Raw genomic sequence first — 1,153,433 nt, forward strand, 5'->3', positions numbered from 1 at the left:
TCTTCTGAATATGTTTCAGATAAACTACATACATAATCTAGAATATAATACATTACTTCAGAATTGTTTAGTATGTACATTAGCTACTATATATATATATATGTGTGTGTGTGTGTGTGTGTGTGTGTGTGTATAAAGGGTCAGTTACAGAACTGGAGGTTTCTAAAACTTTATGTTCATTAAAGTTTTTTTGATACTATAACAATCATGAAATTGAGCCTAATTTAAGAATTAGACTTTTCCTTGAATTAACTAATTCAACAAGTTTCTCCAAGCCAACCTGAGGGGGAATGCATCCTTTTCCATTTTCTTGAAAGTATTTCTGTTCCATTGTTCTACAGAAAGCAAGAGAGTTGCTATAGTTTTTCACCTTTTCAGGGTTTATTATTGGTCAATTGGATGGTAAGGATTGTCAAGAAATGGCCAAAGACCAGGGCATCAAGTTCATTTGACTGCTTTGAGAAAGAGTTTGACAATACTAGTCTTCATCTTCTAAGACCTGATCCAGAGTATTCTTATCTCTTCCAATCTCAATCCCACCCTTCTTGCATTTAGACTTCCTATTGTTTTTGATAAGTCAAGATGAAGTTCAGAGGCGAAGGATAAGGAATCCATATTGAGAGTGAGTAATCCCCCTTACTGTAACGTCATCACAACACTGAAGATACAACTGTGTTGTCGATAGCATATTATTCACTAATTCCACATAGGTTTTCATTTCTGCTTTTTGGATTTCATCCAATCCATTGCTAAGAAAATGGCACTTGGCTTTTATGAATTATACTATTGGACCAAGTTCTGGTACCACTAGTTTTCCCATAAGAATAAAAGGTACTTTATCAGATGGAGATATATATTCAGCAATTACTCTATAAAGCACTTTGATAGAGAGCTAGCACATTTGCAAAAAAGTCTGAACAGCAAGAGAAGCAGCATTATCAGAGAGCAAAATTTATTCCCTTTCAGATGCTGATCAAGTATAGCATCTTCAGGCCAAGGTTTTATAGCTATGACCTAGCAGACTACTCTCTGGGCCAGGAGGGAAATGGGTGCAGTCCATGCAGACCACTCTTCATTGGTGCGCCTCCTTCATCACAGCTTCTGCTGCCACCTGTGCTTCTGGGTCTCAGTCCCACCTGCTCTGGGGGTTAGGATAACATATAGCATGGGAGGAATGGAGGATAGTGCTTCCTGGATACTCTCTCCCTCCCTCCACCTAAAGTGTGGCATTCTTGGCACATAGTAGGTACTAAAAATACTTGATTGGTAAGATAAACTTTACTAAAATAGAAGATATATATTGACACATAAGCTTGAAAATCTAATGTAAATCAAGAAACTGAAGTGCTACAAGACTTATGGTGTTAGTATTGAAAATGATGAAATGAAGATGTTTAAAGAAGATTAATCAATTCATATTTTCAAAGTACCTATTATGTGTCAAATTTTGTGCTAAGCACTTGGAATAAGACAAAAGGGAATCTACACTCTCAAAGACCTTAAAATCTAATTAATGTAAGAGAAACATGCAAACAAAATATCCAAAATAAGGAATGTAGACCAGTTGTTCTCAAAGTGCTCTCCAGAGAATCCTAGGGGGTTTCTGTAATCCTTTCAGAGTTTTTATTTCTAATATGGAAATATCTATAAATAAAACCTACACATATAAAAAACTTCTTGGAGAGATCCTTGATGATTTTTAATATTATAAAAATAAGGAGAACAAAAGTGTGAGAATCACCAATAAAGGTTGATAAATAGAAAATAAATAGAAGAGGGAAGACACTGGAATGAAGAAGTGTTGAGGAAGGATTCCTATAAAAGGTGGTATTTGAATTGGGATGAAGAGAAAGCAAGGGAGATCTGTAGTCAAACAGAGAAAGGAGAGCATTCCAATATTGGAGAATAGACAAAGAACATGCCCAGAACCTAAAGATGAAATGTCTTAGTTGAATAGACTGAATTGAAAGTATATGTTGGAGACTATGGTATAAGATTAGCAAGGTAGGAAGTTGTGAAAGGTTTTAAATAACAGAGGATTTAAAAAAAAATATTCCTGGAGACAATAGGAAGTCAATGGAATTTATCTTTATTTATTTATTTTGAAACGCACATTGCTTTATGAATCATGTTGGGAGAGAAAAGTCAGAGCAAAAGGGAATATTCATAGGCAGATAAAAAAACAGAAAAAAGAAGTGAGTACAACATGTGTTGATTTAAAGTCATTCTCCTTAGTTCTTTTTCTGCATGCAGGTAGCATTTTCTGTATAAAGTTGATTGAGATTGCTTTAAATCACTGAACCACAGAAGAATCAAGTCTTTCATAGTTGAACATTGCACATTCTTGCTGTTATGGTATGCAACATATTTCTAATTCTGCTTGTTTTGCTCAGCATCAATTCATGTAAATCTTTCCAGACCTTTCTAAAAATCAACTTGTTAATCATTTTTATAGAACAATAATGGTCCATTACCTTCGTATGCCACAACTTATTTAGCTATTCCCTAATTGATGAGAATCTACTCATTGTCCAATTCTTTGCTACCACCAAAAGAGCTTTACGTACATTTTTGCCCAGGTGGGTCCTTTTCGCTATTTTATGTTTTGCTTTGGATATAGACTCAATAGTGGAGCTGCTAGGAATGCACAATGTTATAACCCTTTGGGCATAGTTCCAGATTACTCTTCAAAATGTTGGATCATTTCACACCTTTATCAACAATGCATTAAGGTCCCAGTTTTCCTAAATTCCTTCAACATTTATCATTATCTTTTCTTGTCATCTTAGCCAATTTGAGAGATGTGAGGTGGTATCTCAGAGTTGTTTTAATATGTATTTCTCTAATCAATAGATTTAGAACATTTTTTCATATAACTATAGGTGACTTTAATTTCATCATCTGAAAATTGTCTATTCATATCCTTTCACAATTTATCAATTGAGGAATGACTTGTGGTCTTATAAATTTGACACAGTTCTTTATTTTAGAAATGAGATCTTTATCAGAAATACTGGCTATAAAGATTTTTCTCCAGCTTTGTACTTCTCTTTTAATCTTGTCTCTGTTAGTTTTGTTTGTACAAACACTTTTTAATCAAATCAGAAAGTTGTCCAGTTTGCCTTTCAGAATGTTCTCTAGCTCTTTGGTCATAAATTCTTCTCTTCTCCAAAGATCTGATGAGTAAATTATCCCTTGGTTTCCTAATCTGTTTTTGGTATCATCCTATATGTTCAAATCATGTACCTATTTGGACCTTATTTTGGTATGGCATGTAAAATGAAGGTCTATGCTGAGTTTTTAACAAATTATGTTCCATAGTTCCCAGCAATTTTTATCAAATAGTGAGTTTTTTTTCCCAGAAACTGGAGTTTGGTTGTTTATCAAATACTAGATTTCTATTTCTTAGTACCAGATGGTTTTGATGACTGCTGCTTTATAATATAATTTTAGATTTGGTACTGCTAAACTATCATCCTTTGTATTTTTTTTCATTAATTCCCTTGATATTCTTGACCTTTTCTTCTTCCAGAAGAATTTTGTTATTATTTTTTCTGGTTTTAAAAAATAATGCTTTGGCAGTTTGATTGGTATGGCACTGAATAAGTAGATCAATTTAGGCAGAATTATCATTTTTAGTATATTAGTTCTGCCTAGCCATGAACAATTGATATTTTTCCAATTGTTTAAATCTGACTTTATTTGTATGAGAAGCGTTTTGTAATTATGTTCATATAGTTCTTGGGTTTGTCTTAGCAGGGAGACCCCCAAGTATTTTATTTTGTCTACAGTTATTTTAAATGGAGTCTCTGTATCTCTTGCTGATGGGATTTGTTAGTAATATGTAGAAATGCTGATGATTTGTGTGGGCTTATTTTTTTATCTTGCAACTTTGCTAAAACTGTGAATTGTTTCCAGTAGGTTTTTGGATGATTTTTTAGAAATCTCTAAGTATATCATCATATCATCTGCAAAGAATGATAGTTTTATTTTCTTATTGCCTGTTCTAATTCCTTTCATTTCTTTTTTTTTTTTTCTCTTATTGCTAAAGCCATCATTTCTAGTACAATGCTAAATAGCAGTGGTGATAATGGGCATCCTTGTTTCATTCCTGATCTTATAGAGAATGAATCCAGCTTATCTCCATTACAAATAATGTTTGCTATAGGTTTTAGAGAGATATTAATTATTATTTTAAGGAAAGCTCCCTTTATGGCTATGATCTCTACTATTTTTAATAGGAATGGGTGCTGTATTTTATTAAAAGTTTTTTTCTGTATCTATGGAGATTATCATATGATTTCTGTTGGTTCTCTTATTGATGTGGTTGATTATAGTAATAGTTTTCTTGATATTGTACCAACCTTGCATTCTTGGTATAAATCCCACTTGGTCATAGTGTGTTATCCTATTCTTAAGTTGCTGTAATATCTTTGATAATATTTTATTTTAAAATTTTGTATCAATATTCCTTAGGGAGATTGGTCTGTAATTTTCTTTCTCTGTTTTGGCTCTTTCTGGTTCAGCTATCAGTACTATATTTTTGTCATAGAAAGAATTTGGCAGTACTCCTTTTTTCTGTTTTCCAAATAGTTTATGTAATATTGGAATTAATTATTCTTTGAATGTTTGGTAGAATTCACTTGTGAATCCATCTGGCCCTGGAGATTTTTTTTTTTTTAGGGATTTCATTAATGACTTGTTAAATTTCCTCTTCTAAAATGGGACTGTTTGAGTAATTTATTTCCTCTTCTGTTAACCTGGGCAATTTATATTTTTGTAAATATTCATCCATTTCAATTAGATTGTCAGACTTGCTATCATATAGTTAGGTAAAATATTTCCTAATTATTGCTTTAATTTTTTTTTCATTGGTTCTAGGTTTACTCTTTTCATTTTTGATGCTGGTAATTTGGTTTCTTTCTTTTTTCTGAGCAAATTAAGCAAAGTTTTATTTATTTTGTTGGTTTTTTCATAAAAATCAATTTTTAGTCTTATTAATTCAATAGTTTTCTCAGTTTCTATTTTGTTTATCTCCCCCTTGAATTTCAGAATCTCCAATTTGGTGTTTAATTGGGGATTTTTAATTTGTTCTTATTCTAGCTTTTTTAGTTGCATGCTTAATTCATTGATCTTCTCTTTCTCTTTTTTATTCATGTAGCTATTTAGAGAGATAAAATTTCCCCTAAGAACTGCTTTGGCTATATTCTATAGCTTTTTGATATGTTGTCTCATTTTTGTCATTCTCTTGAATGAAATTATGGATTGTTTCTGTGATTTGTTATTTGACACACTCATTCTTTAGAATCAGATTATTTAATTTCCCAGTTGGTTGTTAATCTATCTTTTCCTGATCCTTTATTGAATGTATTTTTTATTGCATTATGGTCTAAAAAGGAAGCATTTACTATTTCTGTGTTTCTGCATTTGATTATAAGGTTTTTAGTATCCTAATATATCGTCAATTTTTGTGCAAGTGCCATGTATTGCCAAAAGAAAAAAAATTCCATTCTGTCCCTATTCAATTTTCTCCAGAAGTCTATCATATCTAGAGTTTTTAGGATCCTATTAACTCCCTAATTACTTTCTTGTTTATTTTGTGGTTAGATTTGTCAGATTCTGAGAGAGAAAGGTGGAAGTCCCTTGTTAGAATAGTTTTGCTATTTTTTTTCTGTAACTAGCTTAAAATCCTCTCTAGTAATTTGCCTATTCTACCATGTGGTGCATACACATTTAGTATCATTAACACTTCCTTATTTATGTCACCCTTTTTCAAGATGTACTGTCTCTCTTTGTTTCTTTTAATAAGGTCTATTTTTACTTTGGCTTTATCTGAGAGCAGTATTGCTACCCCTGCTTTTTTTTTTTTTTTAACTTCAGCTGAAGCATAGTAAATTCTGTGCTAGCCTTTTACCATTACTCTGTATGTATCTCTCTGTTTCAGATGTGTTTCTTGTAAACACCATATTGTAGGATTCTGTTTTTTAGTACACTCTATTATTTGCTTCTGTTTTATGGGAGAGTGCATCCCATTAACATTCATTGTTATGATTACCAGCTCTGAATTTCCTTCCATCCTATTTTCTCCCCTGTATATACTTTTTTTCTCTTTCCAACATGTTTGCCATAGTGTTTTCTTTACCCATCTACCCACTATCTTATCTTCTATCATTCCTCCCCTTTCTTAGTAGTGTTTTTTTTTAACCTACTCCACGCACTATTTTGCCTTTTATCAACTCTTTCCCTCTACTCTTATCTTTTGTCTGTGTGTTTCTGCCCTCCCTTCTATCTGGTCCTTTCTTTTTCTTTTCCTTTCTCCTCCTAATTTTTTATAGGTTAGATAAATTTCTATACCTAACTTAAGATTACATCTTAGTGTTTTTAGATCTTTTTTTTTTCTATTTAGTTAATTCTACTGTTTACGTTGTTATTTTCTTCAGACAATTTTTTTCTTTCCTTTTTCAAGCTGTCAACTCTCTCATACATACCTCTGATTTCCTTTCTCATTTATTCTTCTACCTCTATTATTTGCCTTTTAAAGTCTTTTATGAGAACTTCCAAGAAGCCTCTTTGGGCTCGATACCAATTCATATCTCTTTTTGAGATTTCTTATGTGGACATTCTGTCCTCATCTGAGTCTATGTTTTGGTCTGTCCTGTCACCATAGTAGCTTTTTATGGTCAAGGTTTTTTCTCCTGTTTCTTGCTCATTTTTTTTTCCTTTTTTTTTTTTTTCCTTTTAAGGTCAAACTTTGCTCCTGGGATAAAGGGGGCACTGTCCCAACCTTCTTGTGCAGTTCTGAGTCTTGGCTTGGAGCACAGGGGCCCCTTGTGTTTGCAGGGGGTTCCTTTGTATTCTCTTTTCAGGAAACAGCCTGACTTCCCAAAGTTTGCCTTCTGAGCTGGGGCTAGGAATTGCCCCACTAGTTTGCTTCTCTACTGAGCCAAGACTGTAGGTCTTAATTGGTGATTTGATTAAGACTCTCTCACCCACTTTCCCACAATCTATCTGAGCTGGATTGAATACCCTTTTCATTCCAATGAGACTAATCTTTCTTGAAGTTTTTTCAGTCTATTTGGGTCTGGAGAGTGATTTCATTCAATCAGACTCTGTTCAGAGGCTTGCTTTCATGTGGTTTTACATGGAAACTGGGAGAACTTGAGCAGCTTCCTCACTACTCTGCCATCTTGGCTCCATCCCCAAAAATCCACTGGAATTTATTTAGTAGGGATGAGTGACATGTTTAGATCTTTGTTTTAGTAAAAACCCTTTAAGTGGCTGAATAAAGAATGAATTGCAGTGGGGAGAAAATTGAGGCCAGCAGACTCACTAGCAGAATATTGCAATAATCTGGAAGTTAATGGTAGCAGCATCAGAAGAGACAATGTTGAAAAGGTGAAATAAATAGGCCTTGACAATAGCTTGAGTATGGGGAATAACAAAGAAGAAGGCATCCACAATATGTCTTATATTGTTAATTTGAAGGACTGAGAAAATGGTGTTCTTTACAGTAATAGGGAAGATGTGTGGGGAGGAGAGGATTCAGAGGGAAAGATATTGAGTTCTGTTTTGGACATACTGAATTCAAAATGTTTGAAAAGCAGTTTGAAATGTGAGGTTGAAGAACAGCAGAGAGATTGGGGTAGGAAAGGCAAAAACCTAGAAAGAAGATAGGATAGAAGAGCATCATTTGAACAAAAAGAAATGTTAATTTTGATAAGAAGTAAGGCCATGTCATATGAGATGATTGAAAAAAGAGATTATTTAATCTTTCTAATGATTCTCTCTTTACATTGGGATCAGATCTATCTTAAGTTACATATGGAAGAATTTGTTCACAATAAAAAAAAAAAAACCTTCCAAAACCATGGGTTGTTTACAGAAGGATTGTTTCTTTTTTTTCTAAAGCACAGAATGAAATGTCCTTTCGGAAACTTGTGTTGTAAACACTATTATTATCCAGTAGAATTTTTTTTTGAAAAAGAACATGATCAAAGATCATGAACTGAATTATCACTAGCAAAAAATGTAAATTTTAAATCCAGGAACACAAATTATAGATCTGGAAAGCCTGAAAGCAAGCATCATTTTGGAGAAAAAACTGAGATAGATGAAATTTGAGCTTAACATTCTCTATTATTTATAATTTTGGTGTCACCATTAGTGATCCTGACTAGTGAATCCCATCTAGAACTATTATTTCCAAGTCATAACCCTTTCCCTCCAACCTCTCCTCTTAAGGCTTAATTAAACTTATTCTATTGCTGTCTAATCTGAGAAACCAAACACACGTCAGTATTATGACACACTAATTATGGCTGCCAATAGGCAGAAATGATGAAAACTTTGAGGAAGAATTTTTGATAGAGGAGAAAATAATATTTTTAAAAAAGGAGTAGCCTGATATATACTGTGTATTTGATGAGCATAGGTTTCAAAAGTTTCTAAAAATATATTGTTAGGAGGAAGTCATTTCAAGAGGGATTGAAATGAAGAATGAACATTTAAAGACTCAAAGAAAAATAATTCTAATGAAGAGGAAAAGAGGGATTTGTCTAAGGAGACTGGCATTAATACACAAGGGACTCATGATTAAGGTAGATTTTTTTTTTAATATCCAGAAGATGGAAGGTAGGACAGTGAGAAAAGCTACTTTCGTTATGTGGCAGGAAAGTTAGACCATTAAGGACATGTAAGTGTGAAATCCAGAAAGCCTGTAAAGGGTTAAAAGGGTCAATGGGAGGGTTTGTTCTCCAAAAGCCTCCATAGCTGTGAATCATAACACACTTGAAGGAATTGGAAATAAGCCTTTACTGTCAGAGATGTTGCTTATGAATTGGGAATAGAATAAATTGGAGGCAAAAGGGAAGAGGAGAGAGATTAGAGAATACAACTGCTTCTCAGTCTCCTAATATTGTTATCATCCTCTCACATGAAGGATCTAGGGATTAGATCCCTAGCAACCACTAAATTGCTCTTGTAACATTATAAGGACAAAACAGTTTAGTTCCACTGTTTGGAAGAAATGAGTTAGAAATATAAAAAATGAAAAAAAAATTGAATGCCAAAAAAGGAAAAAATTGTATCAAATATTAGGAGAAAAAGAAAAAATTTCTTAAAATTTTCATTTTTCGATGCCCTTTATTAAGGAGATTGATATTTAGACAAAAAAAAAATTGGAACAAAATGGATTAGAAGAGAACTGCAACCAGAACTGAAATAATGGGAGAATCCCTAGATACCGTGAGATGATACATATATAGTGATGCTAAGAATTTCTATCATGTAATGATGTAAGTTTTATTACAGTAACAATCTTTTTTCAAAAGCCTGTAAGATTACTACAAATACTATTGAAGAACTCTTTGCTTGAAACAGCCTCTTCTCAGGTTACCTGAATCAATTTAATCCTCTGGATATTATAATATTATCTTCCCATTCTAATTCCACCACATTTTATCAAATATAGTAAGAGTATAAAGAATTATGAGAAATGAGAAAAATAGCATTTGGGCTTTTTGGCCCAATAATCATTACAATAGCCAGTATTTATATTCTATTTTTCAGGTTTGCAAAGGTCATTACATATTATATTTTATCCTCACATCTGTGGAAGGTAGGAAACTTATTATCCCCACTTAACAGATGTCAAAACTGGGGCTGATTAAAGTCAAATAACTTACATAGCGTCAAATAGCTAATACATATCTGAGGCAGCATTTAAATTAGGAGAGAATTGCAATCCAAGATAGGTGATGAAATAATGGGAGAATTCCTAGACATCTTGAGGTGATACATGTATTGTATATATACCTCAATCCAGTCCTTTTATTGACTACTTTTAATTGCTTCTCAACTTGCCCATATTATTTTCAGTGGTGAGTCACGTTGTCAGCTCTGGTTTGGAAGTATTTTGTACAAGTTCATGAACTAGCCTACATAGTTATTAAGCAGTAGTTTGAAAGCATACTTTACTGAATAGCAACAATATAAAATAATAATTCTATAATACATAAACATCATATTATTATATTATATAATATATAATGTATATATCATATATCATATAATAATACCATAATGATGTAATTCAATATAATAATAATAAGCAACCAAAGCAGACCAATTTTGTTTTATACCCAACAAAAATAATTACAACGAAACAAAAATGGACAGTACAAACAAGCAAAATTCCTGTCAAAATCCTACCCCACCAAAAAGCAATACACCAGATCAACTAATGAAATTACAATTGTGAACAGCTAAATACTTGGGCACAGAAGTGTCCAGGAATCCCACCAATAGTGGTGTTTTCTCTCATTACAATATCCCTGGCATATATTAAAACACTGTTGCATTGGTCCTGAGTTTAGGTGGGCCAGAAGGAAAAGGGATTTTTTTTTGAACTAGTAATAATCCTATATCATTTGTTGATCCTTCAGTTTCCTCTTCAGTTCATCCTCTGGATATTATAACTTTTTTTGCTTTTGTTTTTAATAGTATTTTGTTTTTTTCCAATTATATATAAAGATAACTTTTAATATTCATTTTTATAAGATTCTGAATCCCAAATTTCCTCCCTCCCTCCATCTTTTTCCTTCCCCTATTCCTAAAATAGTAAGCAATTTAATATAGGTTACATATGTGCAATCACATAAAAGATACTTCCAAATTAATCATGTTATGAAAGCAGAAACATATCAAAAGGAACACACACACACACACACACACACACACACACACACACACAGGAAAGTGAAAATAATTTCCTACTAACTGTCTGGCAACCTTATTTGGCAATCCTGTTTTTCCTCTCCATCATGCATCCCTGAGATAACATGATAATATATTTTTAAATATAGAAATATTCTCAAATACCACTGAGGTACACCATCCTTTGTCTTAGATAATTAAACCAATCTTTATCCTGGCAATATTAACCTTAGGCTCTTGTAACAATTTCAAGTAATTTGACTTGGGTAAGTAAGTAAGCCTTAGTTTCTTCATTTGCAAAAGAGGAGTATGATAGTGTATGGCCTCTAAAATCCTTTTCAGTTCTAGATTTGTTCTTCTTTGATAATAGGTCTTTCTATTTTTATTTACTATTCTTAGTTCTGCCCTCAATCCTTCAAATAGTTCCAGATAGATCATGTTGTGCCTTAAGTTTTCTTTTCCTCAATTTAAACATTCTGTCCTCTTTCAACCAATGCTATGTATGCATGCACGTATGTATTTATATATATTTGTATTTATTTATATGTATTTATATATATATGTATATATACATATATATATATCAGGGGAAAGAGTGTTCATAATAGTTCTCAATATTGAAGAATCAGAGACTTTTATTTTTTGTTTTTTTTTGTAGGTGCTAGAATATTTCCCTCCATTTAGTAATGTTTTATTTATTCCAATTACATGTAAATATAATTTTTATGAGATTTTTATTTTCATTTTTTATCCCTCCCTCTCTCTAGATGCCAACCAATCTGATATAGGTTATAAATATACAATCAAATTAAACATGTTTCTATATTAGTTATATTGTAAAAGAAGAATCAGAACAAAAGGGAAATATGATGAGAAAGAGAACCATAGTTCATTTTCTGGATGTGGATAGCATTTTCCAGCATGTCTTTTTGAATTATCTTACATTATTATATTACTGTGAAGAATAAAGTCTACCAAAGTTGATTATCACAGAATGTTGCTGTTACTATGTACAGTCTTCTCCTGGTTCCATACACTTCACTCACCATTCATTCTTGTAGTTCTTTCCAGGAAACCAGAGATTTAAAAATTGTTAAAAACTTTATTCTTTCTCCATACAAAAATAAGGGCAAAATGAATACATGATTAGACATAAAGGATAATACTATAAGCAAATTAGGAGAACAAGGGATAGTTTGCCTATAAGATTTTTAGAAAAGAGAGGAAATTATGGCCAAAAAAGAACTAGAGAACATAATCAAATGAAAAAATGGATAATTTTGATTACATTAAATTTAAAAAGTTTTTGTACAAACAAAACCAGTGTAACCAAGATTAGAAGATAAGCAGAAAGCTGGGAAAATTTTATAGCTAGTGTTTCTGATAAAGTGAGTCAAATTTATAAGAATGCAACTTATTCCCCTATTGATAAATGGTCAATAAAAATGAACAATTTTAAAATGGAGAAATTACAATCATCTATAATCATATGAAAAATACTCTAAATTGCTATTGATTGGAGAAATGAAAATTAATGAGGTACCATCTCTCATCTATCAAATTGGCTAAGATGACAAGAAAAGATAGTGATAAATGTTGGGGATATGGGAAAAGTGGAGCACTAATGCATTGTTTATGGAGTTGTGAATTGATTTAAACATTCTGAAGAGCAATATGGAATTATGCCAAAGGGCTATAAAACTCTGCATACCCTTTGACCCAACAGTGTATTCCAAAGAAATCATAAAGAAAAGAAAAGAACCCACATGTGCAAAAATGTTTGTTGCAGCTCTTTTTGTGGTGGCAAAGAATTAGAAAATGAGTAGATGTCTATCAATTTGGGAATGGATGAATAACTTATGGTATAAATAATAATGGAATATTATTGTTTTATAAAAATGATAACAAGTTTATTTTAGAAAGATCTGGAAAGATTTATATGAACTGATGCTGAGTAAAACAAAAAGAAACAGGAAAACATTGTACACAACAACATCATTATGTGATGATCAACTGTGATAGATTGGTTCTTCTCAGTGGTTCAGTGATCCAAATCAATCCCAATAAACTTTGGATGGAAAATGCCACTTACATCCAGAGAGAGATTTATTGAGACTGAATATAGATCAATACATATTATTTTTTACGTTTTTTCCATAGGTTTTCCCCCTTTGTTCTGATTTTTCTCTCTCAACATGATATATGTAACAATATGTAAAAATGAATGCACAAATATAATCCAAAATGTGTTTACATGTAACTGGGGAAAATAAAAATTTTTTAAATGTATTAAAATTTTTATACTTGGTAATAATTTACCAAATATAAAGAAGGATTGAATAAGAATTTCATTCTTAATACCTCACAGCAATTGGCTTTGATTGAACTTAAATAAAAATTATTAAACACTTAATATATTTTAGTTGATGGGGACATCAAAATAAATGGCAAAGGTACAATTTGAACCAGATTACCTTTTTTCAGACTTGATCACCATTTTTATTCAGCCCAGCCTAAACAAGTAATGGCCACCCACAGGCCTGATACTACCACTGATTGGCATAGAAGCTTTGGCCTGCTCTATTTCTAATGTGGACTGATCTGCCCCTCCTTAAAAAGCCTGATGTCTCACCCTATTTGGGTTTAATATTTAGTTTTAGATCTTCTAAAGCTCCTAACTACCAAGCTCAAGCAATCTACCAGCCTTAGCCTCTCCAGGAGCAGGAATTAAAGGTTGTAAGTCCATGCCTCAGAGCTTATATTCAAAATGGGAATAAGACATTTATACTAAGTATAAAACAGGAGAGAACATGGCAACTACAAATAGGAGAGCCAGGAAAATGGAGCAAGAAGTTTTAGGAGGATTATAGGTCATAAACAAGCTTCATGAGGCTAATTTAGGATTCTTTTTAAATATGGTTTAGACTTTTGATGTTATACATGGATTTTGAAATAAAGGTTCAGAATTTCACTTTTGTTCAGGTAACATAGAAAATAACCCAAAATCACATTTTCATCTTAAGTGAAGGATTTTCATTGATGTGATGTAAAGTAGGCACATTTGTAATGCTAGAGAAATAGACAATGTGTCTTAAAAAGAGTAGTTCTAACATATGTCAAGTAAACTGAAACCAAGGTTGCCAACAGGCCTCTGCTGTTTAATGCTCAAGGTGATTTCCTGAAGGAAAATACAAAAAAGTCAAAGCAAATTAGTGCCATTTCTCAAGTCATCATAAGAATTAACCTTAAGAGATACTTTCAGCCAATAGATGTTTCTCCATTAATAAGATTTCAGCCTCGCTGAAGAACCTGACAAGAGTAAAAAGAACAAATTTCTGCAATAGTTTGATTGATGATCTAGAATCAAATAATGGTATCAGGATAGAATCAGGTCTATACCTTGTTAGACTGGGAAGAAGTTGAAAGCAAAAAGGCTTTCATTGCCTTCTTATGGAACTGTGACTGATCAGCAGAAAAAGTAGCTCACATGGAACTGAATATTAACATTATAAAAATCTTATATAAATCAAATCACAAAATCACTGATTTTCCATCCCCTCTTTGCTCTTTGCTTCCAAGCTAAGGAAATATTCTAGAAGAAGTCAGCTGCATCTTGAGAGGTAGCCTGAAGGTGCTATATTTATTCTAGGTAGTATAGTAGATAAAGCATTGGACCTAGAAGTAGGAAGTTGTTTTTCTTGGTCAGACCTGTCTAACTCTTCATGATCCCATTTGGGTTTTTATTGTCAAAAATACTGGAATGGTTTGCCTTTTCCTTCTCCAGCTCATTTTATAGATGAGGAAACTGAGGCAAACAGGATTAAGCAATTCACTCATGGTCTCACAGCTCATAAGAGCCTAAGGCTGGATTTCAATTAGTGTTTTATTGAGTTTAGGCCTGGAACTCTGTCTTTATGATGTGTTGATCTGATGCCATTTCATGAGGGCATCAGGAGACTTGGACTTAAATCCTCTCCTAGATATTTACTTATTACTTGTTAATATGTGACCATGGACAAGTCATTTTATACTTCTGAGCATCAGTTTCTTTGTAAAATTAATAATAATTCCCTGACTAGTGAGGATCAAATGTATTCAAGGTGCTTTGCAAAGCATCATACAAATGCAAAGAGCTAGTACTAGTACTACCAATAAGAGGGCATGCTAGCCACTGTTCTACCTAGCTGCCCATGCTCCCTTTGCTGTAGTTTCCCCATGTGTAAAATGGGAATAATAGTATCTACTTCCCAGGGTTAAAATTCTTTTGAAACTTTAAAGCTTTATACAAATGGTAGTTATCATCATCATCATCATTATTTTTCTTTGCTATGTAGTGGAATTCAGACCAATACATGTTTAATTCAACTTTTAGGTATGAAATATCTAAAACTTAGGTGACATTTCAATTTTCAGGATAATAAAATCCAGTAACCTTATACAGAGACTGTTAAAACAGGCAATAGTGACCAACAGGTTTCTTGTCACTACACTCAGGAAGGCAGAATTATCGATTTGTAGGAGAAAAAAAGATAGCAGCTGCTGCCAATAATTCTTACAAGGACATTAGCCACACCTGCAGGAACTTATGAAAACAGGAGCTTCCTCGCTGAAGAGGTGGTGATTGCTGATTCTTACATTTTGACTGGAAAAATAAAATTTAAAAGTGGGAAATGAAGAAAGATGGATGAAACTTCTCGGTGGCAAAGCAGTGTGATTTTGGTGAGTCTGGATATCTAGATATCCTTTATTATGAGTGGTCTTCTAATATGTTGTATATTCCTGAGGAAACTGTCATGCACTGGCCTGCATTATTCTTAAGAATCAATAGGTGGCAGAGGGATGGGTAGTAATAGTATATTGGGTCAAAAAAATTAGCATCAGCTGTTTCCTTGGAAGCATTTTCAAAGTGCTTGCTTTTTATCTTTTACTTGCCTCTGTCCGATGTCGAGGGGTCCTGACATTCAGAGATCTCAAAACCCTTGTCCTTTGATGGTCTAGACTGTAGAATTTTATTCTGCAAAAAAAGTTGCACAATACTAGGGAGCTTGATCACTGCAGAATTAAATCTATGGTCATTTTCCTTGTGTAAGGTCACTCCCTTTTATAAAGAGTATAAAGAGAAACAAGGAGATAACAAAAGCAAGGTAAGCATTCAAAGTGCCTTTAAAAAAAAATCTTTCCCTGTTGACATCCACTTATATGTCCATATTTTTGTATCTAGCATCAAGTAGGACCTTGAAACACTGGGACATGGGATGTACTTGTGATTTCACTGATACCAGAAAAACCCAGGTAAGGAAACTTTTTTCTACCAATGCAAGTCAGTAATTTCTTTGTCCCTTAGAGTCTTACAGAGATAGTAGAAGCACAATAGATTTTTGCTGATTTATTGACTGATAATGTCCGAATCTAATTTCCATTGAATGTAAAACATAGAAATAGATCTTGCCATATTTTTCTTTACTCATATTTTATAATGACTCTACTGAGTTATTTGCATGTAATTGTGTGTTATCTCCTTTATAACATTGCAAATTCCTTAAGAACAGAACCTTTTTTTTTCTCCCTCTTTTTGTATCACAAGTGCTGGGTTCAGAGTAGGTACTTGATAAATGCTTGTATCTTGTCTTATATGTCTATTTGAGGTTATTTTTATATAAATGATAACCTCCTTAACCATTAATTTTTGATTTACCCATCGTGTTATGGAATTATAAGGTTCTTAAGATGATACTAAGTTGTATAGGATTTCTTTTTAGTGTTTGGTTTATTATTTGAGATCAGGTATTTCTCATTGTCTGAAATTTGAAGGACAATTTCTATCTGAACCACAGGCCAGTGTAACAAATTGGCTTCTGAACAAAAGGTATATTTCATTATAATGAACAAAGTCTGAAACTTCCCTCACCTTAAGTGGATGTCAGTGGATAGGTGGTATGTTTTCAGAATTTCATTTTTTAAAAATACTTGGTTTTATTAATGAGAGATAAAAATAACTGGACAGATACCTTTTTTCTTTGTTCTTGTTAAATATATTCCAAGGCAAATTTCTTTATGTAGATAAATATAATTGTATAATATAAACAAAAATTAGAATATTTAACAGTGGATACAGCTGGATCTGGGACAGAAAATAGGCAGGAAATGATTTCTGCTTCTTACTCTTACTTCAAGTGTATATATTTATAGACAATTTGGGACAAAATGAATTTAAATACTGAATCATTTCCCCAAATGATTAAACTTCCCTTACCTTTTATTATGTAATTGTCCGTGTTTTTCAGGTAAAAACCAATATTAGCCTAAATTATCAAGAAAATAGTTTTAATTTCTTGTTTCACTTTTTGCTTGTTTTTTTTTGATCTGGGTAACCCTGGGAGGATTTCTTCTTTTTTATTTATTATTATTTTTAAAAAAATTATTAAAGCTTTTTATTTACAAAACATATACATTGGTAATTTTTTTTTTAGCATTGACCCTTGCAAAACTTTCTATTCCAAATTTTTTCCTCCTTCCTCCCACCCCCTCCCCTAGATGGCAGGTAGTCCAATACATTTTAAATATGTTAAAATATATGTTAAATCTAATATCTATATATACATATTTATATAGTTATCTTGCTGCACAAGAAAAATTGGGCAAAGAAGGAAAAAAAATCTGAGAAAAAAGACAAAATGCAAGCAAACATCAACAGAAAAAGTGAGGATGCTATGTTGTGGTCCATACTCAGTTTCCATAGTCCTCTCTCTGAGTATAAATAACTTTCTTCATCACTGAACAATTGGAACTGATTTGAATCATCTCAATGTTGAAGAGAGTCACATCTATCAGAACTGATCATCATATAGTTTTGTTGTTGCTGTGTATAATGATTGCTTTCTTGTTGTTTCTTACAAAACAATAATATTTCATAACATTCATATACCATAACTTATTTAGCCATTCTCCAGCTGATGGGCATCCACTCAGTTTCCAGTTTCTAGCTACTTCTAAGAGGGCTGCCACAAATATTTTTGCACATGTGGGTCCCTTTCCCCCCTTTAAGATCTCTTTGGGATATAAACCCTGGGAGGGGTTCTTTTCTTTCATTGTTTTTTTTTTTTTTTTTAAACATTAACCCATATTTCTCTCTCTCTCTCTCTCTCTTTTTTTTTTTTTTTACTTTTTTTAACAACAAAAAATAAAAAAAAAATTAGGGGATAGGTTTTGGAAAATATTGTTGAAACCAGTTCCAAGTATTGGTGAAATAATTTTATGTAATTTCAACACATTTCTTAACTGCTTCCTATATCTGAGATATTATGATAATTCTTGGAAATAAAAGGCAAAAAATAAACAATTTCTGCACGTCCTACTGGAGATATGACATGTATACAATATGTATGTATATTACATATACATATATTTTTTTTAAAAAAGCATGCTAAAATATGAGTGGTAAGGAATGAAAGAGGTAAAGATGAGATTAATGTTGAAAGGAGAAAAATAATAACTAGGGCATCAGTGGGTGTTTCACAGAAGAACCAACTCCTAAGCTAGTATTTGGAACGTTAGAGAAGCAGGAATGAGAAGTTACTAGTAGTAGTATCTGGGAGGGGAGTTTTGGGGAATGTCCTTTGCTAATGAACAGAGAAAAAAATTGGCATGGGAATTTCAGATAATTTAGTTTCACCGGAATGTAAAACATATAGGATCAGAGATTTACATCTGAGAGGAACCTTAGAGGGCAGTAAATTCAAGCTCCACACTTTAAATATTAGGACATTGAAGGTCAAATAGACTAAAGATAATTTATTATAACTTGCCTTTCATAAGTAGTGGGTGACAAAATTACGATATGAACCTGGATCTTGTGAGTCCAAATAAATTAAGCCTTCTTTCTACTGTACCAGACTGGATAACTTGAAAGAGTAAGGGGAAATCAGATAAAAAATTTGGATAGAAACAATTTGTTTAGGGTTTCAAATGTTAGACTAAGTAATTTGCATCTTATCCTAAAGATAATACAGACACCGAAAGTTTTTGATCAGAGGTTGGACATATACCATGAAAAAATTATTTTGTTGGCCACTGAAGAAGGCTAAAATTAGCAGAAAAAACATTTAAAAGCATTTAAAATGTTCAGGCAATTTTTTTAAATTTAAAAATGTATTGCAATCTATTATTTTGGTATTGCTTTCATTTCCAAATATATCCCTCAACCTTTGCATTTGGAATGCTATCTTTTGCAACAGAAAAGAAAAAATAAAACTTAGCAAAACTTGTTCCCACATCAAAAAAATTTGTATATATGCAGTTTTCTGCTCCAAAAGTCCTAAACCTCTTCAAGAAGGGTTGACATTAGAATCTTTTTATATTTAGGTGGCTATTTCAATTGTGGGGACAAGAGATGAGGTGGTCATAGAAATCTTTACCAAAAGAGTAGGCAGATATAAAAGATGTTAAAGAGTCTAGATTTACAGGACTTGGCATAAATCCTGTTGGTGGTCTCCCCGTCTGTCTGTCTCTTTATCTCTGTGTTTCTTTTTCTCTGCCTTTGTTTCTCTCTGTTCCTCTGTCTCTGTCTCCATATGTGCAGAGTGTGTCTGCACGTGCATGAGTGTGTGCATTCGATAATTAAATAATTGGATAGCAAGGATGAAAAAAGAATCAAAGGCAGCTATGAGATCATGAATTCTGTATATGTAGGAAAGTGGTAGTGCCTTAAAAAGAAATAGGAAAACTTTTAAGTAGAGATAGGGTTTGGGGAAAACATGAGGTTTTTTTTTTTAATAGATGTTGACTTTGAGATGATATGAGATATAAATGGAGATATCTAGTATATTTGGAAGTGTAGGATAAGAATTCAGGACAAATATTCTACATTGAACCCAAGTGAGTGGATAGGATCACTAGGAGAATGAGCTTAAAAACAGAAAAGATATCAGTACCAAGTCTTGGAAGCACAAATGCTTGTGGATGACACAAGAATAATTATCCAGTAAAGCAGTAAGAAAAGGAAAGATCAGCTCAGGCACCCAATAGAGAAGAGCCTCTCAGAGGCCAAGGTGGGAGAGAAGTTTTAAGAGGAAGCAGTGATCAAAGCAATATAGTAATCAAGTTTATTAATTTCACCCATGAGTATTTTTATGGTGATACTCATGGACCCCAGAGACCCCACTCATGGACTTCCAACTCAGAGCCCCTTTGTGAGTTAACCAGGGGTCCTAGGGTGCAAGGAAATATTTTTGTCAGCAGGCTATTTCCCTTGTTTGAGGCCTTATTACAAACATCACTCTTAAAAGCAGACAAGGATCCCCATCCTCATTCACTTTCCAGACCATCTGTCAGTCAGCTTGGCTGTCCTCCAAAATTCCCCCCTTAAAAGCTCTGTTGCCCCTCAGCTATTTTGCTAGACCTCAGCTGGACTTTCTCCTCTGAGTTAAGCCTGCTTTCTTTGGCATTAATAAAGATTTGTGACTACAAGAGAATTTCTTTGAATTCTTTCAAGCCACCTCTGAACCATTTGGATGATACATCAATACCCTGCTGGCTTTGCTCCTTCTACACCAATCAAAAGTAAATATCTAGGTATAAGAGTTTTTTCTTTATCTCCATCAAAACTCTTCTATGTCAGTACCTCTTATTTGAGTTAGTTGTTTAAAGCAATTTAATTAAATTAATTCATGAGTGAATGATTAATATTTTCTCTCCTTCTAGAAGTGTTGCATTTTTAAAAGTCCCTCTTATTGCCTCAAATGAAGCTATAAATGATAGAATTTCAAGGATTGTTAAAGTTGATTGGGAAAAGAATACAGGAAGTACAGAGAGGGAAGATATTTTATTTATTTTTGATATGGTTGTAGTCCAGCTTTTCTTCAAAGTCTGCTACATTAGGACATTTCTAATTCTTATAACTCTTTCCTTCTTTCACCTTTAAACCGAGTTTCTTCAAAAGACTTAAGTTGTCTCTTAAAACCTCCTGTGACTGGATATGGTATGAACAGCAGCTTTTTTATTTCTGTGAGTCATTTTAAAGTTAGTTTTTATAAGTTAGACACTGCCTGTTCTTTGAGCACCATTAAATGTTTGTCAGAGCCCATTATGAGCCCATATGGGCATATAAATATATGTGCACTTTGCTTAAACAGGTAGGTTTTTTACATAAGACATAAAAAGTCTGTGCTTCTGCAACTGTGACCCAACAGGAATTGGGCCTTTGTAGCAATATTTAGTGTGTTATTAAAAGAGTGGTATTATCAGAATAAATTTATTTACATAGGACATAGGAAATATTTTTTACCATGAAAATCCAACACTGAACATTTAGTTATTTACAGAGATGAAAACAATCATTTTTAGAAGTATTTGGGACTCAAAGTATTTTCTCCTTTGACATGTCCCACACTGTTCAGGCTAGCTTGAAAGATCAGCAAAGAAAGAACAAGCAATTCTGTCGCTTAGAAGAGAGGGAGAGACATGAGAAATGCTGAACAAGGATGGAGAGAGGTGGCACCAGGAGGTACTTGCTTTGTTGGTAGTATCTCTATGCATAGGGAAGAAGCCAGCTATTTTCTAGCTTCCTATTTTAAATCTTCTTGCTAATGTTGTGGCAAAAGTGTCACAGTAAACAAATTCAGGGTACAAATCAATTTTTAAAAATATATTTTAAGCAGCAGAATTGAGAAATTCATTGATGGACAACTTTTGTTTGTTGGCTTGACTACAAAAATTTTTCCACCAATCTAGGAAGCATAGAAAAATGGAGAGCAGTTCATCTAGGTTTTCTGTTAATTGTGAAGGTGAAGTACAGAAGCACATTAATCTGTTGTTAGTTTCAAGGAGAGGTAAGCAAGATAACTCCATTTTCTTCTATGGCTAGAATAACATGGAGATTTGGAAAGAGTTGAAACATAAACAGTAAAAACAGAGTTTTATATGACTTCATTTTATATAGAAGTAAAGGCTGATTTCAAGATGGAGTCACTTAAGTCTGAACAAGTTATTATGCAGCATCTTGTTTCCTTGCTTCTACACACTAATCAGGTGCTAAATTTCATTCTTTCTATTTGTTAAAAATGTATAAGTACTGTCACAACTCTAAATTTCAGTCCTTTCGGCTATACTTTCTTAATTGTAGCTCTAAAATACCAGTTTTTAGGTACTTAAAGGTAATCAATTATGAAATACTGAATTGGTAATCAATAAGTTTGTTCAATTTGTCATTTGTAATTTGAGGAAGTTTCTTTCTTCTTCTTCTTTTTTTTTTTTTTCAGAACATTTTTGGAGTACAAGGGCAGCTCTATATTGAAACTAACACAACATGAGTTGTGAATGTCGAGCTTAGGGCTGCCTAAATTTGTTACCTTCATAGCTGAGTTCTCTAGTCTTCACTACAAAGAGATCTTTCTCGTGTGTGTGTGTGTGTGTGTGTGTGTGTGTGTGTGTGTATACACACATATATATGTAGGTATATCATATTATAAGATTTCATGCTCAGTTAACTCCAGAGTGAATTTGGAGTGTCATTCAAGAAGATTCATTAATAAGGAGTTGAGTATTAATGGTAAGAATTAGTACTATTGGTTTGACCTAGCAGCCATTTGGAAGATAATTATTCCAAACATTGACATTTTTCTGAGATGTATTGGCCATGGCAAAATATTCCCTCTTCAAATCTATTTCTCGGTTACATTAATTATTGTGGCACATTGCTTTGTAGACTTAAGCTTTTAGTTAGCAACTTCTGAAACTTGGGAAGGAGAAGAGAAAGTATATGAGAGAATAGTGGTAACAGAAGTAAAAATGGAGTTGGGAAATTTTTAATAAGATCTTCTAGGAAGTACAATATCAATTTGCATCTTTGGATAGGAATTGAATTCTATTATAAATATCATATAAAAATCTTTTTGAGCTTGGAGTATAGGAAAAAAGAATAAGCATTAATTTAGACTATTCCAAAATGACCTAATATCTCTGGGATTGGGTGTGAACTTAATCAGATTCAGAAATAGGCAGTGTGATACAGTTTGAATCAATAATTATTTCTATAAGTATCCAAGAGCCCCATCTTAGATGGTACAAAATGGATCAAAATCTAAGAAAATTAGAGATAATGGGAATAAAGAAAATAATGGGAAGAGGACAATAAAATCTCTGAATCTTTTTCTTACAATGTGTAGTTTCATCAATTGTTAGTCATGATTATTTGGCAATATTTAAAGTTAATTACCTATTGGTTCAGTTCCAAATGCAGGCTAGATATTTTAAAATGGAGTTTTAAAAAATAATATATTTATATAGTACTTTCTAAAGCTTTTTTTTTTTTCACTTTTTCATTATCATTTAAAAATGAGAATGTATTTTATTTTCCTTCTTCCCACATCCTTCTTGTATCTAGGATGGAGGAGGGGAAAAAAAAAAGAGAAACAAAACTTTTAAAAAAATTATGCATACCCAAATAAAAACAAATCCAATTAAATATCAGAGGTCATATAAATTATGCAGAGTCACAAAACTGATAAGTGACAGTTTGGACTCGAATCTACATATTTCAACTTTCAGTCCATTGTTCTCTTTCACTAGTATCTCACCTTTTTATACTTGTTGTGAGTACTAATCTTATCAAGTGAATAATCACTGCAGGGATAATGAAAACTATTCTGCTAGGGCCTAAGAAAACTGGCTTTTGCTTCCATTTTCACTCTTTTATTTCTATTGGAAGCTTAAGAGATCTGTTATAGATGGATAATATCTTTCAGGCAGGGAGGACTACTGAAGAGCCAAAATACAAAGAGGATTTGGGATGGTGGACAAATCATGTCAGAATAACCTCTTTTCCTTTTTTGACAAAATTACAAAGCTAATGGGTCAGGAGCATGCTCTAGATACAGCTTGCCTAGATTTCAATTACTTGTTTGTTTTTTTTTGTTTTTTTTTTTTTTTTTTTGTTTTTTTTGGTATGGCACTCAAACTAATTTTTTTTTTTTTTTTAATACTACTGGGCTATAACATAGTGTTGTTAGATAGCTTTGGAACTACCTGATGTTCAGAACAAAAACCAAATCATTAATGTTTCGATGGATCTCTGTACCTGCTATTTAACACATACCAGGGACAAATAGAGGATTACCATATTTTGCAAATGACAAAACTGCAAAGGACAATAAATGCCTTTGTTGTCATTCAGGATCTAAAAAATTTGCCAGGCTGGAATATTTTTAGGCAGATTCTAATAAAATAAAATGTAATAGTAATATAAGTAAAGTTTTAGAGTTGTGTTTAGAAAATTCATTATCATAAGTTCAAGATAAGGAAGATATGATTAGACAATTTAGTTGAAAAAGATCTGAGTGTTTTAATGGTCTTAGCACAATTTTGGTCAACAATATAACATGGCAGCTAAAAAATCTAATGCTATATTGTATTACAGTTAGAGGCATGGCATCTAGTGAAGTGATAGTCATACCACTTTTAGAGAATTATGTTCAATGATAGATTCAACATTTTAAGAAGGACCTAGAAACGCTGAAGAATGTACATAGGAAGACAACTAGGATATTGAAAAAATATATAACATCATATGGAGCTGGAGGGGACCTTAGATGCTATTTAGTTCAAATTCCTTGCTTCAGACATGAAGAAACTGGTTCAAATTCACACTACTTGACCAGGGTATAACAGTGAGGATTTGGATTTAGGTCCTCTGGTTCTAAGTCTAAGATTATTCTGCTGTTTTATGCTTCAAGATCAGGCCAAATGAAGACTGATTGTAAATTTAGCCTTAGGAATAAGACACTTTGGAGGATTGAGGAAGATAAAGAATAGGTCATGATGACTATTTTTAAGTGTACATATATAAGTGGCTGTGATCTGGAAGGTGCCTGAAATTCATTCTGCTATGTCTCAGGAGGCAGAAGTAGGTGTGTTAATTGAAAGTTATAAAGATGCAATTTTAAATTTAATGAAAGGGAAATTTCAAAATATTTATCAAAGTTATCTGCAAAAGACAATAGGGTAATTCCAGAGAGAGTGGGATCTACTTCAACCTGGGGCTTTAAGCAAGGTGTTCTTGTTGAACTTTTTGAGATTGTGGATTCTCAGACAGGCTAGTGAAACTTATGGATGCTTTCTCAGAATTGTTTTTTTAAATGTATAAAATAAATAAGTTATATCAAATACCATTGTTAACATAGTCAAAATAAGTTCACAAACCCCAGGTTTGTGAACCTTGGATCGGTTGTGGATTTGGAATGAGTATAATCTTTCTTTCCTTCAAACAATTCTAGAAGCATATCAACACTTTTTTTTTTTTTTTTTTGTTACAGTGCCTTTCATTCAAACAAACAAACAAACAATGCTGACACCCAATATGGAGGCTGGCTCATTTCTGTTACTCCACTTAATTTCAACACACATTCTTCTTTTATTCCTTGGTGGAATATTTCTGCTAATTTCTATTGCCAATTCCCAGTGCCACCAGCTTGTTATGCCAATGTTTTCTTTAATCAGAAATATAACTCATTTAGTCTTCAAGGAACAGATCTACTGCTGGAAAATATTAATGACACAACTCCCCCTTTATGTTATATATAAAAAAAGTGAGGTCCAAAGAAGTGACTTGTTTAAAGTACCACACAGATTTTTTTTTTTTTTTTTGCTAAGGCAATTGGAGTTAAGTGACTTGCCCAGGGTCACACAGCCACTTAAGTGTCTGAGGATGGATTTGAACTCAGGTCCTACTGACATCAGGGCTGGGGCTCTATCCACTGCACCACCTGGCTGTCCTTTCATATAGAGACTTTAATGGTTATGCCAAAATTTCCTTATCATAGCATCATAGAGCTAGAACAGTTGAGACTTGGAATGTTATATAATTCAAACACTTTATTTTATAGATAAGGAAAATGAGCTCTAGGGAGATTGTGACTTGCCTTAGAGGCAATAGAGGCTGAAATTTGAATCTGGGTCCTTTGATTCTCAAGCCAGTGTCTTTTCCATTGTACCATGGCTACCAAGGCCCGAGCATCAGGCCTTCTGCCCCCTATGTCAATATGTCAAGCTGCCTCCACCAGAAGTTATCTTCTATTAAGCTTAAAGGAATACTTGTTGAGATTTGTCAAAGTGTTCTGGTGTCCCTCCAAATAAGTGTCCATCATTATATTTTAAAAGAGCCCCAAAAGAAAACTTTAATTTGTTGTTAATCATATGATCAAAATAGACTCTTAAATTTTTGTGCCTTTAGGAGTCAACCAGCACCTTCTATGTGTCAGATAATACATGGTTTTTTTTTTTTTTTGGTGATGGTGAAGTCAGGATCAATCGCTGTTCACTTGATGTACACACCTATCCTAAATGATAGAAAGCTTTAAGGACTTTTTTGCCTCCAGACTGAAAGTAGCTCCTGGGAACTCACAACTGACTTTTCAGACAGGATTGTGGATATCTTCATGCATGGGGCCTCATTATTTACAGTATTACCCAACTGAGATTTCATGTGAACTTCTATGCATATTCACTGGAGAATAAAAACCTGAATCTTGTCAACAGAAATACTTAGGGGAATAAGGATAGTTAGAAGAAGAATATACAAGAAAGTAATTTTTTTTGGGGGGGAGGAGAAAGAAACAAGAACTCTGTTCTCCAATATACATTCAGTTTCAAAGTTTTAAAGAGTTCATAAAGTTAAACATCTGTCTCATTCTTGGTCACATGTATAAATAAGATACATATCAAATAAAGTACAAATTCCCATCTTCTATGAGTTAAGATGTGGAAATAGCACAACTGGTAAATTTTGTATAGTGACTTATTTTAGTGCTTCAGTACTTAAATAATTTTGAAATTCACTTGAGTCATTAAATTATTATGTAATGAGAAATTTTCTTTGCTGGGGGAGATAGGGAATGGAAAGGAATACCTTAACAAGAATCGAATCATTATTATTTAGTGTAGAATTCTGTGTATTATGACTCATCTTTTTCTTTCCTTGTTTTTTTTTTTTTTTTTTTCTGGCAGTGTTGATACAACATAAAGGTAAAAATCACCTAGTTCATTTGTTCTATGGAAGGTAGCCAAATTTAGGTCCCTAAGTGAGAATTCTACATCATGAATCATTCAGGTTAACACTGCACAATCAGATTCCTCAAAGCATTTGTGCCATGTTATTTGGCCAAAAAATCCAATTTTGACCTCTGATTAATATATGTGTATATATTTATGCATGTGTAAATTGTCATACATATATTATATAAACTTTATTTTATGCATTACATATATAATATTATATATTACACAGTATGATTACATGTATAATTGCATATAATATATATTTTATGCAAATATGATACATAGTATACAAATATATAAACATGCATACATATATAAAATATATAAATATATATTCTATGGTAGGTAGATTATTGTTGTTTTGCTTTCCCCTTTAAATTATACCATAATTTCTTCTGAGAGCTTTATGGGTTTTCTGTGAATCAAGTACATCAGCTTAACTTTTCTTTTTATCTCTTCATAGGTTTGTATATAAGCAAAATTTACTAGTCAAGCAGATGACATCTTTTTGAAATGGGAGTTCAAAAATCACCTAGTTCCCCCCCCCCCCCTTTTTTTTTTTTTTTTTTTTTTTAGAAATAAGGGAACAAAGGCCCAACCAAGTTAAATTACAAGTTTAAGAGAAATTTGGGTACTGAGAATCAGCAACATGATTCAAAACAATATATTCTGAGTCTAGTACTATTTCTTCTATATAAGCAATTCCTTTTGGAATTCATAGTTTTCTTAATGCTGAGGTGCCAAACACTATAGTGCTCCTGAATGCACTAGAATTAGATTAAAGTTTAGTTGGGAAATATTTAATCACCAAAAAAAATAAAAATACAACAGAAAAGAGATAATGCTTACATATGCTTTTCTAAGTCAATACATGGCTCACAGGAGCTCATATAGTTTAGTAGCCTCTATTTCTGTTTGAATTTGACAACATTTTCTTTGTATTTTCTACTATCTATACTTCCTTTATCCCTAAGGCTTTACTCCGACAGTCAGTAAAGACTTTTTTGGGACAATCCAAAGAACTGAGCATAGTGTGTTTAAGAAATCGTATATTCTCTTCATCTTGCCTGAGCCCTAACCACTTGTTCAGTGATAACAGGAAATCTCTTGAGCTTTTTGTGCTCAAATATTTCTCATTCATGAGAACCTTTCCTGGCAACTCAACTTCAGCAATGTTTCTAATAAACTCAAATGCTCTTTGAATATGGGAACCTTGTAATTTTTTATCTTCCTATTCCCAGTTCCTGGCCCATAAGTGCTTCCTAAGTACTGGTTAAGTCTTTCCCAGAATGATTTTCTGCTCTTAGAGAATGTTATTGTGATTGCGTGTGTATATGTGTGTGTGTGTGTGTATACATGACTACACTAGTAGGGATTTTGACTATTGTGCCTATGACTAAATCATTATAAGATAATAATGTGGTTCTAGATATGTCAAGAGAGACACATGAACAGTTTGAGTACTAGACTTTGGAAGATTTGGGTTCATTTATGAGCTATTTAATGTAACTTCTCAGTGCTTCACCCACATCCCAAGGATTTATCTAGAAAACCATAGATAATGTGACATTTGCATAAGTAGAGGGAATTCAGATAAATTGAGGAAATTGCAGATTCTTTTCTGGTTTTGCATGTGCATGACTAGATACTTAGTTTTCTCAATATAGAAATAGGGGGAAAATTATACTTTCAATATGCATTGGTTTCAGGATATTCATAGAATTTAGAAATCTGAAAGTCTTGATGAGAGGGAAATTTTTAGGAAGGAAGAATACATAGACATCAGGAAAATGCCTCTTTCTCCTCTATTTAATTTTCCTTCTCTCCTTTCCCTTGTTTTTTGGTTTGTTTGTTTTGTTTATTTTCACTGCTGTTTAAATGACCAAATATCAGGAACTTAAAAAACCACAGAATCTCTGCATTGGAAGAGACTTGAAAGGGCATCTAGTCTACTCAGTACTTGAATTAGAATTATCTCTAACTTAATGAGTTATACATACAGACTACTTAATTATTCATTTTGCTCTACAGAAACTTTGAAAATTTGAACTGGAAAGGAGGAGTGGAACTTGCTGCCATCTTGTACATACCATTATCCCTGACTAGATTGTAAACTCTTTGAGGGCAGTGACTGTTTTTTCTAATTTGTATACTCCGGGCTTGGCATTTCAAAAATGTTCATTGACTGATTTGGTATTTTCATCTGCAAAATATTAGGTTCTCCTATTATAAGGGATGGCTGAGCTCTAACATCTGGCTAATACACCTAAGATCCTAGATTTAGGACTGGAACAGACTTTAGAGGTGTTTAAATCAAATCTTCCACTTCTGTTTTCCGAGAATATTTCTGACAGAACCCTTCTCTAATTTTCATAAACAAGTCAATGGAAAACTGACTCACTTAGCAAGTCATTTTACAGCAAACGCTGCTATAACATCTACCTCTTAAGTGACAGAGTGGTAACATCTCTCTAATGCTGAGTTTTTCATCTCAACGTTGCAGCATTTATCTGCCATGTGGATGCAGAAAGAATGCTGCATTATTGAATTTCTGCTAAGGGAAAGTGAGTAATAAATTAAATTAAACCCTGATTCCTCTAAAGCAAGGTTTGTAGCCCTTCTCTGTTTAATTTTTACAGTCATCAAGTCAAATCCTATAGACACCTCTGCTCTGCTTGATACCAGGCTCACCTTAAGGGAATGGATTAGAATCCTCAAGGGCAGCTACCCTCTTCCCCCTTTGAGTGTGATGTCATTCTCCTCTGCATACAAATCAACTGTTGGTAACTTTCCCTGCTTTGGCAAATGGCTCCTGTCTTCCATCTCTTTGCTTGATTTTCCTCAAATGACATTCTCTAGGTCAAGATACAGCTTGTCTTTACTGTATTTTTATTTATTTATCTGTTTATTTATTTTGTTGCTTTCATTATAACCTGACTGAAGAAACAGTTGCATTTTCATCACCGCTGAACTTTTCCTGAAATCTGCAGGACCGCATTCCAGAGCACCAACCGTGTCAGCCAGCAGGGGGCGTGCATCAGCTACCAGAGCCGTTGTCCTCTGTGAGCTAAAAGTTCATTCTGTTTATTTGAAAAATATCTCACACATTTCAAAAGGTAGTGTTGCCCTGCCACTTGCAGGGGCTTACGTCCTGAAACTGCTTTCCTTAAAGACTGATACAATCTGAGGAGACACTCAGGGATTTGGGATGCAACAGTCAAGGTGAAAGAAATGGAAGCAACTAGACGATTTCTCAATACATACGGTTATTTAGGAGGTCACCTAATCAATCTCGTGCTTGAACTATAAAGAACTTTTCATTCTAGGACCCTAACTTTTTTTTAAGGTCCTAGATCACTTATCAGCCTAGTGAAGCCTATGGACTCCCTTCTTAAGAGTATTTCTGATAGAATCCTTCTCAAAATATCCTTAATGAACAAAATAAAATACACAATATTTGAAAAGAATCCAATTACTTTATGCTACTAATTTTTTTCCATAAAATGCACAATATTAGAAAAGAATCCAATTATTTTAAGCTACTATTTTTTTTTTCCAAAGTGTTCCTGGATTCTTGTTCTACAGAAATTATAGAATTTACATTGGGGAAGAAGTTCAAAACCCACAAACTTAAGATAAAGAAGTTTTCCTGGGACAGTAAGGTACCACATACCAATGGGAATAAAAGAAGCTGGACATTTGTATTGCTAGAGAGAAAATTTATAATTAAACATTGTGACAAGATAGGGATTTTTCCCCTCTTCTATTCCATCTTTCAGGCATACTTCTTTGAGGAGAGAAGTCAGGAGAAAATTGATTTTCTAAGCATTTAGTAGTATTCAATGTAACTCCGTTTCTGAAGTATAGAATATTGTCCTATTCTTTTAGAGTGTCTTGGAATTTGTGGACAGATGATGCAGTTTAAGGAGGAAAACCATGTGCTCCTATTGCAAGGAAAAAACCCAACAACCTACCTCCTGCAAACCTAAAGAGTCACTCTATGATTGTCTGCCATGGCAAACAAGATGTAGAAATATACAGCATTAGGAGGATACATACCTTTAGTTTTATGGCCATTTATGGAATTGAAATAGTTGTCAGATAACCAAAAATATGACTAAATTCATATCAAATGCTGTTCAAAGATGACTGTTAATGGAGGATTGAGGGTTAGCATGTTTATGGTGAAAGTGAAAGAATTAAAAAGCCCAGGAATGCCAAAATATACATGTGTACCAAAGCAGGCTCAACTCTGCATTCCTTTGCATTTCCACTATCCGTGAAGATCTGTGTGATCTTGAGCCAGTCATTTTACCTAGCATAAGTTTCCTCATCTATAAAATGAGGTAGTAAATCTCAGTAGACTGAAGTCCTTTCTACTTCTACTATAATCCTACTAGTTGCTTTAAACACTGAGATGTTAATTGACTTGCTCATGATCACACAAATGTCTTACATACACACACACACACACACACACACACATGCATATCTGAGGTAAAAGTTGAACTTGGATCTTAGTGATTCTGGAGCTTACCTTCTTTTCATAACCCATTTTGCTTCTTGACATTAGGAAGATTTGAATTCAAATCCAAATTTTGCCACCTGTTCAGGATTCAATATATTAAGTTTCATATAGTATATCTTCCTCCATCAATTTCTGAGGACTCTTCTAGAAAGTCAGAGAAAGATTGTATTCTGGGTAAGTAGAGGAAATGTCCATACTGGCAATTCCCTATATTACTCAAATAGAATAGCTAGAAAACTAAAATGCTCTTTTTAATGCTCTTGGTGTAGGAATGATTTTGTTACTATTGTTTTGAGGACAAGTTCAATTATCATTGGTGTTTTTATTTTTAATTTATTTGTGAACTATTTTTGCTAATTTATATTGATATACTTTTAATTATCACTTTGATTTTTGAATACAACTCTCTACTGTCTTTTACTCAGTGAGCCAATCCTTATTATAAAAGGAAAAAAAAGGTATAGTGGGGGTGGGGAGGGAGCATAATTCAGCGAAACTAAGTAACATATCAACTTTGACCAACAGGGTATGCAAATCCCATGCCTATGGTTCTCTACTTTTTTTTTTTTTTTTTTTAGTTAAAGCTTTTTATTTTCAAAACATATGCATAGATAATTTTCAACATTCACCCTTGCAAAACCTTATGTTCCAATTTTTTTCCCTCCTTTCCCCTAGATGGCAAGTAATCTAATATATGTTCAACATGTGCAATTCTTCTATACGTATTTCCATAATTATCATGCTTCAAAAGAAAAATCAGATGAAAAAGGAAAAAAATTCTCATTTTCTTTCTCAAGAAAACAAAATGCAAATAAAAAACAACAAAAAAGTGAGAATACTATGTTATGATCCACACTCAATCTCCACAGTCTTCTCTTTGGGTTTGTTTAGATGTCTGTCTCCATCACAAGATACGGTTCTCTATTTTTACTAAGAGGGGAAAGAGGTATACTTTTTTTTTCATCTTTTCTCCCAAATCAAGCCTAGGCATGATAATTACCTGGAATTTTTTCTTTGTTCTAGCCATTTACATTGTCGTTGGGTATATTTATTACTTTCCTGACTCTGTTTCATTCTGCATCAATTTATATTCCTTCCCATGCTCCTCGGAATTAATTACATTCAGTTCTTTATGCCTATAATATTCTCTTATATTCACTTGTCATAATTTGTTTAGCTATTCCCTAATCAATGGTAATCTTCTTTATTCTAAGCTTTTTTCCTGGGAGAGGTTGAGGAAGTCTTAATGGAATCAAAGTGTTTTGTGATTACAAAATTTCCTGGACTTCTTGGTTATTTGGTTAAGGTGTTGCATTTCATATAAAATCAAGATGATCTGAATGAAAAATGAGGAAAAATTCACATAACTAGATTAATTTTTTAAAAAATAAAACGCTCTTTTTTGTTGTTTTTGTTAATCCAATCACCCTAAGCATTCAGGAAGTATACATTCATTTCACATTAAAGACAGAAATCCTAATATCCAGAAAACAATATTTAAGCATCTCTCCTGTATAAGAACTCCACAGATCTAAATGAAATAATCTATACCTGCCTGAAGCAGGAAGGAACCTCGTTCGATAAAGAATGACCTTGCCTTTTATTCAGTTTTCCCCCCAAATGAAAATATGTATGAAATAATATTTTCCCCACCCTTAATCCCTTCCCCCAATCCTCAAAAGGTATTTTTAGGAATTGAATTTTATCTATACCCAACCTTTAGTAGAGTATGAATAATTTGACAAGTAATAAGAAAAAGGTGTAATTCTTTAGCATCTGAGTCCCTGGCAACAGTCTGAGTCACTGAGGAGAAGAAAGAGAAGAATTTAGAGTTATATTGGCAGCTACAATCAAACATATGTACACATTAAAATGATTCCTGAACCTTCAGATTTTCTCCCCACCCCCTTTTGCTAATTCTCTCCCCTTCCCCCCATTCTCAGTGGAATCCTGTTCTAGGAAAAGAAACATCTTCCCATTGCAGTAAGCAGCTTTTGTCAGGCACAAAGTCCTTGTTTGAAAATTGATAACATAGATGTTTCTCAATTTAAACACTTTTACAAAATAATAGGCTCCTTCAATGTAAGATCCTATCAGAACTGAGATTTCTATATAAAACACACCCATATTTGGCTTTGTTTTCTCCTTCATTGTGGATCCTCTGGACAAGACAAAGCAGCCACACAGAAGAAAAAAAAAAAGCAACTTCCAGTTTGGAAGTTTCATGTCCTGTTTTTTTGTTTTGTTATGTTTTAATGTCCCAACCTCCCTTTGGCATGTATTTAGCATGTGATTGTGCTAAATTTGGAACAAAAGGATGTATGTTCAAATCCCAGATTTGCCACTTAATGTCCCAAGATATCCCAATTCATCGAAGGTATTATATAGAGAGCAAACCGGAAATATCTGGAGTTTTCTTTGCTTTTAATTCCAAGCTCTCTTTGCTGAGGAGGCCTAAGAACAGTACAGAGTGGGCTTTGCACCCTCCCTTTCTGGAAAGAACATGAACTATCTGTGCATTCAAGGACCACACTCGGGTCCTCCCACAGGAACCTTCAGGAAGTAATTTATATTGTGAGAACAACATTCTATGTGAGATAGAGACTTCTAACTCCAGAATAATTGAAATTAAACTGTTTCCTTAATGCCCTCTGCCTCTAGGCATGAACTGTCCCATCAGTTTGTCTGAGTTTACCTAAAATGGTCAGTGTTCCACGGAAAACAAGACAGATAAAAGTTTAAGATAATCTTCATCATTAAAAAGATTTAAAGCAACCTAGCTACATAAGATTGTAAGTGAATATAGTTTTATTCCAGTGAAATTTATACAGATAATTTCAGATACAGACCAAGGCAAACCAGTGAGTTAAGAGGAAAGTCAGGTTACTTCAGAAAGACATTTTCACTAAACAAATATTCTTCTATTGGATTGGATCTATTTTGCAGACATTTCTAATATGTAAATACTCTTCTATTGGGATGTTTCTATTTTTGTAAAAGGACATTTCCTGTATATAAATACTCTTCTGTTGGAATGGATCTATTTTGTAGCTGCCATAGCATTGAAAGGAGGTAGCTAATATGTTGGATGTCAAACTAAAACATAGTGGATAGACGGACTAAAACAATAATTCTTAATTTTTATTGTTTAATGGGCCTGTTGGCAGTTTAGTTTACCAATTCATTCTTAGATTACCATTTATAGATTCATAAAATACATAGGATTAGAAAGAAAATCAATTGTATTGAAACGCATCTATTAAATAAAATAAAGTTCAAAAGGGCTGAGTTAATAAGGACTAAAATGTTGTCCTGAATAAAGATAAATGTGGGCTTTGAAATAATAATTGAACCTGTGATTTCGATGAAAAGCCACCCTTACCAATGCAAGTCTGTACAATTTCTGCAATCTGAACTTTTAAGTTAAATCCTAACCAATTGCTTGAATTTTGTTTGTATATCTAATATTTATATTAAGTAATTTTAATTGGGGATAGAGACTTGACCTGTGATTTCATTTGAAGAGGCAACTTATATTTCAGCAAGTTACCTCTAAGAATGTTTCCTTCTCTGCAATTTACAGATTCACAAAGTTACAGGGTATTCTTGTAGGTAATTGTTTGCATGTTGTCTCTCCTGTTGGACTATGAGTTCCTTGAGAACAAGAACTATCTTTTGGCTTTTTTTTTTTTTTAATCCTACTCCTTAGTACAGGTGATTAGTAAATGTTAGTAGATGCTTAATAAATGCTTGTTTATTGACTAAGAGGGAGTGCTTGTACCTAGGTTGTCGGTTCTAAAGCTAGCTCTCTATCCATTATATCACAGTGGCTCTTGAATGCCATGCAGTTTTTTGAGGGGAAAAGTTCTCAAATGCAGGTGGAAGCCTAATTAGATAAAAATGAGCTAAATTTAATAACAACAACAACAAAAAAAAACCTAGGATTTTTTTTTAGCAGACTATAAGGTTAGTGCAAATCTATAGTGTGATATGGCAGCTTTAAAACTTAATTTGATCTTGAAAAGAGGCATAATATCCAGAACTAGGGAGATGATGGTCCCATTGTACTTTTTATTATCAGACTCTACCAATATTATATTAAATCCTGGATAATACATTTCAAGAAGGACATTGACAAAATTTTGAGACTTTAGAAGGGATGACTAGCCTGAACTTGAGATCATGACCTATGAATGAATGAATTTTTTAGAACATGATAGATGTATTCCAAATCATCCACATCCATCAAGGGAAGAAGAATGAGACTTGTTTTGTTTGGCTGCATGGAAAAGAAGTGGGAGCAATGGATAGAAATTATGGAACAACATAGTTAAACCCAACATAAGAAAATCTTTAATGATCAGTATTGTTGTAAGTGGAATGGTCTTCCTAGAAACACAATGGGCTTTTCTATATCTGGACATATTCAGGGGAAGGATAGGTGACTACTGATTGGATATGTTGTAGAAGACTGTTTCTTCAGGTATGGTTTGGGTTATGTGACCTCAGACACTCTTCCCATTCTGATATGCCATAATTCTAATCACTTAATGAGAACAAAGTTTGCAGCTGAACTGTTAAGTTGTATTAGAGGTTTTCCCCTGAGTGTGTGAATTTAAAAAAAAATCATTTTGAAAACTGTAGTTCAACGTAATTAACTTCCTCTATAAAGTTTTGTGTGTGTGTGTGTGTGTGTGTGTGTGTGTATGCATATATATATATATATACACACACACACACACACACACACACACATATATATATATATAATTTTATATATTTAAACACATTTTTGAGAAGGTGTTCAAGGCTTCATCAAAATACCAAAAAGGTTCAATGAAACACATTCAAAAGCCTTTACTCCAGGTAGTACAGTTAGTTGATTGTTGTCTTTTATTCTCTAAGAGGACCAAAATGACATCATTCTGTAGGGGGTCAAGGTACTGTGTGTTTAACTGGCTGGTCAAATCAGTAGGAGCTTGGAAGATTCTACCACAGGTCAGGCACAAATAGTCTATGTGAACATTTGTAGTGGAGATGTCTCTAAATTTGTGCATCTTATGTACTGCTGAAATCCTGCTTCCTTCAGAGAACACAACACTTTCTTTGATATGGGCAGAACGATGATAGGCAGTCTTTTGCCAGTGTCTCCCATGTCATGCTATCTTGAAAGAGACCTTGAAAATGTTCTTGTCTGGCTTCTTCATACTCCATGTGAGTGCTTGCTTTGTATGAGTTCTTGGTAAAATAATCTTTTAGGCAAACATACATTTGGCATTCAAATAACATAGTGTGGTAAGAAGGAAGGGTAGGCAGAAGTTCACTTACAGTACAAAGCTGGGATGGCTAATTCAAGTAGCCTGTTCTGACATCTAATTTCAATTCTCTCTTATAAAAAGGTTGTTAGTTTGCATGTTTACCTTGGAGTATTATGGGATATCTGGGTCTGGTCCTTATATTTAATTTGTATTTTTGTGTCTTGTGATCCAGGTCTGAATTTGGAGTTGTCACCAAGGTTCCTTTCAGCTGTATTTAAACATTGCCAGGAAGGAGACAGCTTATACTGCAACTCCCTGGGAAGATACCTGGAGCCAAGGGAAACTGAATAGATCTGAGTCCTGCCTCAGTGCACACAAAAAAAAGGAATTTAGAGAGAGTTGATGAGATTATGACACTAAATGGTATTACATAGACTTGTTTCCCTAGGCAACTCCACAGGGCGCTGATTAAGTTCTTAAAAGAACTAGTCCCTGAAAGACCTGTGTAACTCATTCCACAGTTACCATTAGAGAAAGCTCAGCAAGGGCTTTGCTGTTGCTTTGCTTTTAGTGGGGTATCAGAGAGAGAATCCATAAGCTCTTTGTGGAGAAGAGAACCCGGGGGACAACAATAAACGCCTTGAGGGAGGGAGCAGTTAATAAAACCAGGACATTAAGAGGACTTTAGTTGGAAGAGAACAATGTCAGGGATGCCAGCAGATGTGGTCTTGGGCTCAAGACACTGAAATTTATAGAGCAGATAGGACTTGAGGATATTGACCAACTCCCTATGAGAGCTGAATAAAGGAGAATACCAATTGGCATTTCATTAATACCACTGATAGATGAAGGGCTAACCCATAGTGAGTTGGGATAAAAAAGTATTTCCTTCCTGGAGCCCCTTAAGCTTCTTTATCCCTTACATGATAGGAATCATCCTAAAATGGATGAGAAATCGATACATTTGTCTTCCTTGTCCAGATAATTGAAGAGTGATTCCTATGAAAATTATGAGTGATTAATGATAGTTTAGATTTTTTCTTAATATTTAAAATTATGAAAAGTGCTTTCTAAATGTTTACCTTACTTAATCCAGATGAGAACTTGGTGAGGAAGAAGCTATGATTATCCTCATTTTTAGGGATGAGGAAATGGTTTCTGAACAAAGTTAAATTATTTGCCCAGGGTATAAAGTGCTTTCTAAATGTTTACCTTACTTAATCCAGATGAGAACTTGGTGAGGAAGAAGCTATGATTATCCTCATTTTTAGGGATGAGGAAATGGTTTCTGAACAAAGTTAAATTATTTGCCCAGGGTATAATACATGCATAAATTGTGGAATTTGGATCCAAGTTCCCCTGATTCCAAATCAATGGCAAGTAGGTGATACAATGAATAGAGTGCTGGGCTTAAAGTTAGTGAAACTTGAGTTTTAATTTGATTTTTGATTCAAATTTACTAGCTGTATTATTCTGGGCCAGTCACTTTTTGCCTAAGTTTCCCCATCTGTAAAATGGGGCTAATAATAGAACCTCTCTTTCTCCCAAGGTTTTTGTGATTGTATTAAAATTTTGTGACTGTGTGTATTAAAGTGGTTTTTGTAGACCCCCTATTCACATTGGTTGAAAACTAAAATTTCCAAGAATATGATGGTAAACACTGCTTTAGGGTCCATGGGCTATAACTCAGTCTTCCGATTCCTGATTAGAGGACAAGACCACAGAGGAAAAAATCACAGGGATTCTTAGGACAATCAAAGAGACTAAAAAGAAAAGTAATCAAAAAGAGGGAATCAAATTTTAAGTGAACTAGAATATAATACCTAGAGAGGAAATATAAGTCACTGTAGAATCTGGACCTCAGCAGAATTGGGAAGAATTCAATTTTCCTTTAGCACCTCCTTACTTCCTCCCCCAGGCCCTTTTATTTATTTATTTATTTTTGCTGTCCCTGATTGTCCAGGCCTGCGTTCTCATACTACTCCTTAATTGCCAAAGGTTCTCATTGCTGCTATCTTTCCTGTTCTCTTGGGCAGTGAAAAGTGCTGTATATTTCCTTTTAAATTCTTCTCACCTTTCCTCTAAGCAAAACAAAAAAGCTTGAACATACAAAACTACAGCTGACATGTATTTAATGAGCCCAAATGTTCTCAATCTTTTTTTTTTTTTTTTTTTTTTTACTCATGGCCTGGAGGATTCTTGCGCAAATTCATGCATTGTAAGCATAAGTTCCATACTATGGTCTTCCTCTTTGGCCCCAAAAGATGGCTCACTCTTGAAGAACCAATGTTTTCTATAATCACAATGATAAAGTTCTAAAGTACTACATTCTGACAATTCAATACAACAAGCATTTATGAAGAATTTACTATGTGTAAGAGTGGTGTTTTATACATAGCATATGGGTGCTTCCTAAATATTTGAAGTAGATCAGCTTATGATACTAGCTGACATTTATGTAGGGATTTTACATGTATAAACTTTTTCCATATATTATCTCATTTCATATTTCAGTTCTGACACATAAATTATCACCATATTGCAGTTGAGGAAATTCAAGGTTCATAGTGCTGAAGTGATCCCTTCTTCGGGGTAAGATAGCAAATAAGTTTCTTGGGAACTAAAAAAGAACCTTAGAGATAATTCAGTAATAACTCTGATTTTACATATGAAGAAGCAGCATTGAAGAGTTTGGATGACTTGCCTATTTTCACATAGGTGGTTAATAGTTGAACAAATCACATTTTGACTGCAAAATCTGTATCCTTTCTATTATACTGTTTTCCAGATGTAGAAGGTGTTCGAGCACTTTTGGTGTAAAGATTTGCTGAGCCTTTTTTAGGACTGCTTATTCACATTTGGGGGCCACCTGATTCACTCAACTTTCACCTTTGGCTCTAAGAAACTATTATATGTGCAGAATTTACACCCCAGCAAACCAGCAGATAAGTTAAGTCAGGTTGAGGGTCATGAATACATCTCAAACCTATTGGTGAGTTAAGGAGATGTCTACCCCAAACATGTGAAGACTTCCTCTAGTAGAATGAATAGGTGAAAATAATTTGTTCCAGTGGCCATGAAGGCATCTGATGAAGGTACACTTAGAACTCGGTCAGACATAGTAGATAGCAAGATAATCCATTGAATTCCCAGCCATGGTGTGAATGAATGAAGTAAAAGACTTTATGCAGCTCTGTCTCACTTAAATCAATACATGTGTTAAGTTATTACCTATGATGTCATTGATCCTCTTAGAAAACTAAGGACAAAAAACACCATGCCTTCCATCACGTTAAAAATGTTAAAAGCTAATAATAAATAGCACAAATTCATTATATTATTACTATAATAATAAGAATAATTGAAATAAACCATCAGAGTTTGAAAAAACTCTTTATATACATTTACACATTTGACTTTTGCAATATCCCTATGTGGGAAGTGCAATAGATATTGATCTCACTTTACCCATGAGAAAATTGGGGTTAAGAAAGCTTATGGTAATCTCTATATGCCTCTCATCATATAGCTAGCTTGTGAGAGGATATTTAAATCCAGACCTCCTTTGGATTGTTTATACCTTAACTACAATCCTCACAACATAGTTACTTATCATTTTCTTCTTCTTCCCTCCAACTCACCCCCTTCCAATCAGAAGGTACCAATTATGCTTCCAGTCACACCCTATTTCCCACACTTTTCCCACAGATGAAACATTTTTTGTAGGAGACACTATTTATTTAGTGAGGTAGTTGGAATTAAGTAACTTGCTCAGGATCACACAGCTAGAAGTGTTGTCAGAGGCTGGATTTAAACTCGGGTCATTCTGATTCCAGGACCAGTGCTTATCCATTGTACCATCTAGATGCCCCTTGAATGATCTTCTCTAAAACAGAACTTCTTGTATTTCAGTAGCTGATTCCTCACATTGCAAAAATGAGAAACAGGGGCATGCAATATAGTGGAAAGAGTTCTGAACCAAGAATCTATAGATGACTGAGTTTGAATACTGATTCTAATACCAGTTGTGTGGCCATGGACATTGATAAAATAGAGATAATTACACAGGTAGCATTGTCTCATAGAGTTTTTATAAGGATAAAATCAGATAATGTACATAAAGCATATTAACACTTGTAAAGTTATAAAGTATAAAGTAAATAAAAACAATAAAAAGTTGTAAGGGTATTCCAAAAGTCTTACGGCAATTTGAAAACCACAATAAGTCTTTTGGAATGCCTAGTATAATTTTTGGCTGTTATTAAAATAGTATTTTATTTTATTAGTTTAAATATATTTATTTGATCTGAATTTAAGAAATAAAAGAAACATTTCTATAACAGAAGAATAGAAAAAAAGATGATCACACATGAAACTACATATTTTATTTTAAAGTTGTTGACAAAGACTATAACTGTTAAATTTTTAGGTCAAATTTGTAGAATTTATATGTATATATATCTAAGTATAGATACACAGGTACATGTATGTACTGATATATCTGTGAAAGGTACATATGCATACATATTTATATGTACACATATAACACACATACACATACATACACACACACATACCTATGATTCCAAAGGAAGAAGCGATTTTCCATCCAGGGATTTATTCTAACCAATGCAGATTGGTAACTGCAGTGTTTAGGCTTATATGTTTATTTGGGAGTAGTGAGAAGTTAATTGACTTATCTAAGGTCATAGGACAAAGTAAGTATCAGAAACAGACCTTGACTCTGCAAAAATACCATACTACCTATCCTGAACTTTATATTCTATTTAATTAACCACATAGAGTCAACTAAAATAGAGAGGAAATTAAATATTTTTGGAATAAATAACAGTGACAGTTCTGGGAATCAGAAGGCCTGAGTTCAAAGGAGCAGGAATAGAATTCCCAAATGGCTATCAGATTAGTAGTGGTTTTCCTTTGTTTTCAAAGAGGACCAATAATATCATGTGGTGATATCTTACTTGTATGTGAATTGGATTTAAGTGAGGCAGAGTTGCACAAAGTCATCAGCCTCATTCTCTCTTCCAGAGACTTTGCAGCCACGGCAAGACAAAAATCAGAGTGATTAATGATGGCCTGGAATGCAGTGGATGACTTTGGTATCTTTAATGTCTGACTAAGGTTTAAGCATTGCACAGCACCTGCTTCAGCTACTTTCATGTTAGAACAAATTGTTCTTCTCTTCCACTGAAGGAAGTTTCCACATGCTTGAGTTAGACATACCCCTAACTCACCAGTATGTTTGGGGACCCATGGTTACCCTCATCCTGATTTAGTCTGTATGCTGTAGCCCAGGTGTGGCTATTACTTATGTTCCAGCTTCTGGGAGCCCCAGGTGAAAGTTGAATGTCAGGTTGACATCAAAAGTGGATGAGAATCTATAAAAAGGGCCCCGTTTAACAGAGATGCTAGTCCTTCCTGCAAACTCCACATCAGAATGGATGGGCAAGTTAATCAACATTTATCTCAGTTTCTTTGTCTTTAAAATGGTCTTGAGAGCAAAATTGGGAACAATGGATAGGAGTTTAAGGAAGGTAACTTTTGGTTTCATTGAAGAAAATGCACTGCAAAAAAGTATATATCCTTAAGTAGAATGGGCTGCCCAATGTGATGGAATGTAGATATTCCTTCTTTCTGAAGATCTCCAAATCATGGTTGACAACTGTTTGGGGAGAAATTATGGAGGAATTTTTTGGTCAGATATATCTTGATCTGTATAGCCACTGATGTCTCTTCCAACTTAATAATTCAATTAGCGTAGTAGGGAGTGGCAACCTAAGCAATCACTCTCCTCTGCTTTGAAGTGTCAAGATGTTACACATATGTTCTGATGCCTTACCCAATTGAGAACACATCTTTAGAATCATACTAAGAACAGAAAAGATACTTGACCAATTAAAATGTCTTTAAAAGTTATTAGATAAACCAGAGATACATTATATAGGAAACATGTTCAAATGGCTTCAGGAAATCTGTCCGTTATAGGTCATGAATGAAATATAGAATCTATAGTTTAACCAACAGGGGAGGGAGAAGAAGGGCAAAAACCCTGAGAAGAAATCACCTGTGAAAGGAGGAAAGAACTCTGGCATCAACTTCAGTCTTGCTCTCCTTCTGCTTTCCCACCTTGATCAGGAGAAGACTTGAAAACTTCTGAGCACTACAACCAGTTGGGCTTTTTCAGCAACTTCCCACATTTCTACTGGGATCAATAATCAGAAGTTCCTGCATTTGGAGTGAGGACTGCCTGCATGTAATGAGAAAGTATATATTCAGGGCTCCACAATGAGCCCAGCAGAGGAACTCTGTGGTGTCTTAGAGGGACATGTTGAAGACTCCAGCAAAATGACTTACAGGAAATATGAGTTATTCCCTTTCCTGCACATGATCTTTAAACTTGAGTTCACTTTCCCATAGACTTTATTTATACTGGTGGGTTAATGTGGTACAGATTTGGGGGAGATGTTTTGTGCCAAGTATATCACAAAATAAATTCCAAAGTAAACTTTAGTTCTAAAAACTAATGAAGTCTAACTGACTGATTGATATTAACCTATAATCATGGGAGAGAAGCATGCAGGTTGAGGCGTATGAGCTATTAAGAAAGACTTCCTTGGCCCCTCAGAGTAAAAAGAGGTGTAGTTGCTTTGATCGGGATACTTAACCTGCCTATAATATTAGGAAAAAGTCATATGTCACATTGTTAATATTTGTATCACATTAGAAATTAAGCACTTTTAAGATCTTAAGTATTATATAAAAGCAATAATAATAATCACTCTGTCACTCATTCCTTGTATACAAAATATAGTGCAGTGGAGAGAATTCTGGAATTACAGCAAAGACTATGGGTTCAAATACTGACTGTGTCAATTATTATTTATAAGATCTTGGGCAAAATACTCCTTTTTTGAATTCAGTTTTTTTGTAAAGTAATGTTAGATGAGATAACCTGAAGGTGTGAGTCTAGATTCTTATGAGAAAAAGTATGAGCTTGTTTTGTATATAATACTGCCTTACAGAATTAAGAGCCTTATTTTTGTCTTTTATTGTTGTTGTTGCCAATTGTCCTGGTCCTAGAAAAAGAAAAATCAGGCTATCTCTAAGTTCAGTGAAAGAGAAGAATCTTCTTTCTAGTCTTCCAGGCAGAACTCCAATGTAGCTAAGGGAAGGAAAGGAGGTGGGGCTTTTAAACTGTCTCACCAGAGACTGTAATTATTGTATCAATTATTACTGCATTATGTTCCTGGAAATGTTGAACTGGAAGGTAGACTTTACTACACATTCGCAGCTGGCAGATTTCTTTATTACTGAAACATTATTGTACAAAACACCAACTGTAATTGAGCATAGATCTATTTGTGTCTGGTCTGAGAATTGCACTTAACCACCCCTCCCCCTTTCCTTGTATAACTGCGTTTCAGGATATGCCCTGGTATTTGTCTATATATCCCCACTCTCCCACCTCCAGAGCACATTTCATTCAGTCTCCTCTTTAAGTAATTCAGGTCCTTGCAATTTAGAGTATCATAAATTTGCCAATCATAGCATAGAGCACAGAGGGCAATCCTTGGAGTAAGAGAGACATGGATTCAAGAGTAATCACTGACATGTTGTGAGTATGTGACCCAATAAGTTGCTTAATGCCTCATGAAACTCTGGAATTGTAAATTACAAATGAGTTGTTAGTCTGTATTAGTGGAGGGAGTTCCACACCAGGAGTTCCCAAATGATGAAATTTACTAGACTTTGCTCCTTGTTTCCAAAAAATGAAGATGAAAAATTCAATAGTCCCCTAACTCTTAACAGAGCAGCTCAAGAAAGCTTGCCTGAAAGATTCATCCAACTAAACCAAATGAACAATAAACTCTCCAAGTTTCCTGATGTCTGCCTTAAATTCCCTAAATAAGTCAGATTTATTCTGTTGCTTTTTTCCCCTCCCTCTTGTAACATTACATTGATTCACAACAAGAAATTTGTCAGTTCAGATCATAAGATTCTTTACTCTCTTGGGACAGCAAAAGCATCCTGATCAGTGGGAGAAGGCGAAAACTTAAGGAAGAAAGTAGACAGGCCCAGAAAGGAGATATGAGAGGCACAAAAACAAACTTCATTTATTTTACAAAACAACACACTGGCATCTTCTGGCAAGATGGGCATCCTCATGTACCGTAGTTTACCACTTTTCTTGCAAGGAAAGGGAGGTCTACTTCCCTGTCAGTCCTCTGACAGCAAGACTTAGGACCGCATTGATCGCTTCTGACTTCCAGTATTGGAAGTGTAAGTTGTTCCCTTAGCATACTTTGCTCTGCAACAATGAATAGTGCCAGTGTTCTAAATCTGGAGTCCAAGGATCTTCAAGGGGTCTGAGAATAGATTTTAGGGGATTTGGATTGGGGGAAAAATCATAATTTTCACTAACTATTGGCATTTCACATTTCCTTCAGTTATTTAAAAGTATTATTGTGAGAAGGGATCTACAAACTTCATCAGAGTGACCAAAGAGGGCTGAAATATACCCCCAAAGTCAAGAATCTCTATGAATGCAAACATTAGTCTTCCCTGTTCCCATTTCTTCCAAAGCACTAAAGACACCAGTGGCAGTTCTGAAGCTTTTTTTCTCAGTAAAACAAAGACAGAAGGTGTAGCCTTGTATGTCCAGTAGTGTCTGCCAAATCACAGAAAACACAAAAATACACAAGAGAAGAAAGCTAGTATTTCCCCTATGTCAGTAATTCCAAATACATTCATACACAGACTGTTATCTCTGCAGAGTAGAGGTGGGCTCATTTGGAAGAAAAAAAATCAGCAGCTTCCCAACTGCCTAGGGCCCTACATTAATACTAAGTAGGTAATTACCTCCCTTTTCAGGACTGGAAGTCCTGGCAGGTGTTCTAGCCAAGTGACAGCATCTTTACAGGTCTACTCATTCCAGAGATGTTGTTATCCTTCTATCTGCTGCTGATAGAAATTCCATATAGGTCATTTTACTGTTTTTCCAAGTCAGCAATGCAGTAAGAAACAGCTTTTAAAAATACTGGCTTCATGAATGAAACTTGAGTTATGACATCTCAAAATTAAAGGTAAAATAATGTTTTATTGGAAAGAAACTTTACAGAGATCACCTAGTCTAAATACCCTAATTTATTGGTGAAGAAATTAAGACCAAGAGAGATAAATGACTTTTACAGGATCACAGAACTAGTTGGTAGCAAACCCTTTACTCTTATCAAGTGTCCATTGCACTTTACTAGTCTTCTTTTTAAAATTAGAGCATTCTTTCAAAAAAAATTTTTTTTGAGTCCCAAATCCTTTTTCTCTGTTCAGCCCCTTTCCCACCCATTGAGAAGGCAAGCAATATATCTTGGTCTTTTTTATAACAGCTTTTTATTTTGCAAAATACATGTAAAGATAGTTTTCAACATTCACCCCTTTAAAACTTTGTGTTCCAAATTTTTCTCCCTTATTCTCTACCTCTTCCTTTCCCTATACAGCAGGTAATCCAATATAGGCTAAACATGTGCAATTCTTCTAAACATATTTCCACATTTATCATGCTGCACAAGAAAAGTCAAATCAAAAGGGAAAAATGAGAAAGCAAGCAAGCAATCAAGAACAACAACAAAATGGTGAAAATACTATTCTTTGATCCACATTTAGTCCCCATAGTCCTTTTTCTGGATGCAGATGACTCTCTCCATCACAAGTCTTTTGGAATTGGCCTGAATTACCTCATTGAAAAGAGCCAAGTCCATCACAGTTGATCATCACATAATCCTATTGTTGCTTATGTTTTCTTAGTTCTACTCACTTGACTTAGCATCAGTTCATATACTCTCCAGGCCTTTCTGAAATCATCCTGCTGGTTGTTTCTTATAGAATGATAATATTCCATAATATTCATCTACTATAACTTATTCAGCCATTCCCCAATTGATGCTCGTCCACTCAGTTTCCAATTCTTTGCCACTACAAAAGGGCTGCTATAAATGTTTTTGCAGTGGTGGGTTCTTTTCCCTTTCTTGTGATCTTTCTATGATACGGGCTCAATAGAGACACTGCTGAATCACAGGTATACACATACCCTTTGGTATAGTTTCAAATTGCTCTCCAGAATGACTGGATCAGTTCATAAACTCCACCAACAATGTATATGTCCCACTTTTCCCACATCCCCTCCAACATTTATTATTGTCTTTTCCTATCATCTTAGCCAATCTGAGAGGAGTGAAATGGTACCTTAGAGTTATCTTAATTTGCATTTCTCCAAACAATAGTGATTTGGAGCATTTTTTTCATGACAAGAAATGGCTTTAATTTCTTTATCTGAAAATTATCTGTTCATATTCTTTGACCATTTACCAATTGGAGAATGAAAGCAATATGGTATCAATTATACATTATTAAATCATGAAAAATATATTTCCACATTATCCATATTTCAAAAAAGGTAAAGGAAATAAGGAAAGTGAAAAAAATTAACACTTCAATTTGCACTCAGAATTCATCAGTTCTGTCTCTGGATATATGAAGCATTTTTCATCATGAATCCTTCAGAATTGTCTTGGATCATCATATTGACTAGAGTAACTAAATCTTTCACAAGTGATCAGTGTTATAATATTGCTGTTACTGTGTTCAGTGATCTCTTACTTCTGTTCTCTTTATTGTTGAGTCACTTTTCACTTGTGCTCAACGATTTTTGACCTTATTTGGGCTTTCCTTGGCAAAGATAGTGGAGTTTTTTGCCATTTGTTTTTCTAAACCATTCCCTTTGTAATTTCATCATAATCATATATCATATATCACAACTTGGTCAGTCATTCCCCAGCCTTCCCCTTGATTTTCAATTCTTTGCTTCCACAAAAAGAGCTGCTATAAATATATATATATATTTTTTTACATATGTATCCTTTTGCTCTTTCTTTCATCTCTTTGAGAGACAGACCTAGTTACATTACTATTCTTAACTTCCACAGATAGGAAAGGAAGAAAAACATTCGCAGCATTTTAAAGTAAGGAAATCCTAAGAACGATTTGTTGCTGTACATCTTACCTGAATATAAATATGTGGTATTAGGCAGAGGTTCTTAATCTAGGATTTCTGAACTCTTTTTAAAGGGATTCTTAGACTTCACCAGTGGAGACTATCACCAGATAGTCAAAACCTTTTTATTTTAGTCCTTTCTTCATTAATACTGTTTATTTGATTTAAAAAGGGGCTCTATTTATGATTGAGTTTAACTAGTTTGGCACAGACTACTTTGGCAAGGAGTAGGGTAAATATCCTATTAAATCAATGTAAAAATTTGAGAGAAAATATCTTTGCTAAGTAAAATTTGAAGCCTATGTTTGAACAAATTATCCAAATGGTAATCTTGTGCTTATTAAGGGAAGGTTAGTGATAGAAGTTTCTGGTAGTAAAACATCAAGTGAGTTATACAATTAGAGGATATTACAAAAATCATTATTTGGATATTTTAATGATTTTCATAGTTTATAACAAGGAACAAAAGAATAAGGGCATTCAATAGTTTTCATTGACATTTCTCCAAATGCTGTACTTTCATTGTGATTTTAGGTAGTACCTCCTCTAAACAAATAAACAAAAAAAAACAATTTACCCCCAATTTACACTTACAGGTTAGATTCTTTGAGGAATGATTATCCCTGGTTCAATGTATTCTGTGGGTTTACAGACCTGCAATTATAACATGAGCTCCCATTAGTATGTTTAGGTTCCCCAACAAACTTGAATTAAGTTCTCCCACAGATTCCCTCAATATCAATGGGAAGAGTAGTAGATGAAAATTCACAAGCAGATATGGAACATATATAGAACACATGTGTCTAAAACACATGTCAAGTTATGCAAGTCATGTCTCTGATGGTCAAAAGGTACACAGCCATTGATATTGTTTCACTGTTCCCCTTGACCTTAGTCTTGCATTTTTTGATAAAAATATTTTTTCATAGCTCAGCTATAGTCAGCACCAGTTCTAGATTTTAGCTCAGTTGATGGCTCAGACTAGGATACTGCTAAATGCTTTCAAAAAGAGATGTTACAGAGACAGGTAGGTAGTGCATGAAATAGAGTACTGTCCCTGGACTTAGGAGGACTTAAGTTCAAATTTGACCTCAGACATTAACTAGCTTGATTTGAGAGAGAGAGACAGAGGCAGAGACACAGATAGATACTTATGTATGATCTTAACTCCATGTATCAAACTCTCAATTTCTGTCACTTGCCTTGACTCCAAAGATGGATATTGTCATATGCTTCCCTTATAAGATGCTATTGTCAGTGGGAGTGAGGAAGAGGGAGAAACCCTATTCACTCTTGTTTTATACTCCCCAGAAGGGAAAGGGAAAAGGTGAAGAGCAAACTCTGAGGAACAAAGTTCTTCTTTAGTAGTTACCTCTATTTGCTATTATCCTCTAGCACAAATGATGGCAAAGTTGACTCCTCCAAATTTTAGACTTTTTCTCTCAAAGAAGATTTACAGCTAAATCCATTGTCTGTCAATCTTCAACTGGTTTCCTAATCCTTTCATAAGCAAACAGACAAGTTAATATGCAAAAGGATAATACTGTAGGAATAACTTTACGTCATATTTTTATAACTTTTTAATCATTTTGTCAAAGGAATTGAGTGGACTTGATTGTTTCCACCCCCACAACAATTAGGACCCTTTAAAAATTATATCAACATTTTAATTTTCTATTCAGGTTAACTGTAATGCTGAATGTAAATGTGATGAAAGAGAATGATATGGGAAACAGAATTCAATGGTCCATGTAGTATCACTGTGCACATGTATCACCAATGATGGCTTGATGATTATCTGTATGTCTGATCTGAGGCCTACCTAGTTGAATTCATAGAAGCTCACAAGTAGCTTCACCAAGAGGTGATGAACTCTTTAGGGACAACAGCCAGGAAGATAGCATAAAAAGGCAAGAAGAGGTTGTGTTCTTTATTAATGAAGGGGTTAGAAGATATCTCTCAGCAGAATAGAATTTCCTTGAGGACACTGTTTAATCTTTATATTCCCAGTGCCTTGCACATAAATACTTTATATACCTGTTGTACTAAAGACCCACATTAATGAAATCACTGAAGAGGTATAGGAGTATCATGCTGTTCACCAAGTATATCTTTGTGATCTCCCACTTGACTGATTTTAATCATTTTTTCTTATTGAAAAAGATAATCTTTAAACAAAATTGCTCTTACTTTTGGTGAGCATTCATAATTACAGCAACATATTGACTTTAACATCTTCAAAATCATAATAGCCTTTATATGAGATGCCCCTAAAGTCTCAATGCAGTTTTAGGCTTTGATAGCATAAAATTACACTAAGATATTTGGGATGTCCTGTACATAGAGTTAAGAGTTATAAAACACTTTACTTGTGTTAATTAATTTAATCTTTACATCAACCCTTTGATATGAGTGCTGTTATCTCCATTTTATTAGTATCAAAAGCTGAGAATGAAAGAAATTAAATGACCTGCCATTGATCACACCATTAGTGTCTAAGGAATGATTCACACTCAGGACTAAATTCTACAACTGAAGATATTACAGAATTCATTAAGATGATAGCATATGTATTTTTGAGTTTTTCAAGTTACAGTAATAGATTTACTTGTATTCATCCCTATCTTTCTATAGAATGACCATGGTAAAAAAAAAAAGGTGAAAAAGGTTTATGAAATAACTAGCCAAAAAATGAAGGATATTTGTTCTAACTGTGGTCCCATGAAAGCTAATTGTTTCAAAAAGGGACTAAGTCAATGATTTTGGTCTGTCTTGCAAACTCTCTGATCATGTGCTCCAGGTACTTAATCATATACATGATAAATTTATGTTTATATAAATCAAAACTTGTTGCTAAAAAGTCTTATATGAGAAATAGCTTCATATATCAGGATAATTTTAAATTATGACCCTTTGAAAGAAAATGAAAGGGTGATATGGTATTGATATATAATATTTTATGTTCATGATTTTATTTGAGTCTCACAAAAAACCCGCGAGACAGGGACTACAGGTATCCCCCTTTTACAATAAGAAAACAGTTTCAGAGATATCAAGGTAATAAATGTCAAAGGCAGTCAGTATTTGAATATAGGTGTCTTCTGATTTTAGGTATAATCATTTTTCTAATTACATTGACTACATTGCACTTCAACTATTTGGTTGATAAAGTTGATAAGTCAGAGATGAAACTAGATTGGATGATTCTAATTTTCTGTCTTTGAAAAACTCACATATAACAGTAAAAATGTTGACCTACAATTTTATCACAGGCCTTTGCTTTGAAACCAGCTTAAAGGTAATATTTATAATAGAAATGCATCACACAAGCTTTTCCAAGCTCTACCATATGGTTTATTCTCTGACATTTGTTCCCCTTGGGTATCTGTTTACACAGAGCTAGACAAATAGCTGGCTATTTTAGGTGAAATCATAATTTTTATCTCAATTATCTTGGTATGTCATTCTTCTCTTACATTTTTCATAGAAAATATGCAGCTAATAGGACCTGAAATCCTTGAAAATGAGATTCAAACTTGCAAAAGTTTGATATATTCACTTTTTCTGAACTTATATTTCTTAAAATTAGTTGTTGAATTCTGCTGGGAAGATCACTTTGACATAGTATTCTTTGGACTAGTCCCAACTCATCAACTAATAAAATGACATCCCTGAGAAACCTTGGTATTCTTTTATCCAAACTTTAATTGGGCCGGAACACATCCATTCTAATCTAAAAGTGGATAAATAAAAAAAAAATCCTGCCTTCAAGGATGTTGCATTCTCTTGAGTTGATTTAAAATATTAACAGATAAGTTAGCATATACACAATTTCAAAAAGAAGAAAATCCAGCAAGGAGAGGAATCTGGCTGAAGATAGGGGTTAGTAGGCATTGGATTGCATGAGAATGAGGTGGTACAATATTGGCATTAGTAGTCCAGAGATAGTGTCAGAATATGTCAGAATTTACCAGTGTCAATCATTTAATTAATAAGTAATTATTAAGCACCTAGTTTGTATTCAATGTTGTGCCATGAATTGGAAGCAAACAGATATTCTTGATTTTCAGATGCATGATAACAAATAAAATGAATCAGATTTTGAAAAGGTTTTTTTTTTTTTTTTTTTTTTAACAAAATACACCATTATAAAGTTATGAAGTAGCTGGACAAAACAGCTATAAAGCAGCAGTCACCAAAACCATTTGGTATTGGCTAAGAAATAGATTAGTGGATCAGTGGAAAAGGCTAGGCTCACAAGACAGAATAGTCAACTATAGCAATCTAGTGTTTGACAAACCCAAAGCCCCTAACTTCTGGGAAAAGAATTCAATATTTGATAAAAACTGCTGGGATAATTGGAAATTAGTATGGCAGAAATTAGGCATGGACCCACACTTAACACCATATACCAAGATAAGATCAAAATGGGTCTATGACCTAGGCATAAAGAACGAGACTATAAATAAATTAGAGGAACATAGAATAGTTTATCTCTCAGACTTGTGGAGGAGAAAGAAATTTGTGACCAAAGATGAACTAGAGACCATTACTGACCACAGAATAGAAAATTTCGATTACATCAAATTAAAAAGCCTTTGTACAAATAAAACTAATGCAAACAAGATTAGAAGGGAAGCAACAAACTGGGAAAACATTTTCACAGTTAAAGGTTCTGATAAAGGCCTCATTTCCAAAATATATAGAGAACTGACTCAAATTTATAAGAAATCAAGCCATTCTCCAATTGATAAATGGTCAAAGGATATGAACAGACAATTTTCAGAGGATGAGATTGAAACTATTACCACTCATATGAAAGAGTGTTCCAAATCATTATTGATCAGAGAAATGCAAATTAAGACAACTCTGAGATACCACTACACACCTGTCAGATTGGCTAAGATGACAGAAAAAATAATGATGAATGTTGGAGGGGATGCGGGAAAACTGGGACACTAATGCATTGTTGGTGGAGTTGTGAACGAATCCAACCATTCTGGAGAGCAATCTGGAATTATGCCCAAAAAATTATCAAAATGTGCATATCCTTTGATCCAGCAGTGTTTCTATTGGGCTTATATCCCAAAGAAATACTAAAGAAGGAAAGGGACCTGTATGTGCCAAAATGTTTGTAGCAGCCCTGTTTGTAGTGGCTAGAAACTGGAAAATGAATGGATGCCCATCAATTGGAGAATGGCTGGGTAAATTGTGGTATATGAATGTTATGGAATATTATTGTTCTGTAAGAAATGACCAGCAGGATGAATACAGAGAGGCTTGGAGAGACCTACATGAACTGATGCTAAGTGAAATGAGCAGAACCAGGAGATCATTATACACTTCGACAACGATATTGTATGAGGACATATTTTGATGGAAGTGGATTTCTTTGACAAAGAGACCTGAGTTTCAATTGATAAATGACGGACAAAAGCAGCTACACCCAAAGAAAGAACACTGGGAAACGAATGTGAACTATCTGCATTTTTGTTTCTCTTCCCGGATTATTTATACCTTCTGAATCCAATTCTCCCTACGCAACAAGAGAACTGTTCGGTTCTGCAAACATATATTGTATCTAGGATATACTGCAACATATCCAACATATAAAGGACTGCTTGCCATCTAGGGGAGGGGGTGGAGGGAGGGAGGGGAAAAAAAAATCGGAACAGAAATGAGTGTAAATATAATGTAATTATTAAATAAAAAAATTAAAAAAAAAATAAAATAAAAAATAAAGGCTAAAAAAAAAAAAAAACAAAAAAAAAACAAAAAAAAAAAAAAAAACAAAATACACCATTATAAAGTTATGAAGTAGCTGGACAAAACTCAAGGGTATCAGCTGTTCATACAAATTCACAATTATTTTAAATACTTTACTTATGGCTGTGTGTAACTATATTGTTTAAAACAGAATTTCATCAGATAAATTCTCCCCCACATAACCAACTTCCTTAGGGAATTTTAATGACTCTGTAGGTAAGTAGTCAAAATGTCTTCTTTCTAGTGAGTGACATGTTTTCTGAGCACTCAGATGTTATTTAGCACTAACAGTTTTTTTTTTCTTTGATTTATTTTTATATAGAAATTTTATGGAGCAAAAATATTCTTTAACCAGAGAAATTATTTGAATTAATAGATTTCTAGTTCTTAAAAAGGCAACTCTAAGAACTAAGATTTTGTTTTGTTTGCTAGGTAATGCTGTTAAGATTTAAGATTTTGCTTATCAATCTTGAGAGTAATATACTTACAGCAATATAGTAGTCATTTTCCCCCCATGGGGAATGAAAGGCTGCCCTAGGTGCCCTCTTTTTAAAATTTTATCAATAATATTTTTTCTTCCAAATACATGTAAAAAAAAAGTTTACAACATTTATTTTTGTAAGACTTTGTCATTGAAAGTTTCAATAGCTATGTGAGAAGTGAATAATTTTTATGGTGAAATATTTCATGGTTATCATCAGAAGTTTGATCAGTAAAATCAAAAAGTGCCTTTATTAAAACATAGAAATTGTTTTTGAGGAATTGGCTTTCTAGGCCTCTTTGTTTTCATTTTCTAATTTGTAAAAATTAAATTTTTTGGCAGTTCTTTGTGTTACACTGTCTTTCATTGCAACAACTTAATTTTATTGAACATTTGAATTGGAACTTAATTATTATACCTTCCTAGTTTTCAGATTTTTAATCTTCTAATCATGTGTAAGTCATAGGGTCTGCTGTAAGTTATAGGGTGTTGTTACCTCTGTTGACTTACTTTGCATTTCCATTATAGGTTACATGAAGCAAATTAATAGAGAGGTAGCACAGTGCAGGAGAGCCTTGAAGCACAGAAGACTTGAATGTAGGTCCATTTTCTAATATACTAGCTTGACCACAGATAAGTCACATAATCTCTCACTGTCCCAGGTAAATCTAAAGGTCAATGGACCCCTAAAGAATCCCTGAATTGATTTCATTTGATGTGTAAACATCCATAGAAAAAATATATTTATTTTTAAAGAATCTTTTGTTTCATTTCTAATTCTACATATCTTTTATGCATTTAAAAACATTATTCTGAGAAGAACTTAACTAAGTACCAGAGAAATCCAAAATACAAAAAAATTTTTTAAAAAAGATAAAGAATTGATCTAAAACTATACATGAATTGTGAATTTCCAATTTATATTAATGTGAGGAGTTTCCAAAACAAGGGTTATTTATCTGCCATTTCTCTACTTTTGTGATTTTATATAATATCATAGAATTAGTCCAAACCCTTATTTAAAAAAATTAGAAAATGGAGGCCCAGTATGTACAAATGACTGACCCCAAGTCAATAAGGTAGTATGACTCAGAGGTGGGATTAAAATCAGGCCCCTAACTCTAAAGTGAGCATTCTTTCTGCTGTAATGGGCTTAGTGAATGGGCTTGCTTCGTATCAAATGTTCCAAAAATCTTAATGTACTCTTAAACTTCAGTAGTTTAAATGACTATTAAATTTATTCACATTTATAACATTAAGTGAAATTATTTAAAACTATTAGATAACTTAAGCTTCTATAATTTTTGCTTTTATTTTTATTTTTATTTTTTTAGGGCAGTCTTGACAGTTTGTGACCTCATTTGGGGTTTTGGAGTTTTCTTAGAAAAAATCCTGAAAAATTTGCTATTTCCTTCTCCAAATCACTTTAAGATGAGGAAACTGAGGGGAAAATGGTAAGTGACTTGTGCGGAGTCCTACACTTAGTAAGTGTGTGAGACCAAATTTGAATTTAGGGAGTTGAATCTTCCCAACTTCAGTCCTGGTACATTATCCACTATCCCATCTAGCTGCCAGTTAATAGCTTAAAAGCAGACTGAATATTTTGGGACACCCTGTTTACCACAAGGTAGAAGTCAGTCTGGTTATATGGAAATTGACCATATTTTTTTTAAACAAAAATTGAGGATGGTATTGATAATCACAAAGTAAGTCTAAATAGGTGCATTGTCCTTCTGCTTTTGTGACTGTGCTGCTGCTCCTGGCAGCCACAGCCAAGGGGCAGCAGAGCTTCCCCTAGCATTCTGCTTAAGTGTCTGCTAAAGGTGGAGATCACATCAGTTCAAGTTCTGACCCCCTGTTGCTGCTTCTTAGGCCACGAGCAGCTGCTTTAGCCCATTAGCAGTTGCTTAAGCAGCAGGCCAGGGTAGGCTTTGCTACTGTAGGGTGTAGCTGCTACTGAGAACAAGATTGGGTAGGACTCAGTTGTGGCTACCTGGCTTATAAATCAATCTCAATTTAGGAAATTTGTTTCTTAACTTTCAAGGCTTAATGTACATAAAGCTAAATATAGATATAGATATTTTGACATAGTTTGTACAATATGAATTACTTATAAATTACTATGAATTGTATCAAAGTTAACTATTAACCAACACTCAGGTTTGTTTACATAATGAATAAGCTTGGGGTAATTTCTGTTTTCAAGAGAAATACACAAGTAATTCTATTAAACAGACTAATGATTTCTGTGAAATAGGTGGGATGGTGTTTATTTTAATACTGGAAGGAGAAATAATTTATCTTTCTATATACTAGCCTCATTTGATATTTTGCTGGATTTCTGTAATGATAAGCATCCTTAGATTTCCATACATTGACAAAAAGAAAAATATTAAGTTCTCACCCCTGAGAAATATAGTACTTCCCCCAGCTTTAGACTATATCAGGCGTTTAAATGTGTACCAGAGAGATATTATAAAAATCTAATACACTATTTTTGCTTCCGCTGGATAAGGAAGAGGGTTGGGTAAAGTGTTTTGTTATTGTGAGTGGGAAAGATGGATTAGTTTTCTCGGCCAGATTTTTTTTTTTTTTGGAGCAAATTGGGAGGGGGAACAATGCTAGTACCATGTGAGAACTTTTTTTTCCTTTGCTGTGAGGAGGAAACCATGGTTTTCCTAAGTTTTGGCCCAGATTCCAACCTTCAAATTAATATTTCCTATTCATTTTCACACTTCCTTTGGTGATTTTTAAATTTAGTAATCTGGAAAAGATGATGAAAAGGGTCCTTTAGAATATGTAATAGCCAGATATCTTGGGATGGAATTACAGCACCCCCCTTTCCCAGACCCTCAGCCCTATTAGCTGCTTCTCGGGGACTAATTGGAAAATGTATCTCTTAAATGCATCGTACTTTCCCTCCCCTCCTATTAATCATTAAATTATCCACCAGTTCCAGAAATGACTAACTGCTGCTATGTGACTAAGTAGAAACCGGGAGAGACCAGTGACAGCACTGGGGTTATGGGACAGAAAGGTTAGGTTATCAGTGGCCCTAGCAACACATCTTCCCTCCCTCCGCAGATGGGAAGCTGTGCACTCTCTCGCCCCCACCAAGTTGTCTGTATGGTGATCAGGATAATACTTGCCAAAGCTTGGTACCTGCATCACTTGTGATAACCACACAAGGAGCAAGGACTTTTTTATTTTTTTATTTTTTTATTTCTCAGTCCCTCTCCCCGAGTCTGTGCAGCAGCAGCCTCCGCGCGGTTCGCTTCCAGAGGAGGGTTAGGGCGAATGCAGTCAGTGCTGCATTCAGAAGCAGTGGCGGGGGAACAGTGATGTGTGAAGTTCCCAGCCCACAGCGCACCAAGAGCCTTCTGCTACTCAGTTGTTGATGTGGCGGAGTGGCGGTGTTTCCTCCCGAGCAGAAGCACCGATGGGCTCCCCATCTTGCCCTCCTGGAGCGAGGGAGGAGAAAGGAGCCGCCAGTGGGAGCCGGCAATAGGAGCCAAAGGCAGTTTGGGGCCAGCGGCTAAGTTGTGAAATTGAATTGGATGCTGCCTCCAAGCTCCATTGAATCGACAAGACCAGATACCCTTGCAGACTAACAGCATGCCTGATTGCACTTGAGGCGAATCACTGGGGAGCAAGCTTCTTGCCTAGTACTAGCCATTTGTCGCTAAGTAAAGACAAGGAGAAACAAGAGCAGGGTTGTGAGTGATTTCCCTGCAAAGGAGAGAGGCGAATACTCTCTTCTGGGGTATATCTTTTTTTTTTTTTTTTTTTTTTTTAATGGAAGAATCTCTCAGGTATGTACTCTTCTCCGGTCTCCTCTGCCTCCTTTGCTTGCATTTGTGTCTTTTTATTTGTACTTTGATATGCTTTCTTCTGTAAGGCTTGAATTTGCAGATGCTTCCCTTCCAAACGCTATTATTCAGTCGATTACTGTGGTTGGTGTGGATACTTTGTGAATCAAGCTTCATTTCAAAGGTTCCTCACTCATAGAGCTTAACATTGTTTCCTTTCCCCCCAACTTTCCGTTGAATAGCTGCATAGGAATCAGGAGTAGTTGTTATTGTTGTTTTCCCTGTCGTGGGGATAGAGGGTTTATGGGCAATACTGAGCCACCTTTTAACTGTGGGACACTTTAAAAAAAATAGAGGAAAGCAGAAAATCAAAGTTAATGGACTATTAAGACTGGATAAGCAAAGCAAATGTCTTTGGGTTGGGTCACGTCACCCCACTGTTTCCTAGTTCACAAAAGCATCAGTAACAAATGAAGCTTTTGCAGCTGGTTCTGCATTTCTAGGTTTTGATTAATTGTCTAAGATGAACACTCTGCAGCTTTGCTTTCAGAAAGCAATCTGCTTCAAGTGCATTTTTGAATGTATTTCACAACTAGATCCAAGATATGCAAGATATCATTCATAAAAAAATAACAATCCTAAAACAAAACAAAAACAACCAAGGTCCGCGTTCTATCTGTAGGAGTAATCATTAACTTCTGTGGCTGCATCACCTACACATTGCGAAAACATATAGCAAGAATACTAGTATTCTACCCTTAGTTTCTAAGGTAAGATGAAAAAGCTTAAAGTTATGTTTTCTTACTTTTTTTTAAAGAAAAAAATGGAAGTAGGCAACAAATTGCATGCCGAAGTGAGTTTTCTTTAAAAAAAATAGTGTTGAGATGCTAAGAATTTCAAATATCGATTTTGATTGAATAGTAAATTTGGTGTGGGGGTTCGAATCTAGGATTTTTAACCTGTCAAATTGGTTGCAGAAATCCTATGATTGACATAAAAATAATCCATTGATCAATCTCATAAAATCTTTCTAGAATTTAATTGTTGACATACAAATTTGAGGATGGGGTGGGAGAGAATGAAAACATGGAAAAGTTTGCTCAATTTTATCATTTTTTCAAGAATATATAGATCTATCAAGGAAAGAATGCTCATGTTGTTAACCAAGACCTAGGAGAACCAAGAGTTAATTACAAAGCTCAAGAAACTGAATTACTGAGTTCAATTACTCTTAGTCACAGTTTTCCATGAATGGAAAATCAGCTTAGATCTACCTTCCCCCAAAACTAAATAAAAATGATAGAACCTTTTGAAATCTTTATTGCTGCTTATGTAAAACAAATTATTTCCCCCCTTGGGGAAAAAGGAAAAAATGTTGATATTTACAAAACACCAGAGTTTCTGAGCACTAAAATGGATTGTATGACACAATTATGAAGTCAGAGCTTTTGAAAATCATTCTAATGACAAGAATTGAGTATTTAGCTCAGGAAAAACTTGACTCCTTGGGAAAGTACACATAAAAAGTTAGGTTGATCAGCAAAATGGGGAAAGGAGTGTTTATTCAGTGTATTTGGGGGTCAAGGAGAAAAGAAGAGTATGTGTTGCTACAGAATGTGTAGTATAAGAAATGAACTTTACCCCTATGAGACAAGGATTGTTTGTGTTTTGTATTTCTCTTTTTTCCATCCCTCTAATTAAACCAGTCCAAAAAGACTGAAAATTGATAGTGGTGTTTCTTTGTCTTTCTGTTCTTTCAAACCAAAAAAGCAATGGATTTCAAATGATGGAAAAACGTAATGTAGATAGAAGACTATCTGTCTGTCTTTCTCTGTAATTTTATTATATCTACCCCTATCCTTAAGTCCTGATGAGAATCATTGGTGACTTATCCCTGTGGTCAAATTCTGCCTTTTTAAAAGAAGAATGTAAATGATGAGCATAAGAATGATCTGTGCAAGCTGAATTGCTTACTATCTTAAGTAAAAGGACTTCTATTTATTCAGTGTCAAGAAATATAAAATATCCCCACCCCATTGAGAGGAGGGTTTATGGGAAGACATTGACAAGGATGAGTTTTATGAACTTCATGGTTGGAAGGAATGCTCACATATCTGTCAAAGTACAAATTGTTTCCAATTGTGTTGGTCTTAAAATATGAGGAAACTAATTATGTGGAGCATGTTGCTGCTAGTGTTATTTCCCCAAATAGAAGTAAATATTTAATATATAGTGACTTTGAAAACTCTCAGCTCACATACTAAGTACCTTGGCCAGGGCAGAGGGGACAGATGGAAGGCAAAACACATTAGCATCCTCCCAGATTAAAGGAAAGAATTATACTCTTTAATGGTAACTCACATATGTATAGTGTTTTAAGTTTTGCTAAATGCTTCCTCTAAAAGATTCTTTGAGGTTGGATAGGTAAGTCTATCTTTATTTTGCAGATAATGAAAGTGGGGCCTGAGAAGTGAGGCAATTCTTTGCCCATAACCAAATAGCTGAGGTAGGTATTAAACCCAGGACTTTTGCTTCCAGCCAGCAAAAGCCTTAAAACTTGAAATCTGTTCTTCAAATACCTCACAAAGTATTTTTACTCTAATCATAATTGTTTATAATAGTAATGATGATGATAATAGTTATCATTTATATAGTACCATGCACTGTGCAAAATGATTTGCAAGCAATATATTATTGGATCTTCACAACAATCCTGAGATACAGGTGCACCTTTATTTTTCTGTTGAGGAAACTGAGGCAAACCAGTGTAACTTGCTTAGTCACAGATAAATGTTTGAGTTTGGATTTGAACTGAAATTTTCCTGACTCTAAGTCCAGCACTCTAATCCTGAACCACCTGGCTTTCCCTACATATAGCATAGCCAGTTATAACTTCAGGTCCTCCCTCATACCTCTTCTTCTTTGTCTTTCCCAGGCCTCCCATTCTTATCCCCATCTGCTGTGTGGTATTACTGCTATCAATTTCCCCTACTTCCCTTCTCATCCTACCCCATTACTGGAGGTGTACTATTTCCAGCAATTTTGAAATTAGGAAGAAGATTGCAAATTTTTCCTGTTTTTAAATTGAAATTTTTCTTTTAGAAAAACAAAATATATGCAGCTCTGTAGAAGCAGAACGTACACTTGGCAAATCCAAACTCCCTGTCATTTTAAGGATATTCAGATGGATTATGTATAACTTCATTTGCTTATAAAATTAATGTTTGTTATATTACACTTTTAAAATGTAGTTCAGAATATAAAATATAACAACAAGCTCATTTAAATCTTGATGACAAGAAGTTTGGATAAACTTCTTGAATTTCAAGGTCAGGAGGACCTTGAACAAGGTCAAGAACCAGGACAATTTGATTTCCAGTTTTTCCTTAAAATCCAACAACTTGAATCAAATGTGTAATATGTATGGGAATACATAAATATTGCTGAATGCATGTCCACTCTATTTTTTACTTTAAAGATTAATTAAAATAAGGAGATATTCTTTACCTATTTTTACATCAAAAGTCAACAAAAAGCTCCTAATCAAAGGAAGCCTTTCCTTTGAAAAAAAAAAAAAATAGCAATGCCCCCTAGAGGCAGAAATGAAATTTGCTTCTATTAGTACTCTCTTGTCAGGGTCTGAGAATTATATCATATACTATAGATGATATTTTTAGATAAAATATCTGTTCATGGAAATAATTTCTGGAAGCTAAGGGCCAGGAGATGATACATAATCATTGTGCATCAAACATTTTATTATTTATACCAATCATTATAAATTCTATTTTTGGAAATGAATTTAAATATTATCATTAAATACTTTATCTCATAGTTTATTTCTTTTCCCCCCTCCCAGACTTTTGCATCTCTACCTTGACTTATGCCTTCTTTAACTTCCCTTTTCAGCATCCATTGGCTATCACCACATTTCAGAGACAAAAATACAATGTGCTAAGTTTCTACATATTCTTACTATCAAATAAGAAACTAAGAATTTACCTTGGTAATTTCTATTTAAGATTTTTACTTAAAATAGCCTTCTATTTTGTGACTGTGATTATTATTTCTCTTTTATGTTAAAGGAGAGTTACTTAAGTGGCTAAATATCTCATAAGACTTGGTCAAACAATACTCTACATTGTGAAGACAAAAAACTTCATTTTTTTCTGTCTCAAATAGATATATAGCCAAAACAAAGTGGGTCAAGCATGGAGCCTAACCTCTTAATTACTAGTTGAAAGATTTAACTAAAGTATGATATGACCTTTTTAGCTATTTTTTCCTACAAAAATTTGGATGTGTCAGATTATATAAAATTCATTCCAATTGAAATTTATCCTGATTAAAGTTTCTGCTAAAATATCTATTAAAAGAAAGACTCTGTTTGGTGATAGGATGCAAAGACTCAGTCAGTACCTACCTCAGTGGTTAGTTGTTTGTCACATCCAACTCTTGGTGATTCATTTTGGAATTTTCTTGATAGAGATATGAAAATGGTTTGCCATTTTCTTCTCATTCATTTTATAGATGAACAACTGAGGCAAAGAGGGTTAAATGACTTGTCCAGGATTAAGCAGTAATAAGTGTCGAGACCAGATTTGAACTCATAAAGATGAATCTTCCTGATTCCAAGCCCAGTTCTCTATCTGCCTCCTAATGCCTAGTCAAATAAAAGGGGATAAGAAACACATAAAAATAAGCTTTCTTGAGCAGGAATTTTAATATAATTTTTTGCATCTCTAGGAGAAAAAAAGACAGAGCCTCTCAAACTTCTGCCACAAGAGATAACTTTTTTGTTTTGTTTTTGTGACCTGCTGACTGAAAAAAAAATCCAAGGCCATTTGTACATTTCAAAAAATAATCAAGACAGTTCCAATTTTAACAGTCAGTAAATTTGGTTGAACAATTAATTTTTATCTGTCCCTGACACAATAATACAAAATGGTAAGGAGATTAATGAAAAATAACTTTAGGTTTCTGTCTCCTTTAGTAGCTCTTCTTTTTTCTCTTGCATCTTACATGTAGACAGTCCTCAAGATTTACTTTTGTAGCTTTTTTTCTAAACTGTCTCCCTTAGAGAAGTATATCTTCTTAAATGGCTTCAAGCATTTTCCCTACTCCAATATCTCTGCCTTTAACTCTTATCAGTTTTTTTGATGACATTTGTAAATAGATATCTTTCCAATAACTCTAACAACATATTTGAGACTGAACTTCTTGCGTTATTCCCCAAAACTGATTTACCTTCTAATGGCTCCATCATTCTCTGCTTCTCAAATTTAAAATTTGATTCAAGATTGACACCTCATTTATTCTTGCCCTAAATCCAACTGATCACTAAATTCTCTCAATTTTTCTTTTGAGATACCTTTTATTGATCTTTTAATTTATAATCGTTTCTACCAACTTTAAGGCCTTTAATCAATTTAATCAGTCTCCTTTCTAAACTATTGCAATAATTTTCAATTCAGTCTCTAGTTTCTCCTCTTTTCAATTCATCTTGTATATAATTGCTGGATTAATCTCTTCAAAGTACTGAACATTGTGTTACTCATCAGCTCAAAGACCTTCAATGACTTCCCCTTTGAATACTGATACAAGTCAAGCTGTTAGCCCATCAGGGAAGCCCTGAGTTGGCTTTCCTTTCTTCCTAAATACCTTGTGGATCTTCATATCACCCTCTTACATTCCTTCAGGTTTGACTTCAGGATTGATTTATCAATTATGTATGTTAAGAAATATAGTTAAACTTGTATTCTGTGTTTTGTGAATAGCAATGGATTTAATAAAACTATTAAAATGGGTTTCTCATATCATTCATTATTTCTTTTGTTAACCAGAGGGCATTTGCTGAATCAAATGAACATTAATTCATTAAATGTCTTCCACATGTCTACCATATTATTCTTAACATGGAAGACATACAAAACTGAAAACCATAGATCTTGTCTGCCTGAGTGCACCAAAGTCAATTATGGCCTAATGGAGGCTATAGCATGTACTAAGAAAACTAATGTAGAAATACACATAAGTGTATGTAAAAGAATTAACCAAAGTTATTGTTGACTATGGTGATGAAGAGAGAAAGTGATAGAATTTATGGAAAATTTTCCTGAGTCATCCTTTGAGGTGGGTTTTCAAGGGTAGGAAGGAATTCCATAAGCGGCAAACAAAGGATGTTCAATTATAAGGAGTGTTGTGAATTTATGATAAACACAGGATTAGTGGTAGAGCTTGTTTCAAACATAAAGTTCATGAAGGAAAATGCTATAAGGCAATATTAAAAAGTTAAAATAATGTCAGATTATGAATTCTAAGGTAAGTGAACTCTACTGGGTAACATTTAAAGTATTGAAAAGTTCTGAGCAGCTAAATGAAAGCTTATATGTATAAGGTTAGGATTGTAGCTCTGTGAAAGACTGATTGAGAAGGCAGAGAATGGAATTTATTGTCTTTTTGGAGGCAATTAGAATACTCTGGGAGGTAATAAGGGCAGTGGTAGTTGATTAAAACCTTGATGTTATCTCTTTGACTTTCACATCATCTTCAATCATTTGGGATGGTAATTTGCTGACAGAAATGGTGAAGATAGAAAGAAATTAAGGTTATGCAGGAAAGTAAAGGTCATTTGGGGATATGTTGCACTTGATGTGCTGGTGAGATATGAAGATAGAGATGTCAGTTGGAAGTTGCAGGTATAGATCTTAAATTCAGGAAAGACTTTACAATCAGAGATATAAATCTATGGATCATCCTTTTTTGAGTTGTTTTAAATTTTAGCTTTAATAGCTTTTCATTTTTTTAAAGACATGCAAAGATAGATTTTAACAGTCACCTTTACAAAACTTTGTGTTCCAAATTTTTCTCCCTCTCTTCCTCACTCTCCCCTCCCCTAGACAGTAAGCAATCCAGTATAGGTTAAATATGGGCAGTCTTCTAAACATATTTCCATATTTGTCATGCTGCAAAAGAAAAATCTAATCAAAAGGGGAGAAAATGAGAGAGAAAAAAAATCCAAGCAACCAAGCAACAATAAAAAGGTGAAAATACTATTCTTTGATCCACATTCATTTCCCATAGTTCTCTCTCTGCATGCAGATGGCTCTTTCCATAACAAAATGTTGGAATTGCCTTAAACTCACCTCATTATTGAAAAGAGCCAAGTTATAGATCGTCCTTAAAGAATTCATTTGGAGCTATAGTAATGAATAAGATTAGTAGGGAAGAGAAAAAAGAGAAAAAAGGGGGGAAATGAGAGATCTTTGGGAAATAGATATGAAGGGAAGAAAGAATTTATGAAACACCTACTATATGCCAGGCACTGTACTAAGCACTTCATAAATATTTTCCCATGTGATCCCCACAACAATGCTGGGAGTTAAATTTTTTTGTTATCTTCATCTTATAATTAAGGAAGCTGAGGCATGCTGTTAAGTTAAATGACTTACCCAGAGTCACAAAGCTAGTAAGGGTCAGGGATTGGATTTGAACCTAGGTCTCCTTGATTCTTGCATTGGTACTCAATTTACTGAGTTACCTAGGAAAGGACAGAGATGAGAGTAACCCATTTCATTGTGTTTTAGAAATCAAAAAATGGGTAATCAACATTATTGAATGCTAGAGAAATGAAAAATAAAAATTGAGTACACTGCCTTGGAAGGCAGAATTCAGACTTTCCTAGAGTTTATAACAAGGCTAATTTAGAGGTGATATAAAGACTTCCTAACAATAGGAACTGCCAAAACGAGTAAATCAAGAGTATTCTCTTGTTTTTGCTAACTACATTCAGCATCAGTTCATGTAAGTTTTTGCCAAATTTTCCTGAAGTCTGCCTGCTCATCAATTCTTATAGCACAATAGTATTCTATTACATTCATATACTACAGTTTATCAGCCATTCCTCCAACTGATGGACATTCCTTCAATTTTCAATTTTTTGCTCCCATAAAAAGAGCTGTTACTTTTGTAGCATGTACTTTTGTACATGTATGTCCTTTTCCCTTTTTTGGGATACAGATCTAGTAGTGGTATTGACTGGTCAGTGGGAAAGTTTAGAGAATGCACAGTTTTATAGCCCATTGGACATAGTTCTAAATTGTTTTCTGGAATGATTCAATCAGTTCTCAACTTCACCAACAATGCGGTAATGTCCCAATTTTCCCACATCTTCTCCAAAGTTTATCATTTTCCTTTCCTGTCATAATAGCCAATTTGATAGGTGTGAGGGGCTACACAGAGTTGTTTTAATTTGCATTTCTCTAACCAATAATGATTTAGAACATTTTTATATGACCATAAATGACTTTAATTTCATCTTAAAACTGCCCATTAATATCCTTTGATTATTATTAATTGGGAAAGGACTTATTTTCCAATAAATTCAACTCATTTCTCTCAATATATGAGAAATGAGACTTAAACAGAAACACTTGCTGGAAAAAAATGTTTCCCACCTTTCTGTTTTTCTTCTAATCTTGCTTGCACTATTTTTATTTTTGCAAAACCTTCTTTAATCTAATGTAATCCAAATTTTCTAATTTGCATTTCATAATGTTCACTCTTTCTTATTTGGTCATACATTCTTCTCTTCTCCATTGAACTGACAGGTAAACTATTCCTTGCTCTTCTAATTTGCTTCTGTTATCACCCTTTATGTCTAAATCATGTAACCATCTTGATCTTCTCTTTTTATCTATTTGAGATGTTTATCTATTCTTAGTTTTTGCCGTACTATTTTCCCTTTTTTTTTCTCCAGGAGGTTTTGTCAAATAGTGAGTTCTTATCCCAGAAGCTAAAGTTTTTGGGTTCATCAAATAGACCTTACTATAATAACTGATTACTGTGTCTTGTAAACCCAATCTATTCCATTGATCCACAACTCTATTTCTTAGCAGTACCAAATAGTTTTGATGATTGCTGCTTTGTACTATAATTTTGGGTCTTATAGGGGTAGGTCACCTTTATTTGTATTTTTTTCTTTCATTAATTTCCTTCATGTTCTTGATTTTTTGTTTTTGAGATGAATTTTATTATTTTTTCTAGTTCTATAAAATAATCTTTTGGAGCTTGATTATATGGCATTGAATAAATAAATTAATTTAGATAAAACTGTCATTTTTATTATTTATTATATTGGCTCAACCTATTCATGAGCAATTATATTTTTTCCAGTTGTTTAGCTCTGACTTTGTGTATGTAAAAAGTGTTTTTGAGTTTGTTTGGCAACTAGATTCCTAAATATTTTATAGTGTCTACAGTTATTTTTAAATGGAAATTTTCTATCTCTTCTTTGTTGATAATATAGCAAAGTGCTGATGATTCGTATGAGTTTTTTTAAAGCTGTTCATTATTTAAGTATTTTAGTTGATTATCGAGAATTTTCTAAGTATTCCATTGTATCATCTGGAAAGAGTTACAGTTTCATTTTCTCATTGTTCATTTTTAATTCCTTCAATCTCTTTTTCTCTTCTTATTGCTACAGTTAACATTTCTAGTATAATATTAAATAATGGGCATCCTTTGCCTTTTGGAGTATCATATTCCAAGCCCTCTGATTCTTTAATATAGAAACTGATAAATCCAGTGCAATCCTGACTATGGCTTCTTAATATTTGAATTGTTTCTTTCTAACTACTTGCATTATTTTCTCCCTGACCTCGTAGTTTTGTAATTTGGCTGTAATATTCCTGGGAGTTTTCATCTTGCAATCTGTCTCAGCAGGTGATTGGTGCATTCTTTCAATGATTAGTAAGATATCAGAGTAGTTTTCCTTGACATTTTCTTGAAATATGCTGTCTAGGCTCTTTTTTAAAATTTTTTTTTTTATCATACATTTCAGGTAGTCAAATAATTTTAAATTATTTCTCCTGATTCTGTTTTCCAAGTCAGTTGTTATCTTGGGCTGGAAAATTGGTTCATTCTTTTTTTCCCCATTTCCTCTCCCCCCCTCGCCCCCCCCCCCCCACACACTCCGCTCTTTTCTTGTGGATTCTGTCACTCCAGGATTCTTTTAGAGACTTACTTTAATGTTACTTCCAAAGGAAACTGGGGAAAGCTTGAGCAACTCTACAGTTTTTCTTGCCATCTTAGCTTTGCCCACCCTGTCCTTTGTTTTCAAATCACAGACGATTTCATAAATTGAATTTAAGTGAGGTAGAATTGTGCAAAGTCATCACCCTCTTTCTTCATGAGTCATGGAATTTCAGAGGCAGGACAAGTCAGGCAATAGCCCAGGATACAGTGAATAACCTTGGTGTCTTTGATGTCTGACCAAGCTCAAAGCATTCCACAATGTCTGCTTCAGCTGTCTTTATGTTCTTTACATGAAATTATTCTAATAATGTTCATTTTTGCCAGAAGAAGTACTTAATAAATGCTTAGTGTCTTTAAAAATTGATTCTTTAATTTGTGTACAGTGACTGTAGCTAAACAAGTATGAAAAAAGTAAGAAGAATTTCCCTTAAACTTCATAGAAATAAAATCTTAAGAAATGGAAGAGCATGATTTGGTACATAGAAAAGAGAACTAGGAGTTAGAATGCTTTGCTTATAGCCCTGACTTTGTCAACTAACTAGCCAGTTGGCTTATTTTAGCTTGTTTCCTCAACTATAAAGTGAGGGTTTTGTACTAGATTATCTCTAAGGTCCCTTCCATCCCTAAAGTGCTAAGATTGCAATTCATGGAAAAACATTTAAAACATATTCTAGAAAAAAGTTGGCTTTTGCTTCTTTTCAAGAAATTGAAATAAGGCTAGTAATTTTTGGTGGAAAGCTTGTGCTCTGGGACTGAAGGGGGCTTTTATGAACATTCACTGTGTTGGGCATCAGTATCTGAGGCATTCCTGGAAATTTCACTGGTCTTAGCTGTTTGAGAAATTAGTGTAGGGAAGAAGGAGAGAGAGAGAGAGAGAAAGAGAGAGAGAGAGAGAGAGAGAGAGAGAGAGAGAGAGAGAGAGAGAGAGAGAGAAAGGGAAAGAGAGGGAGAGAAGGAGAGAGGGAGAGAGGGAGGGAGGGGGAAATTTTAGGCCCTTTGCTATGAAATTGGCAATAAAAGGAATACTTAGCTGTAAGGAGAGATCAGATGGGATGTTAGTCTCACCATTGTAGTTATCTTTTACTGTTTCCTTGTAGGGTTTTTTTTTTTAGTCAGAAAATGGGATTTCATTGGAAAAAGGAATGGCCAATGAGGATATACTCTTCATGAAAAAAAGAAAAGGAAGATCAGCATTTTATAATTATAATGAAAAGCTAAGAGACTTAAGGCAAGACTTGAAAACATTTCCTCTTTCTTAAACTGGTTCTCTACAAATTATTCTGCGCTGCCTCTTTCCCTGTAGAAGTAAAAACACTTAGAAAATCTTAGTAACAAAACACTTTACATCAATTATTAAACCAGGCATCTAAGTGGCAAAATTTACAGAACTCTGGACCTGAAGTCAAGAAGTTTAAAATTCAAATACATCCTCAGACACTTACTCTTTGTGTAGGATCTTAAGCAAGTCACTTAATCATTGTCTATGTCAGTTTTCTCACCTCTATATTGGGCAACTAAGTGCTATGATGGAGAGAGAGCTGGATCTGAAATCAGGAATATTCATCTTTTTCAGTTCAAATCTGATCTCAGACATGTACTAGTTATGTGAACCTGGGAATTTAACTCTGCTAACCTCAGTTTCCTTATCTATAAAAATGAACTGAGAAGGAAATGACAAATTATTTTAATATCTTTGCTAAGAAAACCCCAAATAGGAAAAAAATGAACAAATAATGCCTTTTAGCTTTGTAATGAAGATCACATGAGATGATATTTGTAAAATGTTTAGCACAGTGTCCGGCACATAGTAGGAGTTAGTAAATGCTTTTCCCTCAACTTTCCCCTTGATCCTCAAAGAGGGTTGGGCTTATTTTAAAAACAACCCTCCTTCTCATTCTGCAGCTTCCTCCCCTCTATTGCAAAATTACATTTTATATTCAGTTATTCCTTCCACATTGTGATTTTCCCTATCATAGTTTCGACATGTTACAGATCATCATAAGAAATTTAATGGGAATTTTTGAGAGTTTTGTAGAAGCCTCACATTACACACAAAAGCCAGCAGATAACACAGAAAAGGTTTATAAATCCAGAAATACATAAAATATATGTAGTAGTTTATAATGTCAACATAGTTTATCTTTCAATACTGTAATAATTCTGATTCCTTCTCTGATATTAAAGGAAGGCTAACAAATTTTACACTTTCTAGATAGTGGGGGCTAACCCTGCAATGTGGAGGGAATAATTGTATTTTATATTTTGTTCCATGTCCACATAATGTTTCACTATTAGAATGTAAGCTGATGCTAGAGGCTGTTTCATTGCTGTCTTTTGAAACCCAAGTGCCTCATACAGTGGCTGGTACATAGCAGGTGTAGAAGAAATGGTTGCTCAGTTATTCTAAGATTTTAAAAATTGGTAAACCAAGTAAGTTATAAAGGGAAACCCTAAATTCATTGGATATTTTATTTCCCAATGGAATAGGTGGCTTTTTATAACTATCTATTATGCTGAGAGGAAGCCATATTCTTTCTGCCATATTCTGAATTCATTGAGTCACTAATTATTCCCATGTGAACTGAGAAGATCCTATCTTGTTTCAGGCTCAGTTCTTCTACCCACAGCCTGAATAAACAAACAGGAAACCCTGTTCCCTTGAAACACACAAAGATGAGGATTGCCCTGACTCCTAAAGCTGAATTTCTGGCCAAGCTCAGACTTCCTTGACCCTGAGTTTAGTTCAGAAGCATGTTCCTCCCCATGTTCCATATCTCCCCGCCTCTGCTTTTCCCTTCTATCATGCTCCATTCTCCCAGCATTAATCCCTTTTCATTACCTCAGTAAACATAGTCTGTGCTGAATTCTTCATTCTCTGGATGTCTTTGTGCCAGGAAGCACTTTGCCCTATGTTCTAACTTGGGTGGGGCTGCCACTCTCCCATCAGCAGGCAAGCATTTCTCCTGCTCTTGTGCAAGCAGGGTCCCCAATGATTTCTTTACTCTAAAACTGCTCACAGAACCACTGATACTATTAGCCAGAGTACTCCATCTCCTCCAAATCGTTCATTTAACAGAAGCTTATTATATAAATTGTTTTGAGCTAGGGACTTGACATATGCTTTCATTGGCATATGGAACTTGCAGATGAAGAAACTCCCTTTATCAGTGTAGTCTGACATCTTTTCTGCAGCTTCTTAGAGAGGTATCCAGAAGGTAAGGGGTTAAATGATATTCCCAGAGTCTCATACCCATCACTATGGGTCATGGAAGGGAATCAAACCCCCAAAATTCCTGGTTCCAAGGCCAGTTCTCTCTCCAATGCCATGCTGCATCTCAAAATAAGTTAAATGTGCAAAAAATATGTGTTGTCAATTATTCTGGGTAGTGAAGTGTGACAATTCCCAAATCAGGCATATTTTATTCTGGAATGGAAAGAACATTATGAACACCTAAGTGTTTGTATGCCATATGAAGCAGTTAGCTTCCTTCATCCACATTAGATTTTGTCCCAGCACCACAGTGTACCTTGATTGCAAACATCCTTCTTGTATGATGCTCCTGTCTCCATGATATGTCTACTATCAAAACCTCTACCATATTCTCTATTTTCCCAGTTACCCTCTTAGTCCAGGCCCTCATTACCTCCTAACTTGCAACTTTGCCTCAAGTCTCTCTCCACTGCAGTTCTTCTAACTCACTCCTGCCAAAGTGATTTTCTTGACTAGATCATTTATTTTCAATTAATACATTTTGCTTCTGATATTAAAACTAACCTCTGTTGAAATCTTAAAGCCATTCACAATTTTATATCTCCAGTTTCATTGGAAATATTTCTTCCTCTATTCTGCAATTAATCTAAACTGACTTTTCTCTGTTTCTCACACATAGGATATTCTGTCTCTCATCTATGTCTTCACCCTGGAAATGTCCTGCAGCTATAATGCATTCCTTTTTTTATCTCCATTTCATAGAATGCCTTTCTTCAAGATGCAACTCAAGTATTATCTTCTACAGATCCACCCTAAATACCATTGTTTTCCCCTCAAATACATTATATTTAGTATGTTGTTAATAGTTAACTATGTCTATTTATATTTATTCTAAATAGGCTTATAAATGTGCACATTTTTCTCTTCCCTTTGACTGTAAGTTCCTTGCAAATAGTTTTTCTCAGTCTTGTCATCTGCAATGTTTAGTGCAGTATATAATACATAGTAGGCATTTAATAAATATGACTGATGGAAAGTGAATAATTTGAACATGAAGAAGAAATGGTTATAACAGCAAAGTTCTTCAATTCAGCAATTGATAAACATTTTTTAATGAGTAAGGGAGGCAGCTAGGTAGATCAGTGGATAGAATGCTAGGTTCACTGTCATCAGGAAGACCTGAGTTCAAATGTGATCTCAGATACATACTAGCTGTGTGTCTCTAGGAGTCACTTAATATGTTTGTCACAACGTCCAACTCTCCATTGGAGACAGAAATGACAAAACATTCCAATATATTTGGCAAGAAAACGCCATATGGGGTCATAACAAGTTGTATGTAGCTGAACAAATGAACAACAACAACAATGACAACGACATTATGAACAAGGCAGCATTTTAGTTGTTAGGGAGGGAAAGACTGATAAAAATAATCCTTGTCTTCAAGGAATTCATATATATATAAAATATATATATGTTCACACACACACGTATATATATACATATATATGTATGTACACACACACACACACACATATATATGTAAACATAAGAAAATTCAAGATAATTTGGAGAGTTAATGCACAAACATTTAGGGTAAATCAGGAAAGTCTTCCTAAAGGAGGAACCATCAGAATTGAATCTGAAGGAAAAAATAATTTTAATAAATCAAGAATTTATTGATTAAGCATCTTTTGGGCTTTAGGAACTTTGCTAAGTGCTGGGGATATGAGGAGAAAATGAAAAATATTCTTCTTTTTTAAGATTTTACTTTTAAGGAGGAATAGAATGTATGTGAATAAATCAAATATCATTACAAAATAAATTTTGGGAGAGTGTCTGGGAAGGCCTTATGTAACATGTGACATTTGAGCTGAGCTTTTGACAGACACAATTGGTTTTCAGAGGCATAAGTGAGGAGGGAGAACATTGAAGGAACAGGTTACACAGATTATGCAAAGGCATGCAGGTGGGAGATTGTCCAATTTGTGGAACAGCTTTTCTGGTTCAACACATGTATTTTGACAGTTAGTTCAGGAGCTATTTTCACAAATAGAGGGTACCATGTTTAAACAATTCCATTGAAAGAGTTATGTTTTGAAGGTCTTAAGTATATGCAAGCTGGAAGCATTAAGGAAAGATAAGGACTATTTTAAGTGGCAAGGGAAAATCATTGGGATTTACATTTTTCTTACATAATCTAGAATGCAGACAGTGTCTCTTTTCCCCCAACAAACTATGTTTACATTTTCTTTTTTTGCTTTGTTAATGTGGGTGCTATGCCCATTCATTTCTGATTAAGAGCTAGATCTCCTGCCATCTGTGCTGATGCTTCTGTTTTAATTAGTCTAGCTAGAAAATATTTTCAGTCCAGGAGATCACTTCTGGGTTAATTATAAAGTCCCTAGCAACTTTTGAAGAAAAATGAAGTCAGTAACATCTCAAATTGGGTTCCCAAAATCACAGATATTCTCTGTCACCTGTGCTGCCATATCCCTTGGTCTTATAGTGAATATGGAGATAGGTGCTGAAGAAACCCAAAGTATAGGAGTCACTGGAGTTGGGAGAGGTTAGTCATTAAAAGCTTTCCAAGAGATGAGTGCCTCCCATGACAAAGGGCAGGATGCATGGAGCAGAGACAGTATTTTTAATCAGTAAAAAACTAGTGTAGAGATACAAAGGCAAGAATAAGGAAGACATAACTTTTTTACCTTGTTTTATGGCAAGTCAGTAGTTCCACTCAACAATCCTTCAGATGCATCTGAAATAAGTACATTATTATAACGTATTGTAGGGTTAAATCACCTTTTTAAACTTCTCAATGCTTACTTTACTCAACTAACAAAGTATATAGCGGAGTATGATCTTAGTCAACTGAGGTTCAAGACCCAGTTTGGTGAGACTCTGGATAAGCTTCTGAACATTTGAGCCTCAGTTTTCTCATCTTTAATTTGGGCCTATACTCTGATACTTCACTAGGACCTGTGATCTCATTAGTGTGGCTGCTCCCAACAGTATAAAGTCATTGTAAATTTATGGAAAAGTCCCTCGATTTAGAGTTGGGAAGACTTGGGAATAAACCTACCTCAGATACTGAACTTTTCAGTACTTATTCCTCATCTGTGACATGAGGGAGTTTGATTCAGTGATCTTTTAAAGGTCCCTTCAGATCTAAATCTGTGATTCTGCTGGATGTCTCTATTTATTATTTTGTGCAACTCTTAACCTAAGTTCTGGTAAAGGTCTTCCACAGGAGAGGGTTCACCCAACATTCTGGGCCCAGTTTTCAGTTCTGAAACTGGAGACATAGTAATATGAAAGGAAAGTCTTTTGTAAATCTTGAAATATTCTGTAAAATGTAGATTATTATTAACTTCTAGATTTCCTTTTCCTTTTCTATAAACAGTATAATAATATATGTGCCATCTACTTCCTCTTTTTACAGCTCTGGTGAGAACTATGCTTTGTAATCTTTAGATTTTTTTTTTAATTTAAAGATTATTTAAATCTGATTTACTATTGTCTCCAGGTCAGAGCAGTAAAGGGGCATTATATATTTTTGTTCATTTCTCTGGAAGATAGAGGAACCCACAAACTTAATTCAATTCAAGGGAATTAAAATCAGATTCTTATTAGATATCTTTCTTCCAAGGATTAGAAATATGGGCAATAACTCATATTTATGCAATACTTTAAGGATTCTTCATCCTCATTTTTGAGATGAAAAACAGGGTCAGAGAACAGTCAGCAAAAAGAAAAAGTTAAAAAATTATAGGGACTTAATCCAAACTCCCAAAGGACAGTTATAAAAAATGAAGCCTAAATTTATATTTAAGAATGGTTAAGGCATAGATTATATTAGATTACAAGTACTATTTAAATATGTAGAAAGTGCAATATGAAGACATTAAAATAAATGTGTGTTGATTCTTAGCCAACACATCAGTTTAGGGATTTAGACAGATTTAGAATATCACATTTAGAATATCATATCCCCAAAATTGTAATCACATATAAACTCCTGAATTCCAATGATTCCGCCTCCATTTGTCAATAAAGGCAAGGTTATAAGACCCCAATTACAAAGTTAGGAAGCTGTCAACAAAATCTGATTAATAACTACTATTTAATTGTTAAAGACCTAGGCAATCTTTCTTGCTTTATGCATGAAGTGATTGCCCTGTAGAAAATTCAGGTCTAAAAATAGAAAAAAATTAATCTACCCAAATGATTCCTTGAGGCATCAAGGCAGTGACCTTAAAAGAAAATTGCAGTTGGGTATGCCCTCATTTACTATTAAATCAGTAGGTTGGATGTTACTTTATCACACATGAATGGGTTTTACTTGGTTCTTTGAGGAATATAATTCATTTGATTCTTCAACGTGGTCAGAAACCTGGTCAACATTAATCTACGAGAGAAGTTCCTTAGTGGTTTGAGAGGGAGAGAAGGATTGAAATATTCATGCCTCAGTTTTCAAAATCTATGTTCCTTCCAAGTTGTATGTAAAGTAAGTTGGATTTCAAATGCATCACTGAAATTCCTATATAATAACAAAAAACAAACAGCCATGCAGAATTAAATTATTTGGGAGGTCACATTTATATGTTGTGTGAATGAGACAGTATGGTGGAAGTAGAATTTAAGAGAACTGAGATCTGGAAATTCATTTTAAGGCTGTCATTTTCTACTCTCTGACTTTGGACAAATTAATGAACATCTCAGGACATTCATTTCCTCATTTGTGAAAAGATGGAAGCTTACTCACAAAATCTAACATGGTACCTCATACATAGTAAATACTTAATGAATGCTTATTTATTGACTTGCTATAAGATATGCAAAGTCTCTTCCAGATCTAAAACTCTAAGTGTAAATTTTCCCATATTGTGGTCCATATATCAGAAAAAAAGATTGTTCTTATTTTATGTTGTGTTGGACTTTTAAGATAAGTACTTTTTTTCATCTAGTAAAGATATTATGAATTCTAATCATGCAACATCGGGGTAGTAGGTAAGAAAGTAGATAAAATACTAGGCTTGGAATCAGGAAGAATCATCTTCATGAGTTCAAATCTGGATCTTGACACTTATTATTTGTGTGACCCTGGGCAAATCTTTTAACTCAGTTGCTCATCTATAAAATGAACTAGAGAAGGAAATTACAAACTACTTCAGCAACTTTGCTTAGAAAACAATGGGGTCAAGAAGGCAAAAATGCCTGAAATGACTGAACAGACATGGAAGTAACAAGGATCAGGCATTGAAAGCTCAAAGATTTTGTAGAGATATTCTAGTCCAACCTCACATTTTGCAGATGTAGAAACTGAGAACTGGCAAGGTTAAATGATTTGCCCAGTTATTACCAGACAGGTGTTAAGTAGCAGAGTCAGAGTATGGCTCAGATTCTAAATGTAGAAATCTTCACTGTACCACATAACTTCTCAATGGTTTTAAGGAATCTAGACTATTCCTTAAATCATTTTTCTGTACCCCTTAGTCCATATGATCAGAGAAGAACTCATAAAGTGTCTCCTCTGGGAAAATAATAGAGAAAGCAAGTAAGGTCATCTCTGAACAAATTTGGAAGAAAAGTAAAAAACAAAAAATAGAAGTTGATTTCATTGTCTTCCCTACCTTCTTGTTAGGTGCTCTTTCGGTTGGAATATGTATTTTATTTTTTATTTTTTTATTATAGCTTTTTATTTATAAGTTATATGCATGGGTAATTTTACAGCACTGACAATTGCCAAACCTTTTGTTCCAATTTTTCCCCTCCTTCCCTCCACCACCTTCCCCAGATGACAGATTAACCAATACATGTTAAATATGTTAAAATATAAATTAAATACAATATAAGTATATATGTCCAAACAATTGGAATATATAGTTTATTTAACAATTTATTTTACATTTATATTTAATAGTATGAAGACATGTTATTAGGGAGTACTTGAACATAAATTAGAAAATACCTAGATGAAGGAAGCTATAAGCTTGATGCTATATGTATCCTTTCTCTCTTAGCCTGTCATATGTGAAAAACAACTGTTTTTTAACATGGAAATTTCATATAAACCATAGGCATGAAATTGGAGCTCAAGTGAAATTTTCAGCAACTTGGTTCCCTGAACTTTTCTTTCAGTAAATCAAAATTATTTAACTCTTGAAATTGAAATTGGAGAAGGAAAGGGAATCTTAAACTTTAACACCACTTTTTAATCATCTGGAAAATTACTTTGTATTTTTTCATTTCCTTTACATTGTAAAAACTGAGTTATTTAAATTTATTTTAAATTAAAATGAATAGTTATGTATTAACTATTGCATGCTAGATACATAGACATGGGTAAATTCATTTAAAATTTTACATTTTAAAAATTATGAAAAGTTTTAGGAATATAAAAGCATACTTTTCCAATAACACTAGTTTGTGAATCAGAAACATTTGGATACAATGAATGCCTAAGGAATTAAATCTAATATCCATAAAGAACTCTGTAATGGAGTAAAGACCAATAAAAGATCAGGATGCAATTAGTCACCTATTTCCTTCTGAAAATGATTTGTTTTCTGCCTAACTCCTGTCTGCATGAAAAGAGCTTTTGCTACTTAATACACTTAGAAAGCATCATAGCTCAGCTATACTGATAGTCCACTAACAATATCTCTTTATAATTCTTTCATAGTTTATATTGTATAAAGCATTCTCAAGAATATAATACATTATTGTGTTGGCAGAAAATGAAGGGCTCTGGAATCTAGTAATATTGCCAATGATTGCTATGTAATTTTGGCCGTGTCCTAATTCCTTAATAAATGTAGGTGAAACTCCTAAGCTTTAATGGATATTTAAAAGGATGGCAAAGAACCAGAATTAATGCACTCACCTAATTATCTCACTACTCCACCCAATTTTAGAATGAAAACATTGGATTTAGTATAATGTTTTTCTCATAATGGGTAATAATTTAAATCTAAATCTTGGACAGAAGTCAATGATAGATGATTCAAGAGATTAAATCTCAAATTGTGTATCTGTGTGTGTATACATGAATATTTTAAGTAAAATTAGGATTGTTTTCCAAATTACTTTAAATGGCATCACTGGTCATTTTTAAATGAAAATTCATAAAAAATTATTATTATCTTAGACTACCTAAGCTGAAACAAACCTGCTTTTGACATTAAAGGATTAAATTCAGTATTTGTTATTCTTCTTTAAACTTGTAAATCACATATCTCTGTAAATTACAGCTAGACCATGCTTAGAATGTGTTAACTCTGATTTTATTGAAAACATATAGATGAATGACAATTAACAAATGGATAGGTTGAGTTATATAGCACATGAATGCCTCATATATAAATGAATTCATTTTAGAAAAAAATAATAAATTTGAATGATCCCAATACTATTCTGAAGCTCCAAATAATTTAGTGAAGAAAGCAGTATAGCTGATGCTCACTTGTGTCCATCTATTGTCTAATGTCATATGCCTTCATCCCTCAAAATAATTACATAGGAAATTCCTCCCCAAAATAAGTATTTCACTACTTTCCCTTTGTATGCCAAGTTCTATATGTAATCACCTTTTTATGGTTAGTATATCCAACTGTTCTTTTGGCTACTGGATCCTTTGTATGTAGGTGAAAAGAATGTCAGATTTTTGATTCAGAGAAACTGGCTCTGATAATTACTACCTATATGACCGAGGCAAATCATTTAACCTCTCTGAATCTCAGTCTCCTCTTCTATAAGTGAGAAGATTATGGTAGATGACCTCTAAACTCCCTTCTAAGTCTGACTTTTATCACATAAAGAGCTTTAACATCATACAAGGAATTCCTTCTTTGGGGAGGAGTATTTTTGTAAGATCAGGGTTTATCTTCTCTTTCAGTTCCAATTGTGTACCTAAAAATGGAGACTTCTTAACCTCAAAGAACATGAAAAAGAATTCTTGGTTTCAGAATAAAAATTGTGATTCTTTCCAGGTTTTGACATTGATTATCTTTGTGACCTCTGGCAAGTCACAAACTCTGGGCAGTTTCTTCTGCTGAAAATGGGGAGAATAATAATTGTACTTTCCACCCTTTATGTAAAAAACCTCATTTTTAAACTTTGATGGGGTATGCAAAAAAGAGTTGTTGGGGGGTGGGAAAAGAATCCAGCCTTAGATAAATTCAGTTAGTATGGAGGCAGTTAGTAAACTGCCACAACAGGGCAATGACAACAAGCATTTATTAAGCATTTATTTTATGTGTAAGATACCATGTTTATATCCATAGTGTACTTAGATTTCAATAAATCATTTGACAGTTTTTGTGAACAAAAGGCAAAGACATGGGCTAGGTGAAAGCATGGTTCAATTAATGCATAAATGGTTGACTAACTGGACCCAAAGATGTAAGATTGGAGTGACATCAACCTGTAGGAACATCCATAGTAGGTAATGGTAGAGTTTTATAGTTCCTATTCCATTGGGTTCAACATTATTATGTAGCAGAAAGGAATAGTTAGTGGTTTTTCAATTGTTTGATGACACAGAATCAAAAAGAGATTTCAATGACATAAAGCTCATAAGTTGAAATATTTGGAGATAACAATAATAGATAACTTTCACAGAGCAGTTTAAGGCTTACACAATACTTTTTTCACAACTATTTTATGAGCTAAGCAGTGCAAGCAAAAAAATTTCTAGGCTGTAGATTAAAAAAATGGAAACTGAAAGAAGCTAAGCAACTTGCTAGGGCTTCCCCCTGGTAGTGTTGATGTGAGTGCAAGCTCTTGATTAAATATCTAGTGCCATTCCTACTGTGTTCACTTGACAAAGGAGTTAATTTTTCCCTCATCCCATAGCTCTTATATGATTGGACTAGGGCTCATATACATTCCTTGTAACTCCAGATATTATACTCTGCTGCCCTCTATGAGGCTATAAGTTTTGGGAGGGCAAGTATCTATTTTAAACCTTTTATCATCCTCAGGATCTAGTATACGATTTAGTACATGGGTATTTAACATATGTATCCTGGGTGAATTTTCTAGGATTTTAATTATGAAGACAGGGAAAGGATCACAGCTTGAAGAGATGGTTAAAAGCTAGAGAGCATTATTAAGAATGGAGGAGACTGTTATGTTTGCAAACAGCAAGGAAAAATGCCAAAAATAGAAATTAAATGTAAAAGGGAAAAGGGAGTTATCATGATGGCATTTTACTGGGGGGAAACAAAGAGGGATAGGATCAAGGGTTGGCTTGGCAAAGGAAAATGGGTATCTCAGCAACAGAGAATATAGGATGAAAGACTTGTTACTGATGTCAAGGGCTTGTAAAACACAAAGAAGAGTAGAAAATCAGATTATAATGAATTGTCTCCTTATACAGTAAAGTATAAAATTAACTCCTCAGTTTTTAGGGTTGGGAAAAGTTTGCAAAGAGAAGAGAATCCTAGTAACAGCTTCTATGCAGAGTGGGATAAAATTGCTTTGCAGTATTAAGGCGCTATGGACCAAATTGTTACTTTCTCTAGCTTCTTTAGGAGTGCAAAAGATGGAAGTAACAGGGTTTAGATTTGACAGGGTGTGACCCACCATAGAATGGGAAAAAAGTTTGTCAAAAATGAGGAAAGTGAAGAAATGATTTGCTAAAGAATTGAGAAGAAAGGAAAGCAAATTTACAAAAGAGATGATGGCCTAGGAATATATGGAGGGAAAAGATATTGGATGGTCATAAGGGAGATGAAGATGTATATAGGTAGGAGAGAGAGACAGACAGACAGACAGAAACAAACAAGGAGTTTCAGAGTTCTTAATCATGACAGTGAAATGATTATGAGTGATAACATGGTCAAAGTTTTGATACTCCCTATGTGTAGTTGTGATGAAGTGAAGAATTAGGTTATAGGAATTGAATAGGCTGAGGAACTGAGAGATTTGAAAATTTGAGAGAATATCATCATATAGGTTGAACTTCCCTAGCGTAAGGATAGAGGATATGGTAGAGAAGGGTATTATAAGCCAGGCCCTGAACTTCTTGAGAAAGGGGACATGCCAGTAAAAAAAAGATGATGAGTCTTAATAGAGTGAACTGCAAAGGCAAAGAATGATGGGAGAATATAGAAATCATAAGGAATATTCTGATTTTACACAAGCACCAGTATTATGCCTGAGACATGAGAAGATACAATCAGAAAGGATGGTGATATGGTTGTCCAAAAAAAAACCCTAACCAAAACAACCCTAAAACAAATTTTCATTAATTAAAATGTTCAGAGAGGAACTTTTTTTATCATAGCTTTTAATTGACAACATATGAATGGGTAATTTTCCAACATTGTCTCTTGCACTCACTTCTATTCCAACTTTTCCTTTCCCTCCCTTCACCCCTTCCCCTAGATGGCAGGCAGTCTTATACATGTTAAATATATTAAAGTATATCTTAGATACAATATATGTGTGCAGATCTGTACAGTTTTTTTGTTGCACAAGAAAAAAATGGATTCAGAAAGTAAAAATAACCTGGGAAGAAAAACAAAAATGCAAGTAGTCCACATTCATTTCCTAGTATTCAAGAGTAAGGAACTTTTATTCTTACTAAGTTCTCCTCTTGTTAGGATACATCAAAAGTATTATTTTTAGTTTTGGGCACCACATGCTAAGAAGCAGTTCAACAAACTATGAGGGCCCAGAAAATTGTAAACATAATGTCAAAGGGGACATAAAACTATGTCATATAAGGATCAGTTGAGGGACTTAGGTATATATGACCAAGAGAAAGGAAAGCAAAAGTGAAATATGATTATTATCAAGTTCTTGAAGGGCTATTGTGTGTTTGTGGTGGGGGGTTAGACTAGTTTTGTTTGATTCCAGAGAGAAAAAAATATAGTAGAAAGGTTGGAAATTCGGAGACAGATATAGGCTTGTGGTAAGAGATTATTTCCTAACAATTAAAGCAACCCCAAAACGGAATGGGCTACTTCTGGGAGTAGGAAGTTCATTGTTACTGCTGACCTTCAAGTGGAAGCTAAATGACCACTTTTCAGGGATGGTGTAGAGAGGATTCATGCACATAAGGAGCACTTTGAAATTTCTTACAGCAATGTTTTTTTTTTTTTTTCCTGAGTTTAATTTTTTGATGGAAGGTTCAGTCAACACACATGTTAGTAGGTAGTCAACCACAAAAAGATAAATAGGCAAACTACTAGTAACAAATTCTTACTATATGAAGAGGAATACCAAGAGAGTGTCAATCAGAACACACCAAAAGCTGGGTGGCAAATTTCAGACTAATATTTTTCTAGAATGGAAATTTTAAAAAAAAGAGCAAGGAGAGAATAGAGTGATAGCTGCCCAGAAATATTTCTCACATATAAATTTAAAATCCAGGTCCTCTGTCTCCAAATTTAGTGCTTTTTGTGTTTTAAAGGAAAATATCTTCCAAATATTTAGAAAACTGCAATGCTTTATATTTTTAATAGTTCTTAAATGTTTCAAAGCACATTCTCATAATCATCAGATTTTTATAAATATCAGTGTAATGTGATGAGGAGGCTTTTCTGATGAATCCCTTTGGTGGAGCTATTTATAGTTGATAATCGAAGAGAAAGAACATCCAACCACAGGATTAAACATCAGAGCAGTCAGGATTAGAGTTAGATTGCCACACTGCTTGAAGTAAGGCAGATGCCACAGACTGGAAGAAAGGTGGGGAACAGGAGATGAGAATCAGATTGTCCAAAGTCAGGAACACAGAAGAGCAAAGTCAAGTAAATAGGAGAAAATTCCTGGTTAAGGGGCAAAGAACAAAAGACATTAGCACTAGAAGGGAAATTCACCAAGAGACACTGTCTACCCAGGCTCATGTGGTATCTTTTTTTCACTTGAAGTTTCCAGCTAACCCCTCTACCTCTTCCCTCATCAGTCTTGACAGTAACTTTATGTATGCGAAGCAATGTAAATAATAATTTGTTAAATTCATTAAACCAAATCCTAATTATAAAGCAGGAGTAAATTATAATTTGAAAGTTCATTAACTCTTTTATTTTAATAGGATACTCACTAACAATGTTGGCAACATACAGCATTAAATGATTCTTCTGTATTCAAAATCGGCTAATGTTTCTTTTAAAAAAGAATCCTTTTGCCTCATGTAGCAACAATGTTGAATTCACTAAGCTGGTAGCTCCAAATATATAGGTGACTAAATGAAGTTACTCTGGTAATTTAAGTCTTGTGTTTGTCTTAAACCTCATTGCCTGCTGACTCAAAGATATCAGTTTGTTGCATAGTTTTAGGAAGACTAAGAGAATGAGTAAGATACAGTAAGATAAGAATGAGTAAGTTAGATGTTATATGGGATATGTTAAGTGACTACATGTCAATCGCTCTGCTAAACTGAAGATAAAAGGTAAAACATAGTTTCTGCCTTTGAGTAGTTTATGTTCTATTATACTTCTGTACTTCTTTTTGTTACCTGACTTTTTAAAGGGGAGGATACTAAGTTGATTGGGTTAATACTTTTTGGTAAGGCTCAAACTGCAGGATATACATTTTATATATATTTTGGAGGGACAGTCGAGCAGATGGAGGGCATAGAATTTGATATTCATATTTATTTATATATAACATATATACAATATAAAATAATACATTATATATAATTACCCATACTTTTATACATACATACATACATATTTATAAGACAGAAACTGGAACTATAATTTTATTGATATAAGAATCTGGTATAAGAATAAGAAAGTGCTTACTAGTACTTTCTTTATAACTTAGTGTTACAAAGCTGTCTGGAGCACTGAGAGGTTAAGGGACTTTAGGATCATAAAGCTATTTTGTGTCAGGGTGGGACTTAAATCCAGAACTCTGGTCTTTTGGCTCCAAAGTCAACTCTGCATTTACTCTAATAATAATAATAACTAGCATTGGCATAGTCCCTATTATGGACCAAGCATTTTACTAAGTGCTTTATAAACATATTTTATATGATCCTCACAATCACCCTCGGAGGCAAATGCTATTATTATCTCCATTTTACAAATGCAGAAACTGAGGCTGAAATGATTTAATTAAAATCATACTGCTAGTTTTTGAGGCCAGAGTTGAATTAAAGTATTTTTGATTCTGAGCTTAATGCTCTATGTATTGTCTCTTTAATAGAATTATAGGACTGGAAGGATTTTAGTCCATCATCAAGTTTAACCTTGTGATAATATGTAGAGACAAACTAAGGTATAGAGAATAGACAAATATAAACACATGTAGAAACAATATATGTGTATATGTATATGTATATTTATATATACAATATACATATGTGTATGGATATGGATATATGGACCAGATAGGTAACATATATATAGATATACAGAAAGGCTATAGATATCTTTCTGTATCTTATGCATAGATATTCATACATAGTTATATGTATATATATATATACACACATACATGCATATACGTGTATATGTACATATATGATAAAATGATCTTGTTTATATATAGTTATTTTCATGTTGTCTCCTCGATTAGACCACGTACTCCTTGAGGCAGCCATCTTTATCACATGGCATGGTACCTAGTACATAGTAGGTGTTCAAAGTGCTTATTGATTGACTAACCACATGATCTTATCAAGGTCACTACCTCTAATTCCAGATTTAGGATTCTTTCCAATGCACCACCAATAAGACTCTTTATAGTTGCTTATTTTTCACACCTTCCCTCTATCATGGCATTTTTGCCATTGAGCCAAGCCTCCCAAAGTACTCGTACAGTGAGTAAATGTAGATGTAGGAGCCTTGGGCTTTTTTCCTCTCTATCAATAGTCATTCTAGCTGTAATTAGCATCAATGCCAAGTTCCAAGGCTAAAAGGTTTCATTATATTTTTTGTTAATTTTATTTAACTGAAGAGAATCTATGGACAGAAGAAAGGTTAGTAGTGGGATATATTTATAATTATAATTATATATATGTATATACATATATATATATATATATCTCGAAAAGAACATCACCTTACTATTAGTTGATTCTATATCTTTTAATCAATTCCAGCTCTACCTAACTGTACTGCACATCTCTCTGTTTTTTCCAAAAAGATATAATGAAAGATTTTGTTAAATGTCTCAATGAAGTCAATTGTCCTTTCTTAAGACAAAAATAATTTATTTCCTGTGTATCTCAATCACCAGCAATAATGAGCTCAGTGTGCCAACATGATACATTTCCCTGATCTTTAATTTTCTTCATATTGTTGAAAAAGTAGTAAATTTAAAGCTAGTATGGGATAGTTTTGGCCTGTCCATATTGGTTCTTAGTGAATTTTCTGAGTCTTTTGTTAGCATTTAATGATAGAATCTAGAATTTTACCAGGGAACTATAATTGGGAAACACGGAAGATTCTATACTTTTTCCTATTTCTTAAAGTTGGGAAACCATTTGTCCTTCTCCAGATCTACAACACACTTCATTCTTTCTTTTTTTTATGGTTGAACCCTCAGACGTTTTCCCCCAATAGTATTTTATTTTTCTAAATATATGCAAAGATAGTTTTCAGCATTCATTTTTGTAAGACTTTATGTTTCAATTTTTTCTCCTTATCTCCTTCCTTTATTTCCCCCCTCCCCAAGACAGTAAGTAATCTGATATAGGTTAAACATGCAATCCTTTTAAATATATTTCCATCTTTTTTCATGTTATGCAAGAAAGATCAAACCAAAAGGGAAAAAAAACCATGCATCTCTTTCAAAGATTTTTTTCAATGATCTTTGATCATTGATTATTTTTTCAGTGATTCTTATTTCAGGACCATCATGGCCAGATCTTTCAGCACTCTGGGATGAAGCTTATTGGGGCCTTGTGACTTGAACTCATTCAAATTCACAAGGTTTTAGGGACCTACTTTGTGCCAGGAGCTATGCTAAATGTTGAAAATATAATGACAAATGAATATCTCTTCCCTCAAGGAGCTATTATCCACTGAAGATAACTGAATCCTCTTTTTATCATATCTTCACTTGTATAGGATTTCAGGCTTTTAAAAAAAATTTTACTATCTTGAAACCAAAAATCCTTTGCCTTGGCAGGGAAATGAAAGTAAAGTAGGTTTTTTAAAAATCATTTTGCATTCTTTCCACCCTCCATTATTACAATTTTTTTGGATCTTTTAAAATTCTACCTTTTACCAAAAATAGAGCTTTATATCTTTAATGTTGTCCTTAGCAATCAAACTAACTTCAGTTTTCTTGTCCTCAAATTGCTTGAAATGAGGGGGATCTGTGTCTGTTGATATGTTCAACAGAAAGGTGATTGACTAAAACTGCACGATTTTCTGTCCAGCTATCCAGACAGTGACAGTGGCTAGAAAGCTGAGTTTGAGGTTAGGAGATCTGAATTCAAAATCAGCCTCAGATGCACAATAGCTCTGTGTTTTAGAGCAAGTCACTTAGACTCTGCCTCAGTTTCATTATTTGTAAAGTGGGGATAATAATTTCATCTACTTCTCAGAGTTGTTATGAGGCTCCAATGAGATAATACTTGTAATGTACCTTGCAAATATTAAAGTGATTTACATGGGAGAGATATTATTGTTATTAGTTAAGGGACTTAGCTTTCAGTTTGTGCTTTCAGAAGTCTTAGTTCCAATTAAACTAGATTGGCACATTTCCAAGGATGTTCAATTTATAGACAGGCTCCCTACCTCACAGCCATAGATACAATAATTCAAATTTATATGATACTTTACTGTTTTCAGAACACTTAAATATATATTCTTAATGTCTTCAAATCAAAATGTGTGCTAAAATATATTATTTAAGAAAATGGGGGATTAATTTATCCAATCAAGCACATACTCCAATAATAACAGAGTTTGGGAGTTTCTTCTTCTATTTTCTAAACAGGTTTCAGGGATAACAATCATGAGCCTAGTTTAACTTTAGTCAGATTGGAGGAGTGAAAGGAGCAATAAATTTGGGATTGTAGGAGCTAAGTTTGAGTCTGGACTTCAGACTTTATTTTTGTAATGTTGAGCAGGCTATGTAGTTTCTCTGGGCCTTAGTTTCCTCATTTGTAGAATGAAGTATTTGGATGAGATTTTTTCTTAAGATATTGTTCTGATCTAGATTTATATTTCAACTTTATGTTGTGTGATTGTAGGCTAGTCACAAAGTCTATGAACCTTAGGATCTTCATCCACAAAAGGAAGTGTTTGGCTTAATGACTTTTGATTTTTGTTTCTTTATCAACATAATGAGATTACATAGTCCAAGGACTGACATATACTTAGTCCTAAATGGCCATGGCACCTAAAATATCTTTGCGTTTTCAAATCATTCAGGATTAAAATGTGAAAATGAAGGTTTGAATTTTCATGTTAGACTACATTGGACATCAGTTCGGTTCCTGCACTTTGTATGGATGGGTGCATTCACCTTCACATTCCATTTATGGATTGCTTTACACACACACACATACACACACACAATCTCATTTCAGCCTACTTTATAGGTTAGAATAAGTATTATTGTGCTAGTTATCTAAATTGCCCATTGTTTAACATTGAGGAAACTGAGGCTTGGAGATATTGTGTCTTGCCCAAGGTCATACACATAGTAAGTATCAGAGAAAGATTTTAATCTAGGCACATAATTATTTAAGTATTTTGTGATTTTTTTTATTGTTGCCTTTTAAAAATATCACTTTAATTTAATTAATCTCTCTGAAGGCAGCTTGGTGATGCTGTGGATAGAATGCCAAACCTGGATTTAGGAAGGACTAAATTCAAATCCAGCCTCAGATAGTTACTAATTGTGTGTCACTAAGATATTCACTTAATTCTATTTCACTTTCTTCATCTGTAAAATGAGCTTGAGAAGGAATTGATAAACTACTTCAGTATCTTTGCCAAGAAATCTCAAATGAGATCACAAAGAATTGGACACGATTGAACAATAACAACCACCTTCTCTCTGATGACCTTTTCCTATTGTTTGGTATTTCTTTATATTTCCTTGCTTTTAGATGGCACTCTTTCTATTACATAAAAAGCATCTGTCAGCTAGTCAGGGATGCCTATCAGTTGTTTATCTCTGTTTAATTCCTTAATTTTGACCAATGGCTAAAGGGTCAAGTCAGGGGAGTTCTACTTCATAACTTCTTTGCCTTTAAGTAATCAGCTAATAGGTCAAGGAAAAATGTGTAGGTAGAGTGGGATTAAGTGCGAATGGGAGAGTTTTTTGTCATGACTTCTGAGCATTCCCTCCCCACTCCTCAACCAAAGCAACATATGCTTTTCCAAAATCTTGTTCTGATAATTCCTGTCTTCCAAACCTTGACCTCACTGGGTGAGTGAACTGTATTTCCTCTTCTTAATCATTATCCCTCACGATTTTCATTACCTGTCTCCTTTCCTAAGCAAGCTATTCTGAATCTTCATCCTCTTCCTCTTGGATGCTGTATGTTCCTCTTCCAAACATTATCATTTTTTCCATGAAAATTTTGAATTTTTCCCAAGTGACAGAAAACTATTGAGGTCAGATTGAGCTCTGATAAATTATCCAAATTCTGAGGTCTGCAACTTTTCCTCAAATCCACTTGATTTAATACATAAGGAAAAAAAGAAATCTAAGACCAACTTGGTCATTTAAAAATAGGATTCTCAGTTAAAACTGGAATGGGTCATTTGATCTAGCTGTTTCATTTTACATCTGAGGAGAAAGGTTTAGAGAAGTTAATTTGCTTGCCTGAGTTTGTACTTCTAATAAGTATCTACTATAACTATGACATTTGAACTCAGTTTTTCTAGAGTTCAACTTTAGTAACTTCTCTACAACATTATACTGCCTTTTAATGATGTATTTAGTTAATGCAAAGCTTTTATTATTCATGTTATTTAAGAAAAGAGATCACCAGAGCCTGGAACAGCCAATGATTAAAAATAATAGAAAAAAGGTCTTACAATACTATATTATCTGTGTTCAATAGAACATAAGCTCCTTGAGACCAGGACCATAATATAAATTTGATATTTGCTATATTGAATTTAGTGAAATAACTTTCAGGGATCATGCTTTATCTTTGCATTTTCCTTTATACATAGCAAAAATACCTTTATACATGATGCAAGATGTTTAATAAGTATGTTGACCCAGAAGTAAAAATATTGGTAGGGAAAGAAAATCTGAGACAGTCAATATTAATACGTCCAGTTACAAAGAATAGCAAAGATAAAATGACAAGATTATATTAAATTATATGTAGCCATTTGCACATAACTTGGATCCTGTTATTTCTATTTATTAATATTCTGTTGGTATTTATTATCAGTGACATTTGGCACAGTACTCAGTATTTTTTCAGTGCCTATCATGTGCCAGACATTGTGTAAGGTAATGGGAATGCAAAGTCTAGAAATGTCCTCAATGAGCTTATATTACTAGGGAGTAAACAATAGGAATATAAATGTCTAAATACAAAATATGAGCAAATTCATATAGGAATAGAAAGAGCCGTCAAACTAGAGTTTAAGAAAAACCTTAATAGAACTTAAGCTTAATCTTGATTCTAGGGATCCTAAATATTGAGAGTAGGATGAATAAATTTTGCTTTTAATATTCATTTTAATGAAATTCCTTCCCTTTTAGACACTACATCAAGCCACGAAAAGAAGAGAAAGAATGATGTGGCTTTCCCATCGTAATTGCTTATCTTCTATGAATGGAGCTTTGGCCTTCTTCATCCAAGGACAAGAAAGCTGTAGCCTTTAACATCTCAGCTATCTTCAAGTGATTGATAAAATACAGTAATGCTTAGGCTGGAGTTTCAACATTTTATCTGGGCATATCATTCCGTTTTTTCAAACAGGAAAGGACATGTTGATTACCCTCCATGGTGTCTGACTTTTTTAAGAGCCTGATCTTACCCTATCTCCATAAGCTTTGTAAAGGAATGTTTACAAAGAAACTGGGAAACACTACAAAAAAGAAACAAAATTGCCCTAGCAAAAAAGAGCAAGACGGTCCTCTGTCTAGCCAGACCAAACCCCCTAAATTTTCTAGCACTTTGAAAAGCACTGTTAAAAAAATTGCCAAGTGTTCATCTGCTCGCAACTTGTCCATAGAAGAAGACGAAGTCAATAGGGATTATTCCCTTTCTCCCACATTCAGTTATCGTGTCGCGATTGCTAACGGACTGCAAAAGAGCATTCTTGCGACAAACACTAGTAATGAAGAGCTGGTTCAAGAGTTATCATCTATTGAGAGCTCCTACTCTGAATCATTAAGTGAGATCAAGGATAGCACTGAAATCAAGGAGCACTCCTCACACACAATGCCTGTACGACGCAATAGAAAGAGCTTGAGTAGCCTGGCTCCCTCCGAGGGAAGCTCCGACGGGGAGCGCACGTTGCATAACCTGAAACTAGGAGCTTTACGCAAACTGAGGAAATGGAAAAAGAGCCAAGAATTCGTTTCCTCTGACTCAGAGCTGAGCACGATGAAAAAAACCTGGGGACTCCGAAGCAAATCGTTAGATAGAACTTCCCGTCCCCAGAAAACAAACACCCTCGAACCTGGGTTCAGTTCATCAGGCTGCATTAGCCAAACCCACGATGTTATGGAAATGATATTCAAGGAACTTCAGGGAATAAGCCAGATTGAAACAGAACTTTCCGAGTTAAGAGGCCACGTCAATGCTCTCAAACACTCCATTGATGAGATCTCTAGCAGCGTGGAGGTTGTCCAAAGTGAAATAGAACAACTACGTACTGGCTTTGTCCAGTCTCGAAGGGAAACCAGAGACATCCATGATTATATTAAACAAATAAGTCATACTGGGAGCAAAGCAAGTTTGAGATTTTTAAATGTGCCTGAAGAAAGATTTGAATATGTTGAAAATGTCGTATACCGGATTCTCATAGATAAAATGGGTTTTTCAGATGCACCCAATACTATAAAAATTGAATTTGCTCAGAGAATAGGGCAGCAGAGAGATTGTCCAAATGCAAAGCCTCGCCCCATCCTTGTGTACTTCGAAACACCTCAACAGAGGGATTTCATTTTGAAAAAATCTTATAAACTTAAAGGGACAGGCATTGGAGTATCAACAGATATTCTAACTCATGACATCAGAGAAAGAAAAGACAGAGGAATGCCAACCTCCCAAACCTATGAGAGTATGGACATGAAGCTCTCTACTCTTGAGCCTAAAATCAAAAGGAGCAGTTGGCAGTCACCAGATGATAGTGATAAAGATCTGGATGCTGATCTTAATAAAAACAGCTATGCTGTGCTTTCCAAGTCAGACTTTCAAACCAAAGCAAGTGGCCCAAAGTCAAATTCAAAATCTCATAATGCTAAAAGTAGGAATAAAACTGCTGGCAGCAGCAAATTTTCAAATAAATCAGACTATGATGAACAAGCTGCCCAGTTTCCCAAATCTGATAACTTGGAGAAGGAATCCAAAGTCTATTATGCTGACATGGGTCCCCTCTGGCATTCCCAAAGTGACTTTCTCACACCCAAACTGAGCCGTTCTGATTCTGATTTTTCCAAACTTTGTCAATCTTATTCAGAGGATTTTTCAGAGACTCCATTTTTTACCAGAACAAATGGAAGTTCTCTTTTATCTTCTTCAGATAGAGAACTTTGGCAAAGAAGACAGGACGGCACATCCAACTGGTATAGCAGCTCCCAGGGCCAGAATTTTAACAGAAGTATTCAAAATGATCAAGGTCCCAATGAAATAGAAAACACTGAAACAGTGGACAGTGGTGTCAGTAATGGAGTAGTGTGTGTATCAGGAGACAGAAGCAATTATAGTGATTCCCAGCTCTCTTTACGTGATGATCTCTCACCATGGAAAGAATGGAATCAGTCTGAACAAGGGGCAGATTTGGGCCTTGATTCATCGACACAGGAAGGCTTTGATTATGATACCAACAGCTTGTCAGACCCTCAGCTGGATGGTGACAACAAAGATCTGGATGACCTAGGAAAGTGCCACAGTGACCTTCCAGATGACTCCGAGAGCTATGATTTTACCTTAGATGACAATTCTTCCCCATGCCCAGGATTGGATAATGAAATACAAGGTCAGTGGGTTGGCCCATATGATACTTATCAGGAAGCCAATTCTAATGAATCTTATCAAAATCAAAATCAACTGCCAATGCTATATCGGAGTCAGAGTGAGTTACCGAGTGATGCGTCAGAGGATGCTGCCCCCAAATCATGGCATAGCAGACTGAGCATAGACCTTTCTGATAAGACATTCAGCTTTCCAAAGTTTGGGTCCACCCTTCAGCGAGCTAAATCAGCTTTGGAGGTTGTGTGGAACAAAAGCACTCAGAGCCTAAGTGGATATGAGGACAGTGGGTCATCCTTAATGGGGCGATTTAGAACTTTATCTCAGTCTACTGCAAATGAGTCAAGTACCACCCTTGATTCGGATGTCTACACTGAACCATATTATTACAAAGCAGAGGATGAGGAAGATTATAGTGAACCTGGAGCTGAACATGAAACAGATTATGTAGAAGTGATGGAGCAAGTTCTTGCCAAACTAGAAAATAGAACTAGCATTCCTGAAATGGATGATAATGTCCAGGAGTATGAACATCCTTCATATGAAACACCTTATGAAACACCACAGGATGAGGGGTATGATGGGCAGGTGGATGATCTGATGAGTGAAGAGGGATTGGAACCTTTAAATGAAACAATAATTGAAATGGAAGTACGGGAAGATGAAAACCAGAATGTCCCAGAAAAGCCTCCAGAAACACCAAAACCCAAGAGGATTCGTCCCTCCTTTAAAGAAGCCGCTTTAAGGGCATACAGGAAACAGATGGCAGAGCTGGAGGAAAAGATTCTAGCTGGAGGTACTCAAATTTAAATGCTACATTATTAATCCAGTATTCTTATAATGCAAGTTTTGTCATAATTATATTCTATGTTTTCTTTGGGGAGGAATAATTTACCTTTGTTCTATAGATTGGCTTCATTTAGGTGGGATTACATTTCACTTATCCTATCTTCTCTAAAGGGGGGGGAGAGTGTGGGAGACTAAAGTCTAAAAAATTAAGCTTAAAAAGTCAAAACCATAACATAATTTAAATATAGCTTGCCAAATTAAAATCAGCTCGCAGCTTCCTTCTTTGTATTGTGGGAAAATGTTGTTTATGTCCCCAGGCATAAAGAAGGAATAAAATTTTAGATATCATTCCCTTGCTCCATAACCAGTCTCTGAAAGTATATTCCTCAACTGCATTGTACTCAAGCTAGAAAAAAGGGAGGGACTGATGGATGCCTAATCAATAGTCTACTTGAAGGCAAGTTAGACTTGGAGTTCAGGAGAAAACAAATCTCCCAAAGAGCAGAAAGTTCTCAGCACATTGCAAGAGTAGTACATAATAGTTAGGTGTCACATTGATGAAGGAAGGGAAAGGAAAGTAGTAAGCATTTATGTAGTATCTGCTGTGATCCAGATACTATGTTAAACATAAAGGAGTGTTCAGACTTCTGGAATAGTTCATGACCTTGGCTTCTGTAATGTCTTTAAGTATATGGCTTAAGGAAGCAATTTGATTTTTTTTTTTTCTGGGAACTGTCAAGTCATACTTACACAATAATATTTTTAATGATGTAACTTTCTGAATTTTGACTTTTCATATAAATTTAACCTCAATTCATCTTGATCTTTATAGTCTCCCACTATTTATCTCAATGATTTACCTTAGTGACAAGTTTCCCAGTATTTTTTTTTTTTTTGTGAGGTTACCCATGATGGCTTTTTTAAAATGAAGCAACGTTACTCTTTCTGCTATTAACTAAGGAGCATTTATTAATCATTGTTATCATCTCTAATAATCAAATGAAGATATTTAACTGTATGTATTTAAGAATAGATTCATCAGATAAAATTATATTGGCAAGTGATTAGAAGGTAAGTGACATAATTATCATATTATTATAGCTGTCAAAAAAATCTTTTTTTCTGGAGCCACAGGTTTTCATAATTTTCTGGTAGGTTCAGGCAGATCACTGAGCACTTTGATGTATTTGTTTCATGACTGATTCCATTCAGTCTCTAACATAGTTGAAAAGTGTCAGGTTGCTCTGGATGACACACACACACACACACACACACACACACACACACACACACAAACTAGTGTGGCTAGATTTGATAAATTTGACAATAGAAAAGAAGTAATTTAAGCTGTGTAAAGGCAATATGGTGCAGTGGCTAGCAAGCTGGGTCTTGACGCCAAGAAGATCCAGGTACAAGTCCCATCCCTGATACAAACTGGCTTTGTGATTATGGTTATTTAACCTTTCTCTGCATTATAGCTATCTGTAGAATTTGCAGAGAAGGTGCTGCAGGAAGTACTTTCTCCCCTTGCAATTCCCAGTAACAGTCCATTTATTATTATTCTTCCTATCCCTATTCTCTGCTAAGATCTGTGGTATTACATATCATCTCCTAAACTTATTATTTTATCCAATTGCCGACTCTTTTATCCAGAAAGATTGATTTCTAACTATACCCAAATTTGCTCTGAACTTTTAACCCTCCCTCTTCTAATTTTATCTAGAAGGAAATAGAGAAGTTATTTACTTTTTTTACTTTGCTCCTTAAAATTAATAAGTACACACACATAGGTACATAAATATATACCTATGTATATGTACATAGGTGTATATATATATATGTAGATAGATAGATAGATAGATAGATTTATAGATACATATAGACATATCCAGATAAACTTTACTGAGAAAAATTCAAAGTATCAGGAAGAAATAATCAAGGCAGAAATTACAATGGCTAGCTTACTGCATCTGTAATGACCCTAGTAGCATCTCTAAATACAAATGCCAGGGAAACTCAAAAATCCATATCAGGAAAATTGTGTTATTCTGTCATAGTAAGATTAACAATTGCTTTTTAAAGCAAAGATACTTATTTTATTTTTTTAAATGTATATGGAATTTTTAATAGATATTTCTTTATGAATCATGTTGGGAGAGAAAAATCAGAATAAGATGCAACAGGAGGAAAAAAAACAGGAAAAAAGTGAATATAGCATGTGTTGATTTATATTCAATTTTCATAGTTCTGGATGCAGATGGCACTTTTTATTCACATTTTATAGGAATTGTCTTGAATCAGTGAAACATTGAGAAGAACCAAGTCTTTTTTTAAATTTTATTTTATTTAATAATAACTTTGTATTGACAGAATCCATGCCAGGGCAATTTTTTACAACATTATCCCTTGCACTCGCTTAAGTTTCGTTTTTTCCCCTCCCTCCCTCCACCCCCCCCCCCAAGATGGCAAGCAGTCCTATATATGTTAAATATGTTGCAGTATATCCTAGATATAATACATATTTGCGGAACCAAACAGTTCTCCTGTTGCACAGGGAGAATTGGATTCAGAAGGTAAAAATAACTCAGGAAGAAAATCAAAAATGCAAATAGTTCACATTCGTTTCCCAGTGTTCCTTCTTTGGGTGTAGCTGTTTCTGTCCATCATTTATCCATTGAAACTCAGGTCTCTTTGTCATAGAAATCCACTTCCATCAGAATACATCCTCATACAATATCGTTGTCGAAGTGTATAATGATCTCCTGGAAGAACCAAGTCTTTCATAGTTGATCATAACACAATCTTGCTGTTACTATGTATTCCTGGTCCTGCTTGTTTTGCTCACCAGTAGTTCATGTAAATCTTTTCAGGACTTTCTAAAATCAGCTTGTTCATCATTTTTTAAATAGAATAATAGTATTACTTTACTTTCATATACCATAACTAATTCAGCCATTCCCTTATTGATTGGGCATCTATTCATCCAATTCTTTGCCACCACAAAAAGAGCTGCCATAAACTTTTTTTTTTGCACATGTGGGTCCTTTTCCCTCCTTTATGATTTCTTTGGGATACAGACCCAGTAGTGATAATACCAACTGTGCATTAGTGTCCCAGTTTTCCCATACCCTCTCCAACATTTTTCATTATTTTAGCCAACCTGAGAGGTGTGAGATGATACCTCAGAGTTGTTTTAATTTACATTTCTCTAATAAATAGTGATTTGAAACATTTTTTCTTTTGACTATAGATAGCTTTAATTTCAGCATCTGAAAATTGTCTATTCATATCTTTTGACCATTTGTCAATTGGAGAATGACTTGTAGTCTTATAAATTTGGCACAGTTCTTTATATATTTTAGAAATTAGGCCTTTATAAGAAACACTTGCTGTAAAATAAATTTCCTAGTTTTGTACTTCTCTTTTAATCTTGTTTGTGTTGGTTTTATTTATGCAAAACCTTTTCAGTTTAATGATTACCTTCTTTATAAGTAGCTCCCTTCCTTTATTGGCTTGTGTTCCTTATGCATTCCTTGTATTTGATTTTGGCATTCCCAACCTTCTTAAGTCTGCTTTAAGACAATATTTAAGACAATAACAGGTAACTGTGTTATTCTCCATTCCTTTTCCTTTTCTGTCTTATACATAATATCTCCAGAGGTAAGGGAATCAGTTAAAGATTGAATCCTAGATTAGATTTTAAATTCTTAGTCTATGGATTTGTGTATTCCTTTTGCCAAATGGATTATTATTGAGCCTCATTCTTAGAATCAGCTTTCCCATCTTACAGCATTGTGTATCAAAGTCTTAGATTAATTAGTGACAGTCTTTCTGTAGTTTCTCTCCCCACCTCCATTTCCCACAAGATATCATTTCTCCTGGGATTCCTGCCTGTTAGAAACTTATAATGACTTACCACTGACCCAAAGAAGTGTCATTCTTGCCTCTTGGCTACTTAAATGAGCAAAACCCTTCTTTATTTGATCTCCAAAGATTTCAACCCTTGGGAATAAGGCTTTCCGAATCTCTCACTTTTTTCCTTTACCTCCTTAAATATACTTATTTTAAAGTCATGGAAACAGGTATTCCACCATAATTTTCTTAGTCTGATTGTTTAGAGTGAACAAATTAGTTTCACTTTTTGGATATTAGTTTCTCCTTATGTAAAACTAGGGGATTTAATTACATGGCTTCTTAGGTCCCATTTACCGCTAAACTGGTTATTTAGATGACATAATGAATAGAGACCTGGAGAAAGGAAGATCTGAGTTCAATTGTCTCAAAGACCTGTTAACTGATCTTAGGCAAGTCATTAAACATTAAAGTATCTTCCTTGTGTTCTTCATCTGTAAAAATGGCATAATAATAGCACCACTCTCCCAGATTTTTGTAGCTCAAATAATATTTGTAGAGTGTTTCACAAACTTAAAATTCCTACATTAAGGTTTATTTTTATTAAAGTTATGGTCCTGTGATCCTAAAATCTCTACTAATTGCTATCATGACTTTGTGTGGTACAGGTTCCTTTTCCAGCAGTTGCTATGGATTCCTATGGGATCACTATTTCCTAAAGTCTTCCTAGAATCCATAAAGCTAGGTGTGTAGTTATCTCTCCTGAATGTAGCATACCATGATACTCCTACACTGTCATCTCTTCCAAGATCAAATTTCTTTTTTCTACTCTGGTGAATCCCTTGATTCTTACCTTACTTACAAAACCTTAAATAAGACATCTTTAGATTAGACACTTATCTCTGTTCAGTGATGTGCTCCAGGCAGCTCCATACCTTCAAAATGAATTGTGCTTCATGTCCTTCTTCTCAGATGAATAGTTTTTCAAAGCTCAAGCTAGCAGAAACATTTTTTATACTTAAAATAAGCAATATTTTCCAAATCCATTTCTACAACATTTTAGAAACTTTTGTTATGTTTTGGCTTTCTTCTTTGGGACTTATTATGGAAATATATGGTTTCTGAAATCTACTTTATGTTAGACCAGATGTTTATCTTATTTTCTTAATAGTGTCTGTATTTGTGCTTAATTTTCAATTATTGGTTGTTATATTACCTTGTACAATAATTGAATATATTTTTTCAGTTTTTACATTTTCTAGATGCTTAGTCCTTGATGCTAAGACAAATAGAGAAGCATCTTATCTTGGTGCCATGATTGAAAGTTAGTTGGCATTGTACAAAATATAAAGCAAGATGATAGAAAGGGATAGAGTCGTATTCTTGACTTTTAAAAGACATTCATTGTGGCAAAACGTGTTTCAAGAAGAAATTGTCTCTTTTCTCTCAAAAAAGTTATTTTTAAGTAAGAAAAAATTTCAGCAACCATTTATAAAAAACAATATCAAAATAGACAAAAATAAAATGATCATACCTAAACTTATTAATAACAAATTATTTATAATTAAAATTTTAAAGTGTACATTTCCTTAATGGAATGAGAAACTATATTTTGTTTGCTTCCATGTGCCTATCGGATCCTTTCTTCTGTAGCCCTCTAGAAAAAATATATGAAAAACATAAACATAATCAGCTGTAAAGAAACAATCTTTTCAGAATTTTAAGAAGGAAAAACCAATTCTTAGGCTAACTCCTTTGTACACTCTGGACATAAAGAATTGGACTACCTTTAATATTTTGAGTCTAAATCCTGCAGACTAATCACTTATTCTAAAGGAAATTATTACATATCTGTAAGATATTCTCATATTGATAAAAGGTATCAGATTGATAGCTCAAGAGACTGAAATAGCCTAATTTTCAAAAGAACATGCCCCATTTTAGCCAACAGCTGGGCAACTTTCTCCATCCTGTGTTGCCAATATGTCTTGGCTCTTTGTGAGAAAAACTGGCTAAGGAATGATAGTGAGTCAGTCTCCAGATCTGATCCCTGCTCTTCCTCTCCACTGAGAAAGCCCAACAAATTGCCAAGTGCCATGATGGGTTTTGTGGCATGGACATCTGCTCCCTAGGCATTGGCTTGAGGTCAACAGATTTTCTTATTCTGGCAACAGCTAGACAGTTATGATATATTTTATTCATTTCCAACCCAGGTCAAATTGAATCCTGAGAATCTTACTGTGAAACCATATGATTAAATGTTTCCTGATGGATTTTTGTGGAATTGTAGAATATTAGAAATGAGGTACTTCTTTGTTTTCAACTATTTTTGTTAAACTAAGGTAAAAGTGGATTTTAAAAGTGTGTGATAGGCTATTTGAGTGCTACATAGTGTTATCATTCTAAATAATTTATTTATCAAAGATTCAATAACTGAAAAAGATCCTAGAAATGTAACTTGTCTGTTTCTTTGTTCTCTAGTTGTTTGCCCCATATTGGGACCTGATTGACTCTTTAAGGGACATGAGATAAAGCCAGGGTTGCTCTTCTGTGCATGAAGGGAGCCTGATTTCACTCAAGGTTTAAGGTTGTAAATTAGATTACCCTTTCCCCTCATAACTTATAGCTACTCCATAGAATATTACAGTTAAGAAAGTACAATAGAGGTTACCTACTTCAACAATTTTCATGAAGCACATTCAACCTGTGGATACTTTTATCAGACCTAACTCTAGGCAAAATTCTGAGCTAATTGTTTATTTTGGAATTTCTTCCTACCAACATTCCTTTTCCTTTCCATTCTGTGTTGTTCTACCCTATCCTCTTTGTAGTCTCAAATGCCTAGGGACTTCATACTGCTCATGATCATCCAGTGTACCCAACAAAACTAAATCATCCTAGGGTTCCCCTATTTGTGAGGCACTGGGTGGTAGAATTAATATAGTACTAAGCCTGTAGTGAGGAAGATCTGAGTTCAAATATGGCCTCAGAAATTTCCTGTATAATTCCAGTCAAGTCACTTATATCCCTTATTTGCCTCAGTTTTTCCAACTGTAAAATGAGGATAATAATAGTATCTACCTCCCAGTTGTTATGAGTATTAAATGAGATAATATTTTTATAGTATTAAGCACACAGTAGGGGCTTAATCAACATTGTTTTCTTCTCTGTGAAAGAAGATAAATTAGTTGATGCTAAAGTATTGGTGACTGACAATGTCTTAATTTACTTTTCAGAGGAAATATTGCATTTATACAAAGATCTTTATTGTCTTATTCCCATGATGAGAATTTAATTAATTGTTGTAGGACAATGAAAGGGACAATCCTAGATCATTCTCTAAATCAGACCACCAACTTTGCCTAAAAGTCAGTCAGTGATTGGTTTGTATCGCAGGGTTCTTGGAAATATAATTGTTTTATGATGATTAATACAACATACTCTTTTCAAAATTATACAGAATTTTCTGAAATCATGACAATGGATTTTAAATTAATGTCATATAGCAAACAAGTTGCTCTTCCTTCCTCTTCATTGCTTTTGGCCACCAAATTTTCATTAGTTTTACACCAATGATATTTTGTTACTGTTTGGTATGAAATAGATTATTAAAAATTCAGAACACTGCCTGGCACTGTTTATTGCCACTAAACTAATGTCAAAAGGAATTGTAAATGATCAAAAAACTTCAAGTTTTCTAGACACATCAAGGTTTTGAAGTAAAAAATTGTTCTTAATTTTTCCAGATTTAAACCTTGGTCTAGCCAGGGACCTCTTAAATGCTGATAAATGGAGTAGTACAGTTGCTTGAAGGCTGATGAATTTGAAGTCTGACTTTCATATGCTTCAAGTTAGAGTTTAATTTTTTTTCACATGCATTTTCCTAGCAGAGGAATGTATCCCATCTTTTACTCTGTTTCTAGGCCCTGTTCTTATAGCCTCTGAAATGGTGATCTCTCTAAGTTAGAATTTCTATTGCTAATAATTTAGTCCCCCACTACCCCCATCCAATTAAGCTAGCCATTTTCTTTAAACTATTTTAAGTTTCTGTTAGAATGACTAGTTTACATTGCATTATAATTGCATTATCATCACTAGTTTTAAGTTGATCCATTTCCCAGATCTAGTAGTTTACATTCTCTTGTATAGGAAATAACACGAACATATAATAAAAATATATTTTTTATAAAGCAATTCCATTGTTGAATGAGAGTGCTAATTAATGAAGAAAATTTATTAAACTCATGTCATCTCTCAAAGCACTATTCTTATTACTGGGAATGCAAGGAAAAATCAACAACAAAAATAGTCCCTGTCCTCACATTCTATGGGGAGAAGAGAGGCTAACATTCCCAAATAAATATATGTACAACAATATATTCAGAGTATATAGAAAGTAATATTAGAGGGGAAAGCATAGACAGCTTTTTTTGTGCAGATAATACCCCAGCTGAGCTTTGGAGTAATCAAGGATTCTACGAATTATACCATAGAGATGTCTACTTGATGCAGTGAATTCTTGGGTCTATTGCTTAATAGTTCCAAGAGAACTACATTTAAGAAGCTTACATTTCCTCTTTTGAGTTTAGGATGGTAATATCTGGATTCTTACATAAGCTTTGTGGTAAATCACTTATGTGACTTTAGACAAATTATCTAAAGCTCATTTTATAGATGAGGAAATGAATGCCCAAAGAAGTTGATTATGATGATCTTGAAGATCAGCTTCACCCAGGTCTGTTTTGTCATGAAATAAATAGTTGGGTATGAAGAAATAAAGGAGTTTCCTTTTCACTATCCTTATCCTATATTTCATTAAAGCTGGATTATAGCCCTTGCTGTCCTCTAAGGTATAGGTTTTCTAATCTCTTCTTTAATCTATATGATTTTTTTTTTTGCATATTTCTGATATCCAAGAAGAAAATCCTTTCCTTCCAGATTCCTCCCTTCTTCGCCAAGGAGTAGTAGCTTGCTCAGGAGTTTCAAAAATACTCCAGATAATATTTGTTGTAAGATATTGGTTGCACAGTGGCTAGACATAATGTTTATATCATAGAAATGTGACAAACTGTCGACCTTCCTTGGCTGTCACTTTTTTCTTTCTTCTTCTTCTTTTTTTTAATACACATTGCTTTGTTCATAATGTTGGGAGAGAAAAATCAGAGCCAAAGGGAAAAACCATGGGAGAGATTTAAAAAAAGCATAGCATATATTGATTTATATTCAGTCTCCTAAGTTCTTTTTTTCTGGATGCAGATGGCATTTTCTGTACAAAGTCTATTGAGATTGCTTTAGATCAATGAACCACTGGAGAAGAACCAAGCCTTTCATAGTTGATCATCACATATTCCTGCTATAATTGTGTGTAATGTGTAACATATTCTGCTTGTTTCTTTCAGTCAGTTCATGTAAATCTTTCCAGGCCTTTCTAAAATCAGCTTGTTCATTATTTTTATAGAACAATAATATCACATTACCTTCATATACCACAACTTGTTGAGTCCTTTCCCAGCTGATGATCATCTATTCATTTTCCAGTTCTTTGCTACCACAAAAAGAACTGCTGCAAACATTTTTACACATGTGGGTCCTTTTCCCTCCTTTATGATTTTCTTGGGATACAGACCCACTAATTGCACTGCTGGGTTAAAGGGTCTGTACAGTTTTATACCCTTTGGACATAATTCCAGATTGCTTTCCAGAATGGTTGGATCATTTCACAACTCTACCAACTACGAATTAGTACCCAGTTTTCCCATATCTCTCCAACATATAATTATCTTTTCCTTTCACTTTAGCCAATTTGAAAGGTGTGAGGTGATACTTTTGCTTTATCTGAGATCTGAATTGCTATTCCTACTTTTTAAAATTCAGCTGAAACATAATAAATTGTATTTTAGCCTTTTACCATTATTTTATATGTGTCTCTCTGTGCCAAGTGTTTTTCTTGTAAATAACATATTGTAGGATTCTGGTTTTAATCCACTCTGCTATTTGCTTCAGTTTTATGGGAGAGTTCATCCCATTCACATTCACAGTTATAATTACCAGCTCTGTATTTTCCTCCATCCTATTTTTCTCTCCTGTATGTACTTTTGTTCTCTTTCCACCTTGTCGTGAGTAATTTTTTTTCTGTCCACCCTGCTCCACTGCATTATGTCTCATCACTCCTCCCCCTTCTCTTTGTAGCATTTTTTAATCCACTCCACCTACTACCTTATCTTCTATCACTCTTCCCTCCTTCTCTTACCTTTTTCCCTTGTATCTCTGCCCTCCCTTCTGTCCTGTCCCTTCCTCTTTCTCCTCCTACTTCTTTTTTTTAGGTTTAGATCAATTTCTATACCCAATTGAATGATTAAGTTATTCCCCTGGAATAAAGGGAGAGCTGTCCCAAGTTTCTTGTGAAGCTCTGAGCCTTGATTTTGAGTGCTGGGGCCCCTTATGTTTGCGGAATGTAGCTTTTGCCTGCTCTTTTCAGGAAAGAACCTGGCTTCTCAGAGCTCTTCTGAGCTGTGATTGGAAGCTGCCCTACTGATTTGTTCCTCTTCTGATCCAGGACTGAGTGTCTTAGTTGCTCTTTTGCTGTGATTAAGATGCTCTCATAGGCATTCCCAGTCTGTTTTAGCTGGGCTGAACACCCTCTTAACCCCAGTGAGACTGACCTTTGAAGTTTTTCCAATCTATCTAGAGCGGAATAGTAGTTTCATCCTGTCAAACTCTGTTCAGAGGCTTGGTTTCATGTGGTTTTCAAGAGAAACTGGGAGAGCTGGAGCAGTTTCCTGACTTTACTCCATCATCTTGGTTCCACTCCAGGTATCACTTCTACTATGATGTTCAAAAGTCTTTGAAACTTTTTTTGTGGGGAACTGTGGCTGTAGTATTATAGATAAGTGTTTAAACTAAAGCACTTTGAGGTAAATTTTCTTGTGCATGCAAAATGTACTTTACTACTAGTATGAAAATTGTTCAAGTTATGTTCAGGTAGACAAAATTGATAAAAGTTCAGCTACACTCAGAGTAAACAAAGTGCTATGTAAAAATTGCTTATGTTTGGATATTGTTTTCCAAGCATGATTTCTCCCATATAAGGTTAAGTTTTTCTTTAGCTCATAGAATCTAAATTCTGTCTCCCTGATTAAACTCAGAATCTGAAGTCTGTCTCCCTGGCCATCCCCTTTTTATATAGTCTTTAAGTAAAGAGGTATCTTCTCCAGTTCTATCCTTGGATTAATGCTGGATTATATTCCTGGAATTCTGTCAGGTACAGTTTTATGATCTATCTTTAATTTCTAGAGAGGTTTCATTTATTCTCTTCCCCCCCTAAATTTCCCAGTTATCAATCTGAATCTTTACATGAGGGGGAAAAAAAGCATTGTTCTATGTTTCTTAGACCACAAGCAGATACCTTGTGATTTGGTTAAATGATAAAGGAAAAGGAGGTTTGAAGAATGTCTTGAAATAGGAAAAAGGAGGTTGGTGAACACCAAACAGAAGTACAAAGCTTCCCCTTCTGCCCAAGTTAACTATTTTAATTTCAATCACATTGATTTTGTTCATGCAAAACCTTTTATATTTTCTACATGAAATTCTACATTTTATATTCTATCACATAATCTGTTATTTAAGAACTTCCCCCCCCATACATACATGTGCAAAGTTATCTTCTTTCATTCTCTTCTAATTTTATTACGATAAAATCTTTTCTATTTAGGTCATATCAATTTGAAATTTATTGTTTTATATGGCATAAGATGTTCATCTAACTGAATTTCTGCTAGACAGTCTACTAAATTTACTGGAAAATTTTGCTGAATAGGGAATTCTTACATTGGTAGTTGGTATTTTTGTATTAATTGAAGACACAACAAAGTTATTGACTCTGGATTGAACTTGTCTGGTCTGTTTCACTGACCATCTATTTGTTAATACTAAAACCCTTTATTTACTTTTAAAAAAAGACTTCCTTTGAGATTCTGGACCTTTTCTTTCTCCAGATGCATTTTGCCATTCTTGTTTCTTGGTCTATAAAATAATTCATAGTTCTTTGACTGGCAAGGTACTTTACCTTGTGTGTTAAAGTTGATATAATGCTGAACTTGTAGCTGGGAAAATCTGAATTAAAATCTTGCCTTACACATTTATTAGATGTATGATCTTGAGCAAATAACCTCTTCTTCAATTTTCTCATCTGTAAAATGAGGATAATAATAGCATCTACCTCCAAGGAATATTTTGAAAACAAAAATCAGATAACATTTGTAAAGTGTTTTAAAAACCAATAAAGTGCTATACAAATGTTAGCTATTATCATCATTATTAATAAGACCATGTGTAGGTGACATGTTGGATAGATTAGTGGACTTGGTGTTAAGAAGACATCCGTTCAAGATTTCTTTGAATCTCAATTTCTCATCTGTATAATGAGGATAATGGTACCACTTACCTTACAGGATAGTGAGAATGAAATGAGATTACATGAAAAACATTTTATAAATAATAATGCACTTCATTAAAAAATTGGCTAGGTATTTCCTTTAAAAGATGACATAATTTTATCAATTGTGAGTACAAGGTAGATTGATCCCATTTTAAATTAGAATTAGACCCTGATTTGTGAAAATAATGAATCCTTGTGTGGATTCGAATACATGTGACCTATAGGAGTTTCCTTATTCACATTTATCAGTAATTAATTTTTGGATAAAACATTTTTTACGAGCTTTTCCTATTGTGTTTGGGTACTAAATTTCCTTCCAGTTTTTACTACTAAAATATTTTTTCCTATAAATATTTTTCATATATACATGGGGCCTTTCCAACTTTCATCTCCATAAGGAGTCATGTATGCTCATAAGTGGAATTACTTTATGAAAGGTTGGGTATGTTTTAGTGACAATATCAGTACTATTTTTGAGACAGGTTGAATCAATCCAGATCTTCACCTGTAGTATTTGTATATGTCTAACTTCCCTCAACCCCTCCAATACTTAATATTTATCTTTTGTTATCTTTCCCAATCTAGTGCCACTGTCTTGCTACTTTTTCTTAAATTACAATAGGACTTAAAGTCAGCATCACACAAGTTTGCACTTAATTGCTCTGATTTCTTTAATGTGGATTAATTTTTGTCTTACAAAGAGTGCTATATACTCTTGAGTACAGTTATTGTGCTATTAACTACTTTTGTATTTCCCACAGCTTTTACCAGAGAGCTGGACAAACAATAAACACTCAAAAGTGCTTCCTTTTGGTGACTTACTGAATTGAAGCTATATACATATTACACAGCTTTTTATCACCTGAAATTTTAAAGATAACTTATGCCTTTCAAGTCTTCATCTTTTATCTTTGGCAAATGAGAATCATAGACTATTCAAGTTTGCATTTATTTTAGGAATGATTTAGTCCAACACCATCATTTTTAGAGACTAAAACCAAAATAGGATATTGAATCTGACAACTTATAACATGAAGAATAATTGAAGGAAATGATTGCATTTTGAATGATAAGAATTACAGCTGGGATGGATCCTAAAGATCATCATATGCTTAAATTTTCCAAATATCCCTAATGTTCCAAAATATATATTGAGACCCAGAGTGGTTCCATCACTTAACCAAATTCACTGAATACTTAGAAGAAGCAGAGTTTAAATTTAGAATCCTCAAATTCTGAATCTATCCTACCCTAACTGCTTCTAAAAGATGACTAGAAATAATGATAATAATTTTTAATTATTTGAGGGGTTTCATTAGAAATAGTGAGTGAAGTTCTGTTTTATGTCAGGGCAACTAGAATCAGAAGATAGAGGGAAGTAGATTTTGTTTAACTATAAGGAAGAATTTTCTAAGAATTGAGACTTAACAACAGAACTGGTGGCCTTTGGTTGTGCGTTCTTTGCCACCAGAAGTATTCAAGCAAAAGACTTTATGGCCTTCTTTAAGTAGCTAGATAACATAAAGTTTTAACACTGAATTTGAATTGAGGAATACTAACAACTTATCAGCTATATGATCCTGGGAAAACTACTTAACTTTTTTCAGCTTTAGTTTTCTTATATAGAAATTTGGTATAATAATAGTACCCACCTTATGTGATTGTTATGAGGGTCAAGTAACACAACATATTGAAATACTTTGCAAAGCTTAAAATACTAAATGCTAGCTATCGTTATTTCTGGTATGCTGTAGATGGGATTCCAGCAATGTGGGGGCAGTGCCAGATTTTGCACACACAATATAAAATACAATTTGGGGCCAAGAAATAAAAATAAAACTCCCTAAATTTCAAGTTTTACATAATTAACTACAAAATGTAAAAACATACTTAAGCCACTAGGGACTACATCAAGTTCACAATAAAATTCGTGGATTTTTCATTAGGGTAAAAAAGGATTATAGCTCTTTAGGAGTCTCAGGATAACAAATTATCCAACAGCAAGGCAATTTTTAAATTTAAAAATTTTTTTATTAAAAGCAGAATAAAAAAAAGAAAAATAGACAAGGAATACAAAACAAAATAATAGAGAACCTTATCATGTGCCCAGCAGAACTTCAAAGAGGATTCAAAATACATAACAAATTACTAGTTCAAGAAAAATGTATATATTAGTAGAAGAATTTATATTCATGAGTATCCATCTTTTCTTTACTTCTTTGTAAATTGTTTTTTTGTTCTCTGCTGAGTACTTTTTTACTTTATTCTTTTGTCCCCCTTTCATCCTCCCCTCTGCCTCTAAGCAGGTTATAGTTAAGAAAGAATATATTTATATATACCTATGTAGACACACACACACACACACACACACACACACACACACACCCTGTTCCTCCCCACCCATCTCACACACTCTCATATCTTTCCTATCCCTGTTATCTCTTTGCTTTAATTCTGCTCCTTAACTTGCCTTGCTATTATTTAACCTTCTCCCACTCCTGGATTCTTCCCTTTTCTTCCCTAAAGTTTTACTTTTCTATCTGCCCATCTTCCTCCTCACCCTTATTTCTTTATAGATTTTGGAGGGTGCTATACTCTTCATAGTATATATGTAGTGTTGCCTTTTGAACCCATTCCCTACATGATTAGATTTTTGGAACTATGAGTCTTCCTGCCCCCCCTAATACCTCTGTGTTGATTCTTCCTCCGCACCTCATTTGAATAACATGATTACGATTTTTACCTTAACTCTGTCCCAATCTTTCTTAAGATTAGCTATTAATATCAGTGAGCACTGTTTTCCTCTTCTCAGCAATACAGTGTTCCAAAACATTTCCAATAAACTTGGAAATAGAAAATTTCATCCACATCCAGAGAAAGAACTATGGAAACTTTATGGAACCTTTATTTATGGAAGCTTACTAGTTTCTCCTTTTTTGTTGTTGTTCATTTTTTTTTTCTTTTCATGATTTTTTCCTTTTGCTCTGATTTTTCTTTCATAACATCACTAATATGTATTTAAAATGATTTTTAACTTGTCATGGTGAAGGAGGGAGGTAAGAGAAAGGGGGTGAAAAAATAATTGAAACTCAAAATCTTACAAAAATGAATCTATCTATACATGTAGTTGGAAAAATAAAATACTATTGAAATGTTTTAAAAATGACAAAAAACATTTTAAATGTCATGCATTATAAAAAATGCAAAAAAAAGAGTGAGCTGTATTAATTCTTTTTGGAAAATATCGGAGTGTACAATTGTTTTGGTTTGGTTATACATGAAGAGATTTTATGTGGGCTATTTGAAATCTATGAAGCATTCTCATTTATAGGTGTTATCCATGCAAATAGGATCATTGCAAAAATTTGTTTTACATGATTTTTAATTATAATCTATACCATGTCCTTATCCATATGAAATACAAACTTTTATGATTTATTTTCACTATTCATTTAAACTATCCTTTTAAATTATCATATTTAATTTAAAATTATCCTATGTAATAATGGGGTCTCTTAAACTTAACAGCTTCAGATTCCAGAATATTTTGATTTAGTTGTAAGTGGAAGTTGGATTAGATTCTTAAGTTCGCTTTCAACTTTTAATATTCTTTGATTCTAAACTCTAATAGCCTAAACTCTATTCTTAGAGAAATTAGACAGATTTATAAGTCAAAATTGCCATAGGAAAATTACTATATATTTTGGTTTAGCAAGAATGCAACTGAAACAGCCTAAACTCTCATTTTTAGCGAAAGAAAGATCTCTGAGTCCAGAAAGTTTTGCGTTTTTTAAAAAATGAGTATGATCTTTTAAAACGAGTAGTAGCTTATCTTGTTTGACATTGCTGACAAAGTGACCACTTTCATGTAAAAGTAAATTAATCTGACAATAGAAGTTCAAGTTTCAAAAAGATATATTTAACTTTGTTCTTCAGTTTTTCTACCAAATAATGTTGAAAAAGAAGTTATACATTTGAAGAGAAGGTAAATATTCTATAAGGAATTACTTTTAGCTAGCTAAAGAAGAGCTGAAAAATGTAGTAAGAAGTAAAATATAGCCTGTAGCTATTAAGGATCAAACTCTGTAATTCTAATTGAAATCATAGCCTAATCATATATAGACTTCAAATATCAATAAGTAAGGACAAAAGTATCAGAGGATGTGGGAGGTTCTCATTCTTTATCATAAATAGTCATTCTTCTAACTTGATTAGTAGGATTCTTATAGGGAATAACAGTCACATAGAAATGTTCAGAATGGTTATAGAAAATGAATTTTACTTATGGCTGTAGAAAGAATTGATACTACATTAACTGTTTAATAATAATTGAAGATGATTAAATCCAGGTCAATATCTCTTAAATTGTAATTGAGAGTGGTATCTTAGAAATAAGAGTGATTATATGTACTTTTTTAGTTTTAAATGAATTCTGATTTGATGGGGAAAAGTCATAACTTGGTGGAAAACCATATTACCTCGTCTTTGACTTAGGTAACTATAACTGTAAGAAATTTATTTGTTTAGAATAGGAAAATGGTGTATAATACTGGCTTCATCAATGATAGCATTTTACTCAAAATTTAGGGATAATATTTAGGAAGAAATAGTAGCCTTGGAAATTTTAGACTTATGGGCTTGAAGATATAAAGAAATGGCAAACATTACATTTAATAAAAGACAATTGTTTAAGACTAATATTTTTTGTAGTTTAAAGGTAAAAATCATTTTAAGAACAATCTTTTTTTAAACATAAGAGCAAATAGAGACAGACTATTCTTTTCTCCAGGGAAAAGTAATTATATTATTTAAAAACTTGAGAGAATTATAATACAAAAGACATAAATTCGTGAATTCGTGTTTAGAAGTAAAATGATATGTTCCTATAATGGGATATGTATACTCTTTTTTATGTGAAAAAATATATGTTAAAAGTCCCAGGTGCTCATGATGGCAATCCTATGGTAAATCTTTTTTTTTTTTTTTTTGCAAATTAAAAAAAAATCCTACTGTATAATTGAATATACTAACTTTGGAATTCATTAAATGTTCTAGTCTCAGCTCTGTCACTAATTGAGTAAGTTTAGGCAAGCCACAATGAACTGACTAGTTCCTCATTTTACTCATGTGGACTAAATTATCTTGAATTCCTTCAAACTATAAAGTATTAGAATAATTGTGTCTCTTTAACATTTGTACTTTCATATGTACGGATTTAAAGCAATTGAATCATGTTTGAATTTTCATAAACATGTTTATACATGTATACATGTACATGTATGTATGTATATGTAAGCACACAATGTATGCATATGTAAATATGCATATATATCGGGGGTGTGCACTATGTATAGAAATACATATATAAATATCTGTAATGCTAATAATAAGAAAACAAAATGATTTTAGGAAGTTCACGTGGTATTCCTAATTAACATTTTTTTCTTCTGAAGAGTTTTAAGCCATATATAAAGCAATATGAATGAATATATTGTGTGGCATTTTAACATAAGAGAGCAAGGATGGTGGTAGTGAAGGTGCTAATAATCAAACCAAGGATGTGTTGTGACATTTCAATTTATAGTAGCAAATACTTCAAGGTCAGCTCAACAGTCATTTTTAGAAATTAGGGTCAATATCAGATCATATTTTTCCTGTGAGCATGAAAATGAGTGAACATTATTGAAGACCAAAAAATTGCTATCAAATTTTGTGCATAGTTAAACAAATTTGAGAGCAAGGCACTTGATGTAATAATGAAAATTTCTGTAATTATGAAGGAATTATCATTCCATTATGCATTGGACTGATGAAAAGGTCAGAGATTTAGTCCATTCATTTAAATGACTAACTATAAGAGATGTTAAAGAATTGTCTCAGTAAAGAAACATGCATCTTAGTAAAAGAAAATGAGCATATTCGGAGAAGATGAGAAGATCCCTAAAGCATATTATTTTTATATTACTTCTCTGTTCAAATACCTTTCCCTTCTTAACTGTTTATAGAATAGTCTATCTTCTTAGCTTAGCAGAGCATTGTGTATAAGAAAAGCAGTATTGTTTTAAGAGTGACCTTGAGTGATAAAGTCATTTTGACTATTATGAATTCCCAAATTAATTACAAAGGACATATGAAGAAAGGTATTATTTGCATCCAGAGAAAGAACTGATAAATAGAAGTATATGTAGACTCATTTTACATTCATGTACACACACACACACACACACGTGTCTAATGATAACCATGTCTTAGGGTAGGGGGAGATCTCTAATTACAAAGAACTTACAACTTATCTAGGTAGCCCATTCCACTTCACACCAGCCTAAGCAGACTTTTCTTACACTGAACCAGAATCTGCACAGAACCAGTCCTGCAAGCACTTTAATAAAACTCATATAAAACACCACTCCTACCCCTCTCCCCATTCTTTTCTGGTTTAACTGAAACAGGATCTAAGTGTCTTCTCATGTCCTTTTCTGGGGGTTATGTTGTTGTTTTTGAGTTTTTAAATTTCCTTTTTTGAAAAAAAAATTGTAGCTATGTTTTCCACTATTGTAGTCATTTTGTCTAAATGTATTTAATTCACTGCATCAGTTCATTTAAGTCTTTTGATGCCTCTTACTCATTGTAGTTATTCATTTTTAAGGAAAATAATATTTTTCCATCTTAATTTAACCACTTTTATAAAAGTTGTTACACACATGTGTATCAGAAGGTTCTCATTAAGCAACATATTAATATGGGTGCACAATAATGATCATGTCAACATTCCTGTGTTAAATTGTGATGAAACATAATATATAGGTGGCCAGTCTGTCCCATTTGCTATTGGCAACATCCTCTGGTGAATACAGTTTTAATCTTGTAGAATGTTGAAGACAATAAAATTAATATAACACATTTCAAAATGTCTTTTTCTCCCTAATGGAACATATAGCTAATCCAACAAGCATTTAAGCTCTACCTAGTGGGAATACAATCCTAGTGTTAAGGGTACTAATAAAAAATAAGAAGTTAGTTCCTTTTCAAGGAGCATGCATTTTCCTTGGAGTAATGGAAACATGTACAAATACAAAATATAAAGATACACACACACAGATGTATAAATATATATATATATAATTGAATAAGTAAAGAGAAAGCACTAACAACTATGAGGAGAGAAAAAAACTTCACGATGGAAGTAACACATGAGCAGAACCTAGAAAAAAAATAAACTCACGAGTCTTATATTGTTTGGTTCATGGTTGATGCTGAACTTGGTGATTGATTTGATTAAGAGGTAGAAGTGAGAAATAAGTGTGTTCTAAATACAGGGCATAGAAGATTAAAGATTGAATTTGAAGAGTGACAAGTAGATGAATATAGCTGTAGCATGAAGTTTGTGAAGAAGGAGGCAATGTAGACTGGAGTTAGATTAAAGGTGGTAATTATTTTGTATGTTCCAGAGGCAAGAAGGAACCACTGGAGTTTTCCAAGCAGAAAAATGATGTGGTCAGGTTTATACTTCAGGAAGATCATATGCTAAGCAAAGAAGTCTAAATCTCAGGGGAGATAGGAATAGGTTGTTAGATTATGGCTATAGAATCTATATGACAAGTATACGTAATATAATGTGAGATATCTTTTAAATGATTCCTTTTTAATAAGTATGGGGAAATGTACATTTGGAATCATATCAGAAACTACTTTTATATATAACTTAATCATCTATCTTATGTGCCTTGTTTTTATTTTAAATCAATTTTGACTATTTTGAAAAAAATATATAATTCAACTTCAAGGCTGATTTCCTATCTTTGTTGATATTCAAAAGAACAGATTCCAGATTCTGTTGGATTCTCCCAAAAGGATTCTTATAGGAATATGAATTAGCATGTGATTATTGGATTAGTTAATTAGGCTTTATTGAAACAAAAATAATCATTTGAATGTGTAACTATTTGGGATATTTGTTGGTGGGGTTTGTGAGAAAAGAATTTCATTGGAATATAGCACGTATAGTAACTGATTTCACAGCTGAAAGGTCCCTCACAGATAATTTAGTGCAATTTCCTTTTTTTAAAAAGAAGTCATTCAAGAAGTGAGAAGTCTCTGCTTAGTGCAGATACTTTTGTCCAGCTGAGGAAAAGACAGTGGTGTGTACCTAGGTTGAACAGTTTGACAAGTGTTTTTTGTTTTTTTTTGGGGGGGGTGGGTGGCCTACTAGATTTGTAGTGCTTTTTAAAAAAAAGGTCTAATACTAGAAAAGACTTAATTGAAGATCTGTTAATGGCTCAAACTAAAAGTCTTTGCTTAACGTCAGAACTTGGGTGTCTCTGGTTATTGCTAATTAATGTCTTATACATACCAATTGAGGATTCTGTTACCAGTAACCTTTAAGTGCATTGGTGTATTTAGACAAAAAGCATCTATTCCAAATAATCTTTGTCCAAAAATGTCTTAATTCAGGTAAAACAAGGTAGTACAAAAATTACTGTGAAAAAGTGATTATTAAGATTTTATTGCAATCAATCAATGCAAATAATTGGGATAACATTTTATCTATCAACTTTTTTAATGATTACACAATAAATTGTTTTTATTTTAAAAAATAAGTCATTGGAGAGTATGAGACATATATTGGTATTTCCATTTCATAGTTAAATAAACTGGGAAACAAAAAATTCAATATCTTATTCAAGGTTGCATATTATATAAGAATTGGGATTTCAACTCTTCCAAATTCTGGGTTTATTTTTTAATCCTTTAGATCAGACTTAGCTAATTATTGTAAATTCTCTAGTACTCCAATATTTCCTTATCCTCACACTCATAGGTTGTATTCCAGGGGAATAGTTATCCTACATTTAAGACAATCTATGGATACTCGCTCTTGAGTTATCATCAGTGGACTTACCTTCATGTTTCAGTTAGTTGACACCAAGAGCGTAAAACAAAAGCATTTACTAAAATGTTAATAGCATGAACTGTAGCAAAGAAACAGTCATTCCACAAACCTAGAGCATTCTTTCCCAGTTTTACACTCTTTTCAAAGTGTAAATCTTAACACCTTGTATTTTCTCTTTTTGGAGGAGTCATTGATAAGGGGTTATCCTGATCAAACCCTAAATAATTTGTTGTAAGGCAACATAATTTATTTAGTATAAATACCATAAGCAATATTATAGCTCGTTTTGGTATCAGTAGAAGGCAACATTTGCTGCTTTGAATAATAGGAATAAGGATGATGTGATTCTCTTATTTTACAATGACATGTTACAATTCTTGTTAGAATGATAGATGAAGAACTGAAAGGGATATCAGAATGGAATGGCAAAGAAAAACATTTATTCAACTCATAGTATTTGTCAATGGAGCTAGGTGGCACAGTAGTTACAGCACTAGATCTAGAGTCAGGAATTCTTCCTGAATACAGATCTGGTCTCAAACAATTACTAACTGTGTGACCCTGGGCAACTTACTTAATGCTGCTTGCCTTAGTTTCCTCATCTATAAAATACACTGGAGAAGGAAATGGTAAATCACTCTAAAAATTTCTTTGCCAAGAAAACTCCAAATGGGATTACAAAGAGTTGAACATGACTGAAAAACACTAAACAATAACAAAAATATTTGCCAAAGTCTATCCCAAGGTTTGGGGATATAAACAGAAAATTAAGACTTTTTTCCCCTTAAAGAGTACATATTATAAGGGAGGCAATTCTTATAGGAATAGTTTTTTTTTTTTTTTTTTCAGGCAGGATGGAAAGGTCAAATGGTCCTCAGGTTTCATCATTAAGAGTTATCCAAAGCAGTGAGGACATCTAGTAAGTCCAGAGAACCTTGGGGAAAGGAATGAATAGATGGTCCTTGACCAATAATTGTTGAACAAGAGGTACTCAACTGAAAGTAAGAGGTCATCTAGAGTAATTTTAAGATGAGCAATCTGAGACCAAAGAAGGTCATGTGCATACCAGTAATCAAAAGTAGAATTTGAATCCTGAGTCAGTGCTTTTTATTGTAGCAGACACCTTCCTTCTTTAATATCCTTTCCATTACATGGTTTAAGTGAGAGCTAAATATATCCCCAAACCAAAATATGACTATAGGGTATTCTCTGCTTTTAGATGAAATGAGTTCTGGAAATAACATTCTTTGCCTTGTGAAAGGCAAAGTCCTATCTCCATGGATAATACCTTTTAATGAAAACAATTGCTGTAAAATCTTTCTGTGCTAGAATAATATAACAAACATTTTCATGAGTTAATAGAGATAGAAGTGAAGAAAGATAGTCCTCTGATATAAGGGAATCTCTCCTGGGAGGATACGGAGTTTCTCTATTGATCCCAGCTTTCAACAATTGGGTTCACTCCCTCAGTCTAAGTGTGGCTGTCTTTAGGTTAATTTCTTGGTTAATGTCTAAGAAAATGTCTGTGAGTTAGACAGAAATATTGAGAAAAAACATTTCTTTATTGAGTTTGGGTGCTGAAAATAACATGTAAAACAATGGGAATCAGTGAAAGGCAAAGCTTTGTTGCACACAATAGGGAAGAAAGAAAAGGGAACCCAATATACAACTTGGTGGTGTACTGACATGAGCTCTGACATTATATAAGGGCAAAATTATGTTGTAAAACACAGAGAAACGGGTCCATTCGATAGGGAGTGGCTGTTCCAGTGCACAGATGTGCTCAAAAGTTCCTGAGAGTCTTTGATTTTGGATGGTCTACCTGGAGTTAGCTGATTTGGATGTTAGAGATAAGCGAAATATATTATTTGGAGAGAAAAAACAATCTAATGGTAGACAAAATACTATTTGGGGAACATAGCTATACCAACTTTCAAAAATATTATTGTCAGCATTTTTCCATGAATATGCTCTAAAAGCTTATAGTTCCTTAGAGAGATACCAACATGGTGATCTCAAGATTACCCTAATCTCTTAATAGGAAGTTTTATTTGATAGTCTCTCATAAACCATGAAGCAAAAATGCAGAGAGATATAGAGTGAAAATTGCCTGTACTATAAACTTTTTTATTTTAAGAGGAGACCTAGATTTCAGGCAGGAATGCTATCTAATCTAAATTGCTTGTTTTACAGAGGAGGTAACAGAGGTCCATAGAAGTTAATTGATTAGCCCAAGATCACACAGATAACACCTACATACTTGGAATTGACTGCAGGGTCCCAGAGAATCCTTAATGCCAGTGAAATGACCAGTAAGGCAGTCAGTGTTGTGTGATGCTCCCTGGACTTTTTATTTCATTGATCTTCCCTTACCTTCAAGAGAAATTAGAGAGAACCAAATACTGTGTTTTTTATCCTGCTGACTTCTTTAACTAACAATATCTTATATTTCTATAATAATATATGGCTTATAAAGTATTTGCATATATATCATCTCATTTAATTTAAACCTTACAACGACTCAGTAAGGCAGAGAGGAAAATCATAGGGATTATAGCTTTTAGAATTGAAAATTATCTTAGAGACAATGTATTCACTTTTCCCTCTTCTTCTTAAGATGAAATTGAGTTAAAGACTTGCCCAGGCTTGTATAGGAAGGAGACCTGGAGTACAAATGCATGTTTTCTTACCCTAAATCCAATGAGCATTCCACTTTACCACCCTGCCTACATTTTGTGAACTGAAAGATTGAGTCCAGTTTTGTATGTGCATATTTTCTTTTCTTTTCTTTTCTTTTTTTTTGAGAATGCATGAAGTGGGAATGAAGGGATTGGTAAGAGGCTGGCCATCTAAACATTCCCCATTTCCCTTGGAATTAAAAGATAAGCTAGGTACTCAACTTCCCCAGCTCACTTCTTTTCTTTTTCTACAACCTCTGTTCCTTTTCTCTTTCTTCCCAAATCCTTTTTATATCTCCATTTCTTTCTTCTCCTATCAAACTATCTAAAAATAAATATTATTGCTATTTCAAATAAAACCCTCCTTTATGGTAATACTCCTTTCTCTAGTTAATAATAACTAGTATTTTCGTAGTGCTTTAAGGTTTGTAACATGTTTTACAAAAATCATCTCATTTTATCTTCACAACTCTGGGAAGTATTGTCCCCATTTTATAGATGAGTAAATTTGAGGTAGGTAGAAATTAAGTAACTTGCTTGCATAAAATATTTGAGTAAGGATTTAAATTCAGGTTTTCTTGAATCTTTTAGCTCCAACACTGCAATTACAGCACAGTGCTAGTCCTAGGAGCCTGTGGAATACATTCTATCTCCTGGTAAAACCACAGATGTTTAGGGCACCTACTTTGAAAAGAGCATTATAATGGGTAATAAAGGGTTCCTGTCTCCATTTCAGAGCCCATGCAAGTGATCTGTCACTTTCACTATGCAGTAGAAAAATACCTTTTAATTGTGTTTCATGCAACTACATATACAAATAGCGGCATGATAAGAACAGAATTTATAATCATTCTTTTTAGAGTTTGAGGGATTGCAAGTTAACTTATTATAAGCCTCCTGAAATAGGAGTAAAGGAAAACCTGTTAGACTGTGGGGGGGAGCTTAGCTGATTAAAACTTTTACTCAAAATTTAGGGGTAGCTTGAATGGTAGTGGAGTTTGTATCACCATTAGTCTTTGGGATGTCTTGAATCATATTACTGAGAATAGGTAAATTGTTGACAGTTCTTTAACAGACAATATTGCTATAATTGTGTACAACATTATTCCGATTCAGTTCACTTCACTAATTCACTATGCATCTCTTCATGTAAGAATTTCCAAGTTTTTATGAAGTCATTTTACTTGTCATTTCTTATAGCACAATAATATTCCATTGCAATCATATACTGTAGTTTGTTCAGCCATTCCCCAATTGATGGGTATCTCCTCAATTTTAAAATTTTAGCCACCACAAAAAAAGCTGCTATAAATATTTGTGAACAAATAGGTCCTCTTTTTTCTCCCTTTTGAATTTCCTTGGACTATAGACCTAACAATGATATTACTAGATAAAAGGGTAGTCACAGTTTTATAATTCTGTGGGCGCAGTTCCAAATTCCTCTCTAGGTTGATTGGATCAGTTTATGAGTCCACCAATAATGCATTAGTGTCCCAATTTTCTGGTATCTCCTCCAATAGCTAACTTTTTTCTTTTTGTCATATTAGCTACTGATAGGTGTAAGGTAGTTCCTCAGAGTTATTTTAATTTGAATTTCTCTGATCAGTAGTGATTTAGAGCATTTTTTTCATATGATTATAGATAATTTTTCATATTTTTCTGAAATCTAAATATTTGTATCTTTTGATCATTTACCAATTGAGGAATGACTTATAATGTTATAAATTATTCAGTTCTCTATATATTTGAAAATAAGGATCTTATCATAAATACTTGTTGCAAAATTTCCCCTTCCCATCCCCCTAGTTTTCTGCTTTCCTTATAGTTTTGGTTGCATTAGTTTTGTTTGTGTAATAAAAAAAAGATTTATATAATCAAAAATTTTTACCTTATATTTTGTAATATGCTCTATATATTCTTTGGTCCTAAATCCATAAATCTGACAGATAAATTATTCCATGCTCTGTTTTGCCTATGGTATCACTCTTTATGTATAAATCATTTACCCATTTTGATCTTATCTTGGTATAGACTAAGAGACATTAGGCTAAATATAGTTTTAATTATACTGTTTTCTAGTTTTCTCAGCAGTTATTCTCAAATAATGAATTTTTGTTCCAAAAGCTTGGATCTCTGGGTTTGTCATATACTAGATTACTATGATTATTTACTATAATGTAATCTGTATCTAATATATTCTACTGATACAGCAGCATTTCTTAGTTGGTACCAGATTGTTGTGATAATCACCATTTTATTTTTTCAGAATTTCAGATGGCTAGAGCACTTTTTTGGGCATTTCTCGGTGATTTCTTTGGTATGCTTGACTTTTTGTTCTTCTAGATGACTTTTGTTTATATGCCTGAATGTTTCTTACAGCTTGTTCTTATAGAAAAACTCTGTAGTGGTCTCTAGTTCCTGGACCTTTGCTGACTCTTCCAACATTTTGAAATGCACATGCAGCCTAATATGTTTTACCTTCAATACTTATCTGCCTAACAGCAGAAAGAACAAAGAAGCAAAGGAACAGGATTGCCATGTCATAATATATATATATATATATATATATATATGTATGTATATATATACATGTATATATATACACACACACATACACATACACACACATATATATATTACTTTGGGAAGAGCGAAAGGAAGGGCTCCAAAGCTTTTTTCCCCATCCTGGAGGAATACAGTATCTCATCTCTCCATTTCCACCAGAGTATAGAATGGAATTTGTTCCTTTGCATTGTATTCAACTCAGTTCTAGTTCAGCAACAAAATAAAAGCCTTTTATTCGTCAGGAAAGTAGACAAGAAAACAGGAAACTGTTAAAGAATATTTGCACATGATCTTAATGGTAGACAGTCTCTGTATTATCAACTGACATCTCTGCCAATAAGACTGGAAAATGAGGTTTCATTCAGACTGTGGTGGGCTTTAAATATAAATTTAGAGAATTTGTACTTTATCTTATAGGTCAAGGGGCATTATTGAGGGCTTTTGATTGAAATAATAAGACTTGATTATTAGAAAGATTATCATGAAAACATTATGAAGGAAGTCCTAGGTAAGTATAGAGGGTCAATTCTTGTTACCCTGAATGATTAATTCTTATTATTAATTAATAATGAAACCGAATCAGTGATATTGAAGGAATGATAGTGGAGATTTTGGATCCTTTAGACTTTCTTAATAATCCATCAATTAAGTAGATTGGGAAAGGCACAAGGGAACACTAGAATCTGTATGAGTATATGCATGCACTTGAGGCTAGATGTTAGTGTAGTTAAGGAAGCTCTAACTGTTGTGGAGTTGTTTCCAGGATTGGATACAGTGTGTGAACATGTTATGATATCTATAATGAAAGCTAAATTATACATGATATAGGAGGAACTAGCATGTATTGAATTCTATTTACACATTTTTGGATAACTAGTAAAATATGAAGAGAAAAACTATTAAAGTAGATTTGTCTGTTAAAAAAGTAATACCCACTATAACTGCATGAAGTGCTTATTATTAAACATAATTGTGCAAAATATGCATAAAATTAATTTTGTAATTGTAATTCTTACTTGATCACAACTCTACTCATGTATCAATCTTCATAGCTTGTTGCTCATAAAGTATATATGTCTATCGTTAAAAAGGATAGAAGATTGAAGTCTTTGCTTTGAGATCTGAGGGGCAATTTGGAGTTTGACCTAGAAGAAAAAAATTGAACTCAAGGTGCACTGTCAAATAATGACATTATGCTAAGCAACTTTTTGAGTCATGAATTCAATAATTTAGAATCTTGATTTGAATATATTGGTAATCTTGTGCTATTTGCCATTTTTCACTTCTAGGGTAAATGATATATGAAGAAAACCAGATTATAGGAAAGGCATTTAAAAGATAAATCTTCTTTATGTCAAGATGAATCAAATGGGTTTGATAAAAAGAGATTCTCTCTGATTATAGAGCTGAATAAACATGAGAGATAACTTGGACAACCCTAGAAGCCAACTTTCCAAAGAACATTTTCTTTAAAACTGGTTCTGAAATGACTACATGACTTGAAATGCAAATAGATTCTTAGGGAGATGTTTACTTAGCCTGTCCTACCGTGTGATAAATGCAATTTGTAGAACTTTTGCTATGACTGTACCTTTACCTGTGCAACAGCAGAACTCCAAGACACATTGTTTGATTTCATTTTTAAAGTCACTGACTCTCATAGCCATTGGCAGAAGCACACAATTTAGTACAATAAATAGAGCCTGCCAGAAAAATAGTTGTTCCCTTAAGTGAAATTTTAAAGACAATTAGTAAAAAGATTAATTAGTTTTAAACCATCACTTAACTTAGAGAAACAAGATACAAAGCATCCCATCTGTTTCTATGCATTTGTATTGAGATTGACATCTGAAAATCCCCCCAAATAATTTTAATATTAAATATTGGAAGATCGCAGCTGTTTTGTGTTTTCTTTCTGAATCTAGATTAATTGTCTTCTTTGTCCCTCAGACAATACTTAGTGGTGCCACTGTTCTTCCAGTAAGTAGACAGCGTACTCAGACAATAATTTAGAACTTAAAGTTTCCAATGCTCTGCATATCATGAGAAAATTTAAAAGCAGTGAATGGATAGGCAAGGAAAATAATGGAATCATAGAACTAGAGCTATGAAGGACCTCAGAAATCAACCTTTACAACTTCCTTATTTTATAATTGTGGAATTTAAGGCTTCCAGATCTTTAATGATTTGTCTGAACTCACACATGGATAGGAGGCACGATTTTATCCCAGATCCTTTGTGTCTTCTGCTGCACCAGACTGCCTTCTGTTCCATTAATTGGGCATGACTCTTCATTTCTGTGGTTTGCGATTTGCTTCTGCCAACAAAACTGCTCTTCTGATTTCTTTGACTGGAATGTCCTGGTAAAAATGATGAACATATCTAGATTAAAGATGAAATCAAAGTTGACTCTTTGATTTCATTGGCATTAGGAACTTCAAGATTAAAAGATTCCTACCCATGTGGTTTGCTAAATTCTCTGCAGTTTGTATTCTTAGAAAATTTATTTAGAAAATTGAGGGATTACATATCTTGCCTACTGTCTCATAATCAGCAAATATCCTTTGTTATTTGTCCAAATAACAGGTTGACTTTCCCACAAATAAATCTCAGATTAAATAATTGCTTGTCTACATGCCTCATATAGTTCCCAATTTCTGGTCTGAATAACAACATTTTAACAATATGTTATCAAGTATAGACTACTATATTTTAAACCTTTTCGAGTAGAATTTATTAAAAATTCAATCCATAAGCCAAAATGGGATTTTAAAATCCTCAAATTCACCCTTCTCTAATTGCAGATGAAGAAATTCAGGTGCAGAGCAGTGAAGTCTTTTTTGTTTGTTTGTTTTTAATTTTCTTCTGGGGTCTCTTTCCATTATATTGCATACCTCTTTATTACTTTAAGCATCTTAGAGGAAGCATCACAGGAAACAAATCTGCGTTTTAAAGTCAGGGCACCTGAATTCAATAGGTAAAATGAGGGAGTTGGATTAGATGACCATCAAAATCCTTTGTACCCTGAATTAGTTCTGAATTGATTATGAAAGATTGATTCATTGTTGGTACTTAATGATGATTCTTAAACTCATTTACAAATGAAGGCTTGTGATATATCTCAGTCTCATGGAGATTGTAAAATGTTGCAGATGATGGGGAATGTTGGCAGTTTAACAATAGCTACAATTTTAGATGGAAATTGATGAGAGTATAATACGAAACAAACAAAATTGGAAAAGTTCCAAAAATAAGCTAATGTCAGCTTTTGCAAAGTCCCCTTTCCTTTCTTGGTTCTAAAACAAAGACTCAACAAACTCCCACAAATAATGCAGCAGGTTTTTAGATAGAAAGGGAATTAAGAAGAAACTGAAGTATGGTATCCTTACTAGTCAAGTATCTTAAAGGAAGTCTCATTTTCTTTATGTCATGTGTACGTGTGTGTGTGTGTGTGTGTGTGTGTGTGTAATCTGAACCAGAGAAGGTTGTAATTATTGTAAAACTCTAGAGAAGTGTTGTCACTGTGTGAGCCTAGTAACTATACCTCTGACCCTTAAGACTGTTGGTGACCTCATGCCTTTTCCTTTAAGGTCCCCAATAAATATTTACTGACTGTTTTTTGATTGACTTTATTTAGTTCACATTGTATCAGCTCGCTTAAATTTTCCCAGGCTTCTCTGTATTTATTATGTTCACAATTTCTTATATGATAATATTATTTCATTATATTCAGATATCACAATTGTTTTATCATTCCCCAATCAATGGACATCAACTTTGTTTCCAGTTCTTTAGTACCACAAATCACAGTACCATATATTTTGGTGTATATGGAGATTTTCTTCTTATCAGTGTCTTTGGTATAACTAGGAGTAGTATCTCTAGATCAGAGGCTAATCATCCTAGATTTAATTACTTAATTTTTTTATTCACTGTGTATTTGTATTTGATATATGCCCCTTCTTTACCATGGGATTATAAATTTATAGCAAGTTGTTGTTCAGTTGCATCTGACTTGTTGTGACCATTTTGGGGTTTTTGTTTGTTTGTGTTTTGGCAAAGATATTGGAGTGATTTGCCACTTCTTTCTCCAGCTCATTATACAGATGAGGAAACTGAGGCAAACAGAGAGAAGTGACTTGTCCGGAGTTACACAGCTAGTAATTGTGAGACCAGATTTGAATTCAGGTTTTTATGACTCCAGGCTCAGTATTCTATCTACTGCATCACCTAGTTGCCTTCATGAGAAGTAAAAATCGTTTAATTCTTTGCATGTGTATTCACAGTGCCTAGCACAGTGCCTGACTCAAGGAAAGAAATTAATAAATGCTTGTTGGTTTATTGAACTATTTGGAAGGTAGTTTAGAACCACTTGCTTAGCCTCAGAGATCTGATCCTCTTAGAATATAGATATATCTCCAGTAAATATAAATGTAATATTGTCTCTTCCTTATGGAGATATTTGATAGGTTATAAAAGTGGGAAAATGATATTTTGTGTAAAGTATAAAGAAAAAGCAGCTTAAAAAAACATTAATTATTCTTTAAAATAAAGGGGGGGAGAAAGGAGATCCTTAGATAAAAAGTGCTTGAGAAGAGAGACAGAATTCTAAGATGCTTCTAATTGAAGCATTCCAAAATACTATTTGTAGAGATTTATAGGGGCAGCTAGATAGCACATTGGATAGAGCACAGTGGATAGGTAAGGAAGACCTGAGTTCAAATCTGGTCTTAGACACTTAACACTTCCTGGCTGTGTGATCCTGGGCAAGTCACTTAACTCATTGCCTCAGGGAAAAGAGAGAGAAAGAGAGAGAGCGAGCAAAATAATTTTTAAATTCTCCCTCCTTCCCTCCTTCCTTCCCTCCTTCCTTTCCTCCCTTCCTCCCTTCCTTCCTTCTTTCCTTCTTTCCTTCCTTCCTTCTCTTTTGTCTTCTCATCTACTAAATGTTGCATGGTTAAATAGCAATAGTAACCAGTCAGTGTAAATGGGGTGGCAGTGGAAGATCTAGAGAAGTAAATAGTAGAAAGGTACTTCTACCATGCTTAGTTATTCCTAGTATTCTGAGGGTTAGTTGTAGTAACATTGTGGCTATACTCTTTCATCTCCCAGAAATCCCAGAGATCTCCCCAAAGAGGGTATAGGTTGAAATGAAGTAAACTAGCCCAGGGAAGGGGGTGAATTTTTCATTTTTTCTTTTTTTTTTTTAAATTAAAGCTGTTTCTTTTTTTTAATTATTATTATAGCTTTTTATTGACAGTACCTATTCATGGGTAATTTTTCAATATTGACCCTTGCAAACACTTATGTTCTAATTTTTCTCCGCCTTACCTCCCCAGCCCCCTCCCCTAGATAGCAGGCAGTTTCATACATGTTAAACATATTAAAGTATATCTTAAATACAATCTATGTGTAGATATGTATATAGTTCTCTTGTTGCACAAGAAAAATTAGATTTAGAAAGATAAAAATAACCTAGGAAGAAAAACAAAAATGCAAGCAAACAACAACAGAAAAAGTGTAAATGCTCTAATGTGGTCCACACTCATTTCCCAGTGTTCTTTCACTGGGTGTAGCTGGTTCTGTTCATCACTAATCAGTTGGAACTGAATTGGATCCTTTCATTACTGAAGGTAGCTACTTCCATCAAATTGATGCTCATATAGTATTGTTGTTGAAGTGTATAATAATTCTGCTCATTTCACTTAGCATCAGTTCATGTAAGTCTCTCCAAACCTATATTCATCCTGCTGGTCATTTCTTACAGAACAATAATATTCCATAACATTCATATACCATAATTTACTCAGCCATTCTCTAATTGATGGGCATCCATTTAATTTCCAGTTTCTAGCCACTATGAAAAGAGCTGCCACAATCATTTTTGCACATGTGGGTCCCTTTCCCTTTTTAAAGATCTCTTTGGGGTATAAGCCCAGTAGTAACACTGCTGGATCAAAGGGTAGGCACAGTTTGATAACTTTTTGAGTATAGTTCCAAATTACTCTCCAGAATGGCTGGAAAGCTTTTTTATTTTCAAAACATGCATGGATAATTTTTCTTTTCTTTTCTTTTTTTTATGTTTCATTATATTTTTATTTATTTTGTTAAATAATTCCCAGTTACATTTTAATCTGACAATGCAGGCTGATATCAGGCTGTGATTGACACTTCTGCCCTAAGTAACTCTCCAAAACGATTAAATTTCTACTCTAGATAGGTACAGAGATTTCCTATGCAGTTGAAATCACAGGTCTGGAACAAAAGGAAGAATAATATAAATTAGGAATAGAATGATAGAATAAAATATAGTTTCTACCTCAAGGGGAAATGAGAGCTGAACAAGACATTGTCAGCAGGTTCCCTCTGGCTGAAGAGTCCTGTATCTCATTGTGAGTCCCCTCACTGCCTGTGGCTCTCTATGTAGACCTAGTAGTTCTTTTTCCAGTGAGGTATTTTACATTTTCTTTTGTATTTTTTTCACTTTTTTGGTTTTGTTTGATTGATTCTTGAAGTTTCATTGAGTCATTCACTTCCATTTGCTCAATTCTAATTTTTAGTGTATTATTTCCTTCAGTCAGCTTTTTAACATTTCCTTTTGCATTTGGCCAATTGCTTTTTTAAACGAGATGATTTGTTTGTTGCGTTTTTTTCCATTTCACAGATTCTGTTTTTCAAGAAATTTTTCTTTTTCATATTTATTGTATAAGGAGTTATATGATTGTTCTATTTCATCAAATCTATTTTAAGGTGTTTTCTTCAGATTTTTTTTTACCCTTTTCCAAACCTTTGTGCAAAGAGCTCATTTCCTTTCCTCATTTTTCTTCTAACTCTCTTTTAAAATTCTTTTTGAATTATTTCAAGAGAGCCTTGTGAAATGAGGACCAATTCATATCACCCTTTTGGACTTTATCTAGAGATGATTTTCCTTTAGGATCCTCAGAGTTTGAGGTCTGTTCTTTTTCTCCATAAAAGCTATCTATGGTCAGAGTTCTTTTTGTTTTTTTGTTTTTTTTGCTCATTTTTAAAGGTTGAAATCTGCTCTTAAGACAAAGGGGCAACAGCCACATTAGTTTGCCCTTGCGCATGTGCTGCTGACTGATTTTTGATGTTGGGTAGGCATGGTCAGGCTGTTTTTCTGAGGTTCAAAGATTCACTATTTGTCTTTTTTATTTGCTTTGTGTGTATTACTGAAAATCTATTGAACCATTGTTTTTTAACCAGGACAGAATAGCCTTGCAGTAGATTCCCTGGCACATAGATGCTGCAATGCCCTGGCTCCCTGACTTAGTCTTCCTGTGCTCCAGTCTGTGCTTGTCAGCCTCTTCCCCTGTTCTGTTGACACAGACTTTTTCTAAAATTCTTCCAAAGTATTTTTTTCTGGAAATTCATTGTACTCCATATGTTTGTGGGTTCTGTTACTCCAAAACCGGTTTAGAGGCTTAATCTGGTGTTGATCTAAGGTACTAGAAGGAGCTCATATAGAAATGTGTGTACTCTTCACCATCTTGGGTCCACTTATGTTCTGTGGAAGAAAATGTCCATATATATGATCAGATATGAAATATCTATATTTATGTCTGTGTCTATATCTGTCTATCTATCTATCTATCTATCTAAAACAAACCTATCTCTAGGGGACATAGAGTCGGGGAGGATGATTTAGTAAAGTCTTATGTAGAACATGGCACTTTGATTTAAACTAGGGCCTTCAAAAGTCAAAAATGAAGTTCAAAATTTTACAGTAGTAGGAGTCATTTTACCTATATGGGCATAGAGAAAGAACACGTGAAGGACAAGCAAGACAATCAAATTACCTGTACTGTAGAACAGGTAAAAGAAAATAATGTTAGAATGAAAAAGAATAGAAAAGTAAATTGATGTCAGGTTGTGAAAGACTTTAAATGATTTAAAAAAAAAAGTTTGTATTTGACCTAGATTTATATGGAGTAAACGGAGTTTGAGTATAGAAGAATGATATATTTAGCCATGTGCTTTAGGAAGATCAATTGGTCATTCAGAGAGCTCCATGGAGAATAGACAGAAGAAAAGAGAATTTATTAAAATAGTCTAAGTCTGAATAATGAGTGCTTGGGCTAGTATTAACTGAATGTGTAGGAAAGGAGTTAGATACAAGGGATGTCATGGGCTTGGCAATGAATTGGATATTTGGGGTGAAAAGGAATGAGTAGTTGAGCTTTACTCCCAGGTTGGCAATCTTGGAGCCTGAAAAGATGGGAAGAAACAGGGAACTTTATCAGTTTGACAAGAAAAATAATGTGCTCTGTTTTGTGTGTGTTCATTTTTGAATTTCCTATTGGATAACAAGTTTGAAATTTTTAACAGACTGAGAATGATAACTCAGACAAAAAAATCTCCTGTGTTTCTGTCTGAGATAACTTGCAGCAGAAGCATTGTATTTTCTTCAAAACAAATTAAAATTTGCTAAAGAAAAACAGAAAACTTACAGGAGTTTAAGCTTAATTTTAAAAATCTCTCCCTAGTGAGTTTTTCATATTTATACTTCTCACTTTGACAATCTGACTGTCTGGCCTTTCTGAACTACCTAAGAGAGAGAAAAGAATTAGTGCTCTTGAATTGACCTGTGGGAAGTGCCAACTTTGAATTGCAGTAACATGCTGAAATAGGCCTCCCTTCAACTTATGTGAAGCAGAGGAAAGTAGGGGAATTGAGCTATTCTTCTTACAGATCAAAAATAGTAGCTATATGTTTTAAAAAGAGACCATCAGAGAAGAGGCAAGATCATCGTATTCTTGTGGGAAAGATGGAATGGTATTGGCTGGATGATAGCACAGTGAAATGGATTCAGAATTGGTTGAATGTCCTGATCCAAAGAATAGTTATTAATGTTTTGATTTTATCTTGGAAGGAGATTTCCAGTGGAGTGACCTAGGTGTCAATGATACTATTTTATATTTTTATCAAAAACTTGGAAAAAGATATACTTGAAATGCTTCTCAAATTTGAAAAATGACCTAAAACTAGTTGGGAGAGATAGCTAACATACCTGCATCCATATTCAAAAAGGTCTTGAAAGGCTTGAACATTAGCTCAAATCCTAGAAACTTTACACTTGGATCAACAAAATAAAGTTTTAAACCTTTAAAAAACAAAATTACAAGTAGAAGATGGAGTAGGAATAGTCAGATTATACTTAAACTGAAAAAATTATAAAGAATTTATTAAACCACAAGCTCAGTATAAAACTGTAGTGTGATTTGGCTAAGAAAACTAATACAAATTTAGACTGTGTTGAAAGAGGCAGAGTGTGCTGGCCTAGGCAAACAAAGATACTGTGATAATTTGTCTTGGTCAGGCCACTTTCAGAGTACATGTTCTATTCTAGGATCTACATTTTAAGCAGGGGATAAAAACATATATAAAAATATCCAGAGGATGCAATCAGAATACTGTGGGATCTCCAGGATATGCTATATGAGTTCTGTTTGAAGGGCTTTCCCATAGAAGAGCCATTATTTTGGTTCTGCTTGACCCTAAAGAATAAAAATAGGAACAAATGTATAAACAAAATGGAAAAGTTCCCCACAATTAGCTGTATTGCAGAATGGAATAAGATGCCTTGAGAGGTAGCAGCTGCCTCATAACTGAAGGTTTTCAAACAAATAACAAGGGACAATGTATTAAGAATGATGTAGAGATTCTTGTTCTATAATGGATTTGACTTGTTGACCCCTGAGATTCCTTCAGACTCTGAAATTCTAGGATTCTTTTAAAAGAAATGCAAATGTGAGACTTTCTTCTGTAGGGAAAGTATTTTGGGGAATGAGAATTATGTATACAATATTCAAAACCTTCTTTGGATGGTGGCTCTATTATTGTATTGGGGATTGAAACAACTGCAATGGATTAGAAAATAAAAGTTCCAGTCTGGGTTCTGGTCACTTACTATATCTGTGGCCTTCATCATGTCCTTTGACACCATGAATTTAGAACTGTAAGGGATCTTTGAGGCTATCTAATCCGACCTCCCAATTTCCTACTTAGGAAAACTGAGGTCCACATAAGGAAATTAACATTGGTCAGATGGAGTAAACAAGTGGGATTTTAAATGTGATTTGAACCCCAGTCCTCTGAGTTCATATTCCATACCCTATCTATTATGTGACTTAATCTCTGTGGTTCTCAATTTTTTCCTCTGTAAAGTGAGACTGGGAAGTTAGATGGTACAGTGGTTGTAGTCGTGGGCATGGAGTCAGGAAGACCTGAATCCAAATTTGTCCTCAAACACTGTGTGACCTTGGGCAAGTCATTTAACTGTTTTTCCTTACCTGGAAAATGAGCTGGAGAAGGAAATAGTTGTAAACCATTCAAGTAGCTTTGCCAAGAAAACCCCAAATCAGGTCATGCCGTCAGTCACAACTAAACACATGTACTATATGCTTCATAATAATTAATAAATGCTGGTTGGATTGGCTTGGCTTATTGTGAGGATGAAATAAACTAATGCGCATGAAAGGTATCATATTATGTTTATATAGAAAATATTGTCCTTACCTGTAAGCACAGCACCTGCCAATTTTCATGTTTAGTACTTCAGTAGATACAGATTTAATCCTTTGTGAAAGAGCATATAATACACTTCATACTGTGTGATCATTTAGGCACACCATCACTCCACTTTTTGCCATGCCAAGTACTTTGCAGATTCATTCATTTAAACACATTTTAGCACAGCTCCCTGCTGAACGCACTGTGTTGCGTGTCATGTCAGTTGCAAGGAGAGATGGGAGATTTGTTCATTTTAGACACAGGAAGGAGACGTTGGTCATAGTCTCCAAGGCATCGGAACTGAATAACTGAACAATGAAGTGATTCTTCATGCTTTTTATGGACTAAGTGGAAACTACTTCCCTAAAGTTGCTCAGGCCTCAAGAACCACTGTCAAGTTTGGCAGACTAATTTAATTGGTCACAACTCATCTATACAGCTGTGCTACTTGGCAGGGACTAGGTAATGGCACTTCTGATATCTGCCATGATTAAGGCAGTCTCTGGTAATTGGATGGATTAAATGTCTCAGTACTATGTCTAATTTCCCTATGCCATGTAGACGTGGCTTTAGACAAGACAATGTACGGTATTGTCTACTGACGTAGAGGTAATAGAATTGGAGAATGGCATTTGGGTTTAGAAACAGCTAATAATCAGGTCTGGATGGAATCTACTGTGTGAAAAGAAAAAAGATTTGAAATAATCATGAAAAGGTAAGTGGGAGTCAAGTTTACTAAACTAAGGAATCTAGATTTTATGTTATAGTCAGTAAATAAACCTTGAAGCTTTTTGAACAAGGCATTAACAGCCAGATTTGTGCCTTGGAAAAAGTAATTTGTTATGTGGAAGAGGGAGGAGAGGAAGACAGACTGGAAGCAAGAATATTACCTAAGAGGTTTTTTTGATAAGATGTGATGAGGACTTGACCTAAGATAGTGACTATATGAGTGGAGAGAAGGAAATGGATTCAAAAGATGCTATAAGTTACAATATTTGATAACTAACTGTATGGACCTAGGGATAGGAATAATCAAGGATGGCTCTGAAGTTCTAAGTCTTGCTAACTGGAAGAATAGTGTACTCTTATCATAAGTAATTTTTTATTTTATTTTTCCAAAAGATGACTTTTAGTTAATAATGTGGAAAAAGGATCAGGGAAAAAATTGTAGATGTCAAAAAATTTAGGTGTTATCTATATAGATGTAATACCTAAAATCATCAATAAAGAAGCATTTATCAAAAACCTATTTTATGTCAAGCACTGTGCTAGCACTGAGAATACAATGATAAAAATGAGATAGTTTTTCCTCAGAAATCTTTTATCATATATATTTGTGTGTGTATATATAAAGTAGATGCTAAATAAATACAGTGTGATTTCCTTGTGGATTCACAAGAAGGTCAGGGAAGGCTTCACACAGAAGCTGAGCTGAGTTTCTAAGTAAACCATGGAAACAAATGAGATCATCAAGAGTAGGAGTATAGTGAGAGAAGAATGCCTAGGGTACTGGTAAGGTGACAGGACATAGATGATTACTTAGTAAAAGAGAATAAGAAAGATAGATTGGAGCAGTAAGTGGAAAACCAATGTCAAGGGTAGAGCTAAATGAGAGTATTCAGGAGAAGGGAGTGCTCAACATGTCAAAAGTTGAAAAGAGGTCAAGAATATGAGAAATATTCATTGAATTTTATAGTTGGTTAATAATTTGAATACAGAAGTTTCAGTAGAGCAGTGAGCTCATTTATCTTATTTCAAGAAGTTGAGAGCAGATGCTGAAGAAGTAAAGGCAGTTAGTACAGATTATTTTTTCTAGGACTTTGAAAGGCAGGAGAGAATATGGATCATACAACTATAGGAAATAACAAGATTAAGCAGAGGATTTTGAAGTATAGATAAAAACTTATTTGCAAATAATAGACAAAGAGCCAGTAAATGAGATTGAAATAGAAGAAGTAGTAACAATAGAACAGAGGTTGGAATCCTACAGTTCTATAGTAGAAGAAGGTGACCTTGGCACGGAGGTAATAAAAAGGTATCTCTTTGTTAGAGATGAGAATAAAGTGGAGAGAATGGATAAAACTAAAGAGATTTTGAGATATGTGTAATAAGGAAATGAGAATTTCATGATACATGATCTTTTTCCAAGCAGAATAGGAAGCTAGGGCCTCTCCTGATTGAAGGTTGGGGAGTTGAATTTTTTTATTATAGCCTTTTATTTACAAAACATATGCATGAGTAATTTTTCAACATTGACCCTTGCAAAACCTTCTGTTCCAACTTTTCCCCTCCTTCCCCTCCCCACCTCTCCGATATGGCAGGTTGTTCAATACATGTTAAATATGTTAAAGTATATGTTAAATACTCTCTCTCTCTCTCTTTCTCTCTCTCTCTCTCTCCATATATATATATATATATGTGTGTGTGTGTGTGTGTATGTATGTATATACATATTTATACAATTATCTTGCTGCACAAGAAAAATCAGATTTAGAAAGAAGGTAAAAATAACATAAGAAGGAAAACAAAAATGCAAGCTGACAGTAACAGAGTGGAAATGCTATGTTGTGGCCCACACTCATTTCCCATAGTTCTCTCTATGGGTGTAGCTGATTCTCTTCATCACTGAACAATTGGAACAATTTAGAGCACCTCATTATTGAAGAGAACCACATCCATTAGAATTGATCCTCATATAGTGTTGTTGAAGTATATAATGATTTCTTGGTCCTGCTCATTTCACTCAGAATCAGTTCATTTAAGTCTCTCCAGGCCTTTCTGAAATCATCCTGCTGGTCATTTCTTACAGAACAATAATATTCCATAACATTCATATACCACAATTTACCCAGCCATTCTCCACCTGATGGGCATCCACTCAGTTTCCAGTTTCTAGCCACTACAAACAGGGCTGCCACAAACATTTTTTCACATACAGATCCCTTTCCCTCCTTTAAGGTCTCTTTGGGATATAAGCCCAATAGAAACACTGCTGGATCAAAGGATATGCACAGTTTGATAACTTTTTGAGCATAGTTCCAAATTGTTCTCCAGAATGGCTGGATGTGTTCACAATTCCACCAACAATGTATCAGTGTCCCAGTTTTGGGGAGTTGAATTTAATAAGGGCAGAGAATCAACCAAGAAAGATACATCTTTATTCATCTATTTAGCCATCTATCTATTCATTTAATTAATTAATTAATTGAGTCATTAAGCTATTCATTTATTCATTTGTTTATTTATTTATTCTTTTTGGAAAAAAAAGGTAGTGGATTTGAATAGGAAATCCAGTGAGAAAGAGAACAAAAATAGAGTTGTAATTAATACTAATCAAGTGCCTTTACTTGATTACTTTGAATAACATAATTGACAAACTTTTGATCAGAAACTGGGTTGTGAATACTCTGACAGAAATTTTTGAATTAGAGAATTCATTTACTTACTTTGTAAGTGTGTGGACCACAACATAGCATTTCCACTCTGTTATTGTCAGCTTGCATTTTTGTTTTCCTTCTTATGTTATTCTTACCTTCTTTCTAAAGCTGATTAGTAGAGGGTCACTTGAATTTAGCACATTTTTTTTTGAGAATCTGCTATGTATCAGATATTGTGTTGAGAATAACAAAGAATTTGTGGAAGAATAAATCATGTTTCCGTAGTTCTAAATTTTACTGCTAATAGGTGAGCTCTCAAATAATTATAATACAAAATAGAATGTGGAAGTATATTATGAAAAGTATACACATCATGTAAGTTCAGAGATGGGAGAAATCATTTTCATGACAAAAGGATTCAGAAAATTCTTTAGGATGAAGATAGAACCAGAGATGAATTTTGAAAGCTGGGTAGGAAATAAAGGGGTAGATTTTAGGAGAAGGACACTCCATAGGTGTAGGGCAGGAACAGTATGAAAAGAAGTACCAAGATAGGAGGCTGAAATTTTTGACAGAAAAAATCAAGTATAGAAGTCCAGTTTCATTGGTGGTATAGTCATATGAAGATCGAATAGAATAGGAGATGCAGATAGTGACAGATACTGCCCTGAGGGAAATGATAGGCAAAACTGGAGTGAGCATAATATGTTAGGAAATCAAAGGTGATATGGACTGTAAGACAACTCAAAAATATTTTGAAATTGAAGAAAATAATATTCGTCATGCCCTGAGTGTTACATTTCAATTTTGACAAAATTCTTGAAATCTACCATTTTCATTTATTTTCATTTTTTTGTCAAGTAGTTTGATATTTTTGCTGTTCCTCTCACTGCCAAACTCTATTTCCTTTGACTTGTGTTCCAGAGGCTAAAACTGATTAAACAAACATGGACATTCAGATGCAAATTTTACCAAAATATGTTTGTAAAATGCAGCATGAATATTAACTGCTAAATATCATAGAGTACCATAGTCATGGGGTGAATGAATAGATAGATGGGAATCCCTTCTAACAATATCTAGACTAGAGATCACCTACCTTCTGCTTAGAGAGCTCTACTGATAGGGAATTTATTTAAGCTTATAATATTGTAAAGCTGTGCAAATTTTCTCAGAGGATCAGAATCATGTAATAAGTCATCTTGTTTCACATGTAAAAGAGCCAGTCCCCAAACTGTATATTCTCTAATACATTTTTTTCTAGTACTAGTATGGGCAGATAGAAAGGGGAAAAAAAGAAATAAATCAACACAAACATTTGATTCATTACTTTATGAAGAACTAATTTTATTTCCTTTTTTCTTTCCTTGTTTGACAGGGCTATTATATTGGTTAGATAGACCAGGGGAATGCTGCAGACATACATTGCCTAGATTTTAGAAAGGCATTTGGCACAATTTATCTAGATGACAGAAGATTTGTGAATTGGTTGGATCATATATTGAACTGAAAGAATCACACAAGAAACTAGTTGGTATAAAGGATAGAGAGTTGGATTTGAAATTAAGAAGACCTGAATTAAAATCCAGATTAAGATACCTACTAGCTATATTAACTTAAGTGAATTATTTAACACTTCTCAGCTTTAATTTCCTCACTTGTAAATGAGCATAATGTAAAACATAACTCTCGGATTGTTGTCAACATCAAATGGGAAAGCACATTTAAAACATTTTACAAACATTAAATCCTATGTAAATTTTAACTTAAAATATTATTATTGAGATTGATATTGTTATGTTTAATATTCATCAATAATGGTTGAGACTCATAAGAATGGCAAATGGTTTATCCTACACTTCTGCTCTTATTCAAGATTTGTTTAACAATTTTATCAGTTATTTTGAGGAAGACATATATGATATAGTTTATCAAATTTCATATAATACAAAAGTGGGAAGGATAGCTAAACTATTGAATAACAAAGTTAGGATGTAAAAAATATGACAATACAGTTGAATCTAATAAGATGAAGCTTGATAGGAAAAAAAAGTGAAGTTTTATGTGAGGGTTCAAAAAACTAACTTTCACAAGTATAAAATGGGGAAGCATGATTAGTGAGCAGTTTATATTTTTGGGAAAACAGTATTAATGATATTATTATTATTGCAATATTACCAATTTGGTTTCAGTCTTGATTGAATCTATTAAGCCATTTTCTTTATCAATCATTTACTTTATTCCTTCCTCTATCCTTACCCTATGCCAGCATTTCCAAATACAGTTTTTTCCTGTTTTGGTTGTGTTCTTGTTGCGTAAAAGAGAATGGGAATAAGGTTTTGATTAAGACATTTTGTTTTTCATGTTAACCCTATCACTAAACTGAATGAGCTATTCTATAATTGATGCTTATTTTCTAAGAGATAAATGAGCAGTTGCACAACAATTAGGTCAGTCCTATGGGTGTCTATGTCCATTAACATAATCAGACAGACTATGGCTATTTTTGGTTTTGTAGACTTGCTATCCCTTACAAAGATATTTGGATACAAGTCATCACTAATAATATCCTGGATCTTCTTCATGCCCATTACATACTTCTATATTGTTTTTTAAGATCATTCATCCTCTAAAATTTTTCTTTGAGACTGAGAGAGGAATGTACTGAGGGAAAGGGAAAGGGAAAAGTGGAATGGCATAAATTATCTTCCATAAACAAGGCGAGAAAAAGCTTTTACAGTTGAAGGGATAAAGAGGATGAGGGGAAGTGAATGAATCTTATTCTCATCAAAATTAATTCAAAGATGAAATAGCATACACACTCAATAAACTGTGCAGGAAAGTAGGAGTGGAAAGGGATATGAGAAGGGGGAAGAGTGATCGAAGGAAAAGCATTTTGTGGAGTTGGTTAGAAGCAAAATGCTTTTGAGGAGGGACAGGGTGAAAAGAGAGAGAAAATAGAATAAACTAAGGGGGACATAGTTAAAAATAGTTATTTAAAAAGAATTTTGAATCAAGTTTCTCTGATGAAAGCCTCATTTCTCAAATAGATAAAAACCGAGTCAAATTAAAAAAAAAAGTCATTCCCCAAATGATAAATGATCAAAAGAAATGAAAATTTTCACATGAAATAATCAAATTATTTATAGTCATATGAAAAAAATACTCTAACTCACTGTTGTTTGGAGAAATGCAGATTAAAACAATTCTGAGATACTACCTAATACATATTAGATTGACTAAGGGGCCAGAAAAGGAAAAAAAAATCAAGAGAAAGTAATATTTTCAAAATACAGTCCATTCTTTTCTGTCTTCCTCCCCATTATTTAGTTCTGCATCTACATATACTTTGCATACAGTTCTCCCTCTCCCTCTCCCCCTCCTCTTTCCTCTCTCCCCTCTCTCCTCTTCCTTCTTCCCTCTCCCCCTCCTCTCTTCCTTCTTCTTCCTCTCCCTCTCCCCTCTCCCTCTTCCTCTTCTCCTCTCCTTTCCCCTCTCCCTCTCCCTGATAGGCCCTAGAACCAACATATGAATCCATCTCAATATCCTAACTCAATTTCTACAGCCCCAACAACAGGTTTGTTAAGGTGGCAGAGTTGGTAATTGCATAAAGTTTAAGCCTTTAGTACCAGAGGTTCAAATTCTCTTCTTAACAAACGTTCACACTAAACCTTCTCCTTCTCCTTCTCTCCCTCCTCTCTCCCCCTCCCTTTTCCCCTCTTCCACTCTCTCTTTTCTCTTCCCTCTCTCCTCTCCCTCTCCCTCTCCATATATATACATGGAAAATGAACACTTCAATGGGTTTACTAAAATATGTTATAAAATCTGAAAAATAAACATTTTTCATTAATTTGTTTTCTCTATATATGTATGAATGAATAAAATATGTATTAAGCACTTATTATTTACAAAGCACCATTCTAAGGGCTAGAATACAAGTAGAAAAGTAAGACAGTTCCTGTTTTCAAGGATCCCTTAGTCTAACGGAGACAATATATATGGAAGGTTTTACCTGCAAGTCAAGTGGAAAAGACCCCTACTATTTAGAGAATAATAACATAACGTGGTAATACTTCTTCTTTTTGCAAATATTTAAAAATTTTTTTAGTATTTTATTTTCCTGCAGTTTCATTTAAGAATTTTTTTTTTTTTAGAATTTGTTTTTAATGCATTGAATTCCAAATTTTCTCCCTCTCTACTGCTTTCAATGAGAAGGCAAACAGATATAGGTTATTAGTTTATACATATGTAGCCATGTAAAATATTTCCATGTTAATCATTTTGTAAAAGAAAACATAGGAAAAAATCCTTAAAAAAATAAAATTACAAAAAAGTATACCTCATTCTGTTTTCAGACATTTTCAGTTCTTTCTCTGGGAATGGATAGAAGTTTTCATTCTAAGTCCAGATCATTGTCTTGCTGAGAATAGTTGTCATTCACAGCTGATCATCTTATAATATTGTTTGCTTTATATGTGATGCATTTAACTTTAGATCATCTCATGTAAGTCTTTTCAGATTTTTTTCTGAGAGTATCCTGCTCATCATATCTTATGGCAAAATAGTATTCCATGATAATCACATAATACAATTTGTTCAAAACTTCCCCAACTGATGAACATCCCTCAATTTCTAATTCTTTGTCACCAGAAAAGAACTGCTATGAATATTTTGTACTTTTCCTATTTTTAAAATCTCTTTTGGTATACAGATCTAATTGTAGTAGGTCAAAGAGTCTATGTAGTTTTATAGCTCTTTGTGCACAATTCCAGATTTCTCTACAGAATGGTTGAATCAATACACAATTCCACTAATAGTATATTTAAGGTCTCATTTTCCTTTGCTGTTCTATTACTCAATCTAGTAGCTATGAATTAGTATCTCAAAATTTTTAATTTGCATTTTTCCGATTAATAGTGAATTAAGAGCTTTTTCTATATTATAGATAGCTTTGATTACTTCATCTGGAAACTGTTCATATCTTTTAGTCATTCATTAATTGGGGAAAGGCTATGATTTTTATAAATTTAGCTCAGTTCTCTACATTGTTGAGAAATGAAGTCTTTATCAGAACTTGATTCAAATGTGTTTTTTTCCCTCCACAGTTACTTTACACTCCTTACAAGTATTACCTTCCCATGTAGCGATGTAAACAATTTAACATTATTGGGTCCTTACAATTTCCCTTTTCTGTTTACCTTTAAATGCTTTTCTGTATCTTGTATTTCAAAGTCAAATTTGTTATTCAGCTCTGGTCCTTTCCTCAGGAATGCTTGAAATTTTCTACTCATTGAATGTCTATTTTCTCCCTAAATCGCACGTGATTTTTGGTTGTAATCCTAGCTCCTTTGCCTTCCAGAATATCATAATCTAAGCCCTCTGATCCCTTGATATAGAAACTGATAAATCTTCTGTATGCTCCATACTACTTGAATTGGTTTTTTCTGCCCTTTTGCAATATTTTTTCCTTGACCTGTAAACTCTGGAATTTGCTGGTAATATTCCTGGGAGTTTTCTTTTTGGGATCTCTTTCAGAATGTGATTGGTTTATTCTTGCAATTTTAATTTTATTTTTTGGTTTTAGTAGTTTGCATTCATAAATTGATTGCACAGTAGTTTGTATTGATAATTTCTTGAAAATGACATTCACAGTCTTTTTTGATCATGGCTTTTAGGTAGCTCAATAATTTTTAAACTATCTCTCCTTAATATATTTTCCAGATCAGTTTTCCAAATGAGATATTTCACATTGTCTTCTTATTTTGGTTTTGTTTTATTGTATCTTGAGTTTTCTTTTAAAAATATATTTTATTTTTCCAATTACACATACAAAGTTTTCAGCATTCATTTTTATAAAATTTTGACTTTTAATATTTTTTCTCCCTTCCCTTCTTTCTCCCCAAGACAGCAAGCAGTCTGATGTAGATTATATACATATAATTGTTTTAAACATAATTCTGTGTTAGTTATGTTGTAAAAGAAAAATCAGAACAAAAGGGAAAAACCACACAAAAAAAGCAAGTCAAAAAGATGTGAAAATAGTATGTTACATCCACATTCTGTCCCCATATATCCCAAAGCTACTGGAATTATCTTAGATCAATATATTTTTATGAAGAGCTAAAATCATGGTTAATCATCACATAATCTTGCTGTTACTATGTAGAATGTTCTCCTTGTTGTGCTCACTTCATTAAGCATCAGTTCATATAAATCTTTCCAGGCTTTTCTGAAATTAGCCTGCTTATTCTTTCTTATAGAACAAAAATATTCCATTCTTTTCATATACCATAATTTACTTAGCCATTCCCCAATTTTGGGGCATATGCTCATTTTCTAATTCTTTGCCACCTTAAGAAGGGTTGCTACAAATATTTTCATACATATGGGTGCCTTTCTCTTTTTTATGATCTCTTGGGGATACAGACCCAGTGGAGACACTGTTGGATCAAAGGATATGCACAGTTTGATAGTCCAAACAGGTTGGATCAATTCACAACTTCACCAACAATGCATTAGTGTCCCAGTTTTCCTACATCTCCTCAAACATTTATCTTTATCTTTTCCTTTTCTTGTAATCTTAAACAATCTGAGAGGTGTGTAGTGATACTTCAGAGGTTTCTTAATTTGCATTTTTCTGATCAATAGTGATTTAAAGCATTTTTTAATATGACTAGAAATGGTTTTAATTTTTTTATCTGAAAATTGTTTGTTCATTTCCTTTGACCATTGATCAATTGGAGAATGGCTTGAATCCTTATAAATTGGTATCAATTCTCTATATATTTTAGAAATGAAGCCTTTATCCGAATCCTTGGATGTACAATTTCCCCCTGTTTATTGTTTCCCTTCTAATATCTGGTTTTGTTTGTACAAAAACTTTTAAAACTTATTATAATCAAAATTATCCATTTTGCATTCCATAATGTATTCTAGTAGTTCTTTGGCCAAAAATTCCTTCCTTCTCCACAGATATGAGAGGTAGACTATCCTTTGATATCATTTGCTTATAATATCATTTTTATGTCTAAATAATGAACCCATTTTGACCTTATTTTGGTATATATACAATGTTAGGGGTGGGTCAATGCCTAGTTTTTGTCATGCTAATTTCCAATTTTCCTGGCAATTTTGTCAAATAGTGAGTTCTTACTTCAGAGTTGTTTTAATGTGAATTTCTCTAATCAATAGTGATTTAGAACATTTTTTCACATAACCATAAATGGCTTTAATCTTGATCTCTGAAAATTGTTCATAACTCTGACCATTTATCAACTGAGAAATTACTTGTGTTCTTATGAATTTGACTCACCTCCCTATATATTTGAGAAATGAGGCCTTTATCAGAAACACTGGCTGTACAAGTTTCCCAGATTTCTGCTTCCCGTCTAATCTTGCTTCCATTGGTTTTGTTTGTGCAAAACCTTTTTAATTTAGTGTAATCAAAATTATCCATTTTGCATTTCATAATGTTCTCTTGTTCTTGTTTGATTATAAGTTCTCCCTTTCTCCAAAGATCTGATAAATAAACTATTCCTTGCTCTTCTAATTTGCTTATAACAGTAAAAATTATAGTTGAGCTCTACATGACTATTACAGGTTTTCAAAACATTTTACATACATTATTTTTCATTTGAGTATTTTGACAATCTTATGAGATAAAATATGTAGGTATAATATTATTCCCATCTGACACATAAAGAGAAAGTCATGTGTTGATATCCCTCTGGGTCATATCACAAATAAGTCCTACATGTTGTCTGAGGTAGTCATCAGTTAGATGAATCTCCAAGGGTTAGTACTTCAAATTTCAAACCCAGGAAGGACTGTTATTCTTTTAATTTACTATCGGGCTTGCTATATTTATGTTATAATCAATTAGGAATGTGCGAATCACTTAAACTCAGATTCTGCAATTGTGAAGAAAAGATAATAAATGTCCTACTCACCTTATTGAGCAATCATAAAAATCAAGGAATAAAGTCAGAATAAGATTGTAGAACAGGAAGGAGACTTGGAGACCATGGAATCCAATCCACTCATTTAACCGACAAGGAAACAGTTGAGTGAATAAAATAGACAGGAAACACATTAGAAAACTGAAAATAGTATGCAAATTGATTGCTCAAAGCTAGGCAACTTTAAAGAAGGCTACACATATCTTTAAGATATTTAAATTAAGAAAATTAAGAAAAGTTTTATAATTGATCAGAAAGATCTGTCTACAGAAGTTAACAGTTTGAGTGCATTTTTGCATTGTCTTGAAGTCATACTGTTTATGCCATCCACAGATGCTGCTGCACAGCTAAATGTGGTTACTATCAGGGGAGAACAAATCTTTATTGAGTCCATGCTCTTTCATTCAATATGTAGGTGAAAGCTGTGAAACATTACAGTGTGATAGATTTCCCAAAAGAAGTTGCTGGCCAGTAACAAAAGTTTACATGGAAGAATTAGAGGCGATTTTTCTAACTACTGGATTTACTCTTATAATTCCTGCCCATCTTTCCCCCCGCCTTTTAGATATCCCATTACTTTTTTCATATTATTTGATTATGTTTTTGCAACATTGGTTGACAGAAATCTGGGATCTAATTTCTTAATTCCTTTTTCTCTTGTCATTTTTTCTTGTCTTTCTTTCCCTTACACATTTTCATATGTCTTTTCTCTCCCTTTCAAATTGATTATGATTGCAGGTATAAAGAGCGATGCAAATAGTTAGATTCACGAATAGACCAATACATCTTTGATTTCACATCTGTGAACAGGTTGTAATTAAATACAGTTCATGCTTCAAAGGGTCTTATTAATTCAGTCTAATTAAAATAGTCATTAAGTGCCTTTTTTGTTTTGTTTTGTTTTGTTTTGTTTTTGTGGGGCATTTGAGGTGAAGTGACTTGCCCAGAGTCTATGCCTTGTGTTTTCAAGGAATTATGCTAGGAGCTGAAGATACAGAGACAAAATGGAAAAAAAAAACTGTATATATGCCCTTAAGAAATTTATAATCTAGTTGGGAGATACAAAACATAAACATGTGAAAATTACAAAGAGGCCCTTAACAAGTAGGGGTCTTAGGAAAGGTTGAAAGGAAGCTAGAGATTCTGGACAGTTGGTTAGTCAAGAAACATTTATGAAATGCTTAGTATTTGCCAAGCACTGTCCTATTAGCTTGAAATAAAAAGAAAAACAAATACATGGTTCTTTCCTTCAAAATTTTTATTCATGTGTTTATTAATTACATGTTATTGCTAAGCATTATGGTAGGGGATATATTTCTATATATATGTAATCAACAACATTTGCCCTCAAGGCATTTATATTCTTTTTGGGGAGATAAAAATATACATATATACAAGTTAAATACCATATAATTGAGGGAGAGACACTAACCTTTTAGGAAAATCAGGAAAAGTTTCATGGTACTTGATAAATTTTGAAAGAAGATAGGGATTTAAGAGATGGAGGAGAGGAAGGAATTCAACTCTGATGGGGATCCAGTGAAAAAGCATGGACTTGGAAGAATACAGTGACTTGTGTAAAAAAAAAATTGGTATTTAGGCAAGTTTGGCTTGATTGTATAGTTCATATACAGTTTAATAAGATTTATAATGTATTTTGGGAGTGAGATGTGAAGTTTTCTAAGTACGAAATTGAAGAATTTATATTTTATCCTAGAGGTAATAGAGAACCAATGAAGTTTCTTGAGCAGGAGTATAGTGCAGTCAGATTTGTGCTTAGAAACATTATTTTCGAAACTTTGGGAAGAATGATTTGAAGGAGGAAAGACTAGATATTGAGAGTCCAATTAAGAGGCTTTTGCTGTACCTAGGCAAGAAATTATGAAGGCCTGAGCTAATATGATGACTGAGTAAGTGAAAAAAGGCTTCTGATATTCTAGGTTAGTATTTGTTGAGACATGTCAGAGGAAAATTATTAATAGGGAAAAAAAGTTTTGTTTTCACTTCAAAATTAGATGTAGGCATAAGCAATTGGCAAAAGTATATAGGCATATATAGAATGTGTGGAATTATAGCTGAATAATATTTAGATTATGAGAATAAACTACCATTTTCTTAGACTCTTTCCAAATTCATAGTCATAGTGGAATTTTCTTCTAATATTATCTGTGTCCCTTGCTATATGTGAAATTTGTAGTGTCTTCCTCCAAGCATTAAACTACAAACTACATCACAAGTGAAGATTGCCAGGATTCTATGGAAAAGCAGGTAGGCTAAAAATACAAAGGTATAAGTACAAGACTAAGAGGAATTAAAGTAAAGCTATAGTTTTAGGCATTTAAATTGTAATTCAGTTTGGTTGCCAAGTATTTAAACCTCTTAGGTACTAAACTTCTGATTTGAAGATCTCCTCCAACTCTATCTTTGAGCCTGAAGCATATTTTTGTTATCCTATTCTACTGTGTCTCATCTCTGAAGGTCCTGACTATTCTTTAACAGCTTGTCTGCTATGTTCATATTCTCATCTTTTTTTTTTTGTTGTTGTTGTTGTTGTAGCTACTTAAACCTAGATTTGGATCTCTATGTTTTGGATCCCAATATGGTAATTTGACCTAAATTATGGTTTATAGCTTTGCTTTGGTTTGGGATTTAAAATCCAATGAATAACCAGAAATTTTCCTGCCTGGGTAAGGGAGGAGATGATGAAAAGGGAAATTAAAATGAATCACACCTCCCATAATTACAGAACATGGTTCAGGATACTTCACAACTTCTAGGCTATCTCACAATGGTGGGAACTATTGAGATATTGCTTTTAGAGGAAATGGGAAGCTGCATTTACTATTCTGTTGATGATCGGACTGGGTGGAAAAGAACTCATTGGGATGAAGCTGCAAGATAATAGAAAGCATGGTCTAGGATTTTTACATCTTCTAAATTTCAGCAGCCTGGGATTCATACTTCAGACTCCCTGCAAGTTACAGTTTTGACCTTGTTTTTATTCCAACTCTTATTAACCTTACAATAAAAGCCAATGGAAAAAGGTATGTGACTTTTTCGTTAACTTTCCACTTCCCCCTATTCAACGAGATAGAAAAGTGACCATCTGATAGACTTGGAGAAAGGTAGCTTGTGACATTAAAGTAAATACAGCACTGATATAATTCTTTTCTATTGAGTGTTAGTCAAATCTATATTTGGCTTGTTATTAGAGTTCTGAAGCACTAATACTATTAAAGAATCATTATGCCTGTCTAGTTTTAATTCTAGAGGCCTAGATTAAACAATGGTAATATTATTTCAATGAGTCACAGAAATTTTAGAGAAAATCTTGTCTAAATAATACTTGAATAAGGATCCTCTCTATAAATAGTTATCTAGCTCTCACTAAAGAGCTTTAATAAAACTGAAGTTCTCATCTCTTAAGGAGGTCCATTCTTTTGTCTTTTCGTCCTAACTTGGTAATTCATGTATTCCTTGGTAATATGTATGGGTTATAAGAAAATTGGAAATGCTTATTTTCTGTTTTTTTACTTATAAAAATCTTGAGTGGTTTAAGGTAAAGGATAAACCCCTAGGATCATTTAACTGGAAATTCATTAAGAACTGAATCCATCTAACTCTACTGTTGATGTAGCCCATATCTGTCCATCTTGCCCAAGAGAGTAATATAATATTTTGTAATTTATCTTGCTTAAATTTAGGTAAATCCTGCTTTTAATACTTTTTTGATCTACCAGTCAAATAATAATAATCTCTCATTTCCAAAACAAAAATAAATTGGTCTGTAATGTCTTGTTCTTGATGGAGTCATGCTCCTTTGTAATCTTTTTCCTTTCTGTGATGTTCATTAACTATTTCTGGAGAGAGATGAATATTAATTGATATGGAGAACTCCTAAATGAAAAATCTGTCTTTACCAGACAGATTTCCACAATTTGGTCTTAAAGAATTGTCTAGAACACCAACAGGTTAAGTAAATTACTCAATGTCATAGGGTCAATATGTAGCTGGATAAAAACTGGTCTTAGAGCTAAAAATAAATGAGACATTCTAGAAATTTGCCAGTAATCAAAGTCTAGCCTATTAGTACATATTTTTCAGACTCTACTCACTTCACTTTTCTGGAAACTGTGACATTTGTCTATTTCAATTGTTGTCGCCCTGCTTTCCTTGACCACAGTTTTTCTAAGATTGCTGACAATATCTTAGGAATAAATCCACATTTTTTTTTTCAATAATTTCTCTGCCCCTAGTAACTTGACTCATTAAGTACAGTTAGGTATTTTTTCTTTTTCTTTTTTTTAAACTTATATTAGATTTCATTTTGGAGAATTCTCTTGTCTGAGAGGAATGAGACCTGTTAGCAGTGTACTTGCCTGTGAGGATCAGATGACTGTGCCTCATAGGCCAAAGCAAATAACTGTCTTAATATACAATGGAAGAATGCTTGCTGATAGAGCTTTTTAGGATACAGATTTGGGTTTTATAAATTTTTAGTCAATTAGTGTTGGAATCCTTACTAACTGCTAAGTAATTAGAGTTGATCTAATCTTACAAGAAGATGTTTTGGGCAGAACCTGAAACAAGGTACTAAGTAGAACTAATTAATACAAGGCTTGTGTTCACACCTTTACTCATTGGAGTTCAATGAGTTCACACCTCCCTTGAAGCTCGTTGGGCCAGAGAGCACTATGGGAGAAAATCCATAATCCCTCTCTCTCGTATCCCACAATTCCTCCCTCTTGGATAAAAGAAACAGACAGAAGCTCTCGGTCAGATTTCAGTAGAGTTACGCCAGAAGCCCTCTCTCCGAGGCAAGGCAGAATATTTTCCACTTGGCTGGCTGGTGGCAGAAGTGTTCTTCAGAGAGGAAGACGCTACAAGTCGAGATTTCAGCGGAATGACATGAAGAGTTGGAGCTGGCTGGAGGCTGAAGAAAACTGAGGCAGAGGCTGAAGGACCAGACCTTTGGATTTGGTGACATTCGGAGAGAGCTCTTGGAACCAAGCAGAGAGATAGGCCTCTAAGCTAACCGGGCAATATTGGAGAAAATAAAAGATCTGAACTTTCATCACCTGGCTGTATTTTGAGAAGAAAAAGTTCACAACATTTTGGCGCCCTGAACGTGGGACAAACAGACCCCTCAGTGGATTTCAGTGGAAAAGCTACGATCCTGATTCAAGTGGAAAAGCCTCTGATCCTGATCCAGTGGAAAAGACTTCAACCCAGAAATTAGGGTGAGTGCAACAAAGAAAAGAGTTAAAGTAGAATTTCAGCTAAGATGGGACAGATATTTAGAAAACAGCCTGTTTCTGTTCAAGGAAAATGTTTAGAGAGCATTGTCAAAGTTATGGAAAGCCAAGGTTTAATTACAAACTATAAAGGACATATGTCCTTGTTTCTCTCTTGATAAGGAATTAGATCTAAATGAATGGAAATTGGTTGGAGAGGATCTTTGTCAATTCTATGATAAAAATGGGCCTAACTCAATAATTAATAAGAGGTTATTTAAAAGGAAAGTACAGGAGGAAGTGCCAACTTTACTAGGTGAAAAGGAGGACAAATCAGATGAGAATGGAGTTAATTATTCCACATCTCATGACCCTCCCCCCGCAATTAACCCTTCATGGGTAGAACAAGGGGGAGGGAGAGAGACAGAAACACAGTCAGCTTCTCCTGTAAAGCAGAATTTGACAAGATTAGAAAAAGCATTAGTTAAAGCAAAAAATGAAGGAGAAGATATATCTGATTTTATAAACGCATATCCTGTGATTGAAGAGCTCAACTCCTCAGGTCAAAAAGAGAGAAAATATACTCCTTTTAATTTGGGAAAAATTAAAGATTTGAAAAAGGGTTGCACTCTTTATGGGGCTACATCATCTTATGTGAAGATGTTACTGGATAATTTGTCTAATGAAATCCTAACCCCGAATGACTGGAAATCCATAACGAAACAAAATTTATTGTGGCTTTCGGAGTTTCACGCAATAGGCAAAAAGGAGCTGTTGTACAAATCACTTTTGACCAACTAGCTGGTGAAGGTCAGTATGCAGAGAGTTCAGAACAGATTTATTATCCCATAACAGTGTATGAGCAAATTTCTAAGGCTGCAATAAAAGCTTGGAATTCTCTCCCTGGACAGAAAGATGGAAATAATGCTTTCACAAAAATAGAGCAAGGTCCCAATGAACCTTTTGCAGATTTTGTGGACGTCTGCAAACAGCTGTAATAAGAACCATTGGAGATAATGCTGCCACAGAAATAATGACTAGACATTTGGCTAAGGAAAATGCCAATGAGGTTTGCAAGAGAATTATATGGGGGCTAGACAAAAATGCTTCTTTAGAGGAAATCATAAGACGCTGTGCCACAGTGGGCACAAATGCTTATTATGCCCAGACTATGGTGATCTTGGAAAGACAAGGTCCTTCTTGGCAGAGGAATTCTAGAGAAACTCGTCGATGTTTTCAGTGCGGAAAAATTGGACATTTGAGAGCTCATTGTAGATATGGAGATAGAGTGAGAAGACAGGGTGAGAGAAAACCCAAAACCCCATGTCCAAAATGTAACCGAGGCTTTCATTGGGCCTCTAAATATATATTGACCCAGAGGAATGAGAGGCAGGGCCAGCTCTAAAGTATCAATCAAAGGACAGGTGGGGCATGATAGCAGCTGAGGTTACACCAGAGAGACTTTAGAAATTCAGGATTCTGATGTCATCAACCAACAGAAAAGCAATCAGGATTACAGTTGGGAAGAATACAGGCCTTTTAAGACAACAAGACAATATCCAATGCAAACAGCTCCAATGTAATTACCAGATGATGAGGAGAAATCCCAAAAGTGGTAAACAGAAGAGAATTAGATAGGTTAACTGCTTGGGGAAGAGGATCTGCTTATATTTCCACAGGTGGAAAAGGAATCAGATGGCTAACAATGAGACTGTCAAAAGAACTTTAAAATCTTCAGCTTTCAGTTCCTGAAAAACCAGCAAGAATCACTGGTTTCCCTGAGATGAAAAATTGTTGATGAGACTTTTTGCAGTACTTCAGAGCTTACAGGAATTATTAGATTCCTGGCGCATGAACTAATGAACAATGGATTCCTTATGGACTATTTCTAGGACTTATGGACATTTGTAAATTTTCAGGTCGATTTATGTTGTTACATTACTACTAGCCTGTGTTATATTACTGTGTGCTTATGTATTTTAAGCAATTGCAAGAATCATTGGATTTCTTGAGATGAAAGATTGTTGATGAGACTTTTGCAGTAGTTAAATTTTCATGTTGATTCATGTTATTTGTTACATTACCACTAGCCTGTGTTATATTGCTGTGTGCTTTTGTAAATTATGTATAATGCCTCCCATATTGATGGATTTATGTATACCATGTATATCTGTTACAAAGTTCTGGCCCATATTGATGGATTTATGTGTACCCCCTCAGGAACCCCCTATGTTTTAAAACAAAAGAAAGGGGGAGATGTTGGAATCCTTACTAACTGCTAAGTAATTAGAGTTGATCTAATCTTACAAGAAGATGTTTTGGGCAGAACCTGAAACAAGGTACTAAGTAGAACTAATTAATACAAGGCTTGTGTTCACACCTTTACTCATTGGAGTTCAATGAGTTCACACCTCCCTTGAAGCTCGTTGGGCCAGAGAGCACTATGGGAGAAAATCCATAATCCCTCTCTCTCGTATCCCACAATTCCTCCCTCTTGGATAAAAGAAACAGACAGAAGCTCTCGGTCAGATTTCAGTAGAGTTACGCCAGAAGCCCTCTCTCCGAGGCAAGGCAGAATATTTTCCACTTGGCTGGCTGGTGGCAGAAGTGTTCTTCAGAGAGGAAGACTCTACAAGTCGAGATTTCAGCGGAATGACATGAAGAGTTGGAGCTGGCTGGAGGCTGAAGAAAACTGAGGCAGAGGCTGAAGGACCAGACCTTTGGATTTGGTGACATTCGGAGAGAGCTCTTGGAACCAAGCAGAGAGATAGGCCTCTAAGCTAACCGGGCTATATTGGGATAATAAAAGATCTGAACTTTTATCACCTGGCTGTGTTTTGAGAAGAAAAAGCTCACCACAAATTAGCCTCTGTCTACCTGTTTTCTCGGCTGCAAAATGCAGTAATAATAGCATCTAATAGTTGGAGTTGTTGAGAAAATCAAATGAGATAATAGTGTTAAATTTCTTAGTTCAGTGCCTAACTCTAAGTAGGCAGTTAATAAATACTTATTTCCTTTCCTCCTCTTTTCCTCCTTTTCCCCTCCAACCCTCTCCTTCCTTCCCTTCTCTCCACCTCCTGATACACTACTTAAGAAAGATAAATAAAGTATTTTGCACAAGTTGGGGAATAGAGAAAGATGTAATCATTCAAAAGAAAAAAAGAGGGTTTCTGTGGAAATATTTGCCATATATCTGGAAGGATTTGGTGTCATAATAGGGAAAAGATTCCTTGTTTAAGGGTAAGAGAAAAGGGGAAGTGATCAACAACTTCAACAATTGTTAAAAAGTCCATTTAAGATAACAGCAAGGTTGTTTTAAACAAGGCTTCAGGTATCTTTCATCCATGGACAACAAATAGTGGTCACAATAGTGGATGAGAACATTTGCTTTACTATATCTTTGCATATTGTATTATATTTTATTTCTCTTTTAATAGTGGTTTGGGACTTTCCTCCATAAGGACCCCAATTGTTTGGAGGATTTTCACCCCATTTAACTATGAAACTTTCCCTAATCTCTCAGTTGTAAGTGCTCTAGTTTTCAAATCATTACATATTTATTCATTCTCTTAGTAGAATGAAAGGCTCTTGAAGGCAGACATCGTTTTTGGTTATCTATGTCCTTATCATCTAGCACAGTGCTTTGTAGGTAGTAATTGCTCAATGAATGATTATTAAATTGAACTGAATCATCAAAGAAATGGTGCTTAGTTTCATGTTTATTTTAGTCAGCTGCTTGCTTATGAGAATAGAATATGAATTGATTTATTCCTGAGGCAATTTTTGTTTCCCCTTTTAAAGATTGATGGTTCCCCCAACAATAAATTTCTCAAATAAATGTAAACTCAGGCTTTCCAAAGCTTTCATAATTGAGCTTAAATTATCAGTGTTTTAAATAAGATTTGAGAATGGTTGAATTTTCACTATTCAGATAGTCTTAAAAAAACATTGCTGTGGCAAAACAGGACAGTCCATTTCATTACACATGAGAATATCCAAAACTATAGGCTTTGGGGTAAAAGGTGAATATTTTGTATGCTTTTAGAATCATTGAAATCCTAACTGCTTTTGGCCATGGCTAGTTCTATCCTTCATTGACCATGGATGGTTAGGACTCTTTTGCTGTCCTTTGTGCTTCCCCAATGTCAATTCTTTGACCTATATTATTTGTTATTCCTATCTACACTTGTGTACCCTAATTCATATTTGAGAGCTCATAGAAATTTGGAGCTGGAGGGACTTCAAATGTCATGTATTCTACTCTTATCACCACCATTTTCTTGCCCAGCAAATGTAAGCATAGTAAGTATAACTAACATAAGTTAGTATGTAGCAAAGCCAATAGTTAATTTAACATAGGTTTGATGGCTTTAATGACATTTTTTTCTTCCATTGTATAATACTGTATCCCAATGAAGAAGTGAGGAAATTTTCTTCTCTAATTCATGACCCAGAAGGCTGAGTAGTATTTTTCTTACAGGAAAGGCATTGTGTGGACATTATTATATCTAGAGCTCTGTCCAAAAGATCAAATCTATTCTAGCAGAAGGGAGAATTGGACTTTGCTTTGCATTTTAACTGATTTGTACCTTGTTTTGCTAATGAAAAGGTACTGGACCTACTTTCTTTGATAGCTGTATACATTCATGTTTTTTTGCTGACATGAATGTTCTCAGTCAATAATTTTTCCAAAGCCTTCCTGATTCATCCAGTTTGATGACAGAATACTTTTTCAATCTTGGTTGAATATTCTTGGAAGCAGCATTAACTTCTAGATAATTGCTTTACCTTCAGGAAGATGAGATTGTTCGCACAGAGGCAATGTTGACAACAGAATCAATCTCTTATTTAAAGGAACTTTTAAAACTGCTCTTGTGAGCCACAACTTCCTCATTTACAAAAGGGAAATAATAATACTTATAGTAAAATTATTGTAAGGCTGAAATGAAATCACATAATACTTTGCATCTTTAAAGTAGAGTTAGTGTCATTGTAGTTCAAAATATTTCCTAATGTGAACCAGATTTAAATGTAATTGGAAATATTTACAAAAATTAATAAAAATACAGTGGAACATAGATAATGATTATATCTGATTTTCTAAGTCAATACATAACCTGTAGGAGTCTTTACATAGAGTTTAGAGGCTCCAGCTTATATTTTAGGTTCACAATATTATTTCATATAGTTCTTGGGTTTATCTTGGCATGAATACTCCTGGGAATTTTATATTGTTGATGTTTATTTTAAATGAAATATCTTTTACTACCTTTTCTTATAAAACTTTGTTGGTAATATATAAAAATGCTGCTTATTTACTTGGATTGTTTTATATCCTGCTACTTTGCTAAAATTATTAATTGCTTCAATTAAATTTTTAGTTGATTCTCTAGGATTCTCCAAAGTATGCCACTTTATCATCTGCAAAAACAGATAGTTTTATTCTGATTCCCTAATGTTGTCTTTCTTCTTTTATTGCTATTGTTAGCATTTCTAATACAATATTGAATACTATTGGTGATAATTAGCATCCTTATTTTACTCCTAATCTTTTTGGGAAGGTTTCTAACTTATTTCTGTTATAGATGCTTGCTGTAGAGCCTTCTTATTATCTAAAGGAAATATCCATTTATACCTATGCTTTAAAGTGTTATTTTTAAATAGGAATGAGTTTTGTTAAGTCAAACACTTTGCATCTATTAATACAATCATATGATTTTTCTTTTTTTGGTTATGAATATAATCAAGTCTGTTAATAGTTTTCTTTATATTGAACTATCCCTATCTAGGTAGTATAAATCCCACCTGGTTACATTATGGTACTTGTGTGATATATTGTTGCTGTCTCCTAGTTAATACTTTTATTTAGAATTTTTTTTTACAACAACACAAGTGTTTTACATTTTAAAAATATATTTTGATTATTCTTTTTTTGTTTTTATGGTTTTCCTGTGATTTCACCTTTCAGCTGTTTAGTCATGGCCAACTCCTTGCGACCTGATTTGAGGTTTTCTTGTAAAGATAGTGGAGCAATTTGCATTTTAATAATACCCCGTCTCATTTATTCATAAATCTACTGCCCATAAATCTGATAGGTAATATCTTCTAATTAACTCATAATGTTGTTTAGGAAGTAATTTCTGACTCTTCACAACCCCATTTGAGATTTCCTTGGCAGAGATTCTGAAGTGGTTTGCCATTTCCTTTTCCAAATCATTTTACAAATGAGGAAATTGAGTCAAACAGGATTAAGTGACTTGTCCAGGCTCACATAGCTAGTAAGTACCTGAAGCCAGTTTTGAACTCGGGAAGATGAGTCTTATTGACTTCAGGTCCAATGCTGTATACAATGTTGTTGTTTTAATTCTCCCTTTTCAAAGATGACTTTGACATCAGAGAGGTTATGCTATGTCATGCAAGTGAATTGAATTTGAGTGAGGGAGGGTTCTGCAAGATGATCAGCCTGACTTTTTTCTCCAGGACTATCTGTACCATGATATAGATCAGGACAATTGAAAAACATACTGAATTCAGTGGGAGACCTTGGTCTGTTTTTAAGCTAAGATCTTTAATAGGTCTCAGTTTGACTGAAGCAACTGCCCATTCAATGATTAAAGATAGGTAAGAAATAAATGAGGCAAAGAATGGACTTTTTTTTTACCTAGTCATAAAAAGGAATCTGTCTAAGAGGGGAAGACCCACAGAGTTTCTGGCCAAAACAGCAACAATTATTCATTCCAGCAAACCCAAAAAGTCAATTAATATCAATAATTGTCAGTGTTAATATTTGAGAATCAACTTGAATTGTATTATCTGTTTCACAATCTTTTTCTATCATGATTATTCATTCCAGCAAACCCAAAAAGTCAATTAATATCAATAATTGTCAGTGTTAGTATTTGAGAATCAATTTGAATTGTATTATGTTTCACAATCTTTTTCTATCATGAAAGGAAATTTACAGATAATTGGCTGGTTGACTGGTTCTGCCTTGCACTGATTTTCTCCCTCATTTATCTGTAGGTAAAATTTGAGACAAAGGCAACTTCAGGACAAAATGAACCTGCAATTAGACATACCAGGAAAGTGTCTCCATTATTGAAGTTGCTATGTTTCACACCCATTTTTCACTTAAATGGACTAAACAGGGCATGAAAAAAGGAAAATTGGGCAAAGTAGATTGAGAAGTTTGTTTTTTTAGAAAAACTTTCATGGTTTTTGATTTTTGGATAGTGTTCATGGTCTCTCTTTGCTCTTCTTTCTCCTTTTATTTCAAAGAATGATACTTGTCTGCTTTTATACTGAGCTGACACATAAAGGATGATCTCTTTTGTAGTAGAAAGAAGAAAATGGAATTTAAAGAACTTAGGAATACTTAACAAGAAATGGAACTTTATCCTTATTTCTCATGGGAAATGTGACTATTCAGTACCAATAGAGCTGTAAGAAAACATTTTACTAACCGCCATAGTAGTTATGCCTATTGAGTAATGAACTTATTAAACAATCCTTGATAGGCTTTCCTACAAATTGCATGGTATTAGCCAAAAGTGTAATAATTCCAAAATCACAGCATCTTAGAGTGGGAAATTATCTCAAAAATCATCTAGTTCATTATGTACTTGAATAGGCCTTAATAGAAATCTCAAAAGCTTCTCCAGCAGACCTTCTGTTCAAAACTTATTTGTGAAATAGAATGTGCTGTCACAGTAGGCTCAGAATCAAAGAATTTGAGATTTGGATTGGGCCTTCAGTGGCCATCTAGTTTAATCCATATACTAACGGAACCTTTGTTATTAAAAATGTTTAGCCAGGCTGTTCTACTTTTGTAAAATTTGTTTTGTTAGAAAGTCTTTCCTTATGTTTGCCTTTATACAAATTCTTGCACTAATTTTTCATGATTCTGATTCTTTCCTTTAGAGCTGATCAGAACAGTTCTATGCCCTCTTCCAGTTATTACCTCCAAATATTTCTGTATATCATTGGCAGAACCATCTCACTCCTAAAAGAAATTGGACCAGTAGTCCACATGGAAAATCAAATAAAGAATTCATTTTGTACACATTATGACAACAGTTGGTGAAATGGAGAAATCTATTTGATTAGTTCATTGTTTCAGATCTCTCATATATATATATATATATACATACACACATATATATATGTGTATATATATGTGTGTATGTATATATATATATATAAATTTTATTTTATAATAACTTTTTATTGACAGAACCCATGCCAGGGTAATTTTTTTACAACATTATCTCTTGCACTCGCTTCTATTCCGATTTTTCCCCTCCCTCCCTCCACCCCTTCCCCTAGATGGCAAGCAGTCCTATATATGTTAGATATGTTGCAGTATATCCTAGATACAATATATGTATGCAGAACTGAACAGTTCTGTTGTTGCCCGGGAGAATTGGATTCAGAAGGTAAAAATAACCCGGGAAAAAAACAAAAATGCAAATAGTTCACATTCATTTCCCAGTGTTCTTTCTTTGGATGTAGCTGCTTCTGTCCATCATTTATCGATTGAAACTGAGTTAGGTCTCTTTGTAAAAGAAATCCACTTCCACCAGAATACATTCTCATACAATATTGTTGTTGAGGTGTATAATGATCTCCTGGTTCTGCTCATTTCACTTAGCATCAGTTCATGTAAGTCTCTCCAAGCCTCTCTGTATTCATATGTTTTAGATCTCTTGGACAGGAAGTGGGGATGGGCAAAGATCCGAGCCTAAAATTCAATAAATGGAGACTGTACTGACTCATTTATGGAAGAAATGGCATAATGTTTCAGTAATCTCAAACTGCTCCCCCCGACAAAGTCCCCCTATTTTCTTCTTCAATTTTAAGGAATGATTCAAATCTATAAACATAAATTAAGGCTGAGGGAGACACAAAATTTAGATAACACTGGAATAGCTTAAAGTGAAATTTATCAAGGTAAAGAAATTCCCTAATTTGGTCATGTGGATTTTCAGTGTTGACTAACAGAAGGATCTCTAGTATAAGAGTTCTTAGAAGTTCTGCGATATTTTACTTTGATTTATTCATATAAGCTGCCTCTTAAATATTCACTGTCATGCCAGAAAGCCTTCACAGGGATTACCTCAAATTACTGATGAGTTATAAAGTGTGCAGATCAAAATTAGCTGTTCATTGCATTAATCTGTATTTCCTTTTAAATAGCTACTTAGTATTTATCTTTAAGTCAAAAACAGGAGAATAAATTATTTTTAAAATGTACATATTCTGGTACCAAACAACAGAAAGTTATGTAGTTCAATTCTCCCCTAAGAGATGAGTAAAACTGTTAGCAGTGTAACTAGAGAGAAACTCTTATTCCCACACTACTATTGGTACCCGTTTGACCTTGTTATATGACACTAACTGTTAGAAGTACTGTTCAGGAATACTAGACTGTTGAATCCTGTTTTTTTTTTTTTTTAATCACACTCTTTTTTCCTTCTCACTGTGTTTTTCAGCTATCTTGGCTTCCTTCAAAATATATTTTTACTAGATGCCATATCTCCTCCCACAACCTCTGAGGTTCTCTCTATATATGATCTTTGTACTTAGATATTTACATGTCCCATTAAAATGGCAAGGACAATGGTTTTCTTTCTTTGTATCCCTATTGCTTAACATAGTGCCTAGCAAGTAGCATGCCCTTAATACATGTTTATTGACTGAATGACAAATTCTCAATCCCCCAGGCAAATCTCTAAGACCAGGAGTTGAAAAAAAACAGGGGTGGTGGACAATGTGTAAAGGCAATTCTTCATAAGCATCTCCTAATACCAATAAAAATAAAGATCAGTGTTTTAAAAAAGTAATTGAATATCCTTAAAAAGTTAGATATGCTTTGTTAAAGAATATGTTGTTTTTGGAAGTAAATGAGCTTCCTATCCCAAGAAGTCTTCCAGAGGAGAAATTCAATGACTACCTTCAAGGATGTTGAGCTTCCATCTCAAAATTATGTGATTTCGGAGATCTCTGTCAATTCAGATTCTATTTATAAAGAGCATCAATGCTGTTCACACAAACCTGATGTAGCTGAGTTGTTCAGACAATAACAACAACAACAGGGTGTTGATATGGCAAAATAGCAAAGTAAAGGTGTACCACATAGACTCATTTAGTCAAATTTCTTATTTATTTGGCATATGATTATTGTTATTGTATTTAATTAGATCTTACAGAACCAATAAAACTGTAACTGCTTATGCTTAGTGGATTAAACCAAGAATTCAAGTATTGATGAAGAAGTAAAATTAGCAGCTAGAAACTATGTATTTAAAATACTGTTAGAGAGGATGATAGTGTTAAATTTTGCACACTAAAAGTGCAGTTTCATATTGAAAGTATTGAGTAGTCTAAGCCACTTAGAGAAAAAAGGAACCTGGCTCACAAGAATGCACTTTTTCCTTATTCTCATGTATCTTGAAGGCCATTTGAAGGCTAGAAGAGAAGAGATTGAGGGTTTCTATGTGTATATAAATATGTATACATATACGTATATGACACACATACTTGCTGTTTGCTTGAACACAATATTCTGTCTCCCAGATCTAATTCCGGTCCTTTTATTTGCCTATGACTCATGCCTGGAATTATCTATCTCTTTACCTTGGCCTCAGTTTCCCCAGCTTCCTTTAAAATTTAGCGTAAGTCACCTCTTCTGTAGGAGGCTTTCTTGCTGCTACTGCTTTCCTTTCTGAGAATCCCTTCCCATCTACTTCAACATTCCTGAATGTGGGCATTCAGTCTCTCTGGAATAAACTTGGTGATGGGAAGTGCATATATTTCCAAAATAGCATATCCTACTCTTGAAAGGTATTCTCTTAACTCTCCCAAAAAAGATCTATGTTTTCATTGATATGAGTAGGTGATTATATTGGTCTCTTCCTTCCCCTCCACCAACTTATGGCCTTAGAAACTTGCCTGGGGCATTGAGACTTTGTCGTTCAGTCAACAAACATGTTTAAAGGGCTTGCTACCTGCCACATAGAAAGAAGCACTGTCATTGCCATTCTAGTAGGAGATAACACGTAAATTGTTAATTACATAGATCATTTGTCCAGAGAACATGGAAAATTACCTCAAAAGTAAAAGTAATTGTATAGGAGAAGATAAGGTCTGTTATAGAAGATGGTATCTGAGGTGCATCTTTGATAGAACCCAGAGTATCTGAAAGATATGTGAGAAAAGAGATAGTTTTGATTATGGGGGCAACCTGAGGAAAGAAACAGGATCGAGAGAGAGAAAGAGAGACAGAGAGAAAGAAAGAGAGAAGAAGGAGGGAGGGAGAAGGAGAGGGAGAGGGAGAAGTTAATTCTGAGGTAAGGAGAGGCCACAGTAGTTGTATTAATAATGTCTAGAGGGAAAAAACAGAAACTAAACTGGAAAGTTAAGAAAGGCCAAGGTTTTGAGGGACTTCAAATGATGGACAATTTTCTATTTAATTTTGAAGGTAATAGGCAATGGAACTTATTGAGAAGGGGAGTGACAAAATCAGATTTGCTTCTATGGATTAGAGGTTAGCCTTGAACCCAAGTCTTCTTTGCTCTTAAGCCAGCTCTCTATCCCATTGGTCTACCCTGTCTTCCCTCTCTAATGGTCAGGTAACCAAAATCTTCATCCTTGCAATTTTACCTTATTTGGTTCTAAATTTTGTGAATTAATTGTCATGAAAAAAAGTAAATATTTTAAATAACTCATCTCTTAATATTTGAAGACAGTGATGACTTTATATCCAAATCTTTTTTCCTTTAGATTAATAGCCACATACCTATATAAAATTTGACCATATATTAGGGCATATAAACCTTATAATAAAAAATAGAAAGGCAGAAATATTAAATATATTCTTTTCAGATTATAATGCAATAAAAAGTACATTCAAAAAAGGCAGCAAAAGGATAGATTAAAAATTGATTGGAAACTAAATGATCTAATTCTAAGAAAAAGTGGGTCAAAGAACAAATCATAGAAACAATAAAAAATTTCATTGAAGAGAACGACAACAATGAGACAATAAACCAAAATTTATGGGATGCAGTCAAATTAGTACTTAGGAGAAAAATTATTTCTCTAAATTCTTATGTCAACAAAATAGAAAAAAAACAAATCAATGAATTGGGCAACTAAAAAAACTAGGAAAAAAACTAAAATCTCTAATTCAGTACCTTTTGGAAATATTGAAAGTCAAGGTGAGATTAATAAAATTGAAAATTGAATAAACAATATTGAGCCAACAAATTTAGGAGCTGGTTTTAGGAAGAAACTAGTAAGATAGGCTATTGGTTAATAAATTAGATTAATTGCCATAATTTCAACAACTTATTATTCCTTTTTGGTATGACTCTTATTTCCCTCATTACCCTGATTTCTGTCCTCTGATTGCACTCCAGTTTACCACTGTATTTAAAATGTGATATGCAGAACCAAACACACTACTCCAGATTTTGACCAGAGCAGGAAGTGGTAGGACAATAACTTCCTTGGTTCTGAACACTGTAGTTTGTTAATGAAGTTCAAGATCATTTTAGACAGGTGTATTACAGAGTGATGTTGGCCTTAGAGTTAGAAAGCCCCAGGTTAAGGTCTCACCTCTAAGACATTCTTGCTTTGCAACCCTTGGCAAGACATTTTATACTTCTAGCGTCCCAGGTAACTCTCTGAGACTAAAAATGAAAGAAAGGATGGTAATTTGCATTAGTTAAGGAAGTTTCCTTCCTGTTAATCACCTATACCTATTAAATTATAAGACTGATTTAGAAGATCACAGGACCCTGCTTCCAAGTCACACTGTTGACTCATTGAGTCTGCCTTCTACTAAAATCTTCAAGTCATTTTCACGTGAACTTCTATATAGAAAATATCTTTTTCATTCAGTCAATGGGCAGTAGAAATGGGGGATACCATAGTATTTGCTGTCTTTCTTTTTTAATAGTATTTTATTTTTCCAAATACATGAAAACATAGCTTTCAACATTCATCCCTTCAAAACCCTGCATTCCAAAATTTTCTCCCTCTTCTCCACCCTCTTTCTTCCCCAAGATAGCAAGTAATCTAATATAGGCCAACATGTGCAATTCTCCCAAACATATTTCCATATTTGCCATGCTGCACAAAAACATCTGATCAAAAGGGGGAAAAATGCAAGAAAGGGAGAAAAACCAACAAACAAATAAACAACAATAACAAAAAAGGTGAAAACACCATGCCTTGATCCACATTGAGTCTCCATAGGTCACTCTCTGGAAGTGGATGGCACTTTCAATCACAAGTCTATTGTAATTGCCTTGAATCACCTCATTGTAGAAAAAAGTCAAGTCCATCACAGTTGATCATCATATCATCTTGCTGTTACTGTATGCATTGTTTGCTTGCTTCTGCTCACTTCATTCATTATCAATTTATGTTAAGTCTTTCTGAAATCATTTTGCTCATTATTTCTTACAAAATAATAATATTCCATTACATTCATATATTATAACTTATTCAGCCATTCCCCAACTGAAGGGAATTCACTCAATTTCCAGTTCCTTGCCACTACAAAAAGGGCTGTTAAAAACATTTTTGCACATGTGGATACTTCTCTCTCTTTTAGGACCTCTTTGGGATGCAGACCCAGTAGAGATACTGCTGAATCAAAGCATATGCACACTTTGTTAGACCTTTGGGCATAGTTTCAAATTGCTCTCCAGAATGGTTGGATCAGTTCACATCTCCACCAACAATGCATCAGTGTCCCAGTTTTTCCACACCCCCTCCTACACTATCATTATCTTTTCCTCTTATCTTAGTCGATTTGAGAGGTGTGAAATGGTACCTTAGAAATGTCTTAATTTGCATCTCTAATAATAGTTATTTAGAGCATTATTTCATATGACTAGAAATGGCTTTAATTTCTTTGTTTGAAAATTGTCTTCATATTCTTTTAACCATTTATCCATTGAAGAATGGCTTGTATTCTCAAAAATCTGAGTCAGTTCTCCATATATTTGAAAAATAAGGTCTTTATCAGAAATATCAGCTGCAAAAATTGTTTCCCAGCTTTTTGCTTTCCTTCTAATCTTGACTGCCTTTTTAATTTAATGTAATTAAAATTATATTGCACTTCATAATATTCTTTGTTTTCCTTTCTCCACAGATCTGAGAGGTAGACTATCTGTTGCTCTCTAATTTGCTTATATTATCAGCCTTTATATCTAAATCATGAATCCATTTTGACCTCATCTTGGTATAGGGTGTTAGATATTTGGCAATGTTTATTTTTTTGTCATACTATTTTCCAGTTTTCCGAGCAATTTTTTTTGGTCAAATAATGAGTTTTTATCCCAATAGCTGGAGTCTTTAGGCTTATCACACTAGATCAGTATAATCATTGACTATTGTATCTTGTGAAATTAACCTATTTCATTGATCCCCTATTCTATTTCTTAGCCAGTACTAAATGGTTTTGATGACCACTTCTTTATAATAAGTCTGGTACAGCTAAGCCACTTTCTCTTGCATTATTTTCCCATTAATTCTCTTGAAATTCTTCACCTTTTCTTCTTCCACATGAATTTTGTTATTATTTTTCTAAATCTATAAGGTAATTTCTTGGCAGTTTGGAGTTTCATTTTGGGGATTTTTTTCAAGAGATGACTGGTGGATTCGTTCAGTGAGTATTTTATTCTCTAGTTCTAGGACATCACGGAAGTTTTCCTTGATAATTTCTTGAAAGCTGCTTTCCAAGGTTCTTTTATCCCCCGTTATGATTTCCAGGTAGACCAACAATTCTTAGGTTGTCTCTCCTAATCCATTTTCCAGTTCAGTTTCGCCCCTCCCCTAAGTTGCTTTACATTTTTTCTGTTTTTTTTTAATTTTTTGGTTTTGTTTGACTTGTTTGGTTTGTTTGGTTTGTTGATTTTTGAGTCATTCATTTCCATTTGTCCAATTCTAATTTTTAGTGAATTATTTTCTTCAGTTAGCTTTTTAACCTTCTTTTTCCATTTGGCTGATTGTACTTTTAAAGGAGTTGTTTGTTTAGTGTATTTTTAAAAAAATTTTGCCAATTCTATGTTTTATTCTCTTTAAATTTTTTCTTTATTATACATGTACATTAATTTTTATTACACATTTCTTTATGAATTATGTTGGAGAGAACAATCAGAACAAAAAGGAAGAACCACTAGAGAAAAAAAGAAAAAGAAAAAAACCTGAACATAGTATGTATTGATTTACATTCAGTATCCTGCCAATTCTATTTTTTAAGAAATTATTTTCTTTTTTCCACTTTGCCAAATTGATTTTAACAAGTTTTCTTCAGAGTATATTTTTTCATTTTTCCAAATTTGTTATTTAAGAAGTTGTTTTTTAAATGTATTTTTGCATTTTCCATTTCCATTTCTTTTTTTTTCATTTTTCTATTTCCATTTTTTCCTTTTTCCATTTCAATTATTTGAAAGAGTAAGAAGAAAAGAAAAACAGAAAAGGAGTACAAAACAAAATAGAACATTGTCATGAGCCTGGGAGAACATCAGGGAGGATTCAAAATATATAGCAACAAATAACCACATCAAGAAAGTATATGTGTGTGTGTGTGTGTGTGTGTGTGTGTGTGTGTGTGTGTGTGTACATACATATATATAATATATATTAGTAGAAAAATTTATATTCATGAATGTCCATTTTTGTTTACTTCCTTGTAAATTCTTTTGGTTCTCTGCTGCGTACCTTATTTACTTTATTTTTTTTCCCCTCGTTTATCCTCCCCACTACCCTAAAGCATGCTACAGTTAAGTAAAGATATATTTATGTATACATATGTAGATACATACATCTATACACCCACTCACCCACACCCACATACAACATATCTTTTCTATCCCTGCTGACTCTTTAATTAAATTCTACTCCATAGCTTGCCTTGCTATTAATTAACCTCCTTCCACCTAAGGATCTCTCCCTTTTCTTCCTTTGCCCTTTGTTTCCCTACCAGTCCTTTCTTTTCCCCTTATTTCTTTATAGATTTTGGAGGTTACTATATCCTTCATGATATATATGTAGTGTAGCCTATTGAACCCATTCCTGATGTGAGTAGGTTTTCAGAACTATGAGGTGTTCTCCCTCCTCCAATGCCTCTGTGTCTATTCTTCCTCTGCACCTCATTTATACAACATGATTATTATTTTTACCAATTTTTCTTTTGAGCTACCCTATTGTTGATGTGAACCTTAAACATATAATATATATTTCCCACATAAAAAAATAAAACAATTTGTCTATGTTTAAACAGTTTGTCCATGTGGAGTTCCTAAAAATTGATTTTTGATATTAACTTTTACATATTAAATTTTCTTTTAAGTTTGGGTTTGGTTTATAGAAAGTCCTGAAAATCTATAAGTTCACTGAATGTCCATTTTTTCTCATTCAAAATTATAGATTTTTTTTTGCTGGATATGATATTTTTGACTTCAGACTTAGTTCTTTTGATTGTTGATAGATATGATTCCAGGACCTCCAGTCTTTTATTGTAGCTGCTAAGTTTTGTACAATTCTAATTGTAGCTTCAATGTATTTGAAATTTTTTTTTATCTTGTTTCTTACAAAATTTTATCTTTGATCTGGGGGTTTCAAAATTTGGCAATAATATTCCTCTGTGTTTTCCATAAAAGGATCTCTTTGAGGTGGTGATTGGTGGATTTTTTCCTTTTCTACTTTCCCTTCATGTTCTATCACTCCAGGACAATTTTCTTGAATTATTTCCTGCATCGTTGTATCAAGTTTCTATTTTTGTTCACAACTTACTGATAGTCCAATTATTCCTGTTTTTTTTTCTTGATTTGTTCTCCAGAGCTGTCATTTTTCTTATAAGATGTTTCACATTCTAGTTTCTCATTCTTTATAACCTGTTTTGTTATTTCTTGGTCTTTCATAGCTCCACTGGTTTTCCCTTGCCCCATTCTAATTTTCAAAGAATTATTTTCATCTTTGAAGCTTTGTACCTCCTTTTCTAATTGCTTAACTTTTTTCACAATCTTCTTGTTTTTCTTGGATGATTTTTATTATTTTTTTTGAAAAATTTTTTTTGAGTTCTATAATTTCTCTCTGGGCAGGAAGCCATTTCATGTTGCTTTGGGGCAGAAGTTTGTTTGTTTGTTTTAACTAATTGTCCTTCTCTGAAGATGCATTCCCATTTTCTCTGTTCCCATAATATCTTTCAGTGCTATGGTCTTTTCTTCCTTGTCAGTTCGTTTTTTTAAAAATAAGAGGTGTTAGTGTAACCACCTTCAGGTCTCCACTCTGGCCAGCAATCCCAAACCAAAAGTTCCATTCTCCTGCAAATGTCTACAGCTAGCATTGCTCCTGCCCCATTGCTTCTGCATTCACTGGTGCTGGTTCTTTCTGGCCCAGGGCTGTGTCTCAGGAGCACAATTAGGCCTGGCATTCTCAATCAGCCTAGGTTCACTCAGTCTTTCTTGACTCAAACCCCTACTTGACAAGTAGTCCAGGAGTGGTTCCTGTTGAGGCCCCAGCCACATCCAGCTAGCCTATTCCTAATTGATGTTTCTATGGAATAGAATCCAGCCATTCTGAAGAGTGATTTGGAACTATGCTCAAAAAAATTATCAAACTGTACATACCCCTTGATCCAGCACTGTTTGCACTGGGCCTATATCCCAAAGAGATCTTAAAGGAGGGGAAGGGTCCCACGTATGCAAAACTTTTTGTGGCAGCCCTTTTTGTTGTGGCAAGAAACAGTAAACTGAGAGGGATGCCCATCAGTTGGATGGAGAGGACAGTGGGAATTGAGTGTGGATCAGAATATAACATTCTTACTCATTTTGTTGTTGTTTGCTTGCATTTTGTTTTCTTACATTTCTTTCATTTTGATCTGTTTTTTTCTCATGCAGCAAGATGATTGTATAAATATGTTTACATTTATTGGATTTAACATATATTTTAACATGTATAACATATATTGGATTGTTTGCCATCTAGGGGAGGGGGTGGGGGAAGGAAGGGGAAATTTGGAACACAAGACCATGCAAAGGGCAATGTTGAAAAATTATCCATGCAAAAATAAATAAAATAATAATTAATAAAAAAGAAAAAAGACTTTAAATGATTGCCATGTAAAAGATAGGTTAAGATTTGTGCCACAAGACTGTGGAGGTTTGAACAAGAACCACAGAGAAAAGCTGTGGAGAAACTGATTTAGTCAATTTGATTATAGAAAAGTACACTGGTCTGCCTGACAAGTGGGGAATTCTGGCTTAAGTTGTCAAGGAAGCTTGATAATCAGTTGAAAAGAGGAAAATTATTCTGGTACTAATGGGTGCTATGGCTTCTGCTAAGTTCCTTTCAATTCTAGAGCCATAGGTAATAGTGATTGTTGTGTAGCTAAAGGATATATGGGAAAATAGAATGAGGAAGGGTGAATGGATAAATATGTGCCAGATTTTAGGGAGTTTTGAACATCAGACAAATGAACTTGATCTTTGCATGATAGGCAATCAAGACCTACAAATGAGTTTTTAGTATAGGAATATCATGTTCAAATGAAGGAGATGATTGTTGAAGTAGTGGAATCTATTGAGGTGGTTCTCATGTAATGTGGGCTGAAATGATGACAGTGGCCATAGAGAGGAGATACATAAAATAAGACAGATTTTGTTGGCAACTGTTTTATAAATTAAAGCTTTTTATTTTCAAAACATATGCATGGATAGTTATTCAATATTAACCTTTGGAAAACTTTGTCTTGCAAATTCACCTCTCCTTACCTACATCCCGTGGATGGTAAATAATCCAATATATGTTAAATCCAATATATGTCTACATATTTATAGAATTTTCATGCACACAAGAAAAATCAGACCAAAAAAGAAAAAAAGTGAGAAAGAAAACAAAATACAAGCAAAGAACAACAAAAAGAGTAAAAATGTGATCCACACTCAGTTCCCACAATCCTCTCTCTGGGTATAGATGGCTTTCTTCATTGCAAGATCATTGAACTGCCCTCAATTATCTCATTATTGAAAGGAGTCATGTCCATCAGAATTGATCATCTTATAATCTTTTTGTTGGTATGTACACTGATTTCCATGTGTTGCTCACTTCAGCTATTATCAGTTCATATCTCTCCAAAATCATCCTGCTGATCATTTCTTATAGAACAATAATATTTCATGACATTCATATACTATAATTTATTCAGCCATTCTCCAATTGATGGGCATCCACTCAGTTTCCAGTTTTTTGCCATTACAAAAAAGGGCTGCCACAAAAATTTTTGCACATGTGGGTCCCTTTCCCTCCTTTAAGAGATCTTTAGAATATAAGCCCAGAAGAAACACTGCTGGATCAAGGGTGTGTGTGCACAATTTGATAACTCTTTGGGCATAGTTCCAAACTGCTCTCCAGAATGGTTGGATTCATGTACAATTCTACCAGCAATGTATTAGTGTCCCAGTTTTTTCACATCCCCTCCAACATTCATCCTTCCTGTCATCTTAGCCAATCTGAGAAGTGTGTAGTGGTATTTCAGAATTGTCTTAGTTTGCATTTCTCTGATCAATAGTGATTTAGATCATCTTTTCTTTCATATGATTAGAAATGTTTCCAGTTTCTTCATCTGAAAATTGTCTGTTCATATCCTTTGAACATTTATCAATTGGAGAATGAATTTAATTTTTAAAATTATGAATTAATTCTCTATATATTTTAGAAATGTGGCCTTTATCACAACCCTTGAGTATAAAATTTTTTTCCCAGTTTATTGCTTTGCTTCTAATCTTGTCTGTATTGGTTTTGTTTGTACAAAGACTTTTTTTTTTTAACTTAATATAATCAAAATGAACTATTTTGTGTTCAATAATGTACTCCAGTTCTTCTTTGGTCACAGATTCCTTCTTTCTACATAGATCTGAGAGGGAAACTATGCTTTGTTCTTCTGATTTGCTTATTATTTCACTCTTTGTGTCTAAATCATGAACCCATTTCAATCTTATCTTGATATTCAGTGTTAGGTGTGGATTAGTGCCTAAGTTGTCCAAGAGTAATTTCTAATTATAAAATTCCAATTATAAAATTTCCTGTAATAACTGTTTTGGCAGCATCCCACAAATTTTGGTATGTAGTCTCATTATTGTCATTATATCGGATGAAATTATTGATTGTATAATTTGTTGTTTTGCCCACTTATTCTTTAGTATTGGATTATTTAATTTCCAATTAATTTTTGGCTATTTTCCCCTGGCCTTTTATTTCATGTAACTTTTATTGTATCATGATCTAAAAATGCATGACTATTTTCTGCCTTTCTGTATTCAATTTTGAGGTTTTATGCCATAATATATTGTTAATTTTTGTATAGGTTCCATGTACTGGCAAGAAAAAAAGTATATTACTTTCTGTCTTCATTCAATTTTTTTCTAAGGATTATCATACCTAACTTGTCTAGAATTCTATTTCTTTCCTAAACATCTTCCTTATTTATTTGTGGTTTGATTTATCTATTTCTGAGAGAGCAAGGTTGAGATTTCCCACTAATATAGTTTTGGTGTCTAATTCTTCTTACAACTCTCTTAACTACTCTGGGAATTTGAATGCTATACCACTTGGACCATATATGTTTAGTATTGATATTATTTCATTATCTATGCTAATTTTTAGTAGGATGTGGTTTAATTCCTTATCTCTTTTTATTAGATCTATTTTTGCTTTTTGCTTGATCTAAGATCAGGAATGCTACTCCTGCCTTTTTTTTTTTTTTTTAATACTTCAGCTGAAGCATAATAGATTGTAGGATTCTGGTTTTTATTCCAGTGTGCTATCTGCTTCCATTTGATGGAAGAGTTCATCTCATTCACAGTTTAAATTACTAACTTTGTATTTTTGCCATCTTGTTTTCCCCTAGTTATAGTTTTCTTTTTCTTTTCCCTATTTCCCTCCTCTCCAGGATTTTGACCCCTCCCTCAAAAAGCCTTCCCCCTTTCCAGCCCCTCCCCCTTTCTTATATGTTTCCCCTTCTACTTCTGTTCTCTCTTTCATTAGCCTCCCAGTTTCCTTTCCACTTTCTCCTCCTACTTCCCTATAGGGTGAGACATGCAAGCTTCCCTGTGAAGCTAAATGTGTCTGATATTATTTCTTTGAGCCAGGTCTGATAAGAGTAAGATTCACACAATTCTCATCCTCTTGATTCTTTCCCTCAATTATAATAGATCTTTTTATTTTTGCCTCTTCATGAGATGTAATTTACCTCATTTTAATTCCATTTTCCTCTTCTTCCAGTGGAATCACCTTTCTTCTAATTTCTTTTTTTTTTTTTAAATTTTTATTTAATAATTACTTTATATTGACAGAATCCATGCCAGGGTAATTTTTTTACAACATTATCCCTTGCACTCATTTCTGTTCCGATTTTTCCCCTCCCTCCCTCCACTCCCTCCCCTTGCCATCTGGCAAACAGTCCTATATATGTTGGATATGTTGCAGTATATCCTAGATACAATATATGTTTGCAGAACTGAACAGTTCTCTTGTTGCACAGGGAGAATTGGATTCAGAAGGTATAAATAACCCGGGAAGAAAAACAAAAATGTAGATAGTTCACATTCGTTTCCCAGTGTTCTTTCTTTGGGTGTAGCTGCTTCTGTCCATCATTTATCAATTGAAACTCAGGTCTCTTTGTCAAAGAAATCCACTTCCATCAAAATATGTCCTCATACAATATCATTGTTGAAGTGTATAATGATCTCCTAGTTCTGCTCATTTCACTTAGCATCAGTTCATGTAAGTCTCACCAGTCCTCTCTGTATTCATCCTGCTGGTCATTTCTTACAGAACAATAATATTCCATAACATTCATATACCACAATTTACCCAGCCATTCTCCAATTGATGGGCATCCATTCATTTTCCAGTTTCTAGCCACTACAAATAGGGCTGCTACAAACATTTTGGTGCATACAGGTCCCTTTCCCTTCTTTAGTATTTCTTTGGGATATAAGCCCAATAGAAACACTGCTGGGTCAAAGGGTATGCACAATTTGATAACTTTTTGGGCATAATTCCAGATTGCTCTCCAGAATGGTTGGATTTGTTCACAGTTCCACCAACAATGCATCAGTGTCCCAGTTTTCCCGCATCCCCTCCAACATTCATCATTATTTTTTCCTGTTATCTTAGCCAATCTGACAGGTGTGTAGTGGTATCTCAGAGTTGTCTTAATTTGCATTTCTCTGATCAATAATGATTTGGAACACTCTTTCATATGAGTGGTAATAGTTTCAATTTCATCCTCTGAAAATTGTCTGTTCATATCCTTTGACCATTTATCAATTAGAGAATGGCTTGATTTCTTATAAATTTGAGTCAGTTCTCTATATATTTTGGAAATGAGGCCTTTATCAGAACCTTTAACTGTGAAGATGTTTTCCCAGTTTGTTGCTTCCCTTCTAATCTTGTTTGCATTAGTTTTGTTTGTACAAAGGCTTTTTAATTTGAAGTAATCAAAATTTTCTATTTTGTGATCAGTAATGGTCTCTAGTTCATCTTTGGTCACAAATTTCTTTCTCCTCCACAAGTCTGAGAGATAAACTATCCTGTGTTCCTCTAATTTATTTATAATCTCGTTCTTTATGCCTAAGTCATGGACCCATTTTGATCTAATCTTGGTATATGGTGTTAAGTGTGGGTCCATGCCTAATTTCTGCCATACTAATTTCCAATTATCACAGCAGTTTTTATCAAATAATGAATTCTTATCCCAGAAGTTAGGGTCTTTGGGTTTGTCAAACACTAGATTGCTATAGTTGACTATTCTGTCTTGTGAACCTAACCTTTTCCACTGATCCACTGATCTATTTCTTAGCCAATACCAAATGGTTTTGGTGACTGCTGCTTTATAATATAATTTTAGATCAGGTACAGCTAGGCAACCTTCATTTGATTTTTTTTTTCATTAATTCCCTTGAGATTCTCGACTTTTTATTGTTCCATATGAATTTTGTTGTTATTTTTTCTAGATCATTAAAATATTTTCTTGGAAGTCTGATTGGTATAGTGCTAAATAAATAGATTAGTTTAGGGAGTATTGTCATCTTTATTATGTTCGCTCGGCCGATCCAAGAGCACTTAATATTTTTCCAATTATTTAAGTCTGACTTTATTTGTGTGGAGACTTTTTTTATAATTTTGCTCATATAATTCCTGACTTTCCTTTGGTAGATAGATTCCCAAATATTTTATAGTATCGACAGTTATTCTGAATGGAATTTCTCTTTGTATCTCTTGCTGTTGGGTTATGTTGGTGATGTATAAAAATGCTGAGGATTTATGGGGATTTATTTTGTAGCCAGCTACTTTGCTAAAATTATGAATTATTTCTAATAGCTTTTTAGTAGAATCTCTGGGGTTCTCTAGGTATACCATCATATCATCTGCAAAGAGTGATAGTTTGGTTTCCTCATTGCCTATTCTAATTCCTTTAATATCTTTCTCGACTCTTATTGCCGAGGCTAGTGTTTCTAATATGATATTAAATAATAATGGTGATAGTGGGCAACCTTGCTTCACTCCAGATCTTACTGGGAAAGGTTCCAGTTTTTCCCCATTGCATATGATGCTTACTGATGGTTTTAAATATATGCTCCTGACTATTTTAAGGAAAAGTCCATTTATTCCTATGCTCTCAAGTGTTTTTATTAGGAATGGATGTTGGATTTTATCAAATGCTTTTTCTGCATCTATTGAGATGATCATATGGTTTTTGTTTGTTTGGTTATTGATATAGTCAATTATGCTAATAGTTTTCCTAATATTGAACCAGCCCTGCATTCCTGGTATAAATCCTACTTGGTCATAATGTATTATCCTGGGGATGATTTTCTGTAATCTTTTTGCTAATATTTTATTTAAGATTTTAGCATCAATATTCATTAGGGAGATTGGTCTATAATTTTCTTTCTCTGTTTTCGGCCTACCTGGTTTAGGTATCAGTACCATGTCTGTGTCATAAAAGGAGTTTGGTAGGACTCCTTCATTCCCAATTTTTTCAAATAGTTTATTTAGCATTGGAGTTAATTGTTCTTTAAATGTTTGGTAGAATTCACATGTAAATCCATCTGGTCCTGGGGATTTTTTCTTAGAGAGTTGATTGATAGTTTGTTCTATTTCTTTTTCTGAGATGGGACTGTTTAGGATATTTACTTTTCCTCTGTTAGTTTGGGCAAGCTATATTTTTGGAGGTATTTTTCTATTTCATTTAAGTTGTCAAATTTATTGGCATAAAGTTGGGCAAAGTAACTCCTAATTATTGCTCTAATTTCCTCTTCGTTAGTGGTGAGTTCTCCCTTTTCATTTTAAGACTAACAATTTGATTTTCCTCTTTCCTTTTTTTAATCAGATTTACTAAGGGTTTGTCTATTTTGTTGGTTTTTTCATAGAACCAACTCTTAGTTTTATTAATTAATTCAATAGTTTTTTTACTTTCAATTTTATTGATCTCTCCTTTTATTTTTAGAATTTCAAGTTTAGTGTTTGACTTGGGGTTTTTAATTTGTTCCTTTTCTAGCATTTTTAGTTGCAAGCCCAATTCATTGACCTTCTCTTTCTCTATTTTATACAAATAGGCCTCTAGAGATATGAAATTTCCCCTTATTACCGCTTTGGCTGCATCCCATACATTTTGGTATGATGTCTCATTATTATCATTTTCTTGAGTGAAGTTATTAATTATGTCTATGATTTGCTGTTTCACCCAATCATTCTTTAGTATGAGATTATTTAGTTTCCAATTATTTTTTGGTCTACTTCCCCCTGGCTTTTTGTTGAATGTAATTTTCATTGCATCGTGGTCTGAAAAAGATGCATTTACTATTTCTGCCTTACTGCATTTGAGTTTGAGGTTTTTATGTCCTAATATATGGTCAATTTTTGTATAGGTTCCATGAACTGCTGAAAAGAAAGTGTATTCCTTTCTGTCTCCATTACATTTTCTCCAGAGATCTATCATATCTAACTTTTCTAGTATTCTATTTACCTCTTTGACTTCTTTCTTATTTATTTTGTGGTTTGATTTATCTAATTCTGAGAGTGCAAGGTTAAGATCTCCCACTATTATAGTTTTACTGTCTATTTCTTCTTGCAGCTCTCTTAATTTCTCTTTTAAGAATTTAGATGCTACCCCACTTGGTGCATATATGTTTAATATAGATAGTGCTTCATTATCCATGCTACCCTTTAGCAAGATATAGTGCCTTTCCTTATCTCTTTTAATTAGATCAATTTTTGCTTTAGCTTGATCTGAGATCAGGATGGCTACCCCTGCTTTTTTGACTTCATCTGAAGCATAGTAGATTTTGCTCCAACCTTTTACCTTTAACCTGCATGTATCTCCCTGCTTCAGGTGTGTTTCCTGTAAACAACATATTGTAGGATTCTGGCTTTTAATCCATTCTGCTAACCGCTTCCTCTTTATGGGGAAGTTTACCCCATTCACATTTATGGTTAGAATGACCAATTCTGTATTACTTGCCATCTTGTTAACCCCGGTTTATGCTTTTCTCCCTTCTTTCCCCTTTCCCCCCTTCCCAGTATTAAGCTTGTGAGCACCACTTGCTTCTCACAGCCTTCCCTTTTTAGTATCCCTCCCCCGCCTTAGAGTTCCTCCCCCTATCTTGCCCCTTTCCCTCCCAGTTTCCGTATTCCCTTCCTCTTAGCTTATTCCTTCCCTTTTCACTTTTCCTTTCTCACTTTTCAATGAGGTGGGAGAAGTTTCACCATAGATTGAATATGTCTTAAGATTTTTCACTTAAAGCCAATTCTGAAGGCAGTAAGATACCCACTATATTCATCCCCCTCCATTCTTTCTCTCAGATATAATAGGTTTCCTATGCCTCTTCATGAGATGTACTACCCCCACTTTACCCTTTTTCTGGTACAATGTCCTTTCCACATCAGTTTCTAGAACAAGGTATACATGTATTCTTTATACATCTTTATAGCAGAAATATAGTTCCCAAGATTAATCTTTACCTTTTTAGATTTCTCTTGAGTTCTATATTTGTAGATCAAACTTTTTGTTAAGTTCTGGCTTTTTCATCAGAAATAGATGAAATTCGCTTACTTCGTTGAATGTCCATCTTCTTCCCTGAAAAAGGATGCTCATTCTCGCTGGGTAAGTTATTTTTGGTTGCATACCAAGTTCCTTAGCCTTTCGGAATATCATATTCCAGGCCCTTCGATCCCTTAATGTGGATGCTGCCAGATCCTGGGTGATCCTTATTGTGGCTCCTTGATACTTGAATTGGGTTTTTCTAGCCGCTTGCAATATTTTTTCCTTCGTCTGAGGGTTCTGGCATTTGGCCACTATATTCCTTGGTGTTTTGATTTTAGGATCCCTTTCAGTGGGTGATCGATGAATCCTTTCAATGTTTACTGTTCCTATGACTTCTGGGCAGTTCTCTTTGATAATTTCCTGGAAAATAGTGTCCAGGCTCTTTTTTTCATCATGTTTTTTCTGGGAGTCCAATGATTCTCAGATTGTCTCTCCTGGATCTGTTTTCCAGGTCTGTAGTCTTCCCCAGAAGGTATTTTACATTCTTTTCCATTGTTTGATTTTTTTGGATTTGCTTGACTGATTCTTCTTGTCTCCTCGAGTCATTCAATTCCACTTGTTCAAGTCTGATTTTCAGTGAAGTATTCTCTTCACTCACTTTTTAAAAATCTTTTTCTACTTGTCCCATTGAGTTCTTTTGTTCTGTGGAATTTTTTTCCATTTCGCCAATTTTATTTTTTAGAGAGCTGTTTTCTGTTTCCAGTTCACTAATCCTATTTTTCAAGGATTTTATTTCTTTATTCATTCTCTCTTTAAATGACTTCTCCAGGCTCTTTTGCCAAGCTTCCCATTTTACTTCTAGCTCCCTTGTGAGAGCCTTTTTAATTTCCTCCATGAGATTCATCTGTGCTGAGGAACAGATGATCTCCTCCTTTGGCGATTCACCTGGGGACTATCTGTTTTTAGTCTCCTCAGGATTTAGAGTCTGCTCTCTATCTGTGTAGAAGCTGTCAAGGGTTAAAGTCCTCTTCAGTTTCTTGCTCATTCTGTCTAATAATCAAAGACAGACTAGCAAAGAAAAACAGAAAAAACTGGAGTCTTTCTTTGGGGGAGGGGCTGGGTGTGTTACTTAGCTTCCTCTTCAGACTGTGGGGGGCAGCAGTTAGGCACTAGCCTGACTGTGCTGCGCCTGCGCTCTGAGATCCCAGAGCGTGCTGAGTCACTGTGGGGGGGGGGGGGGGGAGGGGATGGCCAGGTCCTGAGAGCCTCCAGCTGTTTGGGGCTGTATTCTTCAGCCCCGGTGTTTTTAGCTTCTCTGCTGGGCTGCTGACTTGCTGCCAGAGCAAAGTATCCAAACCTGTAGCGAAGCTCTCCCCGCAGAGACGGCTGCGATGACTCCCCACCCCCTCTCCAGTCTGCTCCCGTGCTCTCGTTGCCGCTGCCCGCCGCCTGCGCCCGATCTAAAACCGTCCCAGCCCCCCAGTAAAGACAGACCTTTCTTGGCGAATCTCAAGGATGGCTTCTCTTGGTAACTATTTGTGGGTTTTTTTTCAGTCAAGCATTAATTTAGAGGCTTGTAATGAAATGGATAGTTAGAGAAAGCGCGGAGCTTATGCAGCTGTGTGCCTCCTCTCCGCCATCTTAACCAGAAGTTCTTCTAATTTCTTTTAAATGTCATCATAATAAAATCAAATTATACCTGCATCCTCTAAGTATACCCATAACAGAGATACAGATCTCCAGTGTTAAACATATCATCTTCCCACAGAGGGACAAAAGCTTTTTAACTTCTAAAAGAAAGTTCTTTCTTTCTTTCGTTTTTACCTTTTTATGCTTTTATTGAGTTATGCATTTGAAGATCAAATTTTCTACTCAGCTCTGGTTATTTTCACCAGAAATAAATGAAATTCACCTGTTTCAGTGAACGTCCATTTTTTTCTCTGAAACATAATGCACAATTTTTGGGGGGTAGTTGATTCTTGGCTGCAATCCAAGTTCCTTTGCCTTTCAGACTATCAGATTCCATGCCTTTCGATTCTTTGAAGTGAAAGCTGCTAAGTCCTAGGTAATCCTGATTGTGGCTCCCTGATATTTGAATTGATTCTTCTTGCTGCCTGCAATATTTTCTTATTGATATGATAATTATGAAATTTAGCTACAATGTTTCTTATAGTTTTCTTTTTGGAGGTCTCTTTCAGGAGGTGATCATTGAATTCTTTCAATGGATATTTTACCCTCTGGTTCTAGGATCTCAGTGCAGTTTTCCTTGATGATTTTCTGAAAGATGACATCTAGGCTCTTCTTTTCATTACAGTTTTCAAAAAGTTCAATAATTCTTAGATTGTCTGTCCTAGATAGATTTTCCAGGTCAGTTGTTTTTCCAATGAGATATTTTTATATTTTCTTCTATTTTTTTTTCAATTTTAGGAGTTTTGTTTGATTGATTCTTGAAGTCTCTTGAGTCATTCAATTCCATTTGTTCTTCTAATTTTTAGTGAATTATTTTCTTCAGTTAGCTTTTTTATTCCTTTTACTTTTGGCCAATTGAACTTATAAATGTGGTGGTTTTTTCATTGCAATTTTTTTACATTTAACAAATTTTGTTTTTCAACAAATTGGTTTCTTTTTCATATCCACTTTGTAAGGAGTTATATGCTTTTTCATTTCATTAAATCTATTTTAAGGAGTTTTCTTCAGAAAAATTTGTTTTTCCTTTTCTAAACTTTCTTGCAAAGTTTTCATTTCCTTTCTCCATTTTTCTTCTAACTCTCTTTTAAGATCATTTTTGAATTCTCTGTAGAGAGCCTTGTGAAATTAAGATCATATCATCACTTGGGATTTCATCTGGAGATAATTTTCCTTTAGGATCCTCAGGGTTTGAGGTCTGTTCTTCTCTTTCTCCATAGTTATCTATGGTCAGAGTTCTTTTTGATTTTTTGCTCACTTTCTAAAAGATTGAGGTCTGTTCTTAGGGTAAAGAGGTGGCAGTCACTTTAGGTTGCCCTGGGACCAGTGCTGTTGACTGACTTGTGATGCTGGGTAGGCATAGCCAGGTCCCGTGTTTTTGTGGGGTTTAGAGACTCACTATTTTCTTTTGTATTTGCTTTGGATATTTCACAGCAAATCTTCTGATCCACTGGCTTGTAATCAGAACAGAGTAACCTAAAAGTCGCCCACTAGATTCTCTAGTGCATGCATACCTCAATGCCCTGGCTCCCTGTTTTGTGTCTGCATTTTATGTTGGTAGCCTCCCCCTTACCCAATTGAAAGAGATATTTTCTGAAGTTCTTTCTAAGTATCTTCTGCTGGAAGTTTTTTACACTCCAAATATTTGTGGGTTCTCTTATTTCAAAACAGTTCAGAGGCTTGATCTGGTGTTGATCTGAGGGACACCAAGAGGAGATCAGATAAAGACATGTTTACTTTCCATCATTTTGCCCCCTCATTGGCAACTCTTAAGAATTGATTTGAATATGAGAATTAAAGATGATTCGAGAGTCCAAAATAGTGAGTGATTCTTCCATTAATAGTTTTAGTGAATATGGAAAGGAATGATCGCATCTTTGAAGGGGGTGAACATGAAAACATGTACAGATAGAATCAAGAAAATGCGTTAATCTTTTCAAATGGGTAAATGCTATGAAAAGGAACAGACTTTATGTTTCACTTTATAAATGGTAAGGGCTCCTTCTCCCGTTGCTGGGGTCTTTCCAGTGCATCTATTTTGGTGAGAGGACTAGGACAGCAATTTTCATTCCCTTCTGGATTGTGCTTCTGACTTTACAGACTACACTATTTCACTAAATAAGTACTTTCTATCTCCACTGTTTTGAACTCTCTTTGGTATTTGGTCTTACTCTTTTAGAACATAATGACTTTGATGGTAGGGAATTTTTAAAAATTTTGTTTTGTTTTCTTGGTTATTTGCTTGATTAGTATCCTCAGAGTAAATGACCCATAATAAGTATTTACTACATTTCTGTTGCCTCTCTTCTAAAATTCAGTTCTAGTTTAGTATATATAGCTATGCAACTGGATAACCAGGTGGTACAGTAACTAGAATGCTAAATCTAGTGTCAGAGACAGCTTCACACTCTTTCAACCTCTGTGACCTGGGGTAGGTAATTTAACCTCTGTCTGCCTCAGTTACCTCAACTGTAATTTTCCAAGGCTTCAAAAGTCACTTATAAATTTATCTTTTAAATGTCTGAATTTATTGGCAAATAACTTTTAAGAATTGCTGAATCATTTCTATCTAAGTTATTACCCCTTTTCCATTTCATATGAAAAGATACATTTTAAAAACTTTACTACATAGGAAAAAAGGAGGATGTGACAAGCTTGGCACAGTCAATAATAGTTTTAGAAAAGTTAATGATATTTTAGATTCCTTAAGAATTGTCATGTAATGTGAGAGACCAAATAGCTTATAAGTAAAATTATATGAACATGGGAATTAAACTATTTTTTAAAAAAAATTCTGAGATGCCACAGGCTCTGAGATGATCTTTTTTTTTTTTATTATAACCCTAAATAAATGGAAAATTAAAGAGCCTTTGGAGTGATTACAGTGCTATGATAATCCCCTCATCAAGACAAGAGAATTCAAGTTTACTTTTTAAAGTGATAACAGAGCAGTATATATTCACAAGATATACTTATTCTTTTTGTTACCATTAAACCCTAATATGTACATATTATTACTTTTCTTTCAGTGCTTTTGAATAAATCATAGCATTATTTTTATTTCTATTTCTAATCATCCTAATTTAATCATACCTGTATCAAAAAAGTTTCACTTACTTCTATTTTAGCAAGAAATGCAGTGCTTGAAATAGGAATAGAACAGTAGGCTGAATTCTTTTCTCATAGCACTGTTCTTAAGGCCTTTATATTCCGGTGGGATAATAATTTTCATTTCAGGATATTTTCTATGATTGTGGATTGTTTTTAAATAAGCCATCAATTTAATTTTTCATTAAATCTTATACTCTGAATTGAGAGTTATGTTAGAAACTTCTAGTTCAACATTTCATTTAATTCAAGTATCCCTTCTACAAAAGATGCTGACAGATGGTTATCTAGCTTGTTTGAACACTCTGGATTACACCACATTCCTTTCCCAACCATGATCCACCCTCTGTTGAGTCATAGCTCTACTGAGCAGAAATAAGTCTTTCTTTTACATTCAATCACTTGTAAGAATCTTGTATATTTTTATAAGATGTCTTTAACTTACGCTCATTGTCTTTATTTCATTTTTCCTTTCAAGGAAACAAATTATAGCTTAAATTTGGGATACAGACCTAGTAGTAATATTGCTAGATCAAATGATATATTCACAGTTTAAAGATTTTGGGAGCATAATTCTAAATTGCCTTCCACAGTTTCACCAACATTGCATTAGTTATCTCTTTTCTCACAGCCCCACCAGCATTTATAATTTTCCTTTTTTGTCAACTTTGTCATAGATTACACAACTTAAGAGTTTTGTTCCTTTCATCTTTTTCTGCCCATTTAAAAAATTTCAGTAGCATTTTATTTTTCCAATTACATGTGAAGATAGTTTTCAACATTCATTTTGTAAGCTTTTGAATTCCAAATTTTCCCCTCCTTTCATATCCCCCAAAACACAAGCAATCTGATGTGCTTTATATACAGCTATAGTCATTTTAAACATATTTCTGTATTTGTAAAAGAAAAGTCACAACAAAAGTGAAGAACCATGAGAAAAAAAGCATCATACCAAAAAAAGTGAAAATAGCATGCTTTGATCCATATTCAGTCTCCATAAGTCTCTCTCTGGGTGTGGATGGCATTTTCAATACCAAGTGTACTGCAATTATCTTGGATCAGTGTGTTGCTGTGAAGAGATAAGTCTATCATAATTGATAATTACATAATCTTACTGTTACTGTGTATAATGTTCTTCTGGTTCTACTAACTTCACGTAGTATCAGTTCATGTAAATCTTTCCAGGCCTTTCTGAAATCTGTTTGTTCATCATTTCTTCAAAGCAATAATATTCCATTACATTCATATATCATAACTTATTCAGCCATTCCCTAATAGATGGCATCCACTCAATTTTCCATTCCTTGCTTTATAAAAAGAGCTACTTCAAACATTTTTGCACATGTGGATTTTTCTCCTCTTTTATGATCTATTTGGGATCCACACCAAGTAGTGACACTGCTAGATTAAAGGATATGCATAATTTTGTTTGGGGGCATAGTTTCTTATATATCAGTTTTTAGGCTTCCTGTTGCATATAGAACTAAGTGGTAAAATCAGATCAAGCATTATAATCATAACATTATATATCAGGCCCCAGGCACCAAGTAATGAAAAGTATTGTCTTTGATCTCAAGAAACTTATAAATGGATAGAAGTGTTTAAATGGATAGAAGTGTTCAAGCTATAAAAATATCTCATTTTTCATATCTACCACGATAATTTCTTCCCATGGTTCAAACTACTGAATAGTGAAATTAGAATGTTATAGCTGAAAGGAACTTTAGAAATCACTGAGTACATTTTTTGGTTAAGAAGGGAATAAGAGATATAAGACCCTGAAACTGCAAAGTTTGAGATCTTTGAAACATTTTTTTGCAAACATACCAATTCTTGTAATCATTGCTAGTTGTGCAAATAGTATATTTCTTCTTAACTATTCATATTATTAGGCCCTGAAGAGATTTAACGGAGAAATTAATGAAGCCTCAAGATGATTAGATGATACTAATATAAAGGGCCATAGTGGTAAGGTCTCAAGAGGGATGATGATTCGATCTTGAAAAGAGGGATTTTTGCTTTAAGACTTTCAGGAGTCTAAGCTGAAAATAATACTCTGAGGATGTACCCTTTTGTCCTAACAGAAGGCAAGAAGGAAGCTGGCCTAGACAATGCAGAAGACGAGCAGTGTCCTTTGGGCATTCAAATTTGCTGACTAAGACTCTCAAATAATCTCCTTACCCTTTAAGAAGATGCAGAGAAAATTGATGGTCATGTTCTATAGGTCATTTGATCAGATTCATCTTGAAGATGACTAAGAGTTAAGAGCTGGATGTCAACACCTGTGACCTAGGTAACAATAGGAATATGATTAGACAGGAGCGTAGAATAAGATTTTGGTATCCATGGAATTCTTGCCTTTGCTATTTGGGAGAAGCAATCCAATCAATCAAGGCAGCAGGGCCCTAAGGTGGAAATTTCTTCAGGGAGGAACAGCCTTTGTAAGGCTGTGAGGAAGATGGCTGAGTATGATAAATTTGGAGCTAATAGAAACAATTTCAGATTTTTGGCTTTGTCACTGTCTGTGTGACAAATTATTTAATTTCTCTGATACTTTATAAAATGAGGAGTCTGGATAAGATAACCTCCCATTTCCCTTCTATTTAAAGAGCTATGATTCTATGATAAATTAAATCCCCTTAGCCTATGTTTTTCCATACCCTAGTCTACCAATTAGGTTTCCTTTATAATATGCTAACACCTATAGGTAAAATTCCACATTTATTCCATTAAATTTTACCTTATTGGTTCCAGTTCCCCATTCTAGTCAGTTGGGATCATTTTGAATCTTGCTTCTTGTTAGCAAGTATTTTTGCTTTCTCTCCCTATTTTTGACATCTGAAAATTTGATCAATTAATAAACATATATGATGTGACTAATACATGCTAAGCTTTAGGGATACGAAGACAAAAGTAAAATAGTTTTCAAAGGGCTTGCATTCTAATGAGGGAGTTAATATGCACATCTCTAATTATATATAAAGTACATACAAACTAAATTCATTGTAATTTGGTACAGAAAGTTGAGAAGAAAGAATGAAAAAGAGTTTCCTATAGAAGTGGAAGCAAGGGATTGATCCTAAAAGATATAAATGTGAGGATGAAATGCAATTCAAGCACCTAAGACAGCATGTGAGACAGAAAAGCTCTAGAGTCAGGATTTTCTAGAGTCAGGAGATGGAGGGCAGTGGGTACAAAGACTAGTTTAGCTGAATTCTAGTGCAAGTAAAGAACGGATCTGGAAAGATAATTTGGGGCAAAATTGTGAAGGATTTTTGTTTTCAAAATGAGGATTTTATTGAGTATAGTGGTTGGTTATGGAGATGTGACATGGCAAGACCTCTATACTAGGAATATCACTTTATTAGCTGGATGGAGTATAGAAAAGAGAGAGGAGCGACATGGAGTAGATAAATCAAATGGAAATTACTGCAGTAATTCCCCGCTAGAGGTGTGATAAGGGACCCAACTATGATAGTCACTATATACCTAGTAAGAAGAGGTTGGATAAGATATATTTTGATAACACTTAAAGTGTTTCCTTTTGGGAAAAATGAAAGTTTCCAAATGATAGTTCCAAAAAATCCAAAGTTTTCAGAAGCTCAACTCAGTGATGTTAATTATGACTCATGTGAGTTTGTTGCTAAAAGATCATGCTTTCCAAAATTAATTATAAATATGTTGAAGTAATTGTACATATGTAAGAGATTGGGTTTACAGTTAGAAACTGGATGTACACATGTAGGCTGTGAGCATCTTCATCTAAAATGAAAAATGCATAGTTTAATTGGAGCACATTGTCTTTTATATAGCCTCTCCACAAAAACCCAGATCCTGAAATGTCTTCCTTTATTGTGAAACTCAACATCTTTGTTCATATAAGAATTTAATAGATCATTACTGAGTTATATTTGTGTTCTCCATGTTGATCTATTCATTTTAAGAATATACATCTTGTTCTTCAAATATCATTGGCTCTGAAGTCAGTGAACTGGAGATTCCATATCTGACTCTCTCTCTCTCTCTTTTTTTTTTTTAATCAGGATTTTCTGCATTCAAGGTAGGATGCAGCATAAAAGACCTAGGAAAATAATTATAATTTATGTTATTGTTTTGGAAAACTATATGCTTCTAATAGAGTTCGTTTTCCTTAGAGAGACTTTCATTTCTGTCTTTATATTACAATGTCTTACGTAATTATTTAAGACATCACAGTGCCTGGTCCATAGTAGTATTTCATAAAAGTTGATTGACCAAATAAGGTGTAGAAAAGGTGTTTACCTGCATTAATTGAAGACTCTCTTCACTGGAAATCTCTCAAATCAATGAAATCACAGGATTGGTCCAGATGTATATTCACATGTATTTGTACATAAACATATGCATGTACTTTTACACATAGAATGGAATAATACATATGTACCCCTATATACATATGCATATACACATATGTATGTATGTGCATATTCACACATATATATGTATACACACAGAGGAAAAGATACATTGAGAAACTATAATAGAAAAAATGAAATGAATGGGACTGAAAGATGGATGGTTAACAGGTAGGTAGACAACATATTCTAATGCAGGACTTAAACTTTTTCCATTTGTAACCTCTTTTTGCCTGAGAAATTTTTATGTGACCCTTGGTATAGAAGTATATGAAATAGGTATACAAATGAAACATTTATAGATATAAATTATAATGTTGTAATCCCCACATTCAGTTACATAATCTACAGTTTAAGAAATTTTGTTCTAATGGTCACTTCTCCTAAAGTGAATAGGCCTCCATAACACTGCTGGAATTCACTGTGGCAAACTTATGGAAGGTTATAGACAAGAGTAATACGAAATTAATAGGTAGGCATGTGTGTACAATTTTTGCCGTTGGATGATTCTTTCAAATTGATGGAATAATCAATTCACTTAATTACTGAATATGCTTTGAATATATTTATATAACTTTATTTTGTCTCTTCTAATAGAATTCAGTCTTCTTAGAGAGACATCATTTTTATCTTTATATCTGCAGCATTTAGTATTGTCTGATCCATAATAGATATTTAATAGATGCTTAGTGATTGATTGTTTTCCCAGTGATGTCTACAACTGAGCAATACAATTCAACAAGTATTTGTTAAAGTGCCTACTGGGCAGGTAATGGCTAATGTGCCAGGGTAGAAAATATTCATAATCTTGATCTATTAATTTCTTTTTTTTTAAATCATAATTTATTTTTAGTAAAGGTCTTTGTTATTGCTCAATACAGTTCAGTTAATTTCCAACTTAAAGACATAGCTAGACAGTTCTCCTGAAAGTAAACAGCTATTTGGTACTCTTTACACATTAAAATTAAGCCCAATTCATCTCTAGTGTCAAGAGAGAGAAGTACAAAGACATCAGAGTAAAACAATGTTATTTGATTTTTCACAAAAACAAAAACAAAAACAAAACAGAACCCCTACAGAATCCTCCAAAACAAACAAACAAAAATGTAGGCGAATGAGCAGAGTCATTCAAAGATTTTGTTCTCTGATCCCAAAGGGCTATCACAGTCTAGTTGTGATGAGGAACACTATTTTACATTTGCTTTGAGTTCAGTGTTGATTACTCATGTGTCACAGTGCATCTCTGTAGAGTCACATTGGAAAATTTGCTTTGCTCTTGATGATGCAAGAATCATTTGACAGCTAGATTCCATATATCAAGGACATTTTTTGAATTTTATACATATTGTTTTGGAGGTCATATGTGCCACCTGAGTTAATATTCTAAGAAATCTTGTGAAATGGTCCTTGTGAATGGTCTACCTTCAATAGGGAGTGACTTAAAAATTTAAGCCTAAAGATTAAGGACAAACCAGTGATAGTGAAGAGAAACTTTGAAAGAAGATCCCATCAGAATTGGATCAAAGATAAACAAAGTCTGACTTTACTAGGTACTTTGTAGGTGCTCTGGAGATCTTTGTGGTCACTGTACTATGCTTTCCCGAGTATTCAGAATGGTAGAATATTCTGGGTTTGACTATCAGATGCATTTGAAAAGAATGACTACTCATGACTATTCTTAGTGTAGGGTTCTTTTTTTTTTTTTTTTTTTTTTTAGGCAATTAGGGTTGAGTTATTTGCCCGGGGTCACACAACTAGAATGTGTTAAATGTCTGAGGTTGGATTTGAACTCAGGTCCTCCTGATTTTGGGGTTGCTGCTCTATCCACTGTACCATCTAGCTACCCCATAGTATAGGATTCTTAGGGAGATTTCATGACTTCTCCCTAAATTGATTGTCAATGAAAATTATGCTTTACCTTGCAAAGACATCTTCATCTTAGTTGCTTTTGGTCTTATGCTCAGTTTTTATGTTTTTTTTCAAATTGCAATCCTCACTTATTATCACACATTCTTATACTCGGTAAATTTCAATGGAAAGAAATATGTTTGTTTTTTTTTTTTTTAATTGGACTTGATTAGAATAAGATAACTGATTGAGTTCAGCGTTGAATTGAAACTCTGGATAGAAAGATGCTCTGTAATGTCAGAAAAGCTGTTAGGTTTCTAGGGCCATGACACCTAATTAAAAATGTGTGTCTCCAACTCCTCATAACCTTATTTGGGATTTTCTTGTCAAAGATGCTGAAATGATTTGCCATTTCCTTCTCCAACTCCTTTTATATATGAGAAACTAAGGTAGATAGGGTAAGGTGACACTCCCAGAGTCACACTTTTTTTCTTTCTTTCTTTCTTTTTTTTTTTTTACAATTCAATTCAATTTTATACTCACTATATATTTGAGAAATGAGCCTTTTGTTAGAAAAATGAATTATAACATTTTTATGTTACTTTAATCTCTGTTAATTTTTAGAGTAGTTTCCCTAATTAACTCTTTTAATTATATCTATTTCTGCCTTTTGCTTTGTCTGAAATCACGATCGCCACCTCTGCCTTTTTTACTTCAATTGAAGCATATTAAATTCTGTTCCATTCCTTTTATCTGTATGCATCTTTTTATTTCAAATGCTTCTCTTGTCAACAACATTTTGTTGGATTCTTGTTTCTAATTCATTCTGACATCTGCCTGTCTTTTATAAGTAAGCTCATCTCATTCACATTATGATTATTGTATATTTCCCTCCATTCCATTCTTTTTCTCTTTCTGTCTCTGTCTCTCTATTTTTCTGTCATTCTGTTTTTCTCTGTCTCTATCTTTGTCTCTTCTTCTCTTTCTCCTTCCCCCCAGTTTTCCATTTTTACTTCCAAACAATGACTTGTTTAATCTTCCCTTCCTCTTCCATGTTATCACCTCCCTATCCTTCCTCTTATCCCCCCTCTTATCCTGTTTTTTTTTTTTTTTTTTTTTTTTTTGAGTAATTACTCATTCTTCTCAAGTTTAACCAATTCTGGTAAGAGTGAGATTCAAGAATTTCCCATCACCTCACACCCATTTCCCCCTTCATTATAACAACTTTTCCTCGCACACCTCTTCTATGTGAGAAAAATTTCCCCATTTATCTCTTCTCCTCTTCCAAAATATTCCTCTTTCTTTCTTAGACCTTCATTTTTTTATTTATTAGAGATCATTCCAATATAATCAACTCAAACCCATGTCCTCTCTTTACATAAACTTCTTTTAACTGCCCTAATAATGATAAAATTCTTATGAGTTATATGTATCATCTTCTCATATAAGCAATTTAACTTTATTATCTCTCTTATGATCACTCTTTCATGTTTACTTTTTTATGCTTCCCTTGATTCTTCTGTTTGGAATATAAATTTTCCTTTCAGTTTCAGTCTTTTTATCAGGGATGTTTGAAAGCCTTCTATTTCATTAAATATTCATTTCATCTTGAAGGATTCCTTTTAGTTTTGCTAGATAGAAGATTTTTGGTTATATCCCTAACTCCTTTGCCTTTTGGAGTATCAAATTCCAAGCTCTCTCCTTCTTTAACATGGAAACCATGAAATCTTGTGTGATCCTAATTATTTGAATTATTTCCTTCAGGCTTCTTGGAGTATTTTCTCTTTGATCTAGCAATTCCAGAATGTGGTTGTTCCTGGGAGTTTTCATTTTGGGATCTTTTTCAGGGAATGATTAGTGGATTCTTTCGATTTTTATTTTTCTCTCTGGATCTAAGATAATAGGTTACTTTTCCTTGATAATTTCTTGAAATATGTCTAGGCTATTTCTGTGACCATGGCTTTCATGTAGTCCAATAATAATTAAACTATCTATCCTCAATATATTTTCTATGTCAATTATTTTTTCCAAAGATATATTTCAAGTTTTCTTCTATTTTTCATTCTTTTGATTTTCTTTTGTTGTTTTAGTATCCATCTGTCCAATCTTAATTTTAAAGGAATTATTTTCTCTTTTTTGAGATTTTGTATTTCCTTTTCCATTTGTCTAACTTTTGCCTTTTTAGGAGTTCTTCTCTATGGTGAATTCTCTACAATGCTTCTTTTAGCATTAGGCCAATTCTGGTTTTTAAGGTGTTATTTTCTTCAGGAATTTTTAGGCCTCTTTTATCCAGCTGCTAATTTTCTTTTTGTAATTTTCTTGAATCACTCTTACTTCCTCCTCCCCCAATATTTCCTCTGCAACTCTTATCTCTTTCTTTAACTCTTTAGGAAATATTATTGATCTTGTGTCCAATCAGCAGTTTTTCTTTGAAGCTTTGTTTGTAGCTCTTTTTACATTGCTGTCTTCTTCTGAATTTATGTCTTAGTATTCCCTGCCACCATGGAAGCCTTTTATGGTCAAATTCTTGTTTTGTTGTTTGATCATTTTCCAGCTTATTTCTTGATTTTGAATGCATATGAATAGTAAAGTTACTAATCAGTGCCTCCTATATCAAGTGCAAAGAGTTCTTTGCAAAAATTTTCTGATTAGTTATCTAAGTTTCTTACCATCTCTGACCTAAATGTTTCTGAAGCTGCTGTTTCTTCTGTTGCTATGTGTACAGACTCCAGATAGACCTCTGCCTCACTGTCTTAAACTTCTCTTGTCAACCTCTTAAGTTTTCTTAGGCCATAAAAGTATGTCATCCTAACCTTTTGTCGACTGACACTCCAAAAATTTATTTAAGGCATTATTTTAAAATTGTCAGGAGGGGAGTATTGAGAATCCAACTGGGTACCTGTCCCAAATCTGCTATATTGTTTCTACCTTATAAAGATTATTCTTTAGAAATAACATCTGAAGACTGATCTGTTAGCAGGATTATTTAAGATTATGCTGGTGTGTGGAAATGACATCAAAGATAAATGACTGGAGAATGAAACAATTACTTAAATAATTGCAGTAAAAACAATCCACTTGGACTTCATTGTCTAGAAATTTTAGAAATAATCTTATTTTTAAAGCTGCTATTTGCTTCTCAAGTATCCATTTCCATTTAATAGTAATTAGTATTCAAAATGAATGTAGGAGTCAAACCCATAGCCAGTAGTTGTGAAGTTCAGTGCTCTAAGTCTTTTGGGAGGTTTAGCTGCACAGAACTTAATCTTTTTCTATTCAGCCTGTGTTTTTGTGGTTTTTCTTATTGTTCTCACATTTGCCCATCAAGTATACTCCTCAAGTTTCAGTATTTTCATAACTGGGCAGTTTTTCCTTTTATGGCTGTAGTCATATTCATTTTCTTAATAATTTTTCAAAACTTCAAAAATACTTATATAGAACTAAATTAATATTTTATTAAAATATGTTGAAGGAATGATCTGTTCATACATTTCATCTGTGTTAAATGCTGAAATGATAAACATTAATTTGACAGAGAAAACAAATGTTTATATGTTTGCTGCTCAGTTCCAAATGTGTTGTGCAATTTGATATGTTAGGCATTTAATTTTCTATGTGTGAATTTCTTAAACAAGTGTTGTCATAGCCATATTAATAGGGTTTTATAAATTATCAGACTAAGTTGATTAAAGAATTAAAAATCAGACCTGAGTAAATAATACCAAATGAACAAAACATGGAATTTGGAATTTTACTGCCCAGGGGAATTAATTGAAAACATTTTTTTTAATGTATTCTGAAATTTCTTTATTGAAAGCTGATTTTTGAATATATTCATTTATTGGCTGTGACTTGTGGCACAAATGAGGTCACAATGAATTTTACAAAGAAAAATTGACATTGTTTATAGCACAAATGATTCAATTGCATTCAATAAATATTAGTACCTAAGATTTGCTTATTAAAAAAATGAAAAAAGTCCTTTCCCTTAGGGGAGAAATTTCTAGTCAATTAAGAGAAAGTACAGAAATAAGTAAGATCAAAGGAATAATTAATGTGATATAGGCAAAAGTGAGAATCACTCAAAAAATTAAGGAGAATTTAAGAAAGGAGAGGTCATTTTAGTGTAAAGTTTGGAGAGAGAGAAGGTTTCATAGAATAGGAAAAACTTGAGTTAGATCTTGAAGAAAAGAATCTCAGTTGTCATAGATGAGGAGAGAGCAAATCTGAATTACAAGTGACGCTTTTCACGGTCATGAGCAGGGACAAATGATATTCATTAAAACTGGAAGGCAACAGAGAATAAGATTATAGATAACTTTATATCTACAGAGTTTGTATTACATCCAACATACAATCAAGTATTTCTAAATTTTTTTGACTGTAAGAAGTCTATCTCGGTCATAAATCTCTCTTGGCATCTATATGAAAGTCATATTTGTGAAAGGAGAAACTAGAAACAAGAAACAGAAAGACCAGTTGAGGGCATATTAAAATAGTCTGTATGAGAGTGATAGTCAAGAGTGGAAGAAAATATGAGGGAAGGAGATGGTACAAATGTGAGAAGTTTTAGGCCACAATTGACCAAACAGGGTAAATTATTGATTGGACAGTTGGGTTATGAGGATGAACGAAGCAAAATCAAACTCTGAAATTTAAAATTTGAATGACTGTAGGAAGAAGGAATGGGGGTTAACATCACAAAAACAGAAACTTGAGAGAAAGGAAAATGATAATGAGGTTAGTTTTGAATGTGTTGAATTCGTAGTGACCACAGTACTTCTACAGGGAGATGTTAATCAAGTCATTGAGAATGCAAGACTGAAACTCAGGCCTGAAATTGAAACCTGATATATAGCTTTAGGGGTCATTAAATAATGACAATTATTGAAATCATGAAAGTAGATGAGGTTACAAAAAAGAGAATATATATATACACACAGAGACAGACAGAAGAGAGACAGTAAAATACAGAAAGAGAAGAGGCCCATGAGATATGTGTATAAATTTGGCTATCACTGACAAAAGAGAAGGTAAAGAGGTGGTAAGGTGGGTAGAGGCAAACCAGAAGATAAATGTCTTAGGTAAGGAAGATAAGGTTATCTGTGTCAGATTCACATGGTAAGGATGAAAGAGAACTGATTAAAAAGATATGAATCTTGGCAATTTGGAAATTAGAAAAATATGAGAACACTAAGCTGAGGAAAATTGATTGAGAAAGGCTAAATTTTTTTAGACTACAAAGAATCTTTACACCTTTATGTAATGAACACCTTCTTAGAGAAAATAATTTGTAGGTGCTTGAAATAGAAGGCTCCAGTTAAAATTGAAATAAATTTTGTATTTTTGAATTATACTTTTTTCATCAACCAAAATATGTGTTTTCTTCCTCCTTTGTATCTTCACTCATCAGTTGAGAAAAATAGAAAAAAAAAAAAAACCTTTGTAGCAGATATGCACAGTCAAATAAAATTCCCATGTTGTCCATGTCAAAAAGCAAATATGCCTCAATTTGAACTCTGAGCCTAACAACTTTCTGAAACATGGATACCATATTTTCATCATAGATCTTGTGAAATTTTGGTTACATTACTTCTTTCAAATTGCTTGTTTTTGCACTATTGTTGATATTGTATAGCTTATTCTATGTTTTCTACTCACTTCAGTCTGTGAATTGGCATAATTATCTTTCCAGGTTTCTCTGAAATGATTCTGATCTCTATATTTTATAGCAAAATATATTATATCACATTGATAAATTATAAATTTTCAGCCATTCACCAATTGATAAGCATACCTTCAGTTTCCAATTTTTTTTTTCCCACCACGAAAAAGCCATTTTTTGTATATCCTTATTATTTGCTTTGCTTAGGACTAATCCCTCCTTTAATCAAATTCCCTCTTATCTCCTCCCTCCCTTTTCCCCCTGTTTTTTTTTTCTTCTATTGAATAAGTATTCCATTGTAGCTTTGTACATATTCTTTCATGTATTCTACTATAACTTTGTATATATTTTTACTTCCTTTGACTAGCTAAGAATTGGTTCAAATGTTATGTGCTCCATCATCTTTTCTTCTTATTAATATAAATTCTTACACTCTCTAATTATGTAAGATAATATTCCCCACCCTACCTCAATTTTTCTCCTCTTAGTGTATTCCTCTTGATTTTCTTTTTGATTCTTCTTTTATGATCATAAAAAATATGCCAACTATTAGCATGAAATAACTTCCAGGCCCTCTATTTAATTAGATCTTCTCTAGGACACCTAATTATAGCTATCGTGTGATTCAGAAAGACATATATATTACCTTTCCATTTTAGAATGTAAACTGTTTTATCCGTGTTTAGTTTTTTGTGATTATTTGCTTAAATTTCTTTTGACTTCTGTTTGTACTTCAAAATTTCTCTTCAGCTTTGGTGTTTGCAAGACCTCTGTTTCAATAAAAAGTCCTTTTTTCGTCTTCTAGCATTATAATCCATTTTATTAGTCAAGTTTTGCTGGGTTGTAGGTCTATTTTTTGTTTTTTGAAAAGTCATATTCTAATCTGTATATATATTTTTTTAATAGTTGTGGCTGCTAACTATGTGAGATCCTTATTATGGTGCTTCCATATTTGAATTCTTCCTTTTTGGTCACTTTATTTTTCATGACCTGCATGTTGAAAATTTTGGTTAAAGTGTTTCAGGGAAACTTATGCAAGTTTCTTTCAGGTGTAGATTCTTTCTATTTTCACTTTGTCCTCTTTTATTTACAGTTGCTTTATTACAGTTGTTTATAGTTCTTTTGGTACTTCTTGAAATATAATGTTGAAGCTCATTTTTTATACCATGGCTTATAGGGTGATCCCATGATTATTAAATTATAACTGTTTAACAGATTATTTGTTTTTGCTGTAAGATACCTTACTTTTTTCCCCCATTTTTCAGCCTTTTGGATATTTTACTATAACTTGTCTTGTGGAGTCATCAGTTTCCATTTTTTTTCATTCTAATTTTGATTGGGTAAATTTAGGCCAAATTCATAATTCTAGTTCCAATTCTTTCTTCCATAGCTCTCATTTCCTTTCCATTTTTCCCCCTATGGCTTGCATGTCATTTATGTTTAAAAAATATTTTTAACTCTTAAAAATTTTTCCCTTCATCTTTTTTTTTCAGCAACTCTGGTTGAATTTCTGTCCAAATTATATTTTTCCTTGAATCTTTCTTTGTAGATATTTTGCATTCACTTTCTGGGTTTTTGTCTTGAGTGTCCTTGCTGCATCATAGTTTCTATGATGTGGTTCTGTTTCTTCTTCTTCTTCTTCTTCTTCTTCTTCTTCTTCTTCTTCTTCTTTCTTCTTTCTTCTTTCTTCTTTTTCTTTCTTCTTCTTTCTTCTTCTTCTTTCTTCTTTCTTCTTCTTTCTTCTTTCTTCTTTCTTCTTTCTTCTTTCTTCTTTCTTCTTTCTTCTTCTTTCTTCTTCTTCTCATGCCTTTGGACTTTTTTAGGTGTAAGTCTGCACACTTTTTAGAGGGAAATCTTTAAAGTGTTTGTCATTCTGTTGCTTTCTTGGGTTGTTAAATGTCATTATTCTATAATCTAAGAAACAAATTAGACTGGGCAGCTGAAAGTTTTCAGTGCCCTCAAATTTGTGTGATCTTGTCAAAATCTGATCACTTATTCTAATCTGAAATCTGCAAAATTCCTTACATTGTTTTTGTTATGAACAACATGCCTGTTGGCTTAACCTGTTTAGAATTCAAGTAGACTGCTACTGGTTGCAGTTACTATCAGCCAGCTGGAAAGTTCCACTCATTTAGAGCAACAGAACTATAGTTTTCTCTTTAGGCTAGTAGGCCTTCCTTGGTTATCCAATCAACTTCAGACAAGGCTGAGGGTTGAAACTGAGATTTTAGACCCTATGCTACACAGCTGCTGTTGTTTCTGAACTTTCCCTTTGCTGAACCTACACCATAGGGTCCATAACCATTTCTCTTTGCTGAATCCATAGCATGAGGTCCATAATCACTTTTCATTCTGGACCCTCACCCCTGGGTACAGGTCTTTAAATTGCTCATGAATGGTGACTCAGACATGAGTAGTAAACAACAAAGCTGCCATTTGGCATTTATTTCTATATCCTTCACAAATGTAGACCACTCTGAAATGGATTTAGAATATCTTCTTATTCTAGGGCAAGATCATGACTTTCTATGATTTTTTGAAAGACTCTGCAAGAATGTTTCTAGCTCATACCCTGTTCCTAGTGTCCAAAGACTTTGCTCAATCCCCTTATATTAATCTAGTCTTGAAAGAAGTCCCACTGTGATTTTTCTTAGATTTCTAACCATAGCTCAGTTTAGTGAGTTTTTAAAGATTTGTTTGGAGGTGTTGTGGGGGAACTGTGGCAATACTTCCTTTGATAATCTATGACATTGGCTCCAAAATAGTATTATTATTCGGATAGGAAAATATATTTTAATATATTAGTTATGTCTGAACTAGCTGTATATGGAGAGTTAGACCACTGACATGTGAGGATAAGGATGAGAATTATTAAAAAGTCAGGAGACAATAATAATGAGAAAAAGATAGGATGTAGAATTGAAACAGTTCAATCCTGAATTGTTTAAGTATGTAATAAGATGAGAAATGGACTGCAAAAATGACATTAACACCAATTATATTATTTTTATTCCAAAATTTAACTAATGTAAATCACTTGCCACAAAAGAACAAAAGAATCTTTTTACTTATTTGCCAAGAGGCAAGAGATAGCCAAAGACAACAATGGTTTAGAATATAATTTCATCTGTAAAATTTCTTGAATAATGATGATTATGAACAGTGTTATTTCATATAATAGAGAAAGGCATTAGAGGGTGTAAAGATAGTTAATGAAACCTTGGCAAGAGATCCAACTATATGAAATTATCCCAAGGATATTTATTGATGAAAATGAGAAGAAAACTAAGAAAATGGGAAAGATCTACCAAAGTTGTACCAAGAAAAAATTTTCACAATCACAGACAAGGGAACCAATAAAATTAGGCCCTAACATTGTAGGAGTAAGGCCTATAGAACATTGGGGGAAAAACATATATCATAATCACACAAGAGAGTTATCAGAGATAGGTTTCAATTTGCATCACTATAGTAAACTCCTAAATCAATGAGATCCCCAATACACTGAGATATGTGAGTGATTTTAGGGTAGAGTATATGACTGTTTTTAGACAGTGAGAAAGAAGCAAGTATAGAGAGATTGCAAAGAAGGGGGAGAATTCCCAGAGCAGAAAGGTGGAAAGAGGATCAAATAGCATAGATAGGAGGACCATTTCAGAATGGACATGCGCTTATTCATTCTTTGAAGTTCAACAAAAAGAGTGAGAATTTGAAGACATTGATTTTGAACTTTTCAGTCAAATAGGAGGTAAAGTCATATATATGTTATCAGAAAGTATGGACTTCGAGTTGTAGGCTTCAAGAGAGGCGGAAGATTTAGAATAGCTGTTGTCAGGGATAGGCAAAGGAGACACATGGGAAAGGGCTGCAGAGAAAAGGCTTAAGAGGAAAAAAAATAGGAAAAGGACAAAGAATAAAGGATTCAAGGGCAAAGGGGAATGTTTTGTCAACATAGCTAATTATAAAGTCAATGCTGTAAAGATAAAGTGAAGACACATTAGTTTTGAGAGTAGAACAATAGAAGGAGATTGAAGAATGGAGACTGAAGGTTGAGATGAAGGTAAATAATAGAATGAAGAGAAAAGGCAGGAAGAAGTGGTGGAAAGATTGGTAATTGTTATCAGAGAAGGAAACAGTAAATAATCTTAGGATTGGAGTATTTATTTATTTATTCATTTATTTTTTAATATGCATTAATGAATTATGTTGGGACAGAAAATCAGAATAAAAATGAAAAACCATGGGAGGAAAAAAAAAACAGAAAAAAGAAGTGAACATAGCATGTGTTTATTTACAGTCAATCTCCATAGTTCTTTTTCTGCATGCAGATGGCATTTTCTATCCAAAGGATATTGAGATTGCCTTGAGTTGCTGAACCATTGAGATGAACCAAATTGAACCATAGTTGATCATCACACATTCTTGCTCTCATTATGTACACTGTATTCCTGGTTCTGCTTGTTTCACTCAGCATCATTTTGTGTAAATCTTTTCAGTTCTTATTAAAATCAGCTTTTTCATTATTTTTTGGTAGAACAATATAGAACATTACCTTCATATACCACAGCTTATTTAGCCATTCCACAATTGATGGACAACTAGTCAGTTTCCAATTCTTTGCTACCACAAAAAAGGCTGCTACAAACATTTTTGCACATGTGGGTCCTTTTTCTTCCTTTATGATTTCCTTAGAATACAGGTCCATAGAAACACTGCTGGATCAAAGGGTATGCACAGTTTGATAGCCCTTTGGGCATAGTTCCAAATTATTCTTGGTTGGATCAGTTCACAATTCCACCAACAATTCACTAGTATTCCAGTTTTTCTCACATCCTCTCCAACATTTATCATTATCTTTTTCTGTCATCTTAGCCAATCTGAGAAGTGTGAGGTGGTACCTCAGAATTGTTTTAATGTATATGTCTCTAATCAAGAGAGATTTAGAGTTTTTTACATGGCCATAGATGGCTTTAATTTTGTCATCTGAAAATTGTCTATCCTTTGGCCATTTATCAATTGGGAATGACTTGTATCTTATAAATTTGACACCGTTATTTATATATTTTAGAAATGAGACCTTTATCAGAAATATTGGCTATAAAATTTTCCCTCAGCTTTGTACTTTTCTTTTAATCTTTTTTATATTGGTTTTCTTTGGGCAGATTCTTTTTAATTTAATGTAATTAAAGTTGTCCATTTTGCCTTTCTTAATGTTCTTTCATAATGCATAATTTATATGCACCTTTTTCATCATAAAGTCCTTCTTTCTAATATTTGATAAGTAAATTCTTCCTTATTCTCCTAATTTGTTTGTGGTATCACCCTTTATGCCTAAATCATGTATCCATTTTGACCTTATTTTGTTAGGGAGTGTGATATGTAGGTCTATGCCAAATTTTTGACATTATTTTCTGGTTTTCCCAACATTTTTTGTCAAATAATGAGTTCTTATTCAAGAAGTTGGAATTTGGAGGTTTATCAAATATTAGATTACTTTAGGCATTGATTATTGTATTATGTGTATCTAACTTATTCCAGTGATTCACTATTCTTTTTCTTAGCCAGTCCTAAATGGTTTTAATGATTGCTTCTTTATAATATAGTTTTAGGTCTGATCTTGCGAAACCATGATTCTTTGTAGTTTTTCATTAATTCCTTGGAATTCTTGACCTTTTATTCTTCCAGATGAATTTTATTATCATTTTTCTAGTTCTATAAAATATTTTTGGCAGTTTAATTGCTATGGGACTGAACAAGTAGATCAATTTAGGTATCATTGACATTTTTATTATATTACCTTGGCCCATCATGAACAGTTGACATTTTTCCTATTGTTTAGATCTGATGTTATTTGTGTGAGAAGTGTTTTGTAATTGTTTTTATATAGTTCCTGAGTCTATCTTGGCAAGTAAACAGCTAAATATTTTATTTTGCCTACATTTATTTTAAATGGAATTTCTCTTTGTATCCTTGGTTGCTGAGAGATTGGAATATTTTCACATATAATATCTTCTTCCTCTGCCCTCCTTTCCCTATCTTCCTCCTCATGTGTTGTTGCAATAGAATTGAAATGAATATTGTGTTAATTGAAAATTTGATGGAAAGGAGAACTGATGATTTATATGCATCTTCATTATGAATGTTGAAAGCAACAAGGATGTTGGTAGGAGCTAAATTGGAATACTGTGAACTAGATGCTTAAATACTTGAAGAAAGTGGTGGGATAAGAAGGGAAAAGGCAGAGCCAAGGTGTCAGAATACTATGGTAGGGATTTACCCGAGTTCTCTCCTCAAACCCTCCAGATATCTTAAATAATGACTGTAAACATAAATTCTAGAGAGGCAGACCCCACAAAAAGATGGAATGAAACAATTTTCCTGCCCAATTCAACTGAGAAGATTGGCAAGAAATGTCTTTGAACCAGAATGGGAGAGGAATGCAGTGCAACACAATCTGCAACAGCAGCCACCCTTCCCCAGCAAAACTGATTGGTGACTGCCCACAGATGGTAATGGTAAGGGGATCAGACAGTGACAATGAAGGAGATTCAGAGGGGACTCTTTGCTGGCAACAGGGGCAGGACTGTGTTGCCCTGCCTGTACTAGGATGTGAGTTGCAATCCTCAATTTTAGTCCCAGTGTGAGCAGGAGCAATACTAGCTCATCAAAGCTGGTCAAAGGTCTAGGTTTGAAATAGAGTGCTTGTGCCTCACAAACCAGTACATAGCACAGAAAAATAAAACACCTTTCTCTAGCTCATACTACCCAGAAGAACTAACATTTAACAGGTTTTCAGATTCAATTCTGAAAACAGTTGCACAAAAAACCCTGAAGTTTGGGACAGTACCTCCTCCACTTGGGAAGCATAGCCCCATTTTATCATAGACTTAAAAATCAAGAAATAGTCTGTAAAATGAGCAAACAATAAAAAGAAATTTTGGCCAGAGGAAATTACTATGGTGACAAAGAACATGAGAGCACACACTCAGAAGACAACAAAGTCATAATTCTTTTATCCAAAGCCTCCAAGAAAAATATTAATTGGTGTGAGACCATGAAAAAGGTCAAAAAAAGGATTTTAAAAATCAAGTAAACGAAGTAGAGGAAAAATTGGGAAGAGAAGTGAGAATGATCGAAGAAAATCATGGCAAAAGAGTCAACAGCTTTATTAATGAGGCACAAAAAATACTGACAAAAATAGCACCTTCAAAAACAGAATAGGTTAAATGGGTTTAAAAGGGTACAAAAATCCAATAAAGAGAATAGTATTTTGAAAAGCAAAATTGGCCAAATGGAAAAAAAAGATTATAAAAATTCATTGAAGAGGAGAACTCTTTAAAAACTAAAATTGGCGAAATGTAAGAGGTGGTACAAAAGCTCACTGAAAAAAATAATGCTTTATAGAATTGGGCAAGGAGAAGCTAGTGCATTTGATATATCAGGAAACATTGAGACAAAATCAAAAGAATGAAAAAAAAAATCGAAGAACAATTTCGGTGGAAAAACAACTGACCTAGAAAATAGATACAGCAAGAAAGTGGGAGTGTGACTTTATTGTTTTCACAGGATAGCACAAAGGATTTGAAAACTGGATATATGGAACGAACATGGAAAGATTTACAGTGGCAAATAAAGGATTTTAAAATGGCAGTGGGGAGCTGCATATAAATGACCTCTCCTCTTGGGCATTTGAGGGGCAAGGTGGGGGTGCTGCATTTAGGGTTGTATGAAGACAAGATGAGTTGCAGCTATCAGAAAGGTTTTCTGAAAATAGTGTCTACAAAGGCAAATCAAGTTTCAGTTAATGATGTGGCAATAATTTCCCTTTCCTATCTAGAATGAAAAGGCATAAACAGAAAGGAGTCCTTTGCCATCTCAATTTAAATTGCCCTTTTAGCCAGCTGTCTACTCCTCCCTCCTGATTAGTATCCAGAATCTTAGTGCCCTTTTCTGACTTCCTCTATATTTCTCTGAATTAGTCTCTGTTTTAATCCTCCCTCTTCTTGTCTTTAAGCACTGTTATTCTTCTCTAAAGCTTTGCTTACACACTAATAAAAATATGAAAGAAAAATATTTTATTTCTGTTTTTTAAATAAAGCAAATGAATGTTTCATTTTTTTCCCAAGACTATGTCACAGGATCATATATTTAGAATTAAAAAGGACACCAGAGACCATCATTTTATAATGAGCATGGATGTCCAAGGGTTTATATGACAAACACAAGTTTTGCTTTTATATACCAGCAACTTACAGATAACAACTATTCTGTGAGATGTTTTTTGTATTAAAATTAAATAGTAAAATTAATAATAAAATTAATAATGTTGAAAACAACTGTTTGATATGGTAAAGACCAAATAGTTGGTTGACATTTATTCTCCCACAGTTTTTTTTCAAGCCCTTATAAATTGTAATTTTCTAACTAGAGCAAATGAGTTTGACTAATTAGGATTTGATGCAAATTGAACCACATTCCTAAGATTTTCTCTTCCTTAAAGATGTAAATTGGTTTTTGGACCTAGTAAAAAGATGTTTTTAATTTCTGTCACCCTGGGAGTCATCTGGTTAAATACAAATGAACAAGTAATGGGAGTATATTTTACTTCTTCACACATATTGCTTACTCCATGCTAAAAGGAGGTTTGATCAATAAGAATGGATACTTTTTAAAAGCTCTGGGTTGTGCTATACTATATTAGGGCAAAGAATAATAAATATCTTGGAGAAATAGTCTAAACCTTGGGCTTTCTTGATTCCATACAGTTCAGTTTTCATTCAGTGTTTTTCTGATATAGTTCATTTTTCCAGTTGTGTTAAGTCTGAAAAACACAAAAAAGTCAGAAAATATCTCATTATCTTTGACACCTCAGTTACTTCCATGCTGTGTGAATCTCAACAAGTCATTTTGTTTCTGTTTGCCTCATTTTCCTCAGTTGCAAAATTGGAATAAAAACTGCACATTCTCTTTGATTCAGTAAGATCACTATTGGGTTAGTATCCCAATGAGATCATAGAAAATGGAAAAGGACCTATTTGTATTTACATTTATAGAAGCTATTTTTGTGATGTCAAAGAATTGAAAATTGAGGGAATGACCATCAATTGGGGCAATGGCTGAACAAATTGTGGTTTATGAAGATAATGCAATACTGCTGTGCTATAAAAAATTGATAGCAGGCAGATTTCAGGAAAACCTGGAAAATCTTATATGAATTGTTGCTTAGTGAAGTGTGCAGAACTTAGAGAACATTGTGGGTAGTAATAGCAACATTGTGCAATAATCAACTGTGATTGACTTAGCTCTTCTCAAGAATACAATGATCCAAGACAATTCCAAAAGATTCATGCTGGAGAATGCTATCCACAACCAGAGAAAGAACTATGGAGCCTGAATGCAGATCAAAGTGTGTTTTTTTCGCTTTTTGTTGTTGTTTTTTGTGGCTTTTCATTTTTTTTTTTGTTTTTTTCCTTTCATAGCAGGATTAATATAGAGATGTGTTTATGTGATTGCACATGTATAATCTATATCAGATTGCTTGTTATCTTGGGAAGGGTGAATAGAAGGGAGTGAATGAACAAAAAATGAAAATATAATTAAAATTAATGTTGGAAGCTATCTTTACAGGTAATTGGAAAAAAATCAAACTTTTTACAAATCATCCCCCAAAAGCAAAACACAAGAAAAAAGATCCCAGGGATTTTAAAGTTATAAGAACTATGGGGATTGAAACATGGAGGAGGGAAATGAATTATTGTGTACTTGCCTTAAGTTCTAGCCCCTAAATGAAGATACATTCAGGTAAAGATATCTAGTATCCCATTGGTAATGGGGGATCTGATTTCAGGAAATTTAGAAATATAATTTTGACAGTCATCTACATAGAAGCCACATGTGTATCTATAGAAAATAATGAGATCATCTAAAGAGAGTGAAGAGAGAAAAAGGGGGAGGACTTAGGGCAGAGACTTTGGGGATTTCTATACTAAATGTGACAGAGGAGGATGGTGATCTAGTAAAGAAAGGGAGGAGCATCCATATAAATTGGAGAATAAAGAGAAAGCAATAGTACACTCATTATGCCTGAGAGAACCAGGGGGTGGTGCTGCAAGAGAAATCCCAAAATTAAGAAAAATAAAATAGAAAGAAGCCAAAAGGCCATAGAATCTGGTGTGTTATATATAATTGAAAATTCTAGAGAGAGAAGTTTTAGGTGAATTGATAAGCAATTCTTGCTCATGAATTTTTTTTAATCATGTTAGATTTTTAAAATCAATTTTCCTTTTTTATTATAACTTTTTATTTACAAGATATATGCATGGGCAATTTTTCAGCATTGACTCTTGCAAAACCTTCTGTTCCAACTTTTCCCCTCCTTCTCCTCACTCTTTCTCCTAGATGGCAGGTAGACCAATACATGTTAAATATGTTAAAGTATATGTTAAATACAATATCCATACAGTTATTTTGCAGCATAAGAAAAATCAGACTTAGAAATAAGGTTAAAAATAATTTGAGAAGGAAATCAAAAATGTAAGCGGACAAAAACAAAGGGAGTGGAAATGCTATATTGTGGTTCATATTGATTTCCCATGGTTCTTTTGCTGGGTGTAGCTCATTCTCTTTATTATTGAACAAATGGAATTGTAAAATCAATTTTCCAAACACTATTCTTCAAGATCTGCATAAAATCTTCAGAAAACTAAAATTAAATCCCCACTCATTCACTATGTGTACATTGCATTATACCAGTGAATGTTTCTCCAAGAACACCTGTTAGTTATGCAATTGTTTTAAAACAATGCATCATTGGATCAGTCATAGATTTAGAGCTTCCAGGTCTAATCAAACTCTCTAATTTTATGAATAAGAAAACCAAGTTCCAAAGACAATAAGTGGCTTCCTTGAGGTCATCACAAAGCTAAAATCAATCCTAAAACCTGCAACTTCTAATCTAGCATTATTTCTGCTATCTTGATCTTTAACTTCTTAAAATTGCCACCAGCTTCATTTCACAAGTTGAAGAGAGATTTCTGAGTCCATAGCATTTGTGGGTGCTTTGGAATAACTGAAATTATTGGAGTGTAGACTTTTTATATAGATTTTGGAGCTAGCACTCTTCAGCTAGGCTCTAACATTTTAAATGTGGCCGATGATTAAGCCTCTAGGCACTATCCTTGACCCAGAGTTTTAAAAAAATGACAAAACTGAAACAATTTCTGAACTCTAAATGTTTCCTGTTGCTTTTAAGAAAATTGCCATCCTACTAGTTGCCTTGCTTTGCATCTGGGGTGTTATTCTCAGAGTTTCTCTCGCATCTATCTATCCAACTTGTCACCAAATTACCTTGATTCTACCTATGTCACATCTCTCATATATGCCCTATGCCCTCTACTCTTTTCTAAGATAGACACCACCCTAGTACAGACCCTTGATGCCCCATGCCCAGACTAACGTGGTTGTTCTCTTTGTCCCAAGTCTTTCCCTATTCCAGTCATTCTAGACTGTCCAATTGATCTTCCTGAGGGAAAGATCAATGTCTTTCTCCAAGATTACCAATTATCTCTGACTTACTTAGATTTTATCATCTTTCAGTCTTCATTCTGTTCTGCTCTAGCCAGCAAACTCTAGCTGTTCTCTATCACTTTCAAAAGCAACTGTTAAATCCTGTTTTGCATATAATCCTTGTATTAAACTGTTCCCTTTTACTTTTCTAATACGTTTATACCTTATTGTCCTAAATTCTGCAGTCCAGTGATACTGACTCTCTTGAACAGGACCTCCTCATTTCTAGATACTTCATTTTTATTTGTTCCTCCATGTACAGAATTCTCACCATCCTCGTATTGGTTTAGCTTCCTTCAAATCCATACAGCATTTGCTTTGTACAAGTAGCCTTTCCCAAATCCCCTTAATTGGGGTGTCTTCTTTCTGCTGATCATCTCTAATTTATCCTGTATACATTTTGTTCCTACAATGTTGTTTGCATTGTTATGAGACTGTTTGTTCCTTGAGGGCTGTTTTTTGACCTTTGTGTCTCATTGCTTTGCTTAATAGTCTAACACATAGTGGATACTTAATAAGTGCTTGTTGACTGGGTGATACTGTGTTTATTGGATGAAATAGTATGCATGTAGGTGTATGAGTGTAAATTTTAATATACATACACAAACCAAGTGAATTTAAGATAAATACTTGGTATTTAGATGAGGTTCAAGGAGACCCTCAAAGGTGGGAAAAGTAGAATTGATTTCTTGAAGGAAATGATGTTAGAGATAAATTTTGATGGAAGCTAAGGATTCTAAGAAGCTGGTATTGAAATAGTCTGTTCCTGGGATTTATCCTTTGCCCTTCTTTGTAACCCCAGGACTCAGCATAGCTCTTGGCACATTATAGGTGCTTAATAATTATTTTGTGATGGACTGACACATCACATGTGGGCAAAGCAGTTTGTACTGTGACATTAAAATGGGAGAAATCTTTTGAGAAGCTGACCTTTATAGGGAATGTAAGCTTTGGAGACATCAGTCAGGTGCCTGGGTTCTTCAATTCAAAGAATTTCTATCTATGTAAAATGTATAAAATTAGGGAAGGGAATAGAAATAACACTGCAAGATCATTGTGGTCTTATTTTCTTGCTTTTACTGATTCTTGTTAGACTTTGAGGAACATCCTGGACAAATTTTATTCGAATTCAGGACCAATGGTCTAAGTTAAATTGTAAGTTAAGGAAGAGAGCTGGGAGTGGAGAGCACTTTTACTATTGGATGTACTTGCAGTGTGGGAACTCACTGAGTTTTAGTGATTAGGGAAAAATTCCTCTAGACATGATCTGTGGAACCATCTTGATGATGGGGACAATAGACTCCTTTAGCACTTTTCTCTCCAGTGGGCTCAGGATTACCTTTTTAAAGTGTTCTCAGTAGGTGTAACAGGACCTTGATAACAAATTATAGGGGATATCTCCATTAGATAGGTAATCTTAAAATGGAAAAAATAATATTTCCCAGTCCATCTTTTATGCTTTATGTTTAATCAGACATTGCCCCAAGGTTATAAGGATGTCTTTCAATTTTAAATAGTGAGAAGAAATAGTGAAACTATCAAAACAAAATCACTGAATTTATTCAAGAACTGTGTAAATTCCATCTACCTACAATAATTCAAATTATTATCCCAATGAAAGTAACACCTTAGGATCTATATTTTCAACTCTTAAGATATCGGAAGAAAAATGTTTCAGAGACAAGAAGAGGTCATGGACTTGATTCTGATCTCTGACACATAGTAACTTGTGTAAGTTTTAATTCTCTGGGCTCAGTTTCTTCATCTGTAAAATAAGAAGACAGAGCTTGAGCTCAGGATGTCAGTTTTAAATCTAAGATTTTATAACAATATAGAAATATCTTTCTGCTCTTTAAACTGGTAGATCTAACATATGGTGATGGGTGAAATCTGAAATAACTGAGGAAACAAGTTTGAGCTTTTGGGCATATCACTGTATTGAACAATGTATGTCAATTTTATGAGAATTCAGGATCTAGCCTCCTCAGTTTGGCTCTGGACCTTGAATATACAAGGGAACAGACTTTTATGCACTACAGACAAGCAATGAACAGGTCATCAATCACTGGGTAATCTTATTTCTCATTTGAAGAATGATTAGAGGCTTTCTAAGTTGGGAGGGAGATGAGTGAGTTTTGAGAGTTGGGATGGAGGGGGTAAGCAGGTGTAATTCCCTGAAATTGGAACAAGAGGTGTCTTGTTCTTTTCAAATATTTATAGTCTATGAAAGGAAAATTGAAACAGTAACTGAGTAAGCAGTACAGGACCAGTTTTCAGATAAAACATAAGGGTTTCTAAAGATGCATAATTGTGAGAAAGCTCTTTGTATCACTTTTCAAACTGGATTGGGTTTGTGGTCAGCATAACCTAGGCCCTAGTTAAGGGTAGAGGTGACACATCTTCCTGGGGCTGGGGTCAAACCAAGGCAATAAATTTTTTCACAATTCCCATTGAATAATTTTTTTTTTTTCACAAAACAGAAATTGGACTGAGATCCATAATTCAATACAATAAGAACTGAGCTAGACCAGAATTGAGTCACAAAATAGTCATTGTGATTTACTCACAAATTCACAATAGACTGAGACTGATGGATCACTTCAGTTTGGAAGTTCTGAGCTAAATAAAGAGGTTAAAGCTAATAAGGTGTCATTTTTAAGACCATCACCAGTATAATAAGTTCCCATAATTGAGGGGAGAAGAAGGAAGTGAAATGCTTTATTTTCTTAAAAGGGGCAAACTGACTCAACTCATAAACAGTAGTGTAGAGGGCTGAAACTCTTGAGTTGTTGCACTAAGGTCGGTTCAAGCACTTGAGGCTAACTATTGAATGGACAATACTCTGTGGGCATGTGCTTGGGAAATGGTCCTTCCCCCTATTCCTGTGCTAGCTTGATAATTGGTATATACAGAGGGACTAGGGGGTGGAGAAAGATGAGCCAGGCTCACTTTGGCAGTGGATGAGGAAGAAGGAGGTTGTGGAGATCCTGCTTTCATCCCCTTCATTTCTACCCCTAAAGAATCTACAGGAATCTATAGCAGTGTTGGCTACTCTGCCCTGGATCAGCAGGAAAGTTATAAAACATACAACAGAAACACAAAATGTAAATAGTGAATTCCAAAGCCAGAATCTTATGGGACCTGGCCACACTCATCCAGCCCTGGGAGTGAATCAGTACTGACCCAGCACAGCTGCAGTTGCTTAGTAAACCTCTCCCACCCAAAAGGCAGATCTTGACTTTAAAAAAAATCATATAACTCTGATGATAGACAGTTTCTATGGTGAAAGAGAAGAACAGATTTCAAACCCTGAAGAGATTAGATTTACTCGACTTCCGGTTAAGATGGCGGAGAGGAGGCTCACAGTTGCATAAGCTCCGCGCTTTCTCTCACTATCCATTTCATTACAAGCCTCTGAATCAATGCTTGACTGAAAAAAACCCACAAATAGTTACCAAGAGAAGCCATCCTTGAGATCCGCCAAGAAAGGTCTGTCTTTACTGGAGGGCTGGGGCGGTTTTAGATCGGGCGCAGGCGGCGGGCAGCGGCAGTGAGAGCACGGGAGCAGAGCTGAGAGGGGGTGGGGAGTGATCGTAGCCGTCTCTGCGGGGAGAGCTTCGCTACAGGTTTGGAACCTGCAGCAAGTCAACAGCCCAGCAGAGAAGCTAAAAACACCGGGGCTGAAGAATACAACCCCAAACAGCTGGAGTCTCTCAGGACCTGGCCGCCCCCCCTTCCCCCCCCTCAGTGACTCAGCACGCTTTGGGATCTCAGAGCGCAGGCGCAGCACAGTCCTGCTAGTGCCTCACTGCTGCCCCCTGCAGTCTGTAGAGGAAGCTCGATAACACACCCAGCCCCCCCCCCCCCCAAAGAAAGACTCCAGTTTTTTCTGTTTTTCTTTGGTAGTTTGTCTCTGATTATTAGACAGAATGAGCAAGAAGCTGAAGAGGACTTTAACCCTTGACAGCTTCTATACAGATAGAGAGCAGACTCTAAATCCTGAGGAGACTAAAAACAGGCAGTCCCCAGGTGAATCCCCAAAGGAGGAGATCGTCTGTTCCTCAGCACAGATGAACCTCATAGAAGTGATTAAAAAGGCTCTCACAAGGGAGCTAGAAGAAAAATGGGAAAAGAGTCTGGAGAAAGTTAAAGAGAGAGTGGATAAAGAAGTAAAATCCTTGAAAAATAGGATTAGTGAACTGGAAACAGAAAACAGCTCTCTAAAAAACAAAATTGGCGAAATGGAAAAAAATTCCACAGAACAAAAGAACTCAATTGGACAATTAGAAAAAGATTTTAAAAAAGTGAGTGAAGAGAATACTTCACTGAAAATCAGAATTGAACAAGTGGAATTGAATGACTCGAGGAGACAAGAAGAATCAGTCAAGCAAATCCAAAAAAATCAAACAATGGAGAAAAATGTGAAACACCTTCTGGGGAAGACAACAGACCTGGAAAACAGGTCCAGGAGAGACAATCTGAGAATCATTGGACTCCCAGAAAAACATGATGAAAAAAAGAGCCTGGACACTGTCTTCCAGGAAATTATCAAAGAGAACTGCCCAGAAGTCATAGGAACAGAGGAAAAAATAAACATTGAAAGGATTCATCGATCACCCACTGAAAGGGATCCTAAAATCAAAACACCAAGGAATATAGTGGCCAAATGCCAGAACCCTCAGGTGAAAGAAAAAATATTGCAAGCGGCTAGAAAAACCCAATTCAAGTATCAAGGAGCCACAATAAGGATCACCCAGGATCTGGCAGCATCCACATTAAAAGATCGAAGGGCCTGGAATATGATATTCCGAAAGGCTAAGGAACTTGGTATGCAACCAAAAATAACTTACCCAGCGAGAATGAGCATCTTTTTCCAGGGAAGAAGATGGACATTCAACGAAGTAAGCGAATTTCATCTATTTCTGATGAAAAAACCAGAACTTAACAAAAAGTTTGATCTACAAATATAGAACTCAAGAGAAATCTAAAAAGGTAAAGATTAATCTTGGGAACTATATTTTGACTATATAGATGTATAAAGAATACATGTATACCTTGTTCTAGAAATTGATGTGGAAAGGACATTGTACCAGAAAAAGGGTAAAGTGGGGGTAGTACATCTCATGAAGAGGCATAGGAAACCTATTATATCTGAGAGAAAGAATGGAGGGGGATGAATATAGTGGGTATCTTACTGCCTTCAGAATTGGCTTTAAGTGAAAAATCTTAAGACATATTCAATCTATGGTGAAACTTCTCCCATCTCATTGAAAAGTGAGAAGGGAAAAGTGGAAAGGGAAGGAATAAGCTAAGCGGAAGGGAATACGGGAACTGGGAGGGAAAGGGGTAAGATAGGGGGAGGAACTCTAAGGCGGGGGGAGGGACACTAAAAAAGGAGGGCTGTGAGAAGCAAGGGGTGCTCACAAGCTTAATACTTGGAAGGGGGGGAAAGGGGAAAGAAGGGAGGAAAGCATAAACCGGGGTTAACAAGATGGCAAGTAATACAGAATTGGTCATTCTAACCATAAACGTGAACGGGGTAAACTCCCCCATAAAGAGGAAGCGGTTAGCAGAATGGATTAAAAGCCAGAATCCTACAATATGTTGTTTACAGGAAACACACCTGAAGCGGGGAGATACATGCAGGTTAAAGGTAAAAGGTTGGAGCAAAATCTACTATGCTTCAGGTGAAGTCAAAAAAGCAGGGGTAGCCATCCTGATCTCAGATCAAGCTAAAGCAAAAATTGACCTAATTAAAAGAGATAAGGAAGGACACTATATCTTGCTAAAGGGTAGCATGGATAATGAAGCACTATCTATATTAAACATATATGCACCAAGTGGGGTAGCATCTAAATTCTTAAAAGAGAAACTAAGAGAGCTGCAAGAAGAAATAGACAGTAAAACTATAATAGTGGGAGATCTTAACCTTGCACTCTCAGAATTAGATAAATCAAACCAGAAAATAAATAAGAAAGAAGTCAAAGAGGTAAACAGAATACTAGAAAAGCTAGATATGATAGATCTCTGGAGAAAATGTAATGGAGACAGAAAGGAATACACTTTCTTTTCAGCAGTTCATGGAACCTATACAAAAATTGACCATATATTAGGACATAAAAACCTCAAACTCAAATGTAGTAAGGCAGAAATAGTAAATGCATCCTTTTCAGACCACGATGCAATGAAAATTACATTCAACAAAAAAGCAGGGGGAAGTAGACCAAAAAATAATTGGAAACTAAATAATCTCATACTAAAGAATTATTGGGTAAAACAGCAAATCATAGACATAATTAATAATTTCACCCAAGAAAACGATAATAATGAGACATCATACCAAAATGTATGGGATGCAGCCAAAGCGGTAATAAGGGGAAATTTCATATCTCTAGAGGCCTATTTGTATAAAATAGAGAAAGAGAAGGTCAATGAATTGGGTTTGCAATTAAAAATGCTAGAAAAGGAACAAATTAAAAACCCCCAGTCAAACACTAAACTTGAAATTCTAAAAGTAAAAGGTGAGATCAATAAAATTGAAAGCAAAAAAACTATTGAATTGATTAATAAAACTAAGAGTTGGTTCTATGAAAAAACCAACAAAATAGACAAACCCTTAGTAAATCTGATTAAAAAAAGGAAAGAGGAAAATCAAATTGTTAGTCTTAAAAATGAAAAGGGAGAACTCACCACTAACGAAGAGGAAATTAGAGCAATAATTAGGAGTTACTTTGCCCAACTTTATGCCAATAAATTCGACAACTTAAATGAAATAGAAAAATACCTCCAAAAATACAGCTTGCCCAAACTAACAGAGGAAGAAGTAAATATTCTAAACAGTCCCATCTCAGAAAAAGAAATAGAACAAACTATCAATCAACTCCCTAAGAAAAAATCCCCAGGACCAGATGGATTTACATGTGAATTCTACCAAACATTTAAAGAACAATTAACTCCAATGTTATATAAACTATTTGAAAAAATAGGGATTGAAGGAGTCCTACCAAACTCCTTTTATGACACAGATATGGTACTGATACCTAAACCAGGTAGGCTGAAAACAGAGAAAGAAAATTATAGACCAATCTCCCTAATGAATATTGATGCTAAAATCTTAAATAAAATATTAGCAAAAAGATTACAGAAAATTGTCACCAGGATAATACACTATGACCAAGTAGGATTTATACCAGGAATGCAGGGCTGGTTCAATATTAGGAAAACTATTAGCATAATTGACTATATCAATAACCAAACAAACAAAAACCACATGATCATCTCAATAGATGCAGAAAAAGCATTTGATAAAATCCAACATCCATTCCTAATAAAAACACTTGAGAGCATAGGAATAAATGGACTTTTCCTTAAAATAGTCAGGAGCATATATTTAAAACCATCACTAAGCATCATATGCAATGGAGAAAAACTGGAACCTTTCCCAGTAAGATCTGGAGTGAAGCAAGGTTGCCCACTATCACCATTATTATTTAATATCGTATTAGAAACACTAGCCTCGGCAATAAGAGTCGAGAAAGATATAAAAGGAATTAGAGTAGGCAATGAGGAAACCAAACTATCACTCTTTGCAGATGATATGATGGTATACCTAGAGAACCCCAGAGATTCTACCAAAAAGCTATTGGAAATAATTCATAATTTTAGCAAAGTAGCTGGCTACAAAATAAATCCCCATAAATCCTCAGCATTTTTATACATCACCAACAAAACCCAACAGCAAGAGATACAAAGAGAAATTCCATTCAGAATAACTGTTGATACCATAAAATATTTGGGAATCTATCTACCAAAGGAAAGTCAGGAATTATATGAGCAAAATTATAAAAAAGTCTCCACACAAATAAAGTCAGACTTAAATAATTGGAAAAATATTAAGTGCTCTTGGATCGGCCGAGCGAACATAATAAAGATGACAATACTCCCTAAACTAATCTATTTATTTAGTGCTATACCAATCAGACTTCCAAGAAAATATTTTATTGATCTAGAAAAAATAACAACAAAATTCATATGGAACAATAAAAAGTCGAGAATCTCAAGGGAATTAATGGAAAAAAAATCAAATGAAGGTGGCCTAGCTGTACCTGATCTAAAATTATATTATAAAGCAGCAGTCACCAAAACCATTTGGTATTGGCTAAGAAATAGATTAGTGGATCAGTGGAAAAGGCTAGGCTCACAAGACAGAATAGTCAACTATAGCAATCTAGTGTTTGACAAACCCAAAGCCCCTAACTTCTGGAAAAGAATTCATTATTTGATAAAAACTGCTGGGATAATTGGAAATTAGTATGGCAGAAATTAGGCATGGACCCACACTTAACACCATATACCAAGATAAGATCAAAATGGGTCTATGACCTAGGCATAAAGAACGAGATTATAAATAAATTAGAGGAACATAGAATAGTTTATCTCTCAGACTTGTGGAGGAGAAAGAAATTTGTGACCAAAGATGAACTAGAGACCATTACTGATCACAGAATAGAAAATTTCGATTACATCAAATTAAAAAGCCTTTGTACAAATAAAACTAATGCAAACAAGATTAGAAGGGAAGCAACAAACTGGGAAAACATTTTCACAGTTAAAGGTTCTGATAAAGGCCTCATTTCCAAAATATATAGAGAACTGACTCAAATTTATAAGAAATCAAGCCATTCTCCAATTGATAAATGGTCAAAGGATATGAACAGACAATTTTCAGAGGATGAGATTGAAACTATTACCACTCATATGAAAGAGTGTTCCAAATCATTATTGATCAGAGAAATGCAAATTAAGACAACTCTGAGATACCACTACACACCTGTCAGATTGGCTAAGATGACAGGAAAAAATAATGATGAATGTTGGAGGGGATGCGGGAAAACTGGGACACTAATGCATTGTTGGTGGAGTTGTGAACGAATCCAACCATTCTGGAGAGCAATCTGGAATTATGCCCAAAAAATTATCAAAATGTGCATATCCTTTGATCCAGCAGTGTTTCTATTGGGCTTATATCCCAAAGAAATACTAAAGAAGGGAAAGGGACCTGTATGTGCCAAAATGTTTGTAGCAGCCCTGTTTGTAGTGGCTAGAAACTGGAAAATGAATGGATGCCCATCAATTGGAGAATGGCTGGGTAAATTGTGGTATATGAATGTTATGGAATATTATTGTTCTGTAAGAAATGACCAACAGGATGAATACAGAGAGGCTTGGAGAGACCTACATGAACTGATGCTAAGTGAAATGAGCAGAACCAGGAGATCATTATACACTTCGACAACGATATTGTATGAGGACATATTTTGATGGAAGTGGATTTCTTTGACAAAGAGACCTGAGTTTCAATTGATAAATGACGGACAAAAGCAGCTACACCCAAAGAAAGAACACTGGGAAACGAATGTGAACTATCTGCATTTTTGTTTTTCTTCCCGGATTATTTATACCTTCTGAATCCAATTCTCCCTACGCAACAAGAGAACTGTTCGGTTCTGCAAACATATATTGTATCTAGGATATACTGCAACATATCCAACATATAAAGGACTGCTTGCCATCTAGGGGAGGGGGTGGAGGGAGGGAGGGGAAAAAAAATCGGAACAGAAATGAGTGTAAATATAATGTAATTATTAAAAAAAAAATTAAAAAAAAAAAAGAGATTAAAGGCAGATTATTTCCAGATGAAGCCCCAAAGGTGATATAATCTGGTCCCATCAAACAAGGCTCTCCTAGAAGAAATTAAAATGGGTCTTAAAAGAGACCTAGAAGAAAAATGGGGAAAGGAAATGGAAAATTTGCAAGAGGGTTTGGAAAAGGCAGATAACTCATTGAAAGATAGATTTGATAAAATGGAAAAAAGAAAGCAACTCCCAGAAAAACACAATTTGTGAAGAGAAAAAGAAAATAACTCCTTAAAAAACAGAATTTGTGAAGTGGAAAAAAATTCCAAAGAACAAAACAACTCATTTAAAAATTCAATTGGACAAATATAAAAAGAAGTAAAAAAAAAAGTAAATGAAAATAATTTACTAACATTCATAATTGAACAAATGGAAATGTATGACTCAATGAGACAACAAGAATCAGTCAAACAAAACCAAAAAAAAAAAAAAAAAAAAAAAAAAGAAAAAAGAAAATCAAATAAAATAAATGTAAAATACCTAATTGGGAAAACAACCAACCTGGAAAGTAGATCTAGGAGAGACAATCTAAGGATTATTGGATTCCCTGAAATACATGATGAAAAAAAAGTCTAGACACTAATTTTCAAGAAATCATCAAAAGAACTGCCCAGATATCTCTGAATCAGAAGGTAAAATGACCATTGAATGAATTCAGTGAATGCTTACTGAAAGAGACCCCAAAATTAAAACACCAAGGAATATCATGGCTAAATTTCAGAACTATTAGACCAAGGAAAAAATATCACAGGCAGCCAGAAAGAAACAATTCAAATACCAAGGAGCCACAATAAGGATTACTAAGGACCTTGCAGTTTCCACTTTAAAGGATCAAAGGGCCTGGAATCTAATATTCTGAAAGGCAAAGGAACTTGGAATGCAACCAAGAATAAATTACCCTGCTAAACTGAGAATTTTCTTTCAGGGAAGAAGATGGACATTCAATGAAACTGGTGGATTCCATATATTTTTGATGAAAAGACCAGAGCTAAACAAAAAAATTTGGCCTCCAAATATGGAACTCAAGAGAAGCATAAAAAGGCAAAAAGAAAAAAAAAACTCTTGAGAACTATATTTCTGTTATGGGTATAAATTGAGAGTACATACATAATCTGATTTTACTATTATAATATTAAAAAAGAAACTAGAGGTGGAAAGGGGATTGTAACAGAAAAAAAATGGAAATTGGAGGTAAAATGAGGGAAATTACATCTCAAGAAGAGGCAAAGAAAACCTCATAATTGAAGGAAAGAAGAGAGGGTGACGAATATCTTATTGTCATCAGATTTGGCCCCCCAAAAGATATTTGATATATTTGATTTCATCGAGAAACATCTCTCATCTTATAGAAAAGTGGGAGGGAAAAGGGGAAAAAGGAAGAGGTAAGCTAAATAAAAGGGAAAAGAGAAATAGCTTATGCAAGAGGGAAGGTATTCTAACGGGAGAGGACTGCTTGAGGCAAGTAGTGCTCATAAATAAAATACTGGGGAAAAGGGAAAGGAGAAAAGGAAAGATAAAAATTTTATTTGGGCTTATAAGATGGCAGGAAATACAGAATTAGTAGTTTTAACTGTAAATGTGAGTGGGGTGAACTCTCCCATAAAATGTAAGCAGATAGACTGGATTAAAAGCCAGAATCCTACAGTATGTTGTTTACAAGAAACACATTTAAAGCAGAGTGGTACATACAGAGTAAAGGTAAAAGGCTAGAGCAGAATCTATTATGCTTCAAGTGAAGTAAAAAAAAAAAAGCAGGTGTAGTCATCCTGATCTCAGATCAAGCAAAAGCAAAAATTGATCTAATTAAAAGAGATAAGAAAGGAAACTATTTCTTTCTAAAGAATACAATAGATGATGGAACAATATCAATATTAAACATATATGCACCAAGTGGTAGTGTTAAGGGACAGGTCAATTCTCCAAGAACCTCCACAGCTATGGATCATAGCATCTGAAGGAGCTGCAGGGATGCCTTTGCTGACACAAGTGTTGTGAACTGGGAATGAGATAAATTTGAAACAGAGGGAAGAGAAGAGAGGTCAGACAATGCAATGGCCTCTCAGTCAGAGAGGTCAGAGAACACCAACTACCTCTCTGTCTCCTTGTCTCATCCTCTCACAAGAGGAGATTCATTCTGGGTTGGATCTCCACCATCCACTGTTAGGTGGCTCCCATGTATTTCAGCAGCTCTCCTGTGTTTTCCAACATGGTGTAGCGTCTAAATCCTAAGAGAGAAGTTAAGAGAGTTGCAAAAGGAAATAGAAAACAAAACTATAATAGTGGGAGATCTCAACCTTGCTCTCTCAGAACTAAATAAATCAAACCACAAAATAAATAAGAAAGAAGTTAAAGAGGTAAAGAGAATACTAAAAAGCTGCATATGATAGATATTTGGAGAAAATTGAATGGAAACAGAAAGGAGTACACTTTCTTCTCAGCAGTTCATGGAATGTATACAAAAATTGACCATATATTAGGACATAAAGACTTCAAAATCAAAAGCAGAAAGGCAGGAATAGTAAATGCATTTTTTTCAGATCATGATACAATAGAAATTACATTCAATAAGTGCCAGGGAAAATAGACCAAAAAGAAATTGGAAACTAAATAATTTCATCATAAAGAATAAATGGGTGAAACAACAAATCATAGACATAATGAATAATTTCAGCCAAGAGAATGACAATAATGAGACAACATACCAAAATTTGTGGGATGCAGCCACAGTGGTAATAAGGGGAAATTTTATATCTCTAGATGTTTACTTGCATAAAATAGGCAAAGAAAAGATCAACAAATTGGTCTTAGAACTAAAAAAGTTAAAAAAAGAACAAATTAAAACTCCCCAATCAAATATAAAACTTGAAATTCTAAAAATAAAAGGAGAGGTCAATAAAATTGAAAATAAAAAAACCTATTGAATTAATAAATAAAACTAAGGGTTGGTTTTATGAAAAAAAAAGACCAACAAAAAGCCCAACAAAATTAGATAATTGGATTAGAAAAAAGGAAAGAGGAAAATCAAATTGTTAGTCTCGAAAATGAAAAGGGACAACTATCCATTAATGAAGAGTAAACTAGAGCAATTATCAGGAGTTACTTTGCCCAACTTTATGCCAATAAATTTGACAACCTAAGTAAAATGGAGGAATACCTATAAAAATATAGATTGCCCAGATTAACAGAAGAAGAAACAAATTACTTAAATAGTCCTATTTTAGAAAAAGAAATAGAACAAGCTATTACTCAACTTTCTAAGGTTAGGCTCACAGAACAAAATAGTCAATGACTATAACAATCTAATATTTGACAAACCCAAAGGCCCCATCTTTGGGATAAGAATTCACTATTTGACAAAAACTTCTGGGAAAATTGGAAACTAGTATGGCAGAAAGTAGGCATGGACCCACACCTAACACTGCATAATAAGATAAGGTCAAAATGGGTTCATGATTTAGACATAAAGAATGATATTATAAACAAACTAGAAGAATATAGGATACTTTACGTCTCATATTTGTGGAGGAGAAAGGAATTTGTGACCAAAGAAGAACTAGAGATCATTGTTGATCATAAAATAGATAATTTTGATCATATTAAGTTAAAAAGTTTTGTGCAAACAAAACCAATGCAGACAAGATTAGAAGGGAAGCAATAAACTGGGAAAGCATTTTTACATGGAAAGGTTCTGATAAAGGCCTAATTTCTAAATTGTATAGAGAAATGACTCAGATTTATAATAGTTCAAGCCATTCTCCAAATGATAAATGCTCAAAGCATATGAACAGAAAATTTTCAGATGAAGAAATTGAAATTATTTGTAGCCACATGAAAAGGTACTCCAAATTACTATTGATCAGAGAAATTAAAGTTAAGATCACTCTGACTTACCACTATACACCTGTCAGATTGACTAAAATGATAGGAAAAGATAATGACGAATGTTGAAGAGGATGTGGGAAAACTGAGTCACTGATACATTGTTGGTGGGACTGTGATCGGATCCAGGCATTCTGGAGAGCTGTTTGGAACTCAAAATGTTATCAAACTGTGCATACCCTTTGATCCAGCAGTGTTTCTACTGGGATTATGTCCCAAAGAGATCTTAAAGGAGGGAAAGGGACCCACATGTGCAAAGATGTTTATGGCATCCCTCTTTGTAATGGCAAGAAACTGGAAACTTAGTGGATGCCCATCAATTGGAGAATGGCTGAATAAATTATGGTATATGAATGTTATGGAATACTATTGTTCTATAAGAAATGACTAGCAGGATGATTTCAGAGAGGCTTAGAGAGACTTACATGAACTGATGCTAAATGAAATGAGCAGAACCAGAAGATCATTATGCACAGCAACAAGAAGATTATACAACAATCAATTCTAATGGATGTGGCTCTCTTCAACATTGAGATAATTCAAACCAGTTCCACTTTTGCTGTGATGAAGAGAGCCATTTACACGCAGAGAAAGAACCATGGGGACAGAGTGTGGAACACAACATAGCATTTTCACTCTCTCTGTTATTATTTGCTTGCATTTTGCTTTCTTTATCAGTTTTTCTTTTTCTTCCTTCTCGATCTGATTTTTCTTGTGCAACAAGATAACTATATAAATATGTATACATATATTGGATCTAACATGTCTTAAAACATTTAACATGTATTGGACTACCTGCCAGCTAGAGGAGGTGGGGGAAGGAGGCAAAAATTTGAAACAAAAGGTTATACATAGGTCAATGTTAGAAAAATTACCCATTCATATGCTCTACAAATATAAAATAAAAAGCTTTAATAAAAATAATAAAATAAAATATTTAAATACCTCACATGAATAACTAGGGTGAACTTTTAAGTGATTTTGATTCTTTTTTTACTTGGAATTCTGTAATATTGTGTTGTGCACATACATGTGAGTGTATGCATATATGTATCTGTTGAGGACTTGAAATGCTGGGATTTTGATCTTTATATATTGTAGCTATGTGTATAAGTACTATACACATGCATCACCAAAATTCCAACCCGATGTTCCTGCTTTATATTCCTTCATCATACTTGATTGCATTTAACTCAAAGAAAATATTGTTTTATCTTCTTCATTTATATTTACACAAATTTACAAAAATATAAATATGTACCCAAGGATGGCAATAAGCAATATGATTGTTATTAATAAGTTATTTTGGAAGCATAGCAGAGTTCACTGGAGAATTTGCTTACTATATAAGTTGATGAGGAAATAGAGTCATTGTCGTGGTTTTTGCTTCTCTTTCTCTAGGTTGTTGTGTACCTTGTCTGCATTCCCCAAGTCCTTCTTTCTGTTCATGCCTTCCTCTTTTCCATTCTATTTTCTGAATTAAGTAACAGAAGTGCCATGGTGTTAATTTTAAATTTGCTTGATTTGTTTACAATGGAATAAAAAGAAAAAAAAAGATGCACACTGTTAGGCTGAACAAATAATAAGCTATGTTGAATTACAGCTTTTCAATTCATATCTCAGCAGGGAAATGATGTATACTGTAAAACCTTTTCCACAAGCACATTTCAAAACACTATTAGGAAAAAAAAACATTTTGATCCAGGAAATTCAGTGCTGGCTATTTTCTTTTTGGGTAATTTGCAAACTATGATCTCCTAATGCTGATCTCTACATTCATCAAATGCCAAAGAATTCCTATAGGGAAATTTTCATTCTGCAGTTCACTCTTAAAGTAGGTCAGCAAGAAGATTGTAAGAGTTGAAGTTTACTATTTGTGGCTATAATTGCCCTATAGGTCTCAGACAGGAAGCCAAGATCATCATTTCTTTGTTTCTTCTTTTTTTGTAGCCTCTAAGATTTCCAATTTTGCTTTGTGGGTTTCATGGATTTAAATGATCCTTTTGGGAGAAGCTTATGAACAGCTTGACAATCCCTTGGTTTCAAGAAAAAATGATTGTGGTGTTTTGGTGACCTTAACTTGGCAAAGAGTTTATTTGATCAAAATAGGAGCCCATTATATATCACCTATGGAATGCCTAGTTATTCAGCACTCCAGGAAAATCCCCATGATCCTCTGATCTCTGGCTACTTTTCTTCCTAGTACGGGACTATAAAACTTGTGATGAATGAATAGTATAACTTGTAAGCACTGGAGCAGAGAAATATTGCTATCTGCTTAAAATTATATATTGGCTTCATATTGCCTACTATTGAAGCAAAAATCCTGTACTTTGCTCTCCATTATTTGGCCATCCTGGATGAGAGGTTCTTTACATTTTTTTAATGTATCATGAACTTCCTTTGGCAATCTGGTAAAGCCTAGGGAATCTTTCTCAGAATAATGTCTTGGGTCCCATTCATAATTTAAAAAATTTAAAAGAGAGCTTAGTGAAAGTGAAGATATAATTTTCCCCATCCACTTTTAACAGTCTTTTTTTTAACCCTATATATATATAAGCATCCCTGCCTTAGTCCTAACCAAATTATCTCTAGCATCCCTGGATCAGGACAGTTTTTCTACTTTTCTGAAAAGAAGTCACATTTATTCAGCCTTATTTTGTGTTCTTCCTTTACAATACCATTCATACCCTACAGCCCCTCAAAACTATTTTCACCTCACCTTAAATCAATTCAATTCCATTTTTCTCCCCAAATGGATTATAAGAAATTTGAAGTCTGGGACAAATGTTTCACTCTTCTTTTGTATATCTAGGATACTATAGGTAGTGTTGATGGATGGATTGCTGGATTTGAATTAACAGGAATGGAATTCAAACTCATTTCTGCTACTTACTACTATAGTATCATGAAGGGGTCTATTATTATTTTGAAAAGTTATTTTGAGAAAGAAAGGAAGATATATAGAAGTCAGGGAATCAAATAGCAAGAACTATACAGGGATTGAGTTATGGAAATGGTTCTGCCTATCAAGGCTTTACTTTGTGTTTAAGTGATAGATGGAGTTTAGGAAATGTTGACCTCCAGACCATCAGAACCTAGTTTTATACTAAGCCCATGTTTTTTGATTAGAAAGATCTCTTTCAGAGAAGAAATGGAATTTAAAAAATGAAATATTAGTCTCTAAAAAGGTACTGAAGATTTTCCGATCTCACCTGCAAATCCTAGAGTCTGGCTTTTGAATCTTTTAAAAAAATTATATATACTGAATATGGCTATTTCTTATTTTGTGTTTTCTTCATGAGATGTGAGTAGGTAACAGAGGTCTTGTGTAAGCACACACATTTACATGAAAGTAAATGTAGCATATGAAGGAATTAATGTAGAAGGGAAGAAGAAAGGGTATTACATGAAATTAAAATGGAAAATCAAGGTCACAAGAAGTATGATTCTGCTGTTTTTAATGTGCCAAGTGTAGAAAATTTGGGCATGTTCACAGTCAGGAGGTGATATAGCATAACAGATAGAAGATCTTGGAGTCAAGAAGACCTGTGGTTCAAGTAGTCTCTGACACACATTAGCTATTCAAGTTAAAAAGATTCTCAGAGCTAGGGCTGGAAAAAAATCACAATAACCAATTTGTCCAACTCCTCCTTTTGCAGTTTAACAAACTGAGACCCAGAGAAGTTAACTGACCTGACCAAGGCCACATAACTGATAATTATAAGACACTGAACTTGAACCAAGGACCTCTGAATCTAGATTCTGTGATCTTTTGCAAGACATTTTCACTTAATATTTCAGTGCTTGAAAGCAACATCCTCAGATAAGAAGATACATTGCTGATTTGCATTAGTGGAAAAAGTATCTGTTATTCCACTAAAATAAAACTCTACTCATAAGTAGATGTGTATATATTCATACATATGTGTGTGTACTCAAACCAACAATGTGCAAAGTGGAGCACTCAAATCCTGTTCTCCAGTTTTTATACCCACAGCAACAACCAGCAATCTTTATCTTCTGGGACACATTGTCTTAAAATTTGGGTTTGGCTTAGAATCTCAGAATCTTTTTTCCTTTATTTTCCTTCCCCTACAAGTCTTTATGAAAACAAATGCTTTTGTCCAGACTAGAAGAAATTACTCTTGGGATGTATTTCATGGTCTCCAGCTCTATAAGATAGCAAAGAAATGGTGACCGGCCCTCTTCTGATATTTTCTTTTTTACAACAGTAAGGGAAAAATTCCATTTATTCATTCATTTATCTGTTTTCCTCTTGAAAGAGAGAATGGATTTGATTTAATCTCATGGTATCTAGGAGTGCTCTACTGAAAGAATAAGGAAAAGGAGATAGATTCTAGATTCTAATTCTAGTCCTGACACAAGTTGTATGAGTCACTTAATCTTTCTAATTCCCACTTTCTTAATTATATAGTGAAGAAAATAATTTTACTAATTATGTTACAAAGTTATTATAAGGAAAGTATATTATGAAGCTCTTACAAACTTAGATGGAAATGAGTTGTTACTATAACAGCTTTGAAGAGACTCCTTTAAAGTTCATTTTACTAAATTTTGTGGAAGGTACAAAGGAATTAGATATGATCACTTTCTTCAAGAAACTTTCTCTTTATCAGAACTTAAATCATCATCATCATCATCATTAATGGCTAGCATTCATATTGTATTTTTAAAATGGTTACAGCTCCATCAATAACATTTAATTATTATTACAATCTTGTAAAAGAGAATATATTATTATCCCCATATTACAGATAAAAAATTGAGTCTGAGAACATTTAAATGACTTGGCCAGGCTCACACAGCTAGCACGTGTGTGAAGCTGAATTTGAACCCAAGTGATCTTGATAGCACCCTTACCCACAACATCAGTACACAAAACTGAAAAACATGAGAGGCATTTTATGATTAAGAGCTCAATGGCTTTAAAAGAAAAATATTCTCAAGAAAACTGTATACTATTAACCTTATAAAAGGCTATAGTAATGGTAAAAAAATGTAAGTTAAACCAATCTTAATATTTCATCTTACACCTAGCAAAGACAGGCATACTGCTGCATTTGATGTAATTATGAAACTATGTAACATTTCTGGAAATCAGTTTGAAATTATATAGATACCATATCTTTGAGCATACCCCAAGGAGTCCATTGATAAAAAGAAAGGCTCCGCGTACATTAAATGATTCCACATTTATGGCAGCAATTATTTTTGGTAATAATAAAAGGAAACAAAGCAGATGTCCACTAACTAAGGAATGGCTAAATGAAGTTGTGATGTATAACAAAAAAATATTAAGAGTATATAGCATTTGAATTCCAGTCCACTAACTCAAAATCTAGCAATTTCTCTCCCCCTAGCCAGACATTTTAATGTCTTCTTTATCTGAAAAAGCAAATGAATTCAGCTTTATTGGCTAAAATCTTCTATAAGTATAGCACTGGATTGCTATTTGTAGTGTCAAACCCATTTGCAGATGGATTTCCAACACCTTTTAAGTATAAATATGTGGCAGTATTCAGCTACTTAGTCCTCAGTTGTTTATATGTAAAATGAGATCAGAAAGTTCCTAAGATTTTTTCCTACTATTTAGCCAATCTCTGATTTTATAATTATACATTGTGATAGTATTTATTAGCTTTTATTTCTTTAATAAAGTGTCATTTTTATTTAAAATATAAGCACAGAAAATTTTACAAAATGGTTTGATACAAACTTAAGGCTTTAAATTCAGAGTAACAGGAAGGTTATAAAGTATGATTGGTATTGCTTTATTAGCTTTTATTGCTTTAATAAAGTGTCACTCTTATTTAAAATATAAGCACAGAAAAGAAAAAATGTTTTCATACAAATTATAAATGCAGGCTTTAAGTTCAGAGTAACATGAAAGTTATTTAAGGCTGCAGAAATCAAGGGAAGCATCAAAGAGGAAGTAAGAATTTATTTAGATATGAAGAATGGATTGATTTTATGTAGTCTTAAGGGGAATACCTATTTCAAGCAACAACAAGCGTTTGAAGCAACTTGTCACATAGCACAGACATTGCTTTCTCTAGATTTTTATAAAAAAAAGAGAGAAAATGTCTCTCCTTTTCTACTGAATGGCTTTAACCTACTAAATTCAATGCTTTTGATAATGGGAATTAATTTTGTACTAGCTTTAGTGTTTAATTGAATAATCCCATTTTGTTTTGATTGAGTAAACAGTATGGTGTCCTGGAAGTAAAGCTGGATTGGGAATCAAAAGAAATGAGTTCTCATCTTCTCTGGAGTTGTAAGTTTATGAATTTGAGGAAGTTACTATACCTCTGAGAATCAGTTTTCTAATCTATTAAAGGATCTGTAGGTCTTAGGCTTAATGATTTATTAATCATCTGTGTCTATTTATATAAAATACTAGGTAATTGTTAAATACTGTGTGGGTTCAAAATAATAGAATGATATTTATTTTTTAAATAGTCTATAGATTCAGAGGCTTTTAATTCATTAGTCAAAATTACCATTTTTTTATATTATTTATGCTTCATTCATCTTTTTATAGCTTAGATCAAGGACCTCATATCACAGATAGATATATTTCCTATTATAATAAGTTATGACATTCATTTCTCAGAGTTATATTTAAATACATTAATGTCTTCATTGAAAGACATAATTAAATTTGCCTTTTGGAGATCACTATATGCAGAAAAATGTTGCTGAAATCTGTAATAAGAAACCTATATAATAAATAAGAACCAAGATAAAGTAATATCAGTGACACTATAGTTCTTGTGGTAAAGGATTGCTAAGTTCTGTCAATGTATATCTTCCAAACTTGGATCAAATTTGTTCAAACCTCAGTGGTTTCTGGCACTCAGATGGCCTTGAATACTTTCTCTTTTTAAAAATGGTATCATGCCACTAGCTAATAACCCTGCGGAAATTAAGAATGCAATGATAGAAGACATGGAGAAATGTTTAGTGCCCACACAATGATGGAGCTTATCTCCAGAACCAAACTGACCCTATTCCATGGGATACATTGGTTCTATGAAGAAAATTCTAGATCACAACCTGTGTAAAAGATACTCCCCTCATTTTTGAAAAGGAAAACTTGGAGTCTGGAGCCACAGAGATGATAGAATATACCTTACTCTGATCTGGGGTATACCAATTAGTCATTGTTTGTAGAATTGTCTGAATACCCATAACTTGCCATCATGTGAAGTATAACTGTCATATATGAATTTTCCCCGTTAGAAGTTAAGTTTTGAGTAGCAAAAAAACCCCACCATAAATTTAACAATCAAGGAAATACTATAGAAATTATAAACCTGGATTTCAGCAAGATATATGACTATCTAACTTCCATTTTCACTAGATATAGTGAGAATTAGGAAGAATTTTAGCTAGTTAGATACTTAAATTCAAAGTGACTGGAAACATAGGATTCTAGATATAAAGAAAGAAGGAAACTTAAAAGTTTAGTTCCCTTTCCACCATTTCATAGATAAGAAAACTGAGGTATAGAGAGATTATTTAACTTGTTCAAAGTCACATAGCTATAAGTGATGTCAATAGGAACAGAACTTCAAATTTAGCATTCTTTCCATTGAATAATAAATGAATTCATTCCAATCTGAGAAGATGTCAGTATTGGTGTGTGGTAGGGCTTTCCTATTGCCCTATTTTTTCAGTTATCTGAAAGAAGAACAAAACTATAAAAATCACCAAATGGCAGTAAGCTTGAATGAATAGTTAATATGTTGGGTAACTAAGTCAACATCTAGAAAAGAGCTTGACAGGACAGAATGAAGGATCAAATACAGCAAAATAAATTATATCCCCAAAATTGTAAAGATTAGCACTTACCTTAAAGGAAACAACTGCCAAAGCATAGGGGAGGAAATAGAAATGGATAGAAATAAGTTATAAAAATGATAAGCTTTATATCAGTTGATGGTATGAAATGAAAGTAAAAAGAATAATGTAATCATAAGCTGTATCACTCAAATATGGCATCCAAGGTGAAGAAGGCAATTGTCCTGCTACATTGGGTACAGATATGATTATATCTGAATTACAATGTGCAGTTCTATATGCCACAATTTTAGAAGGAATATTGGTAAAGAAAGAATAGGAGAGTGAGATAATTAAAAATAGTATGTGAAGACATTGATAGAACTTGGTGCTTACACCATAGAAGAGACAATAACAGAACTATTACCATAGTCTTAAAATATTGAAGGGATTTTCCGTACCAGTGTTTTGTAGATGGCAGAAATCAGACTAATAAGTAGAAGCTAAAAGTAGGCAGACATTAAATCAATTGAAGAATTATATAACAATTCATGTAATCCAAAAACAGAGAAAATAGGCTGATTCAGAATGCAGTGAATTTTCCATTGCTAGAAGGTATAGATCAAAGACAAGATGAATACTAGTGGATGTTACAAAAGAGATAATGTTTTTTGTAAAGGTTGAAGTCATCAACTACTAAGGACTTTCCAATTCTGAGGATCCAGGATTCTATGAAATATGCATAAAATAATTTTTCTAATTACATAATATTTATGCTACATTATGGTCCCCAAAATAAAATTCTGAGAATTCTCTACAATTGCAGGCAATGCTAACAGAATGCTTGTAAACCCTGGGTGACTGGAGTAATGGCAGTTTTTTCCAAGTCATAGAAAGGTTTGGAAGAGGGGTAGGTTTGGGGAGGAATAATGAAATCCATCATCCAGAACCTAACCATCTCTGTTCATCTTGGATTATTCACTCTTTCAAACCCCAAATGAGAAAGTACAGGCAGAGTTTTTATGCATAGTCACTGACACAAAGAATAGAACCTGCCTTTTGAAAGTTGAATGACAAATTCAGGAGATTATATGGAAGGCAGATAATGTAAAGGAAACTTTCCTAATGGTATCTGTGGAGTTACTACTGCTTTGGATGCTTGGGATCCCTAAAGCTCAGATCTTTGACAAACTGGGTAATGGTGGGTAAAGGGCAGTGGGGAGCTTATATAGCAGAGTAACGGGTGATGTTTCTAACATTAGGGAATAGAGGAAGGTATTGGTGTGTTAAAGAAAAGCCCAAAGTTTGTTATCAGAGTAATGGCAAGATGTTACGCTTCTTCTCACTCTTTTAATGATGGATCTTTGATCACATTCTAGGGATATCCTGGATAAGACTCAGAGCCCAAAATATTTTTTAGCCTGGCTTTCAAGGACTACACCTTATCCCCCAATTTGGCTTCAAGTTATGTTTCCCTTTTTACTTTACTTTACTTTACTTTGCTGCCATTCACATAATTTATAATTAAATATATAATTAAAGATAATTAAAAATAGTATGTGAAGACATTGATAGAACTTGGTGCTTAAACCATGGAAGAGACAATAACAACTATTACCATAGTCTTAAAATATTGAAGGGATTTTCAATCTCCTCCTTCATATAGACAACCCATAATATTTCTCTTACTTTAAAGGCTCAGATTTATAAGGCCACAGGCATTAAATAATTCCCCCCAAGTTCATACTTGCTAGACAAATTAGCCTATCTGTTCCTTGAGCTCTTCCTATCATGTTTCTGTGTATCCACACATGTCAGATTTATATGCCCTCCGCATTTCTGTTTGAAATGATTTTTCTTTAAGAACTAAGTCACATGTCACTTTCCCCTCAAGTCTTCTGTGATTTTTTTATTATTTTTATTAGGAAAACATATTTTTCAGGGCAGCTAGTTGGTGTAATGGATAGAGCACCAGCCCTGAAGTTAGGAGGACTTGAGTTCAAATCTGGCCTCAGACACTTAATATTTCCTGGATGTGTGACCCTGTTAAGTGTGACTGAGAAGTCACTTAAACCCAATTGCCTCAGCAAAAAAAAAAAAAAAAAGAAAAAAAAAGGAAAACATTTTTTCTTCAATCATATTCTACATTATAACATATTTATATATAGGTAATATTTTATCTATTATGTTTTAAGTTCTTTAAAAACAGGAATTATGTTTTATCTTTAAGTCCCTAAGACCTATCATGTCTTAGAAGTAAGAAACATTTAATAAATAGCAAAAGGAATTTTATTGTAATTGTGTCTAAGTGTCTTTCTTAGCCTTATTTTGAACTGTAATATTTTAAAATTTATTTTTTTTAAAGGAAACATCACAGGAAACTGCATCTTGGTATAGTCAACAAGTCAAAAGTTCAAATCCAGCCTCATACTTCCTAAGTTGTGTGGTCCTTAACGAATTTCTAAATCAATTTGTTACTAAGGGATTTTTAGTAGTCATTAAAAAACTAGAATTTACTAAGTTAGCTCATTAGAATCTTTGTTGGTGAATAGAGTTCCATCTTTGAGAATATAACAATATCATAAAGTCATGTAGTATTCATATGTTAGATAATAGAATTATCTTAACTTTTGAGTTATATAGAAAAACAAAATTATTTGACATGTATAGTAATCTGAGACTCAACTATGCCCACAGGAAGCTTCTTCTCTGAGATCATGTAGCCATAACCAGACACCATTATTCACCTGAATCACTGGCATAGAACTTGGGGGGAATTATTTAATGCCTGTGGCCTTATAAATCTGAGCCTTTAAAGTAAGAGAGATATTATGGGTTGTCTATATGAAAGGTGAGATCAATATAGATTTATATATCAAAGTGGTATAGGACTAGAAAGGTGACATAGGATTAAGTAGAGGACTTAGAATAAGAAAGATCTGAGATCAAAATCTGTCTCAGACACTTATTATCTGATCCTTGGCAAGTCACTTAACTTCTCTGTCCCTCAGTTTCCTCATATTAAAACTGAGATAATATGTATGTAAAGTGCTTTGCAAATCTTAAATGCTAGCTGTTATACAAGGCACAGCTGAATAATAATAGACAGTATTCAGAAGTTTGTAACTCAAACTTGAAAATGTATGCATAAATAATATGAATATCACTGCATGTTTTAAAAAGTTTATCTTTTAAGAAACATGACTTGATAAATTTTCTGCAAATTCAAAGGGATTATTGCTTTTTGTCTTTAAAAAGAGATTTTTGGTGGATTCTTTTACTGACACACATAGTTTGATATCTCTCAGAAGCAAACCATAAATGATGATCTTTTATCTCCTTTAAATAGAAATGGGTTCTCTTACCCCATTTCTAAATACTACCCTAACAAACACACCTAGAGCAATATAAATTCTCCTATTTTGAAATTATTTATTCATATCTGTTTAAATCTTTTAAAAGTTTAAATGTTTGATTCTATCTGATGTAAATAGTCATCAAAAATAATATTAAAATTTTTAATTCTTCTATTTCCTTGATGATAAAATGTTGGTTCTCCAGACACTTTGGATCATTCACTTTCCAGTAGCAATGTTCTTGATTCAGAGACTGCTTCATTTATTTGAGATGTGTGAGTAAAAATATTTCTAAGGCTCATATTTACCAAAAAAAATGAAATAAAATAGCAAGAGCATAATCTATGACTTAGGATAAGACATCTGAGAGTGGATAATTTTCCTTCTAATAGCAAAAAATGAGGACATGTCTGATAGAGTCCTTGATAAAAGGAAGTATCAAAATGAGAACTGAAAAGCCACCAATGATCATGAAAATATCTTTCATTTCAAACCTTTAATAACCATTGTAAATCAAAATGATTTTCTGCTACAAAATGACCAGGATTTGAGATTTTGCATCCTGTGACTTGTCATCGTATAGTTCAGAGAAAAAATAGTACATTGTTATCACTTTAGCTATATTCCCTATTTCTAAATTTATCTTCTCTTACTAAGTCTAAGATGTACCCTCCACCTTTTCTTTCTAAAGAAATGTGAATCATCTGGAGTCTGTTTTTTTATCCTTTCCTAAGGGGCATTATCTTTATTATGTGACCCATTTGTCCAGTGTCTTCAATGCAAAACTATTGACCATATCATTTACTTTCAAGGTAAAAACATTGTTTTCACAGAGAAGGCATTAACATGCTGAAAAAAAAAGCACAGAGAACATATGAAAAAGAAAACATTGGTATCTTAAGAAAGGCATGTCACCAAAATAGAAGTTATTAAGAATGAAGAAACTAAACCAAGTTTCTATCAAACATATCATTGCTATTTCGAGTCCATGCTGCTTCAGTCAAAAGCAGTAAACTGAACCACAAGATAAATGTGGATATGATAGATGGTCTATCTGCCCTCAATGAGTTCATTAGTAGGCCTAGAATAACTATAATTTGTGCCTTTTTGATTGGCCCTCATTGTTATAGGAAAATCACTCTACAGATTGACATTGGTTTTGTAAGTTAGAAAGTTGCCTGGAAGCACTGAGAAGTTAAATGACTCCTGGCCTGGAGTAAATGTGAGGGGCAAGTATATGTGAAGGGCAAGGTTTGAACCCAGATCATTTTGACTTGAAGGGACCTCATTAAGCCACTGTACTATGCTGATTCATATTATTATTGCTGTTATCATCATTGCCATTATTCTCACACCATCATCTTTTTTTTTTCTCTTTCTTTTTCTTTTCTAGAGTGGTGAAAAGTAGGGAAGAAGGTACTTAGAGTCACATTTTTTAGATTATCTAATATAGCTATTTCTAATCTTTATGAATATTGCCCCTTTTAGCTTTCACTGTTTTCTTCCTTTTCTGAATATTTATGGCACATATTAGCAATATCACTCATTTTTGGCACTGAATCATTGTAATTGTTGTCCTTTTGTTCTCAGAAAAGACCAAAATGACATTACTATATTAGAGTCAAGTTACAGTGTATCTGACTGTGGCTGATGAGACCAATAGGAGCTCAGAATGCTTTGAGTGATATTGCTTAGTGTGAGTTCTCCATAAAAGTGTTTTTGGCAAGTGTACATTTGGCATTCAAACAATGTAGCCAATCCAATGAAGTGGTGCTCTCTGCAGAAGAGTTGGAATATGAGGCAATTTAGTTTGAGAAATTTCACACATGAAATAATTTAATAGTGGTGAAAGCAATGTATGATTCAATACTAGTACCATTCATTTTGGCACTAAATCACACACTGCTTTCACTACTATCATGTTATTTAATGTATATAGTTCCCATTGTGTCAGTGAGATGACAGATTTATTTAGGGTAAGGATTCTTTGTTATATGTCTGCATAAAAAACACTAGGCACAATTGAACATAGTAGTGAAATGTTTAACAACTAGCTGATGAATTAATAAGAGAAAAAGATTAGCCAAGGGAGAGAGCAACTGAAGCATAAAGACAGAAGAATGAAAGAGCTAAACTTTTCTGAATTAATGCAGGTCCATTGCCAAACATGTCTTCTAGTTTCTTTTTTCTTTGTATTTTACATAAAGAAGCCTATTGGATAGGAAATATTGTATCATTTGATTTGCTTTGGTGGTTTCATTGTTATTAGAGAAATAATTGTATAAATGTGTGCTAGCTTAGGCCTCCTGAGTTACATTGGTAAATTGCTTAATGCCTACCAAGTCAGTGGTTGACTTAAGGATGAAAGATTTAAGGAAAAATATATCATTGAAAAATGAAACTGTTTCTTATAGAGACCATTTAAATAAGCACTCTCATTGAGGAAAAAGGAATGGTATGGTACCAGGTATGGTACAATAAAAAGGAGCCTATGATTTGAAGTCGAAAGGTCTAGATTGAATTCTGACTGCAACTTACTAACTATATGACCATTATCAAATCATCATATGATCTTAATTTAATTGGGTGACATTGATGCAAAAAATTCAGATAGTGAACATTTGATCATTCTAGACCATAGTAAAATGAAGAGCGTAAACTACATCTATCAATGAAGGCAGCACTTAGTGGATCAAGTGTAAGAATTGAAGACAGGATGATTGGGTTAAAATCCATTCTAGCTCTAAATCTATAATTCTGTGCTGGAGATGATCACAAATGTTTCTTTTTTTTAATTATAGCTTTTTTCTCCAAATATATGCAAATATAGTTTTCAACATTTACCTTTGCAAAATCTTGTGTTCCAAATATTTCTCCCTCTCTTCTCCTCATCCTCTCCCCTAGACAGCAGGTGATTGAATATATGTTAAACATTTTCAATTCTTCTTTTTTTTTCTTTTTTAAAATTTATTTTATTTATTTATTTTTATTTAAATTTTTTTATTATAACTTTTTATTGACAGAACATATGCCTGGGTAATTTTTTTAAATAACATTATCCCTTGCACTCACTTCTGTTTCAACTTTTCCCTTCCCTCCCTCCACCCCCTCCCCTAGATGGCAGTCTTTTACATGTTAAATATGTTATAGTATGTCCTAGATACAGTATATGTGTGCAGAACCGAACAGTTTTTTTGTTGCACAGGGAGAATTGAATTCAGGAGGTAAAAATAACCTGTGAAGAAAAACAAAAATGCCAACAGTTTACATTCATTTCCCAGTGTTCCTTCTCTAGATGTAGCTGCTTCTGTCCATCATTGATCAGTTGGAGCTGAGTTAGATCTTCTCTTTGTCGAAAATATCCACTTCCATCAGAATACATCCTCATACAGTATTGTTGTTAAAATACATAATGATGTTCTGGTTCTGCTCATTTGACTTATCATCAGTTCATGTAAGTCTCTCCAAGCCTCTCTGTATTCATCCTGCTGGTCATTTCTTACAGATATTCATTTCTTCTATACCTCTTTCCACATTTATCATGCTGCACAAGAAAAATCAGATCAAAAAGGGAAAAAATGAGAAAGAAAAGCAAATGAAAACAAAAAAAGTAGAGAATACTATGTGGTGATCCACATCCAGTCCCCACAGTCCTCTTTTTGGAGGCAGATTGCTCTCTTGAGTACAATTTTATTGAAATTGGCCTGAATCATATCATTGTTAAAAAGAGCCACATCCATTAGAGCTGATCATCACATAATATTGTTGTTGTTGTGTACAGTGTTCTCTTGGTTCTACTAACTTCAGTTAGTATCAGTTCATATAAGTCTCTCTAGGCTTTTCTGAAATCATCATGCTGATCGTTACTTATAGAAAAATAATATTCCATAACATTCATATGCCATAACTTATTCAGCCATTCTTCAACCGAAGGACATCCACTCAGTTTCCAATTCCTTGCCACTATAAAAAGGGCTGCTGCAAATATTTTTCCACAAATGGGTCCCTTTCCCTTTTTTATTATCTCTTTGGAATATAGACCCAGTAGAGACATGCTGGATCAAAGAGTATGCATGTTATGATAACGCTTTGGATATAGTTCCAAAATGCTCTCCAGAATGGTTGGATCAACTCACAACTACACCAGTGATATGTTAGTGTCCCAGATTTCCCATATCCCCTCCAGCATTCATCATTATCTTTTCTTGTCATCTTAGCCAATCTGAGAGGTGTATAATGGTACCTCAAAGTTGCCTTAATTTGCATTTGTCTGATCAATTGTTGATCACAGAAATTTCTTCTTGTCTGGCCTTCTGCGATTCTTGAAAGGGAGCTTAGATTCCACGGGGGAAAAGACGTGCTATAGTGTAAACATCATTTGACTGGGAGTCAGGGGACCTGGATTCCTAAGTTGGTTTTATAACAAACCTCTTGACAGTGAAGCCAAGAAGGCAGAGAGAAGATAGGCTTTTGTCTGATCTCTTCCTGGCTTCCCTCAGATCAACACCAGATCAAGCCTCTTATTGGGTTTTAGAGTGACAACCCACAAATATTTGGTGAGTAACAAGTTTCTAGCAGAAAATATTTTGGAAGAATTTTAGGAAAGTCTGTCTCAATTGGGCAGGGGGTGTTACAGCCCAGGGCAGATGCAATGTAGTATAGGAAGACCTAGGGCAGAACAGCATCCACTTGCAAGGAGAATCTACTGGCAGGAACTTAGCCAAATTACAACAGTATTTGTTACTCTATACTAGTTCAGAAGATAATGGACTAGCAGAGTAGCAGTGAGACTTCCAACAGTACCTCAAATAGTGAGCCCCTGAACCCCAGAACAACAAGTAGAACTTGGCCATGTCTACTCAGCAGAGCAAGGAAACTAGAAGCACTGGTCCCAGAGCATCATAAAGCTATTGTTGCTTGTAAAGGAAGCTTGGGATTTTTGCTGTGAGGGTAGACTCAACCTTTGAAAATGAGCAAAAAAGCAAAAAGAACTCTGACTATAGATAACTTTTATGGAGAGAGAGAAGAACAGACCCAAAATGCTGAGGACAATAAAGGTAAAATGGTTCCAGATGAAGCCTCAAAGATTGATATAAGGTGTTCTCCATCTCAAAAGGAAGAATTCCTTTTGGAAGGATTCAAAAAGTATCTTAAAAGAGAGAAGAAAAACAGAAAAAGAAAATGAGAGCTCTGGAAAAGGAAACATAGAAATTGGAGAAAATAACTTTTTAAAAATAGTTTTGGTGAAATGAAAAAAGGAAACAGCTCCTTGAAAAACAGAATTTTGAAATAGAAATTGAACAAAACAATTCAGTTAAAAGTTCAATTGACTAAATGCAAAAGAAGACAAAAAAGCTAACTGAAGAAAATAATTCACTAAAAATTAGAATTGGACAAATGGAAATGAATGACTCAATGAGAAATGAAGAATCAGTCAAACAAAACCAAAAAATGAAAAAAAAGGAGAAAATATGAACTACCTCATTGGAAAAACAACTGACATGGAAAACAGATCCAGGAGAGACAATCTAAAAATTACTGGACTTCCAGAAAACCATGATGAAAAAAAAAGCCTCGATATATCTTCCAGGAAATGATTCAGGAAAACTGCCCTGATATCCTAGAAGTAGAAAATAAAATAGCCATTTAAAGAATTCACCAATCACCTCCTAAAAGGCTTCAAAATGAAAACTCCAAGGAACATTGTAGCTAAATTACAGAATTATCAGATCAAGGAGAAAATACAAGCAGCCAGAATGAAAGAATTTGCATATCAAGTAGTCACAATCAAAATTACCCAGGACCTAGCAGCTTCCAGTTTAAAGGATTGAAGGGCCTGGAATATGATATTCTGGACGGCAAAGTCACTTGGACTGCAGCCAAAAATCAATTATCCAGCAAAACTAAGCTTTATCTTTCAGAGGAAAAGATGGACAGTCAATGGAATAAGGGATTTTCATTTATTTTTGATGAAAAGGCCAGAGCTGAACAGAAAAATTGATCTTCAAATACAAAACTCAACAAAAGCATAAAAAGGGAAGAAAAAAAAACGATGTTTTTAAAGGTTAAAATGTTTGCATCTATATATGGGAAGATGATATGTTTAACTTTTGAGAGTTATATTTTTGTTAGCAGTATAGATAGAGGGTGTAAGTATAATTTGACTTTACTGTGGTGATATAGAAAAGAAACTAGGGGTGGAAAAGGGACTGTACTGCAAGAAGGGGAAAGGTGAGGTTAAATGGGGTAAATTATATCATATGGGGACAAAAAAGTCCTAATAGAGTTGAGGGAAAGAAGGCAGGGGGGTGAACATTGTGTGAACTTTAATCTCATCAATTTTGGCTCAAAGAGAGAATATTTAGTTTGATAGAGAAATTTGAATCACCGTATAGGGAAGTAGGAGGGAAAAGGCAAAAGGAAAGGGGGAGGCTAATAGATGAGAAAATGAAAAAAAAGGGAAAGGGACAAGAAAGAGGGAGAGGCTATAAAAGGGGAGGACAGATTGAGAAGCAAACCTCTCCGAGCCTTAGTTTATTTTTCCTTAGTCATTCAGTTTTATATGATTCTTTGAGACCCTATGAATCTTAGAAACCCAATATTGTTCACAGGTTTTTCTTGGCAAAGATACTTGAGTGATTTACTATTTCCTTCTCCAGTGGATGAAGGTGAAATAAGATTAAGTGATTTTCTGACTCCGGGCTCAGTGCTCCATTTGCTTTGCTATATAGTTGCCTCTTGAGCTTCTATAAAATAGGGCAATGGAAAAAAGAGAGCTTTCTAAAATCCCTTCCAGGTCTGATATTCTAATGATTCTAAAAAAATAGAATCTACCGTCATATACAAGAGAAATAGTAGAAGATGGCAAAGTAAAGCCAAAAAACTGTTCCAGCTCTTCCAGTTTTCCCCCAAAACTATATAAAACTAAGCCTCTGAACAGAGTTTGATGGGATAAAATCCCTCTACAGCTCAAGATAGACTGGAAAAATGTCAAAAAAACGTCAGTCTCATTGGAGTAAAAGGGATATTCAACCCAGCTCAGTAAGGGACTGAGAAAGCCACTGTGAGGGTTTTAATCACAGCAGATTAGCAATTTAGATCTTGGTCCTGGCTCAGTAGCAGGGGGAACCAGCAGAGCAGTCCCCAGTCCCAACTCAGAAGTAAAATTCTGGAAAACCAGGCTGTTTCCTGAAAAGAGCACATAAAGGTACCCTGGGGAAACCCATGGATCCCTGTGCTCAAAGCCAAGGCTCAGAGCTGTACAGGAAGCTTAGGATAGTGTCCTTTTTATCTCAGGGGCAAAGCACAACTATAAAAGTAAAAGAAAGAGAGGAAATACCAAAAGAAAAGGAAAGAAAGTGAGTAAGAAACAGAAAATAACCTTGACTATAGAAAGCTACTATGGGGGCAGGGAAAATCAAAACACCAACTCCAATGAAGACAAAATGTCCAGATCTCAAAGAGTGATATGAATGGGTTACAAGCCAAAAGAAGCTTCTTGAAAGTGCTCATAAAAAGACTTTAAAAGGAAAACAAAAGAGGTAGAATAAAACGAGAAAAAATGAGAGGTATGCATAAGAGAGGTAACTTGGAAAAGGAAGGAAAAAAATTGTCTGAAGAAAATAACTTTTTACAAAGTAACCAAATGGAAAAAAGAGATACAAACGTTACCTGAAGAAATCACACATTAAAAACTAGAACAGGGCAAATTGGAGTGAATGATTCTATGAAACAAAAAGAAGCAAACAAACTAAAAAGAATGAAGAAATGGAACAAAATGTGAAATACCTCTTTGGAATAATAGCTGACCTGGAAAATAGATCAAAAAGAGACAATTTAAAAATTATTGGCCTACTTGAATTGGCCATGACTGAAAGAAGAGCCTGGATAGCATTCTTCAAAACCTCATTAATGAAAATTGCCCCAATATTCTAGAAGTAGAGGGGGAAATGCTCATTTATAGGATCTGTTGAACATCTTTGGAAAGAGATCCCACAAAGAAAAGCCCAAGAAACATTGTTTCAAAACTCCAGAACTATAATCTCAAGGAAAAAATATCGCAAGCTGCTAGACAAAAACAATTCAAATATCAAGGAGCAACAGTCAGGATTGCCTAGGATCTAGCAGCTTCTACAATAAAGAATACAAAGATCTTTTCTGGAATATCATATTCTGGAAGGAAAAAAAAACACATATTCTGGGATTACAACCATGAATTAACTATCCAGCAAAACTCGGCATCATCTTTCAGGAGAGAAGATGGATCTTCAATGAAATAAGGGACTTTTAATCATTTCTATTGAAAAAAACCCAAACTAAACAAAATTTAATCTTCAAACACAACACTCAAGACAAGCATATAAAGGTAAATTGGGGACAAATATAATATTATTTAAAGATTAAACTGTTTGCATCCTTAGATGGGAAAATGTTATCTATAAGTCTTGAGAACTGTATCTTTACTGTGACAGACAGAAGGAGTCATCACTTGGACTGATGATATGATTGTGAATGAACTCTGATGTGATGATATCAAAGAAAAAGACTTTAAGGAATGGAAAAAGGACTACGCTGGTAGAAAGAGAAAGGGGAGGTATGATGGGGCAATTAAGTCACATGAAGAGACCCAAAAGATCTATTATAATTGAGAGAAAGAAGGGAGAGGGATGAGCATTGTCTGAAGCTTGATTTCATCAGTTTTGGTTCAAAGAGGGAATAACTTAATCATTCAGTTGGGTATATAAATTTATCTAAGCCTATAAAGAAGTAGCAGGAGGAAGAGGAAAGAAAATGGAAGGGCTGGGTAGAAAGAAGGGCAGAAACACTAGGAAAAATATAAGAAAAGCATGGAAGAGTGATAGAAAATAAGATAGTGGGTGGGATGGGTTTAAAAAAAACACTACTAAGGAAAAGAGGGTAGAAAGAATGAATAAAAATATATATAGGAAAGCAAATAAGATGGAGGGAAATACAGAACTGATAATCATAACTGTGAATACGAATAGGATGAAGGGAATAACAGTGTATTAAAAAACAGAATCCTACCATATGCTATTTACAAGAAACATTTCACACAGAGGAACACATATAGAGTAAAGGCAAAAGGCTGGAAAATAATTTATTATGCCTCACCTAAATTAAAAAAAAGCAGGAGTAGAAATTCTGGTCTCAGATAAAGAAAAAGTAAAAGGAAGGAAAGTACATTGTGATAAAAGGTAACATAAAAAAAATAAAGTACTAAGGACACTAAATATATATGCACCAAGTAGTTGAGCGTATAAATTCCTAAATATATTAAGCCAGTTATGAAGAAATATAAACTGTATTACAAAACTATATTAATGGGAGGCTTCAACTTTTTTCTCTCAGAATCGGACAAATCTAACACAAAATAAACAAAAAAAGAAACTAGAGAGGTTAATACAAATCTAGAAAACTTAGATATGATAGATCTCTGGAGAAAATTGAATAGAGATAGAAAGGAATACACCTTTTTTTCTTGGTAGTACATGGCACCTACCAAAAATTGACCATGTATTAAAAACTTCATAATCAAATGCAGAAAAGCAGAAATAGTAAATGCTTTCTTTTCAGACCATGATGCAATTAAAAAAATAAAGGGCCAGGAAAAGACAGGCTAAAAACCATTTGGAAATTAAATAATACCAGAACCTATGGGACAGAGCCAAAGTAGTTATTAGGGGAAATTTTACTTTATTTTAAGGTGAAAATACTATGTTGTGATGAACACTCAGTCCCCACAGTCCTCTTTCTGGATGCAGATGGCTCTTTCTGTCATAAGTCCACTGGAACTGGCTTGAATCAACTCATTGGTGATCACAAATTCCTGTTGTCACTATGCATTATGTTCTGTTATCTCTACTCACTTCACTCAACATCAGTTCATGTATACCTCCTCAGGACTTTCTGAAATCCACCCCTGATCACTTCTTATAGAAAAAATAATACTCCATAACATTAAGATACCATAACTTATTCAGGCATTCTCCATCTTATGGACATCCACTCAGTTTCCAGTTCCTTGCCATTACAAAAAGGTTTGCTACAAACATTTTTGCACATGTGGGTCCTTTTCTCTTTGTTAGGTTCTCTTTAAGATATATGTCCAGTAGAGAAACTTCTGGATCAAAGGGTTTACTGATATTGAATCACCCTGCATACCTGATATAAATCCTACTTGGCCATAGGGTACTATCCTGCTGATAAGTTGCTGTAATCTTTTTGTAAATATTTTATTTAAAATTTCTGCATCAATATTCATTAGGGAGATTGGTCTGTGATTTTCTTGCTCTTTTTTTTTCTTCCAGGTGTACGTATCAGTACCATATTTATGTCATAGAAGGAATTTGGCAGGACACCTTCTTTACCTTTATCAAAGCAGTTTGATAGCTCTTTGGCTATAGTTCCATAATGCTCTCCAGAATGGTTGGATGAGTTCACAATTCTACTAACAATGTATTAATGTCCCAGTTTTTCCACATCCCCTCCAACATTCATTATTATCGTTTCCTGTCAATCATAGCCAATCTGGGAAGTATGTAGTGATATCTCAGAGTTGTCTTAATTTGCATTTCTTTGATCAGTAGTGAGTTAGAGCATTTTTTTCTTATGAATGGAAATGGTTTTAATTTCTTCATCTGAAAATTGTCTGTCCATATCCTTTGATCATTTATCAAATGGAAAATGAATTGTATTCTTATAAATTTGAGTCGTCTCTCTCTATATTTTTTTAAAAAATGAAACTTTTATCAGAAACCTTGGATATAAATTTCTTCCCCAGTTTTCTACTTCATTTCTTATCTTGTCTGCATTGGTTTTGTTTGTGCAAAAACTTTTTAACTTCATATAATAAAAATTATCTATTGTGCATTTCATAAGGTACTCTAGTTCTTCTTTGGCCACAGATTCCTTCCATTTCCACAGATCTGTGAGATAGACTAAACTTTGTTTTTCTAATTTGCTTATACTAATACTCTTTATGTTTAAATCATGAATTCATTTCAACTTTATCTTGATATAAAGTGTTAAGTGTGGGACAATGCCCAGTTTCTACCATACTACTTTCCCAATTTCTCAGCATTTTTTTTTTTTTTCATAGAGTGAATTCTTATCCCAGAAGGTAAGGCCTTTGGGTTTGTCAATCACTAAATTACTATTGCTTATTGTGAACCTAACCTATTTCACTGATCAACTACTCTGATTCTTAACAAGTAGCAAATGGTTTTGATGACTGCTGTTTTATAATGTAGTTTTAGGTCTGGTACAGATGAACCACCTTCACTTGCATTTTGTTTCATGAATTTCCTTGAAATTCTTGATCTTTTGTTTTTCTAGTAGAACTTTATTATTTTTGCTAGCTCTGTTAAATAATTTCTTGGCATTTGATTGTTATCGCACTGATTAAGTAGATTAAGTTAGGTAGAATTGTCATTTTTATTAAATTAGTATGACCTACCCATGAGCACTTGATATTCTTTGATAACATCTGACTTTATTTGTATGAAGTGATTTGTAATTGTGTTCTTATTGCCTTGACTTTGCCTTAGCAATTAGACTCCCAAATATTTTATATTATTTACATTTATTATCTATATTTTAAATAGATTTTCTCTGTGCATTTTTTGCAGCAGAAATTTGTTGGTAACATGTAGAAATGCTGATGATTTATGTGGATTTATTTTGTATCCTGCAACTTTGCTAAAGTTGTGAATTCTTACTTGCAGTTTTTTAGTTGATTTCCTAAGATTCTTTAAGTATACCATCATATCATCTGCAAAAAGTGATAATTTGATTTCTTCATTACCTACTCTAATTCCTTTAATTTCTTTTTCTTCTCATATTGCTAAAGCTAACATTTTAATACAATATTGAATAGTAATGGTGATAGAAACTACATAAAGTATTTGGAAAAATAGATAAAGAAGGTGTCCTACCAAATTCCTTCTATGACACAAATATGGTACTGATATGTACACCTGGAAGAAAAAAAAGAGCAAGAAAATCACAGACCAATCTCCCTAATGAATATTGATGCAGAAATTTTAAATAAAATATTTGCAAAGAGATTACAGCAACTTATCAGCAGGATAGTACCCTATGGCCAAGTAGGATTTATATCAGGTATGCAGGGTGATTTAATATCAGGAAACTATTATCATAATCAACCATAGCAATAACAAAATCAACAGAAATCATATGTTAATGACACAGAAAAAGCTTTTGACAAAATACAGCACCCATTCCTATTAAAAACACTAGAGAGCATAAAGATAAAAGGAACTTTCCTTAAAATAATAAGCAATATCTATATAAAATGAATAGAAGCATTATGGAGAAAGGCTTGACATATTCCCAATAAGACCAGGGATGAAACAAGGATATCCATTATCACCACTATTCAACATTGTGCTAAAATGTTGGCTTTAGCAATAAGAAAAGAAACAGAATGAAAGGAAAGAAATTCTAAGGGAATTAGGCAACGAGGAAATAAAACTATCACTTTGCAGATAATGTGAAAATATGCTTAAAGAATCCTAGAAAATCACCCCAAAAATTAAAAAAAACCTATACAAATCATCAGCATTTCTATATAGTACTGGCAAGGCCTATCAACAAGACATGAAAAGAGAAATTTGATTTAAAATTACTGTAGACACAATAAAATATTTTGGTGTTTATCTGCCAAGACCAACCCAGGAATTATATGAACACAATTAAAAAAACACTTCTCACACGAATAAAGTCAGATCTAAAAAACTGGAAAAATATCAATTGTTCATGAGTAGGCTGAGCTAATATAACAAAAATGACAATTTGGCCTAAATTGGTCTAATTGCTCAGTGCCATAGCAATTGAACTGCCAAAAAAATTATTTTATAGAACTAGAAAATATGACACAATTCATTTGGAAAAACAGTAGTTCAACAATATCAAGGGAATTAATGGAAAAAAATACAAAAATGGTGGCTTATCAATAGCATACCTAAAACTATATTATAAAGCAGCAGTCATTAAAACCATTTAGTACTAGCTAAGAAATAGACTAGTTGATCAGTGGAATAGATTAGATATACATGGCACAATAAGCAAGGCCTATTTGATAGACCCTCAAACTCCAGCTTCTGGAATAAGAACTCAGTATTTGACAAAAATTGCTGGGAAAACTGGAAATAATATATTAGAAACTTAGCATAGATCTATATCTCACACCCCATATCAAAATGAAATCAAAATGGGTACATGATTTCAGTATAAAGGGAGATATCATAAGCAAATTAGGAGAGCAAGGGATAATTTACCTATCAGATCTTTGGAAAAGGGAGGAATTTATGACCAAAAAAGAACTAGAGAACGTTATTAAAGGCAAAATGGACAACGTTGAATATATTAAATTAAAAAAATTTGCACAAATAAAACTAATAGAAACAAGATTAAAAGAGAAATCCAAAGCTGTGAAAAAATTCTACAACCAGTGTTTCTGATAAAAGTCTAATTTCTAAAATATATAAAGAACTATTTTAAATTTACAAGAATACAACTCACTCCCCAATGATAAAGGGTCAAAGGATATGAACAATTTTCAGATGAGGAAATCAAAGCCATCTATGGGTATGTGAAAAAAAATTCTCTAAATCACTATTGATTAGAGAAATGCAAATTAGAACAACTCTGAGTTACCACCTCACACCTCTCAGATTGGCCAAGATGATAGGAAAAAATAATGATAAATTGTTGAAGGAAATGTGAGAAGACTAGGACACTAATGCACTATTGGTGGATATGTGAAATGATTCAATTATTCTGGAAAGCGATTTGGAACTTTGCCCAAAGGGAATAAAATTATATATACCCATTAGCCCAGCAGTGTCACTACTGGGTCTCTATCCCAAGGAAATCATAGAGGAGGGAAAAGGACCCACATGTGGAAAAATGATTGTAGGTGCTCTTTTTGTCATAGTAAAGGATTAGAAAATGAGTAGATGACCATCAATTGGGGAATAGCTAAATAAGTTGTGGCATATGAAGGCAATGGAATAATATTGTTCTACAAAAAATGATGAACAAGCTGATCTTAGAAAGGCCTGAAAAGATTTATGCGAACTGTTGCTGAATAAAAATAGCAGACTCAGGACTACATTGTACACAACAAGAGCAAGAATGTGTGATCAACAACAAAAGACTTGATTCTTCTTAGTAGTTTAGTGATCCAAGGCAATCTCAATTTCCTATGGATAGAAAATGCTATCTGCATCCAGAAAAAGAACTGTGGAAATTAAATATAAATCAACACATGCTATGTTCATGTCTTTTTTTCTATTTTTTTCCCCTCTCCATTGATTTTTCACTTTTGTTCTGATTTTTGTCTACCAACATGATTCATAAAGCAATGTATATTAAAAACAAATCTTTAAAAATAAATGAATAAAAATGAGGAAAAAACAAAGGAAATAATACTGCTATGTTGAATTAATATAAATGTGTTATAGTCAAGACAAATAAATCTCTTAAAGAATAGAAATTTGCCAGGCCCCACAAAAAATACTAGGATGGTAAGATATGTTTGATGGAGACTTTTGAATCAGCATCACAGGTAGTCACTTGAGTCTTCTTGGAAAGAATAATTAATTTCCAAAATGCAAAAAAAAATTTGCATTGCCAAGAAAATAAACTTCAAGTGTAGAAAAAAGGAAAGAGGCGTCAAGAAAAATGGTGATCAACTCCTTTGACAATAGCTTTTCATCTGCTGTCAGAAAATCACTCAGGGGTCCTAAGGTCCCTCCTAATTTAATTACAGCAGATCCTCTGAGCAAGCTTGTTGGTCTGTTTTCTGTTTATTTAATTACCATTGATGCACTGGACAGTTTCTGTGACAGCATACGATTGAGTGTGTTTTGTGTGTGTGTGTGTGTGTGTGTGTGTGTGTGTGTGTGTGTGTGTGTAAGGGGCATGGAAAGCAACAAATTAGGAATATCTGGATTATTTGAGGTTCTACATTTAGTTCCATCATTTCTTTTATTTTTTAAAAGGTCTATTTGCAGCCCTCATTTATGTTTCAAAAATTTTAATTAATTTACTGGGATGTTTGTTTCCTCTACTCTAGTATTATTGTAACATCAAATTACATATTTCAGTTCATTTTATTTATTTTTGTAGATGCAAATGTTTCTCCTTCATTCTATATCTCCTAGGCAAATGGTTACTTACTGTCTTAGACACTTGCTTGTGCTCCTGAAGCTGTGCTTAGAATCATAAAAACTGTTGATAGTAATTTATGGGGAAAAGAGTGTAGTGAAAGAAAAATAGATCTGGAGAAAGGAAGCACTAATTCAAATCCCATCCCTGACACAGGCTAATTGTTTGATCATGGAAAAATCTTTTTTGCTTTTCTCAGACCCAGCTTCCTCATTTTTGAAATATTAATGCTTCAGAAGTTGTGAAACAAAGTCCTTTGTAAACCTTCAAATGCTTCTTACATATGAGTTATTAATGTTCCAGTTATCAACTGAAAAATAGTTAGGCCTCTCCCAATTCTAAAAAAGGTAGCAGAAAAGTCCATAAATTTCTACTTCATGTGAACAAATAATCCCAACTGAATAAATAGTTCTCCTATGCTTTTTTTTTTTTTTTGGAGAATTATCATGGGGCAATTAATTAGGAGTCAGTATACCCAAGTACACTGTCTTTTTTACTTTTGTCAAGTAAGTTATTATCAGCCCTATGATTCAGTTTGTCCTTACATAAAACTAGATGATGAAGATGATAGCTAGATTTATGTAGCACTTACTATGTCCTAGGAATTGTGCTACGTGCTTTGTAAAGATTATCTTATTTGATCTTCATAACATTCTTTGGAACTCTTATTATCACTATTTTACAGATGAGGAAACTGAGAAAAACAGATTTAAATGACTTTGCCAGTCAAACAGGTAATAAGCATATGAGAAGCATTTAAATTTAGGACTTTCTGACTCCAGGCCCAACACTTTATCCACTGTGCTACCTACTAAAAATATGTGATTCAGTGGTTTAACTCATTCTTCAGCCAAGCAATAATCAAGAGTTTATTTTATGTTAAGAACATGGCAAGGTCCAGGGGATACATAGACAACAAATAAACAAACTTTTTCTTTCAAGAGCTTACATCTTATCCAGGGAAACAACATGTAAACATAAATAAATAGAGTTGTAGCAGTGCTTCTGAGCTAAATTCTCAACTTCTACTAGCCTGACTGGATCACTCAAAGGATTGAGTGATTGTTCTTTTCAGGATTCTCAGAGTTAACTTGAGGGGCTGTAATTTTCATTGCTAGAGTTTATGAAGTTTTATCTGCCATGGTCTGTATTAGTTATCAATCAGCCAGGCTTAAATAGCTTTTAATTAGAGATGTTTATGAAACAAAATAAGAATAGTTGGTATAAATCTGATTCTCCCTCAAATCTAATATTTGTTCCCATAAGTATAGAGGAATCTAGGGGAAAAAGGATTCAAACTTAATGATCCTTTGTGATGAATAGTTAAGAATTTCCAAAAAGCATTAGTTTTTTTTTTTTCTCCCTTTGTGGAGTCCTAACAGTGTTCCTGTTTGGAGTGTGTTGTTTTCTGCAGGTCTTTGAGGAATGATGCCTTTGGGGCTGAAAAACTGCCTTTCCTTAGTATATTTAGTTTGTCTTTAGATCCCAATACATGTGCTGTTGCCAGCCACAGCTATTCAGGGACACTGCTACAAATGCAAATGAGAATTTAAAATCTTCTGACCTTTTGAAGTTCATAAGACTAACTTCTCATTGCGTAATTAACTTTCAAAGGCAGGTTTGGGGTTCTTCCATTACTAGATTGGTCTATTATTGAAAAGCTAAATGCTGAACTAGGTTGGTATTTTGTCCAAGTTTCAAAGAGCTTGAAGAACATGATTTTTAAAGCAATCACAAGATATAGCATCCACATTCATTCATTTTATGCCCATGTATACCTACAGTGGGGCGGGGGGGAGAGTATGTGGATGATTCAATGAAAAAGACTGAGAAAGAATACTTAATATGGGAAAATCATTAAAACCCAGAAAGAAGTGACTACCCAGGAGGATTCCCTAGGAGGGGGATAGTTAAGTGTCAAATACTTCAGAGAGGTCCAGATTGGTAATGTATGTCATGAGCATGGAGAAATGATCTTGAGTCCTAGCTGGCTGTATTTTTCACAGGGAAGATGAGGGGTGGTTTCAGATGACTCTTTATAATTCATAAAATTTATCAATAGAAAATCAGAAGGTAAAAAGAGAATAAGTACATTGAAAAACAATGAAAAGTGGTAGAATCTAATTTTCTAATTTCTTTTAAAATTGGATGCATTCCCATTATTTTAGCATGGTATGACAGTTTCTGTCTGAAATAAGGAAGGTGAGCTGTTAAGGTTTTTTTTTTTTGTTGTTGTTGTTTTTTTTTTGTCCCAGAATTAGGTAAAAAAAATAATTATCAGTAGACAAAGATCAAAAACAAAACAAAATGCAAAGAAAAATTCTTTAAAGAACCTGTGGAGAAACTTGTTGATTTGGGAACAGATTAAAGTTGAAATATATAATGAGGGAAGGTAAATGTATTTATTTATTTTCTTGTTTGTTTATTTTTTCTAAAGTTACATTCAAAACATTTTTTACATTTGTTTGTAAAACTTTTGAATTCCAGATTCTTTACTTCATCCCCACCTCTTGCCCCCATCAAGAAACCACATGTAAAGTTATGTAGACATTTTCATAAAAGTCATGTTGTAAAAACAAAAAAAACATAGATTACCCCCCAAACAAAAATATTAAAAAAAATAAAATAAAAAACACACAGAGAGAGACAGAGGCAGAGAGAAAGAATATTTAAATCTGTATTCAGACACAATTAGTTCCTTCTCTAAGTATGGATAGGATTTTTCATCAAAAATCCTTTAGAGTAGTTGTGGATGATTATACAGCTGAGAATGGATAGCAAAGGCATTTACAGCTGATCACACTATAACATTGCTATTACTTTGTATACAATACATTTCACTTTGCTTGAATTAATGAAGCACTTTCCAAGTTTTTTTCTGAGAGCATCCTGTTCATCATTTCTCATAGAACAATGACATTCATCATAATCACATACCACAATTTATTAAATCATTCCCCAATTGATAGGCATCCCTTCAATTACTTTTTGCCTTAAGAGAGCTGCTATAAACATTTTGTATATGTAGGTCCTTTTTCTGTTTTAAAAAATCTCTTTTGGGATTTATGGATAGCAGTCTATTGTTAGATAAAAAATATGCATGAATTTATATTCCATTGGACATAGATCATAGCTTTTTGATTTTTTTATCAATTGGGGCATAGCTCTTATTTTTTATAAATTTGACTCAGTTTCCTTTATATTTGAGAAATAAGACCTTATCAGAGAAACTTGCTTCACAATTATTTTTATAATTACTATTGCTAACTATTTCTCCCCATCTATTCTATTCTCTCTTTCCCTTCACTCTATCTGTCCTCAAAAGTGTTTTGCTACTGGTCACTCTCTCTCCCAATATGACTTTTCTTTTATTGCCCTCCCCAAATACCATTCTTCTCCTATTTTCCTTCAAAGTAAGATAGATTTCTACTTCCCTGTTGAGTATATATATTATTTCCTCTTTGAACCAGTTCTGATGAGAGTAAGGTTCACTTTCTCACATTCTTGTGCTCTTCCTCTCTCCACTATAAAAGCTTTTTTCTTGCCTCTTTTTTATGGCAGACAATTTACACCATTCCACTTTCCCCTTTACCTTTCTCCCAGTACCTTTCTCTCTCATACCTTAATTTCATCATTTAAAAAAAAAGATATCATCCCTTCATATTTGACTCATACGTGTATGCCCTCTATCTGTATATACTCCTAACTGCCATAATATTGAGAAAGTTCAAATGAGTTACAAGTATAATTCTCCCAAGTAATAATATAAACAGATAAACCTTATTAAGTTCCTTATGATATCACTTTCCTAATTATCTCCTTATGCTTCTCTAAAGTTCAGTATTTCAAAATTAGATTTTCCATTCACCTCTGGTCTTTTCATCACAAATGTTTGAAAATCTTCTATTTCATTGAATGACCATCTTTTCACCTGAAGGATTATACTCAGTTTTGCTGGGTAGGTAATTTTTAGTTGCAATCCCAAATCCATTGCTTTCCAGAATATCGCATTCCAAGCCCTCCAGTCCTTTACTATAGCAAATGTTAAATCTTGTGTTATCCTGACTACGGTTCCACTATATTTAAATTGTTTCTTTTTGCATGCTTGCAATATTTTCTTCTTGATCTGGGAGTTCTGAAATTTGGCTAAAGTATTCCTGAGAGTTTTTTATTTTGGGGTCCTTTTCAGTAGGTGGTTGGTGAATTCTTTACATTTCTATTTTATCCTCTGGTTTTAGAATATCAAAACAATTTTCCTTGATAATTGCTTGAAAGATGATGTCCAAGTTCTTTTTTGATCATGACTTCCAGATAGACCAATAATTTTTAAATTATCTCTCCTGGATCTATTTTCCAGGTAAGTTGTTTTACCAATGAGATATTTCACATTTTTTAATTTTTAAACATTTTTTTAGGTTTGCTTAATATTGCATCTTGATTTCTCATAAAGTCATTAGCCTCTACTTGTTCAATTCTAATTTTCAGGAATTATTTTCAAGAGTGAGATTTTGTATTTCCTTCCCTATTTGGCCAATTTTGATTTTTAGGGTCTTCTTTTGATTAGCTTTTTGTACCACTCTCAATTCTTTTCCTAATTTTTCCTTTTTCTTACTTGATATTCAAAATCCCTTTTGAGCTCTTCCATAGACTGGGACCAATTCTTATTTTTCTTGAGGCTTTGGATATAGGAGCTTTGATTTTGTCATCCTTTTCTGAGTGTGTGTTTTGATCTCCCTTGTCACCACAGTAACTTTCTTTTGTCAGAAACTTTGTTGTTGTTGTTGTTGTCTGTTCTTTTCCTTGCCTATTACTTGGTTTTTATCTCTTTCAAGTATGGCTCTGCTTCCAGGGTGGAGCGTGCCCTGTCCCAAGCTTCAGGGATTTTGTGCAGCTGTTTCAGAGATCCTCCTAGGGACCTGACCACAAGCCCTCTTTTCTGCCCTGGAGCTGTTAGGAGTGTCCTCAATCCACTGGAGCTATAAGATCTAGGGTGCTAAAGTGACAGACTCCAGCTTTGTGGGTGCTAGGTCCAGGGTTGTTTTGGAGCTGCCAGCACAGAGATTGTGTCTGTTGCCCCAAACCTTTTCTGCTGACTTTCCAAGTCCTCTTTAGTGTCTCTGGACTGAGAGGTCTGGAAGCCACCAGGGCTACCACTGATTCAGACATCCTAGAACCAGTCATGCTTTGTTGGCATGGGGCCCAGCCTGGCTGGGCTAGACTAGGACTGGGGCTCAGGCTTCACTAGTGCAGCCTGCACTGGGACTGCCTGCTGGGCTCTCACCCTGATGTCACCTACCTTTTGCTGAGCTTCGAAATTGTTATCCACTGGAAAATGTTCCACTCCTCCTTTGGGGGTATTCTGATGCTCATGCCATCTTGGCTCCACCTCTTGGGGGAGGTAAATTAAAAGTACAATACTATGATTCCACTGGTGATGGTACTATCTCTATTAATTTCCAGGTAATTCTTTTATATCTTATTAGATAATCTTTATGAACAGCTTAGTCTGAAAAGATCTGTGTCCTAATGGTCATCCTTGTAGTGATGAGCCCCATCTTTGCCATTTACTTTTTGTATATTTCTGTATGACAAGGATTAGTCATTTCATGGGTATCTTTGTATCTTCTGTCAGTGAGTAAAAATCTCTCTAAACTAAGAAAATTTTATCTCAAATGATAATTTTAATTTGATGGTTTTTTTTTTCAGGGGAAAATTATGTTTTCAACTAACTTTTTGTTGATTATTTCTTAAAAAGGTAGACTAGTCCTCAGTCACCATTGATGACAGTCATCAATTCTGAGGTCTTTTTGACTTAAATGACTTGCTAGGACTTATTAAAACTTGAATTCTGAGAGCCTAAGGTCACTTCCATATAATGATAGAACATTATAAAGAATAGGACTATAAGGGAGGGAGAATTAATAATATAGGGAAAAAACAGAATGTCATAATGTTTTGTGAAATGGAAAACCTGTTACCTAAGCAGAAGATAAACTTCTTGAGACTAAAATTCATTCAAAGGCGGATCAGATAGGCCTATTGTTTTGGTATTCTTTCATCTATAAAAGGAGTATTTTAAACCTAAAATATCTATAGAAGGTATTTTGAGATCTTGGTTAGCTGCTGCTTATTCTTCTTCCATTGTGGAAATTGTTTCAAATAGATTTGAGTATTTTCATTAGTCCATGTGATTTTTGGACATGTGAAGAAAATGAACCTAGACTGAGATGCAATTATATGGAAGAATCTTCATATTGCCTAATGGGATCACATGTTAAAATAATGTGTTGCCCTTACTCTGGCTTGCTGATATCTGCATTTATAGTGGATGTTTTGGGATAAAGAAAGACTTTCTAACTAGGGAGAGAAGAACGATTGCATTTTTTCCTTGGGAGAATCATACTGAAGACAACTACCTTAAAACTAGAAAATTACTAGATCATTCAAAACTTGAGGGTTTTTAAAATAAAAAATAAATCAAGTGTCCACTACCAGAGACCATAGAAGAACTAGAGATATAATTCTGTTGTGAGAAGTATAGCATCATCAATAGAGAATGTCTTGAAGCCAAGAAGACATGTTCAAATTTTCTTTTTGACACTGGCTAAGTGACCCTTATAAAGTCACTTAACATTTCTGTACCTTTACCACTTTAAGTTGCCTCTAATAGAAGGGATTTCCTCATGTAGGAGATTCTAACACCAAAGAAATCATAGATGTGGCCCTTATCCTCATACTTCTAATTGCTGAACAGTGTCAATATGTTCTCTGGACTTGATATCTAATGTCAGAAAGTAAAATTAGTTCCAGAACTATTCCATGAAAGATAAGAGAGCTAAAGCCAATAAGAAATGCCATGATAAATAGTGTTGGATTTGAAGTCATGATTCCTGTATGTGAATTGTGTCAGATCACATTTTGTAACTGGGTGAGCCTGGACAGCTTAATCTCTCAGAAACTCAATTTTTTCTCCTATAAAATGCAACTAACAATATTTGTACTACCCACTTCACATGATTACTGGGATAGAAATGCTCTGCACCTTACAGGGTTTTATAAATATGAATCATAATTATACTAACAATATAGTTATAGGAAACAGTCAGGCCAGCAAGAGGAGAACTTTATTATACAGCTATTACCAGCATCCAAGTTTAATAGTTCATTAAATTAATATTTAAGCAGTGTGAAAAGACCTGGAGAACCGAGATTTGAATTCTGATTTTACTGTTTTTATGATCTTGACTCTATATACACTTTGGATTTCAGTTTACCTTTCTGTAAAATGAAGTAGCTAGTTCTGAATTTGTCAAATGCAAAGATAGCTCCCTCTTATCTCTATGAGGGACAACTAGGTATTTCAGGGGGTCGAATATCAAGCCTGCAGGTAGGAAAACAAGTTCAAATCTGATTTCAGATACTAGCAGTGTTATTCAGAGCAAATCAGTTTCCTCATACAAAAATGAGCTGGAGAAGGAAACAACAAATCACTCGAGTATGTTTACCAAGGAAATTCAAAATGGTATCACAGAAAGTTGGACATACCTGAAATGATTGTACAACAACATTACCTGTATGATCAAATAGAAACTCTTCTGTTTTGAATTTCTTCCTATACCTGGTCTCTAACTTTCCAATATTCTTTTTTTCCCTCCTTCTACTTGCTTTTTCTTTTGCCTGATACCTCATATTCCATATTTTTGTCTATATTTTGAATGTTTCTCTGCTTGAAATGCTGTTCTTTCTTCTTACCTCCTGGAATTCCTGGTTTCTTTCAAGATTTAACTTAATCAGATTTTTCTTGAAGAGTTAGAAACTTGAAGAGTTAGTGTAGTTTATTGTTCTCTTTTATGTTATGGTACTTTCTTAATAAGGTTATTCTCTGTCTACTTTTCTAAACAGATTATTCTAAAAATCTTCATGCGTTTCAAGCTTTAATAGCTTTAGCTTAAAACTACGTGGAGATCTGGGGATTGTGAAACACTCTATACTCCTATTTGTGTACATGTGTATCCCAGTAGAAAGTAAATTTTTTGTGAGTAGGGGTATTTTCCTTTTTTAAAGAATCTTATAATAACCAACATTTAATAATTTCTTTTGATTAAAGCATCAATTGATCCTTTTTAGTTCTGCTCCCCAAAGTTGTAAGTATTGCTGGTATATTATCATGTTGGCTGTAAGCTTTTACCTTTGGCCAGATGTAGTTGTATACAGATTGATAATCAGATCTAGGTAAGTTTCATGAGTGGATAATTCAAAGAAATCATTTAGTCCAACAGTGTTACTTCAAAGATAACTAAAATGAGGCCTAGGGAGTTTAGATAACTTGCCTAAGATCATATAAATAATAAAATGAGGCACAAATGCCACTATCTCTATTTCTTAGGAATTTTCCCTTATTAGGTGTGGTGTTCTTCTTTTTTATAATATAATAATTCTCTCTGGGGGCAGGTTTCTTGGGGAGGTTTTCTGAAGGCAGCCTTAGTTTCAGTTCAGATCAATAATCACCTCAAATGCAGCCAGGGATTTAAGTACAGTCTTTTATTGTCTCTTCCAAAATAGCCGGGTTAGTTTTCTTAGAGGCCTATCTCTCTGCTTGGTACCACGAGCTCTTGCAGCTTCTCTGCCAGTTTCTAACTCCAGCTCAATTCCGATGCCTGGCTTCTCAATCTCCAACTGACGCTCCCCTCTCAAACTTTTCCACTCAACTCTCCTGACTGAGCTCAGCTGTTTTTATGCTCTTTTAGAGGTGACTCCTCCTCTGAGAGTGGGATTATGGGAGGTATGAATTTGGATATCTCATACTGAACCCTGAAATCTCCCAAACATGTGAACTAATGTGTGAGCTAATGTGTGAGCTCTCAAAGGTGTTAACTTAAGCATTGTTTCTATCAACTCTAATGAGTTAACACCTTGTTTCAAGTTCTGGCCCATAACAATTAGGGGCATGTCTTTTTTGTTTTCCCTGGTAGCTCCTTGATATGGAGGAAAGAAGGCACCACAGCACATAGGTTTGTCCATGTTCCCTAGTCAGACCAGGCATCTTGGAAGCTGTGGTTGTATTTGAAATCTTTCTGGTAGAGTAGGGTATCAGATTGCTGTTACAGGCAAGTCTGTGATGACGTATGTACTTAGATAACAATCTTGGCAGCTTTTCTGATACAGCAAGAATGATTCTACTGGAATTCTACACATCATTTTATGGGTATCTGTGACAGTTCAAGACATAGCAAATGACAGGTTATAGAGTTAATTTTGAAATGATCATTTGAGGCTTCTACTCATTAGGAAACATCATTATCTTAATATCCAAACAATGAATGCTTTGTTGTAGCCATATATTTAAATGAACATTTTAAATGAACAATCATTATTTCTTTTTTTTCCCCAAGGCTTACTTAAACAGAGCTGAGAATCGAATTCAAACATGATTTGAGATTTTTTTCCCTTGTCTGCTCTCGAGTATAGTATAATTGTCTCCTCTTTTTAAATGGTTCCCTAGAAAAAAGCTGATCAAAGTGTTGAATTAACCTCTGAATTTAGCAACTGGGTTTGTATCAACTCAGTTGAGTATTTAGTATATGTAGGTTCTTATAGCACTTTAACTTCAGAGACTACTAATGATTACACTATAACTCTGGGAAGTTAACTTAGCTATCAGTTAGTGCTTTTTGCAGGAGTGATAAATATTAAATGGGTTCACATTTATGGTTTAAAGAAGATCATTCTATAACTCACTTATCATATTGATTAACTTTAATTTCTGCAGAGTACAAAACAGTGCAGCACCTTAGCTCAAAACTGTCCCTCTATACTCCTTCCTTTTTATTACAAGAGTTGGAAAAAATGAGAATATGGAGACTTGAAACACTAAATTAACACTTACTTAAGGATGAATTTTCAATAGAAGCTTTTCAATCAATCATTTTCAGCTATATCTGTCTCTTTGTGAACCCCTTTTTAGTTTTCTTGGCAAATATATTAAAGTGATTTACCATTTTCTTCTCCAGTTTATTTTATCTTCCTTTATTACTATGTACTCCAGATGAGGAACTGAGGCAACTAGGGTTAAGTGATTTGCCCAAGATTATACAAATATGAAGTATCTGAGGCCAGATTTGAACATCTTCCTGATTCCTGATGCAGTATTCTATCCATTGTGCTTCTCAGTACCCAGGAAAAAAGTATGCCAATGAAATACAATTATCAAGATTTTCTAAAAATAGTTTTGACTATAGACATTCCTTACCCATAGCTAAATTTATCTTGAAATTATTATAATTGTTGTGCTTCTTATTTTATGCATATAAAAACATTGATTATGAATCATAATCATCACCAGACTGCCAAAATGGTCCATGAACACCAAAATTTTATTGTCTTAGATCAATATTCAGGTAGCTATAAGAATATAGATAAAATATGTCAAAGCTCTGACTCCATCAAGGTATTTTCAATCAATTTGATAGTGTCCAAAAATTTCTCTATTGGCATCAATTTAAGTTGCTATGATAACTTTATGAAATCCATCTCACAGAGTTTCAGTTTATTCACATATGAAGTTAAGAATCAAAAGATTTAAGATTAAAAATTTAGAGCTGGAGCGACAACCAACTTTGAATAACTTAGAAATCTGATCAATACAATGACCAACCACAGTTCCAGAGAACTCACAATTAAATATGTTACCTACCTTCTGATAGAGCAGTGATAGACTCAGAATACAGACTGAAATATTTTAGGGGGTAGGGAGAGGACATTGGCAGTGTGGAAATTCATTTTGCTTGACTGTACATATTTTATATATTTCAAAACATTATTCGGGTAAGGATTCACAATCATCACTAGACTGCCAAAAAGTCCATGACCCCACAAAGTTTAAGAATCCTTGTCATAGATTCATAGATCAATATTCTTCTTCTTTTTTTTTTTTTTTTTTACTTTTTCTTTGGGGCAAGGGAAGTAGGTAGGAAGAAAAGAATATGGATCTAAAAATAAAATTGAATTTTGAAAAAAAATCATGGAAAACAATTTTAAGTGCTGTTGATGGATACTAAAGAGAGTTATAACATACACTTGGGAAACAGGGTGAGACGGTGAATAGGGAACTGGCCTGGCAGTCAGGAATACTGAGGGTTCATATAAATAGTAGCTGTGTGACACTAGATGTATCACTTAAATACTAAATATTTCAGTGAGCTCCTTTAAGGCAGTAAGTTAGAATACAAATCTAGATCTGTGTTGATAAGGGAGTTTCCTTATTAACATCTCTTAATAGGTAAGAAGGAAAAATACTATACAACTGTTATTATGCAGGACCAGGAATAATGGCAAAAAAAATCATAGGGTTATGGAATTTTGTGTGGAAAGGGCCATTAGAAACTAAGTGTAGCTCCCTTGTTTTTCAAATAAGTTCAATATGCTATTTTTTTCTAATTAAAAAATTAGCTTGAGATACAGAATATTCATTGGCAAATTCATCTACTTCCTCCTTATTTACTTCTGTGCTTTACAGGACCTGTACCTATCATTAATCAGCAGGAGTAACATTTGTGCCGAGAAACTGTGCACACAATTTTTTCTTTTGGATAACCATTCATTGTCCTGAAAAAAGTCACTTTTCAGAACAGTTTACTCCTGGAGAGTAGTTAATTTACCCCTTATACTCTATCATCAGAGCCCATTGTTTCTATGTCTGAAGGTCAGAGAAACTCCAAAGGAATGGTAAGGAACAGAATTAAAGATTGCTAAATTAGATGTGCTACAGCAAGGAGTGACCCCAGCGAGTCTGGAGATTTCTTGCTTAGGTGCAAGAAAGGGCAGAGTCCTGCTAGGGGTAGAGGCTAGGTAACAGATAGAGAATTGGACTTTAAGATAGGAGAAGCTGAGTTGTAATTTTGCTTTAGATACTAGCTTCAGGACCTTGGACAAATTACTCAGTCTCTCTCAAACCTTGGTGTTCTCATCTATAAAACCCTAACTTACAGGGTTTCAGTCAAGATAACATGAAATCGCCTTGCTGTCTTTTTTTTTCTTTATTATAAATATCAATACACTATATAAATGCTAATTGTTATTATGAATAATGGTGGTAATTTCTGTCAAGGTAGTGGTGGCTTGCCCATAGAATGATAGATTTTTATCTGAAAAAGACAGTAGAGGCAATTGAATCCAGCCCTTTTATTTTGCATGTAAAGAAACTGAGGGACAGAGTGTAAATGACAATAAAAAGGCAGAAATATAGATGTGATAACTGAGGTATTTTAGGTAATAGAAAATTTTGAAATATAATGAAAAGTACTAGAGTGAGAGTCTAAGCAAAATTCCTAATTAGGAATTTCTTTGTGTTGGTGTGAAAGAACTATGCCTATAGCTCTAGACAAACTGTCAAGTACTTGAAATTTTTTTGTGGATTCTTTGTGGAAAAATCCACTTAACTAAGTAGATGAGGCATATTGTGGACCATAGTCTCCAAACTCAGTAGTTATATTATACTACTTGAACTAAGGATTCAGGAACAGAATAATAGTGGTTGTACTGGGATAATTAAATGGCATTTTGATGCATGCCAAGGCAGTGTGTATCCAGGGAATTTCAGTGATAAAGGCAATGCAGTACTTGACAGAACATGAGAGTCTGGCCTCCTATAGATCTGCAGACAAAGATCATCATATAAGAGGAGGGAGAGAGAGAGAATTGGGGTTATTGAAGCAATGGGGCAACACGCTCATGCTGATATAGGGCCACAATTTTACATCTATTTTGTTCTATTGGAATCTATCCCTGTTAGAAAGGCCAACTATTAGTGGAAATGACAAGACATTTCTCATGTCTGCTGTTATATTGCTATCGCCTCAGCATCAGGTCACGATGAGCACTTAATGAGTGGTCCTTAATGAGTGGTCCTTAATGAGTCTGTATTTTCAGGCACAGCAGATTCTATGTAGACTAATGACTGTCCTCTGCATCTGAAGCTACTTCTGTCCTTTGAAAAATGATGGCGGGGCTAGCAATGGTCACAATGTTCCTACAGCAATATAAGTCAACTTCCACTCTCCTTAGTGACATAAAAACCTAGGAAAGAGATATTTTCCAAAGAGTTAGAGTAAGAAGTTTTGCATCTAAGCTTTGTCTTTCCTTAGAGAGATAAGATCTTGGGCAATCTCTCTGAGTTTCTCATTTATGAAATGAGAAAGATTTGCATGACAATGTTTCTAGGGGATATATACTTCTAAAAATCACAGGATTTCAAAACTGAAAAGGATTTCAGCAGCATTTAATCAGACCCAAACCTGAAAAAGAATTTCCTCTAACAATATCTAACCTTTTTTAGAACCTTTACTGGAAGACCAATGGAGTGAGAGATTCCTTTCTTCTGAAGATAATCCATTCAATCCTGTATTGCTTTTATTGCTAGAAAGTCTTTCCTCATGCTCAGTCATTTCAATTGTGTCTAACTCTTCATCGCTACGTTTAATGTTTTCTTGGCAAAGATACTGAAATGATTTGCCATTTCCTTCTCTAGTTCCTTTTACAGATGAAGAAACTGAGGCAAACCTTGTTAAATGATTTGCCCAATGTCATAGACTTAGTAAGTGTATGAAATTGGATTTGAACTCAGGCCTTTCTAATTGCAGGCCTGATGTTCTATAGATCTCCCTCAGTCTTTTATGATGTCAAATCTAAATTTAAATATTTTTATCTTCTACTCAATGGCACTAATTTTTCAATTTATTCAAACTATCATTAATATAGTTATGACTTTAATATTTACTATCTCTTACAACATTTCTTGTTTATTACTATCATGGTATACCAAAGTAATGTAGTCATTCCTTTTTCATAATAAAACTAATATCTACTGACTTGTAGTTTCATATATTTCTTTCACACTGCGTTGTCCATTGTTAAGCTTTAAGATGTGACTTATAGTTTAGCCATTTCAGAATTTATTAAATGTGTCTAGGACCATTCTAATTATATATACTTCTTAATACCTTAGGCTTCAACTATATCCCCATGGAACCTTCATCTTTTCTGATTACTGAGTCACACTATTATTTTTTAAAATAATTTGTTCCCACAGGAGCTCCTTCATCCTTTTAAATCATATTAAAAATTCTTCTCTGAACCTCCTCTAGCTCCTAAGAACATTCTTTGACAACAAGTAAAATGCAATTTTTGATATAAATTATGTTAAACAACACAAAGTACTTGTAAGTGATTAATACAAAACAGTAATATTTTCCCGAGTTCATAATGGTGAAGACATCCCATCAATTTCAAAAGCCTTTGATTACATATGATTTAGGAGTATTCTTGATTTAGAGAGCAACCTAGAATTTATTCCTTAGGAACTTGTAGGTCTATTCAACATTCATTCATTAAATGTTTGTTATACAGTTTCCTCTGAAGTAAAAATTAAACTTGGATTAGGAATAATAATTTCCCTCATGAAGTTTAAAATTTGAGAGTGCATTAATACACACAGATAAAATATTTCATAACATGTAATGGATTCTCTGGAGAGTTATAAAACAAACTACTAAGTAAAGTTTGAATGTAGGTAATTATGCACAATTTGGAGCAGGGGAAGGTTCATGGCAGAGGTGTATTTAAAATGAAATTTAAATAATAGAAATTTACATGATAATGTTTTATATATTTAAAAGGAATAGCAAAGTATATGTAATGGTTTACAGTTTCATATGCTATCATCTTGTTAAAATTCTACTAGGTTATGAAAATGTCTTCTTATTCCATAAATTAAAAAAAAATAAAAATTTAATTTAAAAAAAGATGGGAGTTCCATTGGTAAAAGGAGGAAACAACATGAACAGAACTATGGGGAGAGGAAGAAAAGAGAAGACATCATTAGGACCAAAGCATGCATAAAATTAAATGAGCTGAAAGGTAGCATGGAATGAGGTTATAGAGGACCTTAAATCTCAGGAGAAAGTGTTTGAAATTTACTTGATAAAGAGTAGGAAGTTACTGAAGATTTTTGAACAGAGGAGTGACGTGACCAGAATATTAGAAGTAGTGAATTTTAGTATGAAGGGAACATAAAGAATGTTTTAGAGCAAAGAGAGAGAATGGAGGTAAATACAATTATTTTTTAAAAAGGTATTGAATATTCAAATAGATGATAATGAATGTAGTAGCAGTAGAAATAGAGGGGGAGATGGACGTAACAGATTTTACGTAAGTAGAATCCACAGGACTTTCTGTTTTGATAGAAGAATTAAGGGAGAGGAGAAGTGAAAGAATACATACAAGGTTACATACAAGAATACATAGGAAATGGAGAAAATATCAGAGAAATGACAGTCTTTGAAATGAAGAGAAAAAACAGGTAAAGAGTAAAAGGTGATTTTATTTTTGGTTTTGGGTGTGTTGAGTTTGAGGTGCAATTAGGAAAGCCAGATGGAGCTATGACTGTGAAATACTGCCTCTTGCCATTATCATACACAAACATGATTAATGAAATAGGAATAACCTACTGAAGTAAAAAAAGACTTGTGATGTTCTTTTCCCCCTCTTAGGAAAAGAGGTAAGCATTCTTAAAATACATAGGCAATATAGATATGAAATCATATCTGTTTTGTGTGGAAATAATTAGAGAATAAAATTGCTATTTATAATGAAAATATAATGAATGTGAAACATAAAAAACATGTCACATTAGAGATGAAAAAAACTTCAAAAATCCTCTAGGAGGAAAACATGTTTTAATGGAAAAAATATAACCCATCTCAAAAAATGCATATAATAAACTTTAAAAAGAAAAAGAAAAACATTGAAACTCAAGTCAAGATATGGGGGTTCTAATCTATAGTCTAGGACCTGGTACTTATTTATTTGCCATGTAACAATATAATCAAGTCAGGGCAGCTAGATGACACAATAGTTATAGAATGCTATTTCTGGAGCAAGGAAGACTCAACTTCCTTAGTTCAAGATTCCTTAGTTCTATTTCTCACTGTGTAATCCTGAGCAAATCATTTAGCCTTGCTTATCTCAGCTTCCCCCTTTTCTGTGAAATGAGCTGGAGAAGGAAATGACAAACCATTCCAATATTTTTGCCAAGAAAACCCCAATGGAGTTTCAAAGGGTCATACAAAAATGAAATGATTGAACAATGACAATGGGCAAGTTGTTTCACCTATGAACTTTTCTTATCTGTAAAAGAGGAATAATCATTCTTCTACTACATTCCTTTTAGGAAAGTTCTTTTCAGATAGTAAAGCCCCAAATATATATTAATTCTTATCATGATATGGTCCACTAGTCTTTTGTAGATGACTCTGAAGCTCAGGATTGTAGATATTAAATAGCATTGTCTTTTTATTATTTTGTGAGATAATAATTGATCAGTAAAAATGGTCCTCTATAGTAAACATTTAATGACTATTTTCCCATGCTATCTCCCAATATATCTGCAGGGTGATGGAAGAGTATAGACTATTCACACAGTAAATCATTTATCAGCTATTTTCTTGCATGAAGGAATAAAATATATATCCATTTCTAATCACAAAACTTTTTGGAGCATTCTATCATGCTCATAAAATTTGTGCACTGAATCTTAGTTCTGATGCTAATTATTTATGTCAAAAAAACTCAGAATGTGGTCAATATATGTCTGGGGCCCATCCAAGAAAATTTACTTATAGAGGTACCAGAAGGCCAGAAGAATAGGGGAGAGAAAAGAACCCAATGAGATAGACTGAAGTTTCAGTGTTATGTAACTATACACTACTTAATCCAAATAGGAACTACCAGAACATTGTACTAATCTAAACTTTGTTTCATAACAAACCATAATTTACAGAAACATAAGGTAATGAGAAAAATTTATTTATTTTTTATAATAAATTTATTGTCATAAAAATTCAAACATAAAGAAACTTTATATAAATCATCTACTTTAATATAATTTTCTCATTTTACTGATAAGGAAAGCAAGACTCACAAAGATTAAATGACTATCTCCAAAAATGATTATCTCCAAAATTAAATTACTGGCAAAAGACGAGGTAGGACTAGAACATGGATTCTTAGAAGAATGCTTTTTGCATTGAACTGTAGTATCCTAAATCTAGTTACAATTAATACCTAAATATATTGTCTTCTGAATCTTCATATACCTGTACTGTCTCCTGAAACTGATATTAATATAGTGACTTTGTTATGTTGTAAAATAATCAAAAACAGACCAAAGTATGGTTGTTATGGCATATGTTTAATGAGTAAAGATAGTGGATTGAGAGATTTACTTATTTATTTTACCACAAGGGTCAATCTAAAAACAGAAAGAATTAACTAGAATTATTCTTCTCTTCCCATCTTACCCTTTTTACTTGATAGCTGAGAAACATGCACATATCACAACTAAAACAAAGAAACCAAAAAACAGGTAAAGGTAAAAGTTCTAATTTTATTATTAGAATGAATAAATATAATCAATTTTAAAAGCAATAGTACAGATGCTGCTGGCTAAAATAGATGAGTAGTCTGTGGTTTTGATCATGGTAGAATCAAACATGATCTAAAAATACAGCTTCTAGGAGATACCCAAATATTGAAAATATAACTTGTGATGATGGTTAAGTTAACTATGGAGAATTGATAATATTGCTTTTTAGATTAAGAAACCCTCAGTGTTAATACTGGTCTAATATTGGTCAAGTCATTTCTCCCTCTGGACCTCAGTTTCTCAAAATCAAACACTTAGTGGTAGGGCTGAGACTGGAACTAACATCCCTTGGTAAAGGGCTGAGCTAGTTTACATTTGATAATTTTTTTCTGGACTTAAATCTTTAGTTCTTAATTTTAAAGTCTGGTATGAATTTTATGACACTTCTAGAGATCCCAAAAATGGATAAATGATTTTAATTCCCCAATGTGGCAAAAACTTTGCAAACATTTGGCATCCTTTCAGATTCTTAAACTATCTGTCATACTTATTATACTAGAAGCATGATACATTCATGTTCCCTGGGATATCGAATAGTAATTTTTACTTTTATTTATTATTTTTAAAGATTGTAACATTATAATAGTTTGTTCATTTATATATGGATATATTTAGATTTTTTTTCTTGGAAATTCTTTCATCTAACATTTATCCCTTCTTTTCCTGATTCTCTTTCAGATAGCAGTTCTGTGGATGAAAAGGTTTCAAATCATTTTTTTTCCCCTAAGGGAATTTTGTCTATTGTCCATGTTTGTTTGTGATATATTTGACCTGTTTTTGGTTCCTTTGTTTTAGTTGTGGTATCTGCATGTTTCTCAGCTTTCCATCATTTGGTTGTCCTTTGAGTGTCTCTCCAATATGTTGCATTTATTAAGATGTTAGCCTCTCACAGCTGTGCTTCCTTTATTTCATATCTGCCTATGTAGGGGTCTGCTACAGTCAAATACAAAATCTGTTTTTATGTCTGACTAATCATGCCCTTCCTGAACAGCAATCTTCACTATATAGTTGAAATTTTGTGACAGAACTAGTATTGGGGAAGACAAGCTGTTGCCTTGGATTCTCTCAATGCTTTTTAAAAATCTTAACAGCTATTTGTCCCCAAACTCCAAAACAAATAAACAAAAAGCCATTCGATCACAAAAAAACTACAGTAGTTTTGACTTGCAGCTGACCCTGCCTAGCATTTGTCATCCTAGGTGTTACATGTATAGTGCAGTTGACCTGTGTCCCCAATAGATAGATATTGTACTTGTAAGATGCTAAATATGCCTTTTCTTATTCTTCATTTAAGGCTCGAATAGTAAGTGGAAGTGGTCTGGATGCTTCCCAATTCAGTGCGCTCCAAGCATTTGGGTAAGTGTAATTTCACTGCCTTTCTTATCCTTTCTGTGTCTCTAATTGTTTATCTATCCCTTGTAGAATTATTAAGACAATGAGTTTTGTATGCAAAGTTGGAAGATTTTTGATTTTCTTGAGAAGCAAACTGAAATGCAGATAGTGAAGTAGTATGACAGAATGATTAGTAAAATTATCCTTTATCTTCTTCGATGCATGCTATATATAACAGAGCTTCATAAATTTTTTCCACTTGCTACCCCTTTTTGCCAGAGAAATTTTTATGAGACTCCCGGTATATAAGTATATAAAATATGTATACAAATCAAACATTTTGTGATTTTAAAAAATCACAATTTCACAACCCTCACATTCAGTTACAAGACTTCAGATGAGGTTCCAAATATAGTTTAAGAAGCTTATGTCTAAAGGAAAAGTATGATATATAGGATCTATAGAAGGGGAGCAAGCCATGGAATCATAAAGACTTGAGTTCAAATCTTGTTTTTGGTTTGTATTAGCTTTGTGACCATGGACAAAGGCACTGAACTCTGTACTCCTGGGAAATTCTCTCAAACTAGAAATTCTAGATCATTTGCCAGTTTTTGTCAGTGGAAGTCATGATCATAAGGAGTTTCCTACAGGAATGAAATCAGACATTTGATTTGACTCCCCACAAATATTGAGAGACTGATAGGGTTTTGTGTTGGATATATTTTCTTCCGTGTCTACCTCTGCTCCTAGTTCTATGATCACTTGTCATTAATGTTTCTGAACCTCAGACAACTTTGTAGTTCTTATCTATTAAGTTTTACAATGTCCAATATTTAAAAGGGCCTGACAAATGCTTTTTGATTCATTCAGTGTATAAGTCAAAACTTTTTAATCCTTTTTATATATACAAGACTTTATGCTAGCTATATTAGACATATAAATCCACTTTGGTGGATGGAGTTGTTCCATCTTTGCCTTCACAGATCCTTTACTAAATAATCATTGTCATTCAGGAAAACACAGAATGAGAAGGGGAGACTTGTTTTTTTTCAAAGTTCAATATTTGCATGCAAGATTCTAAATAGCATCGAGTATTTCAAGCCTCCTGCTATTTACAAAATATATTTTATGTTCAAGTGTTAAAGAACTAGGGATCTTGTTCAATTATTTATTGATGTGGAGGTCTTACTGAGACATCTTTTCTTGACCCATGGATAGTAATTAAAATGTTGAAAAAATAATGTCAAGCGTGACCAGATGGCTGTGGGGGAAGGTGGCCCTTTTGGAAGTGCTGCATTTGTACATCATGCTACTTCTGCTCTAAAGTGGAAAGAATTGGCAGTCTCTGGTTAGGATTGTGCTTCCAACTCCAAAAAAAAAAAAAATGATGATTTCAGAAAGTTCTTTGATCCAATGGACATTTCAACTAAACCCTGAGGTTATATACTAGTTCTAGACTTCAGAATATGAAATAAACTCTCTTAAGATCAAGTTGAAAAGATCTCTTTTCTTGTTTTATTCATCAGTGGATTAACAAAAAGTCAGGCACCATTTCCCAAAGTGATTCTAATAAAAACGGATGTGTCATACATATATTGCCCCGGGCCGGGTAATGTACTTGAAAGAGTAGTGAACCAGGAGTTTAGCTAAAATCTCAGTTGTGCTGCTAACTACTATAGAACTCAGAGAAGCATGGGTGTCAAATGACTTCTTCAGTTTCCTCTCTTGCGAAATATGTAAAATACAAACTTGCTCTATTTACTCTCATTACATGGGAGGGAGATAAGGAGGAAAGGAGTGAGCATTAATTGCCTGCTAAGAGCTTGACATATATAATCTAATTTGAACCTCAAACTAACCCTAATGGGTAGGAGCTATTATTATCTCCAATTTACAGTGGAGGAAACTGAGGCAGACTGAGATTACATAACTTCTTCATTGTCAAACACCTATTAAATATATGAGGCTTGTACTCCATACTTTTCTAGTTTTATGTCTCTTTGGTTATGTCAAGCATTATTTGCTTCTTTGGTGGTATGCTACAACCAATTTACAGCCACTGCACATCTCTCCATTGCTCTTTTGGTGACATACAACTATTATTTTTCAGATACTGGGATTTTTTGACTTATCTATATAATATTGCCAGAAAAAAATTAGTGTTAAAAATTAAAATTTGATTTCTCTCAGGCATCAAAATTTGTGAAACATGAAATTCAATGTTATCACCTAAATCTACTTTTCCTTAGCCACCTCTCTCTTTTGCTGCTGTTTCTTCTTTTTCACATGATTTAAAAGTTACCTTTCCCTTTTCATTCCTCATTTGGAAATTAACTTTCAAGATTGACAAAGAATCCATAAAGCAGACATTATTAAAGTCATATAATGGAGCTGTCTTGGTTCTTTAACTGAAGCATAGGATTTGGAAACAAAAGACCTATATTTGAATCTTCAATTTCCTCACCTTAAACTGAGCAGATTGGACTAAATGATATGTAATATTCTTTCTAGTTGTAGACCTTGTGACTGAATTAGGTTCCTCCTCAGGAAATTGATATTTTGGCTGTGCTTAGTGGATTTTGTTTTACTTAAATTTTGGTACCTCAGAAACAAAGATCCATAGTTTTGTTGCTAATATTTTTCTAATGACATTATATGGCAGAGAATCAAAGAATCCTAGTCTCTCAAGAAATAGAATTGTACATCATCCAAAGAACAATGGAAATAAATATGGTAGGCAGAAAAGGGCTGCAGCATATTTCCAATGAAGCATTGCTGGTGAAAAGCAATGAGTATATAAGTTCATCAAAGACATGTACAATTTAAAAGGGAGAAAAAGTCAGTTATGTTGCAAAAGCAAGAGACAACAGCTCACATAATCCATTGGTACCTATTTAATATCAAGAGACCTACAAGAAAGTACTTAGTATATTAAATGAACATTCTGTGGAAGAAAAGGGAAGACATGAACATGAGCAACCTATGATAAAGCATGGATTGGTTGTGATCTTTGTTGTTAGAGGTGAATGTCCTTATCTATGAAGTTCTGGATGTGTTGAATGCTTGTGGTTGCTCATAAATCAGAGTATAGGTCAAAATAGTAATAAACATTCTCTCTTTAGGTCATATCACCTTAGAAGGACTAAACACTTATGACTCCCAGAACTAACACTAAAAACAACTGCACAAAGACCCTGAATCTTAGGATAGTAGTCCCTCCACTTCAAGAACAGAGCCAAATTTTAATATAAAATTTAAAATAATGAAATAGTCTGGAAAAATAAGCAAAAACAAAACCAAGCCAGAAAAAGCCACCTTACCATAGCAAGTTGCTATAGTGACAGGGAAGTTTAAAAACAAATTCAGAAGAAGACAGGAAAAAAAAAAAAAACTTCTATATCCAAGAAAGCATGGATATATGAATTGGCCTCAACTGCCTTCCCCAAAAATTCTTAGAAATTTTCAAAAGAGATTTTAAAAATCAAATAAGAAAGGTAGAGGAAAAATTGGGGAAAGAAATTAGGGTGATGTCAAAAAATTATAAAAAAATCAACAGATTAGTAATAGAGACACAAAAAATGCTGAAGAAATGAATATCTTAAAATGTAATAGATCAAATGGCAAAAGAGGAAGACAGAAATCTACTAAAGAACACAGAAGAACTTCCTAAAAAGCATAATTAAACAAATGGAAAAAGAGGGAGACTTTCACTGAAGAAAATAGTTCATTAAAAATAGGAATTGAACAAGGAGGAACTAATAATTCCATAAGACATCAAAAAAACAAACTTTAAAAAGTGAAAGAAATAGAATAAATGTGAAATATTTTTTGAAAAAAACAACTGATCTAGAAAGTAGAGGACAAATAATGTAAGAGTCATTGCACTATCCGAAAACCTTGATTAAAAAAAAAAGAATCAACATCCTTTTTCAAGAGATTATTAATGAAAACTGCCCAGATATTTGAGAGGGTAAAAGTGCATATCCTTAAATTCAGCAATACCATTACTAATTCAGTACCTTAAGAAGATGTACATATATATATATATGGAGAAGATGACAATAATGATGGCAGTGACAAGGACAGCAATGGTGGTGACAGTGGTATTATACATAAATATATGTACAAACACTTTTTACTGGTGGCAAAGCATTAGAAATTGAGGGGACACCCATCAACTGGGGGAAATGGCTGAACAAGTTCTGGTATATAATTGTGATGGAATACTATTGTACTATTAAAAATGATGAGCAGGATGTTCTCAGAAAAACCTGGAAGACTTACACTGATACTGCGAAATGAGTAAAAGTAGAAGATGATGCTCAGAAAAAGCAGTATTATATGATGATCTACTGTGAATGATTCAGCTATTCGTAGCAATACAATTATTCAGGACAATTCCAAAAGACTTACTGTGTGTTAATAAAATACTATCCATCTACAGAGAATAACTGATGGAATCTTTTTAAAACAACTTTTTATTTTCAAAATACATTTAAAGATAATTGTCAACATTTACTCTTGCAAAACCTTGTGTTCCAAATTGTTCTGCCTCCCTTATCCCCACTCCCCTACCCTATACAGCAAGCAAACTAGTATAAGTTAAATATGTAAATTTCTTTTAAACATATTTCCATACTTATCATGATGCACAAAAAATCAAATCAAAAAGGAAAAAATGAGAATAAAAAAAGGAAACAACAACAAAAAATTAAAAATGCTTTATTGTGATCACATTCAGTCCCTACAGTCATCTTGTTGAATGCAGATAGCTCTATCACAAGTCTATTGGATTTGACCTGAATGAACTGATAAAGTCTTAATGTAGATTGAAAGTTAGCTTTTCTCTCTTTTTTGTTTTGTTTTGTTTTGTTTTTGTTGGGGTATTGGTTTTTTTTTCACAATATGACTAATAGAGAAATATGTTTTGCATGCCTGCACATATAAAACCCATATCAATTGCTAGCTTTCTCAAGTAGAGAGAAGAAGAGAGGGAAAGGAAGAACTTGGAAATGAAATATTTTAAAAAGAAATCTTAAATTGTTTTTCCATGTAATTGGAAAAAATAAAATATTAAACAAGCAAAAATATTGTTATGATTTCTATCTTCTTGAAATCTAACCTTCATCCTCTTCTGTGTTTTATGTATTTTCCCTCTTTGTGGAATATATATATATATTATTTTTTTGCCCAGAAAAGTCCTTTTGATTTATTATTATTATTTTATTAATAAGTACAATTTTATTTTCTTATTATTTTATCATCAAGCATTTTTTTTTCTCTTTTATTGACATCATTTTTTCATTTGAGATTAGCTGTATTGGAGATTAAGAATTTTCCCCAAATACTTTCCAGTATTTGTGGAAAGAATATAAAGTCTAATTGTTTATTTTCTATTCAGTTTCTTATTTTATGGGTAGATTTCCTTTACTCATGGAAAGACATAGACAATAACTATAAGGTAAACAGGTATTTATGGGTTGCAGAAATTATAGGCACATTTGAGTGTTTGCTTCTTTTTGTTAGTTATTTTTAATTTGTGTTTGATTCTTTGTGACTCCATTTTGTTTTTTGCAGGGGAAGTTACAGAAGTGGTTTGCCATTTCTTTGTGCAGCTCCTTTTATACATGAGAAACTGAGGCTAGATTTGAACTTTTGAAGATCAATTTTCCTGACTCCAATGAACCTGAGAGTCTACTAGAGTTATCTAGCTGCCTGTTTGCTTCTTTAATCTCTTAATTTTTCTATTTGATTGTTTTGTGTTCTATATGTTCTAGAACCATATTGTGTTCTAATATGCTTTGAAAATATTTACAAAGATGTTATCTGATTAATTTCTAATGAAATTAAGCATAAGGGAAAGTCTAAAATTAAATAGATCTCATTAATATAATCCAAAAAAATGTTTTTTATATATTCATAGGTAGAGTTGAAAGGAAACATATAAAGATAATATGTTGGTCAGGTTGGTGGCAGAATGGATAGAGTGAAGGTGTGGAGTCAGGAAAACCTGTGTTTGAATTGAACTTAAGATGTTTCCTAGCTGTGTGACCCTGGGAAAATCACTTCACTCTATTTATTTGAGTTTCTTCATTTGAAAAATGAACAGGAGAAGGAAATGGCAAACCGCTCCAGTATCTTTGCCAAGAAAATACTACCTGGAATGACAGAAAGCCAGAAATGAATGAAATGATTCAAGAAAATAAAGCAACCTCCTCCTTTTATATATGAGGGGAGGGAAATAAACAAGTTTGTATTAAATCCTTACTATTCCAGGTATTGTGCTAAGCATTTTACAAATATCTCATTAATCTTGTGTGCTTGTGTATGTATGCATATGTGTATGATTTTTTAGTAATCAGAAATCTTTTAGGTCATTCTTTAATCCTAAAGTAGTTTTTCAAATGCTGATTTCATAAAGCTGCAGCAAAGCATCTTCTAGGCAATTGTTCATGGTGACTTTTTTGCCAAAAAAATCTTTAAAAAGAATATTCATATGATATAATTCATACTTAATCTAGAAGACACAGCTTATTTTATACAAATTACTAGTGGAGTTCAACTGTATCTTGTTGAGCAGGATACATTGAATCCTAGAGAAAGGAAATTACTTTCCCAATATTACATGATGTCAGCCATATGTCTTGAACACAAGATTTCCTGCTTTCTGGATTAGCTCTTTTACTTGAACTTCAGCTTCATTAAATTTAATTTGTTTCTTTAGTCTATAACTATATTTGAGTGTTATTTTTCCTTTATAATAGATTCTAGGGACTGTCAATTCAAAGTCATTAAAGTTTGCTTTATTTTGATTAAATAAGAGGGAACTGAATTATCTGAAATTTCTACCTTGAAGTCACTATCATATTTCTTTCTTTCTTTCTGTCCTCATTAGTCTTCTTCATAAAATTAGATTATCTTTGAAAATTTGCTGATACTGGATTTGAATTTTCCAGCAAATATTTCCATAAATCAGTTAATAAGTATTTATATTGTATTTATAATAAACTGCACTTGGCTTAAAGTCCAGTAGGAAAGTAACATAATTGCTTTCATATTTAGTAGCATTACATGTTTCTGATTATGAAGAAGAAAGGGTTAAAGAAAATTATGCAAGTTCTCTCTTGCTGTGTGACAATACAACGATTATATGGCATAAAGCTAAGTGTGTATTTGATGGGGAAAGGAGTTATAATCTTTCTTCTTGAATGTAACATTTAAAATTTCCTGTCATCTTTATAAGCAATCTTCTTAAGCATATAAGGGGTCTGTAAAATAGCAAGAATAAAGTTAAAATGTAGCAAAGACATTATAGTTGATTATATCAAAAGCATCAAAAAGATACTAAAATTTATGTAAAACATAAAATAGAAGTACATTCTGACTAATATAACTAATTAGTCCTAGGAAAACATGAAGCACCATAACATAGATAGAATATTGAATTTGGAGTCAGAAAGACATAGATTTAGATCCACCTTGATACTACTTATGGTGGCATATGGGCACTCAATTAACTTCACTGTTTCTCATTTTCTGAATCTGTAAAACAAGGCTAGTCATATTTGTAGTACTTATTTTATGCATTTTGGGGGAGGCTCACCTGAGATATGTATTGGTCTTTAAAGACCACAAATTGTTACACAATTAACATTAAAATATGATATTAAATGAAATGGTGTTATTAGGGCCTGTAGGTCCATACTCATAATGTTTGAAGTAATAAGATCAACATGATTGAGTAACATTACAGTTGGTTTTCCTGACATTATAAATTTGGAAATTGAATTCACAAATTATGCATTAATGATATTAAGGTAAAGTAGCATCTGTCAGGGCTATACTTATTGTTATGTAAATGTGACCATGATCAAGTTGTCTCCTTATTGAGGTTTAAGTTGGCTTTAGCCTTGCTTCTAATTTATTTTGCTTCTCCAAATCAGCCAATCTCTGGCAGTAATAGTAGTGCCACCATGAATATAATTAGGTCTAAAACACAAGGCAAAGAGCCATGAATTATATAGTACTGTTTAACACTGGGAAGTCTGTTGAACAATGGAGATTTCTGCAATATTAATGAACCCTAACATCTGATTATGAATAATGATTTTAAGGTAACAAGACTTTAAGGTTTTCTTTTAAACTATTCATTGGGGAGAGATCTGGACATCCAGCTTTTGTGAATGAATAGGGAAAACTAATCTTTAAGAATTAATTCTTCTAGATATAAAATTAATTCTATAGTCAGGGAGTTTGACCCACCTTAGGGAAATGTAAAAGTCTTCATTTTGATTGAAATGTTACCATTTCCCTTTTGTGCATTCCCTTTTGTGAGTGGGATATACTCACTCTCTTTGATTATAGCATTTACTCACTGGTTCCCACCAGAATGCCTGACTGCAGCAATATTAACCACTAGACTATAAACTCACTGCTTTGAGACTTATGGCTAGTTTTATGGGGAAAATGTAACTCCTGTACCTATAAAGTATTTTCCATTTTCTTTAGATGACACTGAACAGAAATTCATTTATTTGGAGAAGTCATTTTCTTCCACAATTTAGCAGACTTTTAGAGACATTGGTTGCTACTACTTTTAGATGTTAGTCTTATATTTCCTTTTGCCATTTCTTGAAATATTTTATTTTTTGATCTGTGGCTTTTTGTAATGGTCTTATTTTGCTAATCACATACCCAAAGTTTTAATTGTGTTTATCATCATTTCCTAAGAATGATAGAAGCTAGCCTTCATGAAAGTCCTATTTCCATGGTGTAGTGTTCATCCTTACTTTTTCAAGGGCAATGCCATAAATATAGGCAGCTTCTACTTTTGGAAAGTTTTGGAAAGGCATTAAGCATAGATTCAACCACAGACTTTATCTGCTTTCCTAAAAGCAAATAGTTAATAGAACTATCCAAATAGAACTATTTGAAGTCATAAAGACATGGATTCAGATCCACCTCTGATATTGCTTATAGTGGCTTGTGGGCACTCAAATAACAAATAATAAAAATGTTTCTCATTTTCTGAATTTGTAAAACAGGGCTAGTCATATCTATAGTAATTTCATGCGTTTTGAGGGAGGCTCACCTGAGATATGTATTGGTCTTTGAAGACCAAGAATACACATAAAAGCAGATAGTTGGTAAAAGCTTAGGACCAAAAAACGTTTTGCTTTGTGATTAATTCTTTGGACATGTCAAACAGTCAAATTCACTGCAACACCAAAAACACTATACAGACTTGATTGACAGCTGCAGAAATGATGCTAGAGTAGTAGAAAAAGTAGTCTCAGAAGGAACAAAGAATCACATGATTTTTAGGTGATCTATAAACATTTAATTAATGTTTGGTTTTTTAAATGTGAAATCTTTGTCCCAAAAAGCATTGAATTATCAGGCTACTAAAATAACTGCATTATCAATTTTGTCATTTTCTTCCCTTTAACTGAAACAATAAGGTACAAGAAAGTTATTGCGAAATGGAAGGATGGCTGATAATTTCCTCTTGAAGAGGCAAATAAAGGACTAAGTTCTACTGAGTGGCTCAAAGGCAATAAGAAGCATCACTTCATGGAACATTTGGTTATCTCACCTTGAAGTGGGACTATTCACTCTCTATGTTAGTTCCTATATTTGGCAGCATAATAACTGATTATGTGGTAATCCAACAATTGTACTGGATAAAGTGAACAAAAAGAAAACCTACATACAAAAAAAATTTATTAAAGCATTTATGTTTCAGTCTGTCCCAATATTATGGGATACAAAAACATAAATTCAGATTAGAAAGGGTGAGGCATCTCCAAGAAGTTTTTCATCTTTTTTACACGAAGAGTTCTCTCTTTGATTTGTATTATAAGTGCTCGCTTCTTTTTAGGGATTTCAGGATGATGATTGGTAGAGAGCAAGTGCCTTCTATTTTTTCTGCTTCTAAATCAATGTTTTGGGATATTTGGGCAGAATAATTGGTTGAAAGGATTAAAGAAAATGAAGATAAAATGTTTTCCTATTTACTCAAGGTTACATAATTAGGAGTGTGTGAAAGAGTTAATCTCTGACATTCTGCTGCTATGAAGTCATTTAGTTCTTTTGGATGCTTACTTTTGAAGTAATCATTATGCAAATAGGATACATGTGGGAAGGGTTACCTAATCTAGGGCTGAATCTATAGAATATTGATCCTATGTATAGAATTTGAGATTTTTCACAATGAAGATAATCTTATTCTTAAGAAATCTATAGGATACAGGCTTAAATCTTCTTAGGAAGTTCTTTTGAACTGCTTAGCCAGTACTGGGAAAATAACTGTGTGATAATGGGCTTCCAGGTAAGAGTCAAAGACTTTATGGAGTGTTTATGGTATTTCCTCTTGCACCTAGGAAGAAAGAATAAACATTCAACATACTAATCAGGGAAGAAAGGTTTTAATTATTAATAACTATATATAAACATGTATATCTATATATGTACGTACTAACAAGCAAAGCCAATTAAGTTGCATTCAAGGATAATGTTTATTGTTTGAAATTCTAAAATCTATCATCTAGAAAAGTTATAGAAACCATGGTGCAGATACTATGAAATGGACCATGGAAACTGTAATTTATGAGGTCCTATAATAAATGGCCATACCCCTAATCATTATAAAACAACAACATATAAAATAATTGAAGTATATGTACCAACATTAGTTATGGAAAATGAAGAAGCAGAGAAATTCTACAAAAACTTAATAAGTCCCCCTCAACATATACCGGGGAAATATGGCTCAAAATCAACAAACAAAAGTCTTAGATATGTTAGATATGTTTTGACTTCTTAGCCACACATCTATGCATTGTCTAAAAATAGTGTCACAGAAATAAATAAGCACCAAAAAATATTACAAAGAATGAATGACTATATCGGAGTAGACAAAACAGGTTATTATGTGGCAATTCTTTCTAGATCAACTGTGTGCATTCAAAATACTTGATTTGTTAAAGGTAAAAAAATTATCAAATAGAAAGAAAAGATAAATACTATAAGATATGGCCTGAAATTAAAATTACTCCAGCCATATTTATTTGAACAAGATTTTTATAATAAGTAAGAAATGACAAAACAAACTAGTATGATCACTATTGCCTATAGCATGTCAACTGATGTAAAGCTGCTATAACAATGAAAAGAACAACAAGGCTTAAAAATAACTTCAACAAACACTTTCAAAAAAAGACGTCAGCCAAGAGCACTCTAGTTTAGAATAAAATTCCATTTGTAAAATCTTATGGAGGGGGCAATGGAAGATTATAAACAACATTCATTCATAAAACAGCAAAAATTCATAGAAGGAAAACAACTTTGCAAAAAATTTGCTAAGAGACTCATTTAAGTCAGAATTTTCATAGAGAATTTAAAGATAATATTAGATGGAGGACAACATATGAAAAAGGGAAAATATTTGTCAACATTTCCATAACTATTTTCTTCATCAGTGACAAAAAAGCCATCTGCACTTAGACTCTACCATCATAGTCCCTGTTGTGAAGAGCAAATGGCATTTAAAAATAAAAAGAGCAGCTGGACTATGAATAGTGAATGTGAATTCCAGAAGCAAAAGCATTTTTCTGAGAGAGTTTATGGATGATTCTCTAACAAGGAAAATTCTAAACAACTGGACAAAACCAGTCATTGCTACTGAGAAAAGACATCAGAGAACATCAGTATTTCTAGATTAATATGCCTACTTTCTTATCTTGACAAAATCTTCATGATAATCCAAAAATGTATTCAGAACTCCTCTAACAAAATTTTGACAAAAGAATAGGCAAACTTTCACAAATGACTTTCTATAGCAGACTTATCTTAAGAGCAATATAGCAGACTGGAAGATGTAGAAAATAGGAAATCCAAAATGTTTGAGTATTTTTTTTTAAAGAATTTGATTCAGCAGAGCAAAATGCAGCTTTATAATTTGCACTTTAGCATACAATGTCCCATACAAATGTTAAAATCATATGATGTTCTCAGAATGTGAAGTAGAGATATATTTATCCAATAATCTGATTCTATTGCTAGATATAAAATAAGGAAATTTTTGCTGCTTAAATATATTTATTACTCTCATGATGAATTTCTGGACTAGAATCTAAATTGAAGGGGATTTCTTGTAAATGGAGAGAACCACTAGATGCTCCTATTTTGTAGATGTGAGTTTGTAGTGATTTCAATGGTTTCAGAACCTGATATAGTCTCTTTAAATGAGATTCACAAACACTTGAATGTAAATGAGATTCACAAACACTTGAATGTGACCTAACAGTTCACAGATGAAAAGCATATGTATAAGGAAAAGCATAAGTATAAAGAATACTTATCATCTAGACTATAGTCCACAGCGGGTTGAGCAGTTCAAAAACATCTTAGGTACTGCTAAAATTCTTTACTTGGAGAAGTTATTCACTGTTTTGTGAATGAATGAAAATGTGTTTTCTAATCATATTATTTCTGGGAATTTACCTATAGATTATTAATCTTATTTGTAATACATAGAATCTTACAGGCTTCAAACTGGGAATTTCTCAAACCTGACTTAGTATACTGTTTTGTTTTTTGTTTTTAATATTTTCCACAATACTAGCTTAGACTTTCTAACTTAGAAACTTGTGGGACTGTTTACTACACTATTCCTGAATATGCCATTTGCATAAAAAGGATTAACACAATAACTGAAAGACAAAAATATTTTATCAAAAAGTTCCCAAAGCGTGAACAATAAATCTAACAATTTGGATCCATGATAGGACCTCAAAGAATATTGCATAATATTTTCTGAACCTATAATTCCTTCATGAAAGACTGACATTGATAAAGAAATTTAATATTTCTTAAATGCACACGTGTGATATGGTTTTAGTTTTTGCTTTCATATTAGATTTAAAATTAAAGTCATAATTTATCACAGAGGTATAATTTCTACATTGCTATTTGGAAAAAAGAGAGGAACTATCAAAATACAAGAAATATATTAAGGTGTTGTAAACTTTTTTCAAAAACAAGAGGGAACATAGAAGTTTTATTATCAGTGTTATCTTTTGACTGACAATAATTATTACCTTCCTTTAAAATGTCAAAATTTCTTTGGTTTTTAATAGTGCATAATTTTACCAATGTTAATTAAAAACCTCCTCTATCTTCTTATCATGGGCAATTATTATGTAGTAGAATATATTACACAAATTCTCTATAGGGAGTACTCCCAGCCACAGCAGAGGTCTTTCATTATTTTAATATCTTGGAGTACAAATATAGCACCACATGCTATCTTTCTCTTCTTATTATTCTTACTAAATAATCCATCAATTTATCCCCCTCAAATATGTTTTCAATTATACCTTTTTATACCATGGTTCATATGGAAGCTATTGATAAACCACTTTCAATGAATCTTTCTGTGGACCTTTGAATAACTTACAATTTTCGTTCTTTCAAGATTTTGGTACTTCATGATTCAAAATCATTATTAGGAGAGGAAAACATCAGTATTAAACAAATGAACTTTTGCTTCATCAAATAATTTGGAATCATTGAAAGTACTGAATATTTTTTCAGGCAATATCTAGCCTAATTTCTTACTGTGCTATTCAGGACTTAGTTCATTATACATTTACAACATCCATCCAAGGAACTTGAAGGAGCTCCTACTCAAAGTTTTTGTCTATGTATTCTGTATTTTTCATGCAATCTATTTTTCTAGCATTAGATCAGTCTCCATGGTACTTTCATTAATTTCACTGTTTGGTGGTGTTTTGTGACTTGATGCAATAGATTATAATGATATCAGCAAATACTGTGCTGAGAGTAATGTGCCATTGATAGGTAATCCTATAATTTGTTCAGGATACTTGTATAGCATGTTTGTATGTAGTATTGACAAGTACCTGAAGTGAGCATGTGTCTTTTTGTTTTATATCTCCCTTCATGTAAATATTTAGTGGATTATTGATAAAAATTATGTTCATTATCTATCATTGTGTAAATTATGATTTAAACACATGCATGAAGGACTCCTTGTAAGGAGGGTGCCTTCAACTATGCATTTTGTTCTTCCAAGTCAAATTCTTTTAGAAAAATCAAGAGATGGCAAACACACCAGAATTTTGTGTTTGTTTTTTTTTTTTTTGTTTTTTGTTTTTAATATCTTTCATTCCATTGTGTGACCATAAAAATGTAAACTGATGTCGAAAGTCAGGCAGTTCCCACTTCATAGTTATTTTTTTACTATGATAACCAATATGTTCTTTGAACATTCTCAGAGTTTTTTCCCTTAAAAATAAAGAAGAGAGTTAGTTTTTGGCTTCTCAGTAACCATTATTTTTGATGATCATGTCAATTTTTTGGAATTAGGGAATTCCTGACCATTTTATTTTGCATAGTGCATAATGATTTCCTTTTATCCTGTATTTCATTTTGCATTTTTGTGAGATGGTAGCACTCATTATCCTTGTTCTTACTATCTTTAGTGGTTTTCTAATATCCTTATATCTCAGGATAGGTATGTTTTCTCTTTCATTATGCTGTGAACTCCTTGAGAATAGAGATTGGTTTGTTTGTTTGTTTTTTCCCCACTTTACATCCCAAGTAAATACATCGCATTTACTGTACTTCTTGCTTTTACATGGTAATTGTGAGCATTGCAAGATAAGACAATTTTGCGGGGGTTTTGTTTTTTGTTTTAATTTTAGTAGCAATCAGGCTTGAATGATTTGTATAGGGTCACACATCTAGTGTCTGAGACAAGATTTAAACTTAGGTTTCCTGACTCCAGGATTGATGTTCTATCCACTGCATGAACTAGCTTCTATTCTTTTTTGGAAACTCAACTGAAATCATCTTTCCTGGCTCTTTGAGTTATATCTCTGAAGAAAACACACAAGCTGCCCATCTTTTAGTTGCAACTTCTTTATGTCTTTTGATGCAATAACTCTGGGCTTGGAATCAGGAATACGAATTCAAATCCAGTCTCAGATATTTCCTAGTTGTGTGACATATGGAACATCATCTAACTTCTGTTTTACTGGGGATAATGCCTAGGGGCTACCTCTCAGGGTTTTTCTGAGGACTAAAGGAGATATTTGTAAAGCAGTTAGTACAGGACTTGGCACTGAGTAGGAGCTTAATAAACATTCCTTTCCTCTTCCCTTTTGACTTTTATTGATAAGGCTAGTATATTTCTAGCATTCTTTTTAATGGGATTGTTGAGGTCTAGATTTGGGGTACCTAAATGAAATTAGGGGCAAGGTCTAGTGGCAGGTTTGGGAAACAGGGAGTCAAGCAAAGCTCCTCTGCAGCCCCCTTGGATTTGGCACAAGGATACGGCGGTAAATGGGGTCTAGTAGCAGCGCGAGTTCCCAATAAAATCATTTATTGGCCCGGAGAGCTAGATTGTTAAAAGATGTTTATTATTGGGTAAGCAAGGTTAAAGTATAGGCGAAGGTAGAGATAAGGAGGGCACTAGACAGAGGGTCCAGTGGACAGAGAGTCCTCACATGGCTACCATGTTTGGAATCTCTGCAAAGAGGGGTTCCCAGCGTGGCCTTTTTATAATAGAAGACTTAGCTCAAGGGGCTTTTAGGTGTAGCCCCAAAGTTAACTCAGATCTGGGTGGGGCTGGGACAGGTCCAGATCTTCTATTAGAATTCAAAGGCACCAGGATTTGTGAGTTAAAGGGCAATTTACATTATTAACTAGGAGAGGATGGGACTCTAGAAAGGAATCTTTCCCACATCAGGATCATTAATGTGGCCCTGGATCAGTGTTTCTAGATATCAACCACTAAATGTGCCAACAGTTGAATCCACATTGGCAGATGATCTAAACTCTTGATGATTTTTTGGTCCCTCTATCTTTTTTTTTTTTTTTTTCATTATTGAGCTGTCACCATTGTGAATGAAGAAGGAAACAGGATGGGCCTGGAATATTGTTTTATATTTTCGTTTCTTGGGTTCCTAGAACTAAGATACACATACACACATACATACATATATATATGCATATATATATATATATATGTATATAGTACATAGATATTACAATAAACATATACACACAAATATAGGCATACATATCCATATATGTGCACATAAAACCTTGTGGAACTTCTTTGAGTGATTATACTGAGTTCTAATTGTCCTTTACCAAAAGAGAGAATCTATCAGAGGACATCTATCTGAAGCTCTTCCAGCTGAATAAAACCTACCAGATACTGAATGCTACTGGATTAACATTTTTTTTTCCCCTGAGGCAATTGGGGTTAAGTGATTTGCCCAGGGTAACACAGCCAGGAAGTGTTTAGTGTCTGAGTGTTGAGTGTTTTGAACTCAGCTCCTCCTGACTTCAGGGCTGGTGCTCTATCCACTGTGCCACCTAGCTGCCCCTGGCATAACATTTGAGAAGATACTCACCTCTGTGCTCTGACAAAGCAAACATTTTTATAGAGAAATTATTATTAAAAAATGTCCTTATTTAGATCTTCCCTTGTACCTCATTGTGGTATAGAAAGGATTGCATTCTAAGTCATAGAATGATTGTAGTTGGTGAATGGTACACATGCAGACACGTGTATACACACAAATTCGATTACATATCCTAAAATATTGGAGCAGTATCAAATGACTAAATTATGGACATACCATGTAGTCAAGATGTCCATTCTGAAGCTCTTTCCCTACCCCTCAAATGAATATTTTTCTAAGTATAAAAACTATACTAAGTATAGAAAACTAAGAACTAAGTATAGAAAAATGACTGGAAAGCAGCAAACTTCTAATTCTTTTGCCTCTTTTTTCCCCCCCCAAATTAGGGACATTTTATAGAACAATTTTTAAAATGCTTTTAAAATGATGACATGAGAGATTGTTTTACCACCATTTGATCAGGAGGCATATAGTAAAATAAGATATCCACAATAAATTATTTGAATGCATACATTGTTAAAATAAAGTATAGGTAACCAAAAAATTAGGAAATCGAATCAGAATTTATCTTCTAGGTGTAAAAATGGATTTCCATGATGGCAAAATCTCTCAGTCCCAGGCTGGCCTCATCTGTCATTGAAAGACACAGAAACAGAATATGAAAAATGATCTTTACCTAGGGATGATTTTTCATGATTTATACATAATTACACACACACATACTCTCACATGCACACACATTTAGGATTTTTTTTTTAGTTTGTTATATCTGTAATAAATTCTTCAGTTTGTTAAGTGATTGAATCTATATGTTCCGGATAAGAACTTCTGAAATAATTCGAGCTCAAAATGCATGATTCTCAAACTTCTTCTTCTTGATAAGATTTGTTTCTTGAGAGAATATGATTAATTTTTGTCTTTGTATTCCTAGCACCAATCCCATGCACATAGTAAGTGCCAGTTAAATGTTGAATGCTTGATTTCAGTTGCACAATACAATGGAAAAGGTTTTAGTTGACTTATTTTGCATATGCCATAGCAAATCAGACTAGTAACTTTCAAGCACAGTAACTGGGAGAAGGTGGAGAAAGAATGTTGGTAAGAATACAGTAGTACTAAATTATTTGTATTGGGGGCTAGGGAGAGCCTTACTTTGAAGTTTAACAATATAACAGTCTTTACAGTATGTAGTTATGTTTTGGGGTAATCCATTTCATAAACTATTTTATATTGAAGTTCTACTCCATTAGATTTGAAGGCTGCTGCAAATGGTTATAGGACACTGACAGTTTTAAGAGATAGCAACAATCGAAGAAAAGAGTAGTTATTGCTTCTCCATGCTCTAACTGAATTAATACAGTACATTTATGGTCTAATTTTATTCCCAGCAAAATGATTCCCTACTGTAATTCATAGATTTTTGCATTCTAATCGGCTCTTTAAGTATGTACATTAACAATTGCATATTTCTGTAATGGATCTTGAAATCCTAGATTCGGATCTAGTAAAAGATATTTGAGAATATCTCTGGTCTACTCTCTTTTTACAAAAGAGGGAACTGAAACTCAGAAAAATTGAATTCCTTGCTGAATAGCTAGGATTTGAATTGGACTTTTCTTACATTAAATCCATTTTTCTTTCCATAGAACCATTCATATCACTTTCCATTACTATAAGACTAATGTATTGAAGATTGTACAACTACTATTATTTCTATTTAACAAATGGAGAAATTGATAGTAGGAAAGTGAAAGACTTGCCCACACTCATGGTGAAATAGCCCAGGCAATAAAATTCAAGACAGCCGCAATGAGGAAGATTTAGAATTTATTTGGTACCGAGCTTGGGACTGAGTTCTAATCGAATTCCGTGCCTTACAGAACTAAAACCAGCCTTACAAACATTTTTTGTTCGGCTTGTTGCATTGTAATCTGTGATTAGCATTTTACAACGGGGGAGTGGGAGCAGATATTCTATCATAGATAGATCAATCTCAAGCACCACCCGAGTAGATCAGTATGGAGCACCGCCCACCTGGAACAGATAACCTTAAAGTCATTGTTGAGCCGGTCTTTTGAAATACAAAAGAAATCCCCAATCTAACTAAGCAAACTTTCTTCTGCTGGCCGGAGGCGGGAAGGAGGGATTTGTCCATTTCACTCGGACCCCTAAGATTTGAACCTACATCTCTTGGATACAAATTCAATATTTTTTCACATTTTCCCACATGCTATAATATTTATGATGTGGTATCATCTTTTAATCAAATATACTTCTCTATCTTGTCATAAGGAAATAATGTTATTTTGATTTTTAAAAATACATCTTGCTTCCCTTATCCACAATTTAACAAAGTGAAATATCACCACCTCATGCAATCCAGTTAGATGTATGTATGTGTGTGTGTGTGTTTTAACCAAAACATTACATTAGGTTCCAGAGTAAGTTAGTCAAATTTTCTGTATTAAGAAAATTCCATCATTTGTTTCATTTTAAGCTTAAATTATGTGAACAATTGACTATTTAGTGGAAAGAATTTTGTATACCAGTATTCTATAATATATAATATTATATGACATAATAGTTTTTCAGGTCCCAAAATGAGACCACTGTTAGCAATCTATGGAGAAGAAACAGCCCCATTTTTTATCTTCCATTGATGCCTCTAAATCTCCCAGGATTCTAAGTATTTTTCAATCAGTGTTCATGTCTCTGCAGTCTACATATTGGGCTCCTCTTACAAGGGAAAAATTCAGTTGTTGAATAAGCTTAAGTGGTTCAAAGCACTTTAGCATATCAGGATATCTGATTGGTTGTTCAAGTAGGTTGCAGTACCATTAATTAGCATTGTGACATCATCGTGCAACTAATTTTAATTCTCTGGGATTCAGTTTTCTTATCTTTAAAATGGAAATGCTATTTGTTGTTTAGTCACATCCAACTCTCTGTGACCCTAGTTTTTTTTTTTTTTTTTTTTTAGGCAAAGATATCAAAGTGGTTTGCCATTTCTGGCTCTAATTCTTTTACGGATAAGGAAACTGAGACAAATAAGATTAGGTGAATTGTCTCAGGGCCAAACAGCTATTAAATGTCTGAGGCCAGATTTGAACTCAGTTCTTGCTGACTCCAGACCTAGTTCTCTATCTACTGTGACACATAGCTATCCTGGAGAAGGGCATGCTTCAGTACTAAAAGTCTGAGTCTAGTTTCAGCTGTGCTGCTAAATAACTGTATGACTTTAGATCTCATCTTCAGATGAGAGTTGGACTTGATTGTTCCCTAATCTCTAGGGTCTTTTCCAATTTTATATGCAGTATTTGAGTCCATAATCATTTATCCTGGAAAACATGTTTATGCCTTCTTTGTGCTTGGTGACTATACGAATGGTGTAGGATGGTTTAAATAGAGTCATAGGGATAGGAAAATCTGGATTAATTTGAACCTAGGTTAATGCTGGCTATTTATCCATAGCTAACTCATTTAACCTTTTATTGCTCTGGGTGGTTCTCTTAAGATTCTCAGTTACCAGGGAAATATGGATCTGCATATTTGGTTGTTTTTTGTTTGTTTGTTTGTTTGTTTGTTTGTTTGTTTGTTTGTTTTGGTTTGTTTTAAGATTCTACCCTGGGATTCTTCTATATAAAGAAATTACAAGTCTATTCATTCACCTCTGCTAGTCCTCCCCTAATCACCCTCCACCAATTCTGCCCCAGGTTAGCTGCTATTTTCATGCATTTCGTATATTTATATGTATGTACCTGAATTTTCCATATAACAAGAAAATGGAAATTTTATTGAATTGAATTGAGATGCATATTAAATTAGTATTGAAGCTCAGAAAATCACTAGATGCAGTTAAAATAAAATCAATGCAAAGGTATTTACCAACTGAGAGCTAGTGAATTTTAGCAACTTCAATAAAGCAGTAACCAAAATTAATTTTAGAAGTGATGGAGTATAATAAATTCCCTACATAAATATATTAATAATATTCTATAGAATTATACCTAAAAAGGCTGTTTGTTATCTTAAAAAAAAAAAAAAAACTTTTAAAATGTTTTGCTCAGGATGATCATTGATGATACTGAACTTCCTTTTCTGAAGCCATCAGGACACACATACTATGTATTCCCTTCATATACAACATTTAGTCCAATTTATTTTAGCTTTGGGCTTGTTTTCTTTCTTGGGGAACAGGCACTAATAAGAAAAGAGCAAATGGCAGTTTCTTATGCTGACATTGTCAGTGTTTCTCTATTATGATGTATTAGTCCATTTACCATAGTCTATTGTTTAAAGCATTTTCTGAAAGTAAACTGAACTAATAAAACATATCCTAGAAATTGCTTGACAGTTGAAAAATTATTTCTCCAGAAACAGAATAACTATGCTCTAAATCATGAGTTTATACTCATCAATCACATGTATTAATGCTCAAAACATTTTTTCTATTATACAGTCTTATATTTCAGAATTATTAAAAACAAATCTCTCCCTTAATTTTATGCTACATGGGTACCATTTTTCTAAAGGCAAATTGCTCGTGTTATCATTTCATTATGTGTGGACTCAGTATAGATCGGCCACATAACTTGGGATATTAGGTCAAAGAAGCCCTGTGGATGATGTTAATTTTTCGTATTTGTAGAACAATTCCCATTATTAACAAAAAAAGTAATGCTGTGTGACACAGTGGATAGCATACCTAATAGAGTTCATATTTTGCCTCTGACACTTGTGTAAGTATAAGAAACTTATTAAACCTCTTTAAGGAAAATGGCAAAGACTTCAATTTAACAATAGATAGGGTAAGAAGACTGGTAGAGCTAGTTCCTGCAATAATTTGACTTTAATAACTAATGTTTACCACATTAGTTATTCAAAACTTCTTCTCATATAGGTAGTATAACTTCAGGCCCATAGAGGTTCATACCTTTTGCCAAGACATAAATTTCTTCTGACTTTATCTCATCCTGATTTAGTAATACCACAAGCTGATTTTTATGAATGGCAGTTTGTTAGTTCTATCATTGGGTCATAAAATGTTACTAACTTAGAGATCACTAATAAAAATTGCCTTTGATATCCAAATTTTTACTTTTAAAGATGTTTAATGAATCTACATAATTACACATATTCAGTGTATGTATATGTATTCAGTCAGTCATCCAGGTTTTCATGTCAAAGATACTGGAGTGGTTTGCCAGTATATTTGAACCCCAAAAAATGAGTCTTCCTGACTCCACGCCTGGTATTCTATCTAATGTACCATCCAGCTGACCGTGTTATAAATAACATAATATTAAAAGCTAGTGTACTCATGTCAGTCTGTGAACACAATTTACTGATAGTCATTGTTCATTTTCTAGTAGATCTTGCAGACCAATTTCTTGGTTTGCATTTCCTACTCTCTTGACTATCTTTGGGAGGTATGTCATTTTGAATATTGTACCTGACTGCGCAAGTTTAATCAAGGTCTTGCCATTGACCTATGTGTTAAGTCCTCTATTGTTGGAATCCTTACTAACTGCTAAGTAATTAGAGTTGATCTAATCTTACAAGAAGATGTTTTGGGCAGAACCTGAAACAAGGTACTAAGTAGAACTACCCATAATCCCTCTCTCTGGAAGGAGCATAAATAGGCCAATGGGCCAGTCGGAGAGTGCTCTAGAGAGGAAGACGCTACAAGTCGAGATTTCACTGGAATGACATGAAGACTGAAGCTGGCTGGAGGCTGAAGAAAGCAGAGGCAGAGGCTGAAGGACCAGATCTTTAGATTTAAAGACATTTGGAGAGAGCTCTTGGAACCAAGCAGAGAGATAGGCCTCTAAGCTAACCGGGCTATATTGGAAATAATAAAAGATCTGAACTTTTATCACCTGGCTGCGTTTTGAGAAGAAAAAGCTCACCACATTTTGGCGCCCAAACAGGGACTGATTCAGATCCATCTGAACTAGATCACGACATTTTGGCGCCCAACGTGGGGCAAACAGACCCCCCCCTCCCCCCCCCCCCTCAGTGGATTTCAGTGGAAAAGCTCCGATCCTCATTCAAGTGGAAAAGCCTCTGATCCTGATCCAGTGGAAAAGACTCTTCAACCCAGAAATTAGGGTGAGTGCAACAAAGAAATCTTGTTAGAAGAGTTAAAGTAGAATTTCATCTAAGATGGGACAGATGTTTAGAAAACAGCCTGTTTCTGTTCAAGGAAAATGTTTAGAGAGCATTGTCAAAGTTATGGAAAGCCAAGGTTTAATTATAAGTTTACAGCAAATCACTGAACTTTTACAAACTGTAAAGGACATATGTCCTTGTTTCTCTCTTGATAAGGAATTAGATCTAAATGAATGGAAATTGGTTGGAGAGCATCTTTGTCAATTCTATGACAAAAATGGGCCTAACTCAATAATTAATACATATAATGTAATACAATTGGCTATAAGAAGTTATTTAAGTGATAGAATGATGAAAAGGAAAGTACAGGAGGAAGAAATGCCAACTTTACTAGGTGAAAAGGAGGACGAATCAGATGAGAATGGAGTTAATTACAATTCTGAGTATGATACTTCACAGCAGGAGGAATTAGGTGATTCCACATCTCATGACCCTCCCTCCGCAATTAACCCTTCATGGGTGGAACAAGGGGGAGGGAGAGAGACAGAAACACAGTCAGCTTCTCCTGTAAAGCAGAATTTGACAAGATTAGAAAAAGCATTAATTAAAGCAAAAAATGAAGGAGAAGATATATCTGATTTTATAAATGCATATCCTGTGATTGAAAAGATTGACTCTTCAGGTCAAAAAGAGAGAAAATACACTCCTTTTAATTTGGAAAAAATTAAAGATTTGAAAAAGGGTTGCACTCTTTATGGGGCTACATCATCTTATGTGAAGATGTTACTGGATAATTTGTCTTATGAAATCCTAACCCCGAATGACTGGAAATCCATAGTGAAAACTTGTCTAGAACCGGGACAAAATTTATTGTGGCTTTCGGAGTTTCATGAATTATGTAGGGTTCAAGCCCAACGCTATAGGCAAACAGGAGCTATTGTACAAGTTGCTTTTGACCAACTAGCTGGAGAAGGTCAGTATGCAGAGAGTTCAGAACAGATTTATTATCCCATAACAGTGTATGAGCAAATTTCTAAGGCTGCAATAAAAGCTTGGAATTCTCTCACTGGACAGAAAGATGGAAATAATGCTTTCACAAAAATAGAGCAAGGTCCCAACGAACCTTTTGCAGATTTTGTGGGACGTTTACAAATAGCTGTAATAAGAACCATTGGAGATAATGCAGCAACAGAAATAATGACCAGACATCTGGCTAAAGAAAATGCCAATGAGATTTGCAAGAGAATTATATGGGGGCTAGACAAAAATGCTCCTTTAGAAGAAATCATAAGATGCTGTGCCACAGTGGGCACAAATGCTTATTATGCCCAGACTATGATGAACATGGAAAGACAAGGTCCTTCTTGGCAGAGGAATTCTAGAGAAACTCGTCTATGTTTTCAGTGCGGAAAAGTTGGACATTTGAGAGCTCATTGTAGATATGGAGATAGAGTGAGAAGATGTTTAAAACAAAAGAAAGGGGGAGATGTTGGAATCCTTACTAACTGCTAAGTAATTAGAGTTGATCTAATCTTACAAGAAGATGTTTTGGGCAGAACCTGAAACAAGGTACTAAGTAGAACTACCCATAATCCCTCTCTCTGGAAGGAGCATAAATAGGCCAATGGGCCAGTCGGAGAGTGCTCTAGAGAGGAAGACGCTACAAGTCGAGATTTCACTGGAATGACATGAAGACTGAAGCTGGCTGGAGGCTGAAGAAAGCAGAGGCAGAGGCTGAAGGACCAGATCTTTAGATTTAAAGACATTTGGAGAGAGCTCTTGGAACCAAGCAGAGAGATAGGCCTCTAAGCTAACTGGGCTATATTGGAAATAATAAAAGATCTGAACTTTTATCACCTGGCTGCATTTTGAGAAGAAAAAGCTCACCAGTAAAAAAGCTAAAAAAAGTAAAAAGCTGTGGAGGCAGTATTAAATATTATGAAGCTAGGTGCTTATGAAGAAGGAAAATGCATTCCCATTCCCTCCCACATACATTGCCTGTGTTTTTTTTTTTTTTCCTTTTCATCCTCTCTCAGAGGGCAGAGTATCCCTATTTTTTCCATCTAGCTAATCTTTCTATCATTTTCATCGACTCTTCTCCTTGTATTTATTAGTCTTCCCTCAGATATCTTTAATCCTTCTCTCTTCATCAGTAGCATCCCACATAGGAACAAACAGGCTTCTGTCTTCCTATAAGCATGTTTGGATTATCCTAATTCTCCAAAAACAATTCTTTCCAGTGTCTTTCTAGCCTATCTAGGCAACATCCTAAATCTCTCCTCTTCATAATCATATTTCCTAGGGAAAATTCTCTGTATCAGCTTCTTTCCTATCCTTACTATTTATTCTTCATTTGCATTTTGGCTTCTCTTCTTACTCTACTAACATCTTTCTCAAAAAGGTCACCAATAATATCCTGATAGTAAATTCAGTGTTCTGTTAAGCAGCTAGGTGGTATAGAGCCCAGCTTCTTTAACCCCATGTAAGGTCTTGTAACTGAATGTGGGGGTCACGATATTAAGATTTTTCAGTAACTACCTGATTTGTATACCTATTTTATATACCTGTGTTAACATAAAATTTCTTGAGTGAAAAGGGTCACAAGTGGAAAAAGTTTTAAAAGCCCTGGTACAAAGAATAGAGTGTTGAGGCTGGGGGCAAAAAGACCTGAGTTCAAAACCAGTCTCAGATAGCAGTGTGAACCTGCACCCCTTTTTTTCTCCACTACGCCTTCCTTTGGCCTCTTTATTTATTTCCATTTTCAAGTACAGTTTCTATATGGTTGAACCCCAAATCTCTTTTTAGCCTGGTCTCCGTCCCAAGCTCTAGGTACCCAATTTCCAAAGGGTATCAGATCCAGTCTTGGACTTTTATTAGATATGTAATCCCTGACAATTCTCAATCTCTGTTTCAATTTCTTCATGTGTAAAACATGAGTAATAATGGCACCTACCTCCCAGGATTTTGTTGTTAGGATCAAATGAGATAATATTTATATAATACTTACTATAGTGTCTTAAACATAGAAGATATTATATAAAGATTAGCTATTATTATAATTTGTTATAACTTATAATGTCCAAAACTAAATTTATATTTTCCCTAAAATGTCTTACGTGGGTTTTCAATATTTCTTTTATGGGTATCACTTTAACTTCTCATGGTAGTACCCAATTGCTACTAATGTCGACATTTCAGAGATTCTTTTGAACTTCTTTTGTATGGTTTTTGTTCTTATTTGTGTGTATGTATTATTGACCTCCATTATAATGTAAGCTTCTTGAGGGCAGATACTGTTTCTTGTTTTTTTTTTTTTTAATTCCCTGGCTCACAGTAGGAGATTAATAATTGTTGAATAAATGAATGTGGTTTTTAAAACTTTTAACTGTGTTTGCGGCTCTTCAAGCATCAAACACATCTTCTTTTAACATTACCCTTAGGATGCAGAATTTCAAAATGGAGATTAAGCACCGTGCTTTCTGTGGGGACCAGTATAGACCAATCCATGGATACATATGAGTTCTGTCCATGATTTCTTAAATGCTTATTATGCCCAGACTATGATGAACATGGAAAGACAAGGTCCTTCTTGGCAGAGGAATTCTAGAGAAACTCGTCTATGTTTTCAGTGCGGAAAAGTTGGACATTTGAGAGCTCATTGTAGATATGGAGATAGAGTGAGAAGATGTTTAAAACAAAAGAAAGGGGAGATGTTGGAATCCTTACTAACTGCTAAGTAATTAGAGTTGATCTAATCTTACAAGAAGATGTTTTGGGCAGAACCTGAAACAAGGTACTAAGTAGAACTACCCATAATCCCTCTCTCTGGAAGGAGCATAAATAGGCCAATGGGCCAGTCGGAGAGTGCTCTAGAGAGGAAGACGCTACAAGTCGAGATTTCACTGGAATGACATGAAGACTGAAGCTGGCTGGAGGCTGAAGAAAGCAGAGGCAGAGGCTGAAGGACCAGATCTTTAGATTAAAGACATTTGGAGAGAGCTCTTGGAACCAAGCAGAGAGATAGGCCTCTAAGCTAACTGGGCTATATTGGAAATAATAAAAGATCTGAACTTTTATCACCTGGCTGCATTTTGAGAAGAAAAAGCTCACCAGTAAAAAAGCTAAAAAAAGTAAAAAGCTGTGGAGGCAGTATTAAATATTATGAAGCTAGGTGCTTATGAAGAAGGAAAATGCATTCCCATTCCCTCCCACATACATTGCCTGTGTTTTTTTTTTTTTTCCTTTTCATCCTCTCTCAGAGGGCAGAGTATCCCTATTTTTTCCATCTAGCTAATCTTTCTATCATTTTCATCGACTCTTCTCCTTGTATTTATTAGTCTTCCCTCAGATATCTTTAATCCTTCTCTCTTCATCAGTAGCATCCCACATAGGAACAAACAGGCTTCTGTCTTCCTATAAGCATGTTTGGATTATCCTAATTCTCCAAAAACAATTCTTTCCAGTGTCTTTCTAGCCTATCTAGGCAACATCCTAAATCTCTCCTCTTCATAATCATATTTCCTAGGGAAAATTCTCTGTATCAGCTTCTTTCCTATCCTTACTATTTATTCTTCATTTGCATTTTGGCTTCTCTTCTTACTCTACTAACATCTTTCTCAAAAAGGTCACCAATAATATCCTGATAGTAAATTCAGTGTTCTGTTAAGCAGCTAGGTGGTATAGAGCCCAGCTTCTTTAACCCCATGTAAGGTCTTGTAACTGAATGTGGGGGTCACGATATTAAGATTTTTCAGTAACTACCTGATTTGTATACCTATTTTATATACCTGTGTTAACATAAAATTTCTTGAGTGAAAAGGGTCACAAGTGGAAAAAGTTTTAAAAGCCCTGGTACAAAGAATAGAGTGTTGAGGCTGGGGGCAAAAAGACCTGAGTTCAAAACCAGTCTCAGATAGCAGTGTGAACCTGCACCCCTTTTTTTCTCCACTACGCCTTCCTTTGGCCTCTTTATTTATTTCCATTTTCAAGTACAGTTTCTATATGGTTGAACCCCAAATCTCTTTTTAGCCTGGTCTCCGTCCCAAGCTCTAGGTACAATTTCCAATTTCCAAAGGGTATCAGATCCAGTCTTGGACTTTTATTAGATATGTAATCCCTGACAATTCTCAATCTCTGTTTCAATTTCTTCATGTGTAAAACATGAGTAATAATGGCACCTACCTCCCAGGATTTTGTTGTTAGGATCAAATGAGATAATATTTATATAATACTTACTATAGTGTCTTAAACATAGAAGATATTATATAAAGATTAGCTATTATTATAATTTGTTATAACTTATAATGTCCAAAACTAAATTTATATTTTCCCTAAAATGTCTTACGTGGGTTTTCAATATTTCTTTTATGGGTATCACTTTAACTTCTCATGGTAGTACCCAATTGCTACTAATGTCGACATTTCAGAGATTCTTTTGAACTTCTTTTGTATGGTTTTTGTTCTTATTTGTGTGTATGTATTATTGACCTCCATTATAATGTAAGCTTCTTGAGGGCAGATACTGTTTCTTGTTTTTTTTTTTTTTTAATTCCCTGGCTCACAGTAGGAGATTAATAATTGTTGAATAAATGAATGTGGTTTTTAAAACTTTTAACTGTGTTTGCGGCTCTTCAAGCATCAAACACATCTTCTTTTAACATTACCCTTAGGATGCAGAATTTCAAAATGGAGATTAAGCACCGTGCTTTCTGTGGGGACCAGTATAGACCAATCCATGGATACATATGAGTTCTGTCCATGATTTCTTAATTGCTTATATTTTTGTCATCTATGATTGTAAAGTATGGGCTAGCTTTCTGGAAGAACTTGGGATCAGCCCAAATCCTTGGTCTTTATAAATGAAGGAAGCAGGAGAGCTATCACATGGCTGGTCAAAGATAAAATCTAGAATCTGGAGTCTGGAGCCTGAAGTCTTCTCTGTGTCTCTGGCTGAGAGCTGTGGCTGAGAGAGTCTTCTGTGTCTGAGACTCCCTTAAATACCTCAGTACAGTTACATCACTACAGCACACTGAGCACACACCATTTGTTAGGAGAATCATTACTTCACCATATAGAGAACTATTATGTCACACTGAGAAAGTGCTTAACTATAAGCACCATGCTATCCTTGATTCAAGTACACCTTTTCAGAGTTCCAGCCCTCTAGATATGATTATATGTATTTTCTTTTGTAACCATTTAATTTCCCCCATCAAATAGTTATCTACTTGACACTAAGGAATTTACCATCTACAATCCTTAAAAAATACAAGATAGAACACTGTGATCTCAAGGTAATAGGAATTTAATGAATGCTATTGATTAATTCATAAGCAGCTAGTTGAACCAGTGGATCGAATACTGAGCCTAGAGTCAGGAAACTCATCTGCCTGAGATTAATTTTGATCTTAGATACTTACAAGTTGTCCAACCATGGGCAAGTCATTTAACCTTCTGTGCTTCAGTTCCTCATCTGCAAAATGAGCTGTAGAAGAAAATGGCAAACTATTCCATTATCTTTGCCAAGAATATCCTCAGTGAGGGCACAAAATTTCAAACACAGCTGGAAAATGACTCAACAACATTGATTCATATAATATGGGACTAATAGGCAGAAGATATCAAAAAGTCCATTTCTTAAAATCCATATTTCTTATAATAACATATTTAGATTAAAGAAAAAACAATCCTTAACATCTGATTCATGATTAGTGATTCATGAAATCCAGAAATCTTTTTGTTCCTTATTCTCAGGGCTTTGGGCCAAAGAGAATGTCATTTGCCCAAGATGTTAAAAAAAGTAGCATAGCATAGGTAAAAATCCATTGTTCTGATGCAAAATGCAGGGCTTTTTTTTTTTTTTTTCAATATACCTTGCTGCCTCTCCATGTTTTGAGACAAGTGATCTATCCAGATATTCCCCTCAAAGCATTGCACAAAGATGGATATTCTGATCTGTCTTCTAAAAGACTGGCTATACAGTAGTGTTAATAATAGGAAACCTTTTAGTAGTTTTTGATACTATTTTTAAAAATTCACCATGATATAGGAGTAAATGCCAACCATGCCAAGATGACCCAAACTGACTATATTTCAAAGAGAGCAAACCCAAAATTTGTTTACTGTGTGGGGAAATGTAATAAATAATTAACCTTCTGCTGATCACTGACTTAATGAACTGCAAATGGGCAGTAATGTTTCTATGAAAGCAGATGTTAATTTGTTTTTGTTAAGAAAATATGAAACAGAATTTCCATGTCATATTTGTTAGGAAAAGTTTTTTAGCTTATTAGCAGAAGTAAAGTAATATAATACATAATTCACTTTAGAAAAAGAAAAAGTTATATTTTCCCTGTTTCCAGAGATTGCTTTTGCTTGGGTGACAGGCAAGCAACAGTAGCTCACTTACTCTTTCATTATGTTAATTTCAACCCTCTGGCAACAGTTAATATGTATATATTTTAGAAGGAGCCATAATGTTCTGTCCAGTAAAATGGCAGTAGGAAAATGTCTGCATGAAATTATAGTCAAATCTAATGCCAAAGAACAGACTATTTGTTGTCTTAGAAATGATTATAACTGGAAAAATCTTCTATCACCCCACAATTACCTCCAATGGTAGCATTTACATTACTCCAAAGCCTTAGCTGTTGCAACTCAGAAATGACAGAGGTTTTCTTTTGGCTATTTCAGACTAGTGGTTTGTCTTTTACTTGTGACAGGTTTATTTTCCATATCACTGTTACTCATTTTTGAAACTCAGTATAGACTTTAATGAGCACCTACTATATACAAGAAAGCATTGTGCTCAATTTTGAGGGAGATACAGAGATGAATAATTCAATACCTCTAGACTTTAGAAACTCTGCAATCTATTAACTCTGATAACTTGACATTGAGTAAAAGTGGCTCTAGATTCTCAAAGGTTACACTATTTGCACCCAAGCTCTGGAAATTCCTACCAACGGTTATAGCTCTATTATCTCCTTATCTCCTTAAAGTTTCTGCCTGGCATCTTCCTGGCAATGATTCTTGGAGGTATATTGTATAAATATACCAGAATCCTTCTTTACAAATGAGTTAATTAGGGTACAAAAGTGAGCTAATTTCAGACCATGTAGTTAAGCGATGAAATATAGTCAAGTTGGAAAGGCATTGAGGCCTGTGAAAATTGATCCAGGCAGAGATTTCATATCAGTCACTCTAAAAATCCTAAGCACTGCCATAGTGGGTTGAATCTCATTTAATAAATATATATGTTTACTCAAAACAAAAGCTATTAAATGAGCACATGGTTTTTCAGGGAAATTTCTAACACTAATTACATGTAAATGTAAATTACATGTAAATCAAATTATTTATATCAGTTCAGAATATAAATTTTGTCAATAGCTCCCTAAATATAAATATACAGACATTCTTTGCCAAGAGGACAAGATTCTATTACAAATTTGCTCTCTTTCTATTGCTCTATTGGATTCCAAATCCCAAACATGATATCTGAAGGGGACAGAAAGTGAAGAGAATGATTACAATATGGAGAACTGAATGGAATGGAGGAATAAAAGAAAATTAATATGACTTGGTCCAGCCAATAATCTGAGAGATAGTGAGATGAAGAGAAGATCTGGTCATATAGAAGAAAGAGTGACATACTGTAAATAATCTAGCATGGAGTCAGATCCAAAAGCAGAGCAGAAATCCTATTTCTGTTTTCCTTTTAGCCTCCTCATGAGCTACTAAGTTAGTAGGATCACGTGCTTTAAACAAACAAACAAAAATACCTTCCAGTTGTTAAGATATTTATGGCCTGCTGCTCAGTTGCCCTTGAGGCTTAGAGACAAAATTGAATCTTTTGCTAAGTTCTGTGATATATGTAATAATTGTTAACTCTGGAGATGTAGTTGAGGACAGGTAGAGTCACCCCTTTCCAAAGAACAGGTAAACTTAGAATTGAGAAGATGTGATCTTGTTAATCAAAGTTTCCTCAACTTAATCATATGACTTTCACTAATGCCTATTCAGGCTGGATCTGGGGGAAAGGGGAGGAATATTGATGTCCTACATACACACACACACACACACACACACACACACACACACACACACACACATTATAAAAACAGCAAATAATTATTTGTCAATCAAGGAAAACATTGTCATATATATTTAAGCAGATAAATTCATAATAGTAAAGTAATAGATTGTATGTTTGGTCTGAGTCTGGGGACCAGACCAGAGTTATGTATTATATCAACTACTATAGTTCAACTTAGATGATGTCAACTCATAAAGACTGGTATGGTGTGGGAAAAATTGCAAATATTTTGTAATGCTTGAAGAAGGAAAGATAAGATAAAAATACAGATAATTAAGTAGATTATGATGAATAACATAAATATATAAAAAGCTGCTTTGATGGAATGAAGATTCATAGGACTGAGACATGATGCTTATAAGGTTGAGAATACCAGATGAGGCTTCATAAAGAGAAGGGAGGTATTATTTAAGCTGTATCTTAAAGGATGAAAAAGATATCCATAAAACAAGATGGTGGGAAGGAAGAAGAAATAGAATGAAGAGAGGAAAATTGAAAAGAGGGAGTACTCAGACATTGCAGGAGTAAAAGGGATACATTGGAAGAATAATGGGAAATAAGGGTGGAAAATAATATGCTAAATTGAGGAGTTCAGATCAGGTATGAGATCTAAGGGAAGTTTTCTATCCTCTTTCCTTAGGAAATGAGTATTCTCTTTTACTGAGAGATAGATAGATATAATCCCTATCATTTTTTCTTACAACTTAATCCTACATCTGAAGGATGAATGACCAACTAATACCCATATTTTATGAGATAAGGAAAAAATTCCTATTTTCCTTTCTTGCTGTTCAAAAATGAATTCTTTCCTGAACAAACAAAATACGCTGCAGAAAGACAGACAGACAGAGAAAGAGAGAAAGAGAGAGAGAGAGAGAGAGAGAGAGAGAGAGAGAGTGTGTGTGTGTGTGTGTGTGTGTGTGTGTGTGTGTGTGTGTGTGTAGAGGATGGAAAAGGGGTAAGGATTGAGATAAAAAACAAACTGCGGCCAGAGGTGTCTGTAGTGATAAGGTAGAGAATAATACCAGTATAAGAAGGGAATAAAATGTTCAAATGTTCTGCCAGAAAAAAAAAAAAGGAAATGAGTATTCTCTGGAGGCAAAATGGAAAATAGTGTTTGATGATATAAATGTTGAACCTGTATTTTCATATCTTCTTTTGAATTTTGTTTTTTGAAAAGTCATATGATTGTAATTAAAGAAACATTGTAATAATAGTTTGAAAAAATCTTGATAGGGAATGAATATCCTAAGTGGTCAACTACCTAAGCAGCAGATATCAGAAAATTTTAAAGAATTTATAAGTTAGGATGTCTGTTACCATGTTATAAACAGGGACAAAGTGACAGGAATAATTGAGACACTTATGTACATCAGGCAAATAGGAACAAGATAATTAGAAAAATATTATAGTTAAACAGAATATTTATCATGGTAAATCAATATTGGCTAAAGCAGTCCACAAGAATACATAAAAAGAAAGGATTTAATACAAAATGTAAACCTGAAGTCATTTTGAGTATATAGTATTTTTATAAAAGCATTTTGCTTCTTTAATCAATCAAGTGAGCTCCAATTTTATATATACTTGGATGTCCTACCAAATACATGTCCAAAACTATACTTTTATTTCCCTCCAAAATTTTACTCTTTCCCCCAATGTTTATATGTTATTTCTCATGTTTCTCCTATGCATAGCTTTTACTTCACTGAAACTGGACTAATCATTTTTTCCATGATCTTCTTTCTTCCCATGGAATAGAACCTGGTTATTATTGTTATTTTTCTTCATTCTCAAAGAGGACCAATTAAATCATTTTATTCCTCACTTCATCCATTAGAGTATAAACTATTTCAAAGTAGTGAAATTCTTACTCCTGCCACCTGATACTATATTTGGTACAAAGAGTATTTGCACTTCATACATACTTATGTACAGATAGATAGATAGATACATATATATACATATATATATACACACACACACACACACACATCTATATGTGTATATGTATATATAGACACATAAATACAAAAATACATATATACATAGATATATTGTATACATATGTGTATGTATGTGGGTATCTGTGTGTATGTGTATGTGTGAGTGAGAGAGAGAGAGAATGAATCAATCTGTTTGATCCTATTTTCTTTGTATCTCTCATTGGCTTGTTTAGTCACTTTAGTCATGTCCAGATATTATTGGCTCCATTTGGAGTTTTCTTGACAAAGATACTGGAGGGATAGTCATTTCTCCAGCTCATTTTATAAATAAAGAAACTGAAATCAACTGAGTTAAGTGACTTAACCACATTCCCATACCTAGTAAGTGTTTCTCATATTGGCTATTTTATGTTAACTTCCTTTGCAACCTCCCCTAGTCATACATATCTCTTGTTTAGAGTGTTATAGAAATTTATTAATTAGTCTTGTTGACTTTAGCCTATTCTTTCATCATCTTTACATTACTTTTTAAATCACCTTCTTCATTTATTGCTCTTATCATGACATTCCTGTACCAAAAATAAAAACAAAAACAAAAAACTGTATTTATTCCCTAATGTGTAAAGGGCTAAAACTCTTAAAAAGTGCTTGAATCAGTCAATGGAGCACTTAAGGCTAATTACCTATTGGACAATAACTATTTGCATATATTTGGGAAAATAGCCCTTCTCACTATTCCATGCTGGCTCCATCTTTTGGTGTATATAGATAATTGTAGGAGGGATTAGAAGGTAGAGTGAGACAAGGCAGACACACTTTGCAGCAGGTCCAGGAGAAAGGAGATTGGTGGAGAGCTTGTGGCAATTTTATCTATCTCCTTCACTTTTCCCCCTAAAGACCAAGGACTTTTGCTTATCCTGATTCTGGCTGATCCTGAGGTCTCCAGGGAGCTAGCCTGGAACTTACACTAATGCTTATTGAATAAACTTTGCATTATTGCTTCAGATATTTGGGAGTTTGTCTTCAGCTTAACTTTCAAGGCTGCTTATAGTACTAATCCATTACTTTGTTAAAATTCTGTCTATACTGGATATCTCAATCTTCTCTTTTCATCCATCTTTCTCCTATCTCTCTAACTTTGTCCTTAAATTGAATGAGACTCTTCTCTCAGGTGGCAATATTGAAAGTAGAAACTTTCATTAGGCCTAACTTATATGACATCTATTCAAGCTAATATGCATATATATGTGTGTACACATGCACACACACACATTTTTATATATAGGATCAGAAAGTTTTTTTTTTCTCATTTTTAACTTATTTCTTGAAAACAGGACAAATTTCCTATTGCTAGGTTTTTTGGCAGATTTAAAAGAAAAACTCTTACCTATTTCCCATATGAATTTTGTTATGACTTTATCAAACTTTCTAAAATGCCTTAGTGTTTTGATAAATGTTGCATTGAATCCATAAATTAGTTTGGGGGTATTAATATGTTTTACTATTTTTCTTAATTTGAACCAGAGATTTGCTTCAATTTGATTTCTGACAAATTCATTTTGAAATTGTTTTCTTGTGGGTCTCAATAAGTTAATATCCAAATGTACAGCATATTTTTTCATTACTATAAATGGTATTTTCCTTGATCTTAATGGTGGCTTAAAGAAATGCAGGTGATTATTTTCATGGATTTCATATCTTGCTACTTTCCTAAAGATATTATTACTTCTTTTTTTTTTTTTTCTAAATATATGACCATTCTACCTGCTAATAAAGATGTTTTAACTAAATCACTGTTTGTGTTTATTTGTTTTTCTTTTTTTTCATGTTTTATTTCAAATGCTGAAATTTATAAAACATGAAATAGGAATGAAAGGAGTGGATAAGCTTGTGCAGCCAGATGATATTGTCTTAGAGAGATGGCTTTGGAGTAAGAAAGATGAGTTCAACTTTCATCTCAGATGTTTACCAGCTATGGCAGTCTAGAAAGCCAGTCTGTTTGCCTCAGTTTCCTTTTCTGACAGTGGGGGTAATAATAGTATCTATACCACAGGGTTGTTATGAAGATTAAATGAGATGGTATTTGTAAAGTGTTTAGCTTATAGTATGTGCTATATAAATTCTTACCTTTTCCCTTCCTGTTTACATGTACTTTTATATGAATGCTTTCAGTGTTTCTCTTTTATATGTAATGTGCATGGTTTTGAATATAATATTATTATTAGATAATTTAATGTCTGTTCTCCCATTTGAATATTCTGGATCCATTAGTTTTTCTTGCAATCTGTTTGTTTGATTAAACCATGCTCAATAAATTCTGATGGATATCTATTCCCTCTAGGATCAACTACAAACTTCTTTGTTTTCCATTTAAAGTCCTTCAGGCCCTGTTTTCAACTTATCTTTCTAGATTTGTTAATCATTACCATTTTTCAAGCATTTCACAGCCCAGTCAAAATTACCTCTTCATTGTGCATACACAGCATTCTATTATTTGTCTTTGTCCTATGCACTAGGGGTCCCCTGTATTTAAAACATGCCATGTCTTATTTTTGCCTTTAGAATCATTAGTATTTTTTCCCCCAAAGCATAGCTTCCCCTCAATGAGACCTTCCTTCCAAAAAAAAAAAATACCCTGTATTTATTTTGTAAATACATATCCCATATATACTTTTATAAAAAAGTATACAATGTTGCCTGTCACAGAGTGTAAGTTTCATGGGCTTATTCACTTAAGATTGTGTCCCTAGCACCTAGCACAGTTTCTGTAACATAATAAGTACTTAACAAATATATGTTAATTGATTTTTGCCAATTTAAGTCTTTTTGTTTCATAATAGTGTCAAGTTCTGTCAACACTGGAATCTTTTGTAAATTGAAAATTCTCATCATTCTAACACCTACATAGGAAGGAACTGATGACCTGTGGACATGTTTGTAACCACAGTTGCTGTTATGGGCCAGAACTCTGAACTTGAAATAAGGTACTAAGTGAAATTGATGAGACAATGGTTATCTGGTTTAGTATGATATTTAATTAGTTCTCTAAGTTCATTATGATTGAGTTAATCTTATAACAAATAATGGCTTATAATATATATAATAAGTGGTTTATAATCAGTGTAGAGCATATAAACTAGGATTCAGAAAGCCCTCACATTCAGAGATTCAGAGAGGGCAGAGAAGACAGGTAGGAGCTGAAGCTCTCAGAACCAAGGACAATCATTTGCTCTTCAGTCAGGCCACTAGTGGCAGGCTCTTCTACTTTTCTCCACTGAATCCAAGACTCTGGAAGGCCTCTAAGAAAGCTAATCAGGCCCCAGGAAAGGAGATAAGACTTTGAAATAGATCATAAAGGATTTGGACTTTTAACACCTGGCTGTTCTCATGCTGATTACTAAACTGAAACTAAAGTTGCTCCCAAGACTTCCTGAGACCACCAGAAAACCAACCAGAGAATATTATATTTTGGCATCCAAATGTGGGGCTGACACAATCCTGAGTTCAGTGAAAAAGTCTCTGTGGCCCATAAATTAGGGTGAGTACAAAAATAGACAAAAACTTTGTAAAGGGATAAACTAGTGCTTCAGCTGAAATGGGACAGATGTTTAGAAAACAGCCTTTTTCAATTCAAGGAAAATGTGTCAAAAGCTTGATTAAATTTATAAAAAAAACAAGGTTTGATTGTAACTTGTATGCAGATCATTGAATTCTTTGAAATATTAAAATACACATCTCCTTGGTTCTCTAAGGAAAAAGAATTTGATCCAGGGGAGTGAAAATTAGTAGGAGAGCAACTATGTGAATACTACAATGATAATGGACCTGACAATTTCTAAAGAAACATTTTATACATATAACTAAATACAACTGGCTTTAAGAAATTATATAAGTTATAAAATAAGGAAAAAGGAAGAAAGAGCAGGAGAGGAAGAATACAGACAAACTAGGTGAAAAGGATGAAGAATCAGATAAGAATGGAGTTAAGTACAATTCTGATGAAATTAAGGAGTGTGGTGCTTCACAGCAGGAGCCATTAGGGCATTCCCTATCTCCTGACCTCCCCTCTCCCCCCAATTAACCCTTCATGGATGGAAGGAGAAGGAGGAGGAGGAGAGGAAGTGACATAATCAGCACTACCTATGAAGTAGGCCTATGACAAGATTACAAAAGGCACTGGTTAAGGCTAAAAAAAAAGGACAGGATAGATCTGATTTTAAAATAAATGCATATCCTGTTATTGAAGAGCTTGACTTTTCAGGTCAACAAAGGAGAAGATATACTCCTTTTGATCTGGAAAACATTAAGGATTTGAAAAAGGGTTGCATTCTTTATGAGGCTACAATGTCTTATGTTAAGATGGTATTACAGAATTTGGCTTATGAAATTTTAACTCCTAGTGATTGAAAATTCATAGCAAAGGCATGTTTAGAACCTGAACAAAACCTGTTGTGGCTTTTGGAGTATAGTGAACTATGTAGGATACAAGCCCAACACAATAAGCAAACTGGAATTAACAAACAAATCACCTTTGACCAACTAGAAGGTAAAGGTCAATATGTAGACACTTTAGCACAGATTAATTACCCTTTGATAGCATATAAGCAAATTGCTGCTGTTGCTATAAAAGCATGGGGCACCCTCCCAGGAAAAGATGGAGGAGAAGGCTTCACAAAAATAGAGCAAAGTCCCAGTAAAGCTTTTGCTGACTTTGTGGGATGTCTGAAGACAGCTGTCACAAGAACCATTGGAGAAAATTCAGCTACAAGAATTATGATAAGACAACTGGCTAAGGAAAATGCTAATGAGATTTGTAGAAGAATTATTCTGGGACTACACAAAGATGCTCCTTTAGTGGAGGTCATAAGTTGCTGTGCTACAGTGGGCACAAATGCTTATTATACTCAGACTATGATGAACACAGGGTGGCAAGAGACTTCCAAAGAAACTTGTCAGTGCTTTCAATGTAGAAAAATAAGGCATCTGAAAGCCAATGTAGGTATAGAGATAGAGTGAGAAGACAAGGTGCATTCATAATGCAACCGAAGCTTCCACTGGGCCTCAGACTGTAGATTGACTCAGGGAAATGAGAGGCAGAGCCCAGATCCAGCGTCCCAAACAAAAAAACAGGTAGGGCATGATGACAGCTGAGATTACACCCAGAGAGACTTTAGAAGTTTAGGACTCTGATATGATCAATTAGCAGAGAAGCAATCTGACAGAAGAAAGGAATTACATGACCAATCAGCCAAAAAGCAATCAGATAGCTGAAAGGGATTACAAGTGGGGAAAAAACAGGCTTTTTAACCCAACAGAAAGGCAGTGTCCAGTGTGAGCAGCTTCAATGTAATCATCAGGTGATGTGGAGAGATCTAGAAAGTGCTGAATGGAAGGGACCAGATAAGTTAACTGCTTGGAGGAGAGGGTTTGCTTGTATCTCTACAAATGGAGAAGGAATCAGATGGGTCATAATGAATCATATTCATCTTTTCTATCAGAGAGACAGAAAAAGAGAAAAACATCAAAACAGGATAAGACCTAAGAAACATCTGACACTGAAAGAGCATGGCTAATAATGATACTGTTACAGAATTTCAAAACCCACAGGAATCATTGGATTCCCTGAGACACGATAAGACTGTAGCAGAACTTCAAAACCAGCAAGAATCATTGGCTTCCCGGACACAGGAAGAGACTATTGCAGGACTTCAAAACTTGCAGGAATTATTGGATTTCTAGCACATGAAGTAATGGACAATAGATTCCTTTTGGAGTATTTCTAGGACTTATGGACATGTATAATTCCTTATTTTGATTCATGCTATTTGTCACATCATAGTAATAATAGCCTGTGTTAGTATGTGCTTATGTAATTTATGTAATTATGTGTAATACCTCCCATATTGATATTATGTGTACCTGTTTCAAGTGAGATCCTTCAGAAACCTGCTAATCTGGTTTGATTTTCCATTTTCCTTTGGTGTTTTCATCTCCCTTCCTCAGACATCAGGGATGGCACAATCACCTCCTTTTTGGGGGTTCTCACCTCCTGGAGAAGTCAGGGAGGTCATGATTACCTTATGTTCTAAAACAAAAGTAAGCAGGGAAGTTGCCTCTTCAGTCCTTACAGAGTCAGGTTCAATAGCAATATAATTGCTAAACTGCCAGTTTCTATACCATATATCAGCTATGTTTTAATCCAGGGATTCTAAGCCAGGGTCTGTAAGACAGCTATTTTGATAACTATATTGCAGTGCAATTGTTTCCTGTATAATTCTGTGCATTAAAAATATTATTCTGAAAAGGGTTTCATAGCCTTCACCTGACTGTCAAAGGTGACCACTACACAGAACTGATAAGAACTATAATTCTTTTGGACTCTAATTTTGTAGGCTACTAAAAGAGTAGACTGCTTCCCTAATATTGTCCAGGAGACCACACTTGTTTACCCATAAAATCAAATACAATAATTTAGTCTATTCCTGATGTTTCTTCAGACTCTTACAGTAACATAGTATAGTGTATTTTTTTTCAAAGAAGTTCTCCATACTGAGCATTCATAACTCTTTACTTTCCCATTTTAATTACTATACATTGTATCCTTGATGATTCAACCAAATTAGTTTTTTTTTTTTTTAAGCTATGCCTTAAATAAATACTCCAACTTTCCTTTCTCCATGTCTTTCCTTAGGCTATCCCTCATAGCTTTCTCTCTCTTTGACTCCTTTATGGTCTAAATTTTATGTTATAGCAAGCCATAAGGATCACTTCTACTTTAATTATTTGGCAGCTGCATGGTAAATTTCAGACCATTCTTTCATTTTGAATCCATTTTGGAATTGAATATGTTTTCTTTTTTTTTTTTTTAAATAATGAATTCTACATTTAAAGTTACCCCGTATAACAACTATTCTCTTTTATTAGTTTCATACATTTACATGTAGTGTGAACATTGTTGAACTTACCACTCTTCTATTATTTTAGATGTATCTTTACTTATGTCTTCCTGTACACTAGAAGAGGAATAATAACTATCATTTTTATTTCTTACTGACATTGTCAGATTCTTCCCTTTCCACTATCACCTATTCATTATAAACATTTCCATTTAGATAATGATTCCTTATCTCAGAATTATCTTCAACTTTTGCTTTTGCTTCTACTTCACCCTTCACATTCAGTAAATAAATATGACTTGTTTAAAGACAAAATATGTATATCTCTCAACTAAGTTTTCTTTTTAAATTTTTGGAATTCTTTTTGCTGTTTTTTTAAATATTAGCTTGATTTCTGAATACGTCATTTTCTCATTCTACTCAGTGAGACATTCCTTGTTTTTGTTTGTTTGTTTTTTTTTAGTGATTTTTTTTCTTTTCAATTAGCTAAATTTGATTTTGTCTCTCTCCCCCTATTATTAGAGGGGGGAAAACAAAAAAAAATACAACAAAACACTTTTAACTAGGTATACATATTCTCTTTGCAGAATAGAGCAAAACAAATCCCTAGGTTGGATATGTCTGAAAAATATATGTTATCAGTCTGCCTTCTGAGTCTATCACCTTTTTGTTGAGGGCTAGATAGCATGCTTAATTTTTTGTTCTTTGTAATCATGGTTGAGCACTGAATTGATTGGTGTTGGTTATTTTTACAGTTTTATTATAATATAAATTGTTCTCTGTGTTCTCACTACAGTCAAACAAATCTTCCCAGGTTTCACTGAATCATCGCTTTCATAATTTCTTATAATAGAATAGTACTGCATCAGATTTGTATATCATAATTTATTGTCATTCCCCAATTGATGAGTATTTTTTTCAGTTTCCAGTCTTTTGCTATTACAAAAACAGCTATTATCAATATTTTTGTACATATAGATCCTATTCCATGTTTCTTTGATTACTTTGAAATATAGGCCAGAAGTTCTATTGCTGGATTAAAGGTATTAAAATATGATATTTTGGTCATATTCTAAGAGGAAAAACCATCCCCCGTTAAGAAAGAGAAAAGAAAGAAATGAGAGACGAGTAGGAGAGAGTAGAAAAAGGAGAAAGGAAACTAGACAAACTTAGTATGACTAACCAAAATATTAGTGGAATCTGATAATATGTTTGTGCAGTATTTCACAACTCTATCATCCCACCTCTGAAGGGAGGGAAGAAAGACAAATTTTGTCATATCTTCTCTAGTGCCAAACATTAAGGTTTTGTTGTTATTGTTTCCATTTATTCAAGCGATTATATATCACTTTACAAGTTCTGCATATTCCTTTGTGTATTAATCCATGTCATCCTATGTTTTTTTTAATTTCTATTTAAATGTATTTTATATTTATTTATTTTATTTATATTTTCCAGTTTGTCTTTTTTCATTTCCCAATTATTATTTCCTATTATTCACCACTACAAAAATGGTGTTATGAATAATTTATCTTTTGATCTTGTTGGAGGTACATTCCTAGCAGTAGGATCACTGAATCAATGTGTTTAAACAATTTAATCACTTTAAAAAAAAGAATAATTAGAAATCTACTTTCCAAATGGTTCCACATTGGTTCCACTGAGAGTCCATTAGTATGCCTCCCTTTTGATAGCCATTTAATGTTGACTATTGCTATTTTTTGTTATCTTTACTCATTTGCTCAGTGTGAGGTGAAACCTTAGCATTGTTTTAGTTTACATTATATTGGGTAAGCTCAAGGGGTCTGAGAGCAGGACCCCTTGGCCTTCTTTCTAACCAATCTTTTGAAACCATCATCAGGCATTTTGAAAATGCAGTCTGGCAATAGTTTCTGCAAAAGATCCACTAAAGAAGATTCTTCCCACTCAAGTCCTTAGAACCATTAAATGTCACTGTCAAAAATGACATGGCTATATCAGTAGAAATGATATGTAAAAAGTTATGGAACCTTTATACCTGACTTGCAACTCAAAGCTTTTATACATGTTCTCCTTCCCTCCTATTAACATGTAAACTCTTTGCATCTGGCAACTGTCTCTCCTTTCTCTTTGTAAATCTGTCACTCACTTGTACACAATCACTTAATCATTGCTTTTTTCATTTATTCATTTTTCTGATTATTGAAATTTCTTTACTTTTGTGCAAAATAATCTTTTATTAATTTTTTAAAAATTTATTTGTCTTATTTTGAGAAATCTTCATATCTTTTAGCTTCTTATCTAATATGGAGTGGTTTTAGGTTATAATAGAAAATATAACAAAAGTCTTACTGGAGTTCAATCGAAATTTTAAAAACATTAAAGCAATTATAGCTCAAAACTACTCTAAGATTTTTTTAAACTCTATCTAAATTATCTACATATTTTGGTTATCCAACCCTTTGCAAAAATATTTGATAAATTTTTCCCCTAATCAATAACTCTTTATATTCTTTGTTACATCAACTTTGTTCATACAAAAGCTTTTCAACTTCAAGTAATTACAATTACCAGTGTTATTGTTTGTAATTGCATATACAGGATATTTGATTAATAACTCTTTGCTTAACTATAACTGTAAAGATACCTGATTGGTGTCCTTTATCACTTTTTTTATGTTATGATTTTTTTATTTCTGTGGCTTACACATTTTAAGCTCATTGTGGTATACATGGTATATATGATGTAAGAGATTGGTTTAAAGTTAATTCCTGCCAAGCTACTTTTCAATTTTCCAATAGTTTTTGTCAAAATAGAAATTATTCCTCTAATAATTTATGGTCTGTGGTTTATTGAACACTGAGTGTCAGCAAATGTTTAAATATCTCTCATGCAATAAACTAAATTTTGTTGGGTATATTATTCTGCTTTTATGGATATACTTTTTAATTATGTAATATTCCTATTTTCATGTCCTTGTCTTTCTTGAAGAATTATAATGATTCATATTCCTGAAATACTATGTCTTTCAGTTTTCATTTTTTTCTTAATATAATGCTGAAATTTATAACATTTTGAAGGGATCTGAAGCTATGGTCCTCATTTCATATCCTGCAGAATTATTCCATTTTCATTTGTTTTTTGTTAATTTAGTGACATTTCTCTAATAATTTCTTAGAATATACCATTCAAATTCTTGTGATTTTTCACATTGTAAGAATATCATTAACTCAGGATTAACTATGGGGGCATTTAGGTGGCCAGAGTCCTGGATTTAGAATTTAGGAACACAAGTTCAAATGTGACTGCAAATAATTCACTAGGTGTGTGACCTTGTGAAATTCATTAAATCTCGGTTTGCCTAATCCATTGAAAAAAGAAATAGAAAACTATTCCAGTATCTTTTCCCAAGAACAATCCACATGGGGTCATGAAGCATTGAATATGACTGAAAAATGATCAAACAACAGCAATAACAATAAAAGGTGAACACATCTTGACCTCTCATTCAAATTTATCACTGGAATCTTTATGTTTTCAAATTCTTTAAACAGTTGGTTTTTTTCCCCCTGAGCTTGTCTTTCAAGTTTATTAGAATTGTCAATAAATTTGTCTTATATTGTAGTAGTAAAATATTTCTTAGAAGTCAATTTTACTTTTGTTTCCTCCAATTATTTTTTGTATATCTTTGTGTCCTAAGTTTAGTTTCTCTTTATTAAACTTTTTTATAATCTCTACTTTTACTTGGTGCCATGATTTTTCTTATTAATATTGTTTCTCACTCAATTTCAAAATATGACCTTTATTCAATTATAAATGTTTTTTTGTGATGTTTTTTGTGATTATTTCTTTTCAATTTGTGTTTTTCTTGCTTTCAGTTTCAGTTCTTCTGTGGTATTTTAAAGAATTTTTTATTGACATTTTTAAATATATTATCTTCATTTCCAAATATTTCTCTCCATGATTCTACAAGCTAGTCTTTATAACAGAAAAAAAAGAAAAGAAAAGAAAAGCAAGCAAGCAAGGGCAGCCCCACAAGATTAAACAATGTATCATATTGTTTGTAACCTTCTAAGTACATAATCCCTCAACTCTGCAAAGTAGGAAAAGAGAAATTTTCATGTCTCTCTCTGTGTCTCTATTTCTCTCTGTGTGTCTCTGTCTCTGTCTCCATCTGTGTTTTGCCTCTATCTTTCTCTGTGTGTCTCTATCTCTCATTTCTTTTTGTCTTTCTGTGTTTCTCTGTGTCTTCCTCTTTCTCTTCCTCCCTCCCTACTTCTCTCCTTCCTCCCTTTCTCCCTCTCCTCCTTCTCTCTCCTCTTCTCTCTGTCTCTTTCTCTCTCTCTCTCTCTTTCTCTCTCTCTCTCTCTCTCTCTTTCTTTCTCTTCCTCCCTCCCTTCCTCTCCCCATCTTCCTAGATTTGCTCACTTAATAGCATTCAGTTTTCTATTTTTGTTCTTTCCATTTATACTGCTCTTATTGTGTATATTATTTTCCTGTTTCTGTTGTACTTCACTCCTCATGAATTTATACAAGTCTTTTTATTCTTCTCGGAATTCTCCACATACATCATGTCTTTTGGTCTAGAAATATTCTATCACATTCATATACTACAGTTTACTTTTTGTTCAGTTGCTCAGTCCATAACATGCATGAGATTTTCTTCATAATGCTACTAAAGTTTCTTGTCATTTCCTTCTCTAGTGGATTAAAGTGAACTGACAATAAGTGACTTGCTCAGGATGACATGCCTACTATCTGAGGTTAAATTTGAACTCATGTCTTTCTGACTCCATGTCCAGTCCACTATCCACTGACCCATCTAAATGACTCCTACAGTTTGTTTTACCATTCCCTAATTAATGGGAACCTACTTTGTTTCCCTTCCACAGCAATTTTTTTTAAAAAAATATTTCTTTACTTTTTATTTAACTTGGTTTTTAATTTTTTCTTCATTTTTTGTGTTTATGTTTTTCCTTTGTCTTTGTTTGCTTGTTTTGTAGTATATGAATAATCTGACTCTCTTTAGAAATTGCACCTTGTCATTTTGACAGGATAAGCCCTGTCAGAAAATTTAGATATCAGGTACATCATTGACATTAGAAAAAATAGTACAGTATCCCTGTTTATAAAATTTTTAGCACTTAAAAGATAACCCTTCTCTTCCCTCTCTATCTCAAGTTCTCTAAAATAGATTTTCTTTTATTATATCTCTGTCAGATTCACTTCTTTTATTGTCATTGGAAGTAACTAAACCTAATTCTTTTAAATCCTTCTTTTTATTTTATTTTAAATTTTTATTTTAATTAAATTCTTATTTTGTCTTTGCTCCATCTACTTTACTAAATCCTGTTGATTCTATTTTCTTAGTTCAGTTTGGCTTAATAATTCAATTTCACTTGTGTTTATTAGGGACCTACTCTCTGGCTGATCAGTGCTAACTCTTTTTGACCTTCTTGATTATTTCCATATCCTTTGCTTGGCACAAAGCTCTTCTCATTTTTGTGTTACTAAACAACCTCTAGTTCTGTCTATTGCCTCTTCTTTTTCTTCATTATAATGTCTAGCAAAGAACTAATAGAATAATCTTTCATCAAAGGCATCTTTGTCATGTTCAGAATGTGTGTTGGCTTCCTATCAGTTCATATGCAGATTTACCTTCCTTAATTTATAAACCCATTAAACAACAGCACCATCATCAACCTCATTTTTTATTATTTCCTTCTAATTACACTTAGTTCATACCAAATTGAGTTCCTACCAGAAGTTCTGCCTAAACCAAAGCAAAACAAAGATTTGACTTCTTAAAGGATTAATCCATTTAAATCTGCTTATGTTAACTAGAGTATACTAATTTTTATATCTAATAAAAAATATTTGTTGGGCAGTCATAGTGTATTTGGCTTTATACAGATCAGAAACACTTCTCCTATCCCAAAACAAGTGCAAAATATTGAGTAAAACTTCCATAAGCATCTGGCACTGAATAACTCAAAAAAGGCATCTTTCAGTATATTCATTTCCCTTTTAAGTCTTTTACATTTTATTAAAGTCTAACTCTCTTCATCATATTTAGTCACTAAAATGTTTGTTTCTCCAATTTATGCAGGAGCTTCATAATTCCCCAGGTTTTTTTGTGTGATTTTAAAAATGCTATTTGAATTATCTTGAGCTCAATCCTTCCATGATAAACTAGCTTTAATTGAACACCATTCCTGAAGGAGATTAACATATTAAGTGGTTTTATTTGATAAGGAAAGGGATAGTGGTTAATGGAGAAGAAATCAAGAATCTTGATTCTAAAGGGATTTTTAATGATTCTTGATCCTAAAGAATTGAATTCATAGATTATTGGAATAACAACAACTTCTGGGAACAGGTAGAAAAATATGTACAGGTGTGAGCCAGAGTGTGGCAAAGGCAAGAGTAATAAAACCACAAAGAATAAGGCACTAATAGGATATGGGCCTGTCTAGACTCACCAATAATACACTAAAGATAGTTTTAAGGCTTGTAAACAGAAGTAATAAAAGGATGAGAACCTTATGATGACAGTAAAATAGAGACAACATAGAGTAAGTTGAAGGAGTTAATTCTCCATGTAGTTGTTCCATTGTAATCTGGGAAATGATAAAAAAGCAAAACTACAGGCAAAGGGCTCTCCCTTCCCTTTCCTCTCCCTCCCCCCTCACCCCCAATGCCGTTTTCCCCTCTCCCTGCCTATCCCTCTCTTTCTTCTTTCCTCTGTCCCTCCCTCTCTATTTCTTTCACATTCCCTTCCTCCCTTTCACCTTCCTTTGGAAATTACTTCACTATAAACATGTCATGAATGTCAGAAGTCTGGAAGATTATGGGCTCCCATTAAGTCTGTAACTTCCAGACCATAGTCACAGGCAAAGTGGGGAAAATACAACATCCTACTAAAACAAAAATAATAACCAAGGTGTTATCTCTGGGCAGTAACTCTTATCCTAAATAAAAGTAATTGAAGGAACTGTGTCTCACAGGATCCTGAAGTCCCTATAGAGTAAAATGTGCCTTTCTTAGTGTGATTACTGAAGATGAATAATGATGATGAATAGACTTAAAAATAAAGAGGAAGGGAATGAATTTCCAGGAAAGATACAGAATAAGGTACTTTATATAAAAGTAGTAAATCTTAGAATGTAAACTTGTTGTAAATAGAGATTATTTCATTCTTTGTCTCTATGTCAAAGAGTGCCTTTACATTAATATATTCTTGTGGATTGGTTTTTTTGGGTGGGCTATCTCTGTGCTGTCTGTCCCACAGTCATCTGTGTATTCAAGCATCTGTACTTTGTACTCTGGTCCTAATATTCTGGTATTTTCTAAAATGATATTTTAAAATGTGATATTTATATTTTATTTTATAATGCTTTTCTAGGATGTCAGTATTTTTTTCTTGAAATTAAGAGAAATATATATTAGAGCTTATAAATAAATGGACTTTGAGGACTGGTGAGATACATTTATAATATATTATAAATTTAGAAGACTATGACCTAATGAATGTATATAGCTTTATGGGAGACTATCACTAATTTTCATTCTTGAAAAGTAGTGTGTCTTTATTGCTAGCATTTGGAGGCAATGGTATATGAAAAGAACATAGAGTTTAGTCTCTGGATCTGGGTTTGAATCCTCATTCTGCTACCTGTTTACCTAGACCAAAAAAACTTTCTTTCTCTGGATTTCATTTTCTGTATCTGTTACATGGCTTATTCTTATGGACAGCCCTTGGGCCATCAGGCACTAAAAGTACAATCCTTTTAGTGGAAGTCTGATTGGATCCTCATGATAACAGAAAGTTTTCCTCAAAAGGCTACCAAATTTGCGGCTTGTGTTATTGAGAAGGGCGGGATATTTCTGTTATAGAGCTTCTAGAACAGTCAACTGCCATGTAAGGTGTCTGGCCAATAACAAGCAGTTATTACACAATAGCAATTTATTGCAGGTCTGGATATTGCAGGTGATATACAAGGTGTTTGTTGTTTGTCCTTCATTCTCGAAGAGGACCATGACATCAGGGAGGGGATGCCATGACATTTGAGTGAATTGAATTTAAGGAGTGAGGACTGTGCAAGGTCACTTGTCTCAATTTCCCCTTTAGAGCCATTTGGATCCAGTGGCTAGATACCGATCAAGACCACTGGAGATGGCCCTGCATGAAAACTGTTATTATGGTTTGCAAATTGGATACCAATAATTCAACTACTTGTTTACTACTTCCTATGTTGGTGATTTTTTTTCACATTTATTAATTTTATTTTTAATTTATGGAATAAAACAAACATTTCCATGAAATAGTATAATAAAAATATAATTGTTCATGAAACTGCAAATCTATTATGTACAACTTGCTATTACTTTTAAATAATAAAATTATCACATAAATTCCTTATGATTACAAACTTCTATATCAGTTCTTTGTGTTTGTATATGAATATTTTTTCCAATTTGTTGTCTTTTAACTTTGCTTTAATTTTTTACTTCTATTTCATGCATGCTTTCTTTAAGGTTCTTGTTACTTTTCTGAAGTTTGGCAAATTCTCATCTAGGAATAATTTTTTTAAATAACTTTTTATTGACAGAACCCATGCCAAGGTAATTTTTTCCAGCATTATCCCTTGCACTCACTTCTGTTCCAATGTTTCCTCTCCCTCCTTCCACCCTCTCTCCCAGATGGCAAGCAGTCCTTTACATGTTAAATAGATTACAGTATATCCTAGATACAATATATGTGTGCAGAACCTAACAGTTCTCTTGTTGCACAGGGAGAATTGGATTCAGAAGGTATAAATAACCCGGAAGAAAAACAAAAATGCAAGCAGTTTATATTCATTTCCCAGTGTTCTTTTTTTGGGTGTAGCTGCTTCTGCCCATCCTTGATCAATTGAAACTGAATTAGCTCTCTTTATCAAAGATACCCACTTCCATCAGAATACATCCTCAAACAGTATCATTGTTGAGGTATATAATGATCTCCTGGTTTTGCTCATTTCACTTAGCATCAGTTCATGTAAGTCTCTCCAGTCCTCTCTGTATTCATCCTACTGGTCATTTCTTACAGAACAATAATATTCTATAGCGTTCATATACCACAATTTACTCAACCATTCTCCAATTGATGGGCATCCATTCATTTTCCAGCTTCTAGCCACTACAAACAGGGTTGCCACAAACATTTTGGCACATACAGGTCCCTTTCCTTTCTTTAGTATCTCTTTGGGGTATAAGCCCAGTAGAAACACTACTGGATCAAAGGATATGCACAGTTTAATAACTTTTTAAGCATAATTCCAAATTGCTCTCCAGAATGGCTGGATGTGTTCACAATTTCACCAACAATGTATCAGTGTCCCTGTTTTCCCACATCCCCTGCAACATTCCGCATTATCTTTCCCTGTCATTCTAGCCAATCTGACAGGTGTGTAGTGGTATTTCAGAGTTGTCTTAATTTGCATTTCTCTGATAAATAATGATTTGGAGCATATTTTCATATGTCTATAAATAGTTTTAATTTCTTCATTTGAGAATTGTCTGTTCATATCCTTTGACCATTTACCAATTGGAGAATGGCTTAATTTCTTATAAATTAGAGTCAGTTCTCTATATATTTTGGAAATGAGGCCTTTATCAGAACCTTTGACTGTAAAAATGTTTTCCCAGTTTATTGTTTCCCTTCTAATCTTGTCTGCATTAGTTTTGTTTGTACAAAAACTTTTCAATTTGATATAATCAAAATTTTCTATTTTGTGGTCAATAGTGATCTCTAGTTCTTCTTTGGTCATAAATTTCTCCCTCTTCCACAGGTCTGAGAGGTAGACTATCCTATGCTCTTCCAATTTATTTATAATCTCATTCTTTATGCCTAGGTCATGAACCCATTTTGACCTTATCTTGGTGTACGGTGTTAAGTGTGGGTCAATGCCTAGTTTCTGCCATGCTAATTTCCAATTTTCCCAGCAATTTTTGTCAAATAATGCATTCTTATCCCAAAAACTGGGGTCTTTGGGTTTGTCAAACACTAGTTTATTGAAGTTATTGACTGTTTTGTCCTTTGAACATAACCTATTCCATTGATCAACTAGTCTATTTCTTAGCCAATACCAGATGGTTTTAGTAACTGCTGCTTTATAATATAATTTTAGATCTGGTACAGCTAGGCCACCTTCATTTGATTTTTTTTTCATTAATTCCCTTGAAATTCTTGACCTTTTGTTTTTCCATATGAACTTTGTTGTTATTTTTTCTAGGTCATCAAAATAATTTTTTGGGAGTCTGATTGGTATAGCGCTAACTAAATAGATTAGTTTAGGTAGTATTGTCATCTTTATTATATTTGCTTGCCCAATCCAAGAGCATTTAATATTTTTCCAGTTGATTAAATCAGACTTAATTTGTGTGGAAAGTGTTTTGTAGTTTTGCTCATAAAGTTTCTGATTTTCCCTTGGCAGATAGATTCCTAAATATTTTATACAATCAGTAGTTACTTTAAATGGAATTTCTCTTTGTAACTCTAACTGTTGGGTTTTGTTAGTGATATATAAGAATGCTGATGACTTATCTGGGTTTATTTTGTATCCTGCAACTTTGCTAAAGGTGTGGATTGTTTCTAATAACTTTTTAGTAGAATCTCTGGGGTTCTCTAAGTATACCATCATATCATCAGCAAAGAGTGATAATTTGGTTTTCTCGTTATCTATTCTTATTCCTTTAATCTCTTTCTCAACTCTTATTGCCAAAGCTAGCATTTCTAATACAATCTTAAATAGTAACGGTGATAGTGGGCAACCTTGTTTCACTCCTGATCTTATTGGGAATGGTTGCAGTTTGTCTCCGTTACATATGATGCTTACTGCTGGTTTTAAATAGATGGTACTGATTATTTTAAGGAAAAGTCCATTTATTCCTATACTCTCAAGAGTTTTTAATAGGAATGGATGTTGGATTTTATCAAATGCTTTTTCTGCGTCTATTGAGATGATCATATGGTTTTTGTTAATTTGATTATTAATATGGCCAATTATACTGATAGTTTTCCTAATATTGAACCAGCCCTGCATTCCTGGTATAAATCCTACTTGATCATGGTATATTATCCTGGGGATGATTTTCTGTAGTCTTTTTGCTAATATCTTATTTAAGATTTTAGCATCAATATTCATTAGGGAGATTTTCTTTCTCTGTTTTCAACCTACCTGGTTTAGGTATCAGTACCATGTCTGTGTCATAAAAGGAATTTGGTAGGACTCCTTCATTCCTTATTTTTTCAAATAGTTTATAAAGCATTGGGGCTAATTGTTCTTTGGTAGAATTCACATGTAAATCCATCTGGTCCCGGGTTTTTTTTTTTTTTTTTTTTTTTGGAGTTGATTAATAGCTTGTTCTATTTCTTTTTCTGAAATGGGACTATTTAAGCAATTTACTTCCTCCTCTGATAATCTGCGAAGCCTATATTTTTGGAGGTAGTCATCCATTTCACTTAGGTTATCAAATTTATTGGCATAAAGTTGAGCAAAGTAACCCCTTGTTATTTCTTTTTTTATTTATTTATCTTATAATAACTTTATATTGACAGAATCCATGCCAGGGTAATTTTTTTACAACATTATCCCTTGCACTCACTTCTGTTCCGATTTTTCCCCTCCTTCCCTCCACCCCCTCCCCTAGATGGCAAGCAGTCCTATATATGTTAAATATGTTGCAGTATATCCTAGATACAATATATGTTTGCAGAATTGAACAGTTCTCTTGTTGCACAGGGAGAATTGGATTCAGAAGGTAAGAACAACTCGGAAAGAAAAACAAAAATGTAAATAGTTCACATTCATTTCCCAGTGTTCTTTCTTTGGGTGTAGCTGCTTCTGTCCATCATTTATCAATTGAAATTGAGTCTTTGTCAAAGAAGTCCACTTCCATCAGAATACATCCTCATACAATATCATTGTCGAAGTGTAAAGTGATCTCCTGGTTCTGCTCATTTCACTCAGCATCAGTTCATGTAAGTCTCTCCAAGCCTCTCTGTATTCATCCTGCTGGTCATTTCTTACAGAACAATAATATTCCATAACATTCATATACCACAATTTACCCAGCCATTCTCCAATTGATGGGCATCCATTCATTTTGCAGTTTCTAGCCACTACAAACAGGGCTGCCACAAATATTTTGGCACATATAGGTCCCTTTCCCTTCTTTTCTATTTCTTTGGGATATAAGCCCAATAGAAACACTGCTGGATCACACACACACACGCACAATTTGGTAACTTTTTGGGGATAATTCCAGATTGCTCTCCAGAATGGTTGGATTTGTTCACAGTTCCACCAACAATGCATCAGTGTCCCAGTTTTCCCACATCCCCTCCAACATTCATCATTATTTTTTCCTGTCATCTTAGCCAATCTGACAGGTGTGTAGTGGTATCTCAGAGTTGTCTTAATTTGCATTTCTCTGATCAATAATGATTTGGAACACTCTTTCATATGAGTGGTAATAGTTTCAATTTCATCCTCTGAAAATTGTCTGTTCATATCCTTTGACCATTTATCAATTGGAGAATGGCTTGATTTCTTATAAATTTGAGTCAGTTCTCTATATATTTTGGAAATGAGGCCTTTATCAGAACCTTTAACTGTGAAGATGTTTTCCCAGTTTGTTGCTTCCCTTCTAATCTTGTTTGCATTAGTTTTGTTTGTACAAAGGCTTTTTAATTTGATATAATCAAAATTTTCTATTTTGTGATCGGCAATAGTCTCTAGTTCATCTTTGGTCACAAATTTCTTTCTCCTCCACAAGTCTGAGAGATAAACTATCCTATGTTCCTCCAATTTATTTATAATCTTGTTCTTTATGCCTAAGTCATGGTCCCATTTCGATCTTATCTTGGTATATGGTGTTAAGTGTGCGTCCATGCCTAATTTCTGCCATAATAATTTCCAGTTATCCCAGCAGTTTTTATCAAATAATGAATTCTTATCCCAGAAGTTAGGATCTTTGGGTTTGTCAAACACTAGATAGCTATAGTTGACTATTCTGTCTTGTGAACCTAACCTTTTCCACTGATCAACTAATCTATTTCTTAGCCAATACCAAATGGTTTTGGTGACTGTTGCTTTATAACATAATTTTAGATCAGGTACAGCTAGGCCACCTTCATTTGATTTTTTTTCATTAATTCCCTTGAGAGTCTCGAACGTTTTATTGTTCCATATGAATTTTGTTGTTATTTTTTCTAGATCATTAAAATATTTTCTTGGAAGTCTGATTGGTATAGCACTAAATAAATAGATTAGTTTAGGGAGTATTGTCATCTTTATTATATTCGCTCAGCCTATCCAAGAGCACTTAATATTTTTCCAATTATTTAAGTCTGACTTTATTTGTGTGGAAACTTTTTTGTAATTTTATTCATATAATTCCTGACTTTCCTTTGGTAGATAGATTCCCAAATATTTTATGCTATCAACAGTTATTCTGAATGGAATTTCTCTTTGTATCTCTTGCTCTTGGATTTTGTTGGTGATGTATAAAAATGCTGAGGATTTATGGGGATTTATTTTGTATCCAGCTACTTTGCTAAAATTGTGAATTATTTCTAATAGCTTTTTAGTAGAATCTCTGGGGTTCTCTAGATATACCATCATATCATCTGCAAAGAGTGATAGTTTGGTTTCCTCATTGCCTACTCTAATTTCTTTAAACTCTTTCTCGACTCTTATTGCAGAGGCTAATGTTTCTAATATGATATTGAATAATAATGGTGATAGTGGGCAACCTTGTTTCACTCCAGATTTTACTGGGAAGGATTCCAGTTTTTCCCCATTGCATATGATGCTTACTGATGGTTTTAAATATATGCTCCTGACTATTTTAAGGAAAAGTCCATTTATTCCTATGCTCTCAAGTGTTTTTATTGGGAATGGATGTTGAATTTTATCAAATGCTTTTTCTGCATCTATTGAGATGATCATATGGTTTTTGTTTGTTTGGTTATTGATATAGTCAATTATGCTAATAGTTTTCCTAATATTGAACCAGCCCTGCATTCCTGGTATAAATCTTACTTTGTCATAGTGTGTTATCCTGGGGATAATTTTCTGTAATCTTTTTGCTAATATTTTATTTAAGATTTTAGCATCAATATTCATTAGGGAGATTGGTCTATAATTTTTTTTTCTCTGTTTTCAACCTACCTGGTTTAGGTATTAGTACCATGTCTGTGTCATAAAAGGAGTTTGGTAGGACTCCTTCAATCCCTATTTTTTCAAATAGTTTATTTAGCATTGGAGTTAATTGTTCTTTAAATGTTTGGTAGAATTCACATGTAAATCCATCTGGTCCTGGGGATTTTTTCTTAGGGAGTTGGTTGATAGTTTGTTCTATTTCTTTTTCTGAGATGGGACTGTTTAGGATATTTACTTCTTCCTCTGTTAGTTTGGGCAAGCTATATTTTTGGAGGTATTCTTCTATTTCATTTAAGTTGTCAAATTTATTGGCATAAAGTTGGGCAAAGTAACTCCTAATTATTGCTCTAATTTCCTCTTCATTAGTGGCGAGTTCTCTCTTTTCATTTTTAAGACTAACAATTTGATTTTCCTCTTTTAAATCAGATTTACTAAGGGTTTGTCTATTTTATTGGTTTTTTCATAGAACCAACTCTTAGTTTTATTAATTTATTCAATAGTTTTTTTACTTTCAATTTTATTGATCTCTCCTTTTATTTTTAGAATTTCAAGTTTAGTATTTGACTGGGGGTTTTTAATTTGTTCCTTTTCTAGCATTTTTAGTTGCAAGCCCAATTCATTGAGCTTCTCTTTCTCTATTTTATGCAAATAGGCCTCTAGAGATATGAAATTTCCCCTTATTACCGCTTTGGCTGTATCCCATACATTTTGGTATGATGTCTCATTATTATCGTTTTCTTGGATGAAATTATTAATTATGTCTATGATTTGCTGTTTCACCCAATCATTCTTTAGTATGAGATTATTTAGTTTCCAATTATTTTTTGGTCTACTTTCCCCTGGCTTTTTGTTGAATGTAATTTTCATTGCATCGTGGTCTGAAAAGGATGCATTTACTATTTCTGCCTTACTGCATTTGAATTTGAGGTTTTTAATGTCCTAATATATGGTCAATTTTTGTATAGGTTCCATGAACTGCTGAAAAGAAAGTGTATTCCTTTCTGTCTCCATTACATTTTCTCCAGAGATCTATCATATCTAACTTTTCTAGTATTCTATTTATCTCTTTGACTTCTTTCTTATTTATTTTGTGGTTTGATTTATCTAATTCTGAGAGTACAAGGTTGAGATCTCCCACTATTATAGTTTTGCTGTCTATTTCTTCTTGCAGCTCTCTTAATTTTTCTTTTAAGAAATTAGATGCTACACCACTTGGCGCATATATGTTTAATAGTGACATTGCTTCATTATCCATGCTACCCTTTAGCAAGATATAGTGCCCTTCCTTATCTCTTTTAATTAGATCAATTTTTGCTTTAGCTTGATCTGAGATCAGGATGGCTACCCCCTGCTTTTTTGACTTCACCTGAAGCATAGTAGATTTTGCTCCAATCTTTTACCTTTAACCTGCATGTATCTCCTCGCTTCAGGTGTGTTTCCTGTAAACAACATATTGTAGGATTCTGGCTTTTAATCTATTCTGTTAACTGCTTCCTCTTTATGGGGGAGTTTACCCCGTTCACATTTATAGTTAAAATGACCAATTCTGTATTACTTGCCATCTTGTTAACCCCTGTTTATGCTTTTCTCCCTTCTTTCCCTTACTCCCCTTCCCACTATTAAGCTTGTGAGCACCACTTGCTTCTCACACCCCTCCCTTTTTAGTATCTCTCCCCTCCCCACCTTAGATTTCCTCCCCCTGTCTTACCCCTTTCCCTCCCTGTTTCTGCTTTCCCTTCCACTTAGCTTATTCCTTCCCTTTTCACTTTTCCCTTCTCACTTCTCAATGAGGTGGGAGAAGTTTCACCATAAATTAAATATGTCTAAAATTTTTCTCTTAAAGCCAATTCTGAAGGCAGTAAGATACCCACTATATTCATCCCCCTCCATTCTTTCTCTCAGATATAATAGGTTTCCTTTGCCTCTTCATGAGATGTAGTACTCCCACTTTACCCTTTTTCTGGTACAATGTCCTTTCCACATCTATTTTCTAGAACAAGGTATACATGTATTCTTTATACCTCTTCATATCAGAAATATAGTTCCCAAGATTAATCTTTACCTTTTTAGATTTCTCTTGAGTTCTATATTTATAGATCAAACTTTTTGTTAAGTTCTGGCTTTTTCATCAAAAATAGGTGAAATTTGCTTACTTCGTTGAATGTCCATCTTCTTCCCTGGAAAAAGATGCTCATTCTAGCTGGGTAAGTTATTTTTGTTTGCATTCCAAGTTCTTTAGCCTTTCGGAATATCATATTCCAGGCCCTTCGATCCTTTAATGTGGATGCTGCCAGATCCTGGGTGATCCTTATTGTGGCTCCTTGATACTTGAATTGGGTTTTTCTAGCCGCTTGCAATATTTTTTCCTTCGTCTGAGGGTTCTGGCATTTGGCCACTATATTCCTTGGTGTTTTGATTTTAGGATCCCTTTCAGTGGGTGATCGATGAATTCTTTCAATGTCTATTTTATCCTCTGTTCCTATGACTTCTAGGCAGTTCTCTTTGATAATTTCCTGGAAAATAGTGTCCAGGCTCTTTTTTTCATCATGCTTTTCTGGGAGTCCAATGATTCTCAGATTGTCTCTCCTGGATCTGTTTTCCAGGTCTGTTGTCTTCCCCAGAAGTTATTTCACATTCTTTTCCATTGTTTGATTCTTTTTGGATTTGCTTGACTGATTCTTCTTGTCTCCTCGAATCATTCAATTCCAATTGTTCGATTCTGATTTTTAATGAAGTGTTTTCTTCACTCACTCTTTTAAAATCTTTTTCTAATTGTCTCATTGAGTTCTTTTGTTCTGTGGAATTTTTTTCCATTTCACCAATTTTGTTTTTTAGAGAGCTGTTTTCTGTTTCCAGTTCACCAATCCTATTTTTCAAGGATTTTATTTCTTTATCCAGTCTCTCTTTAACTGAGTGGGATGACTTCTCGAGACTCTCTTGCCAAGACTCCCTCTCCTTTTCCCATTTTTCTTCTAGCTCTCTTGTGAGAGCCTTTTTAATTACTTCTATGAGGTTCATCTGTGCTGAGGAACAGATGATCTCCTCCTTTGGGGATTCACCTGGGGAGTGTCTGTTTTTAGTCTCCTCAGGATTTGGAGTCTGCTCTCTATCTGTATAGAAGCTGTCAAGGGTTAAAGTCCTCTTCAGTTTTTTGCTCATTATGTCAAAGAATCAAAGACAAATTAGCAAAAAGAGAAAAAGAAATCACCCCTAATTTGGAGTCTGCTTTTTGGGGGGAGGGGCTGGGTGGTGTTACCAAGCTTCCTCTACAACTGTGGGGGGGGCAGCAGCGAGGCACTAGCCCTACTGTGCTGCGCCTGCGCTCTGAGATCCCAGAGCGTGCTGAGTCACTATGGGGGGGGGAGGGGCAGGACCTGAGAGGCTCCAGCTGTTTGGGGTTGTATTCTTTGCCCCCCGTGTTTTTAGCTTCTCTCCTGAGCAGCTGATTTGCTGCCAGAGCAAAGTATCTAATCCTGTAGCAAAGCTCTCCCCGAAGAGACTGCTGCGATCACACCCCACCCCCTCTCCAGTCTGCTGGGCTGTGAGCCGCCTTCCGTGCTCTCAGCTGCCTGCCCACATCCTGCACCCAATCCAAAACTGTCCCAGCCCTCGCGCAAAAACAGACCTTTCTTGGCGAATCTCAAGGATGGCTTCTCTTGGTAACTATTTGTGGGTTTTTTTTCAGTCAAACATCAATTCAGAGGCTTGTAATGAAATAGATAGTGAGAGAAAAATGTGGAACTACACAGCTGTGTGCCAGAAGTCCCCTTTATTATTTCTTTAATTTCCTCTTCATTGGTGGAAAGTTCTCCCTTTTCATTTTTAAGACTACTTATTTGATTTCCTCTCTCCTTTTTCTAATCAGATTTACCAAATGTTTATCAATTTTATTGGTTTTTTCATAAAACCAACTCTTAGTTTTATTTATTAGTTCAAAATTTTTTTTTTACTTTCTATATTATTAATTTCTTCTTTTAATTTTAGAATTTCAAGTTTAGTTATTGATTGAGGGTTTTTAATTTGGTCTTTTTCTAGCTTTTTTTTTTTAATTGCAGGCCCGATTCATTGATCTTCTCTTTCTCTATTTTATTCAAGTAAGCCTCTAAGGATATAAAATTTCCCCATATTACCACTTTGGCTGCATCCCATAAATTTTGGTATGATATCTCACTGTTGTCATTATCTTGAGTGAAATTATTAATTGTGTCTATAATTTGCTGTTACACTCAATCATTCTTTAAGATGAGATTATTTAGTTTCCAATTACTTTTTGGTCTATTTACACCTAACTTTTTGTTGAATGTAGTTTTTATTGCATTGTGATCTGAAAAGAAAGCATTTACTATTTCTGCCTTCCTGCATTTAATTTTGAGGTCTTAATGTCCTAATTTTTGGTCAATTTTTGTGTAGGTTCCATGAACTGCTGAGAAGAATGCATACTCCTTTCTGTCACCATTCAGTTTTCTCCAGAAATCTATCATACCTAATTTTTCTAATATTTTGTTTACCTCTTTAATTTCTTTCTTATTTGTTTTGTGATTTGATTTATTTAAATCTGAGAGTGCAAGATTGAGATCTCCCACTATTATAGTTTTGCTGTCTATTTCTTCTTGCAACTCTCTTAACTTCTCCTTTAGGAAATTAGATGCTATACCACTTGGTGCGTAATTTTTTTTTTAAATAACAAAAAAGATTCCAATGTAATTATTTCTTTTATAGTACTATGTATCATATTTTCTGCACTTAAAAATATTATTTTAGAAGTAGTTCAGAGCTTTCACCAAATTGCCAACAGAGTCCAAGACACACAAAAAAGGTTAAAAACCTCTGTTTTCTTTCTTTTATTAGGTCTTCTGAAAGTTTCTTCCTAATTTCTTGAGGTATGATAATATTCTATCACATGGTTTAACTGGATCAAATGGCATGTACGATTCAGTTACTTTTATTATATAATTCCAGACTATTTTATAGAATGTTTGTACCTATTCACAAAACCACCAAGAATGAATCCTTATTTCTGCTTTCCTATGGCCCCTTGCTATATTATAGATATGAATGACATATATGTATGTATATCTATGTACTACATAAGCATGTATATGTATGTGTGGTCATCTTTGGCAATCTAATGGGTTTGAAATGGGATTTTAATTTGCATTTCTGTAATTAATAGTGAGAGAGCATTCCTATATATTTTTATTCATGATTAGATTGGTGGATTCTTTATTTTCACATTGTCCCTTTGTTCTATGTAGGAAATATCTTTTTTTTTTTTTCATTTTTAATAGCTTTTTATTTACAAGTTATATGTATGGGTAATTTTAGAGCATTGACAATTGCCAATTTTTCCCCTCCTTTCCCCCATCCCTCCCCTAGATGGCAGGATGACCAGTAGATGTTAAATATATTAAAGTATAAATTAAATACACAATAAGTATACATGACCAAACCGTTATTTTGCTGTACAAAAAGAATCGGACTCTGAAATATTGTACAATTAGTCTTTGAAGGAAATCCAAAATGCAGGCAGGCGAAAATATAGGGATTGGAAATTCAATGTAATGGTTCTTAGTCATCTCTCAGAGTTCTTTCGCTGGGTGTAGCTAGTTCAGTTCATTACTGCTCCATTGGAACTGATTTGGTTCATCTCATTGCTGAAGATGTGATTGTTTCTTGAAATATTATTTCTTTTTTAAAAATATTTTATTTTATTTTATAATAACTTTATATTGATAGAATCCATGCCAGGGTAATTTTTTTTTTACAACATTATCCCTTGTACTCGCTTCTGTTCTGATTTTTCCCCTCCCTCCCTCCACCCCCTCCCCTAGATGGCAAGCAGTCCTATATATGTTAAATATGTTGCAGTATATCCTAGATACAATATATGTGTGCAGAACCGACAGTTCTCTTGTTACACAGGGAGAATTGGATTCAGAAGGTAAAAAACAACTCGGAAAGAAAATGCAAATAGTTCACATTCGTTTCCCAGTGTTCTTTCTTTGGGTGTAGCTGCTTCTGTCCATCATTTATCAATTGAAATTGAGTCTTTGTCAAAGAAATCCATTTCCATCAGAATACATCCTCATACAATATTGTTGTCAAAGTGTAAAGTGATCTCCTGGTTCTGCTCATTTCACTTAGCATCAGTTCATGTAAGTCTCTCCAAGCCTCTCTGTATTCATCCTGCTGGTCATTTCATACAGAACAATAATATTCCATAACATTCATATACCACAATTTACCCAGCCATTCTCCAATTGATGGGCATCCATTCAATTTCCAGTTTCTAGCCACTACAAACAGGGCTGCCACAAATATTTTGGCACATATAGGTCCCTTTCCCTTCTTTACTATTTCTTTGGGATATAAGCCCAATAGAAACACTGCTGGATCACACACACACACGCACAATTTGGTAACTTTTTGGGCATAATTCCAGATTGCTCTCCAGAATGGTTGGATTTGTTCACAATTCCACCAACAATAAATCAGTGTCCCAGTTTTCCCGCATCCCCTCCAACATTCATCATTATTTTTTCCTGTCATCTTAGCCAATCTGACAGGTGTGTAGTGGTATCTCAGAGTTGTCTTAATTTGCATTTCTCTGATCAATAATGATTTGGAACACTCTTTCATATGAGTGGTAATAGTTTCAATTTCATCATCTGAAAATTTTCTGTTCATATCCTTTGACCATTTATCAATTGGAGAATGGCTTGATTTCTTATAAATTTGAGTCAGTTCTCTATATATTTTGGAAATAAGGCCTTTATCAGAACCTTTAACTGTGAAGATGTTGAAATATTATTTCTTGAAAGTATCTAGGTTCTTTTTGTTGCTCATATATTTCAGATAATCCTATGATTCTTAAATTAACTCTCCTTAATCTGTTTTGCCAGTCAGTTGTTTGTTTGTTTGTTTATTAATATAAGATGTCATATTTTTTCTATTTTCTCATTTTTTAAATTTTGTTTTAAGAACTGGTATATCTTAAGAGTCATTGATTTCTATTTTATTCATTCTGATTTTTAAGGAGTTTGCTACTAAGGCAAAATTTTGTAACACTTTTGTTAAGCTGTTGATTGTTGTTTTCATTTATTTTCTTTATCCAACTTAGTATCTTGATCATCCCTAACAATACAAAAGTCTTGTATTTTTGTAATTTTTTATTACTTTTTTTTTTTGCTTATATTAACTCAGGAGTTGAACTCTAATTCTCCCTCACACTTAAGATGACAAATCTAGTGAAGGATCTTTTCTTTGGCACAGAAGACTGTTTTGAATCCAGATTCTCCATTTCTTTTGACCTGACTTTGACCCATGATTTTTCCTTTATCAGAGACACTGAAGTTATTTTCTCCTGTGAATGTATTTAGTTTTAAATCCTTTTCTTTGGTTAAGGAGAGAAAAAGATGAGACTTTTTTTTTCAATCCAAGATAACCCTGGTGGAATATACCTAGTTGAGGTTCTTTCCTTGATGGGGAAGAAAAGAAAGGAGGAACTTTTTATTTATCTTAAACTGCTACTTTTATTCCACAATCAACTAAGGCCCACTATTCTCCTGCCATTTTTATTTTAGTTTTTATCTTAGAACCAAAGTATTTTCAGTAAGTCAGTAACATTCCCATGAGGCTTTTAATGCTAAAATCTTATTACCTTTCTGACTTTGAATATGTCATTTAACCTCTTTTAGACTCAGTTTCCTCTTCTGTAAAAATGAAGGAGTTAGACAAGTTCAATATCAGATGGAGTCTGTTAGCCAGTTCATTATGGCACTGCCCTAAGTTCTATACAGTAAATTTTGGACACAAAAAACTTCTAGCTTTAGGACTATAAAAGACTTAATTTGAAAAATGTGGTGCCAGTGGCAAGGAGATCCAAAAGGGAAGTTAAAATTCTTTTTGGATGAAAAATGACCAGGGCCTAGAATGAATTGTGCCTAGAGGCGTTTGGAAGAAAATATAGATTTTGAAGAAGTTGTGATGTTCCAAATGAAAAATGTATCCTGTGATGGTCACCAATATTGGGTCATAACTCCCCAAGATGGGGAATTTAGGAGTGAGGAGAATATGAAAGAAATCTAACAGTTCATTATTTACCCAATTATATTTGAGTGATTAAAGAAATATCTATTTTCTTATATTACATAAAGAATGCTATATAAAAATGGCCCTAAAAATAAAATACAAAAAGAATAGCTAGGTTTTCCTGTCATTTTTGTTTGTGCGAGAAATGCATTGTGGTGGATGGCAGTTGGTCAACTTTGAAGCCTGGAAGATTTGGATTTAGTCATTGACCCAGTGCTCTAGACAATTTCCTAAAATTGTATATTGTAAAGAAGGCTTCAATCTTTATTGATAGGAATTTTCTTATATGTTAGTTCTCCAAACCAATGAAATTAGTCAGTCTCTATTCCTTCTTGCTATACCTTATTTTTTATTGGTGTCAATATCCAGAAATCAACCTCTTTACAGATAGACATGGAATTTGCAATTGACCAGATGACTTGTGTAAATTCAAAGAACTCTCTAAAATCATTCAAAATCAACTGCAGTATTAACCCTGCTTTGAAAGATTGCTAAAATTACTTCTAATATGAACTTAGTAGACTTAAAAAAATCTTTGCCTAAAAGTAAGCAATATCTATTGCTTCATACCTTAATTTTCTTTGCAAAGTTTAAAAGCCTGTGCAATCTCACAAGTATCTTTTACTGGATTTATGTTGAGTGTTACTTTTTGTACAGCTCAACTGAACAAACCACACATTTATATTACTATTTTCCCTTTTTCAAAATTTGTTGACACTGCAGTTGATCACAAATGGTTTAAAATTAGGAGAATTACTAGGGGCTCATACTTATAACAAAGGACATACTTATCTTGAACTGGTAGATTTCTGAATTTTGTAGATAGAATGTATTTTACAGGTGGTAATTGAACCCAGGAGAGGGAATAATAGAATGCATTCCCCTTTGGTGTTCACTTTCTGATTATGTGAGTGACTTAGATATTACTACTGGCACAATATTGGAAATGCATTAAATTTGGTTAGACTGTGAGACCTGTGAACTACAGAAAATAGAGGAATAATATTTTAGATCAATAGATTATGTTCTTTAGTTCTGGAAATAGACTTGTCCCAGGGCAGATTATGATTTTTTGTTAAGATTGTTCCAGATCTGAGATTTCAATTTAATAAACATTTGTTAAGTATTGACTAAGTGAAGGCCACTATATTAAGTACAAATAAGGAGTTGGGAAAGACAAATCCTGCTCTCAGAGAATTTACAATCTAATGGGAGAAAGTTGGCAAACAAAAGAAATTGGAAAGGTAGGCAGAAACTGGGGGAAGGGCAAGAGAAATTATTGAGTGTGATGCAATTTCTGTGAAGTGGAAAGCAAGAAGAGCTGCTGCTGGAAAATGGAGAGTTTCTGATAAGTTTCTAAACCTTGTATAAATGAGTATGTTGGTCTATTATCCAGCCCCACAGTTAATAGGAGGAGGTAACTGAGAGAGTCTGGAAGGTGCTGAGTATTAAAAACTTAGTCACTCACCATGGGATTGAGATTTCACATCATAAGCTTATCTAGGGAGAGGCTGATGTAACCTGTAGTAGAAATCAGAGCTGCTCATACAAAATGAAGAGTTACTTCATTTCCTTCTATTGATCTAATGAATGAATGCCCTATCTACAAACTCCATCCATCTCTGCAAATCAGCAGCTCAGTTAGTGTTAGAGAGTTGCCTGTGACCCTGAGAGCTTCTTTGAATTGATTAGTCATCTGTCCAATAGTTTTCGCAAGTAGAACCCAAACTCTTATCTTTTTAACTCAGCTATCACATCTCTGATAGATCTGAGTGAGAATCAGAAATAATATTTCAGATCCTGAGCTGGAATTAGGAAACTCCTGTGAAAATGATAAAAAGAAAACTCCATGGAATTCATGTCATGTGTTTACTCAGTCTTGTGACTATAATGGCACTTTAATTAGTTCTCCTTAACAGGGGGAAAAAAACACAAAAAAAATCCCACCATGCTGTGTTTTAAAAGTGTTGGTAGTATAAGAGTCAGACAGTGTACTGACAGAGTTGATTACACATTGAGCTAAACTTGGAAGGATTTGTCTCTGTTTAAATACCTATAATTAGCTGTGTGTGTGTCTTCGTTAAGCTTTGTTGCAATTCTACTAACTGTACCTGAAAATGCAAGTCATTCTCACTAGGCAAAAATAACATTGTCCTGCTTAACTCTTGATTTATTCTAGGATGCAAAGTGCTCACACAGTAAAAACAGAAAGAGAAGTAATGTTCTAAACTGCTTAATAATGAATGACCTGCAGTCTTCCCATAGCTTCTTTTGAATATCCTCCATCAAGCCCCAAGCTCAGGGAAAAGAAAGGAGATCTGCTAGCACCTTGGATTCACTAGGCCCAAACTTTACAATATATTGTCCTCCTATTTAAAAAAATTATTTAAAGTTTCAATTGATCAAAGATGGACAGAAGCAGCTACACCCAAAGAAAGGACACTGGGAAATGAATATAAACTGCTTGCATTTTTGTTTTTCTTCCCGGGTTATTTATACCTTCTGAATCCAATTCTTCCTGTGCAACAAGAGAACTGTTTGGTTCTGCACACATATATTGTATCTAGGATATACTGTAATCTATTTAGCATGTATAGGACTGCTTGCCATCTAGGGGAGGGGGTGGAAGGAGGGAAGGGAAAAATCTGAACAGAAGAGAGTGCAAGGGATAATGTTGTAAAAAATTACCCTGGCATGGGTTCTGTCAATAAAAATTTATTTTAAAAAAAAAATTATTTACAATTTTTATTTAAAAAATATCATTTGGTGGTTTGCTTTCCCTGCATTGTTTGTGCTTTGGGATTTAAAATCTACTCTTAGGTATTATGCAAATTTAAGAATAAGAGAATTAACTTGACATAATGGATAGAGTGAGAGAGACTTGGAATCAGGTCCTGTTTCTGATTAATAGTAGCTTTGTGAGCATACATAAGATATAAAATATCTCACTACTCAGGTACCTGTCCAACACTATTAAGTTATGGACAAGTGGTTGCTAGGCATTGGAGGAAGAAGTTTTCATGGGAAGGAGAATCCTACTTCAGTGAGATTATACTCTCTTCTTCCTTCCCTCTTCAAAAGAAAAAAGCTTGGGAATAAAGATAGTGATATTAGATCTCACAGTCACAAAACAAATTTTGACATTGGCTATATCTAAAAGTATATTGTGTATATGTATATAAAATTTATATGACATTCATCTAAGTTTTATAAATATCATATTATATAAATGCTATATGCACATATAAAAGTATATATTATATTTACATAACATTGCATACATTCTGTTCTCTGAGTCCTTCAGTTCTCTATGTTTGCTGATCTTTAATCCTCTGGAGTCATGGCTGCTCATTCTGCTGAACAGACTTGCTAAGTCTTTCAAAGTTCTTTGTTATTATTGTTATCATTGAATGATTTATTCACCTAGTTCTATTCACTTTACTTTACTTCATGTAAGTCATTCCAGGTTTCTTGAAAACATTTCTTTCATATTTCTTACAATAAAAAATAGTCTTCTATCATATAATTTGTTCAGCAGCTTCTGAATTGATGGCTATGCCTTCAAAATCCTGTTTTTTACCACCTTAAAATAAAAGCTATAAATATTTTTGTACATCCTTACAGTTTGTTTTGCTTAGAACTGAATCTCCTCTCCCTCTAATCTTCTTTTTCCTTTCTTCCTCTTACCTTTTATTTCCCTATTAAGTGAAATATGTTTTTGGACTCACCTTGCTCTGTATCTGCTGCTCTCTTTAGTTTTAACTCAATCAAACAAGATAGTTCCCAGGTTAAGCTCTTTACCTTTAATCTCTTTACCAAGCTTCTACTAACACCATTTCAGGCTCCTCTTCTCTGGAAAAAGGAGTGCTGGCCAGTGAAATCTCAAACTTCTTCAGAAGCCTTCAGCCCTTGGGGGCTGAAGCCAGACTTTAGAGGCTCACTTCAGTTTATCTCTACTGCTTTGACAGTTTTCATCCCCATAAAACAAACTGCCTCCATGCTAGTTAACTTCCTTATGTTCCATCCTTTTCCCCCACCTCTGTTTAATGTCTCTTGTCTGTGTGTGTGTGTGTGTGTGTGTGTGTGTGTGTGGTTTTTTTTTTTTTCCTACTTTTAGATTGTAACCTTGTTGTGGGCAGATACTTTCTTTTTATTAATGGTATCTCCAGGGCTTAGCACAGTGCTGGCATGTCATAGGTACTTAATACATGTTTCTTAGATTGGATTGCACCCAATTCTGTGAATATATTTTCCCTGTATTTTACTAATCAGAGGAGATGAGGTTCAAGTGTCAGCTTCTTCCTTCTTCTTACCCTATTATACTTCTCCCAATCTTCCTTTCTTTTCTACTCTTTTCATACTTCTCTTAAGATCATCCAGCCCTAACAGAACCATTCCCAGACCTTGTTTAATTAGACTTTATGAACTTTCATGGTAGAAGAGTACAGAGGGAATGTGTATGATCCCCTCACATTTGAATATAAGCAGTTGATCTAGTTTAGTCCCTTCTGATTGTTTATTTGTATTTATCTTTTTATGTTTCTCTAAACTCCTATATTTGAACTTTAAAGATTTTATACAGTTCTGCTCTTTTTATCACGATGGTTTGAAATTCCCACTTCATTATAGACTTATATTTTCCCTACAGCATTATATTTAGTTTTTTTGCAAACATCATTTTTGCTTATAAGCCTACTTTCTTTGTCATCTGGAATATTGTAGAGCAACTGTCCCCTCTGTAGTTGTGGCTTCTAAATCATGTAATCTTGAATCAATTGTCTCTATATTTGAATTCTTTCTTTCTGGAAGCTTGCAGTATTTTTTCATTGACCTGGAAGTTCTGCATTTTGGCTGTATTGTTAAAAGGAGTTTTCATTTAAGGATTTCTTTCAAGAAATAACCAGTTGATTTTGTCTATTTTGCTCCTGGTTCTAAGAGATAGGAACTCTTAAAATAAAATGTGTAGGCTCTTGTTTTTGGTGGTGACTTTCAGATAATCTAATGATTTTTAGCTTTCTTTCTCCTTGATCTGTTTCCCAAGTCAACTACTTTTCCTATTAGATACTTGAGATTTTCTTCTAATTTTGGCTTTATTTAAATATTTCTTGCTTTCTCATAGAGTTGTTAGCTTTCATTTGGTCTATGCTAGTTTTATTTGGGTATAGTTTGACATCTTTTATGTCAAATTATTAATTCTCAATGTACAATCATTCTGGACAGCAATCTGGAACTATGTCCAAAGGGCTATAAAACTGTACATACCCTTTGACTGAGCAGTGCCATTACTGGGTCAGTATCCCAAGGAAATCATAAAGGAAGGAAAAAGACCAACATGTACAAAAATGTTTGTAGCAGCTCTTTTTGTGATAACAAAGATTTGGAAAATGAATTGATGCCCATCAGTTGGGGAATGGCTGAACAAGTCATGGTATATGAACATAATGGAATAGTATTGTTCTATAAAAAATGATGAACAAGCTAATTTTAGAAAGGTCTGGAAAGAGTTACATGAACTGATGTTGAGTGAAACAAGCAGAACCAGGACTACATTATACACAATAACAGCAAGAATGTACAATGGTCAAGTATTAAAGACTTGGTTCTTCTTAATGGTTCAGTGATCTAAAGCAATTCCAATAGACTTTGGATAGCAAATGCCTTCTGCATCCAGAAAAAGAACTAAGGAGATTGAATATAAATCAAGACATGCTATGTTCACTTCTTTTTTCTGTTAATTTATTTCTCTTGTGGTTTTTCCCTTTTGTTCCAATTTTTCTCTCCCAACATGATCCATAAAGCAAAATAAATAAATAAATAAATAAATAAATAAATAAATGAATGAATGAATGAATGAATGAATGAATGAATAAATAAATGAAAATTAAATTAAATTTAAAAAAGAAAAATTTCTCCATGTAATTTTTCCATATCTCATTTTTTCTAGTGATCTTATTTCATTAATGTATTAAAAAAAACTTTCTTAAACTTTTTGTCTCACTTCTTCCCAGAATTCAAATTGAACTTATGCACATATTATCATGTTTGTTTCTCTTCTCATTCTTTCAGCCCACTTCCTGACTTCAGACGTGATATTAGTGATTCTTAAATTTGATAATTAGATATCTGAACACTTCTAGAGTGAAAGTCTGGGCTATGGTCTTGCTGATGCTTTCTGAGGGTACTGAGTGTTGTATTCTTCCGTATTCTGGGACAGCTCAGACTTCAGCCCTGCAAACATTCAATGATTCAGAAGTGTTATAAGCCTGATTGTTTCCTTCCTGGTCTGAGTTCTGCAAATTATTGACCTCAGTTTTGGTGTCAGCAACAATAAACTTCTACTGGGCTCAGCCACTATCAGCTAGCTGGAAATTTTGCTAGTTCAGAGGGAAAGAACTGAGTTCTGCTCATGAATTAATTTGACCTGTTTTATACTAACAAAAATCTAGGATGCATTTCTTGAATAATCCCAGTTGTTGATCTAACTGAGATAATTCAAGGTGTTGATCTTGGGAAAAAAAGGGATATGTATATATGTATGTATTTATTCACATGTGTGTGTGTATATATACATATATATATACACACACATATATAAATTTTATAAACATGAAATAAAATTATATAAGTATATGAATGTGTTTTATATATGTATATATAAAACTTGTAGATACATAGATAAAACTATGTGTGTATATAGCATTTATTTTGCACATAATTTTCCACCCAGTAAAATGTTACCTCTTTTTGAGAAGGAATTATTTTGATCTTTGTATATCTGGTGTCTGGCTTATGGTAGTCAATTAATAAATTTGTTTTGCTGAATTGAGATGAAACAATGGTGGCTAACTGAAAAATAAGAATGATTGCTATTGAAATAGAAACCTCCCTCTTCTATATCTATCCTTCCTGCTTCTTCATTTATGGGGAAGAACTTTCATACAGATATACTATATCTCAAGCTTCTATAACTATGATTTATAGATCCTTCATTTTGGCTCACTATCTAAGATATTTGGGCACTAGGGGCAGCTTGACGGCACAGTGGGTAAAGTACTGGCCTTTTGAGTCAGGAGGACCTGAGTTCAAATATGGCTTCAGACCAGTAACACTTCCCAGCTGGGAAAGTCACAACCCCAATTGTCACCTGTGAACAAACAAAAGATGTCTGGGCAGCAAACAGTAAGCAGCAAGAGAGAAATCAAGAGGAAGAGTAAGGGAAGTCAATCCATGGCCCACCAACTGCAATGAAATGAGCATAATTTCCACACTGATTTAACCTAAGCATTTAACCTAAGCATGCATTACATGTGATGCACCAGGATTGAAGTGTGAACAAGAGCTGGAACCTAGAACTGAACAAAAGCAATATAATCCTGGCTTTCCAACCTGTTGTTTGGGATCACTGAATTCAGAACTGTGTTTTGTTTATTCATTTAATTTTTTTATTCATTTTTTTTTAAATGAAGGAGAGTGTTTTTCAAATAAAAATTGAGAAGTGCACCCAATTTAGCAATAGGGCTTAGTGCTTGATTCACACAATTAAATTTCTTGCATCTATTTCCAAATCATCATTTTGTTGTTCATTAGGGGTTATTGTTCATTTGGTTACTTAGTGAATAGAGCACCAGACATGGAGTTAGAAAGACCTGAGTTCAAATCCAGCCTTAAGCAATTTTTAGCTATGTGGCTCTAAGCAAGTTGTTTAATCTTTGTTTGTCTTATTCTCCTGGAGAAATATATATAAAACCACTCCAGTATCTTTGCTTTCAAAGCAAAACAAAACACAGACAATGTAGTCCATGGAGTCAAGAAGAATCAGGTACAACTGAGTTAATTGAGCAATAAAAACAATTGTTTGTTATTTTTAAGCAATCTTAAATATTTCACTAATATTTAAGTCACTTTTTCTGATGAATGCTTAAAATTAAATTAATCTTCTTCACAACACTGATCTCTTGGGAAACCCATGTTTATTTTTGTTCTGAGGCATGCCAAGTTATCCATATATGCTAAAAGATTTACTTAAATCTTTTTTACCCGCTGAGGCAATTGGGGTTAAGTGACTTGCCTGGAGTCACACAGCTAGGAAGTGTTAAATGTCTGAGACCATATTTGAATTCCGATCCTCCTGACTTCAGGGCTGGTGCTCTATCCACTGTCATCTAACCTCCCCTAGTTTTAATCTTTAAAGCACTTCCTTTTCATAGGTAAACCTCTAAACAATAAAAACTTTGTATTTTCCAGAGTTTTAAAAATGAAGTATTATCAAAAGCATTTAGAAAGTTTAAATAGTTACATGGGCAATTCTTGTTTTATTCTTACTCACAGATTACCAACTTTAGCCTATGAAAGGAATTAAGAGTTACTCAGTGTTCACTGCACTAAAATCTTCAATCTAATATTCTGTTAAAGCTGAAATGCCTAATACATTGGTGAACACCATCAAGAAAGATATTGAAAACAACACAGAAAATCTTTCCTTGGCTTAGTGTCCTGATCCATAGTTTATTCATATCTGGAATATTATGATTTTCTGCTTGTTGAACTTCTAAGAAAATCCTAATGTAAATTAAACATATCAAAACAAGGGCAGATAAAATAATCAAAGAGATAGAAGTGCTTCTATTTGAGGACTTTATAAAAAGGATATGTATAAGCAAAAAGAGAATATGATTGAATCTTATACCATGAATGGTATAAAGTCAATGTTGATTTATTGAACAACTCCTATATGTAACATATAACATATAATTCTCAAAGTTTGAAAAAGATAGATTTATGATAAATGAAAGGAAATATCACTTCATATACCAGGTTATGAGAACTTTAGAAAATTTGTATCCTCAAGTTATAGAGTTCAAAAATATTCAATTCAATTCCATATTTGCATATTTCATTTTTAGTCATGTCTGACTCCTCATGACCTTTGTGGGATTTTCTTGGCAAAGATTCTAGAATGGTTTTTCATTTCCTTCTGTAGATCATTTTACAGAGGAGATAAGTGAGGCAAACAGAGTGAAGTGACTTGTCTAGGGTCATACAAATAGTAAGTGTCTGAAGTGGATTTGAATTCAGGTTTTCCTGACTCCAGGCTCAATGTTTTATCTGCTGAGTTAAATAGCTGCCCCAAAATACTGAAGGAGATTAAGTGTCTACCTTATGCAAATCACTGCAAAGGGAATGATGAAGAAAATAAGAATGAAACATCCCTGCTTTCAAATAGTTGCATTCTATATTTATGGTGATGGATTGTGCTTTTTCAAAATGATATTTAGCATTTATATAGTGCAAAACACTTTACCAAATTTCATTTGATCCTTAGAATACTAGAGTGAGTTAGATGCAATTATTTTACCCACTTTACAGATGAGAAAACTGTTGAAAATAAATTAAATGACTTTCCGGAGATCTCACAGATATTATAAGTCTTAGAGGCATATTTAAGCTCAAATCTTCTGGAATCCAAATTCATTATTACCCAGTACTTCTCATTTGAGGAAAGATAGATAATTAAATGGGAGGAGAAAGGAAGGCTTAATGGATATGGTGACATCTGAACTGTCTTGAGAATCTAAGTAACCTGAAAAATGGAGGGGAGGAGAAAATGCATTCTGGCAAGCAATGGCTGGGAATCAGGTAAACATGTCATCCTTAAGCAGCTTGATATTGGTGGTTTGAAAAGGAAGAAGGGAAACTAAAGGTACAGGGACATTAAACGTGCTGTCAGTTTCTACAGCGTTATATAATTAAAATAAATTTAAGCATTCAGCTTTCAGAAATATGTTTTGCCTGCAGTTGAATATTGGATTCGGTTTGTCCAAATAATATCTAAGTAAAACATTTTTAAAAGTTAACCTTCCATTAGCTTGTGAATGAGTTAGTGATTTGAGACTACTTCAAATGGAAACTGAATTCCATGTCCAGAGGGAAATAATATGGAAATGAGCTTTAATGCCAAACAAAAATAATATAAGCATTTGCAGCTTACTGTAATTCTGTACCTGGCCAAGGTCTCTCTCTCTCTCTTTTCCCTTTTTCTTTTTAGATTCACTCTGTTATTTCACAGTTTTATGGAACTAACAGTGGAGAATGGATATAGATTGGCAACTCATTTGCAGTTTAAAGTCTTAGAGAATTTCCTGGTATTTGAGATATGTTGAAGAAGAAAAAAAAATGTTCCCAATTGTCTTTAGGATTAAACTATTAGGGTTACCTTTTTATTATATTGCATATAATTTGTGGGGGAGTTTCAGACCAGGAAAGTATCTTAATATATATCTAAGAAATTTGAGTAATATCTGTGATTAAGATTATAAAGTCTCTAATTTAACCTATGTCAGGAATTCTTAATTTGTGATGCTTGGACATTAAAAAAAATCAGTAACTATATGCCATTATAGTTCACTTCCCTTATAATCCTATGTATGCTATGCATTAAAAATATTATGAGCCATATATAGCCTTTGCTACCAAATTTTTAATGGGGTTCACGATGCAAAAAAGAATCCTTTCTCATCTAAGTTTTTATTTTTCATTTAACTTCCAATTTTAAAATGTTAACAATCAAACTAAAATTGTTTATCTCATGGAAGTAGACTCAAAGGCTTTTTTTTTTGTAGTATTAACAAAATAAGACATAGTATATAATCTCAAGGAACTTCTGATGTTAGAATTTAAGAGATACATTTTTAAAGAGATGACTTTAGTATTTTTTTTAATATAAAGCTTTTGTTTCTTATTTACCATTGTTCTCCTAGGGCAAATGCAAAGTATCTTATACCCCTAATTTCTTAATGTCTAGAAAGTTTTGATGACTTGCCCATGGTCATCACAGAAATAATGTCAAGAGGGAGACTTTGAACTCCAATTTCCTGACTTGAGTTATCAATGGTTTATTCACTAAGCAAAGTTATTTCTCAGGCTGTATCTTATGAGGAAAAGACCAAAAAATTGTTTGCCATTATACTTGATAGGGAAAGAATTCATGTGTATTAATTAATTAGAAGGTAGATTTTTTTTCTTTAATCAAAAGTATAGTAAATTCATTTGGAAGTTGTATTATTTTATTTAAAATGTATGAGTCTTCCTTTGCATTTGCCTATAGACTCTTTGAAGCTGTTTTTTTTTTTTTTTTCTTTCAGTTTTACTATCGTCTTCATTGCCTGGAACAACAGCTTGCCTTTTGTCTTTAATGTTTGTTAATTTGAGTTGAAACTAATACTCTTGAGAAAAGTTTTAAAGAAGTCTTTTTTTTTCTTTCCCTTAATCACATTTGGAATAAAATCAGTACCTGAACAGGATTAGTCAATTTTATTTTCTTTGTCAGAAAAGCATAGCCACTGAAATGCCAATTGGAATTCTTTCCCGCCCCTTTATTGAAGGAGTAAATTTTTAATGTCTTTTTTTTAACCTTTAGCTATTATAACAGCCTCATAGAAAACATAAAAATCTACAAAATGTCTGAATCCAGGTTGAAATGTTAACAATACTTGACAGGTATTTGAAGAAAAACTTAAAATATTGACATATTAATTAATTTTGGCAGGGTAAATACTCAGAAAAGCAGAAAGATGATTTTTAATGACTTTCTTCACTGAGATTGTTATGTGTCCAAAATTTCATAGCCCATTTTAGTTGGAGTTTTACGAGGAATTATAAAGTCATCAGAAATCATTGGAAAGAATAATACTATGCTATTTTAATTCTGGCTATCCTTACTTTATTTACTAATTACTATCCTAAAACAGGCCTTTGTTAGCTAAATTATTACAATAATATTCACATAGGTCTTCCTTTCCTCTACTCTATTTCCTTCTTCAATCATCCTGACATATGTATAAATGTAGTTGAACCATTCAGTGGCTCCCTATTGTTTAGCAGTATGATTTAAACTCATTTCTCTTAAAAATCCTTTCACAATCTAATTCTTCCCCTCTATGCATCTGTGCTAGAGCTCAAATTGAACGATTTTCATTCCCTTAAACATATACTGTTATCTTATGTCATTATGCCTTTTCTTAGGCTGTTGTCTACTCCAGGAGTAATCATCTCTCTACTTCCTTTCCTTTTCTGCTAAAATCCCTTTCTGTCTTATAATGTCCATTTCAACTGATATTTATATGGCTTGAAAGTTTCAATCCCGAAGTTTACAACTCTTCTTCCCAAAACTCAATAAAATATATAGTATAAATATTTTTAAGTCATGTTATTGATAATGTTTGTTATCTCCATTTTATAGATAAGAACACTGTAACTTAGGTTCTGATTTTCCTGTGACTTGTTAGTGTCAATCAGAACTGATCAATTAAACTCAGTCCAAGACGCAAAGATAAGAAGGAAGTGAGCGTAAGATACATTAGGAAGTTTGTACAAAGACATAAAGTTAGGAGATAAAATGTCATGTATGGGAATAACAAGTAAATCATTATCACTGAACCATAGAGTATGAAAAGGGAAATGATGTTGAAGTCAAATTGTGAAAAACTTTAAATGTCAAAAAACTTATTTTATTTTATTTTAAATTCAATTAGGAATTATTGGAGCTTATTGAACAGCCTAATGATATGATCATACTTGGGCTTTAAGAAAATAATTTGAGCAATATACAGAGTATGGAAGAAGGGAAAGAACTAAGGTTTGGAGACCAATTAGGAGACTATTGCAGTAGCACCCAGGCAATAGTTAATGAAAACAGTGAACTAGGATGTCTACCTTATTAACAGTGACAAGCAGAGGTTGGCATGAGGGATGATAATACAGGCAGATTTTAATATGCCTTGATAATTAATTGATTATATAGGATAAGAGAGATTGATAAGTTGAAGATGACTAAGTTTATAAAACAATGTGTCTGGAAGAATAATGATGCCCTAGATAGAAATAGGGCAGTTATGAGGGGAAGTGTCAGTTTAAGATTAGGAGTGGCCATGTTGACATTGAAATGCTTATAAATCAAGTGCACTCTACTAAGTACTGACAAAATAAATAAACAAACAAAAACAAGACTATTTCTGCTCTCATGGGGCTCTAATAGAGAGAACACTTATAGGAAGGTTGAGTTATAAGGTGAAGGAAAGGCCCAAAGTTCTTAAATTTCCAGCAGTTTGGTGGATAGATCTTCAAGATGTATCTGCATGGTAGATGGCAATGAGTGCAAGCACTTGTAGGAAGTTCTCTTGGTCCTTTAGGAAGAGTAAAAAGGCAAATAGCTGCCATCTTTCCAGAAAGATGATGATTGTTCATTATTGGGGTATGAGTGACCAAGTCTGTCCCATTGAGGGTAGTTAGGTGTTAGAGCAGAGGGGATGGGGGTGAGGGAAGGATGCTGTTGGGAAGGTTAAGAAGATGAAATGATTCTAGTGGAATTTAAGAAGAAATTCTGTGCCCTCCAGTGCAAAACAACTAATTTTGATAATGAGGGACTGGAGTTCAGGAGAGAGATCAGGGTTAGATATATAGATGGGGGAATTATCTGCAGAATCAGGTTGAATGAGATACCTAGTATGAAATTCAAGTTCTGAAACTTTCACACAAATGCTATGTACGCCTCACTTGGTCATCACAGACAGTGCATAGGCACTGAGAATCAAAATGTCTGTGGAAGAACTAGATGCATTTTCAGATATATTCTAGCATTCAAATTTTATGATTCACTGATTACACCAAGCAAGGCTAAGGCCTCAACTTTGTTCTAGCATAAGTCAGGAAGTTTCCTAACATGTAGTTTTCATAATTTTATTTTGATGAACAGTTTAGTATCAAAACAATACCCCCAATTTCCTCCTGCTCCCAGTGTAGAGAGTTTTTTTTTGGGGGGGAGGGGAGGGTGGAGTAAACATTCATTTAACATATGAGCATCTATTATATATAAAGTTCCATTGGAAAAATAAAGGTGAATAAGTTATGGTACCTTCTGTCCATGAATTTACAATCTAATAAAGAGATAACCCTTGTGTATAGATAAATGTCTACAGTTAATGTAAGAACTAGCATTGACATAGTACCTATTACATCAGGTAGTAGGCGAAGCACTTTACAAATATCTTATTTGAGGGTCACAATAACTCTTTGAACTAAAGACCATTATTATTCGTATTTTACAGTTGAGTTACTTCAATAGAAGTAGGCAGAGATTCAATGACTTGCTGAGGGTCACAAAGCTAATAAGTTATCTAGGGCCAAATTTGAACTCAATCCATCTAGACAATAGGCTTAGTGCTCTTATCTCCTATATCACCTACATAGCATAAATTAGTATTGTATTAGTATTATAGGTAGTGAATCTTCAGATATAGATGAGCTCTCTTCCAGCTGAGATGATTAGGAAACCAGATTCCCATGCCTGCAGTATCATTTCAGATGAATTTGCATGTATATATAAGATATCAAAGAACAAAGATGATTCAAGAGAAAAAGACAGAATAAATGGCTTAGGCAAATGCAGTCTAACAGCCTGGTAAATATCAATTAAACTATGGCATCTGGATTGTTGAATTAGGAGTTTAGAAAGGGATAGGATCCACATGGTGGAATACCTTGAATTCCAAGTAAAGGAATTCAAATTTTATTCTGTAAGTAATAGGAAGCTACTGAAAACTTCTCATTAAGAGTGTAATAAGAATAACTTGGTGTTTTAGGTAGTTATAGATTTAGACTCAGAACCTCTTTGGTAAAAAGTATATTCCTTTGTCAGTGTGGTAAGAGTTGGATTAGAATAGAAAGAGACTGGTTGCTGCTTCTTAAATAAGTTATTCAAGTAGAATAAAATAATGGTTTATTGATTACTGTGTGTGTGATCCTACCAACCTACCCTAAAGATGATAGTCACATACCTACAATTAAAGACCCAGGTGGTTTAGGGCATCTCTTCTGTAAGCATTACTAGTATGGTCAGACTTGCTAGACAGCTTGCTAAACACCATAACAATGATAGATTATAAGAAATGGCAGGCCTTATATTTTTTCTTGGAAACAACCAAAAAGGAAAACCTTTCATAGTCATCTTTGTGAATGATTTATTCATGAGGCAGCAAGAACCAAAATAATTTCCCAAGTATTTGTTTAAATCATTTTGAAAGGACACAAAATCCTTAGTATATAAAAACTTCAAGGCAATTCAGAAATCATATACTTCTTGGCAATAGTTTAGTATTAGCTTCAGTATAAATAGTAAGACTCTTCAACATCCTTATAACATTTTCCCTTATATATCAAATACTTACCCTCTCCCTTTTCACTTGTTGAATTCCTAATCATATAGTAAAGCCCATCTCAAATTTAACTTCTCCTAGAAGTCCTTTTTGTGGCAATAATTTTTTCCCCCTCAGGCACCACTTTCAACTTTATTTAATTCAATTTATTTCAACTCAGCAAACTTTTATTTAGGGCCAGCTATATGACCAAAACAGATTTTTACCCTAGAGATGAAAAAACCAAAATGTGTGTGTGTATATATGTGTGTGTGTGTGTGTGTGTGTGTGTGTGTGTGTATTCCATATATCTAGGAGGCTTATGTTCTACTCCTTCTCTGAATAATCTAATGCACTTATCATATAATATATATTATGGTTATATTTCTAGGATTTTAGAATAGGGCTAGAATATACCTCAAGGTCCATGTTGATCATTGTCTTTATTTTATAGATGAAGAAACTGAAGCACATAGTGATTAAATAACTTGTCCAAAGTCACATTGGTAATAAATATAAGTAGGATTTGAACCCAGATCCCTTGAAGCTGGAATTTTTCCTTTCTTTATCTTTTGCTGCAAATTGTGCATCAGATGGGATTCTGGTAGAGAGCGGTCAGTTAAAATCAACCTCAGACACTTACTAGCTATGTTATGCTGCATATGCATTATGCAATTTCAGATGCGGACTAGCATTTTACTGGTGGGTGATAAGGAACAGCATCATGTAAAAGATGACTCTTGAGATGAGCTTTAAAAGAAGCTAGGAATTCTTTAAGATGAAAGGGAGAGAAGAGAAAGCTTTCCAGACATGCAAGGGCATGAAATATGATGGGATATTGTCTATAAGGAACAACAAATAAATCGGTGTGCCTGGATTTTAAAATGAAGAAAAGATTAAACCACAATAAGCCTTGAAAGTTGAGCTAAAGCCAGAGTCTAAAGGTCTTTGAATGTCAAACAGAAAAGTTAATATTGGATCCTAGAAAGAAGAGGGAAGCACCAAACTCTTTGATTAGATTTATGACCTGGACTTTATGAATATCACTTTGACTGCTCTCTGGATGATAGATTATTATGGGGAAAGATTTGAGGCAGAGAGTCTCCCATTAGGGGACTTTTGTAACAGTCCAGGAGAAAGTTGATAAGGACCTGAACAAAGGTGGTAGTCATGCATGGAGGGAAGCTATTTCTTTTTCTCTTTTAAGGTTGCCCTACATCTATTCAGTAAATAGTGTTTTCCTATTTATTTTCATGTTGTTTTAACTACTTTTATAATGAAAACTCTTTGAGGGCAAAGAATATTGCATTTTCCAATTCCTAATACTTAGGAATACAAATACAAAACTTAAGAGAAGTATAAAAAAACCCAGGAAAAGCAAATTATAACAGACTTAATAAAGTTAAACTATTTACCTTTCTACTTGTAAAGATGATACTTTTAACTATATAATTTTCTCATTAATAGGACAGTGAGAAGACTACATACATATACATATACATATATACACATATACATATACATATGTATATGTAGAGAGAGAGAGAGAGAGAGAGAGAGCGCACATGTATGAGTTTACTATGAAGAGATGATATCTAAAATAATAAAATTAAGTAGGAAGAGAAGAATGTACTGGGTGAAAGAGAAAGGGAGAGGTCAAATTGGATTAATTATCTCATATAAAGAGGTAAGAAAAGGCTTTTACACCAGAGAAGAAGAGAGGGGAATGAGTGAACCTTATTCTCATCAGAATTGACTCCAAGAGAAAACAACATATACACTCAATTGTGTATAGAAATCTTTCTTGTCTTATAAGAAAGTAAGATGGGAAGGGGATATGAGAAGTAGGGGATGATAGAAGTGAAGGTTGATTTGAGGAGGAAGGTCAGAAGAAAATACTTTTGAGGAGGGATAGCATAAAAAGAAAGAGAATAAAATAAATGGAGAATACAATGAAAGGAAATATAATTAACAATAGTAGCTGAAAAAAATTAAGCAAGTTTCTCTGGTAACTGAGTCAAATATATAAAAAAGGTGTATCCCAGATAATAAATGATCAAAAGATATGAACAGGTTTCAGATGAGATAATCAAAATTATTTGTAGCCAAAAGGGAAAAAAAAAACGTTCTCACTATTGATTAGAGAAATACAAATTAAAACAATTCTGAGGTACTACCTCATACTTACTAGATCAACTAATAGGACAGAAAGGGGTATGGGGTATGGGGAAATGAGATATTAATGTATTATTGGTAGACTTGTGAACTGATCCTACTATTCTGTAGAGCAATTTGGAACTATGTCTAAAGGACTACAAAATTATGCATACCCTTTGACCTAGCAATTCCACTACTAAGTCTGTAGTCCCAAAGAGGTACAAAACAAAAAGAAAACGGACATAGATATACAAAAATATTTATAGCATCTCTTTTTTTTGGTGACAAAGAATTGGAAACTGAGGAGATGCTCTTCAATTAGGGAATGGAGAAACACATTGTAGTATGTAATTATGATGGAATACTATTGATGAAACAGAATGAAATAGAAAACTACCGATGAAGAAGAAATGATGATCAGGATGCTCTAAAAAATAAAAACTGGAAAGATTTCCATGAACTGATGTAAAGTGAAATATACTGTGTACAAAGTAACAACAATATCATAACAATAATATAACAAAGTAATAATAATAATATAACAATATTAGTATGAATGATTTAGCTATTTCCAATAATACCATTTTCCAAGAAAACTCTGAAGGACTTATGATAAAAAATGCTATCCAACTCCAGAGAAAGAAGTGAAAACAGATTGAAGCATACTTTTTAAACTTTATTTTTCTTGAAGGTTTTTTTTGGTCTGTTTTCTTTCACAACATGATTGAGAAGAAAAAATATTTAGCATGACTACACATATATAACCAATATCAAATTGCTTGTCTTTTCAGAGAGGGAAAGGAATGGAGAACTTGGAACTCATTAAAATGGATGTTAGACTTATTTTTTATATATGATTGGGGGAAATAAAATTTAAAAAAATAAAATGAGTGCTTAAAGCTTTCTTGACAGTAATTGGGAAAAAAATAAAGTAGTATTTTTTAAAAATTTAAAAATTTTTTATTATGCTATGGAGAGGTCTAAGGAGTAACCCTGGTGATGGATGGCTGAAATGGAGTAGAAATGGGGGTGAAATTAAAAAAAGAGAGTTAGGGCCTATGAAGACATAATTTCAAAATGGTCATTAATATAGATGTTAAAGTGAATAAACATTTATTAAGCAGATGTTCTTTGTATCTTCACATGTCAACTTGGAGAAAAACAAGGTAGCTTGATGTAGTAAATACAACACTGGGCTTGGAAATAATGAAAAGCAATAAATTATTGGCTCAACTAAGACATTGTGTGTACATAATATTTTTATGAAAGAAGGGCATTTTTTCTTTTTTAATAATAAATTTACTATACGGTTGCAGAAGTGAGATTGCTGGATTAAAAGGAATGATCAATTTTGAAACTTATTCATGCATATTTCTAGTTCTCTTTCCAAGAAACTTGTATCCTCACATAGTGGCCATCAACTGTAATAGAATGTTTTCTTGCTAAAGGCCAATTTCATTTAGTTTTATCCCATTTAGAGTTTATATTTTTGCTTGTGTTGTGTACAAGTTTTTCTATGAATAATATTTTAATGGTTTCTAACAACGTGCATTTTTTCCTCTGAAAATTACTTGTTTCTTAAAAACCCTTTCTTTTAATTATCTTTATAGACAGTTTCTTTTAGCTCTGAAATCCATGATCCTAAGAATATGAGTTATTTATAAATTTATTGTAAAAAATTTCTCCAATCCTTTTTCCCCTTTTCTTTCTGAATCAATGGATTTTGGCATGCAAAATTCCCCCATATACTCCAACAAATATATTCTATTTCCAGTAATTTCTTCTACTTGTTCAATAGATATATTTTCTCCTTTTATGATTGAACTGAATATAGTATTACTTTTTTCCATAATAAATGGCTTTATTGAATATTTATAGCACCAGACCAATGAGTTTATTTTTAGTGTCTGGCATAAAAATGAATGTAAGATTTTTTTTTTTTTTAGGCAAACTGCTATCCACTTTTTTCTACTGGATAATGATTCCCTTTTCAATATTTTTAACTATGAATTTTTAAAACATTAATCTCTTGGATGTATTAGAAGTTATCACTTTAGCAAATCTTATAAATTCTTTATCATACAGCACAAATAATGAATGTTGTGTTTCTAGGCACATTTGAGCATTATTTTCAATACTTAAACTAAGGATCATTTTACTTTAAGGTAATCAGAGGTCAAAGTTTGGTTTGATTTTTAAAATTTGACCAAGATTACTGGTCAGACTAGATTTTTTGAAAAAAATTATTGTTAACAATCTTTTCTTTTAAAATTTGGAGTTCCAGATTGTCTTCCTTGCTTTCTCCCACTCCTTCTTTACCCACTGAGATAAACAAAATGATACCAATTATATATCAAAAGCATGAAAAACATATTTCCATCTTAACCATATCATAAATAAGCAAAAACAGAAACAAAACAAGAAAATTATAATTCAATTTACACTTGGAGTTTTTCCACTTTTTTGGGGGGAAGTGAATAGCATCTTTCCATTATGAGTCCTTTAGAATTGTCTTGGATCATTATATTGATCAAAGTTCCTAAATCTTTCACAATTGATCTGTGCACAATAATCTTTCAGAGCTTATAGTCAAGATAATGGACTAAGCATAAATCACTATAACTCCCATATTCACCTCTTAAAAAAAAAAACATAAAACAGAAGGAGGAGCCAAGATTGCAGAGAAGAGACACATCTTTATCTGAGCTCTTCCAGATGTCCCTCAGATCAACACCAAATCAAGCCTCAGAAATGGTTTTTAAGTGACAGAACCCACAAATATTTGGAGTGTAATACATTTCCAGCAGAAGATACTTTGGAAGAATTTTAGAAAAGGTCTGTTTCAATGGGGCATAGAGGAAGGGCTGAGCACAGGCACAGTGCAGACCCTGGGTCATATGGCATCTTGTACATCAGGGAATATAATGAGAGAAATGCAGTATTGGCTACTCTGTCCTGTTTGCAAGCCAGTGGACCAGCAGATTAGCACTAAGGCAGGCAACACAGATACAAAAGGCAAATAGTCCCTGAACCCCAGAATAATGTGTGATCTGGCCTTCCCCCCATCACTAGAAGTTAGCACCAACCCAAAGAAGCCAGTGTCATCTGTAGAGGAAGCTTGGACAATCTCCCCTTTGCTGTAAAGCAGACTCAACCTTTTTTTAAAAAAAATGAGCAAAAATAACAAAAAGAACTCTGACCAGAGAGAGTTTTTTATGGAGAAAGAGAAGAACAGATTTCAAACCCTGAGGACACTAAAAGCAAATCATGTCCAAATGAATCCCCAAAGGGTGATATGAATTGGTCCCCATCCCACAAGTCTCTTTTGGAAGAATTCAAAAAGTTCTTAAAAGAGAGTTAGAAGAAAAATGGGGAAAGGATATGAGAACTTTACAAGAGATTTGGAAAAAGGAAACACAAAAATTATCTGAAGAAAACTCTTAAAAATTGACTTAGTGAAATGGAAAAAGCAAATAACTCCTTAAAAAATTTATATAACAAAACAGAAAAAGATAACAACTCCTTGAAAAGCAGAATTAATGAAATGAAAAAAAAAATTGAACAAAATAACTCACATAAAAATCCAATTGGTCAAAAGAAAAGGAGCTCAAAAAGGTAACTGAAGAAAATAATTTACTAAAAATTAGAACTGAATAAATGGAAATGAATGACTCAATGAGACATCAAGAAACAGTCAAACCAAACCAAAAAATACAAAAAAATAGAAAATGTAAAATATCTTATTGGAAAAACAATTGACCTGGAAAATAGCTCTAAAAGCAACAAGCTAAGGATCATTGAACTTCCTGAAAACTATGATGAAAAAAAGAGCCTAAACATCATCTTTCAGGCAATCATCAAGGAAAACTGCCCTGATGTCCCAGAACTAGATGGTAAGATAGAAATTGATAGAATTCACCAATCACCTCTTGAAAGAGACCCCAAAATGAAAATTCCAAGAAATTTTTAAGCTAAATTTCAGAATGATTGGATCAAAATAAAAATATCGAAAGCAGCCAGGGGAAAAAAAATCATATATCGAAAAGCCACAATCAGGATTACCCAGGACCTATAGCTCCCACATTAAAGTATTAAAGGGCCTGGAATCTGATATTCTGAAAAGCAAAGGAATTTGGATTGCAGCCAAAAATCAACTATCCAGTTAAATTGAGAATTATTCAGGGAAGAAGATGGACATTCAATGATACAGGTGAAGAACAAAGGATAATTTATCTCTCAAATCTTTGGAAAAGAAAGGAATTTGTAACCAAAGAAGAACTGGAGTACCTTATTGAATGGAAAATGGATAATTTTCATTATATTCAGTTAAAAAGGTTTTTACAAACACAACCAAATACAGACAAAATTAGAAGGGAAGCAATAAACGGGGGAAAAATTACATTTAAGGATTCAGATAAATTCCTCATTTCTAAAATATGTAGAAAATTGACTCAAATTTATAAGAATTCAAGCCATTCTCCATTTGATAAATGGTTAAAAGATATAAACAGGCAATTTTCAGATGAAGAAATTAAAACCATTTCTAATCATATGAAAAAGTGTTCTAAATCACTATTGATTAGAGAAATGTAAATTAAGACAATTAAGGTACCACTACACACCTCTCAGATTGTCTAAAATGACAGAAAATAATAATGACAAATGTTGGAGGCAATGTGGGAAAACTGGGACACTAATACACTGTTGGTGGAGTTGTGAACTGATTCAACCATTCTGGAGAGCAATTTGGAATTATGCCTAAAGGGCTATCAAACTGCATACCCTTTGATCCTGCAGTGTTTTTATTGGGCATATATGCTAAAGAGATCATAAAGGAAAGAAAGGGACCCATGTGTGCAAAAATGTTTTTGGCAGCCCTTTTAGTAGTGGCAAAAAACTGGAAACTGAATGGATGCCCATTAGTTGAAGAATGCCTGAACAAGTTATGGTATATGAATTTTATGGAATATTATTGTTTTATAAGAAATGATCAGCAAGTTGATTTCAGAGAGGCCTGAAGAGACTTACATGAATTAATGCTTAGTGAAATGAGCAGAACTAGGAGATCATTATATATGGCAAGAGCAAGATTGTGATCAATTCCGATAGACATGACCCTTGTCAACAAGGAAGTGCTTCAGACCATTTCCAATGGTCTTTTAAAAAAAATTAATAGCTTTTTATTTACAAGTTATATGTATGGGTAATTTTACAGCATTGACAATTGCTGAACCTTTTGTTCTAATTTTTCCCCTCCTTCTCTCCACCCCCTCCCCAGATGGCAGGATGACTAGTAGATGTTAAATATATTAAAGTATAAATTAGATACACAATAAGTATACATGACCAAACCGTTATTTTGCTGTACAAAAAGAATCGGACTCTGAAATATTGTACAATTAGCTTGTGAAGGAAATCCAAAATGCAGGCAGGCGAACATATAGGGATTGGGAATTCAACGTAATGCTTCTTAGTCATCTCTCAAAATTCTTTCACTGGGCATACCTGGTTCAGTTCATTACTGCTCCATTCACTTCCAATGGTCTTGTGATGAAACTAGCCATCTGTACCCAAAAAGTGGACAGTGGGAACTGTATTTGGACCATAACATAGTATTTTCACACCTTTTGTTGTTATTTGATTGCATTTTGTTTTCTTTCTTATTTTTTTTTCCTTTTTGATCTGATTTTTCTGGAGCAGCTTGATATTTGTAAAAATATGTATAGAGAAATTGCACATGTTCAACATATATTGGATCACTTGCCAACTGGGGGAAGGGGATGTGAAGGGAAGGGAAAATTTAGAACAGAGGATATCGTAGAAGTGAATATAAAAATTATCCACACATACATTTTGAAAATAAAAAGCTTTAATTAAAAAAAATAAAATAAAATAGTATTCCGCAAACAAATTCTGAAACAACAGAACCATCAAAAAGGATGAAACAGTCATTTATACCAAAAAAACTTGGAAGATGTGCAAAAAAGATCTGTCTCTCTGTGAAAGAGAAACACAATTTAGGATTGGAAGCATTCCAGCAAGCCAGAAGCAAGCTCCACCTCAGCAAACTAGCAAAAGATCCTGAGCCCCAGTGTGGGGAAAGAGGAAAACACTCACCACATACTTCAGCATAGCCCAGGACCTATAGCTCCCACATTAAAGTATTAAAGGGGCTGGAATCTGATATTCTGAAAAGCAAAGGAACTTGGATTGCAGCCAAAAATCAACTATCCAGTTAAATTGAGAATTATTCAGGGAAGAAGATGGACATTCAATGATACAGGTGAAGAACAAAGGATAATTTATCTCTCAAATCTTTGGAAAAGAAAGGAATTTGTAACCAAAGAAGAACTGGAGTACCTTATTGAATGGAAAATGGATAATTTTCATTATATTCAGTTAAAAAGGTTTTTACAAACAAAACCAATGCAGACAAAATTAGAAGGGAAGCAATAAATGGGGGGAAAATTACATTTAAGGATTCAGATAAATTCTTCATTTCTAAAATATGTAGAAAATTGACTCAAATTTATAAGAATTCAAGTCATTCTCCATTTGATAAATGGTTAAAAGATATAAACAGGCAATTTTCAGATGAAGAAATTAAAACCATTTCTAATCATATGAAAAAGTGTTCTAAATCACTATTGATTAGAGAAATGTAAATTAAGACAATTAAGGTACCACTACACACCTCTCTCAGATTGTCTAAAATGACAGAAAATAATAATGACAAATGTTGGAGGCAATGTGGGAAAACTGGGACACTAATACACTGTTGGTGGAGTTGTGAACTGATTCAACCATTCTGGAGAGCAATTTGGAATTATGCCTAAAGGGCTATCAAACTGCATACTCTTTGATCCTGCAGTGTTTTTATTGGGCATATATGCTAAAGAGATCATAAAGGAAAGAAAGGGACCCATGTGTGCAAAAATGTTTTTGGCAGCCCTTTTAGTAGTGGCAAAAAACTGGAAACTGAATGGATGCCCATCAGTTGAAGAATGCCTGAACAAGTTATGGTATATGAATTTTATGGAATATTATTGTTTTATAAGAAATGATCAGCAAGTTGATTTCAGAGAGGCCTGAAGAGACTTACATGAATTAATGCTTAGTGAAATGAGCAGAACTAGGAGATCATTATATATGGCAAGAGCAAGATTGTGATCAATTCCGATAGATATGACCCTTGTCAACAAGGAAGTGCTTCAGACCATTTCCAATGGTCTTTTAAAAAAAATTAATAGCTTTTTATTTACAAGTTATATGTATGGGTAATTTTACAGCATTGACAATTGCTGAACCTTTTGTTCTAATTTTTCCCCTCCTTCTCCCCACCCCCTCCCCAGATGGCAGGATGACTAGTAGATGTTAAATATATTAAAGTATAAATTAGATACACAATAAGTATAAGCAAAATATGCATTGAAAGATGATCACCTCAAAAAAAAGATTTTAAATAAAAATCTGAAGAAACATGATAGCCAAATTTCAAAACTATCAGGTCAAGAGAAAAAGAAATCACAAGAAGCCAAAAAGAAATAATTCAAAAATTAGGGAGGACAATCAGCATTACACAGTGCACAGCTACAACATTAAAAGATTGGAGGTCATGGAACATGGTATACTGGAAGGCAAAAGAATTAGAACTGCAAGCAAGAATCACTCACCAAAATTAATTATATATCAAGGCAAAAATTGATCATTTGACAAAATAGAAATATTTCAAGTTTTCAAAAGAAGATCTTGTCCAAATAATTTGATCTCCAATATCAAGATCCAAGAGAAACCCAAAAAAATTAAAAAAGAGAAAAAAAAAACATAAGGTATTAAACCCTACATGGAAAGATATTAGTACTTCTTAAAAATTGCACTACTTATAGTATAGCTGGAAGGAATTTACATAGAGATAGTATATGTTATATGCTTTCTAGAGCCCACATGCTGGGCTGCCAAAATATATCATCAAGACTAGCTCTCTGGAGGATCTCAGGACCAGCCTGAGTCCTTGGGCTTAGTGGAGGAGTGAGGAAGCAAGACTCACGTGGATGGTCAATCATGGAGTCCGTTTATTCCAAATTCTCTCACCCTTATATACTCTAATACTCATATATAATCAAAGTAGCGCTGCACATGCACTAGCTATATACTGCATATGTGGGACCACATAAACAACTTTGTATTGTATGTAGATGTCTGTGCCTCTTGGTATCATTCTGTTTCACTACAACACAGTTTCACAGCCCCTTGACTTCTCGGGAAGGCCAAGAGCATTGTTAGCACTTTCCCTTTGGGCTGAAAGGTCCTTACCCAGAGTTTCCCCACTATATGCAGTCCTCTACATCTCTCCCTTTCTTTTGTTTTAATTGAAGCAGGTATTTATCAGTTGTTAAATTCATCAACATTGGAGGTATCATACAGGCAAATAGTAATATCACACAAGCAAGTAGTAATATAACAAACAATATGAATAAAAAAGATGCTATAAAAAACTTCAACGAGTCCCAGAAGGAAGGTGTAGAAAATAACTATCAATTCACAACCACAAAACACTTCCTTCAGCGACAAGAGATAGTACAAGGCCAATCTATTGTCTATCACTTCATGTCTCAGGGATTCCAATGATTCCTGTAGGTTTAGAAGTCCTGCATTAGTCTCATTTACAATTATTTTTGATGTTCGTGAGTCAGTCGCCATATACGTAGGGCTAATTCCCATGATTTTTCAGTGGCAGATGCAGTTAGAGATGGAACCACTAGATGTTTCTTGGATTTTCTCCTTCATTTTGAGGGTCTTCTCTTTTTTCATCTCTCTCTGATGGACAAGGCGAATACAGCTCATTGGCACCCATCTGATTCTTTCTCCATCTGTAGAGACACAAGCAAACCCTCTGCCCCAAATGGTTAGTCTATCTGGTCCCTTCCATTTACCGCTTTCTGGATCTCTCCACATGACCTGGTGATTATCTAAAGATACTGGAGCAGCTTGTACTGAACACTGCCCTTCTGGTGGGCTATGAAACCTGTCTGCCAGAGCCAGTGCTTCTTCATCAAAAACCAAAATATTAATAGTATAGAGTTAAATTTAGAAATTCTCTAGGGTTACCAGTGGTTCCCCCTTTCTTTTGTTTTTGGAGGAGCATCTTGATGTCTCTGTTCCTTCTCTTTACTATTGCCTTGAGGATTAAAGGGTATGCCAGTGGTGTATAAAATCTTATACTGTGCACAAAAGTGTGCAAAATGTTTAAAAGTATATGCAAGTCCATTGTCTGTTTTTATTGCTTATGGCACATCCATAATTGCAAATGCTTGTATAAGGAATTCAGTGAACACTCGGGCTGTCATTGCAAAAGTGAATCCTGAAAAAGTGTCTCCCACAACATGGATAAAAGACAGATGACCAAAAGATTTTAATGGGTCACATCCATTTGCCAAATTTCATTGGGTCTCAAACCACAAGGGTTCTTCCCTGGAGGGGGTATAGGTGCAGGGAAAGGAAAGCAAGTTGTAGACTTTTACTATGTTCCTAGCTTCCTCTTTTGTTATCCCAAATTGCAGGCGTAAAGCTTGAGCAGCCTGATGATATTTAGAATGAGATTCTTGGGCTGCCTAAAATAAAGGAGTATTGGCTAACATAAAAGTTAAAGTGATCTTTGAATTTCCATAAAAAAATAGTTCCTAGAAGTGCTGTATGAGAGTAGATATGTAAGATAAATTACTTAACTGGATGTTTACTTACTTGTTCCTGACGTTCCTTAAAAAGCCAATATATATTAGAGGTACAGATTTTATTTGGGTTGTGGCAATTCTTTGTACCACATCTATTGAATAAACTGAATCAGATATTATATTTACATTTCCTGAGTAATAAGTAAGAGTTAGCATAATTACATATAACTCATTCTGTTGAGTGGACTGAAAGGAAATTCTGACCACTCTTTTTATAGCTAAATCTGCAGAATATGCAGCACAAATATTATGTTTGGATGCATCTGTAAAGATGGTTGGTCCTTTAAGAGGAACCTTAAAAACCTTTTCCTCAAAAATCCATAGCCAATTATATAATTAGCCAGGTTATCTTGAAGGTGGACCTGTGTGTAAAATTTGGAGCTATCGCCAATTAAATTTGTCACTCTGGGCTGTGTGTAAAATTTGGGACTGTGGCCAATAAAATTTGCCACTCTGAGCTGGTTTCATAGCACATATTAATTTGTGCATTGGTATAAAAGGTGTATATCTTGTCAGGTCTTATCACAGATAAATGTATTACTTGCTTATTAGCTTTTAATACGATTATAGCCACAAGCACTGGATAAGGCTTGAGGCTTTGATCTGGTTGTGCTTGAAAGGTCACCCTCTCAATCACACTGTGTCCTTGATGAAGGACTGATGTGGGTGCCTCTTTTGTAGTGAAAACTAATATTTCCAAGGACTTTTGAGTGACTCTTTCAACCACATTGGGTAAAGTCAGTTCAACCTCTCTCAGAGCCTCTTGTAAGCTGGCAGGGTGAGTCTAAAGCAGTGTCTCCCTTTAAAATGTCATACAATGGTTGTAATTAATAAATAGTTAAGCTTAACCCTGGACATATTCATTGAATATCTCATATTTATTTCTCAAAGTCATTTAAGGTGTTCAACTTCTCTATTCTTACAGAAAGTTTTTGTATCCTAAGTACCTTAAGCTATACTTCATATCCTAAATATTGAAAAGGAGCATTCTTTTGAATTTTTTCTGGGGCTATATATATAATTGTTAGTTCCTTAGTGTTTCTATGGTCTTTTGTTAGACATGCTTCTAACATTTGCTCCTCAGGTGCACATCCCAACATGGTAGGGCTATTTTTCATTCCCTGTGGCAAGACTGTCCATTCAAATCTTTTTAAAGGCTCAGCTAAATTAACATTGGGCAAACCTTTTCATATCCTCCTTATCCAGAAGGATAGAGTAGAAACAATCCTTAATGTCTATAATCCAAAGAGGACATTCCCTAGGCAATTGAGTAGGAGATGGAAGTCCAGGCTGAAGAGCTCCCATTGCTTCCGTTTACTTACTTTTCTTAAATCAGCCAACATTCTCCATTTTCCAGATTTCTTTTTTTTTTTATAGCAAACGCAGGGGAATGCCAAGGACTTAGAGAAGGTTGTAAGTGTCCTTGGCCAAGCTGCTCCTGTACCATATCTAATAAGGCCTGAATTTTTTCACTGGTTAAGGGCCACTTTTCCATCCACACTGATGTATCAATTTTCCATTGGATGAGCATAGGTGTGAGGGCTGGCCCTTACACCAGCAACCCTCCCTAAAAAACCAAAGTGCTCAAAAGTAATCCTAATTGCAGTAAAAGTCTCTTTTCTTTTGCCTTGCCTCAAGACAGAGGAGGACAAAACTGTGCTGGAAGGGCTGATGGTGTCACCACCCCTCCTGCCCCTTCTCTTCAGCACTCATGAAGGTGGAGTTGAGGGAGGAGAATCAGGAGGTGGAAGATACCCTAAGGGCACATGCCTGGGTTGAAGGGGAAGTGAAGGTGGGCTGAAAAATGGAGAAGCACCATGCCCCTCAAACCTCCCAGGACAGTCCTTATCTCTCCTCCAGCCCAACTTTCCATGCCCCTCAAACCTCCTAGAACAGTAATAAACAATATAAATAAACAAAATACTAAAAAAAGACTTCCTTACCTCCTTCCCATGTGCTATATCCTTACCGCCTAAGGCACCAACCCTCTGCTTGTTTTTCTCCTGATACTTCCTTATTTGACAACCCATGCTAAAAGTTTTGTTTTTCTTTTTCTTATATGTGGGATTTCTTAAAGCCAATTTTATCCCATTGTATTCAATTAGTTGTTCTCCCACTACCTTTCACATCTCTGGCTCCAAAGCGTCTTCCTTAGAGAGCCAAGGAGACTAGCATCTGAGAACTCAGTGATATGCTTCTGAGTTACCAACAAGCCTTGCTTCTCTGCTAATCTCACTAAGCATGCTTCATTCTTCCCTTGGGAGAGATACTATTTTGTTACTATTTGCCTCATTTCGTCTAAAAAAGAGAAAGTGACTAGTTTAGCCCTTACTGAATCTTCCTGCTTGCCTATTTTTATACATACCCTATTCCCAAGTCACAGGGACTCCTCTACCGAACTCAGCCGATCACACAGTCGAGCTGCTATGTGTAGGGCCTGACCTAGGGCCCCACAATTAGGTGCCAAATGTGTGCTTTCTAGAGCCCCCAAGTTGGGGTGTCAAAACATGCTTTCTAGAGCCCTCATGCAGGGGTGCCAAAATATAATGTCTAGACTAGTTCTCTGGAGGATCTCCGGACCAGCCCGAGTCCTTGGTCTTAGTGGAGGCATGAGGAGGCAAAACTCATGTGGATGGTCAAACATGGAGTCCCTTTATTTCAACTTCTCTCACCCTTATATATCCTAAATAGCTTTACAGGAGTCCTCAAACTATAGCCTGCGGGCCAGATGCAGCAGCTGAGGATGATTATCCCCCTCACCCAGGGCTATGAAGTTTCTTTATTTAAAGGCTCACAAAACAAAGTTTTTATTTTTATTATAGTCCAGCCCTCCAACAGTCTGAGGAACAGTGAACTGGCCCCCTCTTTAAAAAGTTTGAGGACCCCTGCCAACACTGGGCATGTACTAACTATATATTGCACATGTGGGACATAAACAACTTGCTATTATATGTAGATGTCTCTGTCATTTGGTATCATTCTGCTTCAACTACAACACAGGTTGTCACAGCCCCCTGACTTCTTAGGAAGGCTGAGAGCCTTTAGAGAATACGGGGAGCCGAACCAGACATTATCAGCAGGTTCCCTCTGGCCTGAAGGGTCTTATATCTTACCCAGAGTTCCCCCACTGTCTGTGGCCCTCTACAGGTATATAGCTATAAGATGAATTTGAGGAATGAAATAAAAATAATTAAGGGATGAGAAACAGAAGTACACTAGGAGAAAGGGAGAAGTAGAATGGGGTAAATTATTTCACAAGAAGAGAAAAAAATTCTTATGAAGAGGTGCAAAGACCCTATAACAGTGGAGGGAAACATAAAGAGAATGAAGGATGAACATCACTTGAACATTACTCTTATAAATATTGGCTCAAACAGGAATGGCATTGTAATGCCAGAGGAACTGAGGCAAGATAGAGATTAGGGAGTTTTTTCATATTTTATTAGAGGGAGAGATTAGATGGGGAGCAAAACAGGATCCATGTTGACCCCAGCTGGCTGGATTAGACTTTTATCTCAATGTATCCAGCAGCAAGTGAGGGATTCCAGGGTTTCTTACAGGGCTTCAGCAATTAGGGAAACAAAGGCAAGATAGGGATAGAGCACTGGTGAGCAGGAACTTTAGTTCAGTTCTAACAGGTTGGAGGTAAGGAAAGATTGTAAATTCTGACAAGTTGGGAGGACTAGGAGCCAGGATGTCTGAAACAGAAGATATGCCCACATAGCTTGAGATAAGCCATCTGCATTTTATGACTCTTTGGCATGCTAGTGGTCAGGGCTCCCAGGCCTAATTATCTCATTCTTAATGGCCAGGAAGGGGGTGTTGCCACCAGGGAGACTGAGGCAGAACAATTCAGGAAAATTGAAGCAGAACAATTTAGGGCAATTAAGGCAGAAAAATTTAGGGAAACTGAGGCATAACAATATACATAGCAAGTTGAAAATATAAATCTATCTTACCCAACAGGGAAGTAGAAGGGGGATGAGATTAAGTAAAGACCAGAGGGAGTGACAGAAGAGAGAACAGAATAGGTGAGACAGTAGACAAACAAAATACTGTTGAGGAGAGATAGAGTGAAAGGAAAGAGAGGAGAAATGGAAGGAAAAATACAATAGAGGAAACTGACAATTAGGAATCATAGTTGTAAAAGTGAATGGAATGAACTCTTCCACAAAATGGAAGCATATAGTAGGGAAGAGCAAAAACCAGAATCCTATAATATGTTGTTGACAAGAAATATACTTGAAACAAAGAGAGACACACAGAGTAAAGATAAGGGACTAGAGTAAAATCTATTATGATTCAGTTGAAGTTAAAAAAATTAAAAAAAAAAACAGGGCTAGCAATCCTGATCTCAGCCAAACTAAAAGTAAAAATAGACCTAATTAAAATAAATAAGGAAGGAAACTTCATCTTGCTGAAAAGTTACCATAGATATTGACGTAATAACAATATTAAATATATGCAAACCAATGGTATAGTATCCAAATTCTTAATGGAGAAATTAAGTGAGATATAGGTATGTGATCAAATAAGAGATAATATTACAAAATGTAAAAAATCATTTTGATTATATTAAATTTAAAAAGGTTTTGTATAAACAAAACCAAAGCAACCCTGATTTGAAGGAAACCAGAGAAACAATCTTTACAGCAAGTATTTCTGATAAAAACTTTGTTTCACAAATATCTAGAGGATGGAGCTAAATTCATAAGGATATAAGCCATTCCCCAATTGATAAATAGACAAAGAATATGAACCAGAAGTTTTCAGAAGAGGAAACTAAAGCTATCTATAGCATATGAAGAAGTGCTCTGGCTCCCTTTTGGTTAGAAAAATGCAAATTAAAGTAACTCTGAGATACTACCTCACTCCTATCAGATTAGCTAATATGACAAAAAAGAGAAAATGATAAACATTGGAGAAGATATAGAAAAACTGGGACATTAATGCAATCTTGGGAGAGTTGTATATTGATCCAACTATTTTGGATAGCAATTTGGAATTTTGACCAAAGGACAACTGAATTGTGCATGCTCTTTGATCTAGGGATACCTTTATTGGTCTGTATCCCAAAGGGATCAGAAAAAGGGAAAAAGAACCTATATGTGCAAAAATATTCATAGCCACTTTTTATGACAACAAAATATTGAAATTGAGGTGATACCCAACAATAAGTTATAGTATGTGAATGTTGTAGAATACTATTGGGCAATAAAAAATGATGAACAGGAAGATTTCAGAAAAACCCGGAAGGATTTATATAAACCGATGCCAACGTAAATGAGCAGTAACAAAAAATACATTGTACATAGTATCAGTAACATTATGTGACGATCAATGATAAATGACTCAGTTCTTCTCGACAACACAATGATACAAAAAAATACAAAGGATTCACAAAATAAAATGTTATTCACATCCATATAAAGAATTGATGGACTCTGAATATAAATCAAAGCATAGTTGTTTCAGTTACCTTATTGTGTGTATATATGTATATATTTTGCTTTTGATCTGTTTCTTTTTTTCACATCTGTGACTAATATGGAAATGTGTTTTAGATAAAAGCACATGTAAAAGTTGTATTAAATTGTCTGCCATTTTAGGAAGAGGAGAGTGGAATGAGGGAGAAGAATCTGGAATTCATAATCTTATAAAATGAATGTAAAAATTATTTTGACACATAATGGGGGGGAGAATAAATACTGTTAAAAAGGGGGAAAAAAGCTCCCAATTAATCTTACTTCACTTTGCATGAGTTTTGCTCATGTATATAGCTTTTACTATGTTTTTTTTTCTGAAACCAATGAATTTATCATTTCTTATAGCACAATAGTATTTCATTACAAAATCATACCAAAATGTACAGCCATTCCCCAAGTGATGATCATCCCCTCATATTCCAATCCATTGCCATCACAAAAAGAGATGGTATAAATATTTTATACATATAAGTCCTTTTAATTTTTCTTTTATCTCTTTAGGGTACAGCCCTAATAGTTGTGTTACTTGGTTGAAGGAAAAGCACAGTTTTATAGCCTTTGAACAGAGTTCCAAATAATTTTCAGGATTAGTTGGATCCATTCATAACTTCACTGAAAATTTATTAATGTACTTATTTTACCTCATCACCCCCAGTATTTGTTACTTTTAATAGGTATGAAGGGGTACATCAAAATAGTTTTAATTTGTATTTCTCTAATCAGTAATGATTTATAGAATTTTAAAAATGTGATTATAGCTTGAATTCTTTTTCTGAAAAAAAATTTTGTTCTTATTTTTTGACCATTTAACAATTGAAGAGTGTTTTTATTTTTATAAGTTTGGTTCATTTTCTTACATATTTCAGAAATACATAAGCTTTTATAGAAGACTTTCTGTAATTTTTAAAAATATTATTTCATTTAAAAATATTATTTTAGAAAAATGTAGTTTGCATGCATATACTGATGCATTCATCAGTGTCTCTACTGGGCCTCTATCCAAAAATATCATAAAAAAGGGAAAAAGACCCACATGTGCAAAAATGTTTGTAGCAGCTTTTTTTGTATACAAGGTTATATCATGATCAATTCTGATTGACATGGGTCTTTTCAACAGTGAAGTGATTCAGGCTAGTTCCAATGGTCTTATAATGGACAGAGCCATCTATACCTAGAGAGAGGACTGTGGGAACTGAGTGTGGATCACAACATAGTACTTTAACTTTTTTTTTGTTGTGATTTGCTTGCATTTTATGTTCTTTCTCATTTTTTTCTTTTTCATCTGATTTTTCTTTTTGCATGATAATTGTGGAAATATATATTGAAGAATTGCACATTTCATATATATATATTGGGTTACTTGCCATTTAGGGAAGGGATGGGGGAAAGGAGGAAGAAAAACACAAGGTTTTTTGCAAGGGTGAATGCTGAAAACTATCTATGCATATATTTTAAAAAGATAAAAAAAAAGAAATTTAGTTTACCTAGATCTTTTAATTAGGTCTAGTTTTGCTTTTGCTTTGTCTGAGGTCATGATTTTTATTTTAGCAGAAGCATAATAGATTCTATTCCAGTGCTTTGTTTTAAATCTCTCTCTCTCTCTCTCTCTCTCTCTCTCTCTCTCTCTCTCTCTCTCTCTCTCTGTGTGTGTGTGTGTGCATTTGAATATAGTATGGATGTGTGGATGTGTCTCTTGGAAACAATATAATGTTGGATTCTGGCTTCTTATTCATTTTATTATCTACTTATTTTTTATGGGTGAGTTTATCCCATTTATGTTCACATTTATGATTACTAAAGATATATTTCCCATTACCCTAGGTTCTCCTGTTTCTTGTGTTTTCTCTTTTTATTTTATTTCCCAAAAGTCTGTTTTGCTTTTGACTACTGCCTTTCTTAATCCAATTTTCCTATTATCATCTCTCTCTCACACACATACACATCCTTTATTCTGATTCTCTCCTAGTTCCCTAATGGGTAAAATAGATTTCTGTAATCTACGTGTGTATATTTATTCTTACTTCTTTGAATCAATACAGATGACAGTGAGATTCAAACATTGTCTACCACTCCTCTTATTCCCTACTCCAATATAAAAAAAAAATTTTGCGTACCTAATTTAAGTGAGAAAATCTTCCCACTCTACTTCTACCTTCCCCTTTTCCACAATTCCACCCTCTTTTTCACTCCTTCATTTTTTTTTTTTTTGTGGATCATCCCAACATGATCCACTTACATTCATAATTAATATCTATTTAGTCTTCTCATTGCTGTAATAATGATAAAGTTCTTGGGAAGTACATGTATTGTCTTCTTATGTAGTGATGTAAATAATTTAATTGTATTGAATCCCTTATGAGTACTCTTTAATGTTTATCTCTTTATGCTTCTTTGCATATGATTTTAAATATAATTTTTTTTGTTAAACTTTGGTCTTTTCCTCAAGAATGCTTAAAAATCCTCTATTTTATTGTATCAATTTCTTCATGAATGATTATAATCAGTTTTACTGGGTATGCTATCTTTGGTTATAATCCTAACTATTATGCTTTTTGGAATATCAAATTCTAAGGCTCCTTTAACATGGAATCCTCTAAATTTTGTGTGATTCTGTTTGTATCTCTATGACATTTCAATTATTTCTTTCTGACTACTTGCAGTATTTTCTCCTTGACTTAAGAACTCTAGAATTTGACTATAATATTCTTGGAAGTTTTTATTTTAGGATCTAAGGAGATAATTGGTAGATTGTTTCAAATTTTATTTCATTCTCTGCAGCTAAGATATTGGAGAAGCTTTCCTTTATAATTTCTTTATAATTCCTAGTAATACAATGTCAAGATTCCTTTATTGATTTTGTCTTTCAGGTATTCAATAATTATTAAATTACCCCTCCTTAATCTATTTTTTGGATCAGTTGTTTTTCTGATAAGGTTATTTCACATTTTTTTTTATTTTTTGTTTTTTATTGTCTTTTATGTCTTATAGACGCATTAATTTTAACTTGCTCAATTCTACATTTTAAGGAATGTACCTTGTTTCCATTTGGCTAATTCTACTTTTGATAAAATTCATTTCATCAATGAATTCTTATACTTCTTTTACTATTAGGACTCTTTTTCTTAGCTCACTTATATTTTTAAAAGTATGATTTTCTTCAGTACTTTTAGGTCCCACATTCACCGAGCTGTTAATTTTCTTTTCATTTTTTCCCTTGTATCACTTTCATTTCTTTTCACAATATTCCCTCTACCATGCATCTCTTCTAGAAATTTTTGTTGGGCTTGGGTTGAATTAGCATTTTTCTTTGAGGCTTTTGTTGTAGGTATTTTTAAATAATTGTCTTCTTTGAGATCGTGTCTTGGTCTTCCCTACAATTATGGTAGCTTTTTATATGGTCAAGTTGTGGGGTTTTTTTTTGGTATTGTTTGCTTATTTCTTCCAACTGATTTCTTGACTTTGAACTTTATGTTAAAGTTTGATTCTGCTTACATAGGGGTGGGAAGTACTGTCCCAAAATTCAGGCTTTTTCATACTATTATTTTCAAAACTAGTTCTGGAAGTCTGAAAATTTTCAGTGCTTTCAAGGTGATGTGATCCAACAATGTGTAATTCCTGTTTTCCTGCTGTACCCTTTGGTTTTTAGCTAGAAAAAGTTCCTGGTCTACTGCAAAGACAAGTACTAGAATTTTCCCAGGCCTTGGAGTTATCACCAACCCCTTGCTCCTTCACTTACCTAGCACTCTTCTTGGCTATGGAATTGTGGCCAGGTCCATTACTTATGGGTGATGGACCACAAGCATTCCTTTCTGCTCTGGAACTATGTATGGGCAATAGAATTGCAATTAGCACCAGCTGTATCCAGTACTAGCTAAGGATCTCATGTAATCTCTTTCTGACCAGTTGTCTACCTCTTTTTTTTTTCTTCTTCGCTGATCTGAGAGGTGCTAAAGCTGCTGCTTTCACTGTTAAAACCCACATCATGTGTTTTTCTTTTCTTTTCTTTCTTTCTTTCTTTCTTTCTTTCTTTCTTTCTTCTTTCTTCTTTTCTTTCTTTCTTTCTTTCTTTCTTTCTTTCTTTCTTTTCTTTTCTTTCTTTCTTTCTTTCTTTCTTTCTTTCTTTCTTTCTTTCTTCCTTTCTTCCTTCCTTCCTTCCTTCCTTCCTTCTTCCTTCCTTCCTTCCTTCCTTCTTCCTTCTTTTCTTTCTTTCTTTCTTTTTTCCTTCTTTTCTTTCTTCCTTCTTTCCTTCCTTCTTTTCTTTTTCTTTCTTTCTTTCTTTCTTCCTTCCTTCCTTCCTTTCTTTCTTCCTTCCTTCCTTTTCCTTCCTTCCTTCCTTCCTTCCTTCCTTCCTTCCTTCCTTCCTTCCTTCCTTCCTTCTTCCTTCCTTCCTTCCTTCTTCCTTCCTTCCTTCTTTCCTTCCTTCCTTCTTTCCTTCCTTCCTTCCTTTCTTTCTTTTTTCCTTCCTTCTTTTCTTTCTTCCTTCTTTCCTTCCTTCTTTTCTTTTTCTTTCTTCCTTTCTTCCTTCTTTCTTCCTTCTTTCCTTCCTTCCTTCCTTCCTTCCTTCCTTCCTTCCTTCCTTCCTTCTTCCTTCCTTCTTTTTTCCTTCCTTCCTTCCTTCCTTCCTTCCTTCCTTCCTTCCTTCCTTCCTTCCTTCCTTCCTTCCTTCCTTCCTTCCTTCCTTCCTTTCTCCCTTCCTCTCCCTCTCTTTTTCTTTCTTTCTTTTCTTCTTTTTCTGCCTTTGCTGCTACAAAATTTTATGTCAGGAGTTATTTTTAAGTTCTTCAAAGGGGAGAGTTTATCTGTATTTCTGATTATACTGATTAATACTGCTCTCATACGTAGTCAGTCTAGAACTTTAGCTATGTCAGGTCTTTTTGTTTCTGATATAAACTACTCAGACATTATGAAACAAATAAAACCCCTTCATGGAGAAGAATTCTGTGGTTCAGCCTTGTTTCTCTACAAAACCTCTATCTTCCATAAGTTTTCTTATTTCTTTCTCACACTAATTTCTGTATGTTGTAATCTGATCATATTCTTCTCATTTCTTGCTTATAGTAGGTGAAGGGCATTCTGGAATCTGATTGAACGGTCACCAGATACAGTTATAATGATAGTAATGGCCTCATTGCAGGAGGCAAATATCTTTTAGATATTTATTTTATTATATTTATTATCTTTTCAGATTTAGGAAATATTTTTAACATAAAATATAAATTTATTAAAGTATAAGTAAATGTTTATCTAGTTTAATTGAGGAGAAAGAATGAACCTTGGCTGATGATTCAGGGATCTTTTGTAATCGTTTTAAAAAATAATAAATCATAGACTTTTTTTTTTTTTGCTAAAAGGGCAATTAGAGCTCCAACCTTGTTTTGTCCTTTACTCTTATCTCTCTTCTACCTCTGATTTTCCCCATCCACCTTCTCACTTATTTTTTCTTATCTTATTTCTACATCATTCTTAACCCCTTTCTCGATTTTAAATTTCATTATCCACCCCTGCCTCTAATTTCTCAATTGATTGATTGGTTTTGAAATAATAATCTCTTTACTGGAAGTGAATAAGTTCTCTGTTGTTGCCTGGACAAAGTCAACAAAGATCTATGTTTATACACTCATATGTGTATCTGTATATATATGTACATATAAGTATAAATATATATATACATATGTATACATATATATATATATATATATAAACATATATACAGACAGAAAGATATACCTATACACACATATACTATATTTTAAGTACTCTCCTTTCTTCTGACCATTTACCTTGTAGCAAACTGGAAAATGACATATTTTATTGTTATTATGTATAGAAACTAAACAGTTCAAGTTTTATAATGCCTGCTTTCACATAGTGCCTATATTGAACAGACTTCATGGAATTTAACTGCCTTCTTTGTGTGCTGCTTATAAATTAGTATAAAGAAAAAAAAACTCAAGCAAATTATATCCATCTTATTTTATCCAGACATATTCTTGGATATGGAAAAGTCCTGGATATAGAAACTCTGTCCACTAATGCAAATATATAGTAATGATTCTATGACTTAATTTCTTGGAGAGTTATTGGGATTCAAGGGGTAGGGGTGAAGCAAAATTCCTATGGTCATAAAATTTTGATGTGACAAAAATAGAATTTAAGCCCTGATCATAATAACTTTGGTGTCCATCATTATGACATATACATTTCATCTTATTTTTTTTAAATAAAGGACAAATGTGTCTATTAAAATAAGTTTTTTAAGTTTTAACATTGGTAGGATATTAGGGGGTAGAGAAGTGATTTCTAAACTATTGATAATCTTCCTATAATTCTCTCATTTTAGGACTAGACGAAAAGCATTATTCACTTTGATTTCCTTAATATTTCAAAACCAACAATGTGTATTCTATCAAGTATGATTTTGTCCCATAAAGAGTAATTCAATCCAATTCAATCCAATGATATAATCCCAGTGTGTTGGATTACTTCGGAGATCATTTGAGTAATTTGAGGAAGTTGGAAAGGAAAAGCAGAGGATTTTTATCCTAATATCTGCAGTGGTTTACTATCCTAGAAATTTGCCCAATAGACTTTATGAGAATACCTTCAGGTTTTTTTCATATATTTTTACTGTGGGACATTTTTTATCACAAATACTAAAATGGTAATTCTAATGGAGCATTGTTTCATCAGTTAAAATATGATTTTTTTTTCAGAGTTGGGAGGGGACTCTATGGTATTGACAGCATGCCTGATCTCCGGAGGAAAAAAACCTTGCCCATTGTTAGAGATGTGGTAAGTAACTTCTGGATAATTATCTGTTAGCTTGAATTGTTTTTTATTTCATTTTTAAATTGCCTTTTGGATTAATTTTTTAGCTTACAACTGTTGCATGGATTAAAATATCTTTAAAATGTTGGATTCATCCAAGTCAAAATATTACATTTGTGTTTTTTTCCTTCTCAGTGAAAGTATTGTATTTTACATTTTTAAATGTGGTAGTAATGCAACGTTATGCCTGCTATTGATGCAACTTAAAATTATGAATTGAGGCAAAATCACTCTACAGTTAAGTAAGAAAGCAACCAGCAGAGTGACATATGAACTAAGATGAAAAGCTATATTTAGTTCTTTTAAAATTGAATTGTTTAATTTAAGTGGGAAAGATTTCCATAAGTTTATTTTACAAGATTTAAAGATTTGTTCAAGTTTTCAATACACTCAGCATTCATATATTACTATGGAACTAGGTAGTAGTAATTGAGATAAAGAAATCAATTCAAGTAGGGCACATGAGATTTCTTACTCTTCTGGTGAGATCTGGTCTAGACAAAATTAACAAGAAATCGTCTTTCACTGAAGAATATTAATTGCCAGTGAAAATTCCTGTGATACTTTAGTCATTAAAATGCTCATTAGGCCATGCATATTACAGAGCTTCACAGTGATTAGCAATCCCCTACAGCCAAGAATGAGATCTGAGTAGTGGTAAAAGTAAACAGGATAGGAATCTAAAAAATGCCAGTTAAAATTAAGAACATATGCAAGGAAAGTATAGTAAAACTTTACTTTACTAATTTAGCTTTTGAATATATATCTTCCTTCTTATACCTTTCTTTTCCTTTTCTTTCCCTTCTTCTCTCTTTCCCTCCCCTTCCCCTATTGTTCTTTCTAGTCTTTATTGAACTTCCCATACCATCTTTGGAAAGTGATTAAATATTAATAGCATGTAACTAAAGAAGTAAATCACATTTAAAACTAGAATATAATGTGTTTCAGATTTCATTAGAAATACACTATTTAAGATTATCTACATAGTTTCTTCTTTCCAGAATATTTGAAATCTAAAATGAAATAAAATTTAATTTAATAATTTATAATTTTCTTGGAAATTATTTTCATGCCTGACAAAATATTTTCATATTTTTCCTAAGTATTTCTTAGTATTCTTTAATATTTCCTAAGTATTACTTAAAATATACCATTTATTTTCCTAAGTATTTCTTAGTATTCTTTAATATTTCCTAAGTATTACTTAAAATATACCATTTATTTCTGTTAATGCAAAAAATTGCCATTATTATCAATGCTTTTTATTTGTTAATGATAATCTATTCAAAAGTTATCACCATAGTTATAAGGTAAAAAAAAATGAGTTGAAATGTTTATATTTTAAAAGAGATGGTTGTGTGTACATCAAAATGATTATCTCACATTCCTAATGCAATGTAAAATTTTAACAATGTTTTGTGTTTATTTAACATCATTATACCTTTTCCTACTTTTAAATAGCTAATTACTCATAATCTGTTTCTTCTCACTGCTGGAATTTTTCAGGCCATGGTAAGTACTTTTTAAATTCATTCAGTTAATATTTGTTGACTTTCTGAGGTTTTATTGCATTCAATTTATGAGCAGGTGAAACTGAATTGTAACATAAAGCATAGTTAAATGAAGACTATAACACCTCATTCAAAAACAACATAAAAATGGATAGACTATAATTTTTGAAAAGGAGAAGGAAATGACAAATTGCTACAGTCCTTTTGCCAAGGAAAAACCCAAATGGGGTCAAAAAAAGTCAGATCCAGATGAAGAATGATTGATCAATAATATAGTTTTGTGACAAAGGACAAATAAAACAATCCCTAAAATTTTGGGAAGATTCTTTATCTCTAGGGATAGTAAATCAGGCTATTGAAAAAACTTTGAAGATAAGCTTGCTATGTTTTTACTCAGGGAAAAGTTCTCCTTTAGAAAATGAAATACAAACCATGGAACTCCAAATGGATATTGTATTTACAGTAGAGTTAGGTTTGACTTGTGATTCTCCTGAAGTTCCTGTGTCTAATTGAACGTTGCTTTAAATGTCTTGTATAGTTGTCACTTTCTTAGTTATTAGAAAAATTTTTCATGTCTCATATACCCCAAATCTTGACAAACAGATCAATTGAGCTATATCCTCATAGTGGCAAATTAAAAAGAAACACACACAACCCTGGTATTGTGAAAACCTATCTTTACTTCTCCCTTATTAATCTAGGCTATTTTTGAGAAAATGGCAAAGCATTTTTCAGTTTGCATCTAAAAAAATATTCTAGTGAGGTCATGACTTTTTAAAAAAATTAAGTCCCAAATCAGTGCTCCAGATCTATCATCTATTAGCATCAACTTAATTTGCAACAAATTCATATAATAAACAAGTTTTACCTAATGAATTGATTATGCTTACTTTAGGGACTCTTTAAGAAAATACTTTGGTATCAACTCGGACAAACCAGTTAATAGCATCTGACTTACATATTCTGTGCCATATACTATGTCATTACATAGAACAACGTATTCTTCCAACTAATTTCAATTTTATTATGTCATTTGATCTTCGGTCCTTGGTGTTAAGCAAGACAGGGACTTTCATTTCCATTTTACAGGGAAAAAAATCAAGCTCATAAAAGTGGTTTTTGTTCCAGATCACACTGATAGTAAGATAACTAGAATTCAGGTCTTTTGAGTTGTTCTTCTTTAATACAATGAACCTCAGTGCTCTCATCTGGAGACTTTAAGAGAATGGTCTAAATTGGAACAGTGAAGTAGTACAGTGGATAAAATGGGCTTGGAATCAGGAAGACTCTTCTTCCAAGTTCAAATCTGATCTCAGACAATTAATAGCTGTGTGACCCTTAGCAAGTCACAACCCTGTTTGGCTTGGTTATTTCATCTGTGAAATGAGCTGGAGAAGGAAATGACAAACCATTTTTATATCTTTTCCAATAAACTCCAAAGGGGGTCATGAAGAGTCAGAAATGAATGAAACAATTGAACAAATAGATTCTCCTATTTATCTTGAATATTCTATTATTCTAAATTCCTAAAGTATAAGTAAAGGTCATGTAAAGATCATATAAAAATAAATAAATAAGAAATAAGAATGAAGATGTTACCTGTTAGTGTCTTCCTATTAAAACCAGGAGCTGTTAACATTTTATTGTTCATATTGTAATCTGTACTTCTAACTCTATATATTAGTAATTGTTTTCTGATATTTGTCTTAGACATTAGCTGCCCGAAAATCTGGAATCTCCCTGGCCATGGTTATTAGGACATCTCTGAACAATGAAGAATTGGTAAGTGTTATCTAATGGAAAAATGAACTGTTATCTAAGGACTTAGTAATAGGGAAGAAATATGACAATCCTACTGAAAGTTTATCTCCTTAAGTTTTGATGATGTTCACTGAGGTGTAACTGAGATGAAAATCAAATGAGACTGTACTGGGGCATTGTTCTGTGAGATAAATTATATGCAACATATGATATGCAAAAGATACAGATAAATTGCTAAGACAATGAAGAGAAAATCTGTCCTCATGTCTTACTCTTCCTTCAACTTTCTAGTGTAGTAATTTTCAGGTACTATCCCTGCATGAACTATAGGCTATAAAGATATTTTCTGACAAATTATGATAAGCCCTTCCCACATAAAGTCCTCAGCATGGAGTGTAGCTGGTAACAGTCTGCATCTTTTCAGATCAAGATACTGTTTTGGATAATTACAAGCTAGCGGCAACACCCAATCTGAGCACTTCTCTCTCTCTTTTCATTGTCATAGATGAACATTTGCTTTTCTTTCTTATATTAATGCTTTTTATTTCCAAAACATATGCATAGATAATTTTCAACATTCACCCTGCCAAAACCTTGTGTTCCAGTTTTTTCCCCTTCCTTCTCCCCACCCCCTTGCCTAGATGGCAGGTGATACAATATATGTTAAACAGGTGAACAGATCCAGTCATTCTGGAGAGCAATTTAGATCTCTGCCCAAGGAGCTATCAAACTAAGCATACTCTTTGATCCAGCAAGGTTTCACTGGACCTATATCCTAGAGAGATAATAAAGAAGAGAAAGGGACCCACCTGTACAAAAATGTTTGTAGCAGCTCTTTGTGTAGTGTCAAGGAACTGGAAACTGAGTGGATGGCCAGCAGTTGGAGAATGGCTAAATAAGTTATGGTATATGAATGTTTTGGAATATTATTGTTCTATAAGAAATGATCAGCAGGATGATTTCAAAGAGGCTTGGAGAGAGACTTACATGAACTGATGCTAAGTGAAGTGAGCAGAACCAGGAGATCATTGCACACAGTAACAGCAAGATTATGCAATGATCAATTCTGATGGACATGACTCTTTTCAGCAGCAAGGTGATTCAGGACAGTTCCAACGATCTTATGATAATGAGAGCCATGTACACCCAGAGAGAAGACTGTGAGAACTGAGGGTGGATTACAACATAGCATTTTCACTCTTTTTGTTGTGATTTGCTTGAATTTTATTTCTCTTTTTTTTTCCTTTTTGATCAGATTTTTTTTTTGTTCAGCAAGATAATTATATAAATATATATGCCTATATTGGATTTAACATATATGTTTTACCATGTTTAACATATATTGGATTACTTGCCATCTAGGGGAAGGAGTGGGGGGAAAGGGAGAAAATTGGAACACAAGGTTTTCAAGGGTCAATGTTGAAAAATCATACTTGCATATGTTTTGAAAATAAAAACTTCAATAAAAAGGAAAATAAACAAAATGAACAAAAGAGAAAAAAAGCAATATGTGCAACCCTTCTACACATATTTCCACAATTATCATGCTGCACAAGAAAAAATCAGATTAAAAATTGAGAAAGAAAACAAAATGCAAGCAAACAACAATAGAAAAGGTGAAAATACAATGTAGTGATCCATACTTAGTCTACCTCTGTCTGGGTGCAGATGGCTCTCTCCATAACAAGACCATTAGACCTGGCTTAAACCACCTTGCTGCCGAAAAGAGCCACGTCCATCAGAATTGATCATTGTATAATCTTGTTATTGCTGTGTAAAATTGAAAACTTACTTTTCAAATAACAAGTATTGCATCCTATGCAACCTCAAGCCCTGCAGCTTTCCCAACTCTCCTTCTTTCTGTCTGTATCTGTCTCTTTGTCTGTTTCATTGTCTTTTTCTCCCTATTTCTCTCATTGGACACAGAGATAGATACTTTTATCTCTTTTAGTAGTTATAATCATTGGGGAAGGAAGAGTTTCAGAAATGTGGATCTAAATTTCTCATTTCACTTGTGCAGGGAATCCTAGATTAAAGAATCCCACTATTATGGAAGATAAGAACATTTTCTATAACATGGTTTAAGAAAGTTTTCTGAGTTGTGAGGTTATAGGAGAGAGAAATCAGGTCTTTCTAACAACAAATTTAGTCCTTTATTTGTTTACTAATAATAATGATAATTTTAAAAGTTATATTATTATTTAATAGCATCTTAGTACACAGGCTAATTATTATTAGAGGTAATCATTTATATAGCACTTTAAGGTATATAAAGAAGCACTTTACATTATCAAATCTGATCTTCATTTCAGGCAATGTAAGTGAAATGTGACTTCTATAGAACAGTCTTATTTCAGTGTCAAACTTGATAAGCTGCCACATTTGGTTGTTACATGAAAATCTACAATAAATGTAAAATAGAAAAAAAAATCAGTTCTCCAATGTTGGAACTCTTTGGTGGCATCCTCAGGATGAAAGAAGCTAGCTGAAAGTAATTGCTTTTATTTTAAAGATAAAGGGCTGACTAGGTAGAAAAATAGCCAGTGTTTGATTTTCTGTTTTCATAAAAGCAATGTATAGTAAAAATAAATTATACCTTCGAAGGAAGTTGAAGATTTCAGTGATTGATCCAAAATGACAGGTCATATTTTAGAGTCATCTTTTTCATTAAAATTGTTCCAGGAATGAATAAAATAAGAACAAGTGCTTTCTTCCACCAATTCCTCCCTTTTATAAGTGAAAAAAGTTAATTTACATTTGAGAGAAGTAAATGGATTGTATTCTCCAAAGATATTCTGGACTAAATTTTAATGATAAGATAATATATAGAAGGATGATTTTATTTTTGCTTAGCTAATATGAAAGACCAATTCACATAGTACTTGAAGTGGCAATCTCAGAGACAGAAATCCCGGGGTTTAAGTCCTGACTGGCATATTCTAGCTTTATGACTCCAGATAAATCATTTACCCTTCTCCCTCCCTGCCTGATTTCCCCCATTCTCCAACCAGCCCTGAAGTAATAAAACTAGGCTCTGGGGAAAACAACAACAACAACAACTAAACTATTAAACCAAAGTTGCTGGTTTAACTCAAAGTCTTAGAAACTCATTACTGGGAACTTAGGAAAAGAAATAGTCAAGTAAATTTGCATGTAGAGTGAAAATTAATAATAATGATAATAAATTTGTAATGTTCTCTCCTTACTATAATCTAATTTTATTCCTCTTTTCTCGGTGAAGAAACCTGTTAAGAGTATTTGAATGGTTTATATGTCCTAATACACAGCTAGTAAGTATTAGAGCAAGAATATGAATTTAGGTCTCCTAACTACAAGCCTAATATTCTACAATATACCACTATAGTCATAACTCATAAGGGAAGCTCTGTTTGTTAACTCACTACTAACTAAGTTGTAGGGAAGGGGATATAATTCCAAAGACTGTAACAATATCATTGACAATGCTTAACATTTGGAATATTGAATTTTAATCCCAATATAATATAAAAGAGCACATCATTACCCTTGGTAAAAAAAAAATCCTTACTGATTTGTGCTCTTTATTGTATAGATAAGGTGATATATAAAGTGTATAAATTCCTGCACTTGGAGTTAGGATGATCTAGGCTTAAATTCCAATTTGGACACATGAAAATTTTGTGATCCTGGCATAAGTCATTTAACCACTCTGAACCTCAGATTCTTCATCCACAAAATGCTACTACTATTACTACTACTACTACTACTACTACTACTACTACTACTACTACTACTACTACTGTTGCTGCCGCTGCCGCTGTTGTTTTTATGGTTCAATCTTTTCAGTCCTGTCCAACTTTGTGATACCATTTGGGGTTCTCTTGGCAAAGAACTGGGTTAGTTTGCCATTTCCTTCACTAGATCATTTTACATATGAGGAAAATGAGGCAAATAAGGTCAAATGCCTTTCCCAGGATTGAATTTGAACTCCTGATGATGAGTTTTCCTGATTTCAAGCCTAGTGCTCTATCCCTTGTACCACCTCACTATCCAACTCCATTACGACATAAAATTGAACTACTATTAGTTAATAATAAGAAAAATAGCTAATATTTATATAATGTTTACTTGTGTCAGGCTAAGCACATACAAATATCTCATTTGATCCTAATAACAATCCTAAAAGAAAGATTCTATTATTATGTCCATTTTATATGAGGAAATGAGCAAATGGGTAAAATGACTTTATCCAAGATCTGAGGCTAGACTTAAATTTCAGGTCTTTCTGACTCCAAATTCAGCACTGTAGTACCTAGTTCATAGTTTTATGAGGACCAAATAATACAAGACCAAATAACTTTAAAAGACTTGGCAAATGTTAAAGCACTTTTAAAATGACAGCTATTATTATTTCTTAGATTTATTTTAATGCCATATTTATGGTCAATCTTTTTTTTTTCCTTTTTTTCTGCAATTTCTGAGTACCAGTTAATACTTTAGTTAATTATTGATTCTGGAATGAAGCATTTGGAGGAGGTTTTCTCATTGTTAAAATCAATACCACAATATATATTTGTTTCTAGAGTGGAAACAAAAATAAGGCTATTACTTACCTTGATAAAATTTATTGTTTAAGAGAATATCTGTGACATACATAGGACTGATTTTAGTTATATTTTAGGAGGAAGTGCACATCTCATGTAAAGAGGCTGGTTGTAATATAAATTTGATTTGATTGTTAAGAAGAAAAAAGCAATAGATAAATTATGTAGTCTTTTTCTAAATAACAGGAAACTCTATGTGTGATATTGGTTCATGTATCACAGATTTATTTATACAGATACAGCCTTTTTATAACTCAGGAGAATCTTAGAAAGTTGATAGAACAATGTAGAAGTTTAGGGATTTGCTTGGAGTCACATAGGTAACAATCATCTATCAGAGACCAGATTTGGTCTTTCTCCAATGCTCAGTGCTATACAAACAGTACCTTTTTAATAAAGTGTTGTGTTAAATTGAAATAATAATTGAAACATATAACTAGATGAAAAGATGGAAACTTGTTTATCAAGAGCTGAGAACAATTGGTACACAATTTTAGTGCTTCCTATTCCATATGAAGACAACATAGAAAAAGACTCCTAGGTCATTAGGTGGCAAATTCTTAAAAGCTCATAGTTGACAATCATATCAGAAGGGCAAGGATTGCTGAATTATGATCTGCATCACTTAAAATAATGCTCACTTTCCCAATAAAAAGGCTGGTCCATTGGTGAGTTGGTATAAAAATATTTAAAACATTCTGCCATTCCTCATAACTTTTGCCTATAAACCCTCATGGACCATTTCTATCCTTAGAGACCAATAGCCTGTCACTACTCTTAGCTTTTTGAGCTTCTATTTCAACAATTACCATATGAATCTAAATTAGTTGTTTACATTTTAAAATGAATATAACCAAAAAAATCATATAAATATCATTTCCTTTATAGTCATCATCTTAGGTCATAAATTTTTTTCAGTAACACTGTCATTTCTCAAATTTTTTTTTTTGATATTCTCTTTCGAGTTTTACAACATGTTCATTTAAATATTCTAAATAATAGCAAAATAGCCAAGCCATTGGGAGACAATTCTGGTAAATTAGATGGGTGTTTGATTTGCATAAAACTGTTCATGATTACAAAGCACTTATTGATACTTGAATACTTTGTGTGGATCACTTATTTATGGATCTCTAAGAGGCCCCTTGCTAGAAAGGTAGCATGGAATAGTAGAGAGAGTAAAGGGTTTAGTTAGGAAGTGCAAAGTTCAAATCTGATCTCACACTCTGGCTAATTGTGAATTAACCTTTTATGCCTCAAGTTCCTCATCTGTACAATGAGGATAATAATGTTTATAGCATTAATCTCAGGGAAATCTTTTGAAGTACAAAAGAAGCAAAGTTTAAAGCACTTTGCTTGATTGATAATATTACATAAATGCCAGTTTTTGTTATCCCAACTGATTCACATTTTCTCATCCCATTTTATAATTTTTTCATGGTTTTGTTTGTTTTGTTTTGTTTTTCCCCCAAAAGTTCTATGGCAGAGAGAAGAGAAAAAATATTTATGCTTTGGAATTTACAAATATTTAATCATTTGATGCTAACAATTATACTTGGAGAAAGGTGCTTTTATTACAGTCATTTTACAGTGGAGCAAATTGAGGCAGACTTTTTCTAAGTGACTTTTCTAGCATTATACAGTTAGTAAATGTCTGAGGATGAATTTGAACTCCAGTCTTCCTGAATCCAGACTAAGTGCTCTATCCACTGCATCATCTATCTACCTATATAAATGAACTACAAAACATACTATAGAATGTATTATGGACTTTTTAAAAATTGAAAACCAATAAGCCATTTGAAATATCCATCTGTTCTTTTTATTATCATATCACTGGTTGTCTTTTTCTGGGGAGATAAGTGATAAAGGATATTTTATATGACATTTGTCATTTGTAAATCACCAGTAGTATTATGCTGCCTCTAATTTACACACAGTTGTCTTTATAATAGCAATTGAGTTTCCTCTAATTTGAATCCTATGATTCATAGACATACAGCACCATTGGAACTTTTTTTTAATGGACTTTTGACCATAGGAAGTAGGTCAGGATTTTGGAACTGTAGCTTATTTCCCAAGAGAAATACAACTTGGTATCCTCCTCCTGTTCAAGCCTGTGTAAAATTTATTTTCTTTTTGGAGCATCTATCCAGTACTCAGAATGTATTAAACGTTTAGTGACATTTCAATTTATTAAACCAACTTATTCTATTAATTTTTTAAGCTTAACTTGGCACTAAACTTTAGAGACACCCTTTATAGGTCCATACCATTGTATTGCTCATTTTCATTCTTCATCTTTTTGATAATCTGGTAAAGATTGTTAATATAAACTCATTTGAATGACAATGGTCTCAATGAAATTGCCTTGTGTCAGTGTCAATAAAAGCATTGTGAAACTTCCCAAATGTAATCCAATTTGGTTTCTACTCCTATTCAATTCTGTACCTAGTTTATCATATGTTTGAAATACAGTATTTATTAAACATATGCACATATGTCTGTTATGTATGTTGTCTACATATATCTATACATACTTACATATATCTATATAGATATGACAAGTATTATTACAAAGATGTTATTTTCCTATGGTCAGGTAAGTTTGGTAATAATTCCAAATTTAGCAGCTTATCCACTCTCCCATTCTATTTTTCTAGAAGAGATAAATGCCCATATACCTCCATAAGTTTTCCATGCAGATATATACGTGTGGTTATTATACATAACATATATGTGTGTACACACAGAGAGACAGGTTTATACATATAATTACGTATATGCACACACATGTATATATATATACACACACGTATATATGCACTGCATTTATATGCATGTATACATCATACATTAGTACACATGACAAATCTGAAATCACCTGCCAGGTATTTATCATATCCTGGGCAATAGGGATTCTTCTCCCACTTTTTCTTTTCTTCTGTGGAATTAGTTAGATTGAGTGGTTTTCAGTTATTTTCAATGTATTACCTAGTAGATTTTCTATGTTACTTTTAAAAATTAACTTGACTTTCTTAGATAGAATGTGCTTAAGCAAAAGAAAATACAAGTCAACGATAATACCTTAGCCTTTTTTTATAATTATCTTTTATCCCTTTTCCCCAGCATCTGTGATGATATAACAATTGCTGTTGTTTTAAATGAGCAGTCTATCCAAAATTAGTTGCTTTCATGTAAAACCAAATATCTATTACTTTAAAAAAATTCATCTCCAAAGCATGCAAAAGAATATGGATTACTTAATCTTACAAAGAAGATACAAGACCCTTTGGCTAACCAAAAACATCTCTTTATTTAGTGTTTTTCTTTAGATATTTGAACTAATGAGATTCTGTGTATGTCTTTTCCTTCCCGGGATTTTGCAACTGGCTCTGCTCTGTAGTCCTTGGGCTGCTATAGTAGTATACATTAAGATGACTATGGTGGCTTTTTTGTTTTTTTTGTTTGCTTTACAAATTTTCCCAGTGATTTTCTTCCAGACAGTTCGGCCAGAGCTGATTCCATTTTTATCTTTTAGAGCACAATAACTAAATTCCAAAAAGATATCACCATTATAGAAATTTTGTTGGAGACTATCTGAATGAAACCCTATGGCATAATGTCTAAATGAAAAGATTGATGACAATTTTTATAGCTGAGATTTTCTCTGACAAGATCTTCACAATCAATTGAGAAGTTCAGCATGATATATGTATTAAAATATTGTGTCTACATTATAAACAGAACTTTATTAGAAACTGAGGAATCAATCCACAAGCATCTATTAAAAAATAACATTGTCCTGGGCATTGTGTTAGATGCTAGTTATGCAAAGACAAATGTAAAGTATTCTCTTCCTTCAAAATGCTTACATTCTATAGGGAAGAAATGTGCCTAATGATGTAAATGCAAAATAATTTCATTAGGGAAGCTCAGGTTGCTAGAAGGATCAAAAAATATCTCACTTGGGAGGTACTATTGAAGCTGATTTTGAAGAAAGCTAAAATATTCTAAGGGGAAAAAGCAGGGAGGTAACACATTCCAGATAGAGAGGATAGCATAAATAAAGGTAAAAACACAGAAGATGGAATGTTGCATGTTAAAAAAAGAAAGAAAAAGTAAGTAGACCAGTTGTCCAGACCATAGAGTGCATGAGGAGGATTAGTTGGAAGAGGCTTGAAAGGGAAGGCAAAGCCAGATTGTGAATGGCTTTAGATACTTAACAGGAAAATTTATATTTTGTCTTGCAGGCAATAAGGAGTCACTAGCATTTCTTACACAAAGCATGACATAGCTAGGCAGTGTTTTAGGAGCCCCATGTTAGCAACAGTGTGAATAACAGGTTGAAGGGAGGAGAGATTTTTAGAAAAGGAGACCAAATGATAGTCTAAAGTTGACTTCTCAGTTGTTTTTCACTTTTGTCCAATTCTTCGCAACCCCGTTTGGGGGTTCTGTGGAAAGGATAGTGGAGGGATTTTTTATTTCTTTCTTTAGCTTATTTTACAGATGAGGAAACTGAGGCAAACAGGGTTAAGTGATTTTCCCCCAGTTAGTAAAGTTCTGAGGCTATATTTAAACTCAGATCTTCCTGACAAAATCCACTGTTCTATCCACTATGCCAACTACATGCCCCCCCCCAAAAAAAATAAGGAAACTGAAGTTTGCCCAGAGCCACATAACTAATAAGTTTCTGAGGCCAGATTTGACCTCAGGAAGATAATTCAAAACATGGCACTTTATCTGCTGTTCCTATTTGTCCAAAGGTGATTTGGGGTCTGAACTAGGGTAAGAGCATGAGGAAAAGTCAAATAATTCTGAGCCTCTAAGTGGAAGAATAATGTTGCCTTCAAATAGAAAAATGTGGGAAAAGTGATGAGCTTATGGGGAAAGATGACAAGATCAGCTTTTAATATGTTGATTTTGAGATGCTTGTGGGACAACCAATTAGAAATAACCACAGGCAGTAAATGGTGCTGAGCTAGAGATTCAGAGAAAGGTTAGGAAAACAAACATGAATTCTCAGGAAATTTACAGTTTGGTAGGAAAAATAGAATCTATACACACATGTCCTATTTTAATTTTTATCATTTCGTTTTTGAAAATTTATAATAAGACATAGAAAAGATTTTGAATAGGATGAGAAGATTTTAGGAATATGTAAGAATCCTGAAAGAGAAGCAAATGCCAGATTTTAAAGGCCTTTAAATACTTAAAATACAGAATCAGTATTTTATCTTAGAGACAATAGGGAATCCTAGCATTTTTTACACAGGGGGCATGACATGGTTAGACCATATTTAAGGAATCTCACTTTAGAAACTGTGAAAAAATGGATTGAAGGGTATAATTCCCTAAACATCTATTCCATCTATTAGAGGGAATGACCTTATCAATGAGATTATTACTCCTTTGAAATGTTATATTTAAGGGTGCAGTTTAAGCACTTATTTAAATATCTGCTATTGTTATAGAGATAGATAAAGGCCTAATCCTCGTTCTCAAGGCATTTACATATTATTGGAGTAGTATATGGGAGACTAGGATAAGAAAATTACATTTCTGTGTACAAAGCTGAAGTTTGTATGATAAAAAGATTACCTTCCTGCATTAAAAATGAACATAATCTGAGTTGGTACAATGAACATAAAAACATTTGTAGCTACCATTATCTTAGAAAAATTAGGTTGGTATAATCATTTAAACTTGGTTATTTTAGAAATTTCATATCTAAGTATGTACTGCCAAAGGGATAAAAATAGGGGGGGTGTAGGAAGGGAAGGTGCTACATACAACAAATTAATACATTGCACCTTTTAATTATAAAAAATGAGCTGAAAAATGTTGATGCCCATTAATGTGGAAATAGCCTGATTATAATATGCAAACAGCCTATTATTTCAATTCAATATGAAACAATAAATAGGGAGGACATGATGATGCTTGAAAAGATTTACTTGAATTGATACAGAGTGAAGTAAGCAGAACCAGGAATAGATGGGCAACAACAAAAATTATAAAAGAAAATAAACAATAACAACAACAAAAAAATCCCAAAACAGAGTACTGTGTAACTCTAGTGATCAAGCTTGTTTCTGAAGAAGATATAGGAGAATCTTTGTAGAGGTGGAGGACTATGTGTGTATAACATTGTCTATATCATTCAACTTTGTTGATGTTGTTGATTAATTTTACTGTACTAATTTTTTCCCTTCTCCATTTTTCTTTGTAATAAAAGGTGGCTCACTGGGTGGGAGAGATATCTGAAAGTAATGGAAAAGTATAAAAAAAGTTCTGAAAAAAATAAATATTATTCTCAGACCACTGGAATATTACTTTCCCTATTAGCTTTCTGCATCAGTAAAGCAACTGTTAGATGTATATATTCCCTAATTGGGTTTTAGATGATTATGTAAAAATTACCTTCCAATGTGACTTAGGACAGGTTTGAGTTTGATTCCAGCATGTCATCTGCATAGTAGGATTTGAGAAGCACCAGTATATCCCCTTCAAAAATACTTTTCTTTCTCATTATCATTTTTTCTGATAATAAAATTCTACCATCATCATCAGTTCCTTTAAATTATTAAAGAATATTCTCAGTAGAATGCTAATAGTGATTGTTGGCATGATAGAATAAGCCTTAGCAGTTATTTACTTTTGTGACTGAGTATATCAGAGTTTTTCTAAAAGACTTGTTGAGAGCACATTCTAAAAATCCATTGATGAATTTTGATAGGTGAGAAGACAGATACATTTATAATCATGAATATAGTTCTGGGTAGGTTTTTATAATGGAACTTTTCCAGACAGCCAGGGAATATTATGAAGATCCTTGGAATACCTAGAGAGAGTGAAGTATTGATATGAAAAATTGAAGGTTTGGCCTCAAAGACAAATTTATCCCATCTCACAGTTTGGGCCACGTATAGAAAAAAATTATATAAATGCATTTTCAAATGATAGCTGAGTTGGGCCCCTGGCAAATATACTAGAATAAGGGAGTATGCATTCATCTTCTTGCCATCACTACGTGTGAGACTCATGTATAAGTATGAGCTCTTTCAGAGCAACAGTTCTGAAGTATATGGGGAATTGGTTTCTTGCAATGCTTTATTTGAGGACTCTGGGCAACATATTTTGCAAAATTCCCTCAAAAGACTAATCTTTTGTTTTGTTTTTTGTTTTCCTCCCACTCAACAGAAAATGCATGTCTTCAAAAAGACTCTACAAGCATTGATCTATCCGATGTCATCCACCACGCCTCACAATTTTGAGGTTTGGACAGCTACCACCCCAACCTACTGCTATGAATGTGAAGGTCTTCTTTGGGGAATAGCGAGACAAGGCATGAAGTGTATGGAGTGTGGTGTCAAATGTCATGAAAAGTGTCAGGATCTTCTAAATGCTGATTGTTTGCAGAGTGAGTATTCAGTCAAGTCTCCTATGTGTTCCAACAATATGTTGCCTGTATGCTTTTTTAGGTAAAATCCTGACAATTCTTATGACTTATTTAGATTGGCCAGTTAAATAGTGACTGAGTGGAAATTTGGCACTGTTCATTTGGTGATCAATTGGTTTTATGTTGTAATTCCCATGGAAGAGCCAAATAATAATTAGGTTGAGATTATAGTATCTATTCCAAACAGGTGACCTCACATAGTACTCCCTTATTTAAATCCAATTCATTTGCTTGTCATAGCATCACCTTCCTAATGTTGTGGTCTCCTTTAAGAATGAAGGAGCAGTAATAATAATGATTTTAATACCCTTGTGCTTCTTCAGTAGGCACAATCTACTTTATTTTTAAAAATGTTATTAAAGCTTTTTATTTACAAAACATGCATTTTTCAATACTCACCATTGCAAAAACCTTCTGTTCCAAATTTTCCCCTCCTTCCCCATCCTCCCCTAGATGGCAGGTAGTGCAATACATGTTAAATATATTAAAACATGTTAAATCCAATATACGTATATATATTTATACAGTTATCTTGCTGCACAAGAAAAAGCGGATCAAGAAGGAAAAAAAAAACTGAGAAAGAAAACAAAATGCAAGCAAACAACAATAGAAAGAGTGAAAATGCTATGTTGTCAACCCTATTCAGTTCCCACGATCCTCTCTCTGAGTATAGATGGCTCTCTTCATCATTGAATAATTGGAACTGGTTTGAATCATCTCATTGCTAGAGAGAGCCAAATCCTTCAGAATTGATTGTCATAGAGTCTTCTTGTTTCTATGTATAATGATCTCCTATTTCTGTTCACTTCACTCAGCATCAGTTCATGTAAGTCTCTCCAGGCCTCTCTGTATTCATCCTGCTGGTCATTTCTAACAGAACAATAACATTCCATAACATTTATATATCACAATTTACCCAGCCATTCTCCAATTGCTGGGCATTGATTCAGTTTCCAGTTTCTTGCCACTATAAAAAGTGCTGCCATAAACATTTTTGCACATGTGGGTCTTTTTCCCTTCTTTAAAATATCTCTGAGATATAACCACTGAGTAGAAACACTGCTGGGTCAAAGAGTATGCACAGTTTGATGATTTTTTGAGCATAATTCCATATTGTTTTCCAGAATGGTTGGATCCATTCACATTTCCACCAAAAATGTATCAGTGTCCCAGTTTTCCCACATCCCCTCCAACATTCATCATTATCTTTTTCTGTCACTTTAGCCAATCTGGGAGATATATAGTAGTATCTCAGAGTTGTCTTAATTTGTATTTCTCTGATTAATATTGATTTGGAGCATCTTTTTATATGACTAGAAATAGTTTCAATTTCTTCATCTGAGAATTGTCTGTTCATATCCTTTGACCATTTATCAATTGGAGAATGGCTTAAATTCTTATAAATTCGAGCCAATTCTCTCTATATTTTGGAAATGAGGCCTTTATCAGAACCTCTGAATGTAAAAAAGTTTTCCCAGTTTATTGCTTTCCTTCCAATCTTGCCTGTATTAGTTTTGTTTGTACAAAAACTTCTTAATCTAATGTAATCAAAATTATCTATTTTATAATCAATAGTGATCTCTAGTTCTTCTTTGGTCACAAATTCCTTCCTCCTCCACAGATCTGAGAGCTAAACTATCCTATGTTCTTCTAATTGGCTTATAATATTATTCTTTATGTCTAGATCATGAACCCATTTTGACCTTATCTTGGTATATGGTGTTAGGTGTGAATCAGTGCCTAGTTTCTACTATATTAGTTTCCAATTTTCCCAGCAGTTTTTGTCAAATAGTGTATCCCAAAAGCTGGGGTCACAATCAAATTTATTAACTAGGCCTAAGCCTGGACTTGTACCACTTTCTCTTCTTTAAGATGCCTCTATAGCAGGAGCCTTTCTCTCTCTTCTTGGTGACCCAGCCTTTTGTCCCTGGTTTTCTTTCTCTTGTATGCCAGAATCATTCCATTACCAACTGATTTTGTCCTAAAAAGCTAATTCGAGGGATCATTTTCCACCTCTCCTGAGCACCTAACCCATAGTGATCATTCTGTCTTATGATCTGGATTTCATAGCAGAAAAGGGCAGCCATAACGTGAAGAGGAGTTATAAAGGATTTGGGGTTCAGTTCATTGAAGTAGGTATCTTAAAACAGAATGATCCCAAAAGTAACTGTTCAGCCATGTGCTGTCACTGAAACTGGCATTGAGGGAGATATTTGAATATCTTGCACTTTTGTTTTATACTTTTTCTCCCCCAAACTTATATTATCCTCCTTGAAGTCCTCTTAACCCACTAATCCTGTGAGGAGGTAGATAGGTCAAGGGCATCTATAATCCATTATCAGTGGCCAAGTTATTCCCATGGAATTGTAGCTGCATAAATTATTGCTTGAGTTTCCCAGGTTGAGGACAAAGGATCATTTTCCACAGAATTTTACCTGGCAGCTAAGCTATATCCTGCCAGAGCCAGCTCTTCTGGTACTGCATGAGTACCTGCTGTGGCCTTTTCTAACAGATTATTTAGAGCATTCATGCAGCACTCTTTCCTTTAGTTAACCTTTGTCCAGCTGCAGAATCACCACAATCCTGCATTATGAAAGGTGTTTGGGTTGTTGTTATTATTTTAATTTTCCGATGAGGTATTCTATTGCCTGTAGGCAAAGCAAAAGGATTTTTCTAATTTAAAACATTAACAAAACTATTACCAGGACCTTCTGTTTAAACACTCACTAATCATCTTTCTTTGACCCATCTGCTCAGTATCTGCACCATTTCTGTTTAAATGGAATGTCCAATCAAGGGATTGGGTGAATTAAACATATTCCTTTGTGGAAAATATAGGAAAATGTCAAAGAGAAGATGAAATCAGAGATATAGTCAGAGCCTGTCATAATCTCAGCCATATACATTCCACAACCTTATTATCTGATCAAAATTCTCTCTGCATGGCCACTCAGAAGATATGTTAATGGTAATGAATACATATGAATATATTTTCAGCTAAAGCAATAGTGCTATTATTTTGAAAAATCTGCCATTTGGAGTGCTAACTTAAAGAGGAAACAAAGCCTCTTTATAATCAATGTTACTCAACCAATTTATTTGAAGGAACAAAGATACAATTAAAATCTGATCTATTTTATAAAAATGATTAATTTTATATATAGTAGTTCTAAGAACTATTCCAGTTAGAATGGTAGAGCTGAAGTCAATGAAAGAGGAAGAAATATATTTGCAGCATATAATAAAAGACTAGAGAAAGATTGCCAAGATTGCACATAAAAAATTAGCTCACTCCCCTTTTGTTCTTTCATATAGAATAGATAATACACTGCAAAAACCTCTGCATACTATCCCAAATTTACTGTTTGTAAGTGGGCAATAGTTTATATCAGTTTAATAAATTGTTTGATTCTTTAAAAGAAAAGAGGAATCAACTTAGAATATTTGAGGATGGTGATGTTTTCTTTTTAAATTATATATATGAAACTCAAGAATAAAAGAGAAAGCATTCTATATGAAGACTGTGCTGAAAGTCTCAGTTCTAGCTTTGTCACTGTTCTGTTGTACTCATTCCTAGGTAAGCCACTGCCCTCATCAGCTTGAGTTTCCTCATCCATATAATAAATCCTCTGTAGCACTTATAGGAAATAACAAGAATGAAAAAGAATAAAATAATAAAGATCTTTATTACATTTATATATATATGTGTGTGTGTGTGTGTGTATGTAAACACATATATGTGTGTAAAAATCTCATATGTGTGAGAGAACAGAGAGAGACCAAAGATATGCATGAGGGAAATGAATGATTTTATTTGCAAGTGTACATGGGTAGAAGTATATGTGTATGTATGTATGTATGTAGTGAGCTTCTAGGTAGTACAATGAAAAAAAGTGCTGGGTCTGAAGTCAAGACCTGATTTCAAATCTTGCCTCAAATAATAGCTGTGTTACACAGGGCTTAACCCTGTTTGTCTCAGTTTCTACATCTGTAAAATGATCAGGATAAGGAAATTGCAAATTACACATTCACATATGTATGTATGTGTGTGTTTTTCCTTAATTTTCCATATGTACTCTATAATTAGTTTCATCTCAATGAAAAGGAAAAAAAAAGCATTTAATGGGAAAAAATTGAAGAAATTTTCTTATGAAACTCAATTCAGCCATTTCTTCCCAAGAATACTTATAGCTGAAACTGAAAGAGTTATGAATAGATAAGAAGCAAAACAGATCAGCCACAATAGCTATAGAAATTTAATCTCTCTACTGACAATGGAACCCCCATATATAGATTCTATCACTTTAGAACCTAATGTTTTGTCTGAGAATATTGAGTTAATGATCAAGTAGAGTCTGTAAAAGTACTTAGATCTAATTGAATCCATATTAAAGAAATATGTTCTGGAGATAAACATTTTAAAGGAACTTAGGATCAATTTTCAACTTCTTTCAAAGAAGGAAACAAATAAACAATATCAATATCACAAATGATATTATCAAAAGCCTTACCTCTCATACAATGAAAAATATACCAGAAATTGTGAATTCATATGTGTATTTCTCACCTACATAAAAATCTTTATTAGAAAGTTCTGTCCCTGTAAATAGGTTTTCTTAGGTAAAATAGTTAAGGGAAAAGACAGGTTACCATAAATCATTTCTACAGCAGAATGCAAACTTCAAAAAATATCTCCTTAATTTCAATGAGTTAATAAACATTTATCAAACATTTGATATGTGTTGGGCTAAGTACTGAGAATAAAAAGAAAGGTAAGAGATGGCCTTTTTCCTCAAGGAGTTTAAAATCTGACTTGGAGAAAACATGCAACCAAATTTATGCAAATGAGTTATAAACAAGCTAAATTAGAAATAATCAGCAGAAGAAGGACATGAGGATTAAGGGAGACTGAGAAAGTCTTCCTGGGGAAACTTCTAGCTAAGACTTGAAGGAAACTTGAAGATGAGGCAGTATCAGAAGAGAGAAGAAAGAGTATTTAAGAAATATTATAAAAATAAGCTCAAAAGTCCTTGGCAACATAATGACTAGGGGTATGAGAGTTAGGAATAAAGAGTGATACATAGGTATCTAGTCTGGGTGGCTGGTAAAATGGTGTATTCTAAAAAGTAATAGGAAAGTTAGGTAGAAGATATGGTTTGGAGGAAAAGTTAATGAGTTCAGTTGAGTTTAAATGTGTTGAGTTTAAGATGTTTATGAGACATCCAGTTTGAGTTATCTAATAGGTACTTGAATACTGGAATATTAAATTGAATATTGGTAATACTGGAAAACAAAAGAGTTTAAAACTAAATTACTATTTTGGGAATTTTCAGGATAGAGATAATATTGAATCCATGACATCAATGAGGTCCCAAAATGAAATAGTATAGAGAAAGAAGAAGAAGACTCATTACCAAAGACCTATGGGACTCTCATGGTTAATGAGTGTGACCTGGATGAAAACCTCCTGAAGGATAATAAGAAGCAGTCATGTAGGAAAAGAAGCAGGAGACAATAAAACCTGGAGAGAAGAGAGTATTAAGAAAAAAGTGTGAATAACAGGGACAAAGGCTACAAAGATGTCCATTTAATAGTTTAAAAAAAAAAGGCCAATTGGTTTCTCAGTTAAGTGGTCATAGATAACTTTGGAGAAAGAAGTTTCAGTTGAATGATGAGGTCAGAATCCAGTCTATAGAGCCTTAAAAGTGAGGAAAAGGAAACGAAGTGTTGATAATCTATTCAAGGCAGTCTTTTCAAGAGTCCAACAATAAAAGCAAATGAGAACTTTATGTGCTGACACTTTTCTAGTATTTGTTCTCTCAGCAATGAATCTGAACTCTCATGATTCATAAGAGAACTCCAGTGAGAATGAGAGGAAGCCAAGAACAAATAGTATCACAAAAACTCAGAGTTTCACACACAATAGATGAGGCAATAGCTGTTGGAGACAAAGATATGAGATTTATTATGAAAACACCACATTCTTATGGCCTGCTTAATAATAGGGTTTCTCCTAGCAAGCATAGTTTAAATTCATAGTGCCATGAGTCTACCAGCAGTGTGATTATATTCATTGGAGATGTCATAATTTCAATAATGTTTGACTTAATGATCCCATTTTTCTTGACAAAGAAACTGAAGTAGTTGTACATTTTCTTCTTCATCTTATTTTTAAAATGAGGAAACTGAGGCAAAAAGGGCTGTGACTTTCCCAGGATCACCAGATACTAAGTGTCTGAAGTCAGATTTGATCTCTGGAAAATGAGTCTTCCTAATCTGAGGGCTTTATCCACTGTACCACTTGTATAGGTTAAGATGAGAATTTAAGTCCAATGAAAAGGATCTGGGTCCAAATTCTCCTCTGTACTGTGTCTTCACCTGTAATGAGAGAGTTGATGATATCTAAGGTTTCTTTCAACCTTAAATCAATTCTCTTATGAATGAAATTAGCAAGTTATGGAGTTAAAAAGTCCAGAAGTAGAATATTTTATTTGTAATAGAAATGGGTTCAAAACCAGGAATCACAATTATGTCTAAAAAGACGGTACATTAGAGCCAAGGTTAAGGTTGCAATTAATTATTATGAGACAAATATTGGTATTTTGTTAGCCAAAAAGTTGTCCTTTTTGCCATATGGATTTTGCCTGTGAGTACCTGTGCATTTTTATATCCTATCATATATGGCTTTTCCTGTCCTCTAAAGTCCCTTCAGCTGAATAGTTGTAGCTCTAGAGTTCTTCATGGAAGGAGACACATGACAACAGATGACTTCCTTTTTAGAGATTCTGTCATTTATTGAGTACCTATCAAGAATCTTGCCATTTATTTGAGTATATGGGGTGTTGATACTTTTTTAAATATAAAAACAGCAGAGGAGATAATTTCATGATTTCAAAATAAATGCTATTGGAATTTAGAGGAGGAAATAATCATTTCCTGGGATCATGGTAGGTTTCCCAAAGGACACAAAGAAGGCTTAAGTTGAACCTTTAAGTAAAGGTAGAATTCAGACTAACAAGGAAAAATAGAGAGTGAGCCCCTGAAGGAAGAAGAGTTTCACAAGTACAAATGCACATGGTATAATCATAACTTTCACCTAATATATCCTCTAATACATATACATATATCTCCTCATCTAAATCCAAATAGTATTGTTACTAATCTATTAACTATTAAACTAAAAACTATATAAAATATTGTTTAAAAGCTATAAAACTATAAAAAAATAGCAACAACAATAATAGTCAAAACAACTACTACAACAGAAAGAATTTGAATAATGAGAAGCCCCATGATGTAGAAGACCTGCCATGACAATAGAAGACCTGCCATTAAGTTAGAAAAAGTTATTTTTTCTTTTTCCCTAGAATTGTAAATTTATTTATTTTTAATACACATTGCTTTATAAATCATATTGGGAGAGAAAAATCAGAGCAAAAGGGAAAAACATGGGAGAGATAAAAAAAAATTTAAAAACAGTGAACATAGCATGTATTGATTTACCTTCAGTCTTCTTAGTTCTTTTTCTGGATGCAGATGGCATTTTCTGTCCAAAGTCTATTGGGATTGCTTTGGATCACTGGACCACTGAGAAGAACCAAGTCTTAGAAAGACTTAATTTCAAATCTTTCCTTTGACACTAAACATCTAAGCAAAAGTGGGCAAGTCACTGAATCCCCTTCCCCCAGAACCCCCAGACAACTCTAAATCTTTGTTGCAGGTGAGCGGCCAATTTGCATCACTAGAAATTCCATTCTAGGAGATCTTTACACTTATGAAATCGCATGTCCATCCCAACAACTGGTACTGAAATAAAAGCTATCATATAAATAGCATGCTGGGATTCAAAGACATTTTCCAAACAACAAACACATGAAGCAGATTATTCCCATTTTCCAGATGACAGACTTGAGGCTCTTAGAGGTGAGATGATTTTGTTGGATGTCACTTAGTAGAGCTAGGGCTCAAGCTTTTAATTATCTTCTTCCCTATACTATATTGCCACTTAAAGCACCTATGCCAAATGGCCATCTGCCTCATTAAGTGGCCAATACAATGAAAAAGAAAATAATAATAGCTAATATTTACATACTCTGTGCCAGGAATAGTGAGTGCTAAGTACTATACAATTATGACCTCATTTGATTCTCACAACAACCCGGAGAGACAGGTGCTATTATTATCTTCATTTTTCATGATGAGGGGACTGAGGCAAAGAGAAATTAAATGACTTGCCCGGGATTACACAGCCAGTAAGTGTCTGGGGTCAGATTCAAACTTGGATTTTGCTGACTCTAGACCCAGCACTCTATCCACTGTGCCCCTAGCTGCCTCTAGAATGTTTGAGAAAAACAGAAAAATAATATTTGAATAAAATAAACCAGTATTCAAGAAGACATTTTCTTGAACTGGAGGTCAGAATTGTAGAATCAGTAAAGTGATTTTTATATTTCATCCTGTTTTTGGAGCCTGACTTTAGGATGGATATATGCATACATGAATAAATTCATCCAGGTAAGTTGTATTAAATACCTACTACATTCAAGGCTAATAGTCCTGGTTGTTAAGAGGGTTCAAATATGTAAGACAGGGCTCCTATATTTAAAAAGCTTCAAGGGAAGCGGAGAGTAAGATAAATGAACAAATAAATAAATCACATTCTAGGGCATAACCTGGTATCACTACTTAAGATAACATTCTCACAATGTTATCTCTGTAAAAGAGAATAAAATAGAGACAATAAGACATCATCTGGCATCCTCCCTATACCTGTTTACAGGCAACAGGGAGGCAGTGTATCTCAGCTGGAAGTGGTCTGAGTTCTCAATTTCAATTCAAAGCCTTCTTTTGTGTTTGGTAATTGCTGTTCAGAGAAAATAGTAGGATAGAAAAGGGAAGATGAATGAAAATGACAGTGTGGCTCTCATCCCTATAATCTGTCAGTTAAGCAGTATTAGTGTATATATTTAACTGTTTCAGAGATGGATAAGGACCTAGGAAGAGCATGGTGAGAATTATAGATCTCATTCCATAATGTAAGACTCACCTCTGTAACCTGGGTCTGCCTAAGAACCAGGAGAAGTTCTTTCCTGGAGAATGTTTTTTTCTGAATAAAAGTCTTTAACTCAATTAAACACATTTTCTATTTCTAAATGCAATATTACTAAAAAAAAAAAAAAAGAAAATTGGAAAGTAAAATTTAATCCAGAAACTAGGAAGAAATAATTTTTGTCCTTGTTTTTGAAAGGATGCTTTAATTTTTTTTGAAAAATCTGATTTTGTATCCTTTTCATTCCTTATGCAGCAGTAAAGAATACTAAGATTATTAAATGTTTGTAGAAGCATGAGAAAGTAGAAATAAAGTAACTTCCCTTTCAGAAATGCTTGAATGCCTCTGTTATAGAACCTCTATCTTCTTAAGACATAAAAGTTTTGGGTGTCTTCTTTAACACTTGTTTTTGCCTAGTTGGAAGAAGCCATACAACAGATATAGGATGGTATGGATGTTCTAAAGTAGGAGAAAAGAAATAAGTGGGATGGAGCCTTCTTCCTTTCCATAATCCTACTGGATAAAGATGTTTTTGCAGAAGGTCATTGTTTTCAGAAATATTGTTGTTGTTGGAGCAGTTAGGAGGTGGAAGTAGACATAGTGCTGAGCCTGAGGACCACCTGAGTTCAAATTCAGACTCAGACACTTACTAGCTATGTTGCAAGTCACCTAATCCTGTTTACCTCATTTCTTCATCTGTAAATTAAGTTGGAGGAGGAAATGACAAAGTACTTCATTATCTTTGCCAAGAAGACCTGAAAAAGGATGAAGAGTTAAACATTACTGAAATGACTGAACAATAATAACAGCAATTTCTCTTAAACATCTGTCTTTCCTTTTCTCAACTGGAGGAAACCATGAAAGATATGAGCCAGTTCTAAGAAAAAATAGAAAAAAGAAATAAGTGGAAGGTCTTATTGGATAAGGATGATTTTTCAGAAGGTTATGCTAAATGATATTTTATTTCTATTTAATTTACATATGCATAATTTCATTTTATATACATTCTCTGTAGAATTGTAATAAAATTACTGTGAGAATAAAGGATGAAAGAGGATTTTGGGGATTTTTGAAAGGGATGTTGTAAGGTATTTTGTTCCCTAGCCTTTGTCCTAGGAAAATAATATTATGTCTGCTCAATCCTCTTTTCCCCATTTTTCATTTTTGTTTTTGTTTTTACACTCAATCTAAAATGAATGTAAGGATAAATTAATTGAACATCTATAAACTGGTCTACCTTCATTAATCTAGAAGATTCTCATCTCTATTCACTAACAAATTATAATTTACCCATTGTGATGCACCAGTTCAGGGCAAAAGTAATTGAAATTTGATTCTCCTGACATATATCTTTTTAGAAATTCTTCTCATACCTTGTTTCATTCAAGGAATAAATATAGAGAACTTCTATGAAGAGATACTGTGAATATATCACTATAAATGAGCTAGAGTGAAGATGAGTAAATGAAAGTTGGAAAAAGTACTTAATCTAGTTTTTTTCAATGTATCCTTCCTCTGATACTTACTTGCAGAGATAATCATCTGGCTAATGCTTTCAGTAGGAAGGAACCTGACAACTCATGAAATAGTTCTACAATTAGACAGGTTTAATTAATAGCTCTTATATTAAATCAAAATTTTCTTTTCTCTTTTTTTAACTTACTAGTCCTAGTTTTCACCTATAAAACAACATAGAACAAGTCTATCATCTCTTTTACTTGGAAATTTTTTATATTTTTGATGGTACTTATATTTCTCCTTATTCTTTTTTATGTTAAATGCTCCTAATTCTTTTATCCATTCCTTTATGATCTAATTTCAAGAACTTTTGCTTACCTAGATCATCTTCCTCTAGAGCACTAGTTTTCTCTGATTTTAAAATACAGCTTTCAGAAATAAATTTAAAAATTATATGTATATTTATATCTATACACCTATACAATTTTACATATGTGCATGTGTGTATGTATTATATATATGTATATATGTAGGTATAAAATCTCTACTGCTTTGTTGGCTCTTGTGCTAGTGTGGGTAGAATTCCCTATTCAGGATAATGAATCATTTCCCTCGTAGGCAAGTAGCGAAGTAGAGCTTAAGCCTAGAACTTTTATCTGTAAACCCTCCATTACGTAACTCCTACTACCTCCCACTACCAAAACTTCTAGTGGGCTAGCACATTTGACTGTCTTTTCCTTAGGTGATATTCCCTTCCCTATTCTCTTCCAGTCTTTTTTTCACCATTATATTAGCTCCCTTCTTTGTCTGTCTCTGAAGGTTTCACTTAGCTAATAAAATGATCTTACTATAGCCATGTGTTAATTGGAGAAGACTATTGAAGTCCTCAGAGTCCATCCTTCATTTCCTAGATAATATATACATTATAACAAGGACCTTTTGGAGAAGACAGATAATCTTTCTTTGATATATATATATTGGTAAATTAAATCAAATAATATAAATCTATAAGCCAATACAAATGATATTGGTATAAACTTCCTCTGGTACCAGTTGAAATCTAGTGGTGGTGGTGGTAGTGGGGTGTGTGTGTGTGACCAATATGGGAGATAATTTATATGATAGCATATTATATATTTGTCAGCATTATTGAGATAGAGTGAGGATGACCATAAGAAGAATGCATAGTAAAGTCAGAGTTATTAAGATCTCTTTCAAATTCTGCCTTTGACCCTTATTATCTGTGGTCCCTAGACAAGTTATTTTATGTCTCTGAACCACAGGATGAGGTGAGGGCATGTGGAGAAGGTCCATAAATATTTATATAGTGCATACTCTGTGCTATATTGCTGTGCTACGTGCTTAGCAAATATTACTTCATTTGTTTCTCTCAGGAATCCAATGAGACAGGTGCTATTACATTCCCTAAGGGAAATGTAACAGAGATTTAGTGACTTGCCCAGAAGCAGAAACAATCAAGTGTCTGAGATCAAATTCAAATTCATGTCTTTCTGACTCTAGACCTAGCAATGTATGTACCTCGTTGCCTCAAGAAACTACCTAGAATTCATCTAGTGAGTCATAGATTGATATATGTATCAGTAGAATATATGTATGTGTATATATTTTATATATATATGTATATATATATACATATATATAATATATACACACACAGATAAAATCTTCAGGACAAGAAATCAAATCACATCTAGTTCCTATCCTACATATTAAAATCTATGTTATTAATATAAGAAACTTATTCCATGGTAGAATAGTTAAAAAAACAAAAAATGGGGAAATCATTACTGTAGTCTTTAAATTATTATATCTTCAGCTGTAGACCTGTTCTTAAAGATCTCAAGAATAGCTAATTATTTTGAGAGAAAATTGTGTATTTGATGGAACAGAGAGATTACATGGAAATGAATTTTCTCTTGATTTTCTTCCTCAAATAAGGAAGGAAAAATTATATGAGGAAAGAATATGTCAATTACTGGATCTTATATCCATAGCTAGAAACTCCCACATCTAGTCCAACTAGATAATTTTTTTTAATCTAGATAAAATTTTCACTTTACAGATGAGGAAACTGAGGCCAAAAAGTTAAAAGATTTGTCTAGGTCATGTAAATAATAATTGTCCTACATAGAATTTGAACTGAGGTTTCCTAATGTCAGTGCCTGTGCTCACTCCTCTGTGACATACTGGCATCTTTCTGTTGTCTAAGTGGTCTACGTTTTTTCTTAAATTTTGCTCAAGAAGATTCCAAAGCCTCCTTGATTGTACATTCCAAATACGCTTAAGATCAAAACACCTACCTATAGGTAGAAATAATTCAGTCAAAGTTATGGAAACAAAATTTATTGTTCAATTTATATGCTTCCTCCCATCCTAAACTCTCAATGTACTTATCATATATTTTATTATATATATATACATGTACACACACATAAATATATATCTTATAAAATATAATCTTATATCTCATAATATATAATGTTCTTATGAATTGGACTGTTAGATAATGTGACATAATATTTAGCATATATTATTATTTAATGCACTTAAATCTTATAATCATCTAGAAATTAATCAAATTAGTGAAATCTGCTGTATGTTCTTTTTTTTATGAATCATTTATTTCACCAGTTATCCATATGTTGCAGCAGCATCACTTTAAATCCATTGATCAGTACTTATTGGCTATCAGTTTTTACAATGAAGATTTTTACAGTGAAGCAATGTACAAACAGTTCAGAATTAGCAAGAATAGGAACCTTGACCTCTAATGTGTAGTTTTACAAGAATATAAGGAAGTCATAGGAAGAGATGGAGATAAACTCAAAAGAAATTTATAAAGCCACATATATCTATCTACATTTGTACAAGGATGCACACTGAAGTGTTGGGAAAATAGAAGGGAAGAAGAATGGTGTATGGGGAAAGATAATTGGAGGAACTGGGATTAGATGATCATAGATCAAAGGCTGAAAGAGATTTCACAGATCATTTAGTCCAACTCCTCACTTTAGAAGAATTTGTCTTGGAGACCAGAAAATTCCTACTTGCCATTCTGCTGAAAGATATTACCCTCTTTTTTTGTTCTGTAGCCTCATTCTCCTCCTTCCAAGCTTTACTTAAAACTCACCTCTTTTAAGAGGATAATGTCTAATTAGTCCACATGAAATGGTGGAAAAGGAACTAATGTTAAGACCCCTCTCCGATGCTTACTACCTATATTGCCTTAAAAATTGAGTTACTTCATTTCTTGAAGTTTCACTTTGTAGGTGAGAAAACTATAGGCTAGTCAAATGAAGTGACTTGGATTGCATAAGTAAGCACCAGAGTTGAGATTCTAACTCAGGTCTGCTGATTGTCCATGCAGTGTTTCATCCTGTGTCTCATGCTGAATAGACAAGTTTTACTTATTACAGAGAAGGTGAGTTTTGAGTAAGTTGGAAAGAATAGTCTGTTTGACAGGGGATGAAAATAATAAGGCATTTCAGCAAAATTTTAAATTACAATTCTGTTCCCCTTGGAAATGTGGCATCTGATTCTCTGTTTTGCATTTAAATTCTTCATATTCTAGCTTGCTCCTGTCTTTCCACTTTTTTCATGCCTTACTCCAGTGATTCTGTTCTCTTGACTTTTCCTTGAACAATACACTCTGTCTCTTGGCTCTGAGTACTTTCTCTGAGTACTTTTCCCCTTGCCTAAAATGATCTTTCTCCTCCACTGTGACTACAGACCTTCATGGATTCCTCTAAGTACCAACTCAAATCCCAACTTTCTATAGGAAACATTCCTGGGCAAAGATCCTAGTGAATCCATCCTGGTTTTGTCTCTCTATCTCAGGTAGGACAAATTGGGTGATCTGGCTCAAAGTGTGAAAGGTAGAAATATTCCATGTTATCTGCGAAATCTTCTTGCATCCTATCCTCCTGCATCCCCCAGCCCATTCTTCCCATGACATTATTTTGCTGTCCCTTAGCATATTTATAACATAATATTGTTTTATAATGTTCTGATAGTTATATTTTCCCTCTGCTTGACTGTTAATTTCTTGAGCATAAGATCTGTATTTATCTATAACCTTATAACTGCTCCAGAGCTCAGCATTTAGTATATATTCAAGAATTCTTTATTGTTTTATAACAAATAAAATTGCTTTTCTGAAACAAGAGAATGGACTCCAGTTTAAAGGGATGTCAGTTTTATTTGGTGGATGTCCTTGGTTGATCATTCCTCCTGATGGACAAAGCTTAAAGCTGCTCAGTTCACTTCCTTGCACTAGGAAGCCTCTTTTTCACCCAGCAATTTCATACTCTGACACCCCCCCTTCTAGCTGTTTCCAGTGAAAATTGTAATCAAACCAACAATTCTTTTGTAGAATTGAAAAGCTCTTGCAGCTGACTGCTCTTCAGTTGTACTTTCTTTGTACTTTTGAGATTCTAACTCCCTTCCCTGAGCTGCAATTCTACATGTATACAGATTATATAAGTATAATATATTAATCATATTTCTACATAAGTCACATCATTTCTCTACCTCATTTCTTTCCTAGTCTTAATTTACTGATTGGGCATTACCTCAGTCAAACTGATACCTGAGAAAGACCTTAGTTTAAAAAGACCAAAGTCTCTCACTGTATCCAGGGCCATCTTGAGTCATATCTTGCCATTGAACCTATATAACTCTGGAGGAGTAAGTGAGAAAGGCTTTGAACGGTCCTCCCTCACTTAAATCAAGTTCACTTGTATATCATGAGTCATCTCCCTAATGTCATTAACTTTTTGAGAAAGAAGGACAAACAACCTCTCTGAATAGGAATAGGAGCTGTCCCACTGGGGACCCAACTGCAAATGGCTAGTTGAGCAACAGAATTCAAATTTTCTTTTTTCTTCTTCTTTTTTTTTCTTTCCTTCCTTTCCCTTCCCCCTGTCCATATAGGGTATCATACCCTTAGTTGTGAGTGCTCTGTCCACATTTTAGAAAATTAATTTTGATTGCTTAAACTTTACACATCTTAGGGTTTATAGGTTATGATCATTCTTTAAAACTAAATCACTAGGGCTTCTAGAGATTGACCCAAATGAATTTTTTTTGGACTAGACAAAGAGTCATTTTTGTTTTATTTCTTACGTAGTTTGAATCACTGAATGAGCACTGCCTCTGTCAAATTGAGATCTGTTAAAGACCTTACCTTAAAAAGGCCAAGGTATCCCAATGCATTCAGGGTCTTTCTTGATTATACTGTAAACAGTTGAGAGGTCTTTTGTTGTCTTTAAGTGGGCCTTTGTCACAATGGGCTTTGGTTGAAATTTTTATCAAATTCTTTGCATTGACAAAATTATCATGACCCCATAGTTATTATATTCAATTAGAAGATGAACTATTGAGGTTATTTTTTTCTATAAAAGAACCCACTGATACCTCACATCTTTGCTAACCTTTTTTAGAAATTTAGTCTGTCTTATGGCATTGTGGATTCATAGAAATAACTTGCTTTATGGTAGCAAGTTCTCTAGGAACTTTGCCTATCTTTTGGTGTCTTTCTCCTTGGTAATTGCTAAAACTTCCTTTTAAAAATTAGCCTGCTACCAGCAGCATAATAAAATCTTTGCTTCTTATTTGGAGATGGTCTAAGCCAACAAATTCTTTTGAGACACCTTGTAACAATGGCCCCAAAGCCCAATATATTTTGGGGTTCACTACCCCCATGCCCCACTAGCTCCAGAAGAGAAAGTGAGGCTACTGACATTGCACATTCCTCATTTAAATCCAATTCACTTGTATGGCATCACCTTCCTGATGTCATGTTCCTCTTCCATAAGGGGGGACTAATAACAGTAATGATGCACACACACACACACACACACACACACACACACACACCATCTTATGTTATCCACCATTAAAATGCTGGTCGTAGAGGTTGCCTAAATCATTGAGCATAAATTAGCAATCAAGTCTTGGTTATTTCACTTAAAGTCTCATTGCCCTCCATAACAAGGCTAGATATTATATAGCAGATTCAAGTCTTCTTTCTATGTATTGGAAATTTCATAATGACCATTTTCTTATGAGAATTAAATTTAACATTCTGATCCTCAAAAGAGAAGCAGTGACTGCCCCTCTTCCCAGAGCTCAGAAAAATGTGTAGCACATAGCATAAGTCCTTAATAAAAACTTTTCATTCATTGCAGTCATTATCTGATTGATATGCTGTGGTAATGTTAAAGAGTCTCTATTATCTCTTTGAGATAAAGGCACTGTCATATTGTCATGCTCGCAAAAGAAATGCCTGTAAGACATGTCACCTTACTTTATTATTAATATTCTCTTTTATAGTCATTGTTTCAATGAATTACTAGTTCAGAGTTTTGCTTCCATTGTTTGCTTTATTAACCTTTCAGAAACAATTTCAGTTCAACTCAGTGTGCATAGCATTTGCCAGAATAAAATATTGCCACTTTCAATGTTTTTAAAAATGGGCAAAAAATTGTGTTAATGATGGTCAATTTATCTAAGGAAATGGAGAAGAGTGTACCTTAAATCGAATATTGTTTGCCTCTTGGTTTTCAGAGTAATCATGTTTTTAAAATACCTATATTTGGCACAAGAGTTATAATTTCTAAAGCTCTTTCATATACATATTCTCATTGGATCTATCAGTAACCCTGTTAAGTAAGTAGACCAAGTACATATTACTCTATTTATAGATAAGTAAAGTTAGACCCAGAAATTATGACTTTCCAAAGATTACAGTTATGGTTTTATTAGCAAAACCATATAGATAAGTAAAGTTAGACCCAGAAATTATGACTTTCCAAAGATTATAGTTATGGTTTTGCTAATAATGATAGTAGTAGTAGTAGTAGTAGGAATAATAATAATAACAAATAGTAGATAACATTTAAAATTTAGAAAACACTTTTCAGGTACTACCTTATTTGACTTTCATAGCAATCCTGTGAAATAGGCTATTATTTTGTTTAATAGCTATTCAGTAGAGGCATGCCTTGAATTCAGGAGTATTTTTTAGAGAATTATTCATCTAGTACAGTAAAGAATATTGATAGGGCCACATGGAATAAACTGCCTAACAGGGGTCCTCAAACTGCGGCCAGTGGCCACATGCAGCACCTGAGGACGTTTATCCCCCTCACCCAGGGCTATGAAGTTTCTTTATTTAAAGACCCACAAAACAAAGCTTTTATTTTTACTATAGTCCAGCCCTCCAACACTCTGAGGGACAGTGAATTGGCCCCTGTTTAAAAAGTTTGAGCAGTGGGTTCTTTATCACTAAAAGTCCTTAAATAAAAGCTAGATGATCTTTTCTTAAAGCCTCTTTTCAAGATTCCTGTTCAGTTATGGATTAAGTAAATATGATGCTGGAATTTGAGTTGGAAATACATGAGTGTGAATCACGTATTTGACATTTACTGTGTGAGCTTAAGTAAATCACATAATCTCTTTCACAATGTGTTCACAATCATTTTTCACAATTTATTATTATTATTATTTATATTATGTAGTTATTTTTAGTGCCCTCCTACTTTCCTTTTTTTATATTTCATTTCCCTCTGGTTACTCAGTACCCATGGTTCCCATAACAACTGTTCAGAAATTCCCTCCCAATTTGTGAACCTTGTGAGACCTACTCAACCTGGATTCCACATGAATACTATATTCTAATTCCTTCTGTTTACTTGCTTTTATTGGGTGGAAAACAACCTAATAAACAGGATGCCTTACTTTAATCTACAGGAATATATTCATAATTTCTTTCCATAGTTTCCATAATTTTTCATAACTTTGCTTTATCTGAAAGTGTTCTCTCTCTCTTTTTTTAATTATCTTTTTTAAATAGCCTTTTATTTACAAGTTATATGTTTGGGTAATTTTATAGCATTGACAATTGCCAAACTTTTTGTTCCAAATTTTCCCCTCCTTCCCCTTCCCCTCTCCCCCAGGTGGCAGGATGACCAGTAGATGTTAAATATATTAAAGTATAAATTAGATACACAATAAATATACATGATCAAATCATTATTTTGCTGTACAAAAAGAATCAGACTCTGAAATATTGTACAATTAGTCTGTGAAGGAAATCAAAAATGCAGGCAGGCAAAAATATAGGGATTGGGAATTCAATGTAATGATTCTTAGTCATTCATTTCCCAGAGTTCTTTCCCTGGGCATAACTGGTTCAGTTCATTATTGCTCCATTGGAACTGGTTTGGTTCATCTCATTGCTGAGGATGGCCAGGTCCATCAGAATTGGTCATTGTATAGTATTGTTGAAGTATATAATGATCTCCTGGTCCTGCTCATTTCACTCAGCATCAGTTCGAGTAAGTCTCTCCAGGCCTTTCTGAAATCATCCTGCTGGTCATTTCTTACCGAACAATAATATTCCATAATATTCATATACCACAATTTACCCAGCCATTCTCCAATTGATGGGCACCCATTCAGTTTCCAGTTTCTGGCTACTACAAACAGGGCTGCCACAAACATTCGTGCACATACAGATCTCTTTCCCTTCTTTATGATCCCTTTGGGATATAAGCCCAGTAGTAATACTGCTGGATCAAAGGGTATGCACAGTTTGATAAGAAAGTATTCTTTTTTTAAAAATAGCCATTTAAAAATTAAAAAATGTTATTTAACATCTATATGACCTGAGAGAAGTCACCCCTCTTAGTTGAGCCTCAGTTTTCTAATCTGAAAAATGATTCAGTTAAACTAAATGGATTCTGCTAAAGTCACTTTCAGCATCAAGTCTGTTTCTATGTTCCTACAAAATTTTGAAATTTTAGGAATGCAAAGATTACAAAGTGACTCCCAAATATCTAGATTATTATATCAGAAAAAAAAATCTCAGGTTGGAAGGTAACACCAGTGATAATGATGAAGATGATGATGATATTAATGACAATGGTGCAGTTGAGGATGATAATGATGATCTTGGTGACAATTAGCATTTATTTTGCAAAACAAAATTTATATACATTTCCTCATTTGACATTAACTGTGAGTCAGATGTTATTATTCTCATTTTTACAGATAAGGAAACATACTGAAATAGATTAAGTGACTTTCTCAGGATCTCATTAGGCAGGATTAATACCTATGTCTTCTTGACTTCATCAGTAAGAATAATTGTTGAATAATGTGTGAAATCCATCAGCATACTTTTATTTTTGTGAGAAAGCAGGGGACGCCCCCAAAATATTAAGTAGTATGATTAAATTTAGATAGGAAGCATAGGCAAAAATAACACAAGATAGACCAGCACAGGTGAATTGTAACTCATTAACAAGAGTAATGTCCACATCAGGCAGATCTAAAAACATTAGAACACTAGAGCAACCAACATTCTTGACTTTTTTGTATTGGAGAATCCTTATCAGAAAAATGATTTTGAATGCATCACATATAAAGAATTATCAAGGAAACCAATTATATCAAAATGCTTTTCAAAGTTCATGGACTCCAGGTTAAAAACTCATGATTTTCAGAAATGTGATAAGTTCTTGATATGGATTTATTACTTTGGCTAACCATATTGAAAATACCTTTGAAATTTTGTACTTATGTTTAAATTATTTTCCAAATAGCTTACAGTTATTGACATGTTATCATACAGTAATAAAATGGTTTAACAGCAATATAGTTGGTAATTGGAAAGGAAAGATGTTTTTTGTTCTGTTTTTTTTTCTATGAAGTAAAATGTTTGTTAATATTGAATTTGTTTGGTCTGATTTCTTAAAGGGTCACTAACTGGTCAAGTATTTTCTTTTGCATTTAACAGGATCAAATAGTGCCATATATCACTCAGGATCATAATGTCTAAGCATCCTGCCTATTTTAAATATACAGTCACCCTTGTGATTAAACTGGAGCCTTCTATTGTTTTCAAGAAAACATGTGGGGGCTTTTTGGCTTTGATTTTGAGAGGAGGAGGAGGAGGGAGAGCATGACTTTGGGAGTGAGGGAGTTGCAATTCTGTTCCTTGGAAGAATTTGAAGACAAGTTAAAGGCGGAGTAGATGAGATCATTTTGTATGTGAGGCAATTAAAGGAAAAGGGAGAAAACACCAAGTATTCACCCACCTACAGCCTTTCACAAGAAAAGCAAAAAGAGGCTTAAAAACATTGTGCCCTAAATAGGAAAAAAATAGCATGTGAATGATATGATGACCTGAGATTCACCATATATGTAGGGCATTGTTGCTTTCTATCATCTGGCAAACTGAAATGTAAATAAGCCTCCAAAACAAGGTTCCCCTACAGTTCCTTTAGATGTTTAAATTTCCACATTTTCAATTATTAATTTAATGTAGATTTATTCAATACCTACTATGTTCCAGGAGTTATTTTTAAGAGTTTTAGGAGAGTTGGAATAATTGTAAGGATAAAGGCTTTAAAATTATTTTCAATTAGATCATGTCTACACTTTCTTCCTGCTACACAGTCCTCTTTCCCCTTCCTGTAAATGCTTTTCTAAAAGTGTTTTTTAAATACATCTCTTCTTAATCATTCTAAATATCAGTCTGGTTTCAGGCTCTTGTGCTCTCATTTTTAATATTTGCTGCATATGGGCCAAGTTCTGCTTTCTAGTCATGTATATGACCTCTTATTCTTGAAAGGTACAACTCTGAAGCTAAGAGCCAGGTTTATAATAATTTCAAATAGAATTGTTTTAGAAAAACAGCATAGTATAATGAATAGAGAACTGGCCTTGAAGTCAAGAAACCTTGGATTCAAATTCGATTTTTGACCATAATGTATGTGAGGTTCTTCCTATGTATCAATATCCATTAGAGAAATGTCTATAATTTTTTTTTCTCTGTTTTAGCCTTTGTTGATTTAGGTATCAGCACCATGTCTGTTTCATAAAAAGAATTTGGTAGGACTCCTTCCCTATTTTTTCCAAATAGCTTATATGGTACTGCAATTAATTATTCTTTAAACATTTGGTAGAATGTTTTTTGTAAATCCATTTGGCCCTGAAGATTTTTTTCTTAGGAAATTCATTAATGGTTTGTTAAATTTCTTTTTCTAAAATGGGACTATTTAAGTCATTTATTTCTTTCCTCATCTATTAATTTGGGCAATCTATATTTTTGTAAGTATTCATTCATTTCACTTAGATTATCAGATTTATTGACATACAGTTGGGCAAAATAGCTCCCAATTATTGCTTTAATTTCTTCTTCATTGGTTTTTCTGGCTTTTTTATATTTAGGTGACCAAGAAGCTATGTCAATGGTCCAAGTCTCTGAATCCATGAAGCAATTAAATAACTAGGATGGTTTAATGGAAAGTCTTAGCCTAACATAATGTAAAATAGAGCTCTTAAGCATGTTCCTTATAGCTCAAAGATTTACCCTTATTTAAGGAAAATGTTTAAAATTTCACAAAACTCTTTACTAGAAATGATTATTCACTTAACTTTCCCCCCTCTATGTAAACATCTTAAGATATTTAGATACACAATTGTAGTCTAACTGCGAATTATCAATGGTCTTTCATGATTCCCTTTCATGAGTAAAACAAAGAAAATAAATCATTGATTCCTTTTGGCTTCCTACTGAATCTCACAAGATAGTTCCCCTCATATTCTACTTTTGATATTTTTAGGATATAGTTATCTTCAGGAACTGGAATCCTAATGAAGTAATGAAATGTGTAAGCTGTGTATTTCTACTGGATAAAATCTTAATTGTGTATATTTAAAATTATGATTTCTTAAACTTTCATGTCGATTTATAGTTCACAGAATCAATTTGTATGCATTGATTTTTTGCACTGTTGCTTTTTCTTTCCTAATAACAGGTCTTCAGTAAGTAAAATCCTATAGCCTTGTTTTTATCCAAGTCCAATAATAAAAGCCTCAAAAGTCTTCATTCTCTTCAACCTATTCTTTCAGTTTGTATCAGTTATACATAAGGATGTATATAACAAAGGATCATCCTTTGAGCTGTCACCCACAAATATTCCAATTCCATGATGAACTGTGAAAATTGTCTTACCTGAACCCAATCTCCTTTCATTTTATCTCTTCATATGCTTCACTTCTCCTATGACCTCCAGTTCCTCCATTTTTTATTATTCTTCCAGGCCATCATCTGAGCTGTGATTTCACTGACTTGCCTTCCCAATTTTTATCCTATTATTAATATTGCACTGTTCTTCATTCTCAAATTCCTTGCCTCCTCTGTGGAAATAATTTTTTTGTTAAGTCATTGCTAGTACAAATTTATATTTTCAAATTCCAACTGTGACTTTACTGGAGGAAGGAAATCCTCTATCTTATCCAAAACTATTTTCAGCTTACTCCTTACATAGTCTAAATCTTTGCTATTGTCCTCAAAGCTCATCACCATCCCCTTATCAACCCTTTCAATTGAAACTTAGCCTCTTCAATCTGGAATTATGCCCAAAAAGTTATCAAACTGTGCATACCCTTTGATCCAGCAGTGTTTCTACTGGGCTTATACCCCAAAGAGATACTAAAGAAGGGAAAGGGACCTGTATGTGCCAAAATGTTTGTGGCAGCCCTGTTTGTAGTGGCTAGAAACTGGAAATTGAAAGGATGCCCATTAATTGGAGAATGGCTGGGTAAATTGTGATATATGAATGTTATGGAATATTATGGTTCTGTAAGAAATGACTAGCAGGATGAATACAGAGAGGCTTGGAGAGACTTACATGAACTGATGCTAAGTGAAATGAGCAGAACCAAGAGATCATTATACACTTCGACAACGATATTATATGAAGATGTATTCTGATGGAAGTGGATTTCTTTGACAAAGAGACCGAACTGAGTTTCAATTGATAAATAATGGACAGAAGTAGCTACACCCAAAGAAAGAACACTGGGAATCGAATGTAAACAATTTGCATTTTTGTTTTTTCTTCCTGGGTTATTTTTTTACCTTCTGAATCCAATTCTCCCTGTGCAACAAGAGAATTGTTCGGTTCTGCAAACATATATTATATCTAGGATATACTGCAACATATCTAACATATATAGGACTGCTTGCCATCTAGGGGAGGGGGTGGAGGGCGGGAGGGGAAAAATCGGAACAGAAACGAGTGCAAGGGATAATGTTGTAAAAAAAAAATTACCCTGGCATGGATTCTGTCAATATAAAGTTATTATTAAATAAAATAAAATATTAAAAAAAAAGAAACTTAGCCTCTTGTTCTCAAAGAGAACCAATGACAACAGGAAGATGATGTCTCAATTGGCAAATTTACTGGAAAAAACAAATGCAGTTTTCTGAGCATCCCCTCCACTTTACATAACAAAACCTCTGGAGAACATTTTCCATTCATATTTCTTTACTCCAGTCTCTGCTGAAGAGATGTCCTTTTTCTTTACCACTTATTTGTATATTCTTATATGTATTCAAGTGGTGAATGCTGGTTTGCTGGCTAGAATGTAGGCTTTCATTTTGCATTTGTAGCCCTACAAAGTAGCATAATGCCTGACAACTATAAGATGCTTGCTGATTAATTCTTTTTTTTAAATAACAGCTTTTTTATTTTCAAAATACATGCAAAGATTGTTTTCAGTATTCACCCTTGCAAAACATTGTATTCCAGATTTTTCTCCTTCCCTTCCCCCCAGCCCTTTCCTTAGATAGCAAGTAATCTATGTTAAACATGTGCATTTCTTCTATAGACATTTCCACACTTGTGTTGCACAAGAAATATTAGATCACACAAAGAAAAAAGAAAGAAAGAAAGAAAGAAAAGCAAGCAAATAATAAAAAAAGATGAAAATACTATGCTGTGAACCACAGTCTGCTCCCATAATCCTCTTTCTGTATGCAGATGGCTTTCTTCATCACAAGTGTATAGAAATTGGCCTGAATCACCATTGTTGAAAAGAATCATGTCCATCAGAGTTGATTATCATATACTCTTGTTGTTGCTTTGTACAATGTTCTCTTGGTTCTTCTCACTTCATTTAACATCAGTTCATATAAAACTCCCCTGTTCTCTCTCCTTTCTGAAATAATCCTGCTGATCATTTATAACAGTAATATTCCATAACATTCATATTCCATAACTTATTCAGCCATTCTCCAATTGTTGGGCATCCACTCAGTTTCCAGTTCCTTGCCACTACATAAAGGGCTGCTGCAAACATTTTTGCACATGTGAGTCCTTTTCCTTTTTTTACAGTCTCTTTGGGATACAGTCTCGGTATAGACACTGCAGGATCAAAGGGTGTACACAGTTTGTTAGCCCTTTGGGCATAATTCCAAATTGCTGTTTAGAATGGTTGAATCCATTCACAACTCCACCAACAATGTGTTAGTGTCACAGTTTTCCTACATTCCCTCTAACATCTGAGAGGGATGCAGTGACACTGTTTGCATTTCTTTGATCAATAATGATTTTTTTTTCACGTCTATAGATGGCTTTAATTTCTTCATCTGAAAATTGTTAGTTCATATCCCTTGACCATTTATCAAATGAAAAATGGCTTGTATTGTTATAAATTCGATTCAATTCTCTTTATATTTTAGAAATGAGGCCTTTATCAGAACTCTTGGATATAAAATTTTTTCCCCAGATTTTTTGCTTTCCTTATAATTTTGGCTTCACTGGTTTTGTTTGTACAAAAGCTTTTAAATTTAATATAGTCAAAATTTTACATTTTGCATTTTGTAATGTTCTCTAGTTCTTCTTTAACCATAAATTCTTTTCTTCTCCAAAGCCGAGAGGTAAGAGTATCCCTTGTCCTTCTAACTTGTATCACTTTTTATGTCTAAATCATGAACTCATTTCAACATAGAATGTTAAGTTTTGGTCAATGCCTAGTTTCTGCTACATTGTTTTCTAATTTTCCCAGGAATTTTTGTCAAAGACTGAGTTTTTAATCCCAGAAGCTGGAATATTTGGGTTTATCAAACACTAGCATACTATAGTTATTGGCTATCATGTCTTCTGAACCTAACCTATTTCACTGATGGACTACTCTATTTCTTAGCCAGTACTAAATGGTTTTGATAATTGCTGTTCTGTTCTAAAATATAATGTTAGGTCTGGTACAGCTAAACCACTTTCATTTGCAATGCTGATTAATTCTTAAACATTTAAGCGCTTACTATATATGTCAGACATCATGTCAAATTCTGGAAATACAACCAAAAACAAAGACAACCCCTTCTCTGAAAAAGCTTATATTTTTAAAAAGAAGATAACATATACAAAGAAACTAAAAAGTAGGCGGGGATGGAGAAGTTTACTTACATCTGAGCACAATGGAGAAAAAAGCCAAGTGTTAGGAGTGGAGCCTAAAGAGAATTTAAGGAGTGGACATAGCTAATTTAGGCACTTTCCTTAAAAAGCAAATTCTGACAGGAGTCGACCAGAGCAAGTGGTCACAGACATGAAGTGATTCTCCAGGTTGAGAAAACAAAAGAAGAGGGGTAAACTTCTAGATGAGAAGAGTGTTGTTATATGGTAAAAGTAAGTCAGAAGGGTCAAGAGCAGGTAACAGGGAAATGAATGAGTAAACATGACTGATGATGTCTAAGATGATGTCTTAGAAGAGAAATTCTGAAAGGATCACATCAATCAAAAAAAGGACCTGTAGGAATGGAATGCTTATCTAGTGTGAGAAGAGTAAAATTTCTGGATGAAAAGGCTCCTATGGGAATTAGATAAAACCTAATTGTCTCATTAGAGTTCTGTGGTCCAGGTCCCCACTTGGTGGGGAGGGAGAATACCTCCAGAGACTGTATATATCTTGGCATCTCAGCTGCATCATAAGCACATTTTTTTTCCTTAAAAAAAAAAGACAAAAATTAAGGTTGTGTTTGATGATTTTGAGTAACTGAAATAAACTTTAATTATCCAAAAATCTAAAAGAAAAATCATAAGCAGAAAGTCTGAAAAAATTTAAAGCTTAAAGTTTTGTTGTTTCAATTATAAAAATTGGTGAGGGTTTAGTTTCTATAAAGTTATGAAACTTAAATCAGGAAAATGAAATTGAAATCTGAGAAATAGAAGCTATTAGGGAAAAAGGAAACAAAAACTAATGGAAGGGAAATGTAATCAGAGGTAAAGACTTAAAAAGTTGAAGAGAAGATGTAATTAAGGATTTATACTCAGGTGAGAGGAAGTAATGATGTAATTAGGGGTGAAGACTCACATAGAGCAATTAGACTGCACATAAACTGTAATCTTTGGTAGTATTCAGCCAATAAGGAGTCAGTGAAAGGACTGAACAAATCTAAAGAAGGTGACCACCAAAGGAAAATGGAATGATGTGATCTAGGGTGAGATTCACACTCATCTAGGAATATTAGGCACTCTGGATAGTTTATAAATTCTGTAGGACTCAGTCAATAGGGAAGCAGGGAAGGACTTACATTTCAGGATAGGAAAGAGATAATGCAAGTTATTCTACTTGTCATCAGTCTGACTGAGTCCTAGTTTCATCCACTAGCTTTATGTCACTTGATTTATGTTTGTAAACTCCTTCAAAATGAATTGTAGAACTTTTTTCTTTTGTTTACAATCTTTGAAAGTATCAAGTTTAGGTCTTTGAGTATATATTCTCCTTAACTCCCAGCTTCCATCATAATATTCATTGCTTGAAAATTTTTGCAAACTATGATGGTGGTGATGGTGTTAGATCCTAGAGTAGTTTGCCATTTCTTTCTCTGGTTCATTTTTACAGATAAGGAAACTGAGGCCAGCAGGATTAAGTGATTTGCCCAGGGTCACATAGCTAGTAAGTATATGAGACCAGATTTGAATTTAGGAAGATGAGTCTTCATAATTCCAAGATAGATGTATCTATCTATTGCACAATCACGCTATCCCCTTTTCTTTTTCCTTTAATAGGACTTTGGAGACACAGAATTTCCCTAAACACTTCTTTATCACCACCTCCCCAAAATTAGCATGGTGTCTCATTTTCACTTTTTATTACAATTATTTATTTCTTTAGATTATCTTTTGACCTTTTCATTATTATTGTCTGAGTCATTTGTTCTCATTTCTATTATGGTAGTTTTTAATTCATTTATTCTTTAAATGAATCCCACTTTTCATTTATGAATTCTTCATCTTCTAGTATTTTAGGCCATTTTTAATAAATGTGTTGTACTATACTAAAAAAATAGCATAATATTAATTTCTTATTTGGTAACCACCAAATAGATTTCATATCTATTTTTGAATATTTTATTCAGATCCTTAGCTTCTTTCCCAATTATCTTTTATAATATTTGTCTAAGTCTGAAAAACTCATTAATATCTTCCACAAATATTGTCTTACTGTCTTGGTCTTCCTGTAATTTAATTAGTTTTAACTTTAAGTACTTTTTGCCATTTAATGTATGTGTGTGTGTGTGTATATGTACATATGTACATACATATACACACATAGACATATATATGGTGTGTATATACATATTTATATGTGTACATATATCTAGCATGTGTATATACATATTTATACATGAATATATCTATACCAAGATGAACTATATATAGATAAACATAGTATTTGTTCATTAAAGATGATTTAATTTCTTTGCCTATTTCTTTTAACTATCTCTGAAATAGATTGTTATGCTTGCTTTACTGAACTTTGGAAGTTTGATTATGAGGTGTATTGTATGTGGTTTTTCCCCCTCTGCTTTGGATCAACAGATTTTAGACCATATATGTAGATCTCTGATTCCAGTAATTTAAGATATTTTCCTTTTATGCTTCTTGAGTTAAAGTACTGAGAAAATTGTTGTAATTTTGTTGTATTATGTTCTTCTAGGAATCAGTTAAATTTTAAGTTATTTTCTCTTCCTCTATCCTCATTCCTCAGTCAAGTTATTTTAATGGTACATACATGCATACATACATACAAACACCATAGCTTGTTATTGTTGTTGTTTCAATCTGATGAGGTCCTTTTACCTTAAAATGTTTGGTTTTTTTTATTACATTTAGTGAATTTCTCGCTATTTTGGAAATGGAACTAAATTTGACCAGAATCTTTCATTTTACCACTTTCCTAAAGATCATTAACTATGTAATTACAGCAATTTAAAACCATTTTAAGTTAATTATACCATATAAATGTATGTATTGTATTATTAACTTGCTACAAATATTCTTAATATTTTAGTATGCACAAGTTGTGATTGTGCATCTGTTCTAATGCACATTAAAAATATGGGCATTTAACTTGCTCTTTCAAATTAGTTTCAACAGGATGCTTCAATTTTAAACATTCTTTTGCTTTTTAAATATAAATAAAACTTATTAATTTAATATCAATATTAATCGATAATTGGTAACATATATAATATATAATAATTGGTAAAATATCAAAAGGTTAAGTGTTTAGGTCAAGATAAATAACAGGTAATCATTTCTTCATATAATTATAATATTCATCATTTTTAAGCAGTTCTAATCATTTAGTAATTTTATTTTTTAAATTTACAAACTGTAGGAAATAAATACTGTATCTATCAAAAATGAAAATTTTAAATTTCATTATTTTAGGAGATAAAATTGAATTATTTTAAGAGATCAAAAAATAAGTCTATATTTGACCTTTTAATGCTATCTTCATTGTTAGTATGTGGTTGGTGTGCCCATTAAACATAAAGACATAATTGGTAAATAGTTATAACTGAGTGAACTTGTTCTTTTTTTCTCTTCATGATTTCCTGGTAGTAGGAGAAATGGGGATGTGCAGATGAGTGACTGCATCTTTATTGTGTTGGCTATAGTAGCAACATAATTTTATGTAGTCAATATATGGCTAGATGCAGGTATTGCAGTGGTAGACAAATACATATGGCTTCAAGGCAGGTAGGTTATGCAGTGGATAATGCTGAATAAATTCCAGTTCAGTGCCAAAGACTTACTAGCTTATGTGACCTGGGTAAGTCATTTAGCTTCTGTTTGCCTCAACTGCAAAATGGGAATAATAACTTCACCAGTCTCAACAGGTTGTTGTGAGAAACAAAGGAGATATATTAGTGAGGTGCTGAGCACAGTGCTTGATACATAATAGATACTATATAGATTATTATTCCCTTTCTTCCCTCTAATATATCAAAGACAGATGACCAATGAAAGTAAAGAAAATGTTATGAAATAAACATTGAGCTTATAACATGCTCTCTCTCTCAAATGACATTGTAATAATATTCTTTATGCCTTTTCATAATAGGATGATCTTATTTATCCATCTATGTTTATTTCTTTCATCCATCCAACCCAATAAATGTTTGTTGAGTGTTCTCTATGTATTAGGCCCTCTGCTAAAAGGGATAAAATTAACAAAGAGAGAGAAAAGAAAGAAAGAGAGAGACAGAGACAGAGACAGACAGACAGACACAGAGACAGAGAGACAGACAGACAGACAGAGACAGACAGAGAGAGAGAGAGAGAGAGAGAAACAGAGACACAGAGACACAGAGAGAGGCAGAGACACAGAGAAAGACCCTCCCCTCAAGCAATTTATAAGACCAGAGGTGGAACAGTGGGAATGTAATATACACAAAGAACCAGAAAGTATGGCTATGAGACCTCTGGGGGTACCTGATTCAAAGGTATTATGTTTGATGGAGTTGAAGCCAGGCAGAGCAACAGATGCAAAATAGATGTGCAACAATAAAAAATTTAGTACACTGATAATGCTTAACGGTTTATCTTAGGAGCTGCCGAGAAGAGTTCTAAGCATGGTGCTGAAGATAAGACTCAGACAATAATTACAGCCATGAAAGAACGGATGAAGATAAGAGAGAGAAATAGACCAGAAGTGTTTGAAGTGATTCAGGAAATGTTCCAAGTTTCGAAAGAAGACTTTGTACAATATACAAAGGCTGCCAAACAAAGTGTATTGGATGGGACATCTAAATGGTCAGCAAAAATAACCATTACAGGTGAGAAGATCAAATAAAATAGATCTCATTTTGGATTTCAATATGGGAAGGCTGGAGTTAAATCATGTTTCAAAAACTCAATAGATGTGTGACAACTTCTGTCAGACTCAATTTTTCTCATCTTTAAAACAGATAATAAAACATATTTCTTAGGTTGTGTGATTCAAATGAGATTATATATATGTGTGTGTATATATATATATAATATACTTTGAAAGCTGTACAAAGTTATATAAATATTAGTTTTTATCATTATGGTTATTTCATAATAAGATTTTTATCTGAAACATTGGGAATTACAGCAAAAAACAAATAAGTTTCGATAGGAAAAGTACATCAAATAGTTAATAACAATAAAAATGACAATAATAATAAAATCCAGACAAAGGAGAAGTTTTGCCACCATGCTATCTCTTGGTCAGAGAATACCTGGAGTATTGTGATTACTTCAGAGTGCTGTGTTAGAGAAAGGACATTTACAAGTTCTTCAGTGCACTAGAGGGGTAAGCAGTGTGGAGGAGAGAAGGAAACATACTGGAGAGATGCTTCAAAGGTAAAATTGACAGGTCTTGGCAACAGATGGGATATGTGGAGTAAGAGATATTGAGGAATCTGACTGAAGTACTTATAGGATTGGTGTTGTTCTCTACTATAATAGGAAAGGTAGGAGGGGGAGGGTTTTATGGGGAAAGATAATGAGTTCTAACATTTTGTGATTCAGAAATGCAAAAATTTTAAAATTAAAATCTAAAATATGCATAGTTATCACACTACATCAAACATAAGTTTTCTATTTGTCATCAAATTATAACACAAACCACATGTAAAGAAAAGAAAGTCATTCCTTTTAGCCTAAAGATAATTTTTTGTTTTATACTTGAGGCTATTTCCTTTTTTTTTTTTTTTTTTTTTTAACAGGGAGAGAAGATTAGATTGACTTTAGGAGATTGCAAATTTTCATTAATATCCCTAACCTTCTTTCAGGGCCAACTTTGTCATATTAATATATTTATTGGTGTTCTTAGGTATGAAATTATGGACTACAGTATCTGTAAAGAATTAAACTCAAATGTTTAAATGTCTATTTTGGGCACCAGATAAATTGTAAAAGATGCCACTTTTGTGTGCCATTGCTAAATTGCGATAATAATTAATGTTTTCAGTGGGTTTCTTTAAAAAAAATCACCTGCATTTAGCACATGAGCATTGAAGTTCAAGATAGTCTATATATATTTTTTCCTGAGTCTAATATTTAGAATCTTCTCCACTTTCCTATGTCACTAAGAATAACTACTTTTGAATCTTGAAAACTCTACTCAAGGTTCTTGTGCTGACTTTACATAGTGAAAAATAACTTGAAGATTTTGTTCTTACCTGTTCAATTTGATCAGACAGTAGAATCATTTAATTCATAAGTATAGGAGAATTATAAAAGTTAGGACTAGAAAGATCTTAGTGACACTTGGCTCCCTTATTTTACATATAACAAAATTGGCCTAGAGAAATCAAATTATTTGCTGAATGTCACATAGGTAATTATTGAGTGGGAGGTTGAACAGAGATTCTATAACTGAGTGCATTGTCCACCAACAAATATACTTTAATTCACTATATTATTAATAAACATTTAAATGGATTTATGATCTCATCAGTCATTTTACTTGCAATAAGAGAATGGTTCATTCCTGATCCTTTTGTAACTACTCTTGTCCATGTTGTTCCAAAGATTTGTTTAAAGAATCCACTCAGTGTAATGGGAAAGCACTTTTTTGAGTTTTCCTGATAGAAGTTTGCAAATGGAGCATGTATAATGGCCATCTATTTTTGATATCTTTTGTGTTAGTTCTTTATATTTATTTATTTATTTACTGTGAAGGAGCAGCACAGGGTTTTTGAATCAGGAAGCATCATTTTCTTTTTAAGTTTAATTCTAGTCTTAGGCACTAGATGTGTGACTTTGGGCAAGCCGCTTAACCCTGTTTGCCTCAGTTTCCTTACCTGCAAAATGAGTTGCAGAAGGAAATGACAAACTGTTATCTTTGCCAAAGTAACCCCAAATGGGGACACATAGAATTAGGCACAACTGAAAAACAATTCAACATTGGTTATGTATTATAGCTTGCTAATATCTACTACTTATTTTAAATTATCTTCTGGAGGCAAAATGGACAATTTTTATATTGTCAGCCCATGTGGTACAAAGGAAAGGTTCAGGCTTTGACATTTACTACCTAACTCCTTTAATTTCTCTGGAATTTTAATCAGTGTCCTTATTAGGGTGCCTGAGAACACTGATTAGTGAAGTGCATTTCCTACCTCTTAACAGAAAGCTGGCATTTTCTAGATCTAGAATGAAGCATACAATTTCAGATACAAACAATGTCTTGATTTTGGGGAGGGGACTAAGTGTAATAGTGAATGGAGTATTTAGGCCTGGAGTCAGGAAAATTCATTTTCCTGAGTTCAAATCTGCCCTCAGACACTTACTAGCTGTGTGATCCTGAACAAATTGTAATCCTAATTGGCTCACTTTCCTCATGTGTAAAATGAACTCTAAAAGGAAATAGCAAACCACCCCAGTATCTCTGCCAAGAAAACCTCAGATGGGCTCATGAAGAGTTGGACATGACTAAACGGGATTGAAAACATTGTTTTGCTTGACTGTACTTAAGACAATTGGCAGGGGTGGGGTGGGGGAAAGGGATCTCTGAGAAGTGATAGCATTGGTAATATTTTTGAAAAAGAAAAAGAATATCATATATATTTTTTAATTTCAGATCCTCTTTTTTACATTAGTAAAAGAAAAAAAAAAAGGAAAAGGGGGAGGAGGGGAGGAAGGATTAGTAGGACTTTATGGCCTCTATCCTGGGTTAAATCCATGATAATGTAGATATAGCAAAGCTTGAGTACATCTTCAGGTGCAATGACCAAAAATAGTGACATAATCCTAAATAATATTTCATTCATTACCATTTGTTTTCCAAAGATTATATTATGTACATTAATTAAACTTCATTTTAAGATTTTTTTTTAAATTATGTACAGATCACTATATCAGGCACTGGAGATATAAATATTAAATTTTGTAGCTTATTATTAAGTGAATGTGACACTTACATAGATAACTTAGAATTCAAGATATTATCTGAAAAGTTTGGGAGATAGATGAAAACTGAAGGTAAGATCCAAGTATCAAAATATCATTACTGATATAAATTGGGAGCAGGGGAAAATGTGGAATCACTGAAAGTTTCATGGAAGAAAAGTAATTTGAATTATTCTTTTAAAGATAAATAATAATTTAATAGTTGAAGAGGAGGAGAGAGAGCATAGAAGTCATAGAATTTAAATTTGAATGGGACTTTAGAGATGACCTAGTGCAATTCTTTCATTCTGTAGGGGGAGAAAATGAGGCCTTAGGTAGTAAAGTGATTTGCATTAAGTCATTGAAATGTTAAGTAGCAGAAGTAGGATTTCAATCTAATTATATCTTAAATCCAATGTTCTTTCCAGTACTTGTGGACATAGAGAATAGCATGAGCAAATTCTGGAAGAAGAAAAGCATAAGATGTGTTTAGGAGACACACATGACATCACATAATACATGCAAGGGAATATGAGAAAAATATGGATACATTGATTGATGACATTAGGTTTTGTAGGACTGGCAAAGGAATTTGACATTTGGGTTATGGAGATTGGGTATCAGTGAATATTTTCAAGTTGAGGAGTGATATAATTAGATCTATACTTGAACAAGATCATTTTGAGAAGAGTAGAAAGGAAAAACTGGAATGGAAAGAAAGAGTAATAGACCAATTAGGAGTTTGTGATAATAGCATATTCAGGAAATTATAAAGGCTTGTACTATGATGATGAGAGTGGGAAAGAGAGGATGTGATAAACCATTTGGGGAGGGAACAGTCAAAAACATTGTTTTTCCAACACAGGAGACTAAGTGAATAATGGGGACACTGATAAAAATTAATAAAACCAAAAAGAGAAATGTGTTTATGGAACTTGTTGAGTTTGAAGAACCAATGGGACATCCTTTGGACTGAGGTAGCAATACTGTGTTCTAGGGTAAGAAACATTACTCAGAAATAAAACAAAGGAGTACAGTGGAGTAACTAAGTCTAATTAAATATTCACTTTACCAGCCTCCCTGTATTTATACTCCTCTCTTCTGCCAACCATTGGAAAAATGTGTGTTGTCATATTTATATGAATTTCTTAACAGTAAAAATCGTTCATTTTGGTTTTATTTCAGTGGTTTCTGCCCAAGGCTTACAGGCTAAGGACAAAACAGGATCAAGTGATCCATATGTTACAGTTCAAGTTGGAAAGAACAAGAGAAGAACTAAAACTATTTTTGGAAACTTAAATCCAGTCTGGGATGAAAAATTTTATTTGTGAGTATGCAGTATGCAACAAAGTGATTTTTGAGGGAATAAATAAGGCAAATATACATGAGACCAAAAAGTTTCATTTTTTTCTTTAGAAAGTACTCTATAAATTAGTAATAAGAACTGATTTTGTTATTCTCTTGGTATAAAATTGTTAGTCATGATAAGTAAAACTTGGATAACCCTTCAAAATATGTAAGTCAACTAGAGTAAAATAAAATAGTTGAATGAACTGATATGTAATCAGTCTTAAAAAAACTTACTAAAATGTATTATTTCCTCCTTTTGTCACAATCATGTTTTATATATGGCATTGGATTTACAAAATATTGACAAATATTTAATTCTCCATCATGAAACCACGAATTTATTACATTGGTTGTTTTACATATTTGTGAACTGTCCATATTTCTAAATCTAGTCTTCAATATAGTGTAAAGTCTGGGTTAGCTCCCTGGAGGTCTCAGAATCAGCTGGAGTCAGGAGAAGCAAAAGTTCTTAGTCTTTAGGGGGAGAAGTGAAGGAGATGGACAAACTGCCACAAGCTCTCCACCAACCTCTCTTCTCCTCATCCTGCTGTAAAGTGAACTTCTCTCGCCTTTCTTACCCTACCTCTTGATCCTTACCTACAAGCATGGAACAGTGAGAAGGGCCGTTTTTCCAATTATATACTAATAGAATCATTGTCCAATAGGTAATTACCCTTAAGTGCTTGGTTGTCTGATTCAAGCACATCTTTTAAGAGTTTCAGCCCTTTTCAGTATAGCCTTCTAGGGTATTGAAAAGTGTTTTTCTTCAGCCCTTAGCTAAGATTCCTTACCTTTTTGTGGCATGTTGCACTGTTATACCACAGTATCTAATAGTTGTCTGAGAGTCAGAAAGTGCTGGTATCCCCCTAGTGCAGGTATCTCCCCTTCTTCCTTCCAGGAAGATGCCAGAGTCATTCTGACCCAGAAATGGGAGCTACATCAATATATTCATCAGGGTTCATCATCCCTTCAATGGGATCAAGACTTCTACAACTAAAGGAAATTTTTTTTAAAAGTCTCCCAAATGTTTCTAAGGGTGAATGTTTAATAATTTGATAAAATTTGCAGATCTTAAAGACTTCTAATTTTGACAATGGTTTGAATTTAAAAAGTGATTTACATCAATTTTTTAGTACTCCAGTCCTTGTATTGCCTTACCCCATGACAAACTTTTTTCTTCTTTATAGAAATGATTGTTATTTTTTTTAACCTCTGAGTCAAGTTTTTCACACTTCAAGAAATATATGACCCAATTGCTGGAGTGCTCTGAATGATTTTACTTGCTTTAATAAGTTTAATTGGGCTGTTTTTTTTTTTTTTTTTGAAATAGTTTGTTGGTTTTTGATGTTTTCACTTTGTGTTTTGATATGACTGATCCTATTTCATTTTGGGCTTTAATGTTCCTTGAAAGTCTTGGCTTCCTTCCCCCAATATCCTCTGCAATATCTTTAACAGCAACTGAAATTGCTTTTTAAAAGCTACAATCTTTGAACCATTATCCATTCTTAAAAACCACAGAATTAAAGACAGCTTAAAAAATAGCAGTAGAATATGTTTATGGGAAACAATCTTGGACTCTACTGACAAAGAAGTACAGAAAGGTGAGAAAATCAAATAAATTGGATTTATCTGATAAAAGTGAGAATTTGTGATTCAGTTTAAAAATCATCACAGGAACTCACTGTTTTCCTCCCTCCTCTGGTCCCTTCCTTCTGCCTTTTTATTCTTTCTTTTTCTTTCTCCCCCTCACTCTCCTTCACTAACTTTTTCTTGCTTTCCTTCTCCCTCTCCCATTTTAGAAGTATGTTATTGTATGCCCTTTACCTAAAAGTAATGGATGAAGAAGTATTTGTGCCTAAGAATCTTGAGAATAAAAAGTACCTTAGGCACCTTATACTTTACATTAGTCTCAACCACATCTGCACCACACTCTGAGAAGAGACTGTTTAGCTACTCTATAACCTATTAAATTTATAGCAACCTTTTTAAAGGGAATTCTTTCTTAAATTTAACTCATACTGTAATGTTCCTATAGACAAAATAATTTTTTCAAGTGTCTTTTGCTCTGTTCCTTCATTCAACAGAATATAAAATAACTATCAGTAACATATTAGGGAGAGCAAAAAAAGAAAAATGTTGTTCATCATAAATTTAAGACTCTCCAAAAATTGTTGCTCCCTTTTCTAGCCTCATTGCACATAGCTCATAATCTTCATATAAGCTAAAATGACCTGTTTACTATCTCCTGCATATATCTAGCTTTTTCCTTTCTGTGCCAATGTGTTCCACCCCAACAATTCAAGCCCATAAATTGCTCTTAACTGTTCATTAAGCTTAAGTTATTGTTAGCTACCATTATATTTATTTCAACTATACTTTGGCTTTCATAGATGCTTCATGTACTTTTCTTTTTTCTTTCTTTGGGCATCTATTTATTTAATATTTTCCAGGTACATTTAAAACATTTTTTATATTTATTTTTAAAACTTTGAGTTCCAGATATGCTGTCTTATCCCCACCCCCAAACCCCATTAGGAAACCACATATGAAGTTAGACCAAACATCTTCATTAAAGTCATGTTGTAAAAAAAAATAGATCTTCCCTCCTAATAAAAAAAGCCCTCAAAAATAAAGTTAAAAGAGAGAGAAAAGAGAGAGACAGAAAGACACAGAGACAGACAGAGAGAGAGACAGAAAGACAGAGACAAAGAGAAAGACAGAAAGTATTCAGACAAAATCAGTTTCTTTTTTGGGTATGGGTAGAATATTTTTATCATAAATCTTTCAGAATAGTCATGGATCATTGTACTGCTGAGAGTAGCAAAGTCATTTACAGTTGCTCATCCCAAAACCATTGCTATTACTTTGTATACAGTCCATTTCGTTTTGCTTAAATTCATGGAGAACTTTTCAGGTTTTATTCTGAGAGCATCCTGCTTGTCATTATATTCCATGACAATCACATACCAAACTTTATTCAGCCATTGCTCAGTTGATAGGCACCTCTCAATTTCCAATGTTTTGCTCTAAGAAAGCTGCTACAAATATTATTGTATGTATAGATTCTTTTTCTTTAAAAAAAAATCTCTTTTGTTATTCATGCCTAGCACTGGTATTGTTAAGTCAAAATATATACATGAATTTATAGCCCTTTGACATAGATTATATCTTTTGATCATTTGCCATTTGAGGCATAGCTCTTATTTTTTTGATATAAATTTGATTCAGTTCCCTCTGTTTGAAAAATAACACCTTATCAGAGAAACTTGCTTCAAAATCATTTTTATAATTACTATTACTAACGGTATTTCCCTCCATTTATTCTATTCTCTTTCTTCTTTTACCTCTCTGTCCTGCAAAGAGTTTTGCTATTGCCCACTCCCTCCCTCAAAATGCCCTCTCTTATTATTCTCCCCTTTCAACCATTGTATTCCCCTCCTATTATTCTGCAGGATAAGATAGATTTCTATATCCATATTAAGTATATATATGTTATTTCCTCTGTGAGCCAATTCTGACAAGAGTAAGGTTCATTCATTGCCCTTCTCCTCCCCCATTTCCCCTTCACTGAAAAAGCTTTTTCTTGCCTCTTTTATGGCAGAAAATTTATACCATTCCACTTGTCCCTTTCTCTTTCTGCCAGTACATTCCTCCCTCACCTCTTCATTTCATCATTTTAAGATATTATCCCTTTACATTCAATTCAACACTTGTGCCCTTTGTCTATACATACTCCTTCAAACCGCCATAATAATGAGAAAGTTCTAAAGTATCATCTTCCCAAGAAGGAATGTAAACAGATAAACCTAATTAAGTCCTTGTGCTATCACTTTTCTTGATTACCTTTTTATCTTTCTCTTGAGTCCTGTATTTGAAAATCAAAATTTCCATTTGGTCTTTTCATCAGAAATGCTTGAAAATCCTCTATTTCATTGAATATCTACCTTTTTCTCCTGAATGATTATACTGTTTTGTGGGGTAGGTGATTCTTGGTTGTAATATTAGCTCCATTGCTCTTTGGAATATCATATTCCCAAACTCTCTGGTCCTTTAAATAGAACCTGCTAAATCTTGTGGTTCAATCCTGACTGTGGTTCCACTATACTTGAGTTATTTCTTTCTGGATCCTTGCAATATTTTTTAATTTGATCTGGGAGTTCCAGAATTTGGCTATAACATTCCTGGAAGTTTTCATTTTGGGGTGTCTTTAAGAGGGATTGATAGGTTCTTTCAATTTCTGTTTTAACCTCTGGTTCTAGAATATCAGGACAGTTTTCCTTGATAATTTCTTGAAAGATGATGGAAAGGCTCTATTATTTGTTCATGACTTTAAAATATAACAATAATTTTTAAATTCTCTCTCCTGGATCTATTTTCCAGGCCAGTTGTTTTTCCAGTGAGATATTTCATGTTTTTCTATGTTTTTTCTTTTTTGGTTTTGCTTTATTATATCTTGATTTCTCATAATGTCATTAGTTTCCACCCAAAGAAAGAACACTGGGAAATGAATATAAACTGTTTGCGTTTTTGTTTTTCTTCCCGGGTTATTTATACCTTCTGAATCCAATTCTCCCTGTGCAACAAGAGAACTGTTCGGTTCTGCACACATATATTGTATCTAGGATATACTGTAATCTATTTAACATGTATAAGACTGCTTGCCATCTGGGGGAGGGGGTGGAAAGAGGGAGGGGAAAAGTTGGAACAGAAGTGAGTGCAAGAGATAATGTTATTAAAAATTACCCTGGCATGGGTTCTGTCACTAAAAAGTTATTAAATAAAAAAGAAACAATCTTTATTTAAAGGAAAAAAAATAAAGCCACATGGCCTGTGGTCCAATCTCAAAAAAAAAAAAAAAAGTCATTAGTTTCCATTTGCTGAATTCTATTTTTTTAAGAAATTATTTTCCTCAAAAAAAAAAAAAAGAAGAAGAAATTATTTTCCTCTATGAGTTCTTGTGTCTACTTTCCCAGTTGGCCAATTTTGTTTTTTAACATATTCTTCTTCTCATCAGCTGTTTGCATTTCCTTTTACATTCTCTCAATTCTTTTCCTATTTTTTCCTTATCTCTTTTACTTGATTTTCATAATACTTTTTGAATTCTCCCATAGCTGAGACCCATTCTTATTTATCTTAGAGGCTTTGGATGTAGGATCTTTGTCTTTGTTATCTTCTGTATATGCATTTTGATCTTTCTTGTCACCACAGTAACTTTCTAAGGTCAGAACTTTTTTTGTTGTCTGCTCTTTACTTGGCTTTTTAATTTTTGTTAAAGTAGGGCTCAGTTTCCAGTGTGGAAAGTGCACAGTACCATTGCTTCAGGGATTTTGTGAAACTGTATTCAGAGATCCTTCTGGAGACCTGACCACAAGCACTCCTTTCTCCCCTGGAATTGCCTCACTATTAGACTTTTTATGCTGACCTTCCAGATCCTTTTTGGTGACTCTGTGCTAAGAGGTCTTGAAGTCACCAGTATTGTCTCTGATTCAGAGGTCCTGCTTTGCTGACTCTGGATCCAGGACTGAGCCAGGGACTACACTGCCCCAGGACTATACACTGGACTCCCACTCTGTTGTCATAGACCTTTTCTACTGACTTTTTAAGTTGTTTTTGGCTGGAAAATGTTCTATTCTATCTGTTTGGGTGTTCTGATGCTTTAAAATTTGTTGAGTCATTATTTAAAAGAATTTGGAGCAGTTGGAGGAAAAATTGAGAGTTTCTGTCTTTACTCCACCATCTTGGCTTCATCCCCTGAACATATTTTTCTTTCATGATTCTCTATTGTGTATTTGGCCATAATGTTTTTTCTATACATTTCTGATATTTTATTTGTTTCTCTTGTTAACTTTCATTGGGTTGTGAGTAGTTTTATTGTGGATATTGTCTCCTGGTGTCTTTTTTTTTTTTTTAAACTTAACTATCAAGTAAATATTGTCGACTCTTGGCTGTATCAACAGTTCTCTGTGACTCACAGAACTTTGCCTGTATTCCATATGATGATAAAGTACTAAACCCCCAGGGGAAAAATGACACTTCATTCTCTACTGCCTCGAAGCTTCCTTTTGGAAATATGAACCTAGATAGAAGTAGTATAGTCTGAAATAGACTCCATTTGCATATATAGAGGCATAATGAACATTTGTCTTATTGAGGGAAAACTTAGCATCTGATAATGTATGGTCTTCTGTGGAAATCTAATATGAATGATCTTCCAGCAGGTTTATTCATACTCCTACAGTTAAGACTGAGTCCAGCTTCACCACGTGGGATTAGGCTAAATTAGAGCTACAATTAGACAGAACTAGCGTCTTTTTTTTTTTTTCCTGGTGCCTGATATCTGGGAGAATGCTTTCTTTCTCCAGTTTTCCTGCCAAGCTCCCTCTTATTCCATATGCTTCCTCTAGGCTATAGAATTGCTGTTCATAGTTCTGAACTAGGCTAGGTATGGAAAAGGCACAGGTGAGGCAATATTGGAATTTGCTAGATTAACTCTCTGTTGATTTGAAAGAATATTGTTCCTCCTTTGAATTAAATAGGAAATAAAAATAAATAGGTTGCCAAAGCATCAGAGTTAGTAAATAAAAGAGTTTCTACTTAGTCCAAAATCTTGGTCTCAGTCCTTAATCCCACCTCCATATTCCGGATATATTTCACTGAAATAAAATTTTAAAATATGAATAATTTATATTTGTACATCTTAGTTGATATGAATACCACTCTATTTAGTTTTATTTTTAATAAAGCATTCCGTTATATTGACATTATACTCATTTTTTGTACATTTCAGTGGCATTCTTTATATTTATGCTTCCTTTATATATATGCTTTGTGTATATGTGTGTGTGTGTGTTTCCTGAAGCAGCAGGAATTCCAATTTAATCAATGGTACCCTGTTAGCCATGTAGAATACAGAAGATAAAATAGAGATGCCAGAAAAAGTCTCGTTTAAAATATTAATGTTTTAGTTGGTTTTCCTTATGTAAATCATCTAGAGAGTTATTAAAATCATACATTTATTTTTTAAGTTTTATTTTCATTTTATATTTTTACTGTGATCAATGTGTCCAAAATATAAGAATAATTTGAGAGAGACTTATTTCACTGATTCCTCTAGCAATATGATCTGGTTGGAGAGAGTACGTGGAGAATAGTGAAGTTAAATCCAGAAAAACCTGATTTCAAGATCACACCTTTAACTCTTATCACTGTGGGCAAAAACTCATGTAGTCACCCTGTGCATTTAACTGTTTAGGATTTATTGCTAAATCAGTGTTAAACTGAAGTTGGCACAGTGAGTTCTTAATGTCAATATTTCAGCTCTAAATTAAAGTCACATATCCTTTGCATATTTGCATCTTTTTCTGCCTAGTATATTTCCAAGAGATTCCATTAATGTCTGCTAACTCATTTAATTTTTGTTATATCTTTTTGTGAATTCTAGGGCTTTGTCATGATCACAAAAATTTAAATTAGTTTCAGAACTGATCTTTTTTTTCTTTTTTTAATATTTTATTTTATTTTATAATAACTTTATATTGACAGAATCCATGCCAGAGTAATTTTTTTTACAACATTATCCCTTGCACTCGCTTCTGTTGCGATTTTTCCCCTCCCTCCCTCCACCCTCTCCCCTAGATGGCAAGCAGTCCTGTATATGTTAGATATGTTGCAGTATATCCTAGATACAATATATGTTTGCAGAACTGAACAGTTCTCTTGTTGCACAGGGAAAATCGGATTCAGAAGGTAAAAATAGCCCGGGAAGAAAAACAAAAATGCAAATAGTTCATATTCATTTCCCAGTGTTCTTTCTTGGGTGTGGCTGCTTCAGTCCATCATTTATCAATTGAAACTGAATTAGGTCTCTTTGTCAAAGAAATCCACTTCCATCAGAATACATCCTCATACAATATCATTGTTGAAGTGTATAATGATCTCCTGGTTCTGCTCATTTCACTTAGCATCAGTTCATGTAGGTCTCTCCAGTCCTCTTTGTATTCATCCTGCTGGTCATTTCTTACAGAACAATAATATTCCATAACATTCATATGCCACAATTTACCCAGTCATTCTCCAATTGATGGGCATCCATTCAATTTCCAGTTTCTAGCCACTACAAACAGGGCTGCCACAAACATTTTGGCACATACAGGTCCCTTTCCCTTCTTTAGTATTTCTTTAGGATATAAGCCCAATAGAGACACTGCTGGATCAAAGGGTATGCACAATTTGATAACTTTTGGGGCATAATTCCAGATTGCTCTCCACAATGGTTGGATTTGCAGAACTGATCTTCTAACTACAAATGTTCATTTTGCTTATAAAATGATATGGGATATTATAAGTTTCCCTCTCATTCTAAACCAATTCTTCTATAACCAGAGAAAATTAAATCATGTTGAGTTATTTAATATATATATATATATATATATATTTCAAACATATATATTTCTGGAAACAATGCAAAAACATTGCTTTTTTTATCTTTGATCACAATATAGAATTGAAAAGTACAACACGTCATGACTAATTATAATTTTTTTCATATTTAGCTAGTACTAAAATCAGATAATCTGGATATAAATTGCTTTTTCTTAAACAAGAAAGGGAATTCATTGTTTGCTTATGTGTTCCAGGGAGACTTATCTTGGTGCTCAAGTGAATCCTAAAACAACCACTAATTTTGAAGTCCTGTCCTAGGTTATTAGATGTGTTCTTGGGCTTCCAGGTTGCCATAAACAAGACAAAATTGAGTTCTCCCCATGTCTTATCTACTATCATCCATAGAAAATTTTGAATTAAATATAGCAATAATATTTTATCGTGTCTGAAATTCCACATGATACAGAGGGACTGCATAAGTGAATTACTATTGAAATATTGTTATGACTGGACCAGAATAAAAGTAAGAATGTTTGTGATAATGTCAAACATAGTCTTTGAAAAGACTGTGACTGTCTTCTGCCTTTGTAACTTTTGCCTTTGAAAAAGCTTTATTTGTATGCATATCAGTGTGGATCATAAAACTAATCAGATAGAAGGGTCATTTAAATAGTTTTTGGATTCTACATTTAAAGTTTGAGTTAAAATCTCACCTCCTGTGGATGATATACCAATACCCTTTTCATAGATTAGGTAAAATATTTAATGGCATGAGTAAAGAAAAGTGATGTGATTTCTTCAAATATTATCTCATGCCCTGGGTTCCCTTTATATATAATTACTAAATCACGGAGGCCAGCTCTGATTCTATAGTACATAATTCATTTCCAATCAAATTTAGTTTCAATATAAGAATATACAAACAAGCTGTTATATATTCATCAGATTTGCTTGCCATCATTCTGGAGAATCCCTTCTAAGTATTTCAAATGCTTATGACAGGTTCCTTAATTTGCTGCTAAAGATACAAGGAATTATGCATTTGTTTATTAGAGAGAAAAGATCAGCATCTGTGTTGTTCTTTGAAATAGATAATGATAATTTCGTAGTTTTGGTAGGAAGGGAAATTTTAATCAGTTCAGTTATCACAGACAGAAGATGAGAGAGTTGGGCAATGGAGCTTGATGGAGCCATGTTGGCTATTCAGAGCTCCAAGGACCATCTATAATTTCAATATACAATCCCTATTTTTACTGTAGTCTATTCTCTGTTTTCCTCCCTCAGTCCTTGCACATAGAAATTGGACCTTGGTTTCTATTCTCCTCCAATGCTATTATTTTTGTTTTCTTAAGTCCCTTAACATCTTGGGGGTCTCAATTTCCTTATCTGTAAAAATAACAATTGCCCTGCTTATCTCATAGTGTTTAGAAAAGGAGCTAGGGAAAGAAAACAAGGAAAATTATTTGAATTTGTTTTGTTCAATAAGACCAGAGATAGTATTGTATGAATTTAAAGGGCTATGTTTTATGCTAAGTTAGAGAATAATTGTAAATATGAATAATATTTCTTTGCCTTTTCTAATAAAATCCTGTGAAGAAATAATAAACTATCATGCAAAGGTGTTTTGAACAATATCATGCTCCATCTAAACATAAAGTATTGTTTTTTGTTTTATCCTTGATCTCCATACAGAATTGAAAAGTACATCATGTCATGACTAATTTTAATTTTTTTCATACTTAGCTAGTATTGAAATTGGATAATCTGGATATAAATTGCTTTTTTTTTTTTAAGATGAAAGGGAATTCATTGTTTGCTTATGTGTTCCAGGGAGACTCATCTTGGTGCTCAAGTTCAGGAGTTAGAAGGCTTGGATTGTAAGTTTACATTGTCATAGAGCATATTATGAGAGAAGTAAACTCAAGGTGATTTAGAAAAAGGGAGAGTATGCACAATTACAGCTAGGGGCTGGGTAGGTAGGACTCAGGGAAGGCTTCAGAGCGGAGCTAGCTAGCATTTCAAGCTATAATCTGAGATTCTGAGAGCTAAGAGGAAAGGATTCATTTTGGTCATGGAAATAAGTTTTGTAAGTTCGCTGAAACTCTGGTGATATATGTCTTTTAGTTCCATTTGAAGCATGGGCTAGTTATACCCCTATAATAGCTTTGATCTTCTGTGAGTACAGTGTAGATGCTTTGGGCCTGTAGCCTTATATGTAAAGGTGAAATACTCTCTCTCCACATGAGTACTCTGCCAAGGATCAACCCCTTATGGTTTTATCTCAATCCAATCTATGGGACAAAAAATGAATCAAGCATATGTTGAGCTCTATTGCAGAGTGCCTATCAAAATACTTCACAATGAATTTAAGACTAAGATTAAAATGTCAGTGAATAGAAAATCAATGATTTAAATTAGTTAAATCCTAGATTTAGAGAAGGCCAAATATAATACAGAGAGAGATTGATTGACTCAAACTAGGAAAAGGTGTGTGGACTTGACAAGTCACTTCTACTCTCAGGATTCTAGGTAATCTCTAAGGAAATAAATTGCAGAAAAGATCCTGACCTGTGGAATTTTTCTTACCTTAGAAGCTCCCTATACTCATAATATGTACTATCTAATCCCTAAACCCTATAATGGGAGCATGGAACTTTGTGGTACAGGGAATGGAGCTCTGGGCACAAAGTCAGTAAGATCTGAGTTCAAATCCAGCTCCAGTCACTTAACAATCTGTGTGAGTCTGGGAAAGTCACTTAATCTATATTTCCCTTAGTTTTCTCAATTGTAAAATGGGGTTAAAAACATCATCAGTCTTCCTAGGTCACTGGGGATATCAAAGAAAGAAAAATTTTAAAGGCTTAGCACCATATTTAGCACATAGCAGATATTTAACAAATGCTTATTCCCTCCTCCTTTTTCCCTCCTTTTTCCTTTGTCATGAAATATATAAGTACTATGTAGAAAGTGAAAATATTTTTAGTCATCTGAGCCAACTCATAATGATCCCATTAGTATCATCAAGTCATTTGTCATATAGAATTGCACCATGTATGTCAGCAGTGACAACAGATTGTAGAGGATATTAATCACACTTGAGTAGTCTGGAAAGCTTGAAAATGATTATTGAAATAATTTACCATGTGAAGCAAGGGTTTCAAGGATTGCCCTTGAATATAGTAAATAAGATTAATGAGTTACACATGCACCCAAAATATGCCTTAGGGAATATCAGTCAATTCATTGATCATTTCTTCCCTGAGTAATAAATAGGCATTAAAAGTTGATCATCTAAGAAGCAATATAGTATAATGGCAAAATAGGAGATCTAGGTTCTAGGCTCACATCTCACCAAGTAGACCTATGCCAAATCATAGTTATGATTATAGAACCCTCACAAAAAATTGACAATGAACATTCTTTATTAGACCTTCATTAATGCAGTCTCTATTCAATAAAACTATCTGGAGATTCATTCATTTGCCTATTTAACAGCCATTTATCAAGTAGTCTGCTAGGGAAAGGATAGTGCTGTGTGTAGAATGTGATCATGTGATTTAGAAAAGAAGCCATGCCTGCTTTGTGCCCCTTAAAGAATAGAAAAATAAAAGACAAACAATAAACTTACAATAATAATAACAACAGTATTAAACATTGGGGGAACACTTGAGCAAAAGTAATAGAAGATAAAATATTGTCTATGGAGAAGAGGTGCATGTTAGTTTGGTTGCAACAGAGATCATGTTAATGGGAATGTGAAATAAGACCTAAAAATTAGGAAGGAGTGGGAGGCTGGATGACATAATGCATAGAGTACCGGTCCTGAATTCAAATCTGATCTCAGATAGTACTAGCTGTGTGACTTTGGCAAGTCATTTAACCCTAATTGCCTTGGGGTGGGAGTGGGGAGAGAAGGTGAAGTAGGAAATCACTATGGAAGATTGTAAATCCCATCTGAAGAAAGTAAAAACATTGCATATTGAATGGCTAATGCTAATAATATATACAATCTAATCTATCCGTGAATCTTAAAGGGCCAACATTGATGACAGAAAGACCTGTCAACCCATGTCTCTGACTATGAAAAAGTAAATGAACTTCGCAATGCCCCAAGAAATTATCTAAGGCTTTACAGATTCTCTCTGTCTCTCTCTGTCTCTGTCTCTCTGTCTCTGTCTCTCTCTCTCTCCCCCTTTCTTCCTCTCCCTCTCCCTCTTTCTCTCCCTTTCAATCTCTCCCACCCCATCCCCTCACCTCTTCTCTCCTATAATCAATTGGAAGCTATTGAAGATTTTTTTTTTAAAGGAAAAGGTGAAATTTTCAGATCTGAATCTTAGAAATATCACTCTGAAAGTTATACTAAGGATATTTGTTATATTGAATAAATTTTCCATTCATACCTCATAAATATGTTCTTTACCTCAAGATAATTTTGGTTATTGTTCAGTTGTTTTCAGTCATGTCCAACACTTCATGACCCAGTTTGGGGTTTTCTTGGCAAAGATATTAGAATAGTTTGCCATTTCCTTCTCCCACTCATTTTACAAATGAGGTAACTGAGGCAAACAGGGTTAAGAAATTTGCCCAGTGTCACACAGCTAGTAGGTGTCTGAAGCCTGATTCAAACTTAGGAAAAGGAGTATTTTTGACTACGCTTAGCACACCATTACTATACCACCTAACTGCCCCTAAAAATATACTGCCAACAGTTAATTTTATATCCCACCAATTCATGATGTTTATTGTACTTCTAAAAGTTTTTCATTTTCTTTTATTCATTCAATATTTTATTTTTCCCAATTACATGTAAAAAACTTTAACATTTAAAAAAATTTGAGTTTCAAATTCTTTTCTTTTATCTCTTCCCACCTTGAGAAGACAAGCAATTTGATGAGTTTTATGTGTGCAGTCATGCAAAACATATTTCCGTATTAGTCACATGTACTTCTTAACAATTAAATCATTCTTATTTTGCTCTTGAAAAGCCTGACCACTATTTCCTCAGTTCCTATAGCTCTCTTCATGACACTCTCTTCTAAGAAGTCCCAAAGGTTACTTTTATATATCCTTGCTTCATCACTGGTGCAATATTTTAAGAAGTGCAGTTGCTTCTTGTCCCTTTCTTAGAATGTTAGTAGAAATGGGTTAATGTTGGGCTGGAAATGGGGAAGGATAAAATTGACAGTGGTTGGAAGATGATCAGAGGGCAGTGTGATGGGAATGTGGGTGCCTAAAGACATGGTGAGTTAGGAACAAGGTTCTAAATCAGGAGAAACTGAAGTTCCAGATTCCAGTCTGAGCAGGGAGAAAGTGTTTCATTCAAAATATGCTGTGATGTTTAAAGCATAAATGTTTGGAATGCTTTCTGGCAAGCCATGTTGCACTGCCTTGCAAGTTAGGTCAAGTTGGTGTACTTCTCTAGGTCTCAGCTTCCTCATCTTCAAAATGAATGAGTTAAGTTGTTCCTTCCAGTTCTAAATTTGTGAGCCTATAGGATACACTTTGAATCTCATAACTTTAATTATGATTTTATAATTAAATATTATTTGTAAAAGAAGTTTAAAAAACAAAAAAGCAAAGTCTGACTAATTCTTAATGAAAAAGTATTACCTTTTCTCAGAAAACTGAAGTGGAAAATTCTTAATCTGGAGGGACCAGTTAATGGAAAGGAAAGATTGGAGTTTAGAGAGGAAATGATCCTGTCCTCTTAGGATTCATTATAGTCAAGAAGGCAAGTACTAGGCATAATCAGCTATGTATATTATACTTTTTTTAAAGTAGCTTTTAATAAAATGAGATGAGAGATACTTGTTATCACCTGGCCTAATGTTCAAGAGAACAGATGGTCAAGAGGGACAGAAATAAAGTTCTGATGTCATAATTTCAAATGAACCAGATAAAAAAAAGAAAAAACAACAGGAAAGTGATATAAAATGTTATTTCACAGAGAATTTTCTAATCCATTTTAAAATGATACGTACAAAAAATGGAATCAGAGATGCTTAAGCAAGTGGCATACCAAAGACTGGCATGGATGAGCAAGAATGGTATCTCACATATCACAAAGAATAAGTTTTAGAATAAGCTAAAGCTAATAAAAATTCCAAATGCAGATGCCATAAGTTCCAGGCTAATATACATTATACTTATTGATCCCATAAAAAAGGTAGATTAGATTTTTTCAGATTGTGGATTTATAAGGAAAGTGGTAAAGACTAGAAACCAGCAGGGTATGTTAAAAACAAATCATGTAAAAATTACCACATTTTCTTTTCTTTCAGAGTTCCTACAATAACACTTAAGGAAATTCAGTAGGGGGGCAGCTAGGTGGTGCAGTGGATAGAGCACCAGCCCTGAAATCAGGAGGACTGAGTTCAAATTTTCTTCAGACACTTAACACTTCCAAGCTGTGTGACCCTGTACAAGTCACTTAACTTCAGTTGTATCAGGAAATAAAAAAAAGGAAATTCAGTGGATTTCATAAAAAAAAATATTTGATAGCCTTTGGATAATAAAAGCATTAGTTTTTAGAAGCCATTTGTTAACAATGGTAAGGGAATTTGATTTAGTTCGAATCCGACTCTGCTACTTAATTTCTTTGAGACACTGGGCCAGGGACTTATCTCTGGGCTTCACTTACTGACTTTCTCTAGTTACTCATTAACAAAAAAAGCAAAAAAAAAATTACAACACTCCAAAAAAACAGTACTGGAGAAAGGCTATGCAAGAGCAAAGCATATTCTTTGTGATTATTGTGTCTGTGACCGCATTTGGAGTTTTCTTGGCAGAGATAATGAAGTGGTTTGCCATTTCCTTCTCCAGCTCATTTTACAGATGAGGAAACTGAGATCAAATGAGTACTCAAGACTTCCTGATTTCAGTCCCAGTGCACTATCCACTTTGCCACTTACCTGCCATAATGCATAACTTTATCATACCTCAAAAGGACTTTAAAATGGCAAAACTGATATTTTCACATAATGTAGTCAAACTAATCAGGTCAGAAAACATGAAAGCAAAAATTACGAAGTAATTGTAATTATTTTTTTACAATTATATCCATATATACTTAACTTGTTGAATATGTATATACAAGACCAAAAATATGTAAAATTAAGATGGTATATTTGTCAATAGATCAGCAGATTTCTGGTTTTAGCATTTATGTACACTCTTAAAAATTCTTGGGGATATTCCAAGCAACTTTTCTTTATACAACTTATGTTTATTGGTAACTTATTGTATTATAATTTAAATGTCTTAGTATTATTTTCAAAATAATTTTTATCTTTATACTTATCTGGAATAATGAATATGACCATACTTAAGACAGATTGTGAAGAACAATCCAATAATCTGCTAGAATTAATGGAAACCATTTCTTCAAAGGGTCTTTGAGACCCTCCTGGGTCCTTGCCCTACCTTTTGAGAATTCTGCGAATATATGTTTGCTAAGGCCTCTTCCACTCCTAAATCTATGAACTGGGGTGATAGAGATTTTGACTGGATGATAACATGGTAAGATAAATTCACACCTTCTCAAATGACTGGCTTCAAAGAGTATTTGAAAAGAAGACTGCTGTCAATTAGGAAGGAATGGACTCGTCTATAGGCAAAATCCTGCACCTGGTTTGAAAGGTCACTAACATGAATACAGGAACAAGGACACTTGACTAGTGAGCAGTTCCTGTGATATAGTTTTTGGGTTTTAATGAGCAAGTATGATATGGCTGCCAAACAAAAGATAATATAGTTTTAGCATATAATAGACAAAGGATGCAAGAAACCTATACTCAAAGGAGCAAAACAGAAAAATGCAGCAAGCCTTTTAAAATAATCATCTTTCCATGACAAGTCATACTAGAATGAAGGCATTATAGTCTGTGAGGGATGTCATCTCCATATTTTAGAATGGATATTGACAAAATGGAATACAACCAGAAAAGGAGAAGATGGCAAGGGATCTCTAATCAATATTTTATGAGCAATATTTGAGAAGACTAGAGATGATGACCCTGCAAAAAAAAAAAAAAGAAAGAAAAAAGGATATAATTGTTATCTTCAAAAAATTGAAAATCTTATGTATAAAAGAATTAGACTTCTTTTTTTGCCCTAATCAGAATTAAGTGACTTGCCTAGACACATACAGAAGAGTGCCTGAGACTAGATTCAAACTCACGTCCTCCTGACTTCAGAGCTGGTGTGCTATCCACTGAGCCATATAACTGCCTCTAGATTTGTTCTGTATGTTTCCAAAAAAAAAAAAAATACATACATACCATGTATGTAGTGCCAAAGAGTGAAAGTTATAGGATGGCAGAGTTAGTTTAGAATAATAAACTATTTTTTAATGAGTTGAACTAAATGAAATACCACTGGAGGTAGTAAGTTTGCAACACTAGAAGTGTTTATGCAGAAGTGTGTGAAATTGAATACTGGCCAGGGAACTGGATGGGTCATGCGGGCTGGCCAAATTATACCAGGAGATTTAGTCCTGAGGATGATATGGGGAATCAGATAAGAAAGGAAAAAGGGGCCAGAGATCAGTTTCCAGGCTAGGGGTCCAGGGAAGAGCTCAATGAATTGGCTGCTAGTTGTCGATCCTTCTTGAAGAGGATCAAAATGGCATCACTATTAGAATTGAGTGACAGTTTGGCCAACCATGGCTGATCAGATCAATACAAGCTCAGGATGCTCTGCCATAATCGGACACAAATAGTCCCTATGATTATGTAGGGTAGATTCTCTAACTGCACATCTCATATTTCTATTGGATTAATTCACTTCTGCTTTGCCCCTAGAGCACAGCACCTTCTCTGATGAGGGCACACCACGTTGGGCGGTCCTGTGCTAGGGTCTCCCACATCATGAATCAATTCTAAAGCTTTTAAGGGGGACCTTGAGAGTGTCCTTGTATCGCTTTTTCTGACCACCTTCTGAGCGCTTGCCCGGTGGGAGTTCTCCATAAAATCATTTTTTGGCAAGCGCATATTTGGCATTCGAACAATGTTGCCAGCCCAGCGGAGTTGTAATCTCTGCAGTAGAGCTGGTACGCTTGGCAGGTTAGTTCTAGAAACGACCTCGGTGTCTGGTGTCTTATCCTTCCAGGCGATCTTCAGAATCTTCCCAAACAATTCATATGGAAATGATTCAGTTTCCTGACATTACCAATGGAGTAAAAACTCCAAAGCACAGGGAGTTAGGTCAGCAAAGATTAACCGCTCATATGGACACGTCAGAGATGGTCTCCAACAGTGCTGATTGGGAAACGAGTCAGGAATTGTTGGTTCAGTTTAGGGGAACCTTGTTCATTCAAAAATCCATGAGCTGTTTCATAAAAATTATCCAGGAAAATGGTATATTTCAGAACTGAGGTAAAACACTTTGAGCTAAGGGCCATGCCCTATGCCTTGTTCAATACCAGTGCTTCTCCCTTTGGCCAGGAGTGGTATGAGATGTGTCCATCTTCCCAACACGTAACAGCTATTGTCCCTTTTTTGCCAAGTATGATGTTAAAGAGATTTGTGGGAAGAGTCCTTCCCTCTGCCTTTGAAAGAATCTCTAGAATCCTTGAGCTGAGATAGTTTCTCATGTTTTATTTTTTGTTTGTTTTTCTGTCTACTTTTCTTTTTAGATATAAAGTTGTTTTAGAAATTCATAAATTGAGCTTATCTGGAATAATGGTTAATTCCATATTACTCCAAATTAGATACTAGCATTTTTTCATTCAATTTCCCATTTTAATAATCAGCCTAAATTGTGTTATAAGAAAGCAAAGTCATTTCAAACACAAAAATAATCATTGAGTCATGGCAAAATAAGTAAGCTTATATTTTAAAAACTACAAGTTATTGCAGGAATGCTTAAAAAAAATGAAAAAGTACTTTGAATATCTTCTTGTAATCTTCTTCCTCTAACTAAGAAGACTTTGACTACTTGTAGACTTGTAGACTGTAGGATAGAATTAGTAGCTTTTGATGATTTCTTCATGAGAGGGACATTCAACACTGTGAGACTGTCAAAAATAAAAAAAAATATTAATGCTTCAAATTAGCTTTTTAAAAAATTATTACACTTTTTTTTTGTTAAGTCATTTTTCAGTCATGTCTGATTCTTCATGATCCACTTTGAAGTTATTTTGAAGATAATGGAGTGATTTGCCATTTCCTTCTCCAAAATTGCATATTTTAGTACTTTATACATATCAACTTAAACAACTTTGGGAGGTAATTTCTAAAAATCAAAAGGACAGTGGGTTAGGCAATATATTTTCATATGCATGCACTGATTTTATTTTCTCTCTCTTGGTCAATTTCTACATTTGGGAAGAGAGAAACAGACAGAGGGAAAAGAAGAGAGGAAGCAAAATTCAAAAGGAGAGGGAGAAGGAGAGAGAGAGAGAGAGAGAGAGAGAGAGAGAGAGAGAGAGAGAGAGAGAGAGAGAGAGAGAGAGAGAACACACTAACTATTCCTTTGTAGAAACTATTTTATAGCCCTCTTATTTTTCACCTAAATTCTGTTTATAGTACATTCCATGGGATACCTTTATACTTTAGAAACAGGCTTTTTCTTTGTCATCTATTAATGCATATCATGACAAAATCTCAGTTTCTGTTTACTTTTATCCCCCCTACAGCTGTTATCTTATAAAGATCTAGGCCACAACCTTAGGACCACAGTCCTTTGCCTCTCTTATGATGTTGTGTGTAGGGAGCCCCTATCAGACTAATTTGCATGAAAGCAGGGACCATTTCTTATCTAACCTGGTCTATCCCCACCACAGTACTCTGCCTAGCATAGATTTTTTATAACTGTGGAATTGTACTGCATTGCTCTTTGGCTCAGGCTGACTTCCTGTACTCCTATTTCCATTCATTATTCTCAGATTTTCCAACTTACTCAGAACTTGGCTAAAATTTCAGTGCTCTTCCTCCCCCACACTCTTTCTTTCATTACTTGATTCTCTTCACTCATTAATATCCAATTTCTCCTATATTGTGCTGTCTTAAGAATAAGCCCACAATTCACCTTTCATTTTTTAAGTTTTGACTCATTGTTAAACTCTTTATCTGTTTCTGATTTTTTTATAATTGTTCATTTTCTCTTCCTGCCCCATTATCTCTATTCAGTTATACATCTTAGACTTCTTTCAATTATGCATCAATTCTTCTAAGCATTCTGTTTGCTTTTTTCTCTCTCCTAACCTTTCTTTAACATTAACATATACAGGTGTAACAATTTAATTGAATTAAAAAATGGTTTTATGTCTGAAAAATTTCTAAGAAAGAGACTGAAATTATTTCATCACAAAGATTTCTTTTTTTTTAAGCAGAAAAATGAAAACTCTAGTTCCACTTTATGAAAACTCAGGCTCTCAAATTTTTTAATATTAGAAAATTATGAGTTTAATAGTTGTTCATTGACAATTCATTTAGAATAAGCACTATGCTAGTATGAATCAAGTGGATGAAGTGGCTAGCATCTCTGCCACTAAAGATATAATTTTCCATATCCTTCTACAATTAGTTTGGATATTTCTTTTTATCTCGCTTTTCTTTTCTTTTCTCTTTTTCTTTCTCTTTTTTGGCCTAGGATGGCTACTCAGATTCATGTGATTCCCTCTTCTGCAGCATTATGGAGTGTATACTAAACAACAAATTTAGAGGAGTATATTCATAATTACTCAGTGCCCCAAGACAAGAACATCCCTAACATTTAGGCAGAGATTTAATTTTTCTGCTTTAATTTGAAAATATTTTTATATTTAACTAACCTTTGGCCTCTTTATAGGAGAGGCAAAATTTAGGTTAGCAGAAGTATCCAAATAAAGAATTTAGCAGAATATCTAACAGTGTCTGTTAATGGAGAGACACTAAGAAGGATTCTTGGGAAAAGAGAATAGGCCTTTCATTGAAATTCCCATCAGTCCTTGAAGAGTAAACATAATGGGAGCAATCTAATTTGACCATCCCAAGATGCCTCTGATGGCCCTCCTTGATTACTACTCAGGCTAATCTCTTTTGGCCCATTCAGGGGTCCTCAAACAATGGCCCGTGGGCCAGATGTGGCAGCTGGGGACAATTATCCCCTTCACCCAGGGCTATGAAGTTTCTTTATTTAAAAGTCCACAAAACAAAGTTTTTATTTTTACTATAGTCCGGCCCTCCAATAGTCTGAGGGACAGTGAACTGGGCCCCTATTTAAAAAGTTTGAGGACCCTGCTATGGTGTGCCATCAATTATTTTGGCTCAGCCATTAAAGTCCATACTGCTTCCTCTCCAACTGTCTTTGTTATGTCTTTCTGATTCTGTTACTTTCTCTGTTTTTTTTGTTTTCCTTCTCTCTTCTCCATACCTCTCTCCGGAAATTTTTAAAATTCTTGCTAAAAATAAATCCAGCCTCCATTTCTTGTTCTTAATCTCTGAAGAAATAGAAAGTTAGGTTCTCAATTTAGTCTAAGTCTTGCCAAAATGACTATTCAACCATTAGTTATAATTACATAATTATATTATATATAGTTATAGAATTTTATGCATATATATGAAATATATATTCATATGCATATATAGATAAATTTATGTATGTACATTTATCAAAATATATATACATATATGTATGTATCTCTATATATCATGGTCCCTATTTTCAAGGAGCTCATTTTTAGTAGAGAAAAGAGGATACATATTCAAATAATTCACTGTGAATTGCCTTGTGAGTGGAACAAATTGAGAACCATGGAAGGCTCAAGGGAAAGAAGGAATATGATGAAGTAGAAAGAATACTAACAGATAGTCAGGAGACATGAATATAGCTTCTTTGTTTATCATGACCTTGCTGTTTGTTTAACAACAAGATTAAAATTTCAGCTGTCTGGCCCTAGTTTTTATCTGTAATAAAAGGAGGAGGCTGGACTAGAGGATCTCTGATATTCATTTTTTTATTGCAGGACTAGAGGATTTCTGATATTCATTTCTTTATTGCACTCTTTGAAATACTTATAGATGGATTGGTAAGGGAAGCCTTTAAGAATAAATAAAGTTATATGTAATCTAAGTTTTGAAATATAGTGATATTGTTTTGTTGAATGGCGAGTTGGTGGAAATTTGACATTGGAGGGTGAAGCAAAACCATGAAGAGAGGTTTAACCATTGTCAGACAGATTTACTTAGGAAATGGGACTGGTTTAGATAGACTTGGTTTGTTATGGGCAAACAACAGAAAAGGAGAGCACCAACAGTAGGTTAAAGATGGGCAGGGAACAGGGTGAAAGGTGATAGGTGAAATAAAAGAAATAATACAAATTTATTTTTAAAAAAAGAAAAAATAAAAGATAGGCTGAGCCCAACTAATGGAGGTACCTGAATGTCAGGCAAAGAAAATTCAATTGTGATTATTAAAGAGGGTTTTGTGTGTGTGTGTGTGTGTGAAAGACAGAGAGACAAAGAGACAGAGAAAGAGACAGAGAAACAGAGACAGAGAGAGACACACAGAGAGAGTTTAATTACGAATGGAATAGTCTATGACACTAGGAAATTATATTGTAAATCTGGAGCTAGATAATATCTCAGAGCCTATTTTGTCCAAACTCTTCATTTTCCAGATAATGAAACTGAAACTTGGGGAATTGAAATAATTATTTGCCTAAAGTCACACAAGTAATCAGCTTTGGAGGTAGAATTTGAATTGGCTACCCATCCTGTGTGTGTGTGTGTGTGTGTGTGTTTTAAATTTTGTTTGTTTTGTTTTTCCTTTAAGACATACTATTTCTTTATAGTCTAATGGGATACGGTTTGGGGAGCAGGTAGAGAAGAAAGAACATAAGGGTAAAGGAATAGATTATGTGACCCTTCAAAATGTTCCATCCTGTGCATCTATACCAGACTGGTATAAGCTGCAATAAAGCTTTGAGTTATCCTTTAGGCAGTAATTTTAATGCTAGTGGTCTTTGTCAGCAAATGATCCTAATCATGGAATTCAATGCCGATTTCTATTCATTTATTCGTTGTGTCTTCTCTCTTTCTAATATAGGGTTATTTCTAAGTAGTTCAGCCCAGTTCCACAAAGAAAACCTAATCAAAAGTTAATTGTTGGGGGCTGTTTGAATCCCCAGCTATCCTGTATGTACAGGGTGTCATTGAATGCAACTGAATCTGTATCCAGGACTCTAACCTAACATCTTCCTGTGTTTTGTAATCAAATTTAAAACAAATAAGTTCAGCATTTTTGCCTCAATAATGAGTTGTATGCCAATATTCTAATGGAAATAGACTACTTGCTTCATAATTAATCAATAACAGGAAATGTAAAAGTTGACTCTCTCACAATACTTCCATTTGGTAGGTCAGAGTTGGAGGGATTAAGTTGTAATATGAGAATTGAATTGCTATATAAAATTCTGATGCTGTTTTGACTCTGGATGTTTCCTTTCACTGGGGCTATGGTGATAATTTCCTCTATGAATAACTTCCTTCCCCTAGATCAAAGGACATCTATTGCCACTAGGAACTGTGTGTGTGTGTGTGTGTGTTTAATAAAGCTAACAGAAAGGAATGACATCCCCATGAATGGAGAGTATGTGTGGTAAATTTCCAGTTGGTTCAGTAAGATTCAAGGAAGATTTTCTCCCAAGACATAGTGCCTGCTTGACCATGGGCAAATATTTAAGACCACAAAGCATAGGGTAGGTCTAATCTATTTTAATAGAGGGAGTTTGTTGAGAATTCCATGCCTAGATGAAAAGACATAACACATAAAAAAATTAAAGATTAGGAGTTGTTAAGATCAAATAAAATGAGTCATTATTTTCTTAGTCTGGTTTTAGTTATGATATAGAAAAGGAATAAGTAGATTATCTTAGCCATAAGGTAGAAGAAAGAGGGAATATGACACCCTTAAATTTATGAGATCCTGTGTTTATTCTGTCTCTGAGATATTTGAATTAGAATTGTTTTAGATTGTGTGGCAGTAACAAGAAGACATAGTGTTAAGGAGCTTGTGTTCTAAAAATGTTTGGGTTTTTTTTGTTTGTTTTTATTGAGGCAATCAGGGTTAAGTGACTTATCCAATGTCACACAACTAGGAAGTGTTAAAGTGTCTTAGGTCGACTTTGGACTCAGATCTTCCTGTATTTAGGGCTGGTATTCTATCCACTATGCCATCTAGCTGCCTCTTTTTTATAAAAATAATAGAAATGATTTGTACCATGAATAAGTTAGATAATAAGATACTCTTTTAAAGTTGACTCATTTCCATCTACTTAGCCAGTTTCCAGGATGAGAATGAAAATCAATGAAAAATGAAATCAATGAAAGTCAATGAAAAAAACACTAATTCACTCTAAAAATCAGTCTGTGATCTTTTTTTAAGGTTTCAACATCATTTCTATTGGGTTGCTGTTATCTTTTGATTTGCAGGGATATGTATTCAGGGATTTGGGAAATAAAGAACTGAGCTGAGAGGGCTGGGACATTGGGATTGGAAATACAGGTATCAAGACAAAGGAGAAATCTGTAGGTATTAAGGAACAAAAAAGGGATTTAAAAATTGAGGGATGGGGATTCTGGGTATGATGAATAGGATTTGCATAATCAGTCAGTCAATGTTTTATGTGTACTATTAATTATATCAATGCATTAAGTGTCTATCATGTGCTAGTTATTATGTAAAAACTGGGAAACAGAAAAAGACAAATGATAACCCTTATTCTCAAGGATCTCAAAGTCTGAAAGAAGAGACTACATGCAAACAACCAAGTCTTTTTTAAAAAGCTATATAAAGGGGAAATTTTTTTTGAAATAATGAAGAATGAGGGAAGTAAAATAAAGAGGAATCAGGAAAGGTCTCTTATGGAAGGTGAGATTTAATTGCAACTTGAAGGAAACCAGCAGGCAGAGATAAGGAGAGACAGCACATATAGGATTGTGGATGCTGGGGAAGAAGTCATTAGGGAAGGGATGGAGTGTGAGGAAAATAAAGGAGAAGATAGAGGATGGATAAAATTAAAAGTAAAAAATGGGAGTAGAGGAGTAAATGTTAGAGCTTGGGGAAAGGAAATGAGTTTTGAATTCAAGGTGTATGACTTAGGGCAGAAGGAAGATACAGAATGCTAGAATGTGGAGATAAATGGTTTTGAAAGGATGAGGATAGAAGGAGAAGAGAAGAAAGGAGTGTAGTAATTAAAGGATAAGGATGAATTTGGATTATTTGGGTTTGGATATAGGAAGAATTCAGAGAAAGTCTATGGGCAGAGATTAAAGTGCTTTGAGAGAAAGGAAGAGGATCAAGCCCTGAGAATTGGGTTTAGAGCAGTTGGATGTGAAATTTGTGTTGTGAAGTAGAGGGTAGCAGGTCAAGATTACTCTGTAGGACAATGGAAATTTACATCTAAGGAAAAGTTAGGTTATAGCTTAAGGGATAATGGTGAAGGATGTGGGAAATTTGTATTCAGTTTGGGGTTTGCCATTGTACTAGGAGTCTTGAACATTGATGTGAGATCAAAACATGGAATGTGAAAGGAGGAGGGAGGAGAAAGATTATGTCAAGTTGAAGTAAAATAATGTAAAAGAAGGGGATGAAGGAAAAGCCTTGTGGAGATTTAGGAAGATGAGATGATATGTAGAGGAGAAAAGCAGTATGGTATGTTAGAAAGAAGAAAGGACTGTAAGATGACCTACCTAGTATTTGTATAGCATGTTTATGTTTGCAAAATACTGTGTGTCAGTATATTATCTCATTTTATTCTTACAACAACCCTGTGAGGTAGGTAATGTTAATTAGAACTCAAAATTCATCTAGACCAGCTTCCTCATTTTACAGAAAAGAGAATTGATTCTGGACTTGGAATCTGGAAGCCTTTGTCTGAATCATGTTCAAATCTAGTTGTATAAGATTAAGTTTTCCCATATGTAAAATGGGATAATATTTGTAATAAAATTGCTTCACAGTATTTTTGTAAAGTAAGTTTAACATACCTTAGGGAAACTACAAAAGTGAGAAGTTGTGGGGCGGTGGGGAGAGGAGTGGTCATTATAAACTTATGGATAAGAGTTCTTGGAGGATTGGAGGATAAGATTAATTTGATCTATCTTGGCTCTGTACTGCAACATAAATGGGGGTTCTTCTGATTTCTATCAAGTGTCTGTGCCATTTTATCCCATTCTTCTAATAATCAGGCTTTTTTCTTCTTCCCTATAATTAAAGGAACCTGGTTTTTCCAGATCCTGGAGAATAATTAGAATAATTTAGTAGATCAAATCCCTGAGATCAAGGCCTTGAGTGAAAAGTTGAATTATTGCTAGGGTATACTGATAGAGTTTTGTCCTTGGTTTAGCATGTTTAGTAGCATTTGTACTCCTTTAGAAGGTAGAAACAATTGTTTAATACTTATCAAGAATAATTAGTTGTAATAATTAAGAAGTTAGCCTCTCTTTCAGTTGCCTTGGGGATTTGAGTATTGAGTTCCTAAGCTGCTTCCCAAAGTCTCTCTTCCCTTTGCCTCAGGTATGATTTATGAGCCTCACCTAGGATACCCAGAATTTCCAATTATTGTTTTAGAAAGACAGGATACATGTTTGAGGGTGTACATACCAAAATTGTGAGGAAGAGCACTTTATCCAGAAAAGTAACTACCTAATAAGAGTCATTACAATTTTAAATTCCATATAAGATTTTTCCTGTTTGTTTCTGCATTGATACAATTTGATAGGATTTAAAAATTTACCCAAGAAAGGCAACATGAAGAGTTTTGTATGTTTTGCTTCAATGGCTAAAAGGGTTTTATTTAAACATAAAGAAAGAAAACTCAATTTGAATTCAACATTTTCTTACTTGAATCTGATTGCAATAGGTGAACCCACTAAAATGACATGTGCTGTGCAAAAATTGGCATTTAGAGAAGTGATAAGGCATACAAATGATCTTTTTAATAGATCCATAAAGACAAACTGACCTTCAGTAAGAAATTTATAAGGTTTACCAAGAAAATACAGTAGCAAACTTTCCTAGGACTCTTAAAAAACAAAATAGTTGTAAAAATTTATATGATTATTCCATTACTATTAATATAGGTATCATTTAAAATTTGTTGTTCATAAAATACTTTATACATGTTATTTCATATAATCTTCCCATTAACTCTGTGACATAAGTGCTATGCTTGTTCTCATTTTATAGATGAAGAAATTGAGATTGCACAAAGTTAAATGACTTGCCCAGGATCACATGGCTAGTAAATGTCTGTGGCAGTATTTGAACACGAGTGTTCCTGTTCCAAGAATAGCACTCTGTCCACTGTAACACCTGGCTGCTAGAAAAATCTATTGTTTTATTATTTTTATTTATCTGTCTTTTGATCTATTTATTTAACACTTTGTCCATGGTTTATTCAAAAGGCATGGATGACCTCAGGTAGACAGGAATTAATAGGTTGCAATCTACATCATTGTAGGGAGTACTCATATGTATGAAATAGTAGGTCTGTTTAACTATCGTAATACTAACCTTGTGTTAGACACTAGGAATTTTCCTTTAAGTTGCTGAATTTAAAAGGACTATCAGATATGTAATACCCTTTTTCTTAGCTAGAGCTTTCAAGGACACATAATTTCTGGTATGAAGTCTCAAATTTCACTCTAGTATATATACTTTGCTATTTTTCATATTTTTACTGTTTCCTATAATTTTTTTTCATCCAGGCCTTTATGTATGGGATTCCTCTGTAGAAATTCTCTTAAATGAGATAAATAGTTCATTTATAACTTGGTCTTAAAGCATTGCTAGTAACACTGAGCGCTTAAATGACTCGTCATGGGCCTATAAACAGTATGCTTGTATCAAAGTTTAGAATTAAACTGGGGTTTCTTGTCTCTAAGATCAAGTCATCAATCTGCTTTGCCATGCTACTTTCTTATTACAAAATTACCATGATTGCTTCATCATGAGAGGCAGCATGGCATAGTAGAGAACTGGATACAAAAGAATTGGATTCAAAGTCCCATTCTGTTAAATGATATTTGTCTTTTATCTCAGGATTTTTGGGGAAGAGGAAATAGTAAAATCAAAGTCATATAAAATGATAAGTTTGGTCCATTATGTGCTCAAGAGTGACATTTTTATGGCTCATTGATATTTTTAAGTGTTTTATATACATTATCTCATATGAAACTCATGACAGCCAGTGCAGTAAGTTTGGTTTAATGTTGGTTTACTGCTAGGAGAGCTGAGTCGAAGAGAATTTTAGTGACATAATTAAGCATCTGATGCAGACTATGAACACAGATTTTCTGGACTTGAAATTCGCTATTATCTCCATTATAATATGTTGCCTCTCTGAAGTTAAAGAAAGGATTTGGATAAATAGAGAAGCTGGTTAGAGCCCAAAAGAGAATTCTGTTAACTAACCATTCATGATCAGTAGCTTCCAGCAGTTTCCTGGTTCATTGCTCCCTTAATCTGATTTTGCTTAGGGAAATGGGCCAAACTGTAGAATTCATGCTGATATTTTCCAGGTAGTGTCTCATCTTTTCCATTTACTGAGGGATAGATGTATGTGCATACATCAGTATCAATAGTTGAATTACTTAAGAGGCAATATAATTGCTTTTGGAAGAATAAAAGAAAGTAATAAATCTAATCCTACCTGCTTCAAAAAATGATCTTATAGTTTTACATGACAAAAGATTTTATTATAGAAAAAAATCTATTTGTTGAAGACAAAATTGTATCAGATTGTTAGATATTATAGAGAATGCTCCAGAGGAGATATGTAACAAAGGACATGATTTTTCCAGCATTAGAGGAACAAAGATAATATGACCTAATTCTTAGTAGTTTCTTTTAGACTGCTTTAATAAAATGAACATACACATTAAGGGCAGACAAATTCTGACTATCGCTATACAAATCCATCTCATATTCACCTGTAAATAATCTCTTTAATCGGAAATATTATTTAATTAACTTATATTTTAATTACTTACTTAGTGAACAAAATATTAGAGGCTTTATGGGAGAGAGACATTTAGATTATGAGTTAATGGTATAGAGTACTCCCAGTGGGGAAATTCTCTCTATTAGTGAAGATTAGCAACTCATTTGTAATTTAAGAATCATTTTTCTGCATCATGCTTTTAATGCACAGACTGATAACTGACTACTGCTTGGCAGTTTCACCCTAGTTTTTGATGGTGTTTTGTTAGGTCATATATCATGTTTCCTATAAACATCTAACCTCCCAGAAATTTTCTTGGAGATTACAACGTAATGCTTTTGTCTTCCTAACAAGAATATTTTCCTATTCAAACATATTAGTACTAGCTGATTTCCATTTCCAGGGCTTGGTGCAGGGTCTAGTACATGGTAAGCAAGCACTGAATAAATGTTTGATGACTGATTGACAGACTACTAACCTATAATTTCATCCAAAATGAGGAAGCCTGTTGTATATATAAAACTTCTGCTTCTTGGGGTTATATTAATATAAATCTAACCTTTTAAGAATAAGGAGGTGAATGGATGAATCAGATGTGTTATTAGAAGGTAATAAAATAATGTTGTATAAAAATGATGAACAAGCTGATTTTAGGCCTAGAAAGATTTACATGAACTGATGCTGAATCAGGAATATATTATACACAATAACAGCAAGAATATGTGATGATCAACTATGAAAGACTTGGTTTTTCTCAGTAGTTCAGTGATACAAAGCAATCCCAATAGACTCTGGACAGAAAACACCATCAGCATCCAGAAAAGGAACTATAGAGATTGAATGTAAATCAACACATACGATGTTAACTTCTTTTTTTTCTATTTTTTTCCTCTCTTATGTTTTTTTCCCTTTTGTTCTGATTTTTCTCTCCCAACATGATTCACAAAATAATGTGTATTAACATAAATAAATTAATTTTTAAAATTAATAGCAAGTTACACACACACACACACACACACACACACATACACAAAGACTAAGTATATGACAGCTAGGCTAATGTGCTGATTGTGTGCTGTTGTAAATAGTGTGCTGATCCTGGGGTCAGAAAAACTTACCTTTGTGAGTTTGAATCTAACCTCAGACACTAAACTACCTGCGTAACCATGGACAAGTCATTTAACTCTGTTTCCTCAATTTTCTCATCTTTAAATTGAGGTGGAGAAGGAAATGGCAGATGACTTTAGTATCATTGTCAAAGACAACACAAAATAGGGTAATAAAGAGTCTAATCAACAATTGAACAACAACAACAGAATAAATGTCTTATTGAGAATGTAGGATCTGATGTGAAATTAAGAGCCTGGGCACAAATAGTGGGCATTTTAAAAACTATCTGTCTTATAGATCCCACTAGAAGTTTTGGGGAAGTTATTCTATGGCACCACATATTAATGATAAGTCTCCTTATAAATATACAGGTCTTTATATCACAGAGGCATTTTATTAACAGCTTAAAGAAAACAAAATACTGTTCACAACAGAGCTCTTGGACAATGAAGAGCTATCTCTCCCCCATCTTATTCTCCAAAGACCTTCTAGTATCTCCTTAGAGTCCTGAACAGGTCGAGCTCTCAGCACATTTTGTCTTTTAATAGTATAGACTTCTTCTCTAAACCAATGTAGCTCTTGGCAAATACCAGTCATCCTTCTTCAGGAGATCCTACTTCCATATGAGGAAAATTCCCGTTCTCCTTTCTTGACAGATTCAATTTGTTCTGCATCATGCTTTTAATGCAAAGCCTGATGAGTGACCACCGCTTGGCAGTTTCACCCTAGTTTTTGATGGTGTTTTGTTAGGTCGTATATCATGTTTCCTGAAGACATTTAACCTCCCAGAAATTTTCTTGGAGATTACAAAAATAATAGTCTTGTTCAAGTAAGTCAGAGTCACACATCAGGTTCATATATAGTAACACCAAAATTGGGGGATCATTCTCTTTACTGTACCTTGGTGACTTCTGAATAAGTTTCCTACCTGTCTTTTTTTTTTTTCTTTTCTCATCCATTGTGTATGTCCATATTGTGTATAATTGTATGCTACCAGGGCCATAGAGAAATGGGTGAAGGAAGATGATTCAGATCTAACAATTTCATAAGTTCTATCTCCAACCCAAAGAGCTTTCTTCTGTAAGATGAAATCAGTTTGAGGTGAGCCATCCTTATAACATTTTATACAAGTGGAACATATATCAAGACTCACCTTGGTCCAATGTCATAATACAGGAGAATTGGAAGTGAAGTTGCTAATTAGGAAGAAAAAATCTCAAGAGGGAAGAGTGAAGTTTAAGGCAAAGATAGGAAGGGCCTTGTTCCTTTGGCTATAGAAACAGAGACGATGTTGTCTATGGGTTTATATGACTGCTTCAGATCACTACTAGAGCCTTCCTTTCCCACTTACCCAAAGAATCACTCTGTTCAGCCTTAACCACCCAGTGTCTTCAAAGATTATATATCAATACCACATGTCTTCAAAACAGAAAATGGGAAACTAATTGCTCTTAATTACAAATACATAGAAAATAGCAATGCTGTGTCTCTCCAATTATTTTTTAATTAAGTAGTGTTTTATTTTTCCCATTGCATTTCTAATTGCAAAAGGTAGTTTTCAACATCAATTTTTGTAAGATTTTGGGTTCCACATTTTTTCTCCCTTCCTCTTTTCCCTCCCCCTTCCCAATATAGCAAACAATCTGATAAAGGTTATACATGCACAATCATTTTAAATATATTTCCATATTGGTTATTTTCTGGAAAAAAAATCAGAACAAAAGGGGGAAACCACATCTCTCTATTTCAAAGTGTTTTTTTCAGATCTGGTTTCAAATTTTAGTCATTCTAAAAGTGAATACCTACAAAAATAATAGTTCATATTTCTTTAATTGACCAAGTACTAAACCAAAGTTTGTGTTTGGGAAAATAAATGAGAAGTGTCAGTGATCACAATCATATTCTAAAATTTTCTTTCCTTATAGTAGTCCTCTATGAATCAGTCTGGAAGTTCTATAGTATGATAACATAAATATACATACTTGTATATGTACATGCACTCATATGTAAATATGTTTAGGTGGGTGTATATTCACATTATGTGAGTATACACATCTACACATGTATATGTCATGTATACATGTGTGTATGCAAGTATGTATGTAAGAGAGAGAGAGTGTATGTTTTCTTTTTCTTATGATTCCCCAAATCTACACAGCATTAATCACTGCTGGTCTCAAACTTCAAGTTAATTAGAGTCACTGATTCTCAGAGTGTTAATGGGCACTTGGCTAACATTTTCTCCATTTTAAATACATGAAAAAGGCTATAAAATGGAGCCCAAGGGAGGCAGGACCTGGAAGTTGATTCAGAAAAATTGTGACCAGAGACTACATTTCCTTGTGATTTCTTTCTTCTCTTTTAATTGACATTGTTCTATGATATTAGATGAATTTCTTACTATTGTAGGTTTGGTAAAAGTGCTAGATAATTGAAAATGAAAGTATTGTCATATCAGAAGCCTTCCTCCAGTAGCTTTTTCAATAGAATATTGAGGACAGAAGTCATTTTGCAAGGAGTTGTGTTAAGGACTTAGAAAAAGTCTTTTTTTTTTTTTTTTTTTTTTTTTTTTTTTACAGGGGATTACAAGATTACAAGGGAAGTTTCCAGTTTCTAAGCCTTTCCATCAGCTTTGTTCAAGTTTCATATTATGACTTGCTACAGCTCCAGTACTTCAATGTGAGGGGGCAATCAATAACTTTGATAAAATCTCAGAATATTCTTTATGTAGAGTCATTCATCTTAAGCTGGGTTAAACTGTATGGACTTGTACTGGAATTGAAGAGAAAATAAAGCCATGTTATATAACAGAAAACCCCCAAATCTTAGAAAATCAATTTGATAATTTGGTTTATGTGTTTGTGTGTTTGAGTAGAATCAACTATAGAGTTGATCTCATTGATTATAAAAACAAAAAACAATAGTTTGTGTGTGTGCATATGTGTGTTATACACACATAAATATACACTTAAACATAGTCTTATTAAAGTGTGTGTACTATACTCCCTCCTTCCCTTTCTCTCTTTTTCTCCCTCCCTCTCTCCCCCTTCCCTCTCTCATTTCACTTTCTCTCTCCCTTCTTCCTTCCTTCCCCCTTCTCCCCTCTTAGCCCATTTTTCTTTCTGCCTCTCCCTCTCTTTCTCTGTCTCCCTCTCTCTCTCTCTTCCTCTCCTTCTCTCTCCTTCTCTCCCTCCCCCTTTGTCTCTGTCTCTCTCCCTTTTTCACCTTTCTTACTTCCTCTCTCTCTCTTTCTCTCTCTCTCTCTTGCTCTCTTTCTCTCTCTCTCTCTCTCTCTCTCTCTCTCTCTCTTTTTCTTGTTCTTCTATCCCTCCCTCCCTCCCCCCCCTCTCTCTCTTTCTCTCTCTCTCTCTGTCTCTCGCTCATTTCTTGTCTTGTTCAGGCTAAAAGAAAAAGGATTATTCATGTGTCTTTGCCTAGACTGGACTGGTTCTTCATTCTTAGAAAACCTGGTGATTCTTGATTTTATGGATCATCTTATTGACATTGTACTTATTGAGCCCATTCAACTGCCATAGTCCACTTAGCCCACTGCATTTTAGAGTGCCTACCAGCCTCAGTCTTCTGGTAGCAGGGCAAGACCCACACTGGCCAGTGAGAATAAGTTGTTTAAAAATCCTAAATTTATGCATAAAATTAAGGGAGTGAATTATTCAACAAATTTGTCTTTTCCATTGTCACAAAAGAATGGAGAATTTTATGTAATCAACAAAGGCAACCTCCACTGTAATAGACTAAAGTTTTTGCAGTTGTTTATCCTAGCTCTGATTATTGTACATTTTTTTTCTTTAATTTTTATTCTTTGGATTCTTATATAGCACACTGTTAACTCTCCAATAAATATTCTTGCTTCATTACTAAAGGATTGTAAGGTTGCTGCCTTGGGAACCAGCTGATAAAACTTCCTTTCTGCTAATTGTGTTCTGTGAACCAGACCAAAAGGTTTCTTTTCACCTGGACAGAAATAAAGGCCAATGTCTGTTGATAAGAGATGATGGCATCTGAAAAATTCTGATGCCTGAAATTATTCCATCCATTTTGTAATATGTTGTTTTGGAAAGAATACTTTGAAAAATTCACCTTAGAAAAACTCTTTTTTTCAACTTTCAATTCTATTTTCTTCTGTGTTTTCTAGATGTTTTATAATAGTGATAGAATTATAAATATGAGGCTAGTTTTTCTCAGGGTGACCAGTGGACTTATCATTACTTTATTATTTTAGTGGTCTGTGATTTCATAGGTTTATCTATTCTCTTTGAAGACAGCCATTGCAACCCCCTATACTTTGGTAGATAACCTCTAAAAATTAATAGGTTCTTAGATTTTTAGAACTGGGAGGAATGATAGAGGCAGGAATATGCTGGAGCCAGCTTAAACTGGCTTGTGAGCTGATTCCTAAATTTTCAAGGTGAACATTTATACCTAGAAAATAAAAACTACACATCAAGGGTTCATTTATTGACTTTTTGATAAAAAGCAATGAAAAAATAGCAGAAATATAGATTAAATTTTAGCATATAACAAATTTATTTTTTCTGGAGAGCTGGTGATTAAATGTTTACCAGCATTGCACTTACATGTGTCCAACTCTCCATAATCCCATTTGGGGATTTTTTGGTAGAGAGAGTGGAATAGTTTGCCTTTGCCTTCTCCAACACACTTTACAAATGAGGAATTGAAACAAATAGGATTAAGTGCCTTATCAAGGTCACATAGCTAGTAAGTGTCTGAGACCAGATTTGAACTTAGGCCAGTGCTGAATCCATGTACCCCCTAACTGCTTATTTAATAAAAATTTCCTCATTTTATGGATGAGGAAATTGAGATTCAGATGTAAAATGATGGGATTCAAATAAATGATCAGAAGAATTTCTTCTCTTGAACTGACTCATCTCCCACTGAGCTAGGGAACCTCCCTTCAGGCTGTATCATGAAGAGGGTCATATATGTGTGTGTGTGTATACATATAAACATAGATAGATACACATGTATGCATGTATATGCTATATATAATAGATATTACATATGTGTGTGTACATCTCTACAGAGGCTCATTCCTGCTCCATACCAGTAATAAAGAAAACCTGCATTTGATTTTGGGCTCACTGACTGAAAATTTAGTATTTTTTCTTCTATTTCATGTTGTAACAGCCATGGTCAAAATTCGTTTCTTGGTGCCCAACTTCCTGGTAATGAGCCTCGTGAAATGTAGTCTGGTACTAAGTTGACAGATATCATACCACCTTTCTATACATTCTCTATCTTTCTGTCTCTCATTCTCTTCTGCAACTAGATAGATATATTTATAGAAAGACTGACAGATATTTTTGTATGTATTTAGTTATTTACAAGGTAGATTCTCTATGTCATGTTAGCTCCTTGAGGTTGTGAACTGTTTTTGTCTTCCATTTTATCCATGGCACATGGTACAATTCCTAGGACATAGCTTCCTAAATGTTTTTTGACTGACTGAGATATAATCTGGTACCATGCCTCACTTAAACTTTTTAGGATCTTCTAGAGCAATTTTCAAACATATAGTCATTTCTAGGTCCTAAAGAGGCAGGAATCAGATGTGGCCTTTGATGGCTGATTATATAACATATATTCTATGAATTTAAAAAAGTCATAAGCTAAAATATATCAATAATGATAATCATAATAATTAACCATATATAGTACTTTAGGGTTTGCATGTATTTTTTTATTTTAATTTTTTTCTTTTTTTTTTCTTTTTTTTTTTTTGTAATGTCCCAGCTAGCTTTCTGGAAGCTCTTCGAATAGACCTTGGTTTCAGCAGAATAATCACCATAAGAATAGTCAGGAATAAAATCCAAAGTCTTTATTATCTCCTTCACCTGGGGCAGGGCTAGCTTTTGGAGGGACCTTCAGATGGGCCTTGGTCTTAGTGGAGGAATGCAGGAGGCCTGAGAGTTACTATGATGGTGAGAGATGGAATGTCCCTCTTCCAGTCCTTGTTGGTCCTTATATCCTCTATTACAATTACATCATTACAGCACACTATGCATGTGTGAACTTAGAGAACCTTTACATCACCATGCTAACTACTAAGTATATATGTAAACTAGATAACCATTGTCTCATCAATTCCACTGAGTTAACACCTTGTTTCAAGTATACTTCTCCAGAGTTCCGGCTCTCTACAATTTTTAACATACATTCATTTATAAATTATGTTGGGAGAGAAAAATCAGAGCAAAAAGGGGAAAAAAAATATGGGAGAGATTTAAAAAAAAAACAAAACACCACAGAAAAAAGAAGTGAACATTGCATGTGATTTACATTCAATCTCCTTAGTACACAATGTATTTTTTTATATTTTTCTCTCTTCCTTTCTCCCTCCCTCTTTTCTCTCTTTTTCTCCTTCTCTCTTTCTCTCTCTTAAACACACACATACGTGTTTGTATGTGCATGTGTATATTTATATGTATAGACACACCACACACACACACACACATACACACACACACATAATTTATACTTTTCTCATTTTATCCTCACAGTGTCTCTATGAGGTAGATGCTACTATTATAGCCATTCAACAGATGAGGATAGTGAGGAACAAGAGATTTAATTGACTTGCCCAGAGTTCAACAACCAATGAATGTCTGAGGCAGGATCCAAATATACACCTTCCTAAAACCATGTACAGTAATTTATCCACTTTTCCACCTTGCTAATTATGGGGAGGTTTCTTAATTCTATGTGATTACATAGGTTTCACAATGTAAGGGAATATATCATGGAGTTAGTTAGAAGATGCAACACTAAATCAAAAGCTCCATTTGTCTCTATGACAATAATACTACCAATACAAGGTGTCCCAAAAGTCTTCTGCAGCTTTAAGTCTTTAAAGCCTAGAATGTATGATCTTTATATGTATATCTTTATATTCCCTAACATCCAAAACATCATAGACATAGATTGTTATTCACTATTTTCTCAAGAATCAGATGAATGTAAAATAAATTTTGCCCCCAGACTCCTTTTAAGATTATAAAGAATTCTTGTTAACTTATATATTTATTTTTAGTGAATGCCATAACTCTACTGACCGAATCAAAGTCAGAGTATGGGATGAAGATGATGATATTAAATCCAGAGTCAAGCAACATTTCAAAAAAGAATCAGATGATTTCTTGGGACAAACAATTGTTGAAGTCCGAACATTGAGTGGAGAAATGGATGTCTGGTACAACCTAGGTAACTATCTTTATAATTACATAAGGGATCCTTATTTGAGTCACGTACCAAAATTTCCATAGGTGTACAACTATGTGTTGTCTTCTAATGTCAATTGCTCTTAGATTTTGAGTTACAACTCTAAATTTGGGGATGAATCAATACAATTTAACTGGAAAATAAAGATGGTTACTTGCTCACCATGCACGTTCAGAGGAAGTGAAGACTTACATATTTGTAATAAAAAATTCCTATTGTTCTAGGATCTGTGATTTAATTAATGTAAGGAACTTCCTATGCAAACAATCTTTCCATTTATGTTATATATAGTTTATAGTATTAGATACCTCTCTTAAGCCATGAGAGGTTAAGTGATTTGCCTTTCATCACACTCTTAAGTATCAATAAACAAACACACGTAAGTATTTTCTAAGTGGCAAGAACTATGCTAAACAATAACAATACAAAGAAAGGCAAAATAATACCTGTCCTCAAGAGGCTAAGATTCTAGTAGGGGAGAAAACATTCTAGTAAGGGAATAAGTACATACAAAATTTAGTAACTGTGGGATCCCAGGAAAGGCTTCCTATAGAAGATGATGGTATGTGTCAAAAACTCATCTGCCAGATCTAAAGCTTACCCTGTATTCACTATGACAAATTGTATCTCAGGGCAAATTTTAAATAATTATATCATTTAAAAAATACCTTCAAGAAGTAAAATGCATTGGCAAAGATATATGCCAATTTCAAGAAAAACAAATATCCAACAAATATGTTCTTGTAGTTTATAACTTATTTGATTGTGGTTTCCTAAATGGGACTTAGCAACAATTTTTTAAAAATATATTTTGTATTCTTATTTTTACTTACATATCAAGAAATACATTTTTACATTTGATGGTAACCATATTTTGGGTATCATGAAGAGATTTAATTATATTTCAAGTTCTAATGTTGACTAGTCATGAAGACATTTGAGAGAGAAGGACTTATGTAAGATAGCATGCTCTATTTGAATCTAGAGTGACTTGGGCATGAATCTTGCCACTGACTTTTTTTTTTATATTTCACCCCCCCGCCCCTTTTACCTTTCTTTTTTATTATAGCTTTTTATTTACAAGATATGTGTTTTGGCAATTTTTCAGCATTGACAATTGCAAAACTTTGTGTTACAACTTTTCCCCTCATTCTCCCCATCCCTTCCCCCAGATGGCAGGTTAACCTATACATGTTAAATACATTAAAGTATAAGTTAAATACAATATATCTATACATGTCCATACAGTTATTTAGCTGTACAAAAAGAATCTTGTCACTGCTTTTAAGAGCTTTGTGATTATGGGCAAGTCAGTTAACATCCATGTATCCTTATCAGTTAAATGAAGACAAAAATACTTGTTAGGGTTGTTGTGAGACTTGAATGAGATAATTTATATAAAATACCTCACAAAAATTTAAGTGGTCCAAATGGATAGAGTGATTGACCTGGAGTCAGAAAGACCTGAATTCAAGATTGAACTTAATAGCTGTGACTATAGGCAAGTTTTCTCCTTTGTGACATAGGGATAACAACAACAAAATTATCATAAAGATAGGATGAGATTAACTCTAGAAAGAATTTTGAAACCTTAAATCTCTACACATGTGATGATAATGTTAGCTGATGTTATTATTAATTATTATTAATAGTATTTTTAGTTTTTCTGTAGTTTATAATCTTAGAGAGTTACTTGGGGCTCTGACAGGTCAAGTGACTTGCCTAGAATCACTAAGCCAATATGTTTAGAGGCAGGATTTATATAGTTCTTCCTAAATTTTAGATCAGTTTTCTGTCCATGATGTCAGGCTCTTTATTCCTATTTACATTGGTAGAGGGTGTTCTTTAGAGAGACCTCTTTTTATACTAGTGATACAGGTCTACCCTACTCTCATCCCTAAAATAAAAACATGGTTATCTGTTAAGCAGATATTTAAAAAACAAAAATCAAAATTATGTATCTGGGAGGTAGTTGTAGATAACTTTGCCTTTGACCACTGACCAAATTGAGGTGATTTCTATGCAAAAAGTTTGTTTATTGTTCCACAGAACTATTTTAAGACATCTCATTCACCAGAATTACTTTTAAAGAAATTATCTCAAAAACATACATATAAAGAAATGATCTCAGAGATTTTTATTTAGCGAAAGCATTTGTTTATTTTACTTATATCACTCTCAGTCCTCAGTGAATCATTATCCAATAAGAAATAATAATGTCCTAGGGTATACTTATTAGTCTATAAATACAATTGCAACAAATGAAAGAATGCTTTTTCTCCTTGAAAAATTTTATATTGACAATAATTTCATATTTGACAAATTTAAAGGGAAAACATTGTAATGAATAAGTCTACACTAGAAAGAAGGTAATTTTATAAGTTTTCAAGCTCAGATTAGGTTTGTTAAATTACCTAGCAAAAATCTTCAGTATACCTAGTTTAAAGAATACTTTTAAAAAACTATTTAAAATATTTCTTTGTGTGTAAATACTTTCAATGTGCCTGTGATACTTGACAAGTTGTTGTTGTTGCTGTTTTCCCTGTCCTTTCTCTAGTAATAGAATGCCTTTTGTCCCCTAGTCTTTTTTTTTATTAATACTACTTATTTACTCTGTATTTTGAAGACCAGTTTGCCAAACAAGAATAAATTTTGGCTCAAGCAGTGTCCAATTATCTGAAATTACTAAAATCTGAATCATTGAGGTTAAACTGTTAGAATATTTCACTATGTAACCGAACTTTTTGTATTTAGCTGCATTCTAATTTGGCAGTGATTTAAAATGGGGATTGCCTCAATTTTTATTTTGATAAATTACCCATATATAGAACAAGCTACAGATATGTAGAATTTTCTGAATGCTCTTAACACCAGATTCTCATACCTAGAGTTCTTTTCTGTAACTGGAAAATACAAAGTTTCACTGAAGAGAATATTTTTATTTCCCCACTAACATACATTTTCACCTTTGTTTTTTTAATATTTTTAAGAGTGACTTCTTTAAAAAGATGAATATCTGACTAAATGGCACAGTGAATAGAGGGCTGAATACTGGAAGACCTGAATTCCAATCCATACTTTGACTTTTACTAGCTGTGTGGCTCTCTAATCCTCTGCCTCAATTTACTCCTTGTACTTAACAGGGTTTATTGTAAAGGATAATGTGTAACAATATTTGTAAAGTGCTTTGAAAACCTTAAAATGCTATAAATGCTAGTTATCATAAAAATGTCACTGTTATTATTTATTCTTATTACAATAGCTAAAATCCCTTGGAACACTGAATCCACACAAATACTTTATCCTTAATCTGTATTCATTTTTCCTTTTAATTCAGCACCCATGCCAATATACTTAATAGAAGTCCTAAAAACACACTAACAAACAAAAACAAACAAAAAATTTTAAAACAGTGCTTTAAAGATAGAATTTACTTTTATAAAAGATAGGAGATGAGATGGGTAGAAAAAAGATTGGAATAATGATGATTGAAATCAAAGAACTGTGAAAACAACCCTGAGGCTCTGAGAGGAGAATCTAGTGACTAATATATCTCAAATCGTTTGATTTGTTTTTTGCTTCAAAATTCCCAGAAGACACTTCAGATCCAGACTGGAGAAAGAGTAAAATAAAAGGTTTTCTTTTTAGCAGTTGAGATCTTTCAAGCTATTGACACACCTAAAGGGAAGTGTCAGTGAAATGTAATTTCATTTTTTAAAGTTCAAAGTAATAAAAATAGGTAGTAAGAATTAAGCAGAATCTCAAGATAGATGATTGGGGACTCCCTCCAAGTGTAGATTTCAGAGTCTTCTTGGCTACTTATAGTCTTAGAGAATTATCTAGGACATGTAGAGGTTAAGTAAATTGCTTAGGGTTACTTAATTAGTATTTAACAAGATAGGATTTGACTTCTAGGCCAGTTCTCTCTTCATTATACCACCAAACTTCTCATGACAAAGAAGTATTTTAATGTTTAATTTTTAAAAATTAATTTATTTAATTTTAAAAAGTATTTTTTTGAAAACTAGTCTTCCTAGTTACTTTCACTAACAACTCCATCTAAACTGATAGTTTTATTTAAATTTTCACTGCATGGTTTTATTGCTGGAATCAGTTACCACATTTTCACATAATTATAATTTCAAATACTGTACAATCACTTCAGGGAATTCATAATTTCCTCTAATTGGGATATATGGGAGGAAATAGGTCTAGGCCAAGATGGAGAAAGTCAATGAAGAAAATATCCACCATTGACTCTTTGCCTGTGTGTGTGTGTGTGTGTGTGAGAGAGAGAGAGAGAGAGAGAGAGAGAGAGAGCGAGAGCCAGTGAACACACAATATGTGGCACTTCAATTAATTTTTATTTAAAAACCAAGCTTTTTGGAGATATTATGATATAGAAGAAGGCATGCTGAATCTATAATCTGAGAACCCCTATTTCAGGCTCTGCAGCCAACCTACTAGTTATATGACATCTAGCAAATTATTTTAACCTCTCTGGATTTAATGTGGATGACTAATCGCTTCCTTTCATTTTTAAATTTGTGAATGTAATTAACCAATTATTTGATTGAATTGAGTATTGCAGAATTCCACAATTTTAACCTAGCTGTCTTCTTTGCAAATCTAGTCTGTGTATTTGAATAAAATTCTGTTCCCTGACAAAAATGCTGTAAAAATTCAGGTACTGGGGGATGATTATTAATTATGTTTATAATTCATTCTCTTTTTTATTGATCTCCCCTCTGTCTTTTTAACTTAAATTCTAAACATTTATGTTTAAGTGACTCCTATCTTCCATTCACCTAGAAACAGTGGCCAGAGAGAGACAGATAGACAGAGACAAAGAAAGACAAAGACAGAGTCCTAGAAGAGAGAGAGAAAAGAGAGAGAAGTTCCAGTTATTCATTTTAAATGTTGAAGATTTAGAGCAAAATGAAACTTATATTTTGTCCATAAACATCAATAATCTTACTTTCATTGGCCCCAATAGTAAGGATGACTTCCCTTACTATCCAAGTTATCACATTTGTCAGGAATCCTAAACATGATAAATATACATATGTCTGTGGAAGTGCCTGATATTGCTTTTAAAAAAGAAGCAACTTAGGTTAAGATGTATTAATGATAGCCTAATGATTACTTCATTACCAGCCTCCTTATTACTTCATTAGTTAAAGCATGTATGATTTCATTGGTAAAAAACACATATGAGAACTTCTCCACACTATAGTGTGGAGAATACTGTGAATACAAAATAAACCCATTACCTGTTGGCCAGCCTTATTCTGCATGATAAGTAGGGGATTTAGATATTGACCTGAACCGAGTAAGAGTCTTTTGTTTGCTGGGAAATTATGAGTATGAAGTTCTGTAGGTACTATGATATGTTGATTAGGATTTTTTAGCCTTTTTTCTTCTTTTCACTTTTTAATTTTTTGTTATAAGATATGGCTCTCTGGATAGAGAAAGGGAAAGTATATATTTGAAAAGTGATATAAAAACAAAATATATAATTTTTAGAAGCCTTTAGAGATTGAAAGGGACCTTAGAAATCATCCTACTACCATACATAGAAACAGAGGAATTTCATCTTAAAATTTGACTTATATGATTCATGATTAGTCAATGGACATGTCTGATGGAGTTAGAAATATTCACTTTTAATATCCGCTGCTTGCTTTGAGCTTATGAGCTCTTGTGACATAGAATTATGGTACTGTTGAAAATGACTAACCAATTTCTTTTCCTTTCATCAGAGAAACGGACAGATAAATCAGCTGTATCTGGTGCCATTAGGCTGAAAATCAATGTTGAAATAAAAGGGGAGGAGAAGGTTGCACCATATCATATACAGTACACATGTTTGCATGAGGTAAGTAAATCAAATAATTATAATAATCAAGTTTTGATAAACCTAACTTAATTGAATATCATATGTGAATCTTCCGACAACTGTGCTTATTAAGCATCCACACTGTTGTATAGAATATGGTAGTAGGTAATGCTATTGGGCATTACATATAAAGAATTTTCTTTATCTTAATAAAGCTTATAAGTACCACCTTCTCCTGGAGTCTTTTGGTGGCCAATCAAGGCCTAAGTGTTCCTAAATTTTTCAAGTTACTTTTTTATTTACTTAGATATGAATTGTTTCTACCAACATAATATAGGCCCATTGATGGCAAGAGTGTTGCTCTTTTTTCTATCACTTGTGCCTACTATGGTGACTGCCAACAATAAGGTTCTCAATAAATACTAGATGTATGAATGAATGAATCTTGCAGTATAAGGGAAATTTAACTAATACAAGAGTTAGCTTTTAATGGATCAATATTTTTAATCTTTTATGGAAAGAAAAGGATGGTAAGAAAGATTTACATTTATTTGTTGTATTGTACTACTAAGATGGAAATTCCTTTCACCAATACAGATCAGCAACTCTTCTGTCATTTATGATATTGAAGACTTGCCTAGGATATTAGGAACACCTAAAACACTAGCAATTTACTCATAGAGACACAGGTCAGTGACAGAGATAGAACCAAGTATTCTTGACAAATAGTCCTCTATTCATCATGCAATTTCTCATGAAAATAATTATTAAAGTGAAAAATAATAAAACATATTGACATATTTGGAAGCCTTCATGGAATTGATGAATCTTTAATAGTATTTTGAAGAAAAAAAATAAGTGGTATAACTGATGTTAGGTACAAAGGGAGCCAGTTGATGAAAGACCTTGAAGCGCAAAATTTATAGTTTAGATCCATTTCAGAAGTCTATTGTGAGACCTGTACAGAATAAGAATAATAAAATATTCATAAATTTTCAGGGTTTGATTTCACAATTTAATAGTAGCTTAGTGCCTCTTACCTGGAACCTTAATTGTTGGAAAAGCTGCCTTTCATGTGCTTTTTTTCATTCTATGTGAAAGTCTGAAATGATTCACAAATATAAAGTTTAAGTCCATTACTAAACATCTATTAATCACTTTCTGTGTACCAGGCACTGTGATTTTATATTTACTCCAAGGTTTTTTTTCCTAATTGGGGCATTACTACTGTATTTGAGAGACATTTACCAGCTCTCTTAGTATCTCAAAGGAGGTCCATTTATATATATACTGGGACTTCTCTTCATTTTGCAGTAGGGGCAAAACTATAAATGGAATAAACCAGTTTTTAATATATTGGAGCATATCTAAACCATGGTGCCTTTCTGTTCCATAATGAATCATTTTTAAAATTCTCCCAAAGGACTTTTACTTGCATAAGAAAAAAGTAAATTCTGGAACCAAAATATAGGAAGAGAAGATGCAGACTAACTGGAACTACTTATACAGATTTTATTTCCTATTCTTTCATGCTGGTCCCAGAACCAGAAGAGGATGTGATATTAGATAGTGGTCTCTGACTGAGACTGAATTTACATTACAATCCTTGAGTGTTTTGGAATATAGTGGAGTCCTTGACTAAGTGATTAGTAAAAGTCTAGAATATTTAATTTTAACCTTGCCTGAACTATTTTGCCCCCACTGTGTAGTATTTACATAACTATATTCTGCATCAATATAGTCATAAAGGCCAAATTGTTCCCTCAGCTCAGGAATTGACCAGGAGCCCAAGGAAGCCAGACCAGTGAATCAGCTTATACTTAACAATGCAGAAGTGTATACTTTGTTAGTATTTCTCAGAAATAGCCAATTTTACCTGTAGTAGCTTTCTTATGCTCCTGGAGATGTTTTTCTTCCAGGGAAGAAATCAAAAATGTTTTTAAATAACCATTTAAGTAGGTCCGTGTAGAGGGTTAGAATTGAAAGCAGGAATGGTTCTGAGGGAAAGGAATGGGTGGATAAAGAATGTGCTATATTCTTGCTGCTATTTCCCCAGGAGACTTAGAAGCCAGGCACTTTGTAAGAAATTTTTAGAAGCAAAGATAATATGAGTGGATTTCACTGTGAGTTATATTTAAACAGCTCTGTCCTCCATTGAGGAATCCCTGAACAATTCAAAACCCTCTTATCTTTAGAACCTGTTCCATTACTTGACTGAAGTTAAATTTAATGGTGGAGTGAAAATCCCAGAAGTCAAAGGAGATGAAGCTTGGAAGGTTTTCTTTGATGATGCGTCCCAAGAAATCGTAGATGAATTTGCAATGCGTTATGGAATTGAGTCTATTTATCAAGCAATGACGTGAGTATAGCATGTTCTTTGGGGTCTTTTTAAAAAACTGTCAGAATCTAAAAAAAAAGAGAAAAAAGTCTTGCATCTCTTTTGCCCCTTTTCTAATGAAATTCTGATCTGAGTTGATAATGTCATATCAACCACAATTTGAAAAAAAAAAATAGAGATATAGAGTCTGGTAGTCTCATCTAGTTAGTTCTCATTCTTCATTTCTTTCACCCTCCCTTGTGGTTCCCATTGTTACAGAATAGAGACCTTTTTGTCTTTTTTGAAGCTATAATAGAATATCTTTAAATTATTATTGGTAGTTTGTATTTGATGGCTTATTTATTGTTACTTCAGCTTATTTTTAATGTTTTGAAATTGCAGAAATCTTTGTAAAACATTGTTTTAATCTGAAAGTATGTTTTAATTTCAAAATGTAGTAGTCCTCTGATGATTGATTCCTCTATCTGAATGCTGGGAGGTTCCATAGGGCTGTACAGTTAGTCCAGCTTTAAGTCATTGGCATCAAAATCTTGAAGATTCCCAGAATTCATACAGCTGCCATTTAAAAAAAAACAAATTTTAAATTTTAGAGGGCAGTAGATTGTGCAGTGGATAGAGTACCAGTCCTGAAGTCAGGAGGACCTGCGTTCAAATCTGCCCTCAGACCCTTAACACTTCCTAGCTGTGTAACCCTAGGCAAGTCACTTAACCCCAATTGCCTCAGCAAAATAATAATAATAATAACTAATAAATAATAAAATTTACCTATACTTTTTACCATAAGTTTTTTTTAAGAAAAAAAGGATAAAATAGTAAAATCAATACATTTGGTAATGATTGATACTAGCAGCACTTACACTGTCCCAAAGCTATAAACCTTCACACATTCCCTGTTTTATAAACAGAAGGGGGACATTTCCTATGTCTATTCCTTTGAATTGGGATTAGTCGTTACATTTCACCTGAGTTCATCTCTCTTTTAGGCTTATTTTCCTTTACAATAATGTAGGCATTATGTTGATTATTTTCCTGTTTCTGTTTTCTTCATCCTATATCTCTTCATCAAGCCTTTCTGTGTTTCTTAAATCTCTTTTATTATTTAATAAGGTTCCATGATATTAATAATAATTAATTTCATACTTATATACTTTATACATTGAAAATTTTATAATATATGGATATACATTATTCCAAATAAAACTGTTGGGTTGGTATGAGTTAACACTGTAAATTAAGAAGATATATTCATATGAGAAAATCTAGGAAACAGAAGAAACATGATAGGTGAAAATTTGGGTAAAAGTCAAAAGAGAGAAAAACAGGAATAATTTTGACATTTAATTATACTATAGGCCACCTTATTATAAAAAGAAAATAGATGAGAAGTTTTAGAATCAGGTCACTCCAGGGAAGTAGTAAAAAGCAGAGCTTAAATGATTTGTCCAGGGTCATACAGCTAGTGAGTGTCTAAGGCTAGATTTGAACTCATGTTTCCTGACTCCAGCCCCAGTGTTCTATCCAACAATCCAGTTACTTCAATAGTTTAGTATGGTCCTACAAAAATAATGCTGGGGATGCTAATACTCAAAAAACTGAGATTGGTGAGGGAATCAAAGGACAATGAAAAGATATACTGAGATATATATTGTAAAACAGTGATCTTTACACTGGAAATGACAGAACAAATGGACTAATAGGGAGTTAATATCAAAGATATGAAAAAAAATAGTAAGAAAAAGTCTAAATACCTTGATGAATTCAAGACTCCTGAATTAGAAAGCCAACATCTTTGGCTTCTGTCTGGCTGTGATTTTTGAACTATTATCAGTGGCATTTGAAAAATCATACACAAATAAAAGAGGCATTACAAGATTGGAGAAGTCAAATATTGTTATGATTTTCAAAAAAGTAAAGCACAGTAATTCAGAAAATTATAGGTAATTGAACTGGACTTTGATTCCTGGGGAAAGTCTAGAATGAATCATTAAAGAAATATTTGGTGAATAGATAGAAAAGTGATTACAAAGTGCTAGAATACACTCATAAAGAAGATCATGCCAACTAACCTAATTTCTTTTTTTAAATAGAATTGATAAACTCACATATGTGAGGACAACCTTGTGAATATAGTTAACCTGTTTTTTAAACAAAGCTTTTGATAAATGTATTTCTTTCTTTTTTTTTTTTTTTTGGAGAATATAGAGAAATGTGGATTAGATTACTATCTAGTTAGATGGATTCAGAATTAGTCATTTATGAACAGACTGAAAGAGGAGTACTCAGTGGTTTAATGTTTGTGTGACCTAACTTTTCCATTATCATCTTTAATCTATAACTTTAGTATTTGAAAGACTTTCAAAGACTAGTTCTATTTTCCTACAAAGGATCAAACCAAGAACGATGGGTAGAAGTTAACAAGGAGCTTAAAATTTAGTGAGGTGACAATTTCCCAAATAAATGAAATTTACCCCAAAAGGAAAAGTCTCTGTCTTGAGGTAGCTGGTTTTACTTGTTACATCATCTTCAAACTGAAGATGGATAATCATTAATTAGAATTTTTTATAATAGAGATTCCTTTTGTTTATGGTTTAAATTAAATGATGAAATCTCTTCCATTTCTCAAATTTTGTGATATCATCACTATATATCCAATCATTTGGCAAGCAAAGAACATTCGTGGTTTTCCCAGATTTTTGCTGCCGTCTATTATTCAATTTGCTGTACATTTGCCTTCCACAATTGAAACATAAGCTTTTATACTGTCCTCAGCATTTTACCCATCACTTGTAATTTAGAACAACCTGGTATATGGTTAGGTGTTTCCTGTTATTGTTAGATTCTGGGTATATTTTTCTAGTTCATGAGATATGCTAATGGTAATGTACTGTGCTCTTGAATTCTGCCTTTCACTATGTCAATTATTGTAGCTCTGCATAAATCAAATGGTAGAACATGGATGCAATTAAAGTAAAAGAATAACTAATGGTTTAGAGTAAAGTAAACATCTTCCCACTGATATAGCTAAAAACAAAACAAAACAAAACAGATTCAGAAAAGGATCTCAGGGATAGCTGTTGGCTAAACAGTTTTTTAAAATCACCTTGGCAGTATTGTTTTTATTTTTATTCTTACCAGTCACAAAGAAGTTTAAAAACACCCTGTTCACAGAGAATAAAACAAGAAGTCAAGTTGAAAGGAGAAGACATAGCTTTCAGTTCTGTACAGTATTTTTATCACATTCTCTCCTGTCTTTCTATTTCTGCCCACCAGCAGTAGGGAACACTTAACTGATGTCCATAAGGTAAAAAGTACAGAGCTTGGTGTTCTCAGACAGGCAGAATTTTGAAAAAATACATAGTTCCTATCCTCATAGAGATAGCAACCTAGGGGAGAGGCAAGTTTATATGCAAAAATGCCAACATAATATCTGTTAACCAGCAAAGTTGCATCAACAGACTATATAGTAGTTAATGCTAACTTGCTGACACCTCTCTTCTTAAACTGTTTCTTTATTTCTATATTCTCACAACTGTGAGGAGAAAGATGCTAATATGAGCAGAAGGCTACTTATAGTTCATCATTTTATCTTTACCATGATTAAGAGTGATAGATTTGCCCAATAGATTATCACATTAAAAATAGAAGGTATACCTTTTTAAATTTTTTGAATCATATTTGAACAATAATGAACAGTGAATGTAATATGAAAGCCATATCTTCATGCTTCATTCCTGTGTAGAGGTAACTATGGGTTCTTAATGGCTGAGTCCACAGAATGCAATATCTAGCAGGTGCTACCATATTGGAAAGGTTTTGAGTATTATTCTAGATCTTGACAGAATATATCTTCTTTCAGTTCCAGCTAAATAAGTACAGAAGAGTTTTCTCACTATTAGGCTAGGAATTAGTGATGCATTCTTTAACGTTGGTAACCCATTAAACAAAAAAAAGATACAGAATGATCTACATTATGTCCAGATTACTTCTAATTCTTCAGTGATGCTGGAATAGGATGCTTAGATTCACATACTTTACCCATTGTTTATAGATAACAGATCTGGTACTATCAAGGTGATTTTTTTCATCTAATAACAGGTAGAAATGCCACTTGAGGAAGTAAATCAGCACTTTAAAATTTTTGCTATATATGAAAAGAGAAAATAAAAATATTTAGGTAAATGGCTTGTAGTTTCTCCTTGGAGAGACAAATGGACTAGTTGACATTTTGCTTTTCCTGGGGTTTTAGAAACAACAAGAAATCTCATTTCGTGTGATGTGATCATATTTCATTGTAGTGCTCTTATTAAGCATAAGCAAAAAGAGTGCTGTACAGGTAATTACAGTTTGTGCTCTAAAATCTGTTTTAGAGGTGGACATTTCTACAAATAACTTGACAAGACTCTCCAAATCAAATCAATATATTTTAATTCTCACTGAATATAGCAAAAGATGTTTGCTGAGGATTGTGTACTCTATGTAGCTTCTGAGGCTGAGATGCAACAAAGTATCTCTCCTGCTTTTGGCCTGAAAATTAATACCAGGAAAACATCTCCACTAGCCAACATCATACCATCCATCTATGGAGCCCTTGGTTACAGCAAAAGGAGAGCCTTTGAATGCTTAGGTTAAGTTCATTTATGGTGACAGTGTTTTCCAAAGATGTGTACATACATGAAAAGCTTGATGTATGCATTGATGATGCATGCATGTATGCCATAAGCATGAGTATACATATATTAGCTCAGTAGGAGGCTCTGAAAGAAAGTGTCATTAAAAATAAAGAGGCTGCCTATCAAACTGAAGATTTACAGAGCTTTTGTGCTGCTCTATGAAACCTAGACAAGACAGCATCACCATGAGGGTGCAATGCATCCATTTGAATCGTCATAGGAGGATTCTGAAAATCACCTGGCAAGATAGGTGTTGGACACTGAGACACTTTCTCAAGTTGGACTACCAGACATTCAAATTCTAGTAGAGAAAGCACAACTCCAATAGGCTGGCCATGTTGTTTAAATGCCAAATGTATGTTTACCTAAAAGACAATTTTACAGAAAACTGATACAAAGTAAACACTCACAGGAAGTCAGAAGAAGTAATACGATAATGCTCTCAAAGTCTCTGAAGAATAGATTGTGAGATTTGGACAGTATCTCCAGCATGCTGTGCCTGATCAAAGAAAGCACTGGGCTCTATGAGCAAGCAGAATTATGGTAGCCGGGATGGGGGCAGAAGGAGAGAATAAGATGTGCAAAGTTAGAGACTCTCTACTCCATATGGATCATTTGTGTCTAAGCTGTGGCAGAGTCTTTCAAGCTTATATCGGCAGACACACTATGCCTTGATTTCCACATAATGATATAATTTTGGTCCTCTTTAAGAATGAAGGTCAAAAAGAGACCTAACTGAGTTTCAATTGATAAATGACGGACAGAAGCAGCTATACCCAAAGAAAGAACACTGGGAAACGAATGTGAACTATCTGCATTTTTGTTTTTCTTCCCGGGTTATTTATACCTTCTGAATCCAATTCTCCCTGTGCAACAAGAGAACTGTTCGGTTCTGCAAACATATATTGTATCTAGGATATACTGCAACATATCCAACATATATAGGACTGCTTGCCATCTAGGGGAGGGGGTGGAGGGAGGGAGGGGAAAAATCGGAACAGAAACGAGTGCAAGGGATAATGTTGTAAAAAATTACCCTGGCATGGATTCTGTCAATATAAAGTAATTATTAAATAAAAATTTAAAAAAAAAAGAATGAAGGTCAAGTACTAGCCAACAGTTATACAGCTGACTATAATTGTAGAGAATACTAGATCCCATTGTGCCGCTGCTTCTTCTTGTTGTCAAAGTGCTTGCCCCTGTTATGGAGGACATAAAATACAGAGTCCAAAATGTTTCCAGAATATCTAGGGATGAATATCTAGGAATGAAACTAGATGTTTCTGTTTGCATGTCACATTGTAATGACTGTATCAAGCATGAGATATTTTAGAGTCTTAACAACCCACATAGGAAAAACTAAATATATGAAGGATACATATGGTCCATATTGGGACATTCAATCCCATCAGAACATGTATCCTAGACATACACTGCAAAAAGAAAATTCACTTGACCCAAAAAAAAAAAAAAAGGAAGAGAAGAGAACAGGCTAGATTGCATTTAGAAAATTGTACACTGCTTTTGATGAAGTTTCTCCCTGGAGTCCTAAAGCCATGTTTTAAATTATCAGTATTCTAAGTGGAACATCACAAAACAAAGAAAGATATAATCACAAATATGTAAACTTACTCCACTATCTGTGAGAGACATAATCCTCCCATCTCCCATAAATTATTAGCTCAATTTCTATAGAGTCTTGTCCATGTTCCAAGTCCATCATCTCTCTCAGACTCAAGTCTTGGATACTCTGGCACCTCTAGGCTTCCCTATCAGTCTGACTGACTGAATCACCCTTCCTAGAATAATGTCTCCAAGCTGTTCATGGCTCACATTCCCAATTCTAGCGTTCTGTTGAGGACTATTCCTACTAACAGTTGAAATGAGGAAAAACAACACAGAATAGAAATATACACCTTCAGTCATTTCTTAGAGCCCAGAAGGTAGAATATTTCAAGCAATTTTAAAGACAAAGCTAGCAATTAAGTAAACCAGCCAACCAAAGGAGGTTAATCCCACTTCTTCCCCCTTGTAAGCAATCTGGATACAGTCCAAAGGCCCCTCATAGGATCTGAGGATGTTCAAAGGCCCTTACCCACACATTGCTTGGGGCATTGAGAAGGCTCTGACTAACCCAGGGTCATATATGTCAAAGGCAGGGTTTGAAACTGAATCTTTCTGACTAAAAGTATTCCCTATGGCAAGCTATTGCTCCTGAGTGAGAAAGTATAAGAGAAACAGACAGATAGAGAAATTATATATGGTAAGAGCAATATGTCAGCATACATTTGTAAATTGAGTGCATAGAAGTGTCATGAGTCAGCAAAATAAAAGTTTAATTTAATCCAATCCAATCCGAGTTTAATTTAAAAATTTGTTGTTAAAATGGCCATTTAGTATGCTTTTCTGAAACCTCTTTAGTGGTTGAAATGGGAGGAAGTCTTGCATTCAAGTTCCACTTCTAGTTTTATGATTCTAGACAAGTTTCTTCCCTCCTCATTGCCTTAGGTGGTCTAGTGGTTAGATTTCTCAATTTGGAGTCACAAAGATATGAGTTCAAATCAAGCCTCAGACAGCTTACTAGCTGTCTAACCCTTGGAACAGCCTGTGTAATATTTGTTTTGTTTCAGTTTCCTCAACTGTGAAATGAAGATTTAAAATAGCATCTATTGCCCAAGGTTTGGAGCACATAAAATAAATTGCAACATTACTTGTATATCATAAAGTGATATAATATTCCCCAAAAAATGTCCATGAAATTTTAAATTTAAAACTACACCAAGATTTCTTATAACACCCTGAATAAATGCTGGGAAAAGATAGATGATAAGCTTTAGAATATTTTTGTATTTTTGAAGAAAATTTCCTTATTGAGAAGTTACCTTTACTAATAAAATCAGAGGTCCATACTCTTTCTCTCCCCAACTAAACAAATCTGACTATATTAATAGACCATAATAAATTAAATGACTTAAATAAGGATTTTCCCCCTCTTCTGTGGATCTGAAACGGATTCTATTTGCCAATTAAAAAATAAGATATAAAAAGCTAGTTATTCTTATTCTTCACACCTCATTGACCTAATATAAATAGGAAATCTGGAATCACTCATATAAGATACGGTTTTTGTTTATCACATGGGGGCAAGGAGGTTTATTTATCAAGCAATATGAGGGTTTTTGTTTATTTGTTTGTTTTTTTTTTTGTTAATTTTCTAATTCTTGAGCCTAGTCCATTGTGATTTTCAGTACACAATAAGAGACTTTAAAATTTTAGAGTATATTGGCAAGATCTTTAGAATTTTAGAATTTAGTCTTTTTGCTTGTTGATAGTTATAGAATTTTTGATATATTGAAAAAAAAAAACACTCTTCATATTCTTCATATGATCTTTGTTCTAATAAAATGACTTTGGAATTATTTCCTGGGAATGACATTCTATATCTTGTCTCTATTCCCTTGCCCAGACTCTCTTCCACAGTTTGTAGTCCATTATCATCTCAATCTCTTAGGATCCATAATACCCTACAAAGTACATCACAGTTGCCACTATATAAGTCCTTTTCTGATCTCTCTTCTATAATATAAGCTCCTTAAAGATAGCAATTGTTTTTTATTTTATTTTTTACTTTGTCTTTAATACCTATCACAGGAATTTGGACATAGTAGAGGGTCAATAAATGTTTATTGCATTTCAGTTAATATTTTAGAGCAAAAATATCAGACTCAAATAGAAATGAATGGAGAAGGCCTTTAAACTATGGAACTATGAATAATATGGATCCCTATGAATTCCATTTTGACTTTTGTTTAATATTTTCTAATTTTTTAAATTTAATACTAATGACATTATGTATCCCATATACCCCACAGTTCATGTGTTTGACATCCCAGTTTTAGATATTTTCTGTTAGATGTTGAAATGTATATTGTTGAGATGCCTTTGATAATAGGCAGTTTTGAAGATGCAGTATAAGCATAATTCCCAGTGTATCATTGGACTAAGAGTTAATCAGTATACATGAATGAATTTAGAATCATAGATTTGGAAAATGAAACATTTTAGGAGAAGTCAATTCCAAACACCCTCATATAGTAAATGAGAAAACTGAGAACTCAAGAGGATTAGTGATTTGCCTAAAGTCACATAGGTAAGAATATGGATTTAAATCTAGATTTTCTAACTATAAATCTAGTATAGTTTTCACGATGCTGTGGATTTTTATAAATTATAAATTCAAAAATGGTTGAAAAGTTAATTGAATAAATTTTCTCATGCCATTTTGAAGCTTTCTTTTTGGCAAAGATAGGCCAAGAAAGTAAAGAAACACAGGTCAGAAATAAAGCAAGTCACATCTTCCATGACAAACAACAATGGAAATGGGCCCATGAATGAATATACTTCCAGGCTAGATAAGATAGAGAATGCCAAGTGTTAAAAAAAAATTAGACCCAGATAAAATATATCTTGCTTAGGTTACTGATATTTATAAAATTAATCCATATTTAAGGTAGATGCCAAGCCTGTGGCTATGTGACTACGCTTCAATCCAAAGGTCACCCCCAGGAGAACATGGATAGAAATAGATTACTTGGACTTTGTCAAAAGACTGTTCATTTGCCGAACATAACTCCAAGTTTAACCCCTATAAGTCTTTGAAATATGATGTGGGGAATAAAATATCTTCTCTTTGATTATTCTTCTAACTTTTTTGTTACCATTATGTAGTAGCCATGATCTTTATTATTATTAAAGCCTTTATTAAAATCTCAATTGTGTCCCACTCCAAACATATAACTCTTTATCACATTTTCATGATTTTAAAGGAATTGCACCCAGAAAGAAAAAAATAGGACAATATTTATTAAAAGAGAAATTCTGAAGGTAAATTATTAGATTTCCTTTCTCTGTGTTTGTTGTAATGAAAAGGAAAACAATCTATTTTGCTAGTAAATAATCTGAACACTTAAATCATACTTCCCAGTTCCCTAGGATCCTTCAAATTTACAGTAAATGGACAGACCTTTTCCCACAAGACATTTTCTTTGGGGCCCTAATTTTTTTTAGCTCTATTCATTGCGTGAAAAATATCATCTTAATTCTGGAACATTCATAACAACAGAGAAAAGAGTGTGTGGTTTCTCTGTTTGAATAAGTGATTGATCAAAGACTAGAAAGTAAAATCTAGCAAGATTAGTTCCCACACAGCAATTATAATCATGAATCTGAAAAAGTTATTTTCTGACTTAGGAAAGAATAAGAAGACTATCCTTTTTGCTAAGAGAAGTGTCATTTATTGTAAATATGTTGTTATGTTGTTTAGTTCAAGTATTACAGAATTTTGGGGACTCCTAAAGCTTTCTGTGATATGAAAAGGGCAAACCAGAAGATCTGAAAGAAAATGTGTCCTTGTAAGAAAAAAAAAAGTTTATCACATGCAACTATATACCAATGGCATTTTTTGTTACCTTTATCAGAGATAGAGGACTAGACAAAATTGTTTAAATCATCAAGAGTCAATTCCAGGTAATTCCTTATTTGGTGTTAAAAGTATTCTTAGTTAAGATACAGAGAATCTGAAGTTTCTTCCTAAAATTTGATTGTGTGTGTGTGTGTGTGTGTGTGTGTGTGTATGTGTGTGTGTGTTTTGTGTATTAGCTAGACAATTATAACTATTAGCTACAAATAGGGACAGGCTAACCAGAACTTTGGCCTAACCCAGTGAATTGAGAAAGTAATGACAACACTGTAGCAGTAGAGACCCAAGATAGTTTACCACCAAGTTGGCAAAAATACATTTTTAACATAGAAATGTACCAGATAATGAGCTCCTCCCCTGCTCTGACCCACCTTCAGCAATTTTTAAAAATCTCTTGTCCTAGATATGGTTCTTTAAACTTTCTCTGAGTTTGAAAATTCTTAATTATGTCTCTTTTAGGGTATGATCTTATCTCTAAAGAAAAAAATTGAGCAAAAATAGTGAAAAACAAAACTATCTGTTCACTTTACTTAACTTCAATTTACTTAATTATACTACATTATTGAGGATAAGTAAACTGAATCAAACTAATTTTTTCTTTGGAAAATGTAAGGAAGGTTCATCTGACAAAGGTAATACTTCTTAGCCAATTGTGCAAAAGACATTCATTATGGCATATCACAAAAAAGACTAATGGGAGAAGTATAAATCTCCTTCATTGCCTCTGTGGCTCATATTGCCTACTCATCCTGATATTTTCCATGATACCTCCCTTTGTCTCAAACAAGAAGTCATACCTTCCCATCATTTTGCAAACTGGCCTTACTTGGTTCGGTAAGTAGTCACAAAGTTTGCTGAACAAAAAGAAAGGATCTGAGAATTCTACAGAATCTCTCACGTGTCTAGGATGGATGCAATATTACAAATGGAATGTTCTATGCTCTTCATAAAAAATGGCAATGCATAAATATTCAAAGTGTTTCTATTGCTAATTATTGCAGATAATTTTTCCTTTCATCTATACAAGTTTTCCTCTAGAGTTTCTTCTAAGACAGACCTGAGACTCATTGATTTCTATTCAGTGCTTCTGTCTTATTATCTTCATTTTCCCAAATATTTACTTCTCATTACCTTCTGAAGCAAAAGCCAATCTCTGACTCATTATACAATTGGCGACAACCTCATGTGGGAAATCTTGTAAGCTCAATTATAATTGGAGAGAGAGAGAGAGTATAATGTAAAGAAAAGAAAACTGTTGAGTTGGGCCCCATTTCCAGTTCTGGTACAAAGTAGCTGTTTGATCATGGGCAAATTATTTCATCTTTCTGGGTTTTATTTGTGTCATATGTAAGATAAGCAATGGATAAGGTCTGAAATTCTTAATTACTGAGGTTTTCAATTCTGCTAGCTATTAATCATTAGGAAATAAGAAGTTATATGTGCTTTCTGATTTGCAAAAAGTGTCAGTATTTTTGGACTGCTTTCCAAGATTCACAGAAAATCCTAGAACTAGGAGAGACATTTGAGGTTTTATATTATAATGTTTGCCTGAACTAGAATACCCCCTGAAACCTACCTGGTGATACTATCTAGGTGATAACGCAGCTTTTGTTTTTAATAATCCAAATAAGGAAGAACCAAGTTCCTCCAAAGATGTGCTCTTTGACTTTTTATATTTTTCCTTCTTGGGGAGCTGGATGGCCCAGTGGGGAGAGCACCAACCCTGAAGTTAGGAGGATCTGAGCTCAAGTCCAGCTTCAGACACTTAACACTTCCTAGCTTTGTGTACAGTCTTACTCTGACTCCTCTTTTTGTTATCCTGTCCCTCTTAAATAAAACGTAGATATTCCAGAACAATATTCCAGGCTTTAAGATCTGTCAAGCTTTAGTAACATAGATGAAATCAAATTTATCTCCTTGCAGTAGGGTTTCTCTTTCTGCTGGCTCATTACCAATGTCTTACATGCATGCCTTATATTGCATATAAACATAGGATATTTTGATCCATTGCTAGTTCCTTTCTTTGATAAGAATTTCTGGTCTTCTGTGCTGTTATTCCTTTTCTTACAATCTCTATTTTCTTTAGCTTGATGGATTTACAAAAGCCATTTTCTCAATCCCCCTTCTTTTTTCAGTTTAAATACCTTTTGATTGCCTTTTCAAGACTCTTAGCAAATGTGTTTACCTTTCTTTGTTAGGGACACTATCCTTGGTCAAGAATCCATCATTCTTGCATTTTATCACTGAGTAAGAAATCTAAATTCTATTTTTAAGATACTATCATTTTTACAAATTATTTCCCAGCTTTCTCTTTCTCATAAAAAAAAAACCTTGCCTTTGATCAATAGAAATGATGAAAGGTACTGTGCCCTCAAATCCTTTCATTTTTGCTTTTGTTTGCCCCAGAACTAAATAATTCTCAGCAATTATTTTCTGAGTTCCTCAAGAAAAGAGACAATTTTTTAAACCTTTCTTTGTATTCCTAGTACTCAGCACAGTTCCTGGCACCTTTTAGCTGTCTTAAAAATTGCTTATTGATGGACATATCCCTTCTGGCAATATCATTTGACTCCATATGAATTACCAGAAGTAGGTAATGATTTCAGGACAATTGTTGGCATATCCTGGGCACAAACCCAAAGAAGGCAGCAGATCCTTATAGAGTCAAATTGGCAAATCTCTAATGCAGGAATGTCAGCAGGGAATTCCCAACCACTGTTATTTATCTCCCCTCCCTTGAACCTTATGGAATGAATGTCTCACTGGCATTCCCTGTGGTCCCACATCAGTATTCACTAGGTGATCTTAAGTTGCTTTTTATTCCAGCAGTCCCTTTCTCATCTCTTCAGGAAGAATTTCCTCTTTATTATTACTAGAATGACTATCATCAGCTTTAATATTTGTATTTCTTAATGACATTAATTTTTTTAAAGTAGCAATTGTCGCTGTTTTACTCAGCAGCAAATATGCCACTAAACCCTTTCATTAATAACAATTTAAAAATCATCTTTGTTATAACCTTGATGAAACTGGTAGTTTGTTTGTTTGTTTTGACACCAGACTAATTTTATTGCAAAACTGAAGCCAAAGCATTTTTAATAATGTAGTGCATTGCCCTTTAGTCATGTCTTGTAAGGGAAAGGACAGAGATTTTTAAATTTCTTGAGATTCTAAGGAACCAATTACTTCACTTCACCACTTACTTTTCAATCATCAGGATATAATGCCTTGTCTTGGTACACATCATAGGTCTTCTTACCCTTATCTTCCCCCAAGCTAAATCATCTTTGGTGAATCTGAATAAGAGATTACAAATTTTCTTCAAGCTTGACCTCACAATTTAGAGCTTCTATACTTATTTCATTATAAAACTAGTTTAAAACTCTAATATGAAAAAACACAGAATTATTGTTTTTTCCTGACAATAATAAATTGTCTTCCATCTAATCCACCTATTCTTACTAGTGAAAACCTGGCTGTTGGAAAATCATCTTGATAAGCTCTTCAATCATCTGACATTCTCTTACTTCTTCAGTTGCCATCTACAATTCCCATATCAGTTCCTTAATTTACATGTTGGGATGTCAAGAAAATTGAACTCACCATTTTATCTGGCAAGTTCTAGAGTGGGGCCATTAGTCTGTACCTAGGCACTGTTTTAACTTTTTTCAGGCTTCTAAAAATAAAAGAACTTTGAGGAAGCAATGGCACTTATTATTTACATATTGTTTTTAGCATTCCCCTTCAGCCATTAGGTTATATTCAAAAGTATTGGTGCCATTTTAAGCGACTGAATGAACCTTAAAATGACAACAAGACTTTGGGGACAGTATACAACTGATTCATCAAAAAATGTTCTTTGTTATGAATTACGAGAGCCCTAAATAAAAATTTCTGGAATCTAGGGAAATCAGTCTAAGGGGAAAACCTCATGAAAGATGGCAGAACTTAATATTGATGGAGAAGAGGGACCTTTGGACACTGCCTTCAGGGACAAATAAAGAGACTATGAGATGCTGGGAGAGTCACAAGTTCTAGAAAAAGTTTAACAAGCATGCTACCAGAGGGGTCAAAGGAAAGGTGAAGAAATGTATCATCTCCTAATTTTACATTCTAATGAATTATTTTATATCAATATGTATAAAGTTCAGTTATTTTTACTTACTGAAGAAAATGCGAAGAGAGCCCTTTAAGTTTTGGAACTTTGAAGCAAAGTTTCATTCCCCTACTCTAGACAAAATTCCTTCTTTGAAGATTTGAGAGTCAGTATTTTGGTTAAATTACTTAGACTTTTCATTTAGATTAAGCCTGGTAATGGCTGCTAACGTTGTTTGTCTCATGCCTTATTTAGGACTTCTCTTTTGTTCTTAAGGTAAATATAACATAGAAATAATATTAGTTGAATTTTAAGTGAAAAATGAAATATTTCATTCAGTTTTCCCAAAAGAATATGTGTCAAAAAACTAATCTAATTCTCTAGAAATTCAAATGCTAATCATGAAAAACTTGATTCTATGTAAGTTACCATTAACACTCAAAAACCATAAAGTACATTACCACATTAACTACTGTGTATGCCTACTAAATGTTCACAGAATAATTGGGTGGCATGATAAACTATCACACTAAAAGCAGCTAAGTAAGTATTCTGGATGTGTTAGCAGTAAATAATCATCTGCTTATGATACTTGGGTTTTAATATGAAAATATGAAAAAGCCATAAGCTAAAGGCATAGTAGTTAATAAACCATACATTTCATGGTAAGATATTGCTTATGGCATTAAAATTACCATTTTAAAAAAGAAAAGAAAAGAAAAAGATTGAAATGTATTTATATTTTTTCTTGCTATGCTTTCCATGCTTTCATATTTTATTTGTGATAAGGGGAAATTCTATGCTACATATTAAACTTAATGACAAATAATTATTTAATAGCCAATGATTCATTTTATTCTACATTCAATTCATAAGTTTTCCTGCATCAACTTATAGATTCTCACCCTACCAAATATAAGTCAAAGGTGAAATGTAGGATGTTAAGCTCTATGCTGAATCCTTAAAAATTGCTGTAGGATACAAAAAAAACCCATTATTTTCTAGAATCTTTTCATCATAAAATTAAATAATAGAGCATATTTATTCAAAAATCAGTCAATCAATGGATTGAACCCCAATACATTTCCTTTAGCAGTCCTTTCATTCTTAAAAGATTTTGGGGTTTTATATATATATATATATAATTGAAAGGACTGTCAAAGGGCATCTGATACAACCTCCCACCCCCATTTTATGAATAAGGAAACTGATACTTAGGAAGGTTAAATGACTTTTGCAGCAATAACAAACCTCATCATTATCATCTTTATTTAGTACTTTAAGGTTTACAAAATTCTTTACATGTATTGTCTCTTTTGATAAAACAACCCTGGGAAGAAGTTACTATTATTGTTCCCATTTTTAGCAATAAGAAAACTGGTCCTGAAAGAGATTGTCACTTGCCTGTGACTAGATAAATACTGCTATCTAAAGCAGGATTTCAACTCAGTTTTTTCTGGTTCCAAGCCTAACACTCTATCCTTTGCAGAACCCACTTGACTCATAAGTGGGATCTGAACTCAACTCTTCAAACTCTAAAGCCACTTTTCTTACCATTACACCACTATATATATACACACACATATATATATATATATAAAATCTCAAGTCATTTATTTTCTAAATAAACAATTTAATGCATTTTTGTAGTACTCTTGTTACTTCCATGTATTTAGAATCTAGTTCTGGTACAATCTACTCAAAATGATACTCATGGAGACTCTATCCCATCAGTCTCTCTGAATTTGTTTCTTATGATCAACACATTTACTTTGTTATATGACATTATAATGATGAAAAGCTATATTATCTAGATAGATATATCTATATCATATATATATATATACACACACTATATGCATCTATATGTTATTTATCTGTAGATATATCCCTACATAAAATACACATAAACATAGATATACATGCATATATAGCCTCAATATTTTCTAGTTCAGTCATTTTTTCAGTTCCGTTTGATTTTTTGTGACACCATTTGAGATTTTCTTGGCAAAGATACTGGAGCAGTTTGTCATTTCTTTCTCTAGTTCATTTTACAGATGAGGAAACTGAGACAAACAGGGTTAGGTAATTTGCCCAGGATCACATAGCTAACAAGGTCTGAGTTTGAATTTGAACTCAGGCCATCCTTATTCCAGCCCAGCTCTGTATCTATTGTTATCACCTAACTCCCCTTCCAATATATAAATAATATAGGATAAATAACAAGGAATATAATTCTACCAATTTCCCAGACTACAGTCACATTATGCCAAAAACCTCAGCAGAAGAGGAAACTAGAGTCCCCGTGCCTCCCTTTCACTGAGTTGCAAACAAGCAACATCTCAGAATCCTGCATAGAAGGCAGCAACCCTCACGGTTTTTAGAATATTACTATCAAAATGTACCCCAAGTTCCCCAGCATGAATGAGAAAAACTCCTTAAGGAGCAGCAGGAGCCAAACACAATGGAAGTCTCATGCCAACTTGGATGAGGGAAAGCTCTCCATTTTTGTTTTCACAATAGAATTTGGTCTGATACAAACCCTAGCCCCCAAATTCATTTTCCCCTTATCTCTTCCCTTTCTCCTCTGCTGAAATCTTCTCAGTTCCCTTTTGCAATTATGCTTCCCACCTAATGTCCATCATTCAGATTTTAGATATAGACCACTAATTATCTCTTAGAGTCAGGGTTTTTTGATCTATAAAGGCAATGGGTTGTCTTAGTAGATAAAAGGTTTCACTTAGAATCAGATCTACCTGCGTTAAAATTATAATCTTGGACATTAACTCAACTTTATAATCCTGGGCAAAGTCATTTAACTGCTCTAAGGCTAAGTTTCCTTATCTGTAAAATGAGTTACTATGAGGATCAAACCAGAGAATAAAGGTAGAGTGCCTTACAAACCTTAAACTGTTATATAAAAGTAAATTATTGCTATTATTGTTGTTATTATGCCTACTATTATATTGAAACACTATGGACAGAATGAATTTAGTGGGATAGCACTTTTCTAAGTTTACTGTTCCTGAAGTTCAAAAATTAAATTTGAGTAACTGAATTTAGATGAGACAATAATCTTTAGAAGCTATAGGGACATCTTTGAGGACTTTGAGTAAATGTATAATTTTTATTGTTTGTTCAAGAATCCACAACATATGGAAATTTGATGTGGAAGGATCACTATAATGAATTTCACCAAGCAAATAGTAGAATCAGAGTATGTTCTGGGAATTTCTATCTTTCCTTTCATATTTACCTTTTTGCTATTATCAATGTTTTCAATGTTGTAGTCTTTTGTTGTAGTTCAAATAGAATCAATTTCTTTGCAAGTAGTATTAGAATGAACTCTTTGGATTTTTGATGCCTGAAAATGATGGTATTTGAGGTTTTGAAAGAAATGGATTTTAAGCATAAAACTGAAAGAACACAGGTAATCTTCCCTACTTATTCAGAAGTCTCATGTTCATCTAATCAAATCCTGGTTGTGGACAAAATGCTTAGAAAAGAAACAAACCAAACAACAACAACAACAACAACAACAACCAACAAAAAAACAAGCAATCTTTTTGTGTAGGAATCTTCCACTCTGGGGAAAGCCTTCACTCCTGAAATTCTTCTGTTGACTTGACCAATCGAGGTGTAATATTAATTACCATAGATGATGAGAGGAATTGCTCTCATACTTAATGTCAGTGTAAGGAATATGCTTAAGAAAAATACATCATAGACTTGTGAGGGATGTGGCCATCTGCATCTAGAATGAGGACTATGGGGACTGAGTATGAATAACAAAACAGTGTTTTTGATGCTAGTATAGTGGTAGTGGAGAAGTGTGAGAATTGAGGTGGGTTGATTGGGTGTATAGGTCCAATGTGAAAGAATTCGAGAACCTGAGAAGTCTGAATGACAGAGGGATTTTTATTGGTACTAAAAGCCAGTTTTGCTAGGAAGATAGACTCCTCTGGCAAGAGGTCCTGGCAGAGAAATAACAAAGGTTATCATTGAGAAGAGGGTCTCTTCACAGCAGGCAGGAGTCCTGGCAAGCAGCTGTGCCAAGAAGAGAAGTCCCTTGACAAAGCATAATCCTGCTTCAGACTTCTGCAAAGATTTGGAGTTCCCCGTTGTCTTTTATTGGCAGTCTGGGGGTAGGGCTTCCATTGAATGAGATTCCTTCAATGTTGTCAATGCCCCTAGGCCTAGATTTCCAGTTGAAAATGGAGTACTTATCTTGGAGTTTGAAACCACTCAATAGGAATATCAGGCCCAGATCTCCAATTAAATAAAGTCATTTTGAAGGCTTTTCCCCAGAGTCTTGGGAATTTCCTGAATGGGATCTGGGCCACCCCCAAAAGATCAATAGAAGGTTATGTGACCAAGATCTATAAATGAATGAAGCCACTTAACTTGTCTGGGAAGATATGCTTTCCCAGAGGAGGACTTGAAACTCTGAATCTCCCTTGTTTTACAGATTAAGGGGACACAGTTTCAGAATTCACCCCCATCATTTTCACCTTTTGTTGTTGTTATTGTTTGCTTGCTTGTTTTTTCTTTCTCATTTTCCCCGTCTGATCCTATTTTTCTTGTACAGAATGACAAAGGTGAAAATATGTTTAGAAAAAAAAGAAATATGTATTATGTATAGCAGAGATTATGGATTAATTAACATACATATATATTAAATTTTCTACTTTAGTGATTTGCTTATTTGCTCATTTATTCAATCATTTGATCATCTATTTCTTTTCTATTTATAGAGTAGTCTTACTGAGTAGTTTTAGGGAATCATGAGAACAATTTTTGTACCAAATATATTGATTTCATTAGCAACAACCCTTAAAAAACTGAGCTATTTAAGGCAGAAACAAGTTTATAAAAGGAGTGGGGGAAGACATAATATATTTCCAGGTTAAAAATGTGAAACAAACAATCCCTAGTTTATGGAATATTTTGGATTATATTTTATGGATAAACCCACATTCATCAGCACAAATCCTGACAGATATGACTGTTTAATATACAAATAGAAAATAGAAAACTTCAAGATATTAACTGTGATCACTAAAAGTAAATCATGAAAAGTATCACTGATATTACCCAGTTTTAATTATCAGGCTAAATCAGTATAATATAAATGTCAATTGTCAAGATACTTTTAAAAATTGAAGATTAAAACAAAAGAATTTAAAATATGATAGATGTTGCCTTTAATGACAAAAAAAGCCAGAAAGACTTCTATATGGCAACTGCCAATTCATATAATTAACTTTTGAGATCCAAAATAAAAATAAAACTTGATATGACTGGTCTATAAATGTTTCAAGAAAATCCTTGATGAAAACATGAAAATTGCAAAGGGAAGTTTTTATAAAAATATTTCAGAAGAGAATATATTAAGAAAGAAATTTCACCTCTTCTTTCAGACTGAGCAATAGAGCCACAGAGCTATGAATATAATCATAAGGTATTGGGGAGATGTTAAATAATTCTCCACAAATTCACTACAAATGTATATATACTTAATCACTTATAAGAATTGGTCTTTAAGCCAATTAAGGGAATAAAGGTAGTTAACAGCACACGCAAAAATATATTTTGATTCAATTCAATAACGGTTATTACAAGCCTATTTTGGGTAGGTGCTGTGCTAGGCACCTAAATACAAAAAAAAGAAAAAGAAAGATAGTACCTGCCCTCAAAGAGCTTAAATATAATGGATAGAGACAGCACACAAAAGGAAGCTGAAGAGTGGGGCTGAGTAGATGAAGATTGATTGAGAGAATCTGTCAGCCTCTGAATCAATATATGAAAACAGTGCTATGTGAGGAGTCTGCAAAGAAGAAAAGAAATTGCAGTAGCAGGAAAATGATTCCTATCCTTGTGCTTCTACCAATGTTTATTCTAAAGTTAAGCTATGTATTTATGTATTTGTTAAAGAGTGTGCCCCCAGGTTATTGAGAGGAATTGTTTTTATTCTGCCATCTTGGTAAATACCTTTGTCAAAAGCTAATTGAATATATTTACTGATTGTTAATGAAAGTTAACTGCTTGAGGGCTTTAGAGCTACAGTAGTTGGAGCAACAACCCATAATTACCCTAGAACCTAACAATAGCAGCCACCTTATAGAATACAACTGTTAATGAAAATGCAAATTGAGAGATGGCCCAAGAGGGATATTGTCCAAAATAATGATATTTGCTGATCTAGTGATTTGATATAGTAGGGAAAAAAAATGTAATCTGAATACATTTTCCCTCCTCCAGTCAGGAAAACTGTTGGACTATGATTTCATCCACATAGGAAATCCCCATTTAGAAAATTTCTCTGCTAGGGCAGGTTGAAAATTGGTCATTCATCTTTAAATTATCCTTATTAAATGCACACATAAATTCCACTTTCCAAATCAACAAACGCTTATTAATTTCATATATGAAATTGATGCTTCAGTCACTAGAATAATATGCTTACATATTACTTGCTGGACAAGCATCTAATAGTCAGACCTTTGACCTGGGAATTAGAATATTGTGTTTGTATTTGTAGAGAAATTGATATTGCTGGAAAGACTTATGGGTAGATAAGTATACCTATCATAAAGAAAATAGAGACAGCAATAATAAAAATAACAGTAATAAGTGCATTTGTCTAGTACTTTGTTGTTTGCAAAGTGCTTTACAGCTATTACTTCATATTGATTTTTATAAAAACCCTGGGAAGAATATGCTATCTCCCTCCCCTCCCCCACCAATTTTTTTTTCCCCACTGTAAAATGGGGATCATAAAAGAGTAATGATTTCTAAGGTGGTTATGAGGATCAAATGAGTTGGAATTTGGTATATTTGTGCCTGAAACATATATAAAATATTTCATAAATGCTTATTCTTTTTCATCTCTCTTTTAGAGATGAGGAAACTGAGACAAGAAAACATTAGTTGATTTGCCCTGTGTCATACATCTTTTAAATGCTTGAGACAGGATTTGAACTCTTATATTCTTTATTAAGATCTACTACACCATCCCTTGTGCTACCTTCTTGCCTCTAAGAACAATTTCCTTATGCACTATAATGGTACTTGTGGCTATTTCTAAAATGTACAATCTCAAATTAGTGACCATGTGCCATTAACCATACTTTCCTCAATCTCCTAATTTTGTACTTCCTTTTCCTATCATCATACTACTGCAGCACCGTATCATATGAAGGGAGGTACATTAAAATGGATACAGAAAGAAAATGACACAGTTTTGTTTTCTGTTCTGTATTAACAAAAGTAAATTGGTAAATAAGTGGGAAGAGAGTGCTAAGAATGTCATAGTTCCTAAACTGTCAACAAATACTAACATAACTCTTTCCAATGAATTCCAATTATACTGGTCTTTGGCTCCTCACACATAACATTCCACCTACCAATTCTGGGTATTTTGATTAGCTCTCTTTCATCCCTGAAAATTTCTTCCTACTCAGCTCTGACTTCTGTCTTTGCTGATTTCCTTCAAGTCATCTTCTAAAATCCCACTTTCTACAAAGAGCCTTTTCTCAATCCTCCTTAATCTTAGTTCACTCTTTCTGAGATTATCCCCAATTTATCTTGTGTGTATTTTGTTTTTGCAAAGCTGTTTACATGTTATTTATTTCATTAGACTGAAGCTTCCTGAGACCAGGGATTATGTGTTGATTTGGATTTTATTTGTTTTTTGTTGTTTCTCCATTCTTGAAGAGGACCAATGACATCGGGAGTATGATGTCTTAACTTTCAAATAAATTGGATTTAAGTGAGGCAGGGCTGTACAAAGTTATCAGATTAACTTTCATCTCCAGAATTATCTGAATTTACTGGCTAGACATAAGTCAAGATAGGCCCCAGATGCAGTGTGCTGACAAACATTTTGACTCTGCTGACTCAGATTCATTTTAATATTTTACCATAAATGAAACAAACAAACAAAAAAGAAATTGCTGCAAAATGGGAAAATGAATTGAAGTTCATGTAGGTGAATAAACTTGTTAGCATAATTGTTTTCCCAAGATCTAATGGTAACAAAAAGAATCATTTCATTGGATTTTGGCTTGCCTAGGTCATGACCTGCGTAGCAAATACACACACACACACACATACACACACACACACACACACACACACACACACACACAGAAAGAGAGAGAGAGAGAGAGAGAGAGAGAGAGAGAGAGAGACATCTCTATATGTAGATAGATAATAGATAATGACATTTTATGTGCCAATGTTAGTTGCAAAGGACAAGAAATCACATCTATGGAAACTTTGATGAAAGCCTCCAAATTATGTCAATCTGCACTTGACAATTGATGACTGGTATTAAAGAAGGCACAAGGGAATTTCTCAGAAAATGTGTTGGAAAATATATATTGGGTTCAAGAAATGAAAACCAAAGGTTGTAGACTCCTCAGGAATTTCACATTTCTAATATAAGTTTTCTTCAAGGGAGTATTAGAGGAACAGAATACAAACTATCCTTTTTTTTAATAGCTTTGTATTTAGAAATCATATGCATGGGTAATTTTATAGCATTGACAATTGCCAAATCTTTTGTTCCAATATTTCCCCTCCTTCCCCCCACCTAAATATACCATCATAGCATCATTACCTACTCTAATTCCTTTAATCTCTTTCTTGACTCTTATTGCCAAAGCTAGCATTTCAAATACAATAATGAACAGTAATGGTAATAGTGGGCAACCTTGTTTCACTTCTGATCTTATTGGGAATGGTTGCAGTTTGTTCCCATTGCATATGATGCTTACTGTTGGTTTTAAATAGATGCTACTGATTATTTTAAGGGAAAGTCCATTTATTCCTATACTCTCAAGAGTTTTTAATAGGAATGGATATTGAATTTTATCAAATGCTTTTTCTGCATCTATTGAGATGATCATATGTTTTTTGTTAATATGACCAATTATACTGATAGTTTTCCTAATATTGAACCAGCCCTGCATTCCTGGAATGAATCCTACTTGATCATGGTGTATTATCCTGGGGATGTAAACATTTTTTAAAATGAAATTGCCTGTACACTAAGTTATTTAATAATGATCTCCCTTTGCATACCTGATCTCCAGTAGGAATAAAAAATAAAGACACTGAATCTGTTTATTAAACATAGCCTTTGAGAACTCAGACTCACCTGTATACCTACCAAATGAAGAGCACAAATAGACTTTGTGAGGAGCGGTCGTTTTACTCAGGATGGTTCACATCTTGGTTTTCATACATTTAGGCTATATAATCCTATACAAGTTACTTAATTTCTCAGTGGTCTTGGTAATTCTCTAAGACTATAAATTATCAATGGGGTACTGGCCTGTATTGGTAAATAGAATTTGCTCAGTTGGGCATTCCTTATGTCAAAAAATCAGAGGTTTAGTCCATATCCCTAAAGTTTAACTATGATAAATGTTTAAAACATCAGTATAAGTATATGGGAAGAAGACTATTGAGAGGATGGCATTGAAGTAAAAAAAAAAAAAAGACCTCAATCTTTTTGACAGTTTCTTAAGGTCAACAAAGTTGGCTTTTGAATATTTAATTCTATCCTCTCTACCAAATTGATTCAAAGAATCAGAACAAGGCCTAATTAGTTATCTTGCACTTGAGAAGGTCAAATTTGATAAAGAAATTCTTTGTCTTTGAAGTAGTAGTTCTATATCTTCTTTTTGGTATGTGCATGCTATATATTTGAAAAATATATTTTTTAATGTTCTACCTTTGTTAAATGAACATGACATGCAGTAAAAACTTTTAATTCCTTTGTATTGCAGGCACTTTTCATGTCTGTCTTCTAAGTACATGTGTCCTGGTGTCCCAGCAGTGATGAGTACCCTCCTGGCAAACATAAATGCTTTTTATGCCCACCCAACAGTCTCAACTAATGTGCAGGTATCTGCCTCAGATCGGTTTGCTGCTACCAACTTTGGTGTAAGTATGTTTTTAGTATGTTACAATGACTGGCTTTTCTAAGTTGATTTTCCCATAGTTGTTTATATTCTTTAGTCTATAGGGCTGTTACAGATAAGTTTGACTACAGTACTTATCAGTGGTAAATTGTGAGTCATTGAACAATTAGCAAAAGTAGATTTACTCTATCCTAAAAGCCAATGGTATGCAACAAACCCTTAGCTTATTCCATGGTTTCCCTCCACTTCCATATAGAAATGCATCTGATCAGAAAAGGAGGGTTTCGTGATTCATGTGGTCTTAAGATATCCCTCAAGTTATAAGAGTCCTAACTCTATGTAAGTGGGAATTTTTATTCCCTGAGGTCACTAGAATCCAGTCAGATGCAGGGATAGCTTTGTTGCCTTTTAGGGAAAATTAATTTATCTTTGCAGGTTTTTAGGGAAGTCTAATCCTGGTCTTATTCCCAGGTCCTTGGATTTAGTTTGTTTTCAGAATATTTTTATAGAATCCTCATCCCTATTTCTATTTAACATATAGTGCTAAAGCTTTAATACTTATTTGAATATTTTTAGTAAGATGCATTTATAGCGACAATTATTGATCAATCAGAGAAGAATCCAAATTTGATTAAATCTAAATCTGTAGAATGTTCTTTGATTCGGTAGTAGAAAAGATATTTTCTTTGTGTTCTAATTTTTAAAGTGAAATATTTAATTGTTTACTAATCCTTACTACCATATCACCATAATTGTGACCCTTATGGCAGCTATTAGTATATTTGGATAACCTAGACTTCCCTCCTCCCAATTTTGCACCTAGTTGAGTCTTTCCTTATTAGCACAGAGTCAAAAGCTTTTTTCCTCAATTTACCAGATTAATTCAAAGAGGATTAAACAGAATTTGGAGGCAGCTAAGTGTCACAGCAGATGGAGTGAGGGGGCTGGAGTCAGGAAGACTCATCTTGAGTTCAAATCTTATCTCAGATACTTCCTGACTGTGCGATCCTAGACAAGTCACATAACCATGTTTGCCTAAGTTTCCTCAACTGAAAAATGAACTGGAGAAGGAAATGGAAAACCATTCCAGTATCTTTGCCAAGAAAACACCAAATGGGGTTATGAAGAGTCAGACATGAATATAAAACAATCGAACTATAATAGCATTTTTCAGTTTGAAAAGAGAATTTGAGCCATTATCATCATAATCATTATTATTAGCAATGTCTGGATCTTTGACTTCATCATCACAGAAAAATCTCTGTTCACTGATCCACAGAACTGCAGCTTCTTGGCTTGAGAAGTTTAAGGACTTGTTAGTGTGCATTAGAGGCAATATTTGAGTCCAGGTCAATTTAACTCCAATTTAATCACAATCTCTCTTCTAGACCACACTAGAAGGTATATATCAGCCACTACATGGCCATGAATAAAGTCCTCATTTGTCAATGTGATTTAAATATCACACAAAAGTTGAAAATAATAGTTTTGGTAGGGCATGAAATGGAGTTTAAGGGGAGGAATGCACAAACTAAAACTTAAGTAACATTTTCCTTTTATTTCCAAATGTCTAAAAGGTCAATTATAATTCCAGCTCTTAAATAGTCAACCAGCACTGAATTCATGAATGTTTAGTGAACTTGGTAAGGAATTGAATTTTGATTTATAATATCCCACTTTAGGAATATAGATAATTCAAGGCTCTATTAAAGCCTGGAAAGTGAAGATAGAATTGGAGTTATCTGTATCATTCCCACTCAAACAGGTTTATTTGGTTAGTGAAAAAAAAATGTGCTTGTAGCTTAAATTATCTGTATAATTGATTAAATTCCCGTTTTTTGCCAAGCCTACACCAATACCAAATTCATAAGGAACTGTTTTCTATTTTTGAACATCCAATATCCAATTAAAGTAACCTTTATGTGTTGAATTATTAGTGTACTTGATTATGCAAATTGTGTTCTTGTATGCTTTGTTTTGTTGTATTTTTTAAATGAATGACGGGATAATTCATTCTCAAGTGAAAACACAGTGTAGCTTTGAAACTTCACTTTATTATCATACAATTTAATAAAGAAAAGGTCAATTTCCAGTGCAATAGATAAGAAAAGTATGGATATACAACTACTTTAAATGGTTGTTAGAAATGACCTTTTTGGCGCACATATTTTTAATAAATAGTAAATTGTTTAAATGTATGCTTTATGGCCACATTGTGTTAAGGACTATGTGGTTGAGGGAGGTCTATCCTATACCTGGTTAAAAATCCTATTTTCAGTCTATAGATATGAAATATAGTGAATGAGAAAGTAAAATCTGAATCAAGGAAGTCAAAAGAAGTAGGGATATGAAGTAGCCTGAGTGCTTTTTCTCTTCTTAATGTATGTTTTGGTGTATGCAATCAGGTAGTTTATATGGTTTTGGGAAAAAGTTTTGTTTCCCTTTTTCTGATGAAGATACCTGGAAAGAGAGAAGGACACAAAGTATAAAGGGGAGAAAAGTTTAAATGGTCTTTCACAGTAGGACGGTGTAATGACCTCATATTTAAAATCAGCCGAAGTCAGGAATTTAGGTTAAGGGGAAAATCTTCAATTTTTATTCTCGTAGAGGTGAAGAAAGATTTGGATAGCAATATGGGCAGCTGCGACAGGAAGCCAGCTAGCAGAGGGGGAATCAGAGGTGAAGGACGTGGTGATAGCAATGCAAGCAGCTGTGACAAGACTCTAGCCAGCAGTCTCTCTTTCCGCTTCCCTCTTCACTTCCCTGCCTCCACCCACCAAAAATGTCATTTCCTATACAACACATCAGGACTTGCACAAAGAGTGGGCGGGGGCCATTCTTTCTCCAAGCATATATATTAATAGAGTATGATCCAATTATTATTTAGCCTCACGTGCTTGGGACCTCAGTGCATCAACTTGAGCCTCAGCCCATTACAGGACAGAAATCCTATAAATCAAGGGAAGAGAACATAGAGCTGGGATTTAGATCTGTTTGTTTTTAATAATGAACTATATGACTTAGGTCAATCAATTAATTACTTTGTGCCTCAGTTACCCTGGGAGCCTATATTTTTATTATACAGATCAAATAAAATAATAGGAATGAAAAGCTTTTTAAAGTAAAATTCTTTAAAATATAAGTAAAGCATTCTCATTCTTCTTTGAATTCAGGTTGATGTTCTTCCAAAATATGGGTCACACCACACAAATAGCCATGGGCCAGTAGTTTAGTTATATGGATTGATTCTTGCTTGGCCAAGGACCAGAGAATTGGCTGTAGCCATATCAACAGAGTAGTCATTTTTGGTCATGCATTGGAACCCAGCTGAGCTTTGTTATACAAACCTCACTTTTGGAATAGTATCATCAAGGGATTTTACCTGTCACACAAAGCAGGCTATGTTTTATGCTCATTCTGTTTCTAATATTGTTCCTGGCTAAGCTATAAGGAAAAGCTTAACCTTGTGGAACACTTGGCTTTTCTCCCTTTCGGGAAAGTCTGTTAATGGTATCATCAACTGTGAAACCTACTTATAAGGAAGTCCCTTCATTCATGTTTACCTGAAAGAAAATGCAGAATGGATTTCAACAGAGCCCAGTGCTTCATCTGCAATGTAATTACCAAAAAAAAAAAAAAAATCTCTGTAATAGGAAATAGCAAACAGAGCAGGAGACAGAACTACCTCAATGCTTTGAGCTCCATTCATTTAAAAAACTTAAATCCTGACTTATTGTTCTTATTAGTAACTACTTTTGCTGAAGAAAATGTATTTTATTTTTGAAATGTTATCTAATTTTATGGATGCCTTTTTATATCATATTAATTTCTAAATATATTCCTTTAAACTTTTCTACACAGAGGCCATCTGCTTCCACAGCATTTTTCAGAAAGGTTTAGCAAAATTAACGTGCATATTGGGCATATCTGATTATGTATAGTAATCAGTGGTTCTCAAAGTCTGGTCCAGAGCATCCTGGGAAGAGTCTACAAATTCATAATTAGTTTTTATTTTTAATGTGATCAATATCTATAGCCATAAACCACATAAACAAAAACTCTTTGGACAGATCCTCAATCATTTTTAATAGGATAAAGATATTGAGAACAAAAGTTTGAGGACCACTGCGTGTAGATCCATACCACTATAATGAAAAGAGGGAGAAGCATAGCAATTTTATTTTAAAATGGGAGGAAACTTTCTTCAAGTAATCTAAGGTAAGAGAGAATTTGTTAGGAGTTTGAAGCACCTAGGCAGCACTACTAGAGTACTAGACTTGGATATTTGAAAACATAAATTCAAGTTCAGTCTTAACGTAAAGGCGATTCCTGGACAAGTCATTTACCTCTGTATGTTATAGTTTCTTTATCTGTAAAATGGGAGTAATAGCACTACATTCCTCCAACTGGGGAAATATAAGTAAGAAGGGGAGGGGCACTCCAGTCTGTCTCAGTCCTTTGTGGTGTGACTTTTCAAGCTGTCTGGATAATGTGAGACCAGACCACCTCATCACCCAAGTCGCCAGTCATTGGCTTAACTAAGCAAGAAGAATGTCCCCAAACACGTTCTCTCACTGGCACAAATCTGAAAGGAGTTTTTGGCCCTGTTTGCTAGGAAATAGTTAGACCCCATATAGTTTTCTGAGCATAGGAGCCTTCCTCCACATAAGTCCTAAGGAGATGCCTGAGATACAGAGTATCTGTGTGGCTGCCTCTCAGCCCCACAGCTACCAAGATGGGAAGGCAAGCTTCCCGATCCAAACCCCAGTACTTTATCAGTTACATTGTGGTGCTCCCTTTGGCTCACGGTAAAATGATGATGAAGTAATTTCAAGAGCATGAATGACTGCGGGAGATGGGGAAAGGCTTTGGGAGTAGCTGGCACCCAATCTGTTCCTTGATAAACATAAGGAATTTCTAAAAGACAAGTTAAGGAGGGAATGTTTTTGGAAGAGGAGTGATAGGCTTCTTGTGCAAAGGAATCCAGATGATGGAAGGTCACACAGGAAAACAATTAGTTAGCCGATATGACTGAAATGAGGATTATATGAAATAAAAGGTAGATGGGAGCAAGACAGCAAAAATCATAGAATGTCAGGTTGAAAATTTAGTATTTTATCTTAAAGGCAATGGGGAACTCTGATGATTTTTATGTTTGGGTGTGACTTAGATCTCTATTTTAAGAATATAAATTTGGCATCCAAGTGGAGGATGGATTTGGGAGGAGAGAAACCTAAAGCAATGTGTATTAAAAATAAATAAATTTAGTAGAAAAGAAAAAAAAAAAGTGTGATAGGTGGAGACTGCAAGCTTGCTTACCTGTGACTGCCCTAGAATACAGAATATACACTCAAGGGGTACAGTCAGATGGTAAAGTGAAGGCGGGGAAAAGAAGCATGGTTATGCAGGAAATGGGGAGAGTTTTCTCAGTAGTAGATGAAGAGATGTTATGATGGTAAGTGCCATGTAGAAGTTAGTTTATAATTGCTCTGAAGGACTGACTAGAAAGAAAAGAGGAGGCTAGACATTTTCATAGCATTGAGGGAAAGGGAGAATCTGTTAAGAGATAATGGATGGAAATGGTATGGTTGTATTAGGTGCAATTAATTATTGAATTCCTCACAATTAATTATTGAAGAGACAGAGTAGGATTGGATCCATCTTGGTATTCTCTTATTGGGTCAGTCATAGAACTTTTGAGGTCATGCAACAGCCACAGGGGGATAAGGACACTTAATTGAAGAGTAGAGGATAATTATTATCCATTTCATAAATCTATTTTGCTGATGACATTCTTCTACTTATTCATACATTTATTTAACAGGCATTTACTAAACACCTACTAATATGCCCTAGACAATCTATTAGGCAGTGGGTATACAAAACCAAAAAGGAAATAGTACCTTTTCAATATGAATGCAGACTGGATTAAACCATATATATATATATATATAGTAATTATTAAAAAAAACAGGAGAAGACTGACAAGTAACAATGTTTTTCAAAATATTTATAACTTCTATTTTATGTCTGTGGAATCTTTAAATAGTACAACTAGGAGAGGATCTTAGAGATTATTTAATTTAGTGTTAAAAGTGGAATATTTCTGAGATCCTGTGAACTTGAATTATTTGTTGTTTGCTCTTTGGTAGCTTTATATATTTTTCTTTGTTTTTATTTAATATTTATGTATCAGCTTAGGATATGGTTGTTATATGCTGCTAATACTATTCTTTTACATGGAGGAAATTTCTTATTTCTATATACACAGTTAAGCGTATAGATGTAAGATCCTACTCAATATAGATACAACCACAGTAGGATTTTGGAAGAGGAAGAAGGCTGACGAACATATAAAATAAAATCCTTGGAGATTAAAATGTGAACACTCATATAGGCAAATGTTACTGTTTTAGAGAATTGTTTGAGATTTTGGAATGGAATTAACCCAAGAGGTTTGCCATTACTATAGTTACAATAAAGCATATTTTTGACATGGTAAATAACAGAAACAGAAGTTGCTGTTTAAATTTCAGTGCATTAAAAAAAGAGTACTGGTTTCTTTCTACAGTGATATGTTTATTAAAAGTACAGTTGGGCTAATATATAATATTCTGAAGAGCTGGACAAAGAGAGCACTGAATCACTTTGCTATCATGGGATCATAGCTTGAAGGGAACTTGAAGTCCATCTGTCATGGTCCTTTTCATTTAATAACTGAAGATTCAGAGGCCAAAAGAGATTAAATGACGAGTTTAAAGTCCTAACTAGATATTTTGACAGAGTCCAAAAGCAATCTAGAATATTTTTAAAAGGGGGGAAAGAGGTTCAAAAGAGACTTATGGTAAGGTTTTTGATTTGTTTGTTTTGATACACCATTGGTGACAGTAAAGCTGTGGTGAATTTTCAAAGTGGTGTCCTTCTATACAAGAACCAATGGATTCTATAGTGCTGGAACAACTTCCCACTTTGATAATCACACTAGAATAACTTTTTGCTCAATACTAGATAGATAGAATAATCCATGTAACTTTCTTAGAATTCTGCTAGGGCAACTTCATTGGACACAAATTCAATCAACTCTGATGAAGAGCCTATTGTAAAGTATAATGTCATTCATCATACTCCATCCAGAAAGCCCTTTATTTACTCTGAATTTGTTGTTAGCTGGGGTTATCGGTAGTCACTGTGGGTAAGTGTATTTTGATTTATGGGATATAAACTCTGTCAGAACAAGTCTTATTTACTGACACAGGACTTCCCAGCATGACAAGCTCACATAAAAGAAGGTACTCTGCTCTATGAGAAATGCAGAATTTCAGTAGTTCAAAAGAAATGTGAGATGTGCAAATATAGAGATATCTCCATCCCAAATATTTGTATGAACTATTTGTGCCCAACCTGTAGTAGAGTCTTCCAAGCTCATCTTGTTCTGATCAGCCACAGTCAAACACCCTGGACTTTGATCCCCATGTAGTGATGTCATTTAGGTCCTCTTCCAGAATGAAGGACAACAACTAACCAACATGTCTATCTAATATTAGCACATTGCCTCTTGTATACATTGTACCATCTTTCTTGATAGAATTCAAGTTTTTTGATGGCAAGAATTTCTGTTTTGCATCTTTTCTCCCTTAGTTCCTGGCACAAGCCATAATAGGGAGTTAATAAATACTTGAAACAAATAATACATAATCAGACTCAAATGATCCATGGAGCCTGAGTCAGTCTCTAATAATAAGCAAGGTGCTCAGGAAGGTGGTAGTGTGTGTGAACCTAAGAGATTTAATTTGTGAAATAATTCTTGGTGGTCTTGGAGTGTTCATTTTATAGTTAGGGAATAGCTTTCTCTCCAATGAGAAAGCTTATACTGGAAAATAAGTCCGATTAGCTGAAAAGGCAGAGAGTTAGAAAAATCTGTCTTTTTCCCCTTTGGGGATTCTGAGGTTAGAGTTTAAGTAACATTCAAATATGCTTCTGTGTGTTTGAAAGAAAGAAAGAAATGTGAATTCATAAGAGTATTAGGACAAACCTCTGTATTTTAATTAGAAATGAAACTCTCATTTTTCACATGGCTCAAAGCCTTTGTGTTTTTTAAAAAATATTTTCATGTTTTCCCCTTCCCATGGAGATTATGCTTGTTTACCTCACTATGAGCTGGTTATCGAGATAAAGAACAGGAGAGGAGGAGAAGAAAGGAGACTGTTGGTGCTTACTAATGCTAATCTGAAAGCTCCTGGCTGGGTGCCAGGAGCATTTGTACAGCATTAGGGGAATGGTGAAGTATGGCAGCAGGCAGAAACGAAGATCAACAAAACACATTTTGCAATTTCTGATACACTTCCTATCATCTCCTAGCAATGCTTGTATGACTATAAATTGAAAACAACGTGCCTTGTGAACAGATCCCAAGAGGAAGGCAGGAAATCCATGCTTTATGTTGGGCATTTTAAATGGTACTTTTACCCGTGATGCAATTAAAAAAAAATTATCCATTCAACTTCCAATGAGTGTGGTCTTCTTTTTTTTTTCTTTTTGCTTTAAACAGAGAGAAAAGTTCATTAAACTACTGGATCAATTGCACAACTCTTTGAGGATTGATTTGTCAAAGTACAGGGTATGTTCATAAATATCTTCCTAAGAGGAAAATATAAAATTGGTTGAAATGGCTGTTTATCATATTACAGAGCAATCATTTGTAGAATAGAATCTTAACCCTCATGTTAATTTGAGGAATCTATTGTTTTTATTTTCCTAAAGTTAAAAGCGTGCTCTAGCCCTCCCCCCACTCTCTTTCTCCTTTCTCTCTCTCTTCCCTCTCTTTCTCTCCCTTCTTTCTCTCCCTTCTTTCTTTCTTTCTTTCTTTCTTTCTTTCTTTCTTTCTTTCTTTCTTTCTTCTTTCTTTCTTTCTTTCTTTCTTTCTTTCTTTCTTTCTTTCTTTCTTTCTTTCTTTCTCTCTCTCTCTCTCTCTCTCTCTCTCTCTCTCTCTCTCTCTCTCTCTCTCTCTCATAAACTCAAATAAAGAGAGTTCAAATGACTTGCCCAGGATCACACAGCTAATAGTGTCTGAGGCTGATATTTCTTTTTTTTAAAAAACTTTTTATTGACAGAACCCATGCCAGGGTAAATTTTTACAGCATTATCCCTTGCACTCACTTCTGTTCAATTTTTCCCCTCCCTCCATCTACCCCCTCCCCCAGATGGCAAGCAGTCCTTTATATGTCAAATAGGTTGCAGTATATTCTAGATACAATATATGTGTGCAGAACCGAACAGTTCTCTTGTTGCACAAGGAGAATTGGATTCAGAAGGTATAAATAACCCGGGAAGAAAAACAAAAATGCAAGTAGTTTATATTCATTTCCCAATGTTCTTTCTTTGGGTGTAGCTGCTTCTGTCCATCCTTGATCAATTGAAACTGAATTAGGTCTCTTTATCGAAGAGATCCACTTCCATCAGAATACATCCTCATACAGTATCATTGTTGAGGTATATAATGATCTTCTGGTTCTGCTCATTTCACTTAGCATCAGTTCATGTAAGTCTCGCCAGTCCTCTCTGTATTCATCCTGCTGGTCATTTCTTACAGAACAATAATATTCCATAACATTCATGTACTGCAATTTACTCAACCATTCTCCAATTGATGGGCATCCATTAATTTTCCTGAGGCTGATATTTCTAACTCCAAGCCCAGTGCTCTAGAGCTTGTAAAATCTACAGTGCCATTCTGGACATTGTGCCTCAAAAGAAATAATTCTAAACGAATCCCTCACCTTACTCCTGGAAGTAGACCCTTAAATGTAAAATATATTGAACATTGAAAAAAAAATCTTTCCCAAAAGATTTACTCAGCATGTTTGGCATTTCTCAGACTATGTTTTTATTTTTTTAATCTATGAGGATTGAGAAAATTATAAGTAAAGGTTATAAATAATCCCCTTCTCTGAATTATCATAAGTATAACCTATTATTTCTGATTTATGTTGTTTCATGCTTTGATTGTTTCTTTGTGATATTTGATATAATTTATATAAAATATAAAATCTCTGAGTATAGAGTGAAGGAGGATGGAATTTTTTTCCATCATCGTTGCCCATAGTTGACTTGTGATCACTAAGAATTTTGGAAAATTACAATTTACATTTGCAAAGGGAATACCCACACTTTTTAAATCATAGAAGCAAAGATTTAGAGCTAGAAGAAATTATAAAGCTCATCTTATCCAATTCTTTCATTTTACAGATAAGAAAAATGTGACCCAGGGAAATTATGTGACTTTTCTAAGGTCACACAGATAGAAAGTGGCAACATCAAAACTTGAACTCAAAGTCTTTTGATTTTAAATCCATTTCTCTTTATTGAGAGGACCATGATAATGATGAATCCTTTTGAAGTGTTTTTCTCCTTAAATTGAAATGGCACATAAAGACCAAAATATTTCATCAATAAACTTTTTAATCTTAATAGCTCCATATCTTTTTAAAAAAAATTTATTCCAAATTTATACTTCCTTTAAAAAAAGAAACAGTTTCTTTTTCCTTAGGGTTTGATACTGATAACTTTACCCTGTATGTTTCTCCTTTTCTCTAATTAACTAGGACAACTTTCCTGCTAGCAATTCAGAGAGACTTCAAGATCTGAAATCAACTGTTGACCTACTAACAAGCATCACCTTTTTTCGAATGAAGGTATCTCATTTTATTTCTGTCATTGTCTTGGTGAGAAATAAAACACATTCATTCTTTCAGGAAAAGTCATGTTTTACTGTCTATTTCTGATCCCACACAATTTGGCCTCAGTGATTAGGTGCCAGCTTCTGCCTTAACTTGATGAATCTCCTAATAAAATTTGATTTGAGTAAGTAAATGTCCTGACCTCTTATAGCCTTCTGATATATTCAGCCTGACTTAGTTTTAAATTAAGTCCATCTTGAACAAAGCTTTTTGAAAAATCTAAGCAGATATGAATCTTCTGAGCAAGAATTTAAAGTTGAATTGCAATTCTTTCCTTACAATTGTTGGACTCAAAGGGCATCATTAACTCATCATCCAGAGATAGAGAGAGTGAAACTCCTTCAATTTCAACCTTGTTCTTCAATATTTAGACCATATTCCTCAGCATTTGTCACACTAATCACTGCAAAGTCTGGTTTCAGTTGTATACAAATGAAATAGTACAATCTCATTACCCAGAAGATTTGCTTTCTATCTGACAGTATTTTTGTTATTGATGTGCTCTGATGTTTCCCTTTTTGATTTTTGCCTCCTTATCTTACTCTACCTTGCTAGTAATTACTTGACATGGTGATGATTTTGGTAATGGCACAGGTCATGCAATACCACAAAAGAATCTTTTTTTTAATATCTTTTTTTTAATGCATGCAATGCTGATAGTTTTCAATATCTACCCTTGCAAAGCCTTGTGTTCCAAATTTTTCTCCCTCCCTCCCCACTTCCCCTCTTCTTTAGCAAGTAATCCAATATAATTTAAACATGTGCAATTCTTCTAAACATATTTCCACATTAATCATGCTGTGCAAGAAAAATCAGATCAAAAGGGAAAAAATAAGAAACAAAAAACAATCCAGCAAACAACAAGAAAAAAAGTAAAAATATTAATTTATGATCTGTATTCAGGCTCCATAGTTCTCCTTTGGATGAGAATAGTACTTTCATAAGCTACTGGAATTGCCTTGAATCATGTCATTGTTGAAAAGATCCAAGTATATCACAATTGATCATCACATAATTGTTTTGTGCATTTGGTTCTACTCACTTCAGTTAACATCAGTTTACATAAATCTTTCCAGGCTAAAAATAATTTTAAAAAATGATCACAGATTTTCAAGGATATATTTTTTTAAAATGTTGGCTTTTGATCAATATCATACAAATTCTACTGCTTACTCTGGAAGATACTGTAAAAGTTTTTTCTCTTTCTGTTTATTAAGATCTTATATTAACTAGAAATAAAATTATAAATTACCATGGAAGAAAAATATTACAAGGTTCTTAAAAGTTGAGTTAAAACTCTTTTAGGTGAAGTTATGGGAGTGGAACCAAAATGGTGGAGTGAAGTTAGGAAGCTGCTCCATGTCTCTCAGTTTTCCTCAAAACCAAGCCTCTAGACAAAGCCAGATGGAATGAAACCACTCTTCAAACCAAGACAGAGTGGAAAAACTCCAAGAAAGGTCAGTCTCACTAGGGTAAAAAGAGTGGCCAGCCCAGCTCAGAGTCTGGAAAAGCCAATAAGAGGGTCTTAATCACAACAAATCAGCAACTGAGACATTTGATCCTGGCTCAGTAGAGGATCAGATCAGTGGGGCAGCCTTCAGTCCTAGCTCAGAAGTCAAATTCTGGGAAAACAGGGTGTTTCCTAGAAAGAACAGGCCAAGCTACCCCTTTCAAACACAAGGGGCCCCTGTGATCAAAGCCAAGGCTCAGAGATCCATAGGAAGCTTGGAACAGTGCTTTACCTCAGACATTAAAAATTAAAAAAGAGGAAAGACCAAAAGGAAAGGAAAGGAAATGAGCAAGAAACAGAAAAGAATCTTGACCATACAAACTGCTATAGTCAGAGAACAAACCAAAACATTAACTCAGATGAGGACAAAATGGCCACAGAAAATCTCAAACAGTGATATGAATTGGTCTTAACCCCACAGAGGATTCTTGGAAATGCTCATGAAAGACTTTAAAAGGCAGATAAGAAAGGTAGAATAAAAAATAAGAAAAGAAACAAGAGGGATGCAAGAGAGAATCAATAGCTTGAAAAAAAGGCAATTCTTTAAAAATATATTTGGCCAAGTGCAAAAAAAAAAAAAAAACCCACTGAAGAAAACAGCACCTTCAAAAGTAGAATTATTCAAATAGAAAAAGAGATACAAAAGATAACTGAAAAAAATCACAAAAATTAGAATGGGGCAAACGGAAGCTAATGACTCTATGAGATATTAAGAATCAGTCAAATAAACTAAAAAAAGGCAGAAAATTGAAAATAGCTCATTAGAAAAACAGCTGACCTGGAAAAAAAGATTCAGGAAAGACAATTTTAAAATTGTTGGTCTACTTGAAAGCCATGACCAAAAAAAGAAAAAGAAAAAGAGCTTGGATAGCATTCTTCAAGAGATCATCAAGGAACACTGCCATAATATTCTAGACATAGAGGGGGAAATAGTCATTAAAAGAATCCATCAATCATCTTCAGAAAGAGATCCCACAAGAAAAACTCCCAGAAACATTGTTGCAAAACTCTAGAACTACAATCTCAAGGAAAAAATACTGCAAACTTTCAGACAAAAACAATTCAAATATCAAGGAGCAACAATCAGGATTACCCAGGATCTGACAGCTTCTAAAATAAATGATTGGAGAACCTAGAATACCATATTCCAGAAGGCAGAGAACTTACAGTTACAACCAAGAATTAATTACCCAATGAGACTGAGCATCATCTTTCAGGGGAGACCATGAATCTTCAATGAAGTAAGAGACTTTCAATCATTTCTATTGAAAAAAAAAAGAGAACTAAAGAGAAAATTTAATTTTTAAACATAGGAACCAAGAGAAGCATAGAAAGGTAAGTAGGGGGAATTTATATTATTTAATATGTTATTAATAATTATATTAATAATATTAAACTGTTTGTATCCCCAGATGGGTAAATGTTATTATGTAACTCTTGAGAATTATATCTATCATTAGGGCAGCTGGGGGAAGAGGGGGGAGGCATCTCATGGATGGAGGGTGTGATTGTGAATGACTCTGATGTTATGATATCAAAGAAAAACACATTAAGGAGTGGGAAAAGGTCTGTACTGAAATAAGAGGAAAGGAGAGATATGTGGGACAAATTAGATCACATGAAGAGACACAAAAGAGATATTACAATTAAGGAAAAGAAGGGAAGGGGATAAACATTGTCTGAATCTTGATCTCAACGGTTTTGGCTCAGGAGGAATAATTTAATCATTCACTTGGATATAGAAATGTATCTAACCCTATTAAAAATGGGGCAAGAAAGAAGAAAGAAAAGGGAGAGTCTGGATAGAAGGGAGGGCAGAAACACTAGAAAAAAGGTTAGAAAAGGGGGAAGGATGATAAAAGATAGCATAGTGAGTGAGATGGGTTTAAAAAAAACATTACAAAGTACAAGGTAGAAAGAGAGAACAAAAGTATATACAGGAGAGAAAATAGGATGGAGGGAAATACAGAGCTGGTAATCATAACTGTGAGTGAGAATGGGGTAAACTCTCCCATAAACAGATGGTTATAGCAGAGTGGAATAGAAAACAGAATCCTACAATATGGTGTCTTCAAAAAACACATTTGACACAGAGACACATATAAAGTAAAGGCAAAATGCTGAAACAGAATAGATTATATTTCAGCTGAAGTTAAAAACAGTAGAAGTAGCAATTCTGGTCTCAGATAAAGCAAAAATAAAAATAGATCTAATTAAAAGAGAAAGAAGGAAAGTACATCTTGATACAAGACACCATAAACAATGAAGTAGTAATGATACTGTTTGTATATGCATTAAATAATAGATCATCCAAATTCTCAGAGAAGGTATTAAACCAGGTAAAGGAAGAAATAGACAGCAAAACTGCAGTAGTGAGGGACTTCAACCTTTCCCTCTCTGAACCAGACAAATCTAACCACAAAATAAATAAGAAAGAAACTAGGGAGGTTAATAGAATCCTAGAAAACCTATATATAATAGATCTCTGGAAAGAAATGAATAGGGACAGAAAAAAATACACCTTTTTCTCAGGAGTATGTGACAATTACACAAAAACCATGTATTAGGGCATAAAAACTTCTCAATCATATGCAAAAGGCAGAAATAGTAAATGCTTCCTTTTCAGACCACCATGCAATAAAAATTATTTTCATTACATGGCCATGGAAAGATAGATTTTTTAAATTTCCAATTGGTTTTTAGTCTAATTCTAAATAGTGATTGGGTAAAATGACAAATCACAGAAATAATAACTTCATCCAAGAGAATGACAATAATGAGATAACATACCAATGACAGAAAAACATTGATAAATGTTTCAAGGGATATGGGAAAAATTGAAACACTAACACATTGTTGGTGGCGTGATAAAATGATCCAACCATTCTAGAGAGCAATTTGGAATTATGCTCAAATGGCTATAAAACTGTGCATATGTTTTAAGCTAGCAGTCCAATATTTGGCCTGTATCCCAAGGAAATCATAAATGAGGAAATAGTATCACATGTGTAAACATGTTTGTAGCAACTTTTTTTGCGGTGGCAAGGAAATAGAAAATGAGTAGATGTCCATTGCATAATTAATAAGTTGTAGTATGTGAATGTAATAGAATATTATTGTTGTATAAAAATGATGGACAAATTGATTTTAAAAGGTCCTCGAAAAATTTACATGAACTGATGCTGAGTGAAACAGGCAGAACCAGGAATATATTGTCCACAATAAGAACAAGAATGTGTAGTGATCAATTATGAAAAATTTAGTTCTTCTTAGTTCTTTAGTGATCCAAGGCCATCCTAATCAACTTTGGTTAGAAAAATGCCATCTGCATATAGAAAAAGAACTGTGGAAATAGAATGTAAATCATCACTTATATTTTTTCTCTCCATGTTTTTTCCCTTTTGTTCTGATTTTTTTCTCCAAAAATGATTCATAAAACAATTTGTATTAAAAATAAATTAATTTTTAAAATGAAAAAAATAAATGAGGTTTAAAAAAAAACTCTTCTAGATTAAATGTCAAAACTACAATTGATAACTAACTTAAACAGCTTTAGGGTCTAAAAGATGGAAAGCATTTAGGAAACAGACATCCCTAATAGTCATTTTAACAGAGATGATTTGAGGAAAACATTAGATATATTTATTATAATGTTACTATCATAGGTTAAAAAAAACTACCCTGCAGTAAATTCCCAAAGAGAACTTCATGTTTAAAAATTACTTGAGATTCTTTTTTATTCAAACTTCTCAAATTCAAGTTTGATTAATAAATGTTAGTTAAGCATTATGATCATATTAAATAACATGTATATATATACATGGACACAAAAATAAATACATGTAGATACACATAATGCCACATACCCCTCCCCATTGCCTTTTTTATTAATTCCATTTCTTTAGAGAATGCCATATTTTGTGTCTTATATAGAGAGATAGTTTCTGGTAATTTAATCATTTTATTAATAAGATGAGCATATAATTAATAAAATGATGGTCATCTGGCTATCTTTTTAGACCAAAGACAATGATAGTATTAGGGTTAGAGCTTACATTTTTTTGGAAGAGGAATTTTAAGCCAATAAGAGAGGAGCCACATTAAAATTAGGAGCTAAGGGGAATTGTGTATCACTTTTGGATAGAAAAACTATATCTATAATAAGACTAGTCTTGACCTAATTGACAAAAACTTGTTTGAATTAAATTTACCTAATAGTATAGATTCCTTTTAGGTTGAATTGTATCAGATAAGTTAATTCAATTTCATTATCAGTAATATTCTTCAAGAAAATGAACTTTTTATTTTTAAAATAAGGATATTAAAATAGAGAACTCTGAATCATCCCAATCATTGTTTATTAATAATCATTTCTTTTATAATCAAACATCATTATCCAAAGGCAATGGAATTGCATATATTTGGCAAGATGAAGTGCTGGAGAAATAGTCATTGCAAAAAATGTCGAGAGAGAGAGAGAGAGAGAGAGAGAGAGAGAGAGAGAGAGAGAGAAAACCAGAAAGGAAAAAAAAAAGGAGATAATCACCTACTGAAAGCCATAAATGACTTATGGAAAAACAGAAATTGGTACCAGGGAAATGTAGATGTAGAAAAGATTACCAGTATATTGAATGGATTCGCTACGCAGGGTTTTCTGCGAGACAGGGACAAGATGATAGGCAGGCATGGATGGTTCATGATCTACATCTCTGGAAAGGATGTCCACATCAGGAAGACCATTGATCCATCTAAGTATCTAAAAGTTATTTAGATAAATTTTAAAAAAAATATGAATTTTATTATTGTAAACATATGATATACATTATAAATAAGTGCAGATTGCATATTTTGCTACAATATATATGTATATCTAAATGTAAAAGCAACATGTTAAGATAGCTAGAGGGCTAGTCTCAGAATCATAAAGACTTAGGTTTAAAAGCCACCTCTGGAACACAGTAGTTAGGTGTTAATATGGGCAAGAAAACTGGGTCCCAGGCAGCTAAGATTATACCCATGACAATATAGGTACACTTCTCTGAGTATTAATAAATGATGGATGATTACTGGTTATTATTCTTCATATTGCTATATCTTCAAATAATGAAAATCTTCTCTTTTTCAGGTTTTAGAACTCCAAAGTCCACCAAGAGCCAGCACTGTTGTAAAGGACTGTGTCAGAGCTTGTTTAGACTCCACATATAAGTATATTTTTGATAACTGCCATGAACTCTACACACAGCTTATAGATCCGGTAAGAAGCAAATATATGTTATTTGTGATTTTTCTGCTTCCTTGGATTTAAAAGGAAAGCAAAACATAATCATAATTTTATATCAACCCAAGATCATAGAATTAGATCATTTTATTTATATACAAGGAAAAATATTAGGGGGAAATGAAATCTCCCCTCTTTGAAAGGGTTAATCAAACTACTTCTTAGATTAAAACAAGAGAAAGTAAATTAAGGATTAGTGTTAATCAGTTTGTTTTTCTGTATGCTGTATGCTTGGTGGTGAAGATTATATTAGATAAAAACAAAGTGTTAATATGTGTCAAGATCAGAGAATAGAAAGAGCACAGGAGATGGGAAGACAGAAAAAATAAAAAAAACCATGAAAGAGTTGCAGGCTGAACTAAGTCAGAAGTGAGCATAAGTAGCATGAATAAGTCCTCAAATGGAGAGTCTAAAGTGGAACTAACCAATCAAGATGAGACCAAAAGAGTAAAAGCATCTTCAAAGTGAAAGGTCATCAGGGTTAGAAACAAAGTGAAAATATACTTTTAATTAAAAAGTTCCTACAATTTAGAACCAAAATGTATTTTCATTAATAGTATTACATATAATTACAACAATTTAACTATTTCTATAGATAATTCAAATTCATTTGATCACTGCAAATCCCACAAGTCTATAAGGTTACTGGAGATAACTATATTCCATTACTCTCCTTGGTTCATTCAGAAATATGCAATAGTAGAGAATAAGGGAGAATTTAGAATTACATCAATAAATTGTTTACTAATTGATCAATTGTTGGATAACAAATAGTTCCTATTATCAAGGGATCTTTATTCAGTTTGTTTCATTGGAAATTTTCTAAATTTCACAGAGTTTTAAAAAGATTGATTATTAAATTCAAAAGAAAAAAGAAAATTTAAACATTATATATATTTTTAAAACCAAGGAAGAATTAAAAAAAATTAGTCTGTGAGAATAATGGCACTATTAAGTACAAAGAATTTGTATATCCTCAGTTGGGAAGAAGCTAGATATTATGTGCATCCAAAGTTGAGAGCTGATAATGTATGAACAGTAATAGATCAAAAAGGTAAAGAATCCAAGGATATCAGAACAAGACTGCTAAGTTTGGGAAACAGGAAAAGAAAGAAATACTGAGTTTGTGGAGAGGATAAAGTATAGGTTCAAGAGAAGCATAATAGTAGGATAAAGTAAGAATGGAAGATTGAGTAACTTAATGTCTTTAGAACTCAGTCTCCTTATTTATAAAATAAGGAAATGAGTGAATTAAATTACCTCCAAAGTCCTTTGTAGCCCCAAATTGATGTTTCTGTGATCTTGTTTTTAGAGAGGATTATTTTAGAATTCAAGATCATGGATGGGATCAGATCTGAGGTATAATGTTCTCTGGGAGCAGGTTTTTTGGGGAGCTTCTGGAGGCAGCCTTAGTTTCAGTTCTGTGTGATTATTACACAGCCAGGTGTTAAAGTCCAGTCCTTTATTGTCTCTTCCACAATAGCCCAGTTAGCTTTCTTAGAGGCTTATCTCTCTTCTTGGTTCCAAGAGCTCCTGTTGCTAGTCCTTTACCTCTTCCAGCTTCTGACTCTAAATCAACTCTGAATGCCTCCAGCCAGCACAGAGGTCAAATGTGAAATGAATCTGACTCTGTCTCTGAGAATGGTCTTGTGGGTTAGTGGGCTTGTCCTTCCTGACTTGTGAATCTCTTGGACTCCTCTCTGACTTGTGAATCTTATAGAACTTCAATGAGTACTAAATACATTAGTGAGCTAGAGAACTGTTAAGTACCATGCTAAATTAGATAACTGACTTAGCATCTTGTAAGAATTCTAACATGTATATGTTTTATAGAGGACTGATGAAGACTTCAGATTTATTTTGTTCCCTGCTTCCCCAGCCCACCTGTTGAAATTACAGAAGAAGTGGGTAATTGAGACAATAATGTTTCAGAATTAGTTTCAGAACTCACATTTTGTCAAAGATGTGAAACTTTTACTTGCCCATAGCCTGAGTGGCTTCAGATTGTAAAGTGTAAAGACAAAGAAAGAAGTAGTCTTCTGGGGACTCTAACAGCTTATCTTCTTGCCTTTCTGAAATAACTAGAAGAAAATAGGATCTTCTAGTGCTTTGGGGAATAATTTGCTTGATTCCTAGGATGTGTGTACAGAAGAGATTCTGCATACAGCTACACAAATGTAAATGTTAATTGTCTCTGACTCATTGACTGTCATATGTGTAGCTTAAGAAAACACAAACAACTTTTTCCCGCTTTCCTTTATTTTTTTTTCAGTAGGAAACCTATCAAGACAATAGATAGAAACAACATAAAAACACTACTACCTACTTTAATCTTATCCAATATGTCTTTTTGGTGCTTTCTCCTAGTGGTAGAGAAATTGGTTAAATAAGAAAGATTAATTTTATTGTTGTTAGCTTGTGGTGATAGTGTATTTTTTTGTTTTGTTTTTTGGTGACAGATTGCTTACCTATTCAGGACCATATTAATAGCTTTGTCAAGTCAAACTAATTGTTTAATACTTTGAAGATAGAAAATCATGTGACTGAGTCTTTAAAAAATGTTGGTTGTCATTTCATATCGTATAAATATAACAATGTCCTTCTGAAGAGAACCTTAATACAGATGGGAAAAACATTTTTTTGCCCTTAAAATACTTGTTTATTAAATACATTTATAAATTTTAAGCTCTGTACTCATTCTTAGACTGAGTTCTCTTTTATACAGATAGATATGCCTTATCTATCTGCATACACTTTGATACACAGTTATACCCTTTAAAAGTTAAAACTCATATTTAAAGTTTAATTGAGTCTAATTTTTCACCAACTTGGAATTTTTTAACACATGAAAACCCACCCACAAATTAAATCAAAACACTTTAGGATTTATTTAATTGGCTGTTTTGAGAATTTGTTCCTTAAATATATGGTATGCTTTTGTAAGGTAGCATGACTGACATGTGAATACAGTGGAAATGAGTTTCCTAGCAACAGGACTAAAACTGTGAAATCAGAAGAAGCACATTTCTCTCTTTATTTTCTAAGACTGAAATCTTTACATAGCATAATGGTTAAAAGTTAGATAAAGCAAACATTCTTTGTTATGATTTACAAAAGACGGAGGAAAGAAAATATTCAAGTTAGTAAATATTACCTGCAAGGTAATAAGTATCTGTATGGTACATGTGGAGTAGCTAGCTATCTGAAATGAGGAAGATTCATCTTCCTGAGTTCAGACTGGCAAGTAACTGACAAGTCAATTTACTCTGTTTGCCTCAGTTTCCTCATATGCAAAATGAGCTGGAGAAGGAAATGGCAAACCATTTCAGTATGCTAAAAAATCCCAAATGATGTCACAAAGTCACACAACTGAACAACAATAAACTGTATACCCAAACAAATATATACTACATATACTTATGCCTCAAGGATAAAAGGATAGAGAAGAAGGGATATTTTAAAGAGGATTCCTTATATACTCGTTTATCATGAATCAGTTTTTATGATCTAACTCTAAAAATAAATAAAAAGTAAAAAAAAAAATAAAATAGCAGCAACAATATAATTATTAATATTTATATTTATTTATATAACAGTCACAACCTAATATTGAATCAACTTTCTTGCTGCCATAATATACTACATTCTTATTTTAAGATTGCAAATAGGAGAATTCTATGATCTTAGAAATAAACTACTGCCTGACTCTGTCCCTCCAGTCTCTTCCTTTAAAGTCAATTTTTTGAATGCAAGTTGGAAGACTAGATAGCACAGTGAATAGAGTGGTTATATATCTATCACTATTAAATTACATCTTAGTAGATTTGACTCAACAATGCAACTTTCAAATGCCAACTCTGCTACTCATCAATATGACTTCAAGTCATTAATCTCCAAATCAGGGTAAATGAGTGGCACATTATATCATTTTCATGAGTTCAAATCTGGCTTCAGGTCCTTACTAGCTCTGTAATACTGAGCAAACCACTTAATCCTCTTTGCATCCATTTTCCTATCTGTAAAAAGAGATGGGAAAGGAAATGGCAAACTTCTTCAATATCTTTGCCAAGAAGATGTTATGAAGACATCATGAAGAGTCAGACAAGTCTGAAATGACTGAAAAATAATAAAACAACAATAAGACTTCTAAAGATGTTTTCTCATTTGTAAACTGAGATTTGACTTAAATGGTATCTAAGATTTCCTTTCTTCTCTGAATTAAATTAGATCCAGAAATCTATTCTTCAAAACATAAATAGTTCTACCTATGTTGTAGATTTATTAAAACTATTAAATATTACAAAGACCACTAAGCAACTGCTGTAATCAATATTTATTGATTATTTGTTAATCTGGAAAGATAGGTTGGAATCACATTGTCAAAATAGCTTGTTAGAAATATGCTCATAGGATTTTGTAAACTTAGATACATGATAATATTTCGACATTGTGAAACAAGCTTTCTAAGAGTTTTTGGTAACATTTAAAGCTTGATTCAGGCAGCATAGTGTTATAAGAAAATGGGACCATCTATATAGCGATCTATGTCTAGATCTATATACCTCCTCATAGGAAAAAAAAAAATATATATATATATATATATATCACAGTTTATTTCAAAAAGCACATAAAAAATCTCCATCAACCTATAAATATACATATTCTCCAAATAAAGTTCTACTCTGATTCTTGCTTCATCATAGTGCAGCAGTAGCTCTACGTTTGAGAAGATCCTGCCCATGTACTACAAACTCTATTCAAGATCTTTAAGTATGGGTCAAGTGATATTGTATATTGAATCCCTAAGATGGACCATGTTCTTCTGAGATATACATATAGATAATATGTATGTAAGAGCTATTTGCATTTGTGGATGCTCAAGAAATATCCATCCAGGTGAAATAATAAATCTGTGTATACATATATACATACTTGCATGTATATATTTACATACATGTGTATACATCTCTACATACACAGCCTTATATTCATATGTATATACATAATACAGATTTATATACATGTATACATAAAAATTCATATATATCAAGAGCACATATTGAGAAAGTAAAGAATATTTGTTATAGTTGATTCTTTGTGACCCTATTTGGGATTTTCTTGACAAAGATAGTTTGTTATTTCCTTCTCCAGATTAAAGAATATAGAAGCTAAGAAAAGTATTTCAAAAATTTAGCCCCTTTAGAAAAGCTGTTGAAGTTCTATTTCAAAAACTATAAATGCATATACATATTTTAAAGAAATCAAATGAAACCTTCAGGAATGAAATACATTGTGATTGACATCAATTTGGAATCAACTATTCAATCTGTTTTATGAAGTTAGAATCTCAAAGTTGTTGAATTGTTTTGGAACAGTGTTTATTACTAAATCCTATTGTCAGTTTCTGGCATTAGTTGATGGAAGGAATAAAGGCAAAATTGTGGTTATTTCTTGTCTGAGCCAGTAAAATGGTTACCCTATACTGTTGTCTTGGGCCAGGGGCCTTTATGGGGATTTGGAGTACGAATGAGAAGACCTGACCTATTATTTACTAATTTAGCAATTCAAAGGACCAAATGAGATAACATGTAAAAAAGATTTTGATAACCATTGCATTTTTCATTTTAAACAAGACAAAACAAATAATGGTGAAATTATTCTGACTTCTGAAAATCCATTTAGGTTATTTAATTTAATTTTAATTTCGTACATCATGCTTTTCCCAGGGAAGAGACTTCTTTTTCGTTCTAGTTTCATGCTCTTCCAAGTCCTCAGTGATTTCTTTTGTTCACAAAAGATGACAGGCTAAAAAGAATGGATTCATTTTATTTTTTCCCTTTTGGCATTTTAACTACTTTTAATTAAGATGTGTGTAACACTACATTCCTTCCACCCCCCACCAAAGGCTTAGATGTCCCTGAACAAATCTTGCATTGGTTACATTTCCATCATGGTTGAAAAGACTTGAGGCATTGATGAATTCTTAAAGCAAAAAGGATGTTTCAAGTAAGTTCTTTAGGTAATAAATCAGCCAAACATGGATGGAAGAATAGAAGAAGACTCTCATTTGACACCTTCTCTTTGTGAAAAGTTAATTAAATCATTCTCATATTCTGTCAATCTTTACAATCTACAGTATTCACAAATCCAAATGTAATCAACATGTCTAGGGAGGCAGTGTAGGGGAAAAAACATTGCTGCTGGACTCGGAGCACCCAGGTTTAAGTCCTGCTTCTGATGTTCACTGTCTATATGATGATGGGCAAGTCATTTTACTTTGTTGGGTCTCAGTTTTCTCATATAAAAATATAAGAGGTTTTAACTAAATATCCTTTGGGATCTTTTCTATCTCTGGAGCTATTATACTTTAAGAAAGTGGCTAAAGTGAATGTAAATGTTATCTTAAGTTCTAGATATATAATCTGTTGATTCAGAAAATAGTCATAGCTAAAATTATGATATTAATGACACCAATGCTAGCATTTCGATAGAAGCAACAAAAACTACTTATTGCTTTTTCACTAATATTAAATAGTAGATTGTCATTGACAGGAAATAGTAAATTAATAATAAAAACAAACAATAGAATTAGCTATAAAAATGATTTGATAGGAGTCCCCATAGTGCTGGCAATTGAACAATCCCTTATATATTATTTTCTAACCATCTGTTATAAGAAAAGAATGATACATGATACTGAGAGCTACAAAGATTAGTAGTCCTTGTCTTCAAGCCAATCTAATGGGATAATAATATCTATACAAATATTTGCTTTTTTGCAAAGTAATTGCAGTTAAGTGTCTTGCCCAGGGTCACATAGCTAGTATGTAAAAAGTGTTTCAGGTCATATTTGAATTCAGGTCTTCCTGACTCCAGGGCCAGTGCTCTATTCACTGCAGATATATACTTTAAAAATAAAAACAAAAATACATTTTCTATATATCATGTTTCATTTTTCATATTAAGATTTTTAAAGTAAAAATATCATTTAAATTTTATGTGCAATATTAGCATGATAATAAAAGTCAGTACATTTATAGGAAATCAAGCATTTCTCTGTGTGCTTCTTTGATGCTTCCCAGTTATGATATCAGGTAGCCCAGCAATAAAAATAATAACAAAATAACAACAAGACAACAACAACAAATAACAACTACAAGAAAAATCTTTGCAGCATGATGGTCAAAAAACAAACTGATTCCTGTATATTGATATTTTTTCTACTATTTTGTTTTGAAGTTTTGAAAGTCATTAAATGTAGTAATGCTCATGCTAATTTGTAAAAGGCAGATATATTAAAAACAATAAATTAATGTATAAGTAAAAGAATTTTTTCATATGCCAAAATCTCACAACAAAAGGACAATTACATTTATAAAGTTTTCATTAAAAATATGTAAAGTTTTCATTGAAAAGCTTTCCCTTATCAAACTCTACTCTTTGTCCACATTGTAACCTTTAATCCCTCAATTTCCTCAAGTGCCTCATTCCTACACTAATCAACTTCTCTTTTCACAGGGACAAAATCATGCTAGGTAGACTAGAAATTCATATATAGTCTCAACAAGGCCTCCATTGCAAGTAGCTGGAGGCTTAGTGGATAAAGTATGGAACTTAGAATAAGGGAGTTCAAGTCCTGCCTCAGATATTTACCAACTACATCCCAGTTTCTTAAACTATGGTTCATGACTCCATATGTGGTCTCTTAATTGAATGTGGGGATCATGAATTATGATTTATTATCAGCAACTATTTGACTTGCACACCAATTTTATATATCCTGGATCATGTAAAAATTACTCAAATAAAAAAAGGGTTTCAATTGGAAAAAGTTTAAGAAGCCCTGAACCATATATGTCTCTTAATCAAGGCTAAATAGTTTCCACCTTCCTTAATTTATTTATTTATAAAAATGAAGGTAATAATAATATTTACCTCACAGGACTGTCTGAGGATAAAATGATACAATATTTAAAGCATTTTGTTAACCTTAAAACAATAAATAAATATTAGCTATTCTGAGCATGGAAATTTTTTTATGCTTTCTATATTAATTCACCATCCCAATCATCTCAATTGTTATTCCAAATTTACTTTAATGAATCAGAAGATCTGTGATTTCAAGACTAAGGTTATGTCATCCACTCACAAAAACATAACCTTTTCATCTCTTTAAAGGTCTTAATGAATTACTTGGGATAATTCCTTATTCTCTGAGCCTCAGTTTCCTCATTTGTAAGCTAAAGGTATATTATATGACCTCCTATGTCCTTTCTAGCCTGAAATCTACAGTGTAATGACATATGATACAATTAATTGCTGCAGGCAAAATAAAAGTAGTTTCCTGAAATTCAAACTTCCGAGGATGAAGCTTTTCAAACCTAATTATAATGATTCTCATATTTAATTGACTTTTTCAATTATCAGGCATTTGTTTTTCTCCTTTTTACTTTTACTCCACTAAGAGGGGGAGGGAGTGAAGAAAAAAATTGGCAACAAATATGCAGAGTCAAGCAAAACAAATGTCCATATCGACTATGTCCAAAACATGGATTTCTTCTACTTATTTAGTCCATCATCTCTCTGTCAGGAGGGGGTAGCATTCTTTATCTGTCCTCTGGAATCAACTTGATCAGAGTTCTTGAGTTTTTCAAAACTATTTGTTTTTACAACATTGTTGTTACATTACAGATCTTTTCACTTCAAGTCTTCCAAGGTTTTTCTGAGTTTTCTTTATTTCTTATGCCACAATAATATATAATTATAATCCATAATTGGTTCAGTCATTTTCCATATGATTTCCCATCTTATTCCTATTTTTTGTTACTACAAAAAGAGTTCCTATAAATATTGTTGTATATATGACACCTTTTACCTTTCTTTAATCACTTTAAAGTATAGGCTTGGTAGTGGTATTGATAAGTCAAAGAGTATGGACAGTTTAGGAATTATTTACCATTCCAAAGTGCTTTTTAGATGGGGTATGCCAATTCACAGTTCTATCAAAAGTATGTCAATCTTTCTTTTTAACTATAGGCCCACAAACATTTATCAATAGACCCTTGTTGTCAACTTTGCCAAGATGATGAATGTGAGAAAACCTCAGTTGTATTCATTTATTTTTATTTTTTAATTATAGGGAACTTTTTTAATATGGCTATAGATAATTTGAATTTTTCCCTTTGTCCATTTTTCAATATTATATGGGTCTTAATCTTATAAATTTAAATCATTTTCTTATATATTTTAAAATGAGATTTTTATCAGAGAAACTTGTGGCAAAGGTTCCCCCCCACACACTAGTTAAATGGTTCCCTTTTAATATTACCTGCAATGTGTGCAATTTTTTTAATAGTTTCTATAAACAGCTATACGTATTCTCAAATGATTGTCTTACCCAGGCAATAATCAAAGCTTTTTCAGCCTTTTAGACTGTTAATATGTGTACTCTCTTGTCAAAATCTTGTATAACCTAGGACTGTTGTTATAACATATTATGGTATCAAAGAAATAATTAATGAAAAATGGATTACTACGTGTGAAAGATATTGAAGATCTCATTAGAGTAGAGTTGGACCTATGATCTCAGTGGTACAAAGAACTCTGTTATGAGGAGACTCCTCCCTACAAATAAATATGTAGTCTGTAACTTAAAGTCTTAGAGTTTTAGCCTTGAGAAGTTGTGATTTTTTTAGAATCATATGGCCAGTATGAGTCAGAGGTAGGTCTTGAATCCCAGTACTCCTGGATTAAAAACCATCTCTTGATGGACAGAAGCAGCTACACCCAAAGAAAGAACACTGGGAAATGAATATAAACTGCTTGCATTTTTGTTTTTCTTCCCGGGTTATTTATACATTCGGAATCCAATTCTCCCTGTGCAACAAGAGAACTGTTCGGTTCTGCAAACATATATTGTATCTAGGATATACTGTAACCTATTCAACATGTATAGGACTGCTTGCCATCTGGGGGAGGGGGTGGAGGGAGGGAAGGGAAAAATCGGAACAGAAGTGAGTGCAAGGGATACTGTTGTAAAAAATTACCGTGGCATGGGCTCTGTCAATAAAAAGTTATTTAAAAAAACAAACAAACAAATAAATAAATAAAAACCATCTCTCTATTCATTAGCCTGCTCCTAAGCATGCTAAAGAGTAAGACAACATTTTTAGGTATAGTGAAGATAGAGGAATCATTTTGTCATGGGAAAAATGCTATTTGTTTTATGTCTTGTGAAATAGGTAAGATTTTCATGGGCAGAGATAGAAAAATAGAAGTACATTATCTAGCTTAGGGAGCAGAATGAGTAGACATGAGGATGGGAAAAGTATTCTTCAAAAGGTAAGGTATCAAATTTGTCTTTAGTATAGACTACATGAACAGGAGAATAAAAAGAAAAGATTGAAAATATAAGTCATAATCATAGCATTTATAATATTCATTGCAAAGCTAAGAAGTTTAGGCTAAGTTCAGATAATAAGGAACTATTGAATGTTTCTAAATAATGGTGTGATATGTATAGATCTATATTTTAGGGCAATTAATTTGTTTTGTTTTTTTTTATTTTTATTTAATAATTACTTTATATTGACAGAATCCATGCCAGGGTAATTTTTTTTACAACATTATCTCTTGCACTCATCTCCGCTCCGACCTTTCCCCTCCCTCCCTCCACCCCCTCCCCCAGATGGCAAGCAGTCCTATACATGTTGGATATGTCGCAGTATATCCTAGATACAATATATGTTTGCAGAACCGAACAGTTCTCTTGTTGCACAGGGAGAATTGGATTCAGAAGGTATAAATAACCTGGGAAGAAAAACAAAAATGCAGATAGTTCACATTCGTTTCCCAGTGTTCTTTCTTTGGGTGTAGCTGCTTCTGTCCGTCATTTATCAATTGAAACTCAGGTCTCTTTGTCAAAGAAATCCACTTCCATCAAAATATGTCCTCATACAATATTGTTGTTGAAGTGTATAATGATCTCCTAGTTCTGCTCATTTCACTTAGCATCAGTTCATGTAAGTCTCGCCAGTCCTCTCTGTATTCATCCTGCTGGTCATTTCTTACAGAACAATAATATTCCATAACATTCATATACCACAATTTACCCAGCCATTCTCCAATTGATGGGCATCCATTCATTTTCCATTTTCTAGCCACTACACACAGGGCTGCTACAAACATTTTGAGGGCAATTAATTTGAAAGTGGTATGTAAGAGAGATTAGAAGAATAGGCGAGTTTGAATTTTATGTTGAAAACTATCAATAGTATAAAAAGTGTTATAAAAAAGTGCTGTAAAACAAAGATGGGAATTCCTACTAGAAAAGAGACAGTACTAAAATTGAAGGGGAAAAAAGAATATAGTAGAAGAATGACTGGTTTTTTTAAATATGCATTTAAATTCTTAGTGTCTTGTTTTTATGTGTGTTAATTAAATATTTATATTTTTAATTTGTACTCTTAGTTCATTTATTGTACAAGGAGCATTTTTATAAATGAAAACATTTAGCAAATACAGCATAACAATGAATTTGTGCCATATGCTGTTGACACTAAGAAGAATACTTAGCAAAGAACATTAACTTATGCTCCTCTATGATACTGGCTTTTCCCCCTAGAAGACAGGAAATAACTGATACAAGTAAAATATGTATCCCACAGACTATAAATCCTTTCCTACCTTGTAATGTAACACCCCTATTCTTTTTTCCTAGAGGTTAAGAGATGCAGCTTTGCATAATTTGAATAATAGCACTTAGATTCTCGCTGGGGGATCTTGAGAGATTGAGACATTTGGAGAGAGAGCAGAGTATACTCTTGAGCCCCTGCATCCACGAAAAGTACTCATGCAGGCAATGAGTACTCCAACTAGGGGAGAGAGGATATCAAACTGTGATGAGTCAAGAGGAACCAAAGTGGAATTGGAGAAATGTTAAATTGTCAGGTGTATGAATACATTGTTCTTTTAAACTCTTGGGAAGACTGTTCCATGAAGTCAACAATTCTCCATCATTGATTAAATGCCTTCTATACGCCAGGCACTGTTCTAAGAGCTGAGGTCCCAAAGGAAGGCAAAAACTCTTAAGGAATACACTGTCTAATGGGGGAAGCAACATGCAAATGAGTTGTAGAATCATTTTTAGTTGTGTCTTACTCTTTGTGACCCCTTTGTGGGAATATCTTGGTAAAAATACTATAATGACTTATCATTTATTTCTCCAGCTCATTTTACAGATGAAGAAACTGAGGCAATCAGTGATAAATGACTTGCCCAAGACCACAGAGCTAGCTAGTAAGTGTTTCAAGCCAGATTTGAACTCATATCTTCCTGGTTCCATGTCTGGTGCTCTATCTACCATCTAGCTGCCTCAAAAAGGGAGAGAGAGAATTAATTAGAAATAATCAACAGAGGAAAGTACTATCATTAAGGGGGATGGGGAAAGGATTCCTGCAGGAAGTGCCATTTTTGAGACTTGAAGGAATCCAGGGAATCTAGGAGGATGAGATGAGGTAGCTAAGGTTTACAGGAAGGGAGCCTTTGAAAATGCCTGGAGTCTGCAGAGGGAGTGTTTATATGTAAGGAACAACTAGGAGTCAAACTGTCATTGGTGCAAGAGTACCTGAGGAAGATAAGGTGTAAAAAATCAGGAAAGGTAAGAGGAAGTCAGCTCATGCAGATCGTGCAGGATTTAAAAAGCCAGTGGATTTTATATTTGATTCTGGAAGTGGTAAGAAGCCAATGAAATGTATTGACAGCTGAGTGGAGGATGGACTAGAGAAGAGAGTAGTAGCGTATTACAGTGGTACAGGCACAAGGGATGAGAGCCTGTGCCAGGATGGAGATAGTAGCAGAGGAGGTAAGGGAGCATACACAGGAGACAGAAAGGTAGAAATAGCACTTGGCAACTGAATGGAGAAGGGCGAGAGTGAGGAATTGAGGTCGACATCCATGCTGCACACTTGTGTGGGAGGATAGCTGTACCCTATACAACAGCAGGAAACTAAGTAGAGGAAAACCTTTGAAGGAAAAATGAGTTTCTTTTTTTTTTTTTTTTTTGCCTAGTGAGTTTAACATGTTCATGAACAATCTAGTTATATATCTCCAATACAAAATTGGAGATCCTATGCTGGAGGTCAGCAATTAAGATTGGACTAATAAATCTGGAAATCATCTCCATAGGAATTATGGACTAGAATTATGAGCTCAAAAGTCAATTCTTCCATTTCCTCCTTGATTCTCCTTTCCTAGGGAATGTCAGCCAGAGGATTAACTATGCCTGTGCTTGCTTTGGCAATGTCTGGGGTTGTGGGGACTAAGGCATGAGAAATGCTTTTAAAAATATGTCTCCAACTGTGTTTTTTAGCCTTAGGCCAGAATTTCTGGAATTAGAGAGCTGCATGAGAAAGGAAGCAAGTAGCATCTGTTGGAAGTTGATGAGAGGAACAGGAAGTATACCTGTAGGCTGTACAATGGAGAGGAAAGAATTCAAAACATGGAGTAGCAAGACAGCATTGCAGTATTGTGAAAAGGACTGTCATGGGGAGGAGTCATCAATATATGACCTTTCTAATGTTCCCTGAACAGACAATTGGAGAAGTTACTAAGTGAGATACCTATTTAGAAGAGCAAGTCAAAGGGACTTTTGCTGGAATCTAGTTCAGAGCAGTATTGAGAGTCCCTGCGATTGGGCAAGTTTCTATATGGAAAGTTTCCTTTATTGGACCATTCTTGTAGCACTTTCTGTGAAGTGCTAGTTCTGTCCTATATTCTATTCTTTTCTGTTTTTATTCTCTGTTTCTCCTTCTCCTCCTTTTCCTTCTTCTTCCTTCTTCTTCCTCCTTCTCATTCTTCCTTCCTTCTTCCTCCTCCTCCTCTCCCTTCTTCTCTTGCTCCTCCTCCTCCTCCTTCTCTCTTTCTGTATCTGTCTCTATATATGTCTCTGTCTCTCTCTGTTTCTCTCTCTTTTTCTCCCTCTCTCTTTCTTTTTCCTCCTCTTCTTCTTTTTGTCCTTGTTCTTCTTGTTCTCCTCCTCCTCCTTTCTCTCTCTCCTTTTTTTTCTTCCTCTTTGCCTAGCTCCCTCCCTCCCTGCACTCCAGTCTTATATTGCCAATTATAATTATAAAATAATTCTAACTAGATATACCACTGATATCTCAAACTTGCCCAAAATAGAGCCCAAAATTTTAAAATAAACTCAAAGTAGTGTTTCTATCTGTTGAAGATTCCATCAATCTTCCACTCAAGTTTGAAAAATTGGAGTGACTTTTGGCTCTTCTCTTTACTCACATTCATTCAGTTGCCAAGTCTTGTTTATTCTACCTCCAAATATCTTGCAACTATCTTCTTGTCTTCACTTATATTGCTATCTCTGTAGTTCAAGATTTCAACCTTTCTTTAGTAGATGATTGTACTAACCTCCAAAGTGCTTTCCCAGTCTCTCTTTCTCTGCATCTCCAACATATCATCCCTGATTATTGAAATAGCCTGCTGGTTGTTCTTGACTCAAGTTTCTTTCCAGCCTATGACATTCTTTATTCAACTGTCATGTTGCTGCTTCTGAAGTATAGGTCAGACCATGTCACTTTCTATTCAGTAAACTCTAGTGGCTCTTTATCACTTCTATGACCAAATTTGACATTTAAGTTTTCATAACCTGGCTGACTCCCAATCTTTCTAATTTCTTCATACCTTATTCTTCCCCACATACTCCATAATCCAGTGACAATGGTTTTCTTGTTATTCCTTACACAAAACACTCAATCTCCTGACTCCCTTGCATTTCCACTGATTGTTTCCTGGGATTGGAATATTCTCGGTCCTTATCTTCACCTCTTGAGTTTCCTAAATTCCTTCAAGTCCCAGCAAAGATCTCACCTTCTACAAGAAGCCTTTCTCAAAACTCTTTTAATTCTGACATGTTCCTTCTATTGATTACCTGCAATTTATCTTGTGCATATTTTTGTCTATTGGTATTTGTTTGTATGTTTTCTTCCCTAGTAGGCTTTGAGGTCTGTAGAAAACATATAGATATTATCTTTTGCCTTTCTTTGTATACATAATGTTTAACTCAGAGCCTGACACATAGTAAGTGCTTAATAGATATATTTGACCAGTAGCTTCTACACAACTGCCAGTTTGATAATCCTAAAGTAAAGATAGAATTGTGTCATTTCCCGGGAACCTCAAGGTCTCTGGTTAACAACATGCCCAAGTTCATATCAGAGTCAGTTGGCAAAATTGGGATTTGAACCTGGGCCTGAAAATACAAATCTCTCAGACTTTGTAAAGGAGCTTAGATATTTTATGTAGTATGATCTTTAAATAGTTTGATGAAGTCATAATTAATCATTTAAGTTAGTAATCAACAAACCCCAGGTGGCTTGAGTATAATGGAATTTTGAAGGTTTTGTTTGGACATGATCCTTACTATAAAGGAGACTTTTTTTTCATTAAAAAATAGCAATTTTTCCTTCTACACCCACTACAGTTTATAACTATGAAATCTGAATTGTTCAAAGAAAGTTAATAAATTGACCAAATTGATAGAATTCTAGATTTATATAGAGTATTGTTATTATTAAAATTTCTATGTTTTATAGCTCATTCCCTAAAAAATAGATTGTCTGCAATGGTAACATAGAATGTAATCAAATTTTGTTTGCTTGCCTCTGAAACTAACGCAAAGGAAAATAGAATCACAATGACTTTGCTTCCTTCTATTACTTTGTAATACTTCATATTTCTCTCTTGATTTCCTTTAGTTTTTCACCATTTCCTATATTTCATTTGGGAAAATGTAGTGACTGTATAATGTTGGTCCAGAGTAAGTTCTGAGATCTTGATAGCAACTTTCTTAGGAAATGGGAAAAACAGGAAGTAATAATTTTGAGGAGGAACAATCCCAGATAAACACAAAGATCTCCCATTTAAATCTTATTCTCATGTTTCAATGCAGCATGGAAGTGACTAGAATTTTTTAAAGTTATGCCTTCAAGAAGAAACATTGACAGCTCCTATTTATATAGAAAGATTTCAAATATAGGCTTGGATGGCTGTTTTCCAAAAGGCTCATCTCCAGGCAAGCCATGGGATGATGCACCCTTGAGCCAAAGTAACTCTTGAAACTAAGTAATAAGATGTGGAAGTATTGTGGTAGCAATGATTGAAAAAATTTCCTATGCAGATGAAATAATAGGCTCATGGACTTTAAGCTATCATCAAATCAGATTTGGAGCTGGAAGGACATTCATCATTATCATCCAATCCAAATCCATTTTACAGATGACAAAAAGTGAGACCCAGAGAAATTGAAAGATTTATCCTAACATCACAGAGAAAAACAGGAAGAAGTAACACTCCAAGGCAAGTCTTCATATGTTAAAAACCACTCTTTCTATAGTAATAAGCCACTTAAGTTCTGACTCAGAAAAGAGCAATAAAAATCACTGTAGACTATATCTCAGAGATATCAGTCCAACAGACTATCTCAGGGCCAATCAGTCAATAAGCAGTTATTAAGTACTTATTGTACATTGGGCAATGTGTTATTTCTGGTGATATAAAGAAAAAGGAAAAAAAAAACCTGCCAAAACCATTTGATCCAGCAATACTGTAGCCCAAAGAGATTTTTTTAAAAGTTGTGTGTTTGTGTGTGGGGAGACTTTTTTGTACAAAAATATTTATAGCAGCTTTTTGGGGGTGGTTAAGAATGTGAAATTAAGAGGATACACATTAAATAAGGAATGGATGAACAAGTTATGGTATAGGTTTGTGATGGAATATTATTGATTTCAAAAAACCTGAAAAGACATGATCTGATAAAGTAAAATGGGTAGAACCGGGAGAATGTTGTACAGAGTAACACCAAGATTTTGAAGAATTGTGAAGGATTTAACTATTCTTGGCAATATAGTGATCCAAGACAACCCTAAAAGACTCATGATAATATTACATACTCCCAGAGAAAGAACAGGTATTGTCTGAATACAGACTAAAACAAGCATACTGTTCTGTCTGTCTGTCTTTCTGTCTCTGTCTCTCTGTTTCTCCTTTGCTCTCTCTCTCCTTTCTTTGATTAATAAGGAATTGTTTTGTACATGATTGAACATGTGTAATCTATATCAGGTTGCTTATCATCACAGGAAAGAGAGAAGATTGGGAGAAAGGGATAGAATTTAGAACTGAAAACTTTTTAAGTATGAAAATTGTTTTCATGTGTAATTTTGAAAAAATATGATGTAAAATAGAAAAAAAGAGCAATCTTTGTTCTTAAGGAGCTTGGTCCTAATGAAGATACATGTACGTAAATGTACACACTGAACAAGTAGAGCCTTAATTTAGAAAGCACTGTCAGTTTGGGAAAGTAGGAAAGGTCTCCTTCATAAACTTCATTGACTTTAAATAACTTCGAAGTCAGGAGTCATGAAGGAAATCAGGGATTCTAAAAAGCAAAAATGAGAAAGAAAAACATTCCAGCATGGAGAAAATATAATGTTAAGCCATGCCTTAAAGAGTTGTGTGGGAGGATCAGTTAAGGCCAGTTCAGTTGAATTATAGAGAATGTAAAGGGCACTAATGTGTAAAAAGATTAGGAAGTTAGGAAAGATCAAGATTGTGAAGAGTTGTAAATGGAAAAAAAATTAATGTTATTCTAGGAATAATATGATTTCATTAGTGGAAGAGAACATTTATTAATGCCTACCTGTCATGTACCAGACATTGTGCAAAGTTCTTTAAAAATATTATCTTATTTTAACATCACAATACTCAGGAAGTGAGAGTAGGGGCTATTATTATTACCATTTTAACAGTTGAGGATATTGATGCAGATGGCAGTGAAGTAACTTGCTCAAGATCATACAGCTAATAAGTATTTAAGGCAGGATTTGAAATTAGGTCTTATTGATTACAAGTTCAGCTCTCTAAATGAATCATTTATCTGCCCAGGAAGAGGAGTGATATAATTAGATTTGTGCTTTAAGAAATCTCTCTTGATTATTATGTGGATAATAGATTTGAAAAGAAAAAGAAATCAGGACTCCAGTTTAAGGGTTAGTTTCCATAATCCAGGCCAACATAGGTGAATGGAAGTATGATGCTGCCCTTGACAGTAATAATGTAGTTTGGAGAATGGGTTGATTTAGAGAAAATGAATATGAACTCTATTTTGAACAAGTTGGTTTTAAATACATATTGGACATCCAGCTGCTTCAAAAAGCAGTTAGAGATAAAGAATTACTGGAATTGGGGTTGGGAATAATCTAGACAGAAATGATAATTAAACACATGGGAGCTAATGGGATCCCAGGTCCAGAGAATAAAAATAAAAGAAGGAAATGGTCCAAGGCAAAATCTAGGAGGATGTCCACAGTTAGTGGCTGTGACCTAGAGGAATATCCAGAGGATATTGAGGAGCAGCCAGACAGGTTACTAATACTTCCAGAGAAGAGAGAATATCTAGGAATAAAGAAAACTTAATAATGGCAAATGTTACAAAGAGGTCAAGAAGGGTGAAAATGATAATAAAATGTTAAGTATTATCAGGTAGAAAAATGGAAATAAAACCTAAGAATCTCGTCTTTGAACAAAGCATTCTTTTGGTTTGGTTTGTTTTTTCTTTCTTTCTTTTTTTTTTTTTAAATATATGTGGCTCTAACAATGGCAACACTTAAAAAATCATCCATCAAGACAGTATCCAGACTAGGTCAGTTAAAACGGTCAAGGAAGTTGAGGTTATTGACTTCAGATTACAAAGGTTTCACTTTTTACTTTGAAGGAACCCCAAACTAATCAATGCAAGTATCCCTACCTACTGTTGTATATCACAGACATCTGTGATTTCTCAATCTTTTTCATTTCTATATATTCCTCATAGAGGATTTCCAAATATAAGGGAAACTTTGCTTGGGTTCTTTCACTATTTTGAAAGTAGCATGATATTCCCACTTTATACAAAGCTAGACATATACAAAACGTCCTTCTTTGTTTTGTTTTGTTTTTTATTAGAGTATACTTCACATATGTGCATGTTATCCTTGGTACTATTCTTCAGTCAACTTAAACCGACCATGTCACCTCTAATTTTGCTTTCCACTTTTCTCAACTGTTGTCGGTACCTTCTTTCTGATATTACCATCCATTTTCTATACAACTAATTAATTTTACAATTCAAATATTTCATAATTATTGTATCCCCTGATAGATTATTAAATATCTGAAAGCAGGGACTGTCTTGTTACCTTTCTTTGCATCTCTAGAATTTGTAACAGTTTCTGGAACATAGTAAAACTTCAATAGATGGTTATTTACTAACTGACTTCATTTGTCTGAATCATAGTTTCATGATTCAGAACCATAAGACATTAATGTCTTATTAATTAAAAGGGAATAAGGATAAGGATAGGGACTAAACTTGTGATTTTACTGATATAGGGAAACTTCGCTGAGGAAAAAAAAATCTTTCCATCAATTCAAATCAGCAATTGTTCAGCAACTTAAGATTTTTAGCGTTATCTGAAGCAAAAAGTTAATTGATGACTTACTCATTTTTCCACAGACTGAATGTGTCAGAGAGGACTTGAACAACAGTATTCCTGGTTATCTATCCATTGTGGTAGAGTGCCTCTTGAAACTAAAAAAAAAGATTAGTTTTTAAAAGATGGGCTTTTATTCTGGAGAGGAGCTTGGAACCAGTAAGAATATTGTGCAGTTTCTTAGATCCAGCCTAATCTTCTCCTCCTGTTTAATCTATCTTCAGTACCTGTTTAAGCAATGGACTGACTTAATGTGTAGCCCATCTAATTGAATCATCTATCTGGACAGCATGCATCAATAAAAGATCTTGATATTATGTACAAGACATTGTTCTAGGAACTCAGAGGAATACCCAAAAAGATAAAAATTGTTTTCTTAGAACTCAGAGATTTAATAATCTGCATGATTGTATGAAAATTTACACAAAATGCTCAAGGAAATAGTTGCAAATAAATTATAAAGCAATACTTTATCACATTACTAAGAAAATTGTGTAAATAATTAAAATTCTAGAAGAGTTCACAGGAGGGAAAGATCACTTTGCATGTTTTTTAAAAGGAAAAAAGAACTGGGTTAATGGAAAGAAAAGTCAGATTTGGGTTAATGGAAAGGAGTCAAAGTGATACACATGTAAAGAAGAGATAGACACAAAGAAGTGATAGCATTTGAAAAATAAAATTAAAGCCCTGAAAAGTTGCAAGAAAACATATCACAGATGTTATTGTAGTGGTGGCATATTCATAAAGAAAATTACCAACACATCAAAACCTAAATGTTTCATTATGAGTATATGTTTAATTTTTAAGAGAAAAATATGAGGGTGAATATTTAAATAACACAGATAAGTTTGTTTTCCACTTATCAAAAATTTAATATTTCCATTTTATTAATTTATTTTGATCCTTTCTTGATTTAAAAATGTCTAAAAGTCTCTGTTCCTCCATAGAACAAGTGCTAAAATGAAATAATAATAATACATTTAAGCACATATGAGCATTTTTATTCCTCAACCGAACTTTTCAGATACTGGCTTATATCTTTCTCCCTTTTAGAGACTGCCCAGGGAATTTTCATTGGTTATTCTGCTTATCTCTTCCAATCTATACTTAATTGTTCAGGGCAAAGAGTTAAGTAAATAATTGGTACCTGTTGGCTGTTCACTCTCAGTATTCTCCTCATTTTCTCCCAGTTGGCCATCTCTCCAGCCAAACGATTCTTCCATCTTCCAGATGCTATCATCTCATTTGCATTAGCATTCACTTTAAGCTCTTGGAACTTGCAACCATTTTTTGAGGGTAAAGCATGCAATTGCACTGCTTTTTCTCCAGCTGTTCCTAATTCTATCATTCAAGGCTGCTCTTTTCAGCTAAAGGTTAATGCAATTTAGTTGCGAGCTTTTCTTTTTTTTTTTTTTTTTTTGGAACCTGAGATGCTAATTTTCCCCCTGCAGTTTAAATTTAAATATAGTGTTTCTTTTAAAAAATCAAACACATTTAATATTCTTTACAGCATGAATTGCTAGGCATAAATCCTATCTATTCATCTCAAATGATTATAACTGCAAAGTATCCCTTATACTTGAGAAGGGTAAATTGAAGAGAGATAAAAGGAAATGCTATCTTGTAAAAGAGTTTAACAAATGTTTAAAAGGTATTTTCTCAAGTATTAGTTGAAAATATATTTTTGAAAGATTTGAATGACTTTAGGGATGAGAGTTTAATTTATAATGCACTATTAAGGAAAATTTGCATAGTTGTTTGAGATTGCATCACTAACTTGAGGTTTTTGCTAAGAAAGATAATTTTATCTTTCCTTGTAACAAGCTTCCTGGTACCACTATGATAGAATAAATCTGAACAAGAATAGTCATTCACCTGCTCTTGTTCTTGTGAGGTAAAGATTCAGAGGCGAGTAAGTGGAGCAGCAGATAGAACCCTAATCTTGCAGTTGGGAGAAACTGAGTTAAAATTCTGCTTCGTATACTTGACACTTAACACTTGACCCTTGGCAAGTCACCTAATCCAGATGGCCTTGCCAAACAAAAACAAAAACAAAAAAAAATAACAAAAAACAGTTAATGTTGCAACAATAAGTCAAGGATCTCTCATTTCCTTGGTATAAAAACTCTCTATAATAAGATAAGTTATAATCCAAATATTGTCAGAAAGTGGCCTGAGTCTCAGAAAATGTAAGGATTGTATAACAACTAGATCTGTCCTAGGATTTTTTATGTCCATAAATGAATAATGAGACATACTTTGACTTTATGCTCATACATTTATTTATACCCCAAAAGTTCAGAATACTGAAAATATAGCAGTGTTGGAAGATATAATAAATGAGCACAGTGGGTATTTTTTAGTTATGTCAAAATGAATTTATCACTGATTTAAGCCAAATAAATCTCAGTATGGTCTTTTAACTAAAATAAAATTAATGCTGTCTTCTCATGTGCCTTTTTGAAGTCTCCAGAGTCCACTAATGCTGATGTTGTAGATAACTAGACTCTATAAAATAATCATAACAAGTACCATTTTATTGATATTATCTTGTAGCATGGAGTACTTTGAAAATTGCCTTCCCTTACTTTCATCCCCACTCCCACACACCATTTTCTCTTTGTAAAGTCTACAAAATTGAAATTGATTTTATCATGTTTTTAACAAAAGGAGAAATGTAATCTTTTTTATAAAATGCATAATAACTTGAGAACGAATATGTCCATCAAATCAAATGTTTGGTATAAATGGTGTTTTCTTCTATAATACAACAAATTTATTATATTTTGGGGGAGGTAGAATTTAAAATTTTAACTATACAACATTTCAATGTAAGAGTTAATGAACAATTCCTGTTATATTTCCAAATAAATTTAAGGAATTATTTCCTTTCTTTTTTCCTTTCTGAGCCAAAATTCTAATTTCTATGGTATAGAGTATTCTTGGCTCAGATTCTCTTAACTGATGCAGATAAATTACTCTTTAGTAACATATTGTGTTAAAGTTGTGGAACTAAGACATTAAATGACTTGCCTACTAGTATCTTTCAGAGATAGAATTTGAAACTAGGTCTTCTTGACATTTACTTGATTTTGAAAGTGGCTCTCTATTCACTGTGTCATGCTATGTTGCTATTTGCATTCTAACATAATGTATAATTGTTATAAACTTCATAATAAGCATTACCAAACTTTACCCCTACCCAAGCATTCCTATAAAAGAAAACTCATCAAAATTCATTCATTTAGCCTTTGTCACAACACAGTATAATTAAATAGCTGGGCCATTCCATAATCACATCCTGCATGAATCACAAATTGGAAGAGTCATACACTGAGTTGGTCTTGTGCAGTAGTGTTGACTCTTGTAGATAATATTACCATATATATTTTAATGCCCATTCAGTGTTCTCCAGGACACAAAGTTATAAGTACAATTTAAATAGTAATAAATCAAGACAGCCATATGGCACAATAAATAAAGCACCAAACCTGGAGTCAGAAGACCTGAGTTCAAATTTGACTTCAGGCATTTACTAGCTGTATTACTCTGGGCAAGTCACTTAGCCATGTTTCTTCATTTGTAAAATGAGCTAGAAAAGTAGAGGATAAACTACTTGAGTGTCTTTGCCAAGAAAACCCCACAGGAGTTAATAAAAAGTTAGAAATGCTGAAAAAATGATCGAAAAACAAAAAACCACCTAAACATTATTATAAATCATTATTTTTGCTATTCCAAGACCAGCTATCTAATCTATCTACTATCACATGAGTAGGACTATTGGATTTTACTTTGTTAAGAGATGTGTTGGAGTCAATTTGTAACATCCCTGATATCTATTACATTTTCAGTGTGAACATGTATAACTCAGAAATCAGCAACTATTATAAATGAGAACTTGACTTTTTTGGTTGTTGATTGCCTAGAGTTAAGAAAGTCATGAAAAATATTAATAATTCAGATTAAATTTAAGTGTATGTTGGATATAATCTTTTTTTCTGGAAAGCTGATTGTTAAGTATTTACCAGTACATCCCTGCTTATATTCATAAAGAGATATTCCACTGAGAAACAGCCAAGAATTAGATAGATTCACTAATGATAATTTTTTTTTAATTTTTTTATTTAATAATTACATTATATTTACACTCATTTCTGTTCCGATTTTTTTTTCCCCTCCCTCCCTCCACCCCCTCCCCTAGATGGCAAGCAGTCCTTTATATGTTGGATATGTTGCAGTATATCCTAGATACAATATATGTTTGCAGAACCGAACAGTTCTCTTGTTGCGTAGGGAGAATTGGATTCAGAAGGTATAAATAATCCGGGAAGAGAAACAAAAATGCAGATAGTTCACATTCGTTTCCCAGTGTTCTTTCTTTGGGTGTAGCTGCTTTTGTCCGTCATTTATCAATTGAAACTCAGGTCTCTTTGTCAAAGAAATCCACTTCCATCAAAATATGTCCTCATACAATATCGTTGTCGAAGTGTATAATGATCTCCTGGTTCTGCTCATTTCACTTAGCATCAGTTCATGTAGGTCTCTCCAAGCCTCTCTGTATTCATCCTGCTGGTCATTTCTTACAGAACAATAATATTCCATAACATTCATATACCACAATTTACCCAGCCATTCTCCAATTGATGGGCATCCATTCATTTTCCAGTTTCTAGCCACTACAAACAGGGCTGCTACAAACATTTTGGCACATACAGGTCCCTTTCCCTTCTTTAGTATTTCTTTGGGATATAAGCCCAATAGAAACACTGCTGGATCAAAGGATATGCATATTTTTATAATTTTTTGGGCATAATTCCAGATTGCTCTCCAGAATGGTTGGATTCGTTCACAACTCCACCAACAATGCATTAGTGTCCCAGTTTTCCCGCATCCCCTCCAACATTCATCATTATTTTTTCCTGTCATCTTAGCCAATCTGACAGGTGTGTAGTGGTATCTCAGAGTTGTCTTAATTTGCATTTCTCTGATCAATAATGATTTGGAACACTCTTTCATATGAGTGGTAATAGTTTCAATCTCATCCTCTGAAAATTGTCTGTTCATATCCTTTGACCATTTATCAATTGGAGAATGGCTTGATTTCTTATAAATTTGAGTCAGTTCTCTATATATTTTGGAAATGAGGCCTTTATCAGAACCTTTAACTGTGAAAATGTTTTCCCAGTTTGTTGCTTCCCTTCTAATCTTGTTTGCATTAGTTTTATTTGTACAAAGGCTTTTTAATTTGATGTAATCGAAATTTTCTATTCTGTGATCAGTAATGGTCTCTAGTTCATCTTTGGTCACAAATTTCTTTCTCCTCCACAAGTCTGAGAGATAAACTATTCTATGTTCCTCTAATTTATTTATAGTCTCGTTCTTTATGCCTAGGTCATAGACCCATTTTGATCTTATCTTGGTATATGGTGTTAAGTGTGGGTCCATGCCTAATTTCTGCCATACTAATTTCCAATTATCCCAGCAGTTTTTATCGAATATTGAATTCTTTTCCCAGAAGTTAGGGGCTTTGGGTTTGTCAAACACTAGATTGCTATAATTGACTATTCTGTCTTGTGAGCCTAGCCTTTTCCACTGATCCACTAATCTATTTCTTAGCCAATACCAAATGGTTTTGGTGACTGCTGCTTTATAATATAATTTTAGATCAGGTACAGCTAGGCCACCTTCATTTGATTTTTTTTTTCATTAGTTCCCTTGAGATTCTCGACTTTTTATTGTTCCATATGAATTTTGTTGTTATTTTTTCTAGATCAATAAAATATTTTCTTGGAAGTCTGATTGGTATAGCACTAAATAAATAGATTAGTTTAGGGAGTATTGTCATCTTTATTATGTTCGCTCGGCCAATCCAAGAGCACTTAATATTTTTCCAATTATTTAAGTCTGACTTTATTTGTGTGGAGACTTTTTTATAATTTTGCTCATATAATTCCTGACTTTCCTTTGGTAGATAGATTCCCAAATATTTTATGGTATCAACAGTTATTCTGAATGGAATTTCTCTTTGTATCTCTTGCTGTTGGGTTTTGTTGGTGATGTATAAAAATGCTGAGGATTTATGGGGATTTATTTTGTAGCCAGCTACTTTGCTAAAATTATGAATTATTTCCAATAGCTTTTTGGTAGAATCTCTGGGGTTCTCTAGGTATACCATCATATCATCTGCAAAGAGTGATAGTTTGGTTTCCTCATTGCCTACTCTAATTCCTTTTATATCTTTCTCGACTCTTATTGCCGAGGCTAGTGTTTCTAATACGATATTAAATAATAATGGTGATAGTGGGCAACCTTGCTTCACTCCAGATCTTACTGGGAAAGGTTCCAGTTTTTCCCCATTGCATATGATGCTTACTGATGGTTTTAAATATATGCTCCTGACTATTTTAAGGAAAAGTCCATTTATTCCTATGCTCTCAAGTGTTTTTATTAGGAATGGATGTTGGATTTTATCAAATGCTTTTTCTGCATCTATTGAGATGATCATGTGGTTTTTGTTTGTTTGGTTATTGATATAGTCAATTATGCTAATAGTTTTCCTAATATTGAACCAGCCCTGCATTCCTGGTATAAATCCTACTTGGTCATAGTGTATTATCCTGGTGACAATTTTCTGTAATCTTTTTGCTAATATTTTATTTAAGATTTTAGCATCAATATTCATTAGGGAGATTGGTCTATAATTTTCTTTCTCTGTTTTCAGCCTACCTGGTTTAGGTATCAGTACCATATCTGTGTCATAAAAGGAGTTTGGTAGGACTCCTTCAATCCCTATTTTTTCAAATAGTTTATATAACATTGGAGTTAATTGTTCTTTAAATGTTTGGTAGAATTCACATGTAAATCCATCTGGTCCTGGGGATTTTTTCTTAGGGAGTTGATTGATAGTTTGTTCTATTTCTTTTTCTGAGATGGGACTGTTTAGGATATTTACTTCTTCCTCTGTTAGTTTGGGCAAGCTGTATTTTTGGAGGTATTTTTCTATTTCATTTAAGTTGTCGAATTTATTGGCATAAAGTTGGGCAAAGTAACTCCTAATTATTGCTCTAATTTCCTCTTCGTTAGTGGTGAGTTCTCCCTTTTCATTTTTAAGACTAACAATTTGATTTTCCTCTTTCCTTTTTTTAATCAGATTTACTAAGGGTTTGTCTATTTTGTTGGTTTTTTCATAGAACCAACTCTTAGTTTTATTAATCAATTCAATAGTTTTTTTACTTTCAATTTTATTGATCTCACCTTTTACTTTTAGAATTTCAAGTTTAGTGTTTGACTGGGGGTTTTTAATTTGTTCCTTTTCTAGCATTTTTAATTGCAAACCCAATTCATTGACCTTCTCTTTCTCTATTTTATACAAATAGGCCTCTAGAGATATAAAATTTCCCCTTATTACCGCTTTGGCTGCATCCCATACATTTTGGTATGATGTCTCATTATTATCGTTTTCTTGGGTGAAGTTATTAATTATGTCTATGATTTGCTGTTTTACCCAATCATTCTTTAGTATGAGATTATTTAGTTTCCAATTATTTTTTGGTCTACTTCCCCCTGCTTTTTTGTTGAATGTAATTTTCATTGCATCGTGGTCTGAAAAGGATGCATTTACTATTTCTGCCTTACTACATTTGAGTTTGAGGTTTTTATGTCCTAATATATGGTCAATTTTTGTATAGGTTCCATGAACTGCTGAAAAGAAAGTGTATTCCTTTCTGTCTCCATTACATTTTCTCCAGAGATCTATCATATCTAGCTTTTCTAGTATTCTGTTTACCTCTTTGACTTCTTTCTTATTTATTTTCTGGTTTGATTTATCTAATTCTGAGAGTGCAAGGTTAAGATCTCCCACTATTATAGTTTTACTGTCTATTTCTTCTTGCAGCTCTCTTAGTTTCTCTTTTAAGAATTTAGATGCTACCCCACTTGGTGCATATATGTTTAATATAGATAGTGCTTCATTATCCATGCTACCCTTTAGCAAGATATAGTGTCCTTCCTTATCTCTTTTAATTAGGTCAATTTTTGCTTTAGCTTGATCTGAGATCAGGATGGCTACCCCTGCTTTTTTGACTTCACCTGAAGCATAGTAGATTTTGCTCCAACCTTTTACCTTTAACCTGCATGTATCTCCCCGCTTCAGGTGTGTTTCCTGTAAACAACATATTGTAGGATTCTGGCTTTTAATCCATTCTGCTAACCGCTTCCTCTTTATGGGGGAGTTTACCCCGTTCACGTTTATGGTTAGAATGACCAATTCTGTATTACTTGCCATCTTGTTAACCCCGGTTTATGCTTTCCTCCCTTCTTTCCCCTTTCCCCCCTTCCAAGTATTAAGCTTGTGAGCACCCCTTGCTTCTCACAGCCCTCCCTTTTTAGTGTCCCTCCCCCCCGCCTTAGAGTTCCTCCCCCTATCTTACCCCTTTCCCTCCCAGTTCCCGTATTCCCTTCCGCTTAGCTTATTCCTTCCCTTTCCACTTTTCCCTTCTCACTTTTCAATGAGATGGGAGAAGTTTCACCATAGATTGAATATGTCTTAAGATTTTTCACTTAAAGCCAATTCTGAAGGCAGTAAGATACCCACTATATTCATCCCCCTCCATTCTTTCTCTCAGATATAATAGGTTTCCTATGCCTCTTCATGAGATGTACTACCCCCACTTTACCCTTTTTCTGGTACAATGTCCTTTCCACATCAATTTCTAGAACAAGGTATACATGTATTCTTTATACATCTATATAGTCAAAATATAGTTCCCAAGATTAATCTTTACCTTTTTAGATTTCTCTTGAGTTCTATATTTGTAGATCAAACTTTTTGTTAAGTTCTGGTTTTTTCATCAGAAATAGATGAAATTCGCTTACTTCGTTGAATGTCCATCTTCTTCCCTGGAAAAAGATGCTCATTCTCGCTGGGTAAGTTATTTTTGGTTGCATACCAAGTTCCTTAGCCTTTCGGAATATCATATTCCAGGCCCTTCGATCTTTTAATGTGGATGCTGCCAGATCCTGGGTGATCCTTATTGTGGCTCCTTGATACTTGAATTGGGTTTTTCTAGCCGCTTGCAATATTTTTTCTTTCATCTGAGGGTTCTGGCATTTGGCCACTATATTCCTTGGTGTTTTGATTTTAGGATCCCTTTCAGTGGGTGATCGATGAATCCTTTCAATGTTTATTTTTTCCTCTGTTCCTATGACTTCTGGGCAGTTCTCTTTGATAATTTCCTGGAAGACAGTGTCCAGGCTCTTTTTTTCATCATGTTTTTCTGGGAGTCCAATGATTCTCAGATTGTCTCTCCTGGATCTGTTTTCCAGGTCTGTTGTCTTCCCCAGAAGGTATTTCACATTTTTCTCCATTGTTTGATTTTTTTGGATTTGCTTGACTGATTCTTCTTGTCTCCTCGAGTCATTCAATTCCACTTGTTCAATTCTGATTTTCAGTGAAGTATTCTCTTCACTCACTTTTTTAAAATCTTTCTCTAATTGTCCAATTGAGTTCTTTTGTTCTGTGGAATTTTTTTCCATTTCGCCAATTTTGTTTTCCAGTTCACTAATCCTATTTTTCAAGGATTTTACTTCTTTATCCACTCTCTCTTTAACTGACTTCTCCAGGCTCTTTTGCCAAGCCTCCCTCTCCTTTTCCCAAGCTTCCTTCTCCTTTTGCCAAGCCTCACTCTGCTTTCCCCATTTTTCTTCTAGCTCCCTTGTGAGAGCCTTTTTAATCACTTCTATGAGGTTCATCTGTGCTGAGGAACAGACAATCTCCTCCTTTGGGGAATCACCTGGGGACTGCCTGTTTTTAGTCTCCTCAGGATTTAGAGTCTGCTCTCTATCTGTGTAGAAGCTGTCTAGGGTTAAAGTCCTCTTCAGCTTCTTGCTCATTCTGTCTATTAATCAGAGACAAACTACCAAAGAAAAACAGAAAAAACTGGAGTCTTTCTTTGGGGGGGGGGCTGGGTGTGTTATCGAGCTTCCTCTACAGACTGCAGGTGGCAGCAGTGAGGCACTAGCAGGACTGTGCTGCGCCTGCGCTCTGAGATCCCAGCGTGCTGAGTCACTGAGGGGGGGGAAGGGGGGGGCGGCCAGGTCCTGAGAGACTCCAGCTGTTTGCGATTGTGTTCTTCAGCCCCGGTGTTTTTAGCTTCTCTGCTGGGCTGTTGACTTGCTGCAGGTTCCAAACCTGTAGCGAAGCTCTCCCCGCAGAGACAGCTGCGATCACTCCCCACCCCCTCTCCAGTCTGCTCCCGTGCTCTCACTGCCGCTGCCCGCCGCCTGCGCCCGATCTAAAACCGCCCCAGCCCTCCAGTAAAGACAGACCTTTCTTGGCGGATCTCAAGGATGGCTTCTCTTGGTAACTATTTGTGGGTTTTTTTCAGTCAAGCATTGATTCAGAGGCTTGTAATGAAGTGGATAGTGAGAGAAAGCGCGGAGCTTATGCAACTGTGAGCCTCCTCTCCGCCATCTTAACCGGAAGTCCTAATGATAATTTAATAATTTATTATGATATCATTTAATTGTCATTTGGTCAAAGTTGAAAAGAGGCAATAGAAAGTAATGTGAATTTTGAGGACAATATCATTAGGAAAGTCTAAATATGTTCTATTGTAAGAGCTTTCCAAAAGTCATAGGTTGAAAAAGGATCATTATTCTGATGGCTTTAGTTTTTCAACTAGAATCTGTCAAACAAACATATATACAACATTTACAATATCCAAGAAACAACTCTAGCCATTAAGAAATGTACAAAACTAATAGACAGCAATTAGTCTTTTCTCTGAAGATTAAAGACCAATAAAAGAGATAAGACATGTATACATGATTTGAATTGGAATATTACTGTATAAGACAGAAGCAAAGGGTCACAAGCATCCACAGAAAGAATATACAACTTCTTGCCACATAGATGGGCAAGACTTTATGGAGATGCAGAGATAGTGAAGTGAAAGGGAAAGTGGTGAACTTTAGTAATAGTGGACAGTGTAGACTCTACAATAGTAAAGACTCTGAAGTTATAAAAAGCGGGTTATACTCAAGGATAGAACAGGTGTTCTGTCTGGTACAACAATAGGTGAAAGAGGATAGGATGCTCAGTACTTTCTTTTTGGTCATTGTAGAAACTGACAAATAATTGATATATACTAGAGAATACATATACACTACAACTTATCTATTTTTTGTTTCTGTTTTACCATAAGACAAAATAAGAATCATTTTCAAAGAGCAACACAAGCCTCATCAAGTCCAGATGGAAATTTTCCTTTTCTTGATCTTGTTATATAATGTCTCTTCTATGTCTCTCCTTCCACAATTTCTTGCAGCAGGACATATACTTGGGTTTGGGTCTGATGTTTACTCAGTATTGAAGTGTTAGACACCATGAGTCATAATTTAACATATTTTCTCTCATCTTCCTTTGATTATAAGGTAATGTAAAACAAATTATTTCAAAATTTTCTTTACTAGCTCAGGCTACTTTCAGTTTTTCAATAGAATAATATTTAATAAAACTTTAGGGGGAATAAAGTGCCTTGAATTCAGAGATGAAACTGAAGCTCAAATGTAGCTACTCTGCATTTTTGGTGCTTCAGATCTCTGCCATATCTATCCCATGAAAAAAACAAATTGCGCCAATATCTCTCAGAGGCTCAATTTAACTCTTGAATTTGGGGAAAAGGGAACCTGGAACATTGGTCAAGTCCCTTAACTTTTGTTTGCTTCAGTTTCCTTCAACTGTAAAATGGGAATAATAGAACCTAATTTACAGTGTTGTTGTGATGATCAAATGAGATAATATGTGTAAAAAGATGCTTCACAAAGTACCTGGTACATAAGTGTTAAAAATGGTTAGTTTCTTCCTTTCTCTCTCCCATTATTCCTCCCTCCCTTTCTCCTTTCTCCCCTCTTCTTTTCCTCCCTCCATCCTTCTTTCTCTCTCTTCTTCCTTCCTTCCTTCCATTCTTCCTTCCTCCCTTTCCTTCTCTCTTTCCTTCCTTCCTTCCTTCCTTGCTTCCTTCCTCCCTTCCTCCCTCCCTTTTTTCCTCTTTCCTTCCTCCCTTCCTCCCTCCCTCCCTTTTTTCCTCTTTCCTTCCTTCCTTGCTTCCTTCCTCCCTTCCTCCCTCCCTTCCTTTCTTCTTTCCTTCTTTCCTTCCTCCCTTTCCTTCCTCTCTTTCCTTCCTCCCTCTTTTCTTTCCTTCCTCTCTTTCTTGCTTCTTTATTTCCCCTCTATCTTCCTTTCTTTTTTTTCCTTCTGAAGAACCATCTGGGAAATTTTTTTTTCAATTAAGAAACTAAAAATTTAAAAGGTAACTTGGAACCTGCTCACAGAGGGTTTTTATACCAGATTAAGACTTTTAAACTTTATTCTACAAGTGAAGAGGAGTCACTGCATACTTTTGAATACTTGAATGTAATTATCTGAAGTGTGTGTTAAAATGATTCATCTAATTTAATATATAAAAAGAATTTGAAGTACAAGAGGATGCAGGTAAGAGGGGCAAATATGCAGAAGTCTAGGCAAGGGTAATGAGTGCCTAAACAAAAATTGTGGCAAGGAAAGAGAAGAAGGGAATTAAATGCAAAAGTTATTGTGGAAACAGAATTGCTGGGGCTTGGAAAATTTCTTAAATCAAATTTCTCAGATCTGTGTTGTATTCCCTAAGTGTATTGTGTTTTCCTTATTCCTGAAATGGGTAAGGGACATATTTCCTGTGAGAGAATATTTGTGAAGCACTTAGCTCAGTGAATGGCACACAGTGGATGCTTATTAAATGTTTATTCCTTCTCCTTCTCTTCCTCATAAACTTAACACATATTAATGCAAAGAAACACATTCTGAGAATTAAATATAGACTTATCAACTTGATGAGATTTAGGTTTTGGGATCCTGGAAACTAGATGATGAGATTAAATTTAGGGAACCAAAATGAGATTAAGGAGTTAAATGATAAGGTCTAGTGGCAGGTTTGGGGTTCAAAGAACCAAATGGATAGATTTGGCTCCTCTGTACCCCCTTGGAATTCGGCACAAGGATAGGGAGTTTTGGGGACTCCCTTCTGGTGGCGCAGAGATTCTTCTTAAAGGAATTTACTAACCCAAAAAGCTAGACAAAAAAAAGAGGTTTATTGGCAGAAAAATCCTGACAGAAAGGTGTAAAGTCTCGTTAGAGAAATAGATGAGGATAAAGAGAGGGTAGCACTGAAAGAGAATATCATCCAGTGGGCAGAGGTTTCCTTGGCATAGCATGGCATGTTAGGACCTCTGCAAGGAGAGGGTTTAAAATAGGCTCTTTTATAATAGAAGCCTTTGGCTACAAGCCAAGGCCTGCTTCATGGGGTTTGGGCTAGTGGGTGGAGTTCCAAGTTGTCTCTATCTACAAGCTGGATTTTAGCTTGAGTTGGAATTAAGACAATCTTAGAATTGAATGGGTGTTTCTCCAATTCAATGGGATTGGTATCTCCAACTCCAGACTCAGCCAGCCCCATCCAAACAACAGAATGAAGCTGCTTGTCTTCTGGTTGGGGTCTTTACAGTGGCAGGGTTCAAGGAGATTTTCTCCTTCAAGGAGCTTCAAGTTTTCAGGAGCATGAGGTAAACTCATGGCTCATTCCCAAAGTCAGAGAGAGAGAAAAAGAAAGAGTTTTGGGATTCCCCTTGTCAAACTTAAAACAAAAGATTTGAGTTTTTTAAACATACTCTACACACACACACACACACACACACACACATACACACACACACAAACAGAGAGATAGAGAAGGAGACATGGAAGGAGGGAGGGAAGAAGGGAGGAACAAGAACAGAAATAGGAGGAAAAGAAGAGGATGGCAAATCTAAGTTTCCTTGAGTGTTGGAACTGTTTTGTTGATTGCAGTTATATCCCTAGAATCTAATAAAGAACCTGACATATAGAAGATACTTAATAAATATGTATTTACTGATGGGTGATAAATAATGCAAAGTTTTCAGTTAAAAAGAGAGAAGTTGAAGGGCCTTGTGAAATATGTCATCTTCCTCAATAAAGTATAAATAAGAGCTAAAAATGATGAAAGTAGATCTAAGACTTGGAGGTCTGAAGAGAGGTTTAGAGCAGATGTAAAGAAAAATGTCAAAGGAAGTCCATAAAGAAAGAAAAGGCAATAAATATTTATTAAAAACACTTTTGTATGCCAGACACTATGCTAAGCAGTTAGAATACAAATCCAAGAACAATGATATAGCATCTGCCTTCAAAGTGCCTCCATTCTAATGGAGGAAGGAAAGATAAGAAAAACAAAATCAAAAAAGCAGGAAGGAAGATAGTCAGTGGTAGTGAAACTTTCTCAGAATCAGAGCCAATCTGGGTACTTTGGGAAGAAAAAGGGACTGGAAAGGTGAAAAGATGATCCAGTCCAAGAAGATCCCAGGTGCTAAGAGAATGCATCTCAAGCTTAGAAAAAGAATCCTATGAGTCAAAAACAGAGCTGGGATGGGAAGTAGAGAGTAGTAAAACTGAGCATCATTGTGGGCTTAGCTGAGTACAAGGAGTGTGGGTCTGTAGTGGCTTCAATCCACTACAATTGTTTGTTTTTATGAATATCTTTGTAATGCTTAGTTGCCTGTGAGCAGAGAAAGCAGATGGTGGAGGTTACTTTGGGTGAGAGATTAGCAGGACAAGAATAGTTCACTGTGAATCTGGTATCCTTGCCAATATGGGCTGGCGATCTCTTCGCCCAGAGCAACATTATTGATGATGTGTTATATCTTTCACAACAAAGAGACTGTTACTTTTTACATTACTGTTACATTTTACATTTAGCGACTTCCATATCCAAAAATGGACAACAGATGATTGGCTGACTACCTCCTTAAAGCATCATCATATTCTACTTGATGCATGGGAAGATTAATAGTTTCACCTGTGTCAGGAAAAAAAGTAAAGACGATGAAGCCTGAATTATGCTCACATGGTTTTTTCTTTGTTCTACTTGTGCTTTCCATTCACTAAATCTTTTTTGGATTTTCTCATGTAACAACAGAGGCACAGACCTAACACTTATTTTCTTAATAGTATTTTATTTTTCCAAATACATGACAGTTGTCAACATTCATTTTAGTGAGGCTTTGTTTTCCAATTTTTTCTCCTTTTTTTGTCCCTCCCCAAATACAGCAAGGAATTTGATGTAGATTACATATGTACAATCCTTTTAAACATATTTCTGTATTTTTCATATTGTGCAAGAAAAATCAGTCCAAAAGGAGAAAAAAAAAACAAGAAAAAACAAACAACAACAAAGGTGAAAATAGTATGCTCTGATCCACATTCAGTCTTCATAGTTCTCTCTATGCATGTGGATGGCATTTTTCCATCCCAAGTCTAATGGAATGGCCATGAATGATGGAATTGTTGAAAAGAGACAAGTTCAATGCAGTTGATCATTATGTAATCTTGTTGTTGCTGTGTACAATGTTCTCTTGGTTCTGTTCACTTCTTTTAGCATCAGTTCTTGTAGCTCTTTCCAGGCTTTTTTGAAATCATCCTGCTCATCATTTCTTATAAAACAATAATACTCCATTATATTCATATATCCTAATTTATTCAGCCATTCCCTGACTGATAAGCATCCATTTAATTTTTAGTTTCTTGCTACAACAGAAAGAGCTGCTACAAACATTTTGGCACATGTGTGTTCTTTTTGCTTTTTTTGATCTCTTTGGAATACAGACCCAGTAGTGAGACTGCTGGATTAAAGCGTATGCACAATTTGATAGCCCTTTGGGTTTAGTTCAAAATTTTCTACAGAATGGTTGAATCATTTCAAAACTCCCAGCAACAATGAATTAGATGTATTTCTTACATCCCCAGCATTTATCACTATCTTTTGCTGTCTTCTTGGCCAATCTGAGAGGTGTGGAGTAGTATCTTAGTTGTTTTAATTTGCATTTCTCTAATCAATCATGATTTAGTATTTTTTCCTGTGACTCACAACCATAACATTTGGTAGTTGCTTGTAACCACTAACAGCATTATGAGAATTAATTCTATGAAATCATTTTGGAAGATAATATAGATTAAGTACTATATAAAAACTGAAAATGCAAAATAAATGTGAGCTACTAATATATTATAAAAGCTAATTAATCAATAAACATTAAGTGTCAGGCACCATGCTGAGTGATGGAAATACAAAAGTAGTAAAGAAAAAGAACCATTTCTCAATGGGCTTATGTTCTAATGGCACAGATAATATATATGTGCTTATAAAGACATGTACACTTACAAAATATATTTGGGTAAATAGCTGAATTCCAATATGACTCCTAGTTACATGATAAACACTGGAGAAGCCTAATGCAGAAGAACTAACTTGAGAATTTAAAGGAATTTAGAGATTCTAAGAGATGGCGATGAATAAGGCGCACTTCACAAGCATGGGCAAAAACCTATGCAAGTGTACAGAGATGGGAGATCAGATATTGAATAAGGAACAGCAAGATAGTCCGTTTGGCATTAAAAACAGCATAAAGTATATGAAGGGGAATAAGAACCTAACTGGAAAGGCAACTTGGAACTAGACAGTGAAAGACTGCAAAAAGCAAACACGAGAGGCATGGTAGAAGAATTTTATTTGTATCTTAATGAATCAGTGAAGTTTATTAAGCAGAGGGTTGATATTTAAGACCTCTGCTATAGGAAAAAGATTCTTTTTGCAGTAGCATTGAGGATAACTTATGGAGAAGAGTGACTTAAAATGGATATCAATCAAGCAGGAGGGTGAAGTACTAATCCTGGTAAAAGGTAATGTGTCTGAACGATGTTTATTGTCATGTAAATAGAAAGGAGACATATGTGAGAGATGTAGAGTTAGAAACTAAAACCTGCTAACTGATTAGATATGTGGGGTGAGGAGAGTAAAAAATTGAGATAAGCTATAAAGTTGCAAACCTGGGAGATTAATAGGAGAGAATTCCCTCATTCATAACATAGATGCCTAGAAGAGGGATAGGTTTTAGAGAAAGATAAAAGAGTGTTACTTTAGACACATTGAATATAAGATACATACAGACAGAGAGGGTATTCAGTTTGAAATTTCCACTATGCTATTGGTGATGTAGAAATGGATATTAGGAAGAGATTGGGGTTGAATATATAAGGAATAAAAGAATGAGAAGCAGGAAAGTTGCATAGTTCATAGAACTACCCATATCCACTATCCACATCCACATCCAGGCCTGGAGTAAGGAAATATAGAGTTCACAATACATCCTCAAATACTTCCTAACTGTGTGGCCCCTGGACAGGCCATTTAATCTGTTTGTCTCCATTTCCTCATCTGTAGAACGAAGATAGTAATAGCATCTACATCTCTAAGTTGTTAATGAGCTATTTGTAAAATATTTTGAAAACCTTAAAAGGTCATACAAATGCTGTTATTGATGTTATTATTATTATCATTACTATTGTAATATAGAATTGCACATCAGTGTAATAAAAATAAGTTAAAACCATGAAATTATCTAGTCACCATGAGAAAGGCTGAGGCAAAAAAAAAAAAGAAAGAAAAGAAAAAAGCTAAGTAAAATCATGCAATATACTCATGACTATGAGGGATTCTATGCATATTAATTCAGAAAAGTAATCTGAGAAACTTGTCAGGTTGGTAAAAGAAGAACTAGGAAAAGCAAATGATAATAAATAACTAGCATTTATAGAGTGCTTTACAGAAACAGGATGTTCCAAAAGTTTTAGTGCAATTTAAATTTAATGAAAGCTTAAACTAAAGCATTAAGCTATTAAAACTTAAAATTATAATAAGAATTTTGAGATAATTTTGAAACATATTATCTTATTTGATCTTTGAGATGATCTTCTGAGGAGATACTGTCAATATTATCTTCTCCCCTCCACACTTTTAAAGATGAATAAAGTAATGAGAGGTTGTGATTTATGCATTCTCATATAATCAGTAAAAGCCAGAGCTAGAATTTGAATCAAGGACATTCATAACTCCAAAGGTTTTGTTTTGTTTTTATTGATTTGATTTGATTTTTGTTTGTTTTGTTTTTGCTTTAACATTTATGTAGCTCTTGCTATGTACAAGGCACTGTACTAAGCATTTTATAAATATTGTCTCATTTGATCCTCAGGAAAAAACCCTGATAAGATTAGATGTAATTAGTCTCCCCATTTTACAGATAATGAAACTGAGGCAAACAGCCTGGTACTCTTACCATGTTACAATGTTGCTTCTGGACATAGCTTATAACTTTCTAGACAGACACTCTGAAATGCATGTGCTGTTATTTCCTTTCTGCTTATACAAGCATTTTTTTGAGTAGACTTGGATATTAGATAATATGTTATTCAATTTAAAATGACATAATAAAAATTGAGTATTATCTATGTGTCTTTGAGAATATACAAGTAGGGAGGGAGATATTATCTATGTATTCTTGAGACTATATAAATGGAAAAGAATATATGTGTCTGATGGGATGGAAGTAGAATGGAATTAGTAAAATTCTATGGATACTACAGCTAGATAGAAATAAATGTTTTGCAAAAAGCTGTAATTATAATAAAGGTTTTTCTATCTTATTTTTAGAAACAGGAAATTGTTGAAATTTTAATACTCAGTCCTTACCACCATCTCTTTTTATATAATCTTGGCATTCTCTTATTTTTAAATTATATTTTACACTACTGATTATTTTTTAACTTTGGAGTTGTTGATGATAATGGAATTATGTATCTGATACTGGCTGGCCATTTAGTTTGTTTTTGTTCCATATGGCTCAAATATATTCTCAACAGACAAATTTACTACAATACTCAATCTACTTGATCTTTTATTACTGAATTACAAACGATCTCCTCAAAGTTAATTTGTCCTCCAAATTTCTAGTAAATAGGCAACACAATGAAGTGGCTTAATTAACTATTCACATCCCAAGGCAGAGTATCTCCACTTTTGGATGAATACTGGAATGATAGTCATTTCACTTTCTGCTAGATCCTTTTACTTTACAAAACATTGACAGGTTCACTAGAAATTGGCTGAAGTTGTATTTTTTGTTTGCAGTTCTCATCAGATAAAATTGTCAGAAAGTCATTTATTCTCTTTGTTAAAAGTAGATTTGTTTGTAATGTATGCTCTGGTCTCCTATCTGAGAATAATATTTATTGCATTCCCTCTTTCTCCAGTGTTCTCTAATCTCTTTACAATACAGATATCAAACTTTTGGTCTTATGGCCCCTAGGAGACCAGAAGAATTTTCAAGTGCATCTTAATCAGATTACAATGTAATTGGGAAATGTTTGACAAAATGAATACAATTATAACAAATTATAGATAATATTAATTTCTGATATTCTAAGTCAATTTGCAGCCCACAGGGATCTATTTCTATATGAGTTTGAAGTCACTGCATTAGAGAGTTGGGGAAGTGGGAGTAGGCCATTTTCTAGAATCCCTATTTATGGGATCACCCAGTTTTAAAGACATATTGACTAATATCCCAATTAAATTTAGCTATAATATCACTTCCTTTTTTTTTTTTTTTACAAGAGAGTATTTACTTTAGAGATTAAAGTAGGAACAAACTTAAAAACAAGTCTGGTAGTTTGTAGGACACTGTTATTCCCAAAGCTCTTAGATTCAGAGTACTAATGGACTCTATCAAAATTGAGAAATGGTAGTCATTGTGATAATTTGACTTAGCTAACTCATGCAACTCCCGGCAGAGTGACTTCTGTTTCAGCTAGGTTTGCTTACTTGTCCATATTTGTTATATATTGCAGGCTTTCTCCCCCAAACTGCTCCAAATTCCTTTAAATAAAAAACCCCTGAAGTTTGAGACATTGGCCCCTGCACCCTGGAAACAGAGCCCTACTTTATTAAAGAGTTAAAAGCAGAGTAATAGGCTAGGGAAATGAGCAGACAACGACAAAAGTTTCTGATCCTTGAAAGCTATTATGGTGACAAAGAAAATCAAAACACACTCAGAAGGAAAATTATTTATATGCCTAAAAATATTCAGAGCAGCTCTCTTCTCAGGACAAAAAATGAAATTGAGGGAATGCATATCAATTTGGCAATGGCTTGATAAACTGCGGTATGTGTTTGTGATGGAATATTATTGTTCTCTGGGAAATGATGAGAAGGATGTTCTCAGAAGATGATGAACAAAGTGAAATATACTGTATATAAAGTAATAGCATTTTCTGGTATGACCAGCTGTGAATGACTTTCCTATTTTTAATAGTACATTCTACTATGATTACTCTGAAGGACTTATGATGAAAAATCATAACCAAAGAAGGAATTGATTGTATATGAATACAGACTGAAGCATTATCTTTTTCTCTCTCTTTTTCAAAATTATTTTTCTTGAGGGATTTTATTTAGGGTGGGAGATTTAAGGTTTTATTTATTTTTTACAATTTGACTTTTATAGAAATGTTTTGCATAATTTCACAAGTGGTTTCTTAATTGTGGGTGGAAATAAGGGAGTGAGCCTAGAACGCGAAACTTTTAGAAACAAATATTTTTTTTTTTCTGTTTTGAATGCAACAGAGAAAATATTAAATAAATAAATAGCTCATTATTTGTTCGAAGATTGGTATCATTAAAAAAGCATGTCAGTTTCCCAGTGGCAGTCCAACTCATTTTCAACTTTTAATCATGAACCTAATTCATTGTCTACTTAATACATATCCTGATAGACAAGCCTTGTTTCCCATTCTACTCCGCATCATAATCAGGACATTAAGTATTATTCTATACTTGGTTTTTCACACACACACACACACATGTATATGTATATTTACATATACACATATAAATACATATGCATGTGTATGCATGAATGTGTTATATATGACAAACTTTTTGCATAGTTGCAAATCTCAAGCATAATGGAATCATCATTCCATCCATGAACATGAGCATCTGGAGGGCTTCATGACCAATAATGAGTTTCGCTTCATCTGAAATCAGGCCTTATTTATTCATTTATTATTATCATGTATATATAACATTATTAACATTATAATACTTAAATATTTAATTTCTTTCATACCTTATTATTATTCCATGCTGTACAAAATATTTCTCAAAGTCCCAGCATATTACTATCATTTCTTTAAGGTTAATAGAAATCAAAGTATATATCAATATAATTTTGATTCTCTTACTACGCTCTTTGTGGAATTTGTTTACCTCTGTATCCTCTACAATAGATGTAGGTGCATAAATAATAAATATTTTAAATTTTAAAAATACTGTAAGCATTGTAATGTAAGATAATTTCCATTGCCTTTGGGCACATTACACAACAAACCCCTTTACTTACTTCTCTGAAGAGAACCTATGTGCTACCCTATAGCTTCCATGTAGTTACAAACTCATATCTTTCTGGTTTAATTTATACTCAGAATGTCAGAATTGGTACAATGCAGTTCTTCTAGCTGTGTTCACCCAGCCATTGAACAAAATATCTCATGTTTAGTGTTTTTATCATTGTTCAATCATTTCAGCCACATCCTAGTTTTTCTGACTCAGTTTTGGAGGTTTTCTTGGCAAAGCTACTGGAATTATTTGCCATATCCTTCTTTAGATCATTTTACAGGTTAGGGACTAAGGCAAACACAATTAAGTGACTTGCCCAGGGTCACACACTAGTAACCTGAGTCTTCCTGATTCCAAGTTCAGTGATGAAGCCACTGGGCCATTTAGCTGCCCCTTGTTTAAAATAGCAAGTAGTGCTTGTAAATAGTCTTAAAATTTAGTGTATTTTGTTTACTGTTTTGCTCTCTTGATTTTCCTTATTTTATGTACTATTCAGGCCAAAGAATTCATCCCCTAATGACTAGTCTACTGGTAATGATCCCTTATATACTTAGCTAAGTTGGTTCTTATAATGTAAACTTCCTGTTGCCAGGATTGCTCTCAAAGTCTGGCACAGTAGAACTTATCAGAAGCTACCAGAACATCCACTTCACTGGAAATACAATAATTTCTTATATGACTCAATTCAGAATAAGGCTTCATAGAGCCCCCTGCCTAAAGTGATGTCTAGGGCTGCTTCCTCAAGAGGATAACAGAAAACCACTATAGAGGGATTACATATAGTGCTTTAAAACTGTGTCCCTTTAAATGGAAAAAGCCACTCAAGAGGTGACACATTAAACCAGTCAGTCTTTTTCATTTTATTTTGAATTTGATAATTGAGAAGCTGGTGAGAAAATAAAGATACTGAACATCTTTTTTTTTTTTCAATTTAACATTTTATTTTTTTCCAAATTACATGTAAAAATAATTTTAGAGATTAAGTATCTTAAGAAAGATCAATAAGATTCAACAGATGCAGAAGAAAAACATAGAAAGGTAAGGTTCAAAGCACCAAAAGTAAACTATAAATAATTCTAGTTTGGCATTTTTCTGAACTTGATAATATGTTCATAAATAAGTCAGTTAAATTTGAAAAAAAAAATTACGTGTTTAGCAAACTGAAAAAAATCAATCATATCTAATCAACATCCAATGTACTCTTTATTGTAGTACAAAAATAAATACTTTACATAGTTTCTTTCCTTGAAGAACTTGCGATTAGGAGAATAAAACATGGGTAAAAGTAACCCTATTACAAATTTGAACGTGGTAAATATTTAAGTGAAGTCAGAATCATGAAAGATTGGGAAGGAGAGATCAAGTCTAGCTTAAGAGAAGAGTATTGAAGAATACAGAAGATGGCACCTAGGCTGATTTTTTGAAAGAGAAGCATTATAAAGGTACAGAGATAGAAGGCTGTTTTATTTAGAGATGGTATTAAGACTGAGAACTCTGGGGATGTCAGACAGCTCTGTGGGGAAAAATAATGTTTTGCACAGTTTTCTGCAATCCCCTGAATTAGAAAAGGTCTCCTGATGTTAATAAAAGAGAGTGGTTTGAAGTGGTATTGAGATATGGCCCCTGGGTATGTTTATAGAGTGTGTAACAGTTATTGAGTAAGTGAAGTAGAACAAGGAGAAGATGGAATGTGTATCAGTTGAGTACAGAAGTGAAATACTGAGCAATGAATGTAGGGAAAGAGGGGTGTATAAAGCCATTAAAAATAATGAAGGAAGTCCTAGACAAAAGTGTGATTCTTTAGAAACAATTTCAAGTTTAGCGTTATTTTGAAATAGGAATTCTAACCCAAATGTCATGTTGGATTCATAGGAAGTAGATGATAGAGCAGACAGAGACAAGCAACCTCTGCCTATGTAGCTGACTAGAAAAGTCACAACCTTTGGGTGCTGAATCCCACTGTTACATTAATATTTGGGGACCTGCAGTGATGAAAGTCTTGCTGATATAAATATATGTTTTTCATAGTTCTGAAATAGGAAAGGGGAATTTTCAGGAAGAAACTAATATGTGTCTGAATTCAAGGATAATAGTAGATGGTATGATATGCTTTTGAAATTCCACACAGCCCCCTCATTTAGACGGTAGCCTGGACAAATGTTTAGAGATGGGAGAGAATAGAATGAGATCTTCAAAGAATTAATCCCTTTGGCTATAACATGAAGAATATAATGGGGAGTGAAAAATAAATCCAGAAATACTGGTAGAAGCAGATGGTAGAGAATCTTTGCCAAGCTTCTGAAGTTGTATATTGTCACATAGACAGTGGGGAATTCCTAAATATTGTTAATCAGGGGAATGTCAGAATCACATCTGTGCATTAGGAATATTGCTTCAATAGAAACTCAGAGGACACATGAAAAGGAGAGATGTTATTCTTTAATTATTTCAGTTGTCTGACTCTTTGTGACACCATTTTGAGTTTTCTTGGCAAAAGCATTAGAGTAGTTTGGCATTCACTTCCTTCTCCAACATATTTTACAGATGAGGAAACTGAGGCAAACAGTTAAGTGACTTGGAGAGGTTCCACAGTTATTAAGTGTCGGATGCCAGATTTGAACTCAGAAAGAGGAGTCTTCTGGATTCCAGGCCTAGCACTATCCACTATTCCGTTTAGCTGCTATTTTTTTTAATTTTAAAAGATGAAAGTAATGAAAAGGAATTCAAAATAGGGGAACAGGGTGATGAGATTAGGGAATTAGAGATGCCGCTAAGATTTTGAAACAGGATAAATTTAAAGGATAATGATTCCATCAATTAAAATTGGGAAGTTCTTTTGAAAGATAAGTTTCAATGGAACAAAGAATAGTATACTTTATCTTCTTATAAAATGCATGGTATAAATGATCACAAGACAATAGATTTCAAATTGGAAGGGGGTTTATAAATCCTTTAGTCCAATCCTGTTACATCTTACAGATGAGGAAAAACTGAGGCCCAACGAGTAGGCTTTAAATGACTTCTCCAAAGTCACACAGAGAGTGTAGAAAAGATAAGATTTCTAATAATTTTTTACATTAAATATAATGCTCTTTCTGCTATCCTATGATACACGTTACAGATGGCCTAGTCAATTCTATTGGAACAAGAGTAGGTTTTTAGGTAAATTTTCATATAGGAGCCATTTTCTTGTCAACTCATAATTTTAAAAAATGACTTTTAGTTGTACTTCTAGTCAGTACAAGTTGGATAAGAAAAATATCACTATTCAAGCAAAAGATTTGATTTGGCCTTAAAAAATATTAAGTGTTCTTCATGTTAAAATAGGTGGGGTGATAAATAAATTACACAATCAAGCTTAAATTTCATCATTTCTGTGACCAGTCAAAACACACATGAAAAATGAATGCAATTTGAGCCAACATTTAATATCTCTTGGCCAACACAGATCCACTGCAAACACAATATTCAGAGATGCAGTGGATTAGCACTGATGCTAGCTCCAGCTGATCATTCCTAAAACCTTATTTATATTTTGATTTTCTTCCTACCATCTTTTAGTGGTATCATCTTCGCCTTCAAATTAAATTGAAATCAGTTGTTTCTAACTGATAAGTTTCTGGGCATCATTCTATCAGGCAATAGCTGGGTTGAGGAGAATAAGATTTTAGTTTATATGGCTGTAAGTATATTTTATTTTTAAAAAAACTAATAATTTTCCACACTCAGTAAAGCAATTTAAACTTTGAATAAGCTAATAGTGGGGGAAAATTGTTTCCATATTTTCATATAAATAGTAAGGTCAGCAATACTCAGTGAACCACTTAAAGTACAGCATAAAAATGAGAATAAGGTCATTCCTTATGCTTCTAGCAGCCTGAAATATTAATGCTGAAAGGATTTAAGATCCAACATGCCTGTTACCATTACAGAGGTCCTACTTATTCTTTAAATGCATTTGTTGGTTTTAAAATGATACAGAAAAGGTGGAACCAAGATGGTGGAGTAAAGGTAGGAACTTGCCCAACCTCTTCCCCAAACTGCTCCAAATTCATTCAAATAATGATGCTTAAATTTTAGAGCATCAGAACACCCCCAAAAGATGGAGTAAAACATTTTCCAGTCAAAGACAATTTAAAAGCTCATTAGAAAAAGGTCTGGAACACCAGGGTGGCAAGCCAGCATGCTTCTTGGTGCAGGGTGTGACTGTGCAGCCCCAACACAGCCCCGGGGCCCACCCCAACCCCCAGCTCTGGGCAAACTTCTGAATCAGGAGCAATACTGGTGGCTTCCAGATCTCTCAGCCCAGAGACACTAAAGAGGACCTGGAAAGTCATGAGAAAAGGTCTGTAGATCAATTGGCAAAGCCCAGGGCACAATCCAAACATAGCCTGGCCCAATCTGGTTCAGCCCTGGCCCGGACCATAGCATTAATGAAATAGAACCTCTGAATCAGAGGCAGTGCTGGAGGTTTCTGGATCTCTCAGCCTGAGAACTCTAAGGAGAACTCAGAAGGTCTGTGGCAAGGGGTGAGAGTCTGGTATACAGTTCCAGCACAGCTCAGTCAGCCACAGTGGGGCTGAGACATACCTAATAGCTCCAGGACAAAAAAGTGCTTGTGATCAAGCACTGGAAGCATCTCTGAAAACAATTGCACAAAATCTCTGAACCTTGGGACCCTGTGCCCTGTACCTTGCACCCTGGAAACAGAGCCCTATTTTAACAAATTGTTAAAAGCTGAGCAATAGGCTAGGAAAATGAGCAGAAAACAACAACAAAAAACTTTCTGACCTTTGAAAATTATTATGGTGACAAGGAAAATGAAAACATACTCAGAAGATAGAAAAGTCAAAGCTCCTACATCCAAAGCCTCTAAGAAAAATAACAATTGGATTTGGGCCATGGAAAGCTCAAAAGGGATCTTGAAAATCAAGTAAGATAGAGGAAAAATTAGAATAAGAATTGAGAAAGATACAAAAGGAAATATAGAAAACTAACTAGGAGAAGAATGCCTTAAAAAACAAAATTAACCAATTGGCAAAGAAGGTACAAGAGCTCATTGAGGAAAATAATTCCTTAAAAAAATAAAATCAAGCAAATGGAAGCTAATGATTTTATGAGAAATCAAGATACAATAAAGCAAAACCAAAAGAAAAAAAGAATTAAATGGGGGGGGGGGGGGGGGAGGGAAGTGAAGTATCTCATTGGAAAAACAACTGGCCTTGAAAAATAGGTCCAGAAGAAATAATTTAAAATTTATTGATTTTCCTGAAAGTCATGATCAAAAAAAGAGTCTGGACATCATCTTTCAAGAAATTATCAAGGAAACCTGTTTTGATATTCTAGAACCAGAGGGTAAAATAGAAATGGAAAGAATTCTCCTGAAAGAGATCCTAAAATAAAAATTCCCAATAATATTATAGCCAACTTCCAGAACTCCCAGCTGAAGAAGAAAATATTGTAAGCATCCAGATGGTAACAATTCAAGAATAGTAGAGACAGAGTTAGGATAACACAAGATTTAGCAGTTTCTACCTTAAAGGACTAGAGGGTTTAGAATAACATTCCTGAGTGCAATGGAGCTAGGATTATACCAAAGAGTTAGCTACCCAACAAAACTGAGTATAATCCCTCAATGTAAAAGATGGTAATTCAGTGAAATAGAGGATTTTTAAACATGTGTAATGAAAAGAGAAGAATTAAATGGAAAAATCTGATTTTGAAATCCGGGACTCCGGGGAAGCATAAAGAGGTAATCAGGAAAGTGATGTCATAAGGAATTTAATAAGGTTTATCTGTTTACATCCCGACTTGGGAGAATGATACTTGTAACTCATAAAAACTTTCTTATTATTGTGGCAGTTGGAAGGAGTGTATATATAGACAGAGGGCACAAATGTGAATTGAATATGAAGGGGAAAATATCTTTTTTTTAAAAAAAAATAATGAAAGGGATAAAAGAGGAATATACTGGGAGAAAGGGAAAAGGGAAAGTGGAATTGTGCAAATTGTCTACCATAAAAAAGAGTCAAGCAAAAGCTTTTACAGTGGAGAGAAAGAGGAGAATAAGAGGGTGAATGAATGAACTTTATTCTCATCAGAATTGGCTCAAATAGGAAATAACATACATACTCAATAGGAGTATAGAAATCTATCCTATTGACAGTAAAATAGGAGGGAAATGGGATATGGGAAGGGGGTAAGAGTGATAAAAGATATGACATTTTGGAGGAGGGAGTGGTTAGTAGCAAAATACTTTTAAGAAGGGATAAAGTGAAAGGAGAGAGAATAAATGGGGGGAATACAGTTAACAATAGTAATTGTAAAAAATTTTCAGAGCAATTTTTTTCTGAGAAGGCCTCATTTTTCAAACAAAAAAGGAATTGAATCAAATTTATAAAAAAAGAAAATAGAGCCATACCCCAGTTGATAAATGATCAAAAGATATGATCTATTTCCAAAGTGTTGCAAATTCATCCATTTCTTCTGACCTAATAATACCAATATTAGACACGAGAGATTTGAAACAACAACAGGAACAATTTTATTGGAACAATAAAAGAAAAATGACTTTTATGCACAAAAAATATTCATAGCAGCTCTCTTCTTATATTAGAAATTGAAGGGATACTTATCAGTTGGGGAATGACTCAATAGGCTGTGGTATGTGTTTGTGTTGAAATATTATCGTTCTCTGAGAAATGATGAGCAGGATGCTCTCAGGGAAATAAAACCTGGAACATCCTCAAAATGAACAAAGTGAAACATAATGCATACAAAATCATAGCAATGTTCCAGGATGACCAGTGATTGACTTTGCTACTCTTAGTAGTATAATCAACCTGTAGTACTTTGAAGGACTTAGGATGAAAAATTCTGTCCATACCCGGAGAAAGAACTGATTATATCTGAATACTGGTTGAAGCATTCTCTATTTTTCTTTCTAACTTTTAACTTTTTAACTTAATTTTTCTTGAGGGTTTTTTTCACAACTTCATTTTTATGGAAATGTTTTACACAACTTCACATGTGATTTCTTGATTGTAGCTGGAGATAAAGGAGAGAACCTAAATCTCAAAAATATTAAAAACAAATGTAAAAAAAATTGAATGTAATGGGAGGAAATATTATATAAATAAGTTTATTATTTAAATAAATAAATTAAAATACTCCATAAAATAAAATAAAATGATTTAGATGTAATTCTTGATCATTCATTTCTATAATATCACTTTGGCTAGCCATTCTCTGGATTGTAGAAGAGATTTTATTCTATAACTTGACAAGATGAATGAAGAGAGAAGTGGAAAGGTCAAAGTTATGCTTAGCCCACTCAGATTTCTCTTGTGGCTTTCCAGAAGTAAATTTAATCCTACCATCTATTTTGCCTGAGATTCACATTTTTACAATCCTAAACAAGTTCCTTAAATTGGAAAGTCTGCCTGTCCTGAAAATAATTTATCAGGTAGGTACTTCCCATCTCCCCTTAATCCTATTCATAACACCAAACACACACACACACACACACACACACACACACACACACACACACACAGAGCTTGATGCTGATATATAAAGTTCTCTAGTTAACTAATTTTTAATATATACATCCATATACAATGTCATTTTACATTCTGCTCTCATAAATATCACGTTTCAATTTATTTGAAAATTTAGGTTAAATGAATGTCTCTGAATGGTTGAAATTGAAGAAAGCACAATTTACTGGAAGGAAAAATGTTTCTATGTGAACAGAAGGCTTTTTCATGATGTTTTTATAATATATCATCTTGGAAATTAACATGACCTCCACTGAAACAGTGTGCTTAGCTATTGTAGCTGTTTCATTTAAAACACTTTATAGAAGGTATTTTTCTTCATTTTTCTTTTTGTGGCTAACCCTTACCTATCTACAAAGATTACTTAGTCCACTCTCAATTTTCCACTCAAATAAAAGTTTGAATAAAGGTATGTTACTTTTTTTTTTTGCCAGTATGGATCACAACAAAATGTGGCATATTCTCAAAGAGATGGTAGTAGCTGAGCACCTTGCTTGTCTCCTGAAAAAAACTAAATTCTGATCAAGAACCAACAATTAGAAGCAAATGAGGAACTTATTGATTTAAAATTGGAAAAGGAGTATGACAAGGCTTTATATTGTCATCCTATTTGTACATCAGACAAACTGTCAGGCTAGATGAATCAAAACCTGGGATTCAGGTTGCCCAGAGAAATGTCAACCGTCAGATATACAGATGATACCACTCTGTTGGCAAAAAGCAAAAAAATTAAGAAATCTCTAAATGAGGATGAAAAAGGAAAGCATAAAGACTAATTTTATACTTACCTACAATAAAAATAAGATCTTGGCAATTGGTCCCATCACTTCCTGGAAAATAGAATTTGATAAAGAAATAGAAAAGTCAGATTTTATATTCTTGGGGCTCAAAGATCACTACAGCCATGAAATTAAAAAAAAAAATCTCCTTGGAAAGAAATCTATGGCAAATCTGGACAGCATGCTAAAAAGCAGAAACATCACATTGCTGACAAAGATCTGTACAGCCAAAGCTATGTTTTTTTTAATAGCAATATCTAGCTGTGAGAGTTGGAATCTAGGGAAAACAACTCTTCAACATCATCAAGCTTTCCAATTTTGGTGCTTGAGAAAATATTTGAGAATTTCTGGGATAGTAAAGAGATCAAATCAGTTAATACTTAAAATTAATTCAAGCTATTTTGAAGCTGAAACTCAAATACTTTGGCCATGTAATAAGGACTTATTAGAAAAGACCCTAATGCTGGGAAAGATTAAAGGCAAAAAGGGGACAGCTAAGGATAAGATGGATAAATGGTGTCAAATGAACATGAGTTTGGACAGACTTCAAGAGACAGTTAAGAAAACCTAATGTGTCATCATCCATGGTATCATGATGAGTCAGACAAAACTGAACAATAATATATGAACAATATTATTTCATTATATTGGGTCTATATGTAATACGTTATGACAGTGATGGCCTATTCCCTTACTCATATTAAAACACAAAAAAGATCTAATCAAAAGTCTTCTTAAGGTCTACATAAATTAGAATTTTGACACTCAGAAAAAAATAACTCCTAATTCAATTAGATATTTTCAAAAGAAGAATACATTTTTATTACTTATAAATATCTATTTATAAATAATTTATTAATTACTTGAGGTCTGACACAAATTACTTATTACTCACTAACTAGCAAATCCTAATTGCTAACTAATTGGCACAGGGTGTTAGAATACTAGACTTGGAGACAGAAAGTCCTGAATTCAAATCTCACTTTAGATATTAGCTATATTCCCTGGACAAGTGGGTTAATATCAGCTCAAATTCCTCAGCTCTAAAAATAAAAATGATAACTAATGTGAATAATGAATCTACTGAAATGCTTGTTGTTTAGTTATTCAGTCATGTCTAACTCTTTGTGACTCCACGGACCATAAAATATTAATGTTGTCAATGGTATTTTCTTGGCAAAGATGCTGGTTTGCTTTGCCATTTTCTTCTCCAGTGGGTTAAGAAAAACGAGGTTGGTGACTTATACAGGATCACACAGTTAGGAAGTATCTTCTAGTTACCAGTCTATTCCCATGCTATTCCCTGAGCCATTTGGCCGCCACTGAATAAGACATAATTAGATGATTCCAAGGTTGTAAAGGAGAGGATGATAATCATCTTTATCTCTTCAATCCCTTGTTCCTTATCTAGCGACAGGAAAGAAGGGAGGAAGCCTGAGTTGGGGAAAAGTATAATGAGCCTACTTTAAGAATATGAGAATCCAATGGAACATCAAGATGTCTTTCTAGCAGACAGCAGTTGACAATGTGGGGCTTGAGTTCAGGAGAGAGATTAGATCTGGGTGTATATACATAGAAATAAATGCATATCTTTATAGAAATCTTCATTGAGCCCTTGTCACCTGATGAAGATAGAGTGCTGGTCCTGGAATCAGGAAGACTCATCCTCCTGATTTTAAATTTGGCCACAGACACTTAACTTGCTCTGTGACCCTGGGAAAGTTATGAGCCTTAGTTTCCTTATCAATAAAGTCAGCTGGAAAAGCTAACAACAAAACTATTCTAGTATCTTTGCCAAGAAAGTTCCAAGTAGGACTATGAGTAGTTGGATATCACAAAAAAAAAAAAAAAAGAACAACAAAAAGAGCCCATGGAGATCACCACAGAGAGAAAACGAATCCAATGTAGTATCTTAGGATATATCTATATTTACTGAGCAGAAATTAAATAGTGTTGAAGCAAAGCAAAGATTCAGATAAGAAGAAGTGCACACTTATTTATTAAATATCTATGATGTTCCAAGCTTTGTGCTAAGGGTTTTAAAATACATCATTTGATTCTTATAATAACCCTGAAGTAAATTGCTATTATTATCTCCATTTTACCATTGAGGAAACTGAGGCAGACAGAGATTAAATGATTTATCCAGTGAGTAAACTCTCCTGGTTTCAGGCCATTTTCTATCCATGGTGCCATCTGATTGAACTCTTAGACTGGTATTAAGAACAATATTCTTAGACAATAAAAAGGAAGGGGCTTGTTAGCAGTACCCATCATAGCAGCAAGCTCGAAGTGGAATGAGGACTAAGACAAAGGCATTAGTTTGAGCAGTTAAGAGAGTGTGTAGTGAAGCCATATATTTTGAGAGCTTCCTCCACATTGTGACATGGGAGTGTTTTTATATTCCTTAAAGGGAGGCAGAATAGCCATATTTCTAGCCTTTTCTCTCTTCTCCAGAGAAATCTTAAATCCTTGCCAGAAAGGGAAGCAGGAGGGCATGGGTCAGAAGCCACTACTTTGCTCACTCAAAGAGGACGTACTAAGCTACAATTATATTTAACTGATCCCTTAGATAATATTAGTTTTGGAGATGTGGATTTCAGTTTTAAATTAACTTTTTATCATTATTTCAACACTGGGGGCTGGAAGGAAGAAGGAACCCTAAACTCTAAATCCCTTTCCCTCCAAATACTAGTTTCACAAGGATCTCACAATAGTTATCAAAGAAAACTCATTTATTCAAATCAGTGTCCAAATAGAAATTAGAAAAAGGCGTACATAGGGGAATGTATAAAAGACATTACAGAGTAAAAGCAGTCTCACAGTGGGAACAAGGTAACTCAATTCACCCAAGTAGAAGCTCCCCTGAAATTTCTAGCAGAGCAAGCTGGGGATACAGACATAATGGAGACTACCAGCTCTTCTCATGTCAGCTTCTTCCTAAATTTTTTTTTTTCCTTCAGCAACCTGAGAGGGAATTTGTATCTTCCATCTTTTTTTCTCAAAGCCAGAAGTCAAAAGTACCCAAATTGAGAAAAGACTTGGTGACCTGAGAAAGGCTAGAAGTAAATATTTTATACTCTTGAACTGTAAGGAAACTGAAGAGATTGGACCTTTCTCACTATGGCCAAGCTCTCCACTGCTCCTGATGCAAGCGGAGAACATCAGTCTCTCCCACTAAGGAGAGAATTTCCTATTAGTGGATTTGGGGATAGGGTTAAACTTGACTACTTTGGAGAGAAAGTTTGAGTCTGTTGTTGGGATCAGAAGTCAGATTGTGAGAGCATTAGATTCTGAGTAAAAGTTAAGGAAGTGTAGGCAATTTTTGTGTATAACCCATTTTACTTCTGTTATAAAAAGTAAAAGACATTTGAGATTGTAGCTTAACAGGATCATTGGCAATAAATAGAAGAAGCAACATTTGAACTTGCATCTTCTAACTTAAGATGAGTAGTTTTTCTCCCAGAACACACTGCCTTCATTTAACAGAATCAAATGAAGGTTTTTCATGGCAAAAGAGAAGTGTGTAAACTTATAAGAAGATAAACAATGGTTAGAGAGGGACTAACTTGAAGGATGGGAAGATTGGTGGTACAGCAAATACAGTAATGGGCATGAAATCAGGAGACTTATCCTTCTGAGTTTAAATCTGACCTCAGACACTTACTTCCTTTGTGATCCTGGGCAAATCACTTAATCCTGTACCCCAATTTTCTCATTTGTAAAATGAGCTGGAGAAGGAAATGGTAAAATATTCCAGAATTCCTGCCAAGAAAACCCAAATGGAGTCCCATTTAGTTCAGCAGAAATGAAACTCCTAAACAACAACAAAAAAGATGAAGGAAAGAAAAAGAATGATCAAAAGAATGATCCCCGAAGGAAGATGAGAAAGCATGAGTTCACCAGGACAAGTAAGGTACTTGCTGTCACAGGAAAAAACATCACATTATCTCCCAAGATTGTAGCAAAAGAAGAGAAAATGGTTGAAGGTGTGATGTAAAAGGGTTTTCCATGTTGAGAAGGAGAGGAAGGAGCTCCCATCTAATTGCCTCATATTTCAAATTCTTTTGGATATTAGATAGGACAAAAATCACAAAGAAACAGAAAGTTTTGTGTACGTCATAGGCTAAAGAGAAATGTCCTTTATCAATTTCATGATGATCTAGGAATGAAAGTTCCCTTGATCATCATCTTGGGAAATGTTGCCTCCCTAAAAGCAATAAATTGGGAAAACATTTTTACATTTAAGGGTTCTGATAAAGGCCTCATTTTAAAATATATAGGGAATTGATTCAAATTTATAAGAATTCAAGCCATTTTCTAATTGATAAATGGTCAGTTTATGAACAAATTTCAGATGAAGAAGTTAAAATCATTTCTAGTCATATGAAAAGGTACTCTAAAGCACTATTGATCAGAGAAATGCAAAATAAGACAACTTAAGACAACTCTGAAGTACCACTACCACCTCTAGTTCTTTATGCTATAATACTACACTGGATTTTTGCTCATTTTTTTTATATAGTCTTAGTATTGTTTCATATGAAAAAGGGCTTTTTATTTAATGGTAGTATGTAGTTTATTCCATTGTTATCATCTGGTCTTTGAATGACACCATGGTGTAGTAATAAAGAGCTGGCCTCAAAGCTGATAATAATAATAAAATAATTAACAGCATTTATATAGCACTTTAAAGTTGACATTATTTTATTCTCACAATAATCATGGGAGGGAGGTGATATTATTACCTTCATTGTAATGAGGAAACTCATTATGAGTTTGATGAGAATGATGAGAAACATCATTATGAGATGAGGAAACTGAGGCAGATACCACTACACACCTGTCAGATTGGCTAAGATGACAGGAAAAGATAATGATGAATGTTGGAGGGGATGTGGGAAAAGTGGGACATTGATGCATTGTTGGTGGAGTGTAAACTGATCCAGCTATTCTGGAGAGCAATTTGGAACTATGCTCAAAAAGTTATCAAACTGTGCATACCCTTTGATTCAGCAGTGCTACTATTGGGCTTATAGCCCAAAGAGATTTTAAAGGAGGGAAAAAGACTCACATGCAAACATGTTTGTGGCAGCCCTTTTTGTAGTGGCAAGAAATTGGAAACTGAGTGGATGCCCATCAATTGGAGAATGGCTGAATAAGTTTTTGTATATGACTGTTATGGAATATTATTGTTCTATAAGAAATGACCAGCAGGATGATTTCAGAAAGGCCTGGAGAGACTTACAGGAACTGATGCTGAGTGAAATGAGCAGAACCAGGAGATCATTATACTTGGCAACAACAAGATTATAAGATGATCAATTCTGATGGATGTGGCTCTTTCCAACAATTAGATGATTTAGATAAGTTCCTATAAAATTATGATGAAGAGAGCCATCAATACCCAGAGAGAGGACTGTGGGAACTGAGTGTGGACCACAACATAGCATTTTCACTCTTTATGTTGTTGTTTGCTTGCGTTTTGTTTTATTTCTCAGTTTTTTCCCCTTCTTAATTCAATTTTTCTTGTGCAGCAAGGTAACTATATAAATATGTATGCATAAATTGGATTTAACATATATTTTAACATATTTAACATGTATTAGATTACCTGTCATCTATGGGAGGGGAGGGAGGAGGAAATTTGAAACACAAGGTTTTGCAAAGATCAGTATTGAAAAATTATCCATGCATATGTTCTATAAATAAAAAGCTTTAATAAAGAAAATGTATAATAATTGCAATACTAAAAAAAAAAAAAAAACTCCCTGAATAGAAGAGAATCATGAACTCTGCAAACCTCCCAGAATGAGGACTGCCAGCAAATATAACAGTCTTAGAAATCTGCCAAAAAAAAAACAAAAACAACAACAAAAAAAAACCACACAAAAAAACAATTTCACAATCTATTTTTTCCTTGTTGGAATCATTTCTGCATCTGGATTCAGCACAATCTAGGGAAACTGAGCAGGTAGGTCATGGGAGTGGGTGAAGTGCTAGGCTTGGAGTCAGGAAGACAGTCTGAATAATCTGAGTTCAAATCTGGCCTCAGGCACTTAAGGATCTGGGTGACTGGACAAAGCATTTAATACTGTTTGCCTCAGTTTCCTCATCTATAAAATGAGCTGCAGAAAAAAACGGCAAAACATTCTAGTATCATTGCTAAGAATACCCCAATGAAGTCACAAAGAGTGAGATAATACTGAATCACAGCTGAACAAGAAAGCATGGGCCAGGGAATGTTCTAGAGAGGCAAAAAATATGCCCTGCTTCCAAGGACCTCAGAGTCTAAGAGAACAGATACCCTGCAAGTAACTCTTTGTGAGCAACATAGCCAGATTCAGTATTAGAATTAAGGGAGTTGGGGAAATGCTTTCTTTTCTTTTTTCTTTTTTTTAATTATAGCTTTTTATTTACAAGATATATGCATAAGTAATTTTACAGCATTGACAATTGCCAAACCTTTTGTTCCAATTTTTCCCCTCCTTTCCCCCATCCCCTCCCCCAGATGGCAGGTTGACCAATATATGTTAAATATGTTAAAGTATAAGTTAAATACAATATATGTATACATCCATACAGTTATTTTGCTGTACAAAAAGAATCAGACTTTGAAATAGTGTACAATTAGCCTGTGAAGGAAATCAAAAATGCAAGTGGACAAAAATAGAGGGATTGGGAATTCTATATAGTGATTCATAGTCATCTCCCAGAGTTCTTTCCCTGGGTGTAGCTGGTTCAGTTCATTACTGCTCTATTGGAAGTGATTTGGTTCATCTCATTGCTGAAGATGGCCTCGTCCATCAGAATTGATCATCATATAGTATTGTTGTTGAAGTATATAATGATCTCCTAGCCCTGCTCATTTCACTCAGCATCAGTTTGTGTAAGTCTTGCCAGTCCTCTCTGTATTCATCCTGCTGGTCATTCCTTACAGAATAATAATATTCCATAACATTCATATACCACAATTTATTTAGCCATTCTCCAATTGATGGGCATCCATTCATTTTCCAGCTTCTAGCCACTACAAACAGGGCTGCTACAAACATTTTGGCACATACTGGTCCCTTTCCCTTCTTTAGTATCTCTTTGGGGTATAAGCCCAGTAGAAACACTGCTGGATCAAAGGGTATGCACAGTTTGATAACTTTTTGAGCATAGTTCCAAATTGCTCTCCAGAATGGCTGGATGTGTTCACAGCTCCACCAACAATGTATCAGTGTCCCTATTTGAGGAAATGCTTTCTATAAAAGGTGAAATTATACTTGGGACTTGAAGGAGGTGGGGTGAGAAGGGGCAGAAGTTCCAGGCATGAAGAACATCAATAAAAATGCTTAAAGTTAGGAGACAGAGTGCCTTGTTCAAGAAACAAGGAGGATCACAAAGGGTGTGTGTGTGTGTGTGTGTGTGTGTGTGTGTGTGTGTGTGTGAGCAAAGGCAGGTTTTGTGTGGGAGAGGGAGGGATGACATGCTGCTATAGGAAGATATCTTTAGCATTGAGTTAAGGATAGACTGGAATGGGGAAAAATGTGAAGCAGGAAAACCAGCAGCAGATTATTGCAATATTCCAGGCTTGAGGTGAGGAGGGCCTGAATTAGGGTGTTGGCAGTGTCAGGGTAGAGAAGGGAGCTCATTCAAAGATGTCAGGAAGCCTAAAAGTGACAATGCTTGGCAACAAATTGGATCAGGAGGCAGGTGAGAAAGTGAGGAGCTGGGTTGCAAACCCACGGAGCTGGGAGGTAAGGGGAAATTAAGAAGAAGGGAGGTGAAGGTTTAGATGGAAAGATAATGAATCTAGATATTTCCAGGAAAGAATAATAGAACCAGGAATAATAAATAAGGACAGGGGGAATTGGAAATACAAGCACCTGCAAACCAGAGATTGATCCCCGGTTTAGAATACTAATGCTGTATATAGTTACCTTTCCTTCAAAGATCATAAGGAACAGTGGAACTGTCTAGTTTTTGGTCTTTACTCTTTATTTACTTGAATATTTCTGACAGTATTGAATTTCTTTCTCTGAAGATCTTTTAGAATAAGATGAATTACTACCTGCCTGGCAGAAGTAAGCTATATAGGGAGAAGTCTTTTAAACATTAATTCCCAGTTCTTAAAACCTCCAGATTTATTAAACCAGAGAATATTATCTGCATGCCATGTAAATGCAATGCATAACTATCCTACGAATCCTTTTTTCTAATCCAATACTCAGTGTTCTACCCTTCCTAGGACTATGAAAATGAGCTTGAGAAGGGCAAATCACTCCAGGATCTTTGCCAAGAAAACCCAAAATGGGGTCACAAAGTGTCATACATGACTGAAAAATGACTGTGGGTTATTTCTGTACCTTGCTTCACCACTTTCCCCTTGTTTACTGTTCTCTAGTCATGTCTTTGTTTTTTGATGTAGGGAAGAGAAACTGACTTGCAGATGAGTCAGTCTCTTTACTTATAAGGAATCATTCAGGTGATTTGATAGTAAAGAATATTTGAGACCATGAAGTTTTTAGATCATTTGTACTTCATGCTATCTGTACTCTTTCTTTTCTCATTATTATGACTAAGCTAGAACTTTGCAGGAAATTTCAGAATTTCTAAGTGAAGTACAAATTATGCATTCATTCAATAGGTTAGTAAATCAATCCCACAATGATAGACCATGAATAATGAAAATGTACAATATACTTTAATTTGTTATAACAGTAGCTCACACTTACATAGAAGTTAAATGTTTATAAAATGATTTTCACACAAAAATTGTAAGAAGTAAATAATAGGCTTATCATCCCTATTTTAAAGATGAGATCAATTAATCAAAATCATATCTAATATTTTTATAGTTTTAACCTTTGCAAAGTACTTTACAGATAATATCTTATTTTTGTCTTCGAACAACCTTGAGAAGTACAGCTATTATTATTTTCATTTTAAAGTTGAAGAAACTGAGGGAGACACAGATCAAGTAATTCAATCCAAGGTCATGCATCTGGTAAAGCTGAATTTGAAATCACAATCTGCCTCCAGATCCAATCCTCTATCCACTGTGAAAGGTAGTGGCTAGGCTATTTAATTAGTATTGATTACATTCCAGGGCCACTGAGATTACAAAGCAAAAAAAGAAAAGAAAAGAAAAAAGGAATAATGCTTGCCTGCCCTTTATAAGTTTTCATGCTTTTAGAGAAGACAATTGTATATCAATATAAATATGTATATATAAAGAAATGCAAGGTATCTGGGGGCGGAGAGCTGTCATCAGTCATAAGAAAAAAATCAGGACAGGTTTCATGTAGATGGTGGCATTGGGGAGTTTTGAAGGAAACAGAATTGTAAGAAGCAGAACCCTGGACAGAGTGGATTCTAGGGAGGAGGAACTATTGTGTACAATTACACACATTTGCATTTGTGCTATTTGAGATAGATGGATGGCATGCTATTTGAATTTGAGAAATAGCCTGATAGAATTGATATTCACTTGTGATGACAGGGAGGCAAGATTTTACTCTCTCAGCCTCTAGTTCTTTATGTTGTAACACTACACTGATTTTTGCTCACATTTTTTTGTTTTACATATTCCCAGTATTGTTTCATATAAAAAAGGACTTTTTTATTTAATAGTAATATGTGGTTTATTTCATTGTTATCATTTGATTTTTGAGTGATGCTATGGTATAGTAATAAAGAGCTAGCTTCAAAGCTAATAATAATAATAATAAAATAATGAATAGCATTTATATAGCACTTTAAAGTTGACATTATTTTATTCTCAGAATAATCATGGGAAGTAGGTGATATTATTACCTTCATTTTGCAGATGAAGAAACTAAGGCAGAGTGTCCTCATGATTTTTCTGAAGTCATGCAGCTGAAAGTATGGGAGGTCAGTTTTGCACTTAGGTGTTAGAGACTCCAGACCCAGTTTATCAATTTGAACTTGTTTTGGGTTTCACTCCTGCCACATATTGACTATGATTCTTTTCTAAGCAAGTCACTTAAACTCTTTGTGTCCTTGGAAACTCTCTAGAAAAGTGAAGGTACCAGCCTGCAGTAATTGTGAGATTTTTTTCTTATCTTGGAGTTCCTTATGTCACTAAAATCACAGATTTATCCCCTATCCCTAATTCACTTAGACATTATAGAATTTATAGACCTGTTTGTACAATATTTTTGAAACCTTTAATATTCTGTCAATTACATGATCACCAGAGTCTGCCTACTTAAGTTAGGCCAAAGGAAATGATGATGATGAGGAGGAGGATGGATCATCATCATCATCATCATCATCATCATCATCATCATCATCAATCATCCCTGGCATAATTTAATGCATATTCCTGTAGGTTTGGCAATGCATATATCATGGTTTTCTCTTCCTGACCTTGAATGTAAGATATGATGAGGTTTGGCTCTTAAATCCCCTTTAGGATTGGCACAAGGTAAGGAGTTGTGGGAACCCCCTTCTGGCTGCACAGAGGTCCTTTGTAAAGGAATTTATGAACCCCAAAAGCTAGATTGCTAAAAAGAAGCTGATTATGGGCATTGAGAAGTCAGCCTTTGCTATGCATGAATAGAAAGGCTGAATCCCTTAATGGCAAGGTCCTGACAGGGGAGTAAAGTAGTGCAGGAGTCCTGGCAGAGAAGTAAAATTTCTAGTAGAGAGATCCCAACAGAGAGGTATAAAATCTTAATAGGGAAATAAGTGAGGGAGATAAAGAAAGGTTAATGTTGAAAGAGAATATCACTCCAGCATGTAATGTTCTTGGTGAGTTTTCTTGGAGGTCTCTGGAGTAGCCTTCTTTTCAGCCTACTGATCAATCACTACAAGAACAGCAGGTATTAAAGTCCAAATTCTCTATTGTCTCCTTGCCTGGGTCCCCGGCTAGCTTTCTTAAAGACCTTCCAGAGTCTTGGTTTCAGTGGAGAAAATGCAGGAGGACAGGCCAGCCACCACAAAGAATCTCTCTCTCCTTGGCTCTGAGAGTTTGAGTTCCTGCCTTGAGTCCTTTTGCCTTCTGTACCTCTAACTCTGGCTGAGGCTCCCAGGTTATATGCTCTACACTGAGTATAAACCAATCATTATATCGCTAGGAAATCATTATTTGTTGTAAGATTAAACCAATCATACTGAACTAGAGAGCTATTAGTCACCATGCTAAACTAGATAACCATTGTCTCATCAATTCCACTGACTCAACACCTTGTAAGAATCCTTGTTTCAGAGTTCTGGCCCAATACACCAGTGGGCAGAGGTTTCCTTGGCATGGCTTGGCATGTTAGGTCCTCTGCAAGGAGAGGATTAAAAATGGGCTCTTTTTATAATAGAAGCCTTGGCTACAAGCCAAGAGCAGTTCTCAGTGGGGGCTGGAGGGTGGGATTTGAGCTGGAATTGAATAGAATTGAATGAGTCTCTTTAATTCAATAGGGTTGGAATTCTCCAGATCCAGGACTCAACTAGTCCCACCTAAGTTACAGAATGAAGCTGTTTATCTTGGTTTCTTGGGGTGGATCTCACTGAGGAGAATTCAAGAATTTTTGATATCTTGTGCTTTTTAAGTTTATAAGAATAGCACTGGGGAAATATTTTATTCCTACATATTATTAGATAAAGCACAGTACCAAAATGGTATCTCAGTTTTTTCTTAGCTGGAACATTTAGATTTCTTATTGGTGTAGTTAACCGAAATGAAAGAAAATGATGTACTTTTCTATCTAATTACTGGGGAGGCAATTTAGTATAATCTATGAAATGCTGACCTTGGAATCTGTAAAACTTGTCTCCAAAACTTGCTTCTGATATTTTCTAGCTGTATGATGTGCAAGTTACTTAACTTCCTTGAGACCCAGTTTCCTAGTCTATAAAAAGCAGATAATAGTACCTGCTTTATTAATTTATTGTGAGACTTAAATGAGAGAATGCATATAAAATGCCTTGTAAACTTGAAACAGGTATAGATTATTACTAGTTACTAATTATGCATTTCGATTTATAATATAGCTATTACACCAGCTAAACAAAGTATATAAGCATTTGCCAGTCACTAATGATTGTATTTTAAAATGATACATGATTTAGAGCATTTAAAGGAATCTAGATACTTTGGCACGATTAGGTATCTATCACTAATTTTTAGCTATCATCACTACTTAAGTCAAATATAAGACTTTCATACCTCTTCTAAGTACTACAAAAAGTTTCTACTGTACATAGTATGGCATTCATGTGGTATTTCTTAGAGTAGAAATAGAAGCTCTGGGTCAAAGGATGTAGATATTTTAGTCACTTTTTCACTTTATTCCAAAATGTATTCTAAAATGGTTAAATAAATTTACAACTCCACCAACAATCCATTAGGGTGCCTATAATTCTCTTTTCATCCCTTCACCCACAAGAAGGCAAATAATTCAAGATAGTTTATCCATGTGTAGTCAAACAAAACATTTTCATAATGGTCATGTGAAAGAAAATAGACAAAAAAAAACTCAATAAAAATAAAGTAAAAAATTTATTCTTCAATCTGCATTCAGACTATCAGTTCTTTCTCTGGGCTTGGATAGCATTTTTTTTATCATAAGTTTGCAGAGTTGTCTTGGATCATTGTACTGCTGAGAATAACTGAGTCACTCATAGTTGATCATCTCATGATATTTCTGTTATTTGTACACTGGACATTCCATTTTTCATTGGCTCATGGAAATCTTTCCAGGTTTTTCTGAGAGCATTCTGCTTATCATTTCTTATAGCATAATAGCATAACATCATAATCACATGTACCACAATTTATTCAGCCATTCTCCAATAGATGGACATTTCCTCAATTTCCAATTCTTGTAAAGCTTAATTCTGACCAAATTCTTTGCTCATGAAACTCCAATTGGCACAGTCTTGTAAAACAGGACATAAAAACTCTGTTTTGATTTTCACAATCTGAATTCAACTTATTTTCCAGATTAACTTCTTATTAATGCCCATCTATCTTAGTGTACATTATATTCTAGCTAAATTGGAATACTTGTGGATTCAGGGATGTCATTCCATCTTCTTCCATTGTTCTGACTATTACATATTCTTTCTTCTTACTATTCTGTCTTGGAATCCTTAGCTTCCTTCAAGGCTTAGTTCTTCAAGGCTCAGTTCAAGTTTTATTTCCTAAGTGAAGTTGTTCATAGTCTTAATTATCAGTACTTCCCTCACTTCCAAGTTAACTTGCATTATACACACACACACACACACACACACACACACACACATATATATATATATATACATACACATGTGCACACACATATATAAACATGTATGTTTATGTGTGTGATACACATACACACACATATATAAATATCCTGAAAATAATTTAAACCTTCAGTGCCCTAAGCAATTTTTTAACTATAAATCATGGAGAACTTAACAATCCACTTTGGCATTAGGAATAATTCATCTTAAGTTTCTTATAAGAGTTATGTTTTAAAATGCACTTATTGACACATACTGTTTCTCCTCCACAACTTCTTTCTTTTCTCCCTTGTTTGTCAGGCACAGTTTTTTAAAGATGAACACCATGGTGACAATAGGTCACTCAGTTTTTGCCATCTTTAGCCTGTTTCTGATTGTATATTTAGAGTTTTTACCATTGATAATTTTTTGTGATGTCATTCAGTTATGGAAAGTTCCTTTATCAGTGATTTGTGGATAGAGAGGATTCACTCTATTGCATGTTGGATCCCTCATCTATCCCATTCTGCCTCTCTTGAGTGTTTGAGTGAGGAAAAGATACCTGGGGGAAGAGGGGAAAAGGGAGAGAGAAAAGGTGTAAACTGCTTGCTGTGCTAATGTTGAAAAACAACATCAAACATCTCAGCTTTTCTGATCCTTCACGCGTATAGTTTCAATTGTTCTGTGTTACACTATGTGCACACCACAAAGTGGTCCCTTGTGATCCTTGATGTTTGTGGTATCTGGATTTTTGGGGGCTTTGGTTTTTACTTTGGGGTGAGGGAAGGGACTTAAATGTTAGCCTGCTCTGTATTTGTATTTTGGTCCCCAGATGTAAATACAATTTTCTACACTACTTTTTTGTCTTAACTACCAAGATTAATATTTTAATTAGGTAAGTTATATGAAGAGGAATGAAAATTCCATGCTTCACTATAAAGAAAATATTGAAAAATACTTAAACTTATGTTTTGTTTTACCCCCAGTAGAATCTAAATTCCTTGAGAGTTGGGGCTATTTTTCTATTTGATTCCAGTGCCTTGCATAGAATAAGGACTCAATCAATGATTTTTGAATGAATGAATACATTTAAAGAGATCATAGTAAGTTTTAAAAATAAAAACATGTTAGTTATTTCTCATGACTAATGAGTCCCTATAATGGAGACAAGTAAAGCACTAGAGTTAAAGAGGAGATGTAGTGGAGATAGAGAAAAGTAAGTATTTGTATATCAAAGAAAGAACAAAAATTTCAATTTAAAATTTATATATCTTAATCAGATATTTATTTAATGTGCCCTGGCATAGACAAGGTAAAGAAAAGATAGGATGTCAGGATCTACAGAACTGAAAGTGGATCAGGGGCACAGAAAAGTTAGGCAGAGACCATTAGAGATGGAAAATGAGGGAGGGCAGGGAATGGTTAGGAAAATCAGAGTAGTGGTATTCCTAAGTATGACTTAGATAGGAGAGCTTTGCTTTTAAAAACAAGGCTATATGCATAGCTTGTCTCACTAACTTTGATCCTTTTGCAATGATAATTGCTTATTATGAAAGATGTCCTATCTCCTTTGCATACTAAATTCCTTTGATATAGGAAGCAATGACTTCATCTCTTCTTAGCACTTTTCAACAAATTTAGGTACAGGCATTGAATGATAAAATCCTTAAATAAGGAAAATCCTTATGTAATACCAGAAATACCTTATGTAATACCAGAGAAACTGAGGCAAATAGAGACTGATTTTAATTTTCAATGTGGATATTGTTAATATACTAGCTGACTGAATGGGACTATAGTCCAAAGCACTCAGTGCAGATAAACAGAGGCAGAGAGCTTATATGGGGTTTGCAAACAGAATACATAACCTGAGTATATACTTTTATCCTAATATTTTACAGCTGTTGTCATCTTTAAAGGAAATAAAAGCAGATAAGGGGTCAAGGACACTGGGAGGATGGACAAGCCATAATTCCAGGAAAGGATCATAACTTAAACCTGATAGGATAGGGGTCAAGATAAGAAGGTCTAGATCAGCAGAGAGGGAGGTGTGGGGCAATATTCAAAAGGAGGGGAAATCATTCTAGCTAGGATAGAGATAAGGCACCTGAGCAATTATGACATAAAGGGGGGGGGAGGTCAGAGCTTCAAGATTTTCCTGGGTTCTCTTTTAACCTCAATTTTCCCAGTCCTAATTGCAAGGAAGAAGGGGTTGGCTCTGGTTTATTATTAATAACATTAATAATTATAAGGGTTTAACACTTAGAGATCATCTTTTGTAAACCTATATTTTCTATAGAAATCTATTCTACATCATCTGTGATTGATATCAAGAAGACTGCTTCAATTTATCTACTAATGGTATCTGACTCCTCATTAATCATTGAGGTAGTACTTTCTACCCTTAGCTCCAATCTTTAAAGTCATTTCCTATATTTAAATGAAAGTAGAGTCCTTCAAACTTGCTTATTCTAGTTTGCTTTCCAAAACAACAGTTTATTCCCTCTTTTTTATAGAATAAACCTTCACTCAGCTGCAGATAATTATAAAGCCTCCTCTTGTTCTTTTATTCTCTAAGTGGAATAGTCACAGTTCATTTAATCATTCTTTGTGTCATGGTTATCAGAATACTTTTAATCCTTAGAGGAAAAAGAATTAAATTAAAACAAACAAACAAATAAATAAACAAACAACCACTTCCTGTTCATGCTTTTCCTTCAATATATTAACTTTAACTCTCAGAATGCAAGCTCTCTGGGTTTTGGGAGGAGAGGGGTAGACAGCATTATTTGCATATCCCCAGCACCTAGCAGATTGCTTGGCCCACAGAAAGCATTAACAAAAGCCTTTTGTTTAATTAATTGATTGCTTCATTCATTGCTTCATGCCTATAGGTATACTTCAGTCTCTCAAAGTCTCTAAAAATGTATCAACCTGAATTTAACATAGTACTTCATTGCAAAGCAATTTTCTTTTGCATTTTTTATGTGTTCACACATACACAAAGCATAGAGTAGAATCATTATTTATTGGTCTAGAAACACTGTGGAAAGACCCCTGGATTTGGAGTCAGGAGCAGTGTTAAAATCAAGAACATTTAACACATTTCCCATGTGTTCTTGAGCAAGTCATTTTGCTATGTGCGAGCTCAGGTTTTTCATCAGTAAAATAAGAGAGTTGGCCTAGATAGTGTCTAATTTATGAACTGGTAAATGTGTGTGTGTGTGTGTGTGTGTGTGTGTATTTGTATGATACAGGGTAAATTAGTATATATCAGTCTTTAAAGCTGATATATTTACATTTGTAGGTAGATAATTATTATACTTTATAAATCCATAGAAGCATTATTACTTCAAATAAACTTGTGTCAACACATTTTGAAATATACATTTTTAAAATAAATTAATTAACAAAGAAAGTGTTACATTTGCTTCTGACTCATGATCATCAGAATCAATAAAACAATGAACATTTCATCAGATGCTATTTTTTTAGAATATTGGTTTAGTGATTCAAATGGTATACAGAGGCATGAGAAGTACACATAACTTGGGCAACATCGTATTTATTTTGCTTCATTTGTCCTAAAAGTCTTGGTTTTAATAGTTTTGAATGACTGTAAATGACTTTCTGAATTGGGATGAGATCTACATGCAAATAAGCATATTTCCATTTTTGTGTACTTTTAAGTTCATGTAAATGGGGATGGGCCAGTAAGTGAGGGGGAAGGGGAAATCCTGTAAGCAAATTGAGCATTTAACAAGGTTTATATAATCCTTGTCTGAACAACCCAAAATTGTTCAGCATACTGAGATTTTCTCCTTAAAGGTTAATTCATCATATTATACTAAAAGAAAATTTCCTGTGTTTCTAGCCAAATAACCTTTTAAAAAAGTTTTAAGGCATTATTTTGATTTAAGAACAATGTTCTCACAATTCTTTCTTTTCACTTGGCAGAAAACTGTATTTATGCACTTAGGAATTCCAGTAACATTCTGGTGTCTATAAATTAGCATAAAATCTATTACTAGACCTAGTCTATTTAATCTAATGACAGTGGCCAAGAAAGGTTGGTACATTACTACCTTATAAGGTTTGTGGAGTTTTTAAAAATTGTAACAAGTCAGAATACTCACTTTTATAGTTAAACCTCAGGAAAAACATGTTATTTTCAAGAAGTTATGCATAAGGCTGAAATATAGGCCCTTCTTGAATTTTGAGTAGAGATTAATATAGCCAGTAAATATCTGCTGTTGGCACCCAGAAGGGGGAAAAAATAATTGTCTTGCTTAATGAGCAGGCAGTATTTACATGAAATAATGGCAAGTTGATGCTTTGTTATGGGAACAGCTTCTGCAGAGAAACTTATTTGTTTTTCTTGTTAAATAAGAGTTTCTATAGAAACCTTCTTAGATAATCAAGGAGATCAGTAAAATGCCATAGTTTCAACATTATTCTTAAAACCTAGAAAATCTGGGTTCAAATCACAGGTCTGCTCCTTAATTGTGAAATTTGGAATTTTTTCCCTTAATTTTCACTCATTTAGCTTTAATTTCTTTATTATTAACCATGGTAATGGCTAGGATGTAGTGCTTTCAGGTTGGCAAAGTACTTTACATATATACTATCATTTAATCCTCAGAAGATAGGTACTATTATTACTACCCTTTTATTAATAAGGAAACTGCTACTGAGAAAAGTTAAGCAACTAAACTTAAAATTAGGAAGGATCTAGAACAAAGTTTGTTCTAGGGCTTCCTAAGTACCTTCCTATGACCTTCTTTGTCCTTGACCATATGCTCTTACTAATTTGTTCTGTTGTTCTTTTCTATCTTTTTAAATTCTGATTCTGCCCACCAGTGTGTCCTCTGTCCTTCCAATCTTTTTTTTTTAATTTTTATTTAATAATTACTTTATATTGACACTCGTTTCTGTTCCGATTTTTTTTTCCCTCCCTCCCTCCACCCCCTCCCCTAGATGGCAAGCAGTCCTTTATATGTTGGATACGTTGCAGTATATCCTAGATACAATATATGTTTGCAGAACCGAACAGTTCTCTTGTTGCATAGGGAGAATTGGATTCAGAAGGTATAAATAACCCGGGAAGAAAAACAAAAATGCAGATAGTTCACATTCGTTTCCCAGTGTTCTTTCTTTGGGTGTAGCTGCTTTTGTCCGTCATTTATCAATTGAAACTCAGGTCTCTTTGTCAAAGAAATCCACTTCCATCAAAATATGTCCTCATACAATATCGTTGTTGAAGTGTATAATGATCTCCTGGTTCTGCTCATTTCACTTAGCATCAGTTCATGTAAGTCTCGCCAGTCCTCTCTGTATTCATCCTGCTGGTCATTTCTTAGAGAACAATAATATTCCATAACATTCATATACCACAATTTACCCAGCCATTCTCCAATTGATGGGCATCCATTCATTTTCCAGTTTCTAGCCACTACAAACAGGGCTGCTACCAACATTTTGGCACATACAGGTCCCTTTCCCTTCTTTAGTATTTCTTTGAGATATAAGCCCAATAGAAACACTGCTGGATCAAATAGTATGCACAATTTGATAATTTTTTGGGCATAATTCCAGATTGCTCTCCAGAATGGTTGGATTCGTTCACAACTCCACCACACATTAGTGTCCCAGTTTTCCCGCATCCCCTCCAACATTCATCATTATTTTTTCCTGTCATCTTAGCTAATCTGACAGGTGTGTAGTGGTATCTCAGAGTTGTCTTAATTTGCATTTCTCTGATCAATAATGATTTGGAACACTCTTTCATATGAGTGGTAATAGTTTCAATTTCATCCTCTGAAAATTGTCTGTTCATATCCTTTGACCATTTATCAATTGGAGAATGGCTTGATTTCTTATAAATTTGAGTCAGTTCTCTATATATTTTGGAAATGAGGCCTTTATCAGAACCTTTAACTGTGAAAATGTTTTCCCAGTTTGTTGCTTCCCTTCTAATCTTGTTTGCATTAGTTTTGTTTGTACAAAGGCTTTTTAATTTGATGTAATCAAAATTTTCTATTTTATGATCAGTAATGGTCTCTAGTTCATCTTTGGTCACAAATTTCTTTCTCCTCCACAAGTCTGAGAGATAAACTATTCTATGTTCCTCTAATTTATTTATAATCTCGTTCTTTATGCCTAGGTCATAGACCCATTTTGATCTTATCTTGGTATATGGTGTTAAGTGTGGGTCCATGCCTAATTTCTGCCATACTAATTTCCAATTATCCCAACAGTTTTTATCAAATAATGAATTCTTTTCCCAGAAGTTAGGGGCTTTGGGTTTGTCAAACACTAGATTGCTATAGTTGACTATTCTGTCTTGTGAACCTAGACTTTTCCACTGATCCACTAATCTATTTCTTAGCCAATACCAAATGGTTTTGGTGACTGCTGCTTTATAATATAATTTTAGATCAGGTACAGCTAGGCCACCTTCATTTGATTTTTTTTTCATTAATTCCCTTGAGATTCTCGACTTTTTATTGTTCCATATGAATTTTGTTGTTATTTTTTCTAGATCATTAAAATATTTTCTTGGAAGTCTGATTGGTATAGCACTAAATAAATAGATTAGTTTAGGGAGTATTGTCATCTTTATTATGTTCGCTCGGCCGATCCAAGAGCACTTAATATTTTTCCAATTATTTAAGTCTGACTTTATTTGTGTGGAGACTTTTTTATAATTTTGCTCATATAATTCCTGACTTTCCTTTGGTAGATAGATTCCCAAATATTTTATGGTATCAACAGTTATTCTGAATGGAATTTCTCTTTGTATCTCTTGCTGTTGGGTTTTGTTGGTGATGTATAAAAATGCTGAGGATTTATGGGGATTTATTTTGTAGCCAGCTACTTTGCTAAAATTATGAATTATTTCCAATAGCTTTTTAGTAGAATCTCTGGGGTTCTCTAGATATACCATCATATCATCTGCAAAGAGTGATAGTTTGGTTTCCTCATTGCCTACTCTAATTCCTTTAATATCTTTCTCGACTCTTATTGCCGAGGCTAGTGTTTCTAAAACGATATTAAATAATAATGGTGATAGTGGGCAACCTTGCTTCACTCCAGATCTTACTGGGAAAGGTTCCAGTTTTTCCCCATTGCATATGATGCTTACTGATGGTTTTAAATATATGCTCCTGACTATTTTAAGGAAAAGTCCATTTATTCCTATGCTCTCAAGTGTTTTTATTAGGAATGGATGTTGGATTTTATCAAATGCTTTTTCTGCATCTATTGAGATGATCATATGGTTTTTGTTTGTTTGGTTATTGATATAGTCAATTATGCTAATAGTTTTCCTAATATTGAACCAGCCCTGCATTCCTGGTATAAATCCTACTTGGTCATAGTGTATTATCCTGGTGACGATTTTCTGTAATCTTTTTGCTAATATTTTATTTAAGATTTTAGCATCAATATTCATTAGGGAGATTGGTCTGTAATTTTCTTTCTCTGTTTTCAGCCTACCTGGTTTAGGTATCAGTACCATGTCTGTGTCATAAAAGGAGTTTGGTAGGACTCCTTCAATCCCTATTTTTTCAAATAGTTTATATAACATTGGAGTTAATTGTTCTTTAAATGTTTGGTAGAATTCACATGTAAATCCATCTGGTCCTGGGGATTTTTTCTTAGGGAGTTGATTGATAGTTTGTTCTATTTCTTTTTCTGAGATGGGACTGTTTAGGATATTTACTTCTTCCTCTGTTAGTTTGGGCAAGCTATATTTTGGAGGTATTTTTCTATTTCATTTAAGTTGTTGAATTCATTGGCATAAAGTTGGGCAAAGTAACTCCTAATTATTGCTCTAATTTCCTCTTCGTTAGTGGTGAGTTCTCCCTTTTCATTTTTAAGACTAACAATTTGATTTTCCTCTTTCCTTTTTTTAATCAGATTTACTAAGGGTTTGTCTATTTTGTTGGTTTTTTCATAGAACCAACTCTTAGTTTTATTAATCAATTCAATAGTTTTTTTACTTTCAATTTTATTGATCTCACCTTTTATTTTTAGAATTTCAAGTTTAGTGTTTGACTGGGGGTTTTTAATTTGTTCCTTTTCTAGCATTTTTAGTTGCAAACCCAATTCATTGACCTTCTCTTTCTCTATTTTATACAAATAGGCCTCTAGAGATATGAAATTTCCCCTTATTACCGCTTTGGCTGCATCCCATACATTTTGGTATGATGTCTCATTATTATCGTTTTCTTGGGTGAAGTTATTAATTATGTCTATGATTTGCTGTTTCACCCAATCATTCTTTAGTATGAGATTATTTAGTTTCCAATTATTTTTTGGTCTACTTCCCCCTGGTTTTTTGTTGAATGTAATTTTCATTGCATCGTGGTCTGAAAAGGATGCATTTACTATTTCTGCCTTACTGCATTTGAGTTTGAGGTTTTTATGTCCTAATATATGGTCAATTTTTGTATAGGTTCCATGAACTGCTGAAAAGAAAGTGTATTCCTTTCTGTCTCCATTACATTTTCTCCAGAGATCTATCATATCTAACTTTTCTAGTATTCTATTTACCTCTTTGACTTCTTTCTTATTTATTTTGTGGTTTGATTTATCTAATTCTGAGAGTGCAAGTTTAAGATCTCCCACTATTATAGTTTTACTGTCTATTTCTTCTTGCAGCTCTCTTAGTTTCTCTTTTAAGAATTTAGATGCTACCCCACTTGGTGCATATATGTTTAATATAGATAGTGCTTCATTATCCATGCTATCCTTTAGCAAGATATAGTGCCCTTCCTTATCTCTTTTAATTAGATCAATTTTAGCTTTAGCTTGATCTGAGATCAGGATGGCTACCCCTGCTTTTTTGACTTCACCTGAAGCATAGTAGATTTTGCTCCAACCTTTTACCTTTAACCTGCATGTATCTCCCCGCTTCAGGTGTGTTTCCTGTAAACAACATATTGTAGGATTCTGGCTTTTAATCCATTCTGCTAACCGCTTCCTCTTTATGGGGGAGTTTACCCCGTTCACGTTTATGGTTAGAATGACCAATTCTGTATTACTTGCCATCTTGTTAACCCCGGTTTATGCTTTTCTCCCTTCTTTCCCCTTTCCCCCCCTTCCCAGTATTAAGCTTGTGAGCACCACTTGCTTCTCACAGCCCTCCCTTTTTAGTATCTCTCCCCCCGCCTTAGATTTCCTCCCCCTTTCCCTCCCAGTTTCCATATTCCCTTCCGCTTAGCTTATTCCTTCCCTTTTCACGTTTCCCTTCTCACTTTTCAATGAGGTGGGAGAAGTTTCACCATAGATTGAATATGTCTTAAGATTTTTCACTTAAAGCCAATTCTGAAGGCAGTAAGATACCCACTATATTCATCCCCCTCCATTCTTTCTCTCAGATATAATAGGTTTCCTATGCCTCTTCATGAGATGTACTACCCCCACTTTACCCTTTTTCTGGTACAATGTCCTTTCCACATCAATTTCTAGAACAAGGTATACATGTATTCTTTATACATCTATATAGTCAAAATATAGTTCCCAAGATTAATCTTTACCTTTTTAGATTTCGCTTGAGTTCTATATTTGTAGATCAAACTTTTTGTTAAGTTCTGGTTTTTTCATCAGAAATAGATGAAATTCGCTTACTTCGTTGAATGTCCATCTTCTTCCCTGGAAAAAGATGCTCATTCTCGCTGGGTAAGTTATTTTTGGTTGCATACCAAGTTCCTTAGCCTTTCGGAATATCATATTCCAGCCCCTTCAATCCTTTAATGTAGATGCTGCCAGATCCTGGGTGATCCTTATTGTGGCTCCTTGATACTTGAATTGGGTTTTTCTAGCCGCTTGCAATATTTTTTCCTTCATCTGAGGGTTCTGGCATTTGGCCACTATATTCCTTGGTGTTTTGATTTTAGGATCCCTTTCAGTGGGTGATCGATGAATCCTTTCAATGTTTATTTTTTCCTCTGTTCCTATGACTTCTGGGCAGTTCTCTTTGATAATTTCCTGGAAAATAGTGTCCAGGCTCTTTTTTTCATCATGTTTTTCTGGAAGTCCAATGATTCTCAGATTGTCTCTCCTGGATCTGTTTTCCAGGTCTGTTGTCTTCCCCAGAAGGTATTTCACATCCTTTTCCATTGTTTGATTTTTTTGGATTTGCTTGACTGATTCTTCTTGTCTCCTCGAGTCATTCAATTCCAATTGTTCAATTCTGATTTTCAGTGAAGTATTTTCTTCACTCACTTTTTAAAAATCTTTTTCTAATTGTCCCATTGAGTTCTTTTGTTCTGTGGAATTTTTTTCCATTTCACCAATTTTGTTTTTTAGAGAGCTGTTTTCTGTTTCCAGTTCACCAATCCTATTTTTCAAGGATTTTACTTCTTTATCCACTCTCTTTAACTTTCTCCAGGCTCTTTTGCCAAGCCTCCCTCTCCTTTTCCCAAGCTTCCCTCTCCTTTTGCCAAGCCTCCCTCTCCTTTTCCCAAGCCTCCCTCTCCTTTTCCCAAGCTTCCCTCTCCTTTTGCCAAGCCTCCCTCTCCTTTTCCCAAGCTTCCCTCTCCTTTTGCCAAGCCTCACTCTGCTTTTCCCATTTTTCTTCTAGCTCCCTTGTGAGAGCCTTTTTAATTACTTCTATGAGGTTCATCTGTGCTGAGGAACAAATGATCTCCTCCTTTGGGAATTCACCTGGAGACTGTCTGTTTTTAGTCTCCTCAGGATTTGGAGTCTGCTCTCTATCTGTATAGAAGCTGTCAAGGGTTAAAGTCCTCTTCAGCTTCTTGTTCATTCTGTCTAATAATCAAAGACAAACTAGCAAAGAAAAACAGAAAAAACTGGAGTCTTTCTTTGGGGGAGGGGCTGGGTGTGTTATCGAGCTTCCTCTACAGACTGCGGGGGGCAGCAGTGAGGCACTAGCCCGACTGTGCTGCGCCTGCGCTCTGAGATCCCAGAGCGTGCTGAGTCACTGTGGGGGGGACGGGGGAGGGCGGCCAGGTCCCGAGAGACTCCAGCTGTTTGGGGTTGTATTCTTCAGCCCCGGTGTTTTTAGCTTCTCTGCTGGGCTGCTGACTTGCTGCCGGAGCAAAGTATCCAAACCTGTAGCGAAGCTCTCCCCGCAGAGACGAATGCGATCACTCCCCACCCCCTCTCCAGTCTGCTCCCGTGCTCTCACTGCCGCTGCCCGCCGCCTGCGCCCGATCTAAAACCGCCCCAGCCCTCCAGTAAAGACCGACCTTTCTTGGCGAATCTCAAGGATGGCTTCTCTTGGTAACTATTTGTGGGTTTTTTTTCAGTCAAGCATTAATTCAGAGGCTTGTAATGAGGTGGATAGTGAGAGAAAGCGCGGAGCTTATGCAGCTGTGAGCCTCCTCTCCGCCATGTTAACCGGAAGTCCTGTCCTTCCAATCTTTGTGCTGTTTTCTCCTCAACATATAGGCTAGCTATGATTCGATCTGAATCAATGGAAAAAGTGGTGAAATATTCTGAATCATGGGCAGACAAATCTCTTGAGCATTCCACTTCCAAGATAGCTTTGACACATTAGTGACCACTCTGAGTCTGGTCTTTTGAACTTGTTCTTAATGCACTTAACTGCACTGGCTCGCTCCTTTCCATGTTTCCCATAAGAACATAAGATTATTATATTAGATTGTAAGCTCCTTGAGATCAAGGATTGTTTTTTGTCTCTCTATTTCCCGAGTTTAGCACAGTGCCTGGCACAAAGGAGACGCTTAATAAATATTGATTCATTAATATCATTTGCAATAGCTATTTCCCATCCGTGAAATAAAATCCCTCCTCACCTCAACCTTACAGAACTTTTTTTTTTTTCCTTCAAGATTCAGCTTAGATATTACCTTGTCTTTGAAGCCTTTCTTGATCTCTACATCTGCTATTTCCCTGCCTCTGTAACTCCCTTTTATTTAAATATATTACATTTATTTGGATTTGTTCTACTCATGTTTGTTAAGTATATATTTATATATGTATTTATTTTCTCCTTCATCAGAATGTTAATGTTTTAAGAACAGGAACCATTTCATTTTTTGTATCCCTAATGCTTTGGTGCATGGCACACAGGAACTTAATAAATGTTTGTTGATAGATTGCTCTCAATGACCTTACATTTTCCTGGAAGTTTGGGAAAAGGGGGGATCAACATGTCCACAGATCAATGAAGAATACACACATACACACACACACACACACACACACACACACACAATAATTTAGAATGGGGGGAGGAGACTACATTAGAAAATAGAGAAATCAGGAAAGACATCTTGAAGGAGCTGGTATTTGAACTCATACTTGGCAATGTGTAGGAGTTCTAATAAACATAAACAGTGAAAATCTGTGAAAAGGCATAAAGGCCAGAGATGGAATGTTGTTTGTAAGACAAGCAGAAAACAAAAGTGAATGAAGAAGAAAACAATATGGACTTCAGCTTTCCTCAGTTCTCCAACTGTTTTAATGAGCCAATGCTATAGTTTGGCTAGGAGAAAAGAGTTTCAACAAAAAATAACTGAAAATTTTGTTGGGATATAAAGACCTTCTTGATGATATTCTTGGGTAGAAAAAGTATCACTGTAACAAAGACCATGCAAGGTTTGAAACATAGAGTCTTGATTATGAATTATATTTCTGATAATAATTATCAAAATTTTGAATCTATTTCACTCCCCATGAACACTGTTGTGAAGTTCTTTTCCAATAAAACCACTTACATCACTCTTTCACCTAAAATTTTCTCAGAAAATGAGAAAGAAAAATAAAATCACCCATCCAGAGTTTCCTCTTTTCCTTAAATCACCTTAATATCAACTCTATTTCCCCCTTCCCAACTTTTTTTTTCTTTATTTGCCTACTTGAGCTTGTACATTCAATTATATCACTTTTCATCTCCTCAAATTCTATCTCTCCTTTACTTAATTTTCAACCTCTCTCAATCATTGACTTCTTTCCTGTTGCCTACAAACATAGCCAGATCTCCTCCATCCTAAAATAAATAAACAAAATAAAACTGTTGGGCTCTATCATCCTCTCATATTATTATCCTATATCTTTCTTCCCTGTTACAGCAAGTTTTCAAGAAAAAACAAAAACCAACTCTATCTCATGCTTGCTTCACAACTCCTTGAAACATAGTTTCTTTCCTCACCACTCAAAAGAAAGTGCTCTCTCCAAAGTCACCAGTGATGGTTCTATGACTAACTATAATCACTTTTTCCTAGTGCTCATCCTTATGTTTTTTGCAGCATTTAATACTGTTGATCACTCTCTCCAGGATAATCTCCTCTCTCAGAGTATTCTGCCATGGTTTTATTCCTATGTGAGTAATCTTCGGTTACCTTTACAGGATCAACTTATCTCTATGTCTGATTTAGTCAAAAGTTCTGTCCTAGAACCTTCTCTCTTCTTGCACATTCTCTTTGTGATCTTGTCAACTCTTATACTTACACATAATCTTTGACAGATTAATCCTAAATCCTAAATCAATCAACTCTATCTATTTATCCATCCAACCATCCACCCTGTATTACCAATTTCTGCTACATATTTTCACTAGGATGTCCAACAGACAAATTAATATGTCAAAAACTCAATTCTATCCCCCCAGTCTCCAACACTCTTTCCTTCTCTTAACATCCATATTTCTCTTAAGCAAAGCTCCATTTATCTAGTCACTGAGGCAGACAATCTACTAATCATTCTTATCTCTTTATTCTTTCACTCTAACTGTATGATAAGGATTGTCCGTTTCACTTCCTCAATATTTTTTGCAGACTACAGTCCTACCAGCTAAGGCCTTTAAGACCTTTCACTTTTAATTGGAAGAGTCTTCTAATTCATCTCTCTCTTATGCAGTCTTTTGCCTCTAACACATCTTCCACATGGCTATCAAATTTATATTCCTAAAATCCATGTCCGATCATTTCATTTACTTTGCTCAAAAGACTTCATGAGTTTTCTGTCTGTATCTAGGAAAAAAACAAAACAAACAAACAAACAAAAAAATGGCCAACTTCTCCATTTGGTGATTAAGGTTCTTTACAATCTGGCTCCAATATATCTTTCTAGGCTGAATGCACATTACTTCCCCTTAGTATCCTATCTTCTAATTGACCTCTATGATGGTTGCCCAAAGCTGATGGCAGCTGCTGTCATCTTAACAAGTTTCCTCTCTGTGGGCATTTATAACTGCTTTTTGAACTTCTTTATAGGGTTAACATTTGGGACAATAAAGTGTTAATGAAACCATACAAATTACTAAGGAAACCATTGCCACTGGAATAGCTACATTGAAACCATTTATAGATACCCCACACAGTCCTCAGATCAGTGAGAGCAAGGGCAACAGATGCACATGATTTAAGTCTATACCATTTTCCCTTAAATTTTTCAAAAACAGTAAGTTCGAATTTGTGGCTGTAAATAGCACAGGTCACTTTGGTATTAATTACATAGAAGAAACATTTAGGTTATAATCTAAAATATGATCTCTCTGTACTTACTATCAGTTTAAGATGTGGTGACAAGAAATAAGGTGCAAATGGATTGTTGGCCTGAGGGAAATGGGAATGAGGGTGAAGGGTGACGAGGCAATAATAACACAAGCAGTCAGGGCTGAGGGATGGGAAGGAGGGAAAATAGATTTCTGTTAATTGAAAAAAAAAGTGTGAAATGATACATATGCTTTTAGATGAAGTCAATGTACTATTAAATATAATTAACTGTTTTACTTTTTTACAAGAGACTTCTAATGAAGTAGGAGTAATTTGTAAATAGATGTGCAGTACATTAGTGAAACTGAAAGCAACAACAACAACAAAAATTAGTTACACAACATAACAAAAAGGCAAATTAATAGTCAGAGTTCATTAATGTCAAGAAGGAAAATTAGATATAAATTGCCCCAATAAGTTATCTTGGAAAAGAACATTCAAGGAAAAATACATTTCTCACACAATATTCTTGGGTAGAGGAAAGAGAAAACATCTCCTGATTCCAGATAATTAAACCCCAAGCTTTAGATCCCAACAAGAGTTAATATTATGAGGGAGAGAGAGGAGAAAAGGATATTTCTGAACACCACCAAACCATTTCACTTTTGACCTTAATTCCGAATAAAAGGGAAGAATGAATGAGTGGATAAATACTGAATGATATGTTAAACACCAATTATGTGCCAGGATTTATGCTAGGCACAAATATGAAAATGAGGTAGTACCTGACATTGAGAAGATTATGTTCTAATGGTAGAGGAGATAGCACATAGAGGAAAAGCTATGACAGAGAAGGTAGTTTTGGTTTGGACAGTGATAAGAATGATGAGTGGAATCACAGAGCAATCACTTGCCATAAACTTTCCAAAAACAATAGTTATATTAATTTGATTGCTGTTTCAAAAATCACAGGTAGAAACATGGAAAGATGTTCAAAGTAGATGGATAGTTATTATTAGAAGGGATCTGAAGTATAGTCTCTACCTGGCTAGAAAAGAGTAGTTTAGATAAATTTACACTCACTCACCAATCATCATAACTTAGTGCCAGTGTCAAATTCCAAAGCTAAATGAATGAATTCACTTGGGAATTGGGGAATATACTGTGGGTCTGGTCAGAAGGAAGTTTTACAGATGGGGAAAAAATGACCAAATACATGATAGTAGGCAAGAAGACTAGAACATATTGCTGCATAATAAATGAGCATTTACTAAGTATCTGTAATGTCCTAGGCAATGCTAAGGACTGGATAAGTGGACATTTTGTCACCTTCTCATATTTCTATGCATTTTGAATCTCCTTACTATTACTATCTACACATTTGGTAGGAGGCATTAGTTCCTCTTATTTCAAAATACAAGGTATTTATTTTATCACTGAGGTTTTAGTGAAAACAAGGAGACATATAAAAGCACTATATAACTATAAAATACCATACCAAGTAGGCAATCATTACTGTCAATAGCAACATGTAAATAATTATGAATTTGGTTAACCCAAAGTAAGGAACCATTGTACCTGATTTAATCAGAGAGATCTTGACATTATTAATTAGATAACTGTATATGATTTGTTGATCTTAATGTGAACTTAAAAATATTCATCAACAGACATCAACAAACATGAACATTTTCATGTCAAAGAACTTAAAGAGTTTTATAAAAAACTGAGTCTGTTAATTAAAAGAAATGGTGTCACACCACATCAATATGGAAGGATCCCTCCTGATCATATATTGGCAGAAATGTCATATAATTATTGTGTTCTATTGTATTTTTGTTTATTTTGTTAAATATTTCCCATTTTAATCTAGTTCAGGTCACACTTGGTAATATTGCTACAGGCCACAAGTTTGACACCTCTCTTGTATAGCAGTTTTCATTTAAATCTGTAATAAACTGAACATAACTAACACTGAATTATTTGTCTGAATCCTCTTCTGATAATCTTTTGTGTTCTGTGTGTATGTTTTTTTTAATCTTTCATTAATACCCCCTTTTTTCTCTTACATGTGAAAACATTTACTTATTGGATTCTTATATTTACATTTCAATGTCAGTATTAATTCCTTTGTGTTAAGTATGCTAAGCCCCACTCTGTTCTGACCATCCAGAATCCTTAGTTCATAGGACCAAGGATGATAGATTTAGAATTGGAAACAATCTTTGAGGGCAATTTCTTACATGAGAAAACAAGGATTCACAAAGTTTTAGGGTCTTGCCAAGGTTCACATGAGAAGTAATTAGCAAAGTTTGGTGGTGAATTCAGGTTCTCTTATACTTTCCATACAAGATGTTTTCAATAATTTCCTTCCTTATTACCAAATTCTTTAGAAACTGCCCTATAGGCTTTGCCAAGTTATTATCTTTTTGGCCATCTTACAACTGACATTCTCCTGGTTTCCATCATTTCCTGGTTGATGGAGGTGTCTAGGTATGCTCACTCTTGTGTGATTGAGGTAGATTGGAGATAGCATTCATGGAAATTGAGGAGGAACTAGAAACTAGAAGAACAAGGTATTCAAGGGAAATTGGGATAGGGATGAAGAAGATGACTATAAAAGCTTATTGAGGAAGAAAAAGAATGACTCAGATATTGATAAAAGGTAGCAATCACATGTCTGATTACTTTCTGAGTAATGGTGGCAGTGGAAATATGTGAAAGTAGCGATAGGGAACAAGGAGTACATAAACTTCTCTTCCTGGTACTGTGTTCTAGGATATCAGAAGATAAGACAGCCTGGTGCAATTATGTCAAGGGATTAATATCTTCAAGAGAAACCCAGGTTGCAATGAGAACTAAGTAGAAAATATAATGAATGTGTGTGGGGGGAAGGAAAAAGACAAAAGATCTTAATTGAAAAAAGATTTTGTTAAAAATCGAGTAGATTCCAGAGGGCATGGTGGCAAAGGAGGGTAGGGGACAAATAGGACAAGACCAGGTCCAGATTTTCTATAATGGGGACTGGGGTTTGTTTTTCCCATAGTTCCCATAGTGACTTGGGGCATCTCATATAGCATGCTGCAAAAGTGAGCCCTGTAAGATGTAACAATCAAATATACTAAGAAACAGCTGAAAAAATGTACTGATTGGGCATTCATCATTCCACCAGAAAGATTAGATATACCCCACCTCAAATGTCAGTTCTAGATCTGTCTGGGCAATCCCTCCACTAATACAAATCAAACTCTGACCACTTTAGTAGATTGTTTCGTAAGTTATTATGGCCAAAAAATTTAATTATCCATTGACCAAGCTTCTTTTGATACATTTCTCCAAAATTATTGAGGCTGGTCTTTAAAAAGAAACATTCCCTGTCTTTGTAGGACCTAGCTTTGCCAGAACCCAACATCATTTCCATGCTTTGATGGGGCATCAGAAAAGCCCTGAGCGACACTTTTGAACAATACATGGATATATCATTTTTAAGGCAGTGAAATGAAAACAATTCCTATACAGTCAATAGTGAATACTCCCTATTCCCATAAGCTTAAAAACTCCAAGGATTTTTTTTACTCTGGAATGAACACTCTATGGGAAATTGTTTGGCTCCAGAGCCTAGAGTTTCCTATAAACTTAAATGAATTCCACCACCATCTCTAATCTTATACATGATGTTATTATATATGTTCAGGAAAGTTTCTGATTAGAAACATGATTCATCAGAATCATTGCTCTAGGATGTGTAAACAATTCTAACTAGTAAGTATACCTTTCAATTAATGCTGATTAAAAAATATTCAGAATCCAAAGTACCACAGTGGCACCAAAAATAAATCCCTCATGTCTTTAAGCATGTAAGACTAATGGTTATGTAATCTGTAACAACTCTCAAACTTTTGCATTGACATATGTTTATGTATTTTTGACACTCTCTTCTTTAAAGCCTTCTATTTGCTGGATGATCATTTGGTTGTGATATTAGTCATACTATCAATTGTAATTTCCTTTCAATTAACCACAATATTTACAACCAGTGCCATTTTTTTTTGTAAAACTGCATACATGGGATGTGATTAATGAGAGTACTCTATTATTGTCTCCTGAAACCATCAGAACTAATTTTATCTATGCCTTGTTAAAATTCCCAGGGTTCTTTACTTTCCTGAGCTCTCAGGAAAGAAAAGATGTAATTGAAGGTAATAGAAAATGCAATTAATTAATTGTGATCAAATTTAATGAAGACCTGTTTAAAATATTAGTGATTCAATTTTAATGAAGATAGCTCAAAAAATAAGTTAGGATACCTAGATACATTCTCATGTCCCATAGATAGATTTTAATAAAGATCCACCCGTATGACTTGAGAACAGTGCTTTAAATATATGGCCACAGTTATGCGACCACCTGACACCGCCAGTCTGTCATTAATTTGACAGCTAGAATTCTCTGATTAAATAGTTTAAATCCAAATACATTTTTAGCAAAAAGTCTTCCTTATCTGTTTGGCCTAATTTTTAATGGTCAATAAATGCCCTAATGGTCTTGCATGAAAAATATTTATTGATTGAAAAAGCCATTGTTTTGCTTTTATGTGTTTGAAAAAAGTATGTAGTATCGAATAAGAATTGTTTGTGAGTAGTGGTGCATGTTTTGAAGGACTCCTTTATGCTGAGTGTGGATATTTAGACTCAGTATCATCCCAGCACATTCTTAGACCTCTAATGGAGAATTCAAGAAGTTCTGATAGAGTATAAAATTCAGAGTCATGTCTATAAAGGTCTTATTATGGAGACCAGAGGAAGGGATTCAGGAACAAGGTATCTCATATGATGAGTTCTTGCTCATTCAGAGAAAATGGTATGATTTTCTAAATTGCACAGATTTAACCAAAGAGTTAATTACTTGAACATCCATAAACTCTTACACCTTAATATTTTAAGGCTTTGGAAAATAAGAGGAAGTGAAATTCAATCTTCTTTTTCTATGGTTCCCCAATTGAAGTTCTCATAAAAACATTGACCAAAGACATTCTGAAAGAAATAGTCGCTCCTAATAAAGGTCACCAAATAATAAATTACACTCATCAGTGCAAAGCTGTAAATAGCAATTTTGACATTTATCATAAGTAACAACAAATGAACCCTTAAATTATAACTTGTGATGTGAAAGCAAGAAAAGAAGTACTTAAGACAAATTGAGTTAGAGATGGACATTAGTTACTATGCTGAAGGAGTAGGACTATTAGATGTTTGTATTTTCTAAATTTCTATATCCTGGGACTAGTATCTCTACTGGGTCACTTTCAGATCAACAAGATTTTTTTTTCTAATAGATCCACGTCACTATCAATCTGCAAATCATTATTCAACTTAAAAAGGACATTTTATTTAGCTTCACTTATTTAAATAATCACAAATAATTTTTTTCACTTCCCCTCCCATTGTGCATTGAATTGGAACTAAAATGATTCAACTTGATTTTTTTATATGTTGTGTGATTCTTTAAACAGAGTAAGAAACAGGACATTCCTCGGGAAGATCAGGGTCCAACTGTCAAGAATTTGGATTTTTGGCCCCAGCTCATCACTTTGATGGTCACAATTATTGATGAAGATAAAACTGCATACACACCTGTCCTGAATCAGTAAGTATTCTGCTTTGGAAATTGATGGAGTTGGTTCCATTAAAGTACATCTACCAAAGAAAATAAGCTCTTATAAATATTACCACAAGCAGATGTTGCAGTTTGAACATTTTTAAATTGTTGACAAATGAAATTTTAAAGTCTTTTTTATATGTTTTCACTACTTGAATTAGCATTAAAATAAAATCAACTAACTTAAGATATTTGACTCTAGATATAGTGAGTATTTGGCATAGTTAAAACATGTTCATTGAACTGGGCTGGATAGTCAAGCAAAGCTTTTCTAACTACCTTTTTTAATAACCCATTTTTCATTCTTTCTGCATGTCCTTGCCATTTTCTATCTGTGCAGAACTAGAAAGAATATTAAAAATAAAATAGATAAGAAACTTGACAATAATTAAGGATGCTTGTGTCTGAAAATCTTACCTTAAAAGAGTTGAAAGTATTAATTCTTAGAAACATTTTCAATTAAATATTCCTTCACTAAAAACCACACCTCCATGCAAAAAACATCAATTTGTCATGTAAATATAGACAAAATAGTCCTGACTTATTATTGTAAGATTTTTACCGAATTATGCACTCACTGAGAATAAAGATCATGTGTTATCCATCTTTGTATCTCCCTTGGTACTGTACTTTACACATGGCGAATAATGATTAAGATGGAGATGTGAGATTTCTATATCACTTTAAGTCAAAATCATTTTGTAAAATAAACAGTACAAGTGTAATTATCCTTGTTTTATGAATATGGAAACTGAGGTTTAGGGAAGGAACTGTTTAAGGGATTTGGTATAAAATTGAGAACTGCTTTCAAGAACTATCACACATTTCTGGATTTTTTTTTTTTACTTTGAAGAAGTTACTTAGGCCCTCAATGTTCCCAGGCACTTTCTCATGCTGTAAATTGAAGAGTAATTATTGCTCTCTATTGACAGAGAGACTTTCTTCATAGGGAGTTCCTTATATCAATGAAATCATTAGCCAATCCAAAAATGAAAAGAAAGAGGACTGTTGTTATTCAGCCATTTTAATTGTGTCCAACTCTTTGTGGCATCATTTGGAGTTTTCTTGGCAAAGATACTGGAGTGGTTTTGCTGTTTCTTCTCCAGGTCATTTAACAGATGAGGAAACTGAGTCAAACAGGGTTAAGTGATTTGCCTGAGGTCACACAGCTAATAAGTATCTGAAACCAGATTCGAAATCAGAAAGATGAGTCATTTAGTTTTTTCCACTATGTAGAACTAGTAAAATCTTTTATTGTAAAATGGTGGATATTAACTTTCATCCCAACCCTTTTTTATTCACCTTAATATCCAGAAATAGCCAGTTTCTCAGTGAACAGTGCATGCTTATGAACCATATTGTGTATTAAGTGTTAATTGAATCTTTAAATCAGCAAGCCCACTTTGGAGTTGTGCTCAAGCTTTTGCTTATTAGGGGCAGTAATGTACAACAAGTATGGTTACTGAAACTGGGATGGGAAGATTTTCATATTTACATTTCAGTTTGCTTTAATCTCTGCTACTAAATGAGACATGAAGTGAAAAAAAAAGATATTGAAAGAAATGTCATGGCTTTTTGATACCTATAGTCCAGTGAAATGAATCCTAAAAATAATTGAATAATTCTTCCTTTGGCCCAATCTTGGGGCTTTATGTCTTTACTGAAAGTCTGGACTTTAGTTTATGCTGATACATAACCCAACCCTAAACTGCACGTGTTTAACCTATATTGAATTGTTTACTGTCTTGAAAAAGGGGAATGGGTAAAGAGGGAGAACAATCCAAAACAAGTTTTTGCAAACGTGAGTTGAAAACCATTTTTGCATGTATTTGGAAAAATAAAATGCTATTTAAAAAGAAGAAAGAAATCTTCCCAAAGACAGGTGTTATCTGACTCTGTTAACCTCTCTAGAGCCAACCATCATCTGGTTTCTTTTGGTTGTTTGTTTTACAAGATTCCATAGGAATTTATACCACTAATTTTTCTTTTGTTATTAATCTCCCTAGCCTTTGAAATTAGGAGATTTCTAGTGTCTGGACTAATGTGATTGCTAATAGTAGAAACAGAAACAATTCTATAGCCCCATAAACTACCTCTCTGGGTGCTAGGATTTGAGGAAATAAGGACAAAAGAGAGAGTCATTTGCTCTAGCCCAGTTACATAACTACTGTAATTTCATGGCCATATATGTGAATTATTCCCTCCAAGACAGCAGGCAGTTTAGAGCCTTTAAAACCATTTGGTATCAACATATTTTGAAACAGTGCTATTAGTAATAAAAATAGATAAGTTAAATACAATTCTACCACTGCAACAGGGGTGATAATTAAGAAATATTTCCCCCTGCCATATAAAGGGACACATTTTATTGCCCAGCAAGTAGAAAAGACAAATGAAAAATTGTATCTTAGAATCCAAAGCAGTTTGCATTGACCTTTCAGTCAATAAACATTTATTGATAATGTAAGGAAAGTGTTATTTTCCTCTCCACTAAGTGACTCAGTAGATACTGGGCTTAAAATCAGGAAGGCCTGAGTTCAAATGTGATCTAAGACACTTAATAGCTCCATAACTATAGTAAAATTACTTAACTTTTCATGGTCTCAGTCATCTAACTTGTAAAATGGGGATAATGATAATAATAATAATAATAGCACCCACATTGGAGTTTTAGTGAGATGATATTTTTAAAACACTTAGCATAGTGCCTGGCACATATTAGGTACCATATAAATGCTTATTCTCTTCCTTACTTCCGTTTCCCTCTGAGTAACTCCAATAATCTTTTTCTACTTTCATCTTCCTTGACCTCTTAATGATATTTAGTACTATGGAACCAAGTTTCCTTGAAAAAAATATTGCCAATGATTATGAAGTTTTAGAAAAAAAGTAAGATTCTAGGACCACAGTCTGAGTTTTCCAAATTGTTATCCTTTGAAGGCAAAAGATTCAGAAGGGAAAATTTGACTTAGAATTGAAGCAAAGAAGATGTTGTCTAAGAATAGGATATGCACTTCTGCACCATGGCTTAAAATTTAGGGATGATAAATTTCCTGGTCAGAGGTTGATTTCCACTAAATCCTCTCTTCCAGACATACCTTTTGCATCCTTTCATTCACACGTATGACTTCACCTCCTGTTCAGCACCTTCTCATCTCTTCTCCAGCAGTCTTCTAATTGATTTTTTACCTCTTCATTCAATCCTCAACATAGCTATGATTTGATTATCCCTTAAACACAAATCTAACTCTGTCATCTTTTGGCTAAAGAAGTTCCTGTGACTCTTTATTACTTCTAGGATAAACAAACATTTCTTTTTGGCATTTAGAGCCCTTAACAGTATGTATCCAGCCTGTATTTTCAAACATTTCATGTTACTTTACCTCATATCTTTTATTCCAGTCAACCTTCTTTGTATTCCTTCATACATGATATTTCATTTATCTTTGTGCCTTTGCAAAGATTCTCCTCCGTGGCTTAGTTTAAGAACAATGTCCTACAAAAAATCTTTGCCTTAAATACACCTCCCTCTCCCCCTCCCCGCTCCCTCCCCTCTCTCTCTTTCTGTCTCTCTCTCTGTCTATCTGTTTCTCTCTCTGACACATTGTCTTTCTCTTTCCCCTAAAATAACATAATATTTACTTAAATGTATACATATTGTGAATCTCTCCCACTATCCTTGAAAAGAAAAAAAAAGTCCTGGAGGGAAGAGATTGTTTTTATAAATTGGAAGGACAAATTTAATCTTTGTTCTTTTATTACCCTTTATGTCTTCCACTTAGTCCTCTTTTATCCAAATTAAACATCCTAGTCCCTTTTATGCAATCCATATAAAACATATATAATGAAGCAGAAAAAAGATTGGATTTAGAATCACAAGACCAGTTCTTTCAGTTGCTACTTACCTTTGGAAAGTCCCTTTGTCTCTTGTTTTCTTCATGTCCTTTTTAGTGAGAAATCTATGGTTCTTTGACTCTTACTAATTTTTTATCAATCTATTTTTCCATGATAATGGACTCTCCCCAGTATTATTCATTTGTTAGTCTCATAGTGTGAGGTAGAACCTAAAAATTGTTTTAAAATACATTATTTAAATTGATTTGTTTCATGAAAAAAAAAGTGTGTGTGTGTGGGAGAGGGAAAGAGAGAGAGAGAGTGTGAGTGAAACTGGGAGTGAGAGATGGAAAAAGTTGGAAAGGAGAGATTGGGATGGAGGGAGAAGTGAACAGAATGAGCAGAGAGAGATAATAGATATAGAACTTTAATCTAAGTCTGAGATGTCTAGTCCATATTGACTGGGCACATCACTTAACAAAAAACATTTTTAAGACTATAAGTTACAGAAAAATTTCTGATCCTTATTAGTAGATGAATATTCTCTCCTGAGAGATTTCTAATATTGTGAAATCAAAGTTTGATCAAACAAACAAAAAGCCTCTTGCCTCTCTCACTGTTGCTTGGTATAAGCAATTGTTTACATTTTGTGCCCAACCAAAATAACAGGTCATTGGGCTCCAGGTCAGGTCAGTTGTTGCTTAATATCTGAACAAAATATTCTTTAAAATGTGTGATTTCCTTGTTTTCTCCACCAACATGGAACACCATTCCTTTATCCCTTTCAGAATTACTTTAATGTTTAAATAGCATTATATTGCTGGGCAACATCTTGGTGATGTGCAATTGAGTCTCCAAAACCTCTTGAATTCAAACGTTTATGAATCCAGTACCATATGGCATTTATGGTCATTTAGTCTGGTTTAGGTAGAACTTATAATTTATGAATAAGACTTTCACCAAACACATTAATTCAGGCCAATACAACATTCCTTTACTGAGCACTTGCTGAGTCAAAAAGCCTCTTCATGAATTCAAATCTCCCCTCAATCACTACAATTCACTCAACTCTGTTTGTTTTAGTTTCCTCATCTGTGAAATAAGCTGAAAAAGTAAATGTTAAATCATTTCAGTATCTTTGCCAAGAAAACTCCAAATGAGGCCACGAAGAGTCAGACATAGCTGTCTAAGAATTGAACAGCAATAAAAATTGAGAGCAATTGGGGCAAATTGGCAATTGGGGTTAAATGATTTGCCCAGAGCCATACAGCAACAAAGTGTTAAGTGTCTGAGGCTGGATCTGAACTAAGGTCTTCCTGACTTCAGGATTGCTTCTCTAACCATTGTACCATCTAGCTCCCCCCAATCATTTCTTAAAGAACAATAATATACCATAACATTCATATGCCATAGATAATTCAGCCATTCCCCAACTAAGGAGCATCGACTCAATTTCCAGTTCCTTGCCATTGCAAAAAAGGGCTGCTACAAACACTTTTTTTTGCACATGTGGGTGCTTTCCCCTCTTCATGATCTCTTTAGAATATAGGCCTAGTAGAAATACTGCTGCATTAAAGAATACGTACTGTTTTATAGCCTTTGGATATAGATATTTTTATTTTATTTTCCAGTAAATTTGTTTATTTTTAACATACATTGCTTTATGAATCATGTTGGGAGAGAAAAATCAGAGCAAAAGAAGAAAACTATAGGAGAGAGGAAAAAAAACAGAAAAAAGAAATGAATATAATGTGTTGATTTACATTGAGTCTCCTTAGTTCTTTTCTGGATGCAGATGGCATTTTCTGTCCAAAGCCTATTGGGTTTGCTTTGGATCACTGAACCACTGAGAAGAACCAAGTCTTTCATAACTGATCATTGTACATTCTTGCTGTTATTGTTTACAGTGTATTCTGGTTCTGCTTGTTTCACTCAGCATCAGTGCATGTAAATCTTTCCAGGCATTTTTAAAGTCAGCTTATTCATCATTTTTATAGAATAATAATATTCCATTTCCTTCATATACTACAACTTGTTCAGCCATTCCCCAATTGATGGGAATCTACTTTTTTCCAATTCTTTGCTACCACAAAAATGCTGCTACAAACATATTTGCCCATGTGGTTCCTTTTCCCTTCTCTATGATTTCCTTAGGATACAAACCCAGTAATGGCACTGCTAGGTCAAAGACTATGCACAGTTTAATAGCTCTTTGAATATAGGTCCAAATTGCTCTTCAGAATAGTTGGGTCATTTCCACCAAAAAATGAATTAATGTTCCATTTTCCCCATATTCCCTCCAATATTTATCATCAACTTTTCCTGTCATCTTAACCAATCTGGGAGGTATGAGGTGGTACCTCAGAGTTCTTTTAATTTGCATTTCTTTAATTAATAGTGATTTAGAACATTTTTCCATATAATTATAGATGGATTTAATTTCTTCATCTGAAAATTGTCTATTCATAACTTTTGACCATTTATCAATTGGAGAATGACTTGTATTCTTATAAATTTGACACAGTTGTTTATATATTTTGGAAATGAGATCTTTATCAGAAATACTGGCTATAAAGATTTTTTTGTCAGCTTTGTACTTCCCTTTTAATCTTATTTGTGGGTTTTTGTGTGTGTGTGTGCAAAATCTTTTGAATTTAATGTAATCAAAGTTGTCCATTTTGCCTTTCATAATGTTCTCTAGTTATTCTTTGGTCATAAATTCCCCCCCCTCTAAAAATCTTATAGGTAAATTATCTAGTTTGTTTGTAGTATGCCCTTTATTCCCAAATCATGTACCATTTTGACCTTGTTTTGGTAGGGGGTGTGAGTGATAAATTTATGCTGTGTTTTTGATATATTATTTTCCAGTTTTCCCAGCAATTTTATGAAATAGTTCTTATTCCAGAAGCTGAAGTTTGGGGAGGGGGGGGAGGTTATCAAATACTAGATTATTAGAGACCTTGATTATTGTGTCTTGTATATCTAATATATTATATTGATTCACCACTCTATTTCTTAGCCTGTATCAAATGGTTTTGATGACTGCTATTTTAAAATATAGCTTAAAGTTTGGTACTGCTAAGCAACCATTTTTTTTTTTCATCACTTCCCTTGATATTCTTGACCTTTTGTTCTTCCAGATGAATTTTGTTATTATTTTTTCTAGTTGTAAAAAATAACTTTTGGCAGTTTGATATGATACTGAACAAATAGACCAATTTAGGCAGAATTGTCATTTTTATTATATTAACTCAGCTTATCTTTGAGCAATTGTGTTTAGATCTGATATTATTTGATTGAGAAGCATTTTCTAATTATGTATAGTTCTTGGGTTTGTCTTGGGTAGATGTCTTTTTGTCTATAGTAATTTTAAACAGAATTTCTCTTTCTGTTTCTTGCTGATGGGCTTGTCAATAATATATAGAAATCCTGATAATTTGTATGGGTTTATTTTATATCCTGCAATTTTGCTAAAGCTGTGAATTGTTTCCAATAGGTTTTTGAATGATTTTCTAAGATTCTTTAAGTATATCATCATATCATCTGCAAAGAGTGATAGTTTTATTTTCTCATGGCCTATTCCAATTTCTTTTTTTTCTTTTTCTTTTCTTATTGCTAAAGCCAACATTTCTAATACAATGTTGAATAATAGTGGTGATAATGGGCATCCTTGTTTCACCCCTGATCTTATTGGGAATGTCTCCAGTTTCTTTCCATTACAAATAATGCTTGCTGTTGGTTTTAGATGTGGATGTAATTCCAAATTGTTCTCCCCAATGGTTGGATCATTTCACAAATCCACCAACAATACATTAATGTCTTGGTTTTCCCACACCCCCTCCAATGTTAATCATATTCTTTTCCTGTCATCTTAGCCAATCTGAGAGATGTAAAGTATTACCTCAAAATTGTCTTAATTTTCATTTCTCTAATCAATAGTTAATTAGAGCACTTTTTCATATGACTAGAAAGAGCTTTAATTTCTTCATCTGAAAATTATCTATTTCTGTCCTTTAGCCATCAATTGGGGAATGGCTTGTATTCTTATAATTTTAAGCTAATTTTCTCTATATTTTAGAAACAAGGCCTGAATACTGGCTGCAAAATTTTTCTCAGCTTTATGCTTCCCTTCTAATCTTGGCTGTGTTGGTTTTGTTTGTGTAAAACCTTTTAAATTTAATATTGTAAAATTTTTCTGTTTTGCATTTCATAATGTTCTCTCATTCTTTTTGGCCTTAAATTCCTTCCTTCTCCATAGATATGACAGATAGACCATCCCTTCTTCCTCTAAATTGTTTACAACAGCCCTCTTTATGTCTAAATTATGAACCAATTTCAACCTTATCTTGGCATAAATTGTTAGATGTTGATCAATATCTATTTTCTGCCATACTCTTTGCCAGCAATTTTTATCAAATAGTGAATTCTTATCCCAGAAATTAGAGTCTATGAGTTTATCAAACACTAGATTACTGTAGTCATTGAATATGTCTTATGAACTTAGCATATTCCACCGATCCACTATTCTATTTCTTAGCTAGTATCAAATGGTTTTGATAACCATCACTTTATAATATATTTTTAGGTCTTGTACAGCTAAGGCCACCTTTCTTTGTATTTTTTTTTCATTAATTCAAGGGATTTTTTTAACCTAATTAAGGAAAAACAAACTGTTTTAAATACCTTAACACATAACTATAACATTATATAGATAGCTGCCACCTCTGAAAGCAAAGCAGCATAGAAGCCAGAAGTAAAAGGACAGTAGGGAGAACTTTTAACTGGAAACCCAATTGATCTGAACTCAAAAGCATATCCTTTGAGCCTACTGGGATGAAGAAGAAAACTTCAAAAATTACTTTGAAATTAGGTGGGGGGAAGGGTGATATTGAGAAAAAACCATGATTTCATCAGAATCTGAGGCATTTGAAATATTTTACATACTTTAATTGCAGCATGTTAATGTTTACATTTGTTCATTAAATCATTAAGAACCTTAAATGAGATTATTCTGCTCCTGGAAAATGTGAAAGTACAAAAAGCTTTGTTATTTGGGCAGTGGAGAGGTAGTACAGTTTAAATAAAATAAGAATTCTACTTGGCCAAGATGTGAAAATTATTATAATTAAGTAAAAAAAAATATTATAATTAAGTAAAAAAGAAGGACCTAGGAAATTGTTTTATATTTGAGAAATGCTATAAAAAACAATAATCAAGTATGTGTCTTGTTATACATTCACCCTAGCACCTTTGCTAGTCCTGCAAAAAAAAAAAATGAACATCAATATGAATAGTGTCTCTGGTGTCCTGAAATATCAAGATTTTAAAGCTATCCTTTGGGAGGATTATCTATGAAGATTTTTATGAAAAGGTATAGATTATTAAGAACCTTGGGATGAGGGTTTCAGTTTGCAGTGATGAGATAACATTGGGTATCCATCCAAGTGTAATGATTCATGTATTTACCCATTTTCTAAAAACTTCTGACATTTTAAAATTTCTTCTGTTGCTTTCAAATTTTTGAAACTATTTCTTACCTGAAAGGAAAAAATGGACTAATTCTAGTTTTCAGAAAATATGATGGAAAGAACATGGGATTTTGCCTTTCTAACTGGAAAATGATGAAGCTCCAAATTCTAGGATTTTATACTAATTCTGCCAATTATAATATTCAGAAGCAAATTGATTTACAATTCCAGATAGCTATAGCAAATGCTTTTAAATGCTTCATTGTTCTGCACAACCATTTTTAAGTTCTTCCATTTAGACTCTAACTTTATTTTTTTAAAAATTAGTTAAATCTATATAATCACACAATTGTTGATTGAAAAGGAATAAGAGGCAGCTAAGTAGTGCAGTGGATAGAGTACCAGCCCTGAAGTCAGGAGGATCTGAATTCAAATGGGGACTCAGACACTTAACACTTCCTAGCTGCGTAACCCTGGGCAGGTCACTTAACTCCAATTGCCCGGGACATATTAGGTACTTAATAAATGTCTATTAATTGATTGATTTTCTATCATAAAGCATTTTACATTCATTGTCCTATTTAAAATTCATAATCATATTAAATATTAGTGTTTTTTATGTATCTGTGCTCTTTTCTTCTATGAAGAAACCAAGCTTTATGTAGAAAGGACTCAGCAGAGATCAAGAAGCTAGTGATCTTTTTAGGAACAGCTAGGTCATTCAGCAGATAGAGCACTGGACTTAAAATCAGGAAAAATGAAAAGCAAATTCTGACTCAGATGTTTACCAGCTGTGTGACTCTGAATAAGTCATTTAACTTCTGTCTTCTCAGTTTCTTTATCTGTAAAATGAGGATTAATAATAAATGCCAATCCCCAAGATAGTTGCAAGGAACAAGTGCAGTAATATTTGCAAAGGACTTCATATACCTTAAAGTGTTCCATAAATACTAGCTGCTGCTATAATGTTAACAATAATAACCAAAATAAATACTATGATAATACCTCCCTCCCAGAGTTGTTGTGAGGATTAAATGATATGTCTGTAAAGCACTCTGTAAATTTATCATTATTGTTATTATTATCATTATTATTATTATCCACCTCCCAGGGTTGTTATGACCATCAAATGGAATAATATTTGTAAAGTACGTTGCAAACTTTATATTGATTGCTATTTAAATAGTAGCTACTAGTAGTAATAATAATGGTCATCATGATGGTAATGAGTGATAGAGGTGGGACATGCTTGTATTCTCTCACTCCAAGTCTATTGTTTTTTTTTTTTTTTTTTGTTTGTTTTTTTTTGTTGTTGTTACTTAATGTTCCTTCCAAATGTACCTTAAATTTGATGAGGTTTTTCAATCCAATATTTGTGAATGGTATATTGTCAACCAATACAGTTTTGCACACCTGAGAGAATTATTGAAACAAGTCCTTATATTCTTATTCAGAGGCATTTTTGTGGCAAGCAGTTCCACAGCATGACTATGACTATCTTTCTTAGACCATAAATTCAGACATAAATTCATAGAATTCCTCTTTTTCTCTGCCTATAACTGAGTTGTTGTTGCTGTATATAAATGTATTTTCTTTCATTAAATATTTCCCAATTACTTAAGGAAAACTTAACATTCATTTTTTAAAATTTTGAGTCCTATTCTTTTTCCTCTCTCTTACACCTTTAAAAGGCAAGCAATATGATATTGATTTTATGTGTGAAGTCATGTAAAATATTTTCCTACCTTAATCATGTTATAGAAGACATACATACACACACGCATATAAACACATGCAAGAAAAATAAAAGAAGTAAAAAAAAAAAAAGTATGTTCAATATGCATTCAGAGTTCATCAATTCCCTTAGGAAATAGATAGATAGCATTTTTGTCTTTGGTCCTTTGGAACTATCTTGAATTATTGTCTTGATCAGAGCTGTTGCTCTGTACAGTGTTCTAATTCTACATATATATATATATATATATATATATATATATATATATATATATATATATATATATATATATATATATATGCTGAGGCAATTGGGATTAAGTGACTTGCTCAAGGTCATACTGCTAGGATATGTTAAGTGTCTGAGGCCAGATTTGAACTCAGGTTCTCTTGACTTCAGGGCTGGTGCTCTATCCACTGCACCACCCAACAGCCCCTGCTATAAATATTTTTATGTAAATAGGTCTAGTAGTGGTATTGCTGTGTCAAAGTTTTATTGTTATTAAGGGGTAGTTCCAAATTGTTCTTCAGAAAGATTAGGCCAGTTCACAATTCCACCAAGCATTAGTGTCCCAGTTTTCCCATGTCCCTTCCAACATTTGTCATTTTCCTTTTCTGTCATGTTAGCCAATTTATGGGTATTGATCATAATATAGGGTTTTAAAATTTGCATTTCTCTAACCAATAAAGATTGGAGCATTTTATCAATATTGATAGCTTTAATGTATTCTTCTGAAAACTGCCTGCTCAGTTCCTTTGACTATCAGTTACAGAATGGGTCTTATTTTTATAAATTTGGCTAGATTTCATATATATGTGTGTGTGTGTGTGTGTGTGTATAAAATTAACTCTTTATTAGAGAAACTTAATTTTCCTGAATTTTCTACTTTTCTTTAAATTTTGGCTGCATTAGTTTTGCTTGTGCAAATTCTTTTTAATTTCATGTCATCAAAATTTTTCATTTTATTTTCCCTGATACTTTCAATCTCATTTGATCACAAAATCTTTTTATCTATAAATATGACAGGTGTGCTTTTCTATGATTCTCTCATTTGCTTATTTCACCTTTTATGTCTAAATCATTGTTCCGTTTTCACTTTATCTTGGCATATGGTATGAGGTGTTTGTCAAGTTTCTGCCAAACTGTTTTCCAGTTTTCCAAGCAATTTTTGTCAAATAGTGAGTTCTGTCCCCACCCATCCCCCTTGACTCAGATCTTTAGGTTTATCAAGCACTAGATTTAGTACTACATATTGTGTAGTTAATATATTCCTCTGATTCACCACTCTGTTTCTCAGCCAATACTAGATTTTTTTTTTTTTTTTTTTTTTTTTTTTTTTTTTTTTTTTTTTTTTTTTTTTTTTTTTTTTTTTTTTTTTTTTTTTTTTTTTTTTTTTTTTTTTTTTTTTTTTTTTTTTTTTTTTTTTTTTTTTTTTTTTTTTTTTTTTTTTTTTTTTTTTTTTTTTTTTTTTTTTTTTTTTTTTTTTTTTTTTTTTTTTTTTTTTTTTTTTTTTTTTTTTTTTTTTTTTTTTTTTTTTTTTTTTTTTTTTTTTTTTTTTTTTTTTTTTTTTTTTTTTTTTTTTTTTTTTTTTTTTTTTTTTTTTTTTTTTTTTTTTTTTTTTTTTTTTTTTTTTTTTTTTTTTTTTTTTTTTTTTTTTTTTTTTTTTTTTTTTTTTTTTTTTTTTTTTTTTTTTTTTTTTTTTTTTTTTTTTTTTTTTTTTTTTTTTTTTTTTTTTTTTTTTTTTTTTTTTTTTTTTTTTTTTTTTTTTTTTTTTTTTTTTTTTTTTTTTTTTTTTTTTTTTTTTTTTTTTTTTTTTTTTTTTTTTTTTTTTTTTTTTTTTTTTTTTTTTTTTTTTTTTTTTTTTTTTTTTTTTTTTTTTTTTTTTTTTTTTTTTTTTTTTTTTTTTTTTTTTTTTTTTTTTTTTTTTTTTTTTTTTTTTTTTTTTTTTTTTTTTTTTTTTTTTTTTTTTTTTTTTTTTTTTTTTTTTTTTTTTTTTTTTTTTTTTTTTTTTTTTTTTTTTTTTTTTTTTTTTTTTTTTTTTTTTTTTTTTTTTTTTTTTTTTTTTTTTTTTTTTTTTTTTTTTTTTTTTTTTTTTTTTTTTTTTTTTTTTTTTTTTTTTTTTTTTTTTTTTTTTTTTTTTTTTTTTTTTTTTTTTTTTTTTTTTTTTTTTTTTTTTTTTTTTTTTTTTTTTTTTTTTTTTTTTTTTTTTTTTTTTTTTTTTTTTTTTTTTTTTTTTTTTTTTTTTTTTTTTTTTTTTTTTTTTTTTTTTTTTTTTTTTTTTTTTTTTTTTTTTTTTTTTTTTTTTTTTTTTTTTTTTTTTTTTTTTTTTTTTTTTTTTTTTTTTTTTTTTTTTTTTTTTTTTTTTTTTTTTTTTTTTTTTTTTTTTTTTTTTTTTTTTTTTTTTTTTTTTTTTTTTTTTTTTTTTTTTTTTTTTTTTTTTTTTTTTTTTTTTTTTTTTTTTTTTTTTTTTTTTTTTTTTTTTTTTTTTTTTTTTTTTTTTTTTTTTTTTTTTTTTTTTTTTTTTTTTTTTTAATGATTATCACTTTAATCAATAGTTTGACACCTGAAACTGCTAGATCACCTTCCTTCTTTCATGTTTTCCCCCTGGATTCCCTTAATATCTTTGACCTCTTTTTTCACATGAATTTTGTTATTATTTTTCTAGTTCTATAAAATAATTCTTTGATAATTTGATTTGGTAATTTTGATTACTGAATTAGTAAATTACTTAGAATTGTCATTTTGTTATAATGGCTCATCCTCAGTCACAAGCAATTAATATTTCTTAATTCTCTTTAATTATTATTGTTTAGATTTGTCTTTATTTGTGTGAACAGTGTTCATATTGTCCTTGGGTTTGTCTTGGTAGGTAAGCTCCCAAGCATTTTATATTATCTACAATTATCTTAAATGGAATTTTTCTTTCTATCTGTTCCTGCTGGGTTTTATTGGTAGTATATAGAAATGGTAATGATTCCTGGAAGTTTATTTTATATCTTGCAAATTGTTGTTTTTAATGGGTCTGAAAGCTCCTTATGAAAAATAGTACTGGGCCTCATATGTAGAAAACCTGCATTGAAGACCTTCCTCTGACACTCATTAACAAAACCTTAGTTTCCCTCATCTATAAAAATGGGAAAATATGGATGATAATAAATGTATATACATGCATATACACACACTCCCAATGAGGTTTAGGACAACTCTTTGAAGTTATGTAGAGCTTGTATATGATGAAAATATAAAAATAAAGGCTAGAAGGAAACATGGCACCAGGATTCAAATTTCATTTATGCTATCTAACAATCCAATTTACTAAATATTTATTAAGTACTTACTATGTGCCAAGCTCTACACTAAGTGCCAGAGATACAATTGATAAAAGGAAAGACAGTCCTTTCTAGGAACTTAAATCTTAAGATGGAGACAATATACAAAAAAAAAAAAAGACATAAATGCTTAAAGTGGGGGGGTAGTGGGGAGAGCAAGGGAGCATTTGTGTTCTGTGTATTAAAACCAGATAGAACAATAGATACAAAGTGGAATAAAACTGAGAGCTGAGGAGGCTGAGGGAGTTGGTGTCCATTAAGACTTGAGTTAATAGCATGGAGGTAAGATTAAAAATGAGGAATTTATCCTGAGAATGTGATGTGAGCTGAAATCAGAGTAGCAAGTGTGAAATAAGATAACTCTCATTGTTGTGAAGATAAAATGAGATGTATACATTGACATGCATATGGAATCTTATTATTAATACTACTCATAATGTTAAAAAATTTCAGTTACATTAAATCTTTTTTATTTTTTTCAACATTGTTTTAAAACTTAATCCTAGTCTTTCTATAATTTGCTAGAAAGTTTTGCTAACAGTTACTTTTTGCCTGTTTTCCTTCCTTTGAGAAAATTATAGGTAATTATAATAATGTATGTCAAGCTTTAAGATCAGAATGAATTAACAGAAGCTGAAATTCTTATAGTGTGAAAGAGCTAGTAATCTCTCTTGAATTTTAGCAATAAAAATGCAGCTCTAATTGTGTAACTGACACACAGTAATGTACAACCACTGCTTCTGGAATTATAATAATGAACATTATTTTCTTCAAAGGCAAACTTTGCATATAAAAATAATATTTTACATTTAATGAAGTTTAATTTTCTCTATTGTGACTCATGAATCAGTATTATCACATTCAGCAGGATAAGATTGTTTTCTTTATTTCACCAAGAGATATGTGTAATAATAAATTGAATTCTTCGGTTGTTACTCAAGGGATTTAATGTGTAACACATTAATGTGTTTTCTTAATTGCTATATGTTAATAAGTACAAATATGCTCATAATCTCTCTCTCTCTCTCTCTCTCTCTCTCTCTCTCTCTCTCTCTCTCTCTCTCTCTCTCTCTCTCTCTCTCTCTCTCTCTCTCTCTCTCTCTCTCTCTCTCTCTCTCTCTCTCTCTCTCTCTCTCTCTCTCTCTCTCTCTCTCTCTCTCTCTCTCTCTCTCTCTCTCTCTCTCTCTCTCTCTCTCTCTCTCTCTCTCTCTCTCTCTCTCTCTCTCTCTCTCTCTCTCTCTCTCTCTCTCTCTCTCTCTCTCTCTCTCTCTCTCTCTCTCTCTCTCTCTCTCTCTCTCTCTCTCTCTCTCTCTCTCTCTCTCTCTCTCTCTCTCTCTCTCTCTCTCTCTCTCTCTCTCTCTCTCTCTCTCTCTCTCTCTCTCTCTCTCTCTCTCTCTCTCTCTCTCTCTCTCTCTCTCTCTCTCTCTCTCTCTCTCTCTCTCTCTCTCTCTCTCTCTCTCTCTCTCTCTCTCTCTCTCTCTCTCTCTCTCTCTCTCTCTCTCTCTCTCTCTCTCTCTCTCTCTCTCTCTCTCTCTCTCTCTCTCTCTCTCTCTCTCTCTCTCTCTCTCTCTCTCTCTCTCTCTCTCTCTCTCTCTCTCTCTCTCTCTCTCTCTCTCTCTCTCTCTCTCTCTCTCTCTCTCTCTCTCTCTCTCTCTCTCTCTCTCTCTCTCTCTCTCTCTCTCTCTCTCTCTCTCTCTCTCTCTCTCTCTCTCTCTCTCTCTCTCTCTCTCTCTCTCTCTCTCTCTCTCTCTCTCTCTCTCTCTCTCTCTCTCTCTCTCTCTCTCTCTCTCTCTCTCTCTCTCTCTCTCTCTCTCTCTCTCTCTCTCTCTCTCTCTCTCTCTCTCTCTCTCTCTCTCTCTCTCTCTCTCTCTCTCTCTCTCTCTCTCTCTCTCTCTCTCTCTCTCTCTCTCTCTCTCTCTCTCTCTCTCTCTCTCTCTCTCTCTCTCTCTCTCTCTCTCTCTCTCTCTCTCTCTCTCTCTCTCTCTCTCTCTCTCTCTCTCTCTCTCTCTCTCTCTCTCTCTCTCTCTCTCTCTCTCTCTCTCTCTCTCTCTCTCTCTCTCTCTCTCTCTCTCTCTCTCTCTCTCTCTCTCTCTCTCTCTCTCTCTCTCTCTCTCTCTCTCTCTCTCTCTCTCTCTCTCTCTCTCTCTCTCTCTCTCTCTCTCTCTCTCTCTCTCTCTCTCTCTCTCTCTCTCTCTCTCTCTCTCTCTCTCTCTCTCTCTCTCTCTCTCTCTCTCTCTCTCTCTCTCTCTCTCTCTCTCTCTCTCTCTCTCTCTCTCTCTCTCTCTCTCTCTCTCTCTCTCTCTCTCTCTCTCTCTCTCTCTCTCTCTCTCTCTCTCTCTCTCTCTCTCTCTCTCTCTCTCTCTCTCTCTCTCTCTCTCTCTCTCTCTCTCTCTCTCTCTCTCTCTCTCTCTCTCTCTCTCTCTCTCTCTCTCTCTCTCTCTCTCTCTCTCTCTCTCTCTCTCTCTCTCTCTCTCTCTCTCTCTCTCTCTCTCTCTCTCTCTCTCTCTCTCTCTCTCTCTCTCTCTCTCTCTCTCTCTCTCTCTCTCTCTCTCTCTCTCTCTCTCTCTCTCTCTCTCTCTCTCTCTCTCTCTCTCTCTCTCTCTCTCTCTCTCTCTCTCTCTCTCTCTCTCTCTCTCTCTCTCTCTCTCTCTCTCTCTCTCTCTCTCTCTCTCTCTCTCTCTCTCTCTCTCTCTCTCTCTCTCTCTCTCTCTCTCTCTCTCTCTCTCTCTCTCTCTCTCTCTCTCTCTCTCTCTCTCTCTCTCTCTCTCTCTCTCTCTCTCTCTCTCTCTCTCTCTCTCTCTCTCTCTCTCTCTCTCTCTCTCTCTCTCTCTCTCTCTCTCTCTCTCTCTCTCTCTCTCTCTCTCTCTCTCTCTCTCTCTCTCTCTCTCTCTCTCTCTCTCTCTCTCTCTCTCTCTCTCTCTCTCTCTCTCTCTCTCTCTCTCTCTCTCTCTCTCTCTCTCTCTCTCTCTCTCTCTCTCTCTCTCTCTCTCTCTCTCTCTCTCTCTCTCTCTCTCTCTCTCTCTCTCTCTCTCTCTCTCTTTTTTAACAGTTGAGGAAACAGATTCAGGGAGATTAAATAACTTTCCCAAGATGAACACCACTGTAATGATTTAATCTTCATATATATATATATATATATATATATATATATATATATATATATATATATATATATATATATATATATATATATATATATATATATATATATATATATATATATATATATATATATATATATATATATATATATATATATATATATATATATATATATATATATATATATATATATATATATATATATATATATATATATATATATATATATATATATATATATATATATATATATATATATATATATATATATATATATATATATATATATATATATATATATATATATATATATATATATATATATATATATATATATATATATATATATATATATATATATATATATATATATATATATATATATATATATATATATATATATATATATATATATATATATATATATATATATATATATATATATATATATATATATATATATATATATATATATATATATATATATATATATATATATATATATATATATATATATATATATATATATATATATATATATATATATATATATATATATATATATATATATATATATATATATATATATATATATATATATATATATATATATATATATATATATATATATATATATATATATATATATATATATATATATATATATATATATATATATATATATATATATATATATATATATATATATATATATATATATATATATATATATATATATATATATATATATATATATATATATATATATATATATATATATATATATATATATATATATATATATATATATATATATATATATATATATATATATATATATATATATATATATATATATATATATATATATATATATATATATATATATATATATATATATATATATATATATATATATATATATATATATATATATATATATATATATATATATATATATATATATATATATATATATATATATATATATATATATATATATATATATATATATATATATATATATATATATATATATATATATATATATATATATATATATATATATATATATATATATATATATATATATATATATATATATATATATATATATATATATATATATATATATATATATATATATATATATATATATATATATATATATATATATATATATATATATATATATATATATATATATATATATATATATATATATATATATATATATATATATATATATATATATATATATATATATATATATATATATATATATATATATATATATATATATATATATATATATATATATATATATATATATATATATATATATATATATATATATATATATATATATATATATATATATATATATATATATATATATATATATATATATATATATATATATATATATATATATATATATATATATATATATATATATATATATATATATATATATATATATATATATATATATATATATATATATATATATATATATATATATATATATATATATATTCACACACATTCATGTGCATATACACCAATACACATGCATGAACATAAACATACATACACACATATGTATGTGGAGGGATGTATATTTGTGGATATATGTAATAGGCAGTGTAGTAAATAAGCCACAACTTCTGAAGTCAGAAAAACTTGATTTCAAATCTAGAGTCAGACACTTAGTAGCTCTGTGACACTGGATAAGACAATTAACTCTGTTTTTCTCAATTTCTTCGTATGTAAAATGAACCAGAGAAGGAAATGGCAAACCACTTCAGTACCTTTAACAAGGAACCCCAAAAAGGGTCACAAAGAGTCAGACAGGATGGAAATGACTGCTAACAATAATATTATATTTGTTTTCTTTTACTTGTATTAGCATGCACGTGCAAATGAAACAAAATATAAATAAATGCAAAGTTGTTTAATGCAAAATAATTTAAGAGGGAGGGAAGGAACAGTTAAAGGGATCATGAAAAATTTGACATAGAAAATTGTGCTTGAAAGTATGCAAAAGTTTGGATTTTGTTCTGTATTTTAAGAAGAATCATGGAAGTAGTAGAATGGCAAGCAGTTGGTAAGTCAATAAACACTTATTGAGTACCTTTTGTGTGTCAGCCTTTGTGCTAAATAATCAGGGATAAGCATGAAGAAGATTGTTCTGACAATTGTGAAGATTGGTTGGAAAGAGGGAGAATTGTTGGAAAGCTGTTGTAGTTGCCATAACAAATGATATGGGACTAAACTAAGGTGATAAGCTTTGAAATATTTTAGAGGGAACAGATTCATGAAGTATTGTATTGTAGAAATAGTTTGAAAATGTAAGAAAAAATGAACAAAATATGGTTTTGAAAATATGGAAGACAGTAGGATATGCAAGGGCACATAAGAAATTAGGGAAAATTTATGAAGGAAATTGTGAGAAAATGCTCACCAGAACAGCTACTTCTTCCTCTAAGACAGGAGACAATAAGGAGGAGATGAATGAAGACATAAATGTTTCACAGGAAGTAATATAAAGGAGTCTAAATCAGGCAGCATCAGTCTTTTGAAAAACAATAGAAGGTACACTTTGGGTAGTTAAGTTGGTAAGATGGCACCATGAATCTGACTCACAAATTTGATCTATGACTGGGTAGCCTCCCTGACCAGGAAAGATTGTAAATCCAGTCAAATATTTGAAGAAATCTCATAAAAAGAAATTCTTTTTTATGAAGTTTTTTGGAACAGAAGATTATGATTGAATCAAGGTTGAACATTTAAGGTATATATCCCCATAAAGAGGAAATGATTAAGATTAACAAGGGTAAGAGTTTTCCGCAAAAAAGCAAAAAAGCCAAAATCAAGCAATCAATCATCTCATTATTCTGCTGTAAAGAAGAATCAGCATAATTTCAATTAAGAAAGAAAGAAAAAAATAAAAAAGAAAGAAAGAAATAAGCAGAATTTAGGAGATGAAAAACACAAAGTTGGTCTATCTGAAGATAAGGAAGGGAGAAGGAAAGAGAGAATATTTTCAATCTCTGTGGAAAGTATCTTCAAATCACATCTATAAAAGGATCCAGATGCAGAATCCCAGAATATATATATATATATATATATATATATATATATATATATATATATATATATATATATATATATATATATATATATATATATATATATATATATATATATATATATATATATATATATATATATATATATATATATATATATATATATATATATATATATATATATATATATATATATATATATATATATATATATATATATATATATATATATATATATATATATATATATATATATATATATATATATATATATATATATATATATATATATATATATATATATATATATATATATATATATATATATATATATATATATATATATATATATATATATATATATATATATATATATATATATATATATATATATATATATATATATATATATATATATATATATATATATATATATATATATATATATATATATATATATATATATATATATATATATATATATATATATATATATATATATATATATATATATATATATATATATATATATATATATATATATATATATATATATATATATATATATATATATATATATATATATATATATATATATATATATATATATATATATATATATATATATATATATATATATATATATATATATATATATATATATATATATATATATATATATATATATATATATATATATATATATATATATATATATATATATATATATATATATATATATATATATATATATATATATATATATATATATATATATATATATATATATATATATATATATATATATATATATATATATATATATATATATATATATATATATATATATATATATATATATATATATATATATATATATATATATATATATATATATATATATATATATATATATATATATATATATATATATATATATATATATATATATATATATATATATATATATATATATATATATATATATATATATATATATATATATATATATATATATATATATATATATATATATATATATATATATATATATATATATATATATATATATATATATATATATATATATATATATATATATATATATATATATATATATATATATATATATATATATATATATATATATATATATATATATATATATATATATATATATATATATATATATATATATATATATATATATATATATATATATATATATATATATATATATATATATATATATATATATATATATATATATATATATATATATATATATATATATATATATATATATATATATATATATATATATATATATATATATATATATATATATATATATATATATATATATATATATATATATATATATATATATATATATATATATATATATATATATATATATATATATATATATATATGTATATGTATAATCTCCAAGCAGCAGTTTCTATAGAAGCAAGTGGCAGGAATATTCCCACAAACAAAAAGGTAGGATTTGAGGGCTTTCACCTCATGGGAAGTGGTAAATCATACAGTTAATGTATGGAACTGGAAAGCAGAAAAAGAGGGTACCTGGCTGAGAAGAAGAATCTCTGCTGAAGTGATCTCCACCTGCGACATCACTTTTGCCTGTGTGTGAAATCCCAAAGCAGCTAAAGACTGTTCTGGGTTCGAATGGCATGCTTCAGAGAATCCTCCCTGAAAAATTCTGTGTAGATATGTCAACAGTGAACATGATCACTGAACTGACCCAGGTGATTGTGCCCAGTGGCAAATTTCTAGAAACACTATCTCAGGAAATCAACAACTGTCAAAGGATTGGGTGATGGTGATCTTAGCAGCTGGAGCCTGGAGCTCTTATGAAGACTGCAGCAGTTACTTCCAGTTAATGGGGAAAATCTTCTTTCTGGATGAAGTTTAGAATGCAACCAAAATGATACTGACCGTGAGTATGATCCAGGGAAGCTTCATGGCTACCATGGCTGAAGGCCTGCTAATCCTTGTTCTTCACATGGATTCAATGATCCTAAGACTTAACTCTAGAGCATTCCACTTTGGCTCTATGTTTCCTTTTATTTACAGACTTTGAAATGAATTGCTGTAAGTGCTGCTGTAGTATTGGGCTTTCTCTGAGAGCTCAGGCCAACTGGGGGTGTGTATTGGGAAAGGTGATGTTGGATTGTGGAAAACTGATGAGCAACCCTCCTGGGGGCTCGCTGCCTGTTAGAAATGGTGACTGGTTTCAAACAAACCCTGTTCTCCACCCCTGGGACTCCCAGAAGCAATGTTGCCAGAATCTGTTTGGCTTTTTCTTATTCCTGAGTTTGTCAGAGCCTGAGTTTCTCCTAACAAAGGAGGTTAGAGTTCACATTGTTCCCTTCCCCTTTTTCATTGGGGTTGTAAGAAGTAGCTTCCATGGTGTCCTAGTCATGAAGTCTGAGTTTTTTAAGCTCTTGGAATTGGCTCCTGTTCCCATTTGATCCTGCACTGAATTCCCTGGGAATGCAGCTGTTCCATTGAGAGGCAACTTAGACCTCCCATGTCAGCACATCCTTCAGGGAAAAGGACAGTGAGGTGACACAACGAGTAACCAGTTGAGAAATATGTGCATGTTTGAGCCACAAACACTCTAAAAAGAAAACACTCCTAAGAAAGTAATTACTCCCGATATGGCTTTATGTACTGGAAAGATTGCAGTTTTGAGTGAAGGGTGGACTAACCCACATCACTAACCCATTACCATGTGCTAATGCCCAAGCTGAAATTGGCATCCCTGACCCTTATGAGAATACTGGCAGGGGTTTATCTAATATAAATGGGATTTAGCCATCACCTACCTGACTTAGTATTTGGATTTGTATTATTGCACTGGAGGGAGCTTGTGGAGAGAACAGTGAGCATACTAGTGATAGAGCTGTGTAAGAATGACTCCTTTCTGTTCTATTATATTACATGCTTTTCTGACTCCTTGTGCAGTCCTCTTGATTTCCCCTTTAAGCCTCTCCATCTGTGTCCATACAGAGAGCCCTGTGGTATATGTTACCAACTTTTTCTTCTTCCTATCTACCACTTCCTTGAAGAGACAATAGATATCTTTTTGCCTACTTTGACTCAGACATAGCTTCCCCTGCCCTGGATAATCAACATTTACCAGTCATGGAATAAGTTCTTAGGAAAGGAAAGAGTAATTGTAATTCAGCCAGCACTATGTTTGGTGCCTGTGGGACTAGAAAGTCCCCTGTTTGAGGAAAGAGAAGACTTTGACTGAGACAGCTCCTTACAGAATAGAAAACTAAATCTAATCTGCCATGGAGATTCTTAATTCTCTTTGTGGAAGATATTCTCATGGGACTAAAATGGTACATAGAAACATGGAGAGACTATTATCTCTGAAATTCTAAACTTACCTCCCCCTTTATTTAGGTTGTTTTATGAAGTCACATAAAACTTAAGGATGATATTCATAGCATGCGGGGGTGGGAGGGAAGATTCAATAACTATAATATGTGTAGTTTGGTTTATTTTTCCCCAGCATCTGGATGTTTGTTCCTCTTTCCTATTTATCACTTACAGCCTAGGTTTGAGAAATAAAACTTGTGGAAGAAGAGCAGGGACACAGGGAGGATGAAGTATCCAATTCTGGTCTAGATGTTTATTTCACTAGCAATACTGTATTTAACTTTGTTTCTAAAAATGTCATTTTGTTCCCAGACAGGACAGTAGGAGGAATGAGGGATCTGAGGATAGAGGGAAGAAGTTCTGTCTCTGGGAGATACTATAATGAAACTGGCTGGTCTTTGTTGTCTTTATATTGCTGACAACTCTGTAAAGTTCCTTTTTATGACTTTGCTTTAGGTATTTTGCCTTTCTTTTACTCTTTTTCAAAGAGAAAATATGACATTTGTGAAAATGTCTATAAGAAAAGCATTTCTCCTTTTTTCTCTTTCAATGAAAAACCATTTGAGTAATTAAGGTTGTAAATTTTTATTTTTGTTTTGTTTTTGATGAATATTTGTAATTCAGAATAGGATTGTGTGATAATGTTTAAATGGAAAAATAAAATGATTTTATGTAATTAAAAACTTTCTTGATTAAAAAATAGGAGACAAGATCATATGCTTAAAGGGGATAGACAGAAATGCGTTAGGGAGAATGAAGAGAAAGAGAAAGTTTGGAACAGAGATGAGCTGGGACTGGTTAGAATCAATTGTTAAATTTTCAGTGTAAGCATTTATACCTCAGAAATCAGCAAAGGTTAATAATCAAGACTAATTTATTGTTTTGTTAATCATGTAAACTTAAGAAAGTGATGAAAAAATGTTAGTAAAGCAGACTAAATGTAAAAAATATGCCACATGTACATTTTTCTTAGAGGGCCAGTTTTAAAAATATTATAAGAATATTTGTTTTTTACATATTATATTGAATATAATAGAAGAGTGAATAGGAATGGAATTTATAATGTAAGGAGAAAATTTGGAACTCAAAAATAATTTTAATGACTGGTCTAGAAGGGGAGCCAAGATGGCAGAGATATGACAGAGACTGCCTTGAAATTTCCCTCAGAACACCTCTGGATAACTTGAAATAATGTCAAAAAAAAAATTCCTGGAGGAATAGAACCCAAAAAAGCATGGGGTAAAATAATTTTCCAACCAAAGACAATTTAGAAGTTCAACAGGAAAGATCTATCACACCTATGTAAGAATGCAGCACAGTTCAGTTTAGGCTATTCCAGCATAATAGCCCAGCAGTGTTAACAGCTGTTTTCAGAACTTAGAGCCTACAAACAATAAGGAAGTCAGAAAATTTGTCAGGAAGAGTTTACCATGGTCTTTTTGCTAGCATTAATATAAGACTTTGTTATTTTGCCCATATTAAAATCTGGGTTACAGCCTTGGTTGCATTCCTAGTGTGAGGAAAAGCACTAGCACACCATAGCTTGAGGTCACAGTGGAGCAGGGAGCTTTGTCACAGTTCCAGGACAGAAAAGAATGCTTGGGATCAATCACAGACCAGAACACAAACCAAGATATCAGGAAATAAATCTCTCTTTAAATCATATCATCTTTGGAAGAACTGAAAACTATAGGTCCCCAAAATATCACTGAAAACAGCTAAAAAAAAAACTTAAAAGTTTGGAAAATTTACACTCCTCCATGAAAACAGAGCCACATTTTAGCAAAGAGATAAGTCAGGAAATAGATTGGAGAAAATGAGCAAATGTCAGAAAAAAAATCTGACCATAGAAAGTTACTATGATGAAGAGGAAATAATTTCAAAAGAAGCTAATAAAGTCAAAAATCCCATATCCAAAGCCTGCAACAAAAATACCATTTGGTTTTAGGATTGTGAAATGAAAGTAAGAAAATAAAGCAACAGTCATTAAAACCATTTGGCTAAGAAATAGTAATGGATCAGTGGAATAGGTTATATAACATGACACAATAATCAATGCTTATAGTAATCTAGTATTTGATAACCCCTCTCCCCCCCCCAAACTCCAGATTCTTGGATAAGAACTCAATATTTCACAAAAATTGCTGAGAAAATTAGAAAATAATATGTTAAAAACTCAGTATAGACTTACACCCATACCAAAGTAAGATAAATATGAGTACATGATTTGGGCATAAAGGGTGATACCATAAGCAGGAGAGCAAGGGATAATTTACCCATCAGATCTTTAGAGAAGGGAAGAATTTGTGACCAAAGAAGAACTGGAGAACATTATGAAAGGCAAAATGGATAACTTTGATTGCATTAGATTAAAAAGGTTTTGCACAAACAAAACCAACACAGAAACAAGATTAAAAGGAAAGTACAAAGCTGAGAAAAAAAAATTTACAGCCAACGTTTCTGATGAAGGACTCATTTCTAAAATATATAAAGATCTGTGTCAGATGTATAAGAATACAAGTCATCTCCCAATTAATAAATGACAGACAATTTTCAGATGATGAAATTAAAACCATCTATAATCATACGAAAAATGCTCTAGATCACTATTGATTAGAGAAATGCAAATTAAAACAACTCTGAGGTGCCATCTCACACCTATCAAATTGGTTAAGATGACAGGAAAAGATAATGATAAATGTTGGGAGAATGTGGGAAAAAAAAAAAAAAAAAAAAAAAAAAAAAAAAAAAAAAAAAAAAAAAAAAAAAAAAAAAAAAAAAAAAAAAAAAAAAAAAAAAAAAAAAAAAAAAAAAAAAAAAAAAAAAAAAAAAAAAAAAAAAAAAAAAAAAAAAAAAAAAAAAAAAAAAAAAAAAAAAAAAAAAAAAAAAAAAAAAAAAAAAAAAAAAAAAAAAAAAAAAAAAAAAAAAAAAAAAAAAAAAAAAAAAAAAAAAAAAAAAAAAAAAAAAAAAAAAAAAAAAAAAAAAAAAAAAAAAAAAAAAAAAAAAAAAAAAAAAAAAAAAAAAAAAAAAAAAAAAAAAAAAAAAAAAAAAAAAAAAAAAAAAAAAAAAAAAAAAAAAAAAAAAAAAAAAAAAAAAAAAAAAAAAAAAAAAAAAAAAAAAAAAAAAAAAAAAAAAAAAAAAAAAAAAAAAAAAAAAAAAAAAAAAAAAAAAAAAAAAAAAAAAAAAAAAAAAAAAAAAAAAAAAAAAAAAAAAAAAAAAAAAAAAAAAAAAAAAAAAAAAAAAAAAAAAAAAAAAAAAAAAAAAAAAAAAAAAAAAAAAAAAAAAAAAAAAAAAAAAAAAAAAAAAAAAAAAAAAAAAAAAAAAAAAAAAAAAAAAAAAAAAAAAAAAAAAAAAAAAAAAAAAAAAAAAAAAAAAAAAAAAAAAAAAAAAAAAAAAAAAAAAAAAAAAAAAAAAAAAAAAAAAAAAAAAAAAAAAAAAAAAAAAAAAAAAAAAAAAAAAAAAAAAAAAAAAAAAAAAAAAAAAAAAAAAAAAAAAAAAAAAAAAAAAAAAAAAAAAAAAAAAAAAAAAAAAAAAAAAAAAAAAAAAAAAAAAAAAAAAAAAAAAAAAAAAAAAAAAAAAAAAAAAAAAAAAAAAAAAAAAAAAAAAAAAAAAAAAAAAAAAAAAAAAAAAAAAAAAAAAAAAAAAAAAAAAAAAAAAAAAAAAAAAAAAAAAAAAAAAAAAAAAAAAAAAAAAAAAAAAAAAAAAAAAAAAAAAAAAAAAAAAAAAAAAAAAAAAAAAAAAAAAAAAAAAAAAAAAAAAAAAAAAAAAAAAAAAAAAAAAAAAAAAAAAAAAAAAAAAAAAAAAAAAAAAAAAAAAAAAAAAAAAAAAAAAAAAAAAAAAAAAAAAAAAAAAAAAAAAAAAAAAAAAAAAAAAAAAAAAAAAAAAAAAAAAAAAAAAAAAAAAAAAAAAAAAAAAAAAAAAAAAAAAAAAAAAAAAAAAAAAAAAAAAAAAAAAAAAAAAAAAAAAAAAAAAAAAAAAAAAAAAAAAAAAAAAAAAAAAAAAAAAAAAAAAAAAAAAAAAAAAAAAAAAAAAAAAAAAAAAAAAAAAAAAAAAAAAAAAAAAAAAAAAAAAAAAAAAAAAAAAAAAAAAAAAAAAAAAAAAAAAAAAAAAAAAAAAAAAAAAAAAAAAAAAAAAAAAAAAAAAAAAAAAAAAAAAAAAAAAAAAAAAAAAAAAAAAAAAAAAAAAAAAAAAAAAAAAAAAAAAAAAAAAAAAAAAAAAAAAAAAAAAAAAAAAAAAAAAAAAAAAAAAAAAAAAAAAAAAAAAAAAAAAAAAAAAAAAAAAAAAAAAAAAAAAAAAAAAAAAAAAAAAAAAAAAAAAAAAAAAAAAAAAAAAAAAAAAAAAAAAAAAAAAAAAAAAAAAAAAAAAAAAAAAAAAAAAAAAAAAAAAAAAAAAAAAAAAAAAAAAAAAAAAAAAAAAAAAAAAAAAAAAAAAAAAAAAAAAAAAAAAAAAAAAAAAAAAAAAAAAAAAAAAAAAAAAAAAAAAAAAAAAAAAAAAAAAAAAAAAAAAAAAAAAAAAAAAAAAAAAAAAAAAAAAAAAAAAAAAAAAAAAAAAAAAAAAAAAAAAAAAAAAAAAAAAAAAAAAAAAAAAAAAAAAAAAAAAAAAAAAAAAAAAAAAAAAAAAAAAAAAAAAAAAAAAAAAAAAAAAAAAAAAAAAACTCCATAAAAAGTAGAATTTTAAAAATGGAGGGAAAACTATTCTCTGAGAGAGAGAGAGAGAGAGAGAGAGAGAGAGAGAGAGAGAGAGAGAGAGAGAGAGAGAGAGAGAGAGAGAGAGAGAGAGAGAGAGAGAGAGAGAGAGAGAGAGAGAGAGAGAGAGAGAGAGAGAGAGAGAGAGAGAGAGAGAGAGAGAGAGAGAGAGAGAGAGAGAGAGAGAGAGAGAGAGAGAGAGAGAGAGAGAGAGAGAGAGAGAGAGAGAGAGAGAGAGAGAGAGAGAGAGAGAGAGAGAGAGAGAGAGAGAGAGAGAGAGAGAGAGAGAGAGAGAGAGAGAGAGAGAGAGAGAGAGAGAGAGAGAGAGAGAGAGAGAGAGAGAGAGAGAGAGAGAGAGAGAGAGAGAGAGAGAGAGAGAGAGAGAGAGAGAGAGAGAGAGAGAGAGAGAGAGAGAGAGAGAGAGAGAGAGAGAGAGAGAGAGAGAGAGAGAGAGAGAGAGAGAGAGAGAGAGAGAGAGAGAGAGAGAGAGAGAGAGAGAGAGAGAGAGAGAGAGAGAGAGAGAGAGAGAGAGAGAGAGAGAGAGAGAGAGAGAGAGAGAGAGAGAGAGAGAGAGAGAGAGAGAGAGAGAGAGAGAGAGAGAGAGAGAGAGAGAGAGAGAGAGAGAGAGAGAGAGAGAGAGAGAGAGAGAGAGAGAGAGAGAGAGAGAGAGAGAGAGAGAGAGAGAGAGAGAGAGAGAGAGAGAGAGAGAGAGAGAGAGAGAGAGAGAGAGAGAGAGAGAGAGAGAGAGAGAGAGAGAGAGAGAGAGAGAGAGAGAGAGAGAGAGAGAGAGAGAGAGAGAGAGAGAGAGAGAGAGAGAGAGAGAGAGAGAGAGAGAGAGAGAGAGAGAGAGAGAGAGAGAGAGAGAGAGAGAGAGAGAGAGAGAGAGAGAGAGAGAGAGAGAGAGAGAGAGAGAGAGAGAGAGAGAGAGAGAGAGAGAGAGAGAGAGAGAGAGAGAGAGAGAGAGAGAGAGAGAGAGAGAGAGAGAGAGAGAGAGAGAGAGAGAGAGAGAGAGAGAGAGAGAGAGAGAGAGAGAGAGAGAGAGAGAGAGAGAGAGAGAGAGAGAGAGAGAGAGAGAGAGAGAGAGAGAGAGAGAGAGAGAGAGAGAGAGAGAGAGAGAGAGAGAGAGAGAGAGAGAGAGAGAGAGAGAGAGAGAGAGAGAGAGAGAGAGAGAGAGAGAGAGAGAGAGAGAGAGAGAGAGAGAGAGAGAGAGAGAGAGAGAGAGAGAGAGAGAGAGAGAGAGAGAGAGAGAGAGAGAGAGAGAGAGAGAGAGAGAGAGAGAGAGAGAGAGAGAGAGAGAGAGAGAGAGAGAGAGAGAGAGAGAGAGAGAGAGAGAGAGAGAGAGAGAGAGAGAGAGAGAGAGAGAGAGAGAGAGAGAGAGAGAGAGAGAGAGAGAGAGAGAGAGAGAGAGAGAGAGAGAGAGAGAGAGAGAGAGAGAGAGAGAGAGAGAGAGAGAGAGAGAGAGAGAGAGAGAGAGAGAGAGAGAGAGAGAGAGAGAGAGAGAGAGAGAGAGAGAGAGAGAGAGAGAGAGAGAGAGAGAGAGAGAGAGAGAGAGAGAGAGAGAGAGAGAGAGAGAGAGAGAGAGAGAGAGAGAGAGAGAGAGAGAGAGAGAGAGAGAGAGAGAGAGAGAGAGAGAGAGAGAGAGAGAGAGAGAGAGAGAGAGAGAGAGAGAGAGAGAGAGAGAGAGAGAGAGAGAGAGAGAGAGAGAGAGAGAGAGAGAGAGAGAGAGAGAGAGAGAGAGAGAGAGAGAGAGAGAGAGAGAGAGAGAGAGAGAGAGAGAGAGAGAGAGAGAGAGAGAGAGAGAGAGAGAGAGAGAGAGAGAGAGAGAGAGAGAGAGAGAGAGAGAGAGAGAGAGAGAGAGAGAGAGAGAGAGAGAGAGAGAGAGAGAGAGAGAGAGAGAGAGAGAGAGAGAGAGAGAGAGAGAGAGAGAGAGAGAGAGAGAGAGAGAGAGAGAGAGAGAGAGAGAGAGAGAGAGAGAGAGAGAGAGAGAGAGAGAGAGAGAGAGAGAGAGAGAGAGAGAGAGAGAGAGAGAGAGAGAGAGAGAGAGAGAGAGAGAGAGAGAGAGAGAGAGAGAGAGAGAGAGAGAGAGAGAGAGAGAGAGAGAGAGAGAGAGAGAGAGAGAGAGAGAGAGAGAGAGAGAGAGAGAGAGAGAGAGAGAGAGAGAGAGAGAGAGAGAGAGAGAGAGAGAGAGAGAGAGAGAGAGAGAGAGAGAGAGAGAGAGAGAGAGAGAGAGAGAGAGAGAGAAGGCACATATTGACTATGAAGAGATCTAAAAATAAAATTAAGAGGTGAAAGAAAAGAATGCACTGGGGGGAAGGGAAGGGAAGATGTAGAATTGGATAAATGATCTCACATAAGATATGAAAAAAAGTGTTAAACTGGAAGAGGAAATAGGGGAGGGGAACATGGAGAAGATGAGGGGAAGTGTGAACCTTACTCTTATCAGAATTGGCTCAAAGAGGGAACAACATACACATTAACTTGGATATAGATATCTAAAGGAAACTAAGAGGGGAAGAGGATAAGAGAAGGTTAGCAAGGGGCAGGATAGGTGATGGGAAAGGGAGCAGATTGAGAGAAGTGATAAGTAGAAGCAAAATACTTTTTAGGAGGTACAGGATGAAAGGAATAAGAAATAGAATTAACAGGGAAGGGGGAGGATAGTATGGAGAGCAATACAGATAGTCATAACAAACATAAAATTTTTAAATTAAGTTCCTCCTATAAAAATTTCATTTCTCAGACATAGAGAGAAATGCACCATGTACCAAAAAATCAGAGCCATTCCCCAACTGATAAACGATCAAATGATAGGAACAGTTTTCAGATGAAATAATCAAAGCTATGTATAGTCATGTGAAAAAATGCTCTAAATCACTACTGATTGTATAAAAACAAATGAAAACAATTTCGATGTACTAGCTCATGCATATTAGATTGACTAATGGGACAAAAAAGCAAAAAAAAACACAAGTCTTGGAGGAGATGTAGGGAAAATTAGACATTAATGCATTGTTGGTGGAGAACTGATTAGTGACAAGTGTTGCTAATTGATTCAACCATTCTGTAGAGAAATTGGAGCTATGCCCAAAAGGCTATAATAACCATGCATATTCTTTGACCTAGAAATATCACTACTAGGCTTGCATCCCAAAAGAGACTTTTTTCAAAAGATAAAAGATCTATATGTATAACAATATTTATAGCAGTTCTTTTTTTGGTGGCAAAGAATTGGAAGTTGAGGGGGATGATCATCGATTGAGGAATGACTCAATCATTCAATATTGTGTGTGATTGTGATAAAATTCTATGGTTAAAGTAGAATGAAGTAGAATATTTTTGATGAAGAACAAATGATGAGAGGGTGCTTTCAGAAAAACCTGGAAAGACTTATATGAGGTGAAACAAAGTGAAATGTACTATATACTATATATACTATATATAGTAACAGAGATATTGTGAGATGATGAGCTATGAATGACTTGGCTATTCTCAGCAACACGATCAAATCCTTCAAAACAGCTCTAAAGGATTTCCATACCCTGGGAAAGAACTTATTGTATCTGACTACATATGGAAACATATATATTTTTTTACTTTCATTATTTTCTTGAGATTTTTTTGGACTGTTTTTATCACAATGTAATAATATGGAAATATGTTTTGCATGATTATACATATTAAATTGCCTTCTCAATGAGGAGGGTAGAGAAGAAGGAAGGAAGAAAATTTAGAACTCAAAGTTATTAAAAACAAATGTTAAAATTACTTTTGCATGTAATTGAAGATAAACAAAAATTAATATTAAAATTGTTTTTGCATATATTGGGAAATTTGGAATGGGGAAAAATAAAATACTATTATAATAAAAAGCTGTGATGTAATCTATGAGGGAAGACACTAGCATTTTAGGGTAGCAGGGAGAGAAGAAGAAACAAAGAAAAACTTCCTGCACAAGGTAAATTTTGAACTGATTCTTAGAAGACAGGATTCAGAAGTTAAGGAGAGAGTATTCTAGGAATGGTGTACAGCCACTAAAAGGCATCAAGTTAGAGTTGGGAGATGGAGTTCAAGGAACTTAACAAAGAACAAAATTTCTGAATTATAGACCCCATGGAGATAAATAAAGTATAAGAAAACCAGAAAAGTAAGAAGAAACTAAATTGTAAAGGATTTCAAATGCCAAACAGAATTTTAGGTTCTTAGGATGAAGATGAAATTTTCATGCAGGGGGGCGGAGCCAAGATGGCAGAGCAGGCACACACGACTCTCTAAGCTCCTCTCATTACCCTCATAACCAAATATTTAATCCAGCCTCAAAAATAACTCTTCACAGCTTAAATTCATGAAGATAAGAAGCACTACAACTTACCAGCCGATCCGGAAGCTCGCCAGGAAAGGTTTGTCCTGAGGGGCCAGGAACAGACTAGCACAGGCAGCGAGAGGCTAGCGTCCTGAGCAGACCAGGGGCGGGGGTGATCTCTGTGGCTAGAGAAGTTATAGGGACCACTCTGCTATAGGCTAACTGCTCTACCTTGATTACAAAGCAGTAAACTGGCAGAGAAGTTAAAGCCTAAAACAGAGGGTCCTCTAAAAAACACCAGAACCTAAGGAGATCTGGCTGTAACCCCTCAAACCCGGAAGTGACTCAGGCAGACTTTACTGCAGCCCTGTGGCCACATCCGGCAGTTCGGGGCTTTTGCGGGGGCAGTTACTAATCTGCACGACAGTGGGGCACAGCCTGGGCAGCTATAATCGGCAGTGTGGGGGGCTCGGCCTGGGGCAATAGAACTTCCCCAGCAGACTGTGCTTCCCCGGGCAGACACTTCCTGTCCCTGCAAATCCATTCACTGCTCAGCTGCTAATACCCACAGCCCCAGGGCAGGGTTTGGCTTGGGAAGTGAAACTCTCACTGCTAAGTGTCTAGCCCCAGGGCAGTCATTATCTCACACAGCTGAGGTTCTTTGAAAGGCACTTTCCCAGCCCGGCCCTGCAGGCCTGAGTTACTTTCGGGTGGGGAACTCTTTCCCAGAGCACTCCAGTACCTCGCTGCTTTTTGTAGCCGGTTGGCAGGACAGCTACCCCATCCATATACCTTTCACTGCTCTGCAGAGGAAGCTGGTAACCTCCTGGCTCTGAAGGCAGACCTTACAGGCTTTAACAAAATGAGTAAAAAAATCAAAAGAACGATTGATAGTTTCTACACAGAAAGAGAACAGCTTTTCAACCCTGAAGAGACTAATAGCAGACAGTCTCCAGACGATTGTTGGTCTCCAATACAAAAGGCTCTCCTAGAAGAGACTATTCAAAACCTTAAAAGAGAGCTAGAAGAGAAATGGGGAAAGGAAAGAGAAGCTATGCAAAAGAGTACAGAAAAGGCACATAACTCATTAAAAGAAAAATTTGATAAAGTGGAAAAAGAAAACAACTTCCTGAAATGTGAATTGGAAAAGGTAAAAAACAGAGTTTGCGAATTGGAAAAAGAAAATGACTCACTAAAAAAAAAAAAAAATTAGTGAAATGGAAAAAAATTCCATAGAGCAAAACAACTCAATTGGACATATACAAAAAGAAGTAAAAAAAGCTAATGAAGAAAATAACTCACTAAAAATTAGAACTGAACAAATAGAAATGACTGATTCATTGAGACATCAAGAATCAGTCAAGCAAAACCAAAAAAATGAAAGATTGGAAAAAAATGTCAAATATTTACTGGGAAAAACAACAGATCTGGAAAATAGATCTAGGAGAGATAACCTGAGGATCATCGGACTACCCGAAAATTATGATGAAAAAAAGAGCCTAGATACTATTTTACAGGAAATCATCAAAGAGAACTGCCCAGAAGTAATAGAACCGGAAGGGAAAATAGGCGTTGAAAGAATTCATCGAACACCTTCTGAAAAAGACCCTAAAATAAAGACTCCAAGGAATATTGTGGCCAAACTTCAGAATTTCCAGACTAAAGAAAAAATTTTACAAGCAGCCAGGAAAAAACAGTTCAAATACCGAGATGCCACAATAAGGGTCACGCAAGATCTGGCTGCATCAACATTAAAGGATCGAAGGGCCTGGAATCAGATATTCCGAAAGGCAAAAGAACTTGGAATGCAGCCAAGAATAAACTATCCAGCTAAGCTGAGTATTTTTTTCCACGGAAGAAGATGGATATTTAATGAAATAGAGGAATTCCATCTGTTTCTAAGGAAAAAACCAGACTTAAACAAAAAATTTGATCTTCAACAACAGGAATCAAGAGAAGTAGAAAAAGGTAAAAGGAACTCTTGAGAACTGTATTTCTGTTGTGAATATACATAAAAATCATATGTATAATTTGATTTTACCGATATAACATAAAAAAGGGAAGTAGAAATGGAAAGGGGATAGTGCCAGAAAAAGGGAAGAAGGGAGATAAAAAGAGGGAAACTACATGCGACAATGAGGCAGAGGAAACCTATCATATATGAGGGAACTTAGAGAGGGGGAGGAACATTGTGTGAATCCTACTCTCATCAGAGTTGGCTCAAAGAGGAAACAATTGACATATTTGTTTTACACAGATTCTTCTCTCACTTCATTAAAAAGTGGGAGAGGAAAAGGGAGAAGGAAAAAGAGTAATAAGGGAAGGGTACAAGAAAGGGGAAGGGATTCCAAGGGAGGAGGGAGGGATACTAAAGAGGGAGAGCTGTGCGACGTTAGTGGGACCAATAGGGAAGAAGGGAAGGAGGGCAAGAAAAAGAAAAGTATAATCTGGGGATATTAGGATGGCAGGAAATGCAGAATTGGTTATTTTAACCGCAAATGTGAATGGGATGAACTCTCCCATAAAGAGGAGGCGGATAGCAGACTGGATCAAAAGTCAGAACCCTACAATCTGTTGTTTACAGGAAACACATTTAAAACAGGAAGATACATACAGACTAAAGGTAAAAGGCTGGAGCAGAATCTATTATGCTTCAGGTGAAGTCAAAAAAGCAGGGGTAGCCATCCTTATCTCAGATCAAGCAAAAGCAAAGATTGATCTAATTAAAAGAGATAAGGAAGGAAACTATATCTTGCTTAAGGGTATTATAGAGAATGAAGCAATATCAGTATTAAACATATATGCACCAAGTGGTATTGCATCTAACTTCCTTAAAGAGAAGCTAAGAGAGTTGCGAGAAGAAATAGACAGCAAAACTATAATAGTGGGAGATCTCAATCTTGCACTCTCAGATTTAGATAAATCAAATCACAAAACAAATAAGAAAGAAATTAAAGAGGTAAATAGAATATTAGAAAAATTAGGTATGATAGATCTCTGGAGAAAACTGAATGGTGACAGAAAGGAGTATACTTTCTTCTCAGCAGTTCATGGAACCTACACAAAAATTGACCATATATTAGGACATAAAGACCTCAAAATTAAATGCAGGAAGGCAGAAATAGTAAATGCTTTTTTTTCAGATCACAACGCAATAAAAACTACATTCAACAAAAAGTTAGGTGTAAATAGACCAAAAAGTAATTGGAAACTAAATAATCTCATCTTAAAGAATGATTGGGTGAAACAGCAAATTATAGACACAATTAATAATTTCACTCAAGATAATGACAACAATGAGACATCATATCAAAATTTATGGGATGCAGCCAAAGCAGTAATAAGGGGAAATTTTATATCCTTAGAGGCTTACTTGAATAAAATAGAAAAAGAGAAGATCAATGAATTGGGCCTGGAACTTAAAAAGTTAGAAAAAGACCAAATTAAAAACCCCCAATCAATTACTAAACTTGAAATTCTAAAATTAAAAGGAGAAATTAATAATATAGAAAGTAAAAAAAAAAAAACTATTGAACTAATAAATAAAACTAAGAGTTGGTTTTATGAAAAAACCAATAAAATTGATAAACCTTTGGTAAATCTGATTAGAAAAAGGAGAGAGGGAAATCAAATTGGCAGTCTTAAAAATGAAAAAGGAGAACTTACCACTGATGAAGAGGAAATTAAAGAAATAATAAGGGGTTACTTTGCCCAACTTTATGCCAATAAATTTGATAACCTAAGTGAAATGGATGACTACCTCCAAAAATATAGGCTTCCCAGATTATCAGAGGAGGAAGTAAATTGCTTAAATAGTCCCATTTCAGAAAAAGAAATAGAACAAGCTATTAATCAACTCCCTAAAAAAAAATCCCCGGGACCAGATGGATTTACATGTGAATTCTACCAAACATTCAAAGATCAATTAGCCCCAATGCTTTATAAACTATTTGAAAAAATAGGGAATGAAGGAGTCCTACCAAACTCCTTTTATGACACAGACATGGTACTGATACCTAAACCAGGTAGGTTGAAAACAGAGAAAGAAAATTATAGACCAATCTCCCTAATGAATATTGATGCTAAAATCTTAAATAAGATATTAGCAAAAAGACTACAGAAAATCATCCCCAGGATAATACATCATGATCAAGTAGGATTTATACCAGGAATGCAGGGCTGGTTCAATATTAGGAAAACTATCAATATAATTGGCCATATTAATAATCAAATTAACAAAAACCATATGATCATCTCAATAGATGCAGAAAAAGCATTTGATAAAATCCAACATCCATTCCTATTAAAAACTCTTGAGAGTATAGGAATAAATGGACTTTTCCTTAAAATAATCAGTAGCATCTATTTAAAACCAGCAGTAAGCATCATATGTAACGGGGACAAACTGCAACCATTCCCAATAAGATCAGGAGTAAAACAAGGTTGCCCACTATCACCGTTACTATTTAATATTGTATTAGAAATGCTAGCTTTGGCAATAAGAGTTGAGAAAGAGATTAAAGGAATAAGAATAGGCAATGAGGAAACCAAATTATCACTCTTTGCTGATGATATGATGGTATACCTAGAAAACCCCAGAGATTCTACCAAAAAGTTATTAGAAACAATCTACACCTTCAGCAAAGTTGCAGGATATAAAATAAACCCACATAAGTCATCAGCATTCTTATATATCACTAACAAAACCCAACAGTTAGAGATACAAAAAGAAATTCCATTTAAAGTAACTACTGATTGTATAAAATATTTAGGAATCTATCTGCCAAGGGAAAATCAGAAACTTTATGAGCAAAACTACAAAACACTTTCCACACAAATTAAGTCTGATCTAACCAATTGGAAAAATATTAAATGCTCTTGGATTGGGCGAGCAAATATAATAAAGATGACAATACTACCTAAATTAATCTACTTATTTAGTGCTATACCAATCAGACTCCCAAAAAACTACTTTGATGAATTAGAAAAAATAACAACAAAGTTCATATGGAAAAACAAAAGGTCAAGAATTTCAAGGGAATTAATGAAAAAAAAAATCAAATGAAGGTGGCCTAGCTGTACCAGATCTAAAATTATATTATAAAGCAGCAGTTACTAAAACCATCTGGTATTGGCTAAGAAATAGACTAGTTGATCAATGGAATAGGTTAGGTTCAAAGGACAAAACAGCCAATAACTTTAATAATATAGTGTTTGACAAACCCAAAGACACCAGTTTCTGGGATAAGAATGCATTATTTGACAAAAATTGCTGGGAAAATTGGAAATCAGTATGGCAGAAACTAGGCATTGACCCACACTTAACACCGTACACCAAGATAAGGTCAAAATGGGTTCATGATCTAGGCATAAAGAATGAGATGATAAATAAATTGGAAGAGCATAGGATAGTTTACCTCTCAGACCTGTGGAAGAGGGAGGAATTTATGACCAAAGAAGAACTAGAGATCACTATTGACCACAACATAGAAAATTTTGATTATATCAAATTGAAAAGTTTTTGTACAAACAAAACAAATGCAAACAAGATTAGAAGGGAAACAATAAACTGGGAAAACATTTTTACAATCAAAGGTTCTGATAAAGGCCTCATTTCCAAAATATATAGAGAATTGACCCTAATCTATAAGAAATCAAACCATTCTCCAATTGATAAATGGTCAAAGGATATGAACAGACAATTCTCAGACGAAGAAATTGAAACTATTTATAGACATATGAAAATATGCTCCAAATCATTATTAATCAGAGAAATGCAAATTAAGACAACTCTGAGATACCACTACACACCTGTCAGATTGGCTAGAATGACAGGGAAAGATAATGGGGAATGTTGGAGGGGATGTGGGAAAACAGGGACACTGATACATTGTTGGTGGAATTGTGAACACATCCAGCCATTCTGGAGAGCAATTTGGAATTATGCTCAAAAAGTTATCAAGCTGTGCATACCCTTTGATCCAGCAGTGTTTCTACTGGGCTTATACCCCAAAGAGATACTAAAGAAAGGAAAGGGACCTGTATGTGCCAAAATGTTTGTGGCAGCCCTGTTTGTAGTGGCTAGAAGCTGGAAAATGAAAGGATGTCCATCAATTGGAGAATGGTTGAGTAAATTGTGGTATATGAATGTTATGGAATATTATTGTTCTGTAAGGAACGACCAGCAGGATGAATACAGAGAGGACTGGCGAGACTTACATGAACTGATGCTGAGTGAAATGAGCAGAACCAGGAGATCATTATATACCTCAACAACGATACTGTTTGAGGATGTATTCTGATGGAAGTGGACCTCTTTGATAAAGAGAGCCTTAATTGATCAAAGATGGACAGAAGCAGCTACACCCAGAGAAAGAACACTGGAAATGAATATAAACTGCTTGCATTTATGTTTTTCTTCCCGGGTTATTTATACCTTCTGAATTCAATTCTCCCTGTGCAACAAGAAAACTGTTTGGTTCTGCACACATATATTGTATCTAGGATATACTGCAACCCATTCAACATGTAAAGGACTCTTGCCATCTGGGGGAAGGGGTGGAGGGAGGGAGGGGAAAAATCGGAACAGAAGTGAATGCAAGGGATAATGCTGTAAAAAATTACCCTGGCATGCGTTCTATCAATAAAAAGTTATTAGAAACAATCTACACCTTCAGCAAAGTTGCAGGATATAAAATAAACCCACATAAGTCATCAGCATTCTTATATATCACTAACAAAACCCAACAGTTAGAGATACAAAAAGAAATTCCATTTAAAGTAACTACTGATTGTATAAAATATTTAGGAATCTATCTGCCAAGGGAAAATCAGAAACTTTATGAGCAAAACTACAAAACACTTTCCACACAAATTAAGTCTGATCTAACCAATTGGAAAAATATTAAATGCTCTTGGATTGGGCGAGCAAATATAATAAAGATGACAATACTACCTAAATTAATCTACTTATTTAGCGCTATACCAATCAGACTCCCAAAAAACTACTTTGATGAATTAGAAAAAATAACAACAAAGTTCATATGGAAAAACAAAAGGTCAAGAATTTCAAGGGAATTAATGAAAAAAAAAATCAAATGAAGGTGGCCTAGCTGTACCAGATCTAAAATTATATTATAAAGCAGCAGTTACTAAAACCATCTGGTATTGGCTAAGAAATAGACTAGTTGATCAATGGAATAGGTTAGGTTCAAAGGACAAAACAGCCAATAACTTTAATAATATAGTGTTTGACAAACCCAAAGACACCAGTTTCTGGGATAAGAATGCATTATTTGACAAAAATTGCTGGGAAAATTGGAAATCAGTATGGCAGAAACTAGGCATTGACCCACACTTAACACCGTACACCAAGATAAGGTCAAAATGGGTTCATGACCTAGGCATAAAGAATGAGATGATAAATAAATTGGAAGAGCATAGGATAGTTTACCTCTCAGACCTGTGGAAGAGGGAGGAATTTATGACCAAAGAAGAACTAGAGATCACTATTGACCACAACATAGAAAATTTTGATTATATCAAATTGAAAAGTTTTTGTACAAACAAAACAAATGCAAACAAGATTAGAAGGGAAACAATAAACTGGGAAAACATTTTTACAATCAAAGGTTCTGATAAAGGCCTCATTTCCAAAATATATAGAGAATTGACCCTAATCTATAAGAAATCAAACCATTCTCCAATTGATAAATGGTCAAAGGATATGAACAGACAATTCTCAGATGAAGAAATTGAAACTATTTATAGACATATGAAAATATGCTCCAAATCATTATTAATCAGAGAAATGCAAATTAAGACAACTCTGAGATACCACTACACACCTGTCAGATTGGCTAGAATGACAGGGAAAGATAATGGGGAATGTTGGAGGGGATGTGGGAAAACAGGGACACTGATACATTGTTGGTGGAATTGTGAACACATCCAGCCATTCTGGAGAGCAATTTGGAATTATGCTCAAAAAGTTATCAAGCTGTGCATACCCTTTGATCCAGCAGTGTTTCTACTGGGCTTATACCCCAAAGAGATACTAAAGAAAGGAAAGGGACCTGTATGTGCCAAAATGTTTGTGGCAGCCCTGTTTGTAGTGGCTAGAAGCTGGAAAATGAAAGGATGTCCATCAATTGGAGAATGGTTGAGTAAATTGTGGTATATGAACGTTATGGAATATTATTGTTCTGTAAGGAACAACCAGCAGGATGAATACAGAGAGGACTGGCGAGACTTACATGAACTGATGCTGAGTGAAATGAGCAGAACCAGGAGATCATTATATACCTCAACAACGATACTGTTTGAGGATGTATTCTGATGGAAGTGGACCTCTTTGATAAAGAGAGCCTTAATTGATCAAAGATGGACAGAAGCAGCTACACCCAGAGAAAGAACACTGGAAATGAATATAAACTGCTTGCATTTATGTTTTTCTTCCCGGGTTATTTATACCTTCTGAATTCAATTCTCCCTGTGCAACAAGAAAACTGTTTGGTTCTGCACACATATATTGTATTTAGGATATGCTGCAACCCATTCAACATGTAAAGGACTCTTGCCTTCTGGGGGAAGGGGTGGAGGGAGGGAGGGGAAAAATCAGAACAGAAGTGAATGCAAGGGATAATGCTGTAAAAAATTACCCTGGTATGCATTCTATCAATAAAAAATTATTAAAAAATTTAAAAAAAAAGAAATTTTCATGCAGGAGGAGCAAAAGTAATGAAAACACAGCAGATAAGTATTTAAACATTCATTATCATACTATTGTATAATAAGAAATAATGAACAGGCACATTTCATAAATACCTGGAAAGACTTGTATAAACTAATACAAAGTGAAATGAGCAGGACCAAGGAAGCCATGTACACCATATCATTAACACTGTATAACAATCAACTATGAATGATTCAGCTCTTCTCAACAACATAGTTATCTAAGACAAATACAAAGCATTCACAAAGGAAAATGCTATCTATAACCAGATAAAGAGTTGATGAATTCTGAATATAGATCAAAGCATTTTTCCCATTTATTTTTTATTTCCTTTGCTTTTTTTTTCTTTTGAGCTGTTTTTTTTTAATTTTACAACTATGACTAATATGAAAATATATTTTACATGATAACACATGTATAAACTATATCAAACTGCATGCCATCTTTGCAAGAGTAGAGAGAAAGAAAGGAGGTTTGGAAAAATCAGAACTCAACATCTTATAAAAATTGAGGCTAAAATTTTTCTTGACATGTGACTCGGGGGAAAATAAAATATTATTTTAATTTAATAATATTCAATTTAAATTCATTATACTACATGGAGATCTAAGGAGTAATTCTGTTGAGTGATGGCTGAAATGGAGTAGAAATTGAGGTAGTGTTTAAAAAAAGATTTAGAACCTATGAGAATATGATTTCTTTTTTAAAATTTTCAATGCTATTTCCAAATATATGTAAAATATAGTTTTCAACATTTATTTTTGTAAAACTTTGTGTTTCAAATAATTACTTCCTTATCTGTCCCCTTTTTAAGATAGCAAACAATCTGATATAGCTTAAATATGTACATTTCTCTTAAACGCATTTCCAATTTTATCATGTTATGTAATGAGAAATCTGAGCAAAAAGGAAAAAGCTACAAAAAAGAAAAAAAACAAAGAAATAAACCAAAATAAAAATGAAAACACTATTTTGATCCACATTCAGTTTCCACGTTCTCTCTCTGCATGTGGATGGCAGTTTCCATCACGTATTGGAATTACCTTGAAATACCACATTGGGTTTAAGAGCCAAGTCCATCATAGTTGATCATCATATAATCTTATTGTTAGTATTTACAATATTCTCTTGATTCTGTTACTTCATTCAGCATCAATTCATGTAAGTCTTTCCAGGCTTTTTTTTTTTTTTTTGAAATCAGCCTGTTCATCTTTTCTTTTAGAAAAATGATATTCTATTACATTCATATACCATATCTTATTCGGCCATTCCTCCACTGATGGGCATCCATTCAATTTCTAGTGAGGACAAAATTTTAGAAACATCATCAGCATGAATGTTAAATTACGGAGTATCGTTGAAGAAGGAAAGAAAGTGTCATGAAAGCTGATAGATGGTTATGCCAAAGATAGGATAAGAGTTATATTGTCTAGTGACCTAAATAAAATAATTAGTTATTGGTTAATAGCTGAACAATGGTGTGGAAATGGGAAAGAAGAACAAGAAATATATTGGCTATTCCACCTTACCCTGAGTCTAGGAAGATAGGTGTAAGAGAAAGAGATGCTTCTTTTGCATAGAAATAACCAGATTTTAGTTGCTCCTGGGAGGAAGAGAGAGGAATTGAAGAAATTGCTAATAACACATGAGAAATTATTTATCATAAAATTAAGATTCCAATGAATATGAAAATAGTAGGAGAAGATAAATCAAAGTAGAGTATTCCTATGAGAAATTAGAACTGAATTTAATAGTTATGAAAGCATAGAAATAAGTTATAAGACAAAGGAATTTTCCCTGATAGTAGTTTAGAAAATTAGAAATCCAAAAAACAGGACTTCTGAGAGGCAATCTAGGAATGAATTCTTAGAATACAGAAATAAATTTATAATGAGTAAGTTTTTAAACTAATCAGTCTTAGAATACCTGTTAAAAAGTCAGGTCATCTTGTTATCACTGTATGTCATTCCCAAATATTCACTCAAGATGACAACAGACTCAGGTCTTATAGGCAAAAGATGTAGAGACAAGAGCTGTTTTCCACATGGGTATCTCTAGATATTCAAGTCAGCTAATGGTAAGGTCATAAATTTGTAGGACTTAAAGGTGCTTGAAATCAGTTTGTTTTTCTAAATATATTAAATATGGCTTCTGTAATATAGTTTGTATAATTAACTTATGTTACAAATCCAAACCAATTTATGATAGAGAGCACAAAAAGAAACTAGTTTGTGCTTTGTCTGAAGTTTTAAAGTAGTAGAATTGACAGTAATTATATTTTTGATAGTTTTTCCAGGCCCTTTAAATTTTCATTTACAATTAGAAAGTAATTGCCAAGAGCCTAAAGTGGAGGAAATACATAGGAAATATTTCAATTTGGGAAATTCTGATTGATTTATATCATTGATTTAATATATCTCTGGATCTCAAGTAATCATCCAGCAAATGTGCAGATAAATTGTAATGCTTCGTCAGGATAAGGAAAGCCCAGAAGTGCTATTCTGGGAAGGGAAAATAAAAATGTAGCTCTGTCTCCTGAATCCAGATTTGCTCATACAGTACTAACTAGAAACCTAGAGAATTTTATGCTTAAATGAGGTTCAACTTTAGCAAGCAGCCAAAAAAATGGGTACAATTAAACAAAATATATTTGCCAAACTTGGATTAATTATTGGTAAACTTAATAGTTTACCAATAATTAATCCAAGTTTGACAAGTATCTCTTTTAATAAGAACAATGGGCATCACTCCAAAACATCATCATGTCTATTTCAAATGTTTTAGACCAAGACAGTTTTGCCCTAGGGATCTGGGACTTTTTATTCTTCCATTTCAATGCTGTGAATCAGTATAAGAGACAAAATCCGAGAAGGGTATTTATTTAGGGGAAGATTCACCTACCCTAGATAACCATTCAAATAATTAAAAATATCTTACTTTTATAATGAACTGATTTTTTATTATTCACTTAAAGCGATATGTAAAAATAATTTTTTCTCTGATTGTACTTTAAGGAAAACAGGTAGGAGTAAAATGTTCCATAAATCATATTATCCACAGACCAGGTAAAAAGAAAACAAACTAGAAAAAAATCTAATTGGTAAGAGACTCAGTGTATAGAGTCAGAAACACCAAAGTTCAAATCTGGCCTCAGATACTTATTAGCTGTGTGACCTTGGACAAATCACTTAAGACTACTTCAGTTGCCTCAAGTATAAGAGTGGGATAATAACAGGACAATCTCACAGAGTTGATAATCAACTGAGATGACATTTTAAAAGTGTAAAATACAGTGCCTGGTGCATATTTTTTGCTTAATAAATACTTGTTTGCTTCCTTTCAAGAGCCATCAGCAAAATAAATAAATAAATAAACAAATAAATTTCATTGGTGCTGCTTTTATTTTTCCTTAATTCTGAATGAAAAAATGTCCACAAATATCAATATTGTTTCAACATTGGCTAAAAGAAATCTTTTATCAGAATAAATAAGGCATAGGAAAATCTATAAATCAACCTTTTCTTTTACATGTACTCAAAATAATGTAAACTGTGAATGAAATTGTGTTTTTACTTTTGTGTTTAAATCAATACATTAAATATGTTGCTAAAATAGCTCGCATTTATAGAAAGCTTTGTTACCTCATAGTGTCCTAATAAGAGAGAAAATACAAACATTACTATCCCCATTTCACAGGTAAGGAAGATGAGACTCAGTGAGGTTAAATGATTATTGCATGGTCATATAGATCATATAATGTGAATCTATGCCTTTTGATTCCCAAAGTAACACATTTTCTACAATACTGTTAGTTTTCAAGTTATTGAGTATATATTCTCTCTTCAGTATTTTATTAGGTATAGAGGTGATTAAAAAAAGGGAGAGTGGGCTAAAATACTGTCTCATTTTGTGGAGCTAAGATTTTTATACACAATCTCCCTAACTACCTTTTCCAGTACTGATTACATTTTCATTCATTCTCTTCCACTGATTGGAAAATTCTTCTCTGTTACAACTGCTATAGAGTTTACAATAGTCAGAAGATGGAGAAACAGGAGTTGTTTTCCATGTGGGTGTCCCTAGGTATTCAAATCAGCAAATGGTAAGGTCATAGATTTAAAGCTCTGTGGCCCTGGGCCAGTCACTCAAATGTCTTCAATCTCAATTTTCTTATCTATAAAATGGGAATAATAATGATATTTATCTTGTATGGTTGTTGTGGAGACTACATAAGATAACATATGTAAAGCCTTTTGCCAGCCATAAAGAGCAATATAAATATGAAATTTTATGATATTATAATATACATAATTATAATAATATTGTTATATACATATATGATATATGTGATATATATATCTGTTACTAGTAAACGATTGATTAAAGATACTTCCAAATGAACTGTTCTAGCATGGCATTTCCCAAAATATTGACATGATGTGAATACATGTAACAAAATTTTGTTCCTAGTAATATTATTCTCTATGATATGTATTATTATGTCTACCAATTTTACAGTAAAAAAATAAGCCCAGTTTTGTTAGTTTTGGTCTGCTTCTAGCAACTTGTTAATAATGATTCTTATAATAACAAGCTTTATATTGTACTTTAAGGTTTGCAAAGTACTTTATCTGTATTATCCCATTTGATCCTACTGTCAGGGAACAGTATCTAAAGGGATTCTTAAACTGTAATGAGAAGATACAAAAATATTGATGGAAAAAAAAAGGGTCCATGCCAGTATGATAAGAAATAGGATTTATTTTGAGGAACTTACTTACAAGGCCCATCACAGGAAAATAATAGATGTTCTACTGCACCACACCCTGGTCTATTCAAATATTATATAAAGACAGAACAAAGGAGGCTTAGTGCTTAGAGAATGTCCAGGATCACAAATGAGTTTACTGATGAGATGGAGCTGTTTTGCTGTTTACAGTAACTGTGATATACAAGGTCACATTCCCTTACTCTTACTTGCATCATTGATCTAGGCAGCTAGTAAGTAGATAGGATTTGACAGCTCAAACTTTATTCTGGAATTTTTTTTATACCAAACCTTTATGAGTTCTCTCAGTACATTTAAAGCTCAAAAATATTTTTGACCAAATTACTTTAGAAAATGTAATCCTTGAGTTTGTCCTTAATAGTCCATATGTTATAAAAAAAAAAAGATAGAAGAAAAAGAAAGAAACAATATTATAGAAAGCTTATACAACTATCAGAAATTGAAGTTATGAGTCCTCTCTATTATAGCCTAAAGGTCAGAATCCTAATAAAGTAAGTATAACAAGGAATAGAACTCATTTTTTCTAATACATTATATAGAGATAAAAATGTAATCTAAGAGCTCAGAATAACACATTGATTTAAAAATACTCTTTTATGTGTAAGAGTGCATATTCTACAAATAATTATTATTAAGATTCAGAATTCATCCAGTATAAAAATGAATATTGCATATAAAAGAAAACCAATAATCCAAATTGTAAATCTTTTAAAGAAATACCAATAGACCTGTGCAATAACAGATTTGCTGTGGAGACATTCTTAATGCTTAGAAACATTTTTTGATTCACTGACTTATAAAAAATGCATAGAGAGGAAATGTGGTCTAGCAGACAGAGTATTGGAAGGGAAGGTCAAGAGGCATGGGATTCATTCCCATTTTCATCACAAGCTATATTCATAATGTGGGAAGAATATTGAGGATAAGGAAAGCAAAATATATTTCTGAATTTTTAAAAAATAGCAAACTGCATATATAGGAATCTTTTTTGTCAAAGTATTTTTGAATATTACTTTTTGAAATGTTTCATTACTTTTTTTTTATATTGCTTGAAATTTCCCGTTTTCATCTCTCTTTTCCCCTCCCAGAGAATCAACCTTTGTAACAAGGAATTATATGTATAATCAATGAGTTTGTTTACATATACAGATATCTGTCTTAAATGCCTTGAACTTCAATATTTATTTTATACCTAGATTTATACATACATACACACATACACACATATGTAGATATATGGTAATTTTTGGGTACTAGCTTGAAGGGATTGTAAGAGATAAAGCTGAAAGGGAGATCTGTTCCATACAAAGGTAGAGACATGGAAAACAGATTGTTACATGGAGAAGATATATAATAAAAATTCAAGTTCATAAAAAGAGTGAAATATGAAGATTGGAAGTTAGGAATTCATTTACTATTCCTAATTGAGGGTGGGGGGAGGGAGCCAAAAAGAGTAAAGATCTTTTAAAGTGCCAATTCCAATTTATGTTGTAAAAAAGAATTGATAGATGAGTGGGCTCTCATAGTATTCCCTTCTTATAGTAAAGTACTATATTTTAAAGTAAAAATTTTTTATACATTCAGTAAAGTATAAATTCATGAGTTTATTTCTCCTTTTTTCCCTGGGTATTGTTAATTCAGTTACATTCATGGGACTAGGACAAGGGAAAGAAAGAAGCAGCAACAAGGAATATATACAACTCGGAAAGCTCAAGAGCTTAGGTGATTAATAAGATTGTCAGGATAAGTTACCTTGAATATTTTATTATTTTAGAGTTGGTGGATTTAGAAAAATATGGAAAGACTTGGACTTATGAAAGACTTATTATCCTAAACCTTCAGAGAACAGTGGACAAGCAAGCCTAATACAGTCTTAGATAATTGTATATGGATATATATATATATATATACATAAATATGTATATAATTATATATATTTATGCACATGTATATATGTGTGTGTGTGTGTGTGTTTGTGTCTGTATGTGTATACATAAATCTGTTCTTAATTGTAGTGTTCCAGAGGGGTGGGAGGAGAAAAAAAAATACAGTAAAAAGTACACAATAGAGAACAAAAAAAAAAAGCCTACAAGGAAACAAAGAAAAGATAGTTCTGAACACAATGTGTAGTATTTATTAAATAGGTTTTACTGAAATGAAAATTTATTGTTTTATATTTTGAATTCTTATTTTATGCTCTGCTATGCACATGACATTTTTTTTCTATTTTGTATTTAAAGTTTAAATAAATTATTTTAAAATAATTTATTATTTTATTTACTATATTTTATTATTAATTCCCTAAGGTGATAGAAAGTAGAGGTTATTAAGTATCATCGATCTAGATCTGGATTGAACGCCAAGGACCATGTCATCCAAACCTCTCATTTAACAGATGAGGCCTAAGAAAGTTAAGTGATTTGTCTGAAATAATACAGGAAATAATAATCAGAGAAAAAAATTGAAAACCATTTTCTCAAATACCATGACCAGTGGCCTTAGCATTAGTGTACAATTTGTATATTCTGTGAAGTACCACTGAAATGATTATTGATGTTGTTATGAAAAAAAATTATAGGTGCATTGTTGGTATTTTATCTTTAATGATATTTCTCATCTGTTAATATAGAAAACTGTCTTTGGTTACAGGTTCCCTCAAGAACTAAACATGGGAAAAGTCAGTGCTGAGATCATGTGGACCCTCTTTGCACAGGATATTAAGTATGCCCTGGAAGGTAATGAAAGTCAAATCTATTTATTGGTATTACCTTTAGTATAAAATAGCAAGAGTTGAAATATGCAAAAATATACATTGTTGGTATTTCCATTTTATTCCAACTTCTAATGAAGTTAGGAAGGAATGTTGGAGGAGAATGAGACCTCAGAGATTTAGCATCACTGAGGAAGCTCTCGTGTTTTTACTCAGACCATTCCTGCTGCAGGATTTAGATGAGTGTCTCTTCAGGAGAATTGTGTCCTAGTCCTGCCAACACCATTCATTTTTGACACGTGTTTTTTCAGCTCCTACCATGTTATTTGGCTGGTGGCTAGCAGAAAAGAGGATGATTTGGGGAAAAACCTGACAAGGGCAGAATGACAGGGGCATTTCTTTAGGCTGGGCAATTTAGAGGGTGCTTTAAGGCACAGTATGGAGGGTACTTCTTCCCCAGCCTGCCATACTCCCACACTCACAATACTGACTGCTTAATCTCCAACATTCAGCAATTTAAAAATCTAATGATATCTCAGTTTTTGTTTCTTATCCTTGGCTGCCCTACTCCAGTTAAGCCCTTTCTTTATGTCCCCACATTCCCTGGCATTTACTCAAGAGAGAAATTGCTACCTATGACTCTGACCATAGAGCTAGGAATCTATCATAACGGATCTAGAAAAGGTATTTAAAACAAGGCAGATTAAATACCTGCCCATGGAAAGCTACAAAGCTTTAGATAGGAAGTTGCCTCAATAGGACACAATGATTCAGCATATAGCAATGATTTTGACATTGTCTAGGTCTTATTCATTCTATCCTCATCCATGCCAGACCATTTTTATAATATTTTAACAGAAGAAAAAACATGTTGGGGGGATCAGCAAAATCAATGTATGCATTGAAAAAATTTTTGATATGGATATAACATTTCACATAGTGCCCTGACCCCCCCACACACATACACACACCAAACTAGTTCACTGTTAAAACATAACAGATAACATAACATTTCACTGTTTTCTTTTTTCTTTCATCTCTAAATTTAGGAGTTCTTAAAGGCTTTACCTTTGACCCTCTTCTTTCTTTTTCTCCTCTCTGCTCCTCGATTACTCTTTTTCTTCCATTCCTCTTCTCTTCTTTATCTTTCTATTCACTCTCCCTTAGTCATCTCATCCAAATCAATGCCTTCAGTTGTTGGCTCTATTTGAACAGGCAAGTGATATGAATATGTCTGTGTATTAAGGGGGAAAAGGGAGAGAAATTGAACACAGGGACATTAAATAAGAAATTATTACATTAGTCTAAATAAGAAGTATTGAGGACAAAAGTACTAACTACAGTGCTAATAAAAAACAGCAAGTCAATTTAGATAGACCTTACAGAGGTATATTAACAATTAAAAATTATAACATACATATATAAAAATGTAATTATATATTAAATATATATAATACATATACATATAATACATATATAATTATGTATAAACATATGCAATATATAACTAGATTTATAAGATGCTTTAATTGGTAAAACTTTATAACAGGCTTGTAACCTTCAAAATATCAAATTTTAATGACTAGTAGACAATGATCCTAACAATAATGCACAGGCACATTCATGTCACTCACCTGCTCAAACCATTTAATGTTTCCCTTTACTTTTAAAGAATAAACATAGAAATGTATTAACTTAATAATTAATATACTTCATATCATCTGCAATTTTTGTGACTTATTTCAATTTCCCCATCAGGTCTATGTTCTAGTCAAAATGTCTTGTTCATCAAATCGTAATAATGTGTTGCTTCCCTCCACCTTTATATACTTACATGTACATAAACATATACATTTACATGTAATCTCTGCCTGAAATGATCTATTTCTTGAAAAATGTGTCTTCTTTCAAAATCCAGCTCTTGTCACTAGTCACTTTAAATAACCTCTAGTTCTCTTTAAGCCCTTCATGCATTTATTCTGTTATTCCTCATAAAGTCTTCCTCATTCTTCTCAGCTAGAAATAGACTCCATCATTCTTGAATCTCTCTTCTTATTCCTTGACTTCCCCTATGAAATTAATTATATTCAAACACATTCATGTATGCATACATATACACATACATATGCAACCTCAATTTAAAACAGCAACATTAATGGGCAAACCAGGATTTTTGGCACTAAATAATGCATGTCTGGGTCTTTCACATGAAACAGTAAGGCTTATCGCCAATAGATCTGGGTTTGTTTTTCAAAGAAATTTTTGCTTGAATGTATTGGCGGTGGTGATAAAGGTGACGATAATAGTAGTTGTCATAGGCCATGCTATAACAAAATTGAATATAATATTATTCACTTGCAAATAAATCCCTAGTTCCAAGGATCTGCATAAAGACTAGTTAAGTTGCTTCCTCACGTATATTTTCATACCTAAACAACTCAGTCCTATTCTGCCTAATTCTATCACTTCTGCTGTGCCTTTTGGAATCCAGGTTCTATTTAAATTAACTTCCTTTTGTCCCCAGTCTTTTACCTATACACAGTTTCCTCTTTCATATTAAAAGACTCTAAAGGTTTTCCCCAAGGACATTGAATTTCCTATCTTTTATCTCTGATGATAGTTAATCATACTCTCATGTTGCTGAATATACAGGGTTATTAGGGAAGAGTTGAGATTTTCTTTGATATACATGATCTTTTCCAGGCCTTAAATATCCTATCTTCCTTCACCAATCCTTCTTCCTCAAAAAGTTCAACAAAAGTTCAAATTATATACACCATCTTTTCTAGATCTTTATCATCCACCTCAAGGAAACCCTTCTATCTTCCTCAAAAATATGAACAACTAGCTTATAGTTTTCCTTTGCAATACATGATATCATTTTTGTTAACTTCAATATTCATATGAACAACCTTTGCAAAACCTTGTTTTCAAAGCTCTGTGGACTTCTCAATTTCTCAGCTCTCTAGCTCCATTTTAGTACCAGGAAAACACAACATATATCTCATTGTTAATGAAAACTAGGCCATTTCAGAGAACTTGAGTTCTAAAATTTTTTTCTGACCATGGCATCTACTTTTACATTTTCCACTTCTTGATTTAAAAATTATTCTTAACCTTCATTGAGATATCTGGTTTCTCAATCCAAATGTTTTAGTTCCAATAATAAATATAGAGCTAGTTAAGTGACTTACCCAGGATCACACAGTTATGAAGTATTAAGTGTCTGAGACCGTATTTGAACTCAAGTGCTCCTGACTTCAGAGCCGACACTCTATCCAACTAGCTACCCCTGGATAGTTGAGGCAACAATTCTTAATTTATTCAGTTTAGTTTGGATTTTGTTTTTGTTTTTAATACTCCCTGATTCTCACTTCTCATTCTCTACTTTGTCTTTTTCTGAGATTTATTTGTTGAGGACACAAATTGGAATCTGTTACTTGTTTATGAGTTTTCACTTTAAGATCTTTTGACTTTTTATTTGGTCAAACATTTGCTAATAGAATGGACCCCTGACTGGTCAGAACATTGCAAAGCAAATGAAGCAATAATAGATGGTTGTATGTGTCTTTACTTTGGGTTTCTCCCTAGGAATCACTCTTGTTTTAGAAGAGTGTTCTTGTGTTTAGAAGAGAAGTAAGTTACCTAAACAAGAATATATAGGGTAAGAGAAAGGAAAGGGAAGGGGAAGGAAGAAAAGAGAAAATTGCTCAAGATATATTCATATCTTTTTTTTTCATTCCTTTTTATCCTGCCATATGCTTTAGTTCAAGCTGGACTTTATCTCCACAAACAAAAGTTAAATGGTTACATAAATAAAAGAGTAACAACATCCTGAAGTTAAGTAGAAAGTAACTACAGAAACTAGGGTTCAAGTCTCACCTCTAACACATACTGAATTTTATCCTGGCAGAATTCTAACAAAGTTTCTAAAAAAATGTACTGAGACAAGATACCAAAACAAACCATAATTAGGTGAGAAAAGCAGTTCCTCACCTGGGATTTTCATATAACAATGAAATCCAAATCCAAATAAAAAGTAATATATAATTGTTGCAATTCATTTTTAATAGCCAGAACTTTGTCTGGGGAAGGGAAAGAGGATACTCTTGTGATGATTTTATATCTAAGAAACTAGAAGAGCCAGAAGGAATCCTTGAAGTCAGCTCATAGAACCTCTCATTTTATAGGGACTAAGATTAAAGACCTGTCTTGCTTAATTTTTTGGACCCTAGTTCCTGAAAAAAAAGTTGTAATTTAAGTAGCCAATTCATACAAAATGACTTTTCCTTTCCAACAAAGGAATGGCTTCATTATATCTTATTTAAGAATTCCAAAAAGCTATCTTCCATCAGTTCTCTACCCCTTCCTCCCATTGATGAGTAGTTAATCCAATAGTATGCCCAGAACATCAATAGTCATTTCTAACATGAATCTGATCTTATAATATTAGTCTACCTCTCATGCAATTGATAAATAATTTGAAACCAAAACCACTATAAGATCCCAAGCAAATATCAAGAAGCAATTGTAGCAGCAATGGTTCTATTATAAATAAAAAGTTCTTCTGTTTACGTTATTACAGAGGATCCCTATAGGGATATTATATAGCTGACTAGCTATATTACTCCCTAAATCAATGTTAACCAGAGATCACTTTGTACCTATTAAACTATTGATGAAATATGTTCAAATCTTTCAGCTTTATATCTTGTTTGTATAGGATATATCACATTCAGCATAATATAATGCAAATCAACAGCAACATCAAACAAATTAATAACAACAATAAAACAGTGCTTCATGGGATACATTAATGTCAGGTATATAGAATTTAAAATAAATTCAAAATGTTCCAACTTAATAAAAGAAAAGAAAAACAGGAGTAATAAGAAACTTGTTTTTGTCTATCTTTACATCCCCAGCTTTTCACACCATGACCAGAAACAGAGCTTAATACATAATTATTGACTGCCTGACAACTGTTTCCTACCTGGGTAAACTTGAATAAGTCATATTATTTCTCTGTCTTCAGTTTGTTCATTTGTATAATTAGAAGCTTGTGCTACAGAATCTCTTAAAAATCTATTCAACCTTTCATTCTATAGTGCTTAGCTTTATAAGGTTATGAGTCCTTTAAACTACTTTGGAAACTTAAGTTACTATTGTAATACAAATCTATATCCCACTTATATCATTTTCTCTTCTTTTTAATATTTTTATATACTAGATCTCCCTATCTCTCTCAGATATGGACATAATCAATGCTATTTGTTTTGACAGACTATCCAACTTTGTTGCAAAGTTTTTTCCCTTCCTTTTTTCTCAAGGTGGATAGAGAAACTGATAGGAAAAAAATATTATCAGTTAATACTAAAATTTTGTTCTAAAAAAGAATTTAAAAATGCTTAAAAATAAATGATGTCTATCAACATTACCTATTTTTGGCAGATTCTATGTCCTTCTATATAGCAATGGTTTTGTACTTTAATTTCCCTGAATGCCCTGAAGTATATTGTTAAAATTAATTGACTATACTGTAGTAGTGCTTGAGATTGCTGACCTATAAAGCCTTCAGTTGTGATTATATAATTTGCCCTGTATAGTCAGTCTTGTTATTAAAGGATCTAAGTCAACACATTGAATAATAATAAAATCAAGCTAACAGCAGAAAGCAGTAGCTCAAAACACATAGGCCTAGGGCATTCAAATATAATGTATTACTCTGAGATATATATATATATATATATATATATATATATATATATATATATATATATATATATATATTCAATAGTCATTACAGGAAAAAATATACATATAACTGACAAGAAATGCGATAATTATTAGCATTTCACTCCACCTGTATGTGCTAACTTATTTTCAGAAAATGTAAGACTCTAATTGGTTCCACATTTGACATTTATCTTCCATCTTCTTGGCATGATAAACAGTAATCAGTTTGGCCACTGGGGAGATTAATTTGTTTGGATAGAATCAAAGAAAATGTTCTTATAGCTTGAGTAAAATTTGTTTTGGGTGGTTAAAGAAATGCAAGAGGAAGAAGGAAAAAAGATTCAGATAAATTGTCCCATCTATTAATGATTTGATCTAGAGGAGACTTGCCAAGGAGTAGTAAGCCTGTGGTCAGGGAACTGCCAAAGGCTACATAGGAACACAGTATTTTAAGAAAAGTCATAAAACTTTTCATGCATTTGTGTATTTGATCATTTGAAACTTTTATGTCATGATAACCAATTCCTATCCATAAATGTCCTGTGGCTCACTAGTGGTCTAGTAGGTAGACCCATGGGATCTGGAATCAGAAAAATCCATTTTTGAATCTCATCTTAAATGTGACTATAGAGAAGTAACTGAACCTCAGTTTAATTTACTTGTTTAAAATGGGAAAGATAATAACTACAGCAATTACCCTATAGTACTAAGGTAAGAATAGTAGGATCATAGCTCTAGAATTGGAAGGAAGCAAATGAAACAATATATTTAAAGCACTTTATAAATCTAAAGCCCTATATAAATTATAGTTATAATAATAAAAAATAACATCATATATATTTATATAATGATTTAAGGTTTGTAAAGTGCTTTATAGATGTGTGCATATAATAAAAATCATAATTTTACATATGTTTATATATATATATATGCATAGACTTACATGTATCATTTAGTCCTTACTGCAGTTCTATGAGACAGGTAATATTATTATCCTCATTTTACAGATGAGGAAACTGAAGCTTAGAAAGACTTAGAGACTTGCCCAATTATATAGCTATAAGTATCTGAGATAGATTTCAAACTCAGATCCTGATTCTGAGTCAGGACATCACCTAACAATGTTCAGTGAATAAATCAAATCTTTATGTTTATGTGCTTTTTAAAAAAAGAATATCACTTTTATAATCATCAAGAAAAATGTTCTTTTTCACTTAGGATGATTGTCCGTTGTCAGAAAATCAATTTACCTTCAGATGTGCCAGTATGTTAAAGACATTTTATCAGTGTGGCCCTCCTCCAACAACACAAATTGCTGTTTTCATATTATAATTCATTTCTTTATATATTATATGTTATATTATTCTTTATATATACATTATTTATTATATTTATATTGTTTATATATTATAATTTTATATATTCTTTAGAATTTTTTTATCTTAGAAATATATGCAAATATAGTTTTCAGTATTCACCCTTGCAAAACCTTTTTTTCTCTCTTCCTTTCCCCAACCCTCTTCTCTAGACAGCAAGAAATCTAATATATATTAAACATGTGCAATTCTTCTATACATATTTCCACAATTATCATGCTGTACAAGAAAAATCAAATCAAAAAGAAAACAAAATGAAAAAGAAAACAAAAATCAAGCAAACAACAACAAAAAGGGTGAAAATACTATGTTGTGATCCACATTGAGTCCTCACAGTCCTCTTTCTGGGAGTAAATGGCTCTCTCCAACATAAGTCTATTAAAATTGGCCTGAATTATCTCATTGTTGAAAAGAGCCACATACATAAGAATTGATCACATAATCTTGTTGTTATTGTGTTTTACTCACTTCACTTAGCATCATTTAATGCAATTCTCTCCAGGCCTTTCTGAAATCATTCTGCTGATAGTTCCTTATAGAACAATAATATTTCATTATATTCATATACCATAACTTATTCAGCCATTCTCCAACTAATAGGCATCTACTCAGTTTCCAATTCTTTGCCACTACAAAAAGGGGTACTACAAACATTTTTTCACATGTGGGTCCTTTTCCCCTTTTTATGATCTCTTTGGGATACAAGTCCAGTTGTGACACTGCTGACTCAAAGGGAATGCACAGTTTGATGGTGTTTTGGGCATTGGTCCAAATTGCTCTCCAGAATAGTTAGATAAATTCACAACTCCAGCAATAATGTATTAGTGTCCCAGTTTTCTCACATCCCCTGACACATTTCCTGTCATCTTAGCCAATCTGAGAGGTGTATAGTGTTACCTCAGAGGTGCTTAATTTGCATTTCTCTGATCAATAGTGATTTAGAGCATTTTTTTTTCATATGACTAGAAATGGTTTTAATTTCTTCATCTGAAGATTGTTTATTCATAACTTTAAGCCATTTATCAGTAGGAGAATGACTTTTTAGTTTTAAGGAAGGAAGAAAATAAACATTAAGTCTCCAACGTGTATCAGACATTTTTCTAAACATGTTACCAATATTATTTCATGTGATCCTCACAATGAGTCTGAGAGGTGTTATTATTATCCCCATTTCACAGATAAGAAAACTGAATCAGAAAGTGGTTAAGTGACTTTCCCAGGGTCACATAGCTGGCAAGTATCTGAGACTGGATTTAAACTCCAGACCCAGCTCTCTATTTACTCTACCACCTATCTATCTCTCTGTAATTTAAGGGGATGCCAGAGATTGAGTGACTTGCTTATGGCTATCCAACTAAATGCCAGAGAGAAAGTTTGAATGTAGAATTTGAATTAAAGAATATTTCTTATGCCACTCTGCCTCTTGTAATTCATATATTCCTTAATACTGAGTAAAACATAAAAGTATTATACTGATTCTATAATCATAATTATAATAATAGAATAATGTGCTTTAAGTTGGAGTGTATCAGTGGCCATCAAACCACAGCCTGCCAACCTTTCCTCATATTCTGTGTGGCTGGTGATCTAAGGATGTTTTGGGGTACCTTTGTAAATTTATCTCTATTTAATTTTAAAATGTAAAAAACATTCCCATGCAAAATCAGAATTTTCTAGATTTGCCAGATTTGGTTCTTGGACCAGTTTGCGGAGTCTAGGAAGATGGCCATCAAGATACCTTCCAAATCTCAAATTTGGTAATTGTCTTATTCTGTGATTCTTAGATTAATAACCCTAGAACTCAGAAGGTATCTTCCATTCCTCAAATTTTACTAACTAGAGGCAGCTGGTGGCACAGTGGGTACAATATTAGGCCTGAAGTCAGGAAGATCTAAATTTAAATTTGGCTTTGGAGACTTCCTAGCTGATACAGCCTGAACAAATCTTTTAATGTTTGCTTCAGTTTCCTCATCTGTAAAATGGGGATAATAATATCTACTTTTCAGCATTCTTATGAGGATCCAATGAGATCATATTCACAAAGCATTTAGCACAGTGCATGGCATAGAATAGGCTTTATATAAATGTTAGCTATCATTATTAAACTAAACCAAGTCCATAGTGAATTGCCTAGCCCCATAATAGTTATGGACCAAATTGGGACTAGGAACTAAATCTACTTACTATTTGATCAGTGTTTCTACCCTTATAATGTGTGAAACATTTGAGGGATACATATATGATTTTTTTGACAGTTTTTTTTGTAATTATGTAAAAAAAATACATATTATATAGATCTTCAATTTTTAAAAGCTAACATGAGATATTGGGTTTCCTGTCTTGTAATCTAAATGCCAGCTTTGAAAGAACATGTATTTGAGCACAAGATAAATATAATTGGGCCTTTTTCTGAAACCTCCTGAATAAGATTGAGACTTTTTTTTAACATTGCTTTAACCATTGAGACAATATTAATTCAACTCCTACTTCAGTGCAACAAAAGCTGTGTTTATGCTAAGACAGCAGCACAGTCTTGACAACCTTTCCAGCTATAACTTGGACATCGCACATGTAACCTTTTTAAGGTTACTTCCAGCTCTAAATCTATACTTCTGTCTTTGATGTACATCAACAAAATTCTGATAAGCAGAGATTTGCATGTGCTAATCATTCTGATCTGACTGCCAAGCAGATGAGTTCCAGCACTTTGCTTTCTTGTTATGATGCTTCAGTTCTAGAAATCTTTATAAATGAAGAAACAGTCAAATGAAATCTTAATGGTGATTTAGAAGCATCAGTAGAGCTTTCTGAAATTCTAGTCTCAGCCAGGACCTAATGAGTCAGTTTGTTTGGCTTTGTGACTTTACCTATCCTTTCTAATGTAGCACCAGATGCACAATATATATATTGTATATATAATGTAATGTAATATATAATGTAATATAAGATGCTTTTTTTTACATTATAATTTTGAACCCTTAGAAGCTACGTGACTAGGTAATTTTTATGAAAATTATCTCTTTTTTTTTAAAGGATATCAAACAAATAAAAACAAAGGCCGTGAAACCATAGATAAAGATCTCTTTGCATGTTGACTCAGAAAACCATATATAATTATTTTCTGTGTTCCATTGTATTTTTGTTTTGTCAAATGATTTCCAATTACATTTTAATCTGGTTGTGGGTAAACTGAATGCAGCATGCACAGGAGTGTTTGACATCTTTGGTGTAGTGCATAGAGCTTTCTGCTTGAAGAGAGAGAAACATGAGTTCAAATCCCATTTCTGATAATTTTGTGACTCTAGGTTAATTATTGAATTTCTCAGAGTCTAAATTCCCTGTCTAATCTATAAAGTGGATTTTATTGATACTAAGGTCCCTTGCAGCTCTAAACCTTACAATACAAGCCAGGAGTAGAAAAGGTAGAAGGTAATGAAAAGTAATAAATTATTACTATACTAAGAAATTGTATGGCTCTTTTCAAACACATAAAATAATAAGAAATGCCTATATTTAAAATGTTCTTAAAATTATGGGTCCCCTTTAAAGTGAAATTGATTATTTTTCTCCATTTTATAATAAATTAGACCTGCAATTTTAGAAACTAAAATACCTGTATCCAGATTTCTCAAGTAGCTATTTCATTTTTTTCACCTTGTAGCCAAATCTCTGTTATTGGAAATTATGTCCTTTAGATTTTCACATTGTGCTTTGAATTCTTATTTATTATTCTAAGTAGAGCCTAATATGAAGAAATTAATGCTGTTTTTAAGATTCTGGTTGTTATATAAGCCTAATATTACTCAAGACAAAAAAAATGTGCTATTAAACGACTTACTTTGCATTTGGATTATAAAAATTATGTTGCTGATTTTGTCAATATAGTACTATGCTTTATTTTTTGGCAAAATTTTATAGGACATTCTTTTTGACATTAATGTGTTCATTAAAATTAATTACTAGATTATTTAGATTAGAATTAGAACCCTTTTTAAAAAAAAGATAATTTTATGGGTATCTTTATTTTTATATTTCTCAAATTTCTTTTTACATATCTCCCAATTTTTCCTCCCAGAAAGCCATCCTATATATGATATAATATGTATTTTTTAAAAAGATAAAATAATCACATAACCAACTAATGTGTACTAAAAATTCTGACAATATATCAGATATTCCATTCCACACCCCATCTCTTCAAACAACTCTGAAAATGTTTCCTCATAACTCTTATATGGGGCTAATCCTGATTTTTTAATTTCGTGACATTCGTTTTAATTTGTTCTGAGTCTGCTATTCTTGTTCATTCACCTTCTTGTAGTCATTGTATATTGTTTTATTGAATCTGCTTACTTAATTCTCATCAACTCATGTAAATTGTAATATGCTGCTTCATACTCATGATATTTGTCATTTTACTTAGTAACATTCTATTACATTCATTTTACACAACTTGATTAGCTATTTTGATTATTTCTTTCCTTTATATATCTTTGTCATTGTAAAAGTGCTATGAATATCTTAATCTATATGAAGACTTTTAAAAAAAATTATTAACTTGCTTGCATAGAAGTAGAAACCCTTAGTCTGAGAATTTGGGCATTTTGAAGACTGTCTTCATTTAATTCTAAGGTGATTTTTAATATGATGTATTATTGGATAATGGCTTTTTCAGATGCTTAGAAATGTTTCTTCAAACATCAAAATATTTCTTCAAAGCCAGAATTTATTCTCATAATATGCTGTATATATTTCAATGTAAATTTCCTGTAACTATTCTAATAGTCAGATAGGCATACTTTTTCATCTGTATTATGTAGAATAAATTGCTTAAAGGTTTATATAATTAATGTGTTTTAATATATATTACATTTTTTCTCTGTAAAATTTCTTATTAGTATCTTTTGTTACCTAGAAACATCATTTTCCTTGTCCCCCTTCCAAAGAGCTATCTCCTAAGATATTATTTTTAAAGAGGTAAAGAATCAGCACAAATAATCAATGTATTTTAAAAATTAGAAATTTTGTACAATGTTTAATGCCTGGGGACCTCTCATATACATGAAAAGAATGGGTTGGGTGGGTAACGTCTCATTTCTTCATTTCAGTCTTGTATCTTTGTAATTTTGTTGCATTTACTTTTGATTTTCTGATGTGCGATTTTTCTCTCTATTTACATTATTGTAGTTACCATTTTTTGACTCTGCTTACTTTGCCCTGGATTAATCTTCTCTCATAACATAGTAATATTCCATTACACAATTTGTTTAGCCATTCCTCAGTTCATGAACACTTAACTTTATTTCCAATTCTTAGCTAATACTAAAAGCACTCCTATAAATACAAAAATGCAAGCAGTTTGTATTCATTTCCCAGTGTTCTTTCTTTGGGTGTAGCTGCTTCTGTCCATCTTTGATCAATTAAAGCTTTCTTTATCGAAGAGATCCACTTCCATCAGAATACATCCTCAAACAGTATCATTGTTGAGGTATATAATGATCTCCTGGTTCTGCTCATTTCACTTAGCATCAGTTCATGTAAGTCTCACCAGTCCTCTCTGTATTCATCCTGCTGGTCATTCCTTACAGAACAATGATATTCCATAACGTTCATATACCACAATTTACTCAACCATTCTCCAATTGATGGGCATCCATTCATTTTCCAGCTTCTAGCCACTACAAACAGGGCTGCCACAAACATTTTGGCACATACAGGTCCCTTTCCTTTCTTTAGCATCTCTTTGGGGTATAAGCCCAGTAGAAACACTACTGGATCAAAGGATATGCACAGTTTGATAACTTTTTAAACATAGTTCCAAATTGCTCTCCAGAATGGCTGGATGTGTTCACAATTCCACCAAAAATGTGTCAGTGTCCCTGTTTTCCCACATCCCCTCCAACATTCCACATTATCTTTCCCTGTCATTCTAGCCAATCTGACAGGTGTGTAGTGGTATCTCAGAGTTGTCTTAATTTGCATTTCTCTGATTAATAATGATTTGGAGCATATTTTCATATGTCTATAAATAGTTTCAATTTCTTCGTCTGAGAATTGTCTGTTCATATCCTTTGACCATGAGAAATGGGTATTTTAATCATTTTATATAATTCCAAATTTCTCTTCAAAATGATTGTATTATTTCACAGTTCCATCAACATGGTATTAATGTGTTTATCATTCTACAACCCCTCCAATTATGATTATCAGTATTTTCCATTATTTTAAAAAAACCAATTGGCAGGATATAAGATGAAATCTCAGGGCTGATGTGATTTGCATTTCTCTTAAGATACATTTTCTGTTAGCAAAGCAGAATTAATCAAGTAAAAGTCACTGTATGGATAACAATTCAGTTAGACCTATCATCATGAAAAAGAATATAAATTACAGAGAGAAGAGCAAAATTTTGTTTGACTGAATTTTATGGTCAAGATTTTTTGTTTCAATTCACCTAGCAAAGCTTTCTACAGCTTCTTTGAGTTAATAAATACAGCACTAGAAAAAGAAAGAGTAACTCAATTAACTTCTCCCCTATCGCCCATACCTGCCACTCATAGATCTGTGATCTTAAGAGTTATCAGTATAATTTGTTCCTCCTGACATTCTTTCAAAATATTGGACAGTTATCTCATACTCCTTAGATTTTCTCTTCTTTAAGATACTCAGTTTTTTTTAACTAATTCTTAAATGAATGATCTCAAATTTTTCTTCATCTTAATTCGTCTCCTCCAGAAGACAGATAATTTTCCTAAAATGTGACAGTCCAATTGGCAGCTATATTACTAATAGCAACTACACACACACACACACACACACACACACACACACAATGTATACATTGCATGAGAACTGGAGTTTTTGCCTAAGCAGTAAAGGTTGATACAATGTACTGACATGTTTTCCCTCTTTGGAATAAATTTCATCATACTAGAGCAAGATTGATAAAGTCTGAATAGACATGGGAATTTTGTGTCCATCATAGATCTGAGATCTCCTTGAAAAAAATATGTCTTTCTCTGTAAAGAAGATTGAATTTAACAATTTTTAAAATTTTACACTATCTTTCAAAATGAATTGGCAAAATGAGTCTCCCATGGAAGTCAGAATTTATGAAAGAAATCAAGAATTTTAGAATTTTAAAACTGTATATTTTCTACATCTTGACATTTATATTTAGTAATTTAGTGGTAAATCACACATTTAGTGATCTGGAATTTTGTTCTGTGTTTGTTAGTCTTGAATAAAATGATTTGTTAATATAGAAAAAAAATCCATCTGGATTCCATCCAGATTCAAAAACATTTGACATCAACAGAAAAATATCTCTTTTCTGACTTGCTACTTGTTAAATGTTAATAGGCTGATGTAACTGGGTATTTTGACAAAACCATGTCTAGGAAACTTGTGCTTATTCTGAAAATAATTCTCTTTGCCATACATTCACACATGAGTGGATCTTGATGAGAAATTCACCCAACACTTGATTATTGCACACAAAGTCATTTCTGTAAGTGTCCTATTGAAAGATGCACTTTCCTTCTGAAAATGTATTCTAAATATGTTCCAATGTCCATAAAATGTCTGTATGCCTCTAAAAATAAGCCTGCACTGTTCATCCATGTTACCATGATTATCATAAATGATTGAAGCAAACCTTAAATTATATGATTGCTTTAGTTTTCCTCTGAAACTTATATCATGAATATATCTTAGAAGTGACAGAATCTTTATTTCCTTCACAGTTAATTTATCATTAATATCATGGACAACATGTTTGCACTTCTTAAAATGCTATATGAAGATAGGCAAAAGTCTCTACAACAGCCATTTGTAGCATAGAAGTAAAAAGCAATTTAGACAATAAGATACATGATATGTGAGGCCATCGCCTCTGCCAAGATCTGGAATGCTTTAATGAGTTTCATAATAATTTTTAAAATAGTATATACCCACAAAGAGTTTATAATCTAATAGGCATGCAAGGATAAACACAACTAAATAAAAACTGAACCATAAAAACTAACCTTTGATGGAGCAGTAAATAATTGGGAAAATGAGGGAAAGTAATGACTTTTCACTTTTGTTAATGGTTATAGTCTTATAATCAATTAAGTAAGCCTTGGACATTAACCAATTGATTAGAATCAGTTGATTATGGTTCTTTGATTTATGTAGAGTGATATAAGAGAGGTAGTCAAAAATCTGGGTTCCTAGTCTTTGTTTCCCCACTAACTATGATTGATGCAGGGAAAAGATCTTTAACCTTTCTGTATTCAATTTAACATCTCCAAAATGAAATTTATTCTGTTTCTTTTTAACCGATCTTTCTTCCTAACTAGAATGCTAAGAACATCACCATCTTTGGAATCTATCATCCATCTAGGTTTGTCATTTTTGGGGTAATTCTTCACTCTTCATTATTCATTCTCCTTTCTGATCCATACACAGTATTAAAAAAATCTATTGATACTACATTCACAAAATCTCTATTATCTTTCCCTTTTTCTTTACTCATTCAAGCTCTGTTCTCTTCACCATGCCTTAATTGTTACAAAAGCCAAGCTGCCTATATTCTGTGATCTTAAATTTATCTACCACAAAACTGTCAAATTAATATTCCTAAAACATGATTGGCATTCCTCTATTTGAGAAACTACAGTGTCTCCCTACTTCTTCTAAAATATAGGTTTCTTTTTGGTTTTTAAAGTTTTTGGCAATTTGATTCCAATCTATTGTTTTAGACTTAATTCATATACTCTACCTCATATATTCACCTATTTGCTCAGTTATGTGCCTCAGTTATTTGTTGGTCTTACATAACAATCTTTTTCTCAGTATCTAACTTTGTAATTGATTTCACTTCTGTCTCTTGGAATTCCTGATTCCCATTCAGAGGATTAAAAAAGTCAACAAAGTTGATCAACACATATAAAATTTATAAAAACACATGCACTATATACCATACCCATGACTTCCAATTTCTGCAAAAGGAAATGGTGAGAATGTATTCTCATAAGATTTTCTTGGAGCCATGTGTGTTCTTTGTAATTATGCAGTATTTAGTTTTAATTGTTTCATTTGCATTGTGTTGGCAATGTTGTTTTTTTGACTTTGCTTATTTTGCTTTACAGAAGATTATTTGCTTTTTTCCATACTTTTTGCTGTATTCATTATATTTCTAATAGTGCAGTAATATTCTATTAAGTTCATGTATTGCAACTTGTTTAGCCATTTCTGAATCTATGGGTATTTATTTTGTTTCCAATTATTTGCTATCAAAAAGGTGTATGGTATGTTTAGTGAATTCTTGATGGATATATATACATATATTTACATGTATAAATGTAGATATACATACATGCACATGTGCATACACACACATTTTATCAGTGACCCCTGGGATATATGTCTAGTAATGAAAACTCTGAGTTAAGGATATGAACATTTTAGTAACTTTGCAGAACTCCAAATTGTTTTCCAAAATGGTATTGCTGACTCACAGCTCCACCAATAATACACTTAATGTGCCTGACTTTCTACAACTGCTCCAAGATTGAGTGTTCCTAGCTTTGTTCATCTTTGCCACTTGGGGAGTTTTGATGTTGTTTTGATTATCTGTCTCTTATTGTGAATGATTTGGAACATTTCTTCTTGCCAAAATTGTTAACAGTTTGCATTTCTTCTCTATTCATTTCCTATGATCCTTTATTTGGAAAATAGAGAATGACACACATATATATATAAAACCTATATAAACATAATATATACCTAAAGCCATTTTAATGTATGTCTATTTCCATAATGTATGTCTATTATATAAATATATAAACATATATAAATGTATAAACATAAATTTATGTTCATGTGTGCAAATGTATGCATATATATTTAGTAATCTATGTAGTTTGGATATTAAATCCATTACTAAGAAATTTGATACATTTTTCCTCATTCAAGTGTCTGGACTCATATTTTCCTGAATGTGCCTCCTAGCTACTTTATGACTTTTCTTTATGATTGCTGTCTTATAATATATTTTGAGTTGTAAAAACCTTTTGTTTATCCAAATGAATTTTGTTATTTTATCAAATTATTATTTATCAAGTGAATTTAGCATTCCATATCTGTGTAGTCCCAACAATTTGTTAGATTTTTATTCTCATTCACACTTTATTGAAAAAAGAAAAAAAATCAAATCAAATTAAAGTTCTTATAAAAAATCTGCGTAGTAAAGCAAAAACAAATTATCACATAGTCTGCACACAAAAAAATGAACAAATATGGCTCATTCTGCCCTCTAAAGCTATCATTTTTGTCTGCAGTTGGATAACATGTTTCAATATCAGATTTCTGGAATCTGTACTGTCATTTTGTTGATAATAGTTCTTATTGCTTTCAAATTTTACTGTTGCTCTTACATAAATAGTTCTCCTCTATTTTGAGCTGTATGTATATAGTTCTTATATGTATCTTGGTAGGTAGATTAAGAAGTAGTTTGCATATTCTGTAGTTATTTTAATTTATTTTCTTTCTACTTTTTCCTACCAGATTCAATTCACAATACATAGAAAAATTGATAATTTGCATAGGTTTATTTTATATCCTACAAGTTTGCTGAAATTATTGTTTGAATTAACTTTAGAGTTATGTTTACTATCATATTATCTGCAAAAAGAGAAAATTCTTTTCTTCTTCAGCTATTCTTATTACATCAATGTCTTTTTCTTGTCTTATTACTGTAAGCCAGCATTTCTATTATTATGTAAAACAGTAATGGTTAATATAGACATCCATGTGTTACTTCTGATTTTAGGGGAAAGGATTTTAGTCTTCATTCCATGTAATGATAGCTCTTGGTTTTATGTACACATTATTTATCATTGTAGGAAAATGTCCATTTATTCTTATATTGCCTTATTTTTTTAAATAAAAGTGTTATATTTTGTCAAGCTTTTTCTGCATCCATTGAGACATAATGATATGTTTTTTTCTTGATTTTATCAATAGTATAACTGATAATAGATTAATCATGCATTCTTGGTATAAATCTAATCTGATCTTAGCAGATAATCTTTCTGATACCTTTTTAGCCTCTCTGCTGGCAAGCAAAGTTTATTAATAAATGGTTTAATTTTTTTCATCAATAATCACTAGTTTACTTTTTCTGCAATTTGTTTGATCTCTATTTTTTCCTTTTGCTTATCTTTGCTTATATTTCCTGCTACTATTGCTATTTTTGTCTTTTTTAATTCAATTTTTTCCTTTATGAATTTAAGTACAAAAGTATTGAGAATGTATTTAGTATCTATATTGGTTTGTTCTCTATGGTCCCTTTCAATATGACATTGTTTACTTTTTTAAAAAATTCTTTTTATATTGTAAAATTGTCAATTTTACTTTGTCTAGTAACTTTATTATAGCCTCTTCTTTCTTTTTTAATTATTCAATTCATAGTAAATTTTGTTCCTATCTCTCATTTTTGTTCTGGATATGACTATATTTTAGCTGTGCTTGTTTGTAAGCAACCAGTTATGAGGTTTTGTTTCTTTATCCAGTGTGTTACTCTTTTTCATTTTGTTGGTTTAATTAATTCATTTATATTTAATGCTATGAGAATTAAGTTTATATTTCTCCCCATTTGTCGGTAGTGCTTTTCATTAGATTTGTTTTTCTTCTTCTGTAAAGAGAGTACTTCACCTCTTCATTTATTTTTGTTAAACCCTTTCCCTTAAGCGCCCCCACCCGCTCCTGTCATTTCTTTGACTCAGTAACAGTAGAAATTGAACACATGGAAAGCAGGAGGAAGATAAGATTCAGTTAGCCAGCACTGGCCCTTCTGCCATACCTGGGCTAACAAATCTGTGTGATTATGGGATCAATACACTTCACTGCTTTCTCCCCTTCTACTACTACTAGTACTCCCACACAGTTTACTCATTTATAAAATGTAGTGTAAGATTAAATGACTTGTTTTTAATTTTTTTCAATTAACAAGTTATTATTTTCTCTCTCTCCCACCTCTATTAACCTCTAAAATTTTGTGGCATTAAGACTAAAATAATTTTTCTCTCCATATAATAAAAATAGTTCTTATTTGTGCATATCTTTGATGATTCAGAATCTTTGGAGTCAACTTGTAACAAGGAAAGGAAAAAAGATTATTATATAGCATTCCATCTTATGGAGAGGTAAAAGGAAAGTGTTGATTATAAACTCAGCCTACTTTTACTAAAATCCTGGGGCTAGAATAACCAAATAAATGTGTAGGCAAAGTAATAATAGAGGCCTGCTCTGCTTCTCACTTTGTATGTCCAACTAAAATTTGAGATATTTTTTTTCCTTCACCTCATCTAAACTTTTTAGAATGAAAGCTTTTCTGTTCATCCAAATGCCCTAAATAGGAGAAATTAAAAAATACTTTATAATTGCAAGAATTACCTTTCCATGATTTTTTGGCTTTTCTTTTTTTACCCTAATTAGGTTAAAACTCCTCAGTCTATACTTGTAGAGTACAGACAGTATAAATTGTGTGTTTAATTCATTTAGAAACATGCTGATGAAAATATTTGGCTTCTAAGAAGCAGAAAAGAAAATAGGCCTTTGGGAATATTTGTTCTGCTATTATTTATCTTAACTTTTGACAATCCAGCTAACTCACCTTATTATCTAGCTCAGTGAAAGATAATTAAAATATGGAGACTTTAGCAGTGTAACATTCTCAGGGAGAAATAACCACATCAAAGAAGATATACAATTACTGTGTCACCCACTTATTTTTGATGATCCAAACTCACACTCTCAGGCAAAGTAGCTGACATTGTTATGAAACTGTCACTGGTTGACCTGAAGAGAAGTATAAATATAACAGTTCCCTTAATGTAGCTGAGGTGGCCTCCAGTGCTACAAAACCTCATTACAGGTCTTGTCTCTGCAAAGGTAGTTTTATTGCCCATGTGATTCTTCTGTCTTTTCAGTCTTTGTGCATACCTTTCTCTTCCTCATTGTTACTCAGGACCATTTCTAATTCAAAAATATTTCAATCTTTAAAAATAGATGTGTGAGACTGACTAATAAGAAAATATATTTTGCATGATTGAACATGTATAACTTATATTATATCTCTTACCATCTCAGAGAGAAGGGAGGGGAAGAAGGGGGAAAAATTGGAACTGAAATTTTTTAAATGTTAAAATTTGTTTTTACTTAAAATTGGGGAAAAATAAAATATTATTTTAAAAAATAATAATAATCAATGGATGTGTGATCTGAAAGAAGCTGGGAGTATACTAGTACTTCCTAAGATAGTGTATATATATATATATATATATATATATATATAATATATATTTGATATAGTAGTATAGTGGAATGTTGATCTTGGACTTAGGCAGACCTGCCTTTAAATCTATAGCCTTAGATATTTACTATGTTAATAGTATATTTATACTATATTACATATACTAGATATGACTCTAAGCAAATCAATCAGCCTCTCAGGCTCTGTTTTCTTAATGTTTAAATGAAGATAATAATATCAACTCCCTAGTAGGGTTCCTGTGAGGCTCAAATGGGATAATATATGTGGTATTGCTGTTTGTTTTTTGTTTGTTTGTTTGTTTTGTTTTGTTTTCAGTTGTGTCCAACTGTTCATATCCCTATTGGGGATTTTTTAGGCAAAGACACTGAGTAATTTGTGATTTCCAGCTACACTGGGCTGACTAGGCAATCAGGGGTCAAATGACTTGGTTACACAGCAAAGAAATGTCTGAGACTGAGTCTGTCTTTTTTGGGGAGGCTGTCCAGGGCACTATTCACTGAGCTACCAACTGCCTCTAATTCATATAAAATACTTTGCAAAACTTAAAAGTGCTAAGAACTTATTAAATTATTTAGTTGACATTCAATGTTGTAATGTGCTTATCACTATAGCAGAAAGATAGTGATACTGAAATGTATATTGTTTTTTTTTTTTTTTTCAAAATGATTACTTTAGCTTTACTGCTTTTAAAAAGTGTTTACTGCATGCAGGAAGCTTACATTCCATCAAGAGAGAAAGCATACATAGTTTGTTGTTCAGTAATGTCCACTTCTTTATGACTTTTTTCCCACAGCTTGCCAACACTGTCCATGGGGTTTTCTTGGCATAGATTGGCTTTGGGAAGAAGTGGTTCCCCATTTTTGTCTCCAGTAGGCAAACAGAATTTAAGTGAATTGCCGGATTGCCTAAGTATCTTAGGTCACATTTGAACTGAGATGTTCCTAACTATAGTACTCTGTTCACTGAGCCATCCAGTTGCCTCTATATATGAATAGAAACACATAATTTGTTGAAGATATTGTACTTGTAGCTGGGAGGATATGACAAAACTTCATGTAGAAGATAATGTTTGAGTCTAATTTTGTTGAAAGTTTGGATTTTAAGAGATGTCCGTAGGGAGTGCATTCTAGTATTAAGTGCCACCCAACAAAACTTATGAAAGTAGGAAATGGAATATTATGAATGATGAACTATAAGGAAAGTTTGATCATATTAGAGAGTGAATTAAAGGAAATCATTAAAGCTGGGAAAATCAGGTTTAGTTTGAGTAGGCACTGAATTCAAAAAGACTAGAATTCAAGTCTTCCCTTTAACTAGGTTGTATCAATCTAGTCGGACCTTCAAATATTTATCAAATATATACTAATCACTATGCTAAGTGCCAGGAATACAATACAAACAAAAAAACAATTCTTTCCTAAAGGTGCTTGTATTCTAAATCACTTAACTTCTTCATCTTGCAGGCAATTCTGTATGACTTTATATACATTTGTAGTGCTTATTAATCTGCTTTGATAGAAGAGGTTTCCACAATAACAATTTCCCATACTAATGAAATCACAAGTCTAGGATCTACTTTCTCCATTCCCCAAAGCTTCATTTTAGTAAAAACTAATGTAGTGATAGAAAAAAGACAGACTTTTAATTAAGCAAAACTTTGATATTATTTAAGGACGCAGACTAAATATAATGAGACAGTTTCAAAATTCATCTGATTTTTAAAGCTAAGTCTCATAAGAATCAGAATTTTACCCTCAGATAGTCTTTAAATTTGAGTTTAATTTACAATTTCATAATAAGTTATTAAGGCTAGGCCCAATGTGGAAAAGATTCTTCCTTCATTTGAAAGGTCCATTTGATTAACTAACAAATATATTAGACTATAATTTGCCAAAAAGAAAATGTAGTGAATGGCATCTTGAATTTTTGAATTATCTATAATTCCAGAATTCTGTATACTCTTTCCTTTGATGTAGCCCATTCATTCTCTTCCAAGATTCTCGTTCAGGTCTTTGTAGAAATCCATTAGGAAAAGCTATACAACGTCCTTGAAGTTTTCCTGTGATATTTTGAATATTTGGGTATAAATACTCATTCATTTAGGCAGTCCATCTATTTTTTTTCATTCCCATTTTGAATGAACTAATTCTTTTATTTAGTTCCCTTTAGTATAGGCAAGCTATTTTTCATCATATGTCACAGGTTGTTTATATCTTGGATCCTTCTTGTCATTGCTCTTTGACACATTTGTAACTTAATTCTTCTGAGATGTTTTACTGTTATATTATTGTAGTCATGTAGTATTACTGGGACAATACCAATACTAAAAGGGATAAATAATATTTTTTCAACAGAATCTAATTTGACAGCACCAAAAATACTGCTATTTCCTAAATGTGTACTATTCTCATTTTTTGAGACCTCTCTGGGAATTCTGGGTATTATTATCTATCTCTAACTCATATCCATAATATATATGTTGATAGAATAACTACATAAGTTTCCTATCCAATTATATACAATAACTTGAGCAGTTTCTATTTTTCAAATATTGCTAATTCTCTCCCCCACACCATTACATTAGGGTGGGGGTGAGGTGGTCTTATCAGTATTAATAAGAGTAGGAATTTGCAAAACATTACAAAATGTTAAGGGTCATTGTGTGTCCAGGTTTATGATGGTTTAATTCACTTGAAGTTTTTGAGTTAATAATCTAGTCCTTTTTACATTTCTTTTTCTTAAGTATTTCACACACACCAAAAAGAGAGAGAGAGAGAGAGAGAGAGAGAGAGAGAGAGAGAGAGAGAGAGAGAGAGAGAGAGAGAGAGAGAGATGCAAAAGATGCGGTAGTAAAATTCCATTTAGGCAAGTGTTACTTGTTAACAGCTTTGACAAAATGTTCCAGGAATGAGAAAACCAAAATATTACTAAAATGAAATGTTTGTATGAGCTTCTAATTAAATCTAAATTAACTTCCTATAGCAATCTAGAATACTAATTGCTATTATATTTCTCCTTCTGCATATTAAGCAGAGTACTTGAATATCAAAATGTTCTAATACAAAGACCATAAGAGTCTCAAGCCTTGAGATCAAACTCTAGTTCTGTTGATTTTCTCTGTAACTTCTTTTGGGGCTTCAGTTTCTCATTTGTCAAATGAAAAGAATTAGTTCTAAAGTTCTTTTCATCTAGAAATTTTATGAGTTTATTACCTAGACTACTAGAAAATTTTCAAGAGTTAACATAATTTAGATTTTCTAAATAGTTTTTATTCAGTGATAACTTTCTTGATTCAGTCAACTTTTCAAATATGAGTTTAAAATTTCAAGTATTTATCTTTTGCAGAATATTTTGATGTTTTACAAAACGAAAGTGCTAAATTCTCTGATACTTTAGATAATAATATATCACTTAGCAAACATTGTAGTTCCAGGTTTACAGATTTTCAGGTTTACAAAGTCTTCAATTACAGGTCTTCAGGTTTACAAATCTCTCTAATTCTTTTCTCATAACAATACTATAATATGCCTACTGAGAGAATATTATTCCTACTTCTGTGTATATTATATATAAATATATGTGTACATATATGTACACATATGTAAATAGATATGTTAAATATGCGTTATTTTATGTTTTATACATAACAAATTCACATATATATCTCAGATTAAAAAAAACTCTGTATGTGCATATATATATACTCAAAAATATATATACATATATGTGCACATATGTACTCAAAAAAAGGTTGCAATTCAATAGGACTTGCAAATCAGAACACTGAGCATTCCACTCTCCAAATCCAGTATTCTTTGAATGCCACTATATTGTACAACATAGCCTAAATACTTTCTATCCATATTTTTATGCTGATGTTTTCAAATTATTATGAATCAAATAGCAGACACAATGCTTGTTTTATGGGTCAAATAAAAATACACAAATAGCTGTTTAATTAGTTATATGAGGAAGAAGGATACGGCAACTAATAACGATGCATTAAAATTACCTTATTGCAGAGCAACATTTTTTGTTTTGTTTTAGCAAAAAATTGCAAAGTTGATGCTTCTTGAATGAGTAATGACCAAGCAAAGTTATCTGAATAAAATGGAATATTATTGCATTATAGTATAAAATGAAAATGAAGTTAAGAAATTCACAGGAGGATCTCTATGAATTGATACAAAGTGAAGTAAGCAGAATTAAGGAAAACAAATATACAATTACAATGCAAATAAAAAGAATACAAGAAATAAAACTTTACACTATGTAATCATAATAGTCGGGCTTGATCTTGGGGAGGAGGCCGATGGAGAAATGAAAAAGGGTATCTTCCATCACTGCGAAATATGAAAATCATAAGGGTGAAGCATCACCTTATCTGTTAGCTGATATTGATTAGCTACTTTTGATAAGCTACTTTTTAATCTCTCATAGTTTATAACTTAGAATTTCCTGTTTTTTCCACATATTTCCTCATGATATTAATCAACTGCTCTTTGGACAAAATAATCTCTAATACATCTTTTAAGGTATTTTGTATAACTGACGTGTGGAAAATTACTTACTAGAAAGGAGCTATTAAGTCATTTTCCTCTCAAGAATGAAAAACTTTTTATAGTGAGTAAACAATGAATTTTCCATTCTGTACACTTTTCAATTGTCACTGTTATCACTGTTGTTGTTACTGCTATTGTTATTGTTATAGTGGTTATTATTAGTATTGTTTTACCAGATCTGAGATTTCATTGATGAAGGGAGCCTCCAGGAAGGAACTTCCATTTTTAGGTGTTTGGTAAGCATTTGATAAGCACCTACTAACTAGGATAAAAGAAGAGGATCCAAAGAAAAGCAACCTCACTTTTCTCCTCTGTCTCTGTCCTCAAGTTGCTCAGTGTGCAATGGAGGGGATAACATGCAAGCCACTATGTATAGGACACAGTATATGTAAAAGAGGGTAGTTGGGTGGTACAGTGGATTGAATGTCAGGCTTAGAGTCTCAGACACTAGCTGAATGACCCTGGGCATATCATTTAATCCTGTTTTCCTCTATTGCTCATCTTAAAAATGAGTTGGAGAAGGAAATGGCAAATGACTCCAGTATATCTGCCAAGAAAACTCCAAATGGGGACACAAAGAGTAAGGTACATCTGAATAAAAAATAAATTAGATATAATCTGAAATGAAAGGTATTAGCAATAAGAGGAATCATGATTTTGTACCTTCTTGGCAATTTATCATCTGAGAGAATTTCTTGAGAGTTCTGAGAAATTGTGATGATGTCACAGAGTTTGTCAGAAAACCAATTTGTGTTAGGGTTGGGACTTGATATCTTCCTGGCAATAAGATTAGTTCTCTATTGGACTTTGCCACTTTGTCTACAGATAGGTTTGTGACTAAAAATGATAGAATATAATAAATAAAAGCCTGCCTGTTTTTGTAATGTCATAATCAAAGATGATCTTTTCAATATTAATTTATTTTTCTCAATTACTTGTAAAAATTATTAATATTCATTTTTTAAAATTTTGCACTCTAATTTATTTTCCTCCATTCCTCCTCTCTCTCTCCTTGAAGCAAGCAATCACATGTGATATTTTACATTAAGTATTTTTCTTTTCATATCTGGATTTAAGCACAGTTAATTTACTAATTGATTTTTCTTATTAATGCATTTAATTTATCAAAATTCTGTGAAGTAAATCACTGTCAAGTGATATTAGTAGAAATGACAGTACAAGTAAGTTAAATAGAATGTCAAAATACATTTCCTATCCCTTAGTTTAAATTTTGTTCTCTTCTTTAAATCAGTGTTTATTTAATAAAGCTGTTTACATGGGAATTAAATCACATTTTCTTTCCATTTACATGGTAGAATGACCCTTGAGATTGAGAACTGAAGTAAATACTATCTCAGTAGTTTCAACAAATAGAATCATCCTGATGAATAACAAACTTCCCTGCTGGGCAATGGAAAGCCTTCATTCATTCATTCCACTGAGAGGATCTGGAATTTGGCAACCAAATGGAATGTAATTGCTAATAGAGCACTGTGAACAGTTGGTATGTGGGCTTTGACAGATTTTGCCTAGATAATAATCCAAGTTAACCCATATGTATTCTCCTGGGAAATTTCAGCTATTGCAAATCATGTAGTAAAAGCTCTTTAAAAGAAACTTCTGCAAGATATTTGGAACTTCTGAAGTCCTGGATTCCTGTTGCATTCTCCATCACAATTCTTCTTTACTGCTCAGTATTATTTGTACTTGAAAAAAAGATTTCAAGAACTTTCTACTAAATGCACATATGTCCTACAGTTTCAATTCTGTGAGATTTAAATATTATGAAACCAATCTGCTTAAAATGAGAACAATTATTATATTTGTAATTTAAAGCAAATCAGTTGCCACTTTAATTTTTTTAAATTATTGTTAGCTTTATATTCTCTTAATTTATTCCTCAGAAAATTATCTTTCTGTGATATTTTTAATACCATGGACTACTCAATATAAGATTCTATAAAATCCTTAGAAAAGACTTTTTGGCACAAAAGTTTGTGATTGAAATTAACAAAAAAATTGATTTTTAAAATAAGCACTTATTACTCAAAATTAATAAATGATTAAAGCCAAAAAAACTTTAAAAGAACATATTTATATAAAAATTGCTCTCCTTTTGGAAAGTTAAGAATGAGGTAGAGGGTCTAGACTGATGAGTTTCTAAGTATGTATAATCCCTAGGTTTTAAAACTCCCTCCACTGATGTTGATCAAATTTCATTTGCAATTTAATCTTAAAGAGCTTGATTGGAAGCATTGCTAAGTTAAATAATTGACTTTATTTTATTTATTTATATTTATTTATGTTATATATTATAATAATTAATTATAATTTTATATAAATTTAATTAATTATAATAATTAATTTATATATTTATTTATATTATTTTAATTGAAGTTAAATAAATAAATACATTAGTAATATAAGTTGAAGATCAGACTTTATAATTTCAGGGCACAAAATTACATCATTGCTGTCACTATTTAAATAAATAATGAAAGCATTGAATTCCTAAAACAGTTTTTTTCAGTAATAAAAGTGAAATAAAGTTCATCTCAGGTATCTTTAAGGCTTAGTGTTTATAGAAGGTATAATGCTGTTCCCCTCTGATTGCTCATTCCCTAATGTAGATATATTGAGTTATTCAGTATACAGAATCTCCTATATGTTTTATGGGAGCTCACCAAGTTTTTACATTCTTTATAATGTTAACTTATTGGACAGCCAGAATGTTTTTACAATTATAAAAATAGTTTTCTCTTGAAAACTTGGCTTACACTGGACAATACCATTTAGTTTCCACTATTCTTAGGTTGGCAGGTATCCAGATGTCCAGACATAGAAGATGCAAAATATGTATCTTTAGCCATTTGATTATGTCCATGATATTTTAGTCACGAAACATATTCCAGCTGGCAAGCTTGACATAAATATTCAGTAGCATCTAAATATTGTTGTTGTATCTATTACAAAAGCTGCACAGAAACTCACACAACAGATGCTCCCAAATTTATGAAACTTGTAATTCTCATAGCATTTGGCAGTTTCATCACAAAATGTGTGTCTGGGCTTGCATAGCTATGTAATTGATTGAATTGCTCACATTATAGTCCTTTCCTTGTTTGAATGTGTCTGTAGACAACTTTCTATTTCTAGTATTCATGTGGCTCCTCGGTGCTTTTTTTTTTTAATGTAGAACTGAGTTACTGGAAGATTTTAGGATCTGTGAAGTAGCTCTCCAGAAATAAAGGATGGGCTTAATAGGGTCAGGCTTTGAAGATAAACTCGGTTTTTGCTTGTTTGGTTGGTTGGATTTTTGTTGCTTTAAGCTTTTCTTTTTTCCTCCCCTTCCTCAGATTGGTTATTTATTTGGTGCCAGTTCCTGGTGTCAAAAGCTTCTGTATTAATAAGGATTAGCAATTGCTCTGTAACTTCTAGCTTTAGAGGATGATAGGTTAAGACCTTTACTCATGGTCACAAAATTAATATTTATTAGAGGAATGAATTGATCTGAGAACTTTTATGACTTTAAAACCAGACCCACTGTCCTTTACTTCATGATGCTACAATGTTATAGAGTTTCAAAATTAAGGCTAAAAAGATTGTGAGTAAAAATCTTGGAATTTGTAGAGTTCTTCTCTTTGTCTTCGTGGATATTGCTATTCATTCTTTAGCCACTTAATTACTCATTTAAAGCTCCTCAGTGGGTGAATGGAAGAGATACATGAAAATAAAAATTAACTTCTTGACTATTCCTAGTAAAAGCATTTCCAAAGCAATAGAGTTTTAATGTGTAGAACAAAAGAAGGATTTTATATTTACCATGAGTTTTTTCACCCAGTGTTGGAAGATTTGCAGTCTGATTTTTTGAAGGAATGGCTAGGTGAACCTGATAACTCAATATCAGTCCTCAGTGAAGTCAAGGACTTCAGGGAAGGGACATACCACTTCACCAGTGTGAAGAATTAAATTGTACATGAAAGAAACAAAAAAACTTTTATGTTCTAACTGTCCACTTGGAAAAAAGGGAAAGGAAGTTACCTTACATCAACATCACCTCAATCTACAGGGCTTGTATCATTTTGTTTTATAGCTTAGGGATTTCCCATGTAAAATGTTACCTCCCCTATGGACTAGGAACTTTAAAAAAAATTCTGGCTACTCTTTCAGACCCATTTTCTCTCCTGTCACATTATAGGCCTATCCACTGCCTATAATAGTTCCTCCTCCTGTTCCAATTCTTGTTCTTACCTTTCCATATATCCTCCAGAGAAGGTGTAGCCCACACATTGGAGACCTTCTGCCAGAAATCAGCATCCTTATCTGTATCTATGTCCATATCCTGTGGAGAGCCATGCAATACTTTTTCTATAAATTTGTACCTCCTATCCTTACTATATGATCTTTTACTGTCATCTGTTTATCTTTTATTTCTTAGGATACAAACAATGATAATATGCTTTAATCTATGTGTCCCCACTATGTATTTTTCTAGTAGCTTTTCAGATCTGCATTCTATTAATTTCTCTAAAATTATTGTGTCTCATTATTTGTAATTGTAAAGCATCATGGGGGGAATATCAATTCTGAAATGAATTTTCAGTTAAAAAATAGCTTATTAATATTGACAGAGCTACACAAATTACAAATGTGATCCAAGACCACTCTGTGTATCTTATTTGATTCACTGTTTACCTGTAGTGTGCATACAGGAGCCTTATGAACTAATTCAATAGCTTGCCCTCCCAACTGTAGGTCCTATACCTCTCATCCACTGGATTTTTCTTTTGTAGATTGCTAGTTAATTGATTTTTCTAAATACTGTGAATTGAAGGACCCTCTAGGCCAGGGGTCCTCAAACTTACTCCTGAAGGCCAGATGCAGCAACTGAGGACATTTATCCCCCTCACCCAGGGCTATAAAGTTTCTTTATTTAAAGGCCCATAAAACAAAGTTTTTGTTTTTACTATAGTCTGGCCCTCCAACAGTCTGAGGGACAGTTAACTGGCCCCCTCTTTAAAAAGTTTGAGGACCCCTGCTATGATTTTAGAGTTTGTTGTGCTTAGCATCATTAAGCATGAACATCTAGAAAATTTTACTATATAAAGAAATTCCATATTCTATTTAGACACAATGCACAATATCTTTCAAGATAGTGTTAAGTACTATTTAGTACCCATATTACTTTTAATATTCTTGTCAGTTTTATAGAGAAGATAAATTAAGCAGAAAGGACCATAGTTGCTAATGTCTCTTTAGTGACCTTTACTTATTTGTCAAATTAATATTGTATATGATCTTTTTCCATTTTGGGGGGCTTTTCCTTTCTTTGCTATAGCTAGAAAATTGATAAATGCCTTTAAAACTTCATTGATTCCTATATCCATTTCTTCGGATTGTAGTTAGTAAGGCTCAAATGATCTTTTATCACTTTAAATTCCCTTTTTATTATTACAAGCTTGGCAAACATTAAAAGCATGAATTTTGTTTAAATTTAAAATTAACATGATAGTTCCACCATTACTCTGTTTCTCTGTTCCCTTTTAAACTTGCTTCTGTTCTCTCTTTTATTTTTTAATGATTTTGCAGTGCATTTTCCCTCTTAATCACTATATCACCAGTCTTCCTAAATTCTGTTTCCTCCAAAAAAATAAAAAATAATAATTCTCATTACAAATAAGTACAGTCATTTATAAAATAAGTCCATTAATAAGCCGTATCTGAAAATGTGCCTCATTTTGCATTTTTTCTTCATTATGTTTTTTTCAAAAAGTAGAGAGAGTGACTCATCATCAGTCTTCTGGAGTCATGATTTGCTTAACTGGCAGCTTAGTAGCTGGGATAAAGAGTTGGGTCTCTTCACTTTTGTTTTATCAATTCTAAAATGAATATAATAATAGCATCTACCTCTCAGAGGATCAAAGGTGCTAATATTTGTAAAGTACTTAGAACAGTATCTAGCACAAAGTAAACACTTAATAAATGTTTTGTTTCCTTTCTTTTTTATATCTTTTACAGTTATTTTTCTTTAAAATGATGTAGTCATTACACATTTTCATAATTGTAATCACTTCAATGCATCAGTTCACACAAATCCTCTGAGTTTCTCCAAATCTCTCCCTTGCATAATTACTTAACAGACAAAAAAAGTTCTAGTGCATTATTATATAATAATTTCTTCAGCCCAATCCTAAATTGATGGGTCCCCACTTTTATTCAAGTTTGCTATAACAACAGTTATAATAAATGTGTGTGTGTGTGTGTGTGTGTGTGTGTGTGAATATAAGTTCTTTGCCTATAAAGAAATCTTTGGAAGATAAGTTTCTTTTAGTCCTCTAGTCCTTGCATCCTTTATTCCAGTCTATAATTGATGAAAACTGTTATTTTGAATAGTTGTAGATCTAATTTCATGAGCAAGTGAATTCTGAAATTATTCTTCTTGCAGCAATAAACATTTCCTGTCTACTAAGTCTCTTTTATTATGTCTATATGTGTGTGCATACACATTGCATATATGCATAAATATCATAATATATATGTACATACATCTATATTTCCATTGATACATATACAGACCTCTCTATATCCATTACTTTCACAACTCTAATAGTGTAGTTAGTGTCTTAAGTTTTCCTACATCCCTTCTAACATTTATCATTATCTTTTCCTGTCACCTTAGCCAATCTGAGAGGTGTGTAGTGGTACTTCACTTGAAGTGTCTTAATTTGTATTTCTCTAATCAATAATATTTTATTGCATTTTATATGTTTTGCTTCTGAACACCACCTCCCTCAATCTGCCTTCCCCTTATATTACCCTCTACCCCCTTTCTTACTATACTTCTCATTGCTCCTCTCTGTTTCCCCTTCTACTTCTATTCTCCTGTCAATTAGCCTCTCCTTTTCCTTTCCTCTTTGCCCTACCCCTTCGCTATAAGGTGAGAAAAGTTTCTCTATCAAACTAAATGTATCTGAAATTCTCTCTTTAAGCCAAATTCAATGAGAATAATGTTCACACAAGGTTCATCTTCTTCCCTTTCCCCTTCAACTGTATAGGTCTTTTTTGTTTCTACATGTGATGTAATTTAGCCCATTGTAATTCCCCTTTCCTCTTCTTTCAGTACAATCTCTTTTCCACTCCTAGTTTCTTTTTTATGTCATCACAATAAAGTCAAATTATACCTACAATCTGTAAGCATATCCCTAACAAAAACACAGTTCTCAAGAGTTAAACATATCATCTTCCCCTATAGGAATGTAAACATTTTAACCTTTAAAAACCATCATTTTTTTCTTTCCTTTTTATGATTCTCTTGAGTTCTGTATTTGAAAATCAAATTTTACATTCAGTTCTGGTCTTTTCATCAAAAATAAATGAAAATTCTTAGTTCACTGAATTCCCATCTTTTTTCCCTAAAAGATAATGCTTTTTGCTGGATAGTTGATGCTTGACTGCAATTCAAGCTCCTTTGCCCTCAAGAATATATTTTTGGACCCTTTTATTCTTTAAAATGGAAACTGCTAATCCTGGGTAATTCTGATTGTGGCACCTCAATATTTAAATTGTTTCTTTCTGGCTGCTTGTAATATTTTCTTCTTGATCTGATAATTCTGAAATTTAGCTAAGATATGCCTTGAAGTTTTCATTTTGGGATTTCTTTCAGGAGGTGAATGATGGATCCTTTTAAGGACTATATTACCCTCAGGTTCTAGGACATCAGGGTAGTTTTCCTTGATTTCTTAAAAGATGTTGTCTAGGCTCTTATTTTCATTGTGGTTTTCAGATAATGCAATAATTCTTAGATTGTCTCTTCTAAATTTATTTTCCAAGTCAGTTTTTCTGATGAGGTAGTATATATTTTCTTCCATTTTTTTTTCACTTTTTGGTTTTGTTTGACTGATTCTTAATGTCCCATTGACTCATTCACTTTCATTTATTCGATTATAATTTTTAGTGAATTATTTTCTTCGGTTCCTTTCACATTTGACCAATTGAACTTTTAAGTGAGTTGTTTTGTTCATTGGAATTTTTTTTTTCCATTTCACTATTCTGTTTTTCAAGGAAAGGGTTTTCTTTTTTCATTTTACTAAATCTATTTTTAAGGAGTTACTTTATTTTTTTTTTTCATTTTGCCTAATCTATTTTTAAGGAGTGATTTTCTTTAGATAATTTCTGTGTTTCCTTTTCCAAAGCTCTCGTTTCTTTTCCCCATTTCTCTTTTAAAATCCTTTTTTGAATTCTTCCATGACTTTTGAATTGGACAGTAATTTATATCACCTTTTGAGGCTTCATCTGGAGACATTTTGCCTTAGTGTTCTAAGGATATAAGGTCTATTCTTCTCTGTCTCCGTATATCTATAGTCATAACTCTTTTTGCTTATTTGCTCATTTTTAGAAGTTAAAGTCGGCTGTTAGAACAAATGGAAAATTGTCTCAAGCTTCCTCTACAGGTAACAGCTTCACACTGGCCTGGGACAGGTTATGCCAGCTGCCTTCCTATACTGGGTGGCATGACTAAGTCCTATTTGTTATGCTAATGTTCAAGGACTCAATATTTGCCTTCTGTAGTTGTGTTGGAGGTCTCAGAGCTAGTCTGCTGATGCACTGACACCTGAATCAGGACAGAGTAGCCAATGCTGCTGTATTTTGGCAAAAAGCCTTCCAATATATTCTCCCCTGAGCATAGGGGAATCTTCACCCTGGATCCCCTATGCTATGCCTGTATTGGGCTGCCTCCCCCACCATCTGATTGAGCCAGACTTTTCCAGAAATTCTTCCAAAATATCTTCTACTGGAAATTAGTTACACTCCAAATATTTGTGGGTTCTGTGGCTCCAAAGCCCATTCAGAACCTTAATCTGGTGTTAATTCTGAGGGAAGACAGAAAGAGTTCAGACAAAGAACCAATCTTGACTCTACCCCTCATATTTTTTTTTAAATTTCTTAAAAGCTGTTTGTTTTAATACTTAGAAGTACTCTAATTCATTATTGATCCATTTTTACTCATTAACATTATACTCACTTTTGCTAGATTAAGTTTTTCATGGATATGTCTTCTAAAATGTGTTATTTCAAACTCACTTATCTTTAATAATGTTGATTCTTAATATATGATCTTTATTATGGTTCCTTGCTACTTAATTCTTTCTTTCTGCTTGTAGTATCTTTTTCTTTGACACAAAATCTCAGCAGTTTAGATATAATGTTCCTGGAAGATGTCATTTTGAGGTTTTTTTCAAGAACTATTTTTCATTTTTACTTCATTTTATTGTTTTACAGGATTTGGCAGATATTTTTGTGATTAATTGAAATATGATGACTAGGCCTTTTTGTGAGGGGGAGAGCATTATCATGATTCTCAAGTATTCTTGTGATTCAGAATTTTTTTTCTTTGATCTGTTCTCTAGAGCATTAGTTTTTGCTATGAGATAGCTGTATTTCACCTTTTTTTCAGTCTTTTGACTTAAATATGTTCTTAAGAAATCACTCTTTTATTTTATTTTTTATAATTTATAGAAAATGTGTTACTGGGTAAGATTTGTTATATCTACTACCAATATGTTAATTCTCTTTCCAATTCTTTGTTTTGAAGCTTTTTACTGTAATAAGTTTATTTATTTTTGATACACATTGCTTTGTGAATCATATAGGAAGAGAAAATCAGAACAAAATAGGAAAAAACATGGGACAAATTTTTAAAAATAGAAAAAAAAAATAAGTGAACATATCCTGTCTTGATTTATAGTCTCCTCACATCTTTTTTTCTGGATGCAGATGGCATTTTTCTATCCGAAGTCTATTGGTTATGCTTTGGACCACTGGACTACTAGAAGAACCAAGCCTTTTATAGTTGATCATCACACATTCTTTCTGTTATGTGTATAATGTATTAATGGTTCTGCTTGTTTTGCTCAGCATCAATTCATGTTAAATATTTCCAGTCTTTTTAAAAATCAGCTTCATCATCATTTTTATAAAACAATAATATTCCATTACTTTTACATACCACAACTTATTTAGTCATTCCCCAAATGATTGGAATACACTCTTTTTCCATTCCTTGCTACCACAAAAAGAGCTGCTACAAACATTTTTGCACATGTGGTCCTTTTCACTCCTTTGTGATTTCCTTGGGATACAGATTCAATAGTGGCACTGCTGGGTCAAAGGGTATGCAGTTTTATAGCTTTTTTGGGCATAGTTCCAGATTGCTCTGTAGAATGGTTGAATCAATTCACAACTTCACCAACAATGCATTAGTGTCCCAGTTTTTGCACATCCCTTCCAAATTATCATTTCCTGTTATTTTAGTCAATCTGAAAGGTATGAGATGGTATCTTAGAGTTGGTTTCACTTGCATTTTTCTAATCAATAGTCTTTTAGATAATTTTTTCAAATGACTCTAAATGGCTTTAATTTCATCATCTGAAAACTGTCTATTCATATCCATTGACCATATATGTATGTGTGTGTGTGTATATGTGTGTATATATATATAGATAGATAGATAGATAGATAGATAGATAGATAGATAGATATATAGATCCTGATGATTTCTGTAGGTTTATTTTATATCCTACAACTTTGCTAAAGCTGTGAATTATTTCTGGGAGGTTTTTGGATGATTTTTTTTAGGATTCTCTAAGTATATCATCATGTCATCTGCGAAGAGTGATAGTTTTGTTTCCTTGTTGCCTATTCTAATTCCTTTAATTTTTTTGTTATTGATAAATTCAATATTTCTACCACAATGTTGAATAATAGTGGTGATAATGGACATCTCTGTTTCACTCCTGATCTTATTGGGAATATGTCCAGCTTCCCTAACTTACAAATAATGCTTGCTATATGTTTTAGATAGATTCTCCTTATTATTTTAAGGAGAGCTTCCTTTATCCCTATACTTTCAAATATTTTTAATAGGAATGGGTGCTATATTTTGTCAAAAGCTTTTTCTGCATCCATTATCATATGATTACTGTTGGTTTTGTTATTTATATGGTCGATTATGGTAATAATTTTCCTGATATTGAACCCGTCTTGCATTCCTGGTATAAATCCCACTTGATTTTTGCATCAATATTCATTTAATAGATTGATCTATAATTTTCTTTCTCTATTTTGGCCCTTCCTGCTTTAGATTTATTGCCATACTTGAGTCATAGGAGGAATTTGGCAGTACAATTTACCAATTTTGGCAAATAGTTTATATAGTATTGAGATTAATTGTTCTTTAAATGTTTGGTAGAATTCATTTATAAATCCATCTGGTCCTGGAGATTTTTTCTTAAGGAGTTCATTAATGATTTGTTCAATTTCTTTTTCTAAAATGGAAGTATTTAAGTATTTTATTTCCTCTTTGATTAAGTTGGGAAATTTTTATTTTTGAAAATATTCCTTCATTTCAGTTAGATTGTCAAACTTACTCCCATAGAGTTGGGCAAAATAGCTCCTAATTAATGTTTTAATTTCTTTTTCATTCATGATGAGTTCACCCCTTTCATTTTTGATGCTGGTGATTTGTTTTTTTCTTTCCTTTTTCTGATCAAATTAACCCAAGGTTTTTCATTTTTGTTAGTTTTTTTTCATAAAACCAACTCTTAATTTTTTTAATTAATTCAATAGTTTTTTATCTCTATTTTATTAGTATCCTTTGAGTTTCAAAATTTCTAATTTGGTTTTTAATTGGGGGATTTTAATTTGTTCTTTTTCTAACTTTTTTAGTTTGCATGCCTAATTCACTGATGCCTTCTTTCTCTATTTTATTTATGTCTCTATTCAGAGATACAATGTTTCTCCTAAGAACTGCTTTGGCTGCATCCTTTAGGTTTTGGTATGTTGTCTCATTATTGTCAATTTTTTGGATGAAATTATGGATTGTTTCTATGATTTGTTGTTTGATCCACTCATTCTTTAGAATTAGATTATTTAATTCCCAATAGGTTTTTACCTTTCCGTGGCTCTTTATTGAATATAATTTTTATTGCATTGTGGTCTGAAAAGAAAGTGTTTATTGTTTCTGCCTTTTTGTATTTGATTGTGAGGTTTTTATGCCCTAATACATGGTCAGATTTTTTTTTTTAGGTGTCATGTACTGCCGAGAAAAAGATGTATTCCTTTCTGTCTATATTAAATTTTCTCCAGGGGTCTGTCATATCTAAGTTTGCTAAGGTTCTATTAATTTCCCTACTTTCTTTCTTGTTTATTTTCTGGTTAGATTTGTTGTATTCTGAGAGGTGAAGGTTGAAGTCCCCCACTAGAACAGTTTTGCTGTCTATTTCTTCTCATTAAGTGGCTTAAAATCATCTCTAGTAATTTCCCTGCTCTATTACTTCATTATTTATTGTACCCTTTATCGAGATGTACTTTCCCTCCTTATCTCTTTTAATAAGATTTTCTTTTTACTTTTGTTTTATCTGAGATCAAAATTGCTACCCCTGTTTTTTTTTTTTATTTCAGCTACAGCATAATAAATTTTGTTCCACATTTTTATCATTACTCTGTATGTCTCTCTATGTCAAATATGTTTCTTGTAAACAACATATGGTAGGATTTTGTTTTTTAATCCACTCTGCTATTGCTTCCATTTTATGGGAAAATTCAACCCATTCACATTAACACTTATGATTACCAGTTCTGTCCTCTCCATCCTATTTTCTCCCCTGTATATACTTTTGTTCTGTTTTTCCAGAAACATGTCCTTAGTCATGTGTTTTTTAACTCACCCCACCCACTACCTTATCTCCTATCACCCCTTCCCCCCTTTTAGTAGTGTTTTTTTTTAACCGACTTCACCTACTGCCTTATCTTTTATCAATCCTTCTCTTGTTTTTTTTCTTAGGGATTCTGCCCTTACTTCTATCCTGTTCCTCCCTTTTCTTTTCTTCTTTCTCTTTCTACTTCTTTATAAGATTAAATAAATTTCTATACCCAACTGAATGATTAAGTAATTCCCTCAGAGCCAAAATTGTTGAGTTCCTTTCAGATAATGCTCATGCCCCTCCCTTTTTTTTCTTGATTTGTAATAGGTCTTTTGAGTTTCTTTGTGTGAACTAATTGTCCCATTATAACTTCCCTTTCCTTATGTCTTTTTCTTTAAAGTCATCACATCAGAATCCATTCACAACCACACCCTCTGTCCATGTGATATCCCCTTTTCTGCCCTGGTGTCAGATAAAGTTCTCAAGATTTACAAAGATTGTTTTCCCCATATAAGGATGTAAACATTTAAACCTTTAAATATATACTTTCCCCATTTATTCTTCTCTGCTTCTCTAGAGTCCTGTGTTTGTAGATTAAATTTTCTGCTTAATTCTGGTTTTTTCAATAGAAATGATTGAAAACCTCTTACTTCATTAAAGCTCCATCTTTTCCCCTGAAAGATGATGCTGAATCTTGCAGGGTAGTTAATTCTTTGTTGTAACCCCAGGTCATTTGCCTTTCCAAATATGCTATTCCAGGCCTTTTGATCCTTTATTATAGAAGTTGCCAGATCCTGGATAATCCTGACTATTGCTTCTTGATATTTGAATTGTTTATGTATGGCAACTTGCAGCATTTTTATATTGAGATTATAGTTTTTTGCAACAGTGTTCCTTGGGATTTTCCCTGTGGTATCTCTTTCCAGAGATTATCGATTAATTCTTTCAATGATGTATTGCCCTCTCTGTTTCTACAATACTGGGCCAGTTTTCCTTAATGATCTCTTGTAGGATGCTATCCAGACTCTTTTTTGGTCATGGCCTTCAGAAAGGGCAATTATTTTTATATTGTCTCTTCTGCATGTATTTGCCAGGTTGGCTATATTGCCAATGATGTATTTCACATTTTCTTCCATTTTTTCATTCTTTTTAGTTCAACTTATTCTTGCTGATTCACAAAGTTATTACTTCCATTTGCCATGTTCTTATTTTTAATGTGTAATTTTTTTTCAGTTAGCTTTTGTATCTCTTTTTTTCATGTGATGTATTCTACTATTTAAGTAGTTGTTTTCTTCAGACAACTTTTTCTTCCTTTTCCAAAGTGTTGACTCTCCTCCATACCTCTCATTTCTTTTCTCATTTTTTCCCTACCTCTCTTATTTGCCTTTTGAAGTCTTTTGTGAGCATTTCCAAGAAGCTGCTTTGGGATTGAGACCAATTTATCTCACTCTTTGAGATTTCTTTTGTGAACATTCTGTCCCCATCTGAGTTTGTGTTTTGGTCTGCCCTGTCATCATAGTAGCTTTCTATAGTCATGGTTCTTTTGTGTTTCTTGCTCATTTTCTTTCCTTTTCTGTTTTTTGCTCATTTACTTTTCTTTCAGTATCTCCTCTTTATTTTTACTTTTAAGGTAGAACTCTGCTCCTGGAATAAAGGTGATACTTTCCCAAGATTCCTGTGCAACTATGAGCCTTGGCATTGAACACAAAGTCCCGTTGTGTTTGCAGGGAGTAGCTTTGCCTGCTATATTCAGGAAACAGCCTGGTTTCCCAGAATTTGCCTTCTGAGCTGAGTCTGGAAGCTGCCTACTGATTTGCTCCTGTATTGAGCCAGGATTGAGGTTTTAGTTGCTGATTTGCTGTGATTAAAACCCTCTCATCAGCTTTCCCAGAGTCTATCTGAGCTGGGCTGAACAACCTTTTTGCCCCAGTGAGACTGACCTTTCTCAAAGATTTTCCATTCTGTTTTGAGCTAGATAGTGGTTTCATTCTGTTAGAGTCTGTTCCCAAGCTTAATTTCATGTGCTTTTTGAGGGAAACTGGGAGAGCTCAAACAGCTTCCAGACTTTACTGCACCTTCTTTCTAGCTTTAATTTCTCTTTCCACCTCCATTTTTTGCTTTTGCACTTTCATTTCATTGATTAAAATATATTGTATTGTAATTTTTAAAACTTCTTTTATGTTAACAAATAATTTCTTGTTTTACTTATATCCAAGCAGTGTTTTTATTTGTGACTTTTCCTTGTCAGTGTTTTGAGGTCATTTTATTCTGTATTTTTGTTTTGATTGTCCCTATCACTATGACAGTTCTTTAACATGGTGTTCTTTTGATTTCTTTGCTCATTTTTCCAGTCAGATTGTCTTCAGATTTTGTATCATGGCCAAACTCTACAATTTTCTGGAGGAAATGTCTATGTAAACTTGTGTTCTCTTGGGTTCTGTTCCTTCTTTCTTATGATATTGTGTTTTATATTATTCAAGTATTTCGGGGTAGCTTGGCTTGCAGAGTTGCAATGTTTCATTTCCCTTAAATGTTCTGATTTGAGATAAAGTAAGCTCGGCAAGTTGCTGACCTGAATTTGGGTCTGAGCAAGATATGTACTTCCACCTGGTTAGAATTCCAGTAGACTGCTGCCAGACTCAGCCATTATCAGCTAGCTTAAAAGCTTTTTAAATTCAGAGTCAAAGCAGTACAAGTGTCTCTTGGGTCTGGAATTGGGTCCTTGCTATTCCAGGCTGAAATTAAGACTAAAACTGAAGCTATGTTCCAAAGAGATGATGGAGCCATAATTATTAACTATTTTCTTAGATCAATCTTTGGTTTGTAAGTAGCTTGGGATTCATTACCACTTCTCAACCTATCATCCCTAGGTAAGGTTTGTTTTTCAGTCCATTCTGTTACCCAGAACTTGGGGATGAGCAAAAGAGCTGCCATTTGGCACCTGCTTCTTGCATAAAATCAGGCCCTTCTGTGTGATTCTAAGACATCTTCTTTCTGTTATACATAGTCTCAGTTCTCCTTCAGTACCTGAACTGGAGGGCTCCTGGTTAGAAATTCTGTCTGCAATGAATACAAATTATGTCTATTTTCTTATGCTGATAGGCTACAGAAATGATTCATTATAGTTTTATCTTAGATTTTTCAATCAGAACTAGATTTGATATATTCTATAGATCTAGGGGAAGTTATAGAAGAGAATTCAGTGGTACTGTTCCCTGATATTTGATTATCTTGTTTCCCAACCAAAAGAGTTTAAGCATTTTTGTCACTAACACACTTTGAAGTCTGGTAAAGGGTTTTGTTCATATTCACAAATCAAATAAACATGTTAGATTTCAGCACCAGCCTTGAATTCAGTAGGATCTAAATTCAAATCTGGTCTCAGACACTTAACACTTCCTAGCTGTGTGGCCCTGGGCAAGTCATTTAACCCCAACAGCCTCAGGGAAAAAAATTAGATTTCAGTTAGAGGTTAGTGAAAATTAAAATGTAATATTCTTCCATCCAAGTTCATACACACACACACACACACACACACACACACACAAGCATATATACATGCTCTATTTAGATGGTTAAGATTATTTGATTCAACCCAATTAAAGAAGTTATACCTTATCAAGATTCCAGATCCAAATGAGGCAGTTTGACTATATCTTAAACTCATGTGAAGAAAAATGAAAAAGGTCTCATTTGTTAGTGAGAGCTGAGTAGGGAAAAGCCATTGTTTACAGGTTATAATCTATTTCTGAAGATGCAAGTTATAATCTTATTTTGCAACCTTCTAAATATATTACCTTGTGCAAACCATTTAAACTTTATAAGCCTCAGTTTCCTCATCTGAATAGTAAGTGCATTGGATTAAATTGACCTCGAATATCCTTTCCAGCTCTAAATCTTTTGCCCTATTATCCTACTCTAGATATTTACTTTGCAAGCATGGATGTCATTATGTCTCTTGGCCTTAATGTCCTTATCTGAAATTGTGATATTAATAACTATAGCAATTGCTTCACATGCTTTTCTTTGAGGATCAGATAAGATAGATTTAAAATTCTTTGCAAATCTTAAATCACTCTATTCCAGTAACTGTAATGATAAACATTTTAATTACTTTTGAATTGTACAAAAATATCACTACTAAAAGACATAATATGATAAAGTGTCATGGGAGAGATACAAACATAATGCTGTTAAAGTTCAGAAGATGAAGGTTCACATCTGGTTGGAATCATAAGAGAGATTTCATGCACAATCTAAGATTTGTCGAATTTTGTTAGATGAAAACGGAGACTAATTGTAGTTAGGATATTCCAAGAAAAGAATTACATGCTCAAAGATGGACAGTATCTAAGAAAGTTCAGGATATGATGAGAAACAGCAAATAGTCCATTTTTGTTAGAAAATATGAGCCCATCAATTAATGTTTACTATGTTAAGGACTAGACTAAGCAGTGGAAATACAAAGGAAAAAACAAAACAAAACAGTTCTTATCCTGGAGAAAAATTCATTCTATCAGGAAAGACAGCAGGTACACATTTAAACACATACAAAAGAAACACACTGTAGTTATTTGTTTATGAGAAGGAGGAGGACTTAGCATCAGAGCAGACAAGAAAGGAAAATAGACTGTTAACTGAGTTTTTTTTTTTTAATAAATGGGGGACTACAGGAGATGGAGGTGAGAAGGGTAGTATATTCTAGGGATAGGGGATAACCTGTACAAAAGCATCAAGACAAGAAATTGAATGATGTGTCACTAGAGAAAAACAAAAAGTCTGATTTCCCTGGACCATGTAGTAGTATAGTAAGGTTGAAAAAGTAAGATAGAGCAAGTTTAGGAAGGCTTTATATAGATTTTTTTTTATTCTTTCCTAGAACTAATGGTGAGCCACTAAAGTTTGTTGACCAGGGGAGTAACATGGTATCTATTAATATAGAGATTTGTGGAAGTTAAGAAACAAAATAGAAGTTGAGGGTATTTTAATACTAAGGTAATGTGTTTGTATTTGCTTGAGTAGGTAATACAAAGCCAATAAATGTTTTTAGGTGGCATTAGATATATAAAAATTATGTTATATTAGGTAGTGGTCACAAAGGTTCTTTTTTTTTTTTTTTTTTTTTTTTTTTTTAGCAATGGTTCATATGATAAAAAAAAAGCGAGGAAGCCTGGAGGTAAGAAGAATAGTTGACTAATTTTAGTAATTTAGCAAGAAGTAATAATCTAGAATAGTGGCAGATGGGATGAAAAGGAGATGATGGGTTTTAGAGGCAGAATTGTAGAACTCAGGTAATAATTTGATTTGGGTAGTGATGAAGAGAAAAAGTGTAACATGATCATATTTCAAATTTAGAATACTCAATAAATATTAAGTATCCACTAGGGAAAGTCCTTTTTAAATCCCTGACCCTGGTTAAAACCAACTGTAGCCTTTCTCTGCTGGTGCTCTCAGGCCATTGGGAGGAATTTTAAGATTATTCAAGTTACTGTGAATACTGATGTGCCTTCCAGGTGGTCTATCCACTTGTCAGAATTCTTCCCATCTGAACCTCAAAGTAATTAATAGAATTCTTGAATTCTATTAATCGTTTTTAAAATTTATTTTTGTTCTGAATTTAAGAAATAAAATAAGCATTTTATAACAGGAGAATAGAAAAAAAGATGATTGCTCATGGAACTACAAATCCCCAGTCAATTTTCCAAGAATGTAAATTAGAAAACAGTTGCTAATCTGCATTGATAAAGAAAGTTCATTAAACAACAATTCCTTAACGTAAGCAACATAAACAATAGAAAAAAAAAGATGCATGATTATATTTTCAGAAAGAGGATGAGGAAATTGGATGTGTGGCTATAAATTGGATGTGTAGCTAAAGAAGCCTGGTAAAGGCTGGGTGTTGCCTCTCAGGAATTTGAGAGGCAACAAAAAATGATTCAGAGAAGTATTAAGCAAGTATGCTCAGTTGAAGTTAGAAAACTTGTATTTACACTGCATATAATCAGTAGTATTTAATTCTTCAGCATCCTTAGCCTGGGAACAGCAAGGATGAACAAGGACAGTTGGGTGTTACCCAGAGCCAGGGATCAATCAGCAAATTAGAATCAAGTGGTAGTTCAAGCAGATTCTACATACTATTGATTGTTTTACTGGATTGGCCCATGGCAAGGATCCAAGCCAGATAATGAGATAAGAAATAGATTGAGGCAAATGGATTTGAAAAAGTGAAGGAATTGAGACTAGGATTTTAGAAGTGTCATCAAAATGAGTGTCAGAGTTGCCAAGAATAGTGAGCTCTCCGAAAGAAGTAAAGAAGCTTGCTTAAGAGAAGCAAAAGAACAAAATAAAAATAAAAACAAAAGTACAATTTAAAGGGATAAATCTCTGGAGACACCTATAGTAATGGATTTTCTACTACCTATAGAGCATGACTTGATAAATAATTAATCCACATAAACATTATATCAAAACCTATCCCAGGTTCTGATTTTTAATAATCTCACCTTAAATGTAAAGATTTCTGGGTATATATCCTTTCACATTTCTCTGCCTTTTATTTTCTAAAAAAAATTAATTTTAAAGAAAATATTTTTCTTTTTTATTACTTAAATCTCTTTATTTATAAAGCATTATTTAAATTTTTAATAAATATTTTGTTTGATTTATATAAACACAGGAATCTGTATCTTGTGAATAATAATTGGCATTTTGTTTTGTTGATGTGCATTCATTAATATCTGAGAACTCTAAAAAATTTATTTTAAAAGTCTTAATTAATCTTTTGTTTTCTATTAACTAAACTTTTTCTATCAGTTTTTACACATGGAGAATAATTTTTTATTCAAAAGAAGGGCAAAGAAAAACAAAAAAATTAATAAAAGCTTATCAATACATCAAAAAAAAAGTTGACATAAGATACCAGGTTATACCCACACACCTCTGCAAAAGAATCGTGGAGGAAGGCATCTTGGTATATTTCTTCTTTGGAGTCAGGTTTGTTCTTACAGTATCACAACATTTATTTTCAATGGTTTTGTGGTTGTTTTTACTTACCTTATTTATGGTCATTGTATAGATTGTTTTTCTTATTCTGTTTATTTTGCTTTGTTTTAATTCAACTAAATTGTTCAATGTTTATATTCACATTTATTATTTTTTTCACAGCACAGTAATAAAACCCCTTTTTTAACTCGTTGAAATCTAAATTTTCACAGGGACTCTCCTCTTTACTTTTTAAAATTTTGAACAATTTTTAAATTTAAATTTAAAAATTTAAAAATTAATTATAGGCCTTTGGAAAGTTGGATGATATGACACCATTATGAATTAATTAGTTAACCATATATCCCTTGCAATAAAGTCAAGATTGTGTATTCTTTTCTATTAGAAACTATCTTTCCAAACAGTTGGCAAATGCTGAGAGATGTCAACCTCATGAAAGAATTGGCTTATTTAATTCTTGTTTTCAGATGAGAAAGTTGAGATCAGATTACAGAAGGATTCTTTCATTGTATGAGAGGAGTTAGGCTTTCCATGTACTCTTTCATCTTATTGAAGTTACATATTGCAAGAAGTTTTGATAATACAAAATATTCTAGATGAAGGGCTATTAAACTCCAGGGAAAGTTTTGTCTAGCTAATTGCAAATCCATTGCAGCATATAATCCACACTTTATAAAAATTATTAGAGAAATAAAATCAGAGGAAACATTTCATTACTAAGAACTGGGCATCAAAATTCAGTTTTATGCTTAATTTTAGTCAAATTTTGCTTTTTCTCTTCTTGGTTGTAATTCTTCTAGCCTCTTTATCTTTCTTGGGTCATTCTTTTGTTATGGTCTACAAGTATTTCTTAAATGTTGACTATATGTTAGGACCTGGACTAAATCTAGGGATACAAAAGGAAGCAAAAGAAAGACGATATCTGTTCTCATGGAACTTATAATGTCCTATGGGAGAAAACAACATATAAAAGAAAGATGAAAACAGCAATGTGGAGAAAGAACACATTGTGTCAAAAGAAATCTGGATTATCACTAGTGAGTCCCAGAGAGGAATGAAGGAATGAATGTGACTGGCTTAGAGATCCTTTCTTAAAATGAAAGTTCCAATAGGACACAATTTCTTGGAAGAAGGGGCTATAAAGGTGGAGGGATCTTCCAAGAAAAGAAAGATAAGGGCAGCTAGATGATACAATGAATAGAGGCCTGACCTGTAGACAGGAAGACTTGAGTTCAAATCCAACTTTAGATACTTAACACTTACTAGCTATGTGCCCCTAGGCAAATCATTTACCCACATTGCCTCACAAAGGGAAAGGAGTGAGGGAGGGAAGGAAGGAGAAAAAGGAAGGAAAGGAGGGAAGGAGGGAAGGACAGGGAAGGAAGGAAAGGGAGAAAAGAAGGAAAGGAAGGAAGGGGGGAATGAGAGAGGAAGGGAGGAAAATAGGTAAGTGATTGACTGCGTTGGTAAAAATAGCCTTCTGCTGGAGTATGGTGAAAAAAGAAGTTCAGAAAGTCAGGATGACATCCATCTTCAACTGATGTTCCCTTTTAAGGAAGGTTCCCCAGAATATTCATGTTCACTCCTTTGTTCCTCCCTGGGACATACAACTGATTTTCCAGAAATCTTTTACTGTCTGTAATTGAGTGTATTCTTTCCCTCCACCTTCACTCTTTTAAGTTGCATTCCCCCATAAAACATTGGAATGTATATTCCTTGGAAGCAGGAATTATCTTTCTTTTGCTTGAAGTTTATATAATCAGAGTCATTTCCTTTGCTGATATTCTTGGTCTTAAGATGAATCCTTCATACTTAATAGATATTTTCAGAAAACTGATTTTCTATCTTGCAAAATTTTTGTTAAGAAGTAAACTTTCAACTTTAAAATGCTAGAGAATGTATTAATAATATGTGTAATTTAATTATTTGAATATTAATCAAAAGAACAAGGTGTACAGAGCTATTTGCTCTATAAACCCCACCCCAATTTGTGGTCTCAGATTTCATACACAACAATGGTAATCTGTATTAGAATGAATTTAACATTTATTATCCACCTGTTCTGCCCAAAGTTGTGAGACACCTAGCAAGCCCAAAGTATAACTATGAAGTATATGAAGTTATTTTTAGTACTCCCTACTTTGTATCTTATAGAGCTACATCCTAACACTTAGTACCCCCTAGTGAGCATTCTATTCTCCCTAACTACCAAGGACTCTTATTTCTCTGCTTATCTAAACCTATTCTTCTTCACACTGTACTCTTTAACCTTCTCCCAAACATGAATATACTATAAAGAGTAGTATCCTTATAGCTCATATCTCCCATGTCTAGTCAAGATGGAAATCTAGGCTTTTTAGGTGCTTTAGGGCATCTTGCTTAAAGCCCCACCTTGTTTGTGTTTTCTTGGTGGTCACAACCATCAGTGATCTCATGTTATGGGCCAGAACTTGAAACCAGGTGCTAAGTCACTGGAATTGATAGGCATTCAGGGACATTCACAAGTCAGGATTCACTCCGGGAGATTCAGAGCCAAGATTCAGTGTGAGATTCACAAGTCCGGGAGATTCACAAGTCAGAAGGACAAGCCCATGACAGGAGGATCCCACTCTCGGAGGCAAGACAGATTCATTCCATATTCCATCTTTGTGCTGGCTGGAGGCTTTGGATTCGGAGGGATGAGAGGCTGAAGCTGGCAGAGGCAAAAGACTAGTGGCAGGAGCCAAGGAGAGAGATAGGCCTATAAGAAAACTAACCGGGATATTTTGAAGGAGACAATAAAGGATTTGGATTTTTAACTACTGGCTCTATTTGAGGTGATTATTGATCTAAACTGAAACTAAAGCTGCCTCCAGAAGCCCCCCAAGATACCTGCTCCCAGAGAATGATTATATTTTAGAGAAGAACATTACAATTTCACCCCTGAATTTCTATAATACTATAATATAAATAATAGTTATTTATTATCCATAGCTCTGATTTGCCATTTATCATATGTTGCAAACTATAACTGTTTATCTTTTTGTGTATATATCTTGTCCCTCTAACTTGATTCTAGGGTCTTGTATGGAAGGAATCATGTCTTATACTATATATAATGTGCACTTAGTTGTTTTTACATTGTTATTGTTGGTAAAAATTATAAGGAATTCAATTTAATTCAACAAGCATATATCAAATGTCTGTTGTGTGTGCAAGACATCATGCTGAGTTCTGGGAACTCAGTCAAAGTCAAAAAAGAAACATTCTTTGCCCTCAAGGAGTGGTAATACTTTTTGAATAAAGGAATGAAAAATGAAAAAGTTTATCATTCAAATGACAAAAATGGGTATAAAGAAAATCAGTATTTCAGTCTAAAATCCCTATTTGGTTTTATGTTTTATTTTGTTTTGTGTCTTGATCTATATCTTGCCACTGAACCCAGATGTCTCTGGAAGGGGAAGTGAAGCAGGTGACCTTGCACAGCCCTCCTTCACTTAAATCCAATAACTTGCATATAATGACATCACTTCCCTGATATCATGGTGCTCTTCAAGAACAAAAAAAAAAAAAAAATGAACAACATCTGTGTTTTTAAATAAGAGCATCTTTTTTCAGCTTTACTAAAGGAAAAAAAATTCCAGAAATAATAATAAGAATTATCAATTGCTTAGTTATTTAGCATTGAGTTTTTAAAATACTGTTGGTTGTGCTTTCCTCCTCATTGTTTGTTTTCCATGCAGTTTTGTTTGGAAATGAAATAATAATTGGCTTTTACAGAGTACTTTGAAACTTTGGAAGTAGGTACATTACTTCATTGTACAAACATTTCTGCTAGCCATAAAGTATACACTTATTCTAAGATTAGTCACCTAAGCATGGAGTATCCTTATTTCAGATGCAACTAGATTTAAGTCATGGTTTATTACATACTTAGTGATTTCTCACTCATCTGTCATTAGTAGAAGGGAGCAATGATCCAAGGTGATGGGTAAGCTGAAAAAAATCATTAATATTTGGCTTTATTTAAGACATTTTATATTTACATTGTTAAGTGTTTAGAGTGGTTCAGTTCAAGTGATAGGGAGGTAATAGTCCTACTCTACTCTGCTTCTATAGGAGCTCATTTGAATTCTTGTATTCATTTCTGGCCTGCACAGTTTAAGGAGAGCATGGATCAGCTAGACTCTGTTCTAAGTGATAAATAAATGGCCTTGATGGTATTCTATTAAGATCTGTTTAAAGAAATAGACCTTTTAAATTAGAGAAAAGAAAATTTTAGGGTGAGATATATAATAACTACGTACAAGTGATAAAAGGGATGTTTTGTAGAGAAAGAATTAGAAGTCCTCGTCAGTTCTAAAGTATAACAGGAGTAATAACTGGAAAATTTTAAAAATAATTTAAAGGGTGAGGGGGGCACTGGGATTATTTTCAAGTAAAGCTTCCTAACAATTAATGCTCTCCAAAAGTGGAGTGAACTGCCTCAAAAGATGGTAGGATCCCACACTACTCCTTGGAGATCTTCAAAAGGAATCTAGATATGGGCTTGTGGGTATATTATAAGAGGGGTTCCTTTTTGTATAGGTTGAACTAAATGATTTATTTTGGTCTTTTCTAGCTCTAAATTTGTAATTCTTGTTTTCTTTCTCCAAATTCCATGCTCAGAATAAACAGGATCACCAAATAGAGTAAAAAAGAGCCAGTTTAAAATCAAGCTCTTTCTTCAATATGGTTGATTCCTGTATACTCCATAGGGAGATTATTGCAGGTATTGTAATCACTCCTGACAGGCAACATAAATAAAATCCCTTTGAATCAACAAAATACTTCACTAAGCAAGAATAAAAAAATACTGTATCCTTTTCCATTCATGTACCTATTCCCATTACTTTTTTATTTTTATTGAGCCCCAACTTTATCCCTTCTTAGGTTTGTTCTTTTTTTTAGTTGCAGTTCTTCTAAACATATTTCCACGTAGGTCTATTCTTTAAGTTAATAATATTTTTCCCCTTCTAGATTTCCAAAAGCCATCCTTCTCTTTAAAAGATCTGTTTTAACAATCCCACTTTCATTTTTCTAAATAGAAAAAAGGCAACAATTCTCCACTTTCTTCATAACCAAGGAGCTGCCTACAGGGCAAAATCCAAGAAATTTATAAATACTGTGTTGTAACTATATATTTGTGCATTTATGTGTATGTGTCCTAAATATTAAACTGTTTTTGTTGTGTTATATAGATAGATACATAGATATATAGATACATAGATACATATGCATGAATTTATCTTATTGAACAAATTCAATTCAACTAACTTTTTAAAACACCAATTATATATATAAGGCATTATACTAGACATTGAGATTAAGAAGAAAAAATTAAGTAGTCTCTGCCTTTTAGTAGCTTACTTTCTTGTGTTTCTTTTTAAATGCTAGTTAGAACCATAGAAATTTTAGACCTAAAAGAAATCTTTAACATCCTCTAGTCCAACCTCCTCATTTTATAGAGGAGGGAGACCAAGGTTCAGAGAATGAAACTAATTTGTATAAGGACATACAGTGAATAGCGGATCTGAGGTCTGAATCCATCTTGTCTGACTCAAATTCATTCTTTTAAATTCAATGCACTGTTTATTCATATTATTCTTTCCTCTCAACATTTAATCTTTCCAAATAAGTTGAATATTGGACTAGTAAAGAACAGACTTTTCCTGAGTAAAAACCAAATCTATGACCTTCAGCTTTATAGCCCAATATCTCATTAAATACACCAATGGAGTAACCAGTTGGCAGAAAGTATTTTAACTTAGTAGGATATCCACATATGTACGAACACTTACTTACTACTACTGAGTAACATCCTACATAGTTCTTCCTAATAATCTTATTTCCCACGTATAAGGATGAGTGTTACAAATATTCAGCACAATCATAGCATTTAACATCCATCCCAAGATGGAGCAAATTATTATGAACCCATAGTGGAATACTTAATATAGTACCAAAACTAAGTTTTGTGTTTATCAACTACTGGAAAATAAGTACTACATGAATAAAAATATCTTGCAATAAAATGATTTTGTATTCTGAAAATAGGACATTGAAGCTGAAGAAGTGGAAGCAAACTTACCTTTTTATGCTGGAGAGGAGCAGTTGACATTTCTCTTCTCAATATTCATACAATCTACAATTTTTAAATTTCTGTTTTATATTAAAGAAATCTGTTTAATGTGAGTGAACTTAAATTTTAAAGGAGAAATATGCATTTCCAAATCAATATTAGAAAAAACACCCACCTACTGTAAAATATTCTCATTCTTCTGCAGCATTAGGCTTTTTTTCCTTTCATAATTTTAATGAAGCATTTTTATTCTAGTGGTAAAATATTCATACTGCTCATTGAAATTCAGGAGATTAAATTTTGTACAAAATTATTATACTGCAGTTTGGGGAACTAATTAAAGGTTTTTTTAAAGTTAATGAGATAGAAGGAACTTAGTTGTCATAATTAAATAAGAAGGAGGATGATGGCTAAGTAAATTCAGAAAAATCATTCACTTTGGATAAGATAGATTCAATTTTGTCAACTTAGTCTATCACTGAATGAAAAATAATGAATAGAAATAAAGGCAATTAGTAGCCTGTTTTGGAATCTGATTTTTGAATTTTGTTCATTTTATTGTTAAGTAGTAAAGATTTATTTAAAATATCAATGAAAAGAGCTAATGAACTTAATTTTTTAAACTTCTTTTAGCATTTACTGTGCAATATGTGGTACCATTCTTTGAGAGTGATAGAGATATGTGGGGGAAAGTATGTGGATGTTAGTACAATTAATACCTTACTTATCAGGGATCACTTATCTGAAAACATCAATAAAAAAATACAACTTGAGAATTATGAAAGAAGTAAAAAGATCCAGATGCTATCAAAGTAGTGATCCCAAAATCTATAGATCAAAGAGAGTTCCGTAGGTCATTATATACTGCCCCTTTATTTTGATAACCCCGCAAGTTGAACAAACTTACTTCTTCTTCATCATATTAAAAGCAAGAAAGTCAGCAATGAGGTGATTCAAGCCAATTTCAATAGACTTGTGATGGAGAGAGCCATCTGCATCCAGATAAAAAACTATGGGCACTGATTGTGGGCCACAGTATAGTATTTTCACCTTTTGTTGTTGTTTTGTTAGTTTGTTTGCTTTTTTGTCTTCTTTCTCATTTTTCCTTTTCATATGATTTTTCTTGTGCAGCATGATAAATGTGGAAGTATATTTAGAAGAATTGTATATATTTAACCTATATTAGATTACTTGCTGTCTAGAGGAGGGGGGAGAGAAAGAGAGGGAAGGAGAAAAATTTGGAACAGAAGGTTTTGTAAGAGTGAATGTGGAAAACTAACTTACATGTATTTTGAAAAATAAAAAGATATTATTATAAAAATATCATCCAGAAAGTGACAGTATGAATTACAGCATTCCTCAAAAGGTTCTGAGATCCCATTAGCTAAGATTCACTCCATAGAATCAGATTATAATCTATGCTTCCCAATCTGATTCTTTCTCCCCTAACTTTTGCCATATAGGGTATAATCAATCTCCTCATGACCCTCCTCATTTTTTTCCCAGCAGCCCAAAGATACTAATAGGATGCTCTGTCTATGCATTTATCCTCACTTGATCTTTCCACATAATTAGTCCCTCTTTACTTTCTTTCATTCAATTCATTAATGGAAAATTTTACTCCTGATCTTCTTCAGAATTCCTTGTTCACTATATGTTGTAGGCTTATGATCACCCACCATGTGATTTTCCATTATGGACAACTAGGTAACAAAGTGGATAGAGTGATGGATCTAGAGTCAGGAAGACCTGAATTCAAGTCTAATCTTAAGTATTTACTAGCTATGTGATCCTAAGCATATCACTCAACCTCTTCCTCAGTTTCCAAAACTGTAAAGTTAATACCTTACTTATCAGGGATCTTTTCTTCAAGAGTTGTTGTGAGGATCAAGTTAGTTAACTCTTTATAAATCATTTAGATAGTGCCTGTCATATAATAGGTACTCTACAAATGCTTATTCCCTTCCCTTCCTTCTTTGCTTTTTGTGTGCTATTTATCTTCAAGTCTTTGGAGGAAGTTGTATTGCACATCTTGTCACACCATACAGAAAATAAAGATGTTAGCCAAGGTGCTTTCTGGGCTATTTTGTTTCCTTGTGAAAATTAATGTTAATTGTATTCATTTATATTATTATAATTTCTAATAACTTCTGGATAAAAATAATTATAGCATCAATGTACCTTCCATTTTATATTTAATATTTTTATTTTAATAATATTAAAGTAACTCAAAATCAGATATCTTAAATTATGTCATATCTTTTACTCAATGTTATTCCTTTATTTATTGTACATTTTGATCATAACTATCATTATAGTCTGACTATATCAGTCTTGACTATTCAGTCTTGTGGCTTGTACTTTATTTTTAAAATAAAGGTTTGGGAATAAATAAATTGCCTCTAAGGCATCTTCTATGTTTATATCTGTGATATTACAATTCAGGGATAACTCCTATGTCATTAGTAAATGTCATCTTCTAAAATGCAACTAGTTTTATTCTTTGTGATATTATATCTAGTGTCAACCAATTCTTGCTTTTTTTTAAAGAAACTGTTTGTTATGTAAACATTTTCTGTGTAATCTAAAAATATTTATCAACTCTCATTTCTTTTTCTTGAACCAGTTTTCTTCATGTATTTCTCCCTTTGTTATTTTTTCCATCTCTGTAAGGAGTTACCAAGTGTCAAAGTGTATACTGAGATGTTTGTCAAATCTCATCAAGCCTTCAAAGGATTTCTCTTCCATTTCATCCTAAGCATCTGATTGATGCATAAATTTTCATGATTTCCATGATAATATTTTTGTATACATGATAATGCAATGTCCCATGAACTAATGTTTCTTATAGTCTTTGGGCCTACTTATTTATAAGATCTATCCACCAACTCCTTTTTTTCATTTCTCAAAGGAATATCTGTGACCCATCTTTATGTGCAAAGAAAATCCGTTAAAAGGAAATTTGAGATTTACCATGAAAGATAGGCTGAAGCTACCAAAAATAGATAAAAATCTTCCCATGTCCTTTATTATCTCACTTCAAATACTATTATAGGAAGAAATCATATAATAATTCTAGGATGACTATGTCTCCAAACTCGTTATTTAGGATATACTCATATTATGACTTTTTTCTAAGCTTCCAGAGGACAGAGAATTTTAATTCCCATTTTTATCATTTATTTTCATGTGAGCCAATTTTCACATTGACTAACTACAGAGGTAGCATCTTTTAAGGGGTATCTTTTCTTTACACCTCTTATCACTGCTTTAAGTCTGTTCTACTTAGTCTCTGAGTCTTTGTACTGGTTGCCTCCTCCTCATTCCTATAATTCACTTCCTATTCATGCCCATCACCTAGAATTCCTAAATTTCCTCCAGGCTCAGCACAAATAGCACTTGTATTTTCATGCTTGATACACAAAACCTTTCCTATTCCCCCTCCAGCTATTGGTGTCTCTCTCTCTACCTTCCTATAACCTTGCATTTATTTCATATTATTTTAAATATAATTGTATAAGAGAAATTGACCTGATTGTGCCCAGATATCCTAAAATATAGGCACTCTGCAATGAGATCTCTTATTATAATAAGCATGTTTTCTTTGACAAAAACTAAGTTCCTTGAGGACAGGGACTTTTATTTTTGTTTCTCCAAAGTAGCACAGTACCTTACACATTGAATATCATGCTTGCTTATTGATGGATTTTGTATTTTCCCTATAAATATCAGAAAGACAAAATTTTCAATAAATTTTTAAAAAATGATCAAATGATATCTGCCCACAAGTTTAACTGAGGTTAATTGAAAATGTAAATATAATGGAGTTTTGGAAATCTCTGATAACTCTGCAAATATCCTTTGTTGAATTAGCAAAAAGTGAAAGTGGATACAATTGGTCTCTTGGGCTGCCATTGGAGTCTGTGGTGTTTGAAATTGTTATTAATAACAATTTATGGAAATTGGTAGTTTCTGCGAAGCATAAGAGCTAAAGGAAAAGTCTAATTCTTAATGGTTCCCAGGAGGCTATCTATGAAAGGAGGGCCCAGTAGAATTGTTTTTCTATGTTAAATCCAGGGTTTGTTCAATGCAATCGGATTTAACAAAAGCACTAGTAGAATCTTTGCAGAGCTGATTGCTTATTTTTCAGAGAGGGATCTTCTTAGGAGTGAACTCTGATTGGTCTAGAGAAAGAAATGTTTTCCAGATGAGTTAAAAAAAAAAAAAAGAATTGTTCCACCCCACCTGATCTCTTTTTATCTTTCAAAAAAATTAGACAACAACATCAAGAGCCTATTTATTTCTCTTTCTAAAATGAGGGTTCTTAACCATTTAATCTGGCTTTGTGAACTTATTCTTTAATAACTATTTCAATATAATTCATTGCTTTTGTAATTCTTTGTATTTGTTGTAGCTTGTTAATTTAAGAATATTAATATGAGAAGGGAACTAAGTATCTAAGCAGATATAACACTGCAGTTGGACTTAGAAAGATCTTTGTTTAAATATAATACAAACACTAGCTGTAAGATCCCTGGTAAATTTCTTAACCTCTCTCTGTCACAATTTCTTTTTCTGTAAAATAAATATAATCATAGCACTTACCTTCCAGGATTGTTATGATGATAAGATGAAATAATAATTGTAAAGTACTTTGCAAATCTTAAAGCATCATATAATACTATTATCATTTTTAATTATAATATTACTATTATTATGGGTTCCATATGCTTCATTATATTACCAAAGAGGTCAGTGACACAAAAAGCTTAATAATCCCTTTCTTAATATTTTATGATCTATAGTTATCCCTTCCACATTGTGATTTTATCCATTATGGTTTTGATATATTGTGGGTCAGCATAAGAAATTGATGGAAATTTGAGAAGAGTTTTGCAGAAGTCACAGACAACATACAAAGATTAGCAGATGCCACAGAAAAAGGTTAGAAACTGAGAAATACACAAAATATATGTCTAGTTTTATATAATAATTCAGACTTCTTCTCTGGAAGGAGAGGTCAAAACATTTTATGTGGATTTTCCAAATCATGGGGACACTGTCTCCATAATTCCCCTAATGTAGAATAAAGAACTATACTATTGTTGTTTTTCTTGGAACTTCATTCTCAAGAACCAATGACCAAGAACAAACAGAAACAAGAAATGGCGATTGGAAAAAAGCCAGAGTTTTAGGCTAGGAATTGTCATGCCTTATTTCAAAATAGAGTTTATGTTTATTTTACACCAGGTTTCTCATAAAAGAAACTAGAATAATCAGGGGTGGAGATTAAAAGGATTCCTAGAATAGCTCCTCCAAATAATGCCTCAACTTCCTCCATTAGTTTTTTAAATGTTTCTAAGAAAAAGATATAAACTGTTCTGAAAAGTATGATACATTAAGTTGCTAACACTAGGAATTGAGATGCACTATTGAGGTGTGCTAAAGTGGCCCTAAGAGAAGGGGATAAGAAGGAAGGGGCTCAATGAAAAAAATATTTTTTATTATAGATTTTTATTGACAAAACATATGCATGGGTAATTTTTCAACACTGACCCTTGCAAAAACTTCTGTTCCAACTTTTCTCCTCCTTCCCTCCACCCTGCCCCCAGGTGGCAGGTAGTCCCATACATGTTAACTATGTTAAAGAATATGTTAAATACAATATATGTATACATATTTATACAGTTATCTTGCTGCACAAGAAAAATCTAATTTAGGAAGAAGGTAAAAATAACCTGAGAAGAAAAACAAAAATGCAAGCAAACAATAACAGAAAGAGTGTAAATGTTATTTTGTGGTCCACACTTAATTTCCCAATGTTCTTTTGCTGGATGTAGCTGGTTCTGTTCATTACTGATCAATTGGAACTGATTTGGATCCTCTCATTGTTAAAGAGGGCCACATCCATCAGAATTGATCCTCATATAGTATTATTGATAAAGTATATAATGATCTCCTGGTCCTGTTCATTTCATTCAGCATCAGTTCATATAAGTCTCTCCAGGGCTTTCTGAAATCATCCTGCTGGTCATTTCTTACAGAACAATAATATTCCATAACTTTCTTATACTTTAATTTATTCAGCCATTCTCCAACTGATGGGCATGCATTCAATTCCCAGTTTCTAGATACTAAGAAAAGAGCTGCTGCAAACATTGAAAAAATATTTTTAAAAAATCAACAATCTGTAATGGATATAAGCTAGAAGTCTTACCAGTAAGATCAGGGTTTAATATTTAATATTGTATTAGAAATGCTAGTTATAGCAATAACAGAAGAAAAAGAAATTGATGGGATTAGAATAGTTAATGAGGAAGCAAAATTTTACTCTTCATGAATGTTATGGCATACTTAGATTTCAGAATTCAAAATTTAAACAAATGAATGTTAAAATTGTTTTACATGTAATTCTGAAAATGTAAATTATTATTTATACTAAAGAAATCAGCAACCTATAATTCTACCATTTTGTTTTTTGCTTTATGATGGACCTTGGTGTCAAATTCTATTATTATACTTCTGCTCTTCTGTATTAGTTGATTTTATAAATTGATTTGGATTAATCTTTGTTTCAGCATTCAAACAAAGATTTAAATTGATAATACATAGATCTTATTTAACACCGAAATTTAATTCATTCTCATAAAGTTTAGCTGGGAAGTAGAAGGTTAGAATTCAGTTGTGTCAGTCAATAAATATTTATTAAGAACTTACTGTGTGAAAGGTACGGGACTAGGTACCAGGAATACAAAGAATAGAAAAACATCCCAACTTCAAAGGACTCACCTTATAATAAGGAGAATTGCATACTAATATGCATGTATATGCAAGCTCTTTATATTTAATAGGATGTGATCTCAAAAGAGAAAGTATTAGCAATGAGTAGCACCCAGAAAGCTAAAGGAGGGAGAAATAAACATTTATATTCCTCCTACTATGTGCCAGGCACTATGCTAAATACTTTTTTTTTTAAACAAATATTTTCTCATTTAGTCCTCACAACAATTCTGTCAGGGGCTACTATTATTACTATTATTTATTAGTATTTTTAGTTTATATTATTACTATTACTGGTTGTCAAGTACTGGGGCTAGATTTAAATTTGGATTTTCCTGACTATACATCCAGCAGTCTTTCTTTTACACCATAAGTAGCCTTTGGCATTTGAACTGAGACTTGAAGGAAGCAGAGAAGCTTGTAGGCAGTGGCAAAGAAGGAGACATTCCATTCAATTCAGAAAGTATGTAAAGAGCTACTAGTTGTCAGAAAGGATGCTAGGAAAACAAAGTAAAAAATTAGCCATTCCTTGATCTCAGTGAGTTTAGATTCTTCTTACACATCTACATGACAAAAAAGTAGACTGATTTGTTTTGTTTTGGTTTGGTTTGGTTTTGAAATTGTTATTGGTTTGGGGCTATTGTTTGAGGGTTTTGTGTGTGTGTGTGTGTGTGTGTGTGTGTTTGTGTGCATTTGCTCAAGAAAACATTTTAGCATTTCTATTTCCTAAATATACTCTCAAAAGAGAACCCCAGAATTTCTTAGTGATAATTATGTTTGTGTTTTCTAAAGCAGTATAGCATTATGGCCATGGGAAGTATACCTTTTGTAATGAGAGGTTCATGAGATAGCCCATCATATTTTATCCATTTCTCCAACATCTTTTATTATTATTATTACTTTAGAGTACACTTTTTAAAGCTGAATTATTTTGGGATATCTAAAAAAAGTATTTCAGATGGTAGAAATTAGAATTAAAGATAATTTTGAAAATTCTATAGCTGTAGAATATTTTTTGGCTTAGTCTAAGTATGAAAGAAAAATAGTATGGCTTAAGAGTTAGATAGATTTCTCTTAAACTATCATATTGTTTAGGTATTAAATGACTTACTCGATAAATGGAGAATACTTATTCACATCTCCAATTTCTATCAGTGATTATGGTTTCTAAGTTGGTTCATGTTTTATTCATTATTATACACTTAACTCTTGTCTAATGTGCTTTGTACCAATCTAAAAGGAATAAAAAAACCTGGAAGACAGGGATCATATAAAAGGCTTAGGATGTTATTGCTCTTTTTATTCTTATCACCTTTCATGGCAATATTTCGAGAGACTAAAGTAGTTGAGTTATGGCACATCAGTGTTAGTTGCGCTTTACGTTTAGATCATTTCAGCATTTTGCAAATACTTTGATTCTGACTTTAACAATTTACCTTGTCCTTACATCAAGTATATGAATTTGTTTCTTTTCAAATTCTGGATAAGGAGGCAGTGATAGACAGAGATTGTGACATAGAAGTATTATTTGCAACCCAAACTTTATTAAATGTTTGATTTTATCTGTTATAGAACATGAAAAGCAGCGGTTATGCAAGAGTACCGATTATATGAATTTGCATTTCAAAGTAAAATGGTTTTATAATGAATATGTGCGAGAGCTTTCTGCCTTCAAGGATGCTGTTCCTGAATACTCTTTGTAAGTAGTGATTTTTCACTCCTAAATTTTATTCTCAGTACACAAAACTTTAAGTTCACTTGAGTTCTCTAGCATTAACTTTCCATTCTCATAGTATTCTTGTGATTGGAGAGATTTTAGATATTTAGATATGAGCAATTATTTGATTGTCTTTCATAGTTGTTTCTGCTTTGTCTTTTTCATTTAAATGTGTTCAATTTAAATGTGATGATCAGATTTATGGGAAGAACTGAATGTATTGTTAACAATATGAATTAAATTCCTATAGAGCTAGAATTTAGATTATTCTGGAGTTGGAGAGAGCATATATGAAATCCTTTATTTTATCAGATTGTACTTGCCATATAAGAAAGCATTTAAGCAATCAAACTTTTTCACAGTAATTAAAAAAATAGATTATTTTAAAAATCTATTAAAATTTTCCAATGGAGAGAAGAGGTAGAATGCTATTTGATAAATATATACTTTTTTCAATAGGATTCATTTTGAGTGTGCTCATTAAAAAATAAAAAAAAAACATACTTTAAAAAGCAGCCTTAAAAAAACCTTAAAACTTAATTTTGTGCAAATCAACCACAATGTTAATAAGGTTTGGGTTTTTTTTTTTTAGATGGTTTGAGCCTTTTGTCATCCAGTGGCTTGATGAAAATGAAGATGTATCAATGGAGTTCCTTCATGGTGCTCTAGGAAGAGACAAAAAAGATGGAGTAAGTTTTAATTTCCTGTCTTCAAAATAGTTATTGTCCAAAAAATATTTTTTTTAATAGATCTAATGAGGTTAGTGGTGATGAGATTAGTAGCAGTCAAAGACTTGTTAAAATCCCTTTTGGTCAGCACAGAGGCTCTTCATGAAAGAATGCATGAACCTGAAATATTAATTAGCAAAAATGAAAGTTTATTGTTGGATAGGAAGTGCTAAGAGACCGACTTCTTTAGTGGCAAAATCCTATTAGAGAAATGGAGGCTGACACTGACAAGAAAATGTCTTCTCAGCGGGCAGGGTCCTAGCAACTGCTCTGGACCTTCTGCGAAGAGTGAGTTCAGAAACTATCCTTAAAAAAAGAGATCTTTGAGGCTCAGGTTTCAGATTGAAAAGTAAGCCAAGGTTCTCAGGCTTGGATGCTTCTCAGTATCTGGCCCAGGTCTCCAATTGGAATTAACAACACTTTAAAGGGGTGCTTTTTGACCAAGACTTCTAATTGAATCAAACAGTCTGGCATCCCTGAAAGATAACTTATCTGGGGGGAGACTCCAAAGGGATCACAGATCAAAAGGGAACACAGTTTCAGAGTGATAATCTTAAAGGGAACACAGTTTCAGTAAAGGGAACACAGTTTCCCTCCCCCTTCAGAACTGTTATTTAATTATTACAGAGATGCCCCATGGAGAAAAATTCTTCTAGCAATAATGGAGAATTAAAATTAAGTGATTAGTGATGAGTTTGAACAACTCCTATTACTTTAAAATTAAATAACAAAGGCAATGGAATATAGTGAATACAGAGTTATTCAGAGTCAGAAAAACTTTTGTTCAGGCTCTGCCTCTAAAACATACTGGCTGTGTGATCTTGGGGAAGTCCCTTAATCATTCAGTGCCTCAGGCAATTCTTTTAGGCTACAAATTGGAGAAGGTACCATAATTTCCATTATCATTAACTTGAAGATGAGTTGAACACTGAAGCTCAAAACAACATTGGGTTCCCAAGGACTTATCCCAGAATCCTACGGTAATCTTGAAATCTTCTAGAATTTGGCTGAGGTCCCAAAATATGGACAAGTGACTTTTCCAATACATTTGGAGAAAATATCATGAGCATGAGCTACCTCTGACTTTTATGTGACCACTGAAGAATATTCTAAGATATTCTAACACCATTTTTCATAACTTCTGTCCAGGAAGTAATGAAATGGTATATAACCAAGATCTCAATTCAGCAAAAAAGAGATTTCTAATAGCATAAAATTTTCCTATTTTATTGGATCCAAAGCAAATTTAAATGTAAGGGACTGACTGTTTTGAGGCAAGCATTTTATTACTGTGGGTTGGAGTTGGATGATATGAGATTCAGCAGTTAATGAATAATGAATCCACTGTCTCAAATGTGCCAGCTCATTGGAATGGTTTCTGCTTTCTCCTTTTTCAGTTCCAGCAGACCTCAGACCATGCCCTCTTCTCCTGCTCTGTGGTAGATGTCTTTGCACAGCTTAATCAAAGCTTCGAGATTATCAAGAAATTGGAGTGCCCTAATCCTGAAGCATTATCCCATTTAATGAGAAGATTTGCAAAGGTAGATTAAAAATGGTCAATCTCTTTTTATTTCCGAGTCTGAAATTTCCTCATTTTCTTGACTATTTCCTAAATAATTCTGTTGTGCTGTTGTAGACAATAGTTAAATTTCAATTTTTTTTCACGTGACATAGTATCAACAACTTCAGGGTTTTTGGGTTTTTTTTCCCTCAGCTTCACAGAAGCATATTTCTGTGTTATATACTAGTTATTTTCAAATTATTCAAGTTCACATTCACAAAGAAATTATAGTGAATAGCAACATTTTTCAGAGATGTAACTTCCCATATAAAAGAAACACATGTTTATTAAGAAGATCATGGTGTACTACTATGCAAAGAATGTTGAATGAAAAATTGGGGGTCAAGCCTTTGTTAAAAATCATAAAACTAGTCTTGCAAAAGCCCCTACAGATGACTAGTAATAGAATCATGATTTGAACACAAATCTCCTAACTCCCCAGTCTATTCACTGTTCCTTTTATTCCCCTATACATTTTCTGTAAGATGGAAAACCGTTGAGTTCTCATTTGTGAAGTCAAGGAGATTAGATCTTTACAGTTTCTAGCCAGCTCACATTTTGCTCTTCATAGTTAGAAGTAAATGCAGACACATACACACACATTTGTAATCTCCTGAAAGAGTTTATAACTCATTGAAAAGTAAAATAAATGCAAAAAATAATGGAAAGGGGAAATTCAGATATAATTCTGTTTAAATTAGTTAAGAATATAAGTACAGAATAGGGAGAAAATCATGCCAACTATAAAAGTTTGAAAAGCCTTCAATTGCCCAGATGGGACTTAAGCTTTAAGGATTCAATCTACTTTGACAGGTAAAGAAAAGAGAAAAAGCATTTCAAGACAAAGAAACAGAATGAATACATATATTAAAAATTGAAATGATTATGATATGTATGGAACTGACCTCATTTGAGCTGAGTGTGTAGAAAAACAGCAGTGATACCTGATATTTGCATAGAACTTTCATCCTAGAAGAACAGATATGTCAATTAATGCAAAAATAACTTGGTTTTTCAAACTAGTAGGGTCAAACTGAAAAAGAAACAGGGAACATTGAACTGTACCTAAGGATCCTTGGAGAATTTCTAAGATTTCTTCTTAGGTCCTTTCCCATTTTAACATTTGAAATTCAGAAAGTCAGGTGAATCATCAACAACATTTATTGTCAAGAACTTGCCCAGCCCTGGAAATTCAGGTATAAAAGTAAGATGGCCTATGCCCTACAAAATCTTACCTTTTACTAAGAGGATAAAGCTTGCTTCTAAATAAGTACATATGGGGTATATAACAAAAGAGTGTTCCATGCTAGTCCCATATTCTTGTATTTCACTTGGAATAGATTTATACTTCCAATTGATGAACAAATAATATTAGATTTGTTATATAATATTATTACATAGTACATTTTATATAATGTATATCGTGTGCTAAATTCAACAAATTCAGCTCAGTAAATGTTTTTAAGGACCTATTGTGTTTATTCCTCTGCAAAGTTGTGGATGTAAAATTTAGGTAAGACACAGCTTGGGAACCACAGAAGATTTCTGAAAGGAGGAATAACTTTATCAGATATGTGTATAATTGACTTAGAAAACCACATACATACATACCATATATCACACATACAACCATATATCATATATAATATATATTATATATACACATAAATAAGAATTACAAAGAAACTTCTGGCATTACCTTCTCTGATCTTTGTAACAAGGCCAGAACATAAATACAACAGATATTATTATCATCCGCATTTGACAGATGAGGAAACTGAGACTTATAGAGAGAAATAAATTGTCCAAGATCATTCAGAAATTTCCTTCCTCCTTCCTGGCCTAATGATATTTCTATTATATCTTTCTATATATTTCAATTATATTAAACTTGAAGAGCTAAAGTGGGTATGAATGATGGAAGACCTTGACAAACACATTGAGGAACCTGAATTTGTGATTGTATCATACAAAGGAAAAAGCATTGAATGCTGTGTTCCCATTCCAGTTCATCCATGTGTTCTTGGTCAAATCTCCAGATCTCTCCAATTCTCAGGCTTCTCATCTCTAAACAGGGATTATTATTACTTATCAATACTATTTAACCTATAGGTCTGCTATGAAATTAAGTGTCACAGAAATAAAGAGTTTTATTAACCATAAAAGTATTTCATTATTTAGGAGTCATTAAACATAGTAGGGGACTGACATAGTGAATGGATTATATTAGAAATCCAAGTTTCATTGACTTTTTCCTGACTCCAGGGACATAATGTAGTTCATTGAGATAACCAATGGCTGGAGAGCTCACCAAATCTTCAGGGAGTTTTCATCTGAAGTCTACTTTTTAATCTGAGAAGCAGCCCTTTGTCCCTTCATTTTTGTTCAGATAAAATGAGAAGCATGCTTCTCTGTTCTTCTGCAGTAGCTTCGAAGTGTAGGATTTTCTAGGCAGCAGATGTTTCCTGATTTGTAACACACAGATGTTTTGCTACTCCCTCTGCAAGTTAAACACTAGGGGAAAGAACCATTCAAAAAAAAAAAAAAAACCTGAAAGTAAGGCTCCTTCTGAGCTAGGTTTAGACTATCTTCCAGGAAGAGAAAGAAGTGGAACAGTTAAACATAAATCTGTCTGATTTAGGGGAAAGAAGACCACTTAACTGGAACTTGGGGACCAGCACTCTTGCTTGGTTCTGTTATTAAGCCCTTAGGTCACCTTGGGCAAGTCATCTGGCTTCTCAAGGTCCCAAATAAGAGAATTTCTAAGATTTCTTCTTTAGGTCCTTTCCCATTCTAACATTTGAAATTCAGAAAGTCAGGTGAATCATCAACAACATTTATTGTCAAGAACTTGCCCAGCCCTGGAAATTCAGGTATAAAAGTAAGATGGCCTATGCCCTACAAAATCTTACTTTTTACTAAGAGGATAAAGCTTGCTTCCAAATAAGTACATATGGGGTATATAACAAAAGAGTGTTCCATGCTAGTCCCATATTCTTGTATTTCACTTGGAATAGATTTATACTTCCAATTGATGAACAAATAATATTAGATTTGTTATATAATATTATTACATAGTACATTTTATATAATGTATATCGTGTGCTAAATTCAACAAATTCAGCTCAGTAAATGTTTTTAAGGACCTATTGTGTTTATTCCTCTGCAAAGTTGTGGATGTAAAATTTAGGAACTACAGCTTGGGAACCACAGAAAATTTCTGAAAGGAGGAATAACTTTATCAGATATGTGTATAAGGATCATATTTTAAAAATAATCATAATGATTCCTAAACCCCATTACAGTGTAGGAGAATGGTAATAGGTTATGTAGGGCATGAAGTTTTTCTACTTAGTGCCTATATTGTTCAGGTCTCCAAAAAAGAATTTTGCTCAAAACAAAGTTTCTATTCATTTATCTTGGATCATTTCCACTAGATATATATGGATATGGATATGCTTAATAACTACACCAAGAAAATGGGCATACCACATCTCAGTCCAAAAGGAGAAGTAATATTAGTAGAAGCAGTTATTCCCTTTTATATGTTCTGCATTCTAGCCACACTGACATTCTTGCTATTCCTTACCTAGCACTCTCTCTCTCTTGACTCAAATTCTGTGCCTTTTCATGGTTTTTCCTGCCATTGCTGGACTGTTCTCTCTATTCCTCTTTGCCTACCTTCACCTTCAAGAATCAGTTAAAATTCTACCTTCTGTGGGAGACTCTTCCAGCCCCCTCTGTTGCTTGTGTTATCCTGATTTTTTCATCATACTGTGTATATCATGTGTGTATGTATGTAATTATTTCTTGGGTGTCCTGTTACAATGTGAACTGCTTAAGAACAGAGACCATGTATTGAATTTTCCTCGGGTCCCTAGTGCTTATACTGTCTGGCACACAATAAGTACTTAATAAATGTTTGTTGATTAACTAAAGATGGAAGAGACTAGGTATCATCTCACCTAGCCCCTTCATCTTGTACATGAGGAAGCTGAAGTCCAGAAAAATGATATAATTTACATATGGGTATACCAGAAGGTTTATGCAGAACCAGTATTTAAACCTAGATCTTTTGTTTCAAAATTCTATTCTCTTTATACTTTATTTGTTCCCTATTGCCTGCTTGCTTCAAACTTCAAACTTTGAACTTCCTTCAAAACAATTATCCTAAAATCCCTCTCTGAGCCTATTTTGATTCTTCTCTGTGCTCTCTGGAATGTCTGTTCCATAGATAGCACATTTGTTTTTCTGTTAATCATTTCCTTTTCTGCCTTTTACCTTTTGTTGAAACCTGGTTCCTTAGGGATGAAACAGCCTTATTATCCATTCTTTCCACCACTACTTATACGTTCATCCCAAATCACTGGATTAGGTGAGACTATTGCACTATTGCATGCTCCCCACTGTCATTCACCTCTACCACCTTCACTCAGTAACTTCTCATTTTTTGAGATTCATTCAGTTCATCACTACAGCTCAACCAAAATTAGAGTAATGGTTGCATTCCAAACTCCAGGACACTTCCCATTTTTCCTTACTGAGTCTAATGCCTGTTTCACAATCTTTCTCTCTTCAACTCCTGCCCTCATAATAGGGGAACTCATCAGATTATTTAATACTTCTCCTAGGCTCCCACTTTCTCAATATCCTCATTTCACATGATCTACTCTTTTACCCACCTCAGTTAAACACAGTTAGTCCACTTGATATTGCCATTATTTATAAAGGCATCACTTCCATGTTCATGAACTTTGAAATTCCCTTTACCTGAAAAGATAAAAATCTCTTGTCATTCTACCTCTTCCTGTCCCTTAAAACCTCAACTCCTGTATTTCATCCTCACTGTAGCCTCCAATTTCTTGACCCTTCAGTTCTCTTTAATACATCTCACCCCCACTGATTACATTCTCCTTTCTTTGAATGTAGTTCAACTCTACATTGTCTTCTCAAGACCTTTGCCCCTTTTTGCGATTAACAGTATTTCATTGCCAAACTTCAAGGTTTTGTTTTCCCCATCTCCTGGTTTTGCTCTTATTTAAGAGCTACTGAACTAAGCTGGAAAAAAAATCACAAAATCACACTAGCCGGGTTCATCATAAAATGATGTTACATTCTCTCAAATTGTCCAAAACTGTGGAAAATAATCATTTTATACTTTCCTTATTGAACCAAAGGCAGCTGGTGGCTCAGTAGATAGAACACTGGTTCTGATATCTAGAAGACACATGCCACATTGGTCCTTAGACACTTCCTGGGCAAGTCACTTAACCTCTTTTGGCCCAAAAAAAATGTATCCACTGGAGAAGGAAATAACAAGCCACTCCAATATCTTTGCCAAGAAAAGCCCAAATGGGGTCACAGAGAATCAGATGTGACCAAAACAACTGAACAACAGCAATAATAGTTGACTCATTCTTTCACTCATCACTATGATTTTTCCAAAGCTTTTTTTATCCATCTTCAAACCTTGCAAGCCTTTTCCTTTCCCCAATCTCTTAGCAGATAAAGAATCTAGGACCAGATAAGAATTTAATATCTGGAATTAATGGTAATAAAGATAGGTAATTAGCAGCAAAGCTAGAATTTAATCATAGGTTTTCACAATGCTTGGAAGATAGATAATATATGTTCTCCATCTCTTAATAAATAATGTCATAGGCAACTATGATAAACTTAGCTTTTCTCAGTGGTGATCTAGGACAAATCAAATAAACTTGGGAGAAAAAATGCCACATCCAAAGATAAAACTAGGAAGATAGAATGTGAATTGAAGCATAGTATTTTCACCTCTTTTGTTTGTTTTTTTGTTTGCTTTTTTCTTTTTTTTTCTTTTTAATCTAATTTCTCTTACACAATATGACAAAAAATGAATTAATACATGTGTAATCTATATTTGGTTGCTTGCTGTCTTGGGGAGGGGAGTGGTATGGGAGAAGAAAAAAGTTGCAACACAAAATCTTATAGAAATGAATATTGGAAGCTCTTTTTACATGTATTTGGAAAAATAAAATATTATTGAGAAAAAATTATTAATGTCATAGGCAGGTAGGTGATATAGTGAATAGAGTCCTGGGCCTGGTATCAGGAAGACCTGAGTTCAAATCTGGTCTTCCATACTTAGTAGCTATGTGACTTTGAGTAAGTCTTATTTAACCTCTGTTTGCCTCAATTTCTCCACTATAAAACAGGAATCATAATAGCACCCACCTCACAGGGTTGTGGAGAGGAACAAATGAGATAATATTTGTAAATATCTTAATACCTAGCACACACAAGGACTATTATTGATTATTGAATAGAAGCCTAAATGTTTGGCTTTTCTTGTTGTTCAGTCATTTAGTGTTCATGACTCCATTTGAGGGTCTCTTGGCAAAGATATTGGACTGCTTTGCTATTTCCTTCTCCAGCTCATTTTACAGATGAGGTCCTGAGGCAAAGAGGGCTAAGTGACTTTGTCCAGCCTCACACATCTACTAAGTGTCTGAAGATTTGAACTCAGGTCTTCCTGAGCTACATGTGGCTGTTGTTAGGTGAGTGGCAGGCGAGGGGGTTGAGGGTGGGAGTGAGGAATGGAGATGGCGCATACATTTATGCCATTTTTGGCCATGGAAATTGACTTGATTTAGAGGCCATGTGCCACAGTGGACAGATAGCAAATATCACTACCAGACCTGGTTCATGCCTTCTGTTTCTGTCACTGTGGCTGAGGATGAAGAAATCACTTATCCCCTCAATATTCAAGGGGATATGACAGCAAAGAAAGTGCCAATCTACGTTTGAAGAGGGAATTTATTATCCAAAAACTCTCTATAACATTGAAATCACAGAGGTCATTTTTATCTTTATTGTGTTCTTTCATAAGAATTAATACTTTTGTTTGGAGCATGGAGGGAAAACTTTAAGCTAACTACTCAAAAGGATTTCTACTTAGGAAAAATTAAGTAGATACCAATATCATTGTTCTTTTTGAGCTAATTCTATGCAGCTCTATTTCCTCTAGACAGTATAATTTTCTATTCATATAACTTTAGCTGAAAACTTAGACTGTGACACAAAAGCCTTATCTCACCGATTATACTAACAACATAGCAGGTCAAATAGCTGTTGGTAATGTCAGCATCATACTTAGTGCATTCCTTATGCTATTGACCTAAAGAAAGTTGTTATTGTTTTAAAATTTGAAAACTGGTCCTCACGCCCACTGTGTCTGCAAATCCACTGAGGCAGCTAAGGTATAATAGTACATAATATTCTATATCACTTCTCCAATTACTAGTGACTGTTAGCATGGGTAAATGGATTTACTTGCAATTTTTTTATTTGTGATGGATTATCTTTGGTAGTATTTGGTAGTAAAGATTTAAGCTGATACATGTAAGACTTGCTCTTCCTCTTAAAAGGAGCCAGAAAATGCTTTCCTTCTAAACTGACTCATTTTCCTAAATAAGAAATTATACAGATAGTCAATGCAAATAGATATAATTCTACCCCATTCTTCTGGAAGACTTTGCTCTTTTGAGCAAAGAGTGATTAAGACTAGCATGTAAGTTTACATATTCTGAAGTCATTGTATATGGCATAAAAATAAAATCCCTCATAAACCTCAAAGAAAGAAACATAAGAAAATACTTCACCTTTCTCCTTTGGGATGGGTGGAAAAGTAGGGCACATGATATGCACATAGCATCATTTCAGGGTGGAGAATATATTGAATGATTTTGCGGAATTATTTTCTGTAATGGGCTGAGGCTTGAGTTGATGCACTGAGGACCCAAGCACGTGAGGCTAAATAGCCCACTCTTTGTGCAAGTCCTGATGTGTTGTATAGGAAATGACAATTTTGGTGGGTGGAGGCAGGGGAGTGGAAAGGGAAGTGGAAAGAGAGACTGCTGGCTGGTTTCTTGACACAGCTGCTCTCATTGCTATCGCGACTGCCCTTCACCTGCAATCCCCTCCTTCACCTGCAATCCCCTCCTTCACCTCTGCTGGCTGGCTTCCTGTTGCAGCTGCCCATATTGCTATCGCAATCCCCCTTCATCTCAAAAAAGAATAAAGATTGAAGATTTTTCCCTTAACCTGAATTCCTGACTCTGGCTGATTTTAAATGCACGGTCATCACAATTTTCTCCTTTTCCTTCTTTTTAAAAAATCCTTAATTATAAAGAAAGGCTCTTTTGAATGAGGAAAGGGGATGATGGATACAATTTAGACAATATGCAATATATTATGTGAGTTATGATTGATTTTTAAAATTAAAGAAAAATGCAAATGTTCTTATTTTGTTTTCTATATCATGACTTTGTCTTTCTTTTGCTCCCCATTTCTTCTTCCAACCTTTCCTTCTGCTGTTTTAAATAGTAGTCAAATCATGAAATGGACCCAATTTTCTTTACTACCAAATGACATTAGGGTTCTAAATGTTGCTTTTCAAATGCTACTATTATTAAGATTAATCAAATTGGGGGCAGCTAGTTGGTGCAGTGGATAGAGCACCAACTCTGAAGTCAGGAGGACCTGAGTTCAAATGTGACCTCAGACACTTAACACTTTCTGGCTGTGTGACTCTGTACTAGTCACTTGACCCCATTTGCCTCAGCAAAAACAAACAAACAAAAAAGTAAATGCATTTACCTATGCTGACAGTCAATAGTAATTGGAGACATGATATAGAATATTACGTACTATTACACCTTAGCTGCCCCAGTGACATTGCAGACACAGTGTGGGGTAAGGAGCAGATTGAAATCAACAAAAGCATTTTGAAAGGACATCAGTGGTGTAATTTACAAGGAAAAGAATGGTCTTTTCCAGGTCTTTTGGGGAAAAAAAAAAACTATTCAGGGATTGCTATGTCTAATTTGTGATATCACCAGAGGGCAGAGATCTAGAGATAAAACTAAAGTGAGGCTTAGGGAAAGGATGCTAATGCTTCCACTCCCTCCCTAATAATTGAATCTAACAAGAATATATTCAGTGCTTAATATGTACAAGGTGTATGGGAAACAAAGAGGAAAAAAAAGCAAAATTTAAAATTGGTTCCTGGTTTCAAAAAAATTGCATTCTACTAAGAGATGAGATGAAACAAATAAACATTTAAATAAATTCATGATAATTCAAGAGGGGGTAGAAAGATAAGAGAAACAGAGACAGGTAAACAGAGACAGAAACAGAGGAGAGAGAGAAAAAAGAGAGGGGGAAAAGGAAAAGAGGCGAGAGAGAGAGAGAGAGAGAGAGAGAGAGAGAGAGAGAGAGAGAGAGAGAAGAGAGAGAGCAAACTGAAAATAAAAGAATTCTGATAAGAAGTAGCATATAAATTGGACTTTGAGAAAAAGAGGTGAGATTTTAAGAGATGGAGGTGAGTAATGTGTTTGTAGCCAAAATGAGAATGGCCCACAAAAAATCATAGAAGCAAAAGAAGGAATTCTGAGTTCTGAGGATCCATAGTTTGGCTAAAAGATAATATATGTGAAAGGGAGTAATAAAAATAATCTCAGAAAGGTGAGGTGGAGTAATCAAGATGGCATTTACCCTGCATTTCCACAGGCCTTCTATCATTGAAGATTTTTGTGTTAATCAATTTTAACCTTCACTCAGTGTTAATGACTGAGTTACAAGAGGCTCTTAAAATCAGGGTAGTTTGTCTTTTTTTTCCCCCCAGTGGAGAGAATTATAATGAAATTACTTCTACAACCTCTATTCTCATTATGAATGATTTGGGAACTAACTTCATAAGTAAATCCTATAATAATTTTCAGCATTATACTTAAAGTGAAGTTTGAACAATAGCATTTGTGAGATTTTTGATATAATTAGCCATCTGTTTTCCTGGATTTATTAGACTGATTCTTGATAAGATTTTATGTTTTACAAAATCAAGTTTCTACTTGAATTAGCATGTTATTATAAACTCTGTATTTCTCCACAAAGCACATTTTCTACCTGCATTTTTATAACTAATTCTAAGTTCTCAATATGGCTTTAAAAATCTATAATCCATGTTAATAGTCACATTTATCTTTGTGAGTAGATAATAAACTTAGCCCTTTCCTTTCAGTTTACATTTTACCATTTTTGTTAATTCCTTGTATTGTTACTATGGTTGATTTTGAGTCAAGGAAGCAAATGTGGATGAAAATAAATGCCTATCATAACGCTATCTCTCTTTCTCTTTCTATTTCTATCTTTTTTTTTACAAAGTTTTTTGCTTATTTGTGAGAAATAAAGGAATAAAGATCTAAGAATTAGGATGTTGATGATATAGAAAACATTTGAAATCTTAAGAAAGGTAACATTAGTATAAAACTTGAAAAAACTTATTACAAAATTATTGAAGTGAAATTCTTGGCAGAAAATTTTCAGAAACTATAAGCATAATGCTAAACAAAATTGGTTCTTACACAATTCCAGGAAATACATACCTTTAGGATTTAACATAAATTAAAATTCATTAGCTCCAATTAGTATCTGATATATGGAATCATGGGAAAGAATTGAGAGATTTGCTAAGATATTTGGAAAGGTTAAAAAGAATTGATGCTCTGTCTGAACAAAAGAAGGCTCAAGTATTAAGAGTTCTTTGCATAAAGGATGATGACCAGATGTTCACTATCTCCTCTGAGAACCAACAAAATTAAGCATCCTTAAGATACTTGGGCAGGAGGGATTTAGGTTAGCCATAATGATTTTCTCATAGAGGAGATTGTTTTACTTTCAAATAACAGATCACTGTGGAAGATTGAAAAACCTCTTTCTCTCGGGTCCCTTAAAAAAAAAAAAAGTATGTTCTCATCGCTTATTTTCTTTTCAATGACAACCCTTCCTTAAGAAATGGATTAGATAAAATAATTCAATGTCTCCTCCAACCAGAAGATTTGGTGAAAATATCATTGAGATAGCAATTCTTTAGACTATATGTGTATATATAAAGCTGGATATTCAGCTATATAGATAAAACAAAATCTTTCTTCTTTTTTTCAGACTATCAGTAAAGTTCTACTCCAGTATGCTGCAATTGTCTCCAATGATTTCAGTTCATATTGTGATAAAGAAAATGTGGTGAGTAAAAATATCAACATGTTTTAAAAGCATTTCAGCTATTCTTTTAAAATAATAATTCAATAAACAAAAATGCATCTAGGAGAATTTTTCTACTTTTCTCCATATCTTCCTACTCTTTTCAAAGTATTATCATCTGTTCCTCTAAATATCACTTGGGAGTATAAAAACCAAGAATGTTGGGGGGGGAGAAAGTGTTAATAACAACAACAACAGCTGACATTTGTAGAGCATTTTCAAATTTGCCAAGTTCTTTACATATATTCTTCCATTTACTCTCTCATCAATCCTGTGAGATAAATATGACTGACATTATTATGCCTATTTTACAGTGTAAAAATAAAGATCCAGATAATTTAAGGGATTTGTTCAGAATCATATAGTGATAATTTCAGCCCTCTCTCCAGTCACCAAACAAGATGATTGAGACTAGTTTCCAGCTATTCGTATTGGTGAACTGGGAAGAAGATTAGACTTGAGGTCTGGAGCCACCTAGATGCAAATCCAAACTCAAACATTTATTGGCTCTGTAATACTGGATAAGCCAATTGATTTCTTTTCTTTCTTTCTTTCTTTTCCTTTTTTTTTTTTTTTGCTTTATTTCATCATCTGTAAGAAGAGAAATAATACATTTAATATCTTCACCTCAGAAAGTTAAGAAAAACAAATGGAATCATATATTAATACATATTCTGCAGCATATATTATATATTAAGAAATATCAGCAACTTTTATAATTTAGTAGATAATCCCATTTTCACCTATATTCCCAAAAATCTTACTACAATTTTAAGCTTATACATAGTTCTTTACAAACCATAAAATATTTCATAAGTGTCAGGTTGTTATGCCACAGTTCTCTTTTATTGTCCTTACTCAGTTTCCATAATTATCCTAACCCAGTCTTGACTCAGTTTCTCTGCTTCAGTTTATAAAAATCAGCTCAAAACTCAGTCCTGCAAAACCTCCCTTCCCTCTTTATCAGAATACTTGAAAAGGATAAAAGATCTTATGTTTTAGAACATCAGAGTGCCTCTCCCCATCCCAAGCTATACCGTCTTATCAAGATGCCTCTCCCCATGTCTAGGGTGCCTCCCCCCATTACGTCATCCCCTCTCCAGAGGTTCACCCCACCCTGTCAGAGTCCCGCACTCTGACTCCATCCCTGCCTCAGTCTACCCCCTGAATCTGAGCCACGGGTATATATATCATTGAGAACTAACATTGTTGGCTGGATTCTTGGAGATGATAGTCTTACTCAGCCCTGGGACCAAACCATGGATCCATTTGATCCCAGTATATCTCTCTATTTAATAGACTATACTCTCTAATCTCTATTTTTCTCAGTTTCTCCGGCATTACAAAGTGAGAGAAAATATGGAACAGTGAAGTAGTCAGTCTTTCTATCAGAAGGAATTGGATTCAAGTCCTAACTGATTTTTACTGGCTCTGTGATTCCAGTCAAGTCACTCAATGTCTAAGTGCCCCTAAGATACCTTTTAAGAAGGTGAATTGCAAAGCCGATCCCAATCTGCATTGGTTATTGTAGTTTCTTTATCAGATTCTCTGTGAAATCATAGCTGTTGTTTGGAAACAACAGTCACCTGTTATTATTTAAAACACACATATTTAAAGTTATGAATTAAGTTTAAATTTTCTTCCTTTTGTTTCTTTTTTAATGTGAAGTTTTCCCTCTCTGTAAAGATAATGATTTGTTTCTTTAGCTATTTTTGTTAAATCTGCTTTAAAACAGCTCTCTTTCTACCCTTAAGTCACTTCTTCTTCCCATTTGTCACCCTATTCCCTAGTTTGACAGTTTTGATTAATTTTTTGTTATTTTTTTCTTGCTTTTATCTAGCAGTCTAATTCTTCCCTTCTTTTTTCCTCAAAGTAGTCAATTAAATCCTTTCTTCTCTTTCAACTTTTTTTTTCTGTTTTTTGTTTTATTTTCTGAACCTTTTTTAAAAGGATTTCTTTCTCCTACTCTTTTATTATTTCTTTTTTCTTCTTTCTAGTGCAGATTTTATTCTTATATTCATTGTTCTCATACTTATTTATTCCTTCTTTAGTTTCTGTATTCCTCAAGGAATTGAAGCTAGTTTGAGTTCTTTCCTCTAAAGTTAGTTCATTATTAATTGTATATCTTTCCCTTGACCGATTTTCCTGTTGTGTGCATTTTTAGAAATACCAATTTTTGTGGGAGATAGAAAGGATAAAAATATTGCCTTTCAATAGGAATTTTCTTGCCATCATTTCCTATATGCCACTGATTTTACAGTTCATTATCATTTATTGATTTCCTCTTTATCATTTCCTCTCATTTATCACAAAATCTCATCTTTCTGTCCAACCCTTTTCCACTCTTCTAAGTATGTTACCACTTTCCTCCACCTACAAGAGCTCTGATTTCCTTTTTATCCATAGTAGCATAACACTCTTTCAGAGATAGTGGTCTCTGTAAGCATCAAATCCCTGCAGATTTGGTATGGGGAATGACTATTGGGAGACCTTTGATGATATACAATAGCAACAAAAATTTAAAATGATGAAAAATATTATTTAAAATTTACAAAAATATAGCTATTTCATGACAGTCATATCAAGATTTTTTATGGTGATGAGGAAATAGAAAAAAGTATATTAAAACTACATATAGCCCTCTGACATAAATGCTTCTGATATAAATTTCATGTAAAATTCAGAGTTGAATGAGAACTAGGGAGTTTATATTTGGGACATAAAGCAAAAACAAAAGAAAACTATATTCTCCTTTTTGCATTAAACTTAGCTCAAAGTTCTCAAAACAAAACCTCATTGTCCAAGTAAACATAATTCACTCTGCCTTTATGAATAAGACTGATGGTATTTGAAGAATGAAAAGGATTTTATCCCTGAACAATTTTAGTAGAACTAAACCTTTTAATATGACCAAGAAAATGTCTATAAGATTCAAAACAATCTCAAGAATTAATGAAAGGTCCTATCATTTCTTATGTAAATCAACTAGCAGAATTTGAAATGAGATCATCCTTATGAAACCAAAAGGCATAGGTAGAAGTCTTGGCACTTGGACATGTTCCAAAGTAATCACTTAAAAATGAACCAATAGAAATAGAAATTTTCCCATAAGCATAAAAGAAGGAAAGGTATCTTGTTATATGAATTAGTTTTTAATTCCAGGAAAGAAGAAGAAATGCTAGTCTTTTTATTAAAAATTCAGTATCATATTTCACAAAGATGTCTCCATCTTAATGGTTCTTGGAATTTCAAAAAGAATCACTTTCTTTTTGAAAGAAATCAGACCAGATACTCTTTCTAAACTTCCTACCTATTGTGAGTTAGACACCTGGCATGGACAGGTAGTCATCTGTAACAAATTTGCTGGCAAGAAGGAAGAATACTAGGACTTGGGATCTGCCCAGTTACAGTGTCCTAAGGTCCAAAGGACCTTAGATTCTGCCATTACACTCTCCATTTGGCCACTGCCATGTGACCTACAGATGTACCATCAGGCTTTGGGACCTTGATAGTCACTATACGAATGAAGCCTTAGGATTTCACAGTCTTTCCATTTACCTTAGAGATCATTTCCTCCTTAAACATATTGACTTCTCCAATGACAGTGGGACTCTTTAATTTCAAGGACTTGCTGTTTTTATTACTAGGTCTTGGTGCTATTGTTCATAGCAGGTGATTTATAATTCTCTTTTAATCCATCCATCCATTCATTTCCCTAAAATGTATATGGCAATAAAGATCTTTGTAACCCAGCACCATCCTACCTTTCCAGTTTTCTCATTTGTTACCCCCCGCCCCATACCAAATACTTTTTTAATCCAGTGACCCTGGGTGCCTGGCTATTCTACAAATAAGAGACTCCATCTCTTAGTTCATTCACTCTGTATTTCAGAAATCTTAGAATTCTCTTCTTATTCTGCTTCAACTGACCTTTCTGGCTTCCTTTTGGTACCTACTAAAATCCCAATTTTGTACCTAATTCTACATGCACTAAATTGTGCAATTCAGTATCATTCATTGCTTTCCTCTTTATCATTTTCACTCATTTTCACAAAATTTCATCTCTGGGTCCAACCTTTCCCACTCTTTTAAGTATCAATTATCACTTTTCCCCTACTTAATTCTAATCCTTTCCCTCTGTTAACTTGCTTTGATTATATTTGTTGGCATTTGTCTCCCTGAGTAGATTGTAAACTCCTTAAGGGTAGGGCTTCTTTTGCTTTTTTTTTTATGCCCAGCACTTAATACAGTGCCTGGCACATAGTAGGTACTTAATAAATGTATATTGATTGATTGAATCCATGGAATTTTAGAAATTTCAACAGTGAATAGCAGCCTCTATTTATAATGGCTCCTTTAGTCTGTGATACAGTGTTATTTAATTAAAAGTAAACATATTTTAATGTTACTAATAATTTTTTATTATTCTGCTATTTTAAGGATCTGAAATCATATAACATGGGTATATTAATAAAGATCTTAGATTCTTGCAACATTAATATCAGCCTTGTGATGGCTAATTGTTACTATATAGCCAACCCAGAAATGAGCCTGACAGAATTGGTTTATGGACAAAAGACATGTATAAATCATCACTGGGCCCATGCTTAAAGTCTTTCTAACTACATAGGATCTAGAAAGTCACACACTTACCTAACTCATTGGCATAGACTTTAGGAACCCAGGGTCACCTATATACCACATTGGGATACCAGAATACTTTGGTATCAAAATGATTTTATTCAATGAGTTTATATAAATGTATATAGATCAAAGTATGCATTTTCACTTTCTTCCTTGTTGAGTTTTTTGTTTTTTTTCCTCTCATGGATTTTTCCTTTTGTTCTGTTTCTTCTTTTATAACATGATAAAGATGGAAATATGTTCAACATCTTTACACATGTACAACCTTTATTAAATTGCTTACCATTTTAGGGAGGAAAGAAGGAAGAAAAAAATAATAATAGTAGTAACTAACAAAAATAGAACTTTGAAGTCACAGAGCATTTTTTTAATAGCAGTCTTGAAAATATTATTATCCTTTTATATCATTTATTCAATAAAGACTAAATACCTTTTGTATGTTCAGAAAGAACACTGTGACATATGTGTTATGCAAATATCATCCCTAATTTGCATGTATATGCATTTATTCCAAAAATATAAAGCCCAAGTGGAAAGAATTACTAATTTATTTGAATTTCAAAATAAACTCTCAGAACATACTTATTCTAATTTTATCAGAGTTGAAAGATTCCAAACCAAAATAGAAATTGAGGCTGTGTGTAATAGTACTAATTTCATAAGCTGCAAAAGAAATCTAATTTTGTTTAGATTTCATCCCATATATATAGTTAGTAGAATCTCAGTGTCATTATCTTCACATATTCATGAGAAAGTTGAATGATTTGACCTCTGGTGTTTTTAACTGGTCAAACATGTTATGACTTTTCATCCCTTTCCATTTCCCCCTTCTGCCCATTTTCCTTTCCTCCTCTAATGTACTCAGATCTAATTGCAATAGTGTACCTGGCATCTATATATAGACACATTAAGGTTAGACTAGTACATATGCCAAAAACTCCAACACAAAACTTCCTCTTGCTCTATGATACTGTGTAAGCTAGCAGTTTGACGTAAGCAAACTAAAGGCATTTCCCTACTTTAGGTTTATTTTTTTGATTTCAATATTATTGATTATCCTCTTTGGAATAGCAGTGTGATGATAAAAGTAAATTGACCTGACAGAGAGTAGACACATAATAAATTCTTGTTGATTAACTAAGTGACAGATTTCAGATGGATCTAAAATGATCAAGAATATAAGCTACCACATCTAGAGAAAGAACTGATGCTCTGAATGTAGATCAAAGCACTTTCTTTTTTGTTGAAATGTTTTTGAAGGGGTTTCCCCATGGATTTTTCTTTTTGTTCTTTTTCTTCTTTTATAACATAACAAAGGTAAACATATGTTCAACATGTTCGCATATGTATAACCTTTATCAAATTGCTTACCATCTTGAGGAGGAAGAGGGGAAGCAGGGAAGGAAGAAAAAATTTTACACAGAGTAAATATTGAAAACTATCTTTACATGTAATTTTAAAAAATAAAATATAATTTACATAAAATATTTTCAGTTTTTAATAAAGAATATAGGGTACCTCAACTTCGTTAATAAAAATAGGATAGTTCAACTTTAATGTTATTTTTAGGTTCAACTCAGTTGTCAGTCAACCTTACAGGAAGTTCAAAGTTTATCTAAAGATAAATTCCCTATCCTAAAGTTGAGCAACAGAATGTCAATCAATTCAAATAGAATAAGCATCCATAATGATTAATCTTTATTAATGTGCTTCAAGTCAAGTCAACAAGTATTTATTAAGCACCTACTTTGTATCAGACACTGTACTAATATGAGAACAGTCCCTGCCTTGGACAGTTCACTTTCTAATGGGGGAGACAACATACAAACAATTATGTAAATATAAGACAGTGTACACTGAAGTTTATCTCAGAGGGTAATGAATAATAACAAAAGGAACAAGGAAAGGCTTCTTGCAAAAAGAAAGATTTAAACAGAGGCTTGAAGGAATCCAGGGATTCTTAGAGAAAGCTATTAAAAAATAAGTGATTTTTACCATAGCTGTGTAAAGATAGTCCAAATATGGCCCATATTCCCATTGCCCTTTCCCTCTTGCCCAACCCATGGTTATTCCTAAATCCTAGAAACATTCCAAAATCTAAATTTCATCATTTAGATATGACTCCCATTATGATATCATTAAAGAGAAATATTTTTTTAAAAAGCAAAATGGGATTACAAAGGCTCCAAAGATCATTTTTAAAATTAGTAATCTTATAGATATTTCTCTAGCTTAATCCATCCATTGATATGAAGCCTCAAATTAGATTAATATTCCTTTTCCTATTTTTCTCATTTGATTTTATAAAAGAGATTGGAGTAAAAGCTGTTTCATGATTGAGGTTAAGGTAGATTTAAGTTCAGTTCCTCTTAGACTGAATCATTACTTTAATTAAATAAAAATGAAATGCAAATGCTTCCAAGTCAGGCAGTACATTTTTCTTTTTAAATATTCTATTTTATCTTATATTTGATTTTAAATCCTGGGCTTCTCCATCTCATTCAGGCTAAAAGTATAGGGACTACTCCCAAGCCATGTACCCTTTACCAAATATTCACCACATTAATGTCAAACTTAATACAAACAATCAGCTTAGTTCAAAACTCGGACTCAGGCTCTCTGATAGGTAGGATTACAAGTATTGCATCTCCACTACTGGCCAGGCAATGCATTGTAAAAAATGTCAGTTTTGCATTTATCTTCATTTAGATAGATATGGCCATCTTTCATATATAATTTTAAAATATCCACTCATCTACTTGCTTTGGTTCAGCAACAATATTTTTTCAGGCGTATTTAAAAAAAATGAAACAATTGATTGGACTGATCTTATTTTCAGTATCACAGCAAGAAAACCTGCCTCTGGTGGAGGTGCTGGCTATGTGACCCTGAAAAGCCTCTATTAACATCAGTCTCTTTCTGAGCTAAAAAGAAAATAAATCCCAGGATCCAAGAAGGATCCTCTGTATATGTGTGTGTTTGTGTGTATTTGTGTGCATGCAGACAAACACAAATGCTTGTTTTCCTGGCTATCTCCATGACAGTCCATCTCCACTCAAGTCATCTCTACTTCTCTGCTGGTAAATTGGACTTTGCCTCTGGAATCAACTTTGGCTATAATGGGGTGGTAATGGCTTTATCTCATTCCCAGGCCTTCTAACCTATAGCATTTTCTGGTTATCAGTATACCCAACTCCCTCCTCTTTCCAACTTCCCTTTATGTGCTGCCTCTCTTCATTAGAATATAAGCTCCTGAAGGGCAAGAACTATATTTCTTAATTATCTTTGTGTCTCCAGGGACTTAGCACAGGGCTTGGCACATAATAATGCTTAATAAATTCTTTATCTAAATAAACTATCAATCTACTCACCTATATATGTATATGTATTTTTATTACTATTTTTAATTATTTTTTAAAATTAATCTATTTTAATTAATCAATCTATATTTCTTGTGAACCTCCTAATTTCAAAGTACTGTATTATGCTCTGTGATAAGTACAAAGAAGTATCAGAAATAGTTCTTATCTTAAAATAAACAAAACTGAAAATGTGTTTGGGAAGTTCATAAATAACCATAGAAAAGACAGTTCATAGTATAAAGTAGCATATGAGAAGTATCAAATTCAAAGGGCAAAAACTATGAGAAAATAGTATGGACTTCACTAATAAGAGAGAATATTTCATAAAGCAAGAGTCTTGAAGGATGGGTAGAATTCAGAAAAAAGCAAATAGATGGAAGATTATTCTAGGTGAAAAAAACACAGTGGCACAGAAGCAGTACTGCATATGGTGAGTTGGAGGGATAGTAAATAGACCAGTCTAACTAAAATGGGGAATGAATACAGAAGAGCAGTGGGAAATAAAGTTGGATATAGGTGGGAAGCAGTATATAAAAGGGTCCTAAATATGTACTCCCATCTAGTAACCAGTGAATTCTTATGAAAAGTTTCAAAAATTCAGATGATGGTATAAGTGATGTATTAGAACCAATATTTTACATTTTCACTGGCTATCCCACAGGTCTGGAATATTCTTCCCTCCTCGTTTCTGGTTTCCTTATCTTCCTTCAAGTCTCAGTTAAAGTTGCACCTTCTAGGGTGAAAAAGTATCTAAATTCTTCTTAGTCTTAGTGCTCTCCCTCTGAAATTATCTGCAATTTATTTTCTCTAGATCATTTTGTTTGCATATTGTTTCCTCCATTAGACCGTGAGCTTCTTGAGGGCAGGAGCTTCCAGTGCTAAGCAGGATCTCATAGATATTAATAAGTAATTGTTGATTTTACTTACATTTATTTCTATTTTAGCTGGTTTCCTATAAATAGAATGTTATTGGTTAGTTAATATCTAGGTAAGGGATATTCTAATTCCATAAATACAAGAAATCTTAGCAGCAAGTTTCTCTAGATCTAAGGATTTCCAAGCATAATGTTTTTCATTGTCCTATGTATCATGTTGTTTCTCCTACAAACTTTATCTAAAGATTTATGGGAAAAGACATTGATGAATTATGTGATTCTTTAGAAAGTAATTTTTCATTTTGCTGAATCTGCTGGATACTGAATGGTAGGTAATTTGCTTGTCATTACTAAATATACTAATATAATGCAATTTATAAATGGTTTCTTGCTTCCTTTTTTCTTCTTCTTTGTAGCCCTGTATTTTGATGAATAACATTCAACAATTGCGAGTCCAGCTGGAAAAAATGTTTGAATCCATGGGAGGGAAAGAGGTCAGTAACCCACCCCACCCCCACCCCTGCTGTATTCTATTTAGAGATCATTAGCAATATAAGTCTTTACAAAGGAAATTTAATAATCAAATAAGTGTTCAGTTAATTTAGCAGAAAAAAATTATAAGAAAATGAAATGCTAGCCACAATGAAGGCTTTTTTTAAACAAATTAATTCAGTATTACCTATAAAAGTTATATAGAAAATCAATTTAAGTAATTCCAGGTGCATGAGCAGGAGCAAGGATCTTGTGGGAAAACGTAGCTTTCTAGTGTATATATGAATATATACACACATACATATACTCACATGCTAATGATCTGTAAAGTTTTTTTCCTATTATAGATGTTTAATGAAAAACAAGCTGTAGTGCCAGCTTGATATTAATGTTGTTATTGGATTCTAATTTGTGGTGGTTGTGTGTGTGTGTGTGTGTGTGTGTGTGTGTGTTTTAATGGTTCAATGTGATTTGTTTATGTCTGAAACTCTCTGTCCAAAATGTGTCTTGTGCTTTGTCTGTAATTTGTCATGTCTTTGTCCAATACTTTTGACTTGCAATGCCGTGAGCAGAAGAAAGAAGGAGAAAGATTCTCTTATGAGGTTTGTGATAGTAAGCATCTTGACCATTTTTTTTCTAAAAATGAAAAACCATTGCATTTCCTACTTCTTGTTTTGTGCTCATGTAGCTCAGGCAGATCATTTAAAACTAGCTGCATATCTTCCCTTTCCTTTCACCAGCATCACCCTCTCCAGCTTAAAAATGGGAAGGCTAATGTTCATCTGGGGGTTGGAAGAGTTTGTGCACAGAAAAAGAACTATGGGAAAAAATGACTCTATTCCTACTACATTTGACTACCAGGAAGGGGCTTCAGCTTTGTGACCATCACTCAAAAAAAATTAAATCATTTCTTGCAATAACAAGTACATGAAATATATGAAAACTGAATTTGAACTCTAATATAGGCAGCTAATCTTTTATAAATTAAAGAGGCTATAAAACTCTTCTTCTGAGATCTCATCTCTTCTTATGGGATATTGTTTGATCACAAGTGGCACTTATGTTTATTCTCATCTCAATACCTTTTCGCCTACCTCCGTGAAATCTCTGACTAAATGTTAGATATTGAGTTCATTTTAAACCTGCATTTGATAATTAGGATCACATAGATAAGAAGCCATTGATTCCTACATATCATAGGGCAAAACTTTACAAATGGACTTTTGATGAACTACATTTCTCCTGTGGTATCTGTTCAATTTGCATAAAATAAGGCTCCATTCCCAAAAGCGTTAACATTTTATAAGCTTTGAGAACATAAATCTCATCTTTGAATTCTCCTGATGAATTTGATATTCACAAGCACTTGAACATCATAACTTTAAGATTTCCCTTTTCATTGTAGTGATCTGTTTTACATGCAGAGTTTAAATATCTTCATTATTTTGGAATGTCTTAGAAAAATTTCTGATTTCTTGTGGGAAATCCTATCCTTTCCTTCATGAATTTTTAGGTTTAAGCTATATTTTAAATGTCATCTTTCCTCCTCAAAGCTATTGCTTATTTGTTAACCTCAGAGTTTAGTTCCAGCATAAAAAATATTCCATAGAGCCATGAAATGTGGGACAAGGAGAAATCCTTAATTTTAAAACCATACTTATCAAAAGTCATGGGTTAGAAAGTAATAAATGCTATAACAGCATCAGGATTTTATTGATCATTTCAGTCATGATGAATTCTTCATGAACCCATTTGGGATTTTTCTTGACAAAGATTCTGGAATGGCTTTCCATTTCCTTCTCCAACCCATTTTACAAATGAGAAACTGAGGCAGTGTTAAGTGACTAGCCCAAGGTCACAGAGCTAGTAAGTGTCTGAGGGTCAATTTGAACTTAGGTAGGTAAGTCTTCCTGCTTCCAAACCCAGTGCTCTCTCCAATGTGCTACCTAGCTGCCCCAGTATCAGGATACCTAAGTTCTCTTCCTGACTCTAGACTCATTGCTTTAGTCAATTAAAAATCATTCTTAAGTATTTACCATGGACTAGGCACTATACTTGTCACTAGGAATAAAAAGCAAAAAAATAAAGTAGTTCCTCTCTGCCCTCAGAGAGTTTACTTTTTCTCCAAAAATTATTGACTCTATTGGCCCATGATCTCATTGAACAAATCATTTAATCTTTAATTTTCAATTGCCTCCTCTGGAAAATTTAAGCATTGAACTAGGTGATCTCTCAGGCCTCTTTCAGGTCTATTATTTTATGATTCTAATGGTTCTTTGAATGTAAATTCAGAGTTTTTAAAACTCTTTGCACATTTGTATTTCATTTTACCCTAATAATCATTTTGTGAGGTAGTTAATAAACATTAACATGAAACTTAAGATATATAAAACATCTTCCTCATTATACCCATGTAAGCTAATTAATGCTGGTATTATCTTCCTCACTTATAGAAGGAGACACTGAGGAATTGAGAAGTTAAGTGGCTTGGATGAGGTCACACAGTCAATAAGTATCAAAACCAAAGCTCAAGGTTGAGTCATCTGATTCCAAGGCCAGATTCTTTCCAATATGCCAGCCATTGTAGTATAGAAAGCTGTGGAGTGTAGACTATTCACTAACCCAAAATGATGCATTCACTTCAATATATTCTTTAGTCACATCTGTTCCAAATTGTTAAAAATTTAAGCTTCAATATCTGCTGAAGTAAAACAATCAATTTCTTATCACAGAAATGATGAAATAAACAATGTTTGTATTTCATCCTCCCTTTGTACCTTTCTCATCTCTGATGATACACAATTTAAGAACCCTCTCCCTAAAAAATCTTCTAAAAGAAATGTAATGTATTGGTGGGTATGTGCTCTGCTTCTTTATTAGAGGCATAATTTTAATTATCTTCAATCTTTCCCACCTCTCCTCTTACCCCCACACATTTATATAGGTCTTCAACTTTCCTCTTGCTCTTTCTCTTCCTATTCTCTCTTTCTATTCCTATTGTGTTTCTTTTTCCCCTCCATTTCTTTCTTACATGAGATACAGAAGAAAGATATGAGGTCATATCAGGGAATGAAGCTTTTAAGAAGAGCAAAGAAAAATAAGAAAAAAACAAAATTGATTTACTCAAATCTGTGTGTATTTTGCTCACATATTTCCCCCATGGAATTTAATTGGAATAAAAGAAAAATAAAATTTTGAACTCTGAAAATGTTTTTAGTTGTCAATTTTAACCTAACTTTCCTGCCCCTTCTTCTCCACTCAAAAATGTTTTTAACCTTTTAACTCCCTTGCTGCTTCCCTTCCCTCCCCGACCCCAGCAGATGAGAATATATATATAATGCACTGGGGGAAAAGGCAAACTACCTCTGTAGAAAGCCATTTATGTTTTGCATGTTTTCACATTTTTTTACTCCTTTAGATTATAAAGACAGATTGGCAGGGTCATCCTGAAGAATTATAAAGCCAAGCCATGTCACACTGTGTGTCTTCATTTTCTGCTCACCCTCATTTCCCAACAGTCTTATATTTATATAGTTGAAATATATTAGAAATGAGCTTCAAAGGGTTCATTAACAGAGAAAAATAAGGAAGATGACACAAAAGAATAGCAAATATCCTGGAGGGGCAAGAGTATGTAAGAGGGTATAAAGGGATGTTTTTATCAGCTAATATGGTTACATAGCACCACCTGAGCTTCTTCCTCTACCTATTTTCCTCTTTCTCCTTATAGGTTAAACCTTCTGATTCCTACAGCTCTTTCTCACAATTAAACCCAATTTGTAATAGCCTGGGAATGGTTCTTTCTATAGTCAGTAGACATACTCTATCTTTATTATTTGAATAACAAAGTTTTCACTTATTTAATACTTTTCTTTAATTTAAAAAATTCTGAAATAATTTCTTCAGTGCTAAGATATCTGGAAATCTATTAAAATATAGGTTTTGTATATTGGATTACTTGCCATCCAGGGAAGTGGATGGAGGAAAAGAGGGAAAATTGGAAGACAAGATTTTGCACGGGTCAATGCTGAAAAATTATCCATGCATATGTTTTGAAAATTAAAAAAAAACTTTAATATAAACAAACAAAACAAATGAAGATAGTGTTTTGTGTAAATTCTTACAGAAGCTCCTTATGTTTGTTTAGAAAATTGTGAGAGGGAAAGGATGCCTGGAGATAGGAGAAGATGGAACAAAAAAACATCTTGACCTACTATTTCCATTGTGCCCTGACCCCAAACATCATCCCTGACCCATCATCAATAGCAATCAATATGGAATGTCCATCACTGGACTATTATAGGCTCTCATATTTCAATGATGTGTAAAGCACAGTCTTGGTCTCCAAATAAATGAAAATTTAAGAACATGGAAAGTTTTCATAAATAGAAATAATGATATTTTGCAATTGATAATGTGTACCAAGTTACAATAAATACTTTAAGACCTTAAATAAGAGAAGAATTGCTAAGTGTTAAATAAACTACCAAGGGTTTTATAAATGAGTGGAACCTGAGCATAGTATTGATGTTTAGATGTCTGGGAATGGAAGAGTAGAAATAATATGCAAATGAAGAGAATATGAGTTTAACTAGAATGTACAGATTATGTGAGGGTATATTTGTAGGTTTGTTTTTGATGTGGTTGTTTTGGAGAAGGGGAGAGGATAGATAGGAATTATTATTTTGGAAAGAGCAGAGAGTTCATGGAGAAAAATGATGACAAATAAAGTGAGAAAAAATGGTTTGTGTAGAGTCAGATTGTATAAGTCTTCATATGCTACATTAATTTTTATTTCATGGGCAGTGAAGGCCTGCTGTGAGTGTTAGATCTAGGGAGGTTCATACTTAAGTTATGTTTTCTGGTTAGAATCTTGACAATAATAAATAGGGTGGATTAGAGAGCAGTAGGAGAGAAAGGAGAAAAAAACAGTTAAATGCTTTAGAAATTCCATTTCACAGTTTATCCTATGTAAAGGGAATATTCAAATTCTATCTTAGAAGCAGAACAGGAAGATTTTATTCCTTGAATTTTTTGCTATGATAGGAAGAGGACCATATGGGAATACTTCCTCTTTTTTTCCAAATTAGGAGTTGAGTACTTTATGCAAATTATTTATTTGCTGAAAGGAAAATTAGATCAGAGTCCAAATGAGATAAAGCCATCACATAACACTTCTCAATTCATCTAAAGTTTCATATAATCTCCTTTTATCCCAGAAGAAAAGCCTGTGCCAAAGATTAGCTATGAAGTGTTTTAATTTTTAAAAGCCTATATCCAAAAAGACATTAAAGGTAGTTTTCACATTTATGTGAGCCTTAAGAATTGAAATAATTTTCAAGTAACTAGTGGAGTGGACATTGAATATCTGAGTTTAAATCCTGCCTCAGTCAACTCACAGAGCCTGTTTTTTCATCTGTAAAATGGGGCTATTACTTTACTGCAGCACTACCCACATAAGATTATTGTGAGGCTTGAATGACAGTGTTTTGTAAACTTTAAAAAAATGTTTCACAAATGTCAATGATGTTAATGATAATCAATGATGGCAGTGATGATGATGATAACCTCTCTGATTCTTTCCTTATGACTCCAAATACACAAATCATTGGGCTACCCATAACACAGAGGGAAAGATTCTTTTCTGAATCCCTTCATAACAAATCATTCTCAGACAGTAAGTGATCTTTGTTTAATGGGAATCTATGGGAAGGTGTATTCATTGGCCAGAGTTGTATATCTGTGCTCTGTCTGCAGCCCCAAACAGAACTCTACAACAGTATCCACACATGTCTAATGCTACCCAACAATTTTTGAGTTGAGTACCTAATGTATAGCTGGTAAGAGACCAGCTCAGTGTAGAGATGCACTTGGTGTAAGAAAGTTTCAAGTTCAAGTCAGAAATCTCTGACACTTATAGCATGGACAAATCACAACTTTCATTATACAAACAATTCTATCCCCCTCTCCACATTAAACATCTAAAAAATTGTATTAGGTTATAGGGACACAAAAATTGGAGACAAAGTGAAAAGCAACCAACCCCTGACTTTAAGGAGCTTATGCTCTCTTGGGAGAGACAGAACATTACTATAGATGATACAGTGAAATTCATGGAGGAAGAGTGATGGAGGGAATCATCCAAATCAAATGGTTTTCAAATCAGAAAAGATTTGCAGCTGTGAATTTTCAAAGAAGCAGAGGCTCCCAAAAGGCAGAAATGAGAAGGGAATATATTTTAGACACAAGCAAAGGATGAGACCCAAGAAGAAGTGTCAGAAGTAAAGGGAACAGCAAGTAAGACAATGAGTTAGAATACAGAGTGCCTGAAAGGGGACAGTATGCAATATGCCTGGAAAAGTAGTCTGGAGTCAAATTAATGCCCTTCACATTTTAATGCTAGCCTGTCTGGAATCCATCCAAAAATCCACCACACATATTATTAGAAAAGACTTCAATCAATCAACAAGTCTTAAGTGCCTCTTATCTGCCAGGCACTGTTCTAGGTGCTGAAGATACAAATAAGAAAGTGGAGCTAACTTGAGGATCAGTTTGTTATTGGTTTGGTTTTTGTTGTTTTGTTTTTTTATTGAAAAATGGCTCTACATTTCAAAAAATGAATAGTGAATATAGTGAATATTCACTCTATTTCTTGCTAGCTAAAATATAAAATAGCACAAAATAGAATGTTTTTTTCTTTATTTTCTTGTTGCCATTCTATTAATATAGGCAACTTTTTTTAACTAAGTCCGCCATCTTTCAATTTAATTCCCCACAATTTCCTTCAGTAGGAATTTAGTATATGTATAAGTCATTGTTTTACTTCTCAAATTTTTTCAGTCTTCCTTAGATTTGAAGAATAGAACGATAATGCTGTAGTTTCCCATACACACAAAGAAAGAAAGGCAGTAGTTTGTATAAATTATTATTCTCATCATTTACATAATGCAATTTGACAACTAGTTTTGACAAATTTGACCATCATCTAGTGATACTTATTTAATGTTTTATCTTATTATAACTGTATGTCAAAGCTATAAGAAATATTTAAACCTCATAATTATATATGTAAATAGCCAATCTAGTTCATTTTCCCAACTCAATATTCATAGGTTTGTCATCTATATCCCTGAAGGAAAGAAGGTTAAAGAATCCCAGCTTCAAGAGTATTATATGGTCCCTAACTCTCAAAACTATAACTCATAAACCTCTGTATTCTTAGTGCTTATCCAGTAGACACCGTTGGTCTAAAATAAAAGTATTTGCAAAATTGACATTATAAAATATTTCCATCTCTTTCCCCCTTTCTTCCCTTCATTAACTTGAAGCTGATTCTTCCTCAAAATACAGAAGTGTCTGGGGGTGAAGGGGATACAAGCTGGGAATGAGATAACACATGTAGAAACACATATAGCTAAAGTAACTTGTGCCTTTAATCCTTAGTTCCCTTTCTCTTCTTTTGATGTCTTCCACAGAACCTTATTTTTCATGGTGAATAACTCAGAAAGGCTCTCAGACTATTCCTCTTAATAGTTTGAATGTTCCATAGATAATTCTCTCTCAGCTTCACAATCAACTCCCTTTTCTGTGGTCAGAGTTTATGTCCCTTATTTTCTATATATTCCTATGAAGTTATTTACCTATGTCTTTTTTTCCTACCCATGGAATATTTCTCCTAAAATATATTGTGGTTGATGGGGAGGAGGAAAAAAATCTTAAGTCTATTAGGGAGAATTTTCTTATACTTCATAAAAAGATAACAAGGGTTAGACACATTGTGGTACTTCATTTTAGCTTATTAAATCCTCATTACCACTTTCTCTAATTATATCAGCTAGGCTCCGAGTTGGGGGATAGAGAGATTAAATCCTCCCCAACTTTCAAATTGTATGCATGACTGTGTCTAGAATAAAGCTGTATCATAGGTAATGTTGTATCAGAGATATTTATTTTTCAACTTTATTTTTCCTTTCTTATGGAAGATGTAATGGAATTGTGTTGTAATACATCAAACTGAAAGTTGTCCATCTATGGAGGTGGTAATTACTGCAAAAGAAAAAGAACAAACAAAACTTTAGAAAACTTCCTTCCCACATTAACTAAAGTCTTTGTAGTGGCAATATAATGAAATAAAGCATAGTGAAAAGTTCAGAGATATAACTAACTCATCACCCTGACAAGACCTTCTTGGGCTGATGCTACTTGTGCAATAGCAAGTAATAATTATAATTCACCATTACTTCTTCACTGCCATTCTTTAACAATTATTCCTATTGGATTAATCAATGATTCTAAGATGGATCAAAGAGTTACAAATCAGTGACATTGCAAATTATTCTACAGTTCTTCTAAACTTAATTAGTTGAAGTGTTGGCCAGTGAAAGTCTTCTTTGAACACGTACACACTAAAAGTCAATGGCTGACAAATAGGAAGTTCGATTATTTGCACCCCAGGCCCTACAAAGTTTCACTTGCCCATTTAGAATCCAACAGTATATGCAAAGAACTTCAGTACATTATTATTTACTTATTTTCATTTATTACTGAATGAATTACATATATAACTCCCTATGAATGAACAGATGCATTATAATCTCAACCCTCAGACTCTATTACATCATCTTAATTGTTATTTGTTTGTTTTGGGGCTTTTGGTTGTTATAATAGTGTTTTGGGGAGAAATTTTGGAGCTTTATTGGGTTTTGTGGCAATTATGTGGTATATAGTATACAAAGTGTCAGGATTGGAGTCAGAAAAACTTATCTTCCTGAATTCAAAAGCAAAATGCTTGCTATTTAGGTACCTCTGGACAAATAACTTCATCCTATTTGCCTCATTTCCTCACCTGTAAAATGATTTGAAGAAGGAAATGACAATCATTCCAATGTCTTTTCCAAGAAACCCTAAAATGGGGTCCAAAGAGTCAGACCCAGCTGAAATGACTGAACAACAACAATGGTGATAATAGTGGCTAACAAACAAAAATCAGCTAATTTTGTTTCTCTTAATTCATCAAATATATTGCCATTACTCAGGGTGTGTGTGTGGGGGGAGGGGTTGAATTCTGTCTATATGAATTATAAATTAATCTTTGTTATAAAAGAAAAAATCTCCAAAATTAAATTCATATTCAGAGAGTTGTGATGTATTATTCACAAAGTTCCTTAGGAAATATTTTAGTTTCTGATTTATGAGAATTATGAATGGTTTGGGTATGCAGAAATAATAAAGATATCAAATTTCTATTTCTTTATTCAAATATGTGTTTATTATCTCTCACAATAAAATATTTGAATAATCACCCTCTAAATTATAGGACATCTAGTTATCTATAATCCTAGAAAATAGTCATATATATATATATATATAAAGTTAACATAATGCTAAAAATGATTTTTATTAAAACAAAAAATCACCTGAGACCCTTTCATATGAATTCACAGGGCTCTCAGCCTGGTGATCATAGAATCATAGAACTGAGTCAATCCCGGAGGAGAATTGCAGGAACCAGAGAAGTTAAGTGACTTGCACAGGATGGTGTGTTGCTATTGTCAGTTTTTTTCAGTTGTATATTTCCTTTAACAGACACACTTTCTAGGCTGTATGAGTATATATGTAAATTATGAGAATACTATCATATGGACCACAGGCTCATAGTACTAGGATAAACCTGAGGAAGTTTGCCAATAAACGTTTGTTAAGCACCTGTTATGTGTCAGACACTCAGCTAAGGGCTGGAAGTAATACAAAAGGAGGCAAAAGACTGCCCTTGCCCTCAGTGAGTTCACAATCTAATAAGAGAGATAAGTCAATGGATGTATACAAACAAGTTATGTAAATAGAAAATAAGTAACAGGAAAGGCACTAGAATTAAGAGGGATTGGGAAAGGCTTCCTACAGAAAATGGGATTTTAGTTGAGATTTAAAGGAAATTGGGGAAGCCAATGGACAAATCTGAGAAGAGAAAGCATTCAAGTCATGGAGGAAGTGAGAGAGAAAATGTCTGTATGAGAAATGAAGAGCAAGGAGGCTTGTGTCACTGGATCAAAGAGTGTGTGGTAAAGAGTAAGATGGAAGAAGACTGAAAAGATAGAAAGGGGCCATGTCATGAAGGGCTTTGAATATCAAACAGAAGATTTCATAGTTGATCACAGAAGTGATAGGGAGCCGTGAGTAGAGCATTAGAGGAAGTGACATGTTCTAAACTTGTGTTTTAAAAAATTACTTTGGTTACTGAATGGAGGATCGATTGGAGCATGGAGAGAACTGAGACAGGTTGACCCTCAACAACAGGCTTTTGCAATAGCTCAGGTGTAAAGTTAAGGGAACCAGTACCATGGTGGTGATAGTGGCAAAGACAGAACATACAATTCAATAGGCATCAGCAACAGTGTGGGCTAGTGAGGAGGAAAGGGTGACTGGTTGAGACAATCAGAGACTGGGAGGATCATATTATCCTTTGCCATAATAAAAAGGGGAAAGGCTTAGGGAAAGCCATTCAGAACAGATTGTAGCTATTTTTGCCCATATGAATCTTCAGTTAGTCATTCACTTTTTTTTCCTTTTATACCTGCATGTGGCATATTTACAAATGAATAACCTTATAACATCATACACACTCTGCCACTTAGCCTGTCAGTTCTCTAGGCAACTCTTTTAAGATTAGAAAGTGCCAAGCAGGTGTTCATTTGCATTGGTAGAGGATTTCCTCTTAGGAATTCCCAAAGAAATCACAAAACTAGTAAAAACAAATAAATGCTTATAACAGATTTGTTTTCTTTATTCTTTAGACTCTGATTTAATTTGTACCTTCTGAAAATTCATAAAACCCCCAAATTTTTACAAATATTGTTTCTTTTTTAACCAAGTCTCTTTTATGTTAATAAAATTTAAATAATAAAGCATTAAATTATATTTATTAACATATTTTGTAAATAGCATATGAATATCATACAATATTAAATTTGTCATAAATGTGATTAATAATAGCTCACATTAATGAAGCATTTTAATGCATGCAAAATCCTTTACATACATTCTATTTATTAATTCTAACAACACTCTATTATTATCTTTGTTTTACAGATTGAGGGATCTGAGGTGTAGAGACATTAAGTGGCTTGTCCATGTTCATATAGCTAGTAAGCATCTGTGGCAGGATATTAACCCAAAACTCTTCCTAACTCCAAGTCTACCTCTCCACTGACTAAATTATACCTCCTTTCAAGGACTAGCTTTTGTGTCAACTTAACCATCTTACATAAGTCTACACTATGACTTTCTTATCAATGACATTTTTAAGGATGACTTCAAGTTTACATACTTCAAGTTATTATACATTTCACAATGTGCAGACCTTAAGCTACAAATTTAAAACTAAAACAGCACACATTTTGAACAAAAAGTTCACTGATCCTTAAAATGTTCTTGGTCTAAAATTGGGGAGAGGGAGGATGATTTACAAACACATTTCAAATCTCAAGGGTTATGTTAAAAATAATTCTGGCATTTATTATTTCTATTTTGCATATTGCTAAATGTATAGAGTATTTTAACAGTGACAGGAATCTGACAGGAAGTTTTTCAATTCAATTTTCAGTATTTAATATTACTTACTCATTTCATTTTTCTTAACATAAATATTATGTGCTCATAAAAGTTGAATTAATGTAGAATGTGTTGTTGACTCATAATAAAGTAACGATCAGTTCCATCTATCACTTTTTCCTTTTTTAACTCTAAAAATAATTTATTGAAACTGTTTTCCTCTGTGGGAGAAGACTGGTTGCTTTTTTTCTGAGTAATAATAATCTTTCATCTACAGTTGAAAGTAGAGCTCAGAATGCCCAGTGGTCCTGGCCTTGCCCTGACCCTTCAAAGCTTATAGAATGTCCTATGGTCAGCACTCTCAGGCTTAAGATGACTCAAAGAACAGCAAGCTAAAAATATCTTATGATGCCAGATACCTTAAATGGACAGCTGCTTCATGGTTTCCTTCATCTGTAAAATGAAGGGACTGGACAAAGAGGTTCATGAGGTCTTTTCTAGCTTCATTTCTATGATCCTATGATGCTTTTAACCCATTTTCTAAATACTAAGCATCATTACTGAATTCTGTTTTTAAAAAAGATTTATGCTTATCTCTATAATATCATTATTTGACTGAAAGTTTTGCTTTTTCAGTTGTTTTGGTACCATAGAACAATCATAATGAATGGCTGATTCCAGAGCTCCTACTCTTCCCAGCCTGCCTCTTCCTGTCCTCTCTTGTTATGGTGGCACAACTAAGCCCCAATGGCCCTGATGTCTTTTCTCTGTGGATATCTGTGCCTGCCCAAAACCTCACCCCAAAAGTTCCTAGGAGAAACTCAGAATTATTCTATTTTATAACCATTTATTAGGGCAACTAGGTGGTACAGTAGATCAAGTGCCTGGCCTAAAGTCAAAAAAGACTCATTTTCCAGAGTTCAAATACACGAGTTTGCTTGAGTTTCTTCATCTGTAAAGAGAGCTGGAGAAGGAAATGGTAAACTACTCCAGTATTTTGCCAAGAAAAACTGAAATGAGTCACGGACAGCAGTACAATCATTTATTAAATAGGAGCTGGAGGGGCTAAAAGTGAGGGAGGGAATTCATTAAGATATTTGAATAAATGTAATTAAAAACTAGCCAGTTTAAACATCTTGAGTTAAACCTAGCCAGTAATTTCAAGGAGAATAGTAATGAAAATGTCAACATGTTTTGTCCGTTTTTGATTCTATCAGATAATCCCCATCCAATGGAAGGGTTGAACCAGGCAGGTGATGCTCTTTAACTTCATTTCCTGACAAAAATAAGCTACTCAGACTCCTTTTAATTTAATTAGTTTCATTCTGTCCCTAATGAGGAAAGTGCATACATCAAGGAAACCCTCCAGAGATAGAAAAGAAAGCAGAGTCCTATTTGTACATAATTCATCCCTACTGAGTTCTACAACAAGAGAATGGTAGGGTCAGAGACCCTGAGTTCTAACCTTATGTCACTTACAACCTATGTGACCATAAATAAGACTCTTGATATGTCTTTCTACATTAAAAATGAGGGAATTAGAGGCTGCTAAGTGACTTTGTAGATAAAATACTATGACTGGAGTGAGGAAGACCTGAGTTCAAATGTGGCCTCAGATACTTACTATGTGATCCTGGGCAAGTCAATTAATCTCTGTACCTCAGTTTTCCCAACTATTAGGTAGGAGTAATAATAGTTACCTTGTGAGGATCAAATGACATAATACTTGTAAAACGGTACCTGACATACAATAGTTACTTAATAAATGCTAATTTTCTTCTCTTTTAGATAATCTTTAAAGTTTCTCCTAGCTCCGAAGGATATTTCTTTTCACTTATTCCCCATTCTGATCACTCTGATTATGCCTTCTCAAACCATAAAGTAATTGAGAAACTAATGAAATCTTATTTCCTGAACACAGCTAATCCATAATTATCCTTTCTTGGTAGGGTGGTAAGCTATCCTATATAAAAAATACTTTGTTATGAATTTTCCAACTGTTTGGGAGGTATGCTGCAATAATAGGATTTATGAACTTTTAAGATTTGCAATCTTTTAACATACATTTTAGTCATCAACATGGAAAGAAATCTTTCTCTGTTCCCCCTATCTATCCCACCTTCATATCACTTTAAAAAGCAAAGCAACTAAAAAGAACAGCAAAACCTTACTCAAGATTCTTTCATCAAGATCCTGGCAAAGGGATAAAGGAGGAGAACCTTCATTTACTAGGCTAAAAATAGACTCATTGTTTCCACAAAGTTATAGTAGTACTGGTGAATTGAAATCATGTTTTTTCTTATGTAAAAGGAAACAGAATAATCTCATTTCCAAGTTTAGGATGATATAGTTAGATTCTGAAGAAGCCCCAGAACTTGACTCACAACTTGAAGAGGAAAAAAAACATGAGTCTTGTCCAAAGACATAGATAATACCAATTTTTATCTAGGGAATTAATCCATATGTAGTACATTTTATGGATTACAGAAGTGCTACAGGCATGGTAAATACATCGTTATATTCCCTAAAATATTCCTAGAATGTAAGATTATAATGAAATTCCACAAGAAAGGAAAAATGAAATTTCTTTCTGTCTCACAGCCACATACATTTATGCACATATACATACACAAACATACTATGGTTGTGTTGCTTTTTGATTGTTTTTTTTTTTTTTTCCTGACCATTAGAACTGGTGAAGCTTAAGATTTCATAGGTTTCTAAATCCCAGAACTGGGAGTTTCTTAGTAATCCAACCTTCTTAATAAACTAAACTGATTTCTTATTAAACATCATATCTTCTAGTTTCTCCTCTTGGTTTTTACTGCCTTCATAGCTTTGGTACTTGGCGTATCATGCTGCTGCAAAAATCATCATGACGATGCTTGAAATTTATACAAATTTAAAGGTTTACCGGTCTCTTTACTGGTATTTAGACTATGAACTTCTCAAGGCCAGAGATTGTCTTTTGCCTTTCTTTGTGTCCTAGTGATTATCACAGCGCCTAGCACATAATAGGTGCTCAATAAATTTTTGCTGACTGACCTACTGGATTGTACTGTCTAAGCTAAAGTAGACCTTAATTGACTGCAGACTTCTTGAGATGAGTAATTATTTCACTTTTGTGTTCATGTTCCAAATTCTAATACTAAACTCTAATATTAGATGAATACAAATAAAAAAGGGAAATATATATACAAATACATATATGTGTGTATATGTATATGCATACACATATATAGATATAAAATTTGTTGACTGTGAAAAGACTTTGTGAAATATACTCATTAAACTCCTCTAAGTCATTCAAAATACAGTTGGATCTTATTTCCTCAAAGATTTCTAGGGATAGTTTGTATTGAGTTTTTTTTTTAATAGATATTTCCACATTTGTTCATTCAGCAAGTCTTGAAACATTTTTACCAAGGCATAACCCTGTAATATTTTTTCACTATTTCCTTTTTTGAACTCTAGTTCATTTTTGTATTTGGCACAATCCCTATGTAGACTGATTGGCGTCATAAAAAGAAAATCTTTCAGATTAATATTTTATAAGAGGATACAGTTTTTTCTTATTTTCAAGGAGTACATTCTCAATTCCTGTGTGAGATTGCCACTACAAGAACATAAAGCTTCAGCTTTTAAAGCTATTTTTCTTTAATAAGTTGATGTAAATAAACCAGTAGCAATAAGAATGTACAGACAGACAATTATCAATGAGCTCACAGAAAACATAAAACAGGAACAAAATTTTGCATTAGTAGCATTTATAGAAATATTAACTTTTTGCATTGCGGAAAACATTTTTCTATCTGTAGAAAATATTTAAATATACATATATTTTGTGTACTTTTTTAGTTTCCTCACTCAGTATAGTAATCAGAATTAAATTTTATTCTTAATAAAAAAGAACTATCATATTATGATTTCCACAGATCAGCATGAAAAAGTGACCTTTATTATTAAGTGACTATTAAAAAGTGCCTTACAAATATGCATTAATTTAAAACATCAAGATTGAGAAATATTATTTTTAATATGACAGGATTAAACTTTTCTTCACTGATTATTAATGAAAAGAAACAGGTCATTCCAATGGAAAAGGTTCTATGATGTATGTTCCTCTAGAACAAGTGTTTTCTTTTTTGTCTTTGTTTTTCTAATATCACAATGTCTTGCACACATTAAACACTTGACAAAATTCACCGTATTGAATTGAGAATCAAAAGAACCAGGTGTTAGTCCTGTGGTACTCCACAAAATGATTTTTTTGATTCCCGCTAGTTCCAAGATTCTGTGAGTTTAAGCCCTAATGCTGTTATAAAAGAAACAGGTTTTTTGTTTGTTTGTTTGTTTTTTAATGCTGAAAAAATTGAGGAATGCTTTTTGTATGGAGTAAAAGTCAAAATATAAAAATGGTAATATTAATAATGTAAAATAATAAAATTTAAAATATAAAAGTTACACAAAAAAATTGCTGACAAGATTAAAAGGTTTGCCTCATTTAGTTTCCATTAAAAAGTCTATTTCAAATGTCCAAATTTTCCTAGCTCTAAGTAGTCTCTTAAGTCTGTTGAAAGAGATATGTCAATCTTTTCTTTGCTTTCCTTGACAGAATTCCTTATCTTGAAGTCAATGAGTAACTTTAGAGCTGAAAATGACAGCTTTCTTAATTTTTTTTCCTATGGATTGTCCTTAATCAGGGTGGAAACTGCAAATATTGTTGTTTTTAGATTTCTGAGACTTAGAGTCAGGAACATGAATTTAAATGATGGATGCCTCTAGGACAGCAGTTCATGAAAATCTCAAAGGAAGAAAAGAAATGCTATAGAGTGCTATCTAAAATGATGATTATGTGGCTATATTAAATTCTTAGGTGTTTTTCCTTAAGGCAATTAGAATAACATCTCAACAGGATTCTTCCACATAGAGAGCATTTCTAATGCACCTTCCAGCTTTGCAGTTTTTCTAATTTGTTTTACTTTATATTCTAAGATAGACTACATTGATATGGAATCGTATCATATCAAATACTTAGATTTAAAACACCATGGGGATAGAAAATAATACAAAGACCAAGGTTGAGTGCATTTAGGAATAGAGGAGAAATCTTTAAAAATGAAGAAAATAGTGAAACAGTCCTTTTTCTGAAACAGAGTTTCTTCTGAAAAGTTTTAAGGGGAAAGGAGATATGGGAAAAAGAAAAGATCAAGCATTTATTTGTCTCCTACTATGTGCCAGGGACTGTGCTAAACACTTTACAAATGTTATTTCATTTAATCCTCACAACAACTCTGGGAGGTAGGTGCTATTATTATTCCTACTTTACACTTGAGGAAACTGAGGCAAAGAGAGATTAAGTTACTTATGCAATGTTATCATACTATTAAGTATCTGAAGCCAGAACTGAACTCAGTTCTTCCTAAATGCACCCAACACTCTCTTTGATGCATACCAGTTATGAATATGTGTAAGAAAATACAATACAATTTCAAGGCAGAGTAAGGGCTAATGATGGGGGGAAAGAGTGAGGTGGTATTCTTATCCTTAAAAGCCTTCAGTGAGTCTTTATTACATCTAGAATCTATTTATTTATTTATTTTAAGATTTTCCCCAGTTGCATCCAAACAAAAAACATTTTACATTTGTTTTTAAAATTTTTGAGTCCTACATTCTTACCCTTCCCCCACCCACAGTTGTAAAAGAAAGAATAGATCTCCTGCCCTAATGAAACTAAAAACCCTCAAGAAAATTAAGTTTAAAAAAAGATAGAGAGACAAAAAGAGCAAATGTTTCGGTCTTTATTCAGACACAATCAATGCCTTCTCTGGGTATGTATAAGATTGTTTTCATCATAAGTCTTTCAGAATAGTCATAGCTGATTATACTATTGAGAATAGCAAAGTCATTTACAGTTATGCTAGAATTGGTAATTACTATTACTTTTTTATACAGTACATTGTATTTTCCTTTAGTTTACTAAGGGCTTTCCAGGTGTTTTTTTTTTCCCCTTAGAGCATCCTGCTCATTATTTCCCATAAAACACTAATATTCCTTCACAAACACATAGCACAGTTTATTGAGCCATTCCCCAATTGATGAGCATCTCCTCAATTTCCAGCTTTTTGTCATGAATATTTTTGTATATATAGGACATTTTCCTTTATTTTTCAATATCTTCGTATTCATGCCTTGTAATGGTGTTTTTAGGTCAAAAGATATGCATAAATTTGTAGCCCTTTGGGTATAGATCTATCTTTTGGCCATTTATAAATTGGGGCTACTTCTAAAATTTAAAAAAATACTCTTACAATTGGAATTTAATCAAGGCCCTGTGCTAGCTGGTTTTACATTATTTTTCATCCATATCTCACATTATTTCTCTTCAATCTGTTCCAGCTAAATTAGAGAGCCATCTGTTTCCCAAAATTTGTACGTTGTTCTTCTTGCCTAAAATAATAATAATATAATAACAGCTAACATTTGCATAGAGTGTTAAGGTTTGCAAAGGGTTAGTTAATTTGCTTCTTATAACAACCCTATGAGTTAAGTGAACAATAAACTCAATACCTTTAAAAATCTTACCATTTTACAGATAAGACAACAGAACTAAGTGATTTGTCATTGGACATGTAAGAAAGGCAGGATTTGAATTCAGATTGTTCTGAATCCAGTATTCTATGGGCTGTGTAGTTAGAGAGCAGAGAATATATGCCTACAGTGGGTATAAAGAAGATCTGATTTTAAATCTGGTCTTGGAAATATCAGCTGGGTCACAATCTTAGTTTGTTTCAATTTTCTCAAATATAAAATGAGAATGATAATGGCACATAATTTCCCAGAGTTCTTGTGAGGATCTAATGAAATAATATTTGTAAAAGACTTAACATGGGGACTGAAAAATAGAAGGAATAATAAATGCTTATTTTATTTGGGGGCAGCTGGATGGTGCAGTGGATAAAGGACCAGCCCTGAAGTCAGGAGGGCCTGAGTTCAAATGTGGCCTCAGACACTTAACATTTCTTGGCTGTGTGAGCCTAGACAAGTTACTTAACCCCAATTACTTCAGGGTAAAAAATGCTTATTTTCTCCCTCCTTTCTGTAGCATCACCTGCCTGTCTTTTTTGCTCTCCCTTCATCTCTTCTGTCTGCTGTGCTTTGATCATGACTTCATTTCTTATATCCACAATTATCAATGTTTTCACCATCCTCAAATTATCATGCATACACTTATCATGCATATGATATATTTCCCTAATAAACTGAAAGCTACTCCAAGGTAGGAACTATTTTCCTCATTTTTGAATCCCCGCTATGCAGCAGAGTGTCTAGAGTCTAAAGAATACTTAATGAATGCTTATAGAATTGAATATAACAATGATGAACCCTCAGCAAGGGTTGGGGGTAGAGGGATTGAGGGCTAATAAAAATGCATATATAATCAAAAAGGCTTTGAATTGCAAAAAAGAGAATGGGGAAAAAAAACTACTCCTATATCACTCTCCTCCAAAAGCAGAGAATTTAAGATTTTCTTGACAACTTTACAATGGTTTAATCCTTCAAAAAGAGAAGTAGCCATATGGAGAGCATCTATTCTAGATCACAGCAACTAAGAGGAATCAGTTGCTGAAGTAGAAATGATGGGAAACTTTGGGAGTATAGTTTGGTAAATAGGATCTCAAAATTAGAAAGTTATAGGTTCAAATCCTGCCTCAGACATTTGTTCACTTTATGCCCTGTTCCTTCAGTATCATGATCTGTGAAAAAAAAGGGAAGAGTTGAACTCAAAGGTCTCTAAGATCTTTTGTAGTACAAAACCTCTGATTCCATTATCCTATGAATTTGTGATAGAAAAGAGACATAATCTGGAATTCATTTTATGATTTGGGAGAGCAGATATCAAAGGGATAAGAAAGGAATACGTAAAATAGCAGAAGCTAAATTCCAGGGAGTGAGAGAAATTTCTAAAGAATAAAATTCTGAAAGGACAGAATGATTTCATAGCATCTATGACTATGTAGTCCAATTTGTATATGAAAATAAATTCCCTCTATGGCATATTTGACAAATCATTATCTCTTCTCAGCTATGTTTGAAGGTCTTAGTGAAGGCCCTATGCTGTTTATGATAGTTTTCAGTTATTTCAATAAAGATAGCAATGTCATATCCATTTGTAAGAGACAGAAATCTGGGAGAGCTAGCTAACCCATTGAATGACAGAATTGGCACCCTGCCTCCTCAAAAAAAAAAAAAAATCCCAACAGACTAAAATATTGAGTTGCATCTAATAAGAATATATATCTTAATGGGAATAGAGGCAAAATAATTATCTAGATTGAAAAAAATCAACTTCAGAGACATAAAATAAAATATGTATTACTAAATGGAAGTTCTGGAAAAACAAAACAAAACAGGGTTTTATTGGCCTGCAAACTCAATACAAACAGTAGTGCGACGGGATATCCCAAAATGTTAACACTGTCCTAGACTAACAGAGAGTTAATATCCAGTATGATGGAGATGTTAGCCCCACTTTATTGCCACATCTCATCTCTTCAGTTTTATGTCCTATATCTTAGGACATTAATAAGATAGAAAATGTCTACGGAACGTAACCAGTATGAAGGGCCTCAGATTAATGTCATTTGAACTTGGGATGTTCAGACTATAAAGGAGAAGAGCTCATCTTAAGAGGTATGGGATGGGGAATGTTGGAACAGAGATGATTTCTGGCTTCAAATATTTGAAAGCTTGACATATATAATCAAATATAATCAAATGCAATGATTAGACCATTTATACCACTTTTTCCCCTGCACATCTTCCTTAATACTGTTTTTTCTTTGGTTTTGGTGACATCAGACTTCTGCTTTTAATTCTACCTCTCTAACCAGTCTCCTTTTATCTTTTTTATTGTCTTTGCTTCATGTTTTAATATGGCATTCTACCAAGGTTCTTTCCTTGACTTTTTCTTTCCCTATATCATCTTCCTGGTAATTTCAGTAATTTCTGTGATTTTAATCTTTCTGCCACTGTCCCAGGCTTCAGGATTGTATTTCAGTTCCTCTCTGGACTTCTCCATCTAGAAGTTTCATGAGCATCTTCAACATATTTAAATCTGAATTCATTAGTCTTGTTTTTATTGAGTTTTTCACCTTACTTCCCTATTTTCTTGTCAATTGAACTACTTTTTTCTCTGTTATGTTTGACTTAATCTAACCTGAGTCATCTTTGATCCTTTCTTCTTCATAGGTTTCATCTTCTTCATCACACACATTACTTGACTGTCAAGTCTTGTTCATTATGATTCCTCATATCCTCTCATATCTGTCCCTTTCTTACTATCATCATTCTAGCTCAGATATTCTTCACTTCTGACCTAGGCAACTTCATTAGCCTCCTAAAACATTCCCCACCAACATACATCATTAGATTATTCTTTCTGGACCTCAGTTATTTTGTTCCAGTATTCAAAAATTTTCTGGTAAGTAGAGATAAAGAGAAAGGTTCTTTATTGTTCCTTCCTTACCTGATATTCAAAGATCTGTATGTTTAGACAGCTTTTTAACTTTATCAAGCACAACTCCCCCTCATGTACTCTGCACTACTACCAAATTAGATTGCTAGCTGTCCCCTTAATACTCCACAAGCTTTCTCACCTCTGCACCTTTGCTCATGCTGTTCTCCTATGCCTGGAATGCCCGCCTCCTCCCTGCCCCACGACTCTATGCTAATTGGCATCCAATCTACCCTAGAAGGTCCAGTTCCAATGCTGTTTCCTCCATGAAGATTTCCCTCATTCCTATAGTTGAAAATAATGGGTTCCCCCCATCTGACTTTATAGCATCTTATCCTCCTTGCATACATGTATTATATTCTAATTTTAATATATTTATTTGTGTACCTGTCTATATTTTTAAAATATAGCTAAAAAGCTATATTTTAAGCTCTTTGACAGTAAGGACATGCCTTATTTATCTTTGTATTTCTCTTTAATATAATACCTTGCTCATAGTAGGCAATTAAATGTTTATTGAATGAAAAGTTACATACCATTTACTACCTGTATGACTCTGGGTAAGTCATTTAATCTCTCCAAGTCATTTTCTTTATCTGCAAAAGGAGAGAGCTGAATTAGATGACTTTCCAGTTCTTAATCTATGACTTGAGACTCTTGGTTTGGGAGACAGAGTAGCCACATTGTTCTAGGGCTACACAGTGTTTCCTGGAACATAAACTTCATCTAGCAGGAAGCCTCGTAAGTAGATAACACAAGAGGAAGATTTCCAGAAAATGGCCATGTAAATGAGGTAATGTAAGACTTGATAACTTTGAAAATGCTGTTTACACATGAACCATTAAGAGGTGAAAATAGGGCAACTAGGTGAAGGAAGCCAGCTTTTAAATGAAAGGAGATCGACCAGGAGGAAGCCATGACAAGATCTTGACCGGGGAAACCTATGTCCTTTACAAGCCTTTCTCTAAATGCAACGGCAAGAAGTGTTCAACATGAATCTAAAGGTCATTCTAACATTTGGTACCATGCCAAACTACAGTAATCCTCCCAACCTTGCTATGATTTCTTATAGCAGCCTCTCCCTAATACTGAAAAAAAAAAATAATCCTGAAGCACATTATAGTGATGGTTCAGGAAAACTTCCATTTAGATTATAAGTTTCCTCCCAAAAAACACTTTGCTCAGAACAAATTTGAGTAATAGATGTCTCCAATACAAAAGCTCTTTGTCAGTAAACACTTCAAAATATCTATGCCTTTGTGAGAGACTTTCTTTAGGAATTCATCTCAAATTCCTTTTAGGAAAAGAACAGAAATGGTGCAGAATGTGGCTGATTACTTCAGACTAACATGGCACATCTGACCACAACTAGTGGATTTTACTTTAGTGGTGAGAAAATTTACCTAGCCCTGCTCAATGGTTTAATCTAAGCAACTGGATCACACTCAATTTGCTGCCCTTGGGTCTTAAAACTCCCACACATTGTCCAGAATGCAGTTGCAATCTGATTTAAGTATTATGAAGACCAGAGTTGACTCAGCACTTCTATTTCTTTTATTACTGAAATTATTCTTTTTAAGTCACTCTCTTTCTCCTTCCCCCCATTTTTCTTTTTTTCCTCTTTATTCCCCCAGAGTATCAAATGCATAAACTAAACTTGATCTTCCAAACCAAATAGATTTAAAGAGGTCAAACTTAATGTTTTTTAAAAACACATTTTACTTTATAATCAGTCTAAATTAAGAGAAAGGATGTAGTCATGTTTTGATACCAGTTACTCAATATATATTTACCATATGCCTACTATGTGCAAAGAGAAAAGGAAATACAGATACAAAGAAATCTAAGATGCAGTGTCTACCTTCATGGGATTGCTAATCCAGGAGTGACAAATAGACTTTTACACAAATAACTTCAGCACAAGTAGATTGTGATATGCTAGACTGCTTAAAATAACTTACTAGCTAAAGGCCATTTTGTACAAGAATGCATTTGCTATATGTTGGCTTTATAAACATTTAAATAGATAATACTCGAAATGTGCTATTATTAATAATAATCTATACAGTGAAATTTTCTGCCTTTTTTGAAAAGGCTCAAAATTGTATTGCAACATTTGTGATTAGAGGTAGCTAAGTGGAGCAAGTGTACAGACTGGATTTGGAGAAAGGAAAGTCTGACTTTAAATCCTGTTGCCAAGTGATTATGGGTAAGTCACTTGACCTCTCCAAACATCAGTTCCTTCCTCTGTAAAATCAGAATAATAATAATAGCACATGCCTCATGGGATAACATAGACAAAGTGCTTTGCTTACCTTAAAGCATTTATAAATGCCAGCTTTTATCATTTTTATTATTATTATTATTGATATTATTATTGTTCTTATTACTATTGTTCTTATTACTGTCTATGGTTCAAGTGTTGTCGTATGTCATTTATTCTCCAAGAGGACCATGGTGTCAGGGAGGTGATGCCATGATTTGCAGGTGAATTAGTGAGGAAGGCTTGGCCATAGTCACCAATTTGACTCTTCTCCATAATCCTCTGAACCCTGTGACAAGATCTAGATCAGGATAACTGGAGATGGTCCATGGATGCGAAATCTAGGCCTTTTTAAGCTAACTTTTTAAACAAGCCTCTGTTTAACTGAGGCAACCACCCGTTTGGTGATTAATCATAGAAAAAAAATAAAGCAAAGAATGGCTTCTCCTCAGTCAAAAAAAAAATCAGTCTGGGAGAAGAGCCTCAGGGTTTCTGACCAAAAATAGAACCAGTTGCTGTTTACTTCCATTCAGTGCTATAAGGTCCCACACAATGATCAGGTGGGGCTTGAACTAGAACTTACTATTGAGAGCCAGAGTGATTTGTGTTTAAGATTTGATCCTTAAGAAAGCAAACTAGCCCATACCACTCAAGTATCTTGCAAGGTTTCATAGATCTACATTTATATTTCTTTGGTCAGAAGTTAAGGGTATTATATTCTATATGAACAGAGGGAGAGGAAGTTGGAAAGCAAAGTTCAAATGACAGTAGTCAAGAAGGCATTTAATACATGTGGACTTAAGCAGAAATTGGTTATAATGAAAAGTATTGGAAGTCAAGAGAGCTATATTCTAATGCTAATTCTGACAGACATTAGTTGGGTGACTCCGGGCAAATCATTTGGACTCTAAGTTTCATCTTCCTCACCTATAAAATGAGATGGTTAAGCTAAGTGATTTTTAACTCTAACTTTCTGAAATCTAATGTCATTAACAAAGGTAACAAATGATCATCCACAACTATTATATTATAATTAAATGGTCATGATTTTTATATTGCTCCCATTTTTGCAAGTTAGAATTGATTTTGGTTACTTAAACTATGCTTAAAATAATTTTGCCTGTTCTTAAGATATGTTTGTAATCACACGTATTGTGATTACTTATCGCCTTTTTATGAATATCAAATAAATACCAAAAATGAATAGCAAATAGGTGAAAATTTCATACCACTAGATTTACAAAGTGTTTGGTAAAGTATATTTTGACTCATTCAGTACATTTAAGAAGTTCTCTGAAGGTATTTTTTTCTAAACATCCTATTAAAGCAAATAAGTTTGCTTTAATAAGAAATAGTTTAAAGTTTGGACCATAATGAAAAGCATCAAAAAGAATTCCCTTGATGTTTCAAGGGAAATTAATTTTGATTATTAGTGATCTTTTCTAAACCTTTTCCTAATGCCTAATTCAAGTGCAATAAATATCTCCACATTAAAAGTTGTTGGTCCAGTTTTATCAAAGAGGAAAAAGTATATTATGAAAATGTAGATTTTTGACCTTTGGAAAGTAATTTTCTCATTTTAGTCTTAAATTTTCGCCATGAGAAGAATGGATGAAGAAAGATGTTCATTATGACTTTAATATAAAGCTGATGAGACAATAATTCTATAATCTTACATCTCCCTTTCCTCTCCTTTTGTGTCTTTTGTGAAATAGAAAGTAAACTGATATAGGACTCAAGTGATCTTAGGTTTTAAAGCTAAATTCATCACTAGTTAGTTTTGTGACCCTCAGCAAATGATTTCAATTTCTTGTAAAATGGGGATATTGATATCTTTCCTGCTTCTTTCACTGGGATTTTTGAAGATCAAATAAGATAACAAAGGGTGAAAACCTGTAGACATCTTAAGGATTTCAAGCTTATAAAGTGCTAATTGCAAGGTTCTAGAAATTTAAATATTTATCCAAAATAAGAAACAGTTACTTTTAATGTAATAATTATCCAAGTATACAAATCCTTCTATCCTTATATAAACATGCCAACTCAAATTCAAAGTAGCATTTTTATTTAATTATTCAACTTTAACAAATATATTATTGGTTGTTTTGAATTTTTAACAATATAGGCAATAGCAAAAGGAATGAAATGAAGTTTTAAGTATTTTCATAATATTCATTTTCCATAAAGAAAAAATCATTCAAAAACCAAATTTCATTTTTCTAAGATAGCTTTTATTTATTTTTATAAGCATTATATTGTACCACCCCCCCAAAATTACTTGATTGGATTGCCTATTACTCAATTAACAAATTATTGACCCTTAGAATTAAACAATTGAATTCAATCTCCAGGGCATCTATCATCTATCCATGTAATGTCACTGCTTTCCTAGATGTACTAAGGTTAAAAAAATACACTCTTTTCAGGAAGCCATTTTATGGTAACATCACATTACCTATTTAATCAGAATGTTGAGATTGAGGAGAAAGGGGGAAAATGCATTTCATCTCAAGATAGATTTTTTTTTTTCAAAAGATTGTGGTTAGAGAAAACATTGCTGTGTTGTGCAGAATTCTCCTTATCTTATTGAAAGAGAACCTGATCTCTGCTATGAGCTCCTTTTCTATGCAGAAACAAGTGCTGCCAGAATCAGCTCCAGGAGCTTTTTTTTCCAAGGGAGGTCAAGTTGCTGAACTTGGTGTAGGTAAGAATACACTTGTGAGTGGCCCAGTGGCATTCAGAAAGTGGAACCCAGTGTAGGCCAATCGTGTCACAATTTATAGAAACATTGAAGAGTTTGGTTCCTTTCATTTGTTTACTTTTGATTCCATTTATGGAAAAATATGAAAACACCTTCAAATAGGAGCTATGCTAATCTTCAATTAATAAAGGCAATTTTTAAAAAATCAAAGAATTGAATTGTAAATGGAATCAGCCTTTTAAAATGGTGCTTATCCCCATTAGTGCCTAGAAGTCCTGATTGCTCTTATTGTTGAGGATCCTATTATATTATGAATCAGCACACATTTATCTAGTGTTTCATTTTCTCAGTTCTCTAGCTTATAAGCCTACTATAGTCTATAAGATATTATCTTACATGTCTTGAATCTCATTGCAGTAGCATGCAAAGGCTTTGCTATTTAGCTTGAGAAATCTGTTGTGTTTTTCTGCATGTTATGGATTTTAAAATCATTCTTTCATATATAAGGACCCTCATGGTTTGTTTTACTCTTTCCTTATCTGGGTGGTGTTTCCATATTTGTTTTTCAAAAATAACTGTGTGAGTCATATTATATGTAAGTTATTTTATAATAATCACAGTGCTTGCAAAACACATGTGACCATGTTAACGTGAAGCCCCAATTAACATTATTTCTGGTCTCTTTGCAGCTAGATCCTGAAGCTAGTAGTGTTCTCAAAGAACTTCAGGTAAAACTCAACGGAGTCCTGGATGAGCTCAGCATAACCTACGGTGAAAGGTAACGAACACTAACCTATAACAATGACTTTCATAGTGATAGGTTTGAAGTAATTGAGGAAACTAATTCCCAGAGAAACAACGGTCCTAATCTATGGCATCATTAGAAATAACCAACAGAGCCAGGATTTTATTAACCTATACTTTCTGATGCCAAATCTAGCATTCTTTTCATTATAACTAATGCTGGTTACATACATAATGCTATATGCATACTCAACTCTGGTATGCATATAGCATTATCTATGTAACCAGCATTAAGAATTAAGAATTAACAATTAAGAAACAGAAAACAAAATTACTAGAAATTAGCATTTGAGCACACAACCAGCAAATATTTAACATTTAGCTGGGATTTATTAAGCACCTACTGTGTGGAAGACCTTCACAAAATCTTGCTCTGAGGTGCTAGATTGCAGGGACACAAAATGAAAAAGAAAAACGATGGTCACAGTCTTCAGTGGGCTTACATTCTAGTTTGGAAGGGGATAGAATAACATGTAATATTTAAATAAAATACGAGACAAGAAGTTATTGGACTAAAGGAAAGAATACATTGTCAGGACTTGATATACCAAGTTTAGAAAACAGCTAATACTGGAAGATTGAGCATATGAAAGGGAATAATATGAAATAAAACTGGAAAGATAAGTTGCATCCAGATTGTCCCTGGCCATAAATGGCAGGCTGAGATGTTTGCATTTTACTCTTGAGCAAGTGTTTTTAACTAGGTATCCATGTCCCATGAATGAATTTCAAGATATCTATTATACTTTTTATATGCTAGGCACTGTATTAGGTATCGAGAATACAATGACTCCTTTGGGGGATTTTAAATCCTATTGGGCAAAAAGAGACAAAATGTACTTTTTTTCCCCTAAGACAATTGAGGTTAAGTGACTAGCCCAAGGTCACACAGCCAAGAAGTGTTAAGTGTCTGAGATCACATTTGAACTCAGGTCCTTCTGACTTCAGCTCTATCCCACTGCACCACCTAGCTGCCCCAAGACAATATGTACTCTTGTAAATATAAACCAAAATATTTACCAATAGGAAGGAAAGTATTGTGATGGAGGAAATTATGAACTGACTCTGTAAGCAGGTAAAACTGGATTCATATACTGCTTGAGATGTACTGGCTTTATGAGCCAAGCTAACTCACTTAAACTTTCGCTGCTCCAAGCAAGATTCAGACTAAAGATTATTGAAGTGTTGCCCAGTGGTGGTAGAGGTAATCCCAGCTAAGAGTTCCCTGTACTTATTAATGAAATCAGGAATCCAGTTCCTTTTCTTATTCCTATACAAAAGTCAGAGTAAATGGGGAGCAGAGTTCACACCCTCCCTTGTCCCTTTTTCCCCCCACTTTAAAGATGAAGAAAGTAAGATTTAAAGAATGTATTTTAACTTGCTAAGGGTCATACAGATAACAAATAACAAAATTAGAGAATGGAACCAAGAAACTGTGATTCCAAATCCCACTTGCCCCCTCCCCCACCACAAAAAAAAAGAAATAGGAAATTTGAAATGATGGTGTGGGTAAAATTAGGGAGAAAATAAAATTCAGTTTTAAGCATGTTGAGAAAAAGTAGTCCTGCAACACTTGGATAGAGAGACATCCAACATATGATAAAGCAAAAGGAAAGAGAATTGGGACTGCATATATAGATTTGAGAATTAGATGAATAGAGATGATAATTCTCCTGGGAGGAGATGTAAATGCTAAGGAATTGTGAAGGGGAGAGTAGACACAGGATACTATGTATTTGTCATAAATACATATGTTATGCAAATTGAACTCCGTTAGACTCCATCCAGAACTTCATGTTCTTATGACTGAATTTGAGAGTTAGTATAATTTCCAAAAGAAACTTGTCTTTCAGAAAGTTAACAAAGATAGCCTTCTCTGACTAGGGCACTCAAGACCAAGACAAAAAAAAAAAAACTGCCCATTTGGAAAGGTTAATTGACTTATTAGTAAACTTGCTTCTTATGTTCCCATAATTAGCTTTAACCTATGTTTGTATCTAAACAAACTGTATAGTTCCCTGTCAAACTTTTAAGTTCTTAATTGTCAGAAGTATCTTAAATTTCTTTTTGCCTCCACACACAGTATCTTAAATAAAACAATCATTCACAACAATCATTTATTTGACTTGATGTGATTATATGTGTGTCAGATGGGTTAACAATTTTTTTTTCCAAAAAGGCTTTTGGCTGCTAGACAAAAGTATGAGGCAATGTAGAAAAAAATGGAAAAATTAATAACCTTTCTCAGGCTCTGTCTTTTCATCATATCTTCACTCATATTGTTATCCACCAGCCTTCAGCAGAACTTATACCCAGGGACCATGGCCTCAATTCAGGATTGAAAAGAGTTCTTATGGTGGTCCCCAAACTATACAGAATAGTAGTAAACACACTTCTTACAAGATCATACCACTTTGGAAGAACCAAAAGCATACAGGTCCCCAGAATTACTTCTCAAAACAGCTGTATTTTAAAAAATCTGAAGCTTGAAAAAATGCATCCTCCTTTCCAGAAGTAGAAATCCAATTTAGTATATAGTTTTTAAAAAAGAAAGAAAGAAATAGACTAAAAAATGAGCACAAAACAGAAAAAAAATTCTGCCCAAAGAAAGTTACCATGGTGACAAGGAAGATCAAAACATACACTTAGAAGACAACAAAATCAAAATTCTTGCATCCAAGGCTAAAAAGACAAATATGAATTGATGTCAGGCCATGAAAGAGCCAAAAAGGATTTTTTAAATCAACTAAAAGAGATAGAGAAAATATTGGAAAGAAAAATGTGAGTGATGCTAGAAAATCATGAAAAAAGTGTCAACAGCTTGGTAAAAAGAAGGCACAAAAAATACTGAAGAAAATAGCATTTTAAAAAACAGAATAGGCCAAATGAAAAAAGAAGCATAAAATCCAGTGAAGAAAAGAATGTCTTGAAAAGCACAATTGGAAAAAAGATATACAAAATTTGCTGAAGAGAAGAGCTCCTTAAAAAGTTGAATTGGCCAAATGGAAAAGGAGATACAAAATTTCACTGAAAGAATCTATTTCCTTAAAAGTAAGACTTAGGCAAGTGCTAATTATTTTATGAGAAATTCAGAAATAATCAAACAAAATTAAAAGAATGAGAAGATAGAAAAAGGTGTGAAATATCTCGCTGGAAAAACTATTGACCTGAAAAATAGATCTAAGACAGGTCATTTAAAAATTAGTAGATTATCTGAAGGCCAGGATCAAAAAAAGAGAAAAGCCTAGACAATGTCTTTCATGAAACTATCAAGGAAACTGACCTATTTTCCTAGAACCAGAGAATAAAAGAGAACTTGAAAGAATCTACCAATCACTTCCAAAAAGAGATTCCAAAATGAAAATTCCAGGAATATTATAATTAAATTCCAGATCAAGGAGGAAATACTGCTAGTAACCAAAAAAGAATCATCAAACAATAGTCAGGATTAGACAAGATTTAACAGCTTCTATTTTTAGATGATCAGAGGTTTTAGAATACAATATTCTGGAGGACAAAAGAATTAGTATTGCAACCAAGAATCACCTATCAAGCAAACTGAGTAAACCTTTGGAGAGGAAAAGGGGAAAGTAGAAATAGACATGAATTAATAAAGTATTTTCAAGCATTTTTGGTGAAAAGATCAGAACTAAATAAAAAAAAAATTTGATCCTCAAATATAACATGTAAAAGAAGCATTAAAAAGTTAAAAAGAAGAGAAAAATCATAAAAGATTTGCTAAGATTAAACTATTTATATTCTGCATAGGCAAATAATATTTTTATTTTTATTTTTTTAATAACTTTTTATTGACAGAACCCATGCCAGGGTAATTTTTTACAACATTGTCCCTTGCACTCACTTCTGTTCTGATTTTTTCCCCTCCCTCCTTCCACCCCTTCCCCCAGATGGCAAGCAGTCCTTTACTTGTTAAATAAGTTACAGTATATCCTAAATATAATATATGTGTGCAGAACGGAATAGTTCTCTTGTTGCACAGGGAGAATTGGATTCAGAAAGTATAAATAACCCGGGAAGAAAAACAAAAATACAAGCAGTTTACATTCATTTCCCAGTGTTCTTTCTTTGAGTGTAGCTGCTTCTGTCCATCCTTGATCAATTGAAACTGAGTTATATCTCTGTCGAAGAAATCCACTTCCATCAGAATACATCCTCATACAGTACCATTGTTGAGGTATATAATGATCTCCTGGTTCTGCTCATTTCACTTAGCATCAGATCATGTAAGTCTAGCCAATCCTCTCTGTATTCATCCTGTTGGTCAGGGAAATAATATTTTTAATTCCTAAAATCTTTTTTCATTATTAGGGCAGTTAAATGGAGTGTTCATAGTCAGCAAGAAGAACTGAGTTAAATGTGATGGTATGATTATTCAAAAAAGATAACACTACATATATACCATGAAAGGTATAGCACCTTCCAAAATCTATAAAGAAATAAAGGTGTAAGGGGAAGATAAGGGTGAGGGAAGAAGACAAGGGAGGGATCATTGAGGGGGGAGGTTAAGTAATAGCAAGGCAAGTTATGGAGGAGAACTTAATTAAAGAGTCAGCAGGGATAGGAAAGATGTGTGTGTATGTGTATATATATATATATATATATATACATGTGTGTGTATATATACACATACACACACATCTTTCCTATACACACACACACACACACACACACACACACACATATAGGGTAGGTGTAAGTGTGAGTATGTGTATGTATCTATATATCTATACATAAATATATCTTTTCTTAAAGATAGCTGACTTGGGAGTGGGGGGGATGAAAGGGAGAAAAAAAGAATAAAGTATATAAGATGAGCAGCAGAGGACCAAAGAACAATTTACAAGGAAGTAAAGAAAAAGTGGTCATTCATGAATATAATTTCTTTTACATATATATAATATATGTAATGTATAATAATAATAATATATATATATATATATATATAAAATATTACTTTCTTCATCTGGTAATTTGCTGTTATATATTTTGAATCCTCTCTGGTGTTCTGCTGGACACATGACAATATTTTCTTTTGCAAATTACCAGATGAATTTGCTGTTATATATTTTGAATCCTCTCTGGTGTTCTGCTGGGCACATGACAATATTCTCTTTTGCTTTGCTTTATTTTGTTTTGTATTTCCTTTCTATTTTCCTTTTTTTTCCTTACTCTTTTTTCAAATAAAAAATAAAGGGGGGAAAGGGAAAAATAAGTGAGACCTTTTTAAAAGAGAAAGAAGAAAAAATAATACCAAAGTGCTCTAAGAAATGATGATCATGGGCAACTAGGTGGTGTAGTAGATAGAGCACAAGTCCTGAAGTCAGGAGGACCTGAGTTCAAATGTGATCTCAGACACTTAACACTTCCTAGATGTGTTACCCTAGGCAAGTCACTTAACCCCAATTGCCTCAGGGGAAAAAAAGAAAGGAAAGAAAAAATGATGATAAGGATGTTCTCAGGAAAAAACATGGAAAGACTTAAATGAACTGATGCAAAGTGAAATGGACAAATCAGGAGAACAGCATTCACAATAAGAGCAATAAATAATGATATACTATGAATAACTTAGCTATTCTCAATAATATAATGATCAAAGAAAATTCTTTAGGACTTTTGATGAAAACTGCTGTCCATCTTCAAATGAAGATCTTCTAAAGACTGAAAATGCAGATCAAAGCTACTTTTTCTTTACTTCCTTTATTTGGAGACAGGAGGATTAGTCTTTTTTTTTTTTTTGCCACAGAATGTCTAACTTGAAGATATGTTTTATATAACTACACGTGTATAGTTTACGTCAAATTGTTTGCCTTCTCAGTAGAGGGGAAAGAAAAGACAAGGAAAGAATTTAAAACTCAAAATTTTAAAACAAAATAAGAATATTAAAATTGTTTTTCCATGTAATTGGGAAAAATAAAATACTAATTAAGATTTTTTAAAAATTCTGGTGCTAAAATGGACTTTCTAACTATGCCGAACTAATTATTTAGTGTTTCAAAGACAAAAAACTGCAATTGGGAAATGTTACTAAAATAAATAAAAAATATGATACAGCATAAAAAGATGAACCTTTATCAGTGAATATTGTAATCAATCAAAACTGTTTTATAATTTCTAAAAGAAATCCAACATATTCCTTTCTTCCCATTTATTTCTGGACCTAAGTTGCTGCTCAGTTATATCATCTGCCCAAACACATCAAGGGACAAGGTCTCTTTGCAGATTATGGTAACATACCCAGACTGGACCCCTGAGTTTGGCTTTCTAATTTGAAAAAATTCAAGCTGTAGAACTTCAAATATGAAATGGACTTTGAAAAAGATCTGGACCAAAAAAGGTTTTTAATATGAAAAGTATAATCTTTCAACATGAATATTATGTGATAATGGAAGATGATTTTATAAGACAGATCCAATATGCCATTTTTTTTAGTGATTTGTTTGGGATTAGTTAGAATAATGCTACTCTAGGTTTATAATGCTGAAAAAAAAATCAAGCCATCTGCTACCTCTTTTTAACCAAAGTTGACATGCAAACTTCACCACTGGACATATGGTTTTGCTTCCATCACTGTGGCTCTATCTATACCAAACAAGATAGACAAGACTTATGTGACTTGAATCATGAAAGCCCCAAAGGCTTTATTAGTTAGGGGATCCAAAATAGACAATTTGGCTATTTCTATTGAATAAATTAAATATATTTTCTGGAAGATCAATTTTGCTTTGTGTTTTAAAGTTTGTTTCAATAATTATGTCATTTGCTACATTGCGATATCTTTATAGGAAATTCAGGATATATTTGAGACAGGCAATTAAAAGCCCAGATTCTTTATTGACAAACACAGGATGCATTTTAGAGTTCAGACCCAAATACTAGGAAGCTAGACAAGCAACAATTTCAAGTACTAAAGGTGTTTCTTTTATGTTTCCGCTAAATGTGTGTTTGGCATATAAAGCTGACCTGATATGATTCTGAATAAATAAAGCCATTAAATACATTTCCTTTCTTGTGAGATTTTTTTGGTCCTTGGGAGCTCATAAAGTCCATGACTACTTAGTAGAATTTGCTTATTTTAAGTGAGCAAAAAAAAATTTCCTTTAATTGTAAAATGATTGGAAAAAAGAAATGGGGAGAAAAACAGTCCTTGAAAGCAAACCTACATGGTAGATAGCAAGTGTGAATTCACCATCATTTAATTCCAGAGTAGAATGTTTTCAGTTGTGCTTTCATTATTTTTGTTCATGATACCTAGAATCTTGGCTATTATAGGGGAATGGATTATTAATTCCAAGATAAAGCTTATAGCAATGGTTCCTGAGGGGATTCCATCAGCAGAATGGCTTTTCACTTTCCTAAATGAAAATATCACTCCTCAAGGGAAAGAGAATTTTAGAAGAGTATTTCTCTTCCATGGTAGCAAAAATATGTCCCTCTTTCCTCATACTTTTCATAATGACCCATAAAAAGGTGGGGCATTATGAGCTGTCCTTAAAGACTGAACGGCAAATCAACTGATTAAATATATGTGTGTGTGTGTGTATATATATATATATATATATATATATATATATATATATATATATATATAATGTTATCCTTTGTTTAGATTTATTTCTTCAGAGACCATTAAAGATATTCATTGTTTAGGTATGAGCAATAAAGGGGATTTAGAAGTATATGACAGAACTATCTTTTTTTACAAAAATATAAGATTTTGTTGAGTAGTGTGATATACTGAAATGAGCTTTGGCTTCAAAATCAGAGGTTCTGAGCACCTTGATCAAGACACCAAATTTATCTGGGTTCAATTTGTTCAGCTGTTAAGATGAGTTATTGAACTAGATAAAATCTGAGTTCCTCTCCATTTTAATCCTATGATCTGCTTAAAGTCTAAAATGAAAAAGGCATATTTATCGTTCTATTATTTCATAGCTTTGAAATATTAATGATAATGATAATTTGAGAGAATCATTAGAGTGATAATTACCTTGCTTGAATATAGCAATCTAATGAAACTATTAGTATTATTTACTTTTTGTTATTATAATTAACCAGAATGAGTAGTGGGAAAAAGAGTCTGAGCCTGAAATGGAAGGATATTATCTTTCTTCTCTATTTTGATTGTATGAATTTCCCTCTTTTCTCAGGATCCTTTTATTGGTATGAAAATTTTCTTTTCTCATCGCCACTCCTAGCTTTCTTTCTTCTTCTAATATATGTAATTTCTCAATCATCTCTAAAATGTTTTTAAGGATTTGGGGAATGAAAAAAGAAGTGGAATCCTTGCATTGATGTTATTTCATTAGATTGAAATGAGCTCTTCATCACTTTTTTCAATTCCTGAAAAAGAAAAAGAGGCTAACTATACAAATTTTAGGCAAAGAAAAGTCTTACAACTGAATCAGGCAGAGGAGGTGGTGGGCCAAATGATCAATTAATATTTATAAAATCACTGTCCAAAGTCAGTGATACAAATGTCATTCAACAATGTACCTATAACCACAAATTCTTGATTCAAGGGAAAAAAAATCTGCCACAGAAGTCCTTGGCTCTGTCAAATAATTTAGAATATATATACCAAAATATCCCTAGGGCTTAACACAGTATTTTGCACATAAGAATTTTAACAATTCTTTTAATTCATCCACCAATCATTTATTTAAACATCTATTTTGTGCAACGCATTGTATCTTAGATATACAAAGGAAAAGAATAGTAAATGATGTCACCCTTCAAGGAACTTAAATTCTAGGTGAATAAAACATACAAATAGATTAAATACAAGTAATTTCAGCTGGAAGAGAACATGAACAATTAGGATTTGTGTCAGAATGAAACCCACAGGTGTCATGATCACAAACTTAATATTAATTGCTTATTTCCATGTTTATGGAGCACCTTACTATGAAATTTGGACTGACCCCTTCCCCAACTTCAATCCCCAAAAAGCTATTTAAGTTACAACATAGAAGGTTGAACATGGTCAAACTGTTCTCCAAAATTCCTTTTCGGGGTAGGGGGTTATGTTGTATATATGTTTAGTTTCCAGCTCGTAATTGAAGAATGTGTGAAGCAAATGAGTTTAGAATTGAATCAAATGAAAGGAAATGGAAATACCACCTCCAACAAGAACAATGCAGCTATGGATGCAGAAATTGTACTACGACCTCTTATGGACTTCTTGGACAAAACGTAAGTACTTCAGGTATTTAACTACTATTCTGGGAATTAATTAATTTTGATTTTATTTATCATGAAAGCAGGCTGTCAACTCCTTGAGGCAAAGAGGTGTCAAATTTAATCTTTTTTATCTACCTTTATGCCAGATGCAATATCCTTCATTTATTCAGTGCTTAATAAGTATTTGAATTGAATTGAATGGAGTTAATTTTCTTTTCATTGGTCTGTCCAATTTGTTATTCTGAGTTTAGTTGCTATGGATTTAGTTTGATTTTACAACAATTTAACAAGGATTTATTAAATGCATCCTATGGTTTCAACACTATATTGAGAAATGATGATACAAAGATTTAATTGGAAAGTGCCTGCTTTCAAGGAATCTAATAGGATATTTAAGACTCATGCTCACATAATTAAATTGCAAGGTAGAATGTGATAAGGGTAAAGAGTTCTAGGCAAAATGCTCTAACAAACATGAGCCAGAGAAAGTTTCACTGAGGAGGTACCATCTGAGTTTGTTGTAAGTCGTACAGGGATTTAAAAAGAACAGAGATGTGGAGAGGAATTTATTTTAGGCATGGAAGATGTTCTTTGAAAACGGATGGAGGTAGCAGGAGAATGTATTATGGGACCAGAAAATACCAGTAGAACAGTTTTTTTAAATAATGTTTTTCTATGTGATAAAATTTTACAGGCACTGCTAGACTTGACTATTAATTAGTAAACTTAATTATATGCACAATCACATAAGTCAGAGTTGAAAAAGATATCCCTGGCCATCTCCATCTTGGAGTCAGTGATTTTTTAAGTATAGCCCAGAGAACCTCAGGCTTTCTTTCAGAGGGATTGCAAATTCAAAATTAGTTCTTATTTCTAATATAGCAAATATCTGTAAATATAACCCATATAAACAATTCTTTGAATAGATCCTTAATAATTTTAATAGTATGAAGAAAACAATAGTTTGATAACTGCTGGAGACCAATTCATACTTTAAAAAAACTCTTTAAAATATTGTTATATATTACAAATCATATGTTTATCCATTACTTCAAGACTCTGTCTTTTTTATATTGACTGCTTTCCTTTTAAGAGAGCAAAGGCCAAAAGACTGGAGTTTGAATCACTGCATTGGTATTCCTTGTTTGTGGCCTGAGGTATAAAAATGCTCAAGCTGTGAGAAGGGATGCTGTGGAGGTTTAGCAGAATTCCTGCTGGTCTGTGGGATGTCTTTCTGAACCTTGGGGAACAATGAGGAGGGAAATAACATACATTTGAATTAATAAGTGCATACACAAGTGTTTCATTGCTTTCCACTCCTTATCCGGAATTACTGGACTGATCGGAGCTAAGCTTGGCCCAGAACAATGTGAGGTCTTGAGGCACATGGTCTGTGCTCAGATATCTCAAAAAATAGATTCCCTTGGTCCCCTTAACTGTATCTATAGATTCCATCTACTCCTATTTCTGCTCTCTGGAGTCAAGTAGAACCAATGGAATACTGTTTTCCTATACCAGTTCTTCAGATCCTTAGGATAATTATCATGCTCCCTAGTCTTCTTTTAACCAGGCTAAACCTCTCCATGTCTTTCAACAGACCATCAAATGATCAGAATTTGAAGTCCTCCATGACTCCCATTTTCATTCTTGCTCCATTGCATAGTTTATCAAGGACTTTCCTAAAGTGGGTCCCCTAACAGATGTATTGTCCCAGATATGATCAGGGGGGGCAGAGTACAGTGACATTATCATCACCTCATTTCTAGTGCTTTTAGAGGCCACTAGGACTTATGGAGGATAAAACACTAAAGCTGGAGACTGAAAGAACTGAGTTCAAGTCCTACCTCAGACTTTAGTTATGTGACTCTGAGGAAGTCATGTGATCTCTGTCCGCCTCATTTTTCTCCTCTGTAAAATGGGGATAATAATAGTACTGACCTCCCTGGGTTGTAAGGATTATAAAGATCAAATTAAAAAAACAAACAAACAGTGAAGTGCTTTATAAACCTCAAAATGCTATCTAAATGCTAGTTATTTTTGTTGTTATTATCACTACCACCACAAACTTTACTACTACAGCTTAAATTAACATTAAACCTTTCTAGTTGTCCCATCATCCTATTTGTTCCTATTGAGTTTGCAGTTGCAATAGAATTTAATCTATTTAAGGGCAAAAACTGTTTCATTCACATGCCACACATATAAAAGGTACTTAATAAATGCTTTTTGTTTCATAAATGGATTGAAATTTTATCTTAATTTAGAACAATAATTTAGCCTATCAAGAGCTTTTTGAATGCTGACTCTATCAGCCAAAGCATTAACCATAATGCTGAGCTTTGTGACATCTGGAAATTGTCATATCATCTTTGCTTTACTCAAATCATTGATTAAAGCATAGAATAGCACATGGCCAAGCAAAAAATCCCTGAATGTTTCTTTAAAGGTAACATCAAACCATTAAAGACTACTCTTTGGATTCAGCCATTCAACTGGTTCTGAATCAACCTGACCATTCTTTCCACTAGTCTATTTCTCTTCATCATTTCTCCCCACATAGCAGGAAATAGCTTACAAAAGAACTGTCTATAAAATATTTTAATTTAATAATATAATAATACTTCATAAGCATAAATACAATGTATCAATACTTTATAAAATATCTGGCCATAAATCTAATGTTATTTCCCAAATTTCCAGTTTAGTAACCTTGTAAATAACCATGTTTAATCTAACATGATTTATTAAACATTCATGGGTAAAAGCAGAATTTTTTAAAAGAGAAAGATGGTAATGAAATCACCACTCTGAGAGGGAAGAAAAAGACATGTGATTTTATATTCCCCAGACAAGGTAAGAAGTGATTTTCTGGTCATTCAGATATAGGAGTATAAAGACTGAGTAGCAACCGGGAAAATCTTAGAAACAGAATGAAAAAGAAGACAGAAAAGTAATTTTCCTCAACAGTAGCTGCCCATATCCCATGCTCCTAAAAAAATTCTCAAGGGCAAAAGGAAAAGAAAAAAGTTATTTTAGAAGAAACCAAAAGGCTTTATGATCATTGCTAGGAACCAGAAATAATTCACTAATAATCAGTACCAAAGTGAGAAGCTAATGATAAGTTGCTAGGAGAAAGTTAATTCCAGCATTAATTAAGTAAATAAAAAGAGCAGGTGGTTTCTTATTGTCTATATCCTGGATTAAAAATAAGAAAAACTAAGAATTATAGCAATATCTAGTGAAAAACATTTCACACTTGTGCATGTGTATAGGTATGTTTATACATACTTACATATATGTATAGCTATATTTATATACCTGCACATAACATGGTATGTGTATATGTGCATGTGTATGAAAATACATGTGAACACACATATATACATGTGCATCACAAGTATTCTATTTGATTTTTTAATTAAAGAATCATCTTTAAGTTTATTATTTAATTGACTTGAGAGAGAGACAGAAAGATGAGTTGGTGGGTTGTCCATTCAAGTATGTTTTATTTTGGAGAGTAAGCCTTAAAAAAATTATCACAGATCTTTTCCATTTTTTCATGTGTTAACTATCTTTCAGCTTTATTTTCAAAAGCTTCCTAAATGCTTCTTTGGTTATCGCTCTTAAGCTTTTCTTAAATTGATTTTTCCACTGATTCTCATTGTCTTCTCAAATAATAATGCCTATAATCTTCCAACACCTATCTCTGTAAGATTTTACAAATAAAGTTATTTTTATTGTTAAAAAAATGTTAAGCATATACTCTGCTTGACAAAGAGATTCAGTATTTGCTGGTTGAAACTATCTTTACATTTTTGTTAGTCTCATTCTGACACTTGTTTTTATATCATTTAATTTTCTTTAGGAAATTATTATAATTTATGAGAATGCATATTCGTTTACCTGTTTCCCACTTAGTAAAGAGGTTAACAGACTGTTTTAATTGCATGCCATATCTTTTTTCCACTCATTTTTATTCTCAGTTCATCTTACTTTTTAATTGTCCATACATTTGCAATACACAGGAAACTGAATTAGGGATTTTTCTACATAAGTAATGAAGTTTTTCCTAAGTGTAAAAAATAATCAATTTTGTTTTAATTCTATTATTTTGCACTCACCATATCTAGCATCTTATGATTTTTTTTTCTGAAAGCATTCACATTCTATAAGCATAAGATTTCTCTGTTCTTTCTAATCTTTAGTCTCTCTCAATTCTAATTCCTGAATTTTATTTTCCACTATATTTTTCACTGTGCTCCCCTTTAAAATGAAATCATTGAGTATCAAGGTATTAGATTGATTTAAGTTGAATTATTTGTGATCCATGGACCTTAGCACATCACTAATGTTCAAGGGATTTTCTTGGCAAAGATAATGGAGTGGTTTGTCAATTCCTTCTCTTTTTATAGAAAAAGAAACTGAAGCAAATGGAGTTATATGACTTTCCCAGGGACACACAGCTGGTAATTGTCTAAGGCCAGATTTGAACCCAGGTCTTCTGATTCCAGGCTCAGTGCTCCATCCATTGAGTAGGCTAGTCAGCATCAAATATATGTTAATTGTTTCATCAGGGGTCTCAAAATTGTTTTGTTTTGTTTTTGGAAAATGCATTATTGATCTTTATCATAGTCATTAGACATCACAAACTTCACAGTCATTTTAGTTCTTCTCAAAAAAAGAACCATCTCTTGACAAAAAGAAGTCAGGGAAAAAAAATCCAAATCATTCAAGATCATAGCTGTATCTAACAATGCATTCATTATTCTCTCCTAGAAGGTAGTTCCCTACTTGTCTATTGTGAGTCATTTGTCTCTCTTTGCACTTTTTTACTTGCATTTATTTTAATATTTTTTGATGTTTTCATGTGGTTTTTTTATAGTTTGTAATTCCTTTGAAAATTGTTTCTAGTGACCCAAAGATCCACTGATCTTTGGCCCTCCTCTTATACTTTTGGGTCAATTGCCTCTGAATTCCGGCTGTTGAATTTTCAGCAGTAGTATTTGATAGAACTATCTCTTTCCTCTCAACAAAAATTGTTCATTTCATAAAGGGGAGTAAACAGATTTGAGCACCATTCTCTAATTATTCTTGTTATTTTTTCATGGTCTACCATGGCCAAAGAATTTATCAGCAGTTGCAATGAGCCTCGCCATGGTTAGCTAGATTGATTCTTAGAATGTATGCATGGTCTGCTGCCAATATTTTATTTGAAGCTTTTTGTTAGATACTGCTGAAGTTTACCATCCCCTGGCACAGCCTCAATAAACTCAGGGTCACCTCCATATGTCAATGAGGTAGGAGAGCGTGACATTGTAAAAGAATGGCTTTATATAGATGTAAATTGTTATTGTTCTTTTTGTTACTGTTAGACATGGACCATGGTCCCTTATAACTGCTTAATATATTCTTAATGATATTTAGGTGCATCTCCTCATAAATAGAGTTTATAGTGAACTAATTTAAACTATCAAGAATTATAATCTGTTGTCTTTCTCTAATGAGATCACAAATAGCTTTCCCATACATTGGGGATAGTTAGTTGTAATTTATCTCCAAGGAGCAAAAATTCCTAAGTAACAGTATTGGTTTAATGACAGCTAGCGATGAACATAGAAATTACTTAGTGTTTTTCACTGTGTCATGGATGTGTGTCATTTAATTCTTGTCAATTGAGAATTATGTTGGGAATTATTTGTCATGGAAACCTTCATCTGTTATTGCTTAATCACCTGCATACTATTCAATAGCATAAGCTAGATGGGGCTGAGAGATCCCAGATCCTTCTTTTTTTCACCCAGTTCCAATCTACCAATACATATATATCTCAGACATTGATTTTTTTATCAACTAGAAAAGAATATAATCAAAAACATTTTGTTTGTAAATGAATGTTTTGTGCATTCTTTAAATATATCCATCATGATAATTGACATTATGTCTGTGGTGTATGAAGAACAGTTTGAGGATCTATAAAAGTTAAGCATGAGGTAGAAAAGTTTTGAGATGGACAGGAGATCTGTGTTCAAATATTTGAAGGGATACCTTTCAAGTGGGAAATGGATTAAAATTATTTATCCCAGTGGACACAAACAAGAACAATTTAAAAGATGGGAAGAAGTCAATTTATGCTTGACTTCAAAGAAACAAAATTCTAGTAAGAGCGAAGTAAATGGGGTGCCTTGGGAAATGACAGGTTTCCACTCTGAGAAAATATCTTTCAAAAGTCAAGATGACCACTTATTAGATGTTAAAATGCACATTCTTATCAGGTATGAATTATAGTAGCTGGCTACTAGGAACTCTTTCTACTTGAAAATTACAGGATTCTCCTTTGGTTTTTGAAGTCTTATTATCCATTACTGAAGTAATTAATGGTAAAAAAAAAATGTATAATGAATTTATATTATACCAAACACACAATGTGATGAGTAGACATGTTTTTCATTACATAAAAGTATTGTGCAATGAAAATGGGGTGGAAATTGTAATCTGAGAATCCAGGTTCAAGGCTTAATCCTACCACATATTATCTGTATGACCTTGAAAGCAGAAAAGTAGAAAGATCATTGAATCTAGGATCAGAGGATCTGGGTTTCATTCTTTCCTCTGTCACTATCTGTCCAACTCTGGACATGTCATTCCCCAATCTCAGTTCTTTCATCTGAAAGATCAAAAGAAATGAACCAGATACACTTTGAGATCTCTTCCAACTTTAAACTTATAGTCCCACATACATCATGAAGACATTGATGAGTCATGAGAAATTGGATGGCTAACTACCCCAAAATCCTGATTTTAAAGAGACATGTAAGTATTTAACTTGAAATTTCAAAATGAATGTCTTGGTTTTATTTCAGTTTAAGTCTCTCTGCGAAAATCTGTGAAAAGACAGTGTTGAAGCGGGTTTTGAAAGAACTGTGGAAGCTTGTCCTCAACAAAATAGAAAAGCAGATTGTTCTTCCTCCTTTGACAGATCAAACAGTAAGGAATTCAGCTCTGGAATATATGTGTTTCAAACATTACTTTTAGGTGTTTTGGTTAATTGAACAATATGGAACTTGAAGAAACCTTCAAAAACCAGCCTTCTGAAAACATTGATCAGGGAATTTTTTTTCCTAACACTGATAATATTAATGGCACTTTTCCTTGGGGATCCAATTTAATTAATATCCAATTGGAGGGAAACTATGTGCATGTACATCTCTTTAATATGAATATTGTCTAAAGATTCACTGTTACTAGATCCCCCTATAAACTGAGTGATGCTATCAAATTATTTTTTTACAAAGTCTTGGCCCATATTGTTTTCTATATGAACTTAGAGAATTTATTTTGCTTCTGACTCAGATATCTCTGAAATGAAGGTAATAATCATATCTGTTCTATCCATCTCGTAGAGTACTTATGAGGCTCAAATAAATAACATATATAAAGTGATTTGCAAACCTTAGAGCATTATGCAGATATTGGCTATTATTCACTAAGCATGCACAGGGACACAAATTTGATTGTAAAAACATATCCCACTAGATCTTTCTCTTCAAAGAATAGAAATTCGAGGGAAAAAGAGAAAAAGAAAGTGGAGGAAAGGTTGGAGAGGGGGAGGAGGGAGGGAGGGAGACAGAAAGAGAGAGAGAGACAGAGACAGAGACAGAGAGAGACACACGCACACACAGAGAGAGAGACAGAGATAGAGACAGAAACAGAAAAAGAGATTTGTATATTCTCTTTATTCTTCTTATGCCCTTGGCTTTTTCTGAATGATTAAATTGTCCTGAAATGTCTTCACTTGGGTTAATGGTGCAGGCCTATATGATGAGTTTGAGAAATGTAATATTTTCATTTTAAAGTACATCAAAAAGCAGGTATGGAGGAGTTACCTATTGCCAACAAAGATGCACAAGGGACAAGTATGAGACTAGAGTTACTCCTGACTATAAACACTAGTCATAGGTATTGGGCTGAGCAAGTAACCACAAATTCAAATCATAAATCCCACGAACCCAAACTTTCTTGATGCGAAAAAGCAAAACAGGAAATTCTAATACTATCAGATTCTTTTAGTATAATATAGTTTGCATACTTGGCAACTAGTAGCTTGGTATTAATAAAGGTCCAACACAGCACTTGAAATGTGTGTAATAATAAAAGAAAAACACTTATATAGTGTTTTAATATTTGCAAAAAATGTTGTATAGAAATTCTTAAGTTTAAAACTCACAACAACCCTGTGAGGTTCTTATTGCAAATGTTATTACTTTCATTTTATAGAAAAGTAACTTGAAATTTGGAGAGAATAAAAGAGTTTGCCCCTGATCATATGACTAATACATTTAACAAGCAGTATTTGAACTAAGGTCTTAGCTAATTCCCAGGATAAGCATCTCACATTATTTGAAAAATATTATTTTCCAAGCCACAAATAAATGTGAAAACACTTCAGTTTCCCATTTCATGAGGTAATTATGCCTTTTATGAGATAAGATTTTCTTTAAAAATATTAAAATTATTCTTAGTTCAATATTAAAATAGGCTATGGAAATTAGCTTGCCCACAATTTGCTGACCCTTGATCACTTAAGAAATTGATGAAGAAAATTCATGTATATTATACTTAAGAACAACCACATACTTTTTTTTGGTCAGCATTTACTTACATATTCCTATCTTTATTTCTTCTTTTTTAAAAAATCCAAGTAAATTTCTTCTCCAACAGTAATTGGCATGTATTTTTTTTCACATAGCTCCATGAGAACTGAATCCATTGAATCCAGAATCTGGATTCAAACTCAATTCTTGGTCAATCAGAAGTTTTCCCATTGTAACATTCTGCAATAATGATCTTAATAATAACTAATTTTGATATAACCCTGTAAAGTTTTAGCACTTTTAACAATTGAGACAGAGTATAATTGTTCTCATCACTGATCACATTTTTACTGTGTTAGAAAGAGCAGTTTCTTAACTTTTCTCCTTCTCTTTTCAGGGACCCCAAATGATTTTCAGTGCAGCTAAGGATCTTGGACAGCTATCTAAATTGAAGGTAAGAACATTAAATGAAAATCTAAAAACCTCTAAAACAACCAGGACTTAGAAAAAAAAATCATTAAGTATCTATATGTGCAGAACCTTGCACTAGATGCTAGAATATGAGGAAGATGGGGATACAAATTTAGGTAAGACCTAAACCCTATTCTCAAAGATATTAATGTCTGGGAAGGAGATAAGAGGCTTTTTAAGAAAAATGCAGCATACTATCTTATATGATAATTATATAACAATGTATAACAAAATTATATTTGAGATTAATAACAAAGTACTATATAAAGTCAGAGAAGAAGGTAATCATTTATGGTAGGGACCAGAAAAGACTTCTTGTAGAAAGTAGCAGTAGAGGAGACCATTTAAGATTGAGCATAAATTTGACAGACGAAGACAGTGTAGGAAGACATTTCAAGCACAGAGACATTTTAGAAGTCATAAATGGAGAATGATCTATGATAAGGGTAGGAATTCCAGGTGATACTAGATTTCAGAGGACTTTTTTTCCCTGAGGCAATTGGGGTTGAGTGACTTGCCCAGGATCACACAGCTAAGAAGTGTTAAGTATCTGAGAACAGATTTGAACTCAGGTCTTCCTGACTTCAGGGCTGGTGCTCTATTCACTGCTCCACATAGCCGCCCCTCAGAGGACTTTTAATAGCAGATTTTGAACTTCTCTCTGTAGTCTATAGGCAATCACTGAAGTCCTTGAGCAGAAGAGATATTCATTAAAAATATAATTTCTTATTAATAATAAAAAAACAGAATGTGAAGTGCTATATTCAATGACTTAAAAATGTAAACTAAAAGAATACTAAAAGGAAGCTGTACTCTGAGAAAAACAAATGTCCCTGTAGAAAAGAAAATGAAACACACTTTACTAATGACAAAGTCAGAGGATCACTAAAGCTGAATGATGTATACATTAGTATATGAGTCATAATATCTTGTATTCTTGCCAAATTGCTTTCCTTTAAGTTCATCTGAAGGAATAGAGTGAGGGGAGAATCTTCTACCTTCAGAAATGTCATGATGTATATAGCAAAAGACATTAGTATGTTGTTTTTGTCTTAAAGATAATTCTAGAAGTGGTATTCAGGAAGAGGGGAAAGAGTGTGAAGCAAGAGCGGGAAGTAGTGGATTTGTCTTGATGAATGGTAAAACTATGTCCCCTGTGAGATAACCCAGAAAAAAAGAAAAGAAGGTGGTGTTGGGTACTGAAGCAGTTTGAAGAATGGACAGAACTATGGAAATTCATAACAGGTGTCCTCTCTTTTCTCAGGAAAATAGATAGCTAAGTCTTCTGCTACAGATATGTAGAGGGTTTGGAGATATGGTAACCAAAAGAGAAAAAACAGAATATTCGCAGTTTAGGATAGAGAAAATAAATAGATTGGAATTGTCATAAACAGCAGCAAAGGCAAACTTGAAGTTATTCATCATCAGTTAATTGTTGAAAACAGTTGGATTTCATGATATTTTTTTTCAGCTAATCCTCACTAAGCAGCTTTGGGTTAGAAGTGGCAAAATGAGATTTCTTTTGTGATCCTGAATGAAGATCCCAAGATTAGGAGTGGCAAAGGCCATAACATGAATTATTCTAGAGATTTTACTGCAGTTAGAGAAACATTAAATTGGTAGACATGCCAAGATATTATAAGGAGGCAAGTGAAACCAGAATGGAAGAGATGGACTGGAAAAATAGGGATGAAGGTCACAATGAAGACAAATAATAGGTTGAATATGAGGGAGAGACTGGGAGAATTTGTGGTTGGAGTGTGATGTTTCAGAGACTAGATAGTCAATAATTATAAGACATACTAAGAATTACCATATAACAACACTATGTCAGTGTGTGACTGGTGAGGAGTCAAAGAGGTTTTTGGAACTGAGAAAAATGATATATTACAAGGTCGTGTTGCCAAAGTGATTGTCACTGGGAATACTGAAGCCCCCTAAAGACTGTCTGCTGCAAAACAAGGTAAAAACTATAGGCCTGGTAGTAAAATCTTAAAAAAAAAAAAAGTTATGTAAACTGATATCATGTAAAGTATTCATGTAAAGTTAGTGGGGGGGTTATGTTTCAGGTATCATGCTAGTTGCTGTATTTATAAAGACAAAAATTAAATATGGGATAAAATATGAATATATGAAAATAATTTTAAAATCACTATAGATTCTAGGCATATGAAAAGGTGCTCTAAATCACTATTGATCCGAGAAATGCAAATTAAGACAGCCCTAAGATACTACTATATACCTCTCAGATTGGCTAAGATGACAGGAAAAGATAATGATGAATGTTGGAAGGGATGTGGGAAAAGTGGAATACTGATACATTATTGGTGGAACTGTGAATGGATCTAACCTTTCTGGAAAACAATTTGGAACTATGTTCAAAAAGTTATCAAACTTTGATCCAGCAGTGTTTCTACTGGGTTTATATCCCAAAGAGATATTAAAGGAGGGAAAGGGACCCACATGTGCAAAAGTGTTTGTGGCAGCTCTTTTTGTAGTGGCAAGAAACTGGAAACTGATTGGCTGTTCATCAGTTGGAAAATAGTTAAATAAGTTACGGTATATGAATGTTATGGAATATTATTATTCTGTAAGAAATGACCAGCAGGATGATTTCAGAGAAGCCTAGAGAGACTTACATGAACTGAGTGAAACAAGCAGAACCAGGACATCATTATACACGGCAACAAGATTATACGATGATCAATTCTGACGGACATGGCTCTCTTCAACAATGAGAAGATTCAAACCAATTCCAATTGTTCAGTGATGAAGAGATCCATCTACCTCCAGAGAGAGGACTGTGGGAACTGAGTGTAGTTTACAACATAGCATTTTCTATGCTCTTTCATAGAGAGCATAGAGAGAAAAAGTTTCACTCTTTTTGTTATTGCTTACTTGCATTTTTTTTGCCTTTTTTTTTTACTGGTTTGATTTGATTTTTCTTATACAGCACAATAATTGTATAAATATGTATATATATATGTACATATATATTTATCATATATTTCTACCATGTTTAACATATTTTGGACTACTTGACATCTAGGGGAGGGCGTGGGGGAAGGGGGAGGGAAATTGGAACACAGAGTTTTGCAAGGGCTAATGTGGAAGAATTTTCCATGCATATGTTTTGAAAAATAAAAAGCTTTAATAAAATAAATATAGAATAGATACATGGTAATAGAATAGGAAGAGAGTAAGCAGAAGAATAATTAACATAATAACCACACGAATGTCAAGGAATATTTTAATGTATCAGAAAATGATGAAGCATATTTCTTCCTATCAGGTAAAAAGTGAAGGATTAGAGTAGAAGAATAAGGCATACGTTATCAGACTTGCCCAGTGAGTTAATTCATTTTCCTCAACTACTTCTTTATGTAAAAAGAGGGAGGAGAGTACTTGAGAAATAATAAACCATGTTTTTTTTTTTTTTAAGCATCACTAGAACTCTTTTCTGTAGGAGGGAGAGAGGGGACAAAATCATCTCTGTTAGAGAAATGATGAACTAATTGCTGATTCTTGAAGTAGGTCACTTTTCCTCAATTGTGTTAATATATAAGAGAACAAGGGACATATATCTCCACAAGGTCATTACTGCTTCAGGATATGAAATAGGTCACCAGTGAGGTATTATATATCTTATCACTTTGAAATTGATAATTAACCAGAAGATACTTAAACATTTTAAATTGTTTAGCATTCTTAAAAAAAAAAAAAAACCTAGGGAATATGTCCATAACTTCCACTACTAAGCTAGTATTTACAAAACACCTCCATTTCCTTTTACATATTTCTCCTTTGTTTCCCTGGGATTTCTGATCTTCAATTTCAGAACATCTTCCCTTTCAATCCTTGGTTTGACATTCACCACTTGGAAGAACCAACACTGTAAAGTTAGAAAATTTTAGAGTTGGAGGAGCTATCAGTTTTCAAATCCAACCACTTCATTTTCAGATAAATAACCTAGAGTTCAAAGGGGTTAGTTAACTACCTTTACAAATAGTAAACAGCAAAGCTGGAACTAGAAACTAGTGTTGTGGTTGAAAGTTCTGAGAAAACCTGAGTTTCAAATCTTGTTACCATCTTGTGAACTTGGGCAATACATTTAACTACTATAGATCTTGTTTTCTCATCTCTAAAATGAAGGGGTTGGACTAGATTATCTCCAATGTTTCTTCCAGATTTAAATCCCATGAATATTTGAACTTTCTCTTTTCACTATAACAAGCTGCACAATACTGCTTCATCTTACACACACATACACACACACACAACCTTTTTGTAAATACTGCATATACTCAATTCTCAAATCTAATTTTAATTCATATTTGAGAAAAAAATGTATCTTGAGAAAAAGATATTCCCCATTAGTCTCCACTAATTAGTCTCCACTAATGAGAGTATGTCTTCTGACTTATAACCCATCATCTTTAGTACTGACCTGGTCACCAAGGACCAATCAGAAATATACCCTATCATCTTCATGTGTATGTCTCTAAATAAGGAGCTAGTCTTAGTATATGGGATATTGCACAGGCCAACAAACCAAGAGTTTCCTTGATCATCCCTGTTACACACAATTACAAAGATGCCCAATTTTATTTTTAGCTTTTTTTAAATTGTATTTTTAATGGCAGCTACACATTTGACTGATGTCTTCAGGAAATGAACTGCTGTGATTCCCAGGGCCTTTTTCTGGTTCATAAACAATAGGGCCCTTCATTCTGCATATACACATATACATACAGAGAGAAAGACAGAGAGATTCAGAGGCAGACTCAGAGATGTTGATAGGGAAAAGGAGAAAGAGAGAGAGTCAGAGAGAGATAGAGACAAAGACAGACTCAGAGATGATGACAGAGACAGACAGAGAGAGGGAGAAAGAGACAAGAGAGAGAAACAAAGAGGCAGACTGAAGAGACAGAGACAGGTAGAGGGAGGGAGAGAGAGAGAGAGAGAGAGAGAGAGAGAGAGAGAGAGAGAGAGAGAGAGAGAGAGAGAGAAGGACAGAGGGAAAGGGAAGAAAAGAAGAAGGATAAGGAAGGAAGGAAGGGATGGAGAGGAAGAGAAAGGAAGAGAGAGGTTGAAGATGAGGGAAATGGGGAGAATGGGACTGATCAATCTAGCTTTTCCTAAACACACTTGTACTTGGTTCATTGGTTAAAATTCATTTGGCCCTCTTACTTATCCTCTTAACTTCTTACATAATATTGTCTCCAACATTAAATGTTGTACTTCTTGAAAGAAGGGTTTTAAAAAATCTATTTGTAGTCTATTATTTAGCAAGGTCTGGCACATAGCAGGCACTTAATAAATTCTTGTTGATTTGACCTATACAGCAATTTGCTCTACTAAGTTATCTCTACTGCCTAGAAGAGTTTAGCATTATTCATAAAAAAATTTCAATGTGTCCATTTTTTGTTGTTTATGAAGATAGCAGATATGACCAGTCCTAAGATCCCTGAGGGATCTTATTCATTACTCTTTATCCCTCTTTATCCAGAGAAGTAGTTTAACAAAAGGCTTTCTGCTACCTTTTTTAAATACAGCAGTCTTACCTGTTCAATTTGACTTCAGCTGGACAGTCTCTATGGATTTAAAAGACTCTTTACTAGCATCTGAAAAGGTTTCATCTTGTCTGTGTTCTTTGGCAGGAGAAACTTCTTGAGATATAAAAAAGGATCTAGAGAATAATTCAGTTGCAAAACCCAAGGGCTAATCATTACATGAGGTTTTGAGGAATTCTGGACATAAAGAGGACAGAGTCCTTGTCCTTGATTAATTTGCAAACTAAACTCTTTTTATTCTCCAAGGTTGGGTAAGAGGTACTAGTCACAGGAAATCTAAAAAATTTTAGCTGGGTTTTGTTTTTGTTTTTTAATTTTCTTTATGAAACTTAGTTAAATTCTTTTTTTGTTTTGTTTTGTTTCATTTTTATGTCCTTAAAATATTATTAGTTAAATTTTATGTCAAATAGGTGTTTGTAAGAGCTACAGTTCTATGATTGGCAATAATAGTGTTTTTATGAATATTACCAAATGATGAATTTGCTTCATTGCACAATTTCCAATTACTAGTGCATCTAGCTGTAACTTGCTCCCTGCTTCCATTTCTTTGGGCAAGAAAATGCTACAAAATATGTAACATAGGTCATTCATTCTAAATTGTCAAAACTATTCTCTCACCTTTAGAGCTACTTAATTTCACAAACATTCATGAAGTTCACATCACATAAAAAGTACTATGCTAGTCATTGAGGACACAGGAATTGAACAAGACATAGAACATCTTTCTCAAAGCTCTCAATCTTCTTCTGCCTTATAAAATCCCTCTCTTTCATTTCATTATGCTGCCACTTTATGCACTCTTTTTCTTCAATGTTTCCTAATTTCCTTAATAATGATTCAACAAAGTCCCTTGTATTTATATTCTGTAAATATCTATTTTGCACATAATTGTGTGTGTATGTGTGTGTGTGTGTCTCCCTCAACAAAGGGAGCAAACTCTTGAAAAATAGCTATTGTTGGTGCTCAATTATTTTATTCTTTGTATACTTAACACAATGAACAGTGCCTGAATATAATAAGGATTTAGTAAATACTTCTTGATAGGCTGAACAAATGAATCTAATATGGAGGATAAAACAAATATATGTATGCACATAGCAAATATACATATATATAATACAAACTAAAATATAAGTGCATAAGAAGTCCAAATCAAGCAAGGGAGGGAACTTGAGAAAATAGACATTTTAGAGATAGGACATTCAAGAAAGGCTTCAAAAAGGAAGCAAGAACTGATGTGGGAAAGACTATTGCTAAAAAAAAAAATTATCAGTCAATACATAATTATTAAATATTACTATATACTAGTTATTTTGCTAAGCACTGGGAATAACAAATAGTGTACATCAAGGGATAAAGACAGAAAGTCCTAAAAAATAATTGGATAACAGTGGATTATCCAAAAGGAGAGTAACATTCAATAAGGCTGAAAAAGTCAAATGGAACCAGAATCCTGAGGACCTTGACTGCAAATTTATATGGTATTTGCTCATCATTTGGGAACAAGGGCATTTTATCAGAAGGGTAACATAATCGAATTTATACATTAAGAAAGTTATTCTGGCAGCTATCTGAAGGATGGATTGTAGGAGGAGTAAAGCTCTAGAAAAAGAGACGAGTTAGGAGAACATTATAATAATCTAGTTGAGATATAATGACAAGCTGCAATGGAATAGTTAGCAGTGAAATTTGTAAGGAAAAGCAAACCCAAAGAGCTAGACATGATTGATTGTATGTGTTGAAAATCTCAGAATGCAAGGAGGCTGAAGCTGGCATATCTCTTGAGTTGGGAATTCTAAGCTACAGTAGTGCAGATTTAATCTGACTAGGTGTCTGCAGTAAATTATGCATTAATATGGTAAAGCACAATAAATGAGGACTACCACCCTTCTCCACTATGTATATTGTTTTCTTCTATTGGAATATAAATTCTTCAAGGACAGGAATTTTCCTTTATTTAAATTTACATTCCCAAGGCTTATTAGCACACACAGTGCCTGACACTTAGAACACATTTAACAAATGTTTATTCAGTACAACAGAGGAAACTGAGATGGGAGATAGTCAATGATGTCAAACTTTGTAGCCAAAAAAAAAAAAAAAAATCTAAAAACTTGCATTAAGCTCTATCTGATTAATTCTTTAATTAAAATACTTTGATGTCAATAAAACTAACTCTTAGAAGAAAAATGAGTGATTTATTTTTGCTTTTAAATTGTATTACTTTATCTCACAGATAATAAGATAGTAATTCATGTTTCAAAATAACCATTTAAAATACATACAGTAAAATATTTTTAATATGCTTTCTTAATTCAGTACTCCAAACTAAAGAAGGCACACAATTTGATCAGTTTTCCTAAAAAGGCAAGCAAATTATACATTTAATACATATTAAAGAGTCTGAGGAATATATCATAGAATAATAAAGAAAAATGATCGTTCTTCAAAAGAGATGACATAATATTGAGGAAGAATTTTTAATCTAGTCCCATAAATACTACAGTACTAAAATACATTCTAATGAAGCAAAATTTCTATCTTTCAAAAAAAAAAACACTTTTTAAAAGCTTTTTTTTTTTTTTTTTGCACTAGAATTATTTCCTAGGACCTTCCCCCAGCTAAATGAAAGTCATCCCCATAAGTCATCATCAGAACCTATGCCACATTCCACATCTGGAGTCTATGTTCTCTCCTTGGAGAAAATGAAAGTATACTTCATTATCTGTCCTCTAGAAACAAGATCAGTTATTGCATTTAACCTAAAAAGTTTTGGCTTTCAGTGCTGTTTTTTGTTCACATTAAGATAGTCTTTTTGTATAATATCTCCTAAGCAGATTTCTTAAGAAATATTGCTTTATCTCTTTTGCAGATGAATTTAGTTACAGGAGCCTGGAGGTATGAAAGGCAGCAGTAACAATCTACATGAGCCTCTTGGGCCAGTTTTTTATTAGACCTATAATTCACTTCTAAGCCTCTTCTTCAGAGGCTTCTTATTGACTCTGCTATGTACAAACTCAATATTTTTTTTTAAAACAAGTGTTGGTCAACAACTATGGGAAATGCATGACTAATATAGTCCAAACTCAGTTAAGTTTGATGAAGAAAGGGGGATCAACTCAAAAACCTACTTGAATTAGGGGATAGAGATAAGGACCGAATCTATGATTTCTCTAGTTGATAGAATTGTACCAAAGCAGATGAATGAAGTCTCCATCATTTAGAGTCATAGAGAGTTGTTTACTTAGTATGTTAGGTCTTCCTGACTCCAAAGCTGACTCCATATCCACTGTATCTTGATGCAGGGGAATTAATTTATTATGAATTTTAGTATAAAAGTACTAAAGCATTTTTCATTATTAATCTTGTATGTGATATAGATAAATAGATAGATAGATAGATAGATATGCTTGCCTTTTTAGGCAATTTAAAACAATCCTTTTTTTTTACATTTGAGACCACTGAGTTAACAAAATATATTGAAAATATTTTTACAATATGGATGTTAAATGGTCATTCTGAAACATTAGTATCTTATTCATAAGATATAAAGTAGTAAGCTTTAAATACAATGTTTCTCCTTATTATGAGATCTGATGAAATAAAGATATAGAGATTTCCTCTTTTCTTTTTATTTTTTTTAATCTCCATATTGTAGATCCAGCACACAGCTAACCCCTTGGGAATTTATATTGAAGTTAATTATGTTAAAGAATTCAGAAAACAGTATAAAGAGGAATTTTGTTTATATGCCAAAATTATTAGTTATGACAGAAGGCAAAAAGCAACTGCTCCTTAACTCCTTTCCAAAAGACTTTAATATTCCTGTGTCTGTTTCCTTGTTAGTAAAATGAGAACTTTAATATCTTTGACTTTCTACTAACTCATCTATAAAAAGGAGAGTTTAGACTAGATGACCTTTAGGTACCTTCTAGATCTAAATCCTATGATATTACAACTCAATTTCATTGACAAATTAGCTAGACGAACTTTTAACAAAAGTATTTCAGCCTTTTATTTCTGCACTAAAATTAAATGACAAGTAAAAATAAAACTAAATATTTAAAAGAAATGCTTTGTATAACTAAATCTGTATCTTGAAATTATTTTTCTACTCAAAAAATAATAATTACCTATGCAAATAATATCTAATAATATATGATAGAATATTTTCTGCAATCAATATTTGCCCATATGAATAAAGTATAATAATAATAATCTTTTTTTAAGGTGCAATTAATTAGTCAAGTAGTTTCACTTATATGCAGGAAGACACGTTCAAATCTTATATATCATACTTAATGACTGTTTAAGCATAGGCAAATTACTCCCTGAACGTCAAGCATCAAGGTTTAATACTTTAGATTATGGTAGTTTTTAGATCATCTCCACCTGAGTTCTCATGAAGATAAAAATAAACTTCCTTGATTTATGTTTGCAGTTCCCAAAATACTTGATCCTTACAATGGGCTAGGTAAAAAATATTGGTGTTGGGACAGATCTAGGTGGTGCAGTGATTAGAGCACCAGCCCTGAAGTCAGGAGGACCTGAGTTCAAAAACTGGTCTCAGACCAGTTTTTCCTAGCTTCCTACGTGTTACCCTGGGCAAGTCACTTACCCCAATTGCCTCTGAGGAAAAAAAAAAAAGTGTTGGTGTTATTACACCCATTTTATAGATAAGGAAATTAAGGGTCCAGGAGGATAAATTGCATAATTTCCAATATTCATTTTTTGAAATAAAGTTGTTAAATTGGTCATCAAATATTTATTAAATATGTATTAATGCCCTGCATGGCAGTAACTTCTGTAGGTGTAAATGCAAACATGTATGATAGTCCCTGCTATCAAGAAGCTTATGTTTAATTACATGATTAAAGTTGTAAATAGCTTACAAGTTATGTACAGATTAGATAGAAATAATGTGACAGGGGAAAGACTCAAAAAGCTAAGACTACCAGGAAAGGCCTCCTTAAGAAGATGGGCTTTGACCTGAATTGTTAAAGAGGCCAGAGAAACCAAGAAATGGAAATCAAGAAGCAGGACATTTACACATGGGAAATAATTATTGACAAGATATGTGGACAATAAATGGAATGGCAAGTGATAGGAACTGAAAACAGATTGGTGTAGCTGGTTAGCAATGTATTGAAGAGGGAAAAAGAAGAGAAAACAAATTTAAAAAGGTAGAAAGGGGCCAAATTATGAAAAGCTTTAAATACTAAACAAAGATTCTGGGGAAATAAGGGGGAATCATTCAAGCTCACTGAGGAAGTGGGCAATGTAGTCAGATCGAAGTTTGAAAATTATCTTGGCAGATGACTGGCCTGGGATGTGAGAAAGGAAGAGGGGTTAAAAGATTATTAGCCAGTCAGAGGAGAGTCAGTGAAACTCTGAATTAGGGTTATGACTATATGCATGAAGACAAGGGAAAATATTCTCCAAATGAATGAAATTGCTTACTTCATTGCAAAATGTTAATCTGTTTTTCAGGATCACATGATTCGAGAAGAAGCCAAGGGTCTGACCCTAAGACAGTGTGCTGTTATGGAAGTAGTCTTGGCCACAATCAAGGTATTGTTTTGTATTTTCCTACACACATATTATGACTATAGTTACATTCTAAGAAGCTAATTGAATTTATATAACATTATTTCATTAAAATACAATATTCTCCCCCTACTTCACACCACATACTTCTCATCACCCTTAACACTTCAATCTTCATGTCACTGCATGTCTACATATTGAGAATAAAAACATGTACACCACCAAAATATTCTGAGCAATAAAGGTTCTGACTAATTGAATATTTTGGTTTACTTTTGTTTTTATCCTGGGATGCTAGAAATCTTTCCAAAACTATCACTCCACTCCCTCATCAGTATAAGAAAATATACCGAATGTAATTAAAGCACTGAAGCACTGGTATCATAAATATTCTTTCTCTTTGTATCTAGTAAAGAGATTCAGTTAAATATACTTTGATAAGCCAATTAACCATTTATTCAGCACCTATGGTTACATAGCACAAAGGATAGAGGGGCAGACCTAAAGTCAGAATATTCATTTTCTTGAATTCAAATCTAGCCTCAGATACTTACTAGCTAAGTGATCCTGGACAAGTCACTTAAGCTATTGGCCTCAATTTCCTTATCTGTAAAACGATCTGGGAAAAGGACAAACAAAGAAAATTCCAAATGAAGTCACAAAGAGTTGGACACACAAGTAAACAATAACAGCTGTGTGACAGGAACTGTGTTAAGTATTGGTGACAAAAAGAAAAGCAAAAGACAGTCTCTGTTCCTGAAGAACTCACAGTCTAGTAAGGAAGACAATTACATACAATAACCCTGAACACAGGACAAAGTGGGAGCTAATCAACAGAGGGAAGGCACAGGGATGGGAAAGGCTTTCTGTAGAAGCCAAGATCTTAATTGGGTCTTGAAGGTAGCCACAGAAAAGAGAATACAGAGATGAAGAGGGAGAGAATTCTAGAGACTGAGGACAGCCAAAGAATACACAGAGCCAGGAGTTAGAATATTATATGAAGAATAGAAAGGAGGCCAGTGTTACTGGAGCACAGAAGACATAGGGGAGGAGATTGTAAGGTGTGAGAAAACTGGAAAGAGAAAGAAGGTTACAAAGGACTTTGACTTCCAAACAGAAAATTTTGTATTTGATGAAGGTAACAAAATTACTTTGACAGTGGAGTGGAGGACAGACTAGAGTGGGGAAAGACTGAAGACAGGGAGGATAGTGCTAGTGTCTAGGCATAAAGTGAGAGTGCCAGCAAAAAACTGACAGCAATGTCTAAGTGGGGAAGGAGGCATATGTGAGAGAGCTTATGGAGGCAAAATCAACACACCTTGGCAACAGATTGAATAGGAAAGGGAAGAGAGAGTAGGAGTAGTCAAGGATGACATTTAAGATGTGACCTTGGGGGACTGAAAACTGATAGTGCTTTTACTATACACCACTAGGGGCATTAGGATGAGTAGATGGTTTTCCTGGAAATTGTTTCTAACTTCAAAATATCAGTGTATCTGTAATCTCATCTATATTGGTACTTACTCCATAATGCAAATTGCAACCCATCCATCTTTTTTTTCATTCTTTACAACACCTCTTTCTGATTTCTTGATAAGTCTCCACAGAAGCTAACCCAGTATGCTGGAAATATTCCTTCAAATAATCTGCCATTCATTGTTGGTTGAACAAATGTTTCACATTTGATCTGCTAAAAATTATGGCAAGAAAAGGCTTATAGGTATTTGAAGAATTTTCTGGGCACCTTCTGCCCCTCCTTTTCCTCCATTCCATGGCTGCCTCTGTGGAAACAGAAGGGGACCCCATTAGACTGAAGGTTTTTAAATTTTGTATTTTATACATCGCCCAAGCCAAAAATTTTGTCAACCCATGACCAACCGATCATTGCTGGCCAACTGTTGATATGTTTCTGCATTCTTAACTATATTGGTCTACAAATAATAAATAAATTCTGTTGCTACATTTGGGACCTTTTTTTTTTAATCATAATTGAACCCAGAAGAGCTTACATTTCATTGCTATACTCTTCAAGAGTCCTGGGTTATCATGCCAGGATAAAGTATCAAAATAGGAGTTGGTGAAGGAAGTTTTTTGTCTTAAACTAAATCTCAAGTATCACCTTGTTTTCATCTAATTTTACCTTTTATTTTCTCTGAGAATAGAAATGAGGAAATAATTTAATTAAATTAATTTAATATATGAAATTTTTATTAAAAGTAAACAAGAAGGTTTACATGTGCGTGTGCATGTGTGTCATGTGGTCAGAAGGCAGTTCAAATCTATCATTTCATTATTATAGAGAATTATTATTTATATCTCCTCTATTAGTGGAGATAAGCACCTGCTCTGCAATTTAGAGCTGGGATTTTTTTTTAAAGGAGAAAGGGGAAATCTCTTTGTCAGATTGTTAAGTCTATGCCTCTGAACTCCTCATGTTTTAAATGCATAAAATAAAAAATTTTAAATGTGGTTACAAAATATCCAATTAATTGAAATATGGTTAAGGATATATATATATATATATATATATTTTTTTTTTTTTTAAGTTCACAGACCCCAGGATAAGAAACACTGGCTTAGAGAGTTGTGTGAAGTCCTAAGAGGTTGTGATTTCAGAAAGTGGGGGGAAGTAGGGGAATGTCTGTAACACAAGGTTATGCAAGGATCAGTGTTGAAAAATTTTCCATGTATTTGTTTTGAAAATAAAAAGCTTTAAAAAAAAGTTGTGATTTGCCGAGGGTCACACAGCCAGTAAGTATTCAAAGCAATACTGGAATTCAAGTGTTCCTGACTCTAAGCTGCCTCTTTTATACAATACATATGTATAGATATATAAACACGAAAATATGTAAGTATAGAGATGTATTTGTTTATATATGCATACATATATACAAGTATACTTTGGGGAAAGATTTCTATTTGAAAATAAGATTTTTTTTTCCTTTTTCCCTCTATTATTGCAGTGCACTAGTTTGTCTATTGTTACTGCTGAAGGCATCTATTGTGCAGGATTTATGACCAGATCAGCAAAGCACTGTTCCTACAGGCTAATTGCCAGCTAATAGAAATTTTCTCATTTAGTAGAAACAGATATTCATATGATATGCATTAAAATAGGAATCAGCTTGCATAACAATTAAACTTGTTCACAAAGATGCCAGCTTGTAGCTTCAGTTTTGTATTTTGCACACTGAAGAGTTTGATTTTTGCTTTTTCATGTTGTACACTGTAAAACATAGTTACAGGTGACAGCTTTGTGACGTGGTAGCAGTTGCAATATGTGATAAAATATGTAAATTCCCTATTATAATTTTATCCTTATGTTATTCTTATTTTGGGATAGAGGAAGCATTTTGTTTTTATTTTTTTGTTTTTTTGAGATTAGACTTCCCTGTCGTGCAGTGGCTATAAGCACAGCAGCGACTCATAGGCCAGACCCCACCATTAAAGAGTAAGAAAGCTTTGACCTTCACTAATTTATGACCTAGGGCATCCATTAGGCAATGGAGGATATTTGCTCCAAGGGCTTCCCCCCAAAAAAAGAGTGCTGGACTTAGGGCACATACCTAATTATTGACTTTAGGTCATGCAGATCACAACTTCATAGTTCAATCTACCAGCTTTAACATCATCCAGTAAATAGGAATTACAGGCATGTGTCACCTCATTTGGGGAGGAAAGGTCAAACACAAGGAAACACAAGGTTAAAAGGTTACTTTAGACCAACCGTTTTTAGATTTGGTTTTTTGGAAGTATATAAATAAGAAATGAATTACCTTCAAACACAGCATATTTATTTCTACAAAAAGAAATGTAAGAGTTCTGAATGATACTGTGAAAGAAAAAGCAAATATGGGCAATATTATTTCACATAATTATAGAACTAAGAGGCCTCAGAGGATAATTAATTCCAGATAACATCACTTAGACCCAAGGAAGTTGAATGATTTGCCAAGAGTCATATAAAGAGTGTCAGTAATGGAATATGAACCCAAGTCCCTTGACACCAGAATCACTACTAGACATTGACACAAATATTACCATTTCCTAAGAAAATTGAACAGATTGAAAATAATTATTTGAATAAATGCACTAGAAGAGCTTAGAAATCACCTTGATCAACAAGTATTTTATCTCAGAGAAAAGTGGAGAAATGTAAAAATCTAAGATAGTACTAGCTTAGGGTATCAACTTTTATTAAAATATTAATATGGATTATAAAAGATTATGAAATATTATTTTATTACAAACAGTTTGCTGAAAGCTTAGCAAAAGATCCAGCCAAACCAGATCATCTGTTTAGCATGATGAAGTTAGTATGATTTGACAAACTGACCTTGGAATCACTTTCTGGATTAATATCCCACTTACATTAGTTTATGATATTGGACCAGTCATTTAGTTTCTCATTCCCTCGGAGCCTCTCAAACACAAAAACATTTACCAATCTGCATTGGCAGATTGTTAAGAGTTCTCTATACTAAGGAAACTTAGTGTAGAATTCAGTAAAAAAAAAAAAATTGTGAAAAAACATTTTCAGTATAGTATTCTAAGTATGCTACATAAAATTAAATTGTCAATGATATGAAAATAGCAAGTGGGTTACTATTAATAAAAATAATGATTAAAAAACATTTATTGAGCACTGAATACTTGCCAAATACTCTGTATACAATTACAAAGATGAAGACAGTCCCTGCCCTTACATTCTACAAAATGCAAACAACATTAAAGAGAGAATGGTAGCCAGAAAGGAACATTTTGAGCTAGAAATTTATTGGGCTTGTGAATGGAATTACAGGAAAGTAAATTGACATAACCTATCTAGGACATGACAATTGATTTGATCACATTACATGATTCTAGGACTGGGAAAGGAGAGAGTGGGGAAATTATTAAGAGGTGAAACTGTGGGAATGGAGAGAGAAGTCAAGCTTGCCTGTTTTTGTTTTTATTTTTTGCCTTGGTGAGGAAGACAATATCCCAATAAAAAATTTCTCCCATACAGAAAAATTATTGTTAAAGTTGTAGAGAAGATAGCCCAAGAACATTTTTATAATACTTTGTTTGTAAAATACTTTGTATACATTATAACACTAAATCCTGCCAAGCAACCTGTAAGATAGGTATTATTACCTTCATTTTACAGATAAGAAACTGAGGCTGGAAGGTTAAATGACTTGGTATGGTTATTTAAGGTGATTTTTTTTATCAAAAAGCTAAAAGAGTTGTCAAACTAAGAAGCTGAAATGGCTATCTGAATTAGCCAAAAATGGCATATGTCATTTGGTAATTTCTTATCTCTTAATATGCACCCAGTTAAAGAAAGCATCTAAATAATTCAGTGGGGCTCTTTGTTTCATACTACAGGGAGAAAATCTATAGGTAACTATTGCCCAACTTTGTAACACAGGCATTAAAACTGGATTTCTTATTGACAGTCTATCAATGACATAAGGCAATGGCTTGAATTTTCTGTCTGGACTAGATAAGAGAATTGGGGGATTGGGAGGCTCTCTTCATATTAGATAGAGCTTCTATATTTTAGAATTGTATTAGGTTCTTGTTTATACAACTGTAATATATTTTATTTGGTTTTTATGTCTTGCAATTTGTTCTTCCTCTGGACACCTACTGCATTCTCGTTTCTATCTTAAGACAATGAAGTCATTCCTGTTCTTACAAGTCTCCTATTAGTCATTAAGGTGTCAAAAAGAGGCCTTCAAAATGTTGTGTTAAAGAAAAGTAGTCAGATGTTTTGACTGCTGAAAAGGACCAAACCAGTTTACTGTTAAATCAGCAATCACTGATTAAATACAGTACAAGCATTGTACTATTTCAAATGCCAGAGAAAGGCTTATGTCTTATTCTAATACAAACCAATGTCCTGCTTAATTTTTAGCCTATTATTATCATTATTTTGCTTATTATGCTTAGTAGCATTCGTCTGTCACTTAGGGACTTTTCTTCCCTTCGTTTTCTATATGTTATTTTAAAGTAGAATCTTAAGAATTAGTGAAAGATAATAAATGAGTGAAAATTTAATAATAATATTCATGATGATTAACCCCACCAATTCCAGGTTCCTACCAAAGTGTGACTTACTAACCTTGCTGTAAAGCTATACATATAATTGTACCTATCTGTTATCTGTTGTTCAGTTATGTCCAATTTTTTATGACTCTATTTGAGGTTTTCTTTGCAAAGATGTTGAAGTTGTTTGCCATTTCCTTCTCCAGCTCATTTTACAGAAGAAGGAACTGGGGTAAACAGGGTTAAATAACCTGCCCAAGACCACACAGCTAGTAAATATGTGAAGCTTGATTTGAAATTCAAGAAGATGAGTCTTCATAACTCCAGGCCCTATACTTTGTACATTACACTAGCTAGTTTCCCATCCATTATCTATGTTATATAATTAAAGGACAAGATGACATTTGCATTCAGGGCACAGTTCAAGATTTCCATTCTCCATAAATCCCATCCTATGACCTGTCCCAGTCTTCACTTATCTTTTGCTTTCTCCGAGTTCCTATTGCCTGCATTGCCTGCTTCATAGTGAAGTCTTCATTATTTTCTAATTGTCTCCCATATTTCTAACTAGACTCCTTAAGGGAAAAAATTGTAATCTCTGGTGCCTAGCACAATTTTGTACTCATGGTAGCCATTAGAGAAATATTTGATTGACTGAAAAATCACTCTGATGATCTGATGATTGTTCTCTCTGATTTATCCAGAGTAAAAGCACTGAATTTCTTCTAAGAAATGCCAAGTGTGATAGCAGAGTTTTTGTTTTTATTTGTTTATTTTAAAGTTGACTTGTATCCTTTGAATGAGAACTATAACTTCCCCTCCTACAGTAACAGCTTCTTTTCCTAGCTCTGTATATGCTTCTAAGCCTGGGAAACTCATGTTTAAATGAATGTAGATTTTCTCCCCAGGAGAATTGATTGAAGCCTGACTGCCAAGTGGATGCATTGCAGCTTTTAGCATTGCCTGCTTCCTTCTGGAGTGCCCTGAGTTCCTCCTCTGGATTATGACCTATTTGATGATATTAAACATAGGAAGGGGATACAGTCCACCCTCGTGAGCCCTTCTGACAGTCCACTCCCCCTTAAAAAGGGAGAGAATAGGTTCATTCCAAATTTTTTCCCATTGATCCAGTCTAAGCTCACTCTTCTGTGTGACGACAAAGAAATCTTTTGCTTCTCTGCATTTATTTAGAAATACTGCCTTCCAAATTAATGCCAATGTATATTTTAAAATTATTTTTATCGATGTCTTTTGGTTTACCTATATGTTCCAACATATATCTACCTTTTCTGTCCTTGAGAGCCATTCCTTATAAGAAAGAATGAAAACAAAGGCAGAAAAACAGTTCAGAAAAGCTAATCAGCACTACAAAAATGTCTGGCATTAATTGCATTATAATGTAAATTCCTCAAAGGTGGGGACGACTTTCATTTTTTTCTTTCTAATCCCAGAATTTAGCAAAATATCCAACAGGCAATAAGAGTTTAATAAATGCTCACTGATTGACATCATATGGAATATTTCTTGCTTAATGTACTCTTGTCTCCATAAAGAAGTGGAGGAAAACTTTTCTCTTTTTCAGACAAAATTATTCATTAGCATCAACATATAAAATTAATAATTATGTACAGAAATTACTTAGTGAGAGTATTCCTCAAACCTTCCTTTGTTTTTGGCTACTTTACCAGGAGGCATCTATTTACCTCTGGCATCTAGGTAGCAAAATATATAGAATGCTGTGTCTGGAGTCAGGAAGATTCAAGTTGTGAATTCAAATCCAGTCTCAGATACTTACTAGCTGCATGATTCTGGGAAAAGTCACTTAACCTAATTTGCCTCATTTGCTCATCTTTAAAATGAGCTGAAGAAGGAAATGGGGAGCCACTTCAATACTTTTTCCAAGAAGACCTCAAATGGGGACTGAACAACAATAAAGTATAGCATCAGGGAGTTAGATTTCACTGTCTGAGTCTGTTTGTATTGCAATGTGCTGTATATGTCCCTGGAGAGACTTTCATACCATTATCACCTTAAAACAAATCATACATCAAAAGGCTAGGCAGATAGAGCAACAATGACATCCCTGAAAATGCCATTTAAGTTCTTCCATTTCCTCTTGGGTGGACCTGTGCCAGATATAACAGGACACTAAAACTCTGCTACCAGGCACTTAAGCATTTTCTTGTTGGTCTATGATATAATTTTCCTTTCTTTAGAGATAATGGTGTAGAGAACACCTGTGGTCACTGTTGTCAATTATGAGAACTCCAACTGATGACCTAGAGTCATGGGACTGGGTTTTATATATCTTTTTTTTAGAAATTGCTCAGTCCTAAGTAAAGGAAGGATTATCTTCTTTATGATTATCTCACATTGAGGATGCTATAGAAAAAAGGAAAGAAGAAACAACTGTATTTCTGAGGCTGAAGCACACACCCAGCTGCCCTCAATTCACCAGGGTTATTTAAGGATTTCAGAAAGTGTCTTTAGAGAGAGTGTTTGATTCACTGAAGTTAGAGAGAGTAGCCTAGAAAGAGTGAATGCAGGAGTATGAATAGAGAACTAGTAACCACTAGCTGAGGGGAAAAAAAAAAAAACATGAAGAAGGATCTGAATGAGCAAGCTTGGAAAAAGTAAGTGCACTAAATCATTAGAGAATGCAAAAAAGTACAGAGAGATTCAGGGAACATAGAGAAGAGTTGTTGATTCAATGAGTAAGGAAGTGGCTTAAGTCATGAAGAACCAGGGCAAGCTCAGAGTTAATGAGCTCAGTCTACAGAGGGTGTAACCTATGTTCTACAGACCCATTCCTTTTCAAAATATGTATGCCAATCTTTTCAACAATTAGGTGATTCAGATCAATTCCAATAGACATGCAATGGAAACAGTCTTCTGAATGGTGAAAAGACTGTGTACTGAATGCGGATCACAACATAATATTTTCATTTTTTTTTATTGTTTCCTTTTTGTTTTCTTTTTCATTTTCTTTCCTTTTTATCTGATTTTTCTTGTTCAGCATGATAAATGTGTAAATATGTATAGAAGAATTGCATATATTTAACATAGATTAACATATGGAGGGGGTAGGAAGAAAAGAAGGAGAAAAAATTAGAACAGAAGGTTTTTCAAGGATGAATATTGAACATTATCTATGCAAACGTTTTGAAAATAAAAAGCTTTTTAAAAATGTATGCCAACACAAAGAAGGCAGTGAGAAAAGGCTGTTAATTAGATTTTGCCTTAAATGAAATAAATAAAGCTTTTTTTTGAGCTTTTCCTAGTCAAATTTTGTGAAGTGTCTAGAGCAGCTTTCCAAAACCAGAAAGTGGTTAGCAGATTAATTTTTATTTCAATGACTTATTGTTTAAATACTCTGATCACCTAGATCGTCTTGTATCATTTGTATATTAAAAGGTGAGAATGAGAGGAAAAAGACATTAGATTTCAACTCTGAATCATAAGATAGTATAGAACCCAGGATCCTCTCAAGCTTTAAGAGGTTTCAATTATGTGGTAATGATTTTAAGTTGTATAAGGTAGGCATTCAATTAATATTAGTTAAGTGAATCAATAAGTGAGGTTCCTTTTATCAAATAATCTTTGATCAGTAAAATATAAGAACTGTGATAGCAGAGATGATTTTATTTTTCCTGTTGTAATACCAGTTCATAGCATAATGTTTTGTATATAATTTACACTTAATCTATGTTAATTGAACTGAATTCTATCACATGGCTGAAACTGGACTTCTTAAACATTTTTCCACTGGTGACCGCTTTTCACCTAAGAAATGTTAACACAAATCTGGGTATATAAATATGCAAATAAAACATTTACTAATAATAAATCATAAAACAATTTATTTTTTAAACAATTATTTGATACATGTATAATTTTACCACTTATTAAAGAAGAAAAAAATTTGCATGATAATGAGATAGATGTGCTTATTTATTCTTATATAAAGAATTAAATCTTGGTGGGATATTTGATATCTTTTACTGTTGCCATTTTTTCATGACCCTCACATTCAGTTATGCAATCCCATATGGGGTTCTACAATATAAGAAGCTTTGATTTATAATACCACCAGTAAGTTTTGTAGTGGAAAAGGCACCAAGTATGAATGTGAAAGACATGTATTTGACAAACTTCTATTCATGTAACTATGAACAAGTTGCAAGACTACAAAGGGCCTCATTAGTTTCCTTATGGACAGAAGAGTCAGAATAGATGGTCTCTGAGGGTCCCTTCTAGCTGTGCATCTATGATCCTATTTAGTAGTCTGTATTTTATTATTCTAATTTAATTTCACATTAGAAGAATGAATGTGTTTCTTTCAAATAACAATTTTTTATGGATATGTCTGTGCTTATTTTCTTTCTTCTTTTTTGTTAATAGCAATACTTTCATGCTGGAGGAAATGGTCTGAAAAAGAACTTTTTGGAGAAGAGCCCTGATCTTCAATCTCTTAGATATGCTCTGAGTCTTTATACCCAAACAACCGATTCCCTAATAAAAAAATTCATCGACACTCAGACCTCTCAGAGTAAGTAATCTATAGAGGCTAGAAATAAATATAACTTGGAGGTATGGTAAATTGTTGTTATTTTACATTGTTTGAAATTGCTGTTGCAAATCATACTAATTAATGCATATTTTATTATAGTAACTTTTTTGTTTTCTACATAGAGAATGAGATATTCTAATTGTGAAAAGATAGATTCTCTTTCTTGCCTCAATATTTTTGAGATAATTATAATGCAATAAGATGTATTAAACACTAAACCATTTTGAACATAATTTAAACTTCTTTAAAGTATTCCAAAATTCCCTTGCTAAATATTATGTAACTGTGAGTCTTGGAGTGTTATTCCCAATAATAATTTCTTTAGTATAGAATAAGAATTCTCAGAAACCCTAAGGCTTTACTTATTTTGATCCTTCTCTCTTAGGGGCAGGAGGGGGGACCAATAAACATGGATAGTTTTTAATATATGTAACCTAGGATCTCTTGGAGTCTCTGGGTTCATGTAAACTAGATCCAACTACAGTGTTTGGACACCATGTTTGTTTGTTTCATTTTTCCTACTTGAGATTTTTTTGGAAAAACTCTAACTATGCTCATGTTATAGCTCTATGTTTGCCCAAACGGAAGTAACAATATACCTCAAATGCTACACAGGAACTAAGCTGAAGTATCTGTACTAGTTTAGGAACAGTTTTTTTTTTTTTTATTTCATTCCCACAGAAAATACATAAAATGCAAAAAATTCAGTGAGTGAATAACAACAGCAAAGAGGATTAACAAATCCATTTCTCCTCCATCTCTTCCCCTATAATGCTTCAATTCTTCATGATATGAACTAGAAGATGTCCCCAAACTGCGAAGGTCTCCTTTCTGTAATTTGTTAACTCTCTAGGACTAAATACATTCTTATCTCTATAACGTGTTTCTGTAGAAATATCATCAATGCCCAGTTTCCAGGATAATGTACCTTCTCAGAAATTATAGTTTCTGACTTTTGTTCAGAAGAGAACATAGATAGAAGTCACCAGGAAGGATGCAGATACCCCAGGGCACTTCACCAAGTGCTTTTACTGCAACCCAAAGCAACTGTTTTGGACAGGGTTGAGGGAGCACAGATCTGGTCTCCTTGCTGTGGTCTAGAAGACCAAGAGAAAGAGGACCAATTAAAAAAAAAAGGATGGCTTATTCAACAAAAGCCTGGTGTTGAGTTGTAAATTATCTTAGAGACAGCCAGTCACAGAGAATCAAGTTAAAAATTGACTTCTTCATAGTAAGTTGTATATTCTCAGCAAAGTACACATATTTATTTCCATGAGAGGTTCACAAAATCCTAGGTTTAGCTCTGGATGTCCCCTTAGAGATTATATATTTCAACTCTCTCATATTAGAGATGAAAAATATAAGAAACTTAGATGTTAACTGACAAGGTCACACTGTTCAAATTCAGGTCTTGTGATTCCACATTCAATGTTCTTTCCATTTAAAAAATTTATTTATGATACCTCCATACAGAGATCCACATAATTAAAAAAAACCATAAAATTGTTGAAAAGTTCATCAAAAGGTTTCATCTTCCATTAAATGATCAATCGTGCTCCTTCTCTATCTCCTCCCCCCATCTCTAGCTCTAGTTCTGTCTCTGTCTCTGTGTCTCTCTCTTTATCTGTCTCTCTTCCTCTCTCTGTCTCTTTCTCTGTATCTCTCTGTCTCTTTCCCTCTCCCCTGCCCCTTCGTCCTCTCTCTGTCTTCCTTGTTTACACATTCCCATCTTTGAGATTTTTGAGATATTCCTACAAACAATTTTTTGTCATGTTTCTTTTTTGACACTTAAAAAAATACCATGATGAATAGACCCAAAGTAATCCCTGGAATTCTGATCAGCCACGAGGGAATCTATTTTGCATTTCAACATTAAACAAAAGTACAAAATCTAAAAGTGCCCTCAACTCAGGTGAATAAGAAATTTTAGGAAACCATTTTCATTCATGGGTTAGGTACTCTGGAGATCTCTATCAGGCTCATTTTTTATTTAAACTCTTCCAAATCTAATTTTCTTTGATGGTTCTCTTTAACCCCTGATGGCTTCTAATTACTTCCAGTTAAGACAGATTTTCTAATTTTTTTTTTTTACAATGCTGGGATGCCTGAGGGGGAAGCAGGGTTAAAGCAAATGTTAAAATTGTAACTAAAGTAGTGGCAGGGAATACCAGCAAGCATAGGATTAAATTTAAATACATATAATGTTGACTCACTATCAAGATTTTACAATCTACTCATCTGACAATGCTGAAAATCACAAAAAAGCACTTCTTGAAATTGTTCTGCTGACTTGTCACTTTCACCTACTAAATCTTTTATTCCCTATTGCTCCTATATAAAATCAGCATTTTGCCTTACCAATTTTGGAATGCTAAGTTGTGGAGGGGAAAGAAAGAAAGAAACATCTGTATCTTACTGTTCTGCTTTCTGAAACAGTTTCTAGGAATGCATTGTGACAAGTGCGCGCGCAAGTGCGCGTGCACACACACACACACACACACACACACAGGCTTGCTATGGTAAGATGGCTATAGTTAAAATAAATGAACTATTGACAATTCTGATGTAAACAAAATTCTCATAATATATAAAGATTGAAAGATGTATTTTTCTATTTAAATACTTGAGATTAAAATTTTAAGTCATGCCCATATTTGTAAAGTTGATAAATTGGCAATTTGTATGAAAATGTGCAAAAAAAAATCCCAACTTAAAATATCTAGATAAATCTAGGGAGTGTTTGATCTACCTAAATCTTTTAACATTTTGGGTTCACTGTTTTGGGTAATTATAATATCAGAATCTAAGACAGTGCACTAGTGGGGAAATAATTGTGTGGGATAAGATGTCCAGCACAAATAAATCAAGGAAATTTCTCAAGATACAAGCAGAAAGGAATTTTATTATGATCTCCTGAGAAAGGGAGTCTCCCTCTCTACAACCAATAAGGCAAGGAGAAGTGGCACACAGTTAACAAACAAGAATTATATAGGGTTCTGGGTGAACACTCCCTATAGGCTGGATCTTTGTCCTGATTAGTCAGAACAAATGGCCTCACATTCTGAATCATAAATGAAGAAAAATTTCTAATCCAACCACATCTTTAGGATTACTAAATTACCTTAAATGGGAGTTTCAAGGCCAAGGTGACCCCAACTTAATCTCACAAAGAAATGGGCTTTATGGTCCCACTCCTTGTAAACCACATGATCTCTGGAGAAAGAAACCTGGTCCTAGGGTACAGCCAACGTTCACTCATTTTTTAGAACACTGTCTCCATCTTGTGAAATAACTTTCACAGTTCATTTCATTCATAATTAATACATTTCATACCAAAAATTGTTGACTAAAATACAAGTTTTATGTCTCACTGCTTACTAATGAGTAGAAACACATAAATTCTGAGTGAATTTTCTGTATTCTTCCCTCACCTCCCACACTTATTAGCTTCCCAAACCCATCTCCCTGCCCGCCCCCCACGACATTTCTTACATGATATTTTAAAATTGAACCAGAAATAAGGAAAGAAATTGCAACTTGGTTATAATCTGATTCCATTTCTTGTTTGGAAAATCCATGATATTTTTTAAGTCAATATGAAGTCAACAAAATAGACATTATTGCTCATTAATTTTTCATTTAATTTCTTGCCAATATTCTGTGGAGATATTACTGCTTGCAATTTATTTTGACTTTGCTCAGATATTATCTTATGAAATGGAATAATGTTCAAGGGGCTTTCTATCTGAGTTTTTGGGCTTCCTACAGATCATTTAATTTCTGTGAGTTTCATTTTCCTCATGCATAAAATAGGGATAATACTTATTCCCATTAAGTCACACAGTTATTGTTAGCAGGGAATTTGTACATCTCAAAGTTATATAGAAGTGAATGATATTATTATAGTTAACTCTTTGGAAATGGAGGGATTTGTTCACTCCTATTTCCACCTTGTTTCCTTTCTGTTTATTCTCTATTTTTCTGCTACTTTCTCTCCCCCGGCCCCTGCCGCCATTGTTTTTCAGTTTTGCTTCAGCCCATTTTCTCTTACAGTTTGAAAATCCATTAAATTTGATCAAAGGAAATAACGAGATACAAATGCAAGCAAAGCAAGCCAGACCTAGTATGGATCTATAAATCTACATAGGATACATTAGAAGGTAATCTGAGAAAATGAGGCAGTAGAAACTGAAAAGACTGGGAAAGACCTTCTGCAGAGGATGGGCTTCTATCATAGTCTTGAATGACATCAAAGACCTAAGTAGGAAGAAGAATATTGTAAGGATGAGTAGGATAGAGAAAGTGTCAAGGCCAGGCAATGCAAAATCCTGGAGGTAACAGATGGAATATCACTTTTAAGGAATTTCAAATGGGCCAATGTACCTGGATCATAGAAACATGGAGGTGAGGAAAGTAGAGAGTGGGAATTTAGAAAGGGTACAGACCTTTAAATGGCAAAAAGAGGATTTTATATAGGTAACCACTGGGGGGCTTCGTGAACAAGGAGGTGACACAGACTTACACTTTTAAAACATTACGATGGCACCTAAGAGTGTAGACAGATATTTTAAATGAGGAGCATGCATTCTTTGTATCATAAGAACTCTCCTCCTTTTCTTCCCCTCTTTCTTTCCCTCCCCCTCCCCCATCTTTCTCCCTATCTCTCTTTTCTTTCTCTTCCCCTACCCCCCTCTCTCACCATTAAGCCACAGTCCCATTATTTCCTAGATAAGTCTATATCCATAGTGACCTTCATATTATCACATATTGTTAATGTTTGTAGATTGGTTGATAATTGTATCTTCTGTTCTGTCCTTCTTATTTCTCTTTTGTTCTCTCTCCATCTCTTTATTTTTGTGTCTTTTACATCTTTTCTATCCCACTAGATAAAATTGGGTTTTGCTTTTTTTTTTCTTTCTGATGACAAACAGGACCATGAACTACCAAGGATGAAAATTCATTAGACATTTATGAGTCAGAGTTCAAATGAGTTTTTATCCACTTAGAGTCTTTTCAAAAATGGGAAAATGTCCAAAGTTGCTTGAAGAATCTTTTTTTTTAATGAAACAGAAAATAAAAATTATTTGAAGAAGTAATATCTTTATGTTGAAATGGACCATGACTCATCAATAAGCTAGATTCTTAATATTGAGACTGTTACTCTTGGGCATTAAGAAATGGTGTCCTTCACATAGAAATGAGAGCCACCTCTTCAACAAGGAGATGGACCAAATCAGTTCCAATTGTTCAATAATGAAAAGAACTAGCTACATCTAGCGAAAGAACTCTGGGAAAATGAGTGTTGACCCCAAGATAGCATTTCCACTCCTTCTGTTTTTGTCCGCTTGCATTTTTGATTTCCTTCTCAGGTTATTTTAACTTTATTTCTAAGTCTGATTTTTTTATGTGCAGCAAAATAACTGTATGGACATGTATACATATATTGTATTTAACATATTTAACATATATGGGTCTACCGGCCATCTGGAGGAGGGGGTGGGGGAAGGAGGGGAAAAGTTGTAACAGAAGTTTTTGCAAGGGTCAATGCTGAAAAATTACCCATGCATATATCTTGTAAATAAAAAGCTATAATAAAAAAAATTTTTAAAAAAGAAAGAAAGAAATGAGAGCCACTAAAGCATACATAAGGTTCCTTGAAGGCTGCACATTGACTAAGTTTCAAACATACTATGTGGGAAGGGTCAGGTGCAAGACCCCCTTCCCAATCCAATTAACTAATCCGAGACATCATCAGGTACAAAGAGAAAGCATTTGTTCAATCCCTGCAGGGAAAAGCCCAGACACACACCTGGGAGCTATCCCAACTCTATCATCTGCTCTTGGAACCTGACCTGCTTCTGGCTTGTCCAGGACTTAAAAGCAAAACACCAGAGCCTTCTCATTGGCTAGACTAAAAAGATGTAACCATCCTTGACCAATGATCACTAATGCTGGCTGCCTCCCACAGGTTATATCACTTCCTACAACTCACTATAGCTCAGGTTCAAAGTTCATTCCTCCAGGGAACAAATGACCTCCCAAGGTCCCAAAGTTCTGGGAACAGGGAACAGGGACAATCCTGAGAAATACTTCATCCAATCACTCCCATTCAGAACTGAGATCTCTGTTTTATTGCATGTTTATTTATTTTGCGAAATATTTTAACCTAATTTGGGCAAAACTATAAAGTGTTGAGGATACAGATCGACACTTCTGCAATAAAATGTAAATTTATTTTACGTGGGTTGGATTTGGATTTACACTTTTTCTGACCTAGAGCTAAAAGGGTTTCACTCTCTCTCTGTTTGCTGACTCGTCAGTGCTCTTTCCGGTGTTCTGAGTATAATGCTATCTAAGTGAGGCAAAGTTTGTAAAGAGAAGATGGAGTGATTTTTGAAGTCTTCTTCCTGCTACAAGATAAGAGAAAATATTTTCAAAACAGGCCCTGATAGCAAAAGTAGGCAAGAAGGCTACAGTGGACATGATGCAGAAACAAAATCTGAATAAAGTGGGTGGGGGAGGGTGATATGTGAGGAGATCTCAGGGCTTATATATAGATTTCAGCATTTTTGAGACCCTTATTCATTTGTGAAATTTTCTAATATTATTATTTCATATATATGAATATACACACATGTATTTCCCCATCACATGTAATAATGAGCTTTTAAAAGCATATAGAAGAAACTGCCTGTTATCTTAAGCATCCTAAGGAAAGAAGATAAAGCTCTGCAGTTTTTTCCAGCACACAAAACCATACAGCAGGAACCTCAGTCCAGAGACAAGCGACTTTAATAGTGAGAAATCAGAAGGCCAATTAAGCAAATCCTGCAGTGTCTTGGTGAAAAAACTTAACATTTCAGTATATAGTAGATCCAGGCCACTCTGATGGCAAATTATTTGCTGCCGTGGCAGGTTAATAAACACTAAACTCTAATATTGCTGAGTTGGGGAGTTACAGTAGGACTGACTTCTGTATACTGTGACCTTGGGGTAAATTGATTGTTGTCTTGATATATTCCAACTGTTTATGAGGGGTATTTATATGAGCATACTACCATAGTAAAGGCACTAAGAAGATCAATTGGCCATTTAATTGGTTCCAGATATTTAAGGGCAGTATGAAGGACTGGAAAAACAATCCTTTGAAATTCAAGGTAACATTTTTCTTAAATTCCATTGTCCTTCCTTAAGAGTTAATTAGTTTAACTTGGTTGATCATGGACATGATTGTTAAATACAATGTTAGCTGGGAAAAAAAAATACTGGAGATATCTTCTCACCCTCCCTCAAGGAGGATGCAGAAAATATCACAGAATGCTTATATATGAAAAAGGAAAATAAAAATTTCTATTGTAGAAATTCAATTAAACTAATTTTCATATATTAGATTTAGAACTGGAAGAGACCTGAGAGGCAATCTATTCTCCATTTTAAGATAAGGAGATTGCAAAAGAGATAAAATATTTAAGTTAAGTGATATCCCTGATCAACCATCTAGCAAGTTATCCAAAGAATGATTTGAACCCAATTTCTCCTGAAGCCAAATGAAGTGCCTTGACCATTATAGTAGATGGTTTCTTTCTCCCTCAAAATCTTTAAGTGAAGAATTTGGGGTATTCTACCCTAAAACCATAATGAACCATTTAATCTCTAAGGGTTCTCCACTGAGGTATTAATGAGAAGAGGATCCTTTGAAAGGTTGGAAAGGAGTGGGAGGTTGGTATACCTTTCATATAATGTGAGAACAGTGAATAATATACAACAGTTAACTGGTTGACTTCAGCACACAAATATCCAATCTAAGAATTCAGAATAATAACAAATTTTTTAAATCATAGTATTTAATGCTATACTCTAAAAGTATAGCCTTTCATACAAAATGTTAGTGCCTTATTTTGAAAACCTATAAAATATATTATACTCTTTTATTCTCACATATATAACATGTTTCTTACATATATAACATATTACACATGTACATATATAATATATATACATATTTTTATCACATTACATACATATATTACATATACACACATACACACAACCACCATTGCTTTCAGAGGGCAGGAACACTGCTGGCTGTGGGTGCTTGCAGGAGAGTGAAGCTCTTGGTTTGAGGTTCCTGGTCAGAGGGGAGAACTCAAGGAAAGCCTGAGGCATCATCTCTTATCCCACAATTTGAAATGCTTACACTAATACCTCTCATTTAAAAAAAATGAACCTGCAAAAAAGAAAGAACACCATCATGGAAACGTGAACAGGGAAGACAGGAATTCATCTTCAGAGGACACTTCAATCAAAAAAAAAATTTTACTCCAAAGAGTAACATGAAATGATTCCCCACCAAGAAGAGAATTTATAGAAGAACTCAAAAAAGAATTTAAATATCAAATGAGAGACACTGAGGAAAAACTAAAAAATAAAAATGAAAACCATCCAAGAAAAACAAGAAGATGATTTTTAAAAAAAGAATTAATTGGAAAAGGAAGTACAGAGTCTCAAAGATGAAAATAATTCTCTGAAAATTAGAATTCAGTAAAGGAAAGCCAGTAAAGCTACGAGAAACCAAGAAATAACAAAACACATAAAGAATGAGAAAATAGAACAGGATGTGAAACATGTTATAAGAAAAATAACAAATTAATAAGAGAAAATGTAAGAATAAATTGACTGCCAGAAAATTGTGACCAGAAAGAGAATCTTGACATAATAATGCAGGAAATAATCCAAGAAAATTGCCCTGGAGTGATAGAACATGAGGGGAAAGTAGAAATAGAAAAAATACAGTTATCACTACCTCAAAGAGATCTTTGTGAAAAACACATAGGAATATTATTGCCAAATTTTGGAACCCTCAGATCAAAGAGAAAATTTTGCAAGAAACAAGAAAAATAATTAAATGCTAGAGCTACAATTAGAATTATACAAGACCCATCAGCAGCTACAATAAAAACCATAGGTCCTGGAATCATATCTACTGACAATCAAAAGAACTATGCCTGTGATCAAAAATGTCATATCAAGCAAAATTATCTATAAATTTAAATAAGAAAAAATAGACCATCAATGAACTTGCAGATTTTCAGGACTTTCTATTAACCAAACCCAAACTTAACAGAAAATTTAACATATAAAAAGCCAATATCAAAAATCAATTTTTATACACACACACACACACACACACACACACACACCACATATACACAAATATATCTTTTCTTAATTGCAGTTTGCTTGGGGGTAGGGGTGGAGATGAAAGGAGGAAAAAGGAATACAGTAAATGAGGTTTGCAGCAAAGAACTAAAAACAGTTAACAAGGAAATAAAGAAAAAATGGACATTCATGAAAATAATTTCTTCTAATAAATATACTTTCTTGATCTAGTAATTTGTTATTATATATAATTCTCCCTGATGTCCTGATGTTCCGCTGGGCACATGATAATTTTTTTTGGTTTGTTTTGATTTATTTTCTTTTGTATTCCTTTTCTGTTTTTCTTTTTTCTTACTGTTTTTCAAATAAAATATTTTTTTAAAAAGAAAAGAAACAAATATGCATAATTAAGCAAAATAAATTCCTACATTGGCCATCTCCAAACAAAAAAAAAAAAAAGTTGGGAAATAAAAAATATGTTTAAAAAGAAAAAAAAGTGTTGACTGTATTAATTTAGTAAATATAGATTTTTATGTAAAGAAATGGATAAAACAGTTTGGACTTAGGTACAGCAGATAAATCATCTTAATTCAGTTTCCTTAACAGAACTTTGATTTTGGTGCAGGAAGCCTAAATTGTATAGATATAGGCATAAAGGAAGCTATTATATATCAATATATGTTCAGTTACAACTGAATCATAAACCAGCTTTATAATTAATAACTTCATGAATTAATTTGAGCTAAAGTGTTTCTCCTATTATATTTCTTCTTTTCCTTTTTTATTAGGAACAGTTTGAAGTTGTTACTTATTTCAAATGTCCTATTTAAATGAGATATTCTTGGTCATTTTTATAGTCTAGTTATTGCCAAAGAATATTACTGTAGCATATTTGTTTTCAAGTCAAAGAATGACTTTGCTCATAAATATATATATATGTATGTATGTATATATATATGTATGTAAAATTAATGATGTCAAGAAAACTTAATTTTTACAGAAAAAATTTCAACATTCTATATGGAAGAAATAGAGGCATTTAAGAAATTACCTGGAAAAGTACATAAGTTTAGGTTTCAAACTGAGAAAACCTTAAAGATTATTATCCCACATCCTTATTTTAGAGATGAGGAAACAGGTTGAGAGAAGGGATATGAGTTAGACTATTAGCAACAATGATTTGTAAACAAACCTTTCATCAAAGTAGGAGTAATTTTAATAACATTTTATTTTTTCCCCAATTACGTGTAAAAACAACTTTTAACATCAGGGATTTTTTTTTAGTTCAAAATTCTAGCTTTCTTCCAACCCAAGACAGTAAATTGGATATAGGTTTTATTTCTCCCATTATGGTAGACTTAAAAGCCACAAGTCACAGAAAATATGTCATTGTGCTCTTGTTAGCTCAGCAAAACATTTCCAGATGAACGGATATCAAGGATTCTTTGCCATGATGGAATGCCTTACTTATTTACTTTGCCTTGGTTCTTGAACTTTGCCTCTATTTGTCTGGGCACATGTTTTCATCCTGAAATAAGGAGGGCAGGCATCAGGAAATTTTCTATTTACTGAGTTCAGGTATTTTCAAATCTGAACAATCCAACATTGAACAAAAGAGTGTTATAGCTCTTCATGTCTCTGAATAGCGTCTATTTCCTTAGCTACCTATAAGAGACTAATAGCACTGTGGAATTGTAGATAGCATGTTGGACTAAAAGTCAGGAATACTGGGATTCAAACTCCATCTAAGATTCTGGGAAGGTCACTTTATCTCTGGAGGCCTCAGATTTTTCAGTTTTTTCATGTATAAAATGAGGGAGTTGGATTCAAAGTTCTGTGATTTCTTCTACCTCTAAGTTTATGAAATGATGTCCAGCATAAGATTAAATGTCTAGCATCATCTGTGGGGAAAATTAAGTGCTCCTAACACTATTGAGCTTGTTTTTGGAGGGTGTCATCTACTTAAATATGAATCAATGAAAAAATATAATACTTTAAGATACTTAGGCCAGGGAAGAACTTAACTGTATTGATTCACCTTTCTGTTCATGTTTCTCCTATTTTTTTTATTGTAGCTTTTTATTGACAGAACATGTGCATGGGTAATTTTACAACATTGTCCCGTGCACTCACTTCTGTTCCAACTTTTCCCTTCCTTCCCTCCACCCCATCCCCTAGAGGGCAGTCAGTCTCACACATGTTAAACATGGTAAAGTATATCTTAGATACAATATATGTATGCAGATCAGTATAGTTCTCTTGTTGCACAAGAAAAATTGGATTCAGAAGGTAAAAATAACTTGGGAAGAAAAATAAAAATGCAAGTAGTCCCCATTCAATTCCTAGTGTTCTTTCTCTGGGTATAGCTGATTCTGTCCATCATTGATCAATTGGAACTAATTGAAACTTCTCATTGTCAAAGATACCACTTCCATCAGAATACATCCTCATACAGTATTGTTGAAATGTATAATGATCTCCTGGTTCTGCTAATTTCACTCAGCATCAGTTCATGTAAGTCTCTCCAAGCCTCTCTGTATTCATCCTGCTGGTCATTTCTTAAAAGAACAATAATATTCCCTATCATGTTTCTCCTACATTTGAAATAAGTACTTTTTCCCAAGCTATCCATGGGAAAACATTCAGCGGAGTAGAATGGATAGAACCATTTGCTGTAGTGTAGGAAGACCTGGACTTCAATCTAACTTATAATCCTTATTGCCTATGTGATCTTGCAGAAGTTACTAAAATTTCCTGAGGCTTTGTTTACTTATCTATAAAATGAAGAGGGTGGTTTATAGCAGAGTTTCTTAAACCTTTTCCACTCATGACCCCTTTTCACCAAAGGAATTTTTGCACAACCCCAGTTATATAGGTATATAAAACAAGTATATGTACCAACCATTTACTGATAATAAATCATAATTTTGTGACCTCCCACATTCAGTTACAAGACCCTTTATGGGATTGTGATAAACAGTTTTGATCTAGAGGATTGCAAAGATCTCTTCCAGATCTAAGCCTACATATCACTGCCTCGTAGACTAAGGATTTTTCTATACTGAGTACCATGATGGAGTACTCCTTAGAGACTGAATTTGCAGGGAGAAACCCTAGGTAAGTAGAATTACTCCTGGCTTTGTAATTGATTCCCAAAGGACTTAGAGAAGCCTAATCCTGACTCTATAAATTTTAAAACTGTTCATTATTACTGAGCACACTATGGCATATAATGTCTCATAAAATCCTGGAGTAGAAGAACTTGTAACTTAATTAAGCAACTGTTTCTCTATTCCAAATCTCAAATATTATAAGCTTAAAATAACTGGATTGGAAAAGATAGGATTTGAGGAGGGGGAAGATGAATAAGGTATTGAGGCAGTCAGTGAATAGAGTACTGGTTTTAGAATCAAGAAGATTCATCTTCATGAATTAAAATCTGGCCTTAGACACTTACTAGCTAGGCAAGTCATTTAATCCTGTTTACTTCAGTTCCCTTACTTATAAAAAGAAAAAAAATGAGTTGGAGAAGGAAAGGCAAGTCACTCCAATATATTTGTCAAGAAAACCCCAAATGTGGTCACAGATAGACATGACTGGAAAGCAACTGAACAATAACAATAAGGAATTGATATGTAAGATAAATAGAAAGATAATAACAGAGCATTAAAGTAACCTTAAAGTGTCCGATTTTCCACCTCCAAATGAATAACAAGTTTGATTGTTAAGTCATTATGAAAAAATCATGATGAACAGGATTGGTGACACTGCATTAGAAATATAAAGGTGGAAAAAATGCATATAGTTTCATGAACTTACCTTTAATTCTTGGAAAAATTCTAAAATATACTATCGTAGATATCATTAGTGAACATCTAGAAAGGACCATGATGATCTAAAAGGATTAATACGCTTTCTTCAAGAATAGGCCATATCAGAAGAACTACATTTCCTTTTTGACAGGTTAACTAGATTGGTAAATCAGGAAAATACTGTGAATATAGTTGACCCAGATCTGGGGGCGGGGGGGGGGGGGGGAGGGAGAAGCATTTGACAAAATGTTTCAGCCTATTCTTACAGAAAGAAAAATGGAGACTTCAGCTGAATGAGAGTAAAGTTAGGTAGGTTAAGACTGGATTGAATGTCAGCTGTCATTTGCAGTTTGCTTTCTCCTTGAAAATAGATCTCCAAGGGAATGCTTCAAGACCTTTATTTAACCCTATGCTTTGAAGAACTTTATCTGTGATAATAATAGCATAAATTTCATGTTCATCAAACTTTCAGAGGTCATAAAACAAAAGAGATTTAACATAATGGATCAGAATCAGGATCCAAAAAGACAGATTATTACATTGGGCTAAATAAAATTAGGAAAAATTGAAGGGATATGATTATATCATTGATTTTATTGATAAAATGAATTCCTATATGATGATGAAACTTTTCCCAATTCAAATTATTGTCTTTTCTGCAATATGTAGTCTTGGGGAGCTACATAGAGTCTTTGGATGTTATGCAACTTCCAGGGTCAAACAGTCAACATGGAGCTAAATGTAAAGTAAAACCAATCATAGAATAAGCTGTAGAGCTGAAAGGGACCTTAGAAAACCTGAAGTCTATTCTCTTCATTTCACAGACAAAGAAACTTAGGGTAAAAAAGCCTCAGAGAGGATAAGTGATTAGTCCAAGGTCACACAGGTAACAAATGGAAGAATTAGGGTCTGAAGACAGGAAAACTCTGGTCTTTCCACAACACTCTGCTGCCTCCTTATGTTCAGGCTTAGAGTTGAGATAAAAAATAAAATGAACTTCAGAAAGTTAGACAGTAATTTGTCTGAAAAAAATCTCAACTTATTCTTTTATTTTCATTTTTAAAAATTTATTTTCAATTCACAGAACAAAACAAGCAATTCCATAACACAGTACATTAAAAGATGATTGCACATGAAACTGAAAATCTACTATATGCAACTTGTTATTCCACCCAAATACAAAGCAAAGCTCTTATGTAAATTTGGGTTTTTTTACTTCTTTTTTTCCCTCTCTCCCCTAGAGATGGCTACTATTAAATATACATACACACACACACGTGTGTGTGTGTGTGTGTTGTTTTCTGAATGCACATAGCATCTCTTTTCATTTGTCCTTTATTTCTAACTTGGGTATTTATTTTTATTCTTAATTCCCTGGCTGTATCTGAATATACAAGCTATCACAATGCCTTATCCCATACATACAAATGCACACACACACTCACACACACACACACACACACACATGTGTATCATTTTCCAAATGCAAATAGTATCTTTCTTCATATGTCCTTTATTTCTAACTTGTGTATTTATTTTTTTATTCATAATCCCCTGAGTTGTATCTGAATACAGATACAACTTGTTATTCCTTGTAAAAGTGGCATGACTCTTATCCTTTAATTTTTTTCTTTATTAAAGCTTTTTATCTTGCAAAACCTTGTGTTCCAATCCCCCCCATTCTCCCATGCCCTCCCATGGCATCCCATGTAGACAGCAAGTAACTCAATATTGTTAAAGATGGTAGAAATATATGTGAAATCCAATATTTGCATACATATTCATACAATTATCATGCCTCACAAGAAAAATCGAATCAAACCAGTAACAAGAAAAGAGAGAAGCAAAATAAAATACAATCAAACAACAAAAAGAATGAAAATGCTATGTTGTGAACCACACTCAGTTCCCATGGTTCTTTCTCTGAGTGTAGATAGCTCTCTTCATGACTGAACAATTGGAACTGGTTTGAATCATCTCATTGTTGAAGAGAGCCATGTCCATCAGAATTGATCATTGTATAGTTTTGTTGTTGATGTGAATAATGATCTCCTGAGTCTGCTCATTTCATTTAGCATCAGTTCATGTAAGTTTTTCCAGGCCTTTCTGAAATCATCCTGCTTGTCATTTCTTACAGAAAAATAATATTCCATAGCATGTAGATGCCATAATATATTCAGCCATTCTCCAATTGATGGGAATCCACTCAGTTTCCAGTTTCTTGCCACTACAAAGAGGGCTTCCACAAAAAATTTTTGCACATCTTTCCCTCCTTTAAGATCTCTTTGAGATATAAAGCCAGTAGAGACACTGCTGGATCAAAGGGTATACACAGTTTGATAACTTTTTGATCATGGTTCCAAATTGCTCTCTAGAATGGATGGATCTGTTCACAGTTCTACCAACAATGTATTAGTGTTAGAGTTTTCCCACATCCCCTCCAACATTTCTCATTATCTTATCCTGTCATCTTAGTCAGTTTGGGAGGTATGTAGTGAGATATCACTATTTGTCATATCTCAATTTGAATTTCTCTGATCAATAGTGATTTAAAGCACCTCTTAATATGACTAGAAATAGTTTCAATTTCATCAGAAAATCGACTGTTCATATCCTTTGACCATCTATCAATTGGAGAATGACTTGAATTCTTATAAATTTGAGTCAATTCTTTATATATTTTAAAAATGAGGCTTTTATCAGAACCCTTGAATGTAAAAATGTTTCCCCAGTTTATTGCTTGTCTGCATTAGTTTTGTTTGTACAAAAACTTTTAAACTTAATATAATCAAAATTGCCTATTTTGCAATCAATAATTATCTCCAGTTGTTCTTTAGTCACAAATTCCTCCTCCACAGATTTGTGAGGTAAACTATCCAATGTTCTTCTAATTTGTTTATAAGATCATTCTTTATGTCTAGATCATGAACCCATTTTGATCTTATCTTGGTATATTGTGTTAGGTGTGGGTTAATGCCTAGTTTCCAATTTTCCTAGCAGTTTTTGTCAAATAGTGAATTCTTATCCCAAAAGCTGGAATATTTGGGTTTGTCAAACATTAGATTACTATAGTCATTGACTATTTTGTCCTGTGAACCTAACCTGACTCCAACTGATCAACTACTCTATTTCTTAGCCAGTATCAAATGGTTTTGATGACTGCTGCTTTGTAATATAGTTTTAGATCTGGTACAGATAGGCCACCTTCATTTGCTTTTATTTTTCATTAATTCCCTTGAAATTCTTGCCCTTTTGTTCTTCCAGATGAATTTTGTTATTATTTTTTCTAGGCCAATAAAATAGTTTCTTGAGAGTTTAATCGATATAGCACTAAATAAATAGATTAGTTTAGGTAGTATTGCCATCTTTATTATGTTCACTCAACCTCTTATACTTGATATTTTTCCAATTGTTTTGATCTGACTTTATTTGTGTGGAAAGTGTTTTGTAGTTGTGCTCATAAAGTTCCTGACTTTCCTTTGGCAGATACATTCCCAAATATTTCATACTATCAACAGTTATTTTAAATGAAATTTCTCTTTGTATCTCTTGCTATTGGACTTTATTAATGAGGTATAAAAATGCTGATGATTCATGTGGATTTATTTTATAATTTATAACTTTGCTAAAGTTGTGGATTATTTCTAATAGTTTTTTAGTTGATTCCCTAGGGTTCTCTAAATATACCATCATATCATCTGCACAGTTATAATTTGGTTTCCTCATTATCTACTCTAATTTCTTTAATCTCTTTTTCTTCTCTTAACTGCCAAAGCTAACATTTCTAATACAATACTGAAAGTAATGGTGATAGTGGGCAAACTTGTTTCATTTCTGATCTTGTTGGGAATAGTTCTAGTTTATCCCCATTACATGTGATGCTTGCTGATGGTTTTAAATAGGTGTTACTGATTATTTTAAGGAAAACCTCATGTATTCCTATACTCTCTAGTCTTTTTAATAGGAATCAATGTTGGATTTTATAAAATGCTTTTTCTGCATCTATTGAGATTATCATATGATTTTTGTTAGTTTGGTTACTAATATAGTCAATTATGCTAATAGTTTCCTAATATTGAACCAGTCCTACATTCCTGGTATAAATCCTATTTGGTCATGGAGTATTAGCCTGGGGATGACTTTCTGTAATCTCTTCGCTAATGTTTTATTTAAGATTTTTGCATCTATATTCATTAGGTAAATTAATCTATGATTTTCTTTCTCTGGTTTTTGTCCTACCGGGTTTAGGTATCAGTACCATGTCTCTGTCATAAAAGAAATTTGCTAGGAGTCTTTCTTTCTCTATTTTTTTCAAATAGATTACATTGTATTGGAGTTAATTGTTCTTTACATTTTTTGTAGAATTCACATATAAATCCATCTGGTCCTGGAGATTTTTTCTTAGGGAATTGATTAATGGCTTGTTCTATTTTTTTTTCCTAGAATGGGACTATTTAAGTAAATTATTTCCTCTTATGTTAACTTGGGCAATCTATATTTTTATAGATATTCTTCCATTTCACTTATGTTATCAAATTTGTTGGAATAAAGTTGGGCAAAATAACTCCTAATTATGGCTCTAATTTCCTCTTAATTGGTGGAAAATTTTCTCTTTTTATTTTTGAGACTAACAATTTGATTTTCCTCTTTCCTTTTTGAAATCAAATTAACTAAAGGTTTACCTATTTTGTTGGTTTTTTCATAAAACTAACTCAGTTTTGTTTATTAATTTACTAGGGTTTTTTTAACTTTCAATTTTATTAATCTCTCCTTTTATTTGTAGAATTTCAAGTTTGGTATTTGAGTAGAGGAGTTTTAATTTGTTCTTTTTCTAGCTTTTTTAGTTGCAAGCCCAATTCATTGATCTTTTCTTTCTCTAGTTTATGCAAGTAAGCATCTACAGATATAGAATTTTCCCCTTATTACTTTTTTGGCTGCCCACAAATTTCGATATGTTGTATCATTACTGTCATTCTCTTGGATGAAATTATTAATTCTGTCTATGATTTGCTGTTTCACCCATTCATTCTTTAGGATGAGATTATTTGGTTTCCAATTACTATTTAGCCTATTTTCCCCTGGCCTTTTATTGAATGTAATTTTTATTGCATTGTGGTCTGAAAAAATGCATTTACTATTTTTGCCTTTCTGCATTTGATTTCAAGGTTTTTATGTTCTAATATATGATCAATTTTTTGTATAGGTTCTATGAACTGCTGGGAAGAAAGTATACTTCTTTCTGTCTCCATTCAATTTTTTCCAAAGATCTATCATATTTAACTTTTCTAGTAATCTATTTACCTCCTTAACTTCTTTCTTATTTAATTTGTGGTTTGATTTATCTAGTTCTGAGAGAGCAAGGTTGCATTCTCCCACTATTTTAGTTTTGCTATTTCTTTTTACAGTTCTCTTAACTTCCTTTTTAGGAATTTAGATGCTATGCCACTTGGTACACATATGTTTAGTACTAATATATTGCTTCATTGTCTATGGTACTTGTTAGCAAGATATAGTTTCCTTTCTTATTTCTTTTAATTAGATCTATTTTTGCTTTTGCTTGATCTGAGATCAGGATAGCTAGAATTTTTTTTTACTTCACTTGAAGTATAATAGATTTACTTTTACTCTGAATCACTCTGCTTTAAATGTGTTTCATGTAACCAATATATTGTAGATTTTTTACTTTTAATCCAGTCTACTATCCACTTCTGCTTTATGGAAGAGTTCACCCCATTCACATTTACAGTTAAAACTACTAATTCTGTATTTCCTGCCATCTTATTTGCCCCAAATTATACTTTTCTCTTTCCTTTTCACCTTTCCCTCTTCCTCAGTATTTTACTTATGAATACCACTTGCCTCAAGGAGACCTCCCCTTTAGACCCTTCTCCCTTTTTATACTTTCCCCCCACTATTTCTGTTTTCATTTCTATTAGCCTACCCCTTCTCTTTTCCTCTTTCCCCTCCCACTTTTCTATAAAGTGAGAGAAGTTTCTCTGTGAGACCAAATATGTCTAATATTCTCTCTTTGAGCCAAATCTGATGAGAATAAGATTCACACAATGTTCATCTCCTTCCCTTCTTTCCTTCAATTATAATAGGTTTTCTTTGCCTCTTTCCTGAGATGTTATTTCCTTCATTTTCCCTCCACTTTCCCCTTTTTTCTGGCACAATCCCCTTTCCACGTCTAATTTCTTTTTTATATTATAACAGTAAAATCAAATTATACATGCATTCTCTATGTATATCTATAACAGAGATACAGATCTCAATAGTTCTTTTCTTTTTACCTTTTTATGCTTCTCTTGAGTTCTGTATTTAGAGGTCAGATTTTTTATTCAGCTCAGGTCTTTTCATCAGAAATAAATGGAATTCACCTGTTTTGTTAAATGTCTACCTTCTTCCCTGAAAGAAATTGTTCAGTTTAGTAGGATAATTTATTCTCGGTAACATTCCCAAGTTCCTTTGCTTTTCAGAATATCAGATTCTGGGCCTTTTTCTAAGTCCTGGATAATCCTTATTGTGGCTTCTTGGTATTTGAATTATTTCTTTCTGGCTGCTTGCAGTACTTTTTCTTTAGTCCAACAGTTATGAAATTTATCACAATATTGTTTAGATTTTTAATTTTGAGGTCTCTTTCAGGAGATGTTCAATGAATTCTTTCAATGGCAATTTTATCTTCTGATTCTAAGTCATCAGGGCAGTTATCTTTGATAATTTCCTGAAAAATAATGTCGAGGCTATTTTTTTCATCATGGTTTTCAGGAAGTCCAATAATCCTTAAATTGTCTCTCCTAGATCTATTTTCCAGGTCAATTGTTTTCCCAAATAGGTATTGTACATTTTCTTCTATTTTTTTTTTGGTTTTGCTTGACTGATACATGTCTCATTGAGTCATTCTTTTCCATTTGTTCAGTTCTGACTTTTAGTGAATTATTTTCTTCATTTACTTTTTTTTAGTTCTTTTTGTATTTTCCCAATTGAATTTTTAAATGAGTTGTTTTGTTATATGGATTTTTTTCCATTTCACAAATTCTGTTTTTCAAGAAGTTGTTTTCTTTTTCCATTTTATCAAATATATTTTTAAGGAGTTATCTGTTTTTTTCCATTTCACTAAGTCTATTTTGTAATGAATTTTCATTGGATAATTTCTGTGTTTCCTTTTCCAAACCCTCTTGCAAAGTTCTCATTTCCTTTCCCCATTTTTCTTCCAGCTTTCTTTTAAGATCCTTTTTAATTTCTTCTAGGAAAGCCTTGTGTGATGGGAACCAATTTATATCACCCTTTGGGTCATCATTTGGAGACAATCTGCTTTTAGTTTCCTCAGGATTTGAAATTTGTTCATCTCTTGCACCATAAAAACTATCTGTGGTCAGACTTCTTTTTGCTTTTTTACTCATTTTTTTAAAAAAAGTTGAGATCTGCTTTTAGAGTAAGGAAGATTGTCCAACCTTCCTCTAAAAGTGGCAGCAGCTGTGCTGGGTCAGTGCTGAATTCCAGTGCTGGGTGGGAGTGCCCAGGTCCCATGAAATTCTGACATCTTGGGGTTCACTATTTTCCTTTTGTGTTTGTGTTAGATGTTTTATAACTTCTCTGCTGATCTACTGGCTTGCAGCCAAGGCAGAGTAACCAACACTGCTATAGATTCCTCCCCATAGATTCTCCACACTACCTAGGACTGTGTGCTGCCTACATTGAGTGTCTGTGCTTGGCCTGCTTGCTCTTGACCCACCTCCCTCCATGCCTGATTGAAACAGATCTTTTCTAGAGATCTTTTAAATTATCTTCTGCTGGTAATCTGTTACACTACCAATATTTGTGGGTTCTGCCAATCTAATTCAAAGGCTAGACTTGCTAATCAGTCTAAAGATTGTAGGAAGAGGTCAGAAAAAACCATGTGTCTTTTCCACCATCTTGGCTTCACCCCCTTCTATCCCTTAATTTAAAAAAACTGGGTATATTTTAAGAAAATCTTTCTAATCATAATTTGTCCTAAGTGAAGTCTTTATACTATGGAGCTTATACACAACCTTCTTGGAGGCATGAACCAAAGCATTTTGTGTAATGATAAAGGTATCATGAGCTTAGAGAAATATATATTATAGATAATAAGTCAACCACAAGGTACATGCAGCACATTACCAATAATGATAAGTTGAGGTATTAAAAAACATCATCTGGAATCTATTTGACCAGAAACAAAGTCTGGATGTTTAAATTGTAAGAGAGGTATGTGGAAACATGGCAGGTTTGAACAACATGCTTATATCCACAGAATATTTTTTTAAAAACTAGTAGAAGATCTTCAGAATATTGTTTTGATTCATTATGAATGATTTTGGGGCAGTTTGGTAACACAGTATTTAGACTGCCAGATCTAGACTCAAGAAGATCTGAGTTCAAATCTAACTTGAGACTTTTACTAATTATGTGACCTTGGGAAAATCACGATGTTTGCCTTGTTTTCCTCATCTTAGAATAAGCTGGAGAAGGAAATGACAAATCACTCCAGAATTTTTACAAAGAATACCTCAATGGGATCACAAAGAATCAGACATGACTAAACAATAAAAAATTATGGATGATTTATGGGAAGACAAGGGTTGCATTGGATCAGAAAGCCTGAGTGGCTTCAGATATACACAAGTAAAGAGGATGTCATAGATAAGATCCAGGTAAAAATAAGTAGCAGTCATGGAAAGATTTTTTAACTGTGAAAAATTGCTACCTTTAATTGTCACAATTAATTTTTAGATACAAACTGAAACTAAGTAAGCTTTGTGTATTGAAAAGCACACTTTTTCCTTAGTCTTTCTTATGTAGGGTACATATCTGACAGATCAAAGGTTGATTGATTTGTTTAGAATTGATAAAATGTTCAATCTGAGATTAAAGTCAGTTATAAGGTTGTTTTTAATTTTAATAAGCTGAGCACCGTGGAGAAATATAAAAATGGTTTTATTTTTTTCCAATGACTGAGTCAAGAAAAGAAAATCTGATGTTTTGCTAGACTTACTTTAGTTATAATCACTTATTTGTTCATTAAGAACAGATTAGAATTCTGGTGAGGTCAATACAAAATAGATTGAATAGATTGAAACCTAGAGAACACTGCCTTAGTATCTTTGGATGCTCCTCAAAATTAGTCTGTAAGAAGAGCCTTTTGACAGCTGTCCTAGCAGTTTACCCTTTAAGATTACAAGTTATGCTTTTTTCTTAAATGGTAATTCATTTGGTATCAAGCCAAATGATTAGAACTCATAGCTGCTAGACATTGAAGATCGAGCTACGTAAATCTTCCAAATACAGTTCTCTATATCTGGGTAATGATAGGAAGAAAAACAATCCCATGCAATTTTATTCCTAAGGTTATCTTTCAGCATGTAACTAGAAAGGGGCACGAACAGAGATGATTTGGAGTCATGAGTATGTTGAACCAGTATCTTCATAACTATTGACAGGTACTTGTACATAACTGTTCCTGATTGCCTCCAATGGACATACTACCCTCTTCCTCACCCAAACCAGCAGTAAAAGACAGGGCCTGCCATTTGGTTGGAACTGGACCTATGTATTCATGGTCTAGATTAAAGTTTCTAAAGCAGAAAGAAAACCCTGCTCCAAGTTGGACAAGAAATGTTAATCACTCAGATTCAAGGATAAGACAGTAGGTATCCTTAATAGTTTATGAATGTCACAGGGGCTGAAAATAGAATACAGGGTTCAAATAAGAGGTTTAAGTTAGTACCAGAGGATCACAATTAGGGTTAAAGAAAGGAAGTTGAGGATCTAACAAAAGACTCATGAACCATGAATAGCAGTAGAAAGGCTGGATACAATTTGTTGAACTCTGTGTCTTATACGTTACATGCAATTTTTGTTGAGTGTCAAAAAATATGAAGTCAGTTTTACTTTCTTTTTTATACTAAATAAGCATTAGCTAGACACCTCTCTTTGTGGTTATTGGTACATCTAAAGAACACTGAATTTGTTGGTATCAGACAAGTTTAAATACTGGTGCTGATATTTACTCCTTTTATGGTCCATTTCCAATTGCTTTACTTCTATAGGCCTCAGTATTACATATGTAAAACAAAGGGGTTATTGTAGAGGCCTCTGAGATCCTTTCCACCTCTGAAGTCGCAGTTCTATCGTTAATATAATTATCTTTATGGAATCCAACCAAGGGAGCCTCAAAACCCCTTGGTAGCTAGTAGCTGAATAGTTGGCTGCTTAAAGTAATGAAAATCACATGGGGATTTGGCTCCAATGAGTCAATTTTTTAAATCAATTCAAAGATATTTATCCAGCCACTATTATACAGAAAGCACTATTTACTAAAGAATTCAAACATAAGTAGTCATCCTTGCCCCAAGAAGCTTGCAATCTAACAGGAGAGAAAAGATAACATACAAAGTGAAAGAAATGAGTGGAATAGAAAACAAGTACGAAAAAATTCTTGAGATACATAAAGAAAGTTTTTCATGTAATAGAACTATTGCTACTAAAATTAGAGAAGAAGGAATTTGAATGGTATGTACTTGGGGAGCAATAAGTAATCCTTTCTGGTTGGTGACAATAGGGAAAGGTGAGGGCAGAAAATAAAGTTGGGGTGATACTATGAAGGACTCTCAATATCAGGTTTAGACTTCATTCTATGGGTGATAGTCAATGAAGGTTTTTAAGCAGCCATGTGATAGGAATAGAGGGAATTTTTTAGAAAATAAATCTACTGGTAGTATGCTGAATAGAATTTTGTAGTCCCCCTTCAGCTATCTTTGGCTCTTTAGCATTAAGATTTTGGTTAGTTCAAAGACCTCACATTAACTACAATAGTTACTCCATAAATTTCCCTTTTTCATTCTCAGAAAAGCAAACATTAAACTAGATAATAGTTACTCAACTAAAAATTGGCAAATAACCCTAGAGGTTTAAGGTCATCCAATTTTTAAATTGTAAGTTATTTTCTCCTGTAGATGAAGAAGAAAACACAGTGAATGCCAAATCCAGAGGAAAAGGTCATTCATTGTCCCTGGTACCTATTGAGTTATATTCCTGGCCCTCTTATACCCAGATATAATCACTCAAGGCTGTGATTTACTATATACTACAGGCTTTACTATATACTACATAGCATACGTATTACTTTCACTACATATCTACCAAAAAGAACAAATATGGTTGTGGTGATTCAAATGAGATAATCACCATTCTAATAGTTAGAATTAATCTTTCCCTTTTGAAGACTGGGTCTGCTACATCAAAAGGGACAAGCTATCTTAGTGATACTGACACATTTCATCCATTAGAATTTTTCAGATAATATAATAAATGTGATAATTCTTTGCATATTCTAAAATACTCTATGCATATTCTATATCTGCATACTAATTGTTCTAAAATGACAATAACCATAATTGTTTTAAGGTAATTGATTGATCAGTTGATTGCAGTTCATTGTACTATGTATGCAAGTTATTTTACATTCTTGCATGGGCTTCAATATACCAGGTATTTGGGGGCAGGGGTGGGAGAGAAGGACAAAATAGTATTGATTCAAAAGCATAAGAATCAAAGTTTTAGTCAATAAAACTGATTTTCCATGTGAAAGCCGATGCTTGCCATACTCCAAGAGGGCACACACCATACCTGCTGTGCTTTAAATGAACTTAAGTGAAAAAAAAAAAGAACCACTTATTTAATACAGAAAAGTTGACAAAATTCAAGTCCAAAACTTTATAAGCTCTGAAGTTCCCTCATTTTATTCATTTTCTCTTATGGAGTGTAGTCAAAAATTGTACTGTTTTCTCTAAAGCCAATGGAAAACTTAATGTTTGGCAAAGTCTATAAACCTGTGGGACAGTTTTCAATTATTTGTTATTTTGTGTTTCCATTTATGAATGAGAAGCCAGGTTTCCCTAAAAAAAGCCTATCTATTTGCCTATAACATTGGCTTTAATATAAAATGTGTAATTAGAGTGGATAATAGAACACACTTGACCCATTCTAACTCTGATTTGTGTATGTATCATATAGTGTGTCATACTATTTGGTTTCATTTAATTTTCTACCTCGGATAATTTGTTGTTGATTTACTAACTATCTTGACATCTTTTTTAAGTGGGAGTGGAAAGATACAGCAAAGTAATTTGATATCGCATTTCCTAAGGAAACCATATTCCAAAATGTACAGATGAGATAGAGCCAATATGTCCTACAAAAATGAAAAGTGCAAAGGGCATAGAAAAAACAATTTTATAACTGAAAAAGATAGTGTTAGAAAATAGAAAAATCATCCAGAAAAAAGCCAGATTATTACTTATTAAAGGAAAGAAGAATATCTTTGTATAATAGATGCATTTCAAAAACCAGCAAATGAGTGAATTGTGAAATCTGCAGATATATTTAGAAAATTTTTAGGATTAAGGAATGAATGGGTGGAAGAAGTAGAAATAATGAGAGTAAACTACTTTAAGAGTTTCACAAAGGAAAGGGGAAGAAGATATAGACATCCCTGAAAGAATGTCAAAAGGAATATCAACTTGATACATGGTATAATGAAAAATGCACTTTTATGGGGTTCCAATTTTATCTTACTATTGATTCCTATATAGAGAAGTCTTGGGGTCCTACTCTGACCTTCAGTATCTTTCTTTGTAAAATCATGTTAGATTTGATGATCTTTTAAAGTCCCTTCCAATTCAAAATGATCCTATGATCCCTCCTAGGTTAAAGTTCCAATGAAATATATTTTCCTTATTTCCAAATATATTTTCCTTAGTCTTTTTTCCATGTTAATTTGGTTGGCCATTTTTTTTTGTCACAATCAAATGATTTAAGGTCTATGGTTCTAGGATTGTTTTTTACCTTGAGGCAATTGGGGCTAAGTGACTTGCCCAGGGTCACACAGCTAGGAAATGTTAAGTGTCTGAGATCAAATTTGAATTCAGTCCTCCTGACTTCAGGGCTGGTGCTCTATCTACTGCACCACCTAGCTGCCCCTCTAGTACAGTTTTAAGCTATTCAAGAACTAGAATTTGAGGGATAACCTGTATATAAAATTAAATGTATAAAAATAATTTTGAGGAGACTTTTAGCAGGGTTTTTTTGGATGTTTCTTGTAGCATTTAAATTGAACCTTCAAAGAAACTAGGAATTTTAAAAGAAATGAGAAGGAAAAGCATTTTAAGTATGGGTAAGGTACAGCCAATGAAAAGTAAAGACAAGAAAATAGAGACTCCTACATGAACAGAAGTGAGAAGGCCAGTTTGACTGTACTATAAGAAATATAAAGGCTAGACATATAATTTGATTAATACAGGGAACTCCTAGGTAAAAACTAACAAAAACAACAAAAAACAACAACAAAAACCTCCTTTGACCAATGTATTCAGTATTTTCACTATAACTTTATAGTCTTAGAGAGTTTCCTAGAACATTAAAAAAAAGTCTCCTGATTTGCCCAAGATTAGACACCCAGAATGTGTCAGAGTCAGAACTTGAAGCAACTCTTTAGCCACTATGCCATGCTGCCTCTCAATTTGGTGGGGTTGTAGGGTATATAGATGTGAGTAACGTGAAATGAGGCCAACCCTACCTTTTTTTTTGCCGAGGCAATTGGGGTTAAGTGTCTTAAGTCAGATTTGAACTCAGGTCCTCCTGGTGCTGGCACTCTATTCACTGCACCACCTAGCTGCCCTTAACCCCTTTTAATATTAAATCTTTACATCTGTACAAGATTTTTAAAAAATACTTTTCACACTCATGATAAATTCATTCCTTTTTGCTGCTAGTGATAGATGGCTTCTAGATGTAAAAATGGTGCTCCAAACATCATGGACATTTTCTCATCCTTTTTTTCCTTTGTGTACCATTAGTGCAGACCCAAAAGTAGGTAGAAGCTTTCCATTGGTTAGGGACTCAATTTTTTTTAACCAAGAAATAATCAATGGGGAAAATGTGAAGGAGAAATAAATACATTCTATTTTTCATCCTGGTCCCCTCACAGTCATCTGCAGTATAGAGAGAATAATCAAAGATTGGCCAGAGTGTATGTGATCATACACATACTATTCCTCAGTAGGCTGCTATTCAGGACCTTGGACAGAGATATGAGTGAGCCCTTTCGGGGTTAGTAATTTTATTCTGAATGACTGAGTGTGTTGTAAGGAAATTTGCCAAGCATTGAACGATTTCAAAGAGTGAACTTCTCAAAACACAATTTTCAGTCTGTAATTTGGCATGTAGAGACACAATTATTAGGTATGAATTCCAATGCTATCTGTAGAAGGAATTGCCACTTAAGCTCCATACAAATTCACTGGATTTAAGTTGATTAGAAAAGTAAAGATCTTTTGTCTTCTACATTTTGATAGGTAAAATTTATTTGTTAAATTAAAGTAATAGAGGTGCACCCGGATATCAGAAAAGCAGAATAAGAGAATGTGCTGTATAAAATGTGACATTGAAATATGATGCAGATCTTACTCAATATAATAATCACATTTTCTATTGAAATATATTTAATAAACTTTAACTCAGCTCATTCATTTTACAGGTTAAGAGTCTACTCCTTGGGACATAAAAGCCCTGCCCACAAGTAGAATGGCAGGACTAAGATCAGCACTCAAATCTTTAACTCCAAATTAAATATTTTTTTAAGGGTAGGATGATATAGTAGAAAGGACATTGGATTTTGAATCAGATTTGAGTTTGAAACTCGAATTTATTTCTCACTCTATTCTGACCTTTGGAAAAGTATTTGGGCTTCAGGTTCCTCATTTGTAAGATGAATGTATAAATGAGATGACCTCTTAAGGTCCTTACACTTCTAAATACTATAAAATAAGTAAATGCTGTTTTAAGTTAGGTGAGAAATACCTTCCATTCACAGTGTCTCAGAAAGAGTCCTCAGAAGTTGTCTGGTCTAATTAATACCTAATCAGGAATTGTTTCTGTAATATTATTGACAAGTATGTCAACAATTTCTTGAAAGTTTCCAGTAACTGGGAACACACTAACTTTCAAGATAGCACGTTGCATTTTTGGAGAACTCTAATGATTAGGAAGTATTTCTTTAAAACAAGCCTAAATCTTCTATGAAATTTTTACTTGTTTCTTCTGCTTTTACCCTATAGAACCAAATAGAGAATATCTAATTCCTCTTCAAAATAAGTCTTCACTTGAAGATAGCCATCAATTTCTGTCTACTCTCATACTCTTTTCTAAGCCAAACATTTTCATTTTTCAAGTGCTATGGTTTCAAATGTTCTCATCATCTGGGTCATCATGTAGCATATGCTAGACTTCCTAAAGTGTGGCTCTAGGGACTGAATGTAATGCTTCAGTTGTTTGCCCAGGCCACAGTACAACAGAACTATCTCGTCCCTTGTTCTGAATACTGTACTACTCAGTACAGCTTAGGATGTCATTAATTTCTCAGCTGCCCGTATTAATTGACTAATTAATAACAATAATGTGGAGTTTTCAGTCTATTAAACCCCTAGATATTATTCTATGATCTATTTTCTAGGTATGCATTCCCTCATCTATATTTATGAAGTTAATTTTATGAATCTATGTATTGAAGTTAGATTTAGCCCATCAGATCTCATCTTCTGGGAACTGTTCCATAGTTACACACAATCAGAATATTTTGGAATCATAATTACCAAACAACATATTTGCTATCTCTCTAAAATTTATATCACCTGAAAATTTGAGAAGCATGCTTTCTCCACCTTCATCCAATTTATTGATTAAAAAAAGATGTAGATCCTTAAAGTATTCAACTAAAGAAATCACACCAGCTGAGTGATCCAATAGTGTCTACTCTTGAAGTACATTCATTCAACCAGTTAGATCCAACTAATATGTAGCTCACATTATTAAATGCCTAACAAATCTAAGTATATCGCAGCAATAGCATTCCCCTGATCCATCAGTCTAGTTAGTTCATCAAAAGAGGAAATGAGGTTAATTTAGCAGTGACCTTTTCTTGATAAAGCCATGCTGCCTTTCAATGATCACTGCTGAAAGTGTTCGCAAAATATCCCTTTAATAATGGTTTTACAGAATTTGCCTAGGAATGGAAGTCAAACTCAGTAGCCTATAATTTTAGGCACCATATTCTTCCCTTTTTTTCAAAATTAAGCTAGGTTCTTTCCAGGTGTGTGGTATTTTTCCTAACTAACCTGTTTTCTCAGATAGTGTCCATCAAGTTCTTTCAGCATGCTATAATACAGTTATACAGGATCTGATATCTGAACTCATTAAAAATAAAATGCTCTTTTTGTATTCCCCATTTATCTTGGTTTACATCTTATTAAGCATTTTTTTCTGTTTTTATTAGATCAAAGATCATTCTCTTTGAAATATTATTGTCGTGCCTTCCCTAACCATAGCTCTTATCTCTTTTGTAATCTTCTTTTGCCCCACCTCTCATAACTCTCTTTATTTTTTTCTTTTTTGCTGTCATTAGTGGTTTTCAAAAATAGTAGCTTTAGTTCATTTGGAATTTAGCACTCGTGATCATTTTTGTAGAATTTTAGTGGCAGTTAGGTAGCCTAAAGTCAAGAAGATCTAAAGGCAAATCCAGCCTCAGACAGTTACTAGCTGTGTGAACCAGGCAAGCCACTTAACTTTGTTTGCCTCAGTTTTCATATCTATAAAAATGGAGATACTAATAGCAACTACCTCCTAGAAATTTCAGTTATTTTCCCTAGACTCCATCCTCCATGTGGGTCTTTTAAAATTTGAGTCTAAAATAGCATTCCTTCTTATAATTTTCTCAAACTGAAATTATCAAAAATAAAAATCACCCACTCCCACAAAGTGGGCCTGCTTTTAGAAGAGATGAAGTCTTCTTCTTGCTTGGTAAGTTTCCTTACAACACACTCAGTAATTCAGAATAAAATTATTAACCTTTAAAGGGCTCACTCATATCTCTGTCCAAGGTCCTAAATAGCAGCCTACTGAGGAATAGTATATGTGTATGATAACATACACTCTGGCCAATCTTTGATTAATCTCTCTATACTGCAGATGACTGAGAGGGGACCAGGAGGAAAAATAGAAGCAGATTTCCAGATAAACACTCTCCCATCTTATATCCTATGTATCCATTCGAGGTTTATAATGTTTTCTCCTGGATTCCTATTTTATCCAAGTGATTTGTTCTATAGTCTCATGACAATGTCACCTTTGCTCTTCTTTCAAATATTTCTTTTATTGTGTTTCTGAATTTTATGTATTTTAAATATCTTAATGTAGCTCTAGCACTCTTTTTATATTTTATGTTCTTTATAAATCCAAAGTCATATTTGTTTTGTGAAGCCCATCCAACTAAATCTCAAGTCAATGAGGTCAAATTTTCCTCCTTGTAACATTTAGAATATATGCTTCACCCTATTTGTTAGACATAGTTATACATTTGTATGTAAATATCTAATACCATAATTTTTTCATTACCTTTTTTCTTCTTACAAGTTGTCTGCTGTGGACTTTACTAGTTCTCTTTTTCTCTCTGCAGTTATCTATGGTATTCTTTGTAGATTTATGTAAGTAATTTTCCCCTTTTTTCTCCCTCCTTAATTTAAAGCCTTCTTGCTCAGTTTTTTTTTTAAAAACTCTTGGTTAATAAATCAGAATCTGACCTTAATATGGTATATTCCATGCTTTTATATACAAGAGTTCATCATGTTTATATTTTAAGTTAGATGTTTAGATTTGTTTTTCAGTTATTGTTTTAATAGTTTTCAACTCTTCATGACCCAATTTGGAATTTTCTTGGCAAAGATATTGGAATAGTTTGCCACTTTATATTACAGATGAGGAAATTAAAGAAAACAGGGTTAAATGACTTGCCCAGGATCAGTAAATGTCTGAGAACAAATTTGAATTCTCAAAGATGAGTCTTCCTCATTTCCAGCCCAACATTCTATCTATGGCACTACCTGAGAGTTTTCTGTTCTGAATCCCTTATAACCAACTAAAAGTAATGAAAAATCACACCAACTTTGTTCCCAAAAGTTAACACAATATGGGGGCAGCAGTTATCACATCCTGGATACACGCCCTATGAAGACAGCAAAGTTCTCTGTTGTTTTGTTGGATCAACATATAGCTTTATCATGGCCATAATCATTACCACTTCTGTAATTGTTTTTCCTTGAACATTGCTGGATATCTTATTTGACAATCTTTCTAGATCTGTATTATCATTCCTTACTGTACAAATATTAGCTTTTTCCTTATATATTCCAGCTTATCCCCTTTTATCAAATGAGCACTAATATTCATATGTCTTACTCCCAGTAGCTCCAACAATTTAGTCATCCTTTTTCCCATCTTTCTCTATTAATCTTTTGTATACTCCAGCCTCCTGATTTAAGATTCTTCAGTTGACAATCTTTAATTTATCCTGTCTAAATCTTTTTTGTATCTAATTTATTTTTATGCTGTCTTTTCTATTAGACTCTGAAACTCCTTAAAAGCAAGGACTGATTTTTTTTTTATTTTGGAGCTTTTTTCGCTTATTTGTTTTCATTCCTTTGTACACTGGTACTGATCACCATGCACATAAGTGCTTAATAAATGTTTGTTGACTGACTTCAGCATCTTCACTTTTTTTTCTAAGTTCTTCCATTCTGTTGAAGAATGTTTCATTCTCCTAATTCTTTGCAGAATAGGGAAGCATTCTTTCAAGTCTTTGCCCTTTTTTAGAAAAGCAGCTAATTAGCATTTTGTACATATGTAAATGTTATTTGGTAATGGCAAAAACACAAATATTCTACACTTTTGGTAAGTCTTTACAGACATCCTTGCCCTTCATACTTTCTCAAAGTAAGATCCATAACCCTTTGCCCTCTTTGGGGGTAGTTTTCTATTGATATGGTTTCTTATTTTATTTATTTAGCTAATCATTGGCCAACTAACATTGCAGATTCCTGATTGATAGGGCTGTTAGTTTATCTACAGTCTTCAGAGTCAAGATTGATTTATTTCTAGTGAGTTTCCCCTTTGCTAGTGATATAGTGAATCTATCTACTCTAGTTCTACTTCTTGACAATAAAGCACATTGTTGCTGCCTCAAAATACCAATGGTTCCATAGACCTCAAACCTGTTAGTGAGTTAAAGTGATATATACCCTAAACAAAAGAAAACTTTTCTCCAGCAAAATGGGCAGATAAGAACAATTTGTTCCAGTGGCAGTGAAGGTTGCTAAAGCAGACACTGTAGAGTACTTAGAACTTGGTCAGTATCAAAGATATCAAGATTATCCAGTGTATCCTGACTTTTGTCTTGTCACTGGACTTTGTGGATGCTGAAGGAGAGAATGAGACTTATGATTTTGTGCAATACTACCTCACTTAAATCCAACTCATGAGCAAGTCAATGTATCACCCTTGATGTCATTAGTCTTTTTTATTTTTAAATTTATTTATTAGTTTTCAACATTTACTTTTATAAGATTTTGATTTCCATTTTGCCTCCCTCACTCCCTCCTGTTATCCAAGAAAGCAATCAATCTGATAAAGATTATACATTTGCAATTATATTAAACATATTTTCTCATTAGTCTTGTTATGAAAGAAAAATCAGAACAAAATGGAAAAACCACAAGAAAGGAAAAAACTACAAAAAAGTGAATATAGTATGCTTTAATCTGTATTCAGACTCCATAGTTCTTTCTCTGGATGTGAATATCATTTCCATTATGGTCTCTTTGAAAACAAAGGATAACCACCAATAACAACAATATTTTTGTAAATAGAAATCCAGTTACCTAGTTAAATCTAATCATCCACCTTGTTTCTCTGCCCACTGATTTTCCTTATCTATGTGACTTTTATCCCTATTATAGAAATGTGGGTTAGCATAGTCCTCAAGCCTATCATCCTCATTAGAGTTATTAGTCTAGCAGCACAGGGATAACAGAGCTTATTTGACCCAAGTAGGAATTGACTCCTCTTTATTCTCTTTCCTCCTTTCTTCCCTCTCCCTTTATTCTTCCTATTTCCTTCATTTTATTTCCTCACTAGCTCTCATTCTTCCTTTTCTTCTCCCTCTTCTTAACTGATTATTAAATTCAACTGATGAATTTTATTGCATTAAAATATATTTTGCATTACTAAATGTATTAAGAACCCAATATTCATTATAATGATGTCATCCTTCCAAAGCTAGAAGGGCCTTAGAAAGGAACTAGTATAAACTCCCTCGTTTTGTAAGTGAGGATACTGAGGCTCCTTGAGGTTGAGTAATTTGCCTAACATCAAATGAGAAAAAAGCATCAGATACATGTTATCACTTTGCTTTTTGTCTTCTGACTGCAAGTTTAGCTCTCTTTCTGCTGCACCAGTTTTCCATTCTTTTTGGGAAATATTGCCAAGTACTTACAACTTCTCTTGTTTCTCTCATCTGCTTTCAAAATCAACAGATTCAAAGAGATGATCGTCAAATAGTTCCTTTGGGAAGGAACAAGTCGTAATCCTCTCAGCTTATTGATTTATTTTAACTTGGCACTTTGAGGCAGAACCAAATGAAGGAATGGTAAATTGCCAGATGTAAGGGTAATTGCCAGACTAGAAAGTGGTTTTGTTATAGAATAAGAAATTATGGCAGTAACAATGATCATCATAACTGAGGTCAGGGCAGATGGAGAAGTTCAGAGGATTGGCAAAAAAAATATTAACTATTTGGCTTATAGATGAGTTGGAAAGGGTCCATTTGGTCTATAGGTAGTACCTAAAATCATTAGTCAATATTTGATTGTTGTTGTTTTTCAGTCTTTTTCAACACTTAATGACCCCATTTGGGGTTTTCTTGACAAAGACACTAGAGTAATTGGTCATTTCCTTCTCCAGTTCATTTTATAGTTGAGGAACTAAAGCAAAATTAAGTATATTGTTCAGGGTCATACAGCTAGTAAGTGTCTATTTGATTTGAACTCATCAAAAGCAGCCTTCCTAACTTCAGGACCCATATTCTATCTACTATCCTGTCATTTGATACAGCCTGATAACTTTCCCTTTCTCTGACTCAAATGATGTAGACCCAGAATGAACTTTAAAGATCATTCCATCATTTACAAATAAGAAAATTGAAGCCTAGAAAGGGAAGTGACTGATGAGAGTTCCTTTCTTCCTTCTCCCTTTATTTTCCTACTTCCTTCATTTTTTTCTTACTAGCTCTTATTCTTCCTTTCCTTTTCCCTCTTCCTAACTAACTATTAGATGCAACTGATGAATTTTATGTGCATTAAAATAAATTTTGCATTACTAAATGTATTCATTTTATTAAAATTGATATTCCTAATAGTTAAATTTTAAAATTAAGTGAATTTAACTTTTTAATTTTTATCCTTAAAGAAACAAGCAAAAACAAATTGATTATAAATTTCCTTTTACTTGTATATGGCCTTAGATTTATTTTTCTGTAAATCGGTGATCCTTGGTTAAAAGAAGTTTCTTTATCCCTGATATATATGGTGATAGTCTTGCCACAAGTTATTGTTTCATTAAAACTTACTTAAACAATGGTTTGGTTAACACAATCTGAGCTATTCTTAGTTATAGAAATGACAAGATCTAGGAGATTCAGGGGGATAAATAGGATCATTGGACCTAACACCAAACATACACACACACACACAGACACACACACACACACACACACACACACACACACACATACAGTCTCAGTTTCATGGAATTCATGTGATCTAGTGATCGTGAAAAAACACATCACTTAATTTCAGTGGAGTTATTCAAAAGAGTTCATCAATCTAATCAAAACTAAAATAGGACCACTAGGTCTTTTTCTAAGATAAGGAATATAGATGTCATATAAATATTTGGTTCCTCCAAGAAGAAAGTTAGGGGAGAAATAGAACCTAGTAAAAAGTTGGAAAGATATCGGGAATATATTCTGATCATTTTAGATGGCTTTGTCTATTAGGCTAAAGTGTAACTTAACCTAAGTCTGGGAAAGGGTAAATAGGGGATGCTGGCTTTTGAAATGTCTAATGGCTATACTCAGTTGCAGTATGGAGCAAGTCCAAGATTCTGGTTCCTACCAGACCCCATTCCTTGAAGTACATAAAAATGGGGATACAGAAATTCAAAAAAAGACCAAAGAGCCATTTCTCTGCTCAGCTGTTCATTTTGTCAAGAAACTCAGGGTCAGTATTAGGGAGGAACTTGTTAACATTTCTGAGAAAATTTCTGAGAACATCTCTCAAAAAATCAAATTTTAAAATTTCAATTGCCTAACTGAAAAACAGATGAACCAGGAACAAAGAGATCTGGGGCTTCTAACTCTTGGCCCCTATTTCTTCCTCTCTAAAATGACAATGTTGGACAAGGTAATTAATGTGGATTTTTTTCTATAAACTAATAGTCTATGATTCCCTAAGATTTAAGTTCTATATATCTCCATCTTAACTCAGCCCATTTGGGCAAGAGTTGATTCAAGTTTCCTCTATGACTTTAGATAAGCCTCTTGTCTTTCCTGAGATTTCATTTTCTTCCCAAGTAAAATGAAACAGTGGAAAAGGACATCTTTAAAGTCCCTTCTAGCTCTAACATATTGACGTTATGTTTTGAATGCTTTAGGGGTATTGGGTTCAAGCTCTCTTTCAGCCACTATCCAAATGCATCCCTATTTTTATTCCAGGAAGGTACCATTATACTCTCATTAGTAGTATAAAGAAAGATCTGACCTCAGTGCCTAATTATCAAAATAATCAGTTGAAATTGAAAGCTATCAGATGGCATACTATTTTTCTTCAGGTCAATCCCCTTAAGTATCCTACAGTGTCTCAATTTCTCCATCATAGGATAGTGATCATCTTCTTCTTCTCACTCTGCCCACAAATGAGAGAGAATTTAATATTGGTTGCCTGAGGTATGATTTATAGAGCTTTTTCTAGGTGCAAAAAGTTTTAGTTATGTCTCTGGATCAATCCATGTCTTAAGATCAAATAGCAACCTCTCATAGGATTCATATTTTTTTTCATTATCCCACATGTACATCAGCTACCAGTTTTCAAAGTCAATGGCTCATGTTTTATAACCTTCCCCCAAATGATGTATTATTGATGGGTCCTGAACTATTTTTCAAAAGTAAAAATGCATATGGTATTTTAAGTACTAAATATATATGTGTGTATATATATATATGCATATTTAAACCCAAATATTTAATTTAATCATTTTTTTTCTTCTGGGTGCCTCCTCAGTAAATACTTGATTGATGGATAAAACCTTAAAACATATTCCTCATTAATCAAATATAGATATTTAAGTTTCATTTAAAGCAGTTAGCAAGTGAACATTTTAAAGTGGTACCTATAGTTTTCCAAATTAATTTTTATATCTTCCAAATTAATTTTAATAAAATTGAAAATTGGGGTATTTTATTAATTGATTGAAGAATGTGTATGGTCACTAAAAGGTGAATTTTCATTTATACATGCATACACAGTGGTGATGAAGATTATGGGCAATGCTACATTTTTAATAAAATACAAATCTTAACATTTTATAGCCACAAAATTTTTATAATTCTTTTCAAAGTCCTCCCTCATACATTGTACCATCTGGTGTACCATCTGTTGCACTAGTACTTTGTGAAATAGGCAAGACTAGTATTATTCCTATTTTATAAATCATAAAAAAGGCACATGGAGGTACAAAGAAATGAATTCAATATCAAAATCACAAAAACTCAGCAGGGTGTCTAATCCAATCCGTACCAAACCTAGAACTCCCTTTACAAAATTACTAACAATAGACAAGCCATCCTCCCTGTGAAGCCTTTTTTGGGATAGAGAACATACCAGCCACATACTTCATACCTCCTAAGGAAGCGTATGGTATTTGAGCATATTTTTATTTACTGGAAAGGGTTCTTTCCCCTTAAATCTAAACATTCAATATCTACCTGTTACTTCTGGGTTTTGTGTGTGTGTGTGTGTGTGTGTGTGTGTGTGTGTGTGTGTGTGTGTGTTTCCCATGAAGGGCAAGTAATCTATCTTCATTAAACACCATCTTATTAGATTCAGTCCAAAATTCTAGCCCATCAAACTTCTATTAGCTTTCTCTCTCTCTTCTTGATACCATCTTCAAATTAGCTAAGTATACCTTCTATAGCTTGATCCAATTCTTTGATAAAAATGTTCAATAACATGAATTTCTAATCTCAAATAGCTATTAAAAATAAGTGTAAAATTTTCCAAAGTGACCTTTTAAACATTACTTTCTTGAAGCTTTCAGAAAAACACCTTCTGAAAAATTCATAATTATGTTGCTGCCTTGACTTCCAATTTTTAAAACTACTAGTTACTTTTCTTTTTTTCTTTTTTTTTTTTTTTTTTTACCAATTCATTGAAGTTAGCTGCACTAGGAAGAAAATTTCCCAATACTGAAAATAACAAATTATTTTATCAAATTAAAATAATAATTTTGCCTATCTTTTGATTATAAATTCATCATTTAAAATATAAATTAAATTGTTTTAATCAGTTCAATTTGAGCGATTTCATGTATTAAGTCAAGGAATGACCCTCATTGTTTCAAGTTATTTTAGACTTGGAATAGAAGATTTTTAAACTTTGGACTATTTAGATTTTTTTGGTCCTCAATAATTTCTCAAAGTTTAAAATTCTTAAATGAAAAAGAGCAAAGAATTATTGGTATAACTACAAAAGGAGCTAATAATATTATGATATAATAGACAGCATCTTGACTTTCATCTTGGAAGATTTGGATTCTAGTTCCATGTCTGTCTCAGATTCATTCTGTGGCCTTGTACAATTATTTAACCACTTTTGCTTCCTTCCTTGTTTGTAACATGGCAATGACTCAAATATTACCTGTCTCATAAGACTGTTGTTAAAATCAAATCGAATAATATGTATATATATAGAGAGAGAAACAGACAGACTCAGTAGTTCTGTGAATATACAACTGTTATAAATTTTTACTGTAATTGTTTCAGTAATTCGGTAGGATCCTGGTTTCACTGATGTGGAATCTCCTTCCACTAGTACATATTATGGCCCATACAGGCCTTTTCACTTTGAAAAATTTTAAATCAGGAATTTCAAGAAAAATCTCATCTACAATGCATTATTAGTGCTGGAAGCACTCTGGATCTTTTAATATTTCATGAATACTAATGCAGCATCCAGTCTGCCCAATTGCTTCACTCTCACTACATGATCAGTTCACCTTTTACATTGCCTCCAATGGTCTTTTGTCCTGCTCCTCATGCAGTAGGTCATCCATTGCAATATGTGCCATGTCTTTTTCCACTATGATTCTTTTGAGATTCTGCTATTTCATAATTTAAATCCACATAACATCAGCAGGAGAATTTTGAGATTGAAAAGATGTGTTTTGATGGCAGTGAGTAACAATTTCTCCAATACAATTCAGCCTGACTAGCCAACTGAAATATTTGCCCAAGATAAATGACTAATGTGCTAATGTCACAGGGCTCAAGACAGCCAGCATGTTGTCATCTGTGACTAGGAGGTTCTGGAGAACTTCATCTAGAGAGAATCTCTCCTCTAAATACAAGTTATTTAAGGCAATCCCCCACAATATGAAGCTCATATCTTCCTGTTTTATCCATGACTTTAGATTAGTTTTGAACAAAGATATTTCTTTGATACTTTTCATAGAATCTTGTGTGATTTTAGGGCTATGGACAAGAATTGTGATTACAGTGGTATAAGGAACTCCTGGGTGAGGAAATTCCCTTTACTACTGTACTTTATGTGGATGCAATAAATAGAGTGCCAGACATGGAGTCAGGAAGATTCATCTTTCTAATTTCAAATCTGGCTTGACACTTACTAGCTATATGACTTCTGTAAGGTTATTTAACCCTATTTGCCTCAGGTTCCTTAGATGTAAAATGAAACAAAGAAGAAATGGAAAGCCATTTCAGTATCTTTGCCAAGAAAATTCCAAATTGACTAAGTCAGACACAACTAAAAAACAGTTGAACAATTGTTCTCAGAGAATTACCTAGAGCACTGAAAATATGCACTCTTCAGGCTAAGAGATTCTCTGGGTCGTACAACCACTATGTGTCATAGATAAAGTTGAATCCAGGTCTATCTGGCTTTGAGATCATCCTATCTACTATATTTCACTGCTTCTTATGTGCAAAACAGGCAATATTTTGCAGGAGAATCTTTTAGGGGGTGCCTTTTCTCCACACATAATCAAGTACTTTAGAATCTTATGTGCTTTTCATGGTCAAATGTCTGACTGTGAGGATGTGATCTATTATAGAAAATCATTTGCAAAAACCTTCCCATTTCCTACACACTCAGGATAACTCTCACTTGTCTTTTGAAAGATATAATTCATTAATTCCTTCTTCCTCCAGAGTATCTGCTTCAATGTGGTTGTTAGAATAGTATTTTTTATTTGTCTTTATTTTTGGCATCTTTGGCATTAAATGAGCACTATAACCATATGTTATTAACTTTAAAAATTTTTTGGCTTCTCTTAGAAACATTTCCCTCATTGTCAACAACAAAGCTGTACACTAGACATTTGGGGAAGGGTTTTAGTTCATCAGAGTTTTTATAGCTATTACAGAAAAATATTCTGCTGTGTTTGCTCTTCCTCATGTGTTGATTGTTCCTCTTGGAAGGAATTTTTACATCTTCTCTTGTCATGCAAGCACCTATTATTGGATCACTGTGGACATGGTGGCTCTATCTATCATTCAGGGTACCAATTTGCTTGTCAACTTTTACACGTTGTCCAATTACTTCCTCTTTCAGTGTATTCAGCAATTTGGTCATGATCTGTGCTCTGTAGGGTGGACATGTGTCCTGCTCATAATTGATATATGTCACTAAGCTGATGTTTATAACTATATGGAAAGAATTTGCCACATAAACAAGCAGAGTTTGGGTTTTTAACCAATTCTTTTCTGCAGTCTGCTAATTGTTATAAACTCAAATGTACTGTTTCTTGGTTAATGAACAATCCTGGAATGGCAGAAAAAGATAATGATTTTGACATTGTTTATACTGTTGGTTCCTAAATATACGTACTAATACTCAAGTCTATTGATTGTCCTAGAAGTGCAATTCCTGATCTAGTCCATTGAACATTCTGCACCTATTTGTTTTTGATTGTATGAATGGTCAATGGCTCACTATCTTTAGTATTATGTTGCTTCTAGCATATATCCCTTCTATGTAAACTTCCTTCTTTTCTTTGTTACCTTTACTCCTCTTCAACCACTTCCAAGAACGTGACATTGGATTATGTTGTTGTTCAGATACTTTTCAGTTATTTCTGACTATGACCCCAGTTGAGGTTTTCTTGGCAAAAATACTGGAGTGCTTTGCCATTTCCTTCTCTAATTCATTTCACAGAAGAGAAAACTGAGGCAAACAGGATTAAGTGATTCGCCCAGGATCACACAGACAGTAAGTGTCTGAGGCCAGATTTAAATTCAGAAAAAGTAAGACAATTCCAATAGACTTGGTATGGAAAGAGCCATCCACATCCAGAAGAAAACTATGGAGACTGAATGTAGCTCAAAGCATAGCCTTTTCACCTTTTTGTTGTTGTTTGCTTGGTGTTTTTTTTTTCTTTCTCTTATTTTTCCCCTTTTTATCTGCTTTTTTTTTTTTTTTTGCATACCATGATGAATATTGAAATATGTTTAGAAGAATTGCACATATTTAATTTATATCATAATACTTGCTTTCTAGAGAAGAGGGAGGGGAGAAAAGAGGGATAAAAATTTGAAACACAATGTTTTTCAAAGGTAAATGATGAATGCTATTTTTACATATATTTGGAAAAAGAAAACACTGTTTAAATTGTTTTTAAGTAAACTCAGAAAGAGGAGTCTTCCTGATTCTGGGCCTAGTCAGTTGTACCACATGGCTGACTCCCTTGTTTCTATAGAAAATCTATTAAAATATCATCAATTTCTTTTCTTGCTGTTATTTTACTTGTTGATCACCACGTCTAATACCTTCCAATTCTTTTCTCAGAATATTCATAACATAGAGGTGTAAGGCTTCTATTTCATCTACAAGTTTTTGATGACCATTCCTTATATTTGATCTGTTTTCCAATATATTTCTCACTATTCTCATGTACTCCCACCTTTCCTTTGAAGTCTTTATATTTCAAAGTATATATTAAATTAATTTGGAGGATCTTGTTGAGTTCTTTGTAGAGCCAAATATGGTTTACATTCTGAGAAAAGAAGGTAAAAAGTACTCTGGATGCATAATGAAGGGGAAAAAAAATCAGAAAAATACTTTACTTATAACAATAATATTGTAAAGACAAACAATTTTGAAAGACTTCTGAATACAATGACCAGTTATGATTCCCAAGGACTAATAATGAATTATGCATGTTACCCTATCTCTTGAGATAACAAAAGGATTCAAGGTAATGTACTCAAGATTAAAAAAAAAAAGACATACTTTTTTTAATATTGCTAATGTTGGACTTTTTTTTTTTGCTTAGGTTTGCATATTTGTTACAAAAAGGATTTTTTTTTTACCCCAATGAAGGTTGGATGAAAGGGAGAAAGAATTAATACTTTTTTTTTTGTTTTGTTTTGTTTAAAAGCAGAAAGAAAGTAGCCTGAGCTATATAGCAAAATAGCATAAAAGTAGCATCTCTAGGGTAACTACTTTATGCCTGATTTCATCCTCATTCCTGGGAAGAAATTAATCAGTGCCCATTTAAGAAAGATGCCTTTATCAGAGGCATCACTAACAATCCTTGAGATAACTGTTAAGTCCAGCACTCTTCCAGAATTAATAATTTTAGTATTTACTATATCAAAGTGTTAAAATAATATACTATAGAAGAAAAGTATGAACGATGATTCAGTATTCCCCGGGGTACTTCATGAGGCTTTGGAAATATTTATCAAGTATAAACTAAGATATAATTTTCTTTGCCAAAGGACAGTACAAAGTCAAATGGCAAGCAGAAGAAAACTACAGCATGTTAGCAATGAAGATTTGTCCTTGGAAAAGAGTAGAAAAGTCATCAAGGATATGTATAATGGAAAACGATGTGTACAGAGTTGTGTGTGTGTGGTGACCAGAAAGGCTGTTTTGATTGGCATAGGGGTACCCGATGGACTTATAGATATCTAATCCTGTTTGTGGCCACTTTACATTACAAAACACCAGAGATCGTGCCCTGGTGAACTTCATCCACCCAGTTTTGGCAGTCCTGCCCAAGCACTAAGCTATCTTGATTTTTGAGTAGATCTAGTTAAAGTTTGTGTGCTAGCTCATGGTTCCCAGAAAAGGGGATGGAAAAAGGCTGAAGAAGGAGATGAAGCAAAAGTAGCAAAACCCACAACAAGAAGATAATTAGCTGAACAACTAGATAGGAGATAAAGCGTGATCTGATGTAGAGCCAGGTATTCAGTACTTTATGTACAATTGGCTTTACTGGAACAGTACAGGATAGCCCAACTACAGGCACAAAACTAAATGAAATAAGTTTCCTGGGGTATTCATTCAATAAATATTAAGCACTCTCAGTGTCAGACTGATTATACAAAAAGAAACAAAAAACAAATCCCTGGCGTCAAAGAACTAATAATCCAATGCATAAAGTCTGTGGTCTGGATGAGAATAAGGCAGTGCAGATGATTAGAAGGAGCCATTCCTGTGGAAATGCAGAAATTACAAAATCTTATTAACAAGGGGCAAGAAAATCTTCTATAAAGGAGACTAGTCTCCCATCTCTTCAGTCTGTATAAGATGTGTTTGTATCATTGTACCAAAAGAAAGAATTCCCATTCTATCTAGATAAAACAATTTCTAATAAGGATTTTTAAAATTCTAGACAAAGAACTCATCTATACTTCAAGCCTTTGCTGCCATTTGGTAAGATAGCACTATATAGTTTTGATATGTTAAATGGCAGAACAGAATGAATGGGAGCCAAATATTGTATCTACTGACATAAGCCCAGGTTTAAAACATTTATTTTCTTAAAAAGAAAGAACAAAGCATAGTTTTTTTCTCTTTTATAATTCCATCTCAGATTTTTTATTTTGTTTTCTTTAATCCTCAGAAGAAACTAAAGATTTTTCTCATTCCTTTATTCACCCTTTTACTTTCATTGACAGATTAGTTCTTCTTGCATTTTTGTTTCAGTTGGAAAATACTATAATCCATTTTGATTTTTATTCCATGATAGAAAATTCATTGTCATTACAGGGAACAAATGCCATAAATCTGAAGGCCAGGATGTCATAAACCAAGGGGAAAAAACTCTCAAAGGATTTTATAGACACTTTAACTCCCCTTTTTAGGAATACTTGCTCTGCAATCATAAAACTCAGATCACTGAGAATATAGACTTTTTTTTAAAGAATTTTTTACAGTTTTGATAAATACTGTCTAACATTTTCATCACTCCCCACCTCACATTATCCTAAATCAAGAAGCATTGCCTAAAGGGATAGGACCAGATAAGAGATTTTGTAAAGAAGCAGGTACTAAAATTATGTAACCTAAGAGTCCAAACTTTCCAAGGCACCATGACTATAAAAATCGCTTTAATAATTTAGTTTTTTTATTTAAATGTTTATTATTTGAATCATCTTGTCTGAATTTTAATTCACAATACTGAATGCTCTTATAACTGCTATAGTAAACTAGTCTGACTTGCTCTGTCTGGTGGTAGAGATTTGATATTAGAATGAAATTTCTAACAATTAAGAGAATTTTGGTCACAGAATGAAAGAGATACTCAGCAAAAAATACAACACTAATTTATGTAGCTACAACCTTCTTTATCTAAATACATAAGCATATAATCAGCAGGATATAAGGACCCTCAGAGCAAGGGACATCCACCAATTCTGAAGGGCGCTGCTCTCTATGGGACTCTTTTATGGCCTGGAGGGACTAGGAAGCCATGACAGCTTGGTCAATTAAATCTTAAGCATAGTTTCAATATCTTTTTTAGGAAAAAAAAAAAACCTAACATGAGTTTTGAAGTATAGGACTTCAGGAAACCTAGCCCAATCTACATGGTGGAATAAATTTAAATATTCCTCCTGCCATCCATGTCTTTCAAACAAATATATCAGTAATGGAGCAACTAGTATGGAATTTGGATTCCATATGGAATATGTAATTATAAGGGCCAATCTCAAGAAGAATAAGAATAAAATTAAAAATGTTGTCCCTTTTGTAGAAAACCCTTATTTTCTGTGGGAGAACTGTTCAGCTTTATTTTACATAAAGAGCAACTTATTCTCAAGGGCTACTTCTGACTCAGCTGAGCAGTGAATTTCCACATCTTGGCATGGTAGAAGAAAAAAACATGTATTTTGCAGTCTAGTAAATGCTTCTACTCTAGGGGTTTGCTGTCAAGTATTCAGCCAGTGTTGAAAACATAATTATGGATTATTCCTATCTGACCCTATAGATCATTATGAAGACATACATCCTGAGTATATTAGAGATGAAAAATGGAGAAAAACCATTTGAACAAAAAAAAAAGAGAGAGAGAGAGAGAGAGAGAGAGAAGGAGGAGAAATAAGGAAAATCATGTTTGTTAACAAGATGCTAGATCTGTCTCCTTAGTTTTCAATTGTTTATAAAAATAACATAAATGACATTTCTCGTTAAGTAAGGGAGCCAAGCACATACTGATATATCTTCCTAATATGTAGCTTGCATTTTTAAACTCCCTCATATTCAAATACAAAATAAGTAGATTCCCTTCATTTCAATGATGGCCAGAAAAGCAGCAAAGGTTCTAACCCAAAACATCTTCTGATTAACAAAATTTGACCAGAAAATATGATGAAAACATTCCATTGTACAGATATCCCATCTTTGAATGCACTGTGGAAGAGAAAATTAGAAAGTACTTTCATATCAGGAAGTTATCAAAAGTTAACCTTTAAGTCACCAGGACAAAATTTTTAGAGGAAATATTTCCAAATATGTTTAGACCTTAGAAATGAGTTCAGTAAGGTGGGGGAGGGGAGAAGGAGATATTCTAAGCATCCATACAACTAAGTAGAAAATCTAGAGGAAGTTTCTTTATGAAGAAGTTTTAATTAATTTTGACAGAGGATAGTGGTAGTCCTAACCCAGAGCCTGAAGAGAGGCAGATTAAAGATCTTTTATTACAAGTTAATATGAAAAAAGGTTTTGAATCTAGAATAGTTGGAATCGTAGATGTGAAAAGTATGAGGAAAAGCTCCTGTTAGGCCTTATGAAGGCAGATGGAAATGTACCTGAACAAAAGTTAAGAAAAAACTGCCTGTGCCCAATAATATTAAAATAGTCAGATTCTCTCTAATGTACTTTTCAAGTTAAGTTTCAAGAACAGTAATATTAGTCCCAAACTAGGAATCAAGATATCTGGATTATAGTCTTGGCTCTGCTACTAATCATTTGCCTGACCTTGAACAGTGAACTTCAAGTAGTTGGACTACTTGTGATGGAATCTTATTGTGCTGCAAGAAATGACAAGAAGGATAATTTCAGGAAAAAATTGGAAAGATTTGATAGAAACTAATGCAAAGTATAGTGAGCAGAACCAGAAGAATATTTTATACAGTAATAGGAATATATAATGATGAAGAATTGTGAATGACTTGACTATTCCCAGCAATACAGTGATCCAAGACAATCCCAAATGTCCCATGATGAACTGGTGTCATCTGAATACAGATTGAAGCATACTATTATTTTATTTTTATGTTATTTTCAGATCGTTCCCGGAATGATTCAGTGGGACAGATATCAGTTCATGTGGACATTTCCACCATTCCAGGAACTGGGGAGCATAAAGTGATTGTAAAAGGTAAATCTGAAGTCTGAACAACCCAAATTGCTGGTTCTTATTAGACCATTAGTTAGCAACTGATAAATAAAAAGTGGAATTTTCTTTTCTTTGAATATCTGTTCAAAACATAATGCCTTTGAAACTTTCTAGATACCTTTAGCAGTTTGTTTGATAGTTAAACCTTTGAGTAAAATTTGGAAAATTCAATACTTACAAAAAAATCTCAATGTTTTATCCTTTTCTTTTTTGAGATTTTCTGATGACTTTTGTTTTTACATCACAACACTTTTCTGATTTTCCCTCCTCCACATAGTGTTTTCCACATTCTCTCCAAAATAGCTATTAACCAATAGTTATTAATCAACTCATCAATATAACATACCAACATATGCAATATTTTCCCTCTATAGTTTCTCAACTTCTTTTTTCTTTTAAGAGGAGGGAAATGTTTTTCACCCTCTTTTCCCTCAGATTGAGTCTATGAGTTTATTTCAGTCATCAAATATTTATGGACCATTCCTTAGATCCTACTACTATGCTAGATGTTGTGAATTTTTAAGAATGATGATAGTAATAATTTTTTCATTTATGCACAGGGGAAAAAATTGTCAGAAGAGATATGGAAGAAAATATAATAATTTAATTTGTTAAACTTACTATAACAAAGTATAAATGATTTTGTGTTTGTAGTTTATTATTCCTTCATTTTGTTCATTTAAATATTTCATTGAAAGTTTCTAAGTCTATAATTTAAAAACTAAAACTGAAAAAGTATTGGTGTCAGTAGTCTTGCCTACTGGTCTCTATGATTCCCAACATTTGGTTTCTTTAAAAAAAATTACTGAATTACTTATTGATTTTGTCACTGAGTGAGAGAATGTAATCTGAATATTCACTCATGTTCATTTGGGCTCCAAAATTATTTGATAGATGAATATTAAAGGACCATTTCATATTACTTAATGGGACAGTAATTTGTTTTGTAATAGTATTGTTTCTGCTTTTTTTTTCCTTGATGAGAAAAGGGGAATGTGGAGGAACTCTGGATTTCATTGATTTAGGGAACTCCTAAAGAGGAAACTCACACTATCAATGTAGGTCTATAGTCTTGCTGAAGTACTAAGAAGCTAAATATTGCCTCTGTGGGAGAGGTGGGGCTTAAAGCTATGTCTTCCTTAATCTGAGACCAGCCCTCTATCCTGTCTGCTTTTCAGTAGTGACCTCTTGCTTTCACTTATTTTTCAATCATATCTGACTTTTTGTAAATCCATTTGTAGTTTTCTTGGCAAAAATACTGAAGTGATTTGCCATTTCCTTCTCCAATTCATTTATACTTAAAGATACTGAGGCAAATAGGGCTGAATAACTTGCACAAGGTCACAGAGCCAGCAAGTATCTGAGGCTGGATCGGAGCTCAGGAAAACGAGTCTTCTGACTCCCAGGCCCATTACTCTATCCACTGTACCACCTAGCTGCCTTCAGTAGTGATTTACATATTTATATTATAAATATAGGTATCAGCTAACTTATAGCTGATACTTATAGATTATAAGCTCCTTGAGGACAAGAACTGTTTTGTTTCTGTCTTTATGCTGCATCCAAGCAAAAGGTATATACTATAAATTTTTATTGACTCTAATTGAAATGAATCAAGATAGTAATATTCCCAACTAAAAGTCTTTAAAGAAAAGATTTGTTGACTTTAATTAAAGATAAATACTGATTCTAACTTAATTTATATATCACAATAAGGAGTCAAAAAACTACAGAAATTATCCTTCTTAACATTTTAACTACAGCCAAAGTCTCTTATAGTTACACTGAAGTTGGATCCTCCATAGCTATATTACCCTACTGGAAGATAGCCAGTTTTCCTTCTGATATATTTCCTTACCTGCATGAGTGAACCAACCACTTAGAATTGAATTGCTTGTTAATGACAAGGGGAAATTTTATCTTTCCTGCACATTTTCATATGAATGCTTTTTATTCTTTTCTGTTTTAGTCATTGCCATTAATGACTTACACTGGCAAACCACAGCAATGTTTCGCCCCTTTGTGGAGGTTTTTATACTGGGACCCAACCTTGGTGACAAGAAAAGGAAACAAGGTACCAAGACCAAAAGCAACACCTGGTCACCCAAGTACAATGAAACTTTCCAGTTGTAAGTATTAGTTCAAACTCATTTATTTAATTGTCTATCAATCATTGTTCAACTAAGTATGCCAAACAATTAGAGATAAAAATGATACTAGTTAATAAAACAAAGCTGAGAACCCATAATTTACCTGTTCTTTGTTTCATATTCTCATGCCCTTATTCCTTTTTAGATGACAGTGGATATCATAATAACAATTATTATGGCTATTACGGTTTAATTTATATAGTCACATAATAATGATTTTGTACTGATAATATATGTGGAAGACTTTTGCAATTAGAAAATGTTACATACACATTTATATATATATCATTATCTCATTTGACTTTTCAGAGACTTCTGTGAGATAAACAATGCAAGTAGCCTTCTCCCCATTTTGTAAATTAAGAAAATTAGTTTCATAGAATTTAAGTAATTTTACCTAAGCTCACACAGCTAGTAAATGATGGAGTTGGTACATAAACACATCTTCTGAACTTTTTTCTCCTATTGCATATCATTTCAATGGGTTTCTCAAGGACAGTAAATCCCGCAGACTGACATACTTCCCAGAAAAAGATCTTAATCCAGTTAAAGTGTGTATGTGTGTGTGCATGCATATATGTAGAAGCTCCTATAAAGTGAAACTATCATATCAAGAAAAATTCTTTTGGAGATGACATAGCCTTTGATTTCATTCTTCTTTATTCCAATAGAACAGGATAATTCAAAGTTCTAACAATTTTCAATCTCCATTTTGCTTTATGTCTCTTGTCAAGTAACTATTTCCTTTACTGTTACTTAGACTACCTCAAAAAATGCACCCTCACTTTAGTTAAGTTTCCTCCAGGAAGAAAAGTTAGACTCTGCAAAATGTTTGGTCAGAAAAAATCAGGAGTGAAAAGCAAAGTGGAAATTTTTACTGCTGAGGCATATATATAGTGTATTCATTAAGAGGCCAGAATATCTGAAGATGAATCAAAAGAAGGATGGGGGAAGGAATGTTCCTAGAATATCACTAGTCAGCCTTATTCATTGTGTGCTGTTCTGCACTGCCAAGTTGTCTCAAGTTATTAGGAGAAGACATCATCAGCTACATAGTTGGCAGGTCTAACTGTTGCCATAGGAAAAAATTGGCATAAGCTCTCTTGTGGTGAAGAAAATTTATATTCAATTTAGATGCTTAAAAGTAGTCTTTGATGTCCCCCCTGAGAAAACCAACAGAGATATGATTCTTTAGATAAGGCTTGGGCAGGGGGAGAAGAGGAAAGGGAGAAGATGAGAAACTGTGATATATGGTAGCAGAGTTGGACAGCAATCCCATGTGTCTCCAGGCATTGACCACCATATATCCAGTTCTGATCTTTGCATCATTGCAGAGAACCTGCTCCAAACCTAAAGAGACAGACAAGTTGGGGTTGACAAAAATGAAGAGCACCCAAGAAGCAGTGGGAGAATGGACTTGGTAGGCAAGAGGATTTTTATCAAAGCTTTTGAATGCTAGAATGAGGAGTCTATTGGGACAATATTGTAGATTTTTGCAGCTGTGTAGCACAGCTGATAGAGTGCCAGTCCTGGAATCAAGAAAATGGGTTCAAATCCAGTCTTAGATGCTTATTATCTATGTGATCCTGCACAAGTCATTTAACCCCGTTTGCCTCAGTTTTCTCCTTTTCAAAATAAACTGGAGAAAAAAATGGCAAATCAGTATCTTTGCCTAGAAAACCTTACATAGAATCATAAAGAGTCAGATGTGACTAAAATAACTGAACAAAACAAAAAATGGTGGGTTCATGAACAAGGCATGTGATAGAAACTAGAATGTCAGAGATTTGGTGTCTGATGAGGATTTAGAGACCATCAAATAAAATCCCATCATTTGAGTCACACAGTATATCATATTTTAGGAAGCAATCTTGATAAAATAAAAAATAGTATAGAATGACATTGAATATAAAGGATTTTAAGCAGGAAGGGCCCTTGGTAATAAATTAGTCAAATCCTCTCAAGTTATAGGTGGCAAAACCACACTAGAATAGTTAGGAAATTGGTCTAATGTCACACAGATAGTAAGTAGCTAAGTCAATATTTGAACCTAGATCTTTTGAAAACAAATTCAGTGCCCTTTCTACTAAACCACAGTTAGAACTAACCAAAATAAACACATTGAAAAATGTTTAAGATTTTAGTCTAAAAAAAGTTATATGTAGAATGAGGAAATTAATAAGAAAGCAATATTTACTTGAATGTCTCCAGATATCTGTTGTAAACTATATTTTGTCTAGAAAATCAATAGCCTTCATAGCATAGATTGATAGATAGCCAGGTAAATAGACAGCTACATTTAAAAAGCTCAGAGATTTTTAGAGATGAGAATATAAGGATTTTGAATCCAATGCTCTCCAATTACTCAAGTACAAAGAATGTATCTGAACAATGTATAAAATCTTCAAGATTTCAGGAGTAGTTAGGAGATCACAAGGTTGTAAAGAATAAATAAATTCTTGCTCAAATTCTTAATCAAAATTCCTATTTTTAATTCCCACAGCATCCTGAGTAATGAAAATCGCCCGGGGGCCTATGAGCTTCACCTTTCTGTTAAAGATTATTGCTTTGCACGGGAAGATCGAGTTATAGGAATGACAGTGATTCAACTCCAGAATATAGTGGAGAAAGGGAGCTCTGGGGCATGGTATCCGCTATTGAAAAACATCTTTATGGATGACACTGGCTTGACAATTCTTAGAATACTTTCTCAAAGGACCAATGATGATGTGGCTAAAGAATTTGTGAGACTGAAATCTGACACAAGATCCACAGAAGAGATTGCCTGAAACCAATATTGCAAGGTAGCATCTTCAAGAACCTAGATAAACTATTGTTGTTTGACTAGTGCATGTGTGTGCAAATCAATGGGAATGCATAATCAACTATGTTTCAGTGTTTATCAGTACTCTGATGTGTGGAAGATCTGTATGACTTTGGATGCCTGTTGGGGTTTGGAAAGTTAGTTCCATGAAGTGCCAAAATGAAGATTAAAGATGCATTATCAAGAGTATCTTTTCAGATGTCGATTTCATTTCATGACCAAACTTCCATCTCCTCAACTCACTCATAAATTATTTGTACTTTAAATTTGTTCATTGCTGTTATATGTCTTTGAGCAAGTTAAAAGCTTATCTGTGCATTAGAAAGTATTCCACAGTCATATTCTTTTTATGTTACTTCACCATCATTTTAGATGTCTGACCAATAACTTTTTCTACCATAGCTAGAAATGCAGTTACTTCTAGAAAGTGTTTGTAATTTTATAATTACTGATGTAATGTGATGATTTTTGCATACAAATGAAAATAGAAATGGTGGGAAATATTTTATGCTTACTACTTTCCAACCTTTCTGAACTATCACTGTGAAGAAATGCTATTAAAGCGATCTTATACAAAGCAATGTTCACTAGTTTGTTTAAAAAAAGTTTGATATATTGAAAAAACACATTTGTTCTTCAAAACTGCCAAGGTCATGTCACATTTGTACAAGAAGGTAAGTTAATGTATTTGTTTTGTGGCATAATGCTTTTACCAAAATTCTTTTTTTTTTCAAAAAATGACATAGTTAAGATAAATGATTTAGAAGTAGGAAGGCAAATTTGTTTCGAAAAGTCATCTATTATGTGTAATGATACTGTTAGTGTTTTCCTTCTGACAGTTAAAAATCACTTTACATACTTGGCTGTATAATCAGTTAAGTTCTTTATTTTTTTCTTTAAAAAAATTAAGCAGTTTGTACTGAACGCAACATGACTATGTATTGCATTGAAGCAAAAAAAAATGTCTTCTTATATTTAGTCAAAAAATTTAAAATAAAGTCTAACAAAGCTGCTTTAAGTTTTGTAATTTATGTTACTTATATACCTATAAAGTACCAGGGATAATATTGAACATGAAAGAGAGAGAAAAAATAGAAGTGCTTGGAAAATGTTTTCTATTCAAAAGCCAATTTGATCATTTTATTGACTAAATGATATTTAATCCATAATGTCTTTCCAGGTTTTTTTTTAATATAAACTATCTTAACATTTTCATTTTCTATATTCCTATGGTCCCACTTTTCCAGTCGAATGTCTACCCTCCATTCGATATTTTCCAAATTCAGTGATATTTTCCAAAATTCAGTGAATGAACGAATCACTTGTTGTAGGATATCTACATAATAGATTCAATACTATTAGTCCTCCAAATCTGTCTCAGACTGGTTTTGTTGAATGATTAGATCAGATGTTATAGGGATGATAGTTTTCACAATTTTTCTGTTGCTCTATATAGTTAAGATATTATAACTTAGAAAATAATGGGAAGAGACCCTCTGTGGCACAGTATTCTCTTCGGAAAACAATGTCTTTATGCGTAAAATTGGCTTAACAAGCCTTAGATTGTTTTCTTAAAGCATCTTCAAAGTTGCATCTTGTCAAGCAATTGCCAGATCAGTGATTGCTTACAATGCATGGCATAGCAATATTTTAGTACCTGCATTAATAAATACTTATATATGGAAAACTTACAGCCTTTTATAGGACTTTCTGCCTCCCTCTTTCACTGATAAAACATCATTTCCTTGTTTAGAAATGAAAAACTCAGGTTCTTTTGACTCTAAATACCAATGAAATGCATTTGTGAAGTTCAAAAAACAGTTATGACTTGAGGACATTTTTCTACAGAATTGTAGTTACAGAAATTACTACAGACAATAAGCAACATCATTTTTAAACAGCTGCATCACTCAAAATATTTGCATCTACACTTCACTGAATGTCCCCACTAAGGAAATCTGATATACAAAAAAGAGAAAACTTGCTAAATAAATTATGGGATAAATTCATCATAGTTAAGGACTTGCTCTGTGATTTCCTATAGCAAGATCCTTTGGTACATTTAAGAGGCAATATAGTATTGTGGATAGAGTATCAGATTTGGAGTTAGACAAATAATTCTGGTCTTTATTAGCTGTTTGAAGACATTAGTTAAGATGCCTCGATTCTCTGAGCCTCAATTCTTTATTTCTAAGATGTAAGACTTGTACTGACTACCTCACAGGAAAATGCTTTGTACATCATAAAAGAGTTACAGAAATGTGAGTTGTTTAAAACATACTTCCTTTTCTAAAGTTTTGATGCACACTTCTTAGACATACATCCATAAATATGAATATATTTATGTGCCATGAAAGGAAAGCAAATCAGGCTTAATTCTGTTTTCTTTTTCTTGTTTGGAGGGGGGGGGGTGTTAGAGGGCAGACTTGTATCAGTTCTGTAGCTTAGATTTTTAAAGGTTTATACAGGAGCATTGCAGGCTTATTGACTTGGCTTGAGTCACACAGTCAAGTCTCACTGATCCCACAGCCTGCTCTCCAGGCACTATAGCAAGCTTAATTGTTATTTGTGATACCAAAACTAGGATGAAGAACTCAAGACTTTTCTGTCACTTTGAAAACATGGTTTTATATGATCGTTACTCCATCTCTTGTTATTGTCATTATTAGGAAACAGCAAGGAAGGGGTAGTAGACAGAAGAGTAAATTGACAGCAGGTGGGGACTCAAATTTGAATTCTATCTCTCACATTAGAGACTATAACTGCAACTATAGACAAGTCATTTCATCTTTTCTGAACCTGTTTCTCATCTGTACAAAGCCTAGAGTATGTGGAATAAAGTCAGGAAGAGGAAGATGAAAAGGAAAGGAATATTAAATTATATAGTGCCTCCTATGCATGGAGCACTGTGCTAAGTGCTTTATAAATATTATTTCATTTGCTCCTCAGAATAACCCAGCAAGATAGGAGCTGTTCTTATCGCCATGTTACAGTTGAGGAAAAACCACAGTTACAATCTTGTCTTAGACACTTATTATTATAATCTTGTCTTAGACACATTACTTATATGACCCTGAATTGTATTCATTGCTTTCAAACTAAGGCTTTTTCATCTATCTGTAATTGTTTTTTCAGGATTTATATAACATTCTATGACCCAATTTGGAGTTTTTCCTGGCAATGATATTAGAATGGTTTATCATTTCCTTCTCCAACTCATTTTATACATGAGGAACTGAGGCAAACAGGGTTAAGTGACTTGCCCAGATCTATACAGCTAGGAAGTGTCTGAGGCCAGATTTGAACTCATGAAAATAAGTTTTCCTGACCCCAAGCCCAGTGATCTACCCTCTGTGCCAACTAGCTGCCTCTTCATCTACAGCATATGGCTACCCACCTCCCAAGGTTATTGTGAGGATCAAATAAAATGACATTTGCAAAGTACTTTGTAAACCATAAAGCACTGTAGAAATGCTAGCTATTTTAATTATTATTTCATAGCATTGTATAAACAGCAATGGTAAATCTTAAAACATTATAAAAATTCAACAAACATTTGTCAAGTGCCTCTAAGTACAAATCACTGCAGTTTGGTGTTAGAGGCAATGGGGCAGAGAAGAAGGATGCTGGGTCTGGAGTCTGAGGGCCTAGATGCAAATCGGGACTGCTTTTGCTTCTTTATTCAAATCATTAACTTTTATACAGTCTCTCCCCACTCTAATTCATCCTTCACTCATTTGTCAAATCAACGGTCAGGTCTAACCTCTATTGAACACTCTCCAATGGCTCCCTATCACCTCAGGTCAAATATAGAATCCTGTTTAGTGTTGAAAGCCTTTCAGAATGTGGTCCCACCTTCCTTTCCTTTCCAGTTTTCTTTTACTTTATTCCTTGTAGTTTGCGGTACCTTGTAGGGTATCCCCTGCCTCCATCCTGTTTGTCAGATGATGTATTTCCTGAATGCCTGGAATTCCCTCCTTCCTCACCTCTGGCTCCTCTCTTCCTTCCAAGATCAGCTAAATCCTTTCTTCTGCAAGATGCCTTTCCCTTGCCTCTTGGAGCTAGTACCTTCCCTCCACTGTTTATCTCCCATTTTTCTTGTATATTGCATGTGTGTATACAGTTGTTTGCATGCTGTCTTCCCTATTAGACTGTGAACTCCTTAGGAGCAGAGACGTCTTTTGCCTTTCTTTGTATCTGCAGTGCCTCGTTCACAGTAGACACTTAATAAATGCTTATTGATTGACGGACTCTGTTACTTTATCATTATTTATCATATAGCTAGAACTCGATAGAATCTTATTCATCAAGTCTTATGTAAAATAAGGAAGCTACACTTTAAAGCTCTAAAATCTATGAGAAACGGAGAGGGAGAATCAAAGTCTCTGCTCTCCAGAAGCTGGTACTCTGCTGGGAGACAATGTTTATACAGATGGAAAAATGCAAAATAATTTAAGGAGAGAGACAAAACTAAAAACTGAGGGTGGGGGTGGGGGGAGAATCAGAAAAGGCTTCTTGTAGAAAATGGTCCCTCATTTGGGCTTTGAAGGAAATCAGGGATTCTAAAAGGTAGAGTTGAGAAGGAAATGTGTAATATGAGCTATTACTAACATGTTTGCAACATAAAGTGCTACATTAATGCCAGTTCTCATTTCATTTGATCCTAACAACAACCCCATTAGGATTATATAATGCAATATATTATTATATTACATTATAACTTAAAATGTATTATATACAATAATATAAATATAATAATACAAGAATAATAATAATAAATAAATAATAATACAAGAATTCAATAATACAATTACAATAATACAATCCCTATTGTATAGATGAAAAGACTGAAGTTAAAAGGGCTTAAATGATTTGTTCAATTTTACATAACTGGTAATTGGCAGTCAGAATTCAAACCCAGTATTCTTTCTACTTTACCAGGTTGGTACTGGCTCCCTAATGGCTAATTTTTTGCCCTGTTGGGTTCAATTTAACTAGATCCATTCTTTATCGGTTTTGGGGATACAATCCATAGTAATGATTAACTGTGATAATATTAACTGTATTTTTTGGTAGTCTGACATAGTTAATATTATCACAAAGATTCTTTCATTCTAATTACTGCAACATCTTTCACTATGGCCTTAAATCTATGAAATAATTCAATTAACCATAGCAAGGTAACTTTGGAATTCATAAAAATTTGTCTTGATGTTGTGTCATCCTCATACATAATGTAAGCAGAAATCCATTTTGGACCTTATCCATTGGGGGGAGGGGCATTATGTAGAAATCATGTTACATTAGACAGCTAAATAGTTCAATAGAGTACTAGGCTTGAGTTCAAATGTGTCCTTAAACACTTATTAGCTATGTGATCCTTAATCCACTAGAGAAGGAAATGGGAAACCACTTCAATATATGTACTGAGAAACCCACTTGGAGCGTATGGCCAACAGGATTATGAAAGGTCAAACACAACTGTTCAGCTAAATAACAATAATAACCTATAAACCAGCACAGGCTTGATATAGAAGATATACAATAGAAATAACAATAGCATTAATCTAAATGCATTTTTTTTCGGACTGAGTTTCCATAATATAAAAACAAGCCAAGTCAGTTTATTAGTTCATTGATAGAAGAACTGGGGAGAAAAAGAGATTAATAATTAAATGGATAATAAATAAATTTAACTAATTTTTCCACCTTCAATTTTATATCAGGATTATCATGGTGTCCTAGAACCTTTCATATCCACTTAGTCTAAAGCATATCTTATCAAGAATGCCTTCCATTACATTCCCTAAAAGCAATCTGTCAGCCTTTCCTCGATAACTCAAATTACTTTTTGGAGACTTCTGTTAGGAGTTTTTTTCTTTACATGGAGCTACAAGTCCTACCCATTGATCCTAGTTTTGCCCTCAAAGCCAAGCAAAGCAAGTCTTACCTAAGCATTTTTTGAAGAGACAGGCATCTGTTACAATTTCTATTTAGTCTTTTCTTGTCTAGGCTAAATATTCCCAGCTATTTTAACTGAACTCCATATAGTGTAGCCTCAAGGCTCTCAGAAACCTGGTGACCCTTCTGGACTCATTCTAGTGGGTGGTCATTCAAGAACATAATACTCCTACCAGATCAAAATGCCATGAAACAGTTACTTTGTTCTTCTTAAGACACAAGACTTTTTTTTAATTCAGCTAAATATAATATCACTTGGAGTGGTGGCTTCTCCATTGTTAACTCATATTGAGTTTTCAGTACACTAAAATCCCCACATGAAAAGAAATTGCATTTCCCATCTTTCTCTAAAGAGGAAAATAGTTCTTTTGTGTGAGATATTAGTGGATAATTAGCACAGTCCTCAGAGCTAAGAAGGGGAAAAATCTGAGTGATGAAGGTAAAGATAAGAAATATCTAAATGGAAAAAGAATATAGGTATTTCCATCTTTCCTTACATAATGATTTCCCTATTTTTCACTAGCAACAACCATTTTATTGATAGGTTCTGCACAAAGGCAGAATATTGTCAGATGCCTATCTTCACAATTTCCTAGTGAAAAATATTTTTAAGTTTGTTTTTTTAATAGTGCTGATGAACTGGTTGATTTTTATCCTAGCTTCTCAATGAAATGTGATAATATACTCTCGGATAGTATGTTAAAAAAAAAATATATGAGTACTGGGAGAGCACTGACAAGTGTTCTTATCTTGCTGCTCCTGAGTACATTCCATATTATGTTATCAAGAAATATACGTACTTTGCAAAGGCATTTCTAGTAGGTCCAAGGCAAGAGCCTAACCCTTTGGCAGTCAGGACAATCTTCACAAAATATAGCCTCGATTCAAATTTTTAAGATAAATTATTTTTAGAGGAATGGTAAAACTCATAAAAGGAGATAACAAGATACAGCAAGGACACTCAACTATGGGGAAGACTAGGGGTACACAAAAACAGAGTTAGAAAGGAAATTCAACTGGAATGCAACTGATAGTAAGGAGTGCTTCTTTCTAACTAAAGAGGCCATAGTGAATACACAGTCAATGAGTGAGTCATGAAGAGATAGGTGATTGAAATGACTCTGAGATATACAATATGATCCTAAAATCACTTAAAGTCTCAGTGAGTTTAGACAGATTTTTAATATAATAAATTGAGACACAATTGCCAATCTGCCTTTATAAAATAAATTTCTTTATAAGAATAAACTATATTAATTAAGTCATAATTACCCCTTCAATAAAAGGAAAAAAGAAAAGAAGAGAAAGAAACAAGGGAAGCTTAAATACAAAGCTCAAAATGTTTCTGCTCTATTAAAAGATCATAAGTGTTTTCAATAACTTCTAAATTTTAGAGCATAGAGCACAGACCCATTCACCATTACTTAATTAAAGCTATGTTAAAGGAATTTTTTTTTACTTTTATTTCCTAAGGAGGCATGAAGTATAAGTACAATAAGAAGAAACACTTCTGTTTCTGAGAGGGTGATAAGTAAGGTAAGAATATCTTATAAGGAGGAAACTGATTATAACCTCCTTAAATCTTTAAAAACAAGAGTCTTCACATTAGCCCAGCTAATTGTAACAATTAGGGACTTTTAACAGATTTTTTTTCCATTCTTTTGACCTACCATTCAGCATATAGATTATGAATAGCTTATATGCTGTTATAGATAGATAGATTAGAGTAAGACAAGGTGGGAGTTAGAAAATGGAGATGGAAATATTTGGGGTTAGTACAGAAATGAGAGGAAGGATAGGCAAGTTGTGCAAACACAAGAACAAAGAGAGGAATGTAACAAGGAAGATGAATGTTTCTTTTTTATATAAATGTACAATTTTAATGTCAGTAAAACCTGCTCTCTGTAGCATATACATGTGTATTTTGTACTTAGTCCATTAATACATGTTTAAATGAAGGTAAAAAGCCTCAGGCAGACTGAGTATAGAAAGCACAATTTTCAGACCTTGCCTAAGGCCTACAGATGTCTTGTCACAACTCAATGTTACCCTTTACCTTTTAAAAAAAAATGGGTTTCAGGAGGAAAAAGAACATGAATCATCATCAACAGCAACAAGAATATAATTTATTGAACTCCTACTATGATGAACTAAGCTCAAGGGTCAATGGAATGATTTTAAAAGCTGTTGGTTACAAAGAAATTTATCAAGACAAAATGAAGGGATCAATCCAAATTTTCTGGAATAATTTTTTTTTTTAAAATGGGTCCAAATCATTATCCTCCCTCCCCAATCAATTAATTATTTTTTTAAAAAAATTTATTTAACATTTTCCCCATTTACATTCAAAACAATTTTTATATTTGTTTTGAAGATTTTTGAGTTCTAGGTTTTTTTCTTTATCTCTATACACAATTAAGAAATTGCATGTGAAGTTATGCAAAACATTGCCATAAAAATCAAGTTGTGAAAGAAAACATATCTCTCTCATTCTAATGAAAATTAAAACCCTTAAGAAAAATTAAGTTAAAAGTAAAGAGAAAGAGGAAGAGGGAAAGACAGAGAGAGAGATAGAGAGACAGAGAAAGACAGAGAGACAGAGAGAGAGAGAGAGACACACACACACACACACACACACACACACACAGAGGGGGAGAGAAGGGAGGGAGGGGAAAGGAGAGAAATAGGGAATGCTTTGATCTATATTCAGACTTGATCAGTTCCCTCTCTGAGTGTGGATGGGATTTTTCATCATTAAGTCTTTCAGTGTAGGTATGGATTTCAGCCCACTACAATGGATGATGGTACTACTGAAAATACAATGTCATTTATAGCCTGTTATCCCAGAACATTACTGTTACTTCTTCTTATATAGTATATTTCACTTTGTTCATGGAGGACTTCCAAGTTTTTTGTTTTTTGTTTTTTCTCTAAGAGCATCATTTTCCAGAGAACAATAACATTCCATCAGAGAAACTTGCTTTAAAAATTTTTTTTACAATTACTATTGCTAATTGTATTTCCCCACCATTTATTCTTTTTCCTTTCACCCTGTCCCTCCCCAAAGTGCTTTGCTACTGACCACTCCATCTCCCAATACGCCCTCTCTTTTATCATCCTTCCCCCCTTCCTATATCCCATTCTCCTCTTTTTTTTCCTGCAGGATAAGATAGATTTCAATTACCCCTATTAAGTATGTATGTTGTTTCCTATTTGAGTCAATTCTGACGAGAGTAAGATTTACTCACTCATCCTATTCTTCCCCTCTTCCCCTTCACCACAAAAGCTTTTTCTTGTCTTTTTTTATGGCAGATAATTTGCATAATTTCATTTTCATCTTTCCCTTTCTCCCAGTCCATTTCTCTCTTACCCCTTAATTTCATCATTTTCCAGCCAGTTATTTCTAAATTCTGCAGATGTATATAGAGTCAATGTTGATTAAATAATTGATATTTACTGTAGCTACTATATCATTTTGTATCAGATGTGTCAAGTCAAACTGAATTTTTAAATGCTATGTTATATATTTTCTTGGGACCTTTCTGTACACTAAATATGGAGATTTGTAGTCATTTTCTAGGACTTAGAAAAGCATTTTAACTTTTTTTTCAGTTTTTATCAAGATAAATAATTGTATAGTTGTATCTTTGCTATTATAATATAATATTGGTCAAATATTTTCTTTACCTGATGTTTATACTTTGACAAGCACCTGACCTCATAGTTACCATGTTGATTCTACCAGAAAATATGTCCTACTTAATACAACAAATTTTAGAAATTCACAAAGGCAAGAAATAAGTCTACTTGATCCACAATTGAAATATGAGATTATTTCCTATCAGTACATCATACTTTTTCAGTAGCTATATTCTTAATCAGTTATGTATAAATCAAATTTTTATAAATAAAATTATTTTTAAAATTAACTATAGTAAACTATGCAAAGGAACTGTATCTGAATTATTTTTAAAATGAATATTAATGTCATATTAATTAAATAATTAATAATTTAAAATAACAGGATTTAGGATTAGAAAACCCTGGGTTTAAATCCCAACTCTGCCCCATACTAACCGTGTAATTTCAGCAAGTCATTGTGCCATTTCCTTTTCCAGCTTATTGTATAAATGAGGAAACTGAGGCAAATAGGATAAGAGACTTGCCCAGAGCCATTCAGCTAGTAAGTGTCAGAAGATGGATTTGAACTCATGAAAAATGAAACTTCCTGATTTGAGCCTAGTGGTCTATCCACTGTACCACTTAGCTGCCCCTAAATTAGTATTTTAGAGCATTTTAATGTTTGGTACATTCTTTAATATGATCTTCAAAATGACCCTTTAAGGTAGTCCTGCAACATCATTTTACAAAAGATTAAGCTAAAACCCAGAGATATTAAGTGACTTGGCCAGTCACACAATTGGCAAATGCCAAAGACAGGATTCCCACTGAACTTTTTCTGGACTCCAAGTCCTGCATTAACTTTCCACTATACCCTGCAATCTCCTTAGGGAGAAAATGTTTGCCTTTCAACTTGCCTTAGGAACTTTTGGGCCTGAGATAAGAGGAAGATAAAGAGGGATGGAGTTCACTATGTGGAGAAGGGGAAATATACTGCAAGATATTGGAAGGTATTACTGTTATGGAAGTGGAAAGGAGAAAGGTGCCCACAGAAATTACTGAGTGTGTGCTCCATGCAAAAGCCCCAGTTACGGCTCTTATTTCAATCGAGTTTGCTTCCTTATCTTTCTTCATTCTACAAAGATTCTTTGGCTGTGATATAGCTATTGCTTTATCTCAGCACTAAAATGATGAATAACAATAGTGCTATATGAGATTTTTCTCTACCTCTGAGGTGATAACAACATGGGCTTCTCTGCATAGTAGAAAAGGTGCTCTTTCATTTCCTCAGTCTGCTCACCGAAAACCCTCAAGTCAAACAGTTACTATCACAATTATATCATTAAAACATCGATTTTAAATTCTTTGGGGTTTGTATGGTATGGATGAAATGCTTGGCTTTTACCTTTTTTCTATTGGCAAATCCAAGATTCACCTTCCCTATAGTTATTTCAAGTTTCAAACTGCTGTTGCTTTTCTTTGTTTCCCAGAATCCCCTCATCCCCAATCCCCTGTGGAGAGAAGGCCACAGGTTTTCTGTCACCACAATCCTTCTCCTGCCTGCTCAACTAACAATCTTATTTTAGGAGGAGTATTCAAAAGCTGGATGATGTCCAAAGACCAGGATGGTGAAGAGAAGATGGGGAAAGAGAATAAGCACTTATTAAGCACCCATCTGTGTCTTATACCCTATTAAGGGCTCCTGTTGAAGAAACTGAAGATCTTTAGCTTAGAGACAATCTAGACACATGATAGCACAACCAGAATGAGCTATCACTACAGCTGGTATAAATTCACTCGGGGTATAAATTATTCCCAGGGGAGCTGGGAGTGAAATCAGCACTAGGGAGAAAGACAGCTGCACTGGGACCACCAGAAAACCCCATGGCAAGGCGCCAGAATTACCCCCTCTCCCTTGTATGTAGATTCCCTGGATCAGAGTCCTAATTTGTCTGTGATTACATAATGAAAGGCTGATACAAGGAAAAGGCATTAATCCATTTGTTCTGGGTCCCAGAGGATAGAACTAGGAGAAATAATAGAAATTTGCAGAGAACAACTAACAAGGTGGGGGAAGTTCTTACAGAAACTAAACAAGCTTGCAATTACTGAGATTGCATAGGTTGATTCAGAACATAATGGGCCCTTCCCCTGTTAATTCCAGGTGGACTAGATAGCCACTGAAGTCTTATTCAGCTTTGAGATTAAGTAACTGTGAGCACATAAAGAAACCAATACTGTGGAATGAGAGAAAAGAAGAATATGGTCACAAGTGAAAGATGAACAAGTCATAGTTTGCAAAGGTTGTTCTAGCGCAAAAGTCCCTAGTTAGGAGTCCATGAATTTGCATGTGTGTATGTGTATATATAGTCTGTGGATCTTTTCTTAGAATAATGTTTTTATATGCATATATATAAAATACATAGGATTACAATGAAAAATGCTAATAATTATCAATATATACTAATAATTTTACAAAGGCTGATAATAGTCAATATAATTGTTTTATTATATATGCATATATACAAATATGTATGTCAATAGAATTGTTTATATATGCTAACAATTATTTCAATATAATTATTTATATATACTAATAACTATTTCAATATAATTATTTTCAGTGGTAATTCTAATTGTATTTGTGTATACATATATGTATATGTATATTCATATACATAGATGAAAAATCAGAGAATTTGTTTTCTGCTATAATCCTATGTATTTTATTTTATTCATTTAAAAACATTTTTTCTAAGAGAGGTTCCACAAGCTTTATCAGACTGCCAAAAAAAAAACAGAAAAAGGTTTAAGTCCAGTGATCCTCAAACTTTTGTTCTCAATATCTTTATCCTATTAAAAATGATTGAGGATCTGTCCAAAGAGTTTTTGTTTATGTGGGTTATAGTTATAGATATTGATCACATTAAAAATAAAAATCAATTATGAATTTGTAGACTCTCTGAAAGGATTTCAGAGATTCCTCAGGATGCTCTGGCCCAGACTTTGAGAACCACTGCTCCAGTCTGTTGGTTGTTTATTTTCCTATCAATGTTTTTTGTAACAGAAAGAGAAAGGTCTTTTCTCTCTCTCTTGACATTGTGTGGCTGCCCCTGGAGTACATGAACTTTCCATCAATTATCCCTTGTTTTTTGCCAGTCAAACATTTCTGTGATGGTTTATGGTTCTTACAAACAAGTCTCCACAACAATGTACTACAGACTGTTTACAACCATTCTCCATTAAGTCTCTTAGTCTCTAAGACTTGATGATTTCATAAGCTTTGGAGAATAGAGAATCCTTAATTTACTCCCTCAATAACTAGGAGGAAAAAGTTTTGTTTTGTTTTAGTAGAGTTTTATTTCAGGCATAAAATTTGTAAGTACAGATGTATATGAAGCACCCTGGTTTCCTCTGCCTGTCCCTCCCTTCAGACTGCCATGGAACCAGCAAATATGCCTCAGGAAGTCAGCACTCACACGCCTGGGTTCCAGCTTTCTCCTGTGCTGTCACAATCCACTTGCCACTTTTAGCACTCCACAGTCCATATCCAGCTGAGGGTAAACTCCATCACAGCAAAGCGGGATGGTGCCATCATGTCTGTGCACAGCATGCACATGGAGAAAGGGCGTGGAGACAAAGTAGGAAAGGGGGGCTTTTAAACAACTTTCCAGTGTATGTCATGCTGCCCAGGCCAAGTATTAGGTCCTCCCACTCTCCCAGACAGACCAACTTGAATTTTTTTAAAGTACTTAATGCAACACTGGGTTGTATAAATCAGTGTAAGTAGAATGATTCTTTCTACCACTTAACCAACTGAAATTATGCATAAATTTGGTCAGCCCAAAACACCTTTCAGTTTGTCTTTTTTCCACTGGCTTTCTTATATTTATAAAGCAAAGGGCCTGATCCTGGTTTGTTACTTTACTCTGCTGAGTAAGACTTCATTATAAGCATTTATAATTTAAAACCACTAAACAGGAATGAAATGGACAACCATATTTGCCTCTGCCAGCAAGCAATAAATATTTGCTTTAGGGCATCAAACTTTATGGAACAAAATCCCTGCACCTAAAGTAGTCAAAATGTTTTTCTTTCAAGGGACTGCAGAGACCATTTGATTGAACCTAAACATGAACACGAATCCTTACAACACACCCAAAAAATGAACCATAAGATCATAAATTTATCTTGAGGGTCCCAGACTTCAGCCTTATTCAATATTCCATTGCTGTCAGCAAGGGAAAGTTTACAGGATAAACTCAATAAAAAATAAAAAAAAAAAATCTTGTGCCAGACATTGTATTAAGCACTGAGAATACAAATACAAGCAGAAAAAAGACAATTCTGGTCCCTTAAGGAGTTAGTTTCCTAATGGTGGCAGACAATATATAGACAAAGTCTGAAAGGGGGGCCAATAGAGGCAGAAGATACTAACATTGTGGAAAAAAATCTGAAGAGTTAGTTGAGGATAGAGAGAAACAAAGATTCTGGCCTGAGTCTTTACTTAAAATAAAGGTTCTGGGAGGAACTGATCTTGAAGGCCAGAGGTTGAGTGAACTTCCACAATGAAAAGACACAATGGACAAAGTTGGGAGAATCAGAAATGGGACCAAGGAAGGATGTGATTATATTTTTCCCCTAGGACAAAATAAAAACTTTAACTTCATTACCAAAATGCTTATACAACATTGAAATAACAAATAATAACTTATTTGGAGAGAAAAAAATAGAAATATTTTGCCTATTGAAGAGATTTTTAAAATATGGCTAAAAGAAAATTCCACCCCACCCACTCCCATACTAGATCTTGCTGGAATAAACAAGATATATTTTTGAATAGCAAAACATGACAGGTTATCAATGGATGAATGATTTCTCAATTAGTTATCTGTGCACATGTTGGAGTATTAACTTATTAAAGTAAAAAGTATAATTAATACTAAATGAGAATTTTTTTAAAAAATAGATTAAGTTGTATATTTGAGATAATACCTACCTGACCCAACTTAATAAGTCCTTAATGCTGAAAAACAGGAAGTATATGAAAGGAAAGATTTACTAAGGAAGTTTAGTTCATGTAAAACATTCAGAAAATGAGAATAAAAGCAATTAGAAATAGCTTCAGCCAGCTAATATATGCTCTCCTCACAAAACAGATGTCATCCAAAGGAAATACTAGTTTATGATATAAATTTGTTTTTAAAATATTACAGTGAAATATAATGAGAAGAGATGAACAATACCACATCATAAAGCAGCAAAAAGATATAGTGGAGATATAAAAGAGGTCTATGATATATAATGATATAATTTTGAAAGCATTAATGGAATGCTTCTAAAGGAAAAGACACAAAAATTCTTGGGAAAATAGCATGATTTGGTAACAGGAAAAAACACTGGCCAAGAAATTTTTTTTTAAATTAAAATACATTTACTTCAAATAAAAATGAAAGACAAATGAAAGGAAAAAGTATAATGACATTACATCTGAGCAGTGTGAATAGCCCCAGCTGAACTATCTTCTGTGACAATTGGTGCTGCTATCACAGAAAGAAAAAGATCTGGGTAAGGAAGTTCTTGTTGCTCTATCCCTATCTATCTATAGCCAATCCATATCAAAATCACAGGAACAAAATTACTATCTCTGGCTTTCCTTTTATTTGCTATTATCACAAATAGGAGCACTCAGCTCCATCCTACATCCACTTCATATCAAAATCAGGGGAGAAAAAGGAAATTATTTCAGTATCCTTAGCTTTTCTTGTACGTACTATTCTTATGAAAAGGAATTCCATTGCTTCCTCCTAAGCCAATCTGATGATTAATAATTCAGCTAATGGTCTTGGAAAAAACAGATATCCACAAGCAATCAACATCATCCATATTCTCCAGTAGTTACAGACCTCCCCTGTAATACACACACACAAAATATAAATACAAACTTATAGACCTATCACTACAACATCCTTATGAGAATAATCATATCATAATGTATCGGAGACATCCTTGAAGGAAGTTGCAAAGGGAACAAGCAGGCATGCACAAATGATATTCCATAGTAGACAGCCTCTTAACTAATATACAATTTCCTGAAAGGTATAGAAAATGCAAGCCCCCAGTCTATTTATTGTTGTTTGATAATTTAAAAAATAATTTTACTCAATTAAGCAAATGATATCATAAAGGCTTTTCTCCAACAAGGTGTCTTTTATGAATACTTTGAGATTATATAAGATTCCTCAAAAAGTATTAAAAAAAAAAAGAAATAACTTTATTCAGTGACTTTGGAGTTGATTGATATCAACAGAAGTGTAAAGATATGTGTGGTCTCTATAGAAGTTTTTATCTATTATGGTAGATGCCTAGCAAAAAATCCAAATGAGAGGAATTCACTAAAAATTATGGAATTTCTCCAGATATTCCTGTTTGCATAGTACTGCATTAGGCTCTGAAATGCTGAAGAGTTTACAAAATAAAATTCATAATTATTTAAAAGATTTCAGCCTAACTATACAGTCAGGAAAATTACCCATGGGGACAGTCTATCAGTACATATTTCTTGATTAGACATTGTGCATGGACAGTGGCATCGACCCAGAACTGAACAAAAAATAAATAAATAAAAGAATGAATTGCTTTTGGAAATTATGCAGCTATTTAATAACCTCACATTTTCCCCTGAAAGCAAAATCTATCTTTTAAACACTGATATTCTCTCATTGATTCTTTATAATTATATGTCATATAATATCAGTCTATGAAGAACTCTAGTTGAGAATTGCTAAAGGGCAATGGAAATATAGGAAGTATATATTCATATGTTACATTATCAATGAGGAATTTGGCAAGAGAAGTGATAATAAAAAGATGTCAACAGAAAAATGAATGATTGAAAAGAAAATGGTGACAACAAAGGGAGCCTCATAACTTCAAAAAAATCTGCCCAAACTAATTCTGCCCCCCTACTTCCTAACCCTCCCCCACCTCCACCACAGAGTGGTGTATGACCCTTATGGAGAATTTATAGGAGAATGTGGACTATATTCACACAAGATGAAAGGACCAGGGTCTAAATTGTGAATTGGGTTTTTCAAGAGAATGCCCATATCTGTGAGATCACAGGTTTTCGTGTAATATAGGATTACTGGCCAGATCCCAGCATCAGTAACTAAATGTAGTCCATATACTAAGTAGTTTGAGGTTCCGCTTCCCAGGAACTAGCTTGCTTTGGGTACTTGTTTTGAAGACTGGAAAATTCACTTATTTGTTAAAAGTATACAAAGCATTACTCCACCTTCTTGCAATATATGGAAGCCCTGAGCTTCACAATCTGCAGATGGATTTGTACAAACATGCCCTTTCAATCATTACTAGAACTAAAAAACTTTGGGACAATAGTCAGACAATATACTTCAGTTTTCAAAAATTAAAACACGTTTATGGGGAGATTTTTTTAAAAAAACTAAACCCAGATTGAAGAACTGAAGAATTGTGGAAAAAAATAAACCCACTCCACTTTTTTTTAATGCCCAGTGCTTAGCACAATGTTTGGCATTTTATAAATACTTTAAAATGTTTTTCATTTCAGTGTTCATTTTCATTTTAATGTAAGGTTGTTACCTATTTGTATTTGTGGCAGTGGTTGTCAGTTGTATCTGACTCTTCATGATCCCATTTGGGGTTTTCTTGGTAAAACTACTGGAGTGGTTTGCCATTTCCTTCTCTAGTACCTTTTAAGATGAGGAGAGATGCAAACTGGGTTAAGGGACTTGTCTAGAGTCACATAGCTAGTAAGGGTCTAAGGCTATATTTGAACTCAGGTCCTCCTGATTCCAGTTCTGGTGCTCTCTCCACTAGTCCACCTAGCTACCCAACCTTATTAGTATATCTTCCCAGAAAGGCTAGAATGTGCAGGGTAATGGGTAATTTGCATGTAGGTTCATATGCTCTGTGTCAGGGCTTGGAGGACCATACAAAGATGAATTTGGGAACTGCTACCAAAGGAGGCTCCAGAAGCGAATAATGAAGGGACTGGTCACTGAGAAAGAAATAGCATATAAACTTGGTATATTATTGTAACCTTATGCCAAATTTAAAAAAAAAAAAGCATCCTTATGCAAATGTATTAACTGAAGTCTTTTCAGGGATATAAAGAATTAATTCATCTTCCTCATAAAGTCCTTTTAAAATCTAGAATTTGCAGGAGGGGGAGACTGCATTTAGAATATTTGATCATAAAATCCAAGGAAGCCCTTTTCTTTGTTTAGTCCAAATTAATAGAAGTATTATATAGAGCTAGAAAAAATAATAATAAAATTCATCTGGAAGAAAGAAAGGTCAAGAATATCAGGTACATTAGTTGAAACCCCCCCCCCAAAAAAAAGACAAAGGATAGTGGTCTCTCAGTACCAGACTTAAAACTATATTATGTAGCAGTAGTCATCAAAACCATTTGGTACTGTCTAAGAAATAGAGTGTAGGTCAGTGGAATAGATTAGATACACATGACACAATAATCAATGACAATAAATAATTGATAAATCCCAATACTCATGCTTCTGGGATAAGAACTCACTATTTCTCAAAAGTTGCTGGGAAAATATAAAATAATATGTAAGAAACTCAGCATAGACCTACATCTCACACCCCATATGAAATGAAGTCAAAATGGATGCATGATTTGGGCATAATGATACCATAAGCAAATTAGGAGAGCAAGGGGCATTTTACCTCTCAGATCTTTGGAGAAGGGAGGAATTTATAGCCAAAGAATAACTAAAGAAAATTATGGAAGGCAAAATGGACAACTATGATTACATTAAAAAGTTTTTGCACAAACAAAACCAATACAAACAAGATTAAAAGGGAAGCACAAAGCTGGGGGAAACATGTACAGCCACTGTTTCTGATAAAGATCTCATTTAAATGTAAAGAACTGTGTCACATTTAAAAGAATACAAATCACTCCTCAGTTGATAAATGGCCAAAGGTTATGCACAGACAATTTTCAGATGATGAAATTAAACTAATTCTAAAAATATCTCTCTAAATCACTACTGATTAGAGAAATTCACACACACAACTCTGAAGTATCATCTCACACCTATCAAATTGGGTAAAATGATAGGAAAAGATGGTAAATGTTGGAGGGTATGTGGGAAAACAAGGGTACTAATGCATTGTTGGTGGAGTTATGAAATGATCCAAACATTATGGAAAGCAATTTGAAATTATGCCCAAAGGGCTATAAAATTGTGCATACCTTTTGATGCAGTAGTACCATTACTTTATCCCAAAAGTCTTTATCCAAGGAAATCATAGAGGGAAAAGGATCCACATATGTAAAAATGTTTGTAGTGGTTCTTTTTTGTGGCGGCAAAGAATTGGAAAATGAGTAGATGACCATCATTTGGGGAATGGCTGAATAAGTTAATGGTATATAAAGGTAATGGAATATTATTGTTCTATAAAACATGATAAACAAGTTGATTTTAGAAAGGCCTAGAAAGATATATACATGAATTGTTGCTGAGTGAAGCAAGCAGAATCAGGTACACTGTACACAGTAACAGCAAGGATGTGCATTGAAACCCTTGTAAATTGAGATTGAATGTAAATCAATACATAGGTTCACTTTTTTTTTTTACTTTTTCAATTGTTTTTTTCTCTTATAGTTTTGCCCTTTTATTCTAATTTTTCTCTCCCAACATAATTCATAAGGAAATGTATTATATATATATATATATATATATATATATATATATATATATATATATATATATATAACCAGAAAAAGTAAAATAAAATAATAAAAAATCATGGTCATGGTCAACTAAACTGGGAAAAGCTATATGGATAATGTGATAGCCTCCCATTCTTTGACTGAATTTATATTTAATTGGGATAGGAGGAAGACAAGGGGAGAGGGAGTTTAAGGATCCAGAAGCTAATGAGTAAAGTTCACAATTGGGTAACTAGATGGCTCAGTAGGTAAGATGTTAGGCTTAGAATCAGAAAGACTTATTTTCTGAGTTCAAATATAGCTTCAGACATATTAGCTGTGTGATCCTGGGTAAGTGACTTAATCCTGTTTGCTTCAACTGTAAAAACAAGTTGGAGAAGAAAGTAGCAAAATCCTATTGTATCTTTGTAAAGAAAACCCCAAAAATGATCACAAAAGAGTCAGATACAATTGAAATGACTAAATAAGGTCCACAGTTATTTGATTAGACTAGTATAAAACATGTACTGACTCAACCCAAGGCTAGAAATAGGCAGCTTAAAGTATCCCTAGCCCAGTCTTGTTGAAGTGTCAACTATTCATGGGTGAGACTTCATGCAATTTAATCAACAGGAGTGAGTGGGAGGGAGAAGATGGAAGGAGGAAAAAGAAGGGAGAGAAAAAACATTCAGAGAAAGGGTGAAAGTCCTCTATAGGAAAAAAAAAAAACCATTGATTTATTGTAGAGAGTGAACTTCAATCCCTATTTAGACCTTTTTTAACCAGGTTTTGTCTGAAAATAGCCCTAACTAAAGAGCTTCTGTATCTGAACCTTCCTCCAGGGACCCTGTTATTTTTACTCTGAAGTATTTGTAGCTCCCTGAATAGTCTTGTTATCTTTCCAGGTGTGGGTTCAGTCTTAGACTATGGTTTCTTGCTGATTCCCTGAACTTAGTCTATTTCTACTGCATCTCCCTCTTATTACCAGGAGGGTAGCCATAGGTACCTTCATCTGCCAGCCACAGAACATAAAAAAGAACAAAAAATCCTTCTGAATCTACCACTGCAGTAGTACAGAAACACAAGAGGTTTTTTTTCTTTTTTCTTTATTTATTTTATTATAGCTTTTTATTGACAAAACATATGCATGGGTAATTTTTCTTTTTTTCCCATTTATCATGAGTCAATATTTTTTAATTGTTTACAGTTATTTTTATTTTTTAAATTTTTTTATTATAGCTTTTTATTTAGAAGTTATAATATGCATGGGTAATTTTATAACATTGACAATTGCCAAACCTTTTGTTCCAATTTTTCCCCTTCTTCCCTCCACCCCCTCCCCCAGATGGCAGGTTGACCAATACATGTTAAATATGTTAAAGTATAAATTAAATACGAAATAAGTATACATGTCCAAACAGTTATTTTGCTGTATAAAAAGAATTGGACTCAGAAATATTGTACAATTAGCCTGTGAAGGAAATAAAAAATGCAGATGGACAAAAATAGAGGATTGGGAATTCTATGTAATGGTTCTTAGTCACCTCCCAGAGTTCTTTCACTGGGTGTAGCTGGTTCAGTTTATTACTGCTCCATTGGAATTGATTTAATTCATCTCATTGCTGAAGATAATGTCCATCAGAATTGATCATCACAAGTAAGAATTTAAGCCTTTTTCTATGACCAAATATCCTATGAGGGTAGCTATATGGAGTTTTATGTGTGTTTAAATACATGGCCTTGCTGCTTTTTGTATCTTCTCCTCCAATGGTTCAGAGACACAGAATATCAAATACTCTTAAATATTTAGCATTGAGTAACTGCATTATTGTGCTTCATAAAGCCAAGGCTCAGAAGCCTCCCCTCAAAGGGAAGGGCCTCCTTGATTTCCCATTTTCACTTTTTCCTTCCAGTCCCAGCACCCTTCTAAGGCTTTATGTCCTCTCAAATTAAATCCCAGTTGTCATTATTTTACTTTAATGATTCCAGGAAAGTATTATTATTGTAATTGTTATCATCATCATAAATCTAATTCAATTCAGACATATTTATTAATTATAAACTATTGCACTTAAAACATATAACAAACTAGAAATTAAACTCTCAGTTGGAGGTAGAGAACGGGGAATTACCCCACTGATTAGGGAAACAAACTTTAGAACAAGAGGATGAGATTGAAGATAATTCAGGATGCAGGAGCAAAGAAAAGAGCTCGCCACAGCCAATAACCTGATAAATTATTTTGTTAACTAATTATGCTTGCTAACGAAAAGCTAAACTCTGACATTTCTATTCTGCTAAAGGATTTCAAGTGTTCTCATTGCCCTCTAAACTTGGAACTCTTTAAATCTTGGGCCTTAGTTATCTTACCCCAGTTCTGCCTCTGGTTATATTTCAGTCTCTGGCCTTAGAGACACAAAAAGAAAATGAAAAATGGCTCCTGTCCTCAAGAACTTATGTTCTAGTGATCGAGTGAGAATTTCTTTCTGATGATGACCTGATGACAGAAGCAACTGAAAGTTTTTTGTTGATGGATGAACAAACTGTGGCATATGAATATAATGGAAAATCATTGGGCACAAAGATATGATGGCAATCAGGAATTCAGACACACATAGGAAATTTATATTAATGGATGAAACAACATATAAAGTAGCTATAAAAATGTGAATTAAAAAAATCACTAAAAACAAGGTAAATTTTGAGTAATCAAAAAGCATTAATGGGCCAAGTAAAAATGGAGTGAAAGCCAGCTTTTTTGCCTCATTCTCCCACCATTACTCCTCCACAGCAACCCAGAAAACATGCCAAAATGAATTCTCACCATGAAAGCCAATAAAAAGTCACAGTAAGACCATTTCCCCCTCCCAAAGCAGCTTATAGAGGCAGAAGTGTCTACAGATCCTGAGATTGGGGCTGATTAGGAGCACTCTTCAACAAGAAGTGGAAGAGAGCAATGGAGGTGGCAAAAGTAGTAAGGAGAGGCCCAGCTCACAAGGATTGTAAAGAACTAGCACTGGGCACAGGAACAGTTGCTGTTTGGCAGTTCCGTCACTCATTACCCGGTTCCAGATCATAGTTCAAGGGAAGAAGGAAGTGGTTGTAGTCATGGGGGAGCATGCATTCTGCCTGTGCAAGAAGTAAGGAACAAATTCCAGAAACAGCCATGTGGCTTTGAGGTCAAAAGCAGAGGGAGGACTCAGTGCATCACCCAAGCAGGTGATTAAAACCAAGAGTGAGACAACAAAGTTCAGTTGCTCTGAACCTGCAGAGTCTCCCTTCAGGCTAACTTGTACTGAGTCCAGAAACAGTCTATGCAAACTCATCCACATACAAGTCAGCAGATCCAAGACAGGAATTTGCAGACCATCAACCAAGAAGTCAGTAAATAGACCTCTCCCCAAATCATGCCATTTTGGAAACACTAAAAACTTACAGGTCCCTAGACTGAGCCTTGAAAGCAGCAGAAAGATATAAAATGCAGAAGCTCAAGCCAGATATTCCTCCCGGGGTGAACAGAGTGCTACACAACATAAAATCCAAAGTCAAGTAATTATCTGGGAAAATGAGCAAATAAAAAGACAAAAACCTAACCACCAAAAACTACAATGTTACAAGAAACTCAAGGCACAAAGGAGAGAAAAAGAATTATTAGAAAATATTTACAAGTGAAGCCTCGATGGAAAAAATGCAGATGGGACACAAGCCCAACAAGAATTCTTAACAGGCTTTTAAAAGCTGTCTTTCAAAAAATCAAATATGAGTGGTAGAAGATAAATTAAAGAAAGAAATAACGTCTATGCAGGAAAATCATGGAAAGAGAATTAATATCTTGTTTAAAAGAGTTGCATAAATGTTAAAGAAAATAATTGAAAATACTAGAATTGCCCAAATGGAAACAAAACAAAAATAGCACAACAAAGCATTAATAATCTTAGAGAACAGATTATGAAACATGCCTTTTTCATTTTGATATGTAGTCAGGGAATTATAAGAGAAGATTGTTTTTTTCTATTTTTAACCAAAGCCACCATGTCAATTGTCTTTGCTTATCTGTTTTTCTTTGCAACAAGGAAATATGCAGTCTAGAAGACTTGAAACAGAAAAGGAAATAAAAACTTCCAGATCTATCAGATTCTAAAAATAAGTTATCTATAAAACATTTTAAAATAAAAGAAATAAAATTTTCACAGATTATTAATTTTAAATGGCTAAAATTAAAAGACTCCTCTCATGAAGAGTCTATAAGTAAATGAAAAATCCATTAAAACACAATGACTTATTCCTAGAAGATACCAGATAAACTAGGTATCCATAGATTGGCACTTGAATGAAGAATGTTTTAACCATCAATAATTCCTGCAAAAGGACAAGTCTGAAGAAATATGACCACGTTTTGCCAACATTGTTAAAAATGGCATAAAGCAATCTCATAAACTCTAGTAAATGTTGCTTTACATTGTCTGGGTGATTTTTAAAAAAATATGTCTTGCTTCTGGATTGACTTTCTATTGTTGAAGCAGAAATACACTTGCTGTCAACCAGTTGACAAGAAAGATGTCTCTGACATAAGAAAAATTATCTCTTGACTCCATGGTGATGTATTACTTTGTCAATCAAATTGAGTTTCCCTAACCAGATCAGTAAATAGTTTCATTTAGACTTTCCAATCAGTTTTTACCCAGAAGCTATAAACATTCTGCCTGATGTAAAGCTGACTGATCCAAACAAGATAGATGTCTGTCATCTATACCCAAAAATAATTTTCTAGCAATTTCCTTTGAAGGGTTGGATGTGTCTTGGTGAATAAAGCTAAACATGTGTTTGGGTAACAATATATTTCCTGCTTATGCAGAAAGAATATTATAGGACCCAAAAGATTCACAAACTGAGTTATAACCAGTTTTCATGCAATTCAAGTAATTCAAAGCATTGTTGCAGGCACTGAGGATACCAATGAGAAAAAAAAAAATTGTCCCTTTCCTCAGTGAGCTTACTTGCTGTAACCAAAGAACTATAGAAGCACTACAATAAAGAAAAAACAAGGGATATTCTACTTCTCAGATCTGTGGAGAAGGAAGGAATTTATAGCCAAAGAGGGACTAGATAACATTATGAAATGCAAAATGGGCAATTTTGATTATATTAAATTAAAAAGATTTTGTACAAAGAAAACCAATGCAGCCAAGATTTAGAAGGAAAGCAGAAAACTGTAAAGAACATCTAATGGTTCTAATAAAGGATTCACTTCTAAAATAATTTGACTCAAATTTACAAGAATACAAATCTCCAATTGATAAATGGTGAAAGGATATGAAGAGACAATTTTCAAATAAAGAAATTAAAACCATTTCTAGAAATGTGAAAAAATGCTCTAAATCACTAGTGATTAGAGAAATGCAAATTAAGACAACTCTGAGGTACCACTACACATCTCTCAGATTGACTAAGATGACAGAAAAAGATAATGATTAATGTCAGAGGGAATGTGGAAAAATTGAGACACTAATGCATTGTAGGTGGAGTGTGAACTGATCCAACCATTCTGGAAAGCAATCTGGAACTGTGGGCTATCAAACTGTGCATACTTTTTGTCCAATAGTGTCTCTACTAGGCCTGTATCCCAAAGAGATTATAAAAAAGGGCAAAGGACCCACATGTGCAAAACTGTTTGTAGCAACCCTTTTTGTAGTGGCAAGGAATTGGATCTGAGTGGATGCCCATCAGTTGGGGAATGGGCTGAATAAATTACGGTATATGAATGTTATGGAATATTATTGTTCTATAAGAAATGATTAGCAGGATGATTTCAGAAAAACTGAAGAGACTTACATGAACTGATGCTAAGTGAAGTGAGCAGAACCAAGAGAATATTTGTACACAACAAGATTATGTGATGATCAATTCTGATGGATTTGGCTCTTTTCAACAATGAGGTAAATCAGGTCAACTCCAATAGGCTTGTGATGGATCGAACTATCTGCATTCCAAAAGAGAACTGTGGAACTGAATATGTTGCTCACAACATAGTATTTTCACCTTTTTGTTGTTTGTTTATTTTTTTCATTTATGATCTGATTTTTTTGTGCATCATGATAAATGTGGAAATCTATATAGAAGAATTGCACATGTTTAACATATATTGGACTATTTGCTGTCTAGGAAGGAAGTATGGGGAAAAGAGAGGGAAAAAAATTTGGAACACAGTTTTGCAAGGGTAAATGTGGAAAACTATTTTGCATTTATTTTTAAAATTAAAATCTATTTTTTTAAAAAAGCAAATATACACAACCAAGCAAAATAGATTCCCAAATAATCATGTCTGAATATATATATATATATATTTTTTTCCATAACTTGAGTCCATCATGCCTCTGTCAGGAGCTTGCCATCATCCTCTGGAAATATAGTTGATCATTGTATTGACCAAAATTCTAAAGTTTTCAAAGGCATTTATTTATCTCTGAAATCGTGTTATATAACTCCTATTCTGGTTATGACATTCTGTATCAGTTCACATAAATTTTTCTTAGGTTCTCTGAAACCATTCCTTTTGTCATCTCTTAGACTCTTTACACAGTCACAGTTAGACACAGTATACTTTGATCCCAACATAGTAATGTCATTTTGATCCTCTGAAACAAATGGCATCACTCAACCAACAGTCATACAATACTCTCTTACATTCAGATATCATATTTTATTCAGCTATTGCTCAGTCAGTGGATACCTACTTTAGTTTTATTCTAATAAAAAGTTACTATAAATATTTTTGTATATATTGTTTCTTTTTCTTATGTTGTGGTATTGGTGTGTTGATGGGTATGCACAGTTCAGTGACTTGAAGGGAATAACTCCAAATTTTTTCTAGCATAGTCCACAATTCTTCCCATTGCCATGAGAAGGAGTATATTAAAGTGCTACAAAATATCTTCCTCCCTGATGTAGAGAAGTTATAATCTCAGAAGGAATATTTGAAGACAAAAGAATGCTTACTGTTAAATAATTTGTGTTTAATAAGTTCTTTTAAATGAGTTAATAATGGATATGTGAAGATGACTGAAATTTTCTCTATGAATGCATCATTTGGCATGGGAATTAGTTCAGAATAAAGTCCGTTGATGATGTGGAAAGAATATCAGATGCTATGAATCAGTTTCTGGTGTCATCCCTATAACTTATTCATGGGGTAATTGGATGACTGAAACACATTTAGATGTGTATTATGTACTGGTACTGTGCTAAAGACTAGGGATCCAAAAATAAGCGAATAACTTTGTCCATAAGAGATATATTCTAATAGGGAATTAATGACTATGAAGGGGTAACGTGGTCTGGAAAGTGACAGGCATTTTAAGTGGAGCCAAAAGGCAATTGACTGACATTTAATTTCTACAAAAAACTGTGTCAATGTGATTACCATACTTAAAAGAAGGGATGAAGGTAATGGGAAAGAGAGAAAAGTAATATGTATGCATGTGCCAGAATGACATAAAGATGACAGAAGAGAAGTGTGCTGGGATTTGGGTCAGGTTATATGGGAAGAATACTCATCCATCAGGAGTCAAACACCCCAGAGAAAAAGCTGAGGTCCAGCTTCTATCCAAGGCAGAAGCAGAGGGAAGAGCATGACATGACATTATAGTGGCCAGAGAACAGTTTACTGGCATATTGATCTGCTAGATATGGATGATCTTGGTTATTGATAAAATGTTAACAATGTCATGCATCAATTTTCCCATTAGGACAAATTACATGTTTACTATAATGTAATTACAGTAATTACTGATTACTATATGTAATCATACAGTAATTACTGTATTGTAATGTAATACAATTACTGATGTAGCCTCTTAGTATAATCAAATGAAATATTATGTATTGAAATACCTTCTCTGGGGCTACTTCCCTAACTCCCACTTGCATTAATGGACCAAGAGTGCCAAGTGGGGATTTTTTAATTTTCTCCTCAGGGCTTAAGAGGTGACCCTGAATGACTACAGGTGCCTTTTACTGTCACTCATGAGTCTCTATTCAGTATATTCTCTATTGATTATCAATTATCTAGTCAGAATTAACTGTGTTTAGAAAATGGTATTTATTAAAGAGGGATAGTTTATTATTTATTACCTGGTGATTCTCCTCTCCTCATCAACAAACTAGGGACACACACTTTCCTTTCATTAAAGATACCCAGGGATAGTGAATTGAAACAATGAACTCAAACTTAAAGGGTTCATGTGCTTAAAGGAATCATATACCAGGCAGCCTAAAGGGGAGTGAGGGAGGGATTTGGAAATGGAGCTGGTCAAAAATGAGTGGCTGCTATACTTTCAGTCTAAGGAAGATAGATTGTATAATTGGTGTTTCCTTTTTTCTTTCTTCCCCTGCTCTTCTCTTAACTCTCTTCAATGTGGCTCCATATTTCATCATCAGAAATTGTTCTCTCCCGATTTGCCTGTGACCTCGTCTTCATTGCCGAATCCAATGGTCTTTTCTCAATCATCTTTCTTGATTTCTTTGCAGCCTTTGATGTTATCCCTGATACTTATTTCTCTCTAGATTTTTGTGATGGCTATCTCCCAGTTCTCCTCCTACCCATCTGCACTCTTTTTTCAATTTCCTTTGATGTATTTTTTAAAAATGTAGATCATATACAATAAGAGTGAATATCTCCCAAGACTCTGTCCCAAGCCATCTTTTCTCTTCACTCTCTACATTTTTTCTTTTGGTGAGCTCATCAACTCTTGTGGATTCAACAATGGTCTCTATATAAGTTACTTATCAGATCTATTCATCTTTCTCTAATTTCTCTTGATCTCCACCCTTAAATCTCCACCTCTCCAGAAGGCAACATAAAATGGATATCCTAGACTTATTTTTAACTCAATAGGTCCAAAACAGACTTCTTCACTTTCACCTTTTACAAACTTCCCTATTACTGTCAAAGGACCACTATACTTCCTGTAACTCAGGTTCACAATTTCTCATTCTCTCTCATCTCCCATATCCAATTGGTTGCCAAGTTGAGCTGTGATTTCCACCACAACACCTTCCACATAATTCTCTCTTCTGACTCTACCTTCACTTTAGCATACATCCTCATCATAACATGCCTGGGTTTTTGCAGAAGGCTCTCAGTTGGTCTCACTTTAAGTCTTTCCCCACTCCTGTCTATCTCTACTCAAATATCAAAGTGATCATCCTGGTACTTAACAAATGTTTATGGACAAGAAAAAAGAAAGGAAGAAATACCAGGAATTCAAAGAAAAAAAGGAAGAAAGGAAAGAAAAATGAATGAAAATGTTAGAAATGAAAGTATAAATTGCATATTGATAAAACCTAATTTTGTCATATGTTTGCAAAACATATGATTTTTAGTTAAATACATAAAGAGCCTTAACAGTCACAAAATACCATAGGAATAAGTATTTCCAGATATTAACTGATTCATTATAATGATCAAGGTCTTTTGCAAAAGTATGAAAAGAAGTATGCCCCATTTTGAATATATATATATATACTATACATATAGTGTGCCGATATTTTATATGTCACAAATTCAACTTTCAGCACATTTAGGCACCATTTGGCAGAAGTGAACCTTTATTCAACTGGATATATTGCAATAAGGTACTGTAAATGACCTTTGACCCATGATGTGACTTAGAAAGTCTTGTTAATTAAAGTTTAAGATAAAGATTAAAATTTCATATTTTTCAGACTTTTAAAAATAAAAAATTAATACCAAAACACAAACATATGATCAAATAATAGAGTAGATGATTAAAGAGAAAGTTTTATTTTTTTTTAATTTTTATTTAATAATGACTTTATATTGACAGAATCCATGCCAGGGTAATTTTTTTTACAACATTATCCCTTGCACTCGTTTCTGTTCCTATTTTTTTCCCCTCCCTCCCTCCACCCCCTCCCCTAGATGGCAAGCAGTCCTTTATATGTTGGATATGTTGCAGTATATCCTAGATACAATATATGTTTGCAGAACCGAACAGTTCTCTTGTTGCATAGGGAGAATTGGATTCAGAAGGTATAAATAACCCGGGAAGAAAAACAAAAATGCAGATAGTTCACATTCGTTTCCCAGTGTTCTTTCTTTGGATGTAGCTGCTTTTGTCCGTCATTTATCAATTGAAACTCAGTTAGGTCTCTTTGTCAAAGAAATCCACTTCCATCAAAATATGTCCTCATACAATATCGTTGTCGAAGTGTATAATGATCTCCTGGTTCTGCTCATTTCACTTAGCATCAGTTCATGTAAGTCTCGCCAGTCCTCTCTGTATTCATCCTGCTGGTCATTTCTTACAGAACAATAATATTCCATAACATTCATATACCACATTTTACCCAGCCATTCTCCAATTGATGGGCATCCATTCATTTTCCAGTTTCTAGCCACTACAAATAGGGCTGCTACAAACATTTTGGCACATACAGGTCCCTTTCCCTTCTTTAGTATTTCTTTGGGATATAAGCCCAATAGAAACACTGCTGGATCAAAGGGTATGCACAATTTGATAATTTTTGGGGCATAATTCCAGATTGCTCTCCAGAAGGGTTGGATTCGTTCACAACTCCACCAACAATGCATTAGTGTCCCAGTTTTCCCGCATCCCCTCCAACATTCATCATTATTTTTTCCTGTCATCTTAGCCAATCTGACAGGTGTGTAGTGGTATCTCAGAATTGTCTTAATTTGCATTTCTCTGATCAATAATGATTTGGAACACTCTTTCATATGAGTGGTAATAGTTTCAATTTCATCCTCTGAAAATTATCTGTTCATATCCTTTGACCATTTATCAATTGGAGAATGGCTTGATTAAAGAGAAAGTTTTAAAGAAATAAACACCTATGTAGAATTTGATGCCTTCCTCACTAATCTTATTAATTGCCAGCCAGATTATTCTGTTCACATTCCCTGAGAGCAATTTCGTAATAAAACCTTTTATTTTCATAACATATACATAGCTAGTTTTCAACATTCACCCTTGCAAAGTTTTGTGTTCCAAATTTTTTTCTCCCTTCCTTCCCCCTTCACTAGACAACAAGTAATCCAATATGTGTTAGAAAGGTGCAATTATTCTATACATATTTCCACAATTATCATGCTGCGCAAGAAAAAGTCAGATCAAAAAGGGAAAAATGAGAAAGAAAACAAAATGCAAACAAAAACAAAAACAAAAGTCAAAATATTATGTTGCAATCCACATTCAGTTCCCACAGTCCTCTCTCTGGACACAGATGGTTCTCTTCCTCACAAGTCCATTGAAACTGATTTGAATCAATTCGCTGTCGAAAAGAGCTATGTCCATCAAAACTGATCACTGTATAATCTTGCTGTTGCCATGTATAATGTTCTCTTGGTTCTGTAGCATCAGTTCATATAAGTCTCTGCAGACTTTTCTGAAATCATCCTGCTGATCATTTTTAATAGAACAATAATATTTCAACACATTTATATACCCATTCGGCCATTCTCCAAATGATGAGTGTCCATCCAGTTATTATTCTTTTTGATACCACAAAAAGGGCTACTACAAACATTTCTGCATATGTGGGTCCCTTTCCCTTCTTTAAGATCTCTTTGGGATATAAGCCCAGTAGAAAGACTGCTGGATCAAAGGATATGCAGTTTGATAGTTTTGGGGGCATAAGTCCATATTGGAGACGAACTTTTTTTTTTTTAAGACATAAGCAAAGACAACTGGATTAGAAGTAAAAGATATGGGTTCTAATATTAATTCTTCTAATTATTGGTTACATAACCTTAAACTCTATAAGCTTCCTCTTTTTTCATTTCTGAAACAAAGATATAAATTAGATCAATTTTGGTGATAAATAGCTCGTGTCCCAAAAAGCGCATTAAGACTATTTATTTTAGCCAAAAGAATCAAGTGAGTCTGCATCTGAATGCTGACTCATCTCATTAACATGTCAACACCTCTGACTTAAAAAAAAGAATGGATATTTAACCTTTCATATGAAACACTGAAAGAGAGAAGAATTCTTATCTTCCCATTCCTCCTCTATTATTTCTTCCTCTCAAAGAACAGGATCATTTGTCCTTAATGTTGTCATGGGGCAGATCTCTAATCCATGTCTTTCTAATGACCTGTATCTTCTTTCCATTCTCTATTCATCTTTATTATACCATGACTTATACCCATAAGGCTCTCCCCAAAATTGTTATTGTTGCTGTTAAGCTGTATCCAATTCTTTATGATGCCATTTTGGGTTTTCTTGGCAGAGATAATGGAGCTCTTGTTACAAGTGAGGCAACTGAAACAAATAGGATTCATTGATTTGTCCAGGGTCACATAACTCATAGTGTATGATCCAGATTTGAATTCACAATAGAAGAGTCTAGCGCTCTATCCATTGTGCCACCTAGGTACCCTCTCCCCCAAATGGCCATTAGCTAATCTGAAGTATTAATTTGTTTATGAGTGAAGACTATAAAAGTGAATTAGATATCACAAACAGACCCTAGGCTTTGTAAGCATTATAGTGCAAAATTTTCACTCAGCAATAAGTATTTGATCTTTCTATTATATTATGTTAGTATTATGGAATCATTAAAATAATGAAAATGTATAAATGAATCCTGGATTGTACAGATGAACTCAATATGAAGTCTCTATCATCAACTGAGATATCTATATGTACATACATCCATAGGTGTGTGTGATTTATAACTCTCCAAAAGTTATATTCAAAGAGTTGTTTGAGTTTTTGTTTTTTTTTTCTTTAGAAGGCTTGCTGAATCCTGAATTAGATAACTATTAAGTTCCAATTTGACAATTTTATGAATTTGTTGTTTCCAAGTCCAGATTAGCCTGCAAAATGATTTGCAAAAAGAGTTTTTTTTTTTAATATTCTCAGTTGGGAACAAAGAGATATCAATGAACAAAGAGGCAGTTGCCTCAACATTGATATCTTTAAAGAAAAATAAAGTACTTAAAGTCCTGTAGGGGGAAAAAATATTCTCTGTCGGCACTCTAAAGTTTAATGTCTTTTGTTACATTAAAAGTCTAGAATCCTACAGAATTCACAATTACAAAATATGAATAAATATACCTAACAGGAAAAAAATGACTATATATAGATGCAAGAGTTATTTTTGATTCTACTCTTCATGGACAGTGGCTTTTTATAGTAAAGACTGAAATCAGTACCAAGTTAAAAGGAAAAAAACTCAATGCTATTGCAAGTAAATAAAATATACTCACTATTTAAATGATCTGTTGTTATAATTTAATTGTTACCATGAAGAGTTTCAAAATTACCTTAGCCATCACATACTTGATCCCTTTAATATAGCACCTGGCACATTGTAGGCACTTAAGAAATGTTTGAAAAAAAAATCTTGTAATCAGATCCAATTAAGCCAAATATCCCAAGAATATTTAAGTTTAAATTGGAAAGAGGGCAATAAAAAAAAGATCTATCATCATTTGCATTTTACAAGGTACTTCCTTCATTAATAAAAATGAAGTCACCACATTTAAAGTCTATTGCTATAGTCTCCAAAGAGTTTATTAAGATGTGAAAATGGGGACATTTAGGTGGCACTGTGGATAAAGCACCAGCCCTGAAGTCAGGAGGACCTGAGTTCAAGTCTGATCTCAGACACTTAAAACATCCTAATTGTGTGAACCTGGGCAAATCACTTAACCCCAATTAAAAAAAAAAGATGTGAAAATGGCATTTTAACAAAGATGAGAAAACCAACTAGAAGAGATCAAATTTATAACTTATTACATCATGTCTATATAAGTTCTAAATTGGTTCAACATAAATGATAATTTTTTATTTAATAAAAAAATGAAAAGAAATATTTTTCACAACTAAGACTGAAAGAAGAATGTACACACACACATACACACACACACACACACACACACACACAAAGAATAGATAATCCTAAAGTATAAAACAGACAACTTAAACATCATAAAATTCTCCAAATTTTGTCTGAAGTAACCTTTAAATCAAGTATTTCTACAAAAATCTGATACCCATTTTACAGGGGAAATTAATTAAAATCTAAAGAATAAGTAGACATTTCTAAATATTTAAATAGTCACAGATATCTGCAATCCTTAAATAAATTACATTTAAATAAATTACAAACTACTTTGAAAGACTGTTCCAATTACTAATAATTAAAAGAAATGCAAATTAGAATAACTTAGATTTCACCTTAGAAGCAAAGAGTGGGCAATGATTAAAAAAAAAAAAGGCAGTTGGTGTTTAAAAAGCTATAAGAAAATCATCTTCTTATAAACTTTTATTAAGCATGTATGATTTGCCAGGAATTGTGCTAAGCTCTGGGAATGGGAAGAAAGGGAAAAAAAAAAAAAAAAAGATAGCACCTACCTCAAAATAGCCCGCACAATTGACTGGTAGAAAAAGTAGTTGATTCCAAAATACTTACTGCTTATTGATATAGACAACTATATGATTAGGAGCAAAATCCAGCCTTGAAAATTGTCTTCCAATCAGATGCATTCCATGCATATTATGCAATATCATGAAAGATTGCTTAACTATTATAACACGAAATAACAGAAATAAACTACAGAACAGAAATAAAATATCAAGCTAACTATAGCACAGCAGAGATAACTTTAAAATTATTTGATTATTAATATCAAGCTAGCTATTAAACAAAGAGAAATATGCTCATTGAAGTGTTTACCACTATCATGGAGAATCACTGTATTTAGCTTAGCAAAAAGAAAATTAATTGGGCCCAAAACTCAGTCAGAAGAAAAGAGCAGGTTGAATTGCCTTTGAGAAATGAAGTAGCACTTTCATTGACAACAAGTTTTTTCCTAAAAGAAATGATCACTTTTTAAAAGACCAATATTCTAACAATATTATAATCTCTGAAGGGACAAAATTGCAGTTCACCTAAAGGACTAAGGAGAGAAACATGGTGAACATAAATAAGATGAGGGATAGTACCTAAGACAAATTACATATAAGAAGTGGCCTAAAGGGTATAAGAGAATGGAGTGGAGTGCCTAAACTGGTAGTACTTATTCTTAGGACCTTCAAGCTCAGACTAGATGCCCACTTATAAATTACAGTAAAGGTTCTTTTAAGGTCTGGATTAGACAAAGCAGCAAAGTGGACCAAAATATGAAGTGCAAGGTCTGGCATGCCGAACATGAAACAAAAGTGAAAGGTAATGGACTGACAGTTACCTGCCTATGCTTCTACCCATGTAATGGTAAAGCCTAAAGGAAGGCTTCTAGAACATCATACTGACTCTCTATAAAAGATTTTTTCATCCAGGACCATCTCCAGTCATTTTGATCTATATCTGGCTACTGCACCTAGATGACTCTGGAAGAGAAAGTGAGGCAGATGACCTTGCACAGCCCTCAATCATTTAAATTCAATTCACTTTAACTCAAATTTATAAAAATTCAAGCCATTCTCCAATTGCTAAATGGTCAAAGGATATGAATAAACAATTTTCAGATGAAGAAATTGAAACTATTTCTAGTGACATGAAAAGGTGCTCCAAATCACTATTGATCAGAGAAATGCAAATTAAGACAACTCTGAGATACCAGTACACACCTCTCAGATTGACTAAGATGACAAGAAAAGATAATGATAAATGTTGGAGGGGATGTGGGAAAACTGGGGCACTGATGCATTGTTGGTGGAACTGTGAACAGAACCATTCTAGAGAGAAATTTGGAACTATGTTCAAAAAGTTATCAAACTGTGCATACCCTTTGATCCAGCAATGTTACTTCTGGGTTTATACCCTAAAGAGATACTAAAGAAGGGAAAGGGACCGGTATGTGCAAAAATGTTTGTGGCAGCCCTGTTTGTAGTGGCTAGAAACTGGAAGCTGAGTGGATGCCCATCAACTGGAGAATGACTGTATAAATTGTGGTATATGAATGTTATGGAATATTATTGTTTTATAAGAAACGACCAGCAGGAGGTTTTCAGAGAGACCTGGAGAGACTTACATGAACTGATGCTAAGTGAAATGAGCAGGACCATGAGATCATTATACACAGCAATAAGAAGACTATATACAATGATCAATTCTGATGGACATGACTTTCCAACAATGAGATGATTCAGACCAGTTCCAATTGTTCAGTGATGAACAGAGTCATCTACATCCAGAGAAAGAACTGTGTGGAACACAACATAGCACTGTCTCATTCTTTCTGTTGCTGTTTGCTTGCATTTTGTTTTCCTTCTCAGATTTTTTTTTCTTTCTAGATTCAATTTTTCTTGTGCAGAAAGATAACTATATAAATATGTATACATATGTTAGATTTACCATATACTTTAACATGTTTGACATGTATTGGACTACCTGCCATCTAGGGGAGGGAGTGGAGGGAAGAAGGAGAAAAATTGAAATAGAGGTTTTGCAAGAGTCAATGTTGAAATGCGTATGTTTTGTAAATAAAAAGCTTTAATAAATGAATGAATGAATTAACTTCACTTCTATATCATGGTATCACCTACCTGATGTCATGGTGGACTTTTAGAACAAAGGACAAACAAGGAAGACATGAGCAAGAATGATATAGAATAAAAAAGTGTGGATTACTTGTAATCTGTACATTGAAGAGATTGACCTTATTGATGAGATAAAAAATCTATTATAATATTAATATCTCTCATTTATATATCGTTCTTATATTTGCAAAGCACTTTAGGTTTAATCTCATCTGATCCTCACAACACCCCTGAGACATAAGTCCTGAGATATAGGCCTGAGACAGAGAGGGATTAAGTGATTTGCCCTGAGTTCACAACTTGTAAGGGTCTAAAAAATCTGAATTGACATCTGAATTCAGGTCTTCCTGATTCTATAATCAGAGTTACCTTTTACTGCACCACCTGAATAAGGTAGGGAAACTGAGGCAGATAGAGGCTGCCTGTCTTATGTTCACACAGTTTGTAATTGTCTAAGATAGTCTTTGAATTCAGATCTGACTCAAAGTCTAATACTCTGTCTACTGAGACACTTAGCTACCTTTAAACTGTGGAATCAAACCAAATTAAAGTTTTCTTCACTATCGAAATTGTTTCCTTCTCCTATTAGGAAATTTAAAGTAATAGAAAAGAAAAATTCATGAAATTATAGATTCTTGGTTTTTTATAGTTCAGTTTCCAAAACATAAATGTCAGAAAAGGAGCTTGCTATATTTTCATTTGCAGCTAGAAGTGCATTTTTGTGGTTATTCCTGTTGGAATTCACATGCCTTTATTACCTGTCAGAGAAAAGACAACTTAATATGTCATCTTGAAAGGAAGAGAATCTAGGAGCTAATGCAGATGTCCTCTTCATTAAGGCACTGCCTTCTTGGCACTGGCTAATTTGTTAGTGCTCTATAGCTGATCAGGGAAACCTTTTGCTTTTGAAAACAGCATCACCTCTATTTTCTATTAAATAATTCTATGGCTGCCTCCATATTAGTCTTTGTGCATCACTGAGAGCTCTACAAAATATTTAATGGATATTAAATAACTTCTTCCTCTTTTGAAACAGATCAAACTTCTTCCTTAATGCAAACTTAATTTAACAGTTAAGCACACTATTTAAATCTTTTCTCCACTCCTTTTGCAATATGTTCTATCATTGTAAATGAACTCAACATATTCATGACTTTTCCAAATTCATGGGGAGAAAAAATCCTGTAGTTCATCATATAAAATCCAGTACATTTGTTGCAGGAGAAGGGGCAATCTGAGTATCACACCTTCAAGAATATTTTAAGATCATGCATGATTCCTTAATAGATATAATACAACAGCAGAGATAGCTTTAAAGACAATCTGATTATTAATATCAAGTTTGCTATTAAGCAAAGAGAAGTAAATTTACAAAAATGTTTACCACTACCATGGGTTCTCATAATAGTCTTAATGAACATATTTGAGAGAGAAGAAGAAAAAGGAATGAAATAAAGAGGGACAGGAAGAGGGAAAGAAGAGCTTAGGAGAAGGGTATAATGGCAACAAGTCTCTGGGAGAAGTAACTATGCATTTAGTCTTAGAGGACTCCAGGGTAAACCAAAAAGACAGTGGATACCATTAAAAAGAAGATCACTGATCCCCATCTCTCCCCACTTTCTCATATTAGCATACCTTATCAAATCCCTGGTCACCTACTGCTAAGTTATGAGCCTACGTCATAGCAAATATTTCCTAATTAAAGGGTTTTCTATTTCTATTTTATAGATATTTCAGGGCAATTCATTGTCTGCTGCATTGATTCATCTTCTATGGAGTTAGGCTTACATGTTGGTTCTTTGGGGTAGGACACACTCTCTTGTTCTTTACTAAGGCACACAGAAGAATCAAACAGGAGTTGCTGTTAGAAATTTGTAAGAGCTAAAACATGTTTTCCTTCCCAGAAGTTCTTGATACTGTCAGATTATACCTAAGCAAGCTTCAGTATTGTGATTCAGTCATTTCAAAAATAATTTAAAAATAGTGCTTCCACAACAAAATGGATTTTTGAAATGCATTTTGTTGTAGAAACACTCTAGTCAAGAAGGATTTTTGAATAATTCTTTGAGTTAAAAAGAACAAAAAATGACAATTGACTTAACATGTTTATATAATCTGGAAACCCACATCAGCATGAAGGAAAAATACAAAATATAAAGCTTGAGCTTAATACAAGAATATTGTATAAATTAGAAGGGCTCCAGTCACTCTCCTATTCAAAAGTCTTTAGGGATTTCCTAATGCCTCTAGAATAGGATATAAAATCATAAGACTCTCATGACTAGTCCAATCTTGCTCCCACCTATTTTAGCAGTCTTATTTCATGTTACTCCTTTTCATTCTCTCCTACTTTGCAATCAAATTGTCCTACTATTTCTCACATCTCCTCTAAGTTCTAATTCACTCCTTCCTTTCCTCAAAAAGAATCCCTAGTTTTCTCCAAGGTACAGTTCAAGTACTGCTTCCTATCCCAGATTTATTCATTTATTTATTTAGATTTTTTTTTTTGACCAGGCAAAAAAGTTTGCCTCAACTGTTATCTAGCCTTGATAACTAAATGGGTGCAGTCTCAGTCAAACTGAAACTTGTTAAAGATCTTAGCTTAAAGTTTAAGGCCCTGCATCCAGGACCATCTCCAGTCTTCCTGATCTATATCTGGCCACTGGACCCAGATGGTTCTATAGGGGAAAGTGAGGCAGGTGACTTTGCATGTCTCTCTCTCACTTAATTACAACTCACTTGCATATCAGGATATCACTTCTCTAAAACCATGGTTTTCTTCCAGAATGAAGGACAAAGAACAAGTTGTTTCCCAATGGCCCTGGTTGTTCGTTTTCTCCATCTTTTCAAATTTGTTTGCCTCATTTTGCATACATTTTTACATTTACTTATTTATTTATGCATTATATTTCCCAATATAACATAAGTTCCTTAAGATCAGAAATTTGTCAAAGTTTTCTCTTTCTGTCCCCATCATCTGGTAGGTCCTTAATGGATTATTAAATTGAACTGATTAAACTATTCTAATTTTGGATTAGTTGATCAATACAATTGCTGTGACAGCAGTGATCTGATGTTCTGTACTTCTGGGAAATATTATAAGGTGAAGCATTTGATAACCCAATTTACCAGTAGATTTATGACCTCATCCATGTGGGTCCTTCTAAAGACACCGATCTCAAACCAATTATGCTTGCCAGCCTGGGGCTTCTGTCCAGGTCTCCCATATAGAATCTACCTGGTGTGGCAGAATGCTTATTGTTTTCTTGACCTTTTATGTACATTAATTCCTTTTATCCATCCCTTACATCCAATACAACAATAATACATGTCTATTCTTCATAGTGTCACCATTTCCTTTCTATCTCCTATTAAGACCAAACTCTCCACAATTCATTGCCCAGGTGACTACATAGACTTCAGATTTCATAGACTTCATTTTTTTCTACCAAGTTAAACTTTTATTGACTTAGCAAATTAAAATTTTCTTTAAACTTCCTTGACTTAATCATGCCCTCAGAAATCTAGTCCTCATGCAAGATCCTATCAGTTCTGAAACTCATATGTTTTTCAGCACTCCCTAACTTTAGGAACCCTCCTCCCTCTGACTAGAGAGAATGGAAGGTAGACGGGGGGGAACTTCTCCCAGATACTCTATTTAATATTGGTGCCCAAACCAGCCATTTTATCATTTTTCACTTAGCATAATTCTAGACCATCATGATTCTCCCTTTGTCAATGAAATTCCTTCCCTATCTTATTTCAGCTTACTTTTATATGTTGTCTTTTCCTATTAGATTGTGAGCTCCTTTAAGAATAGGAACTGTATTTTGCTTTTCTCTATATTCCTAGTACCTAGCATGGTTTCTGTCATGTGGTAAGCACTTAATATTTATTGACTAAATGACTTCCCAGTGATCTAACTGCCTCTGGTTTCACTGGCTTCCTATCCATTCTACTTATTACTGACAGAATCTAGTTAAATATTGAATAAAAACATAAATTTATTTGGTTTTATTATTCACTGGATCAGGAACATTTGGAAAGGTAGGGGAGCACAAACACGAAAATAATAGCTGTCTCCAAAGAAAGTCATTAGTCATGAGTAATAAGTCAAGTATTATGAATTAAATGGTAGATACAAGAGCTTCTATTCCAAAAGGTAAAGGACATTGATCCTGTTGAATTCTAACTCATCCACCAGTATTTCTGCCCAAATGCAGGTCATTGTGGGAATGTCAGCAGAGCAACAATCAAAAAAGTCATCCTAATAGCCTGGAATGAGTTGTTGAACTGGTTAATCAGTCTCTCTACAGTGAGAATATTCTATCTTATTTTAGCTATAGAAACATAACTACCACATAACCACAAGCCAATCAATTTATCATGGATGAAGAAACTTATGAAACATTAGAACTGGAAATTTGGAAGCACTGAGCTTTTGTTCTTGTATACACTTCTGCCCCAGTTGCTCCACCTGAGTCAACTTTAGTTCACTTTTCTTTCAGCTCCACTCTGATATTCCCATACGTTTTCAACTTTTTCTATATCTGCTTTTCAATTCTTTTTCATAGGTCACATTTCTCCATAGAGTATAAACTTCTTGAAAGCCTTACTGTCTTTCTTTTTACATGTCTTTGTATTCCTAGCCTGGGTTATAGTACATATTTAATAAAGACTTTGTCTATTGTCTGTATCATTTATCATAAAGCATTATTAATACTTTTGACTTTCATAAAGCAGGCATTCAAAAGTTCCTCTCACCCTTTTTGACATCACAGCCTATACCTGCATGCAGTGGAATCCTCAGTCTGCTGTGTCACTGATCTAATCAGGGCTAGTTCTGCTGTTTTTATTTCTAGGTGGAGGACTTATTATTCTAATCATTTTCCAGTTGTATGATTTTATTCACAGCAACTTGAATAACAATACTATATCAGAAATTCCCAGGGCACAAAGCAAAAAGCCCCAGTCAACGGTAATTTAGCTTTAATGAGAAGTGAAAGAACTGTCTGGTGACCCAGTAAACTGCAAATTAAAATGCACAGCTAACGTCCTGGACCAACATACTTCCCCAGTATAGACAATAGAGGACTTTTCAGCTTCTGCACTCTAGAGAGATTTCAAATCAAGTTTGCATCTCACAATCTGGCTGAGTCAGCTTCATCTCACATTGAACTCTTCATTGAATGTTTTTCCTATGAGGTTATTTCTACAACTAAAAAGCTCAGTTATAGAAATAACCCTGCTCTACTCAACCATCTTTACCACAAAGCACAAATCAATACATTTGCCATATGTGATTAACCCATACCCAGAAGAGTAGATAATAATACTGGCTTTTGCATAACACTGTAAGGTTAGGATGGCACATACCAGGGCTTCTGTCCCAAAGGGTATGAAGGTTATTGCTCCTATTGAACTCAAATTCAACCACAAGTATTTCTGCCTAAATGCAAGTCATTGTGGGAACATTCAGCATAGCAACAATCAAATCCTAATATCCTAATAGCCAAGAATGATTTGGTGAATTGATTAATCAGTCTTTCTCCAAGACTTACATGAACTGATGCTAAGTGAAGTGAGCAGAACCAGAAGATCAATATCGGCAACAACAAAACTATATGACGATCAATTCTGACGGACGTGGCTCTTTCAACAATGAGATTCAAACCAGTTCGACTTGTACAGTAATGAAGAGAGCCATTTGCACCCAGAGAGAGAAACATGGGAACAGAGTGTAGCATTCTTACTCTCTGCTGTTATTTGCTGGTATTTTGGTTTGTTCTCAGTTTTTCTTTTTCTTCCTTCTTGATCTGATTTTTCTTGTGCAACAAGATAACTATATAAATATGTATACACATATTGGATCTAAAATTTATTTCAACATATTTAACATGTATTGGATTACCTGCCAGCTAGGGGAGGGGATGGGGGGAAGAAGGGGAAAATTTGCAACAAAAGGTTATGCAAAGGTCAATGTTGGAAAAATTACCCATGCATATGCTTTGTAAATAAAAAGCTTTAATAAAAAAATTTAAATAAATAAATAGCAAAACCTATTTCTCCCCCTATACTAACTCAACCATAGGCAAAAATAAATTTTTTGGGGAAAAAAATCAGTCTCTCTCCAGATGCGAATATTCTATTTTATTTTAGCCATGGAGAAATATAACTAACACATACCCATATTATATGAGAAATTCCCAAGGTAATTCCTCAAAACAACTCTGCGAAGAAAGTACTATTATTATCCCCATTTGATTGATAAGGAAACTGAGGCTGAAGAGAGATTAAATAACTTTACCAAGTCATACAGCTTGTAGCTATCTGAGGGAAGACTTGAATTGAGGTCTTCATGATTCAAAGACCACCACATTATTCACAACAGATGTGCTTCAGGAAAGCTGTCCACTAAACATAGTTTTCTCTGAAGGGAATGAAACAGTGGATGAGAGATTAGCAACAAAACCTAGGAAACAAAACAAAAGAGACAGTAAGTGGGGCTGAGAAGGATGCATCCCTGGGTGGACGCTGGCACATATCAGGATGGAGAGAAGGGAGCCTTTACATTGTTAAGTTTTAGGTTCCTGGGCCATGATGGCCTTTTAAAGTTTTAACTCTCCCTGCATTGCACCAAGGGATATCTTTTTCATCTAACATTCATTTTCCCAAACCAATCCTAGTTTAATTTTGCAAGTAGACTCTTAATTATTTGTTGAAATTTAATAACTCAGCTAATGAGAGAATTCCATCATCTCAGCATGGAACTGTACTTTGGAAGAAGAAATTGTTCCTCTATGTAAAAGGACTGGCCTTTCTGTCTAGGGATGGGGTGGGAGGAAGGAAGGGGAAAAAATTTGGAACTCATGGTTTTGCAAGGATGAATGTTGAAAATTGTCTACGCTTATGTTTTGAAAATAAAAAGCTTTAATTAAAAAAGAAAGAAAGAAAAGGATTGGCCTCATATTTATTTTGTGGATGCAGTTAGTTCATCCTGATGATTCTCTATTCAAAAAATGATAGAATTTAAATGAAGATTGATCCACAAATATAAACTCTTCTGAATTTCTCTCATAGATCAAACATCTAAAAGATCACCAGCAGGTAAAGAATGGGGTGTGTGTGTGTGTGTGTGTGTGTGTGTGTATTATATATATATATATATATATATATATAGATAGATAGATAGATAGATAGATAGATAGATATAGATAGATATAGATATAGATATAGATATATATGGAGAGAGAGAGAGAGAGAAAGCGCAAACAAATGTACATCCTAGAGGTACATAGATTTGATGCTGACCAAAGAGTAAAAGTTCCTCACCTATAAAATGACCTGGAGAAAAACATGGCAAACCATTCTAGTACCTTTACCAAGATATGGCAAATATCTCAAATGGGATCATGAAGAAATGAACATGACTGAAAAAATGACTGAAAAACAAAAAACAAAAAACGTAAAAACAAAAATATGGCCAAGAATCTCACAGGTTAAGGTGTGAAGAGGGTATAATCGACACTTTTTGAGAGAATACCAATGTGATTACTCAAATAAACCTGTGGGTCCCTCCACTAATACAGAGAACCCAGCTATGATTTGCTCTGTCCTGTAACTTTTATCCATCTTCCCACAGGTCCACCACCAGAAGCCCACCCAAAGTTTTGAAAATATTCCTAGTTTTCTCCTGATATTAGAAGAATATTGGTAGAGCAATTCAACAGTGTTCTTTGTTCTCACCCTACAACCAGCCCATGTTCTTTTTCAGTATACATTTTTTGCTGATTTCTTTGAATCTAATTGTTTATAGTTCCTAATTTTTAATGTAACAGATTACTCAAGCATACCACGGCCTGGTGAGTAATACTTATCTTTTTAAAAACTGGTATTCTATTACTTTTGGTAATGAAACAAAACTTGAAAAATATTTTTTAAAAGATAGTCCTTTGTTTAAAGGAGAAGTTTAGGGTCATTAAAGGAAAGCTGTAATTTTCCATAGGAGATTCGATTCACTCTCCTCTTTCTGTTTAATTCTGAGTCCAATCTGTTGTTCATTTAAGTGTCTGTCAAGTGCTGAATAAACAAAATAGACAGATTATATAATAGATTAGCTCTATAAGTTTCCCAGCAAATTGCATGTCTCCTTTCTGGACAAAAAACAATTTTCATTTACTTGATTCTTCCTATGTAGATGCTTTATGTATGCTCTTTTTAGTAGTAGTTGTTCACATCCAAGAAGTTCTTCAGTGTTGCAGGAATTAATGTAACAAAAACATTATCATTAACAATAGGAGCATCTGAGGAACCTATTCATCTGCAGGAAATCTCTTGCTTCAGCTTGGACTCTAAACTCAAACTCCCCTATGAGAGTGGCAACTACTTTTTGCTAAGGATATACATCTCAGTTTTATGACTCACTTGATAAAGATGATCAAAAAATTATCTCTTTATATATTTCAAGGAATCTTGAATAATTTTGATGAAATGTTTTCCTCTAACAAATCAATGTGTTTTTTTTTTTGACAATCAACAAGTAATTACCGTAGCACCTTGTTTTTCTTCATATTTCAGTTTCAGAAGGTAAAGATTTGGTCTGCTGCTAAATATTAGTTGCAAATACTTCTTTTCTTCCTACTAATGCCCTTCTTGAAGATGTCCTTGCTGTATATGTAGTAGCACCTTCCAAATCATTCCCTCTGGTCATATTTACATTCAAAAATGAGTCCCAAAGTTTAAAATTTTTTATTTGTAATGTTAATTGCCATGAGCAAACAATCCATCATCTGAATGGCCAAGTGACATAAACTAACAGTTCTGAAAACAAGAATTTAAAACTATTAACAATCACTTGAAAGAATATTGCAAATAGCTAATAATAAGAGAAATGTGAATCAAAACAACTCTGAGGTTTTACTTCTATAGGAATAATACATGTTGGTGAAGTTGTGGGAAAATACTCCACTAATTTATTCTTAGTGGAGCTATAGATCAGTATCATTTTGAAAAAAAGTTTGGAATTAGGCAAATAAAGGGATTAAAATACCTGTACTCTTTAAATCAGAGTATTATTGTGCTTATACCCCAAGATAAAATGATAAAAATGAAGTCTCCATATAAGTAAAAATACTTAGAGCAGCACTTTGTGATAGCAAAGAATTAGAAACAAAGCAGAAGCCTACTGACTGTGGAGTGGCAAAAATAAAAAATAAAACTATAGTATTTATGTCTAATGGAATATTATTATACTGTAAGAAATGATGATTTGACAAATTCAAAGCAGGAAAAGACCTACATAAACTGACACAGTGATAAATTAATGTAGATAAATGTATGTGCATGTGTATGTACACACAATCACTAAAACAATGTAAATGAAAAAAACAACCACAAAAAAATGAAAAAGTCAAGATTGCAAAATCGTACAGAACAGACTTGGCTTAAATGAAGAGATACCCCTCTGTAGAGCTAAAAGGTCCTTAAGAGTGTGTTGTACATATTTTCAGACTTTATTGTTATATTGATCAATTGTTCTTATTTTTTCCTCTTCTTTTTTGTCTTAAAAATTCATCATATGAGATGATCCTCTAGGAAGGAGAAGGGAAAGGATACTAGGAAAAATTATGGTTGTAAAAATAAAATATATGGGGCAGCTAAGTAATACAGTGGATAGAGCACCAGCCCTAAAGTCAGGAGGGCCTGAGTTCAAATCTGGTCTCAGACACTTAACATTTCCTAGCAATATGATCCTGGGTAAGTCACTTAACCCCAATTGCTGCAGCAAAAAATAAAATAAAACAAAATACATCATAAAAGGATGTGTGTATGTGACACACACACTCTAAAAACTAGCAATGATTAAAAAAAGTCAATATTGAAGGGCTTATATGATGATAGGCACATTAATGCATTGTTTATGGATATGTAAATAGGTACAGCCATTCTTTTAAAAACAATTTGAAATTATGCAAATAAAATTACTAAAATAGCCATACTATTTGACTCAGTGATTCTATTACTGGGTTTATACTTGAAGGAAGCCAGTAATAAGAAAAGTGTGCCCACATACATCAATGTATTTATAGTAATCTTTTTGTAATAACAAAAAGTTGAGAAAATGCAGATGTCTATTGATTGGAAAATGACTATAAAAATTTTGGTTAGTATATATGACAGTTATTACATACAAATGTATGTAACAATATTATTCTGCTATAAGGAATCATGTATGTGATGAATACAGATAAGTATGGAAAGATCTACATATATTATTGAACCGTGTAAAGTAAGCAGAGCCAAAAAAAAAAAAAATTACTCAGTGACAACAGCCATGTAAATAGAAAGAACAACCACACAGACAAATCAAAAATAAATGCCGCAAAATTATAGAGATCACTCAGGATTAAAATGAAAAAATATGAAAGATCATGCCCAAGTCACTCTTTCATGAGATGGGAAGACCACAGGTATTGCACATTGCACGTGTGTTCAGATTTTTTCAATGATTTTTTTTCTTCTTTTTTCTTTTTCTTTGCCTTTTAAAAATATGATTGGTTAAATGAAATGTTTCTCTGGGAGGGTGAGCAGAAGGGGGAAAGAAAATTATGGTGATGTTAAAAAAAGACAACAAAATCTTATTTTAAAAAATAAAAAATAAAAGTCACTTAAACATTCTAGACTTATTTTTCCTCATATGTCAAGTGAAAGATTTATTCCAGACAATCTTTAAGGCCTTACCTAAGTCCTTGTCCTTCTGTTATGACTTTAATAAAGAATATGTATGTGTATGTATGTGTATATATATATGTGTGTGTATATATATAAATTGGCTAAAGTACTTTATACTCAATTTGGAGCTGGATCCAGTATGAGGAAACAAAATTTCAGATCATAGATATTTTCAGTTATATCTTCAAATATTCTAACAGTCTTCAAAATAGTCTATTAAGAAACAAGAGATTAGAAATGTTGTATTATATTAGATAAATGTTATAATTTACACAATTCTCTAGTTATACTATAAGCATCATCTTACTTGTTCACCTAAAAACTACAAAATAAAGAGTAACCCTTCACAGATGCCTTTGAAAGACTGAATTTTCTTTCTAATTGTTTTCTGAGGGGCCTAAATTCCATAAAGATCCTTTGAGAATTCCTTAGAAGAGAAATAAAATTGTCTTTAAAAAATAAAGATCTCAGGGATATCATGTTCTCATATATTTTCATAGCTGAACTCTAAGGGTTTCTCTGAACAGTTTCATAAAATACTATGATAGATATGGCATAAATCTATGAAGCAGGAAAATGAAATAAAAGTACCAAAAGAAACTCAATTGTCCCTTAGGAAAAGTATCACTCTCCATATCTTCTTTTCCCTTACATTGTTATTGTTTTCTACATATTACTAATAACTAGCACTTATATGGTGTGCTAAAACTTTCTATAACATCTCCATGATATAATAAGCAGACATATTATCCTTCAAATTTTACAGGTCTTTGAAGTACTTGAGACACTGAGAGGTTAATTGATTTGTCCATGATCTCATAATTAATGTTTCAGAAAGAATTCAGCATAGCTCTCCTAATTTCAAGTCCCATGTTCTAATCAGTATGACATGACCACCTTGCTATTACTTAACCTTCCTTACCCCACCCATCAATGATCCCTCCTTTATCTTCTTCCTTCACTCTTTCCCTGCCTCTTTGTCCCTTTTCCATTAATCTATACATTTTATCTCACTCCCATTAAGCTACACAACTTTCTATACCCCATCTTATCCTATTCCTTTCTCTTCTTTATAGATTTTGAAGGGTGCTATAGATTCAGCAAATCTGAATTGTTGTTGCTTAGAAAATTTTTTCTTAGATCTGAGAGTTTCAAAATCTAGCAATGATATTCCTGTATGATTTCCTTATAAGATCTTTATAAGATAAGGTTGGTGGAGAATTTTTCTATTCTGACTTTCCTCTCTTATTCTATCAATTCAGGACAATTCTATTTAATTATTTCTTATATTATTGTGTCAAGATTCTTTCTTTGGTCACAGATATGAAATAGCCCAAATATTCTTATGTTTTCCCTTCTTGGTCTTTTCTCCAGATCTGTTGGAGCTGTTTTTTGGAAGGTGTTTCATATTTTTTTCTATTTTTTCATTCGTTATATTTTGTTTAATTATTTTGTGGTCTCTTATAACTTCACTGGCTTCCCCTCACTCAATTCTAATTTTCAAAAACAGTTTCTGTTTTAAAATTCTGGATCTCCTTTTCTATATGATTGACTTTCTTTTCATAAGCTTGTTTTTCTTGGATTGTTCTTATTTATTTTTATGTTTCCCTCAGTCTCTCTTATTTGATTTTAAAGGCTTTTTTGAGTTCTTCTATAAATTCTTTTTTGGACAAGTAGCCATTTAACATTACTCTTTGGGTAGGGAAGGCTTTTTTTAAACTTCAGGATCCTCCTCTGAAGATGAAACTGGGTCTTTCCTATTCCCATAGTAATTTTCTACGGTTGGGTTCTTTCTCCTTTGCCTGCTCTTTTTTTTTTTTTAATTTATGAGGTTTATATATATATATATTCACCTCTAGTCCTGAGTTGGAGATGAGGGGAAAGGAGAGGCAGAAGGTACGTCTGGATTCATTTCAGCTCTCCCATCTGACCTGGAACCAAGAACTCCACCCCCCTGTAAACCCCAGCAACCCACAACGACCCTGCCCCACAGCTTCTGGTCTCACAGAGCTGCCGGTTCCTTCTGGCCCAGGGCCACATCTCAGCAGCACAGCTAAGCTTGGGCCCACATAATCATCAGAGGTTCTCTCAATCTTCTGAGATTTAGACCCCTCATGCTGATTCCCCATGTGATCTGGGAGGTGAAAGCTCCAGTGGTTGGGTCTAAGGCTTCCTCCCAATCCCACTAGTCCCAAGGCTCTCTAATTTGTTGTTTCAGACCCCTCCCTCGGGGGTCTTTCTTTGGATCTTCTCAGGTTGTATTTGGAGGACCACCATTATGCCCCAACTCTTATTTATTTTCACAGATCTACCTTTTGCCCTCAGGGGCAATTTTATTTTATTTGTGGGGACTATATGGAGCACTAGAAATTTTCTGACCCATTCTGTTATCTTGCCAGAATCCTCCCTATCCCCTTTTAAAATTATGACCATTATCCTACTAATCCAATATTTCTCTGAAATTATCTAGGTGAATTGAAACTATGAAATATGCCTTTGACATGAAGCCATCCTTGTCACTCTATTAACACCAAATGCCTAAGAATAAGACATGCAAAGAAATGCAAGAAGTCAACAAGCAAAAGAATAGTTCCAAACTCTAAGGAGTTCAGTCTAATAGGAGAGGTAACATGCAAACAACTATGTCCAAACAAAATGTGTATGAAATAATTTGGGAGTGGAAAGACACCAAGATTAAAGAGGCCTGGAAATGGCTTCTTGTAGAAAGTAAGACTTTTAGGAAGCTAAAGAAGTCAGAAGGTAGATATAAAGAGTGGAATTAATACAAGCATCTCCTTGAGGGCAAAAACCATATTTTTGCTTCTTTTTACATCAGAAGCACTTATAACAAGACCTGGCACAGAGTAGACAAGTACAATAAACATTTATTGACTGACTGAAAATGCTTGGATTTGAAAAGTAGCAAGCTTTCTATGGTTTTATCAAGTTGAGGGCTTAATAATGGGGATATTGCTTTATGTTCTAATTTTCTAGCTTTCCAATCTTAATTATAAACTTCTTAGGACAGACTCTGTATAACTTCTATCTTTTGTACTTTCTGGATGGACTGTTGGTTGTTGAATAAAATAGAATCTGTATGAGCTCATAAAACAAGGTAGAAGAAATGTTAGAAATTATATATCTGGTTGATCCTCCTCCTATAATAAATGAGAACATTACAGCTCAGAAAAATTAAGTGATTTACCTAAGACCACATAATAAATTACTAATAAAGTTAGGACTAGAACCCTCAATCCAATGATTTTTTTTCATTAATTTACTGGGGTTTAGATTATAGTCATGAATATGTATTCACAAAAGAAAGGAGGTAACTAATAATCCACAAGACACAATGGCACAGTGAATAGAATAAGGGACCTGGAGTGAAGAAGACCCGAGTTCAAATCTGGATTAGCTATGTGACTCTGGGAAAGCCTTAATTTAACCCTGTTTGCTTCAGTTTCCTCAACCTGCAAAATGAGCTGTCAAATGAAACAGCAAATCCCTCTAGTAGCTTTACCAAGAAAACTCCAAATGAGATCATGAAGAGTCAAATATAACTGAACAAATAATGCAGAAACTGACAGATATGAATAATGAAGAATTAAATAAATGCTAAAATTGCACATTTAACCTATGTCAGATTGCTTGCTGTCTTAGGGAGGGGGCAGTTTAGGGAGAGGGGGAGAAAAATCTGCAACACAAAGTTTTACAGAAATGTATTTTGAAAACTATCTTTACATATATTTAGAAAAATAAATAGTAATTTTTAAAAAGTTAAATAAGTACAAATGCAACTTCTCTGATTTTAATTTGACCTAATGAACACCCCATACACTTGAATTTAAATAGTATTTTTAAATGAAAAAATAAATAAATGATAATACCTCATATTTATATAATTTTGCAGGTTTAAAATCTTTTCACTTATGTTTGAGCCTCATATCAATTTTGAGATGCAATACAACTATTATAATCCCTATATTAACAACATTTTCCTCCTAAGAAAATGTAATTGGAAAACTAAATTCCTAACATAAGGCTATTTGGTAAGCAAAGACTCAGGGTAAAAAGACTTGGTTTATTTTAATAAATAATGTTAATTAGGTCATATTGACTAATATGCCCACTGCTACAATTAATGCTACAACTAAACACTGTGCTAGGCACCAGGGATACAAAAAGGAAAGTGAAAATAGTCCCTGACCTCAAAGAGTTTCCATTTGACCAGGGAGATGGTTTTCTTGGCTATGACGACTTCAGAAAAGATCATTGCTAGGACATGTTCTTGCCAGGAAGAGAACAAAAGAGGGAAAAGACAGCACAAAATTAAATCTGGCAAGACACATCTGCCTGGTTTACTACAAGTTGAGAGTGGGTTTGTGGGTGAAGCTGGAGAGTAAGTGTAATTAAAGGTTATAAAACAAAACAGTCCCAGAAGGAAAGACCCCTTTTACTAATTCTAAATAAAATATAATTCTGCCTAATGTTGAATTCCCACATATAAATAAAAGAGCAAGTTACATAGAAAGTAATAGATATCTGTCATTTTGTAATGTGAAAAAAATATTCTGTATATAGGTATATGAAGAAAAAACTGCAAAATAAATTTTTAAAAGTTTGGAAAAGGAGCATAGTAGCACTTGGGAGGATCAATAGAAGGAAGTGTTTGAAATGAGTTTTTAAAATTGAGATCCTACAAAGCTAAGATGAAGAAGGCCAGACTGTGAGTCCCTACTGTCAGCTAATCAGTGACCTCCCCACCTTCACCTCCACTGCAGAGGTGCTCTAACCAATTCTGACTTTTTTGCTAGACATATTAGGAGTTCAATAATGATAAAACTGTCACAGGAAAAGCAAAAATTTGAGACTAAGAGAGAGGATCTTCTCATTCAAGATCTGGTTCCTTTCTTTTTCCTTATTTACGTAACCAGTGCTTAGCACAGTGCCTGGGACATAATTGGTGCTTGATAAATATTTATTGAATTGAATTGAAATGCTCGAACAAGTTTGATTACCATTTGGATTGCAATATGATGCAATATGATGATGTTGATAATGATGATGATGACGATACAATTAATTACTCTTTAGATTAGGTGAAACCTTTAGTCTTATACTAACTCATTAACATGTTATTCATTCTGGAGCTAGAGAATCTTTATTTTATGTTGATGTGTTAGATTTAACTTATTTTTGTGGCCTTGTTCCTACTTTGATAGGTACTTCTTACCAAGGGTTTGCAGCCTTCAGTCCACTGATTAAAAAAGTACTTCATTTCTGTAACTGCACATTTTGTATAGAATAAGAATTAAAGTCAATATGCTAACAAGCTCTTGTCCTTGTGATGGAAATCACCAGTGATCAATTAAGCCAATGTTCTTTCTATCCCTAAGTATGGCAGTTCCACGGTTCCTTAATTTCTATTAAGAGAGAAAAAGAAGACAAAGGTTCTCCACTTGCCCCTCTTTCTGAATCCATCTATTCGTTCCTCTTGACTTCTTTTTGAGGGTCATGTTAGGCCTGAATGATTCACAAAAAGTCTGAGATAAAATTCCAAGTAACATTTACTTTAAGAAGCTCCTTAGCTTGACACTGGTGCTTATTATCAGGTCTCTCTGGCTTCATTTTTTGAGAATGGCATCAGAAACTGAATCTCTATCCAAGTGTCTTTTTCAGGCTATCAGGAAACCATCATTTATCACATCTACAGGCATTTAAACTTTTCCTTGGCTTCCTACACAATCCAAATGAAGGAGGATGTGAAAAGTCACCTTCAAAGTGGCTTCCAGCTACCCAGCACTCATTCTAGTGATCCCAGGGTCATTTTTATTTAGATCAAATGTCCCCAACTGATCAACTATTAAAAACATGCCAGTTATCATCTGTACCTTTGCATAGATGTCCCCAAAAACATCCTGCCTTCACCTAGGTCTCTGCCTAAGTCTTGATCACCCTGGTTACTAGTTCATTCTCTTCTCCTCTGAAATGACATATATTTGGTTTATGAGAAGTAGAGCTTGACTCAGTGGATGGGAGACAGTTCCACGTTCTGCCTCACATCTGTTGACTGTATAACTCTAGTTAACCTCATTTAATCTCTATACTTAAAAATAGGATTTAGGGTAAGTGCCAAGTTGCATCACAAGCCCTATACCCAGATGAAATTACCAGTCTGGTTTGGGGACACACACACACTCAGCATCAGCAGCTCATACATCCATATTTCATCTCTCTCAACCATTTCCATGGAGCTCTCTAGACAGTACCTTCCTGCCACGACAGAACCTATAATAGGACTCTCTGTGACACTGTAAACCACACACAACTAAAATTGCCCCAGATGCAGTTTCAGGTCATTACAAATATGTTCCTTCTCAATCTTAAGTTCTCCAATGTGCTTTTTGGCAATGCTTTCAGTTCTGGTTATTTGGAGACTCAAAACCAATGAAGATAACAGGAATCATTTATTTTCATTTAATATATACAACCCCTGTTACCTAGGAGCTGTCAGACAGTCAGTAGAAATGAAATCTGATGATGTCTTTTTTCCCCCTCAAATCTTCAGCCTATTTATTAGAATTTTCAGGTTATTTCTTTAGTTAGTGTGACCACTGAGGTATAGTCACGGAATCTCTCTAAAGACATATTTCAGAAACTTGCAATGAAATCATTTTCTGAATATACAATGATGTTTCTAATAGCTCGATGGAGAAATTAACCTTTTCTTCCCTTGCTTCATCTCTCAGGGGATAGATCCAGTCATTATCTTTGTGACTATCCCAAGAGTTCAATACAACAGGTAAGTAATTCTGTAATTTCATCTTTGTAAATTTCAGACGTGACAGCCTCAATCTTTGACTTCTTAACTTTGCTTAGTAAGGAATTATCTATGGCCATTCTGCCATTATCCTTCTTAATCTGTCCTCACAGAAGCTTCTTGCTACCAACCTGCTACCCTGCTTTCTAATGTTAACTCTCCAGAGAGAAACTATATATTTTCTAGTAAAATGGAAGCCATCCTATGCGAATCTCCACATATGGAAATGAGACACATATCCTGAATGGCTTCCATTTACTATTCACTTTAGAGTGATAAAAGTTTTAGCCACTGACCAAGAAAGATGTATTTCAGGAAAAGGGTTTTGTCCCAGTTTAAGAACAATGTCTAGCATTGTCTGCTATTGTCCAGAGTCATGTCAAAAGCTATCAAATCATGATGAACTCAGATTCTTTTTTTTTAATGTATTTATTTATTTAAAATTTAAATGCATGTTGGTGGAGTTGTGAAATGATCAAACCATTGTGGAGAGCAATTTGGAACTATTCCTAAGGAGCTATAAAACTGCATACCATGAATGTTATGGTATACTATTGTTCTATAAGAAATGATCGACAGGACGATTTCAGAGAGGCCTGAAGAGACTTAGTTCATGAACTATTGCTAAGTGAAATGAGCAGAACCAGGAGATCATTGTACACAAGAACAATAAAATTACATGATCATAGATTCTGATGGACATGACTTTTTAACAATGAGGTGATTCAGAGCAATTCCAATAGATTTGTGATGGAGAGAACCATCTACATCCAGAGAGAGGACTGTGGGGACTAAATGTGGATCACAACATAATATTTTCACCTTTCCCATTGTTCACTTGCTTTTTATTTTCTTTCTAATTTTTTTTCTTTTTTGATCTGATTTTTCTTGTGCAGCATAATAATTGTGGAAATCTGTATAGAAGATTTGCATATGATTAACATATATTGGATTACTTGCTGTCAGGGGAGGAGGTGAAATGAAGAGAAGGAGAAGAATTTTGGAACACAAGGTTTTGCAAGAATGATTGTTGAAAACTATCTTTGCATATATTTTGAAAATAAAATCTGTTTCTTTTTGTTTTCTTTCTCTTTTTTCCTTTTTGATATGATTTTTCTTGTGCAGGATGATAAATGTGGAAATAGGTATATGTTTAACATATATTGGATTATTTGCTGTCTGGGGGAGATGAAAGGAAAGGGAAGGAGAAAAATGTGGAACAAGGTTTTGCAAGAGTAAATGCTGAAAACTATCTTTGCATGTACTTTAAAAATAAAAAGCTATTATTTGAAAAAAAAAAGGAAAAGAGAAAGCTATTATAAAAAAACTGCATATAACTTTTCATCCAGCACTGTCTCTACTGATCCCAAAGAGATCATAAAAGAAGGAAAAGGACCCATATGAGCAAAAATATTTGTAGCAGCCCTTTTTGTAGTGGCAAGGGACTGGAAATTGAGTGGATATTCCTCAGTTGGGAAATAGCTGAATATATTATGGTATATGAGTGTAATAGAAAAATTTGAAAAATAAAAAGCTATTATTATTTTTTAAAAGAAAGCATATGTAATAAAAAAGAAGACATTGTTTTCATAACTGACCAACTTCCTGGTAGGTTTTCTTTTGTTCTATGCTATGCATTTTTTACTTTATCCTTTTTCCCCCTTTCCTTCCCCCTACCTCCCCTAAGCAGGCTATCATTAAGCAAAGATCTAATTGCGTATATTAGTTATCAGACACATACATATATATATATATATGTATATTCATATATGCATACATACACATATATCTAAAACAATATTAGTATTGCTGACGTAGAATGTAGATTTCTCTTTTAAGTGAATCTTTTTTGTTTGATTTTGTCTGAAACTATTTCTATCCCTTTTTTCCCTAATAAATTCTACTTCTGATCACTGTTATTGTGTGTATGTCTTTTATCTCCTATCCCTGATAACTCTTCTCTTTTACTTCTACTATTAAATTCCCTGGTAATTATTTAATCTCCCCATTACGGATCCCTCCCTTATATTATTCCCTCGTCCTTTGCTTCCCTCTTTATCCCATTCCTGTTAATCTATACATCTTATCCCATTCCCATTAATCTAAACACCCTTTTGTATTTTACTTTATTCTGCTTCTCCCCCCTTCTTTCTTTATAGATTTTGGAGGTTGTTATAACCTTCTTGTTGTCTGTGTGTATATATGTATGTATGTATTGTTCCCTCTTTAACCTATTCCCAATGTGAGCAGGTTTTCAAAACTATCAGTCCTCCTCCCCATCTAATCTCTCTGTGCCAGTGCTTGCTCTTGCACCTCATTTGTACATAGCATAATTACTATTTTTATTTTTTTCTAGATAATTTTGTTTTCTAGGATCACATTATATGCAGCTCTACCACAGTCTTTCTTTTGAACTTTGAATTGCTAATGTCAGTCTCAGAGAGATGGTTTACATTTCCACATATAGAACATAAACATTTTATCCTTGTTGAGTCCTTTGAAATGTCTTTAATGTTGCCTCTTATATGTTACATTTTCTATACAGTTCAGATTTGATTTAGATAAAATACTGAAAATCTGATAGTACACTAAATGTCCTTTTTTCATTCAATATTATATTTAATTTTGCAGGATCTAATATTTTGGGCCACAACCATAGTATTTTGATTGTAGATACATACTATTGCAGGACCTGCAGACTTTTTTGTAGCCACTTATAAATTCTGTGCAAGGCTAACTGTAGCTATAAAATATTTGAATTATTTTTGTTGTTGTTGCTTTTAATATTTTTCTTTGATCTGGGAGTTTCGAAATTCAGCAGTGATGTTCCAGTATATTTTCCTTGTGATATCTTTTATTTAGCCACTCCTGATCAGCAGGATCAGTTCCCTCAATCTTCTGAGATTCAGACCAGGACTGCCCCTACTGTCTGGGAAGTGAAAGTTCCTATGGTTGGGGCTGAAGCTGCCTCTGAACCCAGCCCTCACTTGCTGTTTCAATGGAGCTAGCCTGGAAGTGTTTACATTTTATACCTGATTAAACCTGTGTCCTGTTGTCTTTCTTTGGATCTTCTCAAGTTCTTGGAAGACCCTTGTTCTGCCCCAAGTGTTATTTTTTTCTCCAGGTGATAAATATTTGCTAATTATACTTTTCTTTTTTTTAAAATTTTTATTTAATAATTACTTTATATTGACAGAATCCATGCCAGGGTAATTTTTTTTTACAACATTATCCTTTGCACTCGTTTCTGTTCCACTTTTTCCCCCCTCCCTCCCTCCACCCCCTCCCCTAGATGGCAAGCAGTCCTTTATATATTGGATATGTTGCAGTATATCCTAGATACAATATATGTTTGCAGAACCGAACAGTTCTCTTGTTGCATAGGGAGAATTGGATTCAGAAGGTATAAATAACCCGGGAAGAAAAACAAAAATGCAGATAGTTCACATTCGTTGCCCAGTGTTCTTTCTTTGGGTGTAGCTGCTTTTGTCCGTCATTTATCAATTGAAACTCAGTTAGGTCTCTTTGTCAAAGAAATCCACTTCCATCAAAATATGTCCTCATACAATATCGTTGTCGAAGTGTATAATGATCTCCTGGTTCTGCTCATTTCACTTAGCATCAGTTCATGTAAGTCTCGCCAGTCCTCTCTGTATTCATCCTGCTGGTCATTTCTTACAGAACAATAATATTCCATAACATTCATATACCACAATTTACCCAGCCATTCTTCAATTGATGGACATCCATTCATTTTCCAGTTTCTAGCCACTACAAACAGGGCTGCTACAAACATTTTGGCACATACAGGTCCCTTTCCCTTCTTTAGTATTTCTTTGGGAGATAAGCCCAATAGAAACACTGCTGGATCAAAGGGTATGCACAATTTGATAATTTTTTGGGCATAATTCCAGATTGCTCTCCAGAATGGTTGGATTCGTTCACAACTCCACCAACAATGCATTAGTGTCCCAGTTTTCCCGCATCCCCTCCAACATTCATCATTATTTTTTCCTGTCATCTTAGCCAATCTGACAGGTGTGTAGTGGTATCTCAGAGTTGTCTTAATTTGCATTTCTCTGATCAATAATGATTTGGAACACTCTTTCATATGAGTGGTAATAGTTTCAATTTCATCCTCTGAAAATTGTCTGTTCATATCCTTTGACCATTTATCAATTGGAGAATGGCTTGATTTCTTATAAATTTGAGTCAGTTGTCTATATATTTTGGAAATGAGGCCTTTATCAGAACCTTTAACTGTGAAGATGTTTTCCCAGTTTGTTGCTTCCCTTCTAATCTTGTTTGCATTAGTTTTGTTTGTACAAAGGCTTTTTAATTTGATGTAATCAAAATTTTCTATTTTGTGATCAGTAATGGTCTCTAGTTCATCTTTGGTCACAAATTTCTTTCTCCTCCACAAGTCTGAGAGATAAACTATTCTATGTTCCTCTAATTTATTTATAATCTCGTTCTTTATGCCTAGGACATGGACCCATTTTGATCTTATCTTGGTATATGGTGTTAAGTGTGGGTTCATGCCTAATTTCTGCCATACTAATTTCCAATTATCCCAGCAGTTTTTATCAAATAATGAATTCTTTTCCCAGAAGTTAGGGGCTTTGGGTTTGTCAAATACTAGATTGCTATAGTTGACTATTCTGTCTTGTGAACCTAACCTTTTCCACTGATCCACTAATCTATTTCTTAGCCAATACCAAATGGTTTTGGTGACTGCTGCTTTATAATATAATTTTAGATCAGGTACAGCTAGGCCACCTTCATTTGATTTTTTTTTCATTAATTCCCTTGAGATTCTCGACTTTTTATTGTTCCATATGAATTTTGTTGTTATTTTTTCTAGATCATTAAAATATTTTCTTGGAAGTCTGATTGGTATAGCACTAAATAAATAGATTAGTTTGGGGAGTATTGTCATCTTTATTATGTTTGCTCGGCCGATCCAAGAGCACTTAATATTTTTCCAATTATTTAAGTCTGACTTTATTTGTGTGGAGACTTTTTTATAATTTTGCTCGTATAATTCCTGACTTTCCGTTGGTAGATAGATTCCCAAATATTTTATGGTATCAACAGTTATTCTGAATGGAATTTCTCTTTGTATCTCTTGCTGTTGGGTTTTGTTGGTGATGTATAAAAATGCTGAGGATTTATGGAGATTTATTTTGTAGCCAGCTACTTTGCTAAAATTATGAATTATTTCTAATAGCTTTTTAGTAGAATCTCTGGGGTTCTCTAGGTATACCATCATATCATCTGCAAAGAGTGATAGTTTGGTTTCCTCATTGCCTACTCTAATTCCTTTAATATCTTTCTCGACTCTTATTGCCGAGGCTAGTGTTTCTAATATGATATTAAATAATAATGGTGATAGTGGGCAACCTTGCTTCACTCCAGATCTTACTGGGAAAGGTTCCAGTTTTTCCCCATTGCATATGATGCTTACTGATGGTTTTAAATATATGCTCCTGACTATTTTAAGGAAAAGTCCATTTATTCCTATGCTCTCAAGATTTTTATTAGGAATGGATGTTGGATTTTATCAAATGCTTTTTCTGCATCTATTGAGATGATCATATGGTTTTTGTTTGTTTGGTTATTGATATAGTCAATTATGCTAATAGTTTTCCTAATATTGAACCAGCCCTGCATTCCTGGTATAAATCCTACTTGGTCATAGTGTATTATCCTGGTGACGATTTTCTGTAATCTTTTTGCTAATATTTTATTTAAGATTTTAGCATCAATATTCATTAGGGAGATTGGTCTATAATTTTCTTTCTCTGTTTTCAGCCTACCTGGTTTAGGTATCAGTACCATGTCTGTGTCATAAAAGGAGTTTGGTAGGACTCCTTCAATCCCTATTTTTTCAAATAGTTTATTTAGCATTGGAGTTAATTGTTCTTTAAATGTTTGGTAGAATTCACATGTAAATCCATCTGGTCCTGGGGATTTTTTCTTAGGGAGTTGATTGATAGTTTGTTCTATTTCTTTTTCTGAGATGGGACTGTTTAGGATATTTACTTCTTCCTCTGTTAGTTTGGGCAAGCTATATTTTTGGAGGTATTTTTCTATTTCATTTAAGTTGTCGAATTTATTGGCATAAAGTTGGGCAAAGTAACTCCTAATTATTGCTCTAATTTCCTCTTCGTTAGTGGCGATTTCTCCCTTTTCATTTTTAAGACTAACAATTTGATTTTCCTCTTTCCTTTTTTTAATCAGATTTACTAAGGGTTTGTCTATTTTGTTGGTTTTTTCATAGAACCAACTCTTAGTTTTATTAATTAATTTAATAGTTTTTTTACTTTCAATTTTATTGATCTCTCCTTTTATTTTTAGAATTTCAAGTTTAGTGTTTGACTGGGGGTTTTTAATTTGTTCCTTTTCTAGCATTTTTAGTTGCAAACCCAATTCATTGACCTTCTCTTTCTCTATTTTATACAAATAGGCCTCTAGAGATATGAAATTTCCCCTTATTACCGCTTTGGCTGCATCCCATACATTTTGGTATGATGTCTCATTATTATCGTTTTCTTGGGTGAAGTTATTAATTATGTCTATGATTTGCTGTTTCACCCAATCATTCTTTAGTATGAGATTATTTAGTTTCCAATTATTTTTTGGTCTACTTCCCCCTGCTTTTTTGTTGAATGTAATTTTCATTGCATCGTGGTCTGAAAAGGATGCATTTACTATTTCTGCCTTACTGCATTTGAGTTTGAGGTTTTTATGTCCTAATATATGGTCAATTTTTGTATAGGTTCCATGAACTGCTGAAAAGAAAGTGTATTTCTTTCTGTCTCCAGTACATTTTCTCCAGAGATCTATCATATCTAACTTATCTAGTATTCTATTTACCTCTTTGACTTCTTTCTTATTTATTTTGTGGTTTGATTTATCTAATTCTGAGAGTGCAAGGTTAAGATCTCCCACTATTATAGTTTTACTGTCTATTTCTTCTTGCAGCTCTCTTAATTTCTCTTTTAAGAATTTAGATGCTACACCACTTGGTGCATATATGTTTAATATAGATAGTGCTTCATTATCCATGCTCCTCCCCTTTATAAAGATACAGTGCCCTTCCTTCTCTCTTTTAATTAGATCAATTTTTGCTTTAGCTTGATCTGAGATCAGGATGGCTACCCCTGCTTTTAATTATACTTTTCTTTTGTTCTATCACTTCAAGACAATTTTCTTTGATTATTTCTTACATTATTATGTTTAGGTCCTTTTTATGGTCTTAGATTTCAGATAGTCAAATTATTCTTATGGTTTTTCTTCTTGATCTCCAGATCTCTTGTTTTTATTACAAGATGTCTTACATTCTCTTGCAGTTTTTCATTCTTTGTATTTTCTTTTATTTTTGTTGGTACCTTATAACTTCACTGGAATCCCCTAACCCAATTTACTTTTCAAAGAGTCATTTTCTACTTAAAGGCTCTGGATCTCCTTTTCCAGTTGGCTGACTTTCTGGTCATAATCTTTTTGTTTTTCTTGGAGTGTCCATATTTTTTGCTGTTGTTGTTTTTCCTCAACCTCTCGAGTTTTATTTTAAAATCTTTTTTGAGTTCTATGAATTCTTTTGGGGCACGTTACCCTTTTACATTACTCTTTGGAATAGGAGAGGCCCTTTTGGCCTCACTATTCTCCTCTGAAGGTGAACCACTCTTCCATATTCCATTAGTTATTTTCTATAGTTGGGTTCTTTCTCTTTTGCCAGTTCACTTTTTAAAATACAAATTTATTAGTATCATCACTTCTAGTCCTGGGACTGGGGGTGGGAAGGGGAAAATGGTGCCTCTGCCTTCACTTCAGTTTTCTCCTCTGTCCTGGAAGCCAAACCAATAACTCTACCCTTTTATAATGCCCACAGCCAGTAGCTCTCGTGCCCCAGTACTTCTGCACTCACCTGACAGGTACTTGTTCCTGGGCCTGGCGCTCCTGATCAGCAGGATCAGTTCCCTCAATCTTCTGAGATTCAGACCAGGACTGCCCCTACTGTCTGGGAAGTGAAAGTTCCTATGGTTGTGGCTGAAGCTGCCTCTGAACCCAGCCCTCACTTGCTGTTTCAATGGAGCTAGCCTGGAAGTGTTTACATTTTATACCTGATTAAACCTGTGTCCTGTTGTCTTTCTTTGGATCTTCTCAGGTTCTTGGAAGACCCTTGTTCTGCCCCAAGTGTTATTTTTTTCTCCATAGCTCTACATTTGTTCTTAGGTGCAACTTGCTTTTTATATGGAGGAAATCTTGAGAATGTGAAATTTTCTGAAATTCATCTTCCCAGCATCCTCTCTTATTCAGATTCATTTATAAAGAAATCTTTTTTTCTAGCTTGTAATCTTTACCTGGAAAAAAAACCACTTAGAAATTACTACTAGATAATACTTTGGTTTTTTTATTAGTATTTTTCCAATTACATATAAAAATAATTTTAAATGTTAATTTTTTTTAAAATGTGAGTTCCGGATTATCTTCATCCCTCTCTTCACCCTCTATACTCTGAAACAATAAGGAATTTGATATAGGTAATACATGTGCAATCATGCAAATATATTTCTATATTAGTCATGTTATAAAAGAAAACAAACCAAAAAACAAAAATAAAATAAATAATAGTATGCTTTGATCTGCCATTCAGATTTCATCAATTCATTCTCTGTAGATATCATTTTTAAATTTAAATTCCTTGAAATTATCTCAAATTTTTGCATTGCTGAGAATAGCTAAATCATTCACAGTGGTTCATTATACTATATCACTGTTATTGTGTACAATGTTCTCCTGGTTCTCCTCACTATACCCAGCATCAGTTCATATAAGACTTTCCAAATCTTTCTCAAAGAATCCTGCTTATCATTTCTTATACCACAATAATATTCCATTACATTCATATACCACAGCTTGTTCAGCCATTCTTCAATTGATGTGCATCTCCTTAATTTCCAATTCTTTGCCACCACAAAAAGAGCTGTTATAAATAGCTTTGTACAAATAGATGGACCTTTTTTTTCCTTTTTGTAAACCTCTAATAGAGCTAGTAGTGGTATTGCTGGATCATCAAAGGGTATGCACAGTTTTGTAGCCCTCCAGGAATATTTCAAAATTGTTTTATAGAATGGTTGGATTAATTCTCAATTCCATCAACAATACATTAGTGTCCCTATTTCCCCCATCCTTTTGAATATTTGCCATTTTCCCTATAGTATTAGTCAATATGAAAAGTGTAAGATAGTGCCCAGAGTTGTTTTAATTTGCATTTTTCTAGAAGCAACTTTTCATATGACTATAGATAACATTGATTTATTTATCTGAAAACTACCTATTCTTATCTTTAGACCACTTATCATTTGAGGAATGACTTGTATTCTAATAAATTTGGACTCCATTCTTTATATATTTGAGAATGAGGGGTTTATTAGAGAAATGCTATAAATTTTCCCCAGGTTTTTGCCTTCTTTTTGATCTTGGCTCCATTGAATTTGTCTGTACAAAACTTTTTCAGTTTAATGTAATCAAAATTATCCATTTTGTATTTCACAAAGCTTTCTACCTCTTGTTTGAATAAAAATTTTTCACTTATCCATAAATCTGACAGATGAAAAATTACATGGTTTTCTAATTTGCTTTATATTGAAATCATATACTTGGTATAAAACGTAAGATGTTGGTCTGCACCTAGTTTCTGCAGAACTGTTTTCCAGTTTTCCCAGAAATTTTTCTCAAATTTGTCAAAAAAAGTCCCAAAAGTTGGAACTACCTTAATATAGTCATTACCTTTTTTGTATTGTGTATCCAATCTATTTCAATGACTAACCACTGTTTCTCTTAACTAGTACATGGTTATATTGATGATTATGACTTTATAATATATGACTTGTAAAATATGACTTTTAGATATGTAGCTGCTAGACTACCTTCCTTCACATTTTTTTAATTAATTCCCTTGATATTCTTCATCTTTAATTCTTCCAGATCAATCTTGTTATTTTTTAACAGCATAAAATTAGTTTTTAATAGTTTTAGTGGCCTAGCACTAAATAAATAAATTAGCAGGTAAGTACTGTCATTTTTATTATATTGTTTTGGCCTACCAATTTAGCAATCAATACTTTTTCAATCTTTTGAGTCTGACTTTATTAGTGTGAAAAGTGTTTTATGATTGTGGTCATCTAGTTCCTGAGTTTGCCTTGGCAAGTAAACTCCCAAATATTTTATAATTATTTCAAATGGAATTTTTCTTTCTCTCTCTTAGTGCTGCACTCTCTTGGTAATATATAGAAATGCTAATGATTTATGTGGCTTTATTTTATGTCATGCAACTTTGCTGTTAATTATTTCAATTAATTTATTAGTTGATTCACTAGAGTTTCCCAAGTATATTATATCATCCGAAAAGAGTGATATTTGTTTCCTCATTACCTATTCTAATTCCTTCAACTTCTTTTTCTTGTTTTATTATGATAGCTAGCATTTCTAGCACAATATTAAATAATAATGATATTTATGGCCACCCTTGCTTCACTCCTAATTTTAGTGGGAAGGCTTATAGCTTAACTCTATTATAAATAATGCTTTAGTGGTTTTAGATAAATATTACTTATGATTTTAAGAAAAAATCCATTTATTCCTATGTTCACTAATGTTTGTAATAGTCAAGTGACTTAACCTTTCTCAGCCTCAGTATCCCCAAATGCAAAATGAGGATAATAATAGCACCTGCTTCACAGGATTTATAAGAGGATCAAAAGAGATTACAGATATATAGAATACACATGTACATATATGCATATATATATATGTATATGTATATATACATATATATATATATTTATTTATCTTAAACAATTAAGGCTTTGTTCTGGCTCAGCTACATAGAAAGGGAGATGTGAGGAGCTTCATTCCACCTATCCCCTACTTCTAATAAATGTTTTCGTTCCATTTCCCCTTAGTCCAAAACTAACATTACTCTTGGATCACTGGCCAGGCATTTGTCAATTGTGCCATGAACATGTTCCTCCTCTCTATTAGCTCCAGGTCCAATTTGCCTTTCTCCACTCTATACTACATACTGCCTAGAAGTTTACCCATAAGCAACCACAATTGTGCCAAATAGCTCTACTTCCTTTTCAACTAAATTTCTCTTTTAAAATTGATCCAAGTTTCACACCACATGCTCTCAGTGCAAAAGAGCTAATTAAGGTTCTGGCTACTAGAAGAGGGAAAGCATTAAAGTATTCTAACTCTGACCACTTGTTCATTGAACTATGGAACCTAATAAGCCATAAATTCCACGGGTCCTAAATTCTCTGGTTCTGCTTCAAAATGTAGAAAAACAGCCTGACTCAGCAGGTTTCCTAATTCTTCAAATTGCTCAAAGAAGTTAATGTGGCATTATTGGACATCCCACTGAACAAAAGAAAGGTTAGTTTCACTGATGGGCAAAGTAAGGGTATGTAGAATTTGGTAACTGATATAATTCTATATAAACATTATTTATTATTATACATAACTAGCATTTATATATAAACCATTTTTGGGTTTGTAAGCACTTCAGCTATGTTATCTTCATAACAACTCTGTGAGATAAGTGTTATTATTATCCCCATTTTACAACTGGGGAAACTGAGGTCCAGAAACTTGCCCAGAGTCACAGAACTAATAAATGTCAAAGTCAGGATTTGAATTCAAGTTTTCTTCATTAACTCCAAGTCATAGGATTGTGTGCACTAGGAGTATATATATATATATATTCGCATATACATATATAAATATACATATAACCATGTGTATGTGTGTATATACACATACACACACAGCCAGGAAGAGTCTAGTTTGGAAAATCCCAAGGATAGCGAATCACAACTAGAGTAGAGTAGACTGGCATATCTTTTCCCTGTACAAATTGGAGAAAAGATTAGATTATAGTTTCAGAACTTAAAAATGGTAAGGGATGAAGCTGGGAGGGTATTTTCAAAGTGACAAGGAAGCAAATGGCTGAGGTGTATTACAGCCAGGGTCCATCCATGAGACATTCAGCAAAACACATGGTCTTTGGAATGGAGGATTAAAAAAGAAGGCTTCAAACAATAAGATAATCAAAATTATAAATATGACTATACATACACATATGCATATATAAATATCTATTTGATAAATAATTACATTCACATATGATTTTATGTACATTGAATACGTAATCATTGGTGCTCTAATGATTGATGAAATATATATATGTATGTATGATGGGAGGGAGGGAGGAAAGGAGAGGAAAGGAGAGAGAAAGGGAAAGAGAAAGAGAAAGAAATATATACATATATGGAAGGAGAAGGAAAAAAGAAAAGTGATAGTAATAATATTATGAAATATAATGGAGCAGCGAGGTGATAGAATGCCAGGCCTGAATTTAGATTCATTTCCTTGAGTAAAAATTTGGCCTCAGTCTTTTACTAGCTTTATGACCATAAGCAAGTCATTTCACCTTGTTTGCCTCAGAATGAATGAAATGAACTGGAAAAGAAAATGGCGAGCCACCCCAGTATCTTTGCTAAGAAAACTCCAAATGAGATCACAGAGAGGCAGAAAGAACTGAAGAACAATGGAAAATGGAAATGGAAAATGGAAAACAAATTGGATTAAAATTGACTTGAATGCTTTTTTAGCAGTTGGATCTTGGACAAATCACTATCTTTCTAAATCTCAGTCTTCATCTATAAAATGGGAATAATAAAACTATCTACCTCACAAAAATATGGATGTTCCTACCAGTCAGCTAACTCACTCTCACTCTTTCCATATATACATTTAATTGCTAAATATTATAATTTCTACTTTCCTTTTTTCTATAAGGCAATTGGAGTTAAGTGACTTGCCCAGGCTTATATAGCTAAGAAGTCTTAAGTGTCTGAGACCAGATTTGAACTCAGGTCCTCCTGACTTCAGGGCTGATGCTCTGTCCACTGCACTACCTAGCTCCCTCAATTTCTACCTTCTTAACACTTCTCAAATCAATCCTTTTTCCCCTTCTAACACAGCTACCCCTCTAGCTGAGCTTTTTTGTCACATAATGCCTGAAACTATTGAAGTGTTGCTGTGTTCGAATTGGTTTCCTTGCCTCAGGGTGGCCCAAGTTTTTCTTCTCTCTAATATATCCTTCACATTTTCCTAAAGGATATATATAACATCACTACAAGCACACACACACACACACACACACACACACACACACACACACACAAGTAGAACTGCTACTCTAAGTATTGTTTCCTATCACACAGATTTCAATTACCTTTTAATTCCTCTGTTCTTACTGAGGTACTTCACAGTTTGTAAATACACATTGCAGATTAATTCTATGCCTTTGTGTTTATTTGTTGTTTGAAATGGAATCCCCAATAGAGAAATTTCACAGAAAACTATATACCTAACTATTTTACACTAAACTGAAATTTGGTTTTAGTTTAACTACTTTTATGATCAACTCATTGAAGCAGAGCCTATATATATTCCTTGAAAAGTTCAAAACTTAGCAAATTAGCTCACACTTCATAAACTTTCCAATGGAAGTATATTAAAAATAAGTATGCTTAGGCTGCATTTGAAATAAAAGGCACTTAAAATAAATCTCCAGTGTAGAACTTGTGGACAACTTGTTTCACCCCTAATCTTACTGGGAAAGTGTCTAGCCTCTCTCCATTACAAATAATGCTTGCTGGAAGTTTTAGATAGATACTGCTTATTATTTTAAGGAAAGTTCCCTTTATTCCCATACTTTCTAGTGTTTTTAATAGAAATGTGTGCTATATTTTGTTAAAAGCTTTTTCTGCATTTATTGAGATTGTCATATGATTTCTGTTGGTTTTGTTATTCATATGGTCAAGTATGGTAATAGTTTTCTTAATATTGAACCAGCCCCATGCATTCCTGATATAAATCCCAGTTGTCCATAGTGTATTATCCTGCTGATCAGTTGCTGTAACTTCTTTGCTAATATTTTATTTAAATTTTTTGCATCAATATTCATTCAGGAGATTGATCTATAATTTTCTTTCTCTGTTTTGGCTCTTCCTGATTTAGGTATCAGTGCCATATTTGTGTCATAGAAGGAATTTGGCAGTATTCCTTCTTTATCTTTTTCCAAATAGTTTACATAGTATTGTAATTAATTGTTCTTTAACTGTTTGATAGAATTCACTTGTGAAGCAATCTGGCTCTGGAGATTTTCTTCTTTGGGAGTTCATTAATGGCTTGTTCAATTTCTTTTTCTAAAATGGGACTACTTTAAGTATTTTATTTCCTTTTCTGTTAATCTAGACAATTTACATTTTTTTGTAAATATTCATCCATTTCAATTATATTGTCAGACTTGCTGCCTTAGAGTTGGGCAAAATAGCTCCAAATTATTGCTTTAATTTCTTTTTCATTAGTGGTACATTCACTCTTTGCATTTTTGATACTGATGATTTGTTTTTTTCCTTTCCTTTTTCTGATCAAATTAACCAAAGGTTTATCTATTTTGCTGTTTTTATCATAAAGCCAAGTCTTAGTTTTATTTATTAGTTCAATGGTTTTCTTAGTTTCTATTTTATTAATCTCTCCTTTGAGTTTCAGAATTTCTAATTTGGTATTTAATTGGGGGATTTAATTGGTATTTTCTAGCTTGTTTTAGTTGCATGTCTAATTCATTTATTTTCTCTTTCTGTATTTTATTTGTGTAGCTATTTAGAGATATAAAACTTCTAAGAAATGCTTTGGCTGCATCCCATAGATTTTGGTATGCTGTCTCATTATTGTCATTCTCATGAATGAATTATGGATTGTTTCTTTGATTTGTTGTTTGACCTAATCATTCTTTTGAATTATTTAATTTCGAATTGGTTTTTAGCCTATATTTTCCTGGCTCTTTATTGAATATAATTTTGTTGCATTGTTGTCTGAAAAGGAAGCATTCACTATTTCTGCCTTTTTGCATTTGATTATGAGTTTTTATGTCTTAATACATGGTCATTTTTTGTGTATCATATAATGCTAAGAAAAAGGTGTATTCCTTTCTATCCCTATCTATCAATTTTCTCCAGAGGTTTATCATATCTAAGTTTTCTAGGATCCTATTAACCTTCATAGTTTCTTTATTGTTTATTTTGTGGTTAGATTTGTCTTATTCTGAGAGGGAAAGATTAAGGTCCCCCACTAGAATTGTTTTGTGGTCTATTTCTTCCTGTAACTGGCTTAAAATCTTCTCTAGGAATTTGCCTGCTCTACCAATTAGTGTTTACACATTTAGTGTCATTACTACTTCATTATTTAAGCTATCTTTATCAGGATGTACTTCTTTATCTCTTTTAATAAGATCTATTTTTTACTTTTGCTTTATCTGAGATCAGAATTGCTATCCTTGCTTTTTTTTTTTTACTTCAACTAAAGCAGAAATAAATAAAGCATACTCTGTATTGCTCTTTGTCAAATGTGTTTCTTGTAAACCACATATTGTAGGATTCTGTTTTTTAATGCATTCTGTTATTTGCCTATTTGCTTCTGATATATGGGAACATTCATCCCATTCACATTCACAGATATGATTACCAATTCTGTGTTCCTCTTTATCCTATTTTCTCCCCTGTATATATTTTTATTCTCTCTTTCCCATCTTGTCCTCAGTCTTGGGTTTTTTTTTTTTACTCACCCTTTATATCCTTACCTTTTATCACCCCTCCCCCCTTCTCTTACTAATATTTTTACCCACCTCACCCAGTACTTTATCTCCTATCACCTCTGCCCCTTCTCTTAATAATTTTTAACCCACCCATTATCTTATCTTCTATCACCTCCTCCCCTCTTCTCTTACCTTTTTTCATCTAGTGTTTCTGCACTTGCTTCTATCCCGTCCCTCCCTTTTCTTTCTTCTTTCTCCTACTTCTTTATAGGGTTAGATAAATTTCTTTACACAACTGAATGATTAAGTTATTCCCTCTTAGAGCCAAAACTGATGAGATCAAGCTTGAGACAATGCTCATCCCTCTCCCTTCTTTCCCTTGACTGCAATAGGTCTTTTGAGGCTCCCAGTGTAAACTAATTGTTCCATTATACCTTCCCTTTCCTTTGCTCTTTTTTTCCAGTACAGACCTTTTTTCATCCCGTAATGTATTTTTCTTTGATGTCATCACATCAGAGTCCATTCATATCACACTCTCAGTCTATGTCATGCCTTCCTCTGTCTCAATAACAGATACAGTTCTCAAAAGTTACAGATATCATTTTCCCATATAGGGATATAAACAGTTTAACTTTACATTTTTATATATATATATATATATATATATATTTCCCTCTGTTACCTTCCTATGCTTCTCTTGAGTCCTGTATTTATAGGTTAAATTTTCTGTTTCGTTCTGGTTTTTACAATAGAAATGATTAAGTCTCTTATTTCATTGAAACTTCATCACCTCCCCTGAAAGATGATACTGAATCTTTCTGGGTAGTTAATTCTTAATTGTAACCCCAGTTCCTTTGCCTTCCAGAATATGATATTCCAAGATCTCTGATCATTTTTTGTAGAAGCTGCCAGATCCTGGGTAATCCTGACTGTTGCTCCTTGACATTTGAATTGTTTTTGTCTGGCAGCTTGTAGTAGTCTTTCTTTGAGATTGCAGTTTTGGAGTTTTGCAACAATATTCCTTGGGGTTTTCCTTGTGAGATCGCTTTCCAAAGGTGATCAATGGATTCTTTCAATCAGTATTTCCCCTTCTGTTTCTAGAATATTGGGTCAATTTTCCATAATGATCTCTTGTAAAATGTTATTCAGGCTCTTTTTTTTTTTTTTTTTTTTTTTGTCATGGCCTTGAAATAGACAAGTAATTTTTAAATTTTTTTTTTGGCTCTACTTTCCAGGTAGGCTGGTTCCCCCTCCCCCCCCCCCCCATGAGGTATTTCACATTTTCTTCCATTTTTTTATTCTTTTTAGTTTGTTTGAATGAATCTTGCTATCTCACAAAGTCATTACTTTCCATTTGTCTTGTTCTAGTTTTTAATGTGTGATTTTCTTCAGTTAGCTTTTGCCTAATTTTTTTTTTTCCATTTGGTTAATTCTATTTTTTAAGGAGTTGTTTTCTTCAGATAATTTTTTTCTTTCCTTTTCCAAGCTGTTGACTCTCTCATATTTACCTCTCATTTTATTTCTCATTTTTTTCTATCTCTCTTATTTGATTATTAAAGTCTTTTATGAGCACTTCCAAGAAACTGCTTTAGGCTTAAGACCAATTTATATCGATTTCCTCTGTGGACATTCTGTCCTCATCTGAGTTGGTGTTTTGGCCTGCCCTGTCACCATAGGAGCTTTCTATGGTCAAGGTTTTTTTTTCTGTTTCTTGCTCATTTTCTTTCCTTTGGGAAAGAATACCTTTGGGTATTTCCTCTTTTTATTACTTTTAAGGTCGAGCTCTGCTCCTGGAGTAAAGGGGTCATTGTCCCAAGTTTTCTGTACAGCTCTGAGCCTGGGCTTTGAACCCTGGGGTCCCTTGTGTTTGCAGAGGGTCTGCTCAGAAAACAGATTGGTTCCAAGAGTTTGTTTTCTGAGCTGGGACTGGAAGCTGCCCCCCTGCTGTGCTTCTCTGCTGAGCCAGGAATGAGGGTCTTAGTTGCTGATTTGCTTATGATTAAGATGTGATTAAGAACCTCTCACCACAATCTATCTGAGCTGAGCTGAACACCTTTTCACCCCAGTGAGACTAACCTTTCTTGAAGCTTTTCCAGTCCATCCTGAGCTGGAGAATAGTTTCATTCTATCAGACACTGTTAAGAGGCTTGGTTTCTTATGGTGTTTAATGGAAATTGAGAGAATTCGAGTTTCCTGACTTTATTCTGCCATCTTGGCTTCTCTTATTCTTTAGAATTCTTTTCTTCTAGCGAAGTCATCACAAAGCTTCCTGCTGGTCTTGTGGTCTTTACTAGGGACTATCTGAGCAGCTGTATGTTGGACACACAGTTTCTGCTGGATGCTGGATGGCAAGAGTTTCCACTGTCTCCATCTTCTCAACTGAAATCTTTTACTATTTTTTGCTTAGGGAAAAGTATGTCCTGTCATGTTGTTTTAAGTTAAAAACTAAAAGCTTTAGCTTTTTTTTTTTTTAAGACAGACATACTTGTCTGAGAACTAACAAGAATATGCCTATTCCATAAGAATTTTGGCTGCTGAGGCAGCCAAACTAGCTGCAAAGAGATACTTAGCTTGAAATGCCAAACACTTTAGAACAAAGAGTGCTACCAGATTTTGTTTTTCTTTGAAGTCCAATTCCTATTATGGTGAGCATGCAAATACCTCCCTTTTTTCAATATCTGAAATTTAAGCTATAATACATGATAACAGTTATTTGTCTAATTACTAACAAAGAGCTTTGAGAATCAAGGTTTTCAGATGTTTAAGCTTTTAAGTTTTTTCTGTTCTCCCTTGCAGATGAATTAATGGAAAAATAAAGCATAGCACTAAGATCAAGTGTCATATTTTTTTGTGTGTGTGCAGATATGGCCTGATATCTTTTCTTACATGTGTTCCTGCAAAGCTTTTAAATATAACACAACTTATATGGAATATTATTGTTCTGTAAGAAACAATCAACAGGATGATGTCAGAGAGACCTGGAGAGACTTACATGAACTGACACTAAATGAAATGAGCAGAACCAGGAGATTATTAAACACGATAACAACAAGACTATATGATGATCAATTCTGATGGACGTGGCTCTCTTCAACAGTGAGGTGACTCAAACCAGTTCCAGTTGTTCAGTGATGAAGAGAGCCATGTACACTCAGAGAAAGAACCATGGGAACAGAGTGTGGAACACAACATAGCATTTTCACTCTCTCTGTTGATGTTTTCTTGCATTTTGTTTTTTCTCAGTTTTTTTTTCCTTCTCGATCCAATTTTTCTTGTGCAGCAAGATAATTATATAAACATGTATACATATATTAGATTTAACATATATTTTAACATATTTAACATGTATTGGACTACCTGCCATCTAGAGGAGGGGGGAGGGAGAAGGAGAAAAAAATTTGGAACAGAAAGTTTTGCAAGGCTCAATGTTGGAAAATTATCCATGCATATGTTTTGTAAATAAAAAGCTATAATAAAATTTTTAAAAATAAAATTTTAAATAAAAAATACATACATACATACATACATACATACATATAACTTACAGGGTAGCTAGCAATCGATGAAATAGTCTGATAAAAGAGAAAAGTTCAGTCATGCAGATGTTTCAACTTCCAGTTCCAAGTATACATACATAGTTATTAATATGGTCAATTATGCTGATAGTTTTCCTAATATTGAACCAGTCCTGAATTTCTGGTATAAATCCCACCTGGTCATAGTGTATTATCCTGGTGATAAATCACTGTAATATTTTTGCTAATATTTTATTTAAAAAGTTTTGTATTAATATTTATTAGAGGAATTGGTCTATAATTTTCTTTCTCTGTTTTGACTATTCCTGGTTTAATAACACAGATATATCATATTTGTGTTATTAAATATAATCAAATTTGTGTGAATTTGATAGGACTCCTTCAGAGGACATCTGAGCATTCCTGATGATAAAGACCAGAATTGTATGGAAACTATGCAGTCCAAATTAAACTTAAGAGAAACACAATAAGGTTAAAATGAAAACTGATTAGAGACTAATCAAAGACAATTATCTTACTATCAGTAAAACTTACAGCATATAAACATGGGGAGTTGATACATGTGACTCTTGCAAATCTTATCATCAACAAGGGTCATGGCAGTATTCTAATTAAGCAAAAGATCTAGGAAGGGTTCTGTTATAGTTTGGTGAATGAAAAAGGAAACTGCAACAAGATAGGGAAAAAGAGCAGAAGGGAAAGGAAGGTTATAGAGAATCTTTACACATATTTGGACTGTGCAAATAGAAGTCTATACAGACAAGAATGAGGGGAATGGAAGAATGGCTGATTCTTGAACTTCATTGGAAAAAGAAAGGAAAAGGGAGAAGAATAATGAAGGATTAAAAGAAAAGTTAAAATAAGGATTAATCTTAAACTAAGTATGCACAAAAACAACTCTTTTTGAGATGGCAAAGAATTGGAAATGGAAGGGACACCCATCAGCTGGGGAATGGCTGAACACTAAATGAATGTGCTGTGTGCTCATAGAATACATTTCTGAAGAGGACCAGTAACATCACAGGGTGATATCTTGTGTATGATTTAGATTTTAGTGACATAGAGTCGTCCAAATTTGTTAGCCTTATTCTCTTGTCATGGAAGTTCAGTTGCAAAACCAAAGTTGAAGTGACTGACAATGGACTATAGGGCAATGGGTGATCTTGGAGCTTTAATGATCACCCTTTAAGCATTGTACAGGATTTACTTCAGCCTCCTTTCTTCCTGGCCATTGGAACAATTGTTTTCGTGTGCCAATTCTGCGGGGGGAACGGTTCACACTCCTGGAGTAGACATCCTCCAATTCACTTATGGGTTTGAAGTCTGGCAGTTGCCCTCAGCCTAAGGTTTGGTTGCTGGACATGCTACAATTTCTCGGGGTCACAGGTCAGAGTTTGGAGTCAGATGGACATCAAAGGTGGATGAGCAACCCTGAAAAGGCCTTGTCAAGCCTTCATCCCAAAGGTTCCAGTCTTCTCTGAGCACCCCAGACATGCTATGCTATAATAAATTATGAAAAGGACAGCTTCTGAGAAGCTTGAGATTTGCATAAGGTGATACAGAGTGAGGTGGACAGAACTGGAATAAAAACAGCTTTGGATGACTTACAAACTCTGATCAATGTAATGACCCAACAGGATTCAAGAAGACTAATGATGAAACCCATCTCCTGATAAAAAGGTGAAAGACTCAAGAATATGGAATTTATGTATAGATGTGCATGTGTCTATATATGGGTCTGAACATATTCATCTCTATATAGATAACTATATGGTTTACCACATATAACTATATGATTTACTATATACATTACATAAGCTTTTTTTTTTTCTTTCGGACATGGCCAACATAAAAATATGTTTTGCTGCAATGTTTTCCTGACAAAATTCACTTCCTTAAAGGGCTTTTATTTTTCTTTCATTCTCAGCAGTTTGGGGGAAGAGTAGGAAGAAGAGAAAGCAGTTTTTTTTCCAATTTCAAAGTAAAATTTAATTTTAAAAAATTAATCTAAATTGTTTTACGAATGTGAATCTGTGTGTGAATCCATATCAGTCTCTTTAGACAATTTTCATTTTTATATTCTCATGAGAAATATTTCTTGGTAGCTTTAGGATTTCATAGCTAAGAACTTTCCATTCAATTAAACTTATTTTACTTGATGTTCTCAAAGCATTAATCTTATTTATTCAGGTCAAGTTTAACTAATAAAAATTATCTTTTTTTATCATTTACACTCACCTCAAGTCATTGGTTAAGAATTTTCCTCTATCACAGCTGTGACTATTTAAATTTTTTACTTTCTTAAAATGATATGACCTTTTATATTTAAGTAATTTACCACTTGAAACTTGCTAAGGTATTCAGTATAAGCTGATGCTCTAACCCTCATTTCTAATGAACTGTCTTCAAGAATTTTAGGCCATCAAATTCTCACTATCCTCACCTGTTTCCACTGAAATCTATTTTCCCTAAATACAGATTACATGTCAGACATGGGCTTTTCCTCTCTTCTAGCACAGATTTTTCAAATGAAGAGAGTGTTATATATTTTCTCTCTCTTTCCCTCTCCCTCACCCAACCCTTCTTCTTTTTTATACATACATACATTTTACATATGAGTAAATTGAGGCAGAAGGTAAATGACTTGCTCAGGGTCACACAGCTAGTAAGTGCCTGAGGCTAAATTTGAAGTTAGCTCTACAAGCCTGGCACTCTATCCACTGCCATTTCCTCCTACCTCTGCCTATTTTGTTGGTGGTAGTGGTGGTTTGTTGGTTGGTTTTGTTTCATTTTTACTATTTGCAGTTTATTTTTTGGGGGGCTGTGTCTTTGTTTCCTTCAGGTAGAGCTCTTTACTTGAACTTTCTGCTCTTACACAAGTGAGCCACATCTTTGGTGTCTTCTGTGACAGCTAAAAAAACTCCTCTATCCCTAAGTGAAAGGGATGTGTCAAGTGGTTAATCCCATTCTTCACTAGCCCAATTTCTACCATACAGACACATTCTAAAGTACAAGCTCCAAACCCATCTAGTGCTTTTACTGAACCTACTAATGCTCTCCAATATGTCTTTAACAAGTCACAGAAGCTTTGATGTCCCCATGTGTTGCTTAGCTAAATCACCATGAAGTACTTAAAGCAGTTCTGGTCTTTAAAAAATTTTTTTTTTCTGGTAACAGCCTCTGAAATAAATCCAGTTTCTCTGCTGAGTTTACATTAACTCATCCTTTCTGTGATTTGAATTTCTTCATATATATCTCCTGGGTTCATCCTGATTTAATTAATACATGAGATCCCCATCATAAAATACTTTACTAGATAGTAATTTTCATTCTTCCTAAAGCACATTTTTAAGATAAAATCCTTCTTTGAAATGTTCTTCCTGCTTTCTTTTTCCCTTTCAGAAAAGCTCCAGGGATGTTTTTGATTTTGTTTTTCAAATTTTTATCTTATTTCAAAATTTTTCCCTTTCTAAGTATCTAGGTGATTCAACAGATGAAATATTGGGGTGAAAAAAACCTAAATTCAAATCTTGTCTCAAGAATTTTATGAGCTATGTAACTCTATACAAATCACAATCTCTCAGTCTCATGTTCTTATCCATTAAAAAAAAGATAATGATTGTATTTACCTTCACAAGAATATTATGAGAATTAATGAGAAAATATATGTAAAGTGCTTGGTAAACCTTAAAACACAATATAAATGATAGCTAATGTTATTGTTGCTATTATTATTCTGTATCCTTGATTGATTACAAACTAGACAAAACGATGTCTACCTTCTTATCTTTCTTTTTCCTCCTTCTTGTCCTTGATTTCTCCCTCCCTTTCTATATTCTCCTCTAATTGTTCGTTTTTTCTTCTCAAATCACTTTTTAAAATTCCCTATGTGGACCCAAATTAGCCTGTCTCAGATTCAGTTTCCCCCAGTAGGGATAATTATACCTAGGTCACGGGGTTATCCTGAGGATCAAATGATAAAACGTACATACAGCAATTTGCAAACCTTAAATGACTAAATAAAGGCTAATTATTATCATCACCATCATCAACAGCTAACACGTTCCTGTGTTCCCCCGTGTCTTTTCTCCAAAAAGAAAATTCCCATTGTTTTGCTTCTTCTACTAAAGATTTGTTTCCTCTCTCAAACTCTAAATGATTTGAAACCCTACCACACTACCAGTGTCTCCCTGTTCTGCCACCTTACTATCTACCATCCGCCCTTACCATGCTTCTTCCCCCAAAAATAGTATGATTCATAAGTAATGCTATTTTCATCTTTGTTAGCACCACCATTAGGTTAAAAAGGGCAAGTTTTGTTTTCAAATTTGATAAAGAAAATGAGATTTAAAACACTTTAAATAATTTCTTAGTCTCACTGAAAATCATTGGCAGAGGCAAGATTAATTTTTCTAAAGAGACAACACTATTCTCTGTTCTCATCTCCAGCTTTAAAATTGAATGATTTTGTATAAATGATTGATTTATCCATCTGAATCCAGATTTGGAGGATCTAAACTTTTCTTAGGTAGCTCTGTCTTGGTCACACCCAAGGTATTGCTGAATATACTAGTGAATGCCTGTTAGTTTCAAGCAAAGACTTCCCAACATCTACCCCTTGATACATCCAGAGAATTCTACTTTTTACCCACTCTTTGGCTTTGTGTTAAAATTAGTAGGAATAAGAAGAAAGCCATAAGAGTCATTAGACACTAGAAGGGAGGTAGAGAGATGAAAGTTTATAAAGAAGCAAGAGAAGCTAACTGTAGCTATGACTTCACCAGTCCCAGACTCCTGTGCCATAAAGAGTATGAGGTGGAATTTTACTCAGCTAAAACCTACCAGCTGACAAAATCAAAAATATGATGAATCATTTTCCTTTCCTCCATTCTTTCCATAATATTGTAGTGTTTCCCTGCAGAGTTTAATCTGTTTCTTGAAAAAAAATAAAAACAATGCTTCTCTTTCCATATCTAATGGGGGGCCAGTCACTGAGCCTTGTCCTTATGAGAATGAGCAGAGAATCACTGATACAATTCTCCACCGAAAAAAGGGAAGAACCTACTTTTGGAAGTCATGATGACACAGAATGAAAAGGACTTAAAGAGACCCCGAAGAACAGCTGGATATTTTTAACCATTTTGGGTCTGTTGGCCACATAGTGAGGAATAGAGTTTATATGTGTCTGGGGATGCATTAACAAAGAGAAGGGTAAATGCCATCTTTTGAGTTGACTTCTTTTCAGCTAATTTCCTATTGGATGGTAACTAGCAAATATAATTCTTTAAGGAGAAAGAGACATCTTGGGCTGTCATCTTACCTGTGACCAACATGTGGCTCCTGAAAACAGCTTCTGTTATTTCCCTTACTTTGTTCTTTCGTTTTATACAGAGATTAATCTTGAGGCTACAACCTTCAGTTCCAATGGTGAAGAGAACAAGACACCCCAAATCCAGGGGTCCTTGGAATTAAGTCCATTGTAAGTTTTGGAGCTAGCCCACCTTTTATGCCTCGAGGAGCAAATAACTAGGAACCAAAGAGAGGAGAACTCATCTGTGATTTGGAGGGGCTAGTGCTGGATAGAAATTCCCTTTAGTTTGAACCCCCATTCTCCAGAGACCTAGGCAGTATAGGGACAGTGTCCCCCCAACACGTTTGGGGAGGGACACTTACAATTCTGTTCTTGACAGATCTTTGAAGTAACAGCCTTTTGCAAAAGCTAAATGATATTTACTAGTTAAATGGGAATGGGGGCTAGTCACTAATGGATTAGATAGAGGGAACATCTTGGGCATGGGAGTCTAAACCAGTAGCACGAGAGAGCAGACATCCCAACCCCTAGGACTCTATATTGGTGGGGTAAAAGAAAAGAAAACTGTAACCCACCTAGCTTTGGGATTGTGAACCCAGAAAGATACTTAGTAAAAATGTTGTTTTGTTTCTTAAGCTAATAATTGTGATAAAGCTGCTAAGCACCCTAATTGCTAAACTGGGTCTATACTTTGATTTCAATGCAGCAGAAAGGGGTGATTGGGAACCTCTAGGGAAGGAAATGAAATGAATATATTTTAACGCTATGGTATTTTACCGTAATGTTATTTCTGTCTAAGGCTCAGAGCAAAGAAAGAAAATTATTGTTTCATTTTCAACAACCTCCCAGGACAAAAGAACCACTTTTATCAGGATTTCTGAGTTATCAGGCAAGGCTAGCAAAGCAACTAGGCTAACTAGTTTTGAGGCAGATACCCAGCATTGCGGGGAGGTAGCACTGGTTTTGAAAGGAAATCCATGCCTCTTAAAAGGAGGAGGAGAAAGAAAGGAGAAAAAGCCATTCACTAATGGGAAAAAAGCATAAGCTCATAGAAAGTGAGGACTTTAAGATCAATGGACAGCTCTGCTAAAATTCGAAGCTACCACCTGCTACACTTAGAAAAATAATAATTATTATAATAATAATATGAAGAGAACTATGTCCTATAGAATATAAACTCCTTGAGAGTACAAGCTATTTCAAATTTGTCTTTGTATCTTCACCATACCTAGGATAGTATTTTATTTATAGTAAATGCTGAATAAACTCTTGTTGGATTGAATGGAATGTATATAAGCTATCCCCAAAAATCTTAATCTAGCTTTAAAGCTTTAATAGTTATTAATACTACTTAATAAATACCAATTATTTATAAATTAATAAATAAATGAATATTTTCATATTTAACACTAATTAAAGCTTTTTGAAACACCATGTAGAATGCTTTCCAGTTTACAAAGTGCTTTTCCTCAAGAACCCTTCACAATTTAACAGTGAAAAGCAATCTAATTAATGACTCACAAGATTAGTCTGAGAGACAGGGTGAGATAGGTAAGAAGGGGAGGAAATGTCAAGTCAAGAAGGAAATGGGTTCAAATTCTGGTCTGATATACATTACCTGTGACAGGTAAAGTCACTAAATCTCTCAGTGGCCCTGGAAAAATCTCTAAGAGTATAAGCTACAAGATTGTTTATCATACCAGGAATGTTACCCGCTTTACCTCCCCACATGGATAAAACCATAGATTCAGATTCCCCACTCTTACCACATCCTACAAAAAGATTGGTCTAATTATAATTTAGAAGTTTCTAGATATTTGTTGCCTTTTATTTTTTTTTTTTACTAATTTTCTTATCAATGCCCCCCCCCTTTTTTTTTCTCAGTGAGTATTAGCGAATATAAACAATACTAGGTAATTTTCTTATCTGGATACAAATGATAGTTTAAAAAAAAAAAAAAAGGAGAATCAAAATCCTTCTCTATAATTCAGAATTCCAGCATGAAGTTAAAATCATTTGTATATTTCTCGTCCTAGTCAAATATTTATACCAAAAACTTGATGGATCTTAGCATCAAACCTGCCACCTGCTTTCAGGAGATCCCCACAGATATAAACACATTCTTGTCCATTGATTCTAATCTCATTTCATGGATTTCATCAATTGCTGTCAGACATAAGTTTTAGGTATGCACACATTTCAGCTGTCATCACCAGGCTGCTCAGTGAAAATTAAATCCTGCCATATCTAGTGCCATTTGTCTTCATTAGTCTTCACTGTTGCACCATTTGGCCTATAAGCATTATGTGACCTGAATAGCTTACTAGCTCCACTGTCAGTAACAAGCTAAAGCAGAAATAGTACAAATAATCTCAAAGCACTTTTCCTTGTGATCTAATAATATTAAGACAACTTTTTTTTACTAAGCTCTTTTCTTTTATTGTTTTTTTTTAATTGTTGATGGGGGCCCATACACTGAACCCAAATAGTATGGACTTACCTGCACAGACTCTTGTAATTTAAAAAGGCTCAGAAGCTTGAATTCAATTGGGACTTATTGATCCCAGGTTATATACTATATTGTGCTATATACTATTAGAAGATAGAATCAAAGAATCACGAATTTAAGAACTGAAAAAGGTCTTAGAGATCAACCAGTCTTACCACATCATTTTAAACATGAGTAAAATAAATCCCAGAGGAGTTAATTTTCCAAGATTTCTTGTGACAATATTGTTCTAGAACTTAGACTCCTGATCTTCAATCTATGTTCAAGATTCACAAAACTTTAGCATTCTTTCCATAGAACTGTGCTGCCTTTTACTTATGACTTTAATCTTAAAACATAAATATATAAGTTGTAAATGACAGTATCCTCCCTCAAAAAGTGACATTTTCCTTGGCATGTCAAGAATTATTTGCTATTCTGTTGCTTCTAGAAATGCATAATTGAACTCAATCATGAAGCACTAGAAATATGGCTCTCAGGCTGAAAATTCAGCATGCATCATCACCACTCAAATTCCCTCTTTGATGTCCTGAGAAGCAAGGAATTTGTAGAATTTGTATGTAAACATGAAATGAATATAGGGTCTTTCTCAATTTCCATTTGTAATAGTAACCTCTGTCTGCCCCTGGGAGAGCAGAATTATCCACTGTACCTTCCCAGCCAGGTAGAATTTGGCCTGGTGAACTCCCTTATCAGTAACTGCCAGAGATCTATATGATTCCCGGAGGCAAGCAGTATAAAATGGAATATCTTAATTAGATGCCTTTAAATGTCTGATCAGATAGAAGCAGTAATGCCAAAAGCTTATCTTATAGTCTGCTGTTTCACAGGTCATCTTCCAAAGTTTTTCTCTGATGCTAGAAATATGAACTTGTCTGCTGGGGGGAAAAAAAAAAAAAATATATATATATATATATATATATATATTATATATATATATATATATACCACATACATAATTTTGCTACCATTTATATGGTTCTCATATTCTGCTGTGTCCATGAATTTGAATTCATATAGTCTATATTCTGACTTTGGGGGTGCACAGAATCAGACTATGAATTGCACACTAAAAACTAGTAAATAAAGATTTGCCACAAAAGTTCATGACTTTTCTCCCATGATACAGTAGCCAGAGTCACTTATGGCCAACCTGAAGGAGATCAGAAGGAAAATTCAGATTACTCTACTCAAGCCACTGCAATTTCTCCAGGACTTGCCCAATTAGGCAGTTCCACACTTTCATGAACACCATACTGTAAACTGATCAAAAGTTGGAATACTCTAACGATATATCCCAGCCCCAAAGGAGATATGATGTTAACAGGAATATAGATCCTTTCCTTAAACCAAATGTAGGTAGAGCCCCTGAAGTCAGTTTATAATCTTTGCTGTGTCCATCCTCCCCAAACTCAGTTTGCAGTTATATCCCTTTTTAAGGTCCTTTCCCTAACCCCTTTCCTTGAGAAGGAAGCCAAAATCTTTCATGTACTTATCCTGAAAATTCCTGATTACTACTAAGACATATATTTCGTCCATTTCTTTCCACATCTAGCACTCAAAACCATCTCCTTCCTATACAACTATAATTTAAAATCCAGAACTTCCCTTAATCCATAATTTTCCTATCAACCAATGTTAAGGGGGACTGACTACTTCTGAGGCTGTTTCATAAACCCATGTATATACGATTTGGTTTCAGGCAAATAGTCACATAAGGAGAATTTTCTGGGCCATAAGAAACTTTATTTTATAGTAAATTAGTAGATTGTTATATAGTTTATTAATAGTAAAAGGTACGAATTAATGTTCATTGAGGATGTAAAAGGATTTCCATATCCATAACTATATATAGTCTAGGTAGACCTGATCTTATGGCTTCAACATAAGAGCCTCCTCTCTATAGGTTTCCCTGTCTGTGATCAGACCAGAGCTTTCTGTACCATATTCCCAATTGTAAATTAAGTTCCTTCATTCCTAGAGTAGATGATTATTTGTAGCACCTCTGGGATATCTCCCAGGCAAATATGGGATATATAACTTAGAATGAGGTTCATGTGGGCACTAATAGGATCAAACCATGGCAGGAAACTATTGGCAAATATCACACCAATCCCATTGAATAGATGAAGTAGCAGTACAGTATTTTCCCTCTATCCATTTCCATTTGACAGTTTAGCCTGAAGGCAGTAATGGTCTCAGTAGAAGTAATGAGATTGCTAATTTGGAGTTCTTTCAAAATTGTGCTATAAATTACAGCCCTATTTCTGACACTGTGTTAAAGGTTCATATAATTTGACTATAATTTGGAAACTACCAAGTTCTTGGGTATGGAAAAGGCAACTTCAGGCTGAGAAATAAATGTGTTACATTCCTGAAAAGTGGTTCCTCCATTATGAAGACAATCATGTAAACTAAGGATGGGTGCAGATAAGTCAGGGAATCTATAACTTTTCAGAACTGATACTGCAATAGAACCAGCAAAGATTGTAATCCAGATTCCATGACTTTTGGTGGCTTTGCTACATTAGTATTCAGTACATTAGCATCAGAGGTAACACACATAATCTGACCACCAAGAGCAATGGTAAATTAGTTCCCTTGGCAAGGTTTCCCCCAAATGTCCCATTAACATGATAAAATGATGAATTTCCATGACCTTTCAGCATTATCAAGACACGGTCATTCACTGGCTGAAATCTTCAGCTTGCCCTTTCAACATGACTGATACAAATATTGTTTTTCTTCTCTAAAAGATGCTTTAGGTATATATTCTAGAATGCATCTGCTAGGGTATGCTTGATTCCTGACAAATGAATTAATTACCCAAAGAAAAAAATATGGAATAATACAGAAGCGCACTTCAAATATGATACCTGAATAGAACATGGGCTTCTTTAAAATATATCCATTTCATATCCAATCTCATTTTATAGATAATGCCTCCAAGATCACAAATCTCTATCCTTCTACACCTCTTCTTTCCAGCATCCTAACCATTATAACACACTTCCTTTCTAAGTACTAGACTGACTCTCTTATTCTGGTGACCCTATCAATATGAGCGAGAAAAACAAAAACAAAAAACAAAATGAAAACAAACAAACAAAAACCTGAGTGAAAGACTAGTCAAGCTCAGGATAGAAAAAAGGACGCTATTTAAGGGAATGAAGATTTAGATACATAGATTAGTATTTAGAATGTGTTGTTTTAATATCTGCTATCCTTAATATAGAGACAAGAAAGAGAAGACAACTAGGGACTTTTATTTCCAAAATTAATAAATGGATCATACTAAACACTTGTGAGAAGGATACAAATGGAGAGCTAGTCACAAAAAGGATGATGAAAATGAACTAGCAATGGATCCCAAAAAGAAATACTCTGAAAATGAATCCTGGATCAACTAAGAAGGAATGATATGTCCAGCAAGATAATTGCCCAAATAATAGTGCTTTAATTATGCAGTTAATAATTAATTAATAATAATTAATAAGTGCAAATTATGGTAGGTATGACAGAGGGGATCAGAAGGTTGAAGTTTGAGTGATATCTAAGGAAAGGACAGAAAGAACAGCATCTGTAAAGTCAAGAATTAGAACACTGGGTTGTGAATTGACAAGAGCATAAGTGCAGGAACAAATGGGACTATGAGTGTACATAGTAATCCCAGGTACCCTATTAAGTAGCACTGCATAAACTTAATTAAAGCCTTAGATAAACCTAGGTTTACTCTAATTATTCTCTGGCCTCAGATTATACTATGTAACAGAAGGAAATCATTAGATAAACCTAGTTTTATTCTAATTATTCCCTGGCCTCAGATCATACCATCAAACAAAAGGAAATCATGAATAACATGCCTCATTCTCCCAAACCTGTAAGAATTCTATTTTGCCTCCCAAGAAGCCTAAAGCATTGCTACTTAGAGCCAAACTTGCCAAACTAATTCTAGCTCCAGTGAAGTTTCCGTACTAATCTGTGGTGTGTTTGGCTTTAACCACGGATCAATTGGCTTTTTCTTAATTGGGTTCAATTTCCTATCCTTCCAGCTCCTTGTTCCTGATCTGACTTTGACAATTTGAAACCAATTGATAAGGTGATCTATAGCAGGACTTCTTAAACTTTTTCCACTTTTGACCCCTTTTGGCCCGAGAAATTTTTATGTGACCCTGGGCATATAAGTATACAAATCAAACTCTATCATAATTTTATCATCTCTATATTTAGTTCTAAAATTCCCATGGGTTACAAACCAAAATTTAAGAAACTGGGCTCTATACAAGAAAAGAAAAAAAAAAAAAAACCCACAATCACAACAGCTGTGTGCCATGATCTATATTCCTGCTTCCTAGACAACCAGAGACTCTTGAAGTTGCCTTAGATTCTGAGTTTTCTCACTTTTCCCCTTGATATATGATTTCTCTGGAAAAAATAAATTCCTTCAAATAATTTTAAGCCACATCATCATGTCTATGATATATACTATGTTCTATGGCATCATATACCTTTCTAGTCAGTAGTCCCAAGTTTTTCACTTAGACATCTTGAAAATCCCAATCAACACTGCTTCTTCCTAGTCCAAAACATCTCACAGACTAAAAAATTCATTAATATTATCAATTAACAGCTGATTACCTTCCCTTAAAAGAAACTAAAAGCTAGAAAAATCCTTCTTCTATTTCATACACTGAATTTAGCCAGGAATGAGAAGGGATTTCCTCCTTCCATTAAAGTAGCTCAACTAATTCACCACTCATAAGAGTGGTTATAAAGTGGCACAGTAGATAAAATATAATAATGTTGGGCCTGGAGTCAGGAAGACTCATCTTTGTGAATTCAATTACTATATGACCCTGGGCAAGCCATTTAATTCTGTTTGCCTCAGTCTCCTCATCTGAAAAAGAGCTAGAGAAGGAAATAGCAAAGCACTCCAGTAGTACTCAAATGGGGTCTAAAGAGTTAGGACTGAACAACACTAACAAAAAAAAATGTGTTTAAGATACTGTGCTAAGCTTTAGGAATACAAAGAAAGGCAAGAACAGAGTCTCTGTTCTTATGGAGTAGACAAGATACAAACAAGTAGATCTGGCCAGGGTAAATTGGAGACAACCTCAGAGGGAAGGCTCTAGTAATAGGGAAGTAATAGAGAAGATTGGAATTGAGGCTTGAAGGAAGTTGGAGAAAGAGATAAAGAAGGAACACAGTCCAGGAATGGGGGACAGTCAGTGAAAAAGGCTTGGAGTTTGGAGAAAGTGTTACAAACAGCAAGAAGGGCATTGTCATTAAATTCTGGAGTATTTTTGGAGGGAAGTAAGATATAAGAAGAATGGAACCACAGAAAGATACCAATATGAATGGATTTAAAAGACAGAGTAGGGTGTGGTGATGTATACAATCTGTAATTCCAGCTCCTCCGAAGGCTGAAGCTGGTGGATGGACCACTTGAGTCTGGATGCTCTGAACCAAAGGCCCATCAAATGTCTGTGTTAATCTGGGAACAAAAGGATGGCTGAGCATAGCCAGATTGGAATAAGCCCTCCAATTAATATCACTGTTCCAGACTTTATTTCAGACTGTTCATTCTTGTATTCTATATCTCAATTTAAGCCATGATTCATGACAATTGGAATCTTGTAACTGAATGTGAGGGAGTCATGAAATTATGACTTATTATCAGTAAATGTTTGATTTGCATACCTATTTTATATACCTCTGTGCTCAGGGTCATATAAAAATTTATTGGGCAAAAAAGAGGTTGCAAGTGGAAAAAGTCTCAGCTCTGCCCTATGCTCCAGGATAATTGGATTTCTGGCTCTTTTCTGATCTTTTCTGCTTTCCAGTTTCTATGAGCATGCACATTCTGTCCCACACCAACATCATCACCACCTCCTGTGCTTGAAACTTCTATTCCCTCTTGCTGAAACCCTTATTTTCCCCCAAGGTCCAGCTCAGGTGCCACCTTCTCCACAAAATCTAATGCAATTTTCTTCCCCAAGGAAGCTCTCCTCTTCAAATTCCTTATAATAATTTGTGTGGACTTCTTCTTTGCACTGATCACATCATTTCTTACATTTACCTTACTTGTGTGTAACACCACTATACCACTCCTGCAAGGTAGATTATAAAACTCTCTTTGAAGGTAGAGCTGAGGAGTTCTGGCAAGATAAATGGCTTTATTTAAACTCAGTTCCCTTTCATCAATACATAGCAGAAAGAAAGGCAGCAATGAAAATCAAAGAATATTGGGAAAAAATCTTTAAGAGAAATATTCCACAGGAGAAAGAAGAGGAAGAATGAATAATCAAAACAACAACAACAAAAAAAAAGAATTCTTAACATGAAGAAGTATGGCAGGCTAAGCAAAATAAAATGGGAGAGGAAATTTCCAGAAAGAAGAGAAAAGCACTACAATAATTACAACTAAATTCTAAGAAATGAAATTGGAATGACTCCAAAATCCCCTAGGGAAGGTAAGCTGTTTGGATATCAGGTCTGATTCTGCATTCCTAACAGGTTTCACAGTGCCTTGTTCTTAATAAATATTTCTTAAACATGGTAGTGTGACTCAAGAAATAGTCTGGCTTCTGAGGGACCTAGAGATGCTCTTTAAAACAAAAAAGAGAAATCAACTCTCTCTCTATGTTCTTCTGTTTTTTAATACCCTAAGTTCTATATCTCTCCCTATAATCTTCATTCGTTACTCTATTCTTGCAAAAATGTTTTATGATGATACCATAATCATTACCCAATCCAAATTAACTAGTCATGAATTCAGTTCGACAAATGCGGGTTCATTCTAATGTATGCAAGATACTAAGTAGTCTCAAGTCTTGGGAACACAAAAACAAAATAATTTCTGTCTTCAAAGATCTTGGGGGGCTATTGGGATAAGAAGGCTCATCATTTATACAAATGATTAATATAAAATATAAATAAAGTAATTTTTGGTGAGGCAGAAAAGGATGAAAACACTAAAAACTGAGAGGACTTATAAAGCCCTTATCTAGGAGGTAGTTATTATTTGCTTGATGAGTCATGTTTGACTTTTCATGACCCACTTGAAGTTTTCTTGGCAAGGATACTGAAATATTTAGCCATTTCCTTCTCAAGATCATTGTATAGATGAGGAAATTGAAGCAAACTAAGAGTTATGTGACTTAGCCAAATATAGCACTGAGCTAAGCTCTGAAGAAAGCAAGCAATTCTCCAAAGTGAAGGAATACACCTAGAGCATCCCAGGTATGGGGGACATCCTTCTATGCCACAAGCACAAAGTGTGGAGCTGGACAGTTGTATATAAAGAGTAGTATAAAAGCCAATTTGGCTAGACTATAGGATACAGGAGGGAAAATAACATGGAAAAAAAGCTTTATAAGTAGAATTTTATTTTATTCCAATTTTTTGCATTGCATAAAATAATGCTGTAGTTCTCGGTTTGTGTTTTAGTTATATTTATGACAAAATATAAAGTCTTTGTGCCTTTCTTTATTGTGCTCTGCCCCTTCAAACTAATGCTTCAGGATTTCCTTCCATTAACACTATATACATCTTGAATGTATTAAGCACTTACAATATTCCAGGCACTGGTGTCCAAATGTGAAGGATGACAAACTCCCCAAAATGTGTAATTCTTGCACTTAGTTGCTGGTTCCCAGGCAAATTATGATAACTGAGAGTAGAAATTGTAAGAATTAAAGAGAAAGACTATTTAAATAATAATGGGATCATTGTAGAAAATTCAGCTAGGATGCTAGGTGTAGAATTTTAAGTAATCTCAGAGATTATCTTGTGTCAAATCTCCTATTTTACAGAAGAAACCGAGGTCCAAAGCATTTATGTGATTTGTCCAAGGCTACACAGGTAGTAATAACCAAACCCAGGAATCAGACCTAAGTCTTCTGATTCTCAGCTTTTGTGGAATAAAGTTGGGAGGAAAGGAACAGGAAAAGAGAGAAGAATTGGTATCAAAGGAGAAGAAAATTGTATGGATGAACTGGGGGAAAAAAATCTATCTGGCAAAGGTTTCATGGGCTCGAATTTAGGGAGGAAAATTTCAAGGAAAATATGAGGAAAATTTGAAGAGCAATATCCAGGCTCAGATACTGTTTCAAATTCTCCTGGGATGAAAAAGAATCAGAATCAAGAGCAATTTAGAGGATGTAAGAGTAAGGAAAATTAGGGAGCATAGTCTGAAGAGATAAATTGAAGAAGATTAAAGTTTGTTGTAATGATGTAAGTAAAGTAATTATAATATTAAGCAGATTGATAATCGTAATTGAGTGGAAGGGACAAACTGGTAAAATAGAGAAGGGATTGGAACCAGGCTGAGGGGAAGTAAGTATGGCTATGGTTGCAGAGTTGTTCAGAGAAAGAAAATATATCAAATGGGCTGGTATTTCTGTTATAACCTCATTGTTATCTGATTCTCTCTCCCCTAGGAGAAAGTAAAGAGACCTGAAGAGTGAATTCCTCTTCCTGACCTAAAATGTTATAAAGAATGAAGGATTCCTAAAGGAAACATAAATAAGGTTTCAATGAGGCAAATGGGATCTGATATGGGGAAAAGAAAAAAAAAAAAAAAAAAAAGATAAACCTTGTGAGGATAACAAAAAAAAATGGAATACTACAAACAAGAGAAAAGAAAGAAAAAAAGGATTATTATACAATTAGAGTTGATGAGACCCTAGGTGGTTAGGTGGACCTTTGCAAACAAAGCCTAAATCATTGAAAAGATTCATAATACTTCCAGAGGCAAGCTGGGAAGGGCTCTGATAGACTCCTCTCAGCCTTAAGTAAGCCTTTTGTTCTTAAGTAGGCCTTTTGTTCAAGTGGAGTTTCCATTACAGTTCCACCCCCAGGTAGACATATAGGGAAACCCCACCTTACTCTAATCAGAAAGCCAAATTATGATGTCAACCCTTCCACCCTAGGTTAAACTTCTTCAATATATTTGCCCATAATTTACTCCATCTTTGCTAAAATCCATAGTATTCTGTCTCATGGTGTCTTTTTTCTCCTTCTTCCCACCATTGTCTCGTGGTGTTTTTCTCCTTCTTATTGGTAACTAAATCTTTTAGGGTGCGAAATCCCCTTTAGAGTTAACCACTAGTCAATGGTATAATCCCCTTTCCTTGATAATTCCTTTTGGGACTAGTCTGATAAACTGAATGGATTTAGCCTGCTATCAATGGCATATTCCTACTTTAAAGCATATTTCTTTTATCATGGTTAATTGTGAATTCCACTAGAGAACTCTTCCTTTCTATTTTTAATTGTCAAAACTCCTTTCCTTGCCATCCTTAATATTCTATTGCTCTCCCAAATTTTTCACATTTACCACTCCTGGTGTTTATTTTAATTCTTCATTTGTCTCTAATCTTTTCTTTTAAATAAACATGCTTTTTGGCAAAGAGAATGCCATTGTGAATTATTCAAAAATTGCTGCCCTTGATCTTAATAGAGCTTAAAGATGGATTTGAGACCATCTGTGTTTGTAACTCAATAGGCTTAACCATCCTAACTTGGCTGTCTTATCTCATATCTTCCCTTACTTAGCCCCTATATCTTTCTCACCTTGGATCATCCTTCTGTATTGCTAGATTCCTACTCACACTGAAGAGTTCATGCTGGTGTGTCCATTTTGAGGATGAACCTAACCAACCTAGCCAACCTTTATACTCTATCCATCTATGCTACTGGCTCTATGAACTTTGAAACCATGCAAGTGGTCCATGACCTTCTTCTCATCCCCTCAACCTTTTCATCTCCTTTTTATATGTTGTCTTCTCCCCATCAGAATGTAAGTCTATTAAACTCAAATCACTCTAACTGGCAAAAACTAAGTTCCAAACCAAGCCTACTTTGGTCATGGTTTGGGTTCTAATGGCTCAGAGTAAGTGTAAATAGGAATTGTTTCCATTCTGACCAAAAATTTTTCTCCCAAATTGTTTTTTTCCCCTTTTTTCCTTTTTTTTTATTTTTTGGATTAGCCAAATGAGGCCATTTTTCTCCAAATTTAAATCACTGAATGGGTATTGACTCAGACAAACTGAGACCTGGGGAAGACATTAAAAGAAAGAAGGATTTCTTGAAATAGGGCTCTGGAAAACTAGACATTGATAAATCCATTAAGATTAAAATGGAGTTAACTTAGGTATACCTTAAACCCAAAGTACTCTGGCTCTCACTGACTAGCCAATAATGGTAACCCCAACTCAATGGCTATTTTACCCTCTGGTTCTAGGACATCTGGGCAGTTTTTCTTGATGATTTCCTGAAAGATGATGTGTAGGTTCTTTTTTTCATCATGGTTTCAAGAAGTCCAATAATTCTTAAATTGTCTCTCCTAGATCTCTTTTCCAAATCAATTATTTTTCCAATGAGATATTTTAAAATTTTTTCTATTTTTTTTTATTTTGTCTGACTGATTCTTGAAGTCTCATTGAGTCATTCACTTCCGTTTGTTCAGTTCTAATTTTAGTGAATTATTTTCTTCAGTTTTTTTAATCTCCTTTTGCATTTGGCCAACTGAACTTTTAAATGAGATGTTTTGTTCATTGAATTTTTTTTCCATTTCACAGATTTTGTTTTTCAATGAATTGGTTTCTTTTTCATGTCTATTTTGTAAGGAGTTATATGCTTTTTCCATTTGATAAAACCTATTTTTAAGGAGTTTTCTTAAGATAATTTCTGTTTTTTCCTTTTTCAAACCATCTTGCAAACATTTCATTTCCTTTCCCCATTTTTCTTCTAACTCTCTTTTAAGATCCTTTTTGAATTCTTCCAAGAGAGACTTGTGAAGTAGGAACCAACTCATATCAGAGATGATTTCCCTTTAGGACGCTCAGGGTTTGTAATCTGTTCTTCTCTTTCTCCATAAAGGCTGTTTATAGTCAGAGTTCTTTTTGCTTTTTTGCTTACTTTTTTTAAAAAGGTTGAGATCTGGTTTTAAGGGAAAGGTGTGACAGTTGCTTTAGTTAGTCCTGGGATCAGTGCTGATGACTGACTTCCAGTGCTGAGTAGGCCTGGCCAGATCCCACATTTTTTCTGAGGGTTAGAGGCTCACTATTTGTCTTTTATATTTACTTTGGGGGTCTCAGGGAAAATCGGCAGAACTACTGGCTTGTAACCAGGACAGAATAGCCTAAGGGCTTCACAGTAGATTCCCAGATGCACTTCCTGGCTCCAAGCCCCAAGATCACTATACTCTGTCTGAGCTCCGCAGCTTATCCCCCTGTCCAATCAGACCTTTTCTCAAGTTCTTCCAAAGTATCTTCTTCTGGAAATTTGTTGTACTCCAAATATTTATATGTTCTGTCAATTCAAAACCAGTTCAGAGCCTTCATCTGGTGTTGATCTGAAGGACACTAGAAGGAGCTCAAATAGAAGTGTGTCTACTCTCTGCCATCTTGGTTCTGTCCCCTTAATTAAATTTACAGTTTTAATGTTTTATAATTAATCTTTCAGATGAATAATTTATATAACTTGATCCAATATAAAACAAAATTTATCTGGAGACACAAAAAACCCAGAAGATCAAAGGAAAAAAAAAAGAAGTAAGAAGGAAGGGAAAAATAGGACTTCTAGATATGAAATCACATTATGGAGCGGTAGTCATCAAAATCATTTATTATTAGTCTAAAGTAGAGAAACAAATCAAGTGAACAGACTAGAGAAGAAAGACTAGAAACTTTGGAACTTTACAACCCATGTTCAGTAAACTGCAAAACATAAAGAAAGATCTCCCGAGTTGCTTTGAGGGGAAAAAAAAAAGCTGTCAAAAGTGGAAAGAAGTTTGGTAGAAATGAGGTTTAGAACACTTTAAGCCATATTCCACAAGAAATTCAAAATGTATATATGCCATAAGGTTAAAGGTGATACCATAAAAAATTAGAAAAGATCATATCTTTTGTAGCTATGGATAAGAGATGAATTCTTCACCAAACAAAATATAGAGTGAATTATAAAACATGAAACAGATCATTTTAATTACATAAAATTCAAAAGTTTCTACACAAACAAAATGAATGCAAATTCTTAAGAAACAAAGAGGTTGAATAGAAGAAATCTTTATATAAAATTTCTCAATAATTATCTGATATTCAAGATAAATGAGCAACTAACAGATATAGATTGAAAGACAGAAGTAGAGATATATGTGCAAAACATCCAAAGTACTTTTCTGATGTATAATTGGCAAAAGAACACAAACAGTTGTTAAAAGAAGGAATAAAATCTATTAATATATGAAAAAATGTTCCAAATATTATGGAAATACAAATCAAAACAATCCTAAAGTTTTATCTTATGCCTAGAGAAATGGTAAAGATGAAAAAAAGATTAGAATAATCTATATAGAGATATTGTGCTTAAAAACAGGCACACTAGTGTATTTTTGATTAGAGCTGTGAATCAGTAGAATCAATTTGGAAATTTGAAATTATACAAATAATATGACAAAAAATGTCATCTTCTTTCACTCAGACATTCCACTGTTAAATATATTGATAAGAAAAAAGTTCCCATATCCAATCATTCTGGAAAGCAGTTTGGAATTATGCTCAAACAGTTTTCAAACTGTGCATACCCTTTGTCTCAGCAGTGTTACTACTGGGCTTATATCCTAAAGAGATCGTAAAGGAGGGAAAAGGACCCACATGTGCAAAAATGTTTGTGGCAGCCCTGTTAGTGGCCAGAAACTGGAAAATGAATGGATGCTCATCAGTTGGAGAATGGCTGAATAAATTGTGGTATATGAATGTTATGGAATATTATTATTCTGTAAGAAATGACCAATAGGATGATTTCAGAGAGGATTGGAGAGACTTACATGAACTGATGCTGAGTGAAATGAGCAGAACCAGGAGATGATTATACATGGCAACAGCAAGATTATGTGATGATCAATTCTGATGAAGGTGGCTCTTTTCAACAATGAGATGATTCAAACCAGTTCCAATTGTGCAGTGATGAAGAGAGCCATCTACACCCAGAGAGAGGCCTGTGGGAACTGAGTGTGGAACACAACATAGCATTTTCACTCTTTTTCTTGTTATTTGCTTGCTTTTTATTTTGCTTCTCTTTTTTTCTTGTGCAGCACAATAATTGTATAAATATGTATGTATATATTTGATTTAACATATATCTCTACCATATTTAACATATATTGGACTACTTGTCATCTAGGGGAGGGCATGGGGGAAGGAGGAGAAAGTTGGAACACAAGGTTTTGCAAGGACTAATGCTGAAGAATTGTCCACACATATGTTTTGAAAAATAAAAAGCTTTAATAAAACAAACAAACAAATAAATAAACTTACTATAACCAAAAAAAAAAGAAAAAAGTTCCCATATATAACACATCAATGAACAACAATTTATTCAATATGTAATAACTAGATCAAATTGCCTACCTTCTTTGGAAAGAGAGAGGAGAGGTAGAGAAGGAGAGAGAAAACTTTGGAATTTAAAATCTTGTAAAAATTAATGCTAAAAATTTTCTTACCATGTATCTGGAAAAAAAATAATATATTTAAAAAATAAAAATAAAGAGAAGCTGAAGCCATAGCAATTAACAATCCAGGGGGAAAAAATGTGTTTAGCCATTCCCCGATAAATGGATAGCTATTTTTGCCTAGTTTTTTGCTCACACACACACACATACACACACACACAAACCCTCTTTTGAAGAGCTTCTATTCTACTGCTCACATTCAGAAACAACACAAAGCATTTGTGTTCCATATGCAGTTTCAATACTATGACAATTTAAAAAGTACTTAAAATTTTTCCTTTGTAATTCCTATGTAATTGCACATATGTACAGAAGCAGGTCCTCCTAAGCTTCCTCCCAATTGCTTAGAACCAGGAATGTTGACTGTGACCAAGCTTCAAGGAGGACAGTGAGGCAGGAATAATGGCTTTATTGTGTGTGTTTGTTCATGTCCTCTACTAGATTACCAGCTCCATGAGGACAGACACTAGATCTTATCTAAATTATATATTTCTCCATCTAAACTATGTATTTTTTCACATTTATCACTGTGCCTTGAACATGGTAGGTGTCTGAACTGATTGCTAATAAATTATATATTTAAACAATTAGCCTTAATTAAAAGTTTTGCACTGTAGTATTTTAATAATAATTGCATTTTAGTTTATAGTCAGAAAAGTATTTATATATGTTGTTTATTTATTTACTCTTTCAATTGCCATTTATTCTGTGGAAGATAAAAATGTAAGGAAAATATGTTATCTCTCCTTTGTGGTAGAGTAGTACAAGTATAGGATTCAAGGAGTACAAGTATAATTATCCCTAGCATACAAATAATGAAGAAAGCGATAGTCAAAGAAACTTAAAACTTGCCAAAGTCACATGGCTAGAAAACAGTAAGGTCAGAACTGGATGTCAAATCTTTTGACTCCCAGTCCATTGTTATTAACATTAGTATATACTAGGAATCAGCCTTCCAAATTCAGGAACCAGAGGAATTTCTAAGCTTTCAAGGGTTGAGAGCCAAAATAACTCGAATAACATTATTTAATAGCATAAATGAGATATATATATGGCATTATATATATATATACATATATATATATTTGAGGATATTTTGTCATTCAGTTTACTGAGGGTCCTCTTAACTTACTGTCATCAATAGATGAAAAGGAGGAATATCTTTTCTCTTTAGGAGAGAATCATCAGAGCGACAGAAGGAAACTAACAAGAGCTTTGCCTGGAGCTGTCCATGTAACTCATTTCTCCATCACCACCCTTCCTGACATGGGGAGAAGATGAAGCAGCCAGTTACTTCCTAGCCTGCACCTAACTAAGAAGTAGACAGGAATCCCCTTGCTCTTACTCTCCCTGATAAGTTTTTTTCTTTTTTCATGTCTCAGATTCACTGGAAGAGGCAGGTACAGGGCAAACACACAAGAAGTCTCAAAAATGTCTCTGGGTAAGGAATAGTTTGGGCAAAATAAACATCCACCTAACACATGCAGATTGCTCAGAGTACCAGATACACTTTTTAATTTATTTAAAATGCACATGAAGGCTATTGTTAAAAAATATAACCTATGCTTTATCTAATTCTGATACTCTCCCAATATATTTTCAGAGTTGGGCATCTTTCCACCTATTGTCTAGAAGCAGCTATCAGCCCAGTCATTTCAATTAGGCATTGGGAGTACAAAAGGAAATCAATGTGAACTTCAACAGTGTATACTCAGAAAAGGGATAATAACCTCATCAAAACCAGGTGAGAAATATTCCATGTCCATGATGTCAGCCCTAATGCATTTGACCTTGCTTTTGCCATTAATGTCATCTGGGGAAACTTGATTCTTAGACTTTACAGTTCTGGCTAAATGCTTAATTTCCTAAGCACTATCAGGCTGGAGGAAGATTCAGTCTCCTTCTGCTTTTTAATACTGTCTCATCTTTTGTTATCATTTTTCTGTTATTCTTCCTTTCAGTCTTTTTTTTTTTTTTTTTTGCTGATTCATCATGAATTTTCTGTGCATGGATGTCCCCCAAGATCCTACTTTTGTCTTTATTCTTTTCTCTTTATACTCTAAACTGGTGGTCTTATTCATTCCTGAAGACCACAGAGAGGTATATAGTGGACACAAATAGGCTATAAGATGTTTTCAACAAGAAGGTAGATGAAGAGGACAGAGAATAAACCTGTGCCTTTATTGCTATGGGGATAGAGACTTCCCAGAAAAAGAAATTCCCAATCTCAAAGAAAATTGTACCCTTCTCAGCAAGTTATAATCTTAAATGGCTGTCTAGAGAAATAGTGTCAAACTCAAATAGAAATGAGGTCACTAATCCATACATAAGAATCTTCAAGGGATATTGATTTAGTTTTAAATGTTATCTAAATGCTAATGCTTTCTATATTTTATTGGGTTCTTTATTTATTTTATTCAATTATATTTTATCCAGTTCTGCCATAGGCAGAGTTTGATACTTTTGACCTAAAGTACTAAGAGATTAAATGACTTGCCCAAGATCACACAGATTCTGTGTATCAGAGGCAAGACAGAGAGGTCTATGAACAGAAAAGAAAGTGGGTCAGGCACATACAACAAGCAAGGAATTAATCAATAGGCCATCTATAAACTCCATTGTGATCAGATCAATGTCCCTAGTATGTTGGGTGGATCATTTGAAGAGGAGCTAAAGGAGGACTTAGAAAAGAATGGTGTTATTCAGTCATTTCAGCTTGTTCAATCTTCATGACCCCATTTGGGGTTTTCTTGATAAAGATACTAGATTAGTTTGTTATTTCTTTCTCTGGCTCATTTTACAGATGAATAAACTGAGACAGAGTTCATTGATTTGCCCAAAGCCACACAGCCAGTAAGTGTCTGAGGCTGATTTGAACTCAGGTCTTCCTGACTTCAGCCCTAGTGCTCTTCCCCTGCAACATGTAAAGGTGTGGATAAATCATAATATGTTTGGTTAAACAACAAGAGAAAGCAACCATTTTGTTGAGATCACATATCCATTATACTATGGAAAATATTTATCTCATCAGTTTGTTGTAAAGGAAATGATATAAATCCAAAGGCACTCTACAAATGAGATTTTAGAGTCTTTCTGATTAAACCTTATAGCCCCATGCCAACATAATTGATACCAACTACACATTTTTAATTTTCAACAAGCTTCCATTGATTGAGTTTAATTTATGTGACTATAGTAGACATTTTTTTTAAAGTCACTGTAAACCACTAATCAGCACAAATTAGAAAATGAATCCGCATTGTTTTCATTTGAGTCAGAAATTACCAGCACGTAAATACTCAACTCTCCTTATTCTAGCATATATTAACTGTACCTTTAGTTAAGATACTATATATCCTCATTTGGGTTACTTACATTCTATCATTTGGCCATTCACACAGAATATTAGTTTCGCCTTCCTCTCATTGAAAAGCTGCCTGGATTTACTCAAAATAATAAATGATAGAATTTGCAGAAGCCCTGAAGCATATGTTCCTTACTAAGAATAATTTATGGCATAGTTTAAATCCATGATAGCTTAAAACCTCCCTTCTGTTGTGCAAAATAGCAACAGCAGAGAGCTCTACAAACACACACACACACACACACACAGATCAAAAAAACACCCACTCAGCTCATCTTTCTTTGTTAGAAAGGTGCAAGGTCCTTGTTCTCCTAGAAGGAAGGAAACATTGGATATGAAGAGGAAAGATATGAATCACTCCCTGAGTCATCAGTCACTATAATGTTCAGGGGTTCACAAACTATAGTCAGAAAGGAATTGATTTTTTATCTAGTATATCCATACATACAAGTGAGTTAGGTATAATCTATTATTTTAAGATCAATTTAATATCAAAATAAACTCAAACTGGTACATGATTTAGACATAAAAAATCTAAGTACAAAAATATTTACAGCAGGGTGTGTGTGTGTGTGTGTGTGTGTGTGTGTGTGTGTGTGTTGGCAAAGAAAAGGAAAATGAGGGAATGCCCATCCATTGGAAAGTGGATGAACCAGTTACAGTATATGAACATGATGGAATACTTTTATGTAGTAAGAAATAATGAAGTTTTAGAAAACCTTGGGAATTTCATATGAATCTTTTAATCAACTGATACAAAATAAAGTGAGCAGAAGCAGGAGAACAATCTAGATGGTAAAAGGAATATTATAAAGATAATCAATTGTGAAAAACTTAGTAATTTTGAGCCTCAAAGTGATCCACCACAACTTCAAAGGAGGCTCTCAGAATCCCTGAATTCCGTCAAAGCTCATTTCAAATACTATTTTCTATATGATACTTTTATTGGCTTCTCCCTATTTCTAACTACTTTTTTAACTATTAAAATTGCCTTTATTTTATCTTGTTAATTAAAATTTATTTTATTAAATTACCTTTAGTTAATTTATTTTCTAAATACTTACCTTACATATACATAGATGTATGCATATTATGTCCCCAGACTGAACATAGCTAAGGATAGGACTGTTTCATATTTGTTTTTGTATTCCTAGTCACTAAAGTAATGTCCAACAGTATTACTTTCTAAGTGTTAAATGTTGAGCCTCTAAATTACTAATGTTAAGTAAGCCAGGTTATTTGATTTTCACTTTGCTAGCTAGCTTTCTGAATATAAACAAAGCTCTAGGTTTCGTGTGTAAAACTAATACACAGGATTGGATGATCTTCAATGTTTCATCCATATACACCATTTTGTGCTTTTATCAGTTTCAATTGGTCAGTTAAGAAACATTTTTTTAGCCACAACTATGTACTAAACACTGTAAATAAAAAGCAAAGTAAAAGACAGTTCTTTAGACTATTTAAAATAAAATAACTAGACAACATAAGGTTGGAACATTGTTGTGGAATAGGAAATGATGAGTTATTGGAGTTAGAAAAATATGAAAGTGTTGGACCTAAGAAGGATGATGCTATCCATCTTTAGAGAAACAGAACAAACAAGCATAGTATGGTCTTATACAGAGGCACATGAATGTTTATATGTAGAGATGTGTATGATTTTGGGTATCTATGTATATGTATTAAATATGTTTGTATATGTAAATAGAGGTATGTTATATATGTATATGTGTATTGCATATATATATATATACATATATACATATATATATACATACATATATATACTACAAATACATTACATTCATATACCAGGAGATACATAGATATCTATAATCACATACATACACACATATATAGTTACTTGCAGCCTTTGAAGGAGGTGAGAGGGAAGAGGAGAGAAAAAATAAAATAAAAGGTGGAAATCAGAGAGCAAAAGAATATCTGCAAGGATACAAACAAAAGATAGACAACTCTGAGTCTAATGTATAGTATTTATTATATAGGCTTTTTAAAAATATAACTTTATTGCTTTATATTTGGAATCCTTTCTTATATTCTGCTGTACACATAGCAGTTTTTTTTGGGAGGGGTCTTTTCCTATTTTGTATTTAAGTTAAAAAGGAAAAAAAAGGCAGTTTCTTATTTCAAAGAGCTCACAATCTAAGAAGACAACATAGTTATTTAAAGTAAATAACTATGAACAAATGGCTATATGCAGGATAAATCAGAAATAATCAACAGAGGGAAGGCATTAGAGGTAAGGGGACTTGAGAAAAGATTTCTGTAGAATGTGAAATTTTAGTAAGGACTTGAAGGAATTCAGTATTTCAAGAAGTATTAACAAGTTGTAAACTATTTATTATACTCATTTTACAGATGAGGAAACTGAAGCAGTTAATGACTTAACCAGGTAAGTGTCTAAGATTAGACAGTTTTTTATGATCCCAAGTCCAGGATTTTATTCACTACTTCCTGAGGGAGAATTGTAATTGTAATTTTTTTCTGTTTATGGTTTGGTTTTCTTTGGTTTTAATTTATATCAAGCCAAAATCTCTCTCTCATATCATATCACAATATCATAGGATAGAAACAGATACTGAACTCATGAATTCATTGATGGATGAATTTTCTGATGATAAAATTGTTTTCTATCATTACCTTCTCTTACAGTATTTAGAGCATTTCCTAGAATACTGAGAAATTAGGTGATTGGCTTAAGTCTTTCATTCAGGATATTGATGAGACAGAAGGTTACTGACTAGACAAGGATAAATTTAATTCCTCTTCCATACAGAAGCCTTTCAAATACTTGAAGACAGTAATCTTATTCTCTCATCTTCAGCCTAAATATCTCCAATTCCTTCTACACATTCTTTCATGAGATTCTTCTTTTTCCTTCTTTCTCCTCTCCCCCCCATTCCTTTCCCTCCTTTCTCTTCTTCTTCCTTCTCCTTCTCTTCTTGTTCTTATTCTTTTTTTTCTGTCTCACAGACATCATATATATGCAGGCCATATATATGATATTACAAACAAATTATATATACATATATGTAGTATGTATGTATTATGCACTCTGGATATAGAATACTACATATACTATCAAACTTGGTTATTATGTTGGTTCTTTTTGCTGAATTGCTTTTTGGTCTTTAGCTATTTTTTGTTTCCAGGGATGACTCCAGAGGCAGGGAAGGAATGGACAGAAATATAACTAGAAATGATAGTGATAGAATAACAAAAGTTAGAAATAAAATTTTTTGAAATCTTAATTGCTTAATAAATCCCTGAATGTCCATACTAATCTCTTAGTGGTTCAGCATTTTCTTCTCATTAGAATTTTCTATATTCTATCTTGAGAACTTCATTCTTGAGAAGAACCCATTCTTCCTGGGTTGATTTACCTGTAGTGTTTTAGGCCATAAGATCCCATCTATGATCCATTTGGATCTGTAAAATCTGCATTTCCAAAATGTCAAATTATTTCAAATTGTTCTCCTCTTGTGTATTCCTTCTATCCAAAGTTCATATCATTTTCAAGAACATATGGTTTTCTCTGAGCCAACTATGCATTTTGGTCTTGAATTCTCTAGGATATATTGTCTAGAACAACCTCATCTAATGGACCATTATGCTCATTTAACAAAAGCCAGAGTGCCTCCTGGTTAAGATCACATTTTTCTGATTCCTGTGAATGGACAGAGATCTATCATTACCTTCTCTTACAGTATTTAGAGCATTTCCTAGAATACTGAGAAATTAGGTGATTGGCTTAAGTCTTTCATTCAGGATATTGATGAGACAGAAGGTTACTGACTAGACAAGGATAAATTTAATTCCTCTTCCATACAGAAGCCTTTCAAATACTTGAAGACAGTAATCTTATTCTCTCATCTTCAGCCTAAATATCTCCAATTCCTTCTACACATTCTTTCATGAGATTCTTCTTTTTCCTTCTTTCTCCTCTCCCCCCCATTCCTTTCCCTCCTTTCTCTTCTTCTTCCTTCTCCTTCTCTTCTTGTTCTTATTCTTTTTTTTCTGTCTCACAGACATCATATATATGCAGGCCATATATATGATATTACAAACAAATTATATATACATATATGTAGTATGTATGTATTATGCACTCTGGATATAGAATACTACATATACTATCAAACTTGGTTATTATGTTGGTTCTTTTTGCTGAATTGCTTTTTGGTCTTTAGCTATTTTTTGTTTCCAGGGATGACTCCAGAGGCAGGGAAGGAATGGACAGAAATATAACTAGAAATGATAGTGATAGAATAACAAAAGTTAGAAATAAAATTTTTTGAAATCTTAATTGCTTAATAAATCCCTGAATGTCCATACTAATCTCTTAGTGGTTCAGCATTTTCTTCTCATTAGAATTTTCTATATTCTATCTTGAGAACTTCATTCTTGAGAAGAACCCATTCTTCCTGGGTTGATTTACCTGTAGTGTTTTAGGCCATAAGATCCCATCTATGATCCATTTGGATCTGTAAAATCTGCATTTCCAAAATGTCAAATTATTTCAAATTGTTCTCCTCTTGTGTATTCCTTCTATCCAAAGTTCATATCATTTTCAAGAACATATGGTTTTCTCTGAGCCAACTATGCATTTTGGTCTTGAATTCTCTAGGATATATTGTCTAGAACAACCTCATCTAATGGACCATTATGCTCATTTAACAAAAGCCAGAGTGCCTCCTGGTTAAGATCACATTTTTCTGATTCCTGTGAATGGACAGAGATCAAAGCCCTTTTTCACAGGTAATAATCTATTTTATTAAATTTTATTTAATTCATGCAGGATTCTCTCTGACTTAAGTGTAGGAAGAGATTAGTGGCTAAGTGATCTCCTTACACATAGCCAACATTCTTGTCTTTATTACACTTATCTATCTATGGTACAGGAGAAGCTAAATGTACTGGACAGGGGAAGCAGGAAATCTTCCTGACTTCAAAACCAGCCTCAGATACTTACTAGGTTTATGAATCTGGGCAAGTCATTTAATCCTATTTACCACATTTCTCATCTGCAAAATGAGTGGGAAAAGAAAATGGCAAACCATTACAGTATCTGTTCCAAGAAAACTCTGAAGGGTCATGAAAAGTCACATATGCCTGAAAAATAACTGAACAACAATTACAAGCATTTATATGATGCTTACTATGTGGCAAGTGCTAGACTAACCACCTTACTAAGAAAACCCCAAACAGGGTTACAAGAAATCAGAAAACAATGAAACAACTGAACAACAAAAGTGTGTAGCAGATGGTTTCTTTGTTAATATATTTTGGACTATAAAAAACAAAACAAAACAAAAACCACAATAACCCTATATAATAATAATAACAATAATTATGATTTATTGATATTATTAATTAATAATAAAGATTATTCATATTGCTTTGTATCTGTTAATAATAATAATCTTGTTATTTAAGGTTTATGAGTTTAAAATCTATTTCTTTAAAACAAATTTCAGTCATATAGTTAAGGCTGTGAAAGAATGATGAGCTTTGTAGAAAAGAGAAAGGAACATAATAAAAATTAATTGCAGGTTACATGGTTCACTTAGTTTAACATCCAAAAAGTTTAGTCAGCAGATGCAAATATGGGGTAAATCCGTTGCAAAGATTCTGGAAAGGTACAAGCACTTGGTTAGGGAAGGGCTTGGGCTGTTTCGAAACCTCCAGATACATGCAAGAAGTACCAAGAAAAGAAGTAATATCTCAGTTTAATCAGAATGAGTATAAGAAGTGAATAGAGATACAACATGTGAAATCACAAAATACAAAAGTTAGCAGAGAATCTCAGCAGCCATCTTGTGTAACCCACATGAAAAGAAGCTCTGTGAAAATATCTTTGACAAATAGCCAATCAGGCTGTGCTTGAAGAACTTGAAAAACCCACCACATCCACTTAGTCCTTTCTGCTTTTGGACATCTCTGCTCTCAGCAAGTTTTTCCCTGACACCAATCCTAAAATGGTATCCTTAAGATATCTACCATTTGTTCTGGTTCCGCTCATCGGGGCCAAACAGAACAATAAAATACCGTTTCCCCCATGACAGTCCGTGTGAAGTAGCAGACTTGAAGTCAGGAAAACTTGGGTTGAAATCCTATCCTCAGACAATTGCCAGCTGAATTACCTTAAGAATATTACTTAACCCTTCTGACCCTCAAATTCCTCTTGGGTAAAATGAGGGGGGGGGGAGAAGAAAATTTAAGCAATTACCTTATTAAGCACAGTATCAGGTAGTAAGGATATAAATATAAATATGAAATAATTTCTGTCCTGAAAGAGCTTTCACTTTAACAGAGAGAGAAAAATAGATACAGGAATGTTGTGGCTATGGAAGAACATTACATGGTATAGGAATGGTAATAGAATCATTGGAGAAGAAAGGGAAGGGAAGGAGATAATTATTTATAAAGAAACTACTAAGCACCAGATACTGGACTAAGAATTTTTTACAAATATAATGTCATTTTATCCCCACAACAATACTGGGAAGCAATGATATTATAACTATTATTATATTAATAACACTGATTGCTAATTGTATTATGTTAATGATAAAGAACATTATTATCTCTATTTTATAGTTGAAGAAACTAAGGCAAACAGAATTTAAGTGACTTGCCCAGGACTATACATTTAGTAAGTGTATAATACTAAATTTGAACTCAGCTGTTCCACATCCTTCAAATAGCAATGGTAGTATTGATCTGATTATTGCTTCCAGAGTAAAGTACAAAGTAGAGGTTGAAGAGATTGGACAAAAGTAGGAAGGATGCATTGCACTTTAGCAGGGTAAATGGCTCCATGGAATATAAAGGGTGGTCTAAGGTCAGTTAAATATGTTAGATTAAGTGAATTTCTACTCACCCACCAGCCATGACAGATTAGCCAACTTAAAATGATCTCTTGTGAGGTCAAATAAAATACAGTTATCTCTTCCACATGAATTCATTCCTCATTGTGGCTTTCAGGGATGTATTAAGGTTAGGTATAAGAAATTAAATGAGAATTTGGGGAAAGTTTTGCAGAATCTAAAAACAACATATAAAAGCAACACAGAAAATGTTTAGAAACTCAGAAATGTATAAAAATTATGTATAGTATTATACAATATCAATCCAAATTTTACAATAAGGTACCATACCATAAAAGAAAAAGAAAAAAATTTTTAGACTTCTCCTGAGGTACAAAGGAAAAGCCAAAAACTTTTACACAGATTTTTGCAGATCATGGGAGTGCTACATCCCTAACCTTATGATGTGAAAGGGATGCATAAAAGGCTCCCTTAAAGTATTAGGACACTATATCAATTAGAGTTGCTATTAGTATAATCACTTAAACACAGCTATTATGTTTTCTTACCTGTGAGAATATGTTACACCTCCTTCAATATGTTATTTGTCTTCCTCTAGACTTTCTTCATTTTAGCAGTAACATTCTTAAAAGGCAGTACCTAAAACCAAATACAATATTCTAAATGTAGCCTGATTTGGGCAAAGTAGAGACTCTCCAGCATCCTTATTTCTGGAAGACATGACTCCTTTCATGAAGTTCAAGATCACATTTGCTTTTTTGGCCATCATACTATATTGGTGACTCCTTAAAATTAACCTATTAAAAGAAATCTTCTTAACAGTGGGTTGTGACCTCATGTAAAGTCATATAACTCAATGTGGGAGGGGTCACAAAATTATGATTTGTTATTAGGACAATTGTCTCTAATTATTTCTTGTAATATTGTGTCATAGATTCAGCCCAGTACTTTACCCAGTAAAGAGATTTTAGGATCCTGTGTGATCCTGGGCCCAAATGTCTTAATTGAATCCTTTTTAAAGTCTGATTTGTCTGAGATCAGTGATTACTATCCCTACATTTTTTTTTCTTTTTATTTATTTTTTATTGACAGAACATATGCATGGGTAATTTTTTACATTATCCCTTGCACTCACTTCTGTTCCGATTTTTCCCCTCCCTCCTTCCACTCCCTCCCCTAGATGCCAGGCAGTTATAAATGTTAAATATGTCACAGTATATCCTAGATACAATATGTGTGTGCAGAACCGAACAGTTCTCTTGTTGCACAGGGAGAATTGGATTCAGAAGGTATAAATAACCCGGGAAGAAAAACAAAAATGCAAACAGTTTACATTCATTTCCCAGTGTTCTTTCTTTGGGTGTAGCTGCTTCTGTCCATCTTTGATCAATTGGAACTGAGTTAGATCTTCTCTTTGTTGAAGAAATCCACTTTCATCAGAATACATCCTCACACAGTATCGTTGTTGAGGTATATAATGATCTCCTGGTTCTGTTCATTTCACTTAGCATCAATTCATGTAAGTCTCGCCAGTCCTCTCTATATTCATCCTGCTGGTCATTCCTTACAGAACAATAATATTCCATATTATTTATATACCACAATTTACTCAACCATTCTCCAATTGATGGGCATCCATTCATTTTCCAGTTTCTAGCCACTACAAACAGGGCTGCCACAAACATTTTGGCACATACAGGTCCCTTTCCCTTCTTTAGTATCTCTTGGGGTATAAGCCCAGTAGAAACACTGCTGGATCAAAGGGTATGAACAGTTTGATAACTTTTTGGGCATAGTTCCAGACTGCTCTCCAGAATGGTTCCATTCACAACTCCACCAACAATGTATCAATGTCCTGGTTTTCCTGTGTCCTCTCCCACATTCATCATTATTTTTTCCTGTCGTCTTAGCCAATCTGACAGGTGTGTAGTGGTATCTCAGAGTTGTCTTAATTTGCATTGCTCTGATCAATAGTGATTTGGAACACTTTCATATGAGTGGAAATAGTTTCAATGTCATCATCTGAAAATTGTCTGTTCGTATCCTTTGACCATTTAAATTGGAGAATGGCTTGATTTCTTACAAATTAGAGTTAATTCTCTATATATTTTGGAAATGAGGCTTTTGTCAGAACTACATTTTTTTTCTTAATAAATTCCATTCCTAATCATAGTCACTGTGTTTATGTATAGGTCTTAATTCCTATGAAATCCTGACAAGTCCTATGCAAATCTAATTGTAGCTCCAGCTTATCTGAATTGTTATTATTGTCGTAGCTTGTAAAATTTTCTCTTTGATTCTGGGGATTTTGAAATTTAACAATGATGTTTCTATTTGTTTTCCTTATAGGATTTCTTTGAGGTAGTGATTGGTGGACTTTTTCTGTTTCTGCTTTTTTCTCTTGTTCATCACTTCAGGACAATTGTCTTTATTTCTCATATTATTGTGTCAAAGTTCCTTTTCTGGTCAGGTAGTCCAATTATTCTTATGTTTTCTCTTTTTTGATCTGTTTTCCTGATTTGTTGCTTTTCTTATGAGATGTCTAACATTCTCTTCTAATTTTTCATTCTTTATAGTTTATTGTTGTTGTTTTTATTTCTTGATCTCTCAAAACTTCACTGATTTCTCTTTACTCAAATCTAATTTTCAAAGACTCATTTTTTGCTTTAAGACTCTGGATCTTCTTTTCTATTTGGTTGACTTTCTTTTCATAATTGTCTTGTTTTTCTTGGATCATTCTTACTTAGTATTAATTTTTCCTTACTCTCTCTCCTCTGATTTTTAAAGGGTTTTTTTTTTTTGTGCTCTTCTATAAATTCTTTGGGAAAGATAACCACTAATATTATTCTTTTGCATAGGAGAGACTTTTTTTACTTCAGTATCTTCCTCTCAGGATAAACCTGAGTTTTCCCTATTCCCATAGTAACTTTCTATGATTAGGTTCTTTCTCCATTGCTTGCTTAATTTTTTTTTAAAATAAGAACTTATTAGTGGAATCACCTCTAATCCTGGAATGGGGAGGAAGAGGATGCCTCTGACTTCACTTCAGTTCTCCCCTCTAACCTGAAACCCCAAACCAACCACTCTACTTTCCTATAGCTGCCAACAGCTTCTGCACTCACTTGGAATGTATTAGTTCCTGCTTGCCCAGAACTGTGTCTCAGCAGCACAGCTGGGGCTGGCACTCCTCATCAGTTGAGGTTTCAGGTATATCTTTCAGAAAAGCCTGGAAAGACTTACATGAAATGATGCTGAGTGAAGAGAGCAAAACCAAGAGAACATTGTACATAGTAATAAGATAATGGCAACAGTGATATACTTGGCTCTTCTCAACAATGCAATAATTCAAGGCATTTCCAACAGACTTGGAATGGAAAATGCCATCCACATCCAGAGAGAGAATTATGGATACTGAATGTGGATCGAAGTATAATATTTTAACCTTTTTGTTTATTTCTTTGTTTGCTTCTTATGGTGTTTTTCCCTTTGGGTCTGATTTTTCTTACACAACATGACAAATTTTTCTCTCAGTGGAGCCTCACAATAACCTAGTAATTTATTTTTATTTTTTTAAATAAGTTTTTATTGATAGAATCCATGCCAGGGTAATTTTTACAGCATTATCCCTTGCACTCAGTTCTGTTCCATTTTTCCCCTCCCTCCTTCCACTCCCTCCCTCAGATGGCAAGCAGTCCTTCACATGTTGAATAGGAATAACCTAATAATTTAAGTATTATTATATGTAACATCAATTTTATAGTAAGAAACCTGAGGTTTGGTAACTTAAGTGATCGACCCATAATCATATAAGTGGTAATTCAATAGAATAGATTATAGATGGAACTATCCCACCTACTTCACAGGTTTGTTGCAAAAAAATAAATAAATGTGTATGTGTGAATGTGTGTGTCTGTGTGTGTGTGTATTATTTGTAAACTTTAAACCACATATAAATGTCACGGATTGGGGTTAGGGCAGAGGGAATAATTAAGCTGAACCTTGAAATAAAACTAGAATTATAAATGGCAAAGAGGAGGAGGAAGTGCAATTCACTCATGGAATTTATATATGTTTTTAAAATGCATGGAAATTGAGAGATGAATGTCAAATTCAAAGAACAGTTTATAGTCCAGTCAATGTGGTCACATAAGAAATGAGGTTGGAAAAGATGGTGGGAAACTAGGCTGTTGTTTAGCTATGTGTTATATTTTGTTTTCCAAGAAGTAAAAGAGGAATTGATTTTTTTTTAATAAGGGAAGCATAGTCAGACATATGATTTAGGAATGTTATTTTGGCATTGTTATTTGGCATATACATATACAGTATATAGAAAATGAATTAGATGTGGAAATGAAAGGATTTTGAACCCAGGTGAGTGCTATTTGAGTGGAGAGATTCCATTATGTTGTATTATAGAGTACTTTGCTTTGTAAATTTAAAAAACTTTAAAATACCACATTAATGTCAATTATTATTTCATAATTACAATACAAAAATTTAGATAATAAATGTTTTTGATTCCTAGGGCTACAGGCCATATATCTATTTTGTATTTACTTAAATGTATATGTGCTATATCCTGCCCAGTAGAATGCACACTCTTTTGCACTCCTATTGCCTGTCCCTTTCCCTTTTTAAATCGATATCCTCAGTATCTACTAGAGTACCTAGCTCATGCAAGGTACTTTGTAAATATTTATTGAATTGTGTGGAATTTAACCGGATTGAAACATTATGGTGATAAAGTCAAGCATTTTACAAATCCAACATACAATCCTGTCAATTGGATGCAGGTCACTCGCATGTTTGTTGTTTTCATTTTCTAGCCCAGTGCTACTTGGAGGGATGCCTCTTTCAGTCCTTTGAAACAATAAAGTCATCATTTCCATTGCAAAATTATGAGCCTAATAGGAATACTGGAGATGTTGCTAAAGCTCTGCATTCCATAGGAAGCAAGGCTTTGCAAAACAGCATAATGTCAGCACATTCCAATAAGGGAGTTGTCACCCCTTCATCCTAGGGGGTGCGTAAAGGAACACCTTCTCAGAAAAGATTTTCCTACTACCTCCCAGGAGTTAGCAGGGGTGGTCCAATTTCTGAATCAGCTACTTTATCTGTTGATTTCCAGTGGATCTAGAATAAATTTTTAAAAATACAGCTGTAATAAGCTTCCTTTTGCAATACATGAATAACTGATTTGCATATATTCTGGAAGGGAATCTTCAGAGAACTCTCTCGACTTTTCCTATACTTACTCACCACAGGTAGCTATCTAAGAGGAGAAACCATTCTAAATACATTAATCAAACCAATTTTTTCCTTCCAGCTTTTCAGGGCACATCAGGAGAAAAAATCTTTTAGGCAACAAAGCAGGTAAAGGAGGAAATTGTGTATCTGCTGGTCCTATGGGGGGAAACTTCAAAATCTCTTTTCTTAAGTGACATTTTTTCCAAAAATAAAAAATAAATAAATACTATCATAGCTCCTACTTAACCTCCAAATGTCTCAGTTAGGACTGGAAAGGATAACTGTATTATCCCCATTTTGTGGATATGATATCTGAGGCCCATAGAAATAAAATGACTTCCCAAAGTAGCAGAGCAGTTGCAGGTCAGAGTTTTGGTTGGCCTTCAAGGCTGGGATCTTTCACTTATTGTGTCTACTTATACCATCATTCTTACCTCTGCCAATGAAGGTCTCTGTGAAGCAAACTTTTGCTACCTACCCTGTAGTCTATGGATGAGAGAATAAATAAGTGATTTTAAGACTACTAAATAAAAGAGTAAGAATAGACACATAACATCAAACATTGACTGAAAATTGGCCAATTATTAATTCATTGAACATAATGGTATGGATATTATCTAGTTGAACATTCTCGTTTTTTCAGAAGAGGGGGTAGAAGCCAAAAGAGGTGAAGCCATTTTCCCCATAAAAACCCAGTCACTAGGGACAATGACCTTCTGGTTCACTGCCTCAGATGCCAAATAATTGATTTGGTTGATTTAATTGTACTTCTCCTTTCTACTTATTCTACCCCCACCACCAAAAAAATTTTTTGAATTACTTTTTTTTGACTGATGACAGCTACTGATTTTTCATCATGTAGGTACAAAACAACATCCACTCTACTTTCATTACTTTTGAAATATTCCACTCAACTTTAGCTACTTTTTTCTCCTCTTCATTTTTCTACCTCTGCTTAAATCTTATGTTTGCTGAAAAGTAAGTCTTGTAAAAACTTTTAATTTTTTAAAATCATTTTCAATATTTCTGAAACTCAAAATCTGAAAAGAAATCCCCTCAACCAGTGAGAAGACAAAGTCCATGAGCAAAAGTTGAGGATGATAAATAATTCCCTCACCTCCACCAATGTTTGGCCCAATATCTCAACATGATCTCCCCACTAGACTTAAGGTTAATCTAGTTTAATAATGTTAGATTGTGACAATATTAATTTTTTAGCATCCCAGCATTTTATACTGTTATTAAAATTACTTTCATCTTAAACAAGGTTGGAAGCAAAAATGAACTGCATTATAAATCTTTCTGAATATTAATACAGTTTCTCTCATCACATGGCTTTAAAAAATCTGTGGATCAGAAAAAAAGTTTTTGTTTAACTTTTTCATAAAGAATATTTCTTTTCCTAGATTGCCTCAAGTACAAAGTCTTTAAGTGGTATGTTCAAGGTCAGTAGTCAACTAATTAAATGTCTACTATGTGCGAAGCATAGTGCTAAACACTAAGCAGACAAAGAAAGACAAAATCATAGTCCCCACCTTCAAAGAACCAGTGGAAAAAAATGCAATTGGGAGATGCAATAGCCAGTAACTGGTCAGTATATAGTTGTTTCATAGAATGCTTGGAAGGGAGTCATATATTTAAGAAACTAGAAAAGTAAGAGTCAACTTTTAAAAGGTTTCAAATGTCAAAGGACTTTCTGTTTGATCCTGGAAATATTATGGAGCTTTTGGAGTTGAATAATGGGTACCATGAACATTAAGAAAATCATTTTTGGTCAATGAGTACAAGATGAATTAGAGGAAGGAGAGACTTGAGGCAAAGAGACCAAGGACAAATTGTGGCTGTTCAATAGATATTAATTGTTATAATAGACAATGCATAACATAGGCAACTGTTGAAAGCAACTATATCATGAGAAGTCAAGAAAAAGCAATACAAACTAACTGAAGAAGGTGGGAAAGGCTTTGTTAAACATGAGACCCTGGAGGATTGACAGCATCTGGATAATCAGAAATGAGAAAGGACATTCCTTAAAGGGAGGTCAGCATGAGCAAAGACTTTTTTACCCAGATGGTCAGAGTATTTCTAGGAGTGAAAATCCAATCCTACATTTTCTCAATCAACAATAATGATTTAAAACTATAGAAATTTAAGGGTACACAATTGAACTTCTTGAAATTTTGGAAGATAAGGGGCAGCTAGGTGGTATAGTGGATAGAGTATCAGCGCTGAAGTCAGGAGGTCCTGAGATTAAATCTGGCCTCAGATACTTCCTAGCTGTGTGACCCTGGGCAAGTCACTTAACTAATCCAATTGCCTCAGGGGTGAAAAAAAGAAATCTTGGCAGATATAACTCCTAAAATTTCATTTCTGCAGCATAGCCAACCCAATTGAAAAGTATAAACAAAATTAATAATTTTCCATTACATTGGAAAACTTTATTTGTCCTTGAAAAGTTGCCTCAGGGGTGAAAAAAAGAAATCTTGGCAGATATAACTCCTAAAATTTCATTTCTGCAGCATAGCCAACCCAATTGAAAAGTATATACAAAATTAATAATTTTCCATTACATTGGAAAACTTTATTTGTCCTTGAAAAGTCTTCTTCATATTATGCATTCTCTCACACAACAGCAAGCTCTGTTTAAGACATTTATTCTCTTAGGAGCTTTTCCTTCCATTCCTATATCAGATACATGTGCACCATATTCCCCATACTACAGTATTAGAAATTTACACTAAAAGGAGATTTCTAGCATAAATAAAGCATCACAATTTGCTTAAAGAGAAGTAAGATTCTCAATTAGTATTTGTGAGAAGCTGGAAAATGGAACTTTCACTGGAAAGTTGAAATCTTACTACAGAGTCTTTATATTAAAAGAAAAGGGTCACTACAAGGATCAGGAGTAGAATTTATTAGGGGAAAAAAGTATGGCTAGTAATCATTGATCAAAGTCAAACAAAGATTTGATCAAGAGAGAAATATACACTATATGTCAACCATATTAATATTGTTTTAGATACATGTTCACATACGGATAAATATGTGTGTGTGTGTGTGTATATATGTCATATATATGTCTGAATATAGGTAGATATGCATGCATGTTGTTCTATTTATGTGTATATATAGATATATGTATATGTGTGTGGGTCTGCATGTGTGTGTATGTATATGTGGGGAGGTTGAACATACGTGTGTGTATATGTATAAATATATCTGTGCTTAACTCTAGCCTGCTTGGGGGAAGTGAGAGAAATGAAATGGGAGGAAAAGAATAAAGTTTTTTAAAAATGTGCAACAGAGAACAAAATAATATTCTACAAGGAAGAAAAGACAGACACTCGTGATTATAATTTCTTCTACTATTATATATTCTTTCTTGAACTGGAAATTTATTGTCATATATTTTGAATCCTCCCTGATGCTGTGCTGGCCATAATGTTGAGGGAGTAAGATGGAGCAAGACTGGAAAGTTAGGAGGAGATTAGGTTATAAATGGCTTTCAACGTCAAGCAGAGGATTTTTTACTTATTCCTGGGGGCAATAAGAAGCCAGCAGAGTTTGAATAAGGAGATGACATGGTTGGGCAAGCCCTTTAGGAAAATCGCTTTAGTAACTAAAGGGAAGATGGCTTGGAATGAAAGAGACTTGAGGCAACAGACCCACCAGCGAGCTTATTGTAATGGCCCAGATCTGATGTGATGAACCAGTGTCAATGTCAAAGGAGAAAAAAGGTTGGATGCAAGAGATGTTGCACAGGTAAAATCAACAGATGTTCACATCAGCTTGAATATGGGGAGTGAGACATAATGAGGAATTGAGCATAAGTCCTAGGTGGGGAGCCAAGGGGACTGGTAGCATGGGGTTACCTTGTACTGTAATAGGTAAGGTAGGATCAGGGGAAGACTTAGAGGGAAACATAAGGAATTCCATTTTGGACACATTTTTAAGATATTTAAGATTTCTAGACATTCAGTTTGAGATGTCTGAAAGTAGTTGAAGATGCAAGATTGAAAGGCAACAGAGTTTGGGGCAGGATGAGTAGGATCTGAGGATCAGCTATATAAAAAAAGTAATTAAATTCATGGGAGCTGATGAGATCATTAAATGAAGTAGCTAGAGGTAAAAGAACAGAGGGCCCAAGACAGAACCCCATGGGATATCTAGGGTTAATGGATAAGCTATTTTTTTTATGATTTCATCAGAGAAGAATTTTATCTTTTCTTCAACTTACATTATGAGAGAGTTACCTAGGTTCACTGAGAGATCTTAATCTGACTTAGGGGTTCTTGAACCCGGATTTCTTCTATACCCCATTGTTTCACTGATTTTTTTATCATCATGAAGAAGCAGATGGCACAGAACCCTTAACGTACTTTCAATCCAACTGGAGGGACAATGCACATTCTGGAAACAAATTAAGGATATTTTCAGAATACCATAGAGATCTACAAATTTCTGTAATGTAAGCAGACTGAAGAAATACAAAATGAAAGTAAAGAAGGTAGACTTCCTAGGGGAGGGTTTTTTAAGTAGCAGATTTTGAAGGCTTACAGCATCTCTCACAAAGATGAACAGGATAGGCAGTCAGAGAGAATGGAAAGGGCACAGAGGATGGCATGAGCAAATTGGGAATGTTCGAATGGTAAGATCAGCCCAGCTGGTGCCAAAAGTCCATGCTGAGAAATAACAAGTGAAATTGTTCAAATATAAATGAGCATTCAATTGATAAAGAAGCTTGAGAACCAGATATTTGAAGCTTATTTGGACATCTACATACTCTGAAAAGGATAACAGAATGAAAATGGCATCAGAAGGAAGATTTATTTTCAGTAGATGTAAGGAGTATGGACTCCACTTCAGAGAAACTAGAGGCAAAGCACTAGGTGGTACAGTGATTCAAGTGCTGAGCCTGGGATCAGGAACAATGAGAGTAGAAATCCCACCTCAGACATTTACTGATTGTGTGACCCTGGGCAAGACACTTAACCATCTTTGCCTCAGGTTCCTCATTTATGGAAAACCATTCCAGTATCTTTGCTAGGAGAATCCCAAACAGAATTTTATATAACTGAAAAATGACCGAAAAACAAGACACTAAAAGATCTCATCTATAGAAACTATTGGGATTGTGATTCTTTGATTACTTGTTTTTCCTTTCATTTCTTACTATCCCACCTAGAATAAAAGAGATTGAGACACAGCTCTAAGCCAATGATGTTTTATTAAAGGGTCTATGGTTCCCTCTAATGAAGTGGATCTCAGCTCTTCCTCACAATATGAGATGCTTCTTCCCTCCAGGTTCCTATTTTTATAGGGCTAGATGTCCAATCATTCCAGAATTCCAGATGTCCAACCATATCAAATGCAGAATAATTCCATTGATTGTCATATGACAAATAAGCATTAAAATAAGCAAAATAATATATCAACAGGGTCACAAATTGGGTGAAGTAAGCAACATCTCCACCCAAGAAGAACAGACTTCTCTTTAATTCAGGCAAGAGGAAATGATACAATTTTTCCACAGTCGGTGAGATCATTAAATGGTCGATCACATGCTCCTACTGGACAAGGGATTCGTCTGGAGATGCAAAATTATTTAGGAGGACTTTCCATGTAGTTGTGATCTATGGCACACTTGGATTGGTCAGTGTGGAAAGGAAAAACAAGAGTGGAGGGCCTTTAGTTAACTTTCCATAGTTAAGCAAATGAACTTAGACTCTACAGCTCACAGCTCTAGGGCCGTCTATATAGAACTTTGATATGATTCTATCAAATTGAGTCATACTTATTAGAAAAGAATAGGACTCCAAAATCTTTTTTTTAAAAAAAATTACTCCTTTCTATTCATCTCTCCTCAGCATTTTTCTTTCTATTTGTCTCTTCCTTCCTCCCCAGACCTTACTTTCTCTCTACTATTAACAAATTGGTCTAAAACACAATCATTTGGGATAAAGAGATAAACTACTTTGAAGATTCTCTCCTTTTTAAAAATTGATTTATATTCACCATTTTCATCCCCATTGTTATTTAACTTTGCTAAAATTGTTCTGCCCACCACTGCTACTTTTTTTTTTAACATTAGGTACATTTTAATTAGTCTGATTATTCTATGTCTTTATTTCCTAAGGGTAGCTTTGTGCAAAGAAACTTTATTTTTTGTTCTTTTTTCTTTCATTGTATTTATTTTAAAGATCTTGTTTCAAGACAGTTCTGTTTGGCTCACCTAAATTAACATGTGTTATATATTGAGTCATTGAGCTGGTACTTTTTGAATGGTCAATTAGCAAATGAACTTTTCTTAATATTTTTTAATCATCATGCTTAAGAAGTTAACACATTGCTTTTCTTAGCATCTTAAAATATATATTTTTACTAACACTGTTTATTTTCAAAAGATATGCATAGATAATTTTCAACATTTACCTTGCAAAACCTTGTGTTCCAAATTTTTTTTCTTTAAGAGAAATATTTTTTTTGCTTTTTTTTTTTTGTTAAAGCTTTTTATTTACAAAACATATGCATGGATAAATTTTCAACACTGACCCTTGCAAAACCTTGTGTTCCAAATTTTCCCCTCTTTCTCGCTCCCCCTTCCCCTAGATGGCAGTTGATACAATACATGTTAAATATATTAAAATATATGTTAAATCCAATATGTGGATACATATTTATACAGTTATCTTGCTGCACAAGAAAAATCAGATCAAGAAGGGGGAAAAATGAGAAAGAAAACAAAATGCAAGCAAACAACAACAGAAAGAATGAAAATGCTATGTTGTGGTTTACACTCAGTTCCCATAGTCCTCTCTTTGGGGATAGATGGCTCTATCACAAGATTATTGGAACTGATCTGAATCATCCCATTGTTGGAAAGAGTGACGTCCATCAGAATTGATCATTATATAATCTTGTTGCTATGTATAATGATCTCTTGGTTCTGCTCATTTCACTTAGCATCAGTTCACGTAGATCTCTCCAGATCTCTCTAAAATCATCTTGCTGATTATTTCTTATAGAACAATAATATTCCATAACATTCACATACCACAGTTTATTTAGCCATTCTCCAACTGATGGACAGCCATTCAATTTCCAGTTTCTTGCCACTACAAAAAGGGCTGCCACATTTTTGCATATGTGGGTCCCTTAAAGGGAAACATTTTTAAAGTAATACATCCAATCAATAAACAAAGAGCACTGAAATTTTTAAATAGCAAATGAAATACCTCACCTTCTTTGCAGAGATGTTTTCAAAGGCTGTTTTTGAGATAATTACTTTTGCAAACAATATTGTAGAATTGACATTTCTGAGACTAGGGTCACAGAATCACAGATTTTGAGTTGGAAGGAATATTAGATATTATCCGGCCAAAATCCCTAATTTTTCAGATAAAAAACAGAGGCCAAGCAAGATTTAAATGATGTACTTAAGGTGATATATTGAGTAAGTAAATGAAGCAATTACACCCTAGATCCTCTAACTCCAAAGCTCCCTTGGGCTTTAGAATTTGGGGTAATGTGGGAATTGTTGCACACTCTTTGATCTAATACATTGTCCTTAAGATTCAATTCTGTGGCTCAAACTTTCTTCAAAGTGCTTTCAAAACAAAACCACATGAGGGAACCAAGACTAGTCTCATGATTTCAATTCCAATGTTCTTTCCACTAATCAAGCTATACAGCCTAAGTTTGTGTGTGTGGAGGGGTGCAAATGCCCTTATAAAACTGGCCCATCAATATGGACAGACTCTTTAAATGGATAGTGAGTTAGGCCCAGAATTGAAGAAGAAGAAAGTAGGTTGGATTAATTTTGGAGAAATACTGTTAATTAATTAAGAAGAATGGCTTCAATCATCTCCCTAAAACAAAAGTGAATTATGGCACTGAAGAGACTACTTTAGACCACGAGTAACTCTTTATATAGCTAATAATAGCATGTATATCTTGCTTCAAGGTTTATGGTTGGTGATAGGTTTGGAGATGTTTGATGAAAAACATAGCTATTATAGTAGCTCTAAATCATGCTCCTATATTCTGACAGTGAGCTTTTACACCTTCACAGTTGATCCCCAAACTCCTCCTCATTTCTGGCCTAATCACAGCTATCCTACATGGCAGACAACACATCCCTATTTCAAACAGTATAAAGGGAAAAATCTCTGACAAAGGGAAAGTATCCCCAAGAAAAGAGTATGGTAGCCTATGACCAGACAAAAGAATGGCCAGTGCAAGAAACTGGAAACTGAGTGGCTGCCCATCAATGGGAGACCGGCTAAGTAAATTGTGGTATGTGAATGTTATGGAATATTATTGTTCTGTAAGAAATGACCTGCAGGATGAATGCAGAAAGGCTTAGAGAGACTTACATGAACTGATGCTGAGTGAAATGAGCAGGGCCAGGAGATCATTATATACCTCAACAACAATACTATATGATGGTCAATTCTGATGGACATGGCCCTCTTCAACAATGAGATGACTCAGGCCTATTCGGAACTGAGTATGGATCCCAACATAGCATTTTTACTCTTATTTCTGGCAAGCAGTCATCCAATTATTCCTAGAAGGCTTCCAGTGAGGAGGATTCCTTTCTCTATTGAGTTGCCCATTCCAATTTGGGATTACTCTTATTAGTTTTTCCTTCTACCAAACCTAAATCTATCACTTTGCCACTTCTGTCAACTGCTCCTAATTCTGGACTCAAGGCCAAGGAGAACAAGTCTAGTCCCACATAAGAGTCTTTCAAATACTTGAAGAGAGGTTCCATGATTCCCCTCCTTCCTTATGCTCTCAGTATTCCCTTCTCCAGGTTAAACATCTTCAAATCTTTCAAATGATCCTTATATGAATGAAAATGAGGCCTTTCATTATCAATGTTCCCTGAAACTATATACTCTCCAGTTTGTCAACTTCTTTGTTAATATGTAGCAGCAAGATCTCCAGATGTGGTCTGATCAAGATACATCATAGAAGCATGATGACCATCCTGAGCTGTAGTCATTATTATTATTCAACACACTATAAGATTATATTAATCTTCTTGGTTCACAGAGTGTACTGTTGAATTACATAAAGTTTATTTGTAACCACTAAAAATTCTAAGATCTTTTGCAAAGAAACTGCTTTTTAGTCACACTTCCTCCATATTATACTACCAAAATTGTTTTTTTAACCCAAGTATAAGATTTTATATTTATCATTATTAAAATAAAATTTTAATGGGCCTGCGATAAATGAATGTTGAGTGCAACATTGAATTTTATTACAATTAGGTCTGGTTGCTCTGATCAAATTGGAAAATTGCAGGCTGGGAAATTTATCCTGGGATGGTAGGAACCCGATTTGAGGAAAATATGAGCTTTCTGACATACTTATCCTGATAAGCAAGGGTCCTAAAGTAAAGGGAGAACACTTTTATTGGAAAAGGAGATAATAGATGTTAAAGTGTAACCTCTTTGCTCCAAATCGTCTAAAAGCCAACTTAACCTATAAGGCTTTAGATTTTTTTTGGTTACACCTATTATCTACAATCAGATATCCACCCATATTCAGCAGGAATTATAAAAATAAGAAAAAAAACTACCTAGGATTTTTGTGGGTGAGGAAATTCTCTAAAGTATAGCTCACAAGCCTCACTGATATGTTTACTTTTAGTCGCCAGTCAGTTCAAAACAAAAGCATAGAAATAGCAATAAATTAATCTCCTTATAAATTGTCAGATTTCTCTCTCACAAATATACACTCACTTGGAAGACTAAATGTATATAAGGCTCACAATATAGCCAGGTTTAATGAACAGCCAAAGCATCTGTATGGATGGGCAAATACAAAAGAAATCTGCAGAATACATTTACTCCCCTAACACTGCAATAGTACTAATGTTTTCTAATCCTCATGGTGTTCTGTGCTGACATCTCCCTCTCTGCTAATTCTACATTATTTTTCTATGCTAGCCAATCTTCAGATTATTAAGATTGAGAAGAGGGGACCCCAAAAGTCCCAGACCAGTGTCACAAGGTGTCTCAAAAAATTCTGAAGGCTTGAATCCATCTCCTAGTCAAGGGGCAAAGTTTTATTAAAAGTAATGTAATACTATTACCAAGAAGGCCAAACTGTAAGGGAATTCAGCAAAGAGACTGAAGCAAGGAGACACACTTATATAACTTTCCATCATAGATATGTTAATTCTATGACCAGAGAGTAAGTCTGGGAATTAATCTCCAGATGAATTAAGGATGGTCTTCAGATAGATTACATATGCTCTGTTTCCCAAGGACTGGTTAGAACAGAAGCCTCAAGAGCAGGGGACCCCAAAATCACATTACATCAAGATTACGAATGATTTTCAGGCCCACTTAACATTCTTGTTAGCTCTCCACTACAGATGCTGTGGTTAGTGAACCTCTCTGCTGAAGCAGAAAGCCATATCATTTTCAACAACTCTTCCAAAATAGACATTTCACCACCTTTCTTGAGCCAGGCTGTGTCTGAAGGTATATTCATAACAGATGCCTATGCTAAAGCTCTTATACATTTGTTTAATTATTCTCTCTTCTGAATCACTTAATCCAACTCTTATTTGACTTATGGTCAAAAATCCACCTTACTTTTCAGCTTTCCATATCCTATTGGCTGCGAGAAAATGTCTAGAAATTTATTTTGTTGGAAAGAAAAGGAGCTAATGATGAAAGAACACTGGGAAATGAGTGTGGACCACAATACAGCATTTGTACTCTTTCTGTTATTGTTTATTTGCATTTTTGTTTTTCTTCTCAGATTATTTTTACCTTCTTTCTAAATCCAATTTTTCTTGTGCAGCAAGATAACTAGAAATAGGTATACATATATTGTATTTAATATATACTTTAATATGTTTAACATGTATGGGACTGCCTACCATCTAGGGGAGGGAAGGAAAGGAAAAGTTGGAACAGAAGTTTTTGCAAAGGTCAATGTTGAAAAATTACCCATGCATATGTTTTGTCAATAAAAAGCTATAATTAAAAAAAAGAAAGAAAGAAAAAGAAAAGGAGCTAATGCAACTATGGTAATTAAGCTGCTTTCAACTTCTTTATTCAATCACAAAATCTGGGCTGGTTATAATCAACTGAAAAGGCTAATGATATTCACTGACCTTCCCTCTAGTAACAAGTCACGAACTACTCTCTCTGCTTTTTCTACATTTATAATTAACACATGGTTTCAGAGAACTAGAAATGCAATTTTAACAACTTGTCTCTATGGCATAAGGGAGATACTGGTGCTGTTCTAGAACAATGTTGAGATAATTTAAAGCAGGGATGATCCAGTTTCAGCCAGAAATCAAAAGTATTCCTCTTCCAAAAATTGTACATAGGATTCCAGCATAGATTTTCTTGACATAAAGCTAGGCTATATGAGAAGCAAAGAAAAGAACAAGTTTGGCCCTACAAATAGAATAGGAGTTCACCCAAACTGTAGAATCTGACAAGTATGGGAGAGTAGAAAAAAACAAATTTAGAGGGTGAACAAGAACCCTGAGATCAAGGATGGGTGGGGTTTTATTGTTGTTTGTAGCCTCAAATGCTATACGTAAAGACCTGTAGATAGTAAACACTTAGTAAAAAAAAAATTGTCAAGTGGGACTAAAATCAAGGTTCTTAACCTTAAACCCCTTTGGCAGACTGGTAAAGTTTATACACCTACTCCTTAAAATGTTTCTGAATGCATAAATTAAAGCATAAAGGATGACAAAGGAAGCTAAATGTGAAGAAATACACTTATCAAAAAAAAAAAATCAGAGTATCCCCAAAATCTCAATGTAATTTTTAGCTATTAAATCTTCTTTCCCCTTCTCAATAGTATTTTATTTTTTCAATTATATGTAAAGATAGTTTTTAACATTTATTATTGTAATATTTTGAATTCCAAATTTTTTCTTCCTCCATCCCTTCCCTCCCCTTCCCGAAGACTGCAAGCAATCTGATATAGGTTATACAATTTCCATATTAGTCACGTTGTGAAAAAAAAATCAGAACAAAAGGGAAAAAAACACGAGAAAAAAATTTTTAAGGTGTAAATGGTATGTTTCAATCTGCATTCATTCTCCATAGTTCTCTCTCTGGATATGGATGGAATTTTCCATCCCAAGGCTACTGGAATTGTCTTGGATTACTGCATTGCTGAGAAGAGCCAAGTCTATCATAGTCGATCATCACATAATCTTGCTATTACTGTGAACAGTGTTCTTCTGGTCCTGCTCACTTCACTCAGTTATTAAATCTTAAAACTGCATTGTGACAATTAAAAAGTTTCAAGAGACATAATTTATGGATAATTTAGTCTTTTTATTAATAAGGCCAGAACATCGTTGATAAAAGGATGATCATTTGCAGTCTCTCATAGACCAATTAGACAATCCTGGGGCAGACTTACAATTTATTACACACTTCAAAGAATAATTGTTAAATGAAGCACTGAGAGTGACATCAAGTCACTTGGACAGAGAAACTGTCTCTATGCTCAGACTACCCTCGGCCTTGGGCTATCTAGACAAGAGGATCTGTCTCCACCCAAGTTAAGTTAGAACACTATAGATTTCCTCATCTTAGATTAAATCTCTTATAAATTTGGATGAGATCTAATCAACATTATAACCAATAATTCTTCAAAAAACAACTTAAAATCAAGACTTTGAAAGAAATGGAGAGTTCTGAATATCCCCAAGATATTGGTTATTAAATAATCATTTCTCCCAGTACTAAGACTTTTTGAATTCCCTATATTTTTACGTTCACAGCCCCCATGTTAAGAATTCTTGAATTACAGTTACAAAAGGGATGTTACAGATATAGAATTTTAGTTTATTTTCTTTTTTAATAGTATTTTTTTGTCCAATTACATGTGAGGATAGTTTTCAACATTCATTTTTGTAAGATTTTGAGTTACAAATTTTTTCTCCCCCATCCCCAAGACAGCAAGCAAGCTGATGTTGGTAACACATATAAGTCATGTTGTGAAAGAAAAATCAGAATAAAAGGAAAAAATCACAGAAAACCACAAGACTTTTTAAAAAATAGTATACTTTGATTCAGATTTAGTCTCCTTAGTTCTTTATCTAATTGTAGATGGCATTTTTTATCCAAATTCATTGGAATAGTCTTTTATCTCTGTATTGCTGAGAAGAGCTAAATCTATCAGTTGATCATCACATAATTTTACTGTTAGTATTTATAATGATCTCTTGATTCTGCTCAATTCACTCAGCATCAGTTCATGTAAGTCTTTCCAAGCTCTTCTGAAATCAGCCTGCTCATTATTTCTTTTTCAAAATTATTCTTATTATAGCTTTTTTTATTTACAAGACATATGCATGGGTAATTTTTTAGCACTGACAATTGCAAAACCTTTTGTTCTAATTTTTCCCCTCCTTCCTTCCCCCTCCCCCAGATGGCAGGTAGACTAATACATGTTAAATATGTTAAAGTATATGTTAAATACAATATATGTATACATGTCCATACAGTTATTTTGCTGCACAAGAAGAATCAGACTCTGAAATAGTGTACAATTAATCTGTGAAGGTGGACAAAAACAAAAGGACTGGGAATGCTATGTAGTGGTTCATACTCATTTCCCAGAGTTCTTTCACTGAGTGTAGCTGGTTCAATTCATTATTGAACAAATGGAACTGATTTGGTTAATCTCATTGCTGAAGAGAACCACAGCCCTCAGAATTGATCATCATACTGTATTGTTGTTGAAGTGTATAATGATCTCCTGGTCCTGCTCATCTCATTCAACATTAGTTCATGTAAGTCTCTCCCTTTCTGAAATCATCCTGCTGGTCATTACTTATAGAGCAATAATATTCCATAATATTTATATACCACAATTTATTCAGCCATTCTCCAATTGATGGGCATCATCTCAGTTTCCAGTTTCTGGCCACTACAACGAGGGCTGCCACAAACATCTGCTCATTATTTCTTATAGAATAATAGTATTGCGTTACATTCATACACCACAAATTATTCAGCCAGTCCCCAATTGGTGGGCAATCCCTTAATTTCCAATTCCTTGCCACTCCAAAAAAAGCTGCTACAAATATTTTCGCATGTGTGGGTCCTTTTCTCTTATGATCTTTGGGATATAGAGCCAGTAGTGGTATTTGCTAGATCAAAGGTTACTCACAGTTTTGAGAGAAAGAACTTAGGAGGAAAAGAAATCTTTCCTGGTAACCTTCATTAGTGTATGATCTAGTTTAGGCATTAGTCACCTTATAAAATAAAAGGAGCCCAGTGGATAATTATATAATTGCAAGAAATTTTGTGCTGGGTGGGATTAGGATTGGGGTAAGAAGGACAGAGATTAGACTTATTGGATAAGTGCCTGGTGGAGGGGGTATTGAATGAGAATAATAATAGGAAACTTTCTTAAGGGCAAACAAAGACAAAGAAAGGAATATATTTCTCTGGCAGTGAGAAATTTAGCAAATAGCTATTTCTGTCTATGAAGTTCCACTGACTAGTGATGTGTTAATATGGACAAAAGCAAGCTCAGGTTGGCATTCCAAAAAAGGAGATTGCTACAGGATGAATACCAAGAGGGTATTCTCTGGAAGCATCACCAAGAGAACATCTTAAATTCATATTCCAAACCCCACAAAGAATAATTTCTTCAGAATGTTCATCATATATGTTCATAATGTTCTTCAGAAAGAACAGTGATTTTTTTTGAAATAGAAAAGAAACATCTTTACATAGAAAGGCTTCCACATAGACTTGTCTGCATTGCACAGGCTATACTTGGAAAACATTTGACACTCCCCACAGAGGCCAAAAGCAGGGATTGGGAATAAGACAAATAGATCTATAAACTATACAGAAAAAAATAGAAAATAAACAGCATTCAGGTCCTAATGATTTTGTAACAACTGCCTTGGAAGGGAAAAATAAACAAAACATTACATTCACTTAAATGCATTACCTTTTTTATAAATTGGATTAGCTCTGACAAATTGAGTCTCACCACCCACCTCTTGGCTCTATCCCAAGGGCAAGATTTAAATATGAGAGAAATTAACACAGTTGCCCTAATGCAATTCAAATATCAATAATTCATAACATAAGAAGTAGAATTGGTAAACCTCATTTTAATTATACCGGATCATTCTGGCATGTTACTTCTGGGGTATTAAAAAAAAAAAAAATTCTCTCAGATAGTAACTAGAATTAGTAAGCTGCACTGGAAAGCTTGGAGTCAGAAGGCTTGTGTCTGAGTCTTGGATCAGATGCTTACTGAGTCATGTTAGGTAACTAACATGCCCCTGAATGAATGAATCAAGTTTATTAAGCACTTATCATGAACCAAGCAGGTGGCTGGGGATGGAACAGATAGAGTACCTAGCTTGGAGTCAGGAAGGTTCATCTTCCTGAGTTCAAATCTGGCCTCCTAAACTAGCTGTGTGATGCTGATCAGGTTACTAGACCCTATTACCCTCAGTTTGCTCATCTGTAAAATGGGCTATAGAAGGAAATGGCAAACCACTCCAATATCTTTTCCCAAGAAAACCCCAAAGGGGATCACCAAGAGGAAGGCCTGACTGATAAAAACTGAGCTATGCTATGCTAGACTGTAGGGGATACAAATAGAAAGGTAAAATAATACCTTCTCTCAGAGGAGAGTCTAGGTGGGAGAAACAATACCTAAAGGAACAGTCAGCTTGCTGAGCAGAGGGAGAGATCCAAGAGGCTTAAGTATCAGTGGCAAGAAGGATGGCAAGGTTCTTGGATTGTATTAGTATGTGAGGGTGCACTGGGGACAGAGGCAAGAGAGATAAGAGGAGCTCCCAAGGCAGTGTCAGGACACACAGTGAGTCCTGGTATCTTGCATTTCATCAAAAGAAAATTGCTGACTCCCACTACATCAGAAGGGCAGCTAGGAGAGGCAACAGATGGAACACTGGCCTGAAGTCAGGAGATCCACCTTCAGGAATTCAAATGTGGCCTCAGACACTTACTGCCTTTGTAACCCCAGGCAAGTCATTTAACCCTGGTTTTCCTCAGTTTGCTCATCCTTAAGATAAGCTGGAGAAGGAAATGACAAACTGCTCTAATATCTTTTCCAAGAAAATCCCAAATAGAGTCACAAAGAGTAGGAAACAGCTTGAGAACAACAACAACAAAATATCCAAACCCTATAGGTTCAGAATCAAGGGAAAGGAGTGAATGAAGTAGATGGATGTCCCTCTGAATCCTGACTATAAAATATAGGCTCAGGACTATAAAATAGAGATAATAATCTTTGCAGTATCTAATTCAAAGGGTAATTATGAGGGGAAATTATTAAATGTGATCCATTATTATTAATCTATGGAAGTTATTGAGAAAATATCATCTAACACAATGTAATATGATGTTAGTAGTTCCTTTCTCTTCTCAGACCTATCATTCTTTTATTGATCCATTTAGGAAAAAAACTCAGTAAAAATTTGCAAATTTACTTCTCTATGAAAACAGGATAGTATGAGTTGTCACTTGGAATCATATATAGAGTGAATCATTTCTAAGATTCTCTATGTTCCATAAATGCTTTCACTAATTTAAGTATAGCACATTCCTACAATGAGGAGGAGTTACTCTAATTACAGGTTAACATGCCACAATATTGTTGTGTTTGATGGATTTTAAATACACTGGAAAGCTTCTATAAACTGTAAGAACCACTTTACAGCATGTTAAAATTCAAAGCAGATTTTTCTTCAATGATTTTTAGGAGACCAAGTACTTCTAAACACTAAAGATGATTTATTTCTAGAAAATAAAGCTCTAAATAAATATGAGTTTTTCTGAAAAAAAATTAAGAGCATTAAAGATCAGAGTAGAAAAGATCTTATCTTGTTAAATGCTTTCAGGAAGAGCTAGGTTATGATTTGAGTTTTTACTTTTTTTTTTCCCCTATAGCTATCATATGATTCAACTATATTTATATGAACATGAACTTGACTTTTTCTTCAATCTGGCTAGTAGAAAATCTTTGTAAGGCACATGCTAGCACTCATAGTGGCTTAGCCTTTCTAAGGACATGGCAAGGTGGACAGCTTTATATTTACAGTCAGTTCCCACAGATCTCTCTTTTCTCTTTTTTTCTGCCTATATATTGATGTGTCAGTGTGGTGCTTCCACATTGTACCTGCTAGAGTCTCTCGCCTCAGCATCAACCAGAGCAATTCCAGACTGCTTGCTCCCAAATCAAACATTTAAGAGCCTAACATTTACAATTTTAAAATATGGCAATTTTATATAATTACTATCTAGAGAAACAGCATAGCATACATAGAGAGCTGACTTCAAAGCCGACTCCGCTACAAATTGGCTAGGTGGCTCAGAGTAAGACATTTAACCTAAGATTATGAACTACAAAGGTGTCTACCCACATTACTACAGGATAAACATCCTCCAGGAATACCCCACATCAAAGAAATTATAGGTTCAGTCCTTATCCCTATATTCTAGTGATTAATCTTGACCCAACATTCTAGAGGTTCTATTCTTTAGGACATTCATTACTCTCATGGTTTGTTATTGAGTACAATAATTATTTCAGGACACTTGGGACCCATGTAGCATTGCAAGAATTATTCATAGTGATTATAATTGCTTAGAGTTTTTTGTATTCATCCTGGAGCAATTACTTGTAAATACTAATAATAAATTTAAATAACATAGCAATTTCACAACCTTCGATGGGCTATTCAACTTATGGAAATTATTTCAAAAGTTTGCTTATCAATCATGTGTTTGGAAATTGACCACATCTTCCCTGTGAAAATAATGGTTAGCCCACCATCATTGATTTTATCTGTAAAGCATGTAAAAGAACACTAATTGCATTAGTCTGAATCCTGGGTGTTAGGAATAGAAGATTATAAATTATAAGGAAGAAAGAACATAAAACTGCAAGCCTGCCCCTCTTTCCTTAGATGCAGGATCAAACCTAGAAAAAAGTGGTGACACCATCCAATATCTTTAATATCCTTTATCACCTTGTTTGCATCTCTCTCTCTCTGTCTCTGTCTCTCTCTGTCTCTTTCTGTGTCTCTCTCTGTCTCTCTTTGTCTGTCTGTCTCTCTCTCAGTCTATCTCTCTCTCTGTCTCTCTCTGTGTGTCTCTGTCTCTGTCTCTCTCTCGTCTCTCTCTCTCTGTCTCTGTCTCTCTCTCGTCTCTCTCTCTCTCTCTCTGTCTCTCTGTCTCTCTCTGTGTGTCTCTGTCTGTCTCTCTCTCTCTGTCTCTCTATCTCTCTGTTTCTCTGTCTCTCTGTTTCTCTGTCTCTGTCTCTGTCTCTGTTTCTCTCTGTCTCTCTCTCTATCTCTCTCTGTCTCTGGGTCTTTCTCTCTGTCTCTGTTTTTCTCTCTGTGTGTCTCTCTCTGTCTCTCTTTGTGTTTCTGTCTCTTTCTGTCTCTGTTTTTCTCTGTCTCTCTGCCTCTCTGTCTCTCTTTGTCTCTGTCTCTCTGTCTCTGTCTCTCTGTGTCTCTCTCTGTCTCTCTCTCTGTCTCTGTCTCTGTCTCTCTGTCTCTCTCTCTCTCTCTCTTTCTCTCTCTCTCACTTCTCTACCCTGTTTCCCTTCTATTTGTGAGATATATACCTCAAGAATAGAAATATAGAAGGCTTTTGGTATCAGAAATACCCCCACTATCAGAACCTACACTTTCTCATTACTGTCTCTCACTTTAGGGAATCATAGCTGGCTCCAATCATTCTGGTTCTTTCCCTTACTCACAGATGTGCACAAGCCTGTGGACTATTGACCAGAGCAGTTCTACCTTTTCTAGCTACTTACATGCCAAGTGGGACTTGGTCTAAGACCTTTCACTGGCCAATCAATGAGAACTGGAGTGATTTGGGTTTAAGAAATGGTCTTAAGAAATCTAGTCTGTGAATACCATTGCCTCAGAGTAATTGAAAATAGCACTTGATTCTGTTTTGGACTGAAACCTTGAGGATCTTTCCATCCCTGACTAGTTTTTTTGGACTCGGTAAGAGAGGCCATTATTTGCTTCATTTCTTATCTACCTTAATCACTGAAAGAGTGTTACCTCAGAAAAATTGAGACCTTAAAAAGGCCAAGGTCTCCCACTGTATTCGGGGCTATTTCCAGTTATCTTGACCTGTATCTGGCCACCAGATCCAGATGGCTCTGGAGGAGAAAGTGAGGCAGGTGACCTTGCCCGGCCCTCACTTAAATCCAATTCACTTGCATCTCATGGTATCATCTCCCTGATGCCATGGTCCTGTTTGAGAAGAAAGACAAACCACAAACAAAACTAGCACTAGAACCTATAACAAAAACTACAAGAGAAGACAAATGACTCATATGCAAGGACTAGCAGGAAAAGGAATTCCTAAAAGACTATGATTTATAGGAATTCTCCTCAAGGCTTCAGTTCTGAGGGATTATAAATCACATGACAATCATAGTGCAAGAAATTCCCCAAGTAAGCAATCAGCAAAAGATCTTTGCCAATCTTGATACCTAGGTAGAAATTAGTATCCATGAGAAATATGATCATTTTTAACTAACAATTAATTAACAACCGCTCTTGAGGTTATTTTCCAATTTTTGATCCACTGACTGCATGGGTATTATCTGATGACCAGTCTCAATTATTTCCAGTTTGAACTAAGATGCAGAGCCACTGAACCAAATGATTGTTCACTAGGTGCTTTGTGTTAGTAACGGAGATGGGGAAAGCCTCAGAGGCCCAGGAAAGATATCTAAAGGATGAAAACTCACTCTGTGGTGGTGAAATATATCCTCACTAATGAAATAATAAGATATCTTGCAGGTAAGGAGAGCCATTTATGTCTGGGGAAAAACCAAAGGACAAGGGTTTTATTTTTCATTCAATCATTATGAAAGAAAAATGTATCTACATCTGGAAAATTGTTCTTGGCTGGGACAATGTGGTACGATGGAAAGAACACTGACTGAAGTCAGAAAGCCCAAGTTCAAACATCACTTCATACTTATTACTTGTATGGACTCACCTCTGAGCCTCAATTCCTCACCTAAAAAACGAGAAGTTTGAATTGGATAGCATCAATTATTTCTCCCATATCCAACCTGGGATCTTTTGTGAGGCTGTTTCAGAAACACCTTCTTAAAAGTCACAGTTGGGATAGGTTTAAAACTTTGTTCATAAATGTTATACCCCATTTTAAATTTAAATAAACTTTGTAGGTTGGTGGATGAGGGGCAATTAAAATGATTTGTGTGTGTACCAGAATTCAGCCCTATGTTTCTCATTAAAATATTCCTCCTTTATCACTGGGATAATACACCATGACCAAATAGGATTTATACCAGGAATTCAGGGCTGGTTCAATATTAAGAAAACTATTAGTATAATTGACTATATCAATAACCAAACTGACAGAGATCATATGATTATCTCAATAGATCCAATACCCATTCCTATTAAAAAAAAACACTAAAGAATATAGGAATAGATGGAGTTTTCCTTAAAATGATCAGTAGCAATTATTTAAAATCATCTAAGCATCATATGTAATGAGGATTAACTAGAACCATTCCCAATAAGACCAGAGATGAAACAAATTCGCCCACTATTACATTACTATTCAATATTGTATTAGAAATGTTAGTTTTGGCAATAAGAGAAGAAAAAGAAATTAAAGGAATTAGAATAGGTAATAAGGAAACCAAAGTATCACTCGTTTCTGATGGTATACTTAGAGAATCCCAGAGAATCAACTAAAAAACTATTAGAAACAATTCACAACTTTAGCAAAGTTGCAGGATACAAAATAAATTCACATAAATCATCAGCATTTCTATATGTTACCAACAAAATCCAGCAGCAAAAGATATAAAGAAAAATTTAAAATAATTGTAAATAATATAAATATTGGGGAGTCTACTTGCCAAGGCAAAGTCAGGAACTATGTGAATACAATTATAAAACACTTTCCACACAAATAAAGTCAGATGTAATTAACTGGAAAAATATCAAAGTGTTCATGGGTAAGCAAAGCTAATATAATAAAAATGACAATTCTACTTAAATTAATTTATTTGTTCAGTGCCATACCAATCACATTCCCAAAAATTATTTTATAGAACTAGAAAAAATAATAACTAAGTTCATCTGGAAGAAGAAAAGGTCAAGGATTTTAAAGGAATTAATGAAAAAAATGTAAATGAAGATGGCCTAGCTGTACTTGATCTAAAACTATATTATAAAGTAGTGGTCATTAAAATCATTTGGTACTGGCTAAAAAATAGAGTAATCAATCAATTAAATAGGTTAGGTTCATAGGACAAAATAAACAATGACTATAGTTCTCTAGTATTTGATAAACCCAAAGACCTCAGTTTCTGGGATAAGAATATAAAAATTGATAAAATTGCTGGGAAAATTGGAAATTAGTATGGCAGAAACTAGGCATTGACCCACACTTGTCACCCTATACCAAGAAAAGGTCAAAATAGATTCATAATTTAGATATATAGAGTGATATTAAAGAAGAACAAAGGATACCTCTTGTCTACCTCTCATATCTATGGAAAAGGAAGAAATTTATGGTCAAAGTTGAACTCGAATACATTATAGGATGCAAAATGGAAAATTTTGATTATATTAAGTTTAAAAGTTTAACCAACATAGACAAGATTTAGAAGGAAAGCAATAAACTGGGAAAAAATTTTACAACCATATGTTCTGATAAAGGCCTCATTTCTAAAACGTAAGAGAATTGACTCAAATTTATAAGAACACAAGCCATTCTCCAATTGATAAGTGGTCAAAGAATATGAACAAACAATTTTCAGATGAAGAAACTAAAACCATTTCTATTCATATGAAAAAAATGTTCTAAATCACTATTGGTCAGAGAAATGCAAATTAATACAACTCTGAGACCACTATATACCTGTCAGACTGGTTAAGATGACAGGAAAAGATAATTACGAATGTTGAAGGGGATGTGGGAAAACTGGGACACTGATACATTGTAGTGGAGTTGTAAACTGATCCAATCATTCTGGAGAGTAATATAGAAGAACTATGCCCAAAGGATTACCAAATTGTGCATACCTTTTGATCCAACAGTGTTTCTACTGGGTGTCTATCTTAAAGAAATCATAAAAAAGGGAAAAGGACCCACATGTGCGAAAATGTTTGTGGCAGTCCTCTTTGTAGTGGCAAGAAATTGGAAACTGAGTGGATGCTCATCAGTTGGAGAATGGCTGGGTAAATTGTGGTATATGAATGTTATGGAATATTATTGTTCTGTAAGAAACAACCAGCAGGATGATTTCAGAAAGTCCTGGAGAGACTGTCATGAAATGATACTAAGTGAAAAAAGCACAATCAGGACATCATTGTATATGGCAACAACAAGATTACACGAAGATCAGTTCTGATGGACATGACTCTTTTCCACGGCAAGTTGATTCACGCCAGTTCCAATGATCTTGTGATAAAGAGAACTATTTGCACCCAGAGAGAGGACTATGGGGACTGAGAGTAGATCACAACATAGCATTTTCACTTTTTTGTTGTTTGCTTCCATTTTGTTTTATTTCTCATTTTTTTCCCTTTTTAATCTGATTTTTTTGTGCAGCATGATAAATGTGGAAATTGTAAAGAATTGCATATGTTTAACATATATTGGATTACTTGTCTCGAGGAGAAGAGGTGGGAGGGAGGGAGAAAAAATTGGAATAGAATTTGGAACACATATTGAAAATTATCTATGCATATGTTTTGAAAATAAAAGGCTTTATTTAAAAAAAAAAAGTGCTCAGCACAGGGCCCTATATGTAGTGAACACTATACAAAGGTTAGCTATTATTATTTAGTTTCACAACAACCCTATGAAGGATTCTTAGTAAATAAATTAGTGAGTGCTCATTTTAAAAATTCCTCTTTGCTTAAGAGGGTAAATATAATAAAACCATAATGTAAATGTAGTTTCCTGTCACTGGCTAGCAATGTATTCTAAAGTCACTAAGGATTCAAATGAGATTGTGCTACTGTCATCAAATAGCCCAGAGAAGGGCTTTCTTTAAATCTTCTTTAAGATGTAGGTTTAGTGTAGTTATAATTTATATTCTTTTAATCTTATAAGCTCCTTAAGGAAGGACTATATTTTGCCTCTTTTTTATATCCCAGAGCTCAGCACAGTGCCTGGAATAGGTGCTTAACAAATATTGATTGATTGATTGATATACTATCAGAACCCAGATATAGATTTATATGAAATGAATGGCATTCTAATTCCATACTTGTTTATGTTTATTGATATTAACTGAGCAGAATGGAAAGGAAGCAGAGGCTAGAAGACATAGCAGAAAAAAATGTTGAGAAACATATATTGCTGCAATTTCCTTTCAACCAACTCTCTGCAGCTAATCTATTTAAAATACACCTGAGTATTGTTGTTTGTTCTCCATTCTAGAAAAGGACCTCAGGGTCCTTCAGAAAAGGGATGCCATGACATGTGAATTGGATTTAGTGAGGGAAGGCTGTGCAATGTCACCTCCTCACTTTCTCCTCCAGAGATATCTGGGTCCCCTGGCCAGATACAGATCAAAACGTGAGTTAATGGAGGAGGAAAGGACCTTTTTTTCCTCCCTTTCATTTCTTGATCATGTCTGAGCATGGCAGGCAGCCCAAAGCAGAAGACAGAGCCAATCAGGGACACCTGGGTTTAAGATACATCTCTGACACTATACTTGTATGTCCGAAATTAGTCATTTAGTTCCCAATTGTTAAACCATAAGTTGCTGCTCTGCCTTGGTGAGAGGAATTTCCTTATTGGAAGTTCCCTATATCAAAGGAATCACAGATTTGCTCGAACATTAAATTTTTGTTCTTACCCTCGAGAAGTTTACATTTTAATAGAGAAGACATCACATAAAAGCAAGCTAAAGGTAACATGTGTTAGGGAGTAATAAAATGAGAAAGGAAAGGAAGGAAAGGAAGGAAAGGAAGGAAAGGAAGGAAAGGAAGGAAGGAAGGAAGGAAGGAAGGAAGGAAGGAAGGAAGGAAGGAAGGAAGGAAGGAAGGAAGGAAGGAAGGAAGGAAGGAAGGAAGGAAGGAAGGAAGGAAGGAAGGAAGGAAGAAAAGAAAAAAGAAAGAGAGAGAGAGAGAGAGAGAGAGAGAGAGAGAGAAGGGAAAGGGAAAGGGAAAGGGAAAGGGAAAGGGAAAGGGAAAGGGAAAGGGAAAGGGAAAGGGAAAGGGAAAGGGAAAGGGAAAGGGGAAAAGCCCAGAGTCTGAAGCAGAGCCAGAAAAGAAGTGATCTGTGGGTGCCCTGGTTTCTTCCTCAAATGAAAGGTCCAGGAAGAAATTACTCAATGACAGGAGGAGGCTGCAGAGGCAAAGGCAGGTCCAGGAAAAAGGCAATTGGAATAGAATAAGAGGTTCTGGGAAACCAGGAGAAACAATTGTTTCTAAGATCAAATATAAATTCCTCAGTTTAGCTTTCACATTTCTTAAAAACTTTGCTCCAACCTCTCTTTTCAGACTCATTGGACATTAGTCCCTTCAACACTCTGTGATCTGACAGTACTTCCCATCATCTATTTCCCTTGCTTTGCACTGATTATTCCCTGTTCTCAGAACACTTTTCTCTCCCAGTTCTGTCTCATATTGTCCTTATCTTCTTTCAAGATCCAGCTCAAGTACAAACTTCCACATGAAGTCTTTCCTGATTCCTATAACTTTGGGTGCCTATTCTCTCAAGCTGCCTTGGATTTGTATTTGTGTATATTTATTCACTTTATATTTTTCTTCTGTATAAACCCATATATGTAGGCATCCTCCTCAATGAAATGTAAGTTCAGTGCATGTCGGGAATGTTTCATTCTTCATATTTGTATGTCTTTCATTTGGCCCAGTGCCTGGCCATTAGCAGACACCAATTAAATGGGTTTTTTTTTTTTATTGATTGATTGCCTTTATTCTATAGTTAATGAGAACCCACAGGAGGTTTTAAAAACAGGATTGGAATAACATGATCAAAACCTTACTTTAATGAAATTATTGTGATGTCAACATAGAACATTAATTTGAAGGACAAATTGGAATCAAGGGACTTAAAGGAGGTGGTGGGGAAAACTTAAATGAGCCATTTTATTTAATAATCTTATGCCTCAAGTTGTTCCTGTTTGCCTTTTCCTTCACATTCCTAATGCTATCACTCTTTCTAGATTATCAGAATGTTATATAGGCATGTTCCCTCTTCTAATATTACAGCTCCTTCCTTCATGTTGCCGAATTGTTGCCTATATCTTCTGGCTTAGAATCCCTAACATCCTTCAAAGTACAGTTCGGATGCCACCTGCAATTTGGGGTCCTCCTGATCACCCAGTTGTTATGAATCTCTTGCTCTCATGAGGTTGCTTTGCATGTATAATGTATACACACACACACACACACACAGAAAGAGAGAGAGAGAGAGAGCTAGATAGATGGATAAATATACAGATATACATAAACAGACAGATTGCTTAAACACACACATTGTTATCACCAAATGGAACACAAGTTTGTCAAAGCCCTGGACAAATTTTCCTTTTGTCTTTGAATCTGTAGAACTGGTATGGTGTCTTATATATAAGGGTTTAATAATGTTTCTTGAATTGAAGTGACATTGATTATTTTCTCCCTTGCTTCCTAAAACCACAAGATGGGAGCATCTAAACCAGACCTGCCATCTGCCCTCATGCCTCATACTGAGAACTATGAAGATACTAGAGAATGCAATAAATAATTGCTTCCTTAAGAAATTCACAGTCTAGTTGGCCACAAATTTATGGACACATAAAAATGATTATAACATAAAGCACTAATTGAAAAGTGCTAAGTCCTATATGCTGTCAAGATATTAGGAAACACGCTGTTATCCAGAGCCAGAGTCCAGCAAACAAACTGTGTCCTGAACTTGACATATATACCAACAATCTTTTCCTCTTGCTTTTTTTGGATGATCTCAGCCACAGCAAAATCCCAGAATTATTTCTGGTCATGAAGTCATGTTATGAATCAAGCTTGCCTCGTTGATGCTCATTGTCAGGACAACAGTTCCTGGTTTAGCCATTGGTATAAATAGTGAGATCTCCCCACACTAACATGCTTCCCCCTACCACTAGCAGGGGTGCCTCAGCATATGTGTCTTTGCTTGTAAGCCCATTCCCTCCAAAATTAAACTTCGGTTTGGTTCTGTCTCTGGCCTCCTCTGTTCATTTGCAGCTTAAAGTCCAGTTACAGTCCAGTTGTCATTGCCATAGATATTCAAAGGAGTTGGTCACTTCCTTATCTTCTTCAAGAATCTTTAAGACCAGAAAATTTCTTGAGAATTAGAAGGAAAAAAAACTTTTTAGTTGCTTATCAAAAGTGTGGAAGAAAATTTTGGGGTTCCCCAATCTTGGATTCTCTTCAAATATCCACATGCTAATGCTGTACTATTGAAAAAAATTTTGATTTATCTTGGGAGAGATAAATTATAAAAATACAAGTATGATCAAATTAAGAAATCTCCTATGATAACTAAAATGGAAAAGAAAAATCTATCATTTGATAGCAATTAACTTTTTATCCATTATCATATCCCCCCTAGAATGGAAAACAAACATTCAGCACTTCTGAATCTCATAATACCAGTTTGCCAAAACAAAGTACTCAGAGAGGGTAATTAAGTGGAAAATCTGATGGCAGATATTTAATCCCTATAATTCTAGGTGCTTTATTTATTTTTCCAACTCCCCAAATCCTTCTGCAGGAATATGAAACAAAATGGGTCATTCTATTCCTGAGCTACTATGTTCAATAAGTGCCTTTTATAATACTACTTAACCCAGAAAGTCATTCCAGTGAATAACTATTTCATAGTTTAATGTACTGTTCTAACTAGAAGCTCAGAGTCTGTGGATTCTTTGGATTATTCTGTAGCCCATAAGGAATCACCTTGTCTAATTCTTGTTGGAAGTATGAGTTATTCACATCACAAGGAAAGAATCTTTCCATATAATTTAAGGAAAAATTAAAGGTTTGATTTAGGAAAGACCTTTTTTTCTTTTTTTATTATTATAGCTTTTTATATACAAAACATATGCATGAGTAATTTTTCAACATTGATCCTTGCAAAAACTTATGTTCCAATTTTTCCCTTCTTTCCCTCTACGCCCTTCTCCTAGATGGCAGGTAGTCCCATACATGTTAAATAATGTTAAAGTATATATATACATATATACATACATACATATTTCTGCAGTTATCTTGCGGCACAAGAAAAATGAGATTTAGAAAGAAGGTAAAAATAACCTGAGAAGAAAAACAAAAATGCAAGCAAACAATAACAGAAAAGGTGGAAATGCTATATTATAGTCCACACTCATTTCCTAGTGTTCTTTTGCTGGGTATAGCTGGTTCTGTTCATTACTGATCAATTGGAACTGATTTAGATCCTCTCATTGTTGAAGAGAGGCACTTCCATAAGAATTGATGAGAGGATCTTTTTCTTAATGGTAAAGATACTAGTCAGTTCATATAGCAAGGGCAACAGATAAAATTATATGGACTTCTAACTGGAGTCCATCAATAAATTAAGCATTTATTAAGGGTCTGATGTGCATAGAAAAATATAAAATGAAAAAACTCAAGAGGTTTCTTTCTTTCTTTCTTTCTTTCTTTCTTTCTTTCTTTCTTTCTTTCTTTCTTTCTTTCTTTCTTTCTTTCTTTCTTTCTTTCTTTCTTGTTTTTTCAAAGCAATTAAGGTTACATGATTTGTCCAGTATCACACAGCTTGGGATTAAGTGTCTAAAGCAGTATTTGAACTCAGGTTCTCCTGACTCCAAAACTAATGCTCTATCATTTGTGCTATCTAGTTGCCCTAAGAAGTTTGTTTTCCTAGGATACAACATGTACACATATAAATAAAATATAGAAAAATAAATTCAATCTTATGAATCTGCACAGTGCTGAAAATTTAATGATATAAGTCAATTATTTAAATATTTTTGGGGGGAAAAAAGGAGAAACTTCCATCACAGCATTTGTTCAACTCTGATCACAGGAAACTGAGGAATATTAATTTCAGAGCAAATGAAAGATGAATGAGTAAAGCAAAGTGATGGAATCAGAACCCAGAAACTTACTTGTTATAAAAGACTATTTCAGTCAAATAAATCCTCCTTCACCTTCATGCCCAAGACAACCAAACTCCAATGTTTGGTAAATAAGGACTCCTTGTTCAGTCATCCAATCACAAGTGCTTGGTCTTTACCCTGAATAGGACCTCACACTGTAGGGAATGCTAAAAAGCCTAGAAAACATTTCCTTCTTTAAAATCTCATGAGGGGGGGACTTAAATTTTATATAATCATAATTATCCATTTAAATTTATTAACTATATATATATATGAAATAACTAGAGAACATATTTTAAGATAAAGGAATAGAAAGAGGGTGGGAAATCTCAAACTGCTTCTGGTTTTTTCTCTTGTCTCTAGGTTACCACTGTTATTTCACTAGCTCTGGGGATGCTACTGCTCAGGTCAGTGAGGCTGAAACTCAGAAAATAATTTCAACTGAGACAGGCTGTTCTATATATACCATTCAGAAGAGAACCACTGAGGAATAAAGGATTAGAACTATTAAGGAGCTATGAAAAATGTTTGGGAGAAGTCTTAAGGATCATGGCCTTCTTTACTATCCACGAGGACTATTGGAATAACCTTTCAAATCATCATATCTCCATTCTTTCTCCTCATAGACTCTCAGAAAAGATGTCATTCTTCTGCTCAAAAATATTCTGTGGCTCCCTATGGATTATTTTGTAAAGTTTAAACTCCATTGCCTGGGAATAAGGTCCTCTACACTAGTTATCACCACCCTATCTTTTTAACCTCATCACATATTCCTCTCCTTTCATTCAAACTATATAGCTCTCACTTCCTAAATATGTTCTGCATTATTCTGTTTCTCTGCCTTTGCTCATGATATTGTTTCTTCCTGGAATAGCCTCTCTCCCTAGATCCCAACCCATCACCTCCTTATTTGCCTAATCCCTTCTCATCCTTTAAAGCTCAAAAACTTTTAAATTCTATCTCAACTACCACTTATTCAATATAGTCTTCCCTTACCCACTTCATTGGGCTTGATATAGCATTTTATTCTGCAATGCATTTATTTAATACTGGATTTTTTATTTTTCAGTATTTGTCATTCCCTAACTAAACAATAAGTTCTTTGAGGGACTATGTCTAAACTAAAGATTGTATATTCCCACAGAATGGTGTTCTGCACAAAGTAGGTATTTATATATATATATATATATATATATATATATATATATATATATGAATAGACAAGAATTCCTTCTATGACATTTTAGACATGTGATCATTTATTCACCACTTTAAAACCTTTAGTGATGGAGAACCCACTGCTAACAAAAGCAGTAAATCATATTTGGGATCTTTTTTTGAATCAAAATCTACCACTAAAACTTTTTTTTTCAATAAATTCTGTGCTGATCAATATTCTAGAGGGAAAATGATAGGGATTTGGTCTATGCTTGTTTGTTTGGGAAACTCTATCAGTGTCTGAAATTTTTCTGCAACCTAGAATCTTGAAGAGTTGCCTAGAACATGGAAAAAATTTCTTGTCCAGGATTACACTACTAATCTATATCAAAAACCTAGGTCTTCCTATCTCAAACACCAGCAAACATCATAAATCTATTCCTGTCTCAAAGGTAAGCAAGTTCCTTATCCTATTCTATTCCTATCACAAGTGCCATTTAGGGCAATGGCTACTGAGTAATAATAGTCTTGAAGTACTTCATTTCCCTTTCACTCCACTTCAGTTAAATTCAATACACATTTGATCAATTATCTTTTAAATACAGAGGACTATTCTGGCCCCTTTACTGCTCTTATGTAGCATAAAGGGAAGAGAGATGATTCAGTAGATAGAGTTCTGGGCCTGCATCAAGAAGAAGTGAGTTCAAATATGGCCCCAAATATTTATTAGCTGTGTAACTCTGAGTAAGGCACTTAACCTCTGTTTACCTCAGTTTACTCATCAATGAAATGAGGATAATATCTCCTAAAGTTGTTATAGGGATCAAACAAGATAATAATTGTAAAATGTACCTAGTAAGCACCATATAAATGTTAGCTATTTTTATTAATTGTAGTATTAATTCTGTATAATAGGGGAATACAGCATATACATTAAATATAAATTAAATGCAACATATCCATTAAAACTAAATTAAAACTCTTATTTCTTCCTATGTATCTCTCTTCACCCCTCCATTTCTCTCATTCCTTCTCTAACATTTTAATAAATTATAATATAGAAATGAATCATTTAGAAAATATTCACTATACTTATTGAACTGGAATTGTTACTTATTGTTAATTTAAAAATCAGATGAATTGAATATGTATGTTTTTACAAGTAGGGAAAAAAATTGCTTCTTTTACCTATTCCATTATTGATTAAATTTTCCTTGTGATTTAGTGGCCCTCAATAGGAAATGGATTCCCAACCCTGTGATACAAACTATGAATAAATGCTAAGCAAATCTAAATTCAAGGGGTAATCAATGAGGTTTAATTTGGCAAGACAGTCTTAAATTAAATAGCACAGGAGGTGATTGGAATGGATTGACCAAGAACTATATGTCCCTAAAGTGTTGTTATGAATGTTAGACCTGCTTTTTCATCTCCTCCTAATTTGATTCAACAACCATTGATTTAAAGCTTGCTATGTCTAAAGCACACTATACTAGGTCCTGAGGACAGAGAAGTGCAAATAGTCCCTGCTTTCAAGAAGCTTAGCATTCTTCTGTATGGATGCATACACACTGATACATAAATGCAAAACATAGAGAAAAATAATATAAAATAATTTCAAGAAACAGAGAGCATCCAAAAAAAAAAGGGTGGGTATTAGTGTGGGCAGGAGATCAATATCAGAGATTAGGAAAGTTCTCAAGTAGGAAGTAATTCCTAAACTGTGCTTTGAAGAAATACTGGCTGCTCCTACAACTCCCCAATCCCTCTGCCAATATCTGAAACTGTTTTTAAATGGAAAGTGAAGAGAAAAATTAACAAATATCTCTACAATTTGAAACCCTCACATTTCTCTAGGGATCAGCAACTGAGAATCCACACCTTTTCCAGCTAATCTCAATATTTTACCAGTAATACTGAATAAAGATTTGTCTATACCAAGCTGCCATGCATAACTATATCATATATAGATATATCTTGTTTTATACAATACCTAAAAGCTTACATTTATACCATATTTCAAAATTTGGTAAAACACTTTACATATGTTATCTCATTTAATCCCTACAACATTGCAAAGTAGGTGCTACTTTTATCCCACTTTGCATACTGAAAAAACTAAAGCTGAAAATACCTAAAATGATGATTTGCCCAGAGCTGGGCAAATTAAATGACACACAGTTAATACATATCTAAGGCAGGATTTGAATTCAGGTGTCCCTGATTCTGAGGCTACCACTCTATCCACTGTGCCATGATATATGCTACAGAAAAAATTATGTTAGATATTTGATTATATCTTAATAATTTAGAATCATAACGCAAGGGTCCTCAAACTTTTTAAATAGGGGCAGGTTCACTGTCCCTCGGACTGTTGGAGGGCCGGACTATTTGTTTTATGGGCCTTTAAATAAAGAAACTTCATAGCCCTGGGTGAGGGGGATAAACGTCTTCAGCTGATGCATCTGGCTCGCAGGCCGTAGTTTGAGGACCCCTGATTTAAAGCATTCTTCCATACCTAGATAGAACATGATATAGATGTTTTGGGTACTTCACCTTTCCACAGATCACCATCTATCTATATATTCACATATTCCTATGTTACTCTTGTTTAAGCTCCATCCTACATGCTTAGGTTCTTCTGTGTTTCTTAGCATTATGTGATATCATCAGAGCTTGGGTTCATGAATCAGTTATCCTTCACTTTTTCTATGAGACTAGCCCACCTATTATCTATTTCCATCCTATACCTTCTCCTGCATAATTCGTAAGTGTTACACCTCACCCTAACTCACTGGGCATCTCTTCATTGTTCTTTGAGTGGCTTCAGCTAATTCTTTGTAAATCATGATAATCCATAACTTAAATCCTATTACTCTAGTTTTCAAGATCTTTTTGGATCCTGATTGTCAAAGGTGTTCTGGTAAATGTTTATTAGCAAGCCTCCTAGGGGGAAAAAAGAATATATATATTTGACATACCTTTACATTTAATCCGACTTACCAACATTTTTCCAACATTTTCTTAAGTCTGGAAATCAACATAACAATAAATCACACCATGATGAATAGTGTTTGATGATTTCTAAAGTTCAGATGCTCAAAATGAAATTTTTATAATTAGCTCTCACAAACCATTATATTATGAGATAGTACCAACATAACCTTCCATAAGTATGAAATGTAAAAGAATCATGTTAAAATGCAAAAAAAAAAAAAAAGTACAGGATTGCCTGTGAACTACAAAGCACTTACCTCTTAGTAGACGCTTAACTAAGGAAAAAAAGTATATGTGGTGTGGTATGGGAATTAGGATTTTGAATTTCTTTGAAAGGGAAAGAAAAAAGTCTGAAAGCACAATTGCTAGAGAATCTATGACTGTGAAGTTTTCTGTCCACAGGAATCAGCAGTCGATACCTCCCCTGCCCCAGTCTATGATCCGACAGTAGATGAACACCACCTGGTGCCCTTAATTTCAAATCACAAACTCTATCCTCTCTACCAAATTGCCTTGTGCCAGTGTTGGACAGCACTGTTTTAGGAAAGGAAAAATGAGTCCAAGGGGTGAAGGTACACAGCCCTCAGGCTGAAACTATATGTTACCTCATGATTCAGAATCTCCTTTGAGATCTTACACAAGCTGGCTCCAGAACAGTCAAGAGTCAAACTGCCTTCATAAGGAACTCTTTCACCCAGGTGCTTTTGATGTCCTCCCATTAGATGGCAGCCCGTTGCAGGCACGAGATGCATACAGTTTCCCTGACTATCACAGCTCTATCCACTGAGCCACCAAGAGTTGTACCTGACTCTTCTATTCTGAACTCAATCATACCATGCCCAATGCACACAGAATCAGGGTCGGGGGTCTGAAGACTATACCAGTTCAGCACTGACTTTGTCCAACCTGTTTTTCTTGATGCTAAGAGATTCCCCATCTGATGTAAATCAATACACCAATATGTGTGTCTTGGCAAGCTGCTTTGCTTGTAGAGATATATAACAAACTGATCCTGGAATTTAGTAAGAGGAAGATATCAGACTAGATAGAATTTGGGAAACTGCATGGTGTTTTTAATGACTCCAATCTACCCAGTACTACAAAAGCCATCTCATTAATGCCAGTGTCTTCTTGGTGATGTTACATGGCTTTAAATCATGGAACAAAAATGATAATGGAAGAATACTAATTACAAATTAGAGGCGCAATGGAATGACAGATGGTGATATATACAAAAATATTTATAGCAGATCTTTTTGTTTAAGCAAAGAACTGAAAACTAAATAAGTATTCTTAAACTGGGGCATGGTTGAACCAGCTATAAAATGTAAATGAAATGTAATATTATTGTATTATATGAAATGATAAAAGGAAGGATTTCAAAGAACTATGGGAAGATAAATGTTGCAGTTCAGTAAGCATTCCAAAAGAACAATCTATACAATAAAAACAACACCATAAGATAACTTTGAAGTGATCAATACAATAATTAACAATAATCCAAAGGACAAGTGATGAAACATGTTTCCCATTCACTGGTAGAAAGGAACTCAAACTGTAGAATGGACATGCATTTTTAAATACTGTCGATATGAAAATTCGTTTTGCTTGACTATGTTTGTTTGTAATCAAGATTTCTTTTTTTTAAATTCAGGAAAGAAAGTTAGAAGACAGAAGGGTGGTAAAGAAAAGGTTGCCAAGGGAAAAATAAAAAAAGAAAGAAAAAGGGTCATTGGAGCATTTTTTTTAACACAGAGAAAAAAAAAAAAAAAAGCCAGAAGGAATCACAGACAAAGGGGACAATTTTGGAAGTTGTATGATGAATGTATTATATTTAAAAAGAAAAGCATGCTGTATATAACAGAGATTTGTAGTTACATATACACAGTTTCAACTATTATATAGAAATCCTCAGTTCAGTGTTGGTGTTTGTTACATTCATAATTTTTTTAAAAATTAAAAGATATGTACTGGATACAATCAGATTGTAGATAAAATGTGAAAGTAAAAGCTAACCCTAAGAACCTTTTTTTATAATACTTATCACATGCTGTCCAAATATAATAATTATTTCCATATATAGCTTATGTTCCTTACTATATTATAAAGCCTTTCAGGTGAGGGACCATATATTAATTCATCTTTTTTTTTAATCTCCTCCTCAGGTACCAACACAGTAGCTTTACACATGGAAGATTCAGCAATTATGTGTTGAATTGAAACGATGTTAGCAAGGAGGACTCCTATTACAGTCTCAGATAGAATGGTCTGGCCTAGTCTTTTCCAAAGATATAATTCTGCAACCTTACCAATAAGTTCCAAGGCTCTCTCAATTGTGAAAAATAGAGATTTGCTTTCTAGGATATAACTGCAAACCCTTCAGGGCCACACCAATTCCATCAAAGGCTTTTCCTTACTATTTTCTAACTCCATTTATTATTTGCATCTGTCCTTTTTGTGCATTTTTTTTTTACCTACTTAGTAATTAGATATAAGACTTCATCTTTCCTCCTTCCTGTTCAGAGGATTTTAGACTCTCCTGCCTTAGGAGTCAGAATGAGTGGGCAGATCTGAGCAGAGGCAGCCAAGGATAATCCCTGAAGTGCCATGTTCCAAGGCAGAAGAGAACAGAATTTTGGTTAATTTCATGTTGGAGAAGCAGGGATAGTAGATTAGGCTATATTCCCTTCCATCCTTTTATTGATGCAAGTCTCTCCTATCCCCTAAATCCTGCTGTGATTGCAATCAGTTCTCTAAGTTTTCTGAATGTGTATTTTCTCTTCTGAAAAAGAAAGTGAACTCCCAGAGGAGTAGAACAAACTCTTTGTGAGTGTTTTGTACCTCTCTTTGAATTCTAATAATTCTGGGAATTTTTGTGTATGTGTGATACGTGATGGTGGTTAAACTGACCTGATATATCACAGATGCAAGAAATTTGCACTAAGTTCCCACTACCAAAATTGTGAGTTAAGTGTTCTGCAAGTTATGTTCATAACATATTGCTTCAGCAAAAGGGTCACATAACTGTAACATGTCAGAAGTGAGATTTGCATCCAATTTCTCTGATTCCAAGACAAATCTGCACTGCAACATGTTGCCTTTATTTTCATAAATGTTGGGAATATAAGAGCTGCTTAATAAATGGGAGGGGGCAAATTAAGGTGCCCTGTCCTATAGCATGTCTTCTTCCTTAGGAATGTAAATTTTGCCTTTCTTTCTCAAAAGAGAAAAAAAAAGATGAGATGGAAGAGTCATACTGATTTAAGTTGCTACATGTTGTGGGTGTAGAAAGGATCAGTGTTGGAAAGTCCAAAACACTATTCTCCCTCCTCTGTCAAAGATACATAGTCCACACCATCTCAGAAGTATCAAGAATCAAATAGTGAAAGGTAAAAAAAAATTAAATTTAAAAAAGACTCAAGTGGTATCTGAACAAGAAAAGCAAAAGAACTTTTAAATGCTGAATGAAGTTTTGATCACATATCTATCAAGTCATCACAATTCACTTTCTTTTCTTTTCTCTAATTTCTGTTTTTAATGTCTCCAAAGCCATAAAAATAATCTTTCATTAAGCAATTATTTCTGTGCCAATTAACACCTTAAATTGTGATTAAACATTTACAAATTAAATGCCTCTCCTAGGAAGGAGAACCATCTGGGGGGAGAGGAGGGGGAACATATCAATCCTGCTAATGTATGTTTTTCATTATCTAAGTTTAGAATGTTTTTTATTTATCTACATCTCTCAAACAATACTGTGCATGTAGCAGGTACTTTATAAATGTTTATAGAATTAAATGATTCCCCCCCAACCACTAGTGCTAGCCCCAAATATTTTGTATGTATGTATATATATATATATATATATATATATATATATATATATATATATATATGCTATCTGCTATCTTCCCTAATAGAATGTAAGGTCCTTGAAAGAATAGCTAGCAATTATAACAAGCACTTTAAGATTTGAAAGACACTTAATATTCTTATATTATTTAATCCCCACAACAACATTAGGGTTTTGTTGTTATTTTTCAGTCATGTTTGACTCTTCATGACCCCATTTTGGGATTTTCTTTGCAAAAACACAGGAGTAGTTTGCCATTTATTTCTCCAGTCCATTTTACAGATGAGGAACTAAAGTAAATAGTATTAAGTGACTTGCCCAGAATCACACAGCTAGTAAGTGTTGAAGGCTAAGGTCTTCCTGACTCTATAGCTCTACTTGATGGCCTAGTAGAGGACCTACTTTGTACATAGTAAATATTTAACAAATGACTACTTGCTTAACTCATCCTTTGCAAATGGGGGGGATGGGGAGTGAGAACCATTGATTTTCATAATATATTTTAAATTCTTTAATTGAAAAGTTTAGCAAGTGATGTTTCCAAGGTTTGAAATCTCAAGAGTCACTAATGTCTCCTTTCTCTCTTTGCCAATAACCAATGTATTGCCAAATTATATAGATTCTATATCCCTCCACAACACTCCTACCCTCCCCATAGCCATTCCTTCTCGATTCACAAGGCCACTGCCCAGGCCTTTACCACTCAGATCTGGACTGCCTTAATAGCTTAAGTGGCCTTCTTGTCTCCAGTCTCTTCCCCTTTTTAATCTAGTCTTTATATAACTATAAAAATAATCTACCTGATGACCAATAACTGGGTTGACTGACCATATCACTGTCCTTCTCAAAACGCTTCAGTGGCACAAAGAGTATCACAGTGTGCATACCCTTTGATCCAGCAATGTCTCTGCTGGGTCTGTACCCAACAAGGTCATTAAAAAAGGGAAAAGGACTTTTTTGTGGCAGCTCTTTTTGTAGAGGCAAAGATATGGTATATGAATGTTATGGAATATTATTGTTCTGTAAGAAATGATCTGGAGAGACTTACATGAACTGATGTTAAGTGGAGTAAGCAGAACCAGATCACTGTACACGGCAACAAGAAGATTATGTGAATCATAATCTTGTGCAGCATGAAAAATGTGGAAATATGTATAAAAGAATTGCACATATTTAATCTGTATTGGATTACTTGCTGTTTAGGAGAGGGATAAAATGGGAAGGAAAGGAGAAAAATGTGAAGCACAAGATTTTGCAAGGATGAATGTTGAAAACTATCTTTGCATTTATTTTGAAAAATAAAAAGCTATTATTATTTTTTAAAGTTCCAATTGTTTCCTATTGTCTATAAGATAAAATGCAAACTCCTTGATCTGTAATATCAAGCTCTAAATAAATTATCTTTGATCTTTCTAGCCTTGTTTCATACATTCCATCCAAAATGAATTACCTAAACTATTTTCTTAACAATAATTCTTATCTCACCTTTTATTATCTTACCTCAGTGTATTCATTTCTCATATATAAAATGCGAGTTTGACCCATAGAAATCTTTCTCCAAAAACTAGCTCAGATGCCACCTCCCCTATGAAGTCTCCTCTTATCCTTCTCCATTCCTTCTCCCCCCCATTCAAAATGATCACTCCCTTCTTGATCTTTCTTAAAGCAATATATTAATAGCTAATATTTGTCATTTACTATGCTAGTCCCTGTACTAAGCACTTTATATGTATTATCTCATTTGATCTTCACAACACTTGAAGGTAGGTGCTCTTATTATCCCCATTTTACAGATGAAGAAATTAGGCAAATGAGGTTAAAACATGTAACGTGTCCAGGGTCACATAGTTAGTGTCTAGGGCCCTATTTGAACCCATGTCTCCCCGATTCCAGACCAGGAACTCTTTGCACTATGGTGCCATATAATAGCTTCAATATATCTGAATCTTTCCTTTCCCTCAATGGACATTGCCTCATTTAGACTGAAACCTATTAAAGAAATTAGCTTTAAAAGACCAAGATTTCCCACTGCATCCAGAGTTATCTCCAAATGTCCTGATCTACCTCTAGCCACTGGACACAGATGGCTCCGGAGGAGAAAGTGAAGCTGATGACTTTACATAGCCCTGTCTCATTTCAGTCCAACGCACTTGCCTCAGAGCCTCACCTCCCTGATCAAAGGACAAACAAGCTCTACTTTTAAATCATATTGATGTAGAGTTTTTTTTCCTTCTATCAATCATAATTTTCTTACAAGTAGGAATTGTGCTATGTGTCATTTTTTTTTGTATTCCCTCTTTTTAGCACAGTGATTAAACATAGTATATATTTAATTTCTAGTAGCTAAATAGAGTTTCTATTTCTGTTGTAAATTAGCAGCAGCAAGTGCTTAAGTTCAAAGAGTCATAATTTTATAGTTTGGCGGGATTGTAGAGGCCATAGAGTTCAACCCTATCATTTTGTCAATTAAAAGTAGACCCAGACAATTTAAAGACTTGCTCAGGACTCCAAAGTTAGTAAAAAATCTCAGGGAGAATTTGAATCCAGCCCTTTCTTACTCTAACTGCAATGCCCTCTCCACTATGCCATGTTGCTTCTCAATTAAAAGGTTTATTGTTACTTGACTAGTAGTGTAAAAAAAAATTATATTCAGCAAAAAGAAAAAAAATTCTGGAAACTATGTTTTCACTAAAAATTACCCACATTCGCGATTTCCGGTTTAGATCATACAAACATTTTATAAATCAAATATTTTTTTCACCAAAAGCACCGTGTAGGCTTCCAAGTTTTAAGTTTTTCAGTGATTGTGTACCAATTCTTTGTTCCAGGCCTTCATGCCAATGTCATACAGAGGTTGTTTTGTTGTTTGTTTTTTTTTTTGGGGGGGGGTCTTTTTTTTTTAAAGATTTATTCTAGAAACACTGGGTTTTTTTTTCTAAAGAATATATGAAAGAGTATTATATTATATATATATATGTTGGTATATTTCATACTACTTCTTTGTTAAAGTCAAATTATTCAGAGAAACTGATGAAGTGATGAAGGGCCTGACTTCTAATGTTTCCACCAAAGGTTTTACAATCTTTGCCAAATGGCTGCTTCTTGTAGCAGAAATGATTAACTGGGGTGCCAAGTGGTAGGCAGCTGTTTTTCCTTCAAACCAGCCACATATGGAAATACAATAAAGGGCACCTGCTGATCTTACCAGAAAGAACAGATACAGAAAAACTGATGATCCTCAATTTGCACATGTTATTTAGTACAATTCCACACTACATACTTAGTAAATTAAGGTAGTGTTCTATTTACATATTTGGATGTCTCACATATGTGCATTTTAAGCTCCCCCACTGGGTGCCATCTTGCCTTTAGCATAGCTTGCAGTTACAAAAATCTCCCAATCATTTCTACCAAAGACATTCCAAAGACCCCTATAGAGTCCTTTCCAATGAAATAGGATTCAATTTGTGTTGGCATTTGATATATTTATGCTTTTAAAACAGAAGCTGATGGTTCATTTAAGTAAATGCTAGTGTGGGAATTGTACAGGAGAATTCTATGTCGAAAGCCTGCATAGAGATAGAGACAAAAAAAAATGTTCTTTGAAGTAAATTTTAGGATTTTTGTCCAGGGTTTTTTCCCCATAGGAACATATTTCCCAAATTGCAATGGTCATCATGAACTGAATGATACCTTAGGGTCTTATTTAAAGAGACCAGATTTCCTTAAATACATATACACAGAAACTTACATTTTGTCTAGATTGCTAGGCATTTTAAATTAAAATTCCGAATCTAATGCTCAAAAACAGTAAGTAGCTATCTGGTAATAACTCCAACTCATCTTTAAAGGAATTTAAAAGTGTTTTCATATCTCTTTTCTCCTCGTATCCTCATCACAATGAAAGATATCCTAATGTAGGTGGGAAAAGTACTAGATTTGGAATAAGATCTAGAATCAAATCTAATTTTTCACAATCACTAGCACTGTGACTCTGGGCAAGTCATCTGTAAAATGAGGAAAATATCCCCCAGTGGGGTCCAGTGAGAAAAAGTATGTAAAGCACTTCCAGAGCTTTATAAACATTCTTTCATTTTATCTTTACAATAGTCTTAATGTTGTTATTATTCCTATTTTAGAAATAAGGAAATTGAGGAAGACAACTAAAATTAAATTATATTTTAAGGATCATTCAGATAACTTGTCTGAGGCTGGATTCACATTCAGGTCTTCCTAGCTCTAGATCTATTTAATTCTGTATTATACTATTCTCAGACTTGTGAGATTTAAATGAGATAATATATATGTAAAATACTTTGTAAGCTTTAAAGCACTGTCCCCCATCTAAGACAAGTGTATGATATATTCCAGAGGAAACTAGGAAACAGAAAAGTGAATAACTAATATCTAAGAGCACACTGAGTTAAGGACCTCAGTGAGATCAAAACGGAGACATCACTGACTTTTTCAGCTATGATGAGTTAATGAAACCTTGCCAAATGAACATTTTAAAACTAAAGACCATAGCAGCAGATTGAGGGCCAGAGAATTAGTAGGCACTGTCATTTTGCTTGATTTAATTATTCTCAAATTTAGTGAAATTGAAAATCAAGGTTGTGATGCTTATAAGAAAGGTTAAATGAAAAGCAGCACATCCAAAATGAATCACTCTACCCTGATGTTTTTTGGAATCTTATGATTACTTCTTAAACTATAAAAATTATCATTTTTAAAGTAATGATAATAAATTTAACTTAATTTAAAAAATATTTTATAGCAATTTTTATTAAAAAGTACAATGCCAACAACTCAGAGTTTGATGAGATAAGACTACCAAGAATTAGTCAAAGACCCTACCCTCACAGAGCTGATGATCTAGTAAAAGAAATGAAACCCATAAAAATAATTTTAGAAAAATATAGAATGTAAAATGTGATAGCTCAAAGTGCCCAATAGGATTGTACATGAAAACTCACAAGCTAAACTTGGCTATTCTACAACCATTGCTAAGTTACATCCATGTTTCCAGTGTCATCTAATAGTAGCTCACCATTTACAAGGTACTACATGATTTCCTTCTAGAAATAGATAGTTCCTCTAAAAGTTTCTTTTTCTATGAGACAGCATGGAATAGTAAATAAAGGGCTGAGCTTGTATTCTGGAAACTCTGAATTCAGATTATGCCTCAGACCCTGTGACTCCAGGGAAATCACTTAATCTCTTTGAGAGAGCATTCTTCTTTTATAAAATGTATTATATTTATCCTCTCTCTTCACTTTAAATATATGTTCCTAACAGCAATCTTCACTCTGACAGCCAGAGCACATAGAAAAATTGAAACATTCTTATCACTCTTCCTCCACTCAATTTACTTCATCAGGGCACAACTGATACCGCTTCCTAATTGTATTCCTTTTTAAAAGATTCTGTAAAGGACTGAATTTTACTAAATTAATTATATTTTCCCCTAAACACCTACGGGTAATATTGCCCTTTGTATGTATGTCCCTTTGTTCATAGAATGATGGTATAAGGGAGATCTAAGAGCCACATTGGAGAGAAGGAGTTTTCCTATATTGGGGTGAGGATTTCCAACCCCTTAGCTCATTATTAGAGAGCTTTGCTGCTTAATTGGGGGTATGAGAACTAATCATTTAATGATTACATTTCCAAGGGCAGATTTATAGGCCATTTTACAATCTTCCTCATCATGCACAAGTCTAACCTGATGACTACGAATTACACTTGAATGAATAAAGGATTATTTTTCCATTCATTCTTTCTTAATTCAAAAGGAATAACAACTAAAGAACACTATAACCTTTATTGAAAAAGAGAGAGTCTACCCTTGTGGAATCACTGATAAGTGATAGATTAATGACACTTTAGAGGATTAATATGAAGCACAGTGAGAGATCTCAATAGTCATGGGCTTTCTAATAGAATGAATAGTTAAACTTCTCTCATACCCATCCACAATAGCAAACATTGGAAGTTATAATCAATTGTTGATATTGAGAAGAGCCCAGATTTTTCCCTTTCTCATTTGGAGAGTATGTCACGGCTTAGTTCTCTGAAGGGCAGGGCAGATGAAATCATGTAATCAATACCCTGTTCAACTAAAGAATCTTAAAAAGAATTTAATCTAAGGTGAATTCCAGTCCACTGTGTTCCATTCACCCATATCTGAGGGAAGGTAGGTCCCTTTTTGCCTTTATTGCTCTTGGTAGGGCCTGAATAAGAAATAAGTCTCTGTCCAAGATTGAGTATCAAAGTCACATTCCTTACCCCCTCATTAGAATAAACCCATCTCTCATTATAATATTCATTCTTCTATTAATTATTAACCAATCTGAGTTCATTGCCACCCTCAGAACACCCACTCTTTCAAGAGTTGGAATGGATTCCATGAAGGGTCTTTGGCACTGGAGAGTACCACTGACCCTTTTTATTAATGATCTGCTAGCATGATTAATAAAATGATGATTTACCCAAAAATTGTGTATTTGGAATTTTTATACCTCACAGAAGAGATATGGAAATTACTCAGAAAATGATCAGTGACATGAGCAATTACTTTTACAACTGTAACAGTGGAGAGAAGTACTTGACTGATCTCTCCTGTGATATATAAAAAAGAGCTCAGTAGCACTCCCCAATCCAGGTCAAATTCAGCCTCAGACATAAACTATGAAATTAAATACTTGTGAAGTACTTTAAAGCACAATATAACTGTTAGCTTATCTTCAGCACTTAGCCCAGTCACTGGTATATAGTAGGTACTTAATAAAAGTTGTTGTGTTTTTTTTTGTGTTTATTTTTCACCAAGATGAGTAGCAATTGGGGAAGCAATCCCAAGGAAGAATTAGCACAATAAAGGTTTAAACATTTGGGTAAATGATTCTAAAATTTTATATTTGCATTCCTTCCAAACTTTTGAATAGATGATATCAAGGGCCTGAGATTTACTGATATTTTTTCTGCTAATCAGGTCCAGAACAAACACTCTCTCACCCCTTCATGTCTAATCTGTTGCCAAAGCCTCTTGATTTTACCTTTGTAACACCTTTCAAATACGCTCCCTTCTCTCCTGTCAAACTACAACCACTCTGGTATGGGATTTCATCAGTTCCTGCCTGGATTATTGCAGCAACATGGTAATAGGTCTCACTGATGAAGATAAACTAACAGCTATTTTGTGCTTTAAAGCTTTCAAAGCACTTTGTTTTGCTTTTTGCTATTGCTGTTTGAGACATTTAGGGTTAAATGACTTGCCAGGGTTCACACAACTAATATGTATCAGAGACTGAATTGAACTCAGATCTTCCTAACTCCAGGTCCAGTACTCTATCTACTTATGTCTCCTAGCTGCCTCATATAAAATACACACACATATACATATTTAGTATCTATGTCTGGAATATTGTGCATATTTCTAATGACTGAAATTCAAGTAAAACTGTATTAGTCCTGAAATTTAGGAAACTCTTTTTTCATAGAGTCCTTTGAGATAAGTAGTATTGTCATTAATATTATTCCCAGAAAATTGAGATTAAAGAAAGGTTATAATTTGTAACATTATGGCCCAAGATTGAAACCTAATTCTCCTAAATATAAGAGCAATACTTTTTCTACTACACAAGACAGAAAGGGTCAAAAATAAAGTGTTTTCACTTTTTTATTTTCACTTATTTTTCTTTTATTTCACAAAAATAAACTAAAACTATTGGGAATGTTTGAGGCTAAAATGTAAAATGAAGAAAGGGAAAATTATCCAATTTTACAAAATCACAAAGGATATGAATACAATAAAAACAGACTCTCTCACTTGAAGCCTAAAAAAAGTTTTATGTTACATAAAAGGTATGCCTTTACATAATAGATACTTATTAAATTGCACTGAGTCATACAGCAGATAATAAATGTATGGAAATCATTACTATGAGAGGTGGTAGAGTCTGAAATTTATGAAGGTACAAGAAGAGTTCACACAAATTAATAAATAATAAGAATATATAAAATAATTAAAGAAAGCTAGAGACTTTTGAGGGCACAGTCCTAATTTACTCTGATTGATATCACAAAAGAAAGAGCATGTCTTCCCAGAAAATGAAACTTTAGCATTATATTCAGAGATGGATACCGGGCCACTTAAAATACTGTGCTGGTCCAGTATGGCATTTCAAAAATTCATAGATTAAAGAAACAGGACAAGAATTTGAAAGTCTAAATAGTGAATGAACTTTTTTTCATCCTTATATGACATCTAGCATTATCATATTAAAAATATAAAAATCTGAAACAAAATGTAAATTTGGTTAACACCTTTTATTTTTCATGAAGTTGCAAACCCATAGAACCTTTGTTTAACATGTAAACCAGAGTTGAAAAACTCACACGATTTCTGAGCAAAATACATTTTTATCAGAGAACTCTAAAAATGTCTAGAAAAGATATTTTCCAGTAACTGATTTGGGGTTTATTATGGTATCATATCTAATGGTTTTTTTAATGGACTCTAAATTTCAACTCATCTTTACTAAAAATCATAGTCCATTAATTCATTCATTAGACATACCTTAGAAGCCTATGAGATATAGATTCAGAATAATTTCTAGAGTTGAAGGAATCTGAGAAGCTACATAGTCCAATCAATCCCCTACTGTACATATGAGAAAACTGAGAACCAGAGAGATCCATAATTAGCCCAAAGTCACACAGTAAATGATAGGTAGGGTTTACACTTGAGTCACCTGCTACAAATCTATTGCTCTTTGAGAACTTGCCCTGCATAGTTTATAGTCTAGTAGAGATTATCTGTCAGTCATAAGATCACAGACTTAGAGATAGGAGAGACTTTAGTAATCTTGTAGTTCTATTCTACTATTTTTTTATTTAAGAAGACTGAGCCCCTAAGTGATGAAGTGCCTTAAGTCACACAAGTAGCGGCAGAGGTCAAATTTAAACCTAGATGCTTTGGGTCCAAAGCCATGGTACTATGACACTCAAAGCTAGGCAATATGGAGAATAAAAAAATGAAGACATAGTTCATGCCCATACAGAGCTTAGTATGGAATATTATTACTAACCAGCCAACCTTTATTAAGGACCTCATATGTGCCAGATACTAGGGATACGAGGGGAAAAGTGAAGCTGTTCCCATCCTTAAGGAAGAATATAAAAGTTCACTGAGAACAAGGATATAAAATGCTATTGGGGCCTTTAGAAAGAAGAAAACTTCCTTATAGTTGTACGAATCAAGGAATAAGCTCAGAATCTTTAAAAAGAAGAATGGGATAGGGACAAAGGGTGCTCATGGCACCATATGAGCAAAAGAATAGAGGAAAACAAGGTACATTTAGGGAACAATTGGAGTAGTCGATTTGACAAGAGTAAGAGGCGGCATAGCATAGTGGACTCAGAATCAGGTAAACCTGAATTCAGATCCTGCTTCCAAACTTATTTGCTATGTAACCCCAGGCTAGTCACTTAATCTCTCTGTCTCATGTTCTCATCCATGGAATCAGGGCTCAGTGATCCCTAAGGCCCTTCTAGTTCCATGATCCTGTGGGCATAACTTGTATGCAACATGTAAGCTCTGCCCCATAGTCTCAGAGCCGTGCTTACTTTGTCATCCCTCAAGATTACAAGGACTCCTGAGAGACTTGGGTGTCTCTAATCTCTAATCTCTTCTGGCAGTTATGTCCTTTCTATTTTGGGCCCTAATGACTATCATCTTCTATTATATAATTTAACATTGATTGGCCTTTTCAAAAGAATATATATAGATATATGTGTGTGTGCATATACATACATATATGCATATACATATATATAAAGATAGATGATAAGGAAAGAAAGAAAGAGAGGGAAAGAGAAAAGAAAGACAAAGACAGAAAGAAGAAAGAAAGAAAGAAAAAGAGAGAAAGAAAGAGAGAGAGAAAGAGAGAAAGAAAAAATGGAAGGAAGGAAGGAAGGGAGGAAGGAAGGGCGGGAGGAAGAAAGGAAAAAAGGAAGGAAGGAAGAAAGGAAGGAAGGAAGGAAGGAAGGAAGGAAGGAAGGAAGGAAGGAAGGAAGGAAGAAAAAAAAGAATTCACATATACCCCCTGGTCAATTTCAGTGGCATAATAATCCCCCCCTCCCCCCGGCCAATCACTTCAATATGGTGGACAGAGGATGAGATTCACAATTTAAGTCAGTTCCTCTTTTAGGAGAGAAGTGAATAAGGGAGTCACATTATTCCCTCCATGTTAATGTAACAAAGTCAATAGGTGCAATTTTAGGATGTTTTAAAGACATCAACAATTCCAACAATTGAGTCAATAGGAAAAAAAAAAGCTATTCCCAACCACATGAGAAGTCAACAGAAAATGTCTACACACATAAGTGTCTGTCCTCATGATTCTCCCAGAATCTGCTCCTAGGCATTCGCCACATGGATGATACCATCTTAGCTAACTCAAGACAGCTGAACATTTGCCAGATCTCCATTACATACAAAAAGGAAAAGTTAAAAATGATTCTATGGAGGTAGTCTGGAGTCAAAACTTTGAGACCTTTGAATGTCAGGCAAATGAATTTATATATCATTCAGTGTGATGATCATGTATTTAAAATCAGCCGGAGTTAGGAATTCAGGTTAGGGGAAAATCATCGATCTTTATTCTTAGTGGAGGTAAAGAAGGATCTAAGGTGAAGGGGAATTGGAGGTGAAGGGAGGAGTTGCAATAACAATGTGGGCAGCTGTGTCAAGAAGCCAGCCAGCAGTCTCTATTTCCACTTCCCTTTCCGCCCCCCTCCCTCCACCCACCAAAATTGTCATTTCCTATACAACACATCAGGACTTGCACCAAGAGTGGGCGGGAGCCATTCTTTCTCCAAATATATATATATATTAATAGAGTATGGTCCAATTACTATTTAGCCTCACATGCTTGGGACCTCGGTGCATCAACTCGAGCCTCAGCCCATTACAATTCAGGAAGCAATGAAGGAACTAATTGGAAGTTTTTTGCAGGAGGATGATATGAGAATAGTTATGCTTCAAGAAGATTAATATGGCAACTGTGTATAAAATAAAATACCTATAACATAGGTTAGAAAGGGAGAGAATATTAGCAAATTAGGAGATTACTGCAATAGTTCAGGCAAAAAGCAGAACTGAATTGGGGGATTGGAAATAGAAAGGGAGAAAAATTAAAAGTCAGAATAGATTGGATGGAAGAGAAAGAAAAAAAATAACTATGAACCTGAGGTTTCAAGTCTGGATGATTTGAGGTATTTGTAGTATTAAGAAAATAGGGAAGTCTTAAGGAGACATACATTTGTGGAATAGACATGAAGTCTGATTTTTGGACATGTTGAATTTTTCTTCTTGCAAAGCAAAAAAATTTTAAAAAGCAAATAGTTTTATATGCTGGTGTTGACCAGGGTAATAAATCTGGGAGCCATTCAGACAAAGGTTATGTATACATATATGTTTAGGACCTAAATCTATGATCTGATACACAGAATTCTAGGAAAGAAGAGTCCCTCTTCCAAAGTTGATCATCACCTTCTCAGCAACTTAGAGTCTTGGAGACTTGCCAATGACATTTTGAAGTCAAGTGATTTGCCCAAGTGTACACAATTAATATGAAACTTATATCTAAGTCTTCCAGACTCTAAGGCCAACTCTCCATTTACTACCCCATGTGTATGTGTATGTATGTATATGTACATGTGCAAACATGACACACATATAAAATCTCTTCCTGGAACATGTCAATCACTGTGTGTGCCATGGTGTGTGTGTACATAACATGTGGGAATATATTTGTATGCATGTATGTATAGCACCTAGGAACCTGATATATAGGCACTTCACAGGTATATAATATATAATTAGAAAGGAACATTGAATCATTTGTCAAACTATGTGATACACGTTAGCTAGCACAAGAAAATGTAGAATATTATTTCTTTCTCTTCTACCTTTGCTTAGTAGGTAGAAACCATTGTGTATAGATATTTCCCACTTGATATGAATTAATGAACCTTCTTCCCTCCCCAAATAAAAACACTAGGCAGAGCAACACTATAAAGCTTATATAAATGTGCAAAAAGCTGAACAACATTTTAGTTCTTGTATAATTTCTGTGGGAATTTGGTGATAATTTATTAATGACTTTATTGCAAAACAGCATTAGATGGGATAACCCAAACTTCTGGAAAATGATCAAATGTGCAATTTTCCCATTTCTATCCCTTCCATAAGAATAATACTTTCATTAGGTGAATTTTGTTTTGTTTAAAAGATCACTTTGCCCTAAAGATATTTAGGAAGTGAGAGCATCTCGGCCAAGTGAGGGATACTAGCTAGTCAGCATATTCCTATTTCTAGCCATTTTATCAACAGTGTTTCTTTTTTACCACTAGAACAATGTTCATCATTCTAGTTATATGTTCATTAGATTGCATTATTTATTACCTTTTTAAATGTTATCTTCTTGTTCCTAATGGCATCATCTTTTCTTCATCAATAAATAATGCTTGCATTTACAAAAGTCTGCCAAAGAGCAAAAAAAAAAAAAAAAAAAAAAAATAGGTGATATGCCAACAAATAAAGGAAAAAGGTAAATTATCTTGGCTTGAGTGCTTTATTTCTTCCTTAAAGAACTAGGAATTGACATTATCATCACAAACCTTGGTCTGATTTTTCTCTTTTGTATTAAAAAAAAAGTGATCATTGTCTTTGCTAAATCCCCTAGTGATAGGATCCAGCTTATATGTCTCAAACTCCATCCAGATATAGCATCTATTTAGCACCTATCGATGCAAGGAATCATGATGAATTCTGGTGATACAAAAGTTAAAAAAAAAGTCCTTGATCCTAAAGAACTTAACACACAATAAATTTTTATCCTTCAAAGACCATCAATAACAACATGTGTACTTAAGTGGCACATTATAGAGAGATTCCACATAGTCATATTCCAAAAATGAGATGAGTGGACAGAATGCAAAAATATACCAAAGAACTCCTATTCTGACAGTAAAGAGCAGGAAACAAAGGAGGTATCCACTAATTGGAGAATGGAGAAATAAATGCAATGAAAGCAGTGGACTACTTCTATGCTGCAAGAAATGACAAGCATGAAGAATTTAGAGAAGCTTAGGGGGCGCCATAATGCATAAACTGCTGGATCTGTCATCTTCCTGAGTTCAAATCTGACCTCAGACACTTAGTAGCTGTGGGACTCTGGACAAGTCACTTAATTGTAATTGCCTCAGTTTCCTCATCTGTAAAAATGTTTGGAGAAGGATATAGCAAACTATTCTAGTATCTCTGTCAAGAAAACCCCAAATGAGTTCACAAAGAGTCAATGAAAAACAATTAAACAAGAAAAGACATATGAATTGATTAAAAAGAGTAGTGGAAACAGGAAAACAAGATATACCATGACTACAAGGACACAAGAAAATGAAACTGAAATGTGCATAACACTAATGACCATACTTGTGCATAATGACAGCACAGTGATAGATATAGAATACTTTATTGTGTATAACATCAAATATAATTAATGCTTTGGTTATTTTTAGTGAACTTTTCCCCCTTTTTCTTTGTTTCAACAAATGATTTACAAAGTAGGAGAAGGAAGGAAATGAAAGTATCAATAAAAATATTTTTCAAATATAGCACCTTTCATACAGAAAATGCTAGTAAGACTCAGACATGAGCGCTTCTTGAAAACTTGATCAAAGCATAGGATACCTAGAATACAGAAATAGTTCTCAATGTAGGTTACATAAGTCAGAAATCTGATAAATCTTGACCTGTGTAGAACTAAGAGAGATTGTTAGCCTAGGACGTGACTCACTGTTTTACTTATGAGACATAACAATAGCAATGAATCATTTAAAACAGAGCATTCATACACAAGTTAGTAGCTTATCAGATTACTGAGTGAGTAGTTTTGTCTTCCATTCACCAACACTGTTGCTGATGATTACTATCTTTAGACCTCAGCCAAATCTTTAACAGCCTGTTCCTTAGTATGTTTATTTGAAAAATAAGGTGATAGAACTCAGTGGCCTCTGGAGTCCTTTTCAATTCTACAGTTACAACCTTAATGTTAAGTCCTTGAGATCAAATTTGAACTCAGGTCCTTCTGACTTCAGGGCTGGTAATCTATCCACTGCGCCACCGACCTGCCCTAAAACATGTACTTTTAAATAAACAAAATAGGCAAAATAAAATTTTCAAACTTTTTAATTACAAAAAAAATATGCAAGAAAGCCTGTGAGAAATATTTCTAAAATCAATAAATTATATTATAAAAAAAACCCAAGGATATGGTTTTTGTGTTTTTCTAAGTAATTAGCCAAAAAATGTTGCACTAGTGTCTACCAATCCATATGGTCTTCTTGTTATCCCAGTATTAAACAAGAGTATAATCAATCAATCAATATATTGATCAACAAGCACCTTTAAACATCTACAATATGTTAAGCTTTATAGTAGGTAGTAGAGATATAGAGATAAAAACAAGATGGTCCTTGTTGTCAAAATTACATTCTAACAGGAGAGAGAATATATACACATACACACACACACACACACACACACACACAGAATAAACAAATATACAACAAAATACAAGGTCATTAGGGAGAGAGAGTACTAACATGAGATAGGGATGCAGCATTAGAACGGTCATTACACTGAAATGAATTTTAAAAGAAAGGAAGGATTTCATGAAGCAGAGGTAAATTCATTTAGGACATGAAGAATTATCAGTACGAAAGTACAAAGGTCTCACCTCCCCTCCCCTTTCCTCAGAAGGATTGTTATTCCAAAGCAATCCTCATAAATTTAATTTGTAATGAGAAGGTCTTATAGAAGGCCAAATTTATAAAGTATCTTTAAAATCAAGAAGCCCAAACAATGTTGAGCTGGTTATCTATTTACCTGACTGTCTGAACCAACAGCTCACTTTTAGCCTGGGCTTTCTTGCATCTTATGTCTCCAGTCAACTTCTTTTGACAAACAACTTGGGCATCTGCATGCATCTACTTACCATTGTTTCCAAACCACACAATATATATTTCAAATACTTCATGAAATTCTCCATTGTCTCTGTTCAAAACAATTTCAAACGCTCCACAACCTGTATGGAAAGACAACCTATTTGTACAGGGAAATAGAATCTGATGTAGTTGGTTGATTTGGCAAAACTAATATATGTTTAATTTTATGAGACCTCCAGGTATTGGAGCTAGGGTGTCAGGAGTTTTATAGCAGAAATCCTTTTAAAGCCTTATGATAAGACATTTTCTGAGTCAATATGGACTGATCAGCCCTGAGTCTTCAAGTCACTTCTTTTTCACATTGTATCTCACTCTCAGATATATTCACATTGAGCCAAATAAGATGTACATCTGGATATTTTAAGCACAAATCTCTAGTCTAAAGGCATAAGCACAATTTTGCATTCCCCCCTGAACATTTGATGCATATTTATGGTATTCATTAGCATAGTCTTCCTTTAGGGGTGTAGATTCAGGACAAATCATTGTACATCCTTATAATTATTTTTAAACAGGAACATCAGGTTAAAATAAAAAACAAGGCCAGTGTGGACTCAGAAAAAAATAATCAAAGAAAATTGACCTATTGCTTTAGGGAATATGTGAAAAAATGGACTAGAGTTTTATCTTGAGGGTGAACCAGCTACATCCCTAGAGATTGTTATATGCAAGTAGTATATTCATAAGGCTTTAACTGTATTTTAGCTCCTGCTAGAGAACTATCTTCTTGACCCTTTGACTGCCTCTAAGAGTCACTTAGTGACTCTTCAGACTGAATAGCATACCTTAGGGATAGCAAAAAAAGGAAGAGAGGAAATAACAATTTACTCAAGAATATAGACTCATAGGATTTAGTATTCAAAGAAACCTTTAAAAAATCTAAATCAGCTTTCTCATTTTACAGATGATGAAACAGAAACATTGAGTTTAGATAACTTGCCCAAGATCACACATTATGTAAAGACAAAATTAGGTTAAAAGCCAGATTTTCTTATTTCAAATCCAGTACTTTCCAAAGTGCTGCTTTATTTAACTGCCTAAACAACCAAATTTCTTATGTAACTGTGAGACCCTCTACTTCACTTTACCCCTTAACTGTTTTGCAATGGAACACAAATTCACAGAATTTCACAGAAAAGACCTAAGAGAACATCTAAGTCAGCTCATATCTGAACAAGAATTCCCTCTATGATATATTTGACAAATGGTCATCAATCTTTGCTTGAGGACCACTAATTCCAAAGGCAGTCAATTTTATTTTAATATGCCTCTATTGTTATGCAGTTGTATCACATAGATAATAAGTAGCAGAATCAGGATTTGAACCCAAACTAAGTATTTTATTCCAAAACCAATTCTTTTCCATTGTGCCATTCTTTCTTATCCTAGAAATATGATGAGAGAGTCTCAGAAAGATTTATATCAATCAAATGCAAGCAATTTCTTAATTCTTTTGAAGATAGCTTTTGGGACATAAACCTTATTCTCTGTGGATGTGTAGATAGCATAGAGCTGATCTCCACATATCCTTACTGCTTAGGGAAGAAGCTTTCACTTAGAGAATTGATATCCCTTTTATTCTATACATTCTATATCTGTTTTTTGGAGGCAGGAAAAAAATCAAAGTTTTCCAAAAAAGGGCCCAGTCTTGAGGATTATCAGCCTAAGACACAGCTCTTTGTTAAGAATAAAATCAAGGATAATCTTCCAACCTCTTGCCACATTCTCAGCTGGAAAATTCAGTCATTCCCATCTCATGCAGATATATTTCAAATTGATATTTTTAGTTAAGATACAATTCTTTAACATTAGCTCTTGCAAAACGTTGTGTTCCAATTTTCCTTCCTTTCTCTCATATCCTACCCTAGATGCCAAGTAGTCCAATATATGCTAAACATGGTAGAAATATATGTTAAATCCAATATATGCACATATATTTATACAATTATTGTGCTGCACAAGAAAAATCAAATCAAACCAGTAAAAAAAAAAAAAAAAAAGAAGAAAAAAGAAGGAAGAAGAAAGAAAAGAAGAAGAAGCAACAACAAAAAAAGAGTGAAAATGCTATGTTGTGAACCACATTCAGTTCCCACAATCCTCTTTCTGGGTAGAGATAGCTCTCTTCATCACTGAACAATTGGAACTGGTATAAACTATCTCATTGCTGAAGAGACCCACGTCCATCAGAATTGATCATTGTATATAATCTTCTTGTTGCCCATGTATAATGATCTTCTGGTTCTGCTCATTTTGCTTAGCATCAATTCCTATAAATCTCTCCAGGTCTCTCTGAAATCATTCTGCTGATTGTTTCTTACAGAACAATAATATTCCATAGCATTCATGTATCACAATTTATTCAGCCATTCTCCAAATAATGGGCATCCACTCAGTTTCCAATTTCTAGCCACTACAAACAAGGTTGCCACAAACATTTTTGCACATGTGGGTCCCTTTCCCTCTTTTAAGATTTCTTGGGGATATAAGCCCAGTAGAAACACTGCTGGATCAAAGGGTATGCACAGTTTGATAACTTTTTGAGCATAGTTCCAGATTGCTCTCCAGAATGGCTGGATCTGTTCACAATTCCACCAACAATGTATCAGTGTCCCAGTTTTCCCACATCCCCTCCAACATTCATTATTAGCTTTTCCTGTCATCTTAGCTAATCTGAGAGGTATGTAGTGGTATCTCAGAGTTGTTTTAATTTGCCTTTCTCTGATGAATAATGATTTGGAGCATCTTTTCATATGACTAGAAATAGTTTCAATTCAAATTGATATTTTCAATCCTAACCTCTACTTTCTCTAATACATATTTATTTGTACATGTCTTACAAAGACTTCAAAAACATTTCTAAAACTAATATCTTTCCCTTAAATTTTCATATGCATTATCTTGATTAGAAACATAATCCTTCACCCAATCTCTCATGCTCAGAAGCATGATGTTATATATAATTTCTCCCACACCTGTCATGTTCAAGCAATAAGCAACTCTTGACAATTCCATTTTGGCAAAAAATGTTAAGCATCTATTCTCAACTTTCTATTCCCTCTCACATAGTCATTTATAGAATTTCATTGTCAGCTTCCTAGAGTATTTTGATAGTTTCTGAACACATCTAATCTCAAATCTATTTTCATGTTACTGCCAGATCCCATTCAGATATCTTCAGTGGCTCTCCCATATGTAACCAGTAGATTCAGATTTATTTGTCCAGCATTTAACTTGACACCATCCTATCTTTCTCCTTTTGCTGTAACTGATGGCTCTACATATAGATAGTGTAGTGCTCGCTGGTGAAGTACCTATGTTTTCTTAGTGTTAATTATTAGGCCAAAATGAACATAAGTAGCAGAAAAAAGATCCATTTTTTTGCATTTCAGAGGCTGCATCTATGAGCCAAAAAATCATGTACCAACTCAGTCTACTGTAGTTTTGCTTTGCAGCCTGGATTGACATACTGTATTGATGAACTTTTCTAGGCAACCAAATTTTGGCACACAGTTGTGAATACTATGAATAAGTTTGTGTATCTTGGTAGTATATTTTCCAGGCACATAGACATTGACAATGAGGTTGACATATGCCTTGTAAGAACTAGCTCAATGTTTGGAAGCATGTCTTTTGAGCTACTTTAATTCTGCTTTTCTCATAGGGCATAGTGATTCTTTGATGTGGTCACACTACATTGGACGATTCTTTGTCAGGGTCTCCCAGGTCATGAAATCAGTTCCAAAGTCTTTCAGAGAGACCTGAATAGCATCCTTGCATCACATCTTCTGACCACTATGTGAGCACTTGCCTAAAACAGTTTGCCGTACAACAATCTTTTAACTAAGTATATGTTGGCATTTGAACAGTGTGGTGAGCACATTGGAATTGTGCTCCCTATAGCATAATTAGACAGTTTAGTTTGAGGAAGAATATCATTGTCTAGTACCTTATCCTGTCAGGTGATATTCAGAATCTTCTTAAGACCACTCAAATTGAAGTGATTCAGCTTCCTGGCATCGCGCTGGTATACTGTCCAGATTTCATAGACAAGCAACAATAAAGTCAACAACAGTGGCCTGTAGACCTTCAGTGTGATGAGCAGTCTGATACCACTTTTCTCTGACTTTCCTCCAGAAGCTCCCAAACACTGAGCTAGTTCTTATAATGCATATGTCATCCTTGTTGTCAAAATATACATGCCTAGAAAGCATACTACCAAGGTACATGAACTTATCCACACTATTCAAAACTGTATGTCAAAATTGGATTGCCCAGAGAAGTTCATCAGTACTGTATGTCAATCCACCTGAAAAAGCTACAAGCCAAAATTAAAGCAGACTGAGTTCGTACATGCTTGGGAAGTGCGCAGATTTGGAGCATGCATCCCAAATGTTCGCATGAGCTATTTGTGCCTGATTTATAGTAGTGCATTCCTAGCTAATCTGATCAACCATTGCTGGACACCCTGCACCTCGACACTGACAAAATGTTATTTTGGTCTTCTTCAAGAACAAAGGACAACTATAAGCACTTATCATGCTAAGGGCTAGGTATACAAACAAGAAAAACCGTTCTAGTCCTCACAGATTATAACTTAATTGGGGAAAACAACATACAAAAGAAAGCTGAAAGGGAGAGAAATTACCATGAGAAAACCAATTCATTCAATGGAGTTAAAATCAAGCAGAATTTCTGATAGAAAATTGAATGAGCAACAGTCCTATGATAATGAAAAGTAGAATGCTCCAAACTATCCAATCAATCAACAAACATTTTTCAAAAACAGTACTTTGAAATGAGTCAGACACTGTACTAACTACAGGAGATAAATAAAGACAAAAATAAAACAATTCCTACTCTCAAGGGGATTACATTCTATCAAAGGAGGCAACATATACATATATTAAGTGTGTACAAAATAAATAGAGAGTAAATTACAAATGGATACATAATAGTTAAATAAAAGTAGTTGAGGGAGGGAGGCGTAACAATTTAAAAAGATCAGGAAAGATGTCCTGTAGGAGGTGGTGTTTAATCTAACTCTTAAAGAAATCAGGGGATCCAGTGAAGCAGCAGTTAGGACAGAAGACATTGCAAGGATGAAGGACAGTCAGTATAAAAGTATAGAGATGGAAGATGGGGTGTCATGCAACAAGGACAGAGAGAAGCCCAGCTTGGAGGGACAGTAGAGTGTGGAAATTAGGCTGAAAACATGGGTTGGACCTAAGCTTTTAAAAGGGGGGAAGGATGCAGATTGAGAAATGACAGTAATGGTTTTTTAAAGAAAATAAAAGAGGAGGGCTTGTATTTATAAGAAAAGTAAGAGAGAATTAGAAAGATAAATTGAGGTCAAATTGATTATTTTATTTCACGAATTTAACGAGTAAGAAATGTGTCCCAATTTCCTTTTCCTCTTCATATATTTCTTTTTCTATTGGTCCTCTTTCATTCTGGCTGAGGAGCCAGAAGAAAAATTGATGGGTAATTAATGGGAATATGATTGTCTTTCTCTTTTCTCTTTCTTCTGTGGGATTCTTAATAAAGTCTAGAGAAGGATTCAAATTCACGCAAAACAGGAACCATGCCTTATGTTCTTCCTTGCATCTGCCATGGTGCCTACTGTTTGGCATTTAAAAATGAATATTTGTTCAAAGAATGAATGACTGAATCTAACTTTACAAATTTATCTAATAGATTACAAATAACTCATAGGTCTACTATCACTACATGAAAGTGTCATTTTTTTTTTCTGTTGATCTCATCATGTACAAGTCTGTGTCTTATAGAAATTCACTAGTCCTTTCATGTAATTATTTCCAAGTGCTTTTGTCTGCCTATTTTCAATACTTTTCTTTTCATCTTAAATGGAGAATTGGGTCAATATGATTCTTTCATCTTCCAATGACATTTAAAGATTAGATTTAATCTAGGAATTTCTGATTTATTCAGCTCTGATACACCATGACATTTCCCAAATGAGTCCATAAAAAATGCATAGATGATGGATGCTGCTGATAGTCTAGTTCTCTGAGAACTATTATTACTCTAAAGAAATATGCAGATTTTCCTCTTTGCTATCATTATTGGACACCTTTAAGTCAAGGATTCTTGATGCCAGCTAACAAAGAGATGCATTGCAAAAATGATGATACTCTTCATATCGTTTAAATAATTATATTGCAAGATCCTAGCCGCATAAACAATCTCTCATAGCTACTACTATTAGAATAAAAACTGCTTTAAGTGAAATCTTTTACAAGGATTTTTCAGGACCAGATTACATTAATATAGGTTAATTCAAGCTTCAATTTATAAGCTATATACATGTAATTAATTTCCCCATTATTTTAATGTCTATTACGTATTTTGCATAATCTATTGTGAATTGATCTCATATTTACTGTTTGCATTCATTCTAAAAGTTTTATTCTGACAACATTCCAGATTTAAAGGCCCAGTCAAAACTATAAAAAAAGTTTTCGCTGTATACTCTTGACATCTTAACTGGGTTGTTTTATTTTGCTTTTTTTGAGGTCACATAAAACATATTCCATCATTATATATGTCTATATCCAACAGACATATTTTACCATCTATATTTTATAAACTAGACAAGTCCTTAGTTTGACAACAGATGTCCTCTGAAATCAGCAACTGTGCATATTTCCAAGAGCAAAAATTATGCCACACGAGCAATTCCATTCATTTAAGGATATCAACATGCTATTAACAGGCAATCAAACTTTATCCCCCTCCCAAAAAAAAGGCAATGATGTATAAATGGTTTCTCTGCATTTGCATAGCAAACTAGGAAAAGACTGAGCTAATTACAGAATTTTATAGCTTAAAAGACATTAAAGATTACTTCATTCAACTGCTTTATTTTTAAAAGAATTCTATTTTGGATTTTGTTCTAAACATCAGAGTCATTTGTCAATATATCTCCCAACAATCAACAATGCCTTATAACAAAGTTAGTTCAGCAAAATCAATAGAGCACCTCAAACTGACAGTGAATGTTAAATTCCATACCCATAGTTCTCCATCTTTCTAAAGAGAGATGTATATTACTTTCTTTATTTTGTATGACCAAAATTGTTTTTTGTAATTAATCTGAGTTCAATGAACTTTTTGGTGTTGTATTCATTTACATTGTTGTGCCACTAAGTATATTTTTCTCTTAATTCTGCTTTCTTTGTTCTGCATCATTTATTATGAAATTCTATACATTTATCCTAATTTCTCCCATATGTCATTTCTTAAAACACAATAATATCCCACTACACCAAACTATTATAATTTCATTCTTCAATCAATAAGCATTCATTTGGTTACCAGTTTTTTTTCCTACCATAAAGAATGTTGTTATGGATATTTAGTTATATATGGTTTTATATTTTGATATTTACATTCATATATAGGACATTCCTAAAGTCTTAATTCAGTTTTTAGTTGTAATAGCTTAACATAAGTCATGAAAATTTAAACATATACTAAGACATTTGGGACACCCTATATATAGGACTTTTCTTTAATAATATGTGATTAATTAATTTTTATTGATTTAATCCTAATACTGAGTCCCATTTCACACATGGAACATATAAACTGGACCTAGGAACTAGGCTAAATTCATTTGTAAAACTTTGAGGGAAAAAAGAACCTTGTAAAGATTTCTTTAAACAATCTTCACTCATCTTTGTCATTATTGACATTTTACTTCTTCCAGCTACCTGATGATCTTTCTCCTCTACAAGCCTTTGTTTACATAGCAAATTAGTTCTTGTCTTTCTTATTGAGTTCTTCTGGGCCTATCCCTATCATAGGCTCCCTTGTCTGTACAATGGCCTAAGGCTAAAGATTTGAACAATCAGATTGGAAGATTTTTTTTCTTATTCCAACAAAGAACTCACCTAATCATGTTTGTTCCTAATTGGCTTTGAAAATATGCTATTACAATATTTTGAAAATTGGCCACTTTTAAGCCAAATGCTATGCAGAAATGTTTGATGAAGAGCCTAGTATATTATAGACTTTTAAAATATTTAACAGAGTAATATTCTAAAAAAATTATTATATTTGAGACTTCATATTTAAAAGATATTCTGCTCACTTTGGTTTACATATGTATTCCTTCTCTATAACTATGATACCTGAAGTCTTAATTTGTAAAAAAAAATCTCAATTTCCCCTAGGCAGAGATGAGAAACCTTAGCAAGTATGTACCTTCTCTAGAGTGAGGACTTCTCAGTTTACAGGATGAAGAAATTTATTCCTTGAAAACTAAAAATAAATAATAAAAAGGCAACAAAATCCTAGTGTTGACTGTGGTACTTATGTGAGAGTATAGAAATGAATACCAGTTTCAATATCCCAAGAAGATTCTGTCCCTTCCTTCCTGAAGCAGCTAGAATGGATTAAGGAGTGCCAAAGGCAAGGAAAAAATACCAAGACTTTACAACATCAAAAATATTTCCATCAGTGTAGCAGATTAGGGACCTTGAGAACCAAATACCATCTAGCCTTGTTGTGCTGCATATTGTCTCGGGTTCATTGCTTACTCCTCCAATTTCCATGATATTCTCTGGCCATCACACTACCATTATGTTGACTTCACACTGACAATATGTCAATTCTTTTCCCATCCTGGGAAAAATCTTCTGAAAGATGAGAGTTCACTATATATGGATTGATCCATACCCATCATGCTGCTCTCCAGACATCTTCATTACATACTACTCTATATCTCTAAATTTGAGAATAGTAAACTAATATTTTGATTCCTAGAAAGGACATGTTAATCAATTGCCCTATGATTCTACTTATTAACCTTGTAACTTCCCAGGCCAAATCACTATTCTAAGGCCAAAACTCTACATGAGACACCTTTCTATATTAGAATGTAAGCTCACTGAGGAATTTTTTTAGATTTACATCTCAAATATCATAAAACCTCACATACTATATTTAATAGCATACTAGTTGAGCTAGTATTCTTAATAACTCAAAAATACATATCGATTCCTAATCAAATATATTTTATATTACTATCCTTGCTTGAAATGCCCTTTCCCCCTTTTATTCAAATAATCTTTCTAAGCCAAAAATTCCATGAATTTTTCTCTGAGTATTACAGCCCACAGTGTTTATATTTGTAACAAATAATCTGAAAATCGTTTGATACATTTAAAAATTTCCAAATGTTTCAAGTATTAATATATGATAATTTTTATAGATGTCACACATCATGTTTAGTAACAAAATCTTAGGTAAGTTTTTCTGATAGCTTCATATTATCATAAACTAATATCTCAAGTTACATGATGTATATTTATGATTAGATTCATTAAGGATAATGGATGGAATTGATATTGTAAATTGTCTTCTTGTTAGTTTGCAATTTTATTTTTGCCAATTCATCAAATTTAATTTGATCATCATAGTTTTTACCTCTTAAGATAACTGACAAAGAGTTTGTTCTAGAAGTAGGAGGATTATCAGCTCTACCATTTCCTTATAGCTCACTGGTGCTTATATTATTATCTTCAATCCACAATTTCTTTCCAGGAATCTTTCTAAACAGCTTGTCAGTTCTGAGAAAGTGGTTCAGTTAAAACCAGATACTATAAGATGTAAGTTCAGTTAACTGTAGCTAAGTAAACTATAATATGACAAATTAAAGTGACTAAGGCAGTAGAGTAGAAGGGAACAGTGCAGCTCAGCACTCCCACAAATTGATACAACAGCTCATTTACAAAAAACTCGCCCCCTCTTGCTTAATGGAAGATCTAAATTCAAATGTATGAAAGGCTTCAATATGAATGGAAAATTCCTTAGTAGTAGCACCCCTCAGAGGAAAAAAGTAGTGAAGGGGAGGGAATTGTAGTAGATTGCAAAAGAGTCTTAACTAACAATGTGATCCAAGGAGAAAGGGCAAACAGATCCAATTATGAGATAAATTTAAAATATTCTCTTCTTCCCAAATTACTATCTCATAATAACAAAGTGCCTCAATAAAGTTAATCAAAGACCTGGATCTCAAGAAAAGATCAGAGCTTTAAGCACCAAAAATGACTAAACCAAATGATAGGTAGGGAGAAAGGGAGAAAGGAAGAAAATGAAGAAGAGAGGGAGAGGAAGAGGGAAAGAAAGAGAGAAAGAGGAAGGGAAGGATCTATAGAACTTTCATGATTTTATGATTTCAGGAATCCTAAGACACAAAGCCAGTGATGAAGAATAACTTAGAAATACAGCCAAAATCCCAGAGTAAAAAATGACTATAAAATCAATTAGAATTCCTAGATGAAACAATGTGAGAATTTTTAAGAGTCAGAAATGATCTTATAAATAAAATGAGAGGAACAGAAGAAAAAAATGAAAAGAAATTAGAATGGTGGAGAAACTTGGGGGAAAAAATGACTACAAAAAGGTACAAAATTTTACCCTAATAATAAACTCCCTAAAAATTAAAATCAACCAAATAAAAGTTTATGACTCAGGGAAACAAAAGGAATGTTAAAATGGGAGGGGCAAAAGCAATATGTTTAAAGGAAAACAGAAAAAAATATAAAATATCTCAAATCAAAAATGATTGACCTGGGAAAAGATTACAAAGAAATAACTTAAGAATCATTGGACCACCTGAAATCCATGACCAAAAAAATACATTTATATACTTTTTCAAGAAACATATATTTCAAGAAATAGTACTGAGACATATTAGAACTAGAAAGCAAAATGAAAACAGAAGGAAAAATTCTCACTTCTCACCTTCTAGGGGAAACTCCAAAAATAAAAGCTCACAATTGTCATTGCTAAAATCCAGCACTTCCAGCTCAAAGGAAAAATACAGAAAGAAAGAATTCAGATACTGCATGCTCATAATCAGAATCATACAAGATTCCCCAGCTATCATTGCTAAGTGGAGTGGGGGACATCGATGTGATATTCCAAAAGGCAAAAGATTAAGATCTCCAATCCTACAATCAAAAATAACTCATCCAGCAAAACTGAATATAAACTTATAAAATGGGGTTAGGTTACATAAAGGACTTCTGGATATTATTATAGAAAAACTGGAGCTGAATAAAAACTTTGAAATACAAAAACAGGAACTGAGAGAACAAATAGCAAGATACAAGTGAACAATCAGATAGGATATTATATGCTTTATATTCTAATTTGAGAGGAAGGCATGATAAAGGACTCCTTCAGGATACAATGTCATCAGGGATCATAGAGGTAGTCAAATATGACGATGATTCTATGTATGGTTTTATTGTTTAAAAAAAGAAAGGGAAAATTGGTGACAGACTGGGGAACTTTCATTATGTCTATATGAACATAAATGCAGTGGAGGAAGTAAGCATCACTCAAATTTCACTTTCATCTAAACTGGTAAAAAGAAGGAAGATCCAGAGAGTTTGGTATAGAAATACTTTCAACTCAGCAGAGATACAATAAGGAAGAGGAATAATAAGAGGGGAAAAGAAGAAAGATAGTTTCAGGAAAGGATTAGTCACAAGCCAAACAAACTCTAAGGATGCACAGGAAGAAAAGTTTAAAAAGAAAGAAAGAAAAGTTAAAAACTTATAATAAAGAGGAAGCAAGGAATACAGGGGAAAAAATATAAGTGAGAGGATGGAGGGAAGTATATAATCAGTTATCAAAAATAAATATAGTATTCTTAGCCATAAAACAGAAGATAATAGAAGAATGCATTAGAAAAAAAATTCAGCAACATGTTTTTTATAAGAAACTAATTTGAAAAATAAAGATTTACATAAAATTTAAATTATGGATTGGTGGAAAATTACTTAAGCCTCATCTGAGCTAAAAAATGCAAAGGGTTGCCACTATGATTTCAAATAAAACAACAGGAAACAGACAATTAGATAAACAGGACAACTACATTTTGTTGAAAGATATCATAAATAATGATATTCAATAAATATATGTACATATATAAATATACATCAAATGTTGTAATTTAAGTACATAAAATATAAAGCTGAGTAACAAGAGGAAATAGAAAATATATTTAAAATAAACAATAGAACTTCAAAATCCAATGTACCTTTTTCAACTATAAACAAATATAACCAAAAAAAAGAACAAAAATGTTAAAAACAAATAGAATTTTTTAAATTAGATATTTTAGATCTCTAATGATCATTGAACAGGAATGAAAAGAGTACACACATGTGCCAAAATGTTTGTGGCAGCCCTGTTTGTAGTGGCTAGAAACTGGAAAATGAATGGATACCCATCAATTGGAGAATGGCTGGGTAAATTGTGGTATATGAATGTTATGGAATATTATTGTTCTGTAAGGAATGACCAGCAGGATGAATACAGAGAGGTTTGGAGAGACTTACATGAACTGATGCTAAGTGAAATGAGCAGAACCAGGAGATCATTATACACTTCAACAATGATATTGTATGAGGATGTATTCTGATGGAAGTGGATTTCTTTGACAACGAGACCTAATTGAGTTTCAATGGATAAATGATGGACAAAAGCAGCTACACCCAAAGAAAGAACACTGGGAAACGAATATGAACTATTTGCATTTTTGATTTTCTTCCCAGGTTATTTTTACCTTCTGAATCCAATTCTCCCTGTGCAACAAGAGAACTGTTCGGTTCTGCAAACATATATTGTATCTAGGATATACTGCAACATATCCAACATATATAGGCCTGCTTGCCATCTAGGGGAGGGGGTGGAGGGAGGGAGGGGAAAAATCGAAACAGAAACGAGTGCAAGGGATAATGTTGTAAAAAATTACCCTGGCATGGATTCTGTCAATATAAACTTATTATTAAATAAAATTAAAATAAAAAAAAAGAGTACACACATTTCTCAGCTATTTATGATATCTTTACAAAACTGGAACATGCACTTAAAGTTGATGTCTATATGAACATGGACTCAGTGGGGGACACAAGTGTCACTCAAATTACACTTTTATCTAAACTGGTAAAAAGAAGGAAGATATGAAGAATTTTGTATAGAACTACTTTCAACTCAGCAGGGCTATAGGAAGGAATGGGAATGGTGGGGGGGATGTAGAAAAGCAGAAAGGTTCAAAATATTTTTTAATGATCAAAAAGCAACAAAAGTTATTTTAAATAAATAGCTACTTTAAAATATATTTTTAAAAACAACTTGTGACTAAATAATTTAATCCTGAAGAATTGGTGGATCAAAGAACAAGTAGAAACACCATATAATTTTATTAAAGTAAAGAAGGTACTATATCACATATTTTGAGATATTGTTAAATCATTCCATAAGAAGAAATTTGTAATTGGGATATTAATATACTGATGGAGTTGTGAATTGATCCAATCATTTGGAGAGCAATTTGGAACTGTGTCCAAAGGGCAACTAAACTGTGCATACCCTTTGATTTAGCAAAGTCTCTACTGGGTTTATATCCCAAAAAGATTAAAAAAAAGGAAAAAGGAACCACATGCAAAAATGTTTGTAGCAGCCATTTCTATAGTGGCAAGGAACTGGAAATTGAGTGTATGCTCATCAGTTGGGGAATGGTTGAATAAAGTATGGTATATGAATGTAATGGAATATTGATATTCTATAAGAAATGATCAGCAGACTGATTTCAGAAAGGCCTGGAAATATTTACATGAACTGATGATGGTAAGGGGAATGAGTAGAACCGGGAGAACATTGTATATTGCAACAAGAAAATTATGTGATGATATACTGTGATGGGTGTGGTTCTTTCAACAATGTGGTGATTCAAGCCAATTCCAATAGATTTGTACTAGAGAGAGCCATCTGAATTCAGAGAGAGGAACATGGGGACTCAATATGGATCACAATATAGCATTTTCACCTTTGTTTTTGTTTTTATTTGCTTGTTTGTTTTTTTTTCTCATTTTTCCCCCTTTGATCTGATTTTTCTTGTGCAGCATGATAAATGTGGACATATGATTAGAAATGCATGTATTCAACCTATATTGGATTATTTGCTGTTTAGGGTAGGGGAGAGGTGAGGACAGAGGAAGAAAAATTTGGAACACAAGATTCTGCAAGGATAAATACTGAAAACTATCTTTGTATGTATTTTGAAAAATAAAAAAGCTATTAGTATAAAAAAGAAGAAATTTATGTATGTTAAACATGTTTATTTAAAAAAAGAAAAAAAATAAATTGGTAACTTGAGGGTATAACTCAAAAAAATTAACAATGCTAGTTAAATACCAACAAAAATCAAATGAAAAATGAAACATCAAAAATCAAAGGAAAGATGAACAAAATTAAAGTAGAATAACAACAATAATTATAGTAGAAGCTTATTTAAAATATATCTTTAGATGATTTGATTAAAGAAAAGAAGAAAATTTATTAAATTAACAAAATGATTAAATTAGAATTTATAAGAAATGAAGAATAAATTATATCACTAGAAAAATAAAAGCAGCAGTTTAAATGAATTTACAAACATAGAAAATATCCAGATTAACAGAATATGAAATAAAGAATTTAAATAACCTGATATCAGGGAGAAAATATTGAACAAACCATAAATGAACTCCCAAAGAAAAAAACTTCAGAACCAGAGGGATTCACAAGTGAATTTTCTTTCTTTTCTTCCTGAGTAGGTGAAGGTGGGATGGAGTTCAGTGAATTTCAATATTTGAAAATAAGGAAATACTATGAACAAACAAGTGAGGATGCTACAGTCAACTACTCCTATTCCTCCCTCAAAATATCTGCTATACTGTAAGACAATCACCATCTGATATGTAAACTCAGTGAGGATACTAGTGTCAATTTGTATATTTTCTATTAGCAAAGCTTAATATTTTTAGTTACAAAATAAAAATAAATAGGAATTCTAATTTTTCCTGAACCTCCAATGAATTATCATGTGCACTCTTTGGGATACATGTCTCCCATTTTGGAGACCATCTTATTTGAATTCTATATAGTATTCTTGAAATCAATCAACAAACATTTAATTAGCACCCACTATGTGGAAGGCATTGTGTACATGCTAGGGATACAAATATAATGAAAGAAAGATATTCTTGTTTTCAAAGAGCATACATTCTAATAGGGGGAAAACAATACACAAAAGGAAGCTGAAAAACAGAAATGGATGAAAGGGGAGCCAGCCATCTGAGAAAACATGGGATTTGAGAGATATAATGGGAAAGTCAGAAAAGCCTCAAAGTAGTATATAGCTAGGTGAATGTTCTCAAATGAGTTCAGTTCCAAGCTGAATTCCCAGAACAATACAAAACTAACTATCCATATCAGAAAAATGAAGTGTTATCCATGGATAACAATTCATACATGTCAGATTATGGCATAAAGATGATTAGAAAACTCATTTAGTTAATAGACATACATATACACAGATAGATGATAGATAGATAGGTAGAATCACATCTCTATATGTGCGTATGTGTATGAATACACATATCATTTATATCAAATCTATCTTTTTTTCTTTTAGACAAAGAACTGGATCCAAAATGAGTCTAAAAGGACATGGAACCAGATTACATTTCCAAAAACTTTCAATGATCCCAAACAGCTTAGCATCATTTGAATATCAATATTTCATTGCTCATGCTCTAATTTTGCTAATCTCAGTTTTTAAATTATCAATGTTATAAGTAGCCTAAAGGGCAATGAAGAGAATATAATCAAGAATGACAAGTATGGCAAAATAAAGATTATAATAAGAAGAGGAGAAAAGGAAAAGTAGAAGATAGAGAAGAAAGAGAGGAGAAAACTTTCCACAAGGAAAAAAGGTCTTTTCAGGCCAAAGAAAAGGGCCAGAAAGAAGAAAAATTTAAGAAAGTGATTTTTCTGTCCTTCAGTAATCTAATGGATATTCCCTCTAAATTATCATTTGTCTACGCCTTTGCATCTTGAGTAACTCTTACACATGTCTTCACATAACTCTTCCAATGTACTGAACACCTGCCTCAAGACCTTGTTTTGTTGTTGTAGTTGGTTTTATTTTTTTTAGGAGGGGAGAATTTGCATTTTATATAATTACTAATTTATATCATCCTCATTTTCAAATATATCTTTTTTCTGCTTTCCAAAGATTAAACCTCTGTAACAAAATGGTTCAGCAACATTAATCAATATATGAACTGGCTGGGTGTATATGATATGATAATTTGGTATCACGGTTGGGTTTTCAATTTTTGAGGGTTTTTTGTTGGGGGGGTTGGAGGGTTGTTTCTTTTTACATTTTATATTTATTACTGCTAACTTATATTACCTTCATTTTCAAATATATCCTTCTCTCTTATTCAAAGATTAACCCTCTGTAAGAAAGAAAAAAAACTAGTTTAGCAAAACTAGTCAACATTCCAACTGGCTTTATATGATATGTACTATTCCTCAAAGAAGTGAAGGAAATACATTTTTTTTCATCTCTATGGTTAAGCATGGTTGGTAAAATTTCCTGCTCTTCAAATTTTACTAGTAGAGAGGTTATGTCACAGAACTAGTATTTTATATGTTATTTATATTGACAAAGGAATATGTTGTGGAGAGAGTACTGGACTGTGCATTAAGAGATCTGGGTTTTAGTTATATCTTTGCCAACGAATTATCTACACGAACTTGAGTAATTCCCTTAAGTTCTATGAACTTTAGTTTGCCTATAAGAAAACTAATGAGCTAGATTTTTTATTTCATGGACCCCTTTCCCAGAATAAAAGTTTTTAAAAACATAAAATATATAGAATCGCAAAGGAGACAATTACTCAAGCTAGTTTTTAAACCAAGTTCAGGGACCATAGTAGAAAACTTCTAGACTAGATGGTATCCAGAATCTTTTCTCTTCAGCATATCCTCTTGTTGTTGTTACACTAATATACTCAAATAATTAAATCTTCTCATATGGCATTAAGAATTAATTGTTTATGAATAAACTTTGAGCAAACCACACCATTTTGTTGAGTGGTGGGTCAAAGCTACTTGAAAAAAAAAAAAGAAATGGAAAAACAATTTAGAAAATGAAAATAATGTCAATGTCAGAGCCAGGGAGGCAGAATGAATCTGGGGAATTGGTTTGTTGCAGGGGAGAAAGAACAAAAGAAGGAAAGTTAAATTGAAAAGAAAAATAGATGTGTTATTACTATGGGTGACTGGTTTTCTTTCTTAAATCTTGGCAGGGCTGTTCTTTCCCCTCTAACTGTGCTCCTTAGAGGATTTGGCTGCCTTTCACAGGATGAATCAGGAAGCCCTGACGGGGCAACCTTCACTAGTCTGTCTTCGCCTTTCTAACCAGAGATTGTATATCAGATGAGCATCTGGTTTTGACTCTAGTTCCTATTTTAATTTCCATCTCTATGCAAATTCTTTTGTTTGATGCTCACACAGAGACACAGAGAGACAACTCTACATCCTTTTCACTGAGCTCTTATTGTATTTGTCCAGTCTCTGTGCCATTTATCTTCAAAGCAGTAACCAAATATTAGAAGATTCAGAAATTTTAAAAATGATGTTTGTACATCCACTAAAATCCTCATCACATGACTTTTTTGGCGTGAAACTGACTGTGTGTTTTCAAAGACTATGCTCAAAGAGCTCAAGATCTAGCAAGTCCTTCCAAGCTGAAAAGGTTATGATTGTAGGCCCAGTTACAAATCCTATCTGTCTCTTGAGTTCCCAACTCTGGGCAGCAAATATTAGGGAGGACAATGGTAAGCTAGAGAATGTTCAGAGAAAGTAGTTATACTGATCAAAAGGCTTTAGTCCTTGCCCTATAAGGATTTATTAAAGAAACTAGGAATGCTTAGTCTGGAAAGGGATGGCTTAAGATGGACATGATAATTCTCTTCAAGTATCTGAAAGACTATCACTGGACAATGTCAGTGGTAGAATAAATAGAGTCCCTGGCCTGAAGACCTGAATTTAAATCTGGTCTCAGATACTTCCTAGCTGTGTAATCATGGACAAGTCATTGAATATCAGTTTCTTCATCTGTAAAATAAGGGCAATAATAGCACCTGCTTCTAGGGTTGTTGTGAGGATCAAGTGAGATGATATTTGTAAAGTACTTAGCACAGTATCAGGCACATAGTAGGCACTATATGAAGGGTATTTATTATTATTATTATTAATTATTATTATTTATTCTGATTATCCTAAAAGGAAGTAAGTAGAGACAATTTTAGACAATATCAACAGATACTTCCCAACCATAACAGAACTATTCAAAAGTGGAAAGAGTAACTTGTGATGTAATGCTGGAGTCTTTTAAGTAAAATTTGAATCAATAATTAAGAATTTATAATATTTTAATCACAAACATTTATTAAGCACCTGGTATGAATCAGACACTGGGGATACAAATACAATGAAGGAAATAATCTCTGCTTGTAAGGAATTCATAATCTAAAGGAGAAATGACAAGGACATATATAAATAGATACAAAATAAATATAAAGAAAATAAAAATGAAGGTATACAAGGGAAACAAATAAAAAGTAATTTGGAAGAAAGGAACAACTTGCAACTATTGAAATTTTAAAAGATTTTATATAGAAGTAAGATGCTACTTGATATGTTCTATGAAGGGAAGGTGAGAAGGCAGTTCTAGCTGAATGAACTACCCATTCAGTTATAGGGGATAGCCAATACAAGAGCCAGGAGAGAGGAAATGAGTATTGTGGTTTAGGAAGAGAGGCTAGTTTGAATAGATTGCAGAGTACAGGTGGAGGAATAATATTCAGTGAAGAAGGGGGAAATAGATTGGATCTAGATTGTGAAGATCTCTAACCTTTGAGCAGAGGTTAACTTTTATTCTGCAAGCAGTAAGAAGTCACTGTAGTTTTTTGAAAAATGGAACAATATGGTCATATTTTTATTTAATGGAAAGCATTTCAGTAGCTGTGTGGAAGACAGACTTAAACAGGTCAACACTTGAAGCAAGGAGACCATTTTGGAAGCTGATGCAATAATCTAGGCAAAAGACAATAACAGTCTGAATTAAAACAGTAGCTATGTGAATAAAGAAAAGAAATTGGGTACAGGATATTCTGTAGTAGTAGAAATGGGCAGTTTTGGTAACTGATTAAATACATGAAGTGAAGGAGAAGAGTCAAAGGTTACAAATCTGAAACATTAGAAGAATATGGTACTTTCAATGGAAATAAGAAAGTTTAGTAGAAGGGTACTGTGTGGGTTTGGTTAAAGCTGGATAATGAATTTATATATTCTTCCAGTTCTGTTGCATGTGAGTAAAAATAAGAGGAAAAAAAAAAGTAAATTATCAAGGACTAAGATTAGCAAGGTATGAAAGATAAACTGTATGATGGGACAAGGGATGATCTGAGAACAAAGAAAAGCATAAAGTCGAAATGGCTAACCAGAAGGTCAAAATTGGAGGAGGGAAGTAAAGTAAGAATAAAATAATCATAGTTTGAGGGAATAAAGATGGAGATAAAAGAATGGAATTAAGAGAAGTAGAATAAATGAGTAATTGAATGATAGGTAATAGTCAAATAGAGAAATGATGAAATGATAGGTTTGGGTTTTTTTGGAGGGAAGGGTTGTTTTGTTTGGTTAGAAAAGTGGAATCCTTGTGGGTATATAGTGGTAGACTAAAGTCAGAAAGACCTGATTTGAAATCCTACTTGAGATGCTTTGCAACTGTGTGACCTTGCACAAATACTTGATCTTTTGGCTCAGTTTCCTCATCTGTAAAAAGGGTGGTTGGACTTGAAGGATTATAAAATTCCTTCTATAACCCTATTTAATGTGTTACCATTACAACATATAGCTAAAGTAGAATGAAAGAAAAGACCATGAGGTTTATAAGAATGAAAAATTAGGAGAGTAGGAAGGTTGAAGAAGAATCAGCGTAGATATTGAAGTCATCTGGTAGAAATACAGGACTAAAGAAAGAGGTGAAGATTGGGAGGTAAGTTCTAAATTCCTTGAGAAGGAAGAAAGAATGATCTAAGACTGGTGTACAACAGCTACCATAGCATGGATTGAGCAGAAATTTTTGATATTATGAACTTCAAAGGAACCTAAACAGTAAAGAAAAGGAGGGGACTGAAAATGGCATTAGAGAAGAAGGAATAATTCAGCCATCTCTTAAAGAAAGGTTATAGGTAAAAGTATCACTAATGACAGAAAAGGAAGGTCAGAGTTATAGTGTTGCCAGAGAAGAGTCAGGTCCCAGTGAGGGCTAGTAGAAGAAAGAAATGTGAGAAAAGTACAGGGGATTGGAGAATAAAGGAGAATCTGTTCATTATAGAATAGTAATTGCAGAGGGCACACTGGAAGACATAAGCAAGGTAGAAGTGGAACATGGGTAGAATAGGATTGAGAAGGATCTGAAAATAAAAAGTGCAGGATGGGGCGTTTTATGTGGCCAGGGATTAATTAATACAGGGAGAAGGAGAACAGGTGATGGGAAATTGTTAACCATAGGGATAATAGTAGATAGTGCATGGAAAATAAAGGTCACAATTTCCAAAAGGAATTCTTACAAGGGTTAGAGTGTAGAACCTTAGTTATTCTTTCCTGCTTGTCCTGTAAATAGGAGTGGGAGACAGAAGCAGAAGAGAAGATACTGCTTCTCAAGGATGGCTGGGGCAGGATTGGAGCAGGAATATCAGGTGAGTAGTGCTGGTGCAACTAATACCACAAGGTAGCAGAGCACTGTGAAAAGCCTGGATCTTGAGATAGACCAGCCTGATGTTGCTGCTGCTACTTATTTTGTGATTTGGGGTAAAGATTGAATTAGCTGACTACTGAAATGCCCTCGAACTTTGAAATTCTGAAGTTCTGTGATCCAAGGTTTCACCTCACTAAATTCGAAGAGGCTGGTCTCCAGAAGATTAGTTACTACATGGATTTTTTTTGAACCTCAGACATTCTCATGAATGGCCACTTACTGAAATGAGGAAGGTTCACAATCTGAATTGGTGGAGGAAATTCCCACACCAATTAACTCACAGGTTCCTAAGATAGGAATTGAAGTTAATAAGATAACTGTCATTTATTTTTAGACAGCCTCCCAAATGGAAGCTTCATATTTGAAATAAAGATGGGGTAACATTATTATGGGATCATAGGATGTAACTTGGCTAGCTCCTTTTTTAAAAGATACCTAATTCTTCCACAAAGATCCTAAATTAGCAAACTGACGTGAATTTCATAGTGAATAGGTGATTTTTGTCTTTGAACTTTTAAATTCCTGGTAATAGCCATGATGTTCTTTGCCTCATATTAAATCAAGAGCTGAGATTAATTGAATGGAATGACTGAATTTATTATCTTTGCTTCAGTTTTAATTAAAGAGTGAACAATCCCTATAGAGGGTGAGCCAACTTTTTCCGACTATCAAGGGAGACCTGGACTCACTTTAAAATATACTAGTTCATCCACTATGAACTAAAATGTAGAAAATACATGTTACCAAATATAAGCAACATGGCATTGCCATTTAGATTTATTTCTTTTTTGAGGGGTAGGAGGAAGGTTGGTGGCAATAGGATTAAGTGACTTGCCCAGGGTTACCCAACTAGTAAATGTCAAGTGCCTGAGATCACATTTGAACTCAGATTCTCCTAATTCCAGAGTCAATGCTCTATTCACTGCACCACCTTGCCACCCCTGCATTCATATTTAAAGCCAGAAGGACATGAACCTCCTCATTCTAAATGAGGAAACCAAGACACAGAGTGACTTGTTAAGTCAGGTGAATTACTAAGAGAAAATTTGAGCCCAGTCCTAAGTTTTCAAAGTCAGTGCTTTTTCCACTATGCCCCATAGTCGGGGTTTTATAAAACAGAAGATTCAAGGGGGCATCTAGGTGGCACAGTGAGTAGAACACCAGCCCTGAAGTCAGGAGGACCTGAGTTCAAATTTGGTCTGAGACACTTAACACTTCCTGGCTGTGTGACCCTGGGCAAGTCACTTAACCCCAATTGCCACCAAAAAAAAAAAAACAGAACATCTGCTTAGAGGAAAGTTAGATCAGCAATCTCCCACCACTTGAGACTCAGCTAGTCATAGTCATGAATTTAGGAAGAGAATGCAAGTCCAGATTATGTCACTAAAATATCCCAAATAATGCAAGGGACTAGATACAAAATAAACAAATAAATGAATGAATAACAGAATATTCTTTGACATATATTAGCTATTTTAAAATGTGTAACTATAACCTTGCAAATTAGTCTACATTAATTAGAACAGAGTATGGAGCTAGAAGAAAAACTGTCAGCTTCTTGCTGATCCCAAAGGATCTATAGTTTTGTTAGCATTTATCAACATTCAGCTAAAAATGATGAAAACACACAGTTAACTCTAATGATAGGGAAAGGAAATTCTTGTCTCCATCCAGGACAAACTATGTGATGAAAAGAAACTGAAATATAGGCAAGCTAAACTAGGTGCTCAAGCAAAATTTTATAATAAGGGATTTACAGATAAGTACAGAATTGAGCTGCAAGATTCTGTGAAGTGCCAAAATCTATGAAACAAGGAAAGTGTATCTCTCAAATTCTAGTTTTTGCTGCTACATTTTATATAATCTCAAGCTTTGATTTTTTTTTCAGTCACTGTTTTTTTTTTTTTGAAGAAGAAGACACGTACTAACCAGTGAACATTCAGGAGTCAAAATGACATGTTTAATCAACTAACTTTTTGTATCCTTTTTCTCACTATAATTGCCTGATAAAAAATAAATACAATTTTTTTTAGTACTAAAAATGATGACTTTATTATGAAATGGAGCTTGAGCAGCTAAAATAAACTTTATCACTGGTTGTGCTAAAAAGAAAAAACCACAGTGATCCTGAGATGTGCTTTGGTAACATACATCTAAATTTTTTTCTAGCACCTTCAAAGATCTTTTCCTTGCAATTAAACTTTTGAAACTTAAAGCCAACATACCTCATCATCCTTATTTTAGGGAATGTTTGTATTTGTATGTGAGTTGTTTTAGACAAATCCAGAATATTTTTCTTAAGTAGTTTCTTTGAGTAGAATAATCAAATTCTATTTTTTTCCTCTACAGCTTTCAGAATCTCAGTGATTCTGATATTATGTTCTAACTTATCACTTATAATTTCATGGTTTTCAAATTTCTCTGAAGTTATTTTGTGCTTTCTACTCTTACTGGATTGTCTGTGGTCTTAAATTCAATGATGTTAACCCTGTTCTTTAACCTTTTCACTGCCATTATATAACTAAAATTATATACTTCATAATGGCTGGGATTTTTTCATTTTTTTCTTACCTCATTTTTTAAAGCATAGTGTAGTTTGAATTTCAACTCAGCAAATATTTTCAGTGTACATATTAGGTGAAGGTCTTTGTGATAGACTCCGAAGATACAAAGATAAGGGGAAAAAAACAACAACCCCTACCTTGAAGGAACTTGCATTACTCTAGGATGTCCATTCCAGAGTATCATTTCATCTTTTGTTACTTCTCTAAATTCATCTTTTGAATTTCTCTTCATATTTCCTTGCTAGGACTAATTCTCATTTAAATCCTTAAATGTTACATTATGTTAAATATATATTTTACATTTTATTATTATTATTATATGTTATATTAAATATATATTAAAGGATATCTTGAGATAATTCTCATTGCTTCAGAAGGGTTTGATTCAACCAGATACCTAGACAGATAGACTATATCTTGAAATCTGTATACTTTGCAGCATCTAGTACATGATATACATATATATTTTTTACAAGCTCTCTGTTTTATTTCACTTTCATGATCATCCTAACATTCTGAGAGAACTTTTTCCCTATTAAAATGAAAATAATTCATCATCCTATAATCCCTTCCAGTTGATTATATGCATATACCTTTCTGTTTCTTTTGTCTCTTGTATTTTCATTTCAAGTATTCTACTCATTTCTGACTTTTTCACTTAGTGATGTTTAGAAGTTTTTTTTTTTCATTAAAGATCCATTTTAAAAATCTGTAGCATTATTCTTAATTTTGTCAGATTATTCTTGATTATAAATCTTTGTCTTTTACTGTTTGAAATACTGTTTTCTGACTGGAAAATGAATGGATGCCCATAAATTGGAGAATGGCTGGGTAAATTGTCGTATATGAATGTTATGGAATATTATTGCTCTGTAAGGAATGACCAGCAGGATGAATACAGAGAGGTTTGGAGAGACCTACATGGACTGATGCTAAGTAAGATGAGCAGAACCAGGAGATCATTATACACTTCGACACCGATACTGTATGAGGATGTATTCTGATGGAAGTAGATTTCTATGACAAAGAGACCTAACTGAGTTTCAATGGATAAATGATGGACAGAAACAGCTACACCCAAAGAAGGAACACTGGGAAACGAATGTGAACTATTTGCATTTTTTATTTTCTTCCCGAGTTATTTTTACCTTCTGAATCCAATTCTCCCTGTGCAACAGGAGAACTGTTCGGTTCTGCAAATATGTATTGTATCTAGGATATACTGCAACATATTTAACATATATAGGACTGCTTGCCATTTTGGGGGGGGTGGAGAGAGGGAGGGGAAAAATCGAAACATAAGCGAATGCAAGGGATAATGTTGTAAAAAATTACCCTGGCATGGATTCTGTCAATACAAAGTTATTATTAAATAAAATTACATTAAAATTAAAAAAAAAAAAGAAAAAAGAAATACTGTTTTCTGAAATTTTCCCTATTTTTAAGTGGCTTCTACCAAGTCTTTTCTGATTTCTGACTGGTTCCTTGACATATCGTGTACAACTTTTCATGGCCCTGTATAGGATTTTCTTGGCAAAGATACTAAAGCAGTTTTCCATTTCTTTCTCTAGGGGATTCAGGTAAGCAGAAGTTAAGTGGCTTGCACAGAGGTTACACAGCTAGTAGGTGTATGAGGGCATATTTGAACTCAGCACTTCCAACATTGAGGCATCTAGCTGCTTCTAAGAATGTTCCCTAGGCATTTTCTTTTTTTCTTTCTTTTTTTTAATTATTATAGCTTTTTATTTACAAGATTTATGCATAGGTAATTTTTCAGCATTGACAATTGCAAATCCTTTTGTTCCAACTTTTTCCCCTTCTTCCCCCCACCCCTTCCCCCAGATGGCAGGTTGACCAATACATGTTAAATATGTTAAAATATAAGTTAAATACAATATATATACAAATCCAAACAGTTATTTTGCTGTACAAAAAGAATCGACTTTGAAATAGTGTACAATTAGCCTGTGAAGAAAATCAAAAATGCAGGCGACAAAAATAGAGGGATTGGGAACTCTATGTAGTGGTTCATAGTCATCTCCCAGATTTCTTTCCCTGGGTATAGCTGGTTCAGTTCATTACTGCTTCATTAGAACTGATTTGGTTCATCTTCATTGTTGAAGAGGGCTATGTCCATCAGAATTGATCATCATATAGTATCATTGTTTAAATATATAATGATCTCCTGATCCTGCTCATTTCACTCAGCATCAGTTCATGTAAGTCTCGCCAGGCCTTTTTGAAATCCTTCTGCTGGTCATTTCTTACATAGCAATAATATTCCATAACATTCATATACCACAATTTACCTAACCATTCTCCAGTTGATGGGCATCCACTCAGTCTCCAGTTTCTGGCCATCACAAAAAGGGCTGCCACAAACATTCCTACACATACAGGCCCCATTCCCCTTCTTTAAAATCTCTTTGGGATATAAGCCCAGTAGAAACACTGTTGGTCAAAGGGTTTGCACAGTGTGATAACTTTTTGAGCATAGTTCCAAATTGCTCTCCAGAATGACTGGATGTGTTCACAATCCCACCAACAATGTATCAGTGTCCCAGTTTCCCCACATCCCCTCCAACATTCCACATTATCCTTTCCTGCCATTCTAGCCAATCTGACAGGTATGTGGTAGTATCTCAAAGTTGTCTTAATTTGCATTCCTCTGCTTAATAATGACTTGGAGCACCTTTTCATATGGCTAGAAATAGTTTCAATTTCTTCATCTGAGAACTGTCTGTTCATATCGTTTGGCCATTTATCAAATGGAGAATGGCTTGATTTCTTATAAATTAGAGTCAATTCTCTATATATTTTGGAAATGAGGCCTTTATCAGAACCTTTGACTGTAAAAATGTTTTTCCAGTTTATTGCTTCCCTTCTAATCTTGTCTGCACTAGTTTTGTTTGTGCAAAAACTTTTCAATTTGATATAATCAAATTTTTTTCTATTTTGTGATCAATAATGATCTCTAGTTCTTCTTTGGTCATAAAGTCTTTCCTCTTCCACAGGTCTGAGAAGTAAATTATCCTATGCTTTTCCAATTTATTTATAATCTCATTCTTTCTGCCTAGGTCATGAACCTATTTTGACCTTATCTTTGTTGGAATCTTTACAAACTGCTAACTCATTAGAGTTGATAGATTATTGATCTGATCAATACAAGAATTAAAATCAAAATCAAAATCAAAACAAGAATCACCACAATCTTGGTGTATGGCGTTAAGCATGGGTCAATGCCTAGTTTCTGCCATACTAATTTCCAATTTTCCCAGCAATTTTTGTCAAACAGTGAGTTCTTATCCCAAAAGCTGGGGTCTTTGGGTGATATACATATATATTTGACTATTTTTCCATGAACATGGTGCACAATAATTGAGAAACAGCAGAGATGTAATGGAAAGAACCCAAGACTGAGGAGAAGCGTGAGTTCTAATGTTCTTCTCTCATCCTTAGATCACAAAATCCAAGTTATTTAATTTTTCTCAATCTGTAAAACTGCTAGTGCCTGTAGTAATCTCTTCACACAATTGTGAGAATTAAATGGGATGGTAAGTATGAAGTCCATTAAAAGTCACAATAGAGTTCATCCATTAGAAGATTACATCCTGGCGTGTCTATTACAAATAAGTTCAGATACTTTAGTTCTCGAGATGCTTCTATAACTTTCTACACCTCAACCAGTTTTCTAAGCCTTTTCTCTCATTACTTTCTGATACATATTCTAGCCAAACTGGATTACTCACAGTTCCCTTAACAGTATTTTCTTGAATCTGATTCTGTTGTCCAGTCTGCCTATAATGTCCAATTCCTACCTGAAAGGGAAGCCCTGTACAGATTTGCAAGGCTGCAGAACAAATTGGAGGGAGGAAAATAAGACTTTTCATTTCTGATGAGAGTACCATTTCAGGCTACAGATGTTTTGGGTTTTTTTTTAAAGGCTGGCAATGGACCATTTAGCCCTGATAGTCTCCAATACTGCTATCAGCAAATGCCTACTCTGACAAGTTCGCAGGGTCAGCCCTACGTAAGCTTGTACAATAAAATAAAAACATAATTTATTTCTACTGCCCACCTAGTTAACTGCTATATGAACCTTTTATTAACATCATGCAAATTCCTCCCCAGTCCTTTCTCCATAAAATCCTCTTCCCCAAGAGCCTCTCCTGCCTCTCACTACCACCAATTTCCCATTCCTCTCTGCTAGGGGATTGATGATAAGAATGGAAGAGGTGGAACAAAAAGGTAGTTAGGGTAACACATTTGAAATCTGGTGCAGCCTCATATTCTTTTTTTGCTATCAGGGTCAGATTTATAGGTTACTAAGATTTCAAGTCTCCTTTGGGACTTATCCAATGGTCAGTGTAATTCTCTGAGAATAAAATTGGACCTAATTCAAGAATCTGAAAGGAGTTTGCCTTCTGTTAGCACCATGAATCTGAAAGCTAAGTACATACTACATTTCTTTGATACCATGGGTAGAGGCATTAAAACAAGACAACTGCTCTCAAAAAGTGTGGCAGGAAAAATTTGGAGGCTAAAGAAATTAAAACTATTTTCATAATAATACTAACATGTTCTGATTTTTATTGCAGTAAATTTTTATGGGCATATAACAAAAATTGGAATGGAGAAAGGGAGGCAATTCTCAAAAAAATTTAATTCTCATCAAGAAGTTTCTAGTGTCAATGAAATTATAGCTCTGTGTACTATCCTTATTACTTGTACTGGGGGAGGGAGGTGTTAAATCCATAATAATAAAGGAGGGAAACTATGGAATATACTAAAAATCACGTCACCTAGATTCGAGTCCAACCTCTGAAGTTTACCAGCTCTATGGGTAAATCACTTAACCTCTTAGTCTCAGTTTTCTTTTCTGGCAGTATCTACCTTACAGTATTGTTGTAAGAAATACACACATGCAAATATGTGCATATATACAGCCATAAACACATATGTGTGCATATAGCCAATGGTATTGATTTATAATAGCTAAATATAATATATAGCTAATAATACCACATGTAAATATAGCTAATATTTATATAACACCTTAAAGTTTACAAAATATATCATATACGCCCATCTATTTGGCCAAACATATTACATATATAATACACATCTACGTGTGTGACCAAATATATTTTGTAAACTTTAAACTATATAAATATTAGCTATAGGTATTATAGTATTATGATTATTAACAAAAATTTCAGTTCAATTTTTTTTAATGTTCCAAGATACTATGATAGGTGCTAAGGGTACAAAAACAAAATCAAAATAATCCCTGATCTCAGCTATTCCACTGGGAAGTGGGGAATGCATATTGGTAAACATTTGAATGAAGAGCAAAAGAGGCAGGAAAAAAAGTGCCATTATAATCAGATACTTGATAGTATTTAGAAGGCAAAAAGAGCAAAAGGAGGATAGGGATAAGTAGCATACTGTAGACTAAAATTCTGAAGAGGATATCAGGCAGAAGGAAATTTTCAAGACCAAAAGAGAAACAAGGATAAAATACTAACTTTCATAAATGATTAATAATATGGAATCATAGTTGGAAATAGATCCTAGAATTTATCTATTACAATTTCCTTTCTCATACACAAATCATCTATCTCCACAAAGGAAGTCTGGTGATATCATGGAAAGAATATTGAATCTGGAATCAGAAGATTTGAGTTTTGTCCCCATTTCTGCCACTTATGTGACTTTGGGCAAATAACTTCTCTGTCTCTGGGTCTCAGTTTCCTCATCTATAAAATGAGAGAGTTGAACTAGATTATCTTTAGAATCCCTTCTAACTCTACTACAATTCTAAAATAACTATTATTTTTAATAGTAGTTATCCAACTTTTCTTTGCATACTTCTGATGATGAGGGACTCACTACTTAATATTGAACCATAATTGCTAGAAAATTCTTTGAACTAAGGTCTACCTCACTATAATTGTTATCCTTTAATAAAGAATTCTTTCTGTGGCAAATTAAGATCAATTAAATCCCTCTTCAACATTACAGATCTTCAAGTACCAAAAGATGACTCTTTTCATAAATCCCTACCCATAAGTCTTTTCTGCAAGACAAATATTGCCAGTTCCTTCAAACGATCATCTTGTGACAGGCTTTTAATCCTCCTTTATAGAGGCAAAAAGAATAATTCACAGGTGAGGAATGGGGTGAGGATAGAAATGATAACAGTTACCATGTCAGAGTATTAACCTTTCCAATCTCCTCCTGCCTGTCACTAGCCTATTTTTTGCTTTTGATTCTCTTAGCTAACTCAATTTTTCCTGTGTTTCTTCATCTAGATTTTTTAATGGGAATTGACTTATAAAACATGCACAGTAACACACTCATTGATTCTTAAGCCACAATTGTATTTCTCCTGTTCCTATGATGGAAATCATGTTGTGATGATAAAATTTTACTGTTCCCTAAAAAAGGACTAGTTTCTTGGTGATTTTCTCTTGTTATTATCTACTAAACAGCCACAGCCTTCATATTTCAGATTCAAATAAAAACTTTTCTTTTCAAAAACAGACAAAATTCAACTTTTCTTATGACATATTATGTATATATATGTATATATAGTATACAAACACCTATTTTAACAAGAAATCTTATCTTGTCCTTTAATATTGCAAGGAGAGTGTGCATTCTAGTAAGAGTGGGTCAGAAATTTCCATGCTCTCCAAATTTCCTTAACAAACAGAAATCACCAAGAAATAAAGATAGAACAGCAAAAATAAAAGGGTAAAACAGTTAGCCCCTTATGAAATCTTAAGATCTCAGAAAAACTCCAGAGGCTAAAGTTTGGTCCAAATGAGATATAAACACCTCCAGGTCTATTCCACTAGATCAATAAATAGTTGACTGAAGGAAACAGACTAGACCTCAAGAAATTTCATCTCAATTTTCACCTCTTTCATGGCCTCAAGAAATTCCATCTCACAAACTTTCATCTAAAAAACAATAAAGCTGAGTAAAGAAAAACTGAAGGATACTCTGCTTTTTCCAAAAGCCAGACTTAGTGGTAATGACCAGATGTGATCCCTAGCTGTGGCAGTAGGCAAGGAGGAGCTAGCACAAGCTGGTGAGTATGGTATCCCAAAGAGCAAAAACAATTTTGGGACAAAATTCCCAGGTTTGGGACAGGCTGGGACTTAGGAGAGGAAAAAATAAATCCCTGAAGTTCAACTCCAAGTCAGAATGCAGAAAACATTAGTAAGAAGAACTTGAGGCCTAAGGCAATATCAGCATTAAAAAGTTGATAATAATAACAATATATGTTAAAAAATAAAATAAGACAAAAATAAAAATGAGTAAAAAAAGGAAAAAAGAACCTGACCATTGATAACACTTTAATATAAAAGAAGATCTAGGTTCATAAGAAATGAGGCTAAAAAAGAAAAAAGTTATTTCTACACTAAAGAATAATGTTAATTGGTCACAAGACTAAAAAAAGCTTAGAATTTTAATAGAAATTCAAAGATGAAATAGGAGAAAATGAGGAAAAGTTAAGAGAAAAAATGTAATCCAATAAAATTATGAAAAGTTAACCAATTAGAAAAAGAGAAATAAAATCTTAAGGAAGAAAATAACTCCTCGAAAACTGGAACTGGACAAGTAGAATAGATTGAAATTATAAGATACCAATATATAATAGAACTAGAAAAGGTAGAAGAGAAAGTGAAAAGTCTCATGAAAAAACAACTAATCTGTAGAATAGATCAAGGAGAGACAATATAATAATTGTTGTCCTAGCTGAAAGTTATAAACCAAAAAAAAAAAAAAAGGCATCTAGATATAATATTTCAAGAAAATATTAAGGTAAACTGTCCTGAAATTCTAGAACAAGAAGGTAAAGTAGAAATAGAAAGAATCCACTAATCACCACATAAAAGAGATCCTAGGGACAAAAAACTTACAATAATGTCATAGACAAGTTTCAAAATTCCCAGGTTAAAAAGAAAACATTACAAGCAACAAGAAAAAAATAATTTAAGTACTGTGGGAAAACAATCAGGATTTCACAAGTCCTAGAAGCTTCTACACTAAAATACAATAGATTTTGAAACATTATATTTTGAATAACAAAGGACCTAGGGCTGCATTCAAGAATAACTTATCCAGCAAAGTTGAATATAATCATAAATGGAAAAAAAATGGGTATTTGATGAACTTAAAGACTTTCAAGTATTTGTAATAAAAAAAAATCCAAATGCTATGGAAATTTTAGTACAAAAGATTTTAAAGAAATAGAAGAAAATCATTAAATATTCATTATAAATTCATAATGTCACTGTCAATTATAAAATATGAAAATGTTATTAATATTAGTAAATATCAGTTACTTTTTGTATTATCAAACTGTTTTCATGATGAAGGTAATTTGAAAGAAAGATTGAGGCTATGTTGTATATGATAAGGTAATTATAAAAAATAAAATTGATTATGAAAAGGTTAGAAGGAGAAATTATCTCTTAAATATGGAGTATGAAAGGAAGAACTAATATAGAGAAAACAGATGGGGGTGGGAAGGCTGGCAGTATTGGAACCTTACCCTTATCTAAGCTGATGAGGATACAATATATATCTGAAAACAAACTTCTCTAGTATTAAGAAAACAGAGGCTGAGAAAGAGACTTTTAGAAGAGTGCATTGATTAAGATTAGGAGAATGGGGTAAATAGATAAGGAAGGAACTTTTAGGGTGGAAGAGAAAATAAGAAATTAGATGATAAGGGGAGAAAATAAGGTAACAGGGATAGGATGGAAAAAGAGGTTGAAAAGAAATATAATGAGTAAAAATAAGAGAAAAATTCACAAATAGTAATTGTAATTTTGAATATGAATAGGACAAACTCACTCAAAAATTGAAAATGGAGCATAACAGATTAAAAATCAGAATCCAACAATATGTCATTTGCAAGAAACACATTTTAAGATGAGAGATAAACTGAGTTAAAAATGTAGGATTAAAATAGAATTTAGTATAATTCAGCTGATGCAAAAAATGTAATGGTACCAATCATATCTCAAAGTTGTGGCTAATCTAGATACAATTTAAAAAGAGATAAACAGGGTAACTATATTTTGATAGGAGGCCTATAGATAATGAAGCACTTATAATATATGTAAGAATAAAGTCATTCACCAATTGATAAGTGGCCAAGAGATATGAATGGGCAGTCTTTCAATGCAGAAATAAAACAATTTATAATAATATTCAAAATATTCAAAATCATTGTTGATTGAAAAAAATAGCAAATGTAAATAATTTTGAAGTATGATTTGATACCACCAGGCTAAAATGATAGAAGACAGTGACAAAAGTTGGAGAAGATGTGGAAAGATTGGGATACTAATTCATTGCTGGTGGAATTATGAATTGATCCAATCATTTTGGAGAGCAATCTGGAATTATACCCAAAGAGTTATCAAACTATCTATCCCCTTTGATCCAGGATACTATTTGGTCTATTCTAAAGATGATTAAGGAAAAAGGGAAAGAATATATATGTTCTCTTCCTGTATATTTAAAACAACTCTCTTTGTGGTGGCAAAGAACTGGAAATTGCAGGGATCTTCATCAATTGGGGAATGGCCAAAAAAGTTGAAGTATCTGATTGTCATGAAATATTGTGCTATAAGAAATGATGAGTTCAATGATTGTGGAAAGACATGGGAAAATGTGCATGAAATAATCAATACAGAAGTAAGCAAAACCAAGAGAACATTGTATATGGTAACAGCAATATTGTTTTAAGAATGATTTTGAACAAATAAGTTATTTTGTCTATCATAAATACTCAAGTTAACTATAAAGGACTTGTGAAGAAAGTTTCTAATTGCAACCAGAGAAAGAACTGATAAATACAAGTGTATATAGAATAGTTTACATATACACACACCTACACCCACATGTGTGTGTGTATGTATGTGCCCATTTGTGTCTAATGGTTGCCATTTCTAGGGTGAAGTGCGGGGAGAGGAGAAAAAAAAAGAAATTTACATGACATTTTTGTTTTATATTTGGTGCATAGTAAATTTGAAGTTTAATGTACAATCAACATTTTTATTGTACTCATGGAAATATTTGTTTGATTCAATAAATTAAAAATAAAATAACATTCACAAAAATGAATGTTGAAAACTATCTTTACATGTATTTGAAAAAATAAAATACTATTGAAAAAATAAATTAAAATCAAATAGATTAAACAAAATAAAATTTAAAAGTGAAATCAAATAAATTCCATGGGGAACAATATTGCAAAGGACACTTTCCCAGATCTCTGTATCTTAAAACTATACCATCAAGTTCTCTTTTTTCAGTTTCCCTGGGTTATTTCTAAGTCAGCCATACCTTGATTCTTCCCAGAACTCCATTCCTAATGCTTTGGACTTTGTCTATAATGTCTCTGGCTCAAATAACTTCTCCTTTCCCTTCCCTTTTTCAGCTTGCTTTTATGTATTGTCTCCTCTACTAGAATGTAACTTCCTGGAAGACAAAGAATGTCTTTCTGCTGGTATTCCTATTCCTATTCCTGGGCACAGTAAATGCTTAATAAATGCTTTTTGACTTAATGAGTGATTAAAGTAGGCATAAATTTACTCAAGGAAGAGACTGAATCAGATATCTTAAGGATCTATACTCCAGGTTATATATTGGTTAAAGAAATTCCTCAAAAAGTCTTTCTTTGAACTCTTAACATTTACATTCTGAAGGTTACAATTTATCCTTAACTGCACCCCTCTTTTATTTGGACTTGGCTTGGGACATTCTCATTTTTAACAAAAAGAAATAATCAACATAATGTAATGCTTTCATAGTGTTATTATGTCATTGTAAGCCCTTAATTCTTTATATAGTAATTTTATATAAAATAGCTTTGGATTGTCATCTGATACACTATAAGTTCAAAAAAGGCACAAAAGGATGTGGCCAAAATATAAAACAGCATATAAAAAAACCAAGGGAAAATGTGAGAATTTTCTTTCAGATCTATACTTAGGGGAAGAATTCTTAACCAAACAAGGGGAAATAAATCATTAAAAAATAAAATAGGCCATTTCAATTACATTAAATTTAAAAGCTTTTCCATGAAGAAAATCAATACAGTTAAAATAAATACCAGTTGAGTGGGTACAACAAATATCTCTAATAAATGTCTCATATCATATTTTTGTGTGTATACCAGTTTCATGATGTCATACTTGCACAGGATCTGAATGAAGGACAATGCACTCACATGTTCCCAGTCATCAGTGGAGTGAACAGGGTCATGAGTTTTCTCCCAAGCTTTTTAGCATGACATTTTCCACAACTTCGTCAGGTACTTTCAACAAGGACAAAAATGGCATGAAGGTCAGCTACCTTCGTGTACATGGACACATGGTCATTTATGTAACTTGAAGAAGCCAAGAACAAAGCGGAAGGAGGGTTGGTACACAACTTTTTGGTAATAGATAATTGTGCATTCAATGAATCCTCTGAACCTGAGATACAATAGGGTATGGATCAATTCTATGTTTCAGGCTAATTTAGATTTGAAAATTTACAGCAACAAAACAAAGATTCTCCATCAGCCAGCACTGCACTAACTGTTGGTCAAGGTAAATGGAGAAATTTTGAACACTGTGGATTAGTTCAGTTATCTTGGCAGTATACTTTTCAGGGATGTCCACATCGATGAAGAGATTGATGTACATATTGCCAGTGTTGGAAAGTTCTGAAAGAAAGTGTGGGAGAGAAAAATAGGTTGCATTAGACCCAAATGAAGGTCTACAGAGCCGTTGTGCTGATTTAATTATTATGTGCTTGTGAAACCTGGATTGTTTATCAGCATCTTGCTAGTAAAATGAGCTGCTTCCACTTAAAATGTGTTAAGAAGATTCTGTAGATTGCTTGGCAAGATAAAGTACTAGACACTGAGGTTCTCTCTCCAGCTGAACTGCCAAGAATTCAAAGTCTACTGCAGGGAATGCAACTCTACAGCTCAAATGCCAAATGCATGCTTACCTAAGACTATTTTACAGGGAACTTGCAGAAAGCAAGCATTTACATGAAGATCAGGAGAAGTACAAGGGCACTCTCAAAGATTTTTTGAAACACTTTAGTGCTGATTATGAGATGTGGGAAATGCTATCATGGGATCACCTAGCATAGCATGCCCACATCAAAGAAATTCTTGTTCTCCATAAGCAAAGCAGAATTACAGTAGCACAAAGGAAACATAAGCAATGCAGATCCTGAGATATCTCCATCCAAGTGTTCTTTCTGACTACTGTGTCTGACCTGTGGTAGAGTCTTCTCAACTCATATTGGACTGAACAGCCACAGCCAAACTCACTGTACCCTAACCCTCAAATCATGATGTCATTAATCTTCAAAAATGAAGGAAAAACAAACAACACACAGACATATATACATATTTGTTTTATATATTTATATACATAGACACAGGCATAAATATATACAAAATATACACACATACACATACTATTGACTGAAATATATGAGAATAAGACAAATAATCAAAGTATATGAGCAATTTCCCAGAAAAATTCAAACTATCAACAGTCTTATTATTTTAAAATAGTTGTAAATCTATTAAAGAAATGAATACTGAAACATCTTTAAAGTTTTACCTCCTATATAACAAAATAACAAAGTTGATGAAAGACTTAGTTTTGGAGGGGCAGACAATATAACTAATATATTCTTAATAGAGCCATGAACTGGTCCATTCATTTTGGAAATTTGGAAAACAATTTTTAAAAAGTCATTAAACTATTCATAGTCTTGTACTTAATGAAACCACAACCAAGCAAATGATTCAAAGGGATCAAAGACAGAAAGAAAAGTCCTAGAAATATCAAAATATTCATAGCAAAATGTTTTGCAGTAACAAGAATTCTGAAATCAAAGAAAGTACACTGTGATTGGGGAAAAACTGAACAATTATGGTATATGGATTTAGTAGAATTGAACAGTGAGATGATGAAGATGAGGGATTTAGAGACACATGGGACAACCTGTGTGAATTGATGCCAATCAAGATAAGCAAAATAGGAAAATAGCATACATCGTGCATATAATAATGCAAATAAAAAAAAGACATAAAGAGGTGGCTGAATTAAAATTAATTACAGCAATCAGTCATGGTTGCAGAGAACAGATGAGGAAACACTCTTCCCTTCTCTTAGTAGGAAAGTGTGTCACACATATTGCCAGAAATGGTTTAATTGTCATATGGTTTTGCTAACCTAGTTTTCTTTGTTAGGAGGGAGAATTCATGGAGGAAAGAATATGCACTGAGAAATAATTATAATCTAAAAACAAAAGGCATCAGTGCAACTTTAACTTAAAAGCAAAGCTAGCTATGACAAAATAATGACTTGTACTTAAACATTATAAATTTTAAAAAATAAATACACATCTAATACTAAGAATTACTTATATCATCTATAAAATGCTATCTCTTTAAATACAAATAAATTATATCTTATTCTTTAAAATTAAAAAATATAATCTTGTAACCTTTTAGAAAATGAAAAATTTCACTGTGTTTTCAACCAACTTGTTAAAAATACAAAAATGTGATACCTTCTAATTAGTTTACAAGAACAACTCCTTGATTTCAGTATGGGTAGAAATATTCTAGCTGAATTTCAACAAAAAACTGCATAAATGGTAGACCACTGCTCTAGAGAATACTAATACAAGCCCTATTTGCCATTGTGTTTGATAGGTTTTAGCACTAAAGCTACTAAAGCTTTAAAGCTACTAAAAGTGTGGGGTTTGGTTCACATGGATAACAGTGATTATTCTGCAACAGCAAGAAAGAAAATGGTTAGGAGAATAGAATAGATAGTATAAATGTAGCTCAATTAAGAGTAAGGGTTTGGAATTTGTAAACCATGAAAAGATTAAACTACCTTCCATGACATGTGGTGCTTGTGACCAACCTGACACTATTCCTTGAGTACTTCTTCCTTCATTTAGTGTCCATTGATTTTTTTTTCTTCCATTCTTTAGGAAGAGAATAGGGACATGGAAAAAAGCAAGGACAGTTTGGTTCTATGGTTAATTAGCTTCCATTAAGCATCAGGACTTCTTTTAAGCATGGATTCTAGAAAATAACATCAGAAATGCAAAGTGAGATACAGGGCTGCCCTGGAAAATTGAGGAATATCACTTTAAAATCAGAGAAATCAAAATGTTTAAGGATTCACAGCTAATGGATGTATGTGTGTAACATGACAAAATGACATTGTCACAGCTAATTTATGTTAAACAGTTATAAATCTGTCTGGAACCATCTTCAACTTGCCAGTTTTTTAAAAGTAGGTCAAACCTTCAGTAGAAAATCATCAATCCAATTCACTAATCCAAAGAGAGTTCATTAGTTCCATGAAATGGATAAAATATATCCAACTAGCATTCTTCAGGTTTCTGCTGCTAGTCCTTTTTATTTCTAATATATATTCATAGGAATTGACTACAGAATCTAAATTTTAAGATTCCAATGGAGCTGTGACTTCATCAATGTAATCCATACCCTCCCTTCTCATTTCCATCCCTCAACCAGTGCAAACAGAAACTTTACCATTAACACCTTCATTTTCAGCCATACAGGCAATTCCAGCCATACAGGCAATAACTCTCATACTGCTTCTTGGAAATAAATAACTAATATTAATATACTGTGGCAAACTTACATTCACAAATCTTTAAATTTCCCCTTGAATTATATGCTAATATGATTCCACCCTAAGAAAAAAATCACTTAAAGCTTAGGTTTGCTCAGATTTAAGGTATCCCTAAATTGGAAGAGTAAAAAGGTATTCAATGTCAATGTAGACCAATAAAATTATTTATTATTAAACTTATTCCTAAGAAATGCTTAACAAATTACCCGCAAGAACACATAACTCACAAAAGAGTGACTGTTATATACTCTTTCTGGGAGATTGACAGCTATGTAACTGAACTCACAAATGTTTTATCTCCTTGACCTTGTAGAGCCAGGAAATTGAGTGAAAATTCAATCTCTCCTTTCCCTAATGAGGAGGGAAGGAGAACATGAGATGTCTTGGATGGAGGGAGAGTGTCAAAATAGGTAGAGTGCATAGAGATATGCTTATAGTCCTGGAGAAGGAGACAATGCTATTGCATGAAGAAATCTATTAAAGATGTAATGTGTACGTGTACATGGAGGACTGTCACTAACCCCCAAAACAGCCTCTGAATCTAAAAATGTTTTAATAGTGAAGCCACAGCCTTCACATCCTCTGCGGGGAAACTAGGCTGAAGTGCTCGGAACGACTATAACTATTGCTACCTCAGCCAAAATAGAAAGGCAGTGACTATTTCTAGTACTGAGAACTGTTAAGGACCATACCTAAGTGAAAGGGCAGGTCAATTCTCCAAAAGCCTCCACAGCTGTGAATCATAACATCTGAAGGAGTTGCAAAGTAGCCTTTGCTGATGAAGGTGTTACTTGTAGACTGGGAATGAAATAAATTGGAGGCAGAGGGAAGAGGAAAGAGATTAGAGAACAGCAACTGCCTCTCAGTCTCCTTGTATCATCATCATCATCATCCCATCCATCATCATCATCATCCCATCCATCATCATCATCATCATCATCCCATCCATCCATCCATCATCATCATTCAATTTTCATCATCATCATCCACTCACATGAAGAGATCCATTCTATAGGTCTGAGTTAGACCTCCAGCAGCCACTGGCAGGTGACTTTGGTATCCCAACAGAGAACAAAATTGGTGAAACACTATCTCTCTCCCTTTGTTACTTCTGATTCACTCATGTTAATCTTTTTATCATGGGAAGAGAGGAAGGGAGGGAGGGAGTCAACTATTTTGAGAATACATGTATTCTCAAAAGAAATCAGTTTTTCTTAAGTGTGTGTGTGTGTGTGTGTGTGTGTGTGTGTGTGTTTCTTGGTGGAGGGAAGAAGTGGTTAGAAGGGACAGGGAAAAAGAAGAGATTCTCTTTCAAATTGTTGGGATTTCCACATTTGGGAGTTCACAATGAACCAGAGATGGTTTAATATTATTTTCTGGGCTCTACAAAGGTAGGGAAGAGAAATTAAATTAATACATTCAGTCACTGAATATATATTTCTTAAACATATATTATGTGCCAAGCTTTGTGAGAAATACTGAAGATATAGTAGGAGTAAAAAACAGGAGGGGTGCAAAGAAAGGCAAAAGGCAGTCCCCTGCAATTCCAAAATCATAATCTAGTCAAGGGGGATGCAAACAATTACATATAAACAAGTTATATATAGTATAAATCAGAAATAATAGACAGAGGCAAGACACTAGAATTAAGAGGAACTGGGAAAGGTTTCTTGTAAATGGCGAGATTTTGTCTGGGACTTGAACATACTCAGAGAAATCAGGAAGCTCAGGAAGAAAAATATTCTATGAATGAGAACAGTGAAAATTTCTGTAGTCAGGAGAAAGCGTGTCTTGTTTGAGGAGCAATAAGGAGGTCAACACCACTGAATCAATGAGTATGTGGGAAAGGGGAGAGGATTAAATGTAAGAAGACTGGAAAGATGAGGAGAATATATTATGAGGGTTTTGAATGCTAAACAGAGGATTTTATGTTTGATTGTAGAAGTGATTGATAGAGAGCTAGTAGAGTTTCTTGAGTAGAGAAGATAACAATCAGATCTGTGCTTCAAAAAAAATTACTTTGGTGGCTGAGTAGAGAATGGGAATGAGAGGTTCTTACCACCAAAAGAGCAACTAGCAGGTAATGATAATAGAATAGGAATGAGGAGATAAGGGCTTGCAATGGGGTAGTGAGAGTAAGAGCAGAAAAGAGGACATAATCAGTCAATATTTCCAGTCAAAAATGAGTCAGCATTTGTGTTATGAGGTGGGAAGATTTACTAAGTTAATAGTTGGAGTGGTCACTCTCATGGACCCTGAGAACTCTCCTCTGTATCAGTCCTCTTCATAGGAACGTTCACAGAACCCTCTACTTCCCTCAGGGTGAAGGTGGGAGCACAACTAGAGAGTCACACCATAATGTAGGAGGTGGGAAAGAGTGACTTTACTCACAAGCGTAGGAGTCAGAGAGAGGGTGTAGTGCTCTTTTTTCAGTCCTTCTTAGCTCCAATAACTGTTAGATTTAAAAGATTAAAACGAAGCATTTGGCAGGATTGCTGAATAAGCATTTTTTACCTCCACCCCGGATCTGCCTTGTACAAATGATTCCCACAAAGCTTCATGTATTTTTAACAAGTCAAACCAGGAGTTAGGCCAGAAATTGAGCTCATCCTATTACTAGCAGTTTTCTTCTTTAAGAAGTCCTATAGTAATCGAAGGGGTGAGGTAGGAAAAGTTTTCCTGAGATACAACCAGCCCTGATCAAAACCCCAATTAATTCCCAATATATTGCAGGTACAAGTTTGGTTCCACAATTAGAAATACCCATTTCAGTCCTGCTGCTCAGGTACTTATACATAGGAAAGAAACAAATCTAAAGAAACATTCTTTTTTATTAAAGCTTTTTATTTTCGAAACATATGCCTCGTTTTCAACATTTCACTTTCAACATTTCAAATGTTTTCCCTCCCATCTCCACATGCCCTACCTAGACAGCAAGTAATCCAATATATATTAAACATGTGCAATTCTTCTAAACACATTTCCACAACTGTGCTGCACAAGAAAAATTAGATCAAAAAGGGAAAAAATGAGAAAGAAGACAAAAAGCAAGCAAACAACAACAAAAAGGTGAGAATGCTATATTGTGATCCACAGCCCTCTCTCAGGTGCTCTTTTCATCACAAAACCATTGAAACTGACTTGAATCATTCATTGTTGAAAAGCACTACGTCCATCAGAATTGATCATCATTTAATTTTGCTGTTTTGTGTATGATGATTTTCTGGTTCTATTCACTTCATTTAACATCAATTCATATAAGTCTCTCTAGGCCTCTCTGAAATTATCCTGCTGATAGTTTCTTATAGAGCAAAAATATTCCTTTTTCATTAAAGCTTTGTATTTACAAAACATATGCATGGGTAATTTTTCAACATTGACCCCTGTAAAACCTTTTGTTCCAAATTTTCCCCTCCTTCCCCCTACCTCCTCCTCTAGCTGGCAGGTAGTCCTATATATGTTAAATACACACACACACACACACACACACACACACACACACACACACCACACACACACACATTTATACAGTTATCTTGCTGCACAAGAAAAATCAGATCAAGAAGAAAAAGAAAAATTGAGAAAGAAAACAAAATGCAAGCAAATGACAGAGTGAGAATGTTGTTGTGTTCCATACTCTGTTTCCATGGTACTCTCTCTGGGTGTAGATGGTTCACTGAACAAGTGGAACTGGTTTGAATCATCTCATTGTTGAAGAGAAGAGTAATAATATTCCATGATATTCATATACTATAACTTATTCAGCCATTCTCCAATTGATGGGCATCCACTCAGCTTCGAGTTTCTTGCTGCTACAAAAGGGCTGCCACAAACATTTTTGCACATGTGGACTGAAGAAACATTCTTAAGGGAACAGCTGAGAGGTACAGCAGAGAGAGTACTACTCCTGGAGTCAGGAGGATCTGAGTTCAAATCATGCTTCAGACACTAATTAAGTAGGTGATCACTTATTTAAGTGGCCAGTCACTTAACCACAATTGCCAAAAAAGAAAAAAAGAAAAGAAAAGAAGAAAGAAACATTTTTAGGCATAATCATAATTTAAATATTATCTACTCTATAGCCTCAATAGATTGTCCTCCTCCAGGCTCTATCATTCCAACTCTTTTACTTATTTTCTATCTCTCCCTTTTTACTGGTTTGTTAGGGAACAAACTGCCTACAAACATGCTCATGGCTCCTCTATCCTGAAAAAAAACCTCACTTCATCCTTCCCTTCTCTCTATTATTCTATATCTCTTCAGCTTTTTAAAGCTAAATTCCTCAAAAAGACAGTGTGCAATGGGGGCATTCATTTGCCCTTTTCCCATTCTCTTCTTAGCTCATTACAGTCCAGCTTCTGACTTTATCATTTCACCAAAACTGCTCTCTCCAAAATTATTGATAATCCTTTAGTTATCAAGTTCAATGGCTTTTTCTCAGGTCTCATTTATCTTGATGTTTCTTCAGCCTTTAACATTTTTGATCACGCTCTCCTCCATGACACTCTTTTCTTTTTTTGTTTTGTTTTTAATGTTGAATAGTATTTTATTTTCCAAATATATGTAAAAATAGTTTCCAATAATCACTTTTTTAAGACTTTGTATTCTAGGTTTTTCTCTCTCCCTCCTTTACTTCCCTAATACTCTTTTCTTTAAGAACCACAATGGAAACATCACTCTTTCCTTATTCACCTCCTACTTATTTGACTATTCCTTCTGTCTCCTTTGCTGGACCTTACTCCAGATCTCACCCTTTAATTGTAAGTGGTTTGTCCTGGCCCTCTTCTCCCTCCACGCTGTTTCATGGGATGATCTCATCTGCTCCAGTGAATTTAATTGCTGTCTATGCTGATGATTCTCCAATGTATCCAGTCTGCTCCCAACTCTCTGCTATCTTCCAATCTCACATCTCTAACTCCCTTTCAAACATTTTGAACTGAGTGTCCAGTAGACATTTTAACCCAAAATGTCCAAAAATGGAGCTCATTATCTTTTCCCCTAAATCCTTCACCTTATCCAACTTTTCCTGTTACTCTGGAGGGCAACACCATTCTCCCAGTCCCTCAGGCACACAACCTAAGAGTCATCTTGGATACCCCCCACTCCCATATCCAATCTGTCGCTTAAGTCTATCAAATTCACCTTTGCAACATGTCTCCAGAACATCCCCTTCTCTTTGACACTGCCACCACTTTAGTGCAGACTCTCATCACCTTGTCTGCATTATTTCAATAGCCCACCAATGGGTCTCAACTCTCGTCCCAATTCAATTCATCCTCTATTTAGCCACTGAATTGATTTTTTTCAAAGGGGGAGCTAATCCCATCATCCACTACAAACACATACACACCCTTAACTCCAGTGGCTCCTATTGCCTCCAGTTTAGTTCCATTTGGCATTTAAAGTCCTTCATAACTTAGCCCCCTCCTACCAGTCTCATACAGTATCTCTGACATTCTCTTCAATCCAGTGATACCAGCCTCCTGGCTATTCCATGGAACAAGATGCTATTTTCTCTGGCCGTACCCATACTCAGAATGCTCTTCCTCCTCAATTCTGACTACTATGCTCCCTTGCTTCCTTTAAGTCAGAGCTAAAAAACCATCTTGTACTGGAAGCTTTCCTTAATCCTTCTTAATTCTAGTGCCTTACTGCTGTTAATTGTGTCCTATTTATTCTGTTTATAGTTGCTTCACGTGTATTTGTTTGTCTCTTCCATTAATTTGTAAGCCCCTTGAGGAGGGGGCTGTCTTTTTGCCTCTTTTTGTATCTCCAGTGCTTAACATAGTGCCTGAAACATAGTAGACAAAATAGCCTTAAATCGGCTCTGTGACATAATCTTAATTCATCTCTGTGATACAGTTTTTTTTAATAGCTTTTTATTTATAAGATACATGCATGGGTAATTTTTCAGCATTGACCCTTTTGTTCCACTTTTTTCTTCCTTCCCCCCACTTCCTCCCCGAGATAGCAAGTAGACCAATACATGTTAAATATGTAAAGTTATATGTTAAATACAATATAGGTATATATCTGTGATATAGTTTAAATTCAACTGAGCATAGATTTCTAGTATCAGTATTTATCAGTCTCAGGGTCTGTAGTCAGAAGACTGAAGGAGGATATTTTGTAGCCAACAGATCAGGAAATCATATCATAGTCTCCTAAGCCAATTAAATTCCCAGAACTGTTTTTAGAAAACAAAGCAAAATTAAATAAAGCTAGCCTAACTTGTTTTGGAGGAGTAAGAAGAATCATGCTTAGGATAGTTCTCCCAACATAACCAATAAGAACAAAATACTCAGAATATCTACACTTTTCAATTCTATAAAAGAAGGGTTATCTGTCACCTCCTCTCACTACTCCATCATGGTCTTGAAGCATCAAAATGCAATTTTGATTAGATTTGTTATTTACTTTCCAAGGGAAAATATGGGTGGATCACGTCCCAGTGTGTAGCATGTGTTAATGCTTTTACAGTTTTCATGATGCAGTCAACAAAGTGCCAGATTTGGAATCCAATAGACCAGAGTTCAAAGCCTGTGTCCGTCACAAACTGTGCAACCCTGGAGAAATCACTTAACCTTCATCAGTCCCAATTTCTCATTGATAAAATGAGAGCACTTAATTTGATAATGTCTAAGGTCCCTCCCAACTCCAACTCTGTTTCTGAGCATCCAGATCACCAGACATAGCTTCTAGTCAGCATGCCATGCAAACAATTCCCATATTGCTATATGCAGTATGGCCAAGATGTGACCATTATCTTGTGGAATAAGAAGGCTACTTGCCCACAGACAATTCATGCCAAAGGTTTGTCATTAGTTTGAATTTTTAAAACTGTTTCTAACAAGAACTTATAAGGAATTTTTTTTAAGCTCCCAATGTAGCACAATGCTTCCTAGAAGCACCACACCAAGGGGAGATACGCTCTCAGCATGTTTCCTTGCTGTCACATATTGGGAGTGCATTGCTAGCCTATTCCTCTCCAAGGATGAAAAATGCTATTAGCAGGAAGGAGAGAGCACCTATTAATGCCATCTGATTCTTATCGACAAAAAACAGTAACAGACACATAAAGTATGACCCCAGATAGAAAATAATTTTCTGAGTTGACATGCCCCAAAAGTCACAAGCTAAAATCGTGTTCACCTGCTGTCTATTTTCATTCAGGCCATTCATCACCCATAGGAAAAAATTTATTTAGAATCAATAGACATACAAGGTGCAATTGATTTTTTTTTCTTTTTAGTAGAAGCAACCAATAAATAAGGAAATTGGCATAACACAAAAGTGAGTTTACCACCTCTCAAATACATAAAGTAACATGATACAGTGCAGAGAGGCCAGGCCTTGGAGTTTAAAAGACCTAGGTTTAAACCCTATTTCTAAATTAATCATTGACCATTTGTTAATCACTTACTGTGCAATGTGAACATTGTACAAAGAAAAATTTTTTTAAATAGTTTCTGCCTTCAGGGAACTTACATTTGAATGGAGGAAACAATATAATTATAAATGAGCATATAGTACAATACATGCAGAGTAAACGGAAGAGAACCCAAAGGCATAATCAGCTAGATGGACTGAGAAAGGCAGCATTTGAGTTAATTCTTGAAGGAAGCCAGTGTATTCTAAAAGGCTGAGAAGAGAGACCCTTCCAGGCATGGGACAATCAACTAATGTAAAAACGAAATTCAAGAGATGAAATATCAAGCATTTCTTTTTCAAGTGCCTCAAACAACAATACAAGACCATACATTTCAGAGAAAATATTGCTCTATGCTGATAGAGGGAGGAATCCTAATAAGGAATCCAAAAATTCTCTATACCAGTGAAAAAGAATTAATGAAACACATTTCCTGATTTGCTATATCTGCACACTGCTTTGTATAAATGTCTGTGTCATTTGTAGAGATTTTAAACATAAGGTAATGATCTATATGACAAGAATGAATGGACATTTTAAATTATACTGAAATTTTATTTGAAGTAAACAAGGAACAGAGGTGTTACTTTTTTAAGCGAACATAACAGATTTTTAATAATGTTTTCACATTTTTTCTGTCAACATACTTATCTCTAGATGAATTATGCAGAAACTTCAACTATCTTTTTTTTTAATTTAAATTTTATTTTATTTAATAATAACTTTGTATTGACAGAATCCATGCCAGGATAATTTTTTTACAACATTATCCCTTGCACTCGCTTATGTTTCGTTTTTTCCCCTCCCTCCCTCCATCACCCCCCCCCCAAGATGGCAAGCTGTCCTATATACGTTAAATATGTTGCAGTATATCCTAGATACAATACATATTTGCAGAACCAAACAGTTCTCCTGTTGCACAGGGAGAATTGGATTCAGATGGTAAAAATAACTCGGGAAGAAAATCAAAAATGCAAATAGTTCACATTCATTTCCCAGTGTTCCTTCTTTGGGTGTAGCTGTTTCTGTCCATCATTTATCATTGAAACTCAGTTAGGTCTCTTTGTCATAGAAATCCACTTCCATCAGAATATATCCTCATACAATATTGTTGTCGAAGTGTATAATGATCTCCTGGTTCTGCTCATCTCACTTAGCATCAGTCCATGTAGGTCTCTCCAAGCCTCTCTGTATTCATAACTTCAACTATCTTTAAACATCATCAGGGTCCTGGAATAAATGAGAGAAATGTCTCTGAATAGTTGAAGTAAATATCACAAAATTCATGCATTAAAACTCATGTATTTTAAACCAAATGTAGAGAAAGATTCGAAATATATTTCCCTTTATTTTAGACATAGTTCTGACATGCTTAGTTATCTGATCTTCTTGCCCATAGCAAATTAGAAAAGGAAGCAAGCATAATAACATCAGCAAAAAACCTTAGCTAACAATAGAGAAGGATGTAGAAAAACTAAAAAAAAAAAAAAAAAAAAAACATTGCAGATTGGAGCCATTTTGTATTGGGGAAAAGAGCCCAAATGCCTTAATAGTAGCAGTGAAGCAAAAATAAGAAGGCACCTCGGACTTTCCATACACTAGTCATGTATGTATGAGTCTCCTCCATCCACTATCTCATACCTCAGAAGTAAAACGGCATAAACAGTTGACAATGGGACTCCAAGGAAGACCGCACAAACTCTGCCCACTCCAGGAGGACAAATAGGGAAGGCAGTTGTCATGGATGTTGGAGCAGAGAGACTGCAAGCAGAGAGATAGGGGCCTTGTGGAACAGACACAGCAGCTGTGCCCAGGCAGATAGGGTGTTCCTCCTTCCAGAATACCACCTTCTCCCTGTTAAACGTTATTACTGCTAGTGATCTACATACTGGACCGGTTCCCTGCCTTAGGCAAATCCTTTTAAACAGGAAAGCTGCAAAATTGCTAAGAAAAAAAAATATTCTTGCAAGACTGAAACCCCATGAATATCTCTGCCAGCTGTAGTTTAAGAATTCTGTGCCATTTTACTTCATGTTAGTTTTTGTCCCTTCCTTGATACCCAGGCCCTAAGCTTGTGATTATGTCATCATTCTATGTCAAACCTGTCTTAGTTAAATTACTAAATGGGGAAGGCAAGGATGAATTATAGCCCCAACTTTGGGTAATTAAACATGGTATGAATTATTAATGATTCATATTTGCATATACCAATTTGAAATTTATAATGGGAGCAGCTAGGTAGCACAATGAATAGAATGATAAGCCTGGAGTAAAGACTAATTTTTCTAAGTCCAAATCTGGCCTCAGAGACAAGTTGTGTGGCCTTAGGCAAGTTTATTCTATTTGCCTCAGTTTTCTCATCTGTAAAATGATCCAGAAAAACTACTCCAGTTGATCTTTGACCCCAAATGGAGTCATGAAGAGTTGGATACAACTGAAATGAATGAATTACAACTACAATAAAATACAACTGAAATGAATAACTACAGGTTTATAAAGTACTTTCTTTTGGGGGAAAATAAATTGGTATATTTATTTTGACAAGCATTTATCATCTATGCCTTCCATTTAAACCTCTTATTAAAAAAAAAAGGGGGGAAGAAAAAAGCAGAAAAAAAGAAGGAAAACCATAAAATTCTCATCCCAAGTATGCATAATCTAGCAAAACAAATTCTCAGATTGGTCATATGCAAAAATGTATGCTAAGGATACAAATATTATCTTCTATCTTTCATCTTTTGAACTAGTGGTTTATTTATTCCATTGACCAGAGTTGTGAAATCTTTCAAAGTTCTTCTTTTCTACAATGCTACTGTCATATACATTGGTCTCTCCAGTCTGCTCTCTGCATCAGTCCCTAGAGATTTTGCCAGTTTCCTTTGGAACCATATATTTCAGTCCTCCTTACAGTACAATAATTTTTCATTATAGCCATTCCTCAACAGAAAGATAGTTTCTTGATTTCCAATCTTGGGCTACTACAAAAAGAGTGGCTATAAAATTTTTGTACATGTAAAATGACTTCATTCTGGCCTCATTCTTTAAAGGCCACATCTGTTCCATTTTACCACAACCATTACCATTCCAGGGAATATATTGAGGAGGGTCTGAAATCTCTCATCTCTGACATTGGCTCAAACCCCAACCAATTGTGTTCTGCCATTTTCGGTCTCATAATTAGTGACTCAGTTCCATTTAAGTATTTAATGATTAATAAGCTTTCACAAATATTTATTTCAAGGATATAGCAAGAAAGAAAAATCCCTTTTTCCAAACCTGAAGACATAATCACAACTAAACCACCTTGATGTCTGGGGCTTGGATGATTAAGTTCAACAAATTCAGGTCCAAAGCTCTGCTGGCCTATCATTCCCTCAATTTCTTGCCCAAGGCTTCATTGCTGACCTGACTTTAAAACTTTGCCTGGATTCCTAGACTCTCAAATCAAAAATTTTATTTTCTACTTCAAGAATGAAAAAGAACTTACACCAACATAAATAAAAAATAAAACCTTAGGCAGATTTCTCAGGACCACAGAGCCCAAAAAAAGGGATAGAGGCTAAAATTGTGTTAGCCTCTATAAGTGAAAGAGTCTTTCATCCTCAGACATGAATACAGGAAAAGACCTAGACCATGCTTAGGCAATTTTTTTTTAAGTTTTTTAATTTTTTTTTTTTTTTTGCTTAGACAATTTAAAGATACAGAAAGGTCTGCCTAGAAAAAGACTGTTTCTACTCACATGATAGACCAATGCAGAACATCCATTAAATCACCAACTCTTCTATCTCCCCAAAACAGGTTCCTCTACAAATCTTCCACATAAGTGAAACCATTTTAGGTTCCTTAGAACAATCCAAAGAACTCTTGAATGTTTACTAGAAACACAAGGTCAGAAAGAAGCATCTCCATTTTTTCTTCAACTGTCACATTGAGCTTCTCCCTTTTATTTAAAAGATCACTCTGGGTGGAGAGCCAGAAAGGAAACATGAAAGTAAATTATCTTACTCTCAGGCACAACTAAACTGCAATTTTTTTCTTGATCTAGAGATTGGAAGAACTCTATTTTAAAATTGCTACTACATATACCCAAAGGATGTCAGTGACAAAAATGAAAAGGTTCAATGTTCACTAAATATTTATACCAATACTTTGTTATCTTACAGTATAGCAAAGAACTGGAAATAAAAATCGAGGCCTATTAATTACAGACTCACTCCACAACTCCAAAGAATAAGATGCTCCTCCCCTCTAATCTCATCACTGTACTGAACACTCAAGCTTGGATTTGACACTACCTCCCTTAGCCTTCCCTCTGATTGCAAGACTGGAGAGTAGAATGGCAAAGTCGTCCCCAAGGCCTTCTTTATAGCAGCCAGAAACTGGACATGAAGCTCAGTCCATTTTGCACCTGTTGTTCTGTATGGTTTCAGCTCCATTTAACAAGACAACTATTGGTATCCACCTTCTATTCCAGGTTTCTTACCTCTGTGTGCTATATCCTCTGCTCCCCATTAGATTGTAGGCCCTTTGAGGACAGAGATTGTTTTGCTTTTTATCAATCTTATCCACAATGGTTTGCATCAGGTCTGGCACATATTAGGCACTTAAAATATTTATTGGATTTCTTGTATTGGAGTATCTGAACAAACAGTAGTACATGATTAAATATAAACAGTATTGTACTATAAAAAAGTGATGAATTCAATAAATGCACAGAAGTATTGAAAGATATATGAAGTGATGCAAAAGAAACTGTTAAACTAGAAAATATACCAAATAATGACTATAAACAATGTAAATAGGAAAAAGAACTAAAAATTAAAACTAAGATTGAGAAAGCATAACAACTATGATTGATCTCAAGAAAAGAAAAATAAGAAAGAATCTCTCTCTTCTTCTTTGAAGACATAAGAAACTACAGATTTAGAACACTATATATGGAATTTTTTTATTTGTCCAATTATTTTCCAGAAATTTTTCCCCAACTATTTTTTATGCTTTGTTATGAATGGGAAGAGGATCATGAAAGATGGAAAGGAAAATGAAATATAGGTGATATTAAAAACCAAAAAAAAAATTTTTTTAATGTACTTCAAAAAATAAAAGCCATAGCACTTTGTTATAGGGAGCACAAGGCAGGTGAATATTTCTCTTTGATGAAGGTCTTATTTGTGAGGTCTCCTTAGCCATCCTCTTATGCACAACCAGAATATCCACATCATCTCATGAGATAGTTTTTCCTTTAGCTTCTTAGGTTTTCTGTGCAGAATGAGAGCCCTATAACTCCTTTGCAGTTTTATTTTGAAAACTGTATTAAGCTAGGTATAATGTCACACAACTATAATCTCTGCTACTGGGGATGTTAAGACTGGTAGATCTCTTAAGCTCAGAAGTTCTGAATTATAGTGAGCTAAGGAAAATGGATGTCCATAAATCCAGCATCAGTACAATGAGCCTCTAGGATCAGAGGCCACTGAGTTGTCTAAGAAGGGGGTAAAGAAACCCAGATAGGAGATAGAGATTAAGAAGATCAGAGCTCACATAACAATCAGTTGCAAGATTGGGCTTAAGAATGGTTACTATACTTCCACCCTAGGCAATATGGAGAGACCTAGTTTTAAAATTATTATTATTATTATTATTACTATCATATATATTATATAATTATTATTATTATTACTATTATATATATATATATAATATATTATATGTATGACTGTGCTTAGGCACTGAGTCAAAACCAAAGAAAGAAACATTCTCCAAAACTAAGAAGATGGTGTAAGGGAACAATTTCAATTATGGTACATTTCAGTCGTTACTTCAAAAAGGTTAAGAATCAAGAGTATTTATTGTTCAGTAATGTCACTGAGAACAGATTGTAGCCATTCTTGAAGGAGAGTAGGAGGAGAATATCCTGACTGACAAGAAACTAAATAAGTTATGGGCTCCTTCCTTTTGCATTTACCTATATGCCCTCACGAACCTCAATATTCTTATCTATAAAATAAAAGGGTTGGACTAAGCTGGCCTCTGAGGTATTTTCTAGCTCAAGTTCCATGAACTTGTGCTTTGCAGAAGTATTTAACCTGAAGTCCATGAATTTTTTAAAAATAACATAACTTTCTTTTATATTTTTGTTCAAATTATTTTTGCTTTTATCTTTACAGAATATAAATTCAATTTAATTGCTTTTCTGTATATTTCATTTTATGCATTTAAAAACAATATTCTGAGAAGGAGTCCATAGTCTTCCCCACAATGCCAAAAGGGCCCATAACACAAAAAAAGATTAAGAACTCCTACTCTAAAGGCAGACTGATATATTGTAGAGAAGATCAGACTGAAATCCAGGAGATCATTGTTCTAGTTGCAGTTCAGTCTCTTACTGTGTGCCCCAGTGCAAGTGATGCAGAGGCTTTTGCATCTCTATAAAGTGGAGACAATAATAAATAGCTTTTACACAAAGTTCCAAGGTTTGCAAAACATTTCATATACATTGTTTAGTCATTTCAATCATGTCCAACTGTTGTTGACATCATTTGGGGTTTTCTTTGCAAAGATGCTGAAGTAGTTTGCTGTTTCCTTCTGCAGCTCATTTTACAGATGAGGAAACGGAGGCAAATGGGTTAAGTGACTTGCCCAGCATCACATAGCTAGTATGTGAGGCCAGATTTAAACTCGGGTCTTCCTCATTCCAGATCCAATAGTCAATCCACTGGGCCAAAGCCATTTCATAATAAACCTTGAAGCAAGTTCCTTACATGGATTCACTGAAGTACAGGTAACAATACTTACTCTGCCTTCCTCAGCAAGTTGTTGTAGAAGCAAATGATAATGAGGAAGGAAAAATTCTTAAATACCAAGAGTGTATTGTACAAGTATAAGGTACTTCTGTTACCAAACCACTCATTCTAATGGCATTACATGCAAGCTTTGGGCAGCAACCTGGAAACTATTCAGCCTCCTAAAAAGATTTCTATTTCTCTCCTCCATGTGCATCTATTCATTCAAAATTTGATAATACATATATAATTTTTCATGACTATTTCATTATCCAACTAAGTAGAAATTGGAACGTAAGCAATAAAACTGTTTATATTTCTTTGACATCATTTATCCTATGTCCTAAGACATATTGAGCAGATTATATAAATGCATATGAAATATAACACCCAAAGCATTTTTGAGAGGCAAACTGTTATAATGATAGGAGACCACTACAATTCATCTATTATCTTTACAAGTTCACTATTTTAGGATTGGGAAGGATTTTAGAGGCTATTGAGTTCAATTCCCTCACTTTAGTAATTCCCTCACACAAGTAATAAATAAAAGAGACAAGACTGGCTCTCCAGTCCCTCTAAATCCAGGACTTTTTCCTTTGTACAATACTGCCTCTTATTAACCCAGCCTCTCCTTCTAGAAGTACACAGCACAATCAATACATACCTTCCTGTCTAATGTAATTATTGTTTGTGTCTTTCCACAGTCATTTTCTCTATTCATTTTATCTGATGGTTCCATGTGTATATAGCATGGTGCTGGCTGACAGAGAACCTGTATTATCTTGGTGTTAATTGTTAGGCTAAAATTACCATAAGTAGTATAGAAATGATCTATTCTTTGTTGCATCTCTGCTTCAGTGATTGCATCAAGTGAATAATTATCTGCAAAAATATATATATATATGTGTGTGTGTGTGTGTGTGTGTGTGTGTATGTGTGTGTGTGTGTATATGTATATATATACATGTATATAAATTGGTTAAATTTTAAATTGAATTTAACCAATTAACTAAATTAAAATTAAATATATATTAAAATTGGTGCAATATATATATGTATATATATATTGCACCAATTTTCCCTCCTTGGTGTGTTGTTTTTTAGCCAGACATAGTCACTTAGTCAACAAGCATTGTATTTACTATGTGCCATGAAGCAGACTCAGGAATAGGATAGAAAGAAAAATATCACATTTCTTCATTTGTATCTTTCACATTCACTGTAAGTTTGGGTTTTGAAATAAGCCAAAAATGCTTTTCTTCAGTAATCTGGCAATATCTGACAGGAAAGAATCACAGAATACCTAGCTGTACTTGGAAATAGAATTATATGTCTTTCTACAATATGTCATCTCAGGTTTCCAGAAGTAGGTTTCCCAAAGTTCAACACGGGCTACTATCAGGCAGAACACCCTTCACCAACTCAGACTGTCCAGATCCCCATCCCCAAAAACCCACTCCCTTATTCACATCTCACTTAACTCTGCCTCCTATTCTCCCCTAGTCGTTCCTTCCAGATCTATCCACCTCTTCCACTATGCTCTCTGCAATACCTGCTTCATAGTTTACAAGCTTGATTTCACCCTAAATCTCTTCCTTTCTCAAGCTGTCTTCTGGTAGCCAGTGAGACCAGGCTTCTTCCTGATGACATTGCATCCCATACACCCTTTTGAGAATTAAATGTACCTTTATCATACAAGTAGAGAAGTTGGAATAATACTTGCCCCTTTTAAAACCAAAATCCTCTGACTTCTAAAGGTCTTTACAACCTGGCACTTAACTACCATCCAATCTTCTTATGCTTTATTTCCCTTTTCATTCTGGATAATCCAGCAACACTAGCCTCCCTGCCATTTCTTGCCCATAATATTGCATTTCCTTTCCCTTTTTAATTGCTTCCCTTCATGCTTGGAATGCTCTCACCCCTGGTTTCTGCCTCCTACCTTCCTTCACAACTCAGTTCAAATTTCACCTTTTCTAAGAGACTTTTTCTGTCTACTCTCCCATACACACCACCACTGCTAATGCTTCCCTCTGAGAATACTTTCAATTTATGCTTTACATATCCTATACTTATATAATTATCGATATGTTGTCTTACATATTAGAATGTGAGATGTCTGACAGCAAGGACTATTTTTGTCCTTCTTTGTATTCCCTGTGCTTAAGATAGTGTCTTGCAACAATAAATACTTTGAAAATGTTGATTGAATGGCTGAGAACTGTCCCCTAAATAGTCAGACCCTTTCCCCATCATTACATTTACAAGTTATCTTCTCCATTAAATTATAAACTTCTTGAGAGCAGGTACTCTTTAAACTTTTGTTTCCCCAGTTTTTATTACCATGTTTGGCACACAGTAAATTTTTAATAAAATTTTTTGATTTATTGATTCATTACCAATCCAAAAACCCTTGGGAGGGGGGGAGGAAATGGGATTAGTGTGCCGTAACATGATCTTGATGGATCTGTGAACTATAAACAGATGCATTTGGTGAAACAAACTGTGAATCAGTACACATGATTGAGTCCTGTGAGTTAGAATACATTTCTATGCAGACTCCTGCCCACTTTTAAGGAAGAATCCATTCAGTGTTCAGGGAACCTAAAAGATTAGGCATTTATATAAATGGCCCTAGGCCCATATCCCTGGGTGAGAGTTCTGTAAGCATTTCAGTAATGTGGGTATTCATAGTACTGGACACTGAATCTGATTCTGTGAGAGTGCGGAAGTGACTGAAGATTATAGTGGCTCCTAAAATAAATGAACTCAACTTATCTACCTGGCAGAGTAATTGAGGTTCCTGTCTCTAGACCCAGTCCCCACAATGATAGCACTTAGTGCTAGTGATAATGGTAAATATAAGACTGATGTAATAGTTGCTTTGGCAGAATTCTGAGTCCCTAAGAGGTGACAAAAGGAAAAGAGAAGAGGAAAGAAAGTCCATGAATCCAACTATCAAAAAAACATTAATGTAATGGTTCCAGGCATTAAGCCATGTACTAGCAAGTCAAAGATAAAAATGAAATAAATAACCCTTACCATCAAGTAGCTGATATTCTATCAGAATATGACTGTCAGCGACTTTTACTGGATCACTTCATGTCTTTATATTGGCCCCTTGTTACTCACCTTTACTTCTTTTACTTATACATTTTTTGGGGGAAAATTAACCTCTCTTTACATTCACACCAGGCACTTTAAAATTTCTCCTTTTTCTTCATTATTAAAAATTGCTTCTAATTCTATTTTTAAAAGATTCAGTTTTCCATTCCTCTATGAGGCTTTTTCCTTTAGAATTTTAGACTATAGTTTCTCACCTTTTCATTCTCTGAATTTTTGAAATAGGCTCACTCAAAATCAAGGATTCATTCCTGGCTTCCCTCTCTTTTTTTTGCCCTGAATTCTGAGTGATCATCACCCTCAAAGATTTCCTTCATTAGCAAATATGCCCTCCCAGCTGGTGAGAACCAATCCCAGAATAGCATTTCCCTCCTTTGCTTCTTCAACCTTTTTTGAGGAAGATGAATTGTCATTAAGGCAAGTAAAAAACCCATTATCTACTCCACTTTTGGAACTAGAGATTTTCAGCAGATGACCAGATAACTGACCTCCCATTACAACTATATCATTTTTCTATAGTCAGCTTATTGGTATCACTTAGCTCTTCCTTCAGCCCCATAGTCTAGAGTATACTCACAAGACAATATCATATCTGTCCCTCTCTTGCTCAACTTAGCTTCATACAAATATTGTCTATGGTTCCTAGATTTCCTCAAGGGAATGTACAGTCTTAACAGGTTGATAACCCCCTGTATCTATTCGGTTCCTTGTGAATAAAATATACCCTTTCATGTTCTAGTCATGAATCTCATTCTACCAATCTCCATGATGTCTATGAAGTCAAATTTGTTCCTTTGTATTAGAATCTCTAATTCACTCTGCTTTTTGACTATACATAGTGTATGTTTATATAGACATCATAGTTCATTGATTTAATTTCTTGCATCTTAATTAGGACCCAGTCAATTCAATTTAACAGGCATTTATTAAGCACATTATAACAAGGTATTGTGCTGACTAGTAAAGATAGAAAAATAAAATTAATCCTTAAGTAATGTACATTGAGCCAATAGTAAGCAACATTTATGCAAGTTACTAAGGTAAAGATAAAGTGAGGATTTCCTGTCTACATTGTAAAAAAATTTCCCAGGTTGATAGATATAGAGATAGATAGGTAATTTTCTTTCTTGACTGTTCTTTTTAGTTCAAATCCCTTTTGATTAAATTTAAAAGACTTTAGGCAAATCTATATAATCCAACAGCTATTAGTTACTATAAATCATTTTAGATGTCTCTCCCTACTGAAAAACTCTTAGCCCAAAGTTATCATTATTTTTTAAATCATGTATTTATGAACAAAGAAAAATACTTTTTAAATTATCTTTTTGACAAGCAACTCTAACAACTTTATAGTCATTAATAGTAAAAATTATCAAAACTACTCCAAAATGCAATGATGAAAAAAACAGTGATCTACAAAGGAGGTGAAGGAATATTTACTAAACACACTACTATGTGTCAGGCATCATGCTAAAATTTCCCAATTGTTTAATTTGATTCTCACAAGACCCTTGTGAGGTTATTCTCCTTTCATAATTGAGGAAACAAAGAAAAATAGAACTTAAGTGACTTGTTTAGGCTCATATAGCTAGTAAGTGTGTGTGACTTTATTTCAACTCAGGTCTTCCAGCCTCCAAGCTCAATGGATTTGCAATCCCATATGAGATCTCATAACTGAATTGTAGGGTTTGTGAAATTGTGATTTATCATCAGTAAATGTTTGAGTGGTATACCTACTTTATATATTTATATACCCAGGGTCATATAAAGATTTCTCAGTCAAAAAGGGGTCACAGAAGTAGGAAAAGTTTAATAAGCCCTGCATATTACACACTATACCACCTAACTGTTCTACAGTCTGGTATCAACAATCCGAAACTCTGTTGGTTGATAGAAAAAGATAAACAAGAAGCAAAATCCTATGTTAAAAATATCTACCCTGTTTCACTTAAACTTGAATGATAAACCAACAACATAAACCTTTCAAATTCTAAAATGAAAGGACTTCATGTCTTCATATATTATAAAACTATTGTGTTTGTAATACATGGAGACTGTTCTACTCCAATACTGAATGGACTCAAGATACCCATTTGTATTATGATTGCAATGTAATGTTCTTTCATTTGTAAACTAGAAGCAAAAATAAGTTCCTTTTGTCTCACATCCATCTTATGTTACATTTCTATTATCCCTATTTGCATAAAGGGACAGAATTCATCTTGAACTGAAAACCATTTAATGACCCACCATCATTCAGACTGTTCCCAAATGAGTAAGAAATTAGTTTTCAATAGGCTGAAACATTCCATATATTAAATTAAATCTCTTGGTGCCTCATGTATTTCAAAATGTCTCATAGAATGATTGCACACTACTGGAATACCTTTAAGCAAAGGATAATAATTCTTCAGCATGGTGATCTAAGGTTATGATTTTCTGTCATTGACATCACAGTTTCCCAGGATAATTTAGACCCAGAAAAATGTTCTAAAGACATATCATTTTTGCATCTGCTATTCAATTCTTTTGAGTAATAACTATCATAATCAGATGTTATTTACTGGGTGCATATGTCTTGTAGAGGACATCAGAGCAGACAACCACGGAGATTTCTAGGTGAAAAAGAGTTTCCCTCTCTCTTAGAACAATTCACAATGAAAAACATGTATCTTCACTCTCTGAAAAGCCTTCCTCTGACCCTTCCATTCTCTTTGCTACTCTCTTACCCCTCAAATCTCTGCACAAGTCTCTCTTTTTTTCCAGATGTTTTACATCTGTCCTGATCCTCAGCCCATCTGCTGGTACCTCTTTCCAAAAAATCCCTTTGGATTCTGGGAAGATGGCAGAGTAGGTTGGTAAATTTCAAGCTCTCCACATTTCCCCAACAAATAGAACAAATTTGCACCTCGGGGTAGACATAGACTGCTGAAAAATCAAGAAGACTTGGAGTAGAACAGAGGTCCTCTGTACAACCTGAGAAGATCCAAAGAAAGACCCATAGCCCATGTGAAGTGCAAACACCCCCAGGCTAGCTCCTCAGAATCACCAAGTGGGGATCCTTGGGACTACCTGGGTAGAGACTTTCACCTCCTGGACTGTTTGTGGAATCAGGTGTTGAGGCCAGGAAGACTGAGGGAACCATGGCTCATTAGGAACTCCAGGCCCAGCCGTGCTGCAGGTGTGGTCCTAGGTGAGAGGGAACCAGCACACCTGTGAGTGCAGAGGATTGGGGCAGGGATGCTGCTGGCTGTGGGCCACAGGAGGGTGGAGCTCTTGGTCAGAGGGTAGAGCTGAGGTGAGTCTAGAAGTACCGTCCCTCCACCCTAGGATTAAAGATGTTTACCCAAATACTTACACAAATACCTCTTATTTTTAAAAAATTAACTGGCAAAGAAGAAAGGAGTATAAAAACATACTATAGAAACAAGGAAGACCAGGATTCATCTTCAGAGGAGGCCACTGAAGTAAAAAAAAGCTTCTACCTCAAAAAGTAACATGAAATGGCTTCCTGCCCAGAGAGAATTTGTAGAACTCAAAAAAGAGTTTAAAAATCAAATAAGAGACCTTGAGGAAAAAATAAAAACATAAAACCATCCAAGAAAAACAAGAAGATTATGACAAAAGTTAACCAACAAGAAAAGGAGATACAGAGTCTCAAAGATAAAAATAACTCTTTGAAAATTAGAATTGGGCAAGGGGAAGCCAGTGAACCTATGAGAGACCAAGAATAACAAAACAGATTATAAAGAAGGAAAAAAATAGAACAGAATGTGAAGCATCTGGAGAACATATCAAGAAAAGATAAAAATAATTGGACTGCCTGAAAATTGTGACAAAAAAAAAAAGGACTAAAGGACTTTGACACAATAATCCAAGAAATAGTCCAAGAAAAATGTACTAGAGTGATAGAATAGGAGGGGAAAATAAAAATAGAAAAAATCCACCAATCACCATCTCAATGAGATTCCTTGTGAAAAACACATAAGAACACTATTGCCAATTTTTGAAACCCCAAGATTAAAGAGAAAATCTCACAAGAAACAAGAAAAAACAATTCAAATATTCTGGAGCTACAATTAGAATTATACAGGATTTATCAGCAGCCACAATAAAAGACCACAGGTTCTAGAATAATAGCTATCAACAATCAAAAGAAGTAGTATATATAGATATATACAGCAAAATTATCTATAATATTGAATGAGGAAAAATGGACATTCAATGAACTTGCAGATTTTCAGGACTTTTCATCAACCAAAATGGAAATTAATAGAAAATTTAACAATATAAGAGCCAATACCAAAGATCAATTACAAGAAACTCAACAAGACAACTTTTGTTTTTTATAAATGAGAAATGAATACCATATGTTTAAGATTGTCATCAACAATAGGGTAGCTCAAAAGAAAGATTGGAACAGAGTTAAAGTAAAAATCGTAATTCTACAAATGAGATGCAGAGGAAGAATAGACACAGAGGCATTAGAGGTGGGGTGGAGGGCTCGTACTTCTGAGAATCTAACACCAGAAATGGGTTAAATAGGCAACATTACATATATATCATGTATATACATGATATAGGTATAACACCCTCCAAAATCTATTTTAAAAATAAGAGGCAAGGGATAGGCAGAACAGGAAACAAAAGTGTGGGAAGAAGACAAGGGAAGGTTCTATGAATGAAGGAGGTTAAGAAAAAACAAAGCAACTTAGGAGCTGTATTAAAGCAATGGGTGAGGAGGGATAAGAGAGTTGGGGGGGCATATATATACATATATATAAACAAAATAAATCCTTTCTTAACTATTAACCTGTTTTGGGAACTGTGGGAGGAAAAAAATAAATAAAAAATAAGAACAAAGTAAAACAGTGAGCAGCAAAGAACAAAAGAACAATTTACAAGAAAGTAAAAAAAAAAAATAGACACTCATGAATATAATTTCTTCTACTAATAGTTATACTTTCTTGATCTGGTAATTTGTTGTTGTATATATTTTGAATCCTCCCCGACACACATGGCAATGTTCTCTTTTGTTTTGTTTCATGTTTTTTGTATTACTGTTCTATTTTTCTTATTCTGTTTTTTGTTAAATAAAACAAATTATTTTTTTTAAATCACTTTAGATTGATTTTGCACATTTTATACTTATGTGTGTACATTCTGTTTCCTTCAATGGCAGCTAAGTCTCATAAAGACAAGAACTATTTTACAGTTTTTACTATCCCTAGAAACACATCTGGCTTAAAGCAGGCCTTTAATAAATACTTGTTTTCTGTTTTCTTTAAATTGAATTACTAAATTTCTTATAAGAGTTATCTACACAACTTTCTCACTATCTACTCTTTTCAATCACTTACAATCAGACTTTCTTCCCTACCATTCTTCTGGAATAATTTTCCTTTTTATATTTTATTTTTATTTTCAGTGAAAAATTCTTTCCTTCTCTCCATACCCTCCCTCATCCATTGAGATTATACATGTGAAATCGTGCAAAATACATTTCCACATTAGCCATATTCTGGAATAGATAGTATTTTTTTTAATCACAAGTCTTTGGGAGCAATGGTGGATTGCTGTATTGTTCAGAGTTATTATATTTTCTTTACTTGTTTATCTTTATAATTCTGCTACTATTTTGTACATTATTCTCCTGATTCAGACCATTTCATTTTGCATCAATTCTTATAAATCTTCCTAGGTTTCTCTGAAAGCATCCTCTTATCATTTTTTACAGCACAATAGCATTCCAACAGATTTGTTCAACTATTCCAGCACCCCTTCACTTTCCAATTCTTTGCCACCATAAAAATAATTGCTATAAATATTTATAAATATATCTCACAAAGGTATTCATTAACACCTATCTGAATTTGCTTTTGTTGGAGCATTTTGTTAAATGAAAGTGATCTGGAGAAAACAAACTTATAAAAATAACTTTTATATCTGCTTTCTCAATACATTCACGCTCATAAAGAGAGAGAATATGAATATATAATACTGCTGTTGTTTTAAGAAAAACAAATTCAGGAAAACTAACAAGCACATCATTCAAATTCAACACTATATCATATTGAAATTTTTCCTTGTATTAGCTTTTGTCTTTCACCTCTTACCCTTTGCTATGGTTAAGGAAAAAAAAAAACTAATCTAATCCTTCTTCTGTGTGACAACCTTTCAAATACTCATATGCAACTATCACATTCCTAAGTTTTTTCTTCTCCGGACAAAACATCTCCCAGTTCAATCAACCAAATCTCAAATGGAAAGAATTTAAGCCTTTCACCAATCTGACTACCTTCCTCTACATAAACACATAGTTTATCAATGTTCTAAAATGTGGCATTTATACCTGAAAACAATATTCCAGATGTAGTCTAACCACAGCAGAGTCCATATATAAATAATTACTCAGTTCCAGTGACTGTACTCTTTAGTGAAGCTTACAAATTCATTAGAATTCTTAGTTGCCTTTCCACAGTTGTTTCATACTGAGCTTAAAGTCTAAAAAAACTTGTGTCATTATCCTCAGAATAATTTCCATCTATTAGTTCCCATATTATTCTTTTAGGTGATTTTTTATGTCCAATAGATTAATGTTCAAGCCTGTGCAAATATTTTTGAATCCTTTATATGTGATTCAAATGTGTCGATCTTCCATTCCAGTTTTTATCATCTACAAATCCACTAAGAATGGCCTCTCTTCCATTATTTAAGTCACTGCTCATAATGTTAAATAGTCCAGAGCTAAGGATGGATATCTGGCTCATTGATGATTGTAGTTTAAATCTGGCCATTCCTAGAAATCAATCTAATTTCTTTCATTTAGCTATTATCTCTCCAATTTTGTCAACAATGACATGGCAGTCATTGAATTATGTTTAGCTAAAGTCTAAGTTTAAAATATTTATAATGTTTTCTTTCTCTACAAGGATAAGAATTCTGTCACAAAAAGGGGGGGAAGGAAGTTAATCTAGGATGGCCTGAAAAAAGTCATGATCATTGCTTTCTTACCAAGGTATTTCATATACAACACTTTAATAATATATTCAAGAATTTTTGCCAGGAATTGAAGTCATTTTCACTGGAACATAATGGCAGGCTCCATTCTCTTCTCTCTTTTGAAAAAGGAAAAGAACAATATTTGCCCTTCTTTAATCTTGCTGTAATTTTACCATTATCTTAAATCTTTCAAATTATAGCTGAAAGCAGCTCAGCAACCACTTCTGCAGCTTCTTTTCATTTATCTAAAGACCTATTTAATATACCTGGTCCAAGTGAGTTAAATTTAAAAAGAGCAAATAGATACTCCCTAAATATCTCCTTACATATCTTGATTTTTTTTTCATTTTTGATTTTTGGTCATTTTTGTTCTGGCCTTTCTAGTCCAAACATAATTTCATTATTGAGAAAAATACCCCTTTTTTCAAGTCAATCAAGGTTAAGTGACTTTCCCAGAGTCACTACTAAGTGTCAAGCATATAAGGCCATGTTTGAACTGAGGTCCTCCAGACTCCAGTACTGGTACCCTATCTACTACACCACCTAGCTACCCCAAACTACCATTCTTAGAAGAAATTTTCAAAATTTATTACAGTGAATTTTAAGGTCCTGCTGAATATCTTCAGAGGCTGCTTGAAGAGTGATCTTTGTAGTTATATTTAATTGTGTCTCTCCACCACCTGTAAAGACATAATCAACATCTTTGTTGTTGTTGAGTCATTTCAGTCCTAACTGACTCTTATGGACTTCACTTGGGATTTCCTTGGCAAAGGTACTAGAATTCTCCAGCTCATTTTATAAATGAGGAAATTAAGGAAAACAGCATTAAGTGACTTTCCCAGGGTTACTGCATTTGGACTTAGGGACTACCAGGCTGCTATCACCAACACACCTGTTTCCAAATGTTTTAAAACCATGGTTCTTTAATATCCCGATATCTTCAAATATCAAATCAAAATTAACCAAAGTGAAGCCTGCTGAAGGGCTGCTAAATTATAGTTAGAAAAGAACAAAATATTAAAGCTAAAAGGGATCTTTGAGACCCTCTAATGACTACTTTCTTTTACGGATGAGAAAACTGGAATTTGTAAGACTCACTGCCATTGCATGATAACAGGCTGTTTGATGTTTAGTGATCACTAAATGTGTGCATACATGCAAGTCCTACTGCAAAGGCAACAGGAAAGGGTCAAATAATGACTTTATGAGGTAAAGGCATGAATATCCAGCACTAAGTGTTGGAAGTGGAGGGAGCCACCCAATGAAAACTGACTGTTGATCTTGCCATGTGAAAGGAGAATAAGGGATCGAGAATGTATTTTTGGTTTTTTTGTTTTGTTTTGTTTTTTGATGGACAAGGAAAAATAAAACTGAAGGACCCAGGCTCTGGTCAGGAAAAGATCATAACAAGACCCAAATGAAATTGTCTAGTTGGATAGGCTTAAGATTAAAGAAGAAGGGTAGTGGCCAAAAACTGGAAACTGAGTAGATGCCCATCAATTGGAGAATAGCTGAATAAATTGTGGTATATGAATGTTATGGGATATTATTGTTCAGTAAGAAATGACCAGCAGGATGATTTCAGAAAGACCTGGGGAGACTTACATGAACTGATGCTGAGTGAAATGAGCAGGACCAGGAGATCATTATATACTTCAACAACAATACTATATGATGACCAATTCTGATGGATCTGGCCAGTCTCAGCAATGAGATGAACCAAATCTGTTCCAATGGAGTAGTAATGAACTGAACCAGCTACACCCAGCGAAAGAACTCTGGGAGATGACTAAGAACCATTACATTGAATTCCCACTCCCTCTATTTTTGCCCGCCTGCATTTTTGATTTCCTTCACAGGCTAATTGTACAATATTTCAGAGTCCGATTATTTTTGTACAGCAAAATAATGGTTTGGACATGTATACATATATTGTATTTAACTTATACTTTAACATATTTAGCATGTATTGGTCAACCTGCCATCTGGGGAAGGGGGTGGAGGGAAGGAGGGGAAAAATTGGAACAAAAGGTTTGGCAATTGTCAATGCTGTAAAATTATTCATGCATATAACTTGTAAATAAAAAGCTATTAAAAATTTTTAAAAATCAGGGGTAAGCAATCCTGAAGATTCAAAATATATAACAACAATAAAAATATAATAATAGAAGAAATTTTTTAAAAAGATTAAAGAAGAAGGGGGTAGGAAATGCAGGGCTTCCTAGAGGATATTGGCCTGACTTCAAAGATTATAAAGATGTCATGATTCAGTCAGAAGCATTTTTTTTTAATATGTCAGGCACTGTGATAAGCACTGGAGACACAAAGAAATACAAAAGACAGCCTTTGCTATCAAGGAGCTAAGTCTAAAAGCAATAGCAGATTAGGAGGAATGAGGGATGAGGGCAAATCTACATGGTGGTACTTGGAGAAAAAGTGAGAACAAATAGCTATGAGAAACAGGTATAGAAGTTGAAATCCCAGAGTCCCAGCAAGGCTGGGGGAGGAGGAGTGGAGAGCCCTGTTAGTAGAGGGGATAGGGCCCCAGAAAAATAACCCCAAGAAAAGAAATCCCTGGTCAGGATAGGGGCCCCAAACTCTGAAATGGTAAAAGTGGCAAGATATAGCACCCTGAGGATACGGTTTGTCCCCAGACAAACTTTAGAATGTCTTTACGCAGGGTGCTTTGAAGAAGTGGAATCGGGGACAATGAAACTAATTCTCCCTCTTTTTTTAAAGTTTTCTTCCCACTTCAGGAACTCAAATCTGTTCTTTTTTGCTCCTGCCCTCATCTCTATTTCTCCTCAACTTTTTCAATTTTGCCTCTTGATCTTTTAATCTTTCTTCTCTTTTCTCTACTGTCCACTCTCTGTTCTCTCCATGATTAGTATTTCTATTTACTCTTTTCTCCTCTCTTCCTCCCAAATATTTTTTGAAACAAACAAAATAATTTGAATTCGGTTTATATTCTACTGTGATCATAACACATCAGCAAGAAATAGTGAATAAGATGGAGGAGAAGGAAGAAAGAAAAGAGAGTAACACACACAAAAAAAATAGCATTGCTTCTAAAAAATAGTAACATTAAAATATTTAAAATAATGTTACATAAAGCTTTTACTTCCTATAAAGTTTTCTTTTAAAAGAAGGAATAGTTAGGAGAGGGAATGACCAGAATTATTGAAGTTTATATCTTCATAACCCTTTTTCCTAAGATTGCTCTGAACACATATAACAATAATCAGGTAAATGGCATAACATTTTATTGGGTTTCAAATCTCTTTTTCAGGCAAAAACCTAAAAATAGTTTCCCAGGCAACCTATAATGTGTAATCCTTGACAGAGACAGACATGTCTCTTGGCAAAAGAACTATATAAATTCACAACACAGTTCACAACATAGTTAATCTTACTTAAATCATTTTAATGATTTTTTTAATCCTTCCTACGAATCCAGCAGCTTAATACAGCAATGTAACCATGAACATTCAATCAGCTTCATTCTCTAACTCAAAGGTCTATGAGCAACTTAACGCAGGTGCACATTACTTTGAGAAAACTAGGTTTTCCTGTCCCAAGAAACATAAGAATGGAGATTTTATTCTGACTGCATCTCTAAAAGAGGCATTATTATCTTGCCCTCTGGAGCTATCAAAGAGATGAGTCTCTTTTCAAAGCACATAGTTCCCAAATGATCCATGTCGGAGTATCAATGCCTTATGCACAAGATGAATATACCTAGGAATTTCATTTCAATGTGTTTTATAACTTAAATAGACCAATTGTAACTAACTGCAAGTGATTTGGCTCAACTGCCTAAAATTTGACTTGTTGTTAACTTTAAACTAAAAAGAAAACATGTTTGGGGACTTCTATCTCATGTTTATATAACATTTTCAAGTTAACTATGCCAGAGAATAAAATGAATCTCACCTGTTAAAAGTTGACATTATGACTTTGAAAACATTATAAAGAGTAATGCTTATGGTGCTTTCCTACAACTACTGACTTAAATGTTAACAATTTTTTTAAAGTAGAAAGCAAGTCCCAAAATATAAATGGAAGGTACAGGTCAATTCCTCTTTACAAAAAATTCATTTTAAATGTCACTAAAATGGGAAAATATCTTCCTTTGAAGTTTTCAAGAATAATCTGGATAAACACTTAATACATGTATGAGTATTCCATTCCCATTCCATGGTGATCACTGAAGTCCTTTCCCACTCTCAATTTCTCTAATTCTGTGATCATCAAGTTCTAACCAATACAAGATGTTTTACTGTGCTTTGAAATTCACCTGAAGAAGATTTGATATATTTTAAGCAAAGTGAAATGAACAAAAATTGAATAAGAATTGTTCTATGATGAGTTAATATACTTTGTGACCTATGTTATTATATACAATATACATTGCATATGTGTTTGTGAATATGTATGTGCATGTAGAGACACATGAATATGAACCTTCTTTCTCTAAGATAGTATGTGACATTCATGGTATAAAACTGCTAGGTATTTTCCAAATCCAGAAATATTGCTTCCCTTGTGAACAATGACTTTTTCTTATCCATTAAATGAAATAAAGTAGTTCTACAAAGTTCCTTCTAATTCTAAAATGTCATGACTCCAATTCTTATGACACCATCACAAACTTCTCATCTTCTTTTGGTATCTAAGAAAACATTAACTGTGGCCCAGATGATTCCTACAGTTCTACTCTTGCTACACCACAATTGCCTGTCCTGCCCACTTCCACTGTCCCACGAGAATCAAAGACTTTGACATATCCTGTATAATCATCATTGAACCATATTGACTGACTGCCTTCCCCCTGTTTTGACCCTGCTCCTCCGTGTAATCTTAGGCTACTATCTAAAGTGTGTGATAGTGGAGCAGAGAAAGGCATGTTTTTGCTCATTTTGCTCACTTTGACAAAATATTCTAGGTAAAATATATAAATCCAGTATTTCTGCAGACCAAGAAATTGATTTCCAAAAAAATAATGCATCCACAAATTATAATAAATTTCCTTCAGGGAGAGTTTATTACATATTCAAGCAATTAATAGGGGGAGAATATTAAAGGCAATTAGGATAAGCATAGCATATCTCTGGACTTCTCCCATACTAGTTGATTGGAATCTCAGAGCATGGTTAACTACATCTCCTTCTCAAAGTTCTCAAGGTATCTGTAAGAAACAATGGGTTTCTAGGACTTCAGGCTCACAATCCCATAGGATTCATTTTCCAATATCAATCTATCACTTTCCTTTTCAATATTATCTAACAAGTAATTAATGCTACAATATGATTTTGATTAGTTGGTATCTCTGATATCATTATCAGATAATATAATTAGCTTTTTACAAAGAGATATTTACTGAAAAAAAAAATACAGCAAGAACGAAGCTATAAAGTATCCCTTCAACTCAGGGAATTCTCTCTTCTCTACTACTTTATTCCAGGTGAGAATAAATTCACACTTGAAGTGGAAGTTTCTTACAATTCTTCCCATCAAGTTCACATTTGAGCCACATATCTGGTGGATAATGAACACTGCTTTCATTAGGAATGGATGTTGGATTTTATCAAATACTTTTTCTGCATCTATTGAGATGATCATATGGTTTTTGTTTGGTTGGTTATTGAAATAGTCAATTATGCTAATAGTTTTCCTAATATTGAATCAGCCCTGCATTCCTGGTATAAATCCTACTTGGTCATAGTGTATTATCCTGGGGATGATTTTCTGTAATCTTTTTGCTAATATTTTATTTAAGATTTTAGCATCAATATTCATTAGGGAAATTGGTCTATAATTTTCTTTCTCTGTTTTCAATCTACCTGGTTTAGGTATCAGTATCATGTCTGTATCATAAAAGAAGTTTGGTAGGACTCCTTCAATCCCTATTTTTCAAATAGTTTATTTAGCATTGGAGTTAATTGTTCTTTAAATGTTTGGTAGAATTCACATGTAAATCCATCTGGTCCTGGGGATTTTTTCTTAGGGAGTTGGTTGATAGTTTGTTCTATTTCTTTTTCTGAGATGGGACTGTTTAGGATATTTACTTCTTCAACTCTGTTAGTTTGGGCAAGCTATATTTTTGGAGGTATTCTTCTATTTCATTTAAGTTGTCGAATTTATTGACATAAAGTTGGGCAAAGTAACTCCTAATTATTGCTCTAATTTCCTCTTTGTTAGTGGCGAGTTCTCCCTTTTCATTTTTAAGACTAACAATTTGATTTTCCTCTTCCTTTTTTTAAATCAGATTTACTAAGGGTTTGTCTATTTTGTTGGTTTTTTCATAGAACCAACTCTTAGTTTTATTAATTAATTCAATAGTTTTTTTACTTTCAATTTTATTGATTTCTCTTTTTATTTTTAGAATTTCAAGGTTAGTGTTTGACTGGGGGGTTTTAATTTGTTCCTTTTCTAGCATTTTTAGTTGCAAGCCCAATTCATTGACCTTCTCTTTCTCTATTTTATGCAAATAGGCCTCTAGAGATATGAAATTTCCCCTTATTACCGCTTTGGCTGCATCCCATATATTTTGGTATGATGTCTCATTATTATAGTTTTCTTGGGTGAAGTTATTAATTATGTCTATGATTTGCTGTTTCACCCAATCGTTCTTTAGTATGAGATTATTTAGTTTCCAATTATTTTTTTGGTCTACTTTCCCCTGGCTTTTTGTTGAATGTAATTTTCATTGCATCGTGGTCTGAAAAGGATGCATTTACTATTTCTGCCTTACTGCATTTGAGTTTGAAGTTTTTATGTCCTAATATATGGAAAATTTTTGTATAAGTTCCATGAACTGCTGAAAAGAAAGTGTACTCCTTTCTGTCTCCATTACATTTTCTCCAGAGATCTATCATATCTACTTTTTCTAGTACTCTTTGACTTCTTTCTTATTTATTTTGTGGTTTGATTTATCTAATTCTGAGAGTACAAGATTGAGATCTCCCACTATTATAGTTTTGCTGTCTATTTCTTCTTGCAGCTCTCTTAATTTCTCTTTTAAGAATTTAGATGCTACACCACTTGGTGCATATATGTTTAATATTGATATTGCTAATGAACACTGTTTTCAAGACATGATGTTTCCTTAGTAGCTGTATCAATTCACTGTTAGAAGGGTCAATCAAATCAAGTCACAGGGTATCGGCTTAGGGCAAATTCTGTTATGGATGCCTACAAAGTAGGTATTTTATTAACTCCATTTTACAGTTGAGAAAACTGATGTAACAGAAGCTAAGTGACTGTCCCAATCATATATACAGAGAAAGTGTTGGATTTGAACTCAGGTCTGACTCTAAACCAACATTCTATCGATTATTCTACATAGTCACGAATTAAAAAACTTTACTTCACAATGCAATAAACAAACAGGAAATGGTCATAGAACACTCATGCCTGCTCTACACTGAGGACAGAATGCTTTTATTATATATCTCTGAATTTCTGGAAGCAGATTCACCACACGTCCATTTCTGGATTGGTAGCAGGGAGTAAAAGCTCTGAGGATTAGGCCCCCAATTAGCCAGTCCGGCATTATACAAGTAACTAATAACATGCCTTGTATGGAGCTATTTACTCTGCAAATTTTTTTTATCTCCATTTTCTCATTTGATCTTAACAACAATGTGAGGTAATTAAGACAAATACTAAATTCCCAATTACCCAAATATTGAGAGATTTCCCCAAGATCATATGGCCTCATTAACATTAGAAATGTTACTAGAACCCAGGTTTCCCAATGTTTCCCACCACAGGAAAGGATTTATATAAAGCCAAAGAGTTCCCAATTCTGTTTAGGATGAATTGTATTTCCCCAGATTCTATTCTAGGAAATCTTACTTACCTAGCCATATAGAAGACTGGCAGGGATATTTGAACATGACTATGCTAAAAGGCAGAGATCTTATTTAACACAAAAATGAAAAATTATAGAAGTTCTTACTTATAACTAGATATGTCAATCACCATGTCATAGAAGACTGTCCAAGACAGAATCTTAGAACTTCTCCCATTCTGGCTGTGATTTGAATATACAAATTATAAACTTTGCATTTCATCACTGTCTCCAGCCTCAAAGGCCACCCATCACAGACAGGTAAATGCCTCACAAATATAATCTCTCCCTGCCACATTGATGGATTTTTGTCAAACTTCATCTCCAAGGACATTTTTATGACTTGCAGATAATTTAACAATTCATGTTTTGTGCCAGAAGTCCACTGGAAAAGTACTGGCATTTGGGGAGTAAGTTAAAGGAAAGCGCCCCAAAAATCATCTCGCAATAGGAAAATACACTTGAATTATTTGCTTTGTTGTATACTTCTGTGAATTATGTAGAATCCAGGAGAAGATCATTTTTAATTTCAAATCATAAAGGATTATAGAATTTAGAACTAGAAGAAACCTTTGGAATCATTTAGCCTAACTCCATCATTTTACAGATGAAGAAACTGAGGGTTAGGGGAACAAAGCATGACTTGTCAAAGATCACACAAGATCTTTGTGATCTTGTGAATGATTGTGACTGGAAATACTCCTCTGACTAGCTAAATGATCTTCCCTCATTCCCCATGTCTGTGAAGCAGTTCAAACAAGGACCCAGAGTCATCCAATGTAATCAGATAGAATAGGTTGTTGAGGCAACATGTTATACTGAAAGTAAAGAATTTGCAGTCTGAACAATCCTGGTTCAAGTTTCATGGCTGTGTGACCTTAAATAAGTCACTCAGTCTCTTAAATCCCCAAATTTCCTTAGCAGTAACATGAGGGAGATGCATTTAATAATACCTTAAGGTTCCTTTCAATCCTAAAACTATGATTCTATCATCCTACGGTGTGATAGTATAATTAGAAACTGTGATATATGAAGAACTTTTTTTTTACTCTCTCTTATATCACTTGTAATAATCTGATAGAAATCATGAACTCAAAGTAAAAAGAGCTTTCTTGGCTTCACTCCTAATTAACTGAAGAACCCCAAAGGTAAAGTTGGATAATGATGCTTATTTGGTCAATCCACAAAGCTACTGTGAGGCACCTGAGCTTCACCTGTAACTGCTTCTGCTGAGAAAAACATGACATGATCACTGGGGAGGACTGGGGTGGGAAGGGGATGAGAGCCAGCTGTAATAATGGATTCACATAGCTAAGGAAATAAAGGGTAAGGAAGCATCATGTAATCCACAAGGGAACTCAAGCTGAAAAGAACACTAGAAGCAGCAGCTGACCAGCAGACTGTGCAGAAATGTGAACTATTTTCCCTTAGGGAAGAATCTGGAAGGAGCAACATCATCTAAGGTCTCAGCTACATAGGTAAAGCTAATTTTCCCCCATTCTTTAGGTGTATATTTAGTAATAGGGTCTCTGGATCAAAGGATATGGGGATTTTATTTAGTGAAAAATGCTTTTAAAACAAATATGGGCATGGTAACAGGATAGTACATACACACTGAAATGAGAAAGTTTGCTGGGAGGCTTGCCCAGATTTATGTGCGAGGAAAGAAAATTGTAACATATAAAATGAACAATACTACCTTTACTGATACTGCCATGGTAATAGTTGATAGAAGTTCTGAAAAGCCAGAAAATTTGGCAGAGATATAAAGGGGATGTGCAAATTCCCATTAAAAATATTCAGCTAAGATCTTTGGGTGAGAAGCCCAGTTTATCTTTTTTAATGCTAGAAAATTATGGGCTAAGTAAAAAAAAAATGGTATAAAGAAAGTTTTCCCCAAAAATGGCACAAAGCCAAAAGCTGTAATGAGGAAAATAGTTGTTTTCCTCTGTGGGTGTAATTAATGATGAGCAGGAATACAAAACATTAAATAAAAAATGAAAGACTCATATTAACAGAATCAATGTGGTAAATGAAGGAGTAAAATATAAATCAAAAATAGAGACAATTTAAATTATATAGGCAGAAGAGAGGAAGGAAGGAAGGAAGGAAATAAGGGAGGAAGGGAGAGAAGGAAGAAAGGAAGGGAGGAAGGAAAGAGAGAGATATGGAGGAAAGGATGGAGAGATATAGGGAAAAATGAGGGAGGTGGGGAGGAAAGGAAGGAAGAAGAGAAGGAGGAAAGAAAGGAGGGAAAGCAGGAAGAAGGAAGTAAAAGAAGGGAGGGGGAAAAGAAGGAAAGAAAGAAAGAAGGGGAAAGAAGAGAGGAAAGGAAGAGAAGAAAGGAAAGAGAGAAAGAAAGGATTGGCTGACTGGCTAATAAAGAATAATATCGATGAAAATGGCATGAAATAAAAAGCAGCAGATGAATGAGTTTTTCATGGGATGGTTTCAGAAACAACATAAGACAGACCTAAAGACGAGAAATCTAAGGTTAAAATACCTCTCTCCAGATTCTTATTATCTTTGTGACTTAGGGAAAGTTTTGTGGGGTTTTTTATTTTTATTTTATTTTATTGTTTTTAATCATTTTTCTTTTTCTTTTTTAAAATTTTATTAAAGCTTTTTATTTACAAAATATATGCATGGATAATTTTTCAACAGTGACCCTTGCAAAACCTTCTATTCCAATTTTTCCCCTCCTTCCCCCACCCCCTCTACTAGATAACATGTTAAATCCAATATATATATACATAGTTATGCAGTTATCTTGCTATACAAGAAAAATCAGATCAAGAAGGAAAAAAACTGTGAAAGAAAACAAAATGCAAGCAAACATCAACAGGAAGAGTGAAGATGCTATGTTGTGGTCCACACTCAGTTCCCATGGTTCTTTCTCTGGGTGTAGATGGCTCTCTTCATCACTGAACAATTGGAACTGGTTTGAATCATCATCAATTGTTGAAAAGAGCCACGTCCATCAGAATTGATCATTGCATAATCTTCTTGTTGCTATGTATAATGATCTCCTGGTTCTGCTTATTTCACTTAGCATCAATTCCTGTAAGTCTCTCCAGGCCTTTCTGAAATCATCCTGCTGGTCATTTCTTACAGAACAATAATATTCCATAACATTCATATACAATAACTTCTTCAGCCATTCTCCAATTGATGGGCATCTACTCAGTTTCCAATTTCTGACCACTACAAAAAGGGCTACCACAAACACTTTTGCACATGTGGGTCCCTTTCCCTTCTTTAAGTATCTCTTTGGGATATAAGCCCAATAGAAACACTGCTGGATCAAAGGGTATGCACTGTTTGATAACTTTGGGGGCATAATTCCAAATTGCTCTCCAGAATGGTTGGATTCATTCACAATTCCACCAACAGTGTATCGGTATCCCAGTTTTCCCACATCCCCTCCAACATTCGTCATTATCTTTTCCTGTTGTCTTAGCCAATCTGAGAGGTGTGTAGTGGTATCTCAGAGTTGTCTTAATTTGCATTTCTCAGATCAATAGTGATTTGGAACACTTTCATACAAGTGGAAATAGTTTCAATTTCATCATCTGAAAATTTTCTGTTCATATCCTTTGACCATTTATCAATTGGAGACTGGCTTTATTTCTTATAAATTTGAATCAATTCTCTATATATTTTAGAAATGAGGCCTTTATTAGAACCTTTGAAAGAACCTTTGAATATAAAAATGTTTTCCCAGTTTATTGCTTCCCTTCTACTCTTGTCTGCATTAGTTTTGTTTGTACAAAAACTTTTTAACTTAATATAATCAAAATTATCTATTTTGTGATTGATAATGATCTCAGTCTTTGGTCACAAATTCTTTCTTCCTCCACAAACCTGAGAGGTAAATATTCTTCTAATTTGTTTATAATACCATTCTTTACATCTAGATCATGAACCCATTTTGATCTTATCTTGGTATATGGTATTGTGTGGTCAATGCCTAGTTTCTACCATACTAGTTTCCAATTTTCTCAATAGTTTTTGTCAAATAGTGAATTTTCTTTTTTTTTTTAATTATAGCTTTTTATTTACAAGTTATATGCATGGGTAATTTTACAGCATTGACAATTGCCAAATCTTTTGTTCCAATTTTTCCCCTCCTTCCCCCTATTCCCTCCCTCAATGGCAGGTTGACCAATACATGTTAAATATATTAAAGTATAAATTAAATACAATGTAAATATACATGTCCTAACAGTTATTTTGCTGTACAAAAAGAGTCAGACTTTGAAATACTGTACAATTAGCCTGTGAAGGAAATAAAAATGCAAAAGTAGAGGGATTGGGAATCCCTCTTAGTCATCTCCCAGAGTTCTTTCCCTGGGTATAGCTGGTTCAATTCATTACTGCTCTATTGGAAGTGATTTGGTTCATCTCATTTCTGCAGATGGCCAGGTCCATCAGAATTGATCATCATATAGTATTGTTGTTGAAGTATATAATGATCTCCTGGTCCTGCTCATTTCACTCAGCATCAGTTCATGTAAGTCTCCCCAGGTCTTTCTGAAATCATCCTGCTGGTCATTTCTTACCAAACAATAATATTCCATAATATTCATATGCCACAATTTATTCAGCTATTCTCCAATTGATGGGCAACCACTCAGTTTCCAATTTCTAGCCACAAATAGTGAATTTTCTTATCCCAAAAGCTGGGTCTTTGGGTTCGTCAAGCACTAGATTGTTATAATCATTGACTATTTTGTCCATTGATCAACTACTGTATTTCTTAGCCAGTACCAAATGGTTTTGATGACTGCTGCTTTATAATATAGTTTTAGATCAGGTACAGCTAGGCCACCTTCATTTGCTTTTTTTTTTTAATTAATTCCCTTGAAATTCTCAACCTTTTGTTCTTCCAAAGGAATTTTATTGTTGTTTTTTCTAGGTCAGTAAAAGAGTTTCTTGGGAGGTTGTACTACATAAATAGATTTGTTTAGATAATATTATCATCTTTATTATATTAGCTTGACCTATCCAAGAGCACTTGATATTTTTCTAATTGTTTAGATCTGGCTTTATTTGTGTGAAAAGCGTTTTATAGTTTTGTTCATATAGTTCCTGACTTGGGAAGTTTGTTTTTTAACTTCCCTAAACCTGTTTCTTCATTAATAAAATGAAGGGATTGAATGAGATGACCAGTGAGGTCCTTTCCAGGTCTATATTCTTACAGTCTAGATTAGAACCAATGTCTCAAACCAAGGAGTAAGAAATGAGCAGTTAAGAATATACCACCTGGTAAGAAGGATAAGGAAGATCTCCACTGCATGAGGAGAACTCTGGAACCTCAATGTTTAAGTTTTTCCAGTGAATCTTTTAGTGTCCTTTCCAAAGGAGTAGGATAAAAGGTGAATTTACCAGCGCAGTGAAGGGGAAAGGATATTGATGCCATTTTAAAAAGATAAAGAGTAGCTATTAGAAACTAGAGGTCATTACTAAATATTGATTACAAGACCATTTTCAGGAATCCAGCAGCAAAAGCTGGCAAAAATAGCAGATGGTGTGATTCAAAAGGCCCAGAAGGATGCCAATAAGAGGGAGAAAATAGCTAAATGAACATAAGGAAAATCACAGAACAAACCAAAGAAGAAGCTGAGGAGGTAGAAAAGATATTTAGCAAGTTTCAGTAAGGAAAATCTTTTTGATCTTTTATAGTGAATATGTAAAATAGATGGGCCTAATTAATTTTGAAGATCTCTTCCCAATCTTAAAATTCTATTAACCTGTGAAATCAGTTTCAAGACTATGCAGAGATGTTCAGCATCAAATAAGTTGATGACATGCATAAGAATACCATATACTCATATTCCCTGAGCATATGGGAAAAGAAATGAAAGGAATGGGAAAGTAAGGAAAGACTACTCTTATAGCCTTTGCTACTGAAGACCTAATCATAAAGAAATATGTAATAAAATTCAGAGAAACTGTATGCAAAGATGAAAGAGACTTTCTCTCTGCACTCTATCTAATTCAAGTGAATCTATTCCTCCTGCTAAAATTTCTGGCAGTGACTCTGTACCATAGAAAAGTAGAGTGATCATAAGATATGGAATCAGAAAATCTTTTCTAGAAACTATCCACTCAGGCATGTAACTGGCACAATGAATAGACTACCTGCCTGTAATCAAGAAGACATGAATTCAAATCAAGCCTCAGGAACTTACTAGCTATGTGACTTAGGTCAAATAATTTAATGTTCACCCTAATTTCTTCATCTCTAAAATCAATATAATAATAGCACCTCCCTCCCATGGTTTTTGTGAGGATAAAATGAAATAATATTTATAAAGTGCTTTATAAGCCTTAAAGCATTATACAAATGCTAATTATTATCATTAATATTATTGTTGCTGTTAATATTATTAATACTCATATTATGATCTTCAGCTTTCTGAGCTTAAGTTTCTACCACAATATATAAAATAGGGAAATTGGACTTGATGATTTCTAATATTTCTTCCAGCTTTGTTTATGATCCTATGATCCTTTAGATTTCCAACTTACCACACCAAGTGAAGAGAAACAGAGAGATTAATTGCTATCACTGCTTAAGAAGAAAAAAGTGACACCTACTAATAATCAGTTGAAACTGCAGACACAATGTTCTTAAAATAATCATGAAGTTTTATTATGAGTACCTGGCAGATCCAGCTCATCATGATGATCCATATACCACAATAATATGTCATCCTGTAATTGCTTTATTGTATTAGATTCAACTCTGGAAACTCTGTATTAGATTCAACTCTGTAAGCTCCAAATACATTTTATCCTATGATCCATATCCTCAGAACCAGAAAATAGCAAAATTATGGACTTGAAAAAATAGAGAATGGGAGTACAGTCAAGATGGCAGAAGATGAGCAGCAATCCAGCTGAACAACTGCCAACAATATTCTCCAAACCCCATTTCAAAATAACTGCTCAAATAAAAGTTTGGAGTTTCAGAGCCAACAAAAAGTCAGAGAGACAGTTTTTCAGTCTTAAAAAAAAACTGTCAGCAAGAGAGGTCTGTAAGAAAAGGGTTGGGTCCAGCCCAGAGGGTGGCAATAATATAAATTGTGTGTTTTGGAAGCAGCCATAACAGCAGCAGCTTATCTAGAAGCTCTCGGCTGAGAGATGGCAAGAGAGTTGAACAACTGGTCAAAGAGAGATTCCAAGGGACTCTTTGCTGGCACTGGATTAGTTGGCAGTAGTTGACAACTCTATTGCCCTATAGCAGTTCTGAGTCACAGCTCAAGGATGAAGAAGAATGTATCTAGTGAGTCACAAGGGAGCAGGGGCCCTTGTCACAGTTCTAAGGCAAAGAAGAACATTAGTATTTATGGCTTTAGGAGAGCAGAGAACCTGGTCACAGTTCCAGGGCCAAGAAGAAGACCGATGTTTTTAGCTGCAGGGGAGCAAAGGCCCTTCCTGGGAAAAGACTACAGCACAGATCAAAAAAGCAATGACCATTCTCCAAATTGCTCTACCTTAAAGGCAGAAAAAACTTGAAGACTCCTCCACCAGAACTAGCTCTGAAAACAATATCACACACACACACACACACACACACACACACACACACACACACACAAACACACAAAAACCTGAAGCTTGGGACAGTGTCTCCCGTGTCTAAATGAGTAATGATCAATTTTTATATAAAGTTCAAAGTCAAGAAATTGAAAAAAATGAGCAAACAACAGAAAAAGGATTTGATCATAAAAAAAAGCTACTACAGTAGAAGGAAAGATCAACTCAAAAGACAACTATGTGAAAATATGTATAAGCACATCAAAGAAAAATGTAAATTGTATCCAAGCCCAATAAGAAGTTCTGGAAGAGGGGGATGGAGCCAAAATGGCAGAGAGCAGACACATCTTTATCTAAGCTCCTCCCTAGTGTCCCTGAGATCAATACCAGATGATGTCTCTGAATTGGTTTTTGAGTGACAGAAGTCACAAATATTTGGAGTATAATAAATTTCATTTTCTTCAGTTAGCTCTTTTATCTCCTTTTGCATTTACCCAATTGAACTTTTAAATGAAGTGTTTTGTTCATTGCATTTTTTTCCATTTCACAAATTCTGCTTTTCAACAAATTGGTTTCTTTTTCATATCTTTTTTGTAAGGAGTTATATGCTTTTTCCAATTCATCAAATTTATTTTTAAGGAATTTTCTTCAGATATTTTCTTTTTTTCTTTTCCCCAACTCTCTTGCAAAGTTCTCATTTTCTTTCCTCATTTTTCTCTTTTAAGATTTTTTTGAATTCTTCCAAGAGAGCCTTGTGAATGGGGGCCAACCAGTTCTAATGTTCTTGTAGTGAAAAGAGTCATCTATACCCAGAGAGAGGACTGTGGGACCTGAGTGTGGATTACAACATAGTATTTTAACCTTTTTTGTTGCTGTTTGCTGATTTTGTTTTCTTTCTCATTTTTTTCCTTTTTGATCTGATTTTTCTTGTATAGCACAATAATTGTAGAAATATGTATAGAAGAATCGTACATATTTAACATACATTGGATTATTTGCTATCTACGAGGGGGCATGGGAGGAAAAGGGGGAAATTTGGAACACAAGGTTTTGTAAAGATGAATGTTGAAAAATTATCCATGCATATGTTTTGAAAATAAAAAGCTTTAATAAAAATTTTTTCTTTAAAAAAAGTCCTAGAAGAGTTAAAGGAAGAGATAAGAGTAATACAGAGAAAATAGGAAGAAAAATAACAGTAATGCAAGAAAATTACTATTAAATCTTAGTAAAAATAGGCCCAAAAATGGAGGGAGTAACACCTTAAAATAGAATTAGTAAATTGGAACCAAGATGGCAAAGTAAAGGTAGAAACTCCCCCAACCTCTCTCCCAAACTATTCCAAATTCCTTTAAATAATATCTCTAAACAAATTTTAGAGCATCAGAATACCCCAAAACATGGAGTAGAACATATTGCAGCCAAAGGCAACTTAGAAGCTCAGCAGAAAAGATCTGTGACAGCAGGGTGAGAGTCTAGCATGCTCCCAATGCAGGCACACCAGTGCAGACCCAGCCTCTTTCCCTGCATCAGCAAGGCAGTACCATGGAGGTGCTGGTGGCTTCTGGATCTCTCAGGCTAAGATACCAGGGCAGACTTGGAAGGTCAGTGAAGAGGGGTCTGTAACAATAGGGTGGGAGTCCAGGGTACAATTCTAGTGCAGGCTGCAACTGGGTTTGGGCCCTGGCCATAGCATCTTCAAAGAAGGACTCTAGTGCTTTACTATAGTAACTCTTACAGCTATGATGGAGCAGGGAAAAGTTCCAGTGCAGAAAAGAGTGTTTGTGACAAGATCCCTAGATGGATCTCTGAAAACAGCTGCACAAAACCCGTGAAGCTTGGGACAGAGCCCTACTAAACAAAGATGTAAAAGCCAAATAATAGGCTAGGAAATGATCAGACAACAGAAAAAGTTTCTGACCTTAGAAAGTTATTATAATGACAAGGAAGATTGAAACATACACTCAAAAGATGATGAAGATATATTCAAAGCTTTCAGGAAAAATAATAATTGGGCTCAGGCCATAGAAGAACTCAGAAAGAATTTTGAAAATCAGAGAGATAGAGAAAAATTTTTTAAAAGAATTGAGTGGTGCAAAAGGAAATACAAAAAGCTAACGAGAAGAATGCCTTAAAAAGCAATTGGGAAAGGAGGGACACAAGATCACTGAGGAAAATAATTCCTTAAAAATTATAATTGAGCAAATGGAAGCTAATAAAAAATCAAGATACAATAAAGCAAAACAAGAAAAATAGAAAAAAAGTAAAACATCTCATTGGAAAAACAACTGACCTGGAAAATAGATCCAGAAGATAGAATTTAAAAATTATTGGTCTACCGGAAAGTTATGATTGAAAAAAGAACCTGAGCCTCATCTTTCAAGAAATTATCAAAGAAAACTGTCCCAATGTTCTAGAACCAGAAGGTAAAATAGCAATTGAAAATTGCTATTGGCGGTGCCAATCATTTCCTGAAAGAGATCCCAAAACAAAAACAAAAACAAAAACAAAAACAAAAACAAAAAAAAAATATATATATATATATATATATATATGTGTGTGTGTGTGTGTGTGTATATATATATATATATATATATATATATATATGTGTGTGTGTGTGTGTGTGTATATGTATATATATTATAGCCTAGGATAACACAAGATTTAGCAGCTTCTACATTAAAGGACTGGAGGGCTTGGAATATGATATTCTGGAGAGTATTGGAGCTATAATTACAACCAAAAGTCACTTGCTCAGTAAAACTAAATATAATCCTTCAGAGAAAAAGGTGGACATTCAATGAAATAGGGTATTTTCAAACATTCATGATGAAAAGACCAAAACTGAATGGAAAATATGACTTTCAAATACAGGACTCTGGGGAAACAATGAGGTAATAAGGAATGTAATATCTTAAGGAACGTAGATGTATTTGTTTACATTCCTATATAGGAGAGAATACTTATTACTTATTAGAATGTTCTCATTATGGCAGTTTGAAGGACTATATATAAACAGAAGGCACAAGTTTATATAAAGGGATAATATCTTTTAAAAATGATGAAATTAAGAGGTCAGAGAGAAATGTACTATGATAAAAGGAAAGGAAAAAGTTGAATCATTTGATTATCTATCATAAAAAAGAGGGAAGAAAAAGCTTTTATAGTGAAGGCAAGAGGAACAGGAGAGGGTCAATCAATAAACCATATTCTCATCAGAATTGGCTCAGAGGAAATAGTACACACACCCAGTATGGTTATAGACATATACCTCACCTTTTAGAAAAACAGGAAGGGAATGAGATACAGGAAGGAGGGAAGGTGACAAAATAAAGGGCATACTGGGGGAGGGAGTGGTCAATAGCAAATCACTTTTGAGGATGGACCAGGTGAAAAGAGAGATATAATAGAATAAATGGGGGCAAATACAGTTAGCTATAGTAGTTATAAAAAGAATTATGAAGCAAGTTTCTCTTATAAGGCCTTATTTCTCAAACACAGAGGGAACTGAATCAAACTTACAAAAAAATAATAGTATATACTAATTGATAATTCATCAAAAGATATGATCTATGGCTAAAGAATTATAAATTCATACATATCTTTTGACCTAACAATACCACTGTTATGCATGAATACTAAAAGAAGTTTAAAAGGAAGAGAGGGAGAAAAGGATCTATATGTACAAAAAATGTTTATAACAGCTCTCAGGGCAAAGAATTGAAAATTGAGGGAATGCCCATCAGTTGGGGAATGGCTGAAGAAATTGTGGCCTATGATTGTCATGGTATATTATTGTTCTATGTGAAGTGATAAGAAAAATGCTCTTGGGGGGAAAAAAAACCTGGAAAATCCTCCATAAATTCAAGCATGTACCAGATACAAAGTAATAATAATGTCCTGGAATGACCAGCTATAAATGGCTTTGCTATTCTTGAGCAGTACAGTGACCCACAACTACTCTGAAGAACATATGATGAAAAGTCTTGTGTATACCCAGAGAAGAAACTGATTGCATCTAAATACAGTATGAATCTCAGTCTCTTTGCCTTTTTCCTTCCTCCCTTCCTCTTCTTTTTCCCTCCCCACCCACTTTATTTTTCTTTAGGATTTTTTTATTGGGGTGGGAGATCTATGATTTCTTTTACAACATGACTTATGAAAATGTTTTTGCATAACTTCACATGTTGTTTCTTAGTGGGGGTTGAGGGTGAGGATAAGAGAGAGAATCTAGAACTCTTCTATTTGACAAATAGAAGTTTAAGAACTTTCTATTTGACAAATACTTCTGGGAAAACTGGAAAGTGGTTTGGCAGAAACTAGGTTCTCACACCATATGCCAAGATAAGGCCAAAATGGGTACTTCATTTAGATATAACATTATTGGAAAAGTGAAATATTGATTACTAAACAAGACATAAAGAGCATTATGGGATGTAAAATGGATTTTTACATTAAATTAAGAGGATTTTTGAACAGACAAAACTGATACAGCCAAGATCAGAAGGAAAGCAAAAACCTTAGGAAATAGTTTATAAAAAATTTCTCTGATAAAGGCCTTATATCTCAAATATATAGAGAAATGAGTTAAATATAAAAGAATTTGAGTTATTCTCCAAATGATAAACAGCCAAAGGATATGAACAGGGTAGTTTTCAGATAAAGAAATCAAAGCTATCAATATTCATTTGAAAAATGGGATAAATCACTATTGATTAGAGAAATAGACATTAAAACAACTCTCTCTCACACCTATAAGATTGGCGAATATGACAGAAAATGAAAGTTCCAAATGTTGGAAAGTATGTGGAAAATGAGGACACTAATATCCAATCATTCTAGAGAATTATTTGGAACTATGCCCAAAGGGCTATAAAACTATGCATACTCTTTGACCCAGCAATACTGCTACTAGGTATGTAGACCAAAGATATTAGAAAAGGAAAGGGGCTTATATGTATAAAAATATTTATAGCAGCTCTTTTTGGGATGGCAAAGAAGTAGAAATTGAGAAGATCATCAAGTGGGGAATGGTTGAACAAGTTGTGATATATGATTGTGATGGAATATTATTGTTCTATAAGAAATTATGAGCAGGATGATTTCAGGAAAACCTGGAAAGACTTAAATGAACTAATTCAAAATGAAATTAGCAGAGGCAAGAGAACTGTATGCATAGAGATGTCAATATTGTATGATAAGAAATTGCAAATGTCTTAGCTATTCTAAGAAATTAAAAAAATCCAAGACAATTCTGAAGGACCATTGATGAAAAATGCTTTTGATCTACAGAGAAAGAACTGAGGGAATCTGAAAGTAAATCACAACATAGTATTTTTACTTTATTTTTCTAAGAATTATTATTTTGTCTATTTTTCTTTTACAACATGACTGATAAATAAAGATTTCTGTGGCTGAATTTGCATAACCTTTATCAAATTTTTCGCTTGTTCAGTGATGGAAAAGGGAAGGATAGAGAGAATTTGGAACTCAGAGTTTTTTTTAAAAGTTAAAATTGTTTTTACATGTAATTAAAATACATTTTAAAAAATTTTAAAACACAAAGTTGCTTTTTTAAAAAGAGGCATAAAAATTGACTGATGAAAACAACGCCTTAAAATCTAAATAGGTCAAATCAAAATGAAGGTACAAAAATTCACTGAAGAGATTAATTGCTTGAAAATTAGAATTAAGTGCTTGGAATTAATGATTACACGAGACATCAAGAAACAATAAAGCAACATAAAAATGATTTTATAATATCAGAAAATATGAAATAGTTCATCAGAAGAACAACTGACCTGAAAAACAGATTGAGAAGAAATAATTTAAGAATTACAGGACTACACAAAAGCCATACTTTTTTCTTTATTTTTGTTTTTGCTGAGGCAATTGGGGTTAAGTGACTTGCCCAGGGTCACACTGCTAAGAAATGTTAAGTGTCTGAAGTCAAATTTGAACTCAGGTCCTCCTGACTTTGGAGCTGGTGCTTTATCCACTGCACCACCTAATTTCCCCTAAAAGCCATACTTTTAAAAAGGAGCTTAGACATCCTATTTCAAGAAATTAATAAGGAAGACCACCCTGATATCTTAGATCCAGAGAATTTTTTAAGAAATGGAAAGAATCTACCTCCTAAAAGAGATTTTGAATGAAAATTCCCAGGAATTTTATAGCCAGATTACAAAGCTTCCGTTTCAAGGAGAAAATACTTCAAACAGACATAAATCATTCAAATATCATGTAGCCCCAGTTAGAATCACACAAAATATAGCAGCTGCCATCTTAATGGAGTAGATGACTTTGAAGATGATATTCCAGAAAACAAAGAAGCTAGGAAAACAACTGAGAAAAACCTACCCACCAAAACTGAATACAATGCTTCAAGGGTAAAAAAAAAAAATTGACATTTAATGAAATAATGGACTTTTAATCATTGCTGCTGAGCAGTCCAAAGCTGAATAGAAACTTGAATATTCATATACAAGGCTCAAGAGAAGCATAAAAAGGTAAACATGAAAGAATAATCATAAGAAATTCAATAAAGTTGCTGTTTATATTCCTGTATAGGAAGATAATATATGTAAATCCTCAGAATTTTTCATTATTAAAACAGTTAGAAGTGGACTACATAGATAGAAGTCATGAGTGTGGGACAATTATGTTGGTATGATTTCAAGAAAAAAATGAAGATGTGAGAAACATGAATGCATTGAGAGAAGGGGGAAAGGAGAGGTAGAATGGGGAAACATAAAAAAAGAAGATACGGGTCCTGCTGGAAGTAAGCTAGATGAATCAGACATCAACTGCCAAAAATATATCTTCAACACATTCCACTGACTGGAAATTTATTTGGATTTAGAAATTAATTTGTAAACATCCTCTGAAACACAAAAAGCTAAGTAGAATTATACTTATTATTTATATCCAATTACCAGTTGTTGTTTTTTTCATCAAAAACCTATCCCAGATCAATCTTATTTTTAGTGAGATGTTTGATAAGAGAAAGTGAAGGATGTGTGACAAGGGAAAGAAACAGAAACATTGCTTAATATTATATCAAAATCACTGTAATGTGGCCATTTTCCTCTTGCCTCATCCTTAACTTCCCTCTAGCCTCATCCTTAACTTCCCTCTCTCCCTTTATTAAGACTATTATGCTGTAATAGAGATTCAGCTTCAGAGTCAGAAAGAACTGGGTTCAAGTCTCCCCTCTAACATATGATCTTGGGAGAGTCACTTAAGTGCTGAGTGCTCTAGGCAGTTGTCTAGGATTAAAAAAAAAAATGCCAACTTGTATTCACTGGAAGGAGTTTCCTTACTCAAGAGTTCTTCATATCTGTGAAAGAATAAGGTCAGTCCATATCAATCACCCTTAAAGAATTCTAGACTCTCAGATGAAGAAATTGAAACTATTACCACTCACATGAAAGAGTGTTCCAAATCACTATTGATCAGAGAAATGCAAATTAAGACAACTCTGAGATATCACTACACACCTGTCAGATTGGCTAAGATGACAGGAAAAAATAATGATGAATGTTGGAGGGGATGCGGGAAAACGGGGACACTGATGCATTGTTGGTGGAGTTGTGAACGAATCCAGCCATTCTGGAGAGCGATCTGGAATTATGCCCAAAAAGTTATCAAACTGTGCATACCCTTTGATCCAGCAGTGTTTCTATTGGGCTTATACCCCAAAGAGATACTAAAAAAGGGAAGGGGACCTGTATGTGCCAAAATGTTTGTAGCAGCCCTGTTTGTAGTGGCTAGAAACTGGAAAATGAATGGATGCCCATCAATTGGAGAATGGCTGGGTAAATTGTAGTATATGAATGTTATGGAATATTATTGCTCTGTAAGGAATGACCAGCAGGATGAATACAGAGAGGCTTGGAGAGACCTACATGGACTGATGCTAAGTGAGATGAGCAGAACCAGGAGATCATTATACACTTCGACAACGATATTGTATGAGGATGTATTCTGATGGAAGTGGATTTCTCTGACAAAGAGACTTAACTGAGTTTCATTGGAGAAATGATGGACAGAAACAGCTACACCCAAAGAAGGAATACTGGGAAATGAATGTGAACTATTTGCATTTTTGATTTTCTTCCCGAGTTATTTTTACCTTCTGAATCCAATTCTCCCTGTGCAACAAGAGAACTGTTCGGTTCTGCAAATATGTATTGTATCTAGGATATACTGCAACATGTTTAGCATATATAGGACTGCTTGCCATCCTGGGCGGGGGGGGAGGAGGGAGGGAGGGGAAAAAATGAAACATAAGTGATTGCAAGGGATAATGTCGTGTAGAAATTATCCTGGCATGGATTCTGTCAATGCGAAGTTATTATTAAATAAAATAAAATTTATATATATATATAAAAAAAAAAATTCTAGACTCTCATCCTTTACAATATTGAAAGCATCCTAAAATTTTGATATAAAAAAGTTAACAAAATTTCATAAAATCATGTAGTTTAAAAGGCCCTAGGAGATTATCCAGTCTGGCCACCTGTCAATGGGCAAATGAGGAACCATTAATATACTTTCCTTAAAGAGCTCCACAAATAGAGGTGCTTATTTTGTACAAGACTCTAAAAGTCTCTGGCAGTTGATTCTGGTAATAAGGGGAAAAATACCCTCAGGCACATGTAGATAGGAAAAAAAAAAATCTGACCCATAAACTGGCAGAAGTATCTAGTTTAAACAATCAACAAACAAAAAACAGACCAAAAAAGTAGATGAGAATAGCACATACACTATATAATGAGAAGTACAACTGGCAGAGGCAATTGTCAAGAATGCTGAAGTAGAGGAAACAAAATAAACAGAACTTAGAAAAAGAGAAACCTGAACTCTTCATGGTACCAGGGATTTAGGGATCGAGGGTATCATATTTCCAGACAAATAAATGAAACCTGGCTTCACAAGGTATATGTAACCCTGCTCCAGAAGGCATTCAACCTCAATAAATTTCAGTACGAGAGATGTCCTGATGTTAAGAGTTATAATCTTGTGCTGATCCCTTGTTAAAGCATCAGAGACGTTGAATGAAATCATTGATAGAAATTTTTGGAGGACTATTGATCCTGAACAACTCATAGGCCATTGGTCATAGGTTATAAAAGTCTGAGAATCCTAGTTATATTACTTTGTTGTTAGTTTGTGTGTCTTCCCAGGAGTGTACCCAGAGAGATTTAGCCCTACAGATATATTCTGCCTATGTTCTTGTGATAACAGAAGAAAGTGAAAGAGCACTCCCCAAAGATCATTCTTTCACTGGAGACAAAGAGAGTCAGTATTTGTGCAATAAGACAATGGCATCGTTTGAAAAAAAAAAGAGTAATGACCCCAAATTAAACTATACTTATATCCCTGAGGTTTTGCTTGCCTCTAAATTCAAGGAATTTCATCTAGGAGAGAGGTGCCTTGATATTCATAAAAGAAAGAGATTAGTCTTGTAAACCAGTATAGATAAGAATATATGATGAGCTAACTTCATTTTTTTTATTTCTGAACTAGTAATTAAAGGAATTTCAAGGACATAGTACATGTAAAATTGCATATTTGACCATGTTTCTTATTCCCATGGGAACAATAGATCATAAAATCAAAATTCTAGAGCTGGGTAGGACCTCAAAAGCCATTAATGAGTGGATCATCCTAAATAAAATGTTAGGTTATCTAGTCCAATCCCCTCTTTTTACAAATGAGGAAACTGAAGCCCAGGAATTAAATGACTTTTCGAGTGTCACAGAAGTGTAAACATAAAAGGTAAAAATTATGAGATTGGTGCATGTTCACTGCTATTTGTGGAAAGGTATATTTAAGCAGACTTAGAACTCTTTGAGGGACTGGATCGAGCAAGTAGTAACTGAAGGATTAGTATATCTTGAATAAATAATTTTCATAGTCTATCATAGAGTCAATATTTTTTTATCATTTCCTTGTATACAAGCTTAGGCAACATAGTTATCAAATTTAGATACAGTTTGGATGGATAGCTCTCACATTTGGATGATAAAATTAGGATCCAAAAAGATCACAATAAGCCCATACTAACAAGATGAAATTTAACATAGGTAAAGTTTTAAGATCTATACTTGATAATTTTTTTTTAATAGCTGTATAGAGGAAGTAGAGCCAAGATGTCTGAGTAAAGGCAACCTCTCCACCAAATTGACTCAAATTCCTTTTAATGTTGGAGTTGAACATATTCCAGCCAAAGGCAACTTAGAAGCTCAGTAGAAAAGGTCTGTGAGAAATTCTACTAAAAAGCTATTAGAAATAATCCACAACTTTAGCCAAGTTGTAGGATACAAAATAAATTCACATAAATCCTCAGCATTTTTATACAACACCAACACAATCCAACAGCAAGAGATATAAAGAGAAATTCCATTTAAAATAACTGTCAATAGCATAAAATATTTGGGAATCTATCTGCCAAAGGAAAGTCAGGAACTATATGAGCAAAACTACAAAACACTTTTCACACAATGTGTATGGAAATAAAGTCATATTTAAACAATTGGAAAAATATTAAGTGCTCTTGGATAGGCTGAAAAAAGATGACAATACTGCCTAAACTAATCTATTTGTTTAGTGCTATACCAATCAGACTCCCAAGAAACTATTTTAATTACTTAGAAAAAAAATAACAAAATTCATCTGGAAGAACAAAAGTTCAAGAATTTCAAGGGAATTAATGAAAAACAAATCAAATGAAAGTGGCCTAGCTGTACTTGATCTAAAATTATATTATAAAGCAGTGGTCACCAAACTAGCTGATCAGTGGAATAGGTTAGTTTCACAAGTCAATAACTATAGCAATCTAGTGTTTGACAAACCCAAAGATCCCAACTTTTGGCATAAGAATTCACTATTTGACAAAAACTGCTGGGAGAACTGGAAATTAGTATGACAGAAACTAGGCATAGACCCACACTTAACACCTTATACCAAGATAAGATCAAAATGGGTTCATGATTTAGGCATAAAGAATGAGATTATAAATAAATTAGAGGAACATAGGATAGTTTACCTCAGACTTGTGGGGGAGAAAGGAATTTGTGACCAAAGAAGAACTAGAGATCATTATTGATCACAAAATAGAAAATTTTGATTAAATCAAGTTAAAAAGCTATTGTACAAACAAAACTAAGGCAAACAAGATTAGAAGGGAAACAATAAACTGGGAAAACACTTTTACAGTTAAAAGTTCTGATAAAGGCCTCATTTCCAAAATATATAGAGAATTGACTCTAATTTATAAGAAATCAAGCCATTCTCCAATTGATAAATGGTCAAAGGATATGAACAGACGATTTTCAGATGATGAAATTGAAACTATTTCTACTCATATGAAAGAGTGTTCCAAATCACTATTGATCAGAGAAATGCAAATTAAGGCAACTCTGAGATACCACTACACACCTGTCAGATTGGCTAAGATGACAGGAAAAAATAATGATGAATGTTGGAGGGGATGAGGGAAAACTGGGACACTGATGCATTGTTGGTGGAGTTGTGAACGGATCCAACCATTCTGGAGAACAATTTGGAATTATGCTCAAAAAGTTACCAAACTGTGCATACCCTTTGATCCAGCAGTGTTTCTACTGGACTTATATCCCAAAGAGATACTAAAGAAGGGAAAGGGACCTATATGTGCCAAAATGTCTGTGGCAGCCCTGTTTGTAGTGGCTAAAAGTTGGAAAATGAATGGATGCCCATCAATTGGAGAATGGTAGGGTAGATTGTGGTATATGAATGCTATGGAATATTATTGTTCTATCAGAAATGACCAGCAGGATGAATACAGAGAGGTTTGGAGAGACTTACATGAACTGATGTTGAGTGAAACGAGCAGAATCGTTATACACTTCAACAGCAAAACTATATGAGGATATATGAGGATATATTCTGATGAAAGTGATATCTTCGACAATGAGAAGATCCAATTCAGTTCCAATTGATCAATGATGGACAGAATCAGCTACACCCAGAGAAAGAACACTGGGAATTGAATGTATTCTACTTGCATTTTTGTTTTTCTTCCCAGGTTATTTTTACCTCTGAATCTGATTTTTCTCGTGCAACAAGAGAACTGTATGGATCTGTACACATATATTGTATTTAAGATATAATTTAATATGTTTAACATTTATGAAACTGCCTGACATATAGGGGAGGGGGTGGAGGGAGGGAAGGGAAAAGTTGGAACAGAAGTGAGGGCAAGGGACAATGTTGAAAAATTGCCCATGCACATGTTCTGTCAATAAAAAGCTATAATAAAAAAATTGTGTAGAGATGAAAATGTACTGTCATATGGGTAGATAGTTGCTAATATCTTCTCAATTGCATTTTAAAAATTAAACCTAAAAATTTTAGCCCAGTAAAAAAAAGAAGGAAATTCTGTCAACTGTTCTAATACTCCATTTTGATGTCTACAATTAAAATATTCAGGAAATTCTAAAAAAAAAAAAAAGAAAAGAAAAGAAAAGAAAAAGAAAAAAGAAAAGAGGTCTGTGACATCAGGGTAGGAATGCTTACATAGCCCCAGACATAGCCCAGCCTGGCCCAACCTCTCAATCAGCGACTATACTGGTGGCTTTCAGACTTCTTAGCCCAGAAACGCCAAAAAATGACTTGGAGGGTCAGCAGAAAGATCTGTAGAACCAGAGTGGGAGCCTCCCGGGCAATACCAGCATAGGCCCAGCAGGCCCCAGCTCTAGCCCAAATCCCAGTATCAGCAAGCCAGACCTCTGAATCAGCAGTAGTGCTGAAGGCTTCTGGATGGACCTGTCAGCCTGGGGACACCAGAAAGAACTCCAAAGGTCAGTGGAGAGAATCTGTGGCAAGGGGGTGAAAGTCTGCTGTACAGTCCCAGCACAGCCCTGTCAGCAAAAGCCCCAGCCCTAGCCAGTACACTAGATCTAACAGCTATAGTGGAGCTGGGACACACCTAATAGTTCCAGGGCAGAAAAGAGTGCTTGTGGTCAGATTTCTAGAAGAATTTCTGAAAACAGCTTCACAAACCACTTGAAACTTGGGACAGTGCACCCTCCACCTTGGAAACAGAGCTCTACTTTAACAGTTAAAAAACTGAATAATAGGCTAGGAAAATGAGCAGAAAACAAAAAAAAAAGTTTCTGACCATTGAAAGTTATTATGGCAACAAAGGAGATCAAAACACACACTTAGAAGATGATAACAGAGTCAAAATTTCTACATGAAAAGCCCCCTAGAAAAATAAGAATTGGGCTCAAGCCATGGAAGAGCTCAAAAGGGACTTTGAAAATCAAGAGAGATAGAGGAACATTTATGAAAAGAATTGAGAGAGGTGCAAAAAGGAAACACAAAAAAATAATGAGGTGAAGAATGCTTTAAAAAGCAAAATTAGCTAATTGGGAAAGGGATTACAAAAGCTCACTAAGGAAAATAATGCCTTAAAAATAGAATTGAGCAAATGGATATTAATGACTTTATGAAAAATCAAGATATAGTAAACCAAAACCAAAAAAATAGAAAAATGTGAAATATCTCACTGGAAAATAGATCCAGGAGAGATTATTTTAAAATTATTGGACTACCTGGAAGTAATGACCAAAAAAAAAAAAAATGTAGATGTCATCTATCAAGAAGTTATCAAGGAAAACTGTCCTGATATTCTAGAACAGAAGGTAAAAGAGAAATTGAAAGAATCCAGCAATCACCTCCTGAAAGAGATCTCAAAATAAAAACTCCCAGAAATATTATAGACAAATTCCAGAACTCCCAGGTCAAGGAGAAAATATTGCAAGCATCCAAAAAGAAACAATTCAAGTATAGTAGAGCCGCAGTCAGGATAACACAAGATTTAGCAGCTTCTTAATTAAAAGACCAGAGGACTTGAAATATGATATTCTGGAGAACAATGAATCTAGAATTATAACTAAGAATCACCTGCCCAGAAAAACTGAGTATAATCCTTCAAGGGAAAAGGTTGAATGGAAAATTTGATTTCCAAACACAGGATTCTGGAGAAGCATAAGGAGGAAATTAGGAAAGTGATATTATAAGGCATTTAGTAAGTTTTATCTGTTTATATTCCTATATGGAAGGATGATACTTGTAACTCATTAGAATGTTCTCATTATTATGGCAGTTAGAAGGAGTATATATAGATAGAGAGCATGAGTATGAGTTGAATATGTAGGGATAATATCTTTTTTAAAAAATGATGAAATTAAAGGATGAGAGAGGAATGTCTTGGGAGAAAGGGAAAGGGAGATATAGAGTGGTGCAAATTATCTGCCAGAAAAAGAGGCAAGAAAAAACTTTACAGTGAAGAGGAAAAAGGGAAGGAGAGGGTAAGTGAGTATAACTCACTCTCATCAGAATTAGCTCAAATAGGAAATAACATACATATTCAGTGGGGTCATGGAGAGTTAGAATAACAGAAATAACTAAATAATTCAACCCCATTAACTTTTTTTTTGTTTCAGTTTTCTTTCATTCCTTTACTTAGTTTTTTTCTCCTTTCCTTTATTCTGTCCTTTATCCAACGGCTACTTTCCCTCTACCACCCATAATATTGAAAAAGGAGTTAAAAGGAATTTTCAGATCTTAACTCAGATAAGAATTTACTAAACTATTTCAAATTACAGGGGTGAAGAGAAACCATTCAAAAAAACAATCTCACTCTAAGGGCCTCTGTAGGTTTTTCCTTGCTGCTTGCCGGTTGTAGCTACTACTACCCCTGTTAAAAAAAAAAAACAAACTGTACCTCATATTTAGAGAGAAAAAGATGCATAGCAGCTTATAATAATCAGCAGAAGATCAAACACAGTGGAGAAAAGTAAAAGCACAGTGGAAATACCCAGCAGAGAATAGTTAGAGATGCTTGGCAGAGAATACAGCAGAGAATCCCAGCATAGTGGAGGAAATACATTAGATAAAATGTATATCTGTGGCACAAGCAGTGCCTATGAAAGTATGAATAAATAAAGCCTTGATCCTTTATTGCTTGTGTGTCACTCCCTAGATATTCTCCAAATATACATGTACACAAACATATAACAAGGATGAGGAGTAAAATTTATTAGAAAAAGAAGAGGGCTAGTAATCATTGATCTCAGACAAAGTCAAATTTAAGTCAAGAGAGAAATCTACATTATATGTTAACCATATTATGTGTGTGTATTCCTTCTCTCATTTGGAGTGTAATAACCTGTGGAAAGTATAGTATAGAGCTATGTTTTGTGGGTAAGAGGAAGATCTTTATTACCATTTATTTTGCTATGCTTTTAATCAAATGTCTTTTGTTTTGAGTTAATGTGTCCTCTATTTGGCTGGGAAAAAAAAAGAAATACATTAATAGGAACTTAAGAACTACGGTTTTGAGTGAATGCTGATGTACAATATGTCTCAAAAATACATACATATATAAACACATATTAGAATGCAATATTGTCATTCTGTTGCAAATCAATCAGAATTCCTTATGTATATATGTCTCTACATATATCTATGCATGTACATACATACATACATATTATATATAGAAGTTACATATACATACTTACATATATGTTTATTAAATTTTATTCAGTGCATTGATTCACCAAATCCTTATCAAGTATTTATTAGGGGCAGATCCCTATGTTTGCTCCTGGGAGAGATACAAAGGTTTGATAAGATAGTTCATGATTTTGTGAGAGCCAGTAGCAAAGTAGAAGAATAATGTTCATTAGTACAAACAATATTGCATAGTAAACATATCAGAGAGGCACAAAACAAAATGCTATGTGAGGTCTAGGGAGAAAAGATTTTTTTTTTACTAGAAGGCACTAATGACCCAACATGGAAGAAAATATTATTGTTTTATAAGACACGATCAGCAGTATGAGTTCAGAGAGGCCTGGAGAGAGTTACACGAACTGATGCTAAGTGAAATGAGCAGAACTAGGAGGTCATTATACATGGCAATAAGAAGACTATACAATGATCAATTCTGATTTACGTGGCTCTCTTCAACAATGAGATGATGCAGGCTACTTCCAATGATCTTGTGATAACGAGAGCCATCTATACCCAGAGAGAGGACTGTGGGGACTGAATGTAGATCACAACAGAGCATTCTCACTCTTGTTGTTCATTTGCATTTTATTATTTTTTCTTGTTCAGCAAGAGAATTGTATAAATATGTTTACACATATTGGATTTAACATATATTTTAACATGAATAACTTATATTGGATAGCTTGCCATCTAGGGTAGGAGGTGGGGGGGAAGGAGGGGAAAATCTGAAACAGAAGCCTATGCAAGGGTCAATGTTGAAAAATTATCTGTGCATAGATTTTGAAAATAAAAAGCTTTTAAAATTAAAAAATAATATGTTCTCTGATGATTAAAGCTAATTCTAAGCCATACTTTAATAGGTTGGTATCTCAGCTGTCACATCTGCTCTTTTCTATATGTAGATATAGATATATAGATATAGATATATACTCCTACTCTTCTTCCTTAGAGGAAATTAAGGTCTTAAACCAATCCATAATTATCTATTTTGAGTCAGTAAGACTACTATTAAAATCTTACAAAGTGACAATCACTGGTTGCCATATAAATGATAATCAAAATTAAATGTTTACTAATTAGTCAGTCACTAATTCATCATTCTAGATGGAAACCATTATAATTAAAATAAATAAACCAAAGGAGACTATATAAAGACATAGCAACAGCTTTTTATTGTTTTTAAAATATAATTGAAATACCCTTTCTAAACTCTAATTAAAAGCTGAAGAAATGCAACTATAGAGCTTCATGAGGACAGAGATGTATAAAATGAACCATGCTTTTCATAAGTGAAAGCTCCCAGCTTCATAAATATATATGAATTGGGAGGTATCCTTTCTAATTGCATTTTCACAGCCTTCCATTTCCTAACTGGGCATAGACAATTCACACTCCTGTTCTTAAGAGAATTACATGTATAATGTGGAGAATGTGGTTTTTCTCTACTCAAGTTTTTATTCCAATTCTATAAAACAAATATGAAATTTTCCTTCATCACAGATTGAATTTGACTCATAAAATCTCCACAGTCTTTGTAGTTATTTCCATAATGAAGTTCAAAAAGCTTTGTATACTTTTATATCAGTTGTGTTTAGACTCAGACCAGTAAGTATATCCAACTATTAAAACAAGATTTAAAGATCATTGGTATATGATCTCAAAGTCACCATAATTATGAGTCAATTATTCCCAAATTTAAGTATGTCCATGGAGAAATGCTCAGAAACCAAATAATTATGACTCAATATTCCAAGTTGCCCTTTTTTCTGTTATTGTTATTAAAGATTGGTGTCTTGAACTCTAGTTTGTTTCTCTATTTCTTCAAGTTTTCTTAGATTTCCTTTCTGCAAATTTGCATTATGTCCTACCTTCCCCCACTAAGCTCTTTATTAATTTTGGACTGATCTCCATATTAAGAGTATGATCCTGAATTCAGCCCAAACCCAGTCAAAGCTATCATCTGCAGAGCTACTGCTACCAATCCCAGCTCACTATCACATTATACTTGTATTGAAAAATTATGAACAAGGATAAAGTAAAAGAAATGCAAGTATACTCTGCCTGATTGGTCCAACAATATCATTCTGCAGCACTAAATCCCACCATAATATGTTATAAACCCTTCTGTGAGACAGTTGGAGAAATTCCCTGAAATACAAATAAAAACATATATAAAGTACATTATAAATCTTAAATCACACTATATAAATGCTATTATTGTGAAGATCTGATGTTCTAACATCTAACATCTAACAGTTAGAACATCAGACTAACACTATAATACAGTTTTATTGAGTATTTTAAAAATAAAATCAGCTAAAGATACCAAGCAGGGCTTGCCTAGGCAATCAAATTGAGTGATAAGCTTTTTAAAACCTATATGTTAAATATGAATCTTGTAGAAAAATGATCAGAATCTAACCTAAAAGAGAGCACATAACTAATTCAAACAAGTAAACACCATCTTCATATCACATTATCCCAGCAGGGTGTAAAGATTTGACACTCAGTTCCCAAGGACCCTTCCAACAAAGATGGTTTATAACATGACTTTCAAAGAGAGATGTTATAAATTGATTTATTTTCTTCAGTGCAAGTAATAGAGAAAATTTCAAAAATCGATTTCTGTGGGAAAAGTACTTTTACAGAAAGCTGAGGCTTTTATCAAGTAATTACAGGTGGCTAAGTCCAATACAGACAGTAACCAACTGCTGCATATATTTCCCCATTTCTTCCTTTCTACATTCTAGCTGGTAAAGGGAATGAATAGGCAGGATTTATATCATTATGGGATGTAAAGTTGTGGTTAAGTCATTTTAAATATCAGTTTTTAAATCTTATGTTGTTTAACATTAATTTTTAAAGACAAAGTTCTATGCAAATAAATATCAACTCTAACCCTAAGCAGTTTGGATCAGAACCAAGTTTATGACTTAAGGTTATAAGGGTAGTCATTATCTCAAAAATGTTGCTTAGCAAAGATGGGGAACATTTGGCTTAAATTCTTTCCAAAGTTAAAAGGAAGGGAATGAGACAGAGAGGGAAAGAGAAATCTGGATCTGACCATAAGAAGCTGCAATTTCTTGGTGAAAACAATTTCTTTCTCTGTAATTTATTTCTTTGGTGAAGCTAGAGGTACAAAACTTAATGCTCAGAACAGGGTATTGGAAAGGTAGGCTAAGGCTTTTGTACTAACCAAAGCAAGAAAACACTAGCCTATGAGGCAGGAAGTGTGAGCTTAAGAACCTGTTCTACTATTTATTCATTGTGTAACCTTACACAAAATTCAAAAAAAAAAATGCAAAGTCTCAATTTCCTTAGTTTTAGGCAGAGAAAAATCTACCAACAGTACAATACAAACCATTTTGAAAGGGTTTTGGCACCAACTTGACAAATCCAGAAGCTATCCTAGAAGATATCTGCTCATAAAATATAGATTCAGAATTAGAAAGAGACAGTTTACACCACACAAGCTCTTTCCTTCTTCCCCCGAAAGAAGAAAGAAATATAAATTAAGGGGTGATTGATAATAGTTAAGGATATCAAGTTAATTGCAGGTTTACCTTGAAATCTTTCTCTAAGTGTATGTCACATTTTAAAGAAATGAGTGAAAAGAAATCCTAATCTCATTTTCAGTTAATCATCCTTATGCCTAAAACCTGGATATTATTCAGACACAAGGTCATATCCAAAGAAAGAACTGCCATTTACCTGGTAAGAGCTTATCTTATCTGCAGTGAAAGTAATTTAGGAGAAATAAATAGCCTCCAGTGCTGAATTCACAACCTTAACTATAAAATTATGACACTAATATCACAACACATTTCATTGCTAAGGTAGTTCCACTGTAATGATCAGTGCCACTCTCTAAAGATTGCTTGCAGAGATTACAATTTGGTCACGCATAAAATTCTGATACCGCTTAATAAATACTTGGTCATTTGACTTGTTGGATAGATAACTCAGTCATAAGTACATCAGTTCTCAACTATATAATGATAATGAAACATTAGTAATGAATGACAGTGGCAAGAACTAAGCTTGCAAAAATCTAGAAAAAATAATCACACACTGATAGAATACAAACATTGGAAATAAAGCATTAACTAGTCAACAAGTATGTCCCTTTCAACTATGATTTGCTGAGTACATACCATGTATTTATCTGTTTCCTCTTTCTCTCTATGCTCCCACAAACTATGTGTTTCCTAAGGCTCCATTTTTGGCCTTCCTTTTGTCTCTATATATACTTTCTTTCTAATGACTTTATCTACTCCCATAGCTTCAATTGTGATCCTATCTATGTGTATGTGCCAATTTTTAAACTTGTATTTCTAACTACACTTTGGAGATAGATATATAGAGAGATATATGTCTGTGTATCTATATGTAAATACACATTATTATATATGTGTGCTTGTATATTTTATAGATATGCATTATATATAGATATATACATATATACATACTTACACACACATGATGTCATGTAGACCTTCAAACTGAATGTGATCAAAATGAAATTAATCATCTTTCCACCAAAATTTATTCCTCTTCCTGACTTACCTGCCCCTGTCCATGGTACCATTCCTCCTACTCTCTTAGGTTCAAAATTGCCCAGTAATCTTTGACTTGTTCCTTCTCTTCCATCTTCTGGCACTTCATAAATGCCACTGATTATAATTATCTCCAAATCTGTCTTCAAAGTTGAATATGAGTTTCTTATCATTTCCGTGGTCACTTCCCTGGTTCAAGCCCACACTATTCTCACTTAGACTACCAAGATTATTTCCTTGCTTTCAGCCTCTCTCTCATCCAAGTTATCTTATGCATGCCTGTCTAAGATCTAATATTGATCACATCTCAGTTTCTTGTTTAAAATCTTCTAATGGTTCTTCATTGCCTAAAATTCATTTGTTTGTATAATTGAATGAATGAGTTTGCTATAGTCCATACTATCAGATTAGAAACTTAAGAAACATACATAAAACATAAAACAATCTAGTGGGAGAGTTTAAGAAATATGCCTAAAAAAGAGAACAAGATCATGAAATGGACACAAATAAGTAGATAATTATAAAGATGATGAATGATAGATGGTAATATGATAAATTGGATTGATTGACTAAATCTTTAGTATGTATAATTATAATAAAGTGCTAAATTATGCAACATAGAGCAACTTTTTAAAAGTTACCAAATAAAGCAGCAAAAGTCATAAGAACAAAAATACTTGGAAAGGGAACAATCAATACGAACTGGAGCTCATCAATTATGGTTTAAGCAGGGAGATAATATTTGAGCTAGAAATGGATAAATGGGTAGAAACAGATGGAGGAGATAACATCGAATTTCTATTATAAAACCAAAAAGTGATTGTATGTCACTACTTACTTGGAACATGTATTTAACCCCTGTTGAATCATAATTAGGAATTTGTGCACCTAGGACAAGATGTGAGAAAGATTTCTTCAGTTTTTTTTTTTTTTACAGTATGCCTTTAGTTCAGACTCATGTGGCTTTTAATAAGCAGATAATTAAAAAATGCCAGTTAATGAGTTGATTGTTGAGGAGTAGACAGAGAAACTTGAGAATGCCAGGACAAGAGATAAAGCAAGATTTGGTCCCTTAGATCTTTTGATATTTTCCAAGCCAGCTAACATGCATTACTATGTGCAAGGTACTTTTAAGGTATTAGAGATGAAAAGAAAAAAACAAAACTAGCTCCTATATCCTGGATGGTGGTGGTATGATATATTTATCCAGATAAATAAGTATAAGATAAAGAGAAGGATGAGAATGCTAATAACTAGGCGAGATCAAGAAAGACTTCCTGTAGAAGATAGTACATAAATTAGACCACAGATTTATGAATCAACCCATTATACAGATACACATAAAATTATAACACTTCAATTCTTCTTTGTTTTTTATTGAAGCTTTTTTATTTTAAAAACATATGAAAGGATAATTTTTCAACATTAACCTTTGTAAAACCTTGTGTTTCAATTTTCCATCCCTTTTCCCCTCCTCTCCTAAATGTCAGTAATCCAATATACACAAATTCTACTTTGAAATAGTTTTTGTTAGGAAGTTTCTCCTTACATCAAGTCAAAGTCTCCTTTGCAACTCTTACCCACTGATTCCATTTATACTCTTTGAAGCAAAAAATAATAAGCCTAGCCCCTCTTCACCATTACAATAAATAAAGCTAAATAAATACCATCATTTCCTTCAGCTGAGTTTCCTATAGCATGGTTTTCCAAAATCTTGGTCTCTCTATTTGAAAAGCTCAATAACTTGTCAGTCTTCTTCCCATAATATAGCACCTAAAATTAAATATAAGATATCAGAAGTAGTGTGGTCACAACAGCATTATCACCTTCTAGCTCCTAAAAGTAAAGTTTCTCTTAATGTGATCCAAGATGCATTAGATTTTTGACTTCCGTATCACACCATTGGCACATGAGATATCATTCCACCAAAATCTCTTTCACAAAAACTGAAAAGAGATCTTCTTTAATCATGAATCTTCTATCTTTTTCCATGGTTTTGATTTCTTATACCAAAGATGAAGACCATACATTTATTTCTATTAATTTTTATCTCTATAGATTCAATTCATTGGTCTAGCATAAGAGTTCTTACTCTTGGGCACATTTACCAATAGAAGGTTCAAGAAGCTGGTCAAGAAAGTATGGAGAATATCTGGCAAATATACACTATTACCCTATTGAAATTGAGTTCTTTATTTTGTTTCTTTAGTGTGTATGAATGGTTAAAAATAATTTATCTTTTTTTATTAAATGGTGATTGTGAAAGGATTTACTAAAAGGCAAGGACCATGGGACTGAAAAGAAATGGAAACATTTGTTTCAGCCTATCAAGGTCTTTTTAGATTCTGACTCTCTTATTAAGTGCAATAACAAACCTTCCCACCATTGTATTATCTCAAATAAGGATACCATTTTTGTCTCTATCCAATTTGCTAGCAAAACTAGACCAGGATAAACTCAGATACCTGGAACACTCCACTGGAGACTTTCTTCAAAGTTAATGTCATATCAATAATCACTACTCATTGAGTCTCCACATACTATATTTCTCTATCTCTTTCCACAAGAATCATAAGTGAAAATTTTTTAAACAAATGCTTTGTAATCTTTGTTAGTGCTAGATAAATTTCAATATGTTGCATAGCCCAGATCTACCAGTTTAGAAATCCTATAAAAAAAATCTCTCATTCACATTATAATACTTTTGTATTTGAAGACAACTTGAAGTGGCAACAGTTTAAAGACAACTATAGTGACCCTCTGGGGATGACTTTTCTATAAACTAAGTGAACAACCTCAGTTCCTTCAGCTGAGCCTCTACAGCATAATTCTTCAACAACCTGGTTTCCCTCTTGGTTGTAAAAAAGTTAAATTTGTTAATCTGGCCTGATTTGTACATGTGGAAGCCATGCAGGCCTTCTTTGTGACATCATTTCCTTTTCTAGGTATTCACAAGTCAACTATTTAGGAGTATTTTCTAGAAATTTTCCAGGATTCAGAATTCAATGACTTGCTGTTTACAATCTATAGACTATTTCCTTTTTTGAAAAGCAAAACAATATTTGTCTTTCTTTAATACAATCTTACCTCTCATATTCTTCATGGCCTTTCTAATATCACCAATATTGGCTCTGCTGTCATTTCAGGATTCAAAGATAAGATTCAATCAAAGTCAGGTCACTTGAACAGCTAGGTACTCTCTTATTATCCCTAGTAACCTTGAATGTCAAATCCTAGTTAGCCATTTTAGTCCTGTTCTTTACCTGTATATACATTTTCCTAGGAAGAGAAAACAAAAGCCAAGTAAGAATTGGGAAGTTCTGCTTTCTTTCTATTTGTCAATTATCATTATTCTATCTATGCTTGAACAGCATCTCTATCCTTTCTTTAATCCTCCTTCTTTCCTTCAAACAGCTGACTTGTTCTTATTTCCTATTTTAGACTCATTTTATTCTCAATTTAGTATTCTTGACACTATTCTTGTAGTACCATGTCACAACTATAATCATCCTGTTACTTGCCATGTCCTACATCTTCTGGAAACCAAATGCTTAAGTCTTGATATTATGAAAACACAGATCTGATCATCCTATTCCATCTCCCCACCCCATACACATATCCAAAAATTTGTAATGGCTTCTTATTTCCTCCAATATGAAATATGATATCCTTAGTCTTTCACAATCTGAATTCTAGCTTTTGCAATTTTATTTTGTTACTCTTTTTTTTCATTCATTTTCTACTCTGTCAAACTGTCCTGTTAATAACTCTGTAACCACCATATCCCATTATACTTGTTCATGATATAGTATAAGTGGTCTCCCATGTTTTTACTATATTCCTTCCTCACCTTCACTTCACAGAATCCCTAGATTGCTTTAACTGAGGGGTTACCCTCTATCTGAAATCTCTCCTAAAAGCTCTTCCACAGGCTGGTAGCACTCTCTCCTTCTTAAAATTATTACATAAATGTATTATACATATACATATATATATATATGTATGTGTACCTATATTATAACACCTTCATATACTTTGTATGAAGATAAGGATTATATCTGTTATTTGATTGATTAGTAAAGAGAATTTCCAGAAGAGAAAACTGACTCTATTAATACAAATAAATACCTGTGCAATCTAGAGAGTTGCCTAAATCACTGGGAGATTAAGATATTTGCCCCACCTACACTTAGTTTTTTTTCTATTTTCAAGGGAGGATTTTTTTTTTAATTATACCATACATCTTCACTTATTTCGTTTATAAGAGAGATACAGAATGGATATATAGGGAGAGAGACAAAGACAAACACAGAGATTAAGCTATGTATGCAGATATATGCATATGTGTGAATATATCTTTGCAATGGATATTTATTTACATGGTTTATTCCTCCACTAGGATTAAAGATCCTTAAATGTGGAGACTTTGGTGGTGGGGTTTTTTTTTCCATTATACTCCCATTAGATTGTAAGCTTCTTGAGGGAAGAGACTCTTCAGTACTTTTTATATACCCAGCACTTAGCATAGTACTAGATATATGGTAAGCACTTAATATATGTTTATTGAATTGAATATTCTCAGAGCCTAGCAAATAAATAATAATTTATTTATATATACATATATATAAATAATTGAATTTGTGCTTTATAATTAAATATTCTTATAAATTATCTTGCAACATATGGTATTATTATTTATAAGGAAACTCCTTACTTAATATAAAAAGTGTATCATAGTAAATTTATTGAACAAAACTTTCAGAAAGTTATAGTCATTAACCTCTTAGTCTTGCATAATTTTTTATGCTCCCTTGAGAATTTGACTAAGAAAAATAAAACAATGATAGCACCAAAACAAAGGGAAAATCTCATTCTCAAGAATTCTTAAAAGAGAGATAGGGTACCTTCATAGGGTTCATCATCTTATATCTATAGAAGTAAATCAGGCAGAAAAAGTCCCTGAAAATCAGATGTTCAGTCATCCATAAACCATCTTACCAATCTTATAGAGCTGATCCAACCGACTGTTATGACTAGTTTTCCCCTTCCTGACTTCCTGAAGACTTATTTCTCTTAGTTTCTATGCAGGGAAGGTACCAAAGTTAACTACATGCTACCCAGGGCTGCTGCCAATGTATCTGGACTCCCTGTGCTCATTCACGAAAAAAATGGACCTGATTTATACCAATCTGAACCCTGGCCAGCATCCATTCAAGCCTCAGGCACACAAACAGCATCACTTGGCCCAGGATCCACAAATCCCTGGTACACTCCGTTAGAAATAACAGGCTTTGTAAACACTGGCCCTCAGCCAGGAGGAAGGCTCCACACATGTTCACTATATGCAAAAGAATAAAGGTCAAAGTTGGCTTTTCTAGTCACAGGCAGTAACAGCAATACCTCCTCTGGGAGGGATGGTGAGGGGAGAAAGAGAAAAAGTGCATTCTTCTCCAAGCATTTTGTTATAATTCTCTTGTGGATAAGGTTGAATTTAAAAAAGTACAGCCCAGCATCAAATGTCACACACCCCTCCTCTTGGATAAGAATGGAGAGTCCTGAATTCTTCCTCCAGAGGGGAGATGTTCTCTCCTTCAAACTTCTAGAGGGGAAACAGAAACAAGTGATGTTCTGTGTGTGATATCAGAAGATTAAGAAAGTTTCCATCCTGCATTCTGTCCTCCTACTTTTTCGAGGACAGGAAGTTTCTCAGAATCCTCAATCCCTACTCTTTGGTGTTCTGCCATCATTGCTTTATCATAAATAAAACTAGAACCTTTATTGGATTGCAAAATTCCTGCAGGGACTGTCTCCTCAGGTATCTTTTCTCAGTTATCAATGTTTAGGTTATTCTAGATCTTTCCAGAGTTAGCATAGTGTTTTGTAAGCAAAAAGAGATTTTTACAGGCATTTTACAAAAACTGGAACTAAAAAATCAAATGTAAAATTGAAGTCAACAATCAGGCATTTTTTTAAAAATCACCTGTGATGGGGAAACTCCAAACTAGAAAACTTTTGTCAGTCATTGGTAGCAATTCTGCCACCCTAACTAATTAAAACTTCTTAACTTCTATTTCTGGGATAGAGATTTAATCTTTCAGGTTATGGGATAGCTTCCAGAAACCTTAGGATTTCCTTGAAAACAGAATGCTTCAGGGACCCTATCTTGATGGCTTATGAAATTTCTTCTTTCTGGTGGAAAAATGTGCTGAACTTAAAGTTAGAAAGACCTGTCTCAGACACTTAACTAGTTATGACCTTGAGTCATATTTGAACTCAGGAAAATGATTCTTCCTGACTTTAGGCCCAGCACTTTATATATTTAGCTATCTTTTCAAATCTAGTTCCAGATATTTACTAGCTATGTGATCCTGGACAAATCACTTAACCCTGCTTGCCTCAGTTTCCCCATCTTCAAAACAATCTGGAGAAGGAAATGGCAAGTCAGTCTAGTATCCTTATTAAGAAAACCCCAAATAGATCATTAAGAGTTGGACATCTTATCAATTGAAAAATGGCTGAATACGTTATGGTATATGAATATTATGGGATATTATTGTTCTATAAGAAGCGATCAGCGGGATGATTTCAGAGAGGCCTGGAGGGACTTACATGAACTGATGTTAAGTGAAAGGAGCAGAACAAGTATATACAACAAGATTATAAGATGATCATTTCTGATGGACATGGCTCTCTTCAACAAAGAGACAATCCAGGCCAGTTCCAATGATCCTGATAAATGATCAGATAAAGATGTCAATGATAAAGAGTCATCCACACCCAAAGAGAGGACTTATGGGGACTAATGTGAATCACAACATAATATTTTCATTTTTTGTTGTTGTTAGCTTGCATTTTGTTTTCTTTCTCATTTTTTTTCTCTTTGATCTGATTTTTCTTGTGCAGCAAGATTATTGTATAAATATTTATATTGGATTTGACAAATATTTTAATATGTTTAACATATATTGGATTACTTGCTATCTAGGGGAAGGGGGTGGGAGGAAGGAGAGGAAAATTTGGAACACAAGGTTTTGTAAGGATCAATGTTGAAAAATTATCTATGCATATGTTTGAAAATAAAAATCTTTTAAAAAATCATTTTTGCAAAGCATTAAAAAAAAGAGTTAGACATGACTAAAACAACTGAAAAAACAACAATAATCATTATTATAATTGGTACTTCCTAATTCTAGACAAGAGTTAGTTGGTTAAGTTTGTCTTTGATCTTAGAATCACAGTAATTTAAATCAAAACTCTGTTGTTTACTACCTGTTCAATGTTGGACAAATAATTTATCCTCTCTGGGCCTCAGTTTCCTCATTTGTAAAATGAGAGAGTTGGAATAAATGACCTCTAAGGTCTCTTTCAATCCCAGAACCATTATATTATTACCATCTCCCCTCCCTTTTCAGAAGTCTTCTAAGAAAAAACTTTTTGCTATTGCCACACAGCTATTTGGCTCTCAGTCAACTACCAATAAAGTGACCAAGGTATTAGTTTATTATTATTAGCTTCAGGTACTAAGTATGGTGAAAGAGTACTAGATTTGGAGTCCTGGGCTTAAGTTAAAATTCTTCCTCTCTCACCTATGACTTGTATGAATCTGGGGGAGTTATTTAACTTCTCTTTGTCCCAGTTCCTTTATCTGTAAAATAAGAGAGTCACTTAGATGCTTTCTAAGTTCTCTTTTCATTCTCCATTTATGATTCTATGATCCCTTTGATGTGGATGTGTTTTGGCTGTTTTATAATAATGATTTCCTTGGAGACTCAAAGGAATGAAGTCATAGTGATGGGAACCAAGTACTGACAGGGATGGGGGCAATATTTGGTGGCAAGGAGGCTTGCTCTCGGCACACATCTAGGGATAACTACTTTGTATTACTATAATGTCCACTTCATTCAGGGTAATGGAAATCACTCTGTTGTAAGCAAGACTATGATTTCCACTGGGCTCTTGTGTACTCTTGCCATCCATGCCCCGTTTCAGGAAACGGAAGGTTACTGTCCCAGGTATAAGACACTGGCACAAATTTCAACCTCTTTCTTTGGGTCTTTGTTTTTGTTTTCTAAAAAAAATCACATAGTTGAATCTATTGAAATGGTGGGAGGGTGTTCAGAGACCCCAGGCTTAATATCCCAGTTCCTTCCAAATTTGTATGTAGCAATAAGATTTCCCAAAAGTGCTTCTAGGGCTCAGAAGGTTGGCGTCTCAAGGGCAACATGGTGGGGAACAACTCATCTGGGCAACACTAGCATCTGCTAGAGGCAAATAAAGACTAACACAGTGCCCAAAGAAGAGCTCATTGTGCAACACATTTCAGGGAGTTTAATAAAGCAACTGTTACTTCCTGTGCCAGTCCTGAGAGTCCCAGAGAGCCTACATATGCTACATAGCATCCTGCTTAGCTGAAGCAAAAACCCCAGATGCACAGCTCATGGCACTTGAGCTACAATTGAGTCTCCAGTCCGAATAATAACTGTTACCATTAGCTGCCAATAGGAGAATATTAACCTCCTTCTCTCTGGATTAAATGCAAGCATTGCATTCTTGACAAGAGGAAAGGGAGTTTCAGTATCACTTCACAAGGAGTGAAAAGTTGATTAATTCAGAAATTGTGTTTATCTTCAGAATAAAAATAGAAATTAAATAGCTGAGGTTGTTGGACCCTCAGAGAAATTATCATTTCTCTTCTCTAAACCTGCCTTCTTTTTTTAATAGATCCCAAGGATCTGGCCCCTTCCCCGCCCTTGCCTAAAGAGCTATTCATATAAGTGAATGTAAAATAGGAAAGAAACAAGAAACCGTTCAACAAAACTAACTAGTATTTCAGCCAGGTCTCAGTACATGTAGCATCCCTTACCCATAATTCTCCACTTTTGCAAAGTAAAGTACATAAACTATTTTGTGAAAAGGAACTATTGCTCTCTATCTAAAGCCACAGCATTACTAGCGTTGGCAGTATGGAGAAAGAAAAGAATACATTTCTACTCATGGGAATCATAGAACACTATGCCAGAGAATATTTGGAAATAGAATTAGTAGCAACTAATTTGGAGACTTGTCTTGGTTTCTGTTGATATTTCCAAGTAGATCCTGATTTACTAGCTGAATAAAGGGGGGAAGGTCCATGGAACTGTTTTTCCTCATTTATTCATTTTTAATTTCCTTCAATTTATTCATTCAATATTTCATTTATCTAACATTTATTGAGTTCTTACAATCTGCAAGGTACAGTATTAAACTATAAAAGAAAGCATAAAGACAAATATAACATAATCTTTTTCCTATCAGAGCTTCCACTCTAGCTTACATCACTGACAAGAATCCAAGGAACATCATTTCCTTTGGCTCTCAGATTGCTGTACTTCAGCTAGGAAAAAAGGTGCTCAATAGATATATAAATCAGCAAATCTCAGCAAACCTATCTCCAAGGTGCTTGCAATTGCCATACCCAAGTCTTCACCAGGACCTTCTAATCTCAATTAAATGTGCTAGGGTTCTTCTCTAGAAGTACCTACTCAATGGTGGCAATTTCTCCCTGATCCACTAAAAGACTTAACCATTATTACAATTATTCAATCACCCTCTGCTTCTGGGAACTGAAAAGGTTGGGGATCCCTGTTCTATAAATCCTGAAGTGAGTAGAGCCAGCATGTCTTTTGGAAAAGTGGTTTTGGAGCTAAAGAACCTGGCTCCAAATCTTTAGACATGACCTCTGTGTCTTTTTGAACCTCAGTTCTCTCATGTGTAAAATACTGGAGTTAGATATTTAAGATTCCTTACAGCTAAACATCTGTGATTCTTTTCCCTCATCTTCCACCCCCATTACATGGCTGTCCTGCTGAGCCAAATATTCAATCACTTGGCATAAAAGTATAATTGACTTTTGTATCTTGGAGGTAAAAAGAGTTCAGCTTGGTTTATTACCTCATCTATAAATCCCCACTTCTGTGAGGCAAGTTACAAGGAAAAGCCATCTGGCTTACTAGGGAATCTGAGGATCTGAATTCGAAACCTTACTCTGTATTTAACAACCAGAGTGACTTTGGTAAAGTCATTTCAATAAAAGGCAAGTTTGAATGAAGATGGTCTCTAAGGTCCGTTCTAGAACTAGCACTAGGATAATATGAGAAATATTATTGTTCCCATTTTACTTATAAGGACAGTAAAGCACATATTTACTGGGAGATTTCAAGGATATAGGGAAGGCTTTCCTACATCTATATATTTTCCCAAATTCTTGTTGATGCCAGAATTCCACAGTTAAAGACTCATTATTTTGGCAAATGAATTTGTCCCTTGATAAAGTATAAATATCCCATGGAAGGTGATCATCATCATAATAATAAAAGCACCAATTCATATTTATATAGCTTTTTAAGGTTAGCAATGAACATTAAGCTCTATTTCACTACTTAGAACAAATGAATTGTATTTTATAAGCAATTGCTTTTTGATAGGATGGGACAACTCAGGAAAGAATATTTACAAGTTGGGAGGATATGGACTGTTCTGGGATGCCACTGAGATGAGGGAAAAGTAGTAAAAGGGAAGACTGCAATGTAAGTTTCACCTAGTTCTCCATTTGTGAACTGACCCTGGTAAAGGTATAAAGTCTTTATATTCTTTGCCTACTCACCCCCAAGATAGAATATCTTGGGTCTCCAGACTTTGACACATACTCTTAGTATCCAATAAAATCTGCAAGAAGGATTCTTGGAAACAAAGGAAACCCTCTGAAAGAACTTTCACCCTGTACAACACATACACCAGCTACTACATTTATTGCTATAGAAAAGAACAAGGTTGATGGATGTTAAAGCCAAGACTGCTTCTTTGGAAATCAGGCTTCCGGGATTAATCTACTCATTTGTGCACTAACCTTGGGTCTATCACGTCATCAGCTAAAGCATGCTAATAATTTCCCTTCCCTTTGGCCTTGCTGAGTCTCTGGCAGCAAGTTACTATCAATTAAACATGGGCCACTAATATCCTTTCGTAATTGTCACATTATTTATAGCAATTACCTCGTAAAGCCTATGGCTTGGTACATAGTAGTCCAGAAGCAGAAGGCATTGATGTTTCAAGGGTTTACAATTTCCTGAATGTAGGAATTCCTTCTGACTATACACACCAAAACTTCTCTGAATCTTAACATGCCATTGAATTTTAATAGAAAAATAACTATTATCTACAAGACCAAAAAAAGTCAGCTTGCCATAATTTCTTAATATTCATATATCAATAGCCATATATTTTTTCATGGCATAAGCAACATAAAACACACACACACACACACACACACACACACACACACACACACACAAATCTGTGCTGGGATCAAAATGATGCTGCTCTAACCCTTCAGTTTTTCTTTTTCAATATTCCTCCCCCTGCCTTTAGAGATTCCTCTCCAGACACATTAGCATTTTTGTAAGTCTCATATAAAATATAGATTACACTGTAGACTGGTGGCTACAAATGAGAACTCAAATGGGGTGCTAGAAATGAGATTTTCAGCTCACTGCTATTACAGAGTCATAGTTAACTTCATTTTTTATTCTGCTCATTTTTTTCCCTCTCTTGGGAATAGATATGATAACATAGAACTCCCTATAAAGCCCAAAAAAAGTTAAATTGACATTTTCTTCAGCTGAAAAAGCAATCATCTTGCCTAAGAATGTAAATATGTGGATTTGTTCTGAGTGTATATAAGGGGTAAGGAGAAGCTACAGTCTTATCATTTAGAATATCCTTGAGCTTTAGTCTTGAGTTCCTGGAGTTGGGACTGATAATCAGTTTCAGATTATTGGATCCCTAAAGGCTGTAACATTCGGTGAATAAATCATTTTTCATGTCAAAGCCCTATGATATGATTCAATCTATCTTTGACATTAAGACCTTCTAATTTTGTAATCTCCCACCTACTCATTTTTCCATTTGCAACGTATTAGAAATAATTCCTATGAATGATCTTTAAGACTTATAGTCAAAGAAAACTCTAATCTAATCCTACAGAAGAGCAACTGGACTTCAGTAGCCACAAGCACTATTAAAGATTCTGGAAGGATACAAATTGAATCAATTTATGCAGTGCCTACTGTATGCTAGGTATGGGAGATCAGACAAAGGAACCTGCAATCTACCAAGAGATTCTTAATCTAACTACGAACGAATCTGAAAGGCCCCTTGAAGCATTTGAACTGAGTTTTGAAGGAAAAGTAAAAGTTCCAGGATGGAAAGGTGAGAAGGAGCCCCAGTCACAACAATTCCTTTACAGTTTAAGGGTCACATTCTGGACTTTTTCATAGAACTTAGGAGCCAGAAAAAGTTACACATACACAAAAGAAGAAAGTACAGATTGTGGTGTTTTTTAAATAACATCCCAACAAGTGCAAATTGATTTATAGCAAACTGAACAAAAGGTGTTAAACGCAGATTAAAATAAAATAAAAACTATTAGAGTCAGAGACACCACAAATACCAAAATAGTAATATTTCTTTTTTTCTATTATCAGACTATATAGTTATCTAGTGAAAGAGCACAGATTTGAACTTTGAATTTGAATCTAGTCAGTTACTACTCTTGTGACAATCTGAGTCTGAGCTGTCTCAGCTACATGCAATAATCTGGAGCTGCACTAGATGACTTCTGAATATCATATTTCTGCTCTATCTCTGATTTTATGATTTCCTTACTGCCAGAAATTCTGTCTCACTTCCAGACAAGACCTGAAATATTGCTGAATTGAGGAAATATGAGTCATTCATGAAGAGACAAGTGTCTTTACATGCTTTCATGTCAACTCCTCAGAGCCCAGATATTTAGCTTACCCATAATCATGGAAACCAAGAACTCTAATTTATGGATATTCATGATATATAATATATCTTGTAAATAAAAAGCTATAATAAAAAAAAGAAACATATGACCACAAAAAGATTAACTAGTCATGTAGCAACAATCCATGATAGCCAATCTTCCATTAAAATATGCTATTTACAGTGTCAAGAGGATAAAATGGAGACCCACAGTATATTGGGAGGACTCACCATGAAAAATGCATGGAGATAAGTGAAATGACTAAAACCAAGAGATCAAATATGACAAGAGCAAGACCATATGACGATCAAATCTGATGGATGTGGCTCTCTTCAACAATGAGATGATTCAAACCATTTCCAATTGTTCAGTGATGAAGAAAGCCATCTACATCCAGAGAGAGACCTATGAGAACTAAGTGTGGACCACAACATAGCATTTTCACTCTTTTTGTTGTTTGCTTGCATTTTGTTTTCTTTTTTGTTTTTTCCTTGATCTGATTTTTCTTGTGCAGCAAGATAACTGTATAACTATGTGTATATATGTGTGTGTGTGTGTGTGTGTGTGTATTAGATTTAACATATATTTTAACATATTTAACATGTATTGGACTACCTGCTACCTAGGAGAGGAGGTGGGGGGAAGGAGGGAAAATGTGGAACAGAAGGCTTTGCAAGGGTCAATGTTGAAAAATTACCCATGCATATGTTTTGTAAATAAAAAGCTTTAATTTAAAAAAAAAGAAAAGAAAAGAAAACGATTTAAAAAAAAGAAAAAAGAAAAGAAAACTTCATGGAGAACAAACGTGAGTGTTCCGTAGAACAATCAGGGATAAATGGATTGTGATTTGCATCACTGGAGGTATAATTGACATCCATGAGAACAGAAAACCATATACCTTCACACTCTATAGTCCAGTCATACTAGGGTATCTGCTATCACACAATTCTCTCCTACTTCCATGCTTTTGTATTGGTTGAACCCCATTTTTAGAATGGTTTCTTTCTTCACTTTCAAAACATTGAGTTTGGGCACTGGAGAAACACAGATCAAAATGAAAGTTTCTGACCTCTGGAGTTTACTTTCCACTTCGATGGGGCAAGGGGATTATACAAAATGAGATCAAGCAAGTAAACTAACAGTTTGCCTACCCTGTTTCCTCTTAGGTAAAAAGCATAACATTTTTAAAAGCAGGAAACAGGCATTTACTATGTACTCAAATAAGTAAATAAAACATAATACAAGATAATTTCACTAGAGAAAGAATGTCAATAAATGGGAAGATCAGGAAATCTTTAAAATACTTCATGTCAGGAAAAAAGGGCAAAAATGTTTTCAAATTTATAAAGTTTGTTATTTGTACATAACAATGAACTTAGCAGTATGCCTGCAAGAGGCAAATAACATCTCTGAAAAATGAAAATTTGCCTTACTCACTGACTTTCCCTTTCAGTTAAGATGTTTTATTATTTGAGCAGCAAGTTCACATCAGAAAGTTAATCTAGTATTGGTCTATATGTATATTTCCCCCTTGGCCCACACAGCTATTTGGCATTTACTCTAGAATGAAGTCTTAATCCTCAATGATTTCACATTTCTTTCTATAACTACATATTCTTATGTCAGCAAGGATACATTCCAGATACCTAGTTCAATATAAGCTTTAAGAAATAAAAAGGTTGAGTAAAAAAGTTCTTTTAAAACCATAAAAAAGGAAGGGGAAAGACCATATCAATTTATCAACTGTCAAAGTCATTATTTTTCTAACAAAACAAAAAACAGAGTTCAATTTATTCTTGTATGGTTTGTGTGGCAAGGGGGAGAGAATAAGATAGGTTTAGATGGATTTGGATCTTCAGTCTTGAGAGAAGATAGGAGCAAGAATGCCATAGGTTAGAATTGAGAATAGGGTTGAGATAGGCAAGGCTCTCCTTGCCCACCTCCATCCAGAGTGAGTAGCCCATGCTCAAGAATTATATATTTCTAAGCTCATTTTGCTGCTTCATAAAATAATGCTCTGGAATTCAAGTGGACTGTGTGATCCAGGTAGACGGTGGAAAAAATAAATTTACTATTATCTCCTTCACATTATGACTTTTTCCATTTCAGTTCCAATATCATAGGTCAACATAAGAAATTAAGTGGGAATTTGGCGGGAGTTTTGCCACAGTTAGATGCCATGTGAAGGCCGGCAAACAAGAGAAAATGTTTAGAGACTCAAAATTAAAACATGTATAAAATATGTGTAATATCATCTCATATCAACAGCTTTCATCATTTAATACCACAATAATTCATACTTCTTCTCTGGTACAAAGAGAAAGCCAAAAAATTTTATATGGATTTTCTATATCCCTAACCTGGGATAGATGAAATATAGTGAAAAAGACAATGGCTTTTGTTTAAGATCTAGATTCTGATCATGATCTTACCAACTTACGTAACCTTAAATTCACTTAACCTTAGTTAGGACCTTAGTCCAAAATCTTTCATTGGTTAGTTAAATAAGGGAATTGTACTTCCTAAAATCTTTATGAGCTTTAAAATTCTACTGGGGGAAGAAGGAAGAGTACTCTGAGGAACAAAACATGCCAGGGTAAGACATTTTTGGGCTGTCAGCCTGGAAACTAAGTCACATTCCAGGCTTATTGCAGGATTGCAGGATGATTAAAATTATAAAGCCTTAAAACAGAGTTCTCTCAATTCTACAAAACACAAGTCCCTCTGAAAAACATCAGAGAGCTACATCTACAGAATCACAGACTGGCAGAATTCCAGAGCCAGATGGGACCTCAAAGACCATCACCTCCAGATCCTGCCTGACCAAAAATTCCTTCTACAATATTCCCAAAAAATTGTTTATACAGATTGCATTAAGAACTCAATTGATGAGGAATCCACTGCTCTCTAGATTATTCCAATAATCTTTTAAGTAGTTTGAATCACCAGGAAGTTTTTCCTTCATCCTATGAACCTGTGTTGTTATCAATGTGGGTATTCCTCCCAATGACACATCTTGAAATTTAATTTTTTCCAGTACTACGAGGTGAGATTCCCATCTAACTTCATGTAAATCAATCACAGAGGGTTGACTCAATATTCTAGAGATCTTAATTTATTTCTTTAAACATTACAAATATGCCAAAAGGCTGTCCATTATTTATTTCTCCCTTTTCACAAATGACTAGCCCAAATTTTTTTCTGATAATGCTATTTTCTTTTTTTTTTTTATTAAAGCTTTTATTTAAAAAAAAAAAAATAAGTGTGGACAATTCTTTAACATTAGCCCTTGCAAAATCTTGTGTTCCAATTTCCTCCTCTTCCCCTATGCCCTCTCCAAGATGGCAAATAGTCCAATATATATTAAGCATGGTAGAAATATATATTAAATCCAATATATGCATACATATTTATATAATTATCGTACTTCACAAGAAAAATCAAATCAACAGCAGTCACCAAAACCATTTGGTATTGGCTAAGAAATAGATGAGTTGATCAGTGGAGTAGGTTAGGTTTACAAGACAAAATAGTCAATAACTATAGCAATCTAACATTTGACAAACCCAAAGATCCCAACTTTGGGGATAAGAATTCATTATTTGACAAAAACTGCTGAGAAAACTGGAAATTAGTATGGCAGAAATTAGGCATGGACCCACACTTAACACCATATACCAAGATAAGATCAAAATGGGTCCATGATTTAGGCATAAAGAATGATATTATAAATAAATTAGAAGAACAGAGGATAGTTTACCTCTCAGACCTGTGGAGAAGGAAGGAATTTGTGACCAAAGAACAACTAGAGATCATTACTGATCACAAAATAGATAATTTTGATTACATCAAATTAAAAAGCCTTTATACAAACAAAACTAATGCGAACAAGATTAGAAGGGAAGTAACAAACTGGGAAAACATCTTCACAGTTAAAGGTTCTGATAAAGGCATCATTTCCAAAATATATAGAGAATTAACTCTAATTTATAAGAAATCAAGCCATTCTCCAATTGATAAATGGTCAAATGATATGAACAATTTTCAGATGATGAAATTGAAATTATTTCCACTCATCTGAGTGTTCCAAATCACTATTGATCAGAGAAATGCAAATTAAGACAACTCTGAGATACCACTACACACCTGTCAGTTTGGCTAAACTGACAGGAAAAAATAATGATGAATTTTGGAGAGTTTGCAGGAAAACTGGGACATTGATGCATTGTTGGTGGAGTTGTGAACGAATTCAACCATTCTGGAGAGCAATCTGGAATTATGCCCAAAAAGTTATCAAACTGTGCATACCCTTTGATCCAGCAGTGTTTCTACTGGGCTTGTATTCCAAAGAGATACGAAAGAAGGGAAAGAGACCCACATGTGCCATAATGTTTGTGGCAGCCCTGTTTGTAGTGGCTAGAAACTGGAAATTAAATGGATGCCCATCAATTGGAGAATGGCTGGGTAAATTGTGGTATATGAATCTTATGGAATATTATTGTTCGGTAAGAAATGACCAGCAGGATGAATACAGAGAGGCCTGAAAAGACTTACACGAACTAATGCTGAGTGAAATGAGCAGAACCAGGAGATCATTATACAAGGCAACAACAAGACTTTATGAGGATGTATTCTGATGGAAGTGGATTTCTTTGACAAAGAGAAGATCTAACTCAGTTCTAATTGCTCAATGATGGACAGAATCAGCTACACCTAGAGAAGGAACACTGGGTAATGAGTGTGAACGGTTTGCATTTTTGTTTTTCTTCTCAGGTTATTTTTACCTTCTGAATCCAATTCTTCCTGTGCAACAAGAGAAGTATTTGGTTCTGCACACATATATTGTATCTAGGATATACTATAACATATTTAACTTGTATAAGACTGCTTGCCATCTAGGGGAGGGGAAGAGGGAGGGAAGGAAAAAATCAGAACAGAAGCGAGTGCAAGGGATAATGTTGAAAAAAAATTACCTCTGCATGTGTACTGTCAATAAAAAGTTATAATGATAAAAAAAAGAAAGGCAACTACAAACTCTTTTGTATACTCCTGCCTGTAACTTCTAGGTACCTGAGAAAAGAAATTTGTCATGTGCACAGCAGAACATGAGAGGATTAAAAATATAAAGCAATAAATTTCCATTTCAAGAAAGCCTATATAATAAAAAATAAATACTACAAAAAAAGAAAAATCAAATCAAACTGGTTTAAAAAGAGAGAGAGAGAGAGAGAGAGAGAGAGAGAGAGAGAGAGAAGAAAAATAAAATGCAAGCAAACAACAACTAAAGAAGTGAAAATGCTATGTTGTGTTCCATACTGTTCCCATGGTTCTCTCTCTGCGTGTAGATGGCTTTCTTCATCACTAAACAATTGGAACTGATTTGAATCATCTCGTTGTTGAAAAGAGCCACATCTATCAGAATTAGAGCCATGTCCATCAGAATTTGATCATACAATTTTCTAATAATATCTATTGTAGATCTTCTCATACATAATTCCTCTCTTGCAATAAACTATAACCTGCTTTAACATACCATGTATCTTTTCACTGCCCTTTCCTTGATTACTAACTTCAAATATTCAGAGATTTGGTTATCCCACGACAAAGCCAGACACTAGTAAAATATTAGTGTTAGGAAGAGGGCTTTTGTTTCAAGAAAATTCTTGGAATAAATAGGAAATGGACAATTTTGCAAAAACAATTCAGCCTACTCTCCTCCTCCTGTTTAATTCCAAGCCCAACTCATTGCCCATTTGCAGTGCCTGTCCATGTTGATGGATGAGTTCTATAGATTGTCCTTCCAACTGAATATCATTGTCTGGAAAAGAGGCATTCTTTATCCACTTCATTTTTTCAGTGTGAATAATTAGGCTGAACACTTTTTTCTACTGATTATGGAATTCATTTAGGAGCTTTTGCAATGTTTTAGAGATTGATACAATCAATTCTATATTAATAGACAGGAGCATCTCTAGAGAATTCCCTTTTAGTTTGGATTCTGTTCTATGCTACTCACCTTCTGACAGAGAAATGATGGATTCAAAATACAAAATGAGACTTTTTTTTGGACAAGGACATGTTTTTAGCAGGTTTTATTTCTCAGTAATAAGAGGGAGAGAGCAGATTTTTACTGACTTAAAAATAAAAATAAAATTTTTAAAAGAAAGAAAAAAATTTTAACGGAATACCTTTGGGCAGGGATATGTGCCCTTCAGTTAAAAATAAATAACTTGTTATACTTATCAAAGAATGGAGAGGGAGGAGAGAAAGAAAGGGGGGCACATTTATTAAGTGCTTACTTTGTGCCAAGTACAAGAAGAAAGAAGGACATTCTATGCCCTCAAGGAGTTTATAATCTAACACAGGAAGTCTACACAAAGGGAACTAAATGCCAGAGAGGGAGAAGTAAACAGAAGGTACCCAAATTGGAGGAGACATATGAAGAAAATGTCTGGAGTCCAGCTTCTTAACTGTGGGTCATGAAACTGAACATGGGGGTTGCAAAAAATTTGGCAACAATAAAATATATCAAATAATCTGCCAAGATTTAATTCTTTGTGTAAAAATAAGCCCATCTATCTAATTAACATGCAAATTTGTTTTCATCTTTAATAAATGGCAAAATTACACTTATTAGTTGTGTAACCATGGGAAAGTCACTTAACCTTAATTGCCTTCCAAAAATAAATAAATAAAGATTTCTAGGGGAAAAGGAGCCAAAGTGGAAAAAGTTTAAGAAGCCGTGATCTAGAAAATTATCAGTAAAACCAAAAGCTGACTGACAATTGCATAGGAGATACCCTGTTGAGTAAAAAAGCATTTTGTCCACAAAACCAATGCTTTTTTAAAGTCAATAAACAGAGTGAGATTTTGTATCTTTGGTCTCTTTTTGCCAATGGTTGGACTATGAAGGTGCAGATTGTTATAGAATATCATTTGAGAAAGCCTGCCTGTTCCTTTCTCAAGACTTCATTACAGATATCTCTAACACATGTACAGATCACTCTCATAAAACTTTTTGAGATGAGAAAGTATGTATATAGTTATTGAAATTTTTTTCCATCACCTTTCTTTGGTGATCACACTTGAGATTTTTCCAGGTCTTTGATATCTTGCCCTCTGATGTCTTAAGAAATAATCCCTCAATGTCCTCAAATTATGAAACCATTAGAATAACATCTACTCTATATATTTGTTCATCTAGATGCTTTTCCCATCTTTGTTTTTATTTTGTGTCATTTCCCCTTCCCAATGAAACAGATCAGAGATCGTGATACTAGAATCCAAATATGGGGATTCTTCGGTTCTTGATGATAAAGTTATAAAAATCCTTATTGATCATTCCTAATTTTCAGATTTTTGTTGTCTTTCCAGTTTGATTTTGATTTCACCCCTTTCTTCACTTTCCTCCATTTCGTCAGAAATTTTTATAAGCATGTTGCCTATGCCTTTATTAAATTCACTAATTGATATGTTTAACTGCACACATCTAAGATGCCAGGGACATCCTTTTGGTTAATTCCTTAGGTCCAATCAATAAAATAGTTTGGAGATCATATAACTGTATTATCTTGCTTTTATTCATCTTGTCCACAAGAATAGCATAAAGGATTATATGAAATGTTTTGGCAGGATCTAGATATAAACAGTTCTTTGGCCATAGTGGACAGTGATTCAAAAGACTTATGAAGAGATACCTAGTAGTATTAGTCAGAGTGGGATGACTTTTATTCACAAGCTCACCACTCACCCCTTTGGGGCAAAAAAAAAAAAAAAAAAAAGCCTTGTTTGTAGAAAACATGGGAACTGGGAAGAGTGGGAAGTCAAGGGCTGAAAGAGCTTTTTCCTAACCAGAAGGAAAAAGAGATACAGGTCATCACAGGTAAGACCCAGAATGGGGAGCCACAGACATTAAAGTCTGACTAGGGCCAGCAGCTGGGATGAGCTTGCTGCTAGTGTGGAGATGACAGATGAGTGACATTCTTTCCTTACCTTCTCTATACTTTCCAGAGAGGAAGTCAACAGTCCTCAAGGACTATTTCCTCACTTTAATTACTATGTTTCCCTCTGGGCTAGGGAAGTTTAGCCTTTTGTTTTTAATGTGTACTTTGGTTTCTAAGCATTTAACTAAGATAAAAAAAAAAAAAATACTGGCTCACTTACCACAGCTATTATGTTTTACTTATTGATCACGTCTACAGAGGAAGGGGAGGGAGAAAGAGCATTCCCTTTTTGGAGACAGGAGACTATCTGACCATGGCAACTGACCTGGGGGGATTGGAACTAATTTAAAACAGCTAGGCAAAGTAATAGCTGATGTTATATTTTGTAAGCATGGCAAGAACCCAAGATCAATATACCTCTCTTAAAAACACATTTAATATGCTCCTATTTTAAAGCATACTTACCAATGTCACTCACCTCCCTATACACATATACACACAAGCCAAGGTAAGCACCTTCCTTTTATTTTCTTTTTGCATTGGTTGCTGCCATATTTGGAACACAACATAATTTAAAAGAAAGCCAAAAAAGGAGGAGAGAAGTGAGTCACTTAAAAGCATAAAGCCATGCCCTAGGAGAGTGAATGTCAAGGAAAGCTCCTCCCTCAGAAAGGGAAGGGAAGTAAATTATTCCCACACACTCAGAGATTTGCTGGAAGGGTGGATGGCTGACATCTCATTATGTCTAACTACTCAATGTGAACTTCCTGCTTATACTGGGGAACTATATAGGGCTTAAGTTTTTTTAAGCTCACTCCTAGTGAGGGATAAGAAGGATACTTTTGATAATTTTTTTCTTCTTTTCTTTCCTATTTGAAAACACTATTAGTCCAGATATTTAATTTTTTTAGATTTTCTTTCTTTCACCCTTTAATACTTTTATTGCCTATGTAGGACAATTTGGTGACACATTGGATAGAGCACTGGACTGGGACTCAGAAAGAATTCAGGTCAAATCTTGCCCAGACAGCTTTGTGACCTTAGTCAGGTCATTTAACTTTCCTCATCTGTAAAATTAGGATAATAACAGCATCTACCTCTCAGTATTATTGTAGGATCAAATGAGATCATATTTGCATAATACTTTGCATATCTTAAAGATATTAATATTAGCTATTAATTTTTGTAAGAAATCTAGATGAAAAGAGTGTCAGGTCTAAAGTCAGGAAAACTCATCTTCCTGATTTTGAATATGGTCTCAGACACTTACTGTGTGACTTTGGACAAGCCACTTAACCCTGTTTGCCTCAGTTTACTCATCTGTAAAATGGGCTGGAGAAGTAAATGACAAAACACTCCAGTATCTTTGCAAAGAAAACCCTACATGGGACCACAAAGAGTTGGAAATGACTAAAACAACTTGAACAATAGCAACAAATATTCTACGCTAGTGACAGATTTTAATGCTATGGTTTAATAATATAACAATTTGTGATCTTGGTGTTACTATTACTTGTATACCTGTTTTATTGGTTATATGGTAAGTGTTTATCAGATGATAACACAAATAAAATCATAAGCTTAATCAATAATCAATAAATGTTGTGTGAATTCTGAATGTTCCACCAACCTTCCAGTTCTTTCATCTCTCTCCCTCTCCTCTAAACTCTCTATTTACTAAAACACAACAATATTGAAATTAGACCAATTACTGACCAAGTCAAAGGAAAAGTCAATGATGAAGCAAACTTCATTATTGTTTTATTTTAAGTAATTGCCAGAGCCACCCCAACCTTCAGCAATCACCACAGTAACAGTTAGCAGACATGCAAAGCGAGGCAAGACCCTTCATCAGCAAAATGATTACAATTCACTAAAGTCTCAGATAATGCTTAACATTTTTAACAATAAAGCATTTTCTAATTAAGTTATGTAAATTGCACTTTGTTCTTTTCATAATACTATTGCACACTCAATAGACTACAGCATATTGTAAACATAACTTATATGCACTGGAAAACCAAAAAAAGATCATGTGACTCACTTTATTAGGATATTCATTATATTGCAGTAGTTTGGAACCAAATTTACATTATCTCCAAGGTATGCCTGTATTGTGTGTGAAAGTATTGGAAGAAACTATAAAGATCTAGGGGACTGTAAAATAATTTGTACCAAGGTTATGCTAGGAGGACCTACTAAGGACATGCTCTGAGAACTATCAGATCCATTTACTTGATTAGTGAAACAATCCCAGTAGGAGATGGTACTATAACTGGCTAGCAAACCTCCATTGGAGGAAGAGGAATTCTTCAGGAAATTTGCAGCCTTAATGAGCAAAAGGACTGTTTCAGCAAACTAAATGAGAGTCAGACTAAGGTCAGAGTTAAGAACATCATTTTTGAGGGAGATTCAGACAAATCAAGAAATATTTATTAAGTGGTTTTATGCCTGAAGAACTGTGCTAAACACAGGGGATAAAAATACAGACAAAAGGTAGTCTCTGACCTCAAGGAACTTACAATTTACCAGAGGAAGACAATACATAAAAAGGAAAGTGGAAGTGAAGATCCAACGGCTCTTGAAGACTTCAAAATAAATAAGTTTCCTTGTAGGGGGAGAAGAGCAAAATTGGAAAAAATGTGTCAAAGTCCTAAAATGGGAATCATATCAGGAAACCTTTATTTTCCTGGCAAAAACCTAGAAGAGCTTAGAGGTAAGAGGGTATCAGAAGTAGTAAAGTATTTGAGGGCATCTCAGATGGATAAAATAAATTGCTTGATGGAAAATGTAAGAGGACCCATTTATTTTTAAAACTACATGGTCTCTGAGAGCAGGAAACTCTTAAATCCTTTAATAGAAGTACTTACAAACAACTGAGTGGTTCTCCAAACCTGGACTACTGAGATGATGTTTAATAGGTTCAAGGATACTCACTGACAGGGAAACTACCTTACAAAGGAAATGTAGGGATAAAACCTTCTATTGAGACACATATAAAAAGGAGTGCATATGCTAAAAGAGCAGAAATGACCCAAGTTTCCAGTGGACAGCAAGGTTAGAATGACTTAAGGATAACTAAAAATTCCATCCCAACAAAAAATGTCATGGATTCATGAGAAGTTGGTTGAGCAATAGGGAAAGAGATGGAAAAAATGAACAGTCCAATGTCCTAAAAGGAGCAAAATTCAGATCAGTCCCTGGTAATTTAGGATGGATATTGGAACAAATTAAGATATTCATGGATCATTTCAATGTTTTTCAAAGAGAGAGATTTACCTAGGATAAAATAAGACTATTTAACAAGAATAGGCATTGAGAGAACCTGGAGTTGATTCAGCTGAACAAAGATCCCTTACCTAAATTATCTATCAATCATAATCTATCAGCCAACTATCAGGTTACCCTTGGAGCTCCTCATTTCTACTTAATAATCAAATGATGAGGATTTATTGTCAATGACCTACAGCTTTAGTTCCCTGACTCAATTAAGTCTCAAGGAAGTTCTCATTATCGTTTAAGGAAAAATTAGCCTAAATTGCTTGGAGGGGAGAAGTTGGCACATTTTACCCTTTGGAATTGAGAGAAAACTACTGGAGACTGAATGTGAATCAAAGCATAGTATTTTCACCTTTTTGTTGTTATTTGTTTGCTTGGGTTTTTTCCTCATATTTTTTCCCTTTTGATCTGATTTTTCTTGCACAAAATGACAAATATGGAAATATGTTTAGAAGAATTCCACTTTTTAACCTATATCAGATTGCTTTGCTGTCTTAGGGAGAGGGAAGTGGGAGGGAAGAGAGAGAAAAATATGAAACACAGAGGTTTGCAAAGATAAATGCTGAAAGCTATCTTTGCATGTATTTGGAAAAATAAATAAATACTCTTTTTTTAAGTACTTTTGTGGAATCCACAGAGGACACATGAAGGCCAGCATACAACATGGAAAAAGTTTAGAATTGCATAAAATATATGTATAGTACTGAATAGCAATATATTTTGCATGGATTTTTCAGATGACAAGAGTGTTGTTCCCCTAATTCCTGTAATGTGGAAGGGAGAACTGTACATTAAAATAAGGTATTATGGTGGAAAGAATGTTGAATTTGGAGTCAGAAGAACTGAGTTCAAACCTGTTTCTGCCATTTACTACCTTGTTGACCTCAAATAAGTTACTTTGTGTCAGTGAAATGACCTCAAAGATCACTTCCATTTCTTAATCAAGGATTGTTTGAACATCAGTGATGCAGTAAAGTACTTGGACATTTCGACAAACTTATGAAGTAGATCTTAGACAAAGAAAGATGTTTGGTACCATTTTCTCATAGAGTCTTACTCACTTACCAGCTTCTCCCTTGTTAAAAAAAACCCTAAAAAAATCAAATGATTTAATCCAAATTGTTCTAATTTTTTTATATTTTTAAATTTTATCATATTTAATTGTGTATGCCTAATTTGCTTCTAGTAGACTAAATCTAATAACTTTCTCAACCTCAATCTTCTTGATCTTTCTATATCATTTGATACTTTTAATCACCTTCACCTTCTAAGTATTCACTCCTCTTAGGCTTTTCATGACATTTCTCTCTCTTATTTCTCTTCATACATATCTGACTAAACCTTCTCAGTCTCTTTTGTTGGCTCTTCATCTGTTATACAGATCAATCATAAGTGTCCTCCATGGATTTCCCTTTGGATCTCTTCTCTTTTTTCCCCATTCTCTAACTTGATGATCTCATCATTTCTCATAGATTTAATTGTCATCTCTATAAAAAATAATGTTTTTATCTCTATATGAAGGCCAAGTCTCTTTCCTGAGTTTTATTTATTTATCACTAACTGTTTACTGGCCATTTCAAACTGACTACCCTATAGGCATCTCAAAGTCAACATAGTCATAAGTAGAATTTAGAATTCTTCCCTAAACTTATCCCCTCTTCCAAACTTCCCTATTTCTATCAAGGACATTACCACCATACCAGTCATTTAGGTTAAATGGGTCCTCTTACATTTTCCATAAAGTAATTTATTTTATCCATCTGAGATTCCCTCAAATACTTTACTACTTCTGATATCCTCTTACCTCCACTTTATAAACTATATTGGTCACTATTCTTTCAGGAGTAAATATATATGCTTCTCTATTGGTCATTTAAAGATCTTCATAGTACTGTCTTCCTAGCTCTCCAGTATTCTTCATCTTACTCTCCTCTCTTCTCTTTATGGCTCAACTATCCTGGACTACTTGCTATTTCTCATACACAATGGTCCATTTCCCATCTCCAAGCCTTTGTACTGGCTATCCTCCACGCCAGAAGTGTTCTTCTTCTCAAATTCTGTCTTTTAGAATCATTGGCTTCTTTCAAGATAGTTCAAAAGCCTTTTCCAGAAGACCTTTTTAAGTTCTCCTTTTCAGGTTAGAATTCCACTATACGACATTTGTGTATATGTATTCATGTACATAGCATCATAGGATCATGAAGATCATAGAGATCATTATATTTCAATCACCTCATTCTATAAATAATGAAAAATAATGGTCATACTGCTACTAAATATCAGAGAAAGGATTTTAATCCTGGTCTTCTTGACCCAAAGTCTGACAGGCTAGTCATTTTATATTCCTCAGGAGAATATAAATTTTGACACTAGGGATTGGTTCTACCTTTACTTTGTAACACTTCAATGTCTGACAAATAGTAAGTGCTTAATAAATGCTTATTGCTTAAAATGTAAGTTTCTTGAGATCAAGACAGCTTTCATTTTTGTCTTTTACCTCCAATAACTAGATAGTTTCCAGTATATCATGGGCATTTAATAATGCTTGTGCAGTTGAATCACTTTCATTTTTCTCAAACTGTTCCTCAGCTCTGAAATTAGATTTCAACAAATTTGCAGAGATAATAAAATGCAGGAATAGTTGGAAGCACTATGGGAAGACATCCACTAAAGTCCTCTTGATGAAGTTTTGAACTTATCCAACCATTCTGGAAAACAATTCATAATAATAAGAGAAAAGTTATTATACATTTAGAACCCACAATTTCACTCCTGAGTGAGTACTTCAAAGAAAGTCAAGCATAAGAAGCAATAGCTCATATATTCCAAATTATTTATAGCATCACTTTTTGATGTTGCAAGACACATGACTATCAGTTGACTAATAAATGAACAAATTGTGACCTATGAGTAAAATTGAATATTCTTAAATTGTAAGAAATGACAAATGTGAGGATTTCAGAGAAACAAGAGGAAGACATATTTGAACTAATGCAGAGAAAGGAAAATAGAACCAGGACAACAAACACCATATTTTGTTGTTTTTAACAATATGACACAATCATAACAATTTAACAACTATATACAATACACAATGACCAGAATTATATAAATGAAAGCAACAGAAATAGGTACTAATATAGATCAAAGGCAATAACAAATGTTGTTACAGAAGAAAAATGAGGAAACACACTTTCCTTAGTAAAGAAGTAGGGACCACAGATGCCAAAAATTGCCTCTTATCTTATTGCCACAGTCCCTGTCCAAGTGGTTTTTCTCTTAGCTCTTTTTCTTTTATTATAAGTGGATTCTACTAGGATGGAGGGAGGATTCTTAAATGATTATGTAATGAAAGAAAATCTAAAATCATCAATAAAACTTTTTAAACTCCCTTTTGGAGTTTAAAAAAGTTAAAAAGAGAGATTAGATGGTTCCAAAGGTCTTTTCCACTTAGAGCTGTCTATGAGTCTATGATTTAGTTATGGTTCAAAAACCATATGTAGTCAAGACTTTAAAATCCTACTCTATTCACAGACACTCAAATCTTTGTATGTCATGCTGCCAATAATGATGAACCCATAATTTTCAAAGTGAAAAGTTCATATTTATAATTATAGGTAAAATTCCAGATCACATCTCTAACTAGTCTTTATTTCTAATGAACTACATCTATTTTTCTGTCTTAAATCTTTATTTTCATTTATATTGCTAAGCAACATTATGTATCCCTATTTCTATTTCAGGCTTTGCATTTATAGTCACATACACCTACAAGGTTACATCCCACATGTTGGCATATTTTTAAATTCAGTCATATGTGCTATAAAGTACTTCAAGTCATAATAATAATGCCTTTTATTTGTACAAAACCTATTTCTAGGAAGTTCCAAAAACAATACAAACTTTTTAAAAATATTTGATGTTACATTCAATATTTTATGATACCCCCTTAGATAGTCATCAGTGACCCCGCAGAAAAGCACTATAATTTACTCAAGGTCAGAGAGTAGAAGTGACAGACAATGCCGGTTCTCCTGACTCTTGCCAAATCTTCCTCTACTATGAATATTTTAAGGCTTTCCCATGTTCTCTAGGCCTGGATTTCTTCCAACCACCAACTCTGAAAATGGAAGGAACTGAAGTTTGCAGAGAGAAAAACAGAAAATACAGTTGCTAAGAGAAGCTGTTTATATACTTGCCATTGGAGAGACTGGTAGAGACTGAGAAGAAACTATTATCTACTCTTGGTCCTTGCTAAACATTAAGTGGTTCAAGCACTGGAGTAATGATCAAGAAGACCTGGATTCAAATTCTACTTCTGATAGTTACTAGGTACATAGCTACTAACAGGGAAAAATAGAACCTTTTTAAGCTCCAGTTTCTAGATATTCAAAATGGGGTGCCAGAGTTATAATCAGGCTCAAATGAGATAATACATGTTAAGAGGAGAGTTTCCTAAACTCTAATCCATGTAACTAATAAGATGTTCCATGCCCTGATACTTTTAGCAGGTGTGAATGCCTCTGCTTAAGCTACAAAATCACAATGAGAGGTATAAGCTAAACGGACTCAGATTACATAAAAATGTGCCATATAAAATATGTATAGAGGAATTTCACATGTTCAACATATATTGGATCACTTGCAGACTGGGGAGGGGTTGGGGAAAGGAGGAAGAAAAATTGGAACACAGGGTTTTGTACGATGAATGTGGACAATTATCCATGTATATATTTGGAAAATAAAAAGCTTTAATCAAAAAACTTAAATGTACCACATAAAAGATATTTTCTGGTTGAAGAGAATCAGTCAGACCTTTTGAGGCCTGGATAAAACACAAAGCAGAATTTGGTATTCCAATAGCTGACCAACCTAGTGGTAATAGAGCTCTAATCAAGCCTGTCAGAAGCAATTGTATTAGCAGCAGTAGTAATGACACCAGTAATAATAGGAGTAGTAGTGGTGGTGATGATGTAGTAGTAGTAGTAGTAGTAGCAGCAACAGTAATAGATGTAGTAGTCAGAGGCGGAGGTAATAGTAGTGGAGGAAGAAGAGGAGGAGGAGGAAGTGGAGGAAGAAGAAGAGGAGGAGGAAAAGGAGGAAGAGGAAAAAAGAAGAGAGGAGGAGGAAAAAGGAGAGGAAGAGGAGGAAGAGGAGGAAAAAAGAAGAGAGGAGGAGGAAAAAGGAGAAGAAGAAGAGGAGGAAGAGGAAGAGGAGGACTAATAGTAATGGCAATGATGATTGTAGAAGTAGGAGCAGAAAGAGAAGGAATCATAGGAGTAGCTACCTTTTTTTAATTGTCAACTATGTGCCAGACTGTGTGCTAAATGCTTTACAATTGTCATCTCATTTTGTCCTCACAACAATCCTGGGAGGTAGATGCCATCATTATCCCAATTTTATGGGTAAGAAAATTGAGGCAAATAGAGATGAAGGAATTTGCCCAAAATCCATTTTTGCACTCAGGTCTCTCTAATTCCAAGCCCAGAGTTCAGTTCACTGTACTACTTAAATGCCTTTGTAGTAAATACCTTCATATTAAGGAATACAGAAAATGGGGGTTTCTTGACAAAATATTAGAGAAGTCATCTGCACTGTAAGTTGTCAGTCGGTTTCTGGGGTGCCAACATGGCAAGGTGACTGAGATGTCTGGAGAAAGTTCCACATAAGTAAAGAGTTTTGTACCCTTGACACAAATTCTATCTTCATTCATCCATCATAGCTTATATATGCATGACAATCATTTGGGAAGAAGAGGACTATTGTATACGCAGTGGTTGAATCAATCAAGCTAATTTAGAGATGAAAGAGACCGCAAAGATTGTAGGTAGTTAGAGTTAGTGGAAGTTGAGGAGTCAGAATCTTAGCTCCCTAAGAAAGAAAACATGAAAGGAACAGAGAAATTAATAGTCTCCTCCCTTAGTATTGCTTCCCTGACATTTACCCATTTTATTGTATTTGTTCCTGTTATTCCTGAGTCACCCCCACATAGTACACATCTTGGGTTAGAAATCAACATTTACTGTTTATCTTTTTGCCTTTCATATACTATTTGCATTTTGCCCCAGATTTTTAAAGTAGTGTGGTGACTTCAAAAAGTGTGGATCATCAATTTAGAAGTGAAGGGGACCTCAGAGGCCATCTAGTCTAAAGCCTTCATCTTACATATGAGGAAATGGAGGCCTATGAGAGGTTAAGTGCCTTGCTCAGGGTCACACAGGTATGTGACAGGTGAGATCCGAACCTGTTCTCCAATTGAAATCTATCGTTCTTTCCTCAGTATCACGATGTACCCTGGAAATCAGGCCCACCAGATTCTTGGGTTAGCTCTTCCTCTCCCTGGCTTTGTGATGTCAGACAAATGACAATTTCTTTGGAAGTCAAATTCTTTTCTTTGTAAATGATGGAGTTAGAATGAACAAGATTAGGGCTAGAAGAAACTGTGAGGTTGTTGAGTCTACCTTTGAGAAGCAGCTTGGTCTTGTGAACAGAGGGCTGAACATGGAGCCAGGAAAAGCTGAATTCAGATCCTACCTACCTTGTTAGCCTGATTCAACCACTGCGTATACAAAAGTCCTCTTCTTCCCAAATGATTGTCATGCATATATAGGCTATGATGGATGAATGAAGATAGAATTTGTGTCAAGGGTACAAAACTCTTTACTTATGTGGAATTTTTTCCAGACATCTCAGTCACCTTGCCATGTATCTCTATGATACTTTGAAAAATCTAAAATTCCATTGGAATAGGTTTTTGCTCCATTAACATAAATTATATAATTCCATCACACCTTGGTTGGTGATTTTCATAAGTGGCTGTGCTTCAAAATTTGGTTTACCCGTAAGCCAAACTTCTGATGTAGCAGCTCTCTGAACTTAACCAAGCTGGTATTCAGTGTCCATCACCTAATCTATTCTTAAAGTTTTTCTAGGCTGGCAGCAACTGACACAACTTCCAAGCAAAAATCCAGGAAACACATGGGTTTGTGATCTGTATGAGGAGTATATTTTTTTAACCTTGAACCAAGGGTCAAACAAGCAAACCTTATTTTCCAAGTAGCCACAAACTCTTGAATAAAGAAATCTGACAAATTAAAAGTTGGAATCAGGGAAAGAGGAAAAAAAATCATGAACTATGTTCCTGTCTCTTTCCTAATTTGAATATGGTTCATTACCTAAAATTTCTTTATACTGCAGTAAAATAGTGAATTCTGAAAAACTGAGCAAGCTGGTTGTATTGGAATAGATTTAGCAAAGGAGAGAGTACCCTAGATATAATCTAATGAGGAAACCTACAATATTTGAGGTTAACTCCTTAAGTGATAAAAGTTAAAAAATATATCCAAATGATGATAAAAATAGCAAGGACCTTTCTGTTTGAAGGCTAAATCAGAATAATGTTTTGTCATTATTTGATATCTAAAAGAGATGAATATGTAGTAAAAGCATAGGTAATTGATTTTTCCTTTCTGAAATTCCCTTTTGCCCTGACCCATGAGTTTTTATTCTCATTATCCTATATTATCCTACTTATTTTCATCTTCTCTCTGTCCTAAAATATTGACCTCACTGCTTTATGAAATGCATAAAGAAAAGCACAAAGAAAACTTAGGTCCCTGAGCTGAAGTTTGTATTTTGATGGCAAAATTGTGAGGTAGATAAAAGTTTTCCTTCATTGCTCCAAGCTTCTATTCCCTCTCCATCCATGATCATAGATTAAGACCTAAAATGGACAAAGGACCAAGTTCATTCTTTCCAGGTATCAAATACCTTAATGTTCTCCCATTTCCTCACCCTATTAAAACTTGCTCTTAGATCCTCCCTAAAGTGTAAAAGGACTTTGTTAGAGATGGGGAGGAAAATAATATCTTTTTTGAATATATTTTTTATTTCATTAAATTTTCCCAATTACATATAAAAATTTTTAACATTCATTTTTTTAAAGTTCCAAATTCTCTCTTCCTTCGAGCAATGTGATATTGATTATATGTATGAAATTATGAAAGAGATATTTCCATATTAGCCATGTTGAAAAAGAAAACACAAAAAATAAGAAAAATAAAGAAAGTTTTAAAATTATGCTTCAATTAGCATTCAGAGCTTATGAGTTCTTTCTCAGGAAGTAGATAGCATTTTTTATCATGCATCCTTTGGAATTATCTCAAATTCTTGGCTTGACCAGAGAAGTTAAATCTTTCATAGTTGATATCCTTACAATGTAAAACAATTTTATCTTGTAAGATTGAAATCTTAGGCAGAAGGAATTGAGCTGTTCTACTAATGAAAACTGGAACATCAGTTTTATAAGTGGATTAAATAAGGGGCATTAATACCTTTTTATTGATCCTAAAATCTCTGTTGTTTGTTCTTCCTTTTAGAAGAAGACCATATCAGGAAGGTGATATCATGATTTGCAAGAGAATTAGATTAAGTGATTAAGTGGGAGGGATCTATAAAATTACCCTCTTCAATCTCTCCTCTGGACTCATCTGGGTCCAGTAGTAAGATTTAGATCAGGAGGAGATGGCCCAAATGTAGTGGGAGACCTTATTCTTTTAAAGCTAAGATCTTTAACAGTTTGATTGAGGCAATACCATTTCAGTGATTAAGTCTAGTAAGATATGAAGGGAAAAATGGACTCTTTTTCCTAATCAAGAAGAAAAAAGGAAGAATCACAAAGAGACACAACAAAAATCTGTCTGGGAAGGCAAGACCAAACAATGATCTGTGAGTAGGATGTAGCTGCCCCACTGGAGACTCAATTGGTCAGATCCAGTTAAGCAATGCATACTCTTCTATTTATCTTCCTTCTTTCCTTCTTTCTTTCTTTCCTTCTTTCCCTTTTTCCTTCCTCCCTTCCTCTCTTCTTTTGTCTTCATAAGAAATTATGCCCTTACCTACAGGCAATCTGGACAAAAGAATATAAATTTTAATCACTGAAACATCACAATATATCTTGGAGTTTAGGCCAGATTTCTTTTAAAAATCAGATCTTAAACCCAAATCACTCTGGCTTTCACTGATGAGCTATTCATTGCCTCATTATTTTCTTACCTAGTCTTAATCACTGAATGGGTATTGCCTCAGACAAACTGAGACCTGGGAAAGAATGTAGCTTTAAAAAGCCAAGGTGTCCCACTGCATCAGAGCCATCTCCAATCGTTCTGATCTATATCTTGTAATAGCAAGTGGCTTTAGATGACAAAGAGTGATGCTGGTGACTCCACAGCCCTCCCTCATTCAAATCTAATTCACTTATATATTTTGACATTACTTCTTGATGTTATGGCCCTCTTTGAGAACAAAGGACAAACAACAATAAATGAAAATTTCTATAGAGAAAATCTAAAATTAGGAGAAAACTCACTATGAGTTTGATGAGCATGAGAAATGTAATTACACAGATAACAAACAGGGGCTGGCAGCTTTGTTTGCTTCACATAGACTTCTTTTTGCCCTTGGCTTCATTTGCTTTGTCAATTAGTATCTTGAGAGAGGAAGAAAACCCAATATTCACTCAGTTCCAGTGAAGTTTTTATGGTCCTAAAATGAATCTGAGGAAAACAGACACACAATCATATATTTAACTGAAGTTGAATAGTTGCCTAGGATCAAGATGAACCTGAAGAAACCTGACACCTGACACCTGAAGAAAAGTGGTCAAAAGAAGTCATAATCTTAACTTATGGGATCCTACTAATATTTGCTACTTAAATGACTTGGTATGGTAGCATATGTACCCCTTAGGAAAAGTTTTTCTAATCTAATCTAATAGATCATTGTGCACGAGATCTTTTCTTGTTAGGAAAAGGGTCTAAGTGAGGTTTCAGAATGGACAACAGGGGACAGTGGGCAACTGGGCTCTACACACTTACTGGAAGGGAAAAAACAAAAGAAATAAAAACTAATTTTTTTAAATGCCTTAAGTTTTTAAGTGAGGTAAGGAAGCAGCCTGAGAGTCAGGGGGCCAGAGAGGTTTAGGGAGAGGGTCTTTCCACACAAACTTAGCATCGCAGCATCAGGACAACAAGCAAGTCCCTAGGCATCTGGTTGAAGTCAGTTTTCCCAAGAGCCAGGACAAAAGGTGTTGTATAACCTGGAAAGAAAGTGATGAGTGCAGCATTGCTCCAAATGATTCCAGTTACACAATAAAGTAACTTTGGCAAGGATTCCATTCTTTAGCAACACCATCCTTCTGACTCCCAATGAAAGTTTCCATCTCTCAGATCTAGTTCAGCATTTTATCACTTTGACTTTCTCCCCCCAGTTACCTTGGCTTATAGCTGGGGTCCCAGGACTAGAGGCTCCAATGTCGATTGTGTACTTGTCTAGGGACTCTACCCTATTGTAATTTACCGTAGAGGATGCCTGACACTTAGCTACCTTCTACTGTGTCTGGTAAGTCATTCAATCTCTCTTGTTTTATTAAGGGTGACAAAGGGCATTTATAGTCTCCCAGCCAGTGTCAGCAGTATGTGATTTAATCTAAGCCTCCTCCCACATTATTTGCCCAGAGACTTACCAAAAGTGACATTTGATCACTTTTTGTTTCATCCCTTATGTCTGCTGAAGCTAACAACAATCGTGTGGCTTCTTTTTCCCCTCTTTTTTTTCCCCTATGTTTTCAGGCTTTCCTCCTACTTTTCCGCATCTGTCAACACCAACAAGTCTAATTTTTCCACTAAGAACAAAAAAAGAAGGGGGCTTATCCTAGCAATACAGATGGGTTCTTGAAGCATCCTAAAATACCCAATTATAATGAACACTTTCAATACACAGGGACCTTGCCGCTAAACCAGCATCCCTAAAGAACTTTGTGCCTGACAGTTCATCAGGTGTGGAAATCCTTTGGCCTTCTTTGTCCTGGCTCATATGAAACTGCTTGGGCATATCTCTAGTGAAACAATAATGGGATTTTATGGTCCATTTATGGTGATATGTAGCAAGTGTTTCAACAGGAATATGGAAAACTGATAAAGACAAATGACATATAGATTGCATATAATAGAATTAAATTAACATAAATATATACTTATATAACACCTTAAGGTTTGCAAAAGGCATTAAATGTATTTGCTCTTCACAATAATTTTGTGAGAAAAGTGCTTTCAATTATATCTATCTTATAAATGAGGAAACTGAGGCTGACACAGGTCAAGACAAAGGTCACACAGCTAGGAAGTATCTGAAGCAAGATTTGAACCACTTAGATCTTCCCAACTCAAATTCCAAACTTCTAATCAATATGTCACTCGATTATCTTACTACAATATCCATAATTTTATTTTTCCATACTTTGAGGAGGAACCTCAGATCCATGGGTTTGGACTGTCAAAAATACTTACTGCAACTTGATGCTGCTTTGTATGACATTCATATACCAGTAAAATACAGAAGAAAATAAATCTATAAAAACAAAAGCATATGATAAAAACAAGGGTGTAAAAAACACGAGAAGACCGTTTGGCATTTTCATTCATCATATATTTGCTGAAGTTTACTATAGATGGTCATGCTCTATGGAATGTATTTCTAGAATCTCTTGATTTTGTTAGCCCTCACTTATAATGAGCCTTGGGTTCTTTTCACTTTGGAATATAACTGAAATGAGTTTGCCCAGCAAATCAGCTTTCCTGACATGAATAAAAGAAAGATTAATCATATTTTTATTTTGCTCAAATCCCCTAATTTCCCTGCTCCATTTCCTGCTTCACCAAAAAATATCTCTGAGGTTTACCATTGGCTTCCCCACACTTTTTACTAATGCCAGGTTAATTGGAAATATTTGTTCCCAACACTGTTATTTTGTGGTTTGAATGAAAAGCGAGACACTTTTTTCTAAACTTTATTTCAGTAGTGGGTGAAATATTTTTTTATTTCTCTATATTTAGCTGTACTCCTTCCCATTTCACTCCCAATTTCACCCCTATCCTTTATCATAATTCTTGTTCCCCTAATTCTTAAGACATTGCCAAGAAAAAAGAAAAAGAAAAAACTTTTCTCCTGCTACCTTTCTTCACAATTTCATCCTTACCTAACTCAAGAACCTATTCAGGCCTCATTCTCCTGTCCTCTTCCATTCTACTCTGGGACCTCAGCAAAATGGTTAACAAGTCATATTTCAGTTTATTTTTTTTTCCTCTTATAATCTATCTTCTAGTTTTTACAAATCTTTCTCCTATACTTATCTCATGCACACATACTTCTTCTGTCCTCCCCTTACCTCTCCACCCCCCAATCCAGGGACACTCATACATGGGCCAGGAAGAAAAGACAGTATATTACCTTGCTTACCAAATCTCCTATTTCCATGATTTAGTGATCTCCTTTGAAATTAGCTCCTTCCATATGTTCTATCATCTCTCCAGACTTTGGTTCCTATCACCTATATTCCCAGAACTTTCTAAGCAAACTCAATATTTGACCCAAAATCTTCTCCACAATATTCACTGACCTCATGCTTGGAGATTTCAATATTTACACCAATTCAGTCTTTACTACAACTTCAGCATCTCAAACATCAACCTTCCCAACATTCATGATCTCCATTTTTACCCTCCCTCCCTTAATCCAGCATCTTTGTTTTGGTCCCAGCTCAAAGTTTCATTTACCCCAAAAATACTTATTTTTTATGTGTCCAGTAATTAATGGTCTTGGCATGGTTCTGCCTTAAATGAAAAGCTGGTTTTCTCCCTCTTTGTGTTTAGATCTTACCCTTTTATTTAGCTTCAGATTCCTTCCAGTTCATCTAACTAATTAATCTATGTGGAACATGACAGACAGCAGAGAAAGAGAGCTAACCTAAAAGTCAGGAAGTCCTGTATTCATCTTTAACGTGCAAAGTCTTTTTGACCCTGGGCAAGTCACCTAATCCCTCACTACCATAGGCAACTCCCTAGAACAAGTAGCAGGAAAGGCATTTTCCTGCATTTGTTGAGAAAGTTTCTTCACCACAGAAATAGCTATACCAATGAAATCCCAAGTTCATTTCCTATCTACTGTCCCTCTGTGGAATAAGCAAAGTTATCACTATTATTTTGTAGAAAGAAGAACAAGTACTCATGCATAAAAGGTTGTAAGACCAAAAGCTCATTCTGGAACCATCAACTTTCTTGGGAACATTGATCATCAGTCAACCAAAATATTTTAATATTATGGTAATTTTTCAGAAAATTAAATCCCAGTTCAATAGTTCTTCCATTTTTTTTCCATTTCCCTCCCCACTTCAGTGATATTGAAGGTATCAAGTGACCTCTTCATGGAGTTTCTCAGTGTGAAGGGAAAGTGATTTAAGAAATGTCAAAGTGTCCTAAGTGGTTATGATTTTAATGAGAACAAAAAAATCACAGCAAATTAGTAATAGGTTTTAGTCATCAAGAAACCCCTTAGCTGTTTATAACTAAATGAGCTATGAGGGAGATGAGAGAAGCATAAGATCACCAAATGCCAGAGTTGGAAGAATTGTTAAAGGCACTCCAATCAACCCCTTCTTGAATAATACCTTTAACATACCCCAAAATTAGTCGTTTAGCTTTTGCTTAACTGCTTCTAGTAAGGAGAGAGAGGAAATCCCAATTGAATTTTGAAGCAACTCTTCTTACATGAGGATAGCTCTTTATTGTTATGAATTTTTTTCTTTATATTCATTTTGAATAACTTATTTATCATTTCTAGTTTTTTTTAGTGGGACCAAGTAGAATAAATCTAATCTCTCTTCCTTTAAAAAAATGTGATTAATTTATTTTGACAATTATTGAGCTTTCTCTCTCATTGTCCCCATATTGAACATTAAAAGATAAAATAATCCCTTTGCTCATCCAGCAAAACAAATTTCCACATTGGCCAAGTTCAAAAATGTATGTCTTATTCTGCATTTTAAGCCCATTATTTCTCTGGTTAAGAGACAGGTTATATATTTCCTTTGTCAAAGCTCTAGAGATAGATGAAAACAACTTCACATCTCTCCTGAATCTTCTCTCCCCTGACTAAACATCCTTTCTCCCTTAAATGATCATCATAGAAAAATGCAAGACCCTTCTTTATATTGACTATGTCCCTGTGAATGCTCTCCAGCTTTCAATGTCATATCAAAATATGATGCCTAAGAGAGAACCTATAATTTCAAATGTGATCTAAACAAAGCAAACTACACAGAACTACTTTCGATAGATAGTGAACTGGATTTAATTTCCTGAAAAAATTACCATATTATTAAAATATCTCAGGTAACTAGTGATCACTGTTCCCAAGAAAGCTGACAGTTCCAGAGTGAACTTTTGGTCTTTAACCTTTTTATAATGAGTACTTGCTCCTCTTTCCACAAAACATAGTGATAACTTTGTTTATTCCACAGAGGGACAGAAGACTAGAAATCTATTCTTATATAGCTCATCTGTCTTAATACAATCTAAGTACATATTAGAATTTGCCTTATCTCACTGATAACTAATTTTGAACTTATAGTCCATTAATATTCCAGATCTTTTACAGATAAATAATTATCTCTCTCTTCCCCATCTTGTATTTGGGCAGTTCATTTTTTAATGAATATGTAAATTTTCCCTTATTTTTAATAAAGTTCACTTTACTAATTTAGCTCTATTCACCATTTACTAACTAGCCTTCCCAGGCTTTATGTCATCTATAAATCTGATAAGCATTCAATCTAGTCATTTATCTAAATCATTGATAAGACTGTTAAGAAGCAAAGGATCAAGCACGACCCCTATGTTACTCTACTAGGGAGCTGCTTCCAACATCACATCAAACTACTGATGATTTCTCTTTGGATTCTGACCATTTAACAACTCCCATATTTACCTACCTATATCACCATCTAGCCCACATTTCTCTATCTTGGCCAAAAAATAAGGTGAGAGACTTTGTAAGGTTCTCAGTAATTATGGATCATCCCTCTATTGTATCAGGTTCTAATCCTATCAAAAATGCCATGGCTTGTTCAAACTGAAAGAACTTATGATTACTATTGTCTTTTCTAGATTTGTCCTACAGCCTTGTACCACAAGCTCTGGCTTCGATAATTTGGATTCAGTCTTAGAGCCTGTCCCCCCAATTCACTTTTTTTAGCTCATGTAACTCCCACTCAGATATGTCTCTAGGAAATCTCAGACGAAAGCTCAGATTTGACTCATGTGTAGAATGCTTCCATACTACCATGGGTCCTTGAAATAGTATATCAATAGAAAGATTATACAGTAAACACCAAAAGAGAATAGTAACTTTAGCAATGAAAAGGACTACAGAAGACATCTAATCCAGTGTCCTATTTTTAAATATGAGGAAACTAAAATCAGAAAACTTAAGTGATTTGCTTTAGGTTCTCCCCAAATTAGTAAGAGACAGTATTTGAACACAGATCTATTGATTCCAAAATCAGCACTCTTTCCGGTGCATACTACTGCCTCTCTAACACTTGTCAATTGACAAGTCAATTGACTTCTTTCAAAAGGTTTGAGTTTACATATTATTACATATTATCCCTTTTGCGTTCTAAAAGTATACTACAATTCTCAGAATCAGTGAGAAATCAAATGATCAAGTTAAGAAAAATAGTTATAACTTAATCAGGAAACCATTCTATTTCTAGTAAATTCTGAAACTGAACTAAACATATGATCATAATTTTTGATGAACAGAGAAAAATTCTTCAGGAAGTTGTCATCTCAGCACTGCTGGTAGATACAGATGTTGATTTAAAAAATACTCCCTACACATCCTCTCTGAAAGCAAATTTAGCTACAATGACATGGAGGACAAAATTATAAATACTGTAGGAAGGAAGATTCAAGAATGGGTTTTATTTGTAACTAAATCAGAAATCATTCATATCCACTGTTATTTTCCTGAGCTCACAACATAGTACTGTGTAGGAATAAGGCAGGGGATAGAGGTAGGAATTTCTTAATGTCCAATATTTTCAGGCATCAATTTTTTTACAGAGGTCATAAATCATCAAGGCAAAAACTTGACCCACCAAACCACCCTTTTATACACAAACACAATTTGACCATTTCTCAGAAATGGATAGAACAATTCTGAAGGGAAGGCAGAAAACAAGAGCATTCTGAAAATAAAAAGAAGCAAAGCATTCCTAAAGCATTTGAGTTGTTCCTCCCCACACTGAAAGTGAAAAAAAAAAAAAAAGCCACACTGCATTAAGGAAGGGATGAGAGAGAAAAGATCATAATAAAAGAAGATAAATATTTGAAGAACCACAGTGTCAAAAAGACAAAAACTTAGGTATGCATTCTCCTTACAACTAAACCCAGATTTTCTGGTTATTGTTAAAGACACAAAATAAGCAACTGAAATCTTTGAAAACTAGAGTTGTAAGATGGAAAAAGTATTGAGCTTAGATTCTGGAGAACTCATGTTCAAACCCCAGGTCTGAAAATAACAAACTATGTCATTCTCAGCAACACATGTGATGTCATTGAACCTCAGTTTCCTCCCCTTTAAAAATGGAGAGATATTATTTGTACTAGCTATTGCTTAGTGTCGTGAGGCAGTGTGATAAAACAGACAGGTAGGTCTCTTCTCAAAACTCTCAAGTCCCCCACAACAGCCGCCAAGGTCAAAAGATTTTACAATACATCCCCTCCTGTGTTCTAAAAAGAAGGGTATAGTTACATTGGTTACTGTTTTATTCATAATATTGCCCCTTCTCAGGGATGGACCCTCCTAGCCAGAGACGGCCATGGAGATGTCTGCCAAGCAGACAACTATTTATGCAGCCTGATCTAATTGGTCCAAAAAAGAGTTTACTGCTTCAATGTATTTTTTCTGACTGACAATCAAATTACAGAATATCTACCATTTGAGATTTATTCTGAGCCTCAAAAGACAGGATATGAAATCAATTTTAAAAACTTAGAGATCATCTAGTATTTATTTCACAGTTTGGGAAACTGAGGCATCTTAAGAAAAGCGATACTTCAAAGCACCTAACAGAGCTTGATGTCCTGAAGGAAAATTGAAGCTCTGGGCTCCAGTGCCAACTGTGACTAAGAGTTATATGAACTCTGTAAAAATAAGGAAATTAGGTTAGATGGTTTTTTAGGTCTCTAGTATGTATTTATGTAGTAAGTACTTGTCAGTGAGAGAAACGGGAGAACCAAATAAATATCAGAACATTGCCCCTGTGCCTGTTATCAGCTCTGTAGCTGCCTCTCACAGAGGCACCTATCATCCTAAGTTGAAGGTCAAAGACTACATTATTCAACCAGGGATGACCAATACAACTTCATCTCAGAACATGCTCAGTGTGCTCTGCTTCTTGCCCACCTACTTGGAAGAGGCTGGGAAATTATATGTGATGAGGTGTAATGGAAGGGACCTGCTTCCTGATTTAGAGCATATATAATTAATCTCAGTGTTTCCAGTACTCTTACCTTGTGAAGAGTATTTTGATCACCTGTTGAACTGAAAATGAGACTCCAGTCAAAGGGTACTCACTATCCAAGGAGTTTTCTCTTTCCTGTCTGTCTGACTTTGAGAACATGTAGTAACCCTTTAAAGGCGGCAAGACCTCAGGCCCTTCCCATCTGCAGCTGAGAGATGATCAGTGAATACAGAACTCCATTCTTTGTCTCTTTGCATTTGTCTTTTCCTGATTTCAGGTGAAGGAGTTTTGGAGAAAACTATAACCTTTTGAGCTTTGAAAGGTCAGAAGAGAAAGCACCAAAATTACACAGGATGGGCAATTCCTGCCATAACCCATCTCACTAAGTGCCTCACTCCTCTCTCTTCTAATTGATGAAACAAAATCCCTCTCTTCTGAGACATCTTAAAAAATAAAAACAACTAAACTAGGCGCTATGGCTCTGTCTTCTGCCCACTGTTATATCACCACAAAATTGCTGAGTCAATATTTCTGTCCATGCCCCCAAAACTGATTTACAATATGACTGTTTAACCCTGTTCACATAATGTGGATTGCTGCACATGTTCCCATTAGACACAGCAGAAATTACCCAGATAGCTTCTAAACAAACAAGTGGCAATGGTAATATGTGAATAGAGTTCATTCTCCCCAAGAACACAAAATGCTGGGTAGCAGAAACCAGCTTTAATTAGTTTCACAGCTCCTGTTCTGAGGTAGGCCGGGAGAACATCAGGTTTCCTTCATTAAAAAATGAGGTTCAGAGAGAACTCTCTGAATATATCCCCACCTCCACCCTCAACCCCTTCCTGCAAAACTCCGAAAGGGCAGCTGAGGCTGAGGTTTAGAAACTCCCTTTCTAAAACTGTTAACTCTCTTAGTGTAAAGGCAGCCTGCAGAATAGCCTTCCGACTCATCATTAGCGAAACATTTGCTTGGAGTTCTTCTACTGGGAATAAATTTGTATTGATCTAACCCTGACAAAGGGTACACAATTCTATAAGGGTTTGTCGTTACTAAGGATGCAGTCAAGATCAAAGGTGGAATTTGCATTCTCTACCAGATGTTAACGACATTACTCCTCTCTTTTAACAAAAATCATACCAGCATTCTCTACCTGATCCTTTAAGAGAGCTAGTCCTCTGATAAGGCATTTGGGGATACCACGGACCTTCTTCCTCTTCTCAAACCATAATTTGAAATCTTCTGGGCAGCAGACAAGTGGATGCCCCATAAGCTGAACAGAATAAGCCATTCTGTTTTCCTATCCATAAGAACAGCTAGGTGGGCAGTGGATAGAGCACTGGACCTAGAGTCAGGAGGACTGCATTCAAATGCAACTTCACACTTTACTATCACTGTGACTCTGGACAAGTCACTGAGCCTGATTGTCTAAGTTCCTCTTCTGTAAAATAAGCTGGAGAAGGAATGTCCAATCACTCCAGGAAGATCACAGAAGGCAAAAGTGACTGGAACAACTCAACAACAATAAAATCCCTAAGAGAGAATAACAGACGTGCAAAATCCTAAAAGAAAACTTCATTAGGATAAATTTCTTATTGGTAATATTAAAGATACTTACATATGTGTTCTTTCAAGTAGATAATCAATATTATCTGATATTTTCCTAGCATTTAAAGCTCTTAACCCAAACCCTACTCTCTTTCCAGGTTTTTTTACATTAATCCTCTCCACACACATTAGCACCCAATCATAATGACTTATGTCCTATTCCTCACACACACAATTTCCCAGTTCTGCCCTTTTGTATTTGCTGTTATCTGTGTCTGAAATGTTTTCTCTCTTCAACTTAAAATCTCAGAATCCCTGATTTCCTTTAAAACTCAGCTTAAACATCACTTACTATGGGAAGTTTTTTCCTGTTCCACCTCAGCCCCAGGCTAACTAAGATTACTTTTTATGTATCTTATATATAGTCCTATGGGTAAATAGTTTCTTCTTCTTACAATATTCTTGAAGCCAGGGACTGTTGTTGTTTTCTTTGTTTATCGTCCATCTGACTGATAAGTCATAAATATTTAACAAATGTTTGATGATTGAGGACAGAATTCTTAACAGGAATCCTAAAGACACCAACACACAAGTGTACCTGCAAATGTAATGTTTTTGGATTACCAAATTCTACCTGTTCTAGACTTATCCAGATCTCACATGGAATCACCAAGGAAAAGCCAGAGAGAAGCAAGAAAGCTTCTTCCTGTTACTCTGCCTGCCAGGAAGAGCTTCTCATATGACTTGTGCATCTTTAAATTTTGCTACTGCCAATCTAGCCAGATTTTTGTGTAATTAACTTTCATTCTTATTAGATCTCACTTCTTAGCTAAGGGGCAGAAGGCAGGGTCATCCCCCCATCTTTCTATTCTTCAGTCTTTCCCTATCAAATGGTTCCTTCCTGTCTACAAATAGGACCCCATTCCTTCCTGTCTAAAAATAGGACCCCATGCCCATCCATTCTTTAAAAACCTAATTAAATCCAACCAAACTCTCAAGCTATTATCTTGTCTTTCTCCTAAATTTCATATCCTAACTTTTCGAAAAATCTAACTTCTTAACATTTTGCAATCTAGTTTTGGACTTTATAATTTAACTGCAATTGCTCATTACCAATAATGTCTTAATTGCCAACTTAATTGCCTCTTCTAAATCCTGAGCCTGTTACACTTGTGACTGATTTTTCTCTTCCAACATAGTCTATCTACTCTGGGTTTTCATGACATTACCAATTCTTAGTTCTTCTACCTGACTGCATTTTCAATCTTCTTTATTGGATCATCAGCCACATCACTATGGATACACACCTAAGGATATGTCTGAGCTCTCTATTTGTATTTAAATGTATGCTTTCACATGATGACCTCATCTATTCTATTTCATAATCCCTATGCAGATGTCACTACATATATACATATACTGCGTATGTATGTAATATATATATGTATGTAATCTATATCCCTCCCTTTCTAATGGGGGGTGACAACATGCAAACAGCAATATATATTCCAGATATATAAGTATAGGTAGGAGGTATCTATCTCAAAGTGAAACCACTGGGAGTGGGGGAGGGCAATAGGTGGCAATCAGAAAAAGTTGTGCAAAAAGTCAGATATGAATTGAGCCAGGAAACCTGGAAACCAGGAACTGTAGGTGACGCAGTTTAGTGTATCAGGAACAGAGGGTATTGAAATGAAAAGGCTCAAAGTTGCAAGATGGAGAGTCAAATGTAAGGAGCAGTGAAGAGGATTGCTGAATCATACAGCATGTGGAGAGAAATAAAATATAAGAAGACTGAAAAGGTAAATAAGATCCAGATTGTAAAGAACTGAATTTTAGAAGCTAAACAGAGAATTTTATATTTTATCTTGGGGGTAACATGGTGTTAGTGGATTTACTAAGAAGGACAAGGAAGGTTACATGGTCAGATCTGGACTTCAGGAAGATGGGTGATTATGTGGAAGATGGAGGAAAATGGGAAGAGGCTTGAAGCGGAATGGCCAACCACAGGGCTGTTGTATTGTACAGGTGTGAGGAGCTGAGGACCTGCATGAGGTGGCATTAATGTGAGTGAAGAGAAGGGAAAAGAAAAGAGAAGTTGGCCATGGCAAGACTTGGTGACAGACTGGGAATGTGCAGTGAGTGTGGGTGAGGAATCAGAGATGACACTGAGGATGCAGGCATGGAGGAAGATTATTCCCACGACAATAATAGGAGCATTTGGGAAAAGACACAGTTGGAGGAGGAGAGAAAAGACCTATTTTGGACATGATGATTTTGAGGTAATTATGGGACTTACAATTTGAGATGTCCAATAAGCAGCTAGTGATGAGAAACTGGAGATCAGGAGAGAAGTTAAGGCTGGATAAATAGATCTTAGAATCATCTGCCTAAAGAAAATAATTAAATCATTAAATGATTAATTACCCAGCAACTATGTCTCTTGAACTTTCTATACAACATGATTACCAAATCAGAGTTAAACAGTACCTCAAGAATCCTAAATCAATCTGTACCTGAAAACGAAGACCTTATTTGACAACCTCAATCAGTTGACACAGTCTCTTAAAAAAAAAATCCTTCAGTGAAGAAGTTGCCACTACCTTTCAAAGCATCCCACTCTATTTGGGAGTGGTTGCATTATAGAAAAGGTTTTTTTCCCCGCTTCTGTTTTTTGGTAGCTTGCACTCACTGTTTCTAGTTTAACCTCTGGTTCCAAGAAAATTAAAATCTTTTTTCCCTTCTATAAAACATCCCTTTAAATATATTATACACCAAAGTCCTCTAATTCCAAATCCTGTTTTCTTATGCTGATCACTACAAAATGAACTTTGAAGTTCTCCATTTGAAAAAGCCTTAACAACACTGCTATATTTAAAGTCTGTAAAGTATGGGTTATCAAGAGAGAAGGAAAATATGAACATGGAGAAACCATTTTTCCTTTTGTACTGAGAAAGGACATTGTCATCTTCTGAGATCAAGAAGCCAGTTTAACTCACTATGTAATTTTAAATAAGTGGGAAATGAAGCCAGTTAATTAAAAAAAAATTCTGTTTGTGTTGTGGTAAGAAGGGATTGGGGTTGTGTGATATATTAATTGGTTATCATTGCTTTACTTCATTAAAATACAATGAAAGGAAACTTAATGTACTTTAACTCAAAACTATAACCTACATAACAAGACTATTTGCAAAATTACCTCACCTAGAGCATATTTCATTATCGATTTGCCCATTTGTCTTACATTATTTACAAGAAATTGATTATTTTCCTCCCTGCCACATTAAGACTTAAATACTTAAGTAGCACAGGAACTTTTACAAAGGGATATTTATCTCAAAAAGTATCATCACAAATAGACAAAGATACTCTGAACAAATAGGAAGTAAAATCCCCTCCACACTTAAAAGATCTTACTCTCTGGGGAGAAAAGGATTAGATTCAGAGTTTGGCTTGGTTCTCAGAAACCACAGTCCCAGTTCTAAGTCCAACATCCATCTTGAGCACTTTGCAAGTGCCCTTACTTTTTTGGGCTCCCATGCCAACTTGGCTGGCTACACTACCACCTCTTCCACTCCTCCTTGCAATCCTGGCTCAAAGGTCACACCATAGCACACAATCTTGAGTCACTTACAGATCTCCCTCTGATTTTTCACTGGCATGAAGATGACTTTTGCCTCTCAAAAGCTATGCCTAAATAGAACAAAGAATGCTATCATTGATCCTATGGCATCATGTTTTGTCACTGTATTGTCTTGATACTTTGACACTGAACATAGCTTTTATAGCTTTAAAAATTGCTTATTTTTAAAATATCATTATCACATAAACCATTATTATCCTAGTCCTACTCATTTTATTCACCAGTTTATAAAATTTCCCAATGCTGTTCATTTTTATAATATTGATATTATAGCATAAATTACTCTTTTGGTTCTACTCACTTTCCTCTACATCAGTTCACACAAGTGTTTCCAGATCTCTTGAAAATCATTTCTACTTTTTATAGCACAATAGTTTTCCATTACATTCACATAGTATAATTTGTTCAGTCATCCGCAAGTTAAAAAACGTTATCTTAGTTCTTTAGTTTTTTGCCACTTCTAAAAAAAACAGCTATAAGTATTTTTGTACACATAGGACCTTTTTTTCTTTTTCTTTGATTTTTTTGGGTATAGTTCTAGAAGTGATATAGATGGAATAAATGGAACTTACTATTTAGTAACATTTTGTATATAATTCCAAATTGCTTTGGAATTATACATTATGATTGTTTCCATTGACACCAATGTGTCAGTATGTCTGCTTTCCTCCAGGCCTTCCACATTTGTCTTTCCCCTTTTCTGTCATCTTTAATAGATATAAATTGAATCTCAGAATAACCCATCTATCAATAAGGGTAGGACTCATTCTTACAACATGCTACAAAGATTAATGTCCACAGTTCATTATTTCCCTTTTAATCTCAGCTTTTTGGGAATTGTTTGTTCAAAAACTTTTTAATTTTATGTAGTCAAGTTATCTTCTGTAATCTTCCCTATCATTTATTTGATCATGAATTTTTAGTCATAGATTTGATAATCTGATAAATGATTTTACTTTGTATCTCTAATTTGTTTTTTGATCTGATCTTTTATACTGAAATCACATATCCATTTAGAGTTTATTTAAGTAGAAGATATATAGTATTGGTCTAAATCTAATTTGTTCCATTTTGACATTCAACATTTCCATTAGTTTTTGTTAAATAGTGGGGAAGGATAGTTAGTTTATTTTTATTAAATATTAAGCTGCTAGATTCAGGATATATACATATCAGACTGGCAAACATGCAAGGCTAGAAAGAATGTCTATTCACAGTCTGTCAGAATCCAAAATGTGCTTAACCTCAGAAGACACTGGTAAAAACTGAAGGAATGAAATGTAATATGGATAAATATAAAGCATCAAGTTCAAAAACCAACTTTCCAAGTGCTAGAAAGGGGAAGCCTAATTAAACAGCATTATGTCTGAAAAAAATCTATAGGTTTTAATGAATAATAAGCTTACTATGGATATGACATGGCTACCAAAAAAAGAAGCTAATGTAAATTTGTGGGGGCATCAAGAGTCATAGCTTGTGAAAATAAGCTGTTGAAAGGGTCCTGGTGTTCTCTGACATGGTCAGATTGCTTCTGACACACATAATCAGATCTGGGCACCACATTTGAGGAAGGGCACTGATTAGCTGGAGAGCATCCAAAGAAGAGCAATCAGGATGATGAAGAGCCTTGGTTCATATCATGTGAGTATCTGTTGAAGGAACCAGGACTGTTTAACTTGGAGAAGACTCACAAGAGACTTGATAGCTGTCTTCAAGTAATTGACTGGCTGTCTTTTTGTAGAAGAATCAGAAATGTTCTATTGTGTCCCAGAGCACAAAACCAGGAAAAATGGATAAAAGAGGCAAAGAGGCAAATTTAACTTTAATGAAATGGAAAATTCCCTGACAATTTGAGTTAAATGAAAGTGAGAAAAATTACCAAGGGACATAGTGAGTTCTTCCTCTCATAGGTCTTCAAAGATTGAATAACTACTTTTCACACATCTTTTGGAAAGACCTGTGAGGTATGGGTTGGAATAGGTGGCCTCCACAGGCCAATTCTGTAATTCTGAAATTCCGTGCTTCTCTATTACTGTCAATGATCTAATACAATGTCTTCTAGTACTTAGGGGCAACACTATGGCAAAATCATATTGGATTCTGAAACTGTCTATAATACTTGAAGTCTCATTCCATATAACTGCTGAGAAACAGAAGTAACATCAGAATTTTATGTGAAACTGATTCCAGCTTCCCCATTAAGATCTATAGCAGTGGTTCTCAAAGTCTGGTCTAGAGAATCCTGAGGATCTCTGAAACCCTTTTAGAGGGTCTACAAATTCAAAAATAGTTTTTTATTTCCAATATGATAAATGTCTATAAAAATAACTCAGATGAACAAAAACTCTTTGGAGAGATCCTCAATAATTTTTAATAGGATAAAGATACTGAAAACAAAAGTTTGAGAACCACTGATCTATAATAATGGTATAAACAGGGAACAGCTGATGGTTAGTATTCATGAACTATGTCATCTGGAAAAAAATGGATCTAGTAATAATAAGAATGTTCAAAGGATTTTTGTTTGGGTAGGGATGGGGGATAAATTTTTTTACTATCCAGGCTTGATAGGTTGGAGGAAGTCCTGACACCCTTTCTTCTTTAGAGAAATTCTACTCTGTAAATTTACTAAAGGAGAAAAACTATTTCTTTTCTTTACATTGTTCCAACTTTGGCTTTGTGCTGGGATTCTCTAAAAAGTTCTAATTCCATTTTCCTTGAGTTTGAGGGTTCAGGGTGCAATGGATAGAATTGATCTAGGTGGGATAGTAGATAGAGCACCAGGAGGTGCTGAAGTCAGGAGGACCTGAGTTCAAATTTGTGATCTCAGACACTTAATACTTCCTAGCTGTGTGACCCTGGGCAAATCACTTAATCCCACTTTACCTCAGGGGAGAAAAAAAAATAATTGATCTAAGAATTAAAGAGACTAGACTCAGTGCCAATTCAACTACATTTTAATAGTTTGAGCTTGAGTAAGGCAGAAGGACCAATAGAAATTACATAATCTAAGGTCTATATAACAAAACATTTACTGGATTGTTTATGAAAGATACACTAAAGCCATAATAGTAGTTTTGAGTGGCACATCTGGAAGGAAGATGATAGAAAAAGTGAGATTGGAGAAATGGCCCCATAAAAATAATGGATAGACTTTTTCTGAAAACTCTATTGTTTTTCCTATGGAATGAATGAAATGGAGCAACCACCCAATCTAGTTCAACCCAAGCCTAAATAGTATATCCTCTGATTAATATGAAAGATGCATAACAAAATTCAATAATCTGGATCCAAACTTCACCCAAGATTAAAACAGAAGTGAAAGAAACCAGGGATAATATATAGTGAAAATACAGTGATAACCCAGTATTTAACAAAAGGGGACCCAAAGGTTCTTTAATAAAACCTCATTTTACAAACAGGAAAACTGACATTCAAAAAGCCTAAATGACTTATGAAAGGTCTCACAGGTAGCAGATCTCAGATTGTACTCCAGATCTAGTGGTCTATGTACCATAGGTCAATGATTCATGCTTGCTTATATTTTCAGATGGAGTCTTCTCTATCGTTCTCTATTTGCTGCATTTTCTTGATTTGAGAGAGTGAATTTGTATCACTTTTCCTTTTTTTTTTCCTGTTGAGTAGAGAAACTACTCACCCCCAACACTTCTGAGAACTTGAAAATTCCTCAAATTTCTTTCTTTTTTCTGCCACATCAGAAACACCAAAGTACCCAACTAGTCCAATGGGACCATGGAATTAGTATCTTCATTAATTTATTTACCAATCAGTTAACTAACAAGCATTTAGTAAGAAGTTACTGTGTACTAGGCATTGTACTGGATGCTAGGGATAGAAGTGCAAAAAATAATAATTTTTAATGGCAAGAATTTTGCATTCTGTCTTCCTACAGACACAAGTTAAAACCTGGATGTGGATGTGGATGGGTATCTTGTCATGAACTTCATGCTTGTCCATTTTCCTTTTGCATATGTATCTTTTAAGTCTATGATATTATAGTCCATTGCTAAAAGATGCTAAAGCTAAGTTCCCAAAGCAAAATAGTTATGTAACTCATTTTGATGAACAATTATTTATCTATCATTGTTCATCTATAACCTAAGAATAGAAAATATAAGAACCAATGAGTACAAAATAAGTCTCTTATAAAGACGGCAAAAGTTAATTATTTTGATAAATGTAGAATGGAAAGGAGTAGAAATGTTACTTTAATAGATGCTTGTTAAGAAACTTTTGCCTTCAGATGTTAGATTTAGATCTCAAGATTATATAATGTAGTTCCTTTGGAGAAGAAAGTATCTCTCAAAAGAATTAATCCACAAAACTTGGATTATAAACCAAAAACAAAGTACAAAAATCATACATTTATGATGACGGTTATCTAACTGACTATCAATCTCTTTAAATGGAATTTCTTTTTGTAACTCTAACTGTTGGGTTTTGTTAGTGATATATAAGAATGCTGATGACTTATGTGGGTTTATTTTGTATCCTGCAACTTTGCTGAAGGTGTGGATTGTTTCTAATAACTTTTTAGTAGAGTCCCTGGGGTTCTCTAAGTATACCATCATATCATCAGCAAAGAGTGATAATTTGATTTCCTCATTGCCTATTCTTATTCCTTTAATCTCTTTCTCAACTCTTATTGCCAAAGCTAGCATTTCTAATACAATATTAAATAGTAACAGTGATAGTGGGCAACCTTGTTTCACTCCTGATCTTATTGGGAATGGTTGCAGTTTGTCCCCATTACATATGATGCTTATTGCTGGTTTTAAATAGATGTTCCTGATTATTTTAAGGAAATGTCCATTTATTCCTATACTCTTAAGAGTTTTTAATAGGAATGAATGTTGGATTTTATCAAATGCTTTTTCTGCATCTATTGAGATGATCATATGTTTTTTGTTAATTTGATTATTAATATGGCCGATTATACTGATAGTTTTCCTAATATTGAACCAGCCCTGCATTCCTGGTATAAATCCTACTTGATCGTGGTGTATTATCCTGGGGATGATTTTCTGTTTACTGTCAATCTCAATCCAAAACTGAATCTTAAGGAAAAAAATAGTACAGAAAATTGTGTTTAGTTGAAAATTCATTTACTCAAAAACTGGAAATAGAGTAGATGTCCATTGATTGAAAAATGGCTAAACGATTTCTGTTTCATGAATGTAATTGCTTTATTATTGTGTCATATGAAATGATAAATTTGGAGAATATGAAGCATTCAAAAAGCAAGGGAAGATATAAACTTCTGCAAAATGAAATAATCAGGACATAATGGCTACAAGGATATAAAAAGAAACGAAACCGAATGATGTCATTATTATGATCATGACTTGGTCCCAGAGAAAAGGTGAGAAAATGTACCTTTCTACCTTCTTTGAAGAAGTGGCAAATGACAGATGTGTTATATTTCACATCTCATAGGACTCAGTTGATATGTTAGTTACTTTTGCTAAACTGAATTTTTCCCTTATCCCTTTGACTTTTTTCTCTTAAGGGATTATTTGCTGGGTAAAAGAAAAAGAGAAAATTAAAAATGAAATTAAATATCAATATTAAAATATCAATGCATTTTATCAATAATTTTTAAAAAGAAAACCCAAGAGTTCGTACCATGAAACATTTCTTTTCTTTCTTATTATTTAAGTGGCAAAAAGAATTGAATATAATACAGACCTAGTTATAAAAGGGTACCATATTCCCTTCACCCCTTGCTTTCAATTATACAGCAATATGACAACCTCAAAATGCTAGTATCTGGTTATGTGGGTCCCGTGCAATTCTTCATTGGTAGCTCCTATCAACATACTTCAGAGCTCATCATGTGCATGTCAGTCAAATCACATGAATTATCTGGGCCTCAATTTTCTCTTTATAAAATAAAGGAATAGAGGGCTAGACTAGGTGACCTCCAGACCAGCTCTGAGCTGCAATCCACAAGCACTCCATATGTTTACAAGCTTCTCTTGTCAGAATAAGCACATCTGAGTCTTTTCTTTCAAACACTAAGGTATCTGAAAAATACAAGTTCTATAAATAACATTTTCCAATTAACCTTCCCATGCTCTTTCTCGGTCTTCCAATTTGATGCAAGTTCTCTCTTTTGCAGAGGTTAAATTACAATTGTCACTTGATTCTTTGGACATAACCTCTCTTCTCATTTATGCTGGTACCACTATCTTGTTACAGCTAATTCCTGCAAGTTCCCTTGATATATTTATTTGCCAGCCCATTTCTCAATTTAACCAAATTTCATTTGTATCAATTCAGCTTTTCAACACAACACAAGACACACACACATACACATACCCCACAGTCTGTGGTAAGTCAGTCAAACTTTAAAATACTTGAAAATATTTTACTAGAAAGAGTTCCTCTGTATCTCACCAGCACATCTATAAGAATCCCTTTGGATCTGAGATTTGGTACCAGATACTGTTAAACAAAACTAAAGAGGTTATTTGTCTCTGTGAATTCCTGCTACAACCTTGTTTTATATTTATATGATGCTCATTTGTTTAAAAAATCATTTTTTCTCATTCTATACATTTTACTGATTCTCATGGCACCCTAACTAATTAGAGTTAGAGCAAGAATTTCAAGCTCCAAGTCCATTGCCCTCTCCACTATTTTCCTCCCTCCTTTCCTTAAGCCCTTTACTATAATACCCTCAAATGCCATTCTTTGACAGGTGACTATCCATTCCCCACACACCTTTTACAGCCTCTTTCTCATCAAATATTACCTGTCCTACATCCTATTCTTTTAATGGTCTATTCTCCACAATGATTAAATAGACAACTTTACCCTACCTCCATCTCCATATCATGGATCCCATATATGACTGAATATTGGTGAGAGTTTTCCATAACTTGATCCAGACTCACCATGCTGCTGATCTCTGATCATCTTCATGCCATGGTACTGCCTGGGGACCCATTTCACTTTCTACCCCTAGATTGGAGAACAGTGATCCAACTACCACAATAGTAATCAATTTCCCTATGGATGTATCCCTATGACATGGATCATTCTGTGACTTTCCAATACAAAGCACTTCCTCCATGGCTCCCATTCTCCAGTATATATTAACTTCCTTTCTTAGATAATTACCTCCAGGAAGGCAGCAATTGCCTTTCTTTTTATTATTTGTATCCCTAGAACTTCATCTGCTACCTGGCATATAATAAGAACTTAACAAAAACCTTTTTAATTCATTCATTCAGTTATTTAATAAATCAATCAATGTCCTCTCTCTGGAACTATCACCAATTTCTCTTATATATATTTTATTCATATTTGGTTGTTTGCCTATTGTTTTCTCCATTAAAGAAGCTCCTTGAGAGCAGAGACCATTTCTTTTGCCTTTCTATGCATCCCTGTCACTTAGCATAGTGTCTGGAACATAACAGATACTTAATAAATACTTGTTGACTTATTGATATTGGTTAAAACATTGTTGTGTACAGTAAATATACAAGTACTTATACTTCAACAATGGTTTTCTGAGGACCTTCTCCCTATTCTAAGAGTGTCTCCAAAAGTTCAGGCAACATGGAAGACTCAGAGTGGGGATGGTATTTTGAGGCAGGTTCCACATAAGCAGATTATGCCCTTGGGCACCTTGCTATTAATCAAATAAGATACAGGTGCATAAATCATTCTCTTTTCATGTCTTTCTTGAGAAGACTTTTTTAAATAATTGATTATGTTTTTATATAAGCCAGAAATTGACTGGAATCAGGCTAAGTTGTAGAATCACATAATTGTATGAGAATGCTCAACTCAAATGATCATGGATTTAAAGTCAGAAAGCACTTTAGAGGTCATCTATTCAAATTCCTCTCCTTTTTAGAGGTGAGAAAACTGAGGTCCAGAGAGATTACCTGTCTAAGATCATACATTATAATTAGTACAGACAGGATTTGAAGTAGGATCTTGTATTTACAAATTTTGCATTCTTTCTACTGTTCTACCTCCCAATCTGCTAAGTGAGCTTACTAGAGAAAGAAAGTCATGAAGTTGTCTCAGAGGAATATTGTAGAAGTAGCTTATGCAAAAAACTCCAGATTCTTTCTGCTTTCACAGTTCCATCCAAGTGTAATTTTCTGGCACAAGTGATCATTCCATCAAAGTGAGAGTACTATACATTTCCATTTTCAACATCTGTAGCCATAATTAATTTTCCTGCTATTCAAAATGATTACCTAATCCCTGAAACAATGTCCTTATCACTCTTCCCCACTAACTCCTTCAGTCTGCTTACTTCTTGTTTAACCTTAGATTCTACAAATATTTATCACCCCACTCCTTAAAAAAGAGTCCCATACTCATCTCCTGATTGGTACTCAAAATTCTTTTAACTGGGGAAAAGCTTTTGATTTCACTGTTTTACAGGAAATGGAAGGCAAGTAGCACCGGGAAAGTTAATAAGCTGATGTCAAATCACAGTAAGATATCAATGACCTATATCCTATCCTTTCCCAAGAGGAGAATTTGAAAAGCGGAAAGCAACAGGATGAAGATAAAGAGGTACAGAAAAAAGTTAAGACTGGATGCTCCAAAGAAAAATACTGACTACTTTACAATTTTGTCTATGGCCATCCCTGAACAAAGAACTTGATGACTGTAGTCATGAATGAAATAATGAACGAAAGAGCATTTATTTAATACTTATTGTGTATCAAGCACTGTGCTAAGTCCTAGAGATGTAAAAACAAAGGTGAGGTAGTCCCTATCTTCAAGCAACTTACAATGGAAGGAGATAAGTTAAAAAGGGAAGGTAGGCAATTAAGTGTGTTTATGAGGGTTGGTGGGAAGGGACAGAGAAGAGATCACACAATTTGGAAACAGACATTCTAAAGTATGCCATCATTTCAGAAGTTATATTAGGAGGAGCTGAGAAACCAAGATTTTATTCTTGAATATTAGGAGACTAGGAGGTTATACTGTATAGTAGAAAGAGTACCAATTTGTCATCAGAAAAAAACTAAATTTGAATCCTTGATTACACTATTTACTTGACAATGGTCAGGTCACAACTTCTGAATCTCAATTTTCTCACATAAAATAGGAATAATACTCATTCCCTCTATACCACACAACATGTAAGGAAGTTGTTTTGTTAATAAAAAAATGCCACAGATTGCCTCCAGAGGAAAAGAAAAAAGGAAAAGAAAAACTGTGCTATACCACATAGTGGTTAAATTTAACAATTCCAATGACCAAAAAATTTCTTCATGCAACCAGGCAAAATATAAAGGAAATTTGAATAAATCAAGATTATTCTAAATGAACCAGAAAAACCAGAAGGAAATAGAATAAAGTGTTCCAAAGAGCAAAGAAACTCAAGATGCAAACCAAGGTATATACTTTGTAAACCTGAGCCAAATAACCAATGAAAAAAGATGCACTTTAATAAGAGAGGCATTTAAGCATTCCTACCTATAAAAAGCCATGAGCAGATTATTTCTTTTGCAAACACCCTAGAAGGCAAGAAAAATAATGCAAGAAAATGCAAGAAAAGTAAACAAATGCAGCAACCATCACAATTAACAGAATAAATTAGTTATCCAAGAAAAAACAAATAGGATAGGAAATAGAAAGAGAAGGATACCTACAGAATTAACAATAACAAAACAACAGAGGGACCATTAAGAGATTTTTTCCTAAAATATCAAAGGAGACAAAATGAAAGCAAAAGTCATGTAAAAGAAGTGATGGTAGAGAAAGAGGCCTAAATACCGTGAACTTGATAACACCCAGAATGCAGGTAAATCAAGGTTTTATAACTCTAAATTGTAGATTGGGAGGTCACACAAAATGGGAATAAAGAGGAAGAATATAAAAGGGAAATGATAAACAATGAAGGAAAAATAATTCTTGAAGTCTTTCAGAAAGATAACAGCTGATAAGAAAATGGGTAAAGTAGTAAAGAGAAGGACTGGAAGAGAGGGAAGGAAAGAGAAAAATGTCAAGTTAGTGGTGAAAGGAGATCCCAATGAAGAATACTCCTAGAGGGAGATAAATCTATCCTAAAATAGGAGAGAGCAAGACCTTACAATGAGTAAAATCTGCAAAAATTTAATGCATAGAGAACAATACTTCTGAGAATGTATTATACCACTATAGATAGCATCCTGCCTCAGAAAAAAAGGAATGAGAGTTACTGGAGCAACTAACATGAAAAAGTTTAGGGAAGAATAAACTCAGAGAGATGATTTCTTAGAAAATGGGGGTGAGACAAGAGTGATCATGAGGGGAGCAGGAGATAATATTGACCTGTATCATAAGGAGCACTAGAAAACTTCTACCATGGAAAATACTTCTATATTCTCTATCACTAATAGGAATTGGTCATTTCAAGAGAGAAATGCAAAACAAAAAAAGAGGGTGTGGAGAGATCTACAAGATAATAATATATGTTTCATGAAGAGAATTCTATGACATAAATACTTCAGCTGCTTTAATAACATGAAGAATACATGAGACTAAAAAAGGAAATAATAAACATAAGGATAATAAATGAGTAAAAGTCTAAAATAGAAAGGGTATAGAATTAATGTAGAGAATGAAGGAAAAAATCTTTTGGGGGAAAATTAATAAACAATTGATGCTGAAGAAGGAAAAAGGAAAATTTTCAATTGAGTAAGAGAGAAAGAGGAAAAATAATAGATAATTAGATAAAAGGAAGCAAAAAAAAAAAGAAGTTAATAAGTAAAATTCTGAAGTCTAAGAAAAGAATGACAAACTATGGTGAAGAAATGAGGGTAAAGTACAGAACCTGTGAAAATATAATTGCCTAAGATGGAGTAAGCAAAAATAACTGAAGAGAAAAAATATTGTCTTTATAAAGGAAGAGGAACAAACTAAAAACGACAATAAATCCTAATTCAGAAAAAAGATTGTTAGAGAAAAAGGAGAAAAATATAAACCTTTTGCAACTCTGAATGTGAATATACTAAATAAACCAATAAAATTTTAAAAGTGACATTAGATGAGAAAACAAAACCTCACAATATAAGAAATGTTTTTAAAAGACAAAACTATACATGCAATAAAAATAAGGAACTGGGAGAAAATTTACTAAATATGCTATAAATCTAATAAATCATACTATCAAAGCAAAAGCAAAAATTTACAACATAAAATGAGATTAAAAGGAAACTTTTAGTGAAGTAACCATAGACAACAAATCATTATTATTAAACTTATATGTTTCAGGTACTATCATCTAAATATAGAATTGAACAAATTATTGGAAAAACTAAAATTAAAAGATTTACAGTATTTTCAAAATGTGACTTCTTAAAAATATACATATTTCTCAGAATCACATGAAATTTTTACAAAAATTGACCATTAGGACAAAAAATATTGCAAATAAATTTTGAAAGGAAAAAAGAGTAAACACATACAGCAATAAAAACAGTAAATAATTCATGGAGCACAAACAATCAGTTGAACACAAAAGTAGTTGTAACAATAAAATCTTTAACCATGAGTGGGTCAAAGAACAAATCATAAAAACAATATTTAAAAGAAAATAATATTGATAAAACAGCAAGTGATTAGCAAAATTAAACTGTTTATTTGAAAAGACTAATAAAAAAATAAAAAAAAACTTTAGTCAATATGACTAATAAGAAATAAAAGAAAACCAAGTCAACAAAATTTCAAGTGAACACAGTGACATCATAAAACAAGAATAAAAAGAATTATCAGAATCTATTATACACAACTCTATGCTAATAAAACTGAAAACACACACACAAAAAGAAATAGCTTCAAAAAATAAAATGACCAAACTAACAAAATATCAAATAAAGATTTTAAATAATCCAATATAAAAAAAAAATAGAACTACAAAAGAACTATTAAAGAGAAGGAAAAAACCATTTTGAAAAAATCATTAGACAATATGATTTTTAAAAGAAGAAAGACATCCAAATAGCAAAACAGCAAATAAGGTTAAATCACAATAAATCCAGAAGAAATAAAAAGAATTATCAGAACCATCTATATAGAACTATAATAACAAAACAGAACACACAAGAATAACTTCAAAAGAAATAAAATACTTAAAAGAAGACCAAATAAAGATACTTGTAAAGGAACTACCAAAGGAGAGTGGGGAGGTGAAATAAACTGACTGTTGGTCCTGATTGATTCACAGCAGGATTCTACCAAATTTCTAAAGATCATCTGCAAAAGAACAGATTACCTCTGTTCTTAAATAAGGGAGTCTGAGATATAAGGTAAAGGGAACTATCTCAGAAGTTTTGAGTTCAAATTCCAACTCTGATATTTAATATTTCAACTCTGATCAAGTTGTTTAACTGCCATGAGTCTTTTTCCCATCTGTAAAGTGATAGGACTGGAACAGCAATCACTTTGCCCAGGATGCATTAGAAGAGGAAGCCAGACCTGTGAAAATGGCTCTCCATCTACTACCCTGCATTCTATCTCCTAAATCCACAATCCCATGAAATAACAATTGATTTCCATGAAAGCAGGAAAAATCAATGAGAATCGGGCCCAGCTTCGTAGTCTGAGTAAGTAACCAATTATGAAAAGCTTTGTCTGTAATTCTGAATCTATGAATTGGTCTGTTTCAGCTTCCATTTGTTCCTGACATCTGCCAACCCACTCATTCTAATTGTTTGGTCTCTGAGTGGGGAAAGTAGTTTTCATCGGCCTACCCTACTTTGACTTTTGCAGGTTAATTGTTCCACTTTACTCTCTGTCTGAATTCTCTATTAGGCTTTAACAAGAGAGATTCAAAATGCAGTCCAACTATACTATTCCCTTAAATTATAAACGGGTGTCCTAGAGAGAGCGTACTTTCATGATTTGTATTGTGAGCATCCTCATTCCCCTTTTTTCTATTCTATTCGGGTTAAGATCTGAAAACTAGAATTCTCCAGGGGAGCCATAAAATTCAATCACCAAAGCTCAGTAATCTTAGTTGGGAGATGTGCAATAAAAATGTGCTCAGCAGTAGCTCTTTCTAACTGCCTCCCCAATCTGAATGATCTGCTTTGGAGTTATAAAAGGTCCAGAACCCAAGTCACCTGACTTCTAGACCTCAATCTCTTCTAATTTTAATAACCAAGAAAAGTACTCAAGTGTATTATCTGAGTTGTTGGAGGAACTTTTCATACCATTAAAAATCACAAACCCTTGATATACTGACACTGAAATCACAAATCATTCCTTTTACGATCTGCTGCATTATAAATGACAGAGCTGATATTTTTATCCTTGTGAATTTTACTCCTTAGGTCCTCAACAAAAAGAATTCCTACTTATTTATACACTGCCAATTGGATATGGGGTGATCAAGGAGGCTTCCTGCAAATTGTCACCCTGTGGCAACAAAGGTCAAAATTCCAGGGAGAGACCAGCTTGAAAGGCTTGGAACTTCAGAGAGTTAAGCCAGAATGATCCTCTCTTCCCAACTCTGCCCTACAAGTTCAACTTTTGGTCTCCTCACTGACAGAGCCAAACCTCAGTGAGCATCCTTCCCAGAACAGAACATCATTCTGTCAAGCCCTATTGCCTACCAGTAGTAAGAAACAGAACGATAGGTCCCTAGTTTCAGAAAGGCCCTAGCAGGAATCCCAGCCAATTCTACCAGACTGAAACAGCTCAGCAGAAGGGGGCTCTTACTTCATATCGTTCCCTGAATGTTGGCTGACTCAACAGCACCAGGAAGACAATGGTCGGTATCCCAAAAGAACTTTGTAGGAACAAAACTCCTTGGACTCCCTCATACTTGCAGTTAGAGCCCACTGAGTGAAGCAGGATGAAAGGAATATCCACCAAAAAAGACCCACCCAATTGCCCCAGCTTCCATTCCTGCCTGACTGGCAAGTCTCACAGGAGCAAAGATTTAACACTGGAATGGATCTTGGAAGCTAGCTAGTCTAGGTTGTGCAGAGGAGGAAACCGAGGCCCAGATGGATGAAGCACTTTGCCAGAGGTTGGGATGTGAACCCTGAGATGGAGGTGGGATATGAATCCAGCCATGTCCCACCATGCAGTGCCAGGGAGACAGGAGCACTTCTTTGCCACTGTTACAGTCACTGACTAGACTCCCTAGAAAAAAACAAGAAGAAACTGGTTTGCCAAAACAACTAGTCACAATAGGCAGTGTTTAAATTTTAAAAAATGATGGACTAGGAAAGAAGCTGATCTAGGAAACCTGGAAACTTTATAAGATTCACAGTTTTGAATAACACAGAATTTTGTTCCCTAAATTAATCTCTACTTAGAAATTCCACAGCGCAGTTTGTTATATATCACAAGATTACTACAGTAACTTTCAAAAAAAAATTAAAGACACACTTTTCTACAGAACTTTCAATCATTAAAGAAGTCTGACTAGATTGCAGCCCCTGTGCTAAACATTGGGGATGAAAATACATACAAAAAAACAGTATCTACTATCAAGGAGCTTATATTCTACTGAGAGAAGACAAAAATTAAAAGAAAACTGAAAAGAGTATAAGGGAGTAGGAAGAAGTCAAAGGTACCAGTTGCATAGTAGAGAAAGTCCTATAGTAAAGCCTGGAGAAAACTGAAGACTTGACTGATCTAGGTACCCTCCTTCCATGTACCCTTCTAAGGATTGTGAATAGAGATAGGCCAGATGAATTTAAGCAACATTTTGCAGTGTTACAGTTAACCTTAATCAGATCTCTTAAAAACAAATACAAAGAAAACCAGAGGAGAAAATGAATACTTAAATACAACTCATCCCCATTTTTGCAAAAAAATGAACTCAAAGTATATGGTCTAAAGACTGCTGACTAGTAGACATCTTCTTTATACTCAAGATATCATATTATCATGCAAAACATGCATTCCCCCACTCTCCTTTTCTCCACTATCAAAGACACATAGCATTAATATGACTTATAATATTTCCAAATATGGAAAAAGAAGTCTTAAAAAAAAGGGAAATTTTTCAAAGTATCTTTTTCAATTCTTCATTGTAATAATAAAACAATCATATGATGAATCTCTATCAACACCCTAATTAATCATGTAATAAGGGTACTATTTTAACAAGAAGATCAATGATTAGTTTTAAGATCCTATTGCCAACAGGGGCCCAGAAAACATATCTGCTGAACCTTTCAGTTTACCAAGGACAAAGTTTGTCTGGGGACTGGAAGGTAATTAAATATTTTCTTACCTCTTCACTTATCTCATTTTCAACTCCTAAACAATCCTTCCCCAGTTCAAAGAGATTTCTTGAAAGAGAAAAACAACATAAAATAGTAATCTTCTTATTACCATCTATTATTATCTTCCTAACTACTAACAAGTAGCATACTCTCCTTTCTTTGATTTTTATTTCACTCCCAACATAGCCAAAAAGAAATCTTTTTTGTTATCTTCTTGGGGATATACAGAGCATAGTTACACAAGGGAACATAAGCAAACATATAAGAAAATTAACAAGACTCTCCAAAGCATCATTGTTCTGACATAGGGGTCTCTCCAGACAATACAAAACTAATTTAGAAACACCATCCCGGCAGCCTTGGATAGCTATGTTTTCATAGTCTGGGTACATGCAAACTCAAAGTGGGGAGGAGAGAATAGTACCTTCCTCAGAATAATTGGCATTAACTGCCTGCCTTACTGATAAACAAATCAATTGTACTACCCTCTCATTTCTGGCATCATCTTACATAATGTACATTTTGGAAAACATATGCAAAATTTCTGCTAATAGCCACCTGCCAGAATGCCACCCTTAGAATACACAATAATGCTGCATTCATGTTCTCCTAGAAGTATATTCATAGAATAGCAAAGTGATCTAAGAAGCATTTTAGTCCCAGTTTTGCACATAAGGAAACTCAGGCCCATAAAGTATCCCAGTATCTTAAAACTGGAAGAGACCTCAAAGACCATTTGGTCTTTTAAAAAAAAAATCCTCTCTGTACTATACTTGATAAAAGTTTATCCATCCTTGGTTTGAAGATTTCTACTAATGGAGAATGTACTATCATCTCCCAAGGTTATCCATTCCGATTTTATATAACTCCAATGTGCACCATCATCCACTATACTAGTTGTACCAAACAGAACAAACTTAATTAATTAAGAACAACTATGATGTTCACCCCAACTCTTCTTATCTCTAAACTAAGAAATCTCAAAGTGTTAATCTTCATATTGTTTCTACTTTCTGGCAGCCCAACTCTGTATTCTCCATTTTATTCATGCCCTTGCTAAAATATGGTTAATATATAATTAATTATAATTAAACAAATAGATAGACAGTTAAATAAGATAAATATATTAGAACAAAATGTTCCAGAAATGGTTAGTCAGTACCTCTCAACATTTTTAGAAAGTAATGAGTTATTTAACTCATTTCTCTCCTTTGAATATTACTGATGATGTTTTGACTCCTCTTCATCTACCTTTAACTTTCATCTCTGGTTCCTAAACCGTTTTTAAAAGCCCCTTTTTTAAACATGTTGCCATGGAGAGGGATGGAGGGCAATAATGGAAGCTTTGCACAACAGTATAATTGAAACAATTTTGATAAAGAAAGTTATACCAAAAGTAAAAAATTTTTAAATAAGCAAGCTAAAATCAAACTTGAAAAAAATAACTTTCATTTCTGTAAAAATGTTCAAAGAACAAATCATTAAAAAATTTTGTCAGCATTTGCCATACCACACAAAGAGATAATGGATATTAAAACACTTTGAAAATTATAAAATATTTCACAGATTTAAGATATATTAAGTATAATCAGATAAAGCAGATAAATTCTTTCTATACTAGTCAATCTATGAACTGTAGGTTTTTGACATAATCATAAAAATTAAAAGATGTGATAGATACATAAAAACATACATACATACAGTTCATTTACAGGCAGAGATAAGTTGGTAAAGAAAAAATAGCAACTAACCTGGGCCCTCTCCAAAATCCCTCTAAATACTTTTAAATTAAAACCATAAAACAATTCATAAAGCAGAACCTACAAAAAGATGGAGAAAAACAAGGAACAAGTTCTTGGGAATTTTTGAATCTGTAGCAGCAATAACAGAATATTATAGTTAAATTCCAGAGGTCCCAGATCATGGAGAAAATACTGCAAATGAACAGGAAAAAAAATTCAAGTATCATGGACTCAGGATAACACAAGATTTATCAGCTTTTATATTATAGTATCACAAATCTGGGAACATGATATTCCAAAGGGTAAAGCAGCTAGGGTTACCACAAAGAATCACCTACCAAGAAAAACTGATTTTTAAAAATGGATATTCAATGACATTGAGGAGTTTCAAAACATTCTTGATGAAAAGACCAGAGCCAAATAGAAAATTTGATTTTCAAATATATGACTCAAGTGAAACATAAAAATAACTCCTCGGGCTGCTATGCTGAACTAGAGAGGTTCATGGAACAAAGTTTAAAATGACTGTATTGGGCATATGAACTACAAGGGAAAAAAAGACCTAGGAGTCATAGAAGACCACAAGTTAACTTATAGTGATCAGCTTGAAGTTCTTTCCCCGACAAATACACAAATACACAAGAGAGTTTTCAACATTCACTGCTGCAAAACTTTGTGCTCCAAATTTTCCCCCTCCCTTCTCCCTGCCCCTTTCCCCAGACAGCAAGCAATCCAATATAGGTTAAACATATGCAATTCTTCTAAACATATTTCTATATTTACCCTGCTGTATAAGAAAAATCAGATCAAAAAGGGAAAAAAAAAAAAAAACAAGGAAACAACAACCAAAAAAAGGTAAATACACTGTGCTTTGCTCCACATTCACATTCCATAATTCTCTCTCTGGATGCAGATGGCATGTCCTATGCCGAGTCTATTGGAATTGCATTGAATTATTGAGGTTCTTTTTTTTTAAATAACAGCTTTTTATTTTCAAAATATATGCAAAGATAGTTTTCAACATTAACTCTTACAAAACCATGTTTTTCAAATTTTTTCTTCCTCTTTTCCCCCACCCCTAACCCTAAACAGCGAGTAATCCAATATATATGAAACATGTACAATTCTTCTATAGATATTTCCATGTTTATCATGTTGCACAAGAAAAATCAGGTCAAAAAGGGAAAAAATGAGAAAAAAACAAAAAGCAAGCAAGCAAACAATAGTAAAAAAAGGTGAAAATACTGTGTTGTGATCCACATTCAGTCCCCACAGTCCTCTTTAGGGATGTAGATGGTTCTCTTCATCACAAGTCTATTGCAATTAACCTGAATCACCTCAATTTTGAAAAGAACCATTTACATCAGAATTGATCATCCCATAATTCTGTTGTGGCTGTGTACAGTTTTCTTGGCTCTACTCACTTAGCATCAGTTCATGGCTCTCCAGTCCTTTTTGAAATCATCCTGCTGATGATTTCTTATAGAACAATAATATTCCATAACATTCATATAATATAATTTTGCAGTTTGATAGCTCTTTGGGATTAGTTTCAAATTGTTCTACAGAAATGGTTGGACCAGTTCACAACTCCACCAACAATATATTAGTATCCCAGTTTTCCCAGATC

General features: G+C 33.7%; 1 protein-coding gene and 1 pseudogene across 1 annotated transcript; one reads left to right on the top strand and one right to left on the bottom strand.

Moving 5' to 3' along the window:
- Nucleotides 1–560: 560 nt before the first annotated feature.
- Nucleotides 561–31,315, bottom strand: LOC127546874 (metaxin-2-like; annotated as a pseudogene).
- Nucleotides 31,316–89,599: 58,284 nt separating this feature from the next.
- UNC13C (unc-13 homolog C) lies at nt 89,600–833,991 on the top strand. The gene is made up of 32 exons (XM_051980682.1): nt 89,600–92,809; nt 258,761–258,783; nt 259,377–259,438; nt 361,480–361,558; nt 363,101–363,106; nt 364,816–364,887; nt 376,653–376,872; nt 407,139–407,366; nt 411,637–411,778; nt 448,293–448,462; nt 454,243–454,358; nt 456,515–456,678; nt 480,700–480,856; nt 489,383–489,451; nt 491,436–491,525; nt 498,206–498,334; nt 580,723–580,856; nt 630,006–630,091; nt 689,217–689,343; nt 689,954–690,050; nt 691,487–691,630; nt 702,631–702,708; nt 712,024–712,101; nt 738,817–738,905; nt 747,995–748,144; nt 754,993–755,116; nt 757,121–757,177; nt 768,258–768,338; nt 778,749–778,896; nt 824,661–824,753; nt 826,741–826,900; nt 829,425–833,991. Exons 1-32 carry the CDS (start codon nt 89,818–89,820, stop codon nt 829,708–829,710), a joined length of 6,651 nt encoding a protein of 2,216 aa, XP_051836642.1. The 5' UTR covers nt 89,600–89,817; the 3' UTR covers nt 829,711–833,991.
- The last annotated feature ends 319,442 nt before the right edge of the window (nt 833,992–1,153,433 follow it).

Source organism: Antechinus flavipes, chromosome 2, assembly GCF_016432865.1.
Source record: "Antechinus flavipes isolate AdamAnt ecotype Samford, QLD, Australia chromosome 2, AdamAnt_v2, whole genome shotgun sequence".
Taxonomy (NCBI): domain Eukaryota; kingdom Metazoa; phylum Chordata; class Mammalia; order Dasyuromorphia; family Dasyuridae; genus Antechinus; species Antechinus flavipes.

What these genes read in the sequence shown, in the direction of transcription:
- UNC13C (XM_051980682.1), top strand. Translation starts at nt 89,818, where the DNA reads ATGGTGTCTGACTTTTTTAAGAGCCTGATCTTACCCTATCTCCATAAG. An exon ending in AAATGCTGATTGTTTGCAGA is followed by an intron (nt 376,873 to 407,138) that starts GTGAGTATTCAG and finishes GGTTTATCTTAG; the next exon opens with GAGCTGCCGAGAAGAGTTCT. An exon ending in GAAGAGACAAAAAAGATGGA is followed by an intron (nt 690,051 to 691,486) that starts GTAAGTTTTAAT and finishes CTCCTTTTTCAG; the next exon opens with TTCCAGCAGACCTCAGACCA.